This window comes from Sarcophilus harrisii, chromosome 6, assembly GCF_902635505.1.
Source record: "Sarcophilus harrisii chromosome 6, mSarHar1.11, whole genome shotgun sequence".
Taxonomy (NCBI): Eukaryota; Metazoa; Chordata; class Mammalia; order Dasyuromorphia; family Dasyuridae; genus Sarcophilus; species Sarcophilus harrisii.
The window spans coordinates 208,368,960-209,522,392 of record NC_045431.1 but is presented as its reverse complement, the minus strand read 5'-3'; the positions used below and the strand labels follow the sequence as shown (position 1 = coordinate 209,522,392).

The 1,153,433-nt window shown below is 35.0% G+C and overlaps 2 protein-coding genes, 2 long non-coding RNA genes and 4 pseudogenes across 8 annotated transcripts; 4 read left to right on the top strand and 4 right to left on the bottom strand.

The window, feature by feature from the left end:
* Positions 1–68,899: 68,899 nt before the first annotated feature.
* LOC111721442 lies at positions 68,900–102,819 on the bottom strand (annotated as a pseudogene).
* Positions 102,820–210,322: 107,503 nt separating this feature from the next.
* On the top strand, positions 210,323–211,070 carry LOC100930124 (annotated as a pseudogene).
* A 6,968-nt stretch (positions 211,071–218,038) lies between these two features.
* LOC100929862 lies at positions 218,039–219,655 on the bottom strand (annotated as a pseudogene).
* An 88-nt stretch (positions 219,656–219,743) lies between these two features.
* Positions 219,744–416,859, top strand: LOC116419810. Of its 3 annotated transcripts, XR_004230112.1 has the most exons (4): positions 376,353–376,909; positions 377,327–377,414; positions 401,302–401,391; positions 416,142–416,859. It is a non-coding gene; the product is annotated as an uncharacterized LOC116419810 (long non-coding RNA). The 3 variants fall into 3 exon arrangements; XR_004230113.1 differs by lacking the exons at positions 376,353–376,909; positions 377,327–377,414 and adding an exon at positions 219,744–219,873; XR_004230114.1 differs by lacking the exons at positions 376,353–376,909; positions 377,327–377,414 and adding an exon at positions 389,464–390,270.
* NELL1 (neural EGFL like 1) lies at positions 237,281–1,079,815 on the bottom strand. 2 transcript variants are annotated; one of them, XM_031941958.1, is made up of 20 exons: positions 1,079,458–1,079,815; positions 1,067,435–1,067,563; positions 993,241–993,391; positions 967,734–967,904; positions 925,397–925,493; positions 916,585–916,657; positions 915,322–915,404; positions 904,746–904,880; positions 902,957–903,059; positions 897,865–897,938; positions 889,204–889,303; positions 862,577–862,705; positions 669,189–669,314; positions 546,342–546,464; positions 415,613–415,708; positions 288,601–288,741; positions 254,161–254,354; positions 243,270–243,446; positions 240,349–240,573; positions 237,281–238,717 (listed from the first exon to the last, which is right to left on the bottom strand). In XM_031941958.1, the coding sequence occupies exons 1-20, from the start codon at positions 1,079,504–1,079,506 to the stop codon at positions 238,667–238,669; spliced, it is 2,427 nt and encodes an 808-aa protein (XP_031797818.1). In that variant the 5' UTR covers positions 1,079,507–1,079,815; the 3' UTR covers positions 237,281–238,666. The 2 variants fall into 2 exon arrangements, with proteins under 2 accessions (XP_031797818.1, XP_031797819.1); XM_031941959.1 differs by lacking the exon at positions 288,601–288,741.
* LOC116419811 lies at positions 418,706–456,964 on the top strand. The gene is made up of 4 exons (XR_004230115.1): positions 418,706–418,935; positions 438,047–438,155; positions 445,295–445,432; positions 456,528–456,964. It is a non-coding gene; the product is annotated as an uncharacterized LOC116419811 (long non-coding RNA).
* Positions 534,111–534,906, top strand: LOC105750941 (annotated as a pseudogene).
* An 11,919-nt stretch (positions 1,079,816–1,091,734) lies between the features above and the next one.
* SLC6A5 (solute carrier family 6 member 5) lies at positions 1,091,735–1,153,088 on the bottom strand. 2 transcript variants are annotated; one of them, XM_031942120.1, is made up of 16 exons: positions 1,152,751–1,153,088; positions 1,150,866–1,151,393; positions 1,148,515–1,148,653; positions 1,144,947–1,145,078; positions 1,144,240–1,144,413; positions 1,135,481–1,135,622; positions 1,133,066–1,133,198; positions 1,128,300–1,128,434; positions 1,124,250–1,124,353; positions 1,122,334–1,122,458; positions 1,112,677–1,112,789; positions 1,111,770–1,111,901; positions 1,109,565–1,109,664; positions 1,098,961–1,099,061; positions 1,095,175–1,095,342; positions 1,091,735–1,092,858 (listed from the first exon to the last, which is right to left on the bottom strand). In XM_031942120.1, exons 1-16 carry the CDS (start codon positions 1,152,751–1,152,753, stop codon positions 1,092,703–1,092,705), a joined length of 2,385 nt encoding a protein of 794 aa, XP_031797980.1. In that variant the 5' UTR covers positions 1,152,754–1,153,088; the 3' UTR covers positions 1,091,735–1,092,702. The 2 variants fall into 2 exon arrangements, with proteins under 2 accessions (XP_031797980.1, XP_031797981.1); XM_031942121.1 differs by lacking the exon at positions 1,152,751–1,153,088 and adding an exon at positions 1,152,423–1,152,630.
* Between the last annotated feature and the right edge of the window lie 345 nt (positions 1,153,089–1,153,433).

Here is a 1,153,433-nt window from a genome sequence, read left to right as displayed (position 1 = left end):
ATAGATTTCCCCTGTTTACCTTTTTATGGTTCTCTTGCATCCTGTGTTTGTAGATTAAATTTTCCATTTAGTTCTGTTTTTTTTTTTTATTATTGAAATTCTCTTACTTCATTGGAGCTCCATCACTTCCCCTGAAAGATGATGCTGAGTTTAGCTGGGTAGATTAACTCTAGTCCTATATGATATCAAAAATGCTAATGATTAGAAAAAGCTGAGGCTAGTTAGAAATGAAAAGAACAAGAAAAAATATCTTTTCACTATAAAATGAGCAAAAGGTGGTTCAAAAAACGGATATGACCTTTTTTTAGGGTCAATGAAATGAAAGTAACTGTCAAGAGAGAGAAGGTAGAACTGCTTGATTTTATTTTGTTTTCTCTTTTATCTGAAAAGAATAGTAAACGTAACAGTCTAGGTCCCACTCATTTTTCCAATCTCATTTCATATTATCCTCATTCATAAATTCTCTATTCCAATGAAACTTGCCTGATAGTCATTGCAGGTATATCACATTTTGTTGCCTGTCTCTCTGACTTTAAACAGACTGTCTCCATGTTTAAAATGGATCCTGTCTTCCCTGATAACTCTAATAATCCTGAGCTTTTTTGAGATAAATAACTTTAAAAAGGAGGGATGGGAAATTTCATATATACAAAAAATATATAAAACTTTTTGTAGAGTTAAGTGAATGTCCATCAATTAAATATGACTGAACATATTATGACATGTGAATGTAATGGGAAAGTGGACATTTGAGAACAAAAATTATTAACAAGCAGTCAATATCAAATATATATATATATATATACATATATATATATATATGTATATATATATATATATATGGAGATAGTAGAGTTTGCAGAATTGGTAAATTGGCATATGTCTCATTTTTTTTTCCTAAAGAGAAGTGAATAGATCCTTTAAGTAATATAACAATGAGCTTGATTTTGATTCTTAGAAAATTTCTAGAGTGGATAATTAAAGAGATAGTTGGATAACATCTATTAAAAATCAGTAATTCTAGAAAATCAGAAGGGCTTCAGCATGAATTGGCCATATCAGAGTAGTCATTTACTTTCTAAGCAAGATATTAAACTAGAACATCAGGAGAAAGTTGAGAATATAATTTATCTATGTTCTAGAAAAATTTCTGATAAATTGTCTCACTATTTGTGTGAGGAAGATGGAGAAATATTTATTTGATGAAAATACATTCAGATGGATTCAGAACTACTTAGTAGTTTTTAGTGATTTGGCAAGAAGTCTTCAGTAGAGTGCCCCAGGGATTTGTAATGGAGCCTGAGCTGTTTCACATCTTAATCACTGACTTGGCTAAAAAAAACCAGTTATCCTCCTCCTCAAATTTGCGAAGTGACACAAATCCGGGAGGGCTAGTTGACATAGCAGTTGATGGAATCAAAAAGGATCTTGACAGCCTAGAGCAGTGATTCTCAAAGTATGGTCTAGAGAATCCTGGGGATCTCTGAAACCCTTTTAGAGGGTCTACAAATTCAAAAATAGTTTTTATTTCCAATATGATAAATGTCTATAAATATAACCCAGATAAACAAAAACACTTTGGAGAGACCCTCAATAATTTTTAATAGAATAAAGATACTGAAAACAAAAGTTTTTGAGAGCCACTAGCCTAGAGAAAGGAGTTAAATCTTACAAAAATAATTTCATAAGTATACATGTAAAGTATTATACTTAGTTGCAAAAATGTTTGCATGACAAATATAAGATGGGAAGACATAGATTAGGTAGCAATTGTTCTGAAAAAATATCTGGGGGGTATTAGTGGAATGCCAGGTCAATATGATTTAGCTATATCTTATAGTAATTCCAGAAGCTAATATGAGCTTAGGTTGTGTTGAGGGGAAGAACTTACAGAAATTCTGAACTGATTGTCTCAATCTTGTCTGTTCTCATCAGATATTATCTTAAATATTGTATATATATTACATTAAATTCGGAGCACAAGTGTTTAAGAAGTAAATTGATAAATTAGAAAATGTGAAGAAGAGGACATCCAAAATGGTAAAAGACCTTGAGTTTGTGACAATCAGTTGACAGAAGTGCTCATAGATAGCTAAGAAAAGAAAAGACTGGTAGGGAAAGGTGATGGGTTTTATAAAGAAAGATATTATATCTGTCTTCAAATATTTGAAGGGTTTTTATGTGCAGATAGGACTAGATTTGTTTTATTTAGACCCAAGGAGAACCAGAATTAAGAAATACAGGCTGAAGAGAGACAAATTCAGATGATGCAAAGATTTAAAAAATTGTAACAATTGGATTAACCAGAGGTAGAATGAATCTCTTAGAGAGGTTGTGGGTTCCTATATGCTGGTTCTGTTAAGAAAAGATATTGTTTTTATGTTTCACTAGATACCCACTGAGATCCCTTCTAACTCTTAAATTCTGTGACTTTGTCAGTGAAATTTGAGAGGAGTCCTATGAACTAATACAGAGTGAAGTGAGCAGAACCAAGATGAAAATGCATGGCCTTAACAGTGAAAAGGTAAATAAATGTGAAAGATTCAACTCTGATCAATGCAATTACCAGCTGTGCCTCCATAAGATGACTAAAGCAGGTCAGCTATCTACAAAAGGGATGATAGATTGGAGGTACATATTCACAGAGAGGGCCAATAGATTGATTTTTTAAAATATTATTACGTTTATTACTTAGGAAAAGGTATTTTACTTTTTGCGGGGAGATGGAGTTAAAAGATTAGGAAAAAGAGGAGGAGCAGGAGGAGGAGAAGGAGAAAGAAGAGGAGCGGGAAGAAGGAAGTAAAAAGGAGGAAAAAAGAAGGACAATGACAATGACAACAGCATTGTCAATGAAGCATTTTAAAATACATAAGAGCAAAAGCAAATTTAGGAAGGTATCAGATAAAGTCTTAGTTTTAGAATAGCAAAGTTCATTATATGTTATTGTTGTTATTGTTCATTTGTTTTTTGTATCCAACTTTTTTTGATACAATTTGGGGTTTTCTTGGCAAGGATATTGGAGTGGTTTGCCATTTCTTTCTCCAGATTATTTTGCAGATGAGGAAACTGAAAAAAAAAAAAAAAGCAGAGTTAAATCACTCACCCCTCTGAGGTCATATTTGAACTCATCTTTCTGACTCTAGCTCTGTCCACTATTATCCAAATTAGAGAATTAGAAAGCCATAAACAATACATGTCATATAGTAATAATATTTTTGATTAGTAATATTTTGTTAAAAGCAATAAAAGAGATGGTGACTTTACATATGATATATATTTTTTGTTCTCCTTATAAGGCAATGTTCCTATTTGTTGTTTAACAGACTGGACATTAGTTCAACTCACCCCTCTCTTTCTACATGCATTTTTTCCCACTTCAGATAGTGGATAGAGCATTGAACTTGGAGTAAGGAGAATTTGAGATCCCATTTGGTTTTAGACACTTGATATGTAACCCTGGGGAAGGCAATTAATCCTTATCTGCCTCAGCTTTCATAGTAAAAAATAAGGATGACAAAAGTACCCGCCTCCAAGAGTTATTGGAAGGATCAAAAGAAAAAAATATTTATAAATAACTTAGCGCAGTACCAGGGGCATAGCATAAATGCTTATTTATTTTTTCCCTCTTTCCCTCCTCTCCTATTCCTTCCAAATAGTAATTCTTTTTTTTTTTTTGAAATTTCTTCATATAATTTTATGTATCTTGTATTTACTCACCTTAATATGTTTTTCAACCCTTCTTTCACTTATTTTCTGTGTGCTTCTTTCCATCTTCTAAATATAAATGACTAGAGAACAGGCATCCTTTTTTCTTTTTTTGTTTACAGTTGTATCCTCAGGACTTAGCACAGAGTTTAACGTAGGTTAAGTTAATAAATGCTCTTTGAATTGAATTGTTGCTCATTATATCGTTCACACCTGTGATGCAATAGAAATAATACTGAACATAGGATAAGAAGACTTCAATTCAATAACCAACATGACCATTAAGATTCTGCTTTTGGTTAAATAACAAAAATTTCTGAGTCTCAGTTTCTTTATCTGTAAAATGGAGGGGGATAGAGGATAACTTCTGTATCTTCCTCATAGTACTATTGTGAAAGCTCAAGATAATGTAAATCATCTGCTTTGTAATTATAAAGCAATATATAAACTCTAGCTCTTATGTCTGTCTTATTAATATAGAGTTTAAGGATCCCTTCCAAATATAAATGGATTACCAAGATCCATTGCCAAATGCATTGTCAAAATTGTCTTTTGAAAATGAGTCATTTTCAATACCAAATGAATTTCAAATTCATCAATAGCAAGAATAACTACTAAATTAAAGGAGAGATATTAAGACTATTTTATTGTATTATTCAATTGTCAGTAAATATTGAGTGCAGTCAGTAAATAATGATTCAAATGTTCACTTTCTTTTGAGTCAAGTGATCTCAGTTTTCCACTTTTTAATGTTTGACCTAGATAATCATTGAGTTTAGAGTGAATCCTTTTTAGTGATACATTCTCAAGGACTGGAGTTGAACCATGGAATATCTTACCATATTCAATGTGAACTGTTCAAATTGGGGTATTTACTGGGTAAAGTCTATAGGAATGAAGCACCTCATCATGGCCAATCATATGCCTTTATCTAACTATCCTTCAAATACTGGAAGATAGACATAATTTCTGCTCCTTTCCCAAGTCCTTTCTTCTTCAAGATTAACATCCCCAATTCATTTAGTTGATTCATTTTTTAAGTAAAATTTCAAGACTCCTACCACTCTGGTCATTCTTTTAAAAATCCTCTCAAAATTTTCTTTTCCATTCCTTAAATACGAAACCTAGAAAATAAACTCAACAATCCAGATGTGGTCTGACAGGATAAAATGCAGTGCAACTCTCAACTCTGTTCCTTTTAAAGAAAGCCACAACCACATTAACTTTTTAAGCCATAATTTTTTATTGAACTTGAAATTCATTAATCCTTCTTCCTTTGTCATTGTTGTCTTAACTGAATTATTTTACAACTAGCTTCATCTTACCTTGCCAGCAAAATTTTTTAACTTGGGTAAGATTTAACATTTATCACAAATAAAATTCATCTCATAATCTCAATCAATTTAGAACATTATCCTAGTTAATTTTGGAGGCCTGATTTTGGCATTAAAGTATCTCTTCTCTCTTCTCTTTCTCATAAGTGAACCTGGCTTATACACATAGTGAGCATAAGGCTCAAGACTATGGATTACTTATACTTAATCATGAGTTACTTGACCTAGAATGATCTAAGCTTCTGGAGGTTGAGCCTAAATGCCTTTTCTTCTCTAATACATATCACTGGTCTCTGCACAAAGAGAAAATGATTGTGAAATTGGATTTCTGGAAACAAAGTAAGAATATTTGAGATGAGTGGACCATTCCACTTATCTCTTGCCTTTCTGAAATAAATTCAGCACTTGGTGTGAATTTCTTATTGAGTGACATGAGAAAGATGTCTCTCAAATCTTACAAGCTTGGCAGCAACAACACAGTAATAGACTGAAACTGGACTGTTCATTCTTTCCGTGGGTGACCAAGGAGTTTAAGAAAAGAAATCACATGACAAGGAATCTCTGAAGCATGCTGCCGTCCCTGTCAGAATCTTAGTATTCATTTCTAGGACAAAATTAAGACAAGAAACCTTGTTTGAGTTCTAAGGGTTTAAGGGTATCTCTCAAGGAAACTACTCTTTTACTCAACATTTGCTTTTTGAGGTTCTATTATGTGTGAAACAAAGTGCAAGATTGGTTTAGAGCCAAAAAGTATATACTGAAGTTGCTATCTTGAAAGAAGACATAATTGAGCTAAGGAGATGAATCCTGCATAAAAAATGAGAGTCATCATTTTGTAAATAGCATGAACTAGTATAGTTATTGTAAACAGAAACATACTGATCTAGCAATCAGGAAAAAATAGGTTCAAATCCTATCTATAAAATTTAACAACTTTGTGATGCTGGAAAAGTGACAAGTCAAGGTTGTTAACCTGGGCTTGTTAAAGGGGTTTTTAAATTAGTTACATTATTTCAATATTATTGTTTTTCATTATTATTCTATTTATTCATTTAAGAACTTTTTTCCCCCAAGAAAGTCCCTAAACTTTACCAGACTAACAAAGGGCTTCATCATGGTTAAGATCATTTGATTTTACATGAGGTGAGTTGAGAAATCATAGATGAAATGCAACTTGTTTGCTAGAAGGAATTCCCACATTAGAAGTCCCCTTTATTGATGAAAGCCCAGATCTTTCTATATTTATGTGCATATTCATAAGTGTATAGTTATTCAACTTAGTCATATTAAAAGGGTTACAAAGTCACATATTTGTTATACATTTTAGAGCTTATCTATAGGATTAAAACAGATCAAACCAGGAAGAAATTCATGTCACAGTGGGTCCAGTCACCTTTCTAGATAACATCTTCTTTGGTTCCTTCCTCACCCTCCATTATCTTCTTTCAGCTAGAAGCAAGTAGAAAGCAGTAGTCAGAATGAATCTATCAATGTGAAGATCATCAGTGATCTTAAAAGTTCATTTAAAGTTCAAGTAAACTTAAAAGTTTAGTTTAACTTTTTTTCCCCGGTGTAGGGTAATTCACTCATATGAAGCAAAAACTACTTTTTTCTCATATTTCTAAGCTCCTAGTATCATTTGAAATAAGTTATTTTAAAATATTTTCAATGTATAACTTAACTTCCTCAATAGCTATAACTAATTCAAATTTCCCTTTGATATTATGTGGTGGAAGAAAAAAAAAAACTTCCCTTTAAAGATAAGCCACAGTGTGTTTTATACATCTTATGCTTCATTTTGTATATTATTTTGCATTTATTCCTAAATACTTGATTCCCCAAATATTTTCCTTTCTAATTCATCAATGCAGCCTTAAGTTGGCTGAAGTAACCTAACAAAATACCATTATTTTGATGATACGAAGAAAGTGACCTTTCAATAAAACTACTGACATATAAAAACATTTTTCCTTCTTAGCTCTTAATTTTTCAAAAGCATTTGCAAATGTTTTCAGGGAACAGAAAGCACTGGTTATAATAATATAGTAAAGTACACTATAAAATGATCTAGCACATGGTACAATTGGTATAGCTTTCTGGGAAATTAATATTAGCTTAAGTAATTGAGCAAGGTTTCTAAAAGTGGTGAGGTTTAAAAGGAATCCTGAAGATTTAGCAGGATTTCTAAGAATAAAGAGGAGGGAAAGGCGGTCAAAGTGAAAGAAATAATATGCATAATTCAAACAATATATTCTGGGATAAACAATCAGAATTTCTGACAACGTTTAGATTATTTTGGCAACATCCCCTACCCTTTGGCTTCAAGCACCAAAGCTAATTAAATAAGCCAATAGCATAAAGATATTGAACAAATGACAGACAAGCTGTCTTCAAACCCTAAAGTTCCATGATGCTCAGATTGGCCCACTGAACAATATTTCCCTTTCAAACCTAGTACATTAATTTTGAGTAGATATAACCTTTTTTTTACTTACTTTACTTAAAGGTAAACGACTTTTACCTTCTGAACTTAGACACAGATAAGAAAAAAGACTTATTTTGGATGGAGGGAATAAGGAAGGGAGTTGATGAAAACAAACTGTCCCCCAACCTCTATAAACAGAATACTAAGATCCACTTCCATAATTTTGTCATAAACATCTATACAGATGAGCTTTTTAATATATGCCAAGTGATCAGCCCAGCTGATGGTTAACATGTAAAATATGATTCCATTGATTTAATGATATAAGGGAAATGATAAATCTTTCACCATAAAGGTTTTATGCTTCATGATTTTGAAATGACTTAAAGGCAACCAGAGCCAAAGCTCGTTTAAAACCCTCTCCCTCAGCCTATCAGACTTTGCCTTCCAAGTTCCAATTTGCATGGCAGATCCAAGCCCTGGGCATGTTCTGTGGTCCAAGTTATAAATAATCTTCTGAAAATAGGATTTATAATGGAAACACTGACTGACTCTGAACTTAGGTGGCACTGGCAGGCTTTGCTCTACTGCAATAAGAACTGTTCAACAGTTAGAATATTGAAAATGAATGGAACGGGACTTTTCCCTCCCTCTGCCACCCAAGAGATTTTGAACCTTCTAATTACCCCAAATATTTACTAACTGGATAATCATGAGCAGATTAACTTTCTCCTGTGCGATGTGTAATTAAAAATGTAAATCAATAAAATGCAATTGTGGCTGGCCAGTTTATAGATTTTTTAAAAAGCAGTCTAATAGCAGTGGAATGAAAGACATCATTTTTTCTTTTGTATCTAGTATTTTTTGGAGAATTCTCTTACAGAAATGTTTTCATAATTTCCATATTAGACCCAGCTGCCTGATAAAACAGCCATATAATAACTACTGCTATAAAGATATACATCCATGCAAAATAGTTCATAATGTTTAATTAACTTTCTAAGCCCTTTAAGTGGCTTTTTATTCTAACTCTTGCCCTGATAACAGCTGAGAATCAAGTGACAACTTTTTTTATTGTGTTGTTCATTTGTTTTAGTCATATACAACTCTTTGGGACTTCATTTGGGATTTTCTTGCCAAAGATTCTAGAGTGGCTTGCCCTTTCCTTGTCTAGCTCATTTTATAAGTGAGTAAATTGAGACAGTGTTAAGTGAGTTTCCCAGAGTAAGTATTTAAGCTAGTAAGTATTTAAGGTTAGATTTGTATTCAGGAAATTGTCTTCTAAGTCCAGAGCTCTATTCACTGTGCCATTTAGCTGTAGCATTGTGCAGTGAAAATTTTCTATATTGTGATTAATAGATCAATGTTTAAATCCTTTCTTGTTACTAACTGTATTGCCATTCAAAAGGCATGGAACTTCTCTGGACCTCAGTTTCTCTCTCTAGATAAAATGAAGTACATGGTCTAAATAAACTGTTAAGTTCCTTTCAACTCAGTCTACAAGGTGACAGTATATTTGCTTTGTATATGGCCAACAAGAAACATATGTGTAATTTTCCACTGCTTGCCTTCATAAGCACTATGGACTTTATTTTCTCTTTCCAGACTAGTAGATACATCTGAGTCAGCACTGTCTATCTGCCTGTTCACAGGCTGTACACTCTGCCATTATCATGTCCCTTAAATGGCCTCTTTCATCAACTTTCCTAGAGATGGAGAAGACCTGATTAGTTAGCAGTTTGCTTAAATTAGATCTAGGGTTTTAAGTAGACTGCAATTTCAATTTGAATTCAATAGGCAGCCAAAATGACCAATGGAATTTTGAGTAGCAGAAAGAGAGATATCGTTTCTAGTAAAAAGAAGGTAACAGACCCAATATGTTATGTCCTTAGCAGACTTCATCTGAAATATTGAATTTAGTACTGGGAAAAAGCTTTAAGAAGGTATTTGGTACTACAAAGGAAATATGAAGGAAGATGCTATCTATAAATAGAGAAAGAATTGACAATACAAGTATGTATAGAATGATTTTACACATATGTTTTCACACATTTGAGTCTAATGGTAGCCATCTTTAGAATGGGGAGTGGAAAGGAAAAAAAGAAATAAATGATAACTATTGCATATTTAAAAGGAATAGCATTTAGGGTTAGTTGTATAAATGGATTCACAGTTTCATGTGCAACCACCTTTTTATTATACTGCATTATGAAAATGTTTATTTTATTACATAAATTAAAAATAAAAATAAAATAAATAAATATTTTTAAAATAATTACTAAGCTAGAGAGGGCCACCTGAGTGGTAGGAGATCTTGAATCTCTGTTATAAGAGGTTGATTGAAAAGTGATCATAGGGGATTTTAAGACTTTTTAGGAAAGAGGTGAGTTCATGATAGCTGACTTCAAGAGTGGTCATGTGTAGGAGAGGTAAGTCTTGTTCCATTTAGCCCCTAGAGACAAAAACAGGTTCATTAGGTGCATGTGTCAAAGTAGCAAAGCAAGGCTTGATATTAGGAAAACAATTCCAAATAGCTGGAAATAACCAGAAGTGAGAGAGATGGTTGATTATCTCTATTTGAATTTTTTTTTCCAAGCAGAAGCTGAATAATCACTTTTCAGAGATATTATAATGGGGATTTTGGAAGAAGTTGTAAACTGGAATATATGGTCTTTGAGGTTCCTTCTACTTCTTAAATTCCAATTCTTTGTGAATTGAGTTGGAATTGAGACATACACAAATTGGGGATATGTTAGTGTGTGGTCTGTTAATTATCTGTACTTTTTGCTCATTGTTAAGTTGACTAGGTAGAAATTTCCAAATTTAAATTTCTTAGTCCTTCAAAAAACCACATAGATAACAATGGCTACTTCAAGGGAATTCTGCTCTCCAAAGGGTAGAGAACATGTAGATCCCTAAAAGGAAGCAGAAAACACAAAATCCCAAGATAAGGAAAGACAACATGGGACATTGAGTATGTAAATAAGCCTCAGAATCTCCAAATATGGTTCCTTTGGAAATCTTCATGGCATCAATATTTTGAGTCATTACTCTAGAAAATCCTTGAATCTTCGAGAATGCCCGACAGTGATAAAAATAAGCACTCACTTTTGAAATTCTAGCTAAGAGCTTTCTAAATATAGAAATATGAGAATCATTACTAAGAGGGAATGGTGGGTCCTTAGAACTACAGAATTTTGTGGAGCTGTTGAAGAAGTGAGTTGTTTTATTACCTTTTAGCCACATGTAGGGATTTTAGTCTTTGTATAATGGTCTCCAGCACTTGGCAGGTTTAGGACTTAGTAGCCAGCTGGTTGCTGTCCATACGTATTGTTCTTTTAAGATTTAATTCAAAACTTATCTTCATGAAGTAGTCATTCACTGGTTAGATTATAATATATTATGTCTCTGAAATTGTGTACAATTTGAATCAAACATCATGCAGTTGCTCTTTTTCTGTGGTTTCATATAAGTATTTGTAGTATAAATTATGTATATATGTATATATATACATGTATATATAATGTATGGTTATGCATATATACATATATATGTATATATGTAGATGGATGAATTTTCCAGCTGTTTTAAGTGTATATAAATATATATATATGTGTGTGTGTGTGTGTGTGTGTGTGTGTATAGTTTTGATGTACAGTGTACAGATCACTATACTGGATCCCAAGGACACAGTACAACAATGTTCCTTGCCTCCAAGAGCTTATATTCTCCTTTATGTCCTCAATAGTCTGTGCTTTTATATTCTACTTTGTGCCCTCAATTTACCAGCAAAATACCAAATACACATACAAGGTATTAATTATCTTTTGGATGCTCTAGAAGTAAGACCCATCAGTTTCTATTGCCAGAGAGTAGAGCTAGTTATATAGAGATCAGCAGCAAGGTGAAAGGGACTAGATCTTACTAAAGAATAAGGTATCTATGTCCTTGTGTTTCAGGCTTGGGTTTTGTCTCTCTTATGCTAAGTAAATTAAACCTGCCTTAACTCAGTGACACTTCCAAAGTGGGGGAAGACCTTACCAGGGTCCAGCAAGGTATAATTATGGTATTTTTTGTGTCATGTGTCTCTTTGTCAATCTGATGAAAACTATGACTCCTTTTCCAGAAGAATCATTTTTAATCCATAAAATAAGATGCCTAGGGTGACAGAGGAAACCAATTATATTGAAACAGAGTTATCAATATATTTGAAAGAAGCAAGATTTTGAAAGACTTCAGGTTTAGAAGATTTTATGAGTATAATATGTGGAGATGATTGGCAAGGGGAAATGAGGTGAGATCTCAGTTTTGTTTCCTGTCATATTCTATGTCCTGGTGTGTTTTGTGCCTGTTTTAGGGCTACTGTTTGCTAAGTATAGCCAGCCTGTCCCACTTCATTGTCCTTTCATAATTGGGTCAGAATGCCAAATGCTCAAGCAAGCAGAGGGCTATAGAGAGAAAGATCAGAAGCAAGGTGAACTGAGGTGGGTAGATTTCATTAAGGAACAAAATTTTGTCTTGCTTCGTTATACCTTAATTTGTTCTGACTTACGAATAACTTAAAGCTCAATTGCTCCTCTATCCTGAGAATATAGAGAACCAAGAGTTTAAGATCAGTTGAGTAGCAAAGGGAAATCAGTTGGGTAGATCTCACTAGAAAATTAAATTGCATCTTGTATTTCCCTGTGACTTTGTATTGTCTACTTTATCTATTAAGTCACTTATGCCTCAGTGCAACCTCCATCATCAACGTGATGAAAATAATAGAAAGTCTAGACTTCAGTCATTTTTAATCGTAGAATCATATTTTTTAGCCCTGAAAGAGATGTTAGAGATCGTCTAGTCAAATGTGCTCATTTTACAGAGGAGGAAACAGAGACCCAGAAAGATTAACTGTCTTGCCCAAAGATCAGCTTACACTTACATTAACAGCTAGCACCCCAAGATATTAATCTCAAATTCAGAAGCAAGGTGAAATGAAATGAATATATATTACATTTGCATCTCATATATTATGGTTCATTTTGTAAAGCAGTTTGTTAGTGAAGTTAGCCAAAGGGATTAGCCAAAAGAGCTACAAAAATTCGACAAAGAATCTTGTAAGAAAACAGATAAGAGAATAAAAATTCATCAATCTGTTGTGACCATGCTCTTTATATTTCCACCAGTAGTACTTTATACATACAGAGTGCAGGATGGCTTCCATCCTATAAGATGAAGTGAAAAGATTGTAGAAAAACTTTTCTTTTCTCCAGCTAAAGGGAAGATGAAGATTTCTTGAAATAATGGAACACAAATTTCAAGGAGGAAACAAAAAAGAACAAATGAATTCTTAGCTATAATAGCAGATTATAAGATAGAAGAGGAAGTAAAATCAAAATGTACTACTAAACACTTGGAACCAGATAATAAGTTTGAGGCTTTTGTATGGAGTAGGGAGCTGGACAATCCCTGGAGGAAATAGCATTTTGTCCTCTAAGGGATAATTATGTGGATCTTTAGGTGCTACCAGGGAGAGGTCATCCAGTAATGGTCAGAGGAAGAGGAGAAGAGTGGTGACTGGTAACTTTCCATTGAGGGACACTGAAGCAGCTATTTGTCAGGGTGACATAAACAACAGAGATGTGCATTATCTTCCTGAGGAATATATCTGGGGCATGACAGAGAGCCTTCTGAGAATTGTCAAGTCTGATGACTATCACTCACTTCTAGTGATTCATGTGGAGACAAATGATATTATCAGAAGGAACCTAGAAAGCCTTGTGAAGGATGATTATTTCCTGGAGTAGAGAGGGGGGATGTGGGAACTGAAGACTTAAGGGCATATGTGGTATTTTCATCATTACTAACAATGCAAGGTAAGGGATTCAGAAGAGACAAATTTGGGAAATGCACAGCCAGTAGATAAAATGGTTTCTGACAATGGGATTTTATATATATATACATATATATGTATATCTAAATTTTATATATATATATATAAAATATAGGAATGATGGGCCCTTGACCAGATATACAGAACAACTTATAATAGCTGTGAAAAACTTATTTTTGCTGGAATGTTGTAAATCTAATCAGTAAAATTTAAATTGAAAAAGGAAGAGGAAGGGAAATTTGTCTTTACAGATGTGATATCCTGATACCACAAATAATGATGGACACAATGGAAAAATAGTATAAAGAGGACCAGTAATTCACAAGAGACAATATTCATGAAAATCAGCAATAAAACTCATGGCCTTGAGGAAAAATACACAAAATATGTACAGATAATAAACAGAAACTACTAGGATCCTAATTCAAGGAGACAAATTAGACCTCACAGTTACAATTGGGACTTCATAGGATTGAAGTCCTGACTGAAATATTTCACTCAAAGGGTATACTTTATCCAAAAAAAATGATAATATATGAGGGGAACATTTGAGTAGCATTACATGTTATATTTTTCTTAATGTGTGTTAGGAAAACCAGGAACCTGGTAAAAGGAGGTGGGGGTATGATCGAAGCCAGCTAGATGAACATAAATAAGATAGAGAAAGAGAAATTCTATTGTTGTAGGGCTTATTATAGATTAGATGAAAAGGAAAATTAGATAGCAGTTAAGAGAATGGTATATACCTACAGTAGAAATATAACAGTTTATTAATAAAAATTTTTAACTACCCAGACATCTATTCTCACCTCCTTTTTCTGTCCTTCCCTCTCTGTCTAAAAAGTGAGAATGTGATAGATCCATGACTGTCTGACTAGTGATAATTTTATTCAAATTGTATTCTTTTAAAATATTGAGGATATAAAAAATGAACCATCTTGATCCGATTCTAATAGGAACTTTGGAGAAAACATTCTTCTCCATCATGATGTTTGTAATGAAGAAGTATAAAATGGGTATTATTTTTATTTACCCTTGATTTTTGGAGAGCAAATTGGAAGGGTTCTGGAAATGGATAGGTAGGATCCAGTTGCCCAGCATTTTTCAAAAGAAGCCATTCCCAAGGAAGATAAGAATTTTCTCGAGAATGAAATTCTGAAGGTACAATCAGAAAGGAGTTCAATGAATAAAAAAGGGGGGAACTGCCTAAAAAGAATAATAAAGATGTACAGGGAACTCAGCCATCATCTTAGCTTTTAAAAAGACATTTATAAAGTAAAGAGCAAGTAACTGAAAATGAATATGGAAGAGCACCTTGGCTCTGTAAGAAATGTGTCAGGCATACAATATAAACTATATTTTTTTGCATTTTTTTGTTTATTTGACAAACAACTTTAAAATTCTTAAAAACTCTGATGAATTCAATGACCTTTCATGATTCCAGAGAGCCCATAATGTGACATGCTTCTTCACTCCCTACAGAGAAGTAATGGACTAAGGGTGCAGAATGAGAAATATATTTTATATACGGCTCATGGTGGCAACTAGTGCTACAGTGGAGAGAACACTGAGCTTAGAATCAAGAAGACATCTTTATGAGTCTTCAGTCTCATTAAGTAAATCTCAGACACTACTAACTATGACCCTGAGCAAATCACTTCTATTTGCCTCAGTTTACTCATTTCTAAAATGAACTGGGAAAGGAAATGGCAAACCATTGCACTATATTTATGAAGAAAACCTCAAATTGGGGTTACACAAAAATGGGCATGATTTAGCAACATTTGACTAATGAGGAAATTTGTTGTGTATATTTGTTGCAAAGGTTTTTCATCCTTTTTGTCCAATGGAGGAATTAAATATTTGCTAATTTAAACATTTTTGATATTTATTTATATTTAAATATATTACATGAAAATTTAAATGTTTATATATACATATATGTATAAATGATAAAAATGTTTATGTGTGCATATCTATACACACTAATATATTAAGTTTTAACAGCTTAAAACCACACTAAGAATTTTAAAACACCATTGATAGTGTGATTTTGTGTGTGTATATACACACATACAAAGAAGTGAACATACAGGCATGTATATAGATGCACACACACAATTATGTTAGAATGGCTAAAACTGAGCCAAAGTAATGAATGATAAAGATGTTCAAGACAGAATGTTGCTCTTTTGGAGGTTTGAAACAGATCAAGGAAGGGATCTTGGGGAGAAGCTGAGTCATTCAACTCTGTGGATTTCTTTTCTATTTTAAAGAGAATGCTTTTATAATGATCAGTGATTTAAAAAATGATTAATAACAAACAGAAATACAAAAGAATGAGGCAACCATCAAGTAGTATCTGGTTAATCCACCAGATCAAAATGTACAATATGTTCTGGTTGTAGGTCAATGGTTTCTATCATTGCCCAGGGACAGTGGTTGAGCTACTCTCAGTCGAATTGGAAATAATATCTTGGAGAATAGAAAAGGGCTGCAGGACTAGAAAAGGATAAATACAATCTCAAACTTTAAGAAAAATAAAAAGGGAGGGTCTTTAGAATCTCTTAGGTTTGACTCATTACTGGAAAAATTCTAGGAGACACTATTATAAAATTAGTTTATAAGTACTTAGGAAGATAGCAGTGAGTCTTCAAGAACAAGTCACCCTGGACATTTAGATGGAAAACTAGACTGTCTGACTGGGAAGAAAGGAAGGAAAAAAAAAGAAAGAAGGGAGAAGGGAAAGAAGGAAAGAAAAAATGAAGAAAATATGAACTTATTATGTAGCTGGTACCATGCTAAGTACTTTACAAGTATTTCCTCATTTGATTTTTCACAAGTTTCACAATTAGGGAGATACTATTATTATCCCAATTTAATAGTTGAAATTGAGACAGATGTAAGTTAAATGACTTGCCCATGTTAACACAGCTCATGAGTGTCTGAAATCAGATTAAAACTCAATTCTTCCTGTTCCAGACCCAGTGTTCACCTAGCTTTCCCCAAGACATTCTTAGTGAAGTATTTGACATAATCTTTCATTCTATGTTGTTGTTATTCAGTCATGCCCAGCTCTTTGTCATCCCTTCTGTAGAATGTCTTGAGAAAGATAGTAGAACAATCTTCCATTCCCTTCTCCAGCTCATTTTACAGGTGAAGAATTGAGGCAAACAGGGTTAAGTGGCTTGCCCAGGGTCACACAGCTCATACGTGTCTGAGGTCAGATTTTAACTCAGCTTGGTGAGCCTTTCTGACTCCACTGTGTTACCCAGCTGTAGAAAGAGATGGGCTAGAACACAGTGGTTTTTCAATGTCATTACCCTGCTTAATAAACTCTATCTAGCTCATTATTTTTTGTATGAAACATTCTTTTTTGGACATTTGAAGCCCTTCATATTGTTGTTCCAGATTATAATCTTTTCCATAGTCCATCCAAGCTGGCTTTCTTAATGTTCCCCCCACATGAGTTTCCATTCCAATTTCTATTTCAAAGGAGAATTTTGTACCTTTTCACAGGCAGTCCCCCATGTGTAGAATGTATTCCTTCTTCATCCCTGCTTTCCTCAAAGCTTATCTTAGGTTTCACTTCTGCATAAAACTTTTCTCTGATAGCATTAGCATTGTATAGTAGATGGAATAATAGGCTTGAGGTTACCGAGACCTGAATTCAAATCATGCATCAGACATTTATAATCCTGGGCAATTCACTTAACTGCTCTGTGCTTATTTTCTCATTTATCAAATGAAAATATTGAATTCCATGGCTTCTGAGATTCCTTCTACCTCTAAGTCTCTGATCTTCCCACCTGCTAAGGTTCTTTCTCTAAATGATTTTTTATTCGATTTGGAGATTCTAATGTGTATACAAGTAAGTTTCTGATAGAATTTCAGCTTCTTGAGACTGAAAAATATTTTATTTTTTCCTTGCAAAAAATTCTTTCTTGTCTGGCCAGCAGAGCTAAATTTTTTTAGCATTCATTTTTTAAATTTTCTCAACATATTCATAGATAATTTTCAACATATGACTTTAGGCAAATCATTTTACCTACCCCTACCTCTATCTCCTAAACTGTAAGATGAGATTGGATCAGTTGGCTTCTGATATTCCTCAACTCTGGATCTATTTTATTATTGTGTAGAGACACAAGATTTATAGTGAGGGGAGAACAGCCTATCCTAGCTATACCAAATGGAAGGCCAAATGAAAGGGGACTGTTCTGTTCTGCCCTGAGAGGCCAATTTGAAGGAGAAAATACTGAAATACTGAAAAAAGAAACAGCTTGGTTGTATAATAGGCTTATTAGGGTGTGTTAGGTTAATTAGGCTGTTTGGGGGAGTTTATTCATGAGACCTAGTTCTTGGTGGCAGGAGGACAGAATGATGATCTCAACTAGGATCCCTGCATCATCATCCTCAGACCAGACCAGATATTATATAGAAACAGAACGAAGAAGGCATAGTGCCAGGATAGCCCAGCATAATATGCAAGTGTTCCCATGGGATGGTTGGAGTTTCTTTTGCTGTGTACATTTATTTGAGTAGTATTTAACTCAGCTTGGTGAACCTCTCTGTGAGGCTCTGGCTACCTCCTTATATTTTGCTTCCTAAAATTCCAAAATCCTAACAAAGGAAAATTCTATTGCCAACCTAGACAATAGGAGAAATATATTTGGGTAAGGGAAGCAAAAGTTCCGTTATAATCCAACCTGGCTGTTTCTTTTCTGGAATATTATATTCAATTCTAGGATACTTATTTTAGGAGAGTCAAAGACTAGCTTAGATGTCCATAAAAAAGCGACTAAGCTGGTGAGAGATGGTAAGACAACACATATACTTGCTATAAGAGGAGGCTTTGAAAGAACTGGGACTATTTAGCATGGATAACAGAAGTCTTGGAGGTGTATGTAGAAAAAATGACAGTCATCAAATATTTGAATGGATATTATGTAAAAAAGGAATTCACCTTGACCTGCTTGTCCCAAATGGGAGGTTTAGAAATGATGGGATTTGGGCTCAGTGTAAAATAAAACAATAATCCAAATGTTCCTAATTGTTAGAACTGTCTGAAAATAAAACGGGGTTGATTTAGGAGGAAATAGACTCATTCTCTTTGGAGGTCTTCAAGTAGAGTCTGGATGATCATGTTTTGGTAGTATTTCTTGTGTTTGAGTAGCGTTTGGCCAAATGATCACTTACTTTTCTTCTGACTCTTGTATTATCTGATTTTTTAAATGAACAAGGAGAAGGATAATTAAGTGACAAAATTATATCATTCCTTCCTTTATTTGACGAAGTGACTAGTGTTTCATATGAATGCAAAAAGGGCTGAGTTTGACGCTGAGAGATACAAATTCTGGTTCTGCTGCTTTCTTTTGGTGAGAATTCTCCTTTCCCCATTTTTCCTATTCTGTGAAATAAAGGTGCTGAGTTCAACTATTTATAAATTGTCTTCCAGTTCTAAATTTAATGTGGCTTGGCCCAATCTCAGACATTGATTTTTAGAGACCATTATTATCCACAGAAACCTGATAACCAAAAGCCCTGATTGCTGATTGATCACCCTCCAAGTAACTTCTTGTCTCTGAAGAAATTACAGCTTTATTCCAGAGTTTCCTCAACAAAGAAACCTTCACAATGCAAGACAAGTTCTTCAAGCCATAGCCTAAAATTCATTACCTTTGACTAACTCAATTGCTCTTCCTAGTGAACCCTGGGAATTTTGAATAATGCTGATTTATTGGCTCTTAGAGGAAAGCACTTGTTAGCAATGGATTGCAAGTATTTTTACTTTTAAGTTATCCTGATTTTGTTTCAAGGAAGGAAGAGAGAAGTTTTTACTTTTAATTTGGATCATTAATTTCCCCAAGTCATTTGGACAGCAAGGTACTTCAAGCCTCCTCAGCAGTTTGCATGAAAGACGACTTCTAAAGTACCTCAATTGAGTGCTTCTTATTCAAAGTTTAAGGCCTTCATTAGGAGCCGACTATACTGCCTATGGAAGATTTATGAGCATTGGATTTAACCAGAAGTGACGGAATAATGATAAGATATGCAACTTACCAGAAAGCATGGCTGAATGCCTCTACTTTTTCAAAGTGCCATTAGCATTATAGTCAATTGAAAGTAAGTGAAAACAAGCTTGGGCTGAATCTGATAAAGATGAGTTTGGAAGTTTTCTTGTTTAATTATTTATTTTGCCATCACAGTGCCTGAGGGAAAAGGAATTTTTCATTGCAATGAAACAAGAGCTAACATCATTCTTTAACTTTGTGTAGTTCATTGGGTCTTACTGTGAAAGGGATCCTAAAAAAAAGGACTTTTTTCCTTCTCAAAAAAGCTTGATTTTGACTTGGAAGGGACCTTAGAAGAATCAAAGGATCCTTTCCAAGTGAGGAAACTGAGGCTTAAAAAGGTTCCAGTGTCATGTCTTAGGCCATATGGATAGCAAATGATAGATATAGAATTCAAATGAGGTCTTTAATATATAATCTTCTACTTTTTCTACTATGTCATATTGCCTCAATTTTTTTTCATTACAAAGTGTTCTGATTGGTTTATAGTTCTGATGCTCCATGGTGATACATTTTCTCTGTTAACATGCTTTGCCTCTTAAGGGAAATCTTTCTAAGACCAAGATTATGATCCCATTTCATTGACCTGACACAGAAGTGTTATTTATATTTTTGCCATGGTTTGACTAGTACCATTGGGAAAGGAAAGGGAGAAGAGAAATGTAATAAGCAATTATATGGTACCTGCTGTATACCAAACCCTGTGCTAAGTGCTTTTTAATAAATATTATCTTTTTTTGATCTTCCCAGCAACCCTGTTAAAGTAAATATTATTATTATTTCCATTTAGAAGTTAAGTGATTTGGTTATAATCACACAGCTGGTATCTGAAGTCATATTTTAAGTCATTCTTGCTGACTTTAATCCCAGTGCACTATGCAGTGTGCCTTCAGTTATCAATAAAGCAGTAATTAATAGCTGACTATGTTAAGTAACAGGAAAGGTGTATCCAGATGTGCCCTACAATATTTAGAAGATGTCATCCAGTGTTGTCCTCTTTATAGGAATAGTTGTTTCCTTAACATTTTAGAATTATTAAGGATTCTATTTTTACAATATAAAATTATTGAAAGATTTGTATAATATTATTATTATTGATAATGATAATAATTACTACTTACATGACTTCCTTGTCCCACTTTAACTTACTCTAGTAAAGTTCTCTATTGATTTCCTTAACATTTTTAGCATTATTATTAAGGATTCTATTTTACAATATAAAATTATTGAAAGATTTGTATGATATTATTATTATTGATAATGATAATAATTACTACTTACATGACTTCCTTGTCCCATTTTAACTTACTCTAACAAAGTTCTCTCTTCAGTGTGAGAGATTTATGGGCTGAACTCAAAAGAGATTTTCCATCAGTGTTTTAAAGAATGCTTTAAAGTTTTCATATCACTTCATATCTGTTATTTGTTTCTATTTGCAGATAAGAAAACTGAGGAGGAAAGGAGTTGTAAACTGATAGGAGTGACAGACTTGATTCCAAGCCCAATGTTCAAGTCACTGGGCAGATTCTCAATAGTCCTTCTATGTGGTCCTTCAGTTTATGTTTGATTAGTGTGTTCATTAATGAATTAAGAAATTTTCTATAGCCAAAAGACTCAATGTACTATAAATTTAATAACTGGTAGAAATCAGGGACTTTGCCTACTTCTCAGAAGTCCCTTTAATACCTGAGGTGAAACGATAAATGGTAATCATCAAAATTGACACTCTGCCATGGTTCAGCCCATATATCTTTTTATATTATCAATGTTTGTGAGCTTTTCTTTTTACTGATTTGCATGCCTGGGATGCTTACACCTTTTAAATTTAAATCCTCTTTTTAATTCAGGATTTTGGTTTAGATTTCATAGGATATTCTTCTATAAGTTCTGAGAATGGACTCAACAATTTTACAACCAAAACAAAAACTTTGAATTTGCCTTGATTTATACTTATTGCCTTATCAGCAAAGTTTCCTTCCTAGGGGTGGTGCTCTCTCCCCCCCTTCCTTCTCTTTCTGTGTCTCTCTCTGTCTTTTTGTCTCTATGTTTATATAGACATCTATATCTATTTATCTATCTATCCATTTTCTAATCCTTTATTGTTGTTTCATCATGTCTGATTCTTCATGACCTCTTGGACCATACTTCTTTGGGGTTTTCTTGGCAAAGATTGAAGTGGTTTCCCATTTTCCATTCCATTCTCCAGTGGATTAAGGCAAAAAAAACAAAACAAAACAAAACAAAACAAACTTAAGTTTTAAGAATCTGAGATTGGATTTGAACTCATGTTTTCCTTACTCCAAGCCCAACTTTCCACGCATTGAGCCACCTAGCCACCTCTGAAGTGTAAGCTCACTTAGTCCTAGGGCCTAAGTGCTATTATCATCACCCCGATGTCATAGATCAGAAAACTGAGAGAGATTAAATGACTTGCTCAGGATCACACAGTTAGCAAGAGTCTGAGGCAGAATTCCCATTCAGTTCTTCCTGAATTCAAGTCTAACACTAGGCTACCTCAGATCTCTTATTACCAAAAGAAAAGATCTTCTCTTTTTTTTATAAACAGTTATCCAAGTCTAGAATCTAAGACTCTGGCTACATCACAGTTTAAAAAACAATCCCACAGCTAGTTCTCTTTTGCAGTTATTTTAGAGATGGCTTATGAAAGGTTTATCACAGGAGCTCTGGCATGAAACCTCGATCCTTTCCCTGCTTCCACTATATATTCTATTTACCTTATGATTTCTGCTCTGACATGTTGTTAAATAAATTTAAAGGCCTAGATTGGGTGTTTGGGTACCTGCCTGCATGTTATGTTCATATCAATGCAAGTCATGTGTGCTTATCCCAAACTAGCATTTAGTTTGTGATGCAAAGTCTGCCAGGTTCAGCTCACAAAACACTCATTCTAAATGGAGAATTTTATTAGAGAAATGAGGCAAGGAAGATCAGCTTCCTGGGAATGGTGAAGACTGATCCCTTCCACCCCCCCATGATACCAAAGTATCAGAATTCAAAAGCGTACCCCTGAGTCATTTACTAAAAACCACGTTATGAGTCTCATGGTCCTTTTGGGAAATGTTTTTTATCAGCAGGATTAAGGTTGGTTTTATGGGGTAGAAAATCATCATCTAATTCAAATAATTAGGAAATATGAATGGCCAAGCAGGACATTATCAAACCTGAGAGGAGCTGAAGAGATCTCTAAAATATATTAATTATTCACTATAGGTATTACAAAGGAAAGGGAGAGTTTCTTGTGACAGTCCTTCTTCAGTGGGTCAACAAGTCCACCACATTAGCAGAACATGGTAACAGGAAAAATATTTACCACTATAGAGAACTGGGTTATAAGCCAACCAGAATGCTCTATAATAAAAATAAAATGGAGACCGTATGGTATTGGAAAAAAGAGTGATAGATTTTATGTCAAAGCACCTCATTCAAAATCACTTTGTTTTGTTTTATCCTAATGCCAAAATTTCATTTTGATTTTTTTCCTCTGAATTGACCAAATCAAATTGGTTTTGGTCTCCTATAGGCCCACAGCATGAAAACAATTCAGGATCTATATTATCAGAGAATCTGAGTTCAAGTTTTATTGCTGCTGTATATTAACTGTGGTTAAATAGTATATCTCAGAAACTCTCGGGGCCTTACTGCACTAATAAGTAAGAGGAAAAGATTATACTGGATGACCTCTACTAGCCCTTCAGCTAGAATCCCATGCTCCAATGTTAACACAGTTGGAAACTGAATAAAAAGAGACAATACTGGCTATGGAGTTTAGAAATAACTTCAGAGATCATTTTCTTTGTGTCTACCCCAAGTCTCTGGTTTTAATAGCAATGAACAGAGGGGAAGAACCTGATTCAACGTGCTCCTTTGAGGAATTGGCTTTTGATACCAGTCTGTCACTGATTTTACAAGTTGCCATTTTTAGACTTGAAGGATTCATTTTTAGAAATGTTTAAAGCATATGCACTTTTCAACATCTGAGTGAAACATCATGGGTGAATAGACGTTTGATCTTGCTCTACATTGAACACAATACAGAATGTCTAGAATTATTCTTGGCTGCATATTCACACCTCTCTCTCTTTCTCTCTCTCTCTCCTCTCTCTGTGTCTGTCTCTCCATTTCTCTCCATCTCTCTTTCAATTTATCTCCACCTCTCTTTTTTTCTCTCTCTCCATTTCTATCCATCTCTCTCGTCCTTCTCTCTCTTCCCTTCTCCCCCTCTCTTTCCTTTTCTTCTCTCTCTCTCTCTCTCTCTCTCTCTCTCTTTTTTTCTTTATTTCCATCTCTCTCCATCTTTCTGTCTCTCTGTGTCTCTTACTTTGTGTCTCTCTAGATTCTCAGTCTCAACTCCTTCCTCCCATTTGCTTCTGGACCAATCCAACCATCCTCCAATTTTATAGTTGAACAGGCTGGGAAATTTAATTGTCTTGCCAACTGTCACACCATTTCATTGTTGAGATTTTGAACCCTGGTCCTCTAATTGCATAGCACTGTGCCTCATTGCCTCCCTTCATTTCTGGACTCTTGGACCCTGTGACTTTCAATCTCTATTGCTAACACTCAAGTGTTTTATTTGAGGACATTTGTGGCATTTCTGCCCATCTTCTAAAAATGTCACATAGAATAATTTATTGTTTTGCACTTAAAATGAAATATGTGATTAAAAAAATAATTTGTTCATAAAAAATGAAGAAAAATCAAGACATGGAAGAACCAAAGTTAAGGATAACAGTAATAGCTAATATTTATTTAATGCTTTAAATGTTGTAATATACTTTGCATACTTCTTTTTACTTTTGATCATTTCCATATTCTCTTTGACTTTCTTTTTTATACTTAGCTTATGTTTATTATTATTTTTATTACTTACTTTGAGGGCCATGATAGTAAAGGAGAATGCCTTTCCTATGAAACCAGTAATAGGAATGAACATTCAGCCAAGATTGATCAATTCCTGAAGATCTGGGCAAATTCATATTTTATTGGTTTGTAGAGTTAGTTTTTTAGGTTTGTTTTTTTGGGTTTTTTTTTTTTTTGCTTTCATTAGTTCAGAATCATAGGAGAGAGACTTATCTGGTCCAGTTTTCTCCTGCAGGGCAGAGACATTCAAATTTAACTTTGTTTTTCTTTTTGACAACTGAAAACTGACCAATTGATATTCCACATTGCTACACATTTTCTAGAAGACCTTCAGCTATATCAAATACATTTCCCCTTAACTTTTCATTCTTCCTAGTGCAAGCAGAGTTTTATCTTGCTGAGAGCCCAAGAGAAATCTGACATATTCCTCTTATTCTGAGCATTAATTCCAAAAGGAAGCAGAGAGTCCTGGAACTTCTAAATAGTAAAAGAGAAAGAGAGATAGACAGAAAGGAGGAAGAAGAGAGAGAGAAAGAAGGAGGAAATGAAAAGAGGGAAAGACAGAGATAGAAACAGAGAGAGACAAAGAGAGGGAGAGAGGGATTCATAAAATAATCACAATTCTCATTTGTCATATTTTTAAATTAGTTATAGTTTTCTTGATCTCCACAGACTTTGTAGTTACATTGGACTTAGGTAATTATTTGGCATAGGTGCTAGTATCTACACACTAAGTACTACCCACTTCCTGGACCAATGTTCCCCAAGATAAACATCCAGGAGGGCATATTCCTATTTAAATGCTTCTATCAGTTCATTGGTAGTAGCCTATTAAAACCAGCCCTTTAGCTTTCAAATCAGAATCACTTACAGGCTCCTGACCAGTTCTGTTGATGGTGACATAAAAATCAAGGAGGGAATTAAGATTTAGTTTCTCTTACTCGATAAAAACCCAAGATCACAAGGGAGAGGTCAGTGCTGACCTTCTTGCTTCTCCCTGCTGCACTTTGAAGTCCAGACCACCCAAATAGCCAGCCCTAAGTTTTCCTGATAACTGAAATCTGTCTATATTCTTTGCCTTAAATTCTCTGTCTTATAGTTCCTACTCTCTCGTCATTCTAATAATAATAATAATAATAACTATTATTATTATTATTAATAGTTAGCACTTATGTAGCACTTTTAAGTTTTGTAAAGTGCTTTACAGAAACACTTTATCATCACAACCCTGAGATAAGGGCAATTATTGTACCCAGGTTCTTTATGAGGAAATTGAGGCAATCAGGGGTTAAATGACTTGAAGCTAAATGTGAATTTAGGACTTCTTGACTAGTTCTTTATCCATTGTACTCCCTGACTGCCTCAATAATAGAGAGCATTAAGACAGTGCTTTGTAAAGTGCTTTGTAAAGCTATCATTTAATCCTATCATCAATCTTGAAAAATCATCTTTGAAATGTTTTGTTTCAGCTTCTTATAATAAATATATATATATATATATATATATATAAAATTATAATAAAAGACCAATAACTATAGGCTTTACAAGCAATAACTTATTCTATTGTGAAATCTCCTCTTAAGATTAAGGACTAAGACTATTAAATGATATTTTCTTGTTCCAACCTTGTTACATAATAGTGCAAATACTATTAGGTCCCCTTTTGAATATTAGGAAACTAAAACTCAGGTAAATTAAATGACTTACCTATCAGATGATACGTTTGTCCCCTTGTCTTTTTTGCCTTGTCTTCTTTACAAAGATAGAGGGAAATAAAAAGTAGAATTCTAGAGTTGGTGGTGTTCATGGGTGAATTCTCCCATTTTCAGAAGGAGTCGCTGTCAGGAACTCTATAAGCTTCTTTAAAATGACTTTCAGGATGCAAAGTTGCCAAAGGCTTTCATAGAGCCTTTTTGCAATCATTTAAATAGTCATTAAAGCCTCTTCTATTCTGCCCATCATATTTTCTTCCTTCATGGTTCACCTTGGTTCAAAAATAAAAATTTTGATTAAAAATGCTTCTTTTGGTGAAATCTTTTTTTTTCCATGGAGAATTGGGATGATTACCCGAATAGTTCAATCAACTGGAGAATTTGGATAAATGAATTTTTTGTGTTCTGTTTTGGAGCGGGGGAAGAATGAAAAAATCTGAATAATTTCCCCTATTGTCTTCTTTACAACATCTAGACATAGGTTAGGAAAAAAAAACATCTTCTCTCTTTCTCCCTATATATAAATTAATTTCTTCCTATTGATGTATTTTTGGACCTCCATTCTGCCTAGATTTTGCTATGGGTAATTGCTCATGACCTCTAAGGCTGCATCTACTCTAATGCTGGAGTGAACTCAGTTCATCTTGCCTTTTCTTCCCCAAAACAGACGTGTATAGACAAAGAGTTGGACCATTTGTATGGGAGAAAATTATGAAAATGAAAGATGATTGATTTGGGCTTCCTAATTAGCTATTCATATTCATACTTGTCAAATCCCCCATTGTTTCTATTGACATCCTTTGTAGCTCTTTAAAGAAGAAAAAAATAATAAGTTTGGGTTATAATAGTGGGATTTTTTAGGGGGAAAATGCTTTTTATTGACATTGTCCTAAAATATATATGACTTTCTCTTTTATACGGGGACAAAATATCTTCCTGGTTGCCTGGGATATTGGAGGGCACCATGCTCTCCAGAGATTCTTTTAGTCACTGATAACCTTTAAATTTTTAGACTTAAAGCTTTGATCTTTATTAAAGTTCATGTGCCTCTGGGAGGAATATCACAATAAGCAGTTATCAACCATTTAAGCTTTAATGTTTATTAAAGGGCTGGAAATATTTTGGTAGGGAGTAGAAACAGAAAATATTAATATAATGGTCCTTTAGAAGCAGAAGTGAGATAGAAATTATAATTGTAAGATCAGGGAAATGAAAGACCAACTTTACTTATTTTACAATTTTCTGTTAATTTGGACCTGCTATCCCTTACTTCCCAAAGCAGACCCTCATGAAAATTTTTAAATAGGGAATTCATTAAGTATATATCCAATATTTTCTATATTTAAAGACACTAAGTTAAGCTCACAAAAAGATGCTACCATCAAAACATGGTCTTCCCCCAAAGAAAAGAATAGTCCATCTGGGTAGAAAAATGGTTCATTGTTTCTATACACTCCCCAGCTTCTTTCAGAGGAAGGTGAGCAACTACTTGACACTGGCAGACATATAACAGAAGAGCAATAATCTATTCAGCACTTCTCATAGTTCAAGTATTGTCAGTGTCTTCCCATAAATTATCAGAGAGGATCAAACATTATGCCCTGGAGATAGTTCTCATTTTTTCATTTCATATTTCAGTATTTGACAAGATATTCCCCTGTTATTGTTTAATTTTATTTCATAACTGTCCTGCTCTCTTACCTAGACATGTGCCCATCATATCTTTTATGCTAATATTCATAATTTTAAATAAATTAAATGAATAAATAAATTTAATTTGTTGTTTTTTTAAATACATTCTGCAGTCTATTTATGCTCATCATGATTTTTTCCAATGATGATTAGGTCAACTACAATTCAGATTTTGAATGGTTATTCCATAATTTGCATCCATATAGCTTCATTGGGATACAAATGAAAATTTTAAAAAATTAAAAAGATAGACTCTTTTGGTAGGGGGAATCTAAGAAAAAGTTAAGGAATTTCCCACAATTTGTTCAGTTCTAAGTAGCTTCCTTTTATTCAAATTTAGGTGAATTGATTAACTGACTTTATTATTTGTCTAAGGATACTGATGGGACTAATCCCATTGTTGTCATCTGGACAGTAATCATTTTTATTCGCTCTTTTCCCAAGATAAATGACCAGAATGATCTCTATTGAGTGACTTTTGAATTTCCTTTTGTAGAATCTGAAGTGATAGGGTCCCTGTAAAGATGATAGAATGAATAGAAACATTTCTCATAAAGACTTTAGAAAGGATAAAGAAAATAATACCAGAAAAATCATCAAGAAGTCCAAGGAGAATAACTAGAGTAAGTGCATTTTCCTTGTTCAGTCTTGCACAAATTAAATAGGAATAGAGTCCAAAAACAAATTCGAGGCTAGAAGTATAGTTCAGAGGAAGCATTTTAGGCACCAACATAATTGAGGAAATTTTAGAGCATGAAACTGTATATTGAGGTTGGAAGATGAATGCTTGGACAAGTCTATGTAAGGGTCCCTGTAACCTACAAAAAGGAAACTATCACCCCAAAATGGAGCTTTGAATCATGGGAGGCTTAGGCTACATCTGTAGCTCAATGATAAGGGTGGTGCTTTAGGTAGACTGACACAACGTAGACCATCAACACATTTTGCTTCACAATATACAACTTTCATTAGATATCCAGGAATAGACCACCTTGCATATACCTCCAAGAGGTAGTATTTTGTCATGCTTCTCCTCAGAACCTTGAGGGAAATAGGTCATTATTATATTAGGTAATATAAGTAATATATCTAGTTAATACAAATCAGTATTATTGAAGTCCTTGTCATTCCCCCTAGTACATAGAGGCTGGTGCTTGGACAAGATTAAATGTAGGAAATAAGGCTAGAAAATGAATAAACGCAAGAAAATATCAACAATAAAGAAATATCATGAAGCCAAGCATGTTTAAAAAAAACAAACCCAGAAGAAGAGAATAATTTCATCTCATCTGTTAAAGCAGTGCCTCCACTAAGAAAAACAGATTTGCCACAAAATCTATTGGATTTCATGGAATAAATAAATCAAAAGTTGAAAAATGATAGTATAAAACAATAACCCTAGAGAAAACTTGGGAAGAATGAGAATTTTCAATGTAGGAATTTGAAAAATAAGTAATGTAGAAGAGGAGGTACAGAGGTACAAAAACATAAATAAGTAACAGATTCCTTGAAAATGTTATTAAACCATTTAGTAATAACTTCAGATGACAAGAAATACTAGAATAAAATTAAAGCTGGGGAAAATAAAAAAATATGTATCTCTTATTTAAAAACAACTCACTTGGAGAATAGGTCAAGGAAAGATGATTCAAAAGTTCTCAGATTATTTGAAAATATCAATCATAGGAAGACTAGATAACTATTTCAAGAAATCAAAAATCAAAGTTTTTAGAATAAGAAGGGAAAATGAAAGTAGAAAGAATCCATTAATAATTTCTTGAAAGAAACTCCAAGATAGATTTGCCCAAAAATGTCATAGATCAAATCCAAAACTTCAAACAAATAGAAAGAATTCAAATATCAAGGAGTTATTGTTATGATCACACAAAATATGGGTTGCTAATACTTTAAAGAACAGATTTCGAGATAGATAAATATTAAAGCTTACTACCCAAATTAACTTGTCTGTTGAACTGAGGATAATGTTATGAAAGTAGGCAAGGATAGTTGTGGGAGAAATTTGTCCTTTAATAAAAGAAAGAATTTCCAAATATTACTGGTAAAGAATAGAACTGAGCAAATATTTGAAATGCAAACAGGAGTCAAGAGAACCCTGGAAATATAAATATGTTTAATCATTTCGAATGGATCATGCTGTGCTTAACTATTTCTTTTTAAAATTTATTTAAAACAAATACAAAATAGAAAAAAGAAAAAATCAGAAAGAAAAAAATTTGCCATGTATACAGCAGAACAGAAGAGGATTCAAAATATGAAATTAATTTCTTTTTCAAGAAAGCCTATATAACAAATATTGCACATTGTGTTCAGAGGTATCCATCTTTTTTTTTTTTTTTTTTTGCTTCTTTTTAGATTTTCTTTTGTTTTCTCCGGTGTACTTTTTACCTTATTCTTTTTTTGCCTTTTCTTCCTCCCCACCTTCCCTAAGAAGGTTATAATTAAGCATAGATATATCTATATCTCTCTCTGTTTACAAAGAAGGAAATATAGATAAATATACAATACATACACATATATATTTATAATCATGCATATATATATATACATATGCATATATATTCATGTACATTCTTATGCTATCTATGTCCTCTGTTTCTCTGAAGGTAGATAACATCATCTTCAATACGTCCAAGTTTTTCCATATTTTTCTAAGTCCACCAACTCATTACTTCCTATACATGGCAATATTCCAACCTTAAACTGTCTAGTTAATAAGACATTATTGATTGAATCACTGAACTACTTAGAAGAAAATCTTCCATAGTTCATCATCTCACATTCTTGCTGTTATCATGTAAAATGTGTTCCTGCTTCTGCTTGTTTTGCTCAGTATCAGTTCATATAAATTTTTCCAGGCCTTTCTAAAATCAGCTTGTTCATCATTTTTATGGAACAACAATATTCCATTACCTTCATGTACCATTTCTCTTCAAAATTACAAGTCATTTCTTAATTGCCAAATAAATTTACCTTTTCTTAGTCTTGATTCTCATTGACTTCTAACTTTTCAAACTGCTGATCTCCATTTTTCTGGATATTTAGATTTTCATAGATTTTGAGTATACTTATCAATATGCATAGAGTTTCCACAAATTAAGTATGACTCTAAATGCAATATGTTTTCTTTTTCTTTGTATTCCCCAATTTAACACAATACCTTGTATATAGTAAGTACTTAATCAGTATCTGTGGAATAAAAAAAAATCTTCTGCATTGTCTTTTTTTTTTGTTTGAAAATATTAGTATTTTAGAACTTTTATATTCTTTTGAATTTCTCCCTATGTTTGATATATTGAAAACTGATTGCTAAATGCTTTTTAAAAGTATCATGCCTGGGCCCTATTTCTGTACTACCTAGCTGTCCATGAATGAATAGTCTCAAAGAAAGCAAAATTCCTGATCTTGAAAGGGGAGAATGGTAGAGAACGGGGAGAGAACAAAAGCTAGAAAAAGAAATGCCAAACCATTCCAGTACCTTTGCCAAGAAAACCCAGATGGGGTTACAAAGAGTTGAACATGACTAAAAACAACTGAACAACAAAAAAATTTATTTCTTGCTTCTAGCCCACTTTACATACACCCTCCCATCCCATTTCTGTGTTGAGTTGATGTATTTCTGCACCAAAGTGTATAAAGTGTATATGTTGGCCGAGGGGAGGGAGGGAGGGAGGTGTTCAAACACCTTTTATTTATTTTAGATAAGACTGAGGGAGTTCAGATTCTTATTCCTCCGCCCATTCCTCCTTTTTGGATGTAATCTTCTCCTGTACCAAATTAGGGGGGGAAAGGAGCCACACCTTTCCCCCCCTCCTTTCTAAATTAGCTTCTTCCTTTTACTTTCTCTGTCTTCTTCTGATGCTGATAATAATCAATCTACCCCTAGGATCCCTATTATTCTTATTTAAGTCCATCAATGCCCACTGACAAAATGAAAATGTTAGAGTGACATATTTTCTTCTCCCTCAATTAGAATGTTAACAATATATCAAACCATTTCATCTACTGGCTTAAATGAATTTACCCTTCCAGGTTTCTCTAAATTCTCATATTTATATTTAATTTTTTTTATTTAGCTTTGATTGTTTTCATCAGAAACAGTAACCTAAGATAAAAATGGACATTTAACTCCTCAGAACTTAAAAGCTTTCTATCCCATTAGAAATCCAATTTCCCCATATAAAATTACTTTCAACTTTATAGGATGTTTTTCTTGGTTATAAATGTATATACTCTAACTTTGAGAATGTTATATTATAACATCTCTCATTTTTGTAAATGTTTCAAGTTGTTGTATGAACCTGAATGAACTGCTTGTTTTTGAACATTTGTAGGATTTTTTTTCATTTATATGTGAGTTCTGGATTTTAACTATGGCATTCTTGGGACTTTTTCTTTTGGATTTCCTTTCAGGAGGCTATCTACCTGTGAGTTCTTTCTATTCTTACTTTTTACTCTGGCACTAAGAAATGTAAGTAGTCTTCATTTATGATTTCCTGAAAAATTCTTAAATTATCTCTTTTTGACTTATTTTCCAGGTAAGTTGTTTATGATGTTAGTGTCTCATATTATCTTCTCTTTTTCTTCAATCTTTTCATTTTCATAATTTTAATGTTCCTTCCACTATCATGGAGTAATTAATTGGTTTCTGTTTCATCTATTTTAGTTTTTATGGAATTCTTGGGTAAACTTTATTTTTTTCTCTTATAAATTTCTTGTTCTACTTTCCATTCTATCCCACAGAGCTTTTATATCAATTCCTTATTGGTATTCATGTAATCTTTATGGAAGACTCATTTTTCTCTTTGAATTTCTGCTTACATTTGTTGTTATTTATGCTTTTTATCAACTATTTCTATATTTATAACTTATTTTTATTGGCCAATATTTTTTTAATTTACTCTTATTTCCAGGTTTAGTTCCTAAAATGGGATTTTGTTCCAGGATCAAAATCTTCTTTCAGTTACAATTTTGGTTGGAATTTTTATCCCTCCTTGGTTACCTTGGTCCTATGGATTCTTGTGCTTACCTCCTCTTCTCAGAGTTTGGGCTCTTGCATCCTTGAAGTTCAGATCACTATAAGTTCAGGACCTTATTTGGCAACTCAGGATGGAGTGTTTGGGTCTTGGATTGTCCTTAGACAATCTTAAAGAGTTTGGGTCTTGGGTTGTCCTAGTCTAAGCACCATGCTGGTCTAGGACTTTTAAGCTCCCTATATGTGGGCTTTCTAAAGAACTTGGCCTTTTTTAGGAGAGTCTTCCATTCTTGCTCACTCCAAACAGACAGACATACAGACCATATGTTTCTCATTTTTTGGTCTGCCTTGCTCTTTGCCCCCTCTTTCTTATTGGGCATGAATTTTTTTATTGATTCTGGGGTAGTTGTAAGATGCAACTTGTTATATTCTATGGATTTTCAATTTTTTTTGATCATTCATTTTAATGTAAACTAAAGGTTTTTTGCAGGAATATAGATATGGGGAAGCTAAGAAATCTGCCTCCAATTCAGGTAACCGGAGTGAACTGGAGAACCAATCCTATTGCTCCAGCTCAAGAAAAACTATCCATATATTTGCTAAAATTTAAGCTAAACCACTTACTTCCTGACTGTATCTACATATGATTAAGACTTATTTTAGAATCATTCAAATAAATTCAAGTCATTGAAATAAAAATAAATTTAGAAGTCATCCAAATGAGTGGTTCAATTACCACTTTTTGGAGAATGAACAAATGATACTGTGGATATTGGTTTTATAAGATCCTTCCCCTTTTTGTTTCTCAAAACAACAGAATGTCAGAATAGAGGAGACCTCAATTTTTATCCAGTACAATGAATGCTAATTAAGGATTTCCTATATAATAAACTAAAGAAGAGGTCATCCTGACTTCACGTAATGATACCAAGGAGAAAGACCCTGCTCTCTGAAAATCAGAGCATTATCCATAAGCTTCATGGCCAGCAAAAAGAAAAGAAGTTGATTTTTCCCTCATTGGATCTTTTTGTATGAATTCTGTATTTTGTAGGAGTAGCCAATTAAAGATTTTTCTGACTTCTGAAGGTGGAGTCAAGATGGCAGAATAAAGCCTGGAAGCTGTTTGAGGTGTCCCAGTTTCCCTGGAAAACTACACGAAACCAAACATCTGAACAGAGTCTGATGGTATGAAGCCACTTTCCAGTTTAAGTGTAGACTGGAAAAACTTCAAGAAAGGTCAGTCTCACCGGGATGAAGGGGTATACAGCCCAGCTCAGATAGACTCTGGGAGAGCCGGTGAGAGGGTTTTAATTATAGCAAGTCAGCAACTAAGGTGCTCAGACCTGGCTCAGTAAAGGAGCAAATCAGTGGAGCAGCTTCCATTCCCAGTGTAGAAGACAAACTGAGAAACCAGGGTGTTTCCCTGAAAAGAGTCGGGCAAAGCTCCCCCTGCAAACACAAGTGGTGCCTGAGGCAGCCAACACTCAGAGCTGCACAGGAAACTTGGGACAGTGTCTCCTTTACCCCAGAAGCACAGCTCAATGATAACAGTAAAAAAAAGAGGAAATACTGAAAGAAAAGGAAAGAAAATGAGAAAGAAACAGAAAAGAGTTTTGACCATAAAAAAGCTGCTATGGTGATAGGCCAGACCAAAACACAAACTCGAAAGAGTACAGAATGTCCACAGAAGAAATCTCAAAGAGTGATATGAATTGGTCTCAAGCCCAAAGAGGCTTCTTGGAAGTTCTCATAAAAGAGTTTAAAAAGCAAATAAGAAAGGTAGAAAAAAATGAGAAAGGAAATGAGAGGTATGTATAAGTGGGACAACAGTTTGTAAAAGAAAGGAAAAAAATTGTCTGAAGAAAATAACTCCTTAAAAAGTAATGGAAATGGAAATGGAAAAAGAGATGCAAAAGCTAACTGAAGAAAATCATTCATAAAAAAAAAAAAAAAACTAGAACAGAGCAAATGGAATCTAATGACTCTGTGAGACAGCAAGAATCAAACAAACTAAAAAGAATGAAAAAATTGAAGAAAATATGAAATACTTCACTGGCAAATCAGCTGACTTGTAAAATAGGTCCAGAAGATTCAAGTTTAAAAATTATTGGCCTACCTGAAGGCCATGACCAAAAAAAAAGAACCTAGATAACATTCTTCAAGAGATCATTAAGAAAAACTACAACAATAATCTAGAAACAAAGGGAGAACTACTCATTGAAAGAATCCATTGATCACCTTTGGAAAGAGATCCCACAAAGAAAACCCTGAGGAACATTATTGCAAAATTCCAGAACTATAATCTTAAGGTAAAAATACTTCAAGCTGCCAGAAAAAAAAACCAATTTAAATATAAAGGAGCAACAGTCAGAATTATCCAGGATTTGGTAGTTTCTAAAATAAAGCATCAGAGGCCCTAGAATACCATATTCTGTAAGGCAAAGGAGCTAGGGTTACAACCAGAATTAACTACCCAGCAAGACTCAGCATCATCTTTCAGGGGAGGCAATGGAGCTTCAATGAAGTAAGAGACTTTCAATCACTTCTGTTGGAAAAAAAGACAGAACTAAACAGAAAATTCATCTACAAACATAGGATTCAAGAGGAGCATAGAAAGATAAAAAGGGGAAAAATATATATTACTTAAAGGGCAAATATTTTACATCTCTAGATGGGTAAATGTTATCTGTAACTCTTGAGAACTATATCTGACACTTGGGCAGACAAAGGGAGGCATCACAAAGACTAAGTGTGTGATTATGAATGGACTCTGATGTGATGACATTAAAAAAAAAAGACATAAAGGGATGGGAAAAGGTCTATACTGTAAAAAGGGAAAGGGGAGGTATAATGGGATGATTACTTCACACTAAGAGGTTCAAAAAGACCTATTACAATCAAGGGAGAAAAGGGAGGGGAATGAGCATTGTCTGCAGCTTGATCTCATCAGTTTTGGTTCTAAGATCTTAATCATTGAGTTATATATATATATATATATATATATATATATATATGTATGTGTGTGTACATTCATTCATACACATATGTATCTATGTGTGTATATCTGTTATAAATATATAAATTTATATAAATATAAATATAGAAATTTATCTAAGACAATAAGAAATAGGAGGAGAAAGAGCAAAAGAAAAGGAAGGGGCAGAGTAGAAGAGAGGAAAGAAACATGAGGGGGAAAGGTATGAGAAGGGAGGAAGAGATGCAATAAGATAAGGTACTGGATGAAGTGGATAAAAAAACACTACTAAAAGATGAGGGAAAAGGTGATAGGAGATAAAGTAGTGGGTGAGGTAGGTAAAAGAAAAACAACAGGACTAATGACAGGGTAGAAAGAACAAAAGTATATACAAAGGAGAAAATAGAATGGTAGGAAATATGGAACTAACTGGTAATCATAATTTTGAATGTGAATGGGATAAACTCTCCCTTAAAACAGAAGTGAATAGCAGAGTGGATTAAAAAACAAAATCCTATAATATATTGTTTACAAGAAACACATTTGATACAGAGAGACACGTACAGAGTAAAGATAAAAGGCTGGAACAGAATTTGTTATCCTTCATCTGAAGTAAATTCAGCAGGGGTAGCATTTATGATCTCAAATAAAGGAAAGTAAAAATAGATCTTATTAAAAGAGGTAAGTAGGGAAAGTGCATCTTGATAAAGGGTACCATAAGTAATAAAATATTAACAATATTAAATGTATATGTACCAAGTGTTAGAGCATATAAACTCCTAGAGAAGATTTCAAGCCAGTTACAGGAAGAAACAGACAGCAGAATTATACTAGTGAGGGACCTCAACTTTTCTCTCTCACAATCAGAAAAATTGAATCACAAAATAAACAAGAAAAAAACTAGGGAGATTAATAGGATCCTAGAAAATCCAGATATGATAGATCTTTGGAGAAAACTGAATAGGGACAGAAAGGAGCACATGTTTTTCTCAGCAGTACATATCATCTATACAAAAGTTGACCATGTATTAAGGTAGGGCATAAAAAATTCACAATCACATGCAGAAAGGCATAAATAGTAAGTGCTTCACATCACAATGCAATAAAAATTATATTCAGTAAAGAAGTAGGGAAAGTAGATGAAAAACCAATTGAAAATTAAATAATCTAATTCTAAAAAATGAGTGAGTCAAACAATAAATCACAGAAACAATCCATAATTTCATCCAAGAGTGTGACAATAATGAGACAATATATCAAAACCTATGGGATGCAGCCAAAGCAGTTCTTAGGGGAAATTTTATATCTCTAAATAGCTACATGAACAAAATAGAGAAAGAGGAGATCAATGAATTAGAAATGCAACTAAAAAAAACTAGAAAACGAATAAATTTTTAAAAAACCAATTAAATACCAAATTGGAAATTCTGGAACTCAAAGGAATTATTAATAAAATTGAAACCAAGAAAATTATTGAAGTAATATCTAAAAAGAGTTGGTTTTATGAAAAAACCAATAAAATAGATAAACCTTTGGTTAATTTTATTAGAAAAAGGAAAAGGAAAAAAAACAAATCCTCACCATCAAAAATGAATAGGTTGAACTTCCACCTGGGACAAAGAAAGTAAAGCAACATTTTTTTAAATTTACAATTGTTCTTGAGACAATTAATTCCAATACTATGTAATTATATGGAAAAATACCTAACTGCCAAATTCCTTCTATGGCACAGATATGGTACTGATACCTATACCAGGAAGAGCCAAAGCAGAAAAAGAAAATTATAGACCAATCTCAATAATGAATATTGATGCAAAAATTTTAAATAATATATTGGCAAAGAGATTACAGTAATTTATCAACAAGATAATTAACACTATGACCAAGTGGGATTTTTACCAGGAATGCAAGGCTGGTACAATATCAGGAAAACTATTATCATAATTAACCATATCAAAAATAAGACCAATAGAAATCACATGATAATCTCAATAAATGCAGAAAATGCTACAAAATACAACACATTCCTATTAAAAATACTAGAGAGCATAGGGATAAAGGAACCTTTTCATAAAATAATTAACAGTATCTACTTAAAACCAACAGCAAGCATTATTTGCAATGGAGAGAAGCTGGATGCATTTCCAGTAAGATAAGGGGTAAAACAAGGATGCTCATTATCACCACTATTATTCAATATTGTATTAGAAATAATGACTTTAACAATAAGAAAAAAAAGAAATTAAAGGAAATGGAATAGGCAATGAGGAATTAAACTATCCCTCTTTGCAGATAATATGATGATATACTTAGAGAGTCCTGGAAAATCATCCAAAAGCCTACTAGAAACAATTTACAGCTTTAGCAAAATTGCAGGCTTTAAAATAAACCCACACAATCATCAGTATTTCTATATATTACTGACAAAGCCCATCAGCAAGAGATAGAAAAAGAAATTTCATTGAAAATAACTTGACAAATGAAAATACTTCAAGATCTACTTGCCAAGACAAAAACCAAGAACTATATGAACACAATTAAAAAACACTTTTTATAAATAAAATCAGATCTAAACAATTGGGAAAATATCAACTGTCCATAGCTAGGCCAAGCTAATATAAGAAAAATGACAATTCTGTCTAGATTTGTCTACTTGTTCAGTGCCATAACAATCAAACTTCCAAAAAATTTGTTTTATAGAACTAGAAAAAGTAATAACAAAATTCTTCTGGAAATACAAAAGGTTAAAAACAGCAAAGGAATCAATGAAAAAACTACAAACTAACTTAGTAGTACCAAACCTAAAATTATTTAAAAATCAGCAGTAATTAAATGCTTTTGGTACTGACTAAGAAATACAGTGGTGGATCACTAAAATAGATTAGATACATAGGACATAATAATAGAGGCCTATACCAATCTTATATTTGATAAGCCCCCAACTCCAGCTTCTAGAATAAGAACTCACTGTTTGACAAAAATTGTTGGGAAAACTGGAAAATAATATATCAGAAACTCATATATAGATTTACATCTTACACCCCATAACAAAATAAGGTCAAAATGGATACATGATTTGAGCATAAAGGATAATATCATGAACAAATTAGGAGAACAAGGGATAATTTATCTATTATGTCTTTGGAGAAGGGAGAAATTTATGACCTAAGAAGAACTAGAGGACATTAACAAAGGCAAAATAGACAACTTTATTACATTAAATTAAAAAGGTTTTGCAAAAAACAAAACAAAACAAAACAAAAAACAGAAACAACATCAAAAGGGAAGCACAAAGCTGAGAAAAAAATCTTTACAGCCAGTATTTTTGATAATGGTCTCATTTTTAAAATATGTAAAGAACTGTGTCAAATTTAGAAGAATACAAGTCATTCCTCAATTGATAAATGGTCAAAGGATATGAACAGATGATTTTTAGAGGATGAAATTAAATACATTCATATGCATGTGAAAAATGCTCTAAATCACTCTTTATTAGAGAAATGTAAATTAAAACATCTCTGAGATACTACCTCACACCTCTCAGAGTGGCTAAAAGATAATGGTAAATGATAAGATAATGATAAATGTTTGAGGGGATCTGGGAAAACTGGTACACTAATGCATTGTTTGGTGGAGTTGTGCAATGATCCAACCATTCTGAGAACAATTTGGAACTATGCCCAAGAGGTTATTTAACTGTGCATACACGGTGATGCAGAAGTGCCATTACTGGATCTGTATCCCAAGAAAATCATAAAAGAGGGTAAAGGACCCACATGTGCAAAAATATTTGTAGCAGCAGCTTTTTTTGTGGTGGAAAAGAATTAGAAAATGAGTAGATGCCCATCATTTAGGAAATGGCTGAACAAGTCTATGAAGGTAATGGAATATTATTTTCTGTAAAAAAAAAAAAAATGATGAACAAGCTGATTATAGAAAGGCCTGCAAAGATTTATGTGAACTGATGCTGAGCGAGACAAACAGAACCAGAAACACATTGTACACGATAATAGCAAGAATGGGCAATGATCAATTATGAAAGACTTGGTTATTCTCGTGGTTTAGTGATCCAAAGCAATCCCTATAGACTTTGGGCAAAAAATGTCATCTACATCCTGAAAAAGAACTGAGACTGAGTATAAATCAGCTCATGCTATGTTCACTTCTTTTTTCTATTTGTTTGTTTTTACCTCTCCCATGTTTTCTCCCTGTTGCTCTAATTTTTCTCCCCCAACATGATTCATAAAGCAATAATCAATATGTATTAAAAATAATTGAATTTACTAGGAAAAAAGGATTCTTATTCACCATCCAGAAAATGTATTTTAAACAATGATAAAAAAAATATTGCCACAGGCTTTGAAGTGAAAGATAGAGCAATTCATTATGTATATTCACAACTTGGTCTCCAAACACTAATGTGGATTGACACCAAAAAGAGCAGATTGTGCTCCACTTTTGTTGGCTTTTGTTCTGTCATTTCATTTGGGTCTGACTCTCCATGATCCCATTTGGAGTTTTCTTGGCAAAACGTACTGGATCAGTTTGCCATTTTCTTCTTTAGCTCATTTTACAGAAGAGAAAACTTAGGCAAATAGGGTTAAGTAACTTGGCCAGGATCAGACAGATAGTGAGTGTCTTTGGCCAAATTTGAACTCAGGAACATGAATCTTCCTGACTTCAGGGCATGAAACTCTAGACAACATAGCTGTTTTTATTGTCTAGATATTCAGTTCTCCATTCTTTATAACTACACTATTCCATTGTTCTCCAACTCTGTCTCACAGAATAATCCTAATGGCTCTTCCAGATTTTCAAATACTTAGATAATGATCATTTCCTCTGTCTTCAGTTCCACAGGTTTAACATCCCAATTTCTTCACCATCTTCAAATGGATGAAAATGTTATAGTTTTAGAGTATAATAGGGGTTTATAGGCCACCTAGACCATCAAAAAAGGTTCTAATATTCTCCATTATCTTCATGTAGTCATTGTGCTAGGTCATCCAATGATATAGTTTTAGCAGTTTGAACATAATTTAGGCTGGTCCTTTCTAAGCTGTTAATTTAAGAGACGATACTTCTTTTAATTGTGTGCAGTGATTGGTAACCTTACACCAGAACAGTTTAATTCTTGGGGGGAAAATCAATGTAAAAAAAGCTAAAAGAAAGAAATCAATCTTTTGAAGGAAGAAACTCACTAGCAGATATTTGCATGTCTTGTATACCAAATCATCAGTTGATATATTGATATTTCTATGTTTCAAGCAATTCTCTTAGAAACTCTGCATAAGTACTTTATTTGTGTTTATTTGTGCTTTATTTTGACGAGCTTGCTGCTGAGAGTTAAGTTCGTTTGTGTGTTTTTCATGATCTTGACCTTAAAAATGAATTATTAGGTTGTAGACTCCCCCCTATGAAGCACTTTTTCATGGTTGGGCAACTGCTGTGAAAGATGTGTCAAGTGATATCCCATAGGAATCACTTCTATGGTCCAGGATGTCTTTATTGATACCATAGATTTAAAAAATAATTGTAAATATATACATGACATATATTCAGAGAACATTAAATTAGAGACTGTTAATATCCTGGATCAAACAAAGAAAATCAGAATGTTTTTAGAAAATTTAAAGAAAAACAAAGTATAAAATGCATGTGAGATTAAAGCCCAGATTAAATTTGATTTCCTCATTTTAATTTGTAAAAGAGAAGAATTATTCTATGTATGTGTAGTTTTTAAAAACAATAAACATTAAAATAAAGAACAGAAATTCTTTCTAATTGGGGGGGGGGCATCAAATAATATGCAGTATGATTTTCCCCAGTGTAGTGCAGTATTTTAAAAATAAACAATTTTCTTCAAATGTTCATCTTGTAAATGCTTGGCACGGGAGAGAAAAAGGAATAAAATCATGATTGGGATTAGTAGCCAAACCATTATGTGTTTAAGTAATTAAAACTCTCATCCATTGGATTTAGCTTTCTACAATTTCCTGAGTAATTGATGTGCTACTTGTCCAGGGAATGAGATTTCATCTCCAAAGAAAAAAATTATTATCTCCCAATTTGAAAATGAAGTAACACTGTCCAAAACAAAACAAACCCGAAAATAATGAAACCAATCTATGCATTCTAAATGGCTTGGAAGTAAAATCTTTTTTCTTTCTTTCTCCCTCTTAAAAATACAGCTTAAAATATGGCAATTTAGCAAAGAATGGCTCAAATTTATTTCCTGAAGCCAATTTCCAGTATGGTGGCTAACGCCTGAAACAACTAGATAGTATCTTTTAGAAAGATGGTTGAAAAGACAGATCTGCATGAACAAATGAAAGCCAGGGAATCTATGTAGAAACATAAATATAACTTTTGTTTGAAAAATCCATTTTCTCCTTGGCTAGCTTTCCCTTGCAACAACATATCACCGACACAAAAGGTGTTCAGTCCCAGTCACAAGCAGCAAAAGATTGATTAGGAAAATGGGCCTTGGGAGTATACCACAGATTTGATAAATGGAGAAGGGGAGGGGGTTGTTGTCAGATACTAAACCAATGAGGCTTTACACATTTCTGTTGGAGACCTCAAATGTTTGCACTTTTCAAAAAGGAGATTGAATTGGGAAAACACACATTTTGAGGGTTTTAAGAGAGAGACAACATACGTGTATACCTGCCAAGGTATTAGCGGACCACTCTCTGAATTGCTTCAGATACAGTCATTAGCAAAGGGATTTGCTTTGTCTTTCTATGCATGTCATTCAAAATCAGTACCTTTGTAAAATAAGCCCTATCCAGAGATTTGCAAATTCTTCAAGATCAAGACAAAGCAGAGATGAATTTCAGGCTACTTCTTAAAAAATGACATCATAAGCTCAATTCTCCTTTATTTTGAAGAGCATGTAAATTCAACTTGGAGAAATATATGAGAGCAAAGATTTTGTAAATACACACAAATCACTACCATCTTCCAGCTTGACATGTTTACCTCGCACAGAGCTCTGTGTACCTAAATTTATGTGCACTTCAGAACATAGAAGAATGGAGTTCATTAAATTTAAAACAATGGAGCAGAAATCCAATGTGCTTCCTACTTTCCAACATGAACCTTCTGATCTGGTTAGTCTGACCTATTCAGGCTCCATAAATAACCTGGATCACTTTCTCTTCTCTGTCGTCTTAACTGTGTTTATACTGTACGTTCTATTCTATGATCATCTGTTTAATATATATTAATTAAGCATCTATTGTGTGGCAAGCAATGCTCTTATAAAGGCAAAATAGCTGTTGCCTTCAGGGAGCTCATAGTCTATTGAGAGAAAATACAGACACAGAATAATTGGCAGAAAATATATGGAAAATAAATACAAAGTAATTTTGTAATGAAAGAATATCACTAGCAACTAGAAAAGGGGAAGAGGAGATCAAGAGAGGTTTACTGCAGGATGTTCTCCTAAGATGAATTTTAAGTGAACTAGGGATATTGGGAGACATGGGCAAGAAGGGAATATAGTTCAGGCTTGGGACAGTTTATTCAAAAGCACAGAATGAGGAGATGGTATGTTGTATTAGCATCTTAATGATATATTTACTTAATGGTTTTCAATGTTTTTCTTAATTTTTCTTTAGATGTTTGCATTCCAACTTTCTGGAATTCCTATTAATTCCTACTTTACATCATCTTCCCTCACCATCCTAGTTCACAGTAATCTTTCCCTCTTATAAGTTTGGTGAATTTTATGTAGTAGAAATGTGTGCTTTTTCCCCCTTCTACTTCCTTTCTTCACTATCTGGGAAATTATGTCAAGGCAATGCTTGAATTACTACACAACTATAATCTTGGATTTCTACATTTAAATAGCAACTATATATCATTATTTATATTGATTTTCTATACTCCATTTCTTTTTAAAACATTTTTAAATTTTCATTTATTTTTAGATTTTTTTTATAATGATGAAGCATTACAGTGTTTTGTTAAGTTTCTAACCTTCTAAAAATTATTTATTTCACCAATAAACATATTACCTGGATTCCCGGGAAAAAGAATCAGATTGTAGAATTGCCAACCAAGTTAAGGTCAATTTCAAAGATGAACAAATGAATCAAAAAAATTTGTTGGGGTCCATTATGTTGTAGGAATTATAAGAATATTAATTCAATGGAAAATTGAAAGTAATTAGTTGTAGAGAGACAGATGGCACAAGTATAACCTATTTCTGACTCCTGGGTAGTTTTTCCTGGATTCACAGAAAGACGGGAACAAAAACCCTATTGAAGAAGAAGCTTCATGATAGACAGGCATCTTTGTCCAGCACAACTTTGGAAGGAAAACTCAAGGAGAAATTTTGTCTCCTTCCAAATTGATTCTGTGAAGAAGTCTTTTCCATGGTATAAACTGTTCTCATTTTAGATAATTATGCAAATTCAACTCTAGGCAAGTGGTAGCAGGGACAGCATCACTGGTACAGCCCCTGACATGAGTCCTCCACTCTGAAGTCCCTCAGCTGCAGGCCACATAACTGCTGAAGGATGGGGAGATGGGTAGGAAGAGTATACTGAGATGAGACCTATGAGGGAACTTGTGATCGTTTTCTTTGTTGATGATTTTTTTTATTTAAAGCTTTTTATTTTCAAAATACATGCAAAGATAGTTCTCAATATCCATTGTACAGGATTGTAAAAATCCTGTGTTTTCTCCCTCCCTTCTTTTCACCCCCTCCTCTAGATAGTAAGCAATCCAATATATGTTAAACATGTGCAATTATTCTATACTTATTTCCACTTTTATCATGCTGCACAAGAAAAATCAGATCAAAAAAGAAAAAATGAAAAAGAGAATAAAAAGGAAGCAAACAGCAACAAAAAAGTGAAAATATTATGTTGTGATCCACATTTAGTCCCTACAATCTTCTCTCTGGGTGCAGATAGTTTTCTTCAACTTGTGATTGTTTTCTAGGAAAAGGGCAAGTGATGTCTCCTTCTGGAAAGTGAAGAGAATGAAAGAAAGTACATAGAGTACATAGGACAATTACACTGCATTGGAAGAGCTAGAGAATGCTAGGCTTGTGGCTCTAGAGCCCTGAATGAGGAGTGATTTTTGATAAGAAGGGGCTCTTTTGTCCCTGCAGAGAGCTACAGAGAAATATAAGAGGAGATATGACAAAAATAGCCACAGGAAATAGAGACCTAGGACAAGAGTCTCATAGTAGAATAACTACTTGAAGTGATCTTTCCCATTATTTTTACAGAGAGCAAAATTGTAAATGACAGATACTTTTTTAGTCTCTAAGAAAATGTTCCTTCCTGATGAATATAATTTTTCATGATTCCACTTTGCTTTTTCCAAATCTCCAATTTTGTAAATGCAAGGAGCTCCCAACATGGGAACGCTCTCCCTCCATAAAGATTGGCAATTGATTTAAAATAACACCATCTTGGAGAGTTGCCTGGGGTGGGAGGTACTGCAAGATTTACTACCCTGCCTATGGTGACTCGTTGGTATGTTTCAAAGAAAGAATCAAGCCCAGATCTTCCCGAGTCCCACTTCAAATCTCTCCAGCACAGAGCTGATTTTTATGTCTGCTAAGTGTTCTATTTATTTTATTTTACCTGTAAATGAAGCCTTTCTTCTTTTAAGCTCGATAAAATATGTGCTATCAAGGGAAGTTAGTGATAATATATTGAGTAGTGTCATATAGTAACATGTTGCACCCTGCTCCCACCCACTATACAGTAATTCATTATTTTCTGAGAGATGCTCATTATTAATTCTTTGGAGACTGGTGCTCCATGGCTGGAAGACTTACAACAACACTGATAGAATATTGATGTCTTGAAAAGATGCTTTTTATTTTTGAGGTAGAAATAGAGGGCATTAAAAGAACTCTGTGATTTCACACACAGACTGTAATCCAGTCTGAACTTCTGTTTCATTCTGACCCCAGATCATTGTCCAATTGAAATATATGTCTAAGATTTATATGTGGCAATATAATTTCATATAGTATACTAGATGATTGACATTTTCATCTGTCTTCTTCTTTGTTTGTCTGTCATCTATCTACCTAAGTAGTTTTTGTATTCATCCATCTGCATCCTCCTAAGAAGGTTCCACTATAGCATCTCATCATAATGTACAACTGTTCCCAAATTCTCAAAGTCAAATGTAGAATGTTATCACCTCCTCCAGTCCTTACCACTCAGGAAAGGTTTCAAATGATGGACAGATTACTAGGGATTATAAGATGTTTTGTCCTACTATATCTGACTTTAAGAAACCAAGATAATTTTTGTGTCATGATGAGATACCAGAGTGAGACTTTAGTGAAAGATACATGAGCATATGCATTTATCTGAAATTAAGTCTAGATAGGTCTGAAGTGATCCATTAGTAGCTTTGTGGTATAGTGGGGAAAATCATGATACCAGATTAACTCTTGAAGACTATCCCCTTGAGATTTCATTTTTTATTCATATCTAGCAGTGTCAGAGCTTAGAGACAATAAAAGTTTGTTGAGTTATCTATCTATGGATTCAAAGAGGGGATGTGATTTGTCTCAGTGGAGAGGGTGACCTTATTAATAAAATGGAAGATTCTTGAGGTTTTAAGATAATTAGGTATATTTGTGAACAAATATGTGATTTTCCTCATTTTTGAGTGACTCAAAAGCATCATTTCATGGTCAATATCAATCATTTCTAAAAGTCTAGACTGAAATTTCTGAAAACTCCTGTGCCTGGGAGCACACATAGATCAAAGGCAACCAGCAGAACACAAAATTGGACACATCTTACCAAGGTAAAAAGGATCTAAACATGGTCTCACCAATGGGCTATATGTCTGTCATCCAAAGATAACCCTAAATTTGGGGAGCAGCCTTAACAGGTTGGTTACAGAAATTAATAAATAAATACATTTTCAGTCACAAATCCTAAACAACATCTGCTTGGTCAGAGCAAGATTGCAGTCTGCAATGATATAATTTATTTTTGCTTGCCCAAAACACAGTCCACTTTCTGACAGACATTAAGCACTTAAATACTTGCTGAATTGAATTGGAATTGTATTTATTCATTGTGACAAAAATACAGTTCTTTGACATACAGAAGTAAATATATATATACCCAGAAATATCAAGGCATCTTGAAATCATTAAGAAATAAATAAAATAGATGTTAGAACATGAAATTGTCCTTTATGTAATTCTTTTGCCTCTGATTCTCAATTCTTAGTAAAATGTAAATGATAATATAATACATATTTGGCAGTGATTCTTGGATCTGTAGTTGAATTTATTATGTGAGGGTTTTATATAATACTGACATTAAACTCACTGAATATATATATATTGTTGTTCAGTTGTTTTCAGCAACGTCCTATTCTTCATGACCCCATTTGGGATTTTCTTGTCAAAGATACTAGAATAGTTTGCCATTTTCTTCCCTGGTTCATTTTACAGATTAGGAAACTGAGGCAGGCAGTGACTTGCCTAAGATCAGGCAACTAGTAAATGTCTGAGGTCAGATTTGTACTTGGAAGATGTCTTCCTGACTGTAGGTACAGTCCTTTATCCGTTGCCCAACCTTAAATGAATCTCTGCCTAGTGCAAGATATCTTGTAAACTGTTTTTCTTTTTTAAATTCAAAACAAAACTACATTGCAATTTAAACTATTTAAGGGACTGAGATTTCTTTCATAGAGTAAAGAATTATGGCTTTCAGTATAATATTTTCAATTTAGGGATGTTTCAAAATCAATCATCTGTGAAATATGTGACAAATATGCAAATGTTTAAAATAAGAGAAAAAAATCATGTTTACCCAGTGAAGTCTTTTGTTCTGTGTTGCCCACTTTTTCACAATCCTAATTATTTTCAAAACTTGAAAATTAATATTTGGCTATCTTCCCAGACCTAACTTTATTTGCTACCATCAAGAAGCTGAGATATGGATTTTCACCTTTTAGAAGGAGGGTAGAATCCCTTTTGTTTTTTAATTTTTTCTGGTTATTTTTGACCCAAACCTCCAAGGCAGAATGCTTATTTTCATCACTGGTCTACTTTGTGCTAGATAAGCATATGGCATTTCCAGGTATAATCAAATATCCAAAAAGCAAATTTAGAATTAATGGCTCTAGGGCAGCTAGGTTATGCAGTGGATAGAGCACCAAACCTGAAGTCAGGAGGATCTGAGTTCAGATCTGATTTTAGTCACTTAACACTTCCTACCTGTGTGACCCTGGGCAAGTCACTTAACCCTAACTGCCTCAACAACAACAACAACAATAAATATAGAATCAATAGCTCCATAATAGCCCTAATGAAAGAAGTGAATTTTTCAGTTTTCACCGAGATTGTTAAACACTTGCTATTCTGTGAGGGTAAAGGTCAAATGAACTCCAATGAATTGAAATCAATAATCTCAAATGAATGAGAAACCATTTATTAAATGTTTACTATTGGCCAAGTACCGTGCTTGTGAATTTAACTGAATGGGATAGCATTTGTAATGAATATGCTCTTGATCAGGGGTTCAGTATCTTTTTTTCCCTGTCATTAACCACATCAAGATATTTATTTTGGTATTTGATTTAATCCTTGGCTCAATGGCTCATCTAATACCTTTCTATGGCATGCAGGTGACTTTCAGTCCCAGTCATACAATTCTGGGATCATATGATTTAGAGTTATCATGGACGTTAAAGATCAGCTAGCCAAAATGCTTATAGTTTATGCCAGTGGAAAACAAGATCTAGTGGTTCCTGTTAAGGTTTAAAAAACTCCATGTGTGTCCATAGGATCCCCATGATGGAATATATGTGTGTATGTGTATGTATGTATGTATGTATGTATATAAACATTTGAGAAGGGATTTAGATATATTTGAAGTCTATAATTACTATAATTTACAGATTGCATACATTTAGATTTAGAATGGATCTCAGATATTTAGATCAACTTTGTCATTTACAGGTGACAAAACTGAAATCAGGAGTAGAATGACATTTCCAAAATTGCCCAGAGATGAAGCATCAGAAGGAGAATTTGTACTCAGTTTTTTTGGCTTCATGACCAGTACTTTTTCAGGGTGATGGGTTTTTTTTGGTCATTACACTTTTCAGAGACTTTCTAATAAGCTAGAAAATGTCAACACAAAGCATTAGTATATTATCCAGTGTAAGATTTGGTCTGTGAAATGATCAATTGATCTGGAAGAAGGGCAAAACCTTTAAAATGTGAACAAGTTCACTGTTTATGCCCTGAACCCATCCCTAAATTACTGTTCTTCATAGATAATTTTACATAAACTAATTGCAGGTTAAAATTTTTTTTGGTAATTTTCTCCTATGACATTTTAAATTGAGAAAGGGAAATTGCTAGATATATTAAAGAGCACCATAATTCACCACATCCTTTCTATGTTGACTTGAACTTTGACTCAACAAAATCAAATTACTCCTAGTATCTTTGTTTAGACCTTTTATTGTTTAGACCTTTAAAGGCTAAATAAAAATTTTCATTTGAAGATGGTTTCCTTGAATAAATTTTGAGACATATACCTCAGCATTAGATTTTGACATTGAGAAGAACTTGAACTGTACTGGAGTCTGTTGGGGATTGGGGAGTGGAAAGAAACGGGAATGAAATACATACATACATACATATATACTAATATATATATATATATAAATACATACTTCTACTATATACAGACATGATACGCTCTGTTTTATAATTATTCTCATTTGATCCTCATTTCCCTTTGAATTAGATGCTGTTATTATTTCCATTTTACAACTGGTGAAGGCAAACAAAGGTTAAATAAATTGTCCAGTGTCATACATCTAATAAGTGTTTGGGAACAAATTTGAACCCAGATTTTCCTCCAGGTGCAACATTCTATTTATTCACTAAACTAAATAGCTATTTTTATAAGGAAGCTATGGTTTTTCATAATCATTCTTCATTATGTCTTCTTTATTAATATTAATTAACAATATAATATATACAATGATAATTAATTAAGTCTTAATATTATGCTTCATAACTAATTGAAATAAATTCTAGATAAATTGGTTGTCTCTAAATATAGTACCACCCATGAAACTGGCATTTTCATCTCTCTCCTTAAATATGCACTTGTTAGAAGTAGTCTTGTGATGATGTCCTGAATACAGAATATATTAGGGAGGATCATTAACTGAAAAAAGTCCTGTTAATAGCTTATATAGATATTATCATAGTTAAGGCACTTGAACACTTTCTTTCTGATCTCTCATGATCATTTTCAAAACCTTTTGTGACTATCACACAGCCACGATTGGCTTGTGGAAAAACTTGCATAAATTGCATTAAACTTATGGCTTTCCTAGCATTCTATCTTCAAGGTGTTTCCCGAATTATCTTTCCAGAATTCATTACCTGTAAAGTGTCAGCTGGAATAAAATAGATGTGAGCTCGATTTCTTGGCACTATGGATGACTAAACAATCTAAGTAGACAGTTATTGATTACCTGTCTCCACTGATTGACACTAATTTCAATAAACTTAGACCTTTCTCTGTTGTTTTGTGTAGCATTTAGTGGTCTCGTCACTTTATTCCTCCATTAGGGATAACAGAATTTGCTTACCTGCTTTTTCCTGAAGGCTTTGAGTGGTCAGGGCTAGGAATTATGAGGGAACCTTGGGAGCTGAATCATTATTTTATAAAGACACACTCTCTTTTTTTAATGTTTGATTTGTTAGTTGCTTTTCAGATAATTAAAATGTTCTTTTCTATGCTCCTAACATGAACTAGTGGACCTCTGAGAATTTTTCTGTTAAGTAACATGGATCAGAGTTAGTTATGAGATTTTATTTACTGATGCTATTATAACTATCTCTGGCAACTGAGTAAATTAACTCAGAGGAAAAACAATTACAACAATTCCATTGGAAGACAGGTTCTGTTTATTGACACAAATTGGTGGAAATAAATACCCACATGTGCACATATATAATATATACATATTTACACATAAGTTTAGATATTTATACATACATATATAAACACGTACACATGCATATATATGTATATGTCTGTGTGTATACATACACAGACACACATCTCTTCCCCATGCTAAATGTTATCTTTAAATCACTTTGACAGCTTAACATGTCAATTAAATCCCTTGGTGACATTCCAAGAATGATGAATGGGAAAGGCAAAGCCAGCAAAACCTAAATCTGGCAGTTTAATGATGTGGCCACTTTATAATGTAGTCAGCTTCCTGCGGAAGGTCGAGATGAAAACCAACAATGTGAATTTTCTCTGGTGGCCTTAGAAGAAATTAATGCCCGCCATTCTGGCCCCACGAACCAGTCGGTGTTCTCTTTGAAAAAGCAGGAATGAGAATATTGAGGTAGAGCTGATTTCATCTTTGCCCTCATTTACCAACTAGCATTTAAATGAGATGATTACATCCCAATTTGTTCGACTACAAATGCAACTAATTTGATTGTATTTTTTTTATTTACTTTTGAAAGGAGATTATGCTAGCTAATGAGTTTCCCCATATATGATTAGCAATGAAGATGTCCTTTTTGATTTCATCCCTGGAAAGAAACATGCCTTGCCAGGATCTCACACCTGTAAGTGTATTTTCTAACTCTTCATTTTCTTTTCTAATTACTTCTTGATGTGGGGTAAATTCTCTAAGCTGCAGTGGAAAGGAAATCATTGTCTTTTTATCATCTCCTTGGGGAATCCATTCAACTTGTTTACTGATGTGTGTGGCAGCCTGAATAAAATGAGCCCTAATTAGCATATATGAAATAATCATTGGTCTATCTGGAGTCATAATTAATGCATTAGGAAGAATTTAGTAAGCGTCAAAGAGAAAAGTATTAACATAAATGAACTGATTTTTAGCCATGTTGCAATGGATAGGATTCCTTTTAGAAGGAATATTTGCCAAAATGAAACAATAATACTATGGCAATTTACTACAAATCATTAGCAAACATCATTTGAATGGGTGCTAATGATTTTTGAACTGATTTTCGAACTGATGTTTGCAACTTCCCCAGATCTGGCTTCAGACTTTAATGTATTTAACTTGAGGTTACAAGAAAGGAAAATAATCATCAGTTTTTGAGTTGATTCAATACAGATAAATGAATGAATGAATCAAAAGGAGCATTTATTAAGTACGTAATTATTTTAGAGACAGACATGTTCAAGTCAGAGATACTCATTATTCTGATACAAGTATGCAAAATTAGGAATACATCAACAGCATATTTCAAACTCTATGTCAGGCCCTTTACTAAGTGCTGGGGATACAAATACAAAAAGCAAGTCAATCTTGCTCTTGAGGAGTTTATGTTGCAATAAGGGAAGATAACATATAAAAAAGTGGTGACCGTGAAAAGGATAGTACACATGAAGGAGTGTTTTGGTCTGGGAAGTTACAGACACTGTAAATAAAACCTCAGGACAATTGATTCACTCATTCTTTCCAGGAGTTATGTTTGTTGTTGTTTTCCAATAGTGTCCAACTCTCTACGACCCCTTTTGGGGTTTTCTCCACAGAGAAACTGCAGTCGTTTGCCATTTTCTTCTCCAGCTCACTTTACAAATGAAGTAAACAAGTTTAAATGACTTGCCCAGGATTCCACAGCTAGTAAGAGTATGAGGACTTATTTCTACTCATTTCTTCCAGACTCCGAACCCAACATTTTATCCACTGTGCCATCTAGCTGCCTGTAACAGAGAGTTTAAAAGATTTTCCCAAGATAATGGAACCAATATTTCTCAGTGGTGGGACTTGAATCAAGTCTTCTTGACTAAAGCCATTTCTCTCTCTCTACTCCAGCAGAATTCCTCTCCCCTGTCTCTCTTAGATATTGTTTTTTGTCTATCTCTCTGACTTAAATTCTCTCTGTCTCTCTCTCAACAAGATGCAGTGGTCTTCTTGATCATGACTCTAATATTCTTATAGGTACATATATGTGTTTTTATATATGTATAAATCTGAAAATAAGGTATGTTTTTTTCTGACTCCAAGACCAACAGTATTATATGTAAATAAGTGTGTCACTTCATATATAGATTTAGTTCTAAATCTATCTGTAATAGAATAAACAAGTTTCTTCTTTCCATAAACTGACCAAATAATTGCTCCATTTGTATGTTTGTGTATGTGCTGATCATAAATAAACAAAGGCTGATCAATCATATGTTTTTATTTTTACACTGACCATTATTGCTTGTAATTTTATGGCCCAATCAGAAAGAAAAGTAGTACTGTCTTGCCCTCTGTAGATGTAGAATATTGTTGATCAGCAATAAACTATTAGACTCAGAATTTACTTAAATTTAGAACTACAAACTCTCTAATTGATATTAATAATTCATACTTTCTGAAGTGGCATATGGTACCAATGAGAAAACATATTACACTGAATGATAAAAATTTCTCTTTATATTTCCAGAGATGAAATCTCATGAAGGCTGCCTCCACACTTAGAAAAGCTGAACTAGCCATGGGGGAAACATCTTCTATGTCATGGACCAGTGCTCTTCAATTTTATACTGTGTAAGATGAACCAAGTGGTTTGTAGTAGAGCCAGTTCTTCTCAAGTCAAGTAGATCATAGTTAAAGAAAAAATACAGTATGGTATAATAGCAAGAGTACTGAAAATTATGGTCAGATAATCTGGTTGTGAATCCTGCCTGTAATACATTCTTTTTAAAAGACCCTGGGTAGGTTCCCTCTTAGAATGTTATTTTCTTCATCAATAAAATGGGTATCATTTTATATGTACAATCTATCCCAACATTTCTACAAAAAAGGTAATTTCTATAAGAAACCATAAGCAGCATATTAATATATTGTAGTGGTGGTGGTAGTAGAAGTAGTAATAGTAATAGTATAGTAGTGATGGTGGTGATGGTAGTAGTAATAGTATTAGTAGTGGTGGCATTAGTAGTAATGCTAGTAGTAGTAGTAGTAATAGTAGTAGTAGTAGTAGTAGTAGTAGTGTAATAGTAGTGATGGTAGTAGTAGCAGTAGTAGTAGTAGTAGTGTAATAGTAGTGATGGTGGTGATGGAAGTAGTAGTAGCAATAGTAGTAGTAGTAGTAGTATAGTAATAATAGTAGTAGTGTAATAGTAATGATGGTAGTAATGGTAGTAGTAGTAGTAGCAGTAGTAGTAGTATAGTAATAGTAGTAGTAGTATAATAGTAGTTATGGTGGTGATGGTAGTAGTAAATGTAGTAGTAGTAGTAGTAATAGTAGTAGTAATATAGTAATAATAGTAGTAGTGTAATAGTAGTGATGGTGGTGATGGTGGTAATAATAGTAGTAGTATTAGTGGTAGTAGTAGTAATAGTAGTAGTAGTTGTGTAATAGTAGTGATGGTGGTGATAGTAGTAGTAATAGTAGTAGTAGTATAGTAATAGTAGTAGTAGTAGTAGTAGTATAATAGTAGTGATGGTGGTGATGGTAGTGGTAATAATAGTAGTGATAGTAGTAGTAGCAGTAGTGTGATAGTAGTGATGGTGGTGATGGAAGTAGTAGTAATAGTATAGTAATAGCAGTAGTAGTATAATAGTAGTGATAGTGGTGATGGCAGTAGTAGTAGTAGTATAATAGTAGTGATGGTGGTGATGGTAGTAGTAATAGTATTAGTGCTGATGCTGGGGGTGCTGCTGATATTAGTAGTAATAGCATTGCTATTGTTACTAGCACTGGTAAAGCTCTAATCTGAAATTCTGGAAACCTGGTAACTTTTCCTGTCTCTGTGACCTTCTCAAGAACCATTACTTCTTCAGGATTTAATTTTCTCCTTTGTAAAATGGAAAATTAGATCAGCTAAATTTGTAAGTTTTTTTCTAGTTCTAATACTCTATGACCCCAGGTTCTCAAGAGTTCAAATCAGAGTAATTTCTTTGACATCTACACAATTCTTTTGCTTAAAATTGTCAGTCATTTTGTATAAGCATTTGTGAAGAGGAAACAGTTTGTTGAATTGTATTCCATTCAACAAATATTTATTGTGCCTATTAAATTTCAGGACTTATACTAAGTTTTGGAGATGATGCAAATACAAAAAAAAAAAAAAAAGAACTGGAACATATTCTACTGGAGTAAAATACTGTGCAGATAACTAAATACAAAGTAATGGGAGAGAGAAGACACTAAGAATTCATCAATCAGTAAGACTTTTTGTTTTGTTTAATGCAGCACTTTGAGCCTTGAAGGGTAATGATATGAAATGAATATGAGAAGACATAAGATTCCAAATTTAACATTAAGTAAACTACTGATGAGTAGATAAGGGGCTTATGATATTGCACCTATTTTCTGTTCTGTTTCCAGAAATGTGGTTGAGAATAGGTTTAATCTTAGGACTGCTGGCCCTAATGATTAGCTAATGAAAACCTACTCTGATTTACTGGGAATAAATTATTTCTAGCTTTTATCACACCTCATGTCTATAGTCCTATCCCCTTTGCCCCCACCAAAACCACTTATATCATATGATTAAAGAAGTAACTACACACAAAAATACTAACAATAAACAACTCAGTGTATAAAAACATACTTTAAAAAGTATCCATTATTTTAAAATATTAAGAACTTAAAGCAGCATTTAGCAACTTATAATTACTATTATGATGTCCTGGAAAGCTGATGCCTAAAGCCCATCAGAACATAACTCAGTTTTCATGACTGGCAAATAGATATTTGATATTTCACCTTGGATCTTTACTGTCTAAATGACTCCTCAAATATGTCTATTGCTAAAATGTACATCTTTTGGCCCAAACATCTTCTTGGACACCATTCTCTCCAAGAAAGCTGTAATAGTTGTTAGGGATTCCTCCTCTGTCATCATTCAATTTTAAACACATGGGATTCAAAACATTCAAATTTTTCAAATGAACAAATTTGCCTCCCAGTCTGGATATATCACAATAAATGAAAATATTACCAAAAGAAGCAGCTGAAAGCTAATCTCGGACTTTCCTAGACAGAAATATGCCGTAGCTTCATAGGGAACAGCGTGGGGTTTAAAACAAGCCACTCTTTCTCCTACCCTACTTTGTGAAAGAAGCTTGAAACAGTCCTGACACAATTTGTAGCTAGAGAGGAAAAGAGAGCTGAAGACGTAGTTTTTCTCTCTTTTATAACCATTGAATTCTCAGTTCTCCTGGCTCCATGGAAAATAAAGAGATTCATTATCATCTTGGGCTATGAGATGAGCCTTTTGGCTTTAAGTCCCATAGGGAAAGGGACAGATATTAAATTCCCATATATTTTATGAGAACCAAGAATGGCAACTGTAAACATGCTCCACGGCATGATTCCCATAAACCAACTCAACTTCCATACATATATGTGGTGGACAACTTGTACAAATGTACAGAGATAGAAGATGTCATGTTGAGGGGAGAAGGTGTGAAATAAATATGTCAAGATGTTGAGTTTTAGAGAGAAATATGTAATCAACCTTGAACAAGACATTAGAAACAGCTGTCCTTACATGACAGAATTTTTTTAATGCTCATAGTAATAGGGAGTCATTGAAGCTTCTTGAGCAAAAGAATGACATGATCATCACTGGGTTTTGGAAATATCAATCTGACAGGTCAATTATGATGTATAAATTAAAGAGAGAAGCAATTTTTTTGTTATAGTATAAAGTGCTGAGTTGAAACTATAGGAAATGACTTTAAATCCCAACTTTGTTGCTCAGTATTGATGTGATCTAAGGTAACTCATAAGGTCTCTGAACTTCATTCTGCTCATATATAAAATGAGGAGATTACTTTATGTGACTGCTAAAAAATCATCCACATCTAAATCTATGCTTCTTTGATCTTAAATAGAAAACTTATTTCTATCCCATTTTTCAAAAATTCAGATAAATGGATTCATAAATTGAGTCTACATTAGTGAAACTAAGTAGATATCTGAAGCAATCATCAGGGGTAATTCAGGCAAAAAAAAAAATCCAATCTACCAACCAAACATACAAACAAGGTGAAAAAATACCTGACCTATTTAGAGAACCCAGTTTTTGATACATGTATTTCTGCTACTTTTGAGAATATTCTTGGATTAAATGTATAATTTGATCCCCATTTAGCTCTGAATATGCAGCCTTAGTCAAGAGGAAATTTGAATGGATCAGTGTTTCCTAACATTGCATGCAGGGGACCTTTTCAGCCAATACTAGAGAGCTCAGTTTAGACTAATGTCGGGCTCTCTAGTAATGGCTGAAGTGGCCCCACGCAGCCAGTGTTAGGAAACAGAGCATGATTAGGAATGACTCCCCAGCCCTTCATACACATTAAGGACTAGATAATAATCAGGCTGATGTTCAATGGGAAAATAAATAGTTTACTGGTAGGTACTCAAGCAAGTGAGGTTTTTAGATCAGGAAAAGGAACACTTTCAGTATTAGTTGGAATATCAGTCTTCTTTCTTCATCCATCAGTGGGGGAGGAGGAGGACAGGGTATGTCCCTGTGGTAGTATGGCAGCTTCTTATTTGTTCATGAAGCTCATGCTCTTCTTCTGGAAAAAATTCCAGAAGCTTATCAGCCAGGGTCTTCCCATCCTTCCATGAGACTAGTGTCTTTGCAGAGATTAATGACGGCTCCAGTGGTCAGACGCAACTCTATGGATAAATGGATCTTGGAAATCAAAAATTCAGCTTCAGAAGTTGATGGGAAGCTCGATAGCCAGAGGGAAGAGGTAACATAATAAAAATATGAAGGCAGCTGAGAAACTAGTGTGTTTGAAGAAGGAAGAGCCATCATATCATTTAACCAGTAAAGAAAATATGTTGACCCATGTATCACAACACATTTTTCCCAATCATGAAAATGTTTAACAGGTTTATAACCTTGTCTACACAGTCATAATAACATCATCCCCTAATTCAGCAGTGACATATTTACCCCATCAACCCTGTGGGGAAGGTTTCTTCCTTCCCCACTGACAGGGTCAGTATTTCTATTGTGTAGGGGAAGAGAGGGAGGGAGGACTGAGGTTCAGAGAATTATATTACTTTCTCTAGGTCAGAAAGCTGGCAAAAGTTGAAGCTAGGACTAGAACACAGGTCTTCTGACTCCATCAGTGTTTTTATTCCCATTAAAATGTGGGTCATGCTCATATCTAATGCACTACAGCAATAAGAAAATAGTTATTCCTGCATCTTAGAAAGATAGTAAAGAGAAAGGTAATATTTGGGGGATAAATAGTGAAAAAGCTACAGTCAAATTATAGTGAAGACCTGAAAAGCTATTGTGAATTTAATGTTTTTTCTCTCTCTCTTGGATTTTACGTAATTGATTTTAAACTCTAATTCTAATGGTCTGTTATTGTATCCCCAGTACCTGGTGTATATTAAGTGTTTAATAAAATCTGTTGAGTTATTAGGAGAAAAAACCAATAATGGAGTCAAGGAAATTATCATAATCTCATAGAATAGTTGGGTTTTAAACCTGGAAGGGAGCCTAAAGGACACTGAGTCCAACCCCTTCAATTTACAAATGGGACATTGTGTCTTACATGACCCAGGCTTATAAAAGGAGTTATATGACTTGTTCATGATCATATAGATAGCATATAGATAGTCCAAGCTAAATTTCAAACCAAGAAGGCTTTATGTTTTTGAAAGCAGTTATACAGATCATATTATATGAATCACATTTCTATTTCCTGGAGGTGAAACTAGGAATAAATTAGGCAGAAGTTATTTTTGTTTAACTTGTGTGTATGTTACAAAAGAAACTAAATTCTGAAAGAATTGTATGGGTTGGAAGTGTAAGAGACTTCCCAAATGCCATAGTGCAGGTTTGAGTTTAAGGTGACATGCTGCAGTCTTTGGGTAATTAATTTACCAAAAGAAAGTTTACTTTGCTCTTACACAGCAAAGATGTATAACAAGGATAGAATGACCCTTATCTTTAGCTCTGTTAGATAGATCTTTCCTCACTGACTTTTGGAAATGCATCTGGTTAGCATATTATCAAGACAGAATATAGTTATTGGGTTTTAGGATCATCTTAGAGACTCATAAAGTCTTTTCTAATAATAATAATAATAATAATGGCTTTTTATTTTTTAAGATGCATTCAAGGATAATTTTGAACAACATCTTTGTGAACCCTTGCATTCTAAATTTTTATCTCTCCCTTCTTTACCTTCTCTCTTCCCTAGATAGCAAGTAATTCTTCTAAACATTTCCATATTTATCATAATATGTGAGAAAAATCAGATCAAAAGGGGAAAAACATAAAAAAAAAGATGAAAATACTACACTTTTATCCACGTTCATTTTCCATAGTTCTCTCTCTGGATGTAGATGGCTCTTTTCCATCATATTAGAATTGCCTTGAATTGTTGAAAAGAGCCAAGTTTATCACAGTTGATCATTGCATAAACTTGTTTCTGTATACAATCTTCTCTTGGTTCTACTCACTTTGCTTAGTATCAGTTCATGTAAATCTCTCCAGGCCTTTCTGAAATTAGCCTCTTACAGAACAATAATATTCCATAACATTCATATACCATAACTTATTCAGCCATTCTCCAGCTGATGGACAGCCACTCAGTTTCCAGTTTCTTGTCACTACAAAAAAGGCTGCCACAAACATTTTTGCACACATAGGTCCTTTTCACTGTTTATTATCTCTTTGGGATAAAGATCCAGTAGAGACACTGCTGAATCAAAGGATATGCACAGTTCATTGGACATAGTTCCAAATTGCTCTCCAGAATGGCTGAATCAGTTCACAACTCCACCAACAATGTATTAATGTCCCAGTTTTCCCACATCTTATCCAACATTCATTTTTATCTTTTCCTGTCATCTTAGGCAATCTGAGAGGTGTGTAGTGGTATCTCAAAGTTCTCTTCATGACCACTGCTTTATAATATAGTTTTAGGTCTGGTACAGGTAGATCATCTTCCTTTATATTTTTTTTATTTATTTCTTTGATATTCTTGACTTTTTGTCCTTCTAAATGAATTTTGTTATTATTTTTTCTTGCTCTATAAAGTAATTTCTTGGCAGTTTGACTGGTATGCCACTAAATAAGTAGATTATTTAGGTAGAATTGTTATTTTTTATTTTATTAGTTTGGTCTACCCATGAGCACTTGATATTCTTCCAATTGTTTTGATCTAACTTTATTTGTGTGAAAAATGTTTTGTAATTGTGTTCATATAGTTCCTGGCTTTGTCTTGGCAGGTAGACTCCCAAATATTTTATATTATATAAAGTTATTTTAAATAGGCTTTCTCTTTCTATCTCTTGCTGCTGGACTTTGTTGGTGACATACAGAAATGATGATGATTTATATTATTTTATATCCTGAAATTCTGCTAAAGTTGTTCATTGTTTCTACTAGTCTTTTAGTTGATTCTCTAGGATTTTCTAAGATCTATCAAGTGTAAGAGCCCTAGTTTTAATGTAGCTAGAACTTTTTATGCCTTCAGATAATCAGGAAGATTCTTCAGATCCTAGGGAGTGTTTTTGTCTTTTTTTAAGGGCAATTAATTCTTGTCTCAGGAGTGAAGGAGGAAGTGTGGGTTTCACCCTTGTTCTATGAAAATACATATATCAGTCCTATCATAGAGGGGAAATCCAGAAACTTATGCAATATAAAATCAAAAGATGCCATTTTTAAATGTTCTGATTCTTCTTTCATAACATGATTCACATGGAAATATATTTAATGTGATTGTATGCATATAACCTAAATCAGATTGAGGAAGAGGCAGAGAAGAGAGGGAGAAAGAAAAAATAGAACTCAAAAATCTTATAAAAGTGAATGTTTAAAACTACATTTACATGTAATTGAAGAAAATAAAAATTAAGTAGAGAAAATGAAATGAGGTCAGGAAAAGTCAAGACAACTGACAACAACATATATATATATATGCTAATACATCTACATGTATTAATATATATATACATACATATATATGAATATATGTGTATAAATTCACACATACACATATTGTCTCCCTCTTGAGGGCAGGAGGTATCTGATTTTGTCTTTGTTTTCCCAACACCTAGTATAGAATTTGACTCATACTAGGTATTTGTATTAAGTTTTTGTTGATTGATCAAGACTTGATAGTATAATCAGCTACCTTTTTTTCAAAATTTATTTCCTTGTCTGAATCACCTTAAACTAGGCTATATCAAGTTCGTTTTGAGAATGATAAAATGTAGTTACCTTCCTTATCTCTTTTAACTAGATCAATTTTTGCTTTTGCTTGATCTGAGATAAGGATGGCTACCCCTCCTTTTTTGACTTCACCTGAAGCATAATAGATTTTGCTCCAGCCTTTTACCTTTACTCTATATGTATCTCCCGGCAGAAACTAGGCATTGATCCACACTTAACACTGTACACCAAGATAAGGTCAAAATGGGTTCATGACCTAGGCATAAAGAATAAAATTATTAATAAATTAGAGGAACACAGGATAGTTTACCTCTCAGACCTGTGGAAGGGGAAGGACTTTATGACCAAAGCAGAACTAGAGATCATTACTGATCACAAAATAGAAAATTTCGATTATACCAAACTGAAAAGTTTTTGTACAAACAAAACTAATGCAGACAAGATTAGAAGGGAAGCAATAAACTGGGAAAATATTTTACAGTCAAAGGTTCTGATAAAGGCCTCATTTCCAAAATATATAGAGAATTAACTCTAATTTATAAAAAATCAAGCCATTCTCCAGTTGAAAAATGGTCAAAGGATATGAACAGACAATTCTCAGATGAAGAAATGGAAGCTATTTCTAGTCATATGAAAAGATGCTCCAAGTCATTATTAATCAGAGAAATGCAAATTAAGACAACTCTAAGATACCACTACACACCTGTCAGATTGGCTAAGATGACAGGAAAAATAATGATGATTGTTGAGGGATGTGGAAAACTGGGACATTGATGCATTGTTGGTGGAGTTGTGAATGAATCCAACCATTTTGGAGAGTAGTTTGGAACTATGCTCAAAAAGTTATCAAACTGTGCATACCCTTTGATCCAGCAGCGTTACTACTGGGATTATATCCCAAAGAGATTATAAAGAAGGGAAAGGGACCTGTATGTGCACGAATGTCTGTGGCAGCCCTTTTGTAGTGGCTAAAACTGAAACTGAATGGATGTCCATCAGTTGGAGAATGGCTGAATAAATTGTGGTATATGAATATTATGGAATATTACTGTTCTGTAAGAAATGACCAACAGGATGATTTCAGAAAGGCCTGAGAGACTTACACGAACTGATGCTGAGTGAAATGAGCAGGACCAGGAGATCATTATATACTTCAACAACAATACTATATGATGACCAGTTCTGATGGACCTGGCCATCCTCAGCAAGGAGATCAACCAAATCATTTCCAATGGAGCAGTAATGAACTGAACCAACTATGCCCAGAGAAAGAACTTTGGGAGATGACTAAAACCATTACATTGAATTCCCAATCCCTATATTTATGCCCACCTGCATTTTTGATTTCCTTCACAAGCTAATTGTACAATATTTCAGAGTCTGATTCTTTTTATACAGCAAAATAATGTTTTGGTCATGTATACTTATTGTGTATCTAATTTATATTTTAATGTATTTAACATCTACTGGTCATCCTGCCATCTAGGGGAGGGGGTGGGGGGTAAGAGGTGAAAAATTGGAACAAGAGGTTTGGCAATTGTTAACGCTATAAAGTTATCCATGCATATAACCTGTAAATAAAAGGCTATTAAATAAAAAAAAAAATAAGAGAAAAAAAAAGAGAATGATAAAATGCTAACCCAATAAATAGGCTTTTTAACCATCAGAGTAGATGTTCCAAATAGATTTTAAGGGAATCTTTATGTCATTATAAGCGAGCCTCTGTAATGAATGAGACTGTCTGGCTTACTGATGTTAAAACAAAGGCAGCTGGTTGGAAATGACAACAACATTCCGGGAATCATTGCTTCTTCTTCATTTCCTGTCAGTCGTCTTTGGAATAACTATATTCTGATCTGATTTTCCATTCAACGTATAATTGCAATATGAGATTGAAAATGTTATTCATAATGTAATCCAAAAAGCAGTTTATTCTCCTATGTGATTGAAATGGCTCACTTGAAACAGCTGACTCCACAGAGGAATGCTTGCTACTAAGCAGGAGCTTCACATTATAGATAATTCATCAGTAAAGGCCAGGAGAATGTAAAAAACTTCAAATCCTATTGGAATTTAAAAGTTTCTAAAATGTTTCCTCATTTAATAGTGTCTTAGTCATCTCTCTCTCTCTCTATTCCTGCAATAATAACTCTATTATATTTGCAATTTTTAACCTCATGTAAAATTTTGCTTTAAACTGATACATAACTGAAGATACCTATAGTCTGTTTGAATAATATGAAGATGTTTTTATTTTTCCCCATAAATGTATTAGCCAGTAGAACCACCAATATTTCTTTTTTAATTAATTTATTTTTTTTATTATAGATTTTTATTGAAAGAACATGTGCATGGGTAGTTTTTCAACATTGTCCCTCGCAATCATTTGTGTTCTAACTTTTCCCTTCCTTCCCTCTATTCCCTCACCTAGATGGCAGGAAGTCTCATACATGTTAAACATGTTAAAGTATATCTTAAATACAATATATGTGTACATATTAATACAGTTCTGTTGTTGCATAGGAAGAATTGGATTCAGAAGGTAAAAATGACCTAGGAAGAAAAACAAAAATGCAAACAGTCCATACTCATTTCCCAGTGTTCTTTCTCTGGGTGTAGCTGGTTCTGTTCATCATTGATTAATTGGAACTGAATTGGATCCTCTCATTGTTGAAGAGAGCCACATCCATCAGAATTGTTCATTGTATAATCTTGTTGTTGCTGTGTATAAAGATCTCCTGGTTCTGCTCATTTCACTCAGCATCAGTAAGTCTTTCCAATCCTCTCTGTATTCATCTTGCTGGTCATTTCTTACAGAACAATAATATTCCATAATATTAATATACCACAATTTACCCAACTATTCTCCAATTGATGGGCATCCGCTCAGCTTCCAGTTTCTAGCCACTACAAATAGGGCTGCCACAAACATTCGTGCACATATAGGTCCCTTTCCCTTCTTTAGTATCAATTTGGAATATAAGCCTAATAATAACACTGCTGGATCAAAGGGTGTGCACAGTTTGATAATTTTTTAAGAACCACCAATATCTTACTGCTTGGCTCAGCTCAACCCCAACAATCCTTCTCTCCTTCCTCAGTTCTTTTATTATCTGATTTATATACTGGAGTCTGATTTTTTACACTTTTCTTTAGTTCATATATATTGTGGAAAGATGATAATGGTGATTATAATAAGATCAGAAGAGAGAAAATCTGAAGAAGCAAGGGTCACTGAAATCTTCATTTAATACCAATTCCAGCAATTACTTCTTATATGAAACATATGACAAAAAGAGCTGCAACATTTCAAATGATTTTGAACAGGAGGTGGGTATATTTAGACTGGAATTCCAAAGAGCCCTTTTTCCATTTGACAGCATGAGTCCAATCAGCAAACTGCTTATGGCAAAATAGAGGGTTTTTTTTGAAATGCAAGCATTTGCTATCAAATTGTAATGATTGAATGCATTTTTCAATAATATTTGACAGAAAGTATAAATTCAGGACTTATAAAAATATTATATATAGTGGCCATTGTCACTCTATGAACCACAGGGGATGTTAATGTTCTTCTTATACCAATGAATCATCTGCTCAGTTATCAAGGTGATCATTTGCCTTTTACAGATCCATCCAGGTCCCTCCCCTAATAAAATAAGCTTTAGTGGCTCCCCATTTCTTAAAGGGTCATTCTTAAAGGGACATTCTCTTTTTTTTTGGCAAGGCAGTTAGAATTTAGCGATTTATAGCTAGTAAGTTAAGTGTCAAGAGAGGAGAATTCAAGTCCTCCTGTCTGTGGCCAATGTTCTATCCACTGTGCCACATTACTGCATCTTCTGCTTAACTTTTAAAGATGTTTATCATATTATTCTCCTTCCTATCTTTCCAGATTTCTTATTCCATCCTCACTACATGTCTTTTGTGATCCTTTGAAACTGGTCTCTTTTATGTTCTTACATACACGATTTCATCTCTGGATTCTTAGCATCTTCACTTGACCTAAGGTAGGAATTCTCCCCTCATCATCTCTACTTCCTTAGTTTACTTCATGTCCCAGTTAAAATTCTACTTTGGGCAACAAGACTTTTCCATCTCTCTTACTGCCTTCCTATCTCCTCTCTGGCTATCTCTAATTTATCCTATATGTAGCTTGCTGATACGTAGCTATTTGATATTGCTGCCTCCATTAGATTGTGGACTTTTCCTTAAAGAAAATTTTAAGAAGAAACTTACAGAAAGGAACCCAGAAAAAATTATTTAAAATTCCAGATTGCTTTAATCAAAAAAATGAAAGTAAAAGTCAAAATGTTGATAAGAAAATGGGTAAAAGCAATGCAAAGAACAGAATAAACAATTCAACATTAATCAAAAAAATTAAATGGAAGCTTGAAAACTGAAGAAATCAGAAGTGAGAAAAAATCTCTGAAGAGAAAAGGGGAAATTTTTGGTTACCTATATAGTCATAAGTATCAAATAAAATAAATTTCAAGTTTAACAAAAGAAGAAATTAGATTTTTCTTGAGGCACTTGCCAATTCTGTTATGTTCCAATTCCCAGTGTATCTTTAAACAGTAAATAATATACATTTAAACTATATATTTTTCCGAATATGGTATTTTGTAGATATAAATTTATATACCTTATACATATATATTGGATTTAACATATATTTTAACATGTATTGGAATACCTGCCATCTAGGGGGAAGGAGGGCAAAATTTGGAACAGGTTTTACAAGGGTCAGTGTTGAAAAATTATCCATGCATATGTTTTGTAAATAAAAAGCTATAATAAAAAATTTACGTACTTTATCCATCTTCATATTTAAGAATTCAAAAACATGCTCTTAATGTAGTCTACCAAAACCTAGCCCTTAATATCTTTGTGCTATAAATGAGGACACAAAAGTAATTATTACAGTCATTGCCTTCATCCATTGGTTCAGTGTTACCAAGTTCAAGGTCGATGTCTTCAGCCGCTGTGGGCATACTTTAGGAATTTTATATTTGTCAAGTCTATATCTGGAGAAAGAGACCTTGACGTGAAATAAATGTTTTATGGTAGTAGTGTATAGCTTTATGTTATCCATATTCAGCAAAAGGTTAATAAGACAATTTGTTAACAACTTCAAATTTGAAAGCCATATTTAGTTCTATTTTAGAGAAATGTTAACTGATTTAAGATTAGTCAGAACCTTATAATAATGGGCTTAACCTGTCTCCCTGAAAATACCACCTTTTAAATGAATGTTTCCTGATAGCATTGTATTCCTGGCATGATTTAAATAGAGAACAGTTTTCCGTGTGAATATCAAATATCCTAGTTGGCTCTACTTTCTGTTTCGATTTTGTGAACAAGCCATAAAGTAGAACTGGGTTTGGGTTCTGGGATAATCAACAAAGGCAGTACATATATTGTGATGTTTTCAGGAAGTTGGTTAAATATTATTGTGTCAAAATTAAATTTCTATTGAGCCCTCCCAGATACATTTTAACACACATTTTGTGCTGTATACCTTGTGTTTTTTTCCTTACATTTCTAGAATTTTTTATGATATGAAATCATGAATGTTTTCTGTGAAGATTTAAACATAGAATTGGCTTATATTTGGAGGAATTATGGGTTGTTTTTTTTTTTTATAAAATGTTTTGTTTTAAAATGCATCTAAGAAAAAGTTGTTAAATTCATTGCTTGTCACTGTGTCCCATCTGTAACAATTAGATCTTATCTTGTACAATCACTTTCCACTTTGTGGAGACTAAAGTCTCAGTCCCCTCTCATGTTCCAGTGGATAGAGTGCCAGTTATGTAGTTAGAAAGACGAGTTCAAATCCTGCCTCAAAGTGGCAGGGACCCACAGCAAGTTGCTTAATCCTGTTTTCCTCATTCTTCAGTTTAAATAAGCAGGAGAAGAAAATGGCAAATCATTCCAGTATCTTTGTTGAGAAAACCCTAAAGACAGTCTTGAAGAATTAGACACAAGAATAGTAACAAAATAGTTTGTCTGTTCTTATTGAGCAAATTTTCTGGAGTAGTTTGCCATTTCCTTCTCTATCTTATTTCATAGATGAGGAAACTGAGGCAGATAGGGTAAAGTGACTTGCTCAGGGTCACACAGCTAGTAAAATATCTGAAGCCAGATTTGAACTCAGGAAGATGAGTGATTCTGTTTCCCAGGCCTGCCATTCTATCCATTATACCACCTGACTGACTGTTTGGAAAACTGCAGCTGGATTGTTATCTGCAATCACTTGAATAATATTACTTCACAAATGTATGAAGTAAAATTTTAACGTGTGTTTCCTCACAATTTCCAAGATGATACATGGTACTCAAACATTTTAGATGACAAAGATTTGGAAAAGGCAAATTAAATTGTTTGGAAATAACATGAGTTATAGTCTATCTAATATATTGCCTATTACTGAAGTTGTTTTAAAGATGCTTTGGATAAACCTATGGAGAATTAGATTACATCCTAATAGTTTAAAATTAACAATAAAAATCAGTTCTCATTTTTTTCTTTTTTGAATAATAGCTTTTTATTTTTAAAATATATGTAAATATAGTTTTCAACATTCACTCTTACAAAATCTTATGCTCCAAATTTTCTCTCTCCCTTTCTCCTATCTCATCCTCTAGCACACAAATAATAACATTAATATTATTAATTATATTAATAATAATGTTAAGCATATGCAATTCTTCTATACATAGTTTCACAAAAAATTCAATTATCTAAACCATTTATGTAATAGCCTGTATAATCTTAAATATAAGATAGTTTCTTAATCAAAACCATTTATATCTAAATTTCATTGAAAAGATGAGAATGAGATTGTTGTTTTTGAGAAATAGGAGGAGGAAGATGATGAATATATACAGAATGCCTAGCAATATAGAAATATTCTTGGAAAACCTTTTTTTCCTACTATTGTTCATTTATATTTAATATCTAGGGACTATCACACAAGAAGATGAATAATGTTTTTGTAGTTAAAAGTTCGTTGTCTTTCATGGACTGACGTGACAACTATCTATGTTACAAATATAGTTCTCAAGCTATGCCGGAAATCTTAGCCAAGAAACTATATGTACCTGGACTACTATGACAGACCAAAACATAACCCACAGATGTAACATTCATCCATAAAATCTTAAGAACAATGTTTTTCATCTGGCATTGGTTAAAAAAGAGAGAGGTAGATTAGTGGAACAGATCCCAGTGGCTATACTAGACAACTATAAAAGGGCTCTTGATTCCTTTTTATTTGGAATGGTATAGATTGAGTCATAGAATAATCCAATATGTATGGGTTGTGATCTTTGTTATGGATTTCACATTACCATCCCACTACCCTATCCCACAACTTTACTCCTCTTTTAAATATTTCTATTATTGTTAAATGCATCATTATTCTGAGTCAACTGTATCCACAACTTCAGCATCATCCTGAAGCCTTCATTCTTCCTCAAAATGAATTTTCAATCAATTATGAAGTCTCATTACTTCCACCTCCATATTTTTACCTGTTCCCTTCTCTTTGTTCATATAACCACTGCTCTATTTTAAACTGGCTTCACTTGGGCTAGTGCAATAGCATTCTAATAAGTCTCTCTGTCTTTAGTCTCATTTTTATCCCTTATCCCCATCTTCTGCAGATTTTCTGCTATTTTCCCTAAGGCTCAGGTCAATCCCACACTCGATGAAGTCCATAGACTTCCTATTTATTTAGACATAAAATGTTATTTCAGCTTTATATCATTCTTTTAAAAATTACTATGCTTATACAAATTTTATGATGTACATAAAATTACTGATACTGTAGGAAATATGCATAATTTATAAATAAGTAAATATACACATATTTGATGTGTAGACTCAAAAATTACTATTTTGATGGGGTGTATGACTGAAAGTTTTAGAAACCACTGTAATAAAAGATAACTTTCTGAATTGGGAAAATAGGAGGAATGTATTTGGAGAATGAAGATAAATGTAAGGCTTCAAATATCATGTCAAATATCTAAGTAAGTCATGTTGGCACCCTAACAAAATCTGATGTCAGAAAAGCACTATGAACCATGAGGGTTAGGTATGTGTGGGAAAGCTTCCTAATTTCATTGGAAAGAAAGCAAAAGTAAATATTAAGCAGCTCTGTTGGTGTTTTGAAGTTCATTCCAACCATGGGCTGGGTAACTTGTAGGTTGGATAAATTGCCAAAGTCCAGAAGTTTCAACATTTCTTTGATAATAGGGTCCATTTTAGTCATCAGAAATCTCAGGGATATAGTTCTCCTTCCTTTCTTGTTAGTCTTCCTGTAGTTTGATGGAGATGCCTCTTATAGAGTCTCTTAGGAAGCTGCATCAGATGAGTTACAACATCCCATGATCTTATTGCTGGGGATGATGGGGATCTCCATATGCATTTTCATTGGTGTGGAAGTCATTAACCAAGTAAGTGTAATACTTTTTAAAGATGATCTGTGCTACTTTCTTCATGGACTTGGTCTAAATATGTTGGCTCAATGGATGGGGGAAGCCATCTTTTAAAGATGAATTCAGTTGGAAGAAGGAAGGAGTCTGGATGAGATCTCAGACTTTTGAATACAATGAACTGGGAGTGTAAAACCCCCAAGGAATCATGAAGTCTTCATGTGCTACTGCAGATAATCCATTGGTTTAATAAATAAGGTGTGTGTAGTCTTGAGCAGATCTCACCTGAGCAATGGTTTCATGTGGGGGAAGAAAGCCTCATTTGAAAAGATTACTTTTTATAATTATGAACTAAATTCGGTTGTTTTTAATCAAATGAATTATTTAAAATATTGTCTAAACTTTAGCGCTTGGATTTTCACTCTTTTTGTTATTTGCTTGCATTTTATTTTTTCTCATTTTTTCCTGTTTGAGCCGATTTTTCTTGAACAGCAAGATAATTGTAAAAATATGTATGCATATATTGGATTTAGCATAGATTTCTACCATGTTTCACATATATTGGATTACTTGCCATCTAAGTGAGGGGCTGGGGGAAGAGGAAGGTAAATTAGAACACAAGATTTTGGCAGTTGTCAATGCTGTAAAATTACCCATGCATATAACTTGTAAATAAAAAGCTATAAAATTAAATTAAATTAAATTTTTAAAAAAGAGCATAAGGTTTTTCAAGGGTTAATGTTAAAAAATTATCCATGTATATGTTTGGAATATAAAAAGCTTTAATAATAAATGAATGAATGAATGAATTTTAATGCCTGGAAAGTTTATCTTACCCGTCCTAACTTAGTTATGGCTCTGGATGAAGGACTTCAATTATAAGTGTCACAGGACCTAAGAGTAAGAAGTGATTATTCCAGGAAAGTGTCTAATCCTTGTTCAAGAACCAGTAAAATGTTGTCATAATTCAGACTATTACCTTGTCCACAGTAAAGACTGTTTGGATAAGAAAATATGAGCACCTTATGTTCCTTTCAAATCTAGTTTGTTAACAGAGAGAAATGAGGGTGACCAATGCTGTCATTTTTTCTGGCTTTCTTGTTTGTTTGTTGTACCCTAAGCCTCTCAATATTTTCAGATCGTGACTATGTGAATAGACTAGTTTGCCAGCTAATTCAGCGTGCTGGGACTTCATGATAAGGATAAATTTCTTCCTGGAAATGAGTTTGCCTTGTACATTCAAATTACATTTTATTCTTTCAAATTTTGTTTCTATAGAACAGAATCATCAATTAGCTGGATTCTGCCCAAGTTGTATTCTTTGAACACATTTTTAAAGATATATTTCAGAGCAATTTTATGTATGTATGACATTAAAGAAGCTATTTTCTAATATTATTCTTTTTTGCAGTTAATTATCAATATATTCAGCTTCATAATTTCTAAGAAATGAGAATGGTAAAATAATGCTCAAAGATTGCTGACTATTCTGTGTAAAGATCGTGTATTTTTAAATCAGCAGGAGTCAGGAATTCAGGTTAGGGGAAAACCGTCAGTCTTTATTCTCAGTGAAGAAGGATAGGAGGTGGAAGAGAATCGGCGATAGCAATGTGTGCAGCTGAGTCAAGAAGCTAGCTCAACCAGCAGCCACACAACCAGCAGCTTGGAGTCTCAAACCCAGGCCCAATCTCTCCCAGCTTCTCTTCCTGTCTCTCTCTCTGCCTCCACCCACCAAAATCGTCATTTCCTATACAACACATCAGGACTTGCATGGAGAGTGGGCAGGGACCATTCTTTATCCAATCATGTATATTAATAGAGTATAGCCCAATTACTATTTAGCCTCATGTGCTTGGGACCTCAGTGAATCAACTCAAACCTCAGCCCATTACATCTCCTGCTTTCTTTTATTTTAGAACACCAGTGGTCATGCCATCCCTGACTCCTCAGGGAGGTCAGAGCCCCCAAGGGGAGGTGATCACAGCCTCCCTAACTTCTCAGGGAAGGAGGTGAAAGCACCAAAAAGGAGGTGATCACAGCCTCCCTGACTTCTCAGGAAAGGCAGTGAAAGCACTAAAAAGGAGATGATCATGCCCTACCTGACATCTCAGGAAGGGAGATGAAAAGCACCAAAGGGAAGTGGGGGTTGCTAGCGGGTTTCTGGGCTGAAGGGTCTTATTATGCACAAACCCATCAGCATGGGAGGTATTACACAAGCACAACAATAACAGAGGCTATTAGGGATGACCCTCCCCTCAGTCAGTGCAGGCTCGATGTGGTGTAACAACGTGAATTTTACACGCAAGTAGGGAATAGCAAACAACATAAATCAACATGGTGTTGGAAAATATCACCAGAAGTCCTAGAAGGTGGGTATGTAAACAACAGTCACACATACACCTTCTTCAGCCAAGAGATAGTCAAAACCAATCTATTGTCCATTGCTTCACATGTTAGGAATCCAATGATCCCCTGAGTTTTTGAAGTCCTGCAAAGTCTTTTTATGTGTTAGGAATCCAATGATTCCAGCAGATTTTGAAGTGTTGTAACAGTCTTATCATTTCTCAGAGAATCCAATGATTCCTGAGAGTTTTCAGAATCCTATGTCTCAGAGAATCCAATGATTCCTGAGGTTTTGAAGTCCGACAATCTTTGATGTCCATGAGTCAAACGCCATAACTGCCACGCTCTTTCAATGGTGAGCACAATCAGCAACAGAACCACCGATATATTCTTGGGTCTTCTCCTTTGTTTCAAGAGTCTGCTCCATCTTCTCGCGATGGACAAGGCGAATATGGCTCGTTGGCACCCATCTGATTCTTCTCCACCTGTAGAGATACAAGCAAACCCTCTCCCCAAAGCAGTTAGCCTATCTGGTCCTTTCCATTCACCACTTTCTGGGTCTCTCCACATCACCTGGCGATTATCTAAAGATAGTGGAGCTGCTCCCACTGGACACTGACCTTCCGGTGGGTTATAAAACCTGTCTGCCGGAGCCAGTGCATCTTTGTCAAAAATCAAGAAGTTAATAGTATAAAAGCTAGATTTAGAAGTTCTCTAGGGTTGCCTGTGGCTCCCCCTTTCTTTTGTTTTTGGAGGAGTGTCTTAATATCTCTGTTTCTCCTCTCCACTATTGCCTGTCCTTGAGGATTAAAGGTATGCCGTGGTTGTAAAATTTATACTGTGACAAAAGTGTGCAAAATGTTTTGAAGTATAAGTCAGGACCATTGTCTGTTTTATTGCTTTGACACCCATAATGCAAATGCTTGTATGAGGAATTCAGTGACCACTTGGGCTGCCTCTTTTGCTGCTGGCATTGCAAAAGTGAATCCTGAAAAGGTGTCTACCACAACATGGATGAAAGACAGACGACCAAAAGATTTATAATGGGTCACATCCATTTGCAGATTTCATTGGGTCTCAAACCACGAGGGTTCTTCCCTGGAGGCAGTGTAGGAACGTGGAAAGGAAGGCAAGCCTTACAGGCTTTTACTATTTCTAGCTCTCTTGTTATTCAAATTGTAAACGTAAAGCTCGAGCAGCCTGATGATATTTAGAATGAGATGCCTGAGCTTCTTGGAACAAAGGGGTATTGACCAACATAGTTAGAAGGCTATCTGCCTTTGAATTGCCATCAAATATGGGACCTGAAGTCCACTATGAGAATGGACATGTATATATATAGATCTTACCTGGATGCTTTTCTCACTTGCTCTTGAAGTTTTTAAAGAGCTGATATATATTAGAGGCTGCAAATTTTATTTGGGCTGTGGCAATTCTTTGTACCACACCTACTGAATAGGCCGAATCAGATATTATATTGATGTCTCCTGGATAATAAGTAAGGGCTAGAATGATCGCGTACAATTCATTCTGCTGAGTGGACTGAAAAGGAGTTCTGACTACTCTCTTTATAGTTAGATCATGAGACTACACAGCACAAATATTATGTTTGGATGCATCCGTGAAGATAGTTGGTCCTTTAAGAGGAACTTTAGAAACTTTTTCTTCAAGAGTCCATCGCCAATTATGTAATAGTCTAGTTATCTTTAATGGAGACCCATGTAAAAAATTTGGAACCATGGCTAATAAAATTTGCCACTCTGGGATGGTCTCACAACACACATTAATTTGTGTATTGGTATAAAAGGTGTATATCTTGTCAGGTCTTGTCCCAGATAATTGTACTGCTCGCTTAGTGGCCTTTAATAAAATTCTAGCCACAAGCACTGGTAGGAGTAAGGCTTTGTTCTGGTTGTAGGAGGTTCACCACTCTATCACACTGTGTCCTTGATGAAGGACTGCTGTGGGTGCCTCTTGTGTGGCAAAAACTGATATCTCCAAGGGTTTTTGAGTGACTCTTTCAACCACATTGGATAAAGTTAGTTCAACTTCTCTCAAAGCCTCTTGAGCTTCTTTTGTAAGCTGGCGTGGTGAATTTAAAGCACTGTTTCCCCTTAAAATGTCATATAACGGTTGTAACTGATAGGTAGTCAAACCTAACACTGGTCGCATCCATTGGATATCTCCTATCAATTTCTGAAAATCATTCAATGTGTTTAGCTTTTCTGTTCTTAAGGAGAGTTTTTGAATTGTAAGCACCTTAGGGTATACTTCATATCCTAAATATTGAAAAGGAGCATGAATTTGAATTTTTTCTGGTGCTATGTATAATTTGTAATTCCTTAGTGTTTCTATGGTCTTTTGTAGACATGCCTCTAACATTTGTTCCTCAGGTGCACATCCCAAAATGTCATCCATGTAATGTAATAGCATAACTTTTGGGAATGCTTTTCTTACTGGAGCAAGAGCAGCAGCAACATACATTTGACACATAGTAGGGCTGTTTTTCATTCCCTATGGCAAAACTGTCCATTCATTATCTTTATAAGGCTCAGCTAAGTTAATGCTGGGCACTGAAAGGCAAATCTTTTCATATCCTTCTTATCCAGAGGGATAGAATAGAAACAATCCTTAATATCTATGACCCAAAGAGGCCATTCTCTAGGCAACTGAGTAGAGATGGAAGTCCAGGCTGAAGAGTTCCTAGTTTTCATCTGTTCATTCACTTTTCTTAAATCCGTTAACATCCTCCATTTTCAGATTTCTTTTCACAACAAACACTGGGAATTCCAAGGACTTAGAGAAGGTTTTAAGTGTCCTTGGTCAAGCTGCTCCTGTACTATATCTAATAAGGCCTGAATTTTATCTTTACTTAAGGGCCACTGCTCTATCCACACTGGTGTATCAGTTTTCCATTGGATAGGAACAGGTGAAAGTCTTGGTAGGCCTTCAACAGCAGCCCTGCTTAAAAAACCTAAGTACTCATTTTTAACTCTAATTGCTGTAAAACGTCTCTTCCCACAGATTGATGGGGATTTTTTCAACTATAAAGGAGTAAAAACTCCTGTTTTGCCTTCAAAAGTCCATCTCATAGGGGCAGCACTAACTTCAGCTGCTATTGATCCTCCTACACCAGACATGTAGGTGTCTGCTTTAATCTTTGGCCAGTGACTGGGCCAGCTGGCACCTCTAATGACCGTCCGATCTGCACCAGTGTCTACCAATCCTTCCATGGAAGGCCATTTATATAGATTGTGAGCATAGGTCGGTCAGTTGTTACAGCTGCTGTCCAGTAAATTGCTGATTTTGTGATCTGGAATCAGAATCTGGGTGACTATCACCAGGCTGCTTATTAGGATTCTGTATGAGTAAACCTGATGCTACTATTTCTCTGGGTGATAAGTCACACATTGTCTGCCTGTATTGGTGACTGGGATATTATCTACACATTCCCAGTTTCCACATCAGTATGTGGATGGACACTGTTTTGTACGTACTCTCAGGAGGTAAATGGTCAAGCCTACTGTGCCTGGAGCAAGGGATCCATAGGCTGGAGAGGAACAGATTTCACCTCTCCAGGGGTATCTCAGTTGTCTCAGCTGCATACAACTCTATTCTCCTAATTGTAATCCCTTTCTTCCATCAGGTTGCTTCCTGGCTGATTGATTGTGTAATCCTTTCTGCCATCCTTATGGCTTCCTGGCTGATTGGTCATTTGGGGTATTGGCCGTCTAGGCACTCTCTGGTGCACCATTGGCTGCCATCAGCACCCCAAGTGTTTTTTGCCTGGGACCCTGGGGCTGGGCCCCTCATCCCGTTTCCCTGAACCTGTCTACATTCTGAGGCCCAATGGAAGCCTCTGTTGCATTTTGGACATGGGATACTGGGTCTTGTTCTCCCACCCTGTTTTCTCACTCTGCCTCTATACCAACATTGAGCTTTCAGATGCCCTACTTTACCACATTGAAAGCGTTGACGTGTCTCTCTAGAAGTCCCTTGCCGGAAGGGACCCTGTCTACCCATGTTGGGATCTTGGGAAGTCTGCATCATAGTCTGGCTATAAAAGGCATTTGTACCCACTGTGGCACAAGCGTCTATGAACTCCTCTAAAGGAGCATCCTTGGGCAGTCCTAGTATAATCCTTCTGCACACCTCATTAGCATTTTCCTTAGCAAGTTGCCTTATTAAAACATCTGTTGATGGATTTTCCCCATTAGTTCTTGTGATAGCAGTCTGTAAACATCCCACAAAGTCAGCAAAGGGTTCATCTGGCCCTTGTGTTATTTTTGTGAATGCCTCACCTTTGTCATTTTTATTGTGAATCAAAGCCCACGCTTTGATAGCATTAGCAGCAATTTGCTCATATGCTGCTACTGAATAATTAATCTGTGCTGTGACGTCTGCATGGACCTATACCTTGTAGTAGGTCATAGGTGATCAGCATGAACACTTATTTGACTATTTTGTTGGGCTTGTATCCTACAGAACTCACTATATTCAGAAAGCCACATGTAATTTTGTCCAGGTTCTAGGCATACCCTTGCTATAGATTTCCAGTCATCAGGAGTCAAGATTTCAGAAGCCAAATTCTGTAACAGCATCTTAACTTAAGCTGATGTAGCCCCATAAAGAGTGCAAGCCTTTTTAAGATCTTTAATGATTTCTACATTAAAAGGGGCATATCTTTGACTTTGTTGACCTGAGGCATTAGACTGGGAAATTACAGGACAGATAAGTGGCTGAAGCTCCCGGAGGATGTCCACACCCTTTTCTTTGGCCTTCATTAAGCCCTCTTGAAGCCTACTCAAAATTGGATACTGGGGATGCTGGGGGGGAGGTGCTGGTGCTTTCACTGCCCCACACACACACACACACTGCCCCTCCTCCCTCCATCCCGGAGGGTGGAGTTGGTGGAGGAGAGTCAATCACTTGCTCCTGGGGTGGGGCTGAAGCTGCCTCCTGAGGGGGAAGGTCACCACACCCTTGCTCACTTAAGTCTCCATGCCCTGTGGGGATATGGTCATTAATTTCTTCATTGTCTTCCTCCTTAATGTCATCCTAATTTGAGAAGGAGTAGAAGGAGCCACAGGTTTTTTCTTTCTTCTAGGGATAGGGTTTCTTAGTGCTAACTGAAATATATTAATGCCTCGATGGAAATTGAGTGAGGACCACATTCTCTGAAATGCATGGACATCTCTTGTCCAACCCGGGACCAGTTATCTCGAGAGATCTGCTCCTCCTCTCCGATCCAAGGGGTGATGCAGTTTAATATACCCACAAATCTCGCTATCTGTTCCCAAGTTATAAGTAACCCATGTATTTCTATCAGCTTAATCATGCTTTCCATAGCACCACTCTTGGGTGGGGTTGGGGGCGGGGATGGAGAGTCTTTAGCTAGCATTTGTCCCATTTTAGCCAAAAAAAAGATTACTGGTTTAGTTTTTAAGAAAATAAGTTCTTATTTGTCTATTAACAATACTCACCCAAGTTCCTGGTCACCGGAGACTTCTTCAGTCCTTGGTTCCCACCGTTGGGCGCCAAATGTGAAGATCCTGTATTTTTAAATCAGCAGGAGTCAGGAATTCAGGTTAGGGGAAAACTGTCAGTCTTTATTCTCAGTGAAGAAGGATCGGAGATGGAAGAGAATCAGCGATAGCAATGTGTGCAGCTGAGTCAAGAAGCTACTCAAGCAGACCACACAACCAACGCTTGAGTCTCAAACCCAGGCCCAATCTCTCCCAGCTTCTCTTCCTGTCTCTCTCTCTGCCTCCACCCACCAAAATCGTCATCACATCAGGTCAACACATCAGGACTTGCATGGAGAGTGGGCAGGGACCATTCTTTATCCAATCATGTATATTAATAGAATATAGCCCAATTACTATTTAGCCTCATGTGCTTGGGACCTCAGTGAATCAACTCAAACCTCAGCCCATTACAATTCTGGATACTTATCTATTTCGAAAGAATTCCTGGAAACCCCAGCCTGATCAAGAACAACTGACATCTATCTCATTTTCAGGTGAGAAGCAGAAGGTCAAATTCTCTGCTTTTTTTTCGGATTTTTTACCCAGAAGCCTCATGAGTAGTGGAAATGTGCAGAAAGAGTGCCTTTTCTCACTGCTCCTTTAAATCTCCCTGTGTAGAGGATGAAATGATGTTTGTTAGGATTTTCATCACAGAAGAACTATAGAGCCCATTTTCATATCAATGAAAAACTCCTGCATGCTGGGAAATGAGGAAGGCATGCACTTTATCCCCACAAAGAGGTTGGCTGGCAGCTCAGGTTCATGAAACCACTTTTTCAATCCTTTCATTGTGAAGGGAATCTAATTGTTATGTGGAATGATGATATGTACTCCCCACAGGAGGATGGGAGCAGCAATAAAGAATCTGTACGCTACAAATGGAAGCAATTCATGTTTAACCTCCCCCAGCCATTAATTTCCCCATATTTAGAGCTACAATAATTTGTGACTATAATATTATAATTTAACATAGCTTCCCCTAGACTCAGTCTAATATTCCTCTTAACCATATTGAAAAGAGACCCAAGCTACAAAACTCTGTTGCTAATGACAGTTTCTTTCAAAATAGAAAAAAGATTTGACTTGCCATAAGGCAGAAATTCCCAATAATCAGTCTATCTAGATGTAGAATGGGCTGTCTCAGAAGGTAGATGGAGAACCATGATTTAGGATAAAGTGGATTTCTATTTTAGTATGGTTTCGATTGAGACGACTTGCAAAAAAATCACCTTATGATGTAAGGATCTACAATCACCAAGTTGATATTGTTGCTTATATGAAATATCACAAATCTTGATTCCAGTAATTTATATTTAGTTCTTATTCAGCTTTGTTGATATATTGTTGGGAAAAAGGATTCCAAAATTAATTTATTCTCTATACAAGACTGCAGGGAGATCATTTAAATTATTTTAGAGAAATACTTTTGAATGCCTTTTGTTCTGCTGCACCTTAAAGTTCCTCATTCTTGACTCTCATATAAGTAAGCCCCAAATTCATTTTTGACTCATATCATTTCACTGGGTCTTGAGCCTGTGTTTCTTTTAAATCATGCTGTAGACTTAGAACACTGCAGTGGTATACTTTAGAGCTCCAGTGAATATAATAGTCTGATAGCAATAAATAAATAAAAGATGCAGAAAAAAAAGAAACATAAAAATAATCCACGAATCTATTAAAAAAAAGTTGAACTGTTTAGCACAAAAGCACATAATGTGGCACAAATCATCAATCCCAAAGGGCATCAGTGTGTGTCCTGCTGTAATCACTGAGACTTAGAGATTGGGAAGAACACATATAGTAAAGAAAGACTATCTGATGTTTTTTAGGGATGAAATTATGATCCAATTATTAAGCTCTCTGAGATTAATTCCCCAATTAACTTGCTGATTCTAAAATAGAGATAGTATGTAATTCACCATTTGGTGTAAATATCAAGTGAAATAATGTGTTTAAAATCCTTTTTTAAATACTATTTTATTTTTTTCCAATTACATGTGAAGAAATGTTTTCAATATTCATTATTGTAAGATTTTGAACTCCAGATTTTCTCCCTTCCCTCCATATCTTCCTTCTCATCAAAACAATAAGCAAGCTGATATAGATTGTACATGTACAATCATGTTATACATATTTCCGCATTGTCATGTTGTGAAAAAATACTCAAAACAAAAGAGAAAATCCATGAAAAAAAGAAGAAAAGAAAGTGAATAACATGCCTCGTTCTACATTCAGACTAGACAGTTTTCTCTGGATGTGGAAAGCATCTTCCACTATGAGTCCCTTTTTTAGATCATTGTGTTGCTGAGAAGAGCTAACTCTATCAAAGCTGAGCATTGCATAGTATTGCTCTTACTGTGTACAATGTATTCTTGGTTCTGCTTACTTCCCTCAGCATCAGTTCATGTAAATTTTCCCAGATTTTTCTGAAATCTACCCATTTATCATTTCTTACATAATAATAGTATGCCATGATATTTATATACCACATTACCCAGTTGATGGGCATTTCCTCAATTTCTAATTCTATATTGCCATAAAAAGAGCTGCTATAAATATTTTTGTACAATTGGGTCCCTCCCCTTTTTGTATGATCTTTTTAGGATTTAGATCGAATAATGATGTTGCTGGATCAAACAATTTGCAGCTTCGTATCCCTTTGGACATAGTTCCAATTTGTTCTCCAGAATGGCTGAATCAGTGTATATAAGAATGGTTTTATGACCATAGCATGAGGAGGAAGGGAATAGATAATTGATCAAAGTTATTGTCCATTTGGTCCTAGAACTCAGTTTATGCCCAGTTTCCATCACTTTCGCTAGATTGTTATGGGAATGGCTGAGACCAGAATACAGAGCAGCTTATCAATGGGATCAAAAGCTAGGCATTCTATATGAAAGGATGGACGACTGCTCAAATATATCTGATTGGTTTAATATTTTTGATAAAATAAGTAAGGAAATAACCATTATCAGGATCACAGAAGTTTCTATCATGAAAGTTTAGGAATAAAAGACTCAGAAAACAGAGGGGTCAACAATAAATAGAAGTAAATAATTAGCATATGTTGCATGAAGCTTTGCCTCCCTTTGCCTTTTACCACCTCCCCCCAAATGAACTTTTTGATCTACCACAGAAAGAAATATCAGTTGTTTTTATCTGTAAGCACTGATTTAGCACCTACTGTGATCTGAATATTCTAAATGGGAATGCAAAGAAAAGCAAAATAAAAAAATTCAAGTAGGGTAATGTGACATTTCACTCAAAAGATCTTGTTTTAACCACCCACATTTAAAAAAAACTGCAAAGCCAGAGTATCTAAATTATAATAAAGTTGTTGTTGAGCATCCTTCATTCTTGAAGAGGACCATGTGCATTTGCATGGGAAGAATATTGAATTAATCCATTAGTTCCTTGGACACAGTTGAACCTTTTGACAGTTGAACCAGCCCAGTTTTGAACTAGCGAGTAACTGGCTGGATTGCAAATGAAAAATTGTCTGTCTTTTCGGCCTTTCTATTTATTCTATTTATTTTATCAGCCAACATTCTTTGAGCAATGTTATGTGGGTATGAATCATGGTAATTCATGAATCACACCCACAAACCATCAGACACTTGTTCCTGGTTTTGGTCTCCTGAGTCAAATAGAAAATGTTTAATATTTCCCCTACATGAGAAGCACTCAAAATTCCCAAACACCCCTATCCTGTTCCTCAAGAGTCTTCTCTTCAGGTTAACATACCCATTTCCTTCACCCTTCATATGTCAGTTGGCAGATTCCTTGAAATAGAACCCTATTATTAACAGAAGCAGATTGCAAGCCTATATTTTTCTCTTCCTCCCTGTTTTTACCATGCTCAAAATTTGCTGCATCACTGAGACTAACTTAGGTATAAGATGGGATAGGTTTTTTCATCAGACCAGACAGCTTACTGTGGAGGTCAAAAGGATTTGCTACCTACCTTCATCCCCAGTGAGAATCCTTGAATATTAACCTCAGAAGAGCCATAGTCCTTCAACTTCTTCAGTTTCCCTTTGAAGGAAGGAAGCCTATGGGCTCATCCATCAGTTTCTATACCTGAGATTTTCTCCAGTCTCAGATCTTAGGATTGCAATTTATTTTCAGCATGTTGGCTGTTCAGGGCCACTCAGTTTGGCAAGGGAGAATAAGAAGAGGAAACAACTTGAGAGAGAATAAAAATGAAAATTAAATTGCAACAAGACAAGCAGTTGTTAAAAACTTGTGGGGGGATAGGGGAAAGTGGAGTGAGTATCTCCTGCAACAAAATAATAATAATAACAATAATAATAAATGCAGAAAAAATTGGAGAATGATGTATCTTTATAAATTTAGACCTAGAATTTTACTCTTAAGAAATAGCATGTTCTAATATTTTCACTCTTTTTGTTGTTGTTTGCTTGCATTTTGTTTTCTTTCTCATTTTTTACCTTTTTGATCTGATTTTTCTTGCGCAGCATGATATTTGGGGAAATCCATACAAAGGAATTGTACATGTTTAACATATATTGGATCACTTGCCGAGTTGGGGAGGTGGTGAGGGGAAAGGAGGAAAAAAAATTAGAACACAGGATTTTGTTGGGGTGAATGTTGAAAATCATCCATGTATATATTTTGAAAATAAAAAGCTTTAATTAAAAACATGAGGAAAAAATAGCATGTTTGTGTTCTTCACTATTTTTTCAGTGAAACAAAGAGAATATAAAGCGGGATATTGAAATAGAAAGTAATTCATTTTTTCCAGCTCTTATATTCAAGAATTTCATGTTTCTTGGTGGATATATATCATCTCCCTCTTCTCTCCATTAGTTTAAACTTAAAGAATTTTACATGAATTCACAGGATCCTAGATTTAGAGTTAAAAAGAACCCCAGAAGCCATTAAGATCACTCAACTCAGTTCACAGTTAAAGGAACTGAGCATCAGAAACTATCCCATGAGCACAAAGACAGTGAATTATAATGTCAGGATTTGAAAATATGTCCACTTACTATGAATCCAGCTTTCTTTTCCAGTATACCATGCTGCCTCTAGAGCCTGGATTTACTTACCAGTCAGTAAGATTTTGCATAAATCGATACCCATGTCTGGACCTCAGTCTTATCTTCTATAAAACGAAGGGATTCAATTAGATATACTATAATGTCCCTTACATTTCTAAACATTTTTATCATTCACCTACTTATTAGTGAATTTTCCATAATAATCTGTCTTTCTGAGCTAAAATAAATATTTTGAAAAATGACTACATAATATCTCTCTGTTTCTCTCACAATGCATTTTTTTCTTCAAAAGGTTGGTAAAATGAATAATATTTATTGTAGCTTCTGAGATCCAGAGGTATGAGGGACATCAAAGACCATCTAGTACAAATTTCTTGTCTCCTTACAGGTAAGTCTATTTCAATAATCCTATTGTGACGCATGAAGAATTTAATGGGGGCAGTTAGGTGGTGCAGTAGATAGGGCATCAGCCCTGAAGTCAGGAGGACCTGAGTTCAAATTTGACCTCAGACACTTAACCTGTCCTACCTGTGTGACCCTGGGCAAGTCACTTGACCCCACTGATTGCCTCTGTCAAAAAAAAAAAAAAAAAAGAAAGAAAGAAAGAAAGAAAAAAAAAGAGAAGAATTTAATCAAGAATAGTGATCAAGTCAAGGGAATAAAGAGAATATATGCAAGATTCCCCATGAGAAGGAAATCTCCTTAAGATCAGGAAATATTTGACTTTTTGTTGTTGTTATCATTTTCATAACCCGAGCACCTGATGTAGTGATTTGCACATAGTAAGTGCTTGAAAAACATTTGTTGAATTTAGCTGAATTCTTACAAAATCCCATACATTACCATCCCTGTCATAATTCATTTACCCATTATCCCTTCAATAGTATTGCTCCACTTTCTTCTCTAGCAACTCCAGATAAATTTTTAAAATGAAAATTATTTATTTTTTTCACTAGTGAAAAAATTATATATTTTTTCCAATTAAAAAAAAAAGGAAGCACTAATATAGTATTTTTGTGCACCATTATAATTCCCCTCATGAATATGCATGACTTTTGTAGCAGTTGTTCTGATCAGTGATTAAGTTCCCCAGAACCAATGTGAGACTCATTTGGGATTTGGGGAAAGCCATTCTATGGTAAAATTTGGGAAGAAGCCAAATGTTGTCATATGTACTCCAGACACAAGTGGTCCCTAGGTCTTTCGTTGAGTAGAACACAGCTGCTGGTTGATATTCTCATACACAGAGCAGTTACAGCATTTCTAAAAGACAGTCTGGAGAGATCTCCACATCAGTAGTATAAAAGAGTAAGATACTTTGAAATCCAAAACAGTTCGGTGATATCAAAGGAAAACATTCCTAAAGCAAATTCCATTTTAATATGAACCATAGTGATGATAGTGGAGATCATTGTAACTTTGGTAGTCAGGGTGATGCTGGCAATGATGGTTTTGGTAGTTGTAACGATGGTAATTATATTTTTGTTGTTGCCATCATGGTGACGTGCAACAGTGGATATACAGTTTATGATTATTATGATCATGATGACAATTCTTTGATCTGTTTCCAATGATCAATATTCTATTTTTTTTTTTATTAAAAAAGGACAATGGGAGGATAATGAGATATCCTTGGGCTATTTCTATCTGAACTCCACTGAAAAAAATGAGAAGAATGAGAAAAATAATTGTGATGATAAGTCTCCCACACAGAGACTTTGTGATGACAAAATGCTCTGATCAGTTGATTCTCATAGCAATTTTATCTAGTATAAATCTTATAATATTATTAACTAACATTTAGATAATAATTTTGAGTTTGTTAAGTGCTTTATTAATTTAAATTCATTTGAGGGAAATGAGTCCCAGAGAATTTTCTGTGATCATATGACTAGTAAATGTCAGAGGCGAGATTTGAACCTGAGTTTTTGTTATTTTTTAAAATTCTAACAACATCCAACCCTTTACATTAGGAGTAAGGATTCCTAGCTGAGCCACATGATGAATTAATTTTAAAAGATGAGCTTATTTATGACTCATTGTATTTTTATTTATTTTTTAGAAATTTCTACCAATTATATTTTACTCTGATTTGGGCTGAATCCAGGAGTGTTACAGGTCATATATCTGACACTACTGATCTATATCAAGTTATTCATTTATTGCTACTGACAGTAGAATGTCCCATAATTGGAAAAAGCCAGAATTTCTCAGGTTAGTAACAGGATATCATTAGATATTAGAATAGCTGAAAGGTTGAAAGGGGAAAAGGAAAAGAGACATAGAGATTTATTGAGAACTAATAAGATTTTCAGGGAAATTTCTCAGTACAAACATATAAATCTATCAAAGACTCACACTAATATTTAACAGAAGCCCAAAAGATAAGATACAAGGCATACTAGTATTGCCGAAAGATAGTCAGCAATGATTTATTCATCTATATCTTTCCTAATCCCAGAAGACTTCTCATGTATCCTGCAGAGCAGACCAGTCACTGGTATCTCTATGTTTATTAGGAAAAATAAAGAGAAGTTTTGAGAGTCAAAGAAACAATAACTGTGAAGATCAAAATAATCAGCTTGCTATCACCCTCATACTCCCCTAGGCTAGAATTACACCCTTGCACATTTCTTGGGTGTTCCTCCCAAATGTCTGCATTTCATTAATATCAATATGAAAAAATATAAAGTCAGGGCAAAAAAAAAAAAGCATAGTCTTGCATTATTTATTCAAGAAACATTGTTAAGTGCCTATAGTATGTAGAACATTATGCTAGTAGCTAGGGGAAAGGAAGGTTCTCCACTCTTACAAAAGGGACTCATATGCTATAATGAGACTCAGAGAATTATAATGCAAAATATTGCATGACACTTTTATTAAAGTAGCATGGCCCTCAGGAAGACCTAGGTTGAAGTCACTTCTCACATATATATATATTGTAAGATGCTGGACAAGTCACTTAACTTCTTAATGCTGCAGGAGGTTAAGACTATAAGTTAGAAAGCACTTGCCAATCTGCAAATGTGGATCATAGAATCAAAGAGATGAAGCTGAAAGGGACCTAGAAAGCCCCTGAAGACAACTTCTTCATTTTTAAACGAGGAAACAATCACTTATAGGTTATGGGACTTGCCCAAGGTAACAGAGAATTAATGTCAGCTAAGATTGCAATTGATGTCTTCTCTTAAATGTAGAACTCTACACATTATTCCATGTTGCATCTCTGGGGGACATTTTTCAGGATACTTTCTAACAAATAAAATCCAAATCCAAGATGAAAATACCATTAAAAAGTCACAAAATAGAGTATATATAATGTACGAAGTATTCTGATTTTTGTGCCACATAGCACCAAATAAAAATACTTGAATATCTAAAAGGATCTCCAGACTCATTCTAAGTGCACAGAATAAAATTCATTCATACTTTCTCATTCCAGAAATCTCATATCTATATCCTCCCATAAATCATCCATAGAAGGATATCTAAACTGTATCACTGTTACACTAAAGCTATTTTTTTATTCCACGTGTTTAATGGATATCAGTCTATCTCCTGATCTGGTCATACATTTTCAGGATAATATTATTTTTGTCACTTCTTGCATTTAGACCATTATTGTGCACTGAAGCCAGCATACAGGTAGATTCTATCTTTTTATCATCCTTCTGATCCCTCACAGTCTTGATTTTTCATAGCTTATGGTTCTGTCATTTGTAGTCTCATAGCATAACCACCATAGAGAGATAGCATAGTATAGATCATACTGGGCACATGTTCACAATACAAATCCCTGAATTCGGATCCTGACTCAGAATCCTAGACAAATCTCTTAATGTCTTGATTCTCCAGGAAATTCTACAGGACAATATATTATGGAAGAGGAGCCAATATGCATGGATGCAGGGAATTAATTTCTCTATTGAGCTCTGCCCTGCTTTGGCTTTCCTTATTCTCAGTAAGACAACACCACATAGTTCAGTCCCATTAAGTGGTCTAATCTACCCACAATTTATTATACTATCAACTGGCTGATACTATAAAATAATAATTTTTAGACTTATAAAGTCTAAATCTTAGCTGCTTTGCAGTATTAATTCTATTTATAACATTGTTGCTATGGAAATAATTTCTACCACCCTCTACAAAATATTTCACTTAAAGTCATGTTTTCATATAACCAACAAATTATATATATATATATATATATGTATTTATAAATACTCATAAAAACACATATATAACACATTCATGTACATATGCTCTGTTTATCATTTATGTCTGTAAATATATGTATATATCATATCTATATCAATCTATCTATTGATGTATCTATTTATAATTTTCTTCAAATCAGACTTTGGGGCATAAGGGTGAGTTGGAGAAGTTAATTGGGTAGTACATAGAAGAGCAACAAATTTAAACATATTTATGTTTAACAAATTTAAAATTTAACAATAACAAATTTAAAAATAATTTAATTCTGAGGATTGCAGACTTATGATTGGATGTTGTTTGGTTGTTGAATATAGTTAACATGCCATAGAAAAATAAGGAGAAAAAGAGAAAAAAAACCCCACTATCAAAATACTTACACCCATAAAAAAAAGTCAGATGTGCTCATAAAGAAGTATACAATAAAAACAAAATTCAATACCCAAACTCCATGTGGGACTTTAGTTGAGTAGAAGCAATACAGTCTGATTTGTCCCTCACTCTCTGCTCTTGATGCTTTTTGAGTTTTCTCTTCTCTGCTGCCTAGAAATAATCCAGAGTGGCTAAATCAGTCATAAGGTCCATGCTTCCTTATGGAATTAATTTTATGTTGTGTGAATATGAAATAGGATCAGACATTCTTATGCTTATATTGATGAAAGGATTTATGAGAAATAGGGATATAGCAGACCACACAATCCAAACTTCTCATCATATAGATGATGGCACATAGTAGGTGCTCAAGAAATGTTTTTTGACAGACTAGAAGTCAGAATAACCTAAATGATTGTACTGGAAAGTCCTGTAGTTCATTAGTAACCTCATGAGGATCAAATTCAGGTTTTCTGATACCAAATCCACAATCCTTTCCCCTCTGTCTTACATTGCACAAACCTGCTCTGTATTCATCCTACTTCTACTATATATATATATATATATATATATATATATATATATATATATATATATATATTAAAAAAAAATTTAATGTATTTATTATATGTCTATTACATGTCTATTATATGTTATTATTACATTAAGCATATAAAGACATAAATAAAAACCAGATCCAACCACAAGATACTTAAGTGAGGTGCATAAGCACCTCAGAGAGATTTAGCCATTTGCTGCAGGGCTCATTGTTGAGCCTGCATATCGTACTTCTAATTCCTATATCCTTCCTACTACACTAGATTGCTTCATAAGGTTTCGTGAAGTCACTTGTAAAGTTCAACTGTATATGGCTAGTGGCATTTAGTAGACTGATTTTCATGTGTTTTTAACATTTCAGATTTATTCCAACATGTTTACTTATCTGCCAAGTTACCCAGGCAATTTCTGGGGATGCAATTCATTTTCTTTATTATTTTCTTTCCCCTAGAAAATAAAAAAAGAGGTTAGAACACGGATCCACAGGAAAATATCCCTTTTCTCACTGAGATGAGGACATCTTGTCCTTAGAAATCTAGAGCAGATGAATTCAATTCAATTATCTGAAATTGGGCCAACATTTATCGATAGCTGTACGTAATAAGGTAATAATATCACTTTATCGATGTAAATAATCTGAAACTCCAGCAGTTTCTTTGGGGGTGTAAATTTGCCAATAAAGCATATTGGTGCACAGTCAACTGCTGAATTTAGCAAAAGACAGCCAATCTTGATATTGAGGGGAAAGAAAAATTCCCTCTTGTTTGTTTAGCTCATTAAATCCTATTAGATCCTTGATAGGCCCAAAGGATCCCAAGAATATTCTAAGTGCTACAGTGTTCTCATCTTTCAGAAGGGAATATTAATCTCTGTTATTCTTAGGATGGGCTGAAGGTTAGTCTGTTTTCTATATGAAAAATAAAGGAAGGTATGAAATTGTACACTAGGACTTCAGCTAAAACTGAATAAGGAAGATTTGAGGGAAATAGTAAATGAGAGAAGAGATATCTCTTAATTCTTTTATCACTTGAATCATGGGATATTAGTTGGGTGCTTACTAATATCCCATTAGTACCTTATCCTAACTACCCCCTAGGATTTCAGTGACCTAAAGCAAAGAATCAGAAGCTCTGCCCTAGTTACTGCTCTATTCTTTTCTCACAGTTTTCATTTAAATCATATCCAGAAATGAAATTATATAAAATCAGACTGAGGTTGGGAAGAAGGGAATATTAGAGGAGAGTCGATGTGATATAGCTTTATTCCCCTCCTCTCCATGCTTCTGTGTTATTCTGTCTGTGCTCAATACCCATCCCAAAGTCTTTAATGAGAAAAGATGACATTCTGGTTTTATTTCATTGTCCTAAACTCTTCCAATCTTCAGGGCTGCATGGAAGCAATCTTCAGGGCTGAATCTCATATTCTCTTTGACATATTATTCATCATTGTAATTTATTCTGGAAAAGTTTGGCTGCAGCTTTTGAATAACCATGTTTAGATTATAATAGATGTAGGCAAAAAAGGGATCCTCAGCACCCAAAGAAGCATTAAAAGACATTTATTTCACCTCAAAAAAAATTGCTGGAGTTGCACATCACTCAAGTCAATTATCAGGTAATAAAAACATATAAAGCATTCATATTCTTTCACCTTGGAAAGAATGAAACCTTATCCATGGTTGCCATTGAGATAAGTACTGCCATTCCAGAAAATGTCTGCTTTTCCAACAGTATCAGTCCAGTTTTGAATGCATCAGGAGTTTCCCACTCTCTCCTCAAGAAAACAATGGATATTTGTTCATTCTTCATGGGAAGCTATCCAACAGTTTTAAAAAAAAAAGTTTTATGACTCTATAAGTTTATGAACTTAATTGAATAATTTAACAAACAACTGAAGCAAATTTAGAAGACCAGGATTCAAAATCCAACCTCTAGACTTAATAGCCATGTACCATTGAATAATTCCCTTCAACTTTTTGCAGACACTACCATTCTATCCTTAGGATAAATTCTCTGGTAGAGCAATAGGAATAATGCTATAAATTCAAAATAAATAAAACTTCTCTTTTCCCCATCCACAAAAGTCTAACCTGAGTTTGTTTTATATTTACTTTATTCTGAATATATACACAACACCGGTATTCAGACAGCTCTTCCTTAGTTACCATATCCAAATGACCCTTCTCTAAACTGGGAATGGTGGCAAATCCTCCATAAATAATCTCAGTTTCTCCTTCCTCTCTTGGCTTCTTTTATGTTATTCTAGCTATATACAACTAATAGTTTTTGGCTAGTCTGTTCCCTTTATTTCCATTTAAAATAGGTTGCTATGTGTTCTGGTCTTTTAGATCTCTGGAAACACTAAAATCTCTACATTAGTAACATCCTCAATTTCCCATTTTCTCTTAGTATATCTACTCCTAATCTGTCCGAAGTTTTCTCAATGATACCTCCCTATACAATTTTTTTTTGTCTTTCCCTTTTCTCTACTCACATGTCCATCTCTAAAAAAATAGAATCTCCTCAACTTGGCATTTAAACCCTTCACAGTCTGGCTCAAGCCTACTTTTTCAAACTTTTTTCACTTAATTTCCTTTTCTATTCTCTGTTCCAGTCAAACCATCCCCACCCCCCAAATGTTGCTTTTCATCCCTATTTCTCAGCATCTTTAGCTTCCTTAAAGGTTCAGCTTAGGGAAAAGGCCATTCCCTATCCCTTCTAGGTATTAGTGCTTTTCCCTACTTAGTTATCTTTGCACTTAGATGTAGAAAAGCTATGTTCCCCCAGTAAGTTATAAATTTCTTGATGGTGAAGGATTTATTTCTTCATTTTGCTTTTGTGTTCCCCAATACTTAGATAAGTGATTGGAACATTGGAAAAATTTAATAAATTTTTATTGAATTGAATTGTAATTGAATATCTTCTGAATCAAATTATTTTCATGTACTCATTGCAGTACAATACCCTAACTACAAGTGTTTGCCATTTGAAATAAAACCTTGCAGATATTAATGTCTTAATCCTAGAAAATAATTTGAACATCAGGAATTTCAGACACAATAGCAGATGGTGGAAAAGATGGTTTTGATTAAAGTCTGTTTTTCAACTGTCTTCCCAACATATAAAAAAGCACTATTTCTAAAGTAATGCAAAAATTGTCCAAAAGAGCTGAATTTTCAAAAGTGGAACAGGAGTGTGCTTAATTGAGGGGAACAGTCAAATGAGGGTGACAATGGCAATGCAGAAAAGGAAGGAAAAAGAAGGATAGAAGAATAAAGGACAGACTATGGGCATACTCACAGTGGGAAGCAGGGGTATGTATTTGACTGCTAACCTTGTCCCAGAGTCTACTTTCTCTCTTCCTCCCCATCCCAACTTTATAGGATAAACAGTAGATAGTCATGAGCTGAGGATATTGGGATAGCTATTGAAGATCCACTGAGTGAAAGGAAAGTACTAATTTCCATGGAAGTGTAACTGGCAGGATGTCTATACTCTAGAACAAAATCCCATAATGGCTCTGCTCGGCTTTTCGAATTTTCATTTCTTATAACCAGATTGAAATCATATAAGCTGAAATTGAGTGACTTTTTCAAAATTTCTTGGGTTGAGAAATAATAGATTCTTTTTTATTTCTTATTTTTATTCTTACTCATTATTTATGTCATTACTTCATTTCATGTTTATTCAAACTTATATTACTTCTTAGGTAAAAGAAAAATAATTGAATATTTGAATAATAATACTGTTCCCCTTTAAGCATCATTTGAAATTTTTTTTTTATATAAAGAAAATGTTTGAGGCAGCTAGGTGGTGCAGTGGATAGAGCACCAGCCCTGAAGTCAGGAGGACCTGAGTTCAAATGTGACTTCAGACACTTCAACACTTCTTAGCTCTGTGACCATGGGCAAGTCACTTAATTCCAATTACTTCAGCAAAAAACAAACAAACAAAAAAATCAATCTTAAGACAACAAAGGAGTTTATAAAATCATCTAATTAACTCCATGTCTTCTGACAAGATCTTATTTATAGCATCCCAAACTAATTCTTTTTAATAGAGATCTAAAGAAAAAAAAGCTTCTCTTGGTCAAGTATTCACTGTTTATTAAAGATGATGATGATGATGACTACCTTTTATATAGGATGTAGGATATAGTGTATGTGATTTCTTTTGACTCTCACAACAACTCTACAAATTGCTATTACTACCTACTGCCACTTTATTGTTGGGGAGACTGAAACTGAGAATGGTTATGTGACTTGCCCAGGATTACACAGAAGCTAAATGTCTGAGGCAGAGATTTTATCTCATATTTTCCTTTATCCAAATCCAGCACTCTTTTCCCTGGGCCATTTGATTGCCTTAGTCTTGCCTAAATTCTACCTTAATTGTTATACTTAGCTGTGGGTAGGAGTACTCAGGATGAGGAAATTCTCTCTCTAATGCAATCTCTCATGGCATAATTTACACCCATTTATCTTGTTTTGCGTTTTTTTTTTTTTATTAAATAAAAGAGGCTTTTCTCTACTTCAATTCCTACCCATTTGTAATCATTGAATTGACATGACTTCCTTCAGACTGAGACCTGTTAAAGATCTTAGCTTTAAAAAGTTCTCTCAGTACATCAAGATCATCTCTAGTCATCCGGATCTATTGCCTTTCACTGGACCCAGATGGCTCTGAAGGGAAAAGTGACCTGGTGACTTTGCACAGCCTTCCCTCCCAATCCATTTACTTGGTCATAGCATCACCTCCCTGATGTCATGGTTGGGACAAACAGGAATAGCAGCAACAATTTCTCCTTGATGGAATTTGAAAGTGGTCTTTACCTGGTCCTTTAAATACTCAGGACTTCACTCCTTCATAGACTTAAAGATCATTAATTAAATTTTCACATAACATTCCCTTTGTCACAACCAACAACATCAATGCCTTTAATATTTCCACAGGAATCTCATTTAGTTATTTTCTTCTTTGAAAACATTTACTACCCTGATAACTAATTAAATAAGAGTCAAGGGTAGGAAGTTCTCCTTTTTCTTCCTCATCTCGCTGACTGCAGAGGCTTTTAATTTTCTGGCACCAAGGAGGCTGTGACCCCAGCTCAGATTGATTTACAACTGCATCTCCTATTTACAGGCTTGGGTGATGTAGAGTCAGCTCAGCTCATCAGTACTCATGTGCACCTGCTGGGAGCTAATGACAATCAAGATTCATGCCAGAGAACTTTGAATCAAGTCCCCATACAGTGTTTAAAACAATGTTATTACTTCAAAGTCAACTTTTGTTCAGTTTTTCATTTATCTGTGGGCACACGTGTACATACACAAACATAAACATATATGTAAATGTGATACGCAGATTAAAAATCAGATAAATGCGCAAACACAGAGTACCAAGCCTAGACTCATAAAGACTCATTTTCCTAAGTTCAAATATGGCCTCAGATACTTACTAGCTGCATGACCCAGGCAAGTCATGTAACCTTATTTGCCTCAGTTTCCTGATTGGTAAAAAGAGCTAGAGAAAAAAAAATTGGTTAACCACCCCAAATGGAGTCTCTAAGAGTCAGACATGATTGAAAATGACTGAACAGCAGTGCAAAATAAGTCTAATTTAGGATTGAGACTTAGTTGCCTTGAGTCTCCCTCCTGTCCTCTATCCACACAGCTAGTAATTTTCCTAAAGCAAGGGTCTAATTGTGTCACTATATACATCAATATTGTTAAAAACTCTTTCTTTTGGTACTCACAAACTGGCTTTACTTTTTTATTTTGTTTGTAATGACAAACAATTTTAAAACACTTAACATCTCTGATCAATGCAATGACTAGGATACCAAAGAATTATTGATGATCTGTAATAGAGAGAAGATAGAGAAAAAATGGAGTCAGAATGTGAAGTGAAACTTGTAATTTTGGATATAATACAGAAATTTTTATGCTTAACTGTGTATTTATAAAAATAATTTTGTCTTAAATTGAAGAGTGTAAAAGGGAAAGAAAATAAATGCTTATAAAGTTAAGAAAATAAAATATAAGGGGGGAAAAGATAATTTGTGAGCTGATACTTAGAATTAGATTCTGAGAGGGTGATGGGAAGAGGGAAAAAATTTTCTAGGTTTAAGATATATTGGTACAAAGTTTTGTAGGCACAAAATGGGGTACCATAAAGTTATCTTAACCTGACTGTAGGGTGTAGGAAGAGGAGTGGTGCATAAAGAGAATTAAAAAGTAGAGCCAGTTTGTGAGTACCAAAGGAAAAATACCAAAGTATATTGATATATACAGTGATACAATTAGACCCTTGCTTTAGGAAAATAACATTAGCTGGATAGAGGAATGGGATGGGGGAAGACGAGTCAACTAAGCCATTTAGGAGACCATTGCAGGAGTTTCTGTAAGAGATAATTTGGCTTTGGACTAGGGTGGTAACCACCTGTGAAGAGAGAGAAATATTGTGAAAGAAGTTTTAGAGCAAATGACATGATTAAGCAACTGACTGGATATTTAATATAAGTGAAGGATGAAGGTTAACAATGAATGATGAACTTTAGAGGAACTTTCAACAAAAATAATGGAGTTTGGAAGTAGGGAAGGTTTGTGGAGAAAAAATAATGTGGCCTATTTTTGGATATGTTGTGTTTGAGATATTTGTCAGATACCCAATAGACTATTGGGAATGTGTTCAGGAATTCAGGAGAGATTCTATGTGTAGATCTAGGAGTCAGTTCACAAGTATAATACATAAATCTATCAAAATTGATGAGATCTTGATGATCTCATCTTGACAATCATCAAGATCTCTTCAGAGAGAGAACAAAATGGACCCTGATCCAGATATACCATCTAGAAATGTTGCAAAATTTCAGAAAAGAGAGAGTATTCAGGAAACGTTGTTATATAGTATGAAATGCTGCAGGAAGGTCTAGAAGGATGAGAACTGAGAAAAGACAATCAGATTTAGTAATTAATAAATAACTTTGGAGATAGAATTTTCAGATGAATAATAAGATCAGAAATCACATTGGAAAAAAAAAAAGCTTTATAAACAATGAGAGGAGAGGAAATTGAGGAAAGTTTTGTAGCTATTTCCCCCCAAGTAGTTTAACTGGAAAAGGGAAGAAAAAGGACTATAGTTAGAGGGAATAATAGGGCCTCATCTTGAGGGACCTCAGAAATAATACCTTGCGGTTTTGGTTACAAGTCATTATATGTAGGGATCAATCTTGAACAAATTGTTTTCTTTGATCCTTGGCCATCGAATAGATGCTTCCCATAATAGTTTTGTTTTGTTTTATTTTCTTCATTGGCAGGTAAAAGCATCTGATCTGTGAGTTCATTTCTTGACAATTAAGTAGTAATGGCTTTCTCACTTGTTTTCCAGCCTTTCAGAATGTTGGGGATAATAATGGATCTCAATTTTTGTCAGCTGCATTCCTCCCCTATTAGGGACAGAGAAGACACTTACTTTTTTATCTCTGTAAATTACTATTTTTTAACCATCATAGAATAGATAAAAAACATGAGCTTTTTTTAGATCCATTTTATACCAATTGTGACTTAATTCTAGCAATGTGTTCAAAGATTGAAAGTAAAATTCCTGGGTATGAACTCTGATTTTGCCAATTTATACTTACATAAATTCCTAAGCCTTTTGGAGGTTCAGATTTCTCATCTCCAAAAATGAGCAGATTGGCCTAAATGTTGCCAGAGTTCATGTAAAATCTGAATCATACAATCCTGTAGTGATTTATTAGGCATCTGTTACAAGGCCCTGGTGAAAGCAAAATCAAAAAAAAAAAAAAAACCTAATCTCCCCACCTTCACCCCCAGATTCTTTGACCTGAAGCAGTTTACATTCTATTTGGAGGTAATAATACACACACACACACACACACACACACACACACACACACACATGAGAGAAAGAGAGAGAGAGAGAGACAGACAGACAGAGAGAGAGAGACAGAGAGAGACAGAGAGACAGAGACAGACAGATAGAGACAGACATAGAGAGACACAGAGACACACAGAGAGACAGAAAGAGACAGAGAAATTAAAGTTGAAGAATTTGTTGAGTGGGAGGGTAATAATAACAAGGAAGCAGAGGGAAGCCTCAAAAACAATTAAAAAACCTTAAAAGTAGAAGGAAATTAAGGATTCTAAAAGTAGAAGTGAGATGGGACATGCATCCTAGACATGGGCAATAGCTTAAATTATTTAGGAGATATGGATTGGACACCAACTCCCTAAAATGTGAGTCCCCGAGAGTTCATTATAAAAGAATTTTATCAATAGTTAATCTTTAAACTATTCAAATATTCTTTCCCCTTAACTCTGCTTAATTTGTTCATCTGAGGAGGCTGAGCAAGAAAAGTATGCCCATGTAAATTAATTCAAGGAAACAAATGCAGTACTGGAATCAAATGAGAACTACTTGTTCCACAAGAAGTGAATTAAAAGCATTTGTCTTAATAGGACCTTCAGCTGTGGCAGGAAGCAAAGAGCACAAGATTTGTAGTCAGAGGCTGTAGGTTTGATTTCTGTCACAGCCATTTTCTGCCTGTGTGATGTTGGCCAGGAAATTCAAGCTCTTTGAGTTTCTGTTTACTCATTTATGAAATGAAAAGTTTGAATTAGGTGACCTCCAAAGTTCCTGCCAGCTCAAAATCTTGCTATTTTTATCCTCTCTAAATAGATTGGCCTGAATTAACATGAACAACTCTTTTAAAGATTCCAGATTGCTCAACAGCAAAAAACCCACATCTTAAAACCAATATTCTTCAGGTGATGCTATATGATGAAAAATGGAGCACCATGGAAATATTAAAATGACCAAGTAAACAAAGAGCAGCAGGAAAAAATACAGAGGGAGTAATTAATCTCAAACATGTTACAAGTGATTACATATTTTTAAGAAGAGGTGGAAACCAAAAGCAGCTAATTAAACCAACATTTATTGAGCATCTACTACCTTCAAATAACTATACTTGACTCTGAAATTCATAGATTAAGACAATACAGATGGGCTGTTTTTATTATTTTTGTCCCTGTCTTGCCTCATTTCTCCACAGAGAGAAATTCCCTTTTTTTTCTCCTGGATCACCCGAGAGAGCTCTAGTTATCCTTTACCTTTGGGAGAATTCCAGTTATCCTTTACTTTTGCCATATGACCAGGCCATCGTTTAATCGCCACTAGGTAGTTAGATGGGCAGTTACATGGCATGGTGGGTAGAGTGCTCACGCTGAAGTTAAGAAGACTCCATCCTGAGTTAGTTTAAATCTGACCTCAGGCACTCCCTAGCTTTGTGACTCTGGGGAAGTCACTTGTCCCTGTTTGTCTCAGTTCCTAATCTATAAAATGAATTTTCTGGTATGTTTGCCCCCCAAAAAACCCCAAGGGGGATGATGAAGAGTTGGACACAACTAAAACAACTGAATAACAACAACAAAAAGGCAGTTAGATGACAGTAGGATCAAAAAATGGAATTGGAGTCAAAAAGGTATGAGTTCAAATCCTATCTCAGATACTTAGTAGCTGAATAACTGTATACATATATATATATATATATATATATATATATATATATATATATATATATATATATGCTGTATAACCATACACAAGTCATTTCACTTAGCTCCAGTTTTCCTCATCTGTAAAATGGTTAATAACATCTCTCTCAGAGTTGCTGTGAGGATAAAATAAGATGATATATATTAAACTCTTTACTAATCTTTAAATATTAGCAAATATGATTGTTTTTAAATTAGACATTTCCCTGATGGCACAGTTGTGGTGTGGTGCAGAAGTGAGCCATTAATTATGGGGAAAATATCACTAGTTCTGAGGCAAGAAAAATTGCATTTAAATTCCTCCTCAGAGCCTTACTATATATATAGCTTTGGGCAAATTAGGCCACCTTCCTACATTTATTTATAATTAAATAATTAAATAAATTCATTTATAAAATTAAATCACCTTTCCAGCTTTCCACCTATGATCCTTGTATCATTTATTAAGGTTCTATGAATCGTATTTGTTGTATATTGCCATCTGCTTACACCCACTGTATTCTTCTTTATCATGTTTCTTGTGGGACTCATCATCAATTCTTTGGAGATTTGAATTCCATATTAACAACTATATAACACCGAGTACTGAGATAGGAAGCCAAAAATAGGACATATTTCTTGACCTTGATCAAATTATGCTTTTGTGAAAATATTCAACCTGACCAAATACATAAAGACAGAGGAAATTTGAAAGGGAAGCACAAGACAAATGTGGGATGGAGTGAAAGATTATTATATCAGGTAACTAGAAGAAAGTTAGGAATTCCAAGAAGCAGAGGTTAGGAGAGATTGTTTGATAAGGTTCAATGGAAGGAGAATCTGGTAAAGTTGATAACAACCAGATTATGAAGTGCATGAGCTCAGTTTTAGTGGAGCTGGGGATTATAGAAAAAGGTATGGTTAAACAGCTGAATAAACTTGGACAAATTACTTCTCATCTTTGTTTAAATTTCTGAACCTATAAAATTAAGGGATTCGACAGGAAGATCCTTAAAGTCCTTTTCTTTGATAGTAGGTTGGGGATTTTTTTTTCAACACATCCATTTCATCCATCCAAGTATGGCTGTATAAGTCCCAATTCTCCCTGCTCTCCTCTTTCTTTGGGAAGAAGGAACTCTGCAGGAAGAAAAGTTCCCTCCATATTAGTGATAATTAACATATTGTTTTTTTATGTCACCTTTCTCTGGACTCTTCACCATATTTTTATGACCTGAATTTATCATCACAATGACTCTGTCAGAGATCATTATCTCACAGGTCCACTCTCTTCAGAAGTATCCAATTAAATGCTCAGGATAGGAATACATAATGGATTTTTCTGTTACTGTCTTATGCCTCTGTAAGGAGCTGAGGAACTCTGAAATTTGTCATAGTGGGGCACAAAACTCACACTGAGAAATTGCAAGATTTCTACACAGGTGAAGGAGTTTCATGTCTGCGTATTTTCTTTTCTCTTTGAGAAGGACTTTCTGTTTCCCCTTTGAGGAACAAGCAGGTGAAATCAGTTGGGTTTGGCTTGATATTACCTGCTTGCTAGTGGGTAGCCATTAGTTGAGTTTGAGAGTAACAAAGAACAGGGAGCAATTATGCGTGGGGTTGAGACTTTCAGATATAAAGTTCTTTCCAATTTGGGATTTAACCTCAATCTGTGCAGACTGAAATTAAAGTTGGAATAGTCAAGATTATTAACATGAAGGTGGCCAAGAGCCAGGAAAGGAAGAGGATTCCAGAGAGAAAGGAATTACCAAGTTCTAGAAACTCAGGTATGGTGAATCCTTATTTATTATATTGGCTGTGATGGTTGTACCCATGATTCCTTTGCCTTCAATCATTTATAGTCCATGATGCTCAATTGGGGTCCTTTATTTCACTTTTTAAGGAAGAGTGGTCTGGTAATTTCCCCAGTCCCAGACACACTGGAAAAAGAAGTAAAATTACCATAAGGAGACAGACAATCATGTAGAAGGACTTGGCTGAATACTTTACCATCAGTTTTGTTTTGTTTAAGCAGATATGTACTTATAGTAGGTTGATCTATGTGTTCTGTACGTTTGGGATGGGGTGAAAAGGGAAAAATAATTCAATGAAGGGAAATAATTTCATATGTATAGATGAGCACAGAGTGTGGGTGCATGATTGGAGATGTGGATTTCCTATTTGTAATATTTTTGAATAACATTTCATATAATTTCTTAGAAAATTTAGAGCCTGATTCAGCACAGGTTAAAATGTTCAGCCCCATTGTTTACAACTCCATCATCCAGTAGTGAAGGAGACTGATACTTGCCAGATAATATCTGGTGCCCACTGGGCTGAGTAAGGTACCATGGGGTGACTAATTGCATATTATTTGTACTTGTTCACTGGTCAAATTAATGAAACATTGCCTTTCTGTAGAAGTCAAAATAATGGTGTATGGATTGATTTGGTCCACGTAAATTATTACAGTGATCCAGCTGTTACACAAAGGTTGCAAAGTTGCCCTGTATACTTTGATACTGCAAGTATCACATGCATTTAAAAAAAATTAATATAAAGTCAGCAAGAATTCTCTCTATAATCCAGACCAGGAAAAATCAGGTCTGTGTCCTACAAAAAGATTTAAACACTGGAGTTCTAAGCTCAGCCATTAAGGTAAGAACTATAATCCTTGACCTTCAATCAAAACATAGTACAGATTGATGGTCTCCTTGCGCAATGGTCTAAGGAAACTATATCTAGGTAACATCTGTTGCTGGGTACTGCTTTTTAATAGAGATACTGGCAAGCTGAGAAATGCCAAAGGAATCATTTAGAAGAATATAGGGGCGGGAAATTGTGTAGTATGAGTACCAACTGAAAAAAAATAAAGTTAACTTCAGTAAGGAAGATATAGGTATGTAGGAGAACAAAATTCAATTATTTACATCGAAGGAAATTTATTCTGTGGACTTCAGAGTATGGAACTAGAACCAATAAGAGGAAGTTATCTGGAGGCTGATTTGGGCTGAAGGCAACTGAGAATTTCATGATTGTTAGATCTCTTTTACAATAAGATAGATTAATTGTGGCATAGCAAGTTCTACTCTATGTATTAAAACAGAACAAAGATGATTAATTGTTAGGGATATTTCAGAAAGAATCTATGAAAGACAATCGATGAGATGACCTCTAAATATTCTTTTTACTCCACTGTTATCACTCTATTTTGATTTCATAGACTTTGTAGAGAAAGGGAACATTCTCTAGACATCTTTATTTCATCATTTGCAACACAATAAAGAAAAGATCAACAGGCTAATGATTTTTAAATGTTTCCTAATATGTATGATTTGTACCATATAAACAAACAGCTTCTGGCATTTTATTGGAGTGTTATATCTTGGAGTTGATTTTGGATTTAATAGTGTCAGAACATAAAAGAAAACAGGAGAGACATTTCCAGAATGGAGTATTATTTTGGTTGTTGGGCCATATTTTAGAAAGGACATCGGAAAATGGGAATGTGTCCAAATGAGAATGGCCAGAATGTGGAGGGAATTGGAAACATGACAAAACAAAGTCAGATTGAAGAAACTAGCAATGTTTAGCTTGGAGAAGAGTAGGGGTGTGTGTGTGTGTGTGTGTGTGTGTATACGTGTACACGTACATACATATGCCTTTGGTATCTATATATAATGGTAATTTTCAACTATGTAAAGGTTTCATATAGAGAGAATAAAGGTAAAATAGCAGAATGGTATAATAACTATATTGTTGGCCTCAGAATTAAACATCTGAATTTGAGTCATATCACTTACACATACAAAACTCAGTTCTCTAAACTCTTTAATACTTACAAATATTTTGTGATCTGGATTGAATTCCTTCTTTGGGTTTAGTTTAGTGATTAAAAACATATGTTGCTTGGTTTCATATAGACCTATGTGTGTATGTAGAAACATATATGTATGTGTATATATATATATATATATGTATAGCATTTATTTCAAAGCTATGATGAAAATAAATTTTGAAGAGTTCAACATTTTTTAGGAAAAAAATATCATTTTTTCTATTTGCCCTCATGGTGTTGAATAGACCTAGTATAGAAAACACAAAATTTGGCTTAAAAAAAAAAAAGAAAAGAAAAGAAAAACTCCATAACAATAATAAAACCCATAAATGGAATGAGTTGACTTTGAGACAGACTTATCTGTGGTAATTAACTTAAGGTTGACTTAACAATGGAATTGCTCAAGCTGAAGCTGGATGATTTCTTCCCTAGAGTGTCATGGATGGGATTCATGAATTAGGTATTGATTGAATCAGATGACATCTGAGGTCTATTCTACCCTATTGGATTCTATGATTTTATGACTTCCTAATGTGTCTACCAATTGATCTTCACTTTAATTGTCTACAAGAGAATTTGATTACCATTTTGCAGCAACATTCTAAGTCATCATTTATTCACTACTTATGAATAATGATGGGGAGACGCGGGGCACAGGTGGGCAGGACAGCCAACAGGCACTGTTAGGGAGACATTTACATCATGTAAACGTCTAAAAACTCAATATAATGCAGCTGTGTCTTTTTAAAGTCCCAAAATGTAGCTTGATTCTGAGACTAGATGCCAAATGTGGCCAGTATAAGTGAATAATAATTATATAGACCTTTAAATTTTCATGATATTTTGAATATCTTAAATAATTTGGTTTTTTCACAAGAATCCCAGAATTGATATTATTATCTCCATTTTATAGATGAGTAAACAGAAGTGGAGAGAGGCTAAATGACCTATTCAGGGTTGCACAGTATCTGACATAGAAGGTCTCAGTTTGAATACTACCTCCAAGTCTCATGCTCTATCCACTGTGAAATTTAGCTATCTTTATGAAGAAGGGGATAACTCCTTCACCCAGGATACCATCTATTTTCTTCTTTAAATGTTTATGTCTTTGAGGGATTCTTTATTAAGTATATTAAAAACCAAGCATTCTTGTGAGAGCCAGAAAACTAAGGAAGAACCTGAGTTATTTTCCCTCTCAGTGGTAAATAATAAAGGCAGGTATAGAACCTGGGCAGAAGTCAACAGACCTGCCTGTCTTCATTTAGTCTTCCAGTCTTAGTCCTAGCTTAATTTACATACTAATCAAGGAGAATAGGGAATAAAATGAGTGTCATGGCCTGATTTCCTCATAAAACTCTAGTGATACTTTTTAGGGTAGAATCTCTAACTAGTTTCTGAATATTCAAAATTGCAATCAAGCATTTATTAGAGTTTTAAAGGGATGTTCAAACCTAAGGGTAGATAGTTATATGAAATTAAGGACCTCTGGTGGGTACCTTAAGTAAGGAATCAAAAGAACAGACACTGTAAGGGAGACATATACACAAGATGTAAATGTCTAAACTTGGTTCAATGCAGATTTGCCTTTTTAAAGCTCAATTCTGAAGGTAGATGCCAAAGGTGACCAGTATAAATAAATTGTAATCTGTAATAATTATTACTCTCTTTAAAAATTTTTTTTAGTTTTATTTATTTATTTTGGCGAGGCTATTGGGGTTGTGACTTGCTTAGGGTCACATACCTGGGAAGTGTTAAATATCTGACAATGAATTTCAGTTCAGGTACTCCTGACTTCAAGGCTACTGCTCTCTGCATTGTGCCATCTAATTGCCCATCCTTACGCCTTCTTAAATGTTCTAGCTAATGTCTTCAGTAAATTGTAACAGATTCTACCTGTTCCCTGTGTTTTATGCAATGCTAAAAGCCAAGATCCAGGTATTGGGCTGAAAGGTTCAAGTGCCAGATCATCGGCAAGAAGTTGAGGAAGACAAAAGTCTTGGATTTGGTTTGTTCTATTCAGTGAATACATGGTACTGCTGAGTCTTAAACACAAGTTCCGAAGGTCATTGCTGCTTTCATTCATCTTGAAGGTGATGGATGCATTTCCACTTAACCCAGCAATGATATATGGTATGCAAAAATGAGTCAGTGGGGTTAAGAGTCCAAGAAAAATTCATCTAATAAATTAAATGATGGGAATGTGCCCAGAATTGCCATCTGGAGTCATGTAGATTCTTGCTTTGAATCTTCCTTTTCCAAAAGAGGTCATTTTTGTGAACAAGTGTATAGTGTATAGAATATAGTGTATAGAATATATGTGTATGAATATATGAATATAGTGTATAGAGAAAATATATTTTTGCTTCTTTTAATAAAAGAATAAAGTTAGACCTGGAAGTGACCTCAGAGACCAACTTGTTCAATGTCTTCCTTTAATAGATGAAGACACTTGTCCGGAAGAGGTTAAATAACTTGCCAAGGTCATAGAGGCAGCTCAGCATCAGGAGTAAAGTTGAACTTGGATTCTTTTCTTGCTGTGCCATTTCATTAAACTGCCTTTGTTTTAACTAATTATGTTGTCTACTTATTAAAGTTTAAAACACGGGGCCATAAGCTATGATTTTTGGGAGATGTAGTCTCACAGAATCCATTTAGCTTAATATATCTGCTAGAGAACACATCCTTTTCTTTTAGAACAGTAGAGATGTCACCGTAAATCTTGGAGTAGCAAAAAAAGAAGAAACTAGAAGGCAGCTTGCATCTGCTTCCTTTCAGAGTCTTGTCTATTCTTCAGCCAAGTTTGTTCCTTTCTTTAGAACAAAGATTTGGTTTTTATTTGTTATTAAACAAATGATCATTTCTTGAGTTTTCTTTTTAAATTTCTTTCTTGATCCAGATGAATCCATCCCCCTTTCAAAGACTTCACCGTACCTTTTAGTGAGCATTCTATCTGCCTTCCAGTTTTAATCTTTGAAAGCCTGAAATGCTCTTCCCCTTCCTTCCCTTTCTGCTTTCTTGACTCAAATTTCATGTTCAGCAAGGATCCTTTTCCCCTCTCTCTCTCTCCCCCCAGAAAATATTTATGATGACTCTCCTCTGAGAAAGAGGGAGAGAGATGTTTGTTTACAATGTCTAAGCTTTAAATGGAAATAGCTTAAATGTTGTTTTCTCTATTAAAATGTAATGTGTCTGAAGACAGGTTCTTTGCCTTTCTACTCAGTGCCTAGTAAACAAAAAATCTTTAATAAATAATTACTGAATTTGGTAATGGCTATTTCCCCAGCAAACATCACTGGACTTCTGGACTCCCAATTTCATGACTGTCTGTATGTATGTGTGCATGTAATTCTGCAAAAGACACAAAACTCAGTCCAAGGAATTTCTTCTATTTGTTGAGTCACATTCCTGACACTTTTATTTGCAGACTTTTGTTTTCAGTTCTGTCTTGTGCTTGGTGAGCCCTTTTTGGAGTTTTCTTGCTAAAGATCCTGGAGTGGTCAGGCATTTCCTGCTCCAAATCATTTTACAGATGAGGAAACTAAGGAAAACATGCTTAAGTTACTTTTCTAAGGTCACATAGCTAGTTGGCGTCTGATGGTGGATCTAAAACTAAAAAGCTGAGTATTCCTGAGTCCGGATCCAGAATTCCATTCATTTCTTCACCTATCCCATACATCCCCAAAAAACAGAAGTGATGACTTACATCTCACGTTGGAAATATTACATGAGGTCTACCTTCGAAACTATCAATTCCTCCGTTTAAAGCCAGACATTGTGCCTTTTTGAGTCCTTCCTCAACATAGAAACAAACACCTATTTGAAGAGCTATTGTTTTCTTTAGGGGATTTTGCAAAATCTTTCTTTTCCTAAATGTTATTATCTAGAAGTTCTTTCTACATCTGACCTAAATCTCTATTACTGCATCTTAAAGGCAATATCAATGAATTCTTTTCTTTGGGGTATGCTTAGATAGGTATAAATTCTCTCTTGTAAGAGAATATAAGCTTCTTGAAGACAAGGACTATTTCATTTATATCTTTGTATTTCCAGGGCATAGAAAGTCATAATCACCTAAATGAATGTCTGTTTTGTTTTTTTTTTCTTCCCCTCCCCAACAATATCTTCTTCCAAAGGTCACAAATACTGAAGGTGAAGAAAACTATTTAAATCAGTTAATTCGACATTCTTATTTTACAGATAAGGAAACTGAGGTACTGCTGCTTGGGTTCTTATAGGCAATTGGTAAGAATACATCAATAGTAATCTGTTATTTGGGGACTTTTTTCTTTCCTTTTTTTAAGCTTTAAAATTTCATTACTTGTCTGACAAAAGGAACATCTGCTTTTATCACCTTTCTACAGCTGGAACATTCAGGAAAGTCAAAGACATTGGCTGAGTTCATGTAATACAACAGATTTAGGTCTCTTGACTCTTTTATTAGGGGTTATATTCAATAGATGGGGCTATCTTTAAATAGGATTACATTGGTCTTAATGAATGTTCTTACATGGGAATGATTTCTTGCTTCAGGCTAATTATTCTGGCCAGCATCACTGTGGCCACATAGATAAAAGTCTACAGGTCCAAATAATTTTTCAATAAGTAAGTGGAAACATGAATGCAGCACCTTTTGATGACAAAATAGGCATGTATTAGTAATGTGAGATAATTGTAATAGGTGGAAAGCCTGGAGAAGGGACACTTATCACAATTATATTCATTATCTGGTAAGAAAAAGTCATTGAGCTTATTGGCAACAATTGTAGTTTCTGCCTGTGTAAGCTTCTTATTGGGGCTGAACATGCATTTTAATTTTAGGGACTGGAAATGGTGGCAAGTAACTTTACCAAGGCTAAGGTCATAGGATTTAAAGTAGAAGAGGTCTTTATAAGATCTTGCCCAAATCCCAGATTTTACTGATTAAAAAAAAAAACCCCAGAAAAGCTAATCAACTCGCCTAAAGCAAAACCCAGACCATAAATGTCAGAGGAATGATTTGAATGCAATCTTTTTTATCTTCAAATCCTGTTCTTTTTTTCTACTGAATTTTGTCTCAGATATTTGAAGCCTAAATAAACTGAAGGAATGTCAAGATTGATAATATGTAATAAGGTAATATGTTATTCAATATATGTGAGCCTGTAAGATCCAGAAAGGTCAGATGCTCAACAGGCCAGAAGAAGGGAAGGGGGAGAAAAAAGGGGGGGAGCAGTTCTTAGGTCAGTGCCTTATCAAGCAGCTTAAAAGATTCTTTATGACTATCTACCCTTTTTTAATCTGCAATATGTAGGCAGTTGCTGCTTTACTGAGATCTTCCTTTATGCATTTTTATTGCTCATTTCCAGTAGATTGTCTGTGTTCCTCTTAACACAGTTTGGCAATGGCTCAATTAACTAGAGGGCTTTAGGTTGTGTTCTGGGTCACAAAATTTTCTGGATAATGGAGGTTTAAAGAGAGCCCTTAATATTCAGATTTTTCTAGCATGGATATATCTACTGTCTTGCCTTAATAAACATAACAGAATATATTTTTAGTGACTAGAAATCTTATATTTCAAGATTATTATTTTTGCAGACTTATTGTAGATGTGTATAGAACTATCTCAAGAAAATGTAGCAATGAAGTTGTCTCTTGATGTGGACACTCGAGAATGGTGAGCTTAAAAATGGAATCCACATAGGAACAGTTGACTACATATATATCTATATCTATATCTATCTATCTATATATATATATGTATATATGTATATGTATGGATGTTTCAAATTGAACCTATTTAAGTTCTCATGATTTGGATGACATTTTCCTTTTAAAACTTCACTCAAACCCAGTTGTGGTATATTCTATCCTGGAAAATTGCAGCTCAGGTACACTTTTTTTCCTGGAAAAAGTCTTAATGTTTTGTATTTGCTCCTTCTTATATATACAACAAAGCGAAGAACAAGAATTAGGTGAGCATCTGGTGGCAGAGGGTCCAAACTCGTGATTTTATTGGTGTAGCTAGGGAATTCCTGGTAAGAAAATTCTATCAGTACAGATTAGCAAAGAAAGAGAAATGTAGGCTAGTCTCATTCATGTATTGAAATTTTTTCAATAAAACTCTATTAAACAGACTGCAGTAATTCATCTAAATTCATCACTTATTGTGGCCAATTTTGAAAGGATTGTTCAAAACTAGGGAAAAAAATCAACATTTAATTATAAACAAAGACATCAAAAACATATGTCAGCCTTTGGAAATTTACACATTTCATATTATGCTTAAATTCCTAAAAAAGATTAGATGTAGGGTAATTTTTTTTATTTTAAAACATCACACAAAATAACCATAACTAGAAACAAACATTGTATTTTCTCAATAAAAGAGAATAGGAAAACTATCCACTCAATTTACTATTTGTTGTGTTTCTAGAAATACTAATCATAGTAAAATGTCAAGAGAGAATTTAAAGGCAAAAAAGGGAAAAGAAGAAAATAAAAACCTACCCCTGTTTATTGATGACATAATGAATTACCTAGAAAACTCTAGAAAATCAGCAAAGATATTAAAAGACAATAACTTCAGCAAATTTTCAGGCTACAAAATTATCCCACTACCACCAAAAATAAAACAAAATTAATAGCATTTCTATATAATAACAAATTCCAGGAGGCAGTAACAATTGTAAATCCCATCACAAATAACTACAGAAGAAGGAAAGGAGGGAGAGAGGGAGGGAGAAAGATTCTACCAAAGCACATAAAATACTTAGATTCAATTACAAATCCTCCTTAAGGATATATGGTGTAAATTAAATTGCTCGAGTAATATTCAGTGTTCTTAGCTGGGTAGTGCCAGTTAACTTTGGTAGTATGGTCATATTTCTTTAACTTACAGTTTTAATGCTATAGCAATCAAATTATCAAGGCAATACTTTACGGAATTTGAGAAATAATAACAATTCATTTAAAGGACAAAAGATCTAGAATACCAAGAGAAATGATGAAAAGATGTAGGAATAAAAGTAGAATAATATTTCTGGACAAACTGTGTAATAAAACAGCAGTCATCAAAAGTAGTTGATTTAAAAAAAAAAAAATAGCACAGACTACACAAGAGAAAACCCAAAACAATAGAACAGCTTAGCCCATCTTTAATAAACCAGAAAGCACTAATTATATAGGGAAAAAAAACTCCTTATGTGACTGAAGCTACCTGGAAAACACACAGAATGGCTGAAAATAATCTGACCAGCAACTTATGTCGTATTTTAAAATAAATTCAAATTTAATATGTCATGAATATTAAATGTAGAATAAAAATTAGTCATTCTTTTCAAAAGAATTACAAACTATTAACAAAGACATGAAATAATGTCCCAAATCCCTAATCATAAAATGTGCATGTTAAATCAGCCCTCACGTTTGCCTTGCATCCAAAAAATTTGAAAAGATTTTTTAAAAATACACTTAGTCAAAGTTAGTTATTTTGGGGAAATAAGCACATTAGTACTTTTTTGGTGGAGCTAAAAACCGTTATAATCTTTTTAAAAACCAATTTTGAATTGTGCAAGTAAAGTAACTAAAATACCCATACCTTTTGACACCAGATGGCACAATCCTAATCATGTACTCCAAGGAGATCGAGGATAAGAATAAAATGTCTATAAACATCAAAATATATATAGCAAAATAATTGTGGTTGTAAAGAACTGGAAACAAAATAAATGTCCAACAATTTGGGGATGACTAAACAAATTGTGGCTACATTAATATAATGGCATATTGCCACACTATAAGAAGCAAACAAAAAACATAATTAAAGAGAAATATAGAACATGCATGAACTAATCCAACATGAAGTACACAAATCAAGAAACAATTTATATGATGATTATGTCTGTGTATAAATGGATTTAACAACCCACCCCAAAAGAATGGAAAGTGATTGGGATCATGTTTATTCTTAATAATTCTGAAACAAAGAAGAACTATGGGAAGATACTTCCAAACTCCTTTGCAGATATGGAAGATACATGTGTCTGGAATGTTGCCTGTGTTTTCATGCTTAATCAATAAAGTGATTAGCTTTACTAATTTCTTTTCCTCCATTCTAACCACTTTTTTGTTTAAAGAATTCTTCAAACATTGGTTATTAAATTATCAATAGTTATGGATTTTCCAGCCTCATGTCTTCTCTTTCAGATTAAAATAGTCCCATTTCCTTTAATTGGTCCTCATGTCTCTATTCCCCTCAATATTCTGGAAGCTCTTCTTTGTGTTCCAGCATAAGTGTCCTTCCTAAAATGTGGCTTTCAGAATGGGAACATAGTATTCTAGATGTTGTCTAACTAGTGTTATTTATTTTATATATACGCATATAGATGCATATATACACGTATAAAAACATATATAAATAAAATCAGTCTTCTATATACTGAGCACTCAACTTTCTTAATTCAATCAGAATTTCATGAGTTGTGTTGACTGTCATTGAAGCTTACTCTTCATTTTACTTTTCTTGCGTTTGTATTATTATTTTTTTTTTTGCAACAGGGTTTATCTGGAAATATATTTTGCATGATTTCACATGTATAACTGATCATATTGCTTTCTTTCTCAGTGAGTGGGGACTGGATATGAAGGGGCAAGGAGATGAGAGAGAGTTTGGAGCTTAAAACTTTAAAAGATGAATGTTAAACATTAAAAATGTAATTTGAAAATATGTAAATAAATACAATTTTTTAAAAATTATAAACTGTCATGTCAAATAGCTGTCATATTGAGCCATTAAAATCTTTATCTCTTTTCTTTTTCCCCCCCCCCCCACACAGACAGTTGTCTAGCCATACCTCCTCAATTCTGAGAATTCTTGGGACTTGGGCAGATTATATAACAGCTTAGGCTTAACTTTATCTCAAAGGAAATCTCATGGAAATTAAAACACAGCAATTTGAAAAAAAAAATAAATTCAAGGTAAGGAAATGGAGGTGATATGTTGGAAAGACCTCTAGGAATTTGGAAATGAGAGAAGAAATATTGTATGATTGCTTAAAAAGATGGCAAGGTAAAATGAAAAAATATTTTTCAGAATGGAAATATCTGAGTATATTTGTAGATGATAGGAAAAGTGGTACTGAATAAAGAGGAAATTTTTTTATTATCTTTTTATTAAAGCTTTTTATTTACAAAACATATGCATGGTAATTTTTCAACATTGAACCCTTGTAAAATCCTGCTTTCCAAATTTTCCCCTCTTTCCCCTCCCTTCCCCTAGATGGCAGGCAATCCATTACATGTTAAATATGTTAAAATATATGTTAAATCCAATATGTGTACATATTTATACAATGATCTTGCTGCACAAGAAAAATCAATTCAAGACGGAAAAAAAAAAACTGAAAACAAAATGCAAACAGAAAAAGTGAAAATGCTATGGGGTGGTCCACACTCGGTTCCCACAGTCCTCTCTGGGTGTAGATGGCTCTCCATCACAAAAGGAGAAATTTAAGCACAATAATAAGATAGAGGAGGATGAAGACCATAAGTGATAGTGACCTTGACAAAATAAAGGGTCACTTCTTCATTAAAGACTAAAGCAAAGGAGACTAGAATGGACTTCTGATGAAGAGGGCTTTTGACACATGGAAAATTGTGGGGGGAGGTGTGGGTGAGTTGATGACAGATGACCTTTATTTTCTCAATAAGGTAGTTAGTGAGGTCCTTAGCTGAGGAGAATGAGGTCGTTTAGAAGGTTAAAAGAGAAAATGTGGTAGGGAGAGAATCAAAGCACTGTTAGGGGGCAGTGATCACCCAGTTGAAATGAAATAACAGAACTTTTCTGTAAACCCATTTGGTGCGATTGTCCCATTTGTCTAAAAATGTCCAATAGCAATGAAAGGGAAAAGATTACTAATAGGAGCCAACCTAGTGTTGAAGTTTGGGAAGCCATATTTGTTGGTAAGACACACATATGGTATATAGTTGAATTATTTAGCTTAGTTAACATCAAGACAATAGATGGAGAGAAGTAAAACCAGAACACGAGTGATCCATTAGTATAACCACAAAGGACAGAAGGAACAAAGATCATGATCTATTTATAGAACATATTTATAAAGGATCCAGAGGTAGAGATTTGTAGAACATGAAATTATGGTTGGAGAAAATTTCAGAATTCAGAATCCTGGAGTTAAATTATTTATGGGTGCCAATTGAGACAAGATGAGTTTGGGGGCTTGGTAAGACATAGTTCAAATGTCAATATTTATCCTTCCTATTCTACTTAATGTTACTTAAGCCTGTCCTTGAATAGTTTTTTGGTAGAGTTCAACTATACACGTATCTGATATTAGACTGAATCTTGGCAAAATGGAATCCCAGGCAACTGAAATGGTACTGAGTTTGAATAAGTCCAATTTTCTTGCATATGTTAATAACCAGGGCATCTGACAAAGTACAGAGAAAAGAGGGTACCTGTTCTGTCATATCAGAAAATGTAGATAATTATGCAATCAACCCAAATTCAAATATTCATGGACCTAATGCACTATGGAATTTAGACCTAAAAGGAGCCTGAAATGGAATTTAATCCATTCCCTTTATTTAACTGATATTAAAATTAAGACTGGGGAGAAGTAACTTATCCAAGGTCTTGCAGGTACTAAGTAGCAAAAATCTTAACACTGAATTTGGAGTTAGAGGACTTATTTCAAATAAATCATTATGCTTCTCCAAAGTTATCAAGAAAAGCTATTAGGACCTTGAGCATGATTCATAGTCGAGAAAGGTTTTTAAGCCACAAAACTGGCATTTACGTGGTCCAATGAATAGAGAATACCATTAGCACAATACCTAGGGTAGGGTTTGGGGGGGGGGGGGGAATGCACAGTGATAGCATAGATGAGACATCTGTCACTTCAGTAGACATGGCTCAGCTTTTCCAGCACAGCATGGGAATGAGCCAAGGTACAAGGGCACTATTCTATATATGTATAGCTATATCTATTTATACCCAAATTCCCTTCATCCCCTGACCATGGGCACAGAAAAGGTGCCCCAATTTTTCTGCTAGTGGTTTAGAAGTAGGCTTTTCCAGCTAATTTGAAAGTGCTTCAATAAATGCCATTTCAGAATCTCCTTCAACTTTAATAAATTGGTCCTAGGCAGATGGTGAATCAACCTGTCTCATCTTCACCATCTTATCTATCTCTACCATAAAGATTCGAAAACTCTTAGCTGTAATACCAGTTGGATTTTACATTTGAAGCTGGCATGAATCAGGGGAACTGGCTTGGCTATAGTTTCCCTAGTTACAAATGTCTCTCTAAATTCATCTCCATCCTTTCTCCTTCAAAAGCTCTGCTCATATTTCTGTATCTGACATCAGCTGCCTCTTCCTGTCATCCACATCAGTATACATCCTGGGAGGCCCGAAGGCCGGTGATGTCTTATCGATATATCAGAATACTACAGAAGGAGTTCACTGGGTTCTTCTGCCTCTTGTCACTTTATTGGTCTTGGAAGGAAGGCTACTTGCTTTCCCAGATGGGCCATTTACCTGTTCTCTTTTCTGTATCTCCTTACACTCTTGCTCACTTACCTGGCCTTGCAGTTGACCCCTATAACTCTTTTAATCACATCATCCTTCTCTTCACAGTTTCCTAAATTACTAATTCCTTAGGATATCTGATATATTATTAGCTCCCCTTTTAGCATTTACACAAAGAATTTGTTAACCCTTTGACTACTAGATAAAAGATTGTAATAGATAAGCCAAATAGTTTATTTAAATATTGCCATTTCCTGTGGATGACTAAGAGGGATGTTTGAAGACTGCATTCGAATCTCTGACAACTACTAGCAGTGTGAGCATTCACAAGTCACTTGTGGTTTCCAATACTCAATTTCCTCATCTATGAAATGGGGATTTTAATATGTATCGTACCTTTCACAAGTTTTTATAATAAGGTTAAAATGAATCAGATAATACATGCTAAGTTGTTAGTAAATGTGTTTGTCATCATTTTATATTCTGGATAAATTTCTTCTTAATGTGTCTTTATTTCACTTTAAACATGGTATCTTGATATTATTTGTGGGATTTTTTCTGTTATTCAATTGTGTCTGATTCTTTGTATTCCCAGGGACCATAGCAGTCAATGCTGTCAAAGGGGTACTCTTGGCAAAGATATTGGAGGGGTTTACCATTTCTTTTTCCAGTGGATTAAGGCAAACAGGGTTAAATGACTTACCCAGAGTCACACAGTTAATACATGTCTAACATTGTATTTGAAATTAGGTCTTCCTGACTCTAGGCCCAGTGCTTTATACACTAAGCCATCTAGTTGCTTCAGTCTTGAGAAAGTTCAGTGCTACTTAAGTACTTGTAAGTGTACTTTATACACAGAACAGAATAAGGGAAAGATGAGTCCATTTTCCAGTGATAAAAGTATTCTTCCACCTGAAATCATTCTAAAGGTAGAAGTTGGGAGATGAGAAAATTCAATCCCATAAGAGCAATTGGGAATGCATTCAAATACCTCATTAAAAAGCATGGAGGGCAGCAGAAGGGAAATTTTCTTCATTGTTTAAGGTAGAAATTATGGTGGCCCTGATTCATTCTCCCCTGCAATCAAAAGAAATGATATTCATCTAGATTCTGTCCATAAAGGTACTGCATGAATAATCTCTTATAGGACATTCAAGATAGAATGCACCATACTTGCTGTTCTACTGAAAACCCTGCACAAAGCAAATAAATACTATTCCCAGGAATAATCACTGAGAATAAAATATGTTTAGAGTCCTAGTTCCAGGATTATTGGGTTATGTTTAAAGTGATCAAAGCAGAAAAATTATGATTAAATTGGCCAAATTATCATGTAAACAATATATGTAAACCTACAATCTCAGCTGGCTAGCTCTGCTCATTGACTAAACAGGAGATTGCAATACTGAAAGAGTTCTTAGAAAATATAGTAATTAGAGTCATTTGCTACCAATACTATCATTATAGATGATAACAGTATATTGGTGGTTAGCATTTATAGACTGCTTTAAAATTTTCAGTGTACTTTATGTACATTAACTCATTTGATCTTCATAAATTAAACATGAGGTATCCCTATTCTTATTTTATAGATGAACTAAAAGAATAAGTTCATCTGTCCTTTCATATCCCCAGGATAAGTCCCTCTATTACATGATAAAAAGATAAATAGGGAATCACAACTCTGTAAGAGCTTCAGAACCACCTGAGCTCAGTATTCACTACCATTAATACAAAAGCTGATAGACCAATTGGAAGAGGCAGTGATCTTCATGGCATTTGACCCTAGAGAATGTACAGACTGGTCTAGAAATGGAAAGGTGATAGTCTTACCAATTTGTTGTGAGCTTCATGAATAGCAATATATGCTGTTCAATTTGTTTGACTCCCCTGCAATCTTTCATGACTGGAACATTTCAAAACCCAGTGTTCCATCTCTTGGAGCACTGAAACTGAATAAGTTTGGAATAATGTCTCGAGTGACAAAATTTTTACCATCAGAATGATAAAAGGTGTGATAATAAGTGTACTATGGATTTTTTTTCTTTATAAGAACCATGAATTTTATTATTATTTCATATACCCACCCCAGACATGCTCACATTTGTATTAAAGTTCCTATAGTTAGGATCTATCACCTTAGTTTGAGCTCACAAGATTGCTTTGAACAACCTATGATCAGTTGAAGTAGTTGAGGTAGCCAGAGGGCTAATTGTCACTGTATTTCTGGGGAGCTCAGGTCTAATTTACCATCACAAAGAACATACAACTGCCTGTCCTATAAATATCACTCCATGAGATTTTCCTGCGAGAAAGGAAAATAGAAATTTTTCTCATAACTCGGGTCATAAGAGGTTTGGATTATCAACTGGAGTTCAATTCCCCACTCTATAACCCCCATTGTTCCACTTCTTTTTATTAGAATGGCATAAATGTGACCCTAAATTCTTTTATCCCAATCTTAGCAATCACCACTAATTGATGGGACCAGTTGGAGTATGTCATTCAGGATAACCTTGCTTGAGTCATTGACAGGTTTATTTGTGGTACCCAGGGGCCTAGAATATCCATGTCTCATGTGTATTTAAAGTATCTGTCCAGAATAATGTATTGGGGTAGACCAACTGGCCACAGTTAGAAATTCCAGCCAGTTGGGAAATCAAGATGGCAACAGGGTCAAAATAAAAAAGACTAAGGTCTTCCAATCTGCCAGCTAAAGTACATAGGATAAAAATGAAGCTTTAAGAAGATTCCAATTTGTTATTGTTTTTCTCTTTCTTAAAGAGGAACAATGACATCATGGGAATAAGTGACTTGCATATAGATTGTGTTTAAGTGAGACAGAGCTGCAGGAATTCTTCAGCCTAATCCACTCCTCCAGAGGTATCAAGACCAGTGGCAAGACTTAGGTCAGGATAAAAGGCGATTGATATGAATGTAGTGAATGATCTTGGTTTTTCTAAATAAAGGTCTTTCCTAGATTTCAGTTCACCCATATAGGGACCAAGGGGTGGGTGATTTTTGAAACAAAAGAGAGCCTAATTTACCAACACAAATATCATTCTGGGAGGGGGAGACCCTCTAAGTTTTGAGTCGGAACAAAGAAAATTGCTATTTATTCATCCTAAACTGTCAGAACCTAAACAATGAGTTACAGAGGGTTGAGCTGGAGGCTATTATTAGCCATTCAATGAAAGCCAGAGCAATTTTTTTTAAAGGCCCTGTCAAGTAGTTCCATTTGAAATATGATGGGTTGGTCCAGAGAATCATCCTTCTTTAAAATCATTATTAAAAACAAATTTGTTGCTCTTTTTTCCAGAGCTCCAATTCATAAAATCATAAATGAAAGCTACATAAGAGAAGTAAATTATTGAAATTTTAGAAGAAAATCGAGCCCCCAAACCCTTTTATTGGCTAATAACTCGGCTCTCTCCTCAAAGTGGAGTCCATCACAGCCTCTTTGTAAATGCCATGGAGTAAAATGGCCATGATTTCATTGTTATAAGAAAATCTCTGTAAGGAAAGTGAAGAGTTGTCTGGGAAGACCTAAAAATTGTAACTTATCTAATGGCACATGACTAGTATGTGTCAGAAGTGAAAACTGAATCAAAATCTTCCTAACTTTCAGACTAGTCTTGTATCATTCTCTTTCATTAATTTTAGAATTGTTAAACTACTTTAAAAGAAAATTTAAAAAATAGATAAAACATCCTTTCAACAATGTGATCCCATCAAACTATGGCCTTGATAGCCAAGATGACATTCCAGGGATAGGGAAATATCTGGCTTGAATGAGTTGAAATGGAGGAACAATGGGTTCTTTTCCATGGCCATGCTGATAAATGAAAACAAAAATAAGATTCTCCATCGACAGAGGCAGATCATATTCGACCTTTAGCTTATTAACACTCTATATATTCTTGATCTTAGAGACAGCAAGTTTATGGTGGCTAGAATCACTATGTCTGGAGCCTGAAAGACTGGAGTTCATATCCAAACAAAGACTCTGAGCAAGTCATTTAACCTCTGTCTGTTACAATTTCTTCATCTGTAAAATGGGAATCATAGTAGCACTCACAGGGACCTTGTGACAATAAAGTTAGGTAGTATTTATAAAATATATTGCAAATCTTAAAGTGCTAAACAAATGATTGATAATTACAATGATGATAATAATACATTAACTTTCCCAAAATTGAAATTTTTATTCTTGTATTCAACCTCTTTCAGTATCGGGAACTTGAAATTAAGTGCTGTGAGGAATCTTGGCTGGTGATTGTGCATATTTATAGGGTTGTTGATTCACAGTTGAATAATCTTTACTCAGGAGAACATTACTCTTTCCCAATCAGTTTTCATTGATGAGTCTAATGACCAACATTTCTTGACATTTTTCCTTCTCCCCATGCCATCCTCATTCCTCCTGAGTCTTGGAAGGAAATAAAAAAACAAAAAAACTTTTACCAGTCCAGTCACACTCCTCTGAATATGTTTCACTTTGTCAAAGTTCTTCCTAAAATAGAATTCTTAGAACTGAATATAATACTCTTGTTATCTCACTATAGCATGATGCAATGGTATCGTTGGAGTTCCAAAAATATTGGGGTTCCAGAGCAGTGTTGCAGGGTGTCTCAAAAGAATGTGAAGGTTTAGACCATCTGCAAATCAAGGGCCAAAGGTTTTATTATGATGCCATCAGGCAGATTAAGTTCCCTAGCAGAACTCACAATTTACAAGGAGAAAAATGGAACCTTTTATAGAAAAGAACTCAAAGCAATGTATATTAACTATGATAGTTGTTTGCCTCGGAAAGTCAACTGGTGTTTTATATAAAATAGTGTTCGGGGTTGACATTCATAGTTTGTGGGAGTCACTTCAAAATGGCTCCATTTGTAAGAGATAATTCTTGTCAATGTAAGAAATTCAACAAGGACTCACTTATGGACAATATAATCTTGTCGGTGCAAGAAGTTCCACAGAGACTCTCTTAGGACCAAGGTAATCCTGGAATCCACCTAGACACCGAGGACATGACCTTTTTTGCAGGGGTCTAATTTATCACGTTACTATTAACCCTCCTCTCACTCTAATCATTATTCTATTAATGTAGTCTTAAATTACATTAGGTATCTAGGCTATTATATTATACTATTGACTTCCATTGAATTTATATTGCTATTACCTGAGAGAATGAAATTAGAACTAGAAAGAAGTAAAATATGACTTTTCCCTCTTCTTGACCCTTCTTAAAATGTTATGTTTCAAGCCATATTGGAAGGATGCTTTGACCATAGCCCTTGCAGGGTGTAGGTGCCATTCCAAAGATGATGTCCCATCACACTAGATAGATTCATTTTTACAGAAGCTTTGATTTTTTTTTTCCTTTTCACTATAGTCATTTCAAATATATCCTTTTCCCATGGAACCATTCCTCATAGGAAAAATTAAAATAACGAAACAACTATGCTTTAAGATGTTTGCAACACCGCATACCTATAGTCCACTGCATTTCTATGTAGAAGAAGAAATTGTTTGTTCCTTCCTTTCCTTCCCTCCCTTCCTTCCTTTCCTTCCCTCCCTTCCTTCCTTCCCTTCCCTCCTTTCCTTCCTTCCTTCCCTCCCTTCCTTCCTTTCCTCCCCTCCCTTCCTTCCTTTCCTCCCCTCCCTTCCTTCCTTCCCTCCCCTCCCTCCCTTCCTTCCCTTCCCTCCCCTCTCTCCTTCCCTCCCTTCCTTCCTTCCCTTTTTGAATTCTGGTCCTCCTGACTTCAGGGCTAGTGCTCTATCTACTTCCTCCTTTTTTCTAGAGTACTAATATTGAACATTACAATTAATCTGTATCCTACAGCCTTTGGGATTCTTTTTCATTGTATCACTATAGTCACTGTATATATCATTCTCTGGATTCTGATTATTTTGTTTTGTATCACTTTGTACTAATATTTCCATGTTTTTCTTATTTCTTTATATCTCCAATTAATAAATGGTCAAAGGATATGTACAGACAATTTTCACATAAAGAAATTAAAACCATTTCTAGTCACGTGAAAAGGTGCTCTAAATCACTATTAATCAGAGTAATGCAAATTAAGACAACTCTGAGAGACCACTACCTCTCAGATTGGTTAAGATGACAGGAAAAGATAATGACAATTGTTGGAGGGGATGTGGGAAAACTAGGACTTTGTTGGCAGAGTTGTGAACTGATCAAACCATTCTGGAGAGCAATTTGGAACTATGTAAAGGGCATAAACTTGTCCCTTTGTTTTTTTTTTTTTTTTATTTAATGGCCTTTTATTTGGATATAACATGGGTCTTTAAGCATTAAAATTGAAACCTCTTGTTCCAATTTTTCCCTCCCCCCCCCTCCCTGAATGGCGGATGACCAGTAGATGTTAAATATTTAAAATATAACAATACACAATAAGTATACATGACCAAAACGTTATTTTGCTGTACAAAAAAGAATCAGACTCTGAATTATTGTACAATTAGCTTGTGAAGGAAATCAAAGATGCAGGGTGTGCATAAATATAGGGATTGGGAATTCAATGTAATGGTTTTAGTCATCCCCAGAGTTCTTTTTCTGGGTATAGCTAGTTCAGTTCATTACTGCTCCATTAGAGATGATTTGGTTGATCTCATTGCTGAGGATGGCCTAATCCATCAGATTATATAATGATCTCCTGGTCCTGCTCATTTCACTCAGCATCAGTTCGTGTAAGTCTCTCCAGGCCTTTCTGAAATCATCCTGTTGGTCATTTCTTACAGAAATTTTCCTAATTTTCATATACCAAATTTATTCAATTCTCCAACTGATGGAATCCATTCAGTTTCAGTTTCTACCACAAAAGGGCTACAAACATTCGTGCACATACAGGTCCTTTCCCTTCTTTATAATCTCTTTGGGGAATTAATCCCGTAGTAACACTCTGGATCAAAGGGTATACAGTTTGATAACTTTTTGAGCATAGTTCAAACTACTCTCCAAAATGGTTGGATTCTTCACAACTCCCCAACAATGAATCAATGTCCCAGTTTTCCCCATCCCCCAACAATCATCATTATTTTTCCTGTCATCTTAGCCAATCGCGGTGGGTTATCTTAGGTTGTCTTAATTTGCATTTTCTGATTAATAATGACTTGGAGCATCTTTTCATATGACTAGAAATAGTTTCAATTTCTTCATCTGAGTTGTCTTTCATATCCTTTGACCATTTTCAATTAGAGAATGCGATTTTTATAAATTAGAGTTAATTCTCTTATATTTTGGAAATGGGCCTTTATCAGAACCTTTGACTGTAAAAATATTTTTCCCAGTTTATTCTTCCCTTTTAATCCTGCATTAGTTTTGTTTATACAAAAACTTTTCAGTTTTTATAATCGAAATTTTCTATTTTGTATCAGTAATGATCTCTAGTTCTTTGGTCATAAAACCCCCTTCCACAGGTCTGGGGGAAATATCCTATTTCCTCTAATTTATTAATAATTTCATTCTTTATGCCTAGGTCATGAACCCATTTTGACCTTATCTTGGTATACGGCGTTAAGTATGGATCAATGCCTAGTTTCTTGTGCCTGCCCTTTGATCCAGCAGTGTCTCTACTAGATCTGTATCCCAAAGAGATTGTAAAAAAGGGGAAAGGACCCACATGTGCACAAATGTTTGTGGCGGCCCTTTTTGGGATGGCAAGAACTGGAAACTGAGTGGATGCCCATCAGTTGGAGAATGGCTGAATGAGTTATAGTGTATGACTGTTATGGAATATTCTTGTTCTGTAAGAAATGATCAGCAGGATGATTCAGAGAGGTTTGGAAAGACTTACATGAACTGATGATGAATGAAGGTAATAGAATCAAGAGAACATTGTACATGACAACAGCAAGATTATATGATGATCAATTCTGATGGACATGGATCTTTTCAACAATGAAGTGATTCAGGACAATTCCGATAGACTTGTGATGGAGAGAGCTTTCTACATCCATCTACTGTGGTGTTTGAATGTGGTGCACTACATAGTATTTCCACTTCTTTGTTGTTTGCTTGCATTTTGTTTTTTCTCATTTTTCTCCCTTTTGATCTGATTTTTTTTTTGTGCAACTTGATATTTGTGGAAACATGTACAGCAAAATTGCTCGTGTTTGGCATGTATTGAATGGCTTGCCATATGGGGGAGGTGGGGGGAAAGCAAGGGAGAGAATTTGGATCACAGGGTTTTGCAGGGGTGAATGTAGAAGATTACCTGCATGTGTTTTGAAAATAAAGAAGCTTTAACAACAACAACAACAAAAAAAAAAACTACAAATAAATAAAAGTGCTGCTATTAATTTTTCCCCCTTTGGTCTCTGACTTTTTGGGGTCTGTATTCAGTAGTGGGATCTTTGGGGATAGTTTAGTGACTTAGTGATTTTCTAGAAGAATTGGACAAGCTGATAGCTCCACACACAGTGCATTAGTATCCCTATCTTTCTACAGCATAATAGGGGAAGGTCTTGTGGTAGTTATCTTAGATGCAGTGTCTCAAACTTGCCAAAGGTAATCAAATGTGCCTTGAATTTCCCTACGGAAAGACCGTGACTCAATTTCTGTCAGGATTTACAGGACAAGTGCCTTTTGAAACCATATGAAAATTGACAAGAATTGTTTCATGTACTGTGGGTGTAGGAAGATTAAGACGCTAATGGATTTTCTTTTATGTCATTAGCAATGAAAATATAAAATCCTTTTATCATCTGAAGATTATGAACCACGGCTAATAAATGCAATTAGATCAATGAGAATCTCCTGTCCAGTATGACAGAACGTAACTTTACCCAAATGACCCTACACTTGTATTATTTATTATTTAAATTACATGATCATTGATGTCCAATGGAAACTAGATGTCAGCATTGTAAAGTGGAGTATGCACATCCTATTCACCTGACAAGTTAGCATTTTGATTTAGTCTTTAATTAGATTTAGAAGGAGTTTTTATTTTATTGCAGGCATTTGATTCAAAGTACTTCTCCCTCTTCATTTATTTGTAATAGGTCTTCAGAGTTTCATGACTATGAGACACAATTATTTTAGAAGGGTCACAGAGTGCTAGCAAGCTGTATGCCTGATAAATAGACACTCGTGAAATGTAGCAACTTATCTCCAAATGAATCATGTATTAATTTCTGCCGTTTGAGAGATTTTCTTTTTTCTTTTGTGGAAACATGTCTGCGAACTCCAGATCTGGGTATTAGAAAACCCATCTAAAATCATGGAGTAAACTGGAATTTTCTTTCAAATCTCTGAATTTTCCTGAAGTGCTCAATTAGCTAAAGTGTTATATGTGCATGTATGTTGCATGTATTGTCTAGACCTAAGATTTCATTGTATAGTAAGTTGCTGTCAAGGCATCCCCTATACAAATGAAAATTGACAGATTTTTGCAATTTTTGGTATCGTAATTATCTGAGGGCCCTTGGGAGTTCCTAATAAAATGTCTCTAAGGAAGATTTAAGGCAAGATAAAGAAAAGAATTATATATTGTTTAATCTTGATTCTACCTGCTTTACTTTTTATCAGTTATTAAATATCTTCACAATCTTGTCTTATTTCCTAAAATTCTGAGCATTTTTATATGGTTTTAAGTGACTTTCTCAGAGATTCATAAGTAGTCTGTATTTAACAGAGGTGAACCCTTATCTCACTATCCCATACCAAAAAATGCCATATAAAATTGCTATATTAAACTATGCTATATATACCTATAAAATATACTATAGCAGAACATATATATATATATATATATATTCATATATATGAACAAGCATACACGTGGGGATATTTGTGTACATATACATATATAAAATCAATCTATAACAAAATACATACATACAGATGATCCAAATCAATACCATGTTGATTTTTGTATGACTTTATAAAGAATTACATACATGTATATTTGTGCATGTATGTGTGCATGTATATGTAAGTACATGATGTATATAAATTTTAATGTTTCTTGAGCTGGAGTCTATATAAAATTTATTTAAAATATTTTGATAGTTACAAATATATATGCATATTCTCTTCTGTTATTATATATGCTTTGTGGAAATGGAAATGTATTGTTACATATTTTAAATCTTCCCTTGAATCACAGATGTTTTGGTGAGCACATGACAATGTTTTTATTTTAATTTTCCTTTTCTGTCTTTTTCTATTTTTTTTTTATTTTGTATTTAAATAAAAGCTCAAAAAATATTTTGATGACTTTACTTAAATATAATTGATTTTTCCCTGTAATGCTCTATATTTTATGCACTTGAAAATATTATTCTGAGATGGAAGTCCATAGGCTATAGGTTTCACCAGAATATCAAAAGGGTCTATGACAAAAAAAATTTTAAGAACTCTTGAAGATATATGTGTATTGGTACATATGTGTAAGTCTTAAAACTACATTAAAAGATTTATAGGACACTATATACATCTGTGTGTATACATTCGATATAGATTGGTTTTGCGTGTACATATATACATGGATGCAACATACATGTACAAATATGTTCTGGTATGATCTGGAATGTTGTTCTGATCTGGTGTGACATAATATGGTATAATATAAAGTCCTTTTAATGGATGATAATTTTTATGGTTTATAGAGTCCAAACATCAAGGACCCCAAAGCTCTAGTCCAATCTCTTATATATTGTTACAATACTTTTAGAAGATTAAATCACTTAAGCTTTGTGTCTGATTTACTGCTCAATGGTTGGAAAGGAATGCCCTCTCCCTGGATAATTCTTACTGTTTGAATTGGGACAGTCTTAGAACCATATTTCCCAAACAAAAATCTTGTAAGTCCTCAATTATATCCATATATTATGTTTGATGAACCTCAACTAGCCTCCTGCTTTGCTCTTGTCAACAATACACATAGAAAACCCGATTTCTCAACACTAGGTCCCTGCTTCCTTGGGAAAAGGGATAAGCACTCATCTAAATGGGTTAGTTCTTAATTTGGAAAAAAAGCAGACATCCACATATACAACTGGATATGGGCCACTTCTAAGATCATGTAGGATTGATGCACCTCCAGATAATTAATTTGAAGTTTTTAAATGTCAGAGCAAGAAATTACTCCAGTGATTAATTAGACCAAAGCTTCTTCAACTGTAGGTTTCAGACCCAAATGGAGTCACGTAACTGAATGTAGGGATTGCAAAAAAAAAAAAAAAAAAATTTAAAAATTGGCAACAGTAAAAGGTATCAAATAGTTTGCCAAGATTTAATTCCTTATGTAAAAATAAACAAGCACATCCATCTTATTAGTATGCAAATTCACTTTCATCTTTAATAAATGGTGAAATTATATGTATACCAAAGAGTTATTTTAAAAGAAATGTTTTTTTATGATTTTTTCCCAGAAAATGTTTGATTTGTATATATATATATTTTATAGACCTATGTACCCAGACTTGTGTAAAACTTTCTTGGGTCAAAAGGAGTTGTGAAAGGAAAAAAATTTTTAAGAAGCCCTGAACTAGACCAACCCATACTTAAGCAATAGGGCAACAAGAAGAGGATTGGATTTGGAATCAGAGGTGGTGATGTGTTCAGCCATTTCAGTCATGTCTGAGTCTGCATGACCCTTTTTGGGTTTTCTTGGCAAAGACAGGGATGTTAGCCATTTTCTTCTCCAGGAAGAGCTGGGTTCAAATTCTGAGTTATACATTGCCTCGATGATCTTGTCAAGGTAGTTAATTTTTCTTGGTTTCAGTTTCCACAACTGTGAAATAATAAGATTATTTTTAGTTCCAAATTCAGTGGCATTCAACAAATTCTGCATATGATCTCACATTATCTTCAGTGTGAAATAAGATGGGAAATTCAAATCATAAATGCCAGAAGGTTTGATCAGAGAATTTGGAGCTAAAAGAAACTAGAAGTTATCCCATCCAATACTTTAAAATAAAAGTTGAGGAAATTAAGACCCTGAGTGACTGCTAACCCTACCAGGACTGGTTTAAAAAGACTACTAAGTAAGCTTTGATTTTTTTTTTAATGACCTAATATTGTCTTTGTAGCAATATAACAAACATTGTATCCAAGACTTCAATGCCATTATCTACTCTTTACTCTCCCTCTTATCCACTCAGTTACCAAATCTTGTTCTTTCTATTTCCATCTTATTTATATACATTCTCTCATCTCCCTTACATATCTAATAACCTAGATTAAGCCTTCTCTATCCTCTTCTGCTAAAAAAAAATACAATAAATTTCCTCTCCTGTCTACTTGCCTCAGTTTCTGCCAGCTCCAAGGCATATTCCGTACCTCTAGGGATTTTTAAAAATGCAAATCTCCAGAAATTCAAATAGTTTTTCCATTGCTTCTAAGATCAAATGGTAATATACCCTTCATTTGGCATTTAAAGCTCTTTACCAGACTCTTCCCTACCTTTCTAGTCTTCAGCTAGGTGGTACAGTGGATAGAACACCAGGATCAGGAGAACCAGAGTTCCAATTTGACCTCAGACCCTTATTAGTTACATGACTGGGGCAACTTGGCTGCTTCTTTTTCTGCAACTGTACTTTACAGGGTTATTGTGAGAATTAAATGAGAATATTTGGAAAGCCTTAATACAATGACTAGCACAAATACAAATACACTTAGAAATATTTGGTCTTTTCCCAAACTTTCTGTAATGCAACCATATTGATTTAATTGTAATTTCTCTGCAGCACACCTCAGAATTCATCTCCCCCAACTAGTCCCCTGGGGCAGCAAGTTGGTGTTGTAGAAGACCCGAGTTTAAATTGAGCCTCATACATTTAGTAGTCCTGTGACTCTGTCAAGTGACTTAACATCTATTTAGTGAAGCTGCTAATCTGTAGAATGGGACAAAGTGAAGAAAGAAATGGCAAAACAGTGCTATGTAGTCACGAAGAGCTCGACACGATTGAATGACTAAAGAACATGCTCACTCTTCACCTCTACTTCTCAGAATTTCTAGGTTCTTTCAGTTTAAATGTCACCTTTCCCAATCATTACTTCCCCATATCTCTAAAGACCTCCTTCCTCAAAGTACCTTGTATTCATTTTTGAGTGTGTATGTCTGTGCTTGAAATCTCTCTTTCCATCTAATCTGTTCCTATGGCTATCCCGTTTTAGAGTATAAGTATCATGAGGGCAGCAACTTTTTCACTTTTGTCCTTGTAATTCTCCATAGCACCACAATGTTTACTATATAGGAAAGATGGAAAGAAGCATTTACTTTTGGGCTTCAATTCATATTCTTTTTTTTTTAAACTGTTGAAAATTATATATTCATAAGTTTTGAAAATAAAAAGCTTTAATAATAAAAAAATGCACCTTTGCAAAACCTTGTTTCAAATTTTTCTCCTCATACTTAGATGGCAAGTAATCTAATATATTAAATATGTGCATTTTTATGCATATTTCCACACTCATGCTGTTCAAGTAAAAATCGGATCAAAAAGGAAAAAAGAGAAAACAAAATACAAGCAGCATAAAAGTTGTTGTGATCCACAGTCCTCTCTCTGGGTGTAGATGGATCTCTCCATCACAAGTGTATTGAAACTGGCTAGAATCATATGTCTATTGAAAAGAGCCATGCCCATCAAAATTGATCATTGCATAATCTTCTTGTTACTGTGTATGATCTCCTAGTTCTGCTCACTTCACTTAGCATCAGTTGATGTAAGTCTCTCCAGGATTCTCTGAAATCATCCTGCTGATCATTTCTTATAGAACAATTATATTCCATAACATTCATATACCATAACTTATTCAGCCATTCTCCAACTGTTAGGCATCTACTCAGTTTCCAGTTGAAAGAAGCATTTATTAAGCAACCTACTATTAGCTTTTATTAAGTAGTTTATAGCTATTATTTCAATTAAACCTTACAACAATCCTTATTATCTACATTTTATACTTAAGGAAACTGAGATGTGACTTGTCCAAGCTCACGCAACTATTGTGTCTAAAGCTAGAATTGAACTCTGATCTTCCTGATTTCAGGCCCTGTAGGATACCCATTCTTTCATTGAAGTGCCTCATACACATTAGGCACTTAATAAATGCTTGTTGATACTTGATGTTTTTCTGGCATCAGACTAGACACTCTCTAGCCAATGGTAACCAATCAACAAAAAACATGATGGAGGGGGAAAAAAGTGTTTCTCTTGTGTCAATATTGAATGGGTTGGTGCTGAGAAATATCAGCTTACATATCTGGTGAGTTGGTGCTAGAGATCTGAGGTTCAAAGAAGCTAAAGAAGGGGAATTTTTACATTCAAAGACTCTTGTCGGAGCATTCTGACTGTGAAATTGCAGGGTTCCTCCTCTAAAAGACCCTTTTTCTGAAGCCTGGGGAAAACTGTCTGATCAGCTAATTATTGTCAGCATCATTTCTCACACTGATTCTTTTTCATAGGCCTGAGGGAAATTGCCTCCGAAGAGAGAGAAAGGGTGAAAGGGGAGATGCAGCAGTAGTGGTGGGGGGTGGAGTCAGGGAATATTAATGAAGACCTTGACTCAGATTGTGGCAAGGGGAATAAAAGATGGGTAAAATGTGACAGATATTCCATTCTGAAGATCAGTTCTTAGGAACAAATCTTGATTTGTGGCTACTCTGCATGCATACAGATAGTTGAAAACTGGAAAATAAAATGTAGTTTTTGGGGCGGCTAGGTCACCTAGTAGATAGAGCATTTGATCCTGGAGTCAGAAAAACTTGAGGTCAGAGGTCTTAAGATTAGATACTTGCTAACTGTGTGACCCTGGACAAATCACTTCATCCTGTTTCAGTTTCATTTCTGTAAAATAAGTTGAAGAAGGAAATAGCAAAGTACTCCAGTATCTTTGTTAAGAAAATCCCAAATAGGGTCACAAAAAGTCAAGGACAACTGGATAACAACAACAACTAAAAACAACCTTTAAGTGTTTGCTTTTTTATTTACAGAAATCAAAAATCTATATTAACTCAATTACCCTAAATTGCTGTAGTGTGTAGATACTGTTTATTGCAGGCATTGCACAATCTTTCCCCATACCATTCTAATCCAAGAAGGACCAACCCCACATAGTTGGTTGGTAATAGTTTAGTTAGCTATTTGTTATGGCTAATGCCTGAAGATATAAAGGTTCAGGGCAACATTTCAAAAAAAAATCAAAGATATAAATACCATCTGTTATTCCAAAGACCAACTTAAAAGTATAATAGGATTGATTGGCTTATCTTAATATACAAAATAGATTTATTCTGGCAGGAAGAGAATGTTCTGATACTGACAGAAAGCCAAAGCTTACCACAATGCTGACAAAATTAGAGACCACTTAGTTACTACTAATTTTATGTGAATTTAGCAACAGTGTCATTAACAAACAGAGCATGTTGGGAATACATAGATTTGATCTTCCTTTAAGATGGAAGGAAATTTAAGCCTGTAGAGTGGGATGTGGGTGAGGCAGCAGATTCAAGTGGTGTTTTTCTGTCTTTAAAAATATTCTGTGGCTCATTTGAATCCTCCTTGGCCTTATAAAATGGATCAAGTTCATGGCAATTTCTTTGGTCCCTATGATTTACAACACAGCCTGTGGCACAATTTGATACTATTAGCTCCATCTAATAGAATGGCCACATACAGAAGATTTGAACTTGTAGGCAGCAAGACCTTGATTGAGAATTTACATCTCAAATTCACATTATAAAATAATGGGGGCAAATCATTTAACATCTCAAAACCTCAGGCAACCTTCTAAGATCACGTTGTAGAACAATCTGTGCCCATAGAACATATTTTCATACTTTTTTGTGCTTTTTTTTCAGAGACAACTTTGAAATTTATGGACTCTTTCAGAATAGATATGTTTAAATAATTGAAGAAAATGCTTAATTTCAGTTAGATAATATCGTAAATAAAGATGTAAATATGAATTCAGGTACCCTAAAATCTATACATGGACTCCTTGGTTATCCATGAATTCCAGGGTAAGTTCCTTTGACTTGGCATTATCATTCTAACAAAATATAGATCCAGAACATATTGACATTATCATGTGTCAGGAAGGGCAGGGAACTGCATGTGGAACTGCAAATCTATTATGTATAATTTGCTATTTCTTTTAAACACGCATACACATAAGTTATATGATAACTTTTTTCTCCTTTTTTCCTTCCTTTCCCTCTCACCAATAGCCCTAGAGTTTTCCAATAGGTTTAAATTTATTTTCACCCAATTAAATCTACTCCTAAAAGAGATCCTCAACTTATTGATAATCTCAAGCTTGTAATATTAGATTCAAGGTATCAATAGAATTTTAATTCTGAAAGGAGCTTTGGAGATGATCTTACTCAAATCTTTCGTTTTACAGATAACATAACTGAAGATCACCAAAATTAAATGACTAATTGAGGGATCATATGCCATGCTAGCAGCAAAGTTGATTTCACAATTCCCTATTCTTGGCCTTATTTACTATAACCATGTGACAAGGAAAGAGATTATTGGAGCCAAGAGTTCTGTGGGTCTGAATTGTTTTCTTATGCTTTAGTATTCTGTAGTTTCAACTGAAAGGCATTTATTGAGGATAAGGGAGGAGAGAACAGAAGTTCATTTTTCAGTATGTAATTTCATATTTTACCAGGACATATGGATAAGTAATGGTCAAAACAAACAAGCAAAACAAAACATGGCACTGGGGAAGATCAGGTTATTTCATTACTTCTATGCCTCTTGTTAAATTGCATGTGGACACTCCTTCCATAAGTGAGCAGTTAAGTGGTATAGTGGTTAGAGAACTGGGTCTGGAATCAGGAAAACCACTGTTTAAATGTGGATACTTAGTACCTGTGTGATATGGGCAAATCACTTTACTTTTGCCTCAGTTTCCTCAACTGTAAAAATAAGCACAATAATATTCCAAGGCTTTTTTGGGAATCAAATAAGATAATAATTACAAAGCTCTTAGTATAGTTCCTGGCACATAGTAAATACTATATAAATGGTAGCTTCTGATAATAGAACAAAAGGAGAAGGAGGGACAAGAGAAGAAAGAAGAGCTTTAGCTGCTGATTCATTTCTTTTCATCTTACATAGCTTTTCTTAATCTTCCCTCGGTATATTGTGTGGGTGATCTGCTCAACACACTAGAGATTATCCTTGGGGTGTTTAAATATTGAATGGATACAGTACACTATTTGGTCTGCCCATCTGTTATACCAACCTCTTACTATATTATTATTTCATCTAGATAAAACTGATGAGTTCTAAGCCACTTCTTAAGCACAAATTGTTAGTAATATTCTGTAGTCTGATTACACCCACAATGTTTTTCCCAGTGCTTTCAATCCCCTGTAATTGAGATTCTCCTGAGATAGTGGCTCCATAAATAAATGCTTTTAGATTGATTGCTTAGGTTCAGCTATAGAGCATTTCCCAGGAGAATATTGGTGTGACAGAGATGGACTTGTATAGAAATGAGCAGCTTGAGGTCATTGAAAGCACTCCCTATTTCCAAAATGTGATCAGTTTACTCCCTTCCCTCTTATTTAAGAGGAGGAGATTAGCTGAGGAAAATGTGAAAGTGTCCACTTGCTATGCCATACAATGGATTTCTCAAAACAGCAAATCCCCTTCTACTCTGGATTACAATTTTCTTATCACAAAATTACTAATAGGATGGGAGTGAACTTTCACCCCCAAATACTTCTCTAAATGAAATACAAAACATAATTCATAAAGCACAATGAGCTCCATGTATTATCAAGAATTCACATGCTGCAACCATGTGATTTCCATTTACTTGGGTAATTGGAAGGTGGAACAGATGGTGACCAACTCATTTCTTATTATATGTCCATTATAATAGCCCATTCCATCAAGCTATTCCTCATAAGCGAAAGATTTTTGCTGCATTGAAATGCATTGGAAGGGGATCACTTTTTAAAAAGAATGATTATGAACTTCACTGGGTGGACTGTCATGTGGGATAGAGTGGTATTTGCTGGGCAGTGATTCTGCTGAGTGGGGTTCCTATGGCAACCTGTGGAGGGTGAGAATAGAGGAATACGGAGAGGGGCTGGTATTAGACGGGCTTATTAGCACCCGCTCTTCTTGGTTAAGTGCCCAACCTGCTTCCCAACTAAGCAAAGTAATTATCAAATGCTCTAATTTCCTGCTCTGCCTCCGGACAGAGAAGAGTAACTTCAAATGAGATCTATTTTCCTGGCCTCCTGCCTTCAAGAGCTCTAAAGAGCAGATTCTCACATAGGCTACATCTGGCCACTGAGCAGAGAGACATTGTAGCCCTCTCCTGCCCATCCGGGCTCATTATCAGAATACGGCAACAGGTGGTTATTGAGATAACAGTATCTTCTGTATTATCATCATAACTGATTGCTGTGTAGCTGTCCAATGTTCTGAAACTATTTTTGGTAGCAAAGAAATGGAAATAAAGCCACTGAGTACCCTTGTTTGGAAAATAACTAAAAATATTGCATGTCATATTTCTAGAGGGGATATTACTTGCTTTAAGAAATAACTGTATCACTTCTCTGCCTTTTGGCTAACATCAAGTGTAGAAATGATAACTATGAAGACTGGAGAAGTTCAGGAAGACTTATATGAACTGATCCTAAGTAAAAGAACTGGGAAACACTATGAATGTTAACTATGAAAATGGAAAGCAACTAATTGATAAAATTATAACTATCAAGCTTTTTTTTTCTTACAGAAGATAAGAGAAAATGTGTGTATGTATGTAAATAAATATATACATTTATATACATATACATATCTAGACCTCCTAGATCCCTCTCTCAACCTTCTTATCTGCTTCTCAGAATCTGATGCTGTATATAACATTTCCTATACATAAACCATTACCTCAGCTAAGAAGCACTATATCATCTAACTGCCCCCGTGGCTTTACAACAAGCTGAATATGTAACTCTTACTTCTCTGGACTTTCATACTCTTATCTGTAAAATGAGAAGTTTGATCTAATTCAAGACTTCTTAAACTGTTTTTTTTTTTTACTCATGACTCCTCTCCCCCAATCTTGAATTTGAGTGAAGGTGTTTCTGGCAGCGATGTTGCATGCACAGTGCAAAGTGCTGTCAGAACCAAAGCTATAGTCACAAAATCATGATTTATTAGCAGTAAATGTTTGATTTGTATACCTATTTTATATACCTAGACTCAGGGGCATGTTAACATTTCTTGGGTGAAAAAGGGTTGCAAGTGGGAAAAGTGTGAAGTCCTGGTCTAATTCTAAATGACCTCAGAGATCCTTTCCAAATCTAAATTTACAACCCCATGTATTGGTTAGTTTTGCTGATCTGCTTTTCTGTTTTTCTCTTTACAAAAAATTGTTTTGTACTACAACAAGCCCTCTAGAGAGGGCAGAGTAAAGGAATATATTAGTAAATGAAAGTTATGGGGAGGGGATTTGTTAAAACATCTCACGTTCTCAAATCTGATTTCCAAAACCAATCTCTGAGTTATAGTGTTGTTCAGCTGTATCTTTGTAACCTTGTTTGTGGGTTTCTAGGGTTTGCTATTTCCTTTTCTAGCTCATTTTATAGATGAGGAAACTGGGGCAAACAGGGTTAAGAGACTTGACCAGGGTCACCCAGCCAGTAAGTGTCTGAGCTGAATTTGAATATCCATCTTCCTGATTCCAAGCTTTGTGCTATATCCAAGAGGTCACCTAACCACCTGTGAGATATAGTACAAATAGTACAAATCCTTCAGATGAAGGAACTAAGTGCCAAAGGAGAGAAATAATCTACCCCAAATCAAGTGGAACTGGGACTTGAATTCTCATTCTTCTAATGCCAAATCCCCAGACTATCCTCAGTTATCACTATAAATGCATATTTGTATTAAAAAAATTTGAGAATTTATTTGTGAGTGGAAAAAAACAACAAATACCTTGTATAAATGAGTGTTCTCATCCAGTATTCTGATTTGCTATGAAGTCAGAGAATCCTAGAATTTAAGAACTGAAAAGGTCTTTAGAGATGATCTCATCCAATCCTCTAATTTCTTGAGAAAAATTAGTCTTATGGGAGAAAAATGATAATGTAAGTTTAAATAACAATTGGCTTCAAAAGGATAAAATGAGATTTTCAACCTCTTCCTATTTAATCATGAATAACCGAGTCAGGTTTATTCTACCATCAATGGCTTGAGTTGAAAGCCTTTATGGAATGCTTAATTGTAAGATACACATATGAGCCTATATAGTCAAGAGAATAAGTCTCTTTAGCAAATAAGATATTTTTACTTTTTGAACCTTAAAGTTATTAAACTATTAGCTATTAATATTATTCCCATTAATACTGATCAGGTTAAAATAATAATGGATTGGGATTCCAGTAATAGTATAATGAGCAGAGGATGGTTTGGAGCCCTTTTCTTAGTCATTGTTCTCATTTGTAAAACAAGAATATAAATTTTTTAAACTAATAAACAAATAGTTATGAGTATCAGATGAGATAATCTTAGTACTAGAAACATGTGTGATTTGATTATTATGGCTACTACCTTTACAAATATAGTTCAAAATCCTTTAAGAAGAAAAAACTTATTGTCTGGCAGCCAATCTTTTGATAATCTGCATTAGCTAGGTTAGTATTCATGTATTATAAACATAGTTAAAGATTCTACTTTATAAAGAATTTTTTCATGCTTTACCAATCTTTTCAGGGGAACTAAGAAGTTTAATATGACAATATATCACTCTTAGGCTCTGGAAAATTTTGTTATGGAAAGTGTCTCTTTCCAATGTAGAGATCTGAGTTTGAATCTGCAATATTTACATTTTTCAACCTCTTTGGGGCTGTTTCCTCATCTGTAAAATTAGGCAGTTGCATTAAAATCCCTTCCAACTATGAAAATTAGGATGCTTTACTCTTCAAAGAAAAGAATCTTTCTTTCCTCAGATATTTGTATCATATTTAAAAATTCACAAAATCACAGAGAGAGCATGTTAGCTGTAAAAGTAAAACAATTTAGATAAAGTCTCACAGATGAGTAACCCGAGTCAGTAGCAATCTCTTTTACTTATCGCTATTTTCTGTGCCCATTAAATGACAGAAGCGCAGCTCTCCAATTTTTGCAATCTGGGTTCTTTAAAGGAACCAGTCTTTCTTTTCATAAAGAAATCCAAACTTAGCAGGACATATTTTTAAAAATCGATTTTAAAGAGAATAAAATAATTTTCAAACTGATATATAAAATGCTTTCATGAAATAAGAGAAATTTTCTTTTCATCACTGAGATAGGAAATCCTTTTTCTTTCAGAAATTACTTGAAGTTTCTCATCCCAATAAAAATTTCTAAGAAATCTGAGGATAGATTAAGGAAAAAAAAAAGTTAAGTGTAAAGAGTCATCAAATGATTTGAGTTCAAATTTTACTAAAATACTTTTACTAGCTATGAACTTGAATAAATCATTTAAGTTCTCTGAGCCTCAGTTTCTTTCTCTGTAGAGTTTTAGATTTAATTGCTTTCTAATGTCTCCTGTAGATCCAAGGGGGTTCTTGTGATTCTGTGATCTTTGGGTACTGTTGTCTAATCACCCTTTGTAGTTTCTGTTGTCCCATAGGTTATAGGCTGAGATAACCTGACATTTTGAGTTGCATTCTGTTCAGATGGTAGAAGTGAGATGAGGTAATAGAAGTTCATGAGCCAGCAGGTAATGACCCAAAAGCAAGCTGGGTCCATAGGAAGGGAAGAAGTCAAGATTTTAAGTCTCAGCAATAAGTAGATCAAAAGCCAGCACCCAGCAGGGAACTCAGTGGGTGTTGGACACTTAATAAAAAATATGTTGAGTTAAATTAAATCATTCAGAAGGTAGTCAAATCTATTGGCTAAATGCGAGCCTCTGGGATTTTCCTGGGTGAAAGAAAAGAAATAGCTTTAGGCAAACATCCTCAAGGGCAAATCTGACAAAGCTTTATATTCTGGTAATGAAATGTTGGGCAAACTGGGGCAGTTAGGGACTGGATACCTGAGAGAGCACAGGACTTGAAGTCAGAATGTTCTGAGTTCAAATGTGATCAGAAACTTACTAGCTGAGTGACCCATGGCAAGTAAATTGGCCCTAACTTACCTCAGTTCTTTTAATAAAACTGGGGCACACTAGAGAAAGAAATGGCAACTAATCCAGTTTCTTTACAAAGAATACTCCATGGACAAAAGTCCTCGGGGTCAAGACTGACTCTTCCCTTCAATGTCTGACATGACTGAATAACAATAACTAGAAAAGTGGCAGGTTTCAGGAAATGGAGTTTGGGCCAATATGCCATTTCAGTTTGCTTAAAAGGGGCTTTCTTTAGGTGTTTTATGATGTAAACCCTAGCCAACCCTACCCAGTCAACTAACTAGAGAAATTGAATTTCCTTTCCTTTGCTGTTCCTGGGGTCGATCAGATTTTATATATATATATATATATATATATATATATATATATATATATATATATATATATATATATATATATATATACATATATAATTTCAGTTATATTCTAATATTTTAGTCCTGGTTCCTCTTTGACATCACAGGTGCTACAGTTAAGGAAAAAACAAAACAAAAAAACCTCGAATAAAGTGATTGCTTCCAACCTCAAGATGTTGTCCTTGTTTGACAAATCAGTCTAAAAGCATTTCTGACAAGCTTCCTGATGAGGCTAATGACCTTTCTCTTACTTGCTATTAGCAAACAATATGCTGGAGCTTCCTATCCAACTTTTCCTCAGAGGAATGATCATGGGAAAGCACCCTTATTCTTTTTCTCTGTCAAGAACTTCTCTATCCTTTTATGTTCTTTGATGTGACCCTATTTCATACTACGTAGCCCTATAATCTGATAAATTTATGCAATGATGTTAAAAGTTTATAATGTGGGTTTAGCCCCAAAATGATAGGATGATAGTAGGCACTGAAAGTTGGGGTTCTGTTAGGAGAAGAATTCACAATGGCCTTGCTCTGGAAAAAGGTAGATTTATTTAGGGAGGAGGTTATAGACAAATTGAAGGAATACAATAAATACTAAGATTGGCAAATTCTAAGTTCCAAATTATAAACTGCCCTCTACCTGCTAATATAAGTAATGAGGAACATAAGAAAATGGAAAAAGAAATAAGAATGTCAATTCTATTGTATCCTTGAGCAAAGAGAACATATAGGTCACTGACTTCTAAAACTTATGTGTACAAATGTATTTACAATAGCACAAAGAAATGGAAATTGAAGCGATGGCCATTAACTGGGGAATAGCTAAATAAAATGTGATTATGATTGAATATTATTGTTCTAAAAGAAATGATAAGCAGGATGCTCTCAGAAAAACCTGAAAAATCCTCCATGAACTCATGTAAAGTGAAATGTACTGTAGACAAAGTGTATACACACATATATATCCATACAATATTATTGCTATAGTTATATAAATGAAATATGCATGCTATGTGTGTGTATACATACACACACACCATATTAAGAATAGTTAATTCTTTTCTAGCTCATTTTTCAGAGGAAGAAACTGAGGTAAACAGGGTTAAGTGACTTGCTTAGGATCACACAATTAGTAAGTGTCGGAGGCCAGTTTTAAACTCAGGAAGGTGACTTATCTGCTGTACCACCTAGTTGTTCTGTATTCCTACCATATCTGTAAGTCATGATCCTATAGCTTAACTTCCTTTCCCAGATAAATGCCTTGGAAAAAAATCTATAATTGATGTTTCCAATTGCACGCTCTCTCTCTCTCTCTCTCTCTCTCTCTCTCTCTCTCTCTCTCTCTCTCTCCTTTCTTTTAAACCCTCTACAATCTGACTTCTGACTTAATTCATGTGAAATTGATGAGATAACAATGATCTCTTAGCTATTATATTTAATGGTCTTTCCTCACTCTTTATCCTTCCCATCACCTCCTGAATTCTCTCTCCTCTCTGGACCATAACTCTGTCTCTCTCTTTGTCTCTTTCTCTCTCTCTGCACTATCATTCAGATATCTTTCTTTCCAGTCACATAGCCATTCTTGGAGTTCAAGTCCTCTCACCTCTTACGTGGACTATTGCAATGATCTCTTCATTGGTCTTCCTGCTTCAAATATCTCTATACTATGGTTTATCCTTCAGGAACCTCTCAAATCTGGAGCACTGGTCTGATCACATCATTTCTCTCTACTCAATACACTTCAGTACTTCCTTTTATCTCTAGGATCAAATGAAAACTCCAAGTTGAAACATTTGAAGCTTTTTGCCACCAACCTTTCCCAGTTCTCTTACATATTACTTCCCTCAGAATTTCTATGGTTTAGTCACACAGGCCTACCTGCTGTTCCTAGAAAACATATACCAACTCTCATCTCCATGCACTTATTTTAACTGCCTTTTTCCAATATCAGGAAATGTTTTCTTTACCTTTTTAAAAACTCCCTCACTTCCTTTAAGAAAAAAAAGAAAAGTATATCACAAAATTGGTTAGCTTCTATTTGAGTCTTGCATGGGGAAAAACAAAGTTTTTTCAGCCTTCTTGATCATTAGGCTCTATTGGATTGATAAAGCTTTGTTGTCAATGAAGTTGGGATTTGGGATTTGTCAGATATTTTCTTTTATCCTCCTTATTTTGGTGAATTTGTATGAGTTGATGAAGAGATAAATTGGTTAACAATCCAACTGTCAAACTAGCAAGTTCTAATAAAGCAGATTCTAATGGAGTCTTGAGTGAAAAAAGAAATCTACATGGTGCCTTGAAGAGCAAAAAGAAGCTTATAATCCCTTGGGGAGAAAAGGGGTATAATGTAACCTAGAAACTGCTAAGGGATATTAGGATTCTGCCTTATCTAGAGATGCTTAAGAGAAATCTAAAAAGTCTGAGAACTGGATGATGGGAAAGTGCCTTAGAACATGTGAAGAGAAGTGAACCTAGTTATGTGTTCTATAGTGATCAGTGAGGTGAAAGATTAGTGTTTGAAAGAAGTATCATATATAGCAAGAGTTGAAAGAGATCTTAGAGGCCATGTAGTACAATCCATTCACTTTCCTGATGAGGAAACAGACTTAAGAGGCAGTTAGTTTTTGAACTCATTACTCACAACTCCACCTTTAGCACTCTTCCCATCACACCCATAACTTTTCAAGAAATGAGTTTTTCAGTGGTAACATCAGTTGTTTGTGTGTGAATTAGTGAGTTAATATGTGTCAGAATACTTGAGCAGTTCAATGGGACTACTGAGAATAAGATTACCTACAAATGGTAGAATTATGACTATGCTTGTAAATTCTGATGAAAGAGCACGAGATCAAATTCTGTCATTAATCCCTGTGCAGGTATTAAGATCAGCCACCTAGTTTCTGCTGTAGGAAGAGTTAAAGGCAACTGGGATGGTTTAAGGCAAGGTTTACCACCATAACAGCATTTCTCAATGGGCTATTAAAAGTTTATCTCCTTTTTTCTAATGGTTTCTATTACTTGATATTCCAGATCAGAATACAACAAGGGGAAAGGGGGCACAGAATGTAGGAAATTTCTCATTCTACCACTCTTCCCAGGAGCAATAATAGAAACTTACAAAGGAGGTATAAATCCATGGTATGTGTATCTCCAATATGTCGTCACCTGGATGCCCTAGCATCCTTATCACACAGGAAACTATTTTCATTAACATGCTCTAATTGCCTTTGTCATATACTCCAGTAGTCTTTTGTGCTGGAAGATCCTTTCACTTGAAATCCCATCTACGGATGGTCATTTATTCTGCAACCTTTTTTTGAAGGGCCCCCAGAACAGTCATTTTATACTCCATCTTTCTCCAGGCACCTTTCCTAACTCTCTACTCTTTTTTCCTCTTCCATATTCTAATGTGCATGACTGCTTTGAACTTTTCAGCTTCCTTTTTTATACTTGATAGCAGGGGCTATTTTTTATGTGTGACACTTGGCAGTGTATCTTAAGGAGTAGTAAAGGCGAGTTTTCTTGACACTGAGTAGTTAGACAACTGAACCATGATCAGACCTACATAGAGAGCTGGAGTAAAAGAAAATAGGGACTTCTGAGTAATTCCTACCTTTCTAACAATAACTACATCCAACTACTTCTCTGTTTTTCAGTCTTTTCTTTTATTGACAGGGGAAAGGAAAGAGTAGAGAGCAAAATATAAAAGGAATACTTTAATATTCTCCCATTACTCTACATATATGTACAGGTACTTGGGGGTATATGTGTATGTGTGTGTATATAAGTATATATACATATATTAAAGTATTTACCAAACTATTTCGGATGCAAGATGTCTTTAAATTTCTCATATATTTGTGGAACCTAATGATTATGTAGGTACAAGAAGAAATGACTAAGGAAACAAAAGTTCAATCTTCTGAGCATATTGGCTTATTAAATAATTCATAGCAGTTGCCCAGATTATCAGGACCAGATCTTCTCAGCTTAAGCCTAGACCCTGAAAAGCAGAGGAAATAGATTTTATACATTAGAAGCAATTAATCAAATAAAATCATTAATTAAAAGGAAGTAATATATTAGGCAATCTGATTTCTAATGGGGTAAAAAATCAAGGACTTTCCAAGTTGGGAGGGAGAGAGCAAACAGGTATAATTCGCTGAATTTGGAAAAAGGGGTGTTCCATCCCCTCTAAGAATCTGTAGACAAGGAAAGGAATATGCAAACAAAAACTGATCAGGATAAGCCAGTGTTCAGATCAGTCATATCGGCTTCTTGAAATATACAATTGTGAGATAACTCTTTGCATCAATCTCTAGATGGGTTCGCATTTCTAAGCAATAATAACCTAGATCCTTAGTTCCAGATCTCTAAGCAATAGGGTCAACTGGTCCAGTTTCCCAACCACATGAGGCTAGGTTCAAACAATACAACAAAGTATTTCCATAATTAAATAAAGTTTAATTACAGGAGAGAAATTGTGCTGAGCTCAAAATTGAATCAAAAGGGAACTAAACTAGATCTAGAATTAAGTCAAAAAATGGAACTGATGTGGTTGACTCAATTCCTTCAATTAATCATTTGCTGTTATAATCCTTTAAATTCCTTCACAGTTTTAAATTTGAACATCTGAAGGAATAAAATAGGTCTAAGATAAAGAGAAAAATGAAATGATTAAGTAGAGAATATTAACCCTGAATTGTATTCAGAATTTTTTAAAAAATCAATTTAATATTTGATGGTGGTAGGATAGCATCACTTTCTATACCATTCTTCAACATGAGATTTGCTAAAGTTCCATGGATCAGAAAAACCAGGCAGTAAAATATCTTTAATCAAAGCATGGCTAGCAGTTCTATCCAAAGTCATTTGCAATTACATTTATGTCAATATAATTTATTTAGAAAAATTGAGAAATTAAAATTCTAGGGCATGGTTTAGCGAATCAAAACATTATTTCAAAGGTTAAAAAATTAATCCATTATTTTTGTTAATATTTGATAGAGATTACAGTAGATAGATATCTAGATCTGAAATGATCAGATAAAAAGATAAAAATATCATTATATATTTTATCTAGTGTTTAAAGGAAAGGAAGGATAAATTTTTTAATCCCCCTTTTTATCAAAATGAATTTATCTCTCAGAATATAAAAATGTCAATTAAGATTTAGAACCTATGAGAACTCTAAATCTATCTCTTTATGCTAAGAAAAGGCTAAAGATGTGGTCTAAAAAGAACTGACATTTAGATAATTCTTAAAAATGGTAAATCCTAAAACTATTTGCAATAAGGATGGAGGATATTTGAGATCTTCTTGATTATATTTCCAGTGCCCCAGCTATTCTACCATGCTGCCTCTTTCAAGCATTTGGTCATTTGTTCCATCAGATTAGATAACAACTGAGAATGTGCCTTGGTATTTAGGATCCCTGCCAAATCCCAAACATTACAGCATCTAGGGGTAAAGAGGGAATCCTCCTCTCCTTGAAGACCAAGTTACACCATGAGGAAGTTCTTCCTACAACACTGACTTGTCATATGGGTTGTTTTCAATCCGAGCAAAGTTTACCATTGTGTTTTAATTAATACTTTGGTAAATAATGACTCCCAGCTGAGGTTATTTGAAATATTTATCGCTTTACCAATAATCTAGCAAAGAATAAATTTTTCAGTAAGTTCTACTTGAACTATGGTAAGAAAATGTCACTCTGACCCCAGGGTTGGGACCGTAGCCCTCATTAAAAGGGCTGAAGTTTGTTTTGATTACTCAAGACAGCACTGAGATACTTCTTCTTCAGAACAGATATTTGAAACCTAACAAGATGATACCTGCTATGACCACAACAAGGGGGACAAACTTTTGTTGTTCCTGTAAAATGGTCTTCAGTTAGCAAAGTACAAGAGAATAGTTTAACCTTTCAGATCAACAATTAATAGACTGAAGTCGGAGAAAAAAGACTCATTATAAAAAACTAATACTCCCTTGGTGATGTTTCTATATATTCACAATAGTAGAGTACAATATTTGATTAAATGTTTTCATTCTCTAATCTAGTTAATTCTATATTAAAATTGGAAATAGGGTAGTAATAACTAGCATTAATTCACAACTTTCACCTTTTTGTGGGTATTTAAAGAGTGTACAAAATTTAAGCATTATCAGGGGATAGAAACAAATGCTTATAGATGCTTATAGGGTATGTGCAGATGATATACATACAGAGAGAAGAAAGAGAGTGACTTACAGAGACACACAGAGATACACACACACACACACACACACACACACACTCACACAGAGGGAAAATAAAAATTACATTTAAATACAGACAATAAAATTGTAATAATTTAAGAATTTCTGTCTATTTTGTATCTAGTTGGGATATGTGTATTTATCATTCCCAGCTAGACCATAAGCTTCTTGAGAGCAGGTTTGTGTCTTTGTTTTGCCTTTCTATCCATAGTTCCTAGCATGTAATAAACACTTCAAAAATGACTGTTGACTTCATGGTGAGTAGGAGGAAAGCTTCTTCCCTCAATATAAATAACTACTTCTTTAAGATTTACTCTTCAATTGTTGTCATGACTGAAAAAAATTCATTACCCTCCCAGCAATTCAGTGATGCGTTTCTCTGAACTTAGCTAAGCTCACCATCAGGACACAGAATCAGCAGGACTTTTCCTTGATGCTTTTCCAGATTTGTAGGATTATCAAGTATTTGAATTTGGTTAAAATAGCTTTAGAAAACCCAGGGTCACTTTTCAGCAACAGTAAGACAGCTTTGAAAAACTTTTATGGGGGAGGGGAAGAAGCTTCTATGATATTTGTTTCAGAAGGACAAAAAACAGCAACAAAACAGTCTCTTTTCCTTAGATTTCTCTTGTAGATTTGTAATGACAGTATGTTAATCTATATTCAGTTCAGAAAGAAATGGTATTTCAAAAGAAAACGACTTCTCAAATAGTCCTAATTTCTCATGAAAATGTTGAATTAACTTCTTTGTAACTAGAGGAATGTGAGAGAAACCTAAAGGGATATTTTGATGTCATTGAGGATTTCGTTGTTATTCAGTTACTTTAGTTTTATACTATTCTTTGTGACTCTATTTGGGGTTTTCTTGGTAGAGATAGTAGAGTTTCCTTCTCCAGCTCATTTTATAGATGAGGAAATTGAAGCAAACAGGATTAAGTGATGTTCCCAGGGTCATACTGGGAAATACATATATAAATGTCAGTTTTGAACTCTGGAAGATGTCTTCCTGACTCTAGATCCCTACTCTATCCTTTGTGCCATCTAGCTGGTCTGTAATTGATGATACCTACTCTTAAAGGGAGAAAACTATAATCAATCAAATCACACAGATTTCGACCATTCATGTAGTCTTATTACTCTTACATGATGATGTTCCACTGGCTTCTTCTCCAGAATAAGGCATCATGGACAAAGGAAATGACTCCGAAATTTACTTTGCAAAAACAAAATTTAAAATGACTTTTTAAAAAACTTCCTGTATCAGATCAAGGGAAATATTGTGTTTGAGCACCAAAAAGCAGTACACTGTAATGGAAAGAGTGCTGTATTTGGAATAGGAGAACATAGGGTTAAATGTGTCTTTGTGATTTACTAATTATAGTTTCTTGGGTAAGTCACTTTGTCTGACTGGGTAAATGTTTCCTCATGTGTTAAAATATAGAGAGTACAATAAAATGATCTGTAAGATGCCCTGCAGTCCTAAATCTATTATGCTCAAAATGTCTTTAAAATAACCTGTTTAGAATCATAGATTTGGAGTTAGACATGACTTGTGAGACTATCAAATCTAACTTCTCCATTTTAAAATAAAGAAATCTGTTTCTGATTATCAGACGCATAGGTTAAGTGACCAGCTCAGTCATGGAAGTGCTGAAATTTCATCCAAGTGATTTGACTCTGAGTGCAGCCCCATTTCCACTATTTTATGCTGGAACCCTTTTAGATGGATTAGAAAAATGGGTCCGGATGGTGAGGATGGCAAGGAGTCTTATGGCAAGAAATGTGGAATCAAATCAGTAAGTGCTCAGAACTCGAATGGAAGGTCAATTGTCAGGTTTGAAGAAACTTGTGAACATTTCAATTCACATTAGAGGAGCCTACATGCTCAGGCTAAGTTGAGCAGACTTTTCAATCTTATTCAATTCCTTAGGTCCATATAGACTCAAGAACTGGCAGGAAAGGTGTCATTTTTTAGGAGGAAAAAGTGTCAGATAAAATTGAGTGAAGAGGAGTTCATTAAGCCCTACATCCCTGACACTGCATTAGATGCTTGGGGAAGAACAAAAGTCTGAGGAATACTATCCTTGTAGTCAAAAACCTTATAATCTTGCCAGGGAAACAAAACTGACATAAATGAAACAATTCACAAAATGGATTGTATATAATCAAATGTTGTTGTCAGTTGAATGGCTTTTTGCTGCTAACAAGAGGAAGATAGCCTGATGTGCCATGAAGATGATACACAAGGGAGCAGATAATTGGCCCTACAAGAAGTTGCTTAGGGCCAAACCTATCAATTGACTCTAATCAGCAAAGCCAAATTGGAGTATCTTATATTTCCCAATGAATCTAGTACATGGGATGGGAGCAATGAGACTGCTGTGTCATAAAAGGCCCAGAATTCCCTTTTTTAGTAGGTCTGTACCACATAAGATATAGTTAGTCTAGGGCCATTTTGTCCAGTATTAAGGATTTACCTAATACTCACATGAGGATTTTCAACTTTAATCAAAAGCAGATGTGTTTGGAGCATTGGTGGAATAGTAAGTAGATAGAATGCTGGGCCTGGGATAAGGTTGACCTGGGCTCAAATCCAGCTTTAGATATTGTGTGACCCTGGGCAGGATACTTAACATCTCTTGCCTTAGTTTCCTCCCCCCCACCTTTCCTTCCCCCTTTTCCTCTTCCCTTTTTCCCCTTTTTCCTTTTCCTCCCCCCTTTTCTCCCCCTTTCATCAAATATCTCTTATGTCTTTCCCTCCAAGTCATATAGAAACTTTAATGTCTGTTTTCTAAATGTATGGGTATAATCATTAATGTGCTTTGACTTATTACCATAATAAGAAAGCAGTTGGAAATGCAGTGCATGGGATGTTAGAATAAGAGTTCAGATGTAGCTTCAGAATCTTACTAGAAGCTGGTTAAGTAGGAAACAACTTAAACCTCTTGGTGTTTCACTTTCCTGCAAAATGGGGTTAACAATAGCACCTGCTTCCCAGAATTGCTGTAAGAATAAAATGATATCATATTAGCTCTGAAGAGCTATATACATGCTATCTATTATTACTATATCATCATCACATAGTGGTGGAAGTCTTCCATAGCTGAGCAAGGTTATATTCTAGAGATTTAAGCTTTACTAACTGAGCTAGTTTTTATGCAATTCATTTAATGCCATTAAAGCTTTATTTTACTTTCATCACTCAAATGGAGATTTCTACCTCAAAAAGTTATGATGTACTTAGTTTAAAGAAATGAACAAGTTTGAATCTTAGTTCTGATACAAGTTATGTAATCATAAAAAAAAACTTAATCTGATGCTTTTAAAGTTCAGGGACCTTATTCGTGAAAGGAGAACAATTATATCTTTAGTACCAATCTCACTAAGGTTTTGTGAGTAATAAATTGTAAATTTGATGTATAGCACATTGTACACTTCAAAATTACACATAACTTAGTTCTTTGCATTTATTTTTAAGAGCATGTTAAGAGACTGGTACAAAGAAGAACTATTTTATGTGTAAGATTATATCTATCATTTCAGATTAAGTTGTTTTTGAGGCAGATTATTTTCCTTTGTAGTATATCATTTTCTAGCCTTTCCTTTTGTTTCTTATTGCTATAAGTCTGACTAGAATTGCTTGGCACATGATTCTCTTCCTAGATGTTGCAATGTTTATCTTTTTGATCTGAAGGTTCTGGAGTTTACAAAGCATATTATTTAGATAATTAAATCTCAAGTTCCTCCTGGATTGCACATCATGGAGCCTATCTCTTTGAAGTCTTTTCTCTTGTCCCAGCAATATCAGGCAACTTCTCTTTATAATATTTAAAAATATGATAGGCTTTTTCATTCTTAATTTTTTTGAGAAGCTAATGATTTTACATTATCTATTTGAACCCTGCTTTTTCCAGGTCAACTATTTTTAAGAATACACAATTCAGATTTTAGTCCATTTTTCCTGACTTTACATTTACTTTTAATAACTTTTGTTCTATCATTTAAGTTTTGATTTATCTATCTTCTGTTCCTTTGAGGAGTTTTGATTCTTTTAACTTTTCATTAAAAATACTAATTCCACTCTTTATCTCTGTTTCCAACTACTTTAAGGGTTCTTCTATATGTTTCTCTCCCTATCTATCTCTGTGAATTCAATGCACATTAATTAGATGTTTTTTTTTAAATTTCTCTTACATCTTCAGACTTTTATTTGGTTAAGATTTGGATAATTTCCTTCTAGCACATTATTATACTAGAATAATTTACATCCATGTGACATGAAAAAAAAAACAATTTTTCACTAGTAGAGCTATTTTATTTTTGGCATTATCTTCTCCTTTAGCTTTTAACAAATTTTGGCAGATTTTTTTCCTGGCAATTAGTATTTGCTTAACTGCAAAACTTAACAGATAAATTACTTATGAGCTCCAATTAAAAATCAAGATCTTTCAAGATTGAGCACATTTTTCTCCCTGAAAAATGTTTATATCCTTTACATGATAATGGGAGAAAAGCTTCGTTTTAAGCAAAGTGTATTGATCCCAGGGTGTATTCAACAACACTCATTTGAATATTTAAGGTTGAAGATTTTCATATACTTTCAGAAATTTGTAAAGAAGATTGAATTTTTACAAATATAAGTAACTGTAATACAACTCTATATTGGATCAGATATAATATGTAAATTACCTTAGAATGACTTATGATACAGAAATAACTGACTCAGTTTGCAGAGTAACATCAATGTATCAGGCTACTTTTGTTCATCTCTGGAAGAAATTCATCATGTCAACAGTACACCTAAACAGAGTTAATATTGTTTATTCTTTCCTCTAGACTCCCTGTCTTACATCTACTCTATATCTTAGATACCAAATATCCTTTCAATCTTCATTGATTCCCAAAGACATAAATTGCACCAGTTCCCTCAGACAACATCCCAATTTCCAGATTATTTCCTTAGTGCCTCCATCAATCTTTTTTGTTTGAAATCTTCTTTTAGGGCCCTATTATCTACTACCTCAATTCACTTTGAGGTATTCATTAGTAGTAAATATGTTACCCCTTCCTGGTATTTTGCCTACACTATGCCAAGGTGACTTTAAGGTGTCTAATGAGGAGGAAAATCAAACACAGAAAAATACTGAAAAGATGATGAGAAAATCATCTAAGATAATCTTAGGCAAGTTATTTTACCTCATTCAGCTTTCTTTTTTCATCTGTAGAATGGGATAACAGTAACTCATCTACTTTACAATGTTATTGTGTTAATTGTAAACTAACATTGTCACCATTGTCATGGTACTTATTGTTACCATTATCCTGACATGGATACAATTTGAATTGTAGAAGAACTTCATTTGAATCTCAGAAATTCCATTTTTTTCTGCTCTTGAAACCTATTATATGAATTCTTCAGTGTTTAGTTATATGGAAAAGTTAAAAAAAAAAAAAAAAGAAGGGGTTTGAGGATTCTTTATGCATTTGGAAGAGGACTTACTTTCAGAAAAAAAAAAATCTGTTAAAAGGGAAATGTTGCTGTTAAGTTTTATGTAGGACTAACTCCAGCACAGAGAGCTGGAAGAAGGATCTAAATGAAATGTGTGTCCATATGCATATATACTAATGATAAGGGAAAAGAAGGAGTGACTAATCAAGAATAAAACCTTATTTCCTACTTTACTAACCCCCTCCCAAGAACAATGGATGAGGAAAAATTCTGATATCTTATGAAGATTTTATTTCTTTATTAAGTATTGTATGTATTCCTGAGATACTAGATAGATGTTAGATGAGATAGAGATTCAGAAAGAACTAAGTTCATATACCGTCAATGATAAACTATGTATGTACCTATGGACAAAACACTTTATCTGTGTATGTCCATAAATAACTATTACTTTAAGTTGTCAACAAGTCACCAGTCCAGCTCTGGAGAGACCAGTCACATAGGACCTTGACACAATATCAAGTCTCTGTATGTAGATATATTTTTATAAATATTATATTTTTCTATATGTCCATATAGATGATATATGTGTGATATGGTTATATGTGTGTCCTTTCATGCATATATATTACATTTTATATAGATGTATCTATATGGTATATTTTGGCAGCTATGTGGCCCAGTGGATAGATCATCAGTTCTGGAATCAAATCTAGCATGTGTGATCCTAGGCAAATAACAGATAAATTACTTATGAGCTCCTAAATCTGGCCTGTGTGATCTTAGCCAACTTAAGGCTGTTTGCCTTAGTTTTCTCATCTGTAAAATGAGCTAAAAAACGGAAAAGGCAAGACACTCAAGGAAATGACCGCATAAGCTGAACCCAGTCTAGAGAAGAACAGTACATTCCCTTAAAAATCTGATGAATACATCTTTGTGCCAAGTGCCAATGTTAGAAGAATAGTAGGGCCAGAGAAGGAATATGGATAGTACCACAAGGAGATTAGATTTTTACCTTCCTCAAGTGATCTATATAAACCACTGCCTTCTTTGCCTAAACTTAATTCCAGATCTGGAATAAATTCTGGTTTTTCTAAAAAGAAAATTATATTATCTAGCCTCATTGAGGATCATAGTAAGTAGATGAACCTCAGGTTTATCCCTTAGAATCCTCTTAGGAAAGCCATCTAGCTTTATCACACTCATGTTCAGTGCCTAATTACCACTCTTCTGAAGAACAAGAAGTTACAAGCCTTCCAGTGATAAAGACTCTGATTTCTCTTTTCCAGAAATAGTGTGATATAATTGGAGGTTAGTATCAGGTGCTGTTTGCTAACCCTCTCCTTATTCTCTTTGATTTTCATTCTATTATAGAAACCTTCACAGTTTTGCATATGAATTGATTGAAACAAAGCCACTAATGAAAGGAAAGGTACTCAAGAGACACAGGTGCAGGTTGTTGCCATGCCTTTGACCTCAAAGCCTTTATGAGTCCCCAATCTGAGAGAAGGATTGCCTTTGATTTTCTTTGATAAATGACACGAGATTAACGAGATCTGTTGGTCTTTGAGAGATCATTTTATGGTCACAGCCTTTCCCCCTTGTGCTTAAAGTCCAGTTTTCCACTGAGAATATTGGGGTAGTGCAGTTTATTTTCAAGTTATCAGAAATTTGGATTTCTACTAATAGACTAGTCAATAAGTTATATTTGATCCAGTGTGCAGAAGAGGAGAAAGTGTCACCTTGGCTGACTTTATAGACAGCACTAAAACAATTGGAAAGAGCCATCTGACCTGTCAGTTACATTCCAGTGAGTGACTGTGCACAAGGGAATTTTCCTGCCTGACCTTTCTCCTTTGCTTGGTCATTGCGGTAACTCTGTGTCAAGCCAAATGCTTCTGTACTCAAACAGCGCCAAGCAGTCTTCCAGTAATAAAGAACTGCTTGTGTCAGCTATTACTTTCCTAAGTAATTGACTGAAAATATTCCACTTGGCATTTTTTCAACCTTGACAGAAGAGTAGGCTCAAGGCAGATGAGGGTAAGTAGAAGTGGATAGATTGTTGGAACTAGAAATGGTCATAGAGACCATTTAGCCTAGTCTTTTCATGGTATATATGAAGGTAGAAAAGTCAGTGGGGGACAAAGTAGCTTCTTCAAGATTATATTATGAATTGATGACAAATTTAGGAAGAAAATCCAAGTCTCTTGGTTCATAGTCCTGGATTATTTCTAGTATATCATGCTTATCGTTATCATCCTCCTCCATTCTCCTCCATCCTCCTCCATCCTCCTCCATCTTCCTCCACCATTCAAACAAATCTCTTGGTATTCTTTTAAGTAACTAAAATTGCCAAGGTATACCATGTTTAGAGTTAGCATGCTTTGTGCAAATTCTAGATTTGGAAGTGGTGGTATCATAAGTCATTGTCACATCTTAGTCGGGCTTAAATTAGATAACAAGATAACTAATCTTGTTAGCTATCTCAGAAATCACATATTCAATGGGATTTTGATGCTTGAATGTCTGAAAAATATGGCTTTGTTTGGACACTCTTAGTTATGGGAACCTAGAACCTCATGTCATCTTATTACCTTAATGGTAATAATAATTATCTTAATTATATTGAGCAAAAATCTACCTCTTTCTAACATCTATTCAGTGGTTTTGGAGTATATGGAGTTATCAGGGAGGACTAAAACTTTTGATATGAGGGCTTGCCAAACATTTTTCAGGTCTCAGTTCTCAGCTGTGACTCCATATTAGTAGTAAATTAGTAAATTCCCTAGGTCTTTCTTGCATGAATTTCTGTCCAGGTATATAATTCATCTTTTCATTTGTATTTGATTTTTTTTTCACTCCTAAAGGAAAAGAATTTTATTCTTATTACATTTTATCCCATTAGAGTCAGCCCATCATATCAGCCTGTCAAAATCTACTTGGATCTTTATTCTTTCTTCTATTGTTCTAAATATTTCCTATGTCTTCATTTAAGGCACTGATAAAAATGTTAAAAAGAAAGAGGTTAAGAACAAAGTCTTGTCGCATGTCAATAGAATCCTCCTCCTTAGTTGATATGAATCCTTTAATTCATGCTTTTGAATCTACTTCAACCAGTTACAAATCTTTTGTTATAGTGTAATTCAGCCTATATGCCTCTATTTTGTCCATAAGTTTATTATGTATACATGAGCAAATACTTTAATAAAATATATTTTATCAGTATAGTTCACTGGATCATTTCAATAACGGAAAAGAAGAATAATTTCATATGTCTTATTGTGAGTGAACCTCTAATAGATAATAGTGATCCCTGCTTCTCTTCCTAAACTCCTAACTCAGTTAACAATAACTTATTCTTCAGTATTTTTTCCTCTTAGATGGAAGCCCAGTTCATTGGCCTGTACATTATAAAATCTGCTTTATTCCTCCCCACACACACAATATTATTTGGTCAGCCCTTGAAGAAATAGAGCATAAATTTTTGAAGATAGAATAAAAGGTGCCAGAACTCAAGACTATTCTTACTTAGGAAGATTTAAGGTGGGATTTCAAAATAAGTAATCCATCAAAAGTAAAGATATGCATAATTAAAATTAATTAACCAATCATACTTCAAAAAACAACTGGGACAACCATTTCTTCAGGTTCTCTCTCTTTTTTTATTTAAAAGAGAGAGAGAGAGAACCTGGAAAAACAGTTGGTTCTTAACTTAATATACAGTAGGGTCAGTAACGATTTACCAAAAAAAAAAAAAAAAAAAAAAACCTTATCAAAATTATCTCAATATCTTCCTAGCTGTGTGACCCTGCGCAAGTCACTTAACCCCAATTGCCTCAGCAAAAAAAAAAAAAAAAATTATCTCAAGATCTTTGGACTGCAAGTTGCCCATAGACATGTGTGTGTCTGTGGGTCTGTGTGTCTATCTGTCTGTTTGTGTATCTCTCAAAGAGCATGGCTTGAGAAAGATCCAGACACCAGCCATCCCAAGCTCTTAGCTGATTGCACCCAACTGTTGCCTGAGAAAGTTTGGGTGCCCCTGGTACCGACTAACATGGCAGTATGAGATAGGGGAACCAGCCAGCCTTTCTTTGATAAGCCTACTTTTTATATTGCAATTGAAAAGAAATTTCAGTCAAGCCCTTTGTAACCTCTTAACTGGGTTTTGAGAATAGTTAGAACCACACTCTTGTGTTTAAGCCACTTCTTTCTGTAAAAAGTGCTGTAGATCTAAACTTACATGAAGACATGCTACCTGAGAACTACAACTTGGAACTATAACTGTTGGGGTTTTTGAATTTTGAATTAAAGTATGATTTTCTGACTGATCATTAAGCCAATAACCCATCATTCATGAGAAATGCCACAAGCTACTCAGAAGGACTTGGTCCTGAGCTTTTACAAAAGGAGATCTGTATCTGAGCAGAAACTGAGAGGTCAATTTTGTTTGCCTTAAGGTGGGATCCTTTTAGCTTCCTGGCTTTCTTACCTGAGTCTGACTATGAGGTGGACTTCTTACTGCTTAACTGCAACTCTTACATAAAGTCAAACAGAGCTAACGATGTTTTATTCCGCTTTTTCTTACAGCAAATTTCTGTAATCAGAACAAGTGGTTAGTAGAAGACAAACACAATGCAAATATGTAAATCTTGTTGTTTTCAGTTTGAAAATGTGCAGTCTATATCTTTGGCAACTAGGTAAATGAGTATTTGACCCTAGTCAACTGCTTGTTACTAAATATATCCAGTGTAGTTTGGAGAGTTTTTAAGTATAAATGGAGTAAAATCTACCTTTTATTTATGTTTCCATGCCAACTAGAAACCCCCCCCCCTCAACTTTTTATTCTTTCTACCAAATGTCTTAACACTTTGACCCATACCTGGACATGCCTTAACACTACCATCACCTATTCCCCATCCTGTGAATTTTCAATCGATGGTCAATGCTGACTTAAGACAAAGCACCCACTAGATGCTGTATCAAATAATCTCTGGGTCCTAAAACTCTTCATACTTTCTAGCGGGATCCCTAAGACAAGAGATATCCTTAAATCTGATCTCACAGGAAGTATCTGTCCTTTATCCCCAAAAGATTTTGGATCTTACTTGTTTGAAGGGGGTAAATGATAAGGTCCTGATTATTCAGGTGGGCTAGCAGAGAAAGCCAGAAGCACTGGATTATAATTATAATAGGATTATAATACTTCTTGAGGCAAGCAGGGAAAGGCACAGATGGAATCATCTCAGCCTTAAGTTCAAGGCTACTTTCTGTTAAATCTCTGCCCAGACACAGGTCTCTTGAAAACTTACTTTATTGTATCCAATCAGAAAGCCAAGTTATGATGTCAGATTCCTGAAGTAATATTAAGCCTATAAAAAAACTAATCATATTGTAGATTCTTGTTAAATTTCTTTAAGGATTTAGCCCACCAACCTGCCATCTGGGGGAGGGGGTGGGGGAAAGAAGGGGAAAAATTGGAACCAAAGGTTTTGCAACTATCAATGCTGAAAAATTACCCTAACATATAACTCGTAAATAAAAAGCTATAAAATAAAAAAAAATAAAGTGATCTCCCTAAAACACACACACATACACACACACACACACACACACACACACACAGGAATTTAGCCTACTAGTCAGTGCTGTACTCTCCTCGATTATGGCCTCTTTCCATTAATAGTATCTTCTTACTGGTTTCTTCTAGGCAACTTGTTTTCTCCCTTGTTAATTGCTATAACTCCTTTCCTAAACTGAAAATCATTATAGATTTAGCCTGCTCCCCTTTTGGGGGGTAAAGAGAGATGGAGATAGAGATCATCTGCTTGGCAAAAAGGGATAGGGACAGGGAGCTGGCCTTTGATAGGAAATTTCTAAGTAGGAAATGTTTACCAGTGGAAATCAGTAATTTCTCTGCAATTTGTCATCCTGTTGAGGATGATATTTGGACCACAAATCCAAAAGGGAGACCCCAAAAAGTTGCTGTCTCAGACCAGTGTTGTGAAATGTCTCAGAAGAATTTGCAGGCTCAAACCCATCTCCAAGACAAGGGGCAAAGTTTATTTTAATTGTAATGCCAATTGAAGCAGGCTAAGTTCCAAAAGAATTTAGCAAAGAACCAGGAGAAAGAAAATAAATTTGTAGGACGAAGTTAGAGAGACCAGAGCCTTCATGTTATTTATTTGATAATTGTATAGCTTATAAGTAGATTTGAGGAATGATCTATTCATTATTGCTCAGGAACTTGGTCATCACTGGCCAGCAGATTATCTATCTGACAGATAGTAGTGTTTGTAAGACTATCAGAAGGCCAGAAGACGTTAGAATCATTGACAGACAGATTGTTAGAACATTATCACTCTAAAGTCAGGGGACCTCAGGATCACTGCTATATTTCCCCTAGAAGCTGTACCCCATCAATCCTAGATAATTGCCCAGAATATTGTGTGAGTAAATGAATTGTCCAGGGTCACAGGACCAGTATATGTTGTATGTGAGACTTGAAGTCAGACAAGTTGTCTACTTATATTGTTATGTCAGAAGTCTCCTAATCTGAAATTTTCCCATATCAGCAGTTCTCACATTGTGGTCTAGCAAATCTTGGGAATCTCTAAGGCTCTTTCAGAGGTTTGTGATTTTAAACTCATTTTCATAATAACATTAGAAATATTACTAGATATAACCAACCTAATCAAAAGCTATTTGGGAGTCCTTCAATTTTTAAAAAGGAAAAGGATCTTGAGACTGAAGAATTGGAGAATCACCACGTTTTATACTAGTGAAATTATAGATCAGTTTCCTATTCTTACAATTAATTTATGAGGATTATATGAGGAATGGATTTATTTTGTTTCAACAATTATAAATATTAAATTGAAGAAATGAAACTTAAATGATAAAATTGAAATCTTCAGGGACATTAGAGGATAGTCAAGGGTAGGGTTATCTTTCCCAAAAGAATATAAGCTCCATAAGGGTAGGGACTGGTTTTTGGAAGGAATCTTTTGTTTTTTGTCTCTTGCTTTCCACAGTTATCTTCCCCTTCTAAAATGGAAGCTCTTTGGGGGCAGGAACTGGTTTGAGTGGGAAACATCCTACTCTGTTAAGCATTTGACAGCCCTAGTCTTTATTACCTATTTTTTTTTAATTTTTAAGAACTGCATTTTAAGAAACCCCAGCCAGGGTTTGGGGAGGGGAGCTTGTGTTGGGGGAATTAAAAAAAAAAAAAAAAAAGCAGTGGATGTGTGTGTGTGTCTGCCTGTCTGTCTCTAAAAACAACACTTTGTGTGTCAAACTTCATCCTTTCTCATGAGAAACAAATACATTTTTTTCCTACACTCATACTCAGACTTCTAATTGTTTTAGTGGTCACTATTGTCCCACACAATTAGATGAAGGAATTGGAGATATTTAGTTTGAAATCCAGGTGGCACTGGGGCATAATGTCACATTAAAATTTTGGAATTTTAGGATTGGAGTTGGAATTTGAGATTGGGATTTCAGGAGTGGGATTAGATTTGTTCTGATTGATTCCACAAGTCGTCAGAACCAGGAACATGCATGGAAGTCCCAAAGAGACAAATTTAGACTTCAAGTAGAGGAAAAGTTTTAAATAAGCTATTTCAAGGTGAAATAAGCTGCCTGTAGAGGTAATGTGCATCCTACTTTCTTCCTACTTTTCACTGGAGTAAAATAAGGGCTAGTAGCTGATAACTATTTATTAGGTATAATATAGAAGAAAAATTTCAATTATGCTTTTATGTTGGACTTTTCAATCATTCTTTGATGTCCTTAGTACATATTCCAGAAATGAAACCTTTAGATTAAATGACATGAATTGGTTGGTGATATTTTTTCTTCTGTTCTAATTGTTATGAAGTATGTTTGGACCAATTCAGAGCTCTGTCAACAATATATTAGACTTGTCTTCCCACAATCTCTCTAACATTGACTATTTCTGTCTCTTAAACAGTTATAAATTTGTTGTGTGTAAGGTGAAATCTCCTCAAGCTGTTTGGATTTACATGTTTCATATTATAGTTGGTTTAGAACAATATTTTATGTGACCATTAATAGTTCATCTCTCTTCTTTGGAAAATGTTTAGTTCCATTTATCTTGATCCATATATCTCGAATATCAGACATTTGTCAGACATTTTTGATCAAAATATTTTTCCTTTTCAAACTAGTTGCACTGATTTTGTTCAGTGAGAAACTTTAAAGATATGTTTTTGATTTTATGTAATCAAAATTGCTCTAACTTTTTTTTAATATCATAAAGCATTCACAACAATTTGATTGATGGGCTAATTGGATTACATTTGCAAAGCTATATTTGGCTTCTTTCACTTTGTAAAGGACAGAAAGATAATGCTAAGATGACATTCTTTTTTTGTCCTACAGCGAAGATAGAAACTGATTATTGTAAACATAAAGTGAAATGAAGGATTTGTTCTGGTATTCTAAAAATTCAGACAAAAAACAAAGTTATTTAAAAATTTTGGGGAAAGGTAATTTGAGCACCCGAATTTTCTGGATATTGTTTATCTTACCTAATTCATAATGTTCCCACATGGTTCCACATACGTGTGATTTTGTTAACCTAGGGTTAACTGACATCCACTTCCCCTTAGTATGTGGATATATCTTATAGCCATATCATTTAACACCATTTCCTACTTCTCACCAACCTTGGGCAAATCTATCTAAATTTGGCTTAGGCTGAGCTTTGGACATCACACATGCAGTTTGCTCAAGCCCTTACAAAGTGGTTAAAAATTAAGTTAATTTGGGTAATTCCTTTGATTTGTCAATCAGAAGATCCCTAAAATTCATCATGAGTCATTTGGATAGGACTTTTGGTGAGAAATTGTAAAGATAAATTGATAAGATATAATCTAATCTAAAGAGCACTAAATAATTGTAACACTACACTGTGCTGGTTGATAGAGATACAAGCATAATAGGGGGACTAACCAATGAGCCCAGTACTCATGAATATGTGGAGTGCTTGGCTAATGCAATACCCATGTGCATTTTAGAGCATGTACAGATGCTCCCTGATTCAGTTATACTCATTATATTGTGAATAGCCTTTTTGAATGGCAATGGAGCCAGAACTGGGGTACAGTCAAAAACCACTAACCAGTCAAATTAAATGATGTTTATTCTTGTTTTATGTAAAGGATATTATAAAGATCTACAACCTTTGAGTTCTGAAAGATCAGGATAGGAAGCCACCAGAAGTTTGGGAGCTGGTCATATATGCTATAGGATTGGCCAGAAGCCAAATGGTGATGAGAAAAATCCTGTGTGAACTATTTAATACAGTCATTTAGTAGCAGAAATATGGACTCACCTATTCATTGATTGTGCTTTTGTCTTAGTGTAATAGATAAGAGTGGGGTCCTAAATGTTGGGAAACTGGGATGGTTTGTATCTTCTATTCTTCTTATATATTTGTTATTAATACATCTTTGAAAAAGCTCATAGATATAATTAATATTATATAATAATATAATATAATAATATAATGAAATTAAGCACCAATTACTGCTGTTTAATATGGGAACTCACTAAATGGATGCTTGAGCTAAAAGCATTAAAGATGAGAATTGCCCCCTGATTCTTTAGGGTACCCCTAAAACCCTGACTAAAAGATATAAACAGCCTCTCTCTGGGAGAGTGAATGCATATTTTTATGAGATAAAGACTAAATATCCATTATAAGTTTTGTTTTGTTTTGCAACTCACTGCCATGAGATAGAATAAAACCTATGGCTGCTGATTTTTCATGTTAATTAAGCATTGCATTTCCAATCAGAATTTGTTGTATTTACAGATTTTTATATATAGGGGTAAAAGGAATAGAAAGGTTGTCAGACCAACAGATATGACAAATCTGGTAATACAAAGGATTGCAGATTCAACACAGGACTACAACTAAAAGTAGAGAGGATCAGCAATTCATGGAAGAAAATATCTAAAGTCAACAAGCATGTATTAAAGCACTTATAATTGATTTGACATTATGATAATTGATGAAAACATAAAAAAAGGAAAAACTACCATACCTTCGCTTATATTCTAATGGAATACAATTATTGTATAACAGGGTAGATTAATGGTACTCTAAGAGGGGAAAGCATCGGCAAGTCCACAAAGGACTTTGTGAAGTAAGTGGATTTGAGCTGTCCTGAAAAAAGCCAGAGCAACTAGGTTTTTGGTGAAGAGTCTTCCACTGAGTCTATGGATTAAATCCATGACTGGAATTTATCATATTCAGAAGCAACCTTGTAGATGCTCTTGTGAGAGAAGCAGCATGGCACAGTACAGAGAGATCTGTTCCTAAAGCTGAAAAGACCTTAAGTTGACATTGTACCTCTGACATATTTTGGCTGTGTGACCATGAATGATGATAATAATTTACATAGTGACAAAGATCGGAAAGCACTTTATAATCTTGTCTCATTTATCCTCATAATAATTCTGGGGAAATTTTGCTATTGTGGCTTCTTTTTTTTTTTTTCATTTCTTTAATATTTTTATTTAAAGGTTTTAGTTCCAAATTCTATTCTTCCTTCCCTTCCTCTCGGAGGCATTTTCTTCTATTTTTACATGTAAAAAAACCTAAGGAAGATAGATGTTAAGTGACTTGTCTAGAATTATAGAGCTAGTAAATGTCTGAATCTGGATTTGAATTCAGATCTTCCTGATTTTACATCTAGTGCTCTATCTACTATAAGACCTACCTGTTTCAAGTCACCTAATTCTCAGGGCTCTAGACAAAAAAGACTAGTTTCTAAGCAGAGAAGGTATAGACCTGTATTGGTTAGAGGTAATTTTTTCATCTGGGAACTCTGTATATTAACAAAATCCTTGGCCTAATTAATATCCCAATTTTATGCTCTTGTGAGAAATCCAGGAAACTGATGAGAAAAGAATAATGAAGAATATTTGAGTGGGGATCAGAGGAAGAAATAGAAACCATATAGACATGCTTGATTGGAGGGATTAAATGAGGATGTTGGTAAGCAGGTCACTAACATGGCCTAAAATCATTGTGTTGTAGAAATGAATACTGGACATATGATAATGAACACTTTCTGACTGAAGCCAGGCAGTTGTTAATTTTTAACTTGCCCTAATGATCTTTTCATCCTCTGAAGTATATAAAAAGTGAGAGCTTAGATTCTACCTCAATTCCATACAAAAAACAAGGAACTGGTAGCTGAAGTAGAGACCAAAGAACTACTCAAAAAGAATTTGTAATGGAAAAGCAAAAGTCATGCAAAAAAAAATGATATGAATCCTGGAATTGGGGAGAGAAGATTCCAAACGATTGAGAGAAAAGATGGGTACGGATCCAGGGGCCCCAGTATATTGAAGAGTAATTAAACTAGGAAGCAAGGGAAGCTCTTAGGAAGGCACCCACACAAAGTATTCCAGTGAGGAGCAAAAAAGAATACTACTACCTCAAGAATCACAAAATCTCAGTATTTGAAGAGGTTGTTAATGGGTAATTGAACAAGAGTCTCCTTGACAATAAACATGAAAAATATTTTTCTTCCCTTTGCTCAAAGTAGCTCATATTTCTTAAGGTGAGTTTTAATTGCTAGGAAGTCCCCCTGTCCCCCCTTTTCCCCCATTGCATACATCACATCAAAATTTTCTTTTTTTTAAATTTTCTGCTTGTTACTCTAAATTCTTCCTCTTAGGGCCAGACAATAATTTTAATTTCTTTTTATTTAACTCCTTTTTATAACTTTGATCATCCTTGTGATTTTGTGCCCCATTTCAGAAAATTTTGCCATATTTCTGCTGAGTTGGACAAGATTGTTAATCAGCTTACATGGAACCACAATTCTATGACCACAAGGAAGTCCTAGAATTTGGATGAGGGACTTAAAGCTTTTTTTCAAGCCATATTATTTAGGACAGTCTGTCTGGAAGGAAAGCAAAAGGAACCAGATCTATGTATCTGATATTCAGGGTTCACAAAAAGAAGAAAGTGTTAAAGCAGAAATCAGGGGATCTGGATCAGCATGTGCAGCAAAAGAGAATTCATACAACAGGAAATAGAAATTAGAATATTAAAAAAAGAATTTTTTAAAAATCTGTGTACATATCTATTTTGCATATTACTTATATATGTCCTGATTTCTTGATTATAAGTTCCTTGAAGGCAAGAATTGTTTTACATTTATATTTGCATCTTCAATGTCCTGACACAAAACAGGCACTTATTAAGTGCCTATTGATTAAAATACCAGTGATCCTACCCATACCAATATTCCTGTTTAAAACCCAAGGCCCCAGGCTGTCAGGTTAAGGCCTTTAAATCTCACGAGAACTGATTGGGGCTTGAGCAGACAAATTCTACTCCACTGGCTAGGAAGTAGCTGTTGATCTTAATTGCTTCAATTGGTTTTAGCTGTTCTGCATCTTCCCTTCTGTACTCCAGCTACCTTTGAGCTTCTATTCATCCTAACTTATTTCCACAATGTTCTTTTCTTTTTCCCTCATCTTGATGGAGTTTAGACAACGATACAATTTTATTTCTCTCAGCTTGATCCTGGTAGTTCTTGAGAAAAAGTTTTCCTCCCTAATGCTGCTGGGCCTTCTATGAATGTCAAGTCATCAATCTCTCTTCCAATCCATAAGAAAACAATACATGGGAAATATGTCACACCAGCAACATGGTTCTCTCCTTAAAACATTTTGCCGTTCGTGACTGGGCCCCTGAGATACTACATGACCTAGTTCAAACTTCCAATTCCAGAATTCCTTGGGGACTCGATCAAGATTTTCCTGCTCATTAAAATAACTATATAATGATTCCTCTGGGCAATAGAGATAGCATACTTAAATTGTTCAAAAGTAATGGCTTCCAAGAGTTCAACTGCTGAGAAAGTAACATTTATAATCATACAGAATTGGGAGAATCTCTAAAACTGAACTCTAATTTATACCAGACTACACCAAGGGAGTCACAGCATTTCCTCCAAACTTTCCCACTTGGGTTTTCTCACATAAACTGATTGGAGAACTATAGCCTAATAACTTTGAAGTTACCTTCTGGTTCTAGACTATGAATAAAAGTTTGCCTTGGAGCCTTCCAGCTACCATAATCTTAAGAGTTCTCAGAGTTAGAAAGCCCCACAGAGGGAAGATTAACAGCTCTATCAGTGAAGTGGTTAATCATAACACTGTGGGACTCTGAACCCAGGAGCCTACAAAGCTCCTCTCTATATTGCAGCGATCAATCAGCATACCTATGGGCTTTGAAATTTTGCCATGATGACCTTAACTGCCCTTGGCAGTTTTGAAGAGCTCAGAACTTTGTAGCCAAAGGATACAGTGAGTCTGGAATCTGCCAGGGCTTTCTTGTAAAGCTGACATTAATGGAGGTGAAGACCATGGGCAATGCCTCAGATGATACAAATCGTGAGGAAAAGAGTATATATAGTAGCAGTCAGAGCCTACCTGATTTAAAAAAAAAATCCCAATTCAGCAAAGAAAGCTCAAAATGTGAATAGATAGAAGATATCAATGATTAAAACATTGTATGAATCTAGGATTTTCAGGACTGCTTATAAGAAGTGCCTACACAGAGAATAAAGGCAGAATTTCAGATAAAAGGATGACATACACAGTGTCTATTAGAATACCTGAAAGAGATAAAACAAAAAAAGAAATTTAAATGTTATAAATGAAATAATTCTAGAGGAAATAATTGCAAGGAGACTAAATAGCTTTCTGTAGTATGTACCAAATCTTAAATAAGACACTCTCTTTAGATTAGACTTGGCCGGAGAGAATGAAATAATTCTGAGTCAGTAAAAATTATTTAGCAAAATCTAAAGATAAAAAATAGAATAAATAAAATATAAAGCTATCTCTTACCAAAAAAAATTCACTAAGGAAGCATGTCAAGAAGAGATAATTAAGAATCATCAAACTACCAGCCAATTGTGACAAAAATGTTATGTGAAGATGTTAACTTATGCTATGTTAAATGTTAAGAAATCCAAAAACCAACCAACCAACAAAACGTCTGTCCAGATCTATTGGAACCAGAGGGTAAAGTAAAAATAGAAATAATTTATATTTCACTTGGTTTTCCTAAAATGAAAACTCTTACAAGTTTATAATCAAAATTCTAGGTTAAAGAAAAAAATTATGAAAACACACAAACAAGAAAAAGAATTCAAGAAATTGAAAGAGGAAAAGTCAAGATGAAAATGAATGGGGAAAAATACAGACCCAAGTCTTTAGGAAGAAAACTTCACTACTCTATATGCCAAAACACACTACCTTGAGTAGATTTTGCTGCCTACATTCTAGCAGACTGTTCACACAGGCTCAATATTTTTTAATGGAATGGGATTCCACATTCCATTTATTTCAGAATATATTTGAAAAGTCTTGTTCCCTAAACAAGACTCTTAGAATCCTTTCTGGTTATCTCCTATACCTGGAATTCTCTACTTCTTCATTTCTACCTACTGCCTTTCCTGGTTTCCTTTAAGATCCATTAAAATCCCATACTTTATAGAAAGACTTTTCCAACCCTCTTAATCCTATTTTCATCCCACTCCTAATTTTTTGTTTTTCCTGTATATATAGTTGATTTGTACATGTTTGCTTGTTGTTTCCTTAATTAGACTGTGAGCTTTATGAGGTTACAAGTTATCTTTTGCCTTTTTTTTAACCTTCTGTGCTTAGCACAGTGCCTGACATGTTGTTGCTTCTTTTAAATAATATTTACTGATCAACTACATTTACCTACTAATCTACCTGGCTTTCAATTGAAAATATAAAATAAGGGCAGAATTTAGCACTAACCCATTTTGCTTCAAGATAAAACGAATTTTAAAAAAATTTTTGGGATATTGAGTATAAATACTTATTTTCAATTTCTACTCATAGTTCATGTTTCTGTTCTATCTAGCAAGCAAAACAAGCCTAGTCCTATTTTCACTAACAGTCATTTAAATATTCAAGAAAGCCAATATGTGCCTTCTGTCTTCTCTTTTCCAGATTAAGGATGCCTTTTAACTTATATGGCTTTATTGCCTTCTTTAGTTGCTGTGCCATATACACACACATGCACCCATAGAGATGTATGTGTATGTATTCACCTCTAGTAGTTTATATATCTATATCCATATCCATGTTTAAATATATGCTTATGTTCCATAAAATATATGTACACATATATATGTATATATATTGAATATAATATACATTTGTTATGTTTATATAGATATAGATATCTGTCTTTGTGACAATGAACCTCTTCAAAATTAACTGGGGGGGGGGGGGTTGATTCCTGATTCTACAAATAGTCTTTGCTTAATGACACAACTTTAGAGAATTTAGGGCTATTGCTATGTCAATTAGCCAAACAATAAAAATGTATTCAGAACCTACTATGTGCCAGGCTTTGTTACAGGAGGACAGACATGAATAAAATACTCTCTTTCTTCGAGAAAGTCATATTTCATACAGTGAGATAATGAAGCATCAGAGTAGTAATTCAGTGGACTAAAATGTTAAATGTTTAACTATATTCAACTTCAAATATGTCCTAAAAGAAAGGAACCGTAAAGATTACACATCTCTTTTAATCAAAAGATTTTTAAAATTTTTTTGATTAAACTTAGTTTTATAATTTTTGTATTACTTCCTTGCATCTTTCTTTCCCTTTTTTTATTTGAGAAGGGTGAGGATTATGCACAGAATTTTGCACTGAGTACAGGATAAAGTTCAAAAAACTATCTAGGATTGATTGTTGGGAATGTCTTTCTGGTCCCACAAGTCTTTTTGATCACTCACAGAGAAGAGCATAATCTGTCACCACTGATAGAATAAGTTTCTGATAACTTTTGTGCTGTCCAGACAATCTGCTTACTCTAGTGGTTCAGAACAGTCAGAATTTTCTGTCAGCTAACTGTGTAAAAAGGGAAATTACTTCTGTTTCCCACATTTTTCCCCCTCATTTTATTTTGATCAATCATTTCATAAAGAAAAGAAAGGGACAACTAGGAAGAGCAGTTGATAGAGCACCAGCCCTGAAGTCAGGATGACCTGAGTTCAAATCTGCTCTCAGACACTTAACACTTCCTGGCTATGTGACCCTGGGGAAGTCACTTAACCCCAATTGCCTCAGGAAAAAAAAAAAAGAATAGAAAGGAGCATTCCCCAATTGTTAAGTGATCAAAGAATATGAACAGACAATTTTCAGAAGACAAAATTAAAGCCATCTATAGTTATATGAAAAATTGCTCTAAATTATTATTGATGAGAGAAATGCAAATTAAAACAACTCTAAGATGCTACTTTACACCTCTCAGATTGGCTGAGATAACTTGAAAAGATAACAATAAATTTTGGAGGGAATGTGGGAAAACTATTGCATTGTTGGTAGAATTGTGAAATGATCCAACCGTTCTGGAGAGCAATCTGGAACCATGCCTAAAGGGCTATAAAATTGTGCGTACCTTTTGACCCAGCAGTGCCATTACTGAGTCTATATCCTAAGGAAACCTTAAAAGGAGGGTTATGGTACACAATAACAGCAAGAATGTGCGATGATCAGCTATGAAAGACTTGATTTTTCTCAGTGGTTCAGTGATCCAGAGCAATCCCACTAGACTTTGAAAAATACCATCTGCATCCAGAAAAAGGAATAAGGAGACTGAATGTAAATCAATATATGCTATATTCACTTCTTTTTTCTGTTTATCTCTCCCATGTTTTTTTTTTTCCTTTTTGCTCTGACTTTTCCTTCTCTCATGATTCATAAAATAATGTGTGTTAAAAAGAAATTTTTAAAATGGGACTCATGTAAATACAAACACCAACTAATTTCCTACAAAAATAGGGAGTCAAGATCATACAAATAAATAAGATATCAAAATTTTTTTAAAAAGAATGGAAATGAGCATATGATAGACTTTGCCCAATACTATTAGAAACTTGAATTATCCTGTTCTTTGCAAGACTAAAAAAAAAATATCTAGATTGATTTTTTTTTTTCATTGTGATGGTAGGTAGAAATATTCTTGGTTATCCAGCTTCTTTATAAATGTCACAGAGAGAATCAGAGTTTCAGAGCTCCAAAGGATCTTGTAGATCACTATCTCTTATCCTGTCATCTCACAGACATGGAGAGTAACTTATATAGAGAGAAATTTGTCTTTTACTATAAATCAGTGGCAATGCAAGACTAGAATACAGTTCTGCTGACCCCCTTATTGAGTTTTTTTTCTCCTATACTAGGACTCAAAGTGGTGACATTTACTATAATATATTGCTTGTTAATAAAACCTCTGACTATAGCAAAAAATTAGAGGTGTGAAAATGTCATCATGGACTAATATATGAAAATAAAGTTTTCCATTGATGAGGTCTTGGGGAAAAAAACAAAAGATAATAACTCACCAGGTCTAAGGAATTTCTAATGACTAGTAAGTATCTATGAGCTGACAACTCTTTCATGCTTGGATTAAGATACTAAAGACATAGATAAGCTATCCAGCCAAAATGCCATTCAACTATAAATCAATCATTGATATTATCAGTAGACTATGTATAAAAAGTACTTTATAATTTTATAAGTTATATCACCAACTTTGAAAGCTTTAAGAAAAATCAATACACAGCACACTTAAAGAAACTTTGATTATTTTTCAGTAAAATTTTCTATTCTGCAGAAGAGACATATTGTTTAATCATAAATTAATGATAATTATTTTTTTAAAAAGCATACATGTCCAAAGAGCACAGCTTTGCAAGGTAATCACATTAAAGCAGGCAGGTACATAGATATCACAGAAGCTTTAATTCTAAGAGGAATAGAATGATAAAAGGATTAAATAGATATAAAAATCACACATCAAAAGACAGAAGTCTATAATAGACATTAAGGAAAAAAAATTAGGGGGGAAATATTCTTTAAGACAAAGGCAAAGAAAATGAAAAAATAATATATATACATATACATATATATACACACACACACACATATATACATATATCTATAATACATATACATACATAAAATATCTATACATACATACATACATATAATATAATATATATATATATGTGAAATGTCCTTTAAAAAATGAGTTTCTGAGAATTCTTGGACAAGTGTGATGAGATCAGACTTATGCTTCAATAAGATTTTGGCAGTAGTGTGAGAAATAGATGGGAAGTGGAGAGAATGAAGCCTGGAATTTAAAAAAAAAAAGAGACTGGCAGAATAATCTAATTAAGAAACGATGAGACAAGAAGTGGAAGGCTGTGCTCTTAGCTGTCAGTGCAGTGGGAGCCCAGATTATAAACTCAATAAATCCTGACTAGCTAAATTGAGGAACCCTATGAAGTATTTGGAGTCAAAAATGAAAACCAGCTCCTGTCTTTAAGAAACTTAGGATGCAATGAGTTAAGGGCTCTACACAGTGCTCAAAACCAATGACTATGAATTAATAACAAATTACAAAACCAATAGTACCCCACTTCAGTAAGCTCAGGGAACAACAATTCTCATCGCTGAATAGAACTCCAGAATGGGGAATTGAGTATTTTTTTTTTTTTTTTTTTTGCTTGATGCAATTCAATAGTCTAACAGAATAGAAGAAAACTTTGAATTTCACCCTTTTGCATATATATATATATATATATATACTCATCTTTGAAGATCCTAAAATGTTCCTACTCTTCACCCTGGTCCCTAAACTTAAAGACAAGATGGAAAAGACACAGGATAGGACTGAAAGATGACATTTCTCTAACAACTCATCCCTGTCCTCTGAAAAATAAGAAAGTTCTCAGGGTCAGTGAGATATAACAGAAAACTAGAGGTCTGGTCAATACACTTTAGTCTTAGTGCCAGCTCAGTAATGTTGTAGATTAGGAAACTGAAATAATGCAGAATGTCAATAAGTGTCTTGCTCAGAGTAACCAGGCAAGAAAAAGTTAGTAAAGGCTAGGATTTAGGTCTCTAGACTTCTAGCCCTGAATTCTTTTTTTTTCTCTTGTTATTTTAAAAATTATTTTATAAAAATAGATTTTATTTTTCAAAATATAGGAAAAGATAGCTTTTAACATTCATCCTTGCAAAACCTTGTGTTCCAAATTTTTAATCCCTCTTTCTCCACCTCCTCCTCCTCTAGATAGCAAGTAATCTAATATAGGTTAAACATGTGCAATCCTTCTAGTTAAGTGACTTCCATATTTATCATGCTGCACAAGAAAAATCAAATCAAAAGAGAAAAAATGAGAAAGGATAAAAAAAATCTAGCCCTGAATTTTATTATGTCACAGTATAATGATTCACAAGTCCTGCTTTTTCCTTTCTTCTGGATTTCAAGGCCTTCTTCTTTTTCCTAAGTTTGGGAATGTCGAGACAGCCCTTTCCCAGGTAATATACCTGGGTTACTTCCCTGTAATAAACAAGAATTTAATTTGCAACAGTGAATGCCTGAGGTGAAGTCAGTGAATTCTTTGGAAAGCAGTGGACTAGATTAAAAAAAATCCCTCAGGTGGGAAAATCTGTATTTTAGAAAAATAAATAAATCTGCCTCCACTTAAAAAAAAAAAGAGAGAGAATTGTTATACAATTCTGTTAAATATTTCTGTGGAATATACTGTGCTATGTTATAGAAATATAAAGATATGGTACAGTTCCCAGTCTCAGTGATCTCCTATTTGCAGCCTCAAGAGATAGGCCAAAATATAGCTCTGGGTAGTATAAGGTGAACAGGACAGATGCAGAATAAAACACACATTTTTCAACATGGCCAAGGCATTGAAAGTATTTGAAGCAAAAGAGAATTTCTGGGATGAGAGAACAAGAGGACAGAAGAAGTTAGCCAAACTACCAAAAATCAGTATGACGAGCATACAAAGCAATTTTATTATTTTCTAAATTTAAATTTTTTCCCTGAGGCTAGTTATAATTTTTTTTCTTAAAATTGTGCATAACAAGTTTACAACTGCATGTTCAATCTGCTTTTATCTTTAAGGTAACACATTTGTTGATGATAAAGTTTATAATAAAAAAGAATAAAAATTAGGAAAAGCATGGGTTGGTTGAATCGTTTTCTGTGTATTTACTCAGTTTCTTTAACTGTAAATTAGAGACAATTCTTGCACTATTCCCTTCCCATGGGGATTGTAAGCAAAGTGCTTTGTAAATTTTAAAATATTACATAAATGCACTTTACTACTGTATTCTAAATGGAGGCAAGATCTACATATGTTACTAAAGAAATTGGGATTATTTATTTCAGAGCCATAACTGTATCCAATATTTTTCTGGAAAGCATTTTGAAACTATCCTCAAAACTCTACATATTCTTTGATCCAGGAATATTACTGCTAAATCTTTCAAAAGTTAAATACCAAGGAGAAGCCCATTTATGTACGAAAATGTTCATAGCACCATATTTTGTGGTAGCAAAGATGTGAATGCCCATCAATTGGAATAGCTAAATGAATTATGAAGCATGAATGTAATGAAATATTAATATACTATAAGGAATCACAAATATAAAGAATTCAGAGGAACTGGATAGATATACAGTTTGAACTTATGTGGAGTGAAGTAAGCAATACTAGGAGAAAATTTACAAAATGACCACAAGAACATAAAGGAATAAAGGTATAAAAGCCTTTAAAATTTCAAAGTTGTGACCAATGATGACGATGACTTTTTAGAAGACTAATGAATCTTGCTTCTTATCCCCTTTTAGAGAGAATCAATATATTGATTTGTTTTGTGTGAACATATGTATCTTTTATAAAAGAGAGCTTCTATTTGAGGGGAGAGAAGATAGGAAATTAGTGGAAGTGTCAGAGGTGCACCAAATTAAGAAGCATGAATGAAATAATTGTTTAAGAAGCATGAATGAAATAGTTTAAAAGAATAAAAAGTTCAGAAAGCAGTAAAAACAAACAAAATTTTTATCATTTTTTGTTAAATTTAATATTCACTCAAAAACAAATTATAGATAAGTTTACCATTTCATGTACAATTCTGTAACTTATTTTTATCTGTTGATGAATCGTTCATAATTTCAAAAAGACAAAAACAAAAAGTAACAACGAGAAACTGAACTACACGGTGGCTCACTGAATCAGTCAATAAATAAATGTTTATTAATTGTCTACTATGTGCCAGGCACTGTGCCAAGTACCAGGAATAGAAAAAGAGATAGAAGACAGTATCTGCCCTCAAGGAGCTTACAATCTATTGGAGATGATGATGTTGAATATTTTTAAAGAGATCTATAGAGTTAAGTTAATACAATGAAATTTTGCCAACAGGGATCAAACGTCCTCTTCCTCTCCCCTGAAAAATGTAAGTTATCTCACCAGAATCCTTCACTCTCTCATCATGGTTTAGAAGTCACTCTGGATTTTTTAAAGGCTATGCCCATGGATAGCAATCTCTGGAATATTTAACCAAAGCAATAAGACTTTAAATATGGGTCTAGTTATGGATTCTATGTCTGTTTCTCAGGCTAAGTATAAAGGTGCTCATCATCAGGTAGACTTCAGGGAAATGAAATTTTCAGACATAGTCATTCTCAGAGAACATCCACTAAATTACAGAAGGGCTGAAATCTGCATGATGAGATGCAGTACATCTGCCAGTGAAATTAATGATCCTTGAAATATTTGAAGAGATGAATGTTTGAAAGAAATTTAAGATGATCTCTTCATATCAGAATGATTTTTTTAATCTAGTTTAAGATTCACATAATTTTAGAATTAAAAAAGATCTGGAAGATCACTAAATCCAGTGGTTAATTTTGTGCCCAGGAACTTAAAAAACAAAAATTCTTAACTATTTTAATGTAATTGTTTTCCTTTCAAATCTTTTTTTGCATTTATAATCATTATTCTGATAAGGGTCTATAAGCTTCAACAAACTGCTGAGGGGGATTATGACACAAAAGTGATTCCCCAATTTGACCCTATTGTAATTCAATAAATGGAAAAAAAAATCAGTGCTTAATCAAAAAACAGAAAACCACCTGAGGTCATAAAGCTAGTAAATGGCAGAATTAAAGTCATGTCTGCTACCCCTAAGATCAATCCAATCCAATACAAATAAGCACTGTGGGCTTATTATTGAGGGTACTATGTGCAAAGTGAATTATGGGGTAGACATTGGAAAATTCAACAGCATCGAAAATCTTTCATGTCTGGTTATAATTACCCCTTGTAATACAATATCTCAGCTATCCGGACCTACTAGCTGTTGCATTGTAAACAACTTTCTTTCCCATCTCTGTGCCTTTGTATAGACTACTGTATTCTCCCTTCTCTTCTTGGACTCTCCAATTCCCTTCAAAGCTCGGCTTAAGGACCATGTCATACCATGAATGGAGGAAGGAAAGAAAGAATAAAGCAAACAAACCTTTATTAAGCACTTATGTGTCAAGTACCATGCTAAGTATCATAAATATTATCTCTTCTTATTCTCACAACAGCCTTTTAAAGATATTTGCCTTGATTAATGCATCTTAATATTGAGGAAATTGAGTTAGAACTTAATGGATCTGCTCAAGATCCCACAGCTAGATTGAAAGCAGATTTTAAAACATCTTTCTGACTCCAGTTTCAGTTCTCTATTCACTGTCCCCTGGTTTCTTCTGAGGTCTTTGCTAATTTTTTTTCATATTCTCAGTGTATAACTTATCCTGTAATTTCTTGTATTTATGTGTTTTTACATTTACTTACATTTACATTTTATGTTAGTATAAGAAAAAATATAATCTAAACTCTTTGAGAGCAAGGACAATTCTATTTCCTACTTTGTACTTTGAGCACTTGTCATATTCCTTGGTGCATGCTGGAACTTAATAAAGACTTCCTTAATTGAACTGTACTGAATTGATTATATGAATTAGGAATAACCAAAATCACAAAAAGCAGGTGTGAAGGGGCAAACTGCCTGGGGATGGCCCCAGTTTTATCCATCCATGTGCCTGTGCTTTGATGTTTAATAGTTTTGCAACCCTGGGTAATGTTTCATGTGACTTAAGTAACATTTGGGTAAATCCATAGTTCTCTTGTGTTAAGTAATAAATGAATTGTGTTTTCCATCAGTTAAGCAAATGCCGCCCTGGGAGTTTCTCACCTTGCTAATATTAGTGTTCCTTTCAGTATTTGCATAGAAATGTAAATTAGTATTCACATTAATGCTTCTTCTAATAACAACTAAATTTGAGAAAGACTAATGAGTAGAAAAGCTGCTAAATATTTCAAACTATCCTATTTGGTAACTTAATGTACTATTATGGATAAACTTATTATATTATGGTTTCTATAGCAATTTGTGTCCTTGTGACAAAGAATGGAAAGGAAATAAGAACTCTGGAATATATGTTTTAGAAACTGAGAAGATGTACATACTTGTATGCTTATTTGTATGCATGTGCCCAGATATATACTACATAGAGAGATATATAGATATAAAGATTATATCCATATATATTTCCCCAAATTTTAATGCAGTTATAGCCTTTCAGATGGCAGTTCCTCACAAGAAGTTCAATGAAATCACTGTACATGAAGGGAGAAGAGGAAAGAGGAAGATCTTTTATGGTACTTTAAGATATACAAAGGATTTAAAATGTTATCTTGTGATCCTCATGACAAATGTAATCCTGAGGTAGCATGGGAGGTTCATAGAACTCTAGAAATGTGGGAAAGGTGGGAAAGTGGGTACAATATAGGTAGCAACAAAGTGACAAAGCACTCAAAGCAAAGGCTGGCGTTCTACCACAGCTAAAGAATTCAATCAGGTTGGAGGGAGTCTCCTTAATTAATCTGTATGAACTAAAGGGGTTAATTAAGTTTGTGCATCTTCCCATTATCAAGTTAGCCTAATTCCCCAAAAGGCCAGTTTCTTGGAATCTACTTCTTTCGCTCTACCTATCTGCCACCATTCGTGTTTATTCATGCTTCAGGGCCCAATTCTAAGCCTATCATCTCTTCTCTGAGCTCTTAGATCATTCTTCCAGCCCATATTGATGGTTCTTTCTTTCTTTCTCTCTCTCTCTCTCTCTTTCTCTCTCTCTCTCTCTTTCTCTTTCTCTCTCTCTTTCTCTTTCTCTTTCTCTTTCTCTTTCTCTTTCTCTTTCTCTTTCTCTTTCTCTTTCTCTTTCTCTTTCTCTCTCTCTCTCTCTCTCTTTCTTTTTCTTCTCTTCTTTTCTTTTCTCTTCTTTTCTTTCCTTTCATAGAGCTAGTGAACAAGGATCTCAAAACCCATCTGGTTTAATCTCCTCATTTAACCCATAAGGAGTTTATCTCGTGATCACACAGATGGTGACAAAGATAACTTGAACTTGTCATTTATATTGAAAGTGGATATTTCTAACTCCAGTACCAGTACTCTTTGCATTGTTTTACCTAGTTGCCTCTCAAAAAGAAAAGCAAAATGATTATGATTATAATAATATAATCATAAATATTATGATTTATTATATCAAAATAAAACCTACAACTCTGTAAGAATTTCATTTACAACATTCTCGGGAGGTGATTGGGGCCAAAAATTGTACTTTAGTTCAGCTCTAATTGATGGGAAGAATTCATTCTTTCAGGTAATCAAGGAAACCACATCAGAGAAAGTTAAATGACTTGTTTGTTATCAGAAAGTTAATGAATGTCTTGGGTATATTTCAATTATGCTCTTCCAGATTCCAAGTCCATTTGCTCCCTTTCTATTGCTTTCTGCTGATCTGATGAATCTCACTTTAGCTAAAAGCTCTGTGACCCTGCCCAAGCCACTTAATCTCCTTCATTTTATTATTTATCTATAAAAATAGGGGTGGGAATATTTAGAGTATTTATCTTGCAGGATTGTGTAACTCCTGTCCCAAAATCCACTGGACTTTTTCCTTATTGCTGGAGTGAGACCCTGCCAGAAGGACAGAGAACCTCAGTTCTTAATCAGTCTCATTTTTTTCTTAATCAGTCTCATTTTGAGGATTCTTCCACCCACCCCCCCGCCCACCCCGAGTATTCTTTCAGCAAAACATTAATAAATATCCAGCTTGAGAGAAATGATGCAAAAGGCCAGTCCCACTTCAGGTTGCTGAAGGAAAGACTCTGGAAAGACATGAGGAGAGCAGGCAGCCTCTATCATGTCCCAATTCCTAGCTTGCTACCCTAGAGACTTCAGGGGAGTTTAGGTGAATTCCAGGAAACTCACATTCATTCTGTCTCTGTCTTTCTGTCAGTCTCCCCAGTTGCCTCTCTGTTGACTCCCACCCCCCCCTTAAACCCCCAAGCCTCCCCCCATGCCCATCTCCCCATATGCCTCCCATTATCATAGAGCTAAACAAATGTCAAATTCCAGATTGGAGTTTAGGTCTTCTTGACTCTTTACCATGTTGTCTCCACAGGACATGTATCAAATTTTCAGAAAGCTTTTTGCATAATCACTGTAAGATACGGTAGGTAATCTATATATTTATTGTCATTATTCATATTTTTTTACAGAGGAGTTCCTGGGGAGGGGTCTTGGAGTTGACATGACTTTTCCAGCATCAAACAGATAGGAAGGGACAGAAACAAGGAGCAAACTAAAATTTTTTGACTCCAAATCCATTGTCTTTACCATTATACTATACTTTCTTTATCAATGGAAATGGAAGGAAGGAAGGTAAAGTAAAAGAAGGGAAGGAGGAAGGAAAAGGAAGAAAGGGAGGGAGGGAAGAAAGGGGAAAGAAAAGAAGGAAGCATTTATTATTTTATATATGATGCACTGTGCCAAGTGTTTTATGTACATAATTTCATTTGAACTTGATAACAGCCTCGGAAAGTATGCACTATAATTATCCCAATTTCATAGTTTGGTAATTGAGGCAAATAGAAGACTGAATTTTCTAGGGTTATACAGCTAGTAAGTATGTAGGCCAAATATGAACTTGGATATGTCTAACTCCGGTACCAGTACTCTTTGCATTGCTTTACCTAATTGCCTCTCAAAAAGAAAAGCAATGATATCTGGCTGCTTTTATGTGGGTTAGAGACAAGGGGAGAGACCCATAAGTTTCAGAACTGAACATTATTAAAAGATTTTTTGACAACAAGAGATTCTATATGCTTTGGAATTATTAAAATTGGGTTTAACTAGAGCATCTTTACTAAGGTTCAGTAATGAGAAATACCATCAGGTGCACAGCCCCTTCTCTTATGCTGATTCTGTTTGTACTTACCCAATTTAGATTATTTCTTAAATTCAGAACATAACCCTTTACACTTTAGTTAGAAAGGTAAGGCACTATCAGTATAGAAATAAATGAGATCCAAGTGAAATGTGAGTTGATTCTATATTAAGGTCCCACCACTTCTACCACCATTTTTTATCAAGGAATGCTCCTTGATAGTGATGCGGGAAAGATTCCAATCTTTGATTCCCAACCCCCCTAGCTAATGTAAATTACCCTTTGACTCATAAATCCTGGTCCCTTTGAATTCCAATAGAAGGTCCGGGCCTGTCCCAGCCCCACCCGGATCTGAGCCAACTCTGGGACTACACCCCAAAGCCCCTCGAGCTAAGTCTCCGACTTAAAAGGACCACACTGGGAAAACCCCTCTTTGCAGAGATTCCAAACATGGTCGCCATGTGAGGACCCTCTGTCCACTGGATCCTCTGTCCAGTGCCCTCCTTATCTCTACTTTCACCTATCTCCTACTTCTAAACTCAATAATAAACCTCTTTTATTAATCTAGCTCTCTGGACCAATAAATGCTTTTATTGGGAATCCGCGCTGCTTCTAGACCTCATATACCGCCGTATCCTTGCGCCGAATCTAAGGGGGTTGCAGGGGAGCTCTGTTTGACTCCCTGTACCCCAAACCTGCCACTAGACCTTAACTAAACCCTAATTTCATTTAGGTACCGCAAATGTAGACCTCAACATGTGGTCTACACCTCAACATTCGGTTCCTGACCTCAACAATAGAAGGAGTAATATTTGCAAATGACTATGATTTTAAAAGAAAAGGATTGCTAAAGTAAGCACTTTAAGAGCTCCTAATTCTAGGAAGTGTTATTCACCAAGAAAGTGATTAAGTATTTTATTTTATGGGATATGAGATAAGCAGAGATAGGGAAACAAGAATTTTGTTCTAATGTGGACCACAAAATCTGACTGAATTAAGTGTTTCTAATCTCTCATAATTCAGCAGACACCCAGTACAATCATGAGATCACAGTATGTTTATTTTGGAAGATACTTTAGGGATCATAAAATTTAGACCACCCCAGCCAAGCCTCTTGAAGAAACAACAAAATTCTTTCTATTTCTGAATGTAAGGTGGAGAATCTCCTGAGATTTTTTTTAAATTTCTTTTTTATTCTTAATTAGGTCTCCTTTGGTCAACTAGGCAAGTGAGTTCTGATCCAGTGAGCTCTATAAATGCCTGCTTTATTACACAACCAAAGATTGAACTCAACCTTGGCTATTACTTTTGCCATTGAGTGCAAGGTCAAAGAGTAGGTTGAGTGAGAAAGTAGATGTTCAATAAGCCATTCCTACTCTTAGAAAAACAGATCAAATCAAAGCTATGTTCTCCTAACCCCAAATTTCATATCCTTTTCATATCTTCCCAAACCAGTTATCCCCATCACAAAATACAAACTACTTGAAGTTCTGCCTGGAAAAACTTTTTTCATTGAATGGAGTAATAATTATAAAGCTTGGTGTGGACTTCATTAATGTTATTAATGAGGTTATTCTCCACAATGCTTTTGCTTTCACAATCACCTTGTAAAATTAAATTGAATTTCACTCCTTTTCTTTCTTCAGTGATAGTGCAGATGCTCTGTTTAGTCCCAATTATTTTTTCCCAGAAATTTTTCTATTCCCTCTATAATTACAAGCATCTTTTCCTTTTTGTCACATATATTTTCTAAAAGTTTGATATAAAAAATAATGACCTGACTTATCTACATTGCATCAATAGAAGCTGGTAAAAGAAATTACTGGATCTGGAAACAAGATTTCCTAGAGACCTGAGGACAGAGGCAGCTTCCTTCTTTCTTGGGTATTAAATAATGGATGAGGTAAATCCTTTCCAATGTAATCCAGAACCCTCTCTGCTTGGCATAAGGCATCATGCCATGTAGTAAGGAAATAGATACAAAATAAAAATAAAAATCTTCTTAAAAGTTTTTTTCCCTCTCCTGGGAGGGAATAAAACATTTAAATAGAAAGGCCTAAATCTGACAATTTGGGGAGAATGGAAAAACTAATAGCATGTGAAGTAATTAGAAAAGATTATCTATAATAGAAATGATGTTATCTGATACTTGAAGGAAGCTGTAAATCTTAAAATAAATGGAGTTAATCAGTCAATCAGCATTTATTAACTATCTACTGTCTGCCAGGTTAGGAGAACTATAAGTGCTGGGCCTGAAGTCAGGAAGATTCATCTTCAAATATGGCTTCAAATGCATTCCACCTGTGGGATACTGGGCAAGTCACTTAAGTTTGTTTCAGTTACTCATCTGCAAGAAGGGAATGTCAAACCATTTTAGTGTCTTTATCAGAAAAATCCCAAATAGGGTCACAAAGTGTTAGACATGACTAAAATGACTGAGCCATAATAATATGTGCTGAGAACTATGCTAAGTGCTATGGATACAGATATTTAATAGGTATTTTCTGCATTCAAGAAACTTACAACCTTTTAAAGAAAGGCAATATACACAAAAAGGAAGCCAAAAACCGGGAGTGGATTTGAGGAAAGAAGCTACTCATTGGCAGGGGCACGATGGAGTCCAGGGTAAAGTGTACAACTTCTGATGGCTTGGGACTCCTCTTTAAGTGAAATATTTTTTTGGGGGGGTATCTCCTCCATACAATGAGAGAGGCACATTGTACTAAATGAATAGAAGAGATGTGAGAGGAGAAGAAAAGGGGAAGGGGGAGGAAGAGGGAAAGAAAGAAAGAAGGATAAGGCAAGAGGGAGGGAGAAGGGAGGGAGAAGACACAACGAGAAATGAGAGAATAATATCAAAAGACATAAAAAGAACTACCCATGAACTTGAATTCTAATTTAGGAACAAAAACAGTTCCATTTATTAATAGATGGACCATTAATTATAAGCAGTATTCATTCATTCATCCATCGTAGGGTTATAGATCAAAGGTAGAAAGATTTTGTCTAAGGATATGCTAGAACCAGCAGCTTGAAGAGAGTCAATTATTTAATTTTGGGAGAGATCTTTTTACTTTAAGAAATCATCCAATTCTCTAAATCAGGGCTGCATTGATTATTTTGTTGATCATCTAGATTTAAGAAAGTGATGGAGAACATGTTACTGCAGCTCCATGCCCATTTTTCCTTAAGAATCAGTTCCATATTTAGCAGCACACCACTAGGGATGCCAGATTTCCCACAATGTGGCAGCCCAAATTCAACTTGTGAAATACAAAGAGAAACATTAATGATGAAGTATCTCTTCCCTCATCCAACTTGAAGGGAATTTTCTGTACTTCATTCAACTTAATTGCACTAATCTGCCATGCTGTGAGATCCCATAAGCAGAAGAAAATTAAATAAATATGACAGAGTTGATCATAAATAAATCAGTAAATATGGAAATAATTGATGATGGATAGCTGATAGTGATGGTAAGTGGATAAGGCTTAGTAATAATGGCAGGGTTACTTTTGAGTTCTTAGCCCCCTCCCCCTCCCCAAGGGCTTAACTTTAACTAAGGATTTGGCTAAATATCAGAGAAATTCAACAGAACTTCTTTACTGAAAGCTTCAAGGACAACCTTGAAAGAAAAATATGGGGACAAAATTAATCGAAACCTAAAGACCCAACAAAGGAGAATTATCTTGGGGAAATTTGATTCTAAAAAGGGTTGGAATTTGGCCTGGAGTGAACTCTGGTAAGCAATGGAGCCATAGAAGGGGACAAATGACTCTGGTAAACTCACATGGATTGAAAAGAGTACATAAGTGAAATAAATGTAGTATGTTTTTAATTGAAAATAATATTATGGTTTGTTTTGGGTCTCAAATTGGGGGACATAATGAAATTGGGGGAGCCCTGATGTTACCAAGGTCTTTTTAAAAAACAGTATTTTATTTTTCCAAATGTATGCAAAGATTGTTTTCAGCATTCACCTTCATAAAACTTTGTGTTCTAAATTTTTCTCCTTCTCTGTTCCCTCTTCCCAAGACATTAAGTAATCTAATATAGGTTAAACGTGCAGTTCTTCTAAACATATTTTCATTATGCTGCACAAAAAAATCGGTTCAAAAGGGGAAAAAAACAAGAAATAACAACAAAAAGTGATCTTTTTTTCCCACTTTCAGTCTCCAGCTCTTGATCTGGATATGGATGACACTTTCCATCCCAAGTCTATTAGAATTGCCTTGAATTATTGAAAAGAGCCAAGTTCATCACAGCTGATCATCAGTTGTTGTGACTATGTACAATATTATCTTCGTTCTACTTGCTTCATTCAACATCAGTTTGTGTAAGTCTTTCCAAGCTTTTGTGAAATCATCCTTCTCATCATTTTATAGAATAATATTCCAATATTAATGTACCATAACATATTCAGCCATTTCCCAACTGATGGGCATCCACTCAATTTCCATTTCCTTGCCACAAAAAGGGCCGCTACAAATATGTTTGCACATGTTCACCAAGGTCTTTAAACAAAAGTAGTGGAATGGTTTCTATCTCTTCTGAAAAGAAATGGGATCATTTCTTACTATTTTCCGCTGACTCACTGCATCCAGGGCCATCTCCAGTCATCCTAATTTATATCTGACCCCTAGACCCAGATAACTCTGAAGAGAAAGGAGAGGTTGGTGAACTTGCACAGCCCTCCCTCATTTCAATCCAATTCACTTTCATATCATGGCATCCCTTCTTTGATGAAATGGTCCTCTTCAAGAATAAAGGATGAGCAATAACAACATTTCATTGACTTCAAGCACATTTCACACTTGATGATTAATTCAAGAGTGGCCATCTGGTTTTTTTAAATTAATTTATTTTAACACATATTGTTTTATGCATCATGTTGGGAAAGAAAAATCAGAACTAAAAGGAAAAACCCTGAGAGGGAAAAAAAAAAACAGAAAAAAGAAGTGAACTTAGCATATGCTGATTTATATTCTGTCTCCATAGTTCCTTTCCTGGATGCAGATGGCATTTTCTGTCTAGTCTATTGGGATGGCCATCTGTTACTATGACCTCTTCCTTTATATACAGCCAAGGCATTTGATTCTAATCTGTTGAGGGACAAGGAGTGGATATTTGGGTAAGTTAATAAACCTCTTTCTGCCTCAGTGTCCTCATCTTTAAAGTGAAGATGTTACTGCATTAGATGACCCAAAATGTACATTTTAGTTCTAAAACTGTGATCTTATTCTTTCAGGATAGATAACATATCAAAAGTCCACCAAAAACTTGTTACCACATCTTTCAAATCATTCTCAATTGTCACCTTAATATAAACTTTTGTTTTAGGTATGAAGGCTCCACTTACTTAGTCATTCAATAATAAATGTTTCCTAAGGATCTATTGTGTGTAAAGTTACTGTGGGGGCTATACAGTCATACAGGACATAGTTCTTTCCTTCAGCAATGTTAAAGTATATTAAAGATTATATAATGCAAATAGCAACAATACATGATAGTTTCTGAAAAGTGCCTTGTATAAGTTTAATACTTTATAAGTATTTGATTTTCAAGAGGATAGTTTGTAAAATCTAAGTAACAGGCAAGAAATATATCAAATTCTATATGTATGATATAAGTTTGGGGCAGATTCTTCAGTATACAAAGAACTCTTTGTCTTCATATACCAACTTTAGATAGAAAAAAAAAAAAGATTCATTAGTATTTTTCTTGGATTTCCCTATTAGGATTTGATCTGTTTTCTAGATGTTATTTTCATGATTTATTATTTTTGGGGGGTGGAGCTCATTATACTGTTACTCTTAATATTATTTTCAGTTCTGAAATGTTTTCAGTTCTAGATACCACATTTTCAGAAAAATGTTAATATGCTGGAGAATATCTAGAGGATAAATGTTAAGGAGCAACATGATGATTAGAACTGCTAATTCTAATGTTGGACATGGAAAGAAAGTAGTTAGGAAGAACAGAAGATAATTGTCTTCCAACATTTGGAAGGCTGTTGTGTAAGAGAGGGACTAAATTTTTCCCTGTCTCAAAATAATAGAACTAAATATGTTAGTAGTATGAAGTTTGGCCTGGGAAAAGTAGTATATTGTAACAAATGAAGACTTGCCCTTGAAGACAGAAAGACTTGGTTTCAAGTACTACTTCTACCACATACAGAGAAAGAGAACATAGGAAAGTCATTTAATTTATCAGCACCCTCCCATAACTCTCTAAAACTGCAAGTTGGACAGAAAGCATTGACTTGAAGTCATGGAGAGTTTCTTCATTGGCTCATTCACTAAACCAGTGAAATAACCATTCAATTCTAAATTTATATTTATGAGGAAAATAATAGCTTCCCAAAAGTGAAATTTCCTTTCTTAGAAGATAATGGTCTCTCTATAAAGAGAAATCTTCAATTAGAAGTTAGAGGATTACTTTCTGTTAAGTGAATTCCTGCTCAGGTATGAACCATACTAGAATGTAAATTTCTTATGAGTAGGAGCCATTCATCTTGTCTTTATTCCTAGCAACTATTATAAAGTCTTGCACTTAGTAGATGCTTATTAAATCTTTTTGCTAGGACTGGATTAGATAATTTCTGTCATCTCTTCCAACTCTGAAACTCTGATTATTAGCTGTAAGTAAAAAAAAAATTCCCGATGTGTTAGTTTTTTATTTCCAATTGTAGTATAAGTCCCTTGAAGGCTTGCACCTTTAGTTTTTTCTTTCTTTATAATTCTAATAGCACCTGTGACTGCTGGAAACACATTAGGTGCTGAATGGCTAATTTTGGATTTGGCTTGAGTTGAACTGAGGGTCAATGAAACTTTGGTATAAGCAATTAAAAGACAATTATTCTAGGGTTACTGCTCTCAAGCAAATATTTTCTAAATATCTTTCTAACATCTTTTAAAGATGAGATCTTCAAAATATCAATTCCCCTGGTCCCCACAATACCAGACTCCATATAAGAAGAGATATTGAGCAGCACACATTTCCATTAAGGAGGAGAACTTTGGAGAGGGAAGAAGAATGTGAAAGAGATGGATGGGAAATCACATAGCTGAAGTAGAAAAAGATTCATTAGTATTTTTCTTGCATTTCCCTATTAGGATTTGATCTGCTATTTTCTAGATTTTCTGAAGTATAATGTGAAACACTGCACCATAGTCCCTGAAATTCTTTGAAAATAACCTCAAGATCAGGCTTCAACTGAACTGATATCCTTTGTTAAAATGTTTTGTCCACCTACCTTCCTGAGATTTCTGTATCACTCTTGTTTACTTTAAGTCATTCTTTCAATCCTCTTCCCAGGGGCAGAGGAAAAAGCACACAGATATGAATATGTCAGCTTCAGATGCCAGAGATAAAGCTGAAAAATTCCTGCCTGTCATGGAAAACCTTCAATTTGAAGTCATTAGCAACAATTTCTTTGTTGTTCCCCCTCCCTAGCTCCGCACCTACAACCCTAGTCTAATACATTAATTAGCCTTTCTGTGTTTCACTTAAATAGAACTGTTCCCTCTGTGTGTTAAGCATTATTTCTTATTCTATTATCTGTGTCTGTTTGCATTTGGTGCAACTGTTTTATTATTTATGTAAAGAAGCAATTCAGAACTTCATGATTAATTTTAATGTAGATCTTTCTTATCTAAATAATTGATGGGAAAGATGATCAGAGTGGTACCGAGTCAGGGGTTGATATTCTTTCTGTCAACTCTTATCTTCATAGTTGCCCTCATTTTCAAATCCCCCTAGAACATTCACATGGTTGAAGTTGTTTTGCATTCTTAACTTAATGTTTCTGCAGCTGCTGGGTTATATGAACACAAACCGTGTACTAGTTTCACAGAGAGGGGAAGAAATTTTTTTTCATTTTCTAATAACATTTAGAGAAAAATAAAAACTGAAATAGAAGTGTAGTTATTTCTATTATTCTGAGGGGAATATAGTATATATGAATATATGTATAATATGAATATAGTATATATGAATATATGTATAAATGAAACTTAAAATTTACCCCAAAATGTTCACAGTATTCCCTAGAAATTCCCTGTTAGGTTAAAATAGAATGGAATATTTCTCACGACTGAAGTAACCTGCTTTTCTGACCCATGACTTTCTAACCATTGTAATGGGTTGAAGGAAGTTTGCTTCCTGATGTTGCAATATATTTTAGAGAAAGAGATTTTGTGTTAAGAAAATAAATTTTTTTAGGCTCCCATTGGATCAAACTTTCCAAAGACTTCTATTTTGTCATTCTAATCTGATTCTACCACTTACTATGCTTCTTAGAGAAATAGAGGAACATCTTTCACTAATGATAACAATATGATTTATAAAATGATATGAGCCTTATAAAACACTATGTATGTGTCCCTGAGTCACCAAACACTATTTGTAGTGGCTATTATACACTTTCCATAAATAATAAATCCATAAATACTCCAACCAATATGTTGATTCTGTCCCAGATCTAGGTAATCAAATTGTAGTTATTTATTTTTTATATGTCTCTGGACTTAATATTGAAGATGTATGCCTTTTGAGAGATAAGTATCGTCTCTATCATGGTCCAATGTTGTTCCATTTAATCTGAGATTCTGATTATATTAAATGTTTCTTATATTTGATTCTATATTTTTGTACTTCATCTACCAAAAGGTTAAAGGGAGAAATTATTTTCTGAAATCTGTTAGTATTTGTTATGTGCCTTACCACTGTCTCTTAAGTAATCTACTATTTGGATTCCTTAGAAAATCATGGGGGTCAAATAATATACATACATTTAACATCATGAGAAGGTTTTTTTCATGTGTTGCATTTTATTTTACTTTTCATTTTTAGATTTTATTATTTTCAGTTCCAAATAATCCCCCCACCTTTATTTCTTCCTTACCCTTTGAGAAGTTAAGAAATATTATATCCATTATATTTATGGAATGATGTAAAACTTATTTCTACATTAACTATGTTTTAAAAAAAAGAAAAAAGAAGCAAGAAAAAGAGGAAAAAATCTGACTCCTTGGGACTATCAATTCATTATCTAAAGATGGACGGCATTTTTCATCTTGAATCTGGTGGAGCTGTGCTAGATCATTGCATTGACCAAAATTACTAAATCTTTCATAGTTAATTTTCTTTAATGTATTGCTGTTAACATGCAGAAAATTCAGCATCCATTCCTATAAAAAACACTAGAAAGCATAGGAATAGATGAAGCATTTTTTTAAAGTGATAAGCAATTTCTACCTAAAAGGAAGATCCAGCATTGTCAAAAGGATATCATTATCACAATTATAGTTCAATATTGTACTGGAAATGCTAGCTATAGCAAAAAGACAAGAATAGTAAATGAAAGAATAGATTTAAGCAATGAAGAAAGAAAATTATCCTTTTTTTGCAGATAAGATGGTATACTTAGAGGACACTAGACAATCAACTAAAAATCAGAAATAATTAAAAAGGAAATTTGCAGGATATAAAATAACCCCATAGAAATCTTCACTATTTCTATGTTACCAATAAAACCAAGAGATAGAGAAATTATTTAAAATCATTGCAAATTGATAAAGTACTTGAGTACCTACGAAGATACACATCAAATCTATAAAAATACAAGTACAAGATACTCTATGGAAGTAAAGATAGATTCGTGAGTTGTTCTTTGAACTCCTGATTCTTTAGGATAAAATTGTTTAGTTTTCAATATGTTTTTAATTTGAATGTTGACTTTTTTATTGGATATAATATTTATTACATTATGGTCTAAAAAGTGTACATTTAACATTTCTATTTTTTGCATTTGTTTGACAATTTTTAATGTTCTAGTACATGGTAGTTAAATTTATTTAGGTCTGAAATGGATAAATGGAGATTCCCTCACTAATATAGTTTTGTTATTTCCTCCCATAATTCATTAGCTTTTCTTTCAAAAAATTTGTATTCTATGATTGGGTTTAATATGTTCAATATTGATATTAATTCATTGTCCATAGTAATTTTTAGAAAAATATGATTTCACTGTTTATCTCTTTAAATCAGGTCTGTTCTTGCTGTAGTTTTGACTAAGATGATTATTGTTTCCCTTGCCTTTTTTATTTAACTTCAGCTGAAAAATGATAAATTATGCTCTATCCCCTTATTTCAACTCTGTGTATCTCTTGTAAACTATATACTGTAAAATTCTGGTTTCTAATTTATTCAACTATGGTTTACTATTTCATGGGTGAATTCTTCCCAATCCCAGTTATGAATAGGACTAAGAGAAACAGAGATAGGAATCATATATTTATTCTTCTCCTTTTTCTTTCCATGTCTCCTCCTCAAAAGTCTGATTTTTTTCCCACTTAAACTGAATCCCTTAAACTACTTTCCCATTAATTCCTGTCCCTTTCTCTTAGTGGGATCTTTTTCCAGAGGTAATCAAGGAATTCTTGTAATGACTATTTCCCTCTGGCTGTAGTATATCAAAGTAGTTTTCCTTGATGATCTCTTGAAAAATGCTATCCAGGCTCAAAAAAAAATTTTTTTTTGGTTATGGCCTTCAGGCAGATGAATAATTTTTTTAGTTCTCTTTCCTGGATCTATTTTGCAAGTTGTGAAGACCGTGTATTTTTAAATCAGCAGGAGTCCGGAGTTCAGGTTAGGGGAAAATCGTCAGTCTTTATTCTCAGTGAAGAAGGATCAGAGGTGGAAGAGAATCGATAGCAATGTGTGCAGCTGAGTCAAGAAGCTAACTGGATCAGCAGCCACACGACCAGCAGCTAGGAGAAAGGACTCTAGGCCCAATCTCTCCCAGCTTCTCTTCCTGTTCCTCTCTCTGCCTCCACCCACCAAAATCGTCATTTCCTCTACAACACATCAGAACTTGCATGGAGAGTGGGCAGGGACCATTCTTTATCCAATCATGTATATTAATAGAGTATAGCCCAATTACTATTTAGCCTCATGTACTTGGGACCTCAGTGCATCAACTCAAACCTCAGCCCATTACAGCAAGTCAGCTGTTTTTTCCAATGAGGTACATTTTCTTCTATTTTTTCATTCTTTTTTACTTTGATTAATTCTCGGTGTCTCATAGGATCATTTGCTTTTATTTCCCCAGTTCTAGTTTTTAATGTGTGATTTTCTTCTTTTAGCATTTGTATCTCTTTTCTCCTTTGATTACTTCTACTTTTCAAAGTGTTGTTTAGTGGATTTAGGATATTATTTGCCGATCTGCTATGTTTAAGACCTTTTCACTGGCTTTCCCAGTCTCTGTCTGAGTTGGGCTGAACCAATCTTTGCTATTTTTGGCTCCTCTTCTAAGTCTTGAATTTTCTAATAGAGATGCAACTCTTTTTTTTCTTTAATATTCTGAACTCATCTAAATTTTTCCATTTGAAGGTACATCTCAGATATGTAATGATGAACTAATTAATAAACATGTTTAACTGCATGTCTAAATCTGAATATGCAATTTTCATTTACTTTGTTTCTCCTATGTGGATAGTTAGGTCAATCTCTTCAAGTGGTTTAAAGATCTTATTGAAGTTCATCTGCTATTATTCTTAGGACAGATGCTTCTGTTTATGGAGGAAGTTACCATACCTAGAAAAATCCATCTTTGACTTGAAAGCTCTGGAGGGTATCCTTTACAAGAAAAATCAGAAACTCCGGTGAGTATATATGTCCTACCTTCTACTTTCTAAATATATATTTGAAACACTGGTGGAAGAGATATTTTAATTTTGCTCCATCAAATTAAATCTTTTTTTCTTTTTCTTTCCTCCTATTTCTTCTTTCTCTTATATTTTTCTTCTGTTTTGTCTCTCTTCCTCTCTCCTTCCCTCCCTCCCTTCTTATTTCCCTCCCTATCTCCTCCCTCCTTCCTTTCTTCCCTTCCTTCCTTCTTCGCTTTCTTTTGTAGCATAGCTCAATGATGTCAAAAAATAAAAAAAAATCCTTCACTACAAGTCACTAGACTTGGAAAATAACATTAATTTTATCTGTATTATATTTTATTCTTATGTATGAAATATTTTCAAAATATATTTCACTCTGCTTTCTTATGGTACACTATAGAACTTTAGTGACTGTGGTTCATGAATCTAATGCTTTTGTCTCTATATAACTTTTGTGAAGATGTGATCTACTATATAAAATTAATGATTTCTAAAAATTTTCTCATATTTTCTTCAATATCTGAACGAACCATTTCCATAAAGATATTAAGGAAATGAGAAAGGAAACTTATAGATTTATAATTGCTAATATTCTGTTGATTGATCTATTTGGGTAATCTCATCATCCATCACATGGAAACACCTGGCATATGTTGGAGCAAAATAAGGTAGGCAATATTTAAACATTTATTTCTCATATTAAAGGAGAAAAAACTCATATGCTCAATCCATGACCTTCCTGCCCCACCCAGAACATGTATATATTACTCTTTATCCTCAACTGAAAAAAAGTATTTATTGGTAGCATCTCATGTTCTTGTCAGATAGAAACTATAAATTTTGATTTTGGTTTTGATACAAATGATCTGATTCAGAAAATGTAGTTTTTCATCAATATTGCTTTTAGTTCTCTGAGGAATTTCATATTTTAAAAATTCAAATATGTTTTAGAACATTGAATACGATATAAAATTGTAAATGAGTTACAAATATAATAAAGATGATACTCTAATTTGTTATATAAAGATTATAACCACAGAAAAAGTGTGTGTGTGTATATATATATATATATGCATATGCATGCATATATAAATGTATGTATATGCATGTGTGTATGTGCATTTATATACACACTATGCATGTGTGTATGTTATATAGGTGTATACACATATGTATATATGCACACACAAAAATTATATAATCTAAGAAGCTATAGCATGCACAGCAACTACAGCTGAGTAAACTCATAGTAGACCATCTCGATCAAGTCAAGGGTAACCTACAGACTTCCAACCTCTTGGTGAATTAGGCGAATGTCTGACTTGCACATGAAGATTTTCCCAGGTGGAGTGGGTGGATGAGCAGCCTTAGAGGTGGCTGAAGCACACTCTGGGGAGCACTTTGAGTTTGATCAAGATTTGACAATGTCAAGGTCATTCACTCTATTCTGGGCCATCATTATTTGTCTTGACTTTTATCTTACCACTGCACTTCCAATAACTCAGGAAGAAAGAAGGAGGCTAACAATTTTGTGCAATTCTGATACTTAAATCCAATTCACATATAAGTGACTGCATCATCTGTGATGTCATTATTCTTCTTCCAAAATGGTTAACAAACATGCACATGTCTATGTGTATATAAGCATATATGCACATATAAATTAATACATAGCATAACTATATATGTGTAGTTTATGTATATACTCTCATAAATATTTTCTATATGAAAACCTAAACATACACACACACACACACACACACACACACAAGGTTTCATTCTTAGGCAACTTTTTATCTCATTTCTTTACCATGCAGCCAGAATATTTGAAATAAAGACCGTTTCTTTAGTCTGTTCCATAGATTCTCAAAAATCTTTGACTTTCTCTATAATTCTTTAGAAAAGTCACAATGAGTTCTATAAGAAATGACCAGCAGGATGAATACAGAGAGGCTTGGAGAGACTTACATGAACTGATGCTGAGTGAAATGAGCAGAACCAAGAGATCATTATATACCTCAACAACGATATTGTATGAAGATGTACTCTGATAGAATTGGATTTCTTTGACAAAGAGACCTAATTCAGTTTCAATTGATCAATGATGGACAGAAACAGCTACAACCAAAGAAAAAAAAACACTGGGAAATGAAAGTAAACTGTTTGCATTTTTGTTTTTCTTCCCGGGTTATTTTTACCTTCTGAATCCAATTCTCCCTGTGCAACAAGAAAACTGTTTGGTTCTGCACACATATATTGTATCTAGGATATACTATGACATATTCAACATATATAGGACTGCTTGCCATCTAGGGGAGGGGATGGAGGGTGGGAAGGAAAAATCAGAACAGAAGTGAATGCAAGGGATAATGTTGTAAAAAAAAAAAAAATTACCCTGGCGTGGATTCTGTCAATAAAAAGTTATTATAATAAAAAAAAATAAAAATAAAAGTTAACTACAAAAAAAAAGTCACAATGAGAAATGTGTGTAAAGGGAATCAAAACAGAAAACCTTTTAAATATATCTATTTCTCTACATATTTGTGTGTATACACAATCTATATACATATGCACATGCACATTATACACATACATATATATGTGTATATATACATATGTCTCACAGGGTAGAAATAGTTCAGAAAATAAAGATAGGCTTATTTATTTTTTAATTGTCAGTATTTTCATGACCATTGCCAAAAAAAAAAAAAAAATAGGATTCAAGCTTTGCATGTAAACAATACCTTTTAGAAAGAACTAATACCTATGTTAACAAGACACATCTCAGTGATTTTCTAAGCTAATGTCTGAAACAGATCCATTCATTTGGAAACACAATATTGGTGTCCTAGATACATTTTGAAACACAATTCACGGGTGACTACTTTGGCTCTTCTACAGAATAGAGAACATGACTGAACAGCTGGGCCTACTGATTGTGCAGGAAATTTCCTCTCCATTCTTGTCCTATCACACAAGGAAGAATTTTTCTCTTGATATTTGACAAGTTTTCCTTTCCTTTCTTACTCCCATAATCCAAGGAATGGGTAGTTTGGGCAAAATTCATCAGTCCTTGTGGATAAAACTCTCATTTCTTAGAGAACACAAATCCTTTGGAAAATTGAAATGTGAGGTTAGTTCATCTTTCATTTTAACTCCACCATTCATCAGAATTTGAAAACTGTTGGAAAGAGCCCTGAATAAGGAGATGGAAGTTGAGTTTTGTTTTGTTTTATTTGGGAGGGGGTTGTATTAGCTATGCCCACAAGTGACTGGGTGGTCCTGAATGATTTCCTTCTCTCTGGAGCTCATTTTTTTCTTTTGCTAAAATCAGGGGCTATAAATATATTACAATTCTAACATTTTAAAGTTTTATGATTCTCAGGCCAAGTCATCCGAGATCATTTGAGCAATGCATATAAATTTAAAAATGCAATCCATTTGACTCTTCTGATTTCAAAATGTGAATAAGGAATATAAATAATTATGGAATGAATAGAATAAATACTAAAAAAAAATCAGTCTCATAATATGGCTAAATAAAAGAATATGAGAAGAGAATGGGGAGGAAAAGATAAAAAAATAGGTGAGGAAAATGAGAAATGCATTTTTGGATATAACTTTTGTGGACATAACTTTTGCTTGACTATACATATCTGTTACAAGATTTGTTTTTCTTTTTTCTTCCAATGAAGAGGTGAGAAGGAAGGAAAAATAAATACTTAGTAATTGGGGGGGAAGGGAAATATAAGTTTAAAAAGAAAAGAAGAGAAAAAGAATTAGAAAAAGAGAGAGGTAGGTATAGAGAAAGGAATACCAACATAAAATTATGACGTTATAAACATATGGGGAAATATGTTGATAGGCAGATAAGAGTAAGAAGTAGTATGGAGAGAGAGGTAAATGGAGGCTCTGGTTGTGATTAATGAATACACATTTTTTTGGTCATCTTATTATGTACAAACATCGATCATCATAAAAATAATAACCAGACTTTATTATTATTTAAAAATGTATAAATTATTTTATAAACATAACTTTGTTTGAACTTTGTAAACTATGCTGTGAGATAGGTACTACAGATATTATTACTTAAAGATAAGACACTTGAGGGTAAGGTGAATGAGTTGCGAGGAACTCATATTCCCATAGACTCAGAGGAAGTATTTCAACATAATTTTCCTGACTCTGGATTCTGTTCTCTGTCCATCATACCTTGTTATTACTAACCAATAACACTGATTTTTTTTTTTATCCATTACTCATAGATCATGAGTCATAAAATTTTGGAATTTTAGATTTAAAAGGAAATTTAGGGATCATCTGAACGAACCAATAATTATGAAGAATTTAAAATAAGACCAAGTGGCTATCCTTTGCCTCAACAAAGCCTTCAACAAGAAAGAACCTACTACCTGCCAAGTCAGCCTATTTTACTTTTAAGATAGCTTTAATTATTAGGAAGTTTTCCTAATTAAATTGCCTCTCGAGTGAAACAGAATAAATTAAATCTCTTTTCCACATGATGGCTCTCTAGTTATTTAGACAGCTATCATTTACACCACCCAAGTCTACTATGAATAAGATAACTAAGAAAGTTTGTTAAAAATCTTCTCTTTCTGCTAATAATAAAAAGACAATCATATTAGATGTCATTTTCCATCACTGAAAGGAAGGGAAACAACATATATGTCAAAAGTTCCCTATTATTATTTAAAATGTTGACTTTTGAAAATGTAAAGAATGTTGAGTAATTTAAGATAAAGGTAAATAGCTCAAAAAAAAACTTCATTTTTTTTCCTTCATGATTTTCTGAACTGTTCATGGTCAAGTTATTTAATTTTGAAAAAGGGATATATGATGTTTACTAGGATAATTTATTTAAAAATGACTGTAAAATTGCTTAGCTTCAACACTTTTGGTACCTCATAATCATCAGGAGGTACTAATAGAAATGAATAGTTTTAATATCAAATGATCTCTCTGTCTAAATCATTTAGTAAATAAGTTTCTTATTTGTTGTACTAAATGGTTGGTACTATAAATAAAGCTCATTTTATTTGTTTCTTTTATACTGTTGTATATGTTAAAGTTGTAGATGATCTCAGAAATTATTTCATTTATGGACTAATGGTAGTCTGTAATAAAAAAGACTACTTAACTTATAAACAGAATACCCAAGTTTGAATATTGTCTCATATATTTAGATGAGTGACTATGAAAAAGTCAAGTTACTCTACTGCTCAGAGTCTTGGATTTCTCATTTGTCAAATGAGGATAACATCACAGTTCTGGTATGAGGGACACATTTTAAGGAAAACCCCCCTTTTTCTGTCTCTGTTGTATTGAATCAGCAGATGAACTATGTATTGCACCAGTTATGCCCATAAACACCTATGGGTGATTTCTTCTTTGAAATTGAAAGAAATGATTATTAATAACCAGTGATTTTGGGGGGGAGATCCAGTTTCTCTGATCCTCAGACTTGGTCAAGCCCTACCCAATCCAACAAGGAATTTATTCCCATTGTGTTTTATTTAGGTTTGTATAGTGGGAATTCTTTGATTAGATTGTGCAAGGTTGAGGGTAACTTAGAATCAAATGACATAATCAAAGTTCATTAGAATAAGGCTAGCTCTTCTTTGTAATAATCATTCTCTCTTATTACTTATTAACCAGTTAGAGTTGATTGCCGTCCTCTGGAACACCCACTTTCCTTAGGCTATAGCATGAAGGACTACTTAAATATAAGATAATTCTCTGGGGTCCTCTGAGGTCCTTCACAACTCTAAGATTCTATGTACAAATGTATCACCGCCTTTCTCAGACTGGACACTTAATGGAAAGAGATTACAGCTAGGGACCATCAGATCTTTTAACTGATAACATTTCATAAAACTTGAAGAATACTTTTAAGGCTGTTTGGTCATTTCTATCCAAAGTTCCAAATTCCTGCTATATTTTGCTCAAATAAATATATCTAGGATCTATGATGACTTTGTCATCTGTCAGCATCCTAATGTGGGAACTACTTCTCTTATGAAGACTAGAACCAATCTACAAAACTTTTTTTTCTTATTACTAAGGAGTTAATAAACATGACTTTTTTATTTTAATTTTCCATCTTTTTGCTGTCTTATGACTGTCCTCTCATCAACCCCAACTTTAATTGAAAAAAGTGAAAAAAAATAAAGGAAAAATAAAGTGTTTGTAACAAATATTCATGGTCAAGCCAAAAAAATTCTTATCTTGGTTATGTCTGAAAATATGCGTATTATTCTTTGCCTTGAGACAATTACATTTTAGAAATTAGGTAAGAAGTGTGCTTCATTATCTGTTTTTTGGAATCATGACTGTTCACTGCAATGATCAGTTTTAAATTCTTTCAAAGTTGTTTTTCTTTTTGATGTCATTATTGTGGGATTATTTTCCTTGATCTGTTCATTTTTTTTTCAAATTCAGTTCATGAGTCTTTCCATATTTCTCTGAAACTGTCCATTGACATTTTCAATTATTTGATTATATTCCAACATATTCATATGCCATAATTTATGTTATATAATTGATAGGCATCCCAGTTTAGTTTTCATTTCTTTTCTCTCAGAAAAATTACTATTTTCATATTTGTCCTCATCTGTCCTTTTTGTTTTTCTTTGATCTCTTTCATGACCTCACCTTCCTTACTACCCCCTCACCTTCGTATAAAAGTGCCTCCCTATGATTCTATTTCAGATTTATTTTGTATAGATTTTGTGCACTTAAATATTGTGTTCATATACATGGGCACATTCTGTCTTCTCTGATTGAATGTGAGCTCTTAGATAGTGATGGTTTCACTTTCATATTTGAATCTCCAAGGCCTAGTATAGTATTTGACCTATTTTGTGTTATTAATAAATGATTGATTCTTAATTGGTTGACTAATACATTGTAATCTATATTTGTGAGTGGATTTCTTTCATGATGAAATCATAGAGTCTTGACTTATTTCTGAGAAATCTACAATTCAAAATTGTCAGAGAGAAATTCTATCTTTCCACTTATTTATATTGAGCAAATAAAAAGGTCATGGATTAGGATCAGATGAAAATCATCATGGCAAAGTGATGTCATTGTGGGAAAAATCACAGAAAACTCTGAAACTTAATTTTCCAATCTCTACTATGGTGGGTAGTAATGTAGTGCCTACCTCAAAGGATTATTGTGACACTCAAGTGATATAATTTATATATAAATTACGTAAACATCCCATTATTTTTTCAATATCCTATATTGCACTTCTACAGAGTTAACAAAGTATGCGTAAAGGCATAGCTTTTTACAAATACCTAACAATCATATGACCCAGAAGACACTAACACACATCCTATGGATAATAGGAAATACCATTTATTTCTTTTTTCATCTTCCATGGGATGAAAAGGCTTTGAGATAATTCTTTTTATTTTATTTTATTTTTTTACTTTCAAAACACATACAAAGATAATTTTCAACTTTCATCTTTGCAAAACATTGTGTTCCAAATTTTTCTCCCTGCCTCCCATGATCTCCCCTAGACAGCAAGTAATCCAATATTTATTAAACATGTATAATTCTTCTATATATTTCTACATTTATCATGCTGTACAAGAGAAATCAGATCAAAAAGGAAAAAAAAAGGAAGTAAACAACAAACAACAAAAGAGGTGAAAAAAACTGTTGTGGTCCACATTCAAATTTAGATAGAATTGTCATTTTTTTATATTAGCTTGGCTCACCCGTAAGCATTTGATATTCTTCCAATAAATAAAGTAAGATCTAAAACACAATGTCAGCACCATATCTATGTCATAAAAAGACTTCTTTTTCCCCTATTTTTTTTCCAAATAGTTTGCATAGTGTTAAAATTGTTCTTTAAATGTTTGGTAGAATTTGTTAATCCATCTGGCACTGCTTTAAGGACTGATTAATCATTTGTTCAATATCTTTTTTTTCCCCTGAGGCAATTGAGATTAAGTGACTTGCCAAGGGTCACACAGAAAGTATCTAGTGTTTGAGGTCGGATTTGAACTCAGGTCCTCCTGATTTCAGAGCCAGCACTCTATTCACCGTGCCATCTAGCTGCCCCACTTGTTTAATTCTTTTTTCTAAAATTTAAATAATTTTTTTCTCTGTTAATCTAGAATAATCTATATTTTTGTAATTATTTATCCATTTCACTTAGATTATCAGATTTATTGGTATACAATTGAGCAAAATGGCTTCTAATAATTGTTCTAATTTCCTCATCATTGCTGGAAAGTTGGCACTTTTCATTTTTGATATTAGCAATCTGATTTTCTTCTTTCCTTTTTTATTTTGTTGGGCTTTTTTTTTTTTTTTTTTGAAATAAAACTAACTCAGTTTTGTTTATTACTTCAATAGTTTTCTTACTTTCAATTTTATTAATTTCTTCTTTTCAGAATTTCATATTTTCTATTTAATTGGACCTTTTTGTTCTTTTTCTAGCTATTCTAGTTTCATGTCCAGTTCTATTTTATGCGAGTAAACATCTAGAGATATAAAATTTCCCCTAAGAACTGCTTTGACTGCATCCCATAAATTTGGGTACATTGTTATTATTGTCATTCTCTTAGATGAAATTATCGTGTCTATGATTTGTTGTTTTACCCGCTCATTCTTCAGGATTATTTAGCTCCCAATTAATTTTTGGTCTATTTTTTCCCCTGGCCCTTTATTACATGTAATTTTTATTGCATCGTGATCTGGAAAAGATGCATTTACTATTTCTGCTTTTTGCATTTGATTTTGAGGTTTTATGCCCTAATACATCGTCACTTCTTATGTAGGTTCCATGTAATGCTGAGGGAAATAAAATATATTCCTTCTGTCCCCATTCAGTTTTCTCCAAAGGTCTATCATGCCTAACTCTTCTAAAATTCTATTTACCTTCTTAAAGTCTTTCTTATTTATTTTGTGATTTAATTTATCTAATTCTGAGAAACCTGAGGTTGAGATCCTCCACTAGAATGATTTTGCTATCTATTTCTTTTTGCAGCTCTCTTAAAGGAGCTGTATGCTTTACCACTTGGTGTGTGTGTGTATGTGTGTGTGTGTATATATATATATATATATGTATATATATATATACATATATATATATATACACATATATATATATATATAAAATATAGATAATGAAGTATCTATGGTACCAGTTAGCAAGATATTGTCTCCTCTAATTAGAACTATTTTTGCTTTTGTTTTCTGAGATCAGGATGCTGTACCCCTGCTTCTTCTTCTTCTTCTTCTTCTTTTTACTTTGGCTGAAGAATAATAGATTCTGTTCCAGCCTTTTATCTTTCCTCATATGTATCATTATGTTATAAATGTGTTTCTTATAAACAACATATTGTAGGTTCTCACTTTTAGTCCAGTCTATTATCTATTTCTGTTTTATGGGAAAATCCATCCCATTTACATTCACAGTTAAAATTACTAATTGTATTTCCTGCCATCTTATTTCCCCCAGGTTATACATTTCTCTTTTCCCCCCTTTTCCTTCTCCCCAGTGTTTTGCTTACTTCCCTCAATCTGCCCTCCCTTTTTACAGTCCCTCCCCTCTTTCTGATATCTTTTTCATTCTAGTTTTCTTCTCTTTTCTATTACCTCTCCCTTTCCTTTCTCCTCCAACTTCTGTTTAGGATGACACAAGTTTTTATATTAAACTAAATATGTCTGGTATTCTCTCTTTGAGCCAAATCTGAGAAAGTTATGGTTTATACAATGCTCACCACCCTCCCTTCTTTCCCTCATCTATAATAAGTCTTTTTTGCCTCTTTATGTGATGTAATTTAATCCATTTTACTTCCCCTTCCTCCTTCTTCCAGTACAACCATTTTCCACCTCTAGTTTCTTTTTATATCATCACATAAAATTAAATTATACATATACACTCTAAGTATACCCCTAGCAAAGATACCATTCTCAAATTGAACATATCATCTTCCCATATAGGGAGGTAAACATTTTAGCCTTTAAAAAAATGGATTTTTTTTCTCCTTTTTCCCTTTTTATCCTTCTCTTGAGTTCTATATTTGAAGATCATATTTTCTTTGCAGCTCTTATCTTATCATAAAAGTAAATAAAATCTCCTATTTCATTGAATGTATATCTTTTCCCCTAAAAGAATGCTTAATTTTGCTGGATAGTTGATTCTTAACTGCAATACAAGTTCCTTTGCCCTCCAGAATATTACATTCCCAACCCTTTGATCCTTTAAAGTGGAAGGTGTATCTCCTTCTCTCTGTCTTTCTCTCTCTGTCTCCCTCTTCTTCCTCTCTCTGTCTCCCTCTCCTTCTTCCTCTCTCTCCCTCTCCTTCTTCCCCTCTCTCTCCCTCTCTTTCTTCCTCTCTCTCCCTCCTCTCTCTCTTTCCGAATTCTGTCTCTCTCTGTCTCTCTCCATCTCTGTATCTCTCTCTGTGTGTATGTGTGTCTCTCTGTCTCTGTGTTTCTCTCTGTGTCTGTGTCTGTCTATCTGTCTCTGTCTCTGTCTGTCTCTCTCTGTGTATGTGTGTCTTTGTCCCCAACTGTCTCTCCTTTCCTCCTCTTCCTTCCTCTGTAAGGGTTTATGTTCCATAAAGACAGTTGCTTCCACAGGACTTGACTCATAAGGGGGACATAATATGTGTTTATTTCCTGATTAATAAATGGAAAAAGAATCATTAAATTGCTAAGAAGAGAACCAGGATAAAAACAAACAAATAACAACAAAAAATCAAACAAACAAACAAAAAACCAGGGAGGAGGACTAGAAGAGGAGATAAGTAGTGTTTAAACTCTTTAGAAATTTAAAAAAGAACAAGTCCTTTAGAAATAGGATTTTAGTTAACTTGGATCCTTTAATATTTCATAGATGGTACTTTGATTCAACTCTACTATGCTTCTATTATATGCTATCCATGGAGCTAAATGATAAAGATAAAAAGAAAATAAATATGATCATTATATTCTCAAGGAACTTATATGCTAGATATGTGAAGCAATATATACATCAGTTTTTAAATATAAAATGTATAAAAAGTAAATACAATGTTATTTTGATAGAATGTCATGATATTAGGGACAATAGGATGGGAGAGGAAACCTTGGTGGTTGTGATATTTGTGCAGTCAACTCTGTTATTTGTTGGCCATTCTTTGAGAAACATCATTTCATAGCAGGAAAACTCTGACCTTGTACTTTGAAGACCTAACAATTGCAGCAATAACCAATCTGGCTTGAGAGAAGCCAGATTCTGACTGAGAAAAATCCATTGAGAACAATTAGTGTAGTCTAATTGTCTAATGTCCCCCTAAGAAATGGGGACAGCAGAGGAGGGTCCAAATCAAGGAGCAACATATGGCTAATTATTTATTACATGGCATTAAACAAGTCCAAGAAAATAGCAAAAACTGAGCTGTTTGAGCTGAGGAGCATGATCAGGCTGTTATCTAGACACTAAACTTTTCTTCAGGCTTATACAACCCCAAGAATTCCATATGGTTGGACTACTGATTTTATGAAAAAATCATGACAAAGAAGACTTTGTTTTCTCACCATCCCCATGAATATTCATTCATATTCATAATTCTATCATTAATTAGCTATGGCCTTGGAAAAGTCACTATACTAGCCCTCATTTCCCTCATCTGAAAAATAAGGATAATGCTACCTGGATTCTTTTAAAGGGAAAGTGAGATAAGTGAGATGATAGATGTGGACAGATGAAAAATGCTTTGAAAAATTTTATATGTTCTATGATTCTGCCATGGAGTGTGTGTGTGTGTGTGTGTGTGTAAAGAAAAATGGTCCCAAATTCACTCAATTTATTTGACATGTGGAGGCAAGAGATCATCGGCAACAGTGATGACCTTGTGATACTTTAATAAAACTATCTGGTGAGATGACTGTTTGAAACCAGGCTTGAAACATTCTGAAGAGGAGAGAAGGCCTTATCAACTGCTAGCTTCTTACTTGAACTAAATATTCTTGCTAATTAGATGCTAAGCTTACTTAGTTCTGTGCTTCTGAAAAGTCCTGAGAAGTCTTTCTGTTCATTCCAAGTTTTTGTACCTTGGTTGCCTTGCACATCCCAACTATATCTTTGTAGATAAAGTTCTGAAAGTATAATGCCCTTTGAAAGATTTCTCAGTTCTCCCCGCCCCCCCCCCCAAAAAAAAATCTGGATTAATAACTGGATCCCTTCTTTAGCTAGATATTTTAAATACATATCTTAAAGGAAGATGGTGAGCCCTCCTTTTCCCTCCAGGTTCAAGTGCTACCTCTCTTTATGTTCACTAATGTACATTTTATCTTCACTGAGTCACTTTTTCCTGATTAAACACAACATTAACAAATTTTGTTCCTCTAAAAAAAAATGGAGGACTTTGAGGAATTTAATCATGCAATTAGTTGATATATAAGATCTATTGAGAGAATACTTACATACATCTTTCCCTTTTTTTTAGCTAGGAGAGAAGGGGTAATTAAAAGTTTAAACTAGTTTAGATTATTATCTTTGGAGAATTCAAGAAGTTTTGAATATGACATGATCTAGGTCACTGCTTCACTCACTCTCCTGGGCCCAGTTGAACAACAGTCAGAAATTGTCAGAAATGGAAAAATGATCACAGCCTCCTTCTTTTGTGTAATATGACCTGAATTAAGGTCATTCATTTTCAAAAATCCCTTTTAATATAGAGATACAACTTGACATTTCATTTGCATAAATCTGCATACATAATATAAAATTTTATAGTCTGAGTGCAGCTTTACAGTAATCTGTGCAATTGTGTGCAAATGCAGGATTTAAGGCCTGATTGGAATTGAAATACTTGGCTACATACTAATAAGAAATTTTAACCAATTCCATTTTATAAAGAAAAAGAAAAAGGAATGATTAATTAATTTAATTATCCCATCATATCTACATTTCAGTAGACTGCAGTTATGGAAAATAAAGCACTTGACCACACTTGCAGTCAGTAGATTTCAATCTGGTTTTAGTTCTGCCTCTAACTTGCCATTTAATTTGAGACAAATTCATTCTGATCAATTGGTTCTTTGCGCTCCACTGCTTGGAAATGAAGTATGTTACATTTCACCCCTCTTCCAGGGTTCTCCAGGACTCTTTTTTCAGTCTTTCTGTCAATAGCTCTAGTCCCCAGTAATAGTATAGCCATAAGTGTAGAAGATATCTTTGTTACCAACTTGCATTTAATCATTAATAGATTACTTTTGCAAAGATTTTTATCTCAAAACCGTAATAAAAAAATGTACAAACATAATCCACAACACTTGGAGAGCATAACAAACTGTTCCAGCTCCCCAGCCAATAAAAGGAGGCCATGATCCTTGTCCTCAATTAGTTCATATTCTATTGGAGGCTGTACAAATGATGTACACAGAAAAAATATACAATATAAATATAAAGTAATCTTAGAGCAAAAGTATGAGTAGTAAGCAGACTAAGAAAGCCCTCCAGCAGAAAATGACATGTGAACTGAGTCTTGAAAGAAGTCAAAGAAGCTAAAAAGAGGGAAAACGTTTCATCTTAGTACTATGTCAGGAGACAGTGCTTTGCATTTGAGCAACAGTAAGCAGACCTTTATAGCTGTATCCTAGAATGAATGTAAGGGAGAAAGATAAGAAGACTACAAAGAAATGGCAATTTGAAAAGGATCTTGACTAAAAAACAAAAAAATTTCATTTGATTTAGAAGCCAATAGAGAATGACTAGAATTTTTAAGAGTAGGGGGGTTGATATCATAAAATCTGCACTTTAAGAAAATCACTTTGGAAACTGAGTAAAGGATATTGGAGTAGGGAAGAGAATTTAGGAAGAAAGACCAAGGCTATTGCAACAGAACAGGAAAGAAAGAGGAGTAGAATCTGAATTTCAGTGGTGTCTAAGTAGAAAGAAGAGGAATGATGAAAGCAAATTTTTGGAAGTAGAAGACTATATTTTACAACTGAGTGTATATAAAGTGAGAAGGAGATTAATGAGTCAAAGATAATACCAGTGTTGTTGATGATGAGGGTCTGGAAAAAGGCGCTATGTGAGATAAGAGAAGGGATATGTATGAGCAAGATGGTGGTAGAAAAATGACAATATCTAACTACTATATGGATATATGGGATAAATATGAGTAGAAAAAAACTGGGAAGAAGGGAAAATTGGGGAATAAGTTCAGTTTTGGACATTTTGAGATTTCAATTCCTATGGGAAATCCAGTTTGAGATGTCCAAAAAGCAGTTAGTGGCACAAGGTAGGAGTTCAGAGGAGATATATGAATATCTATTATTCATATAGATCTTCATATATATGAAGATCTAGAAGTCATCTTTGTGGAGATACTTGAACTCCTAGAGATTCACCATTTGAAATAACATCAAGGAAATGAGAAAAGAATCAAGAACCTTTGGAGACCTGCAAAATTAGTAGATATGACATAAATCATAATCTTGAAAGAGAAAACTAAGGAGTGGTTAGATGGGTAGGAGGAGAGTCAGGATAGAATGGTGTTATGAAAATCGAGAAAGGAAATACTATCCAGGAGGAAATGATGATCAATACTGTCAGAGACTGTAGAGAGGTAAAGTATAAGAATAGGGGAAAAGTCATTAGATTTGTTAATTTTGAGATTATTGAGAACTTTAGAGAGAGTAATTTCAATTTAATGAAGAAGTTGGAAGCTAAATTGGTCTATGAAGAAGAGAGCGAAAGGAGATAAAATGGAGATAACTAATGTAGATGGGTTTTTCAAAGAATTTAGTCAATGACAATAAGGATACACATATAAACACACATACTTGTGTATATGTATGTGGGTGAACTCTTTGGTTTGGGTTATTTTCGTTTTTGTTTTTTTGGTGAGGGAGATATGAGCATGTTTGTAGGCAGCAGTGGAACATCTAATAGAGAGTGAAGATTAGAGAGAAATAAAGATGATAGTAGCAATAATTTGCTATCTTAGGAAGGAGATAGGCTTGAGTTGTTATTAGAAGGTATTGGGATAAAGGAGTTATTGAATGATAAATTTATACAGTTTGAACCTTAGAGAAGGAGAATTTGCTAAGTGGTAGTGTTGGGGGAAATCTTTAAGTAATAATAAGAAGCAAATATTTCAACTTTTATACCATGATGAGAGAAGAATAAGAGTGAGTAAAAATATAACCCACGTTGGAAAGAGTGATCACAGTAAGTTTTATCCGGAGGGTACCAGGTTTTAGCTGATGCCAAAAAAATGAAAGAAAGGAAAAGAGAAAAGGTTTAAAGTGAAAGAAAGTTTGCTGATTGTGGAGCAGGCATTCAAGAGAATAGAACAGAACTGGTGTGTACATAAGATACCACATTGTATGGAGTTAAATTGAGGGAAATGGAAGTAAAGAAGCAGGCAGATGGAAATGGGGAGTAAAGTTTGTACAGCAATGATATGAGAAATGAATTATCGTACTGGTAGGATGCTGAAAGTCAAAACAGAATGTGAGTAAATTGTGTAAATTAAGAGATGTCCATTGGTGGGAGTGGGGAGTGGTGTAAGGTAGTATTATTTGCTTGTTCAAAGTACTCCCTCATGTTCTAATCTGCTAGCAAACAGTGAGGTTCTTTGCTATGAAACTGGGGGAGTTTTACCTAGCACTAGGAAGGAGTAGCCTGGTCTTTCAGCTTCCTAAAATTGTAGGGTTAGGTGGAACTATTTCCAAGTCCCATCATCTTCCCCATAGAAGTGACAAGTACTTCTTGTTCTTTTAATTTGCTTATGGTGTCATTCTTTATGTCTAAATCATGTATCTATTTTTATCTTATTTTGGTATATGATGTGAGATATCATGGTCTATATATAGTTTCTGACATACTCTGGCTTCTGGCATAAGAATTCAGTATTTGACAAAAATTCCTGGAAAAAACTGGAACATAATATGGCAGAAGCTAGGCATTGACCAATACCTAATGCTTTTTACCAAAATAAGGTCAAAATAGGTTCATGATTTAGACGTAAAGGGTGATATTATAAGCAAATTAGGGTAACAAGGAATAGTGTCTCTCTCTCTCTCTCTCTCTCTCTCTCTCTCTCTCTCTCTTTCTCAGATCTGTGGAGAAAAGAGGAAATTATGGCCAAAGAAGAGTAAGAGAACATTATGAAATGCAAAATAAATAATTTTGATTACATTAAATTAAAAAGTCTTTGTACAACAAAATCAATATAGCCAAAATTAGAAGGAAAGCAGAAAGCTGGGGGGAAATTCTTACATCCAGCGTTTATGATAAGGGCTTTGTTTCTAAAACATATGAAGAATTGACTCAAATTTATAAGAATACAAATCATTCCCCAATTGGTAAATGGTTAAAGGATATAAATAGACAATGTTTAGATGAAGAAATTAAAGCCATTTCAATTTTTAGAAATGCTTTAAATCACTAATGATTAGAGAAATGCAAATTAAGACAACTCTGAGTTATTTCATATTGCTCAGATTGGTTAAGATGACAGGAAAGATGATAGATGTTGGAAGGGATGTGGGAAAACTGGGACTTTAATAATTCGTTGGTAGAGTTGTGAACTGCTCCAACCATTCTGGAGGGCAATTTGGAATTATGTCCAAAGCGTTATAAAGTTAAACAATCCCTTTGATCTAGAAGTGTCACTACTAGATCTGTATTCCAAAGAGATCATAAAAAAGAGAAAAGAATTCACATGTATATAAAAAATGATTGTAGTAGCTCTTTTTATAGCTAGAAATTGAGTGGATGCTCATTAGATGGGACATAGCTGAATAAGTTGTGGTATATAAATGTAATGGAATATTATTCTTCTAAAAGATATGATGATCAGGCTGATTTCAGAAAAGCCTGGAAAGATGTACATGAACTGATAATAAGTGAAGTGAGTAGAATCAAGACAACATTATACACAGTAACAACAAAATTTTGTGATGATCAGTTTTGATGGATGTGGCTCTTTTTAAAAATGAGGTAATTTAAGACATTTCTAATAGCCTTGTGATAGAAATAGCCATCTCTAACCAGAGTCTGAATTTGTATCAAAGCATACTATTTACACATTTGTTGTTGTTTGTGCTTTTTTCTTTTTTTGCAAATTTTTTTCCTTTTGATCTGATTTTTCATGCATAGCATAACAAATATGGGAAATAAGTTTAGAAGAATTGCACATGTTTAAGTTCTATTGGTTTGCTTGCTATATAGAGGAAAAGAATGAAGAGGAGGGAGGGAGAAAAAATTGGAATACAAGGTTTTATAAAGGTGAATGTTAAAAACTATCTTTGCATATATTTTAAAAAGTAAAAAGCTATTATTAAAAAAAAATAAAACTAATGAAATCAAGTAAAGCTTTAAACAAAAAAACAACCAACCAAAGAAAAAGATGTTAAGGCTTTATTTTTGATCATGGCTTTCAGGTAGTCCAATAATTCTTATATTATCTCTTTTGGATCTATTTTCTAAATCAGTTGTTTTCCCAATGAGAAATTTCAATTTTTTCTATTTCATTTTACTTTTTAAAAATTTTGTTTTATCATTTCTTGATGTCTCAGAGTCATTAGTTTCCACTTGTCCAATTCTAATTTTTAAGGATTTTTTTTTTCAATGAACTTTTGCACTTCCTTTTTCATTTGTGCAATTCTATTTTTTTGGAAGTTATTTTCTTTGCTAAAAATTTAAATTTCTTTTTTGACTCTTTTAAAAAAAGATTTTTTTGTATTAGTCTTTCTCAAATTTTTCTTCTACTTCTCTAATTTTTTTTTATAATACTCTTTTAGCTCTTCCAGCTATTTTTTTGGGGGGGGTCTTGAGTATCATCTTTGAGGTTTCACATGTAGCCATTTTGACACTATTGTCCTCCTTTAGGTTTCATGGTCCTTTCTATCACCATAGTAACTGACTATAATCAAGCTCTTTTCTTGGGTTGTTTTTTGCTCATTTTTTGCCTCTTTTGTGATTTGCTGTGTTATATGACAGTTGGACTCTGGTCCTATACTGTCCCAAGCTTTTTGTGCCAGGACTATGGGTCACGTTGCTTCAGGGATGACATACTTTTTTTCCTTTGGTTGTACTGGGGGATAGGGTCTCCCCTCTGGGCTCCCCTTAATTTGAGCTGCTGTCCCGCCCCGGAGGCTGGACCTTTCAGTTGGATTGATATGGTAACAGTGTATTTCTGTTGACTGTCTCTGAAAGAAAGATCTCCTTGCTGCTTTGCCCCAGAGGTGGGCCCTGTTGTTGGGTTGCTATGGGAAACTGGGCCTCTCTGCTAGCAGGACTTGGAGGAGTAATTTTGTTACTGATCTGCCTGAGATGAAGGGCTTCCAGAGGGGCTACTAAGGAAACAAGATCTCTCTGCAGATAGACCCCAGAGGCAGGGTGTGGCTGGGGCCGGTCCTGGGGCCAGGCTGTCCTACTGACTTCGCTGCAGTACTGATGCACTGGGGTCAAACCCAGGCTGCGGGTTTGTGTCGGGGTACACCTGGCTACCTTGCACTTCTTGCTCCCTTGTCCAGGGGGCTACTGGGATGCAGGAGTCCTCACTGGTGGAGCACCCATGTTTGGAGCCCCTTTGGACCTCACTCCTGTCCAATCCCAGGGAGACAGACCTTTCTTCCTGCTTCTCAGCTTGGCAATTCTGAGGTAGTTTTCAAGTTGTTTGGAAGGGAATTTGGGGGTGTATGGGAAGGGTCCTTCCTCACTCCACCTCCTTGACACTTAAAGTATCCTTAATTTTTTTTTATTATTATTTTTTGCTGAGGCAATTGGGATTCTCTGGTAATTGTTAAGTGTCTGAGGTCAGATTTGAACTCTAGTCCTCCTGACTTCAGGCCTGGCCTGGTGCTCTATCCACTGCACCACCCAGCTGCCCTAAGTCTCATTAACTCTTAACATGGTTTGAATCAAAACACAAACACATTCAACATCTCTTTTAGTTCTTGGGTTTTGTGCCTGCCTGAAAACAAGACCTGAAAGCTTGCTTCTATGTCACAGAAATGAACCTGGAGAGGAAGAGGATGACCCTGGTAGTTCTTTCATATTCATTTCTTTTTGTTATGAATAAAGTTATGTCTTACACTGCATTAAATGTGCATATGGCATACACATAATAGTGAAATGCAGCAGCAACTGGGAGTAGTTTCCATTGCAAGGGGGCTTAAGGCAGAACTAGATTGATTATTAATGTCTAAGGCTAATGAAAAATAGAATTAAGAGAAAGAGGTAGTCAGCTCTTTGAGAATCATAGAGATCTTGGAATTATCTCCTAGAAAATCACTGTATTTTGGAGTAGAGTAATTTATATTCTACTGTATATTATACTGTACTTTATACTGTAATTATAATTGTAATTAGCCCTTATCATTTAATACATCAAACATTTGGGCAGTATCTTTCTTGAATGGTTAAATAAATAGTAATGCAGTATGTAGCATGAGCATTAAATTCTCCTACTTGCTTTTGCTGTTGAGATTTGGGAGCAAGGAGACAAAAGTGAGAATTTAAAAATGAACTGGAGCAGCAAGCCTCTTGCCCAGCTGGTCTCCCCATGAGAAAGTTGACTTTGCTTTTTTTTTTTTTTCCTTCTCTTCCCTGGGCAAGCAGATCCCAGGTTACAAATCAAGATATTGAGTTTCAGTCAGACAGCAGGCATCCTGGGGCAAAGAGGCAAATATTCATTGAAGACACAGAAATCATAGAAGCCTCAGGGCTAGATGGCCTCTTGCACGTTGGTCAGGGACCTCTTGTGCCAAAGATGAATGGCTTTTTCTATTGTCTAGAATTTTTAAAGAAAGAAAATACCTCAGAGAGTTAACTCTAAGAAAGCAGGTGTACAAGTAAGACCTCAGTCTGTGCCATTGATCCGCCAAGTATCTTTAGGGTTTAGTCATTAAAAGATCCTGCTGTCTGGCCAGGCAGGGCATTGCCTCCAAATTTACCTTATGCACTGGTAGCCTTGATTCCTTCCTTTCACCCCGACCTGGAACAATCTCCCTGATGGTTAAATGGATCCCCTCCCTCCCCCTACCCCATATTTCCCAACTTATAGTCTTTAGGCACTTTAGGATTTAGGAGAGCTAATTGGTACAATGGGTAAAGAGCCAGGCCTGAAATGGAAGTCTCATCTTCTTGACTTCAGAACTGGTTTCAATCATGTCCTAGCTGTGTGACCCTGAGCAAGTCATTTCACCCTCTTTGCCTCAGTTTCCTCATCTGTAAAGTGAGCTGGAGAAGGAAATGGGAAATCACTCTCACGAAGAGTAACTCACAATTGAAACAACTTGACAACAACATAAGTCAATCAAAGTCCCACTTCTTTCACAAAATCAAATCCCTTCTGCCCACTCCAGCCAGCAGTTTTTTATTGGACTTATTTGGCATTCCCTGTGTTTTGTTGGGTTTATTTTTAAGTGTATGAATTTTTAATTTTGTCATTTTAATAGCTTTTTATTTTACCAAATACATGCAAAAATAGTTTAAAACATTCATCTTTGCAAAACGTTGTATTCCAAACTGTTCTCCCTTCCTTCTCCCCCACCTCTCCTCCCATACACAACAAGCAATCCAATGTAGATTAAACATGTGCAGTTCTTCTAAACATATTTCCAGGGGCAGCTAGGTGGTATAGAGGATAGAGCACAAGCCCTGAAGTCAGGAGGACCTGGGTTCAATAACACTTCCGAGCTGTGTGGCCCTGGGCAGGTCCCTTAACCCCAATTGCCTCAGCAAAAAACAAAAAAAACAAACAAAAATATTTCCATTTTCATCTTGGTGTGCAAGGAAAAATCAGATCAAATGATCAAAGAAAAAAAGAGGGAAAAAATATGCAAACAAACAACAATAGCAACAAAAAAAATCAGGCGAAAATAGTATGCTTTGATCCAGTCTCCATAGTTCTTTCACTGGATGCAGATGGCTCTTTCCGTAAGAAGTTTTTTGAAATTGGCTTTAATTACCTCATGAGCATTAAACTCTACTACTTGTTTGAAAAGAGCCACATCCATCACAGTTGATAATCACACAATCTTGTTGCTGTATACAATGTTCTCTTAGTTCTATTCCACTTAGCATCAGTTCATGTAAGTCTTTCAAGGCTTTTCTGAATTCAGCCTGCAATATGTGAATCTTTATTAATTTATTTAGTAAACATTCACTGAGTACCTCCTAATGCCCTGATATTAAGAGCTTTAATTTAGATAGACACAAAAACATATAGCTAATCCACTACATTTCATACAGGATTCTTATGTATTATCTTACGTATTATTATTCTTATATACCATCTTCTTATATATCATTCTTACATATTATACTATGCTGAAAGGCAATACGGCATTGAGCCAAGGAAACCTGGGTTCAAATCCTGCCCTTAGGTACATATAGAGTGAGTAATTCAGGACAAGTCATTCGACATGATTTCTAAGAATCAAACTGTAGACAAAGCAGTTGCTTTGAGAGAAGAAATTTCCTAGGTTTGGAAGTCACTATACTAATGTCTGGTGATAGTTCTCATGACCTCTAGATAAGTAAGGGTATATATAATTACCTTTGTTTTACTAATAATACAAAACCAACAAAGTTATGTCAGGCAGATTCAAGTGACTTGATCCAAGATGAGATAATGAGTAAATGGGAAATTCAGGACCTGACTCTAGGCTTCCTAACTCCTAGACTACTTTTACTTATTTGTACATACATATAAACATATGTATGTGCATATATAATATTCATTTGTACTCTTATATGCATATTTATACATACATCTATATGTATATAAACATAACAGAAATGCATATGCATATATACTCAGACACATGCACTCATGTATACACACATTACGCATGTTAACATATACATACATACACAGTACACTGTATATGTATATATTCACATATACACATCTGTACACCCATACACATGTACCCACAATATATATGCGACATATATCTGTATGTGTAGGTATATATGTACATGTCTGTATATATGCATATCTATGTATTTTATATGTATATCTGTCTGTATATATATATATATATATATATATATATGTTATATATATACAGACCTATATACACACATACAGGATAAGGGAGACATTCAAAATCACCCTCTGAGTACTATGGGGTTCCCATGCTCCCAGGTACAATGATGGAGAATAAGTTCTGTAGCATGTCAACACTTATCTTGCTGTTCAAGGATAATATTTCCTGTACCCTTGTTTCCCTCGATGTAAAATGCATAATATTGACCACTGGTTCAGCTACTAGTCTTCCTGAGAATAAGCCAATTACTTTTGGAAAATCTATTGATTCTTTTCAGTCTCTTATTTTCAGAATAATAGACCTTCAAGTCTAATTCCTCTCATCTGAGACACTAAGGCAGAGCAAAAGAAAGTCATTTGGTTAAGTCAGTGGCAGAGTTAGTATCAGAACTCAACTTTTTGCTTCTCCTTCCATCCCACACTTGTGTTCTTTCCATTGCACCACTTCTTTCCTTAATGATTGATATTACAGCCCATGGGAATTAGGTAAAAATCAGAATGCAGAAATAGTCTATTTCTGTCTGAACATTTTTCTACTTGCCATAACTAGGAATATAAAATGCCAGTGTGTTTTTTTTTTTCTTTTCTTCATTTTCAGTATTTTTGTCTCTCCACTGTTCCATATTAGCTTCAGTTTTCCCATTATGTAAACAAGAAGAAAAATAATTTTAATATTCTTTTCCCCATTCTCTTCCTTCGCCCCTTTGCTCTTTCTTACTTTCTTCATTCTGCCTTTCTCTTTCTCTCTTTTCTGTATTGTTTTCTCCTTTCCATCCTCATCTTTCTTACTTGTTGGCTATTTCTTCTTTCTGGATGCCATTTTCCCTTTCTGATCCTCTTTCCTGCTTGTCCTTTTTGCCTTTCTGCTTCACTTTTCTCTTGCTTTGCATTGCTTCACCCCTCCTTCTTTCTCTTAACCTTCTTCTTTTTCTCCCCTTTCTATCTCCCTCTCCCCTATCCCAGAATGGTAAGGTAGGGATAGCTGAGTGGATTGCACAATGGATTCTAATAATTAGTATTCAAATGGACTATCCATCTATCATAAGTGGATAAGTTTTGATCTGGGTCAGGAAGCAATTTTTCTAGTTTAGAGATGGAATAGCTTCAAAAATCTAACCATAACTATTTTGGTCATTTTAATTGTGATCATAAAAATGGAAACTTGCTTGTGCTGATGAGAATCTGCTACACAGCAACTAATCTAGTTTCTTAAATCATCTGACTCACAACTAGAATATTCACTTCAGGCTTTCTCTAACTCTAAGCCATCAATATTGAACACAGGATAGTGGTCAAGACCTTGGGAGGGATGTGGCTGGGAGCTCCACAACAGAACAGGACTTGATATATATATAATCCAATAGGATTATATCACAGGCTCCTAATTTGGTAAAGTAGCATCCGTGAGAGTACAAACAAAATAGATAAAGATGCTAAATAAAATGCTTATTCTTTTCAAAACAGAAAATATAAAGAAATATGACAACATCCTTTTTCAGTTGACTTTCTAAGATTCAGACACTTTTTTCAGTTGAAATGATTAGTTGAAAATGATTAAAATTCCCTTTCATAAGATTTGTCTTTTTATTTTTTCACCTTGAGAAAAGAAATCAACAAACATCTATTTAGGTGAAATAGCATAATATATGGGCTCAGAAATAAGTAATGTGTAGCAGATCCAGGAACTTAAAAAGAAAATCAAATACATTTCCAAACTCACTGAAATCATCACAAACTGGGTAAAAAACCAAAATTTTGGAGGCAAATAGAAGGGGGAGGGATGCTGTACTTAATTTTTTTTTCTGGCTGAGCTGAAGTTATAAATATCAGCAAATGTTTTGCTGTGCTTCACTGCATTCCCTTGGTGCAATTTGTTTAGTGCTTCAAGGTATTAGACAGTTGTATATTTTATTCTCAATGCTAGGAACCAATTTGCAAGAAAGAAAGTAATATAAAAATGGCTATTTACTTCTTTTACAAGCGGTACAATCCATTATCACTCTCCATCGATGTCATTAAAGGGATAGTAAATCGATAATAAGTTCTCATTCCTTTACATGGTAAGCCATTTGCTTTTATCCTTGCAAGACCACACATGGTTTGGATGCTACCTGGACTGCCATAAGTACAGCTGATTGTTTTCATAAATACACAATCATCACCATAGGAAAAATATTCTTCATCCGCCTCTCTTTGAAAATTAAATGAATAAGGGTTTTGTTTATTTTTTTAAACCAATAATCTACTAAGTGTGTCTATCCTGGGATGGAGGCATTTTCCAACTAAGCACTGCCTGCACACGCAAAAGCAACTCACAGTCTGGGCTATTCATCCTTCTTTCATGATTTTTCAAAGGCAAGTTTACAAAGCACTGAGCTAAAAGGAAGCCATCCATTTTTTGAGTACACTTAGGTTGAGTGGGCAAGAAAGCCTATACAAAAGGATTAGATACTATTTTTTCATTAAGTCAGCATTAATTCATTGAATTTTAGCCAATCCTACTTTCCTTATTTGGGTCTAACCTCGAAGACTGTACCCAAATATCCTAAGTGAAGAAGACATCACCTTAAAAAGAGATGCCTTCTTAAGATTGACTGAATTTTCCATTTACGTTTCTATTTGATAAATGTGATAATGCATGGAATTGCTAGCTACTAATGGCTATCTAAGATCATTCTGTACTAAACAGAACTCAATCTTTCCTGCTCCTTTTTTTTTTTTTTAAAAAGAATAGTGGGCACTCGTTGAGTGCATTTATTTTGATAAATATATGAATAGTATGTGAATGTAACTAGAAAAATATGTAAAAGATAAATGGGTAAAGACATATGTCACATTGACTAGGAAAAAGTGGTATTTCCCTGGTAAATGTCACTAAGAAAGGAGAAAGACTCTTTTGATAATTGAATTTGGGAAGGAATTGTTGCTTTCTTTCCATTTCCAGTAGGATGTAATGTTGAAAGCAGGGACTGTTTCATTTTTGACTTGGTACTTTCATGATATTTTAATCATACTATACAATTTTAAAATGTTTATTGCATTAAATTGAATTGAATCTTTATTCATGCCATAGAATACTAAGACTTGGATGCCAATATACTAAATAATAAAATAGTTTTATCACTGTATAGCATTTCAGTGTCTAACAAGGCACTTTTCTTAGATGAGCTCTATATAATAAATAATCCAATTATTATTTCTACCTTCCCAGTGAAGAAATTGAGGTTCAGAGGATATAATGGTTTGGCTAAAGTCATTTCCACAGCTAGTAAATCTCAGAACCAGGATTTGAAATTCCTTACTCCAAATCTAGGACCCTTTCCATTATAACCATAAAGCATATGAAAAATGAAGAAAAGTTTTACAATTCCCATTTATTTCAGATGCCAAATGTCAATGTAATAAAACTCTGAACACTTCCTTGGATTTTGTGGTAATAGCATAGCCTATATTTTGTACTGAAAGGTAGTATTAACAATAATAGCTAGCATTTATATACCACTTTAAGGTTTGCAAAGTGCTTTACTTATGTTAGCTTATTTGATTCTCAAAATGACCTTGTGACTTAGTTGCTGTTATTTTTTTCTGCTTTAAAGATAAGGAAACTGAGACTGGCAGAATTTAGGCAGGTTGTTTTATCTATATGACCTCTTTAGCTTTAAACAGCACCAATTGGGTAATTGTGTGGGTACTGCCAAGTCAATTCAAGAGAGTAGAAAGCAAGTTGGAGAAGAAAGTGAGTTAGTTAAAAAGATGAGAAAGCACAGAAAAAAGAAAATGAAAAAAAGAAACTAAAACAAGGAGTGGAAAAGCCATCAAGGATAATGACCACAGCCCTTCCTGAATTTAATAGGAGATGTTCAGATTTGGAAAGCTAAGAAGATTGGCTCCTGACCATAAGAGATCTTTTTCCTGCCAGAAACTACCAACAAAGTCGAGGAAAACATGTCTTGCCAATACCCAGCGTTGACACCAGAGCAAAAGAAAGAACTGTCCTATGTAGCTCACTGAATTGTTGCTCTGGGCAGGGGAATTTTGGCAGCAGATGAGTCCACTGGTAGCATTGCAAAGTGACTGTAGTCTATTCGAACTGAGAACATGGAAGAAAATAGGTACCTCTATAGGCAATTATTTCTGACTGATGATGGAATGAAATTCTATATTAGAGGGATTATCCCTTTCCATCAGACTTTCTCCCAGAAAGCTAATGATGGCCTTTCCTTCCCCAAAGTCATAAAAGAAAAAGGGGGGGTATTATGGACATCAAAATGGACAAACGTGTAATGCCCCTGACAGGGACCAATGGTGAGACTGCTATTCAAGGTCTGGATGGGCTGAGGGAGCCCTGTGCCTTGTATAAGAAGGATGGGACTGACTTTGCCAAGGGGTGTTGTGCATTGAATTATTGGGTATAATACTTGCCATCATGAAGAATACCAGTGTATTGGCTCAATATGCCAGCATTTGCCAGCAGAATGGTACCCATTGTGGAGCCAGAGATCCTTCCTGATGGAGACCATGATCTGAAGTGTTCTCAGTATGTCACTGAGAAATTTCTGGCTATAAAGCTTTGAGTGACCACCATGTTTTTCTGGAAAGGATCTTGCTGAAGCCTAACATCATGGTCATTGCTGGCCAAAAGTAGTCACATGAGGAGATCCCAGTGGCAACTGTAACTGTAATTGGGAACTAAACTCACTCTTTCTCATAGAGACATAATATTGGCAAATTTGACTATCTCTAGGAGCTCAGATGAGCTCAGAAAAGTGCCACATCTTAACTGGTACTGTTCAGATGATCTCAATGGGAGCTGAGTGAGCCTGTAAGCAAAATGAACTTTTGGAACAAATAGAGGAATAAGCATGGTCATTGTCTTAGAAAGGCCAGTAGTGGATAAAGGACTAAAAATGGGATTGATTACTTATGCAACAGAAATTTATTGTGACACCCATATGTGGCATCAACATAATATATTAGATTAGAGAAAGTTTCTCTGGAAGGCAGGAAAACCTGGCTCTGGAATATATTGTTTGTATGGCCCTGGGTAAATGAATCTATCATTGTAAGAGATAATTTTCTATGACTGTTACTTTGAGAAAGGTCCAACACACATTGGTAGGATTTTTTTTTTTTTTTTGCATGGAAGTTCCTCATGTCAATGAAATCACAGGCCGTTTCCATGTGCCAAGTGCTATGCTATAAACTTGACAAAGGACACGTTAATATATGAAGAAAGATGTTCACGAGAGACATTAAATGCTAAATGTTCTAATCCAAGGAAGTCGGCATGTCATACAGAAGAGATGTATACAGAAGATCCTGGAGTCTTTCATAGAGCTGATTGTTAAATCCCTTTTCCCTCAATTTAACAGTAATTTTTTTTAATTGCATGTAAAAATAATTTTCAACATTTTTATAGGATTTTGTAGGATTTTTTGTAGAATTTCATAATTTTTCTCCCTCCTTCCCTCCCCTTTCTCCCCCCCAAGACAAGTAACAAGATACAGGTTATATATCTACAATCATGTTAAACATTTCCACATTAGTTACATTGTAAAAGAAGCAGCAGATCGAAATGGAAAAAAAAACCTTGAGAGAAAAACCAAAAAGCAATGAAAATAATGTTTCTATCTGCATATAGAGTTCATCAATTCTTTATCTAGATGTGGATAGCATTTTTCTTGAAGTCCTTTGTATTGTCTTGGTTCATTCTCTTGCTGAGAAGAAGTAAATCAGTCATAGCACAATCTTGCCATTCCAGTGTATAATGTTCTTCTGGTTCTGCTCACTTCGCTCTTTTCAGGTTTTTCTGAAATTTGCTTGTTATTTCTAATAGCACAGTAGTATTTCATTACATTAATATACCACAACTTATTTAACTGTTTCCCAGTTGATAAGGATTCCCTCAATTCCCAAATCCTTGCAACCATACAAAGAATAAAAAAAAAAGCAGAAAATAAACAAAAAAGCAACCCAAAACAAACAAAAGCAAAAACAAAAAACAATGTAACAACAAAAAACTCCATCCTGCTATATTTTTATACATATGGGTCCTTTTCCCTTTCTTACGATCTCTTTGGAATATAGGCTTAAAAGTGGAAATACTAGATCAAAGAGTAAGCACACTTTTGTAAGTCTTTGGGAATAATTCTCAATTGCTCTCCAGGATGGTTGGGTTAGTTTACAATTCCAAGGACAACATATTATTGTTTCAGTCTTCTCTAACATTTATTATTTTCCTTTTCAGCCATATTAGCCAATTTCATAAGTATGAGGTGGTACCTCAGAGTTGTTTTAATTTGCATTTCTCTAATCAAATAGTGATTGACTATAGATAGCTTTGATTTCTTTATCTGAAAACTACCTGTTGATATCCTTTGACCATTTATCAATTGGGGAATAGCTTTTATTCTAGTAAACTTAACTCAGTTTTCTTTATTTTCTGTATATGATGCCTTTATCAGAAACACTGGTTGTAAAAAATTGTTTTACAGTATTCTGCCTAGATTCTAATATTGGTTGTATCAGTTTTGTTTGTGTAAAACATTTCTAAATATAATAAAAATTATATATTTTTCATTTTACAATGCTCTCCATCTCTTGTTTGGTCATAAATTCTTACCTTTTCAATAAAACTGAGAAGTTAACAAAATTCCTTGCTCTCCTAATTTGCTTATGATATTGCCCTTTATGTCTAAATTATGTGTCCATTTAAACATAATCTTAGTATAGGACATGAGATGTTTATTTTTGCCTAGTTTTTGCCACACTCTTTTCTGGTTTTCCCAGGAGTTTTCTCAAATAATCAGTTTTTATTCCAGAATCTCGAGTTTGAAGATTTGCCAAATAGTAGATTACCATAGCCATTTACTATTTTGTCTTGTATACCTAACATAGGGAGACTTCGAGCAGGTTACTGGTTTCATTCAACTATCTTGGTTCCACCACCCCCAGAACTCTCTTCATATTTTTTATTTTTACATTTTAAGTTCCAAATTCTTTGCCTTATTCCATCTATTCTTCTACACATTGGGAAGGTAACAATATGATAGTTATGAATATGAATATGAAATCATGAAATTATGAAAAACCTTTTCTTGTTAGCCATGTTGCAAAAAAGGAAGAAATATGAAGTAAAAACATATATGCTTCACTTTACACTCTGAATTCATCAATTCTCTTTCTAAAGGCAAATAGCATTTTTCACCATGGGTCTTTTAGAAATGTCTTGAATTGTTAAGAGTGATGGGAGAAGCTAATTCTTTCACAATTAATCATCGTTACGATATTGTGGTTACAGCATACAATATCCTTCTGGTTCTGCTCACTTCAATTCACATCAGTTCATATAAGTCCTCCCAAGGTTTTTTGAAAACATCTTGCTCAGCATTTCTTATAGAATAATAATATTCCATCACAATCATATACCACAGTTTCCCAATTGATGGGTATTCCAATGTTCAATTCTTGTCCACCACAAAAAGAGGTAATATAAACGTTTTTGTTCATATAAGACCTTGTATTTTCCCTTGACCTCTTTGGGATACAGGCCTGGTAGTGATTTTGCTGGGTTAAGAGGTAAGCAGAGTTTTATAATCTTTTGAGTGTAGTTCCAAATTCTTCATCAGAATGGTTTGACATATTCACAGTTCCATCAAGAGTGTATTAATTTTCTCATTTTTTCCCAGCACCTGTCCTTTTCTGTCTTGTTGGTATCTGAGTTATTTTAATATATATTTCTGTAATCCATTATTTAAAACATTTTCATTTGAGTTTTGATAGCTTTGATTTCCTCTTTTGAAAACTATTTGTGTTCTTTGATTATTTGTCAATTGGGAAATATATCTTATTTTTACAAATTTGACTCAGTTCTCTATTTATTTGAAAAATGAGGCCTTTTCCAGAGAAACTTAGCTGTGATTCTACCTCTATCCATCCACCCCAATTTCCTGATTTTTAAAGATTTTGTCTGCAATGGCTTTAATTTCTTCAAAAAAATTTTAAATTTCATATAATCAAAATTATGCCTTTAGTTTCCTGTGATCTTCTTTTTCTCTTGAAGTCATGCATTTTCCCTTTATAGATCTAAAAGACAAGTGTTCTATACACCTCTATTTTCTTTATGATATCACCCTTTATGTCTAAATCGTGACAATTTTGACCTTGTCTTGGTAAACAGTGTGAAATGTTGTTTTCCTAGTTTCTGCCAAATAGCTTTCTTGTTTTCTCAAAATCTTTTGTCAAATGATGAGATCTTGCTCCCAAATATTAACTTTTTTTGGTCGTTGTCAAGTAATAGATTATTATGGCCATTTAGTACCATGCATTCTATAATATATTCCACTGATCTACCACTATATTTCTTAGCCAGTACCAGGTAGTTTTGATGATTATAACTTTGTAATATATTTTGGAATCCAGGTTTGCTAGACCATCTTCTTTTCCATTTTTCTTAATTCATTCCCTTGATATTCTTAACCTTGCCTTCTTTCTGATGCATTTTGCAATTATTTTTTGTGTGTCTCAAAAAATAATTCTTTAATAGTTTATTATGGTACTGAATAAGTACATTAATTTAGGTATAATTGTTATTTTATTATGTTGGCTCAGCCTATCTATGAGGAATCAATACCTTTCCAATTGTTTAGATCTATCTTTAAGTGTTTTGTAATTGTGTTCATATAGTTCCTTAATTAATCTTGGCAGATAGATTCCCAAGCATATTATATTGTCTGCTATTGTTTTAAGTGGAATTTCTCTCTCTTTCTGTTGGGTTTTGTTGGAAATAGAAATGCTGATTATGTAGATTTTACTTTATCTTCTGCAGCTTTTCTTAAGTTGTTACTTAGTTTAGTTGATTCTCCAGGATATTCTAATTATACTTAATGTTGTTATTAATAATTATTCTAATTATACTTATAATGTTGTCTGGAAAGTGAAGTTTTATGTTCTTATTGCCTGTTCTTATTCTTTCATCATTTTTTTCTTGTTTTGTTACACTTGCTAGCATTTTTTACTATGAATAATAGTGGTGATAATGGACATTCTTGCTTCAACCCTGATCTTATTGGTAAGGCTTCTATTTTATTCCCATTAGACATAATACTTATTCTTAATTTAGATAGCTACACTTATTTTAGGAAAAGCTCCATTTATCTCTAAACTTTTTAGTATTTTTAATAGGACTACGTTAAATTTTGTCAAAAGATTTTTCTGCATCATTATAATTATGATTTTTGTTTCTGTCATTGACATGATCAATTATTCTTATACTTATCCTAGAGTTTTACAAATACAAATACTTATAAATATTCCTATACTAAGACTGAAGCAGCACTCCTTGATTTGTAAAAATTGCAATATTATATTTTTTGAACTTTGTGATATATAGCTATAATTTCTTTACCAGTACCTTTAAACTTTTTGCTTCAGTGGTCAGGAGGAAAATTGGTCCAGTTTTCTACCTCTGTTTTTGCTCTCCCTAGTTCAGATAGCAAAAATTAGAAATTTTAAAGTTGCTCTTAATGGCTTTTTTTTTAAAAACTTTCAGTTTTATTGATTTTTTCTTTGATTTTCAGGATCTTCATTTTGGTGTTTAATTGGAAATTTTTATTTTTATATTTTTCAAATTTGCAAGCCCATTACACTAATCTTGTGTTATCTTGTGAATCGTCTATTCACTTCTCATTACTCTTTTCACCTCTCTCTTTCCCCTTCTCCCTGTCCCCTTTTCATACTTATCTTCTCTCTCTTTTCTCCTATCTTCTCTCTCTCTCTCCCCCCCCCCTCCCCTATGTCTATCTCTGTCTCTCCCTATGTCTCTGTCTCTCTCTATCTCTCTGTCTCTCTCTACACACACACACACACACACACATATTTTTTTCTAACAACTGCTTTGGCTATATCCCACAAATTTTGTTATGTTGTCCCATTATTGTGATTCTCTTTAGTGAAATTAGTTTCTATGATTTGTTCTTTGACCCATTCATTCTTTTAGGATTAAATTATTTAGTTTCTAATTGATTTTTAGCATATGCTTCCAAGATTCTTTACTGAAGGTAATTTATTGCATTGTAGTCTGGAAAGGCTGTATTTAATATTTCTGCTTTTCTGCATTTGTTTGTGAGATTTCATGCCCTAATAGTCATTTTTTAAAATTTGTGTTAGATTTTTATTAATAATTAGATCTAGTTCTCTTTCATTTTAAGAATACCAAAAGTTTGTTGACCAAATATATAAACACCCATATGTTTTGAAAAATGAATTCCATCATCATATTTGCATCTTGAGGCCAATTTAACACAGTAAGATAATTTGTGTAGAGCAAACTCAAACTGAAAGACAGACTGCCCCTTGGTGCGTGTAAATGAAGATAGCAGTGTGGTACAGTAGTACGTAGGTAGTAGTGACCTTAGTTCCTGAACTGACTAAAGTTTGAAGTCATGTCTACCACAATATACTTTTGTGCAGGTAACTTTATTCTCATCTGTGGGTGTTAACAGCACTCACAGGTAATGGGTGGAAATAATCAGAAAACATCTATCTGAATATTATTATTTTTACATCACAATTCTGTAGAGCTGCAGACAGTGGGGGAACTCTGGGTGAGGTATAAGACCCTTCAGCCTAAAGGGAACCTGCTGACTGATGTCTGGTTCAGTTCCCCATCTCCCCTAAGGGCTCTCGGCCTTCCTGAGAAGTCGGGTGGTGATAACCTGTGTTGTGATTGAAGCAGAGTGATACCAGGTGGCAAACTACGTAGAATAGAAGTTGTTTGTGGTCCCTCAGGCACAGTGTTGCTTGGTTTATATAAGAGTATTAGGGTATTTAAGGGTGAGAGAATTTGGAATAAATGGACTACATGTTTTGACTATTTACGTGAGTCTTGCTTCATCACTCCTCTACTAAGACCCATATGGAGGTCCTCCAGAGAGCTAGTTTGCACCCAGCACAATTCAATGATCACTTCACAGATAATTACTGATTACAAAGAACAAAATGGTACAATTAATGTGAAGACCGTTTTAAAATCAGCCAGAGTCAGGAATTCAGGTTAGGGGAAAATCGTCAATCTTTATTCTCAGTGAAGAAAGATCGGAGGTGGAAGGGAATCGGCGATAGCAATGTGTGCAGCTGAGTCAAGAAGCTAGCTAGACCAGCAGCCACACGACCAGCAGCTACAAGCATAGAACCCAGGCCCAATCTCTCCCAGCCGCTCTTCCTGTCTCTCTGCCTCCACCCACCAAAATCGTCATTTCCTATACAACACATCAGGACTTGCACAGAGAGTGGGCAGGGGCCATTCTTTATACAAGCATATATATTAATAGAGTGTAGTCCAATTACTATTTAGCCTCACGTGCTTGGGACCTCAGTGCATCAACTCAAGCCTCAGCCCATTACAAATTAATATACTTTTTTCTTTAAATAAAGTCTTTGCAAACAACAGTAATGAGTTTACTGAATGCATACCACCATATTAATGAAGACAACTATATATACACACACATATATATGTATATGTATGCATACATATATATGTATATATATAATGTTTATATACTGATTTTTCCAGTACACATTTACACATCTAAGCAATAAAAAGCAACAATACATATATTCTTTTTTCTTTTTTTTAAAGAAAATTACAAGAGATGGACCACAAAGGGAAAATTCACCTATGGAAAATGAGTAAGAAGCAAGGATTGAATTAATAGAGTTTTACAAATATAAGCATACTTCCATCTCATTTCTGTTCACATACACCAACACTAAGAATTGTCAGTACTGAGGACCATTTTTACTTTAATTGTATTGGATTGCAATCAACCTTGAAGAATACATAGGGATAATATTCCTGGTCATTGAGCTTATAGGCTTGAACATCCGTAGCAAAATCAATAATAGCTCCTGAACTATCATCCAGATGTTTGTATAAATCATACAGTACCTCTCTCAGTTTCTTTATGTTTTTCTTATTGGGTTGAAGTAGTATTGCCTGGAAGTTCATTGGCAATCCATATCTTAAAATAGACTCAACAAAAACTCTTAATGCTTTCACATGAATCCATATTACGAAAGCTTCACTGAAATTCACTCTCAGCCACCTAATTAATAGTCCAAGTTTATTCTTCCTGTCAGTGGAGATATTTGCCACCTCTTCTTTGTCTGCTTTTATCTGTTCTTCATCATACTGAAAATCCCGAACAACGAATTTCTTCTCTCTGGCTTTTTTTATGAAGTCTGTCACTGCCTTTCTAAATAAAGTAACATTGCATAGGTAATTATCTTGGTCCTCTGAAATAACCTGGCTAGACCTTGGGACTACCATGTCGACTAGTGTTTCATATTGCTTAACCCAGTCATTATGATGTGACTTGGGAACTACTACCAATAATGTGATGAGATATTCTGAATCAAGGACAAAGTCCTCTTTCTTTACAATTTCTACTAGGCTTCTAGTTAATAAACTTCCTGCATTCTTTTTTTCCCAATTCTGAATATTTACTTTCAGTTCGTTGTAGGAAGACGATCGGGCTCTGAAATCATTACTAATTTGTTTGGCTCCCTTGGCCATCATTTCGGCAAGACTTTTCAGGGATTCCGTGATTGGGTACTTGGCCATATTCCATTGGAACCTTGTTAGATACGTCACTAAGTCGAGTCCATCCACCAATAGGATTTCTCCAGCTTTATCTTCGCTATCCTCTAGAACTTCGGCCATATATTTAGACATTTCCTTAACATTTATTTCCGCAAAGGAATCCAGTTTGTCCAGTTCGTCTGATAAACTGATTAAAACATCCAGCGTGCCGATCTTTAATTCAGGAATGCTGAACTTTGAATTAGTGGAGAGATTAGTTTTGGTTGTTGCTGCCTGTAGTTTCTCCCATGCTTGTTGGCAGGTTTTATCCCCAGGAACTGATATAAGCCAGAACTCAGACATACTTAGCAAAGAATTTTTCCAAAAACAAGATTGATACCCAAAGGCTGACAAGGGGAAAAAAAAAAAAAAAAAAAAAGAGAGAGAGGGGAAGGAGGCAGGGAAACAGGAAGATTTAGTAAATCAGCTCTTCATCTCAAATCAGCTGGCCCCTCTGTGCCTGGAGGGACCACTGACCCACCTGCCCAATTGCGCTTGGGCCAAGGGAGGGGCAGGACTCTGGGAGAACCTGGAGGTGTGTGGGGGAGGGTAGGGGGAAGGGAGGAAAAGGTGGGGGAGGGGAAAGAGGGCGGGGCAAAGGGACACTAGGGAAGAGAAGGGCGGCCCGGCAAGGTGCAGAGTGGTCCTCTGCCTGTCAGTCAGTGAGCGCTTGCTTCCCACAGAGGGCCATTGTGAGTCACTTTTCTCCTCCTGCCACGTCTTGCTCCCCACCCATCCCCAGTGTGGGCCTAGGTGTGGAGGAGGCCAGAGTGTCTCTGATTCCGCCCGGGCTGCAGAGAGCTCTGCTCCGGGTCATTTAGCGGGACGGTGGCGTGTGCGCCTGAGGAAGAAGGTACATCCCTTTCTAGTCCCGTTCAGTATACCCCGCGTAACTCTTCTGTGATCCTGTTTGGCTCTCTAACTTCTTAATCCTCCCTCCCCCCCGATTGTATTTATCCAATTCTGAGAGGGAAAAGGCAAGGTCTAAAGGAGATACACTGTTTATTCTTTCTTGTAACATTTATCTTTTCCTTTAAGAATTTGGTTGCTGCGGCATTTCGTGCATGTTAGTGTTAATATTACTGAGTTAAAGTAAAAATTTAAGATATATATATTTGTATATGTGTATATATATCTATATACACACATATATATGTATATGTATATATATATGTGTGTATATAGATATAAATACACACACACACACATATATATTACTGCGTTGTACACACACACACACACACACACACACATATATTACTGCATTGTCTGCAGCAGGGCTTCTTAAACTTTTCTCACTCATGACCCCTTTTTATTTGAGAAATTTTTACCTGAACCCAAGTAATAAATCAAATATTTAGTGATAATAAGTCAAAGACTTATTAAGTCAAGACTTATTCAAATCTTGTGATCCTCACGTTCATTTATGAGACTCCTATGTGGCGTCTCAACCCACAGTTAAAGTTTAGTGTACTTTTAAGCAAAATGCACTTTTCCTGAATTTCTCTTTTAATTAGGCCTGGTTTTGTTTTTGTTTTATCGCAGATAAATGATGACTGCTCCTCCCTTTTTTATTTTTCAACTTCAACTGAAATATAATAGATTCTTGCTCCAACCCTTTATTCTAACTCTGCTTATGTCTCTGTTTCAAGGGTGTTGAAATCTGGTTTTTAATCCATTCTGCTACCTGCTTCTGTTTTATGGGTGAATTTATCTCATTCACAATTATGATTACTTTTTTTTTTAATTTATAAATCTTTTTTTTTTTAATTTAATAGCCTTTTATTTACAGGTTATATGTATGGGTAACTTTACAGCATTGAGAATCGCCAAACCTCTTGTTCCAATTTTTCCCCTCCTTCCCCCCGCCTCCTCCCCCAGATGGCAGGATGACCAGTAGATGTTAAATATATTAAAATATAAATTAGATACACAATAAGTATACATGACCAAACCGTTATTTTGCTGTACAAAAAGAATTGGACTCTGAAATAGTGTACTATTAGCCTGTGAAGGAAATCCAAAATGCAGGTGGACAAAAATATAGGGATTGGGAATTCAATGTAATGGTTCATAGTCATCTCACAGAGTTCTTTCGCTGGGCGTAACTGGTTCAGTTCATTACTGCTCCATTGGAAATGATTTGGTTGATCTCATTGCTGAGGATGGCCAGGTCCATCAGACTTGATCATCATATAGTATTGTTGTTGAAGTATATAATGATCTCCTGGTCCTGCTCATTTCACTCAGCATCAGTTCGTGTAAGTCTCTCCAGGCCTTTCTGAAATCATCCTGTTGGTCATTTCTTACAGAACAGTAATATTCCATAATATTCATATACCACAATTTATTCAGCCGTTCTCCAACTGATGGGCATCCACTCAGTTTCCAGTTTCTAGCCACTACAAAAAGGGCTGCCACAAACATTCGTGCACATACAGGTCCCTTTCCCTTCTTTAGTATCTCTTTGGGATATAAGCCCAGTAGTAACACTGCTGGATCAAAGGGTATGCACAGCACAATTATGATTATTAGCTTTCCCTCCAAACTATTTTCTTGTCTGTTTTCTCTTTTTACCCTGCCACTCCTCAGAAGTCTATTTTGCTTCTTATTACTGCCTCTATTCATCTGTCCTTCTTTTTATACTCTTTTCTTTTTACTTCCCTATTGTATAAGATAGATTTCTATACCCATGTATGTGTGTATGCGTGTATTCAATTTGTCATTAAACCAGTTCAGGTGAGAGTAGAGTTTAAGTATTGCTTACTTCCTCCCCCTTCTGCAATGCGCCCCCTCTACTCTAAAATCTCTTCCCATCATGGCTCTTTTATGTGAAATAATTTTCCCTATTCTTCCTCAAACTTCCCCCTTCTTGCAGTACATCTCTCTTCCTGACCTCCATTTTTTAAAGATCATCTTGACATAATAAACTTTAACACGCGCTTGTCCTCTATACACATTCCTTCTAATGTATAATGATAAAGGTCTGAGGAGTTATATGTATTATCTCCTTGTATTGGAATGTAAATAGTTTAACTTTATTTAGTCCTTTATGGTTTTTTTATGTTTATTTTTTATGCTTTTCTTGAAATTTGGATTTTTTTGTTCATCTGTTTTTCTTTTTTCATAAGGGAATCCTTGAATATTTCATTAAATATTCATTTTTCTCCTTGAAAGTTTATACTCAACTTTGCTTAATAGATTATTCTTAGTTATAATCTTAACTCCTTTGTCTTCTGGAATATCATTTTCCTAATCCTTTCCTCCTCTACTATGCTGGCTTCTAAATTTTGTCACACTGGCTTTATGGCATTTGAATGGTTTTTGTCTATTTGGCACTTATGAAATCTGGAATTTGGGAGTTTTCATTTTGGAATCTCAGAAGGTGATTGACAGTTTCTATTTCACCTTCTGCTTTTAGGACATTGAGAGTTTTCCTTTGTAATTTCTTGAAATATGCCTCTTTTGTGTAACCATGACTTTTATATGAAGTCCAATAAATCTTAAAATCATCTCTCTTCAATCAATTTTCTGGATCATTTTCCCTGCTGTTCCTTTTTTCATTCTTCTCACTGTTTTATTGTTTCTTTTTTTAAAATTTAATTTAATTTAATTTTTTTATAATTGTTTTATTGTTTCTTAATGTCTCCCAGAGTCTACATTCCATTTTTTCTGATTCTAATTTTTAAGGAGTTATTTTCTTATGTTAAGCATCTTTTCCCCATTTGAACTTTTTTGGCTTTAAAAAGGGTTCTTTTCTTCAGTGAAATTTTCTACCTTTTTTACCTTTTGTCTGCTTATGTTTTTAAGGCATTATTTTCTTCAGTATTTTTTCTGCTTATTTTGCCAGACTATTAATTATCATTTTATAGCTTTCTTGCTTTATTTATTTTCCCGATTTCCCCTCTAGTAATCTTATTTTATAAGATTATTTTAATTTGTAAATCATTTAAGCTTTTCTAGGAATATTTGTTGATTTTTATATCCAATATGTGTTTTTCTTTCATGCTTTGCTATAGCTGTTTTGATATCAGTGTTTTCTGAGATGGTGTCTTGTTCTTTTTTTGTCACCATAATAGCTTTTTTATGGTTAGTTTTAAAAAATAATTATTATTGTCATTGCTAATTTTTCTTATTTTCCTCCACCCTATTTCTTGTCTTTGGGCTCTACTCCCTTGGTGGGGGAGAAAGAGGGCCTTAGGCTTTTTTTCATAGCTGGGTCTGTGAGTTTGGAAGTGTTCAATGCTTCCATGGTAGTGTGATTTAAGAAAAGATATGTTCATTGCTCTCCTGCCCTCTGGTCCTTACCCAGGAAGGACCCTTCCTCTAAATGCCATTGCACCTCAAGACTCTTTTTCCTTTGCAACAAAAAACTGTCTTTTCTACCCTATCTTCTCTACCTTGGAGTAATGAAGTAATCAAACAGCATTCTGTCTTGGAACTAGGGTTACCTTAGGATACTCCATAATCTCTTTGTGACCAGATGCTATTGCACATCAGAACTTCTTCTTCCTTGCATGCAACTAGAAGGCCTCCTCTTCTACCCTGGAACTGTGAGTCAGAAGTGGTAGTAACAAGGGAGGTACTAAAAACATCATGTCCTGAAACTAGTGCTGGAACAGGGGTACCCTATAATTCTTTGTGACCAGATATCCCCTTACTTTCTCTGGACTGAGAAGTCCTAAAGCTGCTGCTGCTGTCCCTATCACCAGTTATAATTGTATGATCTGGGCCAGCCTTTCCCCCCATTGTCCCACCTCTCCTGATCCCCTCTGTTGTCTTAGGTTTGACTTTTGCTAGTTCTGATAAAATCCGATATTAGGTGTTATTTTAAAGTTGTTTGGAGGAGAACATTGGGAGAGTTCCCCTGTAGTACTTCTCTCTGATTCAGCTGCTAGGACCCAAGCTTGCCGGCATCCTGCCCACTAGTTCAAGAGCTCCTTGCACCTGGTTATGTGTTTAAAGCATGTCCCCAAACCCCCTGCTCCTGCCCTGATGGACAACAGCAACTTGTTTTTCTTCCCCTACCCCTAATAAAAACAGAGGCCCTAGCTGGGACCCATTCCATCACTTTTAAAATCATTAGCTCATTTTAAACCTAAGAACAATGACAATTTCATGTGTCATCCCTAACCCTCCTCCCTCTCAATACTTTCTGCTTTCAGGAGTTTATTTTACATAAAAAGTTGGGGTTTCAATCAGTATTACTCTATGCTCCTAGTAAGGAAAAGTCCTTATATTTTAATTCTTTGTAAACTTTATTTCTTTAGATAATCCCTGGAATCTCTGGTTGAGGCAATTTGGATCACCAGAAACTTTTTTTTTAACCAAAGCAAAATTATATTACCTAAACCAATGACAAATAGGCAATAGGAGAGAAAGCTGAGGAAAGAGTGCTCCTTTTTAGAGAACTTCTCTCAGTTCTTGAGGAGGTGGGTACACCTAGGGACATTTGCTCATGTCTTCTCATCTGAGATGTCTGTAGGCCCAATGGCCCCCTGGGATAGGCCAGCCCTACCTTCTCTTTCTCCTTTTATTGGCTGTACAAGGTCCTCACACCTTCTGCTTAGCTGCTGCTAGAACCTTGGTATCGTCTCAGTTTTGTATGACTTCTCCAAGATGCACCCCAGTTACTCACTCAGCACCTTTGGTAGATGCAAGAAAAGGAAAGATTCTTCTTTAAAAGAGATGTTCAGTGTTTTTCAGTCACATGTGATACTCTATGACTTTATTTGGAATTCTCCTGGCAGACTAATTTGCTATTTCCTTCTCCAGTTCATTGTGCAGATGAGAAAACTGATGCAAACAGACTTGCCTAGGTTTACATACCCACTTAGTGTTTGTGACCAGATTTGAATTCATGAAAATGAGTCTTCTTGACTTCAGGCCTGGTGCTCTTTGTAATGACAAATATATTTACTTTTAATTGAGGTGGTGTATTCCATGAAGTCCCCTTCTGATGCTAGCATGGTGCCTTCTGCTTAGTGGGCATTTAGTAGATTAGAGAAAAGAAACTCTTGGACTATTTAGAAGAGACATTGCCTTCTATTTTCCTGTTGCATGAGTCTAACAAAATCCCAGGCACAGAGAAGGTCCTCAAAAAAAAAAAAAAGACTTTTTTAGTTGGTTATAAGAGGTCACTTGAGCAGATATTGTTCCTGTAATTTTTAGGTAAATAGGAGATTAAAGTATAGGGAGGGAAAGTGAGGGAAAGTATACTACATGGAAGAATCAGGAAAATCTAAAATGCTGTGGTTTGAAAAACTTTTTAATCTGTTAACTGGAAATAGCAACTAGATGATCATTTTTCCCTGTCACATCATTCACATAACAAGATAGCATTTGCATTGGCCTCCAAAGTGTTTTTTCTCTTATGGGTCTTTCAGACTCAACGATATCAAGTCCTTTCAACAACCCAAGTATCATATCAAATGACTTAAAATATCTAACTACTCTTTGCCATTGGATTGGTAGTCTTTCTGCCAGCGGGTAATCATTTCCAATCACTATCCACTTGCCTGTAATTGCAAATCTATAATATTCCACTTTATCAGAGTCATACTTCCCACAGCAGCCCAACAGAGGAATCCATTCTGAGTGAAATTGCACTGATTTTCACTTAGCTTGCTATCAGTTACATAATGACTAGGATTTTATCCACCTCTTTCAATCATACAGTAAACAAGTGTTTATTAAGCACCTACTAAGTGCCTCACAATGTTCTAGGACATTGAAAAAATAGTAACAAAAATTGTTTAAATTTTCTCAGGAAACTTACTCTCTAAGGATCTTAACATTGGCTTTCATTTACCTAATTACTAGACATAATTATAGTTACTATGATGAAAAATAAACATCCTTCCCTTTGTAGCGTGGGATGACTATATAAATATAGACCAAATCATGTATTGTCAGACTAAATCAAGGGTTGATTAGTTTTGCCGAATTGCGTTTTTTCTCTTTTTATGATTTGTTACAAGGGATATGAGGTGGTAGTAGAAAAGGAGGTAATGTAAGAAAAATGAACAAAACGTTTTTTAAAAAAATCTATATTGGCATCTCAAGTTTATAAAAGAAATAGAATGATGAAAGGGAGGGAGTATAAATCCAGTTATGGAGTATGGTGTTAATGAGACTATGACTGTTTGATCAGAGGAGAAAAAAGATTGTGCATAACTTTACAATTGTCTAACTGGAAATTCATGCTTTTGATCAAAAGAAGGACAGGCAGAAGATACCAAATTGTGGTATAGGCTAAGCGTGGGCTTTAATATAAAAGGTATATAGAGGAGAGAATACAGGCTCATCTAGAACAGTGATCTACCACAACTATAATGATCCATTATTGTTCAGTTGTTCCAGTTGCTCTTTGAAAAGGACATTTTTATTTATTTCTTTTTTATCTGTTTATCTGTTTATTTATCATTTATTATTTATTATAAATAACATTTACTTATAAATATTATATTTATATTCATAAATAATTATTTACTTATTATTTACTTCTTTTCTTAAATTTTTTTTTTGAGGCAACCATGGTTTAAGTGTTGGGTCACACAGCTAATAAGTGTCTGAGGCTGGAGACCTCCATATATCCTGACTCCAGGGTCCATGCTCTATCCTTTGAACCACCTACTGCCCTGTATTCTATTATCCTTGCACACATACCCAAGGAATATAGCTGAACTCTCTTGTTATCAGGTTGACCAATCACTATCACAGTATCCCTAAGCATGGAATTAGCACTATATTAGTATTATCTCCTTCCTCTACCCCTTAGAAGTACTTTCTTTCTTGAAAGGTCTTAACTCTGTTCTTGGTCTCTAGATGAGAGCGGATTTGTTCTCCTTAGAAGATCTCATTCTCTTTTTTCTTAAGGAAGAACAAAAGTTGTGATTTAGCTCTAACTGTATGTGTCCTTTTTCTTCCCTTTACTCTGTAAAAATCTGCCATGCTCCATCTTGATAAGATTCAGGCAGTTCCTTTTCCATTATATATCCCTCTTTCCCCATTGAAAACTTACATCTATTTTATGGCCTTTCCATTTTCCTCAGCAATCTGGAGAGTAGAGGAGCATTCTTTGAGAGTCTTTCTTTACTTTCTGTAGGAGTACGATCAGTTTACATTTGGAATACAGATAGCTTTCACTTAGCTATGGTAAAAAGCATAAACATCATTCAAATAAGACAGTTATTTTGGAGATTTCCCTCTTCATCATGGTTCAGATTTCTAATCTTATTTTTTGAAACTACCAGTGATTGTTTATACTTCAGCTCCAAGTCTTTGGTCATTTTTAAATGAACAATCATCACTTCCTACTAACTTGCCACACTCAGATTCCTCCTCCCTTACCTCAGAAAAACTACATCAACAGCTATATTCACCCTGCCATCAACCTTATACCAGTCTGCTTTCCCTTCACCAATTAGTCCCATCCACTAAAACACTTAAATCAATTTGTGAACTCATTAAGTGGTGCATTTACCACACTTTCTTTTAGTGCTTGAGCCTACATCTTCCGAATCTATTTCCTAATTCTCCTTTGATCTTCTTTAATCTACATTAATCCTTTAAAATTGCCCCTAATTGTCCTTGATCTGTTCCTTTTGTCACTTGGAACCGGGAACTAGGCTGGAATATAATTCTTCATATTTCCTCCAGTTTTGCCAATTTTTCCTTCCAAAATGCAATCTTTAATCTCCTTTATTAGTCCAGACTCATCTAAGTTATGTGCCTGGTTTTTATCCCCATGTTTGTTTAAACACATCTATCTTCTCTAACTCTAATTTTCTTAAGTAAGGTAAGACCTTTGTCTTTCCTGGGGAAACTCAAACTTCTATGCATTCTGGAGCATTCTTTGTGATGATTAAAAGGTGTCTTTCTTCCCAGGGAGGTAGACTGTGGCTCTGGAGTCAAAGGACCTGGTTTCATATCCCAGCTACTTGCTATCTCAAGCATGCAAGAAAGTATTTTCAAGGAAAGTATTTTCCTAATCTGAGGTCAATTCCAACACTAAATCTGTGGTCCTATAAACTATGGTAATAATAACAGCAATAATAGTAGATAACAATAGCAGCTTAGTCTAGCTTGCCTTTGATGATTCCATGCTTGCCATGGCAGATTCCATGCTTAATTTTGCAATGGTTTTATAAGGCTCAATGGAACCTTTTCATCCATTCCTTTGGGTATTAGCATATTCAACATGGAGGTCTCTTTTATAGAAAATGGAAATTGATTAAGTATGGTTATTATTAAGATCAAGTACACAACAATTGGCCCGTAAACGCAATCCAGAGAGCTGTGCTTTTACTGTATTTTATTGTATTCAAAGCCACATTCAGGATTTTTGTACCCCGAGGCAAGTAGCAGAAAACAGGCCCAAGGCAAATTGCCCAGTAGGGTTTACTCCCTCAGTTGGAAAATGTGAACCCAAAACATTGATGGAAGAAAGAAACCCCAATGCTATTGGGCATAATTAATGCTGGAGAGCAGGTAGATGAGGGTAGGGATGGAGGAAGGGAGATACTTGCAGAATGGTTTATAGCTTCCTGGTTTAACTAATTATTTTTACTAACTAGGTACTAAAGGCTATTGTTTCTCAGTTTCCAGGGAATGGCAAATGTTGACAATACCCTGTAAATTCATTTATCCTTTAAATTCAGCACTGGAGGCAAAGTTCTAATTACTCACCCTAGAAAGATTTGAATATACCTTTTTACACACCAAGCTGTCTACTGTATTCTGGCCTACTGACATTAAACAGAACAATGGTCATGCCTTTGTGCTCAGAAGCTATATATTCTTCCATTTAACCCAGTTAAGATTTGTTGTTCATTAGGTGCTACCCATTTTGTTTTTACTTAATTAGGAGAGGGAGAAGGGGTGGAAAAAAGGGAGAGGGGGAGAGGGAGAGGGAAAGGGAAAGAGGAGGAGAGATAGAGAGGGAAAGAGGGGGAGAGGGAGAGGGAAAGAAAGGGAGAGGGAAAGGGAAAGAGGGGAAGAGGGAGAGGGAAAGGAGGGAGATGGAGGGAAAGAGGAGGAGATGGAGAGGGAAAGAGGGAGGAAAGGGAGAGGGAAGGAGGAGGACAGATGGAGAGGGAAAGAGAAGGAGAGATGGAGAGGGAAAGAGAAGGAGAGATGGAGAGGGAAAGGGAAACAGGAGGAAAGGGAAGGGAAAGAGGAGGAGAGGGAGAAGGAAAGAGGAGGGAAGAGGGAAAGAGGAGGGAATAGGGAGAGGGAAAGAGGAGAGGGGGAGCGGGAGAGTGGGAGAGGGATAGGGAGAGGGAAAAAAGAAGAGAGGGACAGGGAAGGGATAGAGAAAAGGGGAAAGGGGGGAGGGGAGAGGATCCATGGGAGAAAAAGAGATAAATGGAAACAAAGATATAGATACTAGGTTATCTATTAGTACAATATCTAGCTCTTTGTAAACATTAACTCATTCTATCTTTACGACCTCTTTTTTTAACTGATGGAGAACAATTGATAGAGACAGAGATTGGTTAATTTATTTAAGGAGTCACACAGCAGGTGTCAGAATGTCCCGCGCTTTGTTCACAGTATGACCTATCTGCCTCTGGAGATACAAATACAATGCTAAATACTAGGATTGTGAAAAAAAAAAAAAAAGCAAGATATCCCGGTCCTCAAGGAATTTGCCTGCTAATGTAGCCATGTCACAAAACTTTGTGTCCCAAATTCCAAACTTGGAAGATAGAATTCCCTATTGGTCAGTCAGAAAACTGGGTGCAGGTGCAGTGCTATGTGCTGCGGATATAAAAAGAAGCGACACAGTCCCTGTCTCAAGAAGCTCACAACAAGCAAACAGATAGGAAAAAAAGAAGTAACAGAGGGAAGGCACTAGAATTAAGAAAAACTGAAAAGCCTTCTTGTAGAAGAAGGGATTTTATTTGGGATTTAAAGGAAGATGGGGAAGCCAGAAGGCGGAGATGAGGAAAGAGAGCCTTTTAGGAATGGGGGAACAACCAGAGAAAACCCAGGAGCTGAGAAATGGAGTGTCTTGTTTATGGAACAGCCAGGAGACTTGGGTCCCTAGATGGAGGAATGCCTGATGAGAAATAGGGTATAAAAATGGCAAGTTAGGGAGGGGGTTATGGGGCTACCTAATGAAGGGCATTGAACAATAAACAAAGGATTTTGTATTTGATTCTAAAGGCCACATGGAGCCATTGGATTTTATTGAGAGGATGGGGAGGGGGCCATGCTTGGACCTGCATTTTAGGATCATCACTTTGAGGCTGGAAGATGGAGTGGAGGGGGGAGATGAACCTGCAGGTGCACTAGTAGGCTCTGGCAGCATTCTGGGCATGAGGTGATGAGGGTCTGCACTGGGATGATGGCAGTCAGAAGAGAGAAAGGGAGTACATTGGAGAGATGTCTCAAAGGTGAAAGTGAAAAGCCTGGGTGAGACCCTTTTGAACTGAGGACTCTGATCTGACCTGTACAATGATTGGGAAGCTGGGAGGAGGGGGGGAAGTGTTTAGGGGGATACATAATGAGTTCTATTTTGGACATGCTGACTTTGAAATCTGCTAGACATTCAGATCAAAATATCAGAAAGGTAGGTAGAGATGTGAAATTTGGGGGTCAGAAGAGAGGCTGAGACAGGATAAATAGATTCAAAATTCATGATGGTAATTAAATTCCCAGGAGCTGATGAGCTCAAGTGAAGTATGGAGAGGGAGAAAAGACTTTGTATTCACTGGGATTAGTCATTTATACATTCTAGGGCCCTATAACCATTTATTTTCAATACTACCAGTAAGTTACAATATCTTTTCACAAAGGTTTCTTTGGCCTGTAGTTCTCCAGCTATATTCTTATTCCTTTAATTCCCAATTGTATGCACAAACATTTGTTAGTGGTTTTCTGTTTTCTTCAATTCCAATTCCCATAAGGGGAGAAAATATGGTTTATGCCAATTTCTTTATATCTATGCAAAGGATCTAAAAAGACAAATCCTTAATCAACCACATTGTCATTGAACGACCTCTGAATATTCAACATATAGGCAAATGAACTTTAGGAACTGAGCAGAGTGAATTTAATAGGCAGTTTGGTTGCCTAGTGGATAGTGATGGGCCTATAAGCAGTTAGAGCCAAGTTCAAAATGCTTACTAGATGCCTTCACATAAGAGCTTTCCCTGCTTTTGTTTCCTTATCTGTAAAATTGGGATAATAATAGCCTGTACTTCATAAGGCTTTTGTGAAGATAAAACAAGGTAATATTTGTAAAGCTAACCCCTAAAGTGCTATGTAAATGCTAGTTGTTATTATTAACTGCTATCATTATACATTTGCTAAATCTCTGTGTTGAAAAGGACCTTAGAGGCCATCTAGTCCAATCTGTATTTGAGAAAGGTTTTCCATTAAAACTTTACAAACTAACAGTCATCCAGTTTTTTATTTATATAGCTCTGTCCCAAAGGCATGACTATGAGATAAAAAAGGGCAGAAACACTAGAGACGCCAGAGGTTACTCAAGATAATATTTTAAGTATTTTTGTGTTCTATCCAGTGGATTTGAAAGGGATTTGCCTAATTAAACTGAAATGATGAGGAGAAACTGAGAATTCAGCTCTATTCAGAATCATTGAAGAGCGGAATGCAGGAATAGCTTGCAGCAATTATCATTTACAGGTTGCACATGAGCAGAGCAACAGTGGAGATGAAGACTAAGACCTGAGCAGAGATGGTGTCTACATGTGAGAAGAGCCCAGATGGACTGGGCCCAGAATCAAAGAGATTCTTTCTTCCCCCCTTTTTTAATTCTTCTCCCCTTTTCTTCTTCTCTCCTTTCTTCTTCTCCCCTTATTTTCCCCCTTTTCTTCCCCCTCCTTTCTCTCTCTCCCCACAAATATAACTCGGGACTATCTTTCTATGACAGGGTCATTTTATTGGTCTACTGTCACTTGCAGGCCAGTATTACCTCTAGACCCAAATTTGATGGGACCAGTGCTATGTAGGAAGATAGCTAATCCTTAAACCTTTGCCCCCAGAGATGGAGCTGATATAGAGAGAGACATATGCCAGAGTACGATACTGGAGGTACTGAAGGAAGTGTTAGTACATTTGTTCTTGCTATATCTCTGAAGAAAAAAGAACTTTATATTGAGTAGTCAAACGTGGTTAGAGCATTAGTTACTGGTGCCTTAACAGTTAGACAGAAACTGTTCCTAAACCCCTTAAAATCCTTCAAGATCCCTCTAGAATAGAGAATAGGGAGAGAGAAAAAGAGAAGAGCAAAGGAGGAGGGGAGAGAAAGGGAAGAAGGGGAGAGGGTGAGAGATATTCCAGTTTCTTTGTTTCTTTTTCTGAATTCCTTCAAGTTTTTTGCTTTTGTTTTGTTTTCCATTCAGCCGCTGTAAGATTTGGATAACCTCCTTTTGAAGATTGCTGTCGTGATAGTAGATGGAGAAGTGAACTTATTGTTAAGACTTAGGTTCAAATTGTGCTTCTGATATGTCACCCAGGGAAAGTTACATAGCTTCTTTGACTCTCAGTTGCCTAATCTGTCAAATTGGGGACAAGAAGATCAGTAGCACTTACCTCACTGGGTTTGTGTTTGTCAGAAGTGATAAAGCTAAATATAAACACTGTTTTTGTAATAAAAATTATAATGATTAATTTCAATTAATTCATATCAGCTCAATTTAACACACATTTATAGAATATTGACTAGGTTTAAGGTCCCAACCTTCAAAAGAAATGCTCCTCCTCCTAACACCAGCCCACTCTGAATAATTTTTCATCCCCAATAGCAAGTTAAATATCACAAAAGTATATAATTGTCACTGGCTAACTATCCTCATCAACAATAAATGCTGGGTGAGATTTCCAACTCCTGACTCATCACAGTTGAAATTTATGCTGCTTGGCATTCTCCTGCTCTGCTCTTGAAATATGACTGTGCTTCCTGCAGTAAGTTATTCTTATTTTAAGAAATGATAATGAGATTGGAAAGTGACTGCTAATTAAGTTAAACACTTTATGTCAAGAAATTCTCCTTAGAAGACACATCAGTTATGATGCATACCGCTGTGGAGATCCACCTCCAACAGGCTGAAATTTACTTGATGATTAAATTAAAAAATCTTAATTTTACTTTAGATGTTGGCCATTCCTCCAGTTTGCCATCTATTTGAAGTCTCCCTACTTTGTGGTTTTTTTTTTTTTAATTTTCTTCTGAAGTTAAGAAACATTTGTGAAAAAATTGGTCTTAAAAATAAAGGAATGAATGAATGTACTCTTATTCTCCAGCCAAATTAACCTTCTTATTTCTCACATGAGAAAACACTCCAATTCTCATTTCTGCGCTTTTGCACTGGTTGTCCCTTAGACCTTGAATGCCTCCCTACCTCAAGTCTGCATCTTAAAATCCACCCTGTTCTCAGAGCTCAGCAAAAGTATCACCTCTATAAAGCTTTTGGCCACAAAAAATTGTTTCATTTATTTTATATGTATTTATATGTATACAGAAGGTAAGCTTTTTGAGGGAAAGGAATATTTCATAATTCTCATTGCATCCCTAGCATCTAGCACAGCCCTGGACTCTAATAGATGACTAATAATTACTTGTTGAATGCTTGATTGATTGAACCATCACGAGCATAGAGCCAGCCATGGTTTTTTGCTGAATGTGCCCAGGAAAGCATCTTCTCTGGGAGGGCCTATTTAGCTTCAAAAACTCAGTTGGGATCAGAGAAATGCATCCATCATCATGTTGGCCACAGAACACCTCTCATTATTCATCTATGAAGTTCCAGAGAAGTTAAGATCTATACTTCTGACTTGAGAACTCAGACCAAGCTCTGAGGTTACCAAAGATAGTTGCAAAGGCTCACTTCATATTCAATAATCTTGTAGATCGGATGGATCACACAATCTACATTTACTCTTGTATAAACTAGCCTTGGGGGAAAAAACTACTAGGTCAATCAGTAATAAAAAGAACTGACTCATTGGTTTGCTAGCATTCTGAAAATTGATGTCACTTCAATATTTTGCATTGTTTCTTAACTTCAGGAGTGGGAAGCCTTTTTCTGCCAAGGGCCATTTGAATATAACATAATTTGCAGGCTATGCAAAATTATCAACTTATAGAACTCAAGGATGGGAAGTTGTCTTACCCAACTTTCAGCTCATCAACAGCAGTTGCCCATCAAATGATTTTGTGGGTCTTATATGGCCCGTGGACTGGTCATTCCTCATCCCTACTTTATTTAATGTGGGGGCTGAAGTAGGTGGACTTCCAGGGTTACTTCCAGGTTTAACATGCCATCATTCTCTCATTGTTTTCAGGTTTGTATTTTATTTTCCAACTTCCAACAAGAGACAATGTTTTTCTATTTCTCTCATCTCCCAGCCTTCATATTGTACCATGTTTGGCATATCGTGAGCCACTTATATACTGGTAAAAATGAGAGTAAACAAAACAAAACAGAGGACTGCCCTAAGATTCAAGTAGACTGGATCTAAATCCCACATTTATCATATGTTGACTGTGTGACCTTTAGCATGACTATTAATCTCTTGGGTTCTCAGTGTTTTAGTACCTAAGACTGTAATGCAAAGAGAATGCCAGTTTGTATTGATAGAGGGAATTCTTACTGGGAGCTCTTTATACAAATGAAATTATAGGTCTCTTTAATGCTTTAAAATAAAAAGAAATGGATGACTGAAAAAAACTAGAAAAAGAATACAATGTGCCCAATATGAATTACTAGAAGTTTTACTTAAGTGTCAAAAAGTCCAAATAAGGATGTGTTTTGGAAAGCTTTTATTTGCCTACAAAATAGAAGGCTGAATAACATCATTCCTTGATGCTCTGAGATTGTCTTTAAAATAAATTACTATTACAATAATTTATATTGTTAAAATAAAGGGCTTTTAATGAGGATGTATTTTATCATCCATTCTTTTTCTCATTTACATAGGCATCCACCACTTTCTGTTTGTAGATAATAGTTTGAGTATGAGTAATTTTTTTTTAGTACCATTCTCTTAGGAGTAAGATGAGTAAATCTAAAATTAGATTCATAGAACTTGCCTGGGTCATCAGTTATGTGACACAGCAAAAATACTGTTGGATTCAAAATGTGAATTTTAGTTCCAGCTTTCCTGTTCAATTGCTGTGTATTCTTAGGCGGGTCTTTCCATCTCTGTGTCTCATTTGTAAAATAAGAATATTGGATTAGATGATCTCCAGTTGATCTTTTACTGATCTTCACCCTTTGCATCAATATATCTTTTACTGTGAAGTAATTAGCAATCTTGTAACATTTAGATACCTACAGATAAGCATTGGCCTTTCAGCAATTAATATGTGCCTGTTGTGAATCAAGTGGTTTTTTTCCTCTTCCTGTAAAAATCATAAAAGACTTATTTAAATTCCTTTGGTGGAAATCTTGTATTTATGAATTGTTGATTTTATCAAAGAATAATATCCCTAAACTTAAGCCTAGCAAAATATCCAGATTGATCTTATTGGTGGGGTCTTACTAAACTCTAAATATAGCGGCTTTATTGCAGTTACATTTTTATCATGGAATATTGCCACCTTATTTTGGGTGTTTATTAAGTTTTATTATATTATTAAAGTTATATTTTCATTGAGTGGCAGCATAGGATAGAAAAAAGGGTAGAGTGAGTGCTTTGGAGTCTTCCTTAAGCAAAGTCTTTTTGTGAATTCAAATCTTGATTGATATAATTAGATAGGTAGCCGACCAGCTCCAGCAACTGTAAGATTAGAGATGAATGATAAATCTACATCAGTAGAGGGCATTATTGTTCTGATAGCTTTCTACCTAAACTGATCATCACAGAATCATAACTTGAATCAGAAGACATCTCATAGAGAAACTGCGACCCCAAAGTCCAAAGGTAATATATATTAGCCTCAAGACTTGAATCCAAGCTTAGATTTGAATGTTTTATGACTTCCCTTATAAAATCTGGGTGTTTGTAAAAGAACACTTTTAAGTGATGAAAGTGTCAATTTAAAAAAAAATTCCTAATGATATCTAATAAAACTAGGATTTTTCAAATCCTTGGGAAGTGATGTGAACAGCCAGGATGTAAAGTAGACAACTCAAGATTGGTCACCATATACAGACCAATAGCAACCTCATAAATTTCCTCTTTTTCAGTAGAAAATGTACATCTTATTCTTTCAGCTACCCCAAATTGCATCAGTTAAGTGGAGTAGTAGAGTAAAAATGGAACTTGAAGTGTCATGGAGATCTGAATTTAAATTCTGGCTAGGATATTTAATAATTGTATGGCCTTGGATGAATCAATGAACCTTTCCAAACCTCAGTTCCCAAATCTGTAAAATAAGAGATAAAAGTCCTGACCTTACAGGTTGTTGTGAGGGTCGATAATATACATAAAGTCCTCTGTAAATCTTAAAGCATCATGGAAATATTAGCTGTCATTAAAGTATATCAATTAGATTATTTTTAGGAACACTATCTGCCTCGGTCTATTTCATTTAAAGTAGCAATAGAAGGGAGATATATGTTATGCCAGAGCCCAGCAGTAGATATTAAATATGGCACTGACACTTTTCATTTGATATCCTGCCCAGGATGAAGTTTTTTCATTGCTATGAACTCTTAAGAACTTGAGAAATCACATCTCCATTGAGCAACCCCAGGAAATTTCTGCAATGGAGCTGTACAAATTTTAATTACCACTTCAGTCCAGATTTAGGTTTCCAGGTAACATTTTGTGCATGATTGCATTAATAAATGAGGTCTTTCTTAGTGTTCAGAGAATTTTACCAAAATCAACCCGATTGGTTCATAATTACTTAACACTTAATGGGAATGAAAACATTAAATGAGGCTGACTTCTGAGATGTCACTTGCTTGAAATTCTAACATAAGACTTATTGACTTAAAGACAAAATAATCTGCACCTTTTGTTGAATCTGTAGAATAAATTCAATAACAACCAGTGCCACAAATCAGATGGAAATCTTGACTAAAACACAAAATATTACTTGTAGGGCTATTCTTGGGTCTTCTGATTGCTTCATTGAAAAGCAGTATAACATAAAGCAGGGGCTTTAGATTAGAAAACAAGTCACATGGATTCCATTTTCTTCTTTGTTTATCAATTATGTTTGATGGTGGTTCATTTTATCTCTCCCTCCTGTATTTCAGCTCCCTCATCTTTAAAAGGAGAATAATGTGCCCATCTTATCTAATAGGGTCATTGTGAAGACTGAATAAGATAATAGATATAAAAGTTCTTTATTATCAATGAGATATGGTTTCAAGAAAGGCATTGTGGCCATACACATAGGAAGCTAGCATTGGAGTTAGGAAGACTTGGAATTAAAGCTGCCTCTATACATATTATGACCAAAATGCCCATGAGAAAGTCATCTGATCTTTCAATTCCTTTGAGCAATCTTTTCAGACAGACGTTTGTATCTCTAGATTTCACAAACCTATGAATTTGTTTTGAATTTGTGGATAGATTTCCCAATATATTTGGTTTCCTTTTTAAATTATTTTATGAATTTAAGTATTTCTGTAAGTGGTTCATAAGCTTTACCATAATGCCAAAGGGGGCCATAATACAAATAAGGTTTAAAAAATCCCTACTTTTAAAAAATGTTACTGAGTGTTATCTGAATGAGTGAAGAGAATTTTCGTACCCAGAGTTCCCAACAGTAATCACATTGTAGTCTTAGGGAAAGAAAAAAAAAGTTCCAATGTTGTATAACCTTGCCTTGGTGCCTTCATTTGTGTTTTGTTGTTTTCTTGGTTCTGGGATGGATTGGGATTTTTCCACATTTCTTCAGTTTCCATGGCTAAAAAATTCATTACATAGGATCGAAGCTAAGGAATGGATTGTAAGTTGTGTTACTAGAATGAACATTCATGTTTTGGAGACTATAGATCACTTGGAATATTGAAGTGTAGATGACCTTGATAGGGAAGGTACTTTCATCACTTTACAAAGTTTCTGGCTTTTTCCCCTGCCAATCCTGCCTTTTTCACCCAATTGCATCTTGATTGCTTGGAGCCTCTATTTGTTAAATGGGTATTGAAGTGTTTCAGAAGTCCAATTTCTCTGACAAAGGGGTGCTACTCAGGACTCTTAGCTAACAAACACACGTATTTATATTAATATATGTGACAGGATCATCAGAACTGAGGATGCATTGTATGGGACAAAAATCACACAGGAAGCTTTATTGATAGAATCTAGACTCTAGCTCCAAAAATTAAAAAGGAAGGGGATTGGGGTAGGGGTGGGAAGGCAAATTTCTCTCATGTCAATACACAAAGTATAAACCAAAAAACACAGCCAAGTTTACCATGAAATCATTTCAGTGTGTTTTCAGATGATCTGATAGGGAAGAGAGGTGATTTACAACATGGGAGACTTTTTTTTTAAACAATCATAGACTTATATGTGTTGGACTGTAAGTCATCTAGACTAGATTAGCAAGAATGAGCATAGTGGTAGGTCCCAAAAGGCAGCTCCCCAATATCTTCGTCTGATGGAGCCTTTGGTAATTGTCTGTGATATAAAACACCAACTTCTTCATTATTTTGAGTGATCACTGTGTCTATCGTTTTCCTCACCCAGGTAAGTCCATGCTAAATACTTCAGTTATTGTGAAGACATTCTAAATCCACAGAACAGCACACACTTCCATTCTGTAATATGAGAAAGCAAGCATTGAGTACAGATTAGTCTCTTGAAATATTCTCTGTCTATATTATAATATATATAATACATAAAATCACATTCTATGTGTATATAGACATACACTGTATGCAAAATATATATATACAATATATTTCAATACATAGTATATTAATTTATACATATATGTGTAGATACATACTACATGCACACACATATATATGTATTGCATAACAATATACATATCATGTGTATCCGTACATACACACACACACACACAATGTATATGTGCGTATTACATACAAAGGCACACATATTTCCAAAGTGACAATTGGCAATTCTGAAACCAACTAAAGGAGGAACCAATTGCCAGGAATATGTTTCATGAGAAATAATGAGGAAATTACATGATTTTTTTTAAAAAGGAAAATTTCAAATTTATTTTTAGAAGTTAATTCAAGTGAGTGCTGATCCTTAAAGATAGTAATTTATTCCAATGTCACAGATTTTATTCCAAACATAGGATTTAAAACTGGAAGAGCCTTGAGATAGCCTTTTGACAGTTCCCAGTAACTTTTTTGAGAACATGTTCAATAGAACTGTAATATATATAGATTTCTTACTTTGGAAAACAGTAATCATTTTTGATTAGCTTTATTTAAAAACCAGTTATGCCTTATACCATCTCCTTCAATATGCCTAATTTATGACTTCAAAAGTAATCAATAGTTTCAGACAGGATTTGATGCTCTGAATCCAGTGAACTCTGGCTCCCTGAGGTTAAAGGTGCTCCTTCAGGGTACTTATTTTAGTACAGACTGTTGAACATATGCCTTCAGTACCTGAGGTTTGGACACACATGTCCCTCATTCTTTTCTTTTTAGATCTAAAATTAGATGTGCAGAAGGATGCATATTTCCACAAGATTTGAATTGGAACTAGAATCTTCCATAACCAAATAGGCAGCATGTTGATTGAATCCTGGAGAACTAAAACAAGCTCTATGCTGCAGGATCATGTAACTGAGACTAATTCTTAGCTCATATGGCCACTATCTTAATTTTCAAAATGACAATCAGAAATTCAGAAACCAGCTTACAAAAATGAGGTAGTTTATTTCCCAGTATATGAAAAGAAACTACATAGGATTGTGTCAGAGGATGGAAAAATAATGTCAACATTCAAAAAAAGGAAAAAAAAATGGGGATACCTCAAGGGAATTACTAGCAAAAGGAGTATGAAAAGTAATCACAGTGAATTAGAGCCTGTGAGTAATAACTGCAGATCTCCATTAGTCACTGTGAAATGAAGGGAAAAAAAGTACCCACTTCATACAGCATTTTATATAACATTGACTATTTCTTGAAAGTGCTTTCAAAACTTACCACGATCAAAGGAAACTATTTTTTCCCAATGCAGGTCAAAAAAGCACACATCAGCATAAGCGGACTGATAATAGGCTGTTATAATGCGCTACTTCAAGCAGGACCAAATACCATTCTATTCATAATTTCATTTATTATACAACCTGTTACTGTATCTCATGAAAACACAGAGGAACTTCTGGATAGGGATCAGTGTAAATGAGATCCACAGAAAATTGCTTGGGACATGAAGACTTATTTCCCCAAAGACTAGTTACCTTGCATTTGCAGGTTGTGCAGGGGGATCCAGCCATTGTCCAAATGGCACCGCTAAGTCTGGTCACGCCATAGCTGTCTAGACAGGTTTTTCTGATGTCGTAGGCAATGTTATCGGCCAGGCAGGGGTCACTGACGCAGCGGGGGCAACATTCCCCTTCGGAGACTGCCGTGTACTCGCAGCTCAGGCTGGGGCAGGTGAGTGGCCAGCAGTCCACTTCTCCTTCCTAGACAGGGAGAAAGACAATGCCCCATTGTGAGCGGACCTTATTTTTCTCATTAAAACCTGGGGAGGGAAGAGGAATGATGCTGTTTTGACCACTTTCATTGAAGACAAAATTTTTTTAAATTGTTCTTCATTTTCGTAGATGACCAAAATGACATCACTATATTAGAATCGAGTTACAAGGTGTCTGTCTGACTGTAGCTGATTGGACCCATCAAGCTCATGATGCTCTGCCACAGGTTGGCCACAAATAGTCCCCATGAACATTTGGCGTAGCTTCTCTTATTTTGTGTTTTGCGCATTTGCTTTGGTTAATTCAGTTTACCTCTTAACTGAAAAACCTTATCTGAGAAAATCAAAAGACAATAAGGTCTCACCAGATATTTATAGTAACATTTTTAATAATAACAAATCAAATGCATGGCATTTGAGGAGATGAATAGAAGGAAGTATGGGAAGATTCAATAATTGATAGAACTGAATAGGTAGAAGTATGAAAATAGACTCATCAAATGTAATGTAAATAGAAAAAACAATGAATAAACATTGCATAATTAAAATGACTAAGCTTGGTCCTGGGGGAAAAAAAAAGATAAATAAGTTTCTTCCTTCTTTTAGAGAGAGGAAAACCCAGTGCAAGATATTGTATATAACTTCATACGTTTTAACATTTGTGTTACTTCTGCTAAAGTGCTTTCTTTTTGTGGTTCTCCTGCTTCCTCTTCCTTCTCTTGCTGCTTCTGCTTTTGCTTCTTGCCTCTTCTTCCTCTTCCTGTTCCTTCTTTCTCTTTCAAACAAGACCTTCCAAAAATCTTAGCAAAGTTTTAAGTTTTAAAGATTTTAAACTTTAATGTATTTGGAAATGAAAATAATAAAAAAAAACACCCCAAAAAGTTTCAATTAAAAAAAAACCTTCCTCGATGACAGTACCCTTCCCTAAGACAACATAATAAAAATTCCTTTTATGCATGGTGCTTTACATGTTTCAGGGAACTTGCACAAATATGATCTCATTTTAACTATGTCATCATGACTAGAGACATAAAAACTCATTTTCAGTATAATGGTAGAATTATAAATCACTTTTTGGAATATGAAACTATAAGGATCTCATTTTATATAACATAAAACTATAGGATTGATTTTTTTTTCTTAGGAATTTAAATTTCTTTGCTCTGTAATGGAAAATATAAATTTGGGAGAGGATTGAAATTGGTTCTTTTCATTGTGGAAATTGGAAAACTGCTAAGATCGGGATTCTTATTAGTCTCTCATCAGTAAATTATGAATGGCAAATATCTCTCTTGACCCACCAGGATAAAATTTTGATATTATTGGTATTATTAAAATAAATCCAGAGAAACTCAAGACCACAAAGAATATGACAATTTAGAAAAATAAATGATTTGGGATGTTTATCACATATTATTTACTTGGACATTTTATGATGTAAGAATAAGAGAAACATAGCTGATCTCAGTTCTGTAAGTTATAAAAATCCATTTCCTAAAAATATTAATTTAATTTTCCAATTTCAGTATCATCCAATAAGCATCTTGTAAGCACCTACTATGGACCTACTATGTGATAAAAGCATGCAATCAAAATGAAAATAGCTCCTGACTTCAAGAATGTTTTATATTCCAAAATGAATTATGTGAATCAAATGAAATAAATTTCAGGTCAAAGCTAATAGAATTTTAAGTTTCTACAAAAGTCTTCCTCTTATGTATTATTAGAATGAAAAAGTGAGCTTGACTCCTCAAAGTTGTTAGTGGAAACTAAACTCTGCCAGGACCTCTCAAAGATTAGCTGTACTTAAGGCCAGAAGAAATCAACTGATTCTATTTCCATTCTCATTTCTTATTATTAGAAAGGAAATGATACTCATATCTTCATTATCATTCAATATTTATTTAGAAGTATGGTAGACATTGCAGGATAAACTTCCTTTAAAGAATGGGTAGAGCCTCTTAGTAAAAGAAGCCAGCAAAAGAGAATGTGTTTTTTTCCAAATTGTGTTCTGAGAATCAAGATAGTTAAATGGGTGGAGACTCATCATCCAGATGGGTATATGGTGTTAAATGTATGTTATAGTTATTCTGGAAAGCCATAAACTTTGGAATAGATTAAACGATACAATCTATTTTATTGAAAGGAGTAACCAAGATCTATCTCAAATCATAAGTATGTAAGAATTAAAGTTCTATGCTCAGGAAAGGGTTGGTAATTGTGACCCATTTAATAGCCATTATATTAATAAGACCTGCTCTACGTACTTTTCTATTTCTTTGTTGATCCCCAAGAGTATTATGTAATACATATTATTTTTTGTACAATTCAGACATGAAGTTCCCAAAATTGTCTTGTCTTCTGATTTTGTTGATTGATGAGTTCATGAATGTCATTTGTGATATCTTTGACATTTGATTTTTCTGAATGAATTCCCCACTCCTAACTCTCTTTAGATCAATGTTGATATCAATCAGCCTTAGTTTCAGAATTGTAACATCACCATAGAAAATGAAACCCTCTTACAATAAATCCCAAGGAAAAAGGTGATTTTTGCTACCTCTGAATTACATTGAGCCTTGTGAATCATTGAAATCTTTCCCTTGCTCTGGGATTTGCCTAGATACACGTTGGCTGTAAAAGGCTTTCTCATTGTGTAGAAACATGAAGTATTAATTTCCATACCATGCAGCGGCACTGCTGGCAGCTGTATGTCCAGTTGTCTCCACTTCGATAGAGTTTATGTCCATTTTGGTCTAAACACTGACTGGTAACTCTGGTGTCACATTCTGGGCAGCAGAAGAGATCAACACTTGGATTCTGACAATCACAAGCAGTCCGTCGGCAGAATATCTTTCCATCCTATTCAAAAGAGAATTTGGGGAGTTTCCAACATTAGTGCTAGGATGACAAAAAGCAAGATTTTTTCAGATTTGTAAGTGACTTAAAGAGATCTCTTAGGAGGGAATGGTCTTAATAGTATTTACCCTCATCTCCACTTTATTCTGACCATGCTTCTTTAGGTGGCTATTGCCTATAGAAAGCTGTTAGAGTGTTTTCCTTAAACTCCATTTTTATATTTATAATTAATATTTGTATTTAATTGTAATTAACTTGTAGGGATTTTTTTAATTTCTTAAAAGTCATTGACTGAATGGATTGCGGTAGAGAGAACTTAGGTGTAATTAATTTTCCTGAAACATTTATTATGTGATTTTGGTATATCATTAGCTTCTCACAATTTTAGGCAATTGTCTAAAACTTTTAAGGCCTTGAATAAGATGTTACTCTACCTTAGCAGAGAAAGGTTCTTTTCCTGATGAAATGATATATCCAAGAAAAGCAATGGCAGCAACACAGTGATAATAATGGAAAGTTCATTTGTATTTCACAATAAAGCCTGGTCAGCAGCTAAAGTTTAAAGTAGAATGCTGGTCCTGGGGCTGACATAGCCAAGTCTCCAGTGTTTCAGCACCTATACATTCCAGGAAATTAAACTATACTTGAATATATTGCAACTATTGATATTGAGGTAGGTTAGGAATTTCATTTATCTTGTGGCAATACAAGAAGGTGCTGTAAAAACTATAAAAAATCATTTTTTTTATTTCTCAATTTCAGTGTCATTCTCAACTTGACACTTTAACTCACCATTCATAGCCAACCTATTCCCAAATACTGTTATTTCTGCTCTCATAAGCACTCTTAGATAGAACTCTACTAACTGAGTCACAGTTCTAGACTATGCTTTCATCACCTTTCATTTGGACTGAAGTAATAGTCTCTTAATTTGCTGCAAATCACTTTTCAGTCCAATTTCTTTTCTACACAGTTGCCAAAGTAATTTTCCTGAAATAAAGGTCTGACCGTGTCACTCCCTACTCAATAAACTCCAATGGTACCCAGTGGCATTTGGGATCAAATATCAACTTCTGGGCCTGAAAAGTCCTTCACAATAATCTGTCCCCAAACAACCTTCCTCTTTTTGTCTGAGGTTCAGTTTGGCTAACCATATATAACTGTTCGTTCCTTCCTTTACCTCTCTCTTCTGCAATAGCTCCTTTCCTTTACAGCTCAGTTTAAATGCTATCACTAACCTGATTCCTAGCTACTAATGTTTCCTCCCCTATTAAGTCACTTTTTATTTATTTTGAATATACTTATATACGTACATGATATCTTCACCAGTGGAATGCAAGCTTCTTGAGGGCAGGGATTTTTTCCTTTTGGACTTTGTATGCCAATTACCTACCACGGTACCACTTAATGAAAGCTTATTGATTGATTGCTATTAGGTATCTCATTTCTGCTGCAGTCTGTCTTCCCTCTCACTCATGGAGCCCTGGATCATATGCCATATTGATGTTAGAGTGATATCTTTGAAAAAAAAATGGAGAATTTGGCTTTGTAGGATCTGGCCTTCAGAGGAACCCTGCTTCTCCAAATCTTTGTCTCTTGTTTGTCCTTGGGCTTCTTCATATTATGGATTGTGTTTCTAAGTGAAACTGTATTTTAGAGAATAGGGTAATTAGGGTTTCCTGATGAGGTTCTTTTATGATCTATGTATGTCTAATTGTGAAAGGAATGTAAAAAATGTCGATCTGGTTCTGATTTTATTGGATCATTTGTGAGCTGGAACTTTGACATAAAAGTTGACTCTTAGGCCAGTTGTCTCTAGCCCCATAAACTATTTACCCAAGAGAAAAAAAATGTCATTAAACATCATAAGGAGTTGAATTTTCAGTAGAATCCATGTCACAAATCCCACAATTCTTTTCATAATAACTTAAATCATAATCATGTAAAGGAGGATTATTTCCTCATCTCCCTCTATCAATGTATATCTCAACTCCTATCCACTTTATTGGATGCCCCATTAGTCTACATAGCCCTTAATCATAATTTCTTGGTAGCCAACATTCTAGCAATAAGTCTTTTTAAGCATACACTGAATGATCTCAAGACAAACTTAGAACCTCAAGTAAATCTTGGTAGCACCTATCAAAGCATCTTCTATCTAGAAGTAAAAAGCTTATGTAGTTCTACACTCATAAACCAGCTTATAAAGGGATAGCATTAGTCCCATAAGCATTATGTTGGGCTTCCTTTTACTATCTGTGGAAAGTTTTATGATCATTGTTTGCCCCATCTACTTCTCCTTGCCTGCAAACTCTGAGCCAGGATAAGACATGATCAACCTCCAAGACTTTTTTTTAGTTTTACTCATGCTGCTTTTCAAGAGTCCCTCCAGTTTCATTTGCTTATCAACTGACCATACTTCATCTTGCCTGCTTTCATGCTTAATCACACAAAAGTGAGGCAAAAAAACCTGTTATCTTCAGTCCTAGGTGATAGTCCAGTTTTAATTTTTAGATAATATGGTTGCACAATAATAAAGACTTCTGGGAAATTGTCATTGAATCTGAGGGGAAAAAATTGTCATTTCCCTTTCTAGCATGATGAAACACTGATGTATAAGAGGAATTCAGAGACTATGTAGTCTGCTCCATTCATTTTGCATATGAGGACTGTGAGCCTTAAGGAGTTGGAGAGATATATAAGGTAATACAGGTAGCAAATTTCATGTGTGTATATGTATGTATAAGATACTACATCTAACATGTACACATACATATATAGTTCCAAAATGTGACTACTTTCTGCAGAAATCAAACAAAAAATGGGGTCATAGCTCTAAAAGGCTTAAAAAACTATTTCTACTTTTAAATTCTGTGTTGAGAAATATTTTATATTGTTATACTTGTTTTATCCCTATACTGATTATGATGGGATTCAATGCATGCATAATTATCTGACATCAAAAATATTATTTAAGCTTTTTATTTTGAAAACATATGCAGGAAGTGGACTGGATCCCTGATGTCATTGTTATAAGAAGCTCCTACTGTGCTAATTCTCTCTGATAATGTTGATTGGAACCTGTTCTGTGATTTGTAGCTTCAGAGAATTACTTGTAGTGTTTTGCTAATATAATTGAAAAAATAAAACAGTCCATGTCACAGCAGTCAGAGAAGCCAGTATGAATTTCAGTCTGTTAGCCATGAATGAGGAATCTAAGAATGAAAAGAGGACCTTCACAGCTTTGGGTAGAGCTACTGTTGGGGATTCACTGTGACATGGGAAAATCATTCAAATTATGAAGGAGCAAGCTTTCCCAGTCAAGAGTTACCAAAGCATTGGATGAACTAAACTATCAGAGCTAAGGATAACTATCTCTGCAGGAGGAAAGTAAATAGGTAGTGTTCATGGCTGGATAACTCATCCTTTTCGGGAGAAGGACCATGTTTCTGCAGTCATGTGGTCACATAAAATATTAGTGGTAAAGTTCATTAACGATAGCCTACCAGGGTTGATGCTAACTGCACTGTAAAAATGCAGACCTATTCAGAGCAGTATCTGCCTTGCCATCATCCTGATACAAAATGAATAAATTGCTAGCCTCTGGGTTAGTCTAAAATAAAGCAATTTCACATTTCATCAATTATGTGAAAATAAAAAGTCAACCTACTCTTTTTCTTCTACATCAAAATAACATTTGTGTTCACATCATCTTTTCAATTATAGGTTAACTGTCAAGAAAACAATTTTTAATCATGAAAAGTATGCAGAAGTCTAGAGAATACTATTACAATGGCTTAACACACCAGCACATAATTGAAAGCTGCAAGAGCTTACTCATGCTGGCTTACTTTTTCTCTCATCTTGATTTGTTTCTGGCCTTGCCATGGATCTTGACCTCTAGTCTGGCCAATGAATGCTAGGTTATCCTAACAACTCTATTTCATAACCAAGGATGTACCGGAAATGCCCTTCTGCTATAACTCCTAAATGTCTCTATAGAGTTTCATGTGGAAAGTTCAGCTGTAAACTATTAATCAGACTCCCAATAAGCAAATTGCTCATGAATTTTAAAAAGTAAGAACATGAACTTCCCAGAAAATAAAAAAATATTTTATTATACTGCCAAAAATTAGAGGGATTTGGTTATAAATTGCTCTTTTTATTATTGAATCATCAACACAATAATACCTAGTCCAGTCTGTTTAACATCATATTTTAAAGCAAACAATTTGGCAAGTTTTTAATCAATGTAGGGAACTTGAGTGGAGATTGTTACAAAGAGAAAATAAGAACCACTATAAAACCTAGAGATTGGTTGCTCCAGACCTATCTGTCCTTCCTTGCTTGCCTCTGATTAAGGCAGCTATGTTGAATCCTTTACCAAAGTAGAAGAATATTTTTAATTACCCTTCTCAAATTATCACCTACAACTGCCATCTGGCACAGTAAGTAAAGGCACAGATTTGTATTGAAAATAGAGGAGAGGGAATAAAAAGAGAGATTAAAATGGGAATGAGAAACCAGACATTCTGCAATGGAGAACAAGGTTGCAATACCAGTTAAGGAAAGGATTGGACAAGAAGGTCTCTCATATGCTTATGATTCTAAAATGTTTGTAGAAGACTTCTTGACCTCATTGAAGGGTTGAGTCTTCCCAAATCCTACTTCATTGCTTTCCTTTGTCTCCCTATAAAGATGGACAGTGAAGGCATCCTCGAACTCCTGGGGCAAATGCTCCTTTTGGCATATAATCTGGAAAATTTCATTCAGCTTTTGTATGAACCTCCCCCCGCCCAAATCACAGCTGAAAAAGAATCAGTACCCAATGCTTTACCACATGATAAAAGTAGCTCAGTGGTATTCAGAATCTCTTTTTCAGTTGGAACTTCAGCTAGGGAGTAACTGATTTCGACTTGAGATAAGTGGTCCATAGCTTCAGCATTGACGATGGTCTGTTGAGAACCCTATGGATGTGTTCTTCCCATCTCTCCATGAGCAAGCCCTTATCACTAAGGGGCAGTGGGCAGCTTCAGCACTGAGTAATTGAATAGCACCATAAGACCCAAAATGGCGTGCCCTTATCAGAGAAAGCACTGTGTTCTTTGAGCAAAGCAGAAATGAATTAGCTCAGAAGGAACATGAGGTGCACCAAGTTAGAATCCATCCCAGATGTTCATGGGGCCAGAGGCGGAGCACTCCAAGCTCATATCGGTCTGATCAGCCACAGCTGGACCTCCCTAACTGGACTCTAACATAGCAATGCCATTTTGAATCCTCTTCAAGAGCAAAGAACAACAATCACTGTCTCCCTATGAACTCCCTAGAGTGGACAAGAAATGTCTTGACAAACTTTTCTTCCCCATTTTCTAAAAATCTTCCTTTGATTTTATTGATAGATTGCAGTGTGGAAACTTCGCTCTGCTAATGCAGATCATCAACTTGTATGCAACTTAGAGACTTCTAGAGTTGCCTGGGATGGTAAAAGGTTAAGTGACAGGGCCATAGTGAATCAGAGGCAGGACTTACGGCCTGTTTAACTCTAAAGCCAGAGTTCTAGCCACCAAGCTGGGCTGCTTCTCATGTATTGGTAAACAGTGAAATTGTTTTTTCTTTAAAGTCCACAGGTGATTTTTTTGATAAGATTATACCAAATCATGGAATTGGCTTCATGGAGAAAAATTAAGTTCTTCATTTGAGTTTGTCATTCCCAGAATGTTAGTCTCAAGGATCACTAGTTCATTCTAGTCTATAAATGCTCCTGTGGTCCTATAAATCTGACAGCGTCCAGAAATAAGGTCTTCAGTTCCTTGGAATTTAATGTTTTCATCTTTGAAACTCTTGTCCTAGACTCGAGTGTCTAGATCAGTGACTGAGTATACATCCACCTAGCCACTTATGTCTAATCAACAGCAGAACATGATTCCAGTCCCACTGTATTTTCCACCCTGGCCATCTTATCATCAACCCCATCACCAGCTAAATACCAGTTCCTCCACTTTCCACCTTTTGCATTGGGTGCATTAATCCGTTCAAGCCTAACATGGCTTCCAGAAGAAACAACTACATTCTCACTAGGCCAATAATCCTCTTGTAATTTTATTTTGTCCATTAGTGTGTAAAGTCATTTAGAGCAGACTTTTTCACTTTTGAATTTGTATATTCAAGACTTCACACTGCCTGTTGTATATTAAGTGTTTAATAAATGTTTTATCCTCATTCTTCTACATTCTAAAGGCAATTTAAGTCATCCTTAATGAACAAATATATGTTGTCTACACATAATTTAGTTTTCCAACTCAAGTGCTAGCCAGTATCTGGCTGTAATTATGCCCCAAATCCCCTCTGGCAACTGAATCATGACATTGGTGCCTACCATTCAATGTAGGAAATGAAAACAGCAAAGTACCTTTTTCTGGAAGGGAAAAGAAAATATTTTTGCATATAGTAATACTTGTCATTAACCCTGTAATAACTCATACAACAAATGCTATTGCAAGATAAATTATTTTTCCTAACTTTGAATAACAAGATCATCTTAGAATCTCATGATTCCAAGGAAAATAATTTTATCTGTCAATCACCCCTGCTGGCATGTTTCCATTTCAGAATTGATGGATTTGTAATTGCCTGCTTAGATGCCTAAGTGACCCCAAAGGAATTTTTATCCATCATTGGAAACATAATTTTTAATTGCACATGATAAAAGATAATTCCAAAAGACCCATGATGGAAAATGCAATCCACATCCAGAGGAAGAGCTATAGAGTCTGAATGCAGATTGACACATGCTATTTTCACTTTTTTTTCTTGTGATTTTCCCCCCTTTGTTCTGATTCTTCTTTCACAGTATGACTAATGTGGAAATTGTACATATGTAACCTGTAATCAGATTACTTGCCATTTTGGGGAGGGGAAGGGGAAAATGTGGAACTCAAAATTGCATACAAGTGAATACTGAAAACTATCATTACTTGTAATTGGAAAAAATAAAATACTATTAAAATGAAAAAAATTCCAATTGCATCTTATGAAAGTGAATGATGGAAAAATTTTAAAAAGTTTACTTCTAGGAGAATGACCTAAAGAATGGAATACAAGGTTCCTTTCTTTGTCTAAACTCAAGTCATCCACTACCATTGGAAAACTATATTATAAATTTGGTTAACAAGCTGCATTTATAGAATTTATTTATTAAAATTCTGCTTGTCTCATATTAATGAAAAAAGTAGCATATCAACAAAATAAGATTTCCAGGAGTACTCATCTCCTCAGGCATCCTTAAAGTAATTCTCCTAAGACTGTGGGGACACTCTAAAAATTATAGCTGAATATATCAACTCGGGCCACTTGGGTAATTAATGTAGTTAATTAATAAAGCTTGGGGAATTCTTAATGATTGAAAAGTCCCCTGGCCTTTTCATTGACTCAAATAGTAAAATCCATAAAGGAAAATATTATTTAATACCAGTCAGATGTTTACTAGAACAAACTTCTCCTTTGTGACCTCCACAAACTAGAAATATCTGGACAACTTGGGGAAGTCTCCAGATTCCTGCAGTGAATATTGCTAAATGATTACTAACTAGGAATTTTTAGAAAGGTGTTGATAAACATGATCAGCATTTTTTTGGGGTTGTTTTGTAATCTAATTGTTCTTTTTTACTTTAAGGTTAACTCAAGTGCAACTTTCTCTGAATAATATGAGAAGGTCAGAGGATCAAATATTTGAAACATAGCAATGTTCTTTTATAGCCCTTTCATTTTATACATATATAGCAGACTAGATCTACAATAGATTTTCTTACATTTTTTGTGTTATGATTTCCCCCCCACCCCCTGCCTTCCTCTTTGTTAGTCTGGTGAAGCATATAGACTTTTTTTCAGAATATTACCTTTATGTGTCAAATAAAATATATATAGAATTAAAAAAGAAATGTTATTTTGAAATAAACATATAGTTTTTAAAACCAAATTTGTGTACTTCCCAAAACTTATCCATGATCTAGGTTTATGGATTTCAGGTTAAGAGATCTTGAATCTAGATGGATGAAATAATTTATTCAGTCACATAATTAATCAGTAGCATAACTGGGATTTGAACCCAGAACATTTGACTCAAAAGTCAATATTATTTTTCTTTATGGTATGTTACTTCTTAGTCATACTGATCTCTCACTTTCTGAAGAGATAAGTGAAAAAAAGAAGTACATGTTTAATCATTTCTGGGTATTTTCCTACAGACTTAGGTTCTAAATAGAAATAAGCAAAACAGAATATAAAGGGGAGCTAGCAAAAGAGGGATAAGTTTGGAAATAGCCTGGGAATACGACTCAGAAGTATTCCTTCTTATCATGAGCCAGAGTTGCTGAGACAAGAGACTAATTTGTGCAAGGGAAATGAAGAAGATGACCAGTGTTGGCACTATGATTTGGAAATGATTCACTGGCAAATGTTCTTAGAACTTGTCTTTTACTGATACTCAATACCATATCATTTAGTGATTTTAATTTTACTAATGCTAAGTCATAGGATTTTACCAATGCTATATCATTTAGTTACTATGTAATTTTTTATATTTGTTTGATTTTAATGTTCTTTGAGAGCAAGGACCTTATCTCATGCCTTTTTTAGGTCTCCATTACTGGATTAGGTGTGTTTCATGTGATCCTTAATGATTGACTTAAAATTGCAGCCAGATATTCTTTAAAAAATTGCAACTCTCCTTCTCTTTTTTGATCACTGATTGAGGAGAATACTGAGATTCCCCATGATCTTTATGTCTTGAGTGGCCCCCAATCACACTATTTGCTTTACTTCTTGCTCAGTTTCTGGTCTCTTTACCATTTTTTCCTCTATTTTCCTCCCAACTTTTGAGTCGTCCTTTCTGTTATTATGGAGACTCCTGGACAAAATAGGGACCATCTTGTTTTCTTTTTTGTATTCACAGCGCTTAGTACTATTTAGCACATTGTAAACCCTTTATAAATGGTCTATCTCACTTTGTCGTCTTTAATGATAGTCTAACAAGAAGGAAGGAACTTAAGTTGAAATACATTGGATTAGCATTGAACATTACAAAATCACTCTTCCATATTAAGGTTATAACCTTATAATAACCTTAAATACAGAATTTCAGGGTTGAAATGAACTTAGTTGATTATCTAGTTCACCATGCCATCTATAAGAAATCCTCACTAGAATACATTTAACAATTAGTAATTTAGAGTTTGGTTGAATGCCTTAAATCATAGTGAATCTACTACTCCTGAAGAAATCCTTTTGACTTGTGAGTTACAATTTTTAAAAAATTTGTCCTGAAAATAAGCCTAAATTTGTGTGTCTGCTACTTTCATTAATCCTTTTTAGTTCTGCTTGGTAGCAAAACAGGAAGATAATTAACATGAATCCTCCTGAAGTCTTCTCCTGACTAAATATTTTTCCAGATCCTCTCTGGAATTCTGTTAAATATCTTATAAAATCTTTAAAACAGAGAGATTTTTATCTCTCTGGATAGGAATAGATGTGGCTTAAATGAAGAAGGGAAGGCTTGATGACTTCTTAGTCTCTTTTGACTGCTTTATTCATCATGTTCTTTCTTGGAGGAGAATGGAAATCTGAACTCTAGAAGGAAGACCTGCAACGCTTTTTTTTTGAAGCAAGTAGCTTTTTTTCCCTATCTCATGTTTAATGCTTTTGTGCCTGTAAAGCAGAACTCAGCACACATGCATGTGTGTCTGTGTGTATATATACTTAGATACACACAGCGTTCTAATAATGTAAAACCAAATGGAAATAAATAGGAAAGATGAACAAAAAGAAATAAATGCTAAGAAATAAAACACTTTAATATGCCCATTTTCCAAAACATAAAGCAAAACCAGATGATGACACTATTTATTTTCTTAAGCATTAAACTCAATTGCAAAGAATTTAGTGTAAGAAATAGCCCAGCACTGAGAATAATAAATAAGACATCAGTTACCAGGCTACCTAAAACAATAATATTAATCACTTCAACAAAATGGAAGTCTGTGTGTTTCCAAATAGCACAACTCTGGGCTTTAGATTTCAGGATGATATTTCTTACTAAGGTAAACCAGTTTTTTAAAGTTAATTTTTTTAAAGCAAAAAAAAATCATTTTAATCAGTCTGTGGAATGGAAGCTCATTACTGCTTCTATGCAAGCACATTTAACTAAACCTGAAGTTATTCAGCAGGAAAAATGTTTTTTTTTTTTTCCACCCAGACTTTTCTCTTCCTAACAAAGCACTTTGGCTTTCATTAGGAAAAGAACAAATTCAGAGCAGGTTTGTCTGCAGCTGAGCATCATCATTAACTTTAGTGCAGTCTAAAATGAGACAAGGATTTGAGAATAGCTATGGGAGAGCCACTGGGTCAAGAACATATTGTTGTTCAGTCATTGTTTCTTCAGTCATGTCTGACCTCCCCTCCCCCCCGCCCCCCCCAGTTTTGGAGTTTTATTGGTAGATTCTGGAGCGGTCTGCCATTTCCTTTCCTGGCTCATTTTACAGATGAGGAAACAGATGAGTCAGAATTAAGTGACTTGCCTGGGGTCCCACAGCTAATAAGTGTCCGAGGCCAGATTTGAACTCGGGCTTTCTTGCCTCTAGGCCTGCCTGAGCCAATTAGCTTTCCAGCAATAGAGTAAAAACAAACTGCAATGGCTACAGTCAGCTGTGTACTCGGTCCTCACCTTGCAGGAACACACTGAGCACCGGTCCTCTTTCAGAGTCCACACTTGACCGTTTCTCTTTAGGCCGCCTTCATGGGGACAGTCCCCAGAGCAGGATGGCCCAGAAGGACAAAGGCAGTCAAACCCTCCTGCGAGGTTGATGCAGGCAGAATCGTTCCAACAGGTGTGGGTCCTTAAGGCACATTCATCTATGTCTGCAAGGAAAAGAGATTGCACAATACCTTAGCATTGCAACACCAAAGGCTCTGACAGGAATCTCAGAAGAGTCAGGACCTGAGACAGACAGCTCCTTGTTTTCCATAATTCAGTCCAGTTTATTCTGACCTTTAAATCTATATAGTTGGCTCATTAATGCAAAAAATGAAGCTATGTTGCTAGGAGAGCTTTATCTCTTAGATAAGATATAATGGATTGTCCACTGGATAGAAAGAAGCGGATCTTTAGAGTGACTCTCAGCCCATTAAGGTGATTTGTAGGATTACAATGGAGAACATCATGTTCCATATGCACATGACTTAATGAAAGCTTCCTCAGGTTGGTAGCCAGTAACCTTTTTCCCATATCTGTGAACCAGCCACCCATAAGTAGAAATTGCTCAGAGGTGCAATGTATCTAACAAGATAAACACAAAAATTTTCACATAAGGCTGCAGTTTTTCCATAGGTAAATTTGGATATTGTTCTAAATCTTTCCTCCCTCCTTTTTTTTTTTTTTTTTTTTGTTCAGTTTTCTTCTGAAAACCTCATATTAAGTTTAAATTAGGCTGGTAAATAGGTCCGAAATAATTTCTGGAACTGCAGGGATTTCCAAAACAAAGAAACAGCATATGGTATGCATATCCAAATAGGCTACAGTATATAACCAGTGGTGATTTAAATAGGGAAAAAAAGAGCCAAAGATATTGGCCTACGGAAGTATCAGTGGAAAAAGAAGAAGGTTAGTCATGTATTAAAAGTGAAGGATGAGAGATGAACAGTTTGTATTGTAAAAAGCCACACATGAATTGTTAGAACACACAGAGGAAGGCCCTGAATATATTGGGCATATGAATTATCAAGGATTTGTGGGAGGGCACAGACAAGAATCACATAAAATGAGCTGATATGGATGAACAGTGATATGAACTATTGAACAGAGGGCGTCTACTAGACCATTGCTCACCCATTGACAAGACAAGAAGTATTACATAAAACATAAATGTAAAGTTATGAAAAAAGCATTTCTACATTAATCAGTTGCAGAAAAACTCAAGAAAAATAAAGTAAAAAAATGCTTCATTTTCATTACAGTACTTCTCTTACTGCTGTATACCATTTTCTCTTAATTCTGACTTTACTTTGTATCACTTCATATATATCTTCCCAAATTTTTTTCCAGTAATCCTGCTCTGCATTTTTTATAGCACAATAGTGTTTCCTCACAATCATACAGCACAATTTATTTATCCATCCCCTCAATTTTCAAGCCTAGGTCACCAATATTTTTGTATTTATAAGTCCATTTCATTTCTCTTTTGTCTCTTTGGGATATAGACTTAGTAGTGGTATTGCTGGGTTAAAGAGTAAGTGCAATTTTATAACCCTTTTTGTATAGTTCCAAATTGTTCTCCAGAATAGGGCATTAGTGTTCTTATTTTTCTATATCAATTCCAGCATGTATTTTACCTTTTCTGTTACACTGACCATTCAGATAGGTGTGAGATGGTACTTTAAGAGTTGTTAATCCTTCAATTTTTTTTCTTGTCTTATTGCTTTAACTACCATTTCTAGTACCATTTTGAATAATAGTGATGATAATGGACCTCCTTGATTCACAGCAAATCTTATTGGGAAGACTTCTACTTTATTCTCCCTAAATACTATTTATCATTTTAATAAAGATTCACTTATTCTCATACTTTCTAATGTTTTTAATAGGAATGAGTATTCCTTATTTTTAAAAGCTTTTTTTTGCATCTATTGTTATAGTCAGGTGATTTTTGTTGTTGATACTGTAAATTATGCACATAATTTTCCTAATATTGAAACATATCTCTATTCTTTGTGTGAAATGCATCAGTCATAATGTATGACATCCTAGGCATATTGCTATAAATTCTTTGGTGGTATTTTAAAATATTTGCACTAACATATGTTAGGGAAAAATAGGCTATAGTTTTCTTTTCCGCTTTTTTGTTCTCCCTGGCTTAGGTATCAAAACCATTTTGTGTCATAAAAATAATTTGGTGTAGGACTTCTTTACTCTTTTTTTTTTTCAAATAGTTTTTATAATTTGGGGATTGTTTCTTCAATATTTAGTAGAATTTATCTGTAAATGTATTTGGTCCTGGAATTTTTTTAATAGGGATCTAACTGATAGCTTGTTAGATTTTTTTTCTCAAGATAGAGTTATTATTTAAGTATTGTTTCCTTTTCTTGTTAACCTGAATAGTTTGCATTTTTGTAAATATTCAACCATTTCACTTGGTCAGTTTTAGTGGTGCATGTAACTGAGCAAAATAACTCCTAATTATAGCTTTAATTTCATCTGTATTTGTGATGCATTGGCCCTTTTAATTTTTGATTCTGGTAATTTGGTTTTCTTTTTTTAAGTCAAATTAACCATTCGATTATCAATTTTATCATTTTTCCTCTCAAAACCAGATCCTAGTTTTAATTATTATTTTATATTTTTTTAACTTTCAGTTTTATTAATATCTCCTTTGATTTTTAGGATTTCCATTTTGGTGTTTAATTGGAGATTTTTCAATTTTCTCTTTTGCTATTTTTTTAAATTGCTTGCATAACTCATTGATCTGTTTTTTTTTCCTCTTTTTTATTGATGTATTTAAAAAGGTAAATTTTCCTTTAAATACTTTTCATGAATCTCAAATTCTAGTATATTATCTCATTATTGTTATTCCCTTTAAGAATTATTGATTGTTTCTTTGATTACTTCTTTTACTCATTCTTTAGGATTAGATTATTTAGTTTCCAATTAATTTTAATTTATGCTCCTCCAATCTTTTATTGAATATATATTTTACCTCATTATAGTCTGAAAGGATGTCCTTAATCTTTCTGTTTTTCTTTGTGAGATTTGATTGTGAGATTTTTATATTCCAATACATAGTCATTTTTTGTGAAAATATTGTGTACAGTTAAAGAAAATGTATGCTACTTTCTATTATATCTAATTTTTAAATATTCTCCTTCTTTCTCATTTATTTTGTATTTTGATTTGTCTGGATCTGGAATGGGAAAATGTTATTTATTATTATCATTTATTATTTCTTCTTGTAATTCATGTATCTTTTCCTTCAAGAATTTAGATTGTATGCCATTTGGTTCATGTATGTTTAATATTTATGTTCTTATCTACAGTACAATTTCACAAGATGTAGTTTCCCTGATTATCCCATTTAATTAGCTCTATTTTGCTTTTGCTTTGTCTTAGATTATGATTGCCATCCCTGTCTTTTTTCATCAATTGAAGCACAATAGATTCTGCTCCGATCCCTTCTTTTATCTCTGTGTATGTCTGTTTCAAGTAAATTTCTTTTAAAAAATATATTGCTGGATTCTGGTTTATAATTCTTCCTGCTAACAGCTTATTTTTTATGGGATGAGTTCATCCCATACACATTCACAGCTATGACCACTAACTGTGCATCTCCCTCCATCCTATTTTCTTCTGTTTATTCTTCTATCTTTTTATCCTGTCACTTTTCTAAAATAACTTTTGCTTTTAATCATTGCCATTTTTAATCCACTCTTCCCTTACTATTTTTCATTCTCTCTGAACCCCCTACCCTCTTACGTCTCTGTTGAATTAGATTTCTTTTATCAGTTGGTTGTGTGTATGCATATAAGTACACACACATATTTATATTTATTTTTTCCCTCTTTGAATCAATTTAGAAGTGAGGGTGAAGCCTTGCCTGCCCTGTCTCTAGTATTTTCTCCTCCACTATAAAAGTTTTTCCTTGCACTCTCTTCTTCTTCTACCTTCCCTTTTTGCCCAGAATATCCTTCTTCTTTGCTTCTTCAGTTTTTAATTCTTCCCAACATAATTAACTCCCCTCCCCTCTTTCTATATAGAATCCTCCTAACTGCCCTAATAATGATTTTCCATATGGAAATATAAATAGTTTAACTTTCTTGAGTCTCTTATGATTTCTTAATTAATGTTTGCTTTTCTATGCTTCTGTTTAATCTTATATTTGAAAGTCAGATTTTCTATTCATCTATGGTCATTTTGTCAGGAATACTTGAAAGTTCTTCATTTTGTTAAATTCATTCTCACTTTGAGAAGGATTTACTCATTTTTTCTGGGTAGGTTATTCTTGGTTGTACTCCCAGCTCTTTTTCCTCCTGAAGAATATTATATTTCAAAATCTGAACTTTTTTAATATGGAAGTTACTAAATATTATATGTTCTTGGCTGTGGGTCTATGTTATTTTAATGTTGCTTGTTTCTATCAGCTTGAAGTATATTTTCTTTTTCACCTGATGATTCTGATATTTGGCTGTATAATATCCCTGAGGTTGGTAGGTTCTTACAATTTGTATTTTATCCTCTAGTTATAGGATCTTGGGGCAGTTTTCCTTGATAATTCTTGAAATATGATGTTTACTCTCTTTCTTTGATATCATAGCTTTTAAGTAGTCCAGTTTACTGTGTCAGTTATGTTTCCATTGAGATATATTACATTTTCTTCTTTTTTTCTTTCTCTTAGCTTGTTTTCATTGTTTTTGATTTCTCATGGAGCATTAACTTTTACTTGGCCAATTCTTCTTTTTAAGGTACTTCTTTCTTACCAAGGTATATTAATTATCTTCTCATAATTTTCTTTCTTTTTTCTCATTTCTTTGCCTAGTTTTTCTTCTGTCACTCTTTATTTCATTTTGAAAATTAGTCTTACCTATTCTAGGAATTTTTGTTGAGAACCAAGTCATATTTTTCTTTAAGACATTGCTTGATCTGTTTTGACTTCATTGGCTTGATCTGAATTTGTGGTTTGATCTTCTCATCATCATAAGTAGATTCCTATAGTAAGGTTCTTTTTGTTTTCCTTTGTTCATTTTCCCATCCATTTTCTTGATTTTGAACTATGTTAAAATTGAGCTCTATTCTTAGCATGGGGAAGGTGGTGGAATGGGGCACTGTATCAAGCTCTAGGCTTTTTTATACTGTGGTTTTCAAAGCTAGTTCTGGGTTTGGAACATTTTCAATGCTGCTAAGATAGTCTGCCCTCTGATCTTTACCCAGGAAAGATCCCTGATCTCTTGGGACTGTAATAGATATTGCTCCCTTGGAAGCAGAAGTGTTACTATTCCTTTTGTGACCAAAAGTAGTCCTGAGTCTTAGGGCTCCTCCACCTTCTTAAGTGTTTCTCTCTGCTCTTAAAATTATGACCCAGAAAATGGATACAGGCAGTGGCGTTGCCAAACAGTGTCTGATCTTGTTTCTGGTGCCAATACAAGGTTCCCCTTTCCATTGTTGATTCTATCACCCTGTGGTATTTTATCTCCAGGGGTTCTGAGTCACCCCAATATAACACACCTTTTTTACTGACCTCCTGAATTGTCCCGAGTTTAAAAATGATTCACTCAGAACTTTTGTTGCTTCTACTACTCCAGAATTCAATTTGAATGATTTTAAAGTTGAAGGGGAATGTTATGTGAGCTCAGCTGAGTGCTTTCCCTACTTCGATGACACTAGTATCTTAAAAGGTCACAAAAGAAATACAAATGATAGTATTTTTATTCTATTTTTATATTTGATATTTATTGATAATTTAATAAATATTGATATATAATAGAATGAGTGAAAAAGATGAAGATAGATATTCTTTATCTTACTTAGATTATAACATAAGAATATACAATCAATGCAGGGGAGAAATTCATATAAAATGATACTGAATTAAGTTCTAAATTAAACAAACATTTATTAATAAGCTGATCTATGCAAGGCATATTCTAAGTGATAGACCTAGATGTTCTAACACCCACAATACCCCCATTGTTATATATATACATATATATAATATATATAATACATATGTGTGTATACACACACACATATATAAGATAATAGAAAAATAAATGAGGACAGGCAGAATGGAGGTAGCAAGGGAATATAACATTGAGTTTTTGTAAATAGTCAAAGCCACATGTGAAGAATGTGAACTTTCTGAGGCCAAAGATAAGCATTTCATCTTTCTGTCTGTATCACCTAGAATAGGTTTTGCATGATCTTTCATTAATAAATGTTTAATTCTAGATTTGATTTAGTATCACTTTACAGGATTATTTCTTGTCTGTTAACTTTATTCCATTGTTAACATAGGATCTCAGTATTCCAAAAGAAAGATGAAATAACTAGTTTGATAGAACACTGGCCTTGAAGTCAGGAGGACCCGTGTTCAAATCTGGTCTCAGATACTTAACATTTCCTGGCTGTGTGACCCTGGGCAAGCCATTTAACCCAATTAGCTCAGAAAAAAGAAAAAAAAAACTAGTTTGGATACTCCCTTCTTTGACATCAGTGATACTATCATTCTGTTGTAGTAACTGAGGACTAAATGTGTTGTTCCTAACTAATGGCCATACACTTGTTGAGCCCTAGAAATAGGATTCAAATCTAAGTCTTCTGAGTCTGAGATTGCATGGTGTAGTAAAGTCAGAGTAGCTGAATTCTCTTATGGTTCTTAATCCATGATTTTATATAATTAAATACCCATATTTAAGACATTGCTTGATCTGTTTTGACTTCATTGGCTTGATCTGAATTTGTAAGTAATTGTAATTGACTGTAAGTAACTGTAAGTAAGAATAAATACCCTAATGTATTTTAATCCTATTTCAGACTTTTAATAGTTGTGTTATCCTGAAAAGTCACTAACTCCAAGCTTTGACTCTCTCATTTGTAAAAATGGAGATGATAATAGCATCTTCCCCAAAAGAATGTGAGCATTAAATGTAATAACACATGCAAAGTGTAAGCCTGACAACACCATGAAGAATTAGTTACTGTTTTCATCATCACCAAAGTCTCATCCCTTCTAATAAGAATACTTTTTTCCACTGTTAAGATATTTATTTGAAAAAGACCATGGGTGCAATGGCAAATATATTTCAATAAAAAGTCCATTGTAAAAAAGAAAAGGAAACTTTAGGCTCATTCCACGTGAGATGGCTCCAGAAAGGAAAGACCAGTTGGTTGGCCATGTTCCATCAATCTCCAGCCTAATTAGTTTCAACCCCAATGTCTGCAAGCATCTGTAGAAAGTCGTAGTCTTTTTGAGTGCTGGGCCTCTTGCTTAAACTAAGATTACCACTGCATTTCCCTCCTCATATTGGGTGATTTTACATTGAATAATTGAGAATAAATTGTCAAATTTTTCCCTGACCAGGTCCATGCTTAGTGCACAGAAGAACTTTGGGGTCCACCACAGAGAACTGCCATCCCAGTCCAAAAGTGAAAGAATTTCACAGTGGAATCTAGAGTCACAGTGCCTACAGACTTTCATGTAATTGCTTTACTTATGACATAGAAGTCTAATTCTGCTTCCATGCAATTTAACAGATTTATGGAAAGCCAGATGTTAGCAATTATGGAAACTGACATTATTCATATTCTCAGTAATACAGACCTGTTTGCTCTGCACAAAGCCAACTTAATCTATTATACATATCCCAAGGCCTCTGAAAGGAAGAGGCACCCTATTTACATACTGCTACTGTTGTTCTATGCTGAGCAAACACAAAGACATTCACCCAGGAGAGTTCCCCAAATCAACAAGCGGGCGCCTATGACAAAAAAGGCAATGAAACAAATAGCAAGCTTTGTATTTTGTACACAAGTCCATAACCATTAGCATGTACCCATTTTTTTTTCTTATTGTAAATAATGGTTTCCTAGGATTTCTTTGCAACTTCTCCTTATATATTCATTATTTAAATACTCTATTCACTGATGAGGATTTCTTCAGTAAAATTCTTTTGCTTAGCTTGCATTAGATCTAATTTTCTGGGACTGGTATTTTCACTGCTTGTGAAAGCAGCTATTACTACTTTTTTTTCTTTTCTTTTTTTCCTTTGAGAAGCAGATGCCTGGCTTGTGACTGGGAAATCTGCTTTCCTTTTTTGATTCAAGGTTCTCAGGTTATTTGAGCCTCAAAGAACATATAATTCATAAAATGTTTATGTCTGCAACCATCAAACTCCATTCCATCTTGCCTGAAACTTGTTCTTTTTTTTCATGTTCTCTCTCTGTGAAGAATTACTGTGCTAAAGTTTTAATAGCATAACAGCAGTTTAATACCTGCCTTAGGAGTTGAAGAGTCAACTAGCTCATTTCTGAGATCAAGTAAAACATTTTCTTGAAAGTCTGATATCAGGCAGGGCCAGGGAGTCAGGTCTTTCTGGGACCCATTTTTTTCCCCTTCCTAAACAATTTCCATGGTATATCTTAAGTTTTGCTTTTCACTTCAATTCAGATGATGTGTTAGCATAGTAAATTTAACCTGAAACTTGGAAAATTGAGCTTTGTGAATTCTGCCTTGGAACTCTGGAATAAGAAAGCAACAGACATTTTATTCAGTACAAATTAGATGTAATACAGATAACTCTTCTGTATCTAGGGACTTAAAAGGATAACAAATCATTAGGAGATGTACATTGAATGTTTATTAGCATAGTATCTAAATTAGATATCACCAATAGTAACTTAGGATACTTCCTCTTTAAAATTAGTAAGCCAAATGGCATTTACTAGTATTTACTAGAGTCAGTCACTTGTATTCAAAGAAAAACAAATAAACAACAACAAAAACCTGTCCTTTTCCTCTAGGAGTTTACATTGGAATGGGGGGAAAATATGTAAATTACTAAATTCCCATGACATATGTAGAGTAGATAGAAGGTAATCTGAGGGGAAGGCACTGATGTGAGGCTGAAAGTCTCTGGCAAAGATGAGAAATCCAATGAAGCCAAGAGACTGAAGAGAAAAGAAAGAAAGTCCCAGAATTTGGGGATAACCATTGCAAAGACACCAAGATGGGAGTAGCACATGGGGCTAGCAGCAAGACTCGTCAAGATAAGCTAATGAACCCCCAGACATTGGTGAATGATCCTTTTACTTAATATCTATGCTGGCTTTCAGGATTATGATGCTCTGAACACAAATGGTAGGACCATGAATAAATGAGAGCCTTTATTAAATATTTAATGTATGACAAGCACTGCAATCCAAATCTAGATCAATAATTATCTTAATTATAGATCTAGAACTAGAAGATTTCTCAAAAACCAAGTAGTATTCCAATGGTTTTTTTAACAAATAAAGAAACTGAGGCTCATAGATATGAAATGATTTGTCCAAAACCACAGAATTGTTAATAGCAGGAAGATTGGAATTCGGGCTCTCTGACTCCACTCTGGTTCTTTTATGAGCCTGGAAGAGCCAAAATACAGAAAGAAAATTACAGACCAGTCTCCCTTATGAATATTGATGCAAAAATTTTAAATAAAATATTAGCAAAGAGATCACAACAACTTATCAGCAGGATAATACACTGTGACTAAGTGGGATTTATACCAGGAATGCAGGGCTGGTTCAATATGAGGAAAATTATTACCATAATTGAACATTATCAATAACAAAATCATCAGAAATCATATGATAATCTCAATAGAGACAGAAAAAGCTTTTGGAAAAAAATACAGCACCTACTCCTATAAAAAACACTAAGAGAGCATAGGAATAAAGGGAACTTTCCTTAAAATAATAAGCAGTATCTATCTAAAACCTACAGCAAGCATTATTTGTAATAGAGAGAAGCTGGATGCATTCCCAGTAAGATCAGGGGTGAAACAAGGATACCCATTAGCACCACTATTATTCAACATTGTACTAGAAATGTTGGCTTTACCTATAAGAAAAGAAAAAAGAAATGAAAGGAATTAGAATTGGCAATGAGGCAATAAAATTATCCCTTTTTGTAGATGATATGATACACTTAGAGAATCCTAGAAAATCACCCAGAAACCTAATGGAAACAATTCACAGCTTTAGTAAAGTTGCAGGATATAAAATAAATCCACATAAATCAGTATTTCTTTTACGATATTGACAAAATCCATCAGCAAGAGATAGAAAAAGAAATTCCATTTAAAATCACTGTAGACAAAACAAAATACTTGGAGGTCTAACTGCCAAGGCAAAGCAAAGAACTATATGAGCACAATTTCAAAACACTTCTCATACAAATAAAATTTGATCCAAAGAATTGGAAAAATATCAAGTGTTCATGGCTTAGTTGAGCTAATATAATAAAAATGACAATTCTGCCTAAATTGGTCTATTTGTTCAGTGCCATACCAATCAAACTGCCAAAACACCATTTTATTGAACTAGAAAAAAAATATCACAACATTCACCTGGAAGAATAATAAGTCAAGAATATCAAGGAAATTAATGGAAAAAAAAATACAAAGGATGGTGGTTTGCAGTACCAAACCTAAAACTATATTATAAAGCAGGAGTCATCCAAACCATGTAGTACTGAGTAAGAAATATAGTGGAGGATCAGTGGAATAGATTAAATACACATGACACAATAATCAAGGTTTATAGCAATGTAGTATTTGATAAATCCCCAAACTCCAGCTTCTGCAATAAGAACTCACTATTTGACAAAAATTGCTGTGAAAACTAGAAAATAATGTCAGAAACTCAGCATAGAACTACATCTCACCCTATACCAAAATAAGGTCAAATGGGGTACATGATTTCAGCATAAAAGATGATACCATAAACAAATTGGGAGAACAAGGGATAATTTACCTATCAGATCTTGGAGAAGGGAGGAATTTATGACCAAAGAAGAACTAGAAAACATTATGAAAGGCAAAGTGGACAACTTTGATTACATTAAATTGGAAAGTTTTTGTATGTACACACACACACACACACACACATACACACGATTAAAGGGCAGTACAAAGCTGGGAAAGAAGTCTTTATAACCAGTGTTTCTGATAAAGGTTAATTTCTAAAATATATGAAGAACTGTGTCAAATTTATAAGAATTAAAGTCATTCCCAGTTGATAAATTGTCAAAGGATATGAACAATTTTCAGATGATGAAATTAAAGCCATTTATAGTCATATGAAAAAAATGCTCCAAATCACTATTGATTATTGAATTGCAAATTAAAATAGCTCTTGAGATGGCACCTCATACCTCTCAGATTGGCTAAGATGACAGGAAAAGATAATGAGGAATGTTGGAAGAAATATAGAAAAATTGGCACCCTAATACATTGTTGATGGAATTGTGAACTAGTCCAATCGTTCTGAAGAACAATTTGGAACTATGCTCTGGGAAAAGGCCTTGGGAAGAATTTCTCTGTTAACCCCGCTCTAATCCCAGATACTTTCCTGGTATTGGAGAGGAAAACCAAAACTGGCAGTTGAGTTATGCAGAGTCCTGAGTTGGAGAATTCCAACCCTATTGAATTGAAGCTTTTCTATTCTGCTCCAGCTCAAGCTGAAACTCCACCCAACAGCCCACATGGGGGGAAGGCCTCAGCTTGTAGCTAAGGCTTCTATTTTAAAAAGAGCCTATTTTAAATCCTCTCCTTGCAGAGGACCTAACATGCCATGTAATACCATGCTATGCTATGCCAAGGAAACCTCTGCCCGTTGGAATGATATTCTCTTTCAGCGTTACCCTCTCTTTTTCCTCATCTAAGACTTTATACCTCCTGTTGGGATTTCTCTACTAGAAATGTTATTTCTCTGTTGGTACCTTGCAACTAAGGAAATTCAGCCTTTCTATGCAAAGGCTGACTTCCAAATGCCTATAATAAACTTATTTTTATCAGTCTAGCTTTTTGGGTTCGTAAATTCTTTCATGAAGGATCTCTGCACCACCAGAAGGGGGTTCCAACAACTCCCTATCCTGTGTCAAATCCAAAGGGGATTTAGGGGAGTCAGACCTCTTCATTTGGTTCCCTGAACCCCAAACCTGCCACTAACCTCACCATTTAACCTCCTTAACACCAGGAACCCTAACCTCATCGTTGGTTCCCTGAATCTAATCTCATTTTATATATATATGCTTATAAATAAAATGGAATAATGTGTCCATTTTCTTAGTTCATGGGATCTAGGGAGAAAAGGCATATAAAATCATCTTATCTAAATCCAAATAATACAGGTAAGGAAGCTGAGACCGAGAATAATCATGTATCCAAGGTCATAAAGGAAGTAAGAAGTAGCAAAGATTCAAATTCAAATCACAGAGCTTTAACACTTAGGAGCCACTCAGCAACAACAAACTCCTCGTCTCCTAAAAATGTTCATGTAATTTTAGAAACCATGATGTATTATAGCAATAGGAAGGGATCTCATTGAATGAATAAATGTTCCACCACCATCATCATCTTCAACAGACCTTGGGTTTGCAAAACTGTTTTTATCTACATAAATACACTGGATTGTCAGAAAAGGAAATTGGTTAATGTTGTGGTTGGTATCACGTATACTAAGACATTTAGAAATAGAAAATCTAAGTGCTGTATTGTTAAACACTAAATGTTAAAATAAATCAATAAATAACAGGTTTTTAACATAGGGTCTGTTGATAATATTTCAGGGGACCATAAACTTGGATGAGAAGAAACATTCTTTTATTTTCACTAACATTTAAGTAAAACTGAACATTTCCTTCAATTATTTAAAAACATTCCGAGAGGAGGATTTTTATTCTTTGTCAGATGGCCAGAGGGGGGTTCATGTCACCCAAAAAATGGTCAAGAACTTCTGAACTCTAGAGGAAAACCTCATGTTGGGTACACACCTTTTACAGGATCTGTGGCAGAACACAGGTCAGAGGCATATGTATATTCCAATTTGTAACCTTGGCTGGAGCACCCACATTAATGCATTCAGATATCCAGTGAATTGAATAGTTGAATCCTTAGCTTCATTGATTTTATGTTTATTAATGCTAGAAGTTCTGAGATTATCTAGTTAATGGTGATATTAGTTCAAATCGACTGGTATAATACAATGAGCAGTTTCTTCATCATAATACCTTTAAGTATTTCTACTCCAACTTTACAGATGGTGGCTGAATCTTGATGTAGAAACATGTTTTGTCCAAAATCATATAGCAAGTTAGTGGCAAAGCCAAGGATCAAATTTTTATGTTCTTATCCCAAGTCTGTAGTATTTCCATAGAATTTGATATTTATTAGTGAAAATGGAGGTGGTCTGGTAATGTATTACTGAATATGAATAGCCTAAGGCTTCTAAGAGAAGTGAAGTTGGTCAGGATAGACTCCAGTTACTGATAAAAGAGAATAAACTCCAAATATATATTTAGCAGTACATATTATAAAAGTTTGTGGAATTCTGTGGGATTGAACACAAAAGGACTCCCCACTAACATGAGATAGAGGATATAGAAAAATGAGATTAGGGTTACAGAACAACATAGCCAGGGATCCTGATTATTTTCAGTTAGATATGGACAAATCAATCATGACTTCTGGACATACTTATTAATTACGTCTATTCATAGTGTATATATTGTTACTTATATTCATAATTAAATTAAAAGATAAATTTCAGTTAGAGTTTTGTGAAATTAAAGATGTCTCTTTTCCCATTTAAGTTCATAGAACCTCCTAAAATTTCTCTCCAAACTCCTAGCTAAAACATCTGGACTAGGTATCTCTTAGGTCCAGTCCAATTTGAAGTTTGCAAATTACTTCCTCACCTAACAGAAACTTTAACTGTGCAGGTCTAATATTTGAATGATGGTAAAAGATGAGGAACAGCACAGAACTGAGAGAATATGTTGATTCCCTGAAATGAGGCAGTTTTCAGGGGCATTCAATATTTATCAAAACATGTTGTCTTCCATAATAATCATTTGCAAGTCAGCATAATTGTGATCTAGTCTAACCTCTGGTGTCAATTTGGGAATAATTGAAAGGCAATACTCCTTTTCACATTTCTGTATAAACAAGAGAATCTTCTGTAATAAATGTGTTCTGGGTTTGAGCTAACCCAGTGTTCACCAACTTTCAATTTTGACAAATCATTTACCTCAGCAAGTTGTCAGATGAGAAGTAATTTCCTTTTTTGTTCTCCTTACCTAAAAGAAAAAGGCTCAGTAGCGGATTTTTACAATGAGATTTCCTTTCACACAGGGAACATCTTGGCAGTCTTCTCTGAGAAGTAAAGAATGATGGAACATTTGTCAGGGGTGTGTGCTCTCCAAATCAGACTCCAATATAATAACCGCAGTTTCAAATTCACAAAGTTTTCAAAATGTTTTCACAAATATTCTTTTATTTCATCCTTCAGGATTCTATGTGAGAGATCACTTCTCTATATATATGGGCATAGTCATGCTAGCAACCTAATCATTTGTAATAATTGGCATAACCAATTCCTTATTTAATCAGAACCAATTACTCTTGTCATACTGGGAGCATGAAGTTCTAGAGAGACTACTTGGGCTCGAAAAGTTTTCTGGGAAAGACTAGTTAACTATAGAACTTCACTGATCTCTGCCCTTAAGGGGAAAAATGCATTTAAAAATATTCCTCCACTATTGTTGCCTCTCAGTATTGTAGTAACAACAGCATAGTATTGTGGAAGAACTGGGATGTGTCTCAGCTCTTGTCCTTATGAGCTTGTCACCTCCCCATACCTATTTCCCCCATCTGTAAAAAAGTGAATTTGGCACAAAGGACTTCCATCTTTAACATCCTTTGATTCTACCTTTTATGTGAGGGAGGGAAGCATATTTGTAGTTAGTAGGTATAGTGCTGCTTTTGGGCTAAAGTCCCAGATTCACCTCTTACTAAGCAGAACACCCTATCTCTATGGATTCCAATTTCCTTGTCTGTAAAGAGAGTCCATTTGGACTAGAAGGCCCCCATATGTAGCTTTAGAGCTGGGAGAAAATTTGGAGTTGTCTTGTTCAACGCAATCATTGAGATATTAAGTGACAAAGTCATAGTTTGTAGACAGCATAGATGGACTTAGAGCCCATTTTGCTTACCCCAGATCTATTATTCTTCTGTTCTACTGCAGGTGAGATTCTTTGAGTGTAACCTAGCTTAGAAGCTTAGGAGGATGGGAAGTATCTCAGGAAACACGGAGATTGTAGAGGCTACTTTGTCTACTATTGGTTCTTAACCCCCAGCATGATCTTAAATAATTTAACAGCACCTTTGTTTCCTCATCTTTAAAATATGACTTAATCTGATTTATATTTTAATGTACTTAACATCTACTGGTCATCCTGCCATCTGGGGGAGGGGGCGGGGGGTAAGAGGGGAAAAATTGGAACAAGAGGTTTGGCAATTGTCAATGCTGTAAAGTTACCCATGCATATAACCTGTAAATAAAAGGCTATTAAATTAAAAAAAAAAAGTGACTTAAAGTTTCTTTCTGATTCTGAATCTATGAATGATCTTATGATTATTCAAATACTTCATATTTAATAGAGTTTGAAGTCAGTCTCATCACAGCTAATTTTCAGATAACAGAAATAAAGTCAGTCTCATCACAGCTAATTTTCAGATAACAGAAATTGCTTGGCTCTTTCACCCAGTTCACTTCTATAATGCACAGATGCCAAATCAAATGGGGACTTCATCCAAACCTTCAGAAAAACTCCATTATGGCTCCAACTATTTGGAAAAAGTACATAGGGAGCAGCCATGGAAGTGTTAAGCAAGGTATTTATCAGAAATACAGTGGATTGGGGCTCTCATAATATGTCCTTTAACTTCTAAAGCAGAGGTGGGAACCTCTGGACAGTACGCTCTATAAATCTCATGAAATCATTTACTTAGTCAACTTTGACAATGATGAGCTGAAAACTAAGTACAATAACCTTCCACTGCTTGAGTTCTACAAGTTGATAATTTTGTGTGGTTTGCAAATGATGTGCAAAGGCCCTTGGCAGAAAAAAAGGTTCTCCATCCGTGTTCTAGAAGAAGAGTATTATGTTAATTTTAAGGTCATAGATAGCGTTTTGTGATAAGAAATACCAGTAACATTTCTGTCATAAGTAGCTACAACCAGCTACAACCCAAAGACTGGATACTACAATAGTACATGATAAAGCATTCACAAACATATCTGTATGTATAATCATAGACAGAGTCTGTATTGGTCTTATAGGACATCTAGTTCAACTTCCCTATTTACAGGTGAAAAAACTGCAGTCCACACACTTTAAGTGACTTGCGCAAGTTCACACAGATAGTGTGATATTGCTTGGATTTGAATCCAGGTCTTCTGATGCTAAATCTATTGATATTCCATGGTGCAATGGTATATATCTCTCATGTTGTCTTTCTAATGGAATGTAAGTTCCCTGAGGGAGCCTTGTCTTTGCAACCTTAGTGCTTGGCAAATTTGGGTAGCCACCTAAGAAATGCTTTTGGAAAAATTAACTTTTGATTTCATCCATCTTTTTTCTGAAATATTGAAATAATTAGTATATACATACATTTGCTATCTTTCATGTCACTTGAAGTCAAACATTTCTTATGTACTTACTATGTACTAGGCACAATGAAAAGTACTGTGAATATAAATATGAGCTAAAAGAAAAAATCATAGGTGGATTTCTAAATAGTACAAAGCCTAATATAGTATTTTCCCTATAAAGGTCATTAACGGAATTCTTTGGATTGATTATGAAGACAAGAATTTCTGAAATATTATACACAGTTACTTGCCATATGTTGCAAAGCTGTTTCTCTGTTAAACTACAATCAATCTTTTTTTACATTTAAAAAATTATTAAAGCTTTTTATTTACAAAACATATGCATGGGTAATTTTTCAACATAGACCCTTTCAAAACCTTCTGTTCCAAATTTTCCTCTCCTTCCCCCAGCCCCTCCCCTGAATGGCAGGTAGTTAAATACATGCTAAATATGTTAAAATGTAAGCTAAATCCAATATATGCGTACATATTTATACAGTTATCTTGCTGCACAAGAAAAAATGGATCAAGAAGGGGAAAAAACTGAGAAAGAAAATAAAATGCAAGCAAGCATCAACAGAAAGGGTGAAAAGACTATGTTATGGTCTACACTCAGGTCCCACATGCCTCTCTCTGGGTGTAGATGATTGTCTTCATCACTGAGCAATTGGAACTGGCTTGAATCATCTCTTTGTTGAAGAGAGCCACGTCCATCAGAATTGATCATCATATAGTCTTCTTGTTGCCGTGTATAATGTTTTCTTGGTTCTATTCACTTCACTCAGTATCAGTTCATGTAAGTCTCTCCAGGCCTCTCTGAAATCATCCTGCCGATTGTTTCTTATAGAACAATAATATTCCATAACATTCATGTACCATGATTTATTCAGCCATTCTCCAATGGATGGGCATCCCCTCAGTTTCCAGTTTCTTACCACTACAAAGAGGGCTGCCACAAACATTCTTGCACACGTGGGTCCCTTTCCCTCCTTTAAGATCTCTTTGGGATATAAGCCCAGTAGAAACAGCTGGATCAAAGAGTATGCACCGTTTGATAACTTTTTGAGCATAGTTCCAAATTGCTCTCCAGAATGGCTAGTTCTGTTCACAATTCCACCAACAATGTATCAGTGTCCCAGTTTTCCCACATCCCCTCCAACATTCATCATTATCTTTTCTTGTCATTTTAGCCAATTTGAGAGGTGTGTAGTGATATCTCAGAGTTGTCTTAATTTGAATTTCTCTGATTAATAGTGATTTGGAACACCTTTTCATATGACTACAAATAGTTTCAATTTTTTTGCCAGAAAACTGTCTGTTCATATCCTTTAATCATTTATCAGTTGGAGAATGACTTGAATTCTTATAAATTTGAGTCAATTCTCTCTGTATTTTACAAAGTAAGCCTTTATCAGAACTTTTGAATGTAAAAATTCTTTCCCAGTCTATTGCTTCTCTTCTAATCTTTTCTGTGTTAGTTTTGTTGTACAAAAACTTTTTAACTTAATATAGTCACACCAAAATAAGGTCAAAATGGGTTCATGACCTAGGCATAAGAATGAAATTATTAATAAATTAGAGGAACACAGGATAGTTTACCTCTCAGACCTGTGGAAGGGGAAGGAATTTATGACCAAAGAAGAACTAGAGATCATTACTGATCACAAAATAGAAAATTTCGATTATACCAAACTGAAAAGTTTTTGTACAAACAAAACTAATGCAGACAAGATTAGAAGGGAAGCAATAAACTGGGAAAATATTTTTACAGTCAAAGGTTCTGATAAAGGCCTCATTTCCAAAATATATAGAGAATTAACTCTAATTTATAAAAAATCAAGCCATTCTCCAATTGAAAAATGGTCAAAGGATATGAACAGACAATTCTCAGATGAAGAAATTGAAACTATTTCTAGTCATATGAAGAGATGCTCCAAGTCATTATTAATCAGAGAAATGTAAATTAAGACAACTCTAAGATACCACTACACACCTGTCAGATTGGCTAAGATGACAGGAAAAAATAATGATGATTGTTGGAGGGGATGTGGGAAAACTGGGACATTGATGCATTGTTGGTGGAGTTGTGAACGAATCCAACCATTTTGGAGAGTAGTTTGGAACTATGCTCAAAAAGTTATCAAACTGTGCATACCCTTTGATCCAGCAGTGTTACTACTGGGATTATATCCCAAAGAGATTATAAAGAAGGGAAAGGGACCTGTATGTGCACGAATGTTTGTGGCAGCCCTTTTTGTAGTGGCTAGAAACTGGAAACTGAATGGATGTCCATCAGTTGGAGAATGGCTGAATAAATTGTGGTATATGAATATTATGGAATATTACTGTTCTGTAAGAAATGACCAACAGGATGATTTCAGAAAGGCCTGGAGAGACTTACACGAACTGATGCTGAGTGAAATGAGCAGGACCAGGAGATCATTATATACTTCAACAACAATACTATATGATGACCAGTTCTGATGGACCAGGCCATCCTCAGCAACGAGATCAACCAAATCATTTCCAATGGAGCAGTAATGAACTGAACCAGCTATGCCCAGAGAAAGAACTCTGGGAGATGACTAAAAAACCATTACATTGAATTCCCAATCCCTATATTTATGCCCACATGCATTTTTTATTTCCTTCACAAGCTAATTGTACAATATTTCAGAGTCTGATTCTTTTTGTACAGCAAAATAACGTTTTGGTCATGTATACTTATTGTGTATCTAATTTATATTTTAATGTACTTAACATCTACTGGTCATCCTGCCATCTGGGGGAGGGGGGGGTAAGAGGTGAAAAAATGGAACAAGAGGTTTGGCAATTGTTAATGGTGTAAAGTTACCCATGCATATATCCTGTAAATAAAAGGCTATTAAATAAATTAAAATAAAAACTTAATATAGTCAGAATTATCTATTTTATGATCAATAATGATCTTTAGTTCTTCTTTGGTCACAAATTCCTTCCTCTTCCACAGATCTGAGAGGTAAATATCCTATGTTCTTCTAATTTCTTTGTAATATCATTTTTTATGTCTTTATGATCATGAACCCATTTTGACCTTATCTTGGTATGTGGTGTTAGGCGTGGGTCATTGCTTAGTTTCTGCAACTACCATCTATCTTTAAAATTTAACTTAAAATATCATCCCTGATCTCTCTTCTCAGTAATGGCCTTTTCCCTAAACACTAATCCCAGAACTCTGTTTGCATGTCACTTAAGCACTTACTGTTTGAATCTGTGAATTTGTGTATGAGCTCACAGCCCCTCTACATTTATGAAGGGGGTCACTGAAAGTAATTTTGAACCACTGGGGTCACAAAATGGGACTAAAAATATTATGATTTCTCCTTATCCATTTTCTCTGGGTTTTGTTTTTCTTTTTTTGAAGTTAGCTGTGTTGATTCATAAGACAACATACTGGCAGTTTACCACAGGAATTCACTATTTGAGAATTTCTCAGTTGTTGGGACCTTCCAAAGCAGAGAACTTGAGATCACAGTCTCAATTTTATGTCATAAAAAAGCCTCAGAAGAACATCCAAACTAAAACATATTAACTCCTCAGACTATCCTGCATTATTTTAAATTGGTTGTCCATGTTTTTGTCATTATTTCCTAGACTAGACTAGAGAATTTTCATGAGAGGCAAGGGGGAAGGAATAAGAATTTATGGAGTGCTAAGCATTCTGCTAAGAACTTTCACAAATATTATCTCATTTGAAGGTGGAATTGTCTTTTCTATTTCAATTTTGCTTTTCCTCCAATCCAGCTTTGCATGCAATAGGCACTTAATAAACACTCATTTAGTTTAACTTTATGGAAATGCACCCCTTAGTTTCAGGAAGAAATCTGTGGGTACCATCTGCCAGGCAATTTTGCTATGTTTAGAGAGAATGTGGTGTTTTTTATGACTAGTTATTCTCGAAATTACTGAGGAGTAATATTTACCTCATTTCTGATGGAGAATACTGGGCAACCCCACCAGAATTTGACCTTCTTGTTCACAGGCTTTTATTGTCTAAGCATAATATAGCTAGTTAGCAAACAGAATAAATTTAAGAGCAAAATTATGCTGTCTTAAAATGAATGCATTTTCCTAATGCAAACAGTTTTTAAAGATGACATTTAAAATGGGAATTTTATGCTGACAGTCTTTCTGGGGTTCTAAGTATTATGGGTTACAGTCTAACCTAGAGATTCATAGTTGAATATTTATTCCACAGTTAGAATACTGGCTTACTACTAAAACAATTCAATATCCATTTTAAGGAGACTTTAGAAGCTGGTCTATGAGCTGTGATATGGACATGATTTTTATATTCTGTGCATTCTTTTTAGAAGTTTCTGTAATAAATGAATTGTTCATAGCTAAGCCTGAAGAGGCAGGTAGTGGACAGCAACACATTCTCAAATATAGAAATCCCTCTGAGACTGAGAAAATAATCTGACAGAGAAGGCTTTTTTCTAAGATTGGATGGATAATAGCATCTCTGGGGAATAACCTATAGGAGGGATAAAGTTGAACTGAGTGACTAGAGACAACAGAATTTCTATCCTGAAATTTGTGGTAACAGCTTACTTATCCAGAGGATGATGATGATAACAGCAATTGCAGAAATAATAATAATAATAACAATAAAGAAATATTCCTGAACTTAAAACATTAGCTGTCTGAGGCAGAAATCCGAGGTGAGCTATTTAGCTATTGTACCCCAATTGCCTCACAAATATATGTTATGTATGTATATACAATATACCCACACATACAAAACATAAGATACACTATAAAAAGTATCTCATTTATCATATATTGTATCTTTATATTATGTATAATGTATGCATACAAATATATATGGAATTTGAAACAAATATTATATAAATTGACATCTCCTTTATCATATATGATAACTATATATATATAACTATATAAAGTTATCTTATGTGATGTTTATTATATATTTATGAAGTATTTGTATATATATGTACATATGTATATGTGTACATATATATGTATGTGTGGTTATGTGCCACATAGACACAAAGCAAATAAAAGTAATTTTAATAATGAAAGAAAAATAGCATCTAAGGGAACCAGAAAATGCCCTAGACAGGAAATGATTCTTCAGCTGATTTTTAGAAGTTAGAGATTGAAAGGAACATTTGTAAGAAGATCTTTTGTTGAAGTCATGGGAGACTTCTCCTGTACATGGTATTAGGAAATCTAGTTTTTATAGACTGTAGGCATATGAAGGGTAGTTATGTATAAAAGTAACCAGTTTGCCAAAGGTTTTAACTGATAAATAGAAAACCCAGGAATTTAAATTAGAGGCAATAAAGAATGGCTAGCAGTTTTTTGCAACAGAAAAAGAGAACATTTATTAAACACCACTGTGCTAGGGACTTTACCTATATCAACTCATTTGATTCTCTCGACTCTGCAGTGGAAATGATGTTGTTATCTCTATTTTACAACTAGGGAAAGTTTAGACTAACAAAGGTTAAATGATCTTCCCAGGGCGACATAGCTAAGACTTGTTTGAGGCTGGATTGAAACTCTCTATCCATTGTACTACCAGCTGCCTCTTATACAAAAAGAAAGAAATCTGATGAAATTGTGCTTTAGAAACACCATTTTGACAGTTTTGTGGGAGGGGAGAAGCTAGAGAGAAATTAGGAAGTTATTCCAGGATTCCAAACAGGTACATAAATCCCCAAGCTTATAAAGCAATCATAGAAAAGATAAGGGTTTGCCTATGATGCAAATGAAAATGGATTTTGGAATTTGTATGTAGATTTAGAGAAGAGAATTCAGTTGAAAATCATTGCAGTGCTGCACAGTGACACCACAGTGAAAGTAAACAAAGGATTCACAAAAAATTGCTGGAAAAACTGGAAAATAATGTCAGAAATTTGGCATAGACCTACATCTCACACCCCTACCAAAATAAGGTCAAAATGGGTACATCATTTGGGCATAAAAAATGATACCATAAGTAAATTAGGAGAGCCACAGATAATTTAACTATCAGATCTTTGGAGAAGGGAAGAATTTATGACCAAAGAAGAACTAGAGAGCATTATGAAAGGCAAAATAGATAACTCTGATTACATTGAATAGTTTCTACACAAACAAAACCAATGGAAACAAAATTAAAAGGAAAGTACAAAGCTGGAAAAAAGTTTTCAATCAGTGTTTCTGATAAAGATTTCATCTTTGAAATATAAAAAGAATTATGTCAATTTATGAGTACAAGTCATTCCCCAATTGATAAGTGGTCAAAGAATATGAAATTTTCAGATGATGAAATTAAAGCCATATATAATCATATTTAAAAAATGCTCTAAATCACTCGATTAGAGAAATGCAAATTAAAAAAACTCTGAGGTTCGACCTCACACCTTTGGCTAAGATGGGCTAAAATGACAGAAAAAGATAGTAATAAATGTTGAAGGGAACCTGGGAAAACTGGGACACTAATACATTGTTGGTGGAGTTGTGAATTGATCCAACCATTCTGAAGAGCAATCTGAAACTATACCCAAAGGACTATAAAATTGTGCATACTCTTTGACTCAGCAGTGTCACTAATGGGACTGTATCTCAAGGAAATCATAAAGGAGGAAAAAGGACCCATTTATACAAAAATGTTTGTAGCAGCTCTTTTTTGTGGTAACTGAGAACTGGAAAATGAGTAGATACTCATCAATTGGAGAATGGCTGAATAAACTGTGGTACGTGAAGATAATAGAATATTATTGTTCCATAAAAAATGACAGGCTAACTTTAGAAAGGCTTGGAAAGATTTACATAAACTAATGCTGAGTGAAACAAGGTGAACCAGTAATACATTGTAACAATAACAGCAAGAAAGTGAGATGATCAACTATGATCAGTGGTTCAGCGATCCAAGGCAATCCCAATAGACTTTGTGTAGAAAACACCATCTGTGTCTAGAGAGAGAGAATTAAGGAGACTGAATGTAAATCAACACATGCTGTGTTCACTTCTTTTTTCTGTTTGTTTTTTTCCTCCTCCCATGGTTTTTCCCTTTTGCTCTGATTTTTCTCTCTCAATTTGTTTCATAAAGAAATGTATATTAAAAAAGCTAAACAAAAAAACAAAAACAATCAAATAGGAGAAAAGTTTGCTATTTATTTTTCCTTCCTGTGGGGTACAAGCTTGTAATCACTGATATTAAATTGCAATCCATGCTTTCTCCTGGCCTGCATTTGGCAGCATTTGCTTTTGCCTCTTTTTGCCTCAGTTTTTGACAGCAATGATTTTGTTCAGAGACCATATGATATCCCAAGAGTCTTGACCTTAAGAATAAGCCAACTGTAGATTCACAAGTTTTAGATCTGGATACAACCTTGTTATTGTTCAGTCTTTTTTCTCTGGCCTGTCTGACTCTTTGGGACCCCATTTATGGAGGACAGAGAGAAGAATCAGAGGGAACATAGGAAGTTTTCACAATAGTCCAAGCAGATATATTCATTTTCTTGGCAAAGATACTGCCTTTTCCTTCTCCAGTTCATTTAACAGATGAGGAAACTGAGACAAAGTTAGGTGACTCACTATTACAGCCAAGACCACATTTGAAACCACTTCTTCCTGACTCCAGACCTAGTACCAAAGGGCCACTAAATCAAAACCCACAGTTTAGTCTAAATTGACTTGCCCGAGGGTCACATTTCTATCAAGTAATTGAGTCAGGATTTTGGTATGGGTTTTTCTCACCCAAAAGCCACAGCACCCTATAGCATCCAGTAGAGGAAAACCCCATGGAGACATATGGCAACTGTTTGTATGAACATGTTCTCTGGGATACCCATAAAGATGATTCCATGTGTGTCTTGCCCTAGGGAAGCTTGCACACAACCCCTGTAAATAAAGCTGAACCCATTTGCAGAAAGCCCACCCTGTGATAAGTATGTTTCTCGGTGTAGGCACTACAAATTGAATTGAAAATCAATTTTTGACTTCAGAGTTTGAGGCTACACACAAAATGAAGTGGATAACTAAGGCAATTATCTATGAATGCTTGGGGAAAGCAAAAACAACCTAAAACACTCAAGCTCAAAACCACTGGTTTTAAATCAATCCATTATCTTCACTTCCCATTTAAAATTGGCAAAAGGATCTTTCAGAAGATTCAGTTCCACTCAATTTAACAGTCATTGATTAGGATCTACTTGAGTCAAAACAAGAAAACATTGAAATGTCTTTTCCTGATGAGACAATAGTTAATTTAATCCATTCCCATTCCAATCCAGTTGACTCCAATCCAATGCATATTAAGTTCCAACTATTTATGAAGCATTGGGTGAGAAAAGAGACAAGATGAAAAATTATCCCCTTATAGAGTATAATTTATATTGAGGCTTCTTTATTATTTTTTTGGCATGACTACTCCTTCTAACTCAACTCTCAGACCCATTTATACCTCGAGTTGCTGAGACTGTAGTCAAAATTGTGATGAGTTTCTTTGATCTTGCTTGGGCTTGTTTTCCAAAGCCAGGCATACAATCCATTCCTGAACATATTCTCAACAGCATTTCATTTTCTCAGGGTCTGCAAAAGCTTATTTTCTTCCTCCAATACGTGTCATTGGAATAGAAGGGGAAATCGAAGAGTATGCTTTTGCTTAGTCTCATTCTTCATACATATATTCAAAATTAAAAGGAAGGTTTTTTTTTTTTTTTTGGCCTGTTCCTCTAACCTTGGCATCAGTGAAAAATTAGCATTGGGGGAGAGCATCATTTCTTGCTCTATTAAAGCAAACAGGATTTTCCAGGAAGAAATTTTCCTGGAAATGATATTGGCCAAGCATCCCTAAGCAAGTCACTTGCATCCAAACGAGACTGAGTTTGCTCATGTAAAATAGTAATAATTGTGCACAGGATGTCTTATAACACCACTGTGTGGAAATCACTTTACAAATATTTTAAATACTATCCTGATATATGAAGAAGAGGAAGAAAGAAATTAAGAAAAGGAAGGGGATATGAAAGTACATATGTAAAATTTAATGACTTTTTTGTATATGATTACAAATTGTTTTTCCAATATTTTATCAATCCATAATTCCAACAATTAACTGTTTTATCCTTTTGTCATATTTGAAAATATGCTGTGGTAGAAACTCAGAATTATTTTAATTTTAACTTTTTATTACTAGTTTTTTGAGGATTTTTTTTCCCAAATAGTGATGATAGTTTCTATCTCTTCATTAAAGAATACCTACTCACATCCTTTGGCTACATTTAACTTTTAAGGAATTCCCCTGTTTCTTATATATTTGTACCATTTCTTTAAGCAGACTTTTCTTAAAGATATTTGTTAAAATTTATTTTTTCTAATTCTAACTGAATTCATTCAGACAATTATGATGGGTTCAGAGAAATGTGGGAATTTTTATGAATAGATGCACAGTGAAATGACCAGAACCAAGAAAAAAAATATGCCTGACAGCCACCCTTAAAATGTGAAAGAAAATACGGTGGCAAAAAAACCAAACCTCCAAAAGCCAAATCAAAATTGTCAAAACTTCAAAAGATTGATGATGTCTACCTTTTGGCAGAAAGGCAATGAATTGAACATGGTTCAATGTAGTATGTATTTTCAGGGTCAGCTAGGTGGCTCAGTGAATAGAATACCAGACCTAGAAACAGAAGAGTTATATTACTCAGCTCAAATTAAGCCTCAGATACTTTATAACTATGACCCTGGACAAGTTACTTATCCCTATTTGCCTCAATTTCCTCAGCTGTAAAATGAGCTGGAAATGGCAAACTACTCCAGTGTCTTTGTCAAGAAAACTTAGATGGGTTCATGATGACTGATTTGACTGGAAAAAAAAGTGTATTTTCTTTTTTTTTTTTATTTTTATTTAATAGCCTTTTATTTACAGGTTATATGTATGGGTAACTTTACAGCATTGACAATTGCCAAACCTCTTGTTCCAATAAAAAAGTGTATTTTCAGACACGGTCAGTGCATTCATTAGAGTGCAACTCTATTCATCTAGAGTTGGAAGAGACTTTAGAGATGATATAACACAATTCCTTTGCTTTAATAGATGAAGAAACTGAGGGTCTGGGAAGCTAAGTGAATTGCCTAAGGTTACACAGGTGATCAGCATCCCAGCCAGAATTACAACATTGGCACTCAAAACCAGGCTCTTTCCACTAGAGTACATTGATTTGTTCAGTGTTACAAATGAGGGTTTCTATTTAGAGGAATTGGGTAAGTTAGTGAGTACTGATAGATGTTCTGAACTAGAGCACCAGTAAAGCATTCTAAAATACATATAACAAGAAAATGCAAAAGAAGACACAAAGTAATGTTTTTTATGGTCTTGTTAAAAGTTATATATTATGAACACACAAACATATGTATGTTTCTTCAAAATTGAAATTTCAAGGGATTACAGTTTCTTACACAATTCTTCTTCTTATTCTCTTGCATATATTCAAATGCTTGTTTTGTGATGGCTGGTTAAGTTCACTAAAACAAAAAATATTTTACATGGAAGAAGAAAAATGAGGAAGAGGGATAGAGAAGGAATAAGGAAGGAGGAGCAGAAAGAAAAAGTAGAGAAAGAGGAGATGAGGAAAAAGAATAAGTTAAGGAGGCAGGAAAGAAGAATAAGAATTAGGAAGGGAAAGGTACTGCACTCTATTTACAAAATATCTCATTTTGATTCAGGCTAGTTCTAATGGTTTTGTGATGGAGAAGAACCATCTAGACCCAGAGAGAGGATTGTGGGGACTGAGTGTGGATCAATCACAATGTAGTATTTTCACTTTTTGTTGTTGTTTACTTACATTTTGTGTTATTTCTCATTTTTTTTCCTTTTTGATCTGATTTTTCTTGTGCAACAAGATAATTGTGGAAATATATATATAGAAGAATTGCATATGTTTAACATATATTGCATTACTTGCTGTCTAGGGAAGGGAATGTGGGGAAGGGAGAAAAAAATTTGGAACACAAGGTTTTGCAAGGGTGAATGTTGAAAATAAAAAGCTTTAATAATAATAATAATAAACCTAGAACTCAAAAGTCTTAAAAACAAATGTAAAAAATTGTTTTGAATGCAACTGGAGGGAAATAGTAAATAAATAAATAAATTTAAAGGAAAAAACAAAAACAAAATAGCTTATTTGATGCCCACAACAACTTTGTATAGTATGTACCTGTTATATTCCCAAACGGAGGCAAATAGTTTGGGTTTTTGTTTTTTTCTTTAAAAAGGAACAAAACATTAAAAACTGTTGAGGGCAGGCCTCACAGAGGCTTAGTGTAAGGAGGAAAAAGGCAAAAAGGAAAACAGTTTATGATATAGAATCATATTCAGAAGAGAGAAGAAAGTGAGAAGACAGATACTGAGAAAGAAAAAGTTACAAGAGAATGAAGGGGGAGGCTGGGTAGTCAGGGGCAGGACAATTGGCTCTGTCACCTGTTTCATGTAGATTAACAGAAGCTACTTTTAAAAGCTGTGGAGTTTATCCAAATCTTAGCAGCTTGTGTATGCAATGGACTATCAAACGTGGGTTTTCCCAGCAGACTCTGGAAGACATGGGATATAGTCCTATCATACAGAGCTGGCCGCTTGCCCTTGAGGATTTCCAAACAGGGGTTTCTACATTTAGGCTACATTTGAACTCTGGTCTTCTTGATTCTAGGCCCGTCAATCACTTACCTATTTTACCACAGATGCAAAAAAAAAAAAAAAAAAAGAAAAAGAAAAAAAAAAAGAAAAGAAAAGAAAATGGAAAACAGTAAGAAAAGAAAAATAACAGAGGAGGAAGAAGTTGATTCATTTGAAATTTATAGTCTTAGTTGCCTGGGGCAAAAGAAATGAACTGACTTACATAAGATCATAGTTACTAAGTAGCAAAGGCAGGTCTAACTGATTCCAAGGCCAATTTGAAATAATGTCATTTTAAAGATGAATTAAGCTAAAGGAGAACTAAATTTTATTCTGAGCCTCCTTGTAAACTTGTCATTATATACGCCATATAGCTTCACTTTGCCATCTACTACCCGATGCTTATAACATCCCAATACTGACAGTTCTTCAAATTATTCCTCATTCAAGGAATCCTCCTTACTTCTCTTATCCTTACTGATCTCTCTCTTCTGATCTAAAATATTTACAGTCTGTCTCACATAATTAAGCACTTAATTATATTCTGTCTCTCATTGTTTGCTGCTGCTTTGTGTGTGTAAATCATGCATCCTTTACTAGGCTACATGCTTTTCAGCAGTGGTTACCACCTGATAGTTCTGTAATCCCCACAATGCTGCAGAATTCTTGAGTATACAAGGTTTTTCTCTTTTTAAAAAGAGCCAAATTGTCTATCTGTATGGGGCTTTTTGGAATTTTCTAAGTGTAATCCTTCCTATTATGTCTTTTATTCACCAAAATGATCCAATGTGTTAGGCAGAATAGCTATTATTATTATTATTATTACCTCAGGTTTTCAAATGCCCTAGTGGAAAGAAACTCATCTAGAAGTCAGGGACCCAGCCTTTATTCCATGCTCTTTAGCTAAAGAAATCCCAGCATGACATTGGATATAACAATTAAAATAATCCCTAAACCACAGTTTGCTCATCTTTACAATGAAGGGATTGAATTAGATGATTGAGTTCAAATCAAGACTTACTGTGTATATGATGACAAAGTCCCATAGTGAGTTAATGAGGAGGATCAGAGTAAAACTGGACTCTCCCTTGCCTTAATCCATTTCTAAACCTCTTTATTAAAATACTTACTTGTTAATTGACTGACTAGTCCTTAAAGACCTTTAAATCTGTGATCTTAACAGGTGTTGTTAATTTTCCCAAAAGGCATTTAGAGGAAATATATCAGTGTCAATAGACAATCACAACTTTATGAAACTAGGTGAAAAACTAGATTTACTACAAGAGAAATGAACATGAATGTGGAACCCAAAGCCATAGCAAAAAGCTCACCATCCACACAGAAGTTTGCATATTTATGACAGTAAGCCAAAGAAGAAGAAATACTAGTCTCTTTACCAAAAGGAGCTTGGTTTTGGAGGGGAAAGGAGCAATAAAGATAGGATAAGGACAAAACCTTACTCAAAGAGCAACTATGAGACTAGTGCACTACTGCACAAGCCTAGTGCACACTGTCTGGCACATGTTTTGACTCCCAAGATCACAAGGGGAGCCCAGTTCTGGATGCAAAGAACAAATTACTTCATTTGGTTGGGGGGTAAGGGGACATTTTTGAAAAATCAAGACTTCCTGCATGTTCTGAGTCCATTATTTTGGAACATGGAAACTCAAAAAGACAAGTTCACCCATAATAGTCCTTAACAGATGATGGGCAATGTATGTAGGTGTAGATTTGATAACATCTTTGCATTTCTTCTTTTGTTATTCTTTTTTATTAATTAAAGCTTTTTATTTTCAAAATATATGCATAGTTTTCAACATTCATCCTTGTAAAATTTTGTTTTCCATTTTTTTTCTCACTTCCCCCATTCCCTCCCATAGATGGCAAGTAATCCAATATGTTAATTCTTCTATACTTATTTCCACAATTATGCTGCACAAGAAAAATCAGGTCAAAAAGGAAGTAAAAATGAGAATGAAAACAAAATGCAAGCAAATAACAATAAAGTGAAAATACTATGTTGTGGTTCATACTCTTTTCCCACAGCCCTCTCTCTGGGTGTAGATGGCTCCCTCCATCACAAGACCATTGGAACTGGCCTGAATCATCTCATTATTGAGGAGAGCCATGTCCATCAGAATTGATCATCATATAGTCTTGTTGCCGTGTATGATGATCTCCTTGTTCTGCTCATTTCACTCAGCATCAGTTCTCTTTCATTACTCTTGACGACACTTCCATTACATCCTTCCCGGGCTGCCAGAAAGGGACACTCAGCAGCAGCAGAGAGTGGCTTGTAATTTGCTGCTTGCTATGTATGGCTGTTGTTGCAGCCGCATTCAGGGTTGACTGCATTGAAGGACAAGGGAGGACAGATCCTAATGAGATGGGATTGCAAGGGAACCGTATAGGATCAACAGGTGAAAACAGCATCAAGGAAGCCTCTTGACTGGCAGATACTATGAAGTTTCATTAATTGGAATGATCCATTTCAGTAAGTTGACCAGTTAATGTTTTTTAAGCATCTACTTACGGCAGGCACTGTACTAAGCATGACAAATACAAAGAAATGAATGTAATATCCATATAATATCCAAAAAAAGTAAAATAATTAAGAGAGGGCATTGATTGCATAATAAGTCACAATGCTTTCCAAATGTCAGTCTCCTTCCCCTAATCAATTTACCACCTGAAAGTGGGAAGAAGATAACAGGAGATAAGAAGGTAAAATAATCTCTTTTCACTTTGCTATACAACTTTTTTATTCATTTACTGTGTGTTTTTTGATGGCTTACAACCTATCATCTGAATTTAAGGAATGAGATGGACTAATAAGAACTAAGGCTTTTTTTTCTGAAAATAGAGTGAGGGATGAAAAGCAAGTTGTAATTTCTAGAGTTTTTATTTCAGAGTAATATTCCATATTCTTTTTTTTTTTTTTCACATTCCTAGGCCAATTGTGAATTTGGGAGGCAGTAGGACTATTCTACAAGCTCTGCAAGCTTATAGCATTGGCAAGGAGAATAGCCTAAGAGCCTTTAGGAGAATATGACCTCTGGAGAATATGACCACATGGGCACTGAACATACTTTTTTGAAGCAATCTGGCTGTGGCTAGAGGGTAGTATCATTTGGGATAAAATTATCCTCATCCATTAACAAACCTTCCCGTTTAGATAAAAACCCTCCATTTTAACAAATAATTAGGGAGTCAAGCAAAAAAGTGTCATCATGATAGAATGGAAAGAGCAACCTCTCTGGAGTAAAGAACTTGAGTGCTAATCTTGTCTCTGATATGTACTCCCCGGATGACCTCTGTCAACCTAATCTACTCAGGCTAAAGTTCTTGTATAAAAGAAGGGGGATAGAATAGAAAGCCAGTTAGGATAAAGCTTCTTAAATTGTGTCACAACATAACAATGTGGGGGTTATAAAAATTTCTTGGACAAAGAGGAAAAAGTTAAAGAATCTCTGACTTAGGACACTTACCCATGACTGTCACAGAAATGTAAAAATGCATAAATCTCATTGTTAAACATTTCATTTATATCATTATTCATAGCAATTATTCAAAGATTTACCAATTATCCTGAAGATGGATCATGGTTAACATGGTAGTAAACATTTATTTTAATTGCTAATTTTGTACTTCCCTTCCTGATAGGATGATACCATCAGTCTGATTTCAGGGACAAAGGAAGAAAGGGATTGAGTCTTTTTCAATCTTCAGGGTTTATCCTTTATTAATCAGAATACTAAAGCCATAATCCAATGCAATTGGCTTTTTTTTTTGTTTATTATATTCCTTTTTAAAATGAAAAAAAATCTAAACCATCAAAATATAATCTTGTTTTTGGAGAGCTTTATGCTTCATAAAAGAGCTTTTATTGATAGTATAAACAATTTATCTTCAGAACAATTCTGAGAGGGAAGTAGAAAAGTATTGTTATCTCCTTCTTAGAAAAATGGAGAAACTAAAGACACAATGAAAGAAAATAGATTGACTTGGTTAAAGTCACACAGAAAATTGTTGCCAGTGCCTAGGAAGGTACTTGTTAGTCTGTCTTATATTTATTTATTTTTACTAAATTTGTATTATATTTCAAGGATCGTGTTGGGCTCCCTCCTGAAATCCTAGCCTTAAACCTCTTCTATTGTTGTTCAGTCATGTCTGAATTTTTGTGACCCCATTTGGGTTTTTCTTGGTAGATACTCTCCAGCTCATTTTACAGATGAAAAACTGAAGCAGACAGGGTTAAATGACTTGCTCAGAGCCATAAAACTAGTACACAGCTAGTTAAGTGGCTGAGGCCAGATTTGAATTCAGGAAGATGAGACTTCCTGACTTCAGGCTCAGCACTCTACACATTGCACCACCTAGTTGCCCTAAGCCTTCCCAAATTTCTCCACTTACAGCTAAAAATCTAGAGATTACACGTGATCACAAAATACTTATGTTCAGCATCACATCCTAAGACATTTAGGCCTGATGCTACAATGTTTTTGAATTAGCCCTTGCTTGATCTGAACATTCCATTACTTTGTCCATGGTGACAGCCAGTGTTCGACAGAGGCGAGACTGGAACCCAAAACTCTCCTTACTAATTCAGACTTGATATGGTAGTTGCCTGACGTGTTGGGCGTAGACTCTGGAATACTTGGGCTCAGTATGTCATTCTGATAGTAGCTCAATAAAATCTCCATTTGCTTTAATTAATCAATTTCCTAAGTTACATGTAGAATATAACCTATCTTAATGATGGAGTATTTTCCTATATAGACAAAATCCTAGCTCCCTTGAGTACTGTCTTAACTAGATCCTTCTTCCTCTTCCACACCCCCAATCATTCCATAAATTTAAGAAATGCTTATAACATATAACAAATGAATCAAAAAACAAAGAACTCTGATATAAATATAACCATAAGAGGCAGCATGGTATATAGCTGGAGAGAGCAGACTTTATCCCTTTACTGCTCAATGTTGAAAGGATTCATCCCTTCATCATGTTTTCCTCTCGAAGGAGGGGAAGAAAAGCCCAAGGATTAAAGGATGCTGTTGACATTATTGTTGCTGGTTTGGCTATTTCAAACTCCTTGAAATTGGTCTATGCTACTACAAGTTGTTTTCATGTGACATGAAATAAATGGCAACCATGTTTTTCATCAAACTAAATTTTTAAAAGTAGTTTAGGGTCCATGATAAACCATGACTTGTTTGCACAGTCGGCGCAGTGAAAAGATGGTAGTAGTAATAATATTGTATCACACCTGCCTGTGAATCTCCAAGACAAATGCCAGAGAGACAACCTTTTGTTTTCTATTCACCTTCCTTATTTTCATTCCAAATTCGATGACAACTCATTCAGAGTGTCTAAAGTTTGCAAAAGCTTTCCTTGCAATAACCCTATTATTTACATTATAAAAGTATTCTTCTCATCCTATAGATAAAACAGTATGGTGCTAAGAGTTCAGAGCATGCAGCCTGGAAAACCTGGGTTCAAATTGTTGATTCTAAAAATAGTCAGGGTAACCTGGGCATCTTAAAGATTTGATGTTAAGTTGTTAGGCAGCTAACTCTTTAGGACCACAGGTTTACAGATTAAGAGCCAAGGAGAATCTAGAGATCCCCTACTCCAATTGCGTCATCTTACAGAGCAAAAAAATGAAGCTCCCTAAAGATTTATTGAGTTTTCCAATGTCCACAAATGGTCATTTGCATTTGTATTCACACACAGTTCCTCTGACCTGCTCTAGATTAAGCATTCTTTCCACTCCACCATGGCTAACTCAGATGGAATATAGTGCAATTATCATTATCCATGTTTTACCCGAGGCTTTAAAATGTGACCTAATTTGCTTACTTACTCCTAGCTAATAAGAATCTGAAAATTTGAATTCAGTTTTCTGATCCAGGGATCCATCCATTCATAATAACAAGCCGCCTACATCACAGGCTTATAGATTTAGAACTGAAAGGACTGTCAGAGACCATCTAATACAACTCTCTCCTTTTATAGTGGAGGAAAAAAAATTCAGGAAAGTTAAGTGACTTGCCCAAGTTCACATAGATAGAAGGCTTCAGAGATATAATTTGAAGTTCCATCTGGCCCAGGCCAGTGCTTTCTCCACAGTATTACTCCAACTCTCATAAGTGATTATGCTGTTAACAATTTCATTAATCATGATAGCAAATTAAGCCACCTAGTCTGACATGATCAGGGTAAAGAGAAAAAATCCTTGGAGGAAAGGTGCTTACCAATACAGGATTCTCCGGAAAGTGAATAGGTTCCATTGTCATGGAAACCGCTTCTGCACTCACAGTGGTACCACCCTGGCAGGTTAACACAGCGAGAATGGTTGTGGCACTCAATGATTCCCTCTGTACATTCATCAATATCTGCCTCAGAGAAAAAAACAAACCAGCCAGGGAATTAATTTCCTTTGACACTAACATTTCAACTGATGCTTTAAAAAATCCTTAAATCATATTATCAATTAAAATGACTAAGGTGGAAGACATAAGTACTATAGATTCCCCTTTATATAGAATCCAAATAAATGGCAGAAAATTATTTTCTATATTTCTATACAAGACACTTAATGTTCATAAGGCCTAGTTCAGATATGTTAAAAAAGCCTTTTTTGGGAGCCTTGCTGCTCTCAACACTCCCAGAAATGCTTTCCTTCTTATGTGATTTAATTCATATTTTGCTTTTATAATCTAACCTGGAAAGTTTAATGCTGTGATTTTAGTTTGGTTTGGCTTGTTTTTCCTCAGAGTTAATCATGAAAAGTAGATAGGAGCTGGTCTGAAAGTCAAGAATATCTAGGTTCAATCTGTGCTTCTTGACATATATTTACTCTGTGCTCCTGGACAATATACTTAACCTTTTGCTCCAGTGACATCCAAAGGTCATACACTTCATTTCCCATCATTTTATGGTTGGAGAAACAAAGGATCAGGCAGGTTATGACTATATAACATTGGTCTGTATTGGTTGCCTCAGAGAGAGTTTTCTTATATTCCATATGTGAATAATTTTACAGATACAGCTGTTATGCTTCTTTAAAAAAAAATGTGTATATATTTTATTTCCCCCACTGGATCTTAACCACATTGATGAATAGATATTACGTTTTATTATGTCTGAGCACAGTATTCTGTACATAATAGGCATGTAAAATATGAATGAGTTAATGACAATAATAATGAGAAATCTATAAGACCCGTAAGTGATTTATGAATCATAAATTATTACTTATATTAGAAGTACTTTTAGAGTAAGAATATATGTGGGATTTCATTGGTAAAGAAGGCCCCTTTAACCAATATAGATAAATGGCTCAATACACAACTTCTAGTCATAGAGAGCTCCTCAGAATTTAATTTATCTCATATAAAATTACACACTTAATTTGTGTCCAGATGGGATTTGAATTTAGGTCTTACCCTCTTTAATCTACATCATGCAGCTTCTAATTTATGTAATAGTAATTGCTAGCTTTCATAAAATGATTTAAGGTTAGTCAAGGACTTTATTTGTATTATCTCATCTCATTTTAACAACCACCCTATGATCTGAGTGCTATTATCAGCTTCATTTTACAGATTAGCAAACTGATGTAAACTGGATTATACAGCTAGTAAATTGTAAAACTGCATTTGAACTCAGGGTCTTCCTGACCCCAGATCCAGCATTCTGTTCAAATTTATGCTAACATATATCCTAATTTATAAATACCGTAATCCATGAATGGATTAATCCAAAGAGTTTTATATCTAGAGAGCTTTATTCCTTAAAAATTCTAAGAGCAAGCACAGAATATACATGTACATGAGTTTCAATCCAGGAGTTTCCATTTGATTAAGAGAAGCAGTTCTCTGATTATCTATATACACACATGAATATGTACATGCATGAATATAATATGTTTAGATGCGTATATCTATAGAAATGTAATTTTATTTTATTTATGCAAAATTATTTGTATCAATTACATAAACATAATATATATATACCAACATCTGTGTATCTGCCTATATTGTCAAAGTTGTAGACAGAACAGAAAAGTCATTCTTCTGCTTCCAAATAGAATTGGATTCAAATTCTCTCAAGAATATAAGAGATCTAGATTGCTTGCCGTCTTGGGGAGGGGGAGATTAAAGAAGGGAGAAAAAATTTGGGACTTAAAATCTTTCCAAAACGAATGTTGATAACTATCTTTACATGTAATTCGAAAGATAAAATACTAAGGAAAAAATGAAAAAAAAAATAAAAGAAGATATTTGTTCTTGAAAATTCCTAAAGAAGAAACTCTCAGATCTTCACTTAGTAAAACAGTGCTAAGAATCAGTTATCCATTAAAAATCTAAATAGACACAATTGGAAGCCACAAGTGGCAGGAATACCTTACTGAAATTGTCAACAGACGTGTGTCCCTTGATCTACTTCAGTCCCCCAACCATATCTATGTGGGCATATCATGTATTTTCTTTAAATGGCTTTTCCCTTATCTTATTATTCCTAAATAACTGGGTTGCATTATGTTTTGTTAAGATTCTTTCTAACTCTAAGAATATCTACTCTGATCTGGCAACATCTAGACCTTATAAGCACCTTTCAAGCTCCAACATTCAATGTTCTGTAGTTTAACATTTCATTTCTCAGATCTGACATTTTAACATTTTGTCATTTGGAAGGTAACAACTACTTGATAGAAATTTGCTTGGAGTTGGGGAGCAAGAATGAGCACCTCCTTTATTTCTGTTCCTAAATAAGCTGGATAATAGAAGAGGTTGACTAATTTCTTATGTGACATAAGGCAACAAAAGAGTTAAATCCATTGTGAATAAAAAGAAAAAAAAAACAAGCCATTTTAATATTTTCCATATCTACATGTTCATTGGGGAAAAAAATAAGAGGGCAAAGAGGAGCACCTTTGCTTCTGTATGAATGAGAAAAGCAGTTTAGCCTTATGCTCCCTATATTTGGCATTTTTGAATAGGAGCTTTTAAACTTCTTGAGCATCCCACTCAGCATCTAGAACGACCTTGGCTAATTCCTCCTTGCCACTTGACTGTTGTCTGGCTCTCCAGGCTCATGCTTTATTTGTGAGTACAATAATTAAAAGTCGGCAAATTAATTTTATGGGTAATCATGTTGTGATTAAAAAGGTGCTATATTTTTCATGATATTAATTAAAAAGTGATTGCTACTTCTGTTAGCCCTATGGGCCCGAAAAAGCAACAAGCGACATCAAAACAGGGAAACACCAGCAGTGCAGAGCAGTACTCTGGGATCATTTCAAAATGATAACCAAGTACCTTTCCCTCAGCTAGGATGAGTTGCTTTTGTCCTTTGGGATTCATCCAAAGCCATTAGCAGTTTTATAGGAAAGGCAAGGAGAAAGAAAGAAGAGTGGAAGGAACAGTGATTGAAGCTGGTTCAAATCCAGTATCTAATTACAACTAGCTATGTGATCCTGGACAGATCACTCACTCTGGGTTTCATGTTTCTCATCTTTGAAATGGGGGATTGCCTTGAATGGTTTCTAAGACCCCTTCTGACTCTACAACTCTCATCCCATGACTGATTATGCTAGCTGCCTCTGCATGAGGATGCCCTGAAGTTGAGCTTCCTAAAACAGACTCTACCCTAAATTATATTGACTAACCTAATGTTAGAGGTAGAAGAGGAACCTTAGAATATGGATAGTTAGAACACTGAACATAAGATACTAGAGCTGATAAAGGCCTTAAAATAATGGAATATTTGAGCCAGAAAAAAAATAAACAGACCAAAGAATAGTAGAAGTAGGAGTAAACTTAGAGTTCTAATCTGAGCTGTGGCCCAAAAAAGAGGAAGTAAATGGCCCAGATTCCCACCATTTGTTGTCCATTCAGAACTGGAAACTCGGACCCCCAGTTTTCCCCTTAGTGTTCATTCTTCCCAGGTTACTCTTTCTGGTGATAAATCCCAAAATTTCCCTTTAGAAAAAGAATTCTCTCTCCTTTTCCCCTTCAGTTATATCCTTTGTACTGTCTTTTTAACTTCAGTTTAAATAAAGCAAGTCAACAATCCCAAACCTAGAAACAGAAACCCAAGTTTGCACTCTGTTTAAGTTGAACAATTAGTCTCAATGGATAGATAAGATCGGGATTTATTTCAATCTTTATTTATTATTTGCCTCCCAAAGCACACTCAATGGTTATTGCTTTTAGCATTACTTCCCCCATCATGCCTTCTTTTCCTCAGAGTTTTTAAAAGAAGTCAATTTCCACATCAAAACGACACACTAATTGTAGCTGCCTTCACAAGACCATTTCAACCTGCTGCTCATGCTCTTCCATTCATTAAAGCAAATGCAATTTGTAACTGATTTTTTTCCCCTCACATGTCGTGTCTGATGGAACAAACTTAATCTGCTTTTGAAAGTGTGTTTGCTACTCTAAGCTAGTTTGATTGGGGAAGGGGGAGGCCCCTCAGGGATGATCCTGTAACTTCTTTTTGTTTCTCAGAAACCTTGACATGATCCCCAGTGTCTATGCTATAAAATCCAGACTTCTAAACTCAGCATTCACGTTGGTGAGAGGACCTGATTTTGGGGTTCTTTACATTCTGCAGTGTTCTTTTCTTGCTCTACTACCATTCTTGCAATCTATTCTCCAGCCAACTCAAGTTACTCATTCTTTCCTTGACAAGACCATTGTTTTTCTATCACTCATGCTCCATTTCCTCCTAGAATGCTTCTTTCCCATATTTTTTCTATATGAAAATCATATTCTCCCTTTACTCTGGATCCCATGCTAATTTTTTTTTTCAGTGAAACCATTATGGAAACAGCATCCTAGACTTGATGGTCTATTTTGTTCCTACACCTAGATATTACTAAGAAATATTTTTGCTACACTGAAGGACTTTGAGAAATTGTCTTTCCCCTGGGAAATTTTGTTATCTTTATACAGAACATTGGATAGCATGAATTCAAATTCCTGTGACCAAATTTCATTAATGTTACAGAAGAGTAAGTTCGTTGAAACATTTAGGACAAAAGTATCTTCATTTGTCTTCTAACTTGGTATTATATTCTCAACTGTCTTTTAGCTTTCTTAAATTGGTATAGACGATTATAAAATAGCTTCACCCAGCTCAAAAGCAATCCCTGAAACTACACACTTCTCAATGACGGGGACCTTTTCTTTTTTTTCTATTCACAAAATGCCCCCTCTTCCCTCTTGAACGTAGTAGGTATCAATACATAGATAACTATTGCAATGGCCAATTCAATGTTGATTTGAATTACATCTAAAAATTTACTTCTTTCACCTGATCTCCATCCACATTAAATTTTACCTACCTTTTAACTTTACAAAAATCAATAGACTTTACAAAGTGTTCTTCAAGCTGAATTCTTTTCAGAGAAACCCATGGAGAAGAAACATAACGAGCTGACAGGCTTGTTTTCAAATAGCTCCTATTGTTTGGTAGTACACTTCAAGTTTTTCATTCAATGATGTTTTTAAAAGACGAGTCAAGAGGCTTTAGTTGGAGGAAAAATGGGAAAATTGTACAATCAACTCTTTCAAAGAACATGAGAACTGGAAGGGAAATTAGTGAGCTTCTGTTCTGGACTCCTTATTTAACTAAGAAAAACCCCTATAGATTAGAAAGGAGGCAATCATAAGTAGGACTTGATTCTCTTCACTGTTAATACAGTGTATTCCCCCTCTTACATTATAGTTTTCAGTGAAACTACTTTACTCACATCAAGAACATGTGCTGGGAAGGCCCTTTACCCATACAGATGAGAAATTGCCTATAATTTAAAATCTTAGTCACTTGAGATTCATATAGGTTAGGGGACATGCTCAAAAATCACACAGCTAGTAAGTGTCAGAGACAAGATTTGAACCCATATTAATCTGATAAGTTCATCAGCAGGTACACAATACCACTCTGCTTTGCGTCCATTGCAATTTAGGATATATATTTTTCATTTTAGCTGAACTGAATAATAATGGCATGAAAAGACTATATTGGTCCCATTTAAGTGAGTCTTTGGGTAAAATCATATCAGGTTTGAAAAGAAAAATTTCATTCCAAATACATAGGGACCACTTATTTAATTTCTCAGTGTAGAGAGCTAGCTTCTGTGGAGGAAGAGGATCATAATTTAGACAATTTATAAGACATATGAACAGATCTGATTATTTTTTCTCTATTTTTACAAACTAAGGTTTAGATATATTATTGTTAGCAAGTATAGTACAACATAAATAGATCCAATCTGCAATTGTATGAATACAATAATGCCTTCTTGATTTTGGAAACTGGTGAAAACTGAAGAAGAATTTTTATGGGTTTTTCAACAATCTACATTGTAATAACATCAGCCATATTTTGTACCATATTTTGAATCTGAGCTATAAATTCTCTCAGAGACATTGCGGGTTCTTCAAGCAATCACCAGTCACATTCATTCCAGAAGCCATGGTAGCTGGAGACAATGTTGTGTGCATAATAAGGAAGGCTTTTACTTAATATTTGCTCAATGCCAAGAATGCCCACGATGTGAAAAAAAAAAGGCAGGGATATTGAAAGGGCTAATGAGATCCCTGGATCCCTTCCAATACCGAGACAAAAGACGGGCTATGTACTCATCAAGACTTAGTACCACAAAGCTATCTTCTAATCAGCCATCAGGCAATATCTGAAGTGATTCCCGTAAGTCACTTTACATCTTTCCTATGAAATGTTCTGTCTCTGGTTTTCTATTTTGAATATTTATTTTATAATGAGAGAGCAAGGGGGAGAGAATGAATTTGAAAGCAAAGTAACAGGTAGCTCAGAAAAAGTGTGCCCTAGAAGATGACACATGATCTTAGTTTTAAAGGAAATTCGATTTACAGAAGTGACGAGGCAGTGACTACTTGGCACACAGAATAGTCTGTGCAAAGATGAAGAGATGGGAGATAAAATGCTGAGTTTACAGAATAACCAGCAGGTCATTTTGACTGGAGCACAGAATTCTGTCTGAGAGGGGAATATTCAGTGATCCTGGAAAAACAGCTGGAACCAAATTCTAAAAGACTTGTAAATGTCAAGTTAAAGCTTTAGTATTTTATCATATGAGCAATTGGAAGCCACTGAAATTTTTTGAGCAAAGTAATGACATGGAAAATCCACAGCATGAATACTCAAAAGTATTAAGTTCTTTGTAGAGAAAAGTTTTTCTTATTTATTACTTGAAGTATAATTATAGAAAAGTTCTTTTAAAAATGGTTCAGAATCCATGAATAGTTTCTTTGGTACCCAGTTAATTTCAGTGACTCCCTTAGTTCTGGTGCATTTGTTAAACAATGAGTTTTATTAGACATGGTAATGTCAGACCTCATAATCTTTGCTCTGCTGGCCTTGAGGAAAGCATCATCTCATCCCAAACAAAAAGCTCTGTGTAATGCCATTTCCAAAGTTACTGAAGGGTAGGCAATAATTGTCTTGGTTTCACCTTATTCCACTGCTTAATTTTAATTGGCTCAGAGATGTTCTTGGGCTTAAGAAGCCCCTATCATGGCAGTTTTGAAGCAGGTTTTAAGTGTATGTATATTTGTATGGATGTGTGTGTGTATACATACATACACATACATACACATAGCAATAAAGACATCTATTTCTGAATCCATAAAGTTCCTTTGGAAAGGGAATGGACACAGGCTGGTTTTGAATTAGATCTTTAAAAAATATTGCTCCTGTCCTTTGTGGACAGGTCCCTATTTTTTTTCCTTGAAGCTTCCCCATATGCTACATTATTCATCAAGGAGATATTTGTGGAAACTTGAAAAATAGGATAATTTACTAACAAATAAAAGAGAGATTTCATACCCTAGTGAAAAATGGAGAATTTAAGTATGTCAGTCCTTTAAAATGCTTCCCCATATTTCTGTCTCTCCGAGATAACTTCCAGAAAAAACTTCCTTTGATGTTAGGTAATAGCAGACAATCCAGGGCCTTAATGAGACAGAAAACTTTCTAGAGACAAAAGCTCTTGTTCATCAAATTCAGAATATTATAGTTCACCTTTTAAAAAGAATCAGAAAAGTGATCTCCTTCTGCTCTTTGGCAAGTAGAAGGAAACAAATTAAAAACAAAACCCAAAAAATATTGTCTTAAAGAGATAGAATCAAGTTAATCTCAAGCTTCCAAACAAGCATTTATTTGATGTGCCCAAATGGAGCCAAAGATATGACCTTGGATCTATTGTGTAAATAGCCAGTAAGCATAATGCACTCTTAAAAGATCTATATAATGGGCAGAAGAGATGAATGTGTTAGTCAATATTAGAATGGGCTACAACTATAGAGATCTGAACTAAGACCAGTGAATGAATAGAAACAAAAAGATAGGATGCCCTCTGTCAGTGACTGTCTTCATAGACCATGGATCCCAGATCACATGTCTATTGTCAAAAGAGATTTCAAAGGTTATCAGACCAACTTGTGTATTTTACAGATGATTAAAACTAGATAGTAAATATTAGAAGTGGAATTTGAGCCCAAGTCCTTTAACTTCAGAGACAGTAGCTAAATTGGATGTTCAGTTGTCCTCAGAAATAAATGATAATTAGAAAATTGAGACTAATTGGGAATTCTATTCCATTGAGTATTCCTCCCAAGTGAGGAGTATCTACTCCAATATTTAAGTGAGGTATAAAAGAGATTTTATATAAGTGCAACCTTCTGTTATTGTCTCACCTTAACTTTATTCTGTAACCGCCTTCACCCTGACAACAAACATAGTCCTCTCCCCTGGCTCAGAAAGGCGAGCATTTGGCTCAGGCTACCATTCCAATTCCTGGGTACATGATGCATATCTATGGATATTCTCACCAACTCACACATTCTTTCCAGCTCCCCTCATTCTTCCATTCCATTAGAATATATATCATATTTGCTTATATTAGCACCTCCAGGGCCAGGCACATAAGGGCTTACTAAATCCTCTATATCAGTCTCTCTGGCTACCTGGTCTCTGTATAAAAAACTTCAGAAATGGGCAAGCCATTAAACCCCCAGTACACCAAGAGGATGGGTAAAAGGTATGTGACATTAGATGAGGAAGAGACAATAAGTTTCAATTTATTTCACATTCTTTACTCCCTTAAGGAAGAATAACAAAATTCTTTCTTAATTTGTGATGAAAGTGGAAGCTTTACTTATGACTAAACTTTTTTTTTTTTCATTTTGTCTTTGTATCCTTAACTCATGGAATCATTCTTTGCACAGGATATTTAATTATTTAAAAATTTGCATTAAAAATTAAGAATGCTCAAATGCTAAATGTTCTGATGGCAGAGCTCTATAAACCTATCAGGCTCATAATGTTTGCTAGTAATTCTGCACTTGCAGTTTTCAGGACATATGGAGGGTGTTTTTTGTCATGGTTACTTGGTCTTCTTAGACCTCAATTTCCTCATTTCTGAAATTGGCTGGACTAGGTGCTCTATGAGTTATCTTCTTGTTCAAAATCTGTGATTCAATCTGGAAGATTAATATACCTCTTTACTGAATCAGAATAGGCTTCCTGGGGAAGGTGATGTTTAGAATGATAAGACAATACTCTCAGCAAAATATCTCCATCTGTTCACCCTGTTCCTTATTCTCATGCAGACCTAAAGAGGTATTTCTGGACTATTTGAGAATTGAAGTCATGTTTATGAAGACTACTATTTTCTTTTTTTTTGGCAGAAGCAGAGAAAAAACAAGTACATTATGATTTGCCACATGACATCCCCCCCATATGCTTTCATTCAGGTGACTCTCCTGATAATAAACTAAACTTAAATAACCAGTTCTTTGCTCTTGGGCATTAGATACAGAGACCAGCTTTACTTAAAATCAGTTATGGTGGCTTTATATGAGTTGCTTCTTATAGGTAAATGAAAGGATCTCCATGGCTCTTTATATGTAAACATACAAATTTGGTGGCGTGCTCCATTTTAGAAAGGGCTATGTCTGGGAAAATGGTGAAATCTATATAGAATTGATGAGGATAATGGAATTGGTATAGGTAGTAACAAAAATGGTGGCATGTTGCTGTTGACTGTGATGACTGTAGTAGCTATGACAATAGTCATGTGTCTCAAATGGTAAGGGTAAATTAAAAAAAAAAAAAAAAAAGCCGACCACCATAGGAATTTAACCTGAGAATTATTTGATGACATTTGATGAAATTCTCCTAAGTTCTTTTCTCAACCCACAACACATACACAGCCTGTCTTACCTTCTTCACGTCTCTCTCTGCTCTTATTTCTTCCTATCTTATTTCCCCATCATTTCTTTTCTTTTTTTTTTAAGTTTTCAATTTATTTATTTAATGTTTTCTTCCCAGTTACATTCAAAACAATTTTTTTTTACATTTTTTTAGATTTTTGACTTCTAGGTTCTCTCCTTTATTGTCACCATAATTAAGAGACCACATATTGGGGCAGCTAAGTGGCACAGTGAAGTTAGGAGGACCTGAGTTCAAATGTGGCCTCAGACACTTAACACTTCCTAGCTGTGTGACTCTGGGAAAGTCATTTAACTCCAGTTGCCTCAGGGAAAAAAGAAAGAAAAGAAAGGAAAAGAAAAGAAAAGAAAGCACATGGAACATTTCCATAAAAATCAAGGGGTGAAAGAAAACATAGATCTCCAACCCTAATGAAAATAAAAATTACTCTCCCCTTTCCCATACCCTCTTATTTTCCTGCAGGGTAAGATAGGTTTCTATACCGCTATTGAAGTATGTATGTTATTTTCTATTTGAGCTAATTATGAGAGTAAGGTTCACTCTCTCACCCTTTTCTTTCCCTCCACTGTAAGTTTTTTCTTGCCTCTTTTTTTTTTTGTGGCAAATAATTTGTACAATTCTACTTCTCCCTTTCCCTTTCTCTCAGTATATTATTCTCTCACCCGTTAATTTCATAATTTTTTTAAAAAGGTATCATCCATTCATATTCAACTACACCCATGCCCTCTGTCTATATACTCTTTCTAACTGCCATAATAATGAAAATTTTCTAATGAGTTACAAGTATCATGCTCCTATGTAGGAATGTAAAACAGATAAATCTTATTAAGTTCCTTACGACATCGCTTTCCTGATTACTTCCTTATGCTTTTCCAGAGTCCTGTATTTGAAAAGTCAAATTTTTCATTCAATTCTGGTCTTTTCATCACTAATGTTTGAAAATCCCATTTCATTGAGTGATCACCTTTTTCTCTGAAGAATTATTGTCAGTTTAGCTGGGTGAGTTATTGGTTGCAATCCCAGCTCCACTGCTCTCTAGAATATGATATTCCAAGCTCTCTGGTACTTTAATGCAGAACCTGCTAAATCTTGTGTTATCCTGACTGGATGGTGGAACCATACTTAAATTGTTTCTTTCTGGATGCTTGCAATATTTTCTCCTTGACCTGGGAGTTCCAGAATTTGACTAAAATATTCCTGGGAGCTTTTATTTTGAGATCTCTCTCAAGACGTGATTGATGGATTCTTTCAGTTTCTAGTTTGTCCTCTGGTTTTAGAATGTCAGCATCGTTTTCCTTGATAATTTTTTGAAAGATGATGTCCAGGCTCTTTTTTTGATCATGACTTTAAGGTAGACCAAAATTTTTTTAATTTTAAAATTTTAAATTATCTCTCCTGAATCTATTTTCCAGGTCAGTTTTTATCCAGTGAGATATTTCACATTTCAATCTTGAATAACTCTGCTCTTCTCAGCAACATAGTGATCCAAGATAATTCCAAAGCATGATGAAAAAATATTATCTACTTCTAGAAGAAGAACTGATGGAGTTTGAATGCAGATCAAAGCACACTATTTTTTTATTTTTTTGTTTATTTTCCCCACTGTGGATTTCCGTCTTTTCACAATATAACTAATATGGAAATATGCTTCACATTTTCCATAATTTCACTTGTATAACCTATATCAAATTGCTTACTGTCTCAAAGAATAGGGAAGAAGAGAGAAAATGTGGAACTTAAATTTTTTTTAATGAATATGAAAAATTGTCTTTGCATGTAATTAAAGAAAAATTACATGTATGTGTGTATATATACATATATGTAACATATATATGTATATATACATATATAGCATATTGTATATATTCATTTATTTAAAAGAAAGCTCTGCTATCTTAAAAATAGCTTTTTCGTTCAATATGTCTGCAATCCCAACAGTCAAACTTGTCAATACTACATGTTGTAGGTCATCTATGCCTTTTCATTTTTTGAAATATGTTCTTAAAAATAGTAAATAATTTTACTGATGTCCAAGAAATGATTTGTGATATAGAGTACTGTCCATTCAGAATTGGTATTCAGTAAAATGAAAAAGCTGAAAACTTTTGTATTTAGAACCTCTCATTGTCCCCTTTCATTGCTCCCCTCATTTTTAACTCGAATATTATAACTTGTTTGTTTCCAAGTAGAAAGCCTGTATTACAACCCTCTATTTGGCACATTCTTAGTATTCACAAATGGCTAAGTTGACTATTCATTGAAATGAATAAGTTAAAGAACCTAAACCTCCATTAATAGGATATAATTCATACTGATTAAATGGAATGTTCCTTCCCAATGTATTTACTATCAAGACAATCTGGCTTTGTTACTGTGAAGTCTCCCTCTGCTCTTCTGTGTGCTGTGCTTGGGCATTAGCATGGACAGTGTCCTGATGAGCAGTCTTTTATAACGTAACAATACTTTCTTTGATTCTGCTTTTTATTCTAATGATCAAGTGTTCTTCAACAACATCATGGGCTACTGCATCAGGCTTCTCCCCCAATTCATGACCAGGTGGAGAGTCATTTTGCCAATTGATTCCCTGTACTTAGCCAGGTTGGTCAAATAACACAGCATTCTTGGCAACAACCCCACAAAACCTTTGTATTAAGAAAAGATGGGAGCAAATGCCTTGTCACCCAACTGGCGTGACACATTTCAAAAATGGCAGAGGGATCATTTTACATACCTGTCATAGTAAAACAAATACACTCTCGTTACATGCACATAACCTCCATTTTGATTTGCTGACACACACGAACCTTTTAAAATATGCTTTACAAAGTTTCCATGGTCTATCGGAAAGAGAGAATGTGCAGTTGGTGATTTTTCCTCATGACTGAAGCATTATTTCCTGTGCATTAATTTCTCCTATGGTGTCAAATATAATTCTCTGACAAAAATAGAGCTTCAGGGTACAGAGTTACAAAATGGAACAAAATATAACAGCAGGACTGGGCCGACTGGTGTTGGCGAACACACATTCTTCAAAAGCATCAGCTGGGCCTGCCTGTGGCCACAGATGCCAGATGATAGCATGCAGACTTGCTATGTGGGAATCTATTTAAATCATGACTGGCGTTGTTCAGCTGGACAAAAGTAGAAGGTGTGGTCGTGTAAGTCCTGCCTCCAGGGAGGCAGAGGTTTCAGGTGGATCATTTCAGCTCAAGGATTCTGAGCTTTGGTGAGACCAAATCCAATACTGACTGGCATCACGATAGTGAGACCCTGGACTGAGCGGCTAGCCACTTGGTCACTCCAAAAGGGGGAAACAGAATAGGTTAGATTCTACATGCCCATTCAGAAGGAGGGTTAGGCTTGAGAAGGAACCATTGTACTTCTCGCCTGTTTGAAGGAAAATCACTCTTCCCCCCCACCCCAGTAAAAAAAAAAAGAAAAACAGTCAAAAAGTATACACAGATACACTTTCTTATTTCTTCCCCAATCAAAAACAATCAAAAAGTGTACAAAGATATACTTTGCTATTTACTTAGTACTTGTCGATTTTTTTTTAAGGTAAACTCTATAAATGGTGCTGACATCTGTTATTTCTTTTTTTAATGAAAATGAATAGTATGTCTCAATACTTCAAAGATTTGTGACTTGATCAGTTTGATTTCATCTTAATCCATGGAGTCAGAAAGATTCTGTAGCTGAAATATTTATTACTCTTTAGGAGTATACTGAGAATCCCCTCTTAGGTAAATTGGGGATCCTTGGACAGCCACGATTCAGGTCATCATTGACTGGGCACATATTTAAAACCTTGGGCGGAAACGCCAGAGGAGTTGGCAGGTTCTAAAAGTATAACAATAACAATACCAGAGAATTTAGGGAAATAAAATGTGGCATTGATGGTACACATTAATGTTAGTGAAAACAATATCACATATTTATTGCTAAGCCTCTGAATTTTACTGTGTTTTTAGTATTTGTGTGCACTTAGCTATTTTCCAGTGATTAATCTCCATGTGAATTTACTCTTCTGGATCCTTTCTGGAACCCTTAAGCCTTACCATATAGGATGCTGCCAATTATTGTCTATAGGACTTAATATTTAGGTGCAGTTTTATAACATGGACACTGCATTTGCCCTAGTATATGTAGAGGGTCTTGAAAACCTGGGGGATCTTGTAATTCTTTGTTGTCTGGACCAAAGTGATGCTAGGGAGAGGAGCTGCTGCCTGCTTTGTTTAAGTGAGATACACAGACAAAATTGAATGTCATCACTGTGTCTCTCTTTCCCCATTTATCAGGTCTTTCCCTCAGCAAGATTGTGTAATAGACTCAATTTATCATGGGCATTCTTGTGTACCACTTTGGGCAGTATACCTTCTGGGAACCAACCCATGGCCAGTATGCTGCCCTGCAACAGTATAAGACTCTTTGCACTATTTCCTCTTTAAAATCCCTTTACTCCTAATCTCAAGTAGCCTATAGTCCATTCTTTTCTTGATTCTCTCATCAAAATTCTTCTGTCATTTGTGACATTGCTCTCTCGTTCCTGTTCTTTGCAGGCTAACTAGAGAAAGTTTAAAGTGGAAGAGATCTTAATGATTAGCTAGTCTAGCTTTCTCATTTTACTGATAAGGAAATTAAGGCCTAGAAAGAGGAAATTACTTGAGCAAGGTCATACAGTTAATAGCAGTCCAAGCATATTACATTATATACATCTGAGTCATATCAAGAAGCAAATTGTAGTTTATGCTCCGATAATACTGATCACACTGGGGAAGTAGTCAGTTGACTGATATAAATCATAACACTTCTACATCTGATTATGTGTAATTAATTAAGTTCATGTTATGTGTCAGGTCCTGTGCTGGGAATAGAAAGATAAAAAGGAATCAATATGTGCCCTGAAGGAACTTAGATTCTGTTAGGGAGTAACAATCCTGATGTGAATGGGAATTAGAGATTGCATGGGGGATTTCATTGCTGTAGGATATCTCCTTTACCAGGCAAATTCTCTGCCACTCCATCTTTTAAAGTGTCTAGAGCAGTAGAATCAAATGAAAACAGAACCAGGGGCCACTAAATCATGCATAAGGGTACCTGCAGGACAGATAGCTACAAATAAATATTATCAATATTCCATTATATGTTTTTTAAACATTTCCCAATTAATTTTAATCAGATTTAAGGTTTTAGGACAAATAAGTTATTTGTAACTCTTGGCCTAGAGCACTGAGGATTAAGTAACTTTCCTAGCATTATATAGCAGCAGGAATCCAGCCAACCTGGTCCTGTGGGCAACACTGCTTCCACTACAGCATGTAATTCCCATATTCATGTATGTGAATACAAAAGACACAAAAAATGCAAAGTGATTGAGGACAAGTGAGCACTATCAACTGAGTTAATTATAAAGATGTGGCCCCTTGAGATCACCTGGAGAGTTTCAGAGATTATCAGGAGGTTAAAGTGTGGAGAGAGAATATTTCAGGGCTGAGAAAGTGGAATGTTGTATACAGGGTATAGAAAGCAGGCCAGCTGGGAAAATAAAGGAAGATTAAGAAAGTTCTCCAAACAAGGGTAACTTCAGTCATAAGAGTGGAGTTAAAATTTGATGCCATAGACTGCCTGAGGTGAGATTTTAGCTCTGGCTTAGTCCTAGGGTCAAGTCTGTAATCCACACAAGGGAAGAACCAAAACCCCAGAAAAAGTCCAGTTTGCCACAGCAAAAAAACAGGGTCTTCATACACAGGTATGTTCCAAAACAGGATACTGACTCTATACTTTCAGGTCTCTACCAAGACCAGCACTTTTCCTTCCAGAATTTCAGAAAAACTCAGCAGGAAGGAATTAATTCACAGGAACAAAAGAAATATCAAGAATTCTTCAAATGTGTAATCAGAAAGTTTGTTTTTGGTCTGGACCTGTAATTTAAAAGATGAAGAAAATCCACCCCACCAATCCAGGACTGCAAAGTTTCTGCAATGTAGACTTTTGGCTGCCCAGGCCATGGAAAGCATAAGTGAATTAATTGTCCAGGATCACACAGACAATTTCTATCAGAGGTAGAAATAGAATCCACTTAGAAATATAATCATTCAGAATCTAACTCTATCCATTACATCAAGCTACTCTAATAGTCTGGAAGATGGCTCCCCAATTTATTGTTATTGTAAATCAGATTTGCATTCGTATAGGCTGTGGGACCTGGTGTCAGAAAAAAAACTTTTTGCTTCAAAAAAATTTTTTTAATCATCAAAATGGGGGACCATAATAGCATCTATAGATAAAAAAGATATTTGTAAAACATTTTGAAAACCTTAAAATGCTAAGATAAATGCTTGATAGGTATTAAGAAAGGAGCCATAGCCACCTTCGAACCTCAGTATAGTCTCAGCCTTAGTTAAATAGGAACAATAATAAGATGATCCCTTTCCTAAAGGGCAGCAGGATAAAGTTTGGTGATCATCTTGACTCAAAGAATAATGAAATAGTACAAGAGATGATAAGAAAAGAAGATGGAAAAAAGTCTTTCTCTGGCTACAGCTGTTTTCCTGAACTGATTTCAGTGCAGTATCACCTCAAGATGCCTACCAGATCAACACTTCTACACTCTCTTAACACATCTAAGGGATGGCTATTCTTCAGTAATCTTTCAGGTTCTAAGGAAGATAGCACAGGACCTTTAAATCCTTACTGCATTCTGCCCTCCTAGGATTCTGAGGTCCACAGAAATCATTTATAACCTGGACATATCTGAATGAATAGGCAGAAAGAAGGGACAGCATTAAAGTGGGGGAAAAAATACCAAAACAAAAAAACACTATATTTGAAAAGAAGTTTGTTGTAACTTTATTTTCCAGAAATATAGCATTGTATAAATTGATCTAGTGACAGGCACTTTTTATCTCCACTCTTCATTTTAAGTCTTTTTTTAAAAATTCTATGCATTTTCCCACATATAAACCTATTCTCTTGTCCAAACACGATCAGAAGAGTGTCGGTAGGAAAGCTAAAAAAGATGAAAACAATATTCACAGTGATATAAAGGGCAGCTACAATAAAGAACACGCAGAATTAGGAGAGGATAAAATCAATCCCAATTCCAGAAGTGATGATAAAATTGATGTCTCTCTTCAGAAATAGGTGAGGGCTGAGTGCAGAATTCTGAATACACCATCAGAAATGACCTCTGTGGCAGTTTATTCTGATGAGTTGTTTACAGGGAGAATTCTATGTAGAAGGATTATTGACAATTGTCAGTGATGTTAAGAAAAAAAAAAAAAAAGCTTTTAAAAAATGCTGGGATTCAAGTGGTATATCACTACAAAGTCTGTTTCCCAAAAGAGATTACAAAAACTCCCAAAATAAAAGGACCTATATGTACAAAAAATACACACACACACAGCAGCTCTTTCCTGGAGACAAAAAAATTGGAAATTGAGGGGATGGCTATTTTTTGGGGAATGTCTGAACAAATTGTAGTGTGTGATTATGATGGCTGTTATAAGAAATGATGAACAGCAGGATGCTCTCAGAAAAAACCTGGAAAGACTTATATAAGCTGATGCAAAGTGAAATGTTCTGTCTAAAAAGTAACAGCAACTCTGTAAGATGATCAGCTGTGAATGGCTTAGCTATGCTAAGCAATACAGTGATCCAAGATAACTCAGAAGGATTTATGATGAAAAATGCTATCCATCCATACACCCAAAAAGTGGCGGCTTCTGAATACAAAATTAAGTATACTTTTAAAATTTTCCTTATTTTTCGCAAATTTTTTTTTTTTTTTGGTCTGTGGTTTTCTTTCATTACATGCCTATTATGGAAATGTTATAATTCATATTGAATTGTTTGCCTTCTCAGTGGAAGTGGATAGAAGGAGGGGACAGAGGAAGGGAAAGAATTTGGAACTCAAAATTTTTTAAATTAACATTAAAAAATGTTTTTACATGTAGAAGAAAAATAAAATAACAAATAAAATTTTAAAAAGAAAAGAAATGCTGGAGAAGCAAGAGTTTCTCTTCCATTAAAAGAAAGAAAAAAGTTTAAGCTTTAACATGTGAATTAACTTCTTCAAAATAACTCCTAAGGATCTGGCCTACTTTCTCATTTAACATGCTTTTTTCATTCTTCCACTCTGGTGCTATAAGTGATTTTATAGACTCTAGACTGACAGTCCCTTGTCATTTTGGAGCTAACCCTTTATATCTCTGGAATATATCTCCTTTTCTCCTCGGATACTGCCACCATGTTAGGATACTTAGACTACTACTAGAGTTTGTATGGTCTTTCTGTCCATATATCTTTCCCCACTCCAATCTGTCCTCTATTCAACCATAAAAGTGTTTTTCCTAAAGCACAGATCTGGCCATGTTACCATCCCTGTTCAGTAAACTCCAGTGGCTCCCTATCACCTTCAGCATCAAATAGAGTCCTATTTGGCATCCAAAAACCTTCATACTGGATCCTTCTCCATAACTTTTCCAGTTTTCTTACACACTTATACCTAACTATATATTATTTGGTTCAGTGATATTGAGCTTCTTGGCTCCAGACATTTTCTCTGGCTATTCCCCACAGCTCATCTCTGCCTCCAAGCTTCTATGACACCTAGAAATCAAATAAAATCCTACCTTCTGCATGAGGTTGTTCTTTCTTGTTCCTGCTCCTTCTACCTGTTATTTCCTGTTTATTTTGTCTGTGGTTTGTTTGTTCCTATTGATTTATGTGTTGTCTCCCTCTTCGGCTTGTAAATTCTTTGAAAGCAGGAGCTTTGTTGGTATACTCTGCATTTAGCATAGTGCCTGACACATAGTAGATGCTTGGTGACTAACTGACTTGGATTTTTAAGCTATTGTCTTTCTTGAATCCTAGCTTGGCCACTAACTATTTGCAACTTTGGACAGGTCAACTCAAATCTGTATAATCATTAATTATACAATAAAGACCATGAGATCATCAATTTATAACTGGAAGGGATCTAAGAAGGGAGCTTCTTCAGTGACCTCATTTTTGTAGAAGAGAAAACTGAACCACAAATAGGTTAAGTGAATGAATGTCCAAGATCATACATACATTAAGTGCCAAAGGTGATTTAAACTCGGGTCCTGGGATTCTAACATTAGTGTTCTTCCCACCAGACCAGGATACTTCTCATTAATGATAATCATTTACCTAGTATTTCCTGAATTATGTTAAAGGATGATGATTAGAAAAGTACTTTGCGAATGATAGTGTTTTATGATTAGCATTATTATTATCATTTTTGATGGGTCTGTGTATTTACATGAATTAGGTGCTTTTCTACCCTCCTTGTGGTAAGATTGGCTAAGACTGGATAAAGTTAGTAAGGACTTTACATTCAATATAAAAGAGATGCATTTGGAATGCACAACTTGCAGGGGGGAGAGGGGGGGTGTCAGCTAGATGCCACAGTGGATAGAGCACCAACACTGAAGGAAGACCTAAGTTCAAATGTGTACTCAGGCACTTAATAACACTTCCTAGCTATGTGAACCTGGATGAATCACTTAACCCCAATTGCCTCACCAAAAATGAAAAAAAAAAAATAGAATGGCATAACTCTTTGAAGGGAAGGAATCAGAGATGAGTCACTTAACCCCAATTGCCTCACCAAAAATTGAAAAGAAAAATAGAATGGCATAATTCTTTGAAGGGAAGGAATCAGACATTTATTAAGACTCTACTAAATATCAGACATTATGCTAAATGCTTTACAATTTCTTTTTTCAGCTGATCTCCTCAATAACACTGGGAGAGAGGTACTTTTAATATCCCTTATTACAGTTGAGAAAACTGAGCCATACAGAGGATGATTGATTCACTCAGGATCATGTGGGAATTAAGATTTGACCTCAGTTCTTTCTAACTTCAGGCCCAGTACTCTCCCTGCTGTGTTATCAGCTTCCACTTGAAAGAAACTCAAGGGAAAATAGTGTAAAAATCCTTTCTTCTGTATTGTCTGAATTAAAGGGTCATTGTGGAAACTTGCCAAGTCCTAGTTGAAGAAATTCCATTATGCTTTTCAAGAGTGCATGTAGAATTTCATTGGAATTTCTGTTTTAGGTACCAATGTAGTTATTTATGGTGTTTATCAAATGCAACTGCTGTTTCCTTGCCTCCCCGAGCATTTACAAATATGATTTTTAAAAGGCATCCATTATGGCATATGCTCTATAATTGAAAACAAGACGTGGTCACTCATGCGCTTACAAACATTTCTGAATCTAGCAAAGACTTCGTGCCTCCAGTCTGAGAGGACTGTGGAGGTTTGGAAATTAAACACCAGGACAGAAGGTGCTGATGTCATTTGGCTTCTAAGGCTTCTGAATGAGATTTTAAAATTATTTTAGTTTATTATCGTGCCATTTCTATATTCATCATCACTTTTCAAATATGAAACTAAGATTAAAATGCTTATTTTAAGGAATAATTCCCAACAGTTTGGATTCTGTGACCACCCCTGTCTTTGCAGCATTTTATATTATCCATGCCTACTAATTCCCATCTCTTCTGGAGATGGCGATATGTACAAGAATTCTCGTTGAAATTAAATTGAATGCACATTACAGTTACTATAACAATCAAATGAAAATCTGGGGAAACTCTTTAGATGATGAGAGATGCGCTTGTCTGTTGGAAAATCAGGTTTGTGAATCAATGGATGAAAGATTAAGAATTAGAATGAGTAAAACGGGTATTGTCAGCATATCAGCGTGCAGAAATAACATGGTTTGATAATAGAGAATGTTTCAGACATAGTTAGAGTGTTGATTTAATTTGCTTTTCTATATTTACATGTAAGAGCAAGGGTAGGTGGTGAATCAGCAAGAGAAGTTGCCTTAAATCCAGGAAGTCTTGGATTCCATTTCTGACACCCCCATTGATGCTAACTGATGATGAATATAACAGAGATCCATGGGATGGTTGCGAGGCTTCTTAGCTACAATCTTATCTCATTTGAGCCCTACAATATTACCTGGTTTGTATATAACTGTAACAGATAGTCTCGGGGATTGCAGGATCATGCATTCTCTGCTGGTTTTGTGTTAAGCTCCCAGAGTAACATTGACTGAAATCATGACAACTTTTCACGGCTGTATACAGTGAATCAAAATGCTATGAAGTGCTCTAATACTCGAGGGCTCCGAAGCTTGACTAGTGTTATTAAGGTGCTCTGAGATCCTTAGACAGTCATATTTATTGAATAGCACAGAGTTACTCTGTTATTTATGCCAGTGCCCCTGGGGACTCTTAAGGAGAAATCATAAAGATGTTAATGGCTGTGATATGGATATCATTGAGGCCAGGGGTGATTGGCTCTTTAGGATCCAGGAAAGCCAGTGGGTGGAACCACACTGCCATTATAATGTGCTAGAAGCTGCACTGTGATCCTGTCATTGTTGATTGTCATTACCATGCTGCTGAAGGGTTTCAAATACATCCGCTGGAATTATAAATCCATCCACATGGAAGACTAATTGGCAATGCTTTTTGGATAATAACAGCCTACTCTGGTTGAGGACCTTGTAAAGAATTCATTATTTCAGTATATAGCACAGCTAACTGTCCAAACAATATGATACAGTGCAATGGGCTTGATCTGGAGTCAGAAGGCCTGGATTCAAATTCTACTGGTCAAACCTTACTCTGTGACCCAGGGAGGAAGGTCACTTGCCCACTTACTCTTCCTAGATCTTTATTTCCTCGTCTATAAAATGAAGAAATTGGATTGCCTGGCTCTAGAAGTGCCTTCCAGTTCTAAATCCATGATCCCATGATGCCTTTTTTATTATCCAGTCCACCATGCTGTCCTTATCATCTGAGAGCAGGAGTCAGCAAACTACAATGACAGGCCAAATCCCATTTTTGTACCGCCTGTGTTTGCATGCCCATTTTTGCACAGCCTGCAAGTCAAGAAAGAGGGTTTTAATATATATTAGGAAATACAATAAAACTTTATTTCCAAATGTAAAAACCATTCTTAGCTGGAGAGTGTGCAAGAACAGCTGGACTTGGCCCTCAGGCCATACTTTGCCAACCCCTGCTTTAAACTATGTTTCATCCCATTAAGATATCTCAGTGAAAAATCCCTAGCACATTATAAACTGAGAATAAATGAGACAGATTTTGGGATTATATCATTTAGAGCTGGTAGGGAGCTTAGAGAGTTTGTTTGGAAAATCACTAGCTGTTCTTTAGGAGGAGGAGATTTCTAGACCTTCCTGCATTAATGCAGATGCTTGATTAAGAGAAGTATGGCTAGGCAGGGTGGTGCAGCAGAATGGATGCCAGCGTTAGATCCAGTTATCTTCAGTTCCAGTCTTTCCATTAACACTTGTTATCTATTTGACCATGAATAATTATGTTGGGAAATAGGCAATGGTGTATTACAGCTCTCTATGTTCTCTTCTAAATTTCATTCTGTAAAGGCAGCTAGATGGCACAGTGGATAGAGTGCCAGCTCTGGAGTCAGAACACACTCACTGTTCTATGAACCTGGGAAAGACACTTATTACCTCACCAAAAAAAAGAAAAATAATAATAAATTTTAATCCCTTTCTCTCTATATAAATCTACATATTTAAATCTTTAAAAAAATTAATTTATAACAAAATTTAATCTGTATTAAATAACTTTAATCTCTCTCTCTATATATAGATAGATATCTAGATATCTATCTATATAAAAGATCTACTGATCTTTTTTAAAACTCCTAGCTTCAGGACATCCTTTAGATCCTAGCTTCCTAAGCTGTGGGATACTACCCTATATGGACTCTCATAACTGAATGTGGAGGTTGCAAAATTGTGACTTATTATCAGCAAATGTTTGATTTATATACTTATTTTATATACCTATAGATCTGGGGTCATATAAATATTTCTTGGATAAAAAGCTGCCTTGAGTAGAAAAAGTTTAAGAAACCCTACTATTTTAGATAAATCTAAGATAAATATCTCATTGTTCCTATTGAAACTCCATGTCCTTGACTCAGTTTCCCCCACTGGATTCTTTTTCCTCTAAGTTTCTTCCAGGTGCAGTTTCTGCTAGAGCTTTTGTGACACTATTATTGTTCTATAGTATGTACAGGCCTTTTCCAGTGTCCCATACACATTAATCACTGAGTCTAAGACCTGCTATATCTTTCATGGGCCTCTGACCCATGTCCTGAGCTCTCATTGTAGTTGCTTAGTTCTTCTTCCTTGCAGATTCAACTACTACCATCTCCCCTTAAACCATACTCAACAAGATAGAAAATAGCACTTAGATCTTAAGGTTTGGTTGGAAGAAGCACAAACTCATAAGGCTAAAACAATGAGTTATATATCTCCACAAATCACAGTAGAGACCGTAAGATCATAGTATAGGGGTATTAGTATTCAAGACAGGGATGTGGAGAGAGTATGAGTAAGTTTCTTATAAAGTCAACCCTTACAGGTAAATTCTTGTGAGTCTCCTGCTTCATTAAGAGAAGGATTAGAAAGGCATGCTGAGAGTTGATTCAATTATGCCTTTAAATTAGAGTAATACAGTACATACAAGACTGCTTTAAAAAATAAAATATAATGTAATTCCCAAAGGAGAGAAAATTAACATGGGAAAAGAATCATTAGGGATAATCTAAGCTTTGAGAAGAAAAGTCTTTAGATGTTTGCTAATCTCTGGGGTATTTTATAAAGCTGATAAAGACATATTTTTGAGAATTCAGTGGTAGATAACTAGGAAAGTCCCTGGTAAGAACTCTGCAAAAGGATAAAAAAAGAGAGAGAGCAAGAGAGAGCAAGAGAGAGCGAGAGAGAGCGAGAGAGAGAGAGAGAGAGAGCCTCAATTAGACTTTGAATTATATGGCACGGCTTTCTTGGTTGTTTCATCTTGATCCTGACACACTAGCATTGGCATTAAGTCCTTAGGCTTCCTTTCACTTATCTTTGGGCTGGTTCTGTCAGAAGATAAGGCTATTTATTTTTTTATTGTTTGGACTAAATCTGTAATTTCTTCTGTTTGTAGAAACTCCCAATGGGAAAAATTTCAGCATCTGTTATGCAAGTTAGAAAACTCATTGTCTGGGAAATTGAAAGGCTTAATGCTTTGCCAGAGGTATCACAGACAGTCAGAACTCTGAGGTCAGCTCTGGATCCATTACACCTACTGTCTTTGTGTGCACACATGTAGACATTGGGTATTTGTGATTAATAGAGGATCTTGGGGGAAATTATTTCTCCACGTCGAAGATGGGAAATCTTTTTGTCAAGCACCATTTGGTTATTTATAAGATCATTCATGGGCCACAATTTCTAGAATGCAAGCAGAAGGATGTTCTTGTATCTTGCTTTCAGCTCATCATCACCTGCAGCTGCTTAGAATGATTTCACAGGCCTTCTCTGACCCGCAGGGTGGGTTCCCCCACTCCTGCTCTAAGACCAAAGACAACTTATAAATTGCGGAGAAGGTATCAGTCTGCATTGGTAGTCAGATTTGCCACACCTAGAAGTTCCTGGTACCACTGCAATCACAGGTGTGCAGCTCCTATTCATTCATTCTCATTCATTCTCTCTCTCTCTCTCTCTCTCTCTCTCTCTCTCTCTCTCTCTCCTTTCTCTCTTTTCCTCTCTCTTTGTCTCTCTCTCTCTCTCTCTTTCTCTCTCTCTCATTCTATTATTCTCACTTCATTCTATAATAGAGATGAGTGAGAAAGTTTAAAAATTGAGAGCTTAGGCAATTTGTACTCTTTGACAGCTTAGGAGAGTTGGAGATAAGATTCCAAAATTGGTCCTCATTTCCAAGTCTACCATAACCTTCCTACCATAACATAGAACCCACAAGTCATTCATAGCAGATTTCCTTGTGTTTCTCGGGATCTCTCAGGCTTGTATTCTGGTCCCACTTTTATTAAATAAGATTCAGGAATTCTGAGATAGTTAACAGTGTTATTTGGTCATTTCATTTGTCCCAACTCTTTGTAACCTCATTTGAGATTTTTTTGGCAGATATTAGAGTGATTTGCCATTTTCTTCTCCAATTCATTTTACATATGAAGAAACTGAAGCAGGCAGTTAAGTGACCTGCTCAGGGTCACATAGCTATTTATCTGAGGCTGTATTTGAACTAACAAAGATGCTTCTTCCTGATTCTTTAGAGATCATTTATTCTAATACCTTCATTTTACAGGTGAGGAAACTAAGGCCCATAGAACTTATATGCCTTTTCCAAGATATGTCGCTACATGAGAGCACAGGAGCCTCAAATTGAGCTCTTAGTCTAGCATCCTCCTTTTACACTTCTGGAGCCTGATTCTGAAATGATCTTTAGAAGCCTAGGTTTTCTTTCCTTATCACAGTAATTCTCTGTATCCAAGTTCTGACCCAGTCTGCATTTGAAATTGACTTCTAATTTCTTGGCTTTTACAATTTAGTTCCTGCATTTACTAATTTACTAATTACAAATCTGGGAAAGATCAACATTTTCATGTTACAGAGAAAACTAAGTTTATTCTAAGTTCTTTTGCCTTTTAATCTATACTTTCTAGAATTCTGTTCTTGAGGGGAAAAAAAGAAAAATTCTATGAGCTTAAAAATAAAATAAAAAACCTACCCAGTTACTCTCACAAGAGCTGACCAAATAGCAAAACTAATGAGATTTATTCCACTCCTTCCCTACCTGGCAAAAATGTGGCTGAGCAGTTATTTGCAAGGCCATCAGAGGTTACATGATTCATTGAAAGAACCCTACATTAGATGTGACTGAAGGAAAATCAGTGACAAATGGAGAGAAGAGGAGCCCAAGAGGCACAGATGATATTTAAGGTACAGTTTTACTCGGTTTCAGGTTCGAAACATTCACACATTCTGATGAATCAGAGAGATGAAGGCAGAAATGGCTGCAACGCATCTCTTCCCTAGGGCTGTGTGCTATTTTGATCATAATCACAGCCACATGAGTCAGGTAGAAGGATTAAAGGTAGGCTGGGAGAAGCCTACGCCAATCTTACCAAAGGTCCATACGCCAACATTTTTTGTGATGAATTGTGAGATTGTGTGGTATGACTACTGCATTTAGAAAGAGACCATGGATTAAAATCTTGTGGCTGCTTGTTAAAATTTCAAAGTATTACAGCTTTTAAGCTATTAAGACACATTATTAGGTGATAAAGTCTAACCCTCTGACTTTATAAATGAGAAAACTGAAGTCCCCAAACTCAAGATCACAGGGTAGTGACACAGCTAGATCTCCATATCTAATCCTGCTGCTCTGTGCTTCTATAACACTCTACACCTTTGGAAGAAATCATTTAACTTCCTAAATAGAAAAAAACTCTTCAAATTTCCTGAAGCTAGTAATCAATTCTATCTCTTTTTTCTTTTTTTTTGGAAAGATCCATAGAGAGAAGCTACTATATCTAAAGACAATCCATTTCCCTGGGCAGGTGAGAACAAATCTTATACAATTTTTTCCTTTCAAAGAATTTGCTTCTTCTCAACTTTGTCCACATTTCTGAATCTTCTTTAGGAAAGAAGAGATAAAAGAGGTAAGACACAGACCAAATACAGTGGAATTGTTCTATGAGGGCTCTCCCAAAAGAGTATGGATTCTGACTAGTCATAATGGCTTTATAATGGCTTTTCAAGGAGAAACCAGATAATCTCTTGCTGAGGATATTTCTCTTCAGAAATGGGTTGGATTCAGTTTTTACATGGGTCTCCTCCAAGTCTGATGTTCAAAGATTCTGGGATTTCTCACCTATCTGGAATAATAAGAATAGGTGCAAGAACTCACAGAGACGTTGAATGGAAGATTTTGTGCCTTCTGGCAGCAACTCCTTTTGCTAGAAATCAATAAACAAGCATTTTTTAAAGCACTTATTACCATAAGTGGCAGGTACTGTGCTATACCTGGCTAGCAAATGGATTGATAATCAGAGGCTCTTTTACTAAAACAGTATCACAGAACTCTAATAATTAGAGCATGCAAGAAGAACCAATTATGCCCTCAATAATTTGCCCATTATTAGCCTACAGTCTATAATGTAGTTCTTTGTCCTGTTCATTTTTAATGACCCAAATAATGGGGTTTCCTACTACTTCATTTGGTTCACAGACTAATCATCTTTATTGAAAGGAAAATATGAAAATTATACAAAAATAACATTCATCCAAAAGGACTCAATAAGAGGTGGCTAGTGATTACGGGAAATGCAAGCATGAGAACTCTTAACATAGATTTGGAATCAAGTTATCCATACACATGTAAACACACTGAAGGTCACAACAGAGAAAAAGAAATAGAGACAAGCCATTATCAAATGCAAACTTATCCTTGGGTACAAAAAAAAAATCCTCAAATGGAAAATTAGACTTAAAGATGAAGAGAAAAATAATAGATTTGGCTTCCATTATATCAAGCTTTATAACTTGCTTGCTTGCAAAACCATTGTAAGGTAGAGAGTACCAGTATTATCAGACTCACTTTATACATGAAATAATTGGGGAACAGATAGGTTAATTGATTTACCAAAATGATGTAGCTAGGGAATTCATAATAGGAGAAAGGTCTTTGCACTTTACAAGGCTAGTGCTTCTTTCCACCAATGCTGTGCCTTTCAAAGAAAATACAGCTATATCTGAATGTTGCAAAGGTTTGTTTTTTTTTTTTTTTCATATTGGAGATGGGATTGAAAAAGGGGTTTACATCTTTGAAGGTCACAAAAGAAAAGAGACCAGAAGGTTCTTTTGAAGTTGAATATAATTGGAAAGCTTTATTGGTTTGGGGGAAGTCTGTGACCTCTTCAGAGTTGCTTCATACAGATTATTAGGCAATGGCATTCTCGAGCAATCTCAAGTTTATTTTGTGAATGAGGTTGAGGCAAAGGTAATCTCTAACCAGTAGTCTAGAAGAGCATTTAATTTATTTTATTTATTTATTTTTTATTTAATAGCCTTTTATTTACAGGATATATGCATGGGTAACTTTACTGCATTAACAATTGCCAAACCTCTTGTTCCAATTTTTCACCTCTTACCCCCCCACCACCCCCCTCCCCTAGATGGCAGGATGACCAGTAGATGTTAAATATATTAAAATATAAATTAGATACACAATAAGTATACCTGACCAAAACGTTATTTTGCTGTACAAAAAGAATCAGACTCTGAAATATTGTACAATTAGCTTGTGAAGGAAATAAAAAATGCAGGTGGGCATAAATATAGGGATTGGGAATTCAATGTAATGGTTTTTAGTCATCTCCCAGAGTTCTTTTTCTGGGCATAGCTGGTTCAGTTCATTACTGCTCCATTGGAAATGATTTGGTTGATCTCGTTGCTGAGGATGGCCTGGTCCATCAGAACTGGTCATCATATAGTATTGTTGTTGAAGTATATAATGATCTCCTGGTCCTGCTCATTTCACTCAGCATCAGTTCGTGTAAGTCTCTCCAGGCCTTTCTGAAATCATCCTGTTGGTCATTTCTTACAGAACAGTAATATTCCATAATATTCATATCCCACAATTTATTCAGCCATTCTCCAACTGATGGACATCCATTCAGTTTCCAGTTTTTAGCCACTACAAAAAGGGCTGCCACAAACATTCGTGCACATACAGGTCCCTTTCCCTTCTTTATAATCTCTTTGGGATATAATCCCAGTAGTAACACTGCTGGATCAAAGGGTATGCACAGTTTGATAACTTTTTGAGCATAGTTCCAAACTACTCTCCAAAATGGTTGGATTCGTTCACAACTCCACCAACAATGCATCAATGTCCCAGTTTTCCCGCATCCCCTCCAACAATCATCATTATTTTTTCCTGTCATCTTAGCCAATCTGACAGGTGTGTAGTGGTATCTTAGAGTTGTCTTAATTTGCATTTCTCTGATTAATAATGACTTGGAGCATCTTTTCATATGACTAGAAATAGTTTCAATTTCTTCATCTGAGAATTGTCTGTTCATATCCTTTGACCATTTTTCAATTGGAGAATGGCTTGATTTTTTATAAATTAGAGTTAATTCTCTATATATTTTGGAAATGAGGCCTTTATCAGAACCTTTGACTGTAAAAATATTTTCCCAGTTTATTGCTTCCCTTCTAATCTTGTCTGCATTAGTTTTGTTTGTACAAAAACTTTTCAGTTTGGTATAATCGAAATTTTCTATTTTGTGATCAGTAATGATCTCTAGTTCTGCTTTGGTCATAAAGACCTTCCCCTTCCACAGGTCTGAGAGGTAAACTATCCTGTGTTCCTCTAATTTATTAATAATTTCATTCTTTATGCCTAGGTCATGAACCCATTTTGACCATATCTTGGTGTACGGCATTAAGTATGGATCAATAGAGCATTTAATTTATAACTAACATATAACACTGGAGAGTTTTAGAAAATTGCTGTAATTCCTTATTTCACTTGAGACTTGATGATTTTAGGGAGCAGAGGAACCAAAAACATAAAGGTTAATCAGCTTTGTTCCTATTTCTGGCAAAAATTCTAGATTATTATTAAAGGAATGGTTAGAGAACATCCAGAAAAAGAAGCAATTGTCAAAAGAGATATCATGGCTATATCAAGATAATTATGCCAGTGTAATTGCTTTTCTTTTTTAGATAAGGTTTCTATGATAATAATAATAATAACTACCATTTATATATGATGCTTTGAAGGTTTGCAAAGCACTTTATATAGATAATTTCCTTTGATGTGGTTCCAATATTTGAGAGAATACTGGAAATTTCATTTACCTAGATTATAACAATTTATAAGCAAAATACCTTATGTTATTCTTGCAGATGAGATAAAGTAATGTGATTTAGATAATAATTAATAATAAGATGAATGAATAAATGGTATAATCTAAGAAGTCATCATTGAAGAATTGTGAGCATAGAAGAATGCATGTAGTAAACAGGACTGGATGAAAGAAGAAGAAAATAAACATTTATATGATGCTTACTATTTGTCAGGGGGAACGTAAGGGGAAGCAATGGATAGAGCATCCAACTTGGAGTCAGGAATAACTGGAGTCCAAATCTGTCACTGCTGTTCAGTTATTTCAGTCGGTCCAATGTTTCATGACCTCATCATGAGTAGCTAAATGACTCAGTGGATAGAGCACTGGGCTGGGAATTGCGAAGATTCATCTTTCTGAGTTCAAATCTGTTTTCAGTCACTAATTAGTTGTGTGACCCTGAGCAAGTCATTTACCTTGTTTGCCTCAGTTTCCTTCCCTATAAAAGGAAATGGCAAGTCACTATAGTATCTTTGCCAGTTGTCATTGTTTGGTCACTTCAGTCATGTTCAACTCTTTGTGACCCCTTTTGAGGTTTTCTTAGCAAAAATATTGTAGTGATTTGTTATTTCCTTCTCCAGTTCATTTTACAGATGAAAAACTCAAGCAACAGGGTGGGTGACTTGCCCAGGATCACATAGCTGGTATCTGAGGACTGATTTGAACTCAGGAAGATGAGTCTTCTAAATTTCCAAACCAATTCTTTATCCACTGAGCCACTTAGTTCCCCAAGAAAACCCCAAATGAAATCATGAACTGTTGGAATTCTAGTGTTAACTCAACTTGAAACAAGGTACTAAGTGGAACTGAGAAACATTGCTTGTGTTCATACCTGTACTCACTGGAGTTCACACATTTGGGAGATTTCAGGGTTTAGTATGAGATATTCGAATTCACACCTCCCTTGAAGCTCTCAGTGCCAGAGAGCACTCTGGGAGAAACCCATAATCCCTCTGTCTCAGAAGAGATCCTATATAAGAAACAGACAGAGGTTCTCTCAAGGAGTTGAGCTGAAAACACTGATAGAAGAGTTCAGCTGAATTAAATTGGAGAAGGGAGCGTCAGTTCAGTTGAGGAGAAGCACTCTCTCGGAGACACAACCAGATTCAGCACTCTGGGAGATTGAGAGCCAGAAGCCCTCTCTCGGAGGCAAGAGAGATTCATTCCATCTGGAGGCTGAAGAAAGCAGAGGCAAAGGACAAAGCTGCAAGAGCTCTTCGAACCAAGGAGAGAAAGCAGAGGTAGAAGCAAGGGACAATCTGCAAGAGCTCTTGGAACCAAGCAGAGAGATAGGCCTCTGAGCTAACTGGGCCCAAGGAAAGAGACAAGACTTGGAAGGAGAAAATAAATGTTTGCATTTTATCAGCTGGCTTCATTTTGGGTGATTATTTACTTGTAACTGAAACTAAAGCTGCCTCCAGAAAAACCTCCCCGAGAAACCTGCTCCCAGAGAGAACCATTATATATTATTTTAAAGAAAAAGAACACCACATAACGTTGGACATGACTGAAATGACTGAAAAACAATGACAACATTTGCCAGGCTTTGTGCTAAACTTTCACATAGTGCTCCTGGTTTGGCCCTCTGGGGCAAGGCAGGAATAGCTTAATCCTTTTATGCATGGTGGTCTTTCAAGTGCTTGAAGATAACTGTCCAGTTGCCCTAAAGTCTCCTTTTCTCCAAGATAAATATGCCAGTTTCTTTAAGTAGTCCCCCACAAGACAATGACTCAAGGCCTTTCACTTATCTTCTGAAAACTATCTCATAATACTCATAGTAACCAGGGGCAAGTAGAACTGAACATAATCCTGTAAACAAGGTCTGACAAGAACATTAGGACTCTTGCCTATTTTTTCAAGCTTTACCTCCCAATACATCTCAAGACTGATTTGGGGGCTGCCATATTACATTGTTGTCTCATTTTGAGCTTGCAGCCCACTAAAATTCCTAGGTTTTCTTTTCATAAAATCTTCTCTCTTTTTGTATAAGGCTTTAAGTTTATCCCTATTGAATTTTATTTTGTTAGCTTGAGACCAATACTCTACTTTGCCATGGTCCGTTTGGATTCTAATTCTGTTAACCACTGTGTTAGCTATCACTCCTGGGTTTGTGCCATTTTTCACATTTTATGGGCATGTTATTTTAAGACTTCATCCATATGAGTGATAAAAAATGCTTACAGCCCAGGACTAATCTCAAAGCCCAGGGATGTTCCATCTCTGGAGATGTGCCATGTTGGCAATGAACAAGTAATTTAAGTCTACCTATCCAGAAATTCTGAATCCATTTTTTAAAAATTGTTTAACATACCTTTCTATCCTCTCCACAAGAATAATATGAGATACTTTATTAAAAATAAAATAAATTTAGGTAAATTGTTCCTTGATCCAAGGAACTTTCAGATGTTTTACAAGTCTTCTCTGAGAAACATTTAAGCTTCTTTAAGGAGCAAGAACTTTAAATTTTGTATCTTTACATCTCCACCTCCTAATCTACTACTGTGTACACAAATAAATGCTTTTTAAATATGTTGAATTAGAATTAATCTCATTAACAATGTGTATGTATGCTGAGGAGGCTCCACATCACGCATGTACTGATGATATTTCTTATCCAATCAATTGTTAAATTTTGAGCTTGAGTATTATTTTTTGGAAATTAGTAAATGCTTTAAAATTGGGCATAATTAATTGTTTTGATTTGATTGTCTAAATTTAATAAAATGATGGAGAAAATATAGCCAGTAATAGATTAAATTTAAGAATATGTTATGCACAAATTTATTTTTTTTTAATTTCCTCAGAGAGTTGATTGTTGTAAAGACTTACCAGCACACTCCTGTCTTAATTAATATAATGCCACCAATATAAGGGAATGTAATTACACATTATGCAGAACATTTTCCATGATCCCAATGAATACTGGTAGCATACTTCTTTCTCCCTTGTAAATACTTTCCCTAATGTCAGTACTCTGGAGTCCACTGTACAATCCTTTCTTCATCACAGAACTTGGAAGAAGGGAGGAAAATTAGTGATCATTTGATCCAACTCCCATATTTTATAGAGCGGTAAGGAGAAATTCACAAAGATGGTTTCCAGATATTTTGGCCATAGTAGCTAATCTGTCATAAAGCAATTCTTATCAGCACCACAGAAGGTATAGTCCAAGTGACAAAATTATGGATATCTCGAGGGATATGTTAGCTTAAACCTCTTTTAACTGTCCCATCTGGTAACACAGATTGACCTAGATATTGAATTACTTTTTTAAAAGCATAAATCTTTTATGATGTTCAAAGAATATACTGGGCAGAATAGCTGCTTTTATTGTTCTCTACAAAGAATACACCCCATCACTCTCCCAGTGTGGAAAAATCACCTAAGTATATATGACAAGAATTGATTTTTCTCTATTTTCCTGAAAAGGTCAATCTAAGATACATAGATATAGATATCGACATAGATGACATAGACACAGAAACAGACATAGATATAGGTGCACATAATTATAAGTATACTTATTACATATGCATATACACAAGTATGTATACACTTATATACACATTAGGTGTATGTCTCCGATGTCTGGCATGGATTTAACATCTTTCAAACTCTGTAGTCTCTAAGTATCTATTCATCAGCTAATATAATATTTTCAGGAAGCTAGAATGCTGAGACTGGCAATGGTTCTGCCAAAGCTTCATTTATAGAGCTAAGAATGACAGAGAATCATACTGCCTCTTAATGAATGCAAAATGCTTTACATACGTGATCTCATTTGACATCAGCTTTGGGAAGTTTCTCCTACAGGTGTTATTGTCCTACTTTTATTGAGTGACTTGCCCCTAGTCACAGAACTAGTAAGTCATAGGTAGAAGAGAGTACACAGTTCTTTGTTTTCTAGCACTCCATTCCTTAAACTCTGATGCCTTTGCACAGGTCATCTGGAATGTATGTTTTCAGTCCTGTTTCTTGGAATCCTTACTAGCTTCCTTTATGCCTTAGCTCATGGGATACTTCCTAAAAAGGTCTTTATCATTCCTCAACTTATTTGCCTCTCCCCCCAAATTATCCTTTGTTTATCCTATATATGTTTTGTGTAGTTATTTCGTACACTTTATGTGTATACAGATACACACACATATACATTAGCAGGATCTTGTACAGGCTGAAGAGCTGGCCTCAGACCAGATTCAAGTACCTTCTTTGACACATACAGAGTAAGTAATCCTGAGCAGAGTATTTAAACTTGTTCCAGCCTTCTCTTTAAGAATTTAATTTGCAGAGGAACTGACACTGTGCATTGGTAGAGGAATTTTCCTCACTAAGAAGCTCCCTACAAAAGAGAAATCACAGATCTAGACTAAACAAACAAACAAATAAATAAGTAAAGCAATAAAACAAAAACCCATTTATCTATATCTACCTGCTTAGCTATGAATTGTACTTTATTCTCCTAGACTATAATTTCTTTGCTGGAAGGAAAGAAGTAAACTTTGTTTTTGGTTTCCTAGCAACTATCACAGTTCCAGCTATTTAGTAGGTACTTAATATATGGTATTTAATGGATTAATGACTCCCAGATAAGAACTTTGGGTTGGGAAGAATATTTCTCTATAAGACTTTTTCTTCATAAAAGTTTGAGCCAAAGGATGAATGAATGGGTAAATAATTGATTAAGTGCTTGCTATGTACCAAGAATACTAAGGACTTAGGAGAGAAATAGAAAAGGGATAAATCTGTTTTTTGGAACTTGCATTCTAATAGAAAGAAATAACATATGTAGCAGAATGGCAGAAAGGCAAAAGGATTTTAGTCTTGGAAATTACAAGAATTATGAGTGAAATATTTGGTAAATTGAGGACAATCACTTAATTAGCATTTATTAATCACCTATTGATCAGTCTCATATATCATTTATGATATTAAAAAAAGAAAACAGTACTTGGAATGACTATGGAAGAAATAATATGATTATCTTTAACCAAAGGGCTTATTATTAAGTATTTAATAATATAACAATTATCCCTTCATAGTTTATTTTTATAAAGTGATTTTACATGTCTAACTTATTCTAATCCTCAGTTTTGCTGACTTGGAGTCCAAGAATAGTTGCAACTTGAAAAATGAGATGATAATCAGGTTAAAGCAGATCAAACATGTCCCTAATGCCTGGTTACTATCCTGAAAGCAAAGGCTGTGTTAGCTGCATTGGCAGTGCATTCTGGGAGAAGCATATTCTTTAACTTCAAAATAGCAATATATTATATGTAAGCTACAACCCAGCTTGAAATACTTTTAAATGAAAAAAAAAAAGTAAAAAGTGTTTGCTGGGTTTGATGAAGATTGTCAGAAAGCCACAAACAAATAAACAAAAAACTTCTGTCAAATATATTGACATCACTACAAGAGGGAATTAGTTGAAATGAACCAAGGCCTTATTACTTTCAGATATTTTGGAATATGTTATCTTCTAAGATATATTTTATTTTAAAATTGATTTCCATAGATTTACTATCCCCCTCTTCAATAAATTATATTTCCATGAGGGTAGAATCTGTTGTTATTATTTTCAGTAATAATCAAACTATCATTCAGCACAGGGATTTTGGGTTTGTATTTTTTAATCATAGGGAAAAATGAACATGTTTAAATCAAACAGAAAAGTAGCTTATAAATATGAAAGAAATGAAGATAGTTCATTAACCCTTTAAATTTTTGAAAGGCAATAAATTCTTCAGAATATGTGTTGTCCTAAGTTTTACAAAATGACTTCCTTAGTTAATGAAATGTTGATAAATGTTAACACTTATCTAAGGTAGGCAATCAGCAGTAGGTGGCTAGCAGAAACATGGTTGGGGAATAGGAAAGCATGATCTGCTTTTTATGTAATCATGCACATGTATGACAAGCCAGCCAGTAGCAAATACACTCTTCAAGTATGGGGACGCTTTTATTAGGGATTTCACTGATCATACTGAATGGTCTAGGCCATCTAATCCAGCCAAAATCTTTTGGTGATTTTAACTTTCCTGGCTTCAATTTAAAGACATTTCATTCCATGCTCCTTTTTCCAGAGGGATACAGCTGCTCACTGGAGAACAAAAAGGTCATCACTTCCCATGAGCATAACCCTTCCTTCAGTGTTTCCTTTACTACCATCTATCATCTACTAATGGTAATATAGGCCTTCACACACTTGAAGAGCAATATTAAGTCATCCTGCAATCTCTACTTTTCCAGTCTAAATAATCCTTTAACCTTTCCTTTGAGAAATGATCCTCCTAGTCCTTTAATCATTTTCATTGCTTTTCTCTGAGTCCTTTTTGGAGTCCAGTAATTCTCATTAACTCTTTCACAGATAGTAAAGTAAAACCAAGTATGCTTCCTTTACTGGACTCATTTTATTTGGGTGAATTGTGTTATGGCTGAACTTTCTTGTGTGATATTATGTCAGGATGACACGAGTTGAATCATGGTATTTATGTGAATCTGTATGGAATAAGCTATGGTCTAACAGTTCCCATGACTTTAATAGAATCATGTTTTACTCTACTCTCTCAAACTACAGGAAATGTATATCACCTATAATAGGATCCTTATCTTTTATTCCCTGCCTCCTCTCCCTAAAAATCTTTCCCTAAATATCACAAAGCTAACTCCAAAACTTGTTTGGCTCAAGAGGCTTAAGTCTTAATCCCCATGGCTGTTGAGGTAGTTCTAAGGCCATGCTTGACTTTCTCATCTTTGAATAGCATAAAAATGCCCACTATTGTGGGGTGTGGAATCTTCATGTTTAATTAAATCCAGGTTAGTTATCATTCCCTGCCTTGTTAAGCAGATATATTTCCTTGTGGGAATAAGGGACAATTCTATCCACCTAACAGAATGCTGAAATACATGAGTGATTTTTTTTTCTATGCTTGTAATTAAGTAGGTTTCATTTTTATTGACTGTTGAATGACTTATGATAATCTCCAACATAGAAACTAAATTACCAAGGGACTAATCAGGCCCTCTTTTAGTACCTGGATTTAGAAAAATAGAATTGCAGTCCTTCTTCTGGATTTCTAGGGATTCAAAGTCCCCTTTTTTTCTTCCAAGTCATAATATATCTGTTCACATAAGACCATTAGGTCAAACTTTTTTCCTCCAAGTAACTAATAGCCAGAGAAAACCACTATGTATTCTCTCACATGCACTGATAACCCTGGTAGGCTTCAGGCATCTAGAAAGTTGTGAAAGCTGTTTTCCCCCCCCCCCCCAAAAAAAAAAAAAAAAAGAGAGAGAGAGAGAGAGAGAGAGAGAGAGATTCTTGACTGGTCTTTATGTCAGAGCAGTGTGCCAATTTAGGCCATCTGTGACTGTCATTTCTGACTCCCAGAGCAGGGGTCACTATCATGACAGCCCTGGGTATACAAAGGCCTCTTGTGTTGTCCAGCAGTCCAGTGCATGTGCTGGCAGCCTGATTGTTCTCTCCTTTGGCTGACCTAGACCAGGTTACATTCCCAAATTTCCTTACTAAGCTAATCTATATTTCTGACTGTATGTCTTCCCAAAAGCAATGAATAGAATGGATGAAATAATCAAAACCATTTTGCTTCAGACTTCTCAAAGACACATTCCAAATAATAATCATAAGGAATCTGAAAGCCAGGCAAGCTAAATAGGAATTCTTCAGACTTCCTCGAGAAAAGATTTGAAAAGAACAGAGAGGGGAATCAAGTCAATCATTAGTTATTACATTAAAGTTTAAAACTTGTGTCTCTAGCAACCAACAATTCATGTTGGCATTGCCATTTTTTTGTGGGGTAGTGAGCACTAATAACAAGAACTATAATAATAAAATACACAATTACATTGTGAAGAAATTTATATCGATTAGCTCATTTGATCCTCACAATAATCCCGTGAGTCAAATATTATTATTATGCTCATTTTTACATAATGAAGAAACTAAAACTGAAGGATTTTAGGAGACTTGCCTGTAGTCCTGAAATTAATGTGATGGAAGCAGATTTAAAGCCAGGTTCTCCTTCCTCCAAGTGAGCAATGTATGCTTTAGGAAATATTTGTACCACATAGTGGACTATATATGGACTATTTTGCCTAACTGGATAGAGCCTTCCAAGCTCATATTATTCTGATCAGCCAACACTGTACCTTCATTCTAATACAATGATGTCATTTTGGTCCTCTTCGAAATTAAGTACAACTAATCAACAACATAGTATAATAGAAAATAGGCAAGCAGAATATAATCCATTTAATTCAGGGAGGATATTTTAATAACAGAACTTCAGGTCTTAGAGTAGAAAATCGAATTTCCCCTCATCCCATCCCCTTTCTCCTCTCTACATCCTTAAAGTTTTTAGTCAATATATTTTATATCTCCTGTATTTAAACAAAACTTGTCTCTTCTCTAAATTCACTGACTTCTGCAGCCTTCTTTGATGGAGATCATTTTTGCCTCTTCTTCCCCCAAACTCACAAGAAGTGACCTATTTCTCTATCACAATCCCTAATTGTCCTTTACTGTCTTCAAGAAGCTAGGTGGTAGAATGATTGAGGACTGGGCTTGGAACTGGGAAGATCTGAATTCAAATCCTTACTAACATGTGTGACCTTCATAAGTTACTTCACTACAGTCTGCCTTCTTCATTGAAAAATGAGAATAATAATAGTACCAAATACCTGGGAGTGTTATTAAAATAAAAACATACAATATTTGTAAAGCACTTTGCAAATATTAAGCACTATGTAAAATTAAGCTATTAATATTATTTTGAAATACATAAAATCTATTTTCATATTACCCCATTTATTTTTTCTTTAAATAAATTTTTGCCATCCTAATTTTGTTAAACTCATCAGAAATTCTCTTACTATCCAAGAGAGTAATTTCATATAAAAATTATCTTAAGGAGTAAAAAGAAATGGAGAGAAAAAAAATCAGCAAAATCAATGAATACCTCCATCCTTTATTCATGAACCTCTACTCTCTGCAAGGGAGAAATGGATATTTTTGAAATCTTTTCTTTTTAATGTTTTCTTAATTTTATATTGTTCAATTTTGCAACATTCACATTGATTGCTTTTTGTTTCTTTCCAATTACAATGCTTTGGTCATTACTACTCATTACACGTAGATATATACACATAATTTTTTAAAAATTGGTATTGCTTATTTCACTCTTTATTAGATTATGTAATTTTTTCTCAGCTTTCCTGCATCCATCATTATATAATTTCTTCCAGCGCAATAATTCCATTACATTAGTAATAGCTAAAATTTATCCAACATTTATTATATGCAAGGCAGTATGCTAAATGCTTTACAATTATTATCTTATTGGTCCTCATAATAACCCTGGGAGGTAAGTGCTATTATTATCTTCATTTAACAGATAGGCAGATGGGAAATTAAGTGACTTGCTTAGGGTCACAAAGCTATTAATTGTCTGAGGCTCAAGTGGAATTGAGGTCTTCCTGATGTCAGGCCCAGTATTCTTTCCACTCTCTCACCAAGCCATTCCCTAATCTGTTTTGTTTCATATTCTTTGTTACCATACAAAAGAACTGCAATATTTTCATGTTTGTAGTGACTATCATCTTGTCCATGACCTTTTTCAAGTATAAGGCTAGAAGTAGAATTTTAGAGTCAAAAAGTACTGACATTTTCATCATATTATTTGCATAAGTGCAAATTGATTTCTGAAAAGGTTTTATTTATTCACAGCTCCTTCAATAACCAACTAGTACATTTGTCTTCCAACACAATATTAACTGTTACCATTATCTGGCATGTTTCCAAATTGCTAATTATGAAGAGAAACCTTAGAATCGTTTTGATTTGCATTTCTCTTATTTGTGATTTGGAACATTATTGGAATATGCTTGTTAACAGCTTGCAATTCTTCTTTAGAAAAGTACTTATCCCTAGTCTTTGACCATTTGTTTGTTAAAGAATGATTTTATATCTATTACATGTTCTCATCAAGTGTGAGGTAAGCAACAGCTACACACTCATACATTTAAAAAAATTGATGTGTTATATATGTATTGTGTGTTTGTATATGTGTGTATATAAGTATATATAAACATATAAACACATATACATGTATATACATGTACATTTGCATATATATTCATAGATGGTGTATTTGATGGTTGTCTATATTCCTGGATAACAAACTTTATTTGAGAATTGATATGTTTTTTCCTGTTTAACTACTATTCTTCTTGTCCTAGAGGGATTAATTTTGTTAGCACAGAAACTTTTGCATTTCATGTAATCAAAGTTATCTATTATTCTTTCATAGTCTCTATATCTCACCTGGTTAAGGATATATCTCCTAGGAGCAGCTAGATGGTACAATGGAATGAGCACTCGCCTTGGAGTTAGGACAATCTAAGCTCAAATCTGTGTCAATCTTGGCAAGTCACTTAACTCCAATTTTCTCACCCTCCCTCACTCCCACCCCCACCCCTCCAAAAAAAGAATTTATCTCCTACCCAAAGCCAGGGACAACATATCATCTGATTTTTTTCCCCTTATTTTTTAATAATTTAATAATAATTATCTTTAATATTAAGGTCATTTATCTATTTTGATTTTATTGTGAAATATGATATAAGTTGTTAATTTAAACCTACTTTCTGTCAGACTTGCTTTCCAATTTCCTCAGCACTTTTATTAAATAGGATATTACTACATAATTTTGCTTTCAGGTTTATCAAACAGTGTTATTCAGTTCTGTTAACTTACTACCTTTAAAAATGCAAAATATTTTTGATGGCTATTATTTTATAATATAGTTTAAGGTCTGGTCCCTATTCAATTCCTTTAATGAAAATTTTTTTTTTCTTTGAGAGTCTAGACCTTTTGTCTCTCTAAGTGAATTTTGTTTTCAATATTATTGAGTTCTGTAAAAAATGCTTTTGATACTTTTATTAGTACAGCCTTAAAACTATAAATTAACTTTTGCAATATTGTCATTCTGATTATATGTTCATCCCAGCCAGGAACTATGAATATTAAGCTAAGAACTTGTTCTTTATTTCTTTTAGAAGCACTTTATATTTGAGTCAATCCAAGTATTTCGGATGAAATTTCCATTTCTATTATTGTCTTTTGGCTTTTTATTACATAAAAATGCTCTTGCCTCAGGGAATTTTAGTTTATTGTCTTTGGATGCTAAAATCATTTCTGTTATCAGCAAGTAGGGATAGTTTTATCTCCCCTTGGCGTATCTCTGTGTCTTAAACTTTTTTTTCTTGTCTAATTGCTATTGATAGCATTTCAAGAATTATATAAAATAATAGTTGCTAGACAAGGCATCTTTCCTTTACTCCTGTATTTATTGGGGAACTTTCTAGTTTGTCTCCATACTATATCCTTGATTTTGACTTTATATAAATGTGAAATTAAAATTTCCTCATATGCCTGTATTTCATAGAGTTTTTAACTTGTAAATGGCAGTTATGCTTTATTAAAAGCTTTTTCTGCATCTATAGAGCAAGCAATGTTATTTTAGATTTTAAAAAATATAATTATCTTCATTGTTTTCTTAAGGTTAAACCATACTACAGCCATAGTATAAATTCATATTGGTTATAAATGTCCTCTATTTTCCGATTCTAATTTTACTACCCCAGAGAATTGTTTACACATACTTGACTTCATATAGGCTTCTTTTTTTTGCCCTCTTTATTCTCTTCCCTGTGCTTAATTTATTTTTATTATCAATTTATTCTTTCTCATATACAGATTTTCAGTTCACTTGTCTTTCTCTAAATATCCCATGGCTTTAGTGATTTATCAAATAAAATACACGTTCCTCTTCCTGGCATTCAATGTCCTCCATATTATAGAACCAATTGACCCTACTATCTCTCTACTCCTACCTTATTATTTTGCCCAAATTGGTAAATTCACATTTTCTTGAACACACAAAGAGAGTTCTCCCCATTCCTTTCTTTAACTCATAGACTTTCTTATGTTTAAAATTAGAAATTCTGCCCATTCTTCAGAGTTCAATTCAAAAGCTTCCTTTTCTAAGAAGTCTTTAATGATCACCTTGATCTTTTCTCTTATACCTTATATGGAACAAAGTTTCATAACTCTTTGGTATTATTATCCTATAATGGATTATAATTTAGACATTTTTCTTATCCTTTTCTTTTACTATATTGGAAACCCTTAAGGTAGAAAAAGCTTTTACTGAAACTTTTTATATTCCTTGTACCAATCTATTACTTTCAATAGATCATTTTGCACAAGTGATGCAAATGTATAGACATTTAATACTTGTCATTTTTCCCCCTTCAAAACCATTTTAGTTGGACAGATGTTGAAGAGAATAAAATTATCTCAAGGTGTTATTTCAGTCACCATTAGTCCTCAATAAACCATGACTTAAAAGTAACATCATCATTTTTTTGCACCCCATCAAAAATTGCAGATATATAATTAAGTTCAAGGGAAGCTGGAATACCAATTAAATTAAACCAGCAAATATTTACTAAATCAACTATATGCAAGTATCATCTAACTGTTGAAGATACAAAAACAAATGAAACTGTTCTTTCAGAAAACCTACAATTTGGTGGGGAAGAGCATGTATCCATATAATGTAATACAATCTAATTTCAGGAGGGAGAGAAGACTATTTGGAGTGATTAGATAAGCCCTCAGATAAGAGTTGTTACCTAAGCTGGGCTTTGATGGAAGGTAGAATTTCTAAGAAGGAAATATAAGTAGGGGAGTACATTTCAGATAGAGAATAGTCTGTATAAATGTATGCTGCCACACAATCTAACAGGAATGAAGAGTAATATGATGAATCACAGTGTTATCAATTAAAACTAGAACTTCAAAACTGAACATGTTACAAAGAAAATATCACAATATTTGGATAATTGTTTTCCTTTCACATGGTAAATATTAGGCTGCTTCCTTTTTTGGGAAAGGGATGGTCTTAAGAGAGTCAGGATATTTGAGTTAACTAACAATAACTAATTTTTTTGTTTATCTGCAAAATAGAATTTATAATTAGCATTTTCTATATCTCATAAATATATTGCTTGAATTAAATGAAATAACAGATGTGGAGTTCCTTCATGAATGGATTTTAACAGGTCTATGAACTTGGATCAGAAAAGTCACATCTTTATTTTTAAACTACTACTGTAAGTTTTTCTTCAGATATGTACACACATATATCCAAATTCATTTCTATATCTTTCTGAGTGGAGAGGGTAGGGAATAAATGCATGTACTTTTTGTATATACATTTGTGCTATTTTCTGAGAAAGGTTCTAAGACTAGTTCCAAAGTGCTTATGATATAAGTTAAGAAGTTCTAACTTCAGGGGTCATGTCAGTCTGTTAGTATCTGTTAAAAATAATTACTCTTTTGGTCCAAAACATATTGTCACTTTTGTTTTTGTTGTAAGTACATGTTTAATAAGTGCTTCTTCCATTGATTTTTAAAAGTGAGATTTGGGCAATGACAAAGTCTGATAAGACTTTCACTAGGTTTTGACTAGCCTGTGACCACCGATTCTCAAGCTTATCTATTTTTAGCACCTTGTCTATTAACAGACAGAGAAAAAAAAAGTGTCAAAGAGAGATCAACTGTCAAATCTATACGCAAACTATGATCTTTTTGAAATCATTGGCTAATCCTGTTTCTGTCCTAATTATGATGAAAAATGCAGCATGTGGGCAAAGGCTTCATTTTCCATAAAGCATCTGGAAACATGATATCAACAGTTACATTCAAGTCCAGCAATGGATAAAGGGCAGAGAATGATTTATGATACAATAACAATGAATGAATAATGTGCTTTGTGGCACAAGTTAAAATAATGCTGTAAGACTGTGGATCTTTTAAAGTTCAGCAATCAAGGTTAGGGGAAAAGCATTTGTACTTTATAAGCATCCTGGATCCTAAGGTACCTGTAACTACAATCTAGGCAATGATTAACTGAGATGGGAGTGACAGTAGGCGGGCTACTGATCAGTGAAGGTAGGACACTGAGTTTTCCCAGAGATTACATTATTTGAACCAGGAGGCATTGCTGTGAAGGGAGATTTTAAAAAATGCACTAGACCTTCCTTATGACTTTGCTTCTGGTAAATTTCTACAGCTCAAAAACTACCAGGGGAAAAACGGCCAGCTCTGTGCTATATTGAGACCAACATATGTTAGCCATAGAATTGAACTCAATTGAACTCAATGATCTCTGAAAATCAACTAAAAAATTTAAACCTTGCTTCTTGTGATAATTGGTGACTTTGGAGATCATAGGTAAAGCTGGATTTTAATCAGATCCAAGAAATCTTTATTTTTTAATGATTCTATTACTATTACTTGATGCTTAGTCTTATTGACTTTTGTACACAATTTTTTCTCTCCATATATATATATTTCTTCTTTTTTATATTTTTCTCCATATATATATATTCTCTCCTTATGTATATAAATATACATTTGTATGTAATACTTATGTGTGTGTATATATATGTATACATACATATGCATGTAAGTTTGTATAAGGCACTTTGGTAGCTCAGTGGATAGAGCACTGGGCCTATAGTCAGGAAGGAATAGGTTGAAATCTGGACTCAGACCCTTATTAGCTGGGTGACCCTGGGCAAGGTGTGTAAGTTTTGTTTATCCACTAGAGAAGGAAATGGCAAACCACTCCAATGTCTTCACCAAGAAAATCCCATGGACATTATGGTCCATGGGGGTTATGAAAAATCTGAACATGACTGAACAAAAATATCACAAAATGAAATGTTACATCTGTTCTAGGTATGAGAGAAGGGGAAAATATTGCTTTCATGAAATATATTTCCAGTTCACCAACTAAGAAAGAATTCCAGAAGCTGAAGATCAGGGCTTAAACTCTGTAAGAAAATAGGCTTAAGTATTTTCATCTGAGTTAAACAATGATTAAGCATAACACTAGAGAAAGGTCACAGAACTGGAAATTTTGTCTTCAATTCAATTTAAATTCATATTTTTAAGTCTTTTTCCCTTAACCTAGCCCAACCAATTTTTTTTTTATCCTGTAATCTTTCTCTCCCACATTGATAAATAGGCACTTGAAGGAGTCAGAAGCAAAGAGAATAGAGTTCAACAAGAACAAAGATCAGGTTAGGAAAGAAAAACCAAGTGTTCATCTAGTCTTCAAAATAAAGACTTGGCCAATGGAAGTATGACAAAGGAATCTAAGAAAGATGGTAGAATATTTAAGGAGGTTTGAAGAACCTTAGCTGGGTGGGGATGGTAATGATCTATTTCAGATTTCTTTGAATATGATTTTTTTTTTAAATTCAAGGAGATAAATTCTTTGGCCCTTGAGACCCTCCATCTTGATTACAGCTTTGAGTAGTAGAAAGGGCATGGGGAAGCTGGAAGGGCACTGAAGAGAGAGTTATCAGGATGATAAAGGACCTCAAAATCCTGCCATACTACAGAATTGGGCACTGGGCATGTTTATTCTACAAACAAGAAAACTTAACAGAATATAATAGCTGTTATCAAGCATTTGAAGAGTTGGCGTGTGGAAGAAAGGTTGGACCTCATCTGTTTGTAAGTAGCATAAAGACACATTTTGGCTTGATGATACAAAAATTTAGTTATAATTGGAATGAATCCAAAGTGAAATAAACTGCATTGGGGTCAGCTCAGGCTAACAAATAATCAAATATTTATAAAGTGCTTACTATATACCATTGCACTAAGCTCTGCAGATAGAATTATGGAAAAGAAAGACAGCACCTTCCCTCCAGAAAGCTAAAACTGGGGTAAGGAGCATGCAGGGGAGGATAGGGGCAACATCCTATGCAGGGTATGAGAGGAAGTCCAAAAGACCAGAACCTAGTGGGAGTAAAGAGATGGGTCCTCTGAGCTCCCTCTTTAAATGGAAGTTTGGGAAGGAACTCTCCACTTGATCCTCTATTCAGAAGGGTCACAGGACAGACACTATGGATGAGACATGAGTATCAAGGCTAAAGTAACTTTGTATGTTGATGAGGTTCCTGGGGACATATGCTGAATTTGAATTTTGATTTCAATGTCATATACTATTCAAAAACAAGGGTTTTGCTCTGTCTTGCTTTTTGGTTTGATTTGTGTCTATTTAATTCAACTAAAAAAAAATCATAGGCAGAAATTTAGCAGCCACCTACTTTAAAAACCTCCTATTTTAGAGATGAGAATAGTAAAAAGGGAAGGGGCTGTTGGGGTTGATCAAGATGAGCAAAATTTTAATTCTGTAATTCAGGTACTGTTGTTCCAAGATCAGGGCATAATTCATAATAATTCATTGTTCAGCACCTGTTATATGTGGTAATAATCCCTCACCTCACAGATTTTACAGTCTTGTAATAAGCCTAAAATTGGCATAGCAGAAATATTGCCTATACAAGTTCCTGGAATAACAGGATTTAGTTGAAGAAAATTCCCAGTGGTGAAATATTCTGGCTCTAGAGATAGAACAATAACATTTCACCCACTTCTGCCTTCATTTACTCCCCTGGCCAAAACTTAAAAAAAAAAAAAAATCCTATTTTAATTATAGGTCCCTCTGCTATTCTTTTTGCCAATTAGTGTGAGGCATGAGTATCCAGCATGCCTGATATGCTGTTTGAACTTTGCTTTCTCCACTTGCTTGGGGTGTGTGTGTGTGTGAATTAACTCTCTTTCCAACTTTCCAATATTACAATATTTACAATATTGCTATCTTTAGCAAGATAGGTTGTAGCTTCTTTTTTTTCCCCTCCCTATTGTTATCTATTTGAATTCTAGAAAAATAATTTCTCACTTTTTTTTCCCCCATTGAGAGACCATAGAAACATATATCTGGTGCTTGTTTTATCTCTGTCTCTCTGGGTGAGCATATTACTAATACTCCTAATTATACTCTCAGAGAAAGACTCAAGAGACTTCTTGGACTAAGCTGACCCTGAGATAACTTTCTTCTGTTTCCTCTATGAGCTGTGCTGTGTTCTTTAGGGCTGTTTTGTAAGTAATGCCATACTTGACTCTCACCAGAGAAAAGGGCTGAGTCACCTTCTTGGAGTTTATCCTTATGTATGTTCCATTAATTTTCAATGAAAAAAAAAATACTAATTTATTATCTCTTATGCATTAGTCATTATTGTAGGTAAGAAATAAAGCAAAGGATGGCTTCTTTTATCTAAATTACAAGAAAAAAGATCTGGGGCCAACTCCAGTCATTCTGATCTATATCTTGCCACTGGACCCTGATGGCTCCAGAAGGAGTCAGTGAGACTGGTAACTTTGTAGAGTCCTCCCTCACTTAAATCCAATTCACAGTATCACCTTCCTGATGACATTGTCCATTTTTTGTCCTTCATTCTTAAAGAGGACCAACAGTGTTGAAGGTAGTAGATATAGATATAATGTATTTGTATATAAAATATATACAAATGAAATGGGGCTCTCTTGGACAGTAAGAGAGGTTCTTCAATTGTTAGACATGCATTAGGTTGGAAGTGATAATATATAATATGCACAATGTAATAGAGTAATCAAGAAAGGATTAGGACAGTGTGGCTTCCATTCACAGCACTCCCACTATTAAATTGTCAGTCCCCCCAGGACACTATACTTTAAGATACTGAGGCTATCAGAGCTGTCATGCTGTCTTATTAGACAAAAATGATTCTGAATGGCAAAAAAATATACTTGTAACACATTCCCTTAAATGCTGCTGTTGGTTTTTTGATTCCTGATATCTTTTGGTTCACTCATTTAATATAATTTGCCTCAGCTCTTCCCTTTCTCTTACATTATGAACTGGTATGTCAGTCTTGGTCTTACTTGGCTAGTTTGAATAAATGCTTCTTCTTTCTGTTTCTTGATCCTTATTAATAAAGATGCATGTTTTTGGGTTTCTGTTTGGTTCTTATCTAGAAGGGAATCTCCCCATCAAAGTAAGATAACATTCATAGCTCCTCAGACCTGAAGAGAACCAGGATCTCTTCAGCTCAGTTTTTATCTCACTTTTGGATTCTAGCTCTGCTAGGGCATGGTAAGCTTTCTGGTAAAATTTGGGGAAGTATTAGTTCATTCCTGTTGGACTACATGGGAGCCACCCAACAGTGGCTGCTGGAGATCTAACCCAGAATGGATCTCCTCTTGTGAGAGGATGATACAAGGAGACTGAGAGGCAGTTGCATTGTCTGACCTCTCTTTTCTTCCCTCTGCTTCTAATTTATCTCATTCCTAGTCCACAAGCAACACCTATGTTAGCAAAGGCTGCCCCGCAACTCCTTCAGATGTTATGATCCACAAGCTGTGGAGGCTCTCGGAGAATTGACCTGTCCCTTAACACATTCCTTCGGTGAGACCCCTTCTAGCTCTAAGAGTATATGTTCTATGATTCTTTGAGCTCAATGGTTTTCCATAGATATAAGATTAAAGTTTGTAGTCATGATACAAGCAAGACCAGGGCAACTGAAGAGGAAAAAGAAAGATAATTTCCTTAGGCAACAGTAGTTAGTATTTTTTATGTATCAGGAAGCTACCAGAGTTGTTTTGACTTCTTTAAAGTATCAGCAGGACATTGCAATTCAAGGAGATGGAAGAAAAGATATGAACAATAGCTGTGATAACGATGCTGGAAGGAAGATACAAAATGAGCTCTTTGCCTAAATTTTATTGCTAACATCTATTTGTTCTCCTTCTTACTTTCTTGGGATTACAAAAAACAAAAGTTTGTGAGAATGCCTGTGACAAACTAAGGTTGAATATCCCCTTTCTAGGGAGAAGAGAGAAATGTAACAGGAGAGAATTTGTATATCAATGACTAACATGTGAAGTTTTGCTTCATAGAAAGAAACTGAACATGTCAAAGTCACATGTTAAAAATGTTTTCTATTGTATTTAATATTCGGCATGTGAATGTAAATTGGATATTTCAACAAGACACAATTAGAGGTAGCACGGATTATTTAAATCCTTAGAAAATATTCACCTTCACATTGTAATGAGTTCTGGGGCAGAAATGACCTGAAGATTGGAAGATGCTGCTTCAGCCCTCAGAGACAATCTTTCACTTGATCCACTTATGCTCAGGAGTCACCAACTCTCCCCCTGAAGACACCAACTCTTGCTCATCAAATCAATACACTCACTCCTCTCGTAATCTCATTGAGATTCAATGTGATTCTGAGTTACAATCTCCTTTATATAAAGCTCTTTTCCCTGGCTACCTGCCCCACACTCCTTGTAAGCACCTATATTATTTCATCATCCTTAATCCACTCCAATTTGACCTTCTATGATGCATTTTGGAACAACAGTTCTTGTTGTATCTGGGCTTTGTCCCAGAAATGATTTTGTATTTAATGTTCTCTGTGTATACTCTTTCCTTCCAAGAGAATGTAAGCTTCTTTAGAACAGGATTTGTTCATTTGTTTTTCTATCTCCAGTGCCTGAGTTTTTAATAAACGTAGGGTTACTTGAGTTAAAATGAATTCAGCTTTTCTCTCTTACCACAACCCACCTGTATCTGCTAAATCTTGGCATACTGTTTGAAAGAACTATGAAGCTGTAAAATTGAACAATTTAAATTTAGCTTCACTTATTTTCATATCCTCTTGGAATAACTATCTCAGAGCTACAAAACGGATGAAAAGTGGACTGTTGTAGAGAATATGAATATTTTACTAAGTGGATAATGAGTTCCTTGAATAATCGACCATTATTATTATTATTATTATGTTGGATCATAGAATCACAGAATTAGAACTGGAAGGTGCCTTAGAAAATATTTAATCTATACTTTTCTTTTTGAAGCTCAGGACACTGAATTCTAGAGAGCTAAAATGATTTAACTGAGGACACATCATTTCTAAGGGGCAGTTCTGGGATTCAAATCCAAATCTACTAATTCCAGATTCAGTGGGACCATAATCCCACAATAAGAAAAAGAAGAAATGATACATGACATTTTAGTGGAAGATATAAGTTATATTCCTAAGCACTCTGAGCTATGATATTTCTTTTTCATATAGTGTTCAGTATTTATACAGACAAAAGAACAGTAAGCTAGAAAATAATAAATCCAAATTGTGACCTTCTGGAAACAATTCAAAACCTGTTAGTTTTGAATTCCACCTCTAAGATTGCTGCAACATTTTCAGAAATGCACAATATTCATTTACCCACTGCCTACTTGTGGAACAAAATAAAATAAAAAAGAATGCAGCTAGTTTGCTTTTTTTGGTGTTAAAAATTAAGCTCCAGTGTTTCTGAGTCTGTATCCTGGAGAATGGGAAAGAGACTGGGAGGATATATGCCAGCAAGAACCTGGAGTACTGCCAGCAAGGCTACTCTTCTTACACCACATCATTTGAAATGTCAGTCCCTTTGATGGAGTGAGCTCGATGTCATTTCACACATGGAGCACAGTAGCTTCCCAAGGCTTACCACTCAGAAAGACGATGAGCCACAAAGAATGGAACATGCTCGAGTTTACTTATTTACAATTGATTTGGTTGTCCTTCAGAATTGACAATTGACAAGTCAGTTACAATCAACATGTTGGGACTCTGGGAGTCTGCTATAATTAATGTATTTTATCACATGCAGCAGAATTTGTCCACCCAAGTGATAACTGTTTCCTTTAAAATAGATACATCAGGAGATTATATAGTCTAATCTTGTTGTCATTGATCAAAAGATTTCTAGAACCTCTCTTTTGGAATGACCTTCGGACACTATTTCACATTTTCTCAAATATTTTCAATAGTAGGAAAACAAAAGCCTATAGAGGATAAACTTGATTTTTTTGGGGGGAAAGTTATAATTAATGTACACTTAATTCTGGTTGAATAAAATGGCTGATAAAATTAGTAATACATTTTCGGGTCAAATTGGCACAAACTTATTTAAAAAATGAACCTGATGTTCACATGTCACTTAAAAGCCTGGATCTGAAGATCATCCCCAAAAGGAAGTCTGAAAATATTTTAAGAGATCACAGGACTATTTTAATAAATAACATTTTTTTAAGATCACCACTTTGAAAGATGACATTCATTTTTTAATGGGTTGTATAGATCAGATCTGCTTTATTTCTTTTAAAATGGGTCTCAGTGATGGATATGCAACAGTGGAGACATAAGAATAATGAACATAGTTGTTATTGAGGCAGTCAATTCAATGCTTTGGGATGAATATCAAGAGCAATACAATATCAGGTATATGGGGTACAATATTGTAGAGAAGTCTGTTTTCATAAAGATGAGCTTGGGATGAGAACTCGGGAAGTATATTTATTCATTCTTTCAAGGGCATTTAAAAAAATTCACCTGAAAAATTGGAACAAGAGGTTTGGCAATTGTTAATGCTGTAAAGTTACCCATGCATATAACCTGTAAATAAAAGGCTATTAAATAATAAAAAAAAATTCACCTGAAAATATTTTGAGCAGCAGGAAAATAAATATAATTTGGAGTTCCTCAATTATATTTCTAAAGTATAGTAGGCATGGTATGCTAGATGTATGTTTGAGAGACTAGCAATTGTATGAATAGAACACATGATCAGGAAGTCTGACAAAAGCTCATCCAATTGAGCCCTGATGGGAAAGTTCCTTTCCCAGTATTTAAAATGCCATAGCTTTACCTAAGCCACCTGAACTCCAGACATTGTCCTTGATGTATTAATTAGTTGGGTGAAGACTCCTAAGAGAATTCAGTTACTTGCAGCAGGATGCTGGTCATGGAACTGAATTAACCAAAGGTAATTATTTGGGTGACTGCATGCTTCCAGTGAATAAACCACTGAGGACCAAAGGCGTGTAGTACACATGAAATAAAATTTGCAAAGAACTTAGTTTAGTGCCTGGCATATGAAAAGCACTTAATCAGAGCTTGTTTCCTTCCCTTTTTCCTCCACTTGGGGCTGCAACTCTACCTCTTTCCAGTTAGTAGCTTTGCATTGTCATCACATAGAAGATTTAATTATAACATCCTACCACTTTTTCCTCCCTTCTCTCTTACCTTCTCTTCTTTCTCTAATCCTTCCTTCTTCTCTCTCTTCCCTCTTCTCTTCTCTTTTGTACTGTTTCCCCTTCCTCAATCTTCCTCCCTTTCCTCCCTCCCTCTTCTTTCTTTTTTCTCTTATTTCTTTTCTATTTTTACTCTCTCCCTCTCCCTCTCTCTTTTCCTCCATTTCTCCCTTTCTCTCTTCCCTCTCTCTCTCTCCTCTCTTCTCTCTCCTCGCTTCTCTCTCTGTTTCTCTCCTTGCCAAGGATTTATTTTAGAGAATGACCTCTGACAGCCTTGGAGGATCTGATGGTCCCTAACTCCCTGTTGCAGAAGTTGAATACATAAAGCTCCAGCCTCTACTCATAGCAAAGACTATCTTTCTTTGCATTAAGGATCCCTTTTCCACACTCTGATGGTTTGTGTGAGTGGGTGAGAGGGGGAAGTGGCAGGAAATAAGCCCGAGTCTGGGACTAATAGACTCATTGGTGAGTCATTAACCTGTGATAAGCAATAACCCTAAGGTCACTTATTCCTGAGATGACTGTGTGAATTAGATCATTCTGAAACTACATTATTATCCACAAGTGGAAAGAATAAAATTGAGAAGAGGCATCTGTCATCACAAGTGGATCCCATCTGACTGTCAATGCAAATAAAAAAAATCAGAACTTTGGGGAGCAAATTATTCCACAGCCTGCATGTAAATGAATATAAAAGGAGTTTCTGAAGCTATATGTCTGCCTAAATTCAATGAATTATTGTCAAGCTTCAATCATTTTTGCCAGCTCATATGTTTTTCAGATTCCAAATAGGCTCAGGCAACCCTCCAGAATCTTAGAGATAATTCTCAAGTATTAAAATAAATCTAGCCATGTTAATCATATACTTCATGTTAAGTAAAAAAAAAAAAAAAAAAAAAAAAAGTGGGATAAATGCTCCTGTTTTACATATAATTGACTCACATACTGAGCTAAAGGGCAAGCTCTGAACATCTGGAACCATTGGTATTCAGTTAATTGTTGCTCTTAAATGAAATCTTTTCACTTCTAAGACAATGCACCATTTTCTAGAGCATTGTATCTCTTAGATCCAATCAATCTTCCTTCATATGATGGTGGTACATCTTCTCTGTAACAATTCTTATATAAGGAACATTTGCATGAGCAGTAACTTCAGGGTTGTATCTTGCCTAGAATACTGTAGTGAAGTGGTATTTATGGTTTTAGCATCTCTGATATACAATCCTTTATATGCATAGCTGTCAAAATAATTTTGCAAAAGCAAGCACATATTTGACCATGTTATTCCCTCACTAAACAGCCCTCAAAAGCTGCCTATTTCCTACAAAGCTCAATTTTAAAAAAACAACCAAAACCCCTTCTTAACCTGGAACTTAAGGATCTATACAAGTTATCTCCTGTCTGCCCTTGTACATTTATCTAATAGTATGTTCTTTAAAAACTAGCCAACCTGATAAAACTATTTTCCTTAAAATTCCATCTCCATTCCACCTTCTATTTCCATAGAAATCATTTCCTAGATCTAGAAGTTATTTTCTTGGGTTCTGACAGTCTCTGTTTTCGTTAGGAGCTCAGTTCAGATGCTCCCTCCTTCACAGAGTCTTCCCTCTTCCCTCAGTTTTTCTTGTTCACTTATTTATCAATTATTTTCATGAAGTACTTGTTATAAACCGCATCAAATCTCATAACAAAGTAAATGTCAGCTTCTTTAAGTCTAGACTACTTGATTTGGGACTTTATGTCTACAATGCAGAATTTTTCACATAGTAGATGTTTCAACATGGACACTTATCAGTTCATTTTAACAAGCATTTTTAAAATATCAACCCCAAAACACTTCCTTCATCATCATTATAACAAATACAATTTATATAGATATGTATGTATATATATGTATGTTTGTATATATACATAGGCATATCTTCTACCAACATATGTCAAATATATGCAGTCCTCCCCATAAGAATATAAAGTCCTCAAGTCCAGGTACTCTTAGCCTTTTGTCTTTTTATCCTTAATACTTAGCTTACTGACTAGTACAAAGTAGACTCTTAATAAATGTTCGTTGAATACAGAGAGGCTTGGAGAGACTTACATGAACTGATGCTAAGTGAAATGAGCAGAACCAGGAGATCATTATATACATCAACAACAGTACTGTATTCTGATGGAAGTGCAATTCTTCGACAAAGAGAAGATCTAACTCAGTTTCAATTGATCAAGGATGGACAGAAGCAGCTATACCCAAAGAAAGAACACTAGGAAATGAATGTAAACTGTCTGCATTTTTGTTTTTCTTCCCGGGTTATTTTTACCTTCTGAATCCAATTCTCCCTGTGCAACAAAGAGAACTGTTAGGTTCTGCACACATATATTGTATCTAGGATATACCATGATCTATTTAACATGTATAGGACTGCTTGCCATCTGGGGAGGAGGTAGAGGGAGGGAGGGGAAAAATCGGAACAGAAGTGAGTGCAAGGGATAATGTTGTAAAAAATTACCCTGGCATGGGCTCTGTCAATAAAAAGTTATTAAAAAAAAAAGAAAGAGGGAAAAAATAAATGTTCTTTGATTAATATTTTGTGACTCTCCAAGTTCTATACTAATATTAGCTATGAGGATGATGATGAAAATGATGATGGGTAATAAAACAAGGGAGAGATCAGAGTATATTGGACAGGAAGCTAACCTGTCTGTCAGTCAGGAAAATCAGTTCAAGTGCTGCCTTTGACATATAATAATTGAAGAACTAAGCTCAGTTCCTAACTTTAATACATACTAACTGAATGATGCAGGGCAAATCCCTTAACCTTTCAATGCTATTAGTTTAGAACCTAGCTAGGTTCTTAAAGTGTGAGTTGAGATCCCATATGGGGGCCTCATAACTGAATTTGGAAGTTATGAAATTATGATTATCAATAAATGTTTTATTTGTGTGGCTATTTTGTTTATCTATATATCTGAAGTCACATAAAAATTTTTTGGATAAATATGAGTGGAAAAGTTTTAAGAAGCCCTTAGTCTAGCCATACTAGGCTAGAAATTGCAGAATAGTAGCTAGTCTATATTGCTAGAGAAAAATTCCTCATTTGTATTCCCTATGCCATATATCCAAAGGTCTGGACCACTTTCTCCTCCTAATACCATAATACAAGGCACAGTGTATTATGGTTAAAAAGTTTTCTGAAAAACTGTCTTTTGTCAAAAACAGTTTCAGACTACAGATTAAAGAAGGACTGTTACTTAAGACATTAAAATACCTCAGAAAGCACAGGCAAGCAAATTAAAACAATGAAAGCTGCCAAATAATAAAACCTAGCAGTAACTATATAGCTTTCCAACTCAGGCAGGATACAATTGTAATGGAAACTTTCCAGAGGCTCAACAGTTTTATGCTTTGTTGAATCATGCCAAAGAGAGGCATTCAATATAAAGGCAATTCATATTGAGTCCTTTGCTCTTGCTTCTCAATATGCATATGTGGGAACCATATCAAGAAGTCCATTACCTGCCCCAAGTCATCCTAAATGGGAGCACAAAGTAGAGACTGCAGATAGATTCACTAGAGAATTGCATCCTCCCCTTATTTCAATGGGCTTAGTTCCCAAATACTATTTGGTGACTTTGAATATTGTTGTCTTTTCAGAAATGGCAAATACCATGTCGATAATTAGTAATGATACTTATTGCTAAACATTAGTTATCCCTTTTGTATTCTTTAAAAATGGGAAAATATGTCATTTGGAAAGTTTTACATCTATTTTTTATTGAAGTGTCCAGAGTATATTCAGGAAATAATGTAGATATCAATTTCAGAATTTTCAGCAAGTCAATAAATCCCCCCTTTAGAAAATTTTTTTATGACTGAAATGGGGGGACACATGGTTGTGAATGCTTCCAAAACCATAATACTTACATTCACTTATTCGTCTCAGAGAATAAATATTGTTGGATTCTTGTATGCACTACAGATGATTAAGATGGCAAAACTAATCACATGTATGATCAATAATAATGATGATGATAGCAATATATCTTTGATTCTTGATAGCCTTAATAGACAATTAAAAGTGAAAAATACATGGATAAAATGTCAAGAAGCAAACATTGCGGAACCAAAGATGTTTGAGAAGCAAAGAATTGAAGAGAATCTCTAGAGGAGGAAGATTTGGAAAATTTATGATCAAATGTTTTATGGAAAAAGTTTCACAAAATCATAAATTGGATCAAAAGTGTAGCATAAAGTGTGTATATCATTATGATAATCGTGGAATGGTTACATAAAGTGGGTAATTAAAGCTCTAGGGTTTTTGCAAAACAAGAAAGCAATAGGATTGGATAAAATCTATACTTATATGATCAAATAATTCACAGTGGGACAATAAATACTAGGAAGTCTATTACAAGTTCATTCAACGATGATAGCTTTCACCCATCTTTCTTAATAGAAGACGTCACATATCTATCGTCATGAATGAAAATACCGACAACTGCTCAAAATATAGACGAATAATATATACATTTAATTAATTCAAATCACTTAGAGCTTACATTGTTCCAAAAGTAAATAAGTACTTTAAAATAACATACTAGCTGAAAAACAAAAATAGTCTGACAAAAGGAGCCCAGAGGTATGAAGGACAACTCATTATCAATTTAGATGATCAATTATGGAACAAGCCACCCCAAATTATCTTAACATGGTAAGTGCCTTTATCAGTTTCTATAAAGCCTTTGACTCATATCCACATTAACAGGTTAGTCAAGCATTATAATATGACTAGATCCAAGCATAGTGAGAACAGTACAGTATTAGATGTCCACATGGAAACTTATTATCTGTTTAAAGCATACCATCAAAACAATAATGTCAGTGAGTAGAGGGTAAAGATAATCACCCTCCAGGTCCTTCCTGGCTTTAAAATCACCATCAACAGTTATGAAGAGAACTGAATATGATTTTCCTTCATGGAAAGATTTGTGCCTGAATATGAAGATCATAATGAAATAATGATCAAAGGCACACCTACAAATTGTCTTCTCTACATAAGAAATGTCAAGTAAAAACTTTTAAAGGAGAAAGAAAAGGCTGTATATGATAAGAGACTAGTTGGAATCCTAAAGTCAAAACTTATAAGGAAGAAATAACATATTAAAAGCAATGTACATATAAGCAATACCAGATTTTGGACTAGTAAAATGGAAAACAATTATCTAGAAGATGTCCAAACAAAAGCCTATGAAATGTTAACAAAATAATGGGCATTTATTAAAAAAGAGACTTTTCCTTATCAAAGAAAAAACTGGGGAGAGGACAAAGAACATTCCTTGAGAATTTGATAAACATATTAAAATCGACAAGTGTCTTTAGAATGAATAGACCTCATTTCACAAAGTGTTAGTAAGGATTGACAGCATAAATATTCTGTGGTTTTTGTGAATGCATCCAAATGTACTTTATCACAGGTGACACCTGCTAAATAGAGCATGCATCCAAGAGGGGAATCTAAAGGCATCCCATGAGCAACACCAACATGAAGTCAACCAAAAAATGTTGACAGATGCTAAACAAATAGATGAATCATGTGGATTTGCTTACAGAAACATGAGGTTTATGATAGCAATTTAGTATCAGGTCATTCCCATGAGAAATTACAGAATAGTTATACTTAGGGGGCCTGTATTGATTAATCAATGCAGATTATTCAAGAGAATGATTGAAAATGTGCAAAATATCACTGCAGCTTGCAAAAAATTAATGCCTATATGGATAACTTGAAAGATATGATCAAGTAGCTAGCGTTATATGCCAGAAGTTGCTATGCATTATAAACTAACATAGTATGTCAGTTATCGCACTATAAATGCAAATGCAAAATTCAAAAGTATCCTTGAAAATGCAACATGTAAGCTGATCAATACTTGAAGCAAATTGCAGGCAAGACTACTGATTATAACTGTTCCAAAACAATATCAGTCCATAAAAATGTAAGAATATAATTCATATATATTGCTCATTACATATTTGCATTGAAAAAAACGACAAAATATAATAATAAAAGAAATTTTAAACAAGGGGGAATAAAGGAAGAAAATGTTACCTTTTATCCTATCTGCTATTGGAGTTATTTCAAAGAGCTTTTTTGTGAACCTACCAATGATGTGCTTATATCTCAACATTTATTCAGTTATTTTAAAAAGTACTCATTCTATCTCACATGTGCAGTTTTTCAAAAAAACATTATAAAATATTATCAGAATATTACTTTTCTCAGGGTACGTCCTATCTGAACTCTACAAAAAGATGAAAAGAATAGATTAATAAGAACTAAAATATGAGATAATAACAACCACCACCAATATAGATTTAAAGAAATGGTAGAAACTGTAATAAGATAACACTAGTTGTAAAACAGTATCTATCCAATTCCCAGCGAGATACTATCTGGTGTCTAGAATTAAACTATTATCCAAAATTGCCTGCAGTGATCCCCTCAAAAAATCGAACATTTCCTTCAAATTAACAGCATAATGCCAGATGTTTCCATACCAAATACTCATAACCTAATAGACTATAAAAAAATGAAACACTTTTAGAATATAGAGACATAGAAGAAATTAAAATCATTTGGAAGCAGAATGAGATACAAATCATTTCTGTCATCCTCTCTGATATTGGCATGGTCCCATAGAAGCTTTCAGTCAACATAAGAAGATGAGCTTATATTATAATAATTTTATTGACTTATAAGAGTAATTATTTTATCCACCTGTGTAATAGTAAAGAGAATATTAAAAGTTAATGAATAATACAAAAGCTATTCGTGCCAAGACCATTTTCTCTTGACTCCACTGAAAAGATGAGAAGACCAAGATAAATAATAACACAACACAACAGAAAACAAATCCTTACAATATAGAGTCCCCAATATATCCACTCGAATTCAACAAACTATTATATTTGAGTCATCTTAGACAAAACTGTAGCCCATATTCTTCCAAATGTAGCATGGATTCATAAAAATAAGAAATTAATAGCAGTTTTAAAATACATGTCACCAGATTAAATATTCATAACATCCTAACATGGAAAGTAAAACTGTTAATATCTTGAGAGCAGGGTAAACCAAATCACTTGGGAATAGATCAGATGTCCACAATACTCATCATTCTATTTATTACAGATGAAGGAACATTCTCCCCAGTTTTTTCTTTCATAAGGAAATGTCCATCTTTTAATAAGCTTATCCTTTCAATAAGCTTATCAAATAATTTGCATCTTAATATTTTTGCCTAAGAATTTTATCACTAGTAGTATTGTTCATCAAATGTTGAATAACAGCAAAACCAATATGACATAGCAGCTTTTCTAGGGATTATTTCTATATTAACTCTATCAAATGTAAGGATAATAATAACAGTGGTGATAATTGACATTTCCAAAGCTCTTTAAGGTTTGCAAAGGACTTCATATGCATTTTTCATATGAGTCAGATATCAGACCTTGGAGTTAAATTCTATTATTATTTGCATTGAATGTATAGGCTCAGAAAGATAGTGTTATACAGAAAGTCACACAATTACCCGAGGCAAGAGTCAAATTCTAAGTTTAATCTTGTATCCATGTCACCTATCTCTAAGATAAGTGTTATCAAGCCATCCAAATATAAAACTCTTGACATTGATGATTTCAATTCTTAAGGACAATGATGAATTGTATTTTAGAGCAATCACTAAATTCTAAATTCAATTTCTAAATTGGTCAAATATAAATGTTAAGGTCTTAGCATGGGCATTCAATAGCAATGAGATATGGAATTCCCATATGTCCAAGGTCTTCTGATCAGCATAGTCATAATGCTCATAACGAGAAAGATTCCCCTGGACCAGAATTGTTGCTGATGATTGAATATAATCTGTGCTTTTGCTATTTGGGCATAACAGTGTAACATTGTTTCTTAAAATCTTGCAAGTTTAAGAAAACATTTTGAGGCGGAGACTGTTTTGTCTCTATATTCCCAGCATCACTCCTGGTGCATCCTAGGCATTTAAAAATATTTGTTGATTGATTGGTATCTTGAAATCTCTGAAGATTTACTCTCTAATATTTTATTTTCCAATAACCTGTTAATCAGGTATCTCTTGATGTAAATATTCTCTTGAAAGATGTAGATTGTAACCCAACCATTCCTTAACATCTGTCTTCCATTTCTTTCCATAAGTTCAACCACAAGGGATGCATCCAATGTTGTTTTGTTTTATTTTGTTTTTTAGAATGATTCTTTGTGTTTCAGTATAAGAATACTAATGAAACTCATGGGTGCAGCATGGTAGAGTAGAAAGTATAATGGCTCTGCAGGTAGAAGACCTGAGGTAGCTTAGGTAAGTCATTTACCTTCTATGGGTCTCAATTTCCTCACCTGAAAACTGAAAGATTTGAATTAAATGGCCTCTGAGAACACTTTCAGTTCTCTTGCTATTATGCACTGAAACTATATTCTTCACTTGCAGCACTGGACTGACCCTTCCATTGCCCTCAGTATACATCAAAGGATTTTTGTTATAATATTCACAAAATCAAAAACTCAGAAGGCTTAGCTTTAAAAAAAGGATAATATTTTAATATTATTGTCTCATATCGTCCTTGTATGAACTCAAAAAAAAGCGTATGTTCTCTATCATTTTTGTTAAATTCTAAGTCTTGATGCCTCTGAATATAACTCATGAAGTATATGTCTATTCTTTGTCTCCAGGAGAATCAATGTATTCTTCACATAACTTATTTTTCTTTGCCCTGGATAAAGCACTGGCCAGCCAAATGGATGAGTTACAGCCTATGGAATGTTCGGTGTTTCATCAAGCACTGATGTTATACCTGTGTGTAAGACAATCTTTGCCTAAGGCTGTGTTGAGCAGAGATCCTATTTCCTGAGGCTGAACAAAACTTTTCATGCTGGAGTTAAACTTAAATAGAGTTGTAGACTGTCAGTGACAAAGGCTAAAATTCTAGCTTCCAAAAAAATGTTCCGAAATGAACCCTCATTCGTTCCTTGCTTGTGCATTCTGGAGCAGCTCCTTCCCTTCTTTACATCCCCACCCTGATATCAGGCACTGTGGTACTAGTGAATACTTCTGACTCATAGACTAAGGGAAAAAAAATTATATTTAGGACTGGAAAAGGTCTTTACGGGGTCATCTCAATTAATCTTCATTATTTTGTACATAAGTAAACTGGTAACCAGATAAATTAAATTACTTGTCCTAGATTGAATAGGAAGGTAGTGACAGAAGTCAGGACCTCTGACTTCAAATCCATCATTTTCAAATCTATCATTCACCCAACTATAAAATGCAATGTCTGATGATCATAAGATCATTGATTTAGAACAGCAAAAAACCTCAGCAGACATCTAATGTCTTAAAGTCTGACAGACTACTTGTCTAAATCTCCATTTTGTATATAGAATTTTATTTCCTAAAAAAGATGTTTTTATTTTCCTCATTTCAAGTAAACTTTGCTGAAGAGGCCAATTGCCAACTAGTATTTGACCATTTCATAACCTGCTCCTCTCTCTTTTCTCTCTCAATTTTTCTTTCTCTATTCAATTAAGTTCTAATGAGAATTATGATAATTATTAAGTTGCATGTATATATTATTTTGCCCTGAAAATTTGCCCTACTTTTTAAGCATGTATAATACTAGTAGTATAAAATGGGAACTCAAATTCCACTGAGATATTATTAGTAGGATTTTCCCTAGCCTAAGAATTATGATGTCTTTGAGTCCTTCTGATTTTCTCTTTCCCCAATTCTCCATGTGAATAAATAACAAGATAACATCTGTCTAAAAACTTGTCCCATACAATCTTAAAATATTTATTTTGGTTTATTTTTCATTTCTCCTCTCTTATACCTTTTACTTCATTTATATTCACCATTTTGCTTTAAAAATCCATCATCCCTAATTTAACAAGTATGCAAACTCCTACCTATCTAATGAAATCCCCAAACACTTTTCTTTCTAGAAAATCTCTGGGATTTGTTTTGACCTAAAGAAATCATAACCTAATGGCTAAATCAACTTTTAATCATCAGATTATCCACCCTTAGCCTCAACTATTACTTGGATGACAGATGAATAATCTATATTATTGTTGTTCAGTGATTTCAGTTGTATGTGATTCTTAACAATCCTATTTGGGGTTTTCTTATCAAAGATACAGGACAGCTTAGCCAGTTCCTTCTCCATCTCAGTGTAGATGTGAGTAAATTAAGTGATGTGTCTTCCTGGCTCTAGAACTCCAGAACTCAAAATTTTCATTGCTTTGGGGACAGCACCCACAAGTAAGAATAGGGTACCTTGTGTGGATAGAAGGTAGGGAAAAGAAGATAAAAAGAAAGAAAAGGAAGGTAAAAAATTAAATGAAAGAAAGAAAAAAGGAAAAAAAAAAGAAAAGAAAGAAGAAAACAAAAAGAAATCAGTCTGGGAGAAAAACCTCTGGGTTTCTGACCCAAACAGAAAGAATCACCCTTTATATTCATTCTGAGCCAATCAGGACCCAAACAATAACCAAAGGCAGTTAAGTGACTCACAGAGAGTTTAAACCGATGTCCTCTGATTCCACATTGTTATTTCCACTGTACAATATGACCTCTCACTTTTAGAGGAGATCATTTTTTTTAAAATTTAATAGCCTTTTATTTACAGGTTATATGCATGGGTAACTTTACAGCATTAACAATTGCCAAACCTCTTGTTCCAATTTTTCCCCTCTTACCCCCCCATCCCCTCCCCCAGATTGCAGGATGACCAGTAGATGTTAAATATATTAAAATTAAATTAGATACCCAATAAGTATACATGACCAAACCGTTATTTTGCTGTACAAAAAGAATCAGACTCTGAAATATTGTACAATTAGCTTGTGAAGGAAATCCAAAATGCAGGTGGGCATAAATATAGGGATTGTGAATTCAATGTAATGGTTTTTAGTCATCTCCCAGAGTTCTTTCTCTGGGTATAGCTATCAGTTCATTACTGCTCCATTGGAAATGATTTGGTTGATCTCATTGCTGAGGATGGCCAGGTCCATCAGAACTGGTCATCATATAGTATTGTTGTTGAAGTATATAATGGAAGATCATTTTTTTCAATGAGGTTAAAATCTACTTGTGATGGTTAGTTCTCAAGTGATGTTTTCATCACTTTTAGTTTCACATTTTATCTGTAATATATCTATAATTCTATTTATGAAAGTGATTATGTAACACATTAATGCTTACTGGTGATTTTATTCAGTAGTCCTAACTACATTTTTAAGATGTTTTAACATTTAAGCATGAATAGATCTTCTGGAAAGTCAATTTTGGCACTGTCATTTTTTCCCCTTTTATTAAACTTTTATTATAGGAAGCTCTGTAGTAAGTTCTATGACAATCCTGCAGATCAATTCCAGGTGATTATAATGGAATTATAATGAAAAAGAGAAAAGAGATAAATGCAGTACTTTTTCCCCCCTTTTTTTAGCTGTTCTAACACTGCAGTTGAGATTTATATTTAATGACCAATATTTTGAAATTCTGCTTTCTAAAGTAATTCATCAATAATCATAATAATCTCTAGGATTTCTTTGTTCTCTAATATGAATTTTGTGAGGCTGCCTATTGAGTGGTGTAAGGGAAACTATACTTGGTACTAAAAAAAACTAGTTCAAATCAAGTAGAAAATATTAGATAATCTCACAGACAATTTCTGTTTATTCATCTCTATAAAGGAGATAGGAATACATATAACATCTATACTGAGTTTCTTTTAAAAATCGTATAAATTGTAAATGATTATCTTCATTTGAGCTATTAATATTGACCTTTTATTGTTTTAATGGCTCTGTGATCTCATCCATGTGGTTACTTGTTCCAGTAGTGTTCATAACTCATTCATGCATTCCTTTTTTTCTCATTTTTCATTCATTTTTTTTCTCATAATTGTTCCACAATGTTTGGGAAACCAGTGTTTTGGAAAACTTTTTTTTAGGTATTTTTACATTTTTATGGGTTACACTTCAATCTCCCTGCTCATATCACTTTTCCGGTCATATATCTTCTGACGAAAAAAAAAAAAGTCATCATAAATAATCTACTATAACCTATTGATATCTACCAAAGACATTCTTTTTTAAAAAAATAATTTATTTTTAATACGCATTGCTTTATGTATCATGTTGGGAAAGAAAAATCAGAATGAAAGAGAAAAAACCTGGGAGAGAAAAAAGAAATAAACATAGCATGTGTTGATTTTCATTTAATCTCCATAGTTCTTTTTCTGGTTGCAGTTGGTGTTTTCTTTCCAAAATCTATTGGGATTGGCCTTAGATCATTGAATCACTGAGAAGAACCAAGATTTTCATAAATGATCACAGCACAATCTTGCTGTTAAAACTGTATACAATGATCTCCTGGTTCTGCTTGTTTCGCTCAGCATCAGTTCATGTAAATCTTTCCAGCCCTTTCTAAAATCAGCTTGTTCATCATATCTTATAGAACAATAATATTCCATTACCTTCATATACCACAGCTTATTCAACTATTTACCAGCTGATGGGCATCCACTCAGTTTCTAGTTTCTTGTCACTACAAAAAAAGTTGCTACAAACAATTTTACACATGTGGGTCCTTTTCCCTTCTTTATGATTTCCTTGGCATACAGACCCAGTAATGGCACTCCTGGGTCAAAGGGTAAGCACAGTTTTAACGCCCTTTGGGCACAGTTCCAAATTGTTCTCCAGAATGGTTGGATCAGTTCACAACTCCACCAGCAATGCATTAAAGTCCCACTTTTCCCACATCTGCTTAACATGGATCATTATCTTTTCCTGCCATCTTAACCAATCTGAGAGGTATGAGGTGGTACCTCAGAGTTGTTTTAATTTGCATTTCTCTAATCAAGAGTGATTTAGAGCATTTTTTCATATGATTACAGATGGCTTTAATTTCATCACCTGAAAATTGTCTGTTCATAGCCTTTGACTCAACTGGGGAAAGACTTGTATTCTTATAAGTTTGACACAGTTTGTTATATATTTTAAAAATGAGACCTTTATTGGAAACTGGTTGTAAAAAAAATTCCCAGCTTTGTACTTCTTTTTACTACTTTTACTTTTCTGCTTTGTACTACTTTTAATCATGTTCCTGTTGTAAAACCTTTTTAATTTAATGTAATCAAAGTTGTCCATTTTACCTTTCATAATCTTCTCTAATTGTTCTTTGGTCATAAATTCCTTTCTTCTCTGAAGATTTGGTAGATAAATTATCCCTTGCTCTAATTTACTTATGGTATCATCCTTTATGTCCAAATCATGTACCCATTTTGACCTTATTTTGGTAGACTTTAGGACTAGTGCTCTATCCACTGTGCCATCTAGCTGCCCCAGAGAATATTCTTGTGAGAAATAATTCTATTGGACTTGGGAGGGGTGAAGTTAAGAAGTCCATTTAATTAAACATCTACAGAAGTGGGTGATCTTACAGAATAGGCACTCTTGAATCAATAGACATGTCTTTTTATACCCTTTCACCCAAAATGCAAATCCTTTTCCTGATTCTCCAATGACTAGGTATTACAGAAATCACAGCCTATCAGGAGAGTCTCATTTCCCAACCTGAGTTTTCACCCTTCATTACATCTTCCCATCCACTTGTGAGTGAATTTTCACCTCTGATTATATTTTTCCCACCATTTCCAAGAATGAGACCCCATCCCTGATTACAGTTTGCCTTCATAAGTTTTTCTTTCCTTGTTTTGAATTTCTTAGGTTTCAATTTCATTTTTCTGATTTAAGTTTTATATAACTCTGGGAAAACTAAATATTCATCCAATTTTCACACTCTCATTCTCAATTCTGGGATTCCAAACTTCTAGTCTTCAGAGACTGTGGTGTTTCTTGAATTATAGCAATATAGAATTAGTAGAAGGATAATTAGAACATGAAGAATGGACTAGGGCTACAACAGCTCATATTTAGGGAACTGTTGCATTAAATGTGGCAGGTAGTGATGAACTCTGGAAAAGTGAGGTAACCATATCAAAGAAGGCAAGAAATTTGAGAGATACTATAAATGTTCAATAGACTTGATTTGGTAATGGGATAAATGTGGGAGTTGAGGGAGAAGGGTAAAAAGGTTTGAAATTTGAATGATTTGGAGAATTGGGAAGGTAGAAACGGATAAAAGGCTTTGAGTTCCCTTGAGTTTTGAACATGTTGAGTTTGAGGTACCAAGGGAATGTTAAGGTAGAGATGTCTAGAAGTCCAGCGAAGTTGCAGGACTGGAGTGCAGTGGAGAGATTAGGATTGGAGACATTAAACTCATCCACAATGGATTTTTAGATTTAATTTGTCTGGAAGGTGGGGAGACAGGAGTAGGAGAAGAACTGAGAAAGAGAACAAAAGAGGGCGATCCATTCATCTGCAGTGAAATAATACTTGAATGCATAGGAGCAGAGCAGATGAGGTTAATGAAAAAGGAGGGAGGTAAAGGCCCGCAAGAGAGTTTCATGAAAAAAAAAAAAAAAAAAGTCCTCATTAAAGGATTAGGAGGAGAATTGTGAAAGAAAGAGGCAATGGTCAGAATGTATCAGAACAAGAAGAAAGCATTTTGATGAAAACTAAGAAAGAATCTACAGTGGGAAAAGGGGTTATTGACAGTGTTAAATACAGCACAAAAGTCAAAGAAAATTGGAAACTGAGAAAAGGCCAGTGGATTTAGCAATTAAAATTGGTAACTTTGAGTGAATAGATTCACTTCAATAGAATTGTGGGAATCAAAGCCAGATGAGTAAAGAATGAATTGATGGGGAGCAAAGGGAGAGAGTCAATGTAGAGTTGTATTTCTAAAAGTTTGGATGTAAAAGAATTAAGATATACAGAATAATAGCTTCAGGATATGTCAGGACAAAGTGATTTTTTTTTTTTAACAAATAAGGAAAGTTTGATTCTATATTCATGGAGTAGGGCAGGCAAATACAGAGTGGAAATGAGACTGAGGAGCAAGCTGCAAAAGAGGATGAGAATAAGTAGAATCAAGGAGACAACTGGTTAACCTGAGCAAATGGAACAACATCATTCTTCATTCTGGGACAAAGGAGGAAAGGATGGCTACAAATTGACAGCAGGTTTTATAGGTCTATAGAAGATAAAAATTAAGTAGCTCAAGACTTACTACCTAGATCTTTTTTTTTTTAAAAGACAGAGTATGTCATCTGCTGGTAGTGCAGTTATTATAGATGAGTTGAAAGTTTGAATATCACAGTAATATCCTATTAAATAAGATGCAGATAATCTCTGACCTTTTCATTCAACTGAAAATGAGAAAGCAAAATTATATTGAGGGCAGAGGATCATGTGCTCTTATTAGGTTCAAAGCCGTTAATATCATAACCTTCATGTTCTTTCCAGTTAGAGGCCCTCCTAAACTTTTCTACATATTTCTCCTTTGACCAGCTACATTTAAATATAAATATATCTATATATTTATGTACATGGCTTTTTTTCCCCTTATGGTTATCCTACAGTTTTTATTTAATACCTATAAAAAGGCTCAAAAAAGTCAACATAAAAAATTTAAAAAATGAATTAAAAAAATAAAACAAACAAAAGTCAACATAATCTCTGGAATAAATGTATAACTGATTTTGTCTCCTTTCCACTGAGAAACCTTAAATTATCAGTGTTCTTTTCAATGCTGATTCTCATCATGTTTTGTAATCCTTTTGAAGGGACTATGTTGTTTAATTTAAGGTGATTAAAATAAAGAAATTTTAGAAGCACATCAAAAAAACCAAACTAAAACAAAACAAGACATGATTGACTAGAATACCTGGGGAAAAGAGAATATGAATTTTTGACTAACTTCATTTAGTTAATAGGCAACAAAACATTATGATTCCAGTTGGCAATTCTGATCAATACTGTAACTATCCTTGTTATCACCTCACTTCCAAAACCTTCCTGGATGCAGAAGGGAAAAGAAAGTTTTGCATTTTTCTGAATTTTTTTGGCATTATTGCAGCCCAGATTCCAACATTTGACCACAACCCCTTGAAATGTGTAGCTGTGCAGTCATTGCAATAAGAGAAGACCGTTTGTAAACATTGTCTGCCTAAGCCTGAAGACATGAGTATGTTCTCTTTGTCTCTCTCTCTGTCTGTCTGTCTCTCTCTCTTTCTCTATGTATATATACATAGAGAGAGAGAAAGAGATAGATAAATGGATATAGATACATACACATAGATATAGATATAAATATAAATATTTCTATGTCTATCTATCTGTATGTTTGATTGCATTGTGAATCACCCATACTTCTGGCAGTAGTCTTATCATTTGCTTTGCAAACATAAATTTGAGTGGGAAAAGTTAAAAGTGGAGTAAGTAATAGAGGAGCAGCCTCCTACAGCAAATTCACACAAAGCTAATGAATCACTGGCAGAAAGAATAAGCTGTTGAGCTTTAAAGGGGAAGGCATTAGAGGAATATCAAAGATATCTGCCTTATGCTTAATTAGGTAGGAAGTGGGTAAAAAAGAGAAAAAGAGGAAATCATGTTGAGCAGAGATGGAAATAATCGAATGTTGATGGAGAAATTTCATTTTAAGACCTGTATTTGAGTGAAGCCACTGATGAGAAGTCATGTCACCTAGATTCACACAAAACAAGCATGAAATGAAAATAAAAATAGGAACCTTCCAATCTGAGTCAAACTACATTCTTTTGTTACCAATAATTGGAAAGCGCTGGCTTCCTTTGGCTATGTGATATAGCTTTCTTTGAAAGATGAATAATAATACAAAGGTCCCAGCTTTGCTGCTTGCTGCTCACAGGATCTCAGGCAAGTTCCCCTGTGTCTCTGATTCCAAACATTTAAAATGGGAAAGTATAGAATATTTCTGCCACCTCTAGTGATGGGGTTGTTTATATATCACATGATGCAGTAATGACTTCTAAGACAGTAACTGTTTTGTAAAATGATGAGACACTATGCAAATATTACCTATGGCTCTGTGGAAAAATTAGGGATATTCAGAATGCAAACTCAAGTATAAATATTCTGTTTTTTAAACATTTTAAAATATATGTTAACTCTGATATATATATATATATATATATATATATTTATATTTATACAATTATCAAAACATAAATATTCTCATTAGCCATGACTGTTAATAGGATGAGAACCTCTATGAAAGCCAGATAGTTACTTGATGCTTGAATAATCTAATGCATAGCTAACAACATAGATTTAGAGCTAGAAGCAGCCTCAGAGAATATCATCTAATGAGGAAACTGAGGTCTAGAGAGCTTATGTGACTGTGAACCACAGATATACTGCTGAAAGGAAAAACAAGGGAAGGGAGAAGGAAATAAGCATTTATTGAGCACCTTCTATTTGCCACATACTGTACTAAGTGCTTTACAAATATTTTCTCAATCCTCGTAAAAACTCTATGAAGTAGATGTTATTATGATCCCCATTTTACAATTGAAGAAACTTGAGATTTGCCTAAAGTAAGCATCTGAGGCTGAATTTGAACTCAGGTCTTTCTGACTCCAGGCTCAACTCTCTAGTCACTATAGCACCCAGATGGCTCAGAGAGACCTGTAAGGTTATCTAACTTCTTTATTTTACAGATGAGAAAAAGTAAGCCCATCAAGGAGAAATAACTTTGTGGACACAAATTTAGAGTTAAAATGGATCTTAGAGACTAATTAGTTTCATCCCTTTTATTTTATTTTTAACATATGGAAAACTGAAGCTCAGAGGGGAAGATGACTTTGGAGGTAATATATTTAGAGCTAAAAGAGACCTCAGAGGTAATTTTGTTTAATGAATCTATAGCTATATCTATATCTTTACCTCTACATGTTGACTTTCATGTATAAGTTGGATCATCCATTAATATATAAGCTCCTTGAAAGCAAGGAATTGTTGTAATTTTTTTTTTCTTTTTAAAAAATCACCACAATGTATTCTGGAGCCTTTCCCCCAGTAAACACTAAATGCTTATCAATTGACTTAACAGCTGAAAAGAATAAGCCTAGAAAGGGGCATGATTTTGTGCTTTATAGCACTGGAGTGGAATGTTACCTTAGAAAGACCTAGTGACCCCCTCTCTCCATCCCTCACTGAGGAACCGATTCCCAGGGTGACCCGCTTATGGTAATGGAAGGAGTAAGACTCAGCCAATTTTCAAAGCCACATCCTCTGACTCTAGATCAGACTTTTTTGTGACATATCACTGTATCCTAGGCACAAGCCAGACAATGAAACTCCTTTTGCTGAATGTGAGTTGTGGAAGGATGGAAAACACTTGCGGTTCCCCTAAGACCACTTTGAAAAATAGCATTGAAACATTTCTTAAAGCTCCCCTATCCTGAAATGGTGAACATTTGAGGCAAACAGAAGCATTCTGTGCCATTATTCATTCATTGGAGCAGATTAGGAGTGCAGAGGCAAGCTGAGACTGCCGAGCTGCTAGAAAACGAAGATGAAATCCGGTCCCTTAAGGACTCTTGGTTTCTTCAAAGACTCTATAGAAATGAAATTTCCAAAGGATATTTAAGGCAAGTAGCATCAACAACTAGAAGAGAAAATAGGAATGAGTAAATTACTTTCTCGTTAGTCCTGTGCCTTGCTTATACCCCTGTGAAACAAGGAAATCTGATATGGTTTTATTAAAGCATTCTCTGACTCACACACATTACATAATATCTATGGAGGGGAAAATGTGTTAAATTTAACAATTTTAAGGGATCTGATTCTGAAAGTCAGGCAATTAGCTGTTCAACAAGCATTTCCTAAGTACTTGCTGCATACCATGCTTATTTCTAGGACAAAGTCCTCTTAATGTTCTGGACTTTCATTCATTCAGATACTTCTGGGCTGTCTCTTGGGTCCTTCTCATGTTCTTACATAGCTGTTTCTCATGAGGGACAACAGATAACCCTCATGGAGAGCAGGATAGAACATCTCAAAAAAAAAAAAAAAACTGGAGCTTATTCATTCTACTCAGATTGTATATACTGACTCATATCTACTTGGGAATATTTTTTTTCCTTGTCTTGCTTGATCTTTTATTGGTTCCTACTTGCCCCGAGGGTATTATCTTTCTTGAAATATCTCTTGCTTCTGAGCCCTTGACAACTGGTCCTTTTGCTCCAAATCTTCCAATTCTTGTTTTCTAGTTTTTCAGGAAATTAGATGATCTGAATGTACCACAAACTGGATCTCCAGAACACATGGAGGCTCTAGTCCTGGCCCCAACCTTTTATAAATAACTGTGGGGATGGAAAGCAAATGATGGAAACAAAAGAAATAAAAGATTTATTTAAAAAAGTTTTTTTAAGAATGAATTTGGGAAGACAAAATGCATCCATGTAAGGTACTTAAAAGCCAAATACAAAATTAATTACTTTAAATACCAGATAAAGGAATATAAATTTGCTTTTACTTGCCAAAAAAAATGCCATTCTTACCACAAGTTTCAGGTTAATATAAGACTTTTAATCGCTAGCTATTGTTGTAGAATTTAAAATCCTTCACAATATGGACTATTTCTTTTTAGTCTTTGTAAACCTAATATCTACCACATTAGCTTGCACGAAACAAGTCATGTTTAATAATGAAAATCCAAAGTATTAAAAGGACTCTGTGTCCTAGTTATAAGCATGGTGCATAGCAAGTACTTAGGAAATGCTTGTGGAACAGCTAATTGACTTTTAGAATCAGATCCCTTAAAATTGTTAAATTTGACATATTTTCCCCTCCATAGATACTATGTAATGTGTGTGAATCATACATAAATAAATCATATGATAAAATCATATCACATTTTCTTATTTCACAGGGATATAAGAAAGGCAGAGAACTAATAAGAAAGTAATTGTTGTTGTTGAATCGAATAATCTACTTATTCAATTCAAAAAAATTCAAATACTCCAAACTACATAGGAAAATGAATTAATCAAAAAGCAATATTCAACTCTTCATATGTACTCTTCCTTTAACATTTGTTGTAACTAATTTTTGCCAATATTAGTATTTTAGCTCAGGCATTTATATCACCTCCTTCCTCCAATTTTCCTTCCAGCATTTCTTACATTTATTATGCCTTTAAATTATTCTTAATTTTCTGAATTAGATGGAGCATTTTCCCCAGGATTTTCTCCAACTCATCCTCTTCCTTTTTTAACAGTGGTCATCATAACAAGGAAAAGTATCTGTTCCTCAAACGCTTTCCTAATTTTTAATTAGGATAATAGTAAAAGATGACTTTTGCTGATGGCCAAAGCCACTGTTTATTTAGCAATGCATATCAGGAGGTGGAGAGATTATGACATTATTGAGTTTTATTACTACCATATAGTCAGAACAATGCTAAAGAACCCAAAATCAGAACTGTTCATGTGTGGCATTCAATTTAATTTATCTTTTGGGAGCTCACTCTAGGGAAATCCTGAAAACATTTAGTTTCACATATGAATAGCTAGGGGAATTATAGGCAAGCTTTCAATTAAGCAAAGAATCAGTCAATAGTAATAGCAAATATGCCCATCTATAAATATTTGTTCCTCTACTTAATGTCCCCCAAAATCTTCATGTGTAATAAAATAAATAGAGAAGTTATTAATATGTAGTAACATACATATATATGCACCTAGAAATTATATCCCCAAAATCTTAGTATAGTTTTAATCTTTGAATAGCTTTAGTGGGACAAAATTCCTCATCCCACTTGGAAAATTTAACTATTAATACCTTAAAATTGCACAGAGATTTTTGGGATATGCTTTTTTATGTACAGACATGTGTAAATATATTAGCAAGAATATTTTAATGATACTTAAAGGGTATGGGATTGAATCCCGGTTCTCTGCCATTTTCTATAGGTGTGATCTTGTGTCATAATTTCTCTGGGCCCCAAATACCTCCTATGTACTATGAAAAGGATTAGACAAAATTACCTTTGTGTTATTATACAATGCTATAGAATCTAGTCTATATAAATAAAATATTAAATAAATAATATAAATATACTTTAAAATCTAGTCTCCTGAGTGTTTGGGATTGAGGTTTGGGGGTAAAAATTTCATTTATGAAGGGAATTCCTGGCAAAGATAGTTCCCCCATTAACACATTGCAATTTGCTTTTCAAGTTCCCAGTTATAAAGAATTGACTTGGGGGATACTTAAAGGTTAAATGACCTGCATATGGTTTCTTAGTCTGTGTGTATCCAAAGCAGGGCTTGACTCCTTATTTTCCAAAACAGAAGAGCCAGCGTTGTAGAATAATTGGTACCTAAGGCTTGGAGTCTGGAAGATAGCACTTTGAATCTGATATCTGACATTTCTTATTGATATGATCCTAGCTAGCCGAGTCACTTAAATATGCAGAGGATTATCATCCTTCCTGCCAACCATATTCAAATTCTTTGTCTTTCTTCCCCTTCTTCTGTCTCTCTCATCCTTCCATATTGATCAGATGAAAATGTTGATTCTATTTTTTCATTAGATTTCTGAAATCCATCCCCTTTTTGACAGTCACACACTCAGTGTTCTAATTGCCCACATGACCTTTTTCCTAGACTACTGTAGCTTCTTTGATTTTAGTGCTCCCAGTTTCTATTCTCTGAAACTAGTTATCTCTAATCCATCATTCATATAGCCAACCAAATAATCCAAATAACAGGTCCGACCATGGTAAACCATTACTCAAGAACTACCTTTAAAATAAAATACATTCTGCTGGAATTATAAAGGTCTTCCACCATTTGGCTTCAAATATTATTTCACTTTTCTGTCCTTTACTGTGCTATCAAAAATGCCCTATAATCTGTTTTCTGAAATTGACATTCCTTCGATTATCTCCATGTGCACAAACCATTCCCTACGTCTGAATACTCTCTTCTCATCTCGGTTTCTCAACATCATCATCTTTTATTAAGATTTGCCCATCAATAAGTATTCATTAAGCACCTGCCATTTGCTTAGCTCAGTTTAGGTGATGCATCCTACTGGAACTTGAAGAGGGTGGATATTACATCTAAGTTCAAAATGCTGGCTTTGTTAATTATTCTCTGTATAACCTTGGGTAGCTTACTTAAATTTCCTGGTCTCAATTTCCTATTTTGTAAGGTGAAGTTGTTGGAGTTAGTAACCCTAAGACTCCTTTGCAAAATGAAATCCGTGATTCTGTGATCTCTGTCTCTTGCCCTGTCATTTGCTAAGTGTACTATCTATATGCTCAAATATCTTTATTTTTCTAATATTTAAGTATATTATATTTTCCCCATAAAACACAAGCTTCTCAAGGGCTGATCCTGTTTTGCTTTTGCAACCTCAGTGCCTTGCACATAATAGGAGCAAGATAAATGTTTATTCAATTTGGAAGTTGATCAGGAAAATGTAGTTCCCCCCTCCCCCCAAATTGACAGAGCTTCAAAAATGAGTGGCTAATCATCAACAAAATCATAAGTCATAGAGAGGTACTATGAAACCAGAAGTTATAGCATAATAATTCTATATAACAATTCCAGAGTTTAATTTTTTTTTTGTTTTGCTTGTTTATTTTTCAGATAGGGTCTTTCTCACCCAGAATGGAAGTACAAGAGTAACTCATGTCCCAATTCCACTACTGGTCATTCTAAATGCTATGGTCTGTGCCATTTCTGATCTGGGCTGGTTCACTTCTCCTCAGACTAAATGGTGGACCCAACATGGGTCACAGTGTAGAGCAGTGACAGAACACATTGCAGCTCTGAACCCTTGCCTCAGCCTCCACAGGAGCTGGAATTCCATGCCAGTGACTGCACACCAGCTGAGTACTTTTTATTTTACAAAGTTGTCCCTGACAAGAGTCCCATGAAATAGCAGATTAGTATTATCCCATTTTATAAATGAACAAAAACAGGCTCAGAGAGTGACGATTATTTTTCCAGAGCCAGAGTAAACATCGAGGGCACCAAATTCATCTCTAAGGACACTCACTGTCTTTCCGTTGCTCTTTTTCTTATATAACACTTTTAGAAATGTAATCATAGAGGAAAAAAAACAAACTTGTTTTTGTCCCCAACTGTGGCAAAGCCTTAATTAACTAGAATAGTAGTGTTTTGATGAAAATGATTTTCTAGTTAATTGAAGGGTACCCTAAAACACTTATCATTTCAAGTTGTTGTTGAAAATCTTTCTAAAATAGCTGCATTTTCCTTGTTTTCCCTTTTAATAAGTGCAATCTCTTGAACACAATGAAATCTTGCATTACTGATTAGGAACCATGTAGTGACTCAAGGCTATCATTATAAGCCTCATTTCTTATTGTTCAGTTGCATACTTGCAGGTGTCAAAGGGGTAAGAACTGAGCTGAATGTGTATTAAGGCCAGAACATTCTCTGGATACTGGCTGAGAGGAGAACGAGAGTTAATTACTAAATCCCAGATATGATCTTCGTTTTTCTTATTATTTCTACTATTCCTAAAAATTGGAATGATGAAATGAAACACACACCATTGATGATCCATGATATAATGTTTTAAATTAGCTAAGGATGCAAAAAAAATCAACTATCTTTCAACCCACTTCTTGGGCTATGTTTTTCAAAAACAAAAATATTATTACCATTATGGGACAAGGTGATAGAAAATCCAATCAACAATGAGGTGATCCAAATGAGTTCTAATTTCAGCTCTGCTGTTGCTGAAGTGACTTGCTTCAGCTCTGGCTCTCTATTTTCACTCTCTCTGATTATTTATCTGTCTGTCTCTTTTTTTTACTCCCCGTGTCTCTCAATTTCTCTCTGTCTCTCTCACGCTCTCTTTCTCACTCTCTCTCCCTCCTACCTTCTCTCCTTTCTTCCCTCTGGCTCAGTTTTCTCTGTAAAATCAGTGGATTGAGTCAAATGGTCTCTCAGTTTGAACATTCTCAAGTTCAAAGTCACTGCATCCAGGGTCACCTGCTACATAAAATAAGTAAAAACATCAGTAGCAACACAGAGGATTGCCTAAGGTTACAGATAGTATTAGGGCTGAGGAAGTAGATTTTGGAAGACTTGTGTACCTTAAAAAAGCATGATGTCTCAAGAATCTTCCCTCTGTGGGTGGTTCCGCATTTGGCTCATTGAGCTATTTGGACTGTGTTCAGTATCCACATCACACTCAGAAAGAACTCATTCAATCTATCTTAAGGAAAAATGACTAACCTGTAGGTTGTCTTTTTTGCTGGTAAATATGCAAGTGGCTTATTCATCAATTCAGTAAGGGGGGAAAAAAGGCTTCATCACATATTTTAAGCCTTAAAAGTGATTTCCAACTATCTGAAATTTCAAAATTTCAAAGCTGATGCAATTTGGAACGTCTAGTTTTGTAGTGATCTCTGTCTTTGACCTTCTATAGTATTATAGTCAGAGTATTAACAACCAAAGGAGAATAAAATCTCGGGTTTCTTGAGACTTCTCTGTTCTACTTTCATTTCATTTGTTTGTTTATTTATTACAAAGTCAGAAATAATTGTCTTGTTAAAAAACTATGTTAGTTGATCTTTATCTAGGAGATTGTGTTGCCTTGACCCTTCTTCCCCAATACTAAAATTCCCCCAAGTCTTTGGAGGCAAAGGAGTAAATTAGTAGATTTTTTTTCCCCAAGACACTATGAAAAATGCGAAAGTGTAAACAGAAGGCAAGCAGAGGTAGTGCAGATGTGAGGAAAGTTTCTCTTCATGCTTTGGTTACATTTCTAATAAAAAAAAAATAAGAACTCCTTGTCTGTTGGCAGAGGAAGTAACTGGAATAGAGCAGAAAGAAATCTGAAACTGGCTTACTAATAATCACAGATAAATGTAGGAAAAAAAAGGCAAAAGAGAAAGGATTAAGGTTCCTAATACAATTAATATGAAAAATGAGCATAGCACTCATTTGATATGGACTGGGAGAATAAATCATATCCACCTCCTCCCTGTATCAATGGGAGCCGTACCAGTGGGAGTCTATTAAGAATGAGAATTTTCTATTCAATTTACCATGGAGTGGAAGGTACCAGGAATGAGGTTCCACACCAGGAGGACATGGAAGGAACTGGGACAATTGCCTTTTCTGAGATAGCTTTGTCTCTGCCTGTTCGTCACTGGGGAACTAGATAGAGCAGTGGATAGAATGCAGACCTGAAGTCCAGAAGATGGGAGTTCAATTGCATCCTCAGACAGTTAGTAACTAGGTGAACCTGGGCAAGTCAATTAACTATTTCCCTCATGAACAAAAAGGGAAATGACAAAGCATTCATGAATCTTTGCTAAAAAGCCCTAAATGACCAAAACCAACTAAACAATAACTATCATTATTCTGATTAAATTAAACTGCTTACTAAAGTAATGATCCTCTCTGTAGAACTATTGAATGATAACTATGAAAGGGAGAAAACGAATGGATAGTTTGTAGATGTATGTACTGAGTTTTTTTGATGAGCACACACACAAATACCCTAGCATGGGGATCAGAATCCGTAAATATGTGACAACTTGATGCCTTGAAAATCTCAAATGAAAGGAACAAGAAGCTTTGCAAATACTCACAGAGCAACATTTTGGCTAAATTTGAAAAGGGTGGAAAATCCAGCATTTAGCTCCATACTTGAAAATGAGTTGTAAAGGAAAAGAAGCTTCAACATTTTTTCCCTCTCATCCCCCCCTCAAAAAAAGTCACCATTTTAGACTAAAGTGAATAGCGCAAGAGGAAATTTAAAATATTTTGTCCTTTTCATTCATTTCATTCATTTTCAGAATTCTTTCAGAATTTAAAATATACATGAAAATATTTCAGCGAATAAAGCAATCATATTTTAAAACCTTAGTAGTTGCTTTTTACATTAATCCATCAAAATAGACTTTATCGAAGCCTGAATATGAAATTCACATTATGAAACTAACACCTGCAAAATGTCATTTTAATAGATGGCATTATAGAACTGTCACTTTTTAAAATACCTTTGTAAATTATCTCCCCCACGTTGGTAACTTATGGTCAGTAAAATATATAATTTTTTAACACTGAAAATTTTGTGTGGCAAAGAAAAAAATTAATAGGTGAGACCTTGAATGTCAACTGAATTTCATGTCTGAGTAACAGACCCCAGAAAATGGAGGATTATAATGGAAATAGCTGTGAGACCTGTAGCTATTGTCACACAGAATTACATTAGTGCTTAGCAGCATTTTCAGAGCAAAGGTCCCTCAATGGAAGATAGTTGATCCATAGACTGTTAGGTTTAAAAGCTCATGTGATGCTTCTGTCTTTCATGCCTCTCAGGGTTCCCAGGGTCAGCTGAGTGAGTCAGTGGCTAGTCTGCCTTTGGGCTGTATTTTAATCACTTGTAAATTGAACATAATTCTCTTTTTCTCTCTTTCCTTCTTTTTACCTCGGCACTTTTCCTATATAGATTATCTAGATTCTTATAAACGGTGACAGATCACCTGTGAAGGAGAGTCATTATGGCTCTTTCAAGAATGTGAAAGGCTTATAACTTATAAACCCTATAAAATGAATGCTTTATTGAAGGTTTTTCTTTTGAGCCAAGTCTGCTAATCATTGCTTTTCAGTTGTGAGGCATTCTGTCAGAAACATATTTACATAAAAGGAGGGATGGCTTAGTGGAATTAGCTTCCATGGACTGGAGCTTCTTTTCTCCAGCATGGGACCCAAAACAAAAATCAAATTTAAAATATATCTGGGAATGCACAGTACAAACCCAGTTCTTTGGAATCCTTAGGGAATGCTGTGCAATGGTTAACTGAATTATCTAGTTCATTTGGGGATCAAGGATCAAATTGGAGATTGTCCAGAAAGGGAAGGCCCTAAAATCCATAGGAGGATCATCTAGATATAACCAGGATTATTTAGGCTGAAGAAGGGATAGCTATCTGTAATTACTTGAAAAGCTGTCACATTTTCCCAGTGGGTAAAAGGAACAGCAGTAGGGGAAAGTACAAAGTGCAAAGAAATAAATTTAGGTCTGACATAAGAATGTTTTTCCACTAAAACTTAGGAGTACTTAGAAATGGAATGAACATCCTCAGCAGGTAGTAGTAGGCTCTTATTAATTGGAGTTTTCAATCAAAGGTTGGATGACCAGCTGCAAAGTGAGTCATTATGGGGATTCTCTTTTGTCATCAGGAATATTTTGATCTATCTTGATGACAGTTTCCCATCAAATCTTAAATTTCAAGCTGGAAATTACCTCAGTTGATCTAGAAGAATATCCTCAACTTGTAAATGAAAAGACTGAGACCCAGTGGAGATAAATAATTTGCCCATTTTTATACAAGTGGTAAGTGGCAGAATCAACATTCTAACTGAGATAAGAATCTAGCATGATTTCTGCTAGACCAGCACCACCTCCCCAAAACCTCTGTGATATCAATGTTACAGATAAAATGTTTTTTAAAAAATCATTATATTTATCTACCAAAAGCTGTATAAGTAGTCAGGGTATCTTCCTTTGATGAATGAAAATGATCAGACACTTTTTAAAATCAATACTAAGGTTATTCTGTAAAGGATAAGTATGAAGGAACCTTTTGGTTTACCACTGAGTAACATTAGACTATAATAATAAGGCTTTATGTTGATATAACACACTACATTTACAAAGCACATTTACAGAACCCTCAGGAAAAACATTCAAGTTAAAAAGTTCAAACATTATTTTCCCACTGAAGTTCAGGGAAATTGGGTGACTTTAGCTGAAGTTCAGGGAAATTGGGTGACTTGCCAAAGGTAAGAAAGTTAGTGTCAGAGCGGGGATTATAATCCAAGTATAAAATCATGGGGTCAATAAATCTAGAGTTGGAAGAGATATTTCAAAGACCATGTAATCCAACCCCCCTCATTTTAAAACTAAGGAAACTTCAATCCAGGGAAATGATTCTTCCCAGATCATACAGGTCATAGGGAGTCTTTTTACTATAAAGTAATATCAGAATATATAACAAAAATTGCTCTTTCCTTAATATATCAGATTACATCTACTATTTTATTTACAATAACATTTTGACTATGGATCAGATACAGTAATGGTAAGGAAAACTATGAAAGCAAACCTCTGTCCTCAAGAATCTAGACCTTGGGGGAAACAAAGCCAAAATGATGGAGTAAAGAAATTTATCCTCCTACTGGGGAAGAAAACATATAAAAGGAACATGGAAAAGAGTTTGTGAATGGTTGGAAGATGGCCCAGCTTCTCACCAGAAAAGGTGATAGTCTTACTATTAGACCAGGGAAAATAAGAAAGTTTCATGAAAGGCAGAGATAGAGATTAAGTAGGAAATGGAAGAAGCATGGAGCAAAGCTGGTCAAGGAGTGATATTTTCATAGAATTATAGTTTATGAAGCCTCTCTCTCTCTATAGTTTTCCATTTAACTATGACAACAATATTGTGAAACAAGTGCATCTCCTATGATTCTCATTTTATAGATTAGGTTTACTTTAGCTGTTTTCTAATTTGTGGTAAAGGATATAGTCAAAAGAGAGAGGGGAGGAGGAGGGAGGGAGAAAGAAAGACATAATTTGCCATTGTTTAGTTGTATTCTTATTAATCAAGGTTTTACTGCATTACATCAGTTATATTGGAGAGCTATGAATAAATTTGACTATTCAAATATATTTACAGATAAATGAACTATGTTTTTTAGAAAGATTTTGTGGACATGCTTGTTTTATTTCTTAAGTTCAGAATAAAATAAATTTTTCACAAAGACTTTTGAATTTGGAGTGAAAGGACATGATTTCAAATGTTGTCTTGGTTCTTACTATAGTATCCCCATGACCTTGGAAAAAAGACTCATTTACAAATATGGAAAGTACTACTAGATAATCTTTATAACACTTTCCAACTGGAAATCGATGAAAGTTCTCATCATTTACATTCAGATTCTGCTAGAACACTTTGGGGCATGGTTTCACAAGATAGGTTCCAAGGTTTCTTTAGGTCTCTATTTACCCAGGAAACAGCAAGGAAATCATGCTCTCACATAAAGTGGTGATAGAAGCAAATCTCCCATTTGCTGATCCCATAAAGCTGTGATTGACAAAAGGAACAAGACAAAATAGGAGGCTTGAAGTAAAATGGAAAATGCTGTTAATCAAAGAAAGTAGAATTTTTAAATAAGAGACTAGGAATCCGGATGCCTAGTAAGTACAATTACATTGGCATGCATTACATAAAATTACATTAAAACCACTCATTATTTAAATGTTTTAATGAACTAGAAGAAGCATAATTATTCCAGACAGTTTAACTCCTTGATAGCTAATGACACCTTAGTAATGGCTTTGTGGGGTATAATAAAATTGAACCTGCCCAACTATGCCACATAATGGTGAATTTTATGTATGCTTGTTGAGATTATAACAAAGTATGCCATAGCTTATTTGAAAAATAATTATTATTGAAAAAAATATTCTCATCTTATTTGATAGAATTATTGGTACTATCATTATCATTATCGCTATATGAATTTATGTAATTTTTATATGTCTACCATATGTGCAAAAATGGAATTTCCTAAAGTTTTTTTTTCCACAGAAACATTTTCTACACAATACATAAAGACATTCCATTGGAAAACTTCAACTGTGGTGACAGTTCCCAATATATTACATATTAAATTTATACCCATTAAAAATGAAAGGCAGTGCAATTCTGCGGATCATCTGGATCATTGAGAATCCTACAACTGACACCTAATAGAGAGTTATACGTGAACATGGATCCTTCATGTAACCTCCCTAGTACTCCAGACATCAGTTTGTCTCTGTAAGTTACACATGAGTTGTCTGTCAATGTTGGGAGTATGAGGACCTCCTCAATGGGAGTTCCTTGGTCCAGTGAAATTACAAGTCTGGCGCACCCCTCTCCCCAACCATCTAAAACAAGTCTCAGATACAAGAATATTTTACACAAATATAATTTTAAATTCCCCCATTTTGCTAAAAATTTTTATTTGCTCCTTTTCCCCAAAAAGGTTTCATATCCCTCAATTAAATTTATGGCCTCTAAACATATTTCAAACTAAAATTATTCTACAGCCAAATTCATTTGAATAATGCTAAGAGCTGTATAATGGAATGATTTGATGTAGTGTAGTAGGAAGGACCTTTGTTAAAGAGGCATAATTAAGTAAAGCAAAGTTAGTGCTACATGCTTAGTCAGACATAATGGACTATTAAATATTCATCTATTAATTTTCAAGCAAAAGTACAATCTATATCCACTCTACTTTTGGAAATTGTAAAAATAAGCAAAGAAAAATAGAAACATCTTTTAGAGTTTGGACTGGACATTGGAAGCCATCTAATACAATCTATGCAAAAACAAGAATCCCCTCTACCTACAGTCTACTGGCAAAATCACTGGGATCCTTCGTTATACTTTCAGTGTTCCACAGATGATACACTTTGATGATATTGAAGATGATGATGATGATAACATATCATATCAACATATTACTATCAGTTTTCATTACAATGAGTTTTCATAGCTTTTTATCTTCACTTTTTATCACCATACTGATGCTATGAGAAATGTATTATTTCCATTTGACAGAAAAAAAAACTCAGTGGGTTTAAGTGACTTAAATTAAGTCTAAGAGTTATAAAACAGAAACTAAAATTTAATTATGATTCAATCCCATGCAATCTCTACTAACATGAACATCAGATCAGTAGAGAGGTTCATTTCTATGCTGAAAAAACAAATTAGGGTCATAGATTATGATTAGAGAAGGCTGTGAAGGTCCTACAACCACATAATTTTATAGATGAAGACACTAAGAACAAAAGAGATTGTCCAAGATCAAATAGCTGTAAGACTTTTTGGATTCAAAACCTGGTGTTTCTTCATAACAATTCAGGCCTCTATTTATTATACTGTTATATTTGTCAATTGCCTTATTTTATTTAAGGCAAGGGAAACTTCACTGCATTCTAAGAAGCAGCATGAATTCATGGATAAAGTACAGGAAGTATAATTAGAGTCCTGGGATCAATTAAGTCATATATGATCTTGAAGATGATCCCTATTCTTTCACTGCCTAAATTTTATCATATTTAAAAAGGAGGATCTTAACTCCTAGACTCCTAGAGCTCAGAAAATAATAAATGCAGTGATTACAATGTACATGGAAGAAAGAGAAAGAACTAACAGGAAAGAACTTTGCAAACCATATATCACTCGATAGATATCAGATTTAAAAATTATCATCTCAAAGCTGTCACTGATAATCCTCTGGTCTCATGTTTATTTATAGGGTCAATTTTATGGTCATAGAATTGGTCATTAGCTATGGAAGGGAAATTAGGTATCAGTCTAGACATCCTCCTTATAGTTTCAGATTATAGATTCAAATTATAGATTATAATTTATATGACTTTTTTGCATTGCCTAAATTTTCCCAACTCATTCCTATAAACATAATATTTATATGTTATAATAATAATAAATAAAACAAGAAAAAAGTAAGAAAAAGGAAAAATGATAAAACTAATAAAGAGACATCATATACAATGTCCCATATCCCTTGACCTCATCCCCTGCAAAAGAGCAGGGAAGGTGTCTTCATAAAACCGGGTAATTCTGTATAATTTCAGTAGATTCAGTTTCATATTTTTTCACAGAAATTATTTCTATTCCCTCATTCCCCTTGCTGGTCTTGCTCCTGAAAGTTGGGACTCCAACACTCTGACTCCATTGCTGTCTCATCCTAGATCTTCCCTTAGAACTTGGAGCCTGCTAACTCTGTATATTCAACCATCTCCTTATCCTAGAATATCCTTTTGCTAGTATGGACTTTTCCTCCCCTTATTGAATTCTTCTAAGGCCTTCCATTTTATGGACGATCCTAGGCTGGCAAACTTAGATTCCTCTCCCAATTCTTTCTCTGACTTCTAGGTTTCAAACCCAATCCTCCATGTTGGATTCTTTTTCTTCCTTTCTTCCCTAATTTTCAACTCCCTTTTTTGAAATATCTTCCTTTATTAGAATATACGCTTTTAAAGGGCAGAAGTTGTCTTCCTCTTAGATTGTATTCATAGCCCCAGTATTTATCAGAGTGCCTGACACATAGTAGCTCTTTATTAAATTCATGTCCCTCTCTTTTCTTCCATTTACATTATAATCAGTGGGCTTATTATTTTCTGAACTCTACTTCACTTTTCATTTGGTTATGTCTTTCCATGACTCTTTATATTAATCATATTTGCTATTTCTTGGTGTAGTAACATTCCGTTACTTTTATGTACCACAATTTATTTAGCCATTCCACAATTTAACTATCATAATCCAGTTCTTTAATGTTGCCCCCCAAAATACTACTATAAATATTTTGATATGTGAAGGATCTTTTTGTCCCCAGTATATTCTTTGGGAGTATATGTCTAGTAATGAAATCTCTGAGCCAAAAGGATATGGTATGGATATTTTAGTAGCTTTAGCTGTATAATTCTAATTTGGGCCAATTTGTAGTTCCATCAACAGCACCCTGCAATATATACTTTTTAGTCTTTTGTCATCTTTGTCAATTTTCTTCAGTGTCAGATAAAGATTTTCCCAGTTGACCACTTCCTCCATCCTTAATAAATTAAATTTGCATAAAAGCTTATCTGTTACACGTAATAAAATTATCTAGTTTATTGTGTTGTCTCTATCTTGTGTCTGGTTAACAAATTAATCACTCTCATTATATACTTCAAATAACAATACTATATGATGATCAATTCTGATGGATGTGGCCCTCTTCAACAATGAGATGAACCAAATCAGTTCCAATAGAGCAGTTATGAACTGAACCAGATACATCCAGTGAAAGAATTCTGGGAAATGAGGATGAACTACTACATAGAATTCCTAATCCCTCTATTTTTCTCTGCCTGCATTTTTGATTTCCCTCACAGGCTAACTGTATGCTATTTCAAAGTCCAATTCCTTTTGTGCAGCAAATAATTGTATACTATTTCAAAGTCCAATTCTTTTTGTGCAGCAAAATAACTGTATGGACCATGTATACATATATTGTATTTAACAGATACTTTAACATATTTAACATGTATTGGTCTACCTGCCATCTGGGGGAGGAGGTGGGGGAAAGGAGGGGAAAAATTAGAACAAAAGGTTTTGCAATTATCAATGCTGAAAAATTACCCATGCATATAACTTGTAAATAAAAAGCTATAATAAAAAAAGAAAAGAAAAAAATTAATCACCTGAAATAATAATGAAAGGAATATGATGTCTCTTTTCTAATTGACTTAAAACTCCTAGATGTTAACACTTATTGAAAAACTGAGGGAAATTACCAAAAATGTCTGCTCCTTTGTCAAGTTCCCATCATTCATTCACTTGCTAGTGCGTCTCTGAGGCTGGATTTGAACTCAGGAAGATGGGTCTGTGCATTATGGCACCACTTCCAAACTGCTACATTAGGAAAATTATTATGTGTTTGTGAATGAGTGATGGGAATAATGATATTGTGAAACATTTCACAGGATTAAGCCCTGTGGGAGACATTAGAGATCTTCTGGTTCAATCCTTTCATTTTACAGATTATCCAATGGAGGCAGTGAAGTGCATTTAGAGGCTGAAAGTAGGGCCCCCTTTCTGTGGGCTAGCAAAATCACTTCTTTCCCTAAAGTAGCAGCTCTTCTCTATTAAAACCTAGGCTAACTCTAAATTGTTCCTACATTATAAAAAAGTGATGGTTGTCAAGACAACTGATGAGAAAACAGCCAATAGGATTTATTTAATTAAATGCAGCAGCTGCTGGCTTTCCAGAACTGCCTCAGATTATAATCATTTGGTGCTTTGTCATCACTAAAACTCATTTCTCTAATCAATACTACTTACTTACATTTTCATTAAAGCCTTCTCTGACTTAGCTGCTTCTCATGTCTGTTTCTGAGCAATGAGAATGACTCTTGCCATGGTTACAAGAATCAGCAAAGCATGACAGGGAAGATGAAGGAAAAAAGTACTCTAGCATGTTCAAATGGGACCCCCAAAGGACTAGAACTAACACAGCAGTGATTATAGCAGTCTATATTCAAGGATTCTTGACCTTTTTGTATCATGGACCCCTTTTGTAATTCGGTGAAGCCAGTGGACATCTCAAATTGGGTTTTAAAATTCATATAAATGTTTATGATTATGAAGGAAACTAATTACACTGAAATACAATTTTTATTTTAAAAAAACTAAGTTTATGGAACCCAATTTAACAATTGCTGTTAATAAATGCCTTTTGGATTGGATTGGAAAGAGGCTCCACTCTTATACTACATATCTGGTGTCTTTGTATTATCACTCTCACTTGTGAGGAAAACATACAAATTTATAGATCCCAAGTTAAAAATCTTAAATCTAAAATCATCTAGAAACATATCAGATTAGGTGCTAACTAATAATGTTATATTAAGAAACAGATCTTATGGAAAATACAAGGCACAGAGTAGTTGTTTAATAAACCCTTGTTGAATGGAAAAAGATACATTACTTCCTCCATTCCCAAAATAGACTCCTTAGTCCCATACCTTCTAAGAGAACAATATATATATACATAAATATATATATATATATATATATATATATATATACACATATATATGTTTGCCTACCCTGCATGTCCCCCACATGGCAATTGATTAATTTAAAACACACTTCTCCAATTCCATTCCCAACTTTTTGAGTCACTTCAACTTTGCCAGAAAGGAGTAAAAGAAAGGGCATATACTTTGCTTTGTTCTTTTTACCAGGTAGTTTATAAGTAGACTGAATTGAGATGGAATATATCAGAATTCTCTTTCCAGGGAAATCATCTGGAATACCTGACCTTTTTCCCTTATCAAGTTTCATGTCTTTAACTGAACTTCATGATAAAGTTCTTGACTGCTGACTTTTGTCCTTGTTAAAAATTTTATAACATCATGAATTCTGAAGGTAGGGTGACTGAACCTCTGTTACTTCCCTTGCCCTTTCAGTTAAATGAGACAGAAACAAAGATAATAAATGACATGTCTTCAAGAAGATCCTAATCTAGTTGGAGAAATAAATCCCAGAATATAAATACCAAGAGAATTCAAAGAAAGGAGTATTCACCATGGACTTATATCGTCAGCACTTTTGGAAGTTGTGGGACTTACACTGTTTCTTACAGCTTGGAGAGAATTTGGATCTGTAGAGAGGGAAAATAATTCCCACAGAGAAAGCATCAGAAACAAAGTCCTGGAGGGATGGAAGAGCAGTGTATTTTTATTCATAGGGATGACCATATCCTGACAGGAGCAGGAGAGTAGCAGAAAACTGCATGTGGATATATGGGGAAGGTCGTGCCAGATTTTGGAGGGTTTTGCTGTTAGTTCCATTAAACTACAGTAACATAGAAAAGAAAATGTTCATGATACAAAAGATTCTCTCACTACTATACACTACCATTCATACTATTTAATCTTAAGAAGAAATATTACTTAAAATAACATTTTCACTTCCTTCTGCTTTGAATACCTTCCTCCTACACTATCTGAAAACACACAGTTTTGTTTCTGTCTTAGAATTTCTCAATAAAATGACTTGGTTGTTAAGTGAAAATTGAGATGCATGTTTGATCTAAAACCAACCTTATCCATCCCTTCTGAATAATTTCCTTTTGCAAATCATTTTTTAGTTCGGAGGGTACAAGAGCATTCATACAGTGAGAACCACCTAGCTATGAAATTCTGCCCATGTTAGAAGTGCCAGGCTCACACCTAAGCAGGATTAATCATCCCAGTGCCTCTCCCTCTGATACCTCTGCTATTCTGTCCCATCAGTTCTTTTCTCTCTGTCTACTTATAGGCCTGAGCAAGGCTTTGAAGCACATCCCATGGGGTGGGTGAAAAACAGACAGTAATCTCTTTTCAGCCAAGGATCAGAATACCTTCACAGGAGCCTTTTGCTGAGTTTGATTTTCTCTCTCAAGAAAGGTATTTATTTGCTTTCCACAGCGTCGGAGCAGCTAGGGCTCCTCAGAGACCAAAACAATGAGTAAGTAGCACAACCCCCAAAGGAGCTCAAGCTCCCCTCGTCGACACGCAACATCAGGAGCTGTCGTACAAAGCAGACATGGCTCCCTGCACTGCTCCCCCCTGCCGCCCTGTGGAGGTGTCTGGGAAAGAACTCACTGAATGCTAAGGAGCACGGAATACAAACTCCTAGTGGAACAGGCCCAATTAGTGGCTGCTGGAGTGTATCCAGCAAGTCCTGATCTCAAAGACTCCAGCCTCTGGCTCCTACCTCTTGTTTCAAGTGCGAGCATCTTGCAAGCAAGGAAAAGTCACCCAGGTCCATTCCTGTTCTCTGCTTCCCCCAACCTCTAGCCTTTGGTTAGCTAAAGGGAAATCAAGTACCAAAAGACTGATTTAAAAAAAAAAGAAAAAAAAAAAAACAGAGTGATTAGGAGCACAGGCATAAGCTCGGGGATAGAAGACCTCCTTTGCTTTTATTTTTCAAATAATAAAATGGGGCCAAAATGAAAGGAAGAAATAGGAACAAACTCAAGGAGGATAGATCAATAAACGTAACATTTTTAATCTGGGCCCACACTGATTGAGTGAGTGGAGAAAGTTGTCAATCAAACTGCTTAAAACCATACTGCCCAGTGTTATCAATTGCATACTGAGAAATTCAATCCCCTTTTTTTGTTCTCCCCCAACCATAGCTAAGTAATAACTTAGTAATAACTTTTCCACCCCATGGCAGCAGTTTTTAGCGGAATAAAACAGACTACAGGCTGTTCTCGTGAGCATTGCTGAGCAACCCAAGTGAGTTCATCCCTCTTTATATAACGGTAAGAATCTTTCTTTCCATATAGTTACAGAGATCAAGGACAATGGGACAGTGGGGATTCTCAACTTGTACTTTCAGATAGAACGGCTTCTCTGAAAAATCTCAGATTACTCAGTTACTCCAACTCAGGCTGCTCTTAAATTCCTTAAATAAATTATTAATTTGGATATCCATAACAGGCTCCCATTCTAGGGAAATTAAGGACATGATCCCACTGATTCAATCTTAATTATTTGGTTGGGGTACTTTGCTCATCAACAACATTTGCCCTTGGGGGCAACTAAATTTCCTAATGGGCAAAGTACTGAGTCCAGAACTAATAACTAGACCTAAGAACAAATTCTACCCTTTATAGCTGTATGACTCCGGACTAGTAAACCAACCTATTGCAATTTCAGTTTTTTCTATTCTAAACAAAAGATATTTGTACCTACTGCATACAGTAGTTGAAAGTCCTGAAAATGCTACATAAATGCCAATGTTATCATAATGATTATCATCATTCTGCTATCTTTCTTTCATGCTATTCTTTAATCATTGGCGTCCTATTTTAACAGGAAAGGGAAGGGGAAAAAGGAATGGAAAAGGAAGAGAAAAAAGGAAAGGGGGTGATAAAAAGAAAGAGAAAGCAAAGGCAAAAGAGAAGGGTAAGAGAAAAAAAGGAGGGAAGGAGGAAAAGAAGGAGATGGTTAGATGATATCTGATAACGTTACATGAAGTTCTTGAGATTATGTAGCTCTTCACTCAAAATACTTCCTATGCATCTTAAAAACTTTCGACTTCACAACAATGCAAGGAATTACTTCAGATATTATTGAACACTTTTTTCCCCCAGAAAATAAAATAAGGCTCAGAGAGGTAAAACCAGAGTGGTCTTGCTGATCATCTCTCATTTATTACAAACATAATATACTTATCCTTTCTTAAAGGCATCCAGAAAATAGCTGGTGATATCTCTTAACAAAGTTATAGCCCAGCGTCTTATAGGCTATAGTGGCAGTATGCTTCCTTTGTTTGGGGGAAAAAGGCAAAGAAGTAAAGAAACTAAAATTTTAAAACTTCAAACACATGAAAATATTATATAACCAGTTCATGTCAAAACAGTGAAGTACATTCTGGGCAAAAGTGAAACTATTAATATTTTCCTTTTGTCCAAAATGTATTTTCAAAAATTATGTGTATATATATATGGACATATATACATGTATATTTGTGCATATATATTTATATGGGTCAATGAAGAATTAATGTAATTCAACATATATTTATTAAGCACTAACATATAAGTTAAATGGCAATGTGACATAAAGGCTATCTTCCCACCACAAGAATTTACTGGCTATGTCTCACTGGCCCTGAGTTTCCTCAAGAAACTTGTGGAGGCTATAAATTACAAGTTTCTATATCTGACCTGCATGACTTGAGGGAGTTTCCATTCTGAGCGTGCCATATACCAAGTAAAATCATAGCTTGGACCAAAAAAAAAAAAAAATATATATATATATATATATATATATATATATATTCAAGGTATTCTGCTCAGTACTGAGGATTCAAAAATCAATGCAACATGGACCATGCTCTTAAGAAGCTATTTAATTGGGTCTGGAAGGAACATGTACCATAAATAGCCATAATACAAGGAAAAAATGGTAGGACCAAAGGAAATAATCTAATTCAGTAACTACCAAAGAGAACATTGTAGACACTGATTAGAAAAGCCCTATCTTTGTTGAGGGTCAAGAGCTTATCAACTGTCCTTAAGATACAAAGCTTTTAGAGGAATAAGGAATTTCTTGGAAGAAAAAGGTGAATATTCCAAGGTTATAGGTCAGCAGTTTCTGATTTTGACTCTTCTTGGGACTGCTTTTGTGCTACTCAAGGGATATGCCTTAGCTATTTAATTTTTTTTTCCCTTGCTGTTTGTTTCTCAGAGACTCTTTCAAAATTCCAATGGCTCTGACCTTTCTTGCATTTTCTACCTGCTTCAAACCCAAGAAGCACATAATTAGACACTGAGCCACAATGAGAGTGGCTCAAATTCATAAATTTCCCCCTTTTTGTCTTCCCACTCTAGGCTTGTCTTTATTGTAAAACTTGGGACAGACCAGTCTATCACTAAGCAGGGAGTTATAACATTTTTACTACCTTCATGAGTAACATAACATGCCTTGATCTTGCTTTTAGGTGGAGCATAAACCAAAATGTTATTTACATCCCTCATGAGACCCTCCCTAATGCTTGACAGGTGATGATAAATCCCCTATGTTTCACCCCAGGAGGCTTGGATTCAAAACATGACAGGTCATAGGGAAAAATTAATGGTAATGTTTTTCCCGATTCTCAAAGGAAATTTTTCTCCTTTACACCTACTGTTCTACCATTCAGCATAAGTGACAAACAAGTGAGACTTTAGGCTAAAATGTCACCAAGAAGTGTGAGGTACTTTAGTAGAACTAAAAAGAAGAAAAAAAAAGAAAGGACATTTCTGGCTTATCTGGTATTCTGTCCGCTGTAATTCTGGATAAATTTGCACTCCAAGTGATGTTTATAAGGATGATCTATCTAGAAGTGCTTCATGGCCGTGAAGTGCCTTCTAAATCATTAATTAGATATTTAATTATTTTTAATTTAGTTTTAGTGTTGTGTGCATCTTATTGTATTCTCATCCTGAGGTAACTGGAAGACCATATTTGGCAGACCATATATGGCATAGATTTGGACTTTATTAACACAAATATCAAATTAGCCACAGGACGTTCTTCCCTTGCTATACCTGGTCAATATTTCCTATAATACCCACTGTGACAAGCCAGTATGTGGACTGCGGTGATTTCCTGGGATGAGGGAAAAGGGAAAGTTTATACATCAGAAGCCAGGTGATACTCGGTAGAAATCTCTATTTTTACAAGAGTCAACAGAGGATAGACAATAAATATGGTCAAGATGTTAAGTCCTATACAGAACAGTCATGTCATCACATTGGGAGTGTAGTAAGCAGTTATAAAACAAAGGCAGAATCACTGGGAATGGTCCTTATAACTCCAAAGATGGTCATGTCAGTAGTAATGCTGATGGGATTGCTTTGTGTGGTTTGTGTTGTTAAAATTTCTTCCTTTGCAGACAGCAAAAGTCTGGTTGGCTTCTGTGTGAAATTCTACTTGCTGTATCTTGTTATTATATGCTTTTGCCAATTTGATTAAAGCATCTTTATATTTGATCCTATACCCTTTAAATGATAATGCCATATCTTATGCATTTATATACTTTGGGGGTACTGGTGAGAGAAGGAGGATAGCATTTTAGTTTTTTCTTCTTTTTTTAGTTAATTCTGGATCCCTAAGAGGAAACAGGGAACAGATTGTTTTTGCTTTGTTTTTCTTGGATTGTCATTCCTTAGATTTGAAGAACCAATAAGATGGTGGGATAAGGGAGGCTTATTCCTTATCTGTAGCTATTATTTTAGCTACAGATCTGTCAGATCTGTCACTTGCCACCTGTGATTTCATGAAACTGTCCTAACTTTTCTGTGCCTTAGTTTTTCCATCTTGAAAATAAAAGGTTTAAACTGAAGGCCATTTAGCTTGATAGCTATGATCTCATTATTTTTCTCCAGCTGAAGAACTGGAGCTAAACAGGAATTCATCCCAATAGAAGTTCTTGAGAGGCAGGATGATAGAGAACATAGAATACCTGGATTCAGATCCACTTCCAACTGCTTATGTGAACTTCAACAAGTTTTTTTAGCTGCTCAGTGTACCAGAAAACTAAGATTATAAACTGCAGGAAAACTATTTCTGATTTGCACTGGTCAATGGAGTTTCCTTGCAGGTAGATCTGCTCCAGAATCAACACAAAAACAAATCCTTACTACAATTGTTCAAGAATGCTAGGAAATGAATGAATTTTTTTTTTTACCAGATTCTCAATATTGATAAACATGTTTTATACAATTAAGTTCTCAGTGAAATGAATGTAAAGAACAAAGGGAACATCACAAGCACCCATAATTATTGGGGATTTTAATTGTATAGGCAACATGTGGTCATAATGATGATATAGAGGTTTAGGTCTAAATTCAAGAATTTTCAATTCATACATGACAAAGTCCTGTTGTGAGCAGATACTAAAAACAAAAGTAAAATTTTAAAAAAACACAGAATAAGTGGATGACCTGTTATTAGAGGAAAGGAAAAAGGCTTCTCTGTACAATAATATTTTCTGTTATTATGACCACAGGATCCATCTATCAGAACAAAGGGAAAAAAAGAAGAAATTCTGAATTTAAAACAAGCTCATTCCCTTCACAACTAAATTGCTTGTTTATCAACCACTGAGCATCCACTGAGCATCCAGTCCCTCATCCCACAGAAACAACAAACACCATATGCCTCAGTAATTCCACTCCATATAGTGTGTGCACCTCATCAGGCATACCATACTAAGGGGATTTTGTAGCACGCAACCTTGTAGCAAATGTTCTCTCCACTGAGATAAAGAAGACGCAAATCATGTTTGTGATCAAACAGCATGAAGCTTTTAAATAGGTAGAGATTACATATTACATCTTATTGTGAGAAATCTCAATAAAGACTCCATAAACAGAAATCTACACATATAACAAATCACACCGAACTATGACCAAGGTTTGATTTATGTCATGTTATAAATTATTGGAGGATGTGAATATGGTGTTGGAACAGGGCCCAGGATTTGAAATGTTAAAAAGGAAAAAAAAAAGAAATAGTAATTTGGAATTTTTTTAAGCAAAATTTGATGGAGCCTGAAATGCATCTTTAAATTTACCCAGAATGTGTTCCCTCAGCTGGTAATGCATTTTTTGAAACAACCAAAGGTTTCTCAGTTTATGGGAAAATGAAAATGAAATAAATGATCGAAATACTGAATGCTCCATGTGCCCTACACATTAATCATGCTTTCTCCCAAACAGGTGTGTTTATTTGAATCTATATCTTGGAACACAGAAAAAGAGAAAGTAATTGTCATTCCTGCTCTACTGGGAATGGGGTGGGAGAAATCCCACATGAAATAGAATGATAAAAAAGTGAAAACTATCTGTGTGTGTGTGTGTGTATGTGTGCATATGTATACACACACACACAGAGCTCTTAAGTTTTCGTTAAAATGATGATTTGAAAGGGTCTATGAAAATAAAAAAGAAAGCTTTTTACTATAAATGAAGCTCAAGGAAAATAGTTATTCTTTAATTTTAAAAGAAAAAAAAAGATGTGTTTTAATAGAAAGTCAACAGAAAGCTACCTTTCAGATGTCACAAATTGTTGCCCTAGAAACCTGGAATATAGATAGGCAGTGTAGTGAAGTGGAAATGACACTTTCTATGGAGTCATAGGACCCCTTTTCATGTCCTGTTCCTAGCACTGAAAAAATCACTTAACCTCCATGAACCTCAGTTTCCCCCTTCATAAAATGAGAGGATTGAACTAGATGTCCTCTGAATTCCTCCCTGATTCTATCTAGATTTATGATCCTATAGTGATATTCTGCTCATGTCTGCCCAAAACTAGTTCTTAATGGAAAAATCTGACAGACTTTATTGGTGAAATGAAAAAAAAAAGTTCTTTCATTTTTTCCATCTTTGAGCATCTTCAAAAGTCGTCTGACATTCAGGTTTAACATCAACAGCAATCTTAAGGTACATCTATTGTTACAAATAGTTTGGTTTTTAAAAATACATTTTCAAAGATTTTTTTTTGCCCAATGGATAAATATCAGAGCTCTTGAAAAGTTAAAGTTTCTGTTCTAGCTTGCTCTAAGCTTGTAATAAGGAGGCTGAAAGACAAACTTCAAAACCTCAGAGAGTTCAGAGGATATAGCAGTTTCCTTTATTGTTGTTGTATTTACGGGAGAGCACGTTTTGATTTTTTTTTTTTGTTTTGTCTGTATTACTGTATTACTGCTTGACACTAGGAAAAATATTCTAAAGTTTAACAAATAAATGAGTTTAAAAAAACCGCTGAGATGATCTGAACAAAAATCATTATGATACTTTTGAGCCTGCTAAGGAATGGCTGAACAGGTAAACCTGAACCACAGGATTTAAAGGGAAATGGAAACAATGAGGCTCCTACTGGAACAATGTCAGCATTGACCTCTCCTGGATTTTTCTAAATCTGGCTTTCTGAGAGCTCTGCATTTCTGATTCTCTATTTTGTACCCCTGTGGCTATCTTATAGCTTACGGGATATAATCCAACCCCATAAGGCCTTTGCCCTGCTGTTCTGAGCTGCTTTCATTCTGCCTCACTTGGATTCCAGTTCTAAACACCTTGGTTCCTGATTGGAAGAGGAGCCTCTTCCCCTTTTTAACTTACACTTTGTGACTCAGGCAATTGACCATAATGAGCCAGCCCATGGCCAGTTATCCTAAATATTATAATATATTATAAAGTCATTAAATGATGGCATGTCAAATGAATAACTCCTCTTTATTTTTGCCATCTTTTCTTACAGAATAAAATCTGATTTTGTCTTATCTGCAGTGCCAACATTGTTCTTAACCTCAATCTCCTTGGGGCAGGGACATTTTCTCATGTGAGTGCTGTATGCAATTATAACTGTCAATAAATAATGAATGCAACAGACATAGAAAATTGTAAACCTCTTTCTTTTAACAATAAAATCAAAACAAGTCAGAGGACTAATAAAAGCTAAGGCATTTTTAAGTTCATGAAGAAATTAATGAGCTGAACCATGCCTTTTTTTTAAATCACTGAATTACTAGTAAAATCCCTAGCAGTGAATTTTTGGAAATGGCAGAGATCAACTGCTGGATAAATAAGGAGAACTGTGGTATTAAGATGCATGGGGAAGGCATGAAGATAAAATCAGAGGGGCATCTTGGTGAGATGTTTAGAGCCCCAGATCTGGAATGAGAGACTCTATTTGGTTTTCATTCTAAGCTCTGTTACTTTGTGGATGTATAGAGTTAGGCAAACCCCTTGAATATTTTGAGCATCATTTTGTTTACCTGTAAGAGTGTATATGTGCGCATATATATATACATACATATGTATATATATATATATATATATATATATACATATGTATGTATATATAAAATCCTTGAAATACTGTACTTCTTAGAAATTGTCACAAGGATCAAATGAGCTGATGTTTAAAAACTATTTTATAAATCATAAAGTATAATAAGTCATTACAGGCTACCTATATGGAAGAAACTATACTAGGTACTAGGACATAAAGACAAATGTAAAATAGACACTGCCTTTGAAAAGTTTTCAATCTAGTTACAAGGGATGGTGGGTATATATGTATATATATGTATATGCATACATATACCCATATACACACACACACTTGTATGTATATCTATACCTAGAAAGAAAAAAACAACAGAACTAGAGGGAGAAAGCGAGATACACAAAATAAATACAAGATGATTGAGAGGGAGAAGAAGGCATAGCACCTGCTGGGATCAGGACAGGCTTCATACAGATGGAGTGAATCTTGAAGGAAATAATATATTCTGATGGGGAAGGGGTGAATTCATTGTAACTATGGCGGACAATAAATGTAAAGATACAGAGGTAGAATATCATGAATAAGAAGTAGTGAAGGCTGACAAGTTTGCAAGAAATGAGATAATGTGTAATAAGGCTAGAAAGGTAGATTGAGCGAAGTTGTTAAGTATTTTAAATGGCAAAGATAAGAGTTATTTCTAATGTTAAAGGTTATAGAGAATCACTGAAGTTGATTGAGTGGGAAAGCTGCAAGATTAGACTTTGGCTTTAGGAAAAGTACTTTGAGGCTATATGGAGAATAGATTGGAGTTGGGTGAGAATTTAGGCAGGTAGACAAAAGTGGAAGCTTGGATGAAAATGGCAGATGTGTGAGTAGAGAGATGGGCACTGATCCCAGAGATAATATAGTGATAGAAATGGCATCATTTGACCATCGATTAATTAACTATATATAGGAGAGAGAGAGAGAGAGAGAGAGAGAGAGAGAGAGAGAGATATTGAGAGAGAAAGAGAAAGTTCTACAGATTTACATTATTTGTCAAGCTAAGAAACTGGGAGAATTTTCATGTCCTCAAAAGAAATAACAAAGTTTGATTTTTGGGGAAAGATTATGCATTCGTTTGGGGTATGTTAATATTTAGATGTCTGTAAGATAGCCATTGGAAAATATCCAATTTGCATTTCACAACACGGGACTGGAAGAAGACACTAGGTCTTCAAACCAAAATAATTTCATTTCATCAGTGTATTACTATTGTATGTGAACATATATGTGTATACATATAGTATCTATATATGTATACGTGTATATACATACATTCTGTGTATATCCATGCAACACATACATACCCATATATTTATATACTCCACATATATAGCAATATATGTATACACACATATCTATGTGTATTATATGTATATATGAGTTTTCACTCAAATGTTTTCACTCATAAGTTCACATAAGATAATTTCTATGTTGATGATCCCCAGATTTATGGTAACATATGCACACAGACACACACATTATATACATGCACACATATAGATGGAAAGAGAGAGAAAAGAGAAAGAAGGAAGAGGAAGAAGAGGAAGAAGGAAGAAGAAAAAGAAGAAGAGGAAGAACAAGAAGAGGAAGGAGGAAGGGGGAAGAAGGAAGAGGGAAGAAGAAGGAAGAGGAAGGTACAAGGAAGAAGGGGGAAGGAAGAAGAAGGAGGAAAGAGGAAGAGGAGGAAGGAAGAAGGAAGAAGAGGAGAGGGAGGGGGGAAGGAAAGGGAGAGTGAGAAAGAGAGAGAAATTTGAGAGTCATGAGCTTAGTGGTGAGATAGGAGATAGAATATAGAAAGTAAAGAGGGCCAAGGAAGGACACCATGGTTAGAGGGTATGATATGGGGAATGACCTATGAAAGAAGACTGACAGAAAGCTTTCAGATGTGAAAGAATAGGGAAAAAAAAGAAGAGGATCATGAAAATCCAGATAGCATTTGGGAAGATGCCGTGATCCATAGGCCTCATAAATATTCAAAAGTATGATGATTGAGAAAAGACCATCTGATTTGGCAATTTAATGATTACTGGCAACTTTGGAGACAGAAGTTGAAGGAGTGAGAGGAGTAGGGGATGAAATAATGAATATAAATGTGTTTTTTTTTCCCTAATGAATTTGGCTATAAAGTGGAAAAGTGATATGGAAGTGATATGGAGGCTCACAGGGACTAGTGAGGGGTTTATAAGGGTAATTTCAAGGTTATGGGCATTAGGGAAGGTGCTAGCAGATATGGAGGATAAGGAGAAATTGAGATAAAGATAAAGGAGATATATGAAGAGGCAGTCTGTTAGAGAAAACAGGAGTGAAGGGATTAGAAATTTGGTAAAGAAAATATCTTTTCATCCAAGACTATAGTACATTGAAAGAAAATGGCAGATATTAACAAGCCAGTAGACATAACAAAGTGATTGAGAGGGAGCTCAAAATGTTGAAAAATCATCAATTTGAGGAAGTCATGATAGGACTAATTCAGGATTAGAGTTTGGTAGGGTCAGAGTGGTGGGGAAAGGTGTTCTGGACTTCAAGAGCAGAGGATAATATTGAGTTGAAATGATTAGCCAAACAGTGAGGTTGAGAAGGATGCAATGTAAAGGTAGGCTCAGAGTGATACCCTGATCAATTAGTGTTAGATTTAAGAATTAGAAGTCATTGTGAAGCAAAATAATATAGATATGAGCTATAAGGTACAGGGAAATATGGAATGGCAAATGATTGATGATTAATGAAGGAGTTTCAGATCTTCTGATATAGAAATTGATAGACAATTGAAAATGATAGAAACATGAGGAACATATGACTTTGCTGTGTATAACTGAGGGAGGTGAAGGGATGATCATGGGATTTGAAAAGACAGAGGAAGTTTGTCATATTTAAGGGAATATCAATATGTATGTTGAGTTTTTCTAGTGAAATACCAGTAGATGTAGAGAGGAAAACTGTCAACGAGGTAATTAATTCCTTTAAAAAGGAAAGAGAAGATCTTGAGAGCTATAAGATATTAGCCACCAGGATCTGGGAGGGGGATAAATCTGAAAAGTATGAATCTCAAATAAAAAGATGTTGCTGAATGGTTTTAACACAGGAAGAGGCTAGACATGACAATGGGGAATAAGGAGTATTCCAACCAACCATGTCAAGTTGTTACTAATATGTCCATCACTCACTTCTCAAATCAGCAGGTATCAAGAATTCCTTATTGCAGGTCTTCTGATATCACAAAAGACCATAACATTGATAAAAGTTTTTAAGTCTTTCAGAACTTTTTAAAAGGATATTTCAGTATAATAATATAAAGTGCTAAGAGACAATAACCAATTGTCATTTCATCTATGATGACATCAAAATAGTCTATGAATAAACTAGAACTCTAACATATTATCTTACAGATTATTTGCAATAATTCTTTAAGAGACGTCCTCTCTTCCTATCGCTATGTTGCTGAACAAAACTTGAGAAATCATACAGTTGTACCAAATAGGCCTGCTGTATGTGTGTTAACTAGATTTTCCCCAGAGGGATCCCAAACTGCTTCTCTTCCTAAACTTTCCACATAAACCAGAGGACTTGGTTCTATGTATCTTACTGAAACACAATTCAGGTTCCTTGTGATTCACCTATTTAAGCAAATAACATAGTCTTACATTTGTACTTGTGTGCCATAGAGAGACTGAGATTTCTAAATGTTTTTTTTTAAACGAGCAACACATATTTGAATGTATAGAAGTTACATAATGGAATGGATAATACATGTATTCTATCTACCAACCAGAATAGTTAGGAGCAAGCATGGCTAGAATAAGTTATTTCCTTATTTAAAGATAGTACTGAGAGGAAAAATACAATACTTCAGCTTCTAGCTAATTACTCCAAAATATAACCATGCTAGACATAACATTCCCGTATTTAACTTTATTCAGCATATATACCAACTTAATATATTCAGCATGGCATAATGGTTACAGAAGCATCCTTGTAGTGAAAAATACTTAGATTTCAGTCTGCCTCTGACTTGGGACCCTCAAAAAGTCATTTATGTCTCTATGCTACTTTCTCAGACTTATAAGGGACAGAAGCTTTGAGAGTTTCCTCATTCAGAAGTTGCCTACAACAATAACACATGAGCAGTCCTTATTGCTACTAAAATTAATATGAGGTAATATTTAGAGGGAGGCAACAGTTGGGGAGATCAGAAAGACTTCAGGTAGATGTTTGAGTCTGATTTGAAGTTTGAACGAAACTAAGAATTATTAAAGGTTAAGGCTGGAAAGAGATTACTTTTGCAAAGTTAAAAAGGGATTTTCGAGACAGAATTGTAAGAGACATTAGGAACAGTGTTGTATGTCATATCTTTGTCCCATCTATAATTGACAATAACTGTAAAAATATAATTTATTTTGAATTATTCAACCTAGATTTCCATACCCTGTGAGATTCTACTGGGGGGAGTGGATAGAAGTATACAAAAATTACATGGAAATAATCAGTTGAGAAAAAAGCCCTCACTGATAGCTTATAGTATGTCTAATAAAGTAACATTTACAATGCAAGCACCAGCGCCCTACCTTGGAGGTCAATTTTTTCCTTCCTGGTCTCATCAACATTCTGTCAGTTCAGTACAATAAAGACACTACTTATTTCTTTAATCATTGGTTAACATCAATACTTTTCTGACTGCAGTATTCTGTTTTGTAAAGAAATCCCTTAAAGGAAGACCATTCCTGTGGTCTCATCTGCCAGAGATCAGTTTAACTTGAAGAATAAAAGAAAACGGTTTAAAAATCTCATTAGGTTGTGAAGACAGTTTAACAAATTCAGCAAACCTTTATTTGGTTCCCACTCCATGCAAGTTACGGAATATATTGTGGCCATTTTAATGGTAAGTGAGCTTTAAGTTAGTATAACCTCATTCAGTGTACATCCTAAATCTGATACAAATTAGCTGTTTCACCGTGGGCAAATCATTTAAATTCTAAGTACTCTGGGCAACAATCAAAGACCATCAGGTGTAAAGAAGTTCCTGAATTACTCTGATGGAATGGGATTCTCTAAGCCGATGAAATAGCAGAACTGGACACATTTCAAAATGGCACCATGCTAGACAAACACAGAAAACTCATATTCTATTGTGTGACTGATGGGAAAGAGGGAGGAGTACATTTTCTCCCAAAATTTGAAGAATATACAGATCTTTTCAAACTAATTTCAAGAAGAGAGCACAAGTAGAGGGAGATGATATCATAAGAGAGTAGAGAGGCTTTTGATTTGGAGAGGAAAGTCAAATATATATTCTTCTCCTCTGAAATGACCCCAGAGCAATATATATTTGAATGGTAAGCGCAGATGGGACTTAAGAGAAGTACAAAAGAAAGTTTTAGGAGCACAGGCAGTGAGAAGATTATAAAAGGGAATCCTTCTTTCTGCTTCCCAAACTATGAATGCTCTTCTTACTCTTATTACTTTAACTCATTTGTGAAACTTGGTAGAGGTATATATAAGACCAGATTTATACACAAGTGGAATAATGAATTATATCCTTTTTGTTTGAGTAGTATAAAAAAATTTTGCACACAGCACACTGATACTTGAAGTTCTACTATTTAAGAATAATTTATGTCACTACCATTTTGGTATGAAAAAATATCTTCTTTAGATTTTTTTCCCCAACAGAAGAAATGAGACAGAGAGCACTACATACCTGGAGTGTGAGAATAGGTATTAAAAGGAGGAAAGAGGTTCCAGAAAGGGAGGGCAAGGAAAGTGGAAGACAAACTTCACAATTATGCTGAGAAGGTAAAATAGGTTTCCATGTAGTCCTCTACTTAAATTTGTCAATAAGAACTCATGTTTAATACAAAATTATTGAATTACCAAAGCCTATATTTTTACTTACTTCTACTGTTTGAATATTTAAAGATGAACTTGGTTTTAAAGAATCCTTTTGAGATTTTAGGCAGGTTTTCATTTTAAAATTTATTTCTTCTAAGTTCAGAGTAAACTGGCTTTAAATGTATTACAGTGGGTAGAACACTGGGGTTAGAGTCAGGAGGACCCAAGTTCGAGTTCAGACTCAGACACTTATCAGCTGTGTGATCCTGGGCAAATCACTTAACCCTATTTGCCTCAGTTTCCTCATCAGTAAAATGAGTTGGAGAAGAAGCTGGCAAACTACTCCATTATATGCACCAAGAAAATCCCAAATGGGGTCACAAAGAGTCAGACATGATTGGAATGAGTGAACAATGAAAGGACTGCAATTAGGAGATGTAAATCTCTCTGCATGGCCTTATTTTCTATGGGCAATTAATTGTCAATACCCTTTTTCATTCATTGCAGCAAAAGACTGTCTCACTTACTGGTGAAGGCAAAACAGATGAGTAGCATAATTCTAACGTTCACACCGTTACATAGTCTCAGAGTTGGAAGGAACAACAGATGCCTTTTAGTCTAATCCACACCTCCTGAAGAATTTCTGTTATACTATTACCCATGAGTGAGCATCCAGCCTTTGCTTAAGCCATCACAAAGTAATGAAGAACCCTCTACTTTCTGAAGATAGCCAGTCCACTTTTGCACAGCTATAATTCTGAATCATGCCGTTTCTTTTATCATTATTCTAGTACTTGTAAATAATCCTTATATATTAATTTGAACTTCATGGATAGTATCAACAGCAGAAATCTGAAAAAAATAGTTCAAAATGCTGATATAAGCACAACTCAACATTAGATGCATAGAACCTAAGAATTCTTGTGGCAAATTGTTAGCAGCTTTGTGCCATTTCCCCCACCACCCCCCACCACCACCAGGTTAAGCAATTTAGTATTTGGTTCTTTAGAAAGAAGATTCTGTTTTTTACCTATCAAATTAAAAAGTCTTTGTTTTATATCTTGAATTATATCTTTCTTATACTCTTCTGCAGATAGCTTCTCTATTTCCTGTTGATTTAGTTGCCTAGAATATAAACTTCTCTTGCCAAGAACCTTTGGCTCAATATTTCCTCTTTTCCAATCCAAAGCCAATAAAATACTTTTACGTTTTCATAGAGAAGACATTTTGTATGTTCTATTAAGAATCATTTTATAGTATGTGGTATTTCAGCCTTAACAGTCAATGTGGAGCTGGCACCAAGAGGGCTGTATAATTTAAAGATGGAAGGAAAGAAAAGAAGACTAATCAGAGCTTTTCTTTGCTGCTTCTTTCTGTATTTTTCTGATGTTCAAAGGCAAACTGAATTTGCTATGAGTCTTACAGCAGCTTTGTAAACATGCTGTTTTCTCTTTGACAGACCCAAAAGCTCCCTCGGGCCCTCTGAATTTTGTCTTCTTGCTATCACCAAGCTTTTGCTGCCCCTTAAATCTGGTGGTGGGCAATGTAAAGCTCATTACAAAGCTCAGAATTGTTTAGCAAGGGATTGTTTTCCCTAAAGGGTGGAGGACATTTTTTTTTGATAAAAGAAACTAATATTACAAACCTAAATCTTCTATTAATCAGAAATAGAAAACACAGACAAAATGTAGACAGTGTTAAAGCAAGCTTTGTTGTGATATCAACTCATGGATTCTGACCTTGTCAATGGATAGGACCAAGGAGTGTGAGAGTTTTCCAAAATATTAAATTAGATGCACATTCTTTTTCTCACTCTGAACTATTTTCTCCATTGACCAAATTTTTAAAAAAAAAGTTTTTAGGAGAAACCCAAAAAAAAGTTTTTGAAAGAGATTGAGAAAGAGAACAAGAACAATTATTTTACATAACTTTGGTATCTCAGATTCCTTTCTATTCTTTATATGTTCTTTCCCTCCTCAATTAAGTAGATTTCAAATATTCTGACCCAGATATCATCTACATAGAAAGTCAGAGACTTGCCCATAATCCGGTTGCCAGTGAAGGTGAACCTTTTTTTCTTGTGTCACCATCCAAATGAAAATATCTCAACACAAGCATCAATTATATGAATACATGTTTTTAAGTGTGTTTCTTAACTAAGAACTGCTCTTGGACGACCATTTAACTTTCTTTTTAAGTTATTCATCAACTATTGAATTGTGCCAATTTTCAGTTATTCAATTGACCTGAATATAAAATTGTTCCATTTTCCCATGATCAGTTCTTACATTTTCCAATATTTCCATGTCTCTTTAGCTAAAAATGTCCTGTCACCAAAATATGGAAACTAGAAACAATATAAAGTCATATCCCTTGCCCACTTGGGACCTATAACTGTGAGAACACAGTACCCTGTTCCATATGTAGACTAGAGATTCCACAAGTTATTTTAATTAGAATTAATTTAATTCATATTTAATTATGAAAAATAATTAACAGGTACTTTAAAAAGCATGGGAAACATAATGGTTGTTGTAACCTATTACAAAGTTCAGGTTATACGTCTGGCACATTAAGAAAAAGAAAAACAACAACCCTTAAAATCATTTTAATATTTTGGGAATAAAAGTAACAGTTTGGTTTTTCCCTTTGGATATCTCCTTTTTCTTTATTTCCTTCAGCTTCATATGCCTATACAGTTTCTTCGGTAGGATTCAAAGACTACAGAGATTCTACAATTCACAGATGATAATCATCTACATATCTTTAGTTCTGTCTATTATTGAAGGCCGTAGGAAACTTATAAAAATTCCTCTGCCAGACATGGATAAAACTGATTCCTGCTACTGCATAAGATGAGAAACCCATTTGTACACTCATTCATCTCTTACAATCCCTTGTAAAGGATTTCATAAACATGAATGAATTCAGTTGTACTAAAAGGTTCAGACAGGGAAAAGCATTTCCTCTAGTAGGGAAGCTATTGCCTAGAATGCATCTCTGCCAGATTGCAGCTGTATAGATGAAGAAAATGCATCTGCCCATGGGTCTGAGGCAGCAGTGGATAGAGAGAAAAGAACTAATTCAAGAACTGTTTCCAATACATAATTATTTTGTGACTCTGCACAAGTCCCTTAACTTCAAAAATGCTCCAGGAATTCTCTAAGATCTAAAGTTCAAAACAGGTGCCAATCCGTAAAGGGTGAGAGATTTTCCTCCTGGGGAATGAAATCACTATTCTGATCCCTGTTCTCCTCTCCCTTCCCCCCCAAAAAAGGTTCATTGTTCTTTCTCTTAAAGGTCTATATACACATCATGACATCTCTCCAAGGTCAACCTTAGATGATGTAACATCTTTGCAAAACTGATACCATTATTATTTTTTACCAACCTAAGTATAAACTCCAGGTTTTCCTGTCAAATTAATCATGGTACAGCTATCATCCCAAGTCTAGTCTACCCACATTCATCAGGTTGACCACTAGCTGATGAATTATCAGACAGTAATTCTCTAATTCTGTTAGTTCTAGAAAAACTTAAAAAATAAAAACCTAAATATACTTTGGAAACATTTTCTTAAAAGAGCAATAACAAAAATCATTGCAAAAACCTCTTCTTAAAGACCTCCTTTGTTCAGAGTTTCACATCATATGATCACAGTTTTAAGGGAAAGAAGAAACCTTAGAAAGTAGAACTGGATTCATGAGGGAAGGAAGGAACTGATGATCACATCATGATCAAAACCTTGGTGCAAGGTGCCCTCAAGAGAAATAGGAAAGCTTAGAAGAAAGACAGACACTAATGGCAGGAATAATGAATTTTACTTAGGGCATATTGAGTTTGAAATGCTCATAGGATATCCAGTTCCAAACATCCATTAGATAGTTGGTAATGAGGATCTACTGTTAAGTGAAAGTCAAGGACTGGGTATGTAGATTTGACAATCATTCCAGAGAATATTATCAAATCCATGGGAGCTGACAGGATCTCCATGCGAGCAAGTATAAAGAAAGCAGAGAATAGAGCCAGGGAGAGAGTCCTGGGAAGCCTTTTAGTTGCAAGTGTAAGGGGGAAACATTCATGGATGATAAACCAGAAGCTGAGATAAAGAAGGGGGAGAACCAAGAAAAAGCTCTATCACAAAATCTTAGAAATCCAAAATCCAAGAAATTGTCCAGAAGGAAAATGATTAAATATCAAATATATGTGTGCATATTCTTGTGCATGTGTACATGTATCCAATGTAATCTTAGTGATAATTTTCTTTTGTCTTCTGCTTTTATTTAGCAATCTAAATAAATGACAAGAATTAACAGTACTTGGTTCCTCTAGTACTATGTACACTTCTAAGTCACTGGACAAAGTCTTCCCTTTTCAAATCCAGCAGCAAAGTTAATATTTACAAAACAAATGAAAAATTCATGATAGCTAAGAAAACAGGATATGTGACAGGCAGGCTCTATAGTCCATTTGTAATGAGAATTAGAGAATAATCCAGTACCATTGGGAGAACTTCAGTGTAGTATTGGAGGATGAAATGGACAAATGTGAGGGACAGCATGGGCAGACAGGCAAGAGTTGTTATATGTGCTGTTAGAAAGATAAATTAATGAGATTATAGATCCAAGAAGGAAGTATACAGAGCACTATATACTAGGCACTGTAGGAGGAAAAAAATTTATGTAAGGAATTGCCTCTTTTATAGTACTTGAAACTAGAATTAAAAGTTTCATCCAAATTATTACCTCTTATCAGTTGTAGACACAAATACTGCTTAAACTAGTTGAGTTTTCTTTAAACTCAACATTAAACATTTGGGATTTTACTTGTTTTATTAGCACAAGTGTTAGATTGTAATTATCCTTCCCAAATTTAAGTGTGTTGCTTCCTGCCCATAACTCACAAAGTTTTTGACCTCAGGTCTTCCTACATTATTTCTCAGTTCTCTCTGGTATATGCAATACCAACCCAGGAGCATCTGTGGATTTAATTAACTTGTTGAATTCCTTTTCTTCCAGATCATTAATGAAATTGTTAAATAAGTCCCAGCCCAGGGCTCATCTCCATGGTATCCCAATGGCTTTTCAACTCCAATTATATGTTATATTTCCCTTTACCATTAACCTTTATTTACATTGCTTTCCCCCTGACCCATCACGTTCCAATGTGGCAAATTCTTCCTTACAAGCTCGTCATTGTTCCAATAAATTTTTATGTGAAATTTCTATTTAATGTCAAACCTAACTTAAATAGTTTCATAGATGTACTGTTTTTCTATCTTGCCTTCCCAAACCATCCTGGAGTTAATGTTGTAAATGGTTCTCTCTCTCTCTCTCTCTCTCTCTCTCTCTCTCTCTCTCTCTCTCTCTTTCTCTCTTTACATATATATATATATATATATATATATATATATATATATATATATATATATATATATATATATATATATATATAATTACTTAGAGGCATAAAGGAGAACCAAAATAAAGTTTGGCTCAAAGACAAATTTTCTATAGATGTGAATATCATTTTACCAATTACATTAAGATTCAAAATAATGCAGTTTTTTTAATGAAATCAGTAATAACAAAAGAATTTAATTGAACTATCCACATAGGAAATATGAAATATATGAAGTACACCTGTGGTTCATACTCTGATATGCAGTTGGATATAAACTTATAGAGCTTGAACATCAATGCATAAAACCAGGGTAGACACTGTGAATGGCAAGCAAATTGGTCAGCAGAACTGTAATAGTGGAGGATCACACCCCCCCCCCCTCAGAACTAGATAAATCTAATCACAAAATAAGTAAGAATGAAATTTAGGGGGCAAACAGAATTTTAGAAAAGTTAAATATGGTAGATTTCTGAAGAAAGTAAATCAGTCTCAGACTTGAAGAGGCTGAATTAACTTTGGAAAACTATTCAATGCTTTTAATAACCCCAGAATAATCCTGAAAATACCTGGTCCATATTCTTATTGCAGGTATTCTAGTGACATTATAGAGCTGCTGTTGTTTTGTTGTTCAGCCCTCTCAGTTGTGCCTGACTCTTTGTGATCCCAGTTGTTGTTATTGTTGTTGTTGTTGTTTGACAAAGATACAAGAATGGCTTTCCATTTCCTTCTCCAGCTCATTTTACAGATGAGGAAATTAAGGCAAAGTGATTTTTTTAAAGTGATTTGTCCAGGGTCACACAGTAAGTATCTGAGGTTAGATTTGAACCCAGGGAGATGAATCTTTCTGATTCTAGGACCAGCACTATGTGCACTATGGCATCCCTTAGCTACCTATTATAGGACTGCAAGCCATAAAATACTATTCTCTAAAGAGATGAGAACTAAGATTACCTAAAGGGCAATGGAAATAAGTGTAATGGATATGAAAGGGATGACAGGTTACAAAAAATATTCAGAAGTTGTGTAAAGAATATCATTTTTCAAGGAGAAAAAAGAGAAGATTTTAATTTTTCGAGGATGAGATACAACCAATGAGCTATACAGATATTTCATTGGTAATCAGATGATGCAGAAATGAAATCATGAAAAGAATTAAATCACTGGGTATGCCCATTGTAGTGAATTTATCAGAGGACATGGATAAGAATTTCATGAGATGGGCAGGATTGCATAAATTTTGATAAGTATGGTTAGGAAGAACAACTGCATCAGGGAGATCACAGTTATATCTGAGAGATTGTAATTATTTAAACAGCTGAATTTTTAAATACTGCTTCATTGATCTTATAAATTAAATAAACACTTCAGTTCAGTGAGAGTTAAAATAACTATACATTTAACAATACTATTCCAATTAAATTTCAAAGCCTCCATAAGCACTTCTCTCAGTGTTCTAGTCAATTAATATGTCATTCAACATATACTTATCAAGCACCTATATGTACTGTGCCTAACATTAAACAAAGATTATTTCTTACATAAACCATTTTAATAGAAGATCTAGAAAATGTAGAGATAATACAAAATTCTTGACATCACTGAGTTTACAATCTTTGTCTAATCTTTGTTTTTTCTTTGAGTCTTTGTTCTACTCTAAGTTCTTCCAAGGCACAAAAACCCAACTGATTCTGGCATTGGTTATTAAATGTAATTATTCTGATGGGTTTCTTGCTAGACCTTTACTCTGTAATTTAATTGAATGTGAATCTGTCATTTTTAGAAATGAACCAATTCCAGGAAAATTGAAGATGATTATACAGTTTGTGGTGACATTAGGATTCATTTTGCTGATGTTTCCAGTCAATATAGAGGGGATAACATCTTCCATCCCCCATTATCCTTAGTTCTAATGAGTCCCATTTGTAAATCCCTTCAGTCATCCACCGTCTGGACACTTATTAAGTTCTGTCACCAACCAGAATTGTCCCACTTCCATAAACTTGCAGATTTTGACAACAGTCTTCTATCCTTTTACATATTCTCTCTCTCCCATAACTTTCTCATTTTCTTTATAATGATTCTAGTTACTCTGTCGTCTTCTCCTCCTTCCTAGCCTTGACTGTGGTATAGCTCCTAATATCTTGCTTTACATACAATCAAGACCCCAAATATTTAAATAAATAAAGGAACAAATTCTTTTTTGCTTTGGTGAATGAAAAATTCACCCTATTTAACTTCCAGTTTTTGTACAAAGAATGTTAAACTTGGAATACAGAGAGAACTGAATTCAAATCTTGCCTTTAACATTTACTAGTTGTGTAACTATGGTCTACACCTGTCTCTAAGACACATCTGACTCTGGATCTCAGTTTACCCCTCTGAAAAACCAGAGTACTTGATTAGAATTTATCTATGATACCTAATACTGTGAACTTTTGATATGGTTCTACTTCTTCCTTCTTTCTCACTTAATAAACATTCAGGTTTTTTCCTACACAAAAGTCTTTAAAAATTATTTCTACCTTCAACCTTAAATCCTATATCTTTCTGTCCATTACCAGAAAAATATCTAAAATAAAGTTTCTAAACCATATCAAGTGGCACAACCAAAACATCCACATAGGAAATATATGAAATACACTATGGTTCATACTCTGATAGGCAGTTAAATATAAGCCTATAGAACTTGAACATCAGTGCATAAAACTAGGGTAGACACTATGAATGGAAAATAACTTGGTCAACAGAATTAGAATAGTGGAGGATCACACCCCCTCTCTCAGAACCAAATAAATCTAAGCACAAAATAATTAAGAATGAAGTTAAAGAGGCAAGCAGAATTTTAGAAAAATTAAATATGGTAGATTTCTGAAGAAAGTAAATCAGCTTCAGATTTGAAGAGCTTTCAGTGCTTTTAATGGCTCCAAAGTAATCCTGAAAATACACAAATATATTGTGTATGTGATCTTGGCCAAATCATATGGCTTTTTATGTCTCAGTTTCCTCTTCTGAAAAAATAAGAAGTAGGACTGTATGATCTCTTCCAAATACTGTATAAAATTCTGTAATTCTTCAAATTTCCTGTAGTATTTTTCAGTGTTCATCTTGATATTCTTTACTTCTTTTTATCTTCCAATTTGACTACTCCAGCCACCTCTTTTCTGAAAATCATCCTTCATAGACTCCTTTCATAACAGACATTCTATAAGAATTTTACCCTCTTGTTTTCCTTCTTTGGAATAGTTCATCAATTCAAAAGAAATTTAGCTGAGAGTCATCTAGCTCTAAAATCTTTATTTCTAGCTGTGATGGTCTTTACTGAGCTAGTCTAAGTCCAGCATGTTCAATTGCTGGCTAGCTCTACCTGAAAACTCCATCACGCACTCAAACTCAACATATCAGAAACCATACTCTTCTTCTTCTCCCCTCAAACCCACTTCCACCACATGGCTCTCCCATATGTGTTAATGACATTAGCATTTTTCCAGTCACTGAGGTTCAAAATCTAGCATCATCTTGGTCTCCCTCTGCTTTGCCATCTGGGCACAACCAAAAAGATGCTGAATCGTGCCATTTTTATCTCCACAATGTTTTTCAATCCATAAAATTGTTTCCAATCCTGCCTTAGATGTTACAATTAGCACCTACGATTACAATTACTTGGAATCTCGATGTAGTGTGTTTTCCCCAGAGCTCTTCCCTCCTACTAACTTCCCCTGAAGGTACCCCCCAACACTTGCAGTCACCCAGACTTTCTGCGGAGGTGTCATCCCTGACTTGTCATTTTCTTTCATCCCTTTTATATTCAACTTGTTAATTGGTCCTGTTGTTTCAACCTTTACAACATCTCTCATATGTCATCCCATTCTCTCCCATGATTCTGCCAGGATCGTGGCACCAATCTTAATCACCTCACATCTGGACTACTTTTATAGCTTTCTGCTCAGCCTTACCACCTAAAATCCCTTTTTATTCGAGGCACTTCTCCCCTTAGCTATCAAAATGATTTTCCTAAACTGCAAATGGGATGTTAGCCTTCCTACTTTTCAACAAAGGACAGTGGTCCACAATTATGTCAGTGTGTATTACACACATCTATGTACCTGACATAATTATATATGTGTATATCTTTACACACACACACACACACACACACACACATATATATATATACATATATACACACACACACACTGTATTAAAACATTTCATTGTCTGGTCCCTTTTTAAGTTTCCAGTGGTCTTACACCTTATATCCTTATACATATTATATATTTTAATAATTTTTACTTTACTGTTCCTCACCCAAATCACTCCATCTCCCAGTGTCATTTTCTTTTTTTTTTTTTTAATAGCTTTTTATTTACAAGTTCTATGCATGGGTAATTTTATAGCACTGACAATTGCCAAACCTTTTGTTCCAATTTTTTCCCTTCCTTCCCCCCATTCCCTCCCCCAGATGGCAGGTTGACCAATACATCCCAGTATCATTTTCACTGACATCTCCTACTTCTTCCTCTTCGTCCACTTCTGGCTTCCTGAGAGCCCTTAAAGTCTTGACTAAAATCCTACTTTCTGTAAGAGTCATATCCTAGACTTCTATAATGTTAATTAGATTACCTCCAATTCATCCTGCAATAACTTATTTGCTCACAGTTGTTTGCATGTTGTCTCTATTGTAAGCAGTGCCTGATTTTGTTCTCTAACTGTGTATTTGTATATTTACATATATGTGCAGGTATGTGTATGTATGCAAATATATACACACACATTTTTTCTCCATCATTTAGTATAATACCTAGAGCATAGTAGGTGCTTAACAATTATTTCCTGCTTTGACTTGACCCAGAAATCTTCTCACTCTTCTGCGCCTAGCCTGGCACTTTATAGATACAAAGTTCTTAATAAATAATTGTTTTATGGAATAAAATTATCTAGGCCTTTAGCTGCTCCCTCTGACTGCTATTTCTGAGCCAATTTATTGCTCATTAACATCTCTAGGATGAAAGGGAAAGAAACTGAAACTCCCATCCTCCCAGAAGTCAGTTCTGCTACTAGTGAATAGTTCTGCCAAAGGCTATAGTTGTGGAGAGTTTGAAAATACTGATTAAAATGAATTATCTTCTTTCAGAAACATCCTCAACAGCCCCCTTTCCATCTCCCACCAGCTATTTAAACTAATGGAGCACTAAGAAGTACAAGAAAGTGTTGTCAGCTTGGCTGTTTAATATATGGGAGATAAGTTAGCTTATTGTTATCTAACAAGAAGTTCCTCTCTACCAAAACATGTGAACTTTTCTTGAGATATTAAAAAAGGATTAAATATTATATAGGGAACTGTTAGGATATGAAAAATAAAAGCCCAAATTTGACCACAGACTTGCCTCCAAAACATTTCCAATTTATTGACACAATCTTTATCTGGAAATACCTGTTCTTAGGTATTATTTCATCTTGACATTTCAAATCTAATTTCTCTGGGGATATGCTACCTACCCTTACATTTGTTTTCCCCTTAAGGCAACATGTAATCATTAATCTCCACGGAAGCAATATAACTATAGAGAAATTCATTTTCTAATTTTGTTACAGTCAAGCTGGGACAGAAGACTTTGCTCTAGAACCATAACACAAGTCCACTTTGTAAAGCCAAACAATGATTACAGCCTGAGGCTTCCAGAGGTAAGTCTCCTTGAACATAGTCAAATTCCAAATTCTATAGTAGATTGTATAGCAAGGATGATCTATGGGAGTGTAAGCCCATCTGTAAGAATCAGATGATATGAGATCTTTGAAAACATTTTTTTACTGATAAATTATCCTTAATTCCATTTCTATCAAATATTCTAGACACGTAGGTTCAAAAGCTTGCCTAAGGATTAAGAAGGAGAGAATGTTTTCCCTTTTCACAGCGTACAGAAAGTAGGCATATGACTGACTGTATCACTCCATTACACAGAAGTTTAGAAGTTCTTATTGCCTTAACGTTAAAATATGAATTCCTGAGCTTTGCATTTTATCTACAATCTGGCCGGAACCTCTTTTTCTAGACTAATTTTATATCACTTTCCTTCACATCCTCCATATTCTACATTGGACTACTGTGTCTTTCTCATCCTCAGCAAACATTTCCAATCCCACATCCCTGGGAAGAAGAATTTGATATTGGTTAGCCATTTAGTTGTGTCTACATCTGTGTGATTCTGTGGACCAGTCATCTGTGGAGTTTTTTTTGGGTAAAGATGTTGGAATGATTTAGCATTTTCTTTTCCAGTGGAATACTCTTTGTCATAACTCTCCATTAAGACCTGTCTTAGGTAATCCCACATGACATAGCATATTATATGTATATATGTATATAAACATATGTGAATGTGTGTATATATAATATATATGTGTATGTGTATATATAAATGTATATATATATATGTATGTGTGTGTGTGTGTGTGTGACATTTAACTTGAAAAGTGATTGATATTATCTTGTGGCTCAGCTCATAGTCTTTCTATTGTCATTATTCTTGAAATCATCAAATAATTATATTTGTCTTTATGCATCTATGTTTTCTTTATCTACTTTACACCTTATTCCCAAGCAGAAAGTAAACTTCCTCATGCCCTAATAGTGACATACTTAATAAAGGTATTTAATAAATGTTTGTTGTGTTGAAGTAAAATACATAATAAATGTTTTGTCATAAATAGAATATAAGAAGATAACTACATGTTTCTTGTATAATTTAAATACTCTCCATATTTTCAACTGCCTCATTATAGAAATGCAGAAACCTCAGCCCAGGAAAATTAAGTGTCTTGCCCAGGATTATAAATGTAGTAAAGAAGAGCCAGAATCATCCAATAATACTGTATTAAAACATTTCATTATCTGGTCTCTTTTCAAGTTTCCAGTGGTCTTACACCTTATATCCTTATACATATTATATCATATATATTTTAATAATTTTGACTTTACTGTTCCTCACCCAAACCACTCCATCTCCCAGTGTCATTTTCTTTTTTTTTAATAGTTTTTTATTTACAAGTTATATGCATGGGTAATTTTACAGCACTGACGATTGCCAAACCTTTTGTTGCAATTTTTCCCCTCTTTCTCCCCATTCCCTCCCCCAGATGGCAGGTTGACCAATACACCTCAGTGTCATTTTCACTGACATCTCCTATTTCTTCCTCTTCATCTACTTGTTCTTGCTCTCATGTCAAAAGATCTGGGTTCAAACACATCTCTAACACTTAATGAATAATCATGTAACTTCTTTGAATCTCTTTTTTGTTTGTTTATGCAATTTGGAAGTTACTATAAAGCAATGGTCATCAAAACCATTTGGTACTGGCTAAGAAATATAATAATTGATCAATGGAATAGGTTAGGTTCACAGTACAAAATAATCAATGACTATAGTAATCTAGTGTTCGACAAACCCAAAGACCCTAGCTTTTGGGATAAGTACTATTTGACAAAAACTGCTGGGACAATTAGAAATTAGTATGGCAGAAATTAAGCATTGACCTATACCTAACACCCTATACCAAGATAAGGTCGAAATGAGTTCATGATGAAGACATAAAGAGTGATATTATAATAATTAGAAGAGCAAAGGAGAGTTTACCTCTCAGATCTAGGGAGAAGGAAGGAATTTGTGGTCAACAAAGAACTAGAGTACATTATTGAATACAAAATGGATAATTTTGATTATATTAAGTTAAAAAGTTTTGTACAAACAAAAAATGCAGACAAGATTACAAGGGAAACAATAATCTGGGAAAAAATTACATTCAAGGGTTCTGATAAAGGCCTCATTTCTAAAATATATTGACTCAAATTTATAAGAATTCAAGCCATTGTCCAATTAATAAATGGCTAAAGGATATGAACAATTTTCAGATGAAGAAATTAAAACCATTTCTAGTCATATGAAAAGGTGCTCTAAATCACTATTGATCAGAAAAATGGAAAGGTACCATTATACACCTCTCAGACTGGCTAAGATGACAGAAAAAGATGAGGAATGTTGAGGGGATATGGGAAAACTGGGACACTAATACATTGTTGATGGAGTTATGAATGGATCCAACCATTCTGGAAAGCAATTTGGAACTATGCTCAAAGGGCTATAAAACTGTTCATACTCTTTGACCCAGCAGGGTCTCTACTGGGCCTGTCTCCCAAAGAGATCCTAAAGGAGGGAAGGGACCCACATGTGCGAAAATGTTTGTGGCAGCCCTCTTTGTAGTGGCAAGAAACTGGAAACTGAGTGGATGCCCATCAGCTGGAGAATGGCTGAATAAGTTATGGTATATGAATGCTATGGAATATTATTGTTCTGTAAGAAATGACCAGCAGGGTGATTTCAGAGAGACTTACATGAACTGATGCTAAGTGAACTGAGCAGAACCAGGAGATTATTGTATACAACAACAAGACTATACGACAATCAATTCTGATAGCCATGGTTCTCTTCAAGAATGAGATGATTCAGGCCAGTTGCAATGGTCTTGTGATGGAGAAAGCCATCTGCACCCAGAGAGAGGACTGTGAGAACTGAGTGTGGATCACATCATAGCTTTTGTTGTTATTTGCTTACATGTTGTTTTCTTTCTCATTGTTTTCTTTTTTGATCTGATTTTTCTTGTGCAGTGTGATATTTATGGAAATATGTATAGCAGAATTTCACATGTTTAATATATACTCAAACACTTGCCATCTAGAGGAGAGGGTGGGGAGAAGCGAGAGAAAAAATTTGGAACACAATGTTTTGCAAGGGTAAATGTTGAAAATTATCTATGCATACATTTTGAAAATAAAAAGTTTTAATTTAAAAAATAGGATAATCAGGTAGCCAGAAACTCTCAGGATCAAGTATCTTGTCAGACATATAATAGATCATTAATAAATGCCTACTGATTAATTATGAATTGGAGAAAAAAGAAATTTGGTTGGAATTGTTGGTGGACTTGTAAACTGATCCAAATATATGGAACTTTGCCCAAAAGGCACAAAACTGTATGTACCATTTGAGCCAGAAGTACCATTACTAGTTCTGTATCCCAAAGAGATCATAACAAAGGAAAAAGAACCCACATGTGCAAAAACATTTGTTTTAGCTCTTTTTATTGATGGCAAAGAACTGGAAAAGTGAGGGAATGCTCATCAATTGGGGAATGGCTGAATAAGTTGTGGTATATGAATGTAATAGAATACTATTTTTCTATAAGAAATGATGACAGGTGGATTTCAGTTTAACTGGAAAGATTTATATGAACTGAAGCTGAATGAAGTGAGCAGAACTAGAATATTGTCCACAATAATAGCAAGATTATGTGATGATCAACTATGACAGACTGCTCTTTTCAGCAATACAGTGATCCAATACAATTCCAATAGAGTTGTGATGGGAAATGCCATCCATACCCAGAAAAAGAAACTATGGACTCTGACTGTTTTCACTTTTGTTGTGATTGTTTTTGTTGTTATTGTTATTTTCTTTATCGTGGTTTTTCCTTTTAGTTTTGATTTTTGTTTCACAATATGATGAACATGAAAATATGGTTAAAAAAATAAAAAATATATAAAATGGGGGGCTGACTTAGATAATCTCTAAATTCCTTTCCAGTTCTAATAGTCTCTCTAATTTCTAGGATTTGATTTCCTCATTTATCCATTGAAAGAAATAAGAATAAATAGATAATCCCTGAAGTTTTTTTCTTTTTTAGATCTATAATTCTGGGATATACATTGATTCTTAAAGTTCTCTGGCTTGAAATAAAGTCCTTTGCCTCTTGTATTTCCTTATCAGGAGACATTTAAATCTTTGTCATCCAAAAATCTGCCAAAATCCTTTTGAAATCCATTAATACCTACTGCTTCTTGTGTGTAATACATTCCATAAGTTATCTTTTCTTCTATCTTATCTATATGTTTATCTAATCTCACCTCTATCAATCATGTATCTCCCTACCCACCATCTGTCACTCTCATACATTCTCATTCATTCTCTCTCTCTCTCTCTCTCTCTCTCTGTCTCTCTCTCTCTCTCTCTCACACACACACACACCTATCTACCTAATTTTTTTTATCATCCTTTTATCCATCTGTCTATCTAGTTATACCAGTCTGTACAGTCCAAATCTGGTATTCTTTCCACACACCACATGCCTTACTTATATCATTCAGGCATAGGAACTGTCCATTGTTGGCAAGAAGTCAATTCTCTGTTTTCACCTCAACTAAACTGTTTTTTGTACTAAAAAAAATTATCCAGATAAAACAACTCTTGAATGCCAGGGAATACCTGTTTTGAGTGATAAATTCTAGTTTTAAAATCATAAACATTAGATTACATAAAACCCATTTACAAAATTTTTGATTTGTTAGCTCCAGTTAGCTACATTTCCACACTTAGTTATTTTATCTTCAATGGTTCACTGATTAAAAGAGTACATTCATAAAGAACCTTAATGGGCACTATTAAACAGCTGTTTTTTTAAAGGTATAATTGAATTCTCTAGTTACAACTTTGTTTTTTTTTTCCTTTTGGAAGAGTTTGCCTTCTCATTGGTTGCTAAATACACTAGGATTAATTGGCTGCTTGTTTTAGATTACCTTATAATTGATTCTCTAAAAATCATATTAAACCATATTGTTAAAAATATCCATTAATGGAAGGGATAAAAAAGAGGTTTTGTTTTTGGATCAAAACAAAAATGATAATATAGACTTTACTATTAAAGTCATCACATTTTAGTCCTTAGCAAGCAGTTTCAACCTACCATCTTTCCTAATCAATGTGTTCATTGAGAGGAGAGTGCTACAGATAGTGAGAGCTATTCCCTACAGATAAGGTTATTTGCTTAAATTAGCACCTTTCAGTGCAGTAAAATTCTAGTATATATTTCTGGGCAAAAATATAGCTTTATGACTGGCTTCTAAATAAGGATCCCAATTCTTGCTCTCATATTGTCCATGCTTTTAGAGAAAACTGATTTCTATTTATATTTAGCTATTTTACAACATTATTTGAATTCATACCCTACTGTAGTGATCATGTTTTAGATTATGCTAGCCAAGCTTCAGCTCTATCAAGTACTATGATGGATAAAATATTAACCTGAGATTCAAAGCCTTCCTTGGACACTTATGAGCTACATGACCCTGGACAAGTCATAGATTATCTGGGCTTCGAGTTTATCATTTGTAAAATGAAGGGGTTAGATTTGATCTCCAGGTGCTTTTCAGCTCTACATGTATAACTCTGTGATCAAAAGCAGGCTTTGAAGGATGGATGGACCACTTTACCACTTTCATCTCAGAACCTGCCCAGTTAAGTTCAGAGGCTCAGAGCCAGAATACTGACCAGCTGCTAATAACTTCCCTTGAGTTTGAACTCACACACACCCTCTGATAAGACTATTTGCCAAAGCATGAGAGGTTTGGGATCTGTGTTGGTGAAAGTAACCACTTCATGAATAGATAGCTAGGGGATGCAGTATAGAGATCACTGGGCTTGGAGACAGAAAAAAGTGAGTTTGGGTTCTTCCTAAGACACTACTAGTTTTGTGATCCTTAGCAAGTCACTGAAACTCTGCCATCTTCAATTTTATCATCTGTAAAATGGACATGAGCACTAACTAAATCACAAAATAGTTGTATCATAAAATAATGTGTAAAGTACTTTGTAGACCTTACTATGTGAATTTTTTTATTGTTGTCCTAATTATTATTGAATGAAGGCATTTGTAGCCACACTGCCTCATTGCTTTTCCTTTTTTCCCTAATGACATTTAAACTATTATTTTCTAAAGAACTAGAAGAAGTGTTACAAATTCTGCAGTTTTCTCAGATATCAAGGTGGCATTAGTGAATAGAATGCCAATTCTAGGGTCAGGAAGCCTTGAGTTCAAATCTAGCCTCTGATGCATTAGCTGTGTGAGCCTGGGCAAGTCACTTAACCCTATTTGCTTCAGCTTTTTTCATCTGTGAAATGAGCTGGAAAGGGACATGGCAAGCACTTCATCCTTTTTACCAAGAAAACCCCAAATGGAATCATGAAGAGTCAGACAGGAGTAAAATATCTGAACAACAGCAGAGAGAACATGGATATCAAAGCATGCACACTTTTATTACCAATTCACCATGATCTCAATTCCAAGGAAAACTCAAAAGTCTGCTTCTATGTATTAATAACACCCACGTTTAAATATTCCAGTAGTATTTATCTTTGAATAATTGTCATTTTCTGCAGATCTCTGCCTGATAGAATCTCTTCACTAGGGAAAAATCTCAAGGCAATGGCACTTGCAAGTGACTCATTGTCCCAAGGAGGGACAAATGTACTATATACATTTTGGTCTTGATTAATTCAAATAATGAATCCCATTAAGTTGTTGGATTTTTTGAGTTCTGATTACATATTTCCATTAAGGTGGAACTAATAATTGTATTTTATGAAACTATAATTTCAAATAGTGCACACTGAAATACATAAACCACTACACAGGATTCATTTTTATTCTGTTGTGATCTAGTTGTATATCAATCAAATAGCAGGGGTTCCAATGAAAGATACGGAGAGATGCAGTGGATATTGCCTTCTGAGAAGATTTGATAAGAGATTAAAATAAAATTACTAGGACTTGGCTTGAAGAATTTGGAGGACTTGGCTTTCCCTTCAGGAAGAACTGACAAGCTGAAAAAGTCTCAAAGATGGTAACTCTGGGAGTGGAAGAACAAGAGATTTGGCCATGTTAGGAATGGTTGAAAGAACCAAGGTTGATTAACCTGGAGGTGGAAAAGAAACACTTAGGTAGGAAAGGATAGCTATCATTCAATATTTGAAGGCTATCATATGAAATAGAGATTTGGTTTATTCTGCTTGTCCCTGAAGAGCAAAATTAGGAATAGATGCAGTTTGGGAGGAGATAGAGTTTGAGTTGATAAAATAAATTGTGGCCTAATCATTCAAGCTGTATGAAAATGAACCAGGCTGCCTTAACAGACAATGAGTGTTCTGACCAGAGCAGCAATTCAAACTCAAGTAAGAAGATGTGTCACTAATCTATACATAAAGATCCAAGATAATGCCAATAGACTTTGAGTAGAAAGAGCCATTTGCATCCAGAGAAAGAATTGGAGACTGAACGTGGATTGAAGTACAGTGTTTTCAACATTTTTTTCTCATACTTTCCCCCTTTTGTTCTGATTTTTCTTTCACAATATAATTAATATGGAAATATATTTAAAATGATTGTACATGTATAATCTATATCAGATTGTTTTCTTTCTGGGGGAGGGGGAAGGTAAGGAAACAAGGGAGAAAAAATTGAAACTTAAAATCTTACAAGAATGTTGAAAAGTATCTTTACATGTCACTGGAAAAATAAATTACTATTCAGCAAAAAAAATAATAAAAAGGTTCCAAAAGGAAAAAAAAGAACAACTAAACTATACATAAAGATATCTGTAGGCTACATATTGTAATATTATATGTTTCATTGTGTTTTATTTATTTTGTTAAATATATCCCAATTTTATTTCAATTTAGTTTGTCATGTTTGGGAGGGAATGGTGTGGGCTTCATGCAGCTATGAGAACACATTTTTGAGAAGTGATCTAAGGCCTTCATCTAGAAGCTAAATAGTAACTCTCTAACCTAGTCTGTTAAGGATTACAGAACATTTCTTGCATATTGGCCCTGTGATATGTAGAGAATACATACTATCTCCATTTTGCAGTAGAAATCAAGAATCGATTTTAACTTTTTGATTTATAGTACATGCTGAATCCAGGACTAGACCAATTCTACCATGTTTTCTACGAATTTTCTTTAGGGACCACCTGGTTAGAGTCTTGTAAAGCAAATTCTTGAATCAAATGGGGTATAGCTAATTATTTTTAAGGGGCATTGCAGATCTTGGAATCTATTATTCTACAGATATGAACCTTCTAGGCTTGCACTTTTTTCAAACATTTTAGAAGCTATGAACTTTATTACAGCTTATCAAAAAGCAAAAGCATGATGGGACACTAATACATTGCTGGTGGAGTTGTGAACTGATCCAACCATTCTGGAGAGCAATTTGGAACTATGCTCAAAGAACTCTCAAACTCTGTATATACTATTATTCAGCATTGTCTTCTACTGGGCCTGTATCCCAAAGAGATCATAAAAAGGGGGAAAGAACCCACATGTGCAAAAATGTTTGTAGCAGTCCTTTTTGTAGGGCTGGATGTTCCTTCAATAAGGAGTGGATATTTATCAGTTGGAGAATGTCTGAATAAGTTATAGTATATGAATGTTATGGAATATTATTGTTCTTTAGGCAATGATCTGCAGTCTGTTTTCAGAGAACTTGCATGAACTGATGCTAAGTGAAGTGAGCAGAACCAGGAGATTGTTGTATCCAGCAACAAGATAGTGTGATTAACAACTGTAATGGATGTGGCTCTTTTCAATGAGATGATTCGATTCATTTCCAATGGATTTGTTATGGAGAGAACCATCTGCACCCAGAGAGGGGATTGTGGGGATTAAATGTGGATCACAACATAGATTTTCACCTTTTTTGTTGTTTGCTTGTTTTTTGTTTTTTTTTTTTCCCCTTATTTTTAGATTGATTTTTTTTTTTATGCAGCATGATAAATGTGTGGAAGAATTGCACATGTTTAACATATAGGATTACTTGCTGTCTAGAAAAAGGGGGTGAGGGAAAAGAGGGAGAAAAAATTTGAGACTCAAGGTTTTGCAAAGATGAATGATGAAAACTATCTTTGCATGCATTTTGAAAGTAAAAAGCTGTTATTAAAAAAAAAAATCAGAAGCATCCTGGTATGACAGTATCACAGATTTGGAACTAGAAGAAAATTAAAGAGCATTAGATCCAAACTCCTCATTTATGGAAAGAGAAGCCTAGAAACATTGAATTTGCCCTCCAGTCCCAAAAGTAGTACATTAAAGCACAAGGATTCAAACCCAGCTCCTCAAAACTTTTCTTTCTTTCTTTTTTTTTTTTAACCTAATCTTTTCAGGGAGAATTGACCAACTATGTATAGTGCCATGATATGGACTTTCCTAGTTGATAGAAAGAGCTATTTGTCACTAAGACATAAAACATTAAAGAATACATTTCCATATGACTAGTTATAGCAGGTATCTCCTAAAGCCTCATTAGTTTAATGCATGGTGCCATATTCTTTAGAAGATTTATTCTCCCCCACAATGAAACGGATATCACTTTATCTGTGTATGAGAACATGGTTACAAAGCTGGTGAAGGCATAGATATATTTACCTAATGCTTCAATTTATATCAGATTTACCGCCTTTTCCCACTCAAAAAATACACTATATATAATTTAAATTTGGGATCCTCACAAATAAAAGGAGAATTTAATATTTCTGAAATAAAAAGTCACTTCATTCCATAGCAAATTCAAATTAAAAAATTAAATGTTTAGTTGACTACCCAATTCACAAAATCAAGAGGGTAGAAGGGCTTCCAAGTAGGACTATATTAAGAAGGTAATGTTTTATGACTTAGTGGAAATAACCTTCTATTTGGAATCAAGAAACTTAGTTTTGCATCTTGTCTTCTCTAATTATTATCTGCGCCACCTGCCAGTCATTTAATGTCCCTAGTCTTCAATTTCCTCCACAATAAGATGAGATAGACCAGTCAATGTATAAAACATCTCTTTCACTCGAAATCTATAATTCTTTGATTAAAAAACCCCTGATATTTCTGTAACATTTCAAGATTAATAAAATGTTTTTCTTACAATAAAACTATAAGGAATTTTTTGTTGCCGTTTTGTCATTTTAGTCATGTCTAACTCTTTGTAACCCTGTTTAGGGTTTTCCTATCAAAGATCCTGGAGTAGTTTGCCATTTCCTTCTCCAGCTCATTTTACAGATGAGGAAACTGAGGCAAATAGTATTAAGTAACTTGCCCAGGGTCACACAGCTAGTCAGTGTCTGAGGCTGGATTTGAATTCCGATCTTCCTGACTCTAGACCAAGTGCTCTATCATTTGTGCCGTTTGGCTGCCCCAGATAGACTTAGTTGTGTTTCTCATTTAAGAATACAATTAATGATTAGAATAGTACAAAGATTGATCAATTGGGAGCCCAAGATTCTGGGCAAATTCTAGCTCAACGACTACATGATCTTGGTACACCCTAAATTGATTTTGAGCAATTAATTTCACCGCATGGGTTTAATTTCCCTTATATGTAAAATGAGAGGGTCCCAGGATAATTATGTATTACTTCTCTTCAAAATTTCTGTCTTTTAGATATTATTTTGATCAATCTTCTTTTAATGAAACACCCAATATGTGCCAAGGACTGTTAAATCAAAGAGGTGACCAAATGATTAAATCTTAGCAGCTGGAAGCATGAAGACCCAAGTTTGAATATTGGCGCAGAGGGTCCTGGTTGTGTGATCCTGGGGAAGTCACTTAACTCCCTGTGCTGTAAAATACACACAATAACAGCCTCAGGCCAGGATTACATAATGAGTAAAATGGGAATAATAAAGATCAAATATGAACCTTAAAGTACAAAATAATTGCTAGTTAACTAAACAGTGATGGAATGCAAATAAAAAGTATAAACATATATCTATTATATTTATAACATAAATAATGTATATTATATATGTTAATATATAATATAATGTAATGACAATATATTGTATATTATACTATAAATAATATAAACTTTAAATTATAAATTATATTCACTTATATAATATATATGCATATACTTATATATATTATAAATGTATATATTATACATATAGTCTATATATATGTATTTGTGTCTAATATTCACATATACATATATGTACACACATACATATACAAACACACACATACAAAAGTTGTTACCCTGGAGGAACTGAATCTCTGCTCCATGAAAGACATTCCCACTCACTTCACTTCTACTTCTTGGAATCACTAATATATTTCAAAATTTAGCTCATGTTCCCTCTTACAAGAAGCCTTCCATGATTCTTCAAATTTAGTATCTCTATAGTTTTCTATTAGGATCATAGCCTCATTGAGCCAGAGTTGGAAGGACCGTTCATTATAAATCCTGATTTTTTTCAGATGTGGAAACTGAGACCCATAAATGCTAAAGTAATTTGTCCAAGGTCACATAGATGGCAGAGGTATGTGCACTTGAGTCACTGATCTTTCCACTGTATGACATTGTCATCCTACGTGTTCTGGTGATCCATTCAACAATAAAGCTTTATTTGCTTTATGCTTACAACCCTATAGTCTAGGAGTAGGAGCATAATAGATGTTCATCAAGTTAAATGAGATTAGTTTGGACTGGATCATCTCTGAAGTTTTTTAAGTTCTAAATCCTGGGATTATATGTGGAGAAGCGAAATTAAATGATTTGCTCTGACAGTTTATAAATGATAGAATCAAAATATAGCTCATGTCTCTTGACCCAAATCCAGCAATCTACTCTCTTCTCCACAATACTCTTTAATAATAGCTCAAATTTCTATAAAAGTTGGAGATTTATAAAGTTCATTGCTCTCAACAACTTTGTGATTTGGATAGAGAAAAATAGTATTATCTTCATTTTATATGAGAGGGGACACAGGAAAAAAACCCGATATGAACACAGAATTTTGGAACTGGAGGCATTAAAGAAATATAGACAAAATGGTGGGTTGGACATATAGTAAGAAAGGTGTCAGGGGAGAGACTGATGAGCCCACAGAGCTCCTATAATGACATGCTAAGTCTCAAGTGATAAAAGGGTTCAGGAATTTTATTTAAAGTAAATGTTAAAGAACTATTCAATCTAAGGGAGGCAAGAGTGGCACTTGAAAATATTCTGCTGTTTATCTGTACAATTATAACTCTATAAAATTAACAGTGTAAATATTGATCGAATTTAAATGACATGCTTATTTTGCCATTAAAAGAAAATACCGGTTGATACAAAATGAAAATAAATACTACGCCGAAGCTCAGACTGGTTCCTATTGGCCAATCTTTATCAGTTATTACTTCATTAAATCCTGGCTGCAAACTTCTACTACTTTACTCCAGTGAGTTAGTAGTCATTTCTACCATATGGCAGGCAGCAGTAATTCTGAGACTGCTATGACTATTGCTTCTACAATAAATATTCTCGGGGTGAGGGTGGTTGCTTTGTAACTACTTTTCTGTACTTATAAGGGTGATGTGTCACTTCTGCCTGACTCTCCTAAAGATCCTTACAGCCCTCCTTCCTAGCTACTATTTCTTTTCCCAAACAGGTGGGCAATGCTCAAGCTGCTTATTTTTTTGTCACTCCTTCCATCTTTAAGGAATTTTTTTGATCATATAACTAACAGGATCATATTCCTTCTGTTTTGCCATGCTGCTTTCTATTTGTTTTTCTTTGAAAAGTTTGACCAAGAGACTCTAGGAATATTTAGAGACTTCCACGAAAGATGAAATGCTCAGTAAAGTCATTAATGATAGTCCCTTTCCTCACTTATTATCTTCTCCAAAGGTTTGTTTTGAGGAAAGTAATTAATAAATCTTAATATGTTAATAACAATAGTCCTATGTGGGCCATAGGAGTTAAGCCTTAGAATTCCAAGGAGTCACTTAAAACCAAATTTTTAAACAAAAAGTGAGTTGACGAATAAAAGATTTAGGTGCTAACAGACATTATAATTATCCTCTGAGCTAATATAAGGAAGGCAAAGTCCCACCCAATAAAAATTCCCTTATGTCAAAAATCCGTGATGTAACCATCACAGTGAATAAGAAGCTATTAACGATAAAGAGGCTGAACGTGTGGTTTATGGCAATTCAGCATAGGACAAATGTACCCCCCCTCTCATCAATATTGGGGCCCAACATCTTAGAGCACATTATTTTTGCAATTATATGTTAGCTCTGCAAGTCAAGCAGCAATTTCCCATGGTAGGCTAGAGGCATTAGCACAGAGGAATGAAGTGATCTGATTATTTTCCCCTTTGCTGTAAGAACTCTGTTTGCATCCATGCATTTACTGGCATCAGAAACAAATGAACACTTACACAGAAGCTGGCTGATTTTTCAGAAAATGATGGGGCTCAATTGCACCAAATATTACAAAATGTAAACCCTTCATTTGCTGCAAGTGGAAAGGTGCTTGGCGTGGCAGAGAATGAACTCAAACCAATACTAATTGGCTGACATTATCAGTCCCATGAATGATAATGTTCCTAACAAACTAATATTGGAATAAAGTCGCAAGAAGGCCAATAAAAGTGTCAGTGGTGTTATTTAATGTGCATTTTTAGCAAGGAGCAAGGGCAGCTCATTGAGATTCAGTTGACACAGCAGATTGTTATAATACCAAACAGTCACTTGTGTTGCTACCCAATAGACAATAAGAGGGGCAGATCAGTTCATCTAGCTTTATCGCTAATTAGTGCTGAAAATGTACACTGAAAACAGTGGCAGGAAGAACCCTTGACCTTGTTAAATTAACCACATTTGATAGAGGGCAAAAAGAACAATGTTTTCAAGGCAAGAAAGCCCATCTGTGACCTAGTCATCCCATATTACTCACCTGATGAGAACAATCCACATCCCAATAAAGGGAACCAAAATGTTCTTTATAGCACACATGTGTCAAACACCCCACCCAGGCCACATGAAGACCAAAACATGGTGGCTCAGAATCAGATGAACATGCAATTGGGAAATGAAATAAAATAAATAAAATCAAAATTTTATTTTCTAAGTCAATATGGGGCCCACAGGAAAACTTATGGATCCTATTTCTATATGCATTTGACACTACTACCTTACAGCACATTCTACACTTCTTATAACCTTCATCTCATAAATAGAAATCATTTTTAAAACAGTTTTGTTACCTTTTTCGCAGTGGCTTCCTGTGAATCCAGATGGACAGAGGCATTTATTAGGGGCCATACACGTCCCTCCATATCTGCATCCTTCTTCACAGAAAGCTTTAAAATAAAACAAATGAATTTTTTAAAAAATTTGAAACCATTTGAAAAATACTATGTGAAATCCTGAAACATTAAGCCATTTAGTTGAATTTCATTTTAATTGCTTCTATATTTATAGTATTTTTATATAAAACAGTTAAAAATTGAAAATAAGTGAATGAAATAGGTTTGTACAATGGGAAAGGACCTGGCCATATCACCAGGAAAGACCTTGATTTAATGTCCACACTTGACTTAAAATAACTGTTACTACAGGTAGGAAGCATAACCTTTATGAGCTCTAGTTTCCTTATTTGTAAAATGACTCGAATAGCATGTATAATAAACTTCGTAGGGTTGTTATGAGACTCAATGGAGAAATATTTATATAAAGAGAGTGGTAATCCTTAAAATAAAAATGTAATTTTCCTTTATTTTTTGCACTTTCTAGGGGTGTTGATCTGGATTTGTGATTTTATGGTGTAAGGAACTCTCCAAAAGGATATTGAAGATTGGCCCTTGCTCTGTAATTTAATGTTTTAGAGAACTGTATGGAACAGCAAGCCAGTGTGACCTGACAAGCGTCCCATAACCAGGATATTTCACATGGAAGACTTGAATCTAAGTCTTTCTGACTTTTAGAAGACTCCCTATTCACATTGTGCAGCCTCTGAAGGAATCTTAGAAGTCACTTAATCCAAGACTTAGATTCTGTATGAAGAAAAGAAGTTTAAGAACATTAAGTGACTAGTCTACAATCATAAATATGATAAGTAGCATAACCAGGGTATGAACCAAAGGTCATCTCCTTTTAACCCTTGGACATTAAAAATTGGAATATTACTCTTATTATAATTTTATAAATATAAAAAATGGAGGCACATGATGTTAACTGGGGGAGGAGAGCTGGACTGTTTAGTTCCTAATATAATGTTATTAATCACTTTTTACTACATATTAATTATTCTATAATAACATTCCAAAAGGGTTCATCATTCTGATAATACATTTGAATATCTATATGGAAACTGGGTAGATTATAAAACCAAATTATCTTATTTATATGGATTTCTTCTCAATTTAATTTTTTTTTATTATAGAAAATACACATACATGTGTGCAACATTTATGGGCATCAATTTATCCTTGAGAAAATTTTTATTAATCTACATGTGGATAAAATAATATGAAAATGGTATACGTCATTGACTGTGTTGTATGTCATTATGAGCCAGACTATTTTATTCCCAGGCAGGTCGCAATATTATAAAACCAGATGTTCTTTGCATTGACTCTTAAGACCATGCTAAATTACATAAAGCTTTTAGCAAGTCATAGAAGTTGAAAGAAATTCACAGCTCATCTTGTCCAGCTTTTACTAGATTGTGTGGAATACCCTCAAGGATATTCCTAACAAGTGACCATATGTATTCTGTTTGACAATTCCTGTGACAAGAACTCACTTTATGTGAGTTTCTATGTGAGGGAAGGAGGATCAAGGGCAAAGTAATCCATTCCATTGTTTGACAGATCAAATTAAATTAAAATATACATATACATATATATATATATAGTCAGCTTTTTGCCATCAGTGTCTTAATACTTCAAATATTTGGAAACAAAGATTATGTCCCCACTTAAGAGTATTTTCCCCTGAGTAAAGAAAAAGTTCTGATATTTATATTAATTTAAAATAACCCTACTATCTTTGCTTCTTCATCTGAACAGGCTACAAATGTGTTTTATAAAATGGGTACCCAGAATTAAACAAATTTTCCCATTGTGATCTGATCAGAGAACACAGTTCTCACTTCATTCATATTAAAATTTATACTTTTGTTAAGAAATGTAAGATAATATTAGTTTTTTGGACTTCTTCAACACTGGTCACAACTTATGGTCAACTAAAACATCCACCTCCCCCCTCCTCCACATAATATTCTATCAACAAAGTAATTTGAAGGTTTTATGGAGTAACTACTATGTGCTAGGTACTTGGGAGACAAAAGCAAATATCAAATGGTTTCTGTCTTCAAGAAACTTATATTCTATAAAAGGAAGATAATGTGTACATTTGCAGAAAAAACTCCAAAATATATGCCAAATAAACACAGGATATCTTACAGGGAAAAGACACTAGAATCTACAATGAATTAAGCAAGACTTCATAAGGTATTCGGTCTTTGGATTAAGTTTTAAGGGGAAATGGGAATGCTAATAGGCATAAAAGAACAGGAAATGTTTCCCACATATGGCAGGTAACTAGTATAGAGGTGGCAGCCATATGCAATCTAGCTATGTTTTTCTCATGATTTGTTTTCAAGGTGATATTTTTAGCATATATGTAGAACTTTACTCGCTACTTTTTTTTAAATTTTATTTTCTTCTGACCTATTATTCTAGTTTGTTGAAATCTTAAGGATCATAATTTTGCTTTCTGATCTGGATTTTGTGTCATTTTAAAATATGGCAAGAACTGTGTTTATGGTTTAATTGAAGTCATTGTTAAACAAGTAGGACAAGGAATAGAGATCTGTGGTACCCCACACCAAACACATCCATTCAATTTGACATTTGTCAGTTAGTTAATATTCTTTGAGCGTGATCATTCAGGCAACTATCAGTCCATCTAACTGTACTAAAATCTGCTTGCCCTTCTGTCTTGTCCATAATGAACTTAGTATTTCCAGAAACATGACATCAAAATTGTTATCATATAGTTTGATACTCAGGGAAAAAAATGGCTTTCTTTAGTTTTTTCATTACTCTTCCTGGTCTCAAAAAAACCTCAAAATTAACAAAAAGCAGTTTTTAGCCATTGTTTTCCCATGATATTTCTACGTACGAGGCAGCATCCCATACTGAATAAATGATGAATTGGTTTAGAGCAGGTATATTATAATTAACAAAGCTTTCCTTGGGTTTTAATTTCAGTTCTTCTATTTTATATATTTTTTCTGTCTAAAACAATTATGATAAAGAAAAAAGTTAAAAGAGTAGACTCATTCTGATTTCTCTCTGTCATTTTATAAAATCATTATTTACCATTTTAATGATTTCTTCTTCAGTACTCTTGCTGTGGTACCCAACTGGTCTGACTGTTGAGCACTTTTAGGGACCCACTATTTTGATGAAGAACTCAGCCATCCTTTATGATATTTCCCAGCTGCCAAGACCAGCAAACATGGTCTGATCACTGAACACATGTCTGGAATTCCTGCCTTAGGTCCCTGCTGCTTTGAATGGTAAGTAGCTTCCAGAGATGATTATTCCATGCAGGGCCCAAACAAAGCTTAACTGCCTGGTTATTTTGTAGCCAGATGCCTTGCCACTGGATATTTATTTCCTTATTCCCTCCTTCCAGATTAGAACCAAAAAGAACAATAATCAAATAAATACGACCACTGTGAGTGTGTGAATAGCCATCATAATGGTTCCATTCACCAAACATGAAACCAAAATACTATTTCCTACCCAGCACTCCTCTAGCTTGAAATGTTGTCTTTCTATATCAAAATGTTAGCCTCTTGTAGCAAAGGACCTGTTCCCTTTTGTTCTTGTTTCCCAAGTGTTCAGCACAGTGTTTGACATAGTAAGTCCTCGAGAAACTGTTTTTTCACTCATTCAGGCACTAGAGTCAAGAAATAGACAGATCCTAGATGCTTTTTCTGAAACATGCATTTGTGTGTACTCACACAGAAACACACACACATACACACACACACAATTTTGCTGTTCTTAAAAATTTCCTTAACCTCCAGCTCACTCTGGGCTTTAGTCTTCCTGACACTTTGAGGTATAAAACAATGGAATTTACCCCTCAAAGTGTCAGGAAAACAAAAGCCCAGAGTAAGCTTACCTTAACTTCCTTAGTTTCATTTACCTATTTTAAAAAAATATTTTTTATATCATCTTTTGGAATCTAAGCTCATTAAGTTCATTCTATGCAACCATATCCTTCTCTTGAGATACCAACTTTTCTTTTTAATCATCAATGAATTCATCCAGTGAATCACCAAAAGAATTATATTACGCTCAGTAGAATTTTCTCATTTTTATTTTATTTGCCTTTAAAAAATAGTCCATATAGAATTTTTATGATAATTATTGCCTGGAATAGTTCAGTCTTTCAAAAAGCTGGATAGCAAAAAAGATAATCATGTAAGAACACAATAAGGGACCTAGGTTAGAAAATGAAGAAGTAAAGGCCATTTAGTCCAAAACTCTCCTTATATTGATGAAGAAACAAAGGTATGAGATATGAGGGGACTGAACCAAGAACTAAATGCCTCAGATGGGTTTTGAAGTCAGGTTTTTCTGACTAAAATTCAGGATTATTTCTAAAATACACATATAAGTCAACTAGACTTATATGCAAATTCAGGACTTAGTTTTATCTCTGCTGGCTAAGGGCATTCCAGCCCTGGCCATGACACATGACTTCTGAGAAAGCTACACTATAGTCAAATGAATTAGAGGACCATAACTATAGAACTAGAAGGGATCTTAAGAGATCATCCAGTCTGACCCCCTTATTCTGCAAATAAAGAAACTGAATGTTACTTGATTTTCTCCTGGTCACACAGATTGCAAATATAGAAGCTGGATTTGAACTCAAATCCCATGATTTCATATTTATCCCACCATGTAGCAGATCTTTCAACTGTACCAAATGGCTCCATGCAAAAGCCTATATTTTATTTTCACCAAGCACTAGACAAAACATCTGGATCTGTTCTGGATCTGTTACACCTGTGACTTTGAAAGTAGCAACAAGACAGTAGATGAAAAAAAAAAAGCCTCACCTAAGCATGATTGCCAGTTTCTACACCATAGAGTACTTACTGCTGGATCAAACAGCTTTTTGCATTTTCCCCAGCTAATGGAAAGCTTCCTTTGATCTAACCAAAAGACAATATATGTTCTAGACTTCCAAGTGCCTCAACACTGATAAACCTGTGTAAAAGCTTTCCACAACGGCTTTGTTTTTCAAAAGTAACTCTAACAAAAGTCATAATGTAGACTATATTCATAAGGATGACTCTTTTCAGCCTCTGTAAGATCCACACTATTGTTCTTTAGATACCGAGTAGGCAGTTGTGAGTGAAGTTTTAATAAATATTTAAAGAATAGTCCTAATAACTGAATCACAAAGTGTTTCTGGAAGCCAGAATCAGCAATGGGAGGTTGGCAAAAGGAAATTTCAAATCATGGTAACATGCTCCTAGGGCATTTGCGTGGAAACAACAATTTAGGCTTATTTTACAAAATCAAAACCAAAACCCATAAGCTATCCTAAGGGCATAACTCATTTAAAAAAAAAAATATATATATATATATATATTATGAACTCATTCAAGAAAAATAGAAAATCTTGGGGCTCCTATCCTATTATTAATGATATAATCAATAATGAATAGCATTTTATTTAATTCTAAAATGAGCATTAGAATTTTTTCTGTTCTAAAATAATAATGAGAGTTTGAAAAGTATTAATTTTTTAAAAAATTAAGAAAGGACTGTGCAGGACATCAACCAAGATAGTGCTCTGAATGGGAGGCAGACTACCTAGCTCCCATAGACTTATTCTAACAAAAACTTGAAGATCATGAAATAATGATGCAGACATCCAAAGTAACTACAAAGAACTTATGAAGAAGATATTTTCTAAATACAAAAAAGAATTGAATAAATGTACAGAATAATTTTTAATATATGTATACACATATATGTCTATATGAATGGAGAGAGAGAGAGAGAGAGAGAGAGAGAGAGAGAGATTTCTGTCTAATGATAGTCATCTCTATGGTGGGAAGGGAAGGAGAAAAGAAAGTTACCTGATAACTTTATTATGTATTTTAAAAAAGCATCAAGTTATACAGTTATACATAATAAATTTGCAATTTTATATGTAATCCTCTTCTTAAAAATTCTACTGTTATCGAAATGCTTGTGTTATTCCATAAATTGGAAATAAAATTAAAAAATAATAATGCAGGAAAAAAAATGATGCAGAGAAACTTCTGATGAGTGACTTCTTCCAGCACAGAATTGTAGAGTTTTTTTTTTTTTTAATTTAATAGCCTTTTATTTACAGGTTATATGTATGGGTAACTTTACAGCATTAACAATTGCCAAACCTCTTGTTCCAATTTTTCACCTCTTACCCCCCTACCCCCTCCCCTAGATGGCAGGATGACCAGTAGATGTTAAATACATTAAAATATAAATTAGATACACAATAAGTATACATGACCAAAACGTTATTTTGCTGTACAAAAAGAATTAGACTTTGAAATATTGTACAATTAGCTTGTGAAGGAAATCAAAAATGCAGGTGGGCATAAATATAGGGATTGGGAATTCAATGTAATGGTTTTTAGTCATCTCCCAGAGTTCTTTCTCTGGGCGTAGCTGGTTCAGTTCATTACTGCTCCATTGGAAATGATTTGGTTGATCTCATTGCTGAGGATGGCCAGGTCCGTCAGAACTGGTCATCATATAATATTGTTGTTGAAGTATATAATGATCTCCTGGTTCTGCTCATTTCACTCAGCATCAGTTCGTGTAAGTCTCTCCAGGCCTTTCTGAAATCATCCTGTTGGTCATTTCTTACAGAACAGTAATATTCCATAGTATTCATATACCACAATTTATTCAGCCATTCTCCAACTGATGGACATCCATTCAGTTTCCAGTTTCTAGCCACTACAAAAAGGGCTGCCACAAACATTCGTGCACATACAGGTCCCTTTCCCTTCTTTATAATCTCTTTGGGATATAAGCCCACTGAGAATTGTAGAGTTTCAAGAGCAACATGAAAGTCCATCACTCCTATTTCCTATCAATACTACCATAGAGAAGACATAAGAGTCTGTCAAGAAAGTGTGTGGCCCAAAGAGCAATAGTAGAAGGCATCCTGAGTAATCTCTAGGGTAGTTTTCAAACCACCCACTCCCTCACTTTGCCTTGACAGAGCAACTGGCAGAGAGCAATGATGGCAAACAGCCTGTAGCATAGCAGGATTTACTCAAGGATTCTAGCCAAAAGATTGCAAGGTCCCTCACACCCTTCCTGAGATAGCAATTATGGAGTTCTCTGAATATCAAGGATCCAAAGGAGTCTGACCATAGGAGGTGGAAGGTCACCATAAACACCCTGATCATGACCTCAATGGAAGCTCAAGCAGTGATGAATACATTGACCAAAAGTACAGCAAAGAAACTGACCCTGGGAAAAAAAAAGTTTCAATTAAGGAATTCAGTACGAAGTGAAGAAGACCTTGACATTGTATGTAAGTGTAAAACTTGCACAGAGACATATATATAGAGACACACATATATAGATATACATATCTAATTAGCAATATTACATCTAAAAATCCCTCAAAAAGAAGACAATCGATTCAAAACATCTGCAAGTAGAGATTCAGTGGAAATATAATTTTTTCATAAGGACTACATGATTGTTTAGAGAAAAAATGAAATGAGATTTTAAAAATTAAATAATATATTTTAAGGAAAGAGAAAGAAATAGCTTAACTGAGGAAGTGATGAATATTCCCCACATAAATGAAATTCAAAAACTTGAATACACTAAATAGAAACCAGTAGCTAGAAGTACTAGAAAACATAAGATGAAATAAAATAGAAGAAAATGTAAAATATCTGATATTAAATGCTACTTACCTGAAAAACAGTTCAAGCAAGTATAAATTTAAGTATAATTTTAGATCTTGAAAAAATGCTGTACACTATTTCAAGAAAACATAAATTAAAATTGTCCAGATATAAGAGAGGTAGATAGCAAAATGAAGATAGAATCTACAAATCATTTTCTGAAAAAAAAAGTCCAATAATAAAAATGCCCAATAGTATCATACCCCAAATCTCTAAGATGGCCAAAGAAAACATATTGCAAACCTCTAGAAAGAAAAAAATAAAAATGGCAAGGAATTGCAATCATAATTTACACAAGATCTGGCAGCTTCTTCTCTGAAAGAGAAGAGATCTTAGAATGTAATATTCCTAAAGGAAAATATATAGGCTAATCTTTGAGAGTTACCCAGAGAAATTGAGAATAATATCACATAAATAAATGAACATTTAATGGAATAGAGAACTTTCAAGAATTTCTTATTAAAGTCCAGAGCCGAGTACAATTATTAAATATAAACATTTGAATTAAGAGAAACTAGAAAGGAAAATTAATTTAAACAACTGGAAGTACCTGTGTGGCTGTGGTGTAGACATTGTAAGTAGGAGAAGAAATAATCTTATTGTCTCCACAGAGTATTGAGAGAGTTAAATAAGAAAAAAGACAGAGGTCCTACGTGGTGTATTTATTCTATTTTAAAGTATTTGAATACATAAAAGAGAAAGATAAGAAGAACATATTTATGCAGAAAAGAAGACAGGAGAAGAATTTACTATTTTTTATAAATAAGGTGTGTAAGATCACATAAACATGGAGATAGGGATGGGTAGAGTAAGTATTAAATGAACCTGATTTTTAAATGAACCCGATTTTTCTCTGAAACTTACAGAGAATGGTTAAATATACACATGCCCCCAAAAAGAGACTAATGTATAAATACATCACAAAAAAACAGAGGAAAAAACGAACAATGGTGTACATAAGGGAAAGACTTATGTATGGAAGTATGGAAGATAATACTAGAAATGGTAAGTTCAAATCTAAGGGAATCTTGGGAATCTAAGGGAATACTTGACATGACCTCTTAAATCACTGGAAAATCAAATATACAATGAAAGAGCATCACACCATAGTAATTATGAAAGAAGATTTCAGCCAATCCTGGTCACTGTGAACTGATGCTGAGTGAATTGAACAGAACCAGAACAATTTATTTAAAGTCAATAATATTTTAAAGGAAAATAACTTTGAATTAAAAAAATTACAATGAACAATTATTTCTTCAAAGGATCTATCATGAAGCATGTTACCCAATCCTAACAGAGAGAATATGGTAATAAAGTAAGCAAAGAAACATACCTTTTAGACATGGTCACTTTGTGAAAATGCATATTGGGTGTAAGTCTATATATATAAATAGAAAGAGAGAGACATACACACACCTACACACTCTATGTGTATGTGTGTATATGTGTGTGTGTATGTGTATGGAGAGAGAGAAAGAGAGAAAAAGTATATCTATCAACATATATGTTGTTATTCAGTTATTTCAGAGATATTACATTAATTACATTAATACAACACATTAAGAGATAGCAGAACTCAACCCAATTCAATAACTTGTCTCCATTCTCGTCTCCAAAAGTCAGACCATGAAATCCATTTCATTGACACATAATAGGTATTAATAAACGTTTCTCAATTGATTATTAGGGAATGGAGTACAATGGCTGAGTGTAATTTTTCCTGATAGGTATAAGTAATACATTTCACTTAACTTTTATTGCTGTTAAAAGATTTATTGTCAATTGAATAGCTGGATATTGATAAATGTTTAACACCTTTCCAAAATACATATTTTCAAATTTAACCTGCTTTATAAACATTTTCTCTAACATTTCCTTAAATCCACATAATTATAATTTAGGCTCTGACTCGAACTATGTGTTTATTTTTTAGCATAAATTGTCACATTCAAAATTTAACAATGTGCTTTCATGAGCCAGGTCAAACAGATTCCCTTGCACACATGGATTGGAAATCTATTGAAGACCTAAGCTTTTATTTTTATTTTTTGAAGCATCAGTAAAAATTTTCTTTGATTTCGTTTCTTAGAACAAGCAAGCTGTTTCAAGTTGAATCAATCTTAGTTTATTTATTCAATTCAAAAAAGCCATTCAGCTTCTATATGACAGTCCAAGTTTTACACACTCAAGCTATGTATTAGTCTGGGCTCTTCTATTGCCTCGCTTTTCTCACCATGGTCTATGCATTTATATGAACGAAATTAAACCACCTCACATCAGCTCCCCCACTCTCAACAAAATTTCTCTCATTTCCTACCTTTATGTCTCACTTAAAAAAAAATTCAATCTCATGTGTTCAAACTAATAATGTTTTTTCCTAAGAACAGGAGGTTAGAAGTTAGGAGGAAGTGAATGAATGTATTTAGAAATAACCTTCTCTAAGTAATGGAACCAGTGGAAAACAGAAGGAGAGAAGTTAATAAGGGAACCTCACAAGACCAAGGGAGTGGCTAATGGACACTGCATTAGTTTTGTGAACCTAAAAATCAATGAAACGTCATCTGAGCTACTCAGGCACTCTTTGGAAGCTGCCTGCTTCTGTGATTAAATTTTTTAATAAGTCCATCAGCCTGTGGTTCTCTGGATTGCTGCTGTGTGGGGGGCCCTGCAGCAATACAGTTTGTCATGAAATAATGGAATACTACAGTTCTCGTTTGAAATATTGAAGTTTTCCTAGCAAGCGGCCTTCCACTAATCCTGGACGGTTAACATAAGCATGATAAATCTAAGGGAGCCTTTCCAGGCTGGAGCTAGCACCTAAAGCTACTTTGAAGAAGTAGAGTTTCTGAAACTATTAGAAGATATAGATATCAAATACTAGATAGTAGTGGGGCTGGATGCTTGTGCAGGCAGCTAAGAAGAGAGCTTAAAGGTTCAGCTGTCCATTTCATTGTGGTGAGTGCCCAATAAGACAAAAGGCAAGTGGTACCATCTTCATGAAAAAAAATCATTTTTGACATTTGGTGCATTGGAGAGAGTCCAGGATTTGGAGTCTAGGGAGCATAGTGCAAATCTAAGCTTCAACATTTATTATCTGTGCGTGTAACCTTGAGCAAGTTTCCAAAGCTTTCTAGGCCTTGGATGTCCAATTTATTGATAAAATAAGAGAATTGGACCACATGACCTCTAAGGACCCTTCTATTCTAAATCTATTATCTTGAAAGCTGTCCAATCCTACGGGAAATTATCGAGCATCTAATATGAGCAAAACATTTTGCTAGAAATTGGGGATTCAAAGATAATTTAAAAGGAGTAGCAAGCAGCAGAGTGCAGGGAATAAAAAATAGGATGTGCCTGAACTTAAAATCTAACTCAGCTGCTTATTAGCTACATGACCCTGGGGGTGTCAATATACCTCTTTGTGTCTCAATTTTCTCACCTATAAAATGAGGGGATTGGACTTGATAATCTCCAATTTATCCTCTATTTTTAAATATAATCCTACTGAGGGGGGAAAAAAAAACACAATCTGACCATTTATGATTTTACATGCTTTTCGGCGAGGTATTTCAACATATAAACAAATAAGTAGATGTAAAAGATAATTATCTATCCATGCCTTTACATATCCATGTACACACAAATGTATATTCTATACACAATATGATTATAGACACATGCATGCACATAAACATGTATATAGTGTATACCTACAAAAGCCTGTGCAGTTTCAAACTAAGAAAGCTTAATAACATATATATTTATTCACAAAAGGATATACACATGTTTTTGCTTTTAATTCCATTAGATTCTCTCAATACACATATATGCATTCATACACACAAAGCATTAGTAATTTACTCTGGGCTTCCACCAGGCTCTTTCCAATTGAGATAAGAAAGGGAGATTGCCAAGTCAAAATGTAGCAGTATCACATGGGGAACACAAGTCAAAAAAAAAATCAAACAATAAAATGATAAAACTTGTACAAGAGCCAGCTTTTAATAACAATCTTTTTTTATAGATGGTATTTCTGAGACCTGCCTTGGAGACATACAGAATACAAGCTGGTAATTTAATCTCAAGGGAAATCTTCATCTAAATTTCAATGCTGTTGATTTCAATTCAATTGCTGGGTCCTCCACAATGGAGTGGGTTATCTGAGCTTCAGCATCCTCCCAATCTTTGTATTTCCTAGAGCTTTATACACTTTAAAGCACTTTCTCCTTCATTATCTCAGTTGAGCTTCTCCACAACCATGTGAATAAATCAATTAAATTCATTTTATAGATAGGAAAAGTGGGGGAAGTTAAAGGTTAGTCAAGATTACAAAACAAATTAGTTGGACAACTGAGACTAATATGCAAATCTATGGACTGGTATTCTAGCAATCTATTGATTACAATCCAAGAAGTCTTGAAAAAGTGCATGCACTTGATCTACATGCATTTATTGAGTTCTCTCTCTGTGTCGGTTATTGTTCAACAATTGATGATTCTTCAAAGGTAAAAAAGCAAGTTCTCATTCTTAAGAAGCTTATCTTGTACATAATTGAGTAGTTTTCACATGTAAATTAATTGACCTTCAAAGCGGAAATTATGCCCATTTTACAGATGGGAACATCAAGGAAGAATAGATCTATTAAAAAAAAAAAAAAACAAAGAAACCAAAAACCTGGTTCATTTTAAGGGTAGCATAAGTATCATGTTCTCATTTGTATTGGACTAACACCTTTATTCCTGAAAGTGCCATCAACAGAATTTAATATCTTTTAGTTAGTGTTTTATTGAATTAGAAAAATTCAAAGGACTTCTGGCCAAGGAGATCCAGCAAAAACACACATTTGACCTTTCCTTGCCTATTTTCAAAGTCAAAACATATGATCCTTTTTTGCTGGCATATCTGATTAATGACTATTTTCTCCCCACTCACAGCCGCTGGGCCCCTGGTTTCTAATGCCTGCTTGTTATGTTTCTTTCTGTATTTTTGGCTATATCTCATCTACAACGTTGCCTCTCTCATTCTTGTGCTAATGTTAGTTTTGAAAGCTGTAAGCTCCAATTTCTCAAAATATGATCATTTATAATCTCGGAAGCAGCAGCCACCACAGGAAGCTTATTTGATAGGAGGAACCTTGTCTAGGGCAGTGAGCTGGGGACTGGTACTCCAGAGACCTGAATGGGAGTCTTGGTTCAATCACTTGCCTCTCTGGATCTCAATTTCCTAACTCAAAATGGTCAGAAACTATTAAATTCTTCACATAATAGTGACAGAATAAAAGGTGAAAAAATGAAAAGTAACATTAGAACTCCTACAAGGATCAGCTGATCTAATGCATATGAAGGGCTTTGCAAACCTTCAAGTATTATATATGACACAATTTTATTGGATAGATTGCTGACCTGGAGCAAAGGAAAACGGATTCAAGTTCAAACTCTAAAACCTAGCAACTATATTACATTTTATATCAATAACAAGCAATAATATAATTCATGTGCTCATTTTTCTATTCATTTTTTAACACCAACTTAAGTGTGAGAAGGCACAATTTGGATAGAGATGGAGTCAGTGAGATGGGGGATTGAGTCATTCTTTTGATACACACTAAGTGTCTCACCACAGGCAACTACAAATTAAAAGTATTTTTTCATTCTTGAAGAGCATCCTAATGTCAGGGAAGTGCTATGAAATGCAAGAGAGTTGGATTTAAGCCAGGGAGGGCTGTGCAAAGTCAGTCTTTCTGAGTCCAGGGTCAGGATATAGATCTGACAACTAGAAATGGCCCTCACAAATTGTTGATTTGCATTAGATTCAAGGAGGAAGAAATGTACATGTATATGTATGATAGGGTTCATATATTGATGAAATCACATGCCTAATTCACATCCTCTGCCCAATGAAGAAATATCATTATAAGTTAAGAAACCTGACAAATGTCACATAGTGATAGATCAAGGAACTCACTAAATTCTCTGTCATTAACCTCCATCAAAATTTCTCTCTTACACCATATTCCTTCCATTGATCCCTTAGTTCTTGCTCCCTGCCCTTCATTTAATAAATCCCTCCTATTTTTAAAGGTCCAGCTTCAGTTTCATTTTCTCAGGAGATCAGTCTCTACAAAAACTCTGATCAACACTGATTTGTGGTTCAACCCCAGTGTCCCATAGTACTCCTCATTTGTGGCATTTTTGTAATTAAGTGAATTTCATACTAGTGGGTAATGATAAAAGATTCCAGTTTATGACCCACTTTGTGAAGCAATATAGTAACACCTCCATTATTTAGAAGTCAGACACTGAGCAACAAATATCACCAAATCTGAAAGTAAATAAATATAATAAGAGAAATGATTCTTTCAGTGAAGAAGCTGCTCTCAATGATCTCAAGCAAAAAAATAAATAAATAAATAACCAAGAAGAGCAAAAGATATAAAAGTGATGAGCAAATTCTGCTCTGCTCTGCTGTCCTACTATCAATGACTGGTGATCATTAGAACAATCAAACCACTCTTGCTGAAAGTACATAAACCAGCAGAAGATGAAGGCTAGAGAAAAGAAAAAAGGAACACAGTAGCAGAGAGAGGAGTAAGATAGGAAAGAGTAGGGAAGGAGTTCAAATCAGTGACTAGAGGTGATAATATTATAGCCAGCAGTTATTGTTTGCAAAGCTCTTAACAAATACCATTGTATTTTATCCTTACAACGTCTTGGTGAGGGTGACGATGAGAAAAATGAGGCTGAAAGTTATTTAATGACTTGTCCTTGGTCACAAGACTGAGCATCTAGAGTCAAAGTTAAATTCGGATATTCCTGATCCAAAGTATAGCATCCTATTCACTATGCTACCTAGCAAGAGACACACTAATATTGGAAAAGCAGAGAGAAATGAGAAATGAAGAGAGAAAGGTTCTCTCTACTGTTGAGTAGGAAATCTGAGCATGTTTCTCTACTAAAAAATCCTCATTGCTTTCCCCTTTAACTCCAGAGGCAGCTGGTAGTGCAAAGGATAGAGTGCTGGGTCTGGAGGCAGAAGACCTGAATTAAAATCCAGCTTCAACTACATGATATTAGATAAGTCATTTTATATATGGTTACTCCCGTTTTTATCCATTGTAAAACGGAGATAACAACATTTAATTTTGAAGTATTATAAGGATCAAAAGAGAGAAAATGTGTAAAAATTCTTACCACAGTGTCCAGTACACAGTAAATGTTATATAAATGCTTACTCCCCCTCTAGGATAATGAACCATACAATTTCTGGTATTTAAGCCCTCTATCACCTGCTTCCTATCTATCTTCCCAACTGTATTTCACTAGCCTGTCTGAACTATTGTTTCTTCTCCCACCTCTATGCATTTATTCATGTTGTCTTCCTTGCCTTGAATGCCCTTCCTTCTTGTCTCTGCTTCTCAAAGGAGTCATCACTTAGGCAAAAGAAAAAAAAAAAAGAAAAAAAAAAGATCTCATTGCATCAGGTAAAATTCTCTTTCCTCCTTCAAATTATCTCTTATTTATCTTTTGTACATGGTATTCCCTCCACTAGAATATAAACTACTTTGAGGATAAGAACTATTTCATTTTTGTTTTTATATCTATAGCATATGCAAAATAGCACACCAGACTACATGCGAGTCACAGTTACATATTAGGAACTAATTAGGATGATTAGTAACTAATATTAACATATTAATAAGCTAAATGCTAGTTATTTCAGAACGTTCTCTAAAATCTCTATATTCAGACATATACATGCCAGAGCTGTATTACCAAGTATACATGTTTCAAATCACTAGGGAAATAGCCATTCGATGCCAATGGGATTTACCATCTGCATCCTAGCAATGCACAGATACATCATGGTACTGCAAGGAAAGTCCCATGATATAAAATCCAAGGTCTTCCTAAAATAACAGTCCTGAAACTGGGTTTATGGACATATCCACCTATGGAGATATATCAGGGATTCCCTGGATTTGGGTGGGGAAAATATGATGTTATTTTCACTAACCTCTAACTCAAAGTAATAATTTCCCTTAATTATTTAAAAACAATAATGTGAGCAAAGATCCATAAATGTCACTAGCCTGCCAAAGGGGTCCAAGATACCCTAAAATTGTAATCCCTGCTCTACTGAAACAGAGGATTATCCTATCCCTAGCTCTTCATTAATTAAAAAGGTACCATTTGTATCAGAAGATAAAATTGTCGAAGCCATGCACATATTAGGAAGATTCTCTTTGCCATTTTCCAGCAATACAGGGTAAAACTTCTTAAACTGTGAATTGCAAACCTATGTGGAGTTGCACAACTGAATGTGGGGCTTGAAAAATTTTGATTTCTTATCAGTAAATGTTTAATTTGTCTACCTATTTTACATAACTATATCTGGGATCATATTAAAATTTCTCATGTTAAAAAGAAAAATGGAAAAAAGTTTAAAAAGCTCTCAGGTATTAGCAGTTCTCCTCTTCCTTCTACTCCTGGCAATATAATTCCAAATCAGAAGCACAGAGCCACGCACAACCCAGAATCCAGCTAAATAACACCAGAAAAAAATATCTGATGCTTATGCCTTTCATCACAGCACATAGTATACTGGTAAAATATCACCTTAGACCCAAATTTTCCATTCAATTACTTTCAAGGCTATTGATGTCATGTGGCACATAGGGAGCATACTATCATGGTTGCCATGCTTACAATACCAAGGTAGGCTTCAGTCTTTAAAGTGATATCTAACAGAATTCTGGACACTTCCTGATATTGTTAGGTATTTTGTAAAACTATAATTTCTTGTTCCTCTAGTCATCCACTATTCAAAGATTTATAAAGTAGAACAATTTTTCACAGGAGAGGCAATGTGTTTTCTCTTTGACTCTCAGGGTTTACTTCCCAAGCCTGTATTCCTGCTGTAGAAGAAAGAACTCTGCCTCTTTTCAAGTGCCAGAAGAGAAAAGGCCTAGAGATGGCATGGCTTAGTAGATAAAGTATTGAGTTTAGAGTTAGAAAAATCTAGTTAAATACGATGCCATCTTGGACATGCAAGCTATGCGACTATGTGTAATTCACTTAAGCTCTCTATGTCTTTATCTAAAAAGGGGATTGATCTCTAATATCTCTCTTGTGGTACTTTCATAAAATTCAAATTAGGATAGAAGGTATTTTTAGAAATACCACAGTCTTAAAACTGATATTTTATTGATGATTTGAGGAAGAGAGAGAGAATACTAGTAATCAGAGCCATATAAAATCAGAAATTTTATTTTTATAATAACACTAATACCAGCACACCACCACCATCACTACCACCATCCTCCCCCACTCCCCCACAGGCTCTTTTGAGTCCTTTTCTTCTTATGTAAACAGTTGACTTTTTAGTTTCATGAGCATGTCTATCACACATGACAGCTTTCTGGAGTACGTGCCCTCTAAATATACATGGAAGCTTTTCATTCAGGCCTGTTTAAAGATCTCAATCAAGATCTCCCTCTTTCAGCCCCAAATGATTGGGCATTTCTAACATTTATTCATGTAATATAATAATTAGTATTAACTAATACTACTAACATCCTATTAATATCAACCAAAACATACCTTTCATTACCCATTCTTTTCTAAGAATACTTCCCAGCCAAGTACAACCATTCTTAACTTCTCAATCATAAATGCTAACAATATCTGATCAATTCACATAATGTGATCCTGCATGCTAAAAACTAGTTGCTACTTTCTCCCAGGAAAACAAGAATCTCTACTCATCACCCCTGGAAAAAATTAAGCAAGCAGGAATTTTACATATTAACTGGCTTCTTGACAGTAATTCATATTGGGGAAGTATAATTATTATCTTTAAGGGGTGATCTTACTGACCCAACAGGTTCTCAATGAGGACTTCAACTTCACATTTACATACATTGTCTCCTCCAGGAAAATCCCAAAGTATTGCACTTTGAATTTCAGTTCCTTATTTAACAACTCTCATACCTGGAATATATATATTCATTTCAACCACTACTAGTGTTTTTCTTGTTGTTCAATTATTTTTCAGTCATGTCCAACTCTTCTGTGGGTTTTCTTGGCCAAGATATTTGAGTAGTTTGCAATTTTCTTCTCCAGTTCATTTACAGATGAGGAAACTGAGGCAAATAGGGTTAAAAGTGACTTGCCTAGAGACATACAACTAAGCCAGATTTGAATTCAGGTTTTCCTGACTGCAGGTCCAGCTCTCTATCCATTGAGCCATCTAGCTTCAACCATTGCTACCATGTGACAACCCTTAGGCAAGCCTTCATGCTTTCAAAATAATATCTACTCAAACTCTGGCTAACCTCACATATATAAAATTCTAAACCAGTAATATTTAACATGGCAGATAGATAGTATAGAGAATAAAACATTTAAACTATATGTAGTTAGGAAAATATGAATTCAAAATGACATCAGACATTTATTAGCTGTGTATCTCTGGGCAAGCCACTTAACCTATACTTCTGCTTCATCTGTAAAATGGGCATAATATATAAGTTGTGAAGATCAATGAATTGATGATCAATGTAAATTAATGACTTTTTTACATAGAACCTGTTTCACAACATCCCCTGAAGAGTTTTATGGCACTAATGAGATAGGGTTGTTTTCAAACCAATTTGTTAAACTGATTCAAGCATCTAATTATATGTAGTATCCAATTCATTCCCATTGAGCAAGAAGCTATTACACATTATTTTAGGCAATACATTGTACTACATTCTTGGGAACCAAAGGAAAAAAATTGTCCCTCTATTCGAGAAGATTACATTCCATAGAAAAGATAGACTACACGGTCATAAAGCTGATAAATTTTTGATGATTTGAGGAAGAGAGTGAGAATACTAGTAACCAGAGGAAACAGCAAGGTCTTCACACAGAAGTTAGCTTTCGTGCTAAACCCTAAAGGAAGTTCAAGATTCTCATAAGTCAAAATGTGAGGAATGGATGTATTCTCATCATGAGGACAAAGGAATAGAGGTGGGCAAAGGGATATGAATTAAAGAACACTGAGTTGGCTAAAACCTGAGAATGGATGAAGGAGAAAGATTCAGTGTTGTCACATGCTAATTCCAGATAACAAAATACAAATCCAAAAATTCTGGTTATTAGAGAATTTCATTGAGCTAGAACATTTGCCAAACATTTACTTGTTTACTAAAAGTTACTGTTTACAAAGAGACTTTTTTATTCTCCTGAGTCATTCTATTTTTTTCTACTTAATAATGAAAGATAATGCCCCAAGATTATGTTCACCTGAGAATAGCAAAACTACCTTGATGTTCAATTAACTGCAGAAATCACTGTAATGAAGCAGGGACATTTTTATGGAATATTGGTCACTTCTCAGCCTCTTAATGTTTCCTTCCTGATTAATTCTATGGATTGTGGTATTATTTTGAATAGATAAGGTTATTACAGAAGACATCTTATGAGGAAACTAATATACCTCATGGAGGCCCGATACTTCAGTTTTAATCTCATTAGAGCTTTAAAAGATGTCATGTTTAATGTTACCAGTGTCTCCAATTCTTTGAAAAAAGAAAGACAAAACAAACAATTTAGCTCATGTCAACAATCACTTATCCATAACTGCTTGCCCAATGGGAATAATTGGGATAAATGCAAAATTTTGAGCAAGATCCTGGGCATTTAAAAACAAAATGTGAATGAGAGATTGGAAGAAAGAGTAAGGAATGTATGAAAGTTTGACCCACCCACACTAATTTTTTACTCTGTTGGTTAAGGATTTGTAGATCTTAGACAAGCTCTCTCCTTCAGTCTGCCTGGCAGACTTATTTGAAAGGGTGAAGGATGTTCTTTTACAACCCCTCCAACAAAGTAACACAATAGAGACTAGATACAAGCTGACAAGGTCATCGTATCCTGGGATCCATTGTGTTAACAGAAGAAGAAAATCACACAATAGTCATGGGAAGTCAATAAACGCTGAATGTAACACAAAGTGATGTGCTAGAGGATGAGGAAATTCCTGCAAAGATGGCCCCCTTCTTCATTTGACTGGAAAGCTTAGACTGCATAAAGTCAGTCAGGCTCCATGATTTCTGAGGTGAGTAGCTAAAGAAGAACATGAATTTAACTGAACTTGAATTGGGGTTTTGTTATTAGCTAAAAACATGGCCTTGGGCAAGATCAATTCACCTCTTGTAGCCTCAGTTTCCTCATCTATAACATGAAAAAAATGGCTAAGGTGCCCTAAAATTGCATTTTGCTTCTGAATTTCTGTGAATTAGGAAAGATTTAAATGACCCAAAAGAAAGCTAGGTCATATTTTTTTTTTCTAGAGAAAGTAACTCCAGGGATATTAGTTTCAGGGTTTTTTATCTTATGCCCTTGATTATGATACAGTGAAAAGAACCATGTTTCATCACAGGAAAAAGTTTCAAATCTCTTTTTTGATGTTATTACCTGTATATCTTTGGTCAAATCACAATCTCCCTGGGCCTCTGTTTTCTCATCTGTAAAATCAGAGTTGGACTACACAATTTCTGAGGCTCTTTATATCTCAAGCAATATAATTTTTGTTTTGGCTACCTACAACCTTTCCTAGCGCAATAATCATGTACAAAATGATAATATTGAAATATCAGGGATGTTAAATAATTTTCATTGTACTTTATTTAGGAAGCAGCTTCATAAAAGAATTCAATCAAAGCCATTAAAATAATTTTTTCATTTATTTAAAATTATCTATTTGTAATGTGGAAATATGTTTAGAAGAACTGCAAAAATTTAAACTTATATTGGATTATTTGCTATCTAGGGGAAAGGGAAAGTGGGGAAGGAGGGAGAAAAATATGGAACGTAAGGTTTTGCAAGGGAGAGTGTTAAAAACTACCTTTGCATGTATTTTGAAAAATTAAAAAAGTATAATTGAAATTATCTGTAAAATTCTCTTTTGTCAGAAATCTATACCTTATTTTGTAAGATTATTAAGTAATTAACATGCTTGTTACTGCAGTTTTACACTGAATGAAAATTCAATAGGAAATGAGTTTATATAAAATGTGCTTATAAACATGTCAGTTATCAACCCTATAGTCATTATCATGTAGAAGCAGCCTTGTAAATCAATAATCTATTGGGCTTATGGTTAAGAAAACCTGGATTCAAATCCTGTCTCTGATATGTACTATGTCCTTGCACAACTCATTAAATTTGTGCCTGATAGAAGAAATTATCTAAGTCATAGGAAGACTGCAATCAGATCTGCACCAAAAGAGACAGTTCCAAAATTCCAACAACCCTCATGTTTTTGTTTGTTTGTTTGTTTTTTTATTTAATAGCCTTTTATTTACAGGATATATTCATGGATAACTTTACAGCATTAACAATTGCCAAACCTCTTGTTCCAATTTTTCACCTCTTACCCCCCCACCCCCTCCCCTAGATGGCAGGATGACCAGTAGATGTTATATTAAAATATAACTTAGATACACAATAAGTATACATGACCAAAACATTATTTTGCTGTACAAAAAGAATCAGACTCTGAATTATTGTACAATTAGCTTGTGAAGGAAATCAAAAATGCATGTGTGCATAAATTAGGGATTGGGAATTTAATGTAATGGTTTTTAGTCATCTCCCAGAGTTGTTTTTCTGGGCATAGCTAGTTCAGTTCAATACTGCTCCATTGGAAATGATTTGGTTGATCTCGTTGCTGAGGATGGCCTGATCCACCAGAACTGGTCATCATCTAGTATTGTTGTTGAAGTATATAATGATCTCCTGGTCCTGCTCATTTCACTCAGCATCAGTTCGTGTAAGTCTCTCCAGGCCTTTCTGAAATCATCCTGTTGATCATTTCTTACAGAACAGTAATATTCCCTAATATTCATATACCACAATTTATTCAGCCATTCTCCAACTGATGGACATCCATTCAGTTTCCAGTTTCTAGCCACTACAAAGAGGGCTGCCACAAACATTTGTGCACATACAGGTCCCTTTCCCTTCTTTATAATCTCTTTGGGATATAAGCCCAGTAGTAACACTGCTGGATCAAAGGGTATGCAGAGTTTGATAACTTTTTGAGCATAGTTCCAAACTACTCTCCAAAATGGTTGGATTCGTTCACAACTCCACCAACAATGCATCAATGTCCCAGTTTTCCCGCATCCCCTCCAACAATCATCATTATTTTTTCCTGTCATCTTAGCCAATCTGACAGGTGTGTAGTGGTATCTTAGAGTTGTCTTAATTTGCATTTCTCTGATTAATAATGACTTGGAGCATCTTTTCATATGACTAGAAATAGTTTCAATTTCTTCATCTGAGAATTGTCTGTTCATATCCTTTGACCATTTTTCAATTGGAGAATGGCTTGATTTTATATAAATTAGAGTTAATTCTCTATATATTTTGGAAATGAGGCCTTTATCAGAACCTTTGACTGTAAAAATATTTTCCCAGTTTATTGCTTCCCTTCTAATCTTGTCTGCATTAGTGTTGTTTGTACAAAAACTTTTCAGTTTGGTATAATCGAAATTTTCTATTTTGTGATCAGTAATGATCTCTAGTTCTGCTTTGGTCATAAAGTCCTTCCCCTTCCACAGGTCTGAGAGATAAACTATTCTGTGTTCCTCTAATTTATTAATAATTTCATTCTTTATGCCTAGGTCATGAACCCATTTCCAACAACCCTCATGTATTCAAGAACTATTAGCATGGACAAAAGCAAGAACTGGGTTGCAGGCTGAAGACTACCACATAGACTGTCTATACAAGGTGATCATAATTTGGCATGAGTTACCCACTGGGATTTAGAGAACTGAATATATTTTCTCTGTACAGAGTAATATCATAGCAAACTATACCAAATTCCAGGACCATTGTTGGAATGTGTGATCAATGGAACTCAAAATAGTTTTCTGCAGCTTTACTTTCTTAGTGACTCTAAGATAGCTCAACGTATTGCTGCCAAACTCAAGTTTCTGCACTACCTTCTGGTTTCAATTGAGTATTGATTGGAAAATTATATTACTATACTTAGTTACACATCTTTCAATAAACAGGTCATAGAAGCTCTGATGTCTGGTTTCAGCGAAGGTTGAGAAACAATAAGGCAGCTCAGAAAATGAGCCAGAACCATGAAGGTCCTGCGGTCAAGAATAGTGGGGTCTAAACTATGACTTGGTAATTAACTAAGTTCTGTCATTCTTATGGACCTATATGAAGTATATCTCTTGGATATGGGCTCAGAAATAGTTCCTCAGTAAATTGAAAGATGTATCTGTCACATGAATGTGGCTGACTGAAAAGTCGAAATGGTGAATAAATCTTTTCATTCTGAAAATAAACTTTCTAAAGCAGGATTATTGGAGAGGGGAGAGAGCTGCTTAAGGAAATATCAGGGATATTCCTTTATGCTAGGCTAAAGGGAGTTGAAAGGGAACACATATTTATTAAATACTTCATTAAACTATGAGCTTGGCTCTGTCCTGGGAACTTTACAAATATACCCTTATTGATCCTCACCACGCAATATTGTAAGACATGTTATTATTAAAATCCTTTATTATACAGATGAGAAAACTAAGGCAGACAAAGGTCAATTTATTTACACAGATAGTATCTAAGGTAAATTTGATTTAGGTCTTCCTATGCTTTAGCTCTACCAGACCACTTAATTGCCTTAATAATGAGAGGGAATGCAAAAGAAAGACTTGGGGAGAAAACAAAACAATGTCTCTCCATAGGAATTTTTTGACCCATTATGACACCACCAGGTCTTGGCACGTGTTTGGACTGAAACACCGCAGGATTGGTGAAATCCAATCAAGTAGGGAAAAGCTAAAGAAGCAGCATGGGCAGATATAGGCTAGGAAAGAAGAAAGAATAATGCATTTGGAGTCAGTGAGTTCAAATCCCATTCATCCAGTTATAAACTACTGTATGACTTGTGGTAGGAAATAAATTAACCTCTCTGGATCTCTGACAGGGTTGGATCAAATGACCTCTAAGGTTCCTTCCATTTCTGAGTCTACATCCCATGCCTCTGTGAAAGTGTGCAACGTCCAAACTGGCTCAAGCAACAGCCAGAGTTTCAAGATGAACATTTTTTTGTTGTTGTTGGATCAGTAAGCATTGACTGTACTTAGAATGCTTATTCCCACAGGATCCATAGTTGAATCCATTTTTCCTGTGTCACCCAAGATCATCAAGCCAAATGGCTAACAGTTAATCTGGGAAATCTATCTGGCAAAAGTAGATCTGAAGTTATTTCTCCCCTGGCATAACAGTATTCACTAGGTAACTTGCTGTGTCTGAAACCAAATGTTTCATGAGAGGTAGAGCTGTATCTCACTGAACAGTCATAAATTATAAAGACCCATTATATGGGGACTAGTATTGCCTTTCTTTCTTGGCTCAGCATTTTATACAGTGTTGTATGTAATAATTACTTAATAAATGGTATTTAATGAGGAGGAGGATTTGGTCCAGGGATACTTTCAGTTACTAGCCAGGAGGATTTGGCTGGGAAAATGGTCTTTCATTACTTTGTGGCATCCAGTCACTCCAAAGACTAGAATACATTAGTATCACTGCAGATTCTCACAGTCATAAACACTAATTACTTGTCTGAATTGCCACCATGGGAATCTGCTTGCAAATGCCTAAGTGACCCATTTGGAATTGTCTGCACAAACCTTTTTGAAAGGAACCAAAAATACATACTAAATAGAGTAGCAAGGAATAAAGTACAAATATTTAGAGGTATTGGTGAAGCTTCAGAGAGAAAAATACCCCCCTTGGGTGTTCAAAGAATATTTTGTCTATTTTTTCTGGAAAATATACTAGCCTCCCTTCTAGCACTGATTTCTTTATTCTGGTTTGCAGAAAAGTATTAATTGTAACTCATAGGTATATAGTGATTTTAATTTAAGTGACTTGAGTTGATCTTTAAAGCAGCTACGAAAGGTGGGTACTGTTATTTCTCCTCATCTTTTTTTTTTTTTTAAAAAACAGATGGAAAGCCTGAGGCTTAAAGAGGTTCAATTATTTTCCCAGTATGAGAGGTAGGATTTGAACCAGACTCTGAGAACAGTACAGTACTCATTGTACCATACAGCCTATCTTGGGACTCACAATTTAGATAGGCCATGATTACATATCACACTGTTCAGGAGCTTTGTTTGTCAGTCTCACACAACTGAGGATTCAATATCTCAACCATTTAAGTATTTCCTGTACCCTTTCCTTTTAAAGAAATGTACTATTTATTTTTAGGATTTTTTTTTTTTGCTTCTCCTTATTAAGAAGGCAAAAAGTGATATCAAACAAATATGAAAGCATGAACAATTTTTCTATATTAGCAATTTTACAAAAAAAAAGTGAAAAAATTGTACTTTCATCTGCACTTAAAATCCTTTACTTCTCTCTCTTGAGGTAGGCAGTTGGTTTTTAAAATAATAAGTCCATCAAAATTGTCTTGGATTATTGTCTTGATTACAAAACTTAAATCATTCAGAGTTGACTGTAGTGTAATATTGTTATTACTGTGTACAATCTTCTCCTGGCTCTGCTCACTTCACTTTGCACTAGTTCATATAGGTCTTCCCAGGTTTTTTCTGAACCCATCTGTTCAATCATTTTTATAGCACTTTTCTTTCATATCTGGGCAGGAATGACACACTAGCTGAAATTCTAGTTATTACTGGATAAATAAGAATCACTTTTAATGACAGTTTACCTGAATGACTATTGGGCAGCTGATGGCACAGTGGATAAAGTGATGAACTTGGAATTAGAAATACATGGGTTCAAATCCTTTCTCAGATATTTACTACCTTTGTGACCTTAGAACATTTTTTCTGAGATGCTTTGGGACCAAAAGACCCTCCAAATCACATTTGCCCATGGGGAAAACTATGAACCACTATGAGGTCACTGCTTAGGTAAGACACTGAGAAGTAGGGAAATGTGAGAGTAACTCATATGAGACTTGAAAAACCTGGCAGGAAAAAATGAAACCATATGATAGCTTCTTATTTTAACTAAGTATTTTTGTTAACTTCGTGTTCGGTTCACTTTTTTCCTTCCTGATGAAGTTTATTTTGTCAGGGCTTGTTAAATTTGGGCATCCTGGGACAAAGCCTCAAATGCCTTGACCTAGCTTTAGTTCTAGTGAAGATTTCTTTTATTTAATAAGAACGGGATTTTGTTTTGTTTTTCTTTGGTTTAACAAATTAAACTTTTCACTCATAAAAATTTCTTACTTCACCATCTCACCGTTGTAGTGAAGTGGTTTAGTTTATAGCAAATCAACTTGGAAGCCCTGAAAACCTGTGTTTAAGTCTCGGATCTAACATAATATTGGCTGTGTGACACTGGGAATGTCACTTAAATCCTCAGTGCTCTAGTCTGGGCAATTTTTAATCTATAAACAGCCAGACAAGGACAAACCTGATTTTGGAGAAGGACACTCCTCACCAGGGAGTTCTTTATGTCAACAAAATCCAATCTCCATCACTATTCCATTCCACCATCAGTTAATGTAGGACATTAGTCTGTTATTGAACCTTAAGTCAAACATGCATCTTGGGTTAATAAAGCAATCACATTCTCTGTCTACACTAGGCTACAATAACTAGTCAAATTTAGCCCCAAATCTGTCAAATAATGGTCAGTTTCACTCAAACAAATAACTCGTAGAGAGGTCATTCAATTTATTCTACTGCCTTCAGGCAAACTGGATCTAATCCATTCAGACAACCTTCAGGATGTCTTGGACAGGCAATTCTATAATCTCCACTGACAGATAACAAGTGCAACTGAGTGGATTTTTCACATCCAGATGAAGGGCTATATTTAATCCAAAGTGACTTCTGGTTTGAGTCACATGACTATTATTGACATTTCCTTGACTGTGTTTTTGACATTATACCCAATCACAGATCTTTTCCCCTTCTAAGGAAAGTAGGATTAGAAAAAAGCTGTGCTGCTGAGATGGTTATTTATAAAAAAAAAAAAAAGCAAACATAAAAGCAAACTTGACAAATCTCAAATTTCCCCTTCATTGTTTCACTGTTTGGTTTGTCTAAAAGACTTCTATAATTCCCGTAGTAGACTTTATTTCTACGTATTGAAGGTAATCTTGTAATTTAAAGGATAGAAGACTTAGAAGTTTAAGAAGTCAAGAAAGTTCTTGGGTTATTTTTTATAATCTTAAATGAGAATTGAAGAAGATTTTATTTATTATTTTCATATAGATGGTATGAATGTACTGTCTTGATGCCATTCAAGGGAAGGTCTTCATTAATGGCAGCCTTCCCAAGATTTTTCATTCTCTTGAATAACAACGTATTGTAGCAGAAGTATACAGCTAACCTTTTGTGGGCTTCTCTATTCTGCCAAGATTATGATTAAGTCCAACACCCATTTTGGCATTTGTTTGTAATTGTTCCAATCATTTTTCAGTCATTTCCAACTCTTTGTGATCCTACTTAAAGCTTCTTGGCAAAGATACTGGAATGATTTGTCATTTCTTTCTCTAGTTCATTTGACAGATGAGGAAACTGAGGTACACAGCATCGAATGACTTGTCCAGGGTCATATAGATAGTATGTTAGGTCAGATTTGAATTCAGGAAAATGAGTCTCTCTAACTCCAAACCTGGCCACCTAGTTGCCCAATTGTTTTTTGGGAGGAATATATTTATTTCAAATATTTTAAATGACCATCCAAAAATGCTATTCTTTAATGAATGAAAATGTCTATTTCCTTTATTAAGCATCTTCTCCAAGCAGCTTTCTTTGTTTTGGTGAAAGAGGAAAGAAAGAAGAGGAAGATGACAAAGTGGAAGAAGAGGAGGGAAGAAAAGAAAAGGTCACAAGCAGAGGGAGGAGAAATCAATATATTAACAAGCTCTTACCTTTTGTTAGGCACTAAGCTGGAAATGCAACATACTGAATGTAACAATACCTATTCACTAGGATCTTGCATTCTCAAAAGTAGGGAGAAAAAGGAGGGAAAGGTATTCACTATCCTTTATAAATCAACAGACTGTAAAACCTCATAACACAAAGACTAAAATATCTTTTATAATCCAACAAATTCACTGTGCTGGAACCTTAGTATCACTATAGATTAAAAAATAAATAAACCTACTACCTTTACCTATTTGAACACAACTGTAATCATGCATAAAAATCTTAGGAGGAAAAAACCTTTCTAATGATAAATAAGCTGAAAATTGATTTTTTTTAAATCCTAAAATAATATTCAAACCATGCTGGTATAGAGTAAGAGTCATATCATCCTTATCATCCTGCCTGCTACTATTCTTGGATTGGCAATTCTTTCTGTGAGCCCAGAGATGACCTTCCACTCTGATATATGTATTCAACCTCAAAAAGCAATCAGTTTATCCTCGTGCACTACTAAACTTGAAATAAAAAAAAAAAACAACTTTTATTGGGTAATGACTTGTCCCCAGACAATACCTATAAACTCCCCATAGAATAGAAGGTGAGAAGAATAAGAACAGAAAGCAGAGTCAGCGTATCCCATGTTAAAGTTTACAATATCTTGTTTCATTTAAGCTTCATACAACTTGATATAGGAGACATTATAATTATTAAACCATCACCCCATTAGATAGATAAGGAAAGAGGCTCAGAGAGAGCAAGGAATTCCACAGTTATATGGCTAGTGTCAAAGCCATTCCTGCCTTTAAAATCCAGGGCACAAACTACCTCCTACATTTGGTTCTGCTAAAAAACAGGAGCTGACTTTTTTTTTTTAAACCCTGTAAGACTATGAATGATTAAATCACAATATTTTTTGCTAGCACTGCTTTTATGATTAGCTGTATTCTTTAGTTGTCATACTTTATACAATATATAGATGGGTTAAGGAAACTGTTCGGTCTCCACCACTCAGCAGCACGACTACCCAAGTGGCATGTGGAATTAATTAAATGGTTCAATCCTCTACAAAAGCAATATTACTCAGAGGAGACAAGTGGATAGTCTAATTAAAATGTCAAAACCTTTGTTGGCACAAATGGAAACACATATTCTAGAATTTAAAAGATGGCAATATATTCACTCCTGAAGTCTAAGAGGATATATGTATATGTCCCAGAAGTCTTAGAGTAGTTTTCAGCTATTATTAAATATTTTAACAACCATGTATATCTCTACCTAATTGTTGAGTCATTTCAGTCACATCCAGTTCTTTGTGACCCTATTTAGAGTTTACTTGGCAAAGATGTTGGAATGGTTAGTCATTCTCTTCTCCAGTTCATTTTACATATGAGGAAATAGGCAAATAGAGTTAAGTGATTTTCCCAGTATCACACATCTAAATTTAACTGAGGTCTTCCTGATTCCAGGAACTGGCACTTTAACCATTCCTATCTGGTTTCTATATATTTATGTATTATACTTGTCTACATTTGTAACCAGTAATTACTGAATACAATCAATCAACACACCTTTATTAAGATCTTACCATCCTGTGCTAATCACCAAGGATTGAAACAATCTCTAAAAAAAAATATATCAATTTATAAACATATAAAAATAAGTAAGAGACAGTTCAAACTTAAACAAGTCAGAGAAGACCTTAGCAATCGGGGGAATTCAGAAAAACCATCATGTTTCAGATGGAAAGTACCAAGACACAGGTGGGAGATTATGGAGTGCCACATGTGGGGACCAGGAAGAGGGTCAGTTTAGTTGGAACTTAGAGTATGGAGAAGGGAAGAGTAATGAATAATGAGACCAGGAATGAGGCTGGGTGCAGACTATGAAGGGCTTTAAAAGCCAAACAGAGAAGATTATATTTATCCTAGAAATAAATGGGAACCAGTAGCATTTATTGGGTAGGTGGGTATTATAAAATGTGTTCTGACTTTGCAGGTTTGTCTAACAGCAAAGACCATTGGGAAGAAAGAAGAGAAATGGCTGCACTTTTATTATCAAGATTCCATAAGGATAGTGAGAGATGACATGCTGGTTGATATTACTAAGTGAAACTTCTTCTGGAAATGCTGAATGGTACTATCACATAAGAGACAAACACTAGAATCAGAGGTCCAGGGTGCAAACTTGCTATTTGAGGCTTACTATCTTATACTAATTACTTAGATTTATTTGGGGAAATAATTTAGGCTCAATGGACTTCAATTTTCTTCTATTTAAAATGTCATTTTATATTAGATAGTTTCTGAGTCCCTTTTCATCTCTGGAGGCAAGCATGTTATTTAATGTGTTTGCATTCTTCACAGTAGAATGTATATACACACACACATACACACACACACACATTCTCCTTGTCCTTTGTTTTAGAAGAGGACCAATGATTTCATGAGGTGACATTTTGACTTTTATATTAATTAGATTTGTGAGACACAGTTGTACACAATTTTGGTGTCTCTCTGTGTTCCAGAGTTACTGAAGTGACAAAAATCAAGACAATTAGTGAGATGCAGGATGCAGTGGATGGCTTTGGTTTTAAATGCTCTATAGCTCTTGCTTCAGCCTCCTTCAGGACCATTGAAACAAGTTGTTTTCATTCACTCAGTACACCAGGGGATGCTTCACCTCCTTGGGGTAGACACCTCCCCATCCCTATCACTTAATATAATGCCTTATGGCTAGTAGGCGTCTAATTACTATTTATTGAATTGGAAATAATGGGGGATTTTAAATCAGCAGGGATATGGGTTCCAATTCTATCTCAGACATTATTTTTCTGACAAGTCCGCATCTCAATTTAGTCATTAGTAAAATAACTTGTTATTTTTTCATTGGTAAAATGAAGAGAGTTATAATCTCACCTCTCAGGGTAGTTGAAATCAAAAGAGGCAAGGTAAGAAAATTGCTTACAACCTTAAAAATGTTAGGTTTCTCAGCTATTATTTCTAAAACCCCCCCCTTTTTTTTTTTAACACAATTCAAGCTTATATTATTATTATTTTTTTAAAGACCAACATCTCCTCTCTTTGGAATCAGGGAGCCCTTTAAGAGGAACCTGAGCCCTGTAGGGTTCAAAGTGAAGGACATTGTGAAGAAAGGTTAACATCCACATCCACACACACATATACACTGAACCTAAAAACCAGAACTTCAAATTCCAGAGTTCAATAAAAGGTTAAAATGAAATTTTCAAAAAAAAGCACTAACAAATTAATATTTTAGTGAGGGCAAAAAGGTTTTTGTATAATGAATAAAGTAAAATTATTTTATATGATCATTTTACCTTGATTGCATCCTTTTAATTTTCTATTTTTACTTGTTTTATGTTATAAATAATATATTCCTATAGCAACAAGCTATGTAATATATGAATAACTATAGATTTAGTTGATGTGTATAGAGAAATATTTTTTATTAATAAAGGTTTGTGATAAACAACAACAACAACAAATAAAATCTAAGCTTATGAATAAAATTCTTTTTGCAGTGAAAAGCCAGTAGGTCAGTAAAACAATAGGTTGCCTCTCTTTTTGGGCCACAGTTACAAGATAATCATAGAAACCCCAAGGTTTAAAAATTTATGCAAAGTTGACCGCATCCTAGAAGCCTATATTTAAGCTCTCCAGGCCTCAGTATACAAATCTGTTAAATTACCATCGGAATAACCCCATCAAGTAAAAGGCCCTATAATAAAGTAATTTCAGACACTGCAAGAAACCGCAGCATACTGCTTCATAATAGACAAAAGAGGGTTATTATTTTTTCTCTCCAGTTAACCTCTATACATTATAGAATTGTCTCTGCCTAGTTTACAGCTGAGTCAGGCAGTTTTTCCCTCCTGGATGGATCACTTTAGGCTAATCACTTCTTTATGCACCCACAATGGGGAGCTTCTCGCCTAATAGGAGTAGTTTTTAAGTCTTTTGTCAGACTGCAGAATGTCTCAAGCTTACTAGGGACAGTGAGGGGGAAAACCGGGGAGGGAAGGGTTTCACTCAGAAAGCAATGGGAATTTTTCCCATTGGATTATTGGGTAACCTTCAGTTCTTTCATGACCAATAGAAAAAAGTCCAAGCTATGAGACAAGCCTCAAACAGTCTGAGATTGTAGGAAATCACCAAACTGGCCCGAAAGTCATCCTACCTCAAAGAAATGACTTTTCTTCTATATATAAGATATACAGGCTTGACACATATTTATTTAAAATATTTAAATATTTTACATATTGAAAGGTACCAGCATAAATCATGCTTCTACCAAAAGGATGATATATCATGTACGACCCAGTGAAGAGAAGGCTAACTTTCATATCCAAAGACTTACTTCAAATCAGAGTATTCTGTTTATTGACAATATAATAACATCGTGCAAGCTAATTAACCTTTTGAAGACTCGTTCCTTGGTGGCAAAATGAATGAATTAGATGAGATAATCTTGAAAGTCACTTCTAGTCTCAGTCTATGATCCTACATTCTGATAAGTATTTGTACACATTCATGTACATGTGCGGATATGTATATTTACATGTCTGTGCATAATATCCATCCATATATATATATATATATATATACATATACTCATATGTGAAATTATATGTAATTTACAACAGTAAGAATAATCATTTCCTGAAATGAGCCCTGCCTTTCCACATCCCTAATAGCTACCCAAGTATTTAAACATGTTTCTCCATTATTTCCTTCACTTTTCTCACATGAAAAAAAAATGACCCTTTTCCTTTTCTTTCCCTCTCTCTCCTTCCCTCCCTCCCTCCCTTCACCTCTCTTTCTTCCTTGGCTTAAGTACTATGTCATGGATTTCCACTTCCATTTCCAATCTTGTTGTTATTGTTCAATTCTTTGTGACCCCATTTGGGGGTCACATTTCTTGACAAAGACACTGGAACCATTTGCCATTTCCTTTTCCAGCTCATTTTACAGATGAGGAAACTGAGACAAAGAGGGTGATGTGATTTGCCCAGGGTCACATAGCTAGTGAGTGTCTTCACACTGGTACTCATTGTACCACCTAGCTGTCCTATTGTTACTTATTTCTAAATTCTCTTATAATTTGAGTTTGGCATTTATACAATTCAAAATATTTCCATAAAAATAATTGATGTTTTAATTACTAAATCAAAGGACTTTATTCATTGTTGAATGTTATTGTTGAAGGATGTTATTCTTGTTGACTTCTATGTAACCTTTAACCTTGTCAATAGCTCTTTTCTTCAGATTCTCTTTCCTTTTTCAGTTTTCATGACATGGCTCTAATCCTCTTTTCTCAAGAATATTTCAAGTCTCCTTTGCTAGATCTTTATTTAAGTCACATTCATTTATTGCCCCACCTTACACACCCCCACACACAATCTATTCTTTTTCTTCCTATATATTATCTCATCTTATGAAATTATCTCTTTATCAGTTCAATCTTCATTTCTATTCACCTGATTCCCTGATCTATATATCCAACTTTCTTTCTCCCTAGCTCCAGACTTTTAGCATCAACTGCCTTGTGTAAATTAGATTTCTTCTAGGCAACTCAAACTCAACATGGTCAAAATAGAGCTTCTCTTTCCCCCAAAACCTTGATCTCTTCCCAAATTTCCCATTTTTGTCAAGGGCATTGCCATCCTCCCAATCACTCCCAATCCCACTTCTGTAAGGAGCAAAGCCTCCCCTAGTCATTCTCCTGCTACTGTTTCCTTCCTTATAAGATTTCCATGTATTAAACTACATATGTATCTTATATATCCTCGATTATTTGTATGTCTCTCGTTAGAATGTGTCTTCCTCAATGGAAATGGTCATATTTTTGCCTTCCTTGTTATCACCTGCACTTAGCAAAATGTCTGGTATAGAATAAACAATAAGTACTTGCCCGTCTGTGTCTTGCCATACTCTTCCATTATCTCCTGCTGTAATACTCCTGGACTCCTGGACACTTGGACACCACTGTTGGGTCCCTGATCTCTGATAGATGAGCTTTCCAATTATCTTGCCTAAAATTGTATTTCTACATCACTATCTTGCTACTTAAAAACCATGCCATCTCTCCCAAACTTCTTCTTCTGGGGAAGTAATGAATTTGCATAATAGATAAAGTACCAGAAAGACCTCAAATCCCATCTCCAATACTTAACTAGCTGAATCATTCTGGAAAACTCTCACTCTACCTCTGTCTAGTTCAGTTTCATCAACTATAAAATAATGTTCATAATATCATCCACTTGACAGGTTGAAAAGATCAAAGAGGGTTCATAAGACATTCAGGAGACTGGCAGGAATATAGAAATTACTTAATAAATGATTAATTCTTTTCTTCCTTTTAGCTCCCATTTATGTTTTGTCTTCTCCCATTAGAATGTAAACTCCATAGGGGGAGGGACCATTTGGGTTACTAGTAATAATATCCCCAAAATATATCCCAATGTTTAGAATATAGTAAGCATAATAAATTTGTTATCATTTATTTATTCATCCAATGATACGACAAGCTTTGGTTGTTGATGGTTAGGTTTTAATATACATCAAGACCCATTCAATAATTCAAAATTCAAAAATTATGGAATTAAATAGAGCTATAAAGGATCTCATGGGATATGTAGTCCAATGTGTACTTAAATAGACATCTCCTATGAGATCATCCAACCTTGTTTAGAAGACTTCTTAGGAAGTGATTACTTTTGGACAGATCTAATTCTTAGCTAATCATTCCTTACTCAAAGAATCTATCCACTTCTCTAGACCTTCTAACCACTGCTTCTTATTCCTCCCTCTGGGGTCAAGCAGAACCAGTCACAAGCACTGTTACACATGACAACCCTTCATATCACTGAAGTCTTAAGTTTAACTCTCTCATATCCCCAAGGCCATCTGTTAGTTCACTCACCCTCCACAGAATTAATGTTCCAGCCTGAGATTGATGACTGCATGTGGTGTGCAAAATTAAGCTCTAAAATGAGCACCTGTCAGATCAGAGTAATTAGAAATCTCCTGGGGGAGACCACATGCCATTGCTCAGCATATCACTCTGATGTTTCATTTTCACGACCAAGAAATTTTAATCTTGAGGATACACTATCAGAGTTTCACTAGACACATTTATCTATGAAATATTTTTGGATTTGAAGTGGATTTTCAGAACTTATAAAAACTTATCACTCCAGTGGGAGTTGAATTATGTGGGGAAGAGAGGAGGAAATCAAGCTGAAATGAAGGGGTTAATGGAAGGATTCAAAGGAGAGGAGGGACAATGGGACTCTGACACATAGAAGGAAGAGGTCTTAGTGGAAGTGGTCTTTGTGCCACAATGTCATTCTTAAGATGTCACAAATAACTTGCTTCAAGAAACATCAAACAGAGGAATTATTCTGATTATAATATAATTTAATTCAACAAGTATTTATTTACCATTTACTTATTGCCAAACACTATACGAGTCCCAGGGATTCATGACAAAAAATGAAAATGAGAAAGCCTGCTCTCAAGGAGATTAATTGTTGTTGCTCAGTCCTTTCAGTTGCATCCAACTCTTTGTGAACCTATTTGGGGTTTTCTTAGCAAAGACAATGGATCATTTTGTCATTTCCTCCTATAGCTCATTTTATAGATTAAGAAATTGAGGTAAACAGAATTGTTAACTTGCCTGGTCACATAGCTAGTAAGAGTCCAAAGCCAAATTTGAACTCAGGAAAATGAGTCTTGACTCTAGGCCAAGTGCTCTATTCACTGTTACCTAAAAGCCCCAAGGAGATTAAATACTAAACTCTTATTTTCCAAGGGGTTTAAGGTTTTCTTTTTCTTTTTTTTATTTAATAGCCTTTTATTTACAGGATATATGCATGGGTAACTTTACAGCATTAACAATTGCCAAACCTCTTATTCCAATTTTTCACCTCTTACCCCCCACCCCCTCCCCCAGATGGCAGAATGACCAGTAGATGTTAAATATATTAAAATATAAATTAGATACACAATAAGTATACATGACCAAAACGTTATTTTGCTGTACAAAAAGAATCAGACTCTGAAATATTGTACAATTAGCTTGTGAAGGAAATAAAAAATGCAGGTGTGCATAAATATAGGGATTGGGAATTCAATGTAATGGTTTTTAGTCATCTCCCAGAGTTCTTTCTCTGGGCGTAGCTGGTTCAGTTCATTACTGCTCCTTTGGAAATGATTTGGTTGATCTCGTTGCTGAGGATGGCCTGGTCCATCAGAACTGGTCATCATATAGTATTGTTGTTGAAGTATATAATGATCTCTTGGTCCTGCTCATTTCACTCAGCATCAGTTCATGTAAGTCTCTCCAGGCCTTTCTGAAATCATGGAGGGACTGAACACTGAATTTTGAGTCAAAGAGCCCATTTCAAACAGTAGTTCTACCATTTATGAAACTTCTGACATATAATTTATTTTCCTCTGATATTCATAGTCTTCAATTGTGAATGATGAGATAATTAGAATGTTTCTTTCTCTCTAAACCAATCCTGTGATTGTATGCATTGAGATCTTGAGCATAAAAGCCATTTATTAATTAGAAGTCATTTATTATTTATCCCAATATTACTGGGATAATCCTAATATTGCTCCCAATTGACAATCCCAAATATTGCTTCCCAGCATTTTATTACTATCTGATAGACTCTGTTAGTTCTGCTTAAGAATGATGTGAGCTCAGCATAGTATATTTTTTTCTTTTAATGAATGATGTATAATTTCATTTTTTCTTCATAATGTGAAGCAGTTTCTCAAAGGGCACATTTTTAGATTTCAAAATGATAAATTTTAATTATTACTAATAACCTTCAATCATATGAATTCATTTTCAATTATAATCTGTTCAGGATGAAGACCATGAGTGGATAAGTGACTTGCCTAGGGTCCCGCAACTACTAAATACCAGAGACGCTACTTTAATATAGGTCTTATTGATCCCTACAATTGATCCATGATTCCATTCTGTCTTCACGTACATTATTAACATCCTACAATTTCTTTATCCAAAGGAATTACAGAATTACAGATACCTAATTCTTCTCAGTCTCCTACTTTACCCTTATTTTATAGATGAGGACACTGAATCCCACCCAGAGAGACAAAAATGACTTTCCAAATGTCAAAGCACCAGAGAATGGCTATGACCCAGATATCTTTACCCTCTTCTCCATCCCTGCCTAATGTTTTAATTCAGGACTGTCTTTATGAACATATGTGAAAGGGCAGTTGGCAAGCCTAAATCAGTGTCATTTGCATTCAGGGTGGCAGGAAATGCCTTTGGCCACCTGTATTCCTTATGTAGGGTTTTTCCTGACTCATGGAGAGAAGCCTTTATTGGATCACCTGGATATGTCTGTCATGGTTCAGACATCTATTTGTGGCTGCCCTATCTCCAGGTACTAATCTCATGAGTTAATTTATATTTTTTTCTATTCCTACATAAAACTCTCCTGATGATACACAGTGAAGGAAAGGAAACATGGCAGCAATTATTCAAGGATGGAGAAACAAATATATGTGTATAGGCTCCAGCGAAAAATTTACTTTTTGTACATTATTGATCCGTAAAAACTGCAATGATTCTTCCAGAGCCATTGGTATCTACTAGCAGTGAAAGATTTAATTTACCCAAATTTAGAATCCATTTCAAAATCATGGATCTTCATTTAAGAGTTTAAAGTAGCGCATGGATTTTATGTACTGAGTAACTGAAATTTATTTTTTTTCCTATTGACGACTTATATAAGCATGAAAATATAGGACAGGAGACCTAGGAGGGATATTAGAAAATATTCTGTCTAATCTCACTTTGCAAATGCAATATGTGAGTCTCAAATAGGTCAACACACATGGCTGAGGTCAGAGTCAGTGGCCACCAATGAGTGGACATATATAATGAGCATTTATTGTCAATTGTTTATTAGCATGGTTCCTAATCTCAATAATGTTGTTATAGTTTAAGCACTTACTGTAACAGTCCCAGAGCACAGGATATCATAGCAAAGTTCTTGGTAGGTTAGAAAATCACTCAACAAAAAATAAAATACGGGGATGGATGCCAGGAATTATAAAATCCATTCTTGGTTTGACCACTAATTGGAACTGGCACAATTTTGGGTCTGCTATTCAATCTTTCTCGACTTCAGTGACCTCCACTGCTAAATTAGCTGGTTGATTGCTACAAGTCTTCTCAGTATGGAGATGTTTCATGTGTTCCTGAGCATCAATAGGTTTAAAAAAAAATCAAAGATTTGGATAATGTAATGAAAAGGATTTAGGCTGCAGATGAAACAAAGTTAACTGTGGCAGCTGGCACTTTGAGACCTCCAACCAGAGGTCAATATTGCCTTGCTCAAAGTGAAGTGCTGTAATAATAGTTCATGTTTATATAGCACCTTATTTATATCTTCTCATATGATTCTCAAAAAAATCCATAGGAGGTGCTGTTATAATCTATCTCTGTTTATGAAGAAAATGATTGGATCTCAGAAGTGAAACTACCCAAGCCACACAGCTAAAACATTTCTGGGGGAGCATTGGAACTCAGATCTTTCTAATTCTATGTCCACTCTGGCTAATAATGCCATAATCCCTTTCTTATTCTTACACACTAATCAGGAAAAACCTTATGGAAATAAGTTCAGGAAATAGTAATTGAGGAAAAATAACAACAAACAAATAAAAACAAAGTCAGCAAATGGCTACATAGGCTTTATGGAACAGTTGAAAAAGTCCTATGGTCAAAATAAAACAAAAGATGAATATTAGACTTCAGAGCACAAAAAGCTCTATTCCACTCTGGGAGACATTTCTATGTCTTCAAAGTAAGCAATGTCAAGAGGCAGAGATAGTGGAGTGGTGGTAAGGTGAGTAATGATCTCCCCTATACAATCTGTTGGAAAGGGATCTAGAAAAAGCACTAGACCACATTTTCTTGGAGGAATACAGGAAAAAAGCTCTCCAGCTGAGAACCACATAGGGAGAGAGACAAGGAGGTCTGTGAACACTGGAGACAAGGTCAGCCCAGGAGGGACAGAGTAGGACTCAGTAGGTCTCTCCCCATACTGTGGCACTCGAAGACAAATATGGATCACTATTATAGGGACGCGTTTGAACTGGCAGCTTTGTCCCCCACTGCCCAGTTCCAGGTCAAAGATACAAGGTAGGCAGGGAAATCCTAAAGGAGATTTAGAAGCTAGCACCAGCAAGGCATTTAGCCCCATCTGAAGAGGAATAATCAAGGCAGGAATCCCAGATGGAAGGGGAACCTACACTTCGGCCACTCTCAACCAACAGAGCTTTCCAACTAGTTGGGAGTAACTGAGTCCAGCAGCAGGATACCTTTGCATGGATAGACCCAAACCAGTCAGGAACTAGGAAAGCTGACCAAGGGGCACCAGTGAAATTTTCCCCTCTATCAAGCCACTTTAACGGCACTAAAAGCTTGATGGTCTTCTGCCCTTCCCTAAGATCTTGAAACAAACAATATTAAATATCCCAAGAAATCAGGAATAGGACTAATTCAGACCTTCCCTCCAGAAGTGTGGTAGAGTCCAGTCTTAAGATTAAACCTGACTTTTCTGAAATCTGCTTGTTCATTAGTTTCTATTGCACAATAATATTCCTTTATATTCATATGCCACATCTTATTCAGCTGTTCCTCAATTGATGGGCATCCCCTTAATTTTCAATATTTTGCCAACACAAAAAGGGCTCCTATAAATATAGGAAGGAAGTAGTCTAGAAGAATAAGTAAACAAACAAAAATAATGGTGCAATAATTAGCTATTATGGTGTCAAGAGCACTCACAATATAAGTGAGGTTCAAAAGAATGACTCCAAAATATCTATAAGCAAAGTCTCAAAAACAATGTTAAAATAAACACTCAAAGTTCTTGGAAGGAATTAAACAAAAGGGTTTTTTCCTTTTTTTATTAAAAAAAAAGGTCAAATGTGGGAAAATTAAGACACTAATTCACCATTGGTAAAGTTGTAAACTGATTCAATCATTCTGGAGAACAATTAAGATGTATACCCAAACTATGGTACTCTTTGATCCAGCTATACCACTCTCAGGTCTGAATCTCAAAGAGATCATAAAAATGGGGAAAGGACCTACATGTACAAAAATATTTATAGCAGCCCTTTTATGGTGGCAAAATATTAGAACACTGAGGTGATTCCCATCAATTGAAGAACAGCTGAACAAGATGTGGCATGTGAATAAAAAAGAATATTATTGTTCATTAGAAAATAATGATCAGACAGATGTCAGAAAAACCTTGAAAGACTTGTACAAACTGATACAATATGAAATGAGAAAAATCTCAGGAAAACACTATATACAGTATCAGCAATATTGTGTGGTATCAGTAATATTGTGTGTTGGTCATTTATGACTGCTCTCAGCTCTTCTCAAAAACACAATCATCCAAGACAAATACAAAGGACTCATGAAGGAAAATAATATTCATCTCTGAAAAAGAAATGATGAATTTGGAATGCAGGGCTAAATATATATTTTCTCTAACTTTATTTTTTCTTTTGTTTTTATTCCTTTTGATAAGTTTCTTTTTTACAACTACTATGGAAATATGTTTTACATGATAGCACATTCAAAAACAATATCAAATAACAATATCAAACTACCTACCATCCTCATGAGAAGAGAAAGGATGAAGAAAGGGAAAGAGAGAAATCTGAATAGCAAATTCTTGTGAAAAATGAATGCAAAAAATTTCCTTGACATGTAACTGAGGAAAAAATAAATACTATTCAAAAATGGCAAAAAAATCATTTTGAATAACTGGAATGAGTGCTTGAGGAACTAGTTGAAAAAGAAATGAGAGCTATGAGGGGAAATGACAAAAAGAATCAACAGTTTGACTCAAAAGGTACAAAAGATTGCTCAAGCATTAAAATTGTTGAACATTAAAATGAATCAAATAGAAAATAATGACCTCCAAAGGGCAAGAAGAAATAGTAAATGGTAAATAGTAAATCAAAGTCAAAATGTTGGTCACATAGAACAAAATATAAATTATGTCATAATAAAAATGATTTGGAAAACAGATTGAGGGGGCGAAATAAGACTCATAATAAGACCTAAATATCGTAATTCAAGAATTCTAAAAAACAAACAAAGAAAAATAACCCCTTCTCTTATCTTTTAGGATGAAGAGGCAATGTGGAAAATTTACATCTACCTGAAAAAAATTCTTAGAAGGAAATCTCTCAGGAAGTCATAGCCAAAAATCTTAGAGCTTCCAGGTTAAAGAAGAAGTAGTAGAAGCAACCAGAAGGAAAGAATTCAAGTAATGAGGAGCCACAATACTAACAATTTACCAGTCACTTATTTTAAAAAATTGAGAAATTAGAATATGACATTCCTGAAGATAAAAGATGAGCTTATAGTAAAAAAAAATTACTGAGCTAAATTGAATATAATGTTATGAGGGTTGAGGATAGGGGAAGAGCAAATGGATCTTGAATGTATTAGAGAAATTTTAGCATTTTTGATGAAAAGACAAGAGTTGTGGAGAAAAGTTGAAGTTCAAACACAGAAATGAAGAGAAATTTATTTTTTAAATTCCTTATTAATTTATTTAATATTTTCCTCAGTTAGATTTAAAATATTTTTTACATTTTTTAAAACTTTTGAGTTCCAGGTGCTCTCTTTCATCCCCATTCCTAGCCTCCATTAAGAAATCACATGCGAAGTTATGCAAAAACATTTCCACATAAATCACATTGTTAAAGAAAACATAGATCTCCTACCTCATTTTTAAAAATCTGAAGAAAAATAAAGTTTAAAAAAAGAGAGAGAGCGTGATTTAGTCTATACTCAGACACAATAAGATAGGCTTTTTCATCATAAGTCCTTCAGAGTACTCATGGGTCATTGTACTGCAGAGAGTAGTGAAGTCATTTTTAGCTGGCCATCCTAGAACATTACTATTGTATACAATATATATTACATTTCACTTTGCTTGAGTTTATGAGGAGGACTTTCCACTTTCCAGGTGTTTTTCCAAAAGCATGGTGCTCATCACTTCCCATAAAACAACAATATTCCATGATAATCATGTAGCACAATTTATTCATCCATTCCTCAATTGATGGGCATCCCTTCAATTTCTAATTCTTTGCCCTGAGAAGAGAGGTACTACAAACATTTTGTACATATAAGTCCTTGTCCTTCCCCCACACCCCTTTTTTAAATCTCTTTTAACATAATGAAGATAAATTTAAAAGGAGAAAACATGAATGAGCAATCATACATCTGTCCCCTTCTATCATCACCAGGGTCCATAGAAGGAGCCCAATCAGACAAGGTCTAAGAGTAGTTCTGTTATGTCTCAGTGGCCTTAAGAAAAAATAAAAAGAAAGGGGAATAGGAAAGTACTGGTGGTGGACAGGAAAAAGAAAGATACTGAAAAGTATTTCATATAATATGGGTGAACAAGTGAAGAAAGTTGAGGAAGTAGCTAACACTTTTACCTCATTCTCTTCTGAACTTATCAAAAGGAGGAATAGCACTCAAATCTCCATAGAAGTGCAATAGAGATTACAGCTTTTACACTAAACTGATCCAAGAAGATGTGAAAAAACATGTATGAAGTGTGTCAGAGTTGATATTGCATTGCTGAAACATGTATGGACTGCAGACCACAGATGATCATCCCTCATTTCCCTTTACTCTTTTTCTCCCTATTCTAAAAGAATCTGAGCCAAATGTATTTTTAAATAAAAGTCTTTTATTTTCAAAATATATGCAAAGATAGTTTTCAATACATTCACCCTTGTAAAACCTTGTGTTCCAAATTTTTCTCCCTCCCTTCCCCCCAACCCTTCCTAGACAGCAAGTAATCCGATATAAATTAAACATGTGCAATTCTTCTACATATATTTCCACAAGGGCCAAATGTCTTTAAAACAAAAGAAAACAAACCTGAAAGGTTTCATTTTTCTTTCTTAAATATTTGCCACATTTGCCACCTGAAGTGCTAACTTGTGTCCTTTGTCTTATTGAAATGCAGTGTTGAGAGTACTGATTATGACTTCTGAGGAGAGGAGAAAAAATTTTAAATTTTCATATCTTTTAAAATTAGTTTTATTTTTTATTTAATACAAATTGTTTTTCTCCCTTCTCCTGACCCTATTGGCAAAAATGAAAAACAATTCTCTGAAAAAAATGTAAAAAGTCAAAACAAATTCCCTTATTGACCATACCCCATTTCCAAAGGGACATCTCATTCTATTCCCCCCAATTACTTCTTTGTCAGTAGACAGACAGCTTGCTTCATCTTAGGTCTAATTGAATCTTACCACTGTGTACCCTTTAGCTGAGGTCTCAGAGATAGTGAACACAGATTCATTTTACAATTTCCCAAGACAAAGTAAAGATTTCTTATTGGGTTCTTCTATGCAAATATAAAAAGCTAACCAACTAGACACCAAGGTGAATAGTTGCTTCCCAGTCTGGTTTGAAATCAAAGTCACTCCAATAATAAGGAATATGTTATACCATTCAATTGGAAGGAAATTGTTCATATCATAAAAGGGGGAAAGAACAAATAATTGTGACTGAGAGCTACTTAAAAGCCCGCCAACTCCTCAATCTAGCCAACAAAAATATCACTGAGACACAAAGCACTTTACTAAATGCATTTTTATTTTTTTTATAATAATAGCTTTTTACTTTTCAAAAAATATGAAAAGATAGTTTTGAACATTCACCCTTGCAAAATCATTGTAAAACCTTGTTTTCCAAATTTTTCTCTCTCTCTCCCCTCCGCTCCCCTCCCCTGGACAGCAAGTAATGCAATATAGGTTAAACGTGTGCAATTTTTCTAAACATATTTCCACATTTATCATGCTACACAAGAAAAATCAAATCAAAGGGAAAATGAGAAAAAAAAAACAAGCAAGCAAACAACAATAATGACAAAAAAAGGTAAAAATACTATGCTGTGGTTCGTATTCAGTCCCCATAGTCCTCTCAGGATGCTAGATGCATTTTTATACAAAGATAAACCAAATGTACATAGTTCTAAGTGAAATTTAGAAAGTTAGGTCCTTGATATGGGAAAACTTTATGAGTTATTACATAATGGAGCAGACTACTAATGGATGTTATTAAATCTCAATTTTTAGACACCTAATTAAATAATAGTCAAGAACCATCTGTTCAGAATGATTGCCATCTGTTGAAAGGAGGGATGCAAGGCTCATCCCACTCACTCTCTTTCATGGACTCTACCTTCCAGCTAAGCTTGCTCCACCATCATTATCATCATAACTATAATGATGATGATGATGATGATGATCGTTTTTATGATATTTTAAGGTTTGTAAAGTACTTATAGATGCTGTCTCATTTAATTCCCACCACAACCTGTGAGGTGGGTTCTATTATCACATCATTTAACTAATGAGGACACAAAGACTGAGATAGATTAAATCACTTGTCTATGGTCAGGTAGTTTCTGAGGCATCATTTTAATTTAGGACTCCCCGATTCCAAGTATGGCACTTTATCCAGTGTGTCCCCTAACACCACACAGGATCTCTCCAGTTGCTATTGCCTTCCCCCTGGAAAATATCTTGTGTGTATGCATATTTGCATAGATGATTTATTTTTTGTGTGTCTGTACATGTTCTTTCGATTCAATAAAATGTAAGTTTTTAGCATGGGGAGCATTCTGTTTTGTATTCCAGGCACTCAGCATAGTATATAACATTTAGTTGGTACTTGATAAATGCTTCTCAAATGGAATGAAATTGAAAAGCTATAAGCTTTTATGCTATGAGCTTATAACTTATCTATAAAGGTCACATGCATATATTTTGATACATCAAAGATCCAAAATTTTGTTAGAGTGAGCAGTGAATTCAGTTTACAAACCCTTCTACCACCCAGGAGATGGTTTTCAAATGTTGCTGTTACCCAAAATTCATCATCCCCTAATCAACTTGATTGCCTTTTCTAAGTTTAGGTAGGTTAATCCTTGGATAACAGACAGTGGCCCAATATTGGGCCCATTGGAAAGATCTGTGAGAATTTGTACTCAGCTGGCAAAGTCTTGGAAAACCCAGGTCAAATTTATGGCATAGCAAGATAATGAACGAAAAATTTTGTGAAGGAAATAGATATGATGTATAATTTTTCTTTATTCAAAGACTGCAAAGGAGACTCCTTTGATAGATATTATGTCCTAAAATTCAATCTTAACACACATCACTCCCAATAAGCTCCAGTTCTATGGACATGTTTCCAAATAAGCCAGTCCAATCACAAATTTCATTCCAACACTTGTGTAAAAAGTAATTAATAGGATTCTATTGATACATGCTGACTGAATAAACTTCTTAAAGTATTCTGTTTTCTATGAATTTATGCTGTCTCTTTGCATCAATATAATTTTATGGCATTTAGTTTGCAAAAATTGACTAAAGAATTATTTAGTCTATTGCTTTGCAATGCAACATTTAATTTTATGGCATAGATAATGCATTTCTTTTTACAAAATGTATCAGTTTTCAGATAACATCAATAAGCTTCTTCAGAGTCATTAAGCATCATAGAGAAAACTAGCAAAGCTACAAGTTTTGGTGTGGAAACATACAGATTAATTTTCAGTTTACTAAACTATGAAGGTCACTTGTCCAGGCCATTCAGCTCATATACATTTATTATGCATGTTCAATCATTTCTAATAGGAGATCCTATATGTGGAGATTGGAGGGCAAAAATGATCATTAGTTTATATAGCAGTGGCAAGCTGCCAAAACATGAACATTCTTTCTGGCACTATCTTGGGATTTTAGTAGGCTAGATTTGGGGGGCGGGGGAGGCAAAAAGGAAGAATTGGTTGAGGTTAGAAAGGATCTGAGTGAACTATAGTGATTGTGTTGTGACTTTTCTATGTCCCACATTCTCATCCCATCCTGTCTATCAGAATTGAATTAGTCCTAGAAGAAGGGGAATCTATTTGAGAAGGAAGGTATCAACATTCTTGTTCACAGACACAAGAGTCTCTGTGGTGGACTAAAATATAAAACAAGGTGACTTCACTTTCCACCAATTTGTCCTAGACAGGGAGTAAAAACAAGTCTCAGAAATAAATAGGCTTTTACAGTCTGAGATGCATGGAGGTATGCTTCCAGGGTACTTCCTTGCCAGGTGAATCCCAAGTGTAATAGTCAGGTCCTATAAATAATAATTCTTAGTGTTAAAATGATTATATGTCTCAATCTAACTGACGTTGATTAAGTGCCTATGAGGTGTCAAGGTAGACCATGGTGGAATGAATATGTTCCTGAACTTAAAGAAAAGATCTAAAGTCAAATACTTCCTCAAACACTACCTACATGGGCAAGTCAATTCCCCTTTGTGTGCCTCGGTTTATATTTCCTACCCTGTTGTTATCCTCTGGACTTTATCACGCCCTGACAGACTGATCTCTTGGTACTTGAGTTTTCACATGAGAATAATGAAGGTAGTAAGCTTGATGACTTCTCAGGTCCTTTCCAGCTATAAAACTATTAATCCATTATATTGACAGTACATGATATTAAGGACACAAAGAGAAAAAACAAAAACCAATTCTTGCTGATTAGAAATTTAAATTCTCACTGAGATTAAGGGATATAAATAAAAAAATTATGCATGTCTATTTGAGGAAGAAAGATCATTAAGAACTAATAAGAACTGTGATTTATTTAATGGAATAAATAAAAATATATTGCAAAAAGAATGCAATAAGAAAAGGTCTCCCCAATACACAATAAAAACAACAAACATAATAATTTCAGAGAAACGTGGGAAGATCTATATAAAATCAGATACTTTGGGTTCTTTGCCCCCAGGATTATTTTTGCTTAACCTACTTCAAGGGAATCCTAGTCCCACAAGTTTTCTTCTCATTTCAACTTCCCCTTGCTGTTTGGCTGTTCATTCCCTAATTTGGAAATTTTATTTAACAGTTGTTTGTCCTTTTACTAAGTTAACTCATTTTCCCTCTCTTCCCCTTTTTTCTTGTTCTCTTATGTCTCTAAATACAACTAAATGCTCTCCTCCAACTTTCAGAATATTTTCTTTTTTTTTCCTAAAAGAAAATATTTAACATTGTTTTCATCATCAAGTTTTTTCTATGTCTATTCAACATCATTATTCTTTGATTTATGGACTGATTACTTACTTTTTCTTTCTTTAGTATCCTTGTGTTTGCTATGGAATTAAAAGCTCTAAATCGCAAGTTAGAGCTCCAGTATTATTGCCTATATGTCTTCTGCCCTTCCTCCTTTTTTTCCCCCCTGGTCTATATCTCTCCTAGAAATATCATTGATGAGAGAGAAAAGGAAGATAGAATCATTTCCCTATGGTAGAAATTTCTGTTTCCCAAATCTTGAGGCCCAATTCTATCCTTTCCCTTTCTATGATGACTTTTTTCACCAATTGCTATATAATCTTCTCTTTATATTCATATTTCAATTGCCACCAAGAACCCTGAATTTCCCTTCTCCTTAGGCAGAATATTGTTCATAGAGAAATGATGATCTTCGATTAAATGGTTTCCCTGAGCATCATCTTACTGAAAATTATATGTATCATAGTGTTTTCATCAATTACAGGACATATCTACCCATCAATGAGAGTATTCTTCAATGAGATAACCTTCTTTCAAACTAGTTTGAAATCTCTCACTTTCTTTTTCATCTCTATCTCTACCATTTGCCAACTAACTAACCCATTCTACTCTAGCCCTCTTATTGCTGGGAGACTTTGGGAATTATCTTCCTTTAATTGGTTTCAGTGAGTTTGATTACGATACATCATATGGGAAGACATAATAAACATATATAACATAATAAATATTGTTAAGAGACATGATATAGAATAATAAGACCCAGAAGAACAATAAATACCATACTATAAAAATGGAAATGAATATCATAATAAAAGGCAATCAAATTCCATTGATTACAATCTGCATAATATCCAGAAATCTGATTCTCTCACATCAGAGAGATGGAATCCTATGGAAGTAGAATATTATATAAGCTATATAATTCTGAGTTTGCAGATCATTTTTAAAAATTTTTTTAACAAAGTAAAATTCAAGAGGATAGGTGATACATAGGAAAATAATTGTGTTTATGTGTATTTGTATGTATGTATGATATGATACTGAAAGGGCCAATTGAAAATCAAATCAATGGATCTACACTTGTTAACAGTATCAATAATTTTTTTAAAAAATATGTTGTTTTTAAAGTTTTTTAATCAATATCAATAAACAATTTTTTTCTGGCTTTAACTCTAATATACCTACATAAAACAAAAACCTGTCCTAGATTCAAACCTCATAGGTATTCCACTGTCTTCTACATGTCATTTACTGAGCTAATCACATCGAAGGTGGTGGATATTAATTTCTATTTGTTTTATTTGTATCAATAATGGTCATTTTATCTTAGAGAAACCTCTGGATACAATGCCTTTGATCATAAGAGTAACATCATTAAAGTTATATCAGACAAACAAGCGTAGGAGACATTTTGGGAGTAGGAGGTGTTGTGATGAAGCGTTATTCAAATAATTTACTGTTCCTTATGACCTAGTTGTGGGATACCCCCAAAGATTTGGTTTGATCTCACAGCATCTTACAGCTTGCTTACCCCATCACTCTTCCATTTTTAATGAAATTCCTATAACGTGATATCAACCACATGGGAAGATCAAAGGGAATATGCTCGGCATACTGTGTATAAGAGGTTCAAGAAAGAAATTAAACCACTTACTGCGTGTATAATTAGAAATAATGTCACTGGCTTAGAATGCTATCACAAGATAATGTCGAAAGATAATGGGCTCCCACTGTGAGATAAACTTCAAGGTAAAGTTGAAGAATTGGAAGAAAAATATTGGTAGAAGAAAAGAATGGATCATGAGAGAGAGTTCTTTGAATTGCTGTTACATCTCTAGGAATAATTTTGGAGATGAAACTACTTTCCCAGGGCACTGGGGGCACATCAAAGAGAAAATGATATTTATTTTATCCTTTGAGATGTAGTGTTGATTGTACACACCATGTTTTCTCATATAAACGTCCCATCCTTAGTCCCCACTCTAACTAGAAAATGCATGCTTTTTAATTTTCTCTTTTGCTTTCGACCTTCCCTGAAAAATACTATTATTCATATTAATAGCAACAAATCTGAGCTTATAAAGGGGAGAAATACTAGGGGGTCAAAACATCACAGAAGAATTTTTTTGCTCTTTGATATAAAAAACTAGCAATATTTACTCATTTCTATTATTGACTAAAAGGAATTGAGCTTCAGTTTCAATTCGACCACTTGGCCTTTTGTGTTTGTTTAATTATATAGTATGCCTTCCTGAGAAGCAGCACAATATAGCAGGTAGAGAACTAGACTCACAGTCAGGAATATCTGAGATTGAATATGTCCCATATGTTATTAACCTGTGCATACCCTCTGACCCAGCAATACCACTGCTAGATTTATACACCAGAGAGATCAAGGAAAGAGAAAAAGAATGATATGTACAACTACCTATAGCTGATTTTTATAGTAGAAAAAAATCATAAGCTAAAGTGGAATCCATCAATTGAGGCTTGGATGGTTTATAGAATAGAATATTATGTCATAATAAATAGTGGAAGGAATTGTTTCAGAGACTTTTGTTCCAAAGCCTGCGTGGATATATACAGAATGAATGAAGAAAAAACAGGAAGAAAATTATTCAAGAACATAAGCAACTATAAAAGACTTAAGATCCTTACTAAGGCAATATATAACTTAATTCTGGAGAACTGATGACAAAGAGTATTATCCACCTACAAAAAGATAGTAATTGACTCAATGCAAACATATATACATACATATATATATATATATATATATATATATATATATATACAGGCATGAATATATACACACATATGTGTATACATATGTACATATATTCACAATGGAATATAACAAGACACATAATTAGTTTTGCTTATCTATACATGTTTGTTAGAAAGGTTTTGTGTTTGTTCTTTTAATAATGATAAAAAGGAGAGAAAATATATTTTTGTCAAAAAATTACCTTTAAAAGAATCTAGATTCAAGTTCCTCTTCTGCCCTGTATTTTATTTTTGTGCCTCTAAATGAGTCAGGTGATTTGGTTTGTGCTGAGCAGCATACATTTTACACATCTTTATCTTTGTTAAGGAAGAAACACAATGATATACTTACTAGAAAAGAGCTTTGTTGTAAAAGAAGCTATGTAAAAATTTAAATAAAATTTAAAAATATTTACTTTGTTTTGGGATACTATTATCAAATGAAACATGCTTAGCATACTATGCATTAAGTTCAAAAAGGAAATTAAGCCACTTACTGTGTGTATCATGAAAAATAATGTATTATTTCTGTTAGTTATTGAAATTTAACCTCTCAGTCCCTTAGTTGCTGTAGGTATTAGTTAAGGGAGTTTCCTTATTGTACTGTTCCCTGAAAACATAAAATCATCAGTCCAATAACTATTATATTATCCGGAAACAAAATGAATGTTGTTAAATTTTGTTTTTTTAAAGTTCTTTTGATGCCTTTTTTCTTTACAAAGGTCTTTTCCTAATAAATACACCTACTTCCATTGACTTTTCCTTTTTACCAAAGAAAAAGTCATTCAAAGTGATCCTACCTACATGCATATATACACAACCAAATCACCTGACATACACATCATTCATTTTGCATAATATCCCCCAAAAAAACACAAACAAAAAAAGGAAAGCTCTCTTTATTCCATACCTTTTCTCTAAAATAAAAAGACATCAAGACATTTAACCTCAGCTCAGTAACTATTTAGTTTCTATTACTATATTTTATTACATTTCTATTACTGTATTCTTTAGATAAATTCTCTTCCTTGTTTTCTGTATTTTGCTTTGCATCAGCTCATACAAATCTTCCCATGCTTCTCTAACTTCCTCATAGGCAACAAAGCATTATATTCCATTCATATACCACATGATGTTCAGCCATTCTAAAATTAACTGGCATCCAATTTGTGGGCAGTTTGGGGCTTTTTGTTTGGACTTTGTGATTCATGAAAAGTTTATCACCAAGTGTTAAAGTCAGTATATCTTCAGTACATTGTAAAAGCTTTCAATGATATTAGGTTTGTGTATGGAGATGAGAAATTACAATGAGTGATGTCATAGTTATAACAAGGAAATTACTAGTCATTTTACTTTTTAAGGGAAAAGATTAAGCAACTTAACCTGACTTTCTCCACCAACTGGCCTGTGAGAGGACAAAATTCTGTCAATTTTCTTAGTGTTATATTCATTATCTTAATAATTTTCTGTTAATTTCTGTGTAGTGTTTTTTTGGCAGAGGGAAGCAGAGTAGAAGGGTACAGGGGATGGGGATAAGTAATGAAATGAAACATTAAAAGACAGCACTTATTTTGTATTTTCTCTAATATCTGAAACTTTTAATTTTGAACTCTTTTTCTCACCCGAAGATATGAAAACACAAATCTTTAATTGTTAGCTACCTCTTATATAAATTTTGGTTAGTGATTTGGTGATCCAATAGTCTCAGTGACTTAAAAGATTCAGATACAATGGATTTATGGTAACATAATGCTGTTTTTAAATAATTATATAAATAGCAGCACTCTCCAAAATGTAATTCGCCATTAATGCTAATGTTCACAGCTATGCAACATCTCTACAGGGTCACTAGCTATCATGTTGTCATCGAAATAGCAAAAATAGAGTTCTCAATGATTATATCCAGTAATAAAGTGTGGGGGTGGTAAAGAAAGGGACAGTAAACAAGTCCAGTAATCATGGATGAGACGTGTTTATCTGACCTTTTAAGGTAGTGGATAATTACAAATAACAAACTCCTCATAAACCTCTTTGATGAGATGAACCTTAAATTAACAAGTTGAACAGTCATTTCACTGATTAATGATTCACATCATTGACACTTTCCCTAAATTGAAAGTAAGAATTCCAGAGCTAGAAGGACCATCGATCCAACCTTAACCTAAATAAATAAACAAGAATACTTTCTACAGCATCTTTCACACATGTTCATCAATCCTTTACTTGAAGACTCCCAAGGAGAATGGAACTTACTACCTACTGAAGCCACCCATAACACTTTGGGATAAATTTAATTGTGAGAAAAAAATTCCTCTTGATCAGGAGAAAAAGAACTATTATATAATCCATCTTCTACATAATAGTCCTTCAAATAGTTGGAGACAGCAGTGATTTCCAAGCAAGTCTTCTCCAGGTTCAAGATTCCCAGCTTATAAGGTACTCATCTTGTATGAGCTACTTTCACCAACTTAGATGTCTCCAAAGATGCACCCCAAATCACAAATGTCTATCCTAAAATATGGCATCCAGACTGGTGACCTAAACGTAGTTTAACTGGGGAAGAAAACAAGGAATATTACCTTTTTTTTTCCTTTGAGAGGCAGTGTAGCACAGATAGAGATGTAAACTCCAGATCAGAAGACTAGGGTTCAAGTCCTGCCTTTTATATATGCTGGCTATATAACAAGGAGAAATATTGTATTCAAGGGATTTTTCTAAGACTATAAGTTAAAGAATGACTGCTGATCTGAATTGCACAATTAGATTTTTGTTTTTATCAAAAGTTCCAGTGAAAACATAGGTTCTGTCAAAATAAAACAAAACTCAAAAAAGATCCATTCTTTGTGTGTTCTCCAGAGAAAAGTTGTGTTTACACAATACAATGCATTCAGAAGTTTAAAAATACTCAGATGATTGGCTAAATGTTTATTTTTCATCCAGATGGTTGGCAGTCATTCCATTAAGCCTCAAAGTCCACTTCATTGCACATAATAACTATTTAGTCCTGTTACGAATGACTGCACTTTCCTTACTTTTTAAAATAAGAAGCATCCATTCACAAAATACATTCTCCCTTTTATTTGTCTAAAATAACAATTATGATCAATTTGAATTCATTTGTGTTTGAAATTATCGGGCATCAAATAGGGATGTTTGAAAGATCCCTAGAACTCATATTATGCTCAATTCTCCTACAGTATCATTCTTCTAAATAGCAGCTTATTTGATACTAAATTAAATTGAAAATTCAATTAGCATAAGTAAGAAATAACACATCTGTATCTGCCCATTCTTTCCAGAGAGCTTGTTGTACTTCCTCATCGCTTATTTTCACAATGTCTCTTTTTATTTCTTAAGAAATATAGACAAAGGTAGGGGTCACAACAACAGCAGCAGCAATAACAACAAAACATACTTTCTTAACTCATTAGATCTCATGTATTACCTAGCAAGATAACCTGTTGCATTCTTGGAATAGCAATATCTAAACTTCATTTTCTAATGAAAATCCAATACTTGTTGTCCCAATGAATTCATGATAAATATCGTGGATAGTAAAAAACAAACAAACAAACAAAAAAACAAGCAAACACTACTATCTCAACCCTGTTTTTCCATCCCTCAGCTCCCGTATTTCTTCAACATAACTCAGCTACCCCCAACTGTAGCCAAATATATTTTTCATTTACCTGCTTCCTACTATTGCTCATTCCATTCTCTACATTGGTAATTACCTCTAATGTGAACCTCCATCTCCAGTTATAAAGACAACCATTAACTAAGGCCTAGGATAAAAGCGATCTCCTCCAAGAAGCATTTCACTGCTATCTGAGGTACTGCTTCTTTTCTTCTCTCGCACTTATTGTCCATACCATTCTCCTGAAATTACAATATTTTCTAAGTATTTTATATATACATGTCTGCAAAGGCACCATACTCTTTTCTATGTACCTATATGTATATATGTTTCCCATACTAAACCTGCTCCCCCTGAGATTATGGATCATATTTTAGCTTTTCTCCTCTGTATCCACCACTAAAAGAATTTACTCATTGTTTTTTCCTTTACTAAGCATGAGAAGAATGCTGGATTTCAAGTCAAAGGAACTTAGTATAAACCCCAGCTCTGTCACCAACTCCTGAGCAAATGGTTTACTTTCTCTTGGCTTCATTTTGCTCCAGTATAGAATGAGGTTGGTTGAATTAAGTGAGTTCTAATGGCTCTAACAACTCTAAATCACTTATCTTACAATTCTATATTCATATAATGAATGAATTAATTAAAGCAGGGTTTGGATGGAGGTGGGGAATAGGTTTCTCAATATTAAAAAAAGTAAAATAATGTTAAAATGAAGCAAGTTTGAAAAAACATTCATATGTGAATTCATTTTAACTTGTACCATTAAGACAATCAATGACTGATTCAACATAGATGTGAATTCTAAAAGTAAAACAAATTACTGCCTTCAAAGGATGCAAGATATGCAAAGAGATACTAAGAAAGGTAATCTGAGGAAAAAGAGAGAGAGAGAGAGAGAGAGAGAGAGAAGGAAAAAGAGAGAGACAGACAGAGAGAGAGAGAAAGAGAAGAAGAAAAAGAACAACAACAACAACAAGACAGAGAGAGAGGGGGGAAAGGGAAGGAGGGAGAAAGAGGAAGGGAGAGATTTGGAAAAGGGAGAGAGAAGGATGAAAGGAGGAGAGAGAGGTTGAGAGTAGATTAGGAAAGATTTTGCTCAATATTTGGCACTTGAGCAAATTCTAGACAATAAGGATTCTATGAAGTGAAAATATATGTGTATGTATCTCTATCTATATATTCTAATATGTAATAGATACCTATTAATTCTTTACCATCACCTATCAGTATGGATTGCTACATGATGTCCATTATATCTGTTTAGGATTCAATTAGTCAACCATTCAATTAATTATCAAGTAATTGAAACACCTCTATATACCAGTGACTAGCTAGATACTGGAAATTCAAGTACAAGGAATGAAGCAATCCTAACAATGATTGATTGTATATTTTAATATCAGAGAGACACACATGTGTGTGGAGATACATGTAGATATACATGCACATATATATATACACATCTGTGAACATGTGCATGTGTGTAATATGTGTAAATATATATTACTAATGTATATACATGCATATGTCTCTGTGTGTCCACACAGATTTTTTTAAGAGACCCTTTTTAAAAAGGGACTTTTGAGCTCATCTTGCCCATCACCTCATTTTAAAGATGAGAAAAATGATATTGCAAAGAGACTAAATGATTTGTTCATATAGTAATTATTGAGTAGGACTCGGCCTAGGTTTTGTTGACTCCAAGGCCATCACTGCCTCACTCTATCTATTCTATTTGGAAACATTCTCTAATGACTCAAGAAGGGTCAGAGGGGAAAGACACAAGGGAGAGGAAAACCAATGAGAATTTTTTTTATTAGAAAAATAGAGATTTAAATTAAGGTACTATCAGTGAAAGTGAAGCTGAAAGAACAATTGCTATGAAGTTTTAATGAACAGAATTTAGAAATTAATTGGATATGGGGATAAAATAAAGATATAAGAAAGCTAGTTCCAAGATTTTGTGCCTGGCAGAAATGTTGTAGCATGAACAAAACTAAAGAAATGAAGAATAGGGGATATTTTAAGGAAAATGATAAGTGCACGAGTATAGGATCAAAGATTTAGAGAACAAAAAAGGACCTTAGAAACCACTGAGTTAAACTTCCTCATTTTATAAATGAAGAAATTGGGAATGGATGAAGATAAAAGACTTGCTCAGGAACACATAACTATTACATGTCTATTGAAGGAGTTGAACTCAGATCTTTCTGTCTCCAAATTCAAAACTCATAATAGACTGAATTTGATATATTGGTGAGATATTCCAAAGTATATTTCTACCATGTAAGCAGAAATTTGAGTCCAAAGCTTAATTTGGGGCTGAAAGTTCTGAAAAAAGATCTTTTAGGCACGTCTGCAAAGCCAATGAGCATTATTAGGAATCTAATGTGTATAAAACACTGTGTGTAACTCTAGGGATGCTTACACAAAAGTGAAACAAGTCTCGCCTTCAAAAGGAAACTATACTCGTGTGTACATGTTTCTATGCATATGTAACACACATGGATACACATATGCACAGTATACACATAATTTATTTATGCTTCTGTGTGCAAATATATAAACATGTATGTGTATGTGGACAAATACACAAATATTTAAACATAACCATGTATGGAAGCATAAATATATACACATATATGTTTGTTTCTTTCTATATAAACAGAGTATATACATGCATAATAAATGTAAAACATGCTCCAAATAGATGCTAAGAGAAGGCACTAGGAGGCATGGGAGTGACTGTAGCAGAAATCTCCTGTAGAATCCAGTGCTTGAGCAAAATCTCAAAGAAAACAGATCCTGAGAGTCAGGGTGATCAGGGAATGCATTCCAAGCACTGGGACCAGAAAGTGCAGACAGAGAAACAGAAGATGAAATGTGTTTTATGTTACGAAGTGTCAAAATAATGAATTTGTTAAGACTCAGGTTGTGGAAGGAAATAATTTGCAATAAAGCTGGAAAGATAGGAAGGCGTCAAGTTGGCAAGGTGTTTAAATGTTGGAGAGAGGAAATGTGGCCCAGAAGATAAAGAATCGGATCCAGTCAAAAAGAGCTCAGGTATTTAGTAGCTGTATAACCCTGCATAAGTCACTTAACCCTGTTTGCTTCAATTTACTCTTTTAAAAATGACCTGAAGAAGGAAATGGAAAATTATTCTAGTATTTTTGTCAATAAAACCCCATAGGGAGTCATGAAGAGTTTGACATGACTGAATAATAGGAAAAATAAAACCCTACCTAGAGGTGACAGCAAGCTATGTGAATTTGAGTAGCAGAGTAACAGTTATACCCAGGATTCAGAAAAATTACTTTTACAGATGGTCAGTTGTCGTGGAGAAACACATAGTCACTTAGATTGATCAATTCAAAATCTCTTTCTACATTTCAAATAAATTTCCAAATATGAAAGTAATTAGGAACTGTATTAGGGAAGTGGCTGTGTGCATAGAAATGCATGGGCATGAAGGATCAAGATTATGGAGAGAGAAATAAGATTTGATCTTTTTTTTTTCAAATATGGAATAATGGAAGAGAACCTTGGGGAAAACAAATTTATGGTATGGAATGAGAAGGGGAACTATAACCCATGAAAGACTGAGTTGTCAGAGATGGGAAGGAAAATAAAATAGAAAACATGACTACAAAAGGCGGGGAATAAGAACTTATTAAACATAGAATGATAAGTAATATGTGATGAGACAAGATCAAGAGCAAAGAAAATAACAATGAATAGGACAATCAGCAGCTCAATGATGACATCTCAAAAAGTGATGTTGGTAATGGCTGAGACAGAAATTTGATTGCCATGATGAAGGAAACGGCAGCAGCAAATTGCTGTAGTTTGTCTAGAAGTCTGTCCACAAAGGGGAAAGAAGGAGATATATCTTGTTAGATGATGTCTAATGAATATAAAACACATTTTGTTGGGAAGATCAATGTGATAATGTGGGTAAAATACTTTATACTCATAAAGTGCCATATAAATATATGCTATTATGGCTAGGAAGATGAATAGAAAAATCTAATTAGAAGTGAACAAATAATTATCTTTCTCGTATCACAGAAATATATCCTAAAACCTTTGACTGCTTTACAGCTAGAAAAGATATATATAAAAGAATCAACACAATCCTTACAAAAAATTCGCTCAGCATGAGCACAAAATGAGGTTTATCCCATTCCTAAAATGAATCTTCCTAATAGGACCAACTCAAGTTGCTTTACTATTTATATGCCATCTATAAACTTTCACACAATCCCTCAATATTTGCTGGTCCTCTTGACTGTATATTCCCCATTTTATAAATATACACACAGAAGAAGTTTCTTCATGAGATGTGCTTCCAGGAATAACTCTAGGACCAAAAAAGATCCAGAATTGGGTCAAATCCACATAAGCACAATTTTAGCAGTTTCTGGTATGTATTTAGAAGGGGAATTATACATCTTACTAGTGAAGGGATGTGTTATTGACTAAAATAATAAGTTCTTCATTTTTCTCTATTCTAGAGATGGATATTTCAAACTGTTTAAATTTATCATATACCCTTCAGTTTATTTCGATCTTCAATCTGATTTTGAGGATATCCACACATGATATCTGAAGAGAGAATTATTATGTAAGAAGATTTAGGGTGTGAGAGTTGGGAAGGAATTTGAAATACTTGAAAAAGGAACGCCTGCTACAAAATCTTGCACAAGTGGTTGGGTAGCAGCTGGGAGGTAATTTGTGGTGTAACAGAGCACTGGGCCTGGGATCAGGAAGACCTGAGTTCAAATCCAACTTCAGATTCTTACTGATTGCGTGACCTATGTTTACTTTCAGGATCTACAACTCTACAATGGGGATAATAACATCACCTACTTTGTAAGTCATTGTGAGGATCAAATGAGACAATATTTGTAGAAAGCTGAACAAGATATGGGCATGTGTCGGGTGCCATATGATTGTTCATTCTATTCCAAGTGATTATCCAGCCTCTATTTGACAACCTCAGGAAATAGTGAATTTAGAAATATTAATTTTAGACTGCATTAAGAGAATACAGGGTCAGGAATAGAGGTACTGATGGCTCTCCTGTGCTCTAGTCTGCTTAAACAACATAAAGAATTAGGATGAAATGGGGATAAGGAAATGATAATGGGAAATATTCAAGAAAGAAGAGCCAGAAGAGTGACTGATTGGAAGACCATGACAAGATGGAGCAATTAGAAGAATTGGGAGTATATAGCATAATAAGGAAAATGGAATGGGGGTAGGAGAAATGTCACAATTGCTGATTTAAATATTTGTCACAAAAAAAGTGACTTGTTAAGCATCCAGGTTACAGGATACTCCAGGAACAATGAATAATAAATAAAAGTTATAAAGGCAGAATTCAACTTGATTTAGAGAAAAATAAAAGCATTTATTAAGCATTTATTATATCTCAGACCTTGAGCTAAATGTTAGGGACACAGATAGAAAAGGGACATTTCTTTCTCTAATGTATATTATATTCTAGCAGGGTGACATATAATACATATTGAGAGGTGAAAAGATAAAGATGTTTTAAATGAAGTCAGAAAAAATGATCTTCATTTCCTTTGGAAAACAACCTTGGTGTTGATTGGCTTAGTTTCTACAACTAGATATGGGAAGTGGAGAGGGAATATATTCCACGTTACCACATAGGAATATCTCAGCAGCACAGCTAACGGCCGGGCTAAGTTGTCATGAGCTATCAATAATGAGGCCAAAATATCCTGAGGCTGAGAAATGGAAGCTCACTAACTAACCCAAAGTATTATGTACTCTCATGGGAGGAAGTAGATTTTCCATCTTTGGAGGTCTTGGAGACTTGGACACTAGACGATTATATTATAGGTTGCCATAGATTGAATTTCCTTTTAGACATGGGTAGTTCAAGACGGTCTCTAAGTACCCTTCCATCTTTAAAATTTGATTACTCCTTTAACGAAATAGTTCCCACATGTATCTGTTAAGATATAGTTATTTGCATTTTTGTGAGATTGTTGGATGCTTGCCATGCCCAGTACTCCCCAAATATCTTCTAGAAAACTTTTTTTCATCATATACAAGTCATGAAAACTGATAATCTATAGGCCTTTACCTTTTTTATTTCTTAATCCTAAAGTATATTACACAATTTATTTGTCTCTTTGCCCATGAGACAACTTAATATTGAACTCACTAAGCCTCAAAAATATGTTTTATGGGATTTGGCCATTCTTTCCCTATTTCTCCATTCTCTACCACAAATATTTTCAATAGGCTTCATTTTACTCAGAATATCAGAAACCAACATGACCATGTCTTCCATGAAATTATGTTTTTTTCTTTGGGTACAAAATGAAATAAATTTTAAATCCATTCTTAATCTCTTTATGAGGATTTGGGAACAATCCACTATTAAATATAATTTTATGTATTAAATACAAATTTTAAAGAAGGTGCTCAAGTTCTATTTTGCATCACTGAGACACCACATTATATATGGGATAATATATTTGCATTGTGATAGAAGTAATAAGTGGTATTACTAGGCTCCAAGCTCAAGATCAAGAAATGTTAGTAACTAATACATGACTTATCTAATGAATCCAAAGACAATGAAGTATTGCACACAGATAAACAAATATATACATTATATATATGTATGTGTGTGCATATATATTATATAAAATGTGTGTATAGATATATATACATACACACACACATATATATATATATATAACTTTAAGTTGTTTTGTATGATAACTCAATGAAATGAAAGATTTTATATTTCCTTACATCTCATGTAATATAGTTTGCAAAACTAAATGCTAAAACTTTTAAAGAAGAAAGTCTTACAGGACAAATGAAAAGCATACAGATTTTTATTTTTTACAAATATTAATTCAAAAATTTGTATATTAAATATAATTTTGTCCAATAATCAATAAATCTACTCACAACTCTAATAAGTGAACCACAAGTATAATTCTTGCTAAGAAAAATAAAATATAATTGATTATATGACCAGAACATGAAAGCTGATAACTGATTCTAATGCCAGTACTTGTTTATCTAATCTGCACTGTTTTTCCTTAGTCAACCACATAGTTACTGTAATGACTGATCTTGGCCCTAGAGAAGAGATGACAAAGTGAACTTGTCCCCTTTCCTTGGTGAGACTGAGAACTTACAGTACAAAATTTAGTATGTATTGTTATTTATTATTATTGTGCCATTTGGCTTTATTTATGTGTGATTTTCTTCATGACAAAGAAAGATGCACTGGGTTGGGGAGTGGAAATAGATTCAGAAACGATTACTATGAAAACAAAAATATCAACACATTAAAAAATAAGAAGACCCTGAACTTTCTAACTTAATACTTAACAGAAAATTCAAATATGCATTGACTAGAACATAGTATTTGCTGAAGGCTGCTTAAGACATGTGTTATTAGACAAATTGGCAGTCTGATGCACATGTTTAGGATGCATTCTAATTTCCAAATTTCCAAAATTTCATCCTTATGTTAAAGTGAAATCTGCAGAAAACAAGGTACCTAAGGCAGAAATATGTTGTTTAAGTTGTGGTTTGACATTTTTCTCTCAGTCTTTACAGAAGGTTAATTCAAGAAGCATCCATTTGAGCAGCAATGTGTTTATTTTAGAATCAAGGTTGATGACCTTATTCACCATGATATTCAGTGTACAAAGTCCAAATGGTGTGATACAGTCATCTCTGAATTTAGATCCTGAAGGAAATAATTCTCAGTGGATGAATCTAGAGGTTTACTTTTTGTAAGCAAAGAAAACAAATTTGCAACATATGGTATTTTTTTCCTTAACTGACAGGTTACTTAGAGATAAATTTGGTGCAGATCTTCAATATTTGCTCAATGTGGGTGTTTTGTGATTTCTGCTATATATGGTTCTTTTAGCTGTTCAATGTTTTCTATTTCTAATTGTTCTAATTTACATCATGAGATATTTTGTAAGGAAATTGAGATCCATGGGTATGAGAGGTGACCCTTGGAATTTTAAGGACCATGCCATGAATTGCTATATGTGACCATTATCAAACCTTCTGGACAATGGGTAAAAGCAGGGTAAGTGTCCAAAGTCTGGAATAAAACTGAAGACATATTGACCTTGTCACATCAGTTCTTACTTATTGATAAAAAGCTGATTGTGTTTCTTTATTCCTTAAGCCTTTAAAAGCAGAGTATCCTAGAAATATTCCAGATTTAATAGAGATTCATAAAAAGAGAGAATACTAGACATACTTCCATATCACAAAACTGATAATATAATATTTTTTAAATCCTTATATAACATTAAAATGTTAAACTGATTTTAAGGTATAGTTTTAGTGTTATTTCAACTAACTTTGATAATTACATTTATGGAGAAAGAGACAACCCAGATAAATATACAGAAACCATGTTTTCATTTGTTTTGTTTAAAAAACCAGTCAGTTTAAAGATTAAGAAACCATCTGTACCTTTTATTCTTGCTTTTTTTTTTAAAAAAAGTGAAAAGATATAAAATTGCTAGGCATAATAGTAGCATGATTTTCATAAAAGGAAAAGGGAAACAGTCATTTATAAGTAAAACAGAAATGATAGCTAATTCAGCAACTACCAGACTCTTGGTTACATTTCTCATAGAATCATGCTTTAATTATTCTGTTCTTCCTACTTTATTCAGTGCCACCTGTTCCCCCCACCCCTCACAGCATGTGTGAGGTCTTGTGAAACACAGAAAAAGTATTAAACATAAACACTGCCATCAAGAACCTTATAGTTATAGAAACCCAGAAATGGAAGAATCCCAAATTTCACATAGTCTTATGAAAACCAAAATTCTTGTTAGAATATTCCCAACATATAGTCTGATCTTGACAGAAGACCATCAATGATTGGGAAAGTTTTACCTCTCTTCCCAGAGCAGTACATTTCATTTTGGGACATCTTTTAGTGGTGAGAAATTTTTCTTCACATGATTTTAAAATGAGCATTTATTTATCTTTCATCAACTGCTATTGTTCTGTATTTTTAATCAAGCAGAACCATTTCAATTCTCAATTGAACAGTCTTTCACTTTATGAAGATGGTCATCAACTCACTGTGAAAGTAGTTTGTATCTAGAATAAACAACCACTCTTCCTTCCACCAGGTCTCATGTGAAATAGTGGAATCACTATCCTGGTCATGCTAAAATTAATTCAAGTTCTTCCTAAAATGTGACTTTCAGAAATGAATTTGCTACTCCAATGTGGTCTGATAAGAGTGAAGGCCAGTGAACTATTGCATCTTTTGTTTTAAGAATCATGCTTTATTAACAAAGCTTATATTTATATAAACTTTTGATTTTTTTCTCTGCCCTGTCACATTTCCAATTTGTAATCCATTAAAACTACCTGCTCATTTTCACAGAAGCTGTTATCTGGGTATATATCTACCATATGGAACTCATAATATTGATTTTTTTTCATAGATAACATTATATATGAAATAATAAGAGAAGTTTATTGCTACAAGATAATCTTGAGGCTAAATTTTATAGAAATAGTAAAAGACTGGATCATTGCCAATTGCCACTTTTAAGGAAGACTTTGTACAGAAAGGAAAAACTAAGCTTATCACATGTGGCAGAGGGAATGATATAAGGAAAGATGTATCAAGAATTCTGTGGTATGTTTAACATATATTGGATCACTTGCCGACTGGGGGAGAGAGTGAGGGGAAAGAAGGGAAAAAATTAGACTAGATAGATAGATAGATATAAAACTTTAATTAAAAAATAAAATAAAGAGCTTGTAAAAACAATTTCTTGGTAAGTGTAAGAGATAATGAAATTAGACCAAAATGAATAGAATATTTACAATAGGAAGCAGTCTGTGTTTGAATGTCAGAGAGGTTTTGACTTGATACAAAGAGAGCCACTATGACTTTTTTGGCACATTGAATGTGGATTTTGAGGACTGAGTTCAAATTATGCCTATACTTTTAGCTTCCTGTATTTCATTTTCTTCGAGTAGACAACAAGGGAGTTTGAACAAAAGAACTTTGAATTCTTTTTCACTTTAATTCGTGATCCTATGACATTGAGCAAATAACTCCAATTCTCTGAGGCTCATTTTCCTTATCTGTAAAAGGTACAGACAAATTTATTTCTACTGTTCCTTACTGTCTCATTATCTATAATAATTATTTCTCAGGAAATTTCTCTAAATCTTGCTCTTTATCAGTTATATGTGCACACATATAAAACTACAGCTAATACAGTACTCGTATAATAAAATTAAGGTAGAGTGAAGGAGATTGGGAATAACAAAACAATGAGGGAGAAAGAAGTTTTCTACTAATCTGAGTCACCCTGTTCAATTAAACTAGTCCAAATTCATTCCTTTTGTTTTTCTTTTTCCAAGGAGGTAGAAATCACAATCTTTATTATTACCAGGTTCACTAATTGATCCAAACAGAGTAAGATTAAATTAATAGGACTAGAGAAGTAGGAAAATTTAAACACAGATTTCTTAATAAAGCTGAAAATAGCTTAATAAAGCTGAAAATAGGTTGCTGGCAACCTCAGGCATGTTTATTTCTGTTTAAATAAATGTCTTCCTGTAGACTGTTATCAGCTCAGCAGGAATCCTCTGAGAGAAGCACTTTCCTCCTCCTGTGCATTTTAAGCTCTCTTTCCATGAAGTTCCATCTGAGCCTATAAAAAGCATCTGCCAATCTGGATAAAAACTATAACTGTGGTCAAGTGATGCTAATATCCTGAAATGCTTTGTAGTGAAGTGCTCCAAATACAATCCAAATAGTCTCCCATTGAAAAAAAACACACACAGGAGTTTGACAACCCGTTAGAAAGAAAGGTGGCTTTTCAGAAAATAGGATGAAAGTGCCATGTGCAATCAGAAAGGGATCAGTCCTCATTAGAAATGTGTTTTTTTTTTTTTCCCCTCTGAACAAAGGGAGCTTGGGGAAGCCTCTGGCTGTTAAAGGGGTTTGGAAGCCTTGCTTTCCTACTCTCACTTGGATAATGAAAGTTTCCGAGCAGAACCTTGCCTACCCGGGAATTCTAAATGCAATCATAGGGGAGGACAAAGCAGTAGGACTAGAGAGAAGGATGATTGAGGTGAAAGATGGCTCTAATTTCAAATGAGAACTCCAAAACTATTTCAGGAAGGAGTGAGAGATCAAGATGGCGTCAGAGATGCTGGGCACTCAGTCAAGAGTTCTGTATTGGGGAAGAGGTGTGATTTATTTAGCTATTAAAGAGGTTTTGTGAGAAGGAATGAAGGAGAAGGGAGGAGAAAAAGGAATCAAATACTAAAAGTGTCTGGCAAAGAAACTGACAGGCAGAGAGAAAAATGAAAAGCAACAGAAAGGTTTGGGGCAGACACAGATAGGATTGATGAGTTCTTGCAGGGAAAGGAATAAATCCATCAAATGACTTGAATTAGATTAAATGAAATAAGACTAGTACAATTAGATTAATCAATTTAGAAGTTTTAAATTTTAAACAAACACACATTATTTATAGATTATTAAAAGGATGCAGACAGGATTGAAATAGTACATAATTTTAATTTCTGGAAGCCTAACTCCAATTGTTTAAAAAGCAGAAGGATTCTTCTCGCAAGTAAAGGCCCCCTGAATTGATTACATAGCATAAGGGGAAAAATAAGGAAATAATAGGCATCTATTAATATCTAGGAATGAACAGACTATTTCACTGACAATTGCCTCCTGAAACAGCTTGCCATTAAGGAATGTACATAATTAGATCAAAGAATTTTAAATTCCATCACAATTTAGGAAGCTTCAAAAGGTACCATCATAGAGCCTTCCCTCATTCTAAAGAAAGCAGGCAATTTTTAAATTTATTTTTATAGCTTCCCTCTTTAAAGCTGGGCATCCTGTTGTTTGCCATGACACAACCTTCCACAGAAATTATATCCTTTGCAAAGTTCTGAAATAAAAATTTGATAAAATACCCTTGATGTTGTCTGGCCGGACCCTTAAGTAGCCTTAATATTCTTCCTTCTGAATTTCCATCACATTTCTTTCCACAACTGCTATAACCAAAACCTGAAATCTTGTTTATTTATTCTGCAACAACTGACAAGGGTGAAAGGCTGTTGTGGATTCCTGAACAATAACTCTCAAATCTCCTTCCTTGTCACTTGCTCACAGCACATTCAAGTTAGGAGATATTTTCTCTCTATCCTCAGTTGCAACTCTCATTGATTTACATCTATTTTGCATGAACTAAATTTGGCATTAACTGAAGCCGACCAGATGCTGAAATGATCTGAGCTCTGATTGTGGTACTCTGGTAGTTACTATTCTAAATTGTGCCGTATTGATCTCTAAACATTTGTGAATTTGATAACCAAAAACTCCAATAATTTTTCTTAATGGACTTTTTAATCCTAAATACTTTTCTCATTAAAAAAATATATCTTCCTTGTTTCTATTTTTCCCTTGAAATGATAACACTTTCCAACCCATCTCCCTCTACAATAGAAGGAAAATTGTTTTCATGAAAAGTGTATTATATGTGGATAAATTTGAGTGTTATGGAAGCTGCTTGGGAGACACTAGAGTCCAAGTGTCTTCTTACCAATAATTATAGGTTTTACGATTAAATTCATGCAAAATTATGCGTATTCCATCTAAACCTAGAGAATTCAGAAAATTTATCCAATTTTTTAGTCTTCTATTTGCTAAACATCTAATAAGCTAAATGTTTTCACAGTTGTCTTTCCCGTTCTTTTATTTGATTCAATAAATATTTATTAAAAGAATAATGTTCTTAAGACACCAAACTGGCTGTTGACAACATAAATATTGTCTATGTCCTTTGAAAGAGTGAAACTTTATGCTACTAGTTAGAATCATTCATAAACTTATGAAGCTGACAACAGTCAAAGAGACAAGTGAATGTTATATAATCCTTTTAGATACAAGAGGGAAATAGATGAGGTGAGACAGTAAATGGGGTAAAATGAGTTTATCTTTGGAACTGGCTGAACTCTTATAATATATACTTTCCCAAATCTATGAGAAGCCAAGTTTAAAATCACATGGAGAAGCTTACTATGAATATAATACCAAAAGCACTTGCCTTTAGAAGTTCCGATTCATATCAGATCCCAAGACCCAAGCACTGTATTGTAAAGTTTTTGGAATCCCTGATTTCTGAGACTTTGACAGAAGATTGATCCTATTAATAAAAGTTGGGATTCAACTCTATCTCTTTATCTTTGATAAGTCCATGATAGAGTAACCTTGGGGAACTACACAAGCCTAAATTGTGCATTTCCTAGAAATCTCCTATGTTTAGAGTAATATTGTATAGTTTTAGAGGAAAGCTGGATGCTGAGAGTAAAGAAATGACTGGAATAGGAGGTGGTGTGTGAGCTGGGTTTTGAAAAAAGTAAGGACTCTATGGGTTGATTTGATATAGGAGTACATTACAATATAGGGTAGGGGAAAAACCACATATGCAGAGCTATAAAGATGGAAGAATTTCCTCAACACATTCTTAACTTTCTACTTTTCTACTAATATTTATATTTCAGATTCGACAATATCTCAATTTTCTTCTATTTTTTATTCTTTTGTTATCCATTATGAATATCAAAGATAACTAAATGCAACCTTGCTTGAGCATAGAGAATATTTAGGTTTTTAAACCATTCACTTCCAGGAAGCTTTATTGTTCTGATATCTCTCATATGTGACCCTCTCGAGATAATTTGGTTGCTCTGGGGGGTGTTTGCACTTCCTCCTTGCATACTTGAAGCTAATAAAGGTGTTTTTTTCCCTTCAAATCTTGACAACAATTATGACAAAAGGAAACATGACAAGTTTTGGGATGTAGGGAATAACTAAAGCTAGAAAGCAGCTCTCAGTCTAGACCAGGAAAAGTTTGTGTGTCTAAAGAAGTAGAGTCAAAAGAAGGGAAGCAAACCTGCAGTTATGGGTATAGAACTGAAAAGAAAGGCATATCAAATAATATCAAAAGGCAGATCTACTTGCTGGGAAAAAAAATGGGTTGCAGATTTTAAAAAGTGATTATTAGTGACCTTGAGTTCTGATTGGTGAGCATCCTTCTCATTTTGTTGTCTTTACCCTCAAGTAATCTATCCTCCACACACATGCAAAAACTTGTCCACTCTATCTTTGAGAATGGTAATCAAATGAATACTATGCTAATGATTCGTTGTTTTATGGCTCCAATCACTATTTCTTTTGATTTTCATGCCCCAAACTATTTTCCAAGACCATCATTTCCCTACACGTGTTCTCTTCCCCCATTAAGACATAAACTCTTGAGGTCATGGATTGTCAAGTTTATTTGTATTTGTATTATCAATGTCACTACAGTTTCTAAAATTAAATACTTTGAGATGTTTCCACACTCCATTCATAGACAAATGACAACTTTGTGCAAGCAACTCACAAATCCATATCTTAAATTTGAGCAAGCAATGGTTGTCAATGTATGGTTGAAACATGATGAGGAAATCCATGAAACTGGGATTGACAAGCACGAATGATTAACTGTAAATAAAAAATAGTTCCAAATTTCAACTTATTGAATAAAAAAGTTAAAATAATGTCATATGTTTGTTGAGTTATTCAGGGTAGGAGAAAGAAATAATGTTGATATTTATACATGACCTTAGGAAAAAAATTAATTTTTTCATCCTTGGGGAGGTACTAATATATAAAGAATTAGAAAGCTAGAAAAGATTGGAGAAGGAAGGTTAGTACAGAAGTATAGGATTCTATAACAACATAAAGAATCTGCAGATCAAGAAATTAATTCATAGTTCTGAGTCCCTGGAATTTTAGAAGGAGACGCAACCATTCCTGTTGAAACTCAGGTAAAAGTGGAATACACCCAAAGGATGCATTTGTTATTTCAAACTTGGGGGTAAAATACAAAGTTTTTCATTTGTCTGATAGGACCAAAGATCCTGTTACTCTCATCTTATGCCAACCAATTTTGTGTAGGGTAACACGCCTTCATTCACTCCAAGAATTCCTATCTCAGCCATCTGGCTGAGTAAAGTCTTATACTCAGGTTGTGCATCCTTTTGTAGATGGAGAACAAATCCCAAAACATTCCAATTAAGATTCTAATAAAATTAATAAGGATAGTTCTTTAACAAATGGAATGATTAGTAAAACCTCAAATGACTAAGACTATGTTTCTGTCATTCCCAATATGCCTTTGGGTAGATTTGCCATGCTGATCAGGTTGAAAATTGTAGAAACAATTACATTTTTGAGCAAACAAACCGATTCTTTGTCATTTCTTAATAATAGATCGTTTTCAAAAATGCTAGGTGGCCAGTTTGGAAAGTAAAATGTACCAAAAAACTGTCACAATTGTCCTAATTATCTCTTTCTGAACCTATTGGATAATTTAAATGGGCCTTTCAGGTGATATGCTTTCCCAGCTTAATCTAATTTAAACAAATGTGCACACCCAAACAAATATGTTTATTTCTCTCTGAAATGGCTTTTGTCCACCATTATGCAAGCCTGAGTAAATAAAAATCAAATCAAATTGACAATTACATTTTCATGTAGATGGTCAAAGAGTTCCTTTCTCACCAAGAAGCTATGATTCTGATTCTTTGATCTCTATTCCTTCCAGTGCTTCATGTTTTATGTGTCATTTTGAAGAGTATTGATAACAATAATTCACTATGCACAAAAAGCTAGTATTAGGTGCTACAAGGGTCCCCAAGACATTGTCCTTTATAAATGTGAGATTGCCATCTGCCACAGTAAAAAGAGGCAGAGTTAGACCTGTGATAATACAAATAATTCTGTCAAATGACTTCTATTTTGCCCTTGAAACCTTATTCTAACTCACAGGGAGCCAATTATTAAGCTCTAAAATCCCATAATTGAAGAATAGAGTCATGACTTCCAGTAAAGTATTATGCTTTTCTGAGCCTCAGTTTGCTTAAAAAAGAGAAAACAATATTTTTGTAGCTTACTTCAAATATTTGGTGTGAAGATTAAATGAGAGTTTTTATAAACATTTTGTAAAGCCACATACATGTTTTAGAAAATTACTGAATACATTGAAAAGCCCATAGTCGCATAGCCATTATTTGTCAATAAAGTACTTGAACAAACAACTCCCTAATTCCATGGTCAGTTTTCTATATATTCTACCACAATGCCTCTTAGTTGTACCTACAAAACTCTCCAAGAGTATTGGATGAAAAGATAATTTAGTTCTGTATTTTTATAGGGACTTTCCTCACTGGGTGTTCTTTTTACCAACAAGATCATTCAGATATTTCCACTGATGGATGAAATAACTGGTTTTTGACATACTGTCCATTGGACTATCTTTTTCATGTTTGATTCTATCATTTGGGAACCTATCCCCTTTTGGGGCTATTTTGAAAACCCTTCTTTCCCCCTACAATTCTATTGTACTGTCACCAGTTTAGGTTTCTTCTTTTTTATATGTTTTCCCCATCACTAAAGTCCTACTCACATGCATTATTATACAGTGAGGGGATAGGATCATGTTTGCTTAAGGCATGAGGCTATTCCAGCAGAGCATAAAGATAACCAATTCTAACCTCTCCAACAACAATTACAACCCATCTCATATATGCAAAGACCAGGCATTCATTGACAGCTATAACAAAAAGTGTTAGTCCATCACCAGAATTTGTTGTTTTTTTTGTAAACCTTTGCAAAAAAAGCTTCTTTTTAAAGAAAATAAATATTCCCCATTCCTAGAAGTTAAGAAAATGATTTTTTAGAGGATGTGCAATCCAACCCTATTCTCTGACAAGTATTCAAAGATTTCATTCAATAATCTTTGGTTGTATTCTTTTGCCAAATTTTAATTTCAATCTTGATATTAAGCACATAAATGCGCATGAGAGCACAATCACGCACACATATGCAAATTGTGTACACATACACACACACACCTGGGTCTTTCTTTTGGAGAAATAGCATTGTATGGTGTATGGAATATGACTTTAAAATATCTCACTGAACACTGGCTCTATTATTCCCCAAATGTATAGCCTTGAGAAAGTCAAAATCTTATAGATGAAAAAAATTGAGTCTCATGGAGGTTAAGCTTGGGCAAAGATATACAAGTAATAAGTGGCAGTGTATTTAAATTCTAATACCTTGAATATAAATCCAATAATATTTCTTCTATACTACATAGCCTCAATTCCTCCATCTATAAAATGATAGGAGCTGTTGTCATAGGATATAGAGGGTCAACAATGGAGTCAGAAAGATCAGAATTCAAGTCCTACCTAAGTCACATCGAGTTGTACAGAAATGGGAAAAGTCATTTAACAATCCTGCATCTCATTTTCTATAGTTTTAAAAAGGAGGGAGTCAGAGTAATAAGCATTAGTTAAGTCAATAAATATTTAAGTGTTTACTACATACCAGGAACTATGCTAAATATTGGGAATGCAAATACAATAAAAGAAAAGACAGCATCTACCCTCAACTATCTTAAATTCTAGAGAGGAAAATGATACATAAAAGAAAGGTAAAAAGAGGTAAAGGTGTCCATTGGATGCATTTTGGAGAGCTCCAAAAGAGTATAGCCTGCTGAGAAGTTAAGACTTATCTGAGCTGGACACTCTCCTTAAATGGAGAATCTAGGAGAAATCCAAAGGACAGAAGGTATTTTTGAAGTGTTACTTCAAGGACTAAATGATCTTCCAAGATGAAAAGAGCATGATGTATGTAGAATTCTAGATAAGTGATTATGATGGCCTCTGCAAGCTCCTTCCAGCTAGATAGTTATAATCTTTTGATCCTAACTTCTCAATGCCCCTAGGCAGCTCTCCAAGGTTATAATTTATACAGAGGTTCCAAATATATTAATTAGAGAATGGAGATCTTACCCAGGGAGTTTCTCATTTTATACATTACAGGTTCAGACTAAAGGAAAAAATATAAATACATTACCAACTTCATAGGAAAATAAGTGATATTTAAATATGAATTGGCATTCTTTCCCCATTTTCTTATCAGAGGATCAAAGTCACATTCTTCTTTCATTATTATTCTGCTCTATTGTGATCTGGGAGGGATAAGAACCCGAATTGCCTAACTCATTTAGAAGATCTAAAGGAATTGTATTTTCTTGGGCACCTGGATTGATGCCAAGAGAACTGTGCAAAACATTTCCAATGGAAGTACTTTCTGCCTCCAACAGCCAAAAATGGTCATGACTAACATAAGGATTTTTCTCCAAAACACTGTTACAGTATCGTAAATAAGGAAAACTCTGAGAAGCCACCAGAATCTGTGTTCAAAGTTACTCTTGAGATACATGATATCATGCTTCAGGAACCATAAAATTTACTTTGTGTTAAACCCAATGGCCAGTGATGAGGTTGTTAAAAAGAGAAAATAGTGTATGTCCTTTCCCATAGGAAGCTTACAATCAACTAGGGACATTTGAGTGTAATCTTATCACTTTAATGGAAAAGGATACAGTATGAGTGCTTAAGCCAGATCCAAGAAAATAAAACCTCTGACTAGAAAGATCATTAATGGCTTGAAATAGATGGCCTTGGAGCTGGGCCTTCTCTGCCAAGAAAACTTTATATAATAAAAAGAGATTCTTTTTCATACAGTGGAAAGAATACTGGATTTAGAGTAGAGAGAACTGCCTCTTGTCATTTAATAGCTATGTGATTTGGAACAGATCATTTAACCTCATATGATTCCAGTTTTTTTTTGCTCATAAGATAAAGGTGTTGGGACTTACTGAGATGCAATGTTTTTGGATTAATTCAATTCAACACCTATGATCCTACAAGAATGGATAGCATTTCATAGGATCTTAAACTCACAGCTGAAATGGCAGAGGAGCCTCTCAAAGATCAGCTAGTCCAACAAGTAGTTTGCAAGAATTCCCTTCACAACAAAAACATGTGATCATGCAGCTTTTTCTCAAGGCTACATTAATGACTCAAGATGTATTTATTAAAGACCTACTATGAGCTAAGGTGGCACAATGGGTAAAGCATCAGATCTCAGTTAAAATCTGGTCTCAGATATTTACTGGCTATGTGACTTTGAGAAAGTCACTTAACCTGTTTGCCTCATCTTCCTCATCTGTAAAATCAGTTGAAAAAGAAGTGGAAACCCACTCTAGTATCTTTGCCAAGAAAATTTCAAATTGAAACACAAAGAGTCAGATATAATTGAAACAAATGAAAATAAACAGAATGGACCAGCCACCATGCTAAGTACTGAAGATCAAAAGAAAAGTAAAAGTCCATATTTCAAGAAACTAACATTCTATCCTAGAACAACACATGTACATGCTTCCTGATGAAAAGAGACTCATCACTTTTGTGGGAAAACCATACCACTTTCAGAAAGCTCTTATGCTTAAGAGATTTCTTTACTTCTACCTAACCTAAATGGGTCTCTTTGAAGCTTTTGCTACTAGTCTTAGTTTCTGGTCTCTGGGGCCAATCAGAAGAAGTATAATTATTTATCTGACAACCTTCAAATATTTTAAGTAAATTATGACCTGGAAGTCTTTTGTTGTCCAGGCTAAATAGTATGACTTCCTTCAACTGATTCTTTCCTAATATGATCATTTGTCCGTTCTTTCTCCAGGGCAATAGAATTGGGGAGATATTGCCAGTATAGCAAAAAATATTGTCAATATGAGGAGATGAAAAGTGACATTTCAAAAACATTAGCAAAGAGTTGATAATCAAGCATGATGAGAAAGGATGAGATCACCCAGGGACACAAGAGGCAGAAGCAAGTTTCAAAAACTCTGCTCCTTGATAACTTAGTTATTATTAAAGTTACAACATATACTTTATAGCTCAAGTTTATTGTGCTAATTAACTCATTAACAACCTCTAGAGAAGATTCAGTCTTATCTAAAGAATGCCTTGCTGAATCTTAATAACTGAGATAAAGAGGGACTCAATGAAAAAAGCTCTGGGAAATGGTATGACCATCCTACAAACAGACCAGATTCATTTACTGATACTGTGTTATCAAGAGAAAGAAAAGAAAATATGGATGTTAAAGAAGAATAAACTTCAATAGTCTAAGTGCCTTTAAAACACTGCATTTGGCTATTTAAAAAAATTGTGGCAAATGGAAATGTATGCTATCTCATTCACTACAGTTTTCTTTCTTTGAAATCCATGCCTATGTGATCATTTATTTCCTATTTTTCATTGTACTCCTTTTCAAAACGTGCACCTTTGCTGAATATGTGCTCATATGCACGCAGAATCCAACGTTTCCATTACTTCTGGCTCTGATGATTCTGTGACACTGGACAAGTCATTTAACCTCTGTAAAACTGTTTCCTAACTGTAAGATGAAGGAGTTTGGATGAGCTGGCCTCTGATATTCCTTTCAATTTAAAAATCCGTGTGACATTATGTTATTTCCCCCCAGATGCTCTTTGTAATGGTAAGTACTGGTGAGGTTTCAGGAAAAAAAATATATAACTCATTAACTAACAGATTTCAAGATGGAAAGGACTTTTAAAAATATCCAGTGCAATTCCATTGTTTTATAGGTGAAAAAGCTGAGGCCCACAGGGAGAACAGATATCTCAGCTACATTTACAGGGGCAGCAAGTAGCAGCCTGAAATTTGAATCTTAAGTTCCCTGATTCTAAGGCCCTGAATCATGCTAGTTTCTGGAAAATTCAGCCCCGAGAAGTTAGAGGATTTTCCCAACATTGTACAAGTAACAGATTACAGAACTGCTTATTCTAAGTCTGAGCCTCTGACTCCAAATTCTGTGCCCTTGATGGAATAAATACTACACTGTTTCACTTGTACAAACCTGTAGACAGTTACGTGATCAATTTTGGCCACCAGCCTCTGATTCTCAGTAGTTTATCCAAATCAGAAGTCATAAATTGCGCAGATAATCCAGAGAATCTGATCACTACAAGGGACGCACACTCTCATAGGAACAAAGAATACACAGTGTTTTATATGGTATTGGATTGCACACGTATCATAATGAAATGCACACAACAAAGGGCAGGATCATGGTTTAATGGAAAGATCCCTACCAAAAAAAACTGAATCAGGCAATCTGGGTTCTAATACTTCCTTCCCTGATTCATATGCTCTTGGTTGGGAAAATAAAAATCTAACTGTTTAGATTCTGAATAGATAGAATGAGATCACCTAAAAAAATTCTTCTACTCGAAAAGTATAATCCCTAGAAATATAATTTTATTGAAACATCATTGGCAGCATCAGTTCCCAAAGATATTCCTGAAAGAAAATTCCCTAATGGCATCAGAAAGTCCACAATCTTTCCCTGAGAGGCAAGATGATCAGCAAAGCTTTGAGGTCCTGCCTAGGCCATTATGAGTAGAACCAAATCCACAGGGGCTTAATGTAAAAGGCATAATGGGAAATGTAGGGAATTGGAGCTTCCCTGAATTGACAAATTTCCAGTGGGATGATTGTTTACAGTAGAGTAAAATATGGGTTTTCAGAATCCCAGATAGTACTTTAAGTCCTCTATCTGATAGGTTCAGGCAAACAGTACCAGCAGATAAACTGACTAATTTTTTTAAATAGCTTTTTATTTTTAAAATATATGCTAAGAGTTTTAAACATTCACTTTTGCAAAACCTTGAGTCCAATTTTTTCTCCCCTCACCCCCCACAGCAAATAATCCAATATATGTTAAACATGTGCAATTCTTCTATATATATTTCCACATTTATAATGATTAATTTTTTTGAAGGCAACTCTGCTCCTATCATAGCTCCACTAAAATAAAACAAAACAAACAAAACCAGCTCACAACTGGAATATCTTTCTGTTATCTATTGCATAATGCTAAAATGCTTTACGTCATTATCCAAGAAAATCCAGAATATGCTGTCAACTTAACTTCTCTAAAGCTAGGTCACACAACTTCCTTTTTGACTTTTTATTTTCCAAATTTAGGTAATAGTTTCGAAACTCCAGTCTTTGATAAATTTGCCTATAATTCCCCCTCCACAACTTCACTACCAAAATCATATCCAAGCTTCAGAACATAGCTCAGATCTTAGCACTTCCATGACTCTTTCCACTGTCCTACTATACCCCTAATGTCCAAATCCAAGTGGAATCATAGAATATTAGAGATGGCCTTGGAGGCCATTCTGACCAATTCATCCCTGAACAAGGATTTACTCTTCAATAAACCTGACAAATGATGACCCAGCCTTCAATTAAGACCTCTAAGAAAGTAAGATGGGGAAATCTCTACTTCCCAAAGTGGCCCATTCCACTTTTGAATAACTCTGAACATTAACAGGTTTTTCTTACATAATACCTAAATTTGCATTTTTACAGTTTCACTTATTGCTCATAATTCTTCCCTCTGGGTCCTAGAATAGATCTATTCTTTTTCTCATGGGACTACTTTTCAAATGCTTAAATCAGCTGCCACCACTACTACCACCACCCTGCCACTGAGTCTTTTCTTTTTCTAGCTAAATACAGAGACTCAAGTGTTCCTTAAATGAAAGGCTCTGAGGACTCTTTAATTTTTGTCATTTTTTCTTTGGGTGTCCTATAGTTTATCAATATCTTTAATTTAAAAGATTAAAATATTTGAAATGTGGTCTGACAACAGAAGAATAGAATGGAACTTTTACCTCCCTAGCCAATTTAATTAAACTATGTATTTATTAAATACTTACTACACATGAAACTCTGCCAGGTGCTTAGAATATAAAGACAAAAATAAAACATTCTTTGCCCTTAAGGAAATAATATTCTACCAGAGGATATGACATGGACAAAAAAAAAAAAAAAAACAAAAACAAAAAAAACACAACCAAGATAATACAAAATGATTTGATGATGGTAATTGAAGTAATAGAAGGAGATGAAAAAAGACTTCATGGAACTTGTAGCACATAAGCTGTGATTTAACAAAAGTTGGGGATATTAAGAATCACAGATAAAAAGGGAATGAATTCCCTTATTGAATATAATGTGTATATTCTGCTATTATTAATGAAGCCTAAGGTTGTTGTAGCTTTTTTGGATGCCATATTGCAGTGTTGAAAGGTGGACTTGACAATCAATCCACTAAAACATTCAGATCAATTTTCAGGTGAATGACTATTTATTAATTGTTCTTCCACTGCCACTGAATTTCATCCCAGTAAATTCAGTTCAATGTACTACTCTCTTGAGAATAGTTTAGGTCCTAATTATGTCAGTCAATGTGTAGCTAGTCTTCTGAGCTTTCTGCCATCTGCAAATTTGATAAGCAGTCCATCTATGCTTGTAATCAAGTAATTGATAAAAATGTTAAACAGCCAAACTAATCCAGAAACCTGGGGAAATTCACTAGAGATCTTCCAAACTGACATCAAACTAATGACGACTACGAATTTGATCTAGCCATTTACTATTCCCACATTCATCTAACTGGACTGCCTGTAGCCCACCATTTCCCCTCTTGTAACTAGTTAAGTTTTGCAAGTGAGATCAAGAACCTGAAAAGAAGGTCTTATAATTGTTTTCTCCATTTTTTGGATGCCGACATTATCATGAAGGAAAAAAAAAGATAATTTATTAGCTAGTTTGCTTTTAGACCAATGGATCCCTGGATAATCATTATAGCATGTCTCTATGTAAAGTTTATGATACATTTCATAAAAACCTTATCTAATGTTGCTTTCTTCCCAGAAGAAATGTAAAATATATATACATATATATGTACATACTTATTTCTGTCTCCATTTATTGTCACTAATATGTTCTCCACAATACTTCTAACAATGGCTCATGGATTTCTTCATGTAATTACATGGTCTGAACATATAATGCTACTCTACTTATCCCCAATATGTTCTCACTAGTCTTTAATGAGACTGGCACAATGAACCATACCTAAGTAGGAATCTGACATTCTTATGCTTAAGCCAACTTAAATCCATAAGCTGAAAATCCTATTCTCAGGCACCAGCTTCTTAGTTTCCCTTCCTCTATCTGCCATTTTCTGCTGAAGCCCTTGCCTTTCATCTGAAGAAGAGATGGAAATACTTCTTCTGTCCCAAGAGTTGCCCCAAACTTTTTGATCCACTTTTTCTGGATATCTTTTGGCAGTATCACTGTGCCACGTGATTCCACAGAAGGGGTGAGTCATCTGCCTTGAGAAGTAGTGCCATATTCTCCCCCACATTCTGCAAATATGCCTCAAGAACACAGTTGACCTCTCTATAATTGTCATCAAGTCTGTAAAAAGCTGCTTCCTGTCCTTTAAGCTGAGAGTCACTAGTCACCACTACTTGCCTTTTCTGTTTCTATTCCTTATTTATCTCTTTCACCTGGCAGCACCCCTAGATATGTATCATCATTATTTTGAGAATAAATAACCACTTTCCTCTCAGATGGCACAGGTCTCTCTTTGACAAGCTGGAGATTATAGTTGTTAAAAATCCCAAACCTATTAAGGTTCCTCTTTCTTCCCTTTCTCCTCTTTGTGACATTCTTCCATCTGTTAACTTTTTTGATATAGGTCAGGATTCTCGACACTTTCCTCAACTATTTTTCTTCATGATTTTCATATCTGAATGCTTTTTTGGAGCTTTTGGTAACTTTAAATGTTGATTTTGTAGGATCAGAGATTTATAGGTAGAAGGGTTTTGGAGAACAGCTAAAAGAATATCTATGAATGTATTGAATATATATATATATATATATATATATATATATATATATATATATATATACATATATTGCTGAGACAATTGGGGTCAAGTGACTTGCCAAAGGTCACATAGCTAGAAAGTGTTAAGTGTCTGAGACCAGATTTGAACTCAGGTCCTCCTGACTTCAGGGCTGGTGCTCTATCCACTGTGTCACCTAGCTGCCCTTGTATTGAATGTATTTTAATAACTATTGCAATAAAAAGACAATCCAATGTCTTTTGTTCTATGTCTTTAAAAATATTGTTAGAATGTTGTTCATAGTTCACTAGTTTGCCAAAAGAATTCACATGTGTTAACAATTAAACTAGCCCAAACATTTTATTTTACAATGGGAAAATCGAGTTCTAGATGAATTGTCCCAGGTCAGAAGCAAAAATTGAATTTAATTCATATTTTGGCTTTGTTCCTATTATGACACATTGCCACTGTGAGAACTAGCTAGAATAAAAATGGAGCAAAGAGCTGTAGTCTGAATTTGTGTAAGAAATTGTTGTTATTGCTTTTCCTTTCTTTTGAAATGGACCAATGCCATCATGGAGTGATGCCTTGACTTGATCATGAATTGCATTTAAGCGAGGCAGAGTTGCGCAAAATTGTCAGCCTCCTTCTGTTTTCCAGAGTCACAGAAGTCCAATGGCAGGAGGAAAGTTGGGACAGCTGGCAATGGCCCGGAATGTAGTGGATAAACTTGGAAACTTTGATATCTGACCAAGCTCTGAGCACTTTATGCTTCAGTTGCCTTTATGACCATTGGAAGAAATCATTAGCCCATTCCACTAGGAAAGGTATCACATGTTTGGGATAGACCTTCTTCTCCCCAAATCACTAACAGAGTTGAAGCTTTTGATTACCCTCAACCTGGTGCAGTCCATGTACCAAGACAGTTAACTGGGAAGTGGCCATATTACAGCTTCTTGGAGCCACAAGTGAGAAGTGGGGTGAAATGTGAACACTAAAGATGGATAAAAAGCCCTGAAAAGGGTTCAACAACTCTTTATCAGAGGTATCAATCCTCTCAGAACAGACCAAGAACAAATGGTTCTTGTTCATGGTATCATGGAACAAATGATAGCTTACCTAAAAAGTCAATACACAAGCTTCCACTATGAAGTGTCATAGTGTATAATCTCAATCAATAAAACATTTATTAAGTGCATTATGCTAAGTACTGGGGAGAAAAGGGAATATAAATTCAGTCCTTGCTCTCAAGGAGCTACAGTCTAGTTTCAAAAACTTCAAGTTACAGATAACTATAGAGATAATCTCATTTAAATTCCTTATTTTGTAGAAAAAGAAGGTGAGACCCAGAAAGATTGCTAAAAAAAAAAAATCATAACACTAACAGAACAGAGTTGGAGTGTGAAATCTAGTCCTCTCATTGGAAAATGAATATTTTTTTTTCTTATTGTACCACATTTGATTCTCTCTGATAATGTGCAGAATGGAAAAGAAATTTCATCAAAGTCCCTTTACTTTTTATTTTAGTAGAGAAACTAACTTTCACTTCAAACATGGGCAATGGCTCAGGAGTGGGGGAACAAAGATGAATATGGCAGACTCTTTGGAGGTCACTGTTACATTATTCCTGTTCATCATATTTTCTGAAAGAGCCTTTGCCTTTTGTTATTCTTGTTTCCTTTGAGATTATTAAGTACCTCCTTTATATATACACCTCATTTTTAATATTCTATTTGGTATACTAGTTATAACTGTATATGTTTCATTTTCTCAAATTATATTGTTTCTCAAGGCGAAAGAATATCTATTATTTGCCTTTGCATCTCCCCCCAGTGCCTAGAATGATGCAGTGTACAAAACAAGCACATAATTGAGGTAACTGAATGTGAATTATTTTATTCTTTTCATTTCTCTTTATCAAGCATTTTACAGACAAAGCTCTTAAAGAAATCACCTCTTTAATTGAATACATTTCTTAAGTGAAACACTAGCATTTCTTAAGTAAAATGCCAGTACTACAGACATAATTAATGATAAAATATTCTTCCAGATCAGAAGCTATAATTAAAAATCTATATCTGCTATTGTTAATCATCCTCTACTAATCCACAGTCAAACTCCCCCCTTGCCTTCAGGATCCAGCCTTGGCACTTCATCAACAATTAAATATTTCCTTAAGGGTAAATTGGTTATATTTTTGCTCTTGTTAAAAGTTCACATTTAGAGAAAGTTTTAATATTGACAGTAAAGTGAAAGCATCATTAACATCTTTAATCATGCACACAAAGGGCATTTGGAAAGCATAGAACACAGAAGCTGAGGTGGGGTAGGGAACTGAATTTTTTAATTGGAATTTTATTTCAAGGATATGCAAGCTTAATTGAGGTAATGGCTTTAATATGGTCATTTTGGTTTCAATAAATTCAATTAAAGGAAAAAAAAGAATATATTGATTAGTTTTAAATTTCTAGTAAATGAAATGGCAAAGGAAAACATTAAAGATTAATTAATCAACAACTAGTCCCCAAAGTCTTAGTGAAGTTTTAAGTTAATAAAAGCTTATATAGGGGCATATAGTTGGTGCAAAGGACCCGAGTTCAAATTTGACCTCAGATACTTAACACTTCCTAGCTGTATGACCCTAGGCAAGTCACTTAACCCCAATTGCCTCAGGGGAAAAAAAGCTTATATAATAGGGCACCCTATATATCACTCATTCAACAAACAACTATAATGTATAAATCTCTGTGCTCAATACTACATTTTAAGCAACTACTTTGGGTCACATTAAAATTGGTGCTATTATTAATAGACACTATAGTGCAATAGTGCTAGATTTGGAGTTAGACCCCTTGGCTTCAAATCCTGGGCCTGCCATCTTGTTTAAATTACCTTGATGATATCACTTAATCTCTTTTGATCTCTGTATCCTTATCTTAAAAAAAAAAGAAAAAAGATAGGGGTGGAGCAGGACTGGACCAAATTAATTCTAAGGTCCCTTATACCTTCAAATCTATAATCCTATGAATTCCCTAGTATTCATATCTCAAATGAAAATCATACTACATTTAATTCAATCATAATTTGCCATACCCAAACAGATCCAACTAGTCAGGTCAAAACTATGCTGCTATTTGTTCATATAGAATTTGTATGGAGAAGATTCAAATAAAAATTTCTACCAGTTGTAAATTCACTCTCATTTTCCTTTCTTCATATGTTATGATAATGCCTTTTCTGTCTTAGTGTGTTTGACAATTCTCACTGTTAAGAGATGGGGAAAGGGGCTAACAGAGAAAAAAGGAGCTTCCATTAAAATGATAATTTTCCTTCGACTTTCATTATTCCATAAACCCACTTGTGGAAGAAGTAATATTGTGTCATTGATGTGTATATCATTGGTATGCACTATCTACTAATGAATCCCGATCAATTCCTGGACAGTTAAAGATGATCAAAACATTTTTTCTATACTGAAAGGAATTTGCCTCCTCATACTTGCTACTTCCTAGCTACCTCTCCCCTCTGTATTTAAACAGAACTAGTTAAATCATTCTCTGTGACAAGGCAATTTGTCAACATTCATCATATTTCCAACTGAAATATCCATTATTCAAGATTAAAGACCATTAGTTTTTTCAAACAATCAAACTGGTCACCTTCTTGAGGGCTTCTCCAACTTCTTATAAATCATTTCGTTTAACAGACAAGGAAATTGAGGCCCAGAAAACTAAAGTGATTTACCCATGGCCATAGATAGGTCTCTTTCATATTATTCGTTCCATAGAAGGCTTTTCCCCACACAAACCGGAAAATGCAATTTCTTTTGAAGATTATTTATATCTTTTGATCACTTATCATTGTATAGATATAGATATTGTATTGACATAGATATAGATAGATAAACATGATGAAAGCAACTTTCAGAAATGGAGGGTGAATATCTTTCCCTGTCCTGATTGGTGATCACCTGGCTGAACATTTCAAGCAGGCCCCAGTCGTGCTTTATTTAATTCTGCCCATCATCTTCTTAACAGCCTTGACAGCCACCTTGCAGACAGACACATAAAATCACCAGCCTTTCTTTCCCTCCCTCCTGGATTAAAAAAAAAAAAGGTACCAGTATGGTCCCACATGTAGTTACTTGCTATCCATGTAACTTTATTAAAGTGTGTGCTATTTGATTGTGCATCTGTATCCCTAGAACTTTATACAATGTACTTGCTGTCTCTCTGTCTCCATCTCTGTGTCTGTCTCTCTGCATCTCTCTCTGTCTGTGCACATATCTGTATCTGTGTCTCTCTCCCTTCCTCTCTCCCCCACCTCTCTTTTCCCTTCCTCCTCCCTTCCATTCATTATTAAAAATAATAGTATCAGAGACCCTAAATAGTAAAATGAGAATTACCGATTAATATTTATGATGTCTTTTTTAAAATCAAGGGAATTTTTTGAAATAGCTACATAAAGGAGAACAAAAAGATAAGAGAAGTAGGATTAATGCTAAGTACTGATAAGATGATGAGAACAAATGATGGCTAGACTGTATTACTTTTATTTTACTATTTTCTCTCTCAAGCAAAGAATAGGCAAGAATGGATAAGGAGGAAATAAAACCCAAGATACATGAAGTGATAATAATGCTTTTAGTTTCTCTCAGTGAGGGCAAGTCCCATATTTGTTTAAACTATATAAGTACTGCAGGAACTGATATTGTGATTACTGATCTGGTTGCGGTGACTTCTGAAAGATTTCTCTTTGGCTTTCTTCTTAGAATTTTACACCAGAGAATTTTTCCTATCCTTTATCTGAACTCTCTTAAATGTATTCTTCCAAAAGAAAGGCTATACATTAGACTATTCTGAGCTTTCAACTTTCCTCTTTCATAAACTCTGTCATGAAGTGGTCACTTTCAAGATTTCCATTATTTATGTTTTAGCTGCCAATTTCCCATTGCTTCACTTCACTTCCAACTCAGGGCCCAATTTACTCCATCTCCCCACCAACTATTGGATGCACGAACAGATGACTTTGGTAGAGGGTATGCCCTCTAACTGGTGAGTTCCTGACTGGGTTTGCTTTCTTAGATCTGCCCCACTAATAATGCACACTTCGTTTCCACTTCACTCTCTAGTCTACTTCACCTTTCCAACACCTTTGGCTTGGATCTATTCCTTCCCTCCTTTCAGCTCTTTTCTACATGTTGTCTTCCCATATTTGAATGTATGGTCCTTGAGAGCAAGGATTAAGTGTTGCTGGTGGTGGTGATGGTAGTGATATTTAATCCCCAGTGCTTACCACAATGCCTGGCTTGTAATAAATATTTAAAAATCTTTATCTATGAATCTATCTATCTACAAAAACATAAAATATTAACTCATTTTGTCCTCTCTTTAAAATGAATTTAATGGTATTTCAGCTTCCTTGTTTATATTAGAGAAAAAGCTCCAACAGATACCTCAATAACTGAATTACTCTGTTATTATTATGTTGTGTATCTATTTTCCTCAAACTCATAATCATTCCCTACTTCTGAACACTGGTTTGTGATATACTTTATCTAACGCTCTTGCCATGTTATCACAATGCATTCAACTGTCTTAGAATTAAGATTTTGGTGAAAATGACAGAAGAACAAATAATGTTATATGAGTAGGAACTGAAATATCCTTATAAAAATCATTTCAGTAAGCATTTAAGTAGTTACAAGTATGACACACAATAAATTGCTTACCAAAAATGGAATCCCTGTTTCCAATCATTACTTCCTAATTATGACAAAATTCTTCTTTATCTTGAAATTATAATGTCTTATAAATATCTCATGTCACTTATGTCATACTATTTAAAGAGTAAGAAATTATTAATAATGTTGGAGACAGAAGCGGCTAATTTCAATTTCCATAAGTTTTCAAAGAAGTTTCATAACTGAAGACTATCATAGAAAGTGAAAAAGATTAGGATAAGCGGCATCTCACTTTGATCATTTCTTTCTCAATATAATTGGGGATTGGAATATAAAAAAGAGTACAAATGACTCAATCACCCAAAAGTTACTGGAAGCCTCTGCCAAAAGAGTCAAAGTATACACTCTTTTCCCTCAAGGAAATAAAAATATAGCTAAAGAAAAGAGATGCACGTGGATAAATATTGACAGTACAATGAAACAAATGCAAATATTAATTTGGAGGTAAAGAAAAATGTTACAGAAATTTAAAAGAGGAGATTATTTTGGTTTTAGTCAACTGGGAAAGTTTTATATAGGAAGGGAGGATTAAACTTAGCTTTGAGAGAATGATAAAAGTGAGGATGAATATTCAAGAAAGCAGCAATAATGCATAGAATGATTGTTAAACAAAAGTAAAGAAAAACAAAAGTAAAGTTTATGAATGGACATTATCACTTATACAAGTCATATGAAGTAAGTTTATTCTGTTATGGACATTGGGCATTCTCTATCTTCATATATTTTCTGGAAATTGTCATAATTTATATTTTTTTCTATTTCAACCAAGTAGCCCTCTGTTGGCTAATAGTTAGCATCTCTGGCAAACTTTGCCAATCATCTTCAACCTATGATGTCCCTTTCTCTCCCTCTAATAGAGAATTCAGGCTCTCACTCATGGATATAAACTTTTGACTGGTGAGCATTCTTTGTATTTTGCCTGAACCCAGACAAATCCTACTGTATCCATTTCTTCTATCTCACCTCTCATCCTTTGGCAAGTAAAACTATGAGAATAGCTTTGAAAAAGACTTTACCATTACAGGAAAGGATGTATCTATCAATTATCTTATAATTCTCATTTCAATCCTGGGCTTTCAGCTTTCCTCCTATCACAAAGTATTCATTTTCAAAATTTCCATTATTGATACTTTAGCTGCCAACTTTATATTACTTCACTTCTCATTACATTCTTTCTGGATCAAAACACTTCTCAATGGATACATCACTAAGGAAGTTAAAAGTGTTATGTTTAGGAGTAATAAGAAGCAAGTGTAAAGTGGTAGAAATGAATGACACTGTGAAAGGGGATGGAAGCCAGCTTCAAGACTTGGTCTTTCCTTTACTGGGTTTTTTTTTTTTTTAAATAAAAAGTTCATAATGAATACCTCTACTTTTTAATAAAGCTATATTAAAACTGTCTTTGCCAGCAAAATGCCAAGGCTCAATCTCATCATGAATCTCTTGTGAAACTATAATCTCATAAGATTAAGGGCTTTAATTCTCTAAATGATAAATGGTCAAAGGATACGAACATTTCTCAGATGAAGAAATTAAAATAATTTCTAGTTATATGAAAAAATGCTCTAAATCACTATTGGATCAGAGAAATTCAAATTAAGATACCACTACAAATTTCTCAGATTGGCTAAAATGATTAGAAAATATAATAATAAATGTTGGAGGGGATATGGGAAAACTGGGACACATATATTGTTGGTGAAATTGTGAACTGATCTAACCATTCTGGAGAGAAATTTGGAACTATGCTCAAAAGGCTATCAAACTCTGCCTACCCTTTGATCCAGCCATGTCATTACTGTGTCTGTATTCCAAAGAGATTATAAATGAAGGAAAGGGACCCACATGTACAAAAATGTTTGTAGCAGCTTTTTTTTGTTGTTATTGTTGTGACTAGAAACTGGAAACTGAGTGGATGTCCATAAGTTGGAGAATGGCTGTATAAGGTATGGATGCGAATGTTATGGAATATTACTGTTCTATAAAAAATGATCAGCAGGATGATTTCGGAAAGGCCTGGAGAGACTTACATGAACTAATTCTGAGTGAAGTTAGTAGAACCAAGAGAACATGGAACACAGCAACAAGTTTATGTGATGATCAACTGTGATGGACTTGGTTCATTTCAACAAAGAAATGATTCACAATAGTTTCAGTAGACTTGTGATGGAGCCATCCAGAAAGAAGACAATGGAGACTGAATGTAGATCACATTTTTTTTCACCCATTTTTGTAGTTGTTTGCTTACTATTTGTTTTCTTTCTCATTTTTTTCCTTTTTGATTTGATTTTTCTTGTGCAGCATGATAAATGTGGAAATATGTTTAGAAGAAGTGCACAGTTTTAATTTATATTGGTTTAGTTACTGTCTAGGGAAGGAGAGAGGGAAAGGAAAGAAGAAAAATTTAGAACACAAGGTTTTATGAGGGTGTATATTGAAAACTGTCTTTGAATGTATTTTGAAAACAAAAAAAACATTATTATTATTATTTTATAAAAGAGGAAAGCCTTTAATGCATGAAGTGATCTCAGGGTAATTTAATCAAGCCCCTTCTTCTCACAGATGGTAAAAGTAATACCTATAGAGAATATAAGCCTTAACCAAGTCATTCAAGCAGTAAGTAGCAGAAGGAAGATTTTAAATCAAGTATTCTAACTCTAAGTATATTGTGTTCCTCTCTTCCCTTTCAAACACAATGTGGAAGTTCTCTGCAGTGGTGTCATTTGCAATCCTTCCAGACCTTCCCAACTTGGGAAGCTCTCCTATAAACAAACCTTCCATAAGAAATTTTCCTCAACATATGGGAAACCTTTCTTCAGGCATCTTTTTTTTTTGATATTTTGTGGCTACCAGAGCAACTTTGATTTGTCAATTGGTTATCAATTTGCTTTATTTTTGTTATATATTCTGTGTATTACATATAAGTACATTTGAACACAAAATATTTATTTTTCTCTCTATATATTATCATTGTTACTCTGAGATATTATTTAATGTTGATCTAAGGAACCCATACATTTTAACCTTTTAACTTTATATTACAATATTTTTCTTTTAAGACAAAAAGGCTAATTTGTCCAATGCACAGAGTTATATTTTTCTTGTAAAGATTAAGGAAGAACAATTTTTCCTTGGTAATCTCTCATAGTTTTAGCAAGTATGAAAAAGAGCAGCAGAGCTAGTATAATGTCAGTAGAGGAACTCTTCTTGTATTAACTTGGAAATTCAATACCATATCTTTCAGTTCATACTGTCAATTGAAGTGAACTCACAAGTAACTTTAAGAGCTAGTACTGTGATTCGAGGCTAGGACTTAAGAACAGAAGATTTAACTAAAATTTGGATTGGTGAGTAAATACTGAAATCTGAAGGTCATATTTCTTACTACATTTAAGAACACATGTAGTTGTAAGTACAGAAAGGAAAACAGGGAGAAGAGAAAAATAATGGGATAGTAATACTTTCCAAATTTGGAGTAGTAACTGATAACTACAAAGTAATACAAATTAAAGTATTCAACCAGACTTGTTGCCAGAGTACCTTGACCACAGTGGCTTGCAGTAGGGGAGAAAGGACCACAGTGATGTCTCAAGCTCCTTGGTGCATCTGCTCTGATAAGTTTTCATCTCTCACTGCTTAGTGGAGGGGAGTTATCTTCATATACAACAATTTATTCAGCCAGTCTCCAATTAATGGGCATCTACTCAGTTTCCAGTTTCTGGCCACTACAAAGAGGGCTGCCACAAACATGAGGGGAGTTATCTTCAAGAGGGTCAGATATTTTGTTTTTGCTGGGGAGGAAGTAATAAGGTCTTATTCTCACATAGCTGACCAATTTCCCATCTCTGAAGTCATAGAAATAGTTACCAATCAGTGGGGCTGTTTGGGAGACAGGAAATTTCTACCATGTAGCTTTGTGGTGGAAGAAGGAAGGAGAAGTCAAATAGTAGAAGGAAGCATTCCTAGAAAACAGACAGCCTATCATAAGAAAGAATATGTTCAAAAATAAATGGAAACCTTCCTCCTTCACTCTTTCTAACCCCCCAACATTTAGCTTCTAGTTCTAATTTAGTTACACTCAGTGTAACTTAAATCCTTGATTCTCGCATTTGAACAATAAAAAGATAAATCAAGTAATCCTTGAATTTCCAGAATTTCCAAGATTATGTTTTTATTATTCTATGTCATATAGATAATCCAGCCAGCAGAGAAGAAATTTATTAACTGAATAAACTTTTGGAATATCATTTCTGCCTTAGAAAAGGACTATTTCCTCTCATTAGAAGGAAGTGGGGGAGAAGATGACAGAAAAGAACAAGGAAGAGAAAGAAATATGGAGAAGGATTTTAACATATTCACATTATTCATGACATTTCCCCACTGGAAGACCAGATTGAGTCATTTGTTAGTCAGGAGACTGATCCTTCTTCAAAAGAGGATAAGTAAAATCTTCAGATTACAAGTAAATTGGAAAAGGCTTATCTTTCTCTCTAACTAACCTTTTCTGCCACATGAACACAAGTATTAGTTTGTAATTTAATATGCACTTTAATTATTCCTTTCCTGTTTTATAAGATTTGGACCTCACATGATAATTCAAAAATTTTAGTGCAGGTTAACTTATTAAAATTTTAAAATGAAGCTTTGGGACATTGTATATGTGTATTATGTGTGTGTGTGCATGTGCGTATCTTACATATCTACCTGTCTAGACACTAAGATATTTGAGACATTCTCTGTGTATTATTATATGTATGCATATACATATAATATATATATGTATATACACATAATTCTATAATAATGTGTTATAAAATGTACATATCACTAATTTTTGGAAGCTATATATGTACACATACATAATGAATATTTTTCCAAAATGATATATCTATGTAAATATTTATATTTTCATCAAATGATGATGACTATGTTAATGATAAATAGATTTTGCAAGATATAAAGCAAAAAATAGGATTTTGTTATCATTAATTCTAGAATGCTAGATACACCTATTGATTAAAAAAATATCTCTCATGAAAGAGGAGAGTTTTCATCTTCTTTGTCGTGTTATTATAGATGCCTATTCATTTGGCATTGAACATTTATCACCTCCAAAATTCATTATTTTGCCTGTATTTGTTATGGCCTTGTCCCATCCATTACATGGTATCCTTCTTGAAGAGGAGAACTTGCCAGCTTTGAACCTCTATTCATATTGTCTAGGTTGTGCTGTGTAGGACAGTTCCTCAAAAAGTCACCTGATCATTTTTAAATTAAGCCCTCTTTCAGCAAGATCCATAAATTTATTGCTTTTCTTTTCTTTTCTTTTTTTCTTTTCTTTTCTCTCTCTCTCTTTTTTTTTTTTTTAGGATTTCACCAACCCCAACAAGGAGAACCAAATGCATGTGTAAATAATTAGCACTCTGGCCCATTGTTCCAGGTTGCCTGAAGGCCAGGTACACTGTGATATATAGTCCTTGAAAGGAGACAATTTTTTCATTTTGAAAACTATATCTCCTAACTCCCCTAAAATTCATCTTAAGAGGTATTTTCCTTCAAAGATTATGATCCAGAGGGATAATTAAGCTATAGCTTTTTTGTATGGACTTGGATTTTCCTATAAAGTTTCACTAGATCATGTAGTGAGCATATGATTACTTAATCTTATTTTTAAGTGATTTCTTTTGTTTTTCAGCTCTTGCTCACTTTGGAATATATTTCTTTTTGCTCCCTTATCCAGTGAACTATTCTTTCTAATAATTTTTTAAAGCAAGTAAATTGGTCAAAATTGTTTAACACTTCAACTGAACCTGACTCCAACAATCTGTGCAATGTCCCATAACTATGAACTCCCAATTCTACAAAGAGGAAACAAAGGTATATTTCTCAAACATTTCTCTACAGTCAAGCTTGTTCATTATAATTACACAACATTCAATTCCATTTTGTTCTTGTTGGTGATCTGTCCATTTACATTATTTTATGCATGTGTAATATTCTCATTGTTTGGTTTATTTCACTTTTTATCAGTTCATACCAGTCTTCCACTGTTTCTCCAAATTCTTCATGGCACAAAGACACTATATTTCTTTCATATAACACAATTTGTTTATTCATTCCTTAGATGATGAAAATCTCCTTTATTTTTTCATTTTTGATAGCCTCCAAAAGTGCTTTTTTGGATATTTTGACAGATATAGAACCATTTTATTATCTAGGATAGTCTCATGTGGGATATCCTCATTAAAAGGTATGATCAATTTAATTACTTTCTTTGTATAATTATGAGTTGACTTTTAGAATGCTTGAAATGATGTAGAAACCCATCAAAAATGTGTCATTGGAAGACTATGATTTCTAAACTTTAAAGAGATGATGTCCCTCTTCATAATGGAAGAGTTTATTCAGCTGCAAAACTCCCATGTTAACCTTAAACCTTTATTGCTTTGGGGTTGATAAAGTCTGTGTATGATGATAAGTCAAGAGTCATAAATTACTGGAATTCACTGATTGGACACCTGATCTGGTTGACCAAGACTTAATGAAAACAAGAACTGATATATGATTCCCTTGGTGAAATTTCTAAGCTAGATTTGGAGGTGGGGGAAAATCATTTCATCAATAAGGAGGAATTAAATGACCACATATTAGATCCTGGGCTATTGTTGCAGAAACACAAATGAAACAATCTGTATTCAATAAATTTACTTTCTATTAGGATGGTGAAACACCCAGACATATAAGGATATATCAAGTTTATATACAAGAAATACTAAGTTCATTTTTATTGGGGGGGGGGTAGGAAACACTTGAGGAAGAAGTAGAATTAGTTACCAGATTTCTGAGGAAAAGCCTCATTTGGAATTTGAATCAATCTTTGAAGATTGTATTTAGAGAGGCAGAGAAGAGAAGGGGATAGATTCCAGGCACTGGCATCAATCTTTGCAAAAATAGATAATAGAAGATTATATATTTTATATTATATAATATATATTATAGATTATATATTTTTTCAATTGGTTTAGAACATAAAATGTAGAAAGAGGAATAATAGTTACTAAGCCTCAGAAAATAAGCTGGAACCAGATTATGAAGGACTTTAAACAACAAACTGAAAAATAAAAATAAAATATATATTATAGGGATATATATGTATACATATATACATATTAAAAACATATATGTGGCTATACTAAATTTATATCACCTATATCTCTTTATTTATATTTCTACATCTCCTATTATCTATGTCTCTAACAACCTATATTTCCTGTATCTGTCTATTATTTATATATCTATTGATATATACTTATATTTATATCCATTTACATTGCAAATAAATGTTTATCTATCTAAAAGCTTCTATACCTATATCTGTCTATATAGCTATCTATCTCTCCTATATTTATGTCTGTTTTTTTGTCTATCTTTGGATAATTATCCTAGAAACAATAAGGAGCCATTAGAGCTCCTTGAGGAAGGGAGTGGATAGGATCAGGCTTGTGTTTTAGAACTAACACTTTGACAGTTCTTTGAAGATCAACTGAAGAGAGCAAATACTGGAGGCCAAATGATCAATTAAGAGGCTTTTGTACTAATTCTTATAAGTGGTGACAAAGGCCAGAACCTGGGTGATGTCTTTGTGACTAGAGAGAGTAAGACAGATTTAAAAGATATTGCAGAGATAGATTTCACAAGATAGAATAACAGAATATGAAAAGTGAGAGAGGGTGAAGAGTAGATTGGAAATAGTAGGCTTTGAAATTAAGTAACTAGTATTGTTAAATACTAATAAATAGTAAACAATATTAAATAAGTAAATAGCATTTATTTCAAGAGAAATAAAAAATAGAAAAAGAGGTAAGAGAAATATGAAATTATGAATTTAGTCTCGGACATTTAGCTCAGGTATCGTGATTTGAGAATTACTGCATAAAGATAGTGCAAATCTAACTCTGGATTAGTAATCAATTCAAGAAATAGTTATGATTTATTATGAGCTAAAACATTGTGCCAGGATCTGGGAATACTAAGAAAAAAGAAACTGTCCCTGTTCTTAAGGACTTATGTTCTTTTGGATACAGTTGATATTATTTCATGAAATGAATTGAATCAAATTATATTATACATTCTTATAATTTGAATATATGAATATGTGTATTTAAATATACATACATGTATACAAATACACATATGTATATATATGCACAAATATATATTTAAACACAGCTTCATTGTATAGAATTATGAAGTACTCAATCCCAGACCTTCCCTTTGGGAAATTACAGACTAAACATCATTTTATATCGAGTAAATCATTGAAAAACATTTCTCTGCTGGAAAAACATAAATAAACTACTATTTCATTAGAAAGAAAAAAATGAATATAATCAGCCTAGGATTAAGAAGAAATTCTAAGAACTGTGAACAGACATTCAAACATATAATCACAAAAGGATTAATGAGCAATCCTGTGATGTCTGAATAAGGTTGATTACTAAACTATGGACTTTTATTGAACACAAAGTTATAATTGCTCCTCCAATAATGCACAATATTTACAGCCTCCAAAAGTGATAGACAAATAACAACACTCCACTACTTAGTGGATTTTTTTAGTTTAATAAAAAATATTTGTATATTTTCTAGAAGGGAAAGAAAAAAATAGAACAATGTACATTTAACATCCTTCCTCTATCCTCATCTCTATCATAAGGAAATGATAGAATACCTTTATGGGTACCTGAAGGTTCCTAAGCTCAGTATTTAATGGAAACTGCTTAATTCTTTGACATTTTCAGGGACACTGACATTTTGATTCATCTTTGACTGCACTAAAAGCCCTGGGAAGAAGGTAAAAGATGTGCTAGTCCTGAAGAACAAATATCTATCATTAAGGGAATAGGAGAAAGTTGTCATAAGAGTTACAAACCAGAGAACTCACAATCTGGTGAATGTTTAATACGCTGCCGAGCAATAAGCTGAAAGGCTGAAATAATTTCTCCTCAAATTAAGACTATTTCTCGGTGCTAGGCTGCAAATTAATTTAGAAAGAAGAAATTGGAGAATTCATATCAAAAGGACTTAAACAAAAGATGCATATTTATTGTCTTTCACCTTGCAGTTGCACATGATAAAGACAGAGGTCCAACTATAAGAGATGAGAATGTCCTGAGCTCTATTCGGATAACCTCCATATGACCAACACTGTGCTTACAGCATCTTGATACATTGAAAACTATACTGGAATCTGGAATTTAGGACCTGAGTTCGATTCTCTGCTGCATCATTTACTTCCTGTATGACCTTGGACAAATCCTTATGACCCTGTAATCATTTGAGTTTCAGGTTCTTCTCTTCTCAGCTTGTGCCATCCCATAAACTCTGACAGTCAATGATACTATCTTCCTTAATCTTCCTCATACAAGACATATATGTCCCAATTCCAATTATTTTCACTAGTTGTCTGTCATCCATTCCTAGAGCTGTCTCCCTTCATCCCTTCTACTTTATAGCTTTCCTGGCTTCCTTTAAGTCTCAGCTGAAACCAAATTCTTCTGCAAGAAATTTTCCCCTGTCCTCCTTAATCCAATTTTAATGTTTTCCCTCTGTTGTTATTCCTAATTTATCTTTTTTATATAATCTTTCTACATTCATTTGCTTCCCCATAAGACTCCATATTTATTGAGGGTAATTTCTTTGCCTTTTGTTTGTATTCCTAATGCTTTGCAATGTATGGCACAAAGATGGATTTAACAATTACTTATTGGCTTGAGTGCGATGGACATGGGAAAAGTAAAGATGACATAAGAGATAAAAATTATAAGAGGAAACAGGCACACTGCTACACTGTTGGGACAGCTGTGAATTAGCCCACTAATAATGGGAAATATCCATAATGGAAAACAATTGGCAATTATTTCAAATGTATAAATAAACTATAATGATCTCTGTACATATGGAAGATGAAAAACAGAGGAAAAGTCCCATATGTGCAGACATAATTACAGCAGCATTTTTTTGTAGTGGCCAAAAACTGAAGAGTAAAAAAAACTAAAACATTTCCATCAATCGGGAAATAATTGAAAAATTGTAGTATGTGAACATCTTAATATATTATTGTGCTCTAAAAACATAAAAGAAATGTATAAAGAACGTGTATGAATATATAACAGAGTATAATACATAAAAGCACAAAAACAGTTTATGTGAAGACCATGGGAAGGAAAAAAAGTATGCTCCAGTGAAAAATTTCACAAATGATGATCAACCCAATGACCAGCTATGACTTGCTAGGCCAGATGGTGAAGCATATTTTCTGCTTGCCATCAAAGAGGTTGTAGAGTATAAGTGAAAAATGCAGTACACACTATCAAATGTAGCCAGAGTTTATCTGATTTGCTTCATTTCACTATTTAGTTAAAATTGAGAAATTTTATTTGCTTATTGGAGATAGTCAATGGAACGTGAAACTCAGCCCCTCCCAAAAAGTATTGAAAATACAAAAAAAAAAAAAAAAAAAAAGCACTGGACTGGATGATTTCTGAATATCCCTCTGGTTGTAAACCCTTCAATTCTGAAAATAAATGCAATTGCAGTGATAAAACTCAATGTAGTTCTTGAGGGTCATAGTGGATACCTACTGAAGACTCCTTCAGGTAACTGAGACAGTATTCTGGATAGAAATATATAGGTTCTGGAAGTAATTTACAATACTATTAAAATTAATTACCAAAGGAAGAAAAGATTCTTGCTCATTAACATATTACTTCATTATCATCTGCCCAAAAGCAGATCTGCAAAGAAGGCTGCAATAGCCCAGACTGTAAGAAGTAACTGGGAAGGCATAGTTTATAGTTCTCATCAGGGTTAGATGTCAGAAAGAATATTAAGTTACAAGAATTAAATAACCTTTTGGATTATAAATTTGATGTGCTAGACTTATTTATGTTAAATTCGATCACATCCAGTATAATTTCTCCTAAAGATCTGAGTATTATTTAGGTTCCTGCTAGTCAAAGTTTATTTTTTTTTAGTGGGAGCAAGTTATATATCACACTTTTAAACCTACAGAAAGCCTCTAGTAATTTGTAAAATAGCATTTCCCTATGTATGTGAATGTGGGAACATAAGTGTCATATTTAGATAAACACTGTTCGGACTTCTGGGTAACATGACTGATAAGATGGAGTATCAGACATTTTCTATAATTCACAATAACTCTTCAAAACCTGTGATTATACATCAGAGGCATAACAATTATAACTGTCCCCATAAGATAAAAAGCCTATCACAGGGTCAATGTCTGTAAAAATTGGGAGGGGAGAATTCTAATCCATATTCTTCTCATTTCATAATTCTCCACCACCAGTCTCCAGAAGCAGAGCACAAGCCAGCCCATGGCTTGTACACTGGGATGCACTGTGGTAGCTGTAGTCTCTGTGGGTATGTCCCATCCCAGCTTCACCTTGCCCTCCATTCATAGTCTTCTATGGCAGTAATTCTATGATTTCAACTTTTCCCAGGTACTTGAGGAGAAGATGGTAGAGGAGAGCAGAGCCATGTCCAGTCCGAGAATTAAGAAAGGGAAGGAACGGGGCAACCACTTGCCTATGGGGCTTCACAAGTACTGAAGGAAAGGGGACTGGTATCCAAATAGGGGCAGTCTTGTCCCCTTAGAAATCACCTGAATTTAGGAAAAGGTGAATTTCTCCAAGTGGCAAGAGGCTACAGCAGCTTTGAGACAGAGACAGAGAGAGAGAGAGACAAATATAGATAGAAAATATTTAGCTCATATTGCAGTCGTTTAGCATAGTAAGTACATTAAGACTACAAGGAATCAGTGTGATACAGCTGCTGCTAATATTTAGTGAGTTTTACAGGATCTACCAGTGTCACAAATTGCCCACTACAATATTCTAAACTGCCACGTACAGGTAAGTTTGGCAACCTCCAAGTACTCGATCCTGCCATCAGAAGAAAAGGATAAGGTGCCTCCTGTCTAATTCAGGCTTTGTACCCATTTTTGAGTTTTCTGGGAAGTTCTCTCTATTCTTTTTTTCCTAACAGCTTTAACTTGCTTTGATCTTTTGTGACTGTGAATTTACCCGTAGATTTACTCCTCACCTTTCCCCTGCTTCTCGGTTTCTTGTATGATTCTGTCAAAGAAGTGATACTGGTCCCTCATCAGAATAATAAATCAGCTACCCCACTAGAGAGATGCAAAAATATAGTACAAAAAATTATAAAGAGAATCATGATATTGGGGTCTTTTCAGGACTCTCTAGCCTAGGAGAAAAAAGGAAGATGCAAAAGGATGTGATCAAGGCCAAGTGCCTGAGAAACTGTTGGCAATGAAACCCTTTGTCACAGATTTCCATTTCTATTTGGCTGCTAAATGTTGCTTTCTCATTTTACAACTGCACTGAAGATTTGTTTCCAGATGGCTGCCTTATTACCTACGGTCTTTTACATTTCCAATTCCCACTCTAAAGCTAATCCAGAAGGGCTCCTTAAAATAAGCATCCTAAATAAATGTATTTTTGTTAAGAAAAGACTGTTTAATTGTTAGTTCAGTTTTAGTAGATCCATACACTAGAGTCTGAATATTGGCAGGGAGGAAGTCCAGGGGATCACATGTGAGAGGTAATCCAGAGGATCAAATGCCAGAGAATAGTAATATTTCAGAACATTTTTTTTTTCTGTTCTCAGGTACTAAGCAAACTGGAAAAACACTTTTTTTGCGCTCAGAAAGTCAGACGAATGCCAGGGTTATCACCACACAGAAGGACATGGTATCCCACTTTGACAACCAGCTTTCCTGTGTCAGGCACCATAAATCTGAACACCTGTTATTCATGGGTGGGAGAACACGCTTGAGTGTCTGCTTGTTCTCACTTCTCCAAATAAACATTCTACTCCACAAGGGAAAGTAATTTGTCCTTAACTGCATCAGATTCTGAAAGGGATCCCCAGGAGGGCATAAGGACCAATTTGACTCCTCCTTTCTGTAATTGGGAGATAGCAGTGACCACTGTTAGCTATCATTGCAGGCCAGCACGCCTGTCATTTCAAACCATTATGGTTCTTTCTCCTCACTTTCACATCAGATAGATGGGAGAGAATATATACCCAGAAAATGATTCACTTAAAATCTTTGAGACTGTTAGAAAATGGAGAGAACTATGAAGATACTCCTGGACCTTCCCAAGACCCAAATGACCACCATGCATTTTTCTCCAGTGGTTTTCCCTACAAGGCTAGGCTTTTACTGAAACAGCTAAAAATGTACTGAGAGGTGGGAGAAAAATAGAGAAATTAGAAGATGATATTAAAGGAAAAGAAGAAAATGCTGAAATGACCCAAATGACAATATAGCTTAAGCTTCCCATCTCTCTGTCAATGTTTCCTAGTATATCCACAATCTTTGTGACAACTGAGTCAAGTAAGAAAGACTAACTTATCATTGGTGGGGCCAAATAGATGATGAGGAAAGATGAATGGTTCTAGTGTATGTCTACATTTGTTGATCTTTACAGGAATCCTAAGAGGCAGGAACTATCATTGTCCCATTTTACATATGAAGAAACTGAGTCTTGGAGAGATTAAATAATTTGCCCAAAGTCACACAGCTAATAAGGGCAGGAAAGATTTAAGATCAACCTTTTCTTATTCTGAATCCTACACAGTCCACTGTGCTAACCTGCTAAGCGGCATGATTCTTTACTTGAGAAATATTTTGGCCTCAGAAAATCATGGAAAAGATAAATATTCTAAATGTTTTATAGTACTACATGAGCCTTTCCTTATCCCAGTGAAAGAATGGCAACAAAGTATAATAAATTCCGCGGAGTTATTTTAAAAATTTGCAAACAATAATTATTTGTTCTCAGCATGTTATTGAACCTTCTCTGCTATAAATGAGAATTGATGGCTCCAACAAATTGAAGTAACAAATGAATAGAAAAATGGCAGAGGGATATTTTCTGGAAAAGAAAATATGAGACTGGTAAAGCTTTTCTTTCTCTCCCAAAAGGCCATCCAAATATCCTGTTATGAGCTATTAGGTCATCTTGCCTCAGAGTACGCATGATGAGTTCTGGTAATGAAAAATGACATGAAATAATTGAAGCTTATGTGGAAAAATTTATGACAAAAGAAGAAAGTATAGCCACAGAAACATTTTAGAAAGAATTTTGCAAGACCCTCAAAACCAAATTATACCTTGGCTTGTCTACATTTTAGTTCAATGAGAACATCTGAGAGGATAGAGGAAAGTATGATAGAAAAAAGAGACTTCCAAAATGATCCCAAAGACAAGAAAACTTGAATAAATTTATGAAGAATACTGAATTTGAAGTCAAATGGCATTCAACTATTGCTTTTGATATTTAATCATTGCATGTCCCTGGGGCAAAGTAGTAAATCTATTTGAGATTCAAGTTTCTCCATAATGAGGACAGAAGACTAGATATAAAGTCTCTAAATCTATCAGTTTAGGTTTCTAGTTCACTAATGTCCATTCCCAGATAAAACTGCAATAATTTTCTTGAAATCTATAACACAAAAAAAACCCTTTTCAATGAAATCTAAATCAAATTAAAAGATATGTCTAATTACAAATACTAGAAAAACAAAGTGGAAGAAAGAAGATAATCTATAATGATATACATCTCAAGCAATCTAACTGGTAAATCCATGATTACAAACTTTAACAGATACTGGAAAAATGACCCTCTACAAAGACTAGAATAATTAAGGAAAAGGAAAATGGGAATAAGATTTTAAAAATTTGTTTCAACTTTGGGCAAAACAAAAAACAACAATATAGAGTTAGTAAAGATTAGGTTGTTTCACTTTGAAAAATAATGTATAGGACTTTCAAATTATTTCCTATTCCAAATACCTAATTTCTTAATTTGCTAATATGCTCCCAGTAATGTTACATAGGTGCAAGTGAAAGAAGGACCACGTCTCTAAAGATGTAAAATGACAAACGGCCAAAAGCAACAGAAAAATTCATGGAAATACATAGCAAACAATGTTTTAAATGTGAAAAGTAGTACAAAACACATACTGAAAACTCAAATTAGAAAAGTAGTACAAAACATACACTGAAGATATAACCCCAAGTGCTTCAACAACAACAATAATAATAATAATAATAATAAAAGAGGACAGATTGATCTTAAGACAAGAATGACAAGTAATATGAATTTCCTAAGTGTCTTATTGAAATTCCTTAAATATTAAAAGGACAAGAAGAATATCTCAAGGGTTTGTATTATGTCATATATAGATGATTACTAAAACAAACAAAAAAAATTAAAAAGAATTATTCAGTGTAAAGCTATAAAGAAGTTATATTTAGTATCGTTAGAAAGAATAGACAGGGCTGCTAGGTGGTAGCAGGGTGTATAGAGCACCAAGTCTGGAGTCAGGAAGGCTCATCTCCTTGAGTTCAAAACTGACCTCGGATACTCACTAGCCGAATGATCCTGGGCAAGTTACATTACTTTGTTTGCCTCAGTTTCCCCATCTGTGAAATGAGATGAAAAAGAAAATGGCAAACCACTCCAGTATTTTTGCCAAGAAATCTCATAGAGAATCACAAAGACTCTGAAATGCCTAAATAGCAAGAGTACATATAAAGAGAAAATAAAAAATCCACTCAAATATCAATATATACATACATATGCACACATACATACATGAATATATCTAGATAAATAGATGATGGACAAGTGATGATAGAGAGAAATTGGTGAATAATGAAAGTCTTATTTTAGGCATTACAATTTTTCAACCAAATATACACTAGAACATATAAAGTCTACAGACTGGCTATTTGTAATGAATTAAAAATTAATTTATGATTTGAGAATGTAACATGGCAGTAGAAAAAAAGTTAATGTGATCTTAAGATACAGTTAAGAAAGTTACATTTTTCAAGATGAAGAAAATTATAATCCCACTGTACTTTGCCTTGCACAGACCAATAAGATGTGATGTTTTTGCCTGTCTTTTATCAATAGTACTTAACACAATACCTGGACATAGTAAATATTGAATGAACTCTCATTAATTGTTTGACAACCAGATTGGAAAACAATTAGATACTCCATTTAAGCAGGACACTGGGCAATTTCCAGAGGAATCTTACCAGATTTCCATGGATATTATAAACCAGGGGTCCTCAAACTTTTTAAATAGGGAGACAGTAGGGGGACAGTTCACTGTCCCTCAGACTGTTGGAGGGCCAGACTGTAGTAAAAAGTAAAAACTTTGTTTTGTGGGCCTTTAAATAAAGAAACTCCAAACGTCCTCAGTTGAGCATCTGGCCGCTGGCAGTAGTTTGAGGACCCCTGTATAAACCTTGGAATGCTAAAAACATCTAGGGGATGGATAGCTTGGAGACAGAAAGACTTAGGTGATATAGGATAGTTGACTTCAATTATCTCAAGCATTTTTGATTTGTCAGGGCAAAACAAGAATCAGAATATCAAGAATATATATATATATATATATATATATATATATATATATTCTTGATATATTTTTATATCTCAAGTTGTCCAAAAGAACAATGTGTTGCTGTCAGAGAGAGTGATCTACCAATGTAGAGTTTCAGAGACAGGATGACTTTGTGCTGAGAATTTTACAGAGGAGCCTCCTCTTTAGGGGGAAATTAGATTAGATGATTTCTTAGGTCCCTTTTATCTTAGTTTATTTGATTCTATAGAAATTTACTAATTCTAGTGGATTTTCCCATGCCATTCATCTTGGGAAAAGAAGAAATGTATTCTCAAAATAAAATTATGATGAAATCAAGTCAGAGAGGTATGAAAAATACACCAGTTCAGCTGCTTCAGTCAAGCCCGACTCTCCTTGAACCCCTTTGGGGTTTTCTTGGCAAAGATCCTGAAGTGGTTTGCCATTTCCTTCTTCATCTCATTTCACAGATGAGGAAACTGAGGCAAACAGGATGAAGTGACTTGCCCAGAATCACACAGATAGCAAGTGTCTAAAGCCACATTTGAACTCAGATCTTTCTGACTTCAGGCTCAGAGATCTAATCACTGAGCCATCTAACTGTACTATTATACCATCTAAAAGAGACAAATCAGAAATGAGGAATACACAGCAGCATCCTGATTAGTGAAGTGAGAGAGTGGGATTATGTAGAGAAGGAAGAGGAACATAGTCGCAACAAAAAAAGTAAAAGCTTCATCATGAAATAGCATAGCTGACATTGGAAATACATAAATAGATTTATCAAATATAATCAAATAGAGAAAGTCTATGAAACAATAAAGATACAATGAAGATGTAAATTTATGGATATGTATGGATATATACACATAGATACATATGTGAACTTATGCACCTAGGTATACAGATGTTTACATATGTAATATGTGTATGTCATGTATTTTAAGATAGTAAACTGTAATGACTTTAGTAAAGTATTCATCATGTTTCTCTGACCTATTTTTTGTTTTTTATATTAATATATTTTCACTAAATAAATTCAATTAATTAAAGCTTTCTTGTAACTCCTTTTAAAAAAATTAAGCTATTAAAATTTTCAAATACACTAAGACTTTTGGTATATTATATGTATATACATATGCATATATGCCTGTATATAAGCCTACATGGACACATATAAAACATTTATATATATATACACATGTGCATATATGGTGTCTACACATGCAATAGGAAACATGTTTCATGTTTGATATCCCAAAACCCTTAGTAAAGCTGTAAACTTTAAGAGATTAAAATAATAGTTAAGGGAGAACAAATTAAGTGCTCTTATTGATTAAAAATTTAGAAAGGCTAACAGTATAATAAAAGACAGAATGACTCCAAGAACCTTGATGAAGACTTTAGAGCTTTAAGTGATTATGATCCTTCAGCTAATTTGCATCTACATTTTGTGACTAAAGATGACAAAACTTTGAAATGACAAATCATACAAACCTTTGGAGACAGGTATTATTTTTAGATGGACTATAAATTTTATAAAGGAAAATTGGTAAAATGCAAATTTAATGGAAAAGTGATTTAATGAGGACCAAGTGGTTCTTATTTAAGCATTTGTAGATATAAGAACATGCAGTAAAAATATGATATAGAGGACTAATGACAGAAAAATATATAAAGGAGTACAACACCTATGGCCAGGATATAATAATAAGTAGGAAGAGTAAATATCTGTTGGGTTTCCTCTAGGACGTGAGAGAATCTGAATATAACTAAATAGTGATTGTCTGGCTAGTGAGCAAGCCAGTAAAAAGAGGAAATGGGTGTCCATACACTCCACACAAAAGGGTTTTATGCTTACAACAACCCTGGGACCTCTTTACTGTTCCTAACTCAAGACTCTCCATCTTCCATTTTGGGGCATTTTTTACTATCTGGCCCCCATGCCTAGTTTTCTCTCATTCTCATCTCCTGGCTCCCCTTGCTTCTTTAAGTCCTAGCCACTCTTTCCCATTCCCTCTTATTGTTGATGTCTCCCCTCTGTCATTTATTTCCCATGTAGCATGCATATCTGTTGGTCTATAGTTGTTTGCATAGTCTTTTCTCTTTGATTCTGAGGTACTTGAGAGCAGGGAATGTTTTTCACTTTAATTTGAAACCCTAGTGTTTATCAGTGTAATAGTAAGCATTCAATAAATGCTTTTGTAGACTTGATTTGTTGATTTAAGGAGGATAATACATATATTATTTTGCCCATTGTAAGGAAACTTTGACTTAAAGAGGCTGAAGTGATTTATAGCTTATTTTGAGACTTAAATCTCAGTTCCTGATTCTCATACTATATTGTTCTTTTAGGTATACTATAGTTGTTTTCTGCTTTTCTTTTCAGTAAACGCTATTTCATAGATGGGACAAACTCCAGTGTTCAACTAGAGTCCAAGGTCATGATATTTAATTTTCTAAATATTTTATACTCAATCGTGCACTAGAAAGTCTGTTTAGTGCTTAATGTAGGCCCTTGAACAATGTAGAAGCTTAGATATGTTTATAGAATCAATGGATGGATGGATGAATGAATGATTGAATGAACGAATGAAGGAATTAAGCTCCAGTCAGCAGTGCATTAAATCTTCCAACAATGTGTAGGCTGCCCTCTGGTTAATGGCTGTAACCACTGATTGTAGAACATGTTACTGTTTAAAGTTGATAAATATCATGGTTTTCAGGTAGATTATTATAAAAAGCATTACACTGGTGCTTTTATGAATTGTTTTTAAGATAGAATTGATCTTGAAATGCGGCTGCAGTAAATGTGATGGTATCATTTTTTACTACCTCCCATCTCACTGTAATTTGGGGTTTGATGGATGTTGCTCATTTCTATTCAATATCTGACTTTATAGTGAAATCTCATCCAGAGACAGGAAATGTTATACTGTAAAAGGAATTAGATCTTTTCTGTCTCTTTTCTATGGGTTCCAGCCATCTGTCTGCTTAGTAAAATGTGGCAGCTTTGTATTCAACTAGCAGCCAAGCCTGAATTGTTCAATATAACAAAAGAAAAAACAAGGGATTGTTTCCTAGCTGGAAGAGTCTCTGGACTGGACCTCACCATCAATGCTTTTGCATATGGATCAAGATTATAGGTTAGAAAATCAACTCCATGTCTTCTTCCCCAGATGGTTGTTTTGGATTTTTGTTTTTGCCTTGAGAATACAGATGGAACTTCAGTGCTACATTTTAAATAATTAGGAGCTCTTGTATGATGGAGAGGAATCATGGTGTAGTAGAATCATGGTGGTCATTTGGGTTCAAATCTGCCTTAGACATATCACCTTGGTCACCTAAGAAAGTTGTTTAATCTTATGCCCTGTTTTCTGGGCTGCAAAATTAAGGCTTTGGATTAGATGGCCTCTGAGTTTCCTTCTATCTCTCTCCATGTGAAATTCTCTGATCCATGAAATCAGTAGCTACAGAAATCTTTCCTCAAGTCTGGTTCCAATCAATTCAATTGATGAAGCAAGCTCAAATACCAGGGCTTTGCCAGGATCTCTGATCACTGTCAGCACACCAAAGGTTTTCAAAAGCTATACAGAGAGTTGCTTCTGAAGGTGTGCTGATCATTGTTGAATGTGTATATATACACATAATATTTACTATATGCCAGCTAATAAGGTTCTGTGATAAGTACTAAAGATACAAAGCAAAGCAAAATTTTTTATAAATTTCTATTTCTTGTGACTGGACCTTTAAGCATCTTACAAGAAGATATAGAGTATATAATCAAGGAAATACACCCAAAACATGAGGTCCTGATCTAGTTATCTCCCTTGGGCAGAGAGTATACTCATAAAATACAAAGGTAAACACAAAAAGAGTAGACCCTACAGTAGGGTAGCTTTTTAGGATGGGGAGGAAGGGATCACAGATTGTAGAATTTATCCTTCCCCCTTCTTCCTCACCGTTCACTCTGCATCAGCAGAATCATGGACCCTAGTTTAAGAAATCCCATTTCATTGCTCCTCTTCATTTTATGATAGGCTGATTACAACTTTAGTGATGCCTTATTACAAGCATAAGTCCCAGAAAATGGCAGCCCTTGTTCCTTCCCCTCCACACTTCTTACCTCACTGCAGCTAAGCAAGAGCTTCAGTTCTTTCTCCTAAACAGGGCAGCTTCACTGTGAACATACCTCCACTGTCATTTATGCCAAACTCACTTGAGTTATTTTAGAATCATTAACTCTTTCTGAATTAATAAGCTTAGCTTTAGACAACAGAAATCAAGTTGCTTCCCTTTCAAAAAGTTCATTATCTCTGTTTCTTCGTTCCAACTAAATATAGCCATGAAACAGGTTTTTTGAAGAGCCAGTGCCAATTATTGAACAATTCCAAACTATTTCACATGAGGTATTCTGTTGTGTTTTTCAGGAAGAGGCTGAATATTACATTATATGAATAATTCAAGTTTAAAAATTCCTCTTCCAGATTTTCAGCCATTTTTATAAGTAAATTATCCATACAATGGACTTTTAACGATCTACCCATGGGAAAATATCTCCTAATCTATTTTATTATTTTGTACTTAGATATATTAGTGCAGTCAACAGCAATTTCAAACATATATACTGTATTTAGGCTTTGCATAAAACCATTTTTCTCATTTCTACAAAGTACAAGAAACATACTTAAAAAAAAAGAGATGACTATTTCCAACTGAGGGAGAAAATAGGAAAAAATAACGCAGAAGAGAAAATGCTCATTTTCTCCATTCAAAGTGTGAAAAGTGGGGGTTAGAACAATCTTACTTGAGATATAATCACTAAGCAGAGGAGCAAGGTTCTTATTTGGAGGAAAATGTGTCCATTATTTTGTTGGAAAATGATGGATAGATCATTTTGAGATTTCAATGAATGCTCTCTATATTACACCTTAACAACACTAACCAAGTATATTTTGATGATTCTCAGCTAAGACAGCCCATTTTAGGGTGACCCCAACATTGTAGGGTTTCGATATTCCTAGTAATTGACAGAATAAAGAGATAAAAACTGTTTTCTGTTCAACTACAGCCAAATAGAAGTGGTGATTTTCTTCCTAACTCATTTGCCCTACTACTGAGCCCTCCTATGTATTTATATTGTCTTCCTATAGTAGAGAGTTCCTTGAGAGAAAGGACTACCTTCATTTTTTCCATTTGCATTCCCATTGTTTAGTGTGGCACATGGAATATCATACCAAGCACTGAATATCTTCCCCCCACATGGTGAAACCAATGTCTAGAGGGAATTCAGCTCACCCATATGAGGATCTATAGAAAACATAACATATCTTTGATTGTAGATCCAAGCCAGACTGTGCTCAAGCACAGAATTTTAGTAATTCTGTAATTACTATTTTAGTAATATGGCATGTGTTAAAGAAGACAAAAGACTATTTATCTGGAAATTATACATTCGGAAAGGCAGTTTGATTCTATGATCATTTCTAATTTTTATAAATCTCAAAATCTATGATTCCATGATAAAAATCTCTGGGATCCACTAGCATCTTCTTCATTAAAGAAGTTTGATTTGGCAAACTGGTTCAGTGACAGTGGAGAAGAATATTTATCAATTTAATTGAATTCAGTAAGCATCTATGAAATGCTTTGCTTGCCACGCACTATACTAAGTCCCAAAAATCAAAGATATAAATGAACTACAAGCATTTATTAAGTGCTTACTATATAGCAAACACTGGACTAAAGAATTGGGATACAAAAAGAAAGATAAAAACATAGGCCCTCTTTGGAGGAGCTGACATTCTAATGGGGAAGACAAGAAACAAACAACTACCTTTAGTATTACATACTATATTGTAGGGTTTCAATATTCCTAGTAATTGATAGAATAAAGAGATAAAAACTGTTTTCTGTTCAACTACAGCCAAAGAGAAGTGATGATTTTCTTCCTAACTCATTTGCAACTGAGCCTAATTACATACATATACACATATATGGATACATTCACACATATGCATATCTATAATATATAGATACACACATGTGTATATGTGTACACGGTATATTTCAAGGTAAAAGCACTTTTAGTAAAAGCCTCCAGAAAAGGGAGGTGGGAAAGAATCCCTGTCCCTCAATTAATACAATTAATATCATTAATTAAAACAAAGTTATTTCAAGAGTTGAAGATTGCTAAAAACTGGGGAAATAAGGTCTCACACATAGCAAGTATTACTTGAATTTCATCTTGAAGAAAACTAGGGATTCTGGAAATGGAAGTGGGAATTCCTCCAAACATGTAGGATAGCCTAAAAAAAGACATGAAGTAATTATTGAATACTATATATATATATATATATATATATATATATATATATATATATATAGATCATCTCCTAGTCTTATTGTATAGGAAAGGAGAATTTGTGAATAAAAGAAGCATTACATAAGGCTGGGAAGGCAGATAGGATACAAGCTTTATAGAATTTTATAGAACTTTGAATAGTAGATTAAGAATTTTGTTATTTATCTCATAGGGATTTATAGGGAGCCCCTGAAGATTTTAAAATAAGGGAATAATATGATTATATCCATGTTTCATGAATATCAACTGTTCATCCAGATGGAGAATAGATCAGACAGCAGAAAGACTGAGGAAGAGGAAGAAGAGAAGGAAAAGGAGGAGGAGGAAGAAGAAAAGCAGAAGAAAGAAGAGGAGGATGTGGAAAAAAAGAAAGAGGAGAAAAGGAGAAGCAGAAGCAAAAGGGAGCTATTAAATAGAAGTGATAAGATGTTAAATTAGGGTGTGAGTAGAGAGAATTCTGATAATAATGAGAGATGTTATATAGACATAATCAAGAAAATCCAACAAATGACCATCTTTATGGGTCAGGGGGAAAAGAAGAACCAAAGATGATACTAAGGTTGAAAAAACTGTATAATTAGAAGGATAGTAGTACACTCAACAGAAATCAGAGAATTTGAATTACTAAAATCCTGTAGCAATGGCTAAGTAATGAAGCTACAGATACACTGGATGTTATAATTACAACTCTTCCCACAGGCAATCCAAGCCAGAAGGTCATCTTCTCACTGGAAACAGGAGGGGAATTTGGCAGCCCTCTTAGTGCCTGAGTGGTCTTTTAAGGATTGCACTATTCACCTCCAAGTATGAGGAAGGGGATAGAATAGCTACCCTAAAAATTGTCTGCTTACCCAACTCTGGCCTGATTACTGTGGCAGGTGAGGGTCCCATCCAGTAGTGGAAATACTAAAAAAAAATGTACAAAAAATTGCACAAAACTCTTCATCAATACATGGAATGTACGAAACTTATAGACAACAGAAAATCTAATGGACATGAAATATGAATAGCTCTTGCTGTGAGAGATCCTCATCAGAGAAGGTGCTGTGCTTTATGAGCAAAGTAAAATTGAATTATCTAAGGAAAAAAAACTCAAGATGCTCAAAGTTAGGGAATTAACCCCAATGTTCATAGGAACTACTTGTGTCCGACCTGTAGCAGAGCATTCTGAGGTCTAACCACACAACAACAACTTGACTCTAACATAGTGATATCTTTTTGGTCTTCTTCGAGAGTGAAGAACAACTAACCAACCAACCAAGTATAATGATAATAATATTTATGAAGTTCTTAAAGATTTACAAAGCACTTACAAATATTATCTTATTTTATCATCATAATAGTCCTAAGAAACACTTATTACTATCCTTAAATTATAGATGGGGAAACTAAGGAAGACAGAACTTAAATGAAGTGTACAGTGTCACAATCTAGTATTTCAGTCAGATTTGGACTAGGTTCTTCTGACTCCAAACTGAATGCTCGCTTCAATTAATTGTATTTTCTTCACTTATTTAAATAATATTTTCCAGAAAGGATTCTGAAAAGTTGGCAGAGTAGGCCAATTTTATGTTTCCAGGTTTTCTTCAGAAACAAGAGAAAATAGCATTTCTAGATGAACAAAGAGTAGCAAAAATAAATGAGTTGGGACAGAACAATGGGACAACCAAAGGATATCAGAAGATCCCAGGATGGAGATTTGGGCCTTGTGAACTGTAACTAGCTCCAGTGAAACTGCAAGTGGTGAGCCCTGGGAGCTAGCTGGGCTAGGAGGTAACCTTGGCTCAAGTCACAGGAATTTTCACCTCCCCAATAGGGAGAGTAGTTGGGCATCTGAGTGAGGTAAAATTGAGGGAACTGCTACTGATAAGTGACACCAGGTCCAGTTGTACTGCTGGGTGAGACACTGGGTGAGAAGGAAGAAGATATGCCCCCTTGAGTACAGAAGCAGTGGGGGGTAGTGATACTGCTGGCTGTGAGCACTTAGAGGAGGATGGAGTTCTTGATTTCAATTCCAGGCCAGGGTAGGTAAGTGAAGGTTATCATCACCGAAAGATTCTCTAGGAGCAAGAACATTTCTAGTATAGCGTCCCATAAGGACCCTGGAGGGGTCCTAGAGGGGAAAAGAAGTGCAGGTTTGAATCTAGGACAATATTCAAAAAATAATATAATAAAGACTTGAAGCCAGAGGCATCAATTCTCACACCCCAGAACTAGAAGGGATTATAATAACAAGCTGCTATTTAAAGAAATGACCAGGCAAAGGAGAAAGAGTCAACCATAGACATTTACTATGAGAATAGAGAATACTGGAGTTCATCTTCAGAATAGGAGCAAAAAAAAAAAAAAAGCCTCTCCTATGAGTAAAACAAATGGTCATGCGCCCAAAAAGAATTCATAGAAGAGCTCAAAAAACATTTTAAAAAATCAAATGAGAGAGATTAAGAAAAAAAAATGTAGAATAAGAAAAATCCAAAAAACAAAACAAAACAAAGCCCAAAAAGATTATGAAAACAAAGTCAACCAACTGGAAAAGGAGATTCAGAATCTAAAGGAAGAAAATGACTTCTTAAAAATTAGAAATGAGCAAGGTAAAGGCAGTGAATTTATAACAAAACAAAATAAAGAAGAGATTGTGAAATATGTTAAAAGAAAAATATTTGGAAAACACATCAAGAAGAAAACACAAAAGAATATAAGGGCTACCTGAAAATTACAATCAAAAAAAGAATCTTGATGCAATAATACAAGAAATAATTAAGATGTTCTGAAATGTTAAAGCAAAAGGGGAAAGTAGAAATAGAAAAAATAAATCTACCAATCACTACCTGAAAGAGATCCTAGAAGGAAAACCTTTAGGAATATCATAGGCAAACTCCTAACTCCCTAGATTAAGGAGAAAATATTACAAGGAACAAGAAAAAAAATTTAAATACAATGAACCATAATTAGAATTACACAAGACCTATCAGTGGCTACACTAAAGAACCATGGGTCTCCCAAGGGACACCATATATTGAAGAGGAAAAAAAAAAATGGGGTTGCAGCCAAAAATGTCATACCCAGAAAAGTTAAGCATAATCCTGAATGGAAAAAAAAAAAGACTGAATTGCCAGACTTTCAGGATATTATTTCAAACAGACCTGATAATAGAAAATTTGACATACAAAATCCAAGAAAAATGAAAAGTAATTAGTCAAAGACTAATTACTGGACCCTCAATAAAGATGAATTGCTTGGTTTTTATATATGGAAATGTAAACTATACGGCTAAAATTGTCATTAGTAATTGGGTAGTTTGAAATAACATTGGAATACAACTGAATATAATGTTATAAAAAAAACAAACAAACTGGTATAGGAAAAGGGGAAAAAAGTAATTGTATATTATAATGTAAATAAAAGTAGACTAAATTTATAAAGAAAAAAGAGGATGAGGGAATAGGATATGAGAGGGGAAGAGAAGAGTATGTGATTAGTAAGAATGAGATATAGAAGGAACTAGATAGAGAGATAGAGATAGAGATATCTATATTTGGAAGGTTCAAAATAGTCTTCTAACTTTAGATAAAACAAGAGGGAAAGGGGAGAGGACTGGGTTGGATAAAATAAGGGAGAAATTCTAGGCAGGGGGATTGGATTAAATAAAACTAGGGCAAGGTAATAAGAAGAAGTAGAATAGAGTTAGGAAGAATAGGAATAGAAGAATATGTGTATATACACGCGCACACACACACACACAGCACAAATATAGACAGATGACAGAAATCTTCTGACTTAATTGTAGCCTTCTTGTGGGAGAGGTGGAGAAGGGGAAAAAATAAAAGTAAAAAACTGCTCCATAAAGAACAAAAGAAAAACCTATAAGGAAGCAAAGATGGACAGTTCTAAACACAATGTGTAGTAGGTATTCCATAGGCTTTTTTGAAATGGAAATGTATTGCTCTGTTGTATACAATTTTTTTCTTTTCCTACTTTGTATTTAAGTTTAAAATAGATTTTTTAAAAGCAAAAAAACAATATTTTCATAAGTTATTGACATTAATCTAACATTTTGGAGTTGAAATGAATTATGGTTCCCTTTTGTAAATGTAAAAATTGAGCCACCAAAGGGTTAAATGATTTGGCCACTGGGTTGGCTATCCTTAATCCTCACACATCATAGTTTCCACTGTGCTATCCTGTTCCCACATCAGAATGGGTTGGCCCCCCAGGTCATGAATTCTCTTGGCCCAAACAACTCATTAAATGATCCACTGAGGCATGGAGGAAGACCCACACTGACTGATGAAATCATTGATTTTGTGAAACACTGAATGGTTCGCTACTGTGTAAATCTTGAAATTGAACTAAATTGAAAATGCCTTAAGTGAATCTGAGAACAAAGTTTGCCCTTCAGAGATGCAGTTGAAGAAGAGAAACATTGAAGGCTAAAACCTGGCTAAGGAAATCTCTCTCTTCACTTTTAAACCAATATAATACTAATCAATTTATTCTACTACTTGTCACATCAATTCTATGCCCCCCCTCCCACTATTTCTTTCCCTAACATAGACAATCAATTTCACATTCTTATTCCGGGAATATTTGTGGGGTGAAGAAAAGGAGAGATGTTCCCCAAATGATCAAACACAGGGATTGTTCCTTGCATCAAACAATAGCTTTACATGTTACAATTATAGCAGTCATACACAGCAATAACAATTATTTTTTATTATTGTTACTACTGCTATTATCATTATCATAATTACTTTACAATTCCAAGAGACCATCCAGGCTAAAAAAAAAAAAAAAAGCAGAGGACTATATTAAGAGGAAAATTTGGTAAGGAGCTTTTACAGAGAGCTGTGATTTTGCAGTCTTTAAAAGCTAGGTCCCATATTTCACAATGATCCCTAAGCCACTTTACTACTTTTAACTTCTCTTAATATTGCTTTTTATACATTATCTCATTTTAGTTTCAAAACCATCTTATGAGATAGTATTCTCATTATATTATAATTATATTATATTATACAAATGAGCATCTTTATTTTAGAGATGAATCTCCGAACATCAGCACAATAGAAAGAACATTAGTGTTCACATCCTTATGTGTCTGAACTATTATATGATATTTATGTGTGTGGTCTTAAGTAAAGATAGGAGCAGTTGATCTGGATGATTCTTGTGTATATGCCCAGGATGTGACATAGGATTAGAATTCACATCTTCCAGACTGCCAGTTCAATCTACTATGCTGTCTGTGCTCAGTAACATTATCATAATTAACATGAGCTCTGTAATGCCTGGGGGAAAAAAGCCTTTTCTGATTGGCTCGTTGTTGTGTAACTATGACAGGTTGGTATGACAGCCCAAATTAACACAAAGCATATAATAAGTAAAAATAATAATGAGAACCTCTACTTGTAACAAGTTATATGACAATTTTTTTTTCTACTTTTACTTAGAATTTCAGGTTATGAGACCTTGTTTTTCAATCATTTATCAGTCATGTTTGACTTTCCATGACCCCATTTGGGATTTTCTTGAAAAAGATACCAAAATAGTTTGTCATTTTTCAGGAAAAAGAAATTTTTCCAGCTCATTTTACAGATGAGGGAACTAAGGCAAGCTAGGTAAAGTGACCTGCCCAAGGTCATAGAACTGGCAAGTGTCTCAGGTCAGATTGGTACTCAGAAAGATGAGTATGAATCTAGACCCAACATTCTATCATTGGGCTACCAGCCACTCTCCAGAACCTGTCTTAAACCAAGCCATGTAAGGAAGAGAATATTCCCAACAATGCTGCTATCAAATGGTCATCCAGACTTTGACAGGAAGTCCTCAAGTGAGGAAAAAAAATTACTAACATTCATAACTATTTCCGAGTTCAGACATTTCTGAATATGAGGAACTTTTTTCCTAACATCAAGTTAAGTTTTTCCCCCAAAATAAACATATTACTGCTTTCATTTTTTCCCTGTTAGGGCTTAGCAGAAAAAGACAAAACATCTTCCACCCTTCAAAGAGTGTCCCCAAAATCTTAGTGCACTTTAATCTTTGAAAGCTGCACTTTACAACTGTATTTTATGATTGTTACAATGCCTTATCCCATAATCTTCTCTGCTCCAAGATAGGTATCCTCAAAACATACACCTGATACTTACTATAGCTGTGAATAATTTATCTTTCTGAATTGAGTTTCTGCACCTATAAAATGGGAATAATGATATCTGAAGTATCAATCTCACTTTTTATTTGATAAACTTAAGTCTGTAAAATTCTTTGTAAGCTTGAAAATAATTGTAATTGTAAGTTATTTTTGAACTTTCCCAGGGTGGTTAGCTTCCACCTACTTTATAGGTATCTTCCATGTAGTTTATTATTGATAGCTTATCTTGCCCTTGAGAATAGTGATTTTTAAAAAATCTTTTTGTTTCCTACAGTCAGCAGTGTCTGACACAAAGTAATTAATTACTAAATGCTTGTTTAATGATTGATTCTCATAATAACCCTTTATGTTGGCATTAATTATTGCGGATAAAAAACTGAAGCCCACAAATGTAAGATGAATGACTCCCACATCATACAATGGTGAAATAAAGACCTGAACTAAAGTCTCCCATGTCCAGGAGCCTGAGTTCAGATCTGGCCTCAGATACTTAATATCTTTGAGACTTTTGGCAAATCACTTTATAAAGAAAGACCCAGGAAAGAAATTTTTGTCATAAAAGTCATTGGCACAAATGGTTCAATGTAATAAACTAATATTTAATGATGAGGTCCTAGGTATTAAGACAGAAATTAGCAAAGGAAACGTTAAGCATTGATAAAATTATAATACTCCCAGAGGCAAGCGTAAAGAGCACTGATAGATCAAGTAAGCCTTTTGTTCAAATGGAGTTTCATTATATCTTCAACCTCAGTGGAGGTCTTTGGAAACTTACCTTACTTTATCCAATCAGAAAGTCAAGTTGTGATGTCAACCTCTCCACCACAACCAAGTTAAAATTTTCCCAGTAATCTGTTCATAGCCTATGCAATCTTTATTAAAATCCTTTGTTTTAGCCTGCCATATTCCACTTCATAATGCCTTTCTTTTCACCTTCCTCCATGCCTCCTAATGTCTTTCTCTTTGTTTTAACTAACCCTTTTAAGATACTAAATCCATTATAGGGTTAGCCCAATCAATAGTATCATCCTTTTCCCTTTATAATCTCTTTTGGGGATGGTTAAATGTGAATTCCCCTAGGGAATTTGTCTTTTTTATTGTTAATTATGAAAACCACTTTTCTTGTTTGCTACATGTAATGGGCTGAGGCTTGAGTTGATGCACTGAGGTCCCAAGTGAGGCTAAATAATAATTGGACCATACTCTATTAATATATATGCTTGGAGAAAGAATGGCCCCCACCCATTCTTTGTGCAAGTCCTGATGTGTTGTATAGGAAATGATGATTTTGGTGGGTGGAAGCAGAGGGGCAGGAAGAGAGGCAGGGAGAGACTGCTGGCTGGCTTCTTGTTGCAGCTTCTCACATTGCTATCACAATCCCCCTTCGCCTTCGATCCCCTTTCACCTCCACAAAGAATAAAGATAGAAAATTTTCCCTTAACCTGAATTCCTGACTCCGGCTGATTTTAAAATACATGATCATTACAACTGTAATATTCTTTCTTTGGTCATCTGAATCTATTCCATATTTACCACTCCTGGATCTATTTTAGTTTTTCATTTTGTCTGTAACCTCTTCTCATAAATAAAGGTACCTTTTGGCAAAGAGAATGCCATTGTGAATTCTTCACATGTGTCTTGTACCTAGCACCTCATATTTCAAACTAGAAATTGCTACCCTGATCCCATTATTTTATTTGTAGAAAAAACGGAAGAATCATTGCTACCTCCTTTACTCTGAACCCTAAGAACCACAGAATATTTCTGACTTCAGAAGGTAAAATTTTCCATGTCTCATCTCCCTAATGTGAATGTTGAGCTCCTTGAGAATACAAACCATCTTAAATTTCTCTTTGTATTCCCAGAGTTTAAGACAGTGCTTTGCACGATAAGTGCTTAATAAATGCTTCGTTCATTCATTGTACTGAGAATCTAAACAAGATCTATAGATAACACAATAAGTTAGCAAAAGAGCTAGGCCTAAGATGTAGGTTTTCTGATTCCCAATCCAATGCTCCTTCTGCTTATACCAATTTCCTTAAGTAACCACAACCTTCCCCCTTCCTACCTAAAATGTATGTGAGAGAGAAGATGTAGGAGGCCTGCAATAGGAAAAGGAGAATCCTTTCCCCAAAATTCCCTATTTCAATTAATTTATCAGCCCAGTGCCTATCTTCTTTCTCTAAAAATAAATAAATAAATAAAATATACATAACAATATATTACACTTCTTTATATTATTTTTTCTCAGGTTCTATACATTTGACAGGTTTATCTTTATTAATTATCATTGAGTTCACAAGAAGAACAATTTTTAAATACCTGTAGGTACATGTGTACCAGTCTGTCAATAAGCAATTATAAAGTATTTACTATGTGCCAGACCCTGTGCCAGGTTTTGGGTCAATAAACAAACAGTTCTTGTTCTCAAAAATTTAACAGAGTAATGGGGGAAGACAACATGAAAACAACTGTTTATAAATAATGTATGTTAAAATGTATAAATATAATATATATAAATGAATAAAATATACAAGATTAAGATAATAAGCAGAGGGAAGGTACTAACACTAAAGAGCATCAGGAAAGACTTCCTGTAGCAGGGATTTGAAGGAAGTCAGGAAATGCAGGAAGAAGAGATGATGAGGAAGATCATTCCAGGCATAGGGAATAACCAAGAGGAAATAAGCAAATATATATATATATATAAATACTTCATTTTCACTGTATGATTAGCTAGCCAGAATGACTGGGATGGAGAATGGGATGTTCGATGCTCACTTAGCTATTACAGCTTCTTTACCAATCGTCCTCTAGATTAAAAATTGGACTGGTCTGAAAAATAACCTTACAAGTATTACGATTATTATTTAAAAAATGAAATAAATACAATTCTAAGCTCTTAATATGCTGGTATGGAGGACTAAGATCACTCTAATCTCTTGCACAACAAAGACAAGATAGTTTTCTCCCAAAGGACTTGAATGAAGAGCCTGCAAAGTGACCACCATGACCTCTAAGACTCAAAATCAAGTTTCTAAAATCCAAGTCTTCTATACATAGGGGAGAAAATCACCAGGATTCCTAGAGAAGAAACATTAGTCTCTGAATTTTTGTGGGGCAGGACTTCTTAGATTTGCTGAAAAACTCATCAGAATTTAAAGTTTCTGGTAACATGTGACAATTTATTTTATTAACTAGGGCCAAGTGAGTAATTAGATGCCATTTGACCATGTACATTCACTCCAAGATCCTTTTACAAAACTCCACCTTTCTCTCTCCTTTTGTCTAGTGACTCTCCACCTCTGCTTCTTTACTTGCCTTTGTCTTTCCATCTTATGTCTCTCTTCAAGTCTATTTTAGTTTCTCTCTCATTCCCCTTCTCTGGCTTTCTCAGTCTCTCAGTGCAGTTATGCTTTTCTCCATCCTAAAATCCTCTTTTCCTGCCCCCCCCCCAAAAAAAAAGAAATGGATAGTGGCAGACAAATATGTTGCTGTGATTGTCATTAAAAAGTCTTAATTTGTACCCAAAACACAGAAACCTGGTCTGAGACTTCCCTTTTCTCATTTTCACATCTTATTATTTATCACATTTATCTATTTATATTTCCTAACCACCTAGCAGAATGAAAGTTCTGTGAGGGCAATAAATGAGGTTGTTTTTTTTTTTTTTTTATCTTTATTACCTCATTCCCTAAAAGAAAATCTCCCACAAAGTAAGCATTTTAAAAAATCTTTATTCAAATGAAAGAAAAATGACTAGCTTTCCTTTTTATCCAAAGAGAAAAACCCCGAGTTTTATTCTACAGGAAGAAATATTGCTTGCTTTCTCAGCCATGCTCCACAGATAGCCTTCAAAAATGTTGTTGGCAAGATGTTTTAGCTGTGCTATGTTTTCACATGACAAAGCATAAATTTTACGCTCTTCTTGGTAGCTAGTCCTGTGAACAGAATGAAATCAATCTGGTGGATCCAAAAATATATCATGATTGTCCATGTCGTGATAAATCAGATCATGTTTATATTCCATTAACAAAACCTACAGAAAAGACCACTGGAAGTTTCCCAAAGTGCCACCATACAGCATCCTGCTGGCTAAAGTTATTTCCACATGGCAGAAGTTAGGTGTGTGATACCCTTGTAGGTATCCAGAAAATCCACATAAAAGTTTCTCATCCTCTCTTCATATCAGAGAAATCTGTTTTTTTATGATTTTAAGGGATAAAATATGTTGATATCATACAATATTATACATATATTTTATGCATTTCTGAATTTCTAAACTTTTTCTGTGTGTTTTCTGGGGGTCTTTATTAGTCATCTGTTACTTCTGCAAAATTGCCATTTAATTTCTTATGTTAACCCGTGATATCAAAATCATTATGAGGACAGTCACAATGTGGAAAATTAACTCAATGTGTCTCTCAAGACACAAAGAAAAGAACATTCTTCTAAGGGTCCTAATATCATGATCTTAGGCCCCTAGTTGCAATCCACAGTGTATATACAAAACTATGAAGAAATTAAGGGGGTTAAAATCATATGTTCCTATTATGCTCCCAGTGCTGTGCTAAACACAGGGTGCAAAAGGAAGGAAATATACCCCCTATACTTAGGGGGCTTATATTCTAATGGGAGGAAACCACTTTTATCAAATCTGATGGATACAAGATAAATACAGAGTAGATAACTACAGTCTTAGAAGGGAAGACACCAGAAACTGGGAGAGGGAGTTTCCTGGAAAGTTCTCCTACAAAAGATGATTTCTGAGATAAATACTGAAGAAATTGAGAGATTAAATTAAAAGAAGGGAAGAAGAATATTTTAAATTTCAGTAGCTCTAGGACTGGTTTCATCTAATTCTGTATTTCTCATAGGATATAATATAAGACACTCCATAGAGTCATTTATTATTAAATTTGTTGACTAAAGGGAAGGGCAATGAGAAAGGACTTATCCACCTTGTTGCTCTTATTGAGTGAGAACTTAAGAAATATTAAATATTAAAATATATAATGGAAAAAGTAATTAATCATTCTAAATCTTTAATTATACTTAGACTTAAGCCAGAAAAGACAATAGTTAATTATGGATTCTACATCTTGGGGAGACTGAAGGCAAAGTAGAATGTATCTAGAGGATCTTTTGCTTGGCAGTTGATATTTCAGGGTAAGGCATTCTTGGAAAAATAATGGATTCTTCAAGGTACAAGGAACCTGGTACTCAAGAAAGTTGCAAGGTAAAAGAACCCTAGATGCTGAGGGAACTTCCAGGATGAAATGGCAGTTGAGACATAGTATAGAAGCTTATAAATTCAAAAGCAGAGTGAAGTCCTCAAGGAGACAAGATTTTGGGAAAGGTACTAACTTGTGTATAAAATCTGTCTTCAATTTTTTGAAGGATTGTCACATGGAAGAGGGATTAGAACTGTTCTATCATTGCCTTCTGCACAAGAGTGAAAACCTAGTTATTATAAATGGAAATCATAAAGGCAAATTTAGACCTGAATATAATAGATAGACAATTTATTAAGAACTTATTATGTGGGGTCCTTTGCCCAGATCCAATTGAAGAGAAGCCTGAGCCAAACTCACTGCCTGAGAAAAGCTAGCTCCTTCCAGATTCCCACTTTTACCCAAGATCAAAAAGAGCATTAAACTTTCCCAACTCCAAGTCCAGAAGTAGCTTTCCCAGAACTTCCTTCTGGACTTGAGGCTGATAGGTAAGATTGATTGAAAGACTGACAATCTGAAAAAATACTCATATTTATGAATTGGGTCCTAAGACAAGTAGCATCCCAAGATCCATTTTTAATGCTCAAGTAGCTCATCTTCTTGTGATTGAAAAAGAAACTTGATTTATTCCTGGATTTCAGATGCTGTCTGATGTAGCACCTGGACAACTAAGAACCATGGGGATTTGCTAAAATTTAAAGTAGAAGACACTTTTCCAAAATACCCTCAAAGAAAAGGGGAAGATGATTCTCCAAGTGAATATCTAATTGGCAACCTGCTTTTCAGTGTTACTACTCCACTGATTAGTAAGTGATTTTAAAAATATTTTTAAATAGATGGATCTTTTTTTATGGTAGAACATAGATGACCTTGACCTTCACAAGTAGCGGCTGAGAGACTGACTGTTAGAGGAAGTAAATGATTTCCCATTATGGCTCAGTATCTATGCAAGGTTTAACATTCCTTTAAGATTCCAAGTCTAGCTTTTGTACCCAAACCAAAGGTGGCTATGGAAGTGGTTCATTTTACTCCCATGGGTGCAATCATGGATAAATCAGCCATTTAAACTTGAAGAAAAAGTAGTTTAAAGTACTTTTCAGGTCAGAAGGAAATACTGCCATCATGGGATTGGAATCCTATTTCTAGAAGCTAAATGCTCAAAAAAAAAAAAAAAAAGGTTAAAAATGGTAATGTTGGCTCTGATGTGGACCCTATTTTATGATCAGCCCAGCTCTCTATCTTGTGTTTCAAGAAAGACTTAAATCTGTAATTTTAGGGATGAACTCAGGTAAAAGAAAAGCAAAAAGCCTATAAAGGAGACAGATGATTTAAATAATATATAGTTGTTATTTGGACTATAATAATGTTAATAATGTTCAGATTCATAATATCAATTTTCAGGGGAATTTTTCCCCATTTACTCTAATTGAGACAGATATTGCATTACACAGATTATCTAAAGATTTTTTTTCTTAGTGTTAATGTGTCAGTAAGAAGTGTTAATAAAAATACCAATACCTAGATGTGACTTATTTTTCTCTTACTGCACAGGTTGATAGAGAAATTAAATATAATCAAATAAGATTAAGTACAAGCATTCTTTTAACAGAATAAACCTTACAAATGAAATTCTTGCACATTGTGCCTGTAAAATACATTTAAAAATAACTTTAAGTCATAATTAGATAAACTGAAAGAAAATTCCCAAAGGATTTAAAAAAATTGACTTTTTAAAAAAAGCAATTAGTCACAAATTTCCCACCTTTTTTTTCCACATGATTTAAAGTAATTAAAATGCAACTTTATTTTAAAGACACCAAGTACTTTTGAAAAAAGTAAAAAAATTAAATAATTTACACATTCTGACTAGCTTAATCTACTTTATTGAAATATGAAAAATTCAAATAATTTTAACCTTTACAACTATTCTTTTGTGGAGAAATATATAGCATACATGTAATGCCGAGGAAACTAAGTAAGACAAGAGATTAGAGACCAATTCAATAGTTTATTAAATGGAGAGAAATACTGGGACCAATGGATCCATGTTTGATTCCAGGGCTGGGCGAGACTATTATCTCAAAGAGTCCAGCCCCGAGTATTGGGACAACAAGCTTTTTTATAGGATAACAAGAACAGTGACATACATAATGGGGAGGTATCTAGGTGGGGATAACCTAATGGTGGGGGAGGCCCCTAGAATGACACAATGGAGGAAAGTTACTGATATTCTAATGACATCTAAAATGGATAAACGTTTATCTTGTCAAACATTAAGAAGGAATGTCTATAACCTAAAGATATAAAATCTTTATCTCATCAAACATTAAGAGGGAAAGGTTATAACCTGAAGCAGAGTAACTAAATAGGACAATGGGGAAACTAGTTCAGGACATCATAATGGAACTTTGCACAATATACAAAACCAACGTTAGTAGTTTTCTGGCAACTTCCATTTTGCCAGTAGTGAGAAAATGAGCCACTTAAATAGATACAAATTAAAAAATTTAGAATAAGTGGTATGATTTTCCATGGCATTCTGTCTCATAAAAGTATTCCTCATTAATGACAGATGTTAAACTCTGGACACTAAATTCTCTCCCTAGTGTGGAATTTAATTCAATGTTAGCTTTTTCAGATTTACTATAAACAGATTGATGGCCTGCTTATAGCATTAACAAAGTTCCTTTATTCAGAAGGAAGGAAGGGAGGAAGGAAGGGGAGGGGGAAACAGAAAAAGGAAGAAAAAAAACTTGGAACTCACTACAAACAAAAGAAGTGCTGACTCTGAAAGTTTACTTTCTATCATTAAAAAATGAATTAAAAATTGAAGACAATTATTAGGTGGAGTTGGGGGAGGTATCTACAAAAACACAAGATGGAAAAATGGCCTGGAAAATAAGAGGCTACTAAATTAATGGCCTTGGCTCCAGATCACTTTGAAGATTAATTGCAAACTCCTTCATTTGAATAATTCTAAAGCTCTTAAGGGCAGGCTTGAGCTTGACTTTCCCAACTTTATGACCCTTAGGCCTGTTCACAAGATCCTACTTAAAATTCCTTTTTATTGTACTTGGTCTCCTACTTCTGTGCCTTTATATTTGCTAAACCCCATACCTTCTTAGAATCCTTAGTTTCCTTCAGAGCTCAGTTTAAATACCTCCTTTCTCCATGAAGCCTTTTCTGAGCTTTTCAACTATTAGTCCTTCCCCTACCCCAACATATACATATAAATCACCTTATATCTATTTTGTATATACCTATATAGGTAAGACTTGTCTCCTCTCAGTAGATTGTAATTTCCTAGAAAATAGGAACTACACTCTTCACTTTTTAAAAAAGAAATTTCTTATTGGATAGTACCTCTTTGCTTGATTGATGGATTGGTTGACTAAGGAGTAGCAAACATCCTAGTTCTAAATAATGAGAGTCTACGTGGGCCAATAAGACCCTTTATACTAGAATCTATGTTGATAGAATTAATTTTTCACATAGATCATAGCTTTAACCACCTTATAGTCTATTTTCCAACTTCCCACTACACCCTCACACAAAAAACAAACAACCACAATATAGGTGAACAGACCTCCATAAATCTAATTTATCTCACTTATATCTAGCTTTTTTCTTGGATAGAATCCTCATTATTCGATAAATGATGTGTATCATGAATATTATTAACATGTAAAAGACTAAGTAATTCTAATTATTTCAGGCCACTTGTTCTTGACTTCTTGAAAACTTGTTCTTTTATTGACAAATTCCTATCCTAAGCTAGTTGTACTAAACCTTACATTCTGACTACATAAATCAATCAGGTATGAAAAGCAATATTAAATTCTATCCTCAAGTCCCATTAAATTACTTTATAACCAGAGTTTCACTTATCTACCTACTGGGAGAGATGATTCAGAATTCAAACAAATTTGTCAGACCAAAGCCTGCCTTTCAAAAGAAATACTGAGTTCTGCCTTGCTAAGCCACTGTACTAAGGAAGTCATTCTTGTCATTTACCATTTTCACTGTTATTTTTTCTCACTTGAAGGCTGGTTTTAAGTTTTCTCCTTTTTTGGACGCATTATATGAGTCCCATTCGTGAGTGCTCGCCAACTGGAATGTTTTAAGTGCTTGAGCCAAAGACTTTCTCATTTCCTTCTTGACTTGTTTCCAAATCCCAGGATGAAATTTATCTGATTCTCTACCTGGTGGTTTGTCAATTTTATTATTTGCTATGGTACAATATTACACTGGCTTCATTTTCCACAATTCCCTTTCTTTCACTTCTGCTTCCACCGTAAAATAGCTCTTGGCCTCAGTGATGTATCACTCTCATTAATTCAGAAACTCTCTAATGTCTCTGTGGAAATCTGTAGCTATACCTGCCCATTCAGAGTTTCTCTGGATTTCTTTTTACCAATAAAAATTATATTTTGGCCCCAAATAAACAAGTGAGAACCCATAAAATAAACCTCATACCATAGTGTAGAACCAAGAGATAAATTCATACAATAACATTGTAAAGACAATGTCTCTCCCCTCTTTGGTCCTCCATTCACATGTCAAACTGATCTTCCTAAAGCACATGTTTCATCATGTCACCTCTTCCTCTTTACCCCCTTTAATAAACTCTAGTGTCTCATTATTTCTGGGGTCAAATATAATTAAGTGACTTGTCCTGGATCACAATGCTGCTAAATATCTGAGGTCAAATTTGAACTCAGGTCCTGTGCCATCTAGCTGCCCATTCTTTTTATTTTTCTTTTTTTCTTTTTTAAGTAGAATTGTTATTTTTATTATATTAGTTCAGCCTACCCATAAGCAATTAATGTTTTTATAGTTGTTTAGATCTGACTTTATTAGTGTGAGAAGTGTTTTGTAATTGTGTTCATATAGTTCCTGCGTTTGTCTTGGCAGGTAGATGCCCAAATATTTTGTTTTGTCTACAGTTATTTTAAATGAAATTTCTCTTTATTTCTTGCTGCTGAAATTAGTCATATATAGAAATGCTGAAGATTTGTGTGGATTTATTTTATATCCTGTAACTTTGCTAAAGGTGTTAATTGTTTTAAGTAGGATTTTGGATGATTTTTCTAGAATTCTCTAAGTATATCATGTGCAAAGTGTGATCATTTTGTCTTCTCATTGCCCATTCTAATTCTTTTAATTTCTTTTTCTTTTCTGATTGCTAAAGTTAGCATTCCTTCTCCCCCCCCCCACTGATCCATTGCTTTATTTCTTAGTCATGTCAAATTGTTTTGATGATTACTACTTTGTAATACTTTTTCTAATTTTGCCTTCCTGCCTTCCTTTGCATTTCTTTTTTTCACTGACTGCCTTGATATTCTTGACTTTTTTTCTGATAGATTAATTTTTAAATGATTTTTAGCTCTATAAAAAAATTCTAGGATAGTTTGATTGGTATGGTATTAAATAAACAAACAAATAAACAAATAATTTGGGTAAGCCAACATTTCTTATGCAATACTGAATGACAGTGATGATAATGGGCATTCTTGTTTCACCCCTGATCTTATTGGGAATATGTCCAGCTTCTCTCCATTACAAGTAATGCTAACTGCTTGTTTTAAATAGATACTGCTTATTATTTTAAGGAAAGCTCCCTTTATCCATATACTCTTTAGTGTTTTTAATAGGAATGAGTGCTTTATTTTGTCAAAAGCTTTTTCTGCATCTATTGAGATTACAATATGATTTCTGTTGGGTTTGTTATGTATATGGTCAATTATGGCAATAGTTTTCCTGTTATTGAACCAGTTCTAAATTTCTAGCATAAATCTTACTTAGTCATAGTGTATTATTCTGCTGACAAATTGTTGTAGTCTCTTTGCTAATATTTTATTTAAAATTTTTGTATCAATATTCTTTAGGGAGATTGGTCTGTAATTTTCTGTTTTGGCTCTTTCTGGTTTAGATATCAGTACCATGTTTATGTCATAGAAGGAATTTAGTAGTACTCCTTCTTTACCTATTTTCCCAAATAGTTTACATAGTACTGGAATTAACTGTTCTCTAAATGTTTGGTGCCCCTTCATTCTTCAGGATTAGATTATTTAGTTTACATTTAATTTTTAATCAATGATCTTATGGTCCTTTACTAAATGTAATTTTTATTTCATTATGCTTTGAAAGGGGTGCATATAATATTTCTGCTTTTTCTATATATGCTTGTCAAGTTTTTATAGCCTTAGATATGTTCAATTTTTGTGAAGGTGCTGTATGCTGTTGAGAATAAGAGATAGTCCTTTTTATTCCTATTTATTTTCTACATAAATCTATCAATTCTTACTTTCCTAAGATTCTATTCCTTTCTTTGACTTCTTTTTTTAATTATTTTATGGTTAGATTTATCTAACTCTGAAAGGGGAAGTTTGAGGTTCCCTCATCAGAATAGTGTTAGTATCTATTTTTCTTGCAATTCATTTAACTATTCCTTAAAGAATTTAGATGCTATGCCATTTGATGCATATGTGTTTAGGATTGATATTATTTCATTGTCTATGTTTCCTTTTAGCAAGATATAGTTTCCCTATTTGCTCCTTTTAATTAAGTCTTTTTTTTTTTTTTTTTTTTTTTTTTTTTTTTTTTTTTTTTTTGCTTTTGCTTATTCTGAAAACATGATAATTATTCCCTTTTTTTTTTTTTTTTCCGGCTTACTTTAAGTGATGCAAAATAGATTCCCCTCCAGCTCCTTATTTTAATTCTGTATGTGTCTCTGTTTCACGTATGTTTCTTGTAAACAACATATTGTTGGATTCTGCTTTCTAATCCATTTTTTCATCCACTTCTATTTCATGAGTGAATTCACTAAGGACGTTTCTCGAGCCTAATTATCAAGCATTCAAACTGTACTACAAAGAGTGCTGCTATGATATTTGGCCATATTATTTGAGCACAAATATGCAGTTGCCTAAAAGACTATTTTACAAGGAAGTTACATAAGACAGTGATCATACAAGGGTCAGAGGAAGGCAAGACAAACATGCTCTTAAGATTTCTCAAGATTTTGATATCACTTATCAGCTATGAGAAATACTAGCATGTTTTCCAGCATGGTATGGCCCATCAAAAAAAAAAAAAAAAATGGTGCTACGCTGCATGAACAAACAGAATTACAATAGCTCAAAACAAAATGTGCAAATTTAGAGACATTTCCTTCCCAAATGTTCACAGCACATTTCTACTTGACCTATGGTAGAGCTTTATGAGCTCATATTAGTTTAATCAAAAACAGTTGGACACACTATACACTGACCCTGCCGTATTGATGCCATTTTTATCCTCTTTGATTATGAAGAACAACAAATGAGTTCATTTCATTCACATTCAGAGTTATGGTTACTAACTATACATCCCTCTGTCCTGTTTTGTTTGTCCTTCTCTCTTTCTTGTCCCTCCTCTAAAACCTGTTTTGCATCTAACCACTGTTTTCTTTTATCTCCCCTTCTATCTTTTCTTATTAATCCTTTTCCCTCCCTTTTCTATGTAGGGTAAAATAGATTTTTTAAATAGTTGACTGAATACATACATACATATATACATACATACATATATGTATGTGTATATATATACATACATACATATATATATATATGTTTTTCCCTCTTTGAACCAGTTTAGATGTGAGGTTCAAGCTTTGCCTGTCCTTCCCACTATCATTTCCTTCTCTTACTATAGAAAGCTCTTTCCTGGAGGCCTCTTTTCTGTGACAATTTCCCACATTCTTCCTTTGTTTTCTGCCTTCTCCCAGTATATCCTTTTTTTCTTTCCTATCCACTACTTTTAAAATCATTTCTAACATGCTTAGCTCATTCCCACACCTTTTTTATGTAGGATCCCTCTAACTACCCTAATGATGATACATTTTTAGAAGATAAATATATCATATTTTCAGATAGAAAAGCAAATGCTTTAATATTATTGAGTCTCATAATTTCTCTTTTTATGCTTGTCTTGAGAGTCTTCTGTTTGCATGTCGAATTTTCTTTTTGGCTTTGGTCTTTTCATCAAGAATCCATGACATTCCTTTATTTCATTAAATATCTATTTTTTTTCTAAAGCATTTCCCATTCAGCATTAATTTTACTAGACAGGTAACTCTTGGTTATAATCCTAGAATTGGAATATCTTTCTGGAATATCATATCTAAATCTTCTCCCTCCTTTAACACAGAAGCTGACAAATCTTATGTGATCCTAACTGTGGTTTCATAATATTTGAATTGTTCCTTTCTGTCTGCTTGAAATATTCTCTCCTTAACTTGGGAGTTCTGGTATTTGGTCATAATGTGTAGAGTATGGGCTGGCTCCCTGGAAGGCTTCAGGGTCAACCAGAGTCAGGATAAATTAAAGTCTTTGGTCTTTAGGGGGAGAAGTGAAGGAGACAGACAAACTGCCACAAGGTTTCCCAAAGATGTATCCTCGATTCTGGAGTCTGGAGTCACCAGCATCTCTCTTCTTCTTGTCCTGCTGCTAAGCCACTCTCTTTTCTCTCACTCTCCCCACCCTCCACTCTCCCAATCCTTGCCTACAATTCTCTTACTACCAAACATTCAGGAAGCATCAAAAATGAGTAGAGCCATGACCCAAATATATGCTAATAAAGCCATTGTCTCACATCGAATAGATAATGAGCCTTAAGTGCTCTGCATTCTCAGATTCAAGTACACCTATTCAGAGTTTCAATCCTTTACAATAATATTCCTGGGAGTTTTCATTTTATGTTCCTTTCAGGAGATGATAGGTAAGTTCTTTCAATTTTTATTTTATCTTCTAGTTCTAGAATATCAGGGAAGTTCCTTGATAATTTCTTAAAATATGTATCAAGAGTCTTCTTTTGATCATAGTTTTTAGGTATCCATTAATTCTTCAATTATCTCCCCTCAATCTATTTTCTATGTTGTTTTTTTTTTTCCAATGAGGCATATCACATTTTCTCCAATTTTTCTCATTCATTTGACTTTGTTTTATTGTTTCTTGATATCTAATGGATCATTAGGTACCCCTTGCCCAATTCTAATTTTTAAGGAATTGTTTTCTTCAGTGAGCTTTTTTACTTCTTTAACCATTTGGCTAATTGTGTTTTTTAAGGTCTTATTTTCTTTATGATTTTTTCTGTTTCCTTTACCAAGTTTTTAATTGTCTTTTCATAATTTTCTTCTTTAACTTTCATTTCTTTACTTAATTTTTCCTCTATCACTGTTACTTGATTTTGAAAAAAATTTTTTTAAATTTCTTTTGGGAATCCTTGTTGGGCTCACATACGATTTAGATTTTTTTTTTTTCCTTTGAAGCTTTGCTGGTATCTGTTTTGATTTCATTGTCTTCTTCCGAGTCTGTATTTCAGGCTTTTTTGCACTGCTGTTTTTTAGAGCTAGTTCTGAGGGTTTGGAAGTTTTTGGTACTTCTAAGACACTGTGATCTGGAGAGAGGCTAGAAGTCATCTGATTCTGGGTTCTTAAATGATGTATAGACTTAGGAGTGAACTATTTATTCTCAAAGGATTAGTCAAGATTAGAGATTATCACCACTGCAACAGAGGCCACAAGTTGATGTATGTATCCACTATATCAATCCACAAAGACTTTATTAAGGCATGAAAGAATTACCTAGGTGGAAGAAGCTCACATAACTTTGTTATAATGGATCCATGTGGTATTAAAGTAATTTGTTTTTGTTTCCCTTCCTTTTATTTTAGCTTCTAGTCCCACATTCTACCTTAACAATTTTGTTTAGGTCTCAGATATCATCAACCTTGAGGTAAGATTTTTTTTTCCCATAGGATCAAAGCTTCTTACACATCTCTTACATTTGTTTGTGATAGATAAGATACAGGGCTTAGCATATTAACTGCCAACAGCAATCAACTTAGCCATAGATCATAAGCAATGGAAATGGCATGGAGAGATAATCCCAAACCCCCGTTACTCAATATTGTCAGAATATGTTGTTCCAAAGCCAAACATTTTTAATACAAAAAGTAGCAGAGGGAGAATAGTTCAAATAAAAGATTTCACTTCGTACCATTTAACTCCAGCCCCACATATGATAACCAAAATCTGAATATTTGAGAGACCTGAATTTGAATCTTGAATCAGACACTTAGCAGATATAAGACATTGTGACATCACTTAAACATTATTTGCCTCAGTTTTCCCAAATATAAAATAAACATAATTGCCTCTACCCCCTAGGATTGTTATGACTGTCAAATGAGATAATGTTTTCAAAATGTTTATCACAGTGCCAGCTACCCTGTATGCACTATACAAATATTATTATTATTATGTTACTGAATCAAATTTCTAGTTTTCACCTATATGTGGATCATGGAGAAAAAGCCCAATTCATAATTACAAACTTATATAGAATGAAAAAGACTTCAAAATCTATTGAATCTAATAAGTTTCTTTAAAAAAAAATTCCTTTTACAGCAGAGTGAAGGTCTTAGTCAATTTTTGCATGAAGACCTCTAATAAACATAGGGCCATTGCCTTCTAAAGAATTGTAATCACACTTAAGAAGTGTGAGTATGTGTGCATGTGTTTTGCATTTGATTCTAAATTCTCCTCTATTTGCTCTAACTTCTGGCTTTTGGGCCCAAGTAAAAAAAAAAAGTTGAATACCTCTGTTACATGACATCTCAATGACTTTAAAGACAACTCCTCTACATCCCTTCCAAGTCTTCTTTTCCAAGTCCTTCAACCATCTTTCATATGGCAAAATTTTGAGGTCCTACACTAACGGGACGCTTTCCAAATTATCAATATATTTCAAATGTGATCCTATCACAAAAGCACAATCTTCCTTTTATTTTTTAAAAAGGTAAGATTACATTAACTTTCTTTTTTGACTGCCATACCATTTCATGGAGAAACATCTTAAACGCTTTGCTCCACCAAAATATTTCGTTTACATATTAAGTATAAAGATCAGGAAATCTTAATTTTTTTTCTTTTATTCCTCCTTTATTTAAATTCTGATAGGTTCTGTAAAGTTATGGGCTTAGACAAAATAATTTTTAAAGTCACTTAGAATTTTACTAATTCTTCTCTATTGTTTCCCTTCATTTTTACAAGGATAAATGTCCTTTATTGATACAAGCAATTCAGAAAAATCCATATAATAGAATCCATCCAAATTATCGTTGTTTTATTTATGCTTAATGTTATGTGTGTTAATACCATTGCTAATATTTCATAAGTTGAGGTTAGTATATTTTGTTTTTGTCCAGAAGTAGGAATTTCTCTGTATAAAACTGTATAATAATTATATTTGGATGGAGAAAAATAAAAAAAAGAATGGAAAAAGGGAAAAGGCAAAGGAAAAAATTAATAGAAGGAAAAGAAGAAAGGAGAAAATTAAGGAGAAAAAAGAAGAAAAGACACAAAAGCAATACCACATATTTAAGTTCAACTTGATTGAATAAGAATCCCTTCAAGAAAATCTACTTCACAATTCATAAAATTCACAAGGCAAAAATCACTTCAGTTTAGAATCATAGGGCTTCAAGACCTTTTTTGAACTAATACATTTCATAGTTGGTTTTGAAAATTCCACTGAGATGAGGCTGATACATATCATAACAGCATTAGAGAAACTGGCAAATATGAACTCACCAAAACTAAGCAATTAATATTTTTTGTATGGAGGCATAATTTCAGAAAATGCATTAAAAGTAAATCCCCATGCTACTCAATGCAAGAGCATTAGCATGCAGCCCTAGTTAACAGCCTGCTTCTCTGTGGAAATATACTTCCTTTTCCCTTTTCATGAAATACCTTTGGCTTGCTCTGAAATGCTAAGCTCCAAACTTCTAAATGGTTCAACTACTTTCAGACCCTAATAGTAGGTAGAACTTAGAGCAGCTTTACTATATAGTTTCTCTGCTTGTGATCCATTGATATTATTCACTTATGCCTTATGTTGAGGAAAAAAAAAAAAAAACATGCTAACATTAGCTATTGGGAATAGCACCACAAATTCATCTCAAAGAAAGATGCTAGTTAAAGGATGGGGAGTTTGGATGTTGTCAACCAGGAGTTGCTCCCCCTTCCCAAGAAGTATAAAAAGCTTGTCGAATAAATACAGAAAATTTTATTTTTTTAAAGTAATACCAATTGAGGAAGTTTTCTTTTCTTTTTTTTTGGTGCACCCATAAAAGAATCATATCAATTCTTTTCATTTCTTTTGTGCAGATGAATGGTCAACTGTGAAATTTCATTCAAATAATCAGTATCAGAAAGTTAACACATCTGGGGACCAATAAACATTAGGAATTCCTGGCACAGTTGATACAAGGCAGGTACTGATATCAAGAAGTCCTAGTTTCAAATTCTGCCTGGGATATATACTATACAATATGGGTATGGATGCCACAGACAAAAATCTATTATTGTTACAAACAGGATGCTGAGCTGCAACCCGATGTTTTCATACTGGGAGTCCCACATATCTCTGAAATCGAAGGTTTGGAGGGAGACAGTAGGGCTTTTTTTTCCAATGGAAATATAGAAAGGACAACTCAATTGCCTTCTTCACTTCCATAAATGTATAAAATGTCATATAATAAAACAAGCTAAAACCATGAGAGAACCTGGCTACCAAAAGTGACAAGAATCTGGACCCTGAGATCCACATTAATCAAACGCGTAGCTCTGATAAAATTGCCCAAACAGTGGACCTACCTCGGCAGATGGTTCCATTGCCCACATAGCCAGGTTTGCAGGTGCAGCTGTGTCCCCTGACAGTATTAGTGCAGATTGCATTGTCATCACAGGTGTGCTGGCCGCTACCACATTCATCATGTTCTAGGAGAAGAAAGGAAAAGAGACGATGGACTGCTTTTGAGTAAGAAGTAGGCAATGGTCATGTGAATTAGATTAATGATAATAAATCTTTGCCAAGGTCCATTTGCACATATTTCAGTAAGACTACAGAATCAACAACCCCCCAAAATGGCATGAATAGATAGACACACAAAATGTTCCCAATGTTAGGCTACCATATTATCCCACCTGGCCTACTCATAGTCTGAATAATATCATTTGCTTCAACCACGGAGTATAAAGGGAGAAAGGAGGTCACAGATTGCCCACCTACCGTAAAAGGTTGTTCTCCAAATACTACTCATGAATCCCTTTTTCATAATCCTGGCCAAAGGGAATTATAATAAGCACTGGGCTGTGACTTATGGACTTGGAGTGTGATATACTGCCAAAACTTCATTTTAGAATCCATCAGCAGCTCAACCCTAATTTTCAATATAATCCATTTTCATAGGGTTTAGCATTCAACCTCTGGGTTGATGCCTGGGAAGCAATAATATGCTAACAATCATAACATTAAATATTTAAATACTCCATCATTCAGAATCTACAGTACTGAGGATGGGGTCTGATGGAACAATTTTTAAAAATGCCAGAGAAACTTGTAGAATTCAAAACCAGAAACAAGTAAAAAGATCAGTCTCAGCCAAATACTGATTCTTCTGTTCTATATATTTGAAATAAAAAGTCCTTAAACGGGTGTTTCATAGTATAAGCTTGTATAGCACTGGGGACAAATTAGCTTCTTTTTCAAACCTTTAACACTGAAAGCAAACATGGTGGCTTGCACAGCACAAACATATGAGCTGACATAATTGGGATATAAATTTTGGACAATGAACCAGCTAAAATTTTATTTCTTAAAATTTAAGAAGAAAAGAAAAAAATAGATGAAAGAGAGAGACAGAAAGAGATGGAGAAAGAGATGGGCAACCAGTTAAAGTGGAACTTGGAGGGAATTTAGTTAAGTAATCAATGGGGAGTGGGAAGACACAGGCGACATTTTTTGGTGTCAGTTGAATGGGTCTAGGCTTCTGCCAGCAGAAGTTGGCCCATGGCCCAGAGAGTCTGACAGAAGCTGTTTAGTACAATTTAATTAAGTTGCATTGAGCACCAGATGTGTTCTTGGCCCTAAGAATACATGGACAACAACAAAACAGTCCCTGCTCTCAAGGAGCTTATATTTTACACCAATACAAATTGTGTTTCACAACTCCAGAGGGTTAAGAAGTACAGTGAGGGTGGTTATCAGGGAAGCAGACCTTTCATATAAGTGTTCTAGGACAAAACCCAGATTAAAACTCTGTGAAAGGGAAGCAAAATATTTTAGTTATGAAGAGTCAAAATTTTAACTAAAACCCCCAAAACAATTACATTCATTGCAATAGGAAGAAAAATTACATATAATTTGTTAGGTGAATGGACTAAAACCCCTTGAAATAACCCTCTGGATGATTGGATGATTTCAGAGAGGCCTGGAGAGAGACTACTGAAGTGAGTAGAACCAGGAAAACATTGTACACAGGCAACAAGAAGATTATTTGGTGATCAACTGTGGTGGATGTGGCTCTTTTCAACAATGAAATGATTCAGGTCAGTTCCAATGGCCTGTGACGTAGTCATTTGTACCCAGAAAGATGATTGTGGGGATTGGATATTTTCACTTTTTTGTTGTTTGCTTGCATTTTGTTTATTTTCTCATTTTTTTCCTTTTGATCTGATTTTTTTTGCACAGTGTGATAATTGTAGAAATACATATAGAAAAATTGTACATGTTTAAGATATAATGGATTACTTGCCATCTAGTGACAAGAGTGGGCAAAAAGAAGGGAAAAAATTGGGAACACAAGATTTTGCAATAGTGAATGTTGAAAACTATCTACAATATGTTTTGAAAATAAAAACTTTAATAAAAAAGGAATAACTTTCTGCTTCATTATCTTTTATTTTAAACATTCCTATAGAATTAATAATAAAAAAGATTAAATTAATGACATTTATTTTGATCATATACTATGTGTCTGATAAAGGCAAACCCCTCCTTTGCAGATAAGTATCAGGATAATGTACTGGTGGACTACTGGTGTGGTTTATGGATTGTAAACACAATAAGAATCTAGCATTGTGATAGGGCAAGCTAAAGAACTAAGCTGTATTAAGGGCTACTGTAAGAGAAGTTTAATTATCAGAACAAGGAGATAGACTTAGTCAACTCCAGTATGGCAATAATATATTCAGAGTGCCATGTGGAGTTTGGAATATGACATTTTAGGAAAGACAATGACAATCAAGACAAACTCAAAGGAAGGGTACCAATGTAACAAGAACATTTAACACTACAGGATTCTAGGATCAACTAGTTTTATGTCTGGAGCTGGAAGGAACTAAGGGCATCTCCGTTCTAACCCATTCTACAAATAGAAGACTGAGAGGCTGGCTTAGAGTGATGTAAGTAGTTTCAGATATGGAATTTCACCAAGGACTCCTGATTTCAGAAAACTAGTCGAAGGGACTGGGAAAGTTTTATCTGGAGAAGAAAACAAAGGCATGTTTTTGCATATAGGAATGGTTGCCACATTGAGAAGAGACTAGATCAGTTACTTATATCCAGAAAACAAAACAAAAAACAAACAAACAAAAAAAAACGTGGGTAGATATTACAAAGAATTAAATTTGGGCTTAATGTGATGGTAGATGGACTACTGGGAGTTGGTTTCCAAGGACGAATAGACTGACTTGAAAGATCAGAGATTTGCTATCCCTAGAGTTCCACAGGCTAAGATTAGAAAGCTATTTTTCAAATGTGTTGTAGAGAAGATTTAAGTTCATATTGAGATTAAACTAACTGAAATCTGAGGTCTCTTCAGAAACACAGATTCTGTGATTCTGTGAAATGTCACCATCTCAGGATGAAAGCAGAGCTGTTTCAGGCAAAAAAAAAAAAAAAAAAAAAAGAATGTCAACTCAGGGTGAGAGGACAGTGGATGAAAGTGGGCACACATATCCATAGTTTCTGACAAAGTCATTTTTTGGCATTGGGAACTTCCAGAAGATCGGAGGGTCTTGAGCTCAGGGAAAATAGAGAGTAATAAAATATGAGTGGTGGAAAGCATCCCTTCTTTGAGTGATTTGTATCACCCAGACCTTTGAAGGCAAGTCAGAAAAACCAGCTTAACCAAAGATAAATGAGATAATAATGGTGTTAGAGAAGCTTTACGGGAAAAAAAAAATGTGGCCACGCAAAAAGTACAAGAAAAGATGGAGAAAGGAAAGAGGACTGAGAGAATCATAAATTTAGATGTGGGAGGCACCTAACAAAAGTTCAATCCTTTCATTTTGGAGATGAGAAAATTAAGGCACAGAAAAATTAAATGACTTATCCAGAGACATAAAACTGAACACAGTTAAATCAACATTTTAATCCAAATCCTCCTCACTCTGAGTTAAACAAGCTATGCTCTATACCATCCTGCCTCTCAAGGAGGGAAAGAGGTTTGTTGGGATGATCAAAATTTAGTAAAAAAGTTAAATATGAACCAGTAATATAGTATTGTGACTAAAGGTCAAAAGGTGGATTCATCCATTCATTCATCAAGTAATTATGAAGCATTTATATTCAAGAGAAAAGGCATATGGTTTAGTGAATAGTCAGCCTTGAATCCTGACTTTAGTTCATGTCCTAGCTCCAACCAATACTGAAAATCATTTAATATTTCATTAATCTAAGTAAGTCTCCAACATGACAAGTTATAGAGCAGCTGATGATTTCAGTCAGTCAGTAATCCTTTTAAATGCCCACACTTTAATACCAGATGCAATATTAAATGGTACAGACACAGAGAAAGGCAAAAAAAAAACAAAACAGTTGCAGTTCTTTCTGAGCTCATGGGCTAATGCAGGAGGCAAGATGTAAATAGGAAGAGGTAAGAAAGGAGAGTTTTCCACACATGGGGAATAACATCTGATGGACCACACCAGATGCAGAGAATCTTCTCCATTAAGACCTACTTGAGACATCCAACATCATTGGGGTGACACCTTTGTTAGACATCTATCTTGATGATACTCAGGATTTTTGAAGTGAAAAACAGAATTGTAGTTTTGAAGGAATATAAATTAAGTTAAATATACATGGAAAAGATTTGGAGAGAGCCTCTGCTCTACCATTAAATGCTGTCTTGTAATCTGCAAACAATAAAAATTGTATCTTGCATTAAATGATTGATCATTGATAGAGGAATAATAATGAGCTTAGTAGGTTCAGATTTTTATATATAATTAGGTCATCAACCTAGAGTCAAGGGTAAAATTAACATTAATTCAAAGAAAAGTGAAAGATAAGAAGGTATGTTTGTGACTAATTGAAAAGTTTCCCCTTAGCATGTTCAAATGGGCCATCAGTGCCTAAATGTGGGAAATAAAGAAATGAAAAGATGACAAACTCATCTTCGGTTAATTGTATAAATTCCCAAGATGTGGTTTGCTGTAGAGCATTTTTTGAGATAAATGTGCTTTATTTTTGTTAGGGGACAATCTATCATTTAACTTGAACATAATATTAACATGTTTCATATAATATAATTTCAAACAGACTTTTTAATCCTTCTAAACGTATTTTGTAGATTTTTAGGTATAAATGCATGTGACATTTGGTCAAAGGTTCTGATTTCTAAATCTATATCAATATATCATTTATGTCATGTATAATCATCTTTATATCTTCATAGAATATATTTATATTAATGAGCTCAACATTCTTGCTCTTTCTTCTTCAGGAAAAAGTTATTGTCCCAATGTGGAAATACATGTCACATTGCTGAAGAAGGAACCTTACAGAAAGAGTGGCTAATTTATTGCAGTTTTCCATTTTTTTGTTTTCTTCTTTCTGCTGCCACATATAAATGCTTTTAGGATGATGAGAGTCATTTAGGTCACGCTTTCCCCAAACTTATTGTCCAATCTTTTATATCACAATGCTGTCTGTTGGCTTCTTTTATCCTCTTCTGGGGTGTATGACAAATGACTTTGTATTAAAATCTGACATTGCCCTTGGCAGCCATTTCTCTCTGCTTGGCAAGAAGATCATGTATTTTCTGGCTAAGATAATTTCTGTGCTCTTTTGGCCTCCTTTAATAATAATAGCTAGCATTTATATAGTTCATTCTATGTGTCAGGCAATGTGACAAGAGCTTTACAAATACTGTCCCATTTGGTATTCACAGTAATTCTGGGAGATTGGTGCTATTATTAATCCCATTTTACTGTTGAATAATCTAAGGCAAACAGAAGTTTAATGGTTTGACACACAGCTAATTAGTATCTGAATCTGAATTTGAATCCAGCTCTTCCTGAAATCAAATCTAGCATTTTTTCCACTTCCCTACCTATTTCCTTTTGTGGCTTTTCTATAACATTGGTTAAATGTTTGCCCTGATTGGTAAAACTGAGTTTGCATCTTTTCTGTATTTCCCACGTTTAGGCAATGATGGCCCATTTGAACATAGTAAGAGGAATCTTTTCAATTAATGACAAAACACACCTTATCTTTCACTTTTCTTTGAATTTACGTTAATTTTACCCTTGACTCTAGGCTGATGACCTACACATAAAAATATGAACCTACTAAGCTTATCATTCCTATATCAACAATCAATCATTTAATTTCCGTAAAAATAGAGCTTTTGTGTGCTGTGTGGATGAGTGGGATGTTGAGAGAGATTCACAATTTCTTGTATCCTTACATTAGTTTCAAAATAAAGTATCTATGATATGCAATCATGAAGCTTCTGAGTATACTATGTCTTTAGCATCATTTATATATTCCAACATATTTTCACCATCTTCATTTGGTCTACTTTGGTATTAGTGTCACCAAGTCTAAAAGCTTATATTAACTTGGTTTGGAAAATACTGTTGATTTCTTTTATGGGCTTTTTTCAATTAGTAAGCAGATCATTTCTTAATTTCTATATCCTTTAGAATAGATATTGGTACATAGACTATAATTATCATTAGACTGTTTTCCTAACCCTTCATACTAATCAGGAGTATTATATTATGAGCAAATAATGATGGCGAACCTTTATTCTGATAGCTCATCACTGAATTACAATTCCAATATCATTAGGCATACATTCACTCAGGCAATTCACTTCAGTTTAACCTCGGAGCTAGACACTCAACATAGCTTCAGTGCTTAAGATGTTCAGTAAACATCAGATACACCATTGTTGCTTCCCAGATGCTTTCCCAACAGAGTCACAATCAATACAATATAGACAACATGGAAAGACGATAATCTAGGTTGTTTTAGCAGTCACAATCAGACTTCTGCCCATGAATTACCTTCATCCATCTAAAGAAGACATTCATCAAAAAAGCACTTTATAAGGTCATGTAACTGCCATTGTGTATAGAGTACCAATCCTGGACTCAAAAGGACTGAGTTCAAATCCAATTTCAGATACTTACTAACTGTGTGGCTCTTGGCAAATCACTTAATTCTGATGGTGGAAAAAAATGTTTTTTTATGCTAATATACCAGAACCCAGGAAATATAATCACATGTATGCTCCCTTTTTAATATCTTGATTGAATCCTCCAGCATCTGTGAAAATAGTGACTCCCAAAACAAGTTCCACTTATCCCTTGTGTCAGCCTTGCTCTACTAGGTCACTTCCCCCCCCCCCCCCCCCCCCCCCCCGCCCCCCTCCCCCCCCCCCCCCCCACATAATAAATACAAGTACATATCTTAATTGCCTTTGTCTACTATCTCCTCTCCCAACACAAAACCAGACCAGAATTCCCTTAAAGCAACAACTGTGTCTTCTGTAGTTTTGTGTTTCCTTTGACATCATCACACAAAGGTGTGGAATGGGGTTGAAGGAGAAAGGGATTGAACAGGACAGTACATTATTTCTGAGATAGCAAGAATCTTAAAGGTTTAAATTCCTTATTTTAAAGATGAGTGGACTGATCCCAAGGTTGACTGATTTGCCTAAGGTAATAGAGTAGTCCAATTTGTGTTTGTCCCTATATTATGCTATAGGACACACTCGATTAGGAATAAATGAATGGATAAATACAAACTCTGGAAAAAATGTGTTAATACCACTGAAGTACTTCTTCAATTCTAAGTAGGCCTGTCTTTGTTAAATTTACTTTGGGGTTCTCCTACACAGTTCTGCTAATCAATTCCAAGAGTAAGCTACAAAGACACCCCAAAATATGTTATTTTCCTGTTTCTATATTCAAAGGCCTTGATAAATACTACACTGGATGAATTTCTGAATGAGACAGCAATCTATTTAAAATAAGCCCATAGGAACCATTAAAGATAACCAATAAGAAAAAGAAAGGGCATGTTTCCAAGGATCCAGAGCAATACTTTAAACATTACACACCTTTTTTAAAAAAGAAGACTGACACCATGAAGCTTTTCCAACTGTACGCAGGCCTGAGCACATCAAAAAGAATTCATTTTAAATAGTTCCTTACATTCCAATATCCCAGAGCTAGTCAGAACACAGACATGTATGACTGGCTCCTTCTTTCCACTCACTTGTCCTAAAAAATTGAATCAATCTGTCCAACAGGGCAGTCAGTACTAATTGCCATTTTCTTGGGAACCAACCGTGTTCTTAAGTGGTCCATCCAGAGCTCTGTAGAACTGACTAAAACTGTGAATCCCACTAGCTATAGAGATGAAGCATCTCTGGGCTGAGATGCCTTGCTAATGAATGACTTCCTGCATTGCTAGATCACATCACTGTACTAGGTCTCATATGTAGTATTATCTTATTTGATTTTTACAACATTCCTCTGACGTCAGCAGGAAAGGGGTTTTAATTCCCTCACTGCAAAAAAAAATAATAATCATAATTGCAAAGAATCATCATTTTGAAAACTGAGGGGGGCCTTAGAGATTACCTGCTCACAGGATTACAGATTTAGAGTTGGAATGAACCTTGTAGATAAGTGATGTCAACTTCAAAAAGAAACTGGAAGCCAATAATGCATACATAAGGACCCCTCTGAGCCTCATTGACTTAGTTTTAAAAGGTAATATTACCTCTGCTTTATTATATTTTTATTTTTGTTACATATTTCCATATCACATTTTAATCTGATAGAGGTGACACTTGGGAGTGTTGCATCCTCATGAAGCCTGTGTACTTTATTAATACTTTTGTTGTAGATCATTTAATCCAATGCCTCATTTTTCAGGTAAGGAACATGAGAAAAAGAAAGATTAAATGATTTGCTGAGGTCAACCGAATTAAAACTTTGACTATCTGACAGCCAAGAATAACAAGGATAAAAATGAACATTATATTTTAGACATTGTATATTTAATTTTATTTTATTTATTGAATATTTTCACCCATTACATTTATTTATTTATTTTTCATAATTGTAACTTTTTATTGACAGAGCCCATACTTGGGTAATTTTTTACAACATTATCCCTCACACTCACTTCTGTTCCTACTTTTCCCCTCCCTCCTTCCACCTCCTCCCTTAGGTGGCAAGCAGTCTTATACATGTTAAATACAGACATTCTATTTTAAGAAGTCATAAAACTGCTCTGATCTCTTTTAATCAGAAGGAAAAGTGGGTATAAGAAGAATCTGTCAGTTACTCTCTGAAAGAATCCACAAAGTGAATATTCCTAGGAACATCAAAGCAAAAATCCAGCATTTACAGGGTAGGGATAATAGCACTTCCAGCAGTCAGAAAGAAAGAATTCAAGTATCATGGAACTTCAGGCAGACCTATATATCATTTATCAGTGTAGAGTGGAGAAGAGTAGAAAATTTGGAATATGATATTCCAGAAGGAAAATAATATAGGCTTAAATACTATTACTTAGCAAAACTGAATATAATATAATGGGGGTAAAAATGCATCTTTAATGAAATGACTTTCAAACATTCCTGATATAAAGACCAGAGCCACTTAGAAAATTTGAAACCAAGACAGAAATCAAGAGAAACATTAAAAGGTAAAAAATAAATTACTCATAAAAAACTAAACAAAGAAAAACTACTTATCATTTAATATGAAGACATGATACATGTATCTTCTCTGAACACTATCAGAAGGGATCTCAGAAAGAATCTAATTCGAAAAGATTTGGGAAGAATTTTATTAAGTCACGACAATCTCAAAAGAATAGAAATGGAAGAGAACATTATTTGCCAGAGGATGTGAGAGAAAGATAAAGGGAAATTATCTCATATAATCATGGTATATGAGTTAATATCAATACAAATAAGAAAAAATGTGGGAAGAAAGAGCAACATTAGAATCTCATGCAAACTGGTCAAAGGAAAGAACATATACACAAATTACAGAGCAAAAAAAGTACACTTCACTCCATGAAGAATTAGGAGACAGAAGGGAATTTGTAGGAGAGAAGATGAAGGGAAGAATTAATCCTAAGAAATCCTTTAAGAATATACTAACTGTATTTGTAGATATTTTTGTAATGGCACAAATTAGAAATTGAAAGAATGTACATAAAGTGAGAAATTGTTGCCCCCTCCCCACACACACACACAGTATAAATATGAGATATTACTACTGTGCTATAAGAAATGATCAAGAGGTTTTGGAGAAATATGAGGAGACTTGTATGAAATGATACAGAAAGAGCAGAACCAAGAGAACCATTTATACAATAATATCAGTATTGTAAAGACAGACAGCTTTGAAAGAAATTGTGATCAACACAATATTGATCATGATTTCAGAGAATGAATGATGAGCATTCCTACTCACCACTTGATAGGGAGTGCAGAATTAGACATTTTTTGGACATGGTCAATGAGGAAAAGTGTTGTCCTTAACCACATATATTTGTAGTAGGGGTTTTGTTTTTTCTTCTTTTGCATTTGCAGGGAGAAGTAGATATTTTGGCAGAACAGGATTTTTTCCTGATTGGAATTTTTTTTTAAATGAGGAAAGTTAATTAGATGATTTCCTAGACCTAATACATCAGTCTCAATATAATCTAGAACTTACCAGTTTCACTAAATGATGAAACATTTCCCTGAGGAACTAAAAGCTCTTCAAATAACCTATGTAGTACAATGAAGCCCCACAGTAGTATACTATTCTCACAGGTATCAGACAAAACAGCAGGACATGAGCCAGTGACACTAGATAGAGCATCTGATGAATAGCCAAGAGAGGAGGGATAAGTTGCCATCATTTGCAGGGGCAGATGCCTTTAGCTCCTCTGGTTTTCCCAGACATTGCTATAGTATCATAATCTGGGCTCAATGCCAGTAGACTGGATAACATCAACTAAATGAAACTATTAGCTGTAAAGAGATGTTAAACAACAGTGGAGAGGTCTTATCCTTTGCTTCTGGTGTGTCTACTCTCCAGAGCCAGTTTCTTAGGCTATGTTGAAAGAGCAGCCTAGTTTTGGTCCCAGCTGTTCAGTCCAACGTAGCTTAGACTGCAGAGTATGGTCTACTGCTCCAATAGAAACCACATAATCAGTGGAGCAGTTAGTGCAGGTGCAAATCTATCATCCAGGACTGTACACTGAGAGTGTTGCCTAAATGGGTACCAGATCCATGATGCGACATCTCATAGTCATCAGGATGAGCCCACATAAGCAAGGGAGCTTATTCAGCAGAACACAACTTGAGCAAAAAAAAAAAAAAATCAACAAATAATAAAAGACCTAGACAGAAATTTTGGGTTCAGATTTCACATTTGATGTTTATTATCCATGTGGCTTTGGGCAAGTACTTAATTTCCCTATTCCTTAGGGATTGAATTAGATGGCCCCTGAAATTGCTTCCATCTCTGGATCCATTATCTTTTTAACTGACGAAAGAGAGAAAGATTTGGTTAAGTCTTAGTCCAAATTCCTGCCTCACGTCTTGAAAAAAACCGAACAGGCAGTTTCCTTATCAAGGCTATACACTACATTGTCATTACTTTCCAAAGGCATAAAAGGGAAAAAAAAAAAAAAAAAAAAAACTTTAGAGATAACTATACAGAATCATAGCATCAATGAAACAGCTGCTTAGGGAACTTTAAATAGTGATTTTTTCTGAAATAAAAATTAATAAATGTCTTTCTACACTGCATATATACAGGATGAAATCCAACTGACAACTTAACCAATTAAAACCAAAGCCAAATTGCTATTGAGGACCATGAGGTATTGTGGTCCTATAGACCATTAGGCAATAGCAGCAAAGGAGAATGAGCACTGGCTTGGGCAACAGATGGCCTGTTGCCCAAATCCCAGCTCCCAAGTCAATAAATCAATAAATATTATTAATTCAGCCACTGCTATAAAGCTGAGAACATGAAGAAAGCTAAGAGATAGTTCCTCCTTTCAAGTAATTCACAGTCTAATGGGAGACAAAGTATACAAACAACTATATACAAATAAGCAAAGCGCATGATAAATTGGAAAAAAATCAGTGGAGAGAACGCATTAGAATTAAGGAGAACCTCTGTTTCTCAATATCTATGTGACTTTGGGCAAGATATTTACTCTCTATTTTTTTCAGTTCCTTCATCAAAAATGAGGGTTTGGACTAAGATCAGGGGTTTCTTGGCTTCTGTTTCTGTTGTATGAGAATATTTGTTAAGCACTTAGCCCAATGCTTCTTCCCTTTCCTTCTCCCTTTATCAATTTCTTTGGAATTCTATGCAGAACAATACTTTCATTCATTGCTAATTTATAATTGAAGAAAATCCTAAATTTCACTTAGCTAAAAAATGTGTCGTGTGTGTGTGTATGTGTGTGTGTATGTGTGTGTGCGCGTGTGCGCATATCATCCAAGTTTAGAGATCCCTGGAAATCAGTTTACATAAAGAATCTCTAGACTAGTTGAATTTCTAAGATCATTTGTATCTGTAACTTTCTATAATTATATGTTCTAATTTATGTGTTAGGCAAAGTGCTCAAACTGGAAAGGCTGTCCCTGAATTTGACATTCAGGTCTGGGTGATGTCAAATAGGGAAGAAATAAATGTTATTGAAAATTATACCAAAAAAGCCAGTGTGATTATTTTTGGGGGGGGGGGAGAAGGGAAAGTACTTTGGTGTCATCATGGAAATTAATGGAGGTTTGAACAGAGAAAGGTCAGAGTGATGGTCATCTTGTACTTTCTGCCTAGTCATTTATGTGAGATAGAACAGTGAGGGGGGACATCCTGTTCCTCATCATACATCAACCTTGATGATTGCTCCTCATCAAGCCAAGAAACCCCTAGTCTTAGTCCAAACCCTCATTTATGATGAAGGAACTGAAAAAATAGAGAGTAAATGTCTTGCCCAAAGTCACATCGATATTAAGAAACAGAGGTCCTCCTTAATTCTAATGCCTCCCCTCCACTGATTTTTTCCAATTTATCATGCGCTTTGCTTACTTGTATATAGTTGTTTGTATACTTTGTCTCCCATTAGACTGTAAATTACTTGAAAGCAGAGGTTTAAAAGCATTCTGCAAAGAATAAGGGGAGAGTTGCGGAAAACTGCAGTCTCCAGGTTGCTATTCCTTTGAGCTTGACTTGGGAAAGGAAATCTCTAAACCATCCTTGTAGAGCCAGGGTGGAGAATATCTGTCCAGCATGCTGTATAAACCCTGTGAGATAGTTTGGTCTGGATCTGCCAAAGAACGGCAGGAGAAAGGATGAGCTGAGAGCTAGCTACAACGGCCTCCCACTGCTTGAGTTTTGTAAGTTGATAATTTTATGTGGCCTGTGAATGTTACAAATATCCAAATGGCCCTTGGCAGCAAAAAATTTCCTCACCCCTGCTGTAGAGCAACCATTGATATATGCACTGGGTATCACATCAAAGGAAATCAAGTGTTGGTTATCAAATTAACTTCCTATCTGGATCATTAGAACAAAAAGATCGCTTTGTTTAGAGGGAGGCAATTAAGATTAAATGATTTGTCCAGAATCACACAGCTAGTGTTTGAGGTAGAATTTGAACTTAGACCCTCCTGACTTCAAGGCTCTATCCACTGCACCACCTAGCCCCCAAGATTTTTATGTTCTGACCTTAGTAAATCAGGTGTGGATGAAGGGATTGAGGGAAATTGCATTCTAGAAGAAAGTAGTGCAAATTTTGAAAGCTGATTTACTTTAAATATCACGAATTTATCAATGATCTATTATTCCAGTCATGTGGAAACAACCAACAAGACAAATTACAATCCATCTCTCACTTGTTGGGTAATTCCTAAAGAATTACCTGAAATACATAGAAATTAAATTATTTTTCCAAATCACATAACATCTGAGGTGGAATTCTAATTCTCTCCTTCTATTCAATGTACCATAATGTTGCTCATTTGACTAATATTGTACTTGATTTGGGAGGTAAGGGCGAGATGTAGTGATCTGAAGACACTATTGAAAATAATTTTTTCACTTGAGAGTCTTCACCAGAGTGTGACCCTAACAAGCAAAACAGAGAGAAAAAAGCCACAATAACCAACTAGATATAGCATGTCATCATGATAGACTTCAAAATCGATGAGGATATCCAAAATAACAAGAACAGAGCAATGGAAATTTATTGGCAATGTTGCCAACATGGATAGATAGATGGATAGACATAAATAGGCAGATAGAGATCATAGACACATAGTTATAGATATTGATATTTAATTGCATATACATACACATTCTGTACCACCAACCACACATATACATACATAAATATGTATGTCTTTAACCTGATATTGATACAGATGTAAATATATATTATGTCGGCAGTACTATCAACAAATTTCCATTATTGTTCTTATTGCTATTGTAATTATCACCATTAATAATGTGTGTATCTAAAAAGAAGATTGTGGGGGACTAAGTGTGAATTGCAACATAGTATTTTCACTTTTTTATTGTTTGCTTGCATTTTGTTTTCTTTCTCATTTTTCCTTTTAGATATGATTTTTCTTGTGCAGCATGATAATTATGAGAATATGTATAGAATTGCCCATGTTTAACATAGATTACTTGATATCTAGGGGAGGGGGGTGTGGGGAAGGGAGAAAAAAATGGAATACAAAGTTTTGCAAGGGTGAATGTTGAAAATATACATATGAAACAATATGCACATATTTTGAAAATAAAAAGCTTTTAAAAATAATGAGTGGGTATATATGTAAGAGAGACAGACAGATGTGTTAGGTATTGTGGCTTAATTATTACAGCAAGACTTGGAACTAGAAAGAGTTGAATTCAAGTCCTACTTTTGACACCTACTGTTCTGTTACCCTTGTCAAATTACTTAATGTTTTAGTACTCTTGTCTAAGCCATTCTTTTAAGACTCTAGTTCCAGAGAAGATGTTACTCTGCTATAGAAGAGGGACTTCCTCATCCTGGAGTGCTTTATGCCAATCGAATCACAACTCCAATTTAAATATAAAGAAGGCAAAGTACCCAGAGAAGGAGGAAGATTGGACTTAGGCACTCATTTTTTTTTTTTTTTTTTTTTTTTTAGATACATTTTAAAAGTTTTTTTTTTTTCTTTTTTTTATTTAATAGCCTTTAATTTACAGGATATATACATGGGTAACTTTACAGCATTAACAATTGCCAAACCTCTTGTTCCAATTTTTCACCTCTTACCCCCCCCACCCCCTCCCCTAAATGGCAGGATGACCAGTAGATGTTAAATATATTAAAATATAACTTAGATACACAATAAGTATACATGACCAAAACATTATTTTGCTGTACAAAAAGAATCAGACTCTGAATTATTGTACAATTAGCTTGTGAAGGAAATCAAAGATGCAGGTGTGCATAAATATAGGGACTGGGAATTCAATGTAATGGTTTTTAGTCATCTCCCAGAGTTCTTTTTCTGGGTATAGTTAGTTCAGTTCATTACTGCTCCATTAGAAATGATTTGGTTTGATCTCGTTGCTGAGGATGGCCTGATCCATCAGAACTGGTCATCATCTAGTATTGTTGTTGAAGTATATAATGATCTCCTGGTCCTGCTCATTTCACTCAGCATCAGTTCGTGTAAGTCTCTCCAGGCCTTTCTGAAATCATCCTGTTGGTCATTTCTTACAGAACAGTAATATTCCATAATTTTCATATACCACAATTTATTCAGCCATTCTCCAACTGAAGGCACTCATTTTTCCATCACCAACAAAACTACCAAGCTGGAATTATAGCTATTCCAGTCTACAAGTACAATGTTCTTACAGAGGTTCAGCAAAACAATCACCTAGCCTGGTCTCTTCAAAAGAAAGGGAAATGGTTTCATATCACACAAAGTAAGAATCACTTAATCTAGCAATCTAAATTTCCTTTCTGAAAATGTTTATTTTACAAAAGAGAAGGGAGAAATCTTGTGAAAATAAAAGGGTTTACATAATAGAACTAATAAGTATCTGAGGCCAAATTTGAACTCAGATCATCTTGACTCAAAATGCACCACTCTAAACATTCAGCTATCTAGATAGCTAAGGTATGTCTAACATTATCAAGTAATCCATTAACAAGTTGTAATTTGTCAAAAAAAATAGCTGATTACATAAGAGGAATTATAGATAACTGGTAAATATGTTTATCAAAATAAGTAGCATAGTTATATAGATTAGATTACCCTGGGCAAGGCACTTAACCCCAAATGCCTCAGCAAATATATATATATAGAACAGAAGCTTTTCAGTTTGGGGAATTTCAGCTCAATCAAATAGCTCACTTAAGAAATCTATTCTCAATTTTTTTTTTTGTGGGAACAAAAGCACTAGAAATGAAAGGAATATGTTGAAAGACTGGCTTTTTCCCACAGGTATATAATTCTCAGGAATTCCTCCTCATTAGTACTCATGGTTTCTTTTTCTATTTCTTTTTTTTCTCCTTCTGTTTTTTGTTCTCTACACTCCTCTCTTTCTTAACCAATCAAAATCTAACTTTTTCTTCATGTAGCTTTAAGTGGCTTCAAGATCTCTCAGCCAATTAAGAATCACTTCTCTTTATTCATAAGTTTTGTTCAGTACTATCTTGGAAGGAACCACTTCTGCCCTGGTTTTTGTTGTTTATCCTTCATTCTTGAAGGCTACCATGAAACCGAGGAGGTGATGCTATGACATGCAAGTGAACTGAATTTAACTGAGGGAGTGCTGTCCTATATCCAATGACTTGTGATATAACATACATTCATCATCTCAGCTCACCATCTCTGAGCTATTGAATCAGACCAAGGTCATGGAAATGAACGATAACTCTCAAATCTGCACTAGAAAAGACACAACAGGAATTCATAATGGGAAGGAGTACTGTGCCAGGAAAAGAGTTTCCATAAGATTTTTGGGTATCTATCACAATTTACCTTTATATTCTGACAAATGTGGGGTAGATGGCAAAAAATGGGTTCACCTTAAATGGCAATGTGGGCATAGAGGTATGTCCTAAACCTCTATATTTCTTTCAAAAAGAGAATTAAAAAAACTCTGAACATAGTTATAGAAATCAGTCTTTCTAAAACTGCAAACCTGAGAGAATTTCAGATGAGAAGGGCAAAAATTTTTGCCAATGTAGGACAGAATCATATGTGTTTAAGCATCAGATGTTTATGTGTCTTTGCTCTACAGAAAGCAAATGCAGCAAGCTGTCTAAAACCTCTCTAACTTCTCTCAAAAAAATCCCATAAATACATCAAATAAAGTGATTTCTTATCTATAAAAGCTTCTGGAATTTAGGAACTTTTCAAAAGCTTGACTGAAAGCTACCCAACATGTCAGGGCTACAAGGATTCCCCAAATGCTTCTATTTCATATTTATTACAAAAGGATTTCTTTTTTCCTCCTTAAAAGACTTCTTTTTCTTTATTGCCTGTTTACTGCCTATGGCAGAGAAATAGGCTAGCTCCAAAATGCAACCAAGTCTTCAAATACATGCTGATTTGATTTTAAAGACATTAGCAAAAGACTGTTCTTATCTTTGGAGTAGTCCCACTGTACATTCCCAGAGCACCTACAGGTGAGCCCCATCTTATACAAATTGTTGGATATTGAAATTCAGCACATACTAATGGATTACATGATAATGTCAAACATGTCAATACAAACAAGTTTAACAGAGTAGATATAGGACCAAACTTGGAAGAAGACCTAGATTTATAATTCCCCCTCAATTCTGAAATGTACTGGCTAAGTCACTGTGGGAAAATCACTTTAGCTATCCTTTCCTCAGGAAAGTCTCTAACATTATAAATTCACAGATGAGTGGAAACTGTTAGTAAAGGGAGTTTTCACCCTAGGAAATCCCCAATGCAATGAAATCAAAGATCCAGAAAAAAATGACAATTTAAAAACAATTATTTAAATTGCATTATTTATTACATATCATTTTCTTATCTAAACCATTCTTCACTCTGTGTGTGTATGTGTGTGTAATCATAAACGTTTTTGATAATCTGATGAAGCCTATTGATCCTTTCTCAGAATATTTTTCAATACATAATATAAAACAAAGAAGATTAGAAAAGGAACCAATTAAAATTAAGCAAAGTTATCTATATATAGATATATCTGCACATACACATATATTTTAACAAAAGTTAACAGACATCAGTTTAACAATACCTGGATGATGCTTGAACCTCTAATCAGAATTGGTTCAAAGAGGGATGAATACATAATACATATATGCATACAAACCTATAGTGTATGTATCTGTGGTCATACACATATACTGACTCACTCACTCACTAACCTTTAACATATCCAATAACATGAAGGGAAGAAGATAAGAGAAAGGGGGAAAAGAGATAATAAAAGCAAGGGCAGATTAAGGAAGACAGTGGTTAGAAGTAAAATAGATTTTTGAGGAGGAAGAAGAAAAAAGTGCAGGGGGGAGAATAAAACAAAAAGAGAATGGGATGGAGAAAAATACATAGTAATTATAACTGCAAATGGGTTGAACTCAGAATGGATTAGAAACTAGAATCAACTTGAAACAGAAAGTTAAATATAGTTAAAATAAAGAGTTGTAGTGAAATGTAAATATAGTTTAGTTGAAGTAAAAAAGACAGGTACCAATCATCTCACAAAAAACAAAAGCAAAAAGAAAGACCTAATTAAAAGAGATAAAAAACATATTTTGCTAAAAATATCATATACAATATCAGAAATTTACAGCAGGTTTCTCTGATACAGATTTCAATTCCCAAATATATAGGGAACTGAGTCAAATTTATTAAAATTAAAAGCTATTTCTCAACTAATAAATGTTAAAAGAATATGAATGGTAACTTTCCACAAGAAGAAATCAAAACTGTCTACAGACATGAAAAAAAGACACCTCTAAATCACTATTGAATAGAGAATATTAAATTAAAATAACTCTGAGGTAACTATTTCACACCTACCAGAAGTGACAAACATTGGAGGGGATGAAGAGGTGGGGGAATGATGAAAGGGGGTGGAGTCCTTGAATTCCAGGTAGAGTAATGAACTAGTGCAACAATTTTTGGAGAACAATCTGGAACTATGCCCAAGAGACTACAAAACTATATATACACTTTTTACCCAGCAATACTATTAGTCAGTCTGTACCCCAAAGGGATCAAAGAAAAAGGGAAAGGACTTAGATGTACAAAAATATTTTTGTAACTCCTTTTGGTCTAACAAAGAATTGGAAATCTAGGAGACATTCACCAATTGCAGAATGGAGGAACAAGTTATTGCATATGGTTGTGATGGAGCATTATTTATTTATTTATTTATGAGAAATGAGTAAAGAGGGAATTTTCAGGAAAAAAATGTGGCAACATCTATTTAAATTAATATATAGAAGAACCCAGAAGTCATTGTGCATGGTAACCACAATGTTGTAATGATAATCAATTATAAAAGATTTGGATACTCTGATAAATAGGCCAGGTAGATGAGATAGGTCCTCCTAACTCCAGACCAAGCACTTTGAGTTCAAATCCAACCTCAGGCACTTACTAGTTTTGTGATCTTGGGCAAGAAGCTCATTCCTGCCCCATTTTCCTCACGTGTAAAATGGGGTCCCTGTAAAAGGAAATGGCAATCCATTCAAGTATGTTTGTCAAAAAAAACCCATAAATGGGAGTATGAAAAGTCAGGTACAACTAAACGATTTATCAACAACAACTCTGAATGATATAATAATACAAGACAATTCCAAATACAAGACTCCCTTTTCTTTTCTTATTTTTAAATATAATATGGCTAATCTACAAATTTCTGTGGCTTCATATATACAATTAATATGTTGCTCGTCTTCTCAGTGAATATGGTAGAGTCTAAGAGAGAGAGAGAGAATTTGGAATTCAAAATCTAAAAAGAAAAAAGTTAGAAATAAATATTAAATTTTAAAGATTTTTAAGAATACTTGGATTAGAATATCTCTTAGACTTGAAGTTCCTTCTGATTGTGCTCTTCATTTGGGATCTACATTCAATTTTTATTAAGTCCTAATGTTTGGGCTTCAAGAGTATTTTTCAAATTTTAGTGGATGCGGATCAATGTGTAGAGAGGTTTGAAAGAAGCATCCTTTTGTGACATAAATAACCATACCACATTGCACTTACACAATTTCAGTTTTTCCATCTAGGATTTATTTGAACCTTCTTGTGATTTTTAAACTAGTCAGACATTTTCTTTCAAGTCCTGACATTTAGTTTAGCATTAAAAATTCTCCACAGGAAATATCTATTTGAAAAATCAGGTACTGAAAAGTCTAGTCTGATTAAATGACGACCTAAGGCAAGTGGGAATGTTGGGGGCAGGTCAGAAACCCTTAGATCGGAAAACAATCCACAAAAATAACCAAGCATTTAATGGGAGAGTCATTGGAAACTAATAGAAAATCACATTATTTCACTTCCAAAACAGGGCTTAAAATAGGAAAGATAAGCACTGATACTCCTAGGTAAGGGTTCTTCTCAATTTGTGGTTGTTGTCAGTCCTTCGTTTTCAAAAAGGACCAATGACATCATACAGTGATGTACTGATGATGATGAATTGGACTTAAATGAGGCAGAGTTGTACCAAAACTTGAGCATCATTCTTCTTCAGTCATCATGGAAACTCCCTGAAGGCAGGAACTGTTTCTGTTTTCTCTTGAACTCAGGGCTTAGTCTTAGTAAGCACTTAATAAATGCTTTTTGATAGTGACTTTCTTACTTATTTCTTTGAATTTCCAGCACATAGCATAGACCTGGGTATTTATTAAGTGTTTAATAAACATTTATTGGAATGCACTGAATAACAAAGTTTATATCACACCTTAAAAGTTTCTAAAATCCATCATCATATTAGAAACTCACAATACCCCTATGACATAACAGTGATCATTTGTCCCATTTTACAAAGAAGGCAAAGAAGATTTAGAGACTTAAATAACACTGTCACAAATCTATATTAGAGGCAAGATTAGAAACCATGATTTTCTGATCCTGAATGCAATCTACAATACCACATTGCCTCTCATGAAGCAAAATTTAATTATGTCCACTTCTCTGTCCTTACAACACATATTGCCCAAACGCTGCAAAAGTCTACATATACATCTTTTTTTCAAAACAACCTGATGAGTCAAAAAGTACAGTTACTATTATTACACCCATTTTGCAAATGAGGAAACTGAGGTTTACAATTACTGACATTTATATAGTGCTTTCAAGTTTGCAAAGATATATGTATATAAAAATATATGTATATAAAATGTGTATGTATACACATATGTATACAAATACATGTAGATACATGTGTATTTTACACATGTGAACATATACATATGTATACAATATGGGTATAATATAATATGTGTGTACATAATACATATAATGTATATATACATATAATATTTTTGTACTTAAATATTATTTTTTTATTATAGCATTTTATTTACAAATATATGCATAGGTAATTTTTCAGCATTGACAGTTGAAAATCCTTTTGTTCCAAATTTTTCCCTCCTTGCCCCCCCCACCCATTCCCCCAGATGGCAGGTTGATCAATATATGTTAAATATGTTAAAGTATAAGTTAAATACAATATCTATACATATCATATTAAAGGATTACTTTCCTACTCAAAAAGAGGAAATAGCAGAGCCAGGGCCTGAATACAGGACTTCTATTAAAGGTTTAAAATGAAATCATCTATTATTTGCTTACTATTTGCTATTCACTGTGCTTAGGAACTAGTGATTTGTCATTGTTCAGTCATTTTTTTCAGTCATGTGTAATTCTCCCTAACCCTATTTGAGTTTTCCTTGGCAAAGATACTAGAGTAGTTCATCATTTCCTCTTCCATCTTATTTTACAAATGAGGAAAGTGAAACAAACTGGATTAAGTGACTTGCCCAGATCATAGAGCTAGTGTTTGAAGCTGGATTTGAACTCAAGATGAGTCTTCCTGATTCCAAATCTGTTGCTCTATCCACTGAGCCAGCCAGCTGTCAGGATGGGGATAAATAGTAAAAAACTCAAAGTAATCTTTACCCCCAAGTTCCTTACATGTTAAAGAGATTTCAGGAAATAATAATTGGACTGATAAGTATGTACCAAGTAATTGGGGAGGGAGAGGGGAAGGGGAGTATGGTAGAACCAAATGACGTTCTGGACATGCTCCTTAAAAACGAATTCCCCTTCAGAAGCTCTATAAATAGGGCACTGGAGAGAAGAGGAGTTTATATACTGGTCTGGTATCTTTTTGTCTCATTTTTCAGCCTCTCACAAACTAAATAAATACTGCGATGTTTCTACCTTCAGGTTTTATGATCAAAGATTATAATAAAGGCATTTATGTTCAGTCTCCCATATATCAAGCCACATTTTTCCAACTTTTGGTAGTAATAACATTTCACATTTCTATAGCATCCGATGACTTAAAAAACTTGACATGTATTATTGAGCCATTCAAAAAGCATTTAAATGTCTATAATGTGCCAGGTATAATTCTAAGGACAAAGATATAAAGACACAAATGATGGTCACCATCTTCAAAGATCTTACGTTCCATCCAGGGCATATGTTCAATTCAACAAATACTTTAAAGTGTCTAATATAGGGCAGCTATGGTGCATAGAGTGCTGGGCCAGAAATCAGGAATTCTTCTTGAATTCAAATCTGACCTCAGACATTTCCTAGCTGTGTGATCTTGGGTAAATCATTTAATTTCTGTTTGCCTCCATTTCCTCATTTGAAAAGAATGATAATAATAGCATCTATATGCCAGGATTGTTATGAGCATTTAATACTTTAGGCAAGTTATCAATTTGCAGTGACAGAAAGAGTTTCCAACAACAGTGAATTACAGGTTTGGGAAAAAAAAAATGGAACATAAAGCCATCCATTGCGTAACTCTTCCCCCATTCCATGAACAACCCACTATTTCTAGTAATTCATCTCTTAGCACCATCCTCCATATTGCTTGGCTTGTACAATTCTTGGTTGGTAAATATGTCTAATGTGTCACAGATGATTCAGTTCTGTATCTATCGACTTCCTATCAATTATAGTTCTTTGGATTCTCTGGCATTTCATGATTCAAAGTCATTCAACATTAGAAAAATAGTATTAGTCTTTTTTTTTTTTTTAATAAGACAGACTTTTTATTTCAGAAAGAAGCCTGGAGAGACATAATTTCCCCAAAAGCAATCTAGGTAGTTATTTTTATATTTAGTTATTTATCCAGTTAATAATATTACTATTTCACAAATATTTATAATAATTACTTCATAATTAGGAATCATTATTTATATTTATATAACATTGACAATGTTCCAGGCTCTGGGCTAAGCACTTTATAAATTTTATTTCATTTGATCCTCACAACAGCCTTATTAGTCCTCACAACAGATTGCTATTACTATCTCTATTTTACAGATGAGGAAACTGAGGCAAACATGGTTTTAAGTGACTTAAGTTACACAGCTAGTAAGTGTCTGAGGCTGGATGTGAACTCAGTTCTAGACTCTAGACCCAGAGCTCTTACCTCTATACCACCCAATAATGGTTAATATTTATTGCTTTAAATCTGAAACATGAATTTGAATTCAGATTGTTCTCACTCCAAACTCGGTGTATTCTGGAATAATCTAGGTGTCCCCAAAGCTCATTGTTCCCCGCACCACTATATAACATAGGCTAGAGAATAAATAAACTTGTTTAACCCCTTGTTCTGTCCTATGGAAAGAGTGAAGTGAAATTTTTCAGTTATTAAAGGATTCATGTAGGAAGTTCTTCATTATTTGGGTGTTTAATCCCACCAGCATATCTTTAAATAGGAGGAAACAAAAGCCTTAAAAAGCCCCACAATAGGGTGCATGTAGTACTAGACTTGGGGTTAAGAAACCCTGAGTTCCTCAAATACTTATTAGTTATGTGACCCTGTGCAAACATCTTAATTTCTTGAAGCTTCAAGTTTTTCATTGATAAAGTTATGTGATTGAACCCAATAATCTCATAGGTCCTTTCCAGTTCTAAATTCATTATCCTACAACTTAATTACCTCTTTAAAAAATGCATTTTTCTTTTTTTTTCTTTTCACATAATTCTGTATTATAGCCAATTCCTTGGCAAACCTACTTCTTCCTGTTTTATGCCTTTCTTAATAACTGAATCTTACTTGTTAGCATATTCCTAGGACTGTTCACTGATTTTCACAAGTGGAGGGAGAGAACCCTTGGTGGATAACACTCATTAAGCTGGTGTTTTACTCTATTGCACTGAGTTCAGAGAATTTTATCATGGGGATCTTATACATTTCAATATCTTTAGTTCAGCTATGTAACTAAAATTGTGACATGCTATGGAAAATTATTTGTGAAGACCAATTATATTTTCATACCTTTATGAAGTACCTTTAATGTGTGTATAATTATTGTCACAATAATCTTTGCAAAGATGGGAATGGAGACATAACTGCTGATTATTTTCTCCTCTCTGATTTTAATAATGAAAGCATTGATATTTGGAAATTTTTTAATTTCAAACTTTTTTTTGACACATTCCCATTTCCCAAAGTAAAAGGAAAAACAAAACTCTTGCAACAAATATTCAGTCAATAAAAATAATTTTCCAAATATTTTGCAAGGTTTTACTCTTCTCATCTTTTTTTCACCTTAAAAGTAAATTTCTCAATGGCCTCAAAATTATGTGCCTCCAGCACAGACGGGCAAGGCTAGCTGCTCTATAATTTTCTTGCTTACATTTCTACCTTCTCATGTAGCACTCTGGGGACTATGGTGGGTCTATATGTGGGCTTCTGTCACTGGTAAGGATAAGTTTTAAAGCGAAATCCTTAGGGATCATTTCCATTTTCTATCATTTTCCTCTTTCTAAATTCATCCATAAATACCTTCAGGGCAATCTTGGTTAATTGGTTCTCTAGCTCAAATTTGTTCTTCTCTTTGTTTTAAAAAGTAATGCTCAATAAGACCAATTAATCAATCAACAAAAATGTATTCTGGCACTATGCTAGAGACACAAGTAAGAGTCTCTCCCTTAAGGAAAAAACATGTACATACACAGAAACACAGAAACTTGACCCAATTCTTTGGGAGTATAGCAGCTAAGGGAATCAGGAAAGGCTTCATGAAGAAGGCAAGCAACAAACATTTAGTAAGTGCCTTTTAAACATTAGACATCGAAAATTAGAGATTTTAATAGGAGGAAGAAGGGAATGGAATAGACAGTATTCCAGCATTATTATTATTATTAGATATCATTTATATAATTACTACTATGTGCGAGGAACAATGCTAAGTATCTTATAAATATTAACTCATATGATCCTTATGACAACTCTTTAAGGTAGTTACAGTTATCATCTACATGTTAAAACTGAAGAAACAGTTAAGTGACTTGTCCAATGTCATAATGATAAACTAGTAAATATCTGACACTGTATTTGAATCTGACTTCCTGATTCTAGATGTAATGCTATCTCCACTGTTACCCCTAGTCACCTCATGGCAGGTAATATTTTCTGAGCTTCTATTCTATATAAGAGCTTAGGAGTGTATTCTCTAAGCTAAAAATACTCTTACTTTCCTCTATCTTCAAAAGGGTATTAAAATGTTTTCTGCCTGAGCCAGCTTCAGGCTTTTCTGGTTTCTTTGTGGCAAATTATTTGTAGTATTTAAATTTCAATAAGAAAAAGTGGTTGCCTTTGTTAATTTCTATTCTTTTACTTCTTTATCATTTTTCATCATCAATAGTTAAACAGGTCAGGTGAACATTGTTTCTATTCAATATCAAATGTTTTAATTTTTTCTATATTGTGATATTAATTTTTTATTTTTGCTCTAAGTATGACATGATTCTATAGACAGGTGATGTTGAAATTATTTCCAAATAGATAACCAAATATTTCCCAACTGTTCATGATATATAATAATAATTATTACTATTATCACTACATCTAGCATTTCTGGACTCTTTCTTCATGAAATAAAGGCATGAATGGGCTGAATCATCTACATTATAACTCCTATCTATTTCTTGAATTATGTTTTCCAACATAATTTTCATCATTATGCTATATAGTAGCAGCCCTAAAATCATAAAATAAAGTTAATCCCCTCTTCCCATTTCTATCTCTTTATATCTCTCTCTCTTTACACACACACACACACACACACACACACACACACACACACACACTTTTCATTGTTATATGGAAGTGATCTAGTTTCACTAAAGATCTGCCAATAAAAAGTAATCTCTGGCAGTTTCTACCATGTTGGAAAGACAGAATACAGGCTTGGCAGTAGACCAAGTCTATTTCCTGTGCACTAGTATTGATAAGTAAGAGGCTCATCATCATGCATCATCAGTTCTTTAACCATGGCATCCCATGAAGCTAAGGAAAATAAACTATGGCCCGTGGTTCTATACGTCCCAGAAGGCAATGAGACTCAAACAGCTTTTGGCCTATCTTCAAATTCTGGTCATTCATTTGGCCAATAATCTATGCTGTAGCCTCCAGTTCTACAGTTTTTGAAATTTGAGAGAACAACACAAAGTGAGAAATAAAAGCTTCAGGACCGAAGGAAGTCTTTGTATGTCTGCAGCTGCTAGAAGGAGCCACTGTCCCAGAATTGCCAGCAAATAATCCTACTGTGTTACCTGAGAATTATCAGGGCACATTTTGGGAGCTGTGTATGACAGGCAGGAGTGCAGTTGCCTTTAATAGAAATGACAGTCACCAGTCTTTCTTATGTGTCAGACTAAAATTCTATCCTAAAGAAACACAATCACAAGTTAAATGCTTGTTCCTTAACCAGTGTCCCTGTTGTTCCAGGTTCTACCTTGAAGAAATTGCTTTCCATCTTTCCTCAAAATTAATACTGATTGAGAGAAAAGAATATGACTAGGAGATGAATAGAAATAAAACTACCACTTCATTTCTCTAGTGAGTGAGTTTACTTTTTTACCCCAGTCCTCTTGTCTTTAGGCATAAAGAGCCCCCTTACTGTTAGGTCCAAAGCAAAGGTCTTTTTTTTTTTTAACTTTATTTTAAAAAGAGTTTCTAAACTGGTAGCTCCAGGAGAACTGCAGGTAAAAGTTTACTTACATTTTAGCAAAATGTTTGCTAAATTATTTTGTATGATTCTTCTAGTCTAGATGATAAGATTAAATGTGAGTTTGTGGAATGTATAATTAGATGACTTGAAACAAGTTGAATGGAAGAATGCAAAGAGTTAGTTATTGATCTTTCTATGACTACTTGGGAAAGGGTCTCCATAGAAGTATATTAGGTATCTATAGTGGTCCTTTTCTTTTATAAATTCTTATCAGTGACCTAGGTAAAGGCATATCAAAGGCATATCAAATCTGCAGAAGTCATAAAACTTCAAAGGATAGCTAAAAAAAAAAAGAGAAAAAAATAAAAAAACCCAAAAAAACAAACAATGAAAGATCCAGAAAGAATTAACAAATAGTGGTTCTACAAAATCATTCAGTGAATTTTACAATGCATGCCATGAAATTCTGAATGCAATATTATTGAAGATAAAAGCATTTCAGAATACATTTTATTTATCCAGTATATGCAGAATGGTAAGAATAGTGCTTACAAAATAAACAAAACTCAACTATTATTTGTAAGCATTAAGCAAAAGAAATATCAGATCTTGAATTCACAAAGGACTTCACAAAAGTAATTGTTTTTATTGAAAGGGAATCTGTGAATGTATGAATTGCCCCAATTCTCCAATAATGTAGTCATCTTAAACATTTAGTATGATTTCTTGTAGTAAAAGATATTATGATCTGAAAGGAAAAAAATAGAATCACAATGGACCAAATCTAATAAGGTGAGATTCAATAGAAATAAGGAGAAAATGTTATATCAGTATTGAAGAAATCTACTTCAAAAGTTCAAGATGTGGGAGGAAGAGTTGAAAAGCACTGGGTTTTGTTTTTAAATCTGAAGATTTTAGAGAATCATAATATGAACAGGAGTTAGCAGTAGAATATAACAGTCACAATAATAAGATACAACTTTAAAATTTTATTATCAAAACTATGTGGGGAGATGTGATATCACTATCCCTATTTTCCAGATAAGGAAATATAAGTCATGATGGATTAAGCCACAGATCTACTAAGTATCTGAGTCAGGATTTTGAAATCAGGTGTTTCTGAATTTCTGCCAATGTTCTATTATGTCATATGGCAGTCAAAACAAGCTTAAAAAAAAGGTAAAGGTTAATATTTCGTCAATTATTTAATTCTTTAGGACATACCAAACTTTCAAAAGACTGATCCTAAAACTGAAAAAAAAATTCTTCTGTAACAAAAAATAGATTATGAATCTCAAGGGAAACAATGAAAAAAAAAGGAACAAAGAGGGCTGAAGAGTTCTAGATTTTGCACTATACTACATACTAGTAATCAATAAATGATTTGGTAACTACTTAAAAATGAAGCGAATGTTCAGCTGAATAGCTTATGTAGATAACATCCTAAAGAAGTGAACACTAATAATTTAGAATTTGATAAACTCAAAGATCCCTGCTACTAAGATAATGCTCTACTCCACAGAAAAACTGCTAGAAAAACTAAATAGCAGTCTAGCAGAAAATATGGTTAGACCAACATATCATACAATATATTAAAATAAACTTTATATGGATATATGATATATCTTTTGTGATATATATACCTAAATTTTATATACAGATGGATAGAAAGAATCACATAATAGGCAAATTAGAGGGATCAGGAAAAATTTCTTCAAGATTTAAATTCATGACCAAACAAGGAACAGAAAGGCTCATAGAAGATAAAGTGGACAATTTTAGTATATAAAACTAAAATTTTTGTTGCATAAACAAAAGCAACTTGGAAAAATATTTATAGTAAATTTTCTGATAGAGGTCTAATCTCTAAGAAATAAAGAGAGCTAATTCAAATTTATAAAAATATGAAAAATAAAAATAAATTCCCAATGGATAGTCAAAGGAAATGGACAGCCAAGTAAGACATGCAAGCTATGAATAGACATAAGAAATGATGTTCTAAATCACTAATAATGAGGGAAATACAAATTAAAATAACCAAGTATATATTTCATGTTTATTAGATTGACAAAGTTAAAAAAGGCAATGAGAAATATTGGACAGACTACAGTAAAACAGCACATTGATGCATTGCTGATGGAACTGTGAATTCCTATAGCAATTCTGGAAAGCAAGTTGCAAACATGTTCCCTAACTTATCAAGCTATGAATATTCTTTGAACCAATGATACCATTACTAGGACTATGCCTAGTAGAAGCATGTAGGGAGAAAGGAAGGGAAAGAGAGAGAAGGAGGGGGGAAGAAGGGAGGGAGGAAGAGAGAGAGGGAAAAAGAGAGGAAGAGGGAGAGGGAGAGCATACAGGCATGAGTTGAATATGAAGGAATAATATCTAAAAAAATTAAATTAAGGGAGGATAGGAATGTGCTGGGAGAAAGAAAAAAGGAAAGGTGGAATGAGATAAATTATTTGTCATAAAAAAAGGGAAGAAAAGGCTTTTACAGTGGAGGGGAAGGGGGGAGAAGAAGGGGAGTGAGAGAATCTTATTTTCATCAGAATTGGCTCAAGGAGGAAATAGCATACACACTCAATATGAGTATAGAAATTTCTCTAACTTTGCAGGAAAGTAGGAGGGGAAGGAGGAAATAGCATACACACTCAATATGAGTATAGAAATTTCTCTAACTTTGCAGGAAAGTAGGAGGGGAAGGAGATACAAGAAATGGGATAATAGAAGGAAGGGAATATTAAGGGAGAGGATAGTTCAAAACAAAACAGGAGGGAAAGGGTGAATGGATAGCGAGGATAGAATAAATGGGGAAAATATACAGTTAACAATGGTAATTGTGAAAATAATTTTGAAGTTTCTTGGATGAAGGCCTTATTTCTTAAACATATATGGAGCCAGATCAAATTTATGAAAAATAAGAGCCATTTCCCTTTGGCATACATGCGTAAAGAGGATTTTTTAAAAAGAAAAGGAAAATAACCCATGTGTACAAAAATATTTATTATAGCTCTTTTCTCAGGGCAAAAAATTATAAATTGAGGGGATGACCATCAATTGGAGAATTGTTAAATAAATTGTGGTATGTTATAATGGAATACTATTCTTTTACAAGAAATGATGAACAGGATGCTCTCAGAAAAACCTGGAAAGTCCCCTACGAGCTCATGAAAAGTGAAATTCACTTTGTACAAAGTAATAGAAATGTTGTGGGATGATCAATTGTGAATAACTTGCTATTGTCAGCAATAAAATGACCCAAGACTACTCTGAAAGATTTATGATGAAAAAATGCTATTCACACCCAGATAAAGATTGTATCTGAATAGAGATTGAAGGACACCAATTTTAAACTTTATTTTTCTTCAGTTTTTTTGGTATGTAAATATTGTGCATAATTTTACATCTATCTTCTCAGAGGGATCTATCTTCTCATTTTTAATGGGGGGGGATGAAAGGAGAGAATCTGGAAGTTGAAGTTTTAAAAATAAATGTTAAAAATTGTTTTACACATAACTGGGGGGAAATAAAATATTAAATAAAAAACTCAGAATTTCCCAAATAGTAAAAATAGCTATACAATTTTCCTGAAGAAAAGAACTCCTTAAAAAGAACTGGATAAATGGAAAAAAGGTACAATAACTCATCGAAGAAAATAATTCCTTAAAAATTAGAAGTGATCAAATGGAAGCAAATTACTCCATGACACTTTTTAAAAACCCCAACAAAACTCAACAGAATGAAAAAAAATTAAAAGGAAATGTGAAATATTTCACAACTGACCTGGAAAATAGATTAAGAAGAGATGATTTAAGTATTATTGGACTATTTGAAAACTATAATCAAAGAAGGAGCTTAGATATCATATTTCACAAAATTTCCATGGAAAACCACCCCAATAATCTCAAATCAAAAGGTAAAATAGAAAGTTAAAGAATAAACACTCCCTTCCCCACCCTGAAAGAAATCCTTAAATGAAAACTCTCCCAAATATGAAATTTAGAGCTCCCAACTCAAGAAGAAAATACTGCAATCCTTTGGAAAGAAATCATTTAAATATCATGGAGCTACAGTTAGTATAACACAAGAATTAGCATTCTCCATTTAAAGGTGCTGGGGCTTGATATTCCAGAAGGCAAAAGAGGAAGTATTATAACTAAGAATAACCTACCCAGCAAAATAGAGTAAAAATAGATATTTGGTGGAATAGACTGCTTCCAAGGTGAAAAGACTAGAGTGGAATAGAAAATTTGATGTGTAAACAGAAGACTCAAGAGAAGCATAAAAAAGTAAACATGAAAGAGTAATCATAAGGGACTAAATAAACTTTATTTCCATTTCTTTATGGAAGATGATACATGTAATTGCTAAGAACTTTATCATTATATTATTTATCATTATCATTGGAAGGAGTTTACATAGACAGAGGGCATGGGTATCAGTTATGTTAGGATGATTTTTTTTTAATGTAGGAGTGTGAAAGAGATGCAGTGAGAGAAAGGAAAATGGAGAACTAGACTGGGAAAAAAGATTGGGCATAGAAATCTATCTTGCCCAATATGGATATAGGAGGTAAATAGAAAAAGAGATATGGGGGAGGCAGTGGTCAGAAACAAAATAAACTTTTAAGGATAAAAAAGAAAGAGAAGGATAAACAGAAGAAAATAGGATGGAGGGAAATATAGTTAATAATCATAATTGTAAATGTAATGAGCTAACACATAAAACAGAGAGCAGAATGAATTAGAAACCACAACCTAAGAATATGTTTTCTTCAAGAGACGTAGCTGAAACAGAATGACACACACAGAATTAAAATAAAGGGAAGAAGCAGAATCTGTCATGCTTCAGCTGAAATTTAAAAAAGACATGGATAACTATAATGATGCCATAGTAAAAAATATACCTAATTAAAAGAGATAATCAGGGGAAAGTGCCTATTGTTAAAGGTACCATAGACAATAGAATAATGCAAAAAAAAAAAAAAAAAACAACTATGGCAAATTTATCTGGTAAAGGTTTCATTTCTTAAATATATAGGGGACTGAGTCAAATTTATAAAAATAATCATTCTTTAATTGAGAAATGGTCAAATGAATGATAAGAACAGGTAACTTTCAGAAGAGGAAATAGAAGCTATCTATAGATATATGAAAAAAATGCTAAATCACTATTGATTAGAGAAAGACAAAATAAAACAACTTCGAAGTATCACCCTCACATCTATCAGAAATGAAAAACATTGGAGGGGATAAGGGAAAATAGGTATTTTGAGGTAAAGCAGTGAACTAATCTAATCACACTGAAGAACAATAAGAAAATAGGACTACAGGACTATAAAACTGTGCATACACTTTAACCCAGTAGTATCACTAGTATATCTGTACCCCATTTACCTATAAAACTACTTATAGAAGTTCTTTTTATGTGGTAAAGAATTATGTACTAAAGGGATGCTCATAATTCATGGAATAATTGAAGAAGAGGTGGCGTATGATTGAGATAGAGTACTATTATTATATAAAAAATGAAAAGGGGGGTGGTTTAAAAAACATGGTAAGACCTATATGAACCAATACAAAGTGAAATGAAGAAAATTAGAAAATCTTTGTGTGCAGTAACAACAATGTTATAATGGTGATCAATTGTGAAAGACTTGTCTATGATGATCAATAAAATTATCCAAGATAATTCCAAAGTATTCAAAATATTCTGTCCACATTCAGAAAGAGAACTGAGGAACTCGAGTTCAAGTTGAAGTATTATTTTCTTGTTTTGATTTTTTGCTTTGTCTTACAATATGGCTGATATGAAAATATATTTTGCATTATATATTTCACATGTATAATTAATGTCATCTTTTTTAGTGGATGACAGAGGAGTAGGGAGAAGAGAAAATACAGAGCTTAAAACTTAAAAAGGAAAGAATATTTTTAAAATAAATAAATTTTAAAAGACTAAAAATAAACAAACAACTCTAAAAAAACCTAAGAACTTTGATCAGTGTAATGGATACCTGTATTTCTAGAGGAGGAATGATGAAGAATCTAAATTACTCCCTGACATAGAGAAAGACTAAATATACACTTTTGGATATAATCAATGATTATAATTTGTTTTGCTTCTCTATGAATATTTTTCAAAAGGGTTTTTATCTCTATCTTGCTCCTCCCTTTCGTAGGAGGGGAACAGAGCAAGAGTGAAGGGAATAATAAATACTCAATAGTGAAATGGAATAATACTTAACGAAAGAGAGAGGGGGGGGGGAGAGGAAGCGGAAAAGGGAGGGAGGAAAGGGAGGAGGGAAGGAGGCAGGCATTTTCCTGTAATAAGATAGTATTAGAGTCACTGCAGCCTATTCTTGAGCCACATTGTGGAACCTTGTGCTTAAGTTCTAGAGCTGAGAATCATACCACTAATGTGGCAGATTGTGCAGATCAGGGGAATCAGAAATGTGCAGTAAATCGAGTTTAAGTACTTTCAGAATCAGTTAGAGGAATAAACAATGTTTAAACTGAAAACAAGAAAATTCTGGGGGCATGGGTAAAGAACAGAGAGAATATATATATATATGTAGAGGACTGTCATGTGCAATGGGAATATGAGATTCTGCTGAGTTTCTCTAAGACAGGACCTGGAAAAATGACTAAAAAGATATGAATTGAGATTTGCTGTCAAAGGGGAAAAATAGCTCTAATAATTAGAGCTGTCCAAAAAAGGAACAGGAACCTGAGGGATTCTCCTCACAGTTTGTCTTCGAGCAAAGAACTAGATTACATTTGACGGGGTGTTTAATAATTATTTTCCTTTTTGCATATGGATTAAACTAGATGGCCATGTCAGCCTCTTCTTTCTCAAAAAATGCTGCGTCTGTTACTAGGAAGAACAAAGATCTTGGGGAAACAGATTCAGAGACTGTTTGATCTTCACCATCTTCACCAGAGATTGCTAGTGACACATTGGATAGAGGAAGACCCAAGTCCTATCTGTGTGACTCTTGGTAAATTATTTTAATCATCTCTGTTTGCCTCATATCCCGCAAAGGTAAAATAGGGTTAATAATGGTGACTACTTCATAGGGCCGTAGGATCAAATCAGCTAATATTTGTAAAAAGAGTATTAGCACAGTGATTGAGCCAGAGTTAGTGCTATATAAATTCTTATTCCCTTTTCCCCTTCACTGGATCTGGGGACTGTTCTTTAAGCAGGAACCAAAAAAAGATATGAGCAGAAGGCTATCAATAAAGAGAAACTGCTACTGTTTGTAGTCATCATTACACTAAACTATATATGAACAGCGAAGGTGTCCAGCAATTCAAATTGAGCTAATGCCATTTCTTAAATCTGAAACCCTATATAAAACCTAAGATATATGACAGGTAGCAACCTGGCCATCATGTCCCCACAAAGGCAACTGAAAATGTCTTGAGAGTAAAATCAGCCCTTTGAAGTCACTGGGAGACAGAGGAGATTATGATGAACTAGCAATTCAGAATTAGATTTAAAGACTTTATTATCGTTTTGAAGTCACTGGGAAACAGGTGATTGTGATGAGTTGGGCAGTTCTGGAGTAGATTTAATTAGCTGGGAGAGGGCATTGATCTCTGGGACTGAGGCAAAAAAAACAAAACAAAACAAAACAAAACAAAACAAAAAAAAAAAAAAAACCCCAGAAATAGTAGAAATGAAGGCATATAGACCAAAACTGTCAAGGTTTCTTTGGAAAAGTAGATCAGTTTGGTTTAAATGGAGAAATCATGTTGGGGAGAACTAAACGAACAGGATTAGTAAATAATTGCAGACAAATTGTGGATGGTTTTGAAAGAAAAGGAAATTTATCCAGTAAAGTAGACCAAAGAAGACACAGACGTTATTGGAGATTTAAAATAAAAAGCTGAGTCTGGTAGGATGCAGAATGGACTGCATAAACATAAGACCAAGGCATGGAAACCAGGGAAACAACATTAATAATCCGAACATGAAATATAAAGGTCTAAGCCATTTCTTTCCACTATCCCAATTTCTTTATACAAAAATTCAATCTAGCAAAATGATTTCTAAAATCCCTATGAATAGAAATTAATCCTATCAGCTCCATTCCTTCCACTATGGCCACTTTTCATCCTGGGTCTTTACTAGTCCCTTGTTCCTACCATGTCTTATAATGCTAAACATATAAAAGTATAAATGATTAATGATTTACATTTATGCATTTTCAGGTTTACAAGGAACGTTCCTTACCATCTTTTAAGAGTTATTGCAAGTAATGGTAATAATTAGCGATGGCAAAGCACTTAAAATTTTCCAAACCATTTACATTTATTATCTCCTTTGATCATCTCAAGTCTATGAGATAGGTGCTATAATTATCCCTATTTACCAGGTGATAAAACTGAGGTTGAAAGAGGTTACATTGCTAGTATCTAAAGCTGGATTCAAACTTATCCTGCCTCAAACCTTATCTGTTATGCTACGTAGAGAGTCAGAGAGGTTAAGGGTCATTTATTAAGGGTTATATATTAAGGGAATTTAAATGACTTATCCAAATGTGCATGGTGAATAAGTTTGTATTAGAGGTAAAATTAAAACTCAGTCATTTGTATGCCATTCTGTTAAACTATAATTTGAGAGCTGAGCAGGACTATAGAGACTGTATACTCCAATGAATATTGAATAAGTATTAACTCTACTCTATGCCCAAGCAGATTTTGTTTGAAAATTGGAAGTGTGATAGCATCCACTAATTAAAAGTCATAGAAAAACTAAATTCCTTTGGAAATTGAGTGGATTTATACCAGTTGGGGAATGGTTAAATAAGTTATGAGAATATATAATGGAATATTATTGTTCTAGAAGAAATGATGAGCATACAGATCTTACAGAAGCCTGGAAAGACTTACATGAACTGATGCTGAGTGAAGTGAGCAGAACCAAGAGAACACTGTATATAATAACTGCAAGATTATATGATAATCAACTGTGATGGACTTGGTTTTTTCCAGAAATATGATGGTTCAAGACAATTCCAATAGACTTGAGATGGAAAAGGCCATCTACATACACAGAAAGAACTATGGAGAGTGAATATGGATCAAAGTATAGTATTTTCAAGGTTTTTGATGGTTTATTTTTTCTTTCTTCTAGTTATTTTTCCCTTTTGGTCTGATTTTTCTTGTACAACATGACAAATAAGGAAATATATTTAAAAGAATTGCATATGTTTAATCTATATCATGTAGCTTGCTGTCTTGAGGAAGAAGGAGGAAAGGGAGAGAGGGAGGTAAGTTAGGAACACAAAATCCTACAAAAAGAATGTTAATGAATGGATGTTCATCACTTGGAGAATGGCTGAATAAATTAGGGGATATTATTGTTCTATAAAAAATGATCAGCAGGAAATTCACCTATATCTATTCTGCATGTATGCATTTATTGGCATTTGTGTTTCCTACATTAGAATGTGAATTCCTCAAGAGAGTAGGTGGTGTTTTTTGTGTTTCTTTATATCCCATGCCTTCAGTCCATCAATCTACAACTATAATAGCTATTCCATCTTAATGGAACATAAAGATCATTCAGCACAATACTCTTGCTATACTGATGGGAAAATCGAGGCACAGAGGCCTTTGGTGATTGGCCATTTGCTGTTAACCAGTTAGAAGCTCGATATCCTGATTTTCAGTTAAGTTGTTTTCCAAATATTATCATATGTATGATCACAACAGAGTACCCCTCTTTCTACTCAGATCATATTTATGGGAAAACCTAGAAAAATGGATGAGCCATTCTTTTTATTTCTTGTAAAGGAACAACAGGATGAGCATGAAACACATGTTTTTTCCTTCCTTTATTTTTGGAGGATCTAGTTCAAAGAATCCATGGGATTTTAAGATCAAAAGATCAATTCCTCATTTTACAGGTTGAGGAACTAATGAAAATAACTAGTCTAAGGTCACAGAGTAACAAAGCTGAGCCTAGATCCCCAGGATTGGATGATTTACAGTTTAATGCTTTTTAATTCCAATTGTCTCTAATACTTCTATACTTTCCAGTTCTTTGCTCAAAAAGTGGATAATCTGGACTTGGATAAGGCAGAAGTCAACATTTCTACATCTTTCAGTAATGTGATCACCAGACCTTACCATCTGTCCTGTCCCTATGTCCTACAGTCCTTTGGCATTGACATAGTACATAATTAGAGGAAGTTAGTTAACACAGGAGATAGACCATATGGTCTGGCATCAGAAACACACAAGTTCAAATCCTGCCTTAGACAGTTACTAGATGTGTGATCCTGGGCATGTCACTTAACTCTTGTTTTCCTTACTTTCCTTAAATATCCATAAAAATTACACTATGCAGGGATGTTGTGAAGATCAAATGAAATAATATTTTAAAGCACTTAGCATGTCTAGCATGTAGTAATTGCTCAATAGATGTTTATTTCCTTCCTTCCTCCCCATCTTCCTCCTTCCCTTCCTTCCTGCCTGTCTCCCTCACTATTTGCCTCCCTTCCTTCTTCCTTCTCTCCCTTTCTTCCTCCATTCTTACATATATAAGCAAAAGTCGAACTCCTACACATGTGGGACTTTTGGATCTTTTCATCTAATACACAGCTGAACTTTCTTTATATATTATTTCTCCCAATTATAGAATGAGAATTGAGAGTGGGGAATATCTCAATATATACATATATATATATTTATATATATGTTTATGTCCAACTCTTAGCACAATGTCTGACATTGTAAATTATTGATTTTTTCATTCATTCCTTCATTTTCCATCTCCTCCTCCCTCTCCAATGTTTTTCTGTTTAAATAGACTTGAATGTGTTTGTTATAATGGTGAACATTGTTCCACAAACATCAGGGTCCCAGCCTTGTCATTAGTGTGAAAGTAAAGCTCTGGGGTGAGTGCTGTTCTTATACCTAACACTGACTGACAGGTAACATGTGTGATTATATGAACCAGTGGCCAATTTGTTAACATGCCTGGAAAGTGAACACAAGTCTTAACTGCATTTTCCCAAGCAAGGTTTGAATGGATAACACAAGAAATCAAATGGATCAATACTTTAGTTCAATTAATTAACACTTATCTGATCGGGGAGGGCAGTAGAAATTGATTCAGTTTTTATGCAACTTTTCTGAAAATGTCAGAGCCTTCCATGGTGCTTTTGATGACCTGACAAGTTCTAGCCAGAAGGAAAACACCAGCCCTAAAGCCCAATTTGAATGCAGGACCCTGGAAACAGGTCCTCTGAGAAACAGTAGAATCCCTACCAGGTATATTTTGCCCTAAAACTAATATCTTTATCCCTGTCACCATCCATAATTATTGAACACCTGAAAAATACAAGGCCATCTGCTTAGTCCTAGGGACAAAAAAATGTGAATCTTAAAATCAACTGGTAAAAGGCAATATTTTGAAAGAAGAGATAAATGACAATGCAAGATAAAATAAGTTAGGTTTGACTGATACATATAATAAATGATAAGTTCAGAAGAAAAGACCTCAATTTCCCCAACTAAAAAATGGATAAAATGATTCTTGTCTAACTCACAGAGTTGTTAATACATCTCAAAAGAGATCACATGAATGTAAATAACTTGTAAACTACAAATGTTTCTATAAATGTTTGATATTATGATTATCACCATCCTGAAATGCAAGAACATCTGTGAATATGCTCTGAGAACTCGAAAACACTGTGTAGATGCAATAGTTCAATATTGTGTTAATAGTAGTAATAATTACTGTAATAATAATTATTACTAATAAGACAAATGTTATTTTATGCACATAAAAAAGACTAAAAGAGACTGAATTTGCTTAGATTAGTAATGGCTCATTGTAATGGCGTCTGCTCAGTAATGGCGTCACATTGTTTTTAATAAACTTTGCCCCTTGACTAGGAAAAAAAAAGACAAATAAGCAAGATAACTATGTTCCTGGACTCCATTGAATAGCATCAAAAAAGATGAGAAGAATTAGATGGTAATTATTTTATAATAATAATATCCACTAGTGAAGATGATGATGTGGTAGTGGTGATGAAGATGGCAATAATGATTAAAAACAATTACTGGAACACATAGGCTGGAGTGATTGGGAAATATTTCCTGGAGAAACTGAATTTGAGCTTTCTTTTGAAGAAGAAACAAGAATTAGCTAAAGATCACTAACAAAGGCTCAGTGGTAGCATAACTGTGTAATTCTGCGTTATGATAATAAATTTGTTTTAAGCCTGGGGAAATGGGCTCAAGCCCATGTGGTCCTTCAAGTGCATGTAATCCCCTCTCTGCCGTTCTAAAGCTTATATTAGGCTAAAAGTTAGGAGTACAATGGGGATTGTTCTGTGTTCCTCAGTTAAGAAGATGGAACACTAAGATGTTTTGCCCTCTGCCTTAATTTAAATAGTTCATCCCTATAGGTGAGGCAAAATTCAGGTTACCCAGAAAGGTTTATAAAAAGAATAGACACAGTAAATATCTATTCTTAGTAAAGCACTAGAAGGAAAAGTTGGAGAAAAGAACAGACTTTATTCTTGGAATTGCCCTCAGTCCACAGAAAGTGGGTAGTAATACAACTGGTGGCATCCGCCTACATACTTGCTGCCCAGATGGCCATAGAGATGACAGATCTCCAGTTCCTGTCCTCCAACAATCCCTTCTCTGCAATATCTTGGTACTCTTTATTTTTCTCCTTTGGCTGGCTGTTCCCAGATTGCTAATTCTCCCTAGCTCCCTCTGAATAGCTCCATTTATTCCCCAACTCTGCCAGACCCTTGAATCTTTCCTACTTCTGAATTTTCCCTTTTTCATTTAAACTCCTCAGAGTGACAACGAATATAACTCAATCTTTGTGGGTTTCTTATTATATCTAGTTCTGATCCAACCCAGAAGTGTTGTTGCCAAACAAAGGCAAATCAAGTTAATTGGGACGGGGCAAAGGATAATCAATAGATTCCCACCCTCATAAATGGAAAACAATGAAGATTTATTTGATTGGGGTGGAGTGTTTATTATAGAAGATTAGTGAGAGGTAAAGGTACAAAACAGGAATCAAATTGCAGAATTGTCCTGAATAGCAGTGACAAACTACTGATGATTAAGACCCTGACCAGCTCTTAAAAGGCTACTGTAGTGGAAAGGAACAATCTAAAGGTTTTTGCAAGCAGTGTGACCTTGGGCAATTCATTTAACACAGTTTGTCTTTGTTTGGTAAAATGAGCTGGAGAAGAAAATGCCAAACCACTCCAACATCTCTGCCAAGAAAAACCCCAGCTGGGATCCTGAGAAGTTGGACATGGCTGAAATGACCAAACAACAACAATACTGTTATATTCTGAACATTAATGATGGTTAGATTTATTAAAAACAAAACAAAAAAAACTTTTAAAATAATTAAGGGTCAGAACCTACATAAAAATCGACATGTATTAGAGCATAAAAACCTTACAATCTAATACAGAAAGGCAAAAATAGTAAATACATCCTTTCCAGATCGTGATGCAATAAGAATTACATGTAATAAAGGATCAGAGAAAAATAGAACAGAAAAACTATATAATCTAATCCTAAAAATGAGTGAATGAAACAACAAACCATAGAAACAATCAGTAATTTCATCCAAGAAAATGACAAAAATGAGACAGCATATAAAAATTCATGAGATGCAGCCAAAGTAGTTCTTAAGGGAAATTTTATATCTCTAGATGCTTACGTGAAAAAAATAGAGAAAGAGAAAATCAATGAATTGGACATGCAATTAAAAAAGTTAGAAAAAGAATAAATCAACCCCCCCAATTAAATACAAAAGTTGAAATTCTGAAAATAAAAGATTAATAAATTTGAAAGTAAGAAAACTATTGAACTAACAAAACTAAGAGTTGATCTTATGAAAAACCAACAAAATGAATAAATAAATATTTAGTTAATTTAATTAGAATAAAGGAAAGAAGAAAACCAAATTACCAGTATCAGAAATGAAAAGAATGAACTTATAATCACCAAAGAGAAAATTAAATCTATAATTAGGAGCTATTTTGCTCAATCATATGCCAATACATTTGATAAACTTATTGAAATGGATGAATATTTACAAAAATAACTGTCCCATTTTAGAAAAAGCAATTGAACAAGCTATTAATGAATTTCCTAAGAAAAAATCTCCAGGGCCAGATGGATTTACAAGCAAATTCTACCAAATATTTAAGGAACACAATTCCAATAGTATATAAACCATTTGTAAAAACAGGGGAAGAAGGAGTGCTATCAAATTCCTTTTTTTGACATATGGTACTGATACCTAAGCCAGATAGGGTCAAAACAGAGAATGAAAATTACAAACTAATTTTCCTAAAGAATATTGATGCAAAAATCTTAAAATATTAGCAAAGAGATTACAGCAAGTCATCCCTATGTCCAAGTAGGATTTATACCAGGAATGCAGGGGTGGTTCACATATTAGGAAAACTATTAGCATTATTGACTGTATAAAACCAAACTAATAAAATCTAATACTTATTTCTATTAAAATCTGGAGAGTATAGGAATAAATGGAGTTTTCCTTAATGTGATTATTAGCATCTATTTAAAACCATTAGCAAGCATCATAAATAAACTAGAAGCATTCCCAAAAATATAAGGTATGAATAAAGGTTGCCCAATAACACCATTACTATTCAATATTGTATTAGAAATATTAGCTTTGGCAATAAGGGAAGAAAAAGAGATTAAAGGAATTAGCGTAGGTAATGAGAAAACCAAATTATCATTCTTTGCAAAAGACATGATGATACACTTAGAGAATTCTAGAGAATCACCTAAACTACTAGAAATAATTAACAACTTTAGCAAAGTTTCAGGACACAAGATAAATTCATATAAATCATCAGCATTTGTATGTTACTAACAAAGCCCAATAGAAAGTGATAGAGAAATTTCATTTAAAATAATTGTAGATAATACAAAATATTTGGGAGTCTACTTGCCAAAACAAAGTCAGAAACTATATACGAACACAATTACAAAACACTTTTCACACAAAGTTAGATCTAAACAATTGAAAGAATATCAAGTGCTCATGGGAAAGCTGAGCTAATATAATAAAAAGGACAAATTAACCTATTAAATTCAGTGGATCTCAAACTGCCAAGAAACTACTTTAGAGAGATAGAAAAAAAATAATAAAATTCATCTGGAAGAACAAAGGATCAAGAGTTTCAAGGGATTGTATGGGGAAAAAAAGAAGAAAAGAAAAAGATTCCCTAGCTGAACAGACTAGAAAATATATTATAAAGCAGCAGACATCAAAAGTATTTGGTACTGGCTAAGAAATAGAGTAGTGATCAGTGGTATAGGTTAGGTTCACAATAGTCAATGGCTATAGTAATCTAATATTTGATGAACCCAAAGACTCCAGCTTCTGGGACAAAAACTCACTATTTTACAAAAACTGCTGAGAAAACTGGAAACTAGTATAGCAGAAACTAGCCATGGACAAATACTTAGCAACCTATAAGTAAGGTCAAAATGGGTTCATGATTCAGACATAGCAGGTAATATTATAAGCAAATTAGGAGAACCAGGGATAGTTTACCACCTCTCAGGTCTGTGGAGAAAGAGAGAATTTATGGTCAAAAGAACTAGAGAACATTATTAAATGAAAAATGGATAATTTTGATTATATTAAATTTGAAAGTTTTTATACAAACAAAATCAATACAGCCAAAATTAGAAAGGAAGCAGAAAATTGGGGTGGGGGTAAGGGACTTACATCCAAGATTTCTGATAAAGGTCTTATTTCTAAAATATATAAAAAATGAATTCAAATTTACAAGAATGCAAGCCATTCTTCAACTGATAAATGGTCAAAAGATATAAACAGACAATTTTCAGATGAAGAAATTAAAGCCATTTCTAGTCAAAAGAAAAACACTCTAAATAACTATTGTTTAGAGAAATGCAAAGTAAGATAACGCTGAGGTACCACTCCACACCTCTCAGCTTGACTGAGATGACAGAAAAAGATAATGATAAATGTTGGAGGGGATATGGAAAAATTAGAACATTAAATGCATTGTTGGTGGAGTTGTAAATTGATCTAACCATTCTGGATAGCAATATGGAATTATGTTCAAAGAGCTATCAAACTGTGTATACCCTTTTATCCAGCAGCAGATCCCCATCAGCTGGAGAACGACTGAATAAATTATGGTATATGGAATATTATAGAATATTACTGTTCTGTAAGAAATGATCAGCAGAATTATTTCAGGAAGGCCTAGAGAGACTTACATGAACTGATGCTGAGTGAAGTGAGCAAAACCAGTAGATCATCGTACATGGTAACAATAAGATTATACAAAGATCAGCTTTGATGGACGTGACTCTTTTCAAAAATGATGTGATTCAGGCCAATTCCAATAAACTTATAATGGAAACAGCATCCAGAGAGGACTGTGGAGACTGAATGTATATCACAACATAGTATTTTCACCATTATCTTTTCCTGTCATCATAGCCAATCTGAGAGGTCTGAGGTGCTACCTCAGAGTTGTCTTAATTTTTGCATTTCTCTAATCAATAGTGATTTAGAGTATTTTCATATGACTAGAAATGGCTTTAATTTCTTCATCTGAAAATGATCTGATTATAATCTTTCTTTCCATTTTAAAGTGCTATTGTTGTTTGCTTGATTTTTTTTCTTTCTCATTTTTTTCCCTTTTTGATCTGATTTATCTTGTACAGCAAGATAATTGCGGAAATACGTATGGAAGAATTGTGCATGTTTAACTTATATTGAATTGCTTGCTGTCTAGGAGAGGGGAGAGATGAGGAAGGGAGGAAAATTTGAAACATGGTTTTGCAAGGATGAATATTGAAAATTATAGTTGCATGTATTTTGAAAAATAAAAAACTATTATTTTTTTTAAAAGAAAGTAAAAAAAATAATAATTTCAATCTGGGTATATGAACCCAGTCAGGCAAGAACAGCTCCAAACCATCAGAAGTCCTAAAAAAGCTTTCAAAGAACAGATAATCTGGATTTCTGGGTTAAGTAGATTACATGGGCTATAAACCTATGGCGCATTATTTTGTTTGGCTTAGTTATCAACATTGCTTCATATAATTGCCAGAAAATACTATAGATGACGTATTAATAATCAACAAGAATTTATCTAGACCAGGTGTCTCTTGGGGAAATAGTTAAAAAAAAAAAAAAGGAAATAGTTCCCATTTTTAAGAAGCTTACACTTTATCAGGGAAAACAAAATGTAAATATATTAGTATATCTACACTATATACAAAATAATTGCAAGGTAAATTTGTGAGGGAAAGTATTACTAATACCTGAAATATCAAGAAAGACTTCATGTGAAAGGTCATATTTGAACAGAGCCTTGAAAGACGGTGAGAATATTAAGAAAGGGGCAGCTAGTGGGTGTAATGGATAGAGTACCAGTCATGAAGTCAGGAAGACCTGAGTTCAAATCTGATCTCAGACGTTTAACACTTCTTGGCTGTGTGACCCTGGGCACTTAACCCCAATTGCCTCAGCCAAAAAAAACAACAACAGTAACAAACAAAAAAAAGTACTAAGGACACCTGAGAAGGAAGTGTATTACAGACATAGGAGCTACCGATTTAAAGACCTGGTAACAGAAGATTCTCTACAGAGCAGAACAGTAAAAAACAGTGTGAATAAATTGAATTCTATTGAATAAAGGGAAAAATATAGAATAAAAACAAACATGTGGGTTGGAGTCAGGTTGTGATTTGTTTTAAATGCCAAATGGAGGCGACTTGTACTTTAGAAATAGCACTTTGGCATTTGTGTGAAGGATGGATTGAGCTGAGAACAATATTTCTTCATCCTCGCTTTACTACATGGATACCTAGATTACCCATTCAGCTTGACCATGACATGAATCAGCTAACCTTGCTTTCTTTCCCTCCCCTCATAACATTTAACACCTCATGACCTTGAGACTGTAACTCCTCAGCAAAATCATTAGCTAACTGATGAAGACAGTACATCAAGGCAGAGAAATTCATTATTCTCCAGACAATGGGAAATAACTGAATATTGGGGACAGGGTAGCAAAGGAGGAGGAGGAGGAATGAGAGGGAAAATGTCCTTTCAGGGAGATTAACCCAGAAGCAGAATTATGAAGGATCACAAACAAGAAGATCAGTTAAGGTGCTTGAACTATAATTTAAGGTTTAGATGATAAAAACAAAGTTAAATGTTTTGACAATGGAAAGAAAAAAAGGGTAGTTCAAAATAGATATTTCAAAGAAAGATCTAACAATGATTGGTAACCAACTCGATGAAAGATGAGAGGGAGAAGGAATCAAAAAAATCCCATTCAATTTAAACCTTTTGAAGCATTTATGATTTTTAATGTTACCAAATAATAAATTTATTCTATTTTTAAAAACCATTTATTTTGAAAACATATGCATAAATAGTTTTCAGCATTCACACTTGTAAAAACTTGTATTCTAAAATGTTTTCTCCTTTCTTTCCTCCATCCTCTCTTCTAGATGGTAAGGAATCCAACATATGTTAAATATGTGCAATTCTTCTATACATATTTCCACAATTATTACTGCACAAGAAAAATCGGAACAAAAAGGGAAAAATGTAAAAAAAAAGAAGTATTGTGATCCACCTTTAGTCCTCACAGAACTCTCTCTCTGGGTACAGATGGCTCTCTCTATCATAAGGCCATTGGAAATGGTCTAAATCACCTTGCTGTTTAAAAGAGCCATGTCCAACAGAATTGGTCATTGTACAGTGTTTCTTGGTTCTCCTCACTTCATTCAGCATCAGTTCATATAAGTCTCTTCAGGCCTTTCTGAAATCAGCCTGTTGATCATTTCTTATAGAACAATAGTATTCCATAATATTTATATGTCATAACTTCTTTAGCCATTCTTCAATTTATGAGCATCCAAATCAGTTTCCAGTTTCTTGCTACTACAAAAAGGGGTGTATAAACATTTTTGCACATGTGGGTTCTTTTTCCTTTTTAAAATAATCTCTGTGGTATACAGACCCAGTAGAGACACTGATAGGTCAAAGGGTATGCACAGTTTGATAACTTTTTGGGCATAATTCCATATTGCTCTCCAGAACGATCAGATCAGTTCACTACTCCACCAACAATGTATTGGTGTCCCAGGCTTTCCACAGCCCCTCCAACATTTGTCATTATCTTTTTCTGTCATCTTAGCCAATCTGAAAGGTGTATAATGGTGCTTCAGAGTTGTCTCAATTTGCATTTCTCTGTTCAATAGTAATTTAGAAAATTTTTTTCTTATGATTAGAAATGGTTTTAATTTCTTCATCTGAAAATTGTCTGTTCATATCCTTTTGCCATTTATCAATTGCAGAAAGGTTTGTATTTTTATAAGAAAGCAATTCAGAACTCTTGGATGTAGAAAATTCCCCCCCTCCAAGTTTACTGCTTTCCTTCTAATCTTGTCTACATTGGTTTTGTTTGTATAAAACCTTTTTAACTTAATATAATCATTAATTGCATATATTAATATAATCAAAGATGGTAGTAGCAATAATGATCAAATGGGGGCCTCATGCTCATACTGAATTGCTCTTTTAGAGTTTGTGATCATTCTTTCATTGGCTTCAAATAGCATTTAGTGCACAGAAAGATATAATTTCCTGACTGGTATCTTGATTCTTTAAAAGAATTTGAGCATGAAGGTTGTTCCTAGGATATATTTTTCCATGTTGTAGATCAGATCCAGTGAACATGTTTTGACATTTTGTTGATGTGTAGTATATGTTGACACCAATGATGGGAAAACATGAATCTGCAATCCAGTGAAACATCCCAGCAGTCCCTATTTTTTCTTGTCATTCTGGAAACTGTGACTAACTCCAAGAGACTTCATTCGAAGCTGATGGCCCTGTAGTTCTCAGTCTTCAGGAAGACTGAATTGCATATATTCTGTAAAACATAGTCCTGGTTTTTTTTTTTTTTTGATAGCCCTTTGGGCAGAGTTCTATATCATCCCCAAAATGCTATGTTTAGTGAGCCATCTGGAAATTTTTCTTTAAATGTTTTAAGCATCTTCTTTTAGATTTTACAGCAGAGATAAGATCATTTTGCCATATTTCAAATCCAGGTAGGGAATCTGTCTTGCCATAACTAACAAGAATATTATCTACAATGGGATGGAATATAAAAAATGGAAGAAATGGAAATAATTTCTGAATTCAACATCCCAGAAACTCAATTATTTCATATCATACATGATGAGGAGAATCTATAAAGAGAGAAGCAGATTTGCCAAGAATTTTGCCTAAGACAAAGGATAAACACAGCCATATGATACTGAGCAGCTGATGACCAAAAGCCTAATGAGTAATTTTAATACTTTAGTGAAATTAAAAGGAATGGTGGACCTCATAATCACCAACTACAAACATAATGAATAGCAGGTTTGGAAAATATGCTTGTTAATTTGCCAGTGATAAAAATGGACATTGTGATGATGTTAGCAACTTACTACTACAACAATACACTTACGAACAACATGTCAAAAGAATAATGTCATCAATGGAACAAGCAAAGGGAAACTGGCAATGGAGAAGAGGGTCAAATGTAAGACTGCAACTAATATTTCAAAGAAACCTCCTGTGTCAAACTGACCCAACCAGAATGAATAGTGAGTAGAGTGAATGAAACAAACAAATTTGGAAACCCAAGTAAACTCATAAGAGAAGTTTTCCAAGGAAACAGTATTTTTTGACTCCTAAGGTGTTAAAATAAGAATCTACAAAAGAGAACTGATTTCTAGATATAAAAAAGGATTTTCATTGTTTTATGGTAGAAACAGCAGAGCTATCAATGAACTATACTAAAGTCCTGAACTCTTCAAATGAAGAATCTGCCTCCTTGAGAAGCAAAGCAGACAGCTCAAATAGTAGCCAGTGAATATGGATGTATTGCCCACAGTATTCTGTGATGAACTAAACAAGAAGGTAATGGGAAAATTAGAACTGCACCTCTACGGAAAAAAAAAAATTGAATTCTAGCTACTATTCTTCTTCTCTCAGCTGTAAATAAACAACTCTGGGTGATTTATTCCTGCTTTATTTGCCAACTCATTTCTCTTGTGCAGAAGGAAAAATGGTTTACTCTTGAGTTTAAAATACTTTCTGATTGCTTGGAAATCAAGTCAGAGGCCCCCAAAAAAGTCTTATGTAAATGCCCTGATAAATATCATGAAAGTCACCAACTCTAAGCAGAATCCAAGCAATTAGTAATTGTAGTTCCCTAAGCATTTCAATCAGAGAAGAATTTGTTTTCCAATTACCACTGTCTCATTTGCACAATAAAAAGGAAATGTCTGCTGCAATCTGAGATTTGAAAACAGCCACATTTTCAAGTCTAGATGACGATAGCAAAGAACTGGAAGTAGTCCAATAGACTTGTTCATTGTATGGAAAACCAAATGGTGTAAATATTATCAAATATACAGTCCCTTATATAGAAATCACTCTATTCTCAGGTGTTTCATCATTTTCAAGGCCTGTATTTTGTAAATTCATCTCTAAAGAAAAATAAATGGTGAGAAAAATCTTTAACTACAACCACAAATATAGCCCTTGGAGGCAAATGAAATTTTGCTCTTCTGATCATCCATCTTTGCAGATTTCCACAGTAGTCACAATATGTCTTAGAATCAGAATGGAGTAAGTGTAGACATTAAATCGATTCACTACTACTAATGTAAAAAAATTATGATTTTATATATATATATATATATATATACATATATATATATGTATATATATATATATATATATATATACACACACACACACACATATATGCTACATATAACTTTTATTTGGACTACTAAAATAGCCCTCTAAATCAATTTCCCTGCCTCAGATTTCAAACATTTTAATGCATCCTCCACACAAAATCCAAAGTGATTGTTTTTAAAAAGAGGGAGATCAAACCATGTCACTTATTTGCACAACATACTCTAGTCATCCATCCTTCATCTTATCATCCTGCCCACCAGTATAGCATGAGAGACTTTGCCAAAAGCTTTGACAAAACCTGGACAAAATTTATCCATTTTCTTGATTCACAAATGTAGCGACTCTGTCAAAAACCAAAATTCAGCATGTCCTAACCTGGATGGACCCACAAGGGATCTTTATGATCGCTACTCTCTTTTCTAAATGTTCACAAAATAAATATCCATGTGATAAAAAAAAAAAAAAGATCATTGTGCCAGAATTTAAATATAGCTCAGGGGTCTATACATTTACAGATTCTCCTCTCTTTCAAGATTTTTGCTATTGTTGTTGTTTTGGATTTTTTTTGGGGGGGTATTGTTTGTTTGTTTAGTTTAGTGGGTTTTTTTTTTTTTAATGGAGAAGGTTTTTTTCTCTTCTCAATCCTCTTTGATCTAGGGAAGACTCAAGGACATATTCTAAACTTTTAGATAACAAAAATCTTAGAACCTGAGGCTAACATCAGCTAAAACCTTACAAGAAGCAGCATTCAGGTTGTGGATCCCTAAGGTTCTAGTCTGATATGATTTTTTATGTTCCTTTAAATATTGGTATAATGCATGAGTAGCAAGTATATGACCACAGGAAAAGGAAAAAAGGATGAAAGATGTAGCCTTCTGTTAATGAATGAATCAATAGAAAGATATGAATCATGAAGAAAGTATTGTTTAGCATTTTATCAATCGTATTTTCACAAATGTGAACATGAAAACTCAATAAAAAAATCTGGTATATAAGAGGAAAAAAGTAACTTTAGGATCAAAAGCAGAGTTCAAGTCAAATAGGGATTACTGAGGTATAATTTACAGATTCAGGAGACAAGTGTCTGAAGTTTTCCTGCTTCCAGATTCCTTTCTTTCTTCCTTTGTCAATCCTTTCTGCATATCGTACCAAATTCACCCTTCCATAAAATCCTCCTTATCATGCTACTCACTGTCTCAGGTACAAATTCCCTAGTCCTATTAAAATCAAATTCCTCTGTTTTTTTTTTTTGTTTGTTTGTTTGTTTGTTTGTTTTTCTAAACGTTTCTCTACACTACCTAATATTTTTCTCACTATTGCCCAAAATATACACTCTGTTTAACAATGATGATTATAATGATAATAACAAGTAGAAGTTATATAATATTTATTAGATATGGAAGGCACTGTCCTAGCACACATTTGAACATCACAACAGCTCTGCGAGATAGATGCCATTATTATCTTAATTTTACAAATGGGAAAACTGAGACAGAGATTTTTTTTTTGAAGTCACTTTCCCAGGGTCACACAGCTAGCAAGTATCTATTCCAGTCAAGCAGATCTCCCCACTTGTCCTTAAAGAGATCCTGAGTCTTGTTCCTTCTTAAAAGTACCTTGTAGTCCCATTCTCACCTCTCTACTTTTAGAACTGTTGTCTTTAATCAGTACTAAAAACTTGTTATATGTATTTTTACATGTACATGAGTCGCATGTTTTTTTCTTGTTTGTAATTATTATTGAAAAGGAATATAGTTGGTCTTTGGGAGAAAAGTAAGTAGCATGTCAGAATGGAGAGAATACTGGCTCTGAGGCTATATTGTGATGCTGGGCTAGTTACCCAAATGCTTTGGACTTCAGTTTCCTCATCTGTGAAATGAGAGTGTTGAATGAGATGATCTCATGAATCAATTCTAGCTCCAAATCTACTACGATCTCCTGGGTTTAAGCACTATCTCTGGCTCCAACTGACTATATGGCCCTGGGCAAGTCATTTAACTACTCAATCCTCTAACTTTAGAATATTTAGAGAAGTTACTGATCTACATGGGTGGAGGAAATTTACTCATTGGATATGAGCAATTCCAATGAAATCACAGATTAAAAAAAAAAAAAAAACTTAAATCCAAGAGATTTTAAATTCAGGGACTATAGGAATAACTCCTTAAAACAAAAGATATTATCATGTCTCAGGGGCTTTTTGATTAACTGAATGTGAATTTCATCAATGGGAAGAGGATACATATGATAAACAGGTGACCAGGGCAGATAGAAAGGTGAAATATGAAACCTTGTTGGAGGCTAGCTAGATATAAATGATGCTGAAGGCCATTTCCCCATCAATCAGAGGAGCTTGGCTCCAGGGATGGAGTTCCAATGAGAAAGAATCTCAGCAGAAATCTTTCTTTTATCAAACACACCTGCCCCTAAGCCTTATGGGAAATATTGCATCATTTTATTATTCTGCTCTTAACTGAGAACTTTATTAAGTATCAATTGCAGATGCTGAAAAGAAAAGAAGTCGATGGTAAAGTCTCTAGAGGTGCTTGCATCTTAATTTGGGAAGATGGACCTATATTGAACTACTGAAGAAGAATGCAAAATAAAATGAGGACTATAGCTACTATACTTCCACTACTATCTATGTATTTATTTTTTCTTAATATTCTGAACTATAGTTTAATTTGATTGAGTCCCATTCATGTGTTTGATACCTCTGGTCTACAATAATCAATATCTATTATGCTCAATATAATAGTCAATGAAACCTTCCTGTAATTCTGCAGCTAGATCTGTTGGACCCTCAATTCTCAGACCTTTAGAGGTCCTAAATGGATCATTAAAGAAGGGTCAAATGTAAGTTGGAAAAAATAAAAGAAATCAAAGGGCTTGTGTTCCATTTAGGAAAGGAGACAACAAAAATATTAAAGAAAAGTTAAGAAACAAATACAAAAAGCTTCAACTAAGATGCACAAATGACATGTTGTTGCAGGTTTCAGTCTTTTAAACATAGAATGATCAGGTGACTCCAGAGCCGGTCTTTAACATATCCTTGCTGTCTGACCCGAAGTAAGAAAATTACTTAGTGATTGAAATAATTCTCTAAAACTAGACACTATAAAGCATTGACCTTCATTGTTAAAGGGAGCTTACTCAGGCCAAAGTTCTTTTTATCAACAAAAATAATAGATCTAGCCTCTTCCAAATTGCTCGTACAGCATCGTAATTTCAAATCTAGGTTCCATAGTCTAAAAAGTCCAGTGAAATGACAGGAAAATAGCATTGGTGTTTAAAACAAATCCTAAGGAAATAATAATGAGCACTTTTCCATTTACAACTAAGAGTCGGAATTGTCAATAGCTACTAAATCACTCTCTCTGTACAGAAAGATAATCATGGGGAGGTGATCTCTATTTCATGACCTCTTCTTCACCCTAGAGATAAAAATGTATAAATTCAAAGCCAAGTAGTGACAATAATTATTCAGATGTAATCCTTCTATAGCTTTAATAGGACCAATTAAAAAAATTTTCCACCTGATTAAAATTCAACATGAATCCAGTGTAACAACAAGAAATGTTTAAAGTAATTAAGTATTCTTTGCCTGAAATTCTTCACACCAACAGAAGAAATATAACACATGTCTGTTAAAATTCAAAATTGTGTTGCTGACACTGATTCTTTAGTGAGAGAAGCAGAGAGAGGGAGAGAGGACAAGAAAGAAGAAAGACAGAAAGAAAGAGAGAAGAGACAGACAAAGAGGGAGAGAGAAGAAACAGAGACAGAGGGAGACAGAAAAGAGATCTAAGGGACAGTCAGAGAGACAGAGAGAAAGAGACACACAAAGAGACAGAGATAGAGAAAACAGGTAGAACTGAAAATAAAGACATCTGAACAACATGGAAGTCCAAACCAGGAACACATGAGTGGGCACTAATAACACACTACATGGGCCCCTACACCCATCTGGATGTGATAAAATTGTAGAGTCAAGGCCAGATTGCAGATGCTTTTAAATGATAGGGAAATTAGTATTTGATCCTAGAGTCAATAAGGAGCCAGGGGAGCTTCTTGAGCAGGGGAATTGAATAGTCTGAATACTGCTGTAATAATACCATGGAAGGGGGTGTTTGGGAACTCAGGACAAGTATTTAATTACTTGATCAATTCAGAGTATAATTTGGGTGGGGAAAGAATTGGCCTTGTGAGATGTGAACCAGATGCTAATTGATATATATATATATATATATATATATATATATATATATATATATATATATATATTAAAATAGACTTATATTGGATGAGAGAATAGAGAATTCTGTCTAAAGAGACTATTCCTACAGCTCTCCACCTGCTCTGCCATGAGTCCTGAAGTGTTTCCTAGGGCCCTGGGAGTTTAGGTGCTTTGTGCATTTTCATGGACACTATGTGCTTGAAATACAATTTGAACCCTGCTCTTCCTGGCTCTGAGACCAGTTCTTCAAACACTACACTGTCTCTGAAGTACTATTGTGAGGAGTGCTGCCCACTAGGAATTCAGCCTTTAAAAAAAAAAAAAAACTTCTCTTTGGAGAGGAGAGAAGCATAAACACTGTCTGTTCTCAGAGAAGTCTAAAATCTAGCTAGTCTAAAATCTAACAGAGACCCCCTCTCTACTTCTTTCCCTTCTTCTCTACCCTATTTCCCTTATTCTTTCCCTTCTTCCCTCTTTCCATAGTACAAGCAAAAATATACATACACACATATCTATATGCATGTACACATATAGATATGAATATATAATACACACATACATGTAAACTGGGAACAGTGTGACTTCAAGTGAAAGGACAGGAAGCAGAGCTTTGATTTAAATGGCATAGAGAACTTCCCAGGTAAAGAATCCTCTCCAACAAAGTAAAGTGAGATTGTCTTTGCAACTTGTCCTAGCAGTTTAGAAAACAGCTTCTTAAACTATGAGTCATAACCCTCATATGGGATCTCATGACTGAATGTGAGGGTGGTAAAACTGATTTATTATCAGTAAATGTTGAATTTGTATATCTATTTTATATACCACATATCTTGGGTCACATAAAAATTCCTGGGGCAAAAAGGGGTCATGGATAAGAAAAAGATTAAGAAGCCCTGGCCTAGAGCCCTAAGAGGTTAATGATTTAGCTAGGGTCACACAGCCAGGTGGGAGTTGAATGTTGGACTTCCCAGCTTCAAGGCTGATGCTGTATCTACTCTGTCATACTACATACTCTTAGGGCTTACAGTTTTAAATTGTGTAGCAGTGTGACATCACTGGTGAATAAGATCATAAGGAAGGCTTTATGAAGGAGAGAAGTCAAGTAATAAGGAATGAAAATATTTTCAGAGAACTTTCAGAAAAGGAAAGTAACATGAAAAAGGAAGGAGCAAAACAAGCATTTATTATATACCAGGAGCTATACTAAGGGCTATGTAGATATAAAAGGTGCTATTGTAATCATTATTGTAGAGTTGAGAAAACTGAGAAAGTCGGAGGTTAAGTGACTTGGCCAGACTCATAGGGTTACTGGATCACAAGGGTCATTGGGTCCCCAAGGTCACAAGATTACCAGGGTCAGGTAGTTTATTAACAAATTTGAACTCAGGTCTTGAGGACTCCAGACCTAGTGCTCCAAACACAGAACTTCCTTCAAGTAGAAACAGAGATGTTGATTAGCGTTGTGATGATTTTTCTCAGTTCCTGTCTGTGTCCCTCTAACTGGCAGGGCACTGGACCGAGACCTTGCCTTTATCCTTTCTTCCAGAGGACAAATAGGAAAGAACCTCATGACTGTGGGGCTGCACATCAATGCATCCCTTTGGCTGTCTCAACGGTAAATCTTGACTTTCCGACAGAGAATTTCTGTGGTAAGGTAAGGATGCATTAGCAGTCTGGACCCTGTAAGCCTGGGACAAATAGGGCATGCTTAAACCAATCCACCTTTAGGCTTCACTCTGTGTCAGTCTCAGGTTCTAAACTAGGGCCCTTAAAAAGTGAAGCTTGAAATGGGAAGTTCAAGGGCTCAATATTTTTCTTTCTTTCACTTGAATACTATCTCTGCTCCTTCTTTAAATTGTTTTTATTAACTGGACCCTGCCTTTACCCCGGTCCTAATAATGGTATATATTTTTTGTCTTTCTCTTCTCCCATTTGTGAGCCTTTTATTTGATTCTCTACTTCTTATCCTCTAGTCCAGATTACTAGGAGACTGGGCTCTTGTACTAAAACTCGTATCCCTGTCTTTGGAAGACTCTGATACCAATGTCAGCTGTCTCAAAAGCTAATTTACCTATCTGATGATACCTTGACCTAAAGTTCTTTGTCAGACTCCGGCCCCTAATTGCAATGTTGTCTCCTAGAACTCCGAGTTTTTAATCTACTGGGGACTCTCCTTGATGCAATAGAACTAACTGGCTGGACTTACTTCCTAATACCTGCTACTGGAATATCTCTTATTTTCTTTTCCCTGTCTCCCCTACAAGGCTTGGTTGTTCCATTTTGATTCATTCCCACAACATGGAAATCTCGGTAATGAAAGGCACAGTTTACAATGTTTCCATTTTTATCTCCCTGGAGTTCATTGGTCATCCAGGTGTAAAAATTATTTCCTTTCTTCCTAAATCAAACAGAATACTGTCCCATATGGCACTCTTAGAAGAAAGATGCAAATGAAAGGAAAACAAGCAACTATTATGGATTTAAAAATTTATCTTTGCAGAAATTCCAATGTATGCCCATATTTAATTCAGTCTTTTAAACCAGTGATGTCAGACTCCAATAGCAGAGTACTAGACCTGGAGTCAGGAAGAATCATTTTTTTGAGTTCAAATCTGACCTCAGATACTTGCTAACTATGTGAAGTTGGGAAAGTCACTTAACCTTGTTTGCCTCAGTTTCTTTATCTGTAAAATCTGTAGAATTATTTTCCTTCTTAGAGAAGGAAATGGCAAGTTACTTCAAAACCTCTGGCAAGAAAATCCCAAATGGGTTCACTAAGAGTCATTGTGTGTATATGTGTATGATTATACATATACGTGTACATACATTACATATGTATGTATGTGCACACATATGTACACACAAATATACAACATAATGTGTATGTGTGTGTGGTCCTTGAAGATATCATATTGACTTAGTTTTAAAATGTGATATTATCTATATTTTATTGTATTGTATTTATTTTTTTGAATTTTTCACAATAACACTGCCATATAATTAGGTCAGGAGTATTATGTGAATTTGAATTAACAAATTTATGTCTGGGAATTCATTTCCACAATCTCAGAAATAGGAGTCATAATGGTACAGACTTAACCATTTTTATGAGGCTCAAAAAGAGGTAATAGATATAAATCAATGTCCAGTATTATGTAAATATGCATTTTCAATACCAGTAATATAGTAAAGTGTAAGCTCCTTGAAGGTAGAAGCTGTTTTTGTTTTTCTTTCTTCTTTTTTTTTAATAGCCTTTTATTTACAGGTTATATGCATGGGTAATTTTACAGCACTGACAATTTCCAAACCTCTTGTTCCAATTTTTCCCCTCCTTCTCCCCACCCCCTCCCCCAGATGGCAGGATGACCAGTAGATGTTAAATATATTAAAGTATAAATTAGATACACAATAAGTATACATGACCAAACCATTATTTTGCTGTAGAAAAAGAATCAGACTCTGAAATATTGTACAATTAGCCTATGAAGGAAATCAAAAATGCAGGTGGACAAAAATATAGGGATTGGGAATTCAATGTAATGGTTTTTAGTCATCTCCCATAGTTCTTTTGCTGGGTGTAGCTGATTCATGCTCATTGACTGATTGCTCACAGGTCCATCAGAACTGGTCATTATAGATTGATTGTTGAAGAAAGATCTCTGGTCCGTCATTTCGAACTCATCAGCATACGTAATGTCGTTGAGCTATTATGAAATCATCCTGTCTGCTCATTTCTACTCAAGCAATAATATTCATATATGTACAGTCACATTTATTCAGGCCATTCTCAAATGATGCATCCTGCTAGTTCAGTTTCTACCAAACAAAAGTGTCCATAATATTCACATACAAGTCCTCTTATATTCTAGACTATCTCCAAACATTGATGGATCAGTATCACAGTTTCAGTTTTGGGCATAACTATTCAAAATGGTTGACGTTCAAGCTCCACAACAGTGTATATATCCTGTTTTCACATCAGTCCTCAACATTCCGCATTATTTTTGATTCTTTGGTTATCAATTGTCAGTGAATCATATATTGCTGGATACATAGTAAGCCTTGTACAATGCTTATTGTTTGATTACTTATTGGCATAACTCAGTTGTCTCCAGAATGGTTGGATTCGTTCACAGCTCCACCAACAGTGTATTAGTATCCCTGTTTTCCCACATCCCCTCCAACATTCCGCATTATTTTTTGTTTTTGTTTTTCAATTGTGTGCTTGACACTTCATATATTGCCTGACACATAGTAAGCCTTGTACAAATGCTTATTGTTTGATTATCTGCATAAATTACATCACCCTGCCTTGATAAATTTTGTATCTGCTCCACAACCCAATATTTTTTTTTGTTTTTAAACAGTAGATATTTAATAATTTTATTAAATATGGAATGGGTGGTATACTTCATTTTGCTCAGTATATATGCTTCTGAGAAACTGTCTGTGACTCAAATATATTTTATGGTCCCTTGGAAATCAAGTCACCTAAAGATATCCTTCAATGTATTCTGCAGTAAAAAAAAAAAAAAAAAAAAAAAAAGTCCATGAAGCAAAACACCACCCTTAATGTATCTTAGCTATAAATCTGAGTGATGACAGTCAAATTAATTAAAATTCTATTGGTCCCTTTTGTTTATATATCACATTCACTTCCAGATACACTTGTTCCCTAACCACAAAGTCTTCCCTCGCAATAAATGGCCAAAATGAAAAAAAAAAGGAATCTTGACACATGTTTAAAACCATGTTTTAAAGAGTACATGTGATACTCCATACACATACCTCTTCAATAAAAGGAGGAAAGTACTTTCTTCTCTCTTCTTCAGAACTAAGCTAGATCATCAGAATGACCCAATTTCAAGTATTAACCTTTAGATTTACATTGTTGAGGTTATTGCATGCATTTTCCCCTGGTTCTTCTAGCTTAACTCTGCAATAGTTTATGACTTCCCACAAATCACTGAATTCCTTATCCATCATTTCTTGTAGCACAATTAATTTCTATTATTTATTTATAACACAATTTGTTTATCTGCTCTCCCACACAATAATTACCTACTGTTTCTAGTTCTTTGCTAAGATAAATGGTATTTTTTTTGTTTGATATTGGTAGAACTTCTTGGGTTCCTCTGTTCTGACCTTGTTATTCATGTTTGGCAAAGGGATCTCGGAAATAAAGGAGATTGACACTAAAATTGCCCATTTCTTTTTTCCAAGAGTGCCCAAGAACCCCTCTTTCATTAGTCCAGTCTCTATTATTTCTATCTTTTACCATCCTCACCAATTAGTTGAGAGGGAGGTAGAAGCTCAATTGTTCTAATTTACATTCTTAATGATTTGGAGCAATCCTTCATATGGTTGTTAATAGTTTTCCATTCTTCTTTTGACAACTGTTTATTGTTGTCCTTGACCACATATCTCTTGGGCACTGACCCTTGGTTTCATATGTTTCCTTCAATTATATAAACCGAAGACTTTCTCTTTATCAGATATAATTAATGCAGAAATTTGTTTTCCCAACCAACAATTTCTCTTTTTAACCTAATATGGATATTTTGTTCCTGTAAAACTTTTCAATTTCATGTAATTCAAACTGTTGATTTTATCCCTAGTGATTTTCTCTATCCCTGACTTGGTTTAGCATTTTCACCTAGTTATAGTTGTAAAAGATTAATTTCTTTTCTCTGATTGTCTAATGAAATGACCTTTTGTATTTAAGCCCCATGTTCATTTGAAATTTATTGTGGCACATGAAGTTAGATGTGGGGCTGACCTACTTTTTGGCTTAACTGCTTCTCAGTTTTCCCAGAAGTTTTTATTAAATAGGGAATCTGTATCCAAGTAGTTGTAGGTCTTGATTTTATCCTATGCTAGATTATTGAAGTCAATTTTATTGAAATGTGAGGCATACATGGTTACCAATAAGAGGCAAATGACCTTTTTGTTTTAAAATCTTAAGCTCCAAGTAATTTTAATGATTTTCTAATTATCTGTGAAATTATGGATCCGTGAGCATTCTGATTTTTTTTAAAGTTTAAATATTGTGATTTTTTAAATAAACAGATTATTCACATTAACCTGGGACAATGGAAATCATGTCAGCTATAGTATTTATTTGACACATGAGCAAATAGATCTTTGTGATCTTTCTGAGGTCACAAAGAGTTAGAAAACCAAATAAAACTATAGCTATATGTTTTTAATTTTTCTAAAAAAAAATGGAAGGAATAATATCTTTCCAGAAATGGTCTAGAATCAGTATTCTTGAAAGGCTGATCTTTATAACTCTTCTAGACAGTGGGATTTTAAGAAAACAAGATTGCATACACTTATGAACCTCATAATTCTGTCTACTTTATAGGGCTAAAGAGAAATTCAAATATATATACAAATATGACTTGAATAACAAAATCACAGAAAAGATATACCTACTCCATATGATAAAAATACCTTGATGTGAAAAGAACAGCCCAGATTCAGTACAAAAACTACAGTAAGTTTATCTCAGATTAAAAAAAAAAGCAAAGGATTTATGGGAAAATATGCAAAATATGAGTTCACATCTCTAGCAGTTTATGATTTGCAAGCACTTTCTTCACAATTCCACTCCCCCCATGGGTCAGATAGTTCAAAAACAATTAGCATCACCAAAAAAACCAAGAGAGATACAATTAACTGTTTGTGATTTCTCAGCCAGTAAATGTCAGACCTAAGATTTGACCCTAAGACTATTTTTCTTCAAGCATCTTCATAAAAGGAAGGGGGCAGCAAGGAGGAACAGGAGGAATGCTGAACTCTTTCAGGAAGATGTTAAGGAAGAGTTATAGTGGAAAAAATAATTTATTTTGAGTCAGAGGAGCTATGATGGATACTACTTTCTATTTGTATGAGCTTGGTTAAGTATTTTTACTCACCCACATAATGTGTTTATATTATAATATCTAAAACACCTTCAAGTTCAATCATACTATGGTTGTACAGCAATTAAGTGGCACAGTGGATAGAGCACTGGGCTTGGGAATCTAGAAGATTCATCTTCCTGAGTTCAAATTGAATCAAATTGGATCATTTATCTCTGTTGTTCTCAGTTTCTTCAACTATGAAATGAGTTAGAGAAGGAAAGAACTCCAGTGTCTTTGCCAAGAAAACCACAAATGGGATGAGAGAGAGTCAGACATGACTGGAATGACAGGACAATAACATTATGCTTAAACCATTATAAAAACATGAGCCACTATGGGAACACAGGGTGTCAATCAATTTAAAGAAGTCCATTTTGGTCTCTGCTGAAGAGGCACCTACTTTTGCCACTTAACTATAAATCAGCCCCAGGCTAGAGACTTTAGGAATCACATTTTCATAGGTTTCTTTTTTTTTTATGTATATACGTTTCTTAATCACATAGATGACCAAGGATTCTAAAGCTTCTAACTCCATACAGCAGATTACAGTAAAGGAACAAGAGAAAACAAGCATATATAACCCTGGGAATAAAAAGAAAGGAAAGTAGTGCTGTAGAAGAGGTCAAAGAAAAGAGGTAGAAATAGTAGGAGAGTTGCTAATCATGCATGAAGACACCTGGGGAGAGAAGCAGGTCCCTGTGGCTTGCAGTAAGGCTTTTGCTAATTGCAAATTGTTCACATCTGGTCAAGTTAGAAAAGAAGTCCCAGAGGCTACTCAAAGTCAGAGAGAGAAGGAAAAAAAAAAAAAAAAAAACAGTCCTAGGAGGCCAGGAACCAAGAAAATAGCAGCCAATAGGCAGTTAGGTAGTATAATTAACTGCCAAGGAGCTAGCCATCTAGGGGGAAAATAAAGAATATAAGATTTGAAATTCAGGATGCCTGGAACTGAAGGAAGCTGCAGGGGGGAGGAAGGGAGAGAAGAAAGGAGGGGAAAACAGGCTTCTATTCCAGTGCCATGTAGAGATTTGCTCTGTTTATGCTTCTTTCCAAGATAATCAACAACTAGTCTAAAAAGTCTTTCTATGTCTCTATTTTAGGAGCTTTTCATTCCCTCCTTCCTATCACGGCTGTCCATCCCTCTTAAGGACAAATTTGGTCAAAAATTGTCTGAAGTGCAAGGGATCCTAGAGATAATCTTATTAATTCTCCTTCCTATTTTAAAAATAAGAAACCAAAGTGCAACGTGATTAAACAACTTGATTTCATTTTTTTTCATTAATTTATCTCTCCTACAAGAAGTGATTAGCTCAATAATCTTAGAAAAAACATGTATCATAAAAATATGTAATTAAAATTGCATGAAATGAGTGAAATGAGCAGAATAGCAATAGTGAACAATTTTTGAACAACTAAGCCAATTACTATTATAAATATACAAAATAACTACAAAGGAACTATGCAGGAAGACCCTACGTCCAGAGAAAGAACTGATTAGTAGAAATATGTAAGAGACAGTTAGGTAGCACAGGAGCCTTGCACTGTCCCTGGAGTCAGGATGACCTGAGTTCAAATCCAGCTTCTGACATTTATACACACGCATACTCATTTGTGTCTAATGTAGCCATCTTGGGTGGCGGGGAGGGGAGAAAGGGAAAAAAAAGAGAAAAAACTTACATGATAACTTTATTACATATTTAAAAGGAATAGCAAATTATACATAATTTACAGTTTCATGTAAAGTCATCTTTTTTCTATTTTTCTATTCTTAAGTTCAGAATAAAATAAATATTTTAATTTAAAAAATCATTCAACACATTTATTAATTACATATTATATACTGAATCCTATTCTAGATATTGGGTAGCAGGGTTAGCTTTTAGATTAGCCCTTGTAGAGATTACAATCTAGTGGGGGATAAAATAAAAATAAGGGCAATGACAATAGGCATCATAAGTGTTGTGCAAATTTCTATGTGATGCCTAAGGTAGAAATTCAGGAAGGATACAGGAGGGCTTCATGTAGGGAGTGGCATTTGAGTGGAACTTTAAGGATGAGTGAAATTCAGCCGATTTTTTACCTTTTTACCTTATTTACCTATTGTATTTTTTTTAACCTATTTACTTATTGAAGGACATTTTAGATATTGGGAAGGTCATAACACTAATATCTGGCACTTTCATGGCACTTTAAGGCTATAAATAGTTCACAGATATTATTGCATTTGATCCTCACAAACATATAAAGTAGGCTCTTTAAGTATTACCACCCCATTTTTTAGAGATGAGGAAACTCACTCTTAACAGATTAAATGCCTGGTCCACTGTCACATAGTTGGAGTCCATGGCTTGATACCAAGAATTAAATTTCAAAAAAGCAATGATAGGTCTGTCTGGATGACAAGATACCATAGATGAAGACACAAAAGAAGTATTAAAATAAACCTCCCAGATTTTCTTTGGAGATTGTGCCAGTGAATAGGAAAAAGCAAAACAGGAGGATCTGGAGTCTTTGATAAGAGCTCAACTAGATAAGACTTCTGGAAACTGATTAACATTGAAATGTACAAACCTCATCTGCATATAAGCATCTCTATTCCAAATATCTAGAGATTTCAACAGGAGAATGGGATGGAAAGTATGTGTAGAGGAAAGGAAGCTTTGAGAGAAAGTTCAATAAAATGCAAATAGACAAACTTTATTAATGGCACAATGAGTAAGAAGATGGCTTTGAGTAAGAAAATAATCAAGGAACCAAGGGAAAAATCCACTAGAAATGAGAAAAGAATGGAGCTTAGTGGGAACAAGAGTGACTGAAAAGGACCTAGAAGAAATGCTGGGACTGTCTTCACGAATAATGAAAACTTGTAGAGAAACAACAACACAGAAGACTACAAACATGACCCTAAGCCTAAATAGTCAAATACCAGAATCAGTCTTACACCCTAAGACATAACAGATTAAGTCTCTAGAGAAGTTTTTAGAAATCTCCAATACTTTCTGGTTTTACAGATCTGTTTTAAATCAACTAATTCATCAATCAAGGAAAATACTTTTTTTTTTGAAAGCCCCTACTAAATATCAAGTGTTACAGTGTGTCAGACACATAGTAACAAAGCTTCTCAAGGGCAGCTAGATGGTACAGTTTATAGAGCTATGGGTCTGGATTCAGGAAGACTTCAGACCTTTACTAGCTGTGTGACCATAGACAAGTCACTTAACCCTGTTGGACTCAATTTCCTCATCTAAAAATGAGCTGGAAAAGAAAATGCAAACCACTCTTTATCTTTGCTAAGAAAACCCCAAATGATGTTACAAAGAATTGGACAAAACTGAAAATGATAGCCTTAAGAAGCTTAGATTCTAATTAGAAAGGTCACACAATCAGTTAAGAAAGAGTTATGATTGGAAGCCATGTCACCAAACTTTCCATTCAATGATTTTTTTCACCATATCCTCTTTAAGAAAGTCAAATCAGGTTTTAGTTATTGAACTTCTACTAGTGAATGTGACAAAATAGAATACAAACAGATCTGTATAAGAATTCTTTGAAGTGAAATCATTCTCCTCACTAGGATCCCATTCAAAAGAGTGATTTTTATGTTTCCAAAAGCCCAAGATCTAAATGCTCTGACCAGGCTACTCACTAGTGAGTGCCAGTTAGTAGGAGATGAACACAAACAGTCACAATCTGGTCACGTAGTAAGATTTTCTCTTAACCAGTAAATGACCAAGATTTTATCACAGATAATAACTGGGCAAAATCAGTCCAAGGGATATAAGTACAGTGCTGTGGGACAAATTAATTAAATTAAATGTTGGGGGAGGAGAGACAGACTAAATCTAGGTGGTGTGAAATTAAATTTAAAAGGAATAATTGAAACTAATTTGATATTTTGTCTGGATCCATGATCTCAACAATGTGGGTAACTCAATCAGTCCACAATCATTCAATAATCATCTTCTATAAGCTAAGCAGGGAGAGCACAAAGAGAAAAAAGTTAAAGTTATTATCTTCAAAAAGCTTATATTATATCAGAGAAAACAGCACATTCATATTTATTATATATATGTATATGCATATATGTGTATAAATATAAAACAAATATATGAGATATTTTGAGGGAAAAATGCCAGCAAATAAGAAGATCAGGAAAGATCACATGTAGAAAATCATACTGAAGCTGAACCTTGATGGAAAAAATAGGAACTATGAGAAACAGAAGTGAAAAGGGAATGTATCCCAGATAAAGGTAGGGAGATGAGAAATGATTGTCCAAAATAAAGAAAAGGAAAAGGGCTGCCCTCAGTAAACTGTCAAATCTGTGAAGGGAGGTTAAGGCAAAGCAGATCAGAACTAGCTTGCAAAGCACTTTAAACCCCCAGTAGAATCTATCATCCTTGATGTGGCTCTTGTCCATGATCTACTGAATGTCCTCTAGATCATTTATATTTTCCACTTCCACACTAATCTGGTGTACAGATTAGGCACCTGTCAACTTTCATACTCATTGTTTGACCAATCCATCTATTGTGACCATACATTTACCTGATGATGGTTTTCACCACTTCTTACCTAAAAGGAAGCATGACTAATATGCTTCTGCCTACTTATACCTGCCAAGAATCTCCATTGCTCACAAGCTGATTCTACAGAGATTATAATCTTCTATTATTCATAGTTGTAGAGGATCAGGAGGAAAATACTGATAGTTAAAAAATGGAGTTAAAAGATGAAGAACAGCTGTAGGGCAGAGAAAATTGCTTTACAATTTTCCAAATACAATTCAGTAAACTTTCCCCTTGCTAGTTTATTTGGCCCCACTACCATGAGTTGCACTTACATGATACACATGCAGTAAAGGCTAAAATAATGCTTTACAGTGAAAAATCATGTTTTACCAGAGTCAAAGGAGTCTTTTTATTTACCCTTATATGACCCTGGGCAAGGCATTTAACATCTCTCCTACAGTTTCTTTGTAAAATGAAAAGTTTGGACTCGGTGATCTCCAAGGTACTTTCCATCTCTATAGCTACTATCCTAAATATTTCATATCATAAGCTGAGTAAAATAACATGCATTTTTATTTTACTTGCTTTTTCTTTTGCTGATATCTATAGTGCTTGATCTTTGTCTAGAGGCTATGAATTACATAAAAAAGATAATACTTTGGCTTTGGTGCCATTAAACCCCCAATTAAATCATGAGGTCATGAAAACCTAAGTAGACTCTAATACTTACTGGCTGTATGAAATTGAGACAGTCACTCTGGGCCTCTCGCTAAAATGAGAATTGGATTAGATAGTCTAGTAGGTCCCTTCCACATCTAAATTCTTTGCAACTTGTTATCCACAAACAGGGCCATTGGGAGGACCTCACTGGGAAGGGGATGTCCCACTCACACATTAGGATTATTTGTAGAGTGTTCTGATCACCAACTAATGCATATTTGATAAGTGCTATATGTAATATGCATATTCATAAATGGAGGGCAGGTGAATAATATTTATCCTGGTCAGATCACAGCTAAAATAAAGATTCAGTTTGGATATCAAATGTTAAGACATTGACAAACCAGAGTGTGTCTAGAATTCCACCAGAATTGTGAAGGGATGGAGATTGTGTCATATAGGACCAGTTGAAAAATGGCTTTATATTTAGCCTAAAAAAGAGTGTATGTATGTATATATATATATATATATATATATATATATATATGCGAATGGCCATCATGATACATTTTAAGGGTATGTGTACACACATACTATATACACAGATGCATATATACCTACACATACGCATTTATGCATATGTGTATATATTGCACACATGTACATATTGTGTGTGTGCTACTATATGTACATATACCTGTGAACATAAACATATCTTTCTACATGAAAACTTGCCTATTGGCAGTTGGGGAATGGCTAAACAAGTTGTAGTATATGAATGTAATGGAATATTCTTCTGCTATAAGAAATGATGAGCAGGCAGATAAAAAAGAAAAAAAAAACTGGACTTACATGAACTGATGCTGAGTGAAGTGAGAAGAACTAAGAGAACATTGTGTACAATACCAGCCACATTGTACAATGAGTGACTTAGCTATTCTCAGCAATACAATGATTCAAGACAACTCCAAAGGACTTATAATGGAAACATTCTATCCACATCCAGAGAAAGAACTGATGGAGTCTAAATGCAGTTCAAAGTATACAAACTATTTTCACTTTCTTTATCTTTTTTGTGTGATTTTTTTTCCTTTTGGTCTGCTGCTGCTTTGACAACATGACTGATATGAAAATTTGTTTTACGTGATTTTACATATATAACCATTTTTAATTCTTACCTTTTTAGGAAGCAGGAAGGAAAGGAGAGGAGGGAGAAAATTTGCAAGTCAAACACATTAAGAAAATGAAAATTTTTCAGATTCTCCAATGGTTAGTGCCTTCACTCTCTCTTAAACCAGTTTATATTTTACTACTTTGGATTATTTGAATTTATTCTATGAATGCTTAGATATAAATAAATGCATGATGTATATTACATATGCATGTATAATACAGGGTAAAGCAATATACATGCCTCTATTTCATATCTAAATAGAAAGAAATGGAACCCAAAAGGAACATTGGTTTAAAATACAAGTTCACTTGTTTTTAAAAATGTATTGAGGAGGATATTAGATGATTATAGGATGTATTGCTTCAGAAAATAGCAGAAAGCTGTGGAGGGGTATGTAGTCTCTAAAAAGTTGGCTGTGATACTCAGCTCATACTCTCCAGAGCATTTGGAGATGAGAACAGAAGGATGACAAAGAACAAAGACATGCAATCTGGAATCGACTTGGCCACATTTCTACATTGATTATTCTCATTATTTTCAGAGTGGTATTAGTACATTTTGACAAAGTACATCAGCTCTAGATTTATAATTTATTAATTACCTGCTATCTAAAAGGCACTGTTTCTAGATACTGAACATATCAAAATACTTCATAATTTCTCAATAAGGAGATAATATTCTACTGGAGGCATAAGCATGTAGAGCAGCCAGGTGGTAAAGTGGATAGAGTCCTACGCCTAAGCTGGGGAAGGAAATAGCAAACCACTTCCAGTATCTTTGTCAAGAAAACCTCAAATGGGGTCACAAAGAGTCATGACTGAAAAACAACTAAACAAAAACAATTGTGCACAATATTTTCACAAATAAGGGCAGTCCAAATGTTGATGATGTGATAGACATGATGTTCCTAAGTGCACTTATTCCTTCCACATTGTGACTTTTTCCACCACGTTTTCAACATATTGCAAGTCAGCATAAGAAATCAAGTTGGAATTTGGGGGGAGTTTTGTGGAAGCTGCAAATGATATATGAAGACTAGCATACAATGCAGAAAATGTTTGGAAACCTAGAAATGCAAAAAAAAATACACATAGTATTATATAATAACAAATCTTATCTTTTAATACAATAATAATTCAGACTTCTCTGGTATGAACAGAGTGTCAAAATTCTTTAAACAAATTTTCTAGCTTGTGGGGGGGGGTCACACTTCTAGACCCCACGATGTGAAAGAGATAATTATAGTCACCAAAATTCATATTTTTTCATGGCCATCCCCCTTTCACACTAAAATAACCAAAATTAGTATTACAAAAAGCCCTCAAATTTTTCATCAAATTCTTATTCTTCAACTTCTACTGATGACATTGATAGATATCTACACTACAATTATCTCCATAGAGTTCTTTTTTTCAACAATAATCTTAAATATGTCAAAGTAAGATGTTTCAGATTTCCAGGAAATTTTCTTTATTTCTTTTGTATCCATGGTGTATTTTATATTCATGATGAAAGGAATTCTGCTAAATCATATATTTCACCTATCAAAAGAACCTGTGAGTCCTCCTTCCATCTACATTTAACTTCTTTATGGTTTCTGGGTTTATTTATACTGAGAATGCCAATATGGACATAGTTTCATTTTGTTCATATCATATCAACTTATCCTGTGAGACAACAAGAAAACATGGAGAGAGTGGCTGATCAGGCAGTGAGGAGCCAGCATTCCAAATCTACCTCTGACATTTTATAACTATTAGACCATGAGAACATCACTTAATTTCTTTTAACCTTTATTTGTTGGAAAAATGATATCCATTGGAATTATCTTTAAAAAAAAAAAAAAAGGCTGGTCCGAGACTCAAATGAGATTATGTTTATAAAGTGCTTTGTAATTTTTCAAGCTTTACATATTTGATAGTTATTATTCACTAAAGAAGATCTTATCTTTAAAGAACCAGCAGTTTAATTAATTTTCTGTATGTTATAAAAACTAAGTTTTGGTATTCTTGTCTACTTTGTGATTATACCACAATTTCTATGGGAGTGGATTACTTATTTACAAAATCTTGCTTAGTAGTATATTATAGCAAATTTTCTGCAGATTCCTTTATCCTTAACTTACTCAAGATCACAAAAGTTAAGACAACTAAAGTTTGTGTATTACATGCCAGCCATGAAGTAGCAAAGTTAGGATTCAATGAAGAGCCATTTGTAGTTTTCTTTGTTTTGTTGATTGCTATGGCCAAAAATTTGATAATCTAGGGGCCACTTTTCTGGATTTGAAATTCTCTGTATATGATCAAGCTGGTCCTCACAAAGCAAGCCCAGTATATCATCTAGAATAGGGATTCTTAAACTTCTCCCACTCAAGATTCCTTCTTGCCTGAGAAAATTTTACATTATCCTGGGTATAAAGGTTTATAAATAGAAATATGAATCAAACATTTACCAATAATAAATCAGAATTTCAAGACCCCCACATTCAGTGACTGACTTCACATAGGGTCACAACCCCACAGTTTAAGAAGCTTTGATTTAGGACATATCCAAACCTTTCTATCTTTGAACTTGCCAAAGTTCATGCTCTACTGGCAGGACCTTCATAAATCCAGAGTTACTTTTATACCACGAAGCAGCAGATAAGGATATCAATGGAGGGGAGCAGTGATAAATTACATGGTAAAAATTATAATGTTAGAAAAATTTCTTTTATTATTTAAGAAATCACTAAATGAAATGTAATCCAAGCAATTAAAATGCTCTGCTGACATATTCTATAGAAATTGCCATGCTTTCCATGAAAACATACTATTATCTTCTCCTCTTTGGAATTCAGACAAAATGGCTTTCTCTAAATATGTTATGATATTCATAAATGAATTACTTCCTCCAAAGCTCCATTTGTTTCTTTTTAAAAAATGAATAAATACATTGCAAATATTATGATTACTTATAAGTAGGTATAAGAGCAAATAGGAGAGAATAGCAAAGAAATATAAATCATTAATGGCTTGCATCCAACAGGCCATTTGGGCAGTTCTCGTCTGCCTCTTAAATATGATCCAGACACAAAAGGGCAAGAAATAAAATTAAGCATTCTGAAAAGAGAATTAAAATAAAAACTCATTTTTACTCTGCAAAATTAACCTAGGGAACTAATGTCAGATGATATCATTTTAATAAATACTATGTTTCTTTTAAAAGAAAAAGTTCCCGGGTGCCTGAATATCTCTGTCTGTGGAAATACTAGCTGAAAAATATAAACAATAAAAATCAATTCTCTGATTTGGAGCATTACATTTCCCCACTCCCACCCGCTTGGAGGATACAAAGCTATTTCCCCCAGTGGTGCAATGCAACACCAGCCTTATGAAGGTTTTATATTTCCCTTATTTATCTATGAGGAAAATAGGCAGAACTATATTTTCTTTGAATTGGGAAATCCCTGTTCTCCTAATAAAATGCAAAGGGTATTTCCTATAAAACCAAAAATTTAGTTGCTCCATTGGGATCATTTTTGATAAGTATGGATACTAATATATAGGTCAATATTACTTTTTCTCAATCAACTCCAACTGTGTGATGGCATTAAATTTTTTTTAAGATTTTTTTACATCATTTTCTCTTCCAATCTTAATTTCTGAAACATTAGAAAGTGACAACATTGTGGTTTGCTTGAACTTTATTTTCTTTCTTATTTTTTTTACTTTTTGATTTTTCTTGTCCAGCAAGATAATTGTATAAATATGTATGCCTATATTGGATTTAATATATATTTTTACTGTGTTTAAAATATATTGTATCACATGCCATCTAGAAGACGGAGTGGAGGAAAGGGGACGAAAATGGGAACACAAGGTTCTTCAAGTGGCAATGTTGAAAAATTATCCTTGCATATTTTTTAAAATAAAAAATTTCAATTAAAAAAAAGAAAGTGACAACATTTACCCCAGCCAAACACAGATCTTTATTAGCCTTTGCTACCATATGGGTTTTATGAATTTTTAATAATGCTTTACTTTGATTGCTTTTCTTTATAATCATATCATTTGAGGAAAAGGAAAATATCAGATAAGTTTTTTATGTATTTACTAAAAGATTCTAGAAATCTAGGTTCAGGCTCATTTTTGTGACTTTGTGAAAATGATTTAATTCATCTGTTTTTTGGTTTCCCAGTCTACAAAATAATGATAATTTTATTTGCTCTCTTCTAAAGAAATCTTGTAGAGTGGTGAGGTAGGGAGAGAGAAAGGAGAACATTTTTATGATTATTATTTATGTACCTACCAAAGATGGTTGAACAATTCATTCATTCAGAGATTTGAATGTCTGAATTCTTTAGAATAACAGATTAAAATTGAAAATTACTTTAATGACCATTTAGTTCAAGCAACCATTATTATTATTATCACCTTAGAAGTAAAAGTGACTTGCCTAAGGCAGACAAGCAATTATCAGCTCACCTAGTAAGCAAACCAAAAGCAATTGAAAATAACTAAAGATATTTCAAGCTTCTAATTATTTTTGGAGGAAAAGTCAAAGTTGTCACCAATACATGTAAGCACCTCCTGTTAACTTATAAAGTGGATAGTTATTAGTTAAATGACATTCCCATGATTGAACTTGGCTTCTTATAACTCTGTGTTCAGCCCTTTATTACTCCAGGTTGACTCTCAATCCTAGAGTATCGAAATAAAAAAGGAATGTAGAGTTTAAATGTTGATAAGACATTTATATAGCTAGATAGAAATGTGTTTATATGATAGACAATAAGACTGTTAACATTGTTTAGTATTGTAGTAATTGAAATGTATAAAAATAGACATTTAAAATGACAAAATTAAATTGATAGTGGAAAACAGAAAATGTTATTAAAGTTTAAACACATAGGAGACACTCCTTCCAAAACTGCACCACAAATTATACGCTAGATACATGATAACTATGAGATGGGAATTTCCTGCCTATTTTCTTATCTAGAAGATGGGGAGAATGAAAAGGCAGTAATGTCAATAAATCCATGCCTTCATCTATCTATAAAGTGTGCTTATTTCAAAAAATGCTGAAATATTGCTAATGACTGTTGAAATTTTTAAAAACTATTTTATGCTATAATGTACCAGTTCTCAAATTAAGATGTAGGGACTGAAAACCATTTTCTTAGTAACACTAAGATATTTTCATTTTTGATACAATAAGTATGGGTAAAAATAAACCATACATACAAAAGCTCTTTTGATGAGTCCTCAATATTTTTAATTAATTAATTTATTTTATTACATATTGCTTTATGAATCATGCTGGGAGAGAAAATCAGAACAAAAGGAAAAAATCATAAGAGAAAGAGAAAAACAGAAAAAAAAGTAAATATGGCATGTGTTGATTTACATTCAATCTCCATAGTTCTTTTGTTGGATGCAGAGGGCATTTTCTGTCCAAAATCTATGGAGTTGCTTTAGATCATTGAATCACTGAAAAGAACCAAATCTTTCTTACTTTTCTTGTATACAATATACACAATATACTCTGGGTTCTGCTTATTTTGTTCAGAATCATTTCATGTAAATCTTTCCAGGCATTTCTAAAATCAGCTTTTTCATCATTTTTTAAAAAATAGAACAATAATATTCCATAGCCTTCATATACCATAGTTTATTCAGCCTTTGTCCAATTGATGGGCATAGTTCCAGAGTTCTTCTTGTAACTTGCTTAAACTTAAATTTAATTTTCTCTAAGAGTTTGCATGCTCTACCATGTGGTACATATGCATTTAATAATAATATTAAAGTATTAAAAATTTAAAATATTAAATTAATAATAATAAAGTGTCATACATATATATCCCCCCCTTACGTCTTTACCTTTCTATGCTTCTCTCGAGTCCTGTGTATATAGATTAAATTTTCTGTTTAGTCCTTTTTTTTTCCCAATAGAACTGATTGAAAAGTCACCTTTTTCATTGAAGATCCGTTACATGCCCTGAAAGATGTTGAGTCTCACTGGGTAGTTAATTCCTAGTTGTAACCCCAGTTCCTTTGCCTTTTGGAATATGGTATTCCAGGCCCTCTGATCTTTTATTATGGAAACTGACAGATTTTGAATAGTTCTATCTTGATTATGAATTTTTTTATCTGGCAGCTTTTCCATATTTTTTCCTTGAGATTTTTGTTTTGGAATTTTGCAACAATATTCCTTGGGGTTTTCCTTGTGAGATCACTTTCTAAAGGTGATCAATGGATTCTTTCAAGAAGTATTTTCCCCTCTGTTCCTGGAATATCAGGGCAGTTTTTCTTGATGATTTCTTGAAGAATACTATCCAGGCTGGTTTTTTTGTTTTGTTTTGTTTTGTTTTTTTGGCCAAGGCCTTAGTTAAACCAATAATTTTTAAATTGTCTCTTCTGGATCTATTTTCCAAATCGACTATTTTTCTAATGAGGCATTTCCCATTTTTTCCCATTTTTTTTCTTTCTTTTTAGTTTGCTTGACTGATTATTGATGTCTCATGGAGTCATCAACTTCTATTTGCCCCTTTCTAGTTTTTAGTGTATGATTTTCTTCAGTTAGCTTTTGTATCTCTTTTTCCAATTGGTTATTTCTACTTTTGAGGGTGTTTTCTTCAGTGGATTTTTTTTTTCATTTAGCCAATTGTATTTTTTAAGGAACTGCCTTTCTTTTCCAAGTTGTTGACTCTCTCTTGCATACCTCTCATATCGTTTCTCATTTTTTCTTTTACTTCTATTATCTGCCTTTTAGAGTCATTTATGAGCATTACCAAGAAGCCTCTTTGGGTTTGAGACAAATTCATGTCACTCTTTGAGATTTCCTATTGTGAACATTTTGTCCTCTTCTAAATCGGTGTTTTGATCTTCCCTGTCAGCATAGTAGCTTTCTATGATTAAGATTCTTCTCAGTTTCTTACTCACTTTCTTTCCTTTTCTTTTGGCATTTCCTATTTTTTTTTTTTTTTTTTTTTACTTTTTTGGTTGAGCTCTGCTTCTGGAGTAAATGAGGTACTGCCCCAAGCTTCCTTTGCAGCTTTGTGTTTGCAGGGGCAGCTTTGCCTGCTCTTTTCAGGAAACAGCCTGGATTCCCACTTTGCCCTCTCCTCTGGAGCTGGAAACTGTCCCACTGATCTGCTCTTCTACTGAACCATGATGGAGGGTCTCAGTTGCTGATTTTCAGGAATTAAGACCTTCTCATTGGCTTTCCCAGAGTCTGAACTGTGCTGAACACCTTTCCTTCCTTAAAGTTTTTTCAGTCTATCTTGAACTGAAGAGTGGCTTCATTCCATCAGATTCTATTCAGAGATTTGGTTTCATGTGGTTTTTGAGGGAAACTGGGAGAGCTTGAGCAGCCTCCTGGCTTTACTCTGTCATCTTGACTCCAGCCCCAGGACTGTTCTCAATAAATTTGAATCACATAAAGTGGTTCTAAGACCATCATCTTTATAAATCCTTGGTTTAACATTTCAACATCTGAATTTTCATTATGAGGTAGTGTGCTATAATGCATAGTGAGCCAGTCTTGGAATGGGAAGGCTTTGGCTCAAGCTTTAGACTCTAAAACATTTTGACAGTATAACCATGAGCAATTAACTTCTCACAACCCTGTGTGATTCTCTAAGGGGAGAAGTGAACAAGAAGTAGCTGATCTACAAAGCTAGTTTGTATTTACATAATAAGAACAATGTGGTACTCCCTTCCCCTCGATATATCATGATATAGATTTAGAGTTTTAAAGAACCTTAGGGGTTCAGTCCAAATACAAATAGAAATGACTTCCTTGGAAGCATGTGACTAGTATGTGTCAGAGGTATTGTGAAGCAAGCTTGTGCCTATACTTTTTTTTAAAGCATAATATATGTAGGAAACAAGCCCAGTGTTCCATGTTAGCAGCAGATCAGCCATCTTAGCAATGGGTACTGATGATTGACTCAATATTTCAGCTGATCTGGTCATGTTAACTCAATGCCATTCATCAGATATATCTCTTGAATACCTAAATCACATGGGAAAACTTGTTCCAAGGACTATGGGGATACAATGATGAATAAGACAAGATGTCTGATCCAAGGGCACATTAATCTATCAACTTAGATTCAATGTTCCCATTTCCTGAAGTAGGAAAAAATATTCCACACAGCTCATTCATTTGTTCATCACCATCAAGTTATTTAAACAGACTGATATGGAGTTTTAAGGATGAGTAAATGGGTTTCTGTTCCTTCTCAAGAGAGATGGCAACTTATTCAATAACTTTTCTAAACTTACAGCATGTGTCTACTATAGATTCAAGATCAATTTCAGACCTTTCAGCCAAGTCCATAGAGGCCCATTATTCTAGGCAATTTGATATCATTTCCACAGCTCTTTTCCTTTCTGTCTTCTATATGAGTAAGATGAAAAGTGGTCATGACTCTGCCTGGTCATTGGTTTGGTAATGTACTGCTAGAGAACTAGATTAGCCCACATTCTAGTGTAGGAAATAACAACCTATGTGTCATCAATGACCATACTGAAAAGGGAGACAGAGCCTGCCTTTAGTTCCCTCTAGTTGATCCACTTAGATAGTTTGCTTCCACACCAAAACTTCCTAGAACTGAGAAAATCACAGGTCTGGACATCCCTATGCTGCTCCCCTCCCTCCAATATATCATGATGGTATACTTCTTATATCTCTCTCTTGCCTTTCTAATCTTCCTTTCCATCTTCCTCTCTCCCTCCAATCCCCATGTTCTTATGTTTCATTCTGGTCTTAATCTACACTTTCTACATTTATCACACATCATTCCCCTTCATGCAATTTAAAGTCTGACTACTATTTCTTTTGTATATATTCTTCAACCCCCTTTGCAAAAATACACATTGGCTCTCTTAAAAGAATGTAATCTTAAGGGAAGAGAATGTTTCACTTTTATTCTGGAAATCAAACATTAAGCCAAATGCCTGGCATATAATATGGTAAGTATTTAATAAAGCCTTGGTCACTGACTCTTGTTTCCCAGATCCTCTCATCATGGTATCTAATCCCAAGGTTGTCTTCACCCAAAGTACCCTGTAATGCAAAAATTACAGCAGCTTACCCAGTCAAAATTCTTGATCTTTGCTTGTAAAACATCTTATAGAAGAAGAAAATAATTTGACTGATTAAAGTGATTTGCAGTAAATGGAGATACAGTTTTGAATAATCATAGAAAAAATAAGCTTCTGACTTTCTGATAGGTCCAATAAATAAAAATAATTTCAACAGATCTTTCTTTAGGCCTCTTGACTATTCCAGGCAGCTTCTATCACACACTTCTTCTCCTTTTCACTCCTCCACAAAAAAGGTAAACACTTGACATCCTACTATTGAAAGACCATCAATCCCTCTTTTATTGTATTGCCCACCTGGCTCATCAAGTGTGTGTTTTTCTCATACTAGCAACTGTATAGTCCTAGGATGACTTAGGGTTTATTTAGTCCACCTCCTTCGTTATATAAAGGGCCAAGTCACTTAGTATCCCTGGGCTTGCTTCCTCATCAATAAAATTAGGTGTTTAGACTACTTTCAATAGGATTAAAGTACTTACAACTTTGTACCCAGAAATCAACAGAATGATCAGTGTTCTGATTTGTGTGTCCTCCAATTTTCCCTTGTCCTCCATCTCCATCCATCCACCCTGAGACATAACTGAATTCTACCACTCAGGGAAAATTTAGTTTATCAGGGCAATAGTGGGGAATTTCTAAGGTACATATGTGTGTTCTTGAGACAGAGTGAAAGTAGAATTAACTGAGGAAGCTGAAAAATGAAGAAGCTAGGGTATACAAACGCAGTAAGGGTTAGAAAAAAGAAGATAACTTTGAGCCAGCTTCTGAGCATATTGGAGAGAAAAGAAAAGGTTGAAAAGTTCATCAAAGATACCAAATAGGATCTGGACAAAATGGAGTGAACATTACAGCAAGAGAAGTTTTTGTTGAGAAAAGGGTCCAGGAGTATCTGAAGGTGATAGTGAGGAGCAACAAAGAGAATAACCTCATTTTCTCCTTTTTCTTGTGTTAGAGACCAGTAAGAGGGAAAACTTCTAATTTTGGAGAAGGTGTCAAGAGATGAACATTTTTAATGAGAAAGCTAGATTTCTATGAACCTCATTTTTTTAATGTGATATAGGAAGATGAACGAGAGTTTGTTACTAGGATGAAGAGTTGCAGATCACAGGTAATAGGTACTAAGAAAGGATAGGACTGAGTTTGCAATGAGGAAAGGTGCAGCTGGCGTATATCTTTTCTATTCTCTCCCCAATTAATCCTAGACATCCTGCAAGGTTTGGGTCTCTGAGCTGAGTAATACTTCAGAGCCAATCTTGACTATGGGATGGCAAGCCCTGGCATGAGAGCCAAGGGACTTTGAGGAATGGCAGCCTGAAGACCAAGCAAGAGAAGAAATTGTATCATTATTCTTTACGAAAGTCTTATTTGTTTTTAACAATATAGATAGGTCCTGACTTATGCTAACAATGAATCCCATGAAGCAGTCCCATATATTCGAAGAGGCACTATTCAAAATTATAATCATGTAAATTATGGTTCTTAGTTCCAATCCAATAGTCATATGCAGTATGAATTCAAATAATGCAACTACTTCTCAGAACTCCTTATCGCCCTAATCAAGATCTAGCAGTAAATATGGAACTTTAATCACTACTTTTTTTAGAAGCAGCAGGCTGCCAAATAAGTATTTGGAGAGGGAAGTCACAGAGGGCCAGGGATGAGACCAGGACTATAGATTAAAGGGATAAATTCTCCTCATCACCCTGCTGCCACTACTGGGAGACAGCTAATGTTTTATGTAAACAAAGATCCCTTAAACCATCTGTTGCTGGAACACCTATATAACTGTGACAAGTCACAGCAGCGTATTAGGAATTGATTTGCCCGTGTCCTTCAAGAGCCATATAAATATATGGATGTGCCAGGCCCGTTAAATCATGCTCTTAACCTTCAGGGGGCATTAGTTTCCAATCTTCCATATACCTTGTGAGCCACTGTGACAGTCACGATTTGGGTTAAGAGGCACTGGACCTATATATGATCAGGAACAAAAGAACAGGAGGTCTGATGGATGGAGAGAGATTTTAAAATAGAGTGGGACTTTATTTAGCGAATGTGATGACAAATGAAGAAGGAGGTGGAAAGGAAACTTTTAAATATGTAAACCCTATGGGGTGTGTGTGTGTGTGTGTGTGTGTGTGTGTGTGTCTTGCACTGGTTCAGTTTCAAGGACATGATTGGACTTTCAAATACATGTAATTAAGAGTCTTCATTTAAAAAACTCTGTTCTAACTAGAAATAGCATTGGATTTGGAATCATAAGGTTTTGCTTCAAATATTGACTCTATATCTATGGTTATATTAAAGAACAAATTGTCTCATGTCTCTGTGACTCAGGTTCTTCCTTTCTAGGAGGAGATTAAACAAAATGATGTGTAAAATCTTTGCTAGATCTAAAACTCTTGTCCCATAAATCAAAATTTGAAGGAAAAAAAAAGGAAAATTGAATAGTGTTTCCAAGGACAGAAGCCACTTTCTAAAGTTCTAAGTTTTCTAAAAGTTCTAAAACTGTGAGAGCAAAAGAAAAATCTTATATGAAAATTTACTTTCATTCTCTAATCTAGTTTATAGATACCAAGATGATGACCAACTGGTGACAGTCGGGGGAGGGGGACAGTGTGGTATAGGTGATATAAGCCAACCTTGGGGTAGAGAAGACCTGGACCCAAGTGTTGCCTCTAATATACCAGTTTTAAAACTATTGTCAAGTCATTTAACTTTTAAGGGATCCTGGAAAGCAACTGTTGACTGGTATCAATGGAAGGAATTTTCACATTAGATCCCATACACCCATAAAATCAAAAGTCTGTTTATGAGAGGCATAGGGAGTTAATTTTCAAGGAGAAAGATTGTCCCCACTCAATATCCTCCATGCTGTTGTTGTCCAACTCTCATGACCTCGTTGAGGTTTTCTTGATAGGGATACCAGAGTGGTTTCCCATTTCCTTCTTTAGCTCATTTTATTGATGAAGAAACTAAGGCAAATGGGGTAAGTGACTTACCTAAGGTCACACAGCTAGTAAGTGTGTGGGGCTAGATTTGAACTCCAGAAGATGAGTCTTTCTCACTCAAATTCTGGTGCTCAATCCACGGTGCTACCTAACTGTCCACGATGTTAGCCCTTGCAAAAATCCTTTCTTCTCTCTCTCAACACTTATTTGAATACTAAGCTGATTTCAAAGCCCAAATTAAGTCCCTAACTTTTTTTTTTTTACTAACTTTTTCAGAATTATCTCAAGCTATACTTCTCAATTTTTTCTTGCCTCTGAAAGGCACTTAATCAAACACATATGGTAGAACCCTAGGACTGTTTTTCTTTTCTGGTGATGAAAAACAAACAAAAATTAATGTAAAGGGGAAAAATTAGGCTATCATAAAGTTCAATGGGTTGTTTTTGGAGATAGCAGGTTTCCCTTTATTGTAAGTTTTTTAGCAATGGCTAGGTGACCACTTATTTAATTGATTTTCTGTAGACTACTTTTACATTATAGGTTGAATTCCATGAACCCTGAGGTATCTTCTGCCTCTGAGATTCTGTAATTAGATGAACATAATCTACCTTTATTTCCTTGATAAATTTTATTGAAAGCAAAGATCAAATCATTTTCTTTCGATATCTTTCACAGTTTCTACCTTATATATTCTCCAGAAATAACTGGGGATTATGTACATTAAGTAATGTTGGCTAACAAGCATAGAGTCTTAGTTGGAGGAGACCTCTGAGATCTTATATTACAACTTACAACTGAAACATTATTATCTGTTATAATATGCCTAACACAAAGCATGGACTGGATTGTAATAAAGGGTTAGATTGCCTTTGAGGTATGTTTCATCTTTAAATCTGTGATTCTCTGATTCTAAAACATGGTCATTGAGGCTAAAGATTTCTAATGTCAGGACCACTCTTTTTTTAAACAGTTTTAATTCTTAGAATTTTTTTTACTTAAATTGAGTCAAATTCTGCTTCTCAGTAACTTCTAGCCATTAATACTAGCTCTTCCCTCCTGCCAGAATCCAAATTAGCCTGTTGCCTCTTCTACATGGAAACATACCAAATATCTAAGGAACATAATTATAGAAATTCTTAGAATTTGCTAGTCCTTCCAAATATTTCACAGAGTTAAATTGGCCATAGTTCTTTAAGCTTGGGTTCATGATAGAATAAGCTCAAGGATCTTTATCATTCCATTCACTTTTCTCTGAATATTTTAATATTATCTACATCCTTCCTAAACTGCTTATACCAGAAATGACTTTTGTGGAAGGATTGGTACCAACATGCTGTGCTATACTTGCTTAGTAAATACCTTTACTAAAAAACTTAATCAAGTCAGACTGATTATCAAAAGGGAACACTTTGGAAGGAGGATCATGAAACATTTGCTAGAAACCTCAGTAAAATTTGAGGTTTACCCCTAGAACACAGAATGAAGTCAACTGCCTTATGGGATCTACACTATTTGTGTGAATAGAAATTAGGCAAGAAGCATAAATAAGCATACATTGAAAAAATAAATACAAAATAAAAATAGAGTACTTAAATATAAACTAGGGAGAGAACACTAATATTCAGGATTTTAGAAAAGATTTCATATAGAAGATGGTTCTTAACTAATTTCTGAAAGATAAGAGATTCCAGAAGCTTGGAAATATAGTACCTCTGTGAATCTTATTTTCCTATAACAATACTTTATGCCTCAGGCATTCATTTCTCTTCTAAAATTTGACAAAAATGACTCATTTTTCCTCCTCATTGCCTTGTTCTATCATTATCAACAACAAATACCATCCTACTTATATCAAATCTCAAAACCTGATTGGGCCTCATGAGTTATCCTTTTTTTTTTTTTTAATAGCCTTTTATTTACAGGACATATGCATGGGTAACTTTACAGCATAAACAATTGCCAAACCTCTTGTTCCAATTTTTCACCTCTTACCCCCACCCTCCCTAGATGGCAGGATGACCAGTAGATGTTAAATATATTAAAATATAAATTAGATACACAATAAGTATACATGACCAAAACGTTATTTTGCTGTACAAAAGAATCAGACTCTGAAATTTGTACAATTACTTGTAAAGAAAATCAAAAAGCGGTGTGCATAAATATGGTTGGGAATTCAATTAATGGTTTTTAGTCAACTCCCAAGGTTCTTTTTCTGGGCATAGCTATTCAGTTCGTTACTCCCTTTGGAAATGATTTGGTTGATCCGTTGCTGAGGATGGCCTGGTCCATGAACTGGTCATCATAAGTATTGTTTTGAAGTATAAATATCTCCCTGGTCCTCTCATTTCCCTCAACATCAGTTCTTTAAGTCTCTCAGGCCTTTCGAAATATCCTGTTGGTCATTCTTACAAAAGTAATTTCCATAATATTCATATACCTAATTTATTCCCAAATTCTCCAACTGTGGACATCCATTCAGTTTCCTGTTTTTACCACCACAAAAGGGCGCCACAAACATTCGCAATGGGTCCTTTCCTTCTTTATAATCTCTTTGGGATATAATCCCGTAAGTAACCTCTGGATCAAAGGGTATCACAGTTTGATAACTTTTTGGATAGTTCAAACTCTCTCCAAAATGGTTGGATTCGTTCACAACTCCACCAACAATGCATCAATTCCCAGTTTTCCAGCATCCCCTCAAAATCATCATTATTTTTCCTGTCATCTTAGCCAATCGACGGTGTGTGGTGGTATCTTAGAGTTGTCTTAATTTCATTTCTCTGATTAATAATGACTTGGGCATCTTTCATATGACTAAAATAGTTTCAATTTCTTCATCTGAAATTGTCTTTCATATCATTTGACCATTTTCAATTGGAGAATGGCGATTTTTATAAATTAATTAATTCTCTATATATTTTGGAAATGAGGGCCTTTATCAGAACCTTTGACTGTAAAAATTTTCCCAGTTTTTCTTCCCTTCTAATCTTTCTGCGTTAGTTTGTTTGTAAAAAACTTTTCAGTTTGGTATAATCAAATTTTCTATTTTGTGATCAGTAATGTCTCTAGTTTCTTTGGTCATAAAGCCTTCCCTTCCCGGTCTGGGTAAATATCCTGTGTTCCTCTAATTTATTAATAATTTCATTCTTTCCTAGGTCATGAACCCATTTTATTTCTTGGTGTATGGCTTAAGTATGGATCAATGCCTAGTTTCCCATGTTAGTTTCAATTTTCCCAGCAATTTTTATCAAACAGTAAGTTCTTATGCCAAAAGCTGGGATCTTTGGGTTTTCAAAGACTAGGTTTATATTTGTTATGTTTTTCATGAACCTAATCTTTCCACTGATCCAACTAATCTATTCCTTAGAATCAAATGGTTTTGTAACTGCTGCTCTATAATAAATTTTAGTCTTAACAAAAACCTTCATTTGATTTTTTTCATTAATTCCCTTGAAATTCTTGACCTTTTGTTTTCCATATGAACTTTTTTATTTTTTCTGGTCATTAAAAGTTTTGGGGAGTCGAGGTATGGCGCTAAATAAATAGATTGGTTTAAAATATTGTCGTCTTTATTATTTTCCCCTATCCAAGAGCTTTAATTTTTCCAATTGGTTAGATCAGACTTAATTTGTGTGAAAAGTGGTTGTAATTTTGCTCATAAAAGTTTCAATTTTCCCTTGGCGATAGATTCCTAAATATTTATATTATCATATTACTTTAAATAATTTCTTTTTAACTCTGACTGTTGGTTTTGTTAGTGATATATAAAAGTGCTTTGTGGGTTTATTTTTAACCGCAACTTTTAAAAGTTGTTATTTTCTAATAACTTTTTACAGAATCTGGGGTTCTCTAAGTATACCATCATGTCATCGGCGAGTGATAATTTGGTTTCCTCATTGCCTATTCTTATTCCTTTAATCTCTTTCTCAGCTCTTATTGCAAAGCTAGGTTTTAATACAATATTAAATAGTAACGGTGATATGGGCATTTTTCCTCCAGATCTTATTGGGAATGGTTGCGGTTGTCTCCATTACATTATGCTTACTGATGGTTTAAATAGATGCTGCTGATTATTTTAAGGAAAAGTCCATTTTTCCTATACTCTCAAGTGTTTTATAGGAATGGATGTTGGATTTTATCAAAATGCTTTTTCTGCATCTATTGGATATCATATGGTTTTTTAATTTGGTTATTAACATGGAATTATATTGATAGTTTTCCTAATATTGAACCAACCCCTTCTAGTATAAATCTACTTGATCGTGTATTATCTTGGAGATGATTTTCTGTAGTCTTTTTCAATATCTTATTTAAAGATTTCAGCATCAATATTCTGGGAGATTGGTCTTAATTTTCTTTCTTGTTTTCACCTACCTGGTTTGGTATCAGTACCTTCTTGTCTAGAAGGGAATTTGGTAGGACTCCTTCATTCCCCTATTTTATCAAATAATTTATTAGCATTGGGGCCTTCTTCTTTAAATGTTTGGTAAAATTCAGATGTAAATCCATCTGGTCCTAAAGGGTTTTTTCTTGGGGAGTTGGTTAATTGCCTTTTATTTCTTTTTCTGAAATGGGACTATTCAACAATTTACCCTCCTCTATTATCTGGGAAGTCTGTATTTTTTGGAGGTAGTCATCCATTTCACTTGGTTATCAAATTTATTGGCATAAAGTTGGCAAAATAATTATTATTTCTCTAATTTCCTCTTCATTGGTGGAAAGTTCTCCTTTTCATTTTAAGACTACTAATTTTCATTTTCCTCCCTCCTTTTTTCTAATCAGATTTCCAAAGGCTTATCTATTTTACTTTTCATAGAACCAACTCTTAGTTTATTAATTAGTTCAATGGTTTTTTACTTTCAATATTTTTAATTTCTCCTTTTAATTTAAATTTCAATTTAGTATTTGATTGGGGTTTTTAATTTGGTCTTTTTAGTTTTTTTATTTAATTCATTAATCTTTTTCTTTCTCTGTTTTATTCAAGTAAGCCTCTAAGGATATAAAAATTCCCTCTTATTACCCTTTGGCTGCATCCCAAATTTTGGTTGATGTCTCATCATTGTCATTATCTTAGTGAAATTATTAATTGTATCTAAATTTGCTGCTTCCCCAATCATTCTTTAAGATAGTTGTTTAGTTTCCAATTACTTTTTGGGTCTATTTCCCCTAACTTTTTGTTAATTGTTTTATTGCATCATGATCTGAAAAAAAGCATTTACTTTTCTGCTTTCTTGCATTTAATTTAAGGGTCTTTATGTCCTAATATATGGTCAATTTTGAATAGGTTCCATGAACTCTGAGAAGAAAATTATTCCTTTTCTCCCATTCAATTTCTTTAAAGATCCCATCCTAATTTTCTAATATTCTATTTACTTCTTTAATTTCTTTCTTATTTGTTTTGTGGTTTGTTTGTCTAATTCCGGGTCAAGGGTTGAGATCTCCTACTTTACGTTTTGTTTTTTTTTTGCAACTCTCTTCTTCTCCTTTGGAAGTTGGTCCATACCACTTGAATTTAATATGTTTAATATTGATATTGCTTCTTTGTTTTATACCCTTTAGGGGTTAGTTTCCTTCCTTATCTCTTTTAATTAGATCAATTTTCTTTTGCGTCTGGATAAGGATGCTCCTCTTTGCTTTCCCTGAAGCATAATAGTTTTTGCTAGCCTTTTATCCTCTATTTAAATCTCCCCTTTTAAATGTTTTCTTTAAACAACTTTTTGGGGTTCGCTTTGATCATCTGCTTCTCCTCCTCTTTTGGGGGGTTCATCCCATTCCATTTCGTTAGAATTACTAAATCTGTTTTCCATCCCTTAACCCCAGATTTCTTTTTTCTTCTCAACCCCTCTTTCCCCTTTTTAAACTTATTCCCCTCTTGTATCCCAAATGATCCTCTTTATAATCCTCCCTCCCCCTTTGGTCTTTCCCCTTCCTTCCCTTATTACTCTTTTTTTTTTCCTTTCCTCCCCCCCTTTTAATGGGCGAGAATTTTCTCAAAACAAATGTCAATTATTTTTCTTTGAGACAACTCATGAAAGGTAAGATTCCCAAATGCCTCCCCTCGTTCCCTCAGAATGTAAGTTTCCTTTGCCTCTTTGTGGGATTTGGTTTCCCTCTTTTTATCCCTCCCCCCCCTTATTCTGTTCCTTTTCCATATCCTTCCCTTTTTTATTTATTCATACAATAAATTATACATGTATTCTTTTGTATATCCACAACGAAATCAATTCTCAAAATTTTTTTCCTTTTCTGCATCTCTTGAGTTCATGTTTTGGAGATCAAATTTTTTGTTTAGTTCTGGTTTTCTTAAAACAAATGGAATTCATTTGTTTCATTAAATCCATCTTCTACCCTGGAAGAATTGCTCACAGCTGGGTAGTTTATTCTTGGCCATCCCAGGTTCTTGTGCCTTTCGGAATAGTTCAGGCCCTTCTTTCCTTTAATTAGGGCAGGGAATCTTGGGTGATCCATTGGGCACCTCGGTTTTAAATGTTTTTTGCTGTTGAAAATTTTTTTTAATCATAGTTCAATTTACAATTTCCTTGGGGTTTTTATTTTAGGGTTTCTTTCAGAAGGTGTTCGATGAATTCTTTCAATGCCTATTTTTTTGTTCTATTACATCTGGACAGTTCTCTTTGATGTTTTTGTAAAATATTATCTAGGCTCTTTTTTCATCATGTTTTGGGAAGTCCAATAATCCTCAGATTATCTCTCCTGAATTATTTTTCCAAATCTTCGTTTTGCAGTAGATAATTCATGGTTTTTTTCAGTTTGTCATTTTTTTTTTTGTGACTGATTCTTGCTATCTCAATGAATCATTAGTTTCTTTGTTCAGTTCAATTTTAAAAATTATTTTCTTCATTGCTTTTTTTTACTTTTTCTTTATGCCAATTGGTTTTTAAATTATTGTTTTGGTCTTGGAATTTTTCCATTTCACTAATTTTTTTTTTTATGAATTATTTTTTTCAATTCACGATCCTACTTTCTTGAGTGTTCTTTGTCTTTTCAATTCACGGATCCTACTTTTCTTGAGTTCTTTGTCTTTTTCAATTCCAAAATCCTACTTTGTAATGAATTCTTTATTTTTTTCAATTCCATTCTTACTTTCCCAAGTTTTTTTATTTTCCAATTCACCAATTTTGTTTCCCTGCACTTCCTGGGAATTTTTAACTTTTTTCAATTCTTTCGGAAGTTGTTGCTCTCTTTAAGGCTTCTCTTTCCTTTCCCCATTTCTTCTAACTCTCTTTTGGGACTTTTTAATGGTTCTTCTTGGGGCATCATTAAAGGAGGACAGTCTGATGCATTTTTGCTGTTTGAGGTCTATTCAGGTTTGCTGACCTGCTCTTTTTCTGCATAGAAGCTGTCGATTATTCTTTTCATCTTTTTATTCATGTTTTAAAGCCTTTAGGGTAGGTCTCCTAGGCAAGGGGTTACCAGCTTCCTCTGCAGTGCAGGGAAAGATATAAACCGATTTCCGGCTCCGAGGTATGGGAGTGCTCTGGTGAGAGTTTTCCCTTCCCCAACAGGAAGGGATTCAGCACTGGCCGAGCTATCAAGTGCCCAGTTGGGCTGTGTGGGTTAGCGATTGCCCTCGGCTAGAGACTAAGGGGTGAAAGTGTCACTGCCCCAGGCCGGAGCCTCTTGTGGGACTGTGAGTATTAGCAGCTGACCACAGACTGCCAGGAACTCTGCTCCAGTGTCTCTGCCTGATGCAAATCGGCCCTGGAAAAGCTCTATGCCCCCAAGCCAAGCCCCGCCACTGCGTAGATTGGAGGCTAACCCGGGCTGTGTCCTCCTGCTGTGCAGGATCACAGCTGCCCCAAGGAAAAGCCCCGTACTGCGGGTTGGGGCTGCGCGCTTGTGCTGAGATCTGTGCTTTCACTTTCGGTTTGAGACTCTCCTCGGAACCTAATTTCTCTCCCAGTCTGCGCCGATCTCCCCCCTGGCCCCGGAACCAACCTTTTTTTGGCGAGACTGCAGATTTTCTTTGGCTGGTGAGTTGTTCTACTTCTTATCTTTACGAATTGTAGCAGTCAAGACTATTTTTGAGGCTCGATATAATATTGATAAAGAGGGTAAGAGAAGAGCTTAGAAAGTCGCGTGTGCCTTCTCCGCCATCTTGGCTCCGCCCCCCCCTCATGAGTTATCCTAATAATGGCCTTCCCAATTTATAATGGCCCTACTAATCTAGTATCCTGATGCTTGGATTTACCTCTTTTTTCATTAATCATCACCATCAAAGCTCTGTTCTGGTCTTGACATCTATATGTTTTGATAACTCAATGGCCTGGTCCTGGACTTCCTTGTTTTCTCCAATCTTCCTCACCTTCCATATTTTACATTCCAAACAGGTCACTTTTCTTCCCAAAGGTTTTCACCAGTTTCTATCAGTTGGAGGATTAAGTGTAAACTCCTTCAATGGGTTTTAAGACCTTTCACCTACTCAGACAAATTTTCTAATTTCCATTACATCTTCTTCATTCTTAACTGTGAGTGAACATTCCTTCCACTTTAAAACCAGTTTTTTTTGTTTGTTTTTTAATTTTGCTGATATGCTTTCCCCAACTTTACTACAATATATCCCTTCTCTCTCTAAACATTTGAAACAGTTTCTTCTTCTTTTAGCAGGCCTACTTTTTCATCACAAGTTCTATTTGCTTATCTAAGTAAAATGCATTTATGTCTTGTACCTCACTTTTAAAAAAAATTTCGATAGTATTTTATTTTTCCAAATATAGTTTTCAACATTCATTTTTGTTAGACTTTGTGTTCCAAATTTTTCTCCTTTCTTCCCATTCTTCTCCCGTCCTCAAGACAGCAAGCAATTCCATATAGGTTAAAAATGTGCAATTCTTTTAAACATATTTCCATAATATTATGCATATGCAAGAAAAACTAGGGCAAAAAAGAAAAAAATGAAAAAAAGGTGAATCCATAATTCTTTCTCTAGATATGGATAACATTTTCCATCCCAAGTCTAGTGGAATATGAATTTTGACAAGATTGAGAAACAACATTGTTTATCTTCAGTCTGAGAGCTTCTTATCTGGCACACATTCAATCTGTGTGTTCCTGCTCAAATATTGGGCACTAAACACTGAATTCTATATTTGATACCACATCCTCCCACCTAGGAAAGAGAGTTAAGAAAAAAAGCCCCAATAAACAAGGGAAAACATAAGTAGGCCTGCTAGAAGAGAAAAACAGCTAAATTTGAAGTCACGAGAACTGAATCCAGATCTTGTCTCGATTATCCATTTATATGATCCTGTTTATCCAAAACAACTCTATGATTCAAATTCATCATCTACAATGAGGGGGCAGATGAGAGAGGATCTCTCATGTTGCTTCCAGATGGTTAGGGGACACAGTGGATAGACTGCCAGGTCTAGTTCACATCTGGTTTCAGACACTTAATATCTATATGAATATAGACAAGTCACTCAATCTTGTTTCCCTCAGTTTCTTCTTCTGAAAAATGATCTGGAAAACGAACTGGCAAACCAGCCCAGTATCTTTGCCAAGAAAACCCTGAATGGACTAATGAAGGATAGGACATGACTAAAACAAATGAACAAGAACAACAATGAAAACTGTTTCCCCAAGTCTCCCTGTGGCCCATCTATGATTTTGTGACCACACAGTCATCCCACTACAACTGCCCTTCAAAAGGCAGAAAAATGAGGATCATTCATTCAAAACTTTACTATTTTTCTGCCATGTTTTGTCCTTCTGACTCACTGGGAGACTTGGGGTGAATCTCAGTTAATACAAACCACTATTCGCAGCACAAAGAGACCATGTAAAAGTGAAACCCTTTATATAAGAAATCTGTGAAGATAAATGTGAGTTTCTGTGAACCGTGATCTAACCAATCCAAGATATAAAAATGACCACTAAAAATAGCGGCAGAGAGCAAGAGCCTAGGCAGAGCACATTTAGGGTCATCTGCCATGGTGTAAGAGATGAAATGGTGGATTTGGAGTCCAAAGGTCTTTACCTTGGTAGGAGCCCTACCTCTGAATCTTTCTAGCTATGTCACCATTGACAAATCATTTGCCAAGTGTAAGATGATTATACACAAAACATAGAGACAAAAACCAGAGTCCTTTAGTTCAAGAAATTTACAATCTCTTACTCCCCCTTTCTTGTTCCATGCTCTGGCCTCCCTTTCATGATATCATTTTTCCCTTCCAAGGCTGTCTTAGTGTTTATTTTAATTGAATTAAGATTAATGAAAACTGTAGAATGGGGGAATAGGGAAAAAATCAGAGGGATTTGCTTTGACCTCACACTTTCCAAGATGTTCCACTGTTTGGCAGCTCAATACCCACAGTGGATAGTATACTAGACCTTGAGTTAGGAATGCATTAGTTCAAATCTGGTCTGAAATTTTTAATGGACCCTAGGTGATGCTGGGCTAGTCCCTTCTTTAAGTTCCCTCATCTGTAGAATAGGAGCAATTATCATATTTATTGCTCAGGATTGGATCAGATGGGATGTTTATAAAATGTTTTGCAAATTTTAAAGCACACACATAATGCTGGATAGAAATTGTAGTAATCGTTGTCACTATCTATTCTATCGTTCTATTTCTCTTAAGGGTAAAGGAGTAGGGTTCTCTTCCTACCTACCAGAAATTCTGAGCTAGTAATTTGAGTTGAGGGAGGGAGTAGAGATAAAGGCCATTAATTCATTATTCAGGCTTTTATGGATAATTACATTTATTAAATGTCTAGAAATAAATAACATAGACTTGGGGATGGTCCTTTGTTCTCCAAGAAGACCAAATTTAATGTCTTCACTTGTGCCTGAATTGGATTTAAGTGAAACAGAGGTGTGCAAAGTCATCAGCTTCATTCCTTTAGTCATTGAAGTCCAGTAACAAAAGTCAAGACGATTGGCAGTGACCTGGGATGCAGTGAGAAATTTTGGCTGGCTAAATTGAGGTCTTTCCTAGCTCTCAGTTTGTCTGAGACAATACCCATTAAGTAACTAAGGGCTAAGTAAAAAATGAGAGAAAAGATGTCCTAATTTATCACCACAAAAATATTAGGCTGAGAAGTAACACAATAACTAGTATTTGAAGGAAATAAGAGACCATAAGAAAATATGAGAAGGGAGAGCCAAAGAAGTGACATAGTAATTTTTCCATAATTTGGAAATATAGAAATGATATTTCCATAATAATGATAACATCTCAGGCTGGTTTACAAAATATTGGATGTATTATTTCATTTGATTCTCATAGCAAACCTGTTAGGTAAGACAGGTAATAATATTTCCATTTTAGAAATGAAGAAACTGTATCTTACAGAAGAAAAGTAACTTGTCCAACATTATACATATAGGAAGATTCAGAGGTAAGACTCATATCTAGAGCCTCAGATTCCATATTTAATTAGTGTCCATTTCAAGGCACCATGCTAAATGGATTAAAGCTTCCCAGGTAGCTTGCTTTTTCTTCTGTGCCTCTGCTTTCTATCCATACCCTTATGGACCTGAGAACATTAGCATACCTTGGATTACGTCAAATATTTCCCAGAAACTCTTGTTTATCTTCACAGATATGCTATTAAAAATTTTTTTTTCTCTAGAATCCTTTGTATCCATACAGTAGTGAGGAAAGATGCTTTGTATTGTTCTTAGGATTACAGCATTTAATGGACTCAGACAAGGTATCACAGTAAAACAGAGGGATGAAAGAAAGCTAGAAAAATTCAGGGGAAATGGCAGCATTTCTAACCCTTCCCCTTCGAGTTAAACTGCTGACAGAAAGCCTGCAATGTTAAGTTTTAGGTGCTTGGAAGAATAGCTAAATTTATATTTAATATCTAAGACTAAAAGATGGACTTTGGATTCCTTCTGACATTTTAAACATTGCTAAGATCTCAGATTGAAGATTTTTCATGATAGTTTTGTTCAATCAATTGAGCTTACACCACTAATTCATCTTTTAACCTTGGTGCTAGAATGAATCCAAGATGTACTTTCTCAAAAACTATGACTATTTTTTAAGCCACAAAACCAAATCTTCAAAGCATTAATAATTTCTGGATCTTCTGGAATATAAATAGGTTGTTTACCTGCACTAATTACAAACAGAAACATTTAAGTTTTCTACAAAGGTGAAACAAACCAAAAAAATTCATTTCAAGACACCTTAAAAAAGAACCAGACGAGGAATTAAGTGACCTAGGTTCAAGTCCTTACTGATGTTGAACATTTGTATGCCTTGGACCAGTGACTTTCCCTTTATGGATTTTCTTACATTGTTAAATATAGAAGTTGGAGTCTAGAAAAGTGAGAGAACCACATTAAAAGTAATTAAAATGTGCCTACATTTTGACTACTAGAAGAAGAAAGAAAGAAAATATGATATATACCAAAATACCAATAGCAGCACTTTTAGTAGAATATAAAGCAATAGGTGCCAAAAGAGAAGTAAAGTTAAACTCAAAGAAGACACTACAAGATGGAGAGAGACCATTGAGATCACATGAAACAGGGAAGGTTTCATGAAAGGCATGTGACTCATGTTGGACTTTGAAGAAAGATTAAGAAAATATCAAGCTCAGGAGATGAATTACTGATTCTTCAATAATAATAAATACACAGATCCCAAACTATAAAACAAAGTAATAATTGTAAAAGCATTTAGTGTTGTTAATAGAAAAGTTGATCAGTAGAACAGATCAGGGACATAAGAAAGACCCAGAAACAATTGAACAAAATAGCATCGTATACAATAATATTGGGGTATGAACAAAAATTGCTGGGAAAATAATATTTACTGAGGAAGAAATTAGTTTTAAGCTAACATTTCACAGCATATACCATAAAAGTTTCAAAGGGATATGTGGCCTAGATAGAAAAATTCATCTTGCTCAAAATAAAGAAAGAAGAATCCTTTAACATTTATTAATAGATTGAAAATTCTTAACCAGACACAAGATAAAGATGCTCATAAAAGATAAAACTGACAGTTTTGATTACATATTATTGGCATTTTTTTGAAAAAGCAAAACAATTTTATTTTAATTAGAAGGGAAACAATTACTGTCAAAAATTTTCAAGTTACGTTCTGTTTCTAAGTTACAATGTATACTAAACTACATCCATGCATACTATACACACATTATACACACACATATATGTATATACATTTATCTATCTATATAGACACACACACACACATATATATATATATATATATATATATATCCCACCAGGTAAATAACAGTAGACTAAATAAACAGTAGACTAAGCCTCTGAACTAGTGTGGGAGACATAACCCACAAATATTTGGAGGGTAACAAATTTCTAGAAGAAGATACTTTGGAAGAATTTCAGAAAAGGTCTATTTCAATTGGGCAGGGGGAGAGGCAGCTGAGCACAGACCCAGTGTAGGGAGCCAGGGTGTCTGGGAGTTTATACATGAGAGAATCTATTGAGAAGCTCTTAGACTACTCTGTCCTGGATACAAGCCAGTGGATCAGCAGATTAGCTGTGAGACACCCAAAGCAAATACAAAAGGCAAATAATAGTGAGCTTTGAAACCCCAGAAAAACACAGGACCTGGCCATGCCTAGCCAGAATCAGAAGTCAGTCAACAGTACTGATCCAAGGCAACCTAAAGTATCTGCTGCCCCTTTACCCTAAGAGCAGACCTCAACCTTTTAAAAAATTATCAAAAAAGCAAAAAGGATTCAGATCCCAGATGACTTTTATGGAGAAAGAGAAGAACAAACCTCAAACTGTGAGGAACCTAATGGCAAACATCTCCAGATGAAACCACAAAGGATGATAAAAGTTGGTCTTCATTTCACAAGGCTCTCTTGGAAGAATTCAAGAAGCATCTTAAAAGAGAGTTAGAAAAAAATGGGGAAAGGAAATAAGAACTTTGCAAGAGAGTTTGGAAAGGGAAAAACAGAAATTACTGAAGAAAATTCCTTAAAAATAGATTTGATGAAATGGAAAAAAAAACAAAAAACATATAACTCCTTACAAAATAGATGAGTGAGTGAAATGGAAAAAAAGTTCAGTTGCCCAAATGCAAAAGGAGATGAAAAAGCTAACTAAAGAAAATAATTCCCTAAAAATTAGAATTGAACAAATGAAAGTGAATAACTCAATGCGACTTTAAGAATCAGTCAAACAAAACCCCCCAAAAATGAAAAAATAGAAAATCGGAAAAACGATAGACCTAGAAACAGATCTAGGAGAGACAATCTAAGAAATATTGGACTTCCTGAAAATCATGATGAAAAAAGAGTTAGACATCATCTTTCAAGAAGTCATCAAGAAAAATTACCCTTATGTCCTAAAACAAGAGGGTAAAATAGCCATTAAAAGAATTTACTGATCACCACCTGAAGGAGACCAAAATGAAAAATCCAAGGAACATTGTAGCTAAATTTCAGAATTATCAAATCAAGGGGGAAATATTGCAAGCCACCAGAAGGAGACAATTTAAATATCAAGAAACCACAATCAGGATTACCCAGGACCTAGCAGCTTCCACTTCAAAAGATCAAAGGACATGGAATTTAATGTTCCCAAAGGCAAAGGAACTTAGATTGCATCCAAAAATCAACTATCCAGAAAAACTGAGCATTTATCTTTCCGGGGAAAAGATGGACATTCAATGAAACAAGTGAATTTCATTTATTTCTGATAAAAAGACCAGAGCTGAATAGAAAATTTGACCTTCAAATATAGAACTCAAGAGAAGCATAAAAAAGTAAAAAGGAAAGAAAAAAAATAACTTACTTTTAAAACTTAAAAAAACTTATATTCCTATAGGGAAAGAAAATATGTTTAATTCTTGAGATATGTGTCTCTTTATGGGTATACTTAGAGGGTGCAAGTATAATTTGATTTTATTGTGATAATATAAAAAAGAAACTAGAGGAAGAAAGGTGATTCTACTGGAAGAGGAGGAAAATTAAATTAAAATGGAGTAAATTACATCTCATGAAGAGGCAAAAAAAAAAAAAAAAGACCTGTTATAATTGAGGAAAAAAGAGAAAGGGATGAGCATTGTGTGAATCTTACTTTCATCATATTTGGCTCAAAGAGAGACTTTGAGACATATTTAGCTTCACAGAGAAGTTTGTCTCACCCTATAGTAAAGTAGGAGGAGAAAGGAGAAAGGAAAGGGGGAGGATAATAGAAGGGGCAACAGAAGTAGAAGACAAAAGGTATAAGAAAGGGGGAGTATCTAAAAGGAGGAGGGCTGTTTGAGAGGAGGTGGTTAGAAGCAAAATACTGGGAAGCATGGAAAGGGGGAAAGGAAAGAGAAAAGTATAACTGGGAGAAAACAAGATGGCAGGAAATAGTAATTTTAATTGTGAATGTGAATGGAATGAATTCTTCCATATAATGGAAGTAGATAGCAGACTAGTGTAAAAGCCAGAATCTTACAATTTGATGTTTACAAGAAACACATTTAATGCAGAGCAATATATTCAGGATAAAAGTAAAAGGCTGGAACAGAATCTATTATGCTTCAGCTGAAGTTAAAAAAAATAGTAGTAGAAATCCTGATATCAGATCAAATAAAAACAAAAAGAAATCTAATTAAAAGAGATAAAGAAGGAAACAATATCCTACTAAAAAGTTGCATAGATAATGAAGCAATATCATTGTTAAACATATATGCACCAAGTGATATAGAATCCAAATTCCTAGAGAAGTTAAGAGAGCTGAAAGAAGTATTAGCGGAAATAATTAGCAGAACATTAGTTGGGGATCTCAACCTTGTACTCTCAGAACTAGATAAATTGAATCACAAAATGAATAAGAAAGAAGTTAAGGAGGTAAACAGAATTCTAGAAAAGTTAAGCATGATAAATAAATCTTTGGAGAAAAATAATGGAGGCAGAAAGGAATATATATATATATATTTTTGATAGTATATATAGAACCTCTACAAAGACTGACCATGTATTAGGGCATGAAACCCTCAAAATCAAATGCAGAAAGGCAGAAACAATAAATGCATTTTTTTCAGATCATAATGCAATAAAAATTACATGCAATAAAAGGGCAGGGGAAAATAAACCAAAAATTAATTTGAAACTAAATAATCTAATCCTAAAGAACAAGTAGGTGAAACAACAAATCATAAACACAATAGATAATTTCATCCAAGAGAGTGACAATAATGAGACAACATACCAAAATTTGTGGGATGCAGCCAAAGCAGTTATTAGGGGAAATTTTATAAATGCATAAAATAGAGAGAGAAGATCAGTGACTTGGGTTTGCAATTTAAAAAGCTGGGAAAAGAACAAATTAAAAACCTCCAATTAAATACTAAATTTGAAATTCCGAAAATAAATGGGGCAATTAATAATACTGAAAGTAAGAAAATTTGAATTAAACAAAACTAAGAGTTGATTTTATGAAAAAACAAAATAGATAAACCTTTAGTTAATTTGATTAGGAAAAGTATAGAAGTAAATCAAATTATTAGTATCAAAAATGAAAAGGGAGAACTTTCCACCAATGAAGAGGAAATTAGAGCAATAATTAGGAGGTATTTCGCCTAACTATATGTCAATAAATCTGGTAATCTGAGTGAAATAAAGGAATACTTACAAAAATATAGATTGCCCAGATTAACAGAAGAAGAAATAAATTAACTACTCCCATTTTTGAAAAAGAAATTGAACAAGCTATTAATTAACTGCTAAGGAAAAAACCTCCAGGGCCAGATGGATTTACATATGAATTCTACCAAACATTTAAAAAACAATTAATTCCAATACAATGCAAACTATTTGAAAAAAACAGGGAAAGGAGTCTTACCAAATTCTTTTATATCACAGATATAATGCTGATACTGAAACCAGGTAGGGCGAAAACAAATAAAATTATAGGACAATTTCCCTAATGAACATTGATGCAAAAATCTTAAATAAAATATTAGCAAAGAGATTATAACAAGTCATCCTCAGGACAAAAAAAATATCCATTGTGATCCATAGTAATGTCATCATCTTGCTTTCACCTTAAATCTCAAATCTTGTTTTTACATCATTTGGCCCCACCACAATGATGCAATTCTAGAATCACAATATTTGAATTCATCCCTTTCTTTTCTATCACCCACAAATATTTATTTTGGCCTTCGAAGATATGTGCTTAAAATACTGCTAGGATTGTAAACTGGTCCAGCAATTCTGCAGAATAATTTGTAACTGTGCCCAAAGGGATATAATACTATGCATATCCTTTGACTCAGAAATACAATTACTAGGTTCTGTTTCTGGAAGAAATCAAAGAAATGGAGAAAGGTCACAATTGTACAAATGTACTTATAGCAGCTCTTTTTGTGATAACAAAGAATTGAAAACTGAAGGGATATCTATCAATTGGGAAACTGATGAACAAATTGTAATGTATGATTGTGATAAAATATATTATAGTGTAAGAAATGATTAACAGAATGGTTTCAAGGGGGAAAAGCGTGGGAAGATTTATATGCACTGAAAAAAAATAAAGTGAGTGAACCTGAAGAATATTGTGCAGAGTTAAAGCAATATTGTAATGATGATTGTGAAAAACTTAACTATTCTGATCAATATGATAATGTATAACAACCCTAAAGCACTCATGATGAAAAATGTTATCCACTTCTGAAGAGAAAACTGATGAATGAAAAATGAGGCATTTTTTTCTTTGTTTTCTTTATTTTTTATTTTGTTTCTTTTTTTTGTGCAATGTGGATAATGTAGAAATATTTTTCATTACCTCATAAGCATAATGTGCAACATATTTCTTGCCTTCTCAGTGAGTGATGAAAGGGTAGGAAAAGGGAGAGAATTGGGCACTGAAAAAAGAAATTAAACAATAATTAAAATAAAATACATATTTAGAGATTAAAATATTAGTCCTGGACTCCCCACTCTTTTATTTCTCCATTTTGTTTTACTTTCCATATTTAGCATTTCAACAAGACACTGAAGAAAGCCTATCATATCTTTATTTTTGATAAAATGGGGAGATAGAGAGTACATAAGGACACATTTAGATGCATTGAAAAGGAGTTGTGATTAATGGAATTATTTTAACCTGGGAGGTCATCTGCTCTGAAGTGCTGTAAAACTCCATCATCAATACTTAGTGACTTGTATCAAAACATATTTGGCATGCTGATCATATTTAAGGTTGTACATGAACCTGAGAGGGATAAAGAGTTAGTTCAGTAAGTGACAGAGGTGAATACAAAATTATCTCAAAAGACCAGAATGGTGGGCTGAACTGAAAGAGATAAATGTAAAAGAAACATTACCTTTCCTAGTATTAAAAAAATCAATTCCACAAGCAATACAAGATAGTTATGACTAAAAGGCAGTTTGTGCAAAAGAGATCCAAGGATTCTGGTGCACTGCAAGCTCAATATAAGCAATTTGGCAGCCAAAAAATATGTCAATGGAATCTCAGGCGAGATTAATATAGCATCATCATATCCTGCTCTGGTAAGACCTCTTGTGGAATATTATTTTTAGGTTCAGGCATCATATTTTAGTTCGAATATTGACAAACCCACAGTATTTGACATATTTTTTTCTTCTTTTTTTGGTGGTATGGGGGAAGGGAATTGTCTAGGACTGCCTTTTCACCCCAGTCTTGGAAAGGAACTCAAGGTTTCTGTCTTTGTTTCTCTCTTCGTATCTTGGGATCTTTTATCTGTTTCTGTCTCTGTCTCTCTCTCATACACACACAAACACACATATGTACATTCCCACATATATACAATTATAAATAATTCAGGTTCTAGGATTGAATAAGGGAATCAGTTTCTGAGTTGAAGATGGAGAACACTCTCTCTTTCTGGAAGTTCTCTCACCCTTTCTTAGGACTAAAGGGCCTCAGAATTTTCTTGTTCATTCTGCCAAAGAAGCATGCTGAGCGTACAAGATAATTTGGTCCTGGGAAAGCAAATTTTCTCTAGCTACCTATATGAATTTTTTCTGCCAAGTGAAGACTCCATTTCGATCTTTAATATTTTATCTCTCTCCATACCTTTATCTCTCATGAATCTTAGCCATCTTCATCTCTACTTTATAACAAGTGAGCATGATTTAGTAATTTAGAGTACTATATCAGAATTCAAGAACAGCTGTGTGTGTCCTAACCCTCCTCAGAAATTTCCTAGCTGTGACACTGGACAAATGACTTCACTGCTCAGGGCTTAGGTTCTCTCATCTGCGAAATGAGGTGTTACATATACTACCTAGATACTAAGATCCGTTCTAGTTCCAACTCTTATTATCTTATGTATAAGTCTTTTCTGCCTGAACGCTATGAATTTTACTAGTGAAAGCTAAATTCTCCCATGCATACTATTTTGAATGAAAAAAATCTCATTTAGATTCTCATTTGGACTAGAACACCCATCTTCCCTAGTATGATCGATGCTTATTTTCCTCCTACATTTCTAATAAACTTAGTCTCATTTACAAAGAAAGATTTGTAAGACCGTGAATTGTTGGCTACAATGAATTGTTGGGGAAAACATGTCAAGATACATTATTACCCAAGCTAAAATATTCTCAGTTTACAAAAGTTTTAGAAATGTGTAAATAAACCCAACCATTGGAAGAGTTTTGACAGAGAATATTGGTACAGAATTTAGAATTAAGTTACATTATCTTATTTGTTAAGCAAATTATATCTGAGGATATGGTCTAAATAACTTCTTTTTGTTATTAAGTTGTTTTTCAGTGTGTCCAACTCTCCATGATCCCATTTGGGATTTTCTTGGAAAAGATACTGGAGTGATTTGCCATTGCCTTCTCCAGCTCCAGCTAAGACAAATAGGGTTAAGTGATGCACCCAGGATCATAAAATCAGTAAATTTGGTTTTGAACTCATGAAAATGATTCTTCTTTATTCTATGTCCAACACTCTAACCACTGTATCAAGTAGTTACCCTGCCACATAACCTCTGAGGTTCCACCAGTTTCAAGTTATTATATCTCTTTGATTACACTAAAAGGTATAGAGATAATTAAACCAGAGAAGGTGAGCTTTAGAGGAAATATAATTTCTTTCTATAAATACTCAAAAGAGGTGGAGCCAAGATGGCAGAGAGAACACACATCTTTATATGCACTCCTCCTAGTGTCCCTCAGATCAGTACAGATCAAGCCTCTGAATGAGTTTTGGAGTGACAGAACCCACAAATATTTGGAGTCTAACAAATTTCCAGCAGAAGATATTTTGGAAAAAAAACTTCAGGAAAGATCTGTTTCAATTGGGCAGTGGAAGGAGGGGTTTGAAGGCCAATACAGGTGCAGTGCAGTAGAGGGTGACCCAAGATGGAGAGACTTCCTTGTGCTGAGAGAATCTAGTAAGAGGCTCATAGCATTGGCTACCCTGTCCTAATTCAGAAGCCGGTGGATCAGCAGACTAGCTGTGAAATCTCCAACACAACTATAGAAGGCAAATAGTGAACCCCTGGACCCCAGTATAATGAGGGACTTGACCATGCCCACCCAGTATGGGAAGAAAGCTGGCAGCACCAACTCTAGAGCAGTGTGAAGCCTGTAGAGGAAGTTTGGGAAAATCTTCCCTTTGCCCTAAAAACAGACCTCAATCTTTAAAAAAAAATGAGCAAAAAAGAATTCTTGATTATAGATAACTTTTATGGAGACAGAAAAGAACAGACCTCAAACTCTGAGGATATGAAAGGCAAAACATCTTCAGATGAAGCCTCAAAGAGTGATATACAATGGTCTCCATCTCTTGGAAGAATTCAAAAAAGGTATTTAAAAAGAGTTAGAAAAAATGGGAAAAGGAAATGAGACATCTGGAAACAGAAATTGTCTCAAGAACATCATTCCTAAAAGAATAGTTTTGGCAAAGTAGAAAAAGAAAACTTGAAAAAACAGAATTTCTGAAATGGAAAAAAAAAATGAACAAAACAATTCATTTAAAAGTTCAATTGGCCAAACGCAAAATGAGATTTGAAAAACTAATTGAAGAAAATAACTCACTAAAAATTAGAATTAAACAAATGGAAGCAAATGACTCAATGAGGCATCAAACATCAATAAAACTAAACCAAAAAATATGAAAAAATAGAAGAAAATGCAAAATACCTCATCAGAAAAACAACTTAACTGAAAATAGATCCAGGGAAGATAATCTACAAATACTTAAAAAGCTATTATGAGGAAATATAATAGAAAGAATAAAGAATCCCTAAATTCAGAATTAGAGAACCTGGACTCTAATCTTGGCTCTGTTTCTCTCTACCTATATCATTTAGATAAAGTTAAAATCTCTTTGGGCTTCTGTTTCCTCATCTATAAAATGATAGTTTTGATGAATTTCTAATATCCTTTCCAGCTCTGTCCAACTAATTATGATTTAAACCTTTTGTTTCTGGCCCCAAATGACTGAAATAGGACTGAAATAGGAAATGAATGGGAGATATAGAGGGCAAATATTGGTTTGAGACTTTCAGGATTTAATAGCTCAGTGATTTCATCAATGTGCACATTTCTGCCTTCATCAGATATGGCAGCCTAGCCATTGCTTCTTATCCTGTGCAATTAATTTCAATGTTCTTCCATACTCTAGGTCAAGGGCTCTTTATCCTTTTTTCAGGAATGGACCTCTTTGGCAATCTGATAAAACTTATAGACTCCTGCCTAAAATAATGCTGAAAAATGTATAAAAAACACACTAGATTTCAGAAAAATAAAGGTTAGTGAAATAAAAGATATAACTTTTCCCATTCATGTTCACAGACCCCCTGAATTCTGTCCATGAACCCACTGGGGATCCTAAGGTAAACAATCCTGCTTCAGATCCTTTTAGCAGGTTGTAGGTAACTTTAGGTCACTCAGGTTTTCCATCTGATATTTTTCATTCTTGCATGTAATGAGTTCACTTTTCTACATCATATATTTTCACAAAACCAGGTTTCATTGAAGTAATGAATATAAAACAAGTCTCAGACCCAGAAAAAGGTTGATATCCTACCTTAGAGGCCCCAGGAAATTCTCTCTTTTTATTGTTTTTAGAAGCATTTCATTTTTCCAAATATATGCAAAGATAGTTTTCAACATTCACCTTTGCAAAACCTTGTGTTCCATTTTTTTCTCTCTTTTCTCCCCTCCCCCATGAGACAGCTAGCAATCCAATATAGGTTAAACATATTCAACTCTTTTATATATACATTTCCATCTTTATTATGCTATGCTAAAAAAGATCAAAAGTGGAAAAAAAACACAAGAAAAAAAGCAAACACCAACAAAAGGTAACAATACTATGCTTTGATCCATATTCAGTCTCTATAGTTTTCTCTCTGAATGTAGATGGCAATTTCCACCCCAATCTATTGGCACTGCCTTGAATCACCTTATGGTTTAAAAAAGCCAAGTCCATCACAGCTAATCATCACACAAGCTTGCTGTTATTGTATAAAATGTTCCCTTGGTTCTGCTCATTTAAACCAGTATCAGTTAATGTAAGTCTTTTCAGGTTTTTCTGAAATCAGTGTGATCTTCATTTCTTATAGAACAATAATGTTCCATTACGTTCATGTACTATAACTTATTTACCTCTTCCCCACATGAAGTACATGCACTTAATTTCCAGTTTCTAGGGCAATTACACTCTATAAGAGTGTACACTCTATACTCTATAAGATACAAATCAGTTGTACACATACACTGGTAAAAGAATTTATTCACTATACTGTTTCCTACCTACCACCACAAAATTTGAGGCAGCTGGAGAGTATACTGGATAGAGAATCAGGTATGGAATTATGACAATCTATCTTTGTGAATTCAAATCTGACTTCAATCACTTCTAGCTATATGACCTAGAGCAAGTCACTTAACTCTGTTTGCCTCAGTTTCTACATCTGTAAAATGAGTTAAAGAAGGAAACAGCAAACCATTCCAGTACCTTTGCCAAGAATACCCCAAATGAGGTCACAAAGAGGAAGACACAACTGAACAACAACAAAAGTAAAATCATAAGTCATATACAGAAAAAAGCAGAGTTCAAAAAGGGATACAGGATACTACCTGCTGAATTTGATCTATATTTTAAAAAGAAAAGAAAAAACCACACCTGAGAAAAGAGTCATATTTCCTATATAATTCTCTCCCCTTTAATTCTTTGCAACTAGAAAAGTCCATACTTACTCATGTTTGTCAAGTTTATAAGGAAAAAATGGGGAAAAAAGAGATCACAATTTTGACCTGTGCAAAAAAAAAAAAATCAATATAAGGAAACAATTATGAACAGTTTAAAGGGTCTGAAAATGTAATTATTTGATTTATGAATTCAAATCAAGTAACATAACATAGTAGATAAAAAAATTGTAGTCAGGAAAATGAAGATGCAAATGTCTTCTCAGACACTGTGTTTCTGAGCAAGTCAATTTAAAAAAAAAAAAAACAACCTCTGTGCCTCAGTTTCCCCATATATAAAACATGATGTTTAGACTCAGTTGCCTCTAAAGCCACATGTAGCTCAAAATCTAGAACTACAATTGTATGAATTCTCTGTAATTTGAGGTATTCATGAGATTAGATTAATATTACTTTCTTGTTGTTCAATCGTTTCAGTTGTGTTTAACTCTTCATGATGCCATTTGAGGTTATCTTGGCAAAGATTTTGAAATATTTGCCATTTCCTTTTCCAACTCATTTTACATAGGAAGAAACAGGCAAACAGACTTAAGTGATCAGATTCACACAGCTACTAAGTGCCAGAGGCCAGATTCAAACTTAAGAAGATGAGTCTTCTTGACTGTGTCTAGTACTCTCTCCACTGAGCTACCTAGCTGCCTGTGTAATAAGCAGATTCATATTAGTAGTTGGGCAACCATTCTGAGAACTCTACCAACTTTAAGACTCTCCAGGACTTGGATCCTACTCCTTGTTCAGACATCAAATTGTTAAGTGGCCTAACCTGGACATTTAACTTCTCAGGTTCTTAGTTTTTCCTCCATACAATGAAATAAATGGGATGATCTCCAGGATTTTTTTATACAATGAACATTTGATGCATCATGGTTATTTAGCTGTAGCTTTAAGGCAGTTTGCCCTACATCCCTGCCTTCCATTTGATGTTTTCCTGCCTCTGAAGCTCATTTAAGTAAATTTATTATTGTCCTCTTTTATTACAATGACCTCCATGTGGTACATGGGGTAGAATTAGGCAGATTTTACCGAAAAAGAGATTTAAGACAAACTACAGATTCATCAATGTGACATTTAAAGCTCTATCAGTCTAGCTCTGGTCTAACTTGCTAGAGTAGTTTGACATTAGCCTCTGCCCTGTAACTCATCCCAGGAACAAAGGTTCCATTCCAAACTAGTTGGCCTGCTGCTATTTGAACTCAGCATCCCATTGTATCAGCTGTTCCCCACACTTGAAATCCATTCTCCTTTCTCTCCTAGTTGCACCACCTCTTGATCATCATTGTTGACTGAAGAGTACTCTCTCTATCCTCCCCATATTTTATATCAACTCTACCAATCAATTGCCAAGTATTTATTAAATATTTACTTAATATCAGACACTGTGATAAGTGCTGGGAATACAAAGAAAGGCAAAAATGGCCCCCTTCCATCAAGGAGTTCACAGTCTAATGGGAAGACAACCAACATGTAAATAACTTGGTTTACATAGAATATTGAAAGAGTAGATGGAAGGTTAGCTCATGGAAAAAGGCATTCAAAGCTACAGGGACCAAGAAAATATCCTGCAGAAGGAAGCTTCTAATGATTCTAAGAAATTGATTTAAGGAGAGAAACCATTCCAGACATGAATAACAGCCAATGTAAATTCCATTCCACAAAACATAAGCTTCTTGAGGGCAGATAAAAATTTTCATTTTGTCTTTGAACTCTTTATATGTAGAACATATAGGGGTACTTAATATCTGATTTGGGGATTGAATTTAATTCAAGGTTAGTAGGCTGCACTCCTTCAGTGCTATAGGTTATAAATATAATTTTGGACAAGATTTGGTGATTATTACAAGATATTATTTTAGAAAGTTCTCTCAGGTCTCTGTGAACGAGAATAGGACCACTGCAACCCCTATTGGTCAGGTATATACATTACAATAATAACCTAAATGAAGATTTGGTAAGAACCAAAATGGTTGAAGAGATGAGCAAAGCTGAATGGTTACTTCATCAGAAGAGTCCAAGAGAAAATTATTTGAGTAGAATGGGTATAAGTATAAGGCTTCTGCAATTCCCTGGGTCTCTCTTATTAAAAGATTCCTGAATCTGAGTTTGAATCCAGACTCTTCCAAGTATTAATTACCTGAATGACTTTTGGTAATTCATTTTTTAAAAATTTTTCATATCCTTAAAATGAGGGAGGAAATGAACTAGTGACCAATACAGTATTCTTCAGCTCTAAATCTATGACCCTATGACCTCTCATAGATGGGCTACCACTTGCTTTAGTAGAGATTGTTTCCATACCAGAAATTCCCAGCTGATAAAATCACAGGTCCTTGGGTAAGGGAAGGGAGCAGATTTATTTTTTACTCGAGCCTGAAACCAGACATGGAATTGGAGTTAGTTAAGAGGCAAAATGTATATTCACTTTTCAGTCATTTGCTTATTTATCTCACACTGACAGATTCCCTTCCTCTGCCTTTGGTCTGACAGGGGAATCATCATCTTTTTTCCAAACTCCAGGCTATTGCCATGGAAATGAACGTGATGCAATAAATTCATCATTATGAGGACTATCAAATCTAGTAGGTGGGTAATGATACCACTTCACATTTAGAATCCTTCTAATACTTTATAAAACATTAACTTGCTAATCCCCTCTGTGTCCCTAGGGAGTAACAGGGCAGGCACTGAACCGGTTCTAAAGATAGGGAGACTGAGAAAGCAATTAAGAAATTTCCCCAAGAATATAGAGGGAAATTGGCATTAAACTCTGGGAATATAGTGCTTTCAGACTTATAGTTGGTGAATATTCCCTCTTTGTCACACAATGGAACAGTTTCTCAAATGCAATAAAAGGAACATCTGTGCTGGACAAATTTAATCATTTTTTCTTCAGGTTCAAGATCTTATATTTACACAGAGTAAAACCCTATTCTACTATTTGCTGAAGAAATAAGATCTTCATGCCTTTGAATGGGTCTTTCATGGGCTGCTTTATATAGTGCATATTATACAACAGATCTTGTACTAAGTGCTTTGTTATCTCATTTCATCCCCACAGTGATCCCAGGAAATAGATCCTTTTATTATTTCCATATTACAAATAAGACAATTGAAGCAAACAGAGGTTTAACTTGCCAAGGATTACACACAACTGGCAAATAGCCAAGTCTGGATTTGAATTCAAATCTTCCTGATTGCAGACTCAGTGGTATGATACCTACATGTCAATTAGACAATTATCAAGTTGTCATTGGATAGTAAAAACCTTAACTGTTTGTGTGTTTAGTAGATGGTGGAATGAATGTATGATATCTGTTTATTCCCCACCTCAACCAGTAAGTTACCTTAAGTGATATCTCTAGTGAAGTGAATAGCCTCAGGGAGGAACACTAGCAATTAGATCAGAATGAAAGCAATTTTTCCCCCTGATATCTGATTTCTGAGTTAAGAATAGATTAAAAATTAGGATTTTAAATACAGAAGGTATCTGGCAAAAGCAGAAGTGGTCATTAAGAATAACATGGAAAGGAGCTGCTAGATGGCATAATGGATAGAGCACTGCCCTGACGTCAGGAGGACCTGAGCTCAAATCCGGCCTCAGACACTTAACATTTCCTAGTTGTGTGACCTTGGGCAAGTTACTTAATCCCAATTGCCTCAAAAAAAAAAAAAAAAAAAAAAAAGTAGGGGAGAGAGAGAATAAAATGGAAAGACAGACTCATAGTCACTCTTCTATCCCATATAACAACCCAGGGTGGATGCTAACTTCTCAGACTCTCCCTTCTCCAAGGCCAAAATAATCTTATAGAGGCTACTGACATATGACCATGTCATTTCCCTATTAAGAATCCTTAGCAATTTTCTATTGCCTGGAGAATAAAATAGAAACTCTTTCTCCCTTCTCATGTCATTTAAGGATGAACACAATCCATTTCTTATCTGCCTTTCCAGCCTTATTCCATAGAACTCCCTTTCAAATATGCCATATTTTAGGCAAAATGGTTAGTAGCATTTTCTCAAATTCAAAAACCTATCTCCAACTTCTATTTTTAGATTTGTTAGAAAAGCAAGATATAGGAGGTGATGGAGGGGCTGGGTAGCCTAGAATCTGAGGCAGGGGAACTGGCACTACTTTATAGACAACAGGGAGCCAATAAGACTTTGGGGACAGAGAATTATGATGAGATATTTTAGATGTAATAAGTATTCTGGCAGGGATGTTAAGAATGACTTTGAGGGGTGGGTGTAACATCTGTAAGTAGAATACTGCTCTAGTTAAACAATGAGGTAACCCTGTTAGAAGCCAGTATCAATGGGAATAGAGCAAGGAGAACAGATTTTATGACAGGCAGTATTGTGTAGTGGCTAGCAGGATAGATTAGAGATCTGAAGGTCTAAGGTTCAAATCTTACCAAAGACACTTGTGAGCTCTAACAGGACAACGTTATTTTCCTGAGTATCAGCTTCCTTATCTATAAAATAAGAAAGCTGGACTTCATGAACTAAAAGGACATCTCTAGAGCTAAAATCTGATTTAGTAGGAAGAAGATTGTTACCATTTTGAAATAACAAGCAAAGAAAGGATTTAGTTGAGGATCCTAAATAAATTGTTAAAGATGATCCTAAATAAATGAAAATGGAAGTCACAAACAGGGAACTTAGAGGAAAGAACACATTTAGTGGGTAAAGGGTGAATAAAGAATTTGGACATGATGAGTTCTTGGTGCTGCCAGGAAATTCAAGTACAAATGTACCAGAGGCAAATAAAGAAGCACATTCCTCCCAGAGCCAAAAAGTCAAGGGAAAAAAGGCATAGAGATTTGGGAGGCATTTGCATTGAGGCGACTCAAAATTATGAGAATAAGAAAGATTGCTGAGAGAAAAAAAAAAGTGTTTGTGTATGTGTGTGGGAAGAGATAGAAAGAGAAAGAAAGAAAAAGAGATACCGAGGTAGAGAGATTGCTGTTGTTCACCCTTCATTGTCAGAGAGGACTGATGACACCACAGGGTGATGTTTAGGCAGAGCTGTGCAAAGTCATCAGCCTCACTCTCTCCTCCAGAGTTATTGGAATCCAGTGGCAAGACCTAGGTCAGGTTGACTGGAAATGGCCCTGGACACAGTAAGAGATCTTGATCTTTTTAAGCTAAGGTCATTCCCAATTTGTCTGAAGCAAAGCGAATTCAACAATTAAAGACAAGAATTAGGAATTGAGGCAAAAGATAGTTTAGTTTGCCTTCAGAAAAAAAAAAAAACAAAAAACAATCAATCTCACAGGGATTGTCCAGAATTTCTGGACAGAACTGAAACAATTGTTATTCACATTCACTCAAAAAATGGGGATATGAGAGAAGAAAGAATGAAGAAGAGGAAAATAAAGGAAGAAAAGGTAAAGGGAACCAAAAGGAGAAGTAGAAAGAAAAGAAGTAAAAATAAACTGAGGAAAAGAAGTTTGAGAAGAACCAGACTTGAGTTTCTCTAAAGTCAAGAGAAAAGATATTATCCATGAGGAGGAATTATGAATAGTAACTCACAATTGTATAGTACTTTAGGACCTGTAAAGCACTTTTATCAAGGCAGTTTTCAGAGATATAACATCTGTTTTCATGCTGTACATACATGTTTGCACACACATATATGTACGTGTGTATATACATATATGTATATGTACACACACATATATACATGTTGTCACTTCCAATACCACTTCCAATACAGTGTGATCTTGAAAATAGAGATTATTTTGTTTTGTATGCATATTCACAGCATCCAACCAAGTTCCTGTTATATAGTAACTGTTAAATGTTTATTGATTGGACATTGATATTATGAATCCTCTGTGGGATTTCTCAAATTTGATGGATCTTATCTAGGTAAAATTTCAAAAGAATTTATGCAAAATAATTGATAAACCTGCTTATTAAATAATTCACATTGTTTGTAGATTAAATTATAAAATGTTGATTATTGTTTGGTATTAATGATAGACATTATCTAACTTCATATGTTACTTGAAGAAACTGAGATTCAAGAAGGAAAATACCCTATATTTATACAGCTACTAAAAAGCTAAATGAGAATTTAAACTTACTTCTAATTTTCATGCTCCTTCAACTATAACATACTACCTATCTCTCAATAGTTAACAGAATCAAACTCTGCAACTGTGTTCAAAAGAATGAGGAAGGCTATTATATTGGACAATTAAGAGGCCAACAATTAGGAACTCTTGATAATGGCTTCAGGAAAACAATAAGGGATAAATTCCAATACCAAGGGAGTTTAAAAAAAAAAGAATGGTGAGTGGGGAAAGGGAGGCACTAGGAAAATTAATTTTTAAAATTAGCAGTGAAAATGAGGAAAGTAATGGGATAGTAGCTGTGTGGGAAACATTAATGAGCAAGGTGATATAAGTATGTATTTAAGAAAGTTTCAGAATTGATCAAATATACTTAAATAATACAATTCAAGCTTTCACCATGATCTGCCTAATTCAGCCATATATCAAATAATATGTCTAGTACTGTATGTCACATTTTAGAAAAAATATTGATTTCCTGAGAGCATGTAGGTGATACAGTGGATAGAGTGCAGGCCTGACGTCATAAATACTCATATTCCTGAGTTCAAATTTCACCTCAGACATTCACCAGCTGTTTGGTACTGAGCAATTCAATTAACTATGTTTGCCTCAGTTTCCTCATTTGTAAAATGAGCTGAAAAAGGAAATGACAAATTACTCCAGTATCTTCGCCCAAAAAATACTCCAAATGGGACCAGAGAGATTCATACATGATTGAAATAACTCAACAGAAGCAAAAATTGTTTTCTTGGAATGAGTCAGTAAAATGCAGTCAACATGATGAGGGGATCGGAAACCATACCCTGTGGAGATGATTGAAATAATTAGAGAAGTTTATGTTGTAGAAGAGACCAGGATGGGCTATGAGGGTTGGGGAAGAAAGTTGTATTTAAATATTTGAAGTTATTCTCCATCAAAGGGAATAGACATACTCTGCTTAATTTCAGAAGGCAAAACTGGGACCAAAGAGTACAAAATGAGAAAAGGTACATTTAAATTTTGTGTGATGAAAAACTTTCTAACAATTAAAGCTATCCATAAGTGAAATGAGCTATCTCAGCAGATCTTCTACCACAGGCTCCATGGTGACTTATAAGGAATACTGTAGGGAGGATTCATGATTTAGATGAGCTCTGAGAAGCCTTCCAGATATTAGATTTTTTTATTGTTTTATTCCAAGATATATGATTAATAAGCAGGTTAATAAAATACTTTGGCTAAGACCTTTTGAAGTTTTACCCAGATAACAGCCATCAAGTTCGAGAAACAGTATAATGTAAAAAACACTAAATTGGGAATGAAAGGCTCTAGGTCCAAATCTTTCCTGTCTAACATATTGCCTGTGAAGACCTTCAGTAAGTTAGAGATAGGAGCTAGAACTCAGATATCATCAAATTCAAAATCCTCTTATTTTTACAGATGAAAAAACTGAGGTCCATGAAGGCTAAATGATTTTCAGATCCCATGATTTCCTGTACTACACTGTCCCTCAGTTTACTTATCTATGAAATGAGTGAACTGAATTAGATGAGCTCACAATCATCTAATCTAACATATTCAACCCTTCCAGTTTTAAATATATAATCTTAGGTCATCTTTAAAAGTATAATTTGAAATAGTGACTTTTGACTGAATGTGTGATTGCATTAAAACAAAGTGTCCATAAAGAATTTCCACCCTTACCAATGAAGATGGTTCTTGTTCCACAAAGTCTTAGAGAACTGTTCAATATATTGAAAGTATGAGTGAATTGGACCTGGCAGAATTTCTGACTTTACACCACTACACCTTTGTGGTCTCTCAACAATAATGATGTTACAGAAAAATCTCCAAAGATAGATCATGTCTTTTACTCAACGATCCTTGAAGCATAACCATCTATTCAATAATGATTTGGGAAAAGATACAACTCTTCTCTATTCCCATTTACTTCCTGAATTATCTGCAATTACTTTGCAGATAGTACCAAGATTCAACAAAGGTTAAATTAATTCAGGATGCAGAAGGGTGGCTTTTGTCAACAAGAATTCCAAAGAGTTTTCAAAAAGAAATCCAAGAAATATTTTAAAGGAACCCATGATTCAGTTCTTTTTCCATAGAAATCTCCTGTTGTTCAGAGTAAGGGCCTTTGAGCTCTTGCCTGATAATGCCTCCTGAAAATTAATAAAATATTATCTGGTCTCTGAAGATATGCAGAAGTGCCTGAAATATTCAATGAAACAAACCTTATCAAAGAAAAGTAAGAGAAAAACAAAATGAAGTTCACCTACATTTTTTGTTATTGTCCAGTCAGTTCAATAGTCTCCGATTCCTTGTGACCCCATTTGAGATTTTCTTAGCAAAGATATTGGAGTGGCTTACCATTTCCTTCTCCAATTCACTTTACAGATGAAGAAACAGAAGCAAAAAAGGATAAGGGACTTGCCCAGGGTCATATAGCTAATAAGTTTCTGAACTCTTTCTGACTTGAGGGCTAGCACCACATCCATCATAAGTAGTACTACCTAGCAGCCCATAAATTTTAGTAGTTTACAATGAGGTCAAATAATAGAATAGAAAAAGCCCTTAACAGTACCAAATTAAAAATACCAAACTTAGGTCTGGATGGTTTATCTGCTGCTTTAAAGTTATGTGACCTAAATAAGGGATTCAATCCCTCTCAGTCTCAGTTTCTTCATCCATTAAATGAGGATGATAAAAAAAAGTACCTAAAAGCTAAGTGGTACAGTATCATGTAGGATGTGGACTCAGAAAAATCTCAGTTCAAATCCAGCCTTACCTACTAGCTCTAATACCTTGGGCAAAACACTTTATCTTAGTTTACTTCAGTTTCTTCATCTGTAAAATGGTTATCACAATAACATTGTCCTAATATGTGAGGATCAAACAAAACTGTGAAGTACTTAATGTAGTACTTTGCATATACTAAGTGCTATATAAATGTTATTTTAATTATTAACACAAGGGAGTTTTGGAAGATAAAATTAGATAACTAATCCAAATACTTTGTAGAGTTAAGTGTTATATAAATGCCACCAATTATTAACATTAAAGACAAAAAAAAAAGCACACTTTAAAAGGTAATCTTTAAAAACGCCAAAGTGCAGTTTTAAAGAACAAATGTATAATTACTCTACCAATATTATCTGTAACACCCTGATAATTCAAAGATCAAAGTGTTTTAAAAATAAGACACATCCCCTCTCCCCCCAAAAAAGAACAGATGTGGAATTCATTACTAGTTATCATCATTCCTGGAATTTATGATATTTGTGATTTTCTAAATGTGAAGGTCAGGATTGTTTACAATTATCAGTTAGATATTTGCATGATTAGAGTTGGGCTCCAGGATTCACATTGTTTCCTATAATTGAGTTAATGGATGCTAACAGCCAAATAAATACATCTTTTTTAGTTGGGATTTCTCCATAATGACAAACTTTTATAGGTAATCATGTGAAAGAAAGCTTAAAGTCCAGAACTTATTCCTTATCTGTTTATTTTCTACCTTCCTTCCTTTCAATCTCTCCCTCTTTTTTCTCTCCTTATAATTATGTCTCCTTCCCTTAATCCAGTCCTTCACTTCCTCTCCCTTCTTACTTCTCACTTCCCCTTCATACCTTGACCCCTCTCTTTTGTTCTTTTCCTACCCTTTGTTTCCCCCTTTTTTTTTCTAACTCCATTCTTTCATTTTTCCCTCCCTCCTTAAGGTCTTTGAGAGAAAGGATTGTTTTTCTATCCTTTCTTTGTATTCCTAGAACTTAGTGAAATAACTGGCATACAGTATGTTGTTAAGTGTCTATTAAGTTAATTTGGCCTCCTCCTTACTCCTTTACTTTTTTAGTTTGATGAGCCAATTATGACACCATATTTGTTACTGAGTTCTTGGTGAAATATTAAGGTCCAGCACCCTTATCTTTGAACTTTAAAACAATTATCTAATAGCATTAGATGCCTTTTGAAAACCTTGATTTCTGACTCACATAGCACAAACCAATGCTATGAATGTTTATCCATCTATAACAAACCTGTTACTGAGTGCTCTTCCTTAGGGATTAGAATTAATGCATTTGCATTTTGTGGGGATTATAATTGTCCAATCTTCAAGAAAAACCATCTAGGCAGAGCTTTAAGTCAATGGTTCTTTATTTTTATTTCTTTATTTTTGATGCAATTGGGGTTATGTGACTTGCCTAGGGTCAAACAGCTGGGAAGCGTTAACTAACAGTGGCTTTTTATTAAAAGATTCATGGTTCCCTCTATTCCATCACATCTCCTGATCTGAGATGCCTTCTTTTTCCAGGGCTTTATTTTATTGAATTTAATGCCAGATTTGATACTTGAACACTCTAGAAGGGCTACCGAAAATATTGGATCCCACTGGTTGACAGATCTTGCTTTGAGGGCCAAAAAAAAATTTTATTTCAGCCAAATATTAGTCCATCAACAAGAGGGTCTTGGGTTGGCTGAAGCATGGGATATCTCCACTGATTAAGTGGTCATAAAATGGTCAAATGTTTATATTAAACAAAAGAGAGTGGAAAGGAGGTACAAAAGTTAAAAGACTTTCCATGTAATTCAGTCACCTCTGTCATGCTAGGTGTGGTCACCATAAAAAGGAAAAAAAATAGTGGAGGGCCTCTAGTACCTTCCTATGATTAAAAAAGTAAGTAAATCATAGATCTGGGGCCTAATGTATAGAATTCATAATCAACATCCCTATGGAATCATAGTAAACTTATTAATAATGATTGGAATACATTAGAGATATCACAATTTAAAAATAATAGGGACTAAGCAATATTTCTCCTCTAAACTGCAAGAGAGAAGCTAAGGACAAATGAATTGGCCAAATGATGGTAAAGCCCACTCCCACTGCCAAACTATAATGAAAACAGACTGACCTTTGCTAATGCCTGTGAGTGTTTAGGGACCGATTGCCCAATTCATTTGTCCTCAGCTTTACAGAGTCAGGTCTTCTCTCTAAATTATTTATCAACAACAGGGAAAATGGAAACACAGCAGATGCAAAATAAAACAGAATCAAGGTGTTTTCAGCTCTCATTGCTTAGAGGTAGTTTCTAGCACTAACTTCAAGGCTTTCTACTTTCACTTTGTTGAAATAGAATTATAAGCCTTGATGGGAAATGGGTACCAAATTCTCTACCTACTGTGCTCAAAGCTCACCTTTCTGAACTCTAGTCACCTGCAAGGAAAGATGTTGCCCCAACACTGGAGTCTACTATCAAAGCTGTCTTCACCATTTAAAAGAACATAATTCTCCACTGACATAACAGTCTGACTTCTAACAAAAATGACCATCAGGAAAACAGGTATAAAGCTATGGAGCTAAGTGAAAAGTTCTCTGGCAAAGAGATCTGTTGCAGAAGTCATGATTTTCACCTCTATGCAAGTGGATGACATTAAGCTGGCCTGTTATCAATTTTTGCTCTCACTTATCTCAAACTGAAGATCATAAGCTACAAATTTGGGATAAGTTGAGAAATTGAGGGAACACTAGAAATTAAAATACTGGGAAGTAAGAAGTAACAACAGAGGGCAGAGATGGCCGAATGAGGTATTCTACTGCAGTCTGAGACCTTATAATATAGGAACAAAGCACAGCTAAAAAGGTGATAGGAATCAAAAAGGGACAGGAATCAAGTCTCATCTTGGATACTTAATAGCTGTAGGAAGTGGTCAAGGGCACGTTCAAATCCCTTAGTACTCACTGAAGGGACTTTATATGATGAAGAGTTTCAGAGGCATTGGTGAGATGTAATGAAGCAAGCAGTTTCTAGAGTTCCAGAATGAATGAATGAATGAATGAATGGATAAACTAAAAGAAGGAAGAGGAACAGAGAGGGAGGGAGGGAAGCAGGGAGGGAGGGAAGGAGAGAGGGAGGAAGGAAGGGAAGGAGGAAAGGAAGGAAGGAAGGAAGGAAGGAAGGAAGGAAGGAACCAAGTAGTTATTAAGATTAAGAATCTCCCAGTCTCCCATTATCCTTCCATTACCTATCTCAAGAAGCTATTGGGAGGAAGGCGCTTTGTGAGCTAAACACAGTCTCTAAATGTGAAATATTATTATTTTAATTGGGAGGGATGAAGAGAGGGACGGAGGGAAGGAAGAAGAAAGGAAGGGAGGGAGGGAGGAAGAAAGGAAGAAAAAGAAAGAAAAGAAAAAGGAAGAAAAGAAGGAAAGAAAGAAAAGGAAGGAAAGAAGAAAAAAGGGAGGAAGGAAAGAAGGAATGAAGAAAAAGAGGAAGGAAGGGAAGGAGGGAAGAGAGGAACCAAGTATTTATTAAGATTAAGAATCTCTAAAATCTATCAATTATTCACTATAGGTTCCAATTCACTGATTCCTCAAGGACTAAATAACTTATAGTTCTGATACTTCAGTGGTAAATGAAGCATAATGTAGCAAAAAAAAATCCTGCAAAATAAAAACTAAAGGCAACAATACAAATTTCTTTTTAAAATAACTTGACTAAACTTATGCTCTGAACCCACTCCAACTTCTCAACCAAAGATGATGGGTGCTAAGAAACATACAAGAAGGTTCTCAGACATTCAACTCCCAGTCTTTACTAGAAAAGTGATTGTGCACTTACACACACACACATACACACACATATACACACACATACACACACACACACACACACACACACACACCATCACCACTACCACTACTAGCAGTATCAATAACTTTCATTTGTAGAATTTTGGAATATGTAACATTTTTGACCCCCAGATCTGTACTACCTCCAGTACCTAAAGTCTTAGGCCTGAGAAAGTCCTAATCCTTGGATTCAGAGAGCCTGTGTACTGATGCTACACATTTGAAGGTGAGAAACTTGAACAGTGTCACATTTCAACAGAAAAATTTAACTGAGAAATTAAAAATACGGGGAGAATTTTATGAGCTAAAAAAACCCCAACAGTGGGCTGTGTCACAGAGTTTTTAAAACAGTGTTAGAAATAATTTATCATAACAAAGAATTGTAAAGAAATAAACACACTTGTACTATATAATGAGATTTGAAGTCAGTCTCAGAGGATTTATCAGTAATAGCCCTTCACAGTGGGAATTAAAACAAAATTGAGAAATATCTGAATAGGCAAGGGAAATCCTTACATGCAGTCAGTAACCTATATGCAACAAATCCAAATGGGAATACTAGAATCATTCCAGCAATTTCTTAGGAAACTATAATGTCCTTAATAAAGGAGCTTTTTAAAAAAGGCTTAATTTAGACTCCAAACTTACAGTTCCAACAATAATAGCCTATGGAAGCATTAACGAGCTTTACTTGATGAATTTGGGTCAAGGAAAATGTAGGATTAATAGTCTCATGATCCAGTACCCTGCAGGCAAACATCATGAATCTTCTTGGTCTTCTTAACACCTACTGTAGTTTAGCTACTTGCAAATATAGATTTGACAAATATAATGATATAGGTAGAAACACTGTACATATGTGTGTATATGTGATAGAGATATAGAGTTAGAGATAAAGATTAGTAGATATATAGATATAGATGATCAGTAAGAACCAATATACTATGAAAGTCTAGGGTAACCATCAGTAAGCATCATATATAATGGTAATAAACTGGAACCATTCCCAATAAATTTAGGAGTGAAACAAAGTTGCCCACTTTCACCATTACTATTCAATATTGTATTAGAAATGCTAGCTTTGGCAATAAGAGATGAAAAAGGAATTAAAGGAATTAGAATAGGTAATGAGGAAAGCAAATTATCATTCTTTGCAGATGATATGATGATATACTTAGAGAACCCCAGAGATTCTACTAAAAAGAGATTCTACTTGCCCCAGATTGACATAGCCAATATGAATCAGAACTGGGACTTGATCTAATGTATTCTTGGCTGGAAGACCGGCCGTCTTATCATGTCATCACACTGACACTCACAGAAATAGCACAGCATAAATTTGATCATGCCTTCTGTATTAAGTATTTTAGCATCACGTCAACTCAACACCAATGCAAAATGAATGTTGATGATCATTGAGATAAAATGTAGCTTTTTGCACTCTGACATAAACAAAAAGTGTCATTTTTTTCCTGGAAAATGGGAAAATGTTCTATTTTAGGAAACAGCTATAATACAATAGAAAGTGTATGGAATTTGGAGGCCAAGGTTCTAGGTTTGAATTTGATTCTTCCACTTGTTAACCATATAACTTTGTATACTTGGTTTATTTCTATAAGTCTACTTTCTCATGTTTAAGATAGAAATAATACCCAGAGTAACATTATGAGAATCAAATATGAATGGACATAAAATTCTATGTAGGTGTCAGTTATTGGAGAAGGATCTCAGAGAAATTACATTTTCTGCCAATAAAAAAGACTATGTAAGTTATAGTGGGGTTGTGATCTATATTAATCTCCACTGAGAAGAATTGATTACCCACATTGATGAAATCATAAATCCTTGAAGTACTGAAGCATTATTATTAACATTATCATCAATATCAAATGTTCATTATATCAAATTTAGTTGTAGATTAGCTTGTTTCTTTCAACAAATATACTGCAGATTAGTATGACAGACAGCAATGATGCTGGACAATTAATATACAAGTGGATCTGGGTTCACATCAAATCAAAAGTATTTTCCATTGATATCAATCATCATCAATCCAAGCCTGCCCATTCTCTTATCAATGATCTCCAATAGATTTGCCATTTAATGGGCCAGAAGCATGATTTACTTTGACCTGATACAAAATGAAGATACAAGTGGAACACTTGAGCTGTTCCTATATCATCCTTCTCATTCTTGCCATGTAACCAGTCTCTCTTCTTTTTCATTAAACACTTTTCTAATGAGATTTTTATTTACTCCTAAGTTCCTCATTTGAAAAGAAAAGTGAGCTATTTGAAAGGAAAATATGTTGCCCAAATGGCCAGTTCCAGTTGGGTCCCCAGTGGAGCAGGTCCTACTGCTATTCACAGAAGAGTTTCCTTTGGTCTTAGAGAACCATGACATCAGGGAGGTGATGTTATGATCTGAACGTGAATTGGGTTTAAGTGTGGAAAGGCTGTGCAAAGTTACCAGCCACTTACTTCTCCAGAGTCGTCTGGATCTAGGTCCAATGACAAGATGTAAACCAGCCCTAGATGCAGTAGGAAGACCCAATCTTTTTAAACTAAGGTGATTCAGAAAGACCTTGGCCTTTTTAAACTAAGGCCATGTCTCATAAGCATTTCATGATTCTGTTTAATTCTGGCTTGAATTAAGTACTAGTTGTAATTCTCAACATACATATAGTATGTTGTACATAGTAGTACATAGTATGAATTCTCAACATACATATTAATGTATGGGTTCTATAGGCTGACCATCCAGCCTTGTCATATATCCTTTGCGCCTATTATAACTCATAAAAGAAAATATTCAAATAAACTCCCCAAAACTGTCAACAATTTTATTACTCATGAACCCACTAATCAGAACGTAAAGAAATTCAATGTATAAAATATTTATGAGTTCACTTATTAAGAAATAATCAGTCCGTACATAACTAAAACTATAAAGTATTCCTTACATAAATAAAGGAAGAAAATAATTGGAGAGATATATGTAGGTCACAATTGAATCATGCCAATATAATAAAAGTTATAAAAAATTCAAAAGTTAGAAATTTAGTGTAAAGTCAATAACAGTGCCAAGGGGTTTTCCTAAAAACAAAATCTAAAAATCTACAAAAGATGATAAGAAAATTAACTTCAAGGCATGAAAAATAAAATTCCTTAAAGAAAATGATTTTTTTAAAAGTAGGAATAAGAGACTCAACATTGTCAAATCTCAATCTTTGTTTTAATCATCAAAATTTCAGTGGTTGAAAAAATTAGAAAAGCTGATCATTGAAACAAACCAGACAAGCAAGAATTCAAAGATCTCAAAATAATCAAATACTTAATTCAGCAAACCCAACAAAATACACTATTAGATGAAGGACTATCTGGAATAATAATAATATTTATCTGCCTCGTTTATACCATAATGTTGCTGTAAGGACAAAATATGCAGTAGTAATAATAGAAACCACAGAAACAGCAGCAGTACAACTACTATCAATAATAACTGATATACATCCATGTAATGATTAAAGTTTGCAAAACATTTTTGTTACTCATGAAGTAATACATGTGAAAAAGTTTTGAAAATATAAAATTCTATGTAAATATGAGTTTCTAGGATCACTATTTATTATGTGTAAGTTCTTTGACTAAAGTCCTGGATTTGTTTGCTTGCAAAATATTATCAAAATTCCTAACACTTTACTTCCTTTTTTTCAGTCATATGAACCTCTTTTCAATAAAACTTGTGCTTTTTTTCTCCAAGCTGTTATTAGACTATTATTATTTATGTAAACTTTCTTAGAGTATACATGCTTCCTCCAAATTTTCCTTATAACACATACACACACACAAACACACATACACACAGACACACTTTTAACAAGGCAATGAAAATCACAAGGAACATTTGTTAGCTCACTTACCTGCTTGTGCCTGTTTCTTACCTTTATGGGAAATTTTGGCACAAAAATGAATGTCAAATATCTGTTATATTGTGTCTCATTTTTGCTATAAATCACAATTGTGCTTTCTAAACTGTGTGAATGGCCAAGGATACTTTTTCACCAGAAGGCTGAACACTCAATAAGCTAGGAAAGTATGAAAATGAAACCCATAAAAACCGAGAGCAAAATTCTGTCCAGGAAAAAAAAATGGAATCCCCTAAAAAATATAATCTCTGGGCCACCCTCCTACTTCAAAGTTCATGGAAGATGATTTAGGGAAAGTGATTTAGACATACACATGGATTAGGAACCAAAAATACCAATGAACTACTGCAGGTCAATTGCTTTAGATTAGCCCCTTGAAAAGGGCAAGGAGAACATTCCCAGATGTTATAAAGCTCATAAGATGTGTTGTTGTGTCAAGAAAATATATTGTTGCTGAACAACCCTAAGGCCAATGGCTTTCTTACTGGATGCCATACACTACTAAGTGATCATTATTAAACTCTCTGTAACACTATTTTTCCTCCAGAGAGAGAAGAGTCCGTTTCAATCTAAACCAGGTAAAGTTTTCATGGATAGGGAAGAAGGAGAGAGGTCCTGCTATCCTGTTTCCTCAGTCCTGTACCACATTATTATTGAGCACTTTTTTTTTTTTTTTACTGAGCAATTTCACGAGGTACCTTCTTGAAAAATGGATTCCGCACACATAGGAATTAGAAAGGGGATTTCAGAAGTGACTTCTACTTCTTCTAGACTTGATAACTATCAGGTCCCTGCCCATTTTTCTTAATTTAAATTCCATTAAGATTTTATGAATGGCTCATTGGGAAAATTGACAATATTATTGGCGGACAATTTTTATCATTTCAGAGAAATTGCATCTGAGTAAGCTTTTGCCCACATATCACTAACAATAATAATTCTTCACTTGACTGATATTGGTTTTCATTCTTTTCTCTAGTATACAAAGAGGGTGGGGGAATTGAGAAGTGTGCTTTAGCTTTTAAAAAGTTAATACTTCCTGTATAGATTAGGTCCCACAAGTTCCATACCCCATGTGATCAGGTCTTCTCTCTGTTACACAAACAGTAATCCACTTCACATTTCCTATTCTGGGACTACACAGGCTCTTCATTTAGGTTTTGATGGCTCAGAGTGAGTAGAAATAACAAATGATTTTGTTCTGGCCTGAAATTCTGATCATCTTCCCCTCCCAGATTGATTTTTTTGTGAAAGCAAAAGACATGTTTCACCTCAATTCTTATCTAGACTTTAATTACTGAAAGAGCTTTGCTTCAGACAAACTAATACCTGGGAATGATCTTAGCTTAAAAAGACCAAGGTCTCCCACTTCATCACTATTCATCCTGACCTTTGTTTTATCTCTCACTGGACTCCAATGACTTCTGAGAAGAATGAGGCTGATTACTTTGCACAGCTCTGTCTCACTTAGTTCCAATTCATTTGTAAATCAAGATATCACCCTCCAGGTGTGATTGGTTTTCTTTGAAAAGGAAGGGCAAACAAGGATTTCACAGGGGTTGAATATTTCTAGGAAAATTTTAGAGATACTTCCATATATCCTGAGTGACTCCAATTTCCATATCAGGCTAAGATTGAGAATATAGACAATTTTTTCAGACAACGGACTTCACACCTCACGTACCCAATTGGGCTCAGCTGGACTGTGGCCCTTCCTATTCAGAGCTCTGTGCTCTGCAGCCAGAATTCCTCAGTGCCTGGAGCAGAGAATCCCTGGCATAGGGAGTGTTCCTGCTGCTGTTTCTGGGAGCTGAGCTTGGGCCAGAGGCCCTGCATGCTGGAGAGTCCAATTCCTATTATATAAATTTGCATAAAGCAAGAACTGTTGGTAAATGTCTGATGGCAATATGATGCCCATTCCCCTTCACCTTTTTTTTTTTTGTATTTCTTACCTGAAAAGCTAAAATAAATTCACTAATTTGGTAGAAGGGACTGCTGACAAGCTCCTAGATGCAAAATAAATCTGTGAAACCATGATACAAAGATTTCCTCACCCAAAATGGAACAAAGAGAAGATTTATTATTGAAACATTTGGATAGAAGTCCTCTGGGTAATGGCAGCCGCCATTAAATCATTGATTTTGTTTCTAGTCTTGAGAAATCTTTGAGCTCAAGAAGTGTAGAATGTCAATGGTGAAATACTGAATATAAAGATATACAAAAAAATTTAGGAGCTGTCCCAAGAAGGATTTCTACATCATATACAGGATAACTAGATGAATGATGGTTTGTAGAAATAATCATTTGGATAAAAACATGATTCAGGTAAAAGAATTTCCAAAGGAGGTTCTATGGGAGTCTCAATAGCATCCTATTCAAGCCAAAGCCAATATTCTCACATTTATACGTCCAGAGGGCCAACAGCTCAATTTCAGGTCATTCTACTCGGGGGCAAACTCAACTCAAACTGCTCAAGGTCTGTTTCCTAGCATCTTGTCTCACATGGACCCCAGTATAGAGAAATGAGGATGGGGCAGGGAAAGTATTAGTTGAAGCTACTCAAGATCCACTATCATTCTGACCAATGAAAAAGTCAGAAAAATATATCACATAGTCTACTAAAATCTCTCAAACTCTTCTGAAGAAATGTGTGTTCTAAAAAGTTACCTTATTCTTTTAGACTCTATTACAAAACAGACCATAGTGAATCCAGTAGAAACCTAGATGAACATTACTTTATGACAACATTGGGAAGGGAGCCCTTTTTGCAAAGATGAATCCCATGGAAAACAATAGATTTGTAGTCAGAAGACTCAGGTTCAAATCTTTCCCCTGATATCTACTACTTAAGTAACATTGGAGAAATCATTTCACTTGTTTGGGCCACAGAATTCTTACCGCTAAAAGGAAGATTTGGACTAGAAGGGCTCTACTGACTAAATCTATAACTCTAATCATCAGTCTGGAAGCAGCTAGATGGCACAGTGGATAGAGTACTGGGCTTGGAATCAGGAAGACATCAGCCCCAGACACTAGCTTTGGGAAGGAAGTCATTTAACCCTATCTGCCTCGGTTTCTCATCTGTAAAATAGATGAAGAGGGAAAAGAAAATATCTTTGCTACAAAGATAGGCTCACAAAGTCTTACACGATTGCAATAACTCAACAATAAAAATTCACCTATAAAATCTCCATAAAACCAGAGACATTCCAAGCTGTAAGTAGCAGAGTTTTTCTTTAAATCTTAGAGGACTTTTGGATTTGCTATATGAATTCTGGATTCATTCCCTAATCTAGTTGACTTCTTGATAATAAAGAGAATCATTAGACATTCTAGTTTCAGTTTGATCTGAAACAGAGATTCAAGTTTCATATTATATATAAGTTTTATGGTATTAATCCAACCTTTATAGGTTAGAACAAGAACAATTTCCCCTATGTAGTCACCTCTTGTTTGGTCTGCATTTATCTAAAGGATGCCAAAGTCCTGGAGACTGCTACATTTATTCACATAAATTCTATATCTTACTTCCCCAGTCATATTAATTATAAAGTGGGGAATATAGGAAGAAATCATTATACATATTCATTTACTATGACCTTCAGAAACCTTGATTAATTATAGGAATTCATAATCATTCCTCCACACTACCACCATTTATTTACTAAAGAACAGTGAATAAATCCAATTACACGACAATCAGTTGCAAAGTCACAATGCATTTCTCTTTCCTAATAAAAGGAAATTCTTCTTTCAGAAAGTGCATGTATTCTTTAAATTATTATTCATAATTAAAAAAATTTTACTATAAGAATTTCAACAGAAAATTCTTATTAAATATGCTGTTGTAGTTATGCCAATATTTTTATTTTAATGAAAGATACATGGATACACTCAGGAAATGAGTGAAAAGTGATTAAAAGTTCGATTCTGTTTTTCTTTCAAGTTTCAATCAGCCTATCAATAAGCTTCTGTGAAGTAGGACCCACATTCTAGTCACTGTGCCAAGTGCAACGAATAAAATGAATGAAAAATAAAGTTTGACATTTGTAAATTGAGATTAGCACACTACTAGAATGTAAAAGGCACTTAATAAAAGCTTGTTAAGTTGACTTGAGCTTTTCTGGTCTATGGAAAAGACACCACTTCTGTTACTCAGACTGTCTGATTTCCGCTTTCTTCATAGTATCAATTAATTGTGTCCTACACTTTGTGACCCCATTTGGGATTTTCTTGACAGAGATCCTGGAGTGATTTGTCATTTTCTTCTCCAACTAATTTTACAGATGAAGAAACTGAGACAAACAGGTGTTCAATGACTTGTCCAACTAGTATTTGAAGCCTGATTTGAATTCAGGAAATGGGTCTTTCTGACTTTAAGTCCAGTGTTCTATCCACTGCACCATCTAGCTGCCTTGAAAACAAATAGTTGCTTCAAATAAGAGGCACCAAAGAGCCACAATTGACTACTTGTGGGGGCAACAACAGATCACTACACTCCAAAACCAACACTGGCAGCTTAGAGGAGAAAAGAGGAAGAGGGAAAAGAAAGAAAAGTCAAGAAATAATGGCTTATGCTTAGTGATCCTTTCATTAACCCCTTTGTTGTTCTCCATCTTCCTTAATAACTAAGTTTGTATCTTATTTCATATTTTAAAAGAGAAAAAATTGAATTGTTATAAAAGGAAAGTAAACTAAAATTTAATCTATATGTGACAACAAAATAAACCATTATCTTAAAGCTCCAAACTTATCTGCAGGCAGCTATGGTTATCATTGCAAAAAGACAGAATAAAGAAACAAACATTGGTTTACTAACTGCAAAGACAAGGAAGAAATTCAAGAAGCATTTGTGTAAATATAGAAATTTGTGCACCAGGAGAGTTTGAGAGAATGAATCAAGTAGAAGATAATATAGTGGGGATTTGGTGATAAGTACAGATATAAAATTGACTAGACACAATAACAGCACCACCACAATATTGTTCCTTTACTGCTTAATCCTCACCTGTACATGAGAAGTCATCCACACGGATATATCCTGGGACACAGTCACAACGATACGATCCAGGCAGGTTAACACACACCGTGTTAGCATGGCAATAGTGCATCTTAGCAGCACATTCATCAATATCTGAAGGAAAAAAAGAACCAGAAAGAGATCTATCAGTGAAGCATCCAAGGCTTAGTCAAGAGCATGACAATTTTGGAATGAAACACAAGACAAGGACCTTTTAGAACAATCAAAATTGGTTTGACATATTAAGGGCAAAAGCTGAAGTACAAAACTCAGCACATTCATGGGACTGATTCTCAAATAAATAAATAAGCATGAATGCATGTATGTACATACATATATACACATATATTTAAGAAAAGTATAGATTAAAAAAAAAATAAGTACGATCATTCCAGGAAACAGGGAGGCAGAGTTTTGCTTCTACCTTTTCCCTCTTAAAACAGAAGCTCTTTAAAAACCCAAAGCCAAGGAGAGTTGTGTCCATGGCTTTGAGAAGTGGTAATTAATATTTATCACATGTCCACCATACATAGCATAGTTTTGCTTAGAAAGATCAAGGGAATAGGTACAACAGCACTTGTCTTTCTTACTAAGACATGTTTTACTCTATATGCTGCAAAATGCTGTCACAGAGGGGCTCATTTTGCCCACACCAGACTGCTGACATAGCAGCTGTAGCAAGCATGCCCAAAGACATGATGCAAATTACTGTACAGTTATTCAGTAATCCTATGACACATCCTGTGGGATATTATAATGGGATGTTCCAAAACAATTCACTATATTTAATGGGGAAGGGAGGACCATTTATGTTCTCTTCTCTAGCCTTCATGATGAGAACTGAATTAATCAGCAACTGGAAGCCAGTTGAATTACATTCTGGTTGTAGTCGTGTAAGCAATACACTGTTGAAAATTAGATTACATCTACATTACTAGTAGGACAACTAAATGATATAGTGAATAAAGTGCCAGCTCTGAGTCAGGAAGACGAGTTTAAATCTGGCCTCAGATACATACTAGCTGTGTGATCCTGGGCAAGTCACTTAACCTAATTTGTCTCAGTTTTCTCATTTATAAAATGAGATGGAGAAGGAAATGGCAAATCATTCTATTATTTTTGATAAAAAAATTCCAAATGGGGTCGAGTCAGAAATGACTGAAATGACTGAAAAACAATAATGGTAATTCTAGTAATCACTTTGAAAAACCTATACTTTGCAAAGAAGGTATAGAATAAATTGATGGGTTGACTATATACCTCTAAAGACCATCATTGTGATATCCCCTAAAATTATTAGACAGTTGCTGAACATTAAAACAGAATACATAAGTAACTCATTCCTTTCTGTGTCTAAAAGGAAGTTTCTCTCTTTTTTTTCACAATTAAAAAATAAAGAAACAAATAAAAGAAAGATCAAGAAGGTGACGACATAGAGGAGGAGTCAAAAAAGCAATTACACCAGTTTCCTTCCAATAAGGTCTTCAGAAAGCCTCACATAGATAGCTAACTTTACAGAGACTTGATTTTATTTACATAACATCCAAACAATGGGGGAAAAGAAAAAAGAAAACATAATAATTATAGTACACTTTAAGATCTTTTCTTAGAACAATCCTATGAAGAAAAGTTGTATAGGTATCAATAATTCGGTCAAAATATATAAAATTCTTACATGTTCCAGGCATTGTACTAAACACTAGGGACAAAAGAAAGATGGAAACATGGGCTCTTCTGTCTAGGAGACAACATTAAAATGGGAGGGAGGGAGAGGGAAGGAGAGAGAGACACAGACACAGACAGAGAGAGAGACAGAAAAAGAGAAACAGAGAGAGAGACAGAAAAAGAGAGGGGGAAACAGAGAGTGACACACAGAGAGGAGAGAGAAAGGGAGACAGACAGAGACACACAGAGAGAGACAGAGAAACAATGAGACAGAAAAACAGAGATAGAACATGGAAAAACTGTTCAAACAAGATACACACACACAACGTGCAAATACATAAGAATCAGCTGAAGAGTTTCAATCATTGTAATAATTAAATGACCCAGAAAGGATTCTAGTTCAAGTCCATCATGATCACTCTAATAATATTTCCATGTTATTATTATATTGCCTTAACCAAATCACCTCTAATGTGATCATCAAATGTTTGAATGGCAACATGGTATAGTGGATTGAATGCCAGACTTGAATCATGAGGACCCAGACTTTGGACTTGACTGTCCTGACAAAGTCTGGGAACCTCATAATCCAGAAATGCTCATAAGCATTTACAAACTTCCTACTATGGACCAGGTACTGTGCTAAGCACTGGGTATAAAACAAAGGGCAAAAAAAAAAAAAGTCCTTGATTTCCATGAGTTCACAGTCTAATTGGACAAAAACATGCAAACCACTGTATAAATTATGTAAAATTCACAATAAAATTATTTTAAACAAGTTTCTCTGGTGCATTTAATAAAAAAATTTGAATTCAATTAAAAAATGTATTGCCACCTTTTAAGACTTACTGAAATGCAGTTATTCCTCAGTAATATAATGCCTACATTTTTCCTCTTAGTCAGTAGCCTGCAACTGAAAGAGCATTTCTGTTGTGTGAAACCTTAGGACCACAAGATCGAAAAAAACTTGATGATCATCTGAATTATTGAATTTGAGAATATAGAGGGACAGCGGTAGGCATTTACCCTTTGACCTATCCCTGAAAGAAATGCCTTCATTAACAAATTCAAAGAGTAGTCAACCACTGGATCAATCTACCACTGTGCTCAGAAGTAGCCCATTCCATTTTCTAATTATTAGGAAAATTTCCCAGACACTAAGCACTAATTTATATCTTGGCTACTATCACTCTAGTCCTGATTCTGCCCTGTAGAACAAAATAGGACACATCTAATTTATTTCCTACATAAAAGCACTTCACAAATTTGAAGAAAGTGAGCATATTCTAATCTCATGTCTTTTGTACAGTCTAAATATCACCAGCCCCCATAAGATATGGGCTTACACCTTTCACTATTTTCATTGTCCTTTTCTGTATAGTCTCCAGCTTATCAATGTCCTCCCTACATTGTGGCAGACAGAATTAAAAGTAATACATCATGTGTGATCTGACCAGGACAGAGTATTGAGATACTAATACCTCCTCATTCCTGGAAACTCTCTAGTAATGTAGTCCAAAATCCCATTAGCTATTTTGTCTGTCATAGTAAACTATTGTTTGATTTTGAACTTGTGTTCTATTAACACCTCTGATTTTTGTTTGTTTTTTTTTCTTTTTCTTTCCTCTTAACTGACCCTTCTCCCCCTACAAACTTCTGCTTAATCATGGCTTTTCTATCTTGCATTTGCACAGAGCAGAATTTTCTAATAAAAATGCAAAACTTGATATCTCAGGTCTGTCAAAATATTTTTGGGTCCTAATTCTGTTAAGCCTCCTTTATTTATTCATTTGTTTGTTTTTTAAAGCCTCCTTTATAACTATAAAAACTAACATCCCATAGGAACATCTTGTCCCATTTCATAAATAAGTAGTAAGTAAAAGAGCTGAGATCTCACTCCATGTTTTCTGACTACAAAATTGATTCTATTTAGACCACCTTATTCTGTCATAATCTTACAATTACAGATACTATCAATTTTAAGGGGAGACGAGCCCAGAGTTTAAGACCAAAAATTTTTGGCACAATGGCCTGCCCAATCTGCTAAATGAAATAATACCAACTTCACAGGAGTGTAGGTATTTTAATATATCTTATATCATAGGACTTCATTCTCATTCCTGAAGTCTGTTGTCATTCATTTACTTTGATGTCACCTGCAGTTTATTAAGGAAAATAAAAGCTAGAGCTAATAAGACTGACTTAGGGCATCCAGGAAAGGAGTGAAAAATCAGAATGTCCTCAAATTCTGAACTCTGTCAAGTCCACTCTGAAATAATTGTAGAGGTTTTCCCTTTATTGAGTCTCTACCCGAATCTTATTTAAAGGTCTTTCAAATAGTTCATAGGCCATACTTGGCCAAAATGTTATCTAGTGTTCTTGATTAATGGCTTCATATTTACAAATCTTATGCCTCCATTCTGCTACTGACAACAAATTTCTATCCTTTCATCCCAAACACATTAAAAAATTCTATCCCTATCAATAGCTCCTATGTACTAGATACAGCCAGATAAAGGTGAATAGGATAGAGTGTGGAGTCAAGTTTGCAAAATATAATTTAAAGAGAATTTCAAAGCTAAATACAAAATGATTTGCATTTAATAGGGGCATAGAGCCCTCATAAACCTGTAGGAAGGAAAGCACTATATAACTTTATGTAGGGAATAGGAGGAGGGGCAGGTTTCTTGCAGTACATTCATTGCTATGCCCCTTCACACAGGGCAAGAGAATAACGTTGAATTTTATTGATAAAATTGTATACCCATGACACAAATTCTCACATTTCCCTGGAAGTTAGACAATGGCTTCTAAATTCAGTGCCAATTGATTTCCATCTCTTTCCATAAAGGATACAGAGAAAGATTGCAAGATGTCTATGAACTTAATGAAAATAAAGATGTAATTGTTTCTTATCTAACTACTAAGTGAATAGTGTTTCCCTTCAATATCTTTGTGAGAAAGAGTTCAGAGATAACACCAGATGTCAAATAGGGTCTTGACATAATAAAAGATTTTTAAAAATCCCTTCTCTAGAGCAGGACTTCTAAAACTTTTTCCACTCATGACCCCTTTTCACCCAAGAAAATTTTTACATTACTCCAGCAATATAGTTATATAAAACAGCAATGCAAACCAAACATTAATTGATAATAAATCACAAAGATATGTATTTTAGAACAATTCTTTGGTAAACAAATAAATTTACCATTTATTAAAGATGAAAGCAAATTTTCATACTAATGAGATATATGTGCTTATTTATTTTTACATAAAGAATTAAATATCATTGAAATATTTGATACCTTTCACCGCTGCCAAATCTTTTATAATCCTCACATTCAGTTATGTTAACCACATGGGGGCACAACCAAGAGTTTAAGCTGCTTTGCTGTAGATCACTCTGTAATACATTGAACTGCAGAGAGATGACTTGGGTTCAAATTGCTTTGTGACAACAGTCAAGTCAATCTTTTTGCTCCTCAGTTTCTTCATCTATAACATGAGGGTGATAAAATAAATGACTTTGAAAGTTCTTTTTGACTTGAAATCTATATTCTTTTGACTTGTTTAAAAATGAAGAAGCCGTTCAGGCTTGCCTCAGAGAAGGTTTAATCTTTAGCCAGTTGGCAGCAGCTGCCAGCAGGGTTATCAGCATGGATGGCCACTTCTGGACTAAACACACTTGACAACTCATAACCAGCCAGAATCCATAGGCTCATTTCCCTCAGGCCACCAGACAGCTGTTCAAAGGCCTTGGCCCAGCCAGATTTGAAGGAGAGACTCATCTGTAACGAACTCATTTGATTCTGAAACACGTAAGCCATTTCCTTGTTATGGGGGATTTTGATGCCCTTAGATAAAATATATATATTTTCCAAAAGCCGATGTGGGGAAGGACTAGAAACTCTAGGGAGAATTTGTTTACCCAATCACTGCTCCTCTAAGTCACCTGGGAGTTCATGGAGGCACTCAATGCTGCAATGCTGACTGCCCCTTTTTAATAGGTTTTCCAGTTGGTGACTTTAGCAATTCTGTTTCTTGCATAACTAACAATTTACTGGCATAGATCCAGGCAGAAGAATGTCTCCAAATAAAAATATATATGTTGACTAATATGTCAGAAAATTAAGCTGACACATCATCAAAGAGAAATAATCAATGCATGATGGACAATTGGAAGGGAATAGGGGCAAAGTTGGCAAATGGGGGATCTTGGGATAACTAGGAGGAAGAAAGTGAGGAACTAGAAATAAATCCAACTTGTGGGAATGTCATTAACGGGACAGTTGCTAAAAATTAATATAAATTATCCCAAAAGTCCTTGGTGAAAGTTTCTGTCCTGTAAATAGTTTCAACAAAATTTTAAAAAAGCTTCAGAAATATATTGGATTATTTTAAGAATCACAATAGAATTAACAGTTTATAAAATATTTTTTGACAAAATAATCTTGAGAACTTTGAACAACTGAGATATTAAAAAACCCCCAACAACTGTGACACAAATAATAGAGTATCAATCTATAGGTCACCTAGAGGGAAGTCAAAATGGATGTTGGAATTTTCATAAATGAGAAAATTAAGGCTCGAAGTGAAAAAGTGAGTTGATAAGATTTAAAAAAAGAAAACATTGCACAGTGGTAAAATAGAATATGAGGTTTATATCCCTAAATTCTTCTTCAATAATGATACCATTATTTTTCTGAACATTGGGACTTTCTCAAATGGTTGTTTCTCCTTTCCTAAATTATTACACAAATTTAAGATACTTATTCAAGATATATCAAGAAAATATAGTGAGTTTTAACTTTAGTCTACTCAACAGGACACACAGATCAAACTACCCTCTAAGGTTCCAATGAAGTATCAAAATTTTTCTTTCATTCATCCTTGTCTTTTAGGTCATCACCCCACATTCAAGTGGTATTAATTCCCTCAAGATTCTTAGATTCATGTCCCAGGAAGTATTTCACCCCAGATTTAGAAAGGATGGCCTGACTTGCTCCTCCACAAAAGATTATCTCTCCTTGTATTTCCAAGAGATACAGAGCGGCCCAGGGATTTTACTTATAAAGACAACCCTCGTCTTGGAGACGAGGGTTAAAAAACACCCTCTTACAATGCAGGTTGGCACATTTTCTGTAGCTAATAGTTTTAAAGAGTTGTCCGGACTAGAGCACTGAGGTTAAGTAACTTGTCTAGTGTAATAGAGTCAAACTTGGAAGAATTTGAAGCAGGAATTGAACTTAGGTGGGTGGTTCCCCCCCTCACCAGATTTGAGACTAGTCCCTTATCTATCATGCTATGATACATCTGAAAGAACATATCTTTCACTTATGAAAAAGAAAGATATTCACCATAAAGGAATGTTCAGCATCATGTAGGATTTGTTTCTACAGAATTCTTGACAGCACTCTAACAACTATTAGGCAGCATGACCCTGGACAAGCTATTTAAGATCTCTAAATCTAGAGAAAAAATAGTCCTTTGAAACTTAATAGAAGAGGTTCCCTTCTTAGAAGAGGGAGATCAGAATGATTCCTACTGATGGTGTCCAACTTAACAATTCCACAAACATTGCAGGCATGTTATATAGCTGTGAACCTTGGGGAAATGTAATCTTTGAAGAATTCAAATTTTAAAAGATTCTGAAGTCTAGGAGTGTTAACTAGTACAGGAGTGATAACTACTATGAGAAATATGTTATAAAAGACCACATCATTTGTCATAAATAAATAAATGGTCATGGAAAAAATTGAAGAATAAAAGACATCATTTGACAGAATAAAATGAAAAAAAAAAATAAATCAAGATAATAGAGATTGTAATCCGTGTTCTCTAGGGGATTTATTCAAGAACATGGATATAACCCATACAGAATGAGGATGTATATCCTTGTGATCCATACCACTGCAAAGAGTACTTGTATCATACTCATTAATGAAATCAGTAAGCTACTGAAATAACCCAAGTATTCTTAGTTTTTTGCCCCCAGATATTATAATGCCAACTATCTTATGATCTTGGGTCTAGCAACAGTCCCATTTTACAGATAAGGTTTATGGAGTTTAGTAAAGTCACGTGACTTTGCCCAGAGTAATAGAATTTCAAAATTAGAAGGGAATTCAACAGTGAAGTATTTTAATGTATATTTTAATATAACACCCATCAAAACATGCCAGGTATATAGAGAATTGAGCCCTGGCCTGAAGACATTTTATGAAGGGGAACTCATTATTTCTCAAAACAGTCCATGGTAACTTGGAAAGCTATAACTATTAGGAAGTTTTATGGTTTTCTCTTCTTCCTGAAATCAAACTTAAATTTGCTTCTTTCTTTCCAACCCATTTGTTCTCCATCCTACTTTCTTTTTTCATAATAGCCTTCCACTTTCAAAATACCTGCAAAGATCATCTTCAACATTAACCCCTGCAAAAACCCGTGGTCCACATTCTTCTCCTTCCCTCCCCACCTTCCCTCTCCCCTGACAGCAAGCAATCCAATATGATAGGTTAAACTCCATTTTAATTTTTTAGGCAAAACAAATTTAATCTATTTCCCACATGACAGTCTTCAAATACTGGAACTTATCTCTCAAATTCCCCTGAGTCTTCTTTTCTCTAACTTCATCAACTGATTGTTTTATGACTTTGATTCAAGGCTATTCCCCATATTGACTATCTTTCTTTGTAATACACTATCTAGCTTATCTCACATAGGCAGAGATAGAATTTGAACTCAGATCCCTGGAGTCCCACTCCAGCACTCTTCCCACTACACCACAGTGTCTCCCAGTATACTAATTCATTTGTCACTTTTGTAGGGAAATTCCAGGTATCTGTCCTAGCTGAGCCATGTAATAATCTTGAATCCAGAGTTCCCTCCAATAGGTGTCTCTATCGTATTTCTATCAAAGAAAGCCATAAGTTTAGAGATAGTACTTTTTAAAAGTCAGCCCAATTCCCAGGTATTATAACGAAGCTAAAGGAGCAACATTCTAAGAAATTACAAGTACATGTGGACCACATTACTGAAATGGCAGCAGTAATGAGGAAACATTGAAATTGGTGAGCAGCAGGATTGCGAGAAGCATGAACAAATTTTTCAACTTGAACAAGAAAACAAAAGCTTGAGAGAAATCCTTCAAATAACTCAAGATTCGTTCCTGAGTTTCAAGAAAGACAATGCTCCAGAGAATACATCTTTGTCAGCACTGGTAACTAGCAATGATTTGAATCTGAGGAAAAACTAAAGAATCAGAAAAATCACTGAGTTTCTATCTATTGCACAGCTCCTAATAATAAACCAGATTTACTTTAAAATCTGTTAATGAATTGAGCACCAGAAAAATCACAATCTTAAATCAACCCTTCATTTGATTTTTTTATATTATATACAGTATACTGGAAAATGTAATTTTAAAAAGATATTAGCAGAAGATCAGTATTTGGTTGTCATTGATGTTATTCCTATTAACATTTTTAATTGGAAAGTGGAAACTTTAAGTCGTTATTAAGTAAACAAATACAAGTTCTCATCTATAGAAACAACTGATTGTCCCAGGTCTCTGCCATGCTGTTATTTTTCTTAACCTTTTTTTTAATCCAAATACTAAATATCCATTAAAAAGCTCTACATAAAAAGTCACCCAATATATTCAATGGATGCCAATATGTATTTTCAGACAAGTATTATCATGAAGACATAGGTGGAATGTGAGCTGGGGCCAGTGCCTGGAATATAGTGACTTTCTGTCTGTATCTGATTTTTCCATGCTAGCTACACTCCATTTTTCCTGTCTCACACTCATTATCATCCATGGCATTTTTCTCCCACATGGCCTCCTCCTATATATACTCTATATTGCTTCTCTGACCTTTACAAATCAAATTCTCACATTTGGTCATTTCAGCACCCAACTGCCCCCTTGGAAACAAATTGGGCTTAGGTATCCATTGTTGGAAGGAATCCAAAACCACAGAAGGAGTCTGACTCAATCACTTAGTACTTGAGAAAGCCCCCTTTATGATTAAGCCCCTGATGAGAAAAAAAAAGCTTTAAAAAATTATTTAATGTTGTTAGAGATCCATCTGTAAAGCATACGATGTTATTTATCAGCTCAGGTACAACAGAACTTAAATGGTGATTCATTCATAGAGACTTTTTGTCATGTTTGAAATATTCAAGCTCATCGTCTAGTGATTTTTGGAGATGGTAAAAATATATGATTTATATTTCTCTCCTGGTTGTTGAAATAGTTTGTTTTTTCTTTTTAAATAGCATACTTATGAGTTTTCAAATAAAACCTGACATGGTATAATGATATTTCACATATAACCAAGCAATGTAGATAATCTGGTTCATAACCCCAAAGGAGACATATGTCGGGAGGGAGAAAGACTTGGAAATCAGCATCATTCAGTAGACAGTAGGGCATGGAAGGGCTATAAGTGAGAAGAACTCCCTTTAGAGATATTTAATGAGTTGGCTAGACATGGCAGACCATGGTGAATAGAGGACCTGTTTGGGAATTTAAAAGACCTGGTTTCAAACCCTGCCTCTAACACGTCCTGGCAGTAGAATAGTGGACAAGTCATTTAATATCTCAGTGCCCCAGGCAACTGTTTAAAATTATAAGTAACTGGAAAGTGGCTTGTCTGCATTGGTGGATGGGTTTTCCATAGTAAGGATTTCTTACATTGATAAAATCCCAGGTCTACAGAATAGGAGAAGGAGAAGAAAGAAGAGAAAGAGGAACAGGAGTAAGAAGGACACTGAATTTTTACTATAAAATTTCAAAATCTTAGAATCAGAGATTTCAAATGATCTAGTCCCATCCCTATACATTTGAGATAGAACACTATACAAAAGTGAGACAAACTGAACCCCAAAAGGTTTATGATAATAAGATTATAGATTGAGAGCTAAAAAAGACTTCAGAGGTAATTAAGTTCAACATCCCCTCATTTAACAGATGAAAAAACAGATCCAGGAAGGCTGTGACTTGCTCAAGATCACACAGATTGTGTAGAAGGTGGAAGGTCAAGTGATAAGGTCCAACAAGTTGTGATGAGTTCCAACAAGTCACAAAAGTGGGAAATTGTCCAGAATCAATTCACAGACTCAAACCATCTCCAGGTCTAGGGGAAAAACTTTATTATCACTCCATAAGGTGGGCAAAGTTCCTAAGGGACTTGCAATTCACAAGAGGGAAGATGAGAGCTTTTATGGGAAAGGACCCAGAGCAAGAGATACTAACTATGCTAATTGTGTGCATCAGTAAATGAACTGGGGGTCCTGGTCATCCTGTTCATACAAGATTGCCTCAGGAATTCACATATATAGTTGAACTACAGATTGTATAAGGCACATATGGGCATCAGTGCAAGATAGCTCTGTTTGTACAAGATAACCCCATAGGGTCAGCATTGGGGCCCACTCAGATACTGGGGTCCACAAGGGATAGTCTTTTAATAGAGTCCATTCATCCCATTAATAAGTCTTACATTAAAGGCCTCCAATTCCAGGGCCACTACTCTTTCTACTATCCCACATTGCCATCCCTATGAGAAGAAGAAATGGTATACTAAAAGCAAAATAATTTCAGAAGAAGAAAGAGAAGGGAGAAGGGAGAAGAAGAAGGGAAAGGAGAAGAAGGAGAAGGGGAAGGGGGAAGGGAAGGGAAGGAAAGGAGGAAGAGAAAGAGGAGGAAGAAGAGATAGAAAAAGAGAAAGAGAAAGAAGAGGAGGAGGAGGAAGAAGAAGAAAGCAGCAGCAGCAGCAGCTTTAAAAAAAAAAAAAAACAAGGCAATTTTTACAAAACAAGCATTCCTTTTATTCCCATATATCTACTGCCTATGGAGGCTAATGGGACTTGTCTGCTCATAATAAAAGTAGACTGTGTTCCCCAGGCTCTAAATTGGCTCCTGTTGTGTTGACTTTCATCACCCTAATCTGAGCTTTCTGCAGATTTTCTTTCTATCAGTTCATTACCACAGTTCCCAGAAAATATTTATGAAAATTGACCAATGTTTTTGTACTGTCCCTTGACACCTGTGTCAAAAAGACTTAGCATTCTAACCTGACAGAATCTGGAGTCTAGAAGAAACAGGTTCTTTATTCAGATGACAAAGCAGTCTTCGGCAAGTACTTAATAAAATAAGGAGAGGAAAACTTTCTCCCCCCCCCCCAAAAAAAAACCCAAAATAAAAAACAAAAACAAAACAATTCTTCAGCGACTTAGAAACTGGAAAATAAGAAAGCATTTTATCAATGTAATAAATCCTTAGTATGAAAAACCCATCCGACAATGCAGAGACGTAACTTTCCAGTTACTTATAGTCTTGAAAAGTTGTCTGGGGGTACTGAGAGGTTAAGTGATTTGTCCAGTATTCTACTGCCAGGGTGGATATGCAATTCCTTGCCTATCTATACATTTATCAATTCCATATTGCAAATTTCTTCATTAAGATTTTGATATATTACAGGGTGACATAAGAAATGATATAGGAATGGGGGGAGTTTTGCATAAGTTGAAGATGACACATGAAGGCCATCAGATGACAGAGAACCTATGACCAAATGCTTGACCCAAGTTTTACAATAATGTACAATAAACATTACATAAAAGAAAAAAAAATCAGACTCCTTTTCCTGTTACAAAGGGAGGGCCAAAAAATTTTATGCAGCTTTTCCAGATTGTAGGGACATTATGTCTTTAACCTCAGTGATGTGGAAGGAATAATTATAGTACTTTATTTAATCCACCCAAGTCTACAAACAAGACAAAGAAGGCATTATTTCCATTTGTTAGATCAGGAAAGGAAGACTCAGGGACTCTTCTACTAGCTTTTAGGGTCATATAAAACCCCACCTAAAATAATCTCTTAGTTCTTATTGTCCATTACCACTCTTGTGACACAGTATGACCCAAAGCCCACCTTTTTAAAGGGGAGGAATCTGATCCTCCCAGGAATGCTCCACTTTCCATCAGCAACTCTGCTTGGTTTCCATTGCAAAGAACATCATGGTCTACCCAGAATAAGTGATTACCTGATATCTCATCATCAAGCTGATTGCCTCTATTTTTTATCCCCACCACCTCCTTAACTCACTCTGCTTCCTTGCCTCTCTGATTGGAGGGCTGAAGGGTAGAGCACTAAAATCCTCTCAAGGCCTTACTTCTACTCAATGATGGAATCATTAAAAAAGGCAAGCTCAGAAAGGATAAGCTCCTTGCTCAAGGTCACATAGCTATTATCGGGGCAGGATTCAAACTGAGATCTTCCTAGTGCTCAGTTGAACACTCTAGTTAGTACTCTTCCCTGCTTCTCTAATTCATTTCTTTCTGAAGCATAATCTAGTTAAGTCTTAGTAGGTCAATCACCATGTACCACCTACCAATTCTAATGCAAGCACTAATTTCCTAGCCATGTTATAATGACAGAACTGATTCCTAAACTTTAAAATTGTCCATGTGCCTAAATGTTTCATGAGATGACTAATGAAATAATGCAAAATTCTTATGCTACAATAATAATGGCTAACTATCTATAGTACTTACTACATGCTGGGCACTGTTAATTGCTTTATAAATATTGTCTGGTTTGATCCTCAGAACAACCCTGGGAGATAGTTACTATCATTATCCCCATTTTGCACATGAGAAAACTGGAAAACATCCTTTAGGTGACTTGTGTGAGGTAAACAGCTAGGAAGTATCTAAAACCAGATTAGAAATCAATTTTTTGTGATTCCAGGAATGGCAGTATATCCACTGTGCCATTCAGCTTATCCCATCCTGTATCACTCAGGATGTTGGATGTCATGAAAATATATTGTTTGCCAAAACAAACTTGAAGATGAAAATGTAAACAATGATCTAGAACTTTAATGATTAGTAAAAATTAGCCTCTTCTTCCTTAACTATGTCACTTAATAGTTGTCAAGATTAGAAATACACAAAACTATTTTCTTATAGCAGAGTCAATTTCAGAATCAAATACTGATATTAGCCTATTTCCACTGTATATGATGTAGGTTTATACTCAATTTTCATCACAAACTGCAAAAATATTATAGAAGCTCACTCCATGTTTTCCTACAAGTCTAACATTTCCGAGTGCACAGAACAATTCAGTTATGAAGTTCTTTCCAGTATGGTGGCAAGCATATAGACTAAAGTTGTTCTGATTTAAAGTCAAATCCAGGAAGAATCCCACTCTGCCAGTATCTGTCCCAGAAAGTGAAAGGGAGTTTGCATTCTGTTGTGCAGTGAGATCAAGAAAACTGTAGGCTGGCCCCTAAATGGCCTTTTCTTTACACATTAATACTTGGTTAGTCCTAACGAAGAAAATTCAACAGAAACCTGACAGAAGCTTTAGCAGGTTTCCCCACAATCTCTTAGAAGAAAAACTGTTAGAATAAAGACACTGTCATCAGATTTTGATAGTCTGTTTTTATCACTTTGATTGCAACACAGGCAGTTAAGCTCTGGGCTCACAGAGATAAAGAAAAATCAGTTTTCAGAGTCTTTGTAGGGACTGGAATGGCAATGAAGGTGTCCATTCCCCCTGTTTCCTCCTGGCTGCTTCAACTACTTCCTTCACCAGAAAAACAAACAACAAAAACAAAACAAAACAAATCAAAAAATCTTTCTACTATTACACACTAATGAACTACCATTTGACTTTGATCAAATTTTTATATTACCTGCCCCCATTCTGGTTATCAAAGAAAGCCATCCAAATTTTCAACATTTAATTTTAACGATTCAATGACAGATTTGGATCAGATTCACAATTGTGTCAAATTAACCAGTGGTTAAACATTGAGATTTGAATTAAATAAACAAACAGAACTCTATGGACTTCAGAGTAGATAGTTAATGAAGACAATCTGCAGTCTAGAAAATAAATTTGTGACTTAGACAGCTACTAATAGGATCAATATTGAAGCAGTCAGAGTTATGCAGGAATAGGGACTTTGGTCTGAGTATGATCTATATAGAAATCTGTTCTGATGAAATAGTTATCTTGAACTGGAATTGACACTGTTCCCCATTCCAATTAATTTCATGCACAATAAACTGGCATATCCTAATATTACTCAATAATGTGTGGCCTATGGTCCTTGGAAAGCATTTCTTTTGAAAATGTGTTTCAGTAAAAAGGATATATTGCCACAATCATGAGGGTAGGACACTTGATCTATAAGGAAGAGAGAAACATCTGTTACCAATAACATTGGCAACAATGACAAGGACATTAGCCCAGCAGCTCTCCACTATCTCTTCCCCCTTCCTCACATCCTTTCCCCTTCCTCACATTCTCCACAATTGCCAAGAAACATCCTAAGGGAAGCACAGTAACCAGTCTTCTGGGTTGGGGATATTAAGTTGACTCTCAAGATAGAGAGCTGATCGTTGTAAAGATGGGATGCCAGAGAACCAGGTGAGACTTTTGTGTAGCAAAGCAGTGCATTTCTAGGGATTCAGGCTAGCTGGATGGCTTTCCCTACATATATGTTTGAGGTCCTTTCCATCCTTGTAAGGAGAGCCTCAAATGGTGGGATGTACAACAAACTGCTGGAATTCTTAATGATCAACATATATTAAGGACCTGAGCAGTTTTGAAGCTGAATCACATAGTCAGTGATGGCTGCATCCTTAATGATATCAACTCAGGTATAATCTCTTTTCAAGGACAAGTCAGTGTTTGAGAAAATGGGATCAGAAAATGATTTACCAAAAATCAGAAACTACACTAGACCATTTGTTAGATTACCAGTCCAAGAAAAAGGAAAAAAAAGACTAACATAGGATATCTAGGACAAAAAGGGGAAAATAATAATAATAACGATAGATTACAATTTAAGATTTCCAATGTACATGAAATAACATATATAAAAGACTTTGTAATTAGGGTTCGAAAGAATTGTCAATCTTGTATTTGAATTTAAATTTTACAAACATACAATATCAATGAATTATAGTAAAAAAAAGGAAGATATTAATATTAGAAAGAACTGTGCCCAAAGGGCTATAAAACTGTACATACCTTTTGATCCAGCAACATTTCCAATGGGTCTGTGTCCCAAAGATATCATAAAAAAAGGAAAAGGACTCACATGTGCAAAAAACATAGCAACCCTTTTTGTAATGTAGTTCCAATGAACTGGAAACTGAGTTGGAAGCTCCTCAGTTGGACAGTGACTGAATAAGTTGTGGGATATGATGTTATAGAACATTATTGTTCTATAAGAAATGATGAACAGCTTGATTTAAGAAAAGCCTGGAAAGACTTATATGAATGCTATATGAAGTAGAACCAAGAGAACAACAAGATTATGTGAAGATCAACTATGATGGATTTGGGTCTTTTCAGCAATGAGGTGATTCAAGGCAATTCCATTAGATTTGTGAGGGAAAGAACCATCTGCATCTAGAGAGAGAATGATGGAGACTAAAAGTGGATCAAAGCAGAGTATTTTCACCTTTTTATTGTTGTTGTTGTTGTTTGCTTGTTTTTTTTTTCCCTCGTGATATTTTCCCTTCTAATCTGACTTTTCTTGAGCAGTATGATAAATACAGAAGTATGTTTAGAAGAATTGCATATTGGATTGCTTGCTATCTAGGGGAGGAGAGAGTGAGAGAGGAAGTGGGAAAAACTTGGTACAAAAGTTTTTGCTTAGGTGAATGTTGAAAACTATCTTTGTATATCTTTGGAAAAATACAAAAGTATTACAAGAATTTTTTTTAAATAAGAATTTTGCTTAAGGCAGGGCTTCTTAACTTTTTCCTACTCGACTCCTTTTACCTGAGAAATTTTCATGGGACACCGGGTATATAAATATACAAATCAAACATTTATTGAAATTAAATCATAAAAATTATTTTAAAACAATTCTTTGGCATGTATATGATTTTACCATTTATTAAAGACTAAAACACATTTGTACAGTAATGTTTATTAACATAAAAAATTAAGTCTTGGCAGAATATTTGATATCTTTTACTGTTGCCAAATTTTTCATTACCGTTACATTCAGTTACATGATCCCATATGGGATCACAACCCAATTTAAGAAGTTTTGTGTTATATCACTTGATCCTAACAACAACTCTATAAAGTGGGTATTATTCTTCTATCTTATATTCATTTCAAAGCTGAGGAAACAAGTTGGGAAAGGTTGCCCAGCATTACACAGTTAATAAATATCTGAGACAGGATTCAAACTCAGGTCTTCCAGACTCCAAGTTTAGTCCTATATCCATTGTATCATCTTGCCAATGAAGAGACAGATAGCTAGAGATACTACTATGATGTACAGTATGTTCTCTAAGGATTGTGGTCAGTAAAAGGAAGTATGAGCACCTTTCAACCTAGTGAAAAATAATAGTGTCTAATCCAGGACTATGGACCTCAGGCCAGATGTGGCAGGTGAGGATGTTTATCCCCTTCACCCAGGGCTATGAAGTTTCTTTATTTAAAGGCCCACAAAACAAAGTTTTTGTTTTTACTATAGTCTGACCCTCCAACTGTCTGAGGAACAGTGAACTGGCCCCTGGATCCCTAAATTCCTGAGACACATAAGGAAGTACATGCTACTCAGCTACTGGCTGAATAGTCAGGCTTCTCAAAGATGGAGGAAATAAATGTTAAGTCTGGAGAAATTCAAGAATAAACATCATGAGGTCGGGTAAACAAAGAATAGGATAAAGGATCCCAGGTGGGTATCAAGTGTATCTCATGATCTGTAATACAAGTACACTGAAGGGAAAAGAAAATGTGTATAGGTCTATAAACAGTGTGGAAGAATCAGATACAACTATCTGTTAACTTTCTCCTCCTCCACCCCTCTACCCCTCTCCCCTTCTCTCCCTCTCCCCCTTTCCCTCTCTCCTCTCCTCCCTCCCTCCCTCTATCCCTCCCTCTATCCCTCCCTCTCCCCCCCCCCCGTGTGTGTGTGTGTGTGTGTGTGTGTGTGTCAGAACCTGAACCCAGGAGTTACAGTTAGTCAGAATTAGAAAAACTCCAAGTTCAGTCCTCTTTCCATTAACTACATAGGAAAAAATGCCACCCTTGAGAGTGGATGCTACATTTATGCTCCAGAAACCATGTGATTTAGTGCAAAGAGCCTTGACCTCCAAGTCAGGAAGTCTTGATCAAGTACTTTTCTCTGTCTTAGGAGCTCAATGTCCTCTTCTGTAAAATTAGGGGCTCCCAAAGTCCCTTCCAATTCTGCTATATGATGTTTATGAATCTATGTGTAAAACTAATTCACATCTCATAATTTTTTCAGCATAGGATAGAGACTTGGTGACCTTGCCAGAGTCACTGGCAAAAGCAACTCCTCCAGATCTCATCTGCTTTCTTGATTGTGGTGACAAAGGCCAAAAAAAAAAAAAAAAAAAGGAAAATGAGATTTTTACCTTCTCAGGGCCAGCCTCACTTTCCATGTAACAAATTAAATAAGACATAGTGGCATCCTTTCCAGGGGAGGACTGATGTACAAATTTATTTCTGTGATACTTACAAAATGTCATTGTTTGCCGAGTTTGATATCAGATAACTCGGTTTGCATCATAGCTCTAACACAATGTGACCTTGGAAAAGAGATTTAACCCTTCTGTGTCTCACTTTACTCAGCTTTAAATGAGTAGGTTTTAGTAGATAATCTCTAAATTTCCTTTGAGCTCTGTTTATATGATCCTATGATTTCTATTGTTTCAAATACAGTCTCTTCTTGAGAGGCAATAAATAAACCAGGCTGTGTGTCATAGTAAAAAGAAGGCTGGATTTGGTTCAAATCTCACTCAACCATCAGGACCTTGGACCTCAGTTTATTTTTTTTTTAAATGAAATGATGGAGTTATTTTGATGACTTCTAAAGGCTTTTTCAGTTTTAACATAATCTAGCTTCAGGAAAATCTAAGAAATCCTTTAGAACAAAGATTCTTGAACTATGGATCACAATCCGTATGGGATCTCATAACTGAATGTAAAGGTCAAGAAATTATGATTATCAGTAAATGTTTACTTTGAATATCTGTTTTATACCCCTATACACCAGGGGTCAAGTTAAAATTTCTCAAGTGAAAAGAAATCACAACTGGAAAAAAAGGTTAAGAAGCTCTGCATTAAAATAATAACTTGTCTAAATCTCAGCTTTAGCATAAGAGGTCAACTTGATGTTCTTTTCACTTTAGGGGTATTTTCTTGAACTTAGAAGAAAAATTACTGAACACATTATGATATGCAATTACAAAATTTACATAGTCCATCTATCTCTATCTCAATATCACTTTGCCTCTGTCTTTGGGTATGTCTCATAGCTTGTATAGACAGCTCAAATGAACAATAAATTGGAAATAAATAAAAATACAGAGAAGGAAAATAGGCAAGAATTTCTTGTGGGAAATTGTCAAATTCTTTTAATGATCCTTCAAATTTCTCCATGAAACAAAGGCCCATATTTTTAAATAATAATATTCTTCAATTATTATTTTATTGTTGAAGTTAATGAAAATTGGTAATAGAAGAATTAAAAATATCACCCAAGTCAATGGAAAGGTACCAAGTGGGTGCAATCAGGTATCAAACTATTACAGACAGGAGATTACAAAAGAGAAGCAGAGTAATGATATTCATCTAAGAAATATGAATGAAAAGGAAAAAAAAAGAAATATGAATGAAAAGGAATACAGAATACTCATATACAGAGAGCAAAGGATAACCTGTGGATAATCTTTGTGTTCCAAAGAATTTCTCAAAAAGTTATGAAAAAAACAAGCAAAATGCCTAAACCATCGAATGGACCTCTGTTAGGGCTTTTGGAGAGATGTGTTCAATTTGCACAGGATGGGCATCTATATCCCTTACAAGAGGATACAATAATGAGGTCATGGATACACTGGAAAATGATTTTCCTTTTCTCTCTTCAACTTGTACCTTCAAATTGTGACCCATTCATTCAGCCGTGCCATCTGAGGACACTTCACAATCCATTTTGTTCCCACAATGCAGACCTCCCCATCCAGAAATGTCAGGGACATGGCTATTCTATTACCCAAAAGGGACTTGCTTTACTACCACCTTCAATGAGCTGCCATTCACTCTAGATACGATAATATATCTTTGTATTCTTTTTTAAGCCTCTACCTGATAAAGTATTGTGGCAGATACTCTTGTAACAATTAAAAAGCTTCTTTAAAAGAAAGAGAAGAGAGAGAGAGAGAGAACCTTGTAAACTGATGTTCTAAATACAAGATGTTTTCCTAACTTTAAGTGCCTGTCTACAACAAGCTTGATGATTGATAAATACGTTAATGGAAAACACTCATGGTGTGAAAAAAATATAATTTCCTTGGTTGGGGGTGGAGGGAAAATAGAAAGGAGACAATCTTTACTGCTCTTAGGAAGAAACAACAATGTATTAATAGTGTGGTTTTGTCATTTATCAAAAAAATTGTTCTTTTAAAAATACACAGATGGAATTTATAGCTAATACTTAACAAATATATATTTAAAAAGAAACACTGGGGGACTGGGTCTATGGGGAAGCCTGAAGAATAAAAGCTTTTCAGAACCAATTTCAAATATAAGTTCATGCACCCAGATTTGCTAACACTTGTAGATGCACACATACACATGCACAAGTACATACACATATTTCTGCTTCTGAGAAAAAAACATTATGTATTTAACAAAGAACTTCTTTAGGTCTTTAATGTACAACAAGCAACATCAAGACTCCCTAGAGGTTTTTACTGGTCATGATGCTACTTCCTCAGCTTTCACACTTAGGGTAAGATGGAGGTTCCAATGACTCTTATATTTGTCTTCAGGCTCCAATCCATTAAGTCAGTCCCATTCTCATCCCAAACTTGTCCAATTGTCATTCTCTCAATTTGGCAATTAATCTGTTAAGGCATCAGGCAAGCACTCACAGAGGTCAGAAGTGGTCCAAGGATACTCTCAAAGTCACTCTGAAGAATATAAGTATCAATTATGAGATACAGGAGATGCCAGCAAAAGACTTCTCTGTGTTCTATGAGCAAATCAGAATCAGTAGCAAAAAGGAAATATGAGATGCACAAATTCAGAGACATCTCCATCCCAAATGTTCAAGCAGACTATTTGTTCCTGACTTGTATTGGACTGATCAGTCAAAGGCAAATACATTGTACTTTGACCCCAATATAGTGATGTCTTTGGTCTTCATTGATCCTCTTCATGTGTGAAGGATGAACAACTGCACAGCTGTACCCTGTTGCCTAATTAACGATGGGAATATGAACTCCCTCCTCAAACTGGCTCTTAGAATCCATAGCTTAATTCAAGGCTCAGATCAAAAGCCATCCTCTATAAGAAACTTATCATCATCCCCCCCTCCAAATTTTTAGTACTCTTTTCCTCTTAAAATTTTATATTTTTAATGCTGCTATTACTACAATATACATTTTAGAGTCCTTAAATTCTATTGCATATATTATATTTAACCTCTGAAGTAGGTATAATTATTATCTCCATTTTGAAAATGAAAAAAACCTTTTGTTAAATACCTTGCCTTGGGATCTGAACTCTGGTCTTCCTGACACTAAGGCCAGTGCTTTATCCATTATGTCACCTAGTGCCTTATCCACCTGTTTATATGGTATAGCTTCCTTAATAAGATTTTAGCTTCTTGAAAATAAGGCCTATTTTAAATAGCCAGTGCCCATTATAGTCCTTTGTATACAGTAGACACTTAATAAATAATAACTGAATAGGATTAGATTGGATCACTGTTCTTTACCTTGGTTCAACCCTCTGACTCACAAATATATTCTCGAGTATAATTTATTGTTCCTCCTATCTTTGACTTATTTGGTATAGCTATAATAATAAAGGATCAGTGCATAATATCTTTATGAACCAGTTAACTTTTTTCTTCTTTTTGAAAATATTTTATTGATGTTTTATTTTTGTACACCATTGACATTGCATTCTCTATATACATGTACCTATATACTCATGCATGTACACATGCATGCACACCTTCCCCTGTTACAAAGGGGAATATGACCTGAAAGAAAATACTTAAGTACTTCCCAAAACCTCCCTCAGAGTATTTATACATTGAGGGAATTGAGGATCAGTCAGTATTGCTAGATGAAACTGAAAATATATTCTATTACTTGAAATAATTGGCATGTAAGCTCAGAAACAGCAAAGGTACCAAAGGACTGGACAAAAGCAAACATTAACCTTTTTTTCTCAAAAAAAGAAAGAGAATGGAATTCAGCCAAGTATAGGCCTATAAGCCTTACTTTGCTTCCTGGCAAAAAATCTGAATGACTTTCTTTAATATGTTGTTGGAAAACAACTAGATAAGGAATCAACAATTATTAAGAATCAGCCTGGTTTTATCCAAAGTATGTCATGCAACAGATAATGGTGTCTGAATACTAATTAAATGCTTACTAACTAAGGGGAGAGGGAAAGGAAGGAGAGATGGATAGAATTTCAAAATCAAAATTTTAAAATATTGGTTTATGTTTAATTGAGAGAAAACAAATAATATTAAAATATATATATCATAATCAAATGAGCTTCATTTTCTTCATTGACTAAATTGTTAAAATGGCAATTTGGGGAATATCATAGCTTATCTAAACTTTACCAAAACATTTAACAAAGTTTTTCTATTCTTAGGACCAGCTGGGAGTATAATTTGAAGGTTGTAGAAGTAGCTTTGGAGTCAGATCTAATTGGATGGGAAAACTCAAAGAGGAGCCACCATTAGTTCAATAACAACTTGAAACAAGGTCTTTAATAGAATCCTCTGAGGTATTTCATCTGGTCATACAGTCAAATGTTTATATCAATGAAGTGAATAAAAACATAAATGGCAAATACATTTGCAAATGATGCAAAGATAAGAGATCCAAAATCAAGTCTTCCCTGAATCAATTTTCAATACTCTCTACACAATGGCACCTAGCTGTAATAAATACCTCCAAAAGATTATATTGGGCTAAGTTTTAGAATTAAATCTAAAAAAGATGGAATTTAAAAGAAATAAGCAGAAAATGTCACCGATACTTTCAAAAACTATTATCCCAAGTACTGGATAGTGGAGGCCCCATTAGATAGCAATCAACTTGAAAAGGATCTGGCAGTTTGAGTAGACTGCAAGTTATGTATTGATCAATACATTAAACCAGTTTAAAAAAACATAATGCAATCTTAGATTGTTTTTAAAAGAAGTTGAGCTTTCAGGAATAAGCAGGCAATGTTCTCATTAGATACTGCCATGATCAGATCAAACCTAGATTTGTGTTATGAATACTACATTTTAGAAAAGGTCACTGACTAGCCAGAGAAGAAAGCAAAAAGGATAATCTAGGAATTTGAGTTTTAGTATGTAAGAATGAGTTAGAACGAAATGAGGATATGTAAAATGAAGGGGCTGAATTATCTGGCTTCTGAGATCCCTAATATCTCTCAATCTCTGAATATTTTACATAAAAGTAAAATAAATGAACTTATGTATGCAGAAAAAGAACTAGATTTTCTCCCCTCATTTCCCAAGGGAATAATTAATCAATGATAGGTGGAGGCTGAAAAGAGCCAAAACAAGGTTGAACATTAAAAAAAATGAATGTTCTTATTGGTCATAAATTTTCATCAATCCCAACGAGAACTGGGCAAAGGGTTTTCTTTCAATGAAAGTCTTCAAGTAAAGAAGAGATAGGCACTAGTCAGATTTGTTATAGAGTATATTTATATCTAGCATCTTCTAGAAGGAAGTTGGTGAGCCACCAAAAAACTTCCTATGATTTGTTGTTCTTACCAATTTAGGAAGAGAGGAAATTGGATCATGATCAATCTATGGACACAAGGGCTGTGATTTTTTATGTACAGTATGGGGCAGGACTTTGTTATTCTTGAATAGAATAAGGAAGATTTTTTCTGGAGCAGGGTTTCTTAAAGTCATTCCACTTGTGACCCCTTTTTACCCAAGAAATTTTTATGCAACCCTAGAATACAGGTATATAAAATAGGTATACAAATTAAAAATTTAGTGATTATAAGTCATAATTTCTTGATTTCCACATTTAGTTCCACAATCCCGTGTGAGGTCACAAATCACAGTTTAAGAAACTTTGTTCTAGAGGACAAAAGGAAGAAAAAACAGTATGGACACATAAGTACAAGGCTCTGATTAAAGATTTCACTTGGTTAAATGTATTAAATTAAAAATAAGCCTTAGAAACAGTACAGAAGAAATCAACCTTCTTATATTATATGTTTCCATGAAGTGGGCCCAAAGGAACAAACTTGATATAATTTCACAGGTCTAATAAAAACCATAATATATAGTTCTGAGAATAAACCAGTTTTTATTACAGACTTTAATTGCATAATTAAATGTGAAACTACAACATCCTTGGATCCTTTGTTCCAAGGGAGCTGCATTGTTGAATTCATTGTTGTTAAATTTTTGTTGTTGTTTTGTCTTGTTTTAACTCCATGGTGTTGACTTCCTGGGAAGTTTGTCAATAACTTTCACTCTGTTATTTGAAGCTATGATGTATAATTATGGGTATCAGAACTGTTTTCAGGTGCAACATTCCTAATCCAGGAGGAGAAATGCAAACATCTCTGGTAAGGGATTTGAAATTTGTAATTTGGGGTTTGTAATTTTTAATAGTTTGTAAAGAGAGGATATCAGTGTATATGACCAGTCCTCTACTGAGGGGATGGAGATTTTTCTTATAGAGATCATAGCAAGAGTTGTGTACTAGAAGAGAAAAAAGAAGGAAAATGAGTGAGGTAAGTAAGGGCTTTTTCATGACAGCAGTAAGACATGGGAGACAGTGACAGTGGCCAAGACTTCAGCAATTCCCTTTTTCAGAACCATGAGAGGTGACTGTGATGTGGACAAATGAAGAAGTATATAAAAACATGCAATGGGTTTTTTTTGTTTGATTTTAATTGGGAGAAGGGTGATTCCTCCATAACAGGACTGCTAAGAGAAAATCCAGTATGAAAAATCTGCAATTTCTACTATGAACCTCTCTTATGTTCACTTGTGTTTTTTAAAACTCTATTAAAGACTAAATTTATCATATTTAATATAATTTTTCAAAAACCCCAATTCCGTCATTACATAATCTATATTTGAGAAGGCATGAAAGATCTCTGCTCTCAGCATAGAGCTGAGAGTTCAAGCCCTAAAACAGCTTTTGAGATTCTTACTTAGTAACTAGGGGCTTAAGCCCCTAGTATAATATGTATACAAATGTATAATATGGCTTATATATATTATATTATTATTATATTATAATTGTAATATAACATAACAGTATATTATTATATATAATATAGCCATTGTATAATATGTATACAAATGAACATAAAATAATCTGCCTTGGAAGAGAACACTAGACCCTTGGGGTGCTGGTTGATTATGTATTGGATGTATGATCCTAACTTTCATTTTTGTGTACCATAGTTCATAATATAAGGTCATTTTAGATGATCTCTACTGTCCCATTAATCTTTGGGAATCCCTCGGTTTATAGAAGAAATTCCTGCTATCAGATCTTTCTAATATGTAGCAGGTATATATATATTTTACCAAACACTATTGGATTCATTCAATCCATAATATAACTCATGACACTGAGTTGAAGTATATGTCAAACAAGTTATTGAAATCCTCATCTAAATGGTGAAGCATTCAATTATCCAAAACTTTGCAAAGACCAATTTAGGTCTGTTATGAATAAATATGATGTGATATAATATAATAGTATGAAATATAATATAGAGGAAACTGGATATTACAATGGAGTCAGGAATCTGGCCTCACACACTTCCCAGCTGTGTGACCCAGGGAAAGTATTTAACCTCTATGAGCCTTAGTTTCCTCAACTGTAAAACAGGAATAAATAGGCTTACCTCATAGGGCTGCTGTGAATAATAAATGAGATAATATCTGTGAAGCATTTAGCACAATGCTTGGTAAGTGTTTGTTTCTCTTCCACCCTTTTCCTATATTAGGTATAACATAAATCAATTATTTGGCTAAAAGTCTGATTCTTCCAGATGTTTGCATTATACCTACTCTATCACCTTCCTCTATTATTCTTACATAAACCCATATAATTATGTTGAAAGTGTTTTTAATCTGAGCTTGATATTATTCAAGCAATTTTACCAGATCCTCATGTTCCTGGTTCTGGTAAAATTGCTTGAATAATATCATGGTCTAGTACTTCATGGAAATTTTCAAGTTGATTTATCCTTCCACATAAACTTGGGTTCAGTGCTTCCTTTGAAAGCTCCTATAAGCCACAGACGCCTGAAAGTAATCTTAAAGATGATGATACTAAAGTAATAACATAATAAAAAACCAAAAACTAACACCATGCTTTAATACTTGTAAAGTGCTAACCTCATGCTAACCCAACTTGCAGTAATTTTACAGAGTTAAAAATTAGGACTAGGAGAAATTATGATTTGCCCAAAGTCACACAGCTGAGTTTCCCATTCAAAATTTGAACCTTAGGACTAAAAATTCCAACTGCATGTAATACTTTTTTTTCCTTATAGAATCTTGCCTGATTATCTCATGAAAACTTTGTATATGAACAATGGGGAAACTGAGGTCCAAAATAAGTAAGAAGAAGATCACTTTTGTAGGGCTTTTTAACCCAAATGAGGACCTGGTTTCAAGTTTCCTTCTACTATGCAATTTTGTCACTCATGTTCCTAACCATGCCCCTCATAGGCAATGGTTTACCAGGAAAACAAGAAGCCTGTGACCTCTTTCCATGGGGTAGAATATAAGAACTTTGAGGGCAGAAATTAACTTTTATTTGACTTTATATTCCTCATTCCTAACTCATAACCTTACATAAAGTAGGAGTTTAACAAGTGTCTATAGGACTGAATTTGGGGTCAGTTAGGGAGAGTGGATAGGGTACAGGCCCTGGAATCAAGACTTGAGTTCAAATCTCATCTCAAACACTTTACTAGCTGTGTGACCCTGGGCAAGTCATTTAACTCTGTTTGGCTCAGTTTCCTCATCAGTAAAATGAACTGGAAAAGGAAATGGCAAACCATTTCAGTATCTTTGTCAAGAAAACCCCAAATGGAGTCACAAAGAGCCAGACACGACTAAAAAGAAAGAAAAAAGACAGGATTGAATTAAACAGATGAAGGAGGACTCAAATGTGAGGTGGTAAGACAATATACTGATGTCCAAAAGGCACCAGAGTATGTAGCAGTCTCTGTTCTACAATTGGTATATGTATAGGTGGGGTTATTCACAGACAGGTAGATTGACCTATTGGCACAGGAAAACCACTAGGAAATTATTAGAATGGGTATCATGATAATTCATCTAGGAAATAAAGGAGGATATATGCTGAAATCTCGTATCAGGAAAGCAAATTCTATAGCACAGCTAGACACCAGTTGATTCCATACAGACATTTGCTTCCCTGGCAGAGAATCTTTTTTGTAGTTTGAAGCTATATTAAAAAAAAAAAACAGAAAAAATATTTGCCCACTTAAATGGAAAATGAACCTCTAGAGAATATCTTCCACTCCTGCACACTGACTGTAAGCTTTGGAAATAACCCCATTTATTCATGTAAGTCCCCTTTCTAACATAACAGAATTATTTAAACCAAAGTAACATGAAGGTCAATTTCCAATGAGTTGGAAATTCCTCCAGGTACATTTTATAAGACTAGGAAAAGATTTGAAGGTCTTAGTTCTGAGCTCTTTTGAATGGGGTAAAAAAAAACTTGGGTAATTGTGATATATTTCCTATCAGCAAAGAAGGTCTTAAAGAAGGGACAGATTTCACAGTAGGACTGGCTATATCAGAAGCCTGAAATGGGCACCATGAAATAGGCTTCACTTCTCAGGAAAAAGAAGACCTAACAATTCTAGGCTTCTTTTTGAATTAGGCATCAGGCATGAATACAGTGGCAGACTTCATGTGGGGGCCTCAGTCCAATTAATGAAATGAAGAGAAAGTTTTGACTTTACGCCTTCACCCAAAATGTTCCAAACATTTCCTTTTTATATACACAAGCTTATAGGACCAAAGAGTCTAGAAAGAATTTTGGAAGACATCTATTGTAGTCCATTTTATAGACAAGGAAACTGAGACCCAGGCAGGAGCTTTACCAAAATGACTTGCCAGAAGTCACAAGGGCAGTAAATCTCAGAAGCAGAATTTGAATCCAGGTTCTCTGACTCCAAAATCAGTGTTCTTGCTATATATTAAAGTCCTTTGCTGGAATAAGTCCATGTGAACCAAAGGATGCAGTATTTCTTGTCTTTTCCATGGTACATTGCTCTAACCAAGGGTTTTAATGTCTCTCCTTCCCCCTCCCTCTTTCTCTGTCCCTCCCTCCCTCTGTTTCTCTCTCTTTCCCTCCCTATCTCTCTCCCTCTCTCTCCCTTCCTTCTTCCCCTACATCTCTCCCTCTTTTTTTTCCTCTATCTCCCTTCTTCCTTCCCTCCCTTCTCTCTTCCCTTTCTCCCTCCCTCTCTCCCAAATCATCCCTCCTTCTCTCCCCCTCTCTGTTCCTCCCCTTTTTCTCTCTTCCCCCTTCCTCCCTCCTTCTCTCCCCTCTTTCTCTCCCTCCCCTTTCTCTTTTGCTCCCTCCCTCCTTCCCCCTCTCTCTCACTTTCTTTCCCTCCTTCCCTGTCTCTTCTTCTCTCTGCCTCTTTCTGTGTGTCTGTCTGTCTGTTTCTCACACATATTTACACATACATACATACACATTAACACACACTCAAAACACCTTTTGGTAATCTAACAAAGCCTAAGGATCACTTCATAAAATAATGTTGTTAAACATGTAACTTAAAACACATATGATTACCAAGAAAACTAATTGTATTGAAATAAATCTTCAAAATATATTTTCAATTCATGGTTCCATATTCAGAACATCTGTTGGAGACTTTTCAGTTTTAATGACTCCTACATCCCTTTCATGATTTTATCTCATTGTCAAACTCCTAACCCCAATTCCTTTGGTGGTGAAGACTAAATGAGAATAGCATAATGAAAAAAGAACTAAATTTGAAGTCTAGCTACAACAAATTCATTTCAACCTGATACCAAGAAAAGGCATTAAGTACTTGCTATCCTGGATGAGGGTGATAGATGAAATAAGATAAAGTCCCTAAAGCAGTGTACAACTGAACAGGAAGAACATACACACAAACACACATATTATGTATATATAAGAAACTGATTATCATAAAGGCAAAGAAAAGATTTGACCAAAATTTGTAAGGAGTGAAGGATCATGGAGGTGAGCTAGACATTGAAAGTAAAGGATATCAACTGGGAGCTATGTAAAAAATGTGTTTCAGGTATAATGAATGAGGAGGAAGAGGTTTCTAAGGTAATGGAAGCATCTAGGGAAGACTTTCTAGAGTTAAGGACAGGAAACATACAGCCCAGCAGCAAGTTTAATGAAAGGTATTTCTTAGGAGAGGGGAAAATTTCATTGTATGTAAGCAGGAGGGAATTGCTTAGAAAGGTTGCCTGGAAATGTTTTCCTTCAGAATTTTATCACCTGAAGATCTCAAATAAAAACATTACAGGATCTTTCTCTGTGGGAATTAACACAAGTCTTTCTGATTATGAGGCCAGTTTTCTATTTCCTATGAAGCATTGTCTCTAAGTGTCTTTAGGGCATAAAATTTGTCATTAATATGATTTGGTTCAGTGTTTCTAGGTTTTTGTGAGATTGTTCTGTCTTGACTTGCTTCCCTGATTCATTCATTCATTCATATTCTCTCCCTCTCTTCTCCTCTCTCCCTCTCTTCCCCTCTCTCCCCCCCTTTCTCCTCCTCTCTCTCCCTCTCTTGCCCTCTCTTCCTCTTTGTCTCCCTCTCTCCCTATTTTCCTCTCTCTCCCCCTTCTCTTCCTTTCTCTTTCCTCTTCTCTCCTCCCCCCTTCCCTCCCTCCATCTCTCTCCTCCCCCTTCCTTGGTTATCTCATTGGCTTCCCTTAATAGGTTCAATTTATTATCTTTGCAAGTGACTCTCAGATCTTTATATCTAGCCTTATTCTCCTGTCCTGAGCTGAAGCTTATACCAACTGCCTACTGGACATCTTCAATTCGATGTGCCTTAGGCAGCTCAAATTCAACATGTCCAAAACAGCTTTTAATCTTTCCCCCAAATTGTCTCCAGTTAGGAACATATTTGTACAGTTAAGGACACCAACATTTTCCCAGTCATCCAGATTTGACATTCCATGTCCCTTTTAACTCTCATCACACTCACTTAACTTTTGTAGTGTTACCGTCTTATTATTTCTACTTGCACAATCTCTCTTCATTCTCACAGTTGTCAGGAAAAGTGATCTTCCTCAAATGGAAATTTAACCAGTTCATCCTTCCAACACACACACACACACACACACACACACACACACACACACACACACTCTCTTGAACTCCAATGGCTCCCTATTACTTTTCATAATCAAATATAAAATCCTGTTTGATTTTTAAAGCATTTCACAATCTGGCCTCCTGTCTTTCCAGTCTTTTTCACTCTTTACTGTCCATGAATTCTATGGAATTACTCTTCACACACAACACTCCATGTTATTTACTATGTGCCAGATATATTGCTAAATACCAATCCTGATCATATGATCTGCTCAAAACAGGTTCTGCCTGGTCAGGCAATTAGTGAAATTCCCACTGAAGAGGAAGGATAAGTCTTGCCAGGAGGAATGGAATTGAGACTCAATTTGTAAAGAGAGCTGATCTAATCAAAATGTCAAGACCAGTTCATTATAAGAGTAATTAGGGACTTGTCATGTCCAAGGACCAAAATGAGCAAGAAATCAAATAATATCTAATGCCATGGAATTATGCCATTATTTAAGGAACTAAACTATATCAAAAGTCTGGGAGTCTAGTATTTTTTCTAAACTAAAATTGTCTCCAAGAAGGTTAGGTCTTTTTAACCGACAGGTTTCTTTGTCTTTGCCCTGAAAGTCAGTCAATCAATAAATATTTATTAAGGGCCTACTATATTCCAAGCACTGAGGTTCCAAAAAAGAGAAAAAAGATAGTGGTTAGTTATAATTGATTGAGAGACAAACAGATATGTACATATAAGCTTCTTGTATAATGTAATGTTCTGGTTAGTTTTCTGGAGGTCCTCCGAACCTCCAAACCAATGCCTTGGTTTCAGCAGAATAATCACCACAAGAATAGTCAGGAATAAATTCCAAAGTGTCTCCTTCATCTGGGGCCAGGCTAGCTTTCTGGGAGATCTTCAGATGAGCCTTGATCTTAGTGGAGAAGTGAAGGAATATGGGCCAGCCACCACGAGGATCTCTGTCTTCAAGTCTCTTCAAATCCTCTTCTAGGTCTGACTCTGAGGTCTGACTCTGAGCTCTTAAATACTCTATTAGAATTAAATCTATTCACCATACTGAGTATAAGCCAATCATTATATTACTAGGGAACCATTATTTGTTGTATGATTAGATCAATCACACTGAACTAGAGAACTCACATATTAAACTAGATAACCATTATCTTATCAATTCCACTGAGTTAACACCTTGTTATAAGAATCCTTGCCTCAAGTATATTTTTCCAGTCATCTGGCCCATTACAGTATAAGATAAATGGGAAATATTGAATAGAAGGATGGCACTGAGAGCAGTTGGGAAAGGCTTCTTGCAGAAGATGAAATTTTAATTGAGACTTAAAAAGAAGACAGGAAAGGCAGAAGGTAAAGATGAGGAAGGGGAACAGCACCTGTTAGGGCTTAACCTAGGATGCTTAAATATGTTTTTAGATAGATAGTTGGATAGATGGATAAATGGATGGATGGATGAATAGATATCTGTATTTTGATATAATAGTTTTCCTTTATAATGCTATGTATTTCATGCATTTAAAATGCATTATGAGAAGTCCAATCTACAAAAGACATTCTTGATTTTAAAAGATTAAGAAGTCCTAGTCTATACCATCCTAAGCAGGCCCCATCAGTCTTGTGCTATCTCAGCCAACTTCACCACTGGCAACTCCATCCATTTATCATAACACCACCTAGGAATAAAGTGCCTTCCAGAGTCAAGCCAGAGGCAGCTAAGTTGTTCACTGGAAGATACAAAGGGTCTGGAATTAGGAAGACCTGAATTCAAATCTGGAGTTAGAAACTTACTAATTCCACTTACTAATATTATGACTCTTGGCACATAACAACCCCCATTTGCCTTAATCAACTGAAGCAGGAAATAGCAAACCATTCAAGTATCTTTGCCAAGAAAATCCCATGGAGTCCATGGGATCACCAAGAATTAGTCAAAGTTGAATGACTTGAAGAACAAAAATAATAAAATAATAATAGCACCTTTCTCATGGACAGCTAGATGGTACAGGTGGGTAGAGTGCTAGGTCTTCATTCAAGAAAACCTGGGTTCAAATATTAAGACACTTACTAGCTGTGTAATCTTGGGCAAATCAGTTTGCTTCAGTTTCCTCATTTATAAAATGAGAAATGGCAAGCCCCTCCAGTGTCTTTTACTACAAAAACCCAAATAGGGTCATAACAACTGAACAACAACATATAGTCAGTCTATTCCATTATGGCTGAAATGTGAAAAGTTACAAAGAGATTTAGCCACCAATTTTTTTTTTTAAGAAATAGCCATGGAAATATTCTCCAAATCTTGTTAAGATCCAGATGTTAATAGAAGGCATCGCTGTGAGAATGTACCAATATATCAATTGTCAGTTCATGTGTGTGACTCTCTCCATATGTGGCTTTATCAATAGAAATGTAATTTGCATGATAAATTGGTTTGCCACATTTAATGCTTAAGGACCTGGATGAAAAACAAAATAACCTCAATGTTACAGTTATTTTAAGAAATCTGCCTCAACCTTTCCCCCTTTTATCCAGATGTTTTAGCAGCAAGTTGCTATTTTTTCTGCCCTGACTGATGCCCAAACAAGACTAGCAAAGCAATTCAGAAAACATCAAAGTTATATTTATTTAATAACAGAACTTCTAGTGCCCCGGTTAATAATACAAGGGCTTTCTCTTGAATATAACTGAACCACAGAATCTAAAAAGTGTAAACTTAAAATTCCTTTATGACCTACATTTAACAGATAAGGAAATTGAGGTACATTTTTAGTTTCAGAGTTCAAATTAAAATGCATGTCCCTGATAGATTTTTTTTTCTCCCTGGAAGGATATAAGTTTCTTCTTTTATTTAATTTTGTCCTTTTCTTCTCTGTTTCTTGAGAACAAGGATTTTTTCCTCTGGTATCCCCAGCATCCAGCCCTGAATAAATTTTTTGTTGAATAATTGATTTCCACCACAGCATGTTCTAATAATGAATCCTTACAGAGGATTCTCAATGGGGCAGAAAGCCCCCTGATTAACACCATAGATGAGTAGTAAAGTAAAAATTATGATATGTGGAGTCAAAGGACCTGATTAGATTCAAATCCATAATTACACATCTCACTACCTTCATGGCTCTGAGAAAGTCAGTTAACTTCTATGAGATTCACTTTTCTCACCTGAAACCTGAGGGACTAGGACTGGATAGCCTTCAAATTCTCTTCTAGCTATTACGATCCAACTATTAAAATAGAATCAAATATGGGGAAGCCCCATGCTTTCACCATTTCTGCCATTTTTAATGATACATGTCAAGTTTAGATAATCTCCAAAACTACCCATTATTCTCTGATGACCACAAATATAAATATCATAACAGCTGACAAGTACCCATTCCATCATCTCCCACTCTAGAAAGAGAAAATAGACATCAGGTAGTGTTCATCAGTGCAATCTCTCTTTGTTAGTGCATTAGTCTATATTCTGTAACATGGTATTTCTCAAATGTGCATCTCAGGCTAAAGGAAAAATGGCTTCTAGTATGGAAGTTTAAATATCATAAAGGACTCCCATAATCACTGAATAGTATGTGTCTTCTTAGAAGACATCATCTTCCTCCTGGACAGGAAGAGGAGAAGGGAAGATGTCCTTTTAATATAATCATTATTTATATGCACTTCTCTTTTAATTTTTAACCATGTTTTTGAGTCTCCCCTTCTGGCCCTGAAAAGAAGCAATTAAACAGGGGATACGGGAAGAGATTTATCCACAAATGAACCCAACCCACCCTACCCCCCAAATTTAATAGCTTATATAATTAAACTTCCTGGAGCTATGTGATAGATTCCAAGGTTGATTCCTATCTTGAAGATATTTATAGATGCCTTTCAGTCACTTTATATATCAACTTGAAAAATGAGTTTTATTAATACAATTAAATCCATTTCCATTTAGCTGATATATATTTTACCTTTGGAATCTGGTTAGATCTGATTTTCTTAATGTCCCGGGATGAACACTCAGTTATTGTATTCAAAAGGAATAATTCTTTCACCAATGCTATTTGTACTCTGAGCAATTATGTTAAAATACCTGGCTTTATCTTCCCCAGGTTCCCCACCTTTGGGGAGAAGGAGTAACAAGACTTTGTGTTCTATTTTTATTCTTTAATACTCTTACCCTGTTTGTGTCCTATCTCTATTCAATGATATTGATGGGTTTACTCTTTCAAATCCACATAGATGCTATCTTCAAATGATAAATTGGAGCAAGCTATCCAGATAATTGATCTGGAATCCCTGTGCCCCCAGCAACCTTTTGCCATGTCATTTTGAAGGACTTTGGGCTTCTTTGGAAAATTAAATACTGATGAAAACTTTCATTTTTTTTTCTTTTTTGTCCATACTATGCTTCAGAATGCCTCAAATGTCTAAAGAAAACTTGGAAGGACATTCTATAACTATTTCTAATATGTAACTTTGAAATAAAATAAAACACATGACCTATTAATAGTGTGCCATCATCCAAAATTAACATTCTCCCATTCTGCTGCTGAAATAATTCATTCACTTGACCAATCCACACAGCATAAAACAGCGTGTTGTTAATGGAAAAATGCTGGTTCCTGTGGGTGCACATTTGCTGGAGCATAGCTGGCCTATTTATGACTCCCTCTGAGATTATTTACACTGCCTGGGCTTTCTCCATGTATCTTTTCAAGCACATATCATGAGTCATTGTCACTCGTAATATCTGTGTGCTTATCTATAAACTCCCTGCACTCAGGCATATAAAAGCCACGATACTGGACTTTATTTGTGCTACAAAAATTAATCATCTACAGCAAATTGTTCCCCCCATTTTCTTTTCCCCTCCTCAAAAAAACACAACTCTCTTTGGCTACAATAAATGGGCACTTAGGATATTTGACCATATAAATGTGTTTATATATATATATATATATATATATATATATATATATATATACATACACACACAGATGCATATATATATATATATATATGTGTATGTATATATTTCCATATATACATACAATACACACACAAACACACATACGAACACACTATTTCAATATTTAGGGAATGAAACCATAAAAGTCACAATCATATGGATGCAATAATTCTTTGAATTGGTTTTGTGTTGGCTTTCACTTTCCTCAACAAGTTCTAGCTGACCCTGGGTGTTCAAAGTAAGCTTTCACATTCAAACAATTTCATAGAACATCAACTTTGGAATATACATAAATAATATTAAGGTGAAGCAAAGGAGTATTCTTTGATCTTTAAAAATATCGTTCCATTCTCTCACATCTAATGATAACATTTGTCAGGATAATAATAGAAAAATAGAGAATAGATGTCTCTCTCCAAAAATCTTGGCCATATGCTATGATTTATTATACTAGTTATTCAAAGATTCATTTTTTTCTTTTCCAGATCATAGAAGCATTAAATTCTGTAGCAATAACCTAAAGCGAGTTAAAAAGAGAAGAGGGATTATTTTTTAATTTTCCAAAAATGGATCAGAAAATGCTTGCTTTCAACCTTTCAACCATTCCATTCTGGATGTGTAGTGAAAATTTTAATTCTAATTCTTAGACTTTGGGCTATGATGGTAAATAAGCAACTTTAATACTAATGCTTTAAAAAATAAAACTATTTTTATTTAGGTTGGAACCATTAGAATAGAGTACTACAAACCACTCCCCATTTTAAAAATCTAATTCTTAAAATGCTAAGCAATAAGTCAGTGATCTGTATGGTTCTTGTCTTTGCTATGACTCTTCAATCATAAAGATTTTAAAGGTCATTTAATCCAACAGATATGTAAACAAGAACCCACTCTGCAAAACCATTCCAACAAATGTTCATGTGGCCCCTGAACTGAATGTCTCTAGCAACTGGGAATCAAGAGCTTCTCACATAGGCCATTCTACTTTTAACTCTAATTGGTTTTCCCATCATATCAAGATGATGCTTTTCTACAATATCTACCCAGCACTCCTAATTTTGCTCCCCAGGTTTAATGAAGGAAGGAAATATGCTCCCCTTTTCATTTAAATCTCTTTAAATGCAGCTATTTTACTTCCCATAAATAATCCAGGCTAATTGTTTCCAGTAGTCTAAATAAACTTTGATTCTCTCTTAATCCAAAATTTGGCATTCAGAACTAAATATAATAATCAAAATGTGTCTGGCCAGGGAAGATTAAAGCAAGACTAGAATCTCCCTTATTCTATTTATGGAGCAAAATTATATTAACTCTTTTGGCTACTATACCATAGGGCTTACTCATATCGACTTTCAGCACACTGAAAATTACCATTATTTCCCAAAGAAACTACTATCTAATTATCTTGTGCAGTTGACTTTTTTAATCCAGGTGAATGAGTTTACTTTTATATTAATCAGATTTCATACATCATACACACACACACACATACACACAGAATTCTCTTTAATACCAGCTTAAAATGCCTATATATTAAGTGCTTGAAGCAGGAATTCTTAAGGTAGGGTATATGGTTATTTTTTTAATAATCACATTTCAACATAATTCATTTCCTTTGAACCTCTATGCATTTTTATGTATTGCAAGATATCATTTTGTGAAGGCATTCATTGGCTTCATGAGATTGCCAGAAATTTGAGACATACACAAAAATTTAAGAAACCCTGATTTAGAGGCAGTTGGAAAGGGAAGAATTTAATTCCTCCCTCTCCATTCTTTTTCTATGTCCATGGTAAATTCACCCTCCCTTATCTTTTAAACATGCATTGTGATTTCCAAAGAGAAAACTGGGAAGCTTCAGGATAGAGAAAAAAGCTTCTGCTGAAAAGTTAGGGGAACTTAATATGTTACTATACTATTGAGGTACCATGGACAGTTCACTTAATCATTCTCTGGGTTTCAGATGATTCATTTTAAAGGATGGGGGATAATAATGCTTGTCCTACCTATGTCACATGATGTAAGGATAAGAGGAACTGTGATAAAACTGTGAAAAAAAAAAAAGAATGACATGATTGCAAATAGTCCTCTATTTAACTAACTGAAGCCCATCTAGAGGAGAAATCTACTAGAGGTGAAACATCTTGTCAGCAATTCTTTGGTCCTTCCTAGGCAACTACTCAGGAACCTACAATCCATAGAGTCTTGAAGCCCTTATCCTTTGATTAAGGACTTAAATCACATTAAGAGGGAAAAAAACTAGGATGGCAAACTCACAAGAAACTAAACTTTAAAATGAAGCCACTATCTCAGGTGGAGACATTTCAAAATCATTATTGATTTATATCACATTTCTATATTACTTTAAGATTTGAACAAATCTTCATGCCTCTGTATAGTTACATCATACTAGGAATGGTTTTTCTCTCCTTCAAAATACCTAGAAAAGTCTTAGCTCAAAAACATTGTTCCCCATAAGGCTCTTCCTGTGCTTCTTAATCACTGGTACTATTACTTCTTTCTTTGAAGTTAAGGATTCTTGACAAATATGGAAATATGTTTGAAAGAATTTCATTTATTTAACCTATATCAGATTACTTGCTATTCTAAGGAAGGAGAAAAATTTAGAACACAAAAAGTCATACAAAAATGAATGTTGAAAACTATCTTTACATGCCTTTGAAAAATAAAATACTGTTGAAAATTTAAAAATAAAATTATTCCTAGTTTATGTGTATTTTGAATATACATATTTTTGTAGATGTTCCCCAAGAGAATATAATTTCTTTCGGGTGTATTGTTCTTTTATGTCACCAGTAGGAAGGAAGGAAGGGAAGGAGAGAAGGAGGGAGGGAAAAAAAGAAGATAGGAAAAGAAAATTAAATCACAACAAAACAAAAGGAAAACACTAATAATATCACCTGTTCCATAACTATAAAGTCTTCATTATAAATCTGTGACATAGTTTAACCCTGTTGCTATACTTGCTTTGCAGGTCTTTATGAGGCAAGTGTTGGTCAATGGGAGCATTGTCTTCTCTCTCATTGGTTTCATTAATAAAATACCTGTTTTATCTGCTTATTGTCATAAAGCAACCTTCAGGAAATATTTATAAGTAGACTATTTTAGGTGAAGTCCTATTACCAGCCTTTAAAATTAATTACAGTGGTTGAGGGAATACTTTTTTATATATGGAACCATGACATTTCCAAATCCCTCCTTTCTGTATTTCATATTTCAAAAACTGCATCATTGGGTTCATGAAATAATAGATATTTCTAAGCATTCTTTTACAATGCATATTAATATAAGGTCAAACCAATTTGTCCTTATTCATTTGTTTCAAATAAGGCTCTTTTTGGAAGTAAGACTACATAGATTTATTCTGCATTCCTTCCCTTTGTTCATTTTGCATTTCAGCCAGTGAAAATTTTACTAAGCTCTCAAATGTGGAATGACATTTCCATTCTCAACGTTTTTACAATAATTTTATGCCATACCTATATTACATTCTCTCTTTGCTTCTACCTGTTAGATTCTCTCATTTCCTTCTAAGCACAGCTCATGTATTACCTCCTATAGACATCTTACCTGACTTCCTTAAGAATTAACATTGTTTTTCTTTCTCCAATTATTAATATTAATTTAAATTGTGTACTTTTCATTCTCCCAGAAAAATATGAGATCTTTGAGGACAAAGACAATTTTTTCCCATATTGATCATTATATACCAAATGCTTTGCATATAATAAAAATTTAAATAAATGCTAGTTGATTTAAATAGGAAATGAGTATCATAAACTCAGTCACTCATGACAATAAGGGAAGTGAACCAGAGCGTTTCAATATTTTATCCCTACAAGCAATGTGGCACAATAGAGTAAATACTGGTTATGATTTCAAACTTCCTGAGTTTAAATCCTACTGCTAATGATAATTACAAGTACTTGAGTTTACATCTTACCTCTAGTGGTTATTAAACCCATATGGCATTTAGATATTTACTTATCCCAGGTAATACAGGTTGTGTTGGGTATGGGATTTGAAAGTGATTATTTTATTTCATTATCAGCTGCCTTTCCACTGGATCACTTCTACTGGTTGATTAGCCAGTAGAAGGTAGAAAGAAGGCTGTATTAGGATTTTGGCACCTTTGGATTAAATTTGAATCAAAATTAAAAAGTGGTTTCTTTTCTAATTCATGTTAGCTGATTCCTGCTAATTGTATAGTTGAAGATTTTAAATCTGAACCGATAGGGAACAGCTCCACGATTCTAAATCAGTATCGCCATTCTGACCTCTCTAAAAATTATATAAATTATCCTAATTGCTAACAAAAACATGACTATCCAAATCCTGTGTATTATCTTCAAGTTTATTCAAAATATAAACTACTAAAGTTTTTATTAAAGTTATGAAATCATTCATTTTTAAAAGAAGACATTAATGGAATAAATGATGAATACATGAAGAAAGGCAATGGTTTAAGGAAAGGGAAGCACTAAAATTTTTGCATATAACTCACTCAATTGTAAGCATTTATATCACTAGTCATCTTCTGACCTGACCCCAGAAGACTGAATAACTAGAAGTGCCTTTTCCATTTTAATTTATTCTCTATTAATTGCCAATTGACAAGAGACCAGTGATTTAGCCAGTAATTTTGTCACCAAAACTGATTGCTTTTTATTGATGATATGATTATTAGTTATATTTGTTCTTTTTTGCCTTTGATAATCCTACACTCAACTGAAGTGCTTTTAAGTTCCTGATCTGGCAGATTTCCTCTATGTATCTGATATATTATACCCTGGTACTTTTCCATGTAGCACAATAGCACATAATTTCTTTGGGGACATCTGTTCCCCCCTCATGTTCAAATATATTTCCCTGTAGAAGATGGAGTTCCCAAAATATTTCTTGAAGAGACAGGCAGATGTCAGTCTGTGGTGATATTTAAAAGCCAAAAAGTTCTGCTCCATCTAATTCAATAAAATACCTGTTATAACCCACTTCTACCTCCCAATTTATTACACATAATCTTTAGCCTGCAATCCTTTAGACCTGGAAGTAATTCCATGTTTTTAATCTGCTGGCCAGTCCCAACACTCACCTTTCTTCCCTAAAAAAGTGCTTCCAAGCATTTTTGAGCTTTGCTAAAAATTTTGCTATTTCGTATAAGGAAAAAGCCAGGGTTACAAATAACAAACTTGGAAAAGTTACAAGAAATTTTAGGTGTCTTTATGAATAGCTTGAGACTCAGTATGACAAAATGAATAAAAAGGTAAACTGAAAGTTAAGAAGGTCCAGGAATTTATCTTGGGAATATGCTTGCTGTGTAACCAGGAGACCTTTATTTACGTCTTGAGTTTCTTGCTCTGTAAAATGATGGAGTTGAATTCTATGACCCTAAAGGGCTTTTTTGTTCTAAAACCATGATTCTATTATAAAAAAACATATTTAATAAAATGACAGGCAAGTAAGGCTTAATTTTCATGTTCTCCTTGTTCCTTTATTCTTTCATGTCCTGGTGGTTATTCTAAGACTTATTTTAACACCAACTATCTTTATTTTGCTCTCTTTTTTATTTAGTTAGTACTTCAGTTTTATCTCTGTAGGGACCTGAGCATCCCATGAGTTTCTGTAGATGGACAGAGATGAAAGAGAATTTATGAGTCACTTGGAAGGAAGACCAACGGAGAGTCAGGGAAGTTAGACTTTAAATATACTCTGGGCCAAGAATTTATGTGACTAATATACTGTGATGCAGAGGTTTGGCTGCCTAATTCTTCCTTTTCCTGCCCTAGAGACTACTCAGACTTTCTGATTACTACACAAATAGTCATTACTACCACTTGATTTAGACTATGGGGTTTTCTTGAGGTAGACTACAGGAGAGACTGTTACTGCAGTGACCAGACAGATATAGACCAGTACTAGAGGAGCCATTGAGATGTTGCAACGGATAAAGAAACTGGAACCATAATGACATCTTGAGTAAGAAGACCACCAATCACTTATATGAATCTTATTAGGATGATGAGCTGGCAAGAGAAGTTTGAATGGAAAAATTTTTAATTAGGTAAACAGTTCACTGAAAAGATTGTGACACATTTAAATCAGTAATAAAGCATATGAGAAAATATTAGTCATTTATTTTGCGTTAAAAGGTTTGAAAAACATTAAGGCATGAATGAATAAAGCAACAAGGCAAGAATAAAGTTCAAGTACTAATTTCAAACACTGTCTCCCTAGAAAAAATAAAGCAGAAACAAACACCTCACACTATATACCAAGATAAAATCAAATGGTTGCATGATTTAGATATGAGTTAATACTATAAGTGAAGTAAGAGACAGAAATATAGTTTAACTGTTAGATCTATGCAGAAGGGAAGAATTTAGGACCAAATAAGAGACAGAGAACATTATGAAATGCAAATAGATAATTTTGATTACATAAATTTAAAAGGTGTTGTACAAACAAAACTAATGCAAACAAGATTGGAAGGAAAGCAGAAAGCTGTGAAACAATTTTTACAGCAGTGTTTCTGATAAATAGAGAAGAGAGTCAATTTTATAAGAATTGACAAATTGTCAAACAATATGAATAGACAGTTTTCAGATGGAGAAATTAAAGCTATATATAGTATATGAAAAAATGCTCTAAATAATTATTGATTAGGAAAATGCAAATTACAGTAACTCTGAAGTACTACCTAATACTGATCAGATTGAAAAGGGGCATCTAGATGGCACAGTAGATAGAGCACTGGCATTGAAGTCAAGAGGACCTGAGATCAAATCCAAATTCAGATACTTAATACTTCCTAGCTGTGTGACTCTGGGCAAGGCACTTAGCCTCAATTGCCTCAGCAAAACAACAACAAAGAAAAATGATAAATGTTGGAAATGATGTGGAACAATGGGAACACTAATGCATTGTTGAATGAGTTCTGACCTGATCTCCTAACCTGATTTAGAGCAAAGAGCTATAAAAACACTGATCCAACAATGTCAATATTGGGTCTATATCCCAAAGAGATTATAAAATCTCTGACTACAGATTAAAGCATATTATTTTCACATTTTTTTGTTTTTTTTATTTTTTTCTTTCTCATAGTTTTCTCCCTTTTGTTCTGATTCTTCTTTCATAATATGGCTAATGTGGAAACATATTCAACATGATTGTCCATGTATAACTTGTCAGACTGCTTACTGTCTTGGGGAGAAGAGGTAGTGTGGAAGGGGAAAAATGTCTGAACTCAAAATCTTATAAAAATGAATGCTAAAAACTAACAAAAAATGAAAAAAATAGAAAAAAATGTAAAATATCTAAATGGAAAAACAACTGACCTGGAAAATAGATCTAGGAGAAATAATCTAAGGATTATTGGATTCCCTGAAATCTAAGATAAAAAAATATCATAGATACTATTTTTCAGGAAATCTTCAAAGAGAACTGCCCAGGTGAAATAGAATCAGAAAGCAAAATGACCATTGAAAGAATTCATTGAACACCTCCTAAAAGAGATCCCAAAATTAAAACTCCAAGGAATATCATGGCTAAATTTCAGAACTATTAGACCAAAGAAAAAATATTACAAGCAGCCAGAAAGAAACAATTCAAATACCAAGGAGCCACAATAAGCATTACCCAGGAACTAGCGACTTCCACTTTAAAGGGTGGAAGGGCCTGGAATCTGATATTCCAAAAGGCAAGGGTTGAATCCCAAATAAATTCCCTGTAAACTAAGCTTTTCTTTAGGGAAGAAATTAGGTTTAAGGGAAAAGTGAACCAAATTTTTTTTTAATGATGTAAAATAAAAAAAATAAAAATAAAAAAGTAAAACATAAAACAATTTGCTGTAATAAAGAATAATTGAATTGAAATTCTTTGTAAAAAATCAAAATCGGGTTCAAAAATAGGGATTGAACAATGAATGGTTTTGCACTCCCAGAGTTCTTTTCTGGGTTATATTAAACATTATCCCAAGAAAATTTAGGGGACCGTTCTAGGAGGCCTGATCCAGGAACTACACTTTAATTTTTAAGATTAAGCCCTGGTTTTTCTATTTCAAGACAGGGGAATTAGGTCCCAAAATATCCTGTTATCATTTCTTTAAGAAATAAATTATAACTATAACCCAATTTATTTTGCCATTTAAGGGTAATATTATTATTTCTAGATACAAAAGGGCTGCCAAAACATTTGCACAAAAGTTTCCCTTTCCTTCTTTATAATCTCTTTGGGATAAATCCCAGTAAATAAACTCTGGTCTTCGGGTTTATAACTTTTGGCTAGTTCCAAACTCTCTAAAATGGTTGGATTCGTTCCAAATCCACCAACAAGAACTGTCCCAGTTTTTTTAAAATATTTATTTTTTCCTGTCATTTAAATCGACAGGGTGGTTCTTAGGTTTCTTAATTTGCATTTCTCGAAATAATATTCATTTTTCATATAAAAATTTTTAATTCTTCACTGAAATTTCGTTCATTCCTTTGCCATTTTCAAGGAAATGGCTTATTTTTTTATAAATTAGAGTTAACTCTATATATTTTGGAAATAGGGCCTTTTCAAAACCTTTGATGTAAAAAATTTTCCCAGTTTTTCTTCCTTCTAATTTTCTCATTAGTTTTGTTTGTACAAAAACTTTTTCATTTGTATAATCGAAATTTTTATTTTGTGATAGTAATTCTTATTTTTGGTCATAAAACCCCCTTTTTCCAATGGAGGGGTAAATATTATTTCCTCTAATTTTTAATAATTTCATTCTTTATCCGGGTTTTGCCCCATTTGCCTTATTTGGTTCCTTAAAGTTATCAAAATCCTATTTCTGCCATATTAGTTTCCTTTTCCCAGAATTTTTTCAAAAGTAAATTCTTTTCCCAATATTTCTTTTTTTAAAGAACATTTTATTTGTGACGTTTTATCCCTTGCCCAATTATTCCCGATCAACATTTATTCCTTTTTCAAATAGTTTTTAACTGCTGCTCTATAATATAATTTTAGATCTGGTACAGCTAAGCCACCATCATTTGATTTTTTTCATTAATTCCCTTGAAATTCTTGACCTTTGTTTTCCATAGAACTTTGTTGTTATTTTTCTAGGTCATTAAAATAGTTTTTTAAGTCATTGGTATGGCCTTTAAATAAATAATTAGTTTAGGTAATATTTCATCTTTTTTATTTGCTCGCCCTATCCAAGAGCATTTAATATTTTTCAATTGGTTAGATCAGACTTAATTTTGTGAAAAAGTGGTCTGTAATTTTCTCATAAAGTTTCTGATTTTCCCTTTGGAGATAGATTCCTAAATATTTTATATTTAGTAGTTACTTTAAAGGAATTTCTCTTTTAACTCTGACTGTTGGATTTTTTGTGATTTGAATCTGATGACTTATGTGGGTTTTTTTATAAAGAACTTTGCTAAAGTTGTGGATTATTTCTAATAACTTTTTGCAGAATCTCAGGTTCTCAGTATACCATATGTCATCGCAAAAGGTGATAATTTGGCTTCCTCATTCCTATTCTTATTCCTTTAATTTTCTATCTTTTCTAAGCTAGCTTTCTAATACAATTTAAATAGTAACATGATGTGGCACCTTGTTTCCTCAGATCTTATTGAATGTTGCAGTTTGTCTCCATTACATATGTGCTTACTGGTGGTTTAAATAGATGCTGCTGTTATTTTAAGGAAAAGTCCATTTATTCCTATCTCTCAAGTGTTTTTAATAGGAATGGTTTGGATTTTATCAAATGCTTTTTTGCATCTATTGAGATGATCATTGGTTTTTGTTAATTTGGTTTATTAACTGGCCAATTATATTGATAGTTTTCCTAATATTAACCACCCTCATTCTGGTATAAATCCTTTGATCACATTATTTCTTGGAGATGATTTTCTGTGTCTTTTTTGCTAATATCTTATTTAAGATTTTAGCATCAATTTCATTAGGGAATTTTAAATTTTCTTTCTCTGTTTTCCAGCCTACCTGGTTTAGGTATCAGTACCATTCGTTCTAGAAGGAATTTTGGACTCCTTCATTCCCTATTTTATCAAATAATTTATATAGCATTGGGGCCAATTGTTCTTTAAATGTTTGGTAAAATTCAAAATTAAATCCATCTGGTCCAGGTTTTTCTTGGGGAGTTGTTTAATTCCTGTTCTATTTCTTTTTTAAATGGGACTATTCAACAATTTACTTCTTCCTCTGTTAGTCTGGGAAGTCTGTATTTTTGGGGTAGTCATCCATTTCCCTTGGTTATCAAATTTATTGTAAAGTTGAGCAAAATAACTCCTTATTTTTTCCTAATTTCCTCTTCATTGGTGGAAAGTTCTCACTTTTCATTTTTAAGACTATAATTTATTTTTCCTCCCTCCTTTTTCTAATCAGTTTACCAAAAACATCTATTTTATTGGCTTTTCAAAGAAAACTCTTATTTTATTAATTAGTTCAATAGTTTTTTTTACTTTCAATTTTTAATTTCTCCTTTTAATTTTAAATTTCCAATTTAGTATTTGATTGGGGTTTTTAATTTGTCTTTTTTTTTTTTAGTTAACCAAATTTTTAATCTTTTCTTTCTCTGTTTTTTATTCAAGTAAGCCTCTAAGGATATAAAATTCCCTCTTATTACCCTTTGGCTGCATCCCACAAATTTTGGTATGATGTCTCATTTGTCATTATCTTAGGAAATTATTAATTGTATCTATAATTTCTCTTCACCCAATCATTTTAAGATGGATTGTTTGTTTCCAATTACTTTTTGGTCTATTTCCCCCTAACTTTTTGTTGTTAGTTTTTATTTGCATCATGATCTGAAAAAAAGCATTTACTATTTCTGCTTTTTCTTTAATTTGAGGTCTTTATGTCCTAAATATGGTCAATTTTGAATAGGTTCCATGAACTGCTGAGAAAAGTATATTCCTTCTATCTCCATTAATTTTCTCAAAGATCAACATACCCAATTTTTCTAATATTCTTTTTACTTCTTTAATTTCTTTCTTATTTTTTTGTGGTTTGATTTGTCTAATTCTGAAGGTGCAAGGTTGAGATCTCTCTAAACCCAGTTTTTTTCTATTTCTTCTTCAACTCTCTTCTTCTCCTTTAGGAAGTTAGTGCCTCCACTTTATATATTTTAAATTGTTATTCTTCTTGTTTATGCTCCTTTAGGGATGTAGTTACCTTCCCTTATCTCTTTTAATTAGATCAATTTTTACTTTTGATCTGAGATAAGGATGCTACCCCTCTTTTTGGCTTCACCTGAAGCATAATAATTTTGCTCCAGCCTTTACTTTTTTCTCTATTTTCCCCCTCTTTAAATGTGTTTCTTGTAAAAACATATTGTAGGGTTCTGACTTTTATCCATCTGCTATCTGTCTCCTCTTTATGGAGTTCATCCCATTTACATTTACGTTGTTACTAAATCTGTATTTCCTGCCATCCTAATAACCCCAGTTGGCTCTTATTCTTGCCTCCCCCAACCCCTCTTTCCCCCTTTTTAAACTTTGTACCCCTCTTGTTCACGATCTTATCCTTTATAATCCCTCCCCCCCTTTGAGTCTTTCCCCTTCCCTTCCCTTTTACTCTTTTTCTTTTTCCCTTTTCCTCTCCCCGTTTTTAATGAGGCGAGGCAATTTTCTCTAAAACAAATGTCAATTATTTTTTCTTTAGGAACTCTGATGAGGTAAGATTCACACAATGTTCCTCCCCCCTCAAATTCCCTCAGATATGATAAGTTTCCTTGCCTCTTTTGGGATGTGGTTTCCCTCTTTTTTTCCCTCCTTCCCCCTTGTTCTGCCATCATCCCTTTTCCCATATCACTTCCCTTTTTATTTATATCAGTACAATCAAATTATACATTATTCTTTTTGTATATCCACAACAAAATACAATTCTCAAAGGTTATTTTTTCCTTTTCTGCATCTCTTGAGTTCTTTCTTGGGTAAATTTTTTGTTTAATTTCTGGTTTTTTAAAAAATGGTTCATTTTTTCTTAAATATCCATTTTTCCAAAAAATTCCAATTAGCTGGGTGTTTATTCTTCTGCCATCCTCAAGTTCTTGTCCTTTTGGATTTCATATTCAGGCCTTTTTTAATGTAAAGGCACCAGATTTTGATCCTATTTCATCAGTATTTAAATGGTTTTTTTCGTTGAAAATTTTTTTTTTGTTCTGAAATTTTGCCCAATATTCCTTAGGGTTTTTATTTTGGGGTTCTTTCAATTTATTAATTTTTCAATGTTTTTTACCTTTCTAACATTGAGTTTTTTGATGATTTTTGTTGTATTTTTTTTCTCATATTTTAAAGTAATAATTCTTTTCTCCTAGATCCTATTTTTCCGTCTGTCTTTTAATGAAAATTCTTTTTTCTTTGCATTTTTGTTTTTGTTAAAATTCTTTGTAGTGAATCTTATTTCAATTTTTCAGTTCTAATTTTTAAAATTATTTTTTCAATAATTTTTTCCTTTTTTGAATTTTTATTTTAATGTATTGTTTTGGTCCTTTAAAATTTTTCCTTTCATAATTTTTTTTTTGGATTTTTTCTTTTTCAATTAAGATCCTACTTTTTGCTGTTTTTGTCTTTTCAATTCCGGACCTCTTTTTGCGGTTCTTTGTCTTTTCAATTAAATCATTTTTAAACTTTATTTTAATTACAATTCACTTTCCCTAAATTTTTTATTTTCAATTCCCAATTTTTTCCCCCCCAACAGGAATTTTTAACTTTTCAATTCATTTAAGAATTGTTGTTCTTGTGGCTTTTTTCCTTTCCCCACCAACCTCTTTTGGACTTTATGGTTTTCAGGGCAGAAGGAAGGACATCTGATATTTTGCTGTTTGAGGGTCTCTTGGTTTCTGAGCTCTTTTCTGCAAGAAGTGCGATTGTTCTTTTCATCATTCAAAAGCCTTTGGGGTGGGGCTCAGGAAAGGGTTTCTGGCTTCCCTAGGAAAAATTAAACCATTTCCGCTCCAGTTGGGGGCCTTTGGGGAAGTTTTCCCTTCCCCCGGGGTGGTTTAACTCCGAGCATCAAACTTTTGGGAGGGCTGGTATTATTTGTAGGTAGAGAACTAAGTGGTGAAAGTGTCCTGCCCCAGGCCGGAGCCTCTTGTGGGACTGTAGTTTGGCAGCTGATGGCAGAACGCAGACAGCCACAAACTCTGCCCAGGTCTCTGCCTGATGCAAATCCAGCCCTGGAAAAGCTCTATGGCCCCAAGCGAGCTCTCCATGCAAGATTGAAGGTAACGGCCCGTTCCTCCTGCTGTGCAGGATCCCTGCCCAAGGAAAAGCCCGTACTGGGGTTGGGGCTGCGAGCTTGTCTGAGATCCTGTCCTTCACCCTCGGTTTTGAAACTCTCCTCGAACCTAATTTCTCTCCTTCTGCACCGATCCCCCTGGCCCGAACCAACCTTTTTGGCGAGACTGCAGATTTTCTTCGGCCCGTTGAGTTGTTCTACTTTTATCTTTACAATTGTAGCAGTCAGACTATTTTGAGGCTCGATATAATATTGATAAAGAGGGTAAGAGAAGAGCTTAGAAAGTCGCGTGTGTCTTCTCCGCCATCTTGGCTCCGCCCCCCTCCATTTATTTTTGATGAAAAGACCAAAGATAAACAAAAAAATTGATCAATCTGATTTTACTGTTATAATGTTTAAAAAAAAAAAAGGAAAAAGAAACTAGAGGTAGAAAAGAAATTGTAAAAGAAAAAAGGAAAAGTGGAAGAAAAATGAAGAAAATTATATCTCAGGAAGAGGCAAAGAAAACCTATTATAATTGAGGGAAAGAAGGGAGGGGGGTGAACATTGTGTGAATCTTACTCTCAATAGATTTGACTCAAAGAAAGAACATTAGATATATTTGGTTCACCAAAAAAACTTCTCTCACCTTATAGAAAAGTGGGAGAGGAAAGGCAAAAACGGAAGGGGTAGGCTAAATATATGGGAAAACAGAAATAGTTGGGAAAAAGTATAAGAAAGGGTCTCTAAAGGGGGAGGGCTGCTTGAGGCAAGTAGTGATCATAACTAAAGTACTGGGGAGGAGGGAAAGGGGAAAAGGAAAGAGAAAAGTATAATTTGGGGTTAATAGGATGTCAGGAAATACAGAATTAGTAGTTTTAACTGTAAATGTGAATGGGGCAAATGCTCGCATAAAAGGGAAGTACATAGCAGATTGGATTAAAAATCAGAATCCTACAATACAATAAGAAACATATTTAAAGCAGCATGATACATACAGATTAAAGGTAAAAGGCTGGAACAGAATCTATTATGCTTCAGATGAAATTTTAAAAGCAGGGGTAGCCGTCTTGATCTCAGATTAAGCCAAAGCAAAAATTGATCTAATTAAAAGAGATAATGAAAGAAACTATATCTTGCTAAAGGGTACCATAGATAATGAAGCAATATCAATATTAAACATATATGTACCAAGTAGTGTAGCATCTAAATTCCTAAAGGAGAAGTTAAGAGAATTGCAAGAAGAAATAGAGAGCAAAACTATAATTGTGGGAAATCTCAACCTTGCTTTCTCAGAACTAGATAAATCAAACCACAAAAAATAAGAAAGAAGTTAAAGAGGTAAATAGAATACTAGAAAAGCTAGATATGATAGATCTTTGGAGAAAATTGAAGAAAGGAGTACACTTTATTCTCAGCAGTTCATGGAACCTATACAAAAATTGACCATATATTAGGACTTAAAGACTTCAAAATCAAATGCAGAAAGACAGTAAATGCATTTTTTTCAGGTCATGATGCAATAAAAATTACATTCAGTAAAAGGCCAGGGGAAAATAGACTAAAAAGTAATTGGAAACTAAATAATCTCATTCTAAAGAATGAATGAGTGAAACAGCAAATCATAGACACAATCAATAATTTCATCCAAGAGAATGACAATAATGAGACCACATACCAAAATTGTGGGATACATCCAAAACGGTAATAAGGGGAAATATTATATCTCTAAAGGCTTACTTGCATAAAATAGAGAAAGAGAAGATCAATGAATTAGGCTTATAACTAAAAAAGCTTGAAAAAGAACAAATTAAAAACCCTCAATCAAATACCAGACTTGAAATTCTAAAAATAAAAGGAGAGATCAATAAAATTGAAAGTAAAAATAAAAACTATTGATGTAATAAATAAAACTAAGTGTTGGTTTTATGAAAAAAACCCAACAAAATAGATAAACCTTTAGTTAATTTGATTAGAAAAAGGAAAGAAGAAAATCAAATCATCTCAAAAATTAAAAGGGAGAACTATCCACCAATAAAAAGGAAATTAGTGCAATAATTAGGAGTTTCTTTGCCCATCTTTATACCAATAAATTTGACAACCTAAGTAAAATGGAGAAATACCTACAAAATATAGATTGCTTAGATTAACAGAAGAGGAAATAAATTACTTAAATAGTCCCATTTTAGAAAAAGAAATAAAAGAAGCTATTAATCAACTCCCTAAGAAAAAATCCCCAGGACCAGATGGATTTACATGTGAATTCTGCCAAACATTTAAAGAACAATAAATTCCAATGGTATATAAACTATTTGAAAAAATAGGGAATGAAGGAAATCTAGCAAATTCATTTTAAGACACAGACATGGTACTGATACCTAAACCAGGTAGGATGAAAACAGAGAAAGAAAATTACAGACCAATCTCCCTAATGAAAATTGACGCAAAAATCTTAAATAAAACATTAGCAAAGAGATTAGATAATCATCCCCAGGATAATACACAATGACCAAGTAGAATTTATACCAGGAATGCAGGGCTGGTTCAATATTAGGAATACTATTAGCATAATTGACTATATCAATAACCAAATTAATAAAAACCATATGATTATCTCAATAAATACAGAAAAAGCATTTGATAAAATCCAATATCCATTCCTATTAAAAACACTAAGTGAGCATAGGAATAAATGGACTTTTCCTAAAAATAGTCAGTAGCATCTACTTAAAAACATCAGAAAGCATCATATGTAATGGGAATAAACTGAAGCCATTCCCAATAAGATCAGGGGTAAAACAAGGTTGCCATTTGGTACTGGCTAAGAAACAGAGAAGTTGATCATTGGAATAGGTTAGGTTCACAGAACAAAATAGTCAATGACTATAACAATCTAGTATTTGACAAACCCAAAGACCCCACCCAGCTTTGGGGATAAGAATTTACTATTTGACAAAAACTGCTGGGAAAATTGGAAACTAGTATGGTTTCCATAGTAGGCATAAACCCATACCTAACACCATATACCAAGATAAGGTCAAAATGGGTTCATAATATAGACATAAAGAATGATATTATAAACAAATTAGAAGAACATAGGATAGCTTACCTCTCAAATTTGTGGAGAAGGAAGGAATTTGTGACCAAAGAAGAACTAGAGATTATTGATCACAAAATAGTTAATTTTGATTATATTAAGTTTAAAAGTTTTTGTACAAACAAAACTAATGCAGACAAGATTAGAAGAGAAGCAATAAACTGGAAAAACATTTTTACACCCAAAGGTTCTGATAAAGGCCTCATTTCTAAAATATATAGGGAATTGATCAAATTTATAATAGTTCAAGCCATTCTCCAATTAATAAATGGTCAAAGGATATACTTTTCAGATGAAAAAATTGAAACTATTTATAGTGACATTAAAAGATGCTCCAAAATCATTATTGATCAGAGAAATACAAATTAAGACAACTCTGAGATACCACTACACTCCTCTCAGATTGTCCAAGATGACAGGAAAAAATAATGAAGAATGTTGGAGGGGATGTAGGAAAACTGGGACACTGATATTTTGTTGGTAAAACTGTGAACAAATCCAACCATTGTGGAGAAAAATTTTGAACTATGCTCAAGAAGTTATCAAACTGTGCATATCCTTTGATCCAGCAGTGTTTCTACTGGCATATCCCAAAGCAATCTTAAAAGGGGGAAAGGGATGTGCAAAAATATTTGTGGCAGTCCCCTTTGTAGTGGCTAGAAACTAGAAATTGAATGGATGCCCATCAAGTGGAACATTGCTAAATAAGTTATGGTATATGAATGTTATGGAATATTATTGTGCTGTATGAAAAGACCAGCAGGATGGTTTCAGAAAGGCTTAGAGAGACCTACATGAACTGATGCTAAATGAAATGAGCAGAACCAGAAGATCCTTATACACAGCAAAAACAAGACTATACAATGACCAATTCTGATGGACGTGGCTCTCTTCAACAATGAAATGATTTAAACCAGTTCCACTTTTTCAGTGATGAAGAGCCATCAACGCCCAGAGAGAGAACTGTGGGAACATTCTCTCTGTTGTTATTTGCTTGCATTTTGTTGTCTTTCTCACTTTTTCTTTTTCTTTCTTCTTGATCTGATTTTTCTTTCTTCTTGATCTGATTTTTCTTGTACAGCAAAATAACTATATAAATATGTATACATAAATGGGATTTAACATGTGGGCAATGGGCTACCCCAGATTTCTTGACACATTATCAGAAGATCCAGCAGAAAGGTTAAGGTAGCTTTGGCATTATGACTGAATAGCAATAGAAGGAAGAAAGACCAGCAAAGAAAGACAAGCAAAGTGATTGAGAGGAAAGAGCCTTAGAATCAAAGCAAATAGTGCTGCTATCAAATCCTAATTAGATTTGTAACTAGATGAGTGATGTTGAACAAATCATTTCTGCCTTAACCTTATTTTCTTTGTCTGTAAAATAAGGGAATTTGCCTAAATGGTCTCTAAAGTCCCATTCAGATCACAGGATCAAAAGTTTAGATCAAGAAAGGATTGTAGAAAGTAACTTCAAAATCTAACCAAATTCTTAATTTTAAAGATGAAAATCATGCTGTCAAAGCAATTAAAGTGATTTGCACAAGGTACCACAGGTATTAAGTGGCAGAATCAGGATTTGACCCTAGTTTCTCTGCCTTAAAATCCAGCTGTTTTTCCACTATAATTCATCCTTCCCCTGACTGAACAATTTAAGATGTAGTTCAGTATATTATTAAGGGCCCTTAATAATAATGTATAAAGCCCTGGCACTGAGGGGAGGAGAAGTCATCAGAAAAAGTTCACAGAAGCACCACAGCATGTGTATTTGAGTGGAAAGCAGAGCACATGTCAATAAAACTCTGACTCCAGCTGTATTGCTAACTGAAGAGGTACACATATGGCTAATGACATATATTCTGAATAATCAACAGAAAAAGCAATGTTTTCCTTCTGAGACAACAAAATTAGGGGCTATTCTTCCTTGCTGCTGTAGCCCAAGGCAGCCTTATGTCATGATAATTTTGAAACATTCGGTTCTACGCCCTTTCCTTTAGGTTTCTCTTTACAGATTTCTTTGGCATGAAAACTGATTCCATTTCTCTGTATAAATGTATACTATGCTTTATATTTTGAGTTCCATTACAATTCAAACTAACTTTAGCCTGTTATATATGTGTATACACAGAGACACATACACCTATATGTATGCATATATTGTGTATATATTGATGTGTGTGCATATATACATATATGTATATATACATACATATACATACATATATTCAGATAAATAAAGACAGATGGCTATCATATTATATTCTTCCAAGAAAACTCCAAAGATCATTCAGACCAAAGAAGGCTCTTCCTCTGCAAAGTAACTGATGTTAGAAGTGAAACTACAATTCAAGGCAGAGTTATGCTGCCAAGGAGAAAATACAATATGGTGCTATTGCTACGAACTATAAATAAAGCCCAATGATTACTTGTACAGGGCAGTGATAATAAGAGCCTTGGGAGTCTTAATGTTCTGGGGCTTCCTCCAATCCTCATAGCTCTTTGTTTCAAAGAATACTAAGGATAATTTACTTGCAACATAGTCCCAGTCTAGGCTACCATGTTTGTGTTTAATAAATCCTTAAATTTATCTGAATGATGGATGCTATTGGCTGTTGGCCCAGCAGCCAAGGGTTTCCCTGGCACATTTCAAACCCTAATGACTTCTACTCCACAACCAAACAAGTTAATAGACACAGGCTTGATAAAGATACCTTAATTGCCAGTTTAAATGTATTCTCCTCTTCATATAACAACAACAAATCCTATGTCATAAGAAGATAAAGGAATACTATTGCCATGGTAATGAGGAGGCTGTCACTTTCAATTTCCTTTGCTCCTTACAGTGTAACTGCTACTTCTGGAAGGTTTACTGGCCCATCAAAGCAAAGACTAACTGAGTCATCAGCATCCCCCAAATACAGAGTGTCTGCTTCAGGAAGCTAGATTGACAATTCAGACAAGCCACACAGTTTAAAGGAAAGGACTAAATGCTTTTTCTTGCTGTTTCTCTCTCTAAGTCACATATGAAGCCCTGGGATTATAAACATTCAATTTTCTTCCTAGGGGCCATATCTTGATTTCAGGTCTCTCCCTCCTAGAGCCACCAGCTGGGTGTTGTATAGCTTGGAAATAAAACACTGAGGGATGGAAGAGCAGAAATTGAGTCAGCCTGAAGTCACTACTTGATCACACCAAATTCAGAAGGGCAGAACAACCAGTCACACTGTGATGGCAGGAAGATGATTGGACAATGCAGTGAGCTTGCCTGCGGAGGACACAATTTCAAAGGACATGACCCACATCACAACTGGAATCGAGTCTTCTTCTCAGCTATGTGCTGGTGGGGGAAGTGCCCTCCAACCTCATTGCCCTCAGGTTTTTATTAAGGAATTGAAATGTCTCAGAGCAAGCCACTCCAGGAGTTAAGAGTCTATGCTCTAGGACACCCATTGTTCTGTAAGTGATACAAGTACCAAGTATCCAAAGAGCAAAAGGATCCAGTCTCTTAGCTGGCAAGTTTTATCTTTTAGTTATCTGTCTCCACTGAGAAAGAAAAGTCTAGGGGAGAAGAAGATAAAAAAAGTTACTGATGTATAACTTCCTCCCTTTGTTCTTCTTTCATATCCTTTAATTTACCTGGCATAATACTACTTGATACTGCTTCTGTTTGGCCCCTGTCCAGAGTCTATGTTCTTTGAGTGTCAGGTTAACATAATACAATAGGCCCCGTCTTATCATTCAGTCTACTTCAATTCAATCTAACAAATATTTTGAGTGCCTATTATTGTGATGTACAAAAAGTTCCAGAGATAAAGTTGCTGAATAATTAATCATTTTATTAATTTTTCTAGAGGATAATTAATGAAAAAATATCAGTAGCATTTTCAAAGACTCCTCATGGAATCCACTCAATGTTTACATTCCCTTGGAAGAGTGAGTATTCCTGAGGATGGAAATGAACTCTGATTGGTTAATAAGTAATGAGAGAATTAATATTATAATGAGAGGTAGGCTTATTCTAATGAAAGTCTGGGAGATGTGACTCTGATCACTCAGTCTTGATCAAAGAGACTTATTTATACCCATATTACTCACTCAGTCTACGGTAATCTGCACAAAAGGGGGAATCTACTTTTACCCAAACCTGTCTGACTAAAACACAATTGGCCAGCTCTGTAATGACTGTGACATACTGCCTCTCTGAGGGTAGTACTGTAGGTAGTACAGATAATCATCAACCAAATCATAATTTATTAAATATCTAAAATATTTGGGACACTATAATGGAACCTTGGAACCCCAAGAAAAAATGAAAATTGTTTCTAATCTCAAAGAACTCATATTTAAATGAGGATATTATATGCACATATTAAAATGTGTGTAACATAGTTGTTTGTTTACATTTTATTTTCTTTCTCATTTTTTTCCTTTTTTATTTGATTTTTCTTGTGCAGCATAATAATTGTGGAGATATGTATAGAAGAATTGCACATGTTTCACATATATTGGATTACTTGTCATCTAGGGGAAGAGTAGGGAAAGGGAGGGAAAAATTTGGAACACAAGATTTTGCAAGGGTGAATGTTGAAAATTATCTATGCATATGTTTTGAAAATTTAAAAACTTTAATAATAATAAAAATATGTGAAAGTTTTGCTCAAAAGAAGGCATTTCCTTTAGGGATTTGCCACAAAAGAAGGCTTTATGTAGAAAAAGGTGCTTGAGGTGAACTTTGAAGGAAACTGCAAATTCCACAGTGGAGTGAAGGTGAGGAGAATGTATATTATAGGAGTGGAGAACAGACTGTTCAGAGTAAAGGAGACAGACAGGAGAGGGAATGGTCCCATGTGAATGCATGGCTGCTCCAAAGCTAGGAAAGTAAGATGGAATCCTGCCTTGGAAGGCTCTAAATGGAAAAAAGTAACATTTGTGTTAGAAGTAATAGAAAGCTCCTGGAATTTGACACATAGGTGAGTAACATGTTATTACCTAGTAAATGTCTCTGAAAGTTATATAGTAGAAGAGAAGGGAAACTTGAAGCAATTAATTAAACCATTTTTACAGCTGAGGAAAAGGAGTAACCTTTTCAGAGTCATTCCCTACTGCCTGCCCATCTTAGTCCCACTGATTGCCCTTTTTCACAATGCCTATCTTATCTTCACCTTCAGAATTATGATCAACTCAAATCTGCTATTGTTCCTGAGAAGGATATGTCCTGTGGCTTCACTAATGGATGCAAAGTGGAGCCACGATGCACAAAGTGCTCGACCTGAAGTCAGGAATATTCATCTTTATGAATTCAAATCCATCTTCAGATATTAACTAGCTGTGTGATTCTCAGCAAGCCACTTAACCCTGCATGCCTCAGTATCCTTATTTGTAAAAATGAGCTGGACAAAGAAATGGCAAACCATTCTGGTATCTTTGCCAAGAAAACTCTTACATGTGGTTATGGAGAGTCAGATACCACTGAAATGACAGAACAACAACAAAAGGCTCCACTGATTGTTCTTATCATATTCTGGAAAAAAGTTCTCTTTATGTGTTGCCTCTTTCAACTCATTTTAGGAAACTTATCTTTTCAATTTCCTCACTATGAAAGAATGATAATAATAACTATTCTATCTACTTTATAGAGTTGTGAGGACCAAGAAAATATGTATCAATAAATTATAAAATACTTATTAATCATCTATTCTACTAGATAACAGTATTGTATTAAGCAAAGACATAAACAAACACAAAAATGAAATAATCTCTACTCTCAAGGATCTTACATATTTTATATATATATATATATATATATATATATATATGTATGTATGTATATTTGTGTGTAGACACACACTCCTTGTATAACATAAAGCATTTCTTGAGTACAAATAAATCATTCTTCTTATTTATAGGGTCAACTTCAAGAACAGGTTCTTGAACAATTTGTAAAATAGTAAATATCATAAATGAAAGAATAATGAATGAAAAAAAGCACTTATTAAGCGCTCATTATGTGACAAGTACAGCATTAAAAAGCCAGCCATTTGGGAATATCCTGTTCAATGACAGGTAGTCACTAATGACTACTCTTCTATGATCTACTGTGAAAGGCTCTTTGACATGTACTGTTAATGATTCAGACTAACTAAAAGATTCAAAAGGTCCATTTCACCACAGTTAATGAAATTGGTTTCAAGAACACTGGTAAATGGAAAAGATTAATTGCCCAAATTTTTTGGCCAGGGTGATTATGCCTCAATATATGCAGATTTGGGTTGATTTTTCCCTTTTTTCTTCTTCTTGTAAATGATCAGAGGAAGGTACTACAGCACTGACAGTTTCCTCATCTTCCTGAGTTCAGTTCTGACCTTAGGCACTAACTGTGTGACACTGGGCAAACCCTGTTTGCCTCAGTTTCCTTATCTGTAAAATGAGCTGGAAAAGGAAATGGCAAATCATTCCAGGATCTTTACCAAGAAAAATCAAATGAGGTCATGTATAAAAATGCTCTGGTGTGTATGTGTGTATGTATGTGTGTATGTATGTATGTGTGTCTGTGTGTGTGTGTGTGTGTGTGTGTGTGTGTGTGTATTTGTGGCTTCTAGGAGAAAGTATCCCAAACCATTCTGCTAGATAAAAACATTATAAAAATGTGATTCTACTCCTAAACATACCAATGAATTTTAATTCTCACAGTTCACTCAGGATTTTTATGAAGACCAACTGCAAGTAATTGAATTGTAACCATCTCCTAATTGTTCTAGAAGGTGGCTAATATTGTCAGAGACAAAGATAAGATGTCTCCCATTAGGATGCAAACTCACTTGAAGAAGGCAAAGGCAAAATTAGCAGGAAAAATTAATAGATCACACATATTTAGAATTATCTTTTATTAAGGGTATAGCTCAAGTTTCAAAATAATCTTTCCTTAACTACTTTGCATCTCCCCCTAAGAAGTCCCAAATATCTTTTTTTTTAACCTTTTAGCTCAGAGGGATGAGCCTCTTTTATATGTGTGGCTAATCTAACTTGTCTTCTCAGTTTTTAGGCTCTCTTCCGTGAATTAGATGCTGCAGTTTCCCCCAGCATATTGATGCTGTCAACACAGTAAGCCCTGCTCCAATTAGAAACCAAGCATTTTTATTCTAGGGAAATGAATATTGCTTAAAAATGCAAGACTTCCTGAAAATCTAATGCCTTCCAATTGTGAATGTTTCAACTCCTCTCTGCAAGTAGAAACTAGGACACCTGACTTATCTTGATGTCCAGAAACTAACTTAAATAGTTCAACTGTTTAAAACTAGATTTGAAAAATAAGAAATGTCAAGGGACGTGGAATATAATCAGGGGCGTGCAGCTACTAGCGGATATATGCTAATAACTGATTAGGAAAGAGAAGTAACCAAATTTCTTAAATAGAGCAAAGGAAAAATATTGGCCAGTGGCCACTTTTGTACAAACAAATGATAAGGAACAAAATAAGGGCTCTGGGCTGTTCTAGCTCAGCCTAAGGTTTAGATCGAAAGATCAGATCATTCTTTGTCCACAGAGTTTGTTTAAAATGAAAACTAGAGAAGAAAAGGAATGATGGTCCAGAAGTTGAAAGGGAAAGGGAAAGCAATCAACAAGCATTTATTAAATATACTGAAAGCAAGAAAAAGAAAAATAGGCCTTTCTCTCAAGGGTCTTACCTTCTAAAAGGGTATAGGGTGATGTGGGGTACAGACTCCTGTACTTAGAAATCTAAATGCAAGTATGGAGAGTGTATGGATACAAGGTAATGTGAGAAAGGTAGGGACCAGCTACTTAAAGGGAACTAGCAAATCCTCCTGCAAATGGCAGCATTTGAGATGAGTCATAAAAGAAGCCAGTATTCTAAGGGTTGGTTCCAAGCATAGGAAACTTGATAGTGAAGCAAGGAGAATGAGAGATGAATTATTAGCTATTAGGAACAGCAAATGGGCCAGGGTAGCTTGATTACAAAGTGTCTGGATGGGTCTGAAATGGAAGACTGGAATAGTAAAAAGGGGCCAGGTTGTGAGAGCATTTACAAGCTAAAGATAGAAGTTTATAGTTGATAAAATTGTAACAGGGAATACCACTATGCTGAAAGAAATGATGAGCAGGTGATTTAGAAAAACATGAAGGGACTTGCAAGGACAGAACCAAGAGAACATGGTATATGGTAACAGCAACATGGCTTTTTTTTCCTAGTCACTTCATTTTTTTTTTTTTTTTTTACAAAAGCAATAGTTTATTTTTTAAAATAATAATAACTTTTTATTGACAGAGCCCATGCCTGGGTAATGTTTTACAACATTATCCCTTGCACTCACTTCTGTTCCGACTTTTCCCCTCCCTCCCTCCACCCCCTCTCCCAGATGGCAAGCAGTCCTATACATGTTAAATATGTCACAATATATCCTAGGTACAATATATGTATGCAGAACCAAATAATTCTCTTGTCAGCAATATGGTTTTAATAAAAACTGAACAATTAAGTAATCTTGAGTATTATAAATGTTCAAATAAACTGCAAAAGACCTTTAAAGAAAGATGCCATTTACCTCTAAAGGAAGAACTGATAAATGAAAATATGCATAGTATGATTCTACATACACATATATCAATATATGTGCATATAAACGCACATATATATGTACATGTATATATGTATCTTGTCAAATGGTGGCCTTCTCTAGTATGAAGTGGAAATGGAAAGAAGTTCAGAACTTAAAATATAATTTAAAAAATAAAATTATTTAATTTTTAAAAAATATATTATGTGATGCTGGCAATAACAGAAAAATTACTGGAATTTGTTGGGTAGGAGTGCCATATGATCAGAATTCTGATTTAATCAATCACTTTGGGTGAAGTATTACCATTTAATTTTATCTCCAATTCTCCACACTGTGAAATGCTTTAGTCTTTTTCAAAAAAATTGTTCATATATATCACCTCCTATAGAAGCCTTTCCCAATCCTCTCAGAACTCTCTCTTGAAATTTATTTTTATTATTTTTATAAGCTTCACATGATCTATACAATTATCTATATGTGTTGTTATTTACTTTTCTCTGAATTTATTATATCATATTGTAGTAGAATATAAGCTACTTGAGGAGAATGATCTTTGTTTTTTGTCTTTGTGTCAGCAGAGCCGGGAATCATTCTTTAAACCAGTAGGCATATTAAAAGTGTTTGTGCAATTGAACTGAATTAGCAATAAAGATATCTGTTATTGATTTGTCATGTCTAACTCTTCATGACCCTCTCTTGGAGTTTTTGTGTCAAGGATACAGGAGTGGTTTGCCATTTTCTTCTCCAGCTCCATTTATAGATAAGGAACTGATGAAAACGGGGTTAAGTAACTCACTCAGAGTCAAAAATCTAGAAATTGTCTAAAGTCAAATTTGAATTCATAAAGATGAGTATTCCTGATTCCAAGCCAAGTGCTTTTCCCATTGGGCCACTTAGCTACTCATAAAAATAAAGACTATGAAGTTGACTAGAAAGTTGTATTATTGTCAAATTCTGAGGCAAAGGCACCTAAAATAAATAATTTAATATCACAAAATGAGAGAATCACAGATTTGTGGAAATTAGGAATAGGAGGAGCCTTAAGATCATTTAGTTCCAAACCTTTATTTTAAAGACAATAAAACTGAGGCCCAGGGAAATTAGAAAAAAAAAACACAAAATGATATAGAATTAGTATCATTTACTAAGCATTCTGAGGCTCAGTACATTACACCTTCATGGACAGATTAAATTAAACAATTATTAGATAAATGCAAATAAAGCTATTATGAAAATATTTCAACAAATAGCACTTTGCTGTTGTTGAAATTGGCTTAGAATATTTACAATTATGGAATTATTGGATCAAAGGGCATCACTATTTTTATAACTTGTAGTATGAATTGTCACCTAGTTATTATACTAGTTTATCATTCTACCAGTAAAGAATGAGTGGCCATTTCTTCAAAGTCCCAACAACATTGAATTTCTTTCTTTCTTTTTTTGTGTGAGGCAATTGGGGTTAAGTGACTTGCCCAGGGTCACACAGCTAGTAGTATTAAGTGTTTGAAACCAGATTTGAACTCTGATCCTCCTGACTTCAGGACTGATGCTCTATCCTAGGGGTCCTCAAACTTTTTAAATAGGGGGCCAGTTCACTGTCCCTCAGACTGTTGGAGGGTCAGACTACAGTAAAACAAAAACTTTATTTTGTGGGCTTTTAAATAAAGAAACTTCATAGCCCTGGGTGAGGGAGATAATCATCCTTAACTGCTTCATCTGGCAGTGGGCCGTAGTTTGAGGACCCCTGCTATCCATTTGCCATCTAACTGCCCCAATAGCACTGAATTTCATTTTTTTAAATTATTATTTTTGTCTATGTGTTGGGTAAGAGATTGTACCTCAGAGTTTTTAAACTTACATCTCTTTGCCTACTAATAAGATTTAGTGCTTTCTTAATTTATGATTTTTTTTACATTTTTTTATTATTTACATGTACTGATATTTATCTTTTATGGACCAGATTACCTCTGTATAATATTAACAACAGTCTCATATATTTTGCTTTTTTAAAAGTGACCCTGTCTAATACATTGTTGGTGGAACTGTGAATACATCCAACCATTCTGGAGAGCGATTTGGAACTATGCTCAAAAAGTTATCATACCCTTTGATCTGGCAGTGTTACTACTGGGCTTGTATCCCAAAGAGATCATAAAGAAGGGAAAGGGACCTGTATGTGCACGAATGTTTGTGGCAGCCCTCTTTGTAGTGGCCAGAAACTGGAAACTTAGTGGATGCCCATCAGTTGGAGAATGGCTGAATAAATTGTGGTACATGAATGTTATGGAATATTATTGTTCTGTAAGAAATGACCAACAGGATGATTTCAGAAAGGCCTGGAGAGACTTTAAGAACTGATGCTGAGTGAAATGAGCAGGGCCAGGAGATCATTATATACTTCAACAACAATACTATATGATGACCAGTTCTGATGGACCTGGCCATCCTCAGCAACGAGATCAACCAAATCATTTCCAATGGAGCAATAATGAACTGAACCAGTTACACCCAGAGAAAGAACTCTGGGAGATGACTAAAACCATTACAATGAATTCCCAATCCCTATATTTTTGCCCACCGGCATTTTGGATTTCTTCAAAGCTTAATTGTACAATATTTCAGAGTCTGATTCTTTTTGTACAGCAAAATAACGGTTTGGTCATGTATACTTATTGTGTATCTAATTTATTTTTAATATATTTAACATCTACTGGTCATCCTGCCATCTGGGGGAGGAGGTGGGGGGAAAGAGGGGAAAATTGGAACAAGAGGTTTGGCAATTGTCAATGCTGTAAAGTTACCCATACATATAACCTGTAAATAAAAGGCTATTAAATAAAAAATAAAATTAAAAAAAGTGACCCTGTAATTTCATGATTAAGGTAGTACCTGGTAAGGAACTTCCTCTAATCAAGATCTATGATATATGACAACTTCTAATCTTAAGAAGTTGTTTAGAGTACTTAGCAGTAAAATTACTTCCTAGTTTGACAGAATTAGTAGATACCACAAGCTAAACTTGATTCCAAGCCTTCTTGAGTCTTGGCCTAGCGTGCTATAATCACCCTACAATATTTCCTCTCAGCATTTCTAATCAATTATTTAAAAATAATAAAAGAAACAAAGTCCAATTGAACAAGGGGAGTTTTAATTTAAAATTAAGTATGAACATTGGACAATATGGGCAGTTTTTCTCCCAAGCAAGAACACAAGGAGACAGATAGACAGACAGACACACACGAGTGCTTTTTATTTCTTTTTCTCCATAAGACAACATGGTTTGTTGTTGAAGACAGCAGGTTAAATGAACATAAATTAAGACCTTGAAGAGACTGCAGAGTTGACTCCTTTTCATTTTATAATTACGGCAATTGAGATGCTCAGAAGTGAAATGATTTATCCATGGTCACAAAAGAAGAAAGTAGCCAAGTAGACATTGAAACTTTGGTTCCTTGACTCCAAGTTCAATGAGATTTTTCAGTTCAATGAATTAGCACCTATTATCTGCCAAACACTGTGCAAAGTACTGAGGAAAAAAAGACAAAAATCTCTGTCTTCAAGAAGCTTAAAATCTAATGAGGGAGACAATATACAGACAAATATAAAACTTTGTTTCCATGAAGTATTATAAATTGGCTAACGTGTTTCAACTCAGAAAGCCACCAGGGAAATATATATATATATATATATATATATATATATATATATATATATATATATATATATATTATTTGTCCTCAGACTGTTCTCTCTTACCAAAATCTTATGGGTTGGTAGATTTTGGGGGGATTTGGGAATTTTTAATTTATTAAATTGTTTCCTTAAGGTTCAGTTTTCTTGGAATGATCTTCCCCAATTTCCTAAATCCCCATTCTAACAAATGTTCTGGGCCCAAGTTAAGAAAGATTTAAGAAAAAAGGTTGCTCCTGTTCATCCACAGGAATATATTGATGAAATTAGCCTTTCCCCTGGTAACTGAAAAGCTGAATCTTAGAGCTAGTCTAGGCCAGATCTATAATGAACTGCAGTTACTTGCAAAAGAACCAATAGTGGATACTCATTTCTGTATGTCTATGCAATAAACCTCACTTAATTCTGTTAAGTCCATCAAGTAATCATTTTCACCAATTCTTAATTGAATACTGAAGAAAGATCAGTTATTTACTCATAGCTTTCAATCAATAAATCAACAAGCATTTTATTAAGTATTTGCTATGTGCTGGTCATTGTTTTACAATCAGAGATCTGGGCTTGAGTTCCTTCTCTGATGCTTATGCCCAATAGACACAGCCCTCTCAATGCCTCAAGACAACTCATTTAGTGTATCAGAAAATACCCATCTATATATGAGGATGAAGACAAAAACGAACTAATCATTGCCCTCAAGGAACTTACATTTTTTTCTGGAGAAACCACATGTACATATATAAATAAATGAAAGTATATGTAAAAATATAAATAATGGAGAAAGAGGATAGTGATCAGGAAAGAATTCTGGTAGGAATAGCACCTAAGCTGAGGATATAGATAAGAGATAGGAAGTCCTCTGCAAAGAAATGTTTGGAATAACACAACTGCATAGTTCTAAAAGATCAAGCAAAACTATACTTTTTAGTACCTGAGTCTGAGCAGATTTTCAATTACCCTCAGGTCTTTGTACAAGAAAACTAGGAGTACTCTGTTCTAACTTCTTATTTCATTCAATGAAAGCTTAAGATAATCATCTCTATTCATAAAGGTATCCAATAACCTGGGACTATTGCTAGTCATCTTGACTTATGTCTTGACACTGGACTCCCAATAATTCTGGAGGAGAATTGAGACTGATGACTTTGTACAGCTCTGCCTCACTTAAATCCAATTCACCTGCAAGTCAAGGAATCACCTTCCTGATACTTTTAGTTCTCTTCAAGAATAAAGGACTACTGCCAATAATAAAAACAATCCTCATTACCTAAACAGGATCTTCAGCAGATAGGGCCGCCAGGGATTATTGTTGTTTATCCCTCATTTTTAGAGGACCAGTGACATCAGAAGATTGATGTTTTGACTTGGAAGTGAATGGGATTTAAGGGTTCAATCATCAGGGTTCAGTGGCAAAGTCAAGACAACCGAAGGTAATTTCAGGTGAAATGGGGAGACCACCTTTTTAAGTCTCTCAATTCTTCTAACTTATCAATACTTGTTTCTGAGCTGAATCTTGATGTCATCACTGAAGGAACAATTCTTATAGTGAAGTGACCTACCTTAGCACCATAGCAAAACACTGACCAGCCAGCTGCTACAGATAGGCAGGTATACCCACCAAGAGTCCTGAAAATGTCAGTTCCCACTTTTAGCCAGTCAATTCATTGTGATTCTAACCCACTTTGCCTCCTCTCCACAGCCATCATCAAGGGATGCAGCTTCTCTGGATATATGACCTGGCAAGTCCTTCTAAAAGTATGGTAGCCCACAATTCCTCAGCAATCACAACTTTCAAAGAACCAGAAAAGGAAGTTATTGACTCCCAAATCCCTGGAATTAACAAATAGTTCAAAAACACAAACATCTATTTTTATCCATGAAAATGAATGTAAAGATGTGTTCTCATCTGCTTTATTGCTTCATCCTAAGGACCATAAGTCTCTTCCATTGGATGCATAGGTTGCCATTTGGTACTGGCTAAGAGATAGAGAAGTTAATCAGTGGAATAGGTTAGGTTCACAGAACAAAATAGCCAATGACTATAACAATCTAATATTTGACAAACCCAAAGGCCCCACCTTTTGGGATAGTAATTCACTATTTGACAAAAACTGCTGGGAAAATTGGAAACTAGTCTGGCAGAAAGTAGGCATAGATCCACACCTAATACTATATACCAAGATAAGGTCAAATTAGGTTCATGATCTAAACATAAAGACATAAAGAATTGCTATAAACAAATTAGAAGAACATAGGATAGTTTACCTCTCAGATTTGTGGAGAAGGAAGGAATTTGTGATCAAAGAAGAACTAGAGATCATTATTGATCATAAAATAGATAATTTTGATTATATTAAGTTAAAAAGTTTTTGTACAAACAAAACTAATGCAGAGAAGATTAGAAGGGAAGTAATAAATTGGGAAAACATTTTTATAGCCAAAGGATCTGATAAAGGCCTCATTTCTAAACTATATAGAGAATTGACTCTAATTTATAAGAAATCAAGCCATTCTCCAATTGATAAATGGTCAGAAGATATGAACAGATGATTTTCAGATGAAAAAACTGAAACTATTTGTAGGCTCATGAAAAGGTCCTCCAAATCACTATTGATCAGAGAATGCAAATTAAGACAACTCTGAAATAACAGTATACACCTTTCAGATTCGCTAAGATGACAGGAAAAGATAATGATAAATGTTTTGAAGGGGATGTGGGAAAACTGGTACACTGATGCATTACTGGTGTAATTGTGAACAGATCCAGTCATTCTGGAGAGTAATTTGCAACTATTCTCAAAAAGTTATCAAACTGTACATACTCTTTGATCCAGCAGTGTTTCTACTGAGCTTATATCCCAAAGAGATCCTTAAGGAGGGAGAAGGACACACACATGCCAAAATGTCTGTGGCAGTCCTCTTTATAGTGGCAAGAAACTGGAAATTGAGTGGATGCCCATAAACTGGAGAATGGCTGAATAATTATGGTATATGAATGCTAAGGGACACTATTGTTCTCTAAGAAATGACCAGAAGGATGATTTCAGAGAGGCTTGGAGAGACTTAAATGAAATGATGCTGAGGAAATGAGTAAAACCAGGAGATCATTATACACGTATATACAAGACTATACAGTGATCAATTCTGATGGACGTGGCTCTCTTCAACTTTGAGATGATTCAAACCAGTTCCAACTGGAACTGTTCAATGATGAAGAAAACAATCTACACCCAGAGAGAGAAACATGGGAACAGTGTGGAACACAACATAGCATTCTCACTTGCTCTGTTGTTATTTGCTTACATTGTGTTTTCTTTCTCAGTTTTCTTTTCTTCCTTCTTGATCTGATTTTTCTTGTGCAACAAGATAATTGTATAAATATGTATACATATATTGGATCTAACATGTATTAACATATTTAGCATGTATTGGACTACCTGCCAGCTAGGGAAGGAGGTGGGGAGGAGGAGGGGAAAATTTGCAATAAAAGGTTATGCAGGGGTCAATGCTGAAAAATTTACCCATGCATATGCTTTGTAAATTAAAAAAAAACTTCAATAAAATAGATATGAATAAAGCTTTCTAAAAGTCTAAGAAGGAAAAAAAATTCAGCATTGATTCATATAATTTATTTTACATAGTCATTTCATTATTTTAAAACTATTCTGAACTCTTTTTAAATTTAACCCTTAACCCTAAAATAAAGAAGGGTTTTTTATCAGCAATAATAAATACTTGATGTTAGAAAGCAAACTTTTCTATTTTTTTCCTATTTTCTCTAAGGAAATTTTTAGTACAACATAAAAGTGACCCTTGGCACAGATTCATTTTTTGAAGTCATTAAAATTATATTTGTATCAGGTTAGCAATTTAAAAACATATCTAGTTAAACTAGCTGGCCTCTGGGGTCCAATGTTAAGATTCTAATTAAGTAGTCTTGGAATTTCAACAGATACATAGAAAAGAAAGTAGAACCAAGAGCACAATCTATAGATTGATGAAAAGAGGGCTGAAAGAGGAACTTCAATTACCTAAATGTAACAGCCAATTTAGATACAAAAGAACAAATGAAGAAATATGTGTCCTTCTCCAGAAGAGGTTAGAGGACTACTAGAGCAGAAATACACATACCTTAAATATATTAAAGTTAGCTTTGTTTAACTATTTTGTTTTATTAAATAGAATGGTTCACAGGACACAGGTAGGAGGGAATGATTATGGTGTAAAAAATTGAAAAACATTAGCAAAACTTAAAAAAAACACAATATACACAAAGAATTAGAGGAAACCCAAATGCCTGGAAGTTGCTTGAAACAGACTACCTATTCAAGGGGGATAGAGAACAAAAGAGAAAAAAAAAGTCAAGGCTTTTGGGCTACAGAGTTCACTTGGTGCTTTACCCCTATTGTGCTTTTCTATTAGATGAAGCCTTTCCCCTCATCTATGAGCTTTTAAAAAAAATTTATTTGAGCTACCAAAAATAAAGTGAGTATTCCATTTTTTATTGGCTAAAAGTCATGTGATTATGATAATGTAATGTTATACACTTAGCTTATCTTTCTATATAACATGTTATGAGATGAAGTGGGATAGGAAGAGTAAAGATAACTAGTAATTTTCCTTAGGGAGAATAAGGAAAATTACTGGTTATCTTTACTCTTCCTATGTGTCAAATTCTGAATTGGGGAAACACATTCTAGAAATGATTTGACCAACTCTGGTATCAAGCAGCACCCTGGACAGCGCTTTCCATTCCCTCACACCTCTGATTATTAGAAACTTGTTCTATTAAATTAGCATCTCTCTCTCTGAATATTCATCCAATGAATATCCATTGTACTCTGAGAATACAACCTGTAGTATAAAGCACTCAAGAACACTGTCTATATGTACTTTTTTATTATAGCTTTTTATTTACAAGATATATGCATGGGTAATTTTTCAGCATTGACAATTGCAAAACCTTTTGTTCCAACTTTTCCCCTCCTTCCCTCCATCTCCTCCTCCAGATTGTAGGTAGACCAATACATGTTAAATATGTTAAAGTATAAGTTAAATACAATATATATATATAATGTCCAAATAGTTATTTTGCTATTATGTACTTGTTTTAATACCTAAATCAGGGAGGAAAAAAAATTCAGCAAAGAGTGGTATAGAACAATATTCATGAGAGAAAGACACACACACACACACACACAGATAGAGAGCGAGAGTGAGAGAGAGAGAGAGAGAGAGAGGAAATGAGAATGACTTACTTCAAGGAGACTAAATCTATATAACATGAAACAAATTTAGCATGACCAAATCGAGTTCCCTCACAAAGACAGAACATTCAGCATTTTAAAAAATTAATATAATTAATCACAGAGAGAAAGTCTGTGATTTCTTTAGTGTAAGAACCTCCTAGACAAAGAAACTCTTGCCACCAATGTGGCTTGGTACCTATTCTAAAATTTAGAATCTTGAAACAAAGAATGTAAATAATTTACACAAGATCACAAGCCAGTATGAAACAGGCATGTAATGTGAAGGTAGATCTCTTGATTTTGAGGTTAGTTTTCTGCATCATATTGCTTCTCATAATTAATCATAAGTGAATATAAATAGTACAAAATTGAAAGACAAATTATCATGTAAATAGAAGTAGAAAATTCTTTTAAAACTATTTAAAAAAATAATTAAAAAAAACTATTTTTAAAACTACATTAATCGGTTTAGGCAGAGATAAATTCTTTTTTAATATGATCAAAAGTACCTATCAAAAAGTAAGGATTTAGAGAAAACTTAATGGAAATATTAAAAAATACTTTCTCAGAACCAACAACATAGCAAAGTAATTATGCCTCCTATCTCCACTATTTGGCATGGTTTTAGAATTACTAATTATATACATATAATTACACAGTGAAATTAAAGGTAGAAACATCAAGGGGAAAGCAATTCTTTTTGAAGACAGCATGGTGGCATACTCAGAAACCCAGAAAATCAGAGGGGGAATTAATGTGGATAATTAATACCTTCATCAGTGAAATCAATCCACCAAAATAATCATCATATCTATACAATACCAAACAAAAGCAGGAAGAAATTATAATGAGAAATTCCACGCACAATAATCATAAAACACAGGAAATACCAGGCAAATAATCTAGCAAAACACAATATTTATATAAACACAACTATACAATCTGGATCTGTTGCAGTGCCTCCAAGGACCAACAGTAATCCCTTGAAATGGAAGGGATATTTGCTAATCAGAGGAAATAGGGCATTTCATCCTCTACTTGCAAAACTTAGATCCTGAAAAAAGTGAAATGTGGAAAAGCAAGCCAGTTCAAAACCTGATTGTGAAATTTACTAACTGTGGGACTCTAAGCTCATATTTAAAATGAGGGGGTTGGCTTGGATAGCATCTAAGGACACTTCTAGCTATGAGTCCATGTACCTATGTTCTTGTGTCTTCTATCCAAGGAATAATGAAGGTAGAGAGAATCAACAGAGATGAGTTCATCAATGCAATGGAATCTTTGCCTATAGTAATCTATGAAAAAGATAAAAAGTTTAAAATGTTATTCAGTACTTTGGAGTCCCCATTTGCTTCTTTAGTGATAGTGGTTTAGTGATGAAAGGATAACAGTTTGAAGTATTATATGGACTTTATGCCATCTACAAACATTAATTTAACTGTTTTTATATTAAATAATGATCATATTCTTGGTAATGGTTCGTGTTTTTTCATAGTGCTTCTTATATAAAATGAAATAGAGAAGTCCCAGGTATATATCAAGGCTGGAAAGGAACCACATGAAACAATAACTGGAATGTATACAATAAACCATTAGCAATAAAAAATAATGTTTAAAGCAAATCCTTTGAGTTAGAAAGTTGATTTGTTGCCATGCCTATGTATTGAATTATGATTCTATGCTGACCTCTATAGCTTAAAATATTTGCTCCTGTATTCTGCTTCCTTCCCGGTCTATACTCTGACTTGAAAAACCAAGTTTCTAAGCTTCCCCCAGACCAAGTTTCTTCACTATGTTTGCATCATGGAACATCATTGGCAGCAATCTTGTGAAGCCTATGGAGTACATTCATTGCCTACATTCATAAAGGAAGGAAATGCTAAATTTTAGTAATAGATCTATTTTTTGTTCCTATTTTTCTTCTCTTATATTTATTCAAATCATTCAAGAACCCCTGGTTAAGGTCCCCAGTTTACACACATTTGGATCCCAATGAAGATATCACTCCCTCTTTCCTCAGGAAGAGATTTCATGTCCCATTTCCAACTGTACCACTGTTGATTCTAATCATTGTCAGAGTTCGACATCCTGGGTGGGGAAACAGCAAGGGCATTCTCCTCCAGTTCTTAATATTTTACTTAACTTCTAAAAGACTTTTACTCCATTATAAGAGTAAAGTTTCCCTTTGGTCTAAAGATCTCACACTCTTAAATGAGACTATCGGAGCTGGGTTCCCCTTTCCCAGAACAAAAGAGCCTGTTTTGCCAGCTTTAAGAGCCTAAATGCAAAGCCATGAAGACATTTATTGTAGCAGGAGTCATTTGACTCCGTAAAGACCAAATTTTAAGCATAGAATTAGGAGTCCAAGATAGTACTGGAGGCAGAGATAGAACTAGGTGCTAGGACAACAGGAGATAGTCTTAGAAAGCAGGAAAAACTAACATGCCTGGCTCACCCATCACCTCTTATGCTTAGATACAAAGATCAAGGTACTTTATTAGGCAAAACAAATTAGCAGGACTCAGACCATTAGCCAGTAGTATTAGTATGCCAGTGCCAGGAGATTGACAAGCTGAAGTTCTTACTCAAGGATATATTTTTTAATGAAGAGGCAAAATTCTCAACTAAGTCCCAGAGATTTAGAATTTCTTTAGTGTTAGATGACAACTCTGGAGAAGCTAAATGAAATCAAAGAATAAGACCTTGAGACAGACTCTATGACCTATTCTTTGGGTCTTGAAGTATGAACAGGAGCTATAGAAGCTCAAGGAATTAGTCAGCTTATGAAACAGTGAGATATTACTGTTGATCGCATATCCAGTCCTGGTTCCAAGTAACATCAAGCTATATCTACTCAACTATATTTATTATTATTCTAATACATTGATATAAACAAAAAGTGGTTTAAAATTTCTCTCTAGGAATGATCAGAAATGTCTAATTACTTTTCACAAAAATTTAAAATACTGAGAATACATGGGGGGTAAGAGTCTTGGAAATAAATTCTGATAATCTGGGTTTAAATATCTGAAGAAATCATGTTTCTATTCACTCAACACAAACTTTTCTCTGTGCTAAGTCCCCCATTCCTTTGGCTTTCATGACAAGGCTTTCCTTCCCTCCCTTGTACATACACACACTGTCAAGAAATAAAAAGAAATGTCCCAATACTTTGAATGTTCCCTTAATAAAGGATTTAAAAAGAGATGGACAAGAGTCATATGTCTAAGAGTTATATAGGATGAGAAGACATGGATGGACTACTCTCTGCACATTGGAGAGAGCAGTCAAATAATCGTGAAGTTAGCTATATAAGAATACGAATTTATGTAAAATTTATTTATATTCAAAGCATTTGGACTTTCCTTTTTATCTCTTGACAGTGTGTGTATGTATATGGGGACAAGGAGAACCTTGAAACCCTGCCACTAGAGCATTGATAGAAGAGTCATGAGAATTCAATGCAATTTTGATTAGATTCTCTCAGGCTTCTTTCAAATTTCAGATCAAATCTCACTTTCTACAAGCAACCCATCCCAATCTCAAAGGAATTGATTCTAGCCATGAAAAATGTTGTAAGCTAGTCATTGGTTAGTTCTGAAAAGGTTTTCTTACCACCACTGAGTTTCAAATTTTGTTTAATGAAAAAAAAAATTGTCAGGGCGATAGATTGGAACAGTGCAGGTTTTCTTTATCTGAAAATAGACATCTAAGAACCAATGAAACTAAAATTAAATCAGGCATACTCATGAGAGCCCAAATCAATCAAGTGGCAAAAGATGAATATTGTAAAGAACAGATAAAGTTGGGAGAGTTGCATATAAATATTTTAATTGGTTAAAAATTTTCTATGAAACAAGGAAGAAAATTACCCAGAGACCATCAATGATCTTCTAAAGTCTATAATTTTATAGAATACAGTATGCCATTTATGTGTTGTGTCACAATTCTCTTTTATTGTCTTGACTCAGTCTCCCTAATTATCCTGATCCAGTCCTGACTCATTTTCTCTGCTTCAGTTTATAATAATCATCTCAAAGCTCAGTCCTGCAAAACCTCCCCTCCCTCTTTATCAGAATATTTGATAAGGATAAAAGATTTTATGTTTTAGAATATCAGAGTGCCTCTCCCCATCCCCAGAATGTCAGATATTGTCTTATCAAGATGACTCTCTCCATCTCCGGGGTTCCTCCCCCCATTAGGTCATCCCATCCTCCATGCCCTGTAAGAACCGGATTGTCAGAGTCCCGTTCCCATTCTCAGCACCCCTGAGTCCGAGACATGTGTATATAGGTCATTGAGAACTCACATGGTTGCCTGGATTCGTGGAGACGATAGTCTCATTCAGCCCTGAGACCAAACCATAGATCTATTTAGTACCAATAAATCTCTCTCATTTAATAAATTATTAATACTCTCTAATCTCTATCTTGCCTCAGTTTCTCTGGCATTATATTTGATCCATTTTTCTGATTCACATTAGAATTTCTTCTAGACAATATTCAGATATTATAGGCAAAGAAGACAAGAATGTTTTGATAATCTGGTTTCTGTTTGGAAAATGACAGTAAATCATTAGGGACTAAATTTTAGGTGAGCTCAACAAACTAAGCTTAACTAAAAAATTAAAAGTATATAGCTGGACTTCCAGCCAGATCTGCAAAGATTTTACTATGGCTACACATTCAAAGCAACATGCCTCCTATTTAGTGGAGACAATATTGACACTGCAAATCCATATAAAGTGATTCTGGAGGATACCAGTGATTCTGGAGGAAGATATTCATGTGATTGATTCTAGAGACTTCAGGAAATAAGAAGATGTCAAGAAAGATAACTTTCAAAAGATACAAATATCTAGGTGAATCTTACTCCTCAACAGCTTGCCTTTCTAGAGACATCTGAGATTTTTCTTTAAATAACATTGAAATACCTTTCTTGATTTGAAGTGGGATTTCATTTAGGTCACAGCTAAAGAGCTCATCATTCACTACTGTTTGATTGGATAAGTGAGGAAGAAGAAGAAGAAAGAAGAATGAGAAAGATGGAAGGAAGAAGAGGTATAAAAGAGAAAAAGCAGAAAGAAAAAAAGGAGATGGAAAAAGAAAAGAGGAGAGTCACAAGGAATTTGAGGGTTGGAAGGATGGTCAACAACCATAAGGTCTAAACTATCTCCAACTAGAATTTCCATAATAATACACTATAGTAACATACCAAAAGATGGTCAAATAGCTTCTACTTCAAAATATTTGGAAGAGAAAGGGGGACTAACTCTCAAAAAAAATCCATTCTGTTTAGAAAACTGTCCACTGTATAGGTTTATGGGAAAATTCTGTTAAAACAAGCAATTCTGCCAGAAAAGCATTTTCTGATCCCTCAGGCAAAAGCATTCTTCAGGCTCTGAATACTGAAGTGCTACCACCGATTGGGAAACACATTCAGTTTATCAAGGCAACTAATGCTGCATATTTTAATTCTCTCATCTTTCTTTAAGGGTGCTGCATGCCAACTTGCATGTGGCACCTGATTAAATCAACTTTCTCACAAAAGCCAATTTAAATGAGACTGTCTGAGAAATTACATTTTTATAATTTATGGATTTTAAGGAAACACCATTCTGGCTGTCATATTGAAGAATCTGATTAAATTATTAGTATACAAAGAAAGGTTTAAAGTGAGTATCAACTTCTGAGGGTCCTTTTTATTTTTTGCGTTTGTTGTTCTCTCACCAATTCTATCATAAAGCTAAATAAAGCAATATACATCACATCCAGTAGTTAAAAAGATGGGGAAGAGACAATGATACCAGCAACGATGGTAGGGAACAGTTATTTTCTTTTTTATTATTTAGGACGCTGTAAATGCTTTTAGCATGTTGCCAGCAAACACTACGGGATTGCCATCGACATTTCTGTTTCTTCATGGCCTTGTAAGTTGTCAAACTAACATTTCATTAAGACTTTTTTTTCCAATTTAAATTTTGAAACCTTGACTACAGTACCCTCAGCAGGGGACTGCCATTAATTGTCAAGATGAATTGTCGCTCAAAAGACTTAATATAATATAATAGTACCCACATATCTTTCTCTAAGCTTTCTTTTTTGTTGTTGGTGGTGGTGGGACAGGAAAAAAGGAAATTGGTTGCAGAGGATAAAAAGAAAATTAGGAATCATTTTAATTTTAGAGCTGGAAGACCCCTTGGTAACTATCCACTTCAGCACTCTTTCATCTTTCTTTCTTTTGTTTTTTCCTTAGTATTTGTTATGGGGTAGAGAGAGATGGACATTGGGATGTCTGTGCATATGGAGAGGCATCTTAGAGTAAGGAGGCTGTAATCCAGAAACCCTGGGTTCTTATTCTGTCTCATCTATAATAATTGCTCCACCACAGTGGTCAAAAGACTTGACCTCTCAATTGTCCAAGTGATACCAACTACCAAGTTACCATTGAGTTACTGAGCCTCAATTATTGAGAGAGTTTATACGCTGATAGTATTTTCCATTGGAATGGGCCAGAAGAAGGAGGGGAAAAAAGATTTTGCATATGTGTGTGGGTATATATATACCCATACATACATATATTTATACACATACAATTTGTTGTTCTTCTTCAGTTATTCAGTCATATCTGACTCTTCATGTCCCCAAGAACCACACTGGTAAAGGTACTGAAGGGATTTACCATTTTTTTCTTCCAATATATTAAGAGTGGTTAAGGGTCGTTTGCTTTTAACTTGGGTCTTCCTGACTCCAGATCCAGTGCTCTATCCATTGTATCACCTAACTGCCTGCCATGCCCCCATCACCATCCCTGTCTTTCTGTGCGTGTGTGTGTGTCTCTCTGTCTCTTTCTCTGTTTCTTTTTATATATACACATATATGCATATATGTATACATACATATTGCATGTGTATACACAGATGTCATATAGATACATATTTATACATAAATATGGATAAAAGAGAGGAGGAAGAAGGGGAAGAAAGAAGAGAGAAAGAGGGAAGGATAGAACAGAGAAGGAAGGTAGAAAAGGAAGACAAGAGAGACAAACCTTATATGTTATGTCTGAGAAAGCCATCAATAGAATAAAAAAAAGATTATCTGGAAAGAGAAAGAGGGAAATGTGGTATAGATAATTAATTCCTATTCTCAAATTCAGCACAATCTAGCTTCCAACCCAGTCTCTAACAAATACTATGTGTCCAATTATTAACTGATTTCTCTTGGCCCCTGTAACTACTTCTATTGCCGAGGCCATTTCTAAAAACTTCATCATGTGGTACACAAACTAATTACAATCTTATTAATAGTTATAGTACACAGGTGAATAAGGGAACTCAATTCCTGCATATGACTGTGTCTCAGGATATTTTCTCTTAAGAGAATGCCAAATTATTGTTCCCTCTATTGATGAATAGAGGGCCTAGTTCCAGCATCAGCAATCTGGAGATGCTCCAGAGGCCTGCCAACATAAATCATAAGATAGAATATGAAGGCAGGAGGTTGGCCATGGATAATAAAAGGCTTAATTAATTTGTTAATTAATTACAGTATCAGGTCCCACCTTTCAAAATAGCAACACACTCAGGAATATGCTACGTTCACATATTCAAATTTCAAAGTCCTATCCTGGGATTTCCAAATATATCCCCCTCCTTGCATTTTTTTCATAAGATCCCTTGACACATTCAATACATATGGATTTCCAGATTTAGGTTATTAGCTCAGGGATTGCATAGGAAGATAAAACTGGAAAGTACATTAGAGATCATGCACCCCAAGCCACTTTTTATGCAAATGAGATTAATAAGGCCCAGAGAGCTGAAATAACTTAAATCCCCCAAAAGTACAATTTCCACTATGGCATTCTTTGTTTTGTAGCTCAAGACGTAGCTAAGTATTTTTCATCCAATTGAATATAAACACCAAGAGAACAGAGACTATTTCACTTTTGTATTTATATTCTCAGTGCCTGGGACCATTATTTGGGACATAAAAATTGATTAATGCATGTTTTTAATAAATGCTTATTGATTTATTGCTGCTGTCATTATCATTATTAGTAATGATATGAATTATATCTTAAGCTAGAATAATGCCTTTTTTTTTAGTGTAGTTTACTTATCTTTTTTATTTGCTCCTTATGAACATTCTATGAGGGAAACAAGGGAAGTGGTATTATTGCCCTATTACAAATAAAGGGCAAAAGACTAAGAGAATTAGAAAGACTTGCCCAAATTTACTTGGGTATGAATGAATTAAAAATGTTCATAATTCAAAAGCCCTGTTTGATTTTTCACTTGATTCATTTCCCCCATAGAAATTAGAAGGAATTAGACAGAATAGTGTATATAGTGTTAGAGTTTGAGACAGGAAGACCTGAGTTTGAATCCTATCTTATACAGTAATTATGTGACCTGGCAAGACATGTAATCTTTGCCAACCTCAGTTTCTCTCATCTATCAAATGGGGGAAAATAATGGGCTCTTCTGAGGATTAAATAAGATATATGTGTAAAGTACTTTGCAAACCCAAAAGGACTACCTAAATGCCACCTATTATTATAACAATCAGGTTTTTTACCCAGAAACAAAATGTTTAGATGGGAATATGTGATTCCAATGGACAATGAGGTCAGAGTAATAGCAAGGGAGCATAGTGACAGAACCTATTACAAATTGTGTGCACATGATTGAGTTGAGAGCAAGAGAATGGGATTTTTTGAACTTCTGAGGGAGATTCAGTCAGTTAGAAAGTAGAATAGATGTTGAATACTAAGTGGCATCCATCTCAAATTGAAGGAAATATCAATGACAAATAATTGTGAATACTTCATACCCCAAATACTAACCACCTACACACACTCATAAAAATTTGTGAAGAAAAAGGGAGAAGGGACAGTGGAGTAGAAAGATAAAAGAGGCAGAAAAGCAGAGGGAAGGGAAGGAAAGTGGAGGTCAAGTAAGAGCAAGAAAAAAGGAAAGAAAGAAGAGGAAAGCTCCATAGCCTTTAGATAACAGGACAGCTAGGAGGGGCAATGAATAGAGTGTCAATCCTGGAGTCATGAAGACTCATCTTTTAGAGTTCAAATCTGTTCTCAGACACTTATTTGCTGTGTGACCCTGGGGATGCTACTTAACATTCTTTACTTTGGCTTCATCATTTTTAAAATGAGCTGGAGAAGGAAATGGCAAATGACTCTAGTATGATAGAAAATATTAAATTGCCAGGAAAACATTCTACACAGCAATGGTAAGATTATGTAATGATCAATTATGACAGACTTAGCTCTTCTCAGCAACACAGTGATCCAAAACAATTCCAATAGACTTGGGATGGAAAATCCCATCCCATCTAGAGAAAGAACTATGGAAACTGAATACAAGTCAAAGCAGATATTTTCATCTTTTTTGTTTTATCTTTCTCATGGTTTTTCCATTTTGCTTTGATTTTTCTTTCACAACAAGATTACTATGGAAATATATTTAATATGATTATATGTGTATAACCTATATTAGATTGCTCACTGTCTTGGAGAGGGGGAAGGGGAAGAAGGGAGGGAAGGAAAAAACAGAACTCAAAATCTTACAAAAAATGACTTAGAAATTATCTTTACATGTAATTAGAAAAATAAAACAGTATTAAATAAAAAATTAAAATATTTAAGAAGGGAAAAAAAAATCCTAAATGGAGTCATGAAAAGTCAGACATGACTGAAAAAATGCACAACAACAACACTTAGTAGATAAAAATAGTTGGCAGGGAGATGTTATCTATGTTTATTGTGGAGTGCTGCCTGTGATAAAGATTAGAGATTCATCCCAGGATATCTGAGTTTTTTATCTTATCTGAGGAATTACAGCACTGAGATAATATGTAATTAAATAAGTAGATGGCAGAGAAATGCTGTCCATATCCATCCATCATGGAGTGGAGACTATGTCAAGATCATAGAATTGGAAGCCTGTCTAGTTCAATCCTTCATTTTACAGGTGAGAAAACTGAGACCCAGAAAGTTGGATTCAGTTACTCACGATTATATGGAAACGAGGTGGCAGAGAGAGGATTCAAACTCATGTGGAAGGATTCAAAATTCAGTACTCTTTCATTGTACCAAGTTGTCAGAGAATACTGTCATAAAACTGCCTCCATCTATTTCCTCTTTCAGCCACATCCCCTCAGAAATTTTTATGATATTCAATGAAGTTTTGGCTAACATTCCCATATTGTGGAACATCAATGATACAAATATAATAACTTCTTTTATTTATCTGTAACACTTGCCCCAGTACACCATGAATCAGCTAGACCTGCAGGGGTCCTCAAACTTTTTAAATCGGGGGCCAGTTCACTGTCCCTCAGACTGTTGGAAGACCAGATTATAGTAAAAACAAAAATTTTGTTTTGTGGGCCTTTAAATAAAGAAATTTCATAGCCCTGGGTGAGGGGTATAAACGTCCTCAGCTGTTGCATCTGACCTGCAGGCCATAGTTTGAGGTCCCCTATAGAGTCATTCAGTCCCAATTCAAAATAAGGAATGAAAGATAAGAAATCATTTGCACTTGGACGCCAAGATGGAGAGAAGTAAGAGAATCTCTCTCCACACATCAATTCAGTGTGTGATAGGAGGACGAAGCAAGACTTCATCTAGTATTTTCCTACCTTTCACAACAGTGAAAGTGGAGCAATGAACCCACCCCCTTCAGAGACTTTCCCAATACCATCATTAAGAATTCTTGGCCAGTGCAGATGAGCCCCTAGTTTGAGAAAAAAGTGTCCAACAACCTTGACCCACATGTAAAAGGTGAGCAGATGTTAATTCTTCTTCCAAGCAACCTATTTTAAATTCAAAACTGGCTGGAGGTGGGAAACTTATTTAATTGAAACCACAGAGAATGTTGTTCACAACTACAGTAGGATCTGATAATGTCCAGTAAAGGAAATTGCCCAGTACCAGAACAAATAGACTCTCAATGGTAGAGATGGCTCAGGATACTGAATTTAGAGCTGAGCTTATGCTGTAAATATTGAGGTGAGGAAAGTCAGATTTGTGGAGTTCCAGTCTTTATCTGTAAGATTAGCAAACTTGGTTTATTCATCTCTGGCTATCTGAATCCTTAATATTATATGGAAAATTACAGCCCTTAATTAGTAGATAAATTAACATCTTTTTTTCTCAAATAAAGGTACTTGAATTGTAGAAACTGAAAGCCAGAATGGATGTTACAGATAAAAGGCAAATAGTATAATGATTAAAACTACTGGAATCAGAAGAGACCCCCCCATGGAGTTCTAGTTCTAGCTATTAATAAATGACTATGAACAAGTCAGTAAGTCACTGTAGCTCAGTTTCTTCCCCTGTGAAATGGGATTAATAATAAATATTTTATCTACCTGTTAATGTGCTTGTGGGGAAAGTGCTTGGAAAAATCTTAAAGTACTTTAAAATTGCAGTGAACATTATGACTGTTATTGATCTCTGAACAGGCTAAACTTCAAATCTGCCATCACATTCATTCTTTACTCTCACCTCTCAAAAGCTCTGGTTGCTTTCAAAGCTCAGCTCAAGCACTACCTTATATGTGGAACCTTTCCCAACACCACCAATCTGCTAATTTTTGTCACAAAATAACCTTGTATTTATTTCACATATATTTCATATGTACCCGTATGTGTTCATAATATCTCCTTTAATGGAATGGAAACTCCCTGAAGTCAGGAACCATTTCTTTTTTTGTGACTACTAAGCTTTATAACAATGCCTGACATACAGCATATACTTAACTCCTTAACTGATTCATTGTTCTAGCCCATCTCTATAAAAGTCAGACTTTAGGGTCTCATTTTGGCATGGAAGTAACTTGGAGGTTATTATGTGACAATGTCACTTTGACAATGGAGTCTGAATTCTGATTGATTCTATCTTGGCTGGGGAGACTTTGCAAATGCTCAAGGAGTAGCCTATCTTAGGAAGAAGTGGCTCATCACCAGATTTGCCTTCGTCCTGAACTATTTGATGAGTAGAAAATTTGGGATGTGAAGGAGATAGAATATTTTAAATCTTTTTTTTCACATTTCCTACTGGAGAAAAAATAATTACAAAGTCTCATCTCTAGAGATATGGAAATATGTCACTCTGAACAGTCAATATTTGCCCACAAACTAAGTGGATATATAATAGCAGAGGAAGTGCTTCACGTTCATGCTGACAACTTCACAAATGAAATATGGATATCGGAAAGATGGTACACAGGTCTTTCTCTGGAAGATGAATATAGAATTTGGCAAAGGTAATTTCATCATGTACCCCAAAGGAAAAGAAATATCTTTACATAGAATTCTTCATCATCTTTCTAATAATGTAATGATGACCAGAGATCAATATGAGGATAATAGATGTATATGCATCAAAAATTATCATATATGATGTAATAGATAAAATAGATAAAAATAGAAGGTGACTCGTGTGATATATGGAGATTAAGTACCTCAAACAATTCCTATCCCTTCCTTTATAACCAGTCAGTTTCAGGGCTCCAACAACCCTTGTCTAGACTAGCCAGGTAGGACCAATAACCTTTCAACTTTCCTGTTGTCACACATGTACCCACCCCTTTCCATCTTTTGCTCAGGGATTTATAATCAAATCACAATTATTAATGTTATTATGAAGGGCATGACAATCTGATGCACACTCAGAATTCTTGTGATTCAAAGCCATCTGTCTAGCTAGTGCCCTAATTCTGACATCTGGACCATCTCTGTTCACTTAACAGCAGGTACCAGCAGGTTTTAGATCCAAAATGAAAGGAATAAAAGAATAATAAGCTTTAGAAATCTGTAGCAGTATGTTCCTGAAAGTTTGAAAATGGTGACGAGAATCCAAGAAACTGAGAAATGAGATAGTTTCCTACATGGCACCATTATAAAACAGTCATACACTACCTATGGGACTCCTTAATTCTCTAACCACAATTTTCAGTCATATTTAATAAATAGATTGTTTTCATACCAATGCATCTTTTCCACCATCGTCAATAGTTAGTGAGAAGGCTTTTCTCAGGCTCCTTTGTCATGCTGGAAAGCTGCTTCGATGAGCTAATTAAATTCTTACATGCCAAACAGCTGGTTGAGTCAGTTAAAAAAAAGTTGAGTGTAAAAACTATACTCTGTCAAACTAGTTGCTGGGCATCATAAATGTAAAGTATTTCATTCATTAAATAAATGTTTCTTTGTTCAAGTAACCCATGGCATCATCTCTTCTTGAATGTTATTTTCAATTAAAGGTTTAATTCTCAGAGGAAATAGTTTATGCCCTGGGAACATTTGAGTCAAGGCAATGTCCCTGTAAAAGAACCCTGCCCATCAGGAACTCACAATCTGTCAGCTGGTTTCAGCGGGTTAATTTATGGAGTTGGCTGTCATCAGAGCAAGAAGAGATTAAAGATAGCCAAATTTGGGAGAGTTACTCCTTCTAGTTGAGGTTTTTCCCATCTTGTCTGCCTAGGAGTTCCCTTGCCTGCCATCTACCATATCTCTGGAGTTCCATGGTTTCAGTAGTTGCATGATATTTCTTGTCTGGTTCTCTGACCACCTGTCTTATTCTTCCCCTTTACTCCTTTGCTCTAACCCATTTGAAGCTGCAAGGGAAGTGGTCCTAGTTTATAATCACCTGTAATGTGTCCAGAATGATTTTGTCTTTTAGTATCTATAAAATTTTGATTTCTCTCTGGCCCACTGATATCCTGAACACAACATTCTGTGGTGCTTTTGTTCTACTTCAATTCTCCAATTTTGAACCATAAGGGCAAACGATCTTCAAAGCTTTAAGAAATATGACCAATACAACGACCACGCAAGATTCTAGAGGCCTGATGATGAGACATTCACTCCGTCTCCTGACAGAAAGGTGATAGATTTAAATACAAAATAAGACATAATTTTTATATAGTGTGGTGGCTTTCCTAGAGGCAGCCTTAAGTCTCAACACTTTGTAAAGATTCCAACAATATAGCCATTGAAGGAATTTTTTTGATCATATATATTTTTACAAGGAATCTACTATTCTTTTCTCTATTTAATTGGGGAGACAAAGGGAGAGAAAATATATTTTTGTTCAACTTTTTAAACAACAAAGTATTTCCATTTACAAATATATTTCTTTTTCTCCTTATGACCTCTTTAAGATGTAAGGTCACACATCTATTATGCTCGATGACAAGAAATGGACTTCTGACTCCAGGTATAGAATTCTATGTCATATACCCTTTAGAAAGGTGGGAGTCATGATGGGAATTATGTTACATTACTTTCTGAGATCACTGTACTATTAAGTTTGCCTAATTGTTTTACTTTATTATAAAGATATAAAGACTTCTCAGATAATTGGGGTAATTGATAAATATAATATTAAAATATGTCAATAAGGCTTTTTAAAAAATTACATAGTAGAGCTAAGATTGAACCCATGTTGATTGTCTCCAAAGCTAATCATCTTTCTACTCTGCCATGATATAGCTCCTTAATTTATTGCATCCCATATAACATCATGACCATTTGGCTCGATGGTCACTTAACGTTCATAGGTGACATAAAGCTTTCAAGACCAAATGTCCCTACGGACATTCAATTAAAGGGCCATTTACTTAAAAAAAAATCTTTTAGCAAGTTCTCACTGACTTCCTTGCTTGGTGATAGCTAGCTGAAATGGACCCATTATTTTAAAAATACAATTATTAGGACATTTTTCCCAAAAAAGGAGGGAAAAGGAACAGATCAGTACAGGAAGAGAATATTAGTAAAACCCCAAGGTCATAGTTTGCTGATTTTTATTATTTCATTTTTTTAAATAATTTCTAACACTGTTGTAACATTTTTCAGTTAGTGGTCTTTTGATCAGTTTTTGTTTCAAAGAGGATTTGTAATGACTACATTATAGATTCCAGAAAAGACTTATTTTCATTTGATAAGATAAGGGAAACTTAAATAATTTAAACCTTTATCAAAAATATGTGAAGTTCTTACTGATATCTTAGAAAAGTGTTCACGGATCTGTCCATAACTAGCCAAAAATTCCTAAAGGTTTGGACCATAGTCTTCATTATAGCTGAAGATATTAATAACCCACATAATTATGGAATAATTTCAGAAAATTGGATTTTTCTACTCTTCTCTTGTCCCTTCCTATGGGGAAGCTCTAGGGAAGTCCAGAAAATTAATGGGGTAACCACCAACACTTTAGTCCATATGGTATAGGAAAAAAGAACTGCCTTAGAATCTGAAAACTTACGTTTAGATTTAGAGCCCTCGCAGATAAGGAAACTGAGCCCCAGAAAGCTTAAGTGACTTGCTCATGATGCCAAAGGATGTTCAAAGCAAAATCTGAATCCATATATTCTATAGTCCAAATCTAGGACCCTCCCTATCACTTATACTATGCTGCCTCAATTTATATATTATAGAAAAAGAATTATGATTATAAGCCTCTCTTATGAACAGTTTTAGGACACCTGGATTTAAAATTAGCAACTTAAGTGTGTTTCTTAAAAATCCTTTTGAAAACCTCATGAGATAAAAATGATAATTCATTGGCTTGTGGAAAAAAAGACCTAATGAAGATATAACTATTAACATAAATAAAGATAGATAAATTCAATGGAAAAACCTCCTTCAAAGCTATCTTGTCCTCTCTACCAGCACCCCCTGCCCCCAGCCTGTAGCCTGTTCAGTGTGAAAGCATTTTTGTAACAAATTTTCACCCCAAATAACTCAATGGATTCATTTATTTTCTGCTCAAAGCAAAAGACCAAATTTCTATTATCAGGCTGCTTATTCATATGAGACACAACCCATTAGAGCTCCTTGATATTTTCCCAACTATACTCTGGCCCAGGGGAGAAGGCTTTCTCCTACAAAGGAGGGAGAAGGCTCATTGAAGGTGAAGATAGAAGTTTCACAAAAAGCCTCCTGTTTTATGTATCAAACTCACAAAGGGATTCTTTTGGATACTACAAACTATGTCTGTGTGTATATATATATATATATATATATATATGTAGTGGAGTATTGAAGTGTCTGGAAACATAAGGAATTTTCCTCCCTTTTCTTTAAAGCACCTCTGACATGACTGAAGTTAAATCAGGTCCAGGATGACAAGAAATTGGAATGATTTGCTTTAGGCCCCCTTTCCTGAATAAGTAATATAGTTGCAGAACATTCAAGTTAAAAGAGAAATTAGAAATAGTCTTAAGTTAGTGGCCTGAGGTCTATAGAACACAAACAGGTTTTGGGATAGATTTAGGGGAAGTCCCTTAATTTTTAAAAATATTTTTTATAAAAGTATTTCACTATAATTGATTTCCTTTGTGATCATCTGTGTTTTATTTTACACTTTTAAAAGTATAATTTATTCATACATATGTGTATACATGTATAATGTATAATTTATACATTTCTAAGTATTCTGAAACAACAACCATTCATAGGCTTCAGAGGACTACCAGAGGGATCCAGATATATAAAAACAGGTAAAACCCTCTGATCTAATATTATACCTTATTTTATAGAAAAAGCAGCTGAGATCTAGAGAAGGGAAGCCACTTACCCAGAGTCAACAAATTGGTTAGTGACCAAGTTAGGATGAAAACTCAAGTTTCCTGAATCTCAGTTGTACACTATTTCTACTAATAATCAATTAACCAAAGTACCTACTATGTACTAAACATTGTGCTAGACACAAAACAAAAGTTAAATAGTCCTTTCCCCAAAGAAAGCTATATTATCAGGAGAGATAACAGGTATCAATATAAGTATATAAAACAAAGAATAAATATAAAATAATTTAGTCATAAAGGAGATTCTGGTTATCAAGTATATATTGGTTATGAGGTTAACATGAAAAATCTTGTACCAGGATTGAGATTTGAAATGAACTGTGAGGGACACTAAAGATTCTAAGAAGGAGAGGTCAAGGTGGAGTGCATTCATAGCCTGTACATGGCACAGAGATAGGACGTGCAACATCCTGTATAACAAATAGGCAAAGATACTTTACTATATTGCTTCTAGATACCCTTGGCCAGACTGCCTTAAAACAAATGAGTCTCATTGAACCTTTGCTAAGTTCAAATTTTTAATAGTCACAAAGACCTGGTGTCATTCTTATTTCTAAAAGTAATTAGCTTTTAAGTTAGAAAGGATTGTAGAGGTCAGAGATCAAAAAATTTAGCATTAGGAGGTTGGTCATAGGTCATCGAGTACAGTCTCTTCATTTGGCATATGAGGAAAATGATAACCAAATAACCATCTTGTCCAATATCACATAGATAGTAAGTAGGAGAACTAGAATGAGGAACCAAGTCTGATGGCTATAAACACCTTGTTCTTACCATCACAATATACTGTCTTCATCAAGACCTGCTACATCAGCAGGTATCCCCTAACAAGAAGGCATCCTACTTGTGTTTGAAAAGTCCCAATGATGGAGAAAGAAGTTACTGTATTCCAAGAAATCTTATTTCATTTTGGTACAGCCCGGGATCATTGCGTTATAACAAGGCAAAATCTGCCTCTCTCTATTTTTCTTCTTCTTATTGTTCCAAATTCTCCTCTTTAAACAAGAGAGAACAAGAATAGGAATAGCTCCTCCACTATATGATATCTTTTCAAATATGTAATACAGCACATAGCAGCTAGGTAGTATGGTGGACAGAGGGCTGGACTGGGAGTCAGTAATTCATCCTGAATTCACATTTGATATTAGACACTTGCTAGCTGTGTGACCCTGGGTAAGTCACTTCACCCTGTTTACCTCAATTTCTTCATCTTTAAAATGAGCTGGAGAAGGAAATGGCAAACCATTCCAATAACTTTGCCCAGAAAACTATCATGAAAAGTCAGACATTAATGAAATGACTTGACAATATAAATCATATCTATTTTTCCATATGTCATATCAACCAATTTTTATTATCCCCTTCAATATCCTGATTGTCCTTACTGGATACAAAATAAAAGCATTGCACAAAGCAATATTCAAGAACACCAAGACTGAGATAATCAATGAACATGTGATCAATGAGTATTTGCTTTAAAAATTTAAATTATTGAAAACTTCCTACCATTAACAAGTCTCCAAATTGATACAGGGTTCTATGTACTAGAAATATGATGAGTTCCTTCTTACTCAAGAACTGCAAAAAAAAAAGCACTCTGGAGGGGAAGTCTGACCAAGTTAGCTAGATGTCTTCTGACTCTTCCAATTCTAATTCTATGATTTCTTTCTATGTTATAGATTAAGGCTTGTTTTGATTGTAATAACAACAATCCAAGTTGATTTGTTTTTTAAATGATGGTGAAAATGTACATTATCTAATCTATTGTAATATCAGTATTAGGAGATCTGGCTCTGTCATTCATTAGCTACATAATCTTGGATAAGTCACTGGAGCTTCTGTTCTCTCCTTAAAATTGAGGGGGTTGGACGAAAATGATCCTACTAAGCTTATTAATTGGGGTAACATTCTATATGCCATGAATCTCTTAATCACTAATGAACATCTACTATCCAAATCATATTCCCCATAAAACCATTTCTCAACCTAATGCCTCCATGTTCAAATCTCATTACTCTCTTCCAGACTCCAAGTTCTGTTTTGCAAGTGTAATTTGACCTTCACAATATGAATCTGAAGGTAGAATATGAGCAAGTGTGCCCTGATGGAGGAGGGATAGAGAAAAGGAAAGGTGGTGCTCTTCATTTTCTCATATGCTAGATATGTTAAACATTACTATAAATAAGTAAATCTTATTCAGTTGGTAATACACAATATCATGTTTCATCTATTTTACTAGTGAACTTAATGGTCCATGAAAAGGGCCTGATTTATATCCCTGCTCCTTTATTTAACCACTCAACAGCTCTAGCAGATATTTCTTGGTGTTCAACAAGAAAGGAGATATATATATATATATATATATATATATATATATATATATATATATATATATATGGCACATTCTTAATTTCTTTATAATGCCTGATACTTCTAAGAATTCTGATTCTGATGTACAGTTTTAGATGAAAAACCAGCAAAAGGAAAGAATTTCCACACATAAAGTGCTAGCTATAAAGTTAAAAGTAAAAGAAATTAGAGATTAAATACACTGATTTACACATTCATTATCCATTTATTAGGTTTCTACTGTTTACAGACTCCTTTGCAAATGGTTGCTCAAGGTTTAATTATAGCATAGAATTAGTGCTGAATTCTTGAACATTTTCATAGCAAAAAAACAAAAACCAAAACAAAAATACAAAAAAACAAAACCAAGAAACAGTATGTACTTCGATGATGGAATGGTACAGTCCTGGTAACAGACAGGTACTGTCTTCTAAGGACCAGTCCATCATCAGCAGGATAGCTACATGTGATGAATGCTTTGCCCACAGAAGTCCATGAAACAAAGAAAAATACAAACTGGCCCTTGATCCTGTGGGACCCATTTCCACTTTTTTAGAGTTGCAAAGTGATGATAAAGAATGGGTATAAGGACATGAGCGATCAACTTTTAGAGCATAAATATGAAATGTTTATCTAGAAACAAATGACTGGACACCCCACTGGAGCTTAGAATCAGCTCCATTTTGGCATTCTCATTCTCACTGAAATAAGAATACTGACATTATTTGCAACTTCATTGGCAGGATAAGTTTTGTTATATGTCCAAAGGTACCAAGAAATATAATTTCATTGTGACACTTGCATCTTTCACTCTGCTGAGCTGATGATAAAATGCTATTGATATATAGTAAAGAAGATAACTGCAACATCTGGTATAAAGGATGAGCAGGTGAAGAATCCAATAATAACTAAAGTAATCTCCAAGTATTACTCAGTAACTTCATTCAAAGCAAGGTAGACTTAGAGGATGATGTAAAAAAGTGGCTCAGGCCAGTGAAATGAGAGATACCAAAGTTTTCTAAGCTACATAGAAGCCTTATACCTAAATATAATTCATACCTTGTTCAAAAAAAGAGACACTGGATATAAAGAAGACCCACAGCATCACAAAAAAAGAAAAATGAAATTGACTATATCAACAGACAGGAAATAATGGATTGCCAATGGAGAAGTCATTTTTGAGTTAGCTTCCTGTGCAGAGGCAGACTATCAAAGTGTCACCACAAAGATCAAAATCAATAACAAATTAAAAGAACAAAAATGAGAAGATACAGTGTTCAATTAAAATAGTTCCAACTTGACCTATTTAAGCAAGCTACTAAGAACAGGAAAATCATAAATGAATAAAAAGAAATACAAATACACATATTATTATTATCACAAAGAAGAGGTGAAAAGAGGTCGCAAACTGCCTCAATCCCAAAAGCCTTGATTTTCTTGCTAAGCATAGGTACTTAACAGATAAGGTATAAGACTTTATATTTTAAACTCACTTGTAAATATTTTATAGAGAAAGATGGTGTAACATTAAAGGCAGTATTGTCTCTTAAAGCAACAATAATTTGTAGAGAAAACAAAAAAAAAAATAAGTTGCCCAAAAGTTGTCAGAAACAGTTAAGCCAGATTATCCTTGGAGATTTTAAGGGATTTGATATATGTTCAGATCACCTCAAATTCAGGTACCTATATGGAGTATAAAAAGGATATTTTGGGGGGAAGACTAGCAAGGACCTGCATATTCTTCCTTATCCTACCATATGAATAAACCTGCTTCTTTCCATTGGGGTCCCTCCTTCCCTCTTCCTTCCCTCTTCCTTTCCCTTTCTTTCTCCCTCTCCCTCTCTCTCCCTCTCTTTCTCTGTAGTACCAAGGGATGAAGAACTCAATAGTATCAAAGGATGAAGGTCTCATTCTCTCCTCATAGGGGAACCATGAAGTAAACTGAACAGGGAAAGGCTTATAGTCTGAAGGAATGATCTTGGGGTTGAGGTTTTGTTTCATTTGTCCTTTCAGTTATTTGTATAGAGAGTGGAATCATAGATTCAGGAACTTAAACCATAGGGACCTTGGAACCCAGGATTGCAGCCCAGTAGGATGGGCTAGAATACTCACTGTTATGTGAAGCCAAACCTGGAAGAAAAAAAAAACTAAAAAAGAAAATAATATAAAAAAAGATTTTTCTATCATATTTCATCCATTAATTTTTCTCCATTAATAACAGTACGATAACCACATTTCCATCCTAACATGTCAGTCCCCAATACACTAATGATGAAAAAAATGACCTAAGGAAAATAAAAGTGCATAGAGTAGTTCAATCAGACAAATTCATGCTGAAGATATATGTATTGGATACATGGTAATTTTCAAGACTTGGAAAGACTGATTTCAAGATATATGCAAGAGATGAATATATCAAATATATATGAAAAAAAATGAATAATTAGTAATACTGAAAAAGGTGGTCCATAAAATGTCAACAACCAGTGACCAATAGTCTGTGAGAATAATGTAGAAATGTGTTAAGGGCATCCTTGATACATAAATGAAAAGAGAACAAGTACCCTGAAAGAAATGATATTCTATACTAGTTTATGTTATTAATCTACATATGTATTAATATTATTCTTGATTAAGATATGAAGATGGGACAGGTATACCTCAATGAGTCAAATTCTTTAGGACAATATTTACATTCACACAATTACTTGGATAGCCACTTATTTATGCGTCTGGGGGAGTGCCCTTTTTGAACATATCTCTCCCCAAAAAGAAAAATCACCTTATCCAAGAGGGAAAAGTGTCACTTTAATTGCAAGTTAAATTCCATCAAAGTGTCTACCATTCTTGTTAAAATCCTACAAATTCCTCTCAAATATGCAAGTGAGAAGTTTATTCAGTGACCCTCTAATTATTGCTACCAAGAGTTACTTAGTGTAAGAAGGCTTGTAAGATGTCTAATTTACATGATCAAAAGATGTACCCACACCAGTGAGATGACATACCCATCAGAGCAAAGACAAAATAAGTGTACAGCATGCAGACCATCACCTTTAGGGATGAGGGAGATGCAGAGGTGAGACAATGCAGCTCCTTCTAAATATCTGCCTTGTTTCAACTTGAATACGAACTCTTCTACTATATTTACGGGTTTTCTTACATGTAATTAAAGATTCAGAAAAAGCAGAGAGAGCAAAGAACAACATTTCAGAATCCTTAGCCAATTTTAAGCAAAGAAAAGATGAGCATCTCTGAAACAATGACTAGGGTCTCTTTGCCTATTTTCTATGATATGAATTGCTTCTTCAGGGTTATTATGTGCCTTGCCTTGTGCTTAGCACTGAGAATACAAAAATAGAAATAGATACGGTCTCTGCTCTCAAGGCACCTGCACTTTTCCTAGAGCAGAAAAGACAAATGGGAAGGTGCACTTGTAGGACAGATAGAAATGCTTGATAGTCCTTAGAGTACAGAAAAGTGGAGGACCAAACTTAAGAATCTTTACTCTATGATGAAAAGTCAAAGAGAAATTGCCAGAGTCCAGAGGATAGTAGAGGAGATGATAATAACAATTCAGAAGTCAGAAAACCTGTATTCAAATCCTATTTCTTACATTCACTATTTATGTGACCTTGGAAGTCATTTACACTCTTTCAGTCAGTTTTTTTATATAGAAAAACTGAGGCATGTAGATTAAATAGCCTCTGCGGATACTTTCAATTCCAGATGCTTCTACAGTTAGCATGTTTTTGTGGCTTAAGTTCCTACTTTAACAATAGAATTGACAAAATGCCAAGTGGTCAACTTATAGAAAGACTTCAGCCTAGAAATTTTTATCTAAAAAGTTGTGTTTTTGTGTCTTTTTAAAAAAATCCAAACTGTATAAACACAGAAATGTAGCAGGTCTCACAAAACCAAGAAGCCTCAAATTCACAGCTATCCTGACACTGATGGTATTTAGACTATAGCTTTACAACAGGAGTTACAAGCCAGACCCTCCTACTAGTTTCTTACAGTAAACACTAGTTACACAGACTCTTTTTTGTTGACCCTTAAAGAAATATCTAATGTAATTTTAAAGTTCAGTTCACAAACTAAGATTGAATAGTCCAGATAACCACTTCTCCCAAACATGTGGATAGAAATAATAATGGATCTAACTCACTTCATTTAGTTATATGCTAGCTATTTCTCAAGTCCCTATTCAGCAACTCACATTAGGTCCCATTGGTGATCTGGAAATTTTGCAATCTTCATTCTTGTTCCCAGGCATAATGTACCTGCCACCAAAATAAAAGCTGCTACTAGTATTCTTTTTTTTTTTTTTCTGTAGGAGAAATGAATGAAAAAGCAAGCAGCTAATACAGCACCTTTCTCCCACTTTTTAAAATCAAGGTTTTCTGTTTTGCTCTATTGCAACCTTTCTTTTAAAATATCACCAATCAAAGCCAGTATTTACTCTCAAATTTGTTCCTACTGGGAGAGGAAATCTTATAAAGAGTTTCAGCTGTAAGTCATATGTAAGTCCATTATCCTTAGGGTACAATCATTTCCCTTTATTTAAATGATGTCTGTTTATGATATTGAATCATTTATAGTACTGAGGACTTTAGTAGAAACTTTTCTTTATTTTTAGGTCTTCAAAAGTGATGGTTGTAGGGGAGGTAAAGAACCCCCTACCCTATTTGGTCCTTCACTACACTTGGTGGTGTCAAGGAAGGAGGTCTCTTCTTCACATCTGAATTATCTTGAAATTTTATTTTATTTTATTTTATTTTTTGTTTGAAGTGGTAAATTTTATTATTATCAAGTATAAAGTGTTGACAGATTGTTTTAACAAGAGAGTCAGGGCTCTGACTTCTCTCGTTTTTTTTATTAAAGCTTTTTATTTTCCAAACATATGCATGGTTAATTTTTTGACATTGACCCTTGCAAAATCCTGTGTTCCACATTTTCTCCCCCTTCTCCCCACCCTCTCTTCTAGATGGCAGGTAATTCAATACGTGTTAAATATGTTAAAATTGTGTTAAATCCAATACAAGTATACATATTTGTACAATTACTTTGCTGTGCAAGAAAAATGAAATCAAAAAGGGGAAAATTAGAAAGAAACTAAAATGCAAGCAAATAATAACAAAAGTGAAAATGTTATGTGGTGATCCATACTCAATTCCTACAGTCCTTTCTCCGGATGTAGATGTCTCTCTTCATGATATATCTTGAAATTTTAATAAATAGAAAGAGGCATCTTATAGTCAATAAAGTGAGCAGTCATCAAGATTCATTGTATTCAGAAGGATAGGAAGTAGTCCAGTTTAGAACAGTGTATAAAGTAGGGGAAAATATAAGAAAAGGCTGCAAAATGAATAGTGATATAAAGGCTGCACTTGTGACTTAATGAATATAGGAGAGTACTAATGAATGATCTCATTATGAGAATCTCAAAGTCCTCAGCTAAAAGGGTTTGGAATAGGAGTTTTGTGGAAGACTTGAAAAGAAATGAAAGCTTGGAGAACAGTTGGAGAAAGGGATAGAACCCTGATTAAGGAGGAATTGAATGTTTGCCTTGATGCAGCAAGGGCCCAGTAAAACACTATTTTTTGGTAGGCTCAGTGAATGTGATTCTGCAATTTCCTCCATTTCAGTTTATAAGCATGTAAAAAGGAGGAGGCAGATAATGGGTACAATCTAAGATAGGGGTTTCATGCAATACTGTTATTAGTATTGACATCAGTGATTGAACAAGGCTTCAAGAGATTAAGGAGTATGCTATAATAGAACTGACTCAATTCCCCAAGAGATATGGGGAATAAAAGATAAATTAGGCAGATTAAGGGTATTACTTTGGAAATGGAGTAAATGAAAGTTATGGGAAAGACCCCCCAAAATGTTGAATTTATTAGGTGTAAATTACACAAAAGTAAAAAAGAAATTTAAGGCTATTTTCTTGAGAATTATAAGATATTCAACTCTTCTGATTTTTTTAAAAATTAAGTATTTTATAGAATAAGAACTATTTGACAAATTCAAAGATTAAACTATCCATTAAATATGTCAATTTAAAAATATTTATTAAGTACTTACTATATGCCAGCTATTGTGTAAGAGTATAATGGCATAATACATAGAAAGTCATCCTTAAAGTTAGATAAATATGGAATCAAATCTTACTTCTGACACAAAGACTGTCAGACTATAAAAAATTACTTAATTTCTTGTTATCTTCAACTTCCTCTAAGACCGTAAAGGGCAGATGAGTTACTGAATCTGAATTGGTGTAAAGTTTCTCACATTGTTTAAATCACAGATCATCACTACCACAAATAATAATAATAATGTAATACTATATTCAATTAAATGAAAGATAAAGAAGTACAGGAAAAGATAAGATTTTTTTAATGATATAAAAGTGAGAGAAGAAAGGGCAAAGGAAATAATTAAAGAAACATGGATGGAGAATATGTAGAGAAAAAGGGAAAAACAGACTTAAATAATGATAGAGAAAGAAACAAAGATGAAAAAAGATAGGGAACTGGATGGAGAATATGAAGAGAAAAAGGGAAAAACAGACTCAAATAATGATAGAGACAGAGACGAAGATGAAAAAAGATAGGAACTGGAATAAGGTTTAGTGGATCCTTAGGTAAATGTGTTATTCAATTTAAACTGTTTTTATGACGCACCTTCCCTTGGGCTGCTGTCTTATTTCAAGCTCCTTAACCGGTCTTACTAAAGGTTTTCTCTCCTTTGAATGAAAGAGCTATTGTCTGAGCACAGTACTCCAACAATCAAGTTCTCCACTGTATCACTGTACCCAAAGCTTACATCCAGGTCTGTTGAAGTCAAGCAAAATGCTGCCTGCCCTAAGGAAAAAAAATTCACCCTGTAAGTTCTTTAATTAAGCAGGTTAGTAATGCTACATCTTCCATCTGACAAGGTCTGGTTCAGATACTTCCAAATGTATCCAATGACCAGAAGGAAATTAGCTGAGAAAAGTGAGGGCGAACGGCTTAAAATTGGTCCTGAAAAGCATACATAGTTCATTTGGCCCTGTCTGATTTTATTATTCAGTGACTCTGAGCAACACAAAATGGGAAGAGATGCTAGCATTTCAAATCCAGGGAAATGGTGATATTGGAAGACTGTGACCTAGAAAAATTCCAAGGAAGCACACGACACAGGTTGCTCTTTTTTATGTTCACTTTTGTTCCCTAGATGGCACACCGGATAGAATATTGAATTTGGACTTAGGATGACCTGAATTTGAATCATATAAGCAATTTCTTAGAGTTGTTGTAAGGATCAGATGGAATGATATAAGTAAAGTACTTTGTAAACCTTCAAGAATAATATAAATGTGATGACAGTGGTTGTAATTATTGTTATTAATTTTCCTACTCTCAGAAAGACTGTGTCAATTTACTGTCTGGAAGGCAATTTTGTGGACATTTTGAAGATAAGTTCCTGAATATCTAACTTCCTATATGCAGAATGTTCCCTGGTAAAGTTCGAAATAATGCAGCAATGTTTTATAGCATCCCCAAATGATCTACTTTGATTATGAGTGAGAAAGGAGATAAAAGGAAAGGAGGAGGGTGGGAATGGAATGAGAGAGGGAGAGAGGAAGAAAAAGTGGAAAGAAGAAAAGGAAGAAAAGAAGGAATGAAGGAAGGGAGGGAGGGAAGGAGGGAGGAATAAAAGCAGAAAGGAAAGGTAAGGGAGGGAGAGGGAGAGACAGAGAGAGAGGGAGAGAGAAAGGGTGGGAGGAAATGTTTTTAAGTACATATCATATGCCAGAGACTATGCTAAGTGCACTTTATAAATACTGGGTCATTTGACCCTTATTATCTCTATTTCACAGCTTAGGGAAATTGAGGCAGTCAGATATTAAGGAACTTTGCTCAGGGTCACACAGCTAGTAAGGATCTGAGGCTGGAATTGAACTCATATCTTCCTATTACTATATATTTTTGGAACTTCCAGGTAGGATAGGACTAGGACTTGTGATTTCTTTGACAGAAAGAACCCTTTGAGGAGGAAATTGCCATAATCAATGCAGGTCTGCACCACCTCTCTAATTTATAATCTTAGAGAGTTGTCTAGAGCACTGAGAGTTGAAGTGCTAAGAATCACAAAAGTAGTGTGTGATGTGTAGAGACAGATTATGAACCCAGACTTCCTGACACTGAGACCAAGTACATTATACTTCTTCTACTGACTGTCTGAATGCTTTCTCCAACCTACAGCTAGGACATAATTCAAGGACATGCTTCCCTAGCTTTCAGGAGACATTATAATCTGTTCAGCTACCTCCAATAATCTTAAAATAACAAAAAACTTTCTTATCAATCCTCAAAATGAAATGGACTGCCTCGGAAGGGATAGTGAATTCACTTTCATTGGAGTTCTTCCAGGATAGGTTGGGTGTTTATTCATCAGGGATGTTGTAGAGTAGATTTATGCTTTAAATATGGGTTGAACAATATCACCATTGAAGTATCTTCTAACTCTTAAGATTTTATGACTCAGTTAAGTAACAGTGAAAGGTCAAATATGATTAAATGCCCCTCAAAAGTGAAACAGAAACAAAGTATTTTGAAGAGGAGAAAGATCAGCATGGGCTAGAGCATTTGAGGAATGCCAATGAAGGAGGAGGAATCTCAGACTGATTTTGAAGGAGGAATAGAATTTGAAATGTAATACCACCGATGGAAATAAGATAGTGTGTATTATGGGACATGAATTAAATATATATATATATATATATATATATATATATATATATATATATATATATATATATATTCCATAGACCAGAGCTCAGGATTCAGAAGGGAAATAGGCAAATAGAAAAACTAAGCTCTTTGAAAACAGTCTACTGTCAGGAACATGAGATGCTTGTATCTGAGCAGGGAAAACAGGCACAGTTGCTGCTACCACTACTTAAATGGGAACAAAGGCATAATTAGGAATTCAGATCCATGAAGCAAGAAGTAGCATATAAGGGATTCTCAAATAATTTTTTAATTAAATATTAGTTGGAAGGATGTAAGATGAGAAACATTAGAGAGAAAAATCAGACCTCAGTTGATGAAATCCTCTGGGAAGAGAAACACTAAACCATCTTCCTATGGGGAAAAATCAATCCACAAAGTTACCCAAGAAGACTTCAGGCACTTCTAAGATGCCTCAAGACTAATTAGACTCAGAAGAAGGTGGCTGCTTCAAGGAGAAAACTTACCATCTGATCACTTCCAATTTTAAACATTCTAGTTCATTAGAGGCTGGATGGTGTAGTGGGTAACTAGCATCAGTGTCAGGAATATATGGGTTTAAATCCTTTCTCTGTTACATACCGGTATACTGGATCTATGAGCCTTAGCAATTCATTTCACTTTTCAGAGCCTTAGATATAATTGTGTCCAAAGACCATAAGTTGCAGGGAAAGTGATTATATTTGTTGTTCAATTGTGTCTGATTGTTTGTGATCCTATTTAGGGTTTTCTTGGGAGTGTGGTTTTTTTTTCCATTATCTTCGGCAGCTCATTTTACAAATAAGAAACTGAGGCAAACAGGGTAAAGTGAATTGCCCAGGGTCTCTTAGCTCATAAATGTCTGAAACCTCTATTCAATTTGTCAGAGAAGGTACTAATTCACAAAAGTAGAGGAAGTTCCTTATTGGAAACTCCCAACTCAAATGAGATCACATACAAATCACTCCCAGAATACACATACCTTATTTCTTTCCTAATCATTAGTCTAACATCACCACAAGCCTATTGGACATTTGGAACCAAATACTTCATAAGCAGCGTGACTCAATGTGTTCTGGAACTGAATTAAATAGCATTCTCCCCAAATTTCTCTTTCTTCTGAACTTTCCTTCTTGTACCTAGGATAACAACATCTTCCCATTCATCCAGCAAAACTCTGATGCTATTTACAGGAAATACTTTTGAAGCAGAGAGAAACACACTGATTAAAGGTAAAAGTCTGGAGTAAAACACATTATGCTTCAGTTGAAGTTTAAAAAAAGCAGGGGTAGTAATCCTGATCTTAGACAAAGCAAAAGTAAAAATAAATCTAATTAAAAGCAATAAGTATGGAAATAACTTGCTAAAAAACACCCTAGACCTTGAAGTAATATCAATACTAAACACAGATGTGCAAATATATATATAGCATCCAAATTCTTAGAGAAGTTGCATAAATTATAGAAACAGCAAAACTATGCTAGTGAGGGAACCTGAACCTCTCCCTTTAACAACTAGATAAATGTAACCAAAAAATAAATTAAAAAACAAGTCAAGGAGGTGAATAAAATTCTAGAAAAGACACATATCATAGACCTCTAAAGGAAAATGAATGTGGATAAAAAGGGAACATACTTTTTTTTCAATGGTACATGGCACCTACACAAAAATTTACTATATTTTAGGGCATAAATACTTTACAATCAAATGGAGAAAGGCAACTATATTAAATGTATCCTTTTTAGGTCATGATGCAATAAAATTATATGTAATAAAGGGGCATGTAAGGGTATATTAAAATTAATTGGAATACTAAAAATGAGTAGGTGAGATAACAAATAAAAAACCCTATTATTTCATCAAGGATAATGACAATGATGAGACAACACACCAAAATTTATGGGAAGCAGTCAAAGGAGCTCTTAAAGAAAAAAAAATATGTTTCTAAATGCTTACATGAACAAAATAGAGGAACAACAGAAGAATGAATTGGCCATGCAACTAAAAAAGGTATAAAAAGAACAAATTTAAAATCCCTAATTAGATACCAAATTATAAATCCTGAAAATCAAAGGAGGAGATTAATAAAATTGAAACTAAGAAAATTATTGAATTAATAGATAAAGCTAAGAGCTGGTTTTATGACAAAAATCAGCAAAATATATAAAACTTCAGTTAATTTTATTTTACAAGAAAGAATAAAAACAAATTACCAATATAAAAACTAAAAGAGTGAATTCACCACCAATGAAGGGGAAATTAAGGCAATAATTAGAAGCTATTTTTCCCAAATGTGTGATTTATTAAATCTGACAATGTAAGTGAAATGATTGAATATTTACAAAAAATATAAATTGTCAAGATTAAGAGAAGAAAAAATAAAATACTTAAATAATCCCATTTAGAAAAAGAAATCAAGCTAGTCTCCAATCGACTCCCTAAGGGGGGAAAAAAAGCAGATGAATTTACAAGAGGATTCTACAAAATTTTTAAAGAATTAATTAAAATTGCAAATTAAGACAACTCTGAGATACAAATATACACCTGTCAGATTGGCTAAGATGACAGGAACAATAATGACCAATGATGAAGGGGATGTGGGAAAACTGGGACACTGATACATGTGGGAATTGTGAATGGATCCAACCATTCTGGAGAGCAATTTGGAACTATGCTCAAAAAATTATCAAATTGTGCATACTCTTTGATCCAGCAGTGTTTGTACTGGGCTTATATCCCAAAGAGATCTTAAAGGAGGGAAAGGGACCCATGTGTGCAAAAATGTTTGTGGCAGCCTTTTTGGTAATGGCAGAAAATTGGAAACTGAGTGGATGCCATCAGTTGGAGAATGGCTGAATAAATTATGGTATATGAATGTTATGGAATATTATTGTTCTGTAAGAAACAACCACCAGGATGATTTCAGAGAGGCCTGGAGAGACTTACATGAACTGATGTTAAGTGAAATGAGCAAAATCAGGAGATCATTATACATAACAACAAGAAGACTATACGATGATCAATTCTGATGGATATGGCTCTCTTCAGTAATGAGATGATTCAAACCGTGCCACTTGTTCAGTGATGAAGAGAGCTTTCTCCACCCAGAGAGAGTACCATGGAAACTGAATATGGACCACAACATAGCATTCTCACTGTCTCTTGTGTTGTTTGCTTGCATTTTGTTTTCTTTTTGTTTTTTTCTTCCTTCATGATCTGATTTTTCTTGTGCAGCAAGATAACTGTATAAATATATATACATATATTGGACTTAACATATATTTTAACATATTTAACATGTATTGGACTACCTCTCAGCTAGGAAGGAGGTTGGGGAAGGTGGGAAAAATTTGGAACAAAAGGTTTTGCAAGGGTCAATGTTGAAAATATATCCATGTGTATGTTTTGTATATAAAAAGCTTTTTTAAAATTTAATTTAATACCATATGAAGTATTTGGAAAAAAGGCAAATTCTATCAAATTTTGTTTATGATACAAATATGTTGCTGATATCTAAACCAGAAGAGTGAAAGAAGAGAAAGGATATTATAGATCAATTTCTACAAGCTCTTCCATAAAATCAAGGTTCAAACAAGTATGTCCATTATCATTTCTACAATTCAACATTGTACTAGAAATGTTAGCTAGAACAATAAGAAAAGAAAAAAACTGAACAAATTAAAATAGGCAATGAGAAAACAAAGTTATTATTCTTTGCAGAAGATATTATGGTATAGTTAGATAATCTTAGAGATTGAACTTTTAAAAAGCTACTTGAGAATAGGGAGTCAAGATGGCAGAAAGAATACACATCTTTATACGAGTTCCTCCTAGTGTCCCTCAGATCAGCACAGATCAAGCCTATGAACTAGTTTTGAAGTGACAGAACCCACAAATATTTGGAGTATAACATATTTCCAGCATAAGAAACTTTGGAAGAACTTCAGAAAAAGTCTGTTTCAATTGGGCAGGTGGGGGAGTATAGTGGGCTGAGGGAGGCATCCAAGCACAGATGTGGTGCAAGGAGCCAAGGTCATATAGTTTCCTTACACCAGGGAATCTATTGGGAGGCTCTGATGCTACACTCTGTCCTGGTTACAAACCAGTGGATCAGCAGATTAGCTATAAGCCATCCAAAGCAAATAAAAAAGGCAAATAGTGAGCCTCTGAATCCCAGAAAAATGGAGGACCTGGCCATGCCTACTCAGCACCAGAAGTAAGTCAGCAGCACTGGCCCCAAGACAACCTAAAACAACTCTCACACAAAGAGCAGACCTAAACCTTTAAAAATGAACAAAAAAGCAAAAAGAACTCTGACAATAGATAGCTTTTATCGAGAAAAAGAACAGACCTCAAACCTTGAGGATCTTAAAAGCAAATTATTTCCAGATGAAGCACCAAAGGATGATACGAGTTGGTCCCCATTTCTCAAGATTATCTTGCAAGAATTCAAAAATGATCTTGACTTAGAAGAAAAGTTGGGAAAGAAAATGAGAACTTTGCAAGAGAGTTTGTAAAGGGAAAAACAGATATTATCTAAAGAAAACTCCTTAAAATTAGATTTGATGAAATGGAAAAAAAGCTTTTAAGTCCTGACAAAATATATATAAAAAAGAAACCAATTCATTGAAAAACAAGAGTTTCTGAAATGGAAAAAAAATCAATTAACAAAGCACTTTATTTAAAAGTTCAATTGGCTAAATGCAAAAAGAAATAAAAAGTTACCTGAAGAAAATAATTCACTAAAAATTAGAATTGAACAAATGGAAGTGAATGGAAGTGAATGACTTAATGAGACTTCAAGAATCAAACAAAATGAAAAAAAATGAAAACATAGAAGAAAAAGTAAAAAAAAAAAAAAAAAAACTCATTGGAAAAACAACTGACCTGGAAACTAGATCTAGGAGAGACAATCTAAGAATTATTGGACTTCCTGAAAACCATTATGAAAAAAGAGCCTAGACATCATCTTTCAAGAAATCATCAAGGAAAACTACCCTCATGTCCTAGAACCAGAGCGTAAAATAGCCAGTCAAAGAATTTAGCAATGATCTCCTAAAAGAGACCCCAAAATGAAAACTCCAAGTAACTTTACCACCTGCCTTCCCTGTCTTTGTGTTCTAGATCACCGTTTTTCCATACCTTGGCATTCTATATTACCCATTTTCCCTGTCTTCATGTTCTATATCACCCTTTTTCTTCATTACTTCTTTCTTTTTTATCCCTACTATCATTCTTTCTTTCTCCATCATCTCCCTCTCTGTGTTTTCCTTCTTATCCTCTATTTTTTCCTTCCACCATTTTCTCCTTCTTATTCCTTGATTTTTTTTCTCTCTTCACTCTTCCCTTTCTTTTTTCTCCATTCTTCCCTCTCTCACTTTTCACCTCTTTCTCTTTTCTTTTCCTTCCCCTGTGTCTATCCATCCATTTCTTCTTCCCCTCTTTCATTCTTTTTATTCCCTCATTTTTCTTTCTGTACATTTTTTCCTTCCTGCTTCCCTTCCCCTCCTGCTTTTCTTTCTTATTATGGGACTTGCCCAGGATTACCCGGGTAGAAAGTGCTAAATGTCAGAGACAGAATTGGAGTTCAGAACCTTACTTCAAGACCAGTGCTCTCTTCACTGTGCTATCTAGCTGCTCCTATTATTTACCATTTCAATATAGACTCTTTTTTCTTTTTTCTGAGGTTATTTCTTCCACCCCTGATAGTTTCTTTCCTTTCCCCCCCATCCTTCATTCCTTTATTTCTTTCTCCTTCTCCATCCCTCCATCTTTCTTCTCTTTCTGTTCTCCATCTTTTTGTTTTCCTTTTCTTTCTTTTTATGTGACTTCCCCAGGATTATACAGCTAGAAATTTTTAAGTGTCAGAGGCGGAATTTGAATTCAGGACCATATGATTTGAATGCTACAGCTCCCCCTCATCAAATACTCCTAGATTGTTTTATTTGGTGCTCTCTCCAATTATTTTCCCATTTTCTATAATATTTATATTAATTATCAAATGAGATTATTATATATGGTATGAACATAAAAGTAACTTTTAAGTATTGGGGTTTTTTTATTCTTAGATGAGAACCATCACTTAATTACCCTTAACCATTATCTCATTATTCAAAATGTAAATAATAACACTTGTACTTCTTAAACCACCAATCTGTGACTGTCCCTCTAGAAACTGAACATTCCCAGATTCTTTACCTAGCAATAATCTACTTAACAGCATCAGGTCAGCATCTCTCTTCAACATCTTTCACCCTGGATATTAGAATTGCGCAATATTCTAACTAGGCTGAGATTGGATATCTCTTTGTTCTCTTTTAAATACATTTAGAAATGATCTCATAAGGTTTTGCAGCCTACATATGTTTTAAATTAACAAAGCATCTTTATGAAGGTCTGATTTAGATTGATGTAAGTATATCCAAAGAATTCTTATCATCATAAATCAAAATATTAAAGAATGGCAATATTTTCCTCCCTCTAAAAGGAATGTAGAAAGTTAAAATTTCTGAGAATTAAAGGGTCAATGTTACCTGCAAACAACTTTACTAAAAATTCATTGCATTTAGATAGATGATTTTCTTTGGATACAATATTGTATTGCCTTAGAGCAGAATCTTGGAGAAAAGATTCTGCATCATCCATCCATGTAAAATTAGTAAGAATAAACCATAGTGAAATAAAACTCATTTAAACAAGTGTCAAACCAGTCATCTCAAGGTCCTATCATTCAGTGACAAAGAGGCCTCACAGAAATTTCAAGGATGTAGAAACAATGTTTAAGTAGCTTTTATTCACAAGAAAAAAATGGTCATTGACAGAAGGGAGAGGATTTGTTTTAAATAAAGCTCACTATAGAGGATCTCCCTTCTAATTAGGTAATCTAACACATAAATAAGTAAGCTGATATACGATATATGCCTAATATCTTGGGTTATCCTAAAAGTCTTAGTGTACTTTAAGTTATAAAAGTTTTAAGTGTAGTTTTAAGTTACTAAAGCTTAAAAGTGCACTAAGACTTTTGGGACACCTTGTATAAGCTGTTAATAGCAAAAGACCTTTTCATTTTTGGCTTTTATCTTGGAAGTTTAGTACAGTATCTGTCATGATAGCCTTATTAAAGGCTTGCTAAATTGAATTCAAATGAATTGAAAGTAATTATCAACAAAGTTAGTCCTGTGCGTAGGATGCAATTAAATTAATTTCAACAAACCTTTAGTAAGTACCTATTACCTTAGACAATGCTAGATTCTCAAAAACAAAAGAAATAAAAGCCATTGATATCAAAGAAGTTGTATTCTACTAGTAATTCTGTCAAATAGCAAAGGTAGCAGTAAAAAAATTAGGTGACCAAGACAAGATTGAAGCTCAAATTCCCTAACTTCTTCTTTTCATTGCAGACATGATTTGACTGTAGCTTGAGGGAAGAAGGACTGGGAAAGTTCCTAAATAAATGATCAATCTAGGATATGAATTTAAGTCTTAAGATCCCAAGTTGATACAAATTAAGACAACTCTAAGTTATCACTTCACACCTCTAAGATTGGATAAGATAACAGGAAAAGATAATGATAAATGTTGGAGGGAAAACTGGGAAACTAATACATTGTTGATGGAGTTGTGAAATGATCCAAGCATTCTGGAGAGGAATTTGGAACTATGTCCAAAGGGCAATCAAATTGTGTGTACCCTTTGATCCAGCAATATCTCTACTGGGTTTGTATCCAAGAGAGGTCACAAAAAAAATGAAAAGGACTCACAGAATGTTTGTAGCAGCTCTTTTGGAGTGGCAAGAAACTGGAAACTGAGTGAATGTCCATCAATTGGGGAATGGCTGAATAAGTTATAGTATCTGAATGGTATGTAATCTTATTGTTTTATAAGAAACGATCAGTAGGATGATTTCAGAAAGGCCTGGAGAGCCTTACATGAAATGATGCTGAGTGAAGTGAGCAGACCCAAAAGAACACTGTACATAGTACCAATGTGATTATGTGATGATCAACTGTGATGGACTTGACTCTTCTCAATACTGTGGTAATTCAAGGCAATTCCAATAGATATCCAGAGACAGAACTATGGAGAAAATTTATTAAAGTATAATACTTTACCTTTTGTGTTGTTTGTGTGATCCTTTTCTCTCTCTCTCTTTTGATCTGATTTGTGTATGTGTATGTGTAGCATGACAAATATGAGTAGAAGAATTGCACAAGTTTAACTTATATAGGATTTTTTGCAGTCTAGGGGAAGGGAAGGGGAAGAGAGGAAGAAAAATTTCAAATACAAGGTTTTGTAATGGTGAATGTTGAAAAATATAATTACAATATTTATATTGGAAAGTAAAAAAAAAGTATTCCAATTTATGTAGCTTTTATCCTCTGTTCCAAGTCCCCAAGTGTCTCTGAGAGGCTCCTATTAGAATGTAAACATCCCTAGAAAGATCATACTTTAAGCCAAGCATTTTAAATCTCCAGTCTATGGACCTTTTCTTGTTGTTATTAGAAATATAAAGTTTAACTTTCTGGATCCTTTATATGATTACTTTTTCATGTTTATCTTTTTGTGCTTCTCTTGAATCCTTTTTGAATTTCAAATTTTTTATTCAGCTTCAGTCTTTTCATCATGAAGCCTTGGAAGTTCTCTATTTTATAAAATATCCATTTCCCCAAAAAAATTAATGCTCAATTTTTCTGGGTAAGTTATTCTTGATTATAATTCAAGTTCCTTTGACTTCCAGAATATCATATTTCAGTCTCGTCTTTAACATGGAAGCTGCTAAATCTTATATGATAGTTACATCTACAATAGTTAGATCTACAATATTTAAAATTGTTTCTTTATGACTTTTGGCAACACTTTTCTCCTTAAATTGGGAGCTCTACAATTTGGCTATGATATGCTTAGTTTTCATTTTGGGATCTCTTTCAGAAAGTAATTGGTGGATCCTTTCAATTTCTATTTTGCTCTCTGGATCTAAACATTGGGATCTGAATTGGGTCAGGTGTACTTTATAATTTATTGAATATGATGTCTAGGCTCTTTTTTGATCATGGTTGGCATGTAGTACAATAATTATTAAGTTATCTCTCCTCAATGTATTCTCCAGATCAGTTGTTTTTCTAATGAGATAATTTACCTTATATATATATATATATATATATATATGAATTATATATATATATATATATGAAATATATATATGAATTATATACATATTTTTTCATTCTGACTTTCTTCAATTGTTTCTTGAAGTAATACAGAATCATTGGTTTCCATTTACCCAGTTATGATTATTATGGAATTATTTTCTTCAATTAATTTTTATATTTTTTCCCATTTGGCCAACTACTTTTTTTTAAGATATTATTTTCTTCTGGATTTTTTGTGCCTCCATTTCCAAGATGTCAATTATCTTGTTTGATTGTTCGTTGGGGTTTGTTTTTGAAAAACAATCAGGTTTAAGTGACTTTTTCCAAGATCACACAGCTAATAAGCATTTTAGGCCACATTTGAACTCAGGTTTTACTGATGCTAGGGGTAATGTTCTATCTACTATATCACATTGCTGCCCCTATTACTTGTCTTTTTATAATTTTCTTGCATCACATTCATTTCTTTTCCTATTTTTCTCTCTACCATTCATCTCTTTCTTTTAACTCTTATGGAATTTTTGCTGGCTTTGACACCAATAATCATTTTTCTTTGAAGTTTTGCTTGTAGTTGTTATCTTCTTCTAAGTTTATGTCTCTTTTCCTGGCACCATAGTAACTTTTTATGATCAGGTTCTTTTGGTGGTTATTATTTCTTCCTTTTGTAGCTTATTTCTTGACTTTGAATTTTATATTACAGTTAGGCTTTGCTCATCTGGAGGTGGCAAAGCACTGTCAGGCTTCCAGGTTTTTCTTTCTTTCTTTTTTTTTTTTTTTTGTATTACTATTTTTGCAGTTAATTCTAAGGCTCTACAAGTTTATGGTACTTCCAAAGTGGTGTTTTCTTAGGAGATGTGGTCACTGTTCTCCTGTTTTGCATTCTGGAGTTTACTCAGGAAGGATTCCTGTTCTCCTGCAGCCACATAGTGGTCGTCTTGGCTCTACAAATGTGAGCAGAGCCCCTGTTCCCTTGTGACTGACCACATTCCTTTCTGCCTTAGAATTTTATTTTTCTTTCTTTCTTTCTTTTTATTATAATAACTTTTTATTGACAGAACCCATGCCAGGGCAATTTTTTTTTACAACTTTATCCCTTGTACTCACTTCTGTTCCGATTTTTCCCCTCTCTCCCTCCACCCTCTCCCCTCCCTCTGCCCTAGATGGCAAGCAGTCCTATATATGTTAAATATGTCGTAGTATATCCTAGGTACAATATATGTGGGCAGAACCGAATAGTTCTCTCGTTGCACAGGGAGAATTGGATTCAGAAAGTAGAAATAACGCAGGAAGAAAAACAGAGTGCAAACACTTTACATTCATTTCCCAGTGTTCTTTCTTTGGGTGTAGCTGCTTTTGTCCATCCTTGCTTGATTAATTGAAACTGAGTTAGATCTTCTCTTTGTCAAAGAAATCCACTTCCATCAGAATACATCCTCATACAGTATCGTTGTTGAAGTATATAATGATCTCCTGGTTCTGCTCATTTCACTTAGCATCAGTTCATGTAAGTCTCTCCAAGCCTCTCTGTATTCATCCTGGTCATTTCTTACAGAACAATAATATTCCATAACATTCATATACCACAATTTATCCAACCATTCTCCAATTGATGGGCATCCATTCATTTTCCAGTTTCTAGACACTACAAACAGGGCTGCCACAAACATTTTGCCTTAGAATTTTAACTCAGAACTGTTTATGGGTAGTATATTTGCTGATCAATACCAGCTGCACGCAGTGCCAGCAAAGAATTCCTTTAATCTCCTTCTCACCAATTGTATGACTCCTTACCATCTCTTTCAAAGCTGTAACTGTTCCTGTCATGGTTGCCTCCATAGTCCACTACTGGTGCTACTGCCATCTGACCTGTTTCTACCACAGTATTACAGACCTCTCCTCCAGACTTTTTAAATTGTCTTAAGCTAGCAAAATATCTCCTTCTGACCTTTTGTTGGCTCTGGCACTCCAAAATTTAAACTTGCTTAGAGAAGAATACTGAAAGAGTTTAGCTTGGGTCTGGCCTATATTCTGCCATCCACTGACTTTTTTAAAAACTATTTTGCTAATTGAATATCCTTTGCCATCCTATGTATTTTATATATCTATAAATATTATTCAAAGAAGGGGTTCAAAAATTCCACCAGATTATAAAAGGAACTTATAACTCAAATAAAAGGCTAAGAACTGTAGCCTTAAGCCCTTATCTATTGTTATCTCATTGTCTATTAATTTATAATGCAATGTCAGAAAGAGATAGCATGGCCAAACAGATCCATAAGAAAAAAAGAGAGCAGGGGGCAGCTAGGTGGTGCAGTGAATAGAGCACCAGGAGGACCTGAGTTCAAATTGACCTCAGACACTTAACACTTCCCAGCTGTGTGACCCTGGGCAAGTCACTTAACCCCAATTGCCTCAGCAAAAAGATAAAAATAAAAAAGCTTTCATTTTAAAAAAAATAAGAAAAGAAGAGGGCAGAAGAAGGAATAAAAGACTGGAGGATTCCACAAGAGAAGATGAAGTTTATCTTTTAAAAGGACAGGCTCTAAGATGGCTAATTAAAATGCTCCTCCCCCACATAAGGACAATAAAACACAATTCTGTCCTTTAATTTTGACATTTTAATTATTGAAACCCAATGTGCAAACAGGTACAACAGCCCAAAAGCCCAGCCTCATATTTAATAAATCAGGCAACGCATATGGAAAACTGGGTGATGTGGGCAGAATACTAACAAAATCTGTTAGAAGATAGAAGTCCCCTCCTATAATAAAGACAAGTATTTTCTGGAAACACAAACTACACAATTAGTTATAATAAAGTCTTTCACTATAACATAAGAGAAGAAAGTAAGTTAGCATTTTCTAGTTCAGTGCTGGGGGAAAAATCTGCCACTGGAAAACCTAAAGTTATTTGAAAGAAAATGTGTAATTATCTAGCTACTGCAATGTCATACTTTATCGATCATTTACTAATGTTTTTCACACTCCCAGACCAACATTATACTGATATTAAAGTTTTAAAACCTCTCTTTCATTTTTCCCAAGTATGGCCAATCAAGCCAAGCAAAGAGGTTCAGTATTAAAGGATGCATTCCAAGGTTGCTTAAAGACTGGAAAGTTTCCCTCCAAGATTGGGTATTTAAACTTAAATTTATCTCAACTCTTAAGGCAAATGTGGTTCATTAAAATGCAGTTGCCAGAAAAACACAATCCCCATTTTGTTATGAACCGGGCACTTTGTAGTTATTTCCGATGTTCTAAATACTCCAGGGAAAAGATTTTTTTGAAGGCCTAAATTTCTCTCTGCTCAATCAATTGACTATAATGCTAGCGAGGCTTTCTGCATAATCATCTCAAGGGTAAACCTGTTACAACAACTCCACAGATCATTGCACAGTAACGCAGGGTCCAGCTGGTCGAATGTGTGCACTCCCCAAATTAATAGCTGGTCGTGTGCTTTCTACATCTGTGCCTCTTGAAATAAGAGAGACAAGAGGCTAGTGACAAGAGACTGCTCAGATGCACCAGTTCAAGGAAATGTGCCTCTTGACAGCAGGCAGGGATATTTATCAAGACAAAAACTCTGGGCATGTGGTAAGCAGCATCAGTGGCTACCCCACAATTGCTTCCTACTTTAGACCAACTGAGGTGAATTCAAATAAGCAACGAAGTGATTAAGGGAATAGCCACCTGGCAGACTTGTTGGTGCCCTTCAAATCACAGCTCAAGTACCACTTCCTAAACCAAAATTTTCTCATCTACCTGCCCCCCTTCCCACTTATTAGCATCTTGAAATTATCTCCCATTACCTTGCATCTATGTTTTACTTTATCACTATCTATATGCCAACATAGCGCTGGGTCCATAAAAGGAGCTTATTAAAGGCCTGTTAAATGACTGAATGCCATTTTCTCCATCAGCAGAAGCATCCCCAATACAATGTAATGTCCTTCAGAAAAGAGATTATTTCATGTCTGTCTTTGATTTCCCAGAGTCTAGCACAATACTAAACACACACAGGCACTTGATAAGTGATTCTTATTGAAAGAAATTAAGTTGATACAATTTTTATTTGAATACAGGGGCAGTGTAATAGAGTGAAAACAGTGCTGGAGTGGGTGTCAAATTTCCTGAGTCCAAATTCAAACTCTACTACTTACTACCTAACTGACCTTGGCTAGCTCAACAACCCTGGGCCTCTTGTTTCCTCATTTACCCTCAAATAAGGAGAGTAGATAAGACGGCCTCTACGGTCCCTTCCTTCTCAAAGAATGAGATTCTAAAAATAGAATCTCTAAAGTTGCTTCCACCTTTAAAATCCTATAGCTTTGTACTACAGCAATTTGTCGACAACATAGCCAAGCATCTCTATTACTCTACAAGATCCCTTTTAATAGAAGTCAAGGAGGTGAGTAAGATATTTTTGATAAGTTCATGTCAGTGTAAGAACATATTAGTTATGACAAGTTTTACTGTTATATAACACAGAGCCTGAAACTACTTTTCCAAGCCCCACTGGCATTGGCAGGCTGCATGGGTCTCAAGCAAAAGGCTACTAAAACTTCCTTTAAGACTACAGGGAAACATGGAGGATTTGGATATGTCTGTCTACTGTTACAGCTCACAAGCCCACATCAATACCTAGAAAATCAGGGAGAAACAGACTTAAGCTCAGAGAACAAAGGAGTAACTCACCATTCCTAATTGGTGAAAAGTTTTTTATCCTCTCAGGTGATGTTCAAGTTTGCATTAAGGTATTTGAAATTAATGTAGTTTGCCCTTATTTAGCGATGAAAATATTATATTAGTTTCTCCAGGGATGGTGCAGATTGGAAGTCCAAAATCCTCCAACACTCCAAAATTCATCCAGCCCTCCCCTTGTCAAGGCGGGAAGATGGAGGTGAACATGAGTTGTTGAGACCAAAACTAAGGGCTGGTCTCCATGGAACTCTAAGCTGGTTTATTTTATTATGGCAGCTAGCTGGCACAGTGGACAGAGAACTAGTCTTGGATTCAAGAAGACATCCTTATTATTACCTATAGGATACTTGGTAAGTCACTTAACTCTGTTTGCCTCATTTTCTCAATTATAAAATGAGCCAGGGAAGAAAACAGCAAACCACACTAGTATCTCTGCCAAGAAAAGCCCAAATTGAGGCATAAAGAGTCAGACATGACTGAAAAACAATAATCCCTGGGCAAGACAGTATTCCTCAGTTTCCTCAATCATATAATAGGAATAATAATAGCACCTACTTCACAATATTTTTGTAAGGAGCAAAAAAAAATAACATCTGGAAAATAAATACTTATTCACTTACCTTTTCTCTCTTCCCCTTGCAAGAAATCTACTATTGCAGAAAATCTGACACTCCAAGGAGGCTTGTAACTATTAACCCTGATATCTGGAGTAAATTCAGTCATGGGATGGACATGGCAGCCAAAAGGACAGTCAAACATGGGGGGAGTCACAGATATGAGAAGAACAGTCTGTACTGCAATATTTTGCCCCAAGATCCCATGATGGCTAAGTAGTAAAGGGTCCCATGGAAGAGAGGCATCTTTGGAACTTTGCAATGGGACTTTGTGTTTGGTAGAGAACCAGGAGAAGTGTGAGAATGACAATTACCCAGAAAAAAATATGCCCTATTTTTTGAATGGAAGTGCCTTGTCATCTTGTTATTCTGACACTATACCTGAGTCATCTTGCATTAACTAAAAATGCTCTCTGAAAGCAGTCCATTCCTCTTCTAAATAGAATTTATAATTTGGGAGACATTTTTGCTTTTGCATCTAGGCTAAATCTGCCTGTCTATAACTTGTGTACCCATTGTTCTTAGCTCTCTGTCCTAGAACTTTGATGGAAAAGGCTAATACCTCTTCCATAAGACAGCCTTTCAAATAATTGTGAACACCCTTCAAATGCTCCATATCTTACATGTCTTCTCATCTTCAGCCTAACCTCCCCCCCCCAGTTTGCTCAACAAAGTCTTTTCTTGAAAGTCAGAAAACAAAGGAAGATACAAAGGAAAATATAGTATAAAAGAATGTTTCCAAAATATGAAATGTTCAAAATGCAAAATGTAAATTATGGAAGGTTAAAAAAAATACTCCTAGAAAGATCATTAAATAATACTGTGCAGAAAATGGGAAAATCCCAGCCAAATCAAATGGCTTTTTTGTAAAAAAAAAAAAAAAAATCTGAATGAATGTAGCCTGAGATTTCTCTGGTTGATATTTCCCAGAGACCATCATTAGTGTAACACCTTCAGTGTAGTTTCTCTACCCTTGCTCTACGTGATGAAAGGGTAAATGAAACTATATCAGTAGTATTTCATTATCATTTTGCTAATTTGAAAATAAGCTTTTCTTAAGCAAACTGTACATAACCAAAGGTCACCATTTCAAATATAAACTTTTTACTTTGTATATTGAAATATTTCTTTCCGTTGAATATTGTTAACTTTATAGTAGTAAAGAAAAAATTGTAAATGTTTCACTAATGGCAACCAAATTGAGATGAGATACACCCCAAAATTCTATTCTTTCAAGAATCAGTAATCAATGATTCCCTAACAATGGGCAAACAAAGCCCAGAAAAATCAAGAGCAACCTCCTTTCAGTTCCTTGTAATATTTAAAAGGAAACACAAGCCAAAATTTGAATTTAATGTAACTCTGCACAGATGAGAAATGAATAAATGTTACCAAATCACATTTATTCCTAATTTTTTGCCAGTTAATCAATAATTTCTATCATTATCTTTCCAAGAGTAAGCTGAAGAAGAATTAATATATACATCTTTTCTTGCATTAGATTGTGAAAACATATTGTGTGAGATTTTGATCACATCTTTTAAGGTAGGAACATGTCTTCCTTTATATAATACATCATCTCATGCACCTGTGATCCAATAATAGCCAGCAACATGATACAGAACTGACAGAAGAGAAAATAATCTCCTGAAGAATTAAATATAATTCTAATCTGTAATATCAAACACTAGTGTTTGACATCACAGTGGCAGTAACAAAATTAATATAGCCTGTTCCCCTCAGATATCAGCTTAACACATCACAGCCTTTCTCTGTCCACTGGCCAAAATCCTTCATACTATTTAAAGAATAGTATATTTCTATAACAAAGACAATGTCAACTCTCATTGTACATCTTGAGCAACCCAAATAAATGTCTTCCCCCATCCACTTTATAGGAAAAATTGGAGAGGGGAGAGGAAGCCTTATGGTTCTTATAAAAAGGAACACAGTACCTGACACAAAGTAGGTACTAAATAAATGTATTTAATGGACTGGTGACTGAAATTTTATAGACTTCTTCCCTCATAACTATATAATATGTTAACTACATTTAAAAAGAGAAGTTCTATAAAGTGATCAGTGTAATTCTCTCTTCATAGTTGTGCTTTCCCAAAATGGTGCAACCAGTGCTTTATTCCAAAAATGGTCCATTGAAAAGCCTTTATTACTGCAGTCTCCTCCTACTCTCCTCTACTTATCCTCTCTCTTTTATCACCTCTTCTATGTTGTTGTTTTGGTTATTGTTTTTTGCTAAGTCATGTATATCTCATCCTCAAACACTTACTGTCTCTGAAGAGTATCTCCCTGAGCCCTCTTCTTTCTGTATACTTTCTCTCTTGATAGTATCATTAGCTCTTATAGGTTCAATTATAATCTCTGAATAGAAATCTCTCAAATCTTTAGTTCTTTCCCTAATCTCTATCTTAGGTTCCACTCTTAAATTATCAAGTATCTGCTGAATATTTCCACCATGATGTCCTATAGGCATCTCAAGTTCAACACATGAACAAGAAGATCATTATCTTTTCCCCTAGACATACATAGCCCTCTAATAAAAATCTTTAATTTTTCACTTTCCCTCCACTCTACATGTGTTATTTCATTTATCATTGACTCTTCTCTCACTACTCTCAAAGCTAATCAATAGCCATATTTGATCAATTCTTTGTGCATGTGCAAAATGTTTGCTGCAATCCTTTTTTTTGTAGTGGCAAGGAAATGAAATTGAGTGAATGTCCATAAGTTGGGGAATGGCTGAATAAAGTTATGGTATATGAATATCATGGAATATTAATTATTCTATAAGAAATGAGGAGCAGGCTTATTTCAGAAAAGCCTGAAAAGATTTACATGAACTGATGCTGAGTGAAGTGAGCAAAACCAAGAGGAACATTGTACACAGTAACAGTAAGATTAAATGATAATCAACTGTGATGGACTTGACTCTTTTCAACAGTGAGGTGATTCAAGATAATTCCCATAAACTTGGGATGGCAAGTGCCATCCACATTCAATGTGGATCAAAACATAGTATGACCTTTTTGTTGTTCTTGTTTGCTTACTTAAGTTTTCTTTCTCATTTTTCCCTTTTGATCTGGATTTTTCTTGTGCAGCATGACAAATATGGAAATTTATTTAGAAGAATTACACGTTTAACTTATATTGGATTGCCTGCTGTCTTGGGGAAGTTGGAGTGGGGAGAGAAGGAGAAAAATTTGGAACACAAGGCTTTACAAAAGTGAATATTGAAAGCTCTCTTTGCATGTATTTGGAAAAAAATACTATAAAAATAAAAACTGTTAAAAAAGGAAACAAAAAAGGAAAAGACATCAGGGGCCAACTAATCCAATGCTTTCATTTTACAAATGAAGAAACTGAGGCACAGAAAGATTAAGTGATTCACTCCAAGTTATATGTATTTTAATGAACAGAGCCAAGCTTCAACTCAAGGTCACCTGATTCTCAACCTAGCACTTTTCCATTATCTCTCAAAAAAATCACAGAATAATGGAGTTAGAGATGGGAGGGACATGGTAGGTCATATAGACCCACCTATTATATTACATATAAGGAAACCCAGTCCCTACAAAAAAGTGACTTCTTCAAAGTCACAGACAATAAGTGGCAGAATTAGGATTTGATCTCTCTTTCTTTAACTCTAAATCCTTTACTTGGTCCACTGTACCAAACTGTACCATCCTAAAGGCTGGACCATAATCACACTACTCTCCTGCTCAAGAATCTTCACTGACTCCCTATTATTTCTGAGCTGAATTTCAAATTCTTCTGCTTGACTTCAATTTGCCTTACCTCCCCTTCATGACCATTCATTCTTGTCAGACTGGCCTAAACTTGCTGTTGACAAAATGTCTCTGCTGCATATGTGAATGCACTTTCCCTATATTTTTCCTTAGAATTCTTAGTTTCTTACAAGAATCAATTCAGTTATCACTTTCTGCAGAAAAATCTTTGCTGATCTGTTTTAACTAATGTTTCCTCACTTCAAATTCTTTTTTACTCAAGTGTAAATATGTTTTACACATGTACAGACACACATATACAAACACAATGCCAGAATGCAAGCTCCTTGGAGGTAGGGACTATTTTCCATATTGTCATTAGCACCAAAATGGTGTCTTACACAAGAAAAATGCTTAATAAACGTTCTCTGCAATACAGGATTCACCCCAGAAGCTAAGGCAGGATTCCAAATGGCAAACACTTGATGTCTTATTTGCATATTAGATTTTTAATCACTTGCAAGAAACACCAAACCGAAATGAGATACACCCCAACATCCTATTCTTTCAAGAATCAGTAATCAATGCATAAACCACAAGAAGACAGTGGAAATTGAACCTTGATCTATCACTTCTGATCTATCACTTCAATACCTGTTTTTATTCTTCCTTTTATTGAAAAGTCATTCAATGTGGACAGAGGCCTGAAAGCCCAGGGAGCAGCGAGACAGCTATAGTAGAATGAGGTCATGTTTAATTTGCATGAAGTCAGTTGGAAACATGTCAATCTGTTCTGTTGCCAGGATAAGCCATGCGAAACAAGAACCTGAAAGAAAAGAGCTTAAAGGCCTACTTTCATTCTTTTAATTGGACTCCAAGAACCTTTTAGCTACTATTCTCTGAACCTTGAAATTGTTCAGAACAGTTGTCCCTTCATTGGCCAGGGAGGAGCAGCAAGAGAGAACAATTTGAAAGCTTACAAGTAATCTCTTGAGCCCTGGTCTGGCAGAACACTAAACAGTTCTAGTCATCAAGGATCTGGAGATTTAGCCAGTCTTCAGCAACATTCACCATCATCTCCACCATCCCCACCACTACCATGCAGCAACACCGCCGTTACCTCCCATCACTCCTTAACTAAATGAGCTTTGAACTAGTTTGCTGCAGAAAAATAAATGGAAAATGGGCCTGCTCTCCAAAAATGTGTAGTTTCAGTTCATTCTAGTATTTTTTAAATTATTTTCTCATTTAATATTTTTCTCTTCTACCTCCTCATTTTTTTAAAAAAGGAAAATCCAACCTTGTAACAAACACACATAACCAAGCAAAAATAATTCCTACACTAGCCACGTCCAAAAATATGGATCTCAATTCAAGTAATAGACCAATTATACCACATAATTCTGTTTTACTCAATTTGTAGGATCACATAACTATAATTTTAGAGGCAAGAAAGACCTTAGAGGTTATTAATTATTTTATATATCAAGAATCTGAGGACCAAAAGTAATGAAGTAACTTAGTTCACACACAAGGAAAAAGTCAAAGTTAGATTTGAACTTGAAACCTCTGATCCCAAATCTAGTACTCTGTATTGGACCACACTGCCTTGCTTTGAGTATATTAAACAGGCAGAAAAATTGTTAATCGTCACTGTATTCAAGATGTCACAACACAATTAAAAGGTCTGGTTCAAAATTAAAAAAAAAAAAAAAAAAAAAGACTGGGGAAATCACTCCCACTCCAAGGCCCCTTTCATTTACATTTAAAGGGCACACATTTATCTCCTAAATGTTTCTAACATCTAGGAAAGAGTAAGAATTGGACTTATTTATCTGATTTATCCCTCTTTTTAAAAAATTTAATTAGTTTATTCTTCAGGATTGTAAATTAGAATGTAGATAAGTTAAGCTACAAATGATTTGCAGCTAAAAAGAAGGCTTGTAATTACCCTCACCCAGCACTGAATAGCCATTTATGTCCAAACACATAATGGGAGAGGATAGGTCAGACTTCCAATATATTCATTATCTGGGAGTCATTCATTAGTGTCTAATATTGCCAATAGCTAGCGTGTACTACAACTGAAGGACCACTTTACTGCCTAGGACCTGAGGGAAACAATTGCTTTCTTCTAGTATTTCAAACACAAAAAGCCAAATGATGTAAGAAACCCACAGCTCACTCTTCAGACTAAAAAAATACACATTTTCTTACCATAGGCCAAGACTAAATGGTCCTTTAGGTAACAAAGCAGCAGCTCAGAGACAGTGACAGAGTGGGACTAATTATGGGGAGGTTTGTTGAAACACTGTACACATTGTACTGTCAAGCAAGGCAAGCCATGATAAAAAAGGGGAGATATTCTGCTTGACTCAAATCTGATGCTAATAACTGTATGTAGAAGCTGTAACAGTGGACTGAAGTGGGAGCATTGATTCTAGGCCAGGAGAGAGGGAGTACAGTGGATGGGGAGGTTCAGTAAATATGTCTGACCCTCTGCTACAAACAGGAACATTCAGGACGCTGCTACCTCTGCTGACTTTTGCACAAAAGCACCATTGATTGGGCTATCGGGCCACAAAAATCCATTAAGCAAAAAAAAAATGAGGGGGGAGAGCAGTAATAGGTTCAAATAGCAAAAAGACAGAAGAAAGGTTGATCTTCAAAGACAGACGTATGTCAATCCTAGGCAAGTTACAGAAAGTATTTATCATTACCATAAGAAGCTACCTAAAGAGAAAATATTGTCACAGCAATGAGTAATGTGCCAGATTGGAAAGCAACTAATTTTTCCCTCTTTTTGAAATCTGGACTTGTGATTTCATAAAAGTAGGAAATTTGCATCTCCCAATATGGATAAATAATTGGTCTATAACAGATAAGCTTAGAGAAAGGGATCTTTAACTTGAGGGTACTGAAAGCTCACACACACACACATATACACATATGCACACATACACACGTACACACATATGTGTGTATATATACATATATGTGTATATATACATATAGACACCCCAAAATACACACATATATGGATATGTGGATACACATGTGCACTCATATACACCTACATGTATATATGCACACATACACACATACATACACATTTGTGTGAGTATATTATGTGCAGATATAATATTATAAATTATATATATGTATATTATATGTGCATTTCAATTATAATTGCTTTGTTTTGTTATCCTGAGCATTTTATTTTATTCATTTAAAAACACGATTCTGATAAGAAGTCATTAAGCCTCTCCAGTTTGTCAAAGGGGTCACCGCCCTACAAAAAAGATTAAGAATTCCTGCTTTGGTGGATTGTCCAGGACACTAAAAAATTAATATGCTTCCATATGTCACAAAGGTACCATATGTCGAACTGGATTTCAGGACTTTCATCAGAAAGATTAACTTTCTCTTATGCTTCATACTGTCTCTTAGGAATGGAGGTGATCTCATTAGAATAGGTAACTTCCTCATAACTTCCTCACTCAAAACACATTAGTAGCTTTTCTGTAACTTACAGCTAAATGATTTGCTTTTTTTAAGTGATCAGAAAATAAAATTGAAAAACTGAAATTAGGAGAGAATGCTCTTTGCTTTTCTAGATGTGTCAAAGGCAGCCTTGTTTCTGTCATGAATGTCACTTACTACATGGGCAAATCATGTCACCTCTCTGGTTCAGGTCACAGTTTCTTTGTCTATAAATCAGAATCCTGAACTAGATGATCTCCAAGGACCCCAGCAGATTTTCATGTAAAATCTTATACTTCTGTCAGGAGCTATCTTCATACTTTACATGAATATTTGGACAATAACTCCCTTGATAATAAAATCTTGAGGGAGCAGAAGAATGAGAAACAAAGAAAAAAGCAAAATGGGAAAAAAAAAAGCAAATTGACAGGGGAGGTAAAGAGGGAGGAAAGGGAGAGAGAGACAGAAAGAGACATGCAGTCTTAAAGAATTGCCTTGGACACCGAATCATTCACTAATTTGCTCCTGTTCACAAAGTTCATTACTGTTGTTCAGTCCTATCAGTTATATCTAAATTTTCATGAGTCCATTCAGGGTTTTCTGGGCAAGATAATGGAGTATTTAGCTATTTCCTTCTCTAACTTATCTTTCAGATGAAAAAACTGAGGCAAGCAGGGTAAAGTGACTTGCCCGGGGTCACACAGCTAATATCTAAGGCTAGATTTAAAATCATAAAGAAAAGTCTCTGGACCTGTTATTCTATCCATTGTCCATTCACAAAGTTTGTATGTGTAAATTCAGGTCTTCTTGATTCCAAAATCAGTTTTTTATATATCACATAATATCTAGTATTTACTTGCATTTTCTGTTCTAGCCTTTGCTACCAAGTGAAAGTTTCAGGGCTGCTTTTGTTTTGTTTCATTTTGTTTTAACTCCAACTAATTGAACTTTTAACTTTCCAACGAAATGAGATTGTGTGATCCTAGAATTAAAACATACAAACCTATAGTAGGATCAAAAAAGAAATGCTTCATTAAAATGGCAAAAGGATTTCAATATTTACTGAAGTCCTTCATTAATCATTCCAAGTGAGGGAATTTGCCCTGTTGTGCCAATAAGGTAAATGGTATAAACAGTGAGATAAGATTAGAATACAATTCATTGGCACACAGTGTATTTGGCTCCATACCAGAAAAGCATCCCTACATTGAAGCTAGAATCTCTGCTGTTGACATAAGCTATATGTCACTAAGCTTTCATCATAACACTTCCCGAATTAAGACCTTGAATTACCTAACATATTCAATCTAAATTGATATCTATTGAATGAAATCAAATTTTTTTCAGTTTGCCATTCTCAGAATCTCAGAATTTCAGAAGTGAAAAGGAACTTCACGATCTGTCTTGTCTAGCCTATTGCTCAAAAAGAATCTCCATCACAAACTTCTATCCAACAAATAATCAGGTAGTCTTTGACTACCTCCAATGTGGGAGAACCCACAACCTCCCAAGAGAGTCACATTCCATCTGGTACAGTGGATGGACTCTGGCCCTGGAGTCAGGAATATTCATCTTCCCCAGTTCAAATATGACCTCAGGCACTTATTAGCTGTATGAGCAACCTTGGGCATGTCACTTAATGATGTTTGTCTCAATTTCCTCATCTGTAAAATGAGATGAAGAAGAAAACTGCAAAACATTTCAGTATCTTTGTTAAGAAAATCCCAACTTAGGTCAAGAAGAGTTGGTCACAATTCAAAAAATAACTCAACAATAATAAAAAATAAAAACAACAAATTGTGGGGAAATCCTTCCTTATATCAAGTCTATCTGAAAGTGCCATATTGATGTTATGGAAGTGTTTGCAATAGTGATGATGATGATGATGATGATGATGATGATGATGAAGGATAGTGAGTTCCCCATCACTAAAGGTGCTCAGACATAGGCTATGTAAGCAATCACTTGTTATTGTTCCATTGCTATAGTCATGCAAACTTTTCATGACCTCATGCGCCACGGTCCATGTGGTTTTCCTGGAAAAGTTATTGGAGTGGTTTGCCATTTTCTGCTCCAAAAGTAAACCAAAGTTCAATAAGTTATTAAAGATAACAGGCTAGAAAGATTTTGAACTTAGATTTGAATTCCAGTCTTCTCATCTCCAAATTAAATGTTTTATCCACTGTACGACCTTAATGCCACTAAACACCTATTCAGGATATTATGAAAAGGATTATTGGTAAATTCCATTCTAAATCTAAGGTTCCATGGTTCAATATGTATCTAAATATTGAGTTGCCCTTGAGTTAAATGTATGAAGAAGCTAGGTAGCTTGTTAGACGGAGTGCTGGACCAGCAGTCACCAAGACCTGAATTCAAATTTTGCTGCTGACACTTCTAGCTGTATGATGTTCTTTTTTTTGCCTTTATTCACTGGAAAAGGAAATTGCAAGCTCCAATGCCAAGAAAACTCTGTGAACAGAAACTCTAATCTTGCAGAAGGTCAGAGAAGGAGGAGATGAAGGAACATTAGAGTAGAGAAGCCTCCTGACAGAATGTCCACTTCCTGAGACTGTTTTTCTTTGTCTTTCCATCCCAGATTGTCATACTATAGGAGACATTTCCTTCATGCTTGCTAAATTCATGGACAGATAGAGGATGAAAAGAATAAGAGGGGAGAAGTAATCTTAGATAGTGGTAACATATGTTTATAAATTAAATTTAAATGTTCTAAAAATCAGAATTTAAAATGAAGTCATTTATCTTATAATTGATCATCTGTTGTAGCAGCAGAATAAGTTCCAGCTAAATAATAATTCCCAATCACATAAAGATGTATTTTCTCAAAGCACTCAGATGAAGTAGGAGAGAGATCAGTGGTCTTAAGAGTCAGAAAATGTAGGTTTGAGTAGGTCTGAACAGTCATAGGTTCATTAAAACTCTCAGAATCCTAGTTTCTGAATATTTAAATGGAGATAACACTACTCATCCTCTCTGTATCCCAGGACTTATGGGAATAAAGCATTTCATAAACCCTAAAGCACTATAGAAATGTAAATTATAGCTGTTGCCTACACATGATCCCCTTGCTGTATAGTACACAACTGCTATGAAATTAACCTCTCTCATGAGTTAGATGGACAACTCAGGGAAGAACAATATATTCGCCAGGAAGATGTAGGATATGTCCAATATTCATGACAGAGACCAAAACAATGATGCGGGACTTACTACGTAGTAAGGCCCCAAGCTACCAATAACTTTCATTCCAATAATTTCTGCATTTTCAAATCCTGCACCTGACATAGATACAGGTCTAATGTTTCTGGTAATTTTAGTACTGATCTCTCCCCCTTCCTTACCCTGCACTCGCTCAGATTTAAAAAATAAAATGCATGCAGATAATATGTAAGACAGGGAAAGGGGTCAGGAGTGGGGGCAGAGGATGTGATAGGTATTATTCCTGCTTTACATTGTCTGTCTAGCACTGATGCAGGATGAATTGTCAAGCCCACGATATAATTCTGTCTTGCACAACAGAGAAAGAATGTAAATTACCCCTTTGAATAAGCTATGGACGATTCCTAAAACAAAGACCGGGTTCCATCCCAGTGGCCCCTGTGGTGTGTAAATCTACTCTGCAGGTCCACTTCTGGGTTGATGAACCACACTATCAAGCTGATGAGCATGGATTTTTTTTGTCCCCCTGCCTCTTTCCTGAGTAACTAAAAGGTCATGGATTCTATCCACAAGTGAGCGAGCTGACTACATAATGATTCGATAGACCCCCAAATGCCAACCGGGTTCCTTTGAAGGACACTTGGATATCAACAAGAGAATGTCACAGCAAAGTGCCCACAAAAATATAATAATAGTCATTAGCCCATTATAAATATGCCACAGTGGCGCCCATCAATTTTTCTCTATCTTCAAAGCATGCATCACTGATAGATGGGACTCTGCAAATTAAAGTCATGTGAACTATGATGAGTCAACCAAGAGTGCACAGGCAATATTAAAAATGAAATGCCATTGCAAGTTAATAAGACATTGGGAATCTTTTAATCTTAGGCCTGCAAGATCGTGCTGTTAATGCAGATACACATAAACAACCACCTCTTCATCGGGAAGATGTCAGAGCAAAAAAATAAAAAATGCTACCTATTCATAGCAATGAGAACAAAAGAAAGCAAAATGTCAGTTGTTTTAATGGTGGTAGCTCTGCTTGGTTTCCACACCAGGGAAAGAGGAGAATGGATTAGAGAGTCCCTAAGGAGCTTCCTTCTTGGAGATCCCTTGTAATTGGAAACCTGAAGATCCACATCCCAGAAATGGATTCAAATAAATAGTTTTGCTTCTTTTTATCTCCAAGTCATTGGGCAGGTCATATATCCTCTCTGGGCCTTAGCAGGTTTATAGCATGTCTTCTAAGGCATGATGGCTAATTTGTGGTGACTACTAGACTGTAGTCTATTCTTTGTCTTATATGCCCCCTTCAACCTTATGTAGAATCACTGGACACATCCAAGCAGAATCAAAGCTTTCATGGCTGGAAATTCATCAGAAGTTCTCATAAAAATGGAGTCTTAGAAAGGATCTAGTCCTATATAGAGTCTGGATCTTTTACATTTGTGCATGTCTCAATACCGTGTGAGAAACTATTTTTATTATGTTTAAATCCCCTTCATACTTTCTACCATTCAAGCAAACTAGCCTATTTCCCCTTCCATGAAGACATTCTAGATTTCATCTCCAAGGTGGTTTTATTTTGTTTTGCCAAAGCTGGGTCCAATGCAAATCTCTAGCTTCCTTCAAAGCTTCTTTTAATCCACCTACTATTTGATACATTTCTTTAACACTATCTCCCAATACCAGTTTATCATACACCCAGAAAAAGCAAATTATCTTATATATATACATATATGGGTATATAGTGTTCCTTCCAGGAGAATGTAGGTTCCTTGAAATATCTGGCTTTTTTATTGCAGGGCCTAGCAAAATGCCTGACACAGTAAATGCTTAATATGTATTTTTGGAGGAATTACGTATTACAATCTAAACAAATAACTAGGAAAGACATTAATCACTTATTAAATGTATCTGGCCAGAGGGGGGAAAGACATGAAAGGTAAAGTTAGGATAAGTTAGGAAAAGGGTACAATAAGAGACACTTTTAATATTGCTTTTAAAAACTAATACATTTATTTTAAAATTCAGAACAGTCTGCTATCTTGGCATATAAGCACTTCTTTCATATTAATTCAAGGCCTAAATGGTATAGAAAAGATTCAAAACCTCCTTTTGACACCTTTCTGAGCACAGAGCAAAAGAGAAGATATAGGTTTCATTGAAAATTGTCTTCATGTATCCAATGTTATCTAATATAAATGAGAAGATTCAAGCCTTTAAGTAAATAGTACTTCTATGCTTTTTTCTGTTTTGTTGTTGTCTCAATCATTGTTTTGTTTTTAGGAATTATGGAGAATAATGGGATGGTACAATGGCTTTGGAGTCAAGAGAATCTAGGCTGAAAGCTCACTTGCTTTGTTGTACAATTTGGGACAAATCACTTATGTTTTCTGAGTCTCAGTTTCCTTCCCTGAAAAATTGGGGTAAAAATGGCACCTGCAACAGAGGGTAGTATTTAATTCCAAATGAGATAATAATGTTTGTTAAATACTTTGCAAACTTTAAATCATTATGTAAATGTGAGGTTCCATGTAGAAAGCAAGAGAAAACATTTCAAATATTCAATACCCCACTAGATAAATTATGCCATATTTTTGCTTCTTACTTAGCCATAATAATTTGTATTGTTGTTCAGTTATCCAAACTTCATATATTTATGCAGAGGTATCCAAAGTCACAGGTTTTATTGTCAGTTATTTCCCCGAATTTGGTCTTCCATGAATTATTACTCTTTCTCCATTATAGCAACTCTTCAAGGTAACTAGCTTGCTACATATATATACAAGCAATTTTCTCCCCTTTCCTTCCCATTCAAAGTTCTGGGTTGTTCTTGTTATATTTGAAATAGTCACATTAATAAAATACGTTTCTTGAGAGTGTCTTTCTCCATCTCCTCATGAAGCAGGTAAGTGCAGTTGCCACTCACAGGTTTAATCCCTAATTAAGACAATAGCTTTGCCTGCTACAGTTCTGAAATGGGCTAATTCACCCCTGCTTAGACAACCTGGTGTCCCTCTCCATCTTCAATACTATTTACAACAACAACAACAACAACAATAATAATAATATATTTGGTAATATAATATAAAATAATAACAATACTATATTTAGTAACATAATATAAAATAATAATAATAATATATTTCATCTAGAACTTTCAACTTCACCAGTAGGGGGAGAAGGGATAGAAATAAGCATATACTAAGCAACTAATATGTACATCGTACTATAGTAAACACTTTACAAATATTATCTCATTTGATCTTTACAACATTCCTGTCAAGTAGCGCTTTTATCCCCATTTTACAGGTGAGGAAACTGAGACAGGCAAAAATTAAATGACTTGTTCAAACTTACACAAATCATAAATATTTATCTTCTCAATTAATTATTCATAAATTTGATTTCTCTTCTGAAATTCTTGCCTTCAGTTGAGAAAGTGATTAGAATACCATGTTTGTCCCTAGATTCTTCCATTTCATGCCTAAGATTTCATCAGTATTTTCTTGTTCCCCTCTAAGCCCCTCTTGATTGCTACATAACTGAAAAAATAACAATAATTTATAATTTGCTTTAAAGTTCCAAAGTGAATTATAAATATATAGTTTTATTCTCATAGAGATCTCATAGAGAAATCAGTTTTATTATTATTTAAATGGTACAAATGAGGAAACTGAGCAGATACAAATTAAGTAGCTTGTTCAAGGTCACACAGCTACTAAATGAGACGGGATTTGAATTCAATGTTGCCGACTCCAATACTCTAGGACTCTATGCACTTTGACACACAGCTGTCACTCACATAGAAATTGTATAACTAGTTTTAAGCAATCAACTGTATAAAATCTTTGAAGCTATTCTTGTGGGGAATATAGAGACCATTAGGCTAAATAATATAATTTGGAGGACTCAAAAATTATGTAATGATCAATCCTAGAAGTAGACAAGTAAACAATTAATGAATTATGCTTTACCTTGAAGAAGAGCTCTAAAGTCATGACCTCAAGATCTGTTTTTAGTTCTATAAAACATTTCCATCAATTGCTTGGAAGAAGACAGAGTTTATGCTAAATAAATTCCTGGATGAAATGAAGCTAGTTGGGTTGGTTAATCTACTGAATAATAGAATTAATGCCCCAGTGGTGAACTACATCTAAAGAGATTAAATTTAACAAGGATAAATATAAAGTCAAGATATGATTAAGTGACAATAATTCATATGAAAAGTAACTGAAGATTTTAGTGAATTCCAAAAGCAACAAAAGTCAACAATGTGATATGGCAAACAAAAAAGTAAAGAGACCCTGCATTAAATGAAGCAATGTTTGGGGCAATAGTCATTAGAGTACCATGGTATTCTACTCTGACCAAACAACATAAAGAGCATTCATTTGTTTCTTACATTTTAGAAAGATTATTAACAACTCAGAGTGTATCCATTTGAGGATAACAAGAATGATGAGGATATAAGAAACGTTGCCAAGGAGTTTACTTAAAGGAATTAGGAGTACTTCATCTGGAAAAAAGAAGAGATAACTATCTTCTAAGATTTAAGAGCTACCATCTAAAGAAAATGTTTTGTTCAATTCCAAAAGATAGAACATATTTTTCTCAGCACAAGACTTCACAAAAAGTGAAGAGTATAAGCAAACATATTTCAAGTTCCTTTAGGAAAACTTTTTATCAAATAGACCTGTCAAAAAGTAAACACCTGACTTGGAAAATTGTTAACTACCCACATCTAAAATTCTGCCCTTTTCATAGTAAATTCTAAATTAATTATGTTGAATTTAATAAACCGGGGAGACTGGAAAACCATTTCATGGAAATGTCACAATGAAGATCTCTGCTTCAGACAAAGGTTCAACTAGATATGACCAAAGCTCCATCCAACAACAAAATTCTGTGATTTTAAGGAAGTATAGACAATATAATCCACTTCTCTGTCAGTGAATCTAGCTTGTGGTTTTTATTGAAAACAAAGAGTTTTTCATAATTTTGGCATATATGAGTAAAATTTTCATGATTTACATTTTTTCCTCTCCTCTTAGTCCTGGCCCTGGAGAGACATCAGATAACTTCAAAGATGAGTACCACTTTAAGGAGTAAACTGACATTTATGTTTTCCACCATCATTAATAGTTATAAAATGGTGGCAGTAATCATACTTGTTTCTGGCTTTTAAATATCAACAAGCATTTCTACCACAAATTTTTGTGGATGCTGGAAGGGTAATAATCCAATTGGGATGACTTCTATTCATATGAAATTGTCATAGTATAAATTATTTATAAAGCAAATGAAGATAAAGAAATGATCTGTCACCCCTGCATACTTAAAAAAAAAACCAAGATATTTGTCAAAGGATTCAAATAGCATAAGAATGAGCATCTAGAACCAAAATCAGCAGTGAGAGAGGGAATGAATGAGGAAGAAGCATTAAATGGTTACAGAAATGGTTATTTATACTGGAGGGAATCATTCTTGAAAATGAGTCCATTTGTTTAATACAGATTTCTGAAACTAATAAATACTATAAAAATGCCACTGCTAAAATATAGTTCCAACTTCCTCTAACTGCCCAGTAAATGATCAAAAGTAATGACAGCCAATAGCCATCTAGCTGCAGGTAACTCAATAAATGCTGAAAATCCTAATATCCCACTAAGCTTAAATGATCTTTCATGATGGTCTAATACTAATGATCAGAATCAGTAGCATCTAATGGAACATGCCCCTAACCAGGATAAAGATGCCATTTTCAAAGCAAGCTAGAATGATGAATATTGGTTGGTTAGATTTTTTTGAGATTTTAACAATTTTTAAGTACTGATACAAAGGAAGCTTAGTGTTTGGATAAGGATACAGTAAGTCAAAAATGGGTGAAAACATTTTTTTTGCATTGTCATTACAAGCAAAAGAATCTGCTATCAAAATTTAGAAAATATATTTCAATTAAAATAATACACATTAACAAATAGGCCACCAGAATTTAATAGAGCATCACTTTTTTGCCTGTTTAAATTTAGTTCATTTGAAAAAATAAAGTAAGAAAAAAAGAAAAAACAGAAAAGGAATATAAAACAAAATAAAGCAAAATAAAAGAAAACATTGGCATGTGCCCAGCAGAAGATCAGGGGGGATTCAAAAAGATAATAAGTTGCCAGATCAAGAAAATAAATATATGCATATGTGTGTGTATTAGTGGAAGAAATTATATTCATTACTGTCCATTTTTTCTATATTTTCTTGGAAATTGTTCTTTGGTTCTCTGCTGTGCACCTTATTTATTCTTTTTCTACCTTTTATTCCCCCTTACCCCTAAGCAAGCTTCAGTTAAGATATATGTGTGTATACATACATAAATATATACATACATACATACACATACACACACACACACACACTCCACAAACACACAGGTTTTCCCAACCCTGCTGACTCTAAATTCTGCTTCATAACTTGCCTTGGTATTACTTAACCATCCCCACTCATGAATCCCTTCCTTTTCTTCCCTCATCCTTTGTTTCCCCATCTTCCCATCCCTCTCCCCCTCCATTATTTTTTTCTAGATTTTGGAGGGTACTATACCCATCTTAGTATATATGTAGTGTTGCCTATTGAACCCATTTTTGATGGGAATACATTTTCAGAACTCCAACCCCTCCTCCTTGCTCCAATGCCTTCATGCCTATTCCTCCTCGTACCTCATTTGTATTATAACATGAATACTATTTCTACCTTAACTCTGCTAATTTTTGCTTTGAGCTGTCCCATTGTTGATGTAAATCTTAAACATATAATATGCATTTCCTGTGTAAAAAAAAAAATTGTCCATGTTCAGTTTGCACATATTGAGTTCCTTAAAACTGATCTTTGATATTGACTTTTATATATTAAATTTTTTTGTTAAGTGTGGGTTTGGTTGACAGAAAGTCCTGAAAATCTGCAAGTTCTTTGTATATCCATTTTTTTCTCATTCAAAATTATAAATAATTTTGCTGACTATGATATTTTTGGCTGCAGGCCAAATTCTTTGATTATCAGTAGATATGATTCCAGGACCTGCAGTCTTTTATTGTAGCTGCTGCTAAGTCTTATGCAATTCTAATCGTAGCTCCAGTATATTTGAATTGGTTTTTTTCCTTGTTTTTTTTTTGTAAAATTTTCTCTTTGATCTGGGAATATTTCTGTGTGTTTTCCATAAAGGGTCTCTTTGAGTGGAGAATGGGTTTTTTTTTTCTTTTTCTACTTTCCCTTTATGTTCTATTACTCAAGACAATTTTCTTGAATTTTTTCCTACATCATTGTGACAATGTTCTCTTTTTGGTCACATTTTTCTGACAGTCTAATTATTCTCAGATTTTCTCTTCTTGATCTGTTATACAAATTTGTCATTTTTCATATATTTGGCATTTTGTTATATTTTCTCATTCTTTATAATTCATTTTGTTATTTCTTGGTCTCTCGTGGCTTCACTGGCTTCCCCTTGCGCATTCTAATTTTCAAAGAATTATTTTCATCTTTGAGACTCTGTGCCTCCTTTTCTAGTTGGTTGACTTTCTTTTTGGTAATATTGTTTTTCTTGGATGGTTTTATTATTATTATTTTTAGTTTTTCCTCAATGTCTCTCATTTGGTTTTTAAATTCTTTTTTAAGTTCTATAAATTCTCTCTGGGTGGGAAACCATTTCATATTACTCTTTAGGGTAGAAAATTTTTTCTTTCTTTTTTTTAAGTGTCCTCCTCTGAAAATGAACTCTGGTTTTCCTTGTTCCCATAATATGTTTTAATTGTGGGTTTTTTCTTCTTTCCTGGTTCATTTTTTTTTTAATGAGAGGCATTAGTGTAAGCACCACACAAATCCTGGGGAGGGAGATGGTGCATCAAGCTTCTCATCAGCGTTCTGCTGTGACCTGGAATCCCAAACCATGAGCTTCCCCTTCCTGCAAGTACCCATATCCAGCAATGCTCTTGCCCTGCTGCGTCTGCACTTAACCATGTACTGATTCCTTCTTGCCCAGCCCCCTCCTATTTCAGAAGCACAGCTGGACCTGGTGTTCCTAATTACCAGAGATTCATTCTGTCTTCCCAGACTCAGACCCCCTTAGACAAACACTCCACCAGGAAAAAGTCTCTGTGTTTCCTGCTGAGAGTCCACCCACTCTCAGGTTATTTCCACCCCAGTGCTCCCCAGTTATTTCTGAGGAGCTAGCTCAGAGATGTTTGCATTTCAGACAGGTGAATCCCTAGATCAGGATCTTTCTTCAGGTCTTTTTGTGTTGTAGACCCCCTTGTGTTATACCAAATCTTCTTGATTTTTCACCAGTTTGTGTTTGCCCTGAGGCGCAAATTTGTTCTATTTGTGGGGAAAATTAGGAAGCTTGAGATTTACCAATCTACTCTGTGAATCCTCCCCATCACATTTTTAAAAGTGAAAATAAAGAATAGTAGTGATGATGAGATTAGACATTGAAATCAGGAAAGCAAAAAATGGTAAGATGTTCTCAAAGGTATTTTTCAAGCTGTTCTTTTCAGTGGAAAAAAATATTGTTTAGGAATTTCAATAATAAAATTGGAACTCTCAACATTGGCATATTTATTTTTCAAGATTTATGTTATTTTCAATTTATGGAATAAAATAAATATTTCCATTACATAGTACAATAAAAAATGATTGCAAATGAAACTGCAAATCTCTGCACAACTTGTTGTTCCTTTCAAATATACGATAAAATCATCATGTAAATTTATTTTTCTTTCCACCTCCTTTTTCTTCCCCTTGCCCTAAAATGATATTAACTGTGAGTCAAATAGGGTATGGTTGATGGAGAACTGGACATGAGATTAGAAAGACAGATTCAAGTTTCATCTCTGATACATAATGGATATGTGACATTAAGCAAAGTCATGTAACTTACAAATGCTTGAAGTAAATTTCCAAGATTATCACTTCCAATAGAGTCAGGGATTTTTTCTGGAAGAGCTCATTTGTTTTCATTCAGGAGTTCCTTATATCAATAAAATCACAAATCCAGTCCCTATCACTGATATTATTTAGTAACCACAACACAGTATCATATAAGAGATAAGTTTGTAAATTGTCATAGTTGTATTCTATAATTTACACTAATATGATAAAACAAATAATTGTCTAATAAAGTAAAATAAAATGTCTAAAGTTTTATTTAAAATTAATTCACCAGTTTTCTTCAAAGTTGAACCAAAATCACTTCTGTAACTAAGAAAGCAAAAAAAAAATTATGATGATTATTGTTTCATCAAGAAAAGAAAACCTACCATGTGACATAATTAACAGATAGAATCCTAAATTTGCCTATATCTTAATAAATGTTGGGGGAAAAAAAGAACAGTACCCCTAATTGAAAGAACTGCAGACATAATTCTACTTTATGCAACTCTAGGTTCAGATTTCCCTCCCTCACTTTCTAATACATCAAATTTTTGAGTTGAAGGGAAGTACACATGGATTCATCTCCAAGGATTACAATGACTACCTACTTGAAAATATAGATTTAGTTTTGTTTATTAGCAACTTGATAGTTTCCACTGAAAGCATTTTCTACTTATATATGCTTAAGCCCAGATATATCAGCACAAGAGAGATTGCTTAATATGAAATGAAAAGTCAAGGTTTAATTTTGCAACTTACTGGCTACAAACTTTGGGGAAATTCCTAAATATTTCTAAGTCTCAGTTTTGTCAGCTATAAAAATGGAATGTCAATTCAACTCAACAATCATCTCTCAAATATTATAGTTATTATATATACTATTATATCCCTACTATGCTAAAAACTGGGGATTCATTGACCAGAATGAAATAGTCTCTGTCTTCATAGAACTTATCTGGGGGCAAATACAAAACTCACAGATAAGTAAATGCAACCTGATGAAATGAGAGAGGGACAAGCAGGGAATTAACTAATTACTAGCAAAGTTGGAGGGTGAAAAAAGGATTTCTTATATAGAAAACAGCATTAGAACTGAACCTTCAACAGAGCCAAAGATTTTAAGAGAGAGAGTTGAGAAGGCTAAACACTCCAATTATAGGGAACAATCTGTACAAAAGCATGGACTGGTGATGTGGAATAATACCTACAGAGAAAAGCAATTTGGCCAATTTGGTTGGATCATAAAGCATATGATAGGGGGTATTATGAAATCCATCTAAAAAGAAAGAAGACTTTGAAGAACCTGTAATGCCATACTGATGAATTTGCATTTTATCCTATCTATAATAGAAATCCATTGAAAGTTCATGACCAGGGGAACGGCATGGTCAAGACTACTTTAGGAATACCTTTTTGGAAGCTGATATTTTGGAAAGACAAGCCATCAAGAGACTACTGTAATTGTCCGGGAATGACAGGATGAAGACACAGGCAAGAGTGTGATACCTCTCTAGTGTGTTTTGAAGTCCACATGTCATATTGCATGTAAGATGGCTTGAACTTATTAAAAGTTATATTGAGCCCAGCTATTTCTATCAATATTATTGTATTAATAAAATTAAAATTAAAAATAGGCATATGACCAAAAACAATGGAAAAGACCAAAGTTATGTAGTTATTAACTAGAATGAATGGAAGGGTTTCTAGTTTCCTAAATTTTACTCATTCCCCTGAAAATGCCACTAGTATATTTTTAATGTAAAATCATCATTGGATGGAAAAGGAGTCATCTAAAAATTATAAGAGTCCAAGACTAAATAACGTTACCAATATGACAGGTCAATATCATGGAACATAACCAAGCATACTTTGGGAATAAGAAGGGTTAGATCTGTACCATATGTGGCACATAGTCAATCCAGCCAATATAAACGTGTTTTCTTGAATAATGTTGCTATTGAATTTTGGGAAGGGGGAAGAGAAATTTTGGAATAGTTAGACTTTTCACATATTTTCCAAGTTATATGGGCTTCTGAGAAATGTTCACAAACACATTATAGCCAATATATTAGGGAATCCAAAAATGATTTCTACAAAAGCCTTCTCCATCAAAAGTATACTTATGGTCCAAAGTTTTCTCTAACAAATAGATTATCCATTTTTATATGCTGGCAACTTAGAAATAGAACATTAATTACAGTCCTAAAATTCCATTGATCAAAACTGGAAAACTGTCTAATTTTTAGTGTTAGGAAGTACCTTGGGATATTAAGAAGTTAAGTGTCTTGCCATAGTTTCTTTTTTTATTACAATAACTTTTTTATTGACAGAACCCATGCCAGGGTAATTTTTTACAGCATTATCCCTTGCACTCACTTCTGTTCCGATTTCTCCCCTCTCTCCTTCCACCCCCTCCCCTAGATGGCAAGCAGTCCTATATATGTTGACTATGTCGCAGTATATCCTAGATACAATATATGTGTGCAGAACCTAACTGTTCTCTTGTTCTTGCCAGAGTTTCAAAAGCAATATGTGGCAGAGACAAGATTTGAACCAAGTTGTTCCTGACTCCAAGGTTGGGCCTCTCTGCATTCCTGGTGCTTCAAGGGAGTGTTCACAATGAATATCCCATAAAATGAATGAAATTACACATCCAGAACAAAAAGGAAAACTTGAAAAATGAAAATCTATCAGAATATTAACTACAGCATGATCTATTGAGAGTGGACAAGAATGAGGCAAAAACTTTGTACTCCAAGTCTACCTGAACCGATCATTACTTGTTTGACCTTCCTTGGACTAGCCTTTCCTGATCTTCCAAGTTTCTCCTACATGGAACTGCACACATGGAACTGCACCAACGGCAGACTGCCACCTATCTATGAATTAGTAGATAGATCCTAGAAAATATCTGGAAGAATATACAGGTTAAATATGCAAACAGATTAATTTGAAGGCAGGTTTTCTTGCTTCCAAGACTAGCACACTAACCATTATGCAATGCTACTTCTACTGAATGACAGTCTGAAAAGTCATCAAAATGAAGGACACGAGTTCTTTGTTTTTTGTTTTTTTAAAAGGCAAAAGTAAATATGTAGTGTCCAGACTAGCTCTCTGGAAGATCTCGGGACCAGTCTTGGTCTTAGTGGAATAGTGAATTAGGCAGGAGATCCAGCCAGGATGATCAAGGATGGAGAGTCTCTTTTCCAGTCCTCTCAGCCCTTAAATACCACAATATGATTACATCATTACAGTACACCAAGTATGTGTGAATTAGAGAACCATTATCTCATCAATCACACTGAGCAAGTGCTAACTATCAGCACCCTGCTGTAAGTATCCCTTGGTTCAAGTAGAACACAGGTGGTCATGCCCTCCTTGACTTCTCAGAAAGGGAGGTGAGAATACCAAAGGGAAATGTGGAGCCAAACCAGATATTGTTAGCAGGTTTCGTTTCCTCTGGGCTGAAGGACCTATACCTTACCCAGAGTTTGCCCACTATCTGCGGCCCTTTCCATAAAGAATCTATGTAATTTTTTTAATGCTATGGAAGAAACAGAGTCCTATCATCAGAGTCAATAAAATATGCACTTCCAGACAACAAAAGCTCATTTTCTTGGTCAAAACCATTTTCTTACACAGATAATTTCTTCCCTCATAGATGTCATCAATCCCAAAGTGAAATTTTGCAAGAAATCTCATTGGATTTCACATTCTTTTCTATTTCTATATTCTCAAATATTGAATTGAGAACATAAAAAGGAGCTGCAAACAGTTTAGCTCTGAAATTTAACAAAGTTACACTGAAATTCAGTCTAGAGATAAAGAGTTTCAGGAGTCAAGCACAACATTAACGTCCCATGTGGAATCCCTAACAATCCTTAATCTTCAGTTACAAATGTAAGTCTACCCTCACAAGGCTGCCAGCCAAACCCATATGGCAAATTTCCTAAGGCAAATGCCATAGGAACAGTAGCAGATATCACTCAGTTATTTGAGATTATCTATGTGTTCTTTACCTGGGATTCATGAAGCTTTCTTTTTAAAAATGTTTTGATAACTGTAGCTAAATATAATATAATCTTTTTGATTTTATGTTTCTTATTTCGTGATTTAAAAGCATTATTCTGAGAAGTTTCATCAGCTTCAAACTACCAAAGGGGCTAAGGATTACCAAGGGGTTAAGAAACAATAACCATATTTTCCAGATTCAAATTTAAGACAAAAGTTCTGCTTTTTTATAAATTATAAAATATATCTCTAATCTACTCAATGTTATTTATATATAAAGAAATTCCAAATGGAATGAATACATATACACACATACTAAGTGGGGGAACACCTTAGAATAGTAAATAGAGGGACAGATTTAGAGCCAGGGGAAATTGGGTTCAAATCTATTCTCTAGCATACATTGAGTAACTTATCCATGTGTACAGAGCCAAACTCTCAGTTTCTGCTCCATGTAATATTCTAAGACTATAAGTTACAGACCCTTTGCATTAGGAGAAGGATTTTCCAAATGAGTAGTTCCCTATATTGATAAAATCCCAGATTTGAAAACAATAATAAAGCATATGTGTATGTTTTATCTACATATTTTATGGATATATATGTATGCATACTTATATCTATACGCACATATATATATATATATATATGTGTGTGTATACCTATATCTATGCATATGTATGTATATATCTATATATATGAACATATACATATATGCCTATTTATGTATATATGCATAGATGTATATATAATCTCCACATATTCACATCCACATGTACAATTACCAATTAATTGAATATGTGTTGTAATTTTCATAACTGATCAACTGAATTTTATCATTCATCATCATACAGAAAGTACTTCATAAATACTTACTAAGTGGTAACATATTGTTCTGGTCCACTTTGTTCAAGGAACTAAGATTATTCAAGAAAATTTTATTATTCTGACCCCAAGCTAGTACAATGGATAAAGTACCAAACCCGGAGTCAGGAAGACGAGTTCAATTTTAGCCTCAGACACTTTTTAGCTTGTATAACCTGAGCAAATTGACTTGTTTGTCCCAGTCTCTTCATTGATAAAATGAGAGTGGCAATAGCACCTACCTTCCAGCATTATAGTGATGATCAAACAAGATAATAATTGTAATGTGTTTAGCATAATATCTGGTACATAGTAAGCACTATATAAATTTTAGCTGCTATTTATTATTATTATTATTATTATTATTTAATTTCTCTCCTTTTTGATGGATTAGACAGATTATTTGGACCTGCAGTTTCATAGGTGATAGGGAACTCCATGTTAATGGTATAAAAACTCTATCATACAGCTTAGTACCTTGGATGTAGTCTATTAGCCTTAAAGAGTTGCCTAGTCTCATGGCTTTTTAAACTTTTCCCCTTGCAACCCCATTTTTCCTGAGAAATTTTTTATCTGACCCAGAGTATATAGGTATATAAAATAGGTATACGCATCAAACATTTACTACTAAATAAATCATAATTTTGTGTTGTCCATGGATCCATAACTAATATATCTAAGAGATATAAGTTCTTGCTTATTAGATTTCTTGACTTCAAGGCTAGTTTTCCATCTGCTACTCTGCCCTGTCTATCAATCTGGAAGATCATTTCAATTATCAAGATTTTATAATTCTAATCAGGTAAGCCACCTCACTCTATTTTATCAGTTATACCCAAAAGCAAGATAAATTTATACATTTTCCCTTCTATTTGGTTTAATGATGAAAATCTTCAAGTACATCCAACTATGTCAAATTCTCATATTTTGCTATCTCATTAATTTTAGAGTTGGAAAGGAGCTGAGAGATTATATATTCCATCTCTTTGAGTTTACAGATAAGGAAACTAAAATCAGAAAGGCTGGGACTTGACTATATTGGCAAGACTTCTTAAAAGATAGTTTTAAAATTCCTTTGAACTGTCAGAAGAACACTTTATAAACATTTTCTGTCTTCTCCAGATGATTCTATTCAGAGCATTGCTGGTCTCATGATCTCCACAACATATTTATTTTTAAATGAGAAAACTAATTCCCAGAGTTAATAGGCTCTGCACATCAAACTCTGAAATAGTCTAATGGAAAATAGGTCCTGTATTGTATCAGAAGCCCAATAAAAACTGACATAGGATCTTCAACAAAAGTTTTGGGAGAAGAAAAAAATATAATTGATAAAAAAGTTGAGAATCACTGAAACATTATTAGTATTCTTTCAAGAAGAAGCCTCAGCCCCAGAGATCTTTTGTTCAAATATGACAAAATATATCTGGACTGTGCTTTGATAAAAATCACAAAATAATTTCAGTGTCTTCACTCATGTCAATATGAAAAATTGAATATTTTTACAATAATAACTTCCACATCGACAGAAAGCAGAACATCAGATGCATTATTAATACAATTGCTGAAAATGTATGCTGGGCAACAGAACCAGAGTGACATTTTATTGGCATGAACCCTTATTTTCCAGAATCTGTGTGCTTCAGAGACATGTGAGATAGTGGGGAGCATGTAGGATGTGGGGTGAGGGGACTTCTATGTTCAAATCCCACCTCAGAACTTTACTACTGTCACCCAATCAGCAGCAGCATCTTGTACCCCCCTCCTTTTTCTTCTTTCTTTGTTTCTCCTCTTCTTCCTTTTACTAAGATTACTAACTAGAATATACAAAGTGTTTTGAGGTTTTGTAAAGTATTTTACAAAAATTGCTTCATCTTTCCTCATAGCAACCCCAGATGTTACTATTATCCCCATTTCATAGATAAGGAAACTGAGGCAGACAGAGATTAAATGGCTTGTTCAAGGTAACACCAGCTACTAAGTGTTCTGAGGCCAAATTTTAGCTCAGTTCTTCCTGACTCTGGGTTCAGTGCTCTATGTATTGTACCATCTAGCTGTCTCTATAGCCATGTGATGAGCATACTACGAAAAATTAACAATGAACTGTCAGACCTCACCCAGTGATCCCAAATCTCTGTTCTTCCTACTACAGTAAGTGGTGGGTTCGAAATAGCCCTTCTCCACCTTTCCCAATGTAGGGCTCATCTATCTATTTAGAGAACACATTTTGAGCAAACAGGAAACTCTTCAAATCAGAGGAAATACACAGGCTTCAATACACATTTTCCAGCAACCTAGCATGAGGAAAGAATATCTAAAATTATTCAACATTTTGCCAACGACAGCCATGCTTCCATTAATTATAATACAATAAAAGTAACAAGCTATTCTGAATTACCTATATATCCTATTTACCTGAAGAAAACTGGAAAACCCTTTTTATTCTAGAATTCCTTGTATAAATCTTTCATAAAAAAGATTAAGTCATTTTTCCTGCTTTACTGAATACAATCTGTAGAACCCAAGTGGATCTTTTCTGGAGAATTAAGAATCATATAGGATCTCATCCATTCAATCATGAACTCTCATGTTGGAGTATATTCAAATGATCCATCAGTTGAGGAAGCGTCACCTGACAGACACTGTTGGTATTGCTTCTTCTTGCCAACATTCTAATGAGACCTAAGAAACACCAAAATGTCCACTTCCAGATCCTGAAGTCTGACGCTCCCTTATCTGATTAACATCATCTTCCTTCCACCTCATTCAGTATTTCAGTCCTCCTAAATCTGATCCACTCTGACCTTTAGGATTAAAGACAATTATAATTGCAATTGCAAAATAGGATTGAGTGTCTTAATGTTCTCTAACTTGTACTTTCATTAAAGACCTGAAAACTCTACCTAAGCAGATGCAATTATTATCTTTCAAAGGATGAAAGCCAGAGTGCTAAGATCTGTGTTATAGAAAGTTTAAGTGACTACAAGTAACAATAATACGTCATAGAGAAAAAAGCAATAAGTGCTCGCTTAGGACTGCCATGCGTACATGTTGGCCATATCACTTAACCCTTTCCAAATAATCACCAAAACCACACTTAAGAGTGAGAAATATGAAGAAGGGAAATCAAGACAGAAAATCATTAAGTTTGGGATCAGAGGATTTAGGTTCGAATACGGACTCTGCCACCATGACCTTAACAAGTAAATTTCTCTCTATGGGACTCAGTTTCTTCCTTCTAAAATCAGAAGGATGTACTCATTGATTTCTAAGTATCTCCACAGATCGATATCAATGATGCCATGATTAGACAATTGCCAAATTTCCTCCTCAGTTGAAATTCCACCTTTATATGACTCTTTGCCAATTCTAAGTTAAATGATGTGCAATCAAATTTTCATTTTGTGACCTCTATGAAAGATGGATTATAGAGTCTCACTCTCACTAAAAAGCACCTTGGAGATTATCTGACTCAATCAATTCATTTCACAGATAAAAAGAATGAGGCTTAAAGTGTTAAGTGACTTAACAAAGGTTAAAATCTTAGCATCACAAATCTGGTATTCAAAGATTGAACTCTTCAATCCACATATGAAGAAATGGAAGATCAGAGATTAAGGAACTCAACTAGGGAAGATGATCCTTATCTATAAACATAGATCACCCTTGGCCTGATCCCTGTTTGAAAATTTATTTCAGTTTAAGCAATGCAAATTTCAAAGCAAAGCCACAGGGTCTCAGAAAACAGCAATGGCTACAGGAAAAGATATGCAGTTTTCATCATCTCGGGCATTACATAGATCATGTTTAATCCAATTTCCCTTAGACTGAAGCGTCCACAAGCACCAATTTTCCAGCATGCTCATTAGACTGCAGAGTTAATAATGTTGACCAGTGGGGGGGACACAGTACTGATGCCTTCCTACTGGTCAGCATTATTGACCCAACCAAAGCTGCTAAATTAGCTGCTGTTCCCGTTCGATAGCCCACATGATGTATTTCATTGAGCACACACCTAGATAAAGAAGATTAATTTTGGTAACAATGGGACAGGAGGTACAGGAAGATGTTGAAGGACAAAGGATGAGCCATTTTTAAAAAATGGGATCATGTGCACAGGAGGGATATTCTGCAGCATGAGAATTTCCTAAAATGAGCATATCTAATTAGCTGAAGTAATTCAAGTGAAATGGAAGAAACAAAGACCACCTTAAATCATTCAAAGCAGCTTGAAGAGATATAAAAAGAGTAAGGTTGTTTTGGAAGGAACATAGGATCATAGAATTCAGGCTCAAAGGTCTTCTAGTCCAAATTTCTCATTTTATAAATGGGGAAACTGAGACCAAGAAAAACAAAGAGATGCCAAAAATTCCACAGGAAGTAATCATCAGAGAGAAAATGTGAACTCAGATCTTCTGATTCTAGGGTCATCCCTCCTCCAATACAACAATTATCCCAGATCATTTTCCATCTATACCATGGAGGGAAGGAACTGATGTTTCTGATTGGAGTCTACCTGAAACATTCAGAATAAGGCTCCCTCAAATTATCATAAATGTACTTGGACATTTCCATATTTTGTCCTCCCCACCTCCCACTAGTAGCAGGTGAAGTCCTTCAGGGAAGACATTGTTTCCTCATTTGTCTTTGTCCTGTCTCCTCAGCCTCTGGCACAGTGCCTTATAAATAGAAGGCACTTAAAACATTCTTGTTTCGCATTGGGTGACATTAGAATGGTTTAGATTGAATTAGATTGGCTGGGATCCAGCTGCTTTTGTACTAGGTATTGCTGGGAACAAAACCTTGTAAGCTGGGGTTTAGACTGGGAATCCTCTGGCATACTAAGCACCAATAGTTACTTCTTCTAGCTTTTCTGAAAGGACTATAATGATGAAAAATGGAATGAAAAACCAGAGCAAGACTTTCTTTTGCAAAGAAACTCAGACCATTTAGCCTTGAAAAGAAGAGATGTCTGATTGGAGTCGACCTGACACATTCAGAATAAGCCTCCCTCAAATTATCATACATGTACTTGGGCATTTCCATATTTTTGTCACCTCCCACTAGTAGCAGGTTAAGTCCTTCAGGGCTGACATAAGAGCTATTTCCAACTCTTTGAAGGGTTTGCATATGGAAGTCTGAATTCCATCTGACCTTGACATCAGGGAAGAGAAACAGGATACATGAGTGCAAGCTGCAGAACAACAAATTGAGATATGATGTCAGGAAAAACTTCAGTCATTGATAACAATAAATAGCCTGCATACAGCATTTCAGATTTGCCAACTGATGCTGATAATATTCCCCTTGTATAGATGAGGAAACTAATGCTGAAGGAGATCAAGTGATTTGACCAGAGTCACACAACAAGTAAACAAACACCTGAGACAGGATTTGAACAGAGTTCTTCAGACTTCAACTTGCTCACTCTATACACTGAACTATCTAGATGCCTAATGAGAACTATCAAACAGTAGAGTGAGATGCTTCAAGATATAAGAGGTTCCATTTCAAAAGATCTTCCAAAGGCTGGGTGACAATTGAAGAAGAGTTTCTTGTTCGGGGTCTGCAGTGTCATTTCAATTTCATATTCCAAGACATTTTGTATGAGTTTATACATGGTTTGATTTGGGTGAACAGAATTTTCTTACCATTTAATCCAACATTCATGCATTAAATTAAAATTGTGTTTAAGGCAGTATGGGGACTAGGTAAAGTTTGTAAAATGGAATGGTACCGTCTGGAAGCCCAGACTGTGCCACCGACTTTGTGATGGTGGGTAAATGATTTTATTTCTTTAAATCTTGTGGGTTTTTGTATATAGAATGGAGTTAGATTAGAAGAACACTAAATATTTTTTTCTGCTCAAACATCCTTTGATTTTCTAATCTGTTTCACTATCCCATGTGTGTAGATACATACAAGAAAATTTAGTATCAGAATATTCTAATTCTAAAATTATTTATACCTTAGAAGCTCTTCTCATGATGTTATCCTATCAGTACAACTTGACTTTATCATCGTGAAGCATTCCTTGCGCATATGATCAAAGTAACACAAAGCATGGTCCAGTCCATTACCTATAAGGCCAGACTTAGTTCAAGAAAATGTGGGTTCAAATCCTTCCTATCAGAATCCACAGACTATGTAACCATGTGAAAGTCAGAGAGGAACAAAATTTGAACACAATTAGCATTTAACCCCTTAAGTATTGTAATATTGGATATATTATCCTAATATACCCATTGCTGCCCCATTCAGCAGGTGAGATCTTATTCACTCATCTGTCTAAATCTTCATCCCTAGTTCAAATTCCATCTCTTTCATGAAATCATCATTAAGTTGTCCAAGCAAATGATTTTTCTCTTCTCTGATTTTTTCCTACACTCTAAAAAGCATCCCCCATGCATTTAATACTTCATTTTAAGTTGCTATTTTTCCCTAGTTGTTGCAAGTACGGTCAGCCTTCTCCCTTCAGTTAGACTATAAATTCAGCTGGCAAAGACCACCTCTGATATGATGCAGGGATTTGTCTGTACCTAATATTCCCTATCTTGGCTAGAAAAGCATGGTTGAGGGATATGAGTTGGGCCTTAAACCCAACACAGTTTAAGTTGACATAAAAGAAAAATGTCATATATATTCAGAGCATGACCGGTCATTTGTCTACTTTGGATTGGTCCCTCTGGTGGAAGCGTATAACTACATAACTTAAGAAGATGACTAGGAAAAAAAATGTTGCTAATTCTCATTGCTATTCACCCCTAGTAACTTGATCACCTTAAGACACATCTCAAAATCCCTCTGGCCTTTTAGAAATTTTTTAAAACCAAGTGGACACTTGTGGAAGAATCCTACCCTTCAGTGTTTTGAAAATCTATTATTTCTACATGAGGGGGAAACAATTTTTAAAAAGCATGAAATTTTAGATTACTACCAAATTAATAGTGTTCATAATCAAGTAAAGAGAAAAATACACTGGATTTAGAAACATTAAATAGAAGTTAAATTCTAACTTGGCCACTTACTACTGATGTATCCCCTGGGAAGTGAAGACCTCTTTGAATCTCAGTATCCTCAACTACAAAATGAGATGATTGAGCAAAATAGTGTCTAATGTCCTTTCCTAATCCCTAGAGATAGTTAAGTGGTAGAGTGGATACAGTGCTGAGACTGGAATCAAGAATACCCAACTTTACATTCAGCTTTAAATACTTACTATGTTTCTGTGCCATTTGGGTTTGCTTTTTTTTTTTCATTACAAAAGGGGATTTAATTAGGGAAATGGGGTAAAGGATAAATAACTGTAATATAAAATCCAAAAGCATTTCTAAAACTTTTTTAAGACCATTATACTTGGGATAAGAAGACTTGTGTTCAAATTTCCCACTCTGTCTCATACCAACTCTGACATCTTGAGTCGTTTACTTGACCTCTGTATCTTAGTTTTTTATCTATAAGATGAAAATAAAAGCTACAGTATGAATAGACAGTTGGTCATGGTGCCAGGAAAAAGGGATTTAGGTCCTGGCTGTGATAAACCCTGCTGTATAATCCAATGCAGTTACTTAATCTTTGAATGTAACTCTTTATGACTATAAGTTGCAGAATAGGTACCAATCTGCATTGGAAAATGGGGTTTCTTTGCCCAGGTACTATCTAACAGCAGAGAAATCATTGGACCAGATCCATGCCACCCCAACATCTGTACCAACAACTTTTACAGGATAAAATGAAACAATATATGCGTAAGAGTTTATAATCAGAAAATTCAGCAGAATATCTATTTTAAAGGAGACGACAGAGATGAAATGGACCCTAAAGATCATCTGGTCAAAATGCTATCATTTTAAAAATGAGAAAAGCAAGGCAGAGAGAAGTCAATTTGTTCAGAAATCTCATAAATCAGAAAGCTGTCAAGCCATAATTTTATATTCAGCACTCTCTCCTTGTATACATTACTGCACCATAGTTATATTAAGATAATTATCAGCGATAGAAAATTATATCAACTGAGGCAAGAAAAAAGTAGGTATCTTCTCAGAAGCACAGGAAGGGAAGACTACTTGGTGGAGATTCCTTTCCCCCCTCTAGTTCTTAGTTATTCACAACTATAATTTCCTTTTCCAGTGATTAATTGTTATTAATTTCAAATAACAATTAATCACTGAAAAAGAATGAGCAAATTAATTCCTCTGGACAATTAATGCAGACTGTACCTCCAACAATCAATTTTCTTTATCATAATTAGCAGAAAAAATAGCATTGCATCTGCTGGGTGTTAGATTTGGTAGAACATGAAAAAGAAAAAAATCATTCAAAGAAGGAATAAGGAGAAAGAGAAAATCCCTCCTATCATAAAAGCCTTTCCATGGTTGTATCAAATTTGGAAGAAGAAAATAGCTATAATCTATTCATTCCATGAGTTGTTCAAATAATAACTGATGATTGCAAGGCTGAATTTGTTAGAACTGAAAATTATTGATGACAGTGTGTTCTAACACACTCTAAAGCATATGGTTACCTTATTAGAAATTAAAATTCATTTTCATATAAATCTCAGCATGATACCATACCAAAATAACTGAAGTCACTCCAGGGGACAATGAATAATTTTAGTTCAACTGTTCTAGGGCTTGGCCCCTGTGATATGAAATTTAAACGACTTCACTGCTAAATACAAAGGCAAATTTAGAAAATGGGAACAACTGTAAGCATGGGCAGAGAAGTTATTATTTCTTTTCACTTTGGGGCAGATGCAATTTAACTTTGGATCTCTCAGTTTAGTTGCTCAGTTTTTCATCTTCCAAAACTTCCTGTTTTGTGCCAATACATCTGCTCAACTTTCCCATGTCACTTTGTTTTATCATTTTCTGCCCAGCTCCTGATTCAGTGCTTTGCACAGAGTAGGTGCAAAATCAGTGATGAATGGATGATATTGAATCAGCTTCAGAATTGCAGTTCTCTATGAAATTATGCATTTTTTGTCACTAGCTTTCATACTTACTCAAATACAGCCTGATCACAAAAAATAGAGGATGTAGGCAAATAACTTCATAACAAATTTATTATGCTTGTCTGAGGAATATTAACTTCTCTCTCTTTTTCAATTTATGGTGCTAATTCAGAATTGATCAGCTGTGCCTCAGTTTCATTATACTTCACAAGATTAGAGAAACTGTGGTATAGTAGAGTGGACCTCAGATTTAGAGTCAAAGATCTGGGTTAAATAATGACACTGATGTAACTTGGGAGATAATAGGCAAGTCATATTAACTCTCTGAAGGTCAAGTGCCTCAAATGTAGAATGAGAGAGTTGGATTAGATTTTCTCAATGGCCACTTCCTTCTTGAAATCAATGAGCCCATTAACAATATGCATTTCCTTTACCAGCTCATTTTACAGATGAGGAAAGTAAGGCAAACAGGGTTTAGTGATTTGCCTAGTGTCACACAGCTAGTAAATATCTGAGAACAGATTTGAATTCAGGTCCTCCTGACTTTGGGATGGTACTCTACCCACTGCTCCACTTGGCTGCCTCAAGAAGTGTATGTATCAGTCTATAACTAAATATATCTCTACACAAATACACATATTTAGATATGTGCATCACATTTATTTTACTGTGATATCTCTTCCCTCAAATACATGTGAGATAAGACGGGAGAAATCACAGAGGGAGACGGAGAAAAGGAAGGAGAGAATGGTGGAGGAAGGGAGGGAGGGAGGGGAAAGGAGGGGGGGGATACTTAGAACCAAGACAAATGATGGATAAGGTAACCCAGAGCAGAACCCAAAATACAATGATACAATCACTCAATAAAACCTACTACATTAATCCCAACAACTTCAATCATCCCATTCCTCCTACTTCCTCTAACCCCCCTATTCATTACACTCTCATAAGTACTTAGAAATATTTGCCCCAGAGCAAAGGAATGGCAACTTATATGAGATGTATCTAGCTTGGGAGATCACAGTGGAAGAAAGGATGTGTCAGGAGGTCTTAATGTTGATGGAAAATAGGCTTCAACTTATAAGTCATCCATGACTAGGAATAAAGGAAAGAGGCCATTTTCACCCAGGAAAGAGGCCATTGTCAACTAAAGAGGGCCAAGAAGGGAGAAAGATACAATATGGTCTGACCACCGTGAAGGGATCACCTCCCACCCCTTTGTTAAAGTTCTAGACACAGATCACAGTCATTGGAAGCAAATTGAAGAACACTTCACACGCTACTTTCTCTCCAACATTACATGGACACATCTGTTACTGATGCCAAAAAATTCTATTTTCCATAGGCTATCGGATTTCATTTTGTGTTTTCCACAATTATATTATACTGAAAACTTTATTATTATCAATGGATTCTTTCAATACCCTTAGGGAATAAGGACTAATGCCACATCCTGCTATCCATTCACCATATTCCACCTCCCAATTTTGTTCCTCTGCACATGGATTTCTCTCATGCTTTGAATGCTCTCCCTACTGAATTCCATCTCACAGACCTCTTAGTGCTCTGAGAAATACCTGATATCAGTACATCTGGTGATTCAGACTCTGGATTGAAACAGAATGAGATATCTGTAGACCATCTGACAATGTTAAAGGACACATGCTTAACAATAGCATGGAGAGGTATAGTGTTGATTCAAGTGAGGAGAAACATGTATCAAGGTTAAGAAAACCCTGACTCCTTGCGAAATGGGCTTTCTGTTTAAGAGGCCAGGGAACTATGCCAACTTTTCCAACCTTAGTCTTTAAAAAAAAAACTGAGCCATGAGGATTCAAGTCTCAAAAAAGACAGTACCATTGCTTTTTCAATGTAGCCCAGCTTGAGAAATGACCTTAAAGGATGCTCCTCCTCCTATTGGCTATCCTCCATGCCCCCCTCCTCACTTCAGCCTGTATTCCTTTAACATACCTGTATTCCTTTAAAATATGCAAGATATGTCTTATAGATCTAGACTTATGATCCTAAAAACTAATCTAAGAGTCAGTAGTCAATGGGATTTAGCCTTATAATCTGAGCTATATAGTCTAGGATCAATGAAAAAAAACATGGCTAGTTGAATGGTTTTAGCTTGAAACAAAACATAAAACAACATATCAATGATATACTGAAAACTCAGTAGCTCAGGTGAACAGGAAAATGATGTTTCATGGATGAAACCAGGAGTATACCTGCGACTTCAATAGCATTAGGTAAAGAAACTGAGTCGAGTTTCTGAGTGAACAAACTCCTTCTACCAATGCTACTGTAACTTATAGTCTTAAAGAGTTACCTAGGGTGTTGTTAGGGTAACCTGCCCAGGGCCACAAAGCTACTATGTGTCAAGGGAAAAACTAGAACTGGAATCTTCCTGCCTTCTGACCCAGCTCTCTATCCATTTTGAAACACTGACTCTACTATGCCTACGGTATAAAACTGTCACATTGAGGATGTGAAATTTTCTTTCTCTGGCTATAAGTATGGATGGCAATATTCCATCTCTAGATTTATCCTTCAGTATTAAGAGAGCTAAATTCAACAGCAATTAGTAAAAATAAAGGAAGAAAACTTTGATAACCCAACTGTCCATAATGAGTAATTTTCTAAAACTACTCACACTTCAAAAACAAGAGTCAATTAGACTTTAACTTTTTAGTTATACAAGATAAACATTTTGTAAACTAGATAGATGTTGTGTTGAATCATTTCATTTATGTTCAAATCTTCATAATCCCATTTGGGGTTTTCTTGGCAAAGATACCAATATCTTTATTCTTTATTGATCTTTATATTAATATATTATCAATATAAGACATGAAAACACAAAGGGATGATATGGAACCAGCGTGACCTTTCACACACAAATTGTTCTGGTTTTTATTTGAATATTAACTTCTCGTCAAAAGCCAATATATAATATGAATTAGATTCAAGGATGGTCACTATATCTGCACCAGAAGCTACTTTAGGAAATAATAGATAAGAGTCTACTTACCATAATTGATAGTAGAAGGAAAGGTGCCTCTGATGTTCACATTTTATTATGGGGAAAGAAAAGATGTGATACTGAAAGAACAACAAATAAAGTTCAGAAGAGTCTGCCATAATTTCTGTGGCAATCTCTTCTCATCAGAGATAAAAGTGGAACTACCATCTTTTGATTCTAACATTTCAGTATTCCAACTTTTATAGGAGAATACAAAAATAGTTTTTGTCAATGAAAGAAAGGTAGAAGAAACAAAAGCTGTACTTAACATACAGAAGAAATCCCTAAAGAACTAACATGATCTATAAAGTAGGCAGTGAGAGACTTGCTAGCTAATTTAGAAAAAGATTTTTAAAGGAAAAGATAAGACAATGTTATCTTCTATGCAAAAAATACAGGAGAAAAATCACTATGAACCCACATGACTACTTTTCCATCTCTCTAAAATAGAGAGGGACACAAGATGCAAGATGCCAATGTATACTACAGGAGAGAAGAAAAGTGCCAATAATCTTTGTTTTTCTCTTTATACTGCTAACACCTAGCATCTACCATGATACTTTTCATTCGGTAGGTATTCAATGGATCCTAACTGAATTATAGATAATTATCTTCAGGCAACCACAAGGTTGACTGAAAATGGTAGGAAATACAGGATTCTGCTTTATTTATTGTCTGTCTGTTGATTGTTTAGCATTTAACTCAGTAGAGATCGACTGGCATTAAAGCTCTTCTCCAACAAGTTATGTACAACACATATGTTAAAGTCAAGCAATACTCCTAGAAAGATACAACCATATGGACTTTTTTGTTCAATAATCCTCTGATTATCAATATTAAATTAAATGATGCATAATCCTTAGATGTATGCTTGTCAAAGTATGTTATGGAAGATGCCCTGTGCAAAATCCATATGGAAGAGGGCTTCTTTAGATATCTCTTAAGTTCCCAGAGTGTCTAATTTCAAAAGCAATAGTGTTGATTGCACTGAGCACTACAACACTAAGAGGCATCCTCAATGAGATCAATGGTTAATTAAAAAGCATCGGTTTAGCAATTCCCACAGAATAACAACAGCAGAAACAACAACAATGAAAATAAACAAGTAAATGAAGAATGCATGTTGCCCAGATCATAACACAGAGTTGAAAGGCAGCCCACTAAATTAACCCAGAGGCAGAGATCCATAGAATTAAAGATAGAGAGATAACTGTGTGTTTATAAATATATTTGTATATGAACATTATGTGTATATACAACAGAGTTGAATGGCAACCCACTGAATTAACCTGAGGCAGAGACCTATAGAATTAGAGATATAGAGATGGCTGTGTCTTTATAAATATAGCTGTATATGTACATTATGTGTATATACATATACATACATATATAGTACATACTACCGATATATGGAAAGATGTGGATGAGCATATATATATATATATATATATATATAGTTTATATGTATATATACAGTTCTTACAGATATATAGACAAAATATGTCTTCAGAATGATGTATATGTGAATATATGTGTATATATACATGCATACATATACTCACATGTAGATCCTTCATAAAAGTAATATGCTGAGTGCTAAATTCATTAGGGGGTTTCATACAATGATGCATTTGGAACTACCAGGACATCAAGTCAAAGTCCTTTATTTTGTAGATAAGAAAACTTCAAAGAGTTAAAGAGCCACACCTAATGGAACATAGGTGACAGAGCCAGAATTCAACCACTGTTACTTTGTCTTTAAATATGCTGCCCATTCCACTGCATCAGGACATTGCCCAGTGTGTCAATAATCTCAAATTACTGTTCTCAGAAATCTATTTTTTAAAAAAACCATCTTCTCCTAAGGGATTCTATATGACATCAAATCATAGAATATTAGAGTTACACTCTGATACCCACTCTCTAAGTCCATTTTTAATCCACTGTGCTCTTATTCTATTTTCCTAGATAGAGACTTCTAGGGCCTCAGAACTGTTCTCTTCACATATAACCCTTCTAAGAGAACTGCTGCTGCTTGGGTTTTTTGGTACTATTTTTTAGATCTGGATTTACCCTAGAGGGAAGACAGTAGAACCCTGAATGCTCTCAATTTTCCTGCCTAGCTGAGCAGGCTGGCAATACCTACTAATGGGAGTGCTGCCCTAAACTTGACTTTCCTCAAGTTTCAAGAAATTTGAGTACATCCTAGGGATAAGTTCAACTCCGGGAGGGATTCACTCCTAAAAACACTGACAAATCATTTTTACTGACACACTCAAAAGCTACAGTCAGGTCACTGTCTAATCATTTTCTTTTTCCCGTCAGGCTGCTGTTCACTCTCTCTGATCTCACTCGTACCACTGATCTCTGCACTCTCAATAGCTCTTGACACATTCTGCCACAAATAAACAAAGGCCATTTTCCTTCCTAGCTCTATCTTCTCCCCCCAATTACTAGCTTCTGAAGGATATCTTGATAATTCTTCTCTTTTATAGCCAAGGAGGTAACCAACAACTACAGACCTAGTTTAATATAGTCACAGATCTTCTCCCCTTCAGAATCTACCAAATATGTTCTCAGAAGGAACAAAATCACAAATGCCAAAGGGAAATGACAAGACTAGAATCTATGTATACTGCAGTCCATTATCAAAAGTGATTTGTGTATAAGAAATGAAATAAAAGGCATCATTAGGAGGCAGAGCAAATAGGGGACGGATAAGATATGAATGACCAAAATGTCATACTTTGGCTGTGTAATATCAAAAACCTAGAGGAAGCACACCAGCTAACTCCTTTACAGAGGATTTTTGGAAGTATATTAACAAGAATTACATTGTTTGACAAGGCATTGGCAGCTAGTATCATGGTGGATTGAGCTCTGGGCCTTTTAAATTCTAATTCAGTTTTGGATACTAGCTGTACAACCCTGGATAAGTCACTTATCCTATGTTTTCCTCAGTTTCTGCATCTGTTAAAAAAGGATAAGAATAGTATCTGCAGAGGATACCAAGAAAGATCCCTTGCCCTCCATGAGCTCCCATTCTAATGAGGGCAAAATGTACAAATAACCATGTACACAGTAGTATGAAACTCAAAAAGAAATGGCTCTTCTAAACCATAGATAAACATCCTTGCACATGTATGGAATTAGAAAATCAGTTATGCTTTCTTGTATTTTTATCTTTTTGTTAAATATTTCCCAGTTATAATTTAATCTGGTTCCCTGCAATGAGGGGGTCTAGCTAGCAGCATGTGATCCTCATCTTTGACATGTCCACCATCTCTAGGCAATCTGGTCCAATATTTTAATTTTACTGGTAATAAAATCAAAGGTGTAAAAAGTTAAATGAGTTTCTCTGCATCACAGAGGCAGAATTAGAATTTAGTTTTTTTTTTTTTTTTATTCCAGAGCAAATCTTCTTTCTACTGTAATACTCTGCCTCCCAAGTTGGAGTGGCTGCAGTGCTTTGCACAATGCCTGGCACATAATAGGCACTTAACAAATGCTGGTTGTTTTGAATGATGAAGAGGCATAAGGCCTGAATAGTTAAGCTGCATGCTTTTTGCGGGAGGTGAGCATCAATTAAGGGGGTAAGCACAGAATCAAGACATAATATATAAAAAAATCATTCCTCCATAATGGAGAACTAAGAAGAATCTTTGTTGGGGAAAAACCTTGCTGACATTCCTGAATTTCCACATTAGAGATTCATTCCATTATCTTGCAAGAGCATTGGACTGGACAAATCTCATAGATTTGAAAAGGGAGAGACCTTAGAGATCATCTGAAGTAATTTGGCCAAGGTTCCAAGTCACAGAAAGGATATATGAACTTGGATCCCTAGACTTTCAGAACATTGCCCTTTTTACTTTGTGTAAATAGATGTGTAAATATACTCTTCCCCCCAAAAATCAAAAAAGAATCTGGCTTGATTATAAAGAACCTTACAGCTACCAGCACCACTTCTAACCTCTGCTTACTTTCTAGTCCACAACAGAAACCAGCTGATATCATTCCACTTTTAAAGCCTGTAATAATTGAGACGGAATTTAAATCAAATTTGTCTCCCATACTAACTCTACTCATTACACTAAGACCCTGGAGAATGAGCCTCCCTGTGCCTGAAGATGCCCCAGGAACTATTATTTCTTACATATTCAGCAGCCAGTAACTCTGAATTAATGACCTTGTATGTAAATTTCTTTGTCTTCATACAAGCACTATCAAATTAAATAAAAACATGTTCAGCATTCTTTGCCAGGACCTAAATAGGCTTTGAAGGAACAAAGACAGGAAGGGAACATTGGACTCCTTCTGCACAATACCTGTCACCTTGGGATGGCGAATTTCTTTCCCCAAGCACAACACTTCTGGTGGAATAGAAAATAAGACATTGAGTTTAATTTCCTCCTGCCAAATTAACTTCCTCTGATGCTGGTGGAAATGTGTATAATGAGACGCCTGCAGGATGGGAAAACCATAGACATCAAGGAGCCATCATTTCAGAAGCAGGGGCTAAAATTCAAGTGTGTCCAGTGTAGAAGGTAGCAGAACCCTACAGGCAAAGAGATCACCACCAATGCAAAGGGCATTTGTATGAATTCGTGCCAGTTTATGCAAATAAGAAACATTCTTCACACCCCTTGAGTGCTACTGTTGATTGGATTGACATGTCAAGCATTTTTTAAATCATTGTCTATCACAGACTTTTTGTAACTGAACTCTAGCCTACTTTTTCCAGACTTCACATTACTCACCATTATGTCCTCTTAAGATACAAACACACAAACCTCTTGGAAGGGACTGGAACTGAACATTCCAAATCCAACTCTTCGCTTCTAATCAAGCAATCGCCCTGTACCTGGAATGAACTCACTCCTCTAAACCCTTTGGAATCTTGAGCTTTCTTCAAGGCTTAGCTCACTACATTCTAGTGGAAGTCTTCCTGATCCTCCTGGATATTTGTGCTTTCTCATACTACTTAATTAGCAAACATTTATTAAGCACTTTCTATGTGCCAGGTATTTTGCTAAGTTCTGAGGATACAAAGAAAGGTAAAAATCAAGTAGTGTGTATATGTGTATATGTATATATAAAGATATTGTATATATAATATTCACATATATACATATCTATGTATATATGCACATATACGATATATATACATTTATATACATATATACATGTTTATGTCTGCATATACACATGTATGTGTTTTTATCCATACATGAACAAAGACAGATAAGTATAAATACACAAGTGTGTGCATCCATATATACATATGATTACACATACACAAATGTACATTGTGTATATATTGTGCACAGAGATGTGCATGTGTATATGATAAATATGTATATCTGTATATTTTGTTTATATAGATACATATCTTCTAAATATCTATTTCTTTTTATCCTATATCCATTCGACGATATAACTCCTTGAGAAGAGACTATTTTTTTTAATGTTTTGCTTTTATAATCTAACAAAGCAACTTGCACATAAAAGGCAGTTAATTAAAATTTACCAATTTGAATTGAATTGCCTCTTTTCCTTTTACTCAAAAAAATACTTCTCAAGAATCTCTCTAGCAGTGATTGCAGGAGAGAAGATGTATTTACCAAACAAAAAAACAAAAAACTACAGTACAACCTTCACTGAGGAACATTCTATGATCTTTCACAATCAAACACTCCAAGAGGTAAAAATGATCAAGAAAGTAAAAACATGTGTTCTGAAGAGAAACCCTTACTACTACCAAAAGATGCTGTACTCCCATCCTCCTGTTATTTTATCTAGGTAGCCAGGCCAATTCCCCAGTTTTCTCACTATTCTAATCAAGCCCTTTCCCTACTGAGTAAACTCAACTTCCTCCCTATTTCCTCTAGGAACAAATTTTAACTCTTCTGTTTGGTGTTTAAAACCCTATAAGCTCCTATAAAATAATTGTATATCTTTATATTCATTCTTTATATAAGTATCCTCCATGTCTAGTAAAAGATCTGATATACAATAGTGACTTAATACTTGATTGATTCATCATCAGTTCTCAATACATCTTTCTAATCTCATCACATCATTCCTTCTTTCACAAATACTAGATTCCTGACAAGCTTTTCTTATTGCTCCTCATGCGCACCATCATTTACAACTAACCAATGACTATATTCCATTCCTAAAATGCTCTTCCCCTCACCTCACTTCCTTAAAATCTCTTCTTTTCTTAATGTCCCATCATAAACCATCTTTTCTCTGAGGCCTTTGTGATGTCCCCAAAGCTAAATGTTTTCCTCAAAATCCCACGTATATGTTTTTTTTACTATTTGGCATACATTGCTATTTATATGCTTTGTCCCCATCTATCTATGTTTGAAATCAGAGAGATGTTATTTTTTTAATTAGCAAAGGGATTAAAATCAGTAATGAGGGTACCAGCACTCTCCCATAAAAAAACATTAACATTGTATTTATGAGTTCTTTTTTGTTTTTTTTAATTTAATTTTATTTTATTAAACCTTTTTATTTACACAACCTTTGCATGGGTAATTTTTCAACATAGACCCTTGCAGAGCCTTCTATTTCAAATTATCCTCTTTCCCCCCACCTCCTCCCCTAGATGGCAGACAATCCAATACATGTTAAATATGTTAAAATATATGTTAAATCCAATATATGTATACATACACATATATATATATATATACATATGTATATCTTGCTACACACAAAAAACCAGATCAAGAAGGAAAAAATCTGAGAAAGAAAACAAAATGCAAGCATACAATAACAGAAAGAGTGAAAATGTTTGTTGTGGTCCACATTCAGTTCCCACGATTCTTTCTCTGGGTGTAGATGGCTCTCTTCATCTCTGAACAATTGGAACTGGTTTGAATCATCTATTTATGAGTTATTTAGGGCAACATGGTCACTATTCAGAGCCCAACAACATATCCACAGGAAAGTGTGGCAAATTACCATGCAGAAATGACACAAACTCTGAGCATAGGGTTGGGAAAACCTGGGTTTAAATCCTTAGGTGACATTGGTCAAGTCATTTAATCATCTTTGATTTCAATTTCTCATCTATCAAATGGAAACCACAATTTAGATAGTGTCTACTTAGCAAGATTTTTATAAGGAACAGCAAATGTCACATTAAATAAAACTTTTTGCAAGACTTAAAGTGTTCTATTCAATTCAATTCATCAAACAACTATTTGTTCCCTACTACATGCCAATCACTATACTTGTCTTAAAAAATGGCCCCTACTCTCAAAGAGCTTACTTCTTACTAAATGAAAACAGCATTTACACAGTTAAGTAAATAAAAATATACTAATAAATCTCTGTCTTTTTTCTATGAAATGGGATTAATCATATCCATATGCTTGCTAGGATCAACAAAACCATGTGTAAAAACTAATTATATCTCCAGCCAGAACTATAGTCACTGAATAAAAAATATCTTTGATTTGGAAAGGACCCCAGGAAACATCTAGTAAAGACTATACATATTACATGTATATGGTGTTCTTGATGGTACCCACATCACTGTTCTGCTTCTGCCTGACCATCCCTAGTGAAAGAGCACTTCCAGAGGCTCTCCCACTTTGGCACAGCTCATCAGGAAAAGAAAATTCTTCTGACATTCATAGAAAGTCTGTCCTGCAATTTCAATGATTTGAATCAATCTAACAAATCTCAAATCCTTGCCATATGCCAATCCAAAGGCAAAAATGTCAAGGTGCTTGAACTGAAGGAACTAAAAGGAGATATCTAATAATCCCAATGCAAGGAAGTAGAGATGGGGCAAAAGGAGAGATATAGGCAAAGTAAGTAATTAGGAAAGGAATTATGAGAAATCTACATGAGTCAAGACAAGCTTACCTGGGAAAAGGAAAAAAAAAGATTCTGAAAGACAGAAAGGAAGAGGGGTTACATTCAAGGAATAGGAATGCCTCGTACAAATGGCTGGGATTAGGGAAATAGCTGCTAGGTTAGTTAAATGGAAGGTAAAGTGCTTGGTGAAAAATAATATTAGACAAGGGGAGAAAGATAAATTAGAGATAGATTAGAGATAGCTTTGAATGTCATCCTAAGGAGACTGTATTTTATCCTAGAGGAATAAGTGAAACAATCACCAATTTGTTTGTTTGTTTGTATTATTAAAAGAAAGTGACATAGTTCTGTGTTTTTTTTTTCCTTTCTTTTAGCCCAGACCTCTGATTTTATTTAGAGAGAAAATTCCTACTGAGGTTCCCTTTCAGTGCAAACAAGCACACTTTTTTTATTTGTAATTTAGAACATTGCCTGGAAGCACTGGGAAGTTAAGGAAGACAGTTTGATCTAAACACAGTGTATAATATTTATTATGTGAGATTTCTTAAAATGGAAATTTATTGTTTGGCATTTTGAATCCTCTTAATTTTCTGCTGTTCACAAGGTATTTTTTCTAATTTTCTTCCAGGTTTTTTCTTTTTCTTTTTTTTAATTTTTTTCAATTTTGCACTTAAGCTTTAAATAAATAAATCTATTTTTAAAAAAAGGAAAATTATTTGGGAAACTATGTGAAGCTATTCAAGATAGGAGAGATTAAAGGCAAGGAGAATAATTAGGAGCATATTTTAATTGTCCATACAAAATAAGGGTGTAAATTATGGTGGCTATGGGACTACAGAAGGAAGTTGATAGAAAAAAATGTTGTGAAAGGAGAATTGATAGGGTTGATGTGATTAGCTATGAAGGAATGAAGAGAATTAAAAAATGACTAAAATATTTTAAACCTGGGTAACCAGAAGAATAGCAATGTTCTCAAAATAAATAAGGAAAATTGGAGATGGCATGGGTTTATGGTTATGAATCCAGTTTTTGACAGGATAAATATAAGTGGCTAGAAGGATTTCTGGGTAGAATAATCATAGAAATAAAATTGAACTCATGGGAGTGGATGAGATCACTCATGGAGAGAAAATAGAGAATTAATAAAAGCAGAGCCATAGCAGAACCTTCAAGACCTCAAGGGACAAAGTTCAAAGAACAAATAAAGGAGACTGAAATTAAGTGGTGAGACAAGGAGGAAAATGTGGAAATATCAGCATTACAGAAAACAAAGGAGAAGAGCATATACCAGAGGAAGGGATGATCCACCATGTGAAAAGATGCATATAAGTCAGGAAGGAAAAGCACTAAGAAAAAGACATTGAATATAGAAATGAAGAGGTCATTATTGAATTTTGAGGAAGCAGTTTCACTAATTGATCAGAGCCAGATTGCAAATTAATGAGGGAATGAGTGGATGATAAGGACCAAACTTAGGATACATAAGTCCCCTTTCTAGGAATTTAATAGTGAAAGGGAAGAAAGATAAAGGCTGATGGTTCAAGGAGACATCAAAATCAAGGTTTTTTTTCAGAGTAGGAGAAATCTCAATATATTTGCAAACAATAAGAAAGAAATTATCAAATATAGGCAAAATGAAAACTGACAAACTAGAAAGAGTCCAAGAGAAGGAAAGCAATCATGATTGTAAAGGACCTTGAGTTCATGTCACAAGGGAATCAGTTGAAAGAACTTGACATTTTTAGCCTAGAAAAGGAAAAAAAAATCAATTTGGGCATATGATAAGTAAATCTTATTACTTTTAGTACAAACTTGTGCAGGAAAGATTAGATTTGTTCTGCATGTCTTAAAAAAGGATCGATGTTGCTTAGGCTTCATATCAGGAAAACCTTTTAAATAATGGAATTGTTCAAAAGTGGAATGGCTGCCTGGGGAAGTAACTGGGTTTGCCTTCCTTAGAGGTCTTCCTTCAAACAGAGGCTGAAGGATCATCTGTCAGATATATTATAGTGGGGATTCCTTTCATGTGCTGAGGTTCTTTTAAATTCTTAAAGTCGATAATTCAATGACAAGAAAGAAAGAGAATGGAGGCAGTGCCAGAAAGAGAAAGGAAGGAGTATTATCAAGGGCACAAATAAGGGGGAAAACCTGGGAAATGGTTGGGTCCACCTTATTTTCTGGGAGCCTGGAAAGGGGGAAAAGAAAAATGGGTAAAAATGTATAGCTGTCTTGTAAAGTAAAATTGTAGAGATGAGACAACTCTATGGATATTTGACTTTCTTAGTCAAGTATAGGATGAAACTTGGTCAAGTATAGGATGATGCTGATGACCTTAGGTGAAAAGAAAGAGCTTAGGAAAAAACACACAGGAAGGCAATCAGAAAAAAATAAATAAAGAATTTTTCCAAAGTCTTTGATAAATTGCTTCTAATTCTCTCTTCCAGGACAAGATCCAACAAGCCTTATCCCTTTTTTACAGGACAGCTTTTAAAATACTTGAAGCCAATTGTCATCTCACTTCCCATGACTTCCTCCGAGTCTCACAATTTTGTCATCATCCTGGCAGCCATCCCTCTCTGGACATATAACTGTTGCCACCTAAGATGTGACATCTAGAAGTAAAATTGGTCTGTCAAATACAGATTATTATTTCTTTCATTTTTTTTTTGCACTGTGATTTTCTTAGTACGACCCAAGACTGCATTGTCTTTTCTGGCTGATCCATCATACTGCCTGACTCACCTCACAAAACTTGTTATTACATAGACTCAAATATACATGATCTAATTATGTGCCCTCAAATGCAATTTTTAAATGGTTTTATTTAATATGGCTTTGATATGATAATATTGGTTTCATCCCCCAATATGAATAGGGCTTCCAGTGAGCTATCAGATTTTTTAAAAATAAGAACAGAATAAATTCTTCATTTCTGATAGGCAGTCTAATCTTATTTGAAATAATTAACTAGAAAAGTTCATCACTCAATCCAGTCAACCAAAAAAATTCATTTAAACTCATCAACAAAAAGATGCGTGTTTGATTATTTTTTTAACCAGTCTGAGCTTATCAAATCAATTTTTCAACATGCTGATAAATTCATCGACTCTTAGAATTAGCTATAGATTCCTGACCAAACTACTCTTTGCTCTAAATATTAGTTTCTTTGCTGGCAAGAAGAAGTAGTAAGGCAAAGTAAACTCTGAGTTTATATTTGGCTCTGACATTCTATGGTTCTGTACTAATTTGGGTTAATATGAATGGGTTCATTGCAATGAGCATTTATGAAGCATCTACTCTATACAAATACTCTATTAAGTTCTAAAGATACAAAGAAAAATTCTAACGGCCTCTGTCCTCAGGGAATTTATATTCCACTGGAGGAAGAACACTATCTCCCTAAATAAGTAAAATCAATTATTAAGTAATTTCAAAAAGGAATGATCACTAACAGTTGCTGGGCCAGGAAATGACTTATATAAGAGATATGAGGGACGTCAGAGATGTAAGCAGAGATGAAGAAAGAAAAAAATTTAGACATGAACAAAAACCTATTTGGGTCAGAGAGGTAAGATGTATATGTGTGTGTATGTATGTGTGTGTGTGTATGTGTGTGTGTATGTATGTATGTATGTATATCCAAACTAGAAATAACAGGTCACTTTGACTAGGACAGAATGTGTGAAGGGGAGTATTTCCATTCAAATAAACTTAACATAATTTAAAACTGAATAATTTGTTTCTCATTTTAAGTGACTGTCTCACTGCAAAGTTGGCCATTAAGGTACCACCAATTTCTCATGGACCACTGAGAAGATATCAAATGTCAATGGCTTATCACTAATGAAATGAGTCAGCACATAAAATAGAAATAGGCTAAAATGATAGATTATGAAAATCATTCATTCCAAAGAAGTTTTAAGGATACTTTGACATTTATGTTAAACACCTGTGAAACACAGAACTTTAAGATGACTTTCAAAGCATTGTATAAATCTGAATAAATAAATCTGTATAAATCACCCAATAATTTATAAATCCATAGGCAAATAATAATTACACAAAGCTTAGCTCCAATATAGAGCTTTTCAGCCAACAAAACAAAAAGTCCTGGGGAAAAGGGATCAGAAGAAATCAGCTGATAGATACAATGAATAAGAGCTGTACCCAGGTTAAAATGGAATTTAGTATACAAGTATGTGTTGCTATTGAATCATGTCCAATTTTTCAAGATACCATTTGGGATTTTCTTGGCAAAAATACTGAAATGGTTTTACATTTCCTTTTCCAACTCATTTTATACATGAGGAAACTGAGACAAGCAGAATTACATAACTATTAAATGTTTGAGACCAAATTTCAACTCAAGATGAATCTTCATGAATTCAAATCTGGTAGTCTATCCATTGAGCCCCCTCAGTTCCCCAGTATATAACTACACTCCTCCTATAAGAAAATAACATCTAAACTGTAGATTTAATTATAAAAAACCATAGTGATTATTATTACAAATGTGCACAAATTTTATACAAATATATACAGATTTTAATAGCAAAGATATCTGATGAATTTTCAAGTATTTGCTTTACAAACTTTCATTTAAATAATTTTTCAAAAGAAATATACACATTATATTTTTTATTTTGCTTGCATGTTTTAAAAATATTTTCATTTCTATTATCTGCATGTTAGCCTGACTCTGGTGCCTGTTTCTGTAATTATTTAGTTAAATTTCCCTACATTTCATTTTCATAATTGAGATGGAGAGTTGGACCAAATTATCTCAAAGTTAGACTGGGGCAATGATATTATGCAATATCACCCATATAACCCATATGTGCAAAAATGTTTGTGGCAGACTTTTTTGTAGTGGCAAGGAACTAGAAACTGAATGGCTGCCCATCAGTTGGAGAATGGCTGAACAAGTTATGGTCTATGAATGTTATGGAATATTATTGTTCTATAAGAAATGATCAGGAGGATGATTTTAGAGAGCCTGGAGAGACTTACATGAACCGATGCTGAGTGAAGTGAGTAGAACCAGGAGAACACTGTACATGGCAACATCAATCTGAACAACAATCAACTCTGATGAATGTGATCTTAACAATGAGATGATTGATGTCAGTTCTAATGATCTTGTGATAGAGAGAGCCATCTACACCCAGAAAGAGGACTATGGGAACTGAGTATGGATCACAACATAACATTCTCATTCTTTTTGTTGTTGTTCACTTACATTTTGTTTTCTTACTCATTTACTTTCTTTTTTTAATCTGATTTTAAGAGTTGCATAAATAGGTATAAATACATATTGAATTTAACATATATTTTAACATGTTTAACATATATTGAATTGCTTGCCATCTAGGGAAGGGGGTGGGGGGAGAAGGAGGAGAAAATTTGAAACACAAGTCAATATTGAAAAATTATCCATTCAACTGAATGGATGTCCATCAGTTGGAGAATGGTTGAATAAATTGTGGTATATGAAAATTATGGAATATTACTGTTCTGTAAGAAATGACCAACAGGATAATTTCAGAAAGGCCTGGAGAGACTTACATGAACTGATGCTGAGTGAAATGAGCAGGACCAGGAGATCATTATATACTTCAACAACAATACTAGATGATGACCAGTTCTGATGGATCAGGCCCTCCTCAGCAACGAGATCAACCAAATCATTTCCAAAGGAGCAGTAATGAACTGAACCAGCTATGCCCAGAAAAAGAACTCTGGGAGATGACTAAAAACCATTACATTGAATTCCCAATCCCTATATTTATGCACACCTGCATTTTTGATTTCCTTCACAAGCTAATTGTACAATATTTCAGAGTCTGATTCTTTTTGTACAGCAAAATAACGTTTTGGTCATGTATACTTATTGTGTATCTAATTTATATTTTAATATATTTAACATCTACTGGTCATCCTGCCATCTAGGGGAGGGGGTGGGGAGGGGTAAGAGGTGAAAAATTGGAACAAGAGGTTTGGCAATTGTTAATGCTGTAAAGTTACCCATGTATATATCCTGTAAATAAAAGGCTATTAAATTAAAAAAAAATTATCCATTCATATGTTTGGAAAACTAAAAAAAATTATTAAAAAAAAGAAAAACAAAACCTGTGATGTAGGTAGGAAAGGTGTTAGCATCTTCCTTTGACAGAGATAACTAAGGGGGAAAGAAATTAGTGTCACAAAGCTACATTAGATCATAACATATATCAGGCAAGACCTGCTGCTGCTGCTGCCTCCTGGGACTAAATGACATGAAACTCTCAACGCTCTGGTTTCTCCTACCTTGTCACTTGTCAGGGCTATAACCAAAGGCGGAGATTTGGGTCTTTGTTCCATTAGGTCTTTCTCTATTTTGATTTTCAGAGATATCTGTTTTGGGCAGAAGACTGCATTGTTTTTTGCTAAATATCTGTCTTAGTTTAATGATTTGGAGAATGTATGAAAGTGGTCGACTGAAGCAAATAATAACCATTTAGGAACTGGTAAGGACCGGAATTTGATGAGCTGTACTTTGAATGAAATATATAAGGGGCAATAATGTAGCATAAAACTAGAAAGGAAAAGTAACACTAAATTAAAGAGGGTCTTTGAATAGTAGGGCAAAAAATTTGCTTTTTATCTAATAGGCAACAGGGAACCATTGAATATTTTTGATGAGTAATGATGAAATCTGACTTGTGCATTATTTAGGAAGACATATAGAGGAGAGAAATAGTATATAGATCGGACTATGCCCAAAGAATTACATTTCCTAATTCAGGAAGAAGATGGAGATGGGTATATCAGGGGGAAAATACATATATTGGGAAAAGAAAGGGGTTTACAGGGTACAACCTTCAATAAATTATAAATATTAAATTAATTAAAATGTTACTTCTCATTTCTGGATAATCAAGCCTTTATTTTATCTCCTTCCCTATATAAATTCCTTATAGTCAGTAAGGCTAAAAACAGAAATGTTTTCAAAACAAAAAGCACTTCAACTCTGCAGTGAAATCCAATAAACTATAATATTTGCATAAGAGACAACAGACTCCCAACCAAGGCTATGATTTACTGCATTGTAAAAAATATGAGATATTTGCAAATTTGTGCAGTTGCAACATCTAATTTTAAATGTCCAAGTATCCATTTTATAGTAATATGATTTGATTTTGTTTTGGAAGGAATAGTGTTTTGTGTGTCTGTTTTATGCATATATATATGTGTGTAAGTATGTATGTGGTAAAGTATGTTTTTAATTCTTCAGAAAACCATACTTTAATTGCATTCAACTTTTCCCTATGTTAATTAAAGGGAGATTTATAAAGCAAATAAGCAGTTTCTGCTTCCGAGTGGTTAAGAATTACAAACTCATTGACCTTTCAAGAAAAGAACTTGGTTCAGTCAACTAGAAACCAGATGCACCTAAAAGGTTTTCAATTAATCCTTTATTGTAAATTATTTGTCTTTCCTCCTAAAGATTTTCTTTTGTAAAACAAAGTACTTCATTTCATATATACTATACTTGTCCTTGGCAACTGCAAGGAGCATACTCCACTACCTCACTTAACACACAAACATATATGTACAGTGGATCAAGTTGACAGGGCACAAGACTAGCCTCAGACTGTTGTTCCCTTTGTGATCTGTTCCTCATCTCAACTCAAATGCAAATTACTGCATGATATATTGTCTAATTCCTAACTATCTCTCCCTCTTGAAATCACTTTGATTTTTAAATTATATTTTGTATGTTCTCTATAGCTCAATCCAACTCAAACCTTATAGAATATAAATTCTCTGAGGAGATAGGAACTATTCTTTTTTCATTTTATCTTCCTAACCTAACATTGCTACTGGTTCTTGAATAGAACTTATTTGAATAGGCTTAAAGCAGGGATTTCTCCCATATAAGGAATTCACATGAGGAAACTCTTTTCCAGTGATAATTAGGTCTTTCTCAGCAACTTTACAGTCTTTTTTTTATTTTTGTCAGGCAATTAGTGTTAAGCACACAGCTAGGGAGTATGAAGGGTCACATTTGTACTCAGGTCCTGCTGACTCTCTTGGTCAATGCTCTATCTACTGCCATCTAGCTGCCTCAGAGCAAATTATAGTCTTAAAGACTATATTGATGCAGGGAATCTTCAATTGGGGTCTGGGAATATGATAGACAGGTTTAATGAGAGACAGATATATATAGATATAGTTTAATATTCAGCATCTAGTATAGTGTCTGACACAATAGACACTTAATAAATGCTTATTGATTAATCACTGAATCAATAAAATCAGGTTCCTTTATAATTCTAAATTTTATTTTATACATTGAAAAATATTATTCAAAGAAGCGGTTCATAAATTTCACCAGACTGTCAAAAAAGTCCATCACATACATTTAAAAAATTGGTTAACACCTCCTGATTAATTTTGAAAATTCAAGTGATTTATTCAAGATCACAAAGCCAATAGTTGTTAGAAGTAAGCCATGAACCCACTTGTGTTGGACTTAAACCAACTTTCTATCCATTACTGCTATGTTGTCTGACATTCAAATTGTTAAATTCAATTAAGCTTTATTTTCTCATTTGCAAACTGAAGACATGAATTCTTATAAAGTTATCTCATAAGACCATTGTGATAAACTCTTTTATAAATTATAATAATAATATAATATATATAATTATAATTATAATTATATATATATTATATATATATAATTATAATATAAATTATAATAAAGAATTACTGTTTTTTGCCTGTTTGGGCTTTTTGGCTTATGTGTTTTTAACAGATCTATTATTTCCTAATATGGGGGGGTTCCTCAGTGGGATCAGTACTGGCATTAAAAATTAAAATGTCACAGTCTTAAAGAATTGGCTGGTTAGATTTATAGTCGTATAAAAATGCTCTAAATTATTACTGATCAGAGAAATACAAATTAAAACAACTCTGAGGTACCATTATACACCTCTCAGATTGGTTAAGATGACAAGAAAAGATAATGATAAATGTTGGAGAGATTGCGGGAAAACTGTCATACATTGTAGGTGGAGTTGTAAACTGATCCAACCATTATGGAGAGCAATTTGGAACTATGCCTAAAGGGCTATCAAACTGTATATCCTTTGATCCAGCAGTGTCACTAACCTGTATCCCAAAGAGATCATAAAGGAAAAAGGATCCACATGTGCAAAAATGTTTGTAGCAGCCCTTTTCGTAGTGGCAAGAAACTGGAAACAGTGTACCTGCCCATCAGTTGGGGAATGATTGAATAAGTTATAATATATGAGGGTTATGGAATATTACTGTTCTATAAGAAACAATCAGCAGGATGACTTCAGGAAAACATGGACTTATATGAACTGATGCTGAGTGAAGTGAGTTGAACCAGGAGATCACTACACACAGCAACAAGATTTTATGATGATCAATTCTGATGGACTTGGCTGTTTTCAACAATGAGGCGATTCAGACCAGTTCCAATGGATTTATGATGGAAAGAACCATCTGCACCCAGAGAAAGAACTGTGGAACCAAGTGTGGATCATAACATAGCATTTTCACTATTTTGTTGTTGTTTGTTTGCATTTTGTTTTCTTTCCCATTTTTTTTTCCTTTTTTCTGATTTTTCTCGTACAACATAATAATAGTGGAAATATGCATAAAAGAATTGCACATGTTTAATATATATTTGGATTACTTGCTGTCTAGGGGAAGGAATAAAGGGAAGGGAAGGAGAAAATTGGGTCACAAGGTTTTGTAAGGATAAATGTTGAAAATTATCTATGTATATGTTTTGAAAATAAAAAAGTTTTAATTAAAAAAAAGAATTGGCTGGTTGGGCAACTCAGAGGTTAAATGACTTTTTTCTGGGGACCTGGTCAGTGGGTAATAAAAACATGAATTAAATCAGTATTTTGATTCAGAGGTGGACTCTCTGTCCACTTCACCAGGCGATGTCTCCTGCTTCTATTTTTATCATTCCTATTTTCCTGTATCTAATCGCTGCTTAATTTCTTGTTATAGAGTTGGAACAAGAAATAAATCAAGTTACAGAAGACTGCAGAGATAAACCATAGATGTCTAATAGTGTGAACAAGCTGTAGTGCATTATCAATAGAGATCAGACTTCAAAAAGAGAACTTAAAAACATACATGATGAGAATGACTAGAATAGGAAATCAATCAACATGTATTAAATGCTTGTTATGTGCCAGGTATTGTGATAAGCATCAGAGATAGAAAAAGAGGCAAAAATAATGGCTGACTTCAAAAAACACATAATCTAATCATATGGCAAGAGAGGAGAAATACATAGAAACTCCTCAAGACGTGAAAGGAAGCCAAAGATTTCCAGGATAATTCAATGGAGTATCTATAAAGGATATGGGCAAAAATTGCCCAGAATAAGAAGAGAAAAGTTTCCTGTCTGCTTGCTGTATAGTGAGATAAGGCTTTTCAATTGGCTCCTGAGCTGGAATTCTACATTACTGTGAAAGACTCCCATAAAGACAGCTCTGACTCTCTATTCTAGTGGGGAAAACAAACTGCTTATGGATAGAGGTTGGCTCTTATTAGAATCTTTTTTTACCTTTTATCTAAGGTCTTGGGAGACTGAAAGATCAAAAATAGCCAAGGTACAGTGATAAGAGTCTATTTCAGTTTTCCAGCAACAGATCCAGGAGCTTTAGTTTAGCCTTGGGGAATGATCTCTGGGATCCTGCCCCACCAGGAAATGGAGACATGGAGGTAGTGGTTCACATACTGGTAATGCCATATTCACAAGCGGATATTACAGAGAAAATCCTTTTAGCAGTCACTTTGAATTTATTCATGTCAGGGTCTGGAATAGTGAAAAGTCAGCCCGATGTTTATAGTGCTATTTTTTGCCATATATTCTCAGTAAACAACCCCCTGTAAAAGTTAACAGATGGTAATTGGCAGAATTATATCGGGGTGCCAATTACAGGGTCAATTAATATATGAGCAAATATATTTAGGAAATATAATTTAGAGACTGCTATTGAGAATACTAGAAGAGAAAATAAAGATGATACTATTAGATAAAAATCCCTTCTTCACAGAGGAAGATATAGCTAAGCAGACCTTTGGGCACCCAACTCATCAAGTCAATAAGCATTTATCGTGTGCCTAATAGTTCCAAATTTGGAGACACAAAGCAAAGAAAAAAATTAAAATAAATTCCTGCTCTTAAGGAGACTACAGATTAATGAGGGAGACACCTCTTTCTCCATACAAATTCCTAATTCTTTTAGTGTATTCGTTCAGAAGTAGACAATCTGGCCTGTGAATAATACTATCCTTGAGCTGAACTTTATAAACAGTATTGTAGATGATAGGGGTGAGGGGCAGGATTGATGAAGTTTTATTTTTCATGGCAGAGAAGGCAAGAGAATGTAAAGGAGCTGTCGAGAAAAACAACTGTATATGAGCCTTTTTAAAGAATCCATTTTCATAGGAACAATTAAAGTAATGATTATAAATAAATTATGCTAGCTCATTAAAAACAGATCCAGAATGACCCAATGTGGAAGTAGTTAGCTAGTGAAACACTCTGATTTGCAGTGGAGCCTGAAAGGCCCCATGGCTCTTACTGGGTAAGACCCTGAATTACAGAACAAAACAAGAAATTAGGCTTTTAGTCTGACAGGGGAGACTGAAAGATCTCGATTCATATTAATACTGCTCCTGAAGGCATACTTGCATAATATTTGAATGACTCATAATGATGTCCCCAATTAGAGATGAAAAAAATTCAATAGGCTGGATGATTGATATCTCAGCCCTGATGAAGGAAGGGGACACCATCTTCTGTGTGGGTTCCATAAATGTCCCTATATCCTCATTCCATGAACCAATGGACAAAGGAAAATTTATATTTCTGGGTAACTCACAGGCATTTATGACTGAAACTTGTTCCAAAAAACATAATTTGTAACAAAATAATAGAACAAGCTTTGAAAATGGTATCAGTAAACAACTAACGAATGACTTGGAATAGTTCAGTATATGACCATACACTAATGGAGAACAATCTATACATCTTTCTCTTTGGAGGTAACCCTCTTGCTCTTGCATTTTTTTGCCTTAAGTACATCTTGCCTTTTATTTTTCTATGGCATGGGGGAGAGAACACATATATCTCAGGTGGTTTTTCTTATGATTGTACCAGATCCTCCATTCCCAGACTCATTCTCCATTTTCTACTGACTCTACAACTCCTTTCATACTTCTGGGTTACAGGGGGCAGTGCTTCATCTTGTGTCTTCAAAGTCAGAGCTTCTTAAACTTTTTCCACTCATGATTCCTTTTTGCCTAAGAAAATTTTATGTGACCTCAGTTATACAGATATGTAAAATATGTATACAAATTAAGCATTTACTGGTAATATTTCATATCCTTGACATTCAGTTACAGACCCCATATGGGATCATGACACACAGTTTAAGAAGCTGGCTTATTCTCTCCTGGGGTCTCCTTTTGGTCCTATCCCAGGGACACAATGATACTGTTTTGTCTCATGAAATGGAAGAAAAAGTAATTTATGCAATGTCCAAAGCATTCTTCTCTTCTTCCCACCCCCATTAAAGGAGTATTACAGGAAGATTTAGTTTCAATAATCAAAGTCACATTTCCTTTTTTTTTTTAAATCAACAATTCAAACTTTAATTCATTCAGAGTAGCCTCCCTTCAGTTAGTTTGAATTATTGAAGCTTGACCATATTAGTGTTCACTCAATCTATTGAGGCCTACCTATGGGAATCTGAGAGGACTATCCAATTACAATCACAGCCTATCAAAGATAATTGAAGGTCTAAGTTTAGTAAACATATACCTTTAATATTGTAAGTCTGAAATGGACAAGAGATACTATATTTTTATACTTTATTTTTAAATCCCGAGTCAGAATGGTAAGCACAAATTCATAGAAAGTGTTACTCATGTGTGAAGAATAACCCACTGAGAAGGGAATTGCAGTGTATTTGTTGTCTGACTTTGACAATTCAATAAGTCAATTTAATAAATATTTATTATACTCCTACTATGTGTAGCGAATGCTTTGCTAGACACTGAGGGAAGATAAAAAGAGTAGATAACAAAGGGAGCCTGTCTCCCTCGAGCTCAGATTCAAATAGAGGGATAGGATACACTCAAATAACTGTCATATAAAATAATACATGGTAAGTACATAAAGACAGATGCAAACATCAAATGTGGTGCAACAAATTCTAAGGGAATAATAAGTACACATTGGAACCACTTTTCTAATCATCTACTCTGCAGGACTTCACATGACTCACCTATTATTCCAAAACCTCCCAAACACCATATAAAAAATGTCTTAGTTCTCCCTCCATTTCTTTGATTTTGTATTTAAGTATATCCTATGAGAAATGTCTTTTTTTTTCCTAAAGAAAATTGATAATTCTACCCACAACTATGGGTAATAGTGCTAAAACATCCTCAGATTCCTACATAAAATAATCAGTTACTTCCTGCAGCTTTCCCAATTGGAACCTGAGGGACTCACTGCTACCTTAAAGGGCAGCAGGACATTCAAAAGAATACCTGGGAAATGACTCATGGAGACTCACTCTAATATACCAATGTGTATTATCCTATCCAAGGTAGGTAATCCAAGGCAATTAGGAAAACTCTTGGGCCAGGGAAAGACAGACAATTCCTACTTCAGAGTAAAAAAACATGGTCTGAATGATGAATTGGGCAAAGTGTACACCAACAGTCAGGTCCAGTTTCAAGAAGCTGAAATTCATGGAATCCCAGAGTGAAAAAATCAGAATCTGGGATTCAGCCCTGGAACAGGGAGACCAGAGAGTTATCCAATTGTCTAGCTCAATTTTTCTCCCCAAATATATATTTATGAGAACTGCTTATGTTCTCTAGCTACCTTGCGCCAATGCTGATTAGCCACCATGGTCCTGGTAGGGTCAACCATGGTATGGTTGGTATGATTAAGTCATGGGATTATACAATTTCCTTTTCAATAGACATCTTTTCAATTCTCAAGGCCCTGTCTTAGAGGAATAACGATAAGTGGAGGCCTTTACCAGCACATTTTTTTATTTCCCACATTTTCCCCTTAAGTCCAAATGAATGCCCACTTACTAGGTATTGGATTCAACCCTCTCACTTTTGTAAGGAGACATAAAGAAAATGTGCTTATTAAGTGTTTCCTATGAGCCAGGTCCTGTGTTAGGCCCTGGGATGACAAATATAAGCAAAAAATCCTTATCTTCAACAAGCTTACATTCTCATAGGGAAAAACCATACACAAAGGGGAAATCTGAAAATAGAAGAGGCAGGACCCATTTAGAAAGAAAGGAGATCCTCGAGAGTATAACCTTATTTGCCCATTATGACTGGCAGTAAATGAGAGCTCAGGGTTATAATGACTTTGTAACAACAAAAATCAGTGAATACAGAATGAGAGGATTAACAACAGGCCACAAGACTGACCTTGTGTGATGAGAGAAAGGTCCAACCACCATTTTCTCACTTTTTTTTCAGATATCTATTGATATAGAATGGCTATAAAATTGCCATACCTGATTATGCACATTTAAGGCCCCAGTGAAATGTGTTGGAGGGTCAGAGATGTGGACCACAAGTCATTCATGATGTTCCCAACTCAAGAAGACTCTGGGAAGAGTAGTGCCCAGGATGAAGCAGAAAAAGAGCAAGTGTAGAAACCATCCTTCATACACTAGGATAAGTATTGAATGAATGAGTGGAATAAGTATAAGTCAACATTATTTGCAAGTTGGGTGACTTGGTCATCCCCTTGTTTGTATTTGTATGTCTAGAGGCAGTATTTTAGAGTTTGGTTCAATATACTTTTTCCACCTTTCAGACTAAAAGTATTCACAGGGAGAATTATATTGAATTTAAACATTTTTCAGTATATTCTTACATGGACACACAGGGGCTTAATCTGGACCAAAGTGAGCAAATTGTTTCAACTCTCACTGGGAATCTTGGGATTATTACTCATTTTCTCTAGGTCAGAATCAAGCTATACGGTTTGAATTAGCTAATATGATTGGAAGCTGCAATATCTTTAGACCTGACAGTAAGTCAGGGATTAAGAATGGGCAGGTATTTGGATAAGATCTGAGGCATAGTGAATCTTGGGCTGGAAACAGAAAAACGGTTCCCACCTACTTATCTATAGAGGAAGGGGAAAGTAAGGCAATAAGCAATCACACCACATTCACTATGAGCTAGACACCGTGACAAGCATTTTTTTTCTTTACAATTTTATTTTATCTGATCCTCATAATAACCCTTTGAGATAAGTGTTATTATTATTCCTATTTTATAATTGAAGAAACAGATAAGACTTGCTCAGAGTTACAATTAGTAAATATCTGAGACTAGATCTGAACTCAGATTATGAACTTCTTCTCAATGAAAGTAAGCTGGTCTATATGTAGATCCCCATAGAGCAGGTGCTGATACTAAGCATTCTGTTCCCCACTTCCCAAGCTGCCCTGGACTTCAAGGACATTGGAGCCAAATCTCAGTGGATAAATAGGAAAAGGGTAAAGATAGAAGCTACCATATTTTATTATAACTGAAGGTAAAACTCAATGTGAGCCTATTACCAGATAATTAAGAGCATACTGGTTGCCAAGTCTACAAAGGATTATAGAGTTAGAGCTGGAAGGAACTTTCTTGGTTATTTAGCCCAATTCCCTTCTCTTATAGTTAAGGAAACTGAGGCTCAGAGATGGAGGCAGGAAGGACCTGTTTAAGGCACAGGATGGTACCCAGGTCCTCTGAAGTCAATATCACAATTTTTCCTCTATACCAAAATCAGACTAATTTCGTTTCAGATATTTATAACAAACCCTCCAAAAGTTAATACAAAAGCATGAACATCCTTTAGTAAATTAAGGGATCATAAGATTTAAAGGTAGAAAGAACCTGAGATATTTTCTAAAAACAATTTCCTCATTTTATAGATGAGAGATCAGAGACCCAGACATAAAGTGACTTGCCAAAGGTCTTTCAGGTAGTGTTATTGAACCCAGATCTTCTTCTATGTCTTGTATTCTAAAATTCAGAATCAGCTAGTATAATTTATGAGGAGCACCCTCTAGTTCCTTGCCCCTCCTAGATCTGATTAGCTATCTTACTTTTAGGGAGAGTTAAAGAGAGGGTATTATAACTTTCCTGGAGATCCTCCACATTGTCCAGTAGAGGGTCCTTTTCAGTGACAGAAGAGGTAGTCCATCAGGCAGCCTGTTCCTCAAGAGACTGCACATGAACACTATTCATGGAAGAATCCCACGAGTTTCCGATGAACCTAGTCATTGAACCATGATCCTGGCTTTCTAAATTCAACCAGGGTCAAGGAACTCCAAGTGTTGCTTTGACCATAAGTTTAGATTTGCACTAAGAACTAGAAACACAGGTACAAGCAAGCAAGATAGTCCTACCTCATGGAGCTTTAATTCTAATGGGGAGTTAACTCTAATGGGAGTGACTATATTCTAATGATCTTGGAAAGTCATCTGCTTTGCCAGTGATCTAGAACAATGGGCTCTATAATTTTGTGGTCTCTGAGAAAACTAACCACAATGCAAAAAAGTAGAGAATGAGGAATAAAATTGAGCAAATAATAAAGCACTGAATATTTGCCTGCTTCACCATGTTTTTACTAAAGTTTTGGTGTGGCCATTTCTTGCATTATGTGTATAATAGGATCAGAGATAGATCTGGAAGGAACCTTGGAGATCATTCAATCTGACTCCTAATTTTATATAAGGAAATGGAGCCTGAAAGAAGATCAATGACTTAGCCAGTGTTACATAGCAAGTTTGTATCTGAAGCAATATTTGAACTCAGGTCTTTCCAATTCTAAGCCCCTAAATTCTATCCATTAAACCACTTTCTCCAAATTCCCTACAATGATACATGGCAGGGCCCCTCATAAGACTTGTGCATGTCACATAAAATGCTATAAATTCTATTTTCAAATCTGGATTTACCTTCGAGACTCCTCTTGGTTAGGTTTTGCCAATGGACTATATCATACTAATTTTCCTCATATCATTAGCTCTTCAGGTTCCACTCATCCATTCTTAATATCTAAAATACAAGATATATTTCCATACTATCTCCTCCCAGATTCTCTTAATTATACTTCTATGGGTCTACCATTACACTGATGTTCACACTCCCTACACTGAAACAGCTCATAAGCCATCCAAAACTTCTCATGCTATATAATTCTTATTCCTATTCTATCAATCTTCCCCCAGCCAATATAACAAATAACCTGGAGACTTAGCTCAGGATCTTTTTTTTAAATATTGCAAATATAAACACCACATTCAGACATTTTTATTATCTCTCATTCTCCCTACATGAATGGTCCACTTCCCTTTCCAGTTATACGTGTTCTGATGAAATCTTTTCATGTTCTTTCTTGTATATGTCTTGGTTGATAATAAGCTGCTTATAGTAGCCATCAAACTTCCCCCCACTATCTCCAAATTTTTCAACTATCATTCCTCATATATTCTTTCATTTAAAACTTCTGCCTAAAGGGTGCCACATTCGGTGATCCACCAAGGACACTCTTCCACCAATGCCCCCAATTCACAGGGAGAAAGGTAGGAATATTTTTTGTTCTCTATTTCTACTTACCTTTTATTCATCCACTACTATCTTTAAATGACCTTTCTCTTTAAATGACCTCTTCAAATGATCTTTCTCTTCTTGAGCTCCATGATTTTTGTAAACATCACCTTTTTTCCTTCTTTATGTGATTGTCAGCTAACTTTCAGATCATTTTCCTAAATTTCTCAATGACTTGAGGCTCACAGTCCTACTTTCCTACATATCTCTTGTCATATGCTTAGCGACAGCAATATCATTGCTGGTAACTCCTCTAGGAGTCTGAACACAAAACTATTCAACCTCTACATTTCCATTACAAATTCAGCCCCATAGCAGTATTTCTTTAATTTCATTATTTCTTGGAATTGTATTAATCAGTAACTCAGCAAACATATATAAAATACCTTTTATGTACCACAAACTGTCCAAGTGCTAGTGATATATAGAAAGGCAAAAGATAGTCCATGATTTCAAGAAGCTCCCATCCTAATTGGGGATATAAGCCTTGTACAATTAAGCTAATATAGAACAATTAGGAAATTATCAACAGACACAAGGCATTAGAATTAACAGGGACTGGGAAAAGCTCCCTATAGAAGGTAAAATTTTAGCTGGGACTTGAAGAAAGGCAGAGAATCCAAGAGGGAGAGATAGAATCCATACCCTTGCTGGGCCACTTAACATCAATTTTTAACCTAGAATTTCTTACTTTTCTTATTTCCAGACTTTTGAATGTGCATCTCTAAATAACTACCTCAAGGGATACTTAGACCTCTGGGTGATAAAATCATGAAAAATGTTGGCTTCCTCAATTACTGTATAAATGTTTACTTATTTGTTGTTAAGTTCTGTCCAACTCATCTGAGTTTTCTTGGCAAAGAAACTGGAATAATTTACCATTTCCTTTTCCAGCTCGTTTTATAGATGAAAAAAACTGAGGCAAAGTTTTTTTTGCCCAAAATCAAAAAGGTAGTGAATGTATAAGGCTGGATTTCAACTCAGGTCTTTCTGACTTCAGACATGGACTCTCTCAGCATCTCTCTCATGTTCACTTCTTAAAACTACTCATCAACGCTACCCACCACCTCCTCTTTGCCTCTGATCATGAGTCGTTCTACTCTATTCCTCATTAAAGTGAATCCCTTTACTGAATCCCATTACTTAGACTATCTACCAGAATCTTACCAGAACTATTTTCTCCTCAATGCTCATCTTCCCCTTTCAAATAATTCATTTCCATTTTCCTCTAAACATATTTCATCTTCCAGGTCCTTAAAAAAAGAAATTGCATTCAATTCCACATAACCACTATAATATTTCTACCCTTCATTTTACTGTTAACCTTCCTAAATGGTCTACAGAAGACTCCAGAGGCTGAAATTTCAGAAGCCTCAAGAAATTATCAAGGAAACCTAGTACTGGCAGAATCAATTCCAGAGATAAAAGCAGAATTCGATGAAAAAAATGCATAGTATTTTCCTATTGTCACTCTAGACCTACTTTTCTTATTTCCAGACTTTTGAATGTGCATCTCTAAATAACTACCTCAAGGGATACTTAGACCTCTGGGTGTACTAGACCTACTGTATTCCCCCTTTTGAAGGAGAGACTATTGAACTCAAGCTATCTCCTGTGGCAAATTTTAAAGTACATTTTGTGACCAAAATTTATCATCCTGATGGAGATAGTTGGAGAAAAAGAAATTTTTATTTAATCAAAGAAAAATGGTCTCCTCATGGCAGAACTGTTGTGCAAGACTTCATGAAGTGTTCCCAGTATGGATGATCCATTTACAATGATGCAGCAGAGTAGTGGGAAGATCCTAGAAGGTTAGGCTATGAATGGAGCCAGAATAACGACTGACAATGAATGTCATGATTAAGGTTCAACTTCAATCTCAGCATGGATGATGGATCACTTTTGTTTTTCCAAGACCTCTTCCTTTTATTCTTTGCATCTAATGGACAGTCTTTGAAATGATTAAAAAAAAAACCTGACCATCTTCAGTCCATTGGTGATCAAATATACATTTGCTATTCTGTGTTTTTTTTTCCTGATTGTAAAGGTGTCATCTAGATTATAAGGAATTGTCCATGACTTGACATGAATATGTAATCTCATGATCATTGACATAAGATTTTTCTCATTTGTGGAGAAGATATACTCTATATATATTTGTTATAAGTGTTTCTTCTTAACCTTCATGGAGTAGAAATACAAAGAATAGAAATTAAATCCTCATTTATTGAAAAAATTAAAGCTAAAGAAAAACTCTGTTGGTATATCTTTGTTTTTCCTCACAAGTCTAAGTATAAACACTAAATGAAAATGGTTGTCAACTTAGAGGTGTACCTTTTTAAAGGTTTTTGGGCTCCATTTCCTTTTCTATGAAGATTAATTGCATTGCTTAAAGCAGATAAAAAGTTATACTGTGCGACACAGGTACTCTCTAACTAAACCCAAGTCCTTATACGCTGTAAATCAGTGGTATCAAAATTGCATATAAGGATCTCTGCAGATGCTTATGATTTATAAAACCACAAATTAACATCACCTATGTTCTGTAGTATTTTTACTTTTTGTGATATATTTTCCCAGTCTTATTTGAATCTGCTTTGAGAGTGCACAGATAACTGTTCTATAAATAGACAAGTTTGGTTGCTGGAACAAAGATGGAAACATTAAACCTCAAAACCCTTACTGAAATTACCATTCTACTATCAAATGCAGAAAGGTCCATTCTAGAGAAACATTTGACCACTTAATACAGCATGTCAGAAAGTTTTTATAAATATTGTTTTCCTAAATATATATATATGTGTGTGTGTGTGTGTGTGTGTGTGTTTGCTATTCTAAGAAAAAGAAAAGCTGTCTAAATCCTATGCCTCAACATCCCTCCCATCCACTTTTCTCAAGTATTTGGAAATTGCAAATATTTTCTGAAGGGACACTTATGCTTTCCTAAATACCATATTCAAGGGCTTTTTTCAAAAATACTTACATTTATTAACTTTTTTTGATCCTGTCGACTATACCATCCTACTGGATATTCTTCCTGCCCCTTTCCCCTTGACTTCAGCAACACTCAAAACTCCTTTTCTCTTACTTACTCTTTAGTTGTTTTTTCTCTTTCTCCTGAACTAGCTTATCATTCTCTTCCCTACATTTTAATGTATTTATCTCCAAAGGTTTGATCCTGACTGTCATTTTTCTCTCTACATAATATTCCATGGCTGTTTCTTTCATTCTCATGGCTTAAACCACAAATTCTAAGCAAATGAATCCCATCTGTTTTCTTGTTAATGAACTCTCTTCTGAATATTTTGCCTTTATCTTCAACTGCCAAAAAAAGCATCAATTTGTATATTATGATGTTACCTTAAGCTAAAATAAATAAAACCTATTTCTTTATGAATTTGTTTTGCCTTCTGATGTCATTTTGTCTGTGATACCATTGTTGTCATTGTCTCCATGTTCAAAACTTTGGGATATTTCTAATTCTTTTTTTCCATCTTTTATAATCAGTCAGTTAAGAAAGATCATCTATTGCACATTTGTAACATCCCTCCTGGATGTGTCCCTTTCCTCTGTTTCCTCTGTAGGTGAATACAGACTTTCATTCAATTCTCTGAGATTACTAAAATAACCTCCCAGTAGGACTTTCTGATTTTGATCTCTTCCAGCTTCCGAGAGAGAAAATATCTTTACAATGCTACAGAATAATCTTTATTTTTGAATATCTATAGAAATGTCAAATTTGACAGATCCAAAATCAGGATTTATTATCAAATACATACATTATGGCCCTATTATAAGTTTTTTTGGGGGAATAACCTCTTTGCTCTTGTCTAATCTTTTTAAATCCAGTGTCCAGTACATGGTGATTGCATAGTAAATGTTTGTTTGATTTATTTTGAACATATGATCATGTTACTTCTTTACGCAAATACTTTAGTAACTCCTAGTGCATAAAAGTCAAGTTTCTTTGCTTGATAATCAAGGACCACCATTATATGGCACCATCTTTCTTTCTAGCCTATTTTATATTACCTCATTGCATGTAAATTGTGGTCCAACCAAACTGGTCTACATAGTTTCAGAATCTCATAGATTTGATCTAGTTACATGATCTAGTTCAGCTCCCTCCCTTTACAGATAAAGAAACTGAAACTTGTATTAAATGACTTACCAAAAGTCATACATTCAATGGCAGAGCAAGATTCTCTGATACTGTTCTTACCACCTGATACATCCTACTTTCAGGTCCCACACTTTTATTCACACTATGCTTATAATGAATTCCTATCCATTCACAAAACTCAAATCAAAGATCAGCTCTCCTCCACAAAATCATTCCTGAGTCCCCCAGTTACTAACTTTCATAAGTAAATCAATCTAAAGCTGCGAAGCACTTATAAAACATCCATTCCAGCCTATTTTGCAGAAGTAAGATCAAGGGTAAAAAAGAGAATTATCCAAAGTTACACATGTACTAAGACCAGAGACTGGATTTAGAGCCAGGTGTTCTGGCTCCAGAGCCAGTATTCTTTTCCTTCCCAAAGCCCATTATTTTATACCTCTCCAAAGTACTTATTATGCAATATCTGAATCATAAATATCTGCAGATGTCTTATACACACATTAGATTTTTAATTTCAAAGGAGCAGGGATGATGGCTTAGCCAAATTTCACATGCTCTCCACCAGCATAATCCCCAGCACTGTAGACACTAGCGTGAATGCCGAAAAATAAACACACATGGAAAGTGGATAGAAAGCAAACTTCAGAGTCATGGAAATTTGGGTTCAAGGACCTGCTCTTATCAACCTCAGCTTTGAGACCTGGGTAAATAATTAAACCTCTCAATGTATTCATCTATGACTAAATGGCTGCAGAAAAGAAACTAATGTGTTCTAGTAGAAGTTTCATCACTTAGAACTCTCTGTGTTGATGAAATTAAAACTTGGTTTGTGTTTGTGTGTACATATGTATGTGTGTATATATATATATATATGCATGTGTGTATGGATACACATAGATATATGCATATATATATATATATATGTGTGTGTGTGTGTGTGTGTGTGTGTGTGTGTATGGTGTGTATATGTATACTGATGGGTAACTTTGCTCCCACCAGCTAATAACCTACTGGGAAAAAAATAGATTTTTTTTGGAAAAACAATAACAACAACAATACCATTCTTTTGAAACCCATCTGCCAAACTAAATTTCCTTAGTGAGATTCCAGCAGCTTTCATTGAGAATAATGAGAAACCAGGTGTTCGCCGCAGAAGACAAAAATCAGTTTTCAGCAGGAACAGGGAAAAGGCTACACAACAGAGATGAATGAGGGCAAGTCTCTAAAGCTGTAACGTGGTATCTCAGGAATAGCTATTACATTCCTTTCTACAGATCCTGTTAGTAATCACCAAAAGGAAAAGGGATAGATTTATGTAAATATTCAGAGTGTAATTTGAACACTCTTAGGAAAGGCTGTCTTAAATTTTATATATATTTAAGAATGCCAATACTTTGCCCCCTAAAAGCTGTTGTTAAAAAGATGCCAAGTTTCCAAATGAAAATTTAAAAATTCAAACCAGCCAGATGTCTCTAAATCTCTACCTAGAGGTTTGATGCTATGTATACAGAGCATCTAAGTAACTGATTCTCATATGATTTCTAACTGACCATTAGTACCAAATCCCAGATCGTTCTATTTTCCTACTGCCACCATTTTAGACCAGACCCCATAAGCTCCTGCCTGAATTATAGCCATTTTTTTTTTTACCAGAAGTAGCCTCCACTGGGATTTCTCATGTTTTAAACCCAACTGACATCACCATCAGACTAATTTTCCAAATATACAGTCCTCATTAGGTCCCCAACCCCAGAAATGAGCACCTCTAAAAGCTCCTGAATTTGCATATGAAAGCTACTACAGTGTAGCTGTCCTTTCTTTATCTAAAAAGGCAGCATCCTTTTATGGGAAGGGTAGGTTAAAATCCTGAATTTACTATTTGCTATCTGTGTGACTTCAGACAATCCCAGACCTTCCTGGGACTCAGTTTCTCCATATGTAAAACAAAAGAGCTAATCTTGAACTTTAAAGTTCCTTCTAGCTTTATACATATATCATCCTATAAACTTCACCACTCCTTTCTACACAGCATATATTTTGATCTCTTTATGCTCCTCTTTATTTGCTCTGTGAATAAATGCAGTTTCCAACACTTATGTTTTTGTTTATTCTTGTATTCTCCATCTAAAACATTACTGAAGTCTCGCCTTCTCCATGAAGCCTTTCTTGATAATTTCATTTTATATATATATATATATATATATATATATATATATATATATATATATATATATCCCTTCCTAATAGCCCACCCTCACTTTCCACAAATTTGGGGCAATTCATACACTAAGTCAATTTATTCAATTTGTCATTTGATTTTATGCTGATGTGTTATTTTCTAATTCATTCATTTCTGTAAGACCTGATACTTCATCTCCTGACTCCATGCTTTAGATTTGTGGAATGCACTGCTACTTCCCAACCCTAAGCTCTTAGGAAGAGGGATCAGTGATCCACAATATTCCCTAGTGTGGTTTAAACCAAATCAAAATATAATTGGGAAATATTTAACAAAATAAAAATACAATAAAATACAGATAATATTAATATATGGTTTTCAAAATCAATAGACAGCCCACAGAGATCATTGTGTATGGTTTTTTGAACTCTCTTTCCATATGATTTCAATGCCACTGGATTAGAATGTCTACTTGCTTTCAAAGCTTAGTTCAGTTTCTACCTTTTATATAAGCTTTTTTTAAATATCTCCTCCCATTTCTAATTCTTTCCTTCAAATTGTATTTTTTTTATTTTTAATATATTTGTGTGTGTGTTCATGCTGTCTTTTGCAATAGATTGCAAGCTTCTTGAAGTCAGGTATTATTTCATTTGTGACTTTGTATCACCAGTACATTCACCTAGCACCTGGTAGATGCTTAACAAGGCTTGTTGATCAAACTATTACCTAACAGCATTGAAAGCTCTCTGCAGTAAGGAATCATGCCATTTACTTCTACTGATTTTTCATTCACTTATTACATTCTTGCTACATTTACAATGCCTAGTAGAGTCTTAAGAAATATCAAAAAGACTAAAAGTTGGGAAGTCTAAATTCCCAATTCCAACGCTATCACTGGCTATCTATGTGACCTATGACTGCCCTGAAAAATGAGGAAGGGGTGGATTAGATAATACCCATGGTACCCTTCAACTCTGGCAGTCCCTAGTTTATGGAACCCAATTTACAAATGACTGATTTATACGCATCTCCTTAGCCACCACCTAGAACCCACTAAATCCAACACAACACTGCCTAAGATATTGTTTTTATAAGGAATGTACAGCTCACTTGTCAAATGCAGACTTGCTGAACTTCAATATTGTGATAGAATGGGGCTAAGCAATGGTACAAGAAAAATATTTGAGGTTCAACTTTCTCAGATGAAAACAACTAAGCCCAGGAGAACGTCAATGATTGGCAAAGGTAGTGTCAGTTTAGGGATCAAAACCAAGGTGAACTGACTTTTATTCTTACTGCCTTCTTTCATGTGGCCTTCTTTCTCTTTTTAGCCACATAAAAATGCTAAGTATCATATTTAATACAAAATGTCTTTCAAAGGAATACCATAAAGTTCTAAAACACTATGTATTATAAGTCAAAAGAAATATTAATGGGATGTTCTTTTAAAAGTTAAAGGTAGTAGAAGGACATCCTTGTCATAGTCTAGTCACCATGTATTTTCATGTTTCCTTCAGGAAAAAAACCAGGAAGTGCAGCAAGGAATAATCACCAAATGGGGCTTGGGGACAATTTAAGTCAACAGAGACATGAGAGCTGAATGATAGATGGAGAATTGGGAATCAAAGTACCTCAAGGGAATGATCAAGCACCACTTTGCCATATTGTTTTCTTATTGTCTGTATTAGCCCTTTTCCAAATCTCCACACTGGATGATGACCAATACATCTATATAAAACTTAGCATCTAGGATAGCACCTGGCAAATAAAAGCACTTGCTTTTTGATTGATTGATTAATAGACAGAACTTATGCAACATAGAGAGAAGAGATTTTATGGTTCACTGAGGAGAGTCAGTGTGAGTCTATCAGCCAGGGCACAGATCTTATAAATTATAAAAGTCCCTGGAAACACTGCCAATGTTCTACTCTCAGAAGGAAATAGCAGAGACAGGTAAAAATGTGGGGGTTCATTTCCCTACCCCTGACTTTCTGATTTCCCTCTTGATATCCCTGCTAGGAAATATGGATAGTGAGACTGTCTAGACAGAAACCAGAGAGAATCTTAAATCCAATGAGGACAGCCAAACAGAATGAGACTGAGAACTGAGTACTCATTTCCTCCAAATTAAAAGATAATACAATCCCTCAAGTACTGTTGGAGCCACTAATAGGGAAAATGACACCTGGCTCAACAGAGCAGCTCTGTATTAATTTTTTGAGCCCAGTAACTGATATAGACTGAAAAACTCACCAAATATGACCTCCAAAACCTCAGACAAAAATATCATTTCATTGCCCTTATCCTGCTAAGTAGCTTCATGGTGACCCATCTAGGCTACTTCATCATTCTCTTTTTGCTTTTTTTTAGTACTTGACACCTCATTATTCAGACTAGTTACTTTGAGACTCACATTTAACTGGCAAAAATGGTCAGCTAACTGAGACCCAATAATCATTCAAATGAGCCTGAATTTGATCCTGTAGAAAATGGGCAGACACAGAAGGATTTTAAATCAGTGAGCAATTGTTTCATAGAAGTATTTGGAGTCTAAATTAACAGTCTCCAAAATATAATATAGAACCCAGGCTACAGGGATTCTGAGAGTGTTATACCTTGGTAATATGTGCATGAATAACTGGAACAAAATGGATATCATGGATCCCTCTTCATTAACTATAAATACACCTTCACAGGGAGAGATAGAGATGATCTGGTCCCATCTCTAATTCTATTCAAGAATCTCCTTGATAACATCCTTCACAACTATAACCCAGCATCTGTTTGCATACTTTCAAAAACAGAAGTCTCATTCTTTAATAAGTCACTCCTCTCTATTCTGGAACAATTTGAAATCTCTTCCTTATGTTGTATTCATCTGAAATTTTCCTCCCTGTGACATTCAACCATTGCTTCTAGTTTTGCTCCCTAGAACTATATGAAACATTCTTATCTCAATCACAAGTCCCTTCAAATATGTGAAATAGCAAACATGAGGATGATTCCAAGCCTCCATTTTTTTGCATGATAAAATTCCAGATTCCTCATGTCTTCACCATCTCTTATTCACTTTCCTCTGAATCTATTTCAATTTGTCTGACCACAGATGTGGTACCTGGAACTACATTTGACACTCTATATTTGCTCTGGCAAAAACATACAGTGAGATTGTGACCTCTCTTACTTTTTACATTATTTTTAATAGGGTTTAAGATCACATGTCATCTGCCTACTACATCATGGATTCCATGAGGTTTATTGAAGGTAGCTGAGGAAGCATCAAGAGTGTTCCTGCTGACAGGGGTTGGAGTGAACCTCCCATCCTATCGACCTTTTGTAGTTTAGTATAGGCAGAGGTAGGTCAAGGTGCCTTTTAGATGACAGAAATTTGAGAACTATAGGAATGGGGACATGAGGTGTTTGAGTTTGAAGGCTGAAAGAACTCATGCTGCCTTTGAAGGTGACGAGGTCAAGCCACGATCTTTTCTGTCTAACTTGACTTCACAGATATCACCAAGCATTAAACCCTTAAAAATTCACAAGTTATATGTGCTGCTTCCTACTGTATTGTCCCCAGTAGGCTCCCCTCCCCACTTAAAACATAGAATTCCTTCCTCAGGAGGCTTTCTTCTGACCACTATTTTGAATTAGCATCAGTCCTCAGATTCAGCCTCCTTCCTTCCTTCTCCCAATGTCTGGTTCTCTTTAGACTCAGAGAAGAAGCCTATTAAAAATCCAACAGTCCATAATGATTTAGGGTAGAGAGAATCCTATTTCCTTCAAGTCTCCAGCAGGGTGTTCAATTCCACCTGGAGACCCAGAAGCTCAGAAATGTTTTCACCAGAAAAAGAGAACAAGAAATAAACCCACTCAATAAAGCTTCTTTTAACTTTCTTTTCTATTTAAGAGTTCTCTATTTCCTTGAGACTTTGGTTATTCCGAACCTTTCTAAGTCATTATTATGCAACGATATTTTTACTTGTTTTAAACAAAATTCTCCATCCTCCTTAGATACGATTTAATATCAGTATATTATTCACTTCCTTAAACAAAAATTTAATTCCATTTTTAGATAATAATACATCCCCCTCAGTCTTCAACCTTTGAAAAATTTTAACCTTATGCAGCAAGCCCCAGCTTGCTGGGGGCAAGTTCATCAGCTGCAGAATATTTTTTACAAAAAGGTAACTTGGAATAGCAGCAGATACATTGAATTCGAAGTCAGAAATCCTGAGTCTGGCTCAATTAATTACAAACCAATATCTAAATGGGGGTAATAATATCCCCCCAATCCTTTAGAGTTGTTAAGAAGACAAAATGAAGTTAATGTAAAAACACATGAATCTGTAAAGTATCATATAAATATTAAGAAAGACATAAAGAAAAGTTCCATATATGCCAAAGTATCAATGACAGGATTTTTTTTTGGTGGTGGCAATAATATGTTTGAACTCAAGTGTTCCTAAGTCCAGACCAAGACTACTATCCACTGTACCATGTAGATGCTTTTCAGATGAACTCAGGAAATACTTATAGACCCCTTGTGTACTACCCAGGACTAATGTAAACCCAATATGGGTATATGAATAAAAAGTAATTATTAAGCCACAAGAAACAACTGATATGGGTAATTCAAAGAAACATTCTTTGTATGAACTGGTGCAGAGTGAAGAAAGTAGAATTGGAATATGGCTTACATAATGATTAACACAAACTAAAAGAACCCTAAAACGGCTAACATTTATGTAGCTATCAGTCATGCAAAACACTTTACAAAATATCTTCTCTCTTTATTCTCACACTAATCTTGGCAAGTGGATACTATTATTATCCTCATTTTATAGATGAAGAAACTGGGGTAAGTCAGATATGTTGAATAATTGCCTTGAGTTAGATAATTATTAAGTATCTGGGGCCATGTTTGAACCCAAATTTTCCCAAGTCCAGACCAAGACTACTGTCCTTTGTGCCACATACATGTTTCCCAGATGAACTCTGGGAATAATTACAGATCCCTAGTGTAAAGATAAAATAAGAAAACTAAAATGAAAATTTTCTTTTGTAGTATTTCTCCCACCCACAGTAAAACGTAGGCTTCTTGAGAGTAAGCACTTTTATGAACTACAATGATCAATCTTGGTGCCAGAGGACAAAAGATGAGACATATCTCTAGTACCCTAATAGAAAGACAAGAGAATAAAGGATCACAGGGCTGCATGTGCTGGCAATTGGTTTTACTTAACTGTTTTCCATTGATTCAAAGGAGGGGGTATGTATGTGGAGTATAGCAGGAAATGACATGCTATAAAAAAGCGTCAATAAAACTTTTTAAAATGAAAAATAAAAGTGTGATTTGAGTTATCTTCAAAAGCATAAAATAGATTATTTAGCATAAAAGAGAATCTTAGCTATTGACTTTTGGTGTGATTTGGTGGAAAACAACAGATGATGCTTACAATCCCACTTATTTTTATATTTTTGACAACATGAAAGTATAGCTCATTAACAGTCATGTAGTAGTCTATTTCTTAAAAATTCTGATATTTGGGGATCCATAAAGGAATTTATTCCAAGTTATGGAATGGGGCATTAGGACTGGAGTGGAGAGGGTCTTCAAAAACTCTTACTGAGTGGCCCCAGGAATAAGTTCAAGGTTTAGAACTCAGGTGACTTTGTACATCACTGACAGTTGCGATATTTTTTTGCTTCTCCATCTGATTCTAAACAGGATTTACGTATCTTCAGAGAATTAACATGTTTTTGACATGTCAATTCTACATTGGAGCAACATATATTGAGCATATAATTGTAATACTGCCTAGTTGGGGACTTTATAGGAAAACTTATCCCTCCCCTATGAGTTTCTTCTAAAGGTATTAGCTTAAGTCAACAACCTTTGAAAAACCATTCTCAGTGAAAATATAAAGACCAAAAAATTCTGTCAAAACTAAGAAATATAAATTGAACATATAATCATAGAACTTAGAAATGGAAAAGAGCTTAGTGATAATTAAATTCATTTTAAAGATGAGGAAACTTAAAGCTGAGCAAATTGAATGATTTGTGCAATGTTATAATATCACTATTTATCTCTATTGCTGAGTTCCTCCTCCTTACTTGGGGAAGGAGACTTGGCCCCCATACCCCATCACAGACCCAGCTTATACTCAGGGTAATGATTTGCTTTCCCAGCATTATAGTCAGGGCTATCAATGAAGATGTGCATCATGATTTTCACTCCAACCTTCCATCCCATCACGTCAACAGGACAACAGCTTCTAGGTACAGAAGAGGTTGAAGGTACGTGGCTAGGGCAATCTTTTTAAGGGCTAGGAACACTAATGAAGAGCATTCAATTGATAAGTGTATTTGATATTAGAACAAGAAGGGAATTCGATAGAAATTGGCTTTCCAGTCATCAGGAGTTTTTTCTCTATTTTATCCACTCATCATTTTGAGATGTTTTGCAATCAAGAGATGTAGTATAATGAAAAGTACAATAGTCTAGAATTTCAGAAAACCTGGGTTCTAGTCCCATCACTCACTAGATCTGTCATCAAGGATAAATTACAAACTCTCACAGGATTATTATTTTCATTTGTGAAATGGAACTCATCCAGTCCCCCTTGCCTGCTTCACAGGGTTATTAGAAGGATAAAATGAGACAAACTAGAAAAAAAACTTTTGCTTTCAGTATCCTTAGTAAAAAAAAAAATAAAGTAAGCTCTTTTTGAGGGCAGGAACAGATTTGCCTTTGTCTTTATACTATAGATGGGAAAAGTGAGGCTCAAAAAATTCAAGTGAAAACTACCCAAAGTCACATAGGTTGTAACGGGGAGGATTTAAACCCAGATCCTTTAACTCCAGAACAAGAACCTCTCCCCTATATCACACACCAGATCAAGAATTTAATTCTGTAAGAGACCTAAAAAGCCATCTTATCCAACTCCCCATCCTTTTACAGGTGAAGTAACTGAATCACAGAAAGTATAAGGAACTTACCCAAGATGAGTGGGGGTAACAGAATATTTAAGACTGGAAATTAGATCATGTTATCATAGAATTGAAGCTACAAGGGACCTCAGAGAATTTGTTTTTTCCTAATCTCCTCATTTTATAAATGGGAAAACTGAGGTCCAAGAAGGTCAAGTGACAACTACCCAAAGTCACATAGGTTGTATCAGGGAGGATTTGAACCCAGATCATTTCACTCCAGAACAAGAACCTCTCCCCTATATCACACACCTTATTCTTGGATACTCCCAATGACCATGAAAGCAAAAACATACCATAAATCTCTACTTTTTAAAGGAAAAGTATATTTATCTGAATTCAACATCTAAGTGGTAAATATTTATCTATTTTTAAATTCTTTTTTTTTTTTTTGGCTAGGCAATGAAGGTTAAGTAACTTGCCCAGGGTCACACAGTTTATAAGTATCTGAGGCTTGAATTGAACTAAGATTTTTCTGATTCTTGGTTCAATAGTTTTCTTAGAATTTAGAAAAGTATTTAATAAAGTTTATAATTCAAAATGGAGATCAAGATAATCATACAAGCTGGATGTACTGCATCCTTTCAGCCTCCACCTCTTACTCCTACCTTTACCCAAGGGCAATGAGAAGAAATAATCTAAATACCCTTTCATATCAGATTTAAAGAAAAATTATTTTGTGGGGCAACTGGGGTTAAGTGCTTTCCTTTCCCCTAGGAAGTGTTAAATATCTGAGGCAGAATTTGAACTCAAGTTCTCCTGACTTCAGGGTATGCTCTATCTAGCTATCTAACTGGCCCTGGGTGGTAAATATTCAAAGAAATAACATCAAAACTAGGTTTTAAATTACACTGAAACCTCCTCACTTCTCAGGAAGATAGCCAATGATATTACTCCATCAGCTATTTATTTTGTCTACACTGCTAAACTTTCCTAATTATTACATCTACTAGTGAAACACTAGTTAAGGCTTGGTCATTGCAGACAATGTCAGACAGAAAAAGATTCAGGCTCTATTGCCTCTGCTTTCTTAAAACATTAAAAAACCAACCAAAGCACTTTTCAGTGTGGGAAATACTCCTGGCTGATTCGGATAAGACAAAATGAAAAGGAGTGCTGTGAATTGTATTCTAGCTGACAAAGGGTTTTATTATCCTCTATTGATTGGTCAGGAGTCCTGATACTGTCTACAGCAGTTTCGTCTACAATTGCAGTTGTACTTAAGGAGTTCCTTAATATAACATATCTCAACTGCGACCTAGGAAGTTAAGAAAAATGGAAAGCCTTTTGTGCCTGTTTTTCCATTGAGTACATGAAAAGTCTTCTTGAGAGAGCCCAACAAGGCATTTAATACTTTGTTTTAATTTATAAGCCAATATTTCTCATCAGGGTAGCTACAAATTGAGTCCATTTTCATTCCATTTCATTGGATTTAAAAATAACTTGTCTGTGACTCCTTTCCAACATCTCGACCTTTCTAAAACAAGATAAACCAATAGCATCCAAGTATAACTCAGACTCCCCCAATTTTGTCATTATTGATGTGCTTCTCTATTATCTACAGGCAAGTAAGATCACCACAAAGAAAGCTTCTGAAGATAAATGAGAGAAAAACACCGACTAAATAAAGCAATAAAAGGACCCTCCAAGTGGGATGAACCTTAACAAACAAACAAAGAAAGTATAAAACCCAAGCCATATCTTTGCCACAAAAGTTGAGCAAGGCAACTTTGAGATAATATAAAAACACTGGGTTTAATGCATCATGAGAAATGTCTTCTTATTTCCTGCTGCTGTTGTTGTTGTTGGGTCATTCAATCCTGTCCAACACTTTGTGACCCAGTAAAACAAAGCAAATGTCCTGAGGTTTTCTTGGCAAAGATACTGGTATAGTTTGCCATTTCCTTTCTCCAATGGGTCATCTTATATCAGAATTCTCCAGCATGACTCGTTCCTCTTGAGTAACCCTGCATGATATAGCTGAGAGTCTTATTAAGCTACATAAGCCCCATGCCAAAGGACTGATCCAGGAGGAGTCTATCAGTAGAACCTCAATCTGAAGCAAGTCATTTACTATCTCTAGACCTCATTGACTTCATCTGTAACCCAAGGAGGCAGACTACATGTTCTATAATCTCAATAAATAAATAAAATGCAGAGGATATCAAAATAAACAATTTACATCAAAATAAAAATGTGTATGTATGTATACAAAATGTGTTTATGGATTCCAGGATAACAATCCCTAATCTAAGGCTTTAAGTTTGCATGTCACATATGGAGTCAAAACTTCACTGATATGTTGGTAACTTATGGAAATGTTTCTCTTTCCCCTTTCACCTTTCCTCCCTGTTCCCCTTCTCCTTCCTTCCCTCCCCTTCTCTCTTTCTCTCTGTCTCTTTCTATCTCTATCTCTCTTCCTTTTCCCCTCTGTCTATCTCTGTCTCTGTCTTTCTGTGTCTCTGTGTCTCTGTTTCTTTCTTTCTTGGTGTGTGTGTGTGTGTGTGTGTGTGTGTGTGTGTGTGTGTAAGAAAGGAGGAGAGAAGAAAGGAGGGAGGGAGAGGGAGAGACAAGGAGACAGGGAGAGAGAAATGAAAAGAGATGGAAGGGAGACAGCGAGGCAGAGAGAGGAGAGATAGAGAAAGAGAGAGACTGAAACTCCTCTAGCAGTTTGGTGAAGTCTATGGACTGCTTCTCAAAATTATCTTAGCTGGATAAAATTCAATACTTAGGATTAGAAAGAAACGGGTTCTATTGAAATAATTACCAAAATAAAAAGTTCACAGAGCACATGTCAGCATTCCTGGTTTATAAGATTCTTATTTTCTATGATATCATAGTCAATACATTCTCCATCATTGCTTTTTTTTTTTTATTCATTTGCCAAGGGAGGGAGGAGTCAGACTTATGATTTAATGATTCAGAAAACTATACAAGAAGCAAGTCCCTCTATAGCAGGGGTCCTCAAACTACTCCCGCAGGCCAGTTGCAGCAGCTGAGGACATTTATCCCCCTCACCCAGGACTATGAAGTTTCTTTATTTAAAGGCCAACAAAACAAAGTTTTTGTTTTTACTCTAGTCCTGTCCTTCCAACAGTCTGAGGGACAGTGAACTGGCCCCCTATTTAAAAAGTTTGAGGACCCCTGCTCTATAGCAATGCAGAACTATACCCTATTCTGCAGCTCAGCATCTTGTTTGGTTTGAACTTCACAGAATACTATGTCCCAGTTCTGGGTATTCCCTGGCTGTTCCCTCAAACCTCAGCCTTACAGTTTCCCTTTATACGTTGTCCTTCCTCAGATGGTAAGCTCCTTGTTGGCAGGACCTGTATTTCTTTTCCTCATTTGTATTCTCAGAGCTTAGCAATGTAGCTGGCACATGGTAGGCACTAATAAATGTTAATTGATTAAGATTTTAAATTATAGTCTTATGGATTCAGCTATAAACATTGGGATATTCTTACAATAAAAGTATAGAGTTTTGTAATTAAGAAAAACTAAGGCATAGGGATAGTAAGTAATCTGTCTAAGGTACCACTTATAGAATGTTATTGGAGGCAGAAACTGAGCCACATCCTCTGCCTCCAGACCCTCTGCTCTTTCTACTGTGTCTCATTGCTTTGATCTGTAAGCAAATAGAGATTGCAATAGATGAATCAACAAACACAGAAAAACTTCAGACCCAATAGCAGAAGCTATAGCAATTTTTTTTTTTTACCAACCCCATAAGGTTCAGGTAAATGAAGGGGAAAAGGAAGCTAATTCCAATGGATAACTAGTATGCTTCTCAGTGTTAAAATCATAACTTAAGCCCATTCAAGGTAATTTTGCTTGTTTGTTCTTTGTTTATTTGCTTATTTCATACAAGGCAACTGGGGCTAAATGACTTACCCAGGGTCACAGAGCTGGTAAATCTTAAGTGTCTGAAGCCATATTTGAACTCAGGACCTCCTAACTCCAGGGCTAGTTCTCTATCCACTGCACCATCTAGCTGGATAGTCATTTCCAAAATTCAGAGTCTGATCTGGATTTTTCCAAGAAAATGAAGAAATAGGACTCAAATTACCCACAGAGGACAATTCCCCTCCGGGAAGTCCTCCTCCAATGCCTTGTCCTGACATGAATATATAATCTTTGGTCTTTTAAGGCTAGACCACAGAGTTCCACCCTGTGATAGTTCCTATCAAACTTCCTTCAGAACAGGGACTATTTTTCACTTTTGTATCCCCAGTGATTAGCATAGAGCCTTGTATATGGTAGATACTTGATAAATGTTTTTGATTGACACTGAATTGCGACTCTGTCTGGCTTTTCCATTCAGGGGGTTGTTTGATGTTAATCATGCAACATGTCAGCAAGTCTATTTTGAACATGTTGTCATTTTACCACAGGCCCAGCAAAGGTTTCCTCATGCAAGGCCCTCCCAATTACAAAGAGATTCATCACTTCCAAGTCATTTGAACTCTTGGGCCTCAGTTTAAACATCTATAAATTGAGAGGGTACAAAGAGTCCATGTGGTTTTCTCCAACTCTAGATATACAATTACATGACACTGTGACTGTTATAAGCCTGCTTTTTTTGTTTGTTGTTTGTTTTTTGCTGGGGGGACACAGTGATTTGAGAAGACTTTCTAAGACAAGGCTTTTAAGTTAAAATCTACAGATATTTTTAGGGGTCTACATATATAGATTTCATGAAATCTATGCACTTGAATAGAAAAAAAATTACTCCTTTGTCTTCATTACCCTTTGACTTCCTTGTAATCTTAAGTATTTATTCCATAAATTTAAAAATATTATTCTGAGTAATAGTCTGTAGACTTCACCAGATTGCTAAAGTGGTCCATGGAACAGTGAAAGTTAAGAAGTCCTGTTTTAAGGAATGAAAAAGTCAAGATCTGAAATAAAAAAATTTGGGTTCAAATCCTGCTTGTAACATTTAATACTGGTGAGACTGAGCATAAAAATCAAACCAACTTGATCTGTGCTTTCTCCATCCACAAAAGATAGCAGCAAAGAACAGGAATAGAATCGGTTGGATAGATGGCTTCCAACTTTCCTTATCACAATATATTTATGAACCTAAAATCAATATATCTACACCAAAAGCCATGGTTCTTTTGAAGTAAGGTTACTGTTGTTAATTTTCTGATGAGAAAAAAAGACAACTTAAAAGCTCCAAAAGACAATACTTTACATTAATGTAAAGTAGTAAACATTGAGAGATTAATAATCACATTTTGGAGGTCAAGGAGTCATGTAAGTATCAAAGACCAAAAAAACACTGATATACTTGAAAAAGAAAACAGTCAGCAAAAATCCAAAAGAACTTAGACACTGGCAACTAACAGGCAAAACTAAAACCTGGTGGGATCTGCCTGCCAAAAGACAAATCTCTCCAAGCAAGAATAAATCTATAAAATTGACCTACCAAGAAAACGAAGGGTGAAAGAAGTACAACTATGCATCAATTGCCATTATGATGCCTGGAGTTAGTGAAGAAACTCTTCAGAGAGGGAACACTAGGAATAGTGCTAAGCCAGGAATTTATCCCTAGCCTTAGTGATGAAAGAAAAATAAAAGAAATTTTCAGGGAAATTTCAAAATAGCTATCATGAAGACTCCAGCTAAAGCAAAATCATCAAAGATGTGTTGAGTTATTAAAAGAATATGACTGTGTATAACATTGCAGATTGAGATTATAATGAGAAAATGGTGAGAAACTCACTGCTCTCAACAAGAATTATTATGAAATAAACACCAAACACCCAGTGCCATTGAGAACATTCAAAACATCTTTGCCATTTTTATCCAGAATAGAACAAGTATATTTTAATGTGGCAAATCCATCCATTGTGTTCATAGTAGTGCAATAGAAACTATGGAATTATAGGAGCAGGTTGTATATTCAAATGCCATTTTACATGCTTATTGTCTGTCTGAACTCAGAAAAGTTATTTATCCCCTTAGACCTTAGTTTTCTCATCTATAAAATGATCGGGATGGACTAGATGTCACCAATGATTCTTTACACTTCTTATGACAGACTTCTAAATGTTAGAAATGAGAATTCAAATAAGTCACGAAGTCTCTCAGTTGGAAGGGAATACTACTAGACCTGAGAACAATCCACTTTACCCTCTACCTGTTGAAGGGTAATACAACCTTTGCTTGAAGACTTCAATCCAGTTTACAATCATCTTTGTTAATCGGGAAGATGGCAGAAAATAATGGATTGATCATATATTATTTGATCATTTCTAATGGAAGAATATGGAACTCTGACCTGCTGCTAGATTCCCCTCAAACCAGCACTCTGGGTTCTATTTTCTCCTTCAATATACCTTCCAATTAGAGTTGAGATGCTCATAAGTGCACCTACCCCACCAACTGAATTTAGACATACAACAGGTTATAGACATGGCTAGTTTATCTTGATATTTCTTCCAACTGAGCATCAGAGCCCAACTGAGCAATGACCAAGAACTATCCCTAATTTACCACAGCAAGTGATGGTCTTGTGCATAATCCTGGTTTTATCTGGGCATTAAACCAGGAATCAGCAAAATTATAAAAGTGTCAGCATCCCAAGGGAGTGCCAACAAGTACCTGAAGACAAGAATAAAGGCTTGTAGGATCTTAGATTCTTCTGTTTCAACCCTTAAGTCTATTTTAAATACCAAAGGTGGCCAAAGAAACTGAAGCATCTGCCTAATATTCATTTCTGACCTATTATTAGACATTAAGAAAACTAATTTTACGAGGGAAAAGCCTTGGCTATATATCATTCTTATAGAGATGTCAAAAATTTAGAAGACAGTTTATATAACAATCACAAAGATTGTATATCACAACTAAGAATGACTCCATTCAGTGGATATTCATCATGGAACACAAGGAATCAGTAATCATCCTGAGCACATTGACATGCACCGTATTCTTAACTTGGCTGGCAATCATGAGACCAGGTTATAATAGAACACTGACATTCATCTACCTCCCACATTCTTTCATTGTTTTGTCTTTCCTGAATTACCTCTAATTATGTTACATTTGTCTTAAGCAAGCTGAAATACTGAGGAACATAAAGAGAGTGGATTGTTATAAGACATCATTTCCATCTGCTTGGTACCACAGGTATGTAGAGGTAATCCAACAGGAATCTTCATTTAGAGCAACATAAAATCTCAGCTTTGTGACAGAGTCTTCCCCATTAATCTTGCACTTGACATTATATTTCTCAGAAGATTTCACTGAAATGGCTGTTAAGTATTGTATTTACCTTCGCAGTATGCAGAGTCTCCTTGGATAGAAATATAACCACTCTTGCATTCACAGGTAGCTTTGGTGTTCCAGTTCTTGCACTCAGAATTTTCACCACATTTGGGTCCTTCTGCACAAAAGTTATGACCTAAAAAAAGGAAGTATATAGAAATTTCATATTAGAACAAAAGAGAGAAAAGACCCTAAAAGATATAAATATGGAACCTAATGCATATATGTATAATATATACATATATTAAAACATATATATATATAGTCTGTATATATATGTGTGTATGTGTGTATGATTATGTACATATATGTGTATATGTTCATATGGATAGATATAAAGATGCTGAAGTTATCTCCTACAAGTACAATCAGGAAATTCTAGTTTTGCCTTCAGAGAAGTATCAAAAAAAGTACAGAAATCATTAACACTTCTATGTAATATTAGCAAAAACCAGAAGGAAGTATAGAAAGGGGAATTCCACCCAAAGTTACCATATAGAGCATAAAATACCTGGGAATTAATTTCTCAAGACACAATCAATAATCATTTAAATATAATTACAAGACACTCCAAAAATAAATAATTTTATGATTAACAATAAATTATTGGAAATATTTTAAGGGCCAACAATAATACTACATTAATTTATATTTTTAGAATTTTACCAAAGTATATAAGGGTTACTTTGAAAAACTAGAAAAAATAATGACAAAATTTATTTGGAGGAAAAGGACGTCTAGAATTCTAAAAGAAGTAATGGATAAAACATAAGTTAAAGGAGTTTGGTATTAAAATAAAAAGTTATATTATTTTAAAATAGAGAGAAATGATAGAAAACGACTTTTACAACTTTAGTGATAGCATAAATTAGTAACCAATCAAATGATAGAGGAAATAATAATAGACAAAATCCTACATAACTAAAAAAATGTTTTATCAACAAAATCAATGATGCTAAAGATATTAGAATAAAAAACTTTGTAACAAACATCTTTGACAATATCTGATATTCAAAATATATAATAAATATGCATATATATGTATATACATGATATGTGATACCAATAATAACAGATAACTTTTATATAGCAATTCAAAGTTTACAAAGCACTTTTACATGTTATCATATTTAATCCAGAGAAATACATTTTAGGGCAGGTATTGTTATCCCCATTTTAAAGATGAAAAGACTAAATCAGGGAAAGATCAAGTTGAACACTCAGGTTTATAGAACTAGCAGTAAGTGATGGGGGTAGGATTACAACTGAGATTTATTTTACTCTAACTCCAGCTTTTTGTCCACTATGCCAACTAGCTGTCTATATATTTAAGACCAAGAGCTATATCCTCAAGAGAAAATTGACCAATATATATAAATAGCTCTAAAAACAATTGTAAACTATCAACCTCCATATAAAATTGTTCCAAATCACTAATAATAAGATAAATGCAAATTAGAATAATTCTGAAATTTAATTTCACACTATCAAATTGGCAAAGGGGATAAAAGACAGAAATAGTCATTTCTGGAGGAGTTGTGTTGGAAGGGAAAACAGGCATATTAATACATGTTAGTAGAGCTGTGAATTGATCCAACTGCTCTCAAAATTAATTTCAAATAGTGCTAAAAAAAATCCCTTAACTTACACCATTTAATTCAACTAAACACAAAACTCAAGTAGGTCAAAGACGAAAATATACCAAAATATAAAAACAATGACTTCAAAAACTATGAACAAAGTATGTGATCATTAATTGGTGAATAATTGAATACATTGTGTGTGAATGTAATAGATAATTATTGCTCTACAAAGAATAATTCAGAGAAACATGGGAAGGACTTTATAAATTGATGCAAGGTTAAGGAAGCAGAACTATTGAAGTCTTCCACCAATGCTGTATCATCAAGCCATGACCTCAGTTTCCACAGAGACATTCTCTGAAGAACGATGGTAGTCAGTCCAATAATAAGAAAGATTATAGAAACATAAATTCATAGGATCTCAGTCCTAGAGCTATAATAATGCAAATGAAAACTAGACAGAAAGGCAGCCAAAACATAATTAATTGTAATGATCAAACCTGACCCAGGAGAATAGATGAAAAGGACTTCTCTTGGCAGAAATGAGAGGAACTAGAGGTACAGAATACTGAATGTGCTGTTATATATTCATCATGTTGGTTGGTTTTACGGTTTTTTTCCCTTTTTGTTACAAAATCCACTAGTTGAAGGGGACAGATATTAACAAAAGATTATGTTATAAAAACAAAAGTTATCAATAAAGTATAAAATAAAATGCTGTGACTCCACCCAATGAATATTCCAGTGTGATAAGATCAATATTTTCCTTGTTCAGTAGCAATAGCAAGTTGATGGTCTGACACAACTTCCCAGACCAAAAGAAAAATAAATATATAGTAAAAGAATACTAATTAAACCCACTTTTTGCCTCCTAGGACAAGGTTCCCATGAGACTGATTATAATCCGTTTTTAAGGAATGCCTCTCTACAACCAGAAGTATTATACCCAGCAAAATTAAGCATAATTCTTTTTCCCCTGAGGCAATCGGGGTTAAGTGACTTGCCCAGGGTCACACAGCTAGGAAGTGTTAAGTGTCTGAGCCAGATTTGAACTTGGTCCTCTTCACTTCAGGGCTGGTGCTCTATTCACTGTGCCACCTAGCTGCCCTAAGCATAATTCTTAATGAAAAAAATTAATATTCAAAATTTGGGATTGTGTTACAAAAAGAACACTCAAAAATTTGACATACAAGATCCAAGAAGTAACATCAAAAACTAACCACAAGGAACTCAAAAAAGGATGAATTATTTACTTTTTATACTTGGAAATGCAAACCATATTCTCTAGATTGTCATCAATAATTGGGTATGCATAGGATAATCTCAAATATATGTTACATGCACATACATACATATTTGTATCTAATCTTAGTCTAGATGTCTAGGGCATGCAGGGGGAGAGAAAAAAGGGGAAAAAAAGGAAATCTACTTGATAACTTTATTACATATTTAAAAGAAAAAGTAAATTGTACAAAAATTTGTATTTTCATATGTAAACTTTTTATTATACTATGTATGAAAGGAAACAGCAATGTTATGAAAATGCTTATTTCCATAAATTAAAAATAAAACAAAAATAAAAAAGTGCTACCTGCAACCAGAGATTTATTTGAAATAGTAAATAACTATCTAAAGGAAGCTTGGCACTCCAGCATTATCTATTCTGACCATATGTTGAAACCATCTGGATATTTGACCAATACCATACCTCTTAGACAAAATTTTTCACGGTCTCTACATCATCACCTGTTTTTCATGATGTTACAATTTATGGATAAATGGGCTATTTTGGACAAATTTAGATTTTCCTATAGATCATAAAATTTAACTTCAGCTATCAGAAATAGATCTGAGATGACCAATCCATCAGAGACTGAGATATTATTCAAAGTCTTGATTTCTATACTTTGTCTGCACAATAGATAAAGACAATAGAAATGGAACTTTAGAGGCTTTCTAGATGAGGAACTAAAGGCTCAGAGAATATGATTTGTCCAAAGTCACCCATTTAGTAAATAACTGAGATTGGATCTGAACTCCAATCTTTCTGACTTTCTCAGAGTCAAGCATTCTGTCCATTACAAGGTGCGGGAAGGTGAGTTATGTATCACAGAAAAATGAATAATGGAGAATGTATCTTTCACAAAAGGGGACCAGGAAGAGTTATTTGCACAAAGCCCATGCTTAATTCTAGGTTCATGGGGGCCATATTATTACTTTCAATATCAAATAGACTGTCAGGTCATGGATATGAGAAAATACTTGAGAATCTATATTAATATTCTTATTCCAATAGTTGCCTAAGGCCTTCCATCACTGTTATATTATCAAACCAGAGCAGCATTCTTTCTTTTAAATTTAAATACAAAATAGGAAAAGAAAATAGAAAAAGAAAAAAGATTATGTGCACACAAGAACATAAGAGAATATTCAAAATATAAAACAATGAATTTTCACTTCAGGAAAGCCTAAATAACTTTGAACATTGTGTTCAGAGTGCAAAAGCATCTTTGTTTCTTTGAAGGTTTTCTTTTGTTCTCTGCTATGCACTTTTTACTTTATTCTTTCTTTTTACCTCTCTCCCCCCAAAAGCTATAATTAAGCATGGAGACATATATGTATATGTATACATGTGTATAAGTATATATGCACATACATAAACATAAATATCTATAATCATACACGTGTACATTTAAATGCACCTACATAAAACCCTATTACTCTGAAGATGGATAGCATATTTCTTCATATACTATTTGTAGTTAATTTGGATATTTATAATAATCAAAATCACTTATTCAAAGTTGTTCTACCTTATTGTACTGTTTCCATGGTAGCCAAGTTGTAGGAGAATTATTTATAAGGTTGGGGTATTGGAAAGAATGATAGAAGGAATGGGAAGATGGCCAATACCATTATATTAGATGCTTCAATCCATCTTCATGATGAACCATTTCTGCAGGTGAGGATAGGACATAACAGAGATGAAGACAAAGTGGCTTGTAAGACCTCCCACCTATGAATTCCACCAAAAAGCCTTGAGTAAATGGTTCAGTAAGTCAGCAAATGGAGCAGAAAATTTGGGGATGAAATAATGGTAGCATTTCTCAAGATCTTCTATCATTCAAGAATCCTCAAATACCATGTGAGCTCCATCATCTAAAAACTTGAATAAACTCCATGCAAGAAAATTATGTACCATCCCTCCAAAATTCCCACAACCAAATCCTTATCAACTCTAAGCTAGAAGGAACCTCAGAGATCATCCATAGGCTACAAGTAAATTGGAATTTCCTTTTTTTAAGATCTCTTTTGCTTGCAAGTGCTCCTTTGTGAACTGATGGCTCTCCATTTTAGAGAACATCTATTACTGGTTTGGGTGCTAGGAAATGGCCTGGACTAATTCCAAATGCAAGACAGATTTGCAGAAAAAGAAGATGTCATTGAGATATATGGTCACCAAACCACTCCAGTATAGACACACCACAAAGTTCATGAACCTCTGAAAGAGTATGGGGGGTAGCAGAGAATGAAAGACATAATAACCCACTATGCTTGCAGCTATACTGAGTCTAGAAGGCCATCTTCCATTCCTCACCCCCCACTATTTGGATCGGTTTATATTACCCCCTGAGGTACAATTCAGTGAACAGCATTAGCCCTGCCAGATGGTCAAGCATCAAGGGGAGTGGATGATGGTCCCAGGTGGTAAAAGGGTCATAACTGTCTATTCATCTTAATAAATAGTATCAGAGTTCTAATGGGGGAAGGAAAGAATCAAATAAATCTTCTGAGTAGGTTTACATCTCTTACACAGTCTCTATTACTGGTCTGGTGAGTATATCTGGCTGTTCAGAATAAATACAGCTGAGAACTGGTAAACTGTACAATTTGGAGGTAATTATTCTACCTCCACCACAAGATCACCCCAATAATCCTGGTGACTGGAGAAAGCCTAGGTCTGGCAGAAGTGTATGGCCAGGTATGTACACCCACCCTAAGCAAAATGCTGGGATCAGAATAACTCTTCCCAAGTCTTATATAGAAGCTGGGTTATACAACAGAAGTCAACAGATGCTCAGCCCTTCTAAGAAGAGGTAGGAAATAAGTTGAAACAGGTTATATTATGTGTTTTTATAATGCTTCCTTACTACGACTATGCACGGTTTCTTAATTCTCTGATTTTTTGCAGTGCTTTCCAGGGTTCTGCTAAAAAATAGAAGATAATATGGTCCCTCCTTTCCAAGGGAGTGAAATGGACTGGACTGATGAATCAAGGCAATGAGTCAGGGACAAGAGAAAAGTTCTCTGGAGAAATGTAGAAAAATCATAAATCATAGGAACAACCCAAGAATTGAGTGGGGTCAAGTCAGAGTTGATCAAAATACCAAAACTGGAAACTGAGGCAAGAGGCAGGCATAGAACTCATAGTGGATGCTGGGGTCAGGTTTTAGGAGAGGAAGACATGAGGGATAGGAAGAGCTTGGAGTCTACTTAAGTTAGAAGCCCAATCAAGGTGAGCAAGGGCCACCAATGTTTGTTTTGTTTTGTTTTATTTCATTCTACTTTCCTCCCTCAGATAATATTAATTGGGAATGGTGAGATACTAGTTACCCCTCCGCCTTCCTCCTCTGTGTAAATCTAACTAGAGAGCTCGCACCAGAATAACTCATCTCACACTTGAAACAACTGAGACCCTGACACATTAAGTAATTTGCTGAAGGTCATAGGGCTTGGAAGCTGCATCTTGGGGACCAGCATCTCAATTGTTCAGGACAAAAGCATTTCTTGTTTAATTTCCTAACATCTCTCCACCTAATAAAGATTGCATTGTCCATATTTTTTTGTCCAAATTACAGTTAAATAAAATTAATTTTGCTATGATACATTTCAAATTTCTTGAGATAATTGAATATAGCTCAAAAATAATTGGATTCTTCCAAATTGCATAAAGCTTTATAATTTGGAAATTTTTCATGCACTTTGATTCTATCTTCTTATCTCACATTTGAAACAATAAGGCTTGAAGAGGACTAGGTCATAGGACTGAGAAGTAGTGTTGCTGCCACTCAAACTCAAACACAAACTCAAATTCAAACTCAAACCCAAACCAGGGTTGGATTCTCATTCTAAGCGTTCTTTTTTCAGTTTAAAGGAACTGGGTTCTCACTAGTTTTCACAACCTAAAATGAAAATTAAAAGTTCAGATGTCCCCAAACCAAACTGGAACCACCTAATCTCAACTATCCAAATAGAGAGATGCAGATGGAAAGAGCCTAACTCTGATTCTATTCAGCTTAAAGAACTTCCATTGCAAAAACTCCCTCTAGCTCATTAGTCTAGGACTTAGCCCAGAAGTCTATGCCTGAGGCACAGAGTGGTTAAATTAGTTTTCATTGATCACACAGCTAGTGGGTGTCAGAAAAAAAAAAAATTTACTTTCTCTCCACCTTATCACACAACATCATGTCAATTCAAGTGGATACACAAAGTGCATTCTTAAATATAGGGGTTGTTCAAATTGACTCCCAAGTGATTTCCCACATCTCTACACTGAATTTTTTTTTTTTTTTTTTTGAGACTAAGAAGTTCCACAATTTTAGCAGGGTGAGCACTTACTCCTTCACTGATGAAAACAATATCTTCATGTTCAATGAATCATCACGACTAATTAAAAAAAATTATACCTGAAAGCCAATCATCTAGTAATGAGTCCAGAGCACTTAACAAGAATTATATAGCCACACAATTTTTTTGGCTAGTCTATTCTTGAAACCTTTACATTTCTATTGTAATTTAAGGTTTTTCTACTAGATCTTCTTTGAGTATTATAGAATTTTAGATGAATGGACAGATGCACACATAAATACATACATATTATATATTTATGTATTAGTATGCATATATATAAATACCTAAATACATGCAAACAGAAGGATGCATATACTCAACACAGCAATTGGTATTACTAAAGAATTAAACTACAGTTTCCACTATTTGTCAAAATAATTTCTTCCCAGATCATGAGAACACCCTCCAGCCACATACAACCACGCCTGGGAAGAATGGTCCCTCTTACTCATTCAGGGACAAGCTCTCTAATCAATTGGACTCATCCTGGCCCTGAAAATGTCTTCCCTCATTACATCTTGATAACCCTGGTCACAGCATAAAGTCTGCTGGTGAGGTTTTGAGGACTTTAAGGATGTTTTCACACAACAATGAGCCTTCTAAATATGACAAAACTCTAATTCCCAATTTGTACTTCTCAATGTAACATAAAATACAGATTAAGTTCCTAATCAGGTTTAATGGCCAAAATCTCCACCAAAATTTCCCTATCACAATGAAATCACAGGTTCAACCCCATATATATATATATATATACACATTTTATGTATGTACTATATATAATTCATATAAGTGCTGAATGAACCCTACAAAGTATATATACTATATACACATTGTATATAATATATATTATAGTATAACCTATATATATAGTAGCATATATGTATACAGCTGCTGAATAAATCATAGAGTATGTGTACATACTAAAAACAAGTAGCATATATATTACATGTTATAATATGGTTCATGCAGCACACATTATAACATATTTAATATATACATTATATATTATGTAATATAGTATCTATATTATGTAATATAGTACATATTATGCAATATAGTATAGATACTATAGTATCTATAGTACTATATGTAATATAATAGTCTATATAGAATGTTAATTCATGCACACACATACAAATATATCCATATATATATGTAGATAAATAATATTGTGTGCTCATGTGTAGAGTATTATAATTATCTGTACAGGTATTACATCCCTCTACTAACCTGTAAACCTCATGGGAACAGGGACTATTTCTTATCTAAACAGCATATCTCTTCCAGTGCAAAGCTCCACACTCAATAACAATAACAGACATTTACATAATGATTTAAAGATTTCCAACTATCAAATAGAGATTATTTCATTTAAGCCTCTCAATAACCCTCTGAGCTACTTAGGTATGTGGTGGATTATTACCACCAGTTAATAGATGAGAAAACTGAGGTTCAAAGAATCTCAGGGCTTGCCTTAAATCACAATTCTAGACTGTTTGAGAGAGGGAATTTAAAGGAGGGCTCCCTGACGCCAAACTCAAGATTCTTATCCTATTTTATTTATTTATTTATTTTTGCTGAGGCACTTGGGGTTAAGTGACTTGTCCAGGATCACACAACTAGGAAGTGTTAAATGTCCCAGATCAGACTCAGGTCTTCCTAACTTCAGGGCTGGTGCTTTATTTACTACACCACCCAGCTGCCCTTTCTAATCCTATTTTAGATATTTACTGTATGACCCTATAGAAATCATTTAGTCATTCTAATCCTCATTTACTGATTTGTAGAATAAGGGCAGTAACAGAGCTTATCTCAGAAGATCACTATAAGGATCAAATGAGAGAATGTATATAAAATGCTTCACAAAATTTAAAGTACTCTATAAACATAAGTTATGATTATTTTTCTAGTCTCTAAAATACTTGAGAATTTTTCTTCTCAATTATTATCGTCACGAATTATATAGAATCAAGATTGAATTCATTAAGGGATATTGGTCTGCCTTCTCTTCATCTTGACCTATTTTCCATAACTCCTTCCAGCAGAGGATGGTCAAATCCAACTATTAAAAGACAATTAAATGTGATAAGAAAAGCATTCATTCTCATAAAGCAAAAGCTAATGGGAGAACCTCTTCCTAGCACACACATCCAAATAATGTCATTTCCCCACCACCCTTAGATTTAGTATGCCTGTGGACAATCACCATGTGGATATTTAATTAACTTTCAAAGCTCTTCACTTTCATTCCAAGAGAAGGTGTTATCTAGAGCATGACTCCTATTTTAGAAGTTGGGAACTAGAAGTCCCCTAAAGGTTACTTTTTATATTTTAGATTTCTCCTTGGTCCCCTTATCCATCCAACCAAATGGACTGAGTAGAGAAATTAAATTTAATTTACCAAATATTTATGAAAATTCAGTTTTGTGTAAAGCACTGTGCAAGGTTCTGGGGAAACAAAGGCAAAAGCAAAAATATACTTGCCCTCAAGAAGCTTATGATTTACTGGAGCAAAACAACATGTATATAGAGAAGTGAATATAAAATAAAATGAAGTAAATAATTTGAGGAAGAATAATCACAACAGAATAATCACATTTGAAAAGGCATAAGTGGAATGTTTTCCCTCTAGCTCTGTATTGGGAGCTGGGCAAAGTAGCAGCTGTCCCTGTTCATGTTGTACCCACCAAATTCAAAGGGAGATGTTCTCAGGACAAAAGTAGGTCAGGACAGACCAAATGCAGGGAAGGCTTGTCCCTGGGTGACATACTTTCTAAGTCTGACTTTCTCTAAATGGCCAGAGTTCTGAAGAAACAAGAAGGAGGAAGAGAAGAGAAGGCTAAAACATTTATTAAGCACCCACTTGTCAGACTCTGCTAAGCACTTTACAAATATTTCACTTTGATCTTCATAACAAGAATGCGAGATAGATATTATTTTCAACATTTTACAAACGTGGATATTGAGGCAAACAGGGGTCAAGTGACTTGTTTATGGTTACACAGCTGGTATCTAGACTACATTGGAACTTGGGTCTTCCCGATTCTATTCACCGTGCCATTCAGCAGTAAATATACTAATAATAGAACAGCAGACCTGAAAATAGAAAACTTGAATTTGAATCCATCTGTGTGATTTTAGGCAGGTCTCAACTACTCTGAACCCCAGATCCTTATCATTAAAATAAAAGGATGAAGTAGATGGCCAACAATTTGTGATTATGATATGAAAGGTCATTATCAGTTAGAAAAGTAAGAAAAGCTAATTTGGGATTTAAGGTAGAGGTAGTAATCCAATAGGCAACAATGAATAATGAGGATATTCCCTGCACAAGGAAAAGCAGGAAATAGGATATAGAGACATAAGAGCATAATTTGTATTTTGTGGACAAATACAGAAGAATTGTTCAGTTTAGTTGGAGCATAGAAACAATAACAACTCAATAATAATAATAGCAGTCATATAGTACTTTAGAGCTTGCAAAGCACTTTACGTATGCTAGTACATTTGTAAATCCACTGCAACCCTGTAAGGAAAGTCCTATTATTACTCTAACAGAGTAAACCATTTGGCAAGGCTTAAAAAAAATCTGAGTCAAAATTAGACCTCAGGAATTCCAAATTCCTAAATCTAACCACTATATCCCATAGCTACCTCCATATACATAAAATGCATGGAAGGGAATAATGTGAAAAAGAGCTGGAAAAGTTGGGTGTTTTCAGTTTGAGAAGAGTCTTGAATGCCAGACAGAATTTGAAGTTAATGAATTCATGGGATTTGGAAATTAAAGGTAACTGTGAGATCATTAGGTCCAGCTCACTGGTTTCAGAGATGTAAAATCACACATAACAAGTCAGAATAACTTTTACACACTCATATAGGTGCTAAACACTGAGGCGAAGATTCTAAACCAAAGTCTTCCTAAATAGACCCAGAAGCCTTTCTACTATATGAAAATGCTTCTATTCAGTAGGCAAGAAGAAATCACTGAAGTTTTTTTAAAAGAAAAGTGACATTCTCACAAGGGTTAGATTGCAGGAGAATCTAAAAGATCATTGCAACAAACAAAATGGATGGCAATGAGACACTAAGCTGGTAGCAGTGGGAACAGAGAGTAGGATATAGATAGAAGGAATTGCATAGACAGAGTCAAGGGGACCTGGAAAAGTAGTCTGTTTTGAGAGGTGAAGGAAAGGGAAGATCAAAAATTATCCCATGTTTATAAACCTGAGTGAATGGTGTTGCTACTGGCAGAAACAATGAAGAAGGAAACAGTTTTGAGTGGTAAATAATGTATTGCTTAAAATACATTGTAGGGACACCCAGTTAGAAATGGACTATCGAGAGTTAGGGATAAAGGTCCTGAGTCTGGATTAGAGAGCACGACTGAACATAGTTAGAATATAGTTATATTCTATATATAGAATGAAAATTTTATATATAGAATATAGACTAAATATAGTTAAAGCCACAGAAATAAACTGGGTTGCCAATGAAGAGCTTACAGAGCAAAAATGATTTAAGTGCCTTCATGAAAAATAGTCATTTTTGTCTTTGAATATTTAGTGAATAACAGGGGTTTAAGACATTATTGCTGAATTGAATTGTTCTTGAAATGAAGAGCCAAAAACAGGCCTTGAGAGACCTTCTAATTAAGTCCATCAGTCAGCAAACATTTATTTATTAAGCCCCTATTATGGGCCAGGTAGTGTGCTAAATACTGGGAATTTTTTAAAAAGGAAAAAAATTAGTTCTTGCTCTCAAAGGGACCAATAACTATATACAAACATGCTATATATATGACAAAGGTTGGAGATAATCAATAGAAAGAAGGCAGCAGAACTAAGGGGATTTGAGAAAGACTTTTTGTTGAAGATGAGATTTTAATTGGGACTTAAAGGAATCCAGGAAAGGTTGCGAGAAGAGGAAGAACTAGCAAAAGATGAAATTTGGCATCTTTTCATTCCTATATGAAGATAATACATAACATTTCTAAGAAATTGGTCATTATTAAAGCAGTTGGAAACAGTCTACAGAGACAGAAGTATGGTATGATTTGATTATGTTGGGATAATCTCAAAAAATGAAAAGGTAAGAATTAGGGATTCACTGGGAAAAGGGGGAAGGAAGAGGAAGAATGGGAGAAATGATCATAAAAGAAATGTACAAGGAAGAGCTGTTACAATAGAAGGGAAAATAGGCAATGGCAGATAATTGTTGAAACTCAGTCTTGTCAGAAGTGGATCAAAAAGGGAAGGACACACACACACACATATAGAAATCTATCTTACCCAACAGATTAATCAAGGGGAAAGAAATAAGAAAAGGAGTGAAAATGGTAAAGCAGATTAAGGGAGGCAGTGGCCAGAAGCAAAACAGAATAAATTTGAGAAGAATAAATAAGAGGGAGAGAAGGATAAACAGAAGAAAAAAAGGAGGGAAGGAAATAATAGTAATCATAACTATGAATGTGAATGGGATGAGCTCATCCATAAAACAGAAACTGGATTGGAAACTAGAATCCAACAATATGTTGTTTATAAAAGACACACTTAAAACAGAAAGACATACACAGAATTAAAATAAAGTGCTAAAGTAGGATCTAATGTCCTTTTAGCTCAATTAAAAATCTTAGACAAAGCAAAAGGAAAAAATAGACCTAATGAAAAGAAATAAGCAGAAAAACTACATTTTGCTAAAAGGTACTTCCTGATTCTAGACAATGAAGCAATATTTAAAATTTATAGCAAGCTTTTCTGATAAAGGCCTCTTTTCTCAAATATATAGAAAACAGAGTCAGATTTATCAAAATAAGAGCCAATTCTCAATTGAAAAATTTGCCAAGAAATATAAACAGGCAGATTTTAGAAGACAACATCAAATCCATCTCTAATCTTGTGCAAAATGCTCTAAATTATTATTTGTTGGATAAATACATTTAAAATAATTCTGAGGTACAGCTTCACATGTATCAGAAAAGATAAATGCGGGAAGAGCTTAGAGAAAATAGGTACACTAATGAAGTGTTGGTAGAGTTGTGGATTGACACAACTATTCTACAGAATAATTTAGAACTATGCCTAAATGGCTATAAAACACTGGGTATCCTTTGTATAACCAGGTCTGTAGCACTAGGACTATACATCAAAAAGACAAAAGGAAAAGGACATATTCTCACAAATTCATATGTGAACATGTCCTTTTCCTTCTTGTGTGTGTGAATATGTGTGTGTACACACATACATAAAAATTTTGTGTTCTGCCAAATAATTAGAAATTGATACGATATCGATCAAATAGCAATGGCTGAACAAGTTATGAAATATGATTGTGACAATACTATTATGCTATTAGAAATGATCAGGGGAATGGTTTCAGAAAAAGCATGGGAAGACCTATATGAACTGATGTAAAATGAAGTAAGCAGAAACAAAAGATCATTCTATACAGTAACAGCAATATTATAATGATGAGCAATAGTTAAAATACTTAGCTATAGTGATAAATATAATGTTGATACAAGAAAATTCCAAAGCACTCATGACAAAAAAATGATATCCATTGCCCATAAGTTAGAGAATGGCTGAATAAGTTGTGGTATGTGAATGGTATGGAATACTGTTATTCTATAAGAAATGATCAGGAGGATGATATCAGAAAGACTTGGAGAAACTTAGATGTACTGATAAGTAAAGTGAGTAGAAGCAAGATTATGTGATAGTCAATTCTAATAGACATGGCTCTTTTCAATAGCAAGGCGATTCAGCCCAGTTCCAATGGTCTTCTGATGAAGAGAGCCATCTCCATCCAGAAAGAGAACTGTGGGCACTGAGTATGGATCACAAAAGAGTATTTTCACTTTTTTGTTGTTGTGTGCTTGTATCACGCTTTCTTTCTCATTTTCCCCCTTTTTTGTCTAATTTTTTGGGGCAGCATGATAATTATGGAAATATGTATAGAAGAAGTGCACGTATTTAACATAAAAAATAATATTCACTTCCAAAGAGTGAGCTGATGAATTCTAAGTAAAAATTGAAGTATAGTTTTCTCATTTATTTTTTTTTCCCTTTTCTGGAATGCTATACATTTCTGGAATGTATTCTGGAAATACATTTTGGATGAATTCACATGTATACTTGATAAAGTAGCAAGAGGCAGGTGGAGAATTTTTTTACTACCAAAATAAAAAAATAAGGGGCGGCTAGATGCACAGTGGGTAGAGCGCTGGCCCTGGAGTCTGGAAGACCCAAGTTCAAATTCAGCCTCAGACATTAGCTGTGGTAAACGGGCCAAGTCATTTAACCCCAAATACCTCAAATACAAACAAATAGATATTGAAAACAAAAACAAAAATAAAAAGCAAATAAAGATTTTAAAAGTTTTGGCCAAGAGAAATTTGGAAAGTTCTGAAGATACTAACCTCATTGAAAGTATTGGAAAAATAATTAATCAATTAGTTAATTAATGATAAGCTGGAAATCAGTAGACAAAGAAAACCAACCCAGTCCAGCCCTTAGATCATTTATAATATAATTGGGAAGACAAAACTGACATATATAATGATTAAAGAACACCACCCTGACAATAACATAGTGTAAGGGAGTAACTAAAATTTTTGGATAACGAGCTAACTTCTTACAAGTCAAAGAATTTGTAATTACTATTCTTGACAAGGATCAAAAGAGCTGTCAATGAACTTTAGGAAGCTCAGCTGAGAAGTTAAAAAACCATTGTGAATTATAGAATGAAGCTGAGAAAATGTTCTCAAGAATTATAGTTATCATTTCACATGTGTACACTGTAATGTAAATGCTAATTTAATAATACAGTCTGCACATGGAGTTCGCACTATTTAAGTAGGTTCTGAGTTTCTGGAACAGCATTGTGTTTTATTGGTATAGAGTACTCCTAATATGGAAATTTGGTCTATCAATATTTACACTGGACGGTCATTTACAGACTTAGACTCTTGCCTGAGGCATTGAGAGATTAATCTGCTTGTCCCAAAATCATGCACTTAGCATGTGTCAGACACAAGACTTGAACTCTGGTCTTCCTCACTTTGAGGTAGGAGCTTTATTCCATTGTGCCATAGCTGCTATGGCATTAATGAGTGTTTGAACTAAATTATCTTTAATACTTTCATTTGAGGGAGTGGGATGGAAAGCAAGGGAAGGCCTTCAAAGGGAAAACTAGCTATTGTTATTCCTGAAACAAATCCTAAAAAGATTCTCTCTCAAAAATCAGACTAAAATAGGGAATGTATTAAGGAATATTTGTCCAAACTCTTCTATACTAGAAATTCAATGTTTTGTCTCTCTCCTAACCTGTATTCTTCCCTCCAAACCTGTGTCCAGTACCTCTCCACCAAATAAGCACATGTCATGTCATGCTATTCATAATTAGTCATTTAATAATGTGGCAATTTCTAATTTCATAGAAAGCCAAGAAAGTGACCTTATTTTCATTTAATCACTAATTCACCTAACAAACTCTTTTTATTCAGGTCCTGCTACATTTGTGCTATTGTTTTCCTCCTAAAGATGAGAACTAAAGCTGAATTTATCACTGGAGGAGTCAAGTTGATGCTGTGTTCTATATGCACTGGGACTATACAAATCAATTCATTCAATCAGTTGTTCAGCTCAGTCATACCACTTGACAATTTAGGCAGTCAATTCAGAAGGGGGAAGAGAAGGGAAATCAATCAAACTTGTTTAACTAAACTAGCCTGTCAAGTCACAGCCCAATTTTATTAGGAACCTTAATGTGGTATAGCAGAGAGTGGACTGGTTCTGAACACACATGTTCAAATCTCTCTTCTGATATTTAATAACCATGAGGTCTTCCTAGGCTTCTGTATCCAAATTTTTAATAGGAGGCCATTGCGCTAGATGTACTAAACTCTAGTTCTTTGAATACTAGATATATGATCCTATGACCTACTTCTGCTCCTTACTACCTATATGACTCTGGGCAAATCACTTTCTCTCAGACTCAGTTTTCCCAATTATAAAATGGGAGAGAAAGGTAGATTACATGACTTAAAGTTCCTCTCTAATTCTCAATGATAGCTGATCTTGTATAGACTTCCTGCTATTCCTTCCCACTACCTTTTAACCTATAACATGTTTCAGGTGAGAATCCCAAAGCTGGATCTAGTTGGCAATCTGTCAAAACCTAAAAGGGGATTCAAGTGTCCTAGAGGTCTGAGGACTCTGCCAGCAGAGAATACATCCATAGAGATTACAAAATGAATATAATGATTGCCACAACTAGAAGTCCCTTTTATTGTTGTTTCCAAAAGAATAATATTTCAGGCGTGACATTTGTCTTGTCAGAGGATATGTCCCATCTCCAATGTCACAACTGCTCATTAGTTAAACCATTACATTGACTGGACTCAGACCATAAGTACTTGCATTATTAATTTCATCCTCTGCCAATTTTGTCCCAGAGTCTCCAAGAATCTGCAAGAGTTCTTATTTCTGCTACATACCTTTGACAGTCTAAGACAAACCCCTTAAATACTTGCAGGACTTTTTCTTCATTCCTTTCAACCATACATAGGACATAATAATCAGAATCCAAAGGAGATGGTTAAATTGTGCTTCCAGAACAAGGAAGAGCTAATAGTACTTACAGATGTAAATACTATAAAAATGCTTCTGTTTGAATAAGATATACTATATCCACTGAAGCAGAAACATCCAGCCCTTCATCCTTTCCACAAATATTTGCCAAGTGACAATAATCATCATTGTTATCATTTACCTCATCACGGCATGTTAGTAACTGGGATCTCAAACTCTATAACAATGAAATTCAAGCTCTTAATGTCCTTACTTAATTCAATTCTACAAATTCAATTCAACTCAAATCAGTTGAAGCTGGAAAGACTTTATAGCCTATGAAATTCTATGACACTTTTAAGACCATAAATATAGACTGAGGCCAGATCATGGAGACAAAATTAAAAAGTCTGAGTTTTATTCAGCTCACAATGTAGAGCACTTCTTTAACGGACAAAAATCTCTTATGGTAGGGAAATTCTAAAGACTAGTATCTTGCAATCTCTTAATTTCCCTCTGGGAGTCTCTTTGGGCATTCTACATCACAGCAAAGAAAAAAGTCCTCTATTAGTGTACACAAATCTGTTCAGGCTGAATTTTATGTTTTCTTCCCATTCACAAAACATACCTATTTATATTTTAGGGATGTTTTCTCCTACATTTCCAAATGATTTATTTTACTTTCCAAGTATTTCTTCTCAATACCATTCTATTCTGCCCTCTGTGAGCTCCCCTATAATATCTTTAAAAGCCCACCTCTGCTGTTATTTGCTGTCACATTTTAAATTCCCTATCCATTCTTAGGCTTCCTCTCAGGATTTTGCTTTCCTTATTTACTCCCTATGAAACTTATTGCATTCTAGATTCCTGCTCTATATCCATGGAACAATTTTTTGTTTTTGTTTTTATAGTGACAGTGCTTAAGACAATGGGTGGTACAAAGTAGACCCTTGATAAATAGTTGCTGTTTGAACCTATGACACAACATTCTCATTTCTTATCTCAGTTATTTTTCTGACATATAGGCTCTCCTTTCACTATTATAGCTTCCCTTCATCTTTAGAACTGTAGACTTCAAGACTTAGAAATAGAAGAAGCTCTGGAAGATATCTAATCCAACTCCCAAATTTAACAAAAGAAAGTAAACTGAAGCCCAGAGTGACTTTCCCAAGTAGGTACTAGAAAATAGTAGAAAGATTTGAATGTAGGTCCTCTCATTTCAAATCCAATATACTTTAATCTTCAACTGACTATCAGAACTATAAAATTTGTCAAAAACCTCAACTTTAATCTCTTCTGAACATCATTTTTCCCCAAGGTGAAAATAGGTTTGTTGAATGCTAGGAAGAGAGGATTCTTTAGTGGGTATCCACTGTTATGTGTCTTTGGATACGAATGGATGGATTCCAAGATAAACTTTATGTTGGTCAATATTTTGGGGAGAATAGTAATAAGACTTGGATTTATTCCAGCATCCTGTTTGGGCCTCATAGTTTTGAGGTCACCAGGAGTTCTTTACCATGTTTGGGTTATGGAATCTTCTGTCAGTCTAGTGAAGACTGTGGACCACTTCTTAGAATGTTGTTTTGTAAATGCACAAAATAAAATATATGGGATTACAAAGGAAATAAATTATGTTGAAATACAGTTACGAAAAATTTTACAAAATTCAGAGACCTTTGAAAATCTATCAACAGAATTAAGGGGAAATTAAAGGTTTATAAACCCAGGTTACGGACCCCTGCATTTGAAGGAACATATAAAAGAAGAGAAAAAAAATAGTTATACTCTGAAAATGTAATCTATGTCTTATCTGTGTGTTGAACTTACTCCTAAAATTGCCATCTTTAGTAGTACTTTTCCAAGGACGTAAAGAATGCGTCATTTCCTTGATTTTAAAGACAAATGAGGTTGGTTCTACTTTTTTGAATGACAAGGAATAAGGCTTTATTGGCCATATAAAAAACCCAGGTGACCAGCTACATGTTGCCCCCTTGGCCCATCAAAATAAGCTTGAGCCACAAAGAGAAGGGGATGAGGAAAAAGGGGCTATATTAAGCAGGTTGATGGATTGCCACATAATGGATAATCCCTTCTGTTAGAAACCACCACAAAGTCCTGCAAAAAAGGATGACCATACAAATATTATTCTTCAACATAGGCCATGTCTGTTTTAAAGTCCTCTTGTCTCTGGTTTAATGAATCATTCTTGACAGATTACCTTACTTTGGCTCACTATTCTATCTTGGTGTTTGGCTTCTGTGAACTTTCTGTGTTCAAATTAAACTCTCAGTTTGCTCCAACCCCTAACTCCCTGTCTTTTCTTGATTCATTGTCCAGTTTCCAATTACGAGCCATGACACACATACATTGTTTGACTGCTGCTGCAAACATTTGGCTCTTCTACTTTTCATATATCCAGATTCCTTCTCTGAAGCTATTTCAATTGCAATTCACCTAGAATAATAAGGACAACTTAAAAAGAAACTGTGTAATGCAGAGGCTGTTTGGGAGGATTTAATTGATGTGTATAAAATCTTAAATAGTACAGATAATCTCAACTAATTTCAGTCCAGCACAGATGACAAGGCAAGTGAGCATGAATTAAAATTACAGATAAACACATTCTGAACAGATGTTGGAAAGAACTTTTTTTCCCTTCACTGAAAGCTATAAACATGCAACAGAGCCCACCAAAGTCATTCGAGACATTCAAGATACAATTAGAGACGATCGCTAAAGGAATAAAATACTGGGGAGAGTGTCAAGAATTTTCAAATTGGCCAAATGGTCTCTGTTCTCTCCCACAAGCATTCCAGTGAACAGTTTGTCAAGGTTTTTGGTTTGTTTTCTGTCACTGAGCATTTTGAGGGCCTTTTGTGCTCATATTTCCAATCATGTTTTCACTGTTCCTGCTCCGGGCCAAAATCTGGAAATCAGCCCACTCCCCTTCTTTGCATCACCGGCTCATACTTCAAGTGGTTTGGCTCCTGCTAGCCACATCATGGGAAGATAACGAGCAGGATAAACAAATACCATGCTGTCAGCAGAAACTGTCCAGTGAGTCAGAGAGAAATTGCAAAGCTGATTAAGGCTATCACAGGTAGGGCTACCGATTCCTGAGACCTTGGGCACTGGCAATCTCAGAACATCCGATCCACCCATCCACCTCCATCCATCACCTCAATTCCATTTCCCCCCTCATGTATCCCATTAACTCTTTTGTAGCTCTGCCTGGGAACACCCTGTCAGCTCTGTGGATTTAACTACCTATCAAAGGCAGACAGTGAGCTTCATACTCTGTAAAAGGCTGTGCGATTAGTTACTGTATTGGTCACAGTGCATAATGGATCAGGCAAAGGTGGCTGGTCAAGGCTAAATGACCGCTTGTATTTCTGGGTTTGATGTCACAGTTCAGTTGCTTAGAACATGGAACTAGTGAAGTCCATTCTGGATCTTGATTCCCATTCAGAACAATTGCTTTTCCCAGAGAAAGTCTTGTCTGTGACCACAAAGTGTTTCTCTCATCCTGGAGTAAAGTCAGGTCTTTGAAGACATTTATTCATTTTTCATTTTATTATTATCATCCCAGAGCTAAACACAATGCCTTGAATACAGTATAGTTACTTAATGAATGCCTGCTGAATGGATGAACTGATCAGTCCACTGGGGAACAAAATGAGAATATGTGGCTGGTTTACCAAGATAAAAAAAAAAGAAAGAATTCAATTTTTGCTAAGAGGAAAAATCTACTGACAAACTCAGGAGTGTTTACTTTATAAATAAAGGACCACATGGATGAACTCTTGCACCATTCCAAAGCAAACAATGTGCCAAGGAAGCATCACAATCCTTTATGTGGTAAGAAGGAGGGTCACTGAATCCATTGCCATCTTCTTCTTGTCTTCTGGCATTGAGACATCAGAACTCATGCAGCATGATATCACTGTGTTCTCCCACTGAATCTTGATGGCACAAAATCAGGAATTCTAAGAGCTATTATTTAATCGCATCTGTAGAAGGTCAAAGAGCAAAAACATACCACAGCAGATCCCTCAGAAGAAAACCCCAGTTTGTCATTCTCAGTTTCTGCAGGCAAAACAGCCTAAAATGAAAAGCTCAAATTCCCCCATGCTATGCATGAGAAAGGTTTGATTTCAACTTCTGAGGAGTGACTCTTGCAGCACAGTTTTATTTTGTTTTGCTTGTCCTCAGAAGCAGCCTTGACTTTCCCACTGAGACAGAGAAAGATGATAAATATGCTAATTGTAGGGCCTTCCTGGGCAGATATTGAAGAAACCAGAAGCCTCTCTCTTTCTTGTAATCAATAACTTCAGGGTGACAGAAGCCATACATTTGTATTACACCGCTGTTTTCTTCAATGAAATGCACGGTTCAGCTCATCAAGCAGAGACTACCCTTGGTGGAGCTAGGCAACATAAGACTCAAATCCATTCAATTCTGGTGCAGCCATACAGTATACAAGAGAAAAATTGCTTTACATAGAAATTGAGTATTCTCACCTTTTCATTACTTTATTTTAGAAAAAGTGGGAAGAGAAGACAATGGAATAATTTGATTCTGTAGGAGCCCACCAGGCTCCCTAATACTAGTCAGAATAGTAATTGTCAATTCTACTCCCTCAGGGGGACTTTAATGAGAAGAAGTGGAAGACAGGATGGAGGGGGCAAATAAATATTTAAAAATAAAAACTCCTAACATATACAGATAGAGTTTTTGCCGCATCTAATGTTTTCCTAAAGAAATAAAGTGTGATGAAGAAATGAAGAGTAATATTCATGGGGAGAAGGTGTGATGAAGAAATGTAAAGTGAATTCATGGGGAGAAGAATTTAGAACAAACATTTTGAGTGGAATAATACTATTTTAACTTCATGAGAGTTAAATGAGATTTCGAAGGAACACGGGGCATCCAGAACCATCTTTCTTTTTTCAGATGAGGACTTTGAAAACAGAAAGGCTAAATAAATTTCCTAAAGTCTCCTAAGAAGTGGGATTTGAACCTAGGACTTCTTTCTACCATATCATGCTAATGAACTTTTCATGATCAAGAAAACTCAATGCTTACTCTCTGCCAAAAATACTTCTCTAACATTTGGATGGTCTGAATTGCAAAGTAATCCCTAGAGGAAAACAAATGCAGGTTGATTATCACAGCTCTGGGCTATCTACCTAAAATCTAGGAAGAAAATAATTCACTACTTAAAGAGACAGCAGAGAGAAGAAAAAAGGAAACAGATTCCATTAACAGTTGAATATTTGGGGGAAGATGGAGATGAGTGCTAGATTTTTAGATTTCATCTGGTTTGAAGAGAGAATTGCCATAGTTATGACAGACACTGCCCCCTTTTTATCAGACAGCTGATCAGCCAAAATGAAACTCCCCATAAAATATCCTCCTACGTTCTAAAGAGGTTCCCAATAGCCTCATTTAAAAAGGAAATGGTTGCACATCAAGGCTAAATGACTTAACCAACATTTCACTTGTGGTCAGAGGAACATATAAGATTTGAGCAAGTCTTTCTGGAACTAGAGCCAGTATTCTTTACATTTACCACCCTGCTTTCTCTTTCAATATACATGATGCTCCCTCCACACTTTAGCATGTGCCCATCATGATTTGCTTTAAGTCTTTTACTTTCTAATATAGTGGTGATGGATGTGTTTTTCTAGGCAAGGGAAATGTGGAAATTTGTTTTGTGGACTATTTATGTATACTGTAAAATTTTTGTTATTGTTGTTTAGTAAGGGGGGAGGCATTGGGAATAAGAGATAATAAATTTTGTAGAAATAATAAATATTTTTAAAGTTTTTAAAAATAAGAATAATCATCACAAGATAACCAAGACTTTAATGATTGAACTTTTCCCAATTTAGCTGGACTGGTCTTAGGCAATAGACAACTTATTGTCCAACCTAAACCAAAATATAATACAATAAACCAGAAACCCTTTTAAGATACCAGGGTTTCTCATTTACTGGCATGATATTTGATAAGGTAAAATCACCTTTATGCCTTGATGAAGCATCATAAGATTTTAATGGAGGTTAAGGTTTCATCTTGAGAGCAAATTATACTGAATCCAAAGAATATGAGATTGCATAAGAGAGAGTTAGCTTCCAGTTACAGAGTGATGATAGAACTGCTATACTTTGAGTTGTTCAGACTCTGTCTGAAAGACTGCTCGGTTCTAGTTGCCAAAGTTTAGGAAATAATTTGGATCTTTGCCAAACATGGGCATCCATAATGGTGAATAGTCTTGAGCACACAAATAGTTGATAAACGGTTACATGGACTGGGGATGTTTATCACAGAAAAGAAAAGAGAGAAGACTCAGGGAGAGATTAATGGCTGTCTTCAAATGTATTAAGGCCTATCATGTGGAAGAGGCAAGAAACAGAGCGATATGTTAAAATTACAAATTTAGGTTGGATATAAAGAAGAACTTCCTAACAATGAGAGATATCTTGAAGAGATGGATGGATGAGTAAAGGAATGAGTGAATGAAAAACATATCTTTTAAGCACTTACTTAAAGTGTAAAGCAATGTGTTAAATTCTTGGAGGTACATATGGTAAAGTGAGACAGTCCCCTCTCTCCAGGAGTTCACATGCTAATGTAGGAAATCCCATAAGTGAAAGGATTTTGGTGTGTGTCATTTGGAAAGGTCATGGACAAGCAGATGGCAGTATGTCTTTCTATATTGCCATTTTCACTGATAAAATCCTATCATTTTTTCATGTTCAACAAACATAACTGGTATTATTTTCTCCAGTTCAGCATCTTCAAACAGAGGATAGATGGCCTGTTAAATTAAATATTTCATGATGAGAGTTCCTTTCTAGAACTGACTAGATTGGAACCAGAGGTTCTTAACTTTTTTGAGTCATGAATTTATTTGGTAATATGATGACACTTATGGACTCTTCAGAATCAAGTTTTTAATGCATAGAAATAAATACATAGGAAACCAGTTCTACTGATATATGGTTATCAAAATATTATTTCACAAAAGTTTATGAACCCTGGTGGATGGTTGCTGACAACCTTTCTAACTCTCAAATTCTATGATTTGGGAAGAAAAAGTCTGTTTCATTAAAATCAAGTGTCTTCCTCACCAAAGTTAGATTCAGAAATTACTAGCTGAGTCCTTCCTTGCAAAGTAGGGGAAGAAATATCAAGGTTAATGAAAGGTATGAAGAATCTTAATGCAAAAAATAAAGTTCTAACAGAAAAGATAAAACCCAATCTATTGAAATAGGTCAAAGCAACGAAAATCCTCCTGCATCTCTGTGCCCCAATCAATGAATTCCCTCTAATAAAACCATAAATTGAAGAAGGCTTACAAAAATTCAGTCCCACTTGACACCAACAAAATCAAGTGATGGATTTTGCATTACATTATGAGTTTCACCTAATAACCCAATTGGCTATTAATAATGAATAACTCCTAAAAAAATTCACTGGACCATTGCAAAGCTGAAGAATCTTTCCAGTGGATGGGATTTTGAAGAATGAATTCCAAAAAAAACCCAGGCATTATTTTTAATATCTCTTTATTTGGACTCCACACACAAGATGTTATCTGGAGGCTGCATTTTCCCTGAAAAGTTTGCACATAATTGTCCACTTATACCAAGCTGAGCAAAAATATTTTGATCTAAGGACAATGTATTCCAGAGGGAAGCACAGGTATAGAGAACAGAGGGAAAGGGTTAAAATATGACTGATTCTTTGTCCTCCCACTTCTATGTTCAAATTGAGAAGTAATATCACTAGAGTCCTTGTAATTCTGGAAATAAGATGTGAAGGTAAACCAGACAGATCTGTTTCATGAAAACCAAATATCTGTCCTGCCCAAGGATTTGACATTTCAGTATTTTCTTCCTTGCAGAAAGTAAAAGGTAATCAAAATTCTAACAGAATGGCAATTGTCAACGCCAGGAGAGGTAGTATGAATAGAGAGTTAGCCTCAGAGCCAGGAAGCCAAGCATTCAATTCTCACCTCTGATAAAGCTTCTTAACTTCTCACTGTCTCAGGGAACACTAAAATTGTAAGTTAAAGAAAAGGAGTCAATTTACATTGGTAGAAGGAATACACTGACTAGGAATTTCCTATACTGATAAAATCACAGGTATAGTCCAAAATGAAACATGATAAGAATAACATTAATACACAGTATTGCGCTGAGCTATTTATTTTCCAACATATTACCTTTCTCTTATCAATAAAGACAAGGTGATTTATGTGAAAGAATGTTGGATTTTAAGTAAGGAGAAAGCCAGATTCAAATTGGAACTCTGAAACTTAATAGCTGCATAATACTGGGAAGTTACTTAACTTCCCCGAATCGTAGTTCCCTCATTTATAAAATTGTGATGGATGAGGAGAGATAGCAATATGAATGGGGGATAAGGATAAGCATGGGACTGGGATGGAAATGGGAATAAAAATAATAATGGGGATAAATATATAGATATAAGGATGGATTGGGAGGCACCTAGGAGTTAGAGCATCATTTTGGAGTCATGAGGACTCATCTTCCTTAGTTAAAATCCAGTCTCTGACACTTACTAGCTGCTTAACTCTGGGCAAATCACTTAACTCTGTTTGCCTTAGTTTTCTCATAAGTAAAATAAGCTGCAGAAGGAAACAGCAAATCACTCCAGAATCTTTGCCAAAGAAAATCCCAAATGAAGTCATAAACAGACATCTGAAATAACTAAATAGCATAAGAAAATATAGGGGTGATCGGAAACAAATAGGGGTGGGGATGGAGATTGGGTTAGAGACAGGGACAGGAATAGGAACAGGGATAAAGATGGTGAAGGGGATAAACACAGGAAGAGAGAATAGGATGGGAAGGGACATAAGGATAGGAATAGGGACTGTATTTTCAACTGAGGAAACTCCCCCTACCAATGTAGATCAGTACCTTCTCTATAACTTACAGGCAAAGACAGTTGATTAGGGAGCCATGCTAAGATAAAAGAATTTCCCAGAGTCATTCAGCCAGATCAGAGATGGTATCTGAATCCAGTTCAGTCTATCATTCTAACCATTATAGTCTTCTGCCTGTCTTATGCAAGATAGGTTATATGCCATAGACAGCCATGATGACAAACAATATCACAAAAATAAAAAAATAATAACTTATAATTATGTAGTGCTTACTGTACCCTAGGTACTATCCCTGGGATCATTGAAAATATTTTTCTATATCTTCTTGGATCATCACATCTCTTTCTAGCCCATGCCCTAAGGAAAGAAGTAAATATAGCAAATACTATGACACTGCATGTTCCATTAGTAGCAGATTAAAAAGTAACACTGGAGTGAGAGAAGAAGCAAATGTCTGACCTTGTATTTAAATCAATGTCTTCTTGACTCCAAGTCAAGTATTTTATCTATTAGGTTATTCTCTAATAATACTTGACTCATGTTGTGAAGAAGTAGTTTTTACATTGCTGAAACTTCTGAGTCTTTCTAAGTTCCTTTATAAATACAAACAAGTTTTCAATATCTACTATATGTAAAGCGGATGGTTTCTAGTTAATAGCATGACCTTTTTTCAGCTTGGTATGGTCAACAGAAATGATCATCCCCAATTATAGTTAGGGAAACTGAGTCAGGGCATGTTAAGTACTATGCCCATGTTTGTAATAACTGACTAGTGCAATAATATGTTTAGTCTTGGTCTCCTGACTTTCACCATAGAATTCTTTGCTATCTCCTCCATTCTGTTCATTCTAGAAAACCATTAAGCCCTCATTCTTCCCAACCACCAACCCTCCTTCTCAACGTCCTCCAAATCTTGACTCACCTCTGCAGACGCTACAGCACTGGTTCTCTGGAAGAATGTGATCTTCCGCTGAGCAGTTCAAAGGAGGACATGTTTCAGTCACTTTTACTAAAACACCACCCTGGAAGCCAAAGACAATGAGGAGACAAAAGAATTTCAATATGATGAATCATCATGGGCAAGAGCATGCACTTAATACTCATCCTGAACAAAAATGGATGGTGAGGACCTGTAACAATTCTCCTCTGGTTTCACCCTATCCCATTTTCTTAAGCCAGCATCAATTTTGCTTTTAGATGAGTCTATATCCCAAAACCAGTTTTTTTTTCCCTTGGGGATCTAAGTACCTCCTAGTTCTGAATAGGGTGCTCAGTGATATTTAGTCAGCCAATAACCCAATTTCATTCTACATTTATTAAGTGCCTACTATGTGCAAGGCAATTTGGTACTGTGGATAGAGAGCTAGCCTCGAGTTCAGATATTGTGTCCATCACACAGTGCATGTCTTAATAGAACTTCATTCATTCATTTATAAATTCTAATAAGCTTTAAGTAGCTACTATATATAAGGCACAAGGGTTCTAGTTAGTAGCATGACCTTGTTTCAGTCCTGTAGTCAAAAAAAATTATCATCATCAGTGATATTTAATCAGCCAATAACCTGATTCCAATCCACATTTTACTTAACAAACATTTAATACTGGCTATGTGATGCAGGGCACTTTATTTGCCAATTTTAATTTCGCTATCTATAGAACAGGAAAGAAAAACAGCATCTTTCTTATAGAATTATTGTAGGATAAAATGAAATAATACAAGGAAAGTACTTTGCCAATCTTAAAAGTTCCATGTGTTAAATTATTATTATTATTTAAATATTCAGTAAATATTAAGTACTATTTTTATGAGTTGTCTTGACATTTCATAGATACCAATGGAGCATGTAGGCTGTCTATCAATCAGCTGTCACATTTATTAAGTGACCATCCCATACTTTTTTTCCCCCAAGGAATACATCTAATAGTGTTCCTGCCCGATTCCTAATTTATAATGGGCTGTAGATTTCCATGCTTACTGCAAGCCTATCCATGCACATGAAACAAATGCAAATGCAAAGTCATATTTCAAAGTCAAATATGATTTACTCTTGGACTAAGCATCCTTTTGGATAATCCATGCTACTATTCCTTCTCTATCATGTATAATTCATAGAAACTATATAAACTTATTCATGAGGGTCAGGGCTTGGACCTGTGACTTCATTCATGGAAGGATCTCCTAGGAGAGGAAAACCCTTCTACCAGTGTAGGTCAGCACATTCTCTGAATTTTCAATATTTAAGAAACTGTTTGAGACCATGAGAAATTAAGGGACTTGTCCAGGGTCATACAACCAGTTTGTGTCAGAGACAGAACTTAAACACAGGTTTTAGTAAGTCTGAATTACCATTCCATGGCTGCCTCTAAGCTAGAAGTATAATAAATCTCTATTATCAAAACACTCCAGCATGCCCCAAAAACATATTTAGATAGAATCTAATAAGAAAAGGAAATAGGAGACAGTTAAATAGAAAAAGCAGTATTTTTAGAATGAGAACTAGATTAGAATATGCATAATTACTTATTATAAATATTATAAATATATGTGATGGTAGGTGAACCACTTAGCCTCTCTGGACCTCAGTTCCCTCAATTGTAACATCAATGGTTAAATCAAGTGATTGCTCAGGTTCCTTCTAATTCTAAAACCTATGATCTTACGAGAAGGAAGAAAGCGAACATTTTGAAATAAATGACCTCAAGAGCCAAGGAAGGCAAAAGAAAAATATATCGTGTTAGGGCTCAAGATGGTTACCTACATAATACTGAATGAGAAATAAACCTCAATGAAAACTCCAGGTAAGCATGATGGGTTTATCATGCCATCATCCCAGTCAATCTGACCACCTTATTTGCATGTGCTTAAAACAATAGCAGCCACAAAGAATCAGAGGAGGCTGGATCCAGTGGGGCAGTCAAAGCCTGAAGATAAAAATTTCACAGTAAGGTCAAGAAAAGGCGAATGCTTGTCTGAACTGATTGAGACACGTGTTTCTCCTTGCTTCTTGCTAAGTTTTGACCTGAAGGTCAAAACTTACAATTCGCCAGTAGATGTGAGACTTTTTACTAGTTTGCTGGGATGCATTTATTTGCCAGGATGTTCAGCTACCGAAAAAGAAAACACAAAGTGCCAGACATGACAGCTGTGTTTTGGCCATTCATTCTTACTTCAATCTCTCCATGCCCTAAAGTCTGCTGTGGTCAACATTATCTGCTCTACTGCTGTCTAAAATAAACTTTTTATTACATTATTCAAACACAAAACATATATCCACTCTTTCATTTAATGTTTCCTTCACTTGCAATTTCAGTTTAATAACAAATCTACATATATGTATTATCTATTTATATGCATACACACATGTATGGGGATCAATGGGTATGTATATGAACATCTATCTACATATATATATACACATAGAAAAATGTGTTCATACATATTCATATACATATACATCCATACATGCATATAAATGGATGAATAGTGCTATAAATCTTGCAAAGTGCCTTACATATATTATTTCCATGTGAGACTCTCGGACACAATGGCACAATAAAGACTGGACTGGGATTCAGGAAGACCTAGCTAGACTGGAGCCTTACTATTTTTGCATACTAGCTGTGTGATCATGGGAAATTCTCTCTTGATGGCTCAATGCTCCAAGCATTTCTCTGAGATCATGTTCTAGATAAGTTGAAGATCTCTATTAGTGGAGAGAATTTACATGATAGGAACACCTTTCATCAAAGTAATGACAGCTCTTTCCTCTGACAAAAAATTATCACTGGTATCATGCTCATTTTAAGACTGGAAAACAAATCCAAAGAGATTGACTTTTATTTACAGTTATATAGCTAGTTAGTATCAAATATGAGTCTTATGTTCCTTTCTCTCCCTAGCCCTAACATTCCATCCTTAATGAGACTGTCTACTCAAAGCTGTAGGGATGCTTTCACAAGACTGTTCTCAACAACTAACAACCATTTGTTATAATTGTTGTTTCTAAAGCATCCCTGGGATGACTTCAATGACACACCATGATACAATGAGTAAATACAACCAAATAGCTATTGAAGAAGATAATCAGTGATCTCTTTAAGATATGCATTACTAATCTTTTTATAGCTTCATAGACCCCTTTGATAGTCTGGTAAAGGTTATGGACCCCTACACAAAATTGTGTCTTAAAATACATAAGACAAAAAACATGGGATTACAACATAAACCAAATATATTAAATATAATTGCCTATCTTTCTTTCTTTAGATAGAAGTATCTCAATCTAGAGAGGGAAACAGAAGTACATAGAAATTAAGAAAGGGGAAAGTGAAATAATTAGAGAGAAAGAAAGAGAATAAAAAGAAAGATAAGAGGGAACAAAGGGAAGTAAGGAAGGAAGGAAGGGAGGGAGGGAAGGAGGAAGGGAAAGAAGTAAGGAAGGGAAGGAGAATAGGGAAGAAAGGAAGAAGGGAAGAAAGGAAGGGAGGGAGGGAAGGAGGAAGGGAGGAAAGAGACATAATAATTTCAATGACTTCAGATTAAGAACCCATACTTTAATATCTCATGAAATGAAAGGCAATAATATTTTTAAAAAACACAAAATGAGCTAAGCATCCAAGCAGTACTATTCCATTGTATACCCTTTCTTGCTGAGTCATAGATTTTGGACTTTATCTCTTGCCTTTCCCATCCCAAAGTCTGCTTCCTTGGAAAGTGAATATCTAGCTTTGGTTTTGACTTTCCTTTCTGGACACAATTCTCTGATCTTCCTGGCATGTTGCCCTTTCTGTGCTATAGGCTTCCTGCCAAAGCATTCAGTCTAAGCTTTACCTTCATATATTTAGTTGAGGATCTTGAGATCATGTCCAAATAATCAATTGAGAGGGAAAAAAGAAATGTTTAACTTGGGGAAGATTTAAGGAAAAAATGATGGCTCAGTTAAAATATATGAAGACCCATTGGATGAAAAAGGAAATAGATTTGTTCTGTTTTACCCCAAGAAGTTCCACCTGTGCTTATGACCAACAGGTAGAAGTTGTAAAGAGGAAAGCTTAGGCTTTTTATAAGGAAATCTAATATTAAGAGGTTACAGTATCCCTAAATGGAATCTTGATACCAAGTCCAGTAAACTGTCTGTGGAGTGGAAGGGAATGAAGACCTTCAAGAGAACATTGGATAACAACTGATAGAGGGTGTCTATCAACTAGTAATAGAAAGCTATCAATTGAGTATGCTGTGGAAAGAATACTTATTGAGATATGGATATGATTAGATAAGTAGTTTCTAACATCAAGTCTGTTAGCTTTTTAAAAATATTCTCATAACTAGCTTTTTAAAAATATTCTCATAACTATTTAAACACAATTGATTTCCTTTTAAAATTCTATGTATTCTGACTTATGCATTTTAAAATACTATTCTGAGAAATGGTCCATAGGTTTTGTCAGATTGCCAAAGGGATCCATGCCACAATTGAAATTAAGAAATCCCTGTACTGAGTGTCTCTGATAAAGGCCTCATTTCTAAAATATATAAAGAACTGTGTTAAATTTATAAGAATTCAAGAAATTCTCTAATTGATAAATAAAGGATATGAACAAACAATTTTCAGATGAAGAAATTAAAGCTATCTATAGCCAGATGAAAAAAATCTCTAAATCACTACTGATTACAGAAATACAAATTAAAACAACTTTGACATACCACCTCACTCCTCTCAGCTTGACTAAGATGAAAGGAAAGGATAATGATAAATGTTGGAGGGAATTTGGGAAAATTGGAACACTAATGCATTGCTGGTGGAATTATGAAATGATTCAGTCATTCTGGAGAGCAGTTTGGAACTATACCCAAAGGGCTATCAAACTGTGCATACCGTTTGACCCAGCAGTATCCCAAGGAAATCATAAAAGAGGGAAAATGATGCACATATTGCAAAAAAAAAATTGTAGCAGTTCTTTTTTTGGTGGCAAAGAATTAGAGAGTAAGTGGATGCCCATCAGTTGGGGAATGGCTGAATAAGTTAAGGTCTATGAAAATAATAGAATATTATTGTCCTATTGTTCTATGAAATTTTATGAACAAGCTGATTTTAGAAAGATTTACACAAACTGATGCTGATCAAAAAAGCAGAATCAGGAATACAATTAAGAAAAACTTGGTTCTTCTCAACAATCCCAATAAACTTTGGAAGGAAAACATCATTTGCAATCAGAGAGAGAGTTATGGAGACTGAATGTAAATCAACACACGCTATGTTCACTTTTTTTTTCTCTTTTTCTCTTCTTTTTTTCCCCTCTCTCATGGTTTTTCCTTTTTGTTCTGATTTTTCTTTCCCAAAATTATTCATAAAGAAATATGCTTTTAAAAAATGAATGCACATATAGAATCAGAAAAAAATCCCTGGGATGCATGGTCTTTCAGTTTTTCAACTGAGATTTTGTTATTAGGTTCTCTTGGGGTATATTTTGGTAATCAATATTTGCTTGTTCTACTTGCTCAGTTGTGAGCTAGACCTTCAAACTGTTCAAAGCAGTTTTGTATGGACTCACAATAATGTGAAGTTTCAATGTCTTTCTTTATTCTATCTCACTTTATGTTGACAATATTTATATTATATTGGTGCTAATATTTCAGCTACTTTTTAGACATTAGGAAAAGTAAGTTAATTGACTTTCTCAAGCACTACAAGTGAATATCTGAGATACAATAATAGGAACAACTAAAATTTATTGAAGTACTCTGAAGTTTACAGAATGCTCTTTTTCTTCCTTCTATCCTACCCCTACTCTGTCTCTCTCTTTCTCTGCATGTGTATATGGATATATGGATATAAGTGTATTGTATAAGTTTGCATGTATATTTATATACATGCATATGTGTGTGTATATATATATATATATATATATATATATATAAAATCTGTATTTATCCTCACAACTCTGTGAGGTAGATTTTATTGTCAACATTTTATAGATCAGAAAAATGAGATAAACAGAAGTGAAATAATCTGCTTAGGATCACAGTGAAGTTCTTGACGCAATATTTCAATCCATGTTTTCTTGATACCAAGTCCAGTGCTCTAGGCACTACATCATGCTGACTACCTTGGACTTGGTTACCTCCTCCAAGTAACCCCTTCAGTGCTTAGGGATCTAAAACATAAGAGATGGTCTCCTGAGATGCATGAAGTTTCTCTATGGTCCAAGGTCAAAAACACCAATCTTATTCAAACTGGACCATCCCAGTTAAGTCAAGATGTCAAGAATTCAAATACATACTACAAATAACAAATGGTATTATTATGGGTATGGGTTATTTCAATATACCCATGTGTCCTACTAGTTTCTACATATCTAAAACAGCATCCCATCTATTAATAGGTGCAAAAAAAATGCACTTGAGAATATCTTCTAGGTCCAAGACATTTCCAACTCAAATTCAGTTAAGGGAATCTTTTACAAAACAACATGCAAAATCCAGAAGGTTAAGGTTTTGTTGTTGTTTCTCAAAAGAAGCTTGATTTGACCGGCTGTTGGTGAAATGAGCTTGGGAACTCTAATCAACCTTTAACACATTTAATGGGATGAGATCATAATTAACAAATAATGTTTTAAATAGTGAAGATTGCATTTGTGGGAAGGTGCAAAGCCTGTGACAAGAACGAAATCAGTGCCATCTCACAAAGGGGAACCAACTGAATTACAAACTTCATCACCCTTTTCACTTGTTTTTCAGAAACATTTCAAGCACAAAAGATGATGATTCACATATTTTAATCCTCTTGATTGTCATTTGTTTCCCATAACCTTCAGGCCTTTGTGTTGGTAGAAAAATTATCTCTACTTAAAGAGAAGTTATATATGAAATAGATTAAATACAAACACTCTTAATTACAGTATTTCAACCACAATTTCTAACAACTTAATACAACTCAGATTTTTCATTCTCAAATTGCTTTACTTACAGAAATGTCAAAGGAGAACAATAATTGCTTAAAATTGAATATTACTATCTAACATGGATAATTTGTTTTCATTTTTTCAAACTGGCTCGGATATCCTCCATGGAATTTTTTTAATACAGATTTGTTTCTGCCTTAATTGGCTTTATTATTTCTCTAAAATCTTCCAGGAATCATGAAAATAGAACTCATGGTTTTGGTTAATAGATTTGAGAATCTTTGACTCCATTTACATTGAACCATCTTTCTCCAATTTGGTAATATCCATTAAGCTCATATTCATTGGCTCCATTATAACGTTGTACCAACCTTCTTAAAATATTCTGAAATAGCATCATTCGATGAACAATCAACCCCACAATACCATGGTACAGTTTCTTTGTCATTAATAGATCATCCCCAAAGAAATGGGGACCACTATAAATACAGTATCAATTTCCTTCCAAATAGAGAGAAGGTATTCTGTACAAATTTGCTTTAATCATCTCCTCAATTTCAGGATTACCTATGGATTCTTTTCAAAATATTAAGGCATTTTGCCAGACCTAAACTGTTATTATAATTATTCATTATAAGCCTAGCCAACCTGCAAAATCGTGAACCTGGCCTAGATAGAAACAAGAACATACTTCCTAGGCATCTGTTTGCCATGATGTCTCAACTCAGGCAGTTATCTCCTTCCTACCAGAGAAATGAACTCTGCCCATAGAACCATCCAGGGTTTGGATGGACCAGCTTTGACATTATTTTTCCTGGATCCAGGACTTCACAGAATCTCATGGTCACAGGAAGAACAGAGACCATTTTACTCTAACCTCTTCATCTTACTAAAGTGTAGAAAGGTTAAGACATTTGCTCTGACCCTTTCCCTTTCACTGAAATCTAGATTCTACTCTCATCTCTCTCATCTGCTCTTTGAAGTAAGATTTAAAAAATATCTATCTGGTAATTGGGATAATCCACCTCTTCCTAACTTCTCATTCCTGTGCTCCTACATCTATCCACCTCTTTGTCCACCTTCAGTCCACTTTGTCTAACAGCAACTTAGTTTCAAAACTAAGAAAGTAATAAATTCCTTCCATAATTCAGACTCCATCCTACTTCAAATAGCCATTCCCAAGTTTCTCAAGTTTAACCCTATTTTATCCTTAGAAGAAATGAAAGGAAGCTTAGAAGTTATTGAATCCAAAATCTCTTTTCACACATGGGAAAACTGAGGCCCAGAAGGATATTGTGATTTTACCAACGTCCATAGATAATAATCAACAAAGGAAAGATTGAAACCCAGATTCTCTAACTCCAGAACCAGTATTCTTTCCAATTTACCATCTACCTCTGTGGCTTTATATTTTATTTGCTTACAGTTATGTCAGAGTCCACAATTGTATGCACCATGATGGCAAGAATCATGTCATAGTTGCTATATCTGTCTAAATGACTTTTGAGGTCCCATCCACATTTAATCTTTGATCCTATAAAAAATCCTCTCCATATACTCCAATACTGTAGCGGTCTCATGATACAAAGTTATATATTTTTGCCCCATACTTTTTAAAACTGCTGATACATAAGTGATGTGTATCCATCTAAGAAACTTAAAAGTTAAGATTCCAACTTACTCGACATTCTCGACAGCTCTTGGTTAAAATTCTATGGCCCTCAGCGAGAACTTTTCCACCATAGATACACTTTGCTGTAAGAAGAAAGATTAAATTAGTTATGGTGGCAAAGTCTTCTTAAAGGAAGATAGATTCTTTCAACCACTATTAAACACAGAAAGAGAATGGCAGTTTGGGAAAGTAGATCGTTATGACTCCTCTCATTATTAACACTTTAATTTTGGTCATGACTTCTTGAAGAAATATATATACATATTTTTAATCTAGAATTCTTTCAGTGTTCCAAAAGACAACTACAGAAGAAACAAACATACCAGTATATAAATATGTATATGATAATCTGAGGTGCTGGGAGTGAACCTAAGAAGAGCAGAGAGCACATGAGCTAAATCATAAAGTATTTATAAAGGTTAATTAGCCTTTGTATCAAGGTAGACGATTCATATACTTGATAATAGATTGACCCTCGTTTTTTAAATCATCTTGCCTGCTCTTCTTAGGTTCACTCCCACTATCTCAGATTATCATATACATATTTATATACTGGTATGTTATATTCACCCCGTAGAATATGAGTTTCTTGAAGTCATTTTCATTTTGGAGCCCCAGCTCCTAACGCAGTACATTATGCATAATAGATGTTTAACAAATGTCAAGTGGATTGAAGTTAGATTAAAGCTAAAACATCTAAATCAAAGTATATCTCTTGGAAGAGCTGCTGGTACAGTGGATAGGACACTGGACCTGCAGTAGGAAAACCTGAATTCAAATCTAGTCTCAGATACCTACTAGCTGTGTCACTCTAGGCAAGACACTGTTTGCCTCAATTTCCTCATCTGTAAAATGGAACTAATAATAGCACTCATTTTGCAGAGCTGCTGTGAGGATCAAATAAGATAACATTTTTAAAGTGCTTAGCATAGGTATGTACTTTCTTTCCCTTCCTCCTTTGGCCCTTCTGATATACTTTAAAATAATGCAGCATATTGCATTTTGTTATCTTTCTCATTTTTTCTGTTTTATTTGACTTTCTTGTGCAGCAAGATAATTGTATAAATATGTATGTATATATTAGATTTAACATATATTTCTACCATATTTAATATATATTGGATTACTTGTCATCTAAGGGAGGGAGTGAGAGAAGGGAAGGGAAAATTGTACACAAAGTTTTGCAAGGGTTAATGTTGAAAAATTATCCATGCATCAAAATAAAAAGCTTTAATTTAAAAAAGAGATTGGAGTTAGGAAACTTCTCTTGAAATATCTTGTCTGACCATTATACTCTTGTTTCCTAAAACCAAAAATGGTATCCAATCCAATCCAATAAATATTTTTAACTGCCAAAAAATGCAGCATAGTAAAACAAGTGCTAAATTTCAAGCCAGAAGGCATAGGTTTGGTTCCTAGATTATTCATAACCTATGTGACCTGCATTCTAGTTTCCACCTTTAGATAACCCAGTGGTTAGAATGCTGGACTCTCATGAAAGATCTGTGTTCTTTAGATACTTTACTAGCTGTATAACTGTGGATACTTCATTTATTCTGTCTCAGACTTAGTTTCTTCATCTATAAAATGGAGATAATAATGCCTTGTCCCTCACAGGATTACTATTATTAGATTATCTAGTGCTATTTTAAATTTTTATTTATTTTATCATTCATTTTTTAAAATGTGGAGTTCTAAATTCTCTTTCTCCATTTCACCCTTACTCCACCCAGTGAAAGGCAAGCTTACAACTGCAGCTGGTACCAACTCATCCAGGTAGCTCATCCGCCCTAAGTACATGGCTCTTAAATTTGCCAAATGTTTCTTGCTGGGGCTGGAGACCAAAGAATAGTACACCTTCCTGCTCTCCATCATCACATGCTGACTTGGAGATATAATGTCTCAAGACATGTCTAGTTTGTTTCCTCTCTTCCTCTTTGAAACTGATCACTTCGGGGACATATTTCAAATGATAAGGACTTTTAAATTATATATTCACATGAGCACAGGGAGACACACTCAAATCATCCAAATTATTTCAGAACCAAAAGTCCCTTGAACAGAGCTATGTCATTCTTTATATAATAGTGTTGTTTAAGGACATGCTTTATTTAAGGAACGCCAAGCTCTTTAAAACTGGAATTAATTGAGTTTATAAGTGTGGCAGCAAACAATCCTCTTTCTTTTCTAAGATACAATACTGCTGCCAAACATTAGTCCTATCTATCTTAATACTTGATTCACCTCTAAAAAAAATCTGAATTTTTCTGTCTGACAAAATAATAGAAAAAACAAATTAGTTGGATTTTGGGAGAACCAAAGTTCAAATTTAAATAGATCCTTGAAATCTGCAGCATTGTACTAATGATGTTTGGATCAGAAAATGTTCTATCTCCATAAAGTATAGATCAAAGTCATTGAGGTCGAGGTACAATTGGCTTGCTTTTGAAGGAACCTAAAAGAGACATTTTTAAACCTGAAGACTTGGCCCTGATATTTGGATCTAGAATGATGCTAATGTTTGTTTCAAAGAAATAATGAGACAAAATGAACACCCAAATGCTATTTTGTGCATTAAAAAGTTCTCTGCAATTTAGACTTGCCTCAACTATTCTTCAGTGTTCAGGCTTGAAATGTCAAAATCACATCTTGTATACTACTTAAAAAAAGAAATGGTAAATGGGAAGGGATTAGCATTCCATTCCCCTAAGTCTTGTTTTTGACCCCCATTTCTTCTCTTCTTATACTTTTTCCCACAGCAATTTTAACCTCTTCCCCAAGCCCTAAAACCTTTTTTATGAGGTGACTAACAAATTGCAGATTTGTTGCCAAGAAAGCACTTTGTAAACCTTAAAGTCATCATAATAAATAAACTATTATCTGGGGAAGAAAGCTCTGGGAAGAAGAGGGCAGACATCAAACCACTACCACCTGCTGCCATAAACTCAAGAGCCAAAGAAAGAACCCTTCTTTCCTAAAACACTGGCTCTTCTTCTAATCTATGCATGTAGCCTATGCAGCAGGCCACCTGGCAACTGCCTGCATAGCCACAGTTTCTGAACTCTCAGCAAAAAAAAGAAAGTTTTCACCACCAAAGTCCTTGAAGCTGTCAAATGACTCAGGAGCACAGATTGACATGGATTTATTAAAGTAAATGCCACTAAAGAAAATGTATTAGCACTTACTTTGCCACTGTGCCTTCAAGACCATGGGTCTGTTAATCTGGAAGGGAGCTGAAATGTCCTAAATGCTTTATCTTTCAGATCTTATCTCTAATAGGATAGAGGGCAAGCTCTTTAAGGGAACAGAATAGCACCTTTTTCGATTTGTCTTCCCAGCACTTAGCATCGTGCCTTTAAAATAATAAATGCTTTTTCATTCATTCATTCCTATAAAGGCAAATCGGGCGCCAGTCCAATCTCCAGCATTAATTGTACTTACGAGTCACAGTCTTTTACTTTCAATTGCTTATATTGGTTCTACACTTGAATGTCCTGCTAGCACCTTGAACTGAACATCCTAAAACAGAACTAAACAAGAGTCCTTAGGGAGACATAATAACTGCCTTAAAGTATTTGAAAAGCTGTCACATGGAAGAAGGATTAGGTTTCAGTCTGTTGCTAGAAGGCAAAATCACTGACAATGGGTAAAAATTGCAAAGAAATAACTTGATGTAAAATTTTTTTCTTAATAGACCTGTCCAAAAGTAGCATGGGCTGTCTGGAGAGGTGTTGGGTCCTTTCTCAGTGGAAGTCGTCAAGAAGAATCTGCACGACTACTTGCTAATTATAACTATAATTTTGAGAGCTGCAGTGTTGTCTAAGTGATAAAGAATTAGCCCCAGAACTAGGAAAAGCTGGGTTCAAGGCCTGTCTATGAGAGAATAACATGGTTAGCTATATATTTTATGGAGAATGCACTCGGGTAAGAGGAAAACCTGAGACAGACAGACCCACCCACAGGCTATTGCAAGAGTCCAGATGAGAGTGATCTGTATCCTGAGAATGGCAATATTATAAGAGAAGAGGTATATATAAAAGGCATCATGAAAATAAAATCTACTGCCTATATTTCCAGCACAAAAATAATAATAATAATGACTTGGAATTTTACACAAACATCATCTCACTTGATCTGCACAGCAATGCCATGAGGTAAGATATTCCAGGTGCAATTTTTGCCATTTTATGAATAAAGAAACTGAGGCTCTAAAGTGTTAAATGACTTAACTGTGGTCACTTAACTGATAACTGTCAGATTTGGGATCTGAACTCATCTTTCCTGATTGTAGATATAATGCTCTTTCTACTACACCATTCTATTGTGCACAAACTTAACATTTGGCAGTGGGTTTTATGCAGCTGTGATTTCCACAGTTAATCAATTTATTAACTTTCTTATTTTTATTTATTTATTTATTAAATATTTATGTTCCAGGCATTGTGCTAAGTGCTAGAGACATAAAAAAATGAAAATGTTTCTGCCCTCATGGAGCTGACATTCTATATAGTGAGCATGTGCTCACATGCAAATAAAAATAAAATATACAGAAAATCAAAATAAAATAATTTTGGAATAAGGGAGGCACAAGATATGAGAGAATCAGAAAAGGTTACATGTAGAACTCGGCAGTTGGCAGGAACTTAAAGGAAGCCAAACTCTCCTAATAAGCAGGAGCAAACATTCTGAATACTGAGCAATGGAACCAGTGTGTGCAAAAGTAGGAACTTCAGCAGATGGAATGTCACATGAGAGCAACAGAAAGAAGGAAAGATTGGCCATGATATGCAGTTCTCCCAGTGTAGACAAAAAAACAAAAAACAAAAAAAAAGCTGGTAATTTTGTTCATTTGCCAGATGGACAATCCTAGGTATAGTATGTTGTCTAGATTTCAAAAAAAAAAAATGACCCCAGAGTGCTTCAACACTATCTCTCCTACTAGTAAATTAATTTATGGCATTATCATATGTTTATTTTTATTTAAACTGTTTTTGATCCATTTTACCTGTGCTTATTCAACATAAGGGATGAGTGGGAAAAGACCACAAACTGACCATTAATAGAAACATGCGAATAACTCTTCATCCCAGCTCATACTCACGGCGACAAGCTTTACAACACTGGCCTCCAATATGGACAGGGAGTGAGTCAGGAGAGCAGTTGAGAGGGGGACAGGACATCCTCCGGCATTCTACCGCTCCACTCTGAGAAAGAACAGAGAGAGAAGATTCAAAGCAGGGAAGACTGGTATGAATGGAACAGAGCCAGGAAAATGACTCACAATGACCATAATAACCCATGTATTCCAAGTCTTAGTGCAGTTTTACACTCCTGAAGTATTAAACCACTGTAAGACTTTGGGCATCCCTTGTATAAGGGATAATGACACTGAATGGCAATAGAACTCTATTGTGACTCAAAATATTTCTCTCACCTTTCAGCAGAGAGGTGAGAGGCTTTAGGAGTAGAATGCAGAATCAGATTCACATTTTTAAAGTGACCAATTCTTTGACTTATATCTAGGTTTCAATGAATGAGAGTAATCAGTCCCATGAAGAGGTCACATATTTGAATTCACATGATTCAAAGTTGTAATTATGAAAAACACAGTAACTGATTCCGGCCCAATGGAAAGATGCAAGGCACATTTGAATAATGTGAACCTTTGACAAGATTATTTGCATCAACAAATTAAGCTTTCTAAAATGAGTATCTTGGATCTAAGGATAAGTTCTATCCTTATATACAGATATAAACAAACATAAAACAAAATTCACAAAACAAAGCAACAGAAAAGGAATGGAAATAGAAAGGAGGAATGTAAAAGGTACTTGAGAGGTTAGTTTTTAAAGACCCAAATCTTCATCCCAGAAACTTCAGAGAAATCAAAGCAATGTTAGAAGTTTTAAATTTATTCCTGGATGAAAAAGAGAGCCTTTTCTGCAACCTGACTGAATTCAAGCCACCTCTGTTACTTTCCTGATATACATCATTGACTTTATCCCACATGCCCACTCAGGACAAATAAATTAGATAGAAAACAAAAGCCATTTTTACAAGAGCATAAATAGAACCCTTTGTAGACTGTCAATCATTGTCAAGGCACTAACAACCAGTTTTGTATTTTCCTGGACAAACAATGACATTCTACAGATATTTATCAAATAATTTCAGTGGGACAAGTTTTACATACTAAAACTCCTTCCAATTTTTATATCCTAACTAAAGAGGCCACAGCTGTCACTATGTAAGAGGAGGACACATTTTGGGAAGCCAATTAAAGTTATAATTAGTATCTTAAATGGGAAAGTAGCTATTAATTATAATAGAATTTCCATACTACTTTAAAGTTTGCAAAAATGTTTTATCTTCATTCTTATTTGACCCACACAATCATCCTAAGACATCAGGGACGTTACTGTTCTTGTTTTATGGATGAGAAAAATATGGCTCAGAAGGTTAAATGTTCTGTCCTGGGTCAGACAATTAGGTTCTGTCTGTTACACATTCAAACCCAGGTGTTCCTGGCTTCAAGTACAATGCTCTTTCTCTATTACTCCCAACTTTATGATGAATGAAACAAATCTCTAAATCTGATCCCAAAAAAAGACATTTCCCTACTTCCCACTCCGAAACAACAAGCTTCTCAAGGATATAATTAGGACAAGTGAGAGACTGCTGTCAAGGGAAAGTCAATTTTATCTTCTGAAGATTCACATTTTTTAAGGCAAAAAATTTCCAACATTTCTTAACAATCATTCAAAATTGCTAGTGGGTGCATACAAAAAAAGATGATAATAATTCTCAGAGTTAACATATGTCTTCAAGAGCCAGGATTATACCATAATTAGTCCTCTCTCCTTTAAATGTGCTTTTTCAAAGAGTCTTACTTTACACGTGCAATTCCGGCAGTGATCATCGTCTACCCAGGAGTCTTGGTCTCGATAGATCAGTCCATTTACTTGACAGGTCTTCTCACAATGGCAGTTTTCCAACTGACTGAGCCTCGTTTCTGCATAATTCAGCTGTAAACCAAAGTTTGCTAGTTGTAATTTCTATGATTCACTTGCAAGGTTTTTCACATAGCCAATACAAAAATGGTGAGGGAGAAGGAGGGAGAGGGAGGGAGAGAAAGAGAAAGAAGAAAACTCAAACCATTCACCATTCTCTAACAGGATCTAATTTTTGTTACACAAGGTGAAATCAGTCTAAATTGAAGACATATTGGCTTCCATGGTCTAATGAGCACCAAATGAGACATTAAACTGTAACTCAGGGACCTCACGGGTGTTCATAAATTTGTGTACTTTCAGTTCAAACCACACACTGAAGCACTCATAATGAATGTATTCTCGAGTACTCATTAAAATGTTTACAGGCAATATAATCATGAACACTGGTGCACTTCTATTCATCTTCTCTTTTTTACCTTTACTTCCCCATTTCAATGAGATAAAAGTTGAAAAAAGCTCTTAGCACCACGCCTGGCACACAGCAGGTACTTTAAAAAATGCTTATTCCCTTTCCTTCTCCCCACCATCATCACTCCATTTTAATCAAGTGGCCATGTTTTTAAAAAATAAAATTAGCTTTTGTTCCAGCACAAAGGGAATATGCAGAGAAATAAGTAAGGAAAGGATGAAAAACTCAGTGTTCCCATTCCCTCTCCCTATAACACAAGTTTAAGACTTCAAATTCATATTCCCAGAAATATGCTATATTGTCCAAAAGGAGGGAAGGAGAGGAATAGAACGCCCATAGACAAGAGGAAATTTCTTTAAACAATTCACCAGGGAATCATTTCTAGATCCTGCTTAAACACAACCATTTTTTCAAGATAAAAATTCATTCTCCCAGTGGTGGGAGAATGATGTTATTGTCATACTTCCTTTAGTCCCAGAATTGAATCTGCTATGGTTTGAAAGAAAATATTTTTTACTAAAGAGCCAGATATTTTTAATAATGCTTATTCCCTTTTCTTCTCCCCACCATCATCATCACTCCATTTTAATCAAGTGGCCATGTTTTTAAAAAATAAAATTAGCTTTTGTTCCAGCACAGAGGGAATCTGCAGAGAAATAAGTAGGGAAAGGATGAAAAAGTCAGTGTTCCCATTCCCCCTCCCTATAACACAAGTTTAAGACTTTTCAAATTCATATTCCCAGAAATATGCTATATTGTCCAAAAGGAGGGAAGGAGAGGAATAGAATGCCCATAGACAAGAGGAAATTTCTTTAAACAATTCACCAGAGGATCATTTCTAGATCCTGCTTAAACACAGCCATTTTTTCAAGATAAAAATTCATTCTCCCAGTAGTGGGAGAATGATGCTATTGTCCTACTTCCTTTAGTCCCAGAATTGAATCTGCTATGGTTTGAAAGAAAATATTTTTTTACTAAAGATCCAGATATTTTCCTTGGCCTACTGATTAAGAATATATTCTTTATTTCCTGTTTTCCTGTATTCTTTATTTCCTAACTAACTAGCTTTAGAGTACTCTAGGATGAAACGTCTTAAGCTTCACAACCCAATATGAGGTCACATAACTTAAAATGTGGAGATTGTGAAATTATGATTTATTATTAATAAATGTTCTTTTTGTATATACTATTTTACATACCAATCTACCCAGATTCATGTAAAAAATTCTTGGGCAAAAAAGGGTCACAAGTGGAAAAAACTTAAGAAGCCCTGCCCAGGAAAATTCTGTGATCTTTGATCAATATCCCAATCCCAATTTTAAAATATCCCAAATCAATTGTCAGCCAATAGAACTTCTACCATGATGATGTTCATTATCAAGAGATTTCCCTTAAGTGAGGTTCTAACCCAGATGGTCTTCTCAAATATTTATCCTAATGAGCATAATGACTTTATAAACAAAATCTAAATATAATTTTAAAAGCCCTGTTTATTCACTTCATACTCATGCCCAACAAAACTTCCATGAGAGACTTATTAATATATTTTATTTTAGTTGAAGCTAAATACTTCAAAATTACATAGACCAAGCTGAACCTCAATGAGAGATAAATATTTCAATTCACTTTTTTTTCGGCAGAGGTAGAGGACAATGAACTTTGAATATAATGTCAAACTTTTTAAAATATATTCATTCGTTGTTCTCAATAGTTTTCGTTTTAAAATTAAAAGGGAAAAATAAAATAAATACATACAGAAAATTAAGATGGTCAAAGAATTTAGTCCCCTATAGCTAAACTAGTGAGGACCAACTTAAACTGCTGAGCTGCTTCTCTGACAACAGATATAATTTTCTCCATGCCATACTCTAAGCCTACCCACCTACCAATGCTTGTGTTTCAGTGGCATGAGAACCAGCATTGCATCATCCCAAAATGAGGTCTTCAACCAGAACTTGATCTGACTGGTATTAATGACACTGATACGTTAATTTGTATTTGTAAATAGACTACCCAAAACTTCCTATTCAAGTGCTATTTGCCAATGATAACTCCCTCTAAATAATCTGTCTCTAAGTACTCAAAAGCTCCAATCAATCTGTGATGATATTAGTTTGATATTTCCTACACTCATGCCTTTTCAATCTCGCGTCATTCTTGCTCATACTTTCACAATGGTTTAACACATTTTGGAAGCTTTTGTTTCTTTCTTCCAACACTTCAAATCTCAGAATCAGTAATCTCAATCTTCAGAAAAAATTAGAAGAAAGGGAAAGAAAACATAAACATTCTCCTACTCTGTTTCCTTTCTCCAGTCTTACTAAACTCTATAGGAAATGAGTGGCCCATACTTCTTCATAAATCTATGATCCTAACTGCCAAATATAATCGCCAGTGATCTCAGGCCTTAGGAGGAAAAAAAGAAAAAAATCAGGAAAAGATGAATAATTCCATTTTCCATGAGCTTCACAGGAAATAATGATGTGCTCATTCCTTCTCTTGAATAATGAAGGAAGTCAGAATAGACTTGTAACCTTCTCAAAAACAGCCTGATCTCCTGGATCGAAAGACATCACTTTTAAAGGGGGGGAGGAGATATATATATATCTTACTGTTAATATTTTGACTGGCTCTTGCATCTGTTTCTCCAGCATTGGGGCACTTGAAAAAGGTCACTATTTTGGGAATGAAACCCTACCAGACGTTGAAAATTCATCTCACCTAGAAGAAATGGAAATTCAGGCTATTCTAAGGGGATCTATAATACTGACAACATTTGGCAATATTCAACACCAAACCACAATAGAAATCAATCACTTATTCAAAAGTCTTTCTTTTCCTTTCAGCATTTTGATTCTGGTTTTAATTTAGCCTTTCTTACTAATATTTAAAATCCAGATTTCCCATTTTTGCAATGACAGTGAGCCAAGAGAAAACAGCATTAAACTAAAGCCAATTTTTCAAACATGCTTAATTTCTAATCTTACTTTCTATTTTTTGTTATATCTTGTAATAGCAATAAGAGAAAAGCAACTGTAAATCAAGGAAAATTATATGTTCTGTCTCTGGCATCATAAATTTATACAACAAATTCATTTTAAAAAGGTATTTACATACCATATACCTTCCCTCCAAAGAATGGACAGAGATACAAAATAGATAACACTTTCAAATCTACATCTCCAAATCTGCACTCTCTGTACTTTTATCTATGCAACCATATATTAAATAATTCATCCCTAACGATACACATTCAAAGACAGACTGCAGTGAAGCTTTTTTCAGATTGAGAGGTCAATGAATAGATCTGAGGAAAGGGGTTGTAGTGGTGGGTTCCACCCTCCCCCTTTGAAATGTTATTTACTTGGCATCTGTTGTATGAAAGGAAGGAGAAATCTTCTATTGTGTTAAACCTTTAAGCTTAATTGAAAAATCACTATTGAGCTCTGTGAAACAATGAAAGCCTCAAAATTAAATGTGTTGCAAGCTGAAATGCCATTCTAAGTGCTGTTTGATTTGCATAAATAGATTTGTCAAAGATTTAAACAAAAATAATCAAGAAATTCCCAGGCTTCCAGTTTTTGTTTTCCTGATTACCAGGTTTAGGAGTTGAGTTGAGATACTGATAATGGGTAAAAAGAAAAGGGGAAGCTGGAAGGAGGCTCATATTAGGATTCCTTGCCCTCAGAAGGCAAATTTCCAATTTTGCAAAACTCAATATTGCACCTCCAGAGAATATCTGTGTATGTGAGCAGAGGTTCTCATTTATCAATAGGGACTTGGATGAGAAACATAATGGAAGCAAAATTTGAGTTAACAACACTGCTTCTTTTTCCCTGTGCCTGAAAACCACCTCAAGATGTTAACATTCTTGATGATACGCTGACCTCTTAAGACAGCTAAAAAAATATTTCATGAGTTTGAACACTTGTCTCTTGCCTGAGAAATTTGCACAAAATTTCAGAGCTAGCAAAACCTTCAATGGACCCCTTATCCAAGTGAATTTCCAAATGAATTGTCATTGTGACATTCTCAACAATTGCTCATCTAGGCTTGGTTTGAGAGTTTCCAATAAGAACCTTTAGCAAATAAGATCATCCCATTACACTTTTAGATAGTTCTAATTGATAGGAATCTCTTATTTCAATCAAACCTAAATTTCGCTTATCGCCATTTCCATCCACTGATTCCTAGCTCTGCCTTCTGGGACAACAAATAGGAATATTCTAAATCCCTCTTGCACAAGACAGTGTTGAACAGTGGATAGAGCACTTGCCCTGAAGTCAGAAGGACCTGAGTTCAAATCGGGCCTCAGACATTTAATACTTCCTAGCTGTGTGACCCTGGGAAAGTCACTTAACTCCAATTGCCTCAGCCAAAAAATAAAAGAAAGAAAGAAAAGAAATACTAAAAGACAACCAGCCAGACCATCTAAATCTTCTCTTCTCCAAGTTAACCAACTCAAATTCCTTCTCCAGGTTCTACAGATGGTTTACTAGTTTCCTTCTTCTTAGTCCTTAACTTAATCCCCAATTCTACAGGGCTTTAAAATTTGCCAATCACTAAATCAACAATCCTCTTTTACATCTGAAAGAAGCACTGAAAGGTTAAGTGACCTGGCTAGGATCACTTAGCTAGTGAGTATCAGATGAAGGCCTTGATCCCTAAGAACATGAATTCTTTACCCTTTTTTATGTTAACTCTTTGGCTGTCTAGTGCAAATCTTTTAATGTGTCAGGGACCCTTTTTGCAGTATAGTAAAGCCTAAAGAACCCTTCTCAGATTAATGATTTAAAATGCATACATTAAATATTTAGAATTAAAAAGGAAAGTAACTGAATTCAGATAAATATATATTTTTCCTCAGCCAAGTTCATGGGCTGAAGGTCAAGAAACTTTGGTCCAGTGAAGCTGACCCATTCTCCAAACAATGTTTTAAAATAAATAAAATAAAATACATAAAATTACAAAGGAATTTAATTGATATAACAGAATATGGCTACCAAAATATTTTTCAATTAAACTGAAAGATTCCCTGAAATCTACCCACAAGTTTCCTAGAGCCCATGGACCCTTTCTAGACCAATGGCTTAATGCCAGCCTGCAGGATCCTTCTTCAGGCTCTACCCTACTGCATGACTCAACAATAAAAATAATCAGATCAATTGGACAAATGTTTGAGTTACCTTCAGTTTAATCTTCCCTAGGGTTGCCCACCTCTTCTAAATTTAGCAAGCAAGTCTTAATTAACCCTTCAAGAAGAATGTTTTTCATTCTAAACCACATTTGCTGCCAGGCTGGCCCATTAAGATCAACCTTCCCCAAGGACACTCCCAAATCCTCTGGCAGGGAGAGCTTAATGATGTGGAGGGAGAACATTGATCTGCATATACTTGTCACTGCAGCATGCTGTTCCCTCCTCCTCCCCCCATCCAGGATCTTTATTTAGGGTTCGACTCATTTCACATCCCCCATTACAGTGACTCCACTATTATAGGGGCCAGGAGGTATGAGTGTTCTGCATGGCTCATCAAGCATCCCTCTGCAGAAAGGGATGACTCAAGAGTACCACTTCCCTTCCCTTTCTTGTCATCCAAAAAAGCTGCCACTGGCTGAGTTTACATGTGTTTCTTTCACTCAGAAAGTTGTTGGAAGACTTGTGTTTGACAAAGGGATCAAAAGTACAGACACTTCTCCCCTTTTCTTGCCATCTTCTCTCTCCATTTCCCTTCTTTCCAACTCATTTTCCGTTCCACCCCTTTCCAGTGCATGTTCTCCTGATTGGCCTTGAAGGGCCCGAGTACCCTCCTTCCACTTTCTCCAAGCCATGGCTGACACAAAATACATACTTAAGGAACAAATGCTCATTTTTTCTGAAGTCACAGAGACAGATGTAGGCTGAGAGTTAGAACTACAACAAAGGAGGGGCTTAAAAAGCTTCAACTTGTACATGCCCCACAATTAGATGCAATGTACCCTACTTATGGAGCACAACATGGCATCTGGGGTGCATTGCTAAAAGAAGAAAAAGCAGCATTTTCACCAATACAAAAGAAGAAAAAAAAGGGCATTCCCTAAGCTGGGGAACAGGAACTTATAATCACCTGAACCTGAATGGCATGTTTCTTATTCCTCAAATGTGGTAGGGAGCTAAAATATAATTAACAGCACGGAGACCAAGCTGCTCCAGACAATAGATAATGGAAACCTATGTAGGCGATGCATCAGGAAGCCAAATAATTGCACTTTTTCACATTTACACAGGTAACATCAGCAAAAAAGCTAATACTTAAAGCCTCAGGGGTGGTCAGGACCAGTCCATGTGCCTGCCTTTCTTTCTTTCTCTCTCTCTCTCTCTCTCTCTCTCTCTCTCTCTCTCTCTCTCTCTCTCTCTCTCGATGTGTGTGTGTGCTGCATGTGTTGAAATATTCTGTCTTTCCAGAAAATCCTGCCAAACAGCTGATGTACCAGCAAGGATTACAAATGCAGTGTGGTTTTTAAAACAAGACAGACCCACACAGGGAAACTGTTTCATCAACCTAAGCACAAGTCTTAAATTGATCTTGACAGTCACAGTACTAACCTACCCAATACAAAGTTCTACAGATACTATGGGGATGATGTACCCCACAGCAGGGAATTAGCCATAGCTTCAGGTAGACAGGGACTAATGGCACAAGTTTTGCCTTTATAAAATCCTCACTTTCTCAGAAATATTATATCTTAGGTCCAACTCAATTGTTTTCCAGCTGAGGTCCACAATGGATTGATATCTAAATAACAGTGCTAGGAAGATGGTAGTTATAACAAATGCCTTTCTCTACATGGTTCTATTATTCTCAGGCTATGTCTAAAAAACTGAAAACATCAAAACTAAAATAGAAAAAAAGACTCCATGATTGATTAAATATTTGGTATCATCTAGGGAGACCTTAGTTTATTTAGGGACAGGGACACACACACACACACACACACACACACACACACAAGACCTGGAAAATTGTGTACTAGTATATGTTCTCCAAGAGCAAGACCATGAGTCTATCTAAGGAACTTAGCACTTAAAATAAAAGAGCAGTTTCCTACCTTAAGAACTATGAACTCATTTTTTCTTTAATATTTTGATAAAAGTATTTCACTATAATTTGTTTTCTTTGTGACTCTTTATTTTCTGCATTTGAAAGCATTCTTTGGAGAAGGGGTTCATAACTTTCAGAAGATTGCCAAAAGGGTTCATGATGTGAATAACATAAACCCCATATCAGGACCATAAAAAAGCCAAGAGTCCAGTCTCCTACCGATAAGCCCATTTAAGACTCTTTGGTCAAATCTACTCACTTCTTCCCTCCAAGGGCTTAGCCACACAAATGAACTTTAATAAATTAGTATAACCTCTCTGAACCTCAGTTTTTTCACTTGTAAAGCAGGGCTGACAATAGCTTGAGAAGAGATCTCACAGAGTTGTTGGGAGGTTCAAATGAGATCAAATGTGCATTTTTGATGTCATGACATTAGAAGCGAAGGAAAGACACACAGATTCATTTATAAACTCCAGCCTTGGCTCTCGAAGACAGAAGAATAAACTAACTCGGTTTGAGGAGAATTTTCAACAAAAACAGACACAGAAAGGAGCTTATACTTAACCTTTTATTAAACTCACTATATGAATACCCTAAATCTTCCCAATCAAGTGAGATTTTATGATACTCATTGTGATAAATAGTGTGATATTTATTATACACCAAATTATTTATGGAAACTCTTGTTGTGGTCAAAAGAAACTTGGAACAAAAGCAATACATATCACTAGAAGTATGGTTGAACAACATATTATATATAAACAAAATCAAATATTATGGCATGAGGGAAATAATGAATTGAAAAAATACTTGTAAAATATGTATAAGTTAATTATTTGGGGGAAATGAAGGAGTGTTAAAACTGTAACTTCATAGGTATAGTAAACCACTACCATCTCTCCTGATCCAACTAACTGAAATAATATTTAAGAAAATAATCAGAACCAAGAAAACAGTACACAAAGAAACCACACAAAGTTTAATAGAAGGAAAAAATATTAAATCTCAAGGGAACTTACATTAATGCAATAGTCAAGCTTATGTACCAAGGACTGAAGATGAAATATATTTCTCTCCAATCAGAAAAGAAGTAGTAAACAGTAGATGCAGAATGAAGCACATTCTGCCAGATATGGTGAATGTATGATGCTATTTATTTACTGCTCTAATATATTTATATTATATAGTTATATTGGAGGAATGTTTAAGAAAATGATGGCAATGTTTTTAAAAGCATCAATAAAAAATTTAAATAAATAAATAAATGAAGGAATAAATGATAAATGAATGAATGAATAAGGTGCTTTAATAACCTAAAATGGTTTCAAACAGTGAACTACTGCATTACTACTTTCTGGTATAACCATTCTACCGACCAACATAGGTAAGAACACACCTATATATGTACACACACAAATGGAGGCAGTATGGTGCAGTGGAAAGACTATCTGAATAGAGTAAAAGGACCAATATTCATATCATGCTTTTGTAACTTATATGACATCAGAGAAGTCCTTTAACTTCTTGGGGTCTCAATTCTTCTTCTATGAACTGAAATGAAATTCCTCAACTGTGAAATGGGATAGATGACTTCTAAAGTTCCTTCCATCTCTCAATGTCTGATCCTATCATCATATCACACAATGTCCACCAGAATTGTTAATAAGCACAGTTCTAATCGGTAGAAAGAAAAATATCTATATGAAAAGATTTGAGAAGTAGCATAAAGCAAGATTCGTGTGCTAGAAAATCTGTTCCATCCTTACCTAAGAATAGTTCTCTTGGCATCATAGGCTTATGGCTCTAGAGATAGAAGGGATCTCAGTAACCATCTAGTTCAATCCCTTTTATATAAATGAGGAAACTGAGGTATTAAGAATTTATTGCTATCCCAAGGAACATCATACAGGCACTAAATCTCAAGGTCAGGACTTAAACTCATGTTCTGCAACTCTAAAATCAACATTCTTGTATCATATCATGGTTTCTTAATTCATTCCTGCATAGTAATTACTAATTTCTCCTAAATTACATATATTTCCAGAAAGAGTAATATATCTAAAATATAATATTTTATTTGTCTTTTTAATATCACCTTCATTTATACATATATCCCATCCTCCTCCTCTACCAAGAAAGACATCCTCAACAAAGAAGATGGGGGGTGAGGCATTTCAGTAAAATAATCCAGCAAACCTTCTCACTTGAATTTGATGATATATAGAATTCTCTGTATACATAATTTAACTCCCTACCTCTGTAAAAAATGGTGAGAGGACTCAAATTAGATAGATTGGGAAACTTTCAAAGTATAAAAATATATGAAAAGGAGATAAGTCATAATAAGACAACTGCCTGGAGAAAGGGAGACCAGCTAAGCAAAGGGAACGCTAAAAAGAAAGAAAAGATACACAAAGGATTGGATGCATGTGAAGATAAAATCTGCTCCCTTCACCATTTTATCTGTTGACAGAGTTATTATTTATGATATCCACAGTAGTGATAAAATGACTTTCCATAGGTGTTTTTATACATATACATAAAAATAAATCTTGCTCCTTTTGATTATTTGAGAATTAATCTCATTTCCAGAGAGCATCAGCTGACAAGCAACAGTAACTTTGACTACATAACACTATACTGGTTTCTACCTTCTCCTCCTTAATAATCACTATCTACATTCCTCTTTACGCTATCTAAAGACTCTTGGATTATAGAACTAGACATAATAAATATTGCTTCCCAAACACTCTTCAAATAAACATTCTGATAAAACCCAGTTGCATTAGAGAAGCAAATGGTTATGTTTACTACCAGTAGTCCTATTGTAAGTAAGAATAAACCATTTTTATAGTAACATACTGCAGAAGCCAACGATAAATGTTTCCATTATAACATATCCATCTAATTCCAGATAGGAATGAGAAATGGAATGACATAGCACAAGTAAAATTCAGGTACCTACTTTGGCAGTCATTTTGGCCAAAAGCTCTTGCAAATCCATTATCCCTTGCACCAGGCTTAAGAAATCACTGCAGGTTGGACATGCTCAATAAAGAAAATAGAGACATATATGTCAATGCAGAGCCAATATATGGTGAAGAAACAGAAAAACAGCATTTACTTAGTTTCCTAGTGACATGTATGTGTGTGTGAGAGAGGGGGGGGGAAAGAAAACTACAAAGAGGAAGAAATAGAGACATTTAGAGACAAAAACAGAATAGAGACAGATTAAAAACTGAAGTGGAAACAGGGATTTCAAATCTGGAACTTTTTGTTGACAGACAAGAATAGGGGAACTAGAAATGTTATTAACCTTACAGAAGGAAAATGGATCCAACGTAAATCAAAAAATATGTGTCAAGCATCAATACTACAAAACAGGTACTGTGCTCAGTGCTGAGAACCCAAAGAAAAAAAGTTAATTGTCCTTTTCTTTGGGGAACTTACCATGGGAACCTAATAAGTGCAAAAAACTAGTAAGTACCAAATCTGTAGCAAATAAGGTGGACAGAGCTCTTTTGGGGCAAGGAAATAAGGGAGGTATTCAGAAGATACTGGATATAATTTCTGAGCTGTATACTCAAACAAACTAGAAAATACATACATATATATTATATATAATGAACATACTGGAACAAATGGACTGCAAAGGCATGAGACAAGACAGAGTATCATCATGCAGGGAAAACTTTTCAAAGATTACTTTGATTTGAATATAGTGTTCATGAAGGGAAAATATGGAAAAACACTAGAAAGAGAGGTGGCAGACAGACTGTGGCAGAATTGAGTTCTGTATTTTATCCTAGAGGTAACAAAGAGCTGCTGGAGATTTTCAGGTAGGTGTGTGACATGTATTTTGGAACAACTAAAGTCATAATTTTTGGCACTAGCAATGTGCTATTTAAAAGTGGATAAAGCATCTAAAATAAATATATTCCTCTAAAAACATTATCTCTATAGTTTTTAATAGTCAACATAGAGGGCAGGTAGTGCAGTGGATAGAGCACCAGCTCTGAAGTCAGGAGGATCTGAGTTCAAATCTGATCTCAGATACTTCCTAGCTGTGTGACCCCAGGTAAGTCATTTAATCTCAACTGCCTCAACAACAACAACAACAAAAAGTCAATATAGCTAGGTTTTAGCTGTTGGCCTAAAAATACCATGTTTATAGAATCTAAGCCATTTTGAAATCTGCACGTTGTCAAGTCAACAAGCTGCTACTTACTGCGATTCAGGTTAGGACATTGTGTTATGTATCCATTTGGCATAAAGATGACTTTCACATCTTGAATGACACCCTTTAAAACAAAAGAAACAGCTGATTATATATATATATATATATATATATATATACATATATATATATATATATTGCAGTCATACAATTAAAATAATGTTATTGTAAGATCATACCTTCTAGGCTTGAAGAGCACTTTAGAGGTTATGTCCCATATTCCAAAAGTGAGCAACCGAGTCCCAGAGTAAATAAATGATTTGTCCAAGATCATACTAGTCAAGAGTAACACAACCGGGATTCAAATTCATGTTCTTTTAGTGAAATTTAACTTATGTACCACAACTCCAAAATCAATCATTTAGAGTAACTGAAAAAGTCATTATTTTTAGAAAACCATAATTTTTTCACTGAATAGTAGAGTTGGACCTATCCCCTAGGATTAGAACCCCAAACCAAACTACTTTCCTCCTTGAAATATTTATATGTTCACTATGTTTAGGGAGACCATTGCCAATTCTCAGTGGTTAGCACTAATGAAGTTTGTGGTACCAATATTCCATTAGTAAAGATGATAAGGTTTGATCTCTAATCAAAAAGAATTCAATGAAAAGTCCCTTATCATCCCTGAACATTAGCTGAGACTGACATGTGATTGGAGGACTGGAGGTTGCTTATTTAAACAGTAGGGAGAGAGGGATGATAGACATATATGGGCGTAAAACACAGGAAATAAAATTATACATGGAGAGAACTCCATTAACAATCTCTTTGCTCCTCAGTTTATCAAAAAATATAATTTGGAATTTGCTGGTGAATTAAGATTTCTTCAACATCTTGCTACAAACTAGAAGCTGTCTATTGCTCTGCTTCCACAATTTGTATTAAGAGAAGGATTCTAATTTAAGGCAAAATTCATCAGGATTGCTATTTTGCAATGAAAATATTGATTTGGCTTTTGGGTTTCTTTTATTCCAAGTTGAAATATGTGATTTTTTCCCACATTTTACGGAAGAATATTACAGAACAGATGGAAGACATGGAAGCTGGTTGAGAATATTGAGCTTAACTTATAAATAAAATATAGGCTCAAGATAGTATTGCAAGTCCTTCAGAGGGAGTAACATTTAACATTTATGTGCTCATTTCCTAAAACAGCAGAAGGTAATCAGCAAAGGCTGCTTCCTGCTTGTTATTTTAGGTTAAAATATTAATTGGAATTATTAATAGAGATAACAAAATCCCAGCACCTTATTCATTGAAACTATATCTCTATTAACCTCTTCCTCAAGGATGATAGTGTTCACGATTATGATGAGAGGAAACAACATAACTATTGTAAGAAGCCCTCCGCAGTGCTTTTTAATATTAATTCATTCTTGCTGGTTAGCACATTAGAAGGGCCAATCAACACTAGATCTTGAGTGTTCTCTAGGAAGACTAATGCTCCTCCACTGCCCCCAAACAAACTAACTCTCCCAAAGGACAAGTGCCCTTTTCAGGACATTAGAATGACATGGTATTGGGGAGGCATTAGTCTAGGAGTTCAGATTCTGTTTCTGGATGATGATGATGATGATGATAACTGATGATGATGATGATGAAAAGATCCAGAGAATTTATATGGTGTTTTAGGATTTGCAAAGTACTTTACAAATATTATTTCATTTTATCCTTGCAACAACTCTGGGAGGTAGGTGCTCTTATCATCCCCATTTTAGAGATGAGAAAAATGGCACACACACAGAAGTTGAGTGACTTACCCAGGGTAAGTCACTTACCCAGCTGGACCAAATGACTTTTAAGGCCCCCTAAGAAGATGCCTGTGTATTGCCCTGGCTCCAGAATGAGAATGTAGGTTCAAGTCCTATCTTTGAACAAGTGTGGGCAAATCACAACTTCTATGGATCACAATTTCCACATGTAAAAATAAGAATGTTGTAATAAAAAACCTCTGAGGTCACTTCTAGCCCAAGATTAATGATTCTCTGATCCTTTTAGCTAATAACAGCTAAAAGGTCTCTGGAAAAGTCCATGGAATGGGAATTCCCATAATTCCAAATTTAATAACAGTATAAGCCTCAACTATTCTTCAAGCACAAAATCTTAGTAGGGAGAGAGAAAGTGAAAGGGCACCATCAAAGAACAGAATATAACAGGACAGCCTTTTCAGAAGTTCTTGGTTGTAGTTTTAATGTTAGATAGGTCTTAGTATCTTCCTACTTTGTTAATATTAATACCCGATATGTAAATTATAGTCTTAGAGAGATTTCTGTGGCACAGAGAGGTTAAGTGACCTGCCCCGCGGCACACAACCAGTAGATGTCAAATTCTGAGACTTTCTTTTATCGGGGAGGTAGAGAAATCCAGGACTGGTTGGAAAGAACCAATTTTTTTTTTTTTTAAAATGGGCCACATTATCTTGAGATGGGATACATCCATTCTTCACACAGTTGGCAGAAATAAGAGAAGGCCATTCCTATACAAGAAAGTCCAAAGAAGTCTGCCTCATACTCAGAAACTGAGGTCAGCTTAGAAGGACATTAGTGTTTATTGGTTTTCAATGACACCAGTGACTTCATTACAAATGATGGCCCATTAGTGCTGTATAGATGGGCCGCACATGTGGACAAAAGGATACTGACCATCCAGTGTCTTCTACCGGTCACTACTGTTCTGGGGACCTCAACTCCTTCTTGCATATGAGAAGCTCATAAAATAGATACACACTCACAAAAAGGGAGGGAGGGAGGGAAAAAGAGAGGGAGGGAGGAAGTGAAAAGGGGAGGAAGGGAGGGAGAGGGAAGGAGAAAGGGAGGAGAGGGTATAGAAGGAGAGAAAAGAAGAAGAGGGTAGGAGGGGGAAGGGTGGGGGAAGGAGGGAGGAAGGGAGAAAGGGAGAGAAGGAAGAAGGGAGAGAGGGAGGAAGGGAGAAAAGGAGGAAGGGAGAGAGGGAGGAAGGGAGGAAGGCAGAAAGGAAGGAAAGAAGGCAGGAAGGCAGGCAGGCAGGAAGGAAGGAAGGAAGAAAAGAAGGAAGGAAGGAGGGAAGGGGGAAGGGGAGAATGAGGGAAAGAGGGAAGGAATGAGGGAGGGAGGGAGAGAGGGAAATTTATGATTTCTGTAGTTTGGGATGTATCAGAAAAGAAGGAAAGAAGCAAGAAAGAAGGAAAGAAGGAAAAGAGAGAGAAAGAGAAAAGTTTGAAGGGAGGGAAGGAAGCAGGGAAAGAGGGAAATTTAAGATTTCTGCAGATTAGGATGTGTCTGGAGCATACCCATTTGCTTCATAGAATAACTGATTTTTAAAAAAAGAAATCAGTTCTTTTATTTTCCCCTAATTTAACTTTATTCATAACATACAGCAATGTGGCACTGTATTTGGTATCAGAAGTTCTAGATACTAGATTTTATTTCTTCTGAGTACTAGTTCTCCTAGTATTCTCTGGAATACTTTGGGGAAAGCTCACAATTTGCGCATTGGTTTCCTTATCCATAAAATGGGGAAAATAAATAAAATGAGGTTGTACTTGCCTCACAGGATTTTCCTAAAAATCAAATGATTTAATCAAGATAAAATGTTTTAAAACCCATAAAATCTTATACAAACATATAATTATTATAAATATCTAGAAAGTGGCAGATTGAACTAAAGAATCTTTAAGGCATATTCCAACTTCAAAGCCATAAAATACAACTCTAATATAATCAAATTATTGTTGAGTTGGTTTTGCAATCAACCTTTCATGTTCAACTCTGTTACCTTATTTAAGGTTTTTTGGGCAAAGATAAAAAAGTGGTTTGCCATTCCATTCTCTAATATTTTACAAATGACAAAATTGAGGCAAAGTTAAGTGACTTTCTCAGAGTCACACAGCTAGTAAGCTAGTAAGCAGGTTTGAACTCAGGAAAATGAATCTTCATGACTCCAGACCTGGGGTTGAATAAGATAATCCATTTCATTCCTTCCGGCTCTACATCTATGAAGCTATGATCTCTATAAATCCCTTTGGCCAATGTGGGCAGGAAAGTGGCACAGTGAAGAGAGAACTGACCTGAAGTCAAGATGACCTGAATTCAAACCCAGTCTTAACCTTAATGACTCTGTTTCCTAATCCATACAAAGAGTATAATAGTACCACCAACCTCTTAGAATTGTTATAAGGATAAAATAATTCATAAAATACTTACAAAATTTAAAGCTTTTTATCAGAAGATATCAAGTGATTAGAAGAAAATATTAATAATCTTGCCAATCCTTTGTATAAATCTAGTAAAATTAGGCACATATTAGAATTAATGAAAATGCTATCTGTATATAATGCAGTCATATTTTTTCATATTCCTAACTTTATCATTCTCTTGAAAGGGAGAACACATTGTGATTCATCTCACCTTGAAGGGACGCAGATCTCCCAATGAAACTAGTATGGTCTTATAAAGTTTTACCAGACAGTAGTTCAGACATTTCTTTAATGTGTAGATGAAAAACAACTAAAGTTAAAACTTCAATTACTTACAAACAAAAGAAACTATTAAGGAAAAACAGTTGTGAAAGTGTCTTAAAAATAGTCTAATGGTTGAGTTTGTATGTGTGTGTGTATACACATACACACACACAAATAAATGATAGATTAAAGCCTTCTTTGCACTCTTGTCTATTCTATCAATTTGCTCCGTGAGCCTTTTTTATATTCCAACAATGGTGCAGTATTTGACTTCAGCCCATCCTAGCATCCTGAAATGTCACAAATCCTTAATGAGGGGTGTCTAAATTACTGAGGTTTGGTTGTTAATAAGGTGGCATCCTGCCAAGAAGAAACAGGTTGCTATCTTTTCTTTATTCAATTCACCTGTTGTTCCCCACTACAGTCTTCTTTTGGGTAATGGTGCATTGAGAAATCGACTTAGAATAGGTAAGTGGCCCATTATGAGTTTTTAATGTTCAAGAAACTCATGTGCATTGTTCCCACAATTCCTAGAAAATTCCCTATTTTGCAGTTAGAAGAAGAAGATACACACACACACAAAACACACACACAATATACACACACATAAAGATTATCAAATTATGCTATTAAGATACTCCTATGTATGAAATAACTATGATTAGGCAAGAACTCATAATAATACCCAGAGTCTTCAAATATAAATGCAAGCACAGCTTTAGTACCAAACAAATGCTAATTCTTTTTTAACGCTCTTATTTCCCTGCAGATCTCTGTTTACACTGAAGAAAATGGTTCACTTTTTTGGTGCTAAAACACTGAAACAAATTGCCTTGAAAGGAAAAAGGGGCGGGGGTATCCTGCTGGGCATGTAAATATATGGATGAAGATGTGTACTGTTTATAAACTGGCAAAGACCCGGGCTTCTGCATTGAGCAACAAAAAGTAAGAGTTGTGAAATCCACAAGTAGGATCTAAAAAATGCAACCAATTATGTATCTCTGCCCTGAAGACAGTTAATAAAATATTCTGGCATACATAAAAGCCAAGAAAGGCACTTGTCTATTTTCATTATGATCAATAAAAACTGGCAACTCATTAACATATCATTAGCTACCCTGCTGTTTCCAAAGTGTTAATGCACAGAAATATTAATTTCCAAATGTATAAGATCCCAGAGTTCTCCGACTTTGGATTTCTACATAAAAGAATTAAAAATGGGTGAATCCAATCGAGCTTCTTTTCCGATGTGGCTATAACCATATGTTTACCATCTGCAGAATTATAGGAAGCAGCTGAGGTAAAAAACAACAGCTGTAGCAGAAAATAATGCCATCAATTTCACTTCTCAGTGACAGCTCAGCTGTTAGAGACATCAATGAAGTCCAGGTAAGGGACGGCTTTTGAACTCCAGTTTAACAGAGGTTGGAACTACCTTTTTTGCTCATCTCTCTTTAAAAAATGTACTCATGATGGGAAAAGGCTTTTGTACAGCAACTCTCTTCAGTGATCAACAGTTATGGCCTTGTCTCAATTGCCATACCAAACCATATGGCAATAGAGGGTTTCACTGGCTTGCTGCAGTCCATGGTTGCCTTTTGACTTCCCCTTTTCCTCCTCTAAAATTGTAACTGCATAATCAGCTTAGGCACTGAATGCATCAAAGGGAAATTGAGTGGGTAGTCAACCATCTTGATAATGGAAAAACTATGACATTCTAAAAATGCAGATAAGTCTATCACTATCACCAGCTGTTTCTTCAGATGAATTCTGTTTTGATTGGAAGAAATCCCCAGATTGTCTTTGGATGTCTTAGACAGGAATTACTTAATATTGGGAAATTTTCTGAATGGTACTAAGTTTGAGCTCATATCCTCTGCTCTTCAATCAGTAATAATTTTTTTTTGCATTATCCATAAGAATGCACCAGAAAGTTGAAATTATATTGAATGGGTGTAGATTTTTTTCTGCTTTAATTTTGCCTATGAAGTCTTTTGTTACTATTTAAAACATAGAGCAATGCTATCTTAACCTAAAAATATACCACAAGCACTTTTAGATCCAGAACAATAAAGTTGATAAAATAGGAAAACTATGGTCCCTCAGACATGAAAAGAATTTTCTGTGTTACAAATAGCAGCTGGAGGGATGCTGCAACTCTCATCTAGAGAAAACAGGATACTTCTTGGGGAATAAAAAGAGGAACAGATAGGAGGGACCAAATCTCTACGCCCTCAAGATGATTAGGAGTTGATATAACATAATGGGGAGGAGATTCTGCAGGAAAAGAGAGAGTTTGAGGAAGAAAAACAGGATTGAAAAATGAGGAGGGTAAATCATAAGATCATAGATATAAATCTAGAAGGGAACTTACTGATCTTCTTTTCCTATTTCTTCACATATTAGACTTGAGGAAATGGGATACAAAGACATTACATGATTTAACCAAAATTCATACCTAATAAGGAATAAAGCCAGACTTAGGGTTTCTACTTTCAAAAAAACTTTTTTTTCCCACTGCACCATCCAGAAATAGTGATTATGTACAAGAAAAAGCTTTCATTTCAAATGGTAAGGATGTGATTTACTTTTCTTCCTTATGAACATGAAATGATCCCATTGTTCATCCAACATTGTAGAAAACAACTCATTATTAATGAGCTAATTAAGTTGTATCAAGAAAAAAAAAAGAAATAGAAATGTGACAAACTGGCAGCTGAAGATCGCCTTCACAGAGAAACAATCTCAATGAGACTCCACCTGAGGAAATACTGGGAAACAAGAGATGATTCTGCTGATGGGTCACAGTCGTCAAAATGCCATACTTCCATTGCTCCTATGGGCAGACAGAACAAGCTACTCCCGCTAAAATCCATCAGGTTTCTTTGAAAAAATAAAGATAGAAGGTCATGGGGTCCTGGTCCATTCTGCCTCCTCCACAAGGGCTCCCTCATCCACTGTTACCCACAGTGATCTCTTCTGCTCTAAACTTATATTGTACATAGTATCTGTGTCACTTACTCCTCCGTTTAATCATCCGCTGCTTTGTATTCATGAGAAATCCTAGATTCTTAGAGCTGGGAGCAACTTTGTTACTTAACTGTTTTAAATGTGAGTGTTTTGTCTCTTTTTGTCTCCTCTGGCTAAATTACGTGCAAGCTCCCAACCTCACTCTACTTTTGGTATAGTACCATGCATATCCCTGGAATTCAATAAAGAAATCTTGGTGGGGGGAGGAAGAGGAGGAGTCAAGCCTGGATGGTGAAGTAGCAGGGAAAATGCAGCAGACTCTCCCTCCAAACTCCTCCAAAGAGATCTAGAAAGCAGCAGACTGGATCATGATTGGGAAATCCCAGGAGAAAATCACAGTGAAACAGAGAGATCTGTGGGCACTGGGGACAGAGTCTGAGCAGGAGTCAGCATGGAGTATCCCAGTGCTCCTAGAGTGTATGCAAGGGAATGAATAGTCCCAGGCTCGGGTGTGATCCTTATATAGCTTTGTCACTTACTCTCCAGTTCCAGATCACAGATCTCTGGTAGAAAGAGGAAAAGAATAGCACCCATTCTAGCATGAGAATCTAGGGTAAAACTCAACTGTACCGAGGAAAGAGCAAGGAAGAAGTGTAGAGGCAACATTATGTCTCATATATGAGGAGGTCCACTTCTAAAGGAAATGGTAATGCTACAGTGCTGAACAACTTAAAGCAAAAAAAAAGTTTAAGTTTAAATGTACTGCTTATATCTGTTGTGTGACCGTAGACAATCCATTTACTTTGCTAAGTCTCAATTTATTCATCTGTACAGTGGGTATAATGGTACCTATAATACCTACCTCACACAATGATTGCAAGGTTCGTATCACAAAATCTATGTAGAGTACTTGGCAAACTTTGAAATGCTCTGTGAATGTTAATCATAATTATTGCAGAGCATCCCCAGCTACAGCCTTCTCTCTAACCTGATTGACATAAGTAGTCTCTCCACTGGTACAGATTATTCCCTCCTCATTGCAATATGAAATAAGCAGAAACAGATGAAAAATATGCATCGTGACTACAATAATGTAAATGAAAAGCTGTGCATGAAGACTTTATAATTATTTTAGATAATAAATAATGAGGAATATATCCCATATCTTGGTCAACAGACAGAGGCTCACAAGAGATAAATTGTCAGACATGATCATTGTAATAGCAGTTTTTCCTTGTTACATCTTGGGGTTCAGTTGGAGGAGTAAGGAAGCTTGTTGAAGGCATCGATAAAACATTTTTAATAAATTAAAATAAGGGCTCATTGGGAAGACACACACACACACACACACACACACACACACACACATCTTTTAAAAAAATCTGTGCTTACTTTCAGCAAGCCATGCTTTTGGTTGCGCTGCCCAAGCCATAAGTTACTTCCTGGGGGGAGGTTGGTCTCCGGAGGGTCTATCACTCGCTCATAAATCCTGTAGATGGAAATATCAGAGTTACTATAAAGACAGCCATAGCTCAAAGGAGAAAAGTAAGCATTGCCGCCTAGCTCAGATACATTTAAACAGTGGTTGTAACACTGGGGAGTGTGGGGGGAAATAGGTGCTATTTGCTTGGGGCTCTTCAGCACAGGGCAAATAGAAAGATACATTAGAAAGAGCAAGTGGAATTTGCAATATCTTTAGTTCTTGAAAGATTACAGGTTTTCTTTTTCTCTCCTTGCCTTCATCTTGTTGGTTAATTTTTTGTCATTTTATTGTCCACTAGGGACAATCCTAAGTGCTAAATACTAATAACCCAAAAGCAACTGAGGCAGAACCAAAGGAGAAGCTGATGAGTCTCATTAGAATACTAATATACCGTCCAATGAGCTAAGTGTTTTCTCTGACAGAAACATAACAAATAACAGATGGAATGGAGGTAGGGGAATATTCTACAAAGGACCACAGAGCCTTGAAACCACATCTGAGGGAGCAACATCAACAATTACTTTTAGATCCTTCAGTAACTCCTAGCATCAGATTTGTCCAGTGAGTCAATTCCCAACCTGGTTATTTATGTATCACTAGGAATTCTTATAGCTTGCCTCAGCTGGCCTTCGATGTGTGATAATCTTTCCACATTACATTTATTGACCCTCTATCTCATGCTATATAATGACTGCTTCGAACATATTCTTCAATGAAGAGTACTTAACCCACTTCACTAAGACTGAGGCAGGTTGATGACAGATGCTTCCATTACCTTTCTTCTTGAAAACTCTCAGCAACATCTCCCACTCTCTTGACTCAGAAAAATGGTTACTCAACATCTAACTCAGGCAGTGTCTCTCTACCTATATCCTTGACCCTTATCCCTTATTGCATTCCCCAGAATCTTATCATCCCCCCTTCTTTTAATTTCATCAATCTCAGACTGTGGGCACTGAGTGTGGATCACAAAAAATAGTATCTTACTCCTTTCGTTGGTGTTTGCTTGCATTTTGTTTTCTCATTTTTTTTCCTTTTTGATTTGATTTTTATAGTGCAGCATGGTAAATGTGGAAATACGTATAGACAAATTGCACATGCTTAACATATATTGGATTATTTGCTGTTTAGGGGAGGGAATGGGGAGAAAGGAAGGAAAAAAACTGGAACACAAGATTTTTCAAGGATGAATGTTGGAAATTATCCATGTATATGTTTTGAAAATAAAAAGCTTTAATAAAAATGTCTTCAATCTCATTCTCCATCAGCTACTTCACCTCTGCCTACAAAAAGTTCAAGTCTCCCAAAACCTTAAAAACAATCTTCACTTGACCCTTCCAACTCACTAACTCATCCAGTAAATGTCTCATCTTCTCTTTCTTGTAGAAACTTGTTGAAAAAAATCACTTTGATATTAGCACTCTCACACTCTTCATGCACTCACTTCTGTCCAATCACTCTATCAAAATGTCTCTTTCAACTTAGATGTAATGGAGAATTCAAGATCTCAGTAAAAAGAAAAGCAAATGAAATTCGCAGCTAAGAAGTGCATGAAGAAACTTCTCCTGGAGGTCTCAGCAATATCTCACATTGTTAAGCCCCCTTGTTTTTCATGGAACTTTCATTTCCTTTGCTTCAGTATGTCATATAATTCTGGATTTCAAAATTCTTAAACCTCTATATCTTCTCCCTATATACTTGTTCATTTTTTAAGGCAATCTCATTGTATCTCTGTCTTTAACACAGTGCCTGACACATAACATACTCTCAATAAATGTTTGCTTATTCAGTTATTTATTTATTCAGTGACTTCAACCATCACTTCTATGAAAATGATTCTCAATTCTATTATCTCCAGCCTTAACCTCTATCCTGAGCCCCAAACTCAACAAATGTCTAACAGTTGTAATCCTTCTCAATTTAAATGGTCATTGATATCCCAAATTCAACATGTGCCAAACCAAACTTATCTCTTCATTATTATTGTCATTCATTTTAATGTAGTTAAGTTTCATTCAACAAGCATTTACTCCTTGTAGGCACTGCAGATGCCAGGATACAAACAACACAATCTCACCTTCCCCCAAGGCCCTGGATTGTACTGAGTAGTTACATTTAACCTGAAAGTAAATACTGAGGATGACTGCAATGAAGGGAAGGGAAGGGAAGATCAAGCAGAAGAAAGTAGTGAATTTAACTCAAAGGTAACATAAATACTACATAGCTAAGCTTTAACCCCAATGGATTCTTCCAAATCTTCCCATCATTTCCTTCATCCACGCTATTACTCATACCGTCCCCTATCTTTCCTTCTGATATACCAAGCTCCTTTCCATCACAGTGAACTTCTCTAGATTACTCATCATTCCAAGGAAATGCTTCATTCTGCAAGATCACATTAGCCCTGAAACTTCCCACTCAACAATATCCACTGTTCCTAGGACCCCTCTTATTGGAAGATATAGGTGAGAGCTATTCCCCAAACCACCTTTCAAAGAAGGCATCCAGGTCAACATCTCAATTTCCCAGCTGCTTGGACTTCTCTTTTGGCTTCTGTCATGTACCTTCCCTACTTTTCCAGTTTTATGTGTTACCTTCCCACATTAGATCCTAGTGGACAAGGACTGCCTTTTTCATATTTGTATCTCCCATACTTAGTATAGTTCCTGGCACATAGAAGATGCTTAATAAATGTTTATTGACTGATAGGAATGCTTAATTCAGATGTCTCCTCCTCTAAGAGGAATTTTTGCCCAAAGCTCCTACTTAGTAACAGCCTTCTTCCCCACTCAGGCTTCAAAAAAGTATTTGATTGCACCTCATCCTCACACTTAGCAGGTATTAGAGATAGTTAGACAGCCTCATTAAGTGAGGAATGTTGTTATCTAAAATGTCTAGTTCATTAATACTCAGAATTATACCCTACACACAGTGACTGAGATCATCAAGTTTAACTCCTTATTTACTAAGGAAACAGACCGAGGGAAATGAATAATGTTTGTTGAATGGAATTACATTCATATTCACAGAGCGCAAAAATTCTTTATTATAGGAGATTGTTCTCTGGAAGGTAGGGAAAGCAAAGAAAATTTAGATAATTTGTAAAAAAAATATCTAAATGAAATTGGTTTTAAATATTCACAAAGCACTTTGCAATTATAAAGTGTTTTCATCAAAATTATTTCATTTGATTGTTGCAAGTAACCTACAAAGTAGTTTATGTGAGTTTTATTCTCCCCATCTTATACACAAACTGCTATTGCCAAATGATATCCCCAAATTTACAATGCTAATATTTTGTAGAGCTAGAAGTGAAGTCCAGACTTTCCAATTGCACATCTAGTACCCTCTAACCTCTGGTTAGGTAGCATCCCTCTAACCTGTATCTGGCAGGAGTTTCTTTTCTTCAGTATTTTTTGTCTCCTTTATCAAGTTGTTGATTCATTTTTCATGATTTTCTTGCATTACTATCATTTTCCCCAATTTTTCCTCTACCTTTCTTATTTTCAACAACTTTTTTGAGTTCTTCCATGGCATGAAACCAATTCATATTTTTTTTGGAGGTTTTAAATGTAAGCACTTTGATTTTGTTATATTCTTTCTCTGTGTGTGTTTTGATCTTCCTTGTCACCATAGTAATTTTTTATGGTCAGAATTTTCTTCTGCTGTGTGCCCATTTTTCCAGCTTATTATTTGACTTTTAACTAAGAGACAAAGTTCAGCTAAGACAGTTCTTGGTCTTTTAATGTTTATATTCTAACAGGATGATGATCATCAAATGCTCCATATAAACCCCACATAAGGTAAAGCTGTGTTCTGCTTTCAGGGTGGATGGTGCAATTACATATACATTTCCTTTAACTTTAACTTAAAATTTACCTGTCTCATGTTTCAGAGGTTTTGTACATCTGTTTTCAAAGATATTTTTAGGGATCTACAAGTTTTCAGATCTTCCAAGATGGTATGAGGAGAGATGCACTTATTATTCTCCTGGCTTATGTTCTGGTCTGTAAGCAACCACAAGCACTCTTTTCTGCCTTGGAACTTCATTCCATGCAATGGAATGAAGAGGATGCCCATTCCATTAATGCAGTCAACTATACTTATTTTATTATTATATTATAATTACAATATCATATTTCTCATGGAGAGGGTAGTATATTCCTCATCTCATTCTTGGTGAAAAAGCAAAAGTTAAAATACTGAAGAAACCTCTTATAGTGCCAAAGGTGGTGAATAGTTTTTGAATTACTATGATTAAAATCCAACACTGAGATTTATGTCTTTGCTCTGTGTGAGTGTTATTTTATTACTCATCAACAATAATCAATTGTTCCATAACAATGCCAGAAAGATATTCAGGTGACAAAGTTTTGAATGTGTCAGGTTCATTATTATATTATATTTAAAAATTCAAAAAGACAAGCTTAATTTTTTAATATTCTTCCTTCCCAAATATTCAGACTATATATCTTTTCTGTAACGTCAGTATTCTGGAAAGATAATTCTTTTTTTTTTTTAATTCAAAAAGTGAGCTTACCCACTTGGTACAAAGTAATACACTAGGGGCCATTTTTAAAAGAAAAGAAGTTGTCCATGTTGTCAAAAAGCTTTCATTCTACTATTACAGCTGTGTCTGGCTACCAAAATACAACTTAAAATACAAGCCTATTTTCCACTAAAAACTGTTTTTTCTCAAGCCATCTTTAAAAATATTTTCTTCTGCCATCACACACACAATAAAAGACTTTTAGTTTAAAAAGTTTATGGGCTTTCCGGAAATAGAAACTCCATCCATTCATTCTTTCATTCAGTCTTTCACCCAATAAATCTTGATTAAGCATGTACTTTGCAGTACATACTTAGTATCTACTAAGATACTAAGTATCTTAGATACTAAGAGACAAAGTTCAGCTAAGACAGTTCTTGGTCTTTTAATGTTTATATTCTAACAGGATGATGATCATCAAATGCTCCATATAAACCCCACATAAGGTAGGTATCAAGTACCAGAAATTCAGCTATAGGCTACAATCAAGATTAGTAGCCATTGCCATAGATCCCATAGTAGCTTACAAGTCTGTTTTCAGTGGTGCACATGTTGATACAAATCACCAACATCTCCTGCTTAACCAACAGACACTATTTGCTGCTGCTTTTTAAAGTCATTGCTTATTACAGTTTCCCTGTTTTTGTGTGTGCTGGTAGTGTGTACCCAATTTGTAAGAATCAATTGTCTTTTCATTCTCAAGAGTCTGAATTTGTCTTTAAAAGTTTCCTTTTTCTCTTTCATATCCTAGAACAGTGGTTCTCAAACTTTTGTTTTCAGTATCTTTATCCTATTAAAAATTATTGAGGATCTCTCCAAAGCGGTGTTGTTTATCTGGTTTATATTTATAGACATTTACCATATTGGAAATAAAAACTATTTTTGAATTTGTAGACCCTCTAAAAGGGTTTCAGAGATCTCCAGGATTCTCTAGACCATACTTTGAAACCACTGCCCTAGAAGCTAGAAGAAGACAGGACAGTATCTATACATGTCACTTTTCAAAGTAATACCTGGATTACAGTTGGAATTTTTTTTACCTCAAAATCATAATGGACACTAATTAGCATTGTAAGGGTAAAGTATGGAAGCATTAGCTAATATCAGTTATGTGGTACTCATGAATTGACAGATGTGATTCTTTAAGAAATAGAAAAATGTACTCCAGCCCCAAACAATGAGAGAGAGAGAGAAAGAGAGAGAGAGAGAGAGAGAGAGAGAGAGAAAATATTCATTCAGAAAGGAAAAACTGTCATTTGGTAAAGTTCTGCTCTTGGCTTGTTCTTAGTTTATCCAGGTCAATCACTCTGCATGGAATGACATTTTGTCTTCATTCTAGTTTCCACTATATCAGCTTCCATATAATGATCCAATTTATACTTTTGGCTTCCACCTTTTACTGTCCTATCAGTTACAGTGACTCAACTCATTCTGATTCTAAGACTAAAACTCATGTCTATTATTTTGCATCTCTCTCGTTAAATGTAGTGCCCATCCCCTCCGTTGCTAGGCAATTCCCAGCTTGCCCATGCACTATGGATCTGATTGTAGACCATGGCCTGATTCAGATTTTCTGAGCTGAATGTGATAGAATCTGCAATTGACAACATGTTAAAAAAAATCTTCTATTACAAATGGGTAACAGGCAAGCTCATTGTTTATTTATAAACAATGATTTATAAGGAAAAGTAGCAAACCAAAAAGAGAAATAAAGAGCAATGGGTAGGAGTCCCATTGGTTTAGTATTCAGCTCAATGCAAGAAAAAAATGCCATAAAATTAAAGATTTCCAAAAGAGAATTACAGGAATATAGTTCTAAAGCTAGAAAGGATATTGGAAGTCATCTAGCCCAATATCATCATTTTTACAAGTGAGAAAACAGAATCAGAGAGGCTAAGTGACCCTCCTAACTAAAGTCACAAAAAATAAGCATAAAGTCACAAAAAATAAGCAACAAAACCAGCATCTGCATCCATATCCATGCCCCCAAAACCAACATTTTGTCCATTTGAGAGGTTACTTGAGCTAAGATGGTACCCTTCACTAGATAGCTTCAGTCAAAGGTTTGACTCTGTAGGCTATATTGTATAGAGGATTCCTGCACAAATATGAGTCAGAATAGAGAGTACTAAGGTCCCTTCTAGTCCTGAATCTCTAAGATTCTGTAACATTTCAGATGAGAAATTAAGTAATCAAATTTACCTCACTATCTTCCATAAGCAATCCGAAGAAAACCTATTTCTGATTATTTATAATATGTAATCACATTGCTAATAACTGTCCCTTCTCCCCTCTATTCCAAACTCAAGACCTCTCCCCCATTATTGTGATAGCCCAGATAAAACACAATAGATAATCAACAAATATTCTTCCTACGTTTGTCCCTATGGAAAAATGGAGGCATTCTTATTAAAGAATGATAACCAAAGAATATTTTAGAGGTTCATAACATGAAAACATTGTTTTTTTTCAGAATAATGGGAAAAGCAGTTGGTGATTTAAAACTGATGAGATCAAGAAGATTCCTTCAGGTGAACACATTATTTAATTACATTACATTCAGTACAATTAAAATTATGATAATCTCTCATATTTCTAAAGGCATCTCAATACAATGAATTTATTTTAGAGTCATTTAGAACTTCCTTCTGAAATAAAACTAAAGTTTGTCTTGATGTTGATATATTCCACCTACAAAAAAAATAACACAAGGTGATATCCTATTAAGCTCTGTCAGGGGAATTGTGGGAATTTTGCACACATTAATAACTCTCAACATTTTAAAGTATAACTACCTCACTTCGAATATAACACCATGCAAAATTAAACACCTAGCACAATGCAAAACTATTCAAGAGACAAGAACAAGACAAAGGCAAAGGGTCATGCTCTCTGTGAAAACTATTCACTGAATTACCAGATCACATTAAGAATCTCCTTCAAGATATATATGAGCTATCTTTATTCATGACTGTAGTGAAGACAGTCCTCTCTGTTGAGTGTCTCATCTGCTTAAAAGGTTAGTCATTAGTCTATGAAGAACTTGATTTTCTACAAGCAGATAAAGTCCCCAAGGCTGATCACAAAATAAAGCAGCAGTTCAACAATACTACTTAGGAAAGAATATTGGATTTTTATTTGCCTGGATGAATAAAGGCCTCTGAAAAGACTCCTTGGGACCTATACCAATTATATAAAGGAATGAATTTCCTTAAAGCATGGGGATCGACACATATTAGATTATAGCTCAATAAGGCAATATGAACACCAAAAGAGATGCTAAATTAAAAAGGGTATCTTGGACTTTTGCTGGCAAGTGAAAAACAGACTTTCCTCTCTGAAGAAGGAAGGCAAAATGATCTTCCTGCTGGGTGCATTATTTCTCCTCTGGGGTCACTTGGTCAGTTAGTAGCATGGCAGATGGGGTGCTGGGTCTCCTAGATTCATCTTTCTGAGTTCAAATCTGGTCTTAGATACTTACTAGCTATGTGACCATGAGCAAATCAATTAACTCTGCTCCAGTTTTCTCCTCTGGAAAATGAGCTGGAGAAGGCAATGGCAAGCATTCCAGTATCTTTGCCAAGAAAGCCCAAAATGGGGTCATAAAGAGTTGGACAGAAGTGAAAAACATCTTAACAATGACAGTAAAGGGCCATTTAAATTTTAGAAGTATTTATCTAGACATTTTTTCAAGGAAGAGAAAGGGTTGGTATCGTTAATTTACCCTCTCCCATCTCTGAACAAAAGCCCTGATTATTTCAATGAGCCATTAGAATAGAAATTCTTTGAGATCAAGGGTTATTTCATTCTTTGTATTTTTATCTTCAAATTTAGCATAATGGGTGGAAAATAGTAGACAGCTGGTAACAAGAGTGGATAGTGCTCGAAAAGGAAGATGGAAGACCTGAAATCAAACCTGATGCACATATTTCCTACGTATATGACTCTGGAAGTTATTTAAATTCTTTTAAGCCTCAATTTCCTATTTTTAAGTGAATGGTTTCATTTCTATTATTATTATTTATAATAACAATAAAAATTACTAGAATTTATATAATGCTTTAAGGTTTGCAAAGCATCTTATTGATACTAACTCATTTAATCCTCATAACAATCTTGAGAAGTAAGTACTATTATTACTCCCATTGGGTGGAAACTGAGGTGAAGGCTAAGCAATTTGCTCAGGATCACTCAGATAGCAAGTATCTGATGCTAACACCATGCTCAGCACTCTATCTACAATGATTGATATGATACCTCCCTTCTCTAAACTTTGTTTACTCATCTTTTCTTTAGACATATATATTTATACAATTATCTTGCTGAACAAGAAGAATCATATCAAAAAGGAAAATAATAATGAGAAAGAAAATAAAATTCAAGCAAACAACAACAAAAGAAATGAAAAGGCCTCAATTTCCTTATCTGTAAAATGGGAATAATAAAAGTACTTACTTCACAGAGTCATTATGAGGATCAAATAAGATAATATGTAAAAATACTTTGCAAATCTTTAATTGGTATATAAACGCTAGCAATTATTAATAATGACAAATAATTGTTGAGTAGTTGATTGAAATATTTGCCTTAATTGTCAATGCTGTAAAGTTACCCATACATATAACCTGTAAATAAAAGACTATTAAAATTTTTTAAAAATTAAAAAATAAATAAAAATATTTTAAAAAAGAAATATTTGCCTTATCTGTAAAAGAATGAAAATGTGAAGTTATTTGAGTTCCACTAAAAACTAGGATCATATACACATATTTTTTTTTAACTAATACTGATGTCAACTTGTCTTTCTATAGTTTTGTAAGAGCCTACAGAATAGATTATAGGATCTGGAGTTGGAAGAGATTGGTCTTTGAGATGATCCTATCATTTTACAAAGGAAGAAAGTGGAGCCCAGGGAAATGAAAAGACATGAACAAACTTAATAAGTTAGTTACACATGTAAGAGGTAGCAAAGCTGGGACTGGAAACTGGTCTTCCAACAAGTGCTCTTTCCACAAAATATCTAATAAACAGCTCCCTCTTTTTTTCTCTGTCTCTATCTCTTTCTCTATCTGCCTTGTCTCTTTTGCTTGCTCTCTTTTGTGCTCCCTCTCTGTCTCTCCCCCTCCCTCCCTCTTTTTTGTCCTTTCTCCCTCCTTTCTTTAAATCACTGAATCTTAATTATATTGCCATTTGGATAAGGTTTCATTCTTCTACTAGCCCCCTCTTGATGCTACAATATCTATAGTAATTTTGGACATCCATTCTCTCCATGTCCCTGCAGCCTTACTTTCCTTCTAGTTATTCATATTCTAGATCTATTTAGAATACAGCAACCTTCTTCCTTTCCATATAATTTTGATGGGTTTCTTTCAACAAATAAATGAAAAAACAACTCTAAGTGCTTACAATTTACATAGTATTTTGAGTTTGTCATATGCTTTACATGTATTACCACATTTGATCTTCATAATAACCTTGAAGTAGATGATATTAGACTCTGACCTCCTTGAAAGAAGAGACTATCTTTTGCTTCATTTTGTATCCTCAGTACTTAGCACAGTGCCTGGAACATAATAAGTGCTTAATAAAAGGTTACTTACTAATTGGGTCTTAGAAAAGTTAAGAAACTTAAGCAGAGCCACACAGCTAGCAAGTGATCCAAGCACTTGGATTGGAATTTAAGTCTTCCTGATTTCAAGCATAACATTTCATTCATTATGTCATCTATATCTCATCACTTTGGGCTAAAAATCTATGTCATGATAGTTATTCCCTTTCTTGCATAACTAAAATGTGTAAGAATAAATGATATAAGGAATAAATTTTAAAATATTTGTTCTGAAAAATAAGTGGTTTGTCCAAGTCCCAGAAGAAGAGAAAACAGAAGGGCAATCCAGAAGCTAAAATATGCCTAAAGAATTGTTGGGTGACCTAGAACAGAAACTCTTAATATTGTTATTTTCAGGGACCTCTTTGGAAATCTGGTAAGCCTGTGGATCTCTTCTCTGAAATGTTCGCTAAACGCATAAAATAAAATGCAAAAGATTACAAAGGAAACCAATTAAATTGAAAAGGAGTTATCAAAATATCAAAAAGTCAAATTCATGGACCTCTGATAAAGAATCCTCTATTCATCTTTTTTTTTTCTTGCTGTTTTGCAACAGGGAGAGAAATATATTTCATAAGATTTCCCATGTATAACTGATACCATCCATCCACATTCAGTGGACAGGGGGAGGGCTGGAGGGAAAGAGAACATTTGAAGTTTGATATTTTTTTAATTAATAAATAATCTCCCACCCCACTCCCCCAAAAAAAGAATTCCTATTTCCCATGTATAACTGATACCATCCATCCACATTCAGTGGACAGGGGGAGGGCTGGAGGGAAAGAGAACATTTGAAGTTTGATATTTTTTTAATTAATAAATAATCTCCCACCCCACTCCCCCCAAAAAAGAATTCCTATTCAAAAGATCAATGGATAAACTCTTTAGAAAATTTATGGAAGAATGTGGACAAGAATCCTATAGATGAAAAAAATGTGGATGAGATAATGTATTTGTTGAAATAGAAGCAATATGGCTGCCATTGCTGACTGCATGACTGATGTCCTTTGAATATCCTAATATGCGTCTCTAATAATCCCCACCTTGAACCATAATGGGGATTCTATAAGAAAAAGCTCAGCAGTATCTTACTCCCCATATGTTTAACAAACTTGACCATACCAGCAACAAAAAGAAGCTAATCAGGGAGCAGGATTGTAAACTTAACTGCCAGCATTTAAGAATTGAATTTGAGGTCAATCCCACACATATATAACAGTGAATAATAAAGCAAAGCTCAGCAGGTATCCAAACTATAGCTCAGCAGTAGGTCACAGAATAAATAATGATAGCATGTGTGAGACAGAAACAAAGACAAAGAGAGATGGAGGAAAGAGAGATACAAAGAGACTGGGGCAGGGGGAGGCAGATAGAAACAAAGAGACAGAGACAAAAGAGTCAGAAAAAGAGACAAAGACAGAGACATAGATAGAGAAATAGAGAGGAATGAGGAAGGAAAACAGTAGTGGGGGAAAGTCTTTGCAGTCTTAAATGAGAAGCAGTGTGTGAATGAATGAAATACTCAATTCTACTATCATGATTCTCTGCCAGAATTGATACCAAGAACAGTCACCTCAAAGAAAATCCAGGACAAAACCCAATGTGTGATCTACTTCTTTTCCTTGGAAAACTCTTGTACACCTCCCTCCCTCCCTCCCTCCCTCCCCCCCCCCTCTCTCATTTCCTTTCTAAATTGTTAGGTTTCTCTCTCTCTTTCTCATTTTTCTTCCTCTCAGCTGGGTTTCCTGCAGCACCAACCGTTCATTCCCTTTGTTGTACCTTCATGTCCTTTGACCACAGCCAGCACAAGCCTTCCCCATTTAATCCTCACTGCCTCCTTCTTTTCAGGAAATGCTTTGGATTGTAGCCTTGTGAAGAGCATCAGAGAGCTCTCCTGAGAGCAGCCTCCTCACAGAATGGACTGCACAATCCATGCTGTGTGTAGACATTGAAAGCAATGAGGAACAACAAAAATTGAAAACTGTCAAATAAGAGGAAACTGCTGGAGGAAAGTGATTCTCAAGATTGGTAGGTAACAGCTTAAGAGACCCTCTCCAAACAAGAGAATCAGGGTGAGAATCAATATGTTATTCTAAATTTCCACTTCTTGGGTAATGCTTTTAACAACATAATATTGTGTCTAAGAGAAGGTTTCAAAGTCTAGTCCTTCACAATATTCCCCTCCTTGTCTGAGCTTCCATAAGAAACCCTGTCCTAATCTCGTCACTCAGCTGGTTAAAGCATGGTTGCAAGGAGGCCAGAGTCAGAGAAAAGTCAAAAACTTGTGAAGCAGGGAAAATTTTAAAATCACGGTTCCCTGTTAAAATTTGTAAATTTCATCCTAACCATCCATTTTGCATATACTATTCATATACTAAGAGCATAGTAAATATTTATGAATTGTATTAAGCCATAAAGTTATTATATTAGTTATATATGTATATCTATATTATATAATATATATTAAAGCTATAAGGGGCTATTTTTAAAAGTACGTGTGATCTACTAAAAATATTTGACATTCTTATAAAGCTATTCTATGGTTTAGTTTTCAGGAGGAAATGGATACAGAAAGGATTGATGGTCCAAAAACAGGGTTCCCAATGACTTTGGCAAAACTGATTATTGCATATGAATGTAATGGAATATTATTGCATTGTAAGAAATGACAAATAAAAGGTATTGAGAAAAACAGAAAGATATATGAACAGATACAGAATGAAAAAAGGAAAATTAGGAAAAAAACATATAAGATGATTTGAGCAAAAACATTGGAGTCTTAGATTGTTATCATTTGGCAAACTTTGGAAGACTTACCTAGGATCATAGATATTTTAATAGACTTTTGCAGGAAGACAGAAAATCCTGAATCTGTACTGTACATAAAAACTCAGTTTGTCCTGGATTTTCAGACAAGAGAAATAGGGATTCAAGAATGAGACACAATCTGCTAAAGATGCAGAGCAAAAGTAAGAGAAGGGTTATTTGAGCACACGTGGACTAGAGCTGAGAGCCAGCCAAGCCAGTAGTTTTTGCAAAGGTGGTATTTAAGGAGAGTAAAGTCCAGGCAAACAGCATCTCTATTCTTTTTTCTTGTATTTTTTTCCTGGAAAGTATGACTGGAAAATTTCTATCAAGATTTCTCTTAATTCCTTTCATCAGAAACAGCACTTAGACCAGGAGTGTAGTGAATGATTGAGCAACTCTAACTGTAAACTCCATTGCAGGCTTTTAAATTGTTTTAAATGTGTATTTGTGTGGTTTTGTTATTTAATATTGCCAATAAATTAGATGGCTACTAACAGGACTTTTATCTAAGCCTATAAGTTCATGGTTTAAGTTTGAAAGAAAGGAAGCTAGTGCCATGGAAGAAGGGATTTCCCTGATTTTACAAGGGATGAGAGATGAGTCAATTAGAGAGATGGTTTCTACAATACAGGTAATTTCTGAGAATATTTCAAATCATCCTTACTGAATGGTCTTTAAACTTGAAGAGAAAAAAAAATTAGTGAGAAGATAAGCCAATAAGAGAGGAGTGGGGTTTAGCATGGTTGTGCCTGAATGATACTTCCTCTTTCTCCTCTTCTTCTCTCATTCTCGCACTTTCCACTCTAATACTCTCCTACATTCTCTCACTCTGTGTGTGTGTGTGTGTGTGTGTGTGTGTGTGTGTATGTGTGCCTCTCCCCTACATTCTCTCTCTTTCTCTGTGAGTCTGAGTGTCTCTCTCTCTCCCTGTCTCTCTTACATACATACATGTGGATGCGTGCATGTACACATACACATCTACACTAAAGAAGCATGATAATGTTAAAAGGCAGGTGACAAAAGATTAAATGCAGTGACTAATTGACAGATGATGAAGCATACTGATTTGCTTCATCTCTGTAAAGAGGTGGAATAGTATGATTGTGGAATGCTTGAAATATTATCTTGTGATAATTGGTAATTGTCAATCAGTTTTGAAAGAACTATTATTCTTTGTTACACTGGGAAGTTCTATATGTGAGTGAGAGAAGACGATATCAAAAAATAACTATGTTATAAAAATAAATGTTGTTTTTTAAAAGCAAGCTAAAGGTGAATTTCCAGTTGGCAAAAGCAATGACCAGACATTAGAACTACCCTGATTTCTATTATGATTATGTAGTTAAACTGAACAGATCATTATAGTCTTTATTTCTGCCCAGTGGAAAACAGCATGCCTAAAGTCTTTATCTTTTATGAACTTAATCCTTCATTTTAATTTTTCTTTTGCTTCATTGAAAAGTTTTAAGTTTCCTTTGCAAGCTTTTCTACAGTATCCTGCCTAGTCAGACCATATTTGAAGCACTATGCTCATTTTATGAGTATACATTTTAAAAGGACATGGATAATATGAAGGCTGTCCAGAAGAAGGAAACAAGAGTGGCAAAAGTCCTCAGTTGATAGTTCTCCCCAATCTTAATCTCTTCCCTCTGAAATTACCTTCTATTGATCTTCTATTTTCAAGTACATACATAATTGTTTGCTTGTTTTCTCCCTATTATATGTGAACTCGGTGAGAGCAAGGACTGGTTTTGGTCTTTCTTTGTATCTCTGGTACTTAGCATGGTATCTGGCATACAGTAAGTATTTAATAAATGTATGTTAACTTGATATGAGAAAGAGAAATTTTAGAGCAACCCAATAACCCTTTTCAAATATTTGAAGGATTATTATATGGAAAATGGAATGGGTTTGTTCAGTTTGGATGTAAGAAAAAAAGCTTCTACAAATATAGTTATCCAAAAGTAAAAGAGGCTATGTTAGAGGTGATGGTCTTCCCATCACTGGAGATCTTTAAGCAAGGATTGGATGGATGATTACATACATACATATATATATATATATATGTACTACATACATATTGTCATAAATATAATATATATGTATCCTTCATACAGCTTCCAACTACATGAGACTCCATCATTGAAATTTGAGTTAACAAGTTATGTTACTTTTATATTTTTTCTGAAACTATAATTTCATCCACATTCAGCTATCTTCTTGATTTTAAGACCAACTTTTTATTCCTCCCCAACACTCGGCCTTTCAGCTGACTTTACATCTAATATTTATACAGCACTTTAAATTTTACAAAGCCCTTTGTATAAAATTTTCCTATGACATAGGTACTACAATTACCACTATTTTACAGAAGCAGAAACTGAGGTTCAATGAGGATACATGACTTATAACTAATAAGGATCAGAAACAGGATCTGAATTGATGTGTTTCCAACTCCCATCTCGCACCTAATCCACTTTAGCAAAACACCTCTTATTCAAGCAAATGTCTCAGCATGAATAGGATGCTAATCACACATCCTTTACAGGAGATTTTTTTTTAGCTGAACAACTATGTACCTGGTATTGTGTTGAGAAGGGGAAGAAGGAATTTTAAAAAGATACAGGCTGCTTCTCACAAGGCACTTATAATCTCATTTTTCTGCCCATATAACACTAAATTCCAGGACAAGAGGTTGCAGCATGACTGCCGAAGAATACTTTTCAAGGGGCTGTTATTAGAACTAATAGAACAACTCACAAATAATAACCACATTGTAAAGATACATAACTTTGTGAGACTTAAAAACTATGTTCAACAATAAGCAGCCATGAATACAGAGTACCCATAATGACAGATCATTCTTCCTACCTTTTAACAGAGACATGATATTCAAAGTATACAATGAAATATAAAAAAAAAATATATATATATATACATATACATATGTACATATGTGTGTGTAGACATGACCAATGAGGGAATTTTTTTCACCTGACTGAATATTTGTTATGATGATTTTGTTTTCCTTTCTGTTTTTTTCAGTGAGGAGGAGGAAAGAAAAAATAGATTTTGCTTCTTAAAAAACTTAAATTATTTTCCAAATGTTACTACACAGTGTTTGCCCGGAAATTAAAAACAAAAAGGAAGAAGTTAGATGACCATTCTTTGGGAAGCACTTCTATTATACTTTTCCTAGCTTACTGTGTTTTGCCTCCCCGATAAAAATATGTCAATACCAACAGTGTTGCTTTTTAATAGTGATTACAGAAAAGACAGCTGATGGAATATGACTTTAGTTTTGCAGCAACAGTCCTGAATTATTCAATGAGTCCGAGGCTTTTTCTTTGTGAAAGAAAAACAAAAAAGAACAATCTTGAGAGAAATTTTTTGATTTTTCATGCCATCAGTTCTGTCATAGATAGGAATGCACAATCACTGAAGAAGAGCAAAGCAATTTAGATAACATTTCCAGTTCTAAAGGAAGACTTCTGTTATTAAATGTGGCAGCCCACAATAGTCACTACCAACTGTTTAATCAAAAAGTTATTGTTCAGCACTAGGGGGTCGTAGGGAATAAGACAAAATGGGCCTTGCCAACAATGCCTTCAATTGCAGGAAATGTCTGATGGAGTTTAAAGCTCTTTTCAATCTCTTGTGTAATCATTTAACTCTGATGGCACGTGTTTGATAAAGCATTTCACAATGATAATAAGAAAATCACAGAGACAATTCAGCTCTTCTACTTCTTTCTTTAATTATCTCTTTTATCCTTGCCATACTCCTCTTGTTCAGGTAAGAGAATATAAATACAAAGAGAGATATTCAAAAAGATTTCTCAAAAACTCTACTGTTAATCATAGATGTAAGGTAAGTGATATTTTTGTGCTAAATGGCAAAAGACTTGACAAAAAGTACTAAGAGGATTGGGAGATTAAATGAGGAATTTAGTCACCAAACATTCAAATTAAAGTAGTTTACAATTTTGAGGCTTAAAATCAGTTAGTTTTAAGTGGATATCCATCAGTTGCAGAATAGGTGAATAAATTATGGTATATAAATGTTATGAAATATTATTGTTCTATAAGAAATGATAAGCAGGATGATTTCAAAGAGGCCCGGAGAAATTTATATGAACTGATGCTAAATGAAGGGAGTAAAACCAGAAGAACATTGCACACAGCAACAACAAGATTATACAATGATCAATTCTGAGAAACATGGCTTTTTTCAACAATAAGATGATTCAGTCCAATTATAATAGATTTGTGATGAGAGAGCCATCTACATCCAAAAAAAGAGGACTGTGGGTACTGGATGTGCATCACAGCATAGTATTTTCACCTTTTTGTTGTTGGTTGCCTGCATTTTGTTTTCTTTCTCATTTTTTCCCTCTTAGACTTAATTTTTCTTATGCAGCAAAATAAATGTGGAAATATGTATAGAAGAATTGCATATGTTTAACACACATTGGATTACTTTCTGGGTAAGGGAGGGAAAAAAATTTGAAACGCAAGGTTTTGCAAGGATAGATAATAAACTATTTTTGCATATATTTTGAAAATAAAAAGCTATTATTTTTAAAAAGTAAATAAATGTTCTTGAAAAAAATCAGTTTCATAGAGCAATAAGATCAGGACATTATAGTCTAGAGAAAATGGACTGAAACATGATACTGGGAGAATAGATATCTAGTCTCAGCTCTGTCACTTTTCCCTTGTGACTTTCAGCAATGCTTTTTCATGGGATTCTGTTCCTTCTGTCAAATCAAATAAACAAGGGTTTCTTAAGCATTTCTTATGTGCCAACCAGCAATGAAGATACATACACAAATAGAGGGAACATATATAAAGGAGGAAAGAAAATCCATAAAAGAGAGCTGAAAATGGAGTGTTTCTGGGGGCCATAGTGGCAAAATCCAGACAATTGAAAGCAGTCAGAAGAAGAAGGAAAGATAGTTGACTTAGGCCCTTCCTTGAAATCGAGATTCCCTCTCAGAATTCACCAATGAGAGATAGGGTTTGCAAGGGCAGAGCAAGAAGGCAGCCAAAGCATAGTGGCAAAGACTCAAAAAGGATGGCTGCTCTGGACCCTTCCTCAAAATGGAAGTTCCAGGATCAAATGAACAAGACAGATGACTGAAGAACCTTAGAAAAGTTCTAGGATTACTGATATTTTTACTACAGAGAGTTAAAACCAGAGCTGAATGAGAAAGGCATTGCACAATAATACTTGCCATAGGAATATCATGAGAAATCACATCTCTATGAGTTGATTCATGTTAACGTTTTCAACCTATATTAAATGCTATCCAAATGTAGTCGATAATTAGTACAATTTCAGTGGATGTATAGTCTCACTGATGGGCATTCTCTCCCAAAGATGCTAACCATAACCTATTTACTCTCACCCTTAAGCAACTCCCCTCCACATCCTCCCATAAATGTTCCAATCTATGTTCCCAGGGCCTTCCACAAATTATCATAACATCATAACATCGAGTGAATATAAACAGAGCACAAAAGTTGTCCATCACTTATCTCTGGCTCTTGCTATATAATCAGCCTATCTTTTTTTTAAGTATGTCTCTTGGCTGACATTCTTAATGCCATTCATTCCTGATAATTGGTTGTAATTGGAGGTAGACTGCTCATTTTCACCAAGAGTTTCTCTCGTTGCCTTTTAGGTGATGGGACTTGATTAAATAATGAGCAAAGGGACATTTTATGCACCTGAATTTTTAGTGTCTTATGAATAAGACAGAGAAGCAGAGTAGAATGACGGATAAAATCTGTTCCTAGAAAAAAAAAGACAAGGATTCAAATATCCCCTATGATGCAAATTAAGATGGGTAAATCACTTGACTTTTCAGACTTCCAGGAAATTCTCTAAGCCTAAAAGATGTAAAGTAAATGCCAAACTGCATTAGTAGAGGGAATTTCCTTTCAGAGTTTTTATAATAATAAAAGCAGAAATCCATCTTGCTAAATAAATATATACAGAACATGTAAGACAAATGATGATTGGCTGTCACTTTTTATTCAGTTACGTTAGTATACGCATAATATAGACATACCTTTAAAAAAGGAAAAAGAACAACATGAAACAGAAAATCATTCATTTTTTAAAGTCCAGAAAAGGCTATTTGGTGTTATTTTTTGTTCTTCATCTTTCACTTTCAAAGAGAAACAGAGACATCCCGGGTTGATGTCTTGGTTTGTATGTGAAGTGGATTAAAGGGGAAAAGTTGCACTAAGTCATTATCTTCATGTTCTCTTCCACAGTCATCAAAGTACAGTGGTAAGACCAAAGTCAGGATAACCGGTGATGGTCAAAGATACAGTGCATCACCTTGACATCTTTGATATCTGGCAAAGCTCTAAATATTCCACTCCTGCTTTACCTGCCTTCACAGTCATAGGAACAAACTATTCTTATCTGCCCATTTCACCAAAAGAAGTCTTGGGGTAGCTATCCCCCCACCTCACTAATGGGTGTGACTTGCCATTTACCCTAAACCCAGTTTATTCTATATAATTGAGACCAATAGAAAGAAATGAATTTCCTTAGAATAGGGACTAAGAAATACCTGTTATTCTAAAATGTCAAGAAAGCCTGAGGGCCCCTCATGGATGCTGCTATCTGGAATAGCTTACCATATGTTTCGGAGATAACAATGGATAATATAGCAAATTATTCCAAATTCGTGTATATTTTAAGGAAAATTTGCAAGTAAACATTGGGTCCAAATACACTTTGGAATTTTACAGCCTCCACTGTCCATAGAGTCAAGAGCACAACTAAAATTAGTCAGACAAACCTTGATGAATTGGTCCACAACACAGTCATGCTTTTTGACTTCAGTTAAATCATCTTGGCAATCTTGTTTTATTCAATTATAATCCATTCTTATATTTCCAATTGGGACTATTTTACAAACCCCTAAATTCAGCCTTACCAATAATCTCTTGTACCCTACTTTTTAAGACCACTGGAAAACTTGGTTTGAATTATACTAATTTTTGTGACCTTGAATAATTTTTACTTATTTATATTTAATTATTTTATGACTTCAGCTTTCTCTCCCATAACATATTTTGGGTGAGATGATCTGTTCCAATTCTACCATTCTGTGACCTTGCTAATCAGATTCCCAAATCAAGGACCACACAATTCTTCAACTTCAACTTCCCCCCAAAATTCCGTCTACAACCATCTTCTCTCTCCTGTCTCAGAAATTAAGAAGGTCCTTGCCCTTGCCCAAAGTAAATACCTCAATGATGTAAGAAGGTAAACAAATAGCTGTGAAATGGAGCCCTTCTTCTTTCCATTCTGAAATAAAACAGAGAAATGAAGTAAAAGCTATGCTCCAGAAGTGTGGCTACCGTAGAGTGATGGAGGGAGAAAGACAGACAAAAGCAAAGAAACAGGGAGTCAGAGAGCCATGCAGAGCTGAATATGTACGCTTCAAATGGGTTTGTTAAGAGACAAAGCAATGAACACAAGCAATCATTTGACAATGCCAGTCTAGCGACTGAAATACTAAGCTCTGAGTCTGCAACAAACTAGCCCAAGAGGGCAAAAACTGAGTACAAGTTAGTCTACTTTGTGAAGTTATCTAATTTCTGATAAAGCAGTTTCGATTTTTGCTGTCTAGATATAATCCAATCAATGTTAACTGATTGTGATCTGTTTCCTTATTTATAAACCAGAATTGAAAAAGAGAAGATCAGTGAAGGGATAGGAAAGGTACAGACATAAACAGAACCAAGGTTTTGAACTTCAGTACAAAACAAAGCTTTCCGTCCTAACTAAGCCACATGTGGGAGAGTCTCTCATTTTAAAAAAATATTGTTTTTAGAAATTTCTCCAAGAGAAGTAAAAGTGCACCAGGGTTTTCCTACTCTCTGGCTAAAGGTGCTCAAATAGCCATCACTAGAAGAAGGTTGGATGAATAAAAAAATCAATACTTCAACCAAGTACACTTCCCCACTATCCTCTGGGATAGTTTGTCTCAAATAATAAGTTGTATGCAGGAGCTTTTTAAAGAAAATCAACCACTTCTCCAACTGCTTAAGGAGTGAAGAAAGATGGGACTTATTCCTAAAGCAGAGCCTAAATAGAGTTAACTGCTTTTCCTGTATCTTGAGACACAATGTTCTCCCTCCATATCAATATTTCTTATAATCATTCCTGCAGTCTACTATCACGGCTCTATTCTCTGACCACTTCCAATGTTACCCAAACTTGGACTCCATCCCGGAGATCAGACAGAAGAACTTTTTCCCTCATCTTTTGGAGGACCAGGCTTCCATGCTATTTCCTGCAAAATCCTCTTCCCTACTTTCCACTTCCATTTTTCCAGCAACCCTTTCTGTGTACTTTTCTCCCATTAGGCTATAAACTCCTTAAGGGTAAGCACTGCCAATTTACTTCTATTTGTATTTCTAGCACTTTTAATTGTACCTGGGGCATAGTTAGGATTTAAAATTCTGTATCTCAAAATCTTTTTTGTGATTCAACTCAAGGGACGGAAGTCCATCATTGTTAGTGTTCTATCTTTTCTCTAATTATGTTATATTAATTTCCTTGTATAAATGTTTTTATCTTCCTGGGAGTATGTATACCTCTTTATGGGGAGGTCAGGTGTGTAGAGTTGTTTTTTTGGGGGGGAGGGGAGGGGAGGGGAGTGTGTGTGTATTTTATCTCCAGTGCCCAGAACAGTATCTTGCATATGGTAGGTCCTAAATTAGTTGCTACCTGCCATCTAGGGGAGGGGGTGGGGGGAAGGAGGGGAAAAGTTGGAACAGAAGGTTTTGCAAGGATCAATGCTGAAAAATTGCACATGCATATGTCTTGTAAATAAAAAGCTATAATAAAAAATAAAGATGAAGAAATGGAGAAAAAAAGAATCTTTGATCTAGAAGATGAATATGGGGAAGTATAATAGGAATTCAAACAATTACCAAGGAACAATATTCTTCCATTGGATGAGGAATTATCCAAGTTGAAATTCTCTTCTTCTCTCCCACTTCTCTCCTTCTCCCCCACCTCTCTCTCCCCACTATCCTCTTCCTTCTCCTAATCCCCCTCCCTCTCCTCCTACTCTGTCCCTGTCTGTCTCTCTCTCTCTCTCACACATACATATACACACATACACACACACATAATATCTCCACAAAGATTTAAATATGCAAGCTTTTCTTTATGGGTTTATACAAAAAACAAGGAGCTGATCAAATATTGGATCCAGAATAATTCATGACGTTCATTGATTACTTTGCACTGGAGAAAAATTCTTTCATGTCTTCTTCTGAATTCCTAAAGCATATATAGTAACAGCTGGTTTAGTGCTTGATTTTACTTTGACTTTAATTACTTTCTAATTTTTCACGTGGGTCAACTTTTCTTTTTCTTACATGTCTGTACTCCTCACAGCATAGATAGACTAAGATAGATTAAATGTGTAGATAGACTATAGCTATAGAAAGTATTAAATAAATACTTGTTAATTAAGCATTAAAAAGATTAATTCTTATCTAAGGATATTTAATATTCTCCTCTCATACAAAATGGTCAAGAGGACTTCTACCACATATAAAAATGAAGAAACCTAGATACTTCCAGGATTCATACATTTTCTTCCATCCTGTAGAAATCATAGAGAAGTGTTTCTTCAGCAAAAAGCCTGAGTGAGCAAAATACATACATACATATACACACAGCCATCAATTATCTCTAGTTGCCTGGGAAAGAGATGTCCCAAGTAACAATTCGATTACATGTGGGAGGTATGCTCCTGTACTAGCTGAGCGACCACCGTGCTTTGGCAAGTATCAAGCTAACGTGGATGACACTCCCTGTCACTAACATATTCTCGAAGGAGGAGGAGAGCTGGCAAGGCTGCATGGCAGACTGGCAGGTGAAATAATCTTATAAACAGATTCCAACATGTTCCTACACAAAATCTTCTCCTAGAGTGCTAAGATTCCCTATACTTATACATCATGATCATCTTGTTGCACTTTTAATAATCACAATTCTCTGCTGTGTTTTTTTGAAAAGCATGAGAAAGTCAAGCTCAAAATGTGAACAGCAGTAATAAATTACTCTATAAATCTTAGCATGATCCTCATGACATGATAGTCCTACTACCATTTTGGGAGCACCTTTCACAAAAACATTGTTCATGGCCTAAGAAAATTTTAGGAAAACTTGGGAATCAGACAGTCTTAGAAATATACCTTTGCGTATGGGAAAGTTTACAATAACACAACAAAAAGGTAAAAATGACAGACTCAAACTCATAGATAGTCCATTAAATTTCTGTTACCTACAATAAACTATATATTCCTTTCACATTAGAGTAAAATGCTATATGGGTTGGGATTAATCTGCCCAATTAATTTATTTGATTTCAAAGTACAAGGTCTATTCTGTAAGAAATGACCAGCAAGATGAATACAGAGACGTTTGGAGAGACTTACATGAACTGATGCTAAGTGAAATGAACAGAACCAGAAGATCATTACACACTTCAACAACAATATTATATGAGAATCAATTTTGATGAAAGTGGATATCTTTGGCAATAAGAAGATCCAATTCAGTTCCAATTGATCAATGATGAACAGAACTAGCTACACCCAGAGAAAGAACACTGGGAAAGGAATGTGGACTGTTTGCATTTTAATTTTTCTTCCCAGGTTATTTTTACCTTTCTAAATCCGATTTTTCTTGTGCAACAAGAGAACTGTATAAATAGGTACACATATATTGTACATATATTGTGTTTAAGATATATTTTAACATGTTTAACATGTATGAGACTGCCTACTATCTAGGGGAGAGGGTGGAGGGAAAGAAGGAAAAAGTTGAAACAGAAGTGAGTGCAAGGGACAATATTGAAAAATTATTCATGGATATGTTCTGTCAATAAAAAGCTATAATAAAAAATAATAATAATAAAAAGAGCAAGGTCTAGTTGTATTCTTCTATGCCTCACTGTTCTGACTCCTGCTATAGATCTCATTTTTGTGTCCCCTTACATGCCAATTATTCTTTGACAATACTCCTTTACCATTTGAGCATCTCCATCTAAAACTAGGTGTTTCCTAGAAGTTTTCCCACATTCACTAGCTCCTCTCTAAGTGCCTTTCCTATAGGGCCTTGAAGATGCTTCATATGCTCTCTTTGTGAGTTCATGTAGAGCACAAAGTTTCTGGTTCTGGGAGTGGTCTAGGAACCCACATGGGTCTCTCTCTCTAGCAGCCTCTTTCTAAATGTGAATGTTCCATTGCCTCATCTGGGACCAATTGTTTCTCTCTGAGGGCTGAACAGATAGAATTTCTTTCTTCTGTCCTGGCAGAAATCCCTTATCTTGGGATACTCATTTATCTCTATATTATAGATATATATATATAACTATATAATCTACATATATTATATATCATCATATCTCAAAAGTATTTTCAAGGATTATAAATCCTCAGGAAGAAGCTAAAGATTTTGAGTGGACAGACAGAATTTTCCTCAGTTACTTTTTGAATAAAAAGATTTCAGAAGAGAGAAGCAAATATATAAAGGAAACAGATAATGATGATTAAGAAGTAGAGTCTGAGAATGGAATTTGACTTTTTGAACCACAACTTAAAATGCAGGAATGCTCCTAGTCAAGTATAGAGTGTACCTAATGAGGGACTATTAAAAAAAAACTTTTGCCTAGAGTTATGCAACTTTTAGAAAGAGAGCTTTAATCTGAAAATGAAGGCATTTTTTGATCCCAGAGGTCAAAATTAATTGATGGAGGTTGCAGAAAGGCAGGTTTCAGCAAGATGTAAAGAAAAATGTTCCAATAATTTAATTTTCCAAGAACAGAAGGAACTTCCTCAGAAGATATAATGGTTTTGCCACTACTATAGTTATTCAAATAAAATCAAGATCTGAGATACCACAATGGGAATTTCTGCTTAGGCACAAGTTGTACTATGTCTTAGCCTGAGGTCTGATCCAGTTTTAAGATTCTGTGAAATAATTAAATCCAATTCAACAAACATTTTAAAGCCCGTTATGAGATAGGCTCCAATGCTAACCACCAAGTGATCATAGTGACAATGAACAACTTCCTGGCAATCAGGGGCCAATCTCCTTAGAACCCCACATTACACAGCATCTCACAATGGAGCAATGTGAAAGGCTGTGGGCTATGCTTTGAAGGGATGGATAATTAGATCAGTGTTTCTATATTTCTCATTAGTTTTGTGGATGAAGCATGAGATGATACAGCTATCTTTCCAGTGACCTATAAATTTCGGTCTCCAACTATTTCAGTTTTCATTTTCCTTAATTTGCCTTCTGGGTTCCTATACACAAATTTCTGTAAGTGATTACAGATGTTCATGCTCCTTCACTTTCTCTTTGGAGGGGTGATTTTTTTCTCCTCAGTTTTATTAATTTCCAATAGCAATTAATTGATCATTTTTTTTCACATTTCACCTAGCAGTGACATAATACAAAACTCAGCTACTTGTTCTGTGTCTTTAATGTCATCATAAAGAGTAGTAAAGATTTAATCAATGTTCTCCTACCTTCTACTACCCTCATAATTCAGAAAGAACTCCAAAACAAATCCTTCAAAGACATTATAATTTATTTTGTTCTTCTGTACCTCATTAGTTATATGAGAGCATGGATTGGAGCACACAATTACACTGGCAATGGCAGAATGGCTAGATGAGGGACAGCACTGTCAATCCAGAAGGTAGGAAGCTTCATCATGGAATGTAAATGATCAGGTTTGGTAAGTTAGCTAAGATAAGAAAGAAGAGTAATAATCAGGTGGCAGCATCCAGCAGCCAAAAGAACAGAGAGAATGGAAACTGGCACTTGCTAACAGAGAAAGTAAATGTTGTTTTTTGTATAAAATTTTATTCACTATTTTCATAAGTATGAATATAGATAACACTGAATCCACAACAGTATACCATAATCAGAAGCAGATTAGCAATCAATAGTTGAATCCCACCTTTTTTTGAAGCAGGAACAATAGGGTTAGAATTTACCTTATAATGAACAATATAACTTTCATCCTTTCTAGATATTTTTCCCCATGCAGACTAGCAACACATCAAAATTCAGTCTGCTATTTCTAGTAGAGTTGGTACCTGCTGATTTTAAGACAGAAATAACTTGCTGCCTCTTAATAATGGAACCCAGTAGAGTACAGAATTTGGAATGACTTAGGTCCATGTCAAACTCTGCCTAATGGGCTTTTGTTAATGGAAATAGTGGAGAGGCAATATGATAGAGTGTAAAAAGTGCTAGACATCAAGTTAAAAGAAAACTGGGTTCAAATATTTGCTCTGACATCAGCTGTATTCCAGCATGGCACTTAATGTCTCTGAGTCTCAGTTTCCTCATTTATAATGTAAGGATAATGTCTGTTGTACCTGCCTCACATAGCTGTTGTGAAAATCAAATGAAATATGTGCAACTTGCATTACAACCTTAAAACACCATATAAATAAATGAAAATCCACACTACAAAAGGACCGTAGGATCATAAATATAAAACTAGAAAGATTCGTAGATGTCATCAAGTCCAGGGCTTCTTAAACTTTTTCCATTAGCAACCTCTTTTCATTTCAGCAATTTTTACATAACCCCAGGAATATAGACATGTAAAATAGATACACCAATCAAACATTTACTGATGATAAATCATAATTTTGTGACCCCCCCACATTAAGTTAGGAGACCCCCATGTGAGATCATGAGCCATAATCTAAGAATCTGGAACTCTTCCTCATTTTTCATATGAGGCCTTGGAGAGTTTAAGTGACTTAGTCATGGTCACATAGCTAGTAAGTATCAGAAATAGGATTTGAATCTTGCTTCTTTCACTCCTGATCCAGTGATCTCTGTACCACAATGCCTGTCTTCTCAAATTCAACATCACAGTGAAGTGCTTATGTGCATTCAAAGCACATGGGCATTAATGGATGTTTGACATTAAATATATAAAAATCAATTCTCCATAATCTCTAGTGGGATGATTTTTACTCCAAATCATGATAGTCCATTAACTAGCCTTCTGCTCCAATCTTGCATGTATACACAGCCTGCCAGATTTCTTGTTGATGACAAAATGATGCTGGCCATATGCAAATGCAACATGAGCCCAGGACACAATTCCTCTTGTGCTGTGATTCTACAAGCCAGTGCCAGATGAAGAATAAGGGGTCTATGACATAGCATTGCTATGATCTCTCTTCCCATCCGTTTCAACAAAATGCTCAGTTTCTAAGTGTGAAGGTAAAAAAAAAATGATGCAGCATCTCAAACTTCCTTCCTTCCTCTTCCCTATTTCTTCATCCATTATTATATTTAACTATTCGTAAATTCACTGAAAATCTGGAATCACAAAAGTGACTCTCAAGTTGAATAGATCACATTTACATGACATTTTCAAGTTTACAAAATATCTTACATATATTTTCTCATTTGATCCTTTACAACAATCCTATGAGCTAGGTATGCCATTATCCCATTTTATAGATGAAGAAATTGAGACTTAAGGAAATAAGTGACTTCCTCAAAGACAATAAATATCTGAGGCAAGATTTCAACTCGGGTCTTCTTAATTTCAAATTGAAGCTCTTTAGCCTAGAAAAGAAAAAACTAAGGGGGAACCTAAAGGCTATTTGAAATAATAGAAGAACCAGCATAGAAAAAGAAGTATAAGACTTGCTCTATTTGGACCCATTGGGGTAGTTTTAGGGCTGAGAGGTCAGTTTCAAGGAGGCACACATTTAATCCCTGCCCTATTACACCTTCCATATCTATGCCTTTGCACAGGCTGCCCTATGTATGAAATGCACATCTTCCTCACCTCTGCCTCTTGGAATCCTTAGTGTCCTTAAAAGCTTAGACCAAATGTCACTTCCTATATAAGGCTCTTCTTACTCCTCTCAATTGTTAGAGTTTCACTCATCATCACCACCCTAAAATTATCTTGTTTTACATTGAAATAAATTTAGAATATGAATACATTAAGTATCACAGTGGAGAGAAAGCTGGACATGGAATCAAGAAGATTTGAGTTCAAATTCAGACTGAGATATTTATTAGCTGTGTGACTCTGGATAAGTCTGTTTCAGTTTCCTCATCTATAAAATGAGAAGAAACTATTCAGCATCTTTTCCAAGAAAATCCCAAATGGGGTCACAAAGAATCAGACATAACTAAAAAAATGACTAAACAACATTGTATAAATATATATATATATATATATATATATATATAAAATACATTATATATATGTATGTATTCATTGGTAAATATCCATCTACGTCTTTCTTCTCCACTATCCACTATATCAATAAAAACTTAACAAATGCTTCAAACATAAATGTACCCAATCAGTAGTCATTTGTAAACCACACAGGTCATTACAAGTGTACATATAATACACTTTTATACATTCATATGTTGTTACCCCTTAATCACATGTAAACTTCTTGAGAAAATGAACTATTTCACTTTGTATAGGCCTGGGATCTAGCATTGTGCCTATCGCATAGCAGAATCTTAATCAATGCTGATTGATTAATCTTAATAATCCATACTGCTCAAATTAACAGAACTAATTCCTCATTACTGATGGTTTTTAAGTAAAGTCTAGACATCCACATGTTGGGATATTATGGAAGGTCTCCTGCTTCCCATCAGGGAATGCAATGGCTGACCTCACAGGTCCTTCCCGATTATAAAAATCTATAATTCCATGAAAATCTCCTCAGAGAGTCTTAAGGGATCCTCTTACTATACCAAATATCAAAATTTATATTGGAACTGTGTCAACACCCAATAGATAATGCTAGAGATTAGAGCAATGCATCTATTTCTACGTTCTAGGAAATGGTCAAATAGTTCATTTGAGACCTGCCAGTCATGATTTAAGACTATGCCCACTGCCATTATGTACTCTCCACGAGATACATGCATAGCATACAAATGGACTGAATGCTAAGAAAGAATACAATATTATCCCTGCCCTACTGAAGTCATGAACATGTCTATCAACATTTCCAATTCTATGAAAAGCCCCGAGAGCTCATAAATCAAAGAACGCCTCATTCTGACTTGCTCTATACCAGTTCAGAAGGCTGGACTATTAGTACTCGCAGATAGGAGGTAGATTTTGACAACATTAAGAAGATTTTTTTCTAATGGATAAAATGGTCTGACAGTGTAGCATGTGACAGTGAGCTTCCCATCGCTGAAAGAGTCATAGGAGAAGCTAGATGGCCATCTGTTCGGGGATGCTGCCAAAAAGATTCCTCCCTGAGTGAGAGGTTGAACAAGATGACCTGGCAGAGCCCCTCCGTTTCAATTCATCTCCATATACATTTTAGTCAGCACCTACTTTGTGCAAGACACTATGTGGGCAATGGGAATGCAAAGCAAGATCCTGGAGGGGGTAATTTTCAAGCTAAAAAATCTGGTCTTTACCCATCAGGTAGTGGGGACTCATTAAAGAGAGAAATCATACTAACATTTCAGTACTTTAAAATTAACTTAGTGAATGCATACAAGATCAGTCTGAAGAGGAGATACAAGCAGGAGGATGCAAAGAAAGACAACTTTAATAGTGAAAATTTGAATAAAAGCTTAAAGAGGCATTAGGGAAAGGAAAGCTTCTGATTCTATTATCTCAAATTTGATGCTGCCATAGGCAGACTGGGAGAAAAGGCAAGCATCTGTCACATGGTACTGGAATATCAAGGTCTCATTTATCATTTGATGAATACTAATTTAAGGGAAATCAAGAAATGGAGTGTGGAAAATGGTAGGGCTTCAGAATGGCAGGAAATGTCATCTATTGCCCCTAGGATAAAACACCTCAGTTTTACATCTAAAGACCTTCCTTATTTGTTTCCAGCCTACTTTTATGGGCTTATTACACATCACTCCTTCTCACACATTCTCTGTTCCACCCAAACTGATGGATTTGCTTTTCCTCATATATAATGCTCACAGGCTCATAGAATTATAAAAATATATATAGGCAAAGCTGAAGTGGAATAGAGAAGGAAAAGGATCCACAAAAGCAAAAATGTCTGTAGCATCTCTTTTGTGGTGGTAAGGAATTGGAAACTGAGTGGATGCTCATCAATTGGGGAATAGCTGAATAAGTTGTGGTATGTGAATGTAATGGAATACTACTATTCTATAAGAAATGATGAGCAGGCACATATCAGAAAAGCTTGGGAAAACTTACAGGAACTGATTCTGAGTGAAGTGAACAGAACCAGGAGAACTCTGTACACAACAAGATTGTGTGATGATCAACTATAATAGACTTAGCTCATCCAAAACAATTCCAATAGACTTGTGATGGAAAATGTCATCCACATCCAGAAAAAGAACCATGCAGACTGAATGTGGACTGAAACATTATTTTCATTTTATTTTGCTTTTTTCTTTCTTTCTTATGGATTTTCCCTTTTGTTCTGATTTTTCTTTCACAACATGACTAATATGAAAATGTTTCAAATGATTATCCATGTATATAACCTATATCAGGTTGCTAGATGCGTTAGGAAGGAGGAAGGTTAAGGAGTAAGGAAAAAGAATTTGGAATTCAAAATCTTACAAAAATGAATGTTGAAAACGATCATTACATATAATTGGCAAAAATAAAATTCTATTAAGCAAAACAATTAAAAATAAATAAAAATATACATCCCATATCTTTCTTTTTTTCTAAAAATGTTTTACACTCTGATTTATTTTTAATAGTATTTTATTTTTTCAAATACATGCAAAGATAGTTCTCAACAACCAGCTAAGTAGTGTGCTCCAAATTTTTCTCCCTTCTATTTCCTCTCCTTTCCTCCCCAAGACAGCAAGCAAACCAATATATGCTAGTCATGTTCAATTCTTCCAAATGCACTTCCATATTTGCCATACTGCACAAGAAAATTTAAACCAAAAGGGAAAAAGGGGGTAAAGCAAGCAAACAAATAACAAAAAAGTAACACCACTATGCTCTGATCTACACCATTCTCCATAGGTCTTTCTCTCTAGATAAGTATGGCACTTTCTATCCCAAATCCACTGAAATTGCCTTGAATCACCTCATTATTGAAAAGACCCAAGACATCACAGTTGATCATCACATCATCTTATTACTGTGTGCAATGTTCTCCTGGTTCTATTCACTTCACCAAGCACTAACCCATGCAATTCTTTCCAGGCCTCCCTGAAATCAGCCTGCCCATCATTTTCCATAGAACAATAATACTCCACACCACATTCACATCCCACAACTCATTCAGCCATACTCCAACCAAGGGGCATCCACCCTACCTCCAGCCCTCTGCCACCACAAAAAAAAAGGGTCAGACACAAATATTTCTATACAAATTTTTTTTTATTCTCAAAAAAAAAAAGAATAGTCATTTAACTAAAATTTCTCATTTTACAGATGAGGAAATTGAGACTCGGAGAGATGAAGGAACTTCCCTCATCTAAGTAACAGAGCCAAGATTGAGAGTCCAGGTCCTCTTACTCCAAAGATCAGGCAGTTCCTATTCTATCTCCCACCTTGATGCCTCTGCACAATGTTTCCCATGCCCAGAACAGACTTCCCCTTCTTACCACTGGAGGCCCTAACTTCCTCCAAATCTCAGTTCAGGTAGCACCTCCTACACGAAGTCTGCCTTGATTCCCCTGGTTACTTATATCCTCTTCACAAATCAATTTACATATTTTTAGTATATATTTTATATTCACTCCTTCATGTAAATGCTACTGGGATGTAAGTTTCTTGATGTCAGGGACTTCTTTGTTTTTGTCTTTTTATCCCCTATAGAGAATGTAGTGGATGACACTTAATAAAGGCTTAGTGGATTAATGAAAGTAATGAAATGATATTGCCACCCTATCACTCTTTCCCTTTATGTTGGTGTTCAGTCGTCAGACCCAGAGTTTGTTTGCATATTTGCATTTGTTGTTGGTACAATTCAATTATGTTATAGTCATATATGATTCTTCATGACCCTGTGGTACTAGAAGCTAGAGCAGTTTGTCTTTCCTTCTACAGCTCATTTTGCCAATGAGGAAACAGATAAACAAGATTAAGGTTCTTTCCCAGGATTACACAGCTAGTAAGTATCGGATGCTATATTTGAACTCAGATCTTCTCAACTCCAGGACCGACGGTCTGTCTACTAAGCCATCTAGCTGCTCTCTTCTTTATCTACTAATATCAAATACTTGTATATCCAGGATTTCTAGATGATCCTGACCTATTCCATGCCCTAAGTAAAAACTTTTCCAATTTCAGAAGTTTAATAAAACTCCAGACTTTCAAATATTTACGATTTGTGAAAGAATATTTAATCTATATGACTGATTCATTTGAATAGCTCATCTAGGGACTTTTTTGGGTCTTTTTGCAGAAATTGATGGAGCACTTCCTCAACTTTCTCCTTTTAAGAAAGATAGCGATAAGTTTCTTACTAGAAACAAGGTAATCCTCAAAATTCTAGATTCTGTTTAGGATCCAACAGTGCATAATTATTCTTCTATAACTGATAGACAACCTAGCACAATAGTCAGTATATTGTAAAGTAAAAGTATAAAAGTTAAAAGAACCTTAGAAAGCAAATATTCCAACTTCTCCACTTTACAGATGATAAAACTGAGGCTCCAAAAGACAAAGTAATTTCCTCAAGATCTCCCAATAGTAAGCTGTTGAAGCCAAATCCTCTGACACCAAATTCTATTTTTTTTTTTCATAATACCTTATCTCAATAGAGAATAAAGAAGTCAAGCGGGCACTTAAGTCCTACATCTAGCACTACAGCTGACTTTGTGATCTTGGTAAAATCACTTCACTTCTCTGCAAATCATCTTTAATGTAACATAGAAAATAAAATTTGTGCACTGCGGGATTATTAGGAAGATCAATTGAGATAATGGAGCACTGGGACTTGAGTTAGAAAGAACTGAGTTCAAATCCATCTCAGATATTTACTAGCCACGTGACCTGGATTAGTCTCTTAACTCTGTTTGCCTCATCTGTAAAATGGGTTGGAGAAGGAATGTGGACAAGTTCTCTAGTATCTTTGCCAAGAGAACCCCAAATGGGGTCATAAAGAGTTGGAAATGTCTATAGCATAACTGAATTACAACCACAACAAATGCAAATATGCCTTGCCAAATACAAAGATACAGGGAAATATAGGAAAATACTGATTAGAAAAGGGCCAAACAACTTTTCCCATTTTTGACTGTTTTTGTGACTGCTGAGAGGAAAGGGGGAAGGGAAGAAGAATGCTTTCAAATTTCTGCTATCTTGATTTTCCAGTTTCTTATTTATGGTGAATGGGATCTCCAACCTAAGAAGGCAACAGATTTGAAAAACAGGTATGGGTATAAATGTTCTTGGTTCATGCTAATCAGACCTATTATGCAAAGTTTAATCATTTCCCAGGGCTATTTACTTCCAGCAGAAATGGAATTCACCTCCAGTTATACAGGTACATGACAAGGTGGTATGTTGATGGACCTAACTGCATTGCCCAGAAGTGAAAGTTCGTATTTGTGCAATGAGCTGTCAGAAGAGTGAACCTTGTAGTCTAATGAATCCTAATGAGTCTGGATCCTACATGCCATGCCTGAGGAGGGCTAGGATTCCTTTAAAGAGAACTGAAATCATTTCCACTCTAATTACTAAGGAAAAACTTAAATGGGAATACAGAAGCTTTATCTAATAGGCTAGCTGTGTTTAACTCCTGGATCAGAGAAGCACACGTAAAAACCTAGGAGTATAATGGGAAGAAAGTCAAAAGAATTTAAGGAATAAAAAGGGGTCAATATGATCTTTTGGGTTTTTTCCTTTCCAAGTCTGTTTTCTCTCTATATCCTCCCTCTTTCATTCCCCCCCCCCCAAAAAAATGGAAACAGTACAACAGGTGCTGCTATGAATTTGTTTTCTTGACTCCAGCTCCTCCTGGCTGTTATTATTTACAACATAAGTTTAATTAAAGTCACTGAGAAGAAAAATGAATTTGTTTAGAGGAGTATAAAAGTATAAAATCAGTTCTTTTCAATGACAACTTCTGTACCACTGGTCTTACCAGAAAACAAACATGAGATTCAAAATCTTTTTTTCCAATTAAAAAGTTTGTGTGCTTCATGCATTTTTTATTCCCCATGCTCTGCTCCAACAAGGGAAGCAAGCATACAAGGAAAGAGACATCATATTTTTCAAGTAGGGCTCTGTCATTTGTGTTGTGCTGGTTCAAGTCTGTTTTCTCTCATAATTTTGCTTTTAAAAAAATAATAACTGTGTAGATCCATCAAACCTACAGCATGAAGTTTAAGCCATAGAACAGGCAGACCTAGATTTCTTTTCAACAAGAAACCATTTATTTTTATTGCATTTTTTCCCTTTTCATTCATCCCAAAGAGTGACATCAGTGAGACAGACACAGAAAACTCAAACTCAAATATATGCAGAGCCACACAGAAAAAATCAACATGAACCAGCAACTCAATGTTCCCCTTTTTTCCCTCCCATATGTTATATATGTGGCCCTGAGCTAAATAAATTGCTTTCTTACTAATTTTCTGCTGGTTTCAAGCAGCAAAAATGAAAAAAAATCCAGACAAGAGAAACACTTTATTTCAATTTTTATGTATGCTTTCTGATTTATGCCTTTTACTTTAAAAGGCACAAAGTGCAAATAGATAGGAGAAACTAACAGACCAATTTATTATTCCCAACTTCTGTTAATCCTTTCACCTTCTATTTTCAGGGAGAGAAGGAGGAAGGGAAAGGAGGGAAGTAGGTAGGGAAGGGAAGGAGGGAAAACAAGGAGGGAAGAAAGGGAGGAAAAGCAGGGAGGGAAGGAAGGGAGGGAAAGAAGAGATGGAAGAAAGTGAGGGAAGGAGAGAGGAAGGGAGGGGGGAATTAGAAATGAGTGTTCTCTTGATTGCATTAGGAGGCAGGACAAAGAGAAACTTGGGCTCTAATGAATCTGATAGACACCACCTATAAGGTACACAGCATTGATGGAAGAGAGAGTGAAATCAATGAGAATGACAGATTCAACACTCTAAAGCTGTCTCAGAATTAAGTAAATATACCTTATTGTGCCAAAGAGTTTGAGATATTTTGCAATGACAAAGATTTTTGAATTCATTCCCTTCTCTAATTATTTTTTTTAAAATTGTGATTGTATCAAAAAATATTCTGTATACATGGGATCTGGTACATTTTCCAAGAGTATAGCTATCAATTATCTGTTTCCTATGGTACAGTGTTCAATGTGGTAAATCATTAAGCCTCAGCCAACTGACCCTATAGCTAAAGGCTACTTCTGTCCCATCAGTAGCCCAATCCTAGATGCCTATTATAGATCAAGGACTTGGGATTTAAATAAAAAGATACAGAATGCAGAGAATAAGATGTCATCATCTATCAATATGAGGCAAATAAGAATTAAGTAAAAAAAGAGACCACAGAAAATAAGCCACAAGTTTTGTTCACCAGGAAAGTAATAGATTGTCAATACCAAATCAATGCTTGTTCTATACAACTGGCCCAAGGAAATAACATCTAGACAATTGCTTTCCAAGGTCCTGGATACTGAAAGCTGTAGCACTGAAATAGGGATGTTGTGGTTATTATCTTAGAACCATAATAAATTAGAACTTGAAAGAGCTTTTGACATCATTTTGTCCAAACAATTCACTTTGACTTCTTGGCAAAGTAACTCAATTCTACACTCCTTTCTTCAATCCCTACCCCCTTACGATATAGCTGACTACTCTCAGTCAAGTCTCAGCCTTGGATCACTCCTATCATTCTTAACTTTTATTCCTACAGAAGTGCTGCTGAAGAAAGGTAGGCAAAACCATCCATTCTGACTGGCTCTACAACAAATTTATGCTATATATCCTCAAAGCTATGATTTTCCAGTAGCAAGAGAGTCAAAGTAAAAGGAAAGCTGAGCACCACAGAGTCACTACTTTCAAAATATGGTACTAGAGAAGACTTAAGAATCCCTTGAACATTAAAGAGATCAAAGTGGTCAATACTTAAATTAATTATGACTATTAATTAGAAAATCACATACTAAAGTTGAAGGTTAAATAATACTCTGGCCACATAAAGAGAAAGCAGGACTCATTGGAAAAGACACTAATATTGAGAAAAACTGAAGGCAAAAGAAGAAGGGAATGGCAGAAGATGAGATAGACAGTGGAAGATATAAGGGCCTGCTTGGGATCACAAAGAGTTGGGTATGACTTAACAACTACCATCTCAATTAGGCCCTCAAAGATGCTAATAAATACTTATCAACTCACTACACTACTCTCCGGACTTCCACCTCACATCTCTAATAGTCTTTCAGTCATCTTGAACTGTCCAATAGGCATCTTAAACTCAACATGTCCAAATCAGAACTCATTATCTTTCTTTCCAAACCCTTTACTGCTCCTACCTAGCCCACCACAGGAAAGGTCAGTCCTCCCAGATTCATGATGAGCCCTCCTGGATTCATCACTATTTCCAACTCTTTCTACACCCCATATTCAAGATGCTGCCTAGGTTTATTAATTTCAGCTATGAAACATCTCTCAAATATTCTTCCTTCTCCCCTCTGACACAGTCACCACTCCAGTGCATGATCTCACACCTTGATTACTGCAAAATCTTGTTGGTAGATCTTCCTGTCTCAAGTGTCTTCCTATTCCAAATCACCTTCCATTCAGGTGCACCATCCATTTGTGCTTTATGATTTTCATAAAGCACAAATCCAATCATGGTATACCCCTACTCATTAAATTTCATGGTCATTCTATTCCCTCAGAGAGTAAAAACAAATGCTCTGCTTGGCACTCACAGCCCTTTATAACCTAGTTCCCTCCTACCTTTCTAGACTTCTTACACTTCCAGATACATATCCCTGATCCAGTGACATTGTGTCCTTCTGACTAATTCCATCAACAAGAAACACTCTATCATAATCCACATTCTTTTCGGCTCTCTCATTATATCTGAAATAGTTTCCTTCCTCCCCTTTGACTACTGGCTTCCTTTAAGTACTAGCTAAATTCCATATCCTACAGGAAGCTTTCCCCAACCACTATTAATTCCAGCTTCTTCTCTCTATTATTTCCTGTTTATCCTATACATAGTATGTTTTATTCACAGGTTTACACATTGTCTCTCCCCCATTGGATTGTAAATTCGTAGGAACTGCCTTTTTTTGCCTCTTTTTATATATCCAGTGCTTATCATAAAGCCCTGCATAGTCACTGATTAATGAATGTTCATTCATTATTATTAATTAATAATTGTGTCATCAATCACATTTAAACCCAGATATTCTCCAGAGCCAGATGCTCCTTCTACTATATTAGAAACTTTTGATATTATTTTATTCAAACTATTTGCTTTTTAGATAAATAAAATGAGAAATCTCAAAGAGACTAAAAGACTTATCAAAAGTCATTTACTAGTTAGGGGAAAAACCAAAGAGAGGAACCAATTCTTCTAAGTCCAACTCAGCTCAGGACTCTCTCTATTAACAGATTTCCAAAGAAATATAGTTTGTGATTTATCCCAAAGGGTTTTTCCCCAATCTTATTTAGTACCATTCAGTCACTAACTTCACTGACTCATTCAAAAAGCCATTATTATACTTCCACTCAATCTTGTGACGTTGTTTTATGTATGCAGGGCAAATCTTTAAGCCTCAAAGAGACAGGAAGAAGACTGTATATTCACATTGCCCTACATTTATTGATAGAATATCCTTCATAATTGAAAGCAAACTTTCTGCCCCTTCTTATCACTCTCAGTGATAAGCTATATCTTATAGCTATATCTGAACAACAGCTATATCTGAATAGTTAAAAGTGAATCTGCTAGGATGCCAGTTATCATTGTTCCATTCCCCCAATACTATGAACACTGTTGCTACATTATATGGCAAAGAGAATTCATATAGAAGATTTGGGAGAACTTTAAGGCTTGGGAATCAACTTCAGGTAAAAAAAATATCTTTCTTTACACTGAATTTATGGGTCTGTTTGCCAGATAAATGCTATGGGAAAAAAATAAACAATATCACATATCAAAACATGAGTGTGTTATCTGCCATACTACACTGTAAGTTCCTTAAATGCATGTCATTAGAATACTTTTCTGTAACTCCCCCTAAGTTTAACACAGTATCTTGCAAAAGCTTAATACTCAACAAGTATCCAATGATGGATTCATTGCTTAGATAAAAATAGACTCACTATATTTAGAAGTTTAAAAGATCAGGACCCTTATTCAATATTCAGGGATCTGAAAAAAAATTTAATTTATTCTGGAGACTGAGTAGATATAGAAGGAAATTAAAACTGGGCATTATTTATCCTCTTATCCTAATGTAAAGTAAACTCAGAAAATAAATATTTTAACATAATGAATGAGTTAAATTAATCACAAAAACCAGATATATTCCCCGAGGCTTCTAGATAGAGATATTTTTACTACCTACATATCTCTAGCATTTACTTACACAGAAATGAACAATGAAGCCTTGAAAATAGCACAGGTCTCTGTGGAAAGCAGAAAACTGTTGACTAAAATAGCATTCACTTTTCCTGTGACAATTTGTACAGATTAAGTCTACGGAAGTTCTATCTCATTATATCTAAAAAAATAAAATAAAACCTGGCTGAAATCCTATGTAATCAAAGTTCCTTAAAACATGTGCTCACTGTTAAGATGTTGTTCATGGTCCTGCTACTATCCCGAGCATCTCTCTTCTGGTAAAAATAATGATGGTTCTATTCTTAGCTCACAGCAGCACTTTTCTTAGATGAGTTCTTTGTAAAGAACTTATGAGCTCTACTCAGACTGTCCTGTGATCCTGTCAGTGTGGATATCCTTTTCAAGGATGAAGATCACAACCTGTCCAGGTCTGCCAGTCCTGGGCTACTACTACATGTCGTTCTGTAAGTTTGCTACACAAGTGGTCTACCAGATGTGATAGGGGTTAGCTTAATATTGAGACTATGAGCATATTTCACTGCACATCAATCTTTAGAAAGTACCCATCACTTTATATCTTTTAAACTATATATATATATATATATATATGTGTGTGTGTGTGTGTGTATATACACACACATATATTTATGTATACATATACATGTATTATATGTATATATGTCTGTACATATATGTGTGTATATATGCATTTATATATTTGCATGAATAGAATGTATTATTTTCTATATGTATAAGTCTGTATAGATACAAATGTGTTCAACTATATATTTGTATTTGTATACTGATCACATCGAGAAACATATACTTCTTAATATACATGTAAGTTTATCTAAAATGCCTTGATTTATATTTTTCTGATACTATTAGCTTCTCTGTCTCTTTGCTCTTCATCACATATGACGGTATGATCTCCTGCCTGCCTTTGGGTGGAGATGCCTCCATGTATGCAATTTATCTCTTTACCTCTACTTCTTACAATTCCTAGCTCCTGGGAGAAATCAATATTTCTCTCTTGTATTTGATAGCTAATTATTGTATAAGGACCAGATTTTTCCCCTTTTCTATTTCCTTATCTAAAAAGCAACACAAGAAATCTCATGTAAAGATTTACACAAGACAAAATCTTAACAGACAGTCAAAGAAAAGTTTGGGCTAATGGATGTATTCCCGTTCATTGTGTTTGCTCAGTTGGGAAAGTGTAGAATCTCTTTTGTGTTAACAAATGCTATGGTAATTTATGTCTCTATTAACCAAGATTTCAGCAATATCCATCACTATGTTAAGACCCTCATTTAAATATAGTTATACCCACTATTCTAATATAACCCACCTCCTCTTTGATGGCCATAAAATTTATAGCTGCACCACCATTAGGGCTCTTTGATCTAGGCCAGTTGGCCAAATGATCATCTTTTTATTAATAACATGTAGGCCTTATTAATAAAATGATTAAATTACCTAGAAAGTATGTCTCTCAAATTTTTTAATCATCACTTTACAAGAAGAATCAAAAAAGAAAAGTATCAATGAAACATTTTAAAGTAGTAGGGAATTCAACTGTGGATACATCTAAGCAGAAAAATATTGTTAATATTGACTCTTCCCTTATCAACGATCTTGCTTTTCTTCCCACCCCTCCAATTTTCAATTCTGGAATCATAAGTAAAAACAACCTCTTATTATTAGAAACATACCTTGTGGAAGGTTTCATTCATTAACTCTTGAACTTTCCAAGTTAAAATAGCTATCCCTCATTACTACTGCTCTTAATTTGCTCTCTCTCCACCCACCCACTGCTATTATATTGTAATCTCCTTGAAAGAAAAGAACTTTCTTCACCTCTGTATTTGTATCCCAATCACTTAGCAGAGTGTCAGAGCAGAGGAAATGCTTAAACTCTCCCTTTTCTTTTAATTACACTTTAAAAAACAAACTATATAGTAGAGATTCATGGTGTCACATGAAGTTCCCTTGTCATACTATTTTTTTTTATATATGAAAATACATGTTACTGATGTTTTTCAAATTTGTAATAAAAGACAAAACATCATGTAAGCAGGACCATTCCCTCAGTGTCCTCATTAATAGCTGATTGGATAAATTAATTCAGGTCACCTTTACATAAATTCAGTGATGTCACTTTCCTGTTTTCCCCTCCCTTGAACTCTGTTTGCATTTTAACAAGGGCATTCAAAGTCTTTAGGGAGTGACTAATGAGTTCAATTTCAGGAATTTAGAGCAATCTGGTGAAAAAAATATCGAGGGACCCTATAGATTGAAATCTATGGGAACAGTCTTCTGTAGCTATAAGTCAAGATGTGCCCGAAGGACAATCTTTCACAAATTGCACTAACTGTGAATGAGGACTTCAAGCTAACCAGTTTTCAGCCAAGATGGTAGGAACTCTTTCCTATTGTTTACTCAAGAAAACCAGCTGATCTCAAGTGTCAAATGCATTAAAATTTGCATTATAGTTATTTGTATAGTCATAATTATTGCCTAAAATTGTAAACTCCATGAAAGTAAGGCCTTTAATATCACTATTAGTTTATTCCACTACGAGGGAGGGAAAGTGTCATACCCAAACTTGTCTGCCCCTCTCAAGACATAGTATGGGTACACAGTACATCAAATACACGTAATAAATGTTGAATTTCAGTTGAATTTATATGAATTTGAAATACAGCACTTCCTGATCTGAAATGCAGTTTGAAGTCAAAATGTCCTTGAAATTAGTCTTATCGTATCACTGCATGACAGGTTCTGGAAGGAGGATTCTTCATAACATCCCCACTGATTGAGGGCATGTCTGGTGGAATAATTGCTCTTCTGACAGTATGGTCAGCTTGTGTGTTATTATAACAACAGTACATGGACCCATCTAAAGAGATAGTCCATTCTTTGTCATTGAACTCAGATCAAAATGTGTAAGATGCTCTAGTGGGTTCTGAGAGATCAAAAAACCACCCCTGGGCACTATTACCAAGCTGTCCAGAATGCGACAAGCATAATGGGACCAATGGATTTCAAATTCCTTTAGATGATATAAAAGCCTCCTCTACTGAAACATACTGTGTATGACATCTGTCTTCCCTGTCCCAAACCAAACCCTCCTTTTGAAACTTTCCAATCCTAGCAAATTGTAATGCCCAGCTTTTAAAAGGAAACTGCTGAAAAAAACCAATAAGCTCAATACCCCATAAAAAATGAATGGCATCAATTCCAAAAATTCAAAGAATAGTCTCTTTCAGATGTTTCCATTTAGGGAAAGTAAATAGCATTTGATTAAGTGAAATAAAATTAGTGCCTCTAGGATGACATATTCCTCAAGTTTCAGGGTAGGTGTATCAAGACTGCTTCTTAGATAGAACAGACCACAAAACAATCTGTCACTGTGAAATGTAATTACAGCAAAATATAACATCAGCTAGTGCCCAGAGTATACAAAGATATATTTAATATTCCCCAATCAGCAATCAACTACTGTTGCATTCATTCATAACCGGAAGACATGGTTTCATTTGAGCAGCCTGTTTTTTCCCAACATATCGGTGACTTTAAGATACATAACAATTCATCCTAAAAGCTAAGTGGAAGGCAAGTTGCTTCAATTTTTGTTTCCCAATTGGTCTTTATATAATTGTGTAATTTCAAGGGCAAGAGTTCCATCTGTCAAATTCAAACCCTTACCTGTTGCAGTCCACATGGAGCAGAAGATGGGAAGCACTAACCGACAGAGCAATCTTGTGCCACTGGCCATCAGCCATCCGGTAGGGAAAAGCTTCCGTCCTTGATTTCCCATTAAATCTATAGTGATATCTTATCTCATCCCTCAAGCCACTGGTCTCCAGTTCAAAATAGCTGTATAGAAAGCAAAAAAAGTCAGTTTCATCAGGCAACAGCACATCATCCCTATTATTTCCCCCGGCAATGGTTGGTTTCAAGAAGTTTACAATTAACTTAGCATCAAACAAAGGACCACAACCTGAAATCAATGGGGCAGCCTGGAAGGTAGCTCAGCTATTATATCAGAACCCACGTGGTGAATGCATTCAGAAAAGAAATGAAGATCAATTGATCTCCTGTAAGGTAACAGGGCATAAGCTAATTAGTGGAGCTTAGTGCATTGTCTTTTAAACACTTGAAAATGCAGTTCAAATCCCTTCTTCCATTGCATCCCAAGTGGAATGGAATAGAGTTATTGATGTTTATTTTCAGACCTGCCATATTTTTAAACATTATAGGGAAAGAAAAGTGGTCTTAGACCTCAGAGCCTGGAAGAAATTGGTGGGGTGAAGACCAGTGATTTAAAAAAATTTTTTTTTTCTTTTCCCTTGAACATAATGGTAATGGGATATCAATTCTTCAGTAATTAGGAGAGGAAAATCAGAATTTGTTCACACTTAAATCAGTTGTTAAGTATACAAAGGCCATGAAACCTATGTCCGAGTTTCATTCCCTACCCTCTTAAGGCAGCTAGGTCACATAGATGATATAGTGATGCTTCTGGAATGAAGAAAACCTCATTTCAAATCTACTAGGTACACGACTAGGCAAGCTATTTAACCTACATCTGCTTCCATTTTCTAATCTCTAAATGGGGTTAATAATTGCACCTCCTTCCTTGTGTTATTATGAGGATCAAATGAGATAATATTTCTATAGCACCTAGAAAAAAGTGGCCAATAAATATTTGTTCTCTGGTCCCAGATTTTTAATGGAGAATTTTCCAAACTCCTAGAAAGTATTAGCTTAACTGCTAAGGTAAAAAAATGTGGCCAATGACTATCTTTTCTCCCCACCTCTTATTCCACCCCGAGACACATGCCAGGAGTTAATATCCCTTTACCCCAATCTTACATAAGAGATATTCATAAGTATCTTCCACAGAGGAGCCTCTCTCATGGGGCAAGCCCAGGTTTGGCTAGAACACTCCTCCCATCTCCAGGCTGTTGTGTAAGTGCTTCTCCCATAATGGAATGGCCTTCTCCCCCTTCAACTACACTTCAAAGAAAAGTTTCCTTCAAAGCCCAGCTCAGATGCCTTTGCCTGCACAAACACTTTCCTGATTTCCCCATTTAATTCATTTTTTCTCCTTCCTTTCTTTCATCTATTTCTCCCCCTTCCCTCTCTCTTAATCCCTTCCCTCTTCTTTTCTCCCCTTTTCTCTCCTTCCCTCCCATGCTATCCTTTCTCTTCTCCCCCCTTGCTGTCTCTCTCTGTATCTCTGTGTGTGTCTCTATCCCGCTGTCTCCCTCTCTGTACCTCTCCCTGACTCTCTCCCTGTCCTCTGTCTCCCTTTCCTCCTTTCCCTTTCCCTCCTTCCTTATCCCCTCTCCTTTTCCCTCTCCTTGTTCTTCTCCCTCTTTCTTTTTTCCTCCCTCCCTCTTTCCTTCTCCCTCTCTCCTAATTCCCTTCCCATCTATATCTATCAAACTCAATTACTTTATCACCTCATATTTAGTTATCTCTATAAATACTGCAGTAGAATATGAGTTCTTTGACAGCAAGGAAACTTTGATCACAAAACTCAACTTGGCTTTACCAAAAGTCAACAAGTATTTCTATGTGCCAAGCATTGTGCTAGGCCCTGGAAATACAAAGACAACATTAAACAGTCCCTGCCATTCAGGAGATTAAAGTACAGCATAATGGGATGAGAGGGTTACAAAATCTTCATAAATATGTAAATACAACTTTATAACCTTGGACAAATTAATTAACCTCTCAATATAATAACAAACCTCCTAGACTATAAGTTGTGAAGGAGTTGCCAACCTGCATTGACAGAGGAAGTTCCTCACAGGAATGCCCCAAATCAATAAAATCAAGGTTGGGTCCATGTCCCTGTCCCCATATGCAAAATAAAAGGATATTAATTTGGTGATGGCAATAGTTACTGGGGAATCAGATAAGACATTTGAAAGGAGGTTTATTTAAGCTGAACCTTGAAGTGAGCTGAGATTCTAAGAAATAAAAGTGAAGACAGATTATTCTAGGCATGAAGAACAGCTTGTGCAAAGTTATGGAAACAGGAAAGAGAAGGTTGTATATGGGGAATCACATATTGGCCTGTGTGCTTGGAGTATTAACATATACAATGGGGAAGATTATTCATATTGGAAAGTTTTGGGGAAATATAATGGTAAATGCAAATAAATGAGTTCATATTTTATCCTAAAAGACACAGGAACTTATTTATTGAGGCAACATGGCATGATGGCAGTTGGAAAATTGTGTGGACCAGAGAAAGGAAAGGCTTCATTCAGAGAGATCAATTAGGAGGCTATGGAAGTGACCAAGACAAATAATAAAGATCTGAACCAGGGTAGCTATAACATGAATAGTGAAAACTCACAAAGGGAGAAGAAGTGATGGAGGATGCAGAACTGACAAGACATGAAAACATTTTGTATATGGTGCGTGAGAGAGTATAACATGAAGAATGACCCCTAGGTTACAAACTTGGGTTTTTGTCTTTGTATTTACAGTATCTAGCACTTTCTTATTTATGACAGACATAATAAATGTTGGTTAAATTGAATTAAAAGTGTCCAGAAAGAGCCACTGTGGCAAATTAAATTCTTACAAATGAGAATAACTCCTAACAACATGACCTACAGAGGTACATCACCCAGCTAGGGATGCTAACATTAAACCTCTAGAAATGAAGAGATGGTTCTTTTCTCTAATCCACTTAGCCAGCCTGACCCTACTAACCAACATGTTTTTAATTTAATAGCAAAGCGCATCAGATACAAGGACTGAAATGAATATATCATGAGGCTAAGCCTCTATTATGCATGACTTCCCAATCTCATGTCAAAGAACAAATGCACATTTCACTCTTCTGTCCCAGATGATAATCCCAAGGAGGAATGCTTAAAATAAGAATAAAGAACAGTCCCTGACCCACTTCATGATGCCAATTCTAAGAAACAGATGGGAAAACACAGAATGAAGAAGTAAATATGATTTATCAAATGACTCAATATAGGTATACCTATGTTGAGACAAATATTTAAAGGCCATAGGAAAAAACTTCCCTTAATGTACCCAACTTTTCTTTTCTAGATTTTTCTGGATTCTTGAAGCTCTAAAATAGTCACATATTCTTTAATAAACAAATTAATTTACAAATAAATGTTTTGCCTTTAAGCTTAACAGGCTATTATGTAGCCTAGGAATAAAGAGAGAAAGATTTCCTATGATAATTTCTGATTCCTCTACCTATAGAACTTAGAAAGAAAAAAGCGAATCATTTTATATTTGTTGAGTACTTGTGCTGGAATATCATAGAATCACAGTGTCAAATTCACAAGATACATCAGCAACTTATACTTAAAAGAAAATTCCCTTTTACAAAGTATCCCGTTGGTCATCTTAGCTCTAAAATACAAAATTCCAATGAGGGGAAAATCAGCTATTAAAGAAACTCATTCTTCTTTGGAAAAATTTTCATTGATAAAAGTTTTTTCTTTCCATCAAGACTAAAGGTGTTCTTTTGTAACTTTCACTCATTGGTCCTTGAGTCAAATAATACAAGTCTAATATTTCTTGCAAATACTTTAAAACAGTTATTATGTCCTCTTTTTTTACCCTTACCAGCCAAGTTTCCTTCCAGCAATCTTCAAAAAGTATGATTAGAGGCAATTTGCCATCCAGGTTCCTCCCTTGTAGTTTATTCAAGCTTATTATGGTGCTTGCTAAAATGTAGTATCCAGAACTAAGCACAGTGTTTTAGACAGGGTCTGAAAAGGACAGAGTACAGTAAACTAGCCATTTCTGTCACATATGTGATGTGGTCCTGACCACTTAAGAAGAAGAGAAGTATCTAGTATCAATGTTCAGATGAAAGGATCCAAAGAAAATGGCAAGACCATATCCATCAGAGGAGTTTTCTAAAACCAGGTGAATGTGATAGAATCACTGCTCAAATTACACCCACCACCACCTCCTCTTCTCTTCATATATGAGCCATAGTCAAATTCATGGGACCCCACAGTATATCCAGTCATTCCACAGGGAATAACAACTCTAACTCAAGTAAAGGGTACAAAGCTATAAATAAGATAGTTCCTCTTCTCTCACCCCAGAGAATCAAGTTAATTAATATTCTAAATACTGTCAAATGGAGACTAGATATTATTACTCTTACCATGAAAAAAGGTCAAAGAATTCTAAGGCCAAAAAAAATTTCCAATTTAGAAGATTATTAGAAATTAAAACATAAAGGTTCCATTTTCTACTCTGAGACTGATCACTTAAAATATTTTCATGGAAATAATTATCATTTATCCCAAAAATCATATCCATTGCTGAGTCATTCCTGAGGAAAACAATTCCTTAATAAAATTTTCTTCACCATCTATTCCATATACATGCAAATACATGTTTTTTGGGGGAGGAAAAAAGCCTTTAGCCCCAAAGTTCCGCATATATAGTCTCTATTTACAATCAAATGACAGTTTGCCAGAACATCATCCTGGTCAACAACTGCTAACATTTGCAAGCAAATAATAAAGTCACAAAAAAAGAATGGTTTGGTCAACAAGACCAGGCTCTTCTATTAACACATATCACTACCTCCTGCAAGTTTCCAGGGATAGAGGGAAAGGCTGGTCATTTTCAGGGCTTTTTTGACCTTCAAACTTACATATTCTAACATGCATATACACAAAAGGACAGAACATTAGTAATAAGAGACCTAAATGCAGGAAAGTGAACTGGCTCACAGGTTTCAATTAGTTTTTTTCTGATCTGAAACTCAGTGCCATACACTTAAATACTCCCTAACATATATCTTTTATTTTAATCTGGAAATTTGTAATAGACAAAATAACTTATTCACTCAAAATCATTCTTAAAACAATATTGCTGTTGCTGTATACAATGTTCTTTTGGTTCTGCTCATTTCACTCCTTATTATTTTGTATGTCTTTCCATTTTTTAAATCATTGGGGTCATCATTTCTTATAGCAAAATAGAATTCCATCCCAATCATATACCACAATTTGTTCAGCTTATCCCTGCAATTTCAAGTCTTCACCATTACAAAGAAAGTCACTATAAACATTTTAGAATCATCATTCTTTTCCTTTTCCCCTAATCATCTTTGGAAATGTTATCAAATAGTGGTTGCTGGGGCAAAGAGTAAAGATAGTTTAATAACTCTTTGGATATCATTCCAAAGTTCTCTCCAAAATGGCCAGGTCATTTTACAATTCAAAAGAAGCAATCATCATGCAGAGAAAGAACTAATAAATAAAAGTACATATAGAATAATTTTACATACATATGTATATATACACACACAAAACATACACATATAACTATTTGTGTCTAATGGCAGCTGTCTCTATGGGGAGGGGAGAAAAGAAAAAAAGGAAAAAATACCATAATTTTATTCTATATTTAAAAGGAATAGCAAATTGTGCATAGCAGATTTGCAGTTTTGTATACATTCATCTTTTTTATTGTACGGTTATAAAAATGTCTGGTCAATAAGTAAAAATAAAACTTTTTAAAATTTTCTAAAAATATATTCCCAATGATTCAAAAAACTAATGAGATCTTAATCTACATTAAGAGAGATGTTATTTCCAGAAATAAGGAAGTAATAATTCCCTGATACTCTGCCTAGTAATATCATATCTGGAATGCTAAGATCAATTTTGCATGCTGTTTCTTAGGAAGAACTCTGATAAACTGGGAATGTCAAGAGGCCAAACGAAATGGTTAAAGACTTCAACTTTGTATCATAGAAGGACGCCCTGAAGAAATTGGGATGTTGTATCATCTGGAAAAGGAAATACTTGGGACGGGAAGGGGAACATATCAATTCTCTTAAAAGCACTTAAAAATTAAATATGCTGCAGAGGGATAGTAGAGCTTGTTTTGCTTAGATCCTGAAGGAAGGTCTAGAAGCAACAAAGAGAACAAATTAAAGGTACAATGAAAGGGGAAAATTCCAAACAACCATAAAGCTACCTAAAAGTTGAATAAGTTGCCTAAGGAGAGAGTGAATTCTCCTTCATTGGAGATTCTGAAACAAAGGTTAGATAAAGATTTGGGGGAGCGTGTTGTAGCAGCAATTCTTGTTGAGGCATAGATTTTACTAGATAGACTCTTCCATTTCTGAAATTTTGTGATTTTTATCACCATAGATTGGGTATCATGAATTCAAAGTTGCTTCCAGATATGGTATTCTAAGATAATTGCCTTGATTTTATCCAGTTAAGGGACTCACCTCCTGATCTATAGCATTGCCAGAAGGCTACAGAAGGCACATATGTAATGATTAGACTTTGGGGCACAATATTGAGTGTGGGGGACTTAAACAGTGAAAGTGAAAGAGAAAAAGAGTCATCTATGATCCTGTAATATAGTGAAGCTGGAGGAGCATCAGACTTTGAGAGGTTCAAATTCTGGTTCTATCACTAATTAGCTTCATAACTTAAGACAATTATTTCAAAACTGGTCCTCAGCAAAATAAGAGGATTTTACTAGATTGTCCACAGTCTCTCTTCTAGATCTAACAGTCTATGTTTTTTTCTTTTTTTGCAGAAAGAGCATTGCAGTCTGTCCTTTTCAAGAATCTTAAATATGTTCACTGATTCTTGTTTTTAACTTGGTTTCTAGAATGAGATTTTTCAAGGGCTCCTTATGACAAATTGGATTTGGAGAGACGAGAATGTCAATAAGGGAATCAAGGTGAGGGAAAAACCTTGAGCAAAGGCATCAAGGCAAGAATAATTATCTTAGCTGATAATTATATAATATTTTAAAATTTGCAAAGCATCTTATATATTATTTAAATTAAGCAAGCACTAATTTGGCATTCATTTAGATGTTAAGTACTAAGCACTAGGGACACAAAGACAAAAAACAAATAGTCCCTGCCCTCAAAAAGCTTGCATTCTAATATTCTTCCCATTCTAACATTAATAAAAGTAATTGCTAGAGAGCTACTGAAGCCCCTAGACTTTGGGGTACACCAGTCATATGGGATTGAAATAGTACCTCTATGGAGAGGAAAGGGAAAAAAAGAAAACTTCCAATTATGAATTCCATTTGGCATTACAAATAACCTATGAAAATAATATTATTCATTATCATTAGCACTGTTTTACAAATGCAAAAACAGGTTCATAATAATATATTATGAATTGATCCAACCAATTTGGAGAGCAATTTAAAACTATTCCCAAAGGACTATAAAATTGTGCATTCCTTTTGATCTAGCCATGTCTTTACTGGGTTTATATACCCAAGGGATCATAAAAAAAAGGAAAATAAACCACATGTGCAAAGAATGTTTGTAGCAGCCCTTTTTGTAATAGCAAGGAACTGGAAACTGAGAGGATACTTACCAGTTAGGAAATGGCTGAATAAGTTATAGTATATGAATGTAATGGAATATTATTTTTCCATAAAAAATGATCAGCAGGCTGATTTCAGAAAAACCCAGAAAAACTTACATGATGCTGTGAGATGAACAGAACCAAAAGAACATTGTACACAACTAGATTATGGGATGATCGACTGATGGATTTGGCTCTTTTCAACTATGATGTGATTCAAGGCAATTCTAATAGACTTCTAATGGAAAGAGCCATCTGCATCCAGAAAGAAAAGTATGGAGACTGAATGTGGATCACAGCATAAAATTCTCACTTTTTTGGTCATTTGTTTGCTTGTTTTTATTTTCTCATTTTTTTCCCTTTTGCTCTAATTTTTCTTGTGCAACATGATAAATGTGGAAATATATGTAGGAGAACTGCACATATTTAACCTATATTGGATTAATTGTTGTCCAGGGGAAGGGGAAGGGAAGGAGAGAGAGAGAAAAATTTGGAACACAAGGTTTTGCAAAGGTAAATGTTAAAAACTATCTTCGTATGTATTTTTTTAAATTTAAATTATTATTATTTTAAAAAATAAAAGGAAAAATAAAGAAAAACAAGTTCATTCAGAGAAGTTAGGTGATCTTCCCAGGGTCACAAGGTTAGTTAGTTTTAAAGATGTAATTCAAGAGTCTGACTTCTCTCCACTACACAAATCTTAGTGACTATGGTATATTCCAACACTAGCATGTAGATAAGCCTATATAAATTTAACAAATTTTAAAAAATGAACTCATTTTCTTTCCCACAAAATCCTCCCCCTTTTCAAAACTTCTCTATTACTGTTGAGGGCACCATTCTTCTAGTCCCTCCATACTTAGAACTTGGATATCATCCTCAACTCTTCACAGTCTCTCATTCTTCATATCCAATTTGTTGCCAAGATGTATCCGTTTTATTTTTGCAACATCTCTTGAATAAGTCCCCTTCTCTCCAGCCTTCATCTCCTCATTATCTGGTCTACTGCAAAAGTCTGTTGGTCAGCCAGCCTAACACAAGCATCTTGCCACTCAAATCAATCCTATACTCAGTCACCAAAATGGTTACCCTAAAGTGCAGGTCTGATTCTGACCCAAACATCCCTCTACTCAATAAATACCAGTGTCTCCTATTACCTTTCTCCAAGATTAAATATAAAATCCTGTTTGGTGTTCAAAGAACTTCTACTAAACTTAACCTACTCTACCTTTTTAGTCCCCTCATACCTTATATACTGTTCTGACACATTCTTTGACCCAATGGCATATACATTTGCTAGTCTTCCAACAAGGCATTCCTTCTCTTGGCCTGGGGAATTTTCATTGGCTGTCCCCCATATTTGGAGTGGTGTCTCTTCTTATCTCTGCTTCTGGTTTTTAATGGTTTACCTCATAGCCCAGATAAAATCCCAATTTCTACAGAAAGCCTTTTACATTTCCTTTTAACCCTCCTGCCTTTGTTTTCCCATTTATCCTGATTATAGCTTATTTATGCATAGTCCTTTGCATGTTATCCCCACCATTACATTGTGAGATCCTCAAGAACTTGTCTTTTGCCTTTCTTTGTATTCCCAGCGTATAGCCCTCAACTTAGCTCATAGGAGAACCTTTACAAATGCTTATTGACTAAATGAATGGAAGATTCATGTTGAAGATTATTTGAGATAAATCTGAAAATGTTACTTGACAAAAAATGTCAAAAAACTCTATACCAGTACACTATCTAGATTGGTTTTGTTCTATATGTAATAAAGAGTCGTTTAAATTTGTGAACACAAGTGATGTAATGAAAACAGAGTTTTAGGAAAATTAACCGAGTTGTCATAAACAGGATAGACTAGAGGGGACAAAAGTTAAAAACTAAGTGGAGCTCTGCCTTTGACTGAACAATAACAAGAAAGATTAGAATCAAGTGATGAATGCACAGTAATCAAAGACAAAAAAGTAAACCTGAAATCATAATTAAAACTTGTTATTTTGTAAAAATAAGCTATAGAGTGGGCCTTTGCTCCCGTGTGATAAAGTGGGAAAGATGCTAAATTAGAAATTCAAGGGCCTGTGTTTAAATGCCAAATCTGTCATGGGAGACTTTGCCCACACAATCGTTCTGGGCCTCTGATTCTATATTCATAAAATAAGGGTGTTAATCTAGATGATTACAGTCCTTTCATACACTAATACTTTGATCGTTTGTTCTTTTGTCTTTCAACTGCTAAGGAAACCTCAACATATTTTCCAATTTCCATAAAGATGAAAGGGAGATGTTGGGGTATGGGACATTCTGGCATTTTTTAATAAGTGGCCCCAAGTTGCCTATAAAGATATTCTGAAGAAAGAGGTTCCTCTTCCCCTTTGAACGGGATGGAATGGATGAAGTTTGGTCAAGTCTCTAAGCCTCAGTCACATGATCTCTGTTCCCAGAGCCCAGGTCTTGGGCCAAGGTTGCAGGAAATCAATGATCTCTAAAGGTCAGACCCTAAATTATAAGAAGTTATAGGAAACGATGTGACCCATAGGAAGCAGAAAATATTGGCAACAATTGGTTGTAACCAATGGTTACTTCCTTTTAGTCTATCCAATGAAAAGTCTTGGATCTTTTGCTATTTAAATCCTGGCCACCCAGAAGCTTGTCAGATTCCAAGAGCACATGGTAGGAGCTGGGATGCCTCCCAGGTGTGCTTGCTTGGGCCGCTCTCTTCAGGGACTAAATGCTTTCTCTTTATACCTCATCAGTTCATTTGGGAAAAGGGGTTCAGCATCCGTCCCATACCCCTTCTGATGAGAAGACCTGGAATGAACCTATATTAATATTTTAAAATTACTTAAACTAGGGACCTTACATTGCTATTTTAAAAATCAATTCGCCATCCTTATACCCTACAGAAAATAAGTGAGGTGCAGAGAGAAAATGGGGAGGGGGAAAGAATGAGAACATCAAGGATTGAGTTAAGAATAAAACCTAAGACAATGTTTCCTTTTCTAGTTCTTATTTCCAATGAATAATTCCTTTGAAGCATATCTTCTCACCCACTAACTCCTTTTCAAGACCTTCAAAAACATCAATTTGATCACTCAGTGGATAGAGCCAAAGAGGCAACACCAGTGGTTCAGATCCCAACAGAAAGGGCCATTACCTTTTCTCTTAGTGTTGTGTCCCAAGCAAGACAAGATAGAAAAGGTCCTCAAAATATTTTCACTTGAAAAGAGGCTTCAATGAGAGAAGAACAGTTCTCATTCAACTAGAACATGGCGTATTAGTCTTCCCTCTTCCTTTCTCAGCACTGACATTCTTGCATCCCAAATTGAAAAAGTCAGTTCTATTAGAATTTCTTCTTTCTACCACACAAAAGACTAGTTGTATTGGATTTTTTTTAAGTAAAAGAGGTCATTGAGTGTTTGAAACATCATTCCTTCTTGGAAAGTTATTTATAATCAGGAATTTTTGAATGGGTTATGGCTAAGCAAATGAGATGCATGAACATAACCGGATATTATTTTGCCATAAGACAACAAAAAAGGAAAATGAAAATGCTGAAGGAGCTATGGGGAAACAGGTACATTAATAGACTCTTGAACTAGAACAACCATTCTGGAAAGCAATTTGAAACTACCCAAAAGTTTATATATATATATATATATATATATATATATATATATATATATATACACACACACACACACACATATATATATATATATATACATACACACACATATACATATTATATATATACACACACATATACATATTATATATATATTTTATATCTACATATATAATATATATGTCTGTATATATATATCCTTTAATCCCCTTCCCCATATATGAAAGCAATTGCTACTAGATTTAGATACCAAAGAGATCAAATAAAAAGACCCATGGCTCTAAAACTACTGAGAGTAGCTATTTGTGGTAGCAAAGAATAGGTTCTTAGAAAGTGTTCATGAATTAGAAAATAACATTTTAATGTGATGGCATACAAATTTGCTGAAAGAAATGAAGAGGATAGTTTCAGAGAAACCTGGAAACACATGTATGGACTGATGTAAAGCGAGCAAAAACAGAAGAAATAAAATAATAATAATATTGTAAAGATTATTGACTTTAAAAACTTAAAAACTCTTATCAAAATAATGATTAACCACAATTCTATACATGATAAAATAGGCTATACTGTACTTAGAATCTAAGATTAAAAAAGAAACAAACTGTTCAACATGAGCATGCTTATCACTCAGTGGGGTCGAGCCAATGAGGATACACTAGTGGTTCAGATCCCAGTAGAAAGGATCATTACTTTTCCTCTTAGTGGTGTGTCCCAAGCAAGACAAGATAGAAACGGTCCTCAAAATATTTTCACTTGAAAAGAGGCTTCAATGAGAAAAGAATAGTTCTTATTCAACTAGAACATGGATTATTAGTCTTCCCTCTTTCTTTCTCAGCACTACCGAGGCAAAAAAGAAGCCAGGGGAGTTTTCTGATCAGTAGGGAACATGAATTATAAAACACAATCAACTAAGAGATATATTTACTGCCCCATCTGAGAGTCCTTAAGTTAATTATTTTGATAAACTAAAGCAAAATGTCTTAAATTGTAAGTTATGATTATATAGCTGAATGTGGGGCAACACATTTGGCAACAATAAAAGATTTCTGAATGCTCTACAGCTATTCCACTAAGATTTTATATAGCTATATACCTGGGGTTGCATAAAAATTTCTCAGGCAAAAAGCTAGGAAAAGTTTTAAGAAATCCTGACCTAGAACAATGTTTCTCAAACTTTGGTTCACAAAGGCTGATATTATCAATTCCTAATTGTCCCATCAAGAAATTATCCCATTTCAAAAATAGTGACCAACTGATAGATGGGATAAGATGCTTCCCTCTTCTTGGTCCAGAGAGGTGAGGGGTGGGCTAAGGATGAAGAATACCCAATCTTATATATGCTGTTATGCATGTGCCCTGTGTTCCTCAATTATTTCAATAGTCTAACAGTTTAACAGTTGCTTAACTGTATTTCTTTGTTATGAGGGACAGCAGTCCGTCAGAGTCCAAAAGCATGGGATATGAAGAGTCACCAGGTTGGATTTAAATCCTGAAAAATACCTGGGGCAAATTGTAGTAACTTTCTCCTCAACAGAAAAATGACTAGATAATCACAGATAATCGCTAAAGTTGCATCGGTTTCCCATGTAAATAGAATCTAGAGTTTTGGTTGGTTTATTGGAAGTAAGAATAAACCAATTCAACTCCACATTGTCCTTTTTCAAATCCCTTACTCCCTGATTTGTCACTGAGCTTGCTATTCAGATCACTGCTACCATATGCTGCTAGATAAAGCTGGAGAAAATCACAAAACTGCACTGAGTGCACTACAAATTTAAGTTGGAACAAAAGGCCTCTGAGGTCAATTCCAGCCAAACAATTAATAATTCTCTGATCCTTTTAGCTATTAAAACCCAATGTGTTCATGGAAAGTTTAAGTAAACTGGAGCTCCCACAATTCCTAGCTTTATAACATAAGCCTCGACTGTGCTTCAAGTACAAAATCTCAGTAGGGATGGAGAAAAGTGAAGAATAGAATATCAAAGGGGTTTCTTGGTTGGAGTTGTTTCCCTCCCTAATTAATATCCTATCCATCTCACAATAGTGACTCTTCCAGACATTTTTCTCTCTCCTCAAATTTTCCATGATTCTCCCTTTCAAAACCCTCCCAGCTGAGAACTTTGCTTTTTATTTTTTACAAAAAAAGATGTCATTTACCGAGTCCTTCCTCTTCTCTCCTCTTCTTGCATTATCCAGAAGCCTTCTATCACTATCTCTTCTTTCACTCCTGTTTTACATAATGAGATAGTCGGCTTCTTCCCCAAGACAAATCACTACACATCCAATTGAACCCATTATTATTTTCTTCAGTAGGTTGCCCCCTTTTATTCTATCACTTACTTTCAATCTCTATTACCTGCAAACATACACAAAAAAAAAACCTTCGCTTTACTCATCCATACCCAATAGATATCATCCCATATCTCTCCTCACTTTTAAACTTCTTAAGAGAACAACAAGGATATCAACTACACCGAAGTAGGAATTGGGAAACACTATGTTCTTCAAAAATGATGGCATACATCTCCTGCCTATGTCATTATTTCTGAAATAGTAGGAAGAGGAGTAGAGGAGTAAGTAGTAGTAGTAGTAGTGGAATAAAGAAGGAGATAATTAAAATAATTTGGTTGTGAGTTTGATGATATGGTAATAGTAGAAATAAGAGAAAATGGATGACAAATGTCTTGGATATTTAAAGTAAATTTTTTGTCTTTCACTTTTATCCCACCTACATTTTATAACATATCCCTTCTCCATCCCCCTGCTGAAGAGCAAAGCTTGATGACAAATGTTTAAACAATTATTAAATTCAATGGTTCACACCCATGGTGTCTCATTTTTGCCAATAAGGAGTCCATATGATTTTTTATATTTCTTCCCTGTTAAACTAAATGGCCTTTTTTCAGCTTATCCCTCTAGACCACTCTGCAAACCTTGGGAACCATAGATCACTCTTTTCTCCTAGATATTCTTTTTGTAACCTTTCTCTCTCCTGGTTCTCCTCATAAACTATCTGACTGACCTCTCTCACTCTCCTTTGCTGGCTCTTCATCCAGATAATATTCATTAAATACAGCTGTCCCACAGAGCTCTCTCCCAGTTCCTTATTCTTTTCTACCTTCATGGTATTTCACTTGGTGATTTCAACAGCTCCCATGCATTTAATTATCATCTTTAGGCTAATGATTCTCACAACTGCACTTCCACCTTAACCTCTCTGTTAACTCCCATTCTCCTTTCTCCAACTGCATATTGAATATTTTGAACTAGATATCCCATAGGTATCTAAAATTCTACATATATAGAACTAAACTTATTATCTTTCCCCCCACACTCTCCCCTCTTCCTAACTTCTTTATTACAATTGGGAGCACCACTATCCTGCCAAGCACCAAGGCTCACAAAGTAGTTGTTATCTTTGACCCCTCACTCTCTCTCATCCCTCAGATGCATCTATTGCTGAGATCTATTGATTTTACCTTCATTATCTCTCTCTCTCTCCTCTGACACTGCCATCACACTGATGCAGGCCCCCATCAAGTCACAGCAAATTATAATAACGGTACTCTTGTTAGGCTCCCGGCCACAAGCCTCTCCCTGCTCCTGTCCACCAGTCTGACCGGATCACTCCTACAATGTTAATGTCAGTGCTTCCTTATAACCTTCTGGATCAAGGAGAAAAATCCTCCATTTGGTGTTCAAAGCCCTTCAGAATGTGGTCTTCACACCTTTCCAGGCTCCTTACTCCTTTCCCCACCACCTCTCTGATCCACTGACATATGCCTTAAACAAGATGCTCCGAACCCAGATTCTGGGTATGTTCACTGACTGTGCCCACGTGCCTAGAATGCTCACTCTCTCCTGATCTCTTCCTCCTGGTTTCCCTGGCTTCAAGTGCCAGCTAAAATGTCACCTTCTGTGTGAAGTGTTCCTCGATCCCCTTACTGTTAGTGCCTTTCCCCTGTCGATTTTCTCCAACTTACTCTGTGTGGAGCGTGTTTGTATAAAATTATTTGCATGTTATCTGTCTTATTAGACTCTGAGCTCCTTGAGAGAAGGGACCACTTTTTGTTCTTTGATTCCCATAACTTAGCCCAGTGCCTACCACAAGGTAGACTCATAACAAATTCTAGTTGACTAACTATGAGAAAATTAAATTACTTTTAAAAGTAAATTTAAAATTACTTTTAAAAGTAAAATGGAAAAGAGACCAGGCTAATCATATCTTGGCACCGATTTCTGTGTTTGCAGTAAGTACATAAGAGAACCCTCTGCTCAAAGTAAAATGAGGAAGGAAGGAAGGAAGAAAGGAAGGAAGGGAGGGAGGGAGGAAGGAAGGAAGGGAGGGAAGAAGGAAAGGAGGAAGAAGGAAAGGAGGGAGGGAGGAAGGAAAAGGAAGGAAAAGGGAAGGAAGGAAGGAAAGGAAGGAAGGAAGGAAGGGAAGGAAGGAAGGAAAAGAAGGAAGGAAGGAAGGAAGGAAGGAAGGAAAGGGAAGGAAGGAAGGAAGAAGGAAGGAAAGGAAGAAAGAAGGAAGGAAGGAAGGAAGGAAGGAAGGAAGGAAGGAAGGAAGGAAGGAAGGAAGGAAGGAAGGTAGGAAATTCTAGTTGTAGCCCCAGTCCCCCCCCACCCCCACCCCCGCACAGGGCCCTAGTTTGGTACATAGTAGGCACTTCATACATAGCATCTGAACTAAACTCCTTCCTTTTCAAGCTCTCCCTGGGTCCCATGCAGCCTTTCTTGCCTGCCTAGTTTCCAATACTGTGCCTTGCCTTAAGCTCTGTTTTTTACCGACCTTTAGATCCCAACTGCTTCCGACTCTCAGCCCTCTCTTGACCTTTATTTAACAAACCCTTCTCCATCCAGCTATCACCCTCTAGCATGCTGCCTCTGGTTTTCCCAGCTCGCTCTGTCCTGGCTCTGCCAGCCCAAGCTTCCCTGTAAACTCTCTGAGCTGCTCCCATCCACTGCCTCTATATGGCAACGACTAGCTTGGGGGCCTGATTAATCAATCACTTCTAGCCCTTTGCTCTAAAGTCCCTGGAAGAAAGAAAAGAGATAAAGGAAGACCAGACTCGTTATTGCTCACAACACACTAGGAAGCAGACAGAGAAGCGCTGTTCATTTCATCTAAGGTACTTAAGAGCTCTCTGATGTCCTGGGTCGGTATTCATTTCTAGGGCAAGCTCCAGTGGAGTATGCAAATGAAGAAGGAAGCTCCCCCAACATGCAGATTAAGCAATATGTAACTCACCACAAAAGACAAGATCGGCCTGTTGGTGTGTAAGTTATTGCTGCCCTTTTTAAAAATTTAATTACAATATTTGAACATTATCTCATTTTAAAGATCTAGCAGCACAGGCCCAATTAAAATTCCAAAGCATCCAAGTGAGAACAGACCCAAGTCCACAGCGAATTTCATACTGGGTTTTACACACATGAAAACAGTTGGACATTTTATAATCATAATAAATCCTTTTGGAGATGGACATTATTACCCTACAATCAATTCAAGATGTTTTACAATCCCTCTGTCATCATATGAAACCCTGGTGTACCTCACATAAGAGCCTAGTTATGAACAGATAATACTCATCTCTGTGAAACGTATTACTTGATCATTATCTTCCTGTCCCTCACCCCCAACCCATCAGAATCATACTTCAGCTCAATCAGCCACTTGACACATTTCACTTTAGTCTGAAATTAGAAAGATATGAAAGAATGAGCTGCTCAATAGAAAACTGTCCAAGAAACAAATCTTGTTTTCCCACAAATGAAGGGAGAAAGGAAAGAAAAAAGAATGGGAAGAAGAGAAAGAGAAGGAAGGGAAAGAGAAAAGGAAAAGATAGAGAAGAGGAAAAAAAGGAAGAGTGTATGGAAGAAAGAAGGGGAAGGGATAAAGAAGAAAAAGGAGAGGAAGAGGAAAGAAGAAGAGGGAGAAAAAGAAAGGGAAATAAGGAGAGGAAAGGAAAAAGTAAAAGAAGAATCAGAAAGAGAGGGAGAAAGGGAAGAAGAAAAATGAAAGGAAGGGGAAAGAAGTTAGAGAAATGGCTTCTGACAGATAATAAGCAGAAAATTTTGTAATTACAATATATGTTCATGTGTATGTATATCTTGTAACAGCTTATTTGGCATCCTTTGCAGAGTAGGGGTCCAATCTAGTCTGTCAAGAAATATTCCTTAAAAGTGTACTCAAAAGCTATGTTATTTTATCAGTATATGGAGTTCCTGGTGAAAACTCCTTCAGTCATTGTCAATAGTCAACTTGTCTAAAATGAACAGTCTTGGAGGACAGAGAAGCTAAGTAATTAGCACAACAGAGTCAAGGTGTGTCACAGGCCTGATACTAGCCCAAGACTTTTTGGCTCCAAGACATAGTGCTTCCTCTCAGAATCCAGGTTTACAGTAAACATATATCAAAAATTACACTGTTGTGCAAGTCTCAAGTTATTTTATTTGCCAAATTGGAATTATTTTCCTGGAAAAAAAAGAATAAGGGAAATTATTGTAAATCATCCACTTTCATCTATCTTAAAGCTCTTCTTTTTTAACCCAAATTCAGAGACACAAAAATCAAACTAATCTATAAAACCCAAAAGGAATAAAAAAAGATAACAGACCCATATGCACAGAAATATTTATGGCAACTTTTTTATTGCAGTAAAGAACTAAAAACTAAGAAAGTGTCCACCATTTGAAGAATGAATTATCAAATTAAGTCATATAAATATGAGATAATATTATTGTTCCATTACAAATGAGAAAAGGAGTGTTTTTTATGAATTGATACATAGTGAGCTCAGGAAAATCAGGAGAAAAAAAATTATACAATTAAAAAAATAAAAACAAATAACTTTGAAAGGTAGAAGAACCCTGATCAATACAATGTCAAACAACAATTTCAGAGAACTGAAAGTGAACCATGTTACTCCCCAACTTTCGTGATGGACTAGAGATATAAAATGAAACATGCATTTTGGGGCAAAATCAGTGTGTGGATTATTTTTCCTTTATCATAATTTTTATAAGTGAGAGATTTTGGGAAAGAGTAATAGTAATAGCAAAAGGGTAAAAGAGTAATTGAAAATTTTTTTAATATATAGAAGAGAGTATAAAGAAATCATTAATGGGAAATAAATAGGGTAATGTTGAAATTACTATGTGTATATATACATATGTGTATACACATATGTATATATACACACATATATACCAAGTTGTGCTTAATAGAGATTCAGTGCAATCCTCTTTCTGTTCTTGGGGTTTTCTGTGTATGTGTGTGTGTTTTGCAAGGCAATTAGAGTTAAGTGACTTGTCTATGGTCACAGCTAGGAAGTGTTAAGTGTCTCAGGCCACTTGTGTTCTCCTGATTCCACAGCTGGTGCTCTATCCACTGTACCGTCTAGCTGCCCCTCTTTCTATTCTTTACATAAAGAAACATTTATCTTTGTTGGTTTTTATCAAGTCTAGGATGATAAAAAGATTTTTTAATATTTTTAAATATGCCAACTTACCCAATAAGCAGGGCCCATCTCTTCTTAAAGGCAACAAGTCCTATAATTAAATTCCTAAATCCTTCTTTTTCCTTGACTGGAGTGCTCAAGAAATGTCTCTCAGTGGAAAAAGCAGTAGTTTGCATTCAAAAGATCTATATTCTGACCTTAACTTGTCTACCTGTTACCTGTGTAATATTAGGCAAGTTCCATTACATTGACTAAATTCAACACCTTCCATCTTACAGATGAGGAAACAGACTCAGAAAGACCCAAGAGAAAAAATCGTAATAATCAAAGGCAAGGCTTGAACCCAGATTCTCTGACTCAAGTCCAATATATTTCCATAGTACAACATTGGTAGAGATGGAAGGGGGAAAGAAAAGAAAAAATAGAGTAGGGGAAAAGGGGGGAAATATGATCATATAATTAAGTAAGACTTCTGTTCCTAATCAATATTACCAATTTGATGTCATACCATATGGACATTAAAGATTCAGACTTTGTAGTCCCTGGATAAACAAGACAAAAATCAGTCAATGTGCTCTATCTGTTGATTGCTCCCAGATCATGAATATTCCAGTTCATCTGAAAGGTAAACAGCTGAAAAGCAGATATTCCTTTTGAAGAGCTCTGGGCTCTGAAATCCCGTTTCCTACAAATTCCCAGAAAGGACAACAGTTTTTAAATATTCGGATAGTCTATCAAGGGCTTTCTCTCAGAATTCAGAAAACTCAAACATATAAAAACTAACCATCCATCAGAGAGAGACCTTTTTACACAGTCCAGTAGAAGCCAGTGTATAAATATGTAGCCTCCAAATCCCTATCTGCTCCAATGCTTCTAATCCAGTGGGAAGTCAAAGGAGACAGCTTTTAAAATTCTCTAGGCACATTCTATTCAGCTTAAATGATTTGATGCATTAATATTAATGAAGTTGTGACTTTTGACCTAAAAAGTAAAGGTTAATGGCTACACTGGCTGGGCTTTTCATTTTTTTTTTCCATTTCTCACATACTATATAATCTGAAATCTAATATGCATATATACAAGTAAGAACAATTTGACCAAAACAAAGCCCCAATCTTTCATGTCTTCAATTAGGGTCAGATGTCAACTGAATAGTGTCTATTCTTATTATAAAGATTAAACTTTTATTTAATTAGTGTGTTACTTAAAACTCTACCAGTTTCCTTGACATGAATTTTTTGAATTTGATTTTTTTGACATAATACTGCAGGAACGTCCCTTCTCAAATTCTATACATTGATGCTTTCCCCTTTTGAGTTTTTTGGCTGATATAAACTCACACCAAGAAAGAATTTAGGCAAGTTTCATAATATATATTCAGCACTTAATTATACACTTGTGGAATGTCCAAGGTAAAATTTAATCCCAAAATGACTTCCTCCTACTTTGAATCCCACCTAATACATTCTTCCTTCTTTCAGTTTGTGTGCTGAGAATATGAATTAATTACCCCAAGTGGTACATATAATTATGAAGAAAAATTTGCTACATTAAAAAAAAAAGACAACGCTTGATTGAGCTACTGTTTTATATTTTTGAAGCCCATATTCTCTATCAGACTAGAGATTTTACCTAACAAAGAGGTGGTATGGTCCCATGAGTTACAGATACTTTTTTTTTTGTCTTTCCACTTCCAGACACTCTGGGGATGAATTAAAAAATGTTCCACGGATCTCTGGAATAGAAAAACTTTTCTCCTTTCCGCTGCCTCTCAGAATCCTGACTTCCTTAAAGATTCCCTTTAAATTGTACCTTCTAAAAGAAGCCTTTCCTGGTCTCTCCAACCACATAGTGGCTTCTAAGGTCATTACACACACACACACACATATGTGTGTGTATATATATATATATATATATATATATATACACACACACACATATATATCTTTCTCTGTTGAGCATTAAAATATAAGTTCTTTGAGGGAAAGAATTATTTTCACTTTTTTTTTTGTATTCCTAATACTTATCACAGTGCCTTATTAATAAATATTTGTTAATGACTGAAAGATGCATTAGGGAGCCAAAATAATTTTTCCCATTAGAAAGAGAATGACCTGAGACAAGCACTGTATTTATATTTCTCTCTACCCACAACACTTAGAACTTAGCTTAGTATATACGATTTACTCCTAGTATAGCTCACCTAGAGAAGCTTTCTTCTTGAAACCCTAACTTCTTGTTTCATGTTGTACTTAAATTTAATTTTATCTATAATTCCAAAATAAAAATGAAACTCAAAGGATTTACTATTATTCTAGATAGTTATACATTCTGGCAGCCTGTTCAATTATTTTTAATCTATGTTAATTAAGATTTCAATTCTAACAAATCTTAGTATTAAAACACATTTGAATTATGACAAACATTAAATCTGCATTGCCATTAAGATATTTCAGCAAGACAAATCCATCTTTGTTATTCTCTCATTGTATTCAGTCGGTACAGATTTTTTTAATCCATCAAATTAACATTATGGATTAGTATGAATAACAGAGTATTACCAAGTACCCATTTCATTACATGAAATTGCCTATTTCAATTTCTACCTTCAGGTAAATTCTCAATAGCCATTAATCTCCACGTTCAGCATTCCATTTTATCCATCCTCTGAAGATATTAATGAGAACAGAGTTGATTTAGTCATAGGGGGAGTTTCTATATATTGCTATGTTAAAAGTCAAAACTTCCCCAAATGGTCTGCTTTGGGCCATAATATACATATCAGGTGAAAGAGAAATACCTATTTTTCAACAGGAGTCCCTTTTACAAAGTCGAATCTTCTATAAAGTAGCAAAATATTACATAATTTCCTCTAATAAACAGTAAATAAGTCATCTCTGGATATACTCTTTGCAAAAATAAGATTGAATAGTTGCTTACTTTCTATAACATGAATAATGATAGTTATATTTAAGTCTAGATTTTCAGTCCACTGAAACTATCTTACCATCATCTTTGATAAGACAACCACTATTTTGGACTAAATTCAACCTTACTAGAAAATAAGTGCAATTGAAGTGTTTTTCTTAACTTCTACCCAGAGGAAGAACATTTTCTCAAAAAGCAGTCAAATTTCTTTGCCTAATTCTTTGCAACAACCACAAGGCAGCTTCCCTGGTGTCTCAATGTATTCTGTACTTACTTTACTTCTTTCCATACTCCAGTGAGCAATGAAGAACCTAACAGAGTCAAAGCATTGGTACACCCAATGAAAAGTTGCAACCAATTTCACACAACATGATGACACAAATACAAAATGGGGATGGCACAATTAGATAGCAGTTTATCTGAAGAAAGACTTGGAGAATAAGTTCTAGCATTTTTTTGGCTGGAACTCCAGTCAGCTATTGAGCCACATAAGGAAAAATTGGTTATATATTTAGCAGGGTTTTTTTTTGTTTCTTTTCGCATCTCTCATATTTAGCACAGTGCCTGGTACATATCAGGAACTTAATACATGTTGGTTGATTGATTGATTGATTGAAAAAAAAAAAGACCTGGGGGTTTCTGTGGTCTACAAGCTTCTTAAGCTATCAGTATGTATGAGCCAAATATTCTATAGTGTATCAGAACCAAAAGAAATCAATGAGACTTTAAGTTTCATTAAAAGAAATTTTGAGTACAAAGAAATTATGGTGGGACATGTGGGACACATTTGCAAATAGTATGTCCCTTTTTGAGCACTACGTTTTAGGACTGACATTGATATACTGAAATGTGCCTAAAGAGTGACCAAGATGCTAATAGGACTTAATAGGACTTATAGCCATGTTAAACATGAACCAGCTATAATTATCACTGCCATCTAGTGAAGAGATGTCTTAGATGGCATGCAACTGTTGTCTTCAAATGTTTAGAGAACTGTCACATAAGAGTGAACAGATTTAGTGAGCTTTATATCAGAGGATTGGTGAGTTGATATTAGAAATAAATTTCACTTCACTCAAAGTAAATACTTCATTATGAGAGCTATCCACAAGTTAAATGAGATGCCTTGAAAGATAATGAATTCATATCTATAAAGGCTTTCTAGAAAAGGTTGGGTTGGCAATGTTGTGGAGGGAATTCATATTTCAGTTACAAATGGGCTAGATGATCTCAGAGATCCTTTCTAATTCTACAATTCAATGACTATTGAAAGTGACCTTATAAGATCATAAGGGAATAAGATCATCCTTTAAAAGTGCAAAAGGATATTGAGACCATCAAATTCAACTGCCTCCATTTACAAAATAAGGCTAAGAAAGGGGCTTTGTCCAGGGTCATATATATAGTAAGTATATGTTGTTTTGTTGCTTGTTCTTCATTCTTGAAAGGAACCATAACATCAGGAAGGTGATGGCTTGCCACCCAAGTGAGTTGAATTTAAGTGAGGTAGAGCTCACTTTCACCAGTCTCACTTTCTCCTCCACAACCACATGGATCTAGTGGCAAGATATAGATCAGAATGACTGAAAATAGCCTAGAATGCAGTGGGAGATCTTGACCTTTTCAAGCTAAAGTCTTTAACAGGTCTTAATTTGACTTAGGCAAAACCCATTCAGTGGTCAAGGATAGGTAAGAGTTGACACAAAGAATACCCTCTTTCACGTAGTTAAAAGAAATCCAGTCTTGGAGGGGAAGACCCTAAGAGTTTCTGACCAAACAAACAATTCCTATTTATATTCACTCTGAATTAATCAGTGTATAAGATAGGATTTGAAGTCAAGTTTTCCTTACTCCTTGGCAGACATTTTATATACTTTGCCTTGTCAGTACTTAGGAGTCCTTCAAAAGAAGGATAGTTTTCTTCTGAAGCTTTTTGAACAAGGCAACAATAAGACCCACATGGACATCCCCCCTTCATATTTTTTTGAAGATTCTTATTCAAAAGTAAAACAATATGAAGTCATTTTATGGTAACTAAGATTTGGCAGTCCCTTTTCAAAATGCATTAGTGCAAAGGTTTATCAAGTAAGAATTATTATTAATTTCTGAAAATCTCAACATATTTTCCCACCCAAAAGCAGGAGAAGCAGAGATGATAATTACAATTACTATTATACCCCTAGGATTCAAAACATCTACATCTCTAAACCATATTGCTATGGAGATAGACAAATATTTACCTCATCCTGCTCATATGAGAAGCTAGTAATTTGAGTTATTTACCTAAGACCATGCAACAAGAAAGCCAGAAAGATAACTTGGGTCTTTTGATATGCTTTTGTTTTATTCACCAGGTAGGTCACCCTGATCTTTTGCTTCTGAATCAATAACATCAAATCCTTAGTAACTTTGCTTCAGAGATTATCCAAATGGTCTGAGACATCTTTACTTCTCAAGACACTGTCCATCTATGACTAGCTAAATAGATAGAAAGATAAATAAATAAGTGATTAAGAGATACATAGAGATGATGGGGGAAATATAGAAATGAATAGATAGAAAGATAAATGATAGATAAATAGATGAACAGATGGATAGATGATGGATGGATGGATGGGTTGTTATAAAAGTCTTGGTGCACTTTTAAGCTATTAAAACTTAAGTATGCAACTTGTGCTTTCTAAGTTCAATGCCTTTCTTTGTGGTGCTTCCTCTCTCTTAGAGAAAGCCCTCCCACCCTGCTCCTCTTTGTTTAGCATTCCAATTCCTATCTACCTTGCACGGTCTAGTCCAATAAACCTTCCAGTTAACTTTCACCCATTGTGATCTCACCTTCCCTTGAACTCACATCATTTATTGTCTGTGGCACATGTTGTCAACACCCTTGAGATGATTACATTTGGGTAGTTATTTGTGTGTATGTGTATGTGTCATTCCTTAACTTTCCATCTAAGTATTTACATCTTGTCTCCCCAAATAGATTGTAAGTTCCTTTAGTTCATTTCTTACATACTGTAGGATCACAGATGTAGATCTAAAAGGAATATCAGGGGCCCCCTTGTCCAATTTTCTTGTTCATTTTACAGATGAGGAAATTGAAGCCCAGGATTTAAGGGACTTGCCCAAGATCACATTCATATCATGATAGAGAGTTAGAAAAAATCTCAAAAGCTATCTAGAGGAACCCTCCAGTTTTATAGATGAGGAATTTAAATCCTAAGAAGGTTAAATGACTTAAGATCATATAAGAAGTAATCATCAGAGGTGGCATTTGAACTCAGATCCTCTGACTTTTGAGTCCATATCCTTCCCACTTTCTTATGCCATTCTCCTGGTCTTTGAATTGGATAACTTAATGGTGCTTTCCAATTTTAAGTCAGTGATCATATTTGCCCCTCCCATATCACTTATCACAATACCCAACAGAAACTGATTTACAGATTTAAAAGAAGAACAAAGCCTGGTAATGAAAGAAAGTCTTACGTTGTACTATCAGCATCACTTTGAACTCTATAATGAAGGAAATTAGTAAAACTGATTGTCTGAGATGCAAGTGGAAAGAGATCTATGATTTTTCAAATATAGAGTATACACATGAGAGAATAAGTCACTCACAAACCCTGTAGAGTTTTATTTTTAAAATGTAATTTCCTATTGTATCAATTCCAAGAAAATTTGCCAAGGTGTAATTAGTAGCATCAGCAGCTTGATTAACTTAGTTTCATCAATTTTATATCCCTGTAACAGAAACCTACAATGACCATTCGATTAATAGTCAACTCAGCAGAAAGTGGAAGGAAAGATCACTTTCTTACCTGTGTTCCAGCTCTCGTATAGACAGAATCACTCCTGAAGTTGATGGCCTCTGCTGCACAGTAGCCAGGAACGTGAATTCACTTTTATTCCGAAAGAGTTGAATTAACTTCTCAGTCACATGTGGGGCTGCATGGATCTCTCTTTCTACATCTAAAAGTTTAATTGGAAAAAAAAGACAGTAAGACAGAAGAAAGAGAAGAGAAAAGGGGAAAGGGAAGAAGAGAAAAGAGGATGGGAAAAAAGAAGAAAAACACCCTGAGTAAAACTATAAAGACCAAAGGATACAGATTCCATTTTTCATTTCTCTCCCTTGTCGATATTTTTCATTTTCAAGAGTCATCCACCACGCCATACAGTGGCATTCATTCAATACAAAACCTGGAAATACCATCTCTGTCAATGTGCCCACTTGTCACTTTGACAAGTTCACAATTGGCCAGACACTGATTTTCTGACAGGAATTTTGACGGGACACTGAGCAATGGGGTTCTGCTGCAAGCAGATTAAGTTGCTGTAAATAACATGAGAGGATGGCAGATAAATGGGGTCCTAAATTCCTAAGGAATCTCAGAAATAACAGCACCTAATGCACCATGTAGCAGGTTGCAATTTCAATTTTACCATTGGTTTGGTTACTATCCCCCTAAAATACAGGTAAAGTAACCCATCTCTACATGAAATAGGACTATTATCATTACTGCTAATACAACTTATGCTGCCCTTTGCTAAAAAAACAAAAATAAAACTATACCTTCAGATCATATGTATGCTTAGAATGCATATATGTTTACATATATATATATATATATATATAGAGAGAGAGAGAGAGAGAGAGAGAGAGAGAGTGTCAGTCTGTACATATGTATATATGGAGTTTCACTATCTATTTGCAGCTCTCTAGGATGATAAATTATTAAAAAAAAAACAAGCAAAAATAACATTGCCAATTTGCATTAGTAGGGGATATTTCCTCATCAAGAATTTCCTACCTACATGGGGAGAATCATGTAACATATACATGAAATATTTATTTAACTCAAAACTTATACAGCAGGACTAGAGGTTTTTCAATGCAGACAATCTTCCTATTAGCCAATAGTTTCTTTCTTCACTAACCCCATAATGAATACCATCATTCACTAAACACTCAAAATTACTCCTAGTCATGATAAAGACCATAATTATCATTATTTCATTCAAAAACTGCTGATATCAGAATCAATTAGAACTGAATCAGTCAATATACATTTAGTCAGCAGTTACTATGTGCCAGATTTTGTACTAAGTGCTGAGGATAAAAAGAAAGGCAGATAGCAATTGCTGTTCTCAAGGACCAGATAGTCTAAAAGGAGAAACAAGCCAAAATTCAAGGGGAGCAAAATTACAGAAAACTATATGATTGGAAATCAATGACTACCACACAAACTCACATATCATAGACTCCTCCCATACCACGGCCCTTTTCCTTGTAGTTATATAGTAAGGGACTGGCCTTTCATTTCAGAACTACATGACACACTTAAAAAAAAACAAGTCTTTAAATAGTTTGCTGTTCTTCACAATGCCATGTCATTGTGTGTGAACTCAGATGAAAACTGCCCCAAAAGAAATCTTACTCCAAAAAAAAATCAAAACTTCACGTCTTTCTCTTGTGGAACCATTGCTACCTGGAAAATTCTTTGCAATAGAAGAGAGCAATAATTTTTTCATTTTTAATCTTTTTATCTCTATTGCATAGCTTAGTGTCTAACACACAGCGAGCACTTTGGAGTAGGAAAAAAAACAATAGATTTAGTGTCAGAAGAACTGCATTTATATTCTTGTTGGTTGATGTTGTTTTGTCTATTCGTCATTTTCTTTCTTTTTTTTATTATAACTTTTTATTGACAGAGCCCATGCCTGCATAATTTTTTTACAACATTATTATTCTTCATTTTTAAAAAGAACCAATGAAAACACAGGGTGATATCTTTACTTATGGATAAATTGGATTTAAGACAGAGTTGCACAAAGTCAGGAACCTCATTTTCTCCTCCAGAGTCATCAGAGTTCAGTGGCAGAACCCAGGATGCAGTAGATAACTTTGGTGTCTTTGATACCTAACCAAGCCCTAAGCATCCCACAGCACCTGCTTCAGCTGGTGAATAAACTATTCTCATCTGCCCCTTCTGTCAGAAAAATCTGTGACCTCAAGCAAGTAATTATATTTCTCTCAGTCTCAATTTCCTCATTTATAAATAAGAATATTGAACTTTGTGATCTCTGAGATCCTTTCCAGCTCTGAATCCATGATATTATAATTAATACACATTTATTAAGTGTTAACTATGTGCTAGTCACTATCTTAAGCATTAGAGATACAAAGAAAAGCAAAAAGAGTTCCTGCCTTCAATGAAATTACAAACTAATTAAGACAATGTGTATAAACACAATTCCCATAGTATACAGAAAAACCTTAGAGAAAAATCCATTAATTGGGGAGACTAGGAAAGAGCTGCAGAAGGTGAAATTTTCTCTGAGTTGGAAAAGCCAGGAACTTTCCAGTCATCCAAGATAGTTGGTGGAAAGACAGTTTTAAAAAGGCATATAGTGTGTAAGGGCAAGTCAACTAGTCTGACTAAGCTACAGAACAAAAAGAGGGAAATTATGTGTAAGAAGGTTGGATAGGAAGACAACAGGTTGTAAAGAGTTTTGAATGCCAAAAAGATAAGTTATATTTGAGGTAAGGAGAGAGATGATAGATTAGATAGATAGACAGACAGACACCTATTTACATATGTATACACATTCAGCAGCAGCTTTGTTTGCAGTGACAAAGAATGAAAACCTGAGAAGGTACCCATCAATCAGGGAATGGTTGAACAAATTATGGTATATGAATGTAATAGAATACTATTTTCCTATAAGAAATCATTAAAGAAATGGTTTCAAGAAACATGGGAAAACTTGCTTCTGAAGACTGATACACAATGAAGTGGTCAAAACAAGGAGAATCATTGAGACTTTCTTTTAAGTCTTAGGAACCTCAAGCAACACAATGACTATCCATGATTTCAGAGTACTCATTATGAAACAGAGAATCCATCTCCTGATAGAGAAGGGATGGATTCAGAGGACAGATTGAGAGGAGTTTTTTGTTTTTGTTTTTGTTTTTGGACAAGGCCCATATGGGAATTTATTTTGCTGAACTTTAAGCATTTATAAAAGGAAAATTATTTTTTTCTTAATTTTTCAGTGGGGAAAGAGGTAATAAAAGAGGGGGATCTACTTTTGAAAAAATAAAATGTGATTTAAAAAAAATTCATAGCACTATGTCTCTCTTAGGTTCACAAAACTATATGACTCCCAGTACCTATTGGATAAAGTTAAAAATCCTTATTCTAGTATTAAAGGCCCTCAGCAGTCAAACCTATAATTACAATCCTCATTTCCTTATGTTTCTTTAGAGAAACTTTCTACTGAAGTCAATCTAGGCTTCCTATTATCTTCTAATCATACAAAAAGCAGTACCATTTTAATCAATCAACAAGCACTTATTAGGTACCTACTATATAGCACTAGTGACAAAAAAATAAATAAATTTTAAAATAGTTTCAACCCTTTTTATTCTTTGGAGGAAAAAGTGCACTTATATAGGTGTATGATATTGATATATGTATATGTTTATATATGGCAGATAAGTGGCACAGTGGATAAAGTGGATAGTGTGCTGGCCCTGCAATGAGAAATATTCATCTTCTTGAATTTAAATCTGGCTTTAGACACTAGCTGTGTGACTTTGGGCAAGTCATTTAACCCTATCTGCCTCAGTTTCCTCATTTGCACAATGAACTGGAGAAATGGCAAATTACTATAGTATCCTTGAAAAAAATACCCAGCATCCCTAAATGGGATCACAACTGAAAACACAACTCAACAATATATATGCACAAATATAATACAACATAATTTTGTGAGATCACTGGAATCAGCAAAATTAGCAAGTAGGAGATAGTATTTGAATTGAGAAGCAAGTGATTTCAGGTGAGGGGGAAGTATATTCCAGGCCCAGGGGAGGGGAAGTGGGTGGCCTGCAAAGGCATGGAAACAGGTGATGGAATGTGTAAGGAAAGGAATAGCATGGATCTGTTTGACTAGAACAGAGAGTTGAGGGAAGTAACAGGTAATAAGCCTAGATGTAAGGTAAGTCAGATTGTGAAGGACTTTAAATGTTGAACGGAGGAGCTGTATTTCATTCTAAAAGCAAAAAGAAGCCACAGGGGCTTACTGAGCCAGACAGCGATTTGCCAGAGCTGTGCTTTAGAAATAACACTTTGGCAGCCACTTGAAGGATGGATAAGAAAAGGTAGTGACCTCTCTGCACGTTTAATCATGCCCTTCTTTCCTCTCATTTCCCAGAATACTCTTTATTCTCCAAGGCCTAGTTTAGGACTGAGGATTTTCTTAGGCATCCTAGTCAATGGAAACATCTCTTTCCTAAGAATTTCCATAGCATTTATCACAAAAAACCTCTCATTTGGCACCTTAAAATTTTTCTTCCTTTGTCATATTTTTATGTACAACTAGATTGCCAGCTCTTTGAAAGAAGTAATCATTTTCCTGGAAGTTTATAACTGTCTTTAAGTATCCAATGGACTCAAACTTAAGAAAGTTATTACACTTATTCTTCCTGACTACAAAAAGGAAACTAGGAGCAGATTTCCCCTTCTCCAAACTTCTCTTTTTTCCAATGAAAAAGCATCATTATCTTTCCTGTCATCTTCCCTTCACTCACAATGACACCACCCGACTTCAGGCCCTAAAATATAGATCTGACTATGTCACATCTTCTGAAGAAGTTTCAGTGTCTCCTCTTTACTTCTAGGATAAAACCCCAAATCCTAACCTTAGCATTCCAAATCTTCCAGGTAAATGGTTCTGTTTGCTATTTCTCAAACTTTCATCTCTCATTGCTAGACCTTTGCATAATCTCTCCTTCATTCCCAGAATGCTCTCCCTCCTCATTTCTGCCACTTAGTATTTTTAGCTTTCATCAGGACCAAGTTTATGGGCCACTTCATACAGACACCTCACCCCATGAATGTTAGTCATCACTCACTCCTCTCTGTTCATAGGTTTATAGGGTTGGCTGATGTAGTTGAATATAAGCTTCTTGAGGGCAGGAACTGCTTTTCTCTTTTTTTAATCCCTAACATCTAGCACAATTCCTTATACATAATGGATGCTAACTGCATCTTTATTTTATTGAATTGAATTGAGGTTGCAGAGAGATGAATTATGCCAGTATAATATAAAATAAAATACCATAGCAATTAGAGCTATCCCAAAGTGGGCCACTTTGGTAAGCAATGAGTTTCCCATCAATAGAAGTCTTTAAATAGAGAATAGCTATCCACTTGTGGGGGTATTGTAAAAGATATTCTCAATAAGGCAGGGATAGCAAAGGGAAAGAGAAATAAACATTTATTATTATTTTATCTACTGTGTACGATGCACTGTGCTAAGATCTTTTCAAAAATCATCTTGTTAACTGCACAACAACCATGAGATGCACTATTATAAAATCCATTTTCCTCAGTTTCCTCAATTGTAAAATTGACTAAATTTTTTTAATTGATAAATGAGTTGGTCAAGGTCTGACAACTAATAAGTGTCAAAGGCTGTATTTGAATATATATTCCTGAGCAGTATGCCACCTGGCTACTTAGGCAATTTCTACAGTCCAATCCATCTCAGAATCCTTCTTCATCTTTGTTCCAGCCTGATCCCCCACACACACATACATATATACACCATGTCCCGAGTACAGGACTTTATACATGGTAGGTATTGATTGACAGTCTGAAAGATTGCCATTAGACCATCAAGGGGCCTGCCCCTTTTGAGAGGTGACACTTCTTTTGCAGGTAAAGAAACTAGAGCAAGCTGCTCAGCTGGAAACCTTCACGAAAACCCAGTATAGCTCTGACTTTTAGTTCCTGACAATCTCCCAGGCCATGCTCTTTCTCCCAAAGCAGTTATTTGATCTTGTTTAACATAACTATAAATGCTAACAGTGAGAAAATTTCCCAGAGCTTCCTCCCCTCCAGAAAACCAGAAGAAATGTTCACACCTTTGAAATGTCAGCTGCTGCTAAGCTGGAACTAATAAAGCTGGGTTGTTCTTCACCTCACCCCCTGCCCACCCCATCCCATGCCTCCAGCTCTCCTATTCTCAGGCTTTCCTAAAAGACAGAAGAACATTTCTGAAAGATCAAACCCTTCCTTTTTTTCCACTAGATAATAAATGAGTGGCTTGCCAGAGTGGAAAACTCACCTACCCCTCTCTTGACCAGCATGAAATGCCCAAAATGTTCATTTCAACATAGAAAAAATTAATGTGAGTGCTCAGTTGCACTAAAAGAAATTTTAGAAAATATCTGGCATGGTTCCCATCAACTAGCACCATGCATGCAAGAGTGTTAAAAGTTTCCTTTTCTTCCAGTGAATGGGAATGAAAAGGAATGGGAATGGGAAGAAACTAGAGGAGTAGAATCAAGAAAATCTTGTCCTCTCAATAAGCAGTCATCCAAGCATCATCTGTTAACCTGACTGATATTTAACTACAATGTATTCCTTTCTTTTTACTCACTTTATATTTAGTCTCTATACACTTATGCATGTATTTGCTTTCCCCATTACAATGTAAACTTTTCATGTCTCAATTCTTATATTCTTTGTATTTGCATCTCCAACATGTAGCCCGGTACCCACTCAGCTCATAATAGTTACTCAGAAATGCTTGATGATTGACTGATTTTCAGGGTGACCATGAATAAGTCCCTTCCTCCTTCTAGGTTTCAATTTCCAAGAAGGATATTGGACCAAATGACTTCTAAAGTCCTTTTAATATTTGAGAGGGATTGATTAGAATTATAGCATGATGTGAAATGATCAACTTTGATGGACATGGCTTTCCTCAGCAATACAATGATCTAAAACAGTTTCAAAAGGCTCATGATGGAATATCTATTCATATCTAAAGAAATAATTATGGAATCTGAATATAGGGGTTAGACTAGATAGTCCCTGAGGTCCCTTGCAGCTCTGATTCTATGATATCTATGATTCTCTGATTATGAGTCTCTCTGAACTTAGTTAAACTGGTCCACGAAGAATGGCTAAGCAGTCTGTCATCAGGCGTGTATTACAAGACTTTCTAGTTGGGTTACGACCTATCAGAGCTTGTGCTCAGTCCTGCTAGTAGCCTAAAGTAATCACCACTTGTTTACACACACACACACACACACACACACACACACACAAACACACACACACACACACACACAAAGTCATTTTATATGTTCTCTTTTTGCAAACCAATTAGAGATTGCAAGGAAGGATTATTTTTTAATTTGTCCTCATGAATCTGTCATTTGTCATTTTAACAGAGAGATTACAAAAATACACAAGGGCAACAATAAGTCACTAGCACCAAAAGCAAATAAAAAGAAAAGGAAATAAATGGAACAAAGAGATGGGTTCTCTGTATCATCCTTTCTGCTTCACACATATACGGAGAGCCTTTTTTTCCCTCTTTTTCCTGATCTGCATTGTAGGTGGAGCAGGTGCCAATGGAGTACATACTCGTGTCCATATGTCTGCACATGCATGCTTATACAAATGTGCATATGCTATGGCTACTGATTTAAAGTTTTCTCAGCCTTATTCCAACAGGAAAAACATCTGCCCAGGCAAATAGGAAGAAAAAACTCATTTCCCAAGGCTGACTGAAAGACATTGCATTTAGACCCCCAAAAAAAGCAATAAGAAAAGATTTTCGCCCAGTCCCAGTAGGGAAGACATCTGCAAAGGTGAAAGCAGCAACCAGAAGTCCCGAGAACTCCCTCAACTCTGCCCTATGGCAGCCAATCTCAGCCCAAACTGTCTGAAGGAACAGGCTATATTAACTATAATTACGTGCTGTTTACATTAAAAACCTCAGGGAATGTAGAAAATTCTAAATATAGCTTACACAGTTTCTGTTTGCCCAAATACCAGTTGAGCTAATGGTAAGAAAGATTTTCCTCAAAAAGGGAAAATAACATATTGCTAATTTGGAATGGCAGTCGGTTCTTAATTTCCAGTTCAAAGAAAATTGCCACTACAGAACTGACAAACGCTATAAGGCAAGTCATGCAAAGGATCCCATGTTTTAAATTGCTTGAAGCAGCTGTCACTCATTCAGGTCACTAGGGTCTTGGTCACTTAAGGAGCTAGAGGCTGGTACGGGAAAAATCGTGCTGAATTGAGGGCTGGGTTGGAATCTTGTCTTCAAACTCACTACCCATACAATCCTGAGCTTTAACTTCTTGGTCTTGAGTTGAAACTATCCAGAGTAAGGTAATCAACATGATTAAAGGTCTTTTTTATCTGTGTCATATCTAAGAAGAGATGATTCCAGGAACACAAAATATTCAACTAAAGTATATATACTCAACTGTCACATGAAAAAGGAATTAGAGTTGTTTTGTGGAACAAGGGGTGGAAATTGTCAAATTGGCTGGAAATTGGGGAAAGCTTTCTAATTATGAGAGTAATATGAAAGTAAAATGGGCCACCTTAGAAAGTTGTGCTTCTACTATAAGCACTATAAGTAGAAACCACTTGTTACCTGTGAGACAGAGAAGGTCCTTGTTCACATATAGATTGGACTAGATGGCCAAGTTGGGTGACTCTGGGTTTCTCTCTGGATCTCACTATTTTCTCAACTCAAAAAAAGGAAATGGTACTAAATGGTATTTCAAGTCTTTTCTAACTGTTTATCAATGACTGGACGGCACTAAATACTATGGTCACATAAAGAGAGGAAAGGATTCATGAGAAAAGACCCTGATGTTAGGGAAGATAGAGAGCAAATGGAAAAGGGGGCAGCAGAAGATGAAATGGATATGGCGTGAATGTAAATTTGGGTGGATTTCAAGAGAGAGTAGAAGACAGAATAATACATGATGTCATGAGGAATGGGACATGACTGAACAACAATGCCAATTATGAACAATATTCCATGGTGTAGCCATGCTAGCTTACTTATTGTTCCCACTAAAGGACATTCCATCTCTCACCTCCATCTCTGTAAACAAGTTGTTCCTCATGGCTAGAAGATCTCCCTTTTAACCTCTGTTCCTTAGTCTTCAATTTCCTTCAGGCTAAGTTTGAGTGCCACTTCACATGGAAAACTCCTCAAATGACCCTGTATTTATTTATCTATTCATATGTTCTCTCCTCTAGTAGAGGGTGTAGACATTGAGGATAGGAGCTGTTTTTAAAATGAAATAGCTGTCAGAGAAATGTTTATTTATTTGAATTGGAAATCCAAGATCATGAGTGATATATTTCTACCACTATACCTAGCACAACTAAGAGTCATCAATTAGAATTTTCCTCTATATATTTCCCCTACCTCCAGCCACAACCCTCTCTTTGATCTTGGACTCATACTTTCTCTGTCTGGACATCATTTCTCTCATTTCTAAGATGAATGAGTGAAATGAGAGAATTCCCAATGTTCCTCCCTACTCAAATTCTATGACTCCAATTTTTAGGAGGAAGAGACAAATACCTACCCCAAAAAAAGGAATAAATTTGATTTACTATAGAGATTTTTTTTAATCTTCTAACTTGTGGAAGATAAATTAAAGTTATAATAGATTCTTTGCATTCTCTCATACTTACTATATTTACAATCCTGAACAGTAAGAAGAAATATGGCCCTTCAGAACGGCCCAAAGGCCTATCGTGATTCTGAGACGCTGAAAAGATATTTAAAACAACAACAGGAAAAAATGTCATGTTTTTTGTTTCATAAAGAGTTAAGAAGACTGAAAAAAAGACTGATGAGAAAAAAGGTCAAGAAGGAGGCAGTGTAACATACAGTTAACTAGAACATCCCCCTAGTGGAATCACAGAATTCAAAGATAGAGAGACCTCAGAGACCACCGAGTCCAAATTGCATCAGCACAAGATTGGCCTTTCCATCACACCCAACAAGACTTAAGCCAGCCTGTGATTGAAGCCTTCTAGTGACAGGGAACTAGTGCCTCTTGAGGCAGCCCATCCCATTCTGGAAAAAGCTCTCACTGACAGGAAATTTTTCTTTCTTTTAAAACTCACTTCTCTGCAACTCCTTCCTTTTGCTACTAGTTCTGTTCTCTGAGTTCAAGCAGAAAATGAATCTCTCTTCCATAGGAAGACAAACTCTCTCTCAAACTTCTCTCTTGCAGAAAATATTTATTTAGTGATTACTATGTGCCGGGCACTATACCGATTTTTAGGAATATAACTGGAAAAAACAGCCCATACCTTCAAGGACCTGACATCCTAATGGTGCAGGACAACATATTATAGAATTGGAGGGAGGAGTTATTAAGGTAAAAAAATCCAGACTTTGAAGAAAGAGAGAAAAAAGTGAGCATGGATAAGCTTGGTTATCATTCACTTGTTTCCTACTCTTATTGAACTCATTTAGGTTTAAACTGTTTAACCCTAACTTTATTCCTAACCCTATCTCTATATTATGTTATCCAAGCACTTTCAGATAATCTAATTTTACCTTCAAAAGAAGAAAGACAGATCATTGCATGGGTGACTTAGAATCAAATGTCCTAAGCACTAATCCAGCCTTATATACTGACATCTGCCCTTTGCCCCTGTTAAGGTTATCTAATGTTATGGTAGAGTTCTGGGCTTGAAGTCAGGGAGGTCCAAATTCAAACCCAGCCTCAGACATTTATTAACTATATGATCCCAGCCAAGTTGTTTAAATCTTCTCAGCTTCACTTATGTCATTTCTAGAATGGGGATAATAATAGAATCTACCTCACTAGGTTGTTGGTGGAGATAAAATGACATAATATGTGTGTATCAGACTTTGAAAACTTGAGGTGGCTATATAAATGCTAGTCATTTTTTTAAAATTCTGCATAGATGGGCACAGCATGGTGAGCATATGCAGGCTTCCACTAAGAAGCAGATGCTGGTTGCTTTGGAAAAGCTGAGTAACAAAGTGAAAATAGCTTTAGACTTGGAGTGAGGACAGAATGAGCTCAAATCCCTATTCCTAGACTTACTAGTTACATAAACATAAGCAAGAGATGTAATATTTTTTACCTTTGGGAATTTTCTAGCAGCTAAAAAAAGGTGAGTTATTACTTAAAAAGAAAAAAAAAAGTCTTGAGAGATAGATTGAGCAAGGATAACTATTTTCCAGTTGAAGAAGTTAGATGGTTAAATAGCTAGTAAATAGCAATGAGAAAGCTTTTTAAAAAGTAGTAATAATAATAATGACAGTTAATATATACAGTTTTAAGTTTTGAAAAGTGTTTTACATATATCATCTTACAACAACCCTGTCGAGTTGGCGCTACTATCATCCCTATGTTATAAATGACAAAAATGACATGGAGAGAAGCAAAGTGACTTGGCCAGGATCATAGAGCTAGTAAATATCTGAGATGGGATTTGAACTCAACACAGCATACAGCCTGACTCACAAATTCAGAGAACTGTCCAACATACCATGATTGCAACATGAGAGCCACATGGTTTAAGGCCATCCTCCTGTTACAACTCCCTCCTTACTTTCAGCCAAGAGCACCTTCTACTTTTATTTTTATTTTAATATTGCTGTCGGATTTCAGATCCAGCTTTTACCAAAATGAATGAGGAAACTGAAGTTCAAAGATACTAAATACATTGAACGAGCAAGTGCCAAAGCAGAGGATTAAAATCAGAATTTTTGGTCTTTCCATTTTATCAAGTGGTCAATTAGTTAATGAGCATTTATTAAACACTTACTATGTGCCAGCCATGATGAGGATGATGATGATGATGATGGCAATGATGACAATTAGCATTTATATAATGCTTGAGGCTTTGCAAAACATTTTACAAATATTATTTCATTTTAATCTCACAATAGCTTGAAATTAGGAGCTATCATTGGCCCTATTTCATAGACAAGGGAACTAACTAATACAGCAGAGTTTAATTAATTTGCCTAGACATTTACAGTAGATGTCTGAAGCTAGATTTGAATTCAGGACTTTCTGACACTGGATTTATTGTTTGTCCTTCATTCTCAAAGAGGGATATCAGGGACATGATGCCATGACATGCAAGTGAATTGGATTTAAGTGAGGGAGGGATGTACAAAGTCACCAGCCTCATTTTCTCCTCCCGAACCTTCTGGTCTCACTGACAAGATATAGATCAGGACAACTGGAGATGATTATGGATACAATGGGACATCTTGATCTCTTTAAACTAAGGTCTTTAACAGGTTTGTTTGATTGAGTTTGTAAAACCCAAAGTATTGGTAAGGTAAGGTAAGATAGGTAAGAAATGAGGCAGAAAATGGGCTCTTTTATCTACTCCAAAAAAATCAGTCTGGGAAGAGAAGGATTTAAAGAAAAAGAATGTTATTTGATCCCTCCTTGACAGCTGCCAGCCTGTACCAATTAGCCCCTGTCCATGAAAAAAGCAATCAATAAGAACAGAGGCACAGGATCTACATCCTACAGTTGTAAGGTCACAACTCTACAACTGAATCACTTGTCTTTTGTTTCCTACACTAAATTCTGGGAAATACTAAAGTTCCTAAACCATCATATCCTTGGCTTCTGTTGCCTCTCCCACTTGTGCATGGGCTCTGTCCCTTACTACCCTTTCTCTTTATGATAGATGCCTCCACCCCCACATTTCCAAGAGCTTGAGTTTCTGATATCTACTATCTGATACTTGAAGACTTTTGCATAGCCCTGAGTTTTTGCTGGCATCTCCCAACTGCACTATTCTGGGTTTTGCAGTGCAATCTGTGATTTCATTTCAGCAAATTCACCTTTCTAATTAGGTCTGGCTTAGTCTACCAGTCAAAAGACATTGCATTCTTTGAGCTGATAGAAGCTGGCTGTAGAGGGAACACAATCTAAGAGCATACAGGGTGCAAGGGAAACCTGGTAATTTGCTTTCTTTAATACACAGATTGAATAATGCAGATAGGTGAAGATGCTTCTAATACCTTGACCTAGAATACCACCCAAATTAAGTTCAAATATAAGTAATGCAAACTCATTTATGTTCTCCGTCATTGGTTTTGGGTATTGAGGTATGACTCACAAATCCAACATCTCACACATTTTGACTTGATTTGAGCAATAATATAAGATTTCCCATAGTAGCTAAGGTTTCTGGTTCACAGGATTTGTCCTGACTTAAAAAAATATCCAGTGTTCATTCCTTGAGATTCCACTAAATCCAAAAGGGGCCATTCATTTCACCAGAGGTTAAATAAGAGTTTATTTTCAAATAAAGAACAGATTTGCTGATGAATTCTGAGAACAGACTGAAGCATTTTTTTTTATTTTCCTTGGGTTTGTATATGTGTTTTCTTTTACAACATGGCTAATATGGAAATATATTTTGCATGACTTCATAGCTATAATCAATATATTGCAGGTGGGAGAGAATTCAGAATTCAAAATTTTAATAAGTTACTGTTAAAATGTTTGAGATATAATTAAGAAATATATAATAAAATAAAATTTTAAAAGTAAAAATAAATAACAGGATTACTAAGCAAATTTAGAATGCAGACAAGATAGGAAAAGATGCTTAACCTGTCTCAGAAAACAAAATGACTTGAAGGATATTAGCTGTGATGAATTTTTTAATGAAAATATATTTTGTGAATTTTAAATTTCCTGTCCATTCCTCTGCAAAATTCTAGCCTGATGACTTCTGATGGCAGAGAGGTGATCCTGAGATCTCAATGGCTATGATAACAGAGTATGAGCTCCAATGAGTTGTGCCTTATTATAAAGGTTTTAAGTATGGCCCCAGTAACAGACTAAAACTGTCTTCCAGGGACCAGACCGGGTAAGAAAAAGCAATTTGGTGACAAATTCTTTGGCCAGAGCAATGCACAAAAAAAAATGAAAAATATAAAATGGCAGTCCCATGTGAACCTTTTGTGATTTTTAGGATAACAGAAGCAAAGTGACAAATCAAAGGAGACTAAAATCCACATGATTTTTGATGGTCTCTAAATTTTCATTTGACTATAGATGCTCTAAACAAGTAATCAGCAATGAGAAATGGACATCAGAATTTATATAGACAAGAATCACAATAATTATATTTGTAAATTTAACCATTGTAAATCTATTATCATAATAAGTAAATCAAAAGCACCCAAAAAGTTCCCTAGTAAACAAAGTCCTGACTTAGGAAACAACATGAGATAGTGGATAAGCACAGGGTTGGAAGTCAGAAAGACCTGAATTCAAAACCTATCTCAGGCACATAATGGCTATGATCATAATAATATCACTTAAACTTTCTTCGGAAAAAGTGGGACAATAATAGCACCAATCTCTTTAATTTGAGAATTAAATGAAGTAATATATGTAAAGTGCTTTGCAAACCTTAAAGCACTATATAAATATTAGCTATTATTATTTGCCATGCAGAGAGATGACAGCTAGAGGTGATGCTAATTTAGTCATTATTGTTGTCGTCATAATGTAACACAGGGAACCTTAGCAAATCAATGGACGATTCAAGAGGAAGGAAACATTTCTTTTGATCCCAAAGTCTAATGGCCTATTTCACATTTGAATCACACAAATTCATTTGGTTTCTAAGCTTTTCCTCCCCACCAGACAGTGATCTGAATTCTCAAATATCGATCCTAGGGTTTGGGCACTCATCTGGGCAGGGAAATTTGCAAGATATGTCCACCACCGCCTACTGTTGAAGACCTGCTTATTAAGATAAATGATTGTCAGGGCATATGTTGGAACTCACTAAATGTTCCCCACTTTTCTATCATCGGAATAAACCTTAAGGATCCTGTGGTACCGGGTATTAATCAAGTTTTACATAATTACTCCGCAACTCAATCAAGAAAAAATCCAGAGCCTCCATAATTTTGCTAATTAAATAGACAGCAGCAGGTAGCTAAACTCTTTCCTTAAAAATAATTGAAAGAAAAAAGGGAAAATAAGCAGACTATCCATCATCTTTTCATATATTTAATAAACCCTAAGTGATAATTTTCTATAGGAAGGATCTGTCATTTCTCTTTCCCTTTCCCCATCCCATGACCTCAGTACTTCAAACTCTAGGAACATATTTTATATATTTATGCATGTGTGCATGTATGTGCGACAGTATATGTTGAATAATCCTATAAGTGTATGTTCATACAGATATGTATACACATGTATGTGTCTATATATACAAATAAGTAATACTATCTATTTGCACACACACATATCTGTGTGTATTTATTTTTTTAACTCAGCATCTGGCCCACTATCTCGAATATAATAAGTGCTTAATAAATTCTATCGACTGAATGATTTTATTTTCATGTCTCTCCCTGAAAGCTCTTTCCAAAAACAAAATGTTAGTAGTGACCTAAAAGACCATGAAGGACAAATGTCAACCTGGATTTAAGCCCTATTGAATTCTCAATTGAGAGGAAAAAATGGAATTGAAGGACAGCAAAAATTGTCTATGGAGCATTTGTTTTATCTTTTTTTTAAGATTGAATTACTACACAAAAATGTGCATTGTCAGTTATTTCTTAAAAAGAGAAAAAATACAATCCCCAATGTTTTGAAGCAGATTTGTATAATCACATTATTTTTAAAAGTTGTATGTTTAGAAATTTTGCAGGAAAAGGGACACTTGTGAAGTGTGACTTCCTAATATGAATTCTGAAGCCTGCTTTCCTTGATTACTGAGAATGGGAAGAGGAGAGTAGATATGAGAAGCATGGTGACACAGTAGAATGAAGACTGCAATTTGGCATCAGGGGCCCTGGGTGTGAATCTTGGCTCTGCTGCAGCAGAGTTTAGTTTCTTTGGGTTTTCTCATCTGTAAAATGAGAAACTGGACTAAGTGAAGGTCCTTATCAGCTCTAAAGTGAAAGTCCTTTCATTGTGTTAGCTCCATCACAACTTCAGTAAGACTCAGTCTCTCCTGATTAAGAAAGAGAGAGCTAATTCATTTCCATATACCTTTCATGAATATAGTAAATGCATTTTATAATCCTCTACAATAAGTCCCATGCCTAGATGTGAACGAAAAGGTACATTTTTGTAAGGCAGCTCTAGTTTTTTCAGACATCTAGATAAGGCAAGAACAAGAATATGATATAAAGGAAAAAGCTCTGGATTTGGGGTGAAAGGATCTGGGTTCAGATTCTGGCTCCATCATTAACTGCCTCTGTGAATCTGAGCAGGTTATTTAATCTATCTGGACCTTAGCTCTCTGCATCCATGTTATTGATGGTTTATTTTTGTCTGCAATGCCCAAGTGTAAAATGGTCTAAGTCTGGTGGTCTATTTTACATCTTAGTTACCAACAGGGTAAACAGTCCCAAACATTCAGGTACCTATATATCTAAGGATCAAAAGACCATAGATTCAGAAACCATAGGTGTAATGGGCTGAGGCTTGAGTTGATGCACTGAGGTCCCAAGCACATGAGGCTAAATAGTAATTGGACTATACTCTATTAATATACATGCTTGGATAAAGAATGGCCCTGCCCACTCTCTGTGCAAGTCCTGATGTGTTGTATAGGAAATGACGATTTTGGTGGGTGGAGGCAGAGAGACAGGAAGAGAAGCTGGGAGAGATTGGGCCTGGGTTCCATACTCCTAGCTGCTGGTTGTGTGGCTGCTGGTCGAGCTAGCTTCTTGATTCAGCTGCACACATTGCTATTGCCCATTCTCTTCCACCTCCGATCTTTCTTCACTGAGAATAAAGACTGACGATTTTCCCCTAATTGAATTCCTGACTCCGGCTGATTTTAAAATACGCGGTCTTCACACATAGGGACCTTACAGGTCATTTAGTTCTTTGATAAAACTGAGATCCAGAGATCTCTGGCTTTTACTACTTGACAGATAGTAACAATGATCTTATAATAAATACCCCAGATCTTCTGGATCAAATCCTGTGCTCACTCCTTTGTATTATTTTGTGGTCCTTTTTTCTCCATCTCCATTTAACTGAGTCTTTCCTATGTCAGTAATCATCTTTTTTCCTAATTAAAATCAAGAAGAATAAGAACCAGAAAGAGTAAAAGAATATCTAATAGTTAATCTAATGATGGTTTAGGTCATTTCTCCCTACCCTACCCATAATCTTTTCTGTTACAAAAGTGTGGACACAGTGACCATGAAGTCTCAGAATGGTACTGGGATAGTGGCAAATGGCAACAAACAGACCTATAGTTGGATTCCCTAAAGACCAATGAACTTCTCTTTCCATAGTATGGGCAAGACTAGTGTTTAGCAGAATAACTTTGTTTATACTGTTAGGTATGCCTCTAGGAAAAAAAACAGATTCCTAGACTTGGCATTTAAAACCCTTCATCCCCAGGGTTAAATATAAATCGCAAAGTAGACAAAGAAAGAAAAAAATCCATAGACACATTTGCATCCCCATATATGTGCAGAGGAGCATCATCTATTGTAGCAAGAAATTGTAAACTGAAACAAAATATTACTATATTCTAAAAAATAGTGAATAAGAAAAATTCGGAGAACCCTAGAAGACTTATATGAACTGATGCAGAATGAAGTAAGCAAAAGTAGAAAACAATATACAGAATGACAATATTATAAATGTAAATAACAAAAATATGAAACTAGATACCACTCTGAAAATAAAAAAGAAGCTTGGTCCAGAGAAAACTTGAAAAAAAGCAGCACCTTTCCTTCTTTCTAAAGATGGAAGTCTACAATATGAAATACTGCACGCAGAGTCAGATGTTTTGCTTAGTTTTATTGAACTATATTTTTCCTCATTCTTTTAAAAAATTATTTGTTAGAAGGAATGATTCTTGGAGTAGAGGGAAAGGCAAGGAGATATTCAGAAATGAAAGTAATATAAAAATAAAAGGTAGCAATAAAAAATTACATAAATCCCTTCACAATCTGGCTCCAAAGTACCCTTTGCAGGTCGATTATTCATTCCCTTTCTTTATACTCTCTGTGTTCTCACCAGACTTGCCTATGATAGCCCCATACATCATGACCCATTTCGTTTATCTGACAGATTTTGTACAGGCTGTCCACTATGCTTTAAATGCTTTTCCTCTTCATCTCCCCCTCTTAGAATCCCTGCTCCCTTCAAGGATCACTTGAAATGCTGTCTGTTACAAGATTCCTTTTGTGATCCTTCCTACCAATACTTTTTCTTTGTATATTTTGTATTGATATATCTGTGCACATGTTATGTTCCCCAAGAGATGGTAAGATCCTTGATGAGAGGGATCTTTGGTGTTGTCTTTATATATCCCCAGAGCTTTGAACAGTGCCTGTCTAGTACATAGAAGGATCTTAAAGAATGTTTAATGAATTGAATTGAATTGAATCCCATTAGTGAATTTCATTTAATTCTATTCCCCAGTACTGTAGCTATGGCTGAATCCCAGAACAAGTTTAAAATGTAAGATGTAACTCTGTTTTAGAACATGTAACAAAATTTAAAAAAAGCAAGGGTGGGAAGAATACTGAATTTGAAGTCTGAGGCCATTGAACTCTCAGCTCTGCCTGTTATTACCTATGTCACTTTGGTCAGATCACTTTACCTCTCTAAAGCTCAGTCTCCTCATCTATAAAACAGGTGATGGCCAATGATAATGATGATGTTGGTGGTCATAAATGATATTTGAACACTTACTATGATCCAGATGTTATGCTGAACACTTTTCAAATATTTTATTTGATCTGATTTTCTCAACAACCCTGCAAGCTAGATGCTACTCTTATACTCATTTTACAGATGAGGACATTGAGGCTGTGAGAGATTTAGTGATTTACCCAGGGTCACATGGTTAGCAGGTGTCTGAGGGCAAACTTTAAATCATATCTTCCTAACTCCAGGCCTGACACTCTATTCACTGCATTTATTCAGATGCTCCAATAACTTTTCCATAATAACCACTCTGGACAATGTTGGACTTTTATGCTAATACTGTCCCTCCCCAATATCGCTGAACATGTTTGACCTCCTCTTTTAAAATTGTATTAGAACAATTCATGCTTTCTTTTAATAAACTATGAGTAATAAAAATCAAAGGCTTGAGGGGTTGAAGGGTGTGATATGATAAGCTGTCTTCAAGTATTTGGAGAATTGTCATTTAAAAGAAGGATTTTGTTTTGTACTGCTTTGTCTAGGAGTGCAAAATTCAGAGAGGGGTAAAAATCTCCCCCACCTACACACACACATATACACAGAGAGAGAGAGAGAGAGAGAGAGAGAGAGAGAGAGAGAGAGAGAGAGAGAGAGATTTGTTTTTAAAAGAAATTTGGTTTTTAAAAAGAAAAAAAGAAAAACTACTTCAAATTACTATGATTTAAAAATAGATATCATTTCTTTATGCGATAATGAGCTCTATGTCCCTGCAGATATTCAGGAAGAGGGTGGGTGTAACTGCTTTCCAAGGTGGTTGTAAAGGTGCTTCTTTAAGTATCTGGTAGACCACATAGCCCTGGAGGTCTCTCCAAATCTTGAAGTGCCTGATGATTTTGAAATCTTTTGTGATAGCAAGCTTTTGCCTTTTCAGAGTATGCTTGATTTAGAGAAATAAACAAAACTCTACTAAAATCAAGTGTTGGAAATAAAGCTGGTGTTTTTTTTTAATTTATTTAACAGTTTTTGACATTTACTATTTTTTTTTATTTAATAGCCTTTTATTTACAGGATATATACATGGGTAACTTTACAGCATTAACAATTGCCAAACCTCTTGTTCCAATTTTTCACCTCTTACCCCCCCCATCCCCCTCCCCTAGATGGCAGGATGACCAGTAGATGTTAAATATATTAAAATATAAATTAGATACACAATAAGTATACCTGACCAAAACGTTATTTTGCTGTAGAAAAAGAATCAGACTCTGAAATATTGTACAATTAGCTTGTGAAGGAAATCAAAAATGCAGGTGTGCATAAATATAGGGATTGGGAATTCAATGTAATGGTTTTTAGTCATCTCCCAGAGTTCTTTTTCTAGGCATAGCTGGTTCAGTTCATTACTGCTCCATTAGAAATGATTTGGTTGATCTCGTTGCTGAGGATGGCCTGATCCATCAGAATTGGATTTTGACATTTACTTTTATAAGATTGTGATTTCCATTTTTTAATCCCTTTCCTCTTTCCCTTCCCAAGACTGCAAACAATCTGATATAGGTTCTACAAGTACAATCATACTAACCATATTTTCACAGCAGTCATATTGTGAAAGAAGAATCAGAACAAAAGAGGAAAATCAAGAGAAAAAAAGTGAAAATCTACATTTAGATTCTATATTGTTTCTCTGGATATGGATAGCACTTTCCATCATGTCTTCTGGAACTGTCTTAAATTATTGTATTGCTGAGAAGAATTAAGTACATCAAAGCTCATATCTGCACAATGCTGCTGTTACTGTGTACAATGTTCTCCTCATTCTGCTCATTTTTCTAAGCATTATATAAGAATCAATTCATGTAAGTCTTAGAAATAAAGTTGCTAATAAAACTGAGAATACAGGTTTTATTCCCAAAGAAATTCAACTATTTTTCATATTTAACTAAGAAACTGGATCAAAAAAAGGCTCTGTAAAAGGAATCCCCACCACACACACAAAAAAAGAAGTCAACAGAGACAAACCAGGGTAAGTTGGCAGAAGAGAGGGAACATCAGTAGAGAGAAGTAACTATGTGACTCTAAGTAGCTAATTAGTCAACTATTATTAGTAACCATTCAACAAATGTCATATTGAAGGTACACATGGGGCACAGATTCAGTCCAAGAAGGAACCTTAGAAGTCATTTGTCATTTTATGAATAAGGAAACTGGAGATGACATATCCAAAGTCAAACAAATATTAAGTGGCAGAATTTTAACTCAGATTCTCTGACATCCAAAATCAATCCTGTTTTCATCACATCAGGTTGCTAACAAACCTGAATCATGTGCAGCTAAGTCAGAAAAAAGGATTCAAGGAACAAGGGGACCATAAGCCAATAGAGAATATGACAGGGAGCAAATGTGATCTGAGTAAGCATGGTGACAAAACTGGGCAAGAATAATAATCATAGTGAAGTTGAAGTATAAAACCACATTTAGAGTAAGTGTAAAAAAAAAAAAAAAAAAGAATGACCAGCCAGAAGAAAAATCCAAGGACAATTGAAGACTGTTGCAGATTTGTGAGAGGGAATATATTTGGGATAAACCCTTTATGGCTTTGTTTTTTAAGGGCATGGACCTTCTAGATCTGGACCAATGAGGTACAATATTTTAAGAGCTATTATTTATCACAGAATCACAAATTTTACCAATTTCAGATCTGGAAGAGACTTCAGAGGATATCTGCTCCAAGCAAAACCCAAAAGGAAACTCCATTATACTATGTCTCTAAATGGATGATCCAAAAAGCTTCTGACTGAAGACCTCAAGGAAAAATGACAACTACTCCCAAGGTAGATCCCATAACTCTTAAAAAGCTCCAATTGTTAGGAAGATTATATACAAAGTCTACATTTTCTTCTCTGCAATATCCAGTCATATTTCTTAACTCTAAATTCCAGTCAAGTGAAATGAGTTTAATTTTTCTTCCATTTGACATACATTCCAATATTAAAAGCAAGTTAGATGTCTCCTCTTCTTCTCCACATGGAATATCTTCAATTCTATCAATAGATCTCATATGACATGAACTCTAGGCCTTTCACCATCCTCCTACTTAATCTGCTCTGGATGCTCTCAGTTTATTAGTGCCCTTTCTAAAATTTGGTTCTCAAGAAGAGGGAAAATAATTATGACCAAAGGATATATCATACAAACTGAAAAAATCTTGAAATGTTTTTAAAATAACTTTTAAAAATGAGAAATGAAAAGTGGATAATAGAAATGACATAATTTAGAATTATGTCATGAGAAATGTTATAATTATGTCATTAGAATAAATAGTAATAGAAATGACTTATAATGATAAATTTATCTATCTTTAACCAATGTAAATCAATTGCTACAACAAGGAAACTAAAAAAGCCCAGAAGTTAGCAAACATCTAACTTTCTTCCTACATGAAGAGAGATGGCTGCCAAAGGCAACACTATATATAGAATGTAAATTCGTTGGTAAAATTTTTTGAAATAGGATGATAGAGGAAAAATGGGTGTTTTCTTATAAAGCATAGAGAAATAGTAGATAATAAAACAGTCTAAAAATATTGGCAAAATGTCCAAGATCCCAAGAGCATCCATTCACAAAAATAAAAGTAATATTACAAAGAGAAGAAAAAGGAGCAAAACTACAAAAATCATTATAATCAACTCTTTTTCTCCATAAAAAACAGTGGCCCCACTATTTTTAGATTCTAATGTCATAGTCCTGGATATGCTTATAAAGAAGATATAACTGGTACTAATAAAAGCAAAAATGAGCAAAGAAAATGAATCAGATCAAGTGTATATAGATAGCTATGCCGAATGTGATCCAACAAAAAAATGTATTCGATTTGGTAGAATAAAAACTAAATATGAGCTTCTGTACAACAAGGTGTTCCCTAAACATACTTAAAAATAGATTACAAAACAAAAAATAATCTTATTTGATAATATCCTTAGAATAAACATTTTATGCCTGGTGAAGTATAAAACAGGGATGTATATTCACCATTGTGATGAATGTGATGTAGTATAGAGTTCAGATAGAGAAGAGATTATATGCTTTTAATTCTGGATGACATTTTGCCAACTGCATCTATCCCAGAACATCGCAGTGTCTCTTGGAAGAGATTTATTATTCAAAGGAGTTTTTCCTGCCCACCCACCAGGAATGACCAAGTATTTGAAGAAAGTCATTTAGTCTTTTTTACCTAACTTCAATGTGCCTTTAAAAGACAAAATAAATAGCCAACCAAATGGGCCCAGAGTTCAACAGGAGGAGACTGGGATTGAGGTATCTTACAAAAACTGTAAAGCCTCTTTCCTGACCCCAAGCTTTCTATGAAAGAAAATGCCTTCATAATGCTAATATTCTATTGGTGTGAATATACAACATCAAGACACTGTCTCTGAACACTAAAAATTATGGCCACATAGAGGATAATGAAGAATAAAATTGTGGATTTTAGGGGGTTGCAACATATAACCAATGAAAGGCTTCAGAGTAGTTCAGAATAAAAGATGTCTTCAAGAAATTGAAATAGGAAGAGATAAGCTGATCGAGAACTGACAGATGAACAGTCAAAGTGTTTTACTTGTGTACTAAATGCCTGTATAAAGGAAAGAAGACCTCCAACATGTTGCTTGGGACTTTTGTGGCACTCACGAGAAAATATTAACAAGTCACACAAAATGGGCAGGGATGGATGGGCTGTGATTTGCATCACTGCAGAGAAGAGTTTAAGTTAATCTGAATATTTCATACTAAGTCCTTCTGCACTCTGCCCTAGTTAGACCTGTCTAGAACATTTTGTCCAGATCTAGGGGCCAGATTTCAAGAAGGACATTGAGATCAGCAGGATGATTTCAGAAAGGCTTGGAGAGACCTACATGAACTGATGCTAAGGGAAGTGAGAAGAACCAGGAGATCATTGTACATGGCAACAAGAAGATTATATGATGATCAATTCTGATAGACTTGGCTTTTTTCAATAATGTGGTAACACAGGCCAATTCCAATAGACTTGTGATGGAAAGAGCCATCTGCATTCAGAGAGAGGGTGTGGGGACTAAATGTGGATCACGACATAGTATTTTCATCTTTTCTGTTGTTGTTTGCTTGCTTTTTATTCTCATTTTTCCCCTTTTTGATCTGATTTTTCTTGTGCAGCTTGATGAATGTAGAAATATGTATAGAAGAATTGTACCTGTTTAACATATATTGGATTACTTACCATCTAGGAGAGGAGTGGGGAGGAAGGGAGTTTTGCAAGGGCAAATGTTGAAAACTATCTTTGTATATATTTGGGCAGAAGCTATTATTATTTAAAAAAACAAATAGATAAAATACTAAGAAAAAAAGAACATTGATAAACTGAAAATCATCCAGAGGACAGCATCCAACATGGTGTTATGCCTTGAGTACATAACATAAAGGAACCAGTCAAAGGAATTAGGAATGTTTAACCTTGATAAAGAAGTCTAAAGGAGAAAAAAATGATAGCTGTCTTCAAGTCTTGAAAGACAAATCATTTGGTAAAGTTATTAGACATGTCCTGCTTTGGAAAATCTCTCTAATAGAGCTACCAAAAAGTGGAATAGACAGCATCTGGAGTTGTAAGAATGTCCTTTGTTGGCCATCTTCAAACCGAGAATGGCTTACTACACATGTGGTATCTTGGTTGAGGGTTCTTTGTCTTAGGTGGGAGACAGTATAGGTAGCTACTGAGATCCTTTCAAACTGTGAAATACTGTGACAGTGATTCTGTGATGTGGATTTTCAAAATATTCAACAGGTAAAGAAGGAAAAGGAGGGGATTCCAAGCACAAAGTATAACCTGAGCAAAGTATCATAGCATCATAGATTTAGAACAAGAGAATTTAGAGTACATCAAGTCTACCATCATCCCATTTTACAGATAAGAAAACTGAATTTTAAAAGAGAAAAACCACCTTCCCAGGGTCACATAGCAAGTTAGGATCTGAAGCAGAATTCAAACTCAGGCACTTTTGACATTAAGCTCTATACTACAGTTACTATGCTACTTAAGTACTAACATATTATAGGTTACAGATAAAGCAAAGAGCAGAGTTGCTCAGTTTAATTATAATGTAAATCATATAAAGCAGATTAATAGACATGTATATGTAAGATTATAGATTTATATATTATTATTACCTGGAAATCCCAGAGATAAAGGCAACTGAAGGGTCCTCTTGCCCTCCAGCCACTCCAAAAACTTTATTCCAAGTCTACATAACTTCTTCTAACCAAACAATAGCAGGATTCTGAACCTGCCCTCAATCTCATCATCCCCAGAGGACTAAAGGGAACTACCTATTCTAAAGACACAAAATTGATTTAGTATTAACTTTTCAATATGCTTCAAAGTTTGGTACTGGGGGCTGACCCAATTATAACTAGCTCTCTTTTGTTCATGCTCCTAATTCTCAGCCATGCAAAAAGAGACATTTTAAATGCTTTATCGGTTCCAGTCTAGCCAACACTGCTCAGATTCGATAGTAAACAGTGGGCCATCATGTTCAACAGCCAAGCTTTCTAATTTATGATTATTCATTATAAATCATTTTTTACACATTGCTTCAAACACTGTTTTTCAAGAATAAAAATCTGCCTGCATTGAAATGCACAGTGATTTTAATATGCAAACCTCCTACGGAGATGATGTCTCATTTTAATTATTGTTTCGGTTTAATGGGTTTTCATTAAATTAGAGGATGGAGCAATTACCAGGGTGAACAGCTAATGTTTCAAAGGTAAGCTCCCATGGCTATGCAGGAAAAAGGCAGTAGTGGCAGAGAAAAGACAAAAAACACTACTCTCCCATAAAAACTTTCATTGTACCCGATATAAAATTGTGGGGACATTTTTTTTTCTGTTTCAAAACAGAAGCTGCCATCCTATAGTGTGGATGTTGAAATGCTTGTTAGCCTCTTTGTGGATCTGTGGATTTTCCTTAGATGATCCACCTTTCTGAAATCAGGCTCCAAAACATTTTTAGAAGCAAGAAAGTCAGACATTCTCCATTTTTAAAATTCCAAGTCCATTCCTACCTTCACTCTCACCTCCCCCTAAGCTAGTCATCTAGCTACTTCAGAAAATAGTCCTGGTGAAATTGTATTCTCTCTCACGCACCAGTAATTTAGTTGGTTTAGTGGATTAATGCCCGACTTTTCACCCCTGGGAAATTGGTCCAACTTAAGCTCTGCTTGGAATGACCAAAATCATATTAATTAGCAAGTTGTCAGAGGCTCTATGAGAAACGACTTTGGTTGCCTCAGTGATATTTCAGCATAGAAAACTGTATGTGGCACCTGGGAACGACAGAGAAACATTACCTCTGACAAGGTCTAGGAAATGGGAAAAAAAAAGAAACTAGGAAAGGAGAAAGAAACTTCTTTCAGTCCCATCTATTCAAGTTCTAGCACGTTATTTTACTCTATGGACTGAATTCAATGGGAAAAGAAATCTGCTTTGTAAGGGGAAAGGAAATATTCTTGGGGATGGAAATTTCTGGGGTCTCTAATCGCTTTGTTGTCCCATGAACCAATGTGAAGTGGGGAGAAGAGAATAGGAAAGTTCCTTTCCAGAAATGACAGTTCTATCAACTTTAAGAGCAATTGGGCCTTGAGGACATTGTAAACTCTCAATGCAGACTCTAACTTTATTAGAAGAAGAGGGATAAAGGGAAACGGGAGTCTTCCAAGACAAAAAAAAAAAATCAAGAAGCAACTTTAACCTCAGATGAAACAGCAGGAAATGGGAGTGATTAATGATGTCCCTTCACCCAAGCCTGGCACATTTACCACCTGTTGGAGACTAGATTTTTTTCCATACACAGTAGAAGTTGATTTTGTTTATGATGGCTCTAAGACTCCAGAATTTTTCAATTCAGGACAATTATTTGATCTTTTCTAAGAAGTACCTTCTTTTCAGCTCACAGTGAATAATACACCAATTGACTCCAGCCAGAAAAAAGACATCTTCTGCTCTTAAATCATGTGAACTAATCAAATTACATGCCTTGTTAGCTAATTAGTTCCAGAGTCACTGATTAGAAGGTCTTGCTTGCTGTTTCTCTACATCTCCCCCAAACTGCTTGAGCTTTTGGGCTGACAGGGTAAAACATTACTTTCTACTTTTGCCCAGAGCTTGAGGTCACCCAAAAGCCAAGATTGAAAAAGAAACAGTCTCAAACCCAGCATATATGTGCCCTGGGTAGATGCAACGGGGCATGATTTGTGAGGCTCATTACAGATTTACTACCCTTCTTTGAAGAATCACTCTGCTTTTTAGGGATCTCATTTAAAGAATGATAAACATTAATGTCATCCTAAATAATGAGTCTTTGGAAATTCTGGTCATTTCTTCCTGGGCTCAAAGCCAATGGTCATCCACAGAATCATAGAATATCAGAGTTACAAGTGACATTAAGAGATCACCTAGTCCATGTGAACAAGACTTCTCTTTATAACTTAACCAACAAATGATCAACCAGCTCTTGAGGATATATACCTGAAGGATCTACCATTTCTTGAAGTAACCCATTTTTTTTATTATTGTTATTATTTGAAAAGTGGTTGGGATTAAGTGACTTTCCCAGGGTCACACAGCTAGTAAGTGTTAAGTGTCTGAGATCACATTTGAACCCAGGTCTAGGAGGTAACAGTAATAGCAGCAGCACCTCTGTCACCCCAAAGACTTTCCAGGGCAGAGAAAAAAACAAGCACTTGAAGCTGCAGGGAAGCTGGAGCCTTTCCTGGGTAAAGACCAAAGTGCAGTTCAAGAGAGCAGTGACCACATCTTTCTAAAGATCAAACCACCTCAAAATCATTGAAAATTTAGTTCCCTCCCCTCCTATATATGTACACACACAGAGAGACAGAGAGACAGAGAGACAGAGAGACAGAGAGACAGAGAGACAGAGAGACAGAGAGACAGAGAGACAGAGAGACAGAGAGAACGAGAGAACGAGAGAACGAGAATTAGCTCTGAAAACAGCAACACAGAAAAAGGCTAAAATTTCCAACAATCCCTCCACTCTAAGGTGAGAAAGCCCACCTTTAACAAAGCTCAAAGTCAATAAATAGGCTGGAAAATAAGCAAACAACAACAAAAATGAATAAGACCATAAAAAAATCTATTACTGAGATAGGGACAATTAAAACAAATTTAGAAGATAACAACTGCATGTAAACAGCCACAAACAAAACCTCAGAGAGGCAAAAGTTCCAAATTAAATATAAGTCCAATAAGTATTCCTGGAAGAGCTAAAGGAAGTAGTAGAGGAAAAATGGGAAAAAAATGAATAACATAAGAAAATTATGGGGAGAAAAAGATTACTAACAGCAAAAAGAGGAATAAAAATACTAAAGAAAAGAATTCCTTAAAAAACAGAATAGGTCTGGAGAGCAATTTGGAATTATGCCCAAAGGGCTATCAAAATGTAGATATTCTTTGATCCAGCAATGTGTCTACTGGGCTTATATCCCAAAGAGATCTTAAGGGAGGGAAAGGGACCCGTATGTGCAAAAATGTTTCTGGCAGCCCTTTTTGTAGTGTCAAGAAACTGAAAACTTAATGGATGCCCATTAATTGGAGAATGGCTGAACAAGTTATGGTATATGAATGTTATGGAATATTATTGTCCTATAATAAATGATCAGTAAGGTGATTTCAGAGAGGCCTGGAGAGACTTATATGAACTGATGCTAAGTGAAGTGAGTAGAACCAGGAGAATATTGTACACAGCAATATCAATATATGATGATCAGTTCTGATGTACAAGACTCTTTCCAACAATAACATGATTCAAACCAGTTCCAACTTGTGATGAAGAGAGTCATCTACACACCAAGAGAGAGGACTGTGGGAACTGAGTGTACATTACATCATAGTATTTTCACTCTTTTTGTTGTTATTTACTTGCATTTTATTTTCTTTCTTATTTTTTTCCTTTTTGATTTGGTTTTTCTTGTGCAGCAAGATAACTGAATAAATAAATATATGCATATGTTGGATTTAACATATATTTTTACCATGTTTAATATATATTGGATTATTTGCCATCTAGAGGAGGGGGTGGGAGAAAGGGGGAAAATTGAAACATGAGATTTTGTAAGAGTTAATGTTGAAAAACTATCCATGCATATGTTTTGAAAATAAAAAAAAATTAATTTCATAAGGGAAAACAGAATAGGCCAAATAGTTTTTAAGTACAAAAGTCACTGAAGAAAAGAAATCCTTAAAGACAAAATTGGCCAGCTGGGAAAAGAGGTACAAATGTTCACTTAAGAAAATAAATCCTTAAAAAATAGAGTTGGGCAAATAGAAGCTAATGACTCTATGAGAACAAAATCAAAAGTATGAAGAAATAGAAGAAAACATGAAATATCTCATTGGAAAAACAACTGACTTGAAAAAGATTGAAAAGAGATAATTTAATAATTATTGGACTATCTTAAAGCTGTGGTCAAAGAAAGAGACCAGATATCAAATTTCAGGAAATTATAAAAAAAGGAAGTTTAGAACCAAAAAGTAAAATAAAAATGGAAAGAATTCGCCAGTTTTTGAAAAATATTTCTAAATGAAAATACCCAGGAATATAATAGCCAAAATCTAGAGCTCCCAAGTTAAAAAGAAAATATTTGAAGCAGGCAGAAATAAGCAATTCAAATATCATGGCTCTTCATTCAGGATCACAATAGATTTAGCTGCTTCTATGTCAGAAAGGCTAAGGGCTGGAATAAAACATTCCAGGAGCCAAAAAATCTAGAATTACAACCAAGAATAACCTACCAAACAAAATTGAGTATAATCCTTCACATTAAAAAAAGATATTTTAATGGAAAAGAAGACTTTTAAGCATTTCTGAAGAAAAGAATAGAGCCAAATAGGAAATCTGACACTCAAACACAAGACTCAAAAGATGCATGAAAAGATAAAATATGAAAGAGAAATTATAAGGAATTTAATACAGCTTAACTGTTTACATTCCTATATGGGAAAATGATACAAGCAATTTCTAAGAACTTTATCATTATTGGGATGATTAGGAGGCAATATTGACAGAGAGTATGAGTGTGGGTCAATTATATTGAGATGATCTGGGGAAAAAAAAGATGTGAGAAAGAGGAATGTACTAGGATGGGAGAGAAAGAAAGGAAATTATCTCATATAAAATAGATATGCAAGGCAAAGCTTTTAGAGTAGAAGGGAAATGGGAGAGGTGATAGGCAGCACTTGAACTTCACTCTCATTGGAATTGGTTCAAAGAGGAAAAAACTCTGTCACACTCAGGGATAAAAATCTATCTTGTCCAACAGGTTAATGAGGAGAAGGAAGGGACAGTAGAAGGCTGATAAAGGGAAGCAATGTTCCGAAACAAAACTGATTTTTGAGGAGAAACATGTTAAAAGGAGAGAAAGAGAAAGGGAAAAAAATTAGGATGATAATTAGTGATCATAATTATGAATGTGAATAGGATGAACTCACCCATAAAATGGAAGCAGACATCTGAATGATTTAGAAATAAGAATCCAAAAGCAGAGAAACAATTGAAACAGAAAAATACATAAAGCTAAAATAGCTAGAGAAGAACCTATTATGCTTCAGCTGAGTCAAAAAGGGCAAAGAAAACAATCATGATCTCAAACAAAACAAAAGCAAAATTAGGCCTAATTAAGAGAAATGAGGAGGGAAACTACATTTTGCTAAAAGGCATATAGATAATGAAGTAATATCAATACTCAACATATATGCACCAAATGGACCAACATTCATTCAGATCATCCAGAACAAATAAAAGCAGTGCAACAAAAATAGAAGGAAAGCAGGAAACTGGAGGATTTACAGCATTTCTTTGATAAAGAATATATCTTCTCAAATATATATCAACTTGAACTGAGTCAATTTTATAAAAATAGGTGTCATTCCCAAATTTTAAAATGGTAAAAGGATATAGACAGGTAGTTTTTAGAAGAAGAAATCAAAGCTATCAAAATGTTCTTAATTACTATTGATTAGAGAAATGTGAATTAAAACAACTCTGAGTTATCATTTCACACTTACAAGATTGGTCAACATGACAGAAAAGAAAAATGGCAAATGCTGGAAGGGATGCACTATTGGTGGAGTTGAGAAATAATCCAACCATTCTTAATAACAATTTGGAAGTATGCCCAAAAAGCATATCCTTTAACCTAGTAATACCTCTATTGAGTCTAAAATTGAAAGACATCAAAGAAGAAGCAAAAGGCACGTAAGTACAAAATATGTACAAATTGAGGTCTTCCTGATTCTAATCCAATGTCCTACCTACTATACTATGCTGCATTTCATACTTGCTTGCCATATAAATTTTTGTTCATGTTGAGTTGTTTCACTCACATCATTCTCCATGACCCCAACTGGAATTTTTTTGGCAAAGATACTGGAGTAGTTTGCCATTCCTTTCTCTAAATCACTTTACAGATAAGGAAAATGAAGCAAACGGAATTAAGTGATTTGTCCAGGGTCACACAGTATCTGATGCCAGATTTGAACTCACAAAGGTGAGGATTCCAAACTCCAGGCCTGGTAATCTATCTACTGTGTCATCTAGATAAGTAGCAGAAGTAGGATTGAAACCCAAGTCCTCTGACACCAAATTGAGCCCTCTATGTACTGCCTCACACTGCTTCCAATCTTCTATATGTATCCTCCTTCAAACCAGTATAATCTATATTCTCCTGGTCCCCACTAACATAGCTCCCTATTCCTTTTATGCTGAAACATACTTTTCTTCACCTCCTTCCTTGTACTTACCTTCTCAAGAAGATTACAGTAAAGGAGAGAGACAAGGTGAATATATTCAGACATGACAGGAATAAACACTTAGAGCTTACAGAATAAAGACCTTTCATAGAGTGCATCAATCATTTGGCTAAAGGGAGGTTGGGAATACTTAGATGATATGGGGTTGAAATATGGGCTTCTGAGCTAATCAGCTGATAAATGAGGGAACCTGGTCCCTCCAAGTGTAAAATAGGTCGGATTTTATGAGTGTAGATCATATTTCTTTTTTTTTAAGTGAATCCCCCAAACTCTGTTCCTTTTGGTTTTTTGAATAAGATTCGTGATTTCATAGGTATTAAGAATGTTTGATAAGAAAATTCCCTCTATTAGCACCTGCTCCACAATTTTATGGCATTAGAAAGTTATAGCACTGAGAGATTAAATGATTTCACTTCGTTTTTAAAGTAGAACAAGACCAATTCCCGAAGATGAAGTATATTCTAATGCTGTAGCTTCTTGGTATAATCTAAGCAAGATTTTATTTTGCTTTTTATTCTCCCCAAAAAGTCTCCCCTAAAACACACACACACACACATACACACACAAGCACCCCAAGTCTGAGATGGCAATAAAAATAGAGTATAGGAAGAATAATCTACTATGTTTTCTTTGTAGTATATCAATCACAGATTGATGATGTGTGAGTAAGAGATATGCAAAGATGCTTTTCAGCTTCTTCTATCTGCTGCTATGACCATCTTTTGGATTATGGTCTCATTCAATAGATACATGTAGTCTTTTAAGAAGAATTCTGATCGAACAGAGTACCAGAGAGCCAAATAATCATAAATAGACTAAGAATAGTGAGTTCCCATGTGAAACTTTTTAAATGAATTATTTCAAAGATTTAATTTCTCCCCAAAAAGTCACAATAATAACTGTTTTATCTTTTTACACCATAATTATGATTTGGAGTCTTGCTTTTCTTATTTCATCCAGGCACACCACAACTCATGAATAAAATATGACAAGTTTGATAGCATCCATTGCAGTGGGTTCATCCGTAGCAGCAGACGTGCTCAGGATACAAAAAGCTTTGGGGCTGGATCTGTCTTTGTTTCTCCATGGGGCTTTTATTTAAATAGAACTGCCACATGTGCTTTCCAACTCTCCTCTACCCATCCCCCATCACGAACACTCTAAATACCTTCTGCCTTTTTTTGGCAGATTGACTTTTTTTTTAAATTAAAACATTGCCAAATTATCAGAAAAATGAAATAAAAAGAGACTGAGTAGTCTATCTGAAAGCCAAAATAGAGATCCATTAAGACATTCAAAGACAAAACTCTAGTCACAGAACAACAGGCTAATGTGTAACTAAGAGCATATTTTACATCCAATATGAAATGAGCTCATTCACACCTGGTGACCAGTATTAATGAGACCGAAGAGGTCTATTTCTTGAAACTTCCTTTCTCCCAGAAGCCAATCTGACCTTTTGAAGTTTAATCTAAATATCAGCAACCACAGTAGCCCTTTTTTTCCTTTTTTAATTTAATATATTATTTTTCTCCTAGTACATGTAATAAAAAATTTTTAACATTTGTTTTCGAGATTTTGAGTTCTGAATTCTCTCCCTTCCTCTCTTTCCACACTCCCCTTCATTAAGCAGGCAAGCAATTCAATATATGGTCATGCAAAACCTATTTCTACATTAGTTGTATGAGTAAAGAAAACATAGATTTCTCCCCCCAAAAAACCACCTCATGAAAAATAAAGCCAAAAAAGTATATTTCAAACTGTACTCAAGACTACTTCAGTTATTTCTGTGGGTATGAATAGCATTCACAAGTCCTTCAGAATTGTTTTGTATCATGGTTATTCCGTACACTGTATATTTATTTCACTTTGCTCATGTAAGTTTTTTCAAGTTTTTCTGAGAGCATCCTGCTCATCATTTCTTATAGCACAAGAATATTTCATCATAATTACACACCACAACTTGTTCAGCCATTCATCAATTTTCAATTCTTTGCCACTAGAAAAGAGGTACTATAAATACGTTTGTACATATGGATCCTTTTTCTTTTTGTTTTTATCTCTTTTTGGATACAGAGCTAATAGTGGTATTACTATGTTAAAGGGTACCCATGGTTTTATAACCTTTGGAGAATATTTCTAAATTGCTCTGTGGAATGATGGAATCAGTCCACAACTCCACCAATAATACATTAATGTCTCATTTTCTCCCCACATCCCTTTCAACATTTGTCATTTTTCTTTTCTGTCCTGTTAGCTAACATAGTAGATATGAGATAGTACCTAATATTTGTTTTAATTTGTATTTCTCCAATCAGTCGTAATTTAGAGCATTTTTCACATGAATATAGATAGCTTTAATCACTTCATCTGAAAATGTTTTCCTCAATTATCAATTAGGGAATAGTTTTTAAAATTAATTTTAAATTTAAAAAAATTTAAATACAGAGAACTTGGTTCCCTTATATATCTGAGAAATAAAGTCTTTATCAGAGAATCTTTAACCTCTGGTTTTAGAATATTAGGACAATTTTCCTTGATAATTTCAGAAAAGATGGTTCCGAAGCTCTTTTTTTTTTTCATCATGGCTTTCAGGTAGTCTAATAATTTTTAAATTCTCTATCTAGGATCTATTTTTCAGTTCAGTTGTTTTTTCATGAGATATTTCACACTGTCTTGTATTTTTTCATTCTTTCAGTTTTATTCTATTATTTCTTGATTTTTCATGAAGTCATTAGCTTCCATTTGCTCAATTTTAATTTTTAAGTTATTATTTTTTTTCAGGGAGCTTTTGTACTTCCTTTTCCTTGTGGCTAATTCTACTATTGAAGAAATGTGTTTTCTTCAGTGAATTTTGAATCCTGTGGATAAGTTCACTTACCTTAGCTGTATGCTTTCCAGGGGTGTCCAACTTGATAATGAGGCTGACACAGCCATTGCCAGAGCTAGCTCAGGGTTTGAGAGGCTCTGAAGCAAAGTGTGGAAGAGGAGAGGTATTAAACTGACCACCAAACTGAAGGTCTACAGAGTGATGACCTCATTGCTGGATACCTATAAAAGCTGGACAGTATACAGCCCCATGCCAGGAAACTGAATCATTTCCATTTGAATTGTCTTAGGAAGATTCTGAAAATCACCTGGCAGGATACTGGGTTCCTTTCTTGAACTAAACTGCCAAACATTCCAACTTCACTATGGAGAGTACAACTCCTTTGGGCTAACTACATTGTTTAAATGCCAAATTTACACTTTCCAAAAAGACCATTTCATGGAGAATTTACACAGGGCAAGCACTCACAAGGTGGTCAGAAAAAGTGATACAAGGGCATTCTCAAGAAATTTAGAACTGATTATATAATAGAGGAGACACTGATACAGGACCACCCAGAATGGTCTGCCCTCATCAGAGAAGGCACTGTGCTCATGAGCAAAGTAGAAGTGGATTAGCCCAGAAGAAATGGGACTTTACCAAATGTTTGGGTCTTTTCTCATGATTTTCATGCATCATTTTTATTTCTCTTCCCAATTTTTCCTCTATCTCTCTTACTTTGTTTTCAAAATCCTTTTAGATCTCTTGGCCTAAGACCAATTCATCTTTTTCTTGGAAGCTTTGGATGTAGGAGCTTTGACATTGTTATCTTCTTCTGAATGTGTTTTGATCTTCTTTGTCATCATAATAATTGTCTATGGTCAGAATTTTTTCCATTACTGGTTCAGTTTTCCTGCCTATTTCTTGATTTAACTTTTTGTTGAAGTAGAGTAGAGGGTCTCCAGAGCATCTGTGACTACAAGCTCTGATGTGCTAGTGCTCTTCCTCACCCCAAGAATATCACCTAGGACTGGGATCTAGATCTGAGTATGGGCAAAGCCACAGAATATCCTACTTCAGTGATAACAAAGAGACTCCAATAATATCCTCTGACCAGTTGCTCAGCCCCCTTACCATCTAGGGGCCAAGAGCTCCAGAAGCAGCCACCACTACTGCTGATTCAACAGCTCCTGTTTGCTGGCTCCAGGATTGTGCTGGTGTATCATGTGCTGGATTTGTCTTTACTCTCACCCAGGTGCAACAGACCTTTCCTCTTAACCTTCTAACTTGCCTTTGGCTGGAAAATTATTTCATCCCGTTCTTTTGTAGGTTTTTCCATTCTAGGAATTATTTTATGGAATTATTTCAAGGTATTCAGAGAGGTTTGGGAGAATACTCAGAGAAGTCACTGCCTTTTCTCTGCCATCTTGATTCCAAGGACTAGTTCTTCCTAAGGAAAGTCCACAATAAGAAAGGAAGAGTAAATGGGGCTCAGAAAAACTATTATCATTTATCAAACAAACCGAAAGATCTCAGCCTTCAAGTTGCCAGGATTCATTTGAAAAGTGAATCTATGCACATCCTGCTCTCTCAAATCCCAATCCAGCTGGTGAGTGAGTTCACTTTCCCCAAGTAAATACAGATGTTTCCTTCTCCAAGAAATTGAATTCCAAAACATGTGTGAAAATTAGTGGCAACAGGACAAAAAAGAAGTAATCCACATTCACTATTTTAGGAACAGAGAGAGCTTGACTGAAAAGTTAAAAATCCTGAAGTTGATCTATGATAGAGAATATTGCTGGCCTGAGAAATCTGTCAGATTATTCTGATGACTGGTTTCATTACAGGAACTTGACAAGCAAGTCAACGTGCCTACATGAGATGGAGATATCCAAAGATGTCTCTAACATCTCTCATGGAAAAAAGATGCCTGATGGCTTAGCATAAGCTGTAATGCAGAAGCCTGAACAGATGCTGCTATTTGCTATTGCTGACTGTACAGATGTGTAGCTCTCTCCATTGTTTGGGGAAAGTGCAAAGTTGCTTATGAATTTTTCTCACTGCCTGTTTCACTCTAAGTCTTAAAAATATTCTGCAATAGCAACCAACTTTCCTACATCCACCAGTCAGCTAGTCCAAGGGCCAGGGAAATGACTGGCTGTGACGCCGTCATCATCGTTCCGATGCTCAGTGCTTTGTCACCTTGTCTTACCTTGTGTCATGTTAAATTAAACAGCCACATGCCACAAACCGACACAACATGAAACTATGCTATCAAACAGTCGTTGTGTTACAAAAGTGCAAAATAAAAACTCCTCTTCTCCCTGCCCTCCCCCCACTACCACCACCACTCACACACCAGACGTGCTAGCAGTTTGGGTGGTGAGAGAAGTCTGAATTTTTGGCAGACAAGCAAGACAGCAGCTTGAATACTTGTGAAAAAAGAGCTAATTTTCATTCCCTGGGGATGGTGCAAGATAGCAGCTTTTCTCTCTCCAAGAAGCTGCCCATTTGGAGTTGATACTCAAGACCTGCTTTCCATCGGTTCAGATTTTCAAAGTGGCAAAAAAAGGGGAGTAGTTTAAATTTTTAAAGAGACATTGTCAAATCTGACTGAAAACTAAAACTTAGTTCCTGAAGAAATGTTATATTAAAACAAAATATAAAAATCCAGGAGCCAACTCCAATTATCCTTTCATTAAAGGAACTCTCAAATGTGAAAAGAATCTATACTGGTATAGAAATTTTGATGCTTTATCTACCCTACCACTCCTTCCAGAAAACATTCCCATTGTTATTCAGTCATATCTGATTCTTCTGGACCTCATTTAGGCGTTTTCTTGGCAAAAATGCTAGATTGGGTTGGCATTTCCTTCCCCAATTCATTTTACAAGTGAGGAAACTGAGACAGAGTTAAATGACTTTCCCAGGATCACACAACCAGTAAGTGTCTAAAGCTGAATTTGAACTACCTCCTTATTCCATTATCCAACACTCTATCTACTTTGTCACCTAGCTGCCCTCTTAGAATCTCTACTTTCCTTCAAAGTTCAGTTCAAGTACTACAGCATACATGAGATCTATCAGTTTCTAGAGTCTCTCCCTCAAAAACACTAATTTGCATTTACTCCAGGTATAATTTTCATATGTACATGTCTCCCCCATTAAAATGTAAACTCCTTAAGGGCAGGCTATTTTCCTTATATCACAGTGTCTGGCTGTTGTAACTGCTTGATAATTCTTGTAAATGGATTTACTAGCTAAGAAGGCTGCCCCTTTCCTATCTTTCGTCCCTTGATGGACTTTCCAAAAGGGACTTCATTGTCAGCCCAGCTCACTTTCTCAATCCCCAACCCATCTCAGTTCTAGATAGTACAGTCTAGCTGAAATTGTATTTACACACACACACCCCAACATGTGGTCAAAATTTTCCCCAAGTTATTCCATCAACATGATCAACCGAAAAGGAGTAAATCTCAGATAATCAGTTTTTCCCCAAAGGTCCAATCAAAAACAGACTACTCAAAGAATTTCTACTGTGTGTGTGTGTGTGTGTGTGTGTGTGTGTGTGTGTGTATCACATAGTGTAATCCTCTAGCAGGTGATGAAAGGAATGTCATCATTTCTCCATTCAAATGTTAATTCTTTTATTTCAGCAGCATTTTTACACTTTCTGTCTGAATTACAAGGACCTAACTAGATCCTTCTCTCACCAAATGCCATAAAAATAGCTCCCAAATTGATCACGGCTCTATAGCAAAAAGGACCCAATTTCCACTTTCAATAGGAAATGGACTTGGAAACGCACTACTCACTCTCAAATGAGAAATTATCAATGAAGCTAAGTTCAAAGTTAAGTTAGGTGTCCTCCTTCCTCCTACCTCTCAATGTGTCATTAACTGAATTTGACAGCTGCCTTTCACAGATGAGATGTTTGAAGCATGGAAAATTATTAGAAATGATTCCTAATTATGACACTATCAGTTTTAAGAACAAGAACTTAAAGAAAATGCTATGTGTAAGAATATTTCCTGTGAATACTGAGTAACTAATAATTCCCGTTTATATTCTCCATAACTTATATGCACATAGTTTTGTGAATGCTGTCTCCCTCATTAGAATATAAACTCCTTGAGGGCAGAACCCAATGCATTTATTTTTCTTTGCTTCCCCCAAACATAGCATAGTAGGTGGCATATAGTTTTTGTTATTATTTAGTCATTTTTGCTGCTCGGTCATTTTTCAGTCTTTTCTGACTTTGTTAATAATGTTAATTAGGAAGATATCATCTCCAAACAATTTGAAAGACAGATTTTTTGTAATTCTAAAACTGTAGTTTTTACTTCAGACCAAAAAAAGTAGATTAGATGTAGGAGAGGGAAAGAAGAAACAGAGTATGAACTATATAAGTTCATTATAATTAGCAGTATACATGGCGACCAATTTTTAAAGTTCTGCATTAAGAAAACAAGGCATCCAGAAAGAGAGAGGGGACAGTCCCATTGTATTCTGCCTCAGTTCGATCACACTTTGAGTTCTGTCTTCAGAAATCATCCAGCATAGGAAAACTTAGATTATGAGGACATAGGAGATCATACAAAAATTGACTGAAGAAATGGGAAATTTATTCTAGAGAAGATGAAATTCAAGGAAGATATGGAACAGGCAGAGCCCAGAATTTTGTTTTTGTTTTTTACCTAAGACTTTTTTTTCTTTAACCTGACCTGTGATTTTATTAGTGTATAGAACTCCTTCTGAAGAAATTCCCAATTCTTCTTAAAGAGATGAGTAAAGTACGAAAGGTCTTAACATGCTTTACTTCATAAGGTCAATATATATCATAAAGGGGACCTGAACCCACTTTTCTCATTCCTAAATCAGTCTATATTCAAGAGCCAAGTTTCCCTTTGCCTAGTACATAATTGGTGCTAAATAAATGCTGACTGAATTCAATTGAATCTGAGTAAACAGTCATCACAAAAGAAATTAGATCTGTTCTACTTGTCTCTAAAGCACAGAATTAGAAGCAGTGGGTCTGTAAAAACATCTATTTCAATGGTATCTCCCCAAATAGAATATAATGTCCTTGACAGAGAAACTATTTCTTTTCCTATTTTTTATTTATATCCCTAATGACTAGTACATGGTTATTTATTGGCAGTAAAATAAAATATTAATTTCAGTCAGTAATAAAAACATTTTTATCAACATATGCTAACCATTCTGAACTTTCTCAAGATAAACCATCCCAAACCATCTTGATCCCAGGAGCAAGTTTCCTTTAAAACCCTAATTTTTTTTATTGAATCAAGGACAGTTACCTTTTTAGGGCTGTCAGTGCTCTGAGGAAGTCATTTTTGCACATCAATGGCTTGATTCAGAACAGGTACATGCTGTCACAAGCTTCTCATTAAGAGCAAAAGGGTCATGAGCATCCACATTTGGGTTTTCAAGTCATTTGGATAATGGTTGACTGTACTGCACCTCAAAATGAAGAGCAACTTAAAGATTATTCTATTAGCAGTCCTCACTGCACCTTATCCAGAGTATACAGAACATATTTTTGCCCAGGTTTTCAACAATAGGATGCACCTCAGAGATGAGAGAAGTGAAAAATTGGTCAAGTAATTGTCATGTAAGTTCCCCAAATTTGGTTCAAGTCTCTAATTTATGAGTGACAAGTGACCCATATCTGGGACTGCAATTACAAAAGCAAGAGAATCCTTGCACTCAAAAAGCTTAAGTCCTATGGGGGGAGAGGGGGAGGAAGGAAAGTGGAAAGAGAGCATTATGTCCACAAATAAGCAAATAAATATTCAAAATAAATGTATAGGGGCAGCTAGATGGAGCAGTGGATAGAGCACCAGCCCTTTAGTCAGAAGAACCTGAGTTCAAATCTGCTCTCACACATTTAATACTTCCCAGCTTTGTGACTCTGGGCAAGTTACTTAGCCCCAGTTGACTCGGCAAAATAAATGCATATTCATTGCTGACAAGGTCAGGAGGAGGAGAGATAGCACTAACCACTGGGATAATCAAAAAAAAAAACAACAAAAAAACCCTTTTGAAAAAAGTTAGACTTGACCTGGGCCTTGAAGGAAACCTGGAATTGCCAAAGACAAAGTTGAGAATGAACAGCATTTCAGGAGCTTAAGGGATCCCTGAAAGAAAATCAAACCCATTTCTCCACTTCTCATACTCTCCAATTTAAACACTGATAAAACAAATCAGAAGTTTCTCTATAAGGGATCTGATTCAGTAAATAAAAAATTCTCTCAATTAAATAATGCTTGTGCCCTCCCATAATGCAAAACAAACTTTGAAGAATAGATAAGGAGATGCATTCAAATTCAGAGCGACTTTACCAACACATTCTCCATTCCTCTTTATAGTACTCCCAAACCTCTTCCAAGCCCCCTTTGTTATGCCCAAGATTCATGCTGGACCTGGAGAATTTTATTCCTTAGGATTGATATTAACCATATTTAGGAATTTGGGACTGTTTCTAGGTCACTTTCATAATTCGCCACATTGAGCAGTCTTGGCTGTTTCTCAACTTTCTTTCCTAAATCTAAATCTTTTGTCTATAAATTAAGTACCTCCTCTTGGGAGCACTTTAAAAATTGAGGGGAGGTCAGTTCTCCCATTTGTGTCTATGGAACGGCTGGGTGGAACTTCCATTAACGTTAATGGCAATTACCAACTAGAATCCCACTGCGTATCGATTGGGCAAAGAGCTCCCATGGCTTTCACTTTCCCCGTCTCCAGCAAAAGCTCTGTCAACTGGGATGACAGAACTGTTCAAGGGCTTTTAGCATGCACACAGTTCCACTGGCTGCATTTAAGCTTCTCCCCTCCCCCCGTACTAAAAATGTAAATACAGGCACACAAAGCAAGACCATCATTGTCTGCTGAGATATTATAAAGAGCTAGTGAGCACAATAGAAAAGAAAGAACCAAAATTCTCATCTAGTCACTTAAAGATATTTTGGGTTGATGCCAAAGAAGTTGCATCCTAATGAGCAAACTGATTATCTTCTCTCCATCCTAGATCCCTCTTAAGAGTACATTGCTTGTATCTAAGAAAGTTCAGTTTAGCAAAGGGATCTGGTTTTCTTTATGTCCTATCCAGGAACCCCAGCAAACCTTGCAAGAATATACCAAGAGACAAGATGATGATTTTCTTGAGGACAGTCCTGGTCTCTCCTGACTTCACCCAAGTAAGGGAAGAATAGAACCTACTAGGTGAGAGCAAGAGCCATCCCTTATGGTGTGATAAAATTCAGATGGCATGAGATAAAAGGCAGGACATTATCGATGGTAATAAAGGTAAAACAGTTATTTAGTCTTAAGATATTATACAAATGTTAGCTATTATTAAGGAAGATATCAGGTCTGAACTACTATATTGCTGGGATAGAGAACTAGATCAGGCAGATAGCACCATGGATAGCACCCAGAGCCTGAATCAGGAAGTCCAAATCCATCCTCAAACACTTGCTAGCTGTGTGATCCCAGATAAGTCACAAATTCCATTTGCTTCAGTTTTCTTTTCTGTAAAGTGAGCTGGAGAAGGAAATGACAAACCATTTCAGAATCTTTGTCAAGAGGAGTCCAAATGAGGTCAGAGAGAGTCAGATCTGACTGAAACAAATGAACAATAACATAAGGACCTCCAAGATGAGGAAACTTCTCTGCAATTTACAGTCTTAGTGAGTTGTCTAGTGAACTAAGAGATTAAATGACTTGCCCAGAATAACAGCCAATGTGTGGCAGGGGCTGAATTTGAATTCAAGCCTTCCTAGCTTTGAGACTGTGATAATCTGCCTTCTACATATTAGTGCTAAATATTTGGAAGCAACAATCACATTCTCCTTTATTCTTCTCTTTTTTGAGGCTGAACTCTTGTAATAGTATAGTAATGAACAGTCAAGAGAATCTGAGTTCAAATCTTGCCTTAGCTACTTACTATTCATGTGATCCAGGACAAATGCCTTAACATCTCTCTCAAACCACAATTTCCTCATTATTTTTTGCTGAGGCAATTGGAGTTAAGTGACTTGCCCAGGGTCACATAGTCAGAAGTGTTAAATATCTGAGGCCAGATTTGAACTCAGGTCCTCGTAACTTCAGGGCTGGTACTCTATCCACTACACCAACTAGCTGCCCCAATTTCCTCATTTTTAAATATGGATAATGACAGTATCTCTCTCACAAGGTTTCTGCCAGGATCAAAGGACATGCTATGTGCAAAGTTCTTTGCAAATTATGAAGCCAAAAATAAATGTAAGCCATTGAATCTACAAAAGTAAATTCTGGAACTCCAGGATTCTCAATGTATTATTTCCTGTTGCTCTTCATGTCTATTTTTATTTAGGTAACTGATAAGCCAGAGAACATCTAGAACAAGGTAATCGGGATGGCACAGGATCTTCAGACCATGTTATATGAGAATCAGTTGAAAGAAGTAGGAGTATTTACCCTGGATGAGCAATTCAGTGGAAAATGTGATAGCTGAGTTCAAATATCTAAAAGACTGCCCACATGGAAAACAGCATGGATTTATTTTATTTGGATCCAAAGGGAGAACAGGGAGGAGGGAGGGATGGAGCATGTTGCAAAATGACAAATTTAGAGTTGATGGGAGAGAACCCTGATAATAGTGACTGTCCCAAAGTAAAGTGGCCCACCTTAGGAAATACCAGCTTCCCTCTTACTTAAGATATCTGACAAGAAGCTGAACGACTGAATATGTTCCCTTTATGTCTTATCCAGGAATCCCAGCAAACCTTACAAGAGTGAGGATCAGACTAGGTGATCCCTGAAGCATCTTCTACTTCTAAATACTGGGATTCTATGGCAAAAAAAGAAGATCTAGCAACACAAGAAACCAGGATTAAAATAGTCAGAAGCCAATTAATGTAAGAAAATAAGGTTTTCTTTCCCAGACAAACTATTTCGAGACTTAGATTTTGACTTGGATAGCGACAAGAAACAAAAGTACATAGCCAATAACATGGAACAAAATAGGATCATAGGAAATAGTTTAACTGAGTTCACCCTCCATTGGTACCATATGTGATACCCAGTGACAATACAGACCAGACTTTTGAATTGTCTGGCTGAGTACTCAAAGTATCTGTCCCAATTCAATTTATGAGCAGACGTTACTAAGGCAGGAGTCTGCCATGGCATGTCAGAGCACAAAGGGTATAAGAAGCCAGTATTCAAGGTTCTACCAAAAATCTGTGTAACTCTTCTTCTAGGCATTACTGTGGAGTACATACTTCCATATACTTTTCTTCCATTCTACCAAACACTGGAGACGTCCCTTCTCCAACATGGACCCAAGATGTCTTACTGCAAATCCTTCCTTTCTCTCCACAGTGCCAAGGGAGCAGAGAGGAGAAGGAAATGATGGATCTAGAACAGGGTCTCTTCATCTTTTTTGTGTCCTGGACCCATTTGTCAGTCTGGTAAAACCCATAGATCCTTCTTAGAATAATGTTTACAAATGCCTCAGAGTTATACATAGGATTACAAAGAAAACTAATTCTATTGAAGTACAGTTATTCATCTACTGGTCATCCTGCCATCTGGGGGAGGGGGTGGAGGGTAGGAGGGAAAAGATTGGAACAAGAGGTTTGGCAATTGTCAATGCTGTAAAGTTACCCATGCATATAACCTGTAAATAAAAGGCTATTAAATAAATAAAAAAAGAAATGCAGTTATTGAATAAAAGAAAAAGTTAATACCTTAACCCAGGTTATGAGCCTCTGATTTAAATCAAAGCTTCTTAAACTATGCATTCCAACCCCATATGGGGTCATGTAACTGAATGTGAGGATTGTGAAATTTTATGATTAGTTATCGGTACATTTTGATTTGTATACCCATTTTATGTGCCTAGGTACCTGGGATCACATAAACATTTCTTGAACCAAAGGGAGCCACAAGTGGAGAAAGTTTAAAAAGCCTTGATTTAGAGGGCACAAGTCTGATGAGATGGGTCTCATCAGAAATCCCTAAAATACCAGGTTTATTCGGAATGAAGCAGATAATCTTTCACCCTAAACCCATCCTTCTCTGAACTTCATCCTTACCATCACTACCACTATCACTATCACCATCAGCAGCAGCAGCTGACATTTATATAGCACCTACTATGTTCTAGGTATTGTACCAAGCACTTTGCAAGTATTATTTCATTTTATCCTCACAAGAGCCTTCATTTTACAATTGAGAAAACTGAGGCAGATAGCATTTAAATGACTTGCCCAGGGTCACACAATCAATTAATATCTGACTGAATTTGAATTCAAATCTTCCTGACTCCCAGACTAGTTCTCTATTCACTTCACTACCTAAAAACCTAAAAGCAATAAATCCTTCACTGAGGTGGAAGTTCCACTGAAGCACTGCCACCCCCTGAAACTGTTCAAGCATTTTCTTCTTCTGGAAATGTTAGTCCTTCCTCATCAAAAAGACATTTTCTTCCCATCTTGGCTAAACATTAAGGCACAGATCAGCAAGCTAGCTGGGTTTTTTAGAGTAAATTAGTATATTATCCAAAAACGTGACCAGCTTTCATCCAACAAACTCTAGAAAATGGAATTCATGAACTACTGTCAAATCGCTGTGGAATGGAGTAGTCCAAACAGCCTGGCTTAGGACAAACAGTGACTAAAATATGTCTTCACAGTACAGTGGAATTGCACCTCTATATTCAAATCCCATTTCCAACCAAAGTTAGCTAGATATATAATCTCAGGAAAATCTTTTAAACGTCCCAGGGCCACATTTTCCTTACCAGTAAAATGAGATAATTGTACTAGAGAACCTCAGAGATCCCCCTACAGCTCTGACTTAATGACTTGTAAGATTTTTTTGGTGAGGCAACTGTGGTTAAATTACTTGCCCAGAGTCCCACAGCTAGTATTAAGTGTCTGAGGTCAAGTTTGAACCTACATTCTCTTGATTCCAGGTCTGGTACTCTACCCACTGATGCATCTAGCCGCCCCCAACTCTGTGGCCTTTTAACCTGTCTCAGTCACCACCTAGTTCAGCTAATCTGAAATCAGCAATAAGGGGTACTAGCAACCAATAATCATATCAAAGTCTCTATCCTTTTTTAAAGGAAAAAAAAACTACAGGAATTCTCAACATTATAATGTCAGTTCTTATCAAAGATCTGGATCATAGGAATTAGAAATGGAAGTGACCACAGAGATCTCCTACCAAAACCCTCTCGTTTTCCAAATGGGGAAAACAGATGCCTTTCGAGATTAAATGACTTGCCCAATACTTACACAGAGTCAAAAGTTGCAGGAGAGAGATTTTAACTCAGGTATTCTGATTCAAAATTCAAACTAAGGGAACAGATTTATTAAAGGGCCTGTTTAATGGTTTTTAATCACTATTTCAATTATTTTATAAATGTGAGAATATGGAATTATATAAAGAGTTGATTTAGTTATTCAGCCTTTATGAGGGAAAGATAAGCTGAGACTGAAGATCTTAATCTAATTTCCTACTGAAGTTAGCAAACTTATTACAAAATAGATAAGGACCAGTTTTATGGGAAGCTTGTGATCTATAGGAAGAAGTAATACCCCTTTACCTTCTCCCATGCGAAAGACATTTCAAAATTGTAACTATAGGAGTAAGAGGTTCCTAACAGGTTCAGAAGACAACTGACAGCAGCTTCCTTTAACATCAGCCAATCAATCACCAAAAACTTGTAAAGAACCTACTATATGCTAGATATTGTCCTGGATATTAAGGATACAAAGAAAAAAAGTAAATAGTACCTGTCCTCAAGGAGTTTACACTCCATTGGGAGAGACATCAGATACATAAATAAATTTAGACAAAATAAATTCAGGATGAAGAACTAGCCACTGGAGGGAAAGAGGAAAGAATTAAAAAGACTTCAGAGAGAAAAGAGGACATTTGAATTTATCTTTGGAATAAAAACTAGATTCTGGGAGGCAAAGGTAAGGAGGGAGCTCATTTCAAGCATGGAACAATTTTAATTATAAAATAGAAATTGAAATACTATTTTCTTCCTCCCCAACCCCCCAAACCTTATTTAGATTTTATCCAGTCAATCATTCAAACTGAAGCACGTGGGAAACAGGAGGAGACAAGTGACATCAAAAATGAGCACAGACCTCAGTCTGGGACCCGAGACCCCTACCCTCAGCATTTTCACTCTCATCAATTACACCTGGAATTGGAGAGTCCCATTCTGACAGTGGGAAGGTAATGAAATAACCTCAACCTGAAATGATGGAGTCTTTGAGGAAGCTTGGCTGAACCCCTTTATGGTCCAGGGTTCTAGACATGAGGTATGACTGCTACCATGTCCTTGAATCACTAGATCATAGATTTAGAATTGAAACAGACTAGAAAGAATTGGGAAATTCAGGAAGCAGAAGTGAGCTCTTCAGTCATCAGCAGCCTTCTCTCTGCTTCAGCCTCTCATCTTTTTTGACACTTAAGATAATGAAGAGATACTGTAATATAATGGGTAATGCAACAGTCTGAGCAGTCAGGAGAGCTGGCTCTGGCACTTACTATCTTGTGATCTAGGGTAAGTCACTTAACTGATGAGGTCAGTTTTTTCCATCTGTGAAATGGGAATAATTAAATGCTTCCTGTTCATCTTAATTACTGTAAGGATAAAAATGAATGTGTGTGAATGCTTACATATGAGAAAATCAAATATTGATTTTAATATTTTATATTTGGCTCATTCTATAATTTATTCTATTCTGCAATTGCCCAAGCCATGTTTCTTTGTCTCTTGAGTTAAGTTCAAAAGTTCAGCATCCAGAAGTTCAGTTTTCCTCTCTGAGTTAAGTTTACAAGTTAAGTTTCCTTATAAATCACTTTAATTGAAAGAAAATTTTTATCTCTGTACCACTAGCTGTCCTTGTATAATTAAAAGAAATCTGTTCTTAGTGGAATTTATATCAGGAATTCAGGGCTGGTTTATTATTGGGAAAATGCTCAGCATAATTATCTATATCAATAATAAAAATAACAGAAATCATATGATTATCTCAATAAATGCAGAAAAAGCTTCTGACAAAATTTAATATCTTTGCCTATTAAAAACACTATTGAACACAGGAATAAATAGAGCATTGCTTGAAAATGACAAATATTAGCTATCTAAAACTATAAGCAAAGATTATCTATAATAGGGATAAGCTAAAACATTTTTCAATAAGATCAGGGGTGAAGCAATGATGTCCATTATGACTAATATTATTCAGTATTGCACTAGATATGTTAGCTATAGCAATAAGAGAAGAAAAAGGAGTTAGAAGAGGCAATGAGGAAACAAAACTGTCACTTTGCAGATGATATGAAGATACACTTAGAGAACTTAAGAGAATGAACTAAAAACTACTTGAAATAATTAACAACTTTAACAAAATTACAGGATATAAGACAAACCCACAGAAATTGTCAGTATTTCTATATATTTTCAACAAAGTCCAGCAGGAAGACCAAAAGAGAAATTCCATTTAAAATAGCTATATATGATATAAAGTATTTGGAAGTCAAACAGCCAAGGCAAACTCGGCAACTATATGAATACAATTTAAAATCAGATCTAAGCAAATGGAAAAATATCAGTTGCTCACAGACCAAAACAATATGATGAAAACAACAATTGTACCAAAATATTTGATTTATTCAGTGCCATGCCAATCAAACTATCAAATAATTAGTTTATACAACTAGAAAAAATAAAATTCATCTGGCAAAACAAAAAGTTGAGAATCTCAAAGGAATTAATTTTTTAAATTGTGAAGATCTAGCTATATCAGCTCTCAAACTGCATTATAAAGTGGCATTCATCAAAACAACTGGAACTAAGAAATGGAGGGGTAAATCAGGAGAATAGATTATATACATAATACCCAGTAGTTAACGACTATCATAATCCTATATTTGATAACCCCAAATCCCTAACTTTTGGGTCAAGAACTCACTATTTGATAAAAGCTGGTATTGTTTTCCAATATGGCAGAAACTAGGGATAAACTAACATCTTACACTATGTACCAAGACAAGGCCAAAGTGGGTATATAATTTAGATATAAAAGGTGATATAAACAAAGTTTAGGAACATGGGATAGTTTACCTTTAAGATGAAAGATAAATGGAAAATTTTGTGACCAAATAAGATATAGAGAAAATTTTAAGATGTAAAATAGATAATTTTGACTATGTTAAATTAAAAGAGGTTTTGCACAAACTCAGTGCAACCAATATTAGAAAGAAAGCAGAAAGCTGATGGGAGAAGAGAAATTTTATAGCAAGGAAAGGCCTCATTTCTCAAATAAATAGAAAACTGAGTCAAATTTATAAGAATTCAAGTCAATACCCAATTGATAAATGGCCAAACAATAGGAACAAGCATTTTCAGATGAAAAAAATCAAAGCTATCTATTATCAAATGAAAAAAATGCTCTAAAACACTATTGATTAGAGAAATACAATTGAAACAACTCTGAGATACCATCTCACACCCATCAGATTGGCTAATCTGAAAGAAAAGGAAAATGATAAATATTGGAGGGAATGTCAGAAAATTGGGATATTAATGGACTATTGGTGAAGTTGTGAACTGATCCAACCATTCTGGAGAGCAATTTTAAACTATGTTCAAAGCACTATAAAACTGTGCATACCCTCTGATGCAGCAATACCATTAATAGGTCTATATCCCAAAGAGAATTTTTTAGAAGGGAACAGAGGGGAAGGACCAATTTGTACAAAAATATTTACGTCGGCTCTTTTTGTGGTGGTAAAGAACTGGAAATTGAGAGGGTATCCATGAATTGGGGAATGGATGAATAAGTTGTGGGATGTAATTGTAATGGAATACTGTTGCACTATAAGAAATGACAAGCAAGTAGATTTTAGAAAAACCTGAAAAGACTTATATAAATCTAATGCAAAGTGAAAGTGAGCAGAACTAGGAGACAATTAACACAGTATGCAGTAACAGCCATATTGTATGATGATCAACTATGAATGATTTATCTATTCCCTAACAATACAATGATCTGATACAATTTGAAATGAAAAATGTTATATTCCTTTAGAGAAGAAACTGATAGAAACTGATTGCAGATGGAAGCATGCTATTTTTCACTTTTTAAGGTATTTTTTTGTCTTGTTTTGGTTCTTTTGGTCTATGTCTTTTTTATGACTTCAGACTAAACATCCCCATTTCCTTTAACAGATAAACTATGTTCTGTGGCATGAACTCTCATTCCCACCTAGTTTCCCTCTCTCTGTATGCACTCCAAGTTGACAATATCCTTCCTAAAATTCATTGCTCAGAACTGAATGCAGTATTTCAGACCTAGTCTTACCAGTAGAGAGTTCAGCAGGTCTAATACCTCCCTCTTTCTGGAAATCATCCCTCTCTTATGATCTCATTGGTTTTTCCAGCCACCATATATCTCACCGTTACCTCCTTTTAAACTTGCAGTCCACTGGAACTTCCCAGATATTTTTCACACGTGCTACTATCTAGCAACACTTTTATGATCTTGTACTTGTGCAATTGATGTGTCTAGCCTAAATGGAGAACTTCATCTTTTTCCTGAATATACATCACCTAATTCAATTCAGTCCATCATTCTAGCCTATTAAGATCTTTGAGGATCCTATCACCTGGCAGGTTAGCTATCTCTCCCAGCTTTCCTTAATTCCAAATTTGATTACCATTCCATCTATGCTTTTATCAGAATCATTCATTCAAATGTTGAATCTCAGTCCATAATATATGAACAGTCTGCAGATTTGGTCAGTCAACTAGTAGTAAATTTGCTGACTGTCCTTTCACCTAGATCACATTTTTTTTCTCTTATCTATAAGAACAGAATGAGAGACTCTGCCAAATGCATTGCTGAAATGCAAGAATAATAAAATGATGAAATCCCTTTGCTTTATCAGTCTCATGATTTTTGAGAAGGACCAGAATTTAAGACTATCTTGAAGGACTAAGGTTGTTAATTGATACAATGCAGTTTTTTGTTTTGGTTTAGTTTGGGTTTTTATCAATAAGACCAAGAAAATAGAAATGAGATGAACAATTTTAGTTTAAAGTAAAGTTATGATAAAAAAAATTATGGCAATTGATGTGCCTGAGTTTCCCAGAGATTCCAGGCATCCCAATTTTCAATGAAATAATTAATAAATATCAATTTTGGTCCAGATTAGTGATCCAGAAGACCAAGCCTATGAAGGTTCAAGAAGAAAAACTCCGAGAAGTACTCAGTGTTAAATATAACCCATTTCTTCATATTCTCGAGATAAGTTGGCTGGAATGAATAACCCAGCATTTGCCTGAGAATTGGAAAGGTCACCTTCTGTTCCCAGTACTGCCAGATACCATGCCTAGAACGGAAATATACCCTATCCATCCCCAACCCCAACTAGGCGTTGAGCCAAAGCTCTGCTCTCTCCACAAAAGCAGTCTTACTAAAATGTTTAGCAGAAGGATTTGCTTCCATATTGCCTTTCTGATGGGATGTCAGCCTAATTCCAGGAGCCCTAGTCCTAGTCAGTAGAATCTTCTCATTGACCAGTCAAGAGATAGATGGCGGATCAGTCAAGAGATAGGTGGCTGACCAGCCAAGTTTCTTGAAAAAAAGAACATGAAGAAAGGATTTATCCAGATTTCCACTTTTTGCATCAAAATCTCAGTGCTGTTTATTAAAAAGTGTTAAACTGAAAATCTGTTATAACCACAAAGCTGGTATCACTTAACAACATCTACCCCAAAGGAATAGTTGATAGGCAAGTAATATTCACCAAATGCATTTTCCAGGAAATATGCCCTGGTCTAAATGTAAAGAAGCTATAATTGAATGATAGAATTGCAAAGATTATTGATATTAAAGATTTAAAACTAGAAAGGACAACCTGGGCAGCAACTAACCAGGTCCAAGAATAGGAATTTTGTTTTAAAAATAAACTTGCTAGAGTTTTCAGCATTATCATTTAGTAATGTAGAATGTTCATGTTTTCCTTAATATTCAGTAATAATAGCAGACATTTATATAGTACCTTAGAGTGTGCAAAGCACTTTATCTGTTATATTTTATATAACAGATAACAAATATCTCATATCTATTATAATAATAAAACTATAGAGCAGGAATCATTATCATCACTATTTTATAGATGAGGAAACTCTGAGAAGGTAAATTACTTGACCAGGGCCACAAGGCCCAACATGATGGAGATAATATTTGAACCCAAGCTATCTCCTGACCCGACTCAAGGTCCAGTGTTCTTTTATCTATCCTGTATTATGTACAATGAAACTCAAAATCAAGAGGCCTGACATTAGCCCTCTACAAGAAGCCCCAGATTACTATAGAAATGTTAAACTGGTGATTATTAGTAGGAAAACTGGGACCCACAACCAAAGCAAAACTGTTACTAGGATTCCAGAGATTCTTGATCCTTATAATTCGAACTGATTAGGTATATGCAATAATAAGCTATTAAGACTCAGAGAGTCTAACTTGAAATCCCATTTCTACCAATTTATGCACGATTTGGGGCAAATATCTTCCCCTCTCTGTATCTGTTTCTTTTAATCCTTAAAAATGAAAGGATTTTTCTTCTTAGTTCTAAATCCATGAACATGATTGTGTGTTAACTAGCATTAATCAGGACAAACCTTTCTAATCTGAGCTGCTGCAATAACCTCCTAATTGGCCACCCTCCAAGCATCTTCTCCCCTCTTTAGTTAACTGTCCCATGCCTACCAAATCAATAACTTTAAACAATTCTAACCATGGCATTCTCCTACTCCAAAAACTTCAGTGGCTCCCTATTATCTCCTTATTAACAAACTCATTTGTTTGACATTTCATAATGACCTCCCCAATGTCATGCTAGACTACCTTTTCAGGTTCACTGCAAGGCTGGTTCCCCCACCCATATATACGCTTCTTTTTAGCCAAACTAACCCGCTTTCTGGTCTGATCTATGGAAGGGTCCTCTGAGGGTTATTTCTATCCCTAGGACCTGGCATAGTGCCTGCCTACACAACCCTTGCTTAACAAATATTTGCTGATTTATTGGTATCCTGGAATGATTTCCGAGTGACATTTGGGGAAAGACAAGATAGGAACAACATCCACAAACATCACGGGGACAGAAAGCGGCAATAATGACCCTCAATGAATTGAAGTTCTGATATTCTAGAAGTCATGAAACTTCGCTTTTTTATAAGCACTGCAAGTTTGTTCCCCATAGCCATTAACCAGTGTGATGGGGAACAATAAAATAAAACTCAGGTTTTCTTTGTTATTCTCAACCCTGAAAAATATGGCAGAGGAGGGGATCAGAAGCAAAGTAGCATAGTATTGAGGGGTTTGGTTCATGTACCCTCCCTGTAGTCCTGTAGATATTTCTAAATTGTTTCCAGACTTACTGGACAACATAGCTTCCATGATTCATGCTGAGTGGATCTGAGCCATCTTTCAGAACCTATATAAATTCTAGATCTGTGCAAAGGCTGAGAAAGAGCAGCATAAAGACGGGGGAAAGTCCTTGTGGATGTGTGGCCAACCCCTAGTCAAGGGACCTCTTCATTCCACTAAAGACTTAAATCTCTTTTTTGTCTTTGCAAGCTACCCTGTTAGTGTTTGTGGAAGCATCCAAAGGCTCTATGGTAGCGATCAGAGGCAGAAGATATGTTTAATAATCTGGATGATATCCAGATTAATCCTTCTTTTCCTCCTCTTCCTCTTTTTCTCTCCCTCTCCCTCCTCTCTCTCTCCCTCTTACGCAAACATAAGATGACCAATGCAAAAAAATAAATTTCATAATGGTAAAGTGCTCACAATATACAGAAGTATTGTTGTTTTGTTGTTCAGGCATCTCTATGTGACCCCATGGATTTTGTCTATGGGATTTTCTTGGCAAAGATAATGGAGTGGTTTGCCATTTCCTTCTCCAGTGAGTCCCCTTTTATAGACGGAAATAAAATTGAGACTAATAGGCTTTACATGACTTGCCCAGAGATACATAACTAGTAAGTGTCTGGCTGGATTTGAACTCAGATTTTCCTGACCTCAGACCAGGCACTCTGTCCATTACCCCCACCTCAACAAGAAATATAGTGTAAAGGTGTTTGGGGATTTTTTTTTGGGGGGGGGAGGGTGGTTGTTACTTTTGATCAGACTTCCAATTTTATTGGTGTAAGGAACTCTCAGTGAGAAAACTTCCCCACCTCAGACCTGGCACTCTGCCCATTATTCCAACCTCAACAAGAAATATGGTGTAAAAGTGTTTGGGGTTTTTTTGGGAGGAGGAGTTATTGTTGCTTTTTACCAGACCTCCAATTTTATTGGTATAGGGAACTCCCAGTCAGGACACTTCCTCCACCAAAGCAGATTATCTATCACTGCTTCTATCACTTCTAGCCTTCAAAAATTGTTTGGAGGACCACATGTAAGTAATTATTTTTGAAGCACAAACAAAATATATGTGTCAAAGAAGGGACTGGAACTCAGACCTTGCTGAGTCCAAAGCTTGCATTATCTACTTTGCCATGATACCCTTTGAAGTATAGATATAGGGATAGGCACTGGATCTGTGACTTAAGTGATATAGAGCAGAAGTTTTTAATCTGTGATCCATGGACTAGGTGTGAATTAAATGGGGGAAAATGTACATCTATATTTTCATTGATCTCTCCAGCTGAAATTTAGAATTTTTCTCCAATTATTAAGTTTTCAAAATCATTAAGAGAAGGGGTCCATAAACTTCACCAAACTGCCAAAGGGATCATACAAAAAGGGTTCAAGACTTCTGGGGGACTCTTCAATGACCACACTCATTCTGCCTATATAGTACCTTCTTTCCAATTTATATTCTTAGAGAACTGAGACAATAAAAAATTACACAATTCCTTGGGTTACACAGATAATGTGTCAAAGGAGGAACTTGAATTCCATTTTCTTGATACTGAGCTGACCTTCAATGCATTCTACCATATTGCCCTTAGAGGGGAATCTCAGTGATTAAATAAGTATAAAATAATTGGATAAGGAAAGACAACTTTAACCAAAGAGATGAAACTCCCACAAGAGTTAAAATATGAGTTGAAGCTTAAAGGAAACCGAAGATTCTTTTTTCAAAAAGTCAAGTTTGGATAACAGCAGATAAGCATTTGAAGCCCTCTGGTGCCCTCACAAGGTAGGGCAGTAAATATTCCATCCCCACTTGCACCAAGCTTTGCAGCACATAGCACTTTAAGGCAGATGCAGCTGCTAGATCAATGCCATAGCTGCTGAGGATTATTTTTCAGCTGATTTAACTTTACTGTTACTTTATGCTTTCAGACATCATAATCTGCAGGCAAATTTGTTGTCAGCAAACCATGAATGTGAGCACCTGATGGATTCTTAGCCCTCGTGGGCTTCCCTACAGATTGTACACTTTGCAGCCTCTGAACCTCAACTAGAGATTTGTGGGGTTTATTTGGATTCTGTGACACAGAAGAAAAGAACCTTGACTTTGGAGTCAGAGGATTTTGATACAAATATATCTTCAGTCACTACCTTGAGTATGAGAAACTTGCCCAGTGTCACACAGCTGGTAAATGTCTGAGGCTTCATTTGGACTCAGAACTTCCTGATACCAAGTCCGGCATTCTCAGTACCGCACCACCTGAACCCTCTCCAAAAAGACTTTTTTATGAAGAACTCAGAACTGAAAAACTCATACAACAACTCACAAGGCGGTCAGAAAAAAGAGGTACAAGGATACTGTCACAGTCTCTCTTGAGGATTTTAGAATTAATCACATGATATGGGAGACACTGGCACAAGACCACCAAGTATGGTATGCCCTCATTAGAAAAGATGCTGTGGAAAGAACTCTGGGAGATGACTAGGAACCACTACATAGAATTCCCAATCTCTCTATTTTTGTCTGCCTGCATTTTTGATTTCCTTCACAGGCTAATTGTACACTATTTCAAAGTCAGACTCTTTTTGTGCAGCAAAATAACTATATGGACATGTATACATATATTGTATTTAACTTATACTTTAACATATTTAACATGTATTGGTCATCCTGCCATCTGGGGGGGGAGTGGGGGGAAGGAGGGGAAAAGTTGGAACACAATGTTTGGCAATTGTCAATGCTGTAAAATTACCCACGCATATAACTTGTAAATAAAAAGCTATAATAAACAACAAAAAAGAAAAGATGCTGTGCTTGCTGAGCAAAACAGAATTGAATTAGTCCAGAAGAAACATGAGATGTGCAAACTTAGAGAAGTCATCTCTCATTGGGACCATTTATGTATAATCTGCAGCAGAGTTCATATTGGTCTGATCAGCCACAACCGGACACACTCGACTCTAAATAGTATTGTCATTTTGGTGCTCTTCAAAAATGAAGGTCAACAACCAATATTGGGTAAATCCCTTATTCTCACAAGGCTCCTGGTTCCTAATCTGTAACAGTGGAGAGTTGGACTATTTGTTCTCTAAGGCTCATCCATGTTCCTCAGTTCATCTGCCAGCAACATCTTTGCAGCCTACCCTCAGACCCAGGTGTCTACTTTCCAAGTAGGCACAATGCTGAACTGTGTAGAGATTCTGGTTCTGACTGAGCTTTCTTACCTCTCCCTCCTAACAACTGATGATCAGTGTTTCATCTCAGTCATGAAAACTCAACATGAGATCATTGGGGGAATTTTGTAGGTTGTGTCTGCAACAATTCAACTGCCAACATAGCCAGTCACATCAAATATGAGTTCCGACAAGGGCCAGATTCGTGGCAACCCTTTACCTTCCCCTTTGCTCCCTTCCTAATGATCACATGCATATCAACATGGACCACATCCTATATGAAGATCTTGATATTATCTTGGGAATTAAAGGATCATAAAATCACACATTTCGAGCTGAGGGAAATGTCAGAGGTCAGCTAGTACAACTTCAGGTGGTAACACTGAGCCCCAAAGAAATTACGTGACTTGCTAACTTGATTTAATGTCATGAAAAAGATTTAAACCCAAGTTCTATAATTTCAGAGTCAATGTTCTTTCCACTAGACCATATTGGCTCCCTAAGTACACATCCTGGTCAACTGACTTCCTTTTCTGTGCCAGACTTCTCACTCTCAAGGCTACATATTTTTCCTGAAGGAAAATTTCTGATTCCACAATCTTCCCTCTTATGTTACTTTCAGCACATTGCGAGTCTATCCTACCTTTCCAAACTACACTAATCAAAGGTCTTTCCCAGTCTTACCTGGTGCTCACCCACACAACCCTCTGCTTTACCCACACATTCAAGGTATGATAGAACAGCTGGCATATTCCTGCTCATATATCTGTCCATGCCAATTCCCCCAACACTGAAAACTCGGACGATCCGAATCATACCCATCCTTCAAAGCCCAGGTCAAAAATCCCTTCTGCATGAAGCCTTCCCTGATAACTCCAGCCCAGAATGATCTCTCCTACTTCTAATTCCTAGAATACTTTGTGCTTGCCCTATGCCTTTGACAGCTGACAATTTGGGTATAAAACATGTAATATTTTCAAACAGGCAATTAGATAGCACAGTGGGTAGATCACTGAGCCTCCAGTCAGAGAGACCTGAACTTCAAACCAACTTCATACACTTACTAGCAGTGTGACCATGGGCAAGTCATCTAGCCTCTACCTGACTCAGTTTCCTTATCTGTATAATGAGAATAATAGAACTTGCCTCAAAAGATTATCATATCAGATGAGATATTTGCCAAGTACTGACTAAATCCTAGCTATCATTCAATTTCAATTCACTTAATAGTGTAAACCACAGTCCCATTCATCTTCAGTTTTATAGGACCTAAGCTAAAACAATAATTATTCAGTCAACAAGCATTTATTAAGTGCCTACTAGATGCCAAGTCTGTTAAGTGTCAAAGATAATACTTTGAACCTTATGACATTCCTGGGATAAAGGTGCTATTATCTTACTTTATAAATGAGCAAACTTAAACACAGAGGTGTTAAGTGGTCACACAACTAGTAAGTGTTCTTCCTAATTGCTTTATGTTATGTACCACCAAGAGGAAGAAAGAAGGGAAAGAAGGAAAAAAGAAAAGGGAAAGAAAGAAAAAAAGGAAGAAAGAGAGAGAAGGAAAAAGGAGAAAGTGAAAGAAAGGGGAAAAAGAGAAAAAGGAAGGAACAAAAAGAGAGAAAGGAAGAAAGAAAGGAAGGGTGAAAAGAAGAGAGGGAAGGAAAGAAAGAGAAAAAAGAAATAAAGAGGGGGAAGAAAGAAAAAGAAAGGAATGAAGAAAGAGAAAGGGAAAAGAAAGAAAAAGAAAGAGGAAGAAATAAAGAAAGGTGAGCAAGAAAAAGAGAGGAAGAATAAAGAGAGAAAGAAAGAAAGGGAAAAAGGAAAGAAAGAAAGAGATAAGAGAACATAATGGGGAAAACAAGCATATATATATATATATATATGTTCATAAAAAATAACTATTAAGAAACTAAATTCAGGACTAAAAGTGGAGGGAGAAGCAACAAGGCAAATGTTCATACTACAAGTGTAAACCTTAAATAATCCTGGAGAACTCATTGAATTAGTCTGGCTCCTTCTTGCAGACCTAAATACTATCTACAACTGCCCAGGAGTAACATTGACTTATTTAAACCTGAAAACATTTTTGGCTGAATGTCATCTGGCCAAATATTCTATTTCCAAATTACCTGGAGCTTTCAAGATGTAGAGACACAGAAAGCATAGGGACAGCAAAAGCTACATGATGATCTTTATTGCTTTGTCTGTCACTTGAACTGTCCCGAGGCTCTCAGTGAATCTGAGAGAAAGATGTTACATAGGAGTCCTTTTATTCATCTACAGAAAGCTATTATCTACTTGCTCAACAATCTACAGAACATTAAGTATATAGGAATAATAATAGGACAGTGACTTGTCCTTGGACCATTTTTATCTAAACCCCATCAAAAAAGTTAAGAGGAATAAATTAACTATAATAACAATAAAAATAATAATAGCAACAAACATTAATGTGTGTGTGTGTGTAATAAGTAGCATATATAGCACCTATTATTTCCAGGCACAGTGTTAAATACTTGACAATTATTATTTCATTTTATCCTCATAACGCTGGGAGGGAGGTGCTATTACTACTCGCATTTTAAAGATGAGGAAACTGAGGCAGATAGAGGCTAAGTGACTTGTCCAGGATCATACAGCTAGTAAATGCCAGAAGCTGAATTTGAATTCAAATCTTCCTGACTCCAAGCTCAGAATTCTGTAAATTATGGCACTACTTAGCTATCTGTGAGACACTTTAAATTTTTTTCAAAATGTTTTATATACAACCAGTAGTGTTTATCCAGCTGGATGCAAATCTGATACAGACAATACTGATGGATACTCAGTTGGAGCCAGACTTGGGCAGGAAGAAAGTAACCTGGATTTTCTTCAGGAAAAAAAATACACAAAACTCCTTTAAAGACCCCAAGCTCCTCATGAAATCAAAGGTACAGTATTTGAGTGTTGATTTGTTTTTTTGTTTTTTGTTTTTTGGTTTGTTTGTTTTAATATTGTTTGTTAGTCCCTTTTTTGCTTAGTTGAGGACCAAAATCAACAAATAATTTAAATGACATAATATTTAATTTTTTAAGGAATTTGAATTATTATTAATCTCTATGAATAATAACCATTTTTGACATTTTAGCCATCTTATTTGAATAATTCGATTCAATAATAATCAATTGCCTCCTCTGTGCAAGACATTCTGCTAAATACTAGGATGATAAAGACAAAAAAAGAAATATCCCTCCCATCAAGAGTCTTAAATAAAAAATGTAATCATACAGTCCCCTAAACATCCAGTTCAACTAAAAGCTTTCCTTTAAACTTTTCAGCTCTATTCTTTGTTGTTGTTGTTGATAACTATGAATTCTATTGAAAATGATGTGATTCCAACTGATGCTGAGTGAAATGAGCAGGACCAGGAGATCATTATATACTTCAACAACAATACTATATGATGACCAGTTCTGATGGACCAGGCCATCCTCAGCAACGAGATCAACCAAATCATTTCCAATGGAACAGTAATGAACTGAACCAGCTATGCCCAGAAAAAGAACTCTGGGAGATGACTAAAAACCATTACATTGAATTCCCAATCCCTCTATTTATGCACACCTGCATTTTTGATTTCCTTCACAAGCTAATTGTAAAAAATTGGAACAAGAGGTTTGGCAATTGTTAATGCTGTAAAGTTACCCATGCATATATCCTGTAAATAAAAGGCTATTTAAAAAAAAAAAAGAAAATGATGTGATTTTTTGTTTAATTCACATAGCAAAACCTTGCCTATCAGCTAAAGTATATCATAAAGTGGTTTTTATTACAAAATAAAAATAGATTTGCTGAAAAATAATTAACTGATAGGGTGATAAATAAATAATGTTCAGCCCTTTATAAGTTTCCATGGACTAATAAATTAGTTCCCTAAGGGTATGGGCTATCTGTAAGAGCTGCTAATATTTGAATCAAGAAAGAGAATGAGTCCTTGGAGCTGTACTATCTTTGGGGTTCAAGGAAAGTAGAGAAGGAACCCAGCTGGGAGATAGCCCAGCCACTAGCCACAGAACCTGGGAAGCAGGAAAACAATTGGGCTTCCTTTGATGTGACCTCTGTCATGGTCAACAATGGGCAAACGGGATTGTAGCAGCCCAATTAGAGGAAAGATCCAAGCAATCCCCTCTCCCTGCCCCCAATGCAGAATGGCTAAGATCCATCTTTTTACTCCTATCTCCCTTCCTTCTGTCAATTTAGGTAAAACTGAACAAAAAGCAATTATGTCTTATGTGGCTTTCCACCACAGCTTGAGGTATTTTATGAGTCTGATTCTTTTTACAAACAAGTTTACTCCCATAGAGATAAGTGTTCATGGAAGGGCAGACCTGCGGGGTTCTGTATTCCACAGATTATTCACATCATAAACAAATTAGAGGAGCAAGGAGAAATTTGCCTAAAAACTCTAAGGATAAAAGAGTTCATGAATAAATGATGGAGAGGTTTACACCTGATAAAAGACAATTGTAATCATATAAAAGAGATTTTAAGCAAAAAAATCTAATGTAGGAAAAATTAAAAGATATACAAGTAACTGAAGTTACTTGCAACAAGTTTCTCCAACAACAGTTTCATACCTAAGACATATAAAGAAGTGATTCAAATTTATATGACTAACAACCATTTCCAATAAAAATATGGTCAAAGGATATGAATAATCAGTTTTTGAGGGAGAAATTCAAGCTGTTTATAATCATATAATAAAATTTCCTAAGTCATTAATAATTAGAGAAACACAAATTAAAATAGCTTTAGAGTTCCAAGTCATCTATTAATATGGCAAAAAAAGATAAAAGAATTCATTGGCAAATGACAAATATAGGCAAGGCTGTGGGAAAACAGATACAGACACGCTGTTGCTTATGCTATGAATTATTGGTCAAGATGTCTAGAATACAGTCTGGAATTATGCCCAGAAATCTATCAAAGGACAGATGCCCTCTAACTCAGTACACCCTTTGTTAAGCCTATATCCCCAGAGAAATTTGAGAAAGAGGAAAAGAATATATATATATAGAGAGAGAGAGAGATATGTGTGTATATATATATATATATATATGGATATATATACATACATATATGTATAAATTATATATATATATTTATAGAAACTTATAGAAAATATATATCTATAGATATATATTTTATAGAAACTCTTTTCATGGTAGTCAAAAAATAGAAACTAAGATGGTGTCCTCCCACTGGGAAATGGCTAAACAAGTTGCAGTATATGTGAAGAAATTAGAATATTATTATGTTCCAAGTAATGATGAAATGGTCTTTCCTGTAGATTACCAAAACTTCCCTTTGGGATAACAGCACAGTTTAACTTTATGGATGATACTATAACTCAAGTTTAATAAAATTCTAAAATTTGAATTTAGAGCACACTTTAATTTTCCCTGGGAGAATGAGCTCTTGGAAGTTGATACTACTGAATGTGTGAGCACAAGCCCCCAAAGCTAAATTCCACCCCAATTACCCAACAAGAAATTAAGCAAAGTATAGACTTTTATGATCCATAATGTTATTTGATGTCATACCAATGTTCAACAAGAGCTGTTCATGGCATCAAGACCTAGAATACAAGTGTCTGAAGAATGAAAAATGAATGTCCCATAGAAGCAATAGAAAAAATGTATTATGGATGAGAGAAGATTGACAACTGTCAATGAGGAACTCCGTAGAAGAACCAGAATCAAAAATATCATTAAAGAACTGAATGCCAGGAAAAGAATACAGGCTGGTAACATAACAACTAGAGAGACAAAGAGTTCCATAGGTCCTTTGTCATGTCAGGAGAAAGTGAGGTGACCATCAGCATATTGGGTGGACCCTTTCAGCTCTACTACTTATCCAGGAACAGTCAAGTAGACAGCTCTGTTACACTGGGCTTCTCCGTTTGTATAAAATGAGAATAAAAACAACAGGATTATTGCAAGGATAAAATGAGACAATATTTGTAAAAATTCTTTGCAAACTTTCAAAAACTAACTTCTTGTTGCTATTACAATCATTTGGCTTCCCTGAGCCAATTTAGCCTATTAATATGTAAAAAAGGGATTAAAAATACTTGTCTGATATAACAAATAAGTTAGGATAAGTATAAATATGAAATGAAAGATCATATAAGTAGAAATGCTTAGTAAAAAACAAAGAAATGGATTAATATCAGCAATTTTATTATTAATATAGTTGACACACCCTACAATGGTTTATTCTTCTTCTAAAATTGGGGAGATTTCAGAAGATGTTTTAGCTTTAAGGAACAATTCCCAGTACTTTCTCCCACAAACCTAGACCATAATGACATATATTTCAGATAGCTCCTCACAAATGGGCAGTGAACTGGGCCCAAATTTGAATAGAAAGGGTAGAAAGAACTAGACTACATTTAGGAAATTGCAGTGTTTTAATGATCCTAAACTTCTCTCTCCTAAAAGATAAAAGTTCATCTTTTTAACATTAAAATTCTTCCAGAAATGCAGATTAGTAGGAATCATAGAATACCAATGGCTCAAAACAATTAAAGTTTCAGGTCACCAAAAGGGCACTCTGGGTATAAATGGGACTCTAGTAACAAGGAAATAGTGCAGATACTGCTAAGTAAATATATTACTAGATTTGTGTGATTAAAAAAGAGGCAGATCAATCACTGAGAGCGAGAGGAGGAGGAGGAGAAGCAAAAGGAGGCAGAGGTTGTTGTTGAGTCATTTTCAGTGATATCTGACTCTTCATGACCCCACATTTGGTGTTTTCTTGGCAAAGATACTAGAGTGGCTTGCTTCTTCCTTCTCTTGCTCATTTTACAGGTGAGGAAACTAAAACAGTTAAATGACTTGCCTAGAGTCACACAGCTAGGAAGGGTCTGAGAACAGATTTGAACTCAGGGAAATGTCTGCCCAAAATACTAAAGAAAGTCAGTTATTATTGCCATCATCACTCCCCCTCATCAACTTTTCTTGATTTATCTATTTATATCAAAGAAACTACCATTAATTTAGTCATTCGGCATAGAAACTTTGTTGGCAACTGTTCCTTACTTCCGACATTCAATCATGTGCTGAATCCTATCAACTGTCCTCCTAAAATATCTCTTGAAGTCTTTTCTGAAAAAAATAGATTATATACAGACCAACCTAGTAGCAAAAACCTTGAATTTGGAATTATGGGATTTTGACTTTTCCAATTCTCTCATAGTATAGATTAAAAAAAATTGAGATCAAATGACTTACTGAATATCATACAGAATTAAATGGTTAAGAGAGCACCAGAACTCAGATCTGTCAATTAGCATTCATTATGTTCTTACTATGTACCAAGAAGTATGACAAGAGCTGGGAATTGTAATGCAAGAATATAGTCTCGGTCCTGAAGGAGATTACATTGCAATTGAGGGAAGAAAACACATGAAAGTAAGGTGAAAAGAAGCTTAAGATTGGGGGTAGAGGGAGAGATGGGGGGGGAGAGAGAGAGAGAGAGAGAGAGAGAGAGAGAGAGAGAGAGAGATGGAGAAGGATGGAAGAGCATGATAGTAGAAGTCCTGAATGCAGCCTAGAGAGAAAAGGAACATGAATAGTTTTAGCAACCTCCTTAAAGGGAGGGTCTGAGATATACCATCCTATTGAGGGAAAGGCTGAAAGAGAGGAGAGAATGTCCAAGGTGTGAGTTCCAGAGCTGATGGGAGGCTTTCCGGTGATAGATCTCTCCAGCCGGGAGAGATCCCCAGACTCTGACTCCACTGTTCATTCCCTTACACCACTACTGCCTCTCTTATTTCCTTTACTATCTTTGTCATCACCCCCACAGGAGCCAATATACTGTCTTTCTAAACTATTTCTAAGTGATTTTCTTCCTCAAATCCATCCTTCACACTGCTGCTGGACTATCTTCCTTATGCATAGATCTATTTCATGATTTACAGATGCAGGGCAATAGAAATTTATATTGGATAAGTAAATGGCAGTATATTACCAATAATGGCTTGCACATAAGGGATGGAAAAAACTTCATATCAAGGACATATGTGGCCTGAAAAGGAGGTAAGCTCGTAAAGCAGCAAGAGTGACTGATGGCTAATCCAGGTGTTGCACTGGTATTGTCCATTATTAAAAAATCAGAAAGTTCTCTATAAAGGCTGCATGGTAAGGCATTAAAAAACTGCATGAGATAAGAAAATAGGGATGGCAAGTTGGCCAAAGATGACAGAAATAGAAATATCCAATATCAACACCCACTATGTCTCAGATAATTGGCAAAGATGAAAGATGTATAAATATCCAGTGTCAGTCAGCAAGCATTTATTATGTCCTCTATGTCAGGAAACGGGCAAATATGGCAAAAACAAAAACATTCTGCATCAGTCAACAAATATGTATTAAGTTCTGGTTAAGTACCAGGTATTAGGCTAAGCATTAGGGATTCAGAGAAAGGCAAAAATCAATTCTTGCCCTCAGAGAGCTCACAGTCTAAGATTATAGAAATAATTCACATTCAAATATCTCTGTACAAGCAAGATACATACAGGATAAATTAGAAGTAATCAACAGAAACAATGCAAGGTAGTGCATTGAAGAGAGTCAGAAAAGGCTTCCTTATAGAAAGTAAAATTTTAGTTGGAATAGGATGGAAGCCAAAAGGCAGAAATGAGAGACTGTAGTCAGAAAGTAGAAGTTCAGAGTTTAGGATACTGGAAGTGGAGCAGTTTAAATGATAGTAAAGTTAAAGATTCAACTATCCCAATGAAATAGAAGAGGGAGGTAAGGGTCATGAGAATGAGAGATTTAAGAAGTAGAAGCCAAAATGTTAAAGGATTATCAGTGACACTGCTGAAATATTTGAGTTGGCAGGGGAAGGAATGGTCAACTCGGGTTCCAATAGCATGGAAAATAGAAAAGTGGCCATAACTCATTAGTTCAGGGTTCCATTTAAAGCTGAAAGAGGCCTTAGAGGTCCCTCTCATTTCCAGATAAATTAATATTCATGGAGAGAATGTAATTTCCCTAATGTCACACAACTGCAGAGCTAGATATGAACTTGGATTCTCTTACTACAAATTCACTGTACCATGGGTCCTCTCTAGCATTTCAGGAGGTAACAATGAGAAGAATAAGGAAAGGGCAATAGAATCATAGGTCATGAAAAGACTAAAGAGAAGTGATTCCTTGATGGCGGTGGTAATGGAATGGGGGCCTATAAATGATAATAGAGAGTAAAGAATACAGTGACTCTGAGGACCTTTGAGATGGAGTAAAAAGAACAAGGAAAAACCAACATTAAAAAATTTGAGTTGTAAAGTATAAGGTACTAGAATGAATACAATAGGAAGATGCCCTACATAAAGGGGAGTTCATTAATAAAGGGCCAGACAGGTAACACCCCTTAAAGTGGATAAAGGAAATGATAGTAAGACAGTTTGCATATAGGATGATATTTTTGAATAATAGAAATTAAGAAAATGAGTCAATAGTGTTTCGTCGTGATTCTATGTGCTTTCTTGGCTGAGATCCTCTTAGAACTTTATCCTATAATTTCCTGGTTAGTGTGTCTACAGCAGAATTAGTAGAGTTGCAGTGGAATGACAGCAGGTGGTAGCTTTTATAGTCTAGTTCTTCATAGGTGAAGATGATACTGGAAGAAAACCATATCTTCAAGTCAACTCTCCACCCCTTCCATTAAGCCTTCCAAACCATCCCAAGCTTTCTCTTAGCTTCTATGACATGAACCATCTATAGAATTCATTTGGAAATTTATAATTCTTTGTGACTCTCTTCTCTTTCCTTTAGTATCATCTTGAATAATACATTTTTTTAATTAGGTTTTTTCCCCAAAATTTCATATGCTTAAATGTTAGAGATAGCATAATACAGAGAACTCATTGGCTATAGAGTGAGAGGATCCAAGTTCAAGTCCCAATTTCAATACTTACTGCCTGGGTGACTCTAGGCAACTTCATTGGGCTTCCTTTGGACTAGTTGGCTTCTTAGGTCCCTTCTAATTCTCAAATTATAATATTGTGATTTTATTGCCTCAACTAAGGCATAAAACTTAAGGACAGATATGTATACACACACACACACACACACACATACACACCACCAGACATTTATCGAGTACTTAATGTAAATACTCGATAAATGTCTGGTGATAGAAATATAAAAATAGCATGGATGGACAGGTCAAGGAGAGCCATATCTGGAATCCAGGAATCTGTCTTTAAAACCTAGATCTGCTGCTTATTAATTATCTGAAATAAATTATCTTTACAGGTGTAAGTTACCTTATTTATAAAATGGGAAACACCAGAATGAATGCTGACCTGATGATCTCTTTCAATTCTCTATCTATGGTCTTTTGGTCCTATGATCTGTGCTAAGAGAGTGAGTTGTGACATGAATAATCCAAAATCATTTGCATTTGACTTTCCAATTGGACTTTTGTTTTCCAGTAGATTTGGCTTCTCTTTTCTCACTTGCTAATGGTATTAGCTGACTCAAAGTAGTTTGCATTCCCTGAATACAGACCAACAGACCGAGCCAAGCATAATGCAGTCTACTGGGCAGCAGCAGGGAGCCATCTAAGGAGGAAATTTTGCTGCAGAGTCCAAAGAAGTACACATACACATAGGGAGAGAGAGGAGGGAGGGAGGAGAAAAGAAAAAGAATGAGGAGATGGAAGAAAGGGAGAGGAGAAATAGAAAGAAAGAGAAAGAGACAGAGACACAAGGGCGGAGAGAAAGTTTAACAGTGAAATATTGTGTTTGCTTTAAAAGATAGGAACCTGAAGTGTATCCACACATTATCAGTCATGTGGTTCACCCAAGCCAGGAGTCTGATCTTTGATGGCAGCACTAAGCAACTGGAAGAGAAAGACCCTACTCCCATAAAATCAACCAAAAATGATCTGGTGTCTGCCTACCATCTGGAGAGAGGAGGAGGGTGAGGTGAGGAATACAAACAGTGTTTGCAGATGGGATCATTCCATCACACTTCTGATCAAGTAAGCATTCTCTAGGGGAAGACTTTCACTAATTAACCAAACTTTCCCCCCTAACAATCTCCTAAACATAAGTCCTTTTAAACAAGGATAGAGACTGGATTTGTGCTTTAATTTGTATAGAGGATTCCCAGGTTGGCACCTTGCTGCAGTTTACAATGTTAAAAATTTGCCTACATTGCTGAGAGTTTAAATGATTTGCCTCAAGTCAAATAGCCAGTGTGGACGAAAGACAAAGCAGGAATCCAAAATCTTCCTATTACTGAGGTCAATTCTTTATTCACACTATGCCATATTTGTAATTGTTCTTTTTTCTAATAATAAATCAGTAAAAATGGGATCTTTGTCACAAATCTGTTGCTCACAAAAATTAAATTTAAGAGCTAAACAAATCCTTGAAGATTATCAAGTTAGCATAAGATTTTCTGAGAGGTCATCTATCCATTTAGTCCATCTAGTCATTTTTACAGATGAGGAAATTGAGGTCCAAAGGCATTAAGTTACTTACTCAGAGTTACACAAGCTTTAAGTGGCAGAATTCAGATCTGAAGCTTGATCCTCTGTGTACAAATTCAGTGTATTTTTTTCAACAAAACAAAGTAGGTAGCCTACAGAGCTGGACCAGAAGTCAAAAAAACACGAGTTCAAATCCAGCTTCAGACATTTCCTGGTTGTGTAAACCACGGCAAGTCAATTAATGTCCGTTTTTCTCAATTTCCTCAACTGTAAAATCCATAATAGTGGCATCTTCCTCCTAGGATGGTTATAAAGATAAAATGAGGTATTATTTATAAATTTTTGGTACAGTGTATGATATACTTTATAAGTACTAGCTTTTTCTTAGTAGTCGTATAGGCAATGGGACTGGTACCCAGATCCTCTAACTTTGAATTGAGTGGTCTATCTGCTGACCCTTATCCATTTTTCTTTTTTTTATAATTATAACTTTTTATTGACAGAACATATGGATGGGTGATTTTTTTGCAGCATTATCCCTTGCACTCACTTCTGTTCCGACTTTTCCCTTCCCTCCCTCCACTCCTTCCCCCAGATGACAGGCAGTCTTATACATGTTAAATATATTATAGTATATCCTAGATACAATATATGTGTGCAGAACCGAACAGTTCTCTTGTTGCACAAGAAAAATCAGATTCAGAAGGTAAAAATAACCTGGGAAGAAAAATAAAAAATGCAAGTAGTCCACATTCATTTCCCTGTGTTCTTTCTCTGGGTGTAGCTGATTCTGTTCATCGATTGAAACTAAATTAGATTTTCTCTTTGTCGAAGAAATCCACTTCCATCAGAATTGATTGTTGTATAATCTTGTTGTTGAAGTGTACAATGATCTCCTGGTTCTGCTCATTTCACTCAGCATCAGTTCATGTCAGTCTCTCCAAGCCTCTCTGTATTCATCTTGCCCTTCATCCATTTTTCAAGGCTGTTTTAAACCCATTTCCTTCACGAAGCCTTCCCTAATCACTTCAGAACCATTCTTTTCTCCTCAATGCCAAGAAAACTTATTATTTGTATCACTTGTTACTTGGCAATACTGATTGACAAAGGCTAAGAAACATGGGTCTGGGCCATCAGAGATGACGCATGATCTCAAGGTTTGACTAAAATATCAGAGAAAATGTCTTACTGATCTGCATTGTTATCCATTTTTGTGCAGTCGTCAACCATATACATTTATTAAGCTCCTACTATGTAATCTGGTTCATAACTAGATGAAAAACTTCTTGAATGCAGAGGCTGCATCAGGTTATTGTCTGTAGACCCTACAGCACTATGCAAATACAATAGAAGGGTTCTAAAGTTTACTGGTAGATGAGAAATTTAGAAAGGACTTGGGTTTATCTGAGCTCATAAGTCCTTTAGTGTTTAAAAGGAGCATCTAGGGGCAGCTAGATGGTGCAGTGGATAGAGCACCAGCCCTAAAGTCAGGAGGACCTGAGTTCAAATCTTCCTCAGACACTTAACACTTCCTACCTATGTAACCCTAGGCAAGTCACTAACCCCAATTGCCTCAGCAAAAAATAAAATAAAATAAAATAAAATAAAAGGAGCCTCTAGCTGCCTGACACTAAACAGCCTATGTGTAAATGATAGCATATATTATAAGGTATTAAGAAACACTAACAGTAACAATTGCTCTCCATGTTTAAAAGGAATTCCTGCAGTAAGATAACAACACAGATGAAAGTCGTCCCCATAACAAGCAAGGAAGAATTTGAGTGAACAGGAGCCCAGGTACATACGTCTCTTCCCATTGCCACTTTTGTCCTTGGTTACTGGATGTGTTAAGTAATAATAAATCTAGGGGGAATTTATAACCTCAAATAGAAGATGATAAATCATCCTTCCTGGTCTTTACTTATTTCTCCCATTTTATAACCTTGGACTAGTTCTGAAAGCCACAGCCAGCCCTATGGGGTTGATAAGTCAATCAGGGCAAGCTTATTATTGGATGCAGAGATCCAGTCTATGCCAGATTCCGTACATGCTCCATTATAAGTATTCCAAACCTCTCCCATATATCTCCCATACTCACATAAATAAGGCTGGCAAAGCTAATAATTTTAGATATCAGGGAGAATGAATCAACAGAGAAAGGGGAAAGTAAGTAAGTGGAAGATTCAATAAAGAAGACCAGAACAAACAATGAGTTTCTAACATCAGAACTAGAAAAACTTCCTGCTTAGACACTGATGGGGAATGGGGACAATTTATTAGTACATTTCCCATTTTCTTGAGATCATGGGGAAGGAAAATTACTGAGGTAGCCATTCCACACATACTAGATTCAGTCCATAGAATAAAGATTATATCTCCTCTTATCCCATCCCAATTAGAATCTCTAGTTTTTATGGATAGAAGTGCTGATGAGGAAACAAATGATGTTAATTGATGTTTTCCCACAATTCGTCAGTAGTTAGTGTCTCTGTCTCTCTGTGTGTGTCTGTCTTTTTGTGTCTCTCTTGGTCTGTGTCTGTCTCTCTTCCAAATCTCTCAAATTATGCTCCTCTTCTTCCTCATCTAATGACCTCTTCTTCAAGTTAGCTTCCAAAGCAGGACCACATAATAATTTTGTTATAGGACCAGATATAATTAAGGCAGCTTTCATGATTTACTACAGTTTGAACTTTCCATAATTTGTAATACCTTTGTTTTTTCCTAGAGTCTGTGAAGCCTGTGAAGTTACTGAATTACCTAACTTCACAAATGCAACTTAATCTTTTTTCTCTCTCTTAAATCAAAAAATTTTAACCTCTTTTGGATTATGAAGTCCTTTGACAGTTCAGTGATCCTTAAGGATCTTTCTCAAATAATATTTAAATGCATAAAATAAAAAATAGAATTATAAAGGAAACCACTTTTTTCTACTGCACTAGGCTCCCTATTTCCCAAAAATGATATCAAAATGGCATGAATTAAAGATGCTTTAGCATCCTAGTCACTATCTTTTGGAACTCTCCAACTTACCCTTATACTTTTTGAAATGTAGTATTCAAATCACATGAAAAAATGCTCTAAATCACTACTGATCATAGAAATGCAAATGAAGGTAACTATGAGATACCACTACACACTTCTCAGATTGGATAAAATGAAAGAAACAAATAATGATAAATGTTGGAGGATATGGAAAAACTGAGACACTAATTTATTGCTGGTAGAGTTTTGAACTAATCTAACCATTCTGGAGAGCAATTTGGAACTATGCCCAAAGGGCTGCAAAATGTGCATACTCCTTCATGCAGCAGTGTCTCTACTAAGCCTATATTCCCAAAAGATCATAAAAAAGGGAATACTATCCACATATGCAAAAATGTTTGTAGTACCTTTTTGTGTGGCAAGGAACTAGAAACTAAATGGATGCTCATCAGTTGGAGAATGGCTGAATGAGTTATGCTATATGAATGTTATAAAATATTATTGTTGTATAAGAAATGTTCAGGATGATGAGAAAGGCCTGAAGAGACTTACATGAACTGATGCTAAGTGAAGTGAGTAGTATCAGGAGAACATTGTACATGGCAACAAGAAAATTACGTGATGATCAGCTGTGATGGATGTGGGTCTTTTCAAGAATGAGATGATTCAGGCCAATATCAATAGACTTGTGATAGATCCATCTGCATCCAGAGAGAAAACTATGGAGACTGAATATGGATCATAACATAGTTTTTTCACCTCTTTTGTTGTTTGTTTTTTGTTTTCTTTCTTTTTTTTCTTTTATGGTCTGATTTTTCTTGTGCAGCATGATAAATGTGGAAATATGTTTAGAAGAATTTCACATGTTTACTCTATATTGGATTCCTTGCTGTCTAGAGAAAGGGGTAGGGGAAGGAAGGGAAAACATTAGAAAACAAGGTTTTGCAAGAGTCAATGTTGAAAACTATCCTTGCATGTATTTTGAAAATAAATTTATTATTTAAATTTTTTTAAAGAAATGTCATACCCAACATAATAGGTATGGTCTTATCAGAGCAGAATGCAAAGAAGCAATGATGGTTGAGAATGATTGGACAAAGATAACTGTATGGTTTAATTTATCATGGGATTCTGAATAACTAACATATTCATGGATTGCTGGAATTGACCTTTAAAGTTAAGCCTCCATGTTAAAGATAATGTACTTTTAAAAATACTCAGGGATTGGTTTGCAAAATATCACAGAGATTTGGAGAAGAGAGGAAAGGGGAAAGGGAGAAGGAAATAGAGGAGAAGAGGAAGAAGAGAACATATAGTTCAGCCTCTTTACTTTATAGATGAGCAAACTGAAAACCAGATAGATGAAACCCAGACATGAGTCCAAAGTCATCCAGTTAATAAGGGACAGAGTGGGGATGGGAATTCAGATCCCATGACTGCAAACACAGTACTCCAATCTCTGTCCTTTCCACTTTAGCAGTCACATAACAATGAAGTGCAGAAAACACAAGATCCCACTGTCTATTGATTGTTAGTTACATAGAAACAACACACTGCTTTTTATCCTTTTGTACAACCTTAGTGTGAACATTGTTGTTCTGATTATTCTTTTGGTACTCTACATCACTTCATTTTTTTTAATATTTCTTTGTATTCTTCATTATTTGTCATCTTTTACAACAATAATATTCCATGGAATTGCTCTGATACTCTCTAGCTATTCACTGGTAAGACATATAATTGTTCTTAATTTTTCTAGGACTAACAAAACTGCTGATATTTATGCATACGCTTTCTTTTTTTATTTTAACAGGATAAACATGTGTGGTCGTACGTCCCTGTAATCCCTTCTACTGGGTAAGGTTAAGGCTGCTAAATTGCTTGAATATCAGGAGTTCTTGATTATAGTAAGATAAAACCCAATTGGGTATCTGCACTAAAACCAGCACCAATAGAATGAATCTCTAGGAGCTGAGGGTCACCAGCCTGCCTAAGAAGAGACCAACAGCCCAGGCCAGAGAAATAGAGCATATCAAAACTTCTGTGCTAATCATTCTTGGATTCAGACCCATAACTGGATGCTGTACTTCTAGCTTGAACAAAATGGGAAGATCTAGCCTCAAAATTAGTAAGATACAGTCCTATTAGTAGGACCAATGATTTAAAGGGACTGTGTCCATTTTGAAATGCTTGATGGACACTCAAAATTCAACAATATATCAAAAATGCATTAAGAACTTAATATGTACAAAACACTATGTTAGATGCTAGGGATACATAGGAAAGGGATTAAAAGGAAAGAGACACTTTATTACTACTGGGAGAATAAAATATTTCCAGGATAGGTAAATACAAAGTATATATGAAGCAATTTCCATTCTACAACTTGAGAATTAGGAAAAGTCTTACAAAATAGCAGCTGAGTTGTACTTTGAAGGACTCTAAGAATTCTAAGAGGCTATATATATATATATATATATATATATATATATAGTGTATACTTATATGTATAATATATTCCATTTATATGTATGGTGTTTTATATATATATGTATATACACACACTGTACATTTATATGTATGTGTGTATGTATATATAGATACATTCTATATGCAGTTATATGTATGTATGTGTGTGTGTGTGCGTTTTCCAAACGAGATTTTCCCAAAGACATTACAATGGTTCCACTAGTTGTCTAGCAAGCCCAATTTAACACAGCTCTACCAACACTGAATTGTATTGTTTTTGACTGTCTTTGCCAATCTAGTAGCTATAAAATGATATCTCAGAGTTGTTTTAACTTTCACTTCTCTCCTTATTGGAAGATTAAAACAATTTTTGATGTGGTTGTTATTTTTTTTTCTTCTTTTACAGGTTGCTAGTACATTTCTTTGACCATTTATCAACCGAAGAATACAAGTCACTCATAAATTTCTCTTAATTCCTTACACAATCGGAGGTGTCAGACTTTTGTCAGACACATTTAAGCTACTTAAGCAAACAAAAGCTGAAATAATATAGAATGCAGAATCTCTGATTTGGAAATAACCTCAACGATTTAAATCCTAGCTTGATATAAAGTGTAAATCACCTCTTTGAAGCATCCTCCAGCCTTTACTTGAATAATGCAGCAACAGAGGAGTCACTAGCTACACCAAGGCAGCCCATTCCATTTTTTAAAAATTCTAATCAATCAAGCAAGCATCTAATCATTTGAAAATTCTTGCCTATAATCAGATGAAATCTGCATGATAACCAGAGAATTCACTCACTCTGGTCATGACTTCTAAAGTCAAGCAGAATAAATGTCATAGAATCATAGAGATAGAATTGGGGGGAAAAAACTTCTAGAAACCCTCTTTTCCAATAGAAACGAATGAGACAGCCTATGATGGGTCAGAGAAATAGCAGACTTAGGGTTTGAATCCACCAACTCCACTGCCAATGCTCTTTCCACTACATCACAAACAATTATCTTTTTTTTCTTGCTGAGGCAGACTGAAAAGAGAGGTCATAGAAACTGAAAAGGTTGATCAACTGGAAGTTCACTGTGTTGGAGGACACATTAATATAAATACTTAAGCCACCTAGTAGAAGGGCAGAAGTAAGATTGAAGGAAAAGAAAAAAACTATAATTTCTGGAAATGTTATTAACTCCTGAGAAGCAATTTCTTCTAACCAAAATGCAAGCCCCTTGCAAATGAAGAGCTGTGTTTACCTTGAAACAAAAATGCTTTGCTGGTATTGTGTAGTCCTGACACCTGAGTAACTCCAACAGTTGTATTCACAAGATCAAGCTCAGTGATAATGTCAAGTTGAAGGTCAGGGTCCATTCCAAAGCCTACCACTGCAACAAAAAAAAAGAGAGAGAGAGAGATTTCAGCTTAAAATACAAAATCATATTGGCAATATAGAAGACTACAGTCAAGTGTGAAGAGAATAAAGATGCCTTCTGAGACAAGGACTTAACTACAATAACAACCCCAAAGGGAAAAGAAAATCTTTTCCTCCTTATTGCTACTACCTTCTTTACTCTTTTTAAATCATCATTCCCCCACCTCCCCATGCTGTGAGATTCTGAGAAAGACAAGAGCTCCTATGCTACCTCCACCATCAGGGATGTCCCCAGAGTGCTCCCAATTAATCAAAACTTAACTGCCTGTAACAAAGGGGATAAAGGAGGCTTTTGCCTGGAGAAAGAAGCAGAAATGGAACAGAATAATAATAATGGCTGACATTTCTAGAGTACTTTAAAGTTTGCAAAGCGATTTACATACATTATCTCATTTAGGCTTTACCAAAACCCAGAGAGAAAGGTACTAGATTTTCTAGATTAGAAAGTTGACTAACTTGCCCATGGTATCAGAGCAATCACTACCAAAAACAAGATTTCAATTGTCTTCCAGACTTTGAATCCAGCACTCACCTCAAGCTACTCTGGGAAGACAAACAATTTGTAAGCTCCCTTCTAAACTTTCAACCAGAAAGAAGCCCCAGTACATACTCGGACCGAGGGCAAGGGCCTGGGTACCTTCCTCTCATGTCAGAGGCCTAAAACCTTCCATTTCCTCCCAGGGAAGAAGAAGAAACAAAGAACGCCTGCTTGGAAACAGGAGGTGGGGAGGGAGGGTGCAAGGTGGAATAACTTGTTCCTGATTGCAATGTGATTCCCAATTATCAAAGGAAAAAAAAAGCAAAAGAAAACCCTAATAATGTCTCCAGCACATTCTATCCAGTTGACTATGCTAAATCATTCATTAAGTCTGGGTCTACACTTAGCATCTCAATAGTGCAATTTTGGTTGCGCTGTTGGAGCTGCGTTAATCAGCTACAGCTGTCAACTTTTGCTTAATGGTAATATGGAAGCTATGGAAGCTTTGTAAATCTCACATTGAATTTGTCCAGTGGAGATGGGGGATGAAGGTCACTTAGATGAGGTGAACTATCATTATCCTATTTACTACTTATTTCCTCCTCCATCCTGCACATTGGAAGAAAATGATGAAAAACAGAACATTTGCTACCAAATAATTCCATTCTCTTCCCCTGCCCCAAATAATTGCTGCCAGTCAAATCTTCTCTGAATAAAACCTTTTTTAAAAAAAAATTGTTCAAATAAAGAGTTAATTTAAAGGCACAGCTGGCCATTGGCTGGCCTGGGAATAGGGGAAAAGATTTGAGTAATTACTCCTCTGCCCCTACCAAGCTGTTTTTAACTCACTTCACTCCCTATCTCAGCTTGTCTCCTTCTTGTTCTGCCCTGGGGGAGGGGATGCAGGGGTTTTAGTCCTCTCATAGAGGGGCTGTAGCAGCTGTCAATTTGGTCTTTTAACCAAGTCCGAAAGAGTTAATCCTTACCCCTGGAAAGGAAAGGAAAGAAAATCCAAAACCGTTAAATTATTAGCAAATCATTGCCTTCAGTCTTTTGTCACAGCATATAGGCTCCTTTATTTTAATATACCAGCTAAGAAAGGGGAAAATGCATGAAAGAAAGGGAGAAATGCTGAAAAATCTAAAGGGCATTAAATTTATTGTTGATTGTTTTATAATCCTGGTCAGGCACTTTATTCATGGGAGAAAATAACAGAAATTTATCCCATATAGGAAATGTGATAGATGTAGCTATTTTCCCCAGGGATCTTCAGCTGAATAAAGGAAGTTACCAAGTACTTATGGACCCTGAGCATAGCTGTATGAGAAGGGTATAATTAGCTTGCTTCTTCCCAAATTCCACTATTGCATCTGAATTCCTTCTCAATACTATGTCCCTGCCCTTGTTCTGAATAAGACCTCACATTTTAGACTCATTGCTGTCAGATTCAGATCACCCTTTGCACAATGCATAGCACATAGTATGTCCAGCACATAGTAGAGCTTCTGAGTTTGATCTCAGATCTACTACCCATTTTCTGGATATAATATTGAGATTATTCATATCCCAAGAATGGGACCACATATCATTTCCAACTACTTCTAGGCAATAGACCCTAGTTTAAATGATACCTATTTAAGATGAGTGACCCAGGCAAATCACTTAAGAAAAGTGCTTTGCAAATCATAAAGAGTTTTGGAAATAAAGCTGCCAGCATCCTCCTCATTCGCCCTTTGTTTCCTCCCTCCTGGGTCTCCTTCTCTCCTTCCATTTTCCTCCTCCCTCCATCACCCTGCTATGAGAATTTTGGCAACCCTTTCTCCAGGTGTTTCCATTAATCACTAATTGGGTTGTTGCCTCAGGCAAACTGAGACCTGTTAAAGAATTTAAATCAAAAAGGCCAAAATCTCCCACTGTATCCAGAGTCATCTCCAGTAATCCTAATCTACCTCTGGCCACTGGACCCGGATGATTCTGGAGGGAAAATGAGGCAGGTGACCTTACCCAGCCTCCCTCACTTCAGTCCAATTCACTCGAATATCATAGCATCATCTCTCTGATATCATGGTGTTCTTCAAGAATGAGGACAAACATAGGATCTACCTGTTAATTATCATTAATCCCTTGTAGGTTTATACAGAGTACCCATCAGTGTGTCAGTAAATGTTTAAGAATCAGTGGGGAGGAGGGGAGATGTATGCGGAACACACTTCTGAGTTTAATCTGCTACATTAATATTTTCTCTATTACATAGGTCTAGAAAAGCAAAGAAAAAAATTAAAATTGTAAAAAAAAATCAAGCCCCAGTTTGTAACCATTGCCAATTTAAGAGGCAAAAATGGTCACACTGGAAACTTAACAATCAGTTTTCTCCAACTGCTCTGATCTGACTCCAACACACCCCTGAGAGTCCCCCTATCTCCCATCCAGCCAGATCCCTAATTCCTTCTTCAACCTTGTCTTGGGTGAAACTATGAGTGGAGTTGGAGGGGAAGAGTGAAGAAATTTAAAAAGTGAGAGAAAATGATCTCGGGATTTTGACAAAAACTTTAAAAGTAATCAACTTTCTGCCATATTTTAATATGAATATAATTACATGTTACCTATAAATTTATATATAAGTATACATGTTATTTAATACATTATATAGTATATGTTATATCTTCATATATAAATATTATATGTAAATATTAAAATAATAACAAAATAAAAAATCTAGCATAGCAAACAAAGGGCTAGCCTTAGAATATGGAAGATCTCAGTTCAAGCCTTACTTGGGATATTTGCTTGTTTACATGCAAGACATTCTTTATGCCTTTAGTTTTCCAGGCAATATTCTAAGACTGAAAGCAACTTTGCATTAGTAGAGGTAATGGCCACATTTGGAGTTCATTATACTATTGAATTCACAAGTCTAAGATTCCCTGTCCCCTCAAAAAAATGAGTATGAAAAATCTGGTCAGGTTAAGAAATTATCCATCTTAACCCATTTGGAAGAGGCCATGATAGATTAATTCAATAATTAATTGATCTATAGAATCATAAATATAATCTAAGAAAAGACCTCAACCAATCAAGAGAGATGAAGAGGAAGAAATGCCAACATTTTCTATAAAGTGGACCTCTATTCTAAAAAGACTAATGTTATCAATATTTTTTAACTCATGGCAGAAGAGAATACAAATAGCGGAAGAGAATGTCCACAATATTTTTCAGCAAGAAAGAATAATTAGCCAATTCATTAGTCAGGATTTTTTTTTCATAAGTCAGACTCTCTTTACCTCTATTCTTGCCACAGGGTATGGATGAGTCACAGAAGACCTGACCCTCTGCAACCCACATCACCACTTACAGAGAAATCCTAGGCACCCAGCCAAGCCCGTCATCTAGAGAACAGGATGAAGTTCTTTCCTAAATCATTAATAAGGATGATACTTTAAGTGAGGAAGAATTCCACTCAGAAGAAACAATTCAACTTGGTAAATGTCTATTAGGAGACAACTGAGTGCAAGGAACTGTGGACTTCCACAGCTGATCCAAGGCCAAAAAGTACTACTTAATTATACCTTGTGCCTTGCATCCAACTTAGATCCCTGAATATCGCTTCCAACCTGTCCTGAATGGTATAAGACACTTAGATCCTACCAACTTACCTAGGATGACCTGACAAAACCCTGTCAGCTTGTGTCTAGTGAATTCAAGGAGCAGAGAAATCAAGGACAGGTGCCAGGATTCTCTTTTCACCTTGAGAATATAAGACATTCATGTATACTTATTGTGTATCTAATTTATATTTTAATATATTTAACATCTACTGGTCATCCTGCCATCTAGGGAGGGGTGGGGGTAAGAGGTAAAAAATTGGAACAAGAGGTTTGGCAATTGTTAATGCTGTAAAGTTACCCATGCATATATCCTGTAAATAAAAGGCTATTAAATTTAAAAAAATAAATTAATAAAAAAAGATAATAAAACATTAAAAAAAAGAGAATATAAGACATTGAATTCATATTGCCATCTCCCAGTTGCATGTCTTCCAGGAATCAAACCAGAGATGAATTTAAATAATCTTGAAATAACTTTTTCTTTTCTGTGAAGAACTTCACAGGAAACAATAGACATCCCTTCTCTAGAAGGAAATGATTTTCTGAAAGCAAATTTCACATTGCTTTGTGTTTCTGCCATCTAAAGCAGCTTCCAGAAACTTAAGCCATTACTGTTTCTTCTCTTTCACTCCACTATCCATTTATTTAAAAAGTATACTTTATTCTGCCAAAGCCTATACCCTCAAGAAATGCCCACATGCCCTCTGAAGAAATTCCATCCTGTCTTTGTTTTACCCTTTAAATGTGTGATAAGGATATTCTTCTCACTACCCTTGCCTACTTTCTCTTTCTGAGAATAGAAATTCATTTCTGATTCAAAGGTAACTGAATTGCTCTTTTTTCAAAAGTACTCTAGACATTTGCCAACAAGGAAGTCAAAAATTAAAACAACATACACAACTAACGGTATCCCTGCAGGCCAAAAGAAAATAGAGTATGAGAATACAACTACATGCAATAGAAAGTATACTATAACAGATTTTTTTCAAGAAAATATAGCCTACCGTAGTATAACAGCAGTGTTGTACTGCTAACATCAGGGAACCTGAGTTTGAATCCTAATTGATACTAGCTGTATGACTTTGGAGGAATCTTTCACCTTCCTGGGCTTTAGTCCTCAATCATAAAAAAGATTAAACTAGGGGCAGCTAATTGATGCAGTGGATAGAGCACCAGTGCTGAAATCAGGAGAGTCAGACACTTAACACTTCCTAGCTGTGTGACCTTAGGCAAGTCACATAACCCCAATTGCCTCAGAAAAAAAATTAGATTAGATGACCCCTAAAATCTTTCCTAACCCCAAATCTATGATGTAAAGTATTGAGGGGAAAATAAATCAATTATATTTCTAGAACACTTTTTTTTTCTCTTTTCTTCTTTAAATTGGTCCCCACAAGATGAAAATGCCTTGTACCAACAGCAGAACTGTGTAAAAGATATCATTTCACACATTTCCCAGGAAATCAGGAAACCTATTAATGAGGCAGCATTTGCCTGGTCTCCCTTGTACATGGTGGGAAAGAACTGGCTTCATTAAAAGGAGGAGGGGGAAGAGAAATGGTTTCTGCTTATATCTAGAGTGTGGAGTTTCTGCCCTTTTCAGGAAGCTTATTAAACTCTTAAAGTTTTCCCACTTAGTATATAACTGCTCTACAAATGTCACCAGCTGGGGAATTGGAATTACTCAGAATAAGCAATTTCTAAACAACTTCAAAGAAAAGAGTGTAAATATCCCAGAGACTCAAGGGCCAGTCTCCAGCATGGAAAGCTCTGGGTTAATTTTCCAACACTTGTTGCTAACCCACCTCTCTCTCACCTGCCCCAAGACATGAGACCGTTCCAAAATCCATTTAGTTCGGTTGGTCCATGTGGGCCAGGGCTCCCACCCAAATTAGCCTTAATTTGATTCATCCCCAGATCTAATCCACTGCCACCTGTGATCATGCTTTTCTTAGCCCAAATGGCACAAGACAAAGGTAGGCTAGTTATTTTACCTTGTCTCTCACTTAAATATCTTTTTCTAACAGCAAATTTATTTAATCCACTGAACTCCAACTGTGCTATTAAAGGGGAGATTAACTTCCCTTCTCAGCAACTCTTCTACCCAGGCTATGTTCCTTTAGATGTCTGTTCACAGCAGATGCTCACAACTCTCTCATTTAATAATAAATTAATAACAGTGTATGGCATCCTTTTCATAGTTTTTCTCCTTCCAACAGGCAGCCCCTGCCCTCTAGAGCAGTGATATAAATGGGGGGGGGCACTAATTCATACATCAGTATTCCTGCAGGCCATATATTGACCTAGTTTTATAATGTGATGTTGTCTATGTTTTATTGTATTTTTGTTTATTTTATTAAACATTACCCAATGACATTTTAATTTGTTAGGGCCTTACCCTGGGGGTACTGCTGATCTGTCTTTCACACCTCTGCCCTGGAGCTTTGAAAGGGAAGAAGCATAAAATGTAGGCTTAAACACCTTAGTAACTAAGTGATCTTGGTCAAGAAATTGAACCTTTCTAAAACTACATTTTTTAAATCTAGAAGATGAGGATGAGAGTTAGTTTCAGAGTCAGAAAAATATGGTTTCAAGCCCTGCTTCTGATACAGACTCACTGTGTGACACCAGGCAAGGAGCTTAACTTCTGGCAGCTCTTTGCCATCCCCTTAATGGAGTATGTTTCCATGATGAACTCCACTGGCAGAGGAAGCTCCTTTTTGGCAGTTGCCTGTATCAAGAAAATCATAATCTCTCCTGCGCGCAAAATGAAGTTAAGAATAGTAGGCAGCAATATGGGACAGTGTTGTGGATAAATGCTGGACTTTAGAAGAATCAAAAAAAAAAAGTTCAAATCCCATTTCAGACACTTTATTAGCTGTATATTCCTGGGTAAGGTATTTAATTTTTCAGCCTCAGCTTCCTCATCTCTAAAATAGAAATCTCTAAAATCTCTAAATATAGTACCTACTACCTAGGATTGTTGTGATGATCAAACCATGAATGAAATGAATGCTGTAAATGTGTAATGAAATCATAGGTATAAACTGTTTTACAAACACTAAAGTGCAAAATAAATGTTAACTATTGTTATCATTTCTACTACCTACCTCACTAAATTGTGAGGACCCATAAGCTAATCAGTGTTAGTCATTTGTAGAACTTTTTTTTGTTTTGATCCACACCTGTAATTTAATCAAAATAAAGTATCCACTTACTGCTTGAGCATTAAAAAAGTAACTGCCTTGATCACACAGCATATGTAACAGGTGAAGGACTTAAACTTCTATAAATACCTTCTATCCACTTAGTCCAACTGCCTTTTTTCTACATAAACTTAGAGGTTATATAAAAGGCAGTTAGAATCATCCTTATCTGCAGATGATCTCCCTCTTTATCCCATCCTCCCTAAGGGAGAACCCCACAAGTTGGGTTGCCAGTGGGAAAATGCCCATTGATTCTCATGTATTCCCATGTTTCTGCTTGGAGGCCTCAGCGCAAAAGTGCTAATAAAAGGTGTTATTGATGTGATTATAACCTTCTAAAGTTGCTACAAAATATTCCAAAGTGTCGGTCTAACTATGAACTCAGCAATGAGGATATTCCCTTGAGTGATGCAGATTGTACCCTATTCATATCTTCTCATCTGTTTAGCTTTTGTCCATCTCATGTCAATATTTCACCACAACTGCAGGGGTCTTCCTAATGAGCTGGGAGCCTTCTTCAAGGTCCTTTGACCATGAAAATATCAGAGGGGAATTCAGACAGCCCATATATCCTCACTGCAATATCACTGCTATTACTGGATATCCCAAAATTGCCTTTTTAAAAAAATTTCACACTTGTCAGCCCAAAGAACAATGTGTCTCTTACCTATATTGCACGTGTGTTTTGTTTTGTTTTGTTTTTCATGTTTACTCTAGCATATGACTACATTAGTTTATTAGTTTAAGGCAATGGTTCTCAAAGTGCACTCCAGATAATCCTGGGATCCTCTAAAACCCATCAGAGGGTCCACAAATTCAAAATTAGTTTTTATCTCTAATATGATAAATACCTATAATCACATAAACAAAAACTCTTTGGACAGATCCTCAATAACTTTTAATAGTTTAAAGACACTGAGGGAAAAAAAAGTTTGAAAATCACTGATTTAGGGAACTACCAGCAAAAGAACTTCTGTCAATGGCTATCTTGAACTAATCTTTGATCTCTAGTCTTGAAAGGTTGAGTGGGGACTCTGAGAGTTGAAATAATTTTCCCAGCAAGATGTAGCCAATAAGAATCAGAGGTGAGACTTGAATCAACATCTTCCTGAATCTCAAGCTCACTCTCTCCATGTAGCAACCTCACGTATTCCATATTATTCTTTGAATAAATATCATCAGAATTAACAATTCATACAGCATTTTTATGTGGCACCTATCATAAGATCTTTCATATGTAAGTTAAGTAACTACTGCTAGCCTAGCTGCTCTGAGTCCCACTTTAATTAAAGTATGCTTGATAGGATCTATTCATTTCCACTAAAAAGGGATGATATTTGAGTAGCTCACTAAGCGAATGGCATGTTTGTTTCATCCTTGACTGTTAACAACCCAAAGAAACAATTGTTATACCAGATAAATAAAGTTTCCAAGAGCGTGTGCAGTTTCAGATAAACTAATCACCAGGCAAGCTTTGCTATCTATTGGGAGGACTGATGTGTTACACTGGGATAATGGGTCCTTTGGAAGAATAAAAAAAGAAAAAAACTTCTACCATGAGATAATCTGGTCAGAATCCTTCCCTGTCCCCTACTGTCTCCCTAGTTCTTTTCTGATTCTTTATTAGAAAACCAAAATATTATCACGTACGATGCATAAAATCTAACATATTCCCAATAGTATTCCAAAATTCAGTGCTATATATAGCCAGGATGAGACAAGTAGAACATCTCAGAACAAAAAAATTAGGAAGTATTAAGAATGCCACACTATTAAGAGTGTTTCCATGCTTGCTAGTCCTGCCCCCTTGGCAACAGGCTCATCTATGGGCACTTCCTATCCTGCCATGTCTCCATTCCAACAAGTTCAGAGACCGATATCCCAACCTGGATCAATTTCTTCCCTTTCCACCAAAGGAGACTTTACTCTTCCCCAGGGTGCCTTTCTTCTCTCACTGATCATCCTTAAACATGTGAGTCTCTCTACAGTCACTGACCCCAAGTGTACAAATTGACAAATTGGTATTCCAAGCTAACATCATACCTAAAGTATTTTGACTTTAAATTATTTAAGGGCTTGTGATTTTCATTCATGTGAGTATATTCCCTTCACCAAAGCTGACCCAACTCTTAACAGAGTAATGTTTTACCAATCCACATACACACATATTCACAAAAGAAAAAACTTATTCCACAGTGACCAACCCTTGGATAATGAGTTTCTTGATCTAGACTAGCAAGGCGAATCTTCAATTACCAAATTTATGTTTTTGTGTGTGTATACACACACACACTATATATATATATATATATATATATATATATATATATATATATACATACATATATAATCTCCGGATGCATGTATGTATGTGTATCAGTTGGCTTGGTATCACTTAGAAGAACAGGAAGCACAACCTTCAAAAACTTAGGGTTGCCTCCGAAACGATAATGAGGTTTCAAGAGAGGAAATAATACTTCACTTTTTAAGATAGGGTTTACCATCTCCTGCACTAGCAAGTAGTGGGAAACATACTTTCTTCCATAGGGAAGCATAAATAGATGGATATTTATGGAAATGATTCAATTTGACTATAGTCACACTATACCATATAATCACTAGAGTGGTTAAGCTGGCCACTTGGCATTTCTACATTCTGTCCTTGGGAATAATATTTGATATGTTGGCATCTGAAGTTAACTCAATTTAAAATGAGCCCTCCCTTGGAAATCCGGGGAATGGTGGTGTCAGAACCACTCTTGGGCATAGCCCCTCAGCCTGACTGGGACTCTAGCACTTGGATATTGCAAAGAATAACCCCTCCTGGTGGGCACTGAGCAAAGCTAAAATGAGCCTTACTTTCTTCCATTCAGCCTGGGACTAGGGAAAGATGGGAAGGCAGACAAAACTGAGCAATCGGGAAGAAACTTCCCAGAGAAGGTGTAATGGGGATGTTTGAGAAAGGTAGGAAGAAGTGTTTTCTCATTTTTCACCCTTCATGAAGCCCTGCCAAGACAAGAGCATCCAAGTGTATCTTAAATTGGGCAAAGGCTGAAATGGAGTCTTTAGACCCGGTCAGTTCCTAGCATTGTACTTATGGATGGGAAAAGCAGATGGGATTGAGTAGGGAGAGGTTAGCAGAGGCTGGTGAGAGGACAAGACTCCCTTCCCTCTCCAATCCCAAATCTGATTCAGATCACAAGCTGTCACAACGAGGGGGGAGAGCTACGGGAACTTTTATTTCTTAGAAACCTCCTCTGTTCCCCTGCAATCCTCTTCCAGTACATTTGGGTTCCCCAGGCGGAGAAATGAAGGGAAGGAGGACCACGGAGGTCCCAAAAGAAAAGGAACTTCTCAGATTTGTAGTTGAGGTTCGGGAAGCAGCGGGGGCTAAGGTGGGTGGGGGTGAGAGGGAGTTACCTGAAAAGCCATGAAGGGAAAGTAACTGAGGCTCCGAGTGGCAGGAACTGGAAAAGGTCCCCTAGTCAGGGCCCCTGGGCCACTTTTCCAACTCCCTGGGAATGGGCAGGGACTTAGTTTCCCTCTTCCATCTATCGTCTCCACTCGCCAAATGGAGAGAAAAGAACGGACCTGGTCTTCCTTTCTTCGACGTGCCCCACCCGTCTCCAGCCCCCAGGATGCCCAGCAAAGGGAGAAGACTCGAGGGGCAAAGGGCAGGATGCAAGGATTTCAATAAACCTGAGACATCAAAGGCAAAGTGAAGTGGAGAGTTGGGGCCATTATCCTGAACTAAAAATCTTTCCTAAGAAGCGGGAAGGGAAGCGGGGGCCTGAATAATTCACCTGGACAGTCACCATTGCTCCAGTTCTCCCAGACATTTGCTCAATTCTCCACTTTGAGGGTGGGGACACTGGCCAAGTCCCCACAGCGCGGAAGGTGGGGGCGCTTGGTTCTGCGGGGGAGTCGGGATGCTTCTCTGTCTCCTACCTCTCAGCCTTTCCATTCAGCCGCTGCCGACCCCAACAACAAGGTCTGGGCTACACGTTCGGGGCTCCCTTTAGGCTCCAGACTGCTTGGATCCCGATTATGCTCACCCAGTTACCGGCTGGGAGGGAGGTGTCCAAAGAGCCTCTCAAGTTTAGGGACTCGGGGGAAAAGGGGGAAGAAGGGGTTTCGCCATCTGGGCTTGGCTTCTGTAGCACGCCCAGGAACTGTCCCCTGGGGAAGCTAGGGTACGGCCACGGCGAGCTCCACTCGCCACCTAGACTGGGAGGGGATCAGCATAGTGGGCATTCCCAGGGAGCGCCCGCTCCACGAGCACCCACTCCTCTCAGTCTCTGGAGCTGCGTCTCCCTGCCCTGTAGTCTAGGGACCCTCTACCCTCTTACCCCGGGGCTAGTGGGTCAAGGAAAGAGGTAGAACCTTGCAATCTACACCGCCCCCTACCCCCAGGAAGAAGCGCTGAGATGCTGGAGAGCAGTTCGGATGCCAGCACCCCCGCTCCCCTGGCTCTTTGCACCGATTCTCGGTGTCCCTTCCGGGGCTTCGTTCCCCACACTTCCCTCCAATAATACCCGCGACCCCGGACTCCACTTACCTGACCTGGCTGCGCTCAAACAAACCCACAGGACCAAGATTATATCCATGGGCACTGGCTCCCGGTGGGTCCCCGCGGGAAGGGGCGCACAGAATAAAAGCAAAAATCAGGAAAGCTCCCGGAAATCTTGTGGCCCGCACTGCACGGACCCTTCAAAGTTGAAGAGGGAAGGGTGACGAGTGGGAGACTCCGAGAGCCCACGGAGAGCCCAGAGCACAGCGGCGGGCGAGAGAAGAGTCGGCCGGGCTGCAGCGGCCGGTGGGGTGCGGAGCTGCGCTGCGCTGCGCTCCGGGATCAGTCCATGCGCCGTGCCGGGAGAGGGTGCGCCGTGCCCGGGGAGGGTGCCCGGGCCGCCCTGCCCCGCCCTCCCCTGCCCTCCCACCCACCCACCCACCCCACCCCGTGGGCAGCCCAGCAGGCGGCGGCTCTGGCGGCTCGGGATCAGAAGTCCGGGCGCTGCGGCTCAGCTTTCCTCCGGGCTCCGGAAAGGCATAAGGGGCTTGGCGACTCCGGCAGGTTGCGCTCCCCTCCTGAGCCTCTTGGATCCGCCTTCTTCGCCCAGCAGCCAAGGAAGAGGAGGAGGACTAGGACGAGGACGAGGAAGACCAGGAGGAGGAAGAGGAAGAGGACGAGGACAAGGAGGAGGAGGACGAGGAGGAGGGGCAGTGGAGGATAGAGGGAGGGTGGAGGGGCAGGAGGAAGAGGAGGACGAGAAGGAGGAGGCAAAGCGCTGTGGCTGCTGCTACTGCTGCTGCTTCTCCAGCTGAGCTGCCGCTGCCGCCTCCACCACCGCGCTCCTGCTGGACTAGTAGAACAACGAGTCCGTGAAGGGGAGAAAATAAATAAATAAATGCACGCCGCCTCCTGGATGCCGGTTAAGAACCTTTCTCCAGTTTAAGCCCAAGCGCCCGGAGGTGCCAGGCTCGCTCCTGCCATCACTGAGCTGCCCTGGAGATTGTGGAAGTTGTTACAGTGCATCCTGCCGAAATCCAGAAGCGCCAGAGTATTCGAGGCTGGCTTCCTTATAGGGAAAGCAATAACCTACAACAGCCAGCCCCTCCCCAAAAAACACCCAGGAGAACACTGGTTTTCTAAGAGGATTCGCCCTGGCAGTTGGCTGGGGTGGGGGTAGGGTAGGAAGATGAGGAGCGCAAGGGAAGAAAGAAGAAACGATTGGGCACCGAGTCTGTCCTCCTCCTGCCTCTTCCCATGACCATCACTTTCTGACTCCATTCATCTCTGAACAACTTTCTCTCACTTAAACCGTCTGAAGAGTTGAGTTTGAAGAATTTGGCATTATTGGTAGGAAAGAGAGGGAAGGAGAATGAAGGAGGGCAGAATCTCTTCCCCCCCCAAAAAAAAAAAAAAAAAGATGTCAAGGATAAAAAGAAAACGTAACCAAGGGTCCCATGAGCAGGGGGCGTACTGGGTTAGGATTCGAGATATCTGGGAGTCTGTTTGCACCCCTGCCTTCTTCAGGGCCAAATGCCCCTTACAATTCCCGCTACTTTTTGTTTCTGTCTAAAGTACTGCTATCAAACTCTCGCCTGGCATCAGGAACAAATAACATCCCTAGTGTTATCCCGAACCAGAGAAAAAGGAAACTTGGAAATAATTAACAAGATAAATAAAAATACAATAAAACATGGATCACATTACATTTTAAACTAGCTCGATTTGTATGTAGCCCGCAGGGATCCTTACGTACAGCATTTAATAGCCACCCTCCCTTTCCAAACTGGTCTAAAGCAGTGACTGAAAGAATAACAAAGAGCAATGAAAAGGTGAGCAGTTAGACCTGCAGCATATTATTCAAAGATGATCTGGGCATGAGAGGAAGGGTGCAAGCTGTGAGCCAAGAAAAGTGTATTGGAATAGGAAGTGTGGGAATGATGTAGCTCAAAGTGAAAGGGGACAGAAACAGGGTGTTCTTCTAACTCTCACACAAGACAGAGAAAATCTCCAGTACCTTGGAGAGATCCTGGCTTAATGGAAGGCCAAGAGTAAGCTGCAGCCCCAATGAGAAGAGACAGTTGGCTGAGTGTCCATATTTAGAACATCACAAATCCATCCATATATTGACCTTTGATTGGGCAGCTCTGTGCCTACTTTTCAGAAACTTTATGACTTTTTTGTAGTAGAACAGGATTTCTTAATCACCTTCTGAGAAAGTTCATGCTTCTCTCAAAGAAGACAAAAGGCTATATAGCTCCCCATATAATATCTTCTCTGGTCTGTGACCCTTTTTTCATAGAGAATTTTGACCTCTGAGATTTCTTCTGAGATTATCTTCACTTTCATCTTCATATGCTATTTGAGTGGATGCAGAGTCATGAAAACTGAAATCACAGAAAATATGATTTGTACTAAATTAATTACACATAATTTAAAGCTCCTGATTTAGCTCATTTTATTAAAGCCTTCTTCCTGGACCTTAGAAGGTGGAAAATAATGTTTTCCCCTAAGCTACACCTTATTCCAAACTTTAATATTCAAGACCACTACCCAGAGTCCTCTTCACTACAAGGGATCAACTATGACTTTCTTTGTTCCCATTTCACACTCACCTTCTTTTATTTCATTTGTATTCTGAGAGATAATTTTGTTCTAGGCTGCCACATTGAAGATGTTTAAAAAGGCGAGTTTTGACTACATTGTTTTTTAATCCTTGCCCTATTTTTCTTGTCACTCTTCCTTCTGGGTCTTTGTCCCACTTTGTGCTCTACATTTGGGTCCCTTGGCAGGCAGAAAGGAGAGTGAGCAAACAGGTTAGTTTTGAATGCTGACAGCCTTACTAAAGGGAAGAAAAGTGAACACACAAATCACAGGGCTCAGTGCACTCCAAAACTGAAGTTAGAAGATGAAGAAGTAAACTGATGTCAAGACTCAGGCCTAATTTCATTTCAACCAATTCTCCTTCCATCTCCAGAGGGATTCAACTCTGGCCCCAAGGGGAGAGCAGACTTTACTATTTTCATTACAGAGGCTGAACTTTTCCTTTCTGCCTGGAGGTTTGTATTTGTAAGTCTAACATTAAAATAACACCTTACAGAAACCAGAAGGAAGAATTCCCTAGATCCTATTAAATCTTCTGGAGTAGAATATCAGAAACTCTATAATATTATATGAGACATGTTTCCCCTCTTCTCAATAGTTTTCAAATAGAGCTTGGCAAGGATGGGTGCCAACAGCTTTAGTCATTGCAACGATCTGTTAGAAAATTTCAAAATCTCAAGACACCTTAAAATCTGCAATGACTCAGAAACAGAAAAAATGAAAACTCAAAATTTGAGAACTGGAAGGAACCTCAAAACCAGTTAGGCCTACTCAGACCTGATACATAACATGCACCCCAAATGATTATTTTGTTTAAATCCCATAAAGAGAGGGAAATAAAAAAACTTAAGGTGGTCCATTCTACTATGGAACAGCTTTCTTTGTTAGGAAGTTTTTTTCTGTTGTCAACCATAAATTGACCTCTTTTCAGCTTTTACCCATTACTCCCAGTTCTGGGTGGAAGCAGCCCCAGTGCTCTGGTACCAAACAGAACAAGTCTAATCTGGCCTGCTCATTTGGCTATCTTGTCCTCTCTGATAAGTGCTAAGGATTGGGTGAGACAGCTGGGTCTATCCATCTTAAAATCTCTGTAATCAATAATCCCTGTGAGACTATACTTTTAGATTGTTCAACTAAAAGCAAAATAAGACATACACTTTGTCATAGCAATATAGCACTGCATCTTTAATAATAATGACAATTAAGAGGTTATAACTCTTTCTTAGATAACTTTGTGTTTTATTGTTTTTTAAAAAGACTGATTCCTGGGGACACTTTTTGTTTGAGTGTGGGTATTTGTAAGAGGCTGATGATGTTCACAGCACAAACACATGAAAATTTCCATGAAAAGAGGCTGTATTCCTTCATTTGTATGTCTAAATAGCTGCACACACCAGTTTAATAAATGCCATGTTTTTTCATTATTTACAACTACAAGGACTCTCAATGTAGACAGTATGATGTAATGGGAAGACTGACAGATTTTTAAATCAGAATTTAGTTTGAATCCCAGCTCTCAGTTATCTTAGCTAACTCATTTCACTTCTCTTGACCTTAGTTTCCTTATCTATAAAATGAGGTCTTTAAATTATACAATTTCTAAGGGCTCTTCCAACACTACATCTTTTTTTTCTCTTGCTATGGGAATTCCATGAGCATATTCTGCTCTTTTTTTAATCTCCTCATCTTTACCATCTATTCTTCGGCTGGTCAACCTAGGAAATGATACTTGGGACAACTCAGACTACTCTTTAATAGTTATTTTACCATCTTTGGGTAAATAACCTGCTTCCTCTTGGACCATCCATAGCATCTTCAGTGCCATTTTGTATGAGCCAGAAAATCTCACAGAGAGAGGGAGAAACATAAACGTCATAAAATTATCGATGTGAGAAAGTCGAGAGAGTAAGATCAAGAATCAAGTAGATACATAGGACTTGTCAAGAAGAAGATCTGCTTCATAATCTAAGACTGAAGCAAAAGAAGATAGTTTTTGATGTAAGGAGGAGAGGAGATGAAGAATGCCATATTTGAGGATGCCTATTTTCTCAATAAGAGAGGAAGTGAGATCATCTTAGAGGGTTAAAGGAGAGAATCTGAGGTCTTTTTTCGAGAAGAGAAGATTTGAAACAGTGTCAATGGGAATGCAACTGGGATGCAATCAAAGGTATTTAAAAGGTTTGCAATGCAGTGATAGATACTCAATTAAGTGTAAGTAACAATGTTAAGTGACTTCTAGCACCTCAAATGCAGGTGTGGAGAAGGAATATGGTGATGTTATTTATTGTACAATCCCTTGTTATATTTCTTTTCCAACTATGTCTCTCCTACCAAAAGTGTAACATGATGTAATATAAAAAGAAATAGACTGCTTAAGAGACCTAAGTTCAGTTTAATGTTTAAAATATTTCATAAGGTCCTAGTTTTAAAACTGTAAAGACCCTCAAAAGTCATTGAGTTCATTTCTCTCATTGTACGGATGAAGAAATTAAGGGCTAATCAGGTTAAGTGATTTGCCCAAGATGATACAGATAATACGTATCTAAGACAGACATCAATCTATCTCAGATCTTAATTATTTCTTATGTATTCTGTATGTAGCTTGCTCTGTTTATTTTTTTGGACATTGTCTCTCCCTATCAATCTTTTGCTTCTTTTTGTATCCCCAGAATTTAGTACAATGCCTGGCACATAGAAGGAGCTTAATAAATGTTTATTGATCGATTCCTAACTCTGGAAGCATTGTTCTGTCCACTACTTCACAATAATGTATGAGGAACTGTGCTAGATGTAAGACAAAAATAAGAGTAAAGCAAAACATTCCCTTCTCCAAAGAATTTACATTCTACAAGAAGAAAGCAACATGTATATACATATATGTGGATATATATATATATATATATATATATATATATATATATCTGTCTATATTGTGTATGTATGTAAACAAAAGATATATACAAAGTGAATGTAAAATGAAATGCCCCAGGAAAAGGTTATTAAAGACTGGGGGAATCTAGCTGAGTGAGTAGCACTTGAGCTGAAACTTGAAGAGAACATAGAATTCCGAAAGGGCGAGATAAGAAGAGAAAGAATATTCTAGGCACAGTGGATAGATTTTACTGTTTTCTGATTCTAACTCTGCAACTACTAGCTGTGAGACATTGAGTGTGATTTTTAAACACACTAGGTTTCAGGTACCATATTTTAAAAAAGTTCACTTCTCTCATATTCATGAAATTATCTCTTAGTTCCTTCCAGCTCAAAAATTCAACATCTTCCATACTGATTTCTAGAAACACATCATTATATCACCTTATTTATTCCACAGGCAGTGGGAAAATGCAGAAAATATTGGTGCTCAAGTTTCCAACAGTGGTGGGTCACTTGTAATCTCTCACTCTTTACAAGTGGAAAATTACAAAAAAGAAAAGTTATCCCCCATTTTGACCTTCAGACAAATTTCCAACTGAATTCTTTAATCCTAGTCTGAGGATATTCATTTATGGAATAATGACAAATAGCATGTATTTAAATAGGCTAAATTCAGTGGTCCATTTGGTATAACCAGCTTTAGTCCTTCACACAGATCTATTGTAATTAGTCAAAGAAGTTTAGAATTGAAAGTATCTCAAACAGAGAATAAGATTTTGAACTTTACCAGTTTTGCTGATTGTTAAGGAAAGATGGTTAACATTGATAAGCAAGCAGTTATCCTCTAGCTCCTAAGGTGGTAACTAACATCTACCTATCCATAACACAGGCTCTGAAAAAAAATCATACAAGTTTAGAGCTATAAAGGACCTCAAAATATGTCTATTTTCATTTTATAAGTAAGCAAACAGGCCCAGGGAAGTGAGGGACTTGGTTACATGGCAGACTCAAGACTAGCACCCAAATTTCTTGATTCCCTGTCCAACACTATTGATTTCTTCTGTGAATAAGTGATATTTCCCACCTTCTTTTTCTTGTTTAAGTCCTCTGTTTTCTTAACTAGATAAAATGCTGTCCAAATTATGTGATCTTTATGCTGCCCAAAAATCATCTGAGTTTCCTTGATTCACTACTGCCTTACCCAAGCAATAACTTTGATTCAAAAATTTCCTCAGCCAACATGCCTGTATTTCTAGGTATCTGGGCAACGAGGGTGTTGGGTTCCTTGAGGTTGAAAATTTCCAGGTTAGAGGGGTGCTAAAAGCAATCCAGTGTCCATACTAAGTCTGATACCAATATGGTAAATCCCTGGGAATATGGAACCACCAGTTTATCTAAAGAGGGGGTAAAGTAGCCCAAGTTAAAAATGAAGAAAGAGAGAAAAGGAGAGGACAGCCAGGATAGGACCGACAGGAGAAGAAAAGAAGGGAAAGAGGGATATTATTAGAATGTTACTATTTTATAAAATATAATGAATATTATGAATATAGAAAAGCATGAGACAACATGAAATGATACATAGTAAAATAAGCAGAACTAGTAAAAGACTACAACAAGCAAAAAGAGTGAGAATAACAACAACAAAAAAAGCAATTAAAACTGAATAAATAGGGGAAAGAGAGGTAGATTTGGGTCTAAGTAGTCACTGACATGTGACTTTACTTCTCAGAGCCTCAGACGCCTCATTTGTAACATCAAACTTTTATCTCTTTAGGCTGACCCAGATATCTCTAAGATTTCTTCCTGTTCTAAAATTATGACTTATGTATGGCTAGACCAAAAGTACTTCCTTTTAGACATAAGATCAGAGTAGCTCCACCCTACTTCTCCCATGTACAGTAAATTTTCCATAGTATGTCCTGGTCACTTCTTTTAAAAAGAAAGGGGAGATTGCGAATATCAGTTAAATGGAGAGGTAGCATTATATAATGGATAAAGAACTAACTTTAAAGAGAAGAAGATCTGGGCTCAAGTCTTGTCTCTGTCATGTAATAGCTATGTGATACTGGGCAACACACTTTAACCTGTCATGCTTCAGACAACCGAGTTTCCTCATTTGGGAATTTTCTATATCGATGATCCTGCAGGTCCAGTCCTTTTTTCTCATCTCTCGTTCCTATTTAAAAGAATGTTTTTAAAAATAAGACTGAGAAATATGTTATGGGAATGTAAGACAAGCTGAAGACCTAAGAATTAATTGTTGAACATCATCCGTTTCTCAGCCAATACTCCCCTGCTTCCCATCCCCTAGATAGCTTTCTCTGTTCATTGAAGAACAGTTTTTAGATGGAAAAGCCGTATGCTTGATCCAATTTTCTCTTCCAATATCATTTTTGTGTGTATCTTGTTAGTCTACGTGGGACTGATCATTAGATGCCATTCCCAAGGTTAGTCAGAATAACAGTGATAATACTTCAGATTTCAATAGAAGTATTTTAGTCAAGCTGGCAGGAAATGGGGGGAAGGTTGTTTCCTACTTTGGATAGTCCAGATCACTCTTGTCATTTTAATGCTGGAGTCTTGACCCAAAATTAGTTCATTAATAATTTTATTCCAAGTCAGGAAATCTTACTTCTAGTCTTCCTACCTAAACTATCTGAAAGACTAATAAAGTGATAGTCAATCTACACCAAAAGATTTTACTGCTTCTCTTAAACATTCACACACACACCCTTCTACCACAGACACCTATATACATACACACACAGCCCGTTGAGGGGGTAATTAATAATTAAGCCAGCAACAAAGCATTCTGATGGTTAAGAATACAACCATTTAATTGATATTTGTTTCTATAGTAGCTTGATATTTCATTTCCCCAGGAGGGTAGTTTTCCCTGGCTGCTCTGGGTTTCCGACAATAAAATGGATCAATCCTGCAGATACCCAAAGGCCATCAGTTAAGTAAGAATGATGTTGGGTGACGGGCTTCCAGCAGATATAATACAGTAGCCATCGTGTTTTAACCACTAACATTTATTTAGTGTTTTCAGAACTCATACATTATAGGATAAATTCTAATTTATAACATCATTATATAATAGGCAAATATATAATACAATAAATTGCATTTGTACACATAAATACAAAATTTGAGGTAGGGCCTCAAGAATAATGACTTCTTAAATGAACAATATATAATGTGCACTATATTAGATATATATGATGTCTCATTTGTAACATAATATATTTTCTTCATGTATAGCTAATGAAAAAATATAACAACCTGATCAGGGAATATATCTTTATTTTTCACAGACACTAGTTTCCATATGGAGTGCCTGTGTTTGTGACATTATGCAAGTATTTAATTACCAATTAACCTATTCGGTGATAGGTTTATAATAAAGTGCCAAAAAAGATACAAAGGACGCAAGACATTATATGCATGACAGACAACAGATTCTAGTTCAACACTAATTCTTATCCTAAGGATGAAATACACCTATAAGGCAAATGGTAACCTGAAGATGTATTGAAAACATGGCAGGAAAACCAAACTATCCAAGTCGTAAGATTCTGCTTGCTCTCCAGTGACAAGTTAGACCCCAGATCAAAAATTCCCTCTTTCTTTGGTTGCAGGCTGCTTTGAGATGGTAAAGGCAGGAGCCATGAGATAGCAGAATCACATGATCCTTCTGTGGGCCAAATCTCAGGAGAACTGAAGTTCCAGTATATCATGAGTACCAGATATTCTCTTTGAGGAAAATTGGAGATCAAGACCCAATTTTCCAATTTGTTTCTTCCAAGCTAGAAACTCTCCAAACAAACTATAGTTGGCAAGTGGGAAAATCCCCCCTTGCATGGCTCATCCTAATTTTCATTGCTGGGCAGCCTACAATTAAAAGTGTCCTCGATCCATGTTTCTAGCATTATGCTGCTAAAACATAAGCCCTGAAAAGAGCAACACAAGACCAAATCTCTGTCAACAAATACACACCAAGATGACCTTACTACCCATGGTCATCCAAAGCAATAGGATTATACAGGTCTCCAGGAAGGGGAAGATGATTGGGGAGCAATGAGATGGAACACAAAGGAAATCCTGACCTTTAGCATGGAAAAATCAAGCTAACTGGTAGGTAGGTAGAGATACTGAGCACTGAGGTACCTCTAGATGATCCATGAAGTAGAATCTAATTAACAAAACACTGATGTAAGGACAATCCAATTCTGGTTCAATTAAGAGTCATTTTGTTCAACCCTTCTTTTTGAAGCATAAAGTGCTGCTGCTTCTTGCTGAAACACAAGTTGGTTACATTTCTTGCATATTAAAATTACTTGGAAGATCCCAAAGCAATTGAGATCATCCAGGATTTTGCATTGAGTGTAGTTTTCATGCACAAAACAAAAAAGTAGGACATTTGCACTGGTCCCAGAATTTTACCTCTTTTGAGCACATATGTATATGACAAATACAATTCTGAACAGACTGAAAGCTACTAACTTGCAAGGCTAATATCTGCATAGAAAGCCACAACACCGATATTTAAGAAATATACAACTATTCTCCTTGAAGGACCTTACAGGGTCACTGGTTTTTCACATATGGCTTTTTGTTTTGGAATGGGTTTCTGGCATTTGTTGGCATCACCAAAATGATTTCACCGATGGAAAATTACCAAGTTCTTCTGAACAGTAATAAAGGAACCACTTTCCCCAATAGCTCCAATGTTGTTTAATCAAATGGAAAATTCTCAGGTATACAGGCTTTGTATGCAGTTAATGATGATATTGGTAATTTTTTAAAAATTCATTTTAAAAATTGACTTGGGTGCAAGCATTTTAAGATCACAGAAATATTTGTCAGAGCTGTGTATATATTAGCTGAAATAGTACTGACCAAGTGCTTGAGATACATTGGATTACAATGCCTGGAAAGAGATCTCTCATCTAACTTCTCTGAACATAAAAGACTGAAAATTGTGAGTGGCTGTCAATGAAAGAAATGACATTTTAAAATTAAAATTCTTCAGATTTCCAGCCCTCAAGAAAATTTCTCACTTGGCACTTGCCACTTTGAACAATTTTTGTCTGAGATTTCAAAATCACAAGAATACAACAGATGGCCAAAGAATAACTACCTGTGTTTTATGTTTTTGAAGAGATAAATTCTAATCAACAAAAGGACAGCCACTTCCACTTACATGATTTTTTAAAACTATCCAGTTTAAAAAAAAAAAGTCTAACTAGGTTATCTTATGGTTTGGATAAAACAAAGCTGGCAATATTGGGAAGCATTTTTTTTCTTTTTAATCACCAAACAATAGTTGAAAGAAAATGCATTAGCATCTAAAATCAAATTAGTTTATAGCCAGAGAGAGGAAAAAAGGAGTGAAAGAAAAAGAAGAAAGAGACAGAGACACAGAGACACAAAAACAAAGAAGATATAGAGACAGAGAGATGAAATAGGAGAAAAGATAAAAAAGAGGGAAAGAAAAATACAAAAAAGGGGGGGAAAGAATCGTCATTACCTATTACATGGTGGTGATCGATTTGTGGTCTTTTTTCCAACAATCAAAATGGAAAGGTTTCTCTGATTTGGAAAGGTAATTCATTCTAACACCAAATAGATCCCCCCAGCTGCCCTCCCTTACCACAATAACCACTAAAGTTATTTGGTAGGGCCTCTTCTCTGTACCCATTGATCAAATTGTTCTGCCGTACCAGTGATAGCTTCTTATCAATATGGCTTTTTCCAGAAAGTGAGCACATCATGCCCCTATGAAACCCAATTGGCATAGGTGAATCAACAGCATAGCTCTGTAAGGCTAAGTTGTGAGTGCTGATTTTGGTAAAGTCTCTATACAAAGAGCATTATTCTGCCTCTGTGATTGATAACAAACTCTACCATGAAGTAGGTGTGGAGGGAACCTTGCAGACTGTGGGGATGGGGGAAAAAACCAACTCTCCCAACCCATTTTCATTTTGCTTTTCATCACTGCTTAGGCAGACTTTAAAGTTCCACACCCATGTCAGCAAATGGCAACACTATTTGCCCTAGAAAAGAGAAAGCTCAGCAAAACGAGTCAGTATTTTATATACAAAAGAAATAGATTCTCTCGGAAAATGTAACATTAGATCTGGTTTGGGGTTTTGTTGTTTTTTTAAAGGGATGAAAGCATCACATCAATAGACATGGGTTTAACTGAATATTTACCTGAGACCCTGTAATGTGAAGACACAGAGACAAATAAGAAAATGATTGAAACAGTCCCTCGAAAGAAATCAATTTGAGATTTGATGCTATTATAGTAGGCTAAAGGAAAAAAACTCAGATTACTCTACTCTAAAGTCACCATTTCTACATTATTTTATAAGATATTTATATGGACATAAAACAGCACTACTGGTACATACTACATGAACACAGATCATTCTTTAAAAAGCTCATCTACTTATGTATAGGATATAAGGAGATAATAAAGGTTATAGTTTTGCTCATCTTGGTAGACATATTTTTCTCTCTCATTATAATGCAATTACAATAAGTGCTATAAATGGGGAATTCTTAAAATTGGATTGGCTAAATGTGTTCTTAAAAGCTAAAGTCTTAATTGGCTTGATCACTACTTACCTAAGCTGTATTTATCAGAAAATCCTGTAAACGCAGTGACCTAGAAATGTTCTACCAGTCCAGGGACAGCATGATTGCCTTCTACTAAATTCTCCATTTCTCTATATCTTTATGACCACAGTTGGCAGTTACTGTGAGTGAAAAAGTTGAGAGTAAAAATTAAGAAGTTATCAGTCTGTCTTTAAGAGTTTATGTCCTATATATGTATGTGTGTGTATATATATATATAAAATATATAGAGTTGGGGTAAGTCTTGTTTTCCCAGAGGTCGAAAGAGAACAATATTTCTACAGCTTATAGAAAAGCATTTAGAAGAGAAGAAAATGAGAATACTACATTGAACCACACAGCTAAATGTCATGTTGAAACTAGAACGTAGAACTACCATGAGAATACAAAATCAGGCACAAATTATACGATGGCTTCTTGAGAAGAGAGTGCAGAAAGACAAAAAAAGACCTAAAAACCCACAGATGGGGCTTCAAAAAGAAAGAATTAAATGAAAGGAACAGAAATGATTTTGAGAGTTCTAGCAAAGAATGAAAAATTAGAGATTTCAGCTATGAGACCTTTGCTCCAAATGAAAGAACTCAAATCATTCATGGAAACTCATGAAAATAACCAATTCAGTGGTGTCCAGATGTATCCACCTGGACTTATGCCAAATATGCTTTCTGATCATTGCCATTTCAATTCCTTCCAAACATTTTTGTCCTGTACTTTAATTCTCTGGAAGAACTCACTGAAATTATTCATTTGATTCTCCATGTCAATGCCTTCCAAATTATTGGTGCCTTATGGCTGCTGAGATCACACCACGTTATCCCTGCTTCCAATCCCCTCCAGCCACCAAATGGAAACATGCTGCATTCCTCCTTGTGGTCCAAATGACCGGTGGAAACAACTTCTCCAATCCACTCCCAAAAGGTGAACAACAGCATGCAACACAAGGGGAAAACCCAACATATGGGACACCACTAACTCAAAGCCAACACTGCTTCAAGTGGTCTGTCTAGCTCTTCACTACAGCATGCGATAAAAAGTCCTACTTTTCTAAGCAACCACTCTCATGCACAGAAGTGAAGGGAGATGTGGCAAATGGGAAGCAAAATAAGAACAGAGGAGAGGAAACAAGAAAAAATATTGTCAAATCAAGGCTGGGCTGTTGCTGTCTTGAAACTAGCACTGGGTCCCCAGTTCTAAATCTTTCACAGGTAATTTCAGTCCCAGAGAGGATGTTCCCAATGGGTCGATCATGTTCTTGTAACGCTCTCCACGGTGCCGAGCCAAAAATGGGCCCCAGTCTGGCTGTGGGGAACAGACCAACTTGAGCCTCTGAAAGAGAATCAAAGAACATCAGTCACAAATCACAGGTCATAGGAACTCAAGACTTCCCTCCTTGCAACTCTTAAATGAAGAATTCAGAAAGGGTCTACTATTAGACCCACCTAGTTTGTAATTCTCTCTAGGAAAACAGTTGTTCCATGAGATTAGGTCCAATAATTAACTGGGTCAGGAAAGGTAAAGAGGAGATTTACTTTGGTTCATTTGAAAGTATTTACATCATCCTACAAGCAATATTATCATGTAATGCTGTTAGGATTTGTTTTGCACACAAATTACAAGATTAATAAAGGATAAAGAGTCCAGGTTTTAATTAGATATTTTTCCTCCAAATGAAGAAAATTTGTGATATTTTCCCCAACTGCCAAACTTGTTCTTCAGAGGACATGCGTTCAATTACTTCAGTTCTGGAATCTCGACAATGGCATCAAAATAACTTTTTTCTTTAACATTTCCCAAAAGGATATAAATGACCAAATAAAAACCCTAATCCAAACCCAAAAAACATGTTGTCAAAACTGAGCAAAGATGTTAATTATCTCATGCAAAAAACTTGGTCACATCTCTCTTTGGTTCAGAGAAGTGGGTTCCTGAAGTCAAACTAAAAATAATGGGAGTTATCTAATTCTCTCATTGAAATCTTTATTGAAAACTTAATTTGATTGGAGAATTTTGTATTAAAAAAAGAAAGAAAACCTATCTCTGGCTATGTTGAGGGACCAATTATATGTTTATTACCTATTAAAATGAATCTGGCTCCTCTATCAGTTACTTTAATCTCTATCTTAATTATGTTTGCAACCTTTATATCCCAAATCAACCATAATAAATGTATATAGGCAACTCATCAGATTAGGACATTGCAGGCTAAAATGGAAATATCCATGATTAATACCGTGTCTTTTCAAATTGAGCAGAATTTCAGAGCAATGTGTTAAGATGATTCATTGGGACCCAATTGCACAATCACTATGTTTCATTAAGTAGCAGTGATCTAAAAACAGAAGATGAACTATAGGAAATATTCCTATAGATGAAAACTGGATTACTGACTCCTTCCTATATCTACAAGGGATAACTATCACATTCTATACAGATCATTATAAATTAATGAATCTCAACTTCCAATCCCCTGACTTTTTGTGCATTTTCTAATATTGCCCCATGATTAACATTAACTTATTCTACTTCTTGCATTCCAGATCCAATGGGGCTTCTTTATTCCTAGCTCTAGTTGACTGAAAGTGCAAGGACTCCAAGGATGGAAGCTACCTAGTGCCAGTTACTTTCTTGCCCTCTAGTGACCCATTTTCTTCCTTGTATTCTATGGACCAGTAATCATCCTCAAGGATTCTCTAGGTGGCAGCCAGGTTTTTCTCTTACTAGAACAGCATGAATAAAGTTGATTCTGAAAATGATAAAATCTAGATTTTACCTTACTAGTAGCTTATTTAAAACAGTACAAATTTCTCATTCGTTCTGAAGAGGTATTTTTTTTACGTTGATAGAGGTGAACATGTATTATAGAATCATAATATTTTAAAATTTTGAGTTGGAGAAGACCTCCCCAATCTACTCCCCTCATTTTTTGAGGAAATTATGGCTCAGAGATAAAACATATCACTGAACCTGAAGATAGATATTTTGTACATTCATCTGTCCAACAAAAGGGCTTTGTGGACCCCCAAAATTGTTCAAGAATCATCTCATGGGATACACCATGTGTCAACTATTCTTAGAGTCAATTGTTGCCCAGAGACCATTATCACTTTCCTACAGGGATAGTGTCAATCCCATCAATGTTAACTCCGGTCAAACAATAGGCAGCAAGAAGGAGAAAGAACTGTGACAGATTAATTCTGTTAAATGTATCTCTAACATCAAAATGATGGGAGAGTTCAGAAAGAAAAAGACTGGGGTGGAGGGAAAAAAACTAATGAGAAAAAAATGGATTTTGATGTGTAGTTAAAAACTAAATACTGGGATTTAAAATGCGGATGAGGAAAGAGAAGAAGGAAACTCCAGGGAAAGAAGCAGAAGCTATGATCATTTATTCAAGAGAGCTGTCACCAGGTTGAGGAATAGCATAATAATAGCTCTGCATTTGGATTGGCTGAAAACCTCCATTAGTAGAATAATACATAATAAAAATGGATTTAATAGAAAACTGTGGCAATTGTAATCACTTAATCACCGGGTCTACCTCTTGAATAAGTTTACTGAATCTTTTTTTTTTTTTTCATGCATAGATTTTCCAGGCTTTCCCTTGGGACCTGATAGCAGGGGAATAGAAATCCATAGAATTACCTCAATAAATTTGCCTGGAGCTAGATGCATTTTTATCACAAACATAATAGGGATCCAAATAACTGAACAGGCCAGCATCAACCATCCAAGCACCATCGACCAGTTGGGGTAGCGATAAGAGCCATAAGTCATGGGTTCCCACTGATAAAAACTGAAGCAAAGAATAAACTGGGAAGAGGGGGGGAAAGAAAAGAACACATGGTTAATTGAGGTTCATCAATAATGACTTCAAGGATGTCATTCCACACAACAAGGGATTAAATTGATCCTTCTTTTAATTTGCCTGGCCCAAACCATGACTCATATCAAGCAAGTCTCTCCTTAAGAGAGACCCAGAATGATACCGGAGAGGTGATTCAGCACAAAGTCCAACTAGTTCATCTGTTTCTTTTAATAAGTATGGGGGGAAAGAAATATTTGTCTAGCCTTTTTGCTATACTAATTGGGTACAGACAGCATGGTAGGTCACAGACTAAAAACCTGGGATCCTTGGATCCAGTTTGGATCCTGGATCTATCAGTCACTGAGTTATTCCATGTGTGTCAGAGTCCTTATATGCAAAATAGGAGTAATTTCTTCCCTAATTACTTTTCAGGGACAAAAATGGATAATAGACTAATTCTGCCCTCCCACATCTCACTTTCACCCCTGCAAAGAAGGGTCAAGAGAGAAGGTCAGGAAATAGCATGAATAATCCTATTTGCTGAAAATTGGAACTTCACAAATAAATGTAAATGGATATCTTGCCCTCATTAAGCCTTCAGACATCATTTCCCAGGTACCATAAGACTAGGTTTTTTAGCTTTATTATATCTTTAGGAAGAATGTCCTGAAGCATGATTCCTCTTCCTACTCTTAATAAAAAAAAATCAATATTTAAATAAGTTGTGGAAAAATAGCAAATGGAACATATAGAAGTGCTTTGAAAAGCATAAAGCACATGTAAAATATCTGTATAACATTTTCAACATCATCTCTGTTATTATTATCATTACCATTACCAGCAGGCAAACTAGTCCAAGCAGTAAGACTTCAACACAAAAATTTTGAACAACCCTGACCTGTATGTAGACAACTATTTTTTCATGTTCCTACAAAGAAAGAGCTCTACTTCAAGTTCCTTTTAAACATTTGCCCCTAAAGTTATAAACTTTATTATATAGTCTGTTGGCACTATGACCTAATGTAATTATATTAAGTTGCTCTATTTCATTTACTATATAAATAGCAATACATCTGCTTATGCTTGTGCATAATTCAGTAACGTGATCTGACTATGTATACAATAATTGCATAGAGAATATTTATAGCCCTATAAATCCAAGGAGGCATGTATAAAAATGATCAATTTTATTTCTGGGGCTACAAAGTCATTTAAGCCATAATATTAGTCCTTCCTAGCTCACTACCAATCTCAGATTTGTAGTAGGATACAACAACAACATGCAACCTGAGCTTGCTTCCAAGAAAATGTTATGCTGACAAGGACATTTTGTATTAACTTATATCTTCAGAAGCAGCTCCCAAAATTTGGCACCAGTTGAGGTCATTGCCCTCAGGGTGTTTCTCACTGAAATTCTCACTGAAGGAAGACGGTTTAGATTTTTTTTCCTTTACTCTCATCATTTCTTTTTCTCTTCTTTTTGAAATTATACCTGCTTTTATTTTTAATTTAATTTTTCTCTTCCTCCCACATCCTATTTTAATTGAAAAACAAAACTCTTAAATATTCATCATCAAACAAAACAAATTCCCACACTGTTCTCTTTTTAAGGTGAGTTACAGTAGATTATTTCCTAGTGAAGAACCAAGTAGATGTGTTACATAAAAAGAAACATATAAACTCCATTGAAAATTTGAGAATAGAACCCAGTTCCAGACCCACAGAAAAAAACAAATACTCCTCTTCAATGGAAAAAAATGCCTAAACAATAGCAGATTCTTTCAAAGAAAGAATGGAGAGTAGGGGAGGGAGGGAGGCGGATTTCAGTGATTTAACACAGAAAAGTTCTAGATTCATGTCCAATGCTATATAAAACATGGAAGTAATGGATCACCCAAAGTTTTCATCTAAGCCCATTATTGGGATCAATATGCTTCTAAATGCCACCAAAATGAAATACAAAATTGTAAGCAACACAAATTGGGTGAAACATGACTTTTTCACTCACATGGTATGTAGAAAGTGAATAGGGAAGGGGAATCAAAAACAAAGGCTACTTCTCAATGGATATGGACAGGTTAAAGGAATCTCCTATTATCTCAGTTCTAAGTCTTTTCTTCTGGGCATAAGGGAAAGAAAGAAAGAAAATGCAAAAAAACGAAAAACAAAAAAACAAAAAACATGAGCAACCTAGTTTTTTATTTCAACTGTCAATAGCTAAAAAGGCATGATAAAAAAAAATCAACAGCCTAAATTAAGTCGCACCTGAAAAGGATCCTGAAGGAAGAAGGCAGGGATATAATTGTCCCCAGTGCCAGTCTGGCTGGGAAGTAAAACAATCCTCTTTACCACACTATCTCTATATTGGGATGGGAAACATGCTTTAGAGATGAGATTAATCAAATATGCCTTTGGCTCTGTGCTTCTCATCAGAGAGATAGGGATCTATAATTTACTTCTATCCCAGAGACTGATATGGCGCATTAAAGGTATATACTACACTTCTTCAGAATCCAACCAGCATCTCTCCAACTCAAATGTCTCCACTATTCCCCTAGGGAAAAGAGTGAAAGTAGGCAGCCGGAATCCCATAAGACTTCCCATTTTTATTTGGACCAATAAAAAAAAACACCATTGGCAGCGACTGAAGGGCATGTTCTCACTCTATCAATAAAGCTTAGCTAGCCAAAAAGATAAAAATAAAAAGTTGGGAGCGCAGGGTAAGATGGTGAGCCAGAAACAGAACAGGCAATAGAAGCATTTCCTTTTTACCACACAGGTAAATCAGACCTTCCTAGAGTAGACTCGGTTCTGTTTTTAAAAGAATGCTAACACATCTTATACCCTTTAAAATCTCACACATAATGTCTTCAAGCAAAGGGGCCTTTTAGAATAATGAGAGCAGGGGGAGGGGAGACTGCATGTCAAAATAATACTAAATCACTTTCCACATAGACTGAAACAAACGCATCATGGTTTTTTCTTTTTGTTGTTTCAGCCTCTCAGAAAGAAGTTGAAATGGTGTGATTATATTCTCCATGACAGCAAAAGAAAAGAAAATGAAGATTTTCTTTACAATTATCTTTCCCCTGCCCGATTTCCATCAGAGAGAGAATAGCATGCAATCTGAGTATTCTTAGACTGGCTTCTACCGCCACCTTCTGGGATACAGGAATATGGGAGCATCCACAGCTTTCCAGAGAGCATTAAAATAAAAAGTTCATTTATTGACACTGAGAGGAGCTTCCAAGCAAGAAGGTTGGGAGGAGGAAGTTTAATGACCTGCTCAAAGATGCACAAGTAGTTTGTAGGATTTTAACCTAGGTCTCTTCACTGCAGAGTTAATTTTTTCCCACTGAACCATCCCACAGATCAGGAGGAGAATCTGCAGCATGAATCCTGGAGTTCATCTCCATCTGATGGTCTTGAAGGAAAGCATCAAGCAACTTCTTGTACAAGGAAAGGAGAATGGCTCCTTCTGGGAGTATGAATGGATATACAATATTCTCGTCTTTTAGATTAATTACCCAAAGCTACCATGCTTTGCTCTTTAAAAGAAAAGGATAAACAAATCAAATTTAATTCATGAATTGGAGCATCAATTGCCAATATATGATCCTTACTGTAAGAATAGTAGGTGTTACAAACGCCCAGCAGACTTTCCAGAAAATGTTTGGCTGGAATCCAATCATCATCTCTATATCTTCACAAAATCTTTGCAGACCTGTGAACAAATGAGCAGAGACATTCAGGGCATCAGCAATGGCAGAAGTTTGGATCTCACACAGAGACAAATTCAAGCGCTCTGGCCTAAGATGGCTCCTGGCTGACACAAAGTTCATACTCCTTAGGTAGGAGACCAACTGATGAATGAATCTCTCCCTGTCCAGAAGATAATGGAGAAGTGAGACTTTAAATAGCTATTAAATACACGCAGCAGTACGATTCAAGGATGTTATCCCCTAGTGACTCCTAAAAGCTCTTGGACCACAAGGAGCACTTAGACCATATCAAAGCAGGCTAATACTGACTCAGACTGACACATATACTCATCCTGGTGTCTTTGAAAGCCCATTATGTTCAGAGCATCAGAGACTTAGAGCTGGAAAGAACTGTGGAAGTCACTCCATCCAATGCCTTCATTTTAGAAATGAAAATGAGGGCTCACAAAGGGGAAATGACTTGTCTAATATCACCCACATAGCAAGTGACTGAGCCTGGATGAAGCCCAAAGCAAATCTCATGTTTAGTTTTTAATTTCTTGCACCACCAAGCCAGTCATCTGGCAAAAAATATGAAAAGCTCATGCAATAGATTCAGTCACATAAAAATAGTTCAAAATTTATCAAATTCAATATGGTTGGGACATCTAGTTGATGCAGTGGATAGAGTACCAGCCCTAAAGTCAGGAGGACCTAAGTTCAAATCTGGCCTCAGACACTCAATATTTCCTGGCTGTGTGACCCTGGGCTAGTCACTTAACCCCAATTACTTCAGCCAAAAAAAATTAAAACAATTAAAAATTCAGTATAGTTTTCTGCCCTACCCATTAGTACATTGATAAAACTGGCTTTTGTCCTCTATAGAGAATACATTTCTGCTTATCTTTTTATGGGACCAGCTATAGAACCATCAGACAACACTTACCCCATTGTAATATCATTGTGTCCTGAATAACCCCCTTCCTTGGTGCAAGGAGGTCTATTGTCATACTAGTCACAGATGCAATTCTAATTAATAGGTTAAAGGAGACGAGAGTAAATGGAAATAGTCATGGGACCTGCCTTTGAATCTTTTCTCTACCAGTGGAGCTTGGAAAAAGTAACAAACTCTTTGTGACTCAGTGTGCTCGTTTGTAAAATTTCATAAATTCTGAGATTTCTTCCAGTTCTAAATATCTGTTCTCATTATCCTAGTATTCCATACATTAATCATTCCAAAGAACTTTTTTTTTACTTTTAAAAGGGGGGAGAAGGAGCAACTAGATGGTACAATGGATAGAACAGTGGCCCTGGAGTCAACAGAACTTGAATTCAAATCCAGCCTCAAAATATTAACATTTACTAGTTCTATGACCCTGAGTAACTCACTTAACTCCAATTGCCTTGCAAAAAAAAAAGGAGAGAGGGGTATAGGTCTAAAAATAAAGAAAAACAGTTAGAAAATGCTTTTGAATCATGGGATTTCTACTTTTCCACTTAACATCAAGCTTACTGTGCTAGGAGGCACTAGGACAGAATCAAAATTTATCTAAGATTTGGTTCCATCTTCAAAAAGCTTACAGTCCATACCTGCCATCTAGGGGAGGAGATGGAGGGAAGGAGGGGAAAAGTTGAAACAGAAGTTTTTACAAGGGTCAAGGTTGAAAAATTACCCATGCATATGTTTTGTATATAAAAAGCTATAATAAAAAAATTTTCAAAAATCTTACAATCCACTAAGTCCCCTTTTCACCATTTCTGATAGGTATAATGTAATCTGTATCTACCCAAACACTTCTAATTTCTTCTTTTACTTGGTTTATTTTAAAGGGAAAATTGATGTTCTGCCAGGAGCAACAGGATGACAAAAGTCAGGACAACAGAGACTGTCTAGTACAACTCGTACCTGTGAATCTGTTCATCATTGAATCATCAACAATGCTCATCTAATTTTCATCTGATGATCTTTAGAGACCAAGACCATAAATTCGCTTTCTCAAAATTTTTAACTCTTATTTTTTAAGATAACTCTGTTAAGTTTTGTTTGGTTTTGTTTTTTTTTTAACTAAATCTATTTTTCTGCAACTTAAGTCTTCTTCAGCCTGCAGCTTTTCTTCTGGAAACAAACAAAATCAAATTGAGTTTTGTCATATCACAGTCCTTTCTAAGCTTGGAGATCAGCATCACATGCCTCCCACTAAGCCTTTTCTTCTCTAGGCAGGACTCAGTTCTGGGAAATAAATTTTAAGACTGGCATTGAGACACTGGAGACTACACAGGATGGTGACCAGGATAGGGAAGGATCTCAAAAAAACTCTATACAAGAAGCAAGAATGTTTAGGTTGGGAAAAGGGGCACCTAAATGGATATTTAGGAATTCAAGGACTTGAATTATATAAAAGAAGAATCGCATTATACTTGAGAATTTTCCATCTTTCTTAGGTTGACTATCTCTGTAGAATTTTAGATAATGGGGCAGGTAGGTGGTGAAGTACATAAAGCATTAACCCTGGGGTCAGGAGGATTTGAGTTCAAATTTATCCTCAGATACTCGACACTTGGTCGAGTCTGTGACCTTGGGTGAGTCACTTAACCCTGATTACCTGACCAAAGTAATAATAATAACAAGTCTATGAGTTCCTATTTTTCTGGTTAAGAATCACTGGAAATCCATACTCCACTGATGAAAATATAGGTAGAAACATGTCAGATTATCACAGATTTTCTTCTCTTCCTATAACCCAAATCTCAAAGGAGAACAAATTCTAACAGCTGAAATGATTAGCTTTGGCTGACAAATCAATGCAATGGATCATCTTTGATTAGTGGGAGGTTTCTCAGTGGCCCTGTCTTTGTGTCATTTAGAAGGCTGCTTATGTCCCCCAAGAGCACACAGTCCTGGAAGCCCACAGTCTTTCCCTCATTTGTTAATTAGCACTAGCATCCTGGCAATTCGAGCAAGAAAGATGATCTCCAACTTGCTAAACACTCATTCACCCACATTTCCTGGGTAGAACACTTATTGTTACGGCTCTACAGCAGCCAACCTGCTGTGCCTATGATCATTCCTGAAGCAGGAAAGGTTTAATACAAAGTCTGCTAAAACAGCAGGCCCCTGGAGTTATAACTAAGCATTGCTGAAAGGAGTAATCATCTCTTGGTATCCATGTAGCTTCTAAAATATTCCTTATAGGACCAAAGTTCTTGTCCTGATAACAATAATCAAATTATATTATCTTTAAAGTTGTGTCAATTCCTTAATCCAATGGCCCAGACCAAACCCTCTCCTAGCCACGTTGCCCCTTTTTGTATTGTCTCGCCCATCACAATATGTGCTTTTTGAGAATGGGGTCTGACTCACTTTTATATTTTGCATCCTCATTACCCAGCACAAAGTAGCTGCTTAATAAATGCTTATTCATTACTTGAATTACTCTACAGGGAAAGGGCATTGAAAGGAACAATAAGAGTTAAGGTTGTAAGAAACTGGAAACTGAGTGGATGCCCATCAATTGGAGAATGGCTGAATAAGTTATGGTACATGAATGCTATTGAATATTATTGTTCTATAAGAAATGACCAGCAGGATGTTTTCAGAGAGGCCTGGAGAGACTTACATGAACTGATGCTGAGTGAAATGAGCAGAACCAGGAGATCATTATACACCTCAACAACGATACTGTCTGAGGATGTATTCTGACGAAAGTGGATTTCTTTGACAAAGAGAAGATCTAACTCAATTTCAATTGATCAGTGATGGACAGAAGCAGCTACACCCAAAGAAAGAACACTGGGAAATGAATGTAAACTGTTTGCATTTTTGTTTTTCTTCCTGGGTTATTTCTACCTTCTGATCTTCCTGTGCAACAAGAGAACTGTTCAGTTCTGCACACATATATTGTATCTAAGATATACTGTGATACCTTTAACATGTATAGGACTGCTTGCCATCTAGAGGAGGGGGTGGAGGAAGGGAGGGAAAAAGTTGGAACAGAAGTGAGTGCAAGAGATAATGTTGTAAAGAAATTTTTTTTCAAAATTAAAAAAATAATAAATAAAATAAAATAAAAATTATTCTGAAAGCAGTATGAAGGATAGATTTAAAGGAAGAGAGAGAATGGAGATGGGAAGACCTGAAAGAAAAATATTATATGCCAGCAAGAGGCGCTTTTATTAAAATGGTTGAAGTAGTAACAGAAAAGGGAACAGATATGAAATGCTTCAAAGATGGAAACTATTGACTAGATATAAAAGGTAAGGGAGACAACCCCAAAGTTCCAAGCAAGTGAGTGAGTGGAGATGCCATTGACAAAAATAGTCAAGTTAGAAAGAGAAATAGCTTGGGGGGAAAGATAATAGGCTCAAATTTAAACATGCTGAGTTTGAAGTGTTGGTAGGACATATGAATAGAGAGAGCTCACAGATCACCAGAGTTTGTTTGGAGCTCAGAAGATCAGGACAAAGGAGATTTGAGGATTGTTGGTAATATTATTAGTATATGAAATGTTAGTAGGAGAGAATGAAATTTCTGAGGGAGAAAATGTAGTCCAGTTGAAGGAAAGAGTTCTAGACATAAGGAGACAGCCTGAGAAAATGCCTAGAGATGAGAAATGGAGTGTCTTCTTCATAGAACAACCAGAAGGCTTCAAGGACTGACTGGTACATGTTAGGGAATGAGGTAAAATAAGAATGGAAAGGTAATAGAGGACTAGGTTATAAAGAACTTTTTGAATGCCAAATAGAGAATTTTTTTTATTTGATCCTCCAGGCAACTGGCATAAGTGGGGGTAATAATGATCAAATCTTTTAGGGAAATCACTTGGTGGCTGAATGGAAAATGTATTAAAGTAGAGACAGACTAGAAGCAGGTAAGTCCACAAGAAGGCTAATGCAATAATCAAGGCATGAGGTGATAAGGGCTTGTACCTCTGACATTATCAGAGGAGAGAAGGTCTGTTTCATCTTTGGACAAGGCCAGACACAATTTCAATCCGAATGTTGAAGATGGAAAGGATTTTAGAGATCTTCTAGTCAAATGAATATTCTTTGTGGACCAGCAACCAATACTAGGCATTGCAAGGGGTAAGGGAAGAGAAACACAAAAGAAACACATCACAGTCTATGACTTCAATGAAGAATATGGCATAGAAACTAGTTCCTAATTGGAAAAAATTAATTAGCTTCCTAGAAATTCCCATTAGAATTCATTTCAATGCATACAATGCATGTTTTCTCTGTTTGACATTTAAAGTCTTTCATAATCCGGTTGTAACTTACCTTTCTAGCATTGTTACACATTATTCCCTTTGATGCAGTCTGTGATCCAACCCAATTGGCCTTCTCACTGTTCCTCCCATATGGCATTCCATTTTCTATCTATGCCTTTGTCCTGGCTGACCTCCAAAACTGGAATGCATTATCTCCTTACTTAAGTCTCATAGAATCCCAGTTTTCTTTATAAATTCAACACAAAAACATCTTCTAGTGAAGTTTCCCTGATTCTTCCTGACTCTACTGTATGTCCCAGCAACTTCCATTTTCTCCAAAATAATTATCAGGTATTTCTTTTATATGTATTTTTATATAGCTATGTGTGTACATATTGTCTTCCTCTATAAAATACAGAAATTTCATTTTTCTCTCTACATTACCAGCACCTAACTTGACTCCAGACCCACAATCGATGCTTAATACATGCTCTAGGAATAGTTTGTTCCCACAATCAGGAATGTCATTAATATTGGAGGAGGATGATTACAGGAAACATTGCGAAATAGATGATCCTTGTCTTTAATTTATTCTCTCAGCCTCTATCACCCTCAGTCTCCTCTTCCCCAATTCTGTGTCCTTGTCCTAAAATTCCCTGTGAAAGTATTAACAGAAAACAAATAACAGACCTTCATATAGAGCTTTAAAGTTTAAAGGTCCTCCATATATATTAAGGGTTAACACTTCATCATTTCTAAGTTTTGTAGCAAAAGGCACAGTGTTTTTCGCATGTAGATGGGAATGGTTGATGTATCTTATCAGATTCTAAATCTGCTCTCCCCCTACGCTCTCTCTCCTAGCATAATGGTAGGTTTATAGACAGTATTCATTGAAGGCTTTTTAAATTGGTTTAATTATTAAGAGAAGACCCTATTTGCCTTCTGCCTATCATCTCCCATCAAACAAAGGTTTATATCCTGCACATCAGCTTTATACCGAAATTTGAGAGTTGTGAAACAGCCAAAAGACAAATTAAAGGGGTTGGGTAGGATGCCAGTAATATCAGAGAGAGAAAAAATAAGTCCAGATTAGAGGACTTTTTTTTAATTAAAAATCTTGATGAGCTCAGCAAGCAGAACATGTAACAAGAGCTGAAGACAGATTTATTCCATCATAAAAGCCACTGCCTGGTATGGTGCCAACATCCTTATTATGAAAAGTACAAGGATGTGAAAGTCGATGTTCCAGGGGGTGTAAAACAAGCAATTGTTGGAGGTGGAAAATAAATCACACCAATTTAAAGCATTGTGTTCTGGGGAAATATGCAGATGAAATTAAGAATTTCGGCTCTACTGTAGAACCAATCTCTCCTTCCTCTGTAAAACTCCATAGCACTTCTCTGATCTCCTATTCTTCTAGTCATGAGGTCTACGGGTTGGCTCCCAATAAAATTCAAGAAAAAAACATTTTAAGTGATTTCATTTATTTAAAAGGTGCTTAAAGTCACAATGCCTGAATCAAACTCAGAAAGCCGAACTTCCAGTCCTATATGGGATGCCAGAGGACCAAGACCCTTTAGGAATATTCAACTAAGATTGTTATTGAATATCATATTTTATTTAAAAAAAAATATATATATATATATATCATGACATGATAGATAGAGTGCTAGCTTTGAACAAAGAAGATTTAAGTCCAAATCCTCCCTCTGAGCCATAATAGCAGGGTGATTTTGGACAAATCAGATAACCTTTGTCTCAGATATTTCACAAGGACAAACGTACAGTGGAAAGACACTGACTCACATAATCTGGTTTCAAATCATGCATCTGATATGTACTGCTTTTATGACCTTGACCTTGAACCTTGGTTTCCTAAACTGGAAAATGTAAGCATTGATCTAGAGGGCCTCTAAATTTCCTTCTGATTTATTCCAATGATCCTAATTCACAAAGTATGGCAACTGGATCTCCTGGAGTCCCCAACATGACTGAAATTACAGATGCTTCTCATATTCCCAAATATGTTTTTTAAAAAATCAGAAAGAATGAGAGCTCCTCATTTAAGAAGAAAAATAAAATCGACAATTGGTAAAATTTGAAGAGACTTCAAAGATCACATAGTTCAGCCCCTTTGTTTGACAAGTATGGAAACCTAAGCTCAGAGAAAGTACACAGAACAAAATCACTGCAGTTAGTGCAAGGAAAGGAGTAGAACCAAGTCACTTCACTTCCCATCCAGAGATCATTTCACTTCAACTAACTTCCTCTTATTTCATTTACTTACTCATTTTAAAATAAAATTATGGAATAAGCAAATTTTTTTCATCAGTGTAATGGTTTTCCTAATGTTTCATTTTTGTTCTGCCTTCTCCTGACTTGGCATTTTTACTTGGCTTCATTCTATTGAAGTAGAATGCCAAAATGCAATACTTTCCTGCATGATAAATAATAAAATATAAATTATAAATTCAAAATACAAAATACAATGGGATAAAGAAGAAAGAAAATTGGATCTATAGTTTGAACACCTGGGATCAAATCCCACCTCTGTGTGACATTGGGTGAATGACAACTCAGTTTTTTCTTACCTCTACAATGAGTGGTTTTGGCTAAGTGTCCTCCAAGGTCACCTTCTGGCTGTCTATCTATGATCTTGTGATCCTATGAGCTTTATCTGGAAACATTCTCTTCTTATCAGTGGGTTAAAAATCTATTTAAGGTCCAATCTGAAATTTCCATCTAAAACCAATAGATAGCTCCTGCTAGAAGTAGCCCATTGGAGTTATAGCCTTCATAGAACCTTATACCCCTTAAATCACTGATCCGCAAGATTGTGCAAATACTGAAGAACACTGAGGGTACAAGGACTAAAATTTTCAAGATTATATATGTGTGTTTTTCCTGTGTCCATAGATATAGATATCCATATATATCCATATATATATATGGATATATATATATATATATATATATATATATATATACATCTATGTATACACAGAAAGACACGTATAAATCCTTTGGGACTTATGGAATTTATTTCCAGTTTTATATGCAAAAACTCTCTCATATTCTCATGCTTCAAAACTGAAGTCGAAAAAGCTTTTTGTTTAATGATGCTTTTAAGCTGTTAAATAACCCTATTTTAGCAAAGAGATCTATGTAAATGTGTCTTTTGTGAATATTGTCAACGAGGATATCGACAAAGATAAATTAAAGCATTACCTTTTATTAGGATAGAATATCAAGTAAAGAATTTCACTCGCCCATCAAGTTACCTTGGGAAATGGGATATTGGATGAAAACCCCTCCAAAATTCCCTTTCAGCTTGGAGAGCCTATGGAAATTCTCATGGCATAGAACCAGGAATTATGATATCTAGGAATAAATTTAGTTAACTCAGACCTATACTTACTTTGTCATTCTCTGTTAAAAGCATAAAGTGCTTTCCTAGGATTGTAAACATTTCTTCAATTTCAAAACCATTACAGGACCATTCAGCTTTAGCCCTTTCATTCTGGGGCAAAAGTGATTGATTTCCAAGTGATTGAAGGTAAATTCATCTACAACTGGCCAGAAATATGAGATCCTACTTCATAGGTCAACCAACCATCAATTTGGGCCACCTAACCATCTTCCCTGTGCCCACAAATGTATCTCCCTTCCTCGCTTCCCACATCTTCCTCTAAACACAATAATCAAAATATTGCTACAATTACTTATAAAAAAAAGTAGGTGTACTGATTGCCCTATAGTTCAATTCACCAATCCTGTAATTGCCCTGCTCAAAATCCCTTTCCCTGGCCATAGTCTTTTATTTATTTCATCTTCTCTTATTAGAACATAAGCTCCTTAAAGGCAGGGAGTGTCTCAATTTTGTGTTCATACCCCTTTGGTATATAGTAAGTATTAATAAATGGTTTCTCATTCAATTCATTCTTACAAAATTAGTAAGACTGAGAGCGCTATCTTAATAGCCTAAATTGTTCAGCTACTAGTTCACCAATTCTACTAGGATCCCTCCACTCCCTTTTCTTAAAGGAGGCAATTCATCTTGGTGTTATTCATATTCTCTGGACAAAGAGCAGATTTTCTTTCCAAAATTCCCAGGAGTCTAAACCTGCAGCATTTCTCCATTTGGAAACCAATTAATGAATCCTACTTCTCATGGAGTCTGTTCCCCTCTCCTTCCTTTTTCATGTTTTCCATTTCAAAGAATTTCTTAGGCAAAAAAAATTAAAAAGCTCCAGAGTAGCAAGCAAAGTGTTTTGAAGAGTGGATTCAGGAATAGAGATGTCAGATCTAGTAGAGATGCCAAACTGCTTTATATCTTATCTCAAAGAGTGCTAGCCATGCAGATAAAATAAATGCCACCTAAAAGGGACTGCCCATTGTGACTTCCAGCCACCCACTCCTAAACATAATGCTAAATCTGCCAAGGCAGTAAACCTGCTTCCTCTCCTTTCTGTACTAATTCTTGTCTTTTCTGAGATGTAGTTTTCCTCATCAGATGATCATAAATCTAGTGCTAGAAAGGCTTGATTCAAAGGCTATCTCATTCAGAGTTATTCTAGTAAATGTTTAACAATCAGCTCTCCAAACATCCAAAAGATGTATGTATGATACACTTTAGAATTTCATCTGCCTTAACATTTTCTCCATCACTTTCTTAAGTCTCTACAATCAACAAAACAATAAATCAAGACGTGATTTGTAGAATTTTACAATTTCTGAAAGGTAAATGCTCACACTGAAATCTTAGCAATTGGATCTCAAGAGCTGTTTCAAGCTGGCCCCAACATATCCCTAACTTATTCTAATGTGATCATTTTACAATTATGGAAACTGAGAAGCCAGAAAGCTAATGAATTTTCCAAAGTTACAGAGGGAGTCAGCATCAAAGGTAGATTTCAAAACAAATTCTCTGATTCCAGTCTGAGTATCTTGTTTTCACTGTTCCACACCGCCTCTGAGAAGATCACTTCTCCCAAAGTGTTACCCTTCTTTTATCACTCATAACAAAAGAGAAATCTGATTTTTCTACAACCTGTTTCCCTCATAAATAAAAGAAGCCTGGACCAGCTGACATCTGAGTGCTCTCCAGATCTAGAACTCTGAAGTGCTAAGATTCTAAGATCTATAAACAGTTCCTTTTTACTTCCCCACACACCCATTTGCTTGATTTTTTTTGCTGTTTTCTAGTGCTCCCAAAATCACACCTATGGCTTGTTATTCATTCTTTTCTCAGACATAGGACATATAATAACATTCTTGCAGCCAAGAAGCTATTCCAAACAATATTTGGTTACTCCTTACCATATATGTAGGAAATCCCAACAAGCTCAAAGATTGCAATGATGACCAGTGCATATGATGCTGCATATGTGTCCACAAGTTGAAACATGTAAATTCCACCCTAATGAAAAAGAAGAAAATTCAATAGTCACGTGGACTCTCAATATCATGTTTCTCTTTCCATGTATCATAATCTTGGATGTTTATTTTGTGGAGGGAATTGTTGCTACAGGTTGGAAGGAGTGCTGGATGATTGATTCAGTCATGGAATCCCAGAATCTCAGAGTTCTGAGGTACCTCAGAACCCGGGTAGTTCAATCTTTATCTGAAGAAGAATTTCTTTTTTGAATTCCTGACTGGTAGATATCCAGCCTCTGAGATCACAACTCCCTGCAGCAGCCCATTCTACTTTGTCTCCTAGTCTTTGTTCCTATATTGAGTCTAAATATCAAGTCAATCTCTTCAGATGAAGTCCACCGAGATTAAATGACCTTCCCAAAAGGCTCCATTCAAACTCTGATTTGCTGACTCCAAATCTTAAGCTCTTTTTACCATATACTTTGCGACTCAACACTACAGAGTTCATACAGAGGACTAATAACTACTCCAGGTTGGAAATAATTTGTGACCACTGGGTATGACTCAATTCAGATAATAAGCAGGAGTTCTAGTCATATTATCAAATCTGTCTCAAAAAACATTCTAGGTTCATCAACAGAAAAAGCACAGAGAAGGCTTTCTAATCGATTAAACTAAAAGGATTAAGATCCAATATGAGAAAAGCCATATTAGTGTTACCAATACTTCTTTTTATAAGTATATCTTATTTTAAACAGTAGATTACAGTTTAATCAAAGACAGTGGGGAAATGTTAATATAATCGTCACTTGCGTTCATGGAAGCTTGGTATATTATACTGGCAATTCCATTCATGTATGGATGGGATTAGACAGCCAATTCTGGGCTGCTATGAAATAGAATGCCTGGAAATAGGTAGGTGATAATCTCTCGAGTTCTCTGTCCTGATCAAACCATATTTGGAGTATTAGGCTCAATTCTGGATGCCATATTTTTGGGAGGATATTGATTAACTAAAGAATGCCCATAGGAGCACAGCTATTTTGAAAGATGTCAAGAATATTCCATATAAGAGTCAGTTGAAGACATTGGGGATTTTTAGCTTAAAAAGAGAAAGTTTATGAGAGGAATAATAGCTTTCTTCAAGTAGTCAATGGGCTATCAAATGGAAAAAGAAGTCATAATTGTTCTCCATGGCTCAAAGGGAATAGTTGCTGAAAATTGTGGAGGCAAATTGCTCCAGTTCTTCTATGTTCATTCAGTAAAGGAAAAATCTCCAAATAATTTGAACTACAACCCCAAACAGATTGAGCTGATACAGGAGATAATAGTTTCCCCTTGCTGAGATCTACAAGCAAAGGCTAAAAATAATGACTTTGGGGGTATACCGTAGAGGGGATTTTATGACTGGACAAGAGAGCTTCTAGGGTCCCTTCCATTTCTGATATGCTACAATTATTCTATAATCTCTGCATTTCTTATAGCTCTTCTAATGGCTCCTAATTCTTGAACATTCATTCTGTCTTCCTAACCCCCCTACCTAATAAATTTACATTACTTAAATTCTAAACAGAAGTTTGTCTTAGGGCACCAAACAGACTATAATTTCCACAAGAAGAGGGGATATGTCCCTTTTATCTTTGAATCTTCCAAAACTAACACAGTATTTAGTTGTTGGATTTAATTATTAAATTCCCTTCTCAAAGCTGTATGTTGAATAATGTTTAACCTAAAAAAATTAAATGCATTTGAGGAGTTTAGTCTTTTAAAAGATTCAGGTGGTAGATTTATTTTAAAACAAATAATCATCTAGCAATTTCTCTGTTTTGCAAGTTCAGGCTTCTTTGTTTTGGATTTTCTTAGTTAGGCACATCTATCATGTGGCTAACTACCTGACTCAAAGATACATCTATCCATTGCTGCCAGCCAAAATGGAGGCAGAATTAATTCTGCCTTAGAAATCCCTAATTAATTAGTGTAAACCCTAATTTTGTGGCATTTGTCTAGCAAAGTGCCAAGTAGGTACTAAGTCTGGGTAAGTCTGTAACAATTGCATGAATAAATGAATAATTCATGAGGGAATAAATGAATGTAGCAGAGAGAGCAATGCCCTGCCTTTCCCCAAAAGACTTCCAGCAAACAATTTACCTGAGTGATCATAGGAAAACCCATGATGAAGAAACAAACACAGCATCCCAGAGTAAAGACAGGCTTGTGTGTGCGCAAATATTTTGGAAACTCATCTGAGATGGAGGTCACTATGGTCTCAATGGTGGCAAACTGTGAAGGTAATAGTAAAGGAAAATGGTGGTTGTGCAGCCTAAATAAATATAAGGAAAGCAGCCATTTTTCATTCTATAAAGGAAAAAAGAAAGCTATTTCTTTTAAGAACCCAAAAGGACATACTAGGATCTTATTACCAATTATGGACAAGGAGAGCAATAATGTTTTATTTTTTCAGGGCTTTCACTCCCACCTCCCTCACCCTTCCCCACAGATATACATGCTCCATTTCTTCATCTATCAGTGCAATGGAAGGTATTCTCTATTTATTAGATAGCTATAGATTATATTATTTTAATTTACATCTCCTTTGCTTTCTACTTAAGGAGGGGAAAACCCACTTTATATCCAACTAAATAACTAATAAACCTAACTACATTATTTGTAAAAAGTAATTTTTCCTAAAACCTTGATCATTTTTTCCTCCTTGAAACAATTGCTTCCTTTCTCCCACCCTCCAATAATTTTTGATGAGAAATTCTAGTGACAGCTGGAAATAAACAAATAGTGTGTTGTTTGGAAAAACAGATTCCCCACCAAATTTCAGACATCTCTGTCTCTGTCTGTCTTTGTGTCTGTCTGTCTTTGTTTCATAATACACATCCCTATACCTTCCTTGGGAAAAATCACCAAATCCCTAACTATCCTTACCTTTACTCAACTGTTTTCAGTATCACCACCTCCACTGGGAGAAAGGACAATTCTATCACATCATTACCCCACATAGATCCTGATAGAGGCTGTACTTAAGCAAGAAAGCAAGACTGCTTACCATGGTGTCCAGTCCAAGAGTCAGGAGCATCAGGAAGAAGATTATAGCCCAAAAGGGAGAGAGAGGAAGCCTGGTTAAGGCTTCAGGATAAACCACAAAGGCAATACCTGGCCCTGAATGAGACAAAACACAAATGATTATAGACTAGCCCATAGTGGAAACCATCAAAGGATAAATTAAGAAACACATTCAAGCATCAGGTACCACTCCATGTCTGTTCTACCCAGACTAATTTTGCAGATGAGGACATCAAAGCTAAGATTGGAGAGTTAAATGGCTTCCTGGAGGTCACACAGGTGATAAAGTCTCATATGATAAGATCCGAGAGAAAAGCTGTATCATTTCAAGGGTAAGTCATGAACAACAGGCAAAGGTCTGTGGGACCTAGTTTTTACTTATTTAAAATGGAGACCATAACTACATTCTCATGCACAGGCTTAGGCTACTGAGGAAATGACTTCTGTTAAGGACTTTAGGATGTAAATTTCTTTGTTAAAGACTTTAAAAATAATACTTTAGAACAGGCAGAGACAAGTTAATGTCTTGTGCTAGGGGACCTACCCTGAAGTAAGGTTGTGAAATAGGAATCACAGCATCTGGAGTTTATAATTCAAATGTAACAGTACTTTTTTAAAATGAAATTTTTCAGGCTGTTGGCTCTTAATGTTGTCTAAGGCCCTGGGGTATTTAAAAAATAAGGACCTGAATAGTTAAAACACTGCAGCTTTATCTATGTATTGAGCAGACTATAACCCCAATTTTTAAATACTCCCAGTGTGAAACATAAAAGGAAAAGTCTGAATTAAAATATGGCTCAATGCATAAAGGCAAGCCAGTCGTGATTGGAAGGCTGCTCAAAACACATAGAATAGATGAGCCTGGAGAGTCAGGCCATGTGCTTTTCAACAGTTACTTCCCAAGTATCTAAGTTTAGTAAAAGAAGGGTACTCTTTGATCACAACTTGGTTTTCTAAGTACTTGGAGGTTCAAGGGAGGAGTAAGACTGGGGCAGAAAAATCTGTTTTAAAATATTTAAACTCTGAATTAGTTCATTAGTTTAATGAACTAATGAAAATTACATTCATTTTGAGCTACCACTCAGTTAAGAATAGGAACTGGAACTGTGGTTTTGTTCTAATACTTAGATTCTTAGAAGAGATGAAACTCAATGGCGGCTCTACAGCAACACTCCCAAATGAAGCTTGAACCAGATTAAAATGTAATTTGAATGGAACTTTTAAATAAATAAAAATACAATAGATAATAGATGATATGTTGATTTATGGTTTTCCAGATCAATATGCTACCTAGAAATCTCATGTATAGTGCTGATGACCCACATCGAAGTAATTAATCACCTAATAACTATACTAAGCAAAAGAGAAATGAAAAAAGACCAAAAATAGCCCTTGCTCTCAAGGAGTGTACAGTCTAATCAGAGAAATAGCATACAAATAATTATGTGGAAACAAGATATTTCCATGACAAAGCAGAAGTAGTTTTAAAAGGAAGACACCAAGATTAAGAATTAGGAAAAACTTCTTGAAGGAAAAAATCCATCTAGATCAGTTTTTCAGGTTAAGATTCTAGAAAAATGGACATTTCTAGAGGCTCTTATATGTTATTTTGAGCAGCAAAGCCTATTCCCAGAAGTCTGGACATCATTTAGGACTTGAAACTAAATAAAATTTTACCAAGTCATTTACAGGAGATCCTCAAATTAATTTATTCTATTATCTCCAAGATGAATCCCATATTCATTGATTTAAAAAATAATTTACTGATCTAGGAACTGTGTACACGTTATTAATGAAGCTTTGCTTTTAGGAGGATAGAGACCAGACCTATGATTTCATTACAGGTCACTTTGCACATTTTTAAAGAGGGTGAAAAACTCTGAAGTAGAATGGACTGGTGAAACCCAGTATATCAGACAAAAACTAACAAAATGTGCCTGCCTTCCTTCTTTCCCGAGTTAGGGAACCAAAGTGTAAAATCCTAGATATGAGGCAATTGGGTAGCTCAGTGAATAGAGTATGGGACTAGAGTGTCAGAAAATGTACTTTCTGATTTTGCCCCAGTTGCTGCTTACTATGTGAATTCGGGCAAGCCATTTTCACTATCTAAGTCTGTTTCATCATCTCTAAAATGATAGGGCTAAAGTGATATCCTTCAAATTTCCTTTCTGCTCTAAAATTATAATCTTGTGACATTTAAGTGCACAGTTAAACAATACTCTAAAATTCTGGGTAAGTCTCCACAATCTGGCTCCAACCAGTAGAGGGCAGCTAAGACTGCTGGACTTGGAGTCAAGATCTGGGAGAAGACCGGAGTTCAAATTTGTCTCAGACACTAGATGTGTGATCTTGGAAAAGTCATGTTACCTCAATGCCTCAGTTTCCTCTTATGTAAAATGAGAGAAATTAAAGAAATTACCTCATAGGAGTCTATAAAAATCAAATGAAATATTTCATTATTTAAAATATTTAAAGGGACCCACAAAATAAAGGAACTATATGTAGAGTCAGGCCATATGCTTTAAATGAATTAAAATATTTAAAGGGTTTTACAAACCTTAAAGAAATGTGTGTAGGTGATAAATACTGGCTATTAGTCATAGTGATAAGTAATCAGACACAGATCATGAGTTTGATTGCTTTTGTTGAACTAATTTTTTCCTCTTTCTGTTGTATTTTTTGGGACTTGATGGTAGCAAATGGAGAAAAACATTCAGAAATGAAGGTTACATAAAAATGAAAAATATCAACAGAAATAAGATGAAAACAAGAAAAAAAGGATAGTTTGGAAGAGAAAAGTCTATAACATTGCATCCTGAAGAATCCTGAATCTCTCAAATTGGAGATGGAGGGAGAAAAATTTAGAACTTTAAATTTTTTAAATAAATGTTAAAAATCACATTTACATATAATTAGAAAAAATTATTTTTAAAAGAATTTTGAATTTCAACTCTGCTACTTGTCACCTGAGTGGTTTTGGTCCTCGATTTGCTCATTTAGAAGATAAAGAAGGAGACTGAAACAAATGATCTCTCTATGGCAACCTTATGACTCCAAATTCTATGAACCTCCTTCATAGATTATTGACACATTTATCATATAAATTTCCCTATTTGTAAATATATCTTTACAAGATATGACTAGGACAGAGCTTAGACTAACATCGGGCCTCTCAGTTTGAGTAATTATTTCTTCCCTATAGCTCCATCAGCAACTCACAAGCTTAGAAAAGGAACTTTAATAATATTCCCAGCTCAGCTAAAGAAATTTAGGTCTACTCATAGATTGTCCATCAAATCTGTTGGGATGGAAAGGTTCACAGGATGGTAAATTCACTTCTGCCCAGTGAGCAAAGCATCCTTTGGGGACAGTGTGGGCACCTAGAAAGACAAATCCTCCCAAAGGGAAACTTAGCTCTTTCCTAAGAGTGCACAAATTCCCAAAGAGGGGGGTCCCTTAGGGCCCTGTCTGGAATTGTGTTCTGCTGCAACAAAAATAAGCTTCCCTCAGGCTTAAACTCACTTTTGGGGAGAGATAATTAAACCTTGGGGATCAGCTGGTTCCTTAACTTTTTGGAGCTAAAAAGGGTATTATTAGTGCAATAAAGCAGCAATTAATAATCCCTAGGGTTCTTAGAGAAGTTAATGCAGCTTCAAAGGAATTACATTGCCTTGGCTAACCTCTCAATATCTGAAAAAAAAATGTTTCAATCCTCCACCTTGATAATTCCTTACTCAATTTACCTGAGGGTCCCCACCTTGGTATCCCTCCCAAGAGCCTTGCATATAACAAGCATTTAAAAATATTTTGTGATGGATGAGTATGAATAAATGGACAGTGGTCCTTTTTGTATGTAATCCACATTCCAAATTCCTATATGATGGAATTTGTATCTGTATTATCTGAAGAAGGCTCCTTCCTGGCAAAGAGAAAAAGCTGGAATAAAAAGGTATTGTAGCAACCTAAGTTTCTCTTGAATATTTGGTTATTTTAGACTTATCAGAAACAGTTTTTTCTATTAGATTTCCCACATGCAAGCTGATTAAGCAAACTGTGCCAAGAACCAATAGTTCTGATGGCCCAAGGCATAATCCATCTATCACTACATGTATTAATAAAAAAAAATCTTACTAAATTTACAAAAGATCCATTCTTTTCTTTTATAGGTAAGTGGTTCTTTAATTGCTTCCTTTAAAGGATAACACTATTAAAACAGTTTAAGTAGTAACTCAAACTATTCCTTTCGTTTGAAAATATGCCTAGGGTCTTCAAAATAGGGTCACTTTTGGCAAAGATTGACTCAGTATTCAGCCACATGCAGAAGCTCTTCCTTATTTCCTTTTCTTCAATGCCTTTTCCACTTAGCCATAAAGTATATAAAAAGATTAAGGTCCAAATATGGTAGCACTACTTTCATTAATTATGAAAATAAATTGCTTCAAAAATGCCAGCAGATCTCTTTTCATTTCACATTTATAAAATTGAGAAGAATATATGGACAGCCTGGGTAATACAATAATAGCCATAAAAATATTTTAAATGCTGCTAGTACTTTTGAAGAATATATGAAAAGACATAGATAAGAATCACAAAACATTTAAAATCAATGGTAAATTTAAAAAATATATAAGTAAAAGCATGAAAATCTGTGGTAAAATAATCAGGATCCTGGATTTTTAAGTCAAAAACCTTGTACTGGAATTCCAGCTCTGTTACTTACTGCCTGAGTGATGGACTCACTTCCTCGTTTGTAAAAGGTCTCTTCCACATCTGCATCTATGATACTATCAAAGTACTTAAAAGTATTCAGAGAAAAAATAATAAATCATGATCCTTGTCACTTACTTTAATTAAAAAAAAAAAAAAACCTCACCTCTTTACTCTAAGGAATGAGTGGAGACTCCCTGGAAGCAGAGATTTAGGAAAACTATTAATTGATCAACTAAGGACATTAAGATATGAAATTAAGAAAAGTTCTTATAAAATGGCAGTAGTGGAAACTCTAACCTAGAGCCACCATGGGAAAGCTTTGCACATTCAGAGTTTTGTTCATAGAAATGTAAAGGCCCAAGTCAATCATAAAATGCTTCCTTTACTCTTTGTTCCAAGTTTGAGAAATGGGAAGAATGATTCCAGAATCTCAGAAATGGAAGGGAACAATCTAGTCAATATGTGACCATGAATCCCCTGGACAATATTCCAGAAGACTTCCAATGAAGGGGAACTCACTACTTCCCTAAATCAGCTATTCACTTTTGAGATAGCTCCAATTGTTTAGGAAATTCTTCCTAATGTCAAGCCCAAATGTGCTTCTTTCAAACTGTTCCCATAAACTGATTTCATTGAGAACTATCAAGAAAACTTTTATTTCCACTTTGTTGTTGGAACATCTTTTTGCAAAGTCTGAGTATTGTTTTCTGTCTGAGTAAGTAGAATTTAGTGATCATAATTGAATCTTCTTTGATTGAGGCTCTTATATAGCCTCAGACTCATCATTGTGAATATTCATTCTCATTGTTCAGCCATAAGAAAAACAAACAATTTTTGAGCACCTTCTATCTCCAAAACTCTTCATTCATCCATCCTACTTCAACCAGCTTTATTTCTATCATTTGGGAAAAAATAAAGATTTGTATCATTTGGTAGCATGATACCCTCTTTAGTTTTTGCCAAATGATAGAAATCTTTATTTTTTCCCAAATGATAGAAATAAAGCTGGTTGGCTGAACAATAGAATGAATATAGCTTTTCCCAAGAAGATGAGATTTTTAAACTATTGTTATGCACAAAAAAGGAACCATGACGTAGATGATACTAAACTGACTGGAGTTTCAAGATAAAATAGGCTCAAGTCTCTTCTCTGAAAAATACTGGCTAAACACTCAGCTGAACTTCACCTGCCATATCCTTTTCTAATCCTCACTATTCCTCACATCTTCACTCACATTGTATGTATGTATATGTGTGTGGGTGTGTATATATATATGTACATATATATAATTCTTACATCAAGTTATTTGCATATTTTCTCCCTCGTTCCCATGTCAGGAAGACTGTCTTTCATTTTATTCTTAGCACTGCACATAGTAAGCATTTTATAAATTAATTTACTGACTGGCTGACTGAATAGAAAGCTTTTGAGATTCCAGCTCTATATTTTATAACTTCAGAAAGTTCCTTCCAAACCAGTCATACTTAAGTCATCACCATCACCCCTCTAGGATTGTTTAATTTTAACTCTGTATCAACAACATTTAGCCCAGTCCCTGAGCCATGGTGTTGGATAAAAGCATGTGTTATCAATGAATAAATATCTATAAGGATTTCATTTCATTTCATTTTTCTCTTCAAAGAGAAGTAAGCAATACTTCCAGAGTAGTATTGTGTAGAGCACCCAGCTGGGAACCAGAACACTTGGGTTCTAGTAAATTAAAGTCCCAACTTGAATCAATTAAATCAATCAATAAGCATTTATTAACTGCCAACTTTGCACCAGCACAATGAATGAGTATTCTTGATTCATTCTTAAATACAAACTTGCTGCTTCCCCATTCCTGCCATGTCCTTCTTGAAATATTGCTTTCTCTCCCAGCACGCACCACCGCTCATGCTCACTGAATTGATAAGGAACTCCTAACTACAAAGGAAATTCCGAGGGTGTCATTCAGCAGGGTATTAGCCATGAAGTGCCCTGCCATCCACCTGGTAACAGGAGACTGCCCTCTGAGCTGGGCTCAGACAAGCCACTGCATGTGGATGAGACTTGGCAGAAATGCAGGCTAGTCAGCATGACCAGATATATCACTGATAATGGCAAATATGTGCTTGATATTTCCAAATGGTCTGTAAGAACGGCAGGAAAAAAAGATGTTTGGCCATATTTCCCATTGCTCCTTCTCTGAGGGAGAGAGATCCAGTCAAGTGCTGGATGAGGGAAGAACCAACCTTACCTATGGCTGTCTCAATGTCTCCTCAGAACCCAAAATATCTTGTGCTATGCTCGGGTCTAAGAATCAGGTTCTGTGATTTCCCTTCCCAGTTTCAAAGGCTCTGGCTATTTACTCATTGACAGAAGGATGAAAAGTATAATTTATGCCATAGACCATGGGGTATTTACGTTCTGGTATAATCCAATTCTTCTCTCCAGGCAGATGGCAAATCCATTCTCTTTCCATTCCATTGGTTATCCAGTCCAGGGTTTAATGACATTTTTACTAAACACCTATTTCCATCCCAGACTTGTTTATATTTTGGAGAATAAAGCTTCAATTCTCTCTTCCTATCTTTAATGGAGCCCAGAGCATTAATCTAATCCTTTCTCTCCCCATCAGCCAAACAAATTAGATCAGAATTTTCGGCCAAGAACATTAGTAGTTTCTTTCACAATGCCCTGTGATTTTCTAGGTATTAATTAGAATTCCTTAAGATATCTATAGCTGAGGATTTTTCCAGTTGTAAATATTCTCATCCTTTTCTCCCTTTTTTTCACAGTAGTTCTTACATTTTCTCTTCTACCATTCCCAGGTGCTTCTCCAGAAATGTACCTTGGAACCTTTAATTAATTTCATATTTTATAATTTATAGTTCACTGACCCTTGAATACTTATTAACATTTAACTTATTATTCGCTGGAATTTTCATACAGGTTCCTTTTATTTTATTATAGATACTATTCACATTGAAGGATCTGTTATCAAATGACCTGTGTTCAAATGCTGCCTCAGACACTTAACAATTACTAGCTGTTGTGATCCTGGGCAAGTCACTTAACTCCACTTGCCTCACACGTCTCTCCCCCCAAAATGAAGGAATGGTTCTAAAGTCCCTTTCATTCAAAGTCTATGGCTCCTATTATAATATCACCAAAAAATGTGCTGGTAAATGTTTAATGTTAAAAAATTGTTTAGTGGGTTCATTTTTTCCCCTTGAAACCAAGGGGAAAAAATGAACCCACTAAACATTTTTTTTTGCATTTTTGATTTGCATTGTTGATACTTTCGTAAGTCTAGACAACTATCAAAACAATTAATCGGGCCATAATTTGTAGTGCTTACCAATTTTTCAAAGTGTAAATGTTCACACTGAAACTATAACAATCTGTTTTCCCAAGCTGGTTCATGTGAGTTAAAGCACATCACTGGACAAATAACCATTTTGATGAAGACAGATTGGGGAGGGAAGGCACATGTGCTAGTAGGGAAGGATGACCAATAACAAAAGCTTTGCCTCTTTGTTGTTTGTTATAGCTTTCACCCATAGGATAAACCACATCCTTAGATTCATTGATAAGTTTAATGTCCAGTTGTTTTAGTCACATCCAACTCTTTATGACCTCATTTGGGGTTTTCTTGGCACAGATATTGGAATAGTTGCCACTTCCTTCTCCAGCACATTTTACAGGTGAGGAAACTGAGGCACAGAGAGTTAAATGATTTGCCCAGGATCTCACAGCTAGTAAATCTCTAACCCAAATTTGAGTCTTCCTGACTGCTGACTCCTGACACTCTCTCCACTGCCTCACCTAGCTGTCTCTCATTAGTCAGTGACCAGCATTGATTAATTAACTACAAAAGGAGAGGGACCTTAAGATAGTTGGAAGAAGACATGTCCTGGAATCAGAAAGATCTAGATTCAAATCTTACAGAAGACAAATACAAGCTACATGACCCTAGAAAGTCTTTTCTCTCAGTGCCCCATGCAACTATTTAAAATCATAAATTACCACTACATCTCAGCAGAGGTAGTTTCCTAGAGAGATTAAATCACAGATCCTAACTGCAAACACAAAAATCTACAAGACATCATATTAGGGATATTGGAGACACAGTGCAGAAAAGAAAATCTCCCAAATAATCATAATCATAGAATTTGAAGGCTAAAAGTCAGCTTAGAGATTATCAGGCCAGCCTTTTACAAAAGAGGAAATTGAGGTTCAAAAAAGGTCAAATAATTTTTCCCAAGGTCACCAAGAGAGACAGAATTAAAAATGAGAGCACAGGTGTGGGGTTCAAAGCAGTTATTATCATACAATGGGTTCTCCATACCATCTCTCCCTTGCTAACTTCTTCTCTTCCTCCTTCCCCCAAAGAAAACAAAAGATTATAGACACATTTTCCGAAGTATAGATTTGAGATAAAATTCATAAAATGCTTTAGAAGTAAAAATTATTTGTAAAAGTAGGATATTTTTCTTCCTGTTAATAGAGGTCCTAATGTTGTTGCTCAAATAATTGTGCCTAATATTCTTTTTAATCCTCAATATAGTCTAATAAGTAATCCCCCTTCTATTAAAGTAGACCTCACAACTTATTTACTCTGCTTTGGAATTAATGAAGAAAAAAACAAGAATGGTGATAGAGGGGAAGAATATGTCAAAGCATTCCCCTTGCTAGTCTGAAAACCTCTAGGACTTGGAAAATGCCAAAGAAATCAATAAAAGTCATCTCCTTTCCAATATCTGATCCACGGGTCTGATTCACTCTGACCCTATACCCCATTACTAACAGGAATCATACATTAAGGACTTGAGTACCAGGCAGAATAGGGAAGTGAGCGTGATCCAGTGAAGTTTCAATTGCATTGTAGATACATGTGTGATGTTGACCTTAAAATACTATCCAAATGAAGGTTGTATACGTTACCTTGGTCAGCCACATTCTCAATGTTTACTTTGCGCTCATTTGCCATGAAACCAATGACAGAGAAGATGACAAAGCCGGCAAAGATGCTTGTTGCGCTGTTGGTACAGGTGACAATCAGTGTGTCTCTGGAGAGAAGAGATAAAAGCCATCATGTAATACGTACCATGTGGGGTGGGCACTGGCCCCATGGTTTCAAGGCTACTGCTGAGTCTTGCATGTAAGGATTATATCTTCACTGTTCCTTTATCCCAGAACTTAGCGTAGTAGGAACCTAATAAATGTTGGTTGCTCGATCAATTGCTGAACATTAATCCATCCTTATTATACTTAAGTTTCTTCTCCATGGCCAACTCCTATAGGTAGGGTCCATGTACAATCCCACTATGTAATCTGAGGGATGTGTGGGAGTACTCTAATCCCGAGATCTGCCCCATTATCTTTGTGCTAAGCCACTGTTTCTCTGGAAAGTCAGTTTAAATGTAACCACTTTCCCTGGGATGGATAACAGGGCAATCTTTTATCACCCATTATGGCGTTTGCCAGGATTTCTTTATCAGAAGAGAGCAGAGCAGGATGCTAAGGGGAGGGGATAGAGAACAAGGATACCCTTGGGGGAAAAAGAAAACAGCAAAGGAGGAACCAGAAAGCTTGGTTGGGGTGCTGCTCTGGGAGCTGATTATCCAACCACAGCTTAGAGGGTCAGGGTACTGAAAGGTAGAAGAAGAACCCAAGAGAGGAGGTGAGAGGAGCTGAATGGAAATTTCACCTACTTCCTAAACATCATCTTTGTAGAAGCCCACTGTTTCCCCAAGTGAATAGGTTTGTCCAATCTGCACAAATGACAGGGATCCTGGATTCCTTCGCATTTTCCATGTGCCTACAAATTTTCAAATCCTTCATTAACAAGTAATTATAACATCAGTCATCCAAACACCTTGGCCAGGTATTTAAGGTCTTCTTTAATAAAGTCTCAATTTATCTTTCCAATCTATTTTGCTCTTCTCCCCTAAAATACTTCCATTCCTGTTTAATGAATCTATTGATTGTTTTCCAAACATTTCTTAGGCTTTTCTGCCTTGGAGCTTTTGATTTGCCTTTTTTCCAATCTGGAATGCTGTAACCACCCCTTTCAGTTAGTGAAATTCTTTCTGTCCTTCAAAATCAAGAAATAATCCCCAATCATTCAGGAAAACTTGAACTAAGACCCCAGTCCAAAATGCTTTCTTTGAGTTCGGATAAGTCATCCATACTACTCATTTGGAACCTTTCATAGACAGCATTGCCCGATAATCTTAAATCTTTTTTCAGGTAAGTAGGTCTTTTCTTCCTGACTAAACTATAAACTTCTCAGGTACAAAGACTATGTCCTAAATTTCTTGGTATTTCCCAATAGCACCTAAATCAGAATACTCCCTATAATAGGCTGCCACTAAATGCTGTCAAATGACTTGTCTAAAAGAATCCTTCCTCTTTGGGTTGATAGTCTATGGATATTGAAAGTTGAATATACTTTCAGACAGTTGTGTATTTGACTTAGCATCAAAATTTTTTTGTTACAGGGAAACGTTCATGTTGGTGGTTAGTAGAGACATCTGAGAATAATAAAAATAAAAACAAAGGGCTATTGAAATGATCTATGATAAAAAGGTCCAACATTAGAGCAACTGCCCTGTGAGTGAAGAAAAAAGGGTACTTCCAGGAAAAATATCCCCAGAAGTTTTCAGTCTGGCAATCCTGACCCACCACTGATTCTCTCCCTAGTCCTAGGAAAGCCACTAGCTCTTCAGTCAGGTAAAGAGTCAGGGATTGATTCACCAATCCTGACCCCAAGACTCTGAGTCCAAGCTAGAGCTTCATCCTTGTCAACTTCCTCACCCCTTCACTTCCATTTCAATTATAGCCAGGTCCCAACCTACCTGTAACAATTGTTGTGGAATTTGTTGTAAGAGGAAAGAGTAATCAGACCTCCCCATGCAGCAGACAGAGAGAAGAAAATCTGAGTTGCAGCATCTTTCCATACCTATGAAACAAAGAAAAGGAAATGTTAGATTACCTTTTGGATCAAACTTCAGTGGAATTAATGAGGGAAACTTACCCAGTTTTACAAAATCCCAAAGGAATTGTACCAACTGCCATGCAAAGTTGTGGAAACTCAGCATGTGTATCATCTCAAAAAGATGAATGAGTCAAATACATTGGTTTACAATTGAATCCAATGAGACAAAAGTTGATCTGAAGGCTAATTAAATTCTGCACAGAAAATTACTCCCTGTGGATCAGATGATATCTGAAAACAAAGAACCTAAATTCTTTACTGGGAGTTTTCCCCAAAGTCTACAGGATGAAATTCAGTAATTTAATTTACTTACTATTTGGAGAAATATATAGCCTTCACAAAATCTCTCTACAAATATATAATCCAAAGTATAGAGAAAAGCACTTATTGATCTGGGATATTTCTAACACATTTCTCTGCTTAAAACTTTGGAGATTTAGATTAATCATCCATATGATTAACCATAACTTTACATATATAGAGAGAAAGAACTTACATATATAGAGAGAACTTTGCTTATTACCTAGAAGTGATTCGGCTTCTGAAAAGCACATACTTCAGAAGCCGAATCACTTCTAGGTAATGAGCAAAGTTCTAATCCTCAGATCACAAATCAGCTTCCTATTTTTGTTTTGCTCTGTCATCTGGGGTCCAAAACAGAAAAACTCTTTCTTTCTTGCACAGACACTTGTCTACTTAATGATCTCACTACAAAAGTTTGGTCCTAAGTAACAACTATCCTTATCTCTGTCTTGCAGAGACAGGGTACTGTATAGTGAATAAGACACTGGCTTGAAATTAGGAAGACCTAAGATTCAAATCCTGCCTCTGACATATACTAGCTCTGTGACTTAGAGTAAGAATTTTCTACTCACTATGAATGAGTCAATGAATGTTCTCTTCTATATTTCTATCACTCTGCTTATTACTTTCTTTTCTCCATTTCAATATGTGTTGAACATCTCTTGTCCCTTTAATGTGTAGCTTTTAATCATTCTTATAGGGTATTGGAAGGATAACAATGAGACAATCTGGAGATTAATATGAGTGCAAGAAGACTTCACATTTACATATATATATATATATATATATATAAATGTACATATATGCATATATGCACTTTTTAAAAAATACACTTATAAGTTTAATATGATTAAGTCATATCTGTAAGTGTACTTTCATGCACATTGTAATTGTTGGTTTGTTTGCTTGTTCACAAGTACATCTGGGGTCTTAGATTGTACTATCTCAAATAAGGGTATTTGAATTAATGATGGGCAAAGTCATTCCATCTCTCTAAACCTCCGTTTCTTCATTGACAAAATAAAGAGTTTGGACTAGACAACATCTCAAACCCTTCAATTCCTAATCTAAGATGCTATGACATCAGAGGATCCTTAGCCAAACCTCTTAGATGGCACAGCTACCCTGTTTGAATGAGCAGACAGTCACCAACTTCAAGGCTTCCTATAACTCATCTACTAATGAACCTCAAAGATCACTGGGTCTTGCAGTCAGACCCAGAGGTCTTGGATTAAGGGTCCTTCCAATCACATTGCAGCCAAATCCTCCTATATATGTGTTTTATGCCATAATAACAATTATAGCTCCTTGAGAGCAGAAACTGTCTTGTTTTTGAATCCCTAGCATTTAGCACAGCTTTTGGCACATAGTAAATTCTTAATAGATGCTTTTTCACTTATTAGAGAGAAGTGAAATCTGGGAACAGATTGTCCTGTCCATTCTGAAAACCAATCTCTAACACTTCAATGCAGTCTGTGGCACTTATCTGCCAGGATGAAAATGGGACTTGCCCAGTGCTTGATTATTCTTATTAAATATGACAAGGATAGTGGCTAGCAGTCCCAGAGGTACTGCACAATAAAATACCAATCTCCAGGGACAGACAAGGTAATCCTATATACTCAGTGACTGAACCTCTAACCCCAGGCAGAGTGCCAGAAATGCACAACAAAGAAAGAAGTAGGAGGTGGTCACCTACAACTACAGGGACAGTATCCTTTGAATCATGGACTCTTGCCACATGCCAACATTGCAAAAGTCCAGGCCAACTTCAAGGTCAATGAGAGAAACCCATCAATTAGGTGCATAGTGCCAGCTGACAGATGAATGGTACATCACAGCCTTTCTGCTGACAACCGCAGCTCATCTGAGCTTCCTCTGTACTGAGAGCAGTGGCCATGTAAGTAGCTCGCTTCTATGTCAGCTACTGAAGGCTGACATCCAATGGTACTCTCTTCAAAGTCACAGTCCCTAAGGATCATAGGAGCCTAGATCTAGAGGAAGAAGAGACCTTAAAGGTCATGAAGTTTTACAGATAGTCCTTATGGTCATTTGTCTGAGGTAAACAGCTAACTGAGCAAGGGTTCAAACCCTCTAACTTCAAATGCAATGGTTTCCATTGCATTACAGTGGGCCACTAGCATATTGTCATTTAAACAATTAAATCTTCATTTACCTTTTCTTTTTGCTTTTTTGCACAATTGGGTATTTTTACATTGGGAACTCTTAAAGTAGAAACACAGTGATGTAGCATGAGAGAAGTTAGAAAAGGAAAAAAAAAATAAACTGCATTCTGTGCCCATGTTGGAACACTGGGCATAATTAGTGTGTCTGGTCCCTTTGGAAATATAATTACTTCATGGTTTGCTGAGTATGGTTAATTTTCAACCTGTGTAACTTGGCTTCAAAAACATAATCATTATTACCATACTGACATTATGAAATAGTCTGAATATTATCAAGGGAATTTCATTTTTCATTTTAATACTATCACATGACCACATACGAGACAGAAGATTTGGACAACTATTCTAAGCAATCTGGAAAACACTAAATATACATTTCTCTTTTTCTGTTTTATTCCTTTGTTAAGCTAAAATTTCCTAAAAGTATAAATCTATTTCCAGGGTTACATAAAAGTGTAAGTAATTGTTCAACCAACAGTTATGTACCAGATAATATGCAGACACTGAGGTTCCGATGACAGGAATAAAACTGTCCTTGCTCTCAAGAAGGGATGTCCTTGATCCATTGTATACTGAGCAGACCAACTCCTTGAGATTTCCCAGATTGTGATGGGAAAGAAAGGGATACTGACAACCCAATACTAAGTTTGTTCTTCCTATGCAGCTGCCCAATCCCATTTGTAAGAAACAAGTCCAAATAGCTAGCTAGCATTTATATGGCACTTTAAGATAGGAAAAAAATGGCATTATAGGATATTATTATCACCACTTTATTTTTTTTTTGCTGTTGTAAAGTCATTTTTCAGCTGTGTTCAATAATACTTCATGACCTCATGTGTAGTTTCTTGGCAATTTTGTCATTTCCTTCTCCAGTTCATTTTACAGTTGAGGAAACTGAGGCAAACAGGATTAAATGACTTACTCAGGATCACACAGCTAGTAAGTTTCTGAGATCAGACTTGAACTCATGAAGATGAGTCTTCCTAATTCCAGACTCAGCATCCTTCCCACTGAACCACCTAGCTGTCCAATACTATTCTACAAGTGAGGGAACTTACCATAGAAAAAAGTTAAATGACTTGTCTAAGATTGCATACCTAACAAATATCTAAGATGGGATTGGAACTCAGGTCTTCCTGATTCCAAGACTAGCACTCTTATACATGGCAGCACCCAGCTTATTATTTACCTACTAAATTATACCCTCCACCAACACTGATAGCAACCCTTCCATTAAAATAACTTAACAGATTAATCCTATGGATTTTCTTGAGGCACCCCAAGGTGCCTCAGGATCATATAGTTAATAAATAGCAGAGGCACGATCTGAACCCAGCTCTTCCCAACTCCAAGTCTAGTATATTACTCAGTGTCCCACATTATCTTTCACTAGAACATAATAAGTCAAATAATGAGCTTACTGTAGCATCAGTGAGTTTTTCCCACTTAGGTGTAATGAAGTACCAAATTCCTGCTCCAGCTCCTGGCAAGGTAACTCCTCGGATGAGTAGGATCACAAGCACAACATAAGGGAACGTAGCGGTAAAGTACACCACCTAGAAAGCCCAACAAACAATCTTACTTTGAATGAAATAGCTAGATTTTGGTACACATGACAGGATATGCATTGACCCAGCCAAGGATGATCTACTGTAGGTACAAGTGGACAAGCTGTCAAGCTTGCAGGTCTCCTGTTCTCAGGTCCTGCTAGAGCTGATACTGGAAAGGAAAGACCCAGACTGTTCCAGAGTTCTAGAGCAGGGGTTCTTGACTTGAGGTCCACCAAACCCAAAAGTATCCTTGGAAAGAGTTCAAGGGTGTCAGTGAATAAGAAGGGGAATAAAAACACATACAAATTTTAGCAAACACTTGTTTTTTTTTTTGCAATCTTATGTGTTTTATTTTGCAGATTTAAAAACTTTATTTTGAGAAAGAGTCCATAGGCTTTGACAAAATGCCAAAGGGATCCACGACACAAAAATTAAAGAATTTCTATTTATGAGAATCAGAAATATAATCAAGAGAGAAAACTTATCTTTATTGTGTATATCCAGTAATGGGGATGATAACATGGATATGAAAGAGATATGGATAATGCCATCACACTAATAGAGTATCCACCTACAGTGATATAACCAGAGTATGTAATGTCCACCAAGAGAGAGAAGACCCTTACCCCCATGGCATTTATAGAATTCAGACACCCAACCTACTCTTCATTAGGCACTCTCCACTTTCACTTACACTTATTGCAACTCTAAATAGCACCACATTTGGGATTCAGAAAATAGATACTAAAAGGTAATAAGGGCAGAAAAGAAGAAAGGAATGAGTATTTATTTAGTATCTGTACTGACTTGTAGAAAAGGCAATAGTTTATTAGTCAGGTCCGTCCCTAAGAGGTCTGAGACCCTATTACTAAGAAGTAGAGGTCTTTTTTCTTGTAGTGTCAAAGTTCTTGTTTGTCAATCTGAAAAGATAATCATGCTTTGGAAACTAAGAGTCAGTCAATAGTTTACTGATATCATTCTGATTTCTTAATAAATATGAACTGAGGAAGGATACAGTTATATCCAAATATAAAAGAGGTAAAAATAACATTGAGAAAATGGACTATGAATCATAATGCAGTAACAGGGAATTTTATTCATTTATTTTAAAACAAATATGCTATTGAAAAGGATAAGCAGAATTAGATCAGCTGGAATTGATAAGATAGCCACTTCTGACCAATTCTTCACTATTGTATTATGTCTGACTGAGGACTGGACAACTTGAGAGGGGTATAGGGTTAATTAAAAAACTGGAAAGCAAAAACCTAAGAAATGTCCATATGGCCTGGAAAAGAAAAGGTTGAATAGAAACTTCAAGTTCAATCTATTCTGATACAGTTAATAAGCATCCATCCCAAGTACCATAAAAAACATCACTTCCAAAATGTCCCCTCTGATTCACCAATTGAAATTCAACCACTGTTATTTAACCCTCTCAGTTCCTGATACTTACTAAAATGCAAACTGTACCTCTATCTACTGAGAGAAGTGACATTTTATGATACTTCAGTATAAATGACAGATCTGAGAACAAATTTTGTCAAGGATTGAGAGAGACAATCTGGCACATGATAGTTCACAGAAAGGCAAGAAATGGAAGCAGAAAGGCTAAGTTCTGAGTATATTCCAAATAGTCTTACCTAGTTTACTATTTGCCAACAACCAGAAGAGGCAATTTGTTATATAGTAGGAAAAGTACTGACTCTTGGAGTCAAGGAAGCCAGATTCAATCCCTTGCCCCATTCTTATCTAAGACTTGTGAGACCACATTCAAGTCAGTTTACACCCTTAGTTCTCAATTTCCTCATTTGTGCAACAAGGAATATAACAATCCCTAACTCCTATAGAGTTCTTAGAAATGAGTATAAACTGCTGCAATTTGAAATAAAGAGAATTAGAAGAACAATATATATAATGACTTCAAATGGAAAGAAAACAACACTATATAGCTATAGATTGATTCTTTGTGATGACCACTCTCTATGTACAAGATTATAAGAAGTCCTTTCCCCTTTCGGGAGAAGAATAGTGGACTAGAGTTGCTACATATTACAATATGCTTGCTTTGTCAATAGGTTTTAATTTTGTGATTAGCTAGAAAAAATTTTAAAGGTCAATACAGACAATAAAACTGGGGCCTAGAGAAGGTATATGATTTACCCCAAATCATGCTCAAATAAGTAATCAACCAAGACTTCAATTAAAGTCTTGACTCCAAATACACTTTCCAATGTCCCATGTTTTTCTTTATGATGAGAAAAGATTGAATATTAGAGGACATATTGGAAAATAACAAATTTAAGATCAAAGGGCATCAATAAAAATGTTGGGTATTTGTTGTTTGTTTTTTAATCCAAGTTAGTGTTCGTTTGTTTGTTTATCGTAGAGCTATTTTACAAAGAATAGTGACCAAGTATTTTCAATCTCCTTTAAGACTTCAAGAAAAAAACAAAATCATCCTCAAACAGAGAAGAAAAAATTCATATATCTCTATCATTTTGCACTGACATTGGCCATAGAATTTCAATCACCAAATATTCCAGCAAAATTAAGTAGATCATTCACCTCTGTTCTCAGGTACTGCATCATGATTACAGCCTTTGCAACCTTGGCCAAGATAATAGATGATTTGTCACTTCTTTTAAATATTTCCCATTAAAGTAATTGATGATTGATCCCTGTTTGGAAATCCTTCCAAGACAAGCACAAGTTAACTGCTCTGAAATAAAACACTTATCTATTAACTCTGGACCCTGAAGAACTAATTTCAGAAACTATAAAATTCAAGAGTCCTGACTATATTTCAGGGTGGTGAGAAGAAATGGGTACAACATCTTCCTAGATAATGTCATGGGATATCAGAGACAGAAGATCTTTAACATAAACCAGTTTAATTCCTGCATTTACATATGAGGAAACTAGGGACTAAAAGGAATATGGAATTTGGCCAAGGTCAAATGATGAGTGACAGGGGAAGGATGACAATCTAGTTTTCTCTAACTCTAATCTAGCATATTTTTTTTTACTTACAATCAAATGAAAATTTGGCAAAATTCCATTTTCTGCCAATTTCAGATTTTTCTTCTACTATCAAAGCTATTACTTTCTACTTAAAATCAGTGTCCTTCAGCTAGACATGAATCATTCTGGGTTCAATAATTATATTTCTACTCTCTGTCAAATAGTCATGACCTCAGAACCACTCTCCTTCTATTTGTACCTTTGTACCTAAGTCAATCAGCTTCTTTTAAGACCATTCTCACAATTGGTCTTTACTGATCCTCTTTTAATAATTACCAATGAACAAAGATCTCATTTGCTTCTGCTGGGAAGTCCTTTGACTAAAAGCCCAGGTCCACTGAGCCCTAAAGAGGCTATAGAAACATGTATAGTGTTTACTCTAAACTTAGATCCAAAGAGGGAGGCTCTCCAATGAATCTCTTGTTCCATATGGGAACTGACCCAGTTGAAGGTTGAGGGTTCAAGACTTCTCATATACTAAAACTACCACTTAGGGGCAATCTAAAAGCAAATTAGGCAGGGAATCAGGAGACCTGGATTTTAGTCCCAACTGTGCCAGAAATTAGCTAGGTGACCCAGTATGTCACTTAGCTTCTCTGGGTTTCTGTTTATCTGTAAAACGAGGTAAATGAATTGTACGATCTCTAAAGTTTCTTATAGCTCTAAAACATGAGGCAATGGAAATAAGTTCACTAACATCTTGGAAGGTGCAAGTTTTTTTTTTCAGTAGGAAGATAACAAAATATCAATAATCTCCCAATTAGCAGAATAGTCAAGAAAGTGGACTCAAGGCAATGAAGAGTCAAAAGCATTCTAGAGTTCCCTGAAGTACCAGGAGAGAGAAGGTGCAGAAGAAAGACCTCACAATTTTGCCTGATTTTTCTAATAAAGTGTTGTCTGCTTGTTTACTTATCTTAGTATAGCCACACCTAAAAGCAGAGATTCTTAACCTAATAAGTTAGTCTCCCATAGAAGTTTATGGATAGGTTTCAGGGGAATCAGTGAACTTAAAGGGGAAAAATTTTTCTATTTAAACTAAGTGCTAAATGAAATTTAAAAGCTCTCTTAGTTATGAAGATAGGCAACAAATATTATTATGAGAAGTACACAAACTTCATAAGACTGCCAAAGGGGACCATGACACAAAAGCATTAAGAAACCTTGCCTGAACAGATTGCCTTAGATAAGGGGCAAGCCAAAAATCCCCTCAAAAACAAACATTTAAAATCACTATGCTCTTTATCTGTCCTGGACTTTTAAAGGAATTTTGGTCTCCCCTGTTAAATACCATCACTTCTGAAACCAGCTAACATCAAAGTTATTGATTAACACTTGGTAAGGATTGGTTAAAAGCAAGCTGAAATCAAGAGGCCATAGACCAGTACTGTAAGGTCGGAAGGGATGGAAGGGATGAGGGTGCCATTCCACCTTCTTCACAGCTCTTCACTGGCCTTATTTCTGGATGAAAATTTTATCTCTTTCGTCTTCCAATGACCTCCAAGTGGCTTATCACAGCCCAGGGCTCTGCTCTTGGTGACAATTATAGTTTAACATCTTACCACCTAGAAAGTGGGTGGGAAGTTTTGCTCTAGTAAATAAAGAGAAACTCTTACTTTGCCTGAAGTCTTGATGCCTTTAGCAAGGGATGCATATACAATCACCCAAGCCAGGAAGAGACAGACAACCAGTGGCCACCTGATCTCACCAGGATATTCAATCCCTGCAGAAATCTTCAAGACAAAATACCTGAGAGTCAAAAAAGACAATAAGTTAGACTGCAGTCAACCAACAGAGGGTGTTTTCAACAGGACTATGCCATCACTCCCTGAGTCCCTGAGTACTCAAAGGCAGAGGACTTTTAAATTAAATTGATGGATCAGCGGGTTTAGAGATGTCCCCGCTGGAGACATTCAGAATATTTTTACAGTCAAATCTAAAAGTAAAACACAACAACAAAATCAACTATACTTTGATTGTTTGTATACTTTGTATCTACAAGACTTTGAACATAGTAGACATTTCAAATGTGTTTACCCCCTCTTAGAACTGAGTTAGCCTTTCTTTGTATAAACCATTCTAAATTATAATTTATAATGTATATATAATATTAATATTATGTTACATGCATAATATATAACAGTATATAAATTGTAATTTCTAATATAAATTATGACTAGTACAGTCTAGAGCAGTGGTTCTCAAACTTTTGTTTTCAGTATCTTTATCTTATTAAAAATTATTGAGGATCTCTCCAAAGAGTTTTTGTTTATCTGGATTATATTTATAGATATTTATCATATTGGAAATAAAAACTATTTTGAATTTGTAGATCCTCTAAAAGGGTTTCAGAGATCCCCAGGATTCTCTAGACCATACTTTGAAGAACCACTGGTCTAGAGTATAGTTATTTAATGGTCAAAAATCACAAATCTATGACTCTCAATTCTTGTTGTCCAGTGTAGGCAGTCATAGGGAAGTAAAATGTGTGTGGACCCTGGAAGATACACAGGGAGATATCAGTACCTAAATATGTTTAAAATGAAGTTTATTTTCTCATCATTTTCCTCTTTTTTCTGATACAAAAATTCCCATTAATTGAAAGCTCTGATTGAATTCATCAAAATTTTCCTCTAGTGATATTTTAATCATCACCATGAATAATAAACGGTAGTATTACCAGTGGTTGCAGCTTTTGGGAGATCAGTAAAGCATGCTATTTTGGCAGATATATATAATAACTGAGGACAGAGTATGTATATAATCATAAATGTGCCAGAACCGATTTGCTTGAACCTTATACCTTGCAAAGCTACAAAACTACAAATCAGGACGTAATTTATTGTTTTGTTGATTGGCTTAAGAATTTGATGGAGGAAATGTTAATGATGTTGATTAAACTTAAATGCATCCTACCTACATTTGGATGGATTGGGAAGACTAGGTTATTGAGCCTTAATTGCACCACAGACAATTATCTCAGGCTTTATCTAGTCCTCTTATTCTTGACCTTCCAATTTATTTGCTTTTCAGCCAGAAGCATTGCTCCCACATCCAGCAGGACTTCGTTACATGTGCTACATAAGTCCTTCCTTAGTGGCTTTTTTTCTGAGTCAAATCCCAAAATGGTCTGAAGGGATCAATCTCAGATTTGAGACGAGTTAAAAGGGATATTCCAACCCCAAATCCAGGTAATATCAGATACAATCATCTTAGGAAAACCATGGCCTGAAAAACAGGCAGTCCTGGCTTGAGGGCTTCTGCTGATTTAAAACCGAATCTGAGGGCAGTCCGTATTACCCATGACCTTAGGCTATCCGTGGTTTGTTGCTGTGTGATATAAAAACCCTTTAGATCTGTGTAGTAAAGGAAAGTGTACTAGCTACTACTAACCAGAAGGTGGTAGCGGAGAGCAATTTAGGAAGCACCGCATGGACAAGCAGGTAACCCCTGCTTTAATGGTCCATTGTTTCTGCATAATGAATACCCTACAGTGATGATAGTGACTTACCCTGTACCCCAGTGGGTACGGAGAGAGTGTTCTTTTGATGTCCAGTTCACCATATTATTTGATTTGTCTTTTGCTTTAAATTAAGGTGTCTATTTGAATTAAGGTATCAGCAAAAATAGTTATCCGTAAAGATGATGAGCTAACGTTTTGAGTGGACTCAAACCTGAATTAACTTTCTATATATGAGAAGATTTAGAAGGATACATCACTTTACTCACTAATCATTATTATTCAAACTGATTTTCCTTTTTCTAATTCTACCGGGCACTATAGCAAAGTAAAAAAAAAGTCTCCAGCTGAGGTGTCAGAGAGAAAAAGCAGCATTTTCACTTAAATATGGAAAATGAGGGAGACGGGACAAATTGGTCATGTGGCAAATTGGTCATGTAACCTCGGCTTCTGATGTACAGACTGGCAACTGGCTCGCTCCAATTTGGGGCTACCTTATGTTCATCAATTGATTTCACATGGATTCTTTAGGGAAGGAAATTGAGAGTCTTCTAAGAAATTCCCTTCTTACTTGAAATACTCTTCACTCCCACTGACGAATGTCTTGTTGGTTTGGCTGGTGAAGTTAACCATTGTCAAGTTCGGATAGGCAGTCATACAGAAAGTTGAGTTCTTAATTTGTATTTTTGGATGATCACCAACAAAACAGGAATCTGTTTGGGAGATAAAGAGGGGAAAATCAATCAATCAACAAACATTTGTGAAACACCCACAGTGAAGCAAGAATTATATTAGGCAATAGGGATGCAAAAATTAAATGTTTAAAGGAAAGAAGCATCGGCGTATTTTCAGGAATTCTAAAAGTGGAAATGAAATATGGTTCCACAAAAAAACATCATTTCAGGAAAATGCTAAAGGATGTCCTCTAGAATTAGAAAAATTAAGCCTCTTGAAAGTAACCAAAAATACAGAGCATTGGATTTCAAATCAATGAAGAAAAAAACATTTATTAAGCTCTTACTTTATACAGAACACTATGTCAGATACTAAAAGTAATATAAAAATTACATTAGACATTCATACCATTAGGCACCTATACCAAAAATTGAAATACATAATATATGAGACATACATTGGAGAAGTATAAGACAAACTAATAATGTCAGATTCAAAAGTAGTGATTGCTACCAATAAGCAGGGATTTGTTGGTAAATATTTAAAAATTGATGGGATTTTTGGGGTGAGGGGAGGGAATGTTCTTATAACAAATTTTTATGTTTAATTCAATTATTAACAATATCTCCATCACCTTCTTAAATCTAGACAACAAAATAATAAAATCAAGCTCTGAATTTGTAAGTTTGCAGATTTCCAGAGAATAAATATTCATCAGATCTCATCAACTGGTTTAAGCTAATTGTAACATAACCCAGATAATGAGAAAAAAATTTAGCATGAGGCGTTTCTTTTAAAAGATAATCAGGGGGCAGCTAGGTGGTGCAGTGGATAGAGCAGCAGCCCTGAAGTTAGAAGGACCTGAATTCAAATGTGATCTCCTTTAACACTTCCACTCACTTGAACACTTGTGTGATCCTGGGCAAGTCACTTAACCTCAATTGCCTCAGCAAATAAAATAAATGGATAGATAAATGAATGAATGAAAGATAGGAATTCAATGGAAAGAAGGAAAGAGAATAATCTAGATATATGAAATGCAGTGAGCAAAAACATGAAGGCAGGAAGGTACAGAATATTTGTGGATAGAAAATAGTTCCAGTTTGGCTAGAACAAAATTTCTTAAACATGAGTTTTCAACACCATGTAGGGTCACATAATTGAATGTGGGGGTTGCAAAACATTTGACAACAGTAAAAGATATCAAATATTCTAACAAGATTTATTTCTTTATATAAAAATAACAAAGCCCATCCATCTCAGTATGCAGATTTGCTTTCATCTTTATTAAATGATAAAATTATATGTATACCAGAGAATTGTTTTAAAATAAATTTCTTTTATTAGCAGTAAATGTTTGGCTTGTATATCTATTTTATATACCTGTATACTACAATCAAATAAAAATTTCTTGGGCAAAAAGGGATTAGGAATAAGAGAAGAAAATAATCTTGGGCTAGAACATGGTGGGTGCAAAGAAATAATTTACAATGAGTCTGTAAAAGTTAGAATTGATACTAAGTTGTGAAATACTTTGAATGCCAGGCTGGAGGATCTAAACTTTATTTGAGAGACAATAGGGAGTTATAGAAGACTTTCGAGAAAAATTTTAACATGATCACATCCATGTATTAGGGAGATTAATCTAGCAGAAATATGAATTATAGTCTGGAAGGGAAAGAAAATGGAATTTGGGAAGATGTGTTAATAGGTGATTGCAACAGAAGAGTGAGATAGTACTAATAGTTGTCCTTACTAATGGTAGCAGTGGAAATGGAGAGGATATGCAAAAGTCATGGTGAAAATATTTTCACACAGTGAAACTTGTTAACTATCAGCTATGAGGTGAGCTATAAGAAATTAGATGAGTTAGAGATATAGCCACTCCTAGGTCTACAATATCTCATTAATCCCTTTCTTTCCATCCAATAGCCTGCTTCATGTATTTATCGGCTCTTACCTAGATTACTGCAACAGCCTCCTAATTGGTCTCTTTTCCCCAAATCCTTCCTTATTCCCTCATACAGTCACCAAAGTGATTTTCCTAATGTACCAATTTGACCATCTCACTATCCTATTCAAGCCATAATTCTAGTGGCTCCCTGGTGGCTCTAGGATTAAACATAAACTCTTCTGTCTGGCATTTAAGGTTCTCCACAACCTCACCCCATACTCCTTTTCCAGTCTCTTTACACTCCACTCCCAGGGTAGTCTAGCCATATAGGCTTATTTTGTTTTTCCTTATTCACAGAGCTCTATTTTTTGTCTCCCATGCATTTTCACTGTCATGCTGTACACCTGGACCTCTGTCTCCTGGAATCCCTGGCTTTTTTCAAAACATAGCTCAAGTGCCACTTTCTGCAAGATCCCCTTCCTGGTCTCTCTAGAGACTAGAAATACCTTCCCCTGCCATTATCACTTTTATTCTTTTTTTTCACGTTATACATCTGTATACATGTAGTTTCCTCTTAGAATTTGAGTCCTTGAGGAGAATGGTTGTTCTGTTTTTGCCTTTGTATCCCCAGTAAACTACTGAACGCCTGGCACTTTCAATCTGCCCACCAAAGGCACTGTATGAAAGAAGATTGATCTTAGCATCAGAGGACCAGGATATGAATCCAACTCTGCTTGTAATCTTAGACATCTTTACTTCCCAGGGCCTCATTTTTCTCATCTATAAAACAGGGGAAGGATAGGATTTGTTTTGTTCCCATTTGTATAGTGCGTTGTAGACATGATCTCCTTTGATCTCCCAGCTGCTGCAGCTGGCTCAGCAGAAGTGTAAGAATAACTAGAGAGAGCACTCTCCTAGCTAGTAGTTATGATGGGAGCTATTATTTCAGTTTTACAACAGAGACTCAAAGACTTGCCCAGCATCACAGGAAAGATTCATATTAGGGTCTTCTTGACCCCAAATCCAGTATTCAATCAATACTCTATGCAACACTGCCCAAAATGGATCACCATTGAGGTCCTTTCCAGCTCCAAATCAAAGATTTATAAGATCACACATAGAATTAGTGGACAAAGCTGGGTCTGAAAACCAAATCTACTGCATTTTGATCCAGTGCTTTTCCCCTGTACTCTAGCACAATCTCTTAAACTTGCCATTTTTCAGCATAAACCAAAAATAAAGCATGTATTAAAAATGCTCTCCTGGCATGGCTCAGTGCCTCCCTTTCTTGGTTTCACATCTCCTTCTAGGTCTGCTTTTCAAGCCATAAATCAGGATTTCCTTATATAGCCCCAGAATCTTTTATATATGTATATGTATTTGCTGAGATGTAGATATATATATATATATAAAGCATATATAGAGATATAAAGATATAGATAGATTATAGTATAGATTATATAGATTGTAGATATAGATTATATTGATAGACAGATTATAGATATAGATACACGTATATATACACCTGCTGCCTTCTAGTTATCATCACCAGGATGCTGCTTAACAGAATGACAAGGAATTCCAGGTACACTGATATAATTACTTAAATATTTACCCAGAAAACACTTGATCACCAACACCCAGAATTATACGCAAATGACCGAAGCCCCGCAAAAAGGTACCCCTGTAAGGAGCAGGACGGTCGTTTTCCTACAGCGTTTCATGGGGATGGTTATCTAAAATGGGAGTAGATGGAATGAGCAGACAATGAATCCCTTATAAACTTGTGCTGAAGCGGAGGAAAAAGGAGCGGGGGAGGGAGAGAAGGGGGAGAGATTGTCAAGCCATGTGACTCGGAGTCCCTCACTAGATTCTATCTCTCCGGGAGCCCGGGGAGGAAGGCAAGGTCACGGATTCTGCTGCAGTGCACCATACTGCGGTGCTCTCCTCTCTGCAGCACTTCCGTGCTACCACCGGGAGGCAGACGTACGCTGCCCAGTCCCCTACACCCTGCCAGCTCCCCGCAGAGCTATCTTGCCAGCCTCGCTCTCCGCAGCTCAGCAACCCTGAACAAAGACGGGAAACAATGATCACGTTAATTGTGAGGATGGAATTATGTTTACAGGGGCAGTTTTAATAAATGAAAACGTGTTCCTTCTTGAGACTGGGAAGGGAATGGAGCATTTAATTAAAGTTCTAATTAAAATTAAGATATATGTATTATCTAAGGTCGTGTTTCTGTTAATCTTTTGGGGGTGCGTCTATAATTCCCATTCTTCCGAAAGGTCAACAGGACCCATATTACAGGGAAATTACATTTTATTCTCAATTCAATAAATATTGATTAAGCTTCTGGTGGGTGTTGAATACTCCTGGAGAGATGGCAGAGTCTGAAAGCCATATAGTCCCAGGATCTCGGGGAGGAGTAAGGCAGAGATAAAATACATAATACTATATTATATGAGTGAATTACATAGGGGCAAAATCAAGTGCTAGGTCCAAGGGGAAAGGGCATCAGGGGAGGCTTCCTGGAGGAGATAACACGATTTAAAAATTAAGGGAAATTTTCAGCATTAGAGAATAGCTTAAACAAAAGCACCAACAAAACACTCACACACGCGCGGTTCGGGACAAAGTGAAGCAGTTTGCCTGAAATATCTAATACATATTAGGAATTATGAATTTGAAGGATTTTGGCAAACTATGGATTCTTTACTTAGGAAACAATAGGGAACCACTGAAGATTATAGAGCAGTGAGTAGTTTAATTATACTCTCAATTTCAAATCACCAAAAGTTAGCCAGAGCAGCTACACGAATATTTGAACATGATTTATCGGACTTACTAAGGTAAGGGGTGTAGAGAAACATAAATACGTATAAAGTTGGAAAAAGACAACTCATATAATCAGATTCAGAACTGAAGGGGGTCGAAGAGAGCATCTGGTCCCATCCATTCATTTTATAAATGAGAAACAGAGACCAGAGAATTTAAAGTGATTTGCCCACCCTGACACAGGCACTAAGAAATAGGACCAAGATTTGGACCCAGATCCCTTTCCTCTAAACCAGATACTTAATACTACACTACATAAGTTTCTGCCCTGAGAAGTTTATGGCCTGTTGGGACATAATCAGAATGAACAATTTCCCCTCTTTTCCTCATAATTCATATTCTGAACAATACAATTTACTTGCTGTAGCTGCTAAATTATTGAGTCTTTAAGAAAGAGTTCATGTTTTAAATTACTTCAATATTCCTGTTCCCAACAGGATAAGGATAAGAGTAGAAACAGAAGCCCCTTAAGGTTAAATGATTTATTCTGAGTCACACAGTATAAGTAGCAGATATAGTATTTAAACACAGCTCTTAAACTATGAATATATAGTTTTATATATATTCATTTATATGTATTTTGTGTATATATGTTTGTATATACATATATATACGTGGATAGATATATAGTGTGTGTGTACTGCACTGTTCTCCAATTGTTATGTTAAGTATGTTCTATTTGTCTTCCCACCTAGACTATAAATTCCTAGAGATCAGTCTTTTCTTTCTTTTGTCTTTTAGTCTCTTGCACAGAACCAACATTGGATAAAGGGGAAGTGGGCAAAGCAGGCTAAAATGCCATACACATAGGAAGGTGCAAAATGGAATACATTTTAAAAATATGACCTGTTAGAGTTAGATGGCAAGATTTTAACATCAGAAAATCCCACTCTCAATGGAATATAGGCATTTCAAGCCACTTATGGTAACTTTATACATCCAATGGATAGTAAAACATAGAACTCATCCTTTTCAGACATTGCTAACAGCATTCAAATTCCCTTTCCTGGCATGGTCAGGGAGTTTACACTTCGTAGATACTTATAAAGTGCCCAGATTTTTTTTAAAGCCATGATCAAAAACATTAAATAAGGCCTCCATCCCATAATAACTTTACTTCACTTAAAAGACCACAGATGCTCCTGGAGTCCATTGCTTTTTGATAGCTAACAGCTCCCAAGGTGTAGAGAGGAAAGAAGGAAAATGGAGCCATTTCTACCTCTAAAGCAAAAGAGAGTGAAAATCACTTTCTCCTTAAGAGAAAATGCTCTGGGGCTTTTTAATAGTAAAGGCACTTAAGTTCTGAATTTGGCCTCTAAGACTCACTAGAGCGGGGTCCAAGTTCTGCAAAGTCTAGGAGGAAATCATCCTCAGATTGCTGAATCAGAATTAAAACTCCCTGCTCCAAACTGGCATTTCCTTGGAAACCTTTTGGCCTCCAAGATATAACCTTTTTTAATGAAACAGCCTCACAGGACTGCAGGGCAAGATTCCCAGCTAACTGATATTTCCTTTAAAGTTAAAATGGCATGAGTCCATTATTTGGATCGATTCCTACAGCCAAAAAATAGGAGAAATGAATATTCAGGCTCCCATGCCAAGGGCAGATGGCTAGGTGGGAGTGCAAGAATAACTATAGATCAGGGTGTTTCCTGGCCAGTAGTTATGGCAAGCAGAATTTCCAATTCTGTAACTGCACGGAAGAATGGGCACGCAGTCCCTAGAAGAGCCAGTATCTCATAGTGGCTGCAAGGAAAATCCCCAAAATAAGAAAGTAGCATTTTATTGCAGAAAGAACACTAGCCCAAGACCCAGATTCAAGTCACACTTTTGATGCCTATCCACGGATCTTCGACAGATCCACTTCAACTCCTTCAGCCTCAGTTTTCTTTATATATAAAATTTATAAAAATTTACATATAAAATTTATACAAATAAAATATAGTTTCCATATATTCCTTTATATGTAAAATAAATGAGCCTAGATGATCTCTAAGGTGCCTTCTAAGTTGTGAGCATTTTGCTGGACAATGGTATCTTGAATTTGACCTCTCTAGTTTAACCTTTCAAATTAAAAGCTCTTGAGAATTATAATAATTACTAACTTTAATCTAAACAATTCTAAGTAGGCTTTGTAAGTGATATTATTTCTTTTGCAGATGAAAAAAACTGAGGTTTAGAAAAGGTCATATGATTGGCCACAGTTCACCCAACTTGTAAATCGCAGAACTGAGTCCAAAACTCAGATTTCTGGGTGTTGTTTTGCCTAAACCATCCTGGTGTCAAACTGTGTTTAGTTATGTACTTGCATATTTTCTGCAAAGGGGAATGGGAGAAAGAAAGATTCATCTTTGCCTCCCAAATCACTCAATGATGTAAATAATACCTTAACACCAAGGGAGAGGGAAGCAATTCTAAGTGGCCCCCATGACATCATCATGATCCTGTCAGCAATAGAAGAAGTAGTCTGTGGATGATGAGATGTTCTAATATTTAATCAGGAAGTATTAGGGAATTTTAATGAAAATTAAATAAATTTCGACCAGCAGGATGAATAACAGAGAGGCTTGGAAAGACTTACATGAACTGATGCTAAGTGAAATGAGCAGAACCAAGAGATCATTATATACATCAACAACGATACTGTATGAGGATGTATTCTGATGGAAGTGGATTTCTTTGACAAAGAGACCTAATTCAGTTTCAGTTAATCAATGATGGACAGAAGCAGCTACACCCAAAGAAAAAACACTGGGAAATGAATGTAAACTGTTTGCATTTTTGTTTTTCTTCCCAGGTTATTTTTACCTTCTGAATCCAATTCTCCCTGTGCAACAAGAGAACTGTTCGGTTCTGCACACATATATATTGTATCTAGGATATACTACGACATATTCAACATATATAGGACTGCTTGCCATCTAGGGGAGGGGGTGGAGGGTAGGAGGGAAAAATCGGAACAGAAGTGAGTGCAAGGGATAATGTTGTAAAAAAAATTACCCTGGCATGGGTTCTGTCAATAAAAAGTTATTATAATAAAAAAAGAAAATTAAATAAATTTCAAAGAAAATTTATTAATGCTAATAAATACTCATGATGAATTCCCATCATGAATGTACAACAGTTTACAAAAGACTTTTCCATCCACCATCTCATACTAACCTCACAAACTTATCAGTGATCTGAAATTTTATATCCCTTAGTGATTCAGTAGCAGACCAGGTATTAGCTTTAAAAAATGTTTAAAAAATAGCATATCTGTTAGAAACCATCACACACAAATATATACACCCACATACACATACACATTCTTCCAAAGTGATTGAGATATGGTAGAAAGAATACAGGACTCAGAGGGACTTAGTTCAAAACCTCAAAGAATGACTAAAGCTACCTCCTCACTTTATGGTTAATGAATAAAGTCTTGGAAGGTTAAATCACTTATCTGATGTCAATAAGGCAATGTCAGAGGAAAGATTTGAACCCACATGTATTGACTTGAAACTAGCCATTATTCCACTATGTTATGCTGCCTGTCGGTTTGGGGTTTTGCTTTAACATTCATAAAATCACACTTGTTTAGAACTATTCTAGCTATTTAATAACTATGTCATGTTGGGTAAGTCACTTGATTTTCTTGCACCTCAATTTTCTCACATGTAAAGTAAGAGTGCTGGATGAGATGGTCCTCATATTTTGCAAAAATGGGGAAACTGAGGTCCAGTGACTTGCCCAAGATTTTCTAAGTAGTAAATCAGAGGTGGAAAATGAATCAAGGCAAATGTCTTAAAAATCTTCCTTTTCCAACCCTATCCTTTAAAGACAGCTCTGTCCCTTCATTTTTAACCCCAAACCTTGAACATAGACAGGTTTCTTCCAGGTCCAACCATTTCACAAATCAAATATGTACTGGTCCAGGAACTTACCTAATAAAAGTTTGGTTTTGTCTTTGCAGTCTGGTGTGTTCCACGGGTTGTTGCAAGAGGCCCAAGGTAGCACAGACACAAAGGAGGCAAACAGGTAGAAAAGTGTGTAGCAAATAATCACATTATAGTATATGGCTATTAGGACTGAGATGATCAACATAGCGATGCCGCAGCCTGAGGAGGCAAACACACAGATTAGCCATCACAAATAAAACCCCATCCCATCTCGATACTTGCCCCAGGGATCATAATGGGGGAAGGGAAGGGAAAAAGAAGAAAGGGCACGGAAATAAGGAATCTTTGCATCCAGAATATTAATAATGGTACAAAGGAAATCAAACACTAGATTAGCTAGAATCTCTAGGGTATGGATTCAAGATTGAATCATCTTCCTGATGATGAGGAATACAAATGAGATTCGGGAGTTAGGCAGCCTTCCTGGAGATTGGGAGTCAAGCTGAGTGTGAATGCAATGGAGCAAGCTGAGAACTGGCACGCGTTCACAATGGGACTCTTTGCCTTGGAGTTATTTGACTGGAGACTCACTACCAAGGTCACTGTTACATAGTTCCAGATTCTGAAGCTACAATTAACAGTAATCATTCCTAAAGAAGCTTGGAGGGAGAGTAAGGGATTCTGGGGGAAGGAAGAACAAAATGGAACACGAGATAAGTATGTGGGAAGATGGGGAGGGCAGAGTCACTCACCTTGTAAAGCAGGTATCGCTTTCCAAACGGACACAGGACCCTGGCTAGCAAACTGCCCCAATGATACTTCCAGAAAAAAGATGGGCAGACCAGCCAGAGCCAGCATCATCAGATAGGGGATGAGAAAAGCACCTTGGGATATTAGAGAAGGACAAAGAAAAGAAAGTAAGAATATACTTCAAGACTAGGGCAGGAAGAAGACTAGCACCTGCCCATCCTGCACCATTACACTTTAACCTTTGGAGTTTTACTCAGATGGTTTGCATCAGAGACTCAGCATGACAGCAGATCTTTGGGTTCAGATCCTTCATATTATAATATCCCACCTCAACGGTTTTATAAAACAAATCTGGTTGAATTGATTCATTACATCTCAATTCTATAATTTTTCTTAATTGAAGTTTTAAAAAATCTTGGGATAATAGATTGGAACTAAAAAGGATCTCAAAGAATGACTAAGCCCACCTCCTCATTTTATGCTTAACTAATAAAATCTTGGACGTTTAAATGACTTATCCAATGTCAATAAGGAAATATCAGAGGAAAGATCTGAACTCATATTACTGGCTTGAAACCAGCCATCATTCCACTAAGTCATGCTGCTTGTTGGTTTGGGGTTTTGCTTTAGTATTCATAAGATCACTCTTGTTTAGAACAGCTTTTTATCTGCAAGACTAGGTATTTGACTGCAAAAATTATCCTGTCACTGTCTTGAATCATCTGGACATCCTACGCATTTCTGCAGAGATGTGGAATGACTAATTGGTCCCTTGTGTCATGAAGAGGGTTTCGTTGTGTGTGGGAGGATGTATTGGGTGCTTGGTTGGATTTTGACCCCAAGGTAAGGGTAGTGTGATTTGGTGCCCCGGGAAGTCCAAAGAAATCCCCAGGCAGACTGGCATCTTTAACCAAAATAGCATGACTTTAGGTGAGCTTGAAAGTAATTCCTAAATTCTCTTCCCAATCTAAAATTTTAGAATTTGTGAAATGCGTTTCTCCTGAAAATAAAATCCAAGTCAAAATTGCTAGCTTCCCTGGCTTTGTGCTTTGTTGTTATTATTGTTGTTGTTGTTGTTGTTGTTGTTGTTGCATTATGTGTTTCCTTCATAACTCCTCTGATTGGCAATGTGTGGGGCGCACATAAAGTACTTACTTAAACCTAATTGATTGACAGGCCATGGACTCTCTGTCCAGAGGGCTTTGATATTGGGAGGTGATGGAAAAAAAGATTGTTCTCCTGTAACACGGGCTTTCCAGATCCTTGGTTCCTGAATGGGTAGCCCAGTCACAGATCAGGGCCCCCAACTGCGGTAGGGGCGGAGAAAGAAAGTAACCGGAGGAGGGTCTCAAGGACTCAGTAGGTGCAGTCCCCATTAGTCAGACTCAGCAAGCCCTGCATTGAGCTCTCTGTGGGGGTACACCCAGACAAGGGGCCCACCTGGATGTAGAAAAATCTATCCATTCCCTGTAGCCTTTCTAGAAGACCCTAGAGTCCGCATCCCCCTTTAGCCAAACCAAGCTTTGGTCCAACCAAAGACCAGCTCAGAACGTGGTTTTCCAGAGCCGCAGTGCGCAAAAAGGCTGAGAATGCTTTATTCCAGGGTCTTCTCCTCTTGCCCGCCCCCGCCAAGGAAAGAAGGCAAATGATTGGCTCAACGTAGGGGCGCGCGGGAAAACAGCCAGACCAGCCCCTGAGGACGAGTCCGGAACGAAGGTGGATTTAAACAAATCTACTAGGGACTCGATTTCAGAAAAAGGAACGAGATTGTGGCCAACTTCCCATAGCAGGAAAACTAAGCAAGCTGAATAGAGAGATAAATAATCATGGCAAGAGACAGTCACAGCATAGACCCTTCACCTTTGAGGTGTCATGGGCTCCTTTGGCAGTTTAATGATAATCCTTTCTCAGAATAATGTTTTAAAATTATTCCAGAAAATGGTGAAGTTCAGTTAGAGAGTAGTGAGGAACAAAGGGCAGATGTATTTTCCCCTGCCCTCTATGTTTATAATCCTCAGTTTAAGGGGGGAAAGAGCCTTAATTTCTGGCATCCTTGCATGTCCTTATAGACAATGACTACATGGCAACCCTGATTTTTAGGATGTTTTTATAGGGTTTTTGGGGGGGAGACGGGGATTTCCATCTCGTTTTGAGATTGTACTTGTGTCAGGAATTCTCAAAGTAAAAATTCCCTCAAAGATGCAGATCACACCTCTATAATCCAGCCTTAGGTGCTTAGGTAAATAAAAAGGTAAGTGACTCATGGAAAATCACACGGTTATCGTGGGTCAGTCCTAAACTCAGTCACTGAAGCAACTCAACTTTTCGTGCCCGTCACAATTCTGTCAGGTGCATAGCTTTTCCAGGTGGGTACATTGGTCAATCAAGCACCAACTTTTATCCTTTCGTTGCACCGTCATCCCCTGGAGAAATCCTGAGTCAGAGACCTCCTTGATACATTGAATTACCAAATATGCAAGTGAATTTTCCCCTATTCAACACAGGAAGCGTTTTCGGTGGGGAACTGAGGGATGAGCTATAGTGGGGGGAGGAGGGGAATGTAGAGTCGGATCTCTGCTTTGGAACTAGCCCCCCGGTAGGGCAGCCAAGCCGAGCCGAGGGCATGGAAGATGAGATAGAACCACAGTCCCAAAGCAAACCACGAAAGCCTTTACTCAAGTTTTTATTGTCTAAAGCGCTTTGGGTGACCTCAAAATTTGCCAAGTTGTGGGAAATTGATAAGGCTAACGGGAAGGGAGAACTCGGGAACCAAGAAAGGACCAGGAGTGCTTCTTGCCTGTTTGGAGGGAGCCTACCCTATTTAGAAAAGGCTTCCAGTCCCAAAACAGTCCCTCCGACTTTCAATAAAAATGAAAACAACGAAAATTGCTCGGGGTTCTATTTGCAGCCCTGAAAACTGTGTCCTGCCAGTGTATATTTGTAGTGTGTGTTCCCTCACCTCATTAACCAATTATTTCTTAACAAGTGTTAACATCAAATTGATTGAGATAATATTCATACTAGACATCATGGAAAATTCAGATCAGTAAAACAATAATCAGGTTTATTGTTAATAACTTTTTATTGGAAATGGGAATCTCTAGGTTGTAAAATGTTGGTTTGTGTTCTCCTGGAGGGATAAGATTATTTAAGAATTTCAATCTGCTTTAAGATTCTGTGCGCCTAGACCAGCCCTAACATGCATGATTCTTGATGTGTGTGTGTGTAGGGGGGAGTGGGCATGCGATAAAAGACTCAGTTGTCCCGTGGCCTGAATGTGATTATTGAAGCAAAGAGCCCCAGACTCCCCAAACCTCTCAGGTTAATTTCCCAAGCTCAGGGTTTTAAGTGATGGGTCCTACTTGCATCGAGAATCTAAATGAATCTAGCTGGCCAGTATTCTTAGGTTTTCCACTTAAGAAACTAGCAAGAGATAGGATACGGTCAGAGCCCTCAAGGTCTGTGGGAACAGCCCAGAACACCTTCCTAGGCGGAGCTGCAATCCCTCCCACACCCCAGGATAACGCGCCCGGCAGCCCCTCCCTGAGGAAATAGAGCAGAAAGTCCTACCTCCCCCATTCTGAAAGGCCAGGTACGGAAACCTCCAGACATTGCCCAGCCCCACTGCGTACCCAACCATGGACAGGATGAAGTCTAGTTTGCTAGACCAGTTCCCTCGGGCTTTATTTTCATCCCCTTCATCGTCCTCCTGGGGGTGGAAAAGCACATTGGTCGGTCCCATAACAACCCCAATGTCCATTTATTTAATAAGCAAGCAATCCCCTCATACTTCCCTTTTCATCCTTCACCCTCCAAGTCCACTCCTCCCTCCATTCCTCTCTCCCCCCAAAAAAATTCTACTCTGATCAAGCTTTCCTGGGGGATCAGCTCTAGAGCAAAATTGGAAAGAATCCCTCTCCCACTGAACCTCTTTCTTCTATTTAGCCTAGGTACTTTAATGCATAGCTCCCAGTTCACTTGGAGTGGGGGAAACAAGGAGGGAAGGAACAAGCTGGAAGAAAAAAGCTAGTTGGAGGGTGGAAAGGTCTAGTTTTTAAGGTTGATGGAAATGGTATTTTCAGGGTAATAGAAAGAGAAAGGAAAAGGAGAACATTCCAAATTGATGTCCAAAATCTTGAGTTTCTCCTTTAATCTGATTCTTTGGAAATGGATATCTGAAAGAATTATTTTGCCCTAATACCTCACTCCTGCTGGCAACTAAGATACAAAGAAGGTTTTCAGGAATGGCAAGACAGACCTATCAGAAGCCTGCCTGGCAAACTAAAATCAAAAATAAGGGTAAGTCAAGTGACTAGTGTCTGAGGTTTTAGAGGCCCTGGCCACTGCAAATCCTTCCCCTTCCTCCTCCAGAACTTCAATATATCCCCAAAGTCACCAGCCTGTGATATATGACCTTTTTATTGAGTGGATTCAAAGAGGGTTCCTGTTATCTCTATCCTCTGAAAATTGGCTATGGAAAAGGTGAAGAAATTCAAAGGAATAAGGCAAAAGTTGGAAAGAATGGGGTGACAATGTGGGAATATCGGTCTTAATTCAGGAAAGAATCAAGACCATTTCTTTGTGGGGTATTCCTTTCTCTCCTTACGTGGGTCTGAGAGTGTGAAGATATAGAGAAAGGTGCAGGATGGAATTGAAACTCTGTCCAGGAAAGCAAGAACAGTAAAAGAGGTAGTCTTTCTGACCATCTGTCTTTTAACAGACAGATTCACTGGCCTTGATTTTGCAGAGGGCAGGCCCAGAGAGAATCATAAAATATCTTTGTTCCCATGGGAGTTTATTTGTTTGTTCTTAAAGCAGGTAGAGAGAATGTGGCCTGTGCCTTTATCTTCTCCATCTGAGTACAATTCCTGCTCCTTCCAGAGAGGTAGAGCCCAGTGATATGTATTCAATTATCTGAGTCAGAGATAGGGGGAAGCAGGAAAAAGGCAAAGAAGAGAGGAAGAAAAAAGGGATTCTCAAATGAAGGACCAGTAATTGAGGGAAGAAAGACTGTTTAATAGAATATTCACCTCATATCCTGCAGATAGGATCACCTGATTCCAAGCAGGCAGGTAACTTTCAGTTACCCAACTCCTAAGTCCAAAAAGACAGCAGTTTGGGCTAATGGCCCTGGGAACCATTTACACATTTAGAGCATAAGCAGAAAAGGAGAGTGAGGGAAAATAATTGGAAAGAAGTACGAGAAAGGAACTAAATGAAGAAAGAGGTATTTATCTACCACAGGGAAGGGTCAAAGAGTTGACTGTGTTTTCCTAAATTTTTTCAAGTGCCACTTATTTACCTATAATGTATTTAGCTATGGGTACCTATATGGGAATAGGATTCTTTTTCTTTGGGAGGGAAAGAATGCTAAATCACTTCAACACCCTGGAATTATCAATTGTCATAAACAACTACTATAGGCATGGATTCCTTTCTTTTTCTCCTGTAAGTTCCGGGAGATGGTAGTAAGGAAACAAAATTACTCACAAATGGGAAGGGCTAAAGAGAATGACTCTGCCCTGACCAAAAAGGCTCCTGGCTTCCATTTAATATTTTCGGGTCAGCTATGTCTCCTCCCTCCCCCACCCTCTACGGATCTGGGGGTATTCCTTGCATAATAGCAACCTGTCCATGCCCTTGCAACACTTGAGCAGATCCATCCCATGCCCTCATCCTCTGCTCCCTTTCACTGATCTGGAGACCCGGGAGTATGTCCAACATGCTGCACCCACCCATTCACTGCCGAGCAAGACTCTTCCTACTCTGGCTTCAGCTTGGCATTGGACAAACGCTTATTGTCCTGGCTCTCTGCCCAATTAGCAGAAGCGGGGGCAGCGAGGGACTGGGGGCAGTGAAGCCTGAAAAAGTCTTGCGGACCTGAGGGCATTGGGGGAGGGAAAAGCAGAAAGCGAACTTACCGCGGGTGTAGAAGTAGTCGTCACACTGCCTGGCAGGACCGAGGTGATCCCGTCTGTGCCCAGCACCACCGTGCTCTGGCTCATGTTTATCCAACCTGCAGCCTGGGCACTGTTCTTCTCCAAAGTGCCCTTGCCCGGGCTCCCTCTTTCATCCCCTCCAATGCTGGCGCCTCGGAGGGCCGGAATCCTGCAGTGCTGAGCATTGCCTGGGCCCGGGCCCCCCGAAGGGGAGACGGTCTGCAAGGCATGGGCCTCGATAGAATCCTGGCGTGAGGTAGCATCGAGGGGCGCCTTAGCGCTGCAGATCCCAACTTTGGTCCGCTCTGACTCGTAGCTTTTGGCTTCTTCCGAAAGGAAAGTTTGAATCCCGTTGGAGGCCGACTTGGCAATCCTAGGCGGTTGGGAAGGGGCGGCAGGGGAAGGATCGGGCTCGGGACTGGTCCTTGTCCCCGAGGAGCCTTCTGGGTTTCCCGAAGCCTCCAAGCTATTTGCCAGTGGCTTGTTCATATCCTTCGCACCCGAGTAATCCTGAGAACACAATGTCACTTTCGAGTAAAAAGAAAAATCACAATACTTTTGATATGTGTATTTGTACACGGATAAGAGAATATTCCGATAATTCTATACCTGCCTCCACAATGGCTAGCAAGGTAATTTCGAGTGGAGATTTCATACATGTGCCTATATAGACAAGTCAATATTTTTCAATTACCTCATCTCTTCAACGACTACATCTCATGAATAGGCTAATATGCCTTCCCAGTTCAAGGGTGAATCGAGAGAAACAGCCTAAAGGATGGTTTTGGAAAAAGGGGGCGGGGGGCGTAAGAGGAGTGAGAGTCAAGAGCAAATATCTCTACAACTGTGTGCTCCCGGCCTCTTTGGGTTTCACAACACGACTGTAGGGTGCCCGCTTTCCCCCATCACCAGTGTAGAAAGATTCTTTAATTTTCCGCCCCATTTCCTTTGTCATTCAACAATGCACACTGTCTTTTTTTCCCCGGGTATGGACAAGCTGCTGCCGCGGCTCAGGAAACATTCTACATAGGCAATGCTTTGACACCCGCCAAAACGCCCCCCTCCCCATACCGCCGTCCCGTTTGCTCTATTCCGAGCCCTCAAAAAGCCACCTAATTAACCGTCAAATGAGGAGGAAGGGATGAGCCCCACGACCAAACAAAGAGTATTTTTTAAAAAACAGAAAAAGGAAAAAAGCAATGATAAAATATGTGCATTGGGTTACTACATACTCGTGCTGGCATTCTTCGAAATCTGTAAAAGGTCTAAAGGAATTTGTAAAGTTTTTCGAGAAAGACTGTTTCCAACGGCCCAATCTTCCTCCAGAGTTAAAACAAGCAAACTGCTCATTCTCATTTTCCCAATTGTCCTCTCCCCTGTTCAAATGAGAACCATCCCTTATACAAATCCCTTTTACTTCCTTTTTCATAGCATCTCAAACCTTAACAGCAACAAACAAACCTATCTTTGAACAGGATCCTTCCAATCTGACAAATGCACGGATCTAAAGGTTTTTCCATTTGTATCAATCCCAAATACCTTGTCTGGAATCCCTTCACAGTTGCTTCTCTATCCGTGGGCTACTCCGCCTCGTATTCAGGAATCTAGCTGTTCAGCACCACGGACAGCGCTCACAGGCAAGTCTGTTCAAAGAGACCTCCAACCTCGAACAGACCGTGAACACCCGGGAGCTATCGGGAAACTTAACAAATATAAATACTTGAGGTGCTGAGGCTCTCCTCCCCCCCAAGCCACCTTCCGAAAATATACCAAACGGTTTCATCTTCTTAACATTGATTTCTAAAACGAATCTCCCCCCTTTCCTCGGAACTCTTCATCTCCAAAAGGAAGAGAAACAAACACTTACCATTGTTGTCTTAAATAAGCAACAGATTGAATTGGTAGAAGACAAGGTCCTGCAGAACAAGCTATCTAATGGAATGGATTTTGCTCAGTCCAGAGCAAAGCTTTCTATATCTCCCTGGGAAAGATTGGGTTTGCGTCAGTCCATAGCAAGGTGCCCTTCGTTTGACATTTTCTTGATAATAAGAGTTTGATAAATCATTACCCCTTAGATTCCGATTTTAAAGGGACAACAACAGCCGAGAGTGCGCCGGCCGGTTGTCACTCAGGCAGGAGGGGGTTTGCGTGTTCAGCGTGACTCATAGGGGTCTGATTACTAAAGCGAGCCCAGCCAGAGGAGAAGACAGAAGTTTTCTTCCTTCTAATTAAAGGAAACATGTGAGAAACACGTCCCACTGCACCTAAAGCGAAAGGAAAGCATCGCTGCAGAAAGAAATGTTTGGACCGATTATTTTTTCGTTGTTAAGTCATTGTTGTTCCTTTCTCTTCTTCATCAAGGCCCCGACTGGTGGGAGTCAAATTCTAAAATGATACCCCTATCTTTCTCGATTAGTACCCCTAATGTTGAGTTCTGAGTGAAGATGTTTATAAGGATATGGATTTTATAATACATAGAGGACCACTTAGCTATCTATGAGACCTGAGGTAGATATAAATTCATTCACACTCTTTCTTTCTAAATAAGAT

What these genes read in the sequence shown, in the direction of transcription:
- NELL1 (XM_031941958.1), bottom strand. Translation starts at nt 1,079,506, where the DNA reads ATGGATATAATCTTGGTCCTGTGGGTTTGTTTGAGCGCAGCCAGGTCA. An exon ending in TTTGAGCGCAGCCAGGTCAG is followed by an intron (nt 1,067,564 to 1,079,457) that starts GTAAGTGGAGTC and finishes TTTTTGTTGCAG; the next exon opens with TGGTAGGCTTTGGAATGGAC. An exon ending in AGGAAGCCACTGCGAAAAAG is followed by an intron (nt 288,742 to 415,612) that starts GTAACAAAACTG and finishes TCTCTGAGGCAG; the next exon opens with ATATTGATGAATGTACAGAG.
- SLC6A5 (XM_031942120.1), bottom strand. An exon ending in GCATCAAGACTTCAGGCAAA is followed by an intron (nt 1,128,435 to 1,133,065) that starts GTAAGAGTTTCT and finishes TGGGCTTTCTAG; the next exon opens with GTGGTGTACTTTACCGCTAC. An exon ending in CTCTTGGACTGGACACCATG is followed by an intron (nt 1,111,902 to 1,112,676) that starts GTAAGCAGTCTT and finishes TTACCTTCACAG; the next exon opens with TTTGCCACCATTGAGACCAT.